Genomic DNA, 1,153,433 nt, shown 5'->3' with positions numbered 1-1,153,433 from the left:
TAACTGGAGGTTTCTACCTCTTAATCTCCTTCACCTATTTCTCTCATCGCTTCAACCCTCTACCATGGATTCTCTTATCTTAGCCTGTAGCACATCTCCTTAATTTAGCCTTTTATACCTTGCAACCATTCCAGAGAGTCCTGTTAAAAATACTCTGTACATTATCTATTGCATCTCGCAGATCATGGATACCCGATTCAGAGATATTTGATAGTAAACTTTATTTCCTTTTTTTTTTTTTTTTTTGCGGTACGCGGGCCTCTCACTGCTGTGGCCTCTCCCATTGAAGAGCACAGGCTCCGGACGCGCAGGCTCAGCGGCCATGGCTCACAGGCTCAGCCGCTCCACGGCATGTGGGATCTTCCCGGACCCGGGCACGAACCCATGTGCCCTGCATCGGCAGGAGGACTCTCAACCACTGCGCCACCAGGGAAGCCCATTTATTTCCTTTCAAAGTTAGGAACTTCGATTAGTGGATTCCATGTTAGGTATTTACTAAAACAGATTTTGACAAACTACAGCCAAATCTACCACTCCTGCCCCCCTTCTCTCAAGCACCCCTCCTAGTCTGTTTTTGTAGGACCACAAGAAAGAACGGTTTTTACATTTTTAAATGGTTGAGGGAAAAAATTAAAAGAATATTTTGTGTTACATAAAAATCATATGTAATTCAGCTTTCAGTGTTTATAAATAATGTCTTTAATTTCATGAATAAAATATGTGTGGAAATTTGTTCTCTTTCATGTCATATGAGTACCTACATAATAGTCTTGATTTTGCCTCTTGGTCAACAAAGCCTGAAATATTTATTATCTGGACTTTTTCAAAAATGTTTATTAATCCCCATCTGAGAACAATGGAAGAGGAAAACTGACTAACCCTTCTTTGGGGAAGGGACCATTTGTTATTATATATTTTTTAATAATCATGTATAATAGTACTTAGAAAAATTCTCTGAAAGTAGAAACATGGAAGGCATTGATATCCAACCCTAATAATGGCAGATGGAGGAGTAGCTTAATGATAGTGACCAACCATCACTAAATGATGACTACAGTGACTGAAGACAATTAACACTGCTATCTGATTGCCCTTCAAGGCATAGTAAGGTGAAGGGGAATTGATGAACCTCTTCCTTGTGATTAGTTTTTTTTTTTTACATCTTTACTGGAGTACAATTGCCCCACAATGGTGTGTTAGTTTCTGCTTTACAACAAAGCGGATCAGCTACACATACACACACGTTCCCATATCTCCTCCATCCTACGTCTTCCTCCCTCCCACCCTCCCCACCCCACCCCTCCAGGCTGCCACAAAGCACCAAGCCGATCCCCCTGTGCTACGCGGCTGCCTCTCACCAGCCACCTACCCCACGCCCAGTAGTGTATACATATCCATGCCCCTCCCCCTCGCCGTCACAGCCCACCCCTCCCCCTCCCCATATCCGCAAGTTCACTCTCCAGTAGGTCTGCGTCTCTATTCCCGTCCTACCCGCAGGCTCCTCATGACATTTTTTCCCCTTAACTTCCATACACATGTGCTAGCACACGGTACCCGTCTTTCTCCCTCTGACCCACTTCACCCTGCACGACAGACTCCAAGTCCATCCACCTCACCACAAACAGCCCAATTTCGTTTCCCTCCATGGCTGAGTAATACTCCACTGTATACATGTGCCTCTATCTCTGGGCTACTGTAAATAGAGCTGCAATGAACATTTTGGTACATGACTCTTTTTGAATTATGGTTTTCTCAGGGGATATGCCCAGTAGTGGGATTGCTGGGTCATATGGTAGCTCTATTTGTAGTTTTTTAAGGAACCTCCATACTGTTCTCCACAGTGGCTGTATCAATTTACATTCCCACCAACAGAGGGTTCCTTTTCTCCACACCCTCTCCAGCATTTATTGTTCCTAGATTTTTTGATGATGGTCATGCTGACTGGTGTAAGATGATATCTCATTGTAGTTTTGATTTGCATTTCTCTAATGATTAATGATGTTGAGCATTCTTCCATGTGTTTGTCGGCAGTCTGTATATCTTCTTTGGAGAAATGTCTACTTAGGTCTTCTGCCCATTTTTGATTGGGTTGTTTGTTTTTTTGTTATTGAGCTGCATGAGCTGCTTGTAAATTTTGGAGATTAATCCTTTGTCAGTTGCTTCGTTTGCAAATATTTTATCCCATTCTGAGGGTTGTCCTTTGGTCTTGTTTATGGTTTCCTTTGCTGTGCAAAAGCTTTGAAGTTTCATTAGGTCCCATTTGTTTATTTTTGTTTTTATTTCCATTTCTCTAGGAGGTGGGTCAAAAAGGATCTTGCTGTGATTTATGTCATAGAGTGTTCTGCCTATGTTTTCCTCTAAGAGTTTGATAGTTTCTGGCCTTACATTTAGATCTTTAATCCATTTTGAGCTTATTTTTGTGTATGGTGTTAGGGAGTGATCTAATCTCATGCTTTTACATGTACCTGTCCAGTTTTCCCAGCACCACTTATTGAAGAGGCAGTCCTTTCTCCACTGTATATTCCTGCCTCCTTTATCAAAGATAAGGTGACCATATGTGTGTGGGTTTATCTCTGGGCTTTCTATCCTGTTCCATTGATCTATCTTTCTGTTTTTGTGCCAGTACTATACTGTCTTGATTACTGTAGCTTTGTAGTATAGTCTGGAGTCAGGGAGCCTGATTCCTCCCGCTCTGTTTTTCGTTGTCAAGATTGCTTTGGCTATTCGGGGTCTTTTGTGTTTCCATACAAATTGTGAAAGTTTTTGTTCTAGTTCTGTGAAAAATGCCAGTGGTAGTTTGATAGGTATTGCATTGAATCTGTAGATTGCTTTGGGTAATAGAGTCATTTTCACAATATTGATTCTTCCAATCCAAGAACATGGTATATCTCTCCATCTATTTGTATCACCTTTAATTTCTTTCATCAGTGTCTCATAATTTTATGCATACATCTCTTTTGTCTCCTTAGGTAGGTTTATTCCTAGATATATTATTCTTTTTGTTGCAATGATAAATGGGAGTGTTTTCTTGATTTCACTTTCAGATTTTTCATCATTAGTGTATAGGAATGCCAGAGATTTCTGTGCATTAATTTGGTATCCTGCTACATTAGCAAATTCATTGATTAGCTCTAGTAGTTTTCTGGTAGCATCTTTAGGATTCTCTATGTATAGCATCATGTCATCTGCAAACAGTGATAGCTTTACTTCTTTTCCAATTTGGATTCCTTTTATTTCCTTTTCTTTTCTGATTGCTGTGGCTAAAACTTTGAAAACTATGTTGAATAAGAGTGGTGAGAGTGGGCAACCTTGTCTTGTTCCTGATCTTAGTGGAAATGCTTTCAGTTTTTCACCATTGAGGACAATGTTGGCTGTGGGTTTGTCATATATGGTCTATGTTACGTTGAGGAAAGTTCCCTCTATGCCTACTTTCTGCAGGGTTTTTATCATAAATGGGTGTTGAATTTTGTCGAAAGCTTTCTCTGCATCTATTAAGATGATCATATGGTTTTTCTCCTTCAATTTGTTAATATGGTGTATCACGTTGATTGATTTGAGTATATTGAAGAATCCTTGCATTCCTGGAATAAACCCCACTTGATCATGGTGTATGATCCATTTTATGCGCTTTTGGATTCTGTTTGCTAGTATTTTGTTGAGGATTTTTGCATCTATGTTCATCAGTGATATTGGCCTGTAGTTTTCTTTCTTTGTGACATCGTTGTCTGGTTTTGGTATCAGGGTGATGGTGGCCTCGTAGAAGGAATTTGGGAGTGTTCTTCCCTCTGCTATATTTTGGAAGAGTTTGAGAAGGATAGGTGTTAGCTCTTCTCTAAATGTTTGATAGAATTCGCCTGTGAAGCCATCTGGTCCTGGGCTTTTGTTTGTTGGAAGATTTTTAATCACAGTTTCAATTTCAGTACTTGTGATTGGTCTGTTCATATTTTCTGTTTCTTCCTGATTCAATCTTGGCAGGTTGTGCATTTCTAAGAATTTGTCCATTTCTTCCAGGTTGTCCATTTTATTGGCAGAGAGTTGCTTGTAGTAATCTCTCAGGACCTTTTGTATTTCTGCAGTGTCAGTTGTTACTTCTCCTTTTTCATTTATAATTCTGTTGATTTAAGTCTTCTCCCTTTTCTTCTTGATGAGTCTGGCTAATGGTTTATCAATTTTGTTTATCTTCTCAAAGAACCAGCTTTTAGTTTTATTGATCTTTGCTATCGTTTCCTTCATTTCTTTTTCATTTATTTCTGATCTGTTCTTTATGATTTCTTTCCTTCTGCTAACTTTGGGGCTTTTTTGTTCTTTCTCTAATTGCTTTAGGTGCAAGGTTAGGTTGTTTATTCGAGATGTTTCCTGTTTCTTAAGGTAGGATTTTATTGCTATAAACTTCCCTCTTAGAACTGCTTTTGCTGCATCCCATAGGTTTTGGGTTGTCGTGTCTCCATTGTCATATGTTTCTAGGTATTTTTTTATTTCCTCTTTGATTTCTTCAGTGATCACTTCGTTATTAAGTAGTGTATTGTTTAGCCTCCATGTGTTTGTATTTTTTACAGATCTTTTCCTGTAATTGATTCCTAGTCTCAGCGTTGTGGTCAGAAAAGATACTTGATACAATTTCAATTTTCTTAAATTTACCAAGGCTTGATTTGTGACCCAAGATATGATCTATCCTGGAGAATGTTCCATGAGCACTTGAGAAAAATGTGTATTCTGTTGGTTTTGAATGGAATGTCCTATAAATATCAATTAAGTCCATCTTGTTTAATGTATCATTTAAAGCTTGTGTCTCCTTATTTATTTTCATTTTGGATGATTTGTCCATTGGTGAAAGTGGGGTGTTAAAGTCCCCTAGTATGAATGTGTTACTGTTGATTTCCCCTTTTATGGCTGTTAGTATTTGCCTTATGTGTTGAGGTGTTCCTATGTTGGGTGCATAAATATTTACAATTGTTATATCTTCTTCTTGGATTGATCCCTTGATCATTATGTAGTGTCCTTCTTTGTCTCTTCTAATAGTCTTTATTTTAAAGTCTCTTTTGTCTGATATGAGAATTGTTACTCCACCTTTCTTTTGGTTTCCATTTGCATGGAATATCTTTTTCTATCCCCTCACTTTCAGTCTGTATATGTCTCTGGGTCTGAAGTGGGTCTCTTGTAGACAGCAAATATATGGGTCTTGCTTTTGTATCCATTCAGCCAATCTGTTTCTTTTGGCAGGAGCATTTAGTCCATTTACATTTAAGGTAATTTTCGATATGTATGTTCCCATTCCCATTTTCTTAATTGTTTTGGGTTCATTATTGTAGGTCTTTTCCTCCTCTTGTGTTTCTTGCCTAGAGAAGTTCCTTTAGCAGTCGTTGTAAAGCTGGTTTGGTGGTGCTGAACTCTCTCAGCTTTTGCTTGTCTGTAAAGGTTTTAATTTCTCCATCAAATCTGAATGAGATCCTTGCTGGGTCGAGTAATCTTGGTTGCAGGTTTTTCTCCTTCATCACTTTAAATATGTCCTGCCAGTCCCTTCTGGCTTGCAGAGTTTCTGCTGAAAGATCAGCTGTTAACCTTATGTGGATTCCCTTGTGTGTTATTTGTTGTTTTTCCCTTGCTGCTTTTAATATGTTTTCTTTGTATTTAATTTTTGACAGTTTGATTAATATGTGTCTTGGTGTATTTCTCCTTGGATTTATCCTGTATGGGACTCTTTGTGCTTCCTGGACTTGATTAACTCTTTCCTTTCCCATATTAGGGAAGTTTTCAACTATAATCTCTTCAAATATTTTCTCAGTCCCTTTCTTTTTCTCTTCTTCTTCTGGAACCCCTATAATTCGAATGTTGGTGTGCTTAATGTTGTCCCAGAGGTCTCTGAGACTGTCCTCAGTTCTTTTCATTCTTTTTTCTTTATTCTGCTCTGCAGTAATTATTTCCACTATTATATCTTCCAGGTCCCTTATCCATTCTTCTGCCTCAGTTATTCTGCTATTGATCCCATCTAGAGTATTTTTAATTTCATTTATTGTGTTGTTCATCATTGTTTGTTTCATCTTTAGTTCTCCTAGGTCCTTTTTAAATATTTCTTGCATTTTCTCTATTCTATTTCCAAGATTTTGGATCATCTTTACTCTCATTATTCTGACTTCTTTTTCAGGTAGACTGCCTATTTCCTCTTCATTTGTTAGGTCTGGTGGGTTTTTATCTTGCTCCTTCATCTGCTGTGTGTTTTTCTGTCTTCTCATTTTGCTTATCTTACTGTGTTTGGGGTCTCCTTTTTGCAGGCTGCAGGTTCGTAGTTCCCGTTGTTTTTGGTGTCTGTCCCCAGTGGCTAAGGTTGGTTCAGTGGGTTGTGTAGGCTTCCTGGTGGAGGGGACTAGTGCCTGTGTTCTGGTGGATGAGGCTGGATCTTGTCTTTCTGGTGGGCAGGTCCACGTCTGGTGGTATATTTTGGAGTGTCTGTGGACTTATTATGATTTTAGGCAGCCTCTTTGCTAATGGGTGTGGCTGTGTTCCTGTCTTGCTAGTTGTTTGGCATAGAATGCCAGCACTGTAGCTTGCTGGTCGTTTTGTGAAGCTGGGTGCCGGTGTTGAGATGGAGATCTCTGGGAGATTTTCACTGTTTGATATTATGTGGAGCTGGGAGGTCTCTTGTGGACCAGTGTCCTGAAGTTTGCTCTCCCTCCTCAGAGGCAGAGCACTGACTCCTGGCTGCTGCACCAAGAGCCTTTAATCCACATGGCTTAGAATAAAAGGGAGAAAAAGTAGAAAGAAAGAATTGGTAGAAGTAGAAAGAGAGAAAGAGAAAGAAAGAAAGGAGGGAGGGAGGGAGGGAGCAAGGTAGGAAGGAGGGAAGGAAGGAAAAAAAGAAAGAGATAAAGTAAAATAAAATAAAGTAATATAAAATATAATAAAGTTATTAAAATAAAAAAATAGGGCTTCCCTGGTGGCGCAGTGGTTGAGAGTCCGCCTGCCGATGCAGGGGACGCGGGTTCGTGCCCCGGTCTGGGAGGATCCCACATGCCGCGGAGCGGCTGGGCCCGTGAGCCATGGCCGCTGAGCCTGCGCGTCCGGAGCCTGTCCTCCGCAACGGGAGAGGCCACAACAGTGAGAGGCCCGCGTAACGCATAAAAAAAAAAAAAAAAAAAAAAAAAAAAAAAAATTATTAAGAGAAAAAATGTAAAAAGCAAACAAACAAAAAAACGGACAGATAGAACCCTAGGACAAATGGTGGAAGCAAAGTTATACAGACAAAATCTCACACAGAACCATACACATACACACTCACAAAAAGAGGAAAAGGGGAAAAAAATCATAAATCTTGCTCTCAAAGTCCACCTCCTCAATTTGGGATGATTCGTTGTCTAAAGGAGGGAAGGAAGGAAAGAAAGAAGATAAAGTAAAATAACGTTATTAAAATAAAAAATAATTATTAAGAAAAAATTTTTTTTAAAAAACGGGCGGATAGAACCGTAGGACAAATGGTGGAAGCAAAGCTATACAGACAAAATCTCACACAGAAGCATACAAATACACACTCACAAAAAGAGGAAAAGGGGAAAAAATCATAAATCTTGCTCTCAAAGTCCACCTCCTTAATTTGGGTTGATTCGTTTTCTATTCAGGTATTCCACAGATGCAGGGTACATCAAGTTGATTGTGGAGCTTTAATCCGCTGCTCCTGTGGCTGCTGGGAGAGATTTCCCTTTCTCTTCTTTGTTCTCACAGCTCACAGGGGCTCAGCTTTGGATTTGGCCCCGCCTCTGCGTGTAGGTGGCCGGAGGGTGTCTGTTTTTTGCTCAGACAGGACGGGGTTAAAGGAGCCGCTGATTCGGGGGCTCAGGCTCACTCAGGCTGGCGGAGGGAGGGGCACGGCGTGCGGGGCGGGCCTGCGGCGGCAGAGGCCGGCGTGACGTTGCACCAGCCTGAGGCGCGCCGTGCGTTCTCCCGGGGAAGTTGTCCCTGTATCCCGGGACCCTGGCAGTGGCGGGCTGCACAGGCTCCCCGGAAGGGGAGTGTGGATAGTGATCTGTGCTCGCACACAGGCTTCTTGGTGGCGGCAGCGGCAGCCTTAGCGTCTCATGCCTGTCTCTGGAGTCCGTGCTTTTAGCCGCGGCTCGCGCCCGTCTCTGGAGCTCCTTTAAGCAGCGCTCTTAATCCCCTCTTCTCGCGCGCCAGGAAACAAAGAGGTAAGAAAAAGTCTCTTGCCTCTTCGGCAGGTCCAGACTTTTCCCCGGACTCCCTCCTGGCTAGCCGTGGCGCACTAACCCCCTGCAGGCTGTGTTCACGCCGCCATCCCCCGTCCTCTCCCGGCGCTCCGACCTAAGCCCGAGCCTCAACTCCCAGCCCCGCCCGCCCCGGCGGGTGAGCAGACAAGCCTCTCGGGCTGGTGAGTGCCGGTCGGCCCTGATCCTCTGTGGGGAAATCTCTCCGCTTTGCCCCTGTGATTAGGTTTTGAAGAGTCAATTGAGGATTTATATGAGGTATCCAAATCTAAGATACTGACAGCTCAAAAATCAGAGGTTCAAGTGTGTTAATTAGCTCATATTTTAAAAAGCAGGTACATCTCTGAGAATACTAAGTTTCTCAGTCATTCATGCCCAATATGCATGGTTTTCACCATGATAATCAGATTGCTTTTTGTTTAGCTGTTGCAGGGAATGGCTGGTATAAGCAAAGGAAGAATAGATGGTAAAAAAAGAAAATGTGATCTTGGATCCTGAAAAACTTTGGAAGAGGGTGACACTGTGTGTGCCACTCCATTGGGTGAATTTTTACTTTTGTCAGCCTGAGAACTGTCCCCTAAGAGTAAGAAAGAGGAAAAATAGTTAACTTGAAGATGTGGGAGAAAGTGTGGGAGAAGATGTGGAGGACACCAAGGAAACTTGTTTCATTTCACAATTTTATCTAAGGACCAGATCTCCTTATGTACCTATGTTATGGGGCCTGCATATAATTAGGAAATCAGTAGGGAGATATTATTACATTAATTTTGATGTTGAAGATACTTTAATAGGCAAGTTGTATGTGGAATCATTTAAGTTTTATCATATACAGATATTTCCTAATACTTTTTCTGTGGTTGCATCATGTCCTTTCCTAAGGGATTACTTGAGACTAATAATCATTTATAAAGCAATACTGTGGCACTATCTTCAAGGAGAATCTCTTAGCAATATGAATGCAGATGGAGGCCAAGCTGGTGAATTAAGATAAACCATAAGCCCACTGACTCCTGTCCTCTCAGCCACCCATTGGGAGGAGTTCCTTGTGATCCACCACAAGGAGGAGATCTAGATGAGTTTCTCAAAGTGCTCTCCTCAGCTTAGTGAAACTTATTAATTGGAATTACTTGAGAAATTCATTGTCTTAGATTCAAGTTCCAAATTTGGGGATTCTCTGTAGTACGTTCAATACATATGTATGAAGAACCAACTATTTTGTCTTCACTGTGCTCTAGTTTAGATAAAATGGCAAGCAAAATGGGACAGAGCTTACCCTCATGGTACCATCATCTACCTGCCATCTAATGTGCGCGTGACCCTCCAGTCTCCCGTAACTCATTAATATCCAGCATTAGTATGTGTTCAGTCTTTAATGCATGCTTATTGTTATCTTCATTCCCACCTAGGATTGATCTAATAAATTAAGAAATTATGAAATTGGGTTCATCAGAGTGAAGACAGATACCTTTTATAATAACAACTAACTTTAAAGAGCACTTATTAAGGGGCAGGCCCTATGCTAAGTGCTAAGTTCGCCTGCATTATTTCATATATTCCTCTCAACAACTTTATGTGGTAGGTAGTATATTTTTCTATTTTATAAATGAAGAAACAGCAGCTTAGAGAAGTTAAGTAACTTGCCCGAGGTCACATCATAAGTGAGCTGTGTTTCAACACAACTCTTGACTCTCTCAAGTCTGAGTTCTTAAATACTGAGATATAACATCTTTCTATAAACCACCGATTATTGCCAGATAATAATTGGTTATCATACAACTGTCTATCTTATAAGAAGGTTAGAATCAGCCAATAGATACATTGACTAGGCAAAGTAATTCCACCTAGAAGGAAAGAGCAAAGCCTGGAGAGGTAGAACTGGTATGGGTGTTGGTAGAGTAGCATGTTTGCAATGAAGAGACTTTCTTGGCCAGCAGTGACTCCACATTGGAGTCATGGAAACCAAAATCAGGTAGATCAATGCCGTATGTGAAAAATCTTGAAAGCCATTTACAGGAGTTTGAATTTAATGCAGCAGACAATGTAGTGTTATGGAAGTTCTTAAACTAATGCAGTAGCTTACAGGATGCATTGGAGTTGACTAAAATTGCTCTGTAGTTTGGTTCTGAGGCATGGTGTTTGGCGGAGATAGAAAGTACATCCTAGTGGGAGGAGAGAAGGGAAAATGAGTAGGTAAACTTTAAGTATATTGAAATTAAAGTAAATTTAAGATGTCATTGGCTGGTTATCCAAGTAAATATGCTCCATAGACAGTTTGAATTAAGATATTGTTTTTTCACTGAGCAGCAATGGGATTGGCAATTGCAGTCTATATATAGGGATGTTCATTGAAGAGGAGAAGATGGAATAAGTGTCAGTGAAGAAGAGCAGGCGGCCAAGATAATAGCTTTGATAGAAACCCACAGTTTGGTCATGGGAGGAGGGAGAAAAGCCAACAAAGGAAACAAAGAAGAATCATTCATTAAGGTTGGAGAACAAAGGGGTACAATGTCCTGGAAACCAAGAGAAGGCCAAGAATGAAGGAGCAGGTACTGGACAGTGTCAAAAGTCATAAAGAGGCTGAAAAAAACATTCAGGAGGATGAAACCTGAGGAGAGATTGGAGATCAATGGTGACACTTGAGAAAGAATTCAATAAGGTAGAAAAGGTAGGAACAGATTTCAGGGAATACTTAGGCAGGTATGTGAGTGAAGGCAATTAACATGAGTCCTAGCTTGAGAACTTTGGCACTAAAAAAGAGAGAAATTGAACTATTCCAGCATAACACACCCTTGATTTCATAATAAAAGACAATAGAAAAGTGAGATTCATCTAAGAGAACTTCACTTGCTAGCTGCATTTGCTGGAGCCTCTATTGTTTTCTTGTGGCAGAAAAGACAGTGGTAGAAATTTGTCTTTTTAATAATGAATAGTGAAAAACACAATTCTCTATTTCTATGTTGCCTTTCCATCAGCATTAACTTTACATTTTCCTTAACTTGTCATCTTCTGTGCTGGCAGTAGGAGAAAAAAAAAAAACATGCTAATCTACTGAGATAAAAGTGAAATTTTCAAGACTGTCCACGTACATGATTTCTCTCCTGACTTTTCATTGGCAACAGAGTGTCTAATGTTCAAGGACAAGAGGAATCAGACCGCAGGGTGCCCGCCAGCTCTCCAGGGGACAGAAACCCACTTTTGCATGCATATAAATGAGTCCTGAAGTAGGTTGTGAGATAAGAAGTGGTATAATGTAATAGAGCGCTACACTGCAAGGGGGCCTGGACTCTCCTGATGGAGGGGGAAGGTAGACGCTGTATGGCTGGAGTAGATAATGACCTTAGAAAAGAATCTTTCCAATCTTTCAGAGGCATGATGTATTTTCCCTGAGTGCTGTGCCAAGATGGCACGTTGTTTAATTGTGTAAAATATAAAACTGAACAGGTCCTTTCCTCTCACCTTCCAAAAATGCTTACGCTTGCAAGGGGAAAGTTTGGCATCAGTCTCCATTCATTTCAAAGGATTACAAAAAGTCTGATGTGGAGATATATTGATCTTTTGAAAGGTCAGCAGCAGATTCATAGTTCAAGGTACTACTTCTGAATAGCCAAAATGCTAAGTAACCACAGGATGAAACAAGGGAAAAAAAACCACGGAAGAATGCCCCACGTAAAATCAACTACATTTTATTGTTTTTGTTCCTAAAGAACAATATAACATAGTGTATGTGTGTATACACATACACAACATTATCATTTACATTAAGGTTAGAGTTCAGACAATTAATTCAGTGATTGCAAGGAATAATTAGAAATATATTTCAGTTTTGTGGTGTAACAAAGTTAGGAAAAAAGAGAGACATACAGAGAAGGGCAAGGGAGGCGGAAAAAGAGAAGAAAGCGATAAAAATGGAGTGAAGGGGATATAAAGAAGAAACTTAAGGAAAATGAGGGTGAGAGAGAAAGGGAGAGGAAGAAAGGGGTATGTATTCATTGAGCACTTCCTGTATTCCCAGAACCGCATAAAGAGCTAAGAGAGAGGGAGGATGGCAGAGCAATGGAAAAGAAGGCCTGACAAATCATCTCTACATTCCGAGATGATTGTGCTGGTTGGTAATCTGTTGCCCTTTTTACTCATCCACTGTTCTTTGCCTGGTTAGGTGCACCAAAATAGGTGTGCCTGCTTGGCACCATCCTTTAAAATCAGGACTAGATTTCTAGCAGTTTAGATCAGTTCTTTCAGAGTTTGCAATAATACATCTTATTTTATTTTCAAAGTTCAAAGCAAATTTTTGAAATAAAGTTTTAGTTTCCTTTGGGATCTTTGAGGTTTCTTCTTAATGTGTGAAGGAATGACTGCATTTTAGAGGCCGACTTTGGAACCTCAGTGTGTCGTTGCACAAGGTGCTGCAGGAGGAAGCCGTTTGACATTCAAAACGCAAGATATTGCATTTTAACACCTCTGATGGTTTATTTTTGGAATCAGCTATTATTTTATTATGGTGAGCTCTTCCGGCTCCTTGTACATTCAAGTCACCCCACTCTTTTTGTGCTTTTGGTATGTCTCAGTGAGAAATAACTCACTGGATCCATCCCTCCATCCATTCCTTTCTCCCTCCTTTCTACCTTCAGAAATGCCCACTATAGTTCATAGCTCTTTAATTGCTTCTCTTGAACAGTGTCTCAGGATTCCAGGGGAAGCATATTGATCTCTGACCTGCCTCACCTAAGTAACCTCATATGAAACTTGGACAAAATCCATCAATGTGCTTCACATCACCTGTCAACTCTAGCCCAGTTACTGAAAACCAATGTACATTTTACCTGGTTCTTTCTAAAACGGTTTCATTCAGCCTGACCACAAACTTCTGAGATATTAAATACATTTTAATATATATTTAAGTATATTCTCCCCCTTTTAAAGTTACTGTATTACAAGTTCCACAACTATAAGGATTTTGGTTTCTACTAGACAAATTCCCCAAGGTGTGATAAATATGTGTTGCTTTTATCTCTGCACAGTACTGAATTGATATAACACTAAAGGTCTCTGAAATGACTTCCTTAAAAATTGGATGCATATGTAACAGTGCATTCAGTACATTGCATGTATTTATATATACATATAGGCTTTTATGGTTGACTTCTTCATGACCACTAAGAGCTACCACAGCAGCCTTGAACTGTGAACTCTTGGCTACTAAAGTAGCACATTGTTTTGCAAATATTCTCAATATATGAGGGCTCTTCCATATTATCTTAAAGTGAATTTTTTGTTTTTTGGCTGTACCAAGTGTCAGGCATGTGAGATGTCCAACCAGGGGATCGAACCCATGCCCCCTGCAGTGGAAGCATGGAATCCTAACCACTGGACTGCCAGGGAACTCCCATAAGGTGAATTTTTTTTTAAATATGGCCGTTTCTCAACTGTGGCCTCTCCCTCTGCCATTATTTTGCTTTCTGGGGAGTAGTTTAGACTCTTATAGCTGATGAAACCTTTGACTCGATGGTCTTCCTTTGTGACAACTCTAATGCCATTGAACTGAATTGTAGCATATGGGTTTTACAGAGGTTGTAGTTGTCACCTTCAAGGAAATGATCAAAAACAAAGGGTAAAGGACAGCAAGCATTTAGGAATTGTTAGGAGAACTTTGACATTACGAAGGGCTCATAAACATCTCTGTAGTCTTGCAGGCTACACATATTGACACATATTTATAGGTAAGGTGATCAGAAGAAACATTGTATAGGCCTGAAGTGACTTCAGGAGCAGTTTCCACTGAAAGATGAAAAGACCATATCTCCACAGGGACTAAGTTATAATGATGTACTCTAACTGCTTAGGTTAGTGCCGACTAAGTTAGCCCTTGCATTTCCAAAAAAGCATTCTCCATCCTACATAGATTATACCTTTAATGTAGAAATTGGCAAACTATGACCTGCCAGGCAAATCCAGTCTGCCACATATTTTTGTCAATAAAGGGGGTTTTTTTGTTTGTTTTTTGTTTTGATTTTTATTACTATTCAGAAAATTTAATCCAAATGGTGTTAACTGAGGCACCAATTAACTTTTGACCCAGTAGGAAAAGATGCAATAAAAAAACAGTAAAACTAGGTCAAAATCAAATACACGAAGCACTTACATGCATAAGTAGCATTCAAAAGCAAGCTAATTATAAAATGTCTCAAAATTCTACTATTACATTGTAAAGTCACAACTAATATAAATCTTTAAAATGTAACTGGATCCTTTTTCTTTTTAATTTTTGAATTTAATTTAATTTATTTTTTATACAGCAGGTTCTTATTAGTCATCAATTTTATACACATCACTGTATACATGTCAATCCTAATCTCCCAATTAATCACACTACCACCACCATCCCCCCGCTGCTTTCCCCTCTTGGTGTCCATACGTTTGTTCTCTACATCTGTGTCTCAATTTCTGCCCTGCAAACTGGTTCATCTGTACCATTTTTCTAGGTTCCACATATATGCGTTAATATACGATATTTGTTTTTCTCTTTCTGACTTACTTCACTCTGTATGACAGTCTCTAGATTCATCCACCTCTCTACAAATAACCCAATTTCGTTCCTTTTTATGGCTGAGTAATATTCCATTGTATATATGTACCACATCTTCTTTATCCATTCGTATGTCGATGGGCACTTAGGTTGCTTCCATAACCTGGCTATTGTATATAATGCTGCAATGAACTTTGGGGTGCATGTGTCTTTTTGAATTATGGTTTTCTCTGTGTATATGCCCAGGAGTGGGATTGCTGGATTATATGGTAATTCTATTTTTAGTTTTTTAAGGAAACTCCATAGTGGCTGTATTAATTTACATTCCACCAACAGTGCAAGAGGGTTCCCTTTTCTCCACCCCCTCTCCAGCATTTGTTGTTTGTAGATTGTCTGGTGATGTCCATTCTAACTGGTGTGAGGTGATACCTCATGGTAGTTTTGATTTGCATTTCTCTAATAATTAGTGATGTTGAGAAGCTTTTCATGTGCTTCTTGGCCATCTGTATGTCTTCTTTGGAGAAATGTTTATTTAGGTCTTCTGCCCATTTTTGAATTGGCTTGTTTGTTTTTTTAATATTGAGTTGCATGAGCTGTTTATATATTTTGAAGATTAACCCTTTGTCCATTGATTCATTTGCAAATACTTTCTCCCATTCTGAGGGTTGCCTTTTCGTCTTGTTTATGGTTTCCTTTGCTGTGCAAAAGCTTTTAAGTTTCTTTAGGTCCCATTTGTTTATTTTTGTTTTTATTTCCATTACTCTAGGAGGTGGATCAAAAAAGATCTTGCTGTGATTTATGTTAAAGAGTGCCCTTCCTATGTTTTCCTCTAAGACATTTATAGTGTCTGGTCTTACATTTAGGTCTCTAATCCATTTTGAGTTTATTTTTGTGTATGGTGTTAGAGAGTGTTCTAATTTCATTCTTTTACATGTAGCTGTCCAGTTTTCCCAGCACCACTTATTGAAGAGACTGTCTTTTCTCCATTGTATATCCTTGCCTCCTTTGTCATAGATTAGTTGACCATAGGTGCGTGAGTTTATCTCTGGGCATTCTATCTTCTTCCATTGATCTATGTTTCTGTTTTTGTGCCAGTACTGTACTGTCTTGATTACTATAGCTTTATAGTATAGTCTGAAGTCAGGGAGTCTGATTCCTCCAGCTCCATTTTTTTCCCTCAAGACTGCTTTGGCTATTTGGGGTCTTTTGTGTCTCCATATGAATTTTAAGATTTTTTGTTCTAGTTCTGTAGAAAATGCCATTGGTAATTTGATAGGGATTGCATTGAACCTGTAGATTGCTTTCGGTAGTATAGTCATTTTCAAAAAATTGATTCTTCCAATCCAAGAACATGGTATATCTCTCCATCTGTTGGTATCATCTGTAATTTCTTTCATCAGTGTCTTATAGTTTTCTGCATACAGGTCTCTTGTCTCCCTAGGTAGGTTTATTCCTAGGGATTTTATTCTTTTTGTTGCAATGGTAAATCGGAGTGTTTCCTTAATTTCTCTTTCAGACTTTTCATCAGTGTATAGGAATGCAAGAGATTTCTGTGCATTAATTTTGTATCCTGCAACTTTACCAAATTCATTGATTAGCTCTAGTAGTTTTCTGGTAGAGTCGTTAGGATTCTATATGTATGTATCATGTCATCTGCAAACAGTGACACTTTTACTTCTTCTTTTCCAATTTGTATCCCTTTTATTTCTTTTTCTTCTCTGATTGCCATGGCTAGGACTTCCAAAACTATGTTGAATAGTAGTGGCAAGAGTGGACATCCTTGTCTTGTTCCTAATGTTAGAGGAAATGCCTTCAGTTTTTCACCATTGAGAATGATGTTTGCTGTGGGTTTGTCATATATGGCCTTTATTATATTGAGGTAGGTTTCCTCTATGCCTACTTTCTGGAGAGTTTTTATCATAAATGGCTGTTGTATTTTGTCAAAAGCTTTTTCTGCATCTATTGAGTTGATCATATGGTTTTTATTCTTCAATTTGTTAATATGGTTTATCACATTGATTGATTTGCATATATTGAAGAATCCTTGCATCCCTGGGATAAAGCCCAGTTGATCATGGTGTATGATTCTTTTAATGTGTTGTTAGATTCTGTTTGCTAGTATTTTGTTGAGGATTTTTGCATCTATATTCATCAGTGATATTGGTCTGTAATTTTCTTTTTTTGTAGTATCTTTGTCTGGTTTTGGTATCAGGGTGATGGTGGCCTCATAGAATGAGTTTGGGAGTGTTCCTTCCTCCAAAATTTCTTGGGAGAGTTTGAGAAGGATGGGTGTTAGCTCTTCTCTAAATGTTTGACAGAATTCACCTGTGAAGCCATCTGGTCCCAGATTTTTGTTTGTTGGAAGATTTTTAATCACACTTTCATTCCTTGTGATTGGTCTGTTCATATTTTCTGTTTCTTCCTGGTTCAGTCTTGGAAGGTTATACCTTTCTAGGGATCTGTCCATTTCTTCCAGGTTGTCCATTTTATTGGCATAGAGTTGCTTATAGTAGTCTCTTAGGATGCTTTGTATTTCTGCAGAGTCTGTTGTAACTTCTTCATTTCGAATTTTATTGATTTGAGTCCTCTCCCTCTTTTTCTTGATGAGTCTGGCTAATGGCTTATCAATTTTGTTTATCTTCTCAAAGACCAGCTTGTAGTTTTATTGATCTTTGCTATTGTTTTCTTTGTTTCTATTTCATTTATTTCTGCTCTAATCTTTATGATTTCTTTCCTTTTGCTAACTTTGGGTTTTGTTTGTTCTTCTTTCTCTATTTCCTTTAGGTGTAAGTTTAGATTGTTTATTTGAGATTTTTGTTGTTTACTGAGGTAAGCTTGTATAGCTATAAACTTCCCTCTTAGAACTGCTCTTGCTGCATCTCATAGGCTTTGGATCATCATGTTTTCATTGTCATTTGTCTCTAGGTATTTTTTTATTTTCTCTTGGATTTCTTCACTGATCTCTTGGTTATTTAGTAATGTACTGTTTAGCGTCCATGTGTTTGTGTTTTTAATGTTTTTTTCCCTGTAATTCAGTTCTAATCTCATAGCATTGTGGTCAGAAAAGATGCTTGATATGATTTCAATTTTCTTAAATTTACTGAGGCTTGATTTGTGACCCAGGAAGTGATCTATCCTGGAGAATGTTCCGAGCGCACTTGAGAAGCAAGGGTAATCTGCTGTTTTTGGATGGAATGTCCTATAACTATCAACTAAATCTCTCTGGTCTATTGTGTCATTTAAAGCTTCTGTTTCCTTATTTATTTTCATTTTGGATGATCTGTCCATTGGTGTCAGTGAGGTGTTAAAGTCCCCCACTATTATTTTGTTACTGTCGATTTCCTCTGTTATAGCTGTAAGCAGCTGCCTTATGTATTGAGGTGCTCCTATGTTGGGTGCATATATATTTATAATTGTTATATCTTCTTCTTGGATTGATCCCTTGATCATTATGTAGTGTCCTTCCTTGTCTCTTGTAACATTCTTTATTTTAAAGTCTATTTTATCTGATATGAGTATTGCTACTCCAGCTTTCTTTTGATTTCTATTTGCATGGAATATCTTTTTCCATCCCCTCACTTTCAGTTTGAATGTGTTCCTAGGTCTGAAGTGGGTCTCTTGTAGACAGCATATATATGGGTCTTGTTTTTGTATCCAGTTAGCAAGCCTGTGTCTTTTGGTGGGAGCATTTAATCCATTCATGTTTAAGGTAATTATCGATATGTATGTTCCTATGACCATTTTCATAATTGTTTTGGGTTTGTTTTTGTAGGTCCTTTTGTTCTGTTGTGTTTCCCACTTAGAGAAGTTCCTTTAGCATTTGTTGTAGGGCTGGTTTGGTGGTGCTGAATTCTCTCAGCTTTTGCTTGTCTGTAAAGCTTTTGATTTCTCTGTGGAATCTGAATGAGATCCTTGCCAGGTACAGTAATCTTGGTTGGAGGTGCTTCCCTTTCATCACTTTAAGTATATCATGCCACTCCCTTCTGGCCTGTACAGTTTCTGCTGACAAATCAGCTGTTAACCTTATGGGAGTTCCCTTGTATGTTATTTTTCATTTTTCCCTTGTTACTTCCAATAGTTTTTCTTTGTCTTTAATTTTTTGCCAGTTTGATTACTATGTGTCTCAGAGTGTTTCTCCTTGGGTTTATCCTGTATGGGACTCTGCGCTTCCTGGACTTGGGTGGCTATTTCCTTTCCCATGTTAGGGAAGTTTTCGACTATAATCTCTTCAAATATTTTCTCTGGTCCTTTCTCTCTCTCTTCTCCTTCTGGGACCCCTATAATGCGAATGTTGTTGTGTTTAATGTCCCAGAGGTCTCTTAGGCTGTCTTCATTTCTTTTCATTCTTTTTTCTTTATTCTGTTCCATAGCAGTGAATTCCACCATTCTGTCTTCCAGGTCACTTATCCGTTCTTCTGCCTCAGTTATTCTGCTGTTGATTCCTTCTAGTGTAGTTTTCATTTCAGTTATTGTATTGTTCATCTCTGTTGGTTTGTTCTTTAATTCTTCTAGGTCTTTGTTAAACATTTCTTGCATCTTCTCGATGTTTCCCTCCATTCTTTTTCCGAGGTCCTGTATTATCTTCACTATCATTATTCTGAATTCTTTATCTGGAAGGTTGCCTATCTCCACTTCATTTAGTTGTTTTCCTGGGGTTTTATCTTGTTCCTTCATCTGGTATGTAGCCCTCTGCCTTTTCATCTTGTCTATCTTTCTGTGAATATGTCTTTTGTTCCACAGGCTGCAGGATTGTACTTCTTGTTTCTGCTGTCTGCCCTCTGGTGGAGGAGGCTATCTAAAAGGCCTATGCAAGTTTCCTGTTGGGAGGGACTGGTGGTAGGTAGAGCTGACTGTTGCTCTGGTGGGCAGAGCTCAGTAAAACTCTAATCTGCTTGACTCCTGATGGGTGGGGCTGGGTTCCCTCCCTGTTGGTTGTTTGGCCTGAGGCAACCCAACACTGGAGCCTACCTGGGCTCTTTGGTGGGGCTAATGTCAGACTCTGGGAGGGCTCACACCAAGGAGTACTTCCCAGAATTTCTGCTGCCAGTGTCCTTGTCCCCATGGTGAGCCACAGCCACCCCCCACCTCTGCAGGAGACCCCCCCAACACTAGTAGGTAGGTCTGGTTCAGTCTCCCCTGGGGTTACTGCTTCTTCCCCTGGGTCCCAATACGCACACTACTTTGTGTGCCCTCTGAGAGTGGAGTCTCTGTTTTCCTCCAGTTCTGTCGAAGTCCTGCAATCAAATCCCCATAGCCTTCAAAGTCTGATTCTCTAGTAATTCCTCCTCCTGTTGCCGGACCCCGAGGTTGGGAAGCCTGACATGGGGCTCAGAACCTTCACTCCAGTTGGTGGACTTCTGTGGTCTAAGTGTTCCCCAGTCTGTGAGTCACCCACGCAGCAGTTATGAGATTTGATTTTACTGTGATTGCGCCTCTCCTACCATCTCATTGTGGCTTCTCCTTTGTCTTTGGATGTGGGGTATCTTTTTTGGTGAGTTCCAGTGTCTTCCTGTCGATCATTGTCCAGCAGCTAGTTGTGATTCTGGTGTTATCACAAGAGGGAGTGCTGTAAATAAAGTTTTATTGGAACACAGAAACAACATTTCTTTATGTCTTTTCTACGGCTGCTTTCCTACCACACCAGCTGAGTTGAGTAGTTGGGCAGAGACTGTTTGGCCCACAAAGCCTGAAATATTTACTCTCTGGCCCTTTATTTTAAAAAAAAAAAAAAGCCAGTCCCTGCTCTAAAGGGTACAAAGAAGTACTAAAGAATTTTGAGTCATAGAAAATATAGAAGAATGTTTTAATTCAGGTTCTTAGTAGAAATAAATTTATTTATGCTGTGTCACTCCATACCTAAAATGTCTCAGCATTAGGAGGAATCTTAGAAAACACTAACTCCAACTCCCTACTAACAGAAGTGCAGCTAGAAAATTTTGCTTTGTTCTTTGTGAGGAGGTTACGCTGGTAAGTAAAGTGAAAAGAGTAAACAGCTAACTGAGGGAATGATTTGCCTATTTATGAGAACTGAGGAAGCAGCCAACATATAGACAAGTATAACTGTGACATAAAGAGAACCAACACTGCTCTGCTGTCATTTGCTATATTAATAATAAATCATTCTTTAGTCCTAATTTATTTCAGTAGGGCTAGTACTTGGCAATATGTTCTCAAATTTGAGCTATTCTGGACAAGTAAAAGCAGTAAAACTTAGTTTCTTTTATGTTATAATCCACAAATGTATGTTAATTAATGTTCTCCTTCCTCCAGACACTCTGCATCAGTAAGTTTACTGTTTTTTGTTTTAACAAAAAAATGAACTTCTCTTCTCCATCTTTTATATCTGGAAGTCACTCTGTAATTGCACAGGATGAAGTCACTCTATGATTCCACTATAATTCCACTCTATAATTCCTTCAATTCCAAGGAAATGAAGGTTTCACTGGTAGTAGGGTAAAAATCTCAATTGCCAATGATGACAAGTTGAGATATATGTGAAAATCCTGGAGCCATGTGTTTAATGAAATATGCCTAGCTTTGGGAAAATATTGAAATTTGGAGAAATTTGTATTGCACGGTTCCTTTTGTAGCTTTTTTCACTGTCCCTTACTGACAGTGAAATGTATAGTATATATCTGTTTGTGTACATAAGATAGATATAGATATAGATATATACCCACACACATATACACACAAACACACACACACACCTTGGTTAGCTCCTAAAATATTTTTAGCATAATACTTTAAGAGGAAAAGTTATTTTTGACAAGAATTACAAATTCACTAGTTGAGTTTATTTTTGTAGATTTTCAATTTTTATTACAAATAGAATTATAAAGTGAATTAAGCTAATGAACATCTCTTAGTAGGCTGGTAAGTCATTCACAGAAAAAGAGTTAGGAAAAAAAAAGAATGAATTCATTGATTAAAACCCTTGCAGTATAGAAAAGTCCGTCTCTTTCTGGAGTCAGTAACTAGCTACTTCTTCTGTCCATGCTTTATTATATCACCTTACTGAGTTCTGAAAAGTCAACATTTCTCAATTATCCAATATATTTTTCTTAATTTCAGGTAGTACCATGAACTTGATTAGTTCTTCAAAGGGTTAACTGAGATGGAAAACTGGAAGGTAGATATGCAGCAGAAGAAACAGAGATTGCTTTGTGTGGAGACTTATGCTAAATCTTACTCCGCTCTTTTGGACCAGTACCTCTAAGATGTGCTGCGTTTGTGTCACAAGTTCTAAAAGTGACATTTCTTTGGAAATCCAGGTAAATGTGATCTTAGTGCTATCATTATTTAAATAAAAGCTGTTTTCAAATAACCAAGCTGTCATGATGTCAAACAGGGAATCTACTGTGATAAGTCAGAAGATGGAAAAATGGTGCCAATTGTCACCGAGTAAATGAAAAATTTTCTAGGAGTTAGACCTTGGGCTGCCTTGTATGTTAATGAACTCTTTAATCCAGCAAATGTTCAAGCTTGATGATTTTTGCCAGAGATGTAGAGATGCCAATACTGAGCAACAAACTTGACCAGATGACTTAATGTCTTTCAGCTAACTCTAATATTCCATAGTTTTATGTTATTGAGTTTAAATTCTTGGGACAAATAAATATTCAGCCATATGCATTCAAGTACAGAATAATAGGAAGTAAAGACCTTATGAAACACAAATAATTTGGTTGTCAACAAAGACACAGATTCTCCAAATGTGTTGGTTTTATCTGGATTATTCAATATAAATGTGTTAGAACAACACACTATCTGATTCAGACATCATGAAAACTTTGGTTATAGTATTGACCTATATAGGTAATTGAAATGTATAATCTGTACAATATTGATTGTAGGTAAACCTAGATATCATAGTCACCATCAAATATTCATTTAATAAGTAATTGTTGCATGTTTCTTATATGCCAGCATTTTGCTAGGCTCTGGGAATCCAATGGTAAATGATAAAGATGTAGTGTTATGGATCATATAGTCTAGTAGAATATTCCATATGATAAATAAATTAACAATCAAGTGAATAAGAATAAGTGTAAACTGGGATAAATGTCAAGAAGGAGAGCAACATCGTGCTAATATTAAAAATAATTGAGTATTCAGGTGCCACTTCAGAGTATTTTGGAAAGGCCTCTCTGAGGAAGTGAGATCTACAAGATGCAATCATAGGAAAGGGGTTGGGGGAGAGGCAAGCACTACAGGCTGAAGGAACAGAATATGCTAAAAACTCGAGGTGGGAGGTGTTGAAGTGTTGAAAAAAGGCCAGCAGAGTTGCAGAGTTGGAGTCTGGTGAGCAAGGTAAGCAAGGGCAAAATGGACAAAAGATGAGATTGGAGCCATAGGCATGAGCCAGGTGATACAGAGCCTTGGAAAAAGTCTGAAATACAAGGCCATAGAAAAATTTAAAGCAGAGGATCTATATGATCTGAATTACATTTTAAGAAGGTATCTCTTGCAACTGCTGAAATGAAATGTGAGGGAACAGAAACAGTAGAAGGACAGAGATGGTTAGAAAGCTGTTGCTGCAATCCAAGTGAGCACTGGTCAAGTCTTGGACTCAGGTAAAAAAGAAGAGATAAAAAGTAGAAAGATATAATATTTAGTCTAGAGACAGACTCAATATGATGTGTATGGAGGGTGATGGAAAGAAAAGAAGATCTATTGTTTTTGATTACCTTAATAGGCTCCTAAAGTGTTAATTTTTTTGTTTTTGTTATTTATTTATTTATTTTTATGTGGCCATGTTCTTAGTTTTGCAGAATTTTTTTCCTGTTTCTACTTTATACTTTTTTCTTTGTTTTGTTTTTGGCTTTTGGTATAGCTTAATATTTTATTAGACAGAGAAGTTCCGTGTTTTATTAATTTACTTTCTTGTCTTGTAGAAGATAGTATTACAATATCTATAACTATATTACTTTTGGAGTTTATTATATTTGGATTTTCTGAAACTAATTGCATGATGTCATCAGAAAGGGATTGCACATTCTTCCTGAATAGTGAGAAGGTTTTGTTCATAGTAGTCTGCTTCCACCTGACTTGTCTACTGAGGAAATTATTTCAATATTTTATATCTCTTCTTTATCTTTCATAGTACTTCACATGTTTTACAACTGAAATGTATTCTTTCTTATTCCACATGTGAGGCTGTCCAGTGACTATCCATTTGTACTCTTGTTAATATAGGGTTGGCCAAAAAGTGACTTAGGTTTTAAGTAAAAATAAAAGACACATTTTTCATTTTCACCAAGAACTTTATAGAACAATGTATTAACCCTTTTTTTCTTAACATCTTTATTGGAGCATAATTGCTTTACAATGGTGTGTTAGTTTCTGCTTTATAACAAAGTGAATCAGCTGTACATATACATATATCCCCATATCTTCTCCCTCTTGTGTTTCCTGCCCACCCTCCCTATCCCACCCCTCTAGGTGGTCACAAAGCACAGTGCTGATCTTGTGCTATGTGGCTGCTTCCCACTAGCTATCTACTTTATATTTGGTAGTGTATATATGTCCATGCCACTCTCTCACTTTGTCCCAGCTTACCCTTCCCCCTCCCCATGTCCTCAAGTCCATTCTCTATGTCTGTGGCTTTATTCCTGTCCTGCCCCTATGTTCTTCAGAACCTTTTTTTAAATATATATATTCCATATATATGTGCTAGCGTATGGTATTTGCTTTTCTCTTTCTGACTTACTTCACTCTGTATGACAGACTCTACGTCCATCCACCTCACTACAAATAACTCAATTTTGTTTCTTTATGTAACTGAGTAATATTCCATTGTATATATGCACCACATCTTCTTTATCCATTCATCTGTCAATGGACACTTAGGTTGCTTCCACGTCCTGGCTATTGTAGACAGAGCTGCAGTGAACATTGTGGTACCTGACTTTTTTTGAATTATGGTTCTGAGGGTATATGGCCAGTAGTGGGATTGCTGGGTCATATAGTAGTTCTATTTTTAGTTTTTTAAGGAACTTCCATACTGTTCTCCATAGTGGCTGTATCAATTTATATTCCCACCAACAGTGCAAGAGGGTTCCCTTTTCTCCACAGCCTCTCCAGCATTTATTGTTTGTAGATTTTTTGATGATGACCATTCTGACTGGTGTGAGATGATATCTCATTGTAGTTTTGATTTGCATTTCTCTGATGATTACTGATGTTGAGCATCCTTTCATGTGTTTTATGGCAATCTGTATATCTTCCTTGGAGAAATGTCTATTTAGGTCTTCTGCCCATTTTTGGATTGGCTTGTTTGTTTTTTTGATATTGAGCTTCATGAGCTGCTTGTAAATATTGCAGATTAATCCATTGTCACTTGCTTTATTTGCAGATATTTTCTCCCATTCTTAGGGTTGTCTTTTCATCTTGTTTATGGTTTCCTTTGTTGTGCAAAAGCTTTTAACTTTCATTAGGTCCCATTTGTTAATTTTTGTTTTTATTTCCCTTTCTCTAGGAGGTGGGTCAAAAAGGATCTTGCTGTGATTTATGTCATAGGGTGTTCTGCCTATGTTTTCCTCTAAGAGTTTGATAGTGTCTGGCCTTACATTTGGGTCTTTAATCCATTTTGAGTTTATTTTTGTGTATGGTGTTAGGGAGTGTTCTAATTTCATTCTTTTACATGTAGCTCTCCAGTTTTCCCAGCACCACTTGGTGAAGAGGCAGTCTTTTCTCCATTGTATATTCTTGCCTCCTTTATCAAAGATAAGGTGACCATATGTGCATGGGTTTATCTCTGGGCTTTCTGTCCTGTTCCATTGATATATATTTCTGGCTTTGTGCCAGGACCATACTCTCTTGATTACTGTAGCTTTGTAGTTTAGTCTGAAGTGTGAGAGCCTGATTCCTCTAGCTGTTTTTATTCTCAAGATTGCTTTGGCTGTTTGGTGTCTTTTGTGTTTCCATACAAATTGTGAAATTTTTTGTTCTAGTTCTGTGAAAAATGCCAGTGGTAGTTTGATAGGGATTGCATTGAATCTGTAGATTGCTTTGGGTAGTAGAGTCATTTTCACAGTGTTGATCCTTCCAGTCCAAGAACATGGTATATCTCTCCATCTATTTGTATCATCTTTAATTTCTTTCATCAGTGTCTCATAATTTTCTGCATACAGGTCTTTTGTCTCCTTAGGTAGGTTTATTCCTAGGTATTTTATTCTTTTTGCTGCAGTGTTAAATCAGTGTTTCCCTAATTTCTCTTTCAGATTTTTCATCCTTAGTATATAGGAATGCAAGAGACTTCTGTGCATTAATTTTATATCCTGCAACTTACCAAATTCCTTGAGTAGCTCTAGTAGTTTTCTGGTAGAGTCGTTAGGATTCTCTGTGTATAGTATCATGTCATCTGCAAACAGTGACAGCTTTAGTTCATCTTTTCTGATTTGGATTCCTTTTATTTCTTTTTCTTCTCGGATTGCCGTGGCTAAAACGTCCAAATCTATGTTGAATAATAGTGGTGAGAGTGGGCAACTTTGTCTTGCTCCTGATCTTAGTGGTAATGGTTTCAGTATTTCACCATTGGGAACAATATGGACTGTGGGTTTGTCATATATGGCCTTTATTATGTAGAGGTAAGTTCCCTCTATGCCTACTTTCTGGAGTGTTTTTATCATAAATGGATATTGAATTTTGTCAAAAGCTCTTTCTGCATCTATTGAGATGATCATATGGTTTTTATCCTTTAATTTGTTAATATGGTTTATCACATTGATTAACTTGCATATATTGAAGAATCCTTGCATTCCTGGAATAAACCCCACTTGATCATGGTGCATGATCCTTTTAATGTTCTGTTGCATTCTGTTTGCTAGTATTTTGTTGAGGATTTTTGTTCATCAGTGATATTGGCCTGTAGCTTTCTTTCTTTGTGACATCTTTGTGTGGTTTTGGTAACAGGGTTATCATGGCCTCATAGAATTATTTTGGAGTGTTCCTCTCTCTTCTATATTTTGGAAGAGTTTGAGAACGATGGGTGTTAGCTCTTCTCTAAATGTTTGACAGAATTCACCTGTGAAGCCATCTGATCTGGGGCTTTTGTTTGTCGGAAGATTTTTAATCACAGTCTCAATTTCAGTGCTTGTGATTGGTCTATTCATATTTTCTATTTCTTCCTGGTTCAGTCTCAGAAGGGTGTGCTTTTCTAAGAATTTGTCCATTTCTTCCAGGTTGTCCATTTTATTGGCATAGAGTTGCTTGTAGTAATCTCTCATGATCCTTTGTATTTCTGCAGTGTCAGTCATTACTTCTCCTTTTTCATTTATAATTCTGCAGATTTGAGTCTTCTCCCTTTTTTTCTTGATGAGTCTGGCTAATGGTTTATCAATTTTGCTTATCTTCTCAAAGGACCGCCTTTTAGTTTGATTGATGTTTGCTATTGTTTCCTTCAATTCTTTTTCATTTATTTCTGATCTGTTGTTTATGATTTCTTTCCTTCTGCTAACTTTGGGTTTTTTTTGTTCTTTCTCTAATTGCTTTAGGTGTAAGGTTAGGTTGGTTATTTAAGATGTTTCTTGTTTCTTGAGGTAGGATTGTATTGCCATAAACTTTCCTCTTAGAACTGCTTTTGCTGCATCCCATAGGTTTTGAGTTGTCGTGTTTTCATTGTCATTTGTTTCCAGGTATTTTTTAATTTCCCCTTTGATTTCTTCAGTGATCTCTTGGTTATTAAGTAGTGTATTGTTTAGCCTCCATGTCTTTGTATTTTTTTACAGACTTTTTCCTGTAATTGACATCTAGTCTCATAGTATCAAGAGATACTTGATATGATTTCCATTTTCTTAAGTTTACCAAGTCTTGATTTGTGACTCAGGATATGATCTGTCCTGGAGAATGTTCCATAAGCACTTGAGAAGAAAATGTATTGTGTTGTTTTTGGATGGAATGTCTTATAAATATCAATTAAGTCCATCTTGTTTAATGTATCATTTGAAGCTTGTGTTTCCATATTTATTTTCATTTTGGGTGATCTGTCCATTGGTGAATGTGGGGTGTTAAACTCCCCTACTATGCTTGTGTTACTGTCAATTTCTCCTTTCATGACTGTTAGCATTTGCCTTAGGTTTGAGGTACTCCTGTATTTGGTGTACAAATATTTACAATCGTTATATCTTCTTCTTGGATTGATCCCTTGATTATTATGTAGTGTCCTTCTTTGTCTCTTGTAATAGTCTTTATGTTAAAGTCTATTTTGTCTGATATGAAAATTGCTACTCAAACTTTCTTTTGATTTCCATTTGCATGGAATATCTTTTTCCATCCCCTCATTTTCAGTCTGTATGTGTCCCTAGGTCTGAAGTGGGTCTCTTGTAGATAGCATATGTACGGGTCTTGTTTTTGTATCTATTCAGCCAGTCTGTGTCTTTTGGTTGGAGCATTTAATCCATTTACATTTAAGGTAATTATTGATATATATGTTCCTAATACCATTTTCTTAATTGTTTTGGGTTTGTTATTGTAGGTCTTTTCCTTCTCTTGTGTTTCCTGCCTAGAGAAGTTCCTTTAGCATTTGTTGTAAAGCTGATTTGGTGGTGCTGAATTCTCTTAACTTTTGCTTGTCTGTTAAGGTTTCAATTTCTCCATCAAATCTGAATAAGATCCCTGCTGGGTCGAGTAATCTTGGTTGTAGGTTTTTCTCCTTCATCACTTTAAATATGTCCTGCCGCTCCCTTCTGGCTTGCAGAAATTTCTGCTGAAAGATCAGCTGTTAACTTATGGGGATTCCCTTGTGTGTTATTTGTTGTTTTTCCCTTGCTGCTTTTAATATTTATTCTTTGTATTTAATTTTTGATTTTTTGATTAATATGTGTCGTGGTCTGTTTCTCCTTGGATTTATCCTGTGTGGGACTCTCAGCACTTCCTGGTGTTGATTGACTATTTCCTTTCACATATTATGGAAGTTTTCAACTATTATTTCTACAAATATTTTCTCAGACACTTTCTTTTTCTCTTCTTCTTCTGGGACCCCTATAATTCGAATGTTGGTGCATTTAATGTTGTCCGAGCAGTCTGTGAGACTGTCCTCAATTCTTTTCATTCTTTTTTCTTCATTCTGCTCTGTGGTAGTTATTTCTACTGTTTTATCTTCCAGGTCAGTTATCTGTTCTTCTGCCTCAGTTATTCTGCTATTGATTCCTTCTAGAGTATTTTTAGTTTCATTTATTTTGTTGTTCATCATTGTTTGTTTGCTCTTTAGTTCTTCTAGGTCCTTGTTAAACCTTTCTTATATTTTCTCCATTCTATTTCCAAGATTTTGGATCATCTTTAGTTTCATTACTCTGAGTTCTTTTTTAGGTAGACTGCCTATTTCCTCTTCATTTGTTTGGTCTGATGGGTTTTGCCTTGCTCCTTCATCTGCTGTGTGTTTTTCTGTCTTCTTATTTTGCCTAACTTACTGTATTTGGGGTCTCCTTTTTGCAAGCTGCAGGTTCATAATTCCTATTGTTTGTGGTGTCTGCCCCCAGTGGCTAAGGTTGGTTCAGTGGGTTGTGTAGGCTTCCTGGTGGAGGGGACCTGTGCCTGTGTTCTGGTTGATGAGGCTGGATCTTTTCTTTCCGGTGGGCAGGACCGCATCCAGTGGTGTGTTTTGGAGTGTCTGTGACCTTGTTATGATATTAGGCAGCCTCTCTGCTAATGGGTGGGGTTGTGTTCCTGTCTTGCTAGTTGTTTGGCATAGGTTGTCCAGCACTGTAACTTGCTGTTCGTTTAGTGGAGCTGGGTCTTAACATTGAGATGGAGATCTCTGGAAGAGCTTTCGCTGTTTTATATTATGTGGGGTCAGGAGTTCTCTGGTGCATCAATGTCCTGAACTCGGCTCTCCCACCTCAGAGGCACAGGCCTGATACTCGGCCGGAACACCAAGATCCTGTCAGCCACATGGCTCAGAAGAAAAGGGAGTAAGAAGAAAGAAAGAAAGGAAGAAGGAAAGAAAGGAAGGAAGGAAGGAAGGAATAAAGAAAGAAAGAAAGAGGAAGAAAGGAAGAAAGAAAGAAAGAAAAGGAAAGAAAAGAAAGTTATTAAAATAAAAGATAATTATTAAAAATAAAAAAATAAAAAATAGTAAGAAAAAGAAAGAAGAGAGCGACGAAACCAAAAAACAAATCCACCAATGATAATAAGTGCTAAAAACTATACTAAAAAAAAAAAAGGACAGATAGAACCCTAGGACAAACGGTAAATCTAAGCTATACAGACAAAATCACACAACGAAGCATACACATACACACTCACAAAAAGAGAAAAAGGAAAAAAAATCTATGTATAAAAAAACCAAGGAAGAGAGCAACCAAATCAATAAACAAATCTACAAATGATAATAAACTCTAAATACTAAACTAAGATAAACAGAAAACCAGAAACAAATTAGATGCAGAAGGCAAACCCCAAGTCTACAGTTGCTCCCAAAGTCTACCACCTCAATTTTGGGATGATTCGAGGGCATCTGTTCCCTGTCCAGACAGGAGGGGGTTAAAGGAGCAGCTGATTCAAGGGCTCTGGCTCACTCAGGCCAGAGGAAGGGGTATGGAATGAGGGGTGAACCTGTGGTGGCAGAGGCTGGCATGACGTTGCACCAACGTTGTGCCTGAGGGGGGCTGTGTGCTCTCCCAGGGAAGTTATCCCTGGATCACAGGACCCTGGCAGTGGCAGGCTGCCCGGACTCCCAGGAGGGGAGGTGTTGATAGTGACCTGTGCTCGCACACAAGCTTCTTGGTGGCTGCAGCAGCAGCCTTAGCATCTCATGCCCGTCTCTGTTGTTCGCGCCTATAGCCATGGCTCACACCCATCTCTGGAGCTCCTTTAGGCAGTGCTCTGAATCCCCTCTCCTCACACACCCTGAAACAATGGTCTCTTGCCTCTTAGGCAGTTCCAGACTTTTTCCCAGACTCCTTCCCAGCTAGCTGTGGCGCACTAGCCCCCTTCAGGCTGTGTTCATGCAGCCAACCCCAGTCCTCTCCCTGGGATCTGACCTCCGAAGCCTGAGCCTCAGCTCCCAGCCCCCACCCATTGCAGCAGGTGAGCAGACAAGTGTCTCAGTCTGGTGAGTGCTGGTTGGCACCAGTCCTCTGTGCGGGAATCTCTCCACTTTGCCCTCTGCACCCCTGTTGCTGTGCTCTCCTCCGTGGCTCCAAAGCTTCCCCCTCCTCCACCCTCTGTCTCCATCAGTGAAGGGACTTCCTAGTGTGTGGAAACTTTTCCTCCTTCTCTGCCCCTTCCCAGAGGGGCATGTCCTGTCCCTGTTCTTTTATCTCTGTTTTTTCTGTTTTCTTTTGCCCTACCCAGGTACGTGGGGAGTATCTTAACTTTTGGGAAATCTGAGGTCTTCTGCCAGCATTCAGTAAGTGTTCTGTAGGAGTTGTTCCTCATGTAGATGTATTTCTGATGTTTGTGGGGAGGAAGGTGATATCCACGTCTTACTCCTCTGTCATCTTGAAGGTGTCTTGAACAACGTATTTACATTTTTGCTCCACTACCTTCTGCCATTTTTCAGGCAATGTCATAATTCCATCTTCACAAAATTTTTTATCTTTTTGAGCAAAGAACTGTTCCAGGTGCCTTTTACAGTCTTCCAGGGAATTGAAATATTTTCCATTAAGAGAATTTTGTAAAGACCGAAATAAATGGAAATTCGAAGGTGCAATGTCTGGTGAATATGGCGGATGAATCAGAACTTCCCAGCCAAGCTGTAACAGTTTTCACCTCATTATCAAAGAAACATGAGGTATTGCATTATCCTGATGGAAGATTATGCATTTTCTGTTGACTAATTCCAGACACTTTTCATCTAATGCTGCTTTCATTTGGTCTAATTGGGAGCAGTACTTGTTGGAATTAATCGTTTGGTTTTCTAGAAGGAGCTCGTAACAGAGGACTCCCTTCCAATCCCACACTATACATAACAAACCACCACCTTTGGGTGAAGACCAGCCTTTGGTGTGGTTGGAGTTGGTTCATTTCACTTGCCCCACAATCTCTTCCACTCCATGTTATTGTACAGTATCCACTTGCCATTGCATGTCACAATTTGTTTTAAAAACAGAATATTTTCATTACTTTTTTTTTTTCTTTCTGTGGTATGCGGGCCTCTCACTGCTGTGGCCTCTCCCGTTGTGGAGCACAGGCTCCACACACGCAGGCGCAGTGGCCATGGCTCACGGGCCCAGCCGCTCCGCGGCATGTGGGATCTTCCCGGACCGGGGCACGAACCCGTGTCCCCTGCATTGGCAGGCAGACTCTCAACCACTGAGCCACCAGGGAAGCCCCGATTATGTTTAAGTAGAGAATCACATGCGGAAATACAGTCAAGAAGGTTTTTTTCTCTTAACTTTTGTGGAACCCAAACATCAAAGCGATTAACGTAACCAAGCTGGTACAAATGCTTTTCAACACTTGATTTGGATATTTTGAGTATGTTGCCAATCTCCCACGTGGTATAACGTTGCTTGTTCTCAATTAATGTCTCAATTGGATCGTTATCAACTTTAGCTGGTCTACCTGACCGTGGAGCATCGTCCAGCGAGAAATCTCCAGCATGAAATTTTGCACACCATTTTTGACACATTTGATCAGTCACAGCACCTTCTCCATACACTGCACAAATCTTTTTGTATTTCAGTTGCTTTTTTACCTTTCCTGAAGTAATAAAGCATAATATGCCAAAAATGTTGCTTTTTTTCTTCCATCTTCAATATTAAAATGGCTACACAAAAATTCACCAATTTTGATAAGTATTTTCTAAGTGCACACTGATATGATGGCTGTCACAATACCATCTAACAAATTGTTTTGAATGAAGTTAAAGACAACTAAGTGCTACTAGAGCCATCTTATGGAAAAAAATGAACGAAACTTTTGGCCAAACCAATACTATAAAAAGCCTTTTAGTTTTAAATGGTTGGAAATGGAAAAACAAAATGTGATGTAGCTATACAATGGAATACTATCCTACAATAAAATAAATGAAGTACCAGGGAATTCATAAAACTCAGCAACAATTCAACTCAATTCAAAAATGGGCAAAGGATTTAAAGACATTTCTCCAAAGAAGATATACAAATGGCCAGTAAGAACATGAAAGATTCTTGACCTCACTAAATGCAGTTCAGAATATCTTCTTAAACTCTGAAACTTAAATTTAGAATACTTACCATACGAATCATGGTTTAATGACAGTGATGTACTATAGCTTGATCTTACTTTAATGCATTGTATTCATTATGCTTATTGCATATTTTCTTGTCTCTTCAATTGGATTATAAGTACATATTTTCTTTTTTCTACATCCTTCATGTTATCAACAGCTTCTTTTTTCCAAGTTATATTTATAAGTGTACCACTTTGTTTCTGTGCTTTATTGTAATTTCTCTTAATTTGGAAATTCAGCCTTCTCTTCCATTTGAACATCGTTCCCATTTTCCCTTTCAAAGTTAGATGTACCTGAGAAATTATTTTCTCATAATGAGAAGTCCCATCACTTTGCTATTTCTCCTGACTTCTCTCTCCAAGGTTGTTTGGAGATGTTGTTCCCTGGAAAAGAAGAATTGTGATTATTCTGTGTAACTCCAGAAAACAGAATGAAGATTAATTGCAGGAAGTGAGAGGAAGAAAGATTGTAACTCAGTTTGTGGAGACCTTGCTAATAACTGCAACTATGTGGTGGTCTCTGGAAGTGCCCAGGTAGGAGCTGCCCATTTATCAGCTCCTGGAGAAGGAATGCCAACATTGCAGTGTCATGTCTTAGAAGAATGATTCCTTCCAGATTTTTCCTGACTCTAAGATTCCATCATTCAGAGATGATTTTTTTCAACCCCCCCTCCCCCACCCCATCTTCTTCTCTAGAGTCTATGCAAAAATTTAAATAAAAGAAAATATAAGATAAAATAAAATCAAATAAAATAACATCTCTCTGGCATAGCCACCAAATTAACATCTTCAGGATAATTGCATTTCTCCTCTCTGACCCCTCTTTGACTTTGCACTCTGCACCGGTGGACTTTGTTTCCACCTTTCCAACACGTGCATCCCTTTCTGTTATTATTAGTGCGGTCAGCTCCCAGCACTACAATCAGTCTTAGCTGCATTCTCCAAATCTCATTTTTTATTTTCTATTTTTTTTTACATTTAGCATGAACTGACATGGAGAAATAAATGGCCACATTGGCACTGAGAGACTAACAGGAAGTCTTGCCTTATTCCCATAATTCCTCAAATTTATTTTCCCATCTATCATTTTATTAGGTTGAAATACAATTTCTTACATATCTCTACTACTCAGTTGAAATACCACATTGTGTCATACTTTTCTATTGGGAAAAGAATCCTAGTTTGTCAGGTTAAAGGCTTTTCCTTGATTTAAACCATCTGAGTATACTTTCTGCATCCCGTTTTGCTATAATCAGCTTTCTCAAGAGTCAGCCCTGTTCCATACCTCTGAGAATACTATACTATGTTCAGTGTCTTAATATAAACTCTGCTGTTCTAGCCAGAATTTAAGTGTGATTAAAGCTCAAGTGTGATTAAATTCTTAATCTGATGCCTAACAGCACATAACAAAAAAGATAGTAGACCTTCTACCCAAATACTAGAAGGTGTAGGAGTAAGATTGAAGTAGGTTTAAGATTGACTCCTTTGAGAGAAGCAATATTTTTTGTTGAACTTAAATACATGTAAAGGTTTCAAAGGTGGAAATTATGTGCTCCTGCAAAGATTTAATGTGTGGTGTGAGAGAGCATATATGGCCTAGGATAATCCAAATGAGCTCAGAGAAGGTACTTGCCCACTCACTATCAGAATGACCTCATTGTTAACTAGCCACATAGGATCTTCCCTGGATGTTAAATGTTAGAATCATAAAGGCCTTCATGGCTAATGTCACATTTGATTGTTATTGCTAATACATAGTTTGTGGAATCATTCACGCTCTTTATCAGCCTAGTATTTCCAGGATGAAGGATATCATGTATGCAAAATGCCAATGCAGTAACAGGTACACTATAGGCACTTAAAACAAGCCAGGCCCTTCTCCCTCTTACCCCCGAATCCACTCACTAGCTTTCTATTTTTGCCTAAGCTCTTCAGCAATAAAAAATATACCTGGGCAATAAATAATATACATCCTGCCATTTCCATTCTTTAAAGGTGGAAATCCGGAATTGGGCCTCTTTCTTTCAATAGGCTTATCCTGCATTATCTGTTTGAAGACAGAGCCTCTGAAGGGGCTCTCAAGACAAAAGTACTACATCAGCCTTTTATATGGTCTTCGAAAATCATTAAACCAGGAAAAATCTATTTGGCCTATCATGTTTACATATGTCTCACTCATATCTTGCCAGGTTACTTCCTTTCTCAGGAGTTAAATTTGCTTTCCTCTATTCCCTTAATGTTTCCACGTTGAGTGAAAAAAAGCAACATATACATGACACCACCCCTATCATCACCACGTACACACTCAGACACACATATGCACATCTATCTGTAGATTTACAAAGATTATTTTACACTCGATTTCTTTTATACTCTTGCTAAATCAGCATGTTAATTTATTTTCAAGGCTACTTATATGATTGAATAGATGAAAGCTTGAGAAAAAGTTTTGATTGTTGTGTATGTGTTGGCAGAGGGCAGGGAGGCTATAATCAGCCTTGAAGGAAGCTAATGTCACCATACATACTAGCTCACCACAATCTCACATTTCTAGTCTCATGATGGCTGCAAATCTTGGTGAAGTCTAGTCTTTTTTTTCCCCTAGGAGGGAGAAGACTTGAAACTGCACTCCTGAGCTGAGAGGATAGATGGCTGCTAAATTATCTCGAGGAATGTAACAGCAACATTCAAAATGATCCATCATTTTGAATAAGTTGTTTTCTCCTCTCACTCTAGTCCAGTGGGGAGGACGCATAACATCTTGGAAAGGGGAAAAATACAGGAGTACTTTGGGAGAATTTTTTTAGCGAATATAGTGAAGAGTGAAGTCTGGGAATATAACGATGAGCCAAAATAACAAGTGAGAGCGGTTGCTGAGGAGGGTGTGAGGTGAAGAGGAGGTGGACGTCTAAACTCTGGCAGGTACATATGCATATCAGCGTCTCCCCTTCTTTCTCCCTTTACTTTTACCCTGAGTGGAGAAAGACTGAACATTGGAAGAAGCCTGGGAGAAGAGATGTGAGAAGGAGAGACCAAAATCCCAATCGTCTACTCTAGTCCTGGTATCTATGGGTCATTAGGAACCTTGAGCACATAAGCCAAGCAACTTTCTGAAGCTTCTTTAGGGTCTTAATTTTCTTTTTTTCAAAAGAGAAATTTTTGTGCATCTCTTTTACCTCATTTTTTCTGATTTTCTCTTTATTTTCCCAAAACTCTTGTGTACTTTTCATCTGCTATAGGTCCCTCTTGGGGTACCTCATCCAGGTCCCCTGCCATCCTCTGCCAATGCCCAAAGCTCCAAATGACCTCTTCCTTTCAGAGTTCATTACAACTAACACCCAGATTCAGAATGCAGTACATTTCATTTATGTAGGTATTCAACTGAATTAATTCACATGAAATTATAAAAAATGGAATTTAATGCTTCCTGAGTTTCTACTTTTATAATCTAAATGAAATACTAATTGATGGTCTGAATCTAGAATAGGTGTTTGGAGGGAAGGCTTTTCCCAAAGTTCTGGTCTCTTCCTACCTCTACCCCTCCCATTTAATGAACCATCTTTGGAATATGCTCACCTTTTTGAGCCTGGTAAATATTTCTGTATCCCATTGGACTTAGAAACAATTGTAGGGGTAGGCACATTTTCATATAGGCAAATCACAAATCCAAAAATGGAGAATTTCCTTTTTAATACCAAGATCTGGCTATTAATTTACTCACACATTACAGAGCACAACTTTTAAAGATGGTAGGAAGTTTATCATACATGTTTAATAAATATTCTTTATTTATACTGATAGAAATGCACAAAAGAGCATAGCAGGTTTTTAAATAATAGTTAAATAAAAATAACCAAGAGCCATTGACTTCTTGCCTCTTTATCTCGCTGTACAAATGTCTGATTTTAATTTTATTCTTTAAATGTATTTTAACTCTCAAAACTGCCATTTATGGTAAATAATACTATAGACACTCAAATATGTTATGTACGTTAATATCTTGACGACCACACCTGTTGTTTATTATTGTCAGGTGAACAGGGTTTTGTGCAATCCTCAGAATAATGCTTTTTCTGTCATCACTGCATCTATGTAAGCTTAGTGTAACATGTCATAGATTAGAAAAAACTCTTAATTCCACATTAGTTTCTTTCTTTCTTTTTTTTTTTTAAATTCACACCTGCACATCTCTGCAGCACATGTCTACAGAGCTCATTTAAAACCCAAGCAGCCTCAAGCACATCTGTTTGGTTCATGCTCTGCTCCAGCTTCAGAAGTCACTCATATGCAAAAACACATGAATATGGGAAATGCTATGTATTACTGGTAGATTTGGAAATCATTAGAAAAAAGGCCTTTATATACAGCAAGATGTTAAAATGAAGTTCTTTGAAACTCATTGTTTAAGCTGAGTTCCCAAAATGTCAGGGACAAAAGAATGGTGGCAAATTCTGAATTAATAGTTCAAAGTGAGATGATGAACCGTCTTCCTAGGATTTGCAAAGGAGACTTGAAAATACTGGTTTTATGACCCTTGACTGATCATATACCTTTAGCCTATAAAGGGGGACACAGAGGCCTAGAGAAGGAAAGTTGGGAATTTGAAAAGGCTTTCCCTAGAGAGATGCTCAAATCGAGTCATGTGTATTCACCACCTTCACCCTGCCAAAAGTGGAGGGTAGGAAGGGCGGGGCTTCATCCTCCCTTTACTAGTGTGAGGAACTTCACTGGGACCAATCAGAGAGTTTAAGTAACTTTCCTGTAGTTTGAGGAACAGTGAACTTCTGTCTGACACAGACTTGAGGATTGAGCAGGAGGCCATGTCTGAAGCTTCTTGCTTGCATAAGAAGCAAAAAGGGAAGTAGCTGTGGCAGGGACAGACTGCATGCCCAGAGTTTGATGAGCTAAAGATCTGTGAATGTTTCCCATGGATCTAGTGTGGACTCTCTAGAGGAGTTTGCTTGGAGTAGTCTTTGATGCACCTTGAGAGGGTTGTTTGGAAGAGCTAGGAGATCTCAGCCAACAGGCCTGAGGCTAATGGAGGAATAAAGTTGCCAGCTTGGGGAGATGCATTTGTACTATAGAGGGAGCTTCAGGGGGAGATCCCTGGAAATTGAGAAGAGGGGGTGTCTGAGCAATCCACAAAGCACCTGATGAGAGGAGCCAGCACTAAACTACCACAGCTAGATGAAACCTGGGGCAGGTTACAAGGGTACCAGTACAGTAACACCTTTTCTATACAACCATGCTACACACACACACACACACACACACACACACACACACACACACACACCTCTTCCTCCAAAGGATCCAGGAATCATAGCTAATGTTTATTTTTTTAAGGGGATAAGTACTTTTTAAAAATAGGCTTTATTTTAGAGCAAGTTTAGGTTCACAGCAGTATTGAGCAATTTCCCACTTACTCCCTGCCCCACACATGCAAAGCCTTCCTCATTATCAATATCCCCCACCAGAGTGGTACATTTATTATAATTGATGAAGTTACATCGACTTATCATTATCGCCTGAAGTCCATAGATTAAATTAAATTTCAATCTTGGTATTGTACATTCTAAGGGTTTGGATAAATTTATAATGATGTGCATCCACCATCATAGTATCAGTATACAGAGTAGTTTCATTGTCCTAAAAGTCCTCTGTGCTCTGCCCAGTCATCCTTCCCTTCTACCAATCCCTGGCAAGCACTGCTTTTTTTTTTTACCGTCTCCACAATTTTTCCTTTTCTAGAATGTCACATAGTTGGAATCAGACAGTATATATCCTTTAAAGATTGCCTTCTTTCACTTAATAATTGCATTTATGTCTCCTTCATGTTTTTTCATGGCTTGATATTTACTTCTTTTTAGCTTTGAATAATATTCTGTTGTCCGGATGTACCCCAGTTTATTTATCCATTCACCTACTGAAGAACATCTTGGTTGCTTTCAAGTTTTGGCAATTATGAATAAGGTTTCCATAAACATCTCTGTGCAGGTTTTTGTGTGGACATAAGTTCTCAACTACTTTGGTTAAATATCGAGGAGTGTGGTTGCTGGATCAAATGGTAAGAGTATGTTTAGTTTTATGAGAAACCACCAAACTGTCTTCCAAAGTGGCTGTGCCATTTTGTATTCCCACCAGCAATGAATGAGAGTGTCTGCTGCCCCACATCCTTGCCATCATTAGATTTCTTGTCAGTATTCTGGATTTTGGCCACTCTAATAGACGTGTAGTAGTATCTTGTTATTGTTTTAGCTTGCATTTCCCTGATGACATATGATGTGGAACATCTTTCAATATGCTTATCTGTCATCTGTATATCTTCTTTGATGAGGTGTCTGTTAAGGTCTTTGTCCATTTTTTTATATTGGATTTCTTTTTTTCTTATTGTTGGGTTTTAGGAATTCTTTGTATGTAACAGTCCTTTATCAGATATGTCCTTTGCAGACATTTTCTCCCAGTCTGTGGTTTGTCTTCTCATTTTCTTGACAGTGTCATTCATAGAGCAGATTTTTTTTTTAATTGAAGTATAGTTTTTTACAGTATTGTGTTAGGTTCAGGTGTAAAGCAAAGTGATTCAGTTATATATATTTTTTCAGATTATTTTCTATTATAGGTTTTTACAAGATATTGAATACAGTTCCCTGTGTTATACAGTAAATCCTTGTTGCTTATCTATTTTATGTATAGTAGTTCGTATCTGTTAATCCCATACTCCTAAGTTATCTCTTCCTCCCTTTCCCTTTTGGTAACCATAAGTTTATTTTCTATGTCTATGAGTCTGTATCTGTTTTGTATATAGATTCATTTGTATTCTTTTTTATATTCCACATATAAGTGATGTCATGTAATATTTGTCTTTTCTGTCTGAGTCACTTCACTTAGTATGATATTCCATGGAGCAGAAATTTTTAATTTTAAGGAAGTCCAGTTTATCAATTATTTGTTCACAGATTGTGCTATGGTGTTGTATCTAAAAAGTCTTCACCAAACCCAAGATGATCTAGATTTTCTCCTATGTTATCTTCTAGTATTTTCATAGTTTGTATTTTACACTTAGGTTTATGATCTATTGATATTTTGAGTTAATTTTTATGAAGGGTGTAACGCCTGTGTTTAGATTCCATTATTATTATCGTTGTTGTGGTTATTGTTATTTTGCATGTGAATGTCCAGCAGTTTTTCTGGCACCATTTGTTGAAAAGACTATCATTCTCTATTGTATTGCCTTTGCTCCTTTGTCAAACATCAGTAGACAGTATTTATGTGGATCTATTTCTGGACTCTCTATTCTGTTCCATTGATTTATATGTCTATTTTACAAATATCATGCTGTCTTGATTACTACAGCTTTTTAGTAAATCTTGAAATCAAGTACTGTCAGTCCTCTAACTTTGTTTTTTCCTTCAATATTGTGTTGGCTATTCTGGGTCTTTTGCCTCTCCATATAAATTTTAGATTCAGTTTGTTGATATGCACAAAATAACTAGCTGAGATCTTGATTGGGATTTCGTTGAATCTATAGACAAGTTGGGAAGAACTGACATCTTGACAGTATTGAGTGTTCCTATCCATGAACATGGAATATCTCCCCATTTATTTAGTTCTTTGATTTTGTATGTCAGAGTTTTATAGTTTTCCTCATATAGATCCTGTACATATTTTGTTAGATTTATACCTAAGCATTTCATTTTGTAGGGAGATGCTAACATAAATGGTAATTTTTTAAATTCAAAATTCCGCTTGTTCATTGCTGGTGTATGAGAAAGCAATTGACTTTTGTGTATTAACCTTGTATCCTGTGACCTTACTATAATTACTTATTAGTTCCAGGAGTTTTTAATTGATTCTTTCAGATTTTCGACATAAATGATCATGTCATCTGTGAATAAAGACAGTTTTATTTCTCCCTTCCCAATCTGTGTACCTTTCATTTCTTTTTCTTGTCTTATTGTATTATTAGGACTTCTAGTGTCATGTTGAAAATCAGTGGTGAGAGGTGATAACTTTGCCTTCTTCTTGATCTTAATGGGAAAGCATCGAGTTTCTAATCATTAAATATGATGTTAGCTGTTTGTTTTTTGTAGATATTCTTTATTAAGTTGAGGAAATTTCCCATTATTCCTAGTTTACTGAGAGTTTTTATCATGAATGGGTATTGGAGCTAATGACTTTTTAACTCATGAGATAATATGAGACATACAGTAATATAATAAATGACTGACTTTTACAAAACATATGTGCCTTAGAAAACCTGTTATTTAAATAGGTAAATCATGTAAATTGGTTAGAAAACATATGAAACAATGGTTGTATTTTCACATCCACCCCACCTCATGGGATGTTTTGAAAACAGAAAACTTTGTACAATATCTTAGATTTTAAACAGTAAATAGTGGGAATACAACAGATTCTTCTGCCTGTCAGTTCTCCTGCCAAAAATCAGAATTAGTAATGTACATTCATTTCCTTAATCCTTATAAAAAGTATCATGCAATATTTTTAATGGAATATCTATTTTTTGAGAAATTCTTCTTCTGTGTATTGGAGTGCACCAAAACCATTTACATTGGTTATACTTGGCAGAAACTAGAGGAGAGAATGATGTAAAAGTCCTTGGGAAAAGATCGGACAAAGCATGTTGTGTGCTTCTTCTTGCTCTAGTTTTCTTTAGTGTGCCTACCTCTTAGTTGGCACAAGAACTATCTCCACTCCACAAGTCAGTAAACGACTTTTGTTGCAAGAAATGCAAGTAGTTTCCACTGCCTCTGAGAGAGTAATTTTTTATTCAACTATTACTAATTTGGGTTATCTAATTCAATTATGTTTGATTGGGCCCTGCTCACTGATGAGTCAATTGAGAATCACACCATCAATATGTGCCAGACGTTATAGCAAATTTTTTTAAATTGTTACAATAGTATGATTATTAAGACTGGATAATTATTCAGATCATTTTAGGACAGTTCTATTGTTTTGATAATTTTAGTGTTTATACTTCAGTATAAAAGATCTTCCATTCATCTGCTTTTAAGTTTCTGGATGGCTTAATTGAGAAATATCCTAAAGTGTTTTTTTTACAGTAATCTCTAAAAATAAAATTCAACTATTGTTCTTTGTTACTTGTTAGCCTTGTCAGATTTTTTTCTGCCTCATACTAAAATAAAATCTGGAAGTGAAAACTATCGTTGAGACCAAGATTTTGCAGTTACTAATTAAATTTTTTTGTATTCATAAAAAGACTTGTTCTCAATAATGGAATTTATAAGTTGTTTCAATTATATTATTATGAAATAATTTCACTATAATAATACATATTTATCAATTTTGCTTAAAGATATTTGTATAAATTTTATTTTGAAAAGTTCCCACTGCTCTCAAAATTTTTTGAAAATTATTGATCTACATCAAAAGTAGAATAAACACTTTTAAAAATCATTTGTATTATAACACTCTGGGCTTGAGATTAAATTAATTATTTATATTTTAGTAAAAATAGTTAATTCTGGTATTGCATTTATAACCTATTAATTTAAACACATGGATTTAGGTTTATGTTAATAATGTCTACAAAATATGTTTGCTAAACGTTTTTATAAAGCAGACAATATTATAGAAGATAAAGTATTTTCAAGGCCTTTGCTATTGTCTGTTTACATACAAATAGAAAATGTTTATTAGATATGATTCTCACTTGTTCATTAAAACAGTTCCAGGAATCTGATTTTCAGACATAATAATAAAGGAACAAATCAAATACAGGAATAACCAGAGTGATGAAATCAGAATTTCTGTGTTGTTAGATAAATTATTGGTCAGCCAATCCAAGCACCCAATTGGTGATTGAACACCTATTATGCTAGGTACAGGACTCGTTGTGCAATACAAATACTTATAAGAAGTGGTCTTTGCTCTCAATGAGCTTAGATATGGGAAGTAAGGTATAAACATGTGAGATTTAACTAAAAATATTTAGTTAAAAATATTTAAATCAGTTGAAGAGATTGCTAAAAACAATGGCTCAAGAGAGTATATTACCAAATGCCAAAATAATTAATTAAACAATCTGTCCTTTTCAGAGGAAGCTACTCAATCCACCCCATAGATTGTTATATGGAGGAGAGTCCCATATACATTCTTTAAAACCTGCAGAACATCCATTTTGATAGTTCAACGTAGCTTTCTCTTAAGTTAGGTATTTTGGTGACATTTCTTATGTGGGACATTCCTTGAGATACACTACAATACACATTTTGGTAAGTTAAATCATAATCTATGCATTGTTAAGGATACCATTAGCTTCTCAGATGCAAGGTCTCTTTTGGTTCATGTGACAAGAAGAGCTAGGAAAATCTGACTAATATAGGAGAAACAGGAAGAAAATACTTCAGTTGAAATTTTCTAATTTTTGTGGATTACAGGTTGAATCTAAGGTTTTTTTTTCATATTTTTTTCCATTGTGGTTTATTATAGGATATTGAATATAGTTCCCTGTGCTATACAGTAAGACCTTGTTGTTTAACTATTTTATAGTTTGTATCTGCTAATCCCAAACTCCTGATTTATCCCTCCCCCATCCCATTTCCCCTTTGGTAACCATAAGTTTGTTTTCTATTTCTGTGAGTCTGTTTCTGTTTTGGAAATAAGTTCATTTGTATCATATTTTGGATTCCATATGTGAGTGATATCATATGGTATTTGCCTTTGTCTGGCTTACTTCACTTAGTATGATAATCTCTAGGTCCATCCATGTTGCTGCAAATGGCGTTATTTTATTCTTTTTTATGGCTGAGTAGTATTTCACTGTATATCTTCTTTATCCATTCATCTGTTGATGGACATTTAGGTTGCTTCCATGTCTTGGCTATTGTAAATAGTGCTGCTATGAGCATTGGGGTGCATGTATCTTTTTGAATTAGAGTTTTCTATGAATATCTGCCCAGGAGTGGGATTGCTGGATCATATGGCAACTCTTTTTTTTTTTTTTTTAAACATCTTTATTGGGGTATAATTGCTTTACAATGGTGTGTTAGTTTCTGCTTTATAACAAAGTGAATCAGCTATACATATACATATGTTCCCATATGTCTTCCCTCTTGTGTCTCCCTCCCTCCCACTCTCCCCATCCCACCCTTCCAGGCTGTCACAAAGCACCGAGCTAATATCCCTGTGCCTTGCGGCTGCTTCCCCCCAGCTATCTACCTTACTACGTTTGTTAGTGTGTATATGTCCATGACTCTCTCTCGCCCTGTCAAAACTCACCCCTCCCCCTCCCCATACCCTCAAGTCCGTTCTCCAGTAGGTCTGCGTCTTTATTCCTATCTTACCCCTAGCTTCTTCATGACATTTTTTTCCCTTAAATTCCATATATATGTGTTAGCATACGGTATTTGTCTTTTTCTTTCTGACTTACTTCACTCTGTATGACAGACTCTAGGTCTATCCATCTCATTACAAATAGCTCAATTTCATTTCTTATTAAGGCTGAGTAATATTCCATTGTGTATATGTGCCACATCTTCTTTATCCATTCATCTGATGATGGGCGCTTAGGTTGTTTCCATGTCCTGGCTATTGTAAATAGAGCTGCAATGAACATTCTGGTACATGACTCTTTTTGAATTTTGGTTTTCTCAGGGTATATGCCAAGTAGTGGGATTGCTGGGTCATATGGTAATTCTATTTGTAGTTTTTTAAGGAACCTCCATACTGTTCTCCACAGTGGCTGAACCAATTCACATTCCCACCAGCAGTGCAAGAGTGTCCCCTTTTCTCCACACCCTCTCCAGCATTTATTGTTTCTAGATTTTTTGATGATGGCCATTCTGACTGGTGTGAGATGATATCTCATTGTAGTTTTGATTTGCATTTCTCTAATGATTAATGATGTTGAGCATTCTTTCATGTGTTTGTTGGCATTCTGTATATCTTCTTTGGAGAAATGTCTATTTAGATCTTCTGCCCATTTTTGGATGGGGTTGTTTGTTTTTTTGTTATTGAGCTGCATGAGCTGCTTGTAAATTTTGGAGATTAATCCTTTGTCAGTTGCTTCATTTGCAAATGTTTTCTCCCATTCTGAGGGTTGTCTTTTGGTCTTGGTTATGGTTTCCTTTGCTGTGCAAAAGCTTTGAAGTTTCATTAGGTCCCATTTGTTTATTTTTGTTTTTATTTCCATTACTCTAGGAGGTGGGTCAGAAAGGATCTTGCTGTGATTTATGTCATAGAGTGTTCTTCCTATGTTTTCTTCTAAGAGTTTGATAGTTTCTGGCCTTACATTTAGGTCTTTAATCCATTTTGAGCTTATTTTTGTGTATGGTGTTAGGGAGTGATCTAATCTCATACTTTTACATGTACCTGTCCAGTTTTCCCAGCACCATTTATTGAAGAGGCTGTCCTTTCTCCACTGTACATTCCTGCCTCCTTTATCAAAGATAAGGTGTCCATATGTGCGTGGGTTTATCTCTGGGCTTTCTATCCTGTTCCACTGATCTATCTTTCTGTTTTTGTGCCAGTACCATACTGTCTTGATTACTGTTGCTTTGTAATATAGTCTGAAGTCAGGGAGCCTTATTCCTCCAGCTCCTTTTTTCGTTCTCAAGATTGCTTTGGCTATTCGGGGTCTTTTGTGTTTCCATACAAATTGCGAAATTTTTTGTTCTAGTTCTGTGAAAAATGCCAGTGGTAGTTTGATAGGGATTGCATTGAATCTGTAGATTGCTTTGGGTAGTAGAGTCATTTTCACAATGTTGATTCTTCCCATCCAAGAACATGGTATATCTCTCCATCTATTTGTATCATCTTTAATTTCTTTCATCAGTGTCTTATAATTTTCTGCATACAGGTCTTTCGTATCCTTAGGTAGGTTTATTCCTAGATATTTTATTCTTTTTGTTGCAATGGTAAATGGGAGTGTTTTCTTGATTTCACTTTCAGATTTTTCATCATTAGTATATAGGAATGCCAGAGATTTCTGTGCATTAATTTGGTATCCTGCTACTTTACCAAATTCATTGATTAGCTCTAGTAGTTTTCTGGTAGCATCTTTAGGATTCTCTATGTATAGTATCATGTCATCTGCAAACAGTGACAGCTTTACTTCTTCTTTTCCGATTTGGATTCCTTTTATTTCCTTTTCTTCTCTGATTGCTGTGGCTAAAACTTCCAAAACTATGTTGAATAAGAGTGGTGAGAGTGGGCAACCTTGTCTTGTTCCTGATCTTAGTGGAAATGCTTTCAGTTTTTCACCATTGAGGATGATGTTTGCTGTGGGCTTGTCATATATGGCTTTTATTATGTTTAGGAAAGTTCCCTCTATGCCTACTTTCTGGAGGGTTTTTATCATAAATGGGTGTTGAATTTTGTCGAAAGCTTTCTCTGCATCTATTGAGATGATCATATGGTTTTTCTCCTTCAATTTGTTAATATGGTGTATCACATTGATAGCTTTGCATATATTGAAGAATCCTTGCATTCCTGGAATAAACCCCACTTGATCATGGTGTATGATCCTTTTAATGTGCTGTTGGATTCTGTTTGCTAGTATTTTGTTGAGGATTTTTGCATCTATGTTCATCAGTGATATTGGCCTGTAGTTTTCTTTCTTTGTGACATCCTTGTCTGGTTTTGGTATCAAGGTGATGGTGGCTTCGTAGAAGGAATTTGGGAGTGTTCCTCCCTCTGCTATATTTTGGAAGAGTTTGAGAAGGATAGGTGTTAGCTCTTCTCTAAACGTTTGATAGAATTCACCTGTGAAGCCATCTGGTCCTGGGCTTTTGTTTGTTGGAAGGTTTTTAATCACAGTTTCAATTTCAGTGCTTGTGATTGGTCTGTTCATATTTTCTATTTCTTCCTGATTCAGTCTTGGCAGGTTGTGCATTTCTAAGAATTTGTCCATTTCTTCCAGATTGTCCATTTTATTGGCATAGAGTTGCTTGTAGTAATCTCTCATGATTTTTTTTATTTCTGCAGTGTCAGTTGTTACTTCTCCTTTTTCATTTCTAATTCTATTGATTTGAGTCTTCTCCCTTTTTTTCTTGATGAGTCTGGCTAGTGGTTTATCTATTTTGTTTATCTTCTCAAAGAACCAGCTTTTAATTTTATTGATCTTTGCTATTGTTTCCTTCATTTCTTTTTCATTTATTTCTGATCTGATTTTTATGATTTCTTTCCTTCTGCTAGCTTTGGGGTATTTTTGTTCTTCTTTCTCTAATTGCTTGAGGTGCAAGGTTAGGTTGTTTATTCGAGATGTTTCCTGCTTCTTAAGGTGGGCTTGTATTGCTATAAACTTCCCCCTTAGAACTGCTTTTGCTGCATCCCATAGGTTTTGGGTCGTTGTGTCTCCATTGTCATTTGTTTCTAGGTATTTTTTTATTTCCTCTTTGATTTCTTCAGTGATCACTTCATTATTAAGTAGTGTATTGTTTAGCCTCCATGTGTTTGTATTTTTTACAGATCTTTTCCTGTAATTGATATCTAGTCTCATGGCATTGTGGTCGGAAAAGATACTTGATACAATTTCAGTTTTCTTAAATTTACCAAGGCTTGATTTGTGACCCAAGATATGATCTATCCTGGAGAATGTTCCATGAGCACTTGAGAAAAATGTGTATTCTGTTGTTTTTGGATGGAGTGTCCTATAAATATCAATTAAGTCCATCTTGTTTAATGTATCATTTAAAGCTTGTGTTTCCTTATTTATTTTCATTTTGGATGATCTGTCCATGGGTGAAAGTGGGGTGTTAAAGTCCCCTACTATGAATGTGTTACTGTTGATCTCCCCTTTTATGGTTGTTAGTATTTGCCTTATGTATTGAGGTGCTCCTATGTTGGGTGCATAAATATTTACAATTGTTATATCTTCTTCTTGGATCGATCCCTTGATCATTATGTAGTGTCCTTCTTTGTCCCTTTTAATAGTCCTTATTTTAAAGTCTATTTTGTCTGATATGAGAATTGCTACTCCAGCTTTCTTTTGGTTTCCATTTGCATGGAATATCTTTTTCCATCCCCTTACTTTCAGTCTGTATGTGTCTCTAGTTCTGAAGTGGGTCTCTTGTAGACAGCATATATAAGGGTCTTGTTTTTGTATCCATTCAGCCAATCTGTGTCTCTTGGTGGGAGCATTTAGTCCATTTACATTTAAGGTAATTATCGATATGTATGTTCCTATTTCCATTTTATATATTGTTTTGGGTTCGCTACTATAGGTCATTTCCTTCTCTTGTGTTTCTTGTCTAGAGAAGTTCCTTTAGCATTTGTTGTAAAGCTGGTTTGGTGGTGCTGAACTCTCTCAGCTTTTGCTTGTCTGTAAAGGTTTTAATTTCTCCATCAAATGTGAATGAGATCCTTGCTGGGTAGAGTAGTCTTGGTTGCAGGCTATTCTCCTTCATCACTTTCAGTATGTCCTGCCACTCCCTTCTGGCTTGTAGGGTTTCTGCTGAGAGATCAGCTGTTAACCTTATGGGGATTCCCTTGTGTGTTATTTGTTGTTTTTCCCTTGCTGCTTTTAATATGCTTTCTTTGTATTTAATTTTTGACAGTTTGATTAATATGTGTCTTGGCGTGTTTCTCCTTGTATTTATCCTGTATGGGACCCTCTGTGCTTCCTGGACTTGATTAACTATTTCCTTTCCCATATTAGGGAAGTTTTCAACTATAATCTCTTCAAATATTTTCTCAGTCCCTTTCTTTCTTTCTTCTTCTTCTGGAACCCCTATAATTCGAATGTTGGTGCGTTTCATGTTGTCCCAGAGGTCTCTGAGACTGTCCTCAGTTCTTTTCATTCTTTTTTCTTTATTCTGCTCTGCAGTAGTTATTTCCACTACTTTATCTTCCAGGTCACTTATCCGTTCTTCTGCCTCAGTTATTCTGCTATTGATCCTATCTAGAGTTATTTTAATTTCATTTATTGCATTGTTCATCGTTGCTTGTTTCATCTTTAGTTCTTGTAGGTCCTTGTTAACTGTTTCTTGCATTTTGTCCATTCTACTTCCAAGATTTCGGATCATCCTTACTATCATTATTCTGAATTCTTTTTCAGGTAGATTGCCTATTTCCTCTTCATTTGTTAGGTCTGGTGGGTTTTTATCTTGCTCCTTCATCTGCTGTGTGTTTTTCTGTCTTCTCATTTTGCTTATCTTACTGTGTTTGGGGTCTCCTTTTTGCAGGCTGCACTTTCGTAGTTCCCGTTGTTTTTGATGTCTGTCTCCAGTGGCTAAGGTTGTTTCAGTGGGTTGTGTAGGCTTCCTGGTGGAGGGGACTAGTGCCTGTGTTGTGCTGGATGAGGCTGGGTCTTGTCTCTCTAGTGGGCAGGTTCACGTCTGGTGGTGTGTTTTGGGGTGTCTGTGGCCTTATTATGATTTTAGGCAGCCTCTCTGCTAATGGGTGGGGTTGTGTTCCTGTTTTGCTAGTTGTTTGGCATAGGTTGTCCAGCACTGTGGCTTGCTGGTCGTTGAGTGAAGCTGGGTGCTGGTGTTAAGATGGAGGTCTCTGGGATATTTCCACCGTTTAATATTATGTGGAGCTGGGAGGTCTCTTGTTGACCAGTGTCCTGAAGTTGGCTCTCCTACCTCAGAGGCAGAGCCCTGACTCCTGGCTGGAGCACCAAGAGCCTTTCATCCACACAGCTCAGAATAAAAGGGAGAAAAAGTAGGGAGAATTAGTAGAAGTATGAGTAAAGAAAGAAGGAAAGGAGGAAAGGAAGGAAGGAAGAAGCAAAGAAGGAAAGAAAGGAGGGAGGGAGGGAGGGAGGAAGGAAGGAAGGAGGGAAAGAAGGAAAAAAGACAGAAAGAAAGATGAAACAGTAAAAATAAAATAAAGTATAATATAGTTATTGAATTAAAAAATATTTAGAAAAAAAAAAAAAAGGGACGGATAGAACCTTAGGACAAATGTTGGAAGCAAAGCTATACAGAGAAAATCTTACACAGAAGCATACACATACACCTTCACAAAAAGAGGTAAAGGGGGAAAAATCATAAATCCTGCTCCCTGAGACCACCTCCTCAATTTGGGGTGATTCGTTGTCTAAAGGAGGGAAGGAAGGAAGGAAAGAAAGAAAGAACGAAGGTAAAGTATAATAAAGTTATTACAATTAAACTTAATTATTAAGAAAAAGAATTTTTAAAAAAAAGTCATGGACGGATAGAGCCCTAGGACAAATGGTGGAAGCAAGAGTATACAGACCAGATCTCACACAGAAGCATACACGTACACATTCACAAAAAGAGGAAAAGGGAAAAAAATCATAGATCTCGCTCCTAAATTCCACCTCTTCAATTTGGGATCATTCCTTGTCTATTCAGGTATTCCACAGATGCAGAGTATATCAAGTTGATTGTGGAGCTTTAATCCGCTGCTTCTGTGGCTGCTGGGAGAGATTTCCCTTTCTCTTCTCTGTTCTCACAGCTCACAGGAGCTCAGCTTTGGATTTGGCCCTGCCTCTGCGTGTAGGTCGCTGGAGGGCGTCTGTTTTTTCGCTCAGACAGGACGGGGTTAAAGGAGCCGCTGATTCGGGGCCTCCGGCTCACTCAGGCCGGGGGTTGGGGGATGGGGGAAGGAGGGGCACTGCGTGCGGGGCGGGCCTGCGGCGGCAGAGGCAGCGTGACGTTGCGGCAGAGGCCGGCGTGTCGTTGCACCAGCCTGAGGCCCGCCGTGCGCTGTCCCGGGGAAGTTGTCCCTGGATCCCGGGAACCTGGCAGTGGCGGGCTGCACAGGCTCCGCGGAAGAGGGGTGTGGAGAGTGACCTGTGCTCGCACACAGGCCCCTTGGTGGCGGCAGCAGCAGTCTTAGCGTCTCCCGCCCGTCTCTGGGGCTCGCGCTTTTAGCCGCGGCTCGCGCCCGTCTCTGGAGTTCCTTTAAGCAGCGCTCTTAAACCCCTCTCCTCGCGCACCAAGAAACAAAGAGGGAAGAAAAAGTCTCTTGCCTCTTCGGCCGGTGCAGGCTTTTCCCCGAACTCCCTCCCGGCTAGTCGTGGTGCACTAACCCCTTCAGGCTATGTTCAAGCCGCCAACCCCAGTCCTCTCCCTGAGCTCCGTCCAAAACCAAAACCCGAGCCTCAGCTCGCAGCCCCGCCCGCCCCGGTGGGTGAGCAGACAAGCCACTCGGGCTGGTGAGTGCCGGTCAGCACCGATCGTCTGTGCAGGAATCTCCCCGCTTTGCCTTCCGCACCCGTCGCTGTGCACTACTCCGCGGTCCCGAAACTCCCCCTTCTGCCTCCCGCAGTCTCCGCCCGCGGAGGGGCTTCCTAGTGTGTGGAAACTTTTCCTCCTTCACAGCTCCCTCCCACTGGTGCAGGTGCCGTCCTTATTCTTTTGTCTCTGTTTTTTCTTTTGCCCTACCCAGTTACGTGGGGAGTTTCTTGCCTTTTGGGAGGTCTGAGGTCTTCTGCCAGCCTTCAGTAGGAGTTCTGTAGGAGTTGTTCCACGTGTGGATGTATTTCTGGTGTATCCGTGGGGAGGAAGGCGATCTCCGCGTCTTACTCTTCCGCCATCTTCAAGGTCCCCCTCGGCAACTCTTTTTTTAAGGAACCTCCATACTGTTTTCTATAGTGGCTGCACCAACTTACAGTCCTACCAACAGTGTAGGAGGGTTCCCTTTTCTCCACACCTTCTCCAGCATTTTTTATTGGTAGACTGTTTAATGATGGCCCTTCTGACCAATGTGAGGTTAAACCTCATTGTAGTTTTGATTTGCATTTCTCTAATAATTAGTTATGTTGAGCATCTTCTCATTACCTGTTGGCCATCTGTATGTCTTCTTTGGAGAAATGTCTGTTTAGATCCCCTGCCCATTTTTAATTGGGTTTGTTTTTTTGTTACTGAGTTGATTGAGCAGTTTGTATAATTTGGAAATTAAGCCCTTGTCGGTCACATCATTTGCAAATATTTTCTCCCAGTACATAGGTTATCTTTTCATTTTGTTTATGGTTTCCTTTGCTGTGCAAAAGCTTATAAGTTTGATTAGGTCCCATTTGTTTATTTTTGCTTTTATTTCTGTTGCCTTGGAAGACTGAATCTAAGTTTTTTAGAAATGATAGTGATGTTAGTGGTGGAATGGGGAGGATATTTTTTCCTTTTAGTCAATGATTTTTGAGCTCTGGTTCATCCCATCTCCTTGCTCTCTTTTACTAATTAATTAAGATGAAATAGCCTCTTCTTCCCTTTTTCTCCTCCCCTTTTTCCATCAACCCCACCAAAAAGAAAGTTCTCTGATTCTTGAAGTAAGTTCCTATTGTCACTACTTTCTATTCTGTGTTAATTTCTCCTCCAAAGAATTTGAGACTAGGACTGAAGGTCTTTCTCTCTTTTTCTCTTCAGATATCAGTATCTTGTGTAATCTTCTATAGTATGATATATTCTATTTTATTGGACATGACATGACTATTTTACTTCAGTGCAGGGGAATCTGAGGGATGAAACTATAATTGAATCAAATAAGTTATAGTTATACATTATCCAATTACTAAGTCTGTCTCCTGAGCTTTGCAAGCTAAATATCTAGTCATAACCATGCCCTCCTCTCTGTTTTGTTCAATAAATAACTTTATTGTGAATCTACTTTTACTCCACATTTCCAACCATTTGGCTCTCTGTATTAAGAAATTTAAGAAATGATCCTTCAAAATACACATAGTACTATATAATCTTAGATGTGTAAAGGAGAGATTGTCTAGACATCTCTTTAAATATAAAAAGGGATGACAGCTTTACTGCTTCTTTTCCAATTTGGATTCTTTTTATTTCTTTTTCTTCTCTGATTGCTGTGGCTAAAACTTCCAAAACAATGTTGAATAATAGTAGTGAGACTGGGCAAACTTGTCTTGTTCCTGATCTTAGTATAAATGGTTTTAGTTTTTCACCATTGAGGATGATGTTGGCTGTGGGTTTGTCATATATGGCCTTTATTATGTTGAGGTAAGTTCCCTCTATGCCTACTTTCTGGAGGGTTTTTATCAAAAATCTACAAACAATAAATGCTGGAGAGGGTGTGGAGAAAAGGGAACTCTCTTGCACTGTTGTTGGAAATGTAAATTGATACAGCCACTATGGAGAACAGGATGGAGGTTCCTTAAAAAACTAAAAATAGAAGTACCATAGGACCCAGCAATCCCACTACTGGGCATATACCCTGAGAAAACCATAATTCAAAAAGAGTCATGTACCACAATGTTCATTGCAGCTCTATTTACAATAGCCAGGACATGGAATCAATCTAAGTGTCCATTGACAGATGAATGGATAAAGAAGATGTGGCACATATATACAATGGAATATTACTCAGCCATAAAACGAAACGAAATTGAGTTATTTGTAGTGAGGTGGATGGACCTAGAGTCTGTCATACAGAGTGAAGTAAGTCAGAAAGAGAAAAACAAATACCGTATGCTAATACATATATATGGAATCTAAAAAAAAAAAAAATGGTGATGGAGAACCTAGGGGCAGGATGGGAATAAAGACACAGACCTTCTAGAGAATGGACTTGAGGACACAGGGAGGGGGAAGGGTAAGCTGGGGCAAAGTGAGAGAGTGGCATAGACTTATATACACTACCAAATGTAAAATGGATAGCTAGTGGGAAGCAGTCGCATAGCACAGGGAGATCAGCTCAGTGCTTTGTGACCACCTAGAGGGGTGGGATAGGGATGGTGGGAGGGAGAGGGATGCAAGAGGGAAGAGATATGGGGATATATGTATAGCTGATTCACTTTGTTATAAAGCAGAAACTAACACACCATAGTAAAGCAGTTATACTCCAATAAAGATGTTAAAAAAAAAAAGATGAGAAAATTCAGACTCAGAGATAATAATTACAAGAAAGTGTCAGTACTGAGATTCAACAAAAAGTCACCTGACTCCAAATTTAATGCTTATATTTACTAACTCCTTTTGTCACCAGTACACTAGCATTTCTTTTCCCTATAGTATTAAATTGTACAAATTCCAATAATTAATACAGAAAGACTTCACTATTCTAGCCTGTAGTAAGATTTTCAGGCGTCTGGTACTGAATCAAACAGTCTGGTGTTTTGTTACTTTATCAGGTAATAGAAAATTAAAACCAGATGTGACTAGCCTTGCTGTAAAACCTGTTAAGAAGCAGATTTTTTTGATCTCATAGTAGGTTATTCTGAGATTAGACCTCAAAACTTATGAATTATTAATGGCTAAAAACAGCAATAAAAAGTTATTCTCAGATTTCCATACACTTGCCTCCTCTGGGTCTGGGATGGAGGCAGGAGCTTGGTGAACACAAATATATACTTGTTTGTGGAGTAGTCGTCAATAGCACACATCATGATTATTTAGGCAAAATACTCACTTTCCCATTTCTTCCTTTTCTATAGCTTCCATTTCCCACCAGCTTTTGCACCCGCCTGCCATTTCCTGAAAACCACTGTGACTAATGAGTGCCAGAGGCAGCAGATGGGAAGGTAAGCTTTTCCCGTCTGCACTCTTATATTAGCCAGTAGGATTTCTTGTTCTTTCCCGTAACATTCCACTCAGTTGATCACTAAACAGTCAGAAACAACGTGAGAGGCATTTAGTACTTTAATACAAGGATCTGCATCAGCGATTATGCAAGAGTTAGAAGAAAACATGGTTTGAATTTACTTGCACCTCAGTCAGGAAAGTATGGTTGAGCCCCACCTGTGATGCAGTGTATCCATAGCTCACCTCCTAAGTTTTGCCCCTGACTTGGCTATTGAAAATTTATTAGAGCAAATGCAATTTTACAATAGATATACCCAATTCTGACCTCAAAATCAGCTTCGTTATGCTATAGGCCATATTAAATTGCTAGCAGATCCATAAAGAAATCCATCTTTCCAAATGTGTGAAAGGGCTCTGAATTCTGGTGGTCATGCACTCTGTGAAGCAGTCAGCTCCCAATTATTCAGGGACTCATTTTCAAGTCAGAGGATCAGTAAGGTCTTTAGAATGTTCTTCTTTTCCTTCCTATAGTAGCTGTCCTTTTGGTCATTTCACTGCTCATTAGAACTTGCAGTAGGGGGCCAGAGAAAAAGAAGTAAAAAATCAATTCTGTCTATTTTGTGGTAGTGGATAACAAAATAAGCTATTGTGACAATGCAGAAGATGTGGAAGCTACTGGTTATAATGTAGGCTTACAGATTATCTGCACATCAGTTATTGAGGTTTATTTTATAGATGTGGGAAACTGGGAATTGCCTATGTAGAAAAGAATGTTCACTTCTGTAGCCAACTATATTTGCTATCATCTTTACTGTTAATTTTATTTTTTTCATAAAAGCAGTGGTAATAAAAACCTAAGCATCATATATAAGTGTGAAATAAAAACAAATTCTCTCTCTGCCTCTCCCACAGTCCCACTCCTAAGAAGTAATGCATTTTGAACAATAATATTTTTAGATCTCCTATTGATGAGCTCCATTACTCTAAATAGTATATCTCTACTGTTTTATTTAACAACTCTAAACAGTTATCTCTTACCTATCAACTCTGAAAGATAAAAATGAAGAATATAGCCCATGTATATGATCTCTCCTCTTTTCATGCTCATTTTAGATTATGTTAGCACTTCTATCACTACCTTTATAACTTCAAACAGTAGATTTAAAGCTATATATATATAGCTATATATATGTATATATACATATATATATATATATATATATATATATATACACACACACACACTCTCTCTCTCTCTCTACTGTAGATACTATTTCTTGACTCAGCCGTATTAGTGGCTGTTATATTTCTGTGTTTTGTTCATGGGGTTGATTGTAAGAATTGAAATTCAATAAATTCTATAAATATTATTCATTTAAGATGAAGCAGTGTGAACATACCTGTGGAGAAGGTAATACATATTTTACCTTCTTGAAGAAGAATGTCTCTCGTGAAAACCCTTTTTACTCTCCATTAGTTGTCCAAAATTACACACACACACACACACACACACACACACACACACTTACAAATGCCATATAAACATGAAGTTTGCTCTAGTACTTCCACAAGAAATATTTTCCAGAAATAGTGGGTTACAGATAAGAAGTATAATCATGCCTAAGAATATTGTGCCTTTGCCTCATGTTTTGCTGATATTTTGGCTGAGTATAGTATTTCATGTTTATATGGTGTTCGTATGTGTGTGTATGTGTGTACGTTTGAAGACATTTGCTGCATTCCCTTTTGGTATCCTATGATACTGATTAGACGATGGATGGCAATCTATTTATTATTCTGTTAATCTGTTTATTAACACTCTTCCCAATTTTTTCTTGAAAGCTTTTGGGATTTTTTTCCCTTTATCTTTGAAATTTGAATTTTTCATTCATCCTGCTTGGCATTCTACCAGCCCTGAATCTGAAAACTTGGGTACTACTTCAACTCTAAACAATATACTCCATTATTTAAAATCTTATTCCTCTCTTTCATTTTCTCTGCTCCTTCTTTGTAGAACAGGCGTTAGATATGTGATGGATATCCTGCAATGATTTTCTAACCTTCAAGTTTTCCATTAAATTTTCTATCCTTTTCTATATTGATTTACATTCCAGGAAATTTCTTCAACTGTATTACAGCTTTTTTCCCAATTTAAAAAAATTTGGTTAATCACAGTCTAAATTTCTAAAACCTCTTCCTTATACTCAGATTTCTTTATTTTTATTTAGCAGCATATTTTTATTTTTTGGAATCAATATTTTCTTAAATCTTTCTGAGCATATACAATACTTTCAAGCTCTGAATAATTCTTGCTTATTTTGAGGTCAGTGGTTTTTCTTTTTCTTTTTTTGTGCTACTAGTTTTCCTAAAATTCTGAATGAAATCAGTTTTAAGATGGTCATTCTTTTTTTCAATTTTTTAATAGCTCTGTAATCAGGATGCGTCTTAGAATCAATAGAATGTTATAGTTCAATTGGCCGTGCTTTTTTTTCTTTTGTGATATATAAAATAATGTGTTCTACAATTAATATCATCTTAGTTGAAAGGAAACAAATGATTTGGTCATCTGCAGTTGGTTGTTAACATTCATAAGGGTTAGGTCAACTGGCATGGTTTTCTTATGCAGTTATTTAGGCTTGTTGCCTCTAAGGGCATTTGTGTTCTAGGTAGTTGTGTGAGTTTTTTGGTTGGCACACTTCATTTAAAGCTGCACAAGTGGAAGAAGCAGACAGGTACGTGTGCCCCTCCCCACATACCCTAGTACCAAATTTACTCTGGGGTGTGGCACTCACACATAAGAGCCTGGCTTTTCCCAGGAAGATCATTCATTTTTTAATGTAGTTTTGAGCCTGAAGATAAACGCTTCTATTTTACTCAGGGACAGGAGTTGGAAATTAGGCATTTAGTTTCATCACTATTCTCTAGAGAGATTATCATCTGGATTTTTGTCTTTCTTCCCATTCTTAATCTGTATACCATCTCATTGTCCTTAGAGATTCTGAACTAGATCCCACCTGGGTGGCAGCATTTTCTTGTTAGTGTTTTGACTCTGGTTTCCTCCACTTCGACTATCAATATGATCATACTGACTTCTGCTGCTTCTTCATGTAGGTCTAGATCAATGCTTCTCACCCTGGTCTGCATGTTGCAGTCACCTGAGGAGCTTTATAAAACACAAATCTCTGGATCCCACACCCAGAGATTCTGAGTTTGAGGTGTGGCCTCGCTGAATCTAAGGTGCAACCGAGATTGAAAGCTATTGGTCTAGAGCAACTCTGAAATCTAAAAGGTCAAAGGGGAGGCTGCATAAAATATTGATTACAAGTACAACTTATGTAGCCAAATTGCCTAGGTTTAAATTCCAGCTCTACCACTTCGTATCTTTGTGATCACAGGCAAGTATATTTCTCTGTGACTCCGTATCTGTATATTGGGGGCCATAACCATAATAATGGTTCTTAACATTATTATATGGATTCAATAAATTACTATTAAACAATACTTAGGTCATAGTGTTACATTAATGTAAAATAATAAATACACCAGCTACTGAACATTTTTCCTCCTATCTCTTAAACTTTTACCTTCTCATTCTCCAACACTTTGAACCCTACCTTTTCGCTGAGTTCATCATTCCATTCACAGTTTTGCTTACTTCCAGAAGTCTGTGTACTAGACTCCATTGTCCATCACTTAGTCCTTCTCTTACCAGTGTCCTTGATTTTGTAGCCCTGTTGTCGTTCTGATGAAGCAAACTACCCATTGAGTCATCCTTCCTTCTTCCTTCTCTACTCCTCACTTGGACTATTGAATGCTACTGAGAAAAATGGTATCATTACAGATTCATGGTCTGGTACCTTACTTAGGTTCTCCACATCATCTGATTTTTTTCATGTGTTGACTTTTCTGTTCTTCACACTGTGATTCCTCCAAACTTCTCCCTCCACAAACTATTTATTGGGTCTCTTTTCCATCTCAGGAAACAACCTTTCCTCTTATCACATTGAAAAGCTAGAGGCTGTCAATTGTAGACTTCCTCACCTTCCTACAGATGGATCAATAAGTGCATGTAGCCTTATTTCCTTTCCTTCAAGTCTCAAGGAAGTGATATATAGCTCCTGCTCAAAGAGAATTCACAAATCAGTGTTCTTGGTCAGTCTCATTCCTTCTCTCCATTTCTCTCATTCTCTGTGTCTCTCTCTGTCTCTCTCTTCTGTATTTCAACTTTTTCACGTCCTTCATTTAGATTCTCCCCCTTAACATATCAACATATTTAAGCCTCTCATGAAAAAATACTTCTCTCTAAAAACCACAACTTCTGTGTCTTTCACTTCATAGACAAGCTACTCAAAGGAATATTGTACACTTACCTACTTTCTTGTCTCAGTTCCTCTCAGTCTCATCCTACTGAAATTAAATGTCTGTCCCACACACTTCAACAAAGCTCTCTGATGAACTAACTGCCAAATCTAATGAACTCTTTTGAAGCCTCATCTTGTTGCATTTCTCTATGGCAGTAGGCATAATGTATACTTCTCTCTTAAAAGGAACATCTCCTTTGGCTTCTGAAATATTGTTTCCTTCTCGCTCTCCTTTGATAATCTTTTCCAGTCTTCTCCATGGGCTTCTTGTCTTTTGTCCACTCATTTAGTATTGGTGTGTCACAAATTATGACTTAAACTTTGTAATCCTGGGTGTTTCCTCTATTACTATCCTCTGATACTGCTGTGTATAAGCAGTGGCTCAGAAATCTTTATCTGCAGCCTAGAACTCACCCCTGATCTCTACTTCTTTAGACGCGGCTGTCTAATAGAACTTTCCCATCTGGATGGCCTAAGGAACCCCTAAAATTGAGCTCATTTACTTTTCCACAATCTTGTTTTCCTTCAAGTTTTACTAATTTTAGGAATTAATGAATAGTAATTTAGTGAATGACTTCCAACACAGGAATGACTTCCAACAGAAATCTAGGTCTCACTCTTGATATCACCCTCACTTTCACTTCACACTCCAGTTTTTAAGCCCAGTTGCTTCTACTTCTATAACCTCTCTCATCTTCCCTGCCTCCTATTATTTACCTCCACTGCTGTTGTATTATTTCAGAATTTGATCTTTTATTGGCCACGTTTATTATAATTGTCTCTTAACTTGCTTCTTCCAATCTATCCTTCACAAGAGAATTTTTCCCAAAACTCAAGTAAAAGGAAATGAATGTTTACATATTTTAAAATGGAGATTAAACTTATTTTGTCTTATTCTTTACTCCATTATGAAGAGTGATTTGACCCATTTTGTGGGAGAGGGTAAGACTGTTTCATCTCCCAGGGAACAGAGAGCAAGCAATTATGATTTTGAAGACACAGTCCATCCTGCACTGAGGAAAAGAGAAGCCAACTTTCTTCATGCTAATAGTTTGAACTATTGAACTCCAGTTTTAATGGGTCACTGAGGTTTCTCTTTTGACAGAAAAGAAAATAATATAATTTTCAGGATAATAGAGATCTTTTTCTTTGTGTACTGTTTTGTTTTGTTTTTTTCTAGTGAGTAGAACAGAGGTTCTCAAGGTGTGGTCCCTAGACCAGCAGCTTAATTATCACCTGGGAACTGGTCAGAAGCACAAATTCTTGGCTCTTACCCCAGATCTACTGAACTCGAAATTCTGACCATGGGATGCTGCTAATATGTGTTTTTAAAGCTCTTCAGGCAATTCTGATGCAAGCTAAAGTCTGAGGAATACTGGCCTAGAATGATGTCTACCAAATAGTGGGTACTGAATAATCATTTGTTGAAAAAAAAGGATAAATATTGGTATAAAGGGATAAAAGGGCCTTGAGGTTGCTGGGTTGCTATGAAAGGCACTGTGGAAGCTTCCAAGAACCTTGTTGAGTCAGAATTCTCTCTAAGTAATCACTGTCTTCCCGTGAGAGGGACTCTCAGGTTTTCCACACGTAGGACATGAGCCCTTCGGTGGTATGGTCTATCAAAGAGTAGAACATCTCTTCATGTGCACCAAGAACTTTTCTTTGGTGCTGAAACTCCAAGAGCTTCCCCTGAACATCAGTCAGGGAAGGCACAGGAAGCTTTGGTTTGGGGGTGGCTGTCAGTAGTCTGAGCTGGGTTGGTAAGGGATGAATACATGCGGGTACAATTTGTGATAGTGTTAGAATATTAGTCTGATTGCAGCTTAAATTACATCACAGGCATCATAGCACACAAACACTAGTCCTAAGCATTTTTCTCACATCATTTTTACTTAATTCTAGATGGGACTCTATCAGCAACACAGTGGTTTAGTGAGACAGAAAGAAACCTTTCCTAAATTCTTGGGATAGTAGAGTAACCTGCAAGCCATGATTAAGACTGGAACGTAGCAGGCATCATAAGAGCTGAATTAGAATCACTGAAGACCTAAGCTTCTAGTGGCTAGTATTACCAGCAGGGTAGTGATTCTGATGTGATTTTTATAAGGTGCTCCAGTCTGTTGACTCTAATTCATTTCCCCAAGAGAGTCATGAAATATGATCCACAAATCCATCCTTCTTTGATTCAGCTTTCTTAAAACAAGGATGACCCCATTTCTAACGGGAGACCCCTGGACAGCATATAAATATGGTCAGGGAGAAGAGCTCTATTTGCAATTAGGAATAGTCCTCCTCCACTACTCTTAAGAAAAGTCTTCCCCTTGTTTCTGAAAAAAATAATTATTGAAAGTTGAGGTTGGGGGAAGTGCTTTTCTAGTGCTAGTGAGGGAGTTTTGTAAATGGTAACTAGGGAATACCACTATGACGCTTCAAAAATACCAGGCACATGAGCCCCCAGAATGCTGAAGGCACATGTCCCAGAAGCTCCCTCCCACCCCCCTGTGTTGAGGTTATCAGCATCTCCAAACTGATTAACCCTTCAATCTTTGTTCTTAATGCCTAAGCATTGGTGAGCAACCCTTTGGACAAGGTAAGAACAGAAAAGCTGGGCAAGTTACTCTCCTGAATGCCTGTGAGGTTAAGAAAAAGGGGTTTGCATTTACCATGTTGCGGGAGGCCTGGTTCAGAGAACACTAGCTAAGGGAAACTTAAACACAGGGAGTGTTAATTAGGTCCACCTGAGACTGATGTGTGCCCAATCTGTGTAAAGTTCTGTCAGAGAACTCTGTAAAGTTCTCAGTGAACTTTTCATTTTACACTCAGCCTCCTAAAAACTGAACTCTCTCCCCAAAGCTGATAAATATTTGTTGGTGGGTGGGGTGGCAGGCAGGGGCAAAGAAAGTGTGGCTACTTCCTGCGAAAAGTTTTACTGCACTCACCCACCCCCAGGAGCTGATGTAGAGGAAAACAACAAAAATAGCTGAACCCCTCAAACACAGCTGTCTGGACTTCCTGGGAGTCAGCTGCTGGTATACTCGGCTACAGGCTATCAGACACATGCTGAGGCGAGTGGATCTCAATATCCCACCAAGAGGGAACTCGCTCAGCCTGTTCTCTCTGGCATGGTTAAGAACACCCACAGAGGGACTGTAATAAGGAAGGTACTCCAGGCCCAGTATCTCAGGGGGAAGATGGGGAATGGGGGCAGAGCATGAGCCCTTCCTGGACAACTTCAGAAGAAGTCCAGGCTAGGCTGTCTTTCAAGCTTAAATTTCTCCCAGGACTGCTGGGGCCTCTGAGTGGAGGTGACCAGGCAGGCAGAAGAAAGTGGGCTTTCTTAGTGGGTCACAAGAGATCATTGTAATCAAATTGTTCCATGAAAAAAATTAAAATATGTATCCTGAAGGATAACCTTACCCAGGCCTGTTGAGCCAGAATTTCTTGAAATGAGAGCTGTAGGTGGTCAGTGGTTAAAGTCAATGAATTGTAGCCAGAACTTGAAAGCCAGCAGGGAGCCTCACTGTTAACTGGAACTGAGTATAAGCAGTTTAGAATAATGCTAGGCCCACACTTCCAGAAGCATGCAAACTTGAAGGCCTTCCATGTTTTTCCTGTTCACATTCTGTGTTTAGATGCCTACAGAGAATCGAAGGCACACACTATGACACCCTACTCTTTTCTAGGAGTTGTACCTCCCAGACCCCTCGAGTTAAGCTCCAAGAACTTTGATTTCAGGGACTTCCCAATACCCGAGGAGTGGAAAGAAATGGAGAAAGGAACTTTAAGCCAAGAGTAATGTTTTTTCTCACCATGATTGAAATATGGAATGTGTTCAGGGTGAGAACACAAACAGAACTGAATGACCCTGACCTTTTGAAAAAGGTCCAGAAATAGCTCATTTTATGAAGTTAAAGATTTGAGAGTGAATAAATAAAAGAGTTGCCAAATAGTGGCATAACCTTTGAACCTATGCAATCCTTTTGTTTCCCACAATGACGGTGAATAAGAAAGCAGGTCTGAGAAACTGATCCTATGACTCTCTACTTACAGAGTCTTCAGGTGTGAAGTCCAAATCCACACACAGTACGTAAGGCCTTCTAAAGTCTAAACCCTCTGCAGCCTTAGGTCTTATCACGTTTGTTGTTCCCCAAACAGTGCCCGGCCCATGGTGAGCACTCAGCACAAAGGTATGTAAGATAAAGTTCTGTCTGGATAATACTTCATCTTTGAAGAACCACCAAGACTTATGAAGCCTTTCTTACGCTCCCCTTTCCCCAGATATAGCAGTTATTATTACATATGTATGTCTATAATCACACCCATGTGGCTGTGAGCTCCCATGCAAGAAGAATATCATTCTACTCTGTGTTCCCAGAACCTGGCATAGTCTCAGGTGTTCAGGGCATACAGAAAAATATTGAATGAATGAATGAATAATAAACAAGCAGATGAAGCACAAGGATGTGCAGTGCCTTAACCATCAGCATTTTGTAGAACAACCAGGACCAGAAATTAAATATAAAAATTTTAGCCCCAGCTCTCTTCAGAACCCCACCACAAATTCTATGTTACATGAATCCTTCTTTGCTTTGTTTCGCATTGAATTTCTATAGCTATATATAAACTGAACGCCTGGTGAGTGGGTGGGTAGTGGTGTTCACTCTTATTTAGTGAAATGTGAATATATCAGAATTACAGAAAATAGAAAGAAAATGGTTTATGCAAAGGTGTCAGTTCTCATGCCTATTTTTTTTAAATCTGCGATGGTGCCGAGATGGTTCAAACTTAATATTCACATCCATTTTATCACATCAAATATGATCATTAGCAAACAGTGTTTGATGGTAGCTATTTCCTGACTGACAATGGCCATCCGGTGGAACCCACTTTCCCATATCCTGGGGCTGATACATTTCAGATAGTGTGGAAAATAGTAGGAGGAAGGAAGTAATTAAAAATGAAGTGGAAGCTGGGGGCAGGGCATAGGTACCAGTTTTATCTCACACAAGAATATCTCTATACCTATTCTCTTGAAAGTTATGGGTGGGGACAGAAATACTATTTTTAAATCTGTTTCATGTCCTTAAGTTGGCATGCGGTCCTGCCCATAGGATGAGTGTCAGGAAACCCTGAGGGTGGGCACTAGTGTTTAAAATAAGCTCAGGCTGTAGCCTAAGAAAACAGGAAGAAATTATCTCTAGACTACTGTGGATACGGAGGAAGCTGGGAAAGGGGACTGTGGTAAAATTATAAATTCAGTGTCCCAAGCAATATTCTGTAACAGGTCTGTTACTCCCCCCAACCTTAAACAGCACTTCACTCTCACCAGCAATACCTTCACCATATGGAGCAGAGGGTGGGGCTGGGGGTAGCTGAGTGGGAGGGAGGCCTGGCTGGCAGGGTTCCTAAGCATTGCAGCGGCTTCTGAAGCAGCAGCATCACCCAGAAAGACAGAGGAAAAGTGTTCAGCACTAATTTGTGAACACTGGGGATGCAAAGTAAGGAGGCTTGGGCTTCCCTGGTGGCACAGTGGTTGAGAGTCCGCCTGCCGATGCAGGGGACACGGGTTCATGCCCCGGTCCGGGAAGATCCCACATGCCACCGAGCGGCTGGGCCCGTGAGCCATGGCCGCTGAGCCTGCGCGTCCAGAGCCTGTGCTCCGCAACGGGAGAGGCCACAGCAGTGAGAGGCCCGCATACCGCAAAAAAAAAAAAAAAAAAGTGAGGAGGCTTTAAGTGCATTCTTAATTTCAGGACTAGCCTGTTGCAAAAACTGACTGGTTATTCATTAAATTCCTGTCCTGATCTTTCTGACTCAGCATTTGGCTATATTACATTACCCACCCTTCCCTTCCTCCACCTCCAATTAATGGGGTCATGTGGTGAGTTCTGGCCAGTGGAATATGGGCTGAAGTGATTGATGCCATTTGCCAGGCCTGGCTCATCGTCCCATTACAGTCTCATTCCTCATTCACAGCCTGAGTGGAGAGGAATCTGAGCCTCCAGAGGAAGGAGGTGCCCCAAAATAGATAGGGTCTGGGTGTGTAAATGATCTACTCATGAGGTGGCCGACCAGCAAGAACACTCCCTCCCGCCAGACATTTGGGTTTCATATGTCATTTGATGAAGCCACTAACGTTTGGGAGTTTATCCTTTGCAGGAGAGATACAGCTGCAGCTTCCAAGTCTTTCACAAAAATGACTCAAATGGTCTCACATACCATGTCCTCCGATGTCCTCTGTCACTCTCAAGGAGCACTTTCTTGACATCTCTCCTCCTGTTTTGGGCACGCAAGCAAACTGTTCATTCAAAATGGCAAAAACTCACTTGTGGCTAGAATAGTAATGACATTTAAATAGCCGAGGAATCAACAGAGCAATTTTTTGGAGAAAAGGTATAAAGAATTGAGGGGACATGATGAGCAAACTTTTAGTCATCACGGCATTCTTCTTTTCATTAATGTGCACGTGTAATTTCAACTAAAGTGCCAGGTCCCTATGGTTCCTGAAAGCAAGCTCTGGGGTTTAACTAGAATAATGGGGCAATTTAAACAGCTTTGGGCTCTCAATTTAAAGCTGAGTTGTTGAAGCGAGGTTATTAAACAAATAAATAGACGAATAATCTCTGTATATCTTGAGTGTAGTCGTGGGTGACTGGAAGTTGGGTGGGGACTGGGGGACACATAAAACAGGAATACTGGTGAGCAAAGAATTTCCACAAGGTCCTGTTGCATATTTGAATCTTAATCTAGATACACAGCCCTCTTATTTACCCAAGTGATGAATCAGAACGCAGTACTCCAGGCGAGGGCAAGAGTAACCTCGCATTCTGCCCATTGCTTGCTCTCAATCTCACTTTTCTATTGCCTCTACCCAAGGATAAAAAGGAAGTTCTTTCTTCAACAAAGATGATTCCCTGGTTCACTGCATTTCCTTACTTTTCTACTTCCCCTGTGGCAATCGAGCCTTGTAGTGAATATAAAGATAAAAGCTTACTTAAGAGCAGAAATACTCATGATTACAAAGTGAAGGAAACAGGTGTAGCTGCTCGAGCAGTTGCGGGAACCAGAATGCTGAGCTTCAGGAATACACCAGCTAGGTGATCCCTGCAGGATGGCTGGGACAAAAGGAAAGAGAATCTGTCTACTCATCTTTGCCTGGGGCAGCCAGTGAACTGCTAGGGATAGAAAAACAACTTGTTGGTACCTCTTCCCTGTCTGATTTTCAGGGAGACTCCTCTGAGTGTCCTGAATGACCCAACACACAGGGCACCACCTTCCCGGTCAGCAGCTGCTAAGCCATGTCTTTGACCTGCACCACTTCCCTCCCTTGATGTCTTTTTGTGAACTCGCTTTTGGATTAGAAACCTCCCATCCCCGTATGCACATCTCTTGACTATTGCTTTCTAGCAGGTTTCATGCCGGTTACTTTTCCCTCCATCTCAGAGAGACCCTAGACAATGGTGCTACCCCAAGATGGAGGAAAGATCCCTGAGTGACCGTGAAAAATATTCCCAAGAAAACTTCTCATCGTAAACTATATTATGGTTTACGAGTACTTTTACTTCCTTGTAAGAACTTCCGCCTATGGCTATTAAACTCAGCTGTGTGATATACTTGAAGTACAGGCATGTGAGCATACCTGGTATATGCTACTACCTTCCCGAAGCCCTAGGAGGCATTGTGAGTTTCTGCCAGTTCTTTTGCTTCTGCCTCCTGCCATGAAATGGCCCATCCCACTCAGAGATTTCTTCTTTAGCTTGGGTCCAAGGAATAAAAAGACACATGGAGCAGAGCCAAATGGAATCAAGCAGAGACACAAGCTCCTGCAGCTGAGCTGCAGCCACCAATTATAAGGTGCTCTGTTGTTGAAAGCCGCTAAGATTTCGGGGTCATTTGTGAATGCAGCAAAGCTGACTAATATACCACCTGATCAGGAATGCTAGGAATGGATTTTGTGAATGAGAGAGCGAATGTATTGAATTAAACCCCTATATGGTTTTCGAGTTGTTTATAAGTAATTACTGTAATATGACAATCCCTCCCCACTTCCAATAGCCTAAGACACTCATTAGCCCCTGAAACAGGAGGGCTGTGATGATGTAGAGAGGAAAGAACCTGGGTCCTCATACTGGGTAGGATTAAAAGGAACCAGCTTGAGACTTCTCCAAAAAGCTGGGGCAGTGGTGAACATCCACCAACCCGATTTACTGTAAGTCAATGCATTACAAGAAGAGTGTGGCAGTTTTAGTATATATCTTTGTAATAGCTACATAGATAAAGTTGGCTTTTCTTTTTATCTTTATCCTATTTTACTCCCAGATTCCCTAGGTACTGTTTCTTAGCAACATGAGAAGGAAAAAGGTCCTTTCAAGCTGGCACTGCAACCTGAAGATGCTCTTTTGATGACCTCTATATTCCCTGAGAAGCTCCTTAGATTCTCTATTCCTCACTCAAATCCTTTGAGTTATTCTCTCTCCATGATTCAAGCATATGTCAACCTTTCTACCTACTTTTCTCTAGCTCTTCTCTTAATTAGACCTAGGATATATTCTGTGTTGGCTTCATTTTTCGGTATCTGCTTTTGTCAATTTACTCCTCCTTTATATCTCCCTCTTCTTTATATATCCAACCGAACACTAACTAGTACCATTATACTACTGGGAGACAGTTCTCCACGAATCCCTTGTGTTTCTGCACAACTTGTGAGCAGAAGCACTGACAATTTTTTGTTCTAAACTGTCTTTTCAAGGATGTATATACCAAACCACCTTGGAAGATAGAGATAGTATCTTGTTCCAGAGGAGGGAGAAGGCTTGTTTGCTGTCCAGTATAAATAAAGATAATGTCTTCCTCCAGGGTAAAGGTTGGGTGGGTTTGCTTGCCACCCACTATAAAAGACTGGAGCTTCCCAAGCTCAGGATTTCTCAGCTGTGACAAAAACAACTGTGTCCACTCCACAGCACTTATCTATGCCTACCTGTGTCACCTTTGGGGGTCTTAGAGGACACAGGGAACTGGCACAAACATAAATCTCATGCTACTTGCTGTGCTGTGAGTAATAAAGTTCTTTGTCTCTGACCCAGAAGTCTCGTATCTTCTGCCAGCATTCATAAAACTATGGCAGGCTAATTCGCTAGCTTGCAAGTTGGGCAAAATCTTGGATCATTCACCGTTCTTGACATATAGTACCTCCTAAGTAATTATAATTTAAATTATGACATATAGTTTATCATAAATTAATATCTGTAAGTATCCGTGTGTATACGTATCATATATGACACCTCTTTCTTTAAAAAAATAAGGTTGTAAAACCACAGTATACCCACAACACACACAAACACAATTATCACTGTATCCCCAAATGTTGAGCACAGTTCCTTGCTCAAATAATAGTTTGTTCAATGATTGAATAGAAAACTAGGGAAAGAATTGTACATTATTTACTATCAAATCTCCAGTTTGTACCTCCAGTTGCTACCGTGCTTCTGGATAGAATGGAGGAAAGTCAACACTGATTTTAGGTCCAAACAGCAACCCAGTCTAGTCGATATCTCCCAGAACTGGATGCACTGGTTTTGTTAAGAATGTATGACGTCATCTCATTCCCACCTGTCCAGGGTAGAGTTAGAGCTTTGTCCTTCTCAGAGAATGTTTTTGACCCTCTGGCCTTGACCACAGTATCATGTACAGTACCATAAATATTGGTTCTTGAGTACCTCATTCAACATTTTCTTTTGAGCATCTTTTCTTCGTAAGAAGTACTAGGCCCTTGGGATTTAAACATGTAAATGGGTAAATTATAATTCAAAAAGTAGTAAATAATACTACATAGTAACAGTAATAGCGAATAATAATACAATTAAAAACTCTCCAGAAGACATAGAGAATGGACTTGAGGACACAGGGAGGGAGAAGGGTAAGCTGGGATGAAGTGAGAGAGTGGCATGGACTTACATACAAGACCAAATGTAAAATAGATAGCTAGTGGGAAGCAGCTGCATAGCACAGGGAGATCAGCTCGGTGCATTGTGAACACCTAGAAGGGTGGGATAGGGAGGGTGGGAGGGAGACACAAGGAGGAGGAGATATGGAGATATATGTTTATGTATAGCTGATTCACTTTGTTATAAAGCAGAAACTAACACACCATTGTAAAGCAATTATACTCCAAAAAAGATGTTAAAAAAAAAACACCAAAAAACTCTGCAGAAGCCCAGAGAAGGGTAACCGAGCCTAAGGATTGGGGTAGAGGGTATGTACAACACCAATATTTATATCCCAACTCAATGTGTGGGCGCCTCATCCACTTTTATTTTGCTTCTGGCTGCTTAGACCTTGATTTTACCATATGGTACAATCATCCATTCCTTTTTTTTCCCTGTCCTGACACCTTACTTTGGCTTTTCCTACCAGCCTTTTGCTCCTATAAAAAGTCCTTGATTTGGCTTTTATCCCTTACAGAATTTTATTCCAAGCATCTTATTTTCATGTTCTGCTCTGGTTTTCCTGGTGCTGACCATGCAGCAGGGCCACCTGTTTGATTCTAGTGCAGTCTGGGGCAGGGCATCTGTGTTCCTAAAAGCCCCTGGCATGTGTTCTAATGCAGGCATGTTTGAGAATCTTCTACAACTCCACCAATTTTGAATTGAAATGGTTATGCATACCTGTCAGCTCATCCTACTACCCGGTTTTTGCCTAGTTAATTTCTCTCAACTGTAACCTAGCCTCTGTTTCTTCCCACTCTGCATTTTGACTCTACAGAGAATAGAGAAGCCATGGTTAGGATTGTTTGTTTTCTGATTAAGGGTTAATAATGTCACTCCAGAGATAAGAACTAGAATCCAGGTGGGTTTTGTTTCTATCGGGGGGACTTGCACCAAGTCTCACAAGGTGTGGAAAATCACAAGTAGGACTTGGTGCTAGCCTCTCCATCCTAGCCCCAGTGGAGAAGAAAAGGGAGAGGGAGAGGAAAGGAGAAAAGATGACAGCTTTCCACCTCTCCTGGTAGAATAGCATACAAAGAAAGTGGAGGAAAAATTGGGAGTTGCCATGGCAGCCTGAAGCTCCCCTCAGAAACAAAGACCTTCCTTGTCTAGCCATGGGAGGAATAACATCTTTCTTCAGCAAGTCTCAGCAGAGGCTATGGTAGCTTCAAGGACTAGGGAATGTACTCCTGATCCAGAGAAATAGCCATAAAGAGGGGCCCTCTTTATCGATGCAGCAAGCAGCACATTCCTACAGAGTGTGACTAGGCATTCAGTGACTAGGATACCAAACAAAAGAAACCCACCAATTTCTTAAAAATATGTAACTATAAATCAACCACACTCTTACAGTTCAAACATTTTTACATGTAAAGTCAAGCAGATGAATTACAATCATGTTGCAGCAGTCTGATTAATATTTAAGTCTTTTAGTCTTCCAGCTAATTTAGGAGATAATCCAAAAACCAGAGAAAGTATCATTACACTGTGGCATTTTTGGGGGGTATCCAGGCACCCTTAAAAGCATTGGCTTAAATATACCTTCCAATTTAAGTTGCTAGTGGAGTACTGAGTGGGCTGAAAGTGTCCAGGGATCCCTATCTTTACACCACTGTAATCTAAGACCTGGGGGCTGCTGTTTAATCACTTGATCAACCGACTATTTATTTGATCAATTAATTCATAAAACATTTATTGAGTGCCTATTATGTGCTAAGGACTATGCTAAGTGGTAAAGATATAGAGATAATTATAAAAAATCACCATCTTAGTGAGCTTTCAATATATCAAGGCAGTTATAGTTTCAAAATATTGTGACACGTGTTATAATCATCAGAGAAGTATATGTCTATATAAAAAAGTAAATGTATATATAAAGGAGCTAACACTCCTCTCTACTTGGGGTAGGGAGACACCAGAGTCAGGGGAAAGAAATGGTGTCAAGGATTTTGTAAAAATGTATCAGTTGAAAAATGTTGAGGAGAGCAGAAATTATACAAGCTAAAGAAGGGTGAAGCTATGTGATACCAATAGTCCATAATATTTGTGCAGGGAGGGGACACTGGTGAGAAAGAGACAAATCAAGGAGGGCTTTGTCATCATGCTAAAGAGTTGGGACATTATTCTGTATATGATAGGGAAGTTTTAAAACCAGAGAGTGCTTTTATCAAGTTGTGTGTGTGCGTGTGTGTGTGTGTTTGGTGTGTATGTGTACAAGCCTGTGTGTGTGTGTGTCTCAGAAACCTCTCAAACTTTGGAATGGTAGTAGTCAAGGGGCTCTGGTATGATTGCAGACAGGGAGACCAGTTAAGAAGTAATAGATGATACAATCATGACCTATATCAGTGGTAGGGGGTTGGAGATGTGAGAAGATATTTCTGCGAATTGACATGGCAAGATGACTATGTGCATGTGGGGATGAGGAAAGGAAGGGGTTTTATGGCTTGAGTACTTGGGTGAAGAAGTTGTTGTTCACCAAAACAGGGAACTGGGGGGTTGGAGATGAAGAGTTAGTTTTGAATGGGGTGAGTTTGAAATGTCTGTGGAATGTGTAGAGAAAAATGTCTGATAGATAGCTCTATATACAAAGAGTGATACAGGCTGAAAATATAAATATGGGGCTTATGGCTAGAGATGGAGTAGCAGGTCAGCTCTTCTGAAAGACTGAATACAAAATTCTAGACTGGTGTTTCTCAAGCTTTAGTGTGTGTACAAGTCACGTGGAGATCTTATTAAAGTACAAAATTTGATTCAGTAGCTTTGGAGTGGGCCTGATATAATTTCTAAAAAGCTACTAGGTGATGCTTATTCTGCAGGTATGAGACCACATTTTGAGTAGCAAGGCTCTAGAAAACACTAGTGCTTAAAGACAGGCAGATGACAAGAAGTCCACAAAAAGGACTGAGTAGAAGTCAAAGATGTAGGAAGAGAATGGAGGAAAAAGGAGTGTTTTCTTAGTATCCAGTAGAAGACAGGGTTTCATGAAGAAGAAAATATTCAACAAAGTCAAAGGCTGCTGTCAAGTACACTTAAGAATAGACTGGTAAATGTCAACTAAAATGGGTAACTTAAGGTAATTTTGAATTTGGACAGGACAGTTTTTGTATCATGAAGGGGAAGGGAACAGAGGCCAGTAGTAGCAGAGAGCTATATAAATGGTAGGTGAGGAAATAAAGATAGCAAGTATGAACTAGTTTTTGTAAAAACCAAAACAAAAACTTGACTATTATGGGAAAGAGACCAATTGGGTGATATATTAAGAGTAACAAAATGTTGAAAAAGTATCATCATTTTTAAGATATAAAAGACATACTGTTGTGGTAAAACAAATAATGCCCCCCCAAAAGACATTCCTATCCTAATCCCCAGACCCATGAATATATTACCTTAGATGACAAAAGAAACTTTAAGTTATGATTAAATTAAAGTTCTTGAGATGGAGAAATTATCCTGGATTATCCAGGTGGCCCAATTAATCACAAAGGTTAAAAGAAGGCAGTAGGGTCAGAGCCAGAGGAAGAGTTGTGACAATAGAGGTGGGAGTGATGCTAATGCTGGTTTTGAAGAGGAAATAGCCAAGGAATGTGGGCAGCCTCTAAAAGCCAGAAAAGGCAAGGAATGGGTTCTCCCTTTAGAGCCTCCAGAAGGAATAGAGCACTGTCAATACCTCGATTTTAGTGCAGTAAGACTTCTGAGGTCCAGAACTGTAAGCTAATAAATTTATGTTGTTTTAAGCCAACAACTTTGTGGTAATTTGTTACAGCAGCCCTAGGAAACTAATAAAAGGACCCTTAATATACTAAAGAAAAGAACCAAAGGAGAATTGGGATGCGTTATCTCAGACAAGAGAAGGGGAAGTAGAGATACAGCAAGATATAGCTGTTACCTAACCTGGACTTGGGTCCACTGACCCGACACACACCAAAGCCAATCTGCTGACATCAGGTTGTGGAGAAAGAACGGATGGCATTTACTGCAGGGCCCCAAGCAAGATGAATGGGCAGCTCATGCTCAAAAGACCCAAACTCTTCAATTGCTTTCAGGGAAGGGCTCTTAAAGAAGGCAACATTAGGGATGTGGGCTGCAGGGTGCTTGACCACCTCATGGACGTTCTTCTGATTGGTTGGTGGTGAGGTAACGGGATGATGTTTCAGGACTGAACATCATCATCCTGCTGGTCCCAAACAGCCTCAGGTCCACATGTTTGTGGTCAGCAGTTTCCATCTGGTGGGAGTCTGATTTCTGTAAAACAACTTAGGAATGTGCATCAGACATTGCTATCTGTGTCCTTCAGGGAGGAACTAAATGTCCTGTGACTCTGCTATGTGGCTGATCTATTGTTTAAATTGTTAGCAGTTTCCTGGCACCACAGCTATTCTTTGGTATCACTTGTTCACATTTTCTTGATCATTAACTCTTGAGCCAGCCTTTTGAGACTCAGGGGAAGCCTGAAGCAAAGCCCTTCACTTCAAGAGATGGGGGATATGGGGGTGGTGGTGAGGGGGAGACTCATGTATCTGAGAGGATCGCAAAGGGTCAATAGCTAATCTGGAGGTCCAGTTTTCTACAAGACTTTACATAAGGTGTGAAGCTATGGACAGAATAACTATCTACCACCTTCTCACGTACATTAAGCCAAGAGCTTCTCCGAAAGTCTGCATCATCAGACCCTCTCTTGGCACTGTCCTGAACAGGTAACACCACTGCAGCTGTCCCGAACTCAGTCACTTCTAGAGCTTCACAGATGCAACCCAGTTTTCTTGCATGTCCACTCATCTCTTGGTGAACAGTTGTCACGACCTTCTTCTATCCAGTGAAGAAGTGAGAGAGATTCACTTACGGTAAATTCTTTATGAACGAAAATATGAGGCCAGGAAGTTTAGACTGTAACTGGAGAAGAATCTGGACTTCGATGATCACAGACCTGGGTTCAAATCTCTGTCCTTAATAACTATCAACTTCAAAGAGCAGCCTGTCTGAGCCGGTTCCCTTGTCTATAAAATAGGGGTCATGATGCCACCTTCCTGAGGATAAGATGAGTGGGTATACGTAGAATATCCAGGCACACTGGAGGAGTGCAGTGGTCTTGGCTCCCTTCCATTTTAAGTGCTTGAGTAGGGTGTGACAGCTGCTTCATTGTAATTAAACACAGAGACTGACTCCCCTAAATAATCTCCACACTAGGCTGAGCTCTTCCGGGTACATAAGAAATTGACCAGTCGGGGGGACCGTGGGATTTCTCCGACTGTTTTCTCCTTTGAGGGTTTCTAGGCTGAAACCAAAATTGAGAGAGAATCTCGGCTCTTAGCCCTTTCTGTTTCTACCTCATCTTATACCCTATGCCTGAATGCACTTTATTCCTCACCAGGTTCACCTTAATATATAGAGGGTCTCCTTGCAGCTCCCCCAGACCCTGCCAAGCCTCTACAGGCATTCCTTACTGGGGCTGCGGTATGCACCTCCTGGTTTCCATGGAGACCTTGCTCGATGTCTCTGGCGGCTCCCAAGCAGGAGGGAAACTTGAGCGTTTGTATTTAAACGAGGCAAAGTGGGGGAAGGGGACGTAAAAGAAGGAAGGAAGGAAACCTGAGTAGGGAAGATGGTGGAGGTCAGTATGTGGGTGTTCATGGACTCAAATGGGAAAAAGAAAAATCCCGTTACTGAGTCACCTCACGCTTGCAGAAGAAATCAAAGCGAAAGCAGCAGGGGGCAGAGGGGTGTTTATTTCACGCATGAGAAATATCTTCTAAAGACTCATTCCTGATTTCAGGTTGTAAGGGACAGAATTACCCGGGCAACTGGGAATCCCCCGTCCTTGTCTGGGCTCTGGGCTGATAGTGCTGCTCAGTTTCATTTCCTTGAAGCAAGGGAGACTTCACTCTGCCTGGAGTCCCTGAGTCTTAAAGGTTCACTGCTGCTCTAGGAGGGGACACACCATTATCTTTCACTCTCCGCCCTTCCCCCTACAATGTTACTAAGTAAAAAGCTCTGGGCTCTGGATTACCTGCTATTTATTGGCTGAATCCCTAGTGAAAGGTTGGGGGAGGAGGAAGAGTTGGTGGTTGGGCAGAATATATGCTAAGATTGAATTGCACGAGGGCTCAGATGATGTCATCTTGAATAAAGGTCTGACCTACTGAATGTTAAATGTGGCTGAGTGATAAATCCTCAGAGGGGATCCATGGCAGAAACCTTTACGAAAGGACCATGCCGCTTCTTTAAAATATTAAGCAGGTGGCTCTGCTGATCTCTGGCTGCAACTCCCAGAGCGCTGGTGGAATCTCAGCTTTCTGCTATAATCACTTAAACATTACTTGCTGCCCTAGATAACTGTGGGTCACGTGGAGTTTGCACCAAAAAAGGGAGTGTTTGAAAAAAGAAAAAGCCATTATAAGCCACCAGAGTGCCTGCCAGTCTTACAAAGAGAAAGCAATTCAATTTAATAAACACTTTCTGAGGTCTACTATGAGCCCAGTGGGTGCAGAGTGAGTGAGATATGCCCTTCAAGGGGCATACACTCTGACTGGGGTGACAGATACGCTTACAAATGACCAATAGTGCCAGGCAGCAGGTAATCAATACCATGGGAAGTCTAGGGAAGGTGAAATTAATTATAATAAGGAAAGAAAAGAGCAATTTATGTTAAATGCCTCTGAGGTCTAGCCTTTTACATACACAGAAGAGAGAAATACAGGGAAAACTTCTGTAGGGATAGAATAGAAAAAAGTTTTACAAATTGCCTGATATAAAATGCCACGTCTGCAAAATTGTCAAGTGACATAGTGGGCTAATTTTCCACATTTTTCTCTGCTCTGATGACTTATTATTTCTATGGCTGGAATTTATAAGGGACTTTTTGTTGGTCCTAGCTTAGCCTCTATTTCATTTTTATCATTCACTAAACCACAATATTTTGGTATCAGAGGTTCAGAAGGTTTAATGGTTTAATTTTAAAATAGACCCAGAGGCTAGAACTGTGAGAAAGAAAGCTTTATTATACGTATGGGTTCAGACTGAGTAAGAACTATATGAATGTGAAGGGCATTAAGAAACTTGTTTAGTTGAGATAGGACTGAAATAAAGGAGGAATCTGTGCCAGTTGGAGCTCCTTCTCAGAGTCATGGTATGTAGGAATGAAGAGATAAGTAATAACATCGCAAATGCTGGAGAAATTTTTGAAATTATGGTCTGAGTTTAGTGCATATTGTTCAGTCATGAGCCTTCTAGTTTTCATTCTAAAATTAGGAAAAGTTCAGAAATACATTAAAGGACAAGGAAGCCGAAAGCTGTGATTTTTCGCTGTAAGCCTTCGGATGGAAGATATCAGAAGTTAATGGGATTAAAGGAGGCCGGTTATTTCTCAGAAAGGAGAGAAAAAGAAAGCCATATGTGCTCAAACTAGTCATAGTTTCTGTGTCGTTGAGATATTGGTTGCTAAGGGTTTGTTTTCTAGGTCCTACTCTCAGTTGATTAAGGAGCATACCTGTAAGAAAAACATCTCTCCAGAGCTCTGGCATGTAGCAGAATATTAGCAATTTTTAGATAAAAAAAAAAAAAAGTAAAAGCACAGGATGGCAAGAGTCTGCTTGTTTTTACTCTTTCTATTTTTTCATTCTCAGTTACATGGTTTACCACAGAATCTTTGGACTCCTAGTTTACTTCCTTTAAGGCCACTCTGCCAAGCTTCTGTGTAATTGATAAAACCCTCTGCCTTCTTCACTTCAAATAAACACCCACAGGCACATGGACGCCTCATTCATCTTAACATAGTGAAATGCACTTATACGGACATTTTGGTGGTGGTGGAATGTGGCCTGACAGTTCCTAGAAAGGAGTTTGGTAATTTAAGGAGGGCCCACTTGATACCACTGAGAGCTGGAAGCAGAGGTAGTGGAGACAAAATAATAATCGTAAAGGAAAACATGAGTCATAAATAATAAAAAGATGAGGAGGGGAAAAGGTGGAAAAAGAAGACATTAAGGGAAAAAGCTAAGTAGAATGGGGTGTCTTAAGCATTTAATGAATAGGTTAGGATATGAATAGTGAATGAGTGAATTTTCCAATTTACTGTCATCTTGATTTAAAGATGGAAAGTTCAGCGCTAGAAAGGATCTAGTGATCATTCAGTCTACTTGTCCATTTCACAGATGAGGAAGTAAGAGTCAAGAGGAGATGAATGACTTATCTAATATCAGAATTGATTAGACATGAAGCCAACATTAGCACCCGGGTTTCCTGACGCCTGGTCCAGTGTTAGTTCTGCTATATCATTTCCCACACTTACAAAGGCTAACAACTGAATCCAAAGTTCCTTTGAAATTTAAATACTTCCCCATTTTTCCTTTAACTTCTAACAACATTTTTACATTTATTATGTTGCTTTATAGCTTACCCAACTCTTATGTGTGGAGTACTGAGGTAAGTTAAAGATAGACCATATTGGGCTTCCCTGGTAGCGCAGTGGTTGAGAGTCCGCCTGCCGATACAGGGGATGCGGGTTCGTGCCCCGGTCCGGGAAGATCCCACGTGCCGCGGAGCGGCTAGGCCCGTGAGCCATGGCCGCTGAGCCTGGGCGTCTGGAGCCTGTGCGCCGCAACGGGAGAGGCCACAACAGTGAGAGGCCCGCGTAATGCAAAACAAAAACAAAAACAAAATAAACAAAACAAAAAAAAAGATAGACCATATAGTTTCTACTCTTCCCCACCATATCACAAAACTAAGAACTCATTGTGCTTTGAGAAAATGAAACATATAAAAGTAGAAGGATAGACAGCCTGACAGTAAGGACAAGCAAGAAAGAAGTAATGATGTGGATGGCAAAACAATATTTGCAGGTTGGTACTATGGATGACAGTGGTTAAATCTGCTGATGGTTCTAGATAGTTATGATAGGGGAAGCACTACCTTAGTTGTTTCTGTAATGGTGATCCTTGGTATTTCAAGAAAGTTCTCTCTGAAGCTGAGAAATTTAGTTCCCAGAAAAAGACCTAGGACTGATGTTGGGCCAAAGGAGCACCTCCTCCCCGCCAGGAACTGCACCCTCCGAGGCGCAGCCATCCAAGGCAGGATGGTTTCAATCACTCCTGCCATCCAGTCACCGCTGACACTACTTGGCAGCCAGCCTGCCTCTAATGGAATGTGTCCCGCAGCTGGGAATTAGGTCATCAGTAATTCACTTAATAGCATTTTATGAGCTGGGCTGTGACACAAGAGAGTGATCTGACCTTACCAGTAGGAGCTTTCCTTGATGTGAGAGGAAGAAGAGAAGAAAATATACCATCCTGAATAATCAGGCACTACATGCATTTCCAGAAAGTAATGGGTGAGGATAAGAAAACTGGGTGTTTCCTCAGATTCCCTGTGTGATCGGGCCAGCTACATGATATTGGGCAAGTCACTTCTCACTCTGGACCTCTAAGGTCTCATCCAACTCTAACACTGTATACTTCTGACTCTAGGGTACTCTTTATGGAAGTGAGAAAATGTAGGATTTGTCAGCTCACCCCCATCCTTTCCTAATGGTGCTCCCTGGAAAGGAAGATGGATGATCCAACTCTTCTACCTCTCGTCTCTTGGAAGAGAAAAGCCCTGATTTGTAGTTTGCTAGCTTCCATGGTGTATTTACAACATGGCTGATCTCAAGCCATTAATGATTTAATAATTAGCCAGCAAAAGTTCTGAAAATCGAACAGCTGGCTCCCTCGAGCTGGTATGAGCCACTCCAGCACACCACTCGTTCTCCCCCAGCTAGAAAGAGCTGCACCAACGAGTAGACTCTCATGCACACACACAAAGCTGGATTGTCTACACGCCAAATATGTAGCATGTATATCCTTGTTTGGGTTTTGGATGAGAAGATATTTACAACTTCTTTTCTTTTTTTAATTCTACTCCAGCTGCTATTCAGAATTTATTTGAAGTCCTCTCAGAACTATGTCAAGAATTCTCATTAGCAAAATGTTCCTACTCAACCTGTACTCATTCAGCTCTTCACATGAATTTCCATTTCTTCTGCCACAGATTCAAGAAGACATTTGCCTTTTCTTTTCTTTCCTTCTGACCTCTGGACCCCCACATCCCTCTTGTTGAAAAACCCAATATGTACCTCATGAATTGTTTAGAAGGTTCACTGCTATACAAGGCTCATAAGTTGAAAAAAATCAATGGAGAATTTTCTCCTTTCACTTGATGCGAGAGAAGCCCTTCTGCTGGGTCCTTGAACTTTAGTGTGCAAAATCTTCCAGGTGCAAGAAAGTTGGGATGATTGAGGCTGAAATCAGCATCTGGAATGCTGTTGGATAAAAAGATGAGTCGGTTCCCCTTAACCCCTTCAGCTGAATAGTGTGTATAGAAAAATATTCAATTAGCAATTATCTACTGAGAATTTACTACATGTACTCAAGAGTGCAAAGTATTGTGAAATATAAGAGAAAGTATAAGCTATGATACCAGCTTTCAGATTTATAATCTGGTTGAGGAGATAACATGAGCAAATTAATGAAAATCAATTAAAATCATTTTATAATCAAGTGTTTGATGATATGGCAGAAATTCTAAATGCAGCAGGAGCTACTCAAAGCAAGCATTATCCAAGAAAACTTAGTGACTGGTAATGGGGCTTAAGCTGCCCTGACATGAGGATAGTGTTTACAGGTAAGGTCAAGGTGTGGGACTAGCTAGGCTGGGGGAATTGTACTTAAAAGGCTGGTGGCATAAGACAGGGAGGGGTAGAAATAGGAGGTGGTGGAAAAAGGAGAAAAAAGTGAAATCCTTGGCCTAAAACTGGGTCCTCGTGTGGGTGTGTGTCGGGAACAGAGTGGCAAGAGATAATATACAAATGGAAAATGTCCAGATCACATATGATAATACAATTCTGATCTACACCCTCTGCAGCTACCAGTACAGGAAGCCAAACTGCAATCTCTGTAGCAACCAGTCCAGAAAGTTTGGGACTTACCAATGACTGTCAACTTCCCTAATTTTTGTCCCCCCCACCTCCAGCTTCCAGTTTAGGACCAATGAGAGAGAAAGTCAAATATGCTTCCCAGAACAATCACACAGGATGCCCTGCTTCTAGTTCGTCTGCCTCTAGCCTCCCTGTGCCAACAGCCTTCAATCAGAGCATACCTCAAGTCTTTCATTTCTTTCCCTATAAAACTTTCCCACTACCCTGCCTGCCCTGAGTCTCTACCAAACTTAAGTGATGGTGGCTGAATCCCTTGCATGTAGCACACACTGAATAAAAGCCTGTTTGTTCTCATTTGGGTGGTCTTTGTTTATTTCCACAGTGGAAGAGGAGCACACCTGTAATAGTTCTGTCTCTTATTGTTACATAAGTATACACACATGTTCTCCTTCCCTCTCCTCTCCCTACCACCCTTCCTGTTTACCTCTTGATATCTATACTTAATAGGCTTTCTTACCAAAATCTTAGAATGCCTATAATAAAGACAGACGTCAAGAGAATTATTGCCTCCATTTCAGAGATGAATAGAATGGGGTGATCAGGGTTGTCTCTGCTGAGGGCATTCATTTATTTCCTTTGGATCTAAAGTGAGGGGTAAATGCCTCAGTCCTATCCTTTTGACTCTGGTTTACCTTTTTCCCAACAAAAGACCCTTTTGTTATTATTCTTTTAATAATAGCTCCATGTAAAAGGTTTAGTCTAACAATAATTAACTTTTTTTCTAGTATATTTTAATTTAAAACATCTAAAATGGTTAATCGGAGGTTTCTGATCAACACAAGATAACAAGCATTGCTGTCATGCTAGACGATATATTTCCAGTCGAATCAATGAACATAAGTGTTTTAAATAGTCAATGCAACATGGTCTTCGATAAATATATAGGTTCTACTAGGGCTTCCTGAAATTCTGAAAATAGCTAATTATCCCCCATCTGTTCATGATTTTGAGGAATTGTTGTGATTCTGGGAATCCCAAGTTGGGAGCAGCTCCTTAGATGTTATAATAATTTTGTTGTGATAACTTTACTAATTCCTGGAAGCCCAGTCTGTAGCAGCATATTCCACAACTCTAAGGCAAATTACCTTTGGGTTTTACAGATAGAATTTGATCTTTTTGGATATTTAAAGGAATTTGATACCCCTAACTAACATACATGGATGGCCTGGAAGTTGACACACAGCTAACAATGAATTTTCCTGATGTAATACCCTCTTCTCTACCATCTAAACAAGGAGCTAGAAGCAATGAGGTGGGCGGGAAGGTATAGCTCGACTATACTAAAGCTCCCCATAATTTTGCTCTCCATTTAAACCCTTGGGTCTGAATCTCAGGTTTGAGGACTTAGACACGGTTTTTCAGCTCTTCCTTGGACAGTTATGTTTTGGTACATTTCATTACATCCCCTGTTACACGCTCTTACCTTGCCCTGAGTGTTTCCTTCATTGCACCTACTCCCAACACCCTAATGACACCAGCAAGAGGTCTTTATTGTCAGTCTTAGGAAGGGGAGGTTTACTTTAGATAATGTCTGTTTTTTTTGTTTTTTTTTTCAGCTTGTATATTTTTCCAGTATTTATGATGAATCAATTGGTTTCCTGGAATTGTGCTATAGAATCATGATTAAATAAATAACCCAGGTGGTGCCACCCCTGTCTATGTGAGGAGCAGTTTGACTTCAAATCAGAATCTGTTGTTAAGAGATTTGTCCTGGGCTTCCCTGGTGGCACAGTGGTTGAGAGTCCGCCTGCCGATGCAGGGGACACGGGTTCGTGCCCCGGTCTGGGCTGTGGAGCGGCTGGGCCCGTGAGCCATGGCTGCTGAGCCTGCGCGTCTGGAGCCTGTGCTCCGCAACGGGAGAGGCCACAACAGTGAGAGGCCCGCGTACCGCAAAAAAAAAAAAAAAAAAAAAAAAAACACACAAAGAGATTTGCCCTTTTTTTTTTTTTTTAATTTATTTTTATTTTTTTTGCGGTACGTGGGCCTCTCACTGTTGTGGCCTCTCCCGTTGCGGAGCACAGGCTCCAGACGCGCAGGCTCAGCAGCCATGGCTCACGGGCCCAGCCGCTCCGCGGCATGTGGGATCTTCCCGGACCGGGGCACGATCCTGTGTCCCCTGCATCGGCAGGTGGACTCTCAACCACTGCGCCACCAGGGAAGCCCTTGCCCTTTTTATTCTTACATTTTTTTCCCTTTCTTCAAAATTGAAGTATAGTTGATAGACAATATTATTGGGTTGGCCTGAAAGTTCGTTTGGTTTTTTTTTTTTTACACATTTATTGGAGTATAATTGCTTTACAATGGTGTGTTAGTTTCTGTTTTATAGCAAAGTGAATCAGTTATACATATACATATGTTCCCATATCTCTTCCCTCTTGCGTCTCCCTCCCTCCCACCCTCCCTATCCCACCCATCCAGGTGGTCACAAAGCAGCGAGCTGATCTCCCTGTGCTATGCGGCTGCTTCCCACTAGCTATCTGTTTTACGTTTGGTACTGTATATATGTCCATGCCACTCTCTCACTTTGTCACAGCTTACCCTTCCCCCTCCCCATATCCTCAAGTCCATTCTCTAGCAGGTCTGTGTCTTTATTCCCGTCTTACCCCTAGGTTCTTCATGACCTTTTTTTTCCCCCCTTAGATTCCATATATATATGTTAGCATATGGTAGTTGTCTTTCTCTTTCTGACTTACTTCACTCTGTATGACAGATTCTAGGTCCATCCAGCTCATTACAAATAGCTCAGTTTCATTTCTTTTTATGGCTGAGTAATATTCCGTTGTATATATGTGCCACATCTTCTTTATCCATTCATCCGATGATGGGCGCTTAGGGTGTTTCCATCTCCTGGCTATTGTAAATAGAGCTGCAATGAACATTTTGGTACATGACTTTTTTTGAATTATGGTTTTCTGAAGGTATATGCCCAGTAGTGGGATTGCTGGGTCATATGGTAGTTCTATTTGTAGTTTTTTAAGGAACCTCCATACTGTTCTCCATAGTGGCTGTACCAATTCACATTCCCACCAGCAGTGCAAGAGTGTTCCCTTTTCTTCACACCCTCTCCAGCATTTATTGTTTCTAGATTTTTTGATGTTGGCCATTCTGACTTGTGTGAGATGATATCTCATTGTAGTTTTGATTTGCATTTCTCTAATGATTAATGATGTTGAGCATTCTTTCATGTGTTTGTTGGCAATCTGTATATCTTCTTCGGAGAAATGTCTATTTAGGTCTTCTGCTTATTTTTGGATTGGGTTGTTTCTTTTTTTGTTATTGAGCTGCATGAGCTGCTTGTAAATTTTGGAGATTAATCCTTTGTCAGTTGCTTCATTTACAAATATTTTCTCCCGTTCTGAGGGTTGTCTTTTGGTCTTGTTTATGGTTTCCTTTGCTGCGCAAAAGCTTTGAAGTTTCATTAGGTCCCATTTGTTTATTTTTGTTTTTATTTCCATTTCTCTAGGAGGTGGGTCAAAAAGGATCTTGCTGTGATTTATGTCATAGAGGGTTCTGCCTATGTTTTCCTCTAAGAGTTTGATAGTTTCTGGTCTTACATTTAGGTCTTTAATCCATTTTGAGCTTATTTTTGTGTATGGTGTTAGGGAGTGATCTAATTTCATACTTGAACATGTACCTGTCCAGTTTTCCCAGTACCACTTATTGAAGAGGCTGTCCTTTCTCCATTGTACATTCCTGCATCCTTTATCAAAGATAAGGTGACCATATGTGCGTGGGTTTATTTCTGGGCTTTCTATCCTGTTCCATTGATCTATCTTTCTGTTTTGGTGCCAGTACCATACTGTCTTGATTACTGTAGCTTTGTAGTATAGTCTGAAGTCAGGGAGCCTGATTCCTCCACCTCCATTTCTCATTCTCATGATTGCTTTGGCTATTCGGGGTCTTTTGTGTTTCCATACAAATTGTGAAATTTTTTGTTCTAGTTCTGTGAAAAATGCCAGTGGTAGTTTGATAGGGATTGCGTTGAATCTGTAGATTGCTTTGGGTAGTAGAGTCATTTTCACAGTTTTGATTCTTCCAATGCAAGAACATGATATATCTCTCCATCTATTTGTATGTATCATCTTTAATTTCTTTCATCAGTGTCTTATAATTTTCTGCATACAGGTCTTTTGTCTCCTTAAGTGGGTTTATTCCTAGATATTTTATTCTTTTTGTTGCTATGATAAATGGGAGTGTTTTCTTGATTTCACTTTCAGATTTTTCATCATTAGTGTATAGGAATTCCAGAGATTTCTGTGCATTAATTTTGTATCCTGCTACTTTACCAGATTCATTGATTAGCTCTAGTAGTTTTCTGGTAACATCTTTAGTATTCTCTATGTATAGTATCACGTCATCTGCAAACAGTGACAGCTTTACTTCTTCTTTTCCGATTTGGATTCCTTTTATTTCCTTTTCTTCTCTGATTGCTGCGGCTAAAACTTCCAAAACTATGTTGAATAAGAGTGATGAGAGTGGGCAACCTTGTCTTGTTCCTGATCTTAGTGGAAATGCTTTCAGTTTTTCACCATTGAGGACGATGTTGGCTGTGGGTTTGTCATATATGGCCTTTATTATGTTGAGGAAAGTTCCCTCTATGCCTACTTTCTGCAGGGTTTTTATCATAAATGGGTGTTGAATTTTTTCGAAAGCTTTCTCTGCATCTATTGTGATGACCATATGGTTTTTCTCCTTCAATTTCTTAATATGATGTATCACGTTGATTGATTTCCGTATATTGAAGAAGAATCCTTGCATTCCTATAATAAACCCCACTTGATCATGGTGTATGATCCTTTTAGTGTGCTATTGGATTCTGTTTGCTAGTATTTTGTTGAGGATTTTTGCATCTATGTTCATCAGTGATATTGGCCTGTAGTTTTCCTTCTTTGTGACATCGTTGTCTGGTTTTGGTATCAGGGTTATGGTGGACTCGTAGAATGAGTTTGGGAGTGTTCTTCCCTCTGCTATATTTTGGAAGAGTTTGAGAACGATAGGTGTTAGCTCTTCTCTAGATGTTTGATAGAATTCGCCTGTGAAGCCATCTGGTCCTGGGCTTTTGTTTGTTGGAAGATTTTTAATCACAGTTTCAATTTCAGTGCTTGTGATTGGTCTGTTCATATTTTCTATTTCTTCCTGATTCAGTCTTGGCAGGTTGTGCATTTCTAAGAATTTGTCCATTTCTTCCAGGTTGTCCATTTTATTGGCAAAGAGTTGCTTGTAGTAATCTCTCATGACCTTTTGTATTTCTGCAGTGTCAGTTGTTACTTCTCCTTTTTCATTTCTAATTCTATTGATTTGAGTCTTCTCCCTTTTTTTCTTGATGAGTCTGGCTAATGGTTTATCAATTTTGTTTATCCTCTCAAAGAACCAGCTTTTAGTTTTATTAATCTTTGCTATCGTTTCCTTCATTTCTTTTTCATTTATTTCTGATCTGATCTTTATGATTTCTTTCCTTCTGCTAACTTTGGGGGTTTTTTGTTCTTCTTTCTCTAATTGCTTTAGGTGCAAGGTAAGGTATTAGAGATTTTTCCTGTTTCTTAAGGTAGGATTGTATTGCTATAAACTTCCGTCTTAGAACTACTTTTGCTGCATCCCATAGGTTTTGGGTCGTCGGGTCTCCATTGTCATTTGTTTCTAGGTATTTTTTTATTTCCTCTTTGATTTCTTCAGTGATCACTTCATTATTAAGTAGTGTATTGTTTAGCCTCCATGTGTTTGTATTTTTTACAGATCTTTTCCTGTAATTGATATCTAGTCTCATAGCATTGTGTTCAGAAAAGATACTTGATACAATTTCAATTTTCTTAAATTTACCAAGGCTTGATTTGTGACCCAGGATATGCTCTATCCTGGAGAATGTTCCATGAGCACTTGAGAAGAATGTGTATTCTGTTGTTTTGGGATGGAATGTCTTATAAATATCAATAAGTCCATCTTGTTTAATGTATCATTTAAAGGTTGTGTTTCCTTATTTATTTTCATTTTGGATAATCTGTCCATTGGTTAAAATGGGGTGTTAAAGTCCCCTAGTATGAATGTGTTACTGTCAATTTCCCCTTTTATGGCTGTTAGTATTTGCCTTATGTATTGAGGTGCTCCTATGTTGGGTGCATAAATATTTACAATTGTTATATCTTCTTCTTGGATTGATCCCTTGATCATTATGTAGTGTCCTTCTTTGTCTCTTCTAATAGTCTTTATTTTAAAGTCTATTTTGTCTGATATGAGAGTTGCTACTCCAGCTTTCTTTTGGTTTCCATTTGCATGGAATATCTTTTTCCATCCCTTCACTTTCAGTCTGTACGTGTCCCTAGGTCTGAAGTGCGTCTCTAGTAGACAGCATATATATGGGTCTTGTTTTACTCTCCATTCAGCCAGTCTGTATTTTGGTGGGAGCATTTAATCCATTTACATTTAAGGTAATTATCAATATGTATGTTCCCATTCCCATTTTCTTAATTGTTTTGGGTTTGTTATTATAGGTCTTTTCCTTCTCTTGTGTTTCTTGCCTAGAGAAGATCCTTTAGCATTTGTTGGAAAGCTGGTTTAGTGGTGCTGAACTCTCTCAGCTTTTGCTTGTCTGTAAAGGTTTTAATTTCTCCATCAAATCTGAATGAGATCCTAGCTGGGTAGAGTAATCTTGGTTGTGGGTTTTTCTCCTTCATCACTTTAAATATGCCCTGCTAGTCCTTTCTGGCTTGCAGAGTTTCTGCTGAAAGATCAGCTGTTAGCCTTTTGTGGATTCCCTTGTGTGTTATTTGTTGTTTTACCCTTGCTGCTTTTAATATGTTTTCTTTGTATTTAATTTTTGACAGTTTGATTAATATGTGTCTTGGCGTGTTTCTGCTTGGATTTATCCTGTATGGGACTCTCTGTGCTTCCTGGACTTGATTAACTATTTCCTTTCCCATATTAGGGAAGTTTTCAACTATAATCTCTTCACATATTTTCTCAGTCCCTTTCTTTTTCTCTTCTTCTTTGGAACCCCTATAATTCAAATGTTGGTGCGTTTAATGTTGTCCCAGAAGTCTCTGAGACTGTCCTCAGTTCTTTTCATTCTTTTTTCTTTATTCTGCTCTGCAGTAGTTATTTCCACTATTTTATCTTCCAGGTTGCTTATCCGTTCTTCTGCCTCAGTTATTCTGCTATTGATCCCTTCTAGAGTATTTTTAATTTCATTTATTGTGTTGTTCTTCGCTGCTTGTTTCATCTTCAGTTCTTCTAGTTCCTTGTTAAATGTCTCTTGCATTTTCTCTATTCTATTTCCAAGATTTTGGATTATCTTTACTATCATTATTCTGAATTCTTTTTCAGGTAGACTGACTATTTCCTCTTCATTTGTTAGTTCTGGTGGGTTGTTGCCTTGCTCCTTCATCTGCTGTGTATTTCTCTGTCTTCTCATTTTGCTTATCTTACTGTGTTTGGGGTCTCCTTTTTGCAGGCTGCACGTTTGTATTTCCTGTTGTTTTTTGTGTGTTTTTTGGTTCAGTGGGTTGTGTAGGCTTCCTGGTGGAGGGAACTAGTGCCTGTGTTCTGGTGGATGAGGCTGGATCTTGTCTTTCTGGTGGGCAGGTCCACGTCTGGTGGTGTGTTTTGGGGTGTCTGTGGACTTATTATGATTTTAGGCAGCCTCTCTGCTAATGGGTGGGGTTGTGTTCCTGTCTTGCTAGTTGTTTGGCATAGGGTGTTCAGCACTGTAGCTTTCTGGTTGTTGAGTGAAGCTGGGTGCTGGTGTTGAGATGGAGATCTGTGAGATTTTCACTCTTTGATATTATGTGGAGCTGGGAAGTCTCTTGTGGACCAGTGTCCTGAAGTTGGCTCTCCCACCTCAGAGGCACAGCACTGACTCCTGGCTGCAGCACCAAGAGCCTTTCATCCACACGGCTCAGAATAAAAGGGAGAAAAAGAGAAAGAAAGAAAGAAAGAAAGAAAGAAAGAGAGAGAGAGAGAGAGAGAGAGAGAGGGAGGGAGGGAGGGAGGGAGGGAGGGAGGGAGGGAGGAAGAAGGAAGGAAGGAAGGAAGAAAGAAAGAAAGGGAGAGAGAGAGAAAGAAAGAAAGACGACAAAATAAAATAAGATAAAATAATTAAAATAAAAAATAATTATTAAGAAAAAAAATTGTTTTTACATTAAAAAAAACAAACAAAAAACGGATGGATAGAGCCCTAAGACAAATGGTGAAAGCAAAGCTATACAGACAATATCTCACACAGAAGAATACACTCACAAAAAGAGGAAAAAGGGAAAAAATCATAAATCTTGCTCTCAAAGTCCACCTCCTCAATTTGGGATGATTCGTTGTCTATTCATGTATTCCACAGATGCAGGGTACATCAAGTTGATTGTGGAGCTTTAATTCGCTGCTCCTGAGGCTGCTGGGAGAGATTTCCCTTTCTTTTCATTGTTCGCACAGCTCCTGGGGCTCAGCTTTGGATTTGGCCCCGCCTCTGCGTGTAGGTCACCGGAGGGCGTCTGTTCTTCACTCAGACAGGATGGGGTTAAAGGAGCCGCTGATTCGGGGGCTCTGGCTCACTCAGGCCGGGGGGAGGGAGGGGTGCGGATGCGGGGCGAGCCTGCTGCGGCAGAGGCCAGCGGAACGTTGCACCAGCCTGAGGCGCGCCGTGCGTTCTCCTGGGGAAGTTGTCCCTGGATCACGGAACCCTGGCAGTGGCGGGCTGCCCAGGCTCCCGGGAGGGGAGGTGTGGATAGTGACCTGTGCTCGCAACAGGCTTCTTGGTGGCGGCAGCAGCAACCTTAGCGTCTCGTGACCGTCTCTGGAGCTCCTTTAAGCAGCGCTCTTAATCCCCTCTCCTCGCGCACCTTTTGGGTGGTCTGAGGTCTCCTGCCAGCATTCAGTAGGTGTTCTGTAGGAGTTGTTCCACGTGTAGATGTATTTCTGGTGTATCTTTTTCTGCTCCAAACTCTGATGTTTTGATCTTGTTTGGCCTCACTGTGCGTCAGGCACACAGACTTGCGTTCGGTAGCATAGTGGCCATTTCTTACTATTTCTTCTTATAGTACTTCTTATATCTGCTAGTGTTGGGGGGTCTCCTGCAGAGGTGGGGGGTGGCTCTGTCTCACCATGAGGACAAGGACACTGGCAGCAGAAGTTCTGGGATGTACTCCTTCCGTTTGGTTTTAAGTATTTTTCATTTTCACAAAGAACTTTATTGAACAACGTAGTCACTAACTGAATGAACTTTTTGGCCAACCCAATATATTAGTTTCAAGTGTCCAACGTAGTAATTTGACATTTATATATGTTATGAATTGATCACCATAATAAAACTAGTAAGCATCTGTTTACCATACAAAGTTATTACAATATTATTGACTATATTCCCTATGCACATTACATCCTCATGACTTACTGATTTTACAACTGGAAGTTTGTACCTCTTTATCCTCTTTACCTATTTTGCCCAAAACCCCCTTCCAGGGGACAGTCCCTCTGGTGACCACCATTTTGTATCTATGAGTCTGTTTCTGCTTTGTTTGTTTTGTTTTTTAGATTCATATAAGTGAAATCACATGACAATGCCTCTTGTTGATGATGACTCCCTTCCGTAGCATGTACGATCCTATTAAATGTAATCATAGAGGCTGGGCCTTCCTCACCAAGGGATCCTGTCTTCCTCCTGAACTTTGCTCACTCAAAGTCTGGGGGATATATTTTGAGGCATGAATTAGTTAAGATGAGTTAGGCTGTTATAACAAACAGACCCAAACTGAATAATGGCTCCACACAGCAAAAGCTTATTTCTTATTTATCAACAGCCCAAGATCAGTATTTCTTGTCAGCACCTGACTTTCTCCATGTGGTAATTCAGGAACCGAGTCTTCTTCAGTATCATGGTTCTGCCATCCTCTAGGGCTTTGTCATTTTCGATTGGCTGAATTCAGATAGGAGAGAGAGTAACAAGAAGCACATCTACTTCTTATAATGCCTTGACCCTGAGTTGGCACATCTGCCTCCCATTCATATTCTGTTTGGGAGAACTAATGCAAGAGAGGCTAAGAAATTTAGTCTACCTATGGGCCAAAGATAAGAAGAAAATGAAAATTTGGGGAACAGTTAGCAATGTCTATCTTAGGTATTTTGTAGCCTCTACCTACTTCTTGCCACACACTAAAGATATTGGAATATGAGTAGAGTTCCAAATAAATCATTATACATATGATTTTTCTGTCCCTGTCTTCACTAACTTATTCAGCAGGTAATTGTCATTGTCTATTGGGGAGGAGAATTGCAGTTGATCAACCATCTTTAATTTTCTCTAGTTTACGGTGAACGCCCCGTGGCTGCTCTTGGCAGTTCCTTTTAGCTCACCCCCACTTGTCTTGAGATCCCTCAGCAGTGGAAAAGGATTACGCTTTCAGCTCTGCCTCTTGAGGGCCAACTCATGGCCTCTAGGTCTTTAGAGTCTCCCAAGACCAGCTACAACTTGGGGCCCTACTTTAATTAATAACAAAAGAAAAGCACAGGCAGAGTATCTGTCTTTGATTCTTCTTGGAATCATAGAATCACAGGCCTATCTCCCCCTTTCCTTTTCAACTCTGACCACAGTCATGTCTCACCTAGCAGTCTGGGCAGAAAGGGATTTGATAACAAGAGCCTCCCTAAGTTCCTAATGATTGCCAAGAGTCTAATATGCCTTTGCTAGTAGAGAGATATTTAGCATTTAGAAAGAGACACCCTGTAGTGATGGGATGCAGACAATGTGGAAAGTGGACAGTATGTCATTTTGGGGCAAAAGTCACTGTTCTTCATTACTATTAGATCAGTAGCTTAGGATATCACCCATATTTTCTACATATCAAAAGACCTTGAGAAACAGATGTAGAGAACAAACGTATGGACACCAAGGGGGGAAAGTGGGTGGGTGGAAGGGATGAATTGGGAGATTGGGATTGACATATATATACTAATATGTATAAAATAGACAACTAATAAGAACCTGCTGTATAAAAAAATAAAATAAAATGCAAAAAAATAAAGAACACCTTGCATGTAATCATTTGTTCAATGATTCATTTATTTTTACATTCAACATATTTTTGAGTACTAATATATTTCAGGCACTGGGGATACGATAGTAAACAAGATAGATACAGTACTAGTTATTTATGATATTGTTAACACAGAGCCCTGGGTCCCATAAAATAAAACGTTTCAGGGATGTGTGGATTATCAAGGGGCTTTTGAGCAGCTCCATCTCTAAGCTGGAGAGGTGGCCTCTATCCTGCCTCCTTTGCATTCCTTTGTGTTTCATTGCACAGACTTTACAGTAACCCAGAGATTCATCTTCCTGAGGAAACTGGCTTTGGTCTTAAATAAATCAACATAGTAAGCTCCCAAAATAGTATATAAGACAATTAAATGGTAGCTATTAATAATGGTAGGATTACGCCCTTTAAGAAATCATGGGGGGGAAATTGGTCCAGGTGATAATTTTAACTTGCTATTATTCCTGTAAGAGGATGCTCAGGCCTCAGTACCTCTCTTGTGTGTTAGATGATCCTGCAAATCACTTCTCTAATTCCTTACCTCAGGTAGCAGTCACCAGTTGCTTCTGGACAGAGGCATGAGGTCAGCAGACTTGAGTTGATGGCTCAAATGTTACAATGCAGCTCAGTCATGGCTGGGTTATTTAATGAATTTTACAGAAAAGAATGGTGGAGATCTGTGGTGGGGGCACTGAGAACGTAGCATAAGGAGGCCACCAGCCTCCAGCAAGCATGGCCAAGCACTGTCCTCGGCATTCTGATAATGCCTCTGTAGGACACAGAAAAGGACAAAGGTTCAGAGGCTGGGAGGTGGTAAGGTTGGGGATTGAAACTGATTGTTTTGCTACTGTTTCTACATGCTCCATCTTCCTCTCGTATGTTCTACCTGCTACTGTAGCCAAGGAGAAGGAGGCTTCCAAATTAATGACTCATGAGGATTACAACCTCAACGTGAGGATATGCTATGCAATTACCACCAGGGATCAGAATCACTGATCAATCTAAGTATTCAGTGAGGCTTCTTCTGTGTCCAGAACTGCATGAGGTGTGCTGAAAGAAGGCAAGAGAAATGTATGATGCCCTCTCTACCCTTAAAGAATTTATGTGGAGACCAGACAAACACAAAAAGCCTTTACAGAACAATTCAACTCTGAACTGTTTGGCACCGATTCGAATGGCAATTTTAAGCTTTAGCCTGGCCTTTATAGCCACCTGCAGGGAGGCCCTGCAGGGCAGTAAAGGACGACCAGTTTGTAGTCCAGCTCACCTAGATTCAAAGTTGCGCTCTGCTATTTAATGATCTATATAACCTTGATCAGTTTACATGGTCTCAAAGTTTCACGTGTAAAATAAAGAAGATGCCTAGAACTTCATCCTAGGGTTTGAATGATCAGTGAATTAAAAAACATTAACTACTGGGGAAATAGGAGATGCTCAAAACATGTAGGTGTCCACCCCACATCCACACGACTGTCCCGCAAGAATCTTAGAGAAAAAATATTTAAAACCAGGAACATCGTCTTCTCCACACTTCCTCACTTGCTAAGACTTACTTACCGATTTGACTTCCAATTTCTTCCCCATTTCTGTTTATGGCAACACACCTTTTCAAGTCATCAAGGCTTGAAAGCATCACATCATTTTTGACTCAAATGTCCTCACCTCCACATCCAATCTCTTTCAAAGTTCTACCTATTTTTTTTTTTTAACTTTCAATGTCTCTCTAATCCAGAAGTTCTTACCACAGGATCATGGCCTTTAAGAGGTCTATGAACTATCTAATATTATATGGGGAAAAGGCCATAATTTTCATAAATTCTTAAATGTATCAACTCAGATACATGGTATACCACAATCATCCCTTTACTCCTATTTCTTCTGCTACCTTGTAGTTGTAGGTTTTTAATACTTTCTGCCCCAATACAACAGTCTCTTACAGTCTTCTAATTTGTTTCATTCTTTGTACCACTGTCATAGTTATCTTAAAATATACTTCTAATCATGCCATTTCTCCACTCAACAATTTTCAGCACTTGCAAATTTCCTTCAAATAAACTAAAGAGTCTTAACTTAGCTCTCAAAACTAACTTCAGAACTTTTCTGTCCTGATTCTCTCTCCACATATTCTATGAGCCAGTACACACTCTTCTTCGAATATACTATCCCCAAAATATTAGTTGAATCTTTTGTAATGAAAAATGCAGAACAAATCATCAATGGACAGAAAATGCAGATTTTCAAGAGATTCCACCCCAGGATGCTTCTCCCACTTGCACACACCTTTGTGTTCTACACTCCTCCATGCGTAATTCATCATCATCTGAGTTAGAGAGCGGATGGTTTAGATAGGCCTGCTCTAGACCAGCTGTGGTTAAAAAAGAGTCTTTTGTTGCTATTTCAACATAAAACTGTCAAAGAATTCCTTTTTCTAAAATCCAAGATTGTTAACCCAAACTTCCCTATTTGCAGCAATTCACTGCCTTCTTTGGCAGATTTGATAGCTGATAGCTGACAATGTTTGGGTGTCCACTCTGTTCTAGAACCGTGTCCCCTTATCTGAGAACCATGTTACCCTCTCCTTCCTGATCTTGACTGATTGGACAGTAAGTGATACCTGCCTCAACCTGGGTCAATCACCTTCCTCCTCAGACATTTGGAATTGGAATAGAGTGACTCTGAGCCAGGCGTGACATGCCGCTGGAGGTCTAAGATGTAAATAGCAAGAGCTGTTAAGGGAATGCAAAAAGCTATTCTGCAGCCCGAAAGAAGGAAAAAAGCAGATGATTTGAAAAAAGACATAAAAGAGAATAAAAGTGTTCTGATGCCTTTCAGTTCCTGGTTTCAGACCTTCCAGGGGCCGGGCTCCCTCCCTTTCCTGGATTCTCTGAGAGGCACTCCTCTTCCTCCCCTTCCCATGTTTTTAAAGTTAAACTAACTTGAGTTGGTGTCTCATACTGGCAATCAAGATTCCTAACTCGTACAATAATCTGATTCCAGACTGATACTCTATATTCCTTCCTTCATTCATTCAACACACATTGATTGAGCATCTACCAGATGCCAGAGACTCTGTTAGCCTCCCTGCAGGGACGTATAAAGAGAGACAAATAGGCAATTATAATTTAAGAAGACAAATCCTCTGTCAGAACTATGTGCAAAATAGATAGATACGGCAAATAAACAGAGACTGAGGGGAGGGAACATAGATATTTTGAAAGTAAATGGTGCCTTAACTAAACCTTAAGCCAAGGCCTTATCAAGGAGGAAGGAAGGGTGCCCAGACAGAAGGAGCAACACGTGCAAAGGTGTGGAGGCAAGTGGAGTTTGATGCGTCCTGGGAACTGCAAGTCACTCTTAACATTTGGAATCTAGTGTATGTATGTTTGATTTCTCCATGCAGAGAAGGGTGGCAAAATGTTAAGACCTGGGCCAGATGTAGAGTATTTTCTATCATACCATGGATTCTCTCTTTAGGTGATGGAGGGATACTGATAATTTTAGGCAGAGATTTTTTGGCTGTGTTGGGTCTTCATTGCAGCGTGGGGGCTTTCTCTAGTTGTAGTGGGCGGGGGGCTACTCTTTGTTGCAGTGCACGGGCTTCTCATTGTGGTGGCTTCTCTTTGTTGCAGAGCACGGGCTCTAGGTGTGCGGGCTTCAGTAGTTGTGGCACACAGGCTCTAGAGCACAGGCTCAGTAGTTGTGGTACACGGGCTTAATTGCTCCGTGGCATGTGGGATCTTCCCGGACCATGGCTCGAACCCGTGTCCCCTGCATTGGCAGGTGAATTCTTAACCACTGTGCCACCGGTGAAGTCCCTAGGCAGCAGATTTAAGACCTTATTTACAATAGCTCAAGCTCATCAACTTTGGATGGCATGTTCCGATATTTTAGCAAGTGGACTCATGTAAAATAGATGTTGTTACTAAATGCCTTAGAATTCAGGTATAATTATGCTTGTGCCTCTCTCTGGAGTAATACTTTTGATAACATGGGTAAAATTCCTGTTCTCCTGTATTTTACAAATTGCTTAGTTTATGATTCTCTCTTCAGCATGTTCTATCTCTTTCTCTCTCTCTGTACATACCCATATCTTTTCAGTCATTTTTATAATTCTGTATGTTAATTTCTTTCATGATTTATCTCTTAACATAAATCATTTTCTAATTTATTTTACAGTAATTATTATGATTAAATTTTAATAATAACCACATAGCAATTAATCTCATTACAATTAAAAATGACATAAAGCTGGGAGGGATGTAAAACATTTTGGATGTCAAGCCAGGAACCAAAACGGTTCCAACAAACTAGAGTGATTATTGGACTCTAAGAAAATCCATATAACCGTGATAAAATGTAAGATCCACACTTGGGTCCTAAGAAACCAAGCCCCTACAATAATATGGGGGATAGCCCAAGCAAGAGAGCTTTTAGCTCTCCATTCACTCCATGTGAGTCAGCAGCATACCGTGGCTTCCCCCAAGGCAACTATGTCTCAGGGTCCATTCGTGGACACATGCCTCTCTTAAAGCAGGAGCCAACGGTCCCACCATTCTCGCTACTGCGTCTATGACACAAAGAATGTTGAGATTATTTAGGCTTATCACACTTTAAGAAAGATATAGAAAGGTCTTTGCCTGTTCCAAGAACTATGATATCATGAAGAGACTCCAAAAAAGTGGGAATTTATGACATTTAGTTTGGAGAAAAGAAGAGTCAGTTGTTTTAAAATATGCAGAGAATTGTCATGTGCAAGAGGAAAGGGAATCAGACGTGTTCTTTACAACCCCAAAGGGAAGAAATAGGACCAACGGGGTTAGGATGGGAGATATATGTAGACAGATTTTGGTATGGAATAAGAAAGAATTTTCTAAGCGTCAAGTCTGTCTAGTGACAGAATGAGCTGCCTCAGATAGAGTAATGATTTCTGTCTCTGGAAGTATTCAAGCTCAGGATGCATGACTATCTGTGGGGTTGCTATAGAAGGGATTTGAACTTTACCACTATTTTTGGCTTAGGTTCCTGAAGTTTCTTTAGGGAGGCTATTTTTACTGACAGGAGTAACCTCTTATACCATCTTCACTTTTAAAAATCTTTCCTATCCTTTGAGACAAAGGTAAAAATCCTCCAAATAGGGGCTTCCCTGGTGGCGCAGTGGTTGAGAGTCCGCCTGCCGATGCAGGGGACACGGGTTCATGCCCCGGTCCGGGAGGATCCCACATGCTGCGGAGCGGCTGGGCCCGTGAGCCATGGCCGCTGAGCCTGCGCGTCCAGAGCCTGTGCTCCACAACGGGAGAGGCCACAACAGTGAGAGGCCCGCATAGCGCAAAAAAAAAAGAAAAAAAATCCTCCAAATAAGCTTTGTAGGTAGTATAGAACCACTCTTTGGGTAATATAAATTCATTTTGTATATATTGCACTTTTCTTGTAATTTTTTCACATTATTTCAATGTAGTGGCTATGAATATGTTTTATCACCTCTCATAGGTGGGTATCCCTTAAAGTGCTTTGTACAATCTAGATACTTAGTAAGTGCTTGCTGAATGAATGTTGATTAAAGACACACAAAGGCAAACATCCAAAGTATTTTTATTAATTTTAATTCTTCTTTAAACTATTTTGAAATTATTTCAGATTTGAACTACAATTCAAAGAGCACCCATATTCCCCTTACCCAGATTTCTCACTGTTAACATTTCATTGTATTTGCTCCATCTCTCTCTTTCTCCCTCCTTCAGGAACTCTCTCCCTCTCTCTCTGTATGTACATATACATTTGTATCATCTACACATATATACATATACATTTATATCATCTACACATATATTTACATATATATACACATATATGTTATATTTCATTATCATTACTCATTTTTTAACCATTTGAGAGCAAGCTGAAAACAGTATTCCCCATCATCCCTAAATATTCGAACTTGTCAAAAACAGGGACATTCTCCTACATAACCATTGTACAGGCCTTTAAATCAGGATATCAGTAACGATACCACACTTCTGTCCAAAGCAGATACTGTATTCAGTTTTGCAAACTGTCCCAACAATGACTCTTTTGTCTTCTGGTCCAGGATGGCATCCAGGAACTCACTGCATTTAGTCGTCATGTCTCTTTAGTCTCTTCCAAATCTGGGTATAGGGCTTCATCCTTTCCCTGTCTTTCATGTTCTCAACAGATAGTGGAGGGTCAATAGCTGGATAGTTTAACATGGTAACCACTAGCCACGTGTAGTTATTTAAATTAGAATTCATTAAAATTAAATAAAATTAATAATTTCACGTCTCAGTCACACTAGCCACATTTCAAGTGTTAAATGGCCACACGTGGCTTATGGCTACCCCATTGACAGCACAGCTCAAAGACATTGCCATCACCGCAGTAAGTTCTGTTGGACACTTCTGGTCTTCAGAATGACTTTCAACCTGGCTATCCTTAATGTTTCCTCATGACCAGTCACAAGTCGTGCTTCTTTGCAAGAATACCACACAAATGATGCTATGCTTTTCTCAGTGCATCACATAAGGGAATATTTTCTTTAATATCTCTGTTTAATTTGACTCTTTATTCCATACTATCATGAGCAACACTGACTAAGTTCTGCTCGATATATGGTAATATGACTTTATAACAAAGCACATAATCCAGTCCTTGATATCAAGAAACTTGTCACCTCGCAAGCTGGATATAGTGTAGTTGCTAAGAGTCCAAGCTTCAGCCACAGAGAGCTCTATATTTGAGTTCCAGCACTGCCATTTTACAAAATAATCTCCCTCTTCAACCAACGTTCATGTGTTGAGCGCATACTCAAGGGCAAGCCATTGCAGGAAGTAAGTTTGTGGAAGGCAGAGACCACGACCCTCTTGGTATCCTTTACAACACCTAAGTTAGTTGGGCTTTGCAATAGCGGTAGATTGACAGAATGGAAGAACCCATAAATGCTGCGATGATTCGAAGACAACATAAAATTTTGTCACAAATAAAGTTTAGGAAAGCTGTGTTGTGTCAAACACTCTTGGTAATTTTAAATGAAAGTTGCGTATTAATGGAAAGGATTATGTTTAACTCATCCATCCTGGTTGCAGACCTACTTAGAGCTGACTAACTCTACCCAGACTCACCCATATCTCAGCATGCAGTGAGTCTGGTAAAAAGAACTAGAGGATCAAATATTTATGCCCTCCCAAAGTCCAGGAAAAAGGGAAGGGAAGGATATTATATAGTTACACAAATTAGATTTTCTCATAAGAAATAAATCATGTTATTAATCTATCATAAGTATGTACATGCTATGGGCTAAATCTCCATTTTCGGTTTGCTGTTAAACATAGCCATCTTTCTGGGACTGTGATTATGTAGAGTCCAGATAGGTTTGTGACTGAAAAGCACAAACTCCATAGTCAGACTAGCTCTGTGAACTTGTCCAAGTTACTCACCTCTCTGCACCTCAGTTTCTCCATTTGTGAAATGTGGACAGCAATAGTTCCTAGATCATAGGGTTGCTTCAAGAATTAAAAGAAAATGAACGTAAAGTCCCTTCTCAGCATGGATTCTGGTGCATGGTAAGGGTTTAATACATGCTTACTGTTGTATTTTATGTTTTATTTCTTCCTTGTTTGTTATAACCCTACCTATTTCCTTCTGCTCCAATATTTATACTTACATAAAATCATAGAACTTTAGAACTGAAAATGTTATTACAAGTCACCTTGTGACCCATTCATTTTTTTAAGAAGAATAACCTGAAATTTGGTTTATTAGTACATTTCTTGGTTGAATCTGCTACTCAAGTGCAAAGCCCAGGATAGAACCACTTTCTGCTATATCATACTGACTGTGAACCAGAACTGTGTTCTTTGGTCTGCATATTTATTAAGTACTACTATAAGCCTAGCATTAGGCTAAGCCCTGGGGATTAAAAACAAAAAATGATGATGTAGCTCCTTCTTGGGAAGCACTCACAAGGGGCTGGGGTGGGGGAAGCAGGCAGGGAACGAAGATGTAAATCCATTAAAATGCAGTAAGATAGCATGGCTAACATACAGGTGTGCAAAGGGAGCTGTGAAACAATTTGACTCCCTTAGAGAGTCTGGGTTTTGACAAATCTTTTTCATAGATGCCAGAAATTCATGAAAAACCACCTGCAATCATCTATTTCAAGTAAAATACCCATCCACACACAGGTAGTCAGTCCCCAGCTAGGATATGACTCATTTCTGCTAATATCACACCCCCTCCTATCAGAGCTGTTGGATTAGTTTACCAGTATGCATCTATGACCTCTTCACTCTCAGCCTAAATATGCTTTTTAATTTGAGAGAGGAGATAGATGAAACAATGACCTGAGCATAGATTTGTTAGAGTGAAATATAATTATGCTACTGACTTGTCCTATAACTTGGTAGAAGTCATTTCTTCATGCTGCTTTTATCTACTGATCTCTAACAAAATCTCCTACTCCCCAGGGCTATTGTGGGAAAAATTTTGCCCAAGTGATGCATGATGCGTGATGCTTTGTAATTAGGAAACATTTTCACTAAAAATACTAATTTCTTTTGTCTGTCTATTCTATTTGATACAATTATGATATCTGCAAATGTGCAAATATACCAGGAAGAAAAGTTATAAAATAGTATTTGGAGGACTTTAGAGTCTCCTTTGTTTCTGAATGAATATGTTTAAGCATTCTGCAAATGGGTTAAGAATTTCTTCATACAAGATTTGGAATGTATATTCAACATGATTGCAGCTTAACTTCTGAGGCAAGAAAAGATGGAAGTCCTCAGGATAATGGACAATACCAATTTTAAAAACTATCATCCTGAATCCTATGATGAATTGCTGAATTCACCTTATTCATTTATTCATGCTTCCATTCAAGAGCAGTACGCTGAGTTCTTATATGTCAGTTGCCAGGCCAGGCATAAAAGATACGAGGTTGAATAAACATCTGTCTATTGGTTAGTTAATGAGTGAATGAATAAATGAATCTATAAATATCTCTCTCTCCCTGCTCCACAGAGGTCCTCACACTTTAGTAGACAAGACAGAAATATACATAGCTAACTATAATACGATGTGATAAATGCTGTAACAGAATGATAGCCAAAGTGCCAGAGGACATACTAGCTCTGCCTGACAGCTATGTCAGAGAATGCTTTGTACTGGCAATATTTAACTCAAATATTAAAGAATTAGCCAACTCAGATAGTCCCAAAGCCAATTATGAAAAGTCCATCTTACACTGATTTACTTTAATATTAAAGTTTTTAAAATTTATTTACAGCATTATGGCTACATGGGTCAAGATTCAAAAGCCACAAGGGGCATGTGAGAAAAGTTCCTATCTCACACTTGTCACCCAGCTATCCAGTCATCTATTCCCTTTGCTGAAGGATCTAATGTTATCAGGGTTACTTAGAAAGAAGTTAAATATATATATATATATATATATATATATATATATATATATTTAAATAAATAATTTATATAAATATATATATATACACACTTAACTTTTGCTGTAATAAAAAATCTTGCAACAAATATTTCTATACATATTATATTTTGTAGCAATAATACCAAGAGATAGGATTATAAGGTCAAGAGGTAATTATATGGAATTTTGATAGGTATTGCCAAGTTGCATCACCTTGCGCTGCAACCAGCAAGGGTGACAATGTCTGTTTCTCCACACTAGCAGTAGCTAGTTATTCATCATTAGCAGTCTGTTGCAAAAACTCTTTTGGTTTTTTCTAATTTATTACATCCCCACTGCTTTTAAACACCTTAATTATCAGACCTTTAATTCCTGTCTCTGATCTGGATCTGTTTTTGGCTCATGCCAGAATCACTGAAACTTTATGGTAAATTTCTATATCTGGAAAAAAAGACAGTCTAAATGTATTTACAATTCACACATATTTGCCCTTCGGAACTTTAGAACCATTTGGCCAGAATATTATATTTAAAATGTTGCATCTTGTATTTTGGTATAAATTTGGGAAATTTGCCATCTTTATAAAACTGAATATTTTTATCAAGGTACATGTACATCTTTCCTTTTACTCAAGCCTTCTTTCATTCTATCAATAAAGTTCTTTTGCTTTATCATTCAGATCTTGCACATTTCTTAATTTTATTTTAGTTAAATCCACATTTAGTGTTTTTACCATTATGATTATGTGAATATGGTTCACTGTTGAGATAAATAATAAGTTATTATCACATTTTCATCCTGACATAACTCTTTTTGTTTTTCTGGAGCTATCAATTGCCTCATATATTTTTCTATATGCTAAAATGTCCTCTAAGTCTTCCCACATTCTCCTATGGCTCTGTGAAACTTCTCTCAGTATTCCACATGTTCAAACCTGTCAGGTATACCAGAAGTTCACATTTGTTTTCTCTGGTGATCTGCCTCCCAGTCCTCTGTCTTCCTATTCTAATCATTGTTGCTCTGCTACAAAATCCTGGGCCTTCCCTTCCCAGTTACCTGGAGATTGCCTTTGGCTCTGTACTGTTGCATCCCCTGTATCTTCCTCATTCTTGGTTTTGTCTCTCACTTTGGTGGAGTACACCCTTTAGTAGCTTCATGAAGAAAGTTTTGTTCTCTCTTCACACTTGATGCCTAGTTTATCTGGGTAAAGAATTCCAGGTAAATATGTTTCACTCACATTTGCAGTACTTTGGAGTAGGTCCCCATTATCTTCCAGATTCTTGTGTGCAGCTACTGAGAAGTCTGAAGCTGCTCTTTGCTACGTGACCTCTTTTACTGTCTGCAAGTTTTGAGGATCTTGTTTTTCCTCCTAATGTTAAGAATTTCCATGATAGGAATATCTTTTTTTTTTTTTCAGTTACTGTGCTGGGGATTCAGTGGGCTTAAGATTCATGTCTTTTGGTTCTGAAAGACATTCTTGCATTACTTCTTTGAGAAATTATTTCTCATCACCTCCTTTTCTCTTTTTCTGGGACTCCTACTAATTAGATTTTGGATCTCCCAGTGTGGTAAAATGAATGTGGATTCATTCACCAAATGCTAACTTAGATGAGTTACATTGTGCATTATTAAATTTGAAAATACCCCTTTTGTGAGAGGCATACCAAAACAGAGTATCTTATAGTGATAATATGGAATTTGCTAACACCAATAAGTGGTTAAAACTGAAACTGTTGATATGTATATTTTAAGGGTTTTAAATGTATGCATGGGTTATGCACAGTCATTTAATGGGCTATGGAGGCAGGCGGGGCTGCGTAAAATTTAGCTCTACTGCTTACTACCTGCCTAAATTCTCTGAACCTGTTTTCACATCAGCAAAATGGAGATGGTAATGACACTTGTGATATTTAATTGTGCTATTTAAATGTTAAAATGTACTCAAAGAACTTTTCATAATGCCTGCCACATAGTATATAGTCAATAAATAGTATATGTTTTTTCCAATGGAATGGGTTAAGGGGAAGTTGACAATGTTTAGAACACTTGGCCCACTAGAATCTGATTTCATAGAGAGCTGCCATGTGTTTCTATAAACATTCTGATGTTACTTTGTAAGACATGAACACTATACAAAGTGGGCCATTCATCTGACTTTAGAATAGCATGTCTTATATCCTTGCATCCAGAAAAGCCCTTTTTGTTGCCATACTGATGAATAGCTCGAGAAGTTCTTTATCAAACTGTGTAGTTTCTCCCCTAGTTAGATACTCATTAACCTATGAAGGAAAATAGGCAACCAAAAAAAGCAAGAAAGATGGACCCAAACAGAAAAAGGTAGTGAGATCAGAGGAGGAAAAACAGATATAGAGGGAACCAAGACCAAAGGCAGGAAATGAGGAAAGACCCGAAAGAACAATTGGGTTGGGACAGTGTTTAGTGAAATGGTTCTGTCAGTGTGATAAGTGGCCTTTCCCTGGAATAATCCCAGAAGCAGTCGCATGGGTCAATCTTATTAGAGGTAAAAATAAGAAGGCTGTTGGAGATAGAGGCACAAATCCATCAGAAGAGTTTTGACTGCCAAGGCCATTCCACGTGCAGCTAAAGCGAGAGAGATATACGTAAGCTACTGATGGCTGCTACCTCCATGGTATGTGGAACAATGTTTTTTCTGGGAAAGCATCTTGCTGATAGAAACAAATGTTAGTTTTTGCATCTGTAGTCCATCCACTTCCTTGAACCTATTGTCTGGTTATCTGGTTAGCCTAGTTTATCATGTTCTCTCTGAGATGAAGATTAAGAGAATAGAGAAACACAAAACATGGAATTACTTCTGGATCCTGATTTAAAGTGGTGTGATGTTGACACTAGCTCACCTGATCATCCGAGAGGCCGTTGTTATGGACTGAATGTTTGTGTCTGCCCTAAAATCATATATTGAAATCCTAACACCTAATGTGATAGTATTAGGAGGTGGGGACTTTGGGAGGTAATTAATTAGGTCATGAGGGTGAAGTCCTCATGAATGGGATAAGTGCCTTTAGAAGAAGAGGTATGAGGGCTTCCCTGCTGGTGCAGTGGTTAAGAATCTGCCTGCCAATGCAGGGGACACGGGTTCAAGCCCTGGTCCGAGAAGATCCCACATGCCACGGAGCAACTAAGCCCGTGCCCACAACTACTGAGCCTGCACTCTAGACCCCGTGAGCCACAACTGCTGAGCTCGCATACCACGAATACTGAAGTCTGTGTGCCTAGAGCCCATGCTCTGCAACAAGAGAATCCACCGCAATGAGGAACCCACATACCGCAACGAAGAGCAGCCCCCACTCACCACAACTAGAAGAAAGCCCACGTGCAGCAACGAAGACCCAACACAGCCAAAAAAAATAAATTAAATAAAATAAATAAAACATTTTTAAAAATTCTTCAATAAAAAGAAGAAGAAGAGGTATGAGAGAGAGATTTCTGTCTGCCATCTGAGGATACAAGGAGAAGATGGCCATCTATAAGCCAGGAAGAGGACCTCACCAAGAGCCTGACTGTGCTGGAACCCTGAACTCATACTTCCAGCCTCCAGAACTGTGAGAAGTAAATGTTTGATTAAGCCACCCAGCCTATGGTGTTCTGCTATAGTCTGAATTGACTGAGAAAGACCCTAAAGTATTTAGTTTCTACTGGGTTTAGTGGCAAAAGCAGTGAACTGGTGATGACTAGAGCCATTTCCTAGTTGTGGTTCTGCTAATTGTCCTTGGGTAAATCTCCTAACTTCTTGAATACTTCACTTCCCATATGTGTAAAATTATTTTATTCATCTAGCTGCTAGTTGGTTCTTAAGTCCTTTGGGTCAAGGACCCTTTGAGAATCTGATAAAAGTCACAGTTCATCTCCTCAGATCATGTGTGTTACAGTATTAAAGATTAGCAAGAAGTAAACACACACTTGAAGACATCCTCTAAAACTTAGATTGGATTTCTCATGTATTTACCCAAAAACACAAAATATTCGGGAAATGAGCTGCTACTCAGAGCAGCTGCAGTTGACCCCAGTGTAGGTTCTCTTGGGTCTAGCCTTCTAAAAGGGGGCTGGTGACACTATTTATGCAAAACGGGATCTTACCTGATCAAAGAAGGGGAATGCTTGCTGTCCCACTTTGCTTTTATGCTGAGGGCTTGCTTCACCATTGGTGAACTTACACCAAAATCCTGTGAGCTTCCAGTCAATGAAAATTTTACAAAGAACTTGTCCTTAATTCTTGAGTTATGTGTCATCAGCTTGACCACATCCTTACCTAAGTTAGGAGAAATCATAGTCAATGCCCTGATTTCCACCTCCAGCTTTCCCGCGTTTCAGAAAACACTCACACACACACACACAATTTGGCACATAATTTCAGAGGGTTCACAGATCCTCCACCCCTGCCCCCAGTTTATCCCATGGACTCCAGGTTAATCTCTGATCTGGATGATCTTTATGATGTTTCTGACCTCTAAAATATTATCGTTCTGAACAAGACATTTTACTCATCACCAATATTCCTTCAGACTGCAGTGGGAGGATTTGGGGGTGGAATGAGCGACTTTCATTTTGTAGCTTTCAGACCAGCAATATAACATTTTCTTTTTGATCTGTTTACTTTCCTATTTTAATGGTAAAGTTGACAGAGTTTAGAGCTATCATGGAAAGCTCAAAACAACTTCATCTCTCACTCTTGTTCACATTAGAGATTATTATGTCCCAGAATAATATTTCTAAAATCCGAGGTAAAAGATTTGGGGGAGTCATTCTGTGCTGACTCCAGCTGAGAGTGAAGTTAATGTCTGTACTGTGGTTTGTATCTCAATGTAATTTAACCTACTACTCTGTCTTGAGAGAAGTATGATATCCTACCTTTCATGTTTCATCTGAAATATCATCTCGGCAAACTCTTACTTAACCAGAAATGGTTTCATGTTATCAGTTCATTTAATACTGTTCAACTAAACATCCAGTGGAGCCCTTACTGACCTGTTTAGCCATTCATTCCGAAAATAATTTATGGGAATGGGTAACATTTACTGAGCACTTACTGTGTGCTGGGCACTACGCTAAGCACTTTGCAGATATGTTTAATCCTATTTTGATTTCATCTTTTCATGGATCTGGAAGTCATCTTCTGCTTTCCCATGGTTTTGGAGTAGCAGGTCATAGCCGTCTCTGAGGAGGCGGTGCTTTTTATTTCCCTAAAGCCTTGAGGTTACTGCTGCTGCAGCTACTCTTACGGTCAGTGAGAACGTGGAGCTAAGGATGAGGCCAGCAGCAGCTGTCTGGGTGGGAGGAGCATTTGGGCTTCTGAGTGCTACCAGGAGGTGACCACTCTAACCGCCAATAGAGGATCCTGGAAAACCTTGGAAGTGGAGAAGGATCACGGAGTGCCCACTGAGTAGCATACTTAGTAATGTCTACTTTACTACATTTCATCTTCACTTTACTATGTGAGATGGGTGTTATTACCTCTCTCTGCAGAGACCTGAGAGTCAGACAGGTCCCCTGGCTAACGCACATGGAGCTGGGATTCTAACTTTGAAGGGTAAGCAGGTTACCCTTCAAAGCTAACCCTCCTTCCACTGCCTCACAATGAAAAAGAGAGGAAAAGGGAGAGAAAGGCATAGAAGAGAGGAAATCATGCTTTCCAAAAGCAACATGGATCCCAGAAGTTGAGATTTATGGATGGAACCTGATCTGCTGCTCAAAATTGCTGACTTAGATGCTGTTGGGTTGACAGGAGGCTGGGTTAACTCCCTGATAGGAAACACTAGATGTCAAGTAGCAAACAGACAGATACACAAACAATACATATGCTCATTTGACTGACAGGAATGCTCCTATTTCAATTGTTTTAGACCGTGAGCTACACTCTCTCACAATATATCCTATCAACCATTTTGAGCAGCTAATCATATTCTCTTTTCAAAATGCATTTGAGTTTGTTTGTTTTTTTCACTTACCTTAAGGGTTTAATCACATATATCCAAGGGATGATAAAACTTAACTAAGCTAGTTTCTGAAAATTCTTTTGCTCTTTGCAAAGGAATCTTGCCAAGGAGGGAGACTCTTGTTATCATAATTTAGGGTCTTTAAATCAGAGCGATGAGAAATCATTTTAATTAAGGAAAATCCCTATGTCTTCCCTAACAGCTGGTTTGCTTGCAAGTAAGAAAGCCTAAAAATGAATCAGAGAAAAAGGATTTGCACAATTTCTAAAATAACTTGATATATTTAGAAGTGTGACTCTGTGTGTACGTGTTCTTGTGCAAATGTAGAAAACCAGGGAGCTTGTGTGAGAGTTTTAACCATGTAGTAATTTACAGGATCTTCAAATATCACATGAAATACACAGCACAGTTCTATAGTTCTACATGTAATGCTCAATTATGCCTGGCTGTCAGCTCCATATGGCTATAGCAGTGTATGAAAGTATAGATTTCCAGTTTTTAAATTCAGGAAACAGAACTGCTGTATGTGCCAACATGGTAAAGAGGTTATCTTAGGTATATGATAGTGTGAGGTTAAATAGCAGTGAGAAATAGTAATTAGGGAAGTACTATTTGTAGAAAGATGTATGCACCCTTTTTTCCTCTCTATAATCTGTGGTGTTATTTGGTGGTTTGGCCACAGAACAACAGGTGGTACCTAACGTTAAAAGCTGAAAAGCAGTTACTATGGAAACCAGAGGCAAATTTAGATCTCTGCATCCACTCTTTGCTGCGTATAGAAAAAAAATGTGGTATAATAGAAATGAAAAAACTGAAGTATGACTCACATCTATGTCTTCTGAGTCTTAAAATATCTACTAAATACCGTGAGATGTTGAGTAAGTTACAACTTCCCAGCCTCAGCTTCCTATAAAATCTGTAAGAATGGTGGAATCAGAGACCATTTCTAAGATCTTTATATTTCTGCATTTTTCCAAATTCCCTTTTCTAAGTATATGTCTAAAATAATAGCAAATTTATTTTTTAGAGTATATAAAATTCTACAAATGTATAGATAATGAAAAATAATATTTAAACTACTAAGTCCTTCTTAAATAGAATTTACAAAACATAGAAAAACAAAAGAAAAAAGTTCAAGTAACTCATAGTACCAAGACTCAGAGAAAACAGCTGCTAATATTATCTTTGTGTCTTTCCAGTCTTCTTTTTATAGAATGATTTAATGTACTTGAGATCATTTTGTATGCATGTATACTATAAGTATATGCTATGTCTTTTTTATTTAATATAAACCACTACATTAAAAATGCTTAATGGGCATTGTTTTAATGACAGCATTATATATGGCTAGATGGACAGACCTTAAGGTATTCAACATTTTTTGGTTTTTTGGACAATTAAGATGTTTCCAATTTTTTTATTATAAATAATGCTATAATGATTGAATTTGTGCATAAACTGTATCCACATTTCAGATATATGCCTATAAATAAAATAACTGGGTAAAGAGTACAATATCTAGATTACTATATATTACTTTTGAGATTTTATATACATATATATATGTGTGTGTGTATTTATATATTTAGAGAGCAAGAGACTTTTTCAAGTTACAAGTAACAGAAAATCAATTAAAACCAACTTTAAAAGAGGGTTCAAACATTGTTGCTACTAATAATAGTTAACAATTATTGAGCATTTCCTATATATCAGGCACTGTTTAAGTACTTAATATTACACATATTACTCACAGCATTCAGTAGGGAAGTAACATTGTGATTCCTGTTTTCCTACTTTCCTATCTCTTGCCTCTGCTCCCCTCCATATGGCTGCATCTCCAGGCAGGTTTACTCTCTCTCTCCAGCTGCTCCAGATAGATTCGCATCCTCTCAGACCCAAGTCCATAGGATGAATCGTGCCTCTTTTCTGGTTGCTCAGGCAAAAATTCCAGAATTGACTCTGGACCCAGACTCCTGGTTTGACCTTGGCCCCATTCTCATCCTTAATCCCGTCACCAGGGGAATGTGAGGCCCTGATTGGCCACACCTAAGCTAAACCCCGACCCAGCCCTGGAGCTGGGAAGAGAATCACCTACACTGCAGTGCATGCCTGAAAGTGGGGATGGAATCACTCCCCAAAGACAAACCAGGTACTGTTGTCAAAAGCAGAGTGAATGGAAAGCAGAGAGTTAATTCCACTACAGCAGCAAATTCTACTACAATGAGGACTCAGAAATTTGGGGTGCGTTTTGAGAAGGGAAGAGTGGCAACAAATTTTCTGGAAGAAAAATATCTTTCTGGTTCCAGCTTCTAAGGAGTAGTGATTATTCATTTTCACATTTACAGTACAGAGTACTGGTTTTAGTCTAAAAGAATTGTTCAGATGCTAGACACACCTAAGATAAATGTACTCATTTACCTTCAAAATTAAAATATATATGTAAAAAAAGAAATTTAAAGAAACCCTAGTAGATTCACTTTTTCCAACTTAATGCCATTATTTTCTTCAACCTCTGTGGTATGGTCAAGAAATTATCTAGATAAATCTCATTTTTCCCAACTATAAGACAAAATATAAGGTTTCTTTGCTGCTCTGCCAGTGCTTGGGGGTATAATAGAGACTGTAGTTACTCTTCAATTAGAATAATCATCCACAACTTGACAGCTGCAGTACCAAATTGCATTTACCAAGTGTGTCTGTTTATTACTTGCTGTTGTATTTGCTGTGTAATGGAGGTAGTGTAGGATAGGCGAGAAAAGATGTCTGAGCTGTACATCGATTGCCATGGAAACATCAGCTGGCCAATCAATGGAGAGTACTCAGAACATATGCCTCTTCTACTAGACAGTCTTGATAAACTGATGTTCTGATATTGAATTCTTTTGGCTCTCATGCCATTTGCAGTGATAGTTTTCTTTTGACATCTAAATATATGACACACACCTGTTATAAGAAAATTCAGATGTGTACATTTTTAGTCTTAAAAAATTTAAGCTCTATGTACATGTACCCACATAGGCAGTTATTTCTCCCTCCAAAATGTTCCCCAAATTTCTCATACATTCTCCTTTCCCAGTCATTTAACCCAACATTTCCTCACACCATCTGCTTGTCTCCACCCTCCCCACCTTTACATCCCAAAACACCTTAGTCTAGTTGGCATAGAGCAATTTTCACAATATCAAGAAATATGTAAACATGAGACTGTTTAAAACTCTTCAATTTTAGATGTAATAAGAAGACCAAGTGAAAAATATACTCAGAAGTACTATCAAAGAGTCAACCACCAAAAACGTGAAAAAGCCAATTTCATATTTCTCTACTGAATTCAGAAAATAAAAAATAGACCTGTTTCTCAGGAAAGCTTGAGAAAAATGAATGAAGGAAAAGTTAGAGTCTTTGGGGGCATAGTCTAATTTATAAAAATGAGTAAATTATATTTTGTAGTAATCTGCCAGTTCTGAGACTAGTCCCACTGATTAGGGAGAAGACAGACAAAAAGCAAGTAAAGAAACAAACGAATAAAAATAACCGCAGCATTATGACAATTTTCGTGAAAGAAACAAGCAAGGAGCAGAGAATAAGAATATGGGAGACCTACTATGAGATAGGATAGTCAGGGTGAGCTCTGAGGAAGTGACATTTGGCAGAAACAGAATGATGAAAAGGAGCAAGCCTTCTGAGAGTCTTCAGAGGAAGACCATTCCAGGCAAAGGGAAGAGCATGAGCTAAGGTGGGAAGATCTTGCTGACCTTTGTCACTGGATGAAAATGAACACAGGAGAGAGTGGTGTGAGATTAGTTTGGAGAGAAACACAATAGCTAGAATATGCAAGATCTTGAAGTTCTAAAAATGAATTTGGATTTTATTCTAGATAGAGTTGGAAAATACTGAATTATTTTAAGCAAAAGATTAATATAATCTGACTCATTTTTTAACCATTACTCCTGCTACTAAGAAGAAAGTGAAATTACAGGTGTAGAGGCAAGAAGAAAGCTCTCACTGAAAAGACCACAATGAAAAGTCTCCCACCTGGTAGTCATTGCCTGAAACTCCTTTAATGGGAAACACAACTTTCCCCCACAAATAGCATTAAAATCATTGCAAAAAATTAAAACACCCAAGGAAGGAGGAAAAATAACCTACTAAATTCCTGGCAACATGTTAGGTACACTCATATTTTCCATGTATTGTTTTAACGTAAAATGCAATGTGAATACACTTGACCCTTGAACAACCAGGGGTTAGGGGTGCCAGCCCTCCACACAGTCAAAAATCTGAGTATAATTTATAGTCAGCCCTCCACATCCACTCTTCCTCCATATCCATGGTTCCACATCCCTGGATTCAACCTACTGCAGATTGTGTAGTACTGTAGTATTTGTTATTTTTAAAAATCTGCAGGTGAGTGGACCTCTGCAGTTCAAACCCGTGTTGTTAAAGGGTCAACTGTATTTTATTCTAAAGTTTATGTAAAATAAAGTCAGATTCAAAAGGAAGTTGAGCACATAGGTATTTCTTGCCCTGAAGGACTGAACATATTTGTGTTTTTAATGACTGCTGTGTATAGTGACTGATATATAATTGATTGATTACTGTACAGTTGATGGAAAGTGAATTTTCTTATTGAGTCCCATTTCCACTGTTTTCTGTTTTTTAATGAAAGATTTGTTCTAGAGGTTTATCAGCATGACTAATAAAATAGTGACACAGACTCGGTCACTTGGGATCCAATTATCCTAAAGCCAGTCTAGTTATTAAAGGAAGATATTAGAAATGGTTGACTACTTGGATACTTTTTAAGCAGTTAAAACATCTGGATAACCATAGATATTCCTCCATTTAATTCGAAGTTTTAGTATTGTGCTAGATTAATAACCTCGGAGTCTTCTTGAAAAAAATATCTGGGGTTGAGATTTTCCTTAACTGTATGCTATTCACAAAGAAAAACACCACACTTCATTCATTCATCCATTCAGTTAGTCATTAAATAAATACTAACAGAGACCTAGAATGTTAGCCCTGGGTAATGAGATTTTGCAATAGTGAACAAGCAACAAAATTTAAGCTCTCATGGAACTTAGTTTCTAGTGGGGAGATAGTAAAACAAATAATAATAAATAGCAAGAGATAATGATAAGTACTAGGAAAAAAATGAAATAAAGCAGGAGAGGGCAATGGGGAAGTCACAGGTTGCAATCTGAGAGGATTCAGGAGTCAGGGAAGACCTAAGAAGGTGGCATGGGAGATAAAAACAAAAGGAGGTGAAGAAGTAAACCATGCTGATATCTAGAGGGAAGACTATTCCAGGCAGAGGAAACAATAGCACAAATGTCCTGAGGTGGAACGTGACTGGAATATTCAAGGATTAGTCCCGTGAAGCAATGGGAAGAGAGTAAGAGAAGATCAAAGAGGCACCGAAGGACTTTGTAACCATTCTAAACACTTTCTTTTATTTGGAGTAATATAAGAAGCAATTGGAGGATTATGAGTAGAGCGATATGATCTGACATATTTTCAAATGATTACTTGGCCGTTGTGCTGAGAATAAACCATAGTTGGTACAGAGCTGAAGCAGGGAGGTCAGAGTTAAGAGATTATTGCAGTAATCCAAATGAAAATCAATGGAGTAAAGACCAGAGTGGGAAGTGGTGAGAAATGGTCAGATTCTGAATATATTCCAAAGGTAGAGCCAAGAGGATTTGCTGATGGATTAGTTGTGGAGTGAAAAGGAGTCACAATGACTCCAAGGATTTGAGTATGAGCAGATAGAAGAATTGTGTTGTCATTTATTCAGGTGGAGAATTCTATGGACACTCAAGCATGGGGAAAATAACTAGAATTTTAGTTTTGGAAATGATAATTTTGAAATGCCTATTAGACATCCCAGTGGAGAGGTTGAGTAGGCAAACAGATACACAAGTCTGGGATTCTGAGGAAAGGTCCAGGCTGGAGATAGAACTTCAGGAATCATCAGTATATAGATGGTATTTAAAGCCAGCAGACTCAGTGGAATTACCAACAGGGGAGTGAGTATAGATGGAAAAATGAAGAGGTCCAAGACCTGAATCTGGAGGCTCTCAAAATTTAAGAGTTTGGTGATGTGAGATGAAACCAACAAAGGAAGTAGAGAATGTGTGGCTAGTAAGATTGGAAGGAAACTAGGAAAATATGGTGCTCTGAAAACCAATTGAGAAAAGTATTTCAAAGAGGTCAATAACATGGAAGTCACCGACAACTTTGATGAGAGTGACCTCTGTGCAAAAGTGGAGAAAAACCTACCTAGAATGAATTTGAAGAGAAGGTAGCCAGAGAGGAAGAGTGAGGCCGAGAGACATGTTTTTGTTTTTTTGTTTTTAAGATGGGAGGAATAACGTCAGTTTTATAAGCTGGTAGGAGTAATCTAATAGCAAGAGTAAATTTTATCCTCCAATAGAGAGACAGAAAAAATTGCCATAGTTAACATACCAAATGGAAGGTTAACCTTGGGAACATGAACCACAGTAACAAAAACAACAAACAAAAGCAGAGTATACACTCTGTATGGGCGCAGGTTTTAGTAGTTGGTTCAACATGGTGGTAGAATCTTGTGGAAGTTCTCGTTATTTCTATTTTTTCAGTGAACTGGGAAGCGGGTCACAAGATGAGACTGAGGTTGGGGGAGAAGGTGATAGAGACTTCAGGAAGAGAAAAGGTATGAAATAACCATCTTGGAGAGTGAGAGAGTGAACAGAGCAGGGAAATAGGGGTAGCTTAACTTAACTTGAGGACAGTGATCAAGCATTTTATGTGTCTTTCTCCAGTCATATTCAGCCGCAGGAGTGCAGATAAGGAGGCAATGGAGAGTCAGAATGAACTGGCAATGCAATTTTGTTAAGTTGCTGTTATGACAAAGGAAGAGCGGCAAATGGGTTGAGGATACAAGCAAATGTATGCATTCTAATGCTGAACTATAGAATTTAAGCTGTGTAAGGAGGGAAGTCCAGATTCGAGAGGGGTGAGAGACAGTAAAAAAGTGACATGATCTAGTGATGGCCAAGGCTTGCTATAGTCAGGTTCTAGAGGCAGTGGGCTGCAAAGATAAAAGTGATAGTGACAGGGGTCTGAGAGTGAAATGAAAGGGGGTCAATCAGGGAACCAAGATGAGGGAATTAGAAGGATTGTCTAGGTGGATATTAAGAATTATGTCAAGAATTATGACAGGAATAATGTGGAGGATAATGACAGTATTCCAAGAACTAAACTCTCCAAAAAACTTGTTTTGGAGGTTAAAGTGGGTAGAAGAGAATGAAAGCTGCCATTCTGCTTTTGTTTCTCCTGTAAGTCTAAATCTGCCTTGAAATGTTAGAAGCACACTAGCAGGCTTTATTTCTTCTCTTTAACCAGGTCCTTTCTTTTCCCTACCCTGCTTCTCCAGGGACAAGATGTCCCTCTCTCTGACCCTTAGCTTCCCCACCTCTTGGGTTTTGTGTGCTTGTTTTTTAACCTTCTTTTCTGGCACCACCTCTCCTAACTTTCCAACGCTCTGTCTCTTCTCTATACTTCTTCTGCCCATATCTCAAGAGTTACTAATGGGAGGGTGAATTTTAGGAAGATTAGACCAGAAAGAAGGTTAGGGCCAGAGTTAAGGAATATGAAAAGAAAATGGGGTTGACCTATCTAATTTGTATCATCTCCTAAAATCTATTCGACTCAACTATCCACTAAGCTCTTTCAGGCGTGGTCATGGTGTATTTACATCTTGGACATGGTGTAAAGTTGCATGCCTGAAGCTCAATATCAAAGGATTACCTGAATAGATACAAAATGCTCTATGAAGAGTGCAAATGGGAAGAGTAAATTTGATTTCACATTCTGAAAATGTACCCAGGGCTTCTAAAATAGATACCTTCCTACAGAATGGCAGCAATAATGATGATTAGTATGGCATCTACTGCAGTAACAACAAATGAAAAATCAGTTCCTTTCATGACTGAATTGAGCCTTTAGACTTTTGCCTACAGCACAACACTGCTTAATAATCAGTAAAACCTATTATTATCTACCTTTCCCATGGTTTGCATAGCACGGAGCTTGCCAATTAGCATTTTTACATGTTTAAGGTATAGACAGTGACCCTAATTGCAAAAGTTTACTTTATAAGAAGACCTTTATAAGATCACCTTTATAAGAGGTGATCCAATGACATCTTATAAATATACTTCTCTAAATGCTAGGTATGGTGGGTTATAGAACTTTGCATGTGAAATAAAATATAGAAAAAAACAAGATATATATTTTTAAATGTTATCTACCCTATAGCATGATTATAGCTGAAGTTTACTTTCCACTTCTCCTTGATCCCAAGACTTTAACTCAATTTGGTTAATTGACATTCTTCGCTATTAGCATTAAGACAAATTCGGGAATGAATAATGAGCTGATCTCTCACACAGCACTGAAAGTTTTTTTTTTTTAATCATTTTCCAGTAGCCAGATATCTTCATTCCCATTGGAAATCTTCCTGAAAAATGCCTCCTGACATTAACGTTATTGCCTCTTTGTCATACACAGAAACTTTGTGACAACACTATTAGTTTGATCTTTAAACGGCAGAGTCTCTCGTCAGACTGAATGCTGAAGCAGAATTAGGTCTGATCGATAGTTATTTAGTAGATCTGATGATCAGATATTGGTGGTGCTGTTTTAGTAGATGTGTAATACTCATGTTGGTACATACACACTTAGTGCCCCAGGACCTCTTTCCTAAGAGGCTGGAAAGCAAAGGATCTTTAAACACATTTTGGGAAAGCCATGCTGATGTTCAGTGGTAAGTTTCAATTCAAGTGTGGAAGTCCTGTTTGTTTTTTTTTAATGAGCTTGTCTATGTCCTTGCTTCTGAAAATGTGATATGTAGACTGCCTGGGTATCATCTGGGATCCAGTTAGAGACACCCCACCCACACTAAATGGAACAGGCCCCACCCCAGATCTACTGAAACAGAACGTGCATTTGAACAGGGTCTCCAGGGGATTCATATGCACATTAGAAATTGAGAAGCTTTGATCTATGTGATTTCTTTAGTAGATGTAGAATAATGGAAGAGCAATATAGGGAAATCACACAATAAACATTCATAACATTCTTTCATTTATTCAACATGTAATTTTTGAGTATCTTATATAGGCCATTCCCTGTGCTAGGAGCTAAGGACACAGCTATGAATAATTCAGACTATACCACTGTATGTATGTTTCCAGGTACATAGATACTTTGCTATGGGCCCAGCACTGTACCAGCTAATATAGGACTGCCAGAGAAGTGTAATTCATTTTGCCCAATATTTATAAGCAACTAGAACACAAGTAAGTGCTGTAGGAACTACAAGGGTTTACAAAGGTGTAGGTGCTACCCTCAAGGAGTTTACATATAGTGGCAAGAAGGTTCCCAGCTCTTATAACCCAGTTAAGCCAATAAGATGTATGTACACAAAATAGTTTGGGAATAATACAAATAATAAATTGTATTATGTGAATTACAAACGGTATTGCAATTAGAAGAGGGAAAATGTTCTTCAAGTACTATTTAGATTAGGTTTCAGGATGAAACCTGGGATGGCTATTGAAAAATGCAAGGCAGGACTTCCCTGGTGATGCAGTGGTTAAGAATCCGCCTGCCAATGCAGGGGACACGGGTTCAAGCCCTGGTCCGGGAAGATCCCACAAGCTGCGGAGCAACTAAGCCTATGTGCCACAACTACTGAGCCTGCACTCTACAGCCCACGTGCCTACAGCCCATGCTCCACAACAAGAGAAGCCACCGCAATGAAAAGCCTGAGCACCGCAACGAAGAGTAGCCCCCGCTCGCAGCAACTAGAGAAAACCTGCGAGCAGCAACGAAGATCCAGTGCAGCCAAAAATATATTAATTAATTAATTAATTGATCTTTTAAAAAAGAAAAATGCAAGGCATATTCATGGTAGTCTTTAGGAAGGAAGCATTTTCAAGAGGATAGTTTAACAAATGAAGGAAGAAAAATAAAGATTTAGAAATTTGGAAGCCATTGAGTTTCTTTATAAGAAAATATGCAGTTAGATACATTAGAAAATAAACTGGAAGAGAGACCTGTGTCCAAATTATAGTTTAAAAGAGCAACCCAATGGAATGTAAAAGGGCCAATAGCCCATTCCTTTATAGGGGCTTTGAAGATGTCTGATCCACATCTCCAGGTGTAGTAAGGGCCAGTCTATTGGAAAGAGAGAGGTTTAGAGATCAGAAGACCTGGGGTTTCGCTTCTCAATACCTTGCCCAAGTTATCATGTGATAATGAACACCACAGTCCTCACTTCCTTTTCTGGTAAGAGAACAAATGATTTCATTTCTGCCACTGTCTCAGCAAGCATATGATTATCCCCAGGCCACGTCCTTCACCCCTCCATGCCATCCCAAGAGAATTTCATACATCCAGCATGACTGCCTCTCATGGAGCTTGGAAATTGAGATGACACGTCTCTCTGGCATGGTTACTTATAAAGCCTCACAAAGTACCTACAACAACCATGAGTCCTGAATTTTCCAGGATAATTCTGCTTTCAAATATTCTGTCACAAAGTCTCCCTAAGTACGTTTTTTGCTCAGTGTAATCAAGTGGGGAATAATTGACCTTTGAAACCAGGTGGATGTGTTCAAATCATCAGATAATTTACCAATCCTCTCTGAAAACTTAATTTCCAGGTTGGAAAAATGAAGGTAATACTTACTTTATAGAATTATTGTAAAGATTATGGATAATGTATGCAAAGCCTAGCACAGTACTACACAAGGAGTAAGCCCAAATAAAAGGTAGATTATGTAGCCATATATAGTTACATAAAATATATGCTTCATATATATGTATACATGTATATTTTTCCTCTTAACCACTTTATCTATGCTATAATTTTCCATTCGGTTGTGCTCAGTGCCCACTCACTTTCAATGAGTCCTCTATTCACTTTTCCACACCCTTTTCTTTACCCCTTTTCATTCTGTACAATCAGATCTGTCATGGAAAGGTCACACATGCCATGAATGAAGGTAAAGAAGCCTATGTAGCAGTATCGTTCCTCCTCCCCCTACTCATTGCCATCTGTGCCCCCAAGAAAGAAACAAAGTCTAAGCATAACTAAAGTAGCTTGATTTTTCTTTCTCTACTTCTCTTTTTTATGGGGCATGAGAATGAAATTATGCTTATAGTAGGTGCTCTATAAATTAAATAGGTGAATGACCAAAAAAAAACACCATCTTCACTTACTAATTCATAGGGCACAGTTGGTCTCCGACTGTGTGTCGGTCGCTGTAATATGCACGAGGTGGCCAAAACAAAAAGTTATGTACCTTTGAAAGCTCACATTCCAGTGGGAGAGTCAGATAAATATAATACAATGTGATAAGATGTAAAAGGGAAATATATAATTAAGCTAATTGTAGCTGCTGTCACAAGAAAACGTGCATAATTGTTCAAATATGATAAACAGTTCTCATTCATATAAAGTCTGAAATGGGTGACTGATCAGAGGGTGAATTCGCCTTGAAGAGATGGTTCAGGGGACCTGGCTCCTTCCTTCTCCTAGGCTACACCATCTCCTAGGTCTCGTAATTACCAGCAGAAAGGAAAGGGGCACACACATCACTCTGCTCACATTCCATCGGCTATAAGGCAGTCAAATGGCCATGCTTAACTGCAAGGGAAACTGGGAAATGTTGCCATGCTCTATGCTGGGGAAGAAGAGGAATCAGATGTGCTGATCAGCTGACCAGACTCTACCACAAGAGGTAAGTCCAGAGTGCTGTTGGACCATGAGTTTCCGAAGTTGTACAAAGCTTTTGAAGTCCTTGCCAGGAGTGGGAATAGAAGTAGGGTAGGGTGGGAAGTATCATAAGGTTACTTTTATTCAAAAAAGATATATTAAATACTTACATCCCGCCAGTCATTATATTATATATTAATCAGAATCAGCTGCTGCCTTTAGGGAATTTGTAGTCTAGGATCTTGAATCAGGAACCTCAGCAGCACTGGGGAAGTTCCTGGAGACCCACGCCAAGTGAATCAGGGCTGATTCGTATGTACATGAAGGTTTGAAAAGTACTGGTCTAGGACATTTAATAGGTACTCCTCTCAGAGAACATTGTTCTGAGTCCCAGAGATTTGAAAGAACTTTAAATCCCACTAGGAGGAAAGCCTGTGTAGGAGGCTGGTGGGCATGGGAAGCACTGCTGGAGAGAAAGAAACTGATTGGAAGCCCAAGGTACATCACTATGGGTGGGCTAATGGGGCTTTCTGGACAGGGCATCAATACCCACCAGCTTCCACACAACCAACTCATCAGTGTCCTCACGAAGATCTATGTTACATGTGTCTACACTCTTCCACATGATTACTTATGTGTCCCCAAACATAATATTGTAGCTAACCCTTCACATACTTGAAAGTTTTAAGCACTGATGAATTAGAAGTGTTTTCTGTATCCTGGCGGGGGGCAGGGTGACACAACCCTTCCACTCAAAGCAGTTACTCAGAAGTCCTGCCCTGAATATTTTGTATCTGAATATAACATCAGAAACATAAATGCTGAATAAAACCTCATATTTTCTAATGTAGGCATGTGTATAGAATCTGTAACATGCTCTGACACAAATACATTTATAAATGTATTTAAAATCTGACAAATTTGGACTGGAATTCATGCCAGCTCTACTAGGTTAGGACTTATGACTTCATTTGCCTTGGAAGTGTGTTATATGTTTAACTACTTCACCACTATTCATTTTTTCTTCTAGACCCTCTCTCTTCTTCTCTCTTTTCTTCCCTTGCCTCCTCTTCCTTGCAGGAAAGCACTCTGGCTCTTTTGACATCTGGAACATATTCCTTGGTAAACAGAATGGCTGAAAAACTGAGATCTAAGCAGACAGTATAACCTGGAGTAAGAAGAGATGGCTTAGAATTTATAATCAGAAGCCTATTTCAGCTTCCTTCATAGGACCGTTGAAATTCTTTTCAGGGGTGTCTTGACTGCCTTGAAATTGAATGTCATTAAGGATTTTTTTGCCCTCTCTTGTTTCCTTGGCAACAGGTTGGTGAGGCAGCAGCTGAAATCCACTGTCTCCCTGGAGATACTGGTGTGGGCAATTTGCAAACCACTGGTAATATCTGTGATGGATACTGAACTTGACAAAATCTTTTCATTCCAGTCCTGCTATATACACATAAAGAGATCAACCTAATAGGAGAATGGTTTTACAGTATAATTTTTGGCATGACTATCAGTGAGGAAAATATTCATCCTGCTTTTTAAAATAGCTTACCTTTGCCCATAAAACTTAATACTGAGCTCTTGAAATGTAGAAGTTTCAGATAACCGTATACATCAATTCAGTGTCAGAGTAATATATTACAAGCAATTGTTGTGTGTTAATATAAAGTCTGAGAGAAAGGGGCAAGGGATCAGGGGTCAGGTTCCTCTCCTCTGGATTTATGTCAGGCATATGGTCCTACTTGGGCAGCCACATCCAACAGGCACTCTCCATCCCTTGCCTGAAACAAATTATGCCTGTGATTTGCAGAGAAAGTGTGGACAGACTGTAAATGGATATCATCTGTCGGTGTTCTCCTCTAGAAGACAAGGGAAAGGGAGCAAGTAGAGGAGAAAGGTCAGCTGGGATGGGAGCACAGCTTAAGACGGCCAGAGGGACAGACAGAGATGGCTATTGAAGTTGCAGATGGATAAGGATGTAGGGATATATGTGGACCTACAACCAAAGAGAGAATGGCCTAGATGCTGAAGGAGAATGAATGAAGGCTTTATGGAAACATGATAAACAGAGGGAGACCCAGTAAAAAGCCATACGCTTAGTGCAACATGTGAGCAGAGAAGATGGATTTAGACAAGAGAAAAATGACAATTGAATTCAATTAAAAAAAAAGTTTAGAATGGAATTGGTTTACTCTTTAAATAACTGAATCCTACCAGCTGCTGAATTTATGTTGGGAATAGATCCAGAGAAAAAGAAAACCAGAAAGAGAAGGTGTTTAACCTGAAGATTAATGCAGAGGAAAAGAATGCTGAGAATATATAGTGAGTGTGGGAACTGGGTGCTCACTGAGAGACAGGTAGTTGAGATGATGTAAAGGAGAAATAGGAAAAGGAAAAGACGAAGTCAGGTGGACAAGAATACTGGTCATGAACTGTCAAAGGAAAGAAAATACCTAATATGGGCAACTAAACTGAAGAAAAATATACACTAAACATATAACAAACATATTTAGTAAACACGTACTAACTAGGTAATAGTTACTATGAAGCATGCTAAGAAGTATTATAAAAACTATAGACTTTTCATTGCATACGTGAATATTCTAGGCTTCTGAATATTCTAGGTGATGAGTTCCTTTCGAAGTCTAGAAAACTGTGCAGGTAACTTGCTTTTTGTCCTCCCAGTGCTGGTAGTCCATTCAAAGAGTAAGGAATAAAGGTCTTGGGAAAAGGCATGTCGTATAGTAGTGTTTTTAAAGAACATGCTCACTGGCCTGACCTTTTGCTCCCTCCAGTACAGCCAAATGAATCAACACCGTAGTTTTCCTTCATGCTAAGGCAGAGCACATAGTGTAGGAAAATGAAGTATAAAAAGAAAGAGCAGTCAGAGAATTCTCTTAACTGATGTGCTTAGTGGTTAATTATTGCACTGGCTTTAGAGTCGGGTAGCCTGTGCTACGTTGGAATCACTAATCCAGCTTTTAACAGCTGGATGACGTTGAAGGAGGTAATTCATTTTTCCAGGCATCAGCATTTCTATCTCTAAAATGTTGATCATAAAAATAATATCTACCTAAAAAGCCTATCTTGGATTAAATCAGAAAATGCGTGTAGAGCTTTTCACACAGTTTTTGACACATGAAGAAAAACTTAGCTATTATTTTTTAGGACGGTCAACATACTTGACTAATCAAACTAACTGTGAAACCCAAATTCACTCTTAATTTTAACATCTGGATGGGGTAGCTATGTTGAAGTAAATATCTCATTTCCAATTCTTTATCTGATAGTACCTCTGATTCTACCTTTATATGCACAACTGGGCTTGCTAATGCCTTCAAAATCAGTCAATTTATTAATATTAAAATATTAGATAATGAGAGACAAATTATTTTTCTTCTATCTTCCTTTGGATATTTCCCTTCTAAAAACAGTATTTGAATTTACTTAATTCAGTGAATTTAAGTTATGCTAGATTTAGAGAAGCTCTATCTTTTAAATCAAATGATGATACATTATACAGATTCACTGATAATTTTCAAATCATTTTAAAATGCTGCCTCTGATATTCTTTCTCTTTCTTTCCTCTCTCTCCCTCTCTCTCTTTTTCTCTCTGTAATCTATATGGATATTTTTGAAATGAAAAAGGAATGGAATTAAATTCATCTTGGCCAAGTATCTTTTAATGTAGAGCAGAGGTCAACTACTTGATAAAATGGGGTAAAATGTTCTAGGTCATGCTGGCGCCATCAGCAGCAGTAGAACATGAAGATAAAACAGGATGTTTGAACCAGGAGAGCAAAGCGGAGCCCATGGGAAAGTGAACAGACCAAAAAGCGGTGATGATTCTACAAGAGGATAGAAATGGACACAACCAACTGTTGGGTGATGAGGGAGACTGGCCTCTTCCTAACGGAAAGGAAGGAGCATAAGGATAGCTTGAGCATCAAGTGGATCAAAACCAGAAGTCCAGGCAGACAAGCAAGGCTAAGGAACCCACAAGAGGAGCAGGCTCAGAAGTGGGTCAGGAAGCCTAGTAGACAAGGAGGAACATCAAGAATAAACCCAACAACCAGGGAACGATTTGTCTCTTGGTTCTGCTGTGGGTTCTGTTTCACCAATGAATTTCTTAGAGATTTTAGCTGGGAAAGAAATCCATCATGTGAGCAGTCTAGAACTGGTAAGTTCCAGGAGAGATGTCAGTCACCTGACTGGAAAGAAGGAAAGAAGAGGTCACAGCTCAAGACGGCGCCAACCCAAAACTTGTTTGATGAGTTAAATTCAGGTAAATCACCAAGATCAGATGGCATCCACCCAATGACTTCTAAGAAATTTGAAGCTGCAGCTTTGGAATGCATGTCTAAAATGGACAGGTTGTTTTTAGACATCATTGCTGTGAAGGGAATTTTTGTTCTTCTTTTCTCCAAGATTCTCTCTACTTCTGGGTAAAAATACCTCAAAATGTCCACTATATTTTCAAACTTGTATTTTTCTATCCAAGGGAAAGTCTCTGCGGGGAGAGGTACTTGGTAACCAGAATTGCAGGGAGGCAATATGGGCCATGTTCAGGTGGCTCTGAGGAGAGCACCCTGACTTAAGCTGCTGGGGCACCCTGGGCCACAGCTAACAGGGACTGAGGGAAGCAGGGGTAAAGAGAAATTATAGGAGTGAACCAGGCACAGTGGGTACGTGTTATAAGGCCTGGGAAACACATGACTACATAGTTAACCTTCCTCAGGGTTTACTTATTAATTCATAGACTTTATTTCCTTCCATTGACTTTACAGCTCATATGGCTGGGTAAGCATGTCCTGTGTGGAAGGGACTCCATGATGGAAGTCGAAGGGAAGTAAAGGGTAGGACGTGGTCCCGAAGGCAAACCCCTGAGCCCTCAATTAATGGGAAATCATAGAGCAAAAAAGCTGCAAAGTGTTTGGTTTGGGGGGTGCCTGGAACAGTTTAATCACCTGTGAATTTTTTTTTTTGTATTTTTACATATGTCAACTCTTTATTTAATCCTTTGAGTGGAGTTTAGTCCTTTGGGGCACTACATTAGACTTTAAATCTATTCAGCAAAATTTGTGTGTTTTGGCATTTTTATATTATGTTCAAGCTGAAAAATCAAGCCATATATATATGTGTATATATATATATATATATATATTTCTAAACCTTAATAGAAGTAGAGTTGAGGGAGTTTTCTGTCTTATAAGAGGAAAGGAATTGCTCCTTTAGGGCGAACTGGTCCCTTGTTCTACAAAACCCACCTAAATAACCCTGCAGTTACAGAAATACAAAACAAGAATCTATGCATTTTTCTTTAAAAAAAATAATAAAGTGCAATGGAAGATAAACTTCTCTGGGAGAAACCAAGGGTTCAGCTTGGTGATGTGAATTATGATGTAGTTCTGGCCAGAAAAATATTGCATCAAATGAGGTTGCTTTGGGGCCAGGCTGGGATGGGAGTAAGGAGGATATTTATCTTCTCTATAGGGATTTAGACTACATTGTGCCTATAAATTCTTGCTTATAGTGCTGGTAAATGTGTGTGTATGTGAATGTGTGTGTGTGTGTGTGTGTGTGTGTTTTCTTGGATCCTTCAGTCATTGAGCTGAGTCCTAGAAGCCTAAGAAGAACTACAGTTTGGATTTTCCCTTCCCACAGTAAAACCATTTCAAGAAGATAACTAATTATACCAAATCAGTGGAAATTCTACCTAGACTGTGTTCTTGATGACCTATATTTTGAATAATTGAAACTGACAAACAGAGTTACCAGTAACTCCACTACTAGGTATATATTGAAGAAAAATTAAAGCATATGGCCACATGAAATCTTGTATGTGAAGTTTCATAGCTGCATAATTCATAATAGCCCCAAAGTGGAAACAATCAAGGTGTTCATTAGCTAATGAATGAATAAACAAAATGTGGTATAGCCATCCAGTGGAATCTAATTTGGCAATAAAAAAGAATGAAGTTCTGATACATGCTACAACATGGATGAACCTTGAAAATATTATACTAAGTGAAATAAGCCAGCCACATAAGACCACATATTGTATGTTTTCATTTATGTGAAATGTCAAAAATGAGCAAATCTCTAGAGACAGAGTAGAGATAGTGGTTGCCAGGAAGTATGGGGGATGGGAGGGTTACTGTAATCTCACACATACTTGCAGGCTTAAGAAGCCCAATATTTATCACATGTGAGACGGTTACTCACAAAACACAAAAGTTTAAGACAGAGGCTCCCAAAATTAGCTTCCCATCATTTTCCATAAGAAGAAAACGTCTTGGATCTCTCATGATTATATCTCCCTCCAACATTCTGTATGACTGTTTACTTGTCATTCTCAAACACAAGTTTATGGGCTTCTTGAGGAAAAAAACTGTTGGATTTTTAGATTTTGAAACTTGGGAAGAAAATCCATTTAATAATCCAAATGGCTTCATGAGATGTAATGTTACATTCCTATACTTTATGCACTGATGGTGTGTCTGAGATGGAAGAAGCTTTAAGCATCACATAGTTTTATTTTTCAGATGATGAGACTGAGGCCAGAAAGTTGTAAAACTTGTCTTAGATCACAGAGACCAGTGCGAACCTGGATGAGAACCCGTTTCTCAACCTCTAGCTCAGGACTCCTCCACCATATTGCAGGGCCTTTCCATGGCTGTTGAACAAATACATCTCACCCTGGCTGAAGAATCATTTTTAAGGGCCTACTTTTTAAATCCTTTCTTTCTTTTTTTTTTTTTTTGAAATATCAGTTTATTGGAGTGAGAATGATATTTGGTCTAAAATTAATCTTTGCTGGCCCAGCTGCTTTACCCAAAACTGTACTCCTTTGGTCTTTTCCTGGAAATTAACATTTTCTCTCTCTTCCCTCCCAACGCCCGTCCCTCCCTCCCAGAAAAAAGTAAAGCAAGTGATGGAAAACTTCTACACATACTTCAGCACTGCTAAGCCCTGAAGGAAAAAAAAAAAAAATAGAAGTAGATTTATAATGGCAAGATGGTGGTGTTAGCCAGAGCTTTCTATAGCCCTGTGGTAAAGGAGAACTTACATTGTGCAAAGTTTCAATCCAAAGTGACAGGAAAGTTATTTTCCCCACTTTTCATGCTACTCCTCCAACCTACCATAGCAAATGTAGACATTTCATTTTAAAAGTCTGATTTTTACCTTCTCCATCACCATGAATACCACTTTCCAGTCCCTTCTTAAGAAGACTCTTGACAGGGACCACCTTGACATCAGGCTGGGCAAAAAAAGGACCTCTCCTGGTCCCATAGTGGCTAGAAGGGCTCTCAGGTGATTCAGAGAGGGGAACCTAGTGTACCATTCTTGACACTGACTCATTTAAGCATGTACTCCTTTGATAGCTGACATCTGCTCTAAGGATGTGTTAGATAGTGAGCCGGGACACTGAACTAAGTTCTGATTAGCTCCTATTCATACTCTAGAGGCAGGAAGTGTACCTTGTATTTCTTAGTATTCCCTGCACGCATCTCCCAGTGCCCTGTGTAGACAGTGCACAATGTAGCTGTGTTTGTGTGTTATGTGTGTGTGTTTAATTTATTGAGATATAATTCACATAGCATATGTACAATACAGTTTTGCTGAATAAATAAGTGTATTTAAAAGCTAGTGATATTCTTTCAGGCAAGAACGTTTATTGAGCCCTCCACAAATCCTTATCCATTTGCTTGCTGATATACTTAATGAGGAGTTTTATTTCTTTTCCTGAAGTTCTGATACCTATGAAAATACAAATGGGGGACTTCCCTGGCAGTCCAGTGGTTAAGAATCCATCATTCCACTGCAGGGGGCACGGGTTCGAATCCCGGTTGGGGAAGATCCCCATAAGATCCCGCATGCCTTGTGGTGTGGCCAAAAATTAAAAAAAAAGAAAAAAGAACATATAAATGTTTCCTTGACTAATAATAATAATAAAATTTAACAATAATAACAATAAAATTTAACCTTTAATGAATGCTTATCATGGACCCATGCTATGCTAAGCATTTTGTGTGCCTCTTCTCGTTTGCTCATCACAACATTGCTTTGAGCGAGGCACTATTATTATCTCCATTTTATAGCTGAGGAAACTGAGGCTCAGCGAGGTCACACAACTTGTCTAAAGTAAAAGAGCTATAAGGGGAAGAACAGGGTTTGAATGAAGGTCTGTAGACCCCAAAACCTCACTTGTTACACTGCATCAAGAACTTTCCAATTCTCTTCAAAGTGGTCATTTATACTTTAGAAAAAAATAATGAAAAAAGTATTTAAGTATTTACAAAAACAAAAATAACCAACTTTCTTCAAAGTTGTGGATACTGATGTTCAAGTTAGACCAGGAGAGCAATTAACAAGGAAATATTTGTAAATCTGAAAAAAAGAAAAGAAACTGGAGCCCAGTCAAACATTGGTGTTCTTCGTGGTTTTACTATGAACCAGTTGAGATTATGTAGACTAGAATACGATGGATTTTCTTTCACTGCCTCTCTCCAGAGTTTTAGGATACCTGACAAGACTCTGACATGGTCATCTCCAAAGCATTTCTCTGACAGAGAGCCAGCAAATAAAGTCCTTGCAGTTTCCATTAGAAATAGTTTTGATATAAGCATCATATAATATTGGAAGTTGAAAGTAACAGATGAAGTTGAAAGAAAAGGACTAATGGCCAATGTACTTTTAAGATTTTTGAAATATGTATCTATTATACATATATGTAAATATCTAACATTTTATATATAACATAGTATCTATTTCATATATGTATATTTATCTTACCTGTAATCGCCAGGAGGCCTCTCAACAGCAGCATCAATCGGATTCACCAGAGAATCCAGAGGCTTCACTTTGGAGATGAATGGACTTAGACAACCACATACGGAAAGAGAGCAACTGCTGCTCCAAACAGATGAAATGGTACCCTGAGTATTTTTCCAAAGAGAAAGAAAAGATAAGATATGGGCGAGGGGAGCTAGAAGAGAATAAACACAGAGAGAGCACAAAGTTCAATGGACTCAATCTGAGCAGGGTTGGGGGAGGGGCCGGCAAGGAGATTCACGCCACCCTTGTCCATACTTTCTCCACATTCCCAGTGGCATAAGTATCTGGAGAACTTTCAAAAAATTTCAGACTCCTGGGCTCCACCCATGGCTCGGTGAACTTGAGAAAGTCAAGTTGTTTCTTACTTGTGCATCATTGAGTCACCAGAGCACGTAGGAGCTTGGAGAAGCTGTTGAATTTTCAGAATATGAAAAAGAAGCTGCCTCATTATGTCGTGAAGGTGGTGACTCTACTTGCCGGAGACCCGCACCTGCTACGATCTTGCTGCGTAATGTGTGGAAAATGAGTGATTGTTTTTAACATCTTCATCTCTAAAACCAAAGTACAGCATGCTCCCTCCTATGTCAAAGGAAAGGAAGATAAAGCAATTCGAGCACCTTGGTAAAAATAAAAATTACGGATACAATAGGAGCTTCACATTTTATTTAGGTAAACCAAACATATAAGCCATGCTTTGCCTACTTTCACTGGTTTCCAGAACTGTGTCCCAGATAGGAGGTGATATAGACTTGGGGTATCTCTTCTCCTACAGTAGTGCTTCTTAAGGTATCCGCAGGGTCCCTGACTCAGTTTTTGCTGTATGAGGGGATTGGTTGTTAAAAAAACAGATTCTCAGGCCCCACTCTACACCTATAGAATCATAATAATCTCTGAGCTGTGAGGTCTGGGTATCTGGTTTTTAATAAGCTCCCCAGGAGATTTTTATGCACAATGAAGTTTAAGAACTATTGCTCCGAACTGTAAGTCCTCTGGAACAGGAATGGAAATACATTCATCGCTGTAGCCTTTTCAGTGTATTGAATATAATAGGTGGCCAAATTAACATCTGTTGAGTAAATGAAGACATGAATAAAGGAATTATTTCATCCTTGATCCTTCTAGTAGCATGTTTTTATAATCAGAGGCCTTGGTAGACTGTGTGTAGGGGCGGTAAGGCAAGCTTTAAGCTCTACCTCCTGATGAGGAGGGAGCTTTAAATACAAAAAATGCCCCTTTCAAAATGATCCAGGAAGACTTTTAAGAAAAGCCTCTAGGGAGCTAATTAAAGAGTCAGAGGCAAACAGGCTGCTGAATTAGGTCTCTGGTAAGCCACTGAACTCAAGGAGGAAAATCGTAGACCAGGAATAACCATGAAAAACCCTGAGGCTGGGGAGATATACACTGATAGCTAAAGGTCAGAGGACAGATCATGAGAAGTAAACTGGTAGCTAGAAGGTACAAGGCATCCATGCATCCAGCTTCTAGAAAGCGTTAGGTCTCTATCCAGAGCAGGAGAGAAGATGGGAACTTGGGACACTTCTGAGTCTACCTTTAGTGAACCTTGGGTGGTGGGTGTGGAGAGACCCATGGAGGATGTCAGTGGAGCAGAAGAGCTGCCCGAGCAGTAAAGCACAGAACTTGGGCTGTGGCTCCCTCGTTTAAAAGAACTTGCACAATCTGTGGGTCTGGTTCCTTTGAACAAACACCTGAGGTTTCTACAGGGCAAGGTGAAAACAGGCCTCCCTGAAAAGTTAATTGTTACAAATTGCTTCTTGCTATGACCATATAATTAAATTTTCTGTTCTAATGTTATTTGTTTAAGCTACATTGTAGGGTAACCCTCAGTGACTTATATTCAGAGCTGGCTATTATCACACACGTCCCCGCAGGCTTTAATATTTTTCAAATAAAGAATTCCCTTCTTTTCCAGCTTTTAGTTAGGCGGAACCTTCAGACAAACCAACTTAGTGGGAACAACATAGGAGGTTTTCCCAAGAATGAGTAGTGTAGATGCTAAAACTTCGCAGGACAAGAGCTGTGCAAATGGCAGGGGACCTGTGACAGTCTGATCTTGCATATTGCTTCATCCACGGCTTCACACAGTGTTGTAGGAGCTGAGCCAGAGTGGGTGATGTAATTACTCTGAAATAGGCGGTAGAGTCCCAGCTTCCTTCCTCTGCACAACGATGCTAATGGAGCATCCTTGACCTCAGTTCTCTAAAACCCTCAAATAGCATGAAAGAAACCCTAGAAAGAGGTAGGGCTTCCCCAGAATTCCTTTAAGATGCAAACAATCTGGCCCAGTCCTGCAGAAACCACACAGATCACAGCCAACTACTGCCAAATAAAGCAGCAAATCCCTCTAATTAGAAAGGCCAATTAAAGAATTCAAAGGGAAATGGTGAATCCCTTATTTTGAAAATGAAGGATGTCTTCTCTCTTTAAAGCATTAATCATCTGTGAGGTATTGTCCCAGGATAAGAACCCTCAGCACCGCTTATGACCAGCATTGTGGCAAAGAGTGAGTCATCCAGCAGACACAATCCGAAAGGGACAGGGCAATCCAAATCCGCTGGCTGTGTACTCTTTTCTCTTTTTTGCTGCTTACCTCGGGTTGAAAATTTTTTGGTCGTTTTTTGGACCCAATAGCTCACCAGAACCATGGTTTTCCTATGGGTGGTAGGGTAGTAGACAAGAAAAAGGAGGATGGGTTTAGCTTGCTAACTAAACCACCATAAGCAAGTGCACATATTCTCCTGCGGTGCAGATTCCTAACTCTTGTCTCTGACTTAGAACTTAAGGAGATTTTTTTCTGTTGAATCCACTTAGGTTCTTAAGTAGGGAAAAAATACTAAATTGCTTTACAAGGAATGTACAAAGAAAATGTATCCATCTGAGATACTAGAATGATGCTGACTTCTGTCTTTGATCTACTTTTTTATCAGCTAAAATTTTCTGGGTACCAAGCATTGGTCTGTGCACTTTCCCTGAATTCTCTCGTTTCATCCTCATGATGACTTTTTGAGGTAGGTACTCTGATTATCTTCCTTTGATGAATAGAGAAAACTGAAGCCTAGAGAGGTTAAGTAATTTGCCTAAGGGTGAAAACCTAGTAAGTAGCAGAAAGACAGGACTCGTACCTGGGGCAGTCAGACCCCAGCAGGATCTCCTAGTCAGTTGATACACTTCACTACCCTTGAGATTTTGCCTTTGCAAAGTTTGTTAACAGTAAAGTCATATCCTTACATAAAATATTTGTGTAATTATTATCAAAATCCATTTAGTTTTCTGATTCATTGAGATGGTATAATTGACCTATTAAAATAAGCATGTGCGAAAATGTAGAACAAGTAACATTTCTAGTGATGATATATCTTCTTTAAGCTCAATCATTGAGGAATAGAAGATCTGGCTGTGATTTCTTCTCATTTTCCATGCATCTGTAAAAATTAAAATAGATCCATTTGACCTATCCCCTGTACTTTTTTTTTTTTTTTTTTTTTGCTATACGCGGGCCTCTCACTGTTGTGGCCTCTCCCGTTGCGGAGCACAGGCTCTGGACGCGCAGGCTCAGCGGCCATGGCTTACGGGCCCAGCTGCTCCGCGGCACGTGGGATCTTCCCGGACCGGGGCACGAACCCGTGTCCCCTGCATCGGCAGGCGGACTCTCAACCCCTGTGCCACCAGGGAAGCCCTTCCCTGTACTTTTATTGCAACCAATGAAAAGAATGTACAGTTAAGTATAACAAAAGAGACAAGAAATATAAACAAAACAGTTTATAACATTATTTAATGTTTTCCCTAAATCATTTGAATGATTCTGCATGAAGTCATAATGATATGCTCTTCTTTGAGATAAATTGCTTGTTTTCTTGATTCTAAGATGCAAAGGTTTTTCACATCTTGATGTTTTTGAAATTAGTAGATGCCTTATAATCAATGTGAACACTTAATGTAGAATTCTTTGTCCTCCTTCCACCCTCCAAGAAACTGTTATTAAAACTATGGTGTATCTTAGAATCTTACAATAGAAGAAGTATATAGTACTTTACATTCTTGTTAAGATTTATAACACTAGGTCAGTCAATATAGAATGCCCACTGTCTTGCTCTGTGGACACAGTTGGCTTTGCCCAAGCTGGCACTTTAGACATAATGGAAAAAGCACTGAATATCTTTTAAAGCTTATGTTTAAAAATATAATTGTATGCCTACATTTAGGATTCTAAATACCATTCTTCCACTAAAAGAGACTACAGTTGATTCCAGGACTAGGACAGAGAAAATCCAGGATGAGCTTAGAACATCTTGCTGTGCTACAAAATAATGATCACAAAATGATGAGGACATGTCAAATGGATACAAGAGCCAACTTGAAAAGGCTCCACATAAGTTCCACTAATCGAATATGTGACAATTTGTGCTTTGAAATGGATAATTACAGTAATTTATTATAACTCATTGAATAAAATAAGAACCCATAAGTCCAAATTGATAATAACTTAATACATAAATAAATAACAAGTGAGAAGGGGAAGCTCTTCTTACAATAGAATGTTACATCATAAATTAGAAAGAATGATAGAATTTTAAAATCACCATTTTGCAGTCATCCACAGTATTCTGTTAAGTATATCTTCATGGGATGCTATAAGGATTGGTCCAAGTTTGATGAGAAACAGGTTATTTATATAGTCTCAAAGTATCTTTCCACAGATTTCTTGTTAATATCAAGGGGAAAAATGGTAACCTTCCAATGGAGAAACCTGACACAGAGTACTTCAACCATGATCAAAGTTAATATCACCAACAGTGGGACAGCGAGACATCCTGTGTCTCCTGATGGGACACACAAAGAAGCACACAGCATTTTTTACACACCACCCCTGCTGCCAATAGATAAGCGGCATGGAAACATGAGGAAATATCAGACAAACTCCAAACAGTTGGTCTGTACTCTTTTTAAAATATCAGTGTCATAAAAGACAGTGAAAGCCTGAGAAACTGTCCCATATTAAAAAAAACTAAAGAAACATGATAACTGAAGGAAATGTGTTATCTTGTATTGGATTCTGAATTGGGCATGGGGTTGGGGAGGATGGCTATAATGGACATTACTGGGACAATTGGTAAATTCGACAATGAACCTTCTGTTAGATAATAGTGCTGTACGAATATTAAATGTTCCCGATTAAATAACTATATTGTTTATGTAGGAGCATGCCCTTGTTTCTTTTCAAAGAAAAATTGAACTATTTAGGGGTAAAGAGACATGATTACAAATAATTTCAAATGGTTCAGCATAGTAACATATATCACATGCAGAAAACAAATTAGCAAAGTGTTAACAATTGGTAAATTTGGATTAAGAGAATACAGGAGTTATTTTTATTATTCTTGAAACTTCTACAAATTAAAAGTTATTTCAAAATAATTAAAATAGCTAAAAAGTAGGTTAAAAATTTTTAATCCATTTGTATTCTATTTGAATGTATTTTTTAAAGTAAATTTTGAAGCATTTGTGTCAATGGATCTTTTGATAGAGGCTGGAAATTTGTAGTAAAAAAGTAGTAAATAAATAAACTTGATGTGTAAGTTAATGGTCAGCCCCAGGTTTCAAAAGAGGTTCTTGGAAAGAAAAGTTGTTAGATGAAGGAAAATCTATTTGGAAAGACGATTTTATATAGGGCCTTGAATTCTTATTGTATGACTGTTCTTATTATCTGCTTTTGGTATAAAACAAAAAGAAATAACCACTTTGAAATTTAAAGAATTTAAAAAGTAAGCAAAATAATTAAAATGTTAGATGGTATAATTGCCAAGCAGAATGGGGTAAAGTTCCTTGTAAGGACATTTGATGATAAGCCAATATGCTCAAAAGCAGAGTGTGAATCCTGGAATGTATTTGTCACTAAGAAAAAATTCTGTAAGAATTGTTTTATAATCTTCCCAAGCTAGAACCAGAATTAAATTAAGCAAGCAATGATAACAGTTAAGAATTATACACTGGTATCTTATATCATGTATTTATATTCCTTTAACAGAAATGCACTTATATTCCTCCAAGTAGCCTATCATTTCTATTATACTATCTTCTGGTTAATTTTTTATATACTGTCATTTTTTTGTATATAATCTTCTGGTTAGTTCGCAGTTTAATTGTGATCTCATGATACAGTTTAATTTTAAAGGAAAGGCAAAGTTGGCTATAGCATGCCCTATGGTCTAGGCCGTCAATTACTCATGATCACACTCCATGGAACCTTACAAATATACCATCATTTTCTAAGAGAAAGTTACGTGATTTGTATGAAAGTTGCAAAATGGTTTGTTTTGGAATCCAAATCTACAAAACAGGGAGGAAATGCCATTGATGTCTAGTACATGTCTTGCTTTCTCTAGTACATGTCTCAGTGTCACGCTTACTTTTAACTAAGATCTTGAAAGACCAATGCTGGTATATACAGAAAGACTTTCCTTCTGGTTCTTCTTGATAGCTAATGACTATGGTGTGTACCTTGGGAATCTCTGGAAACTTTGAAGAACTTTTTTTTTTTTAACAGTACGTAAGGTTATAGAAATGTGTTTCCCTCCTACCCTCTTGGTAAAACCATTTAAAGCTGCAGTTTTCTTATCTGACTGTCTAGACTTACGAGAATATCAAAATACTTGATAGGCTAATGAGGCTGACCTTGACATAGGCATTCATTAGGCCTGAATTAGAGAACGCAAAATTACAAGATCATCAATCCACAAGTAGTTATTTAGTACTATGTGGGAAGTATCTGCTAGCTGCTCTAGGAGAAACACAGCTAAAATAGTTCCTCTGTGCTCCTGGAGCTCAACTCTACAGAAGTAGGTACGATCTAGGCAATATATTCCAAGGGTCATGGGAGTGGTAGAGGACGAGGACCAGTGAGAAGTGGGACCATCTCTCCTTGCTGCGGTGGGACCCAGCCCTATTGCTAAGGAAAAGCCAAAGACCACAGAAGCTCTGTAATACTACAATTGTGAAAACCAAACTCAGAGAAGTTGTTCGTTGATAAGAAGCACATAAAATAATTCAAGTTTCCTGCTTTTTCTGATTTGAATAGAAAATTTTGCGTAGTCTAGCTTCTTAAAGCAGTTGGGGGTGGGGTGGGGAGGGGGAGGGGACAAATGCCAGAATGGGTTCTCATCAATTACAACTATGACATTTAATCATTTAGAAACTCGATTTTCTAATTGAGCAAATGAGGATAAAACTACATGTTTTGCATCTTATACCTGGTGGGTGGATTAGGAGAATCATACAAAATGATATGAAAGTACTTGGAAAATAACTAAGTGCTATAAGAATGTAGAGAATTGTTAATTACATCTGACATTTATCTAGTACTTATTATGTGCCAGGCATTGTGCTGACACTTTATATTCATCACCTCAGTTAACCCTTCTGCAACCCTCAGAGGCAGGTACTATTATCAACGTTTGAGAGGAAGAAACTGAGGTTTACAGCGATTAATGGTGTAAGGGTAAGTGCCCCAGAGAGGTTTTAGTCTCGGGCGACCTGATTCAAGAGTCCCCACATAATTACTCTTCTTACCAACTCTCAATTATTATGGGAGCAGCCAAAATGGATGTGTGACCACTGTGTACAGCAGGGCAGGAACAAAACCTGCTCACTCTCTCAGTGGCGTCCAGGTCTATGTTTGGGGTCAGCATGGGGATAAAATCAAGCACCGTGCTGGGGAGCCGAGAGTGCGTGGAGAAGGCAAGTCTTGGGGAAAAGAGCATTTCTCCGGAGACTCACTAAATCCCTTTGCCTTATGTATGCACAGGCATGCACACTCCAGCCCTGGATATTTAACCAAGCTAATATCAAACTAATATTCAAGGCTTACAACAAAGGCGCTGATTAATCTTTTAGTTGTGCTTGGTAACAAGCTGAGAAATTATTGCTTCAACTGCTCTCTTCCTGCTCGGAAGCCCAGTGGGGCTGCTCCATGTTCTCTTCGTAGCTATGGTTGAATGGAAGCCCCCCAAGTGACTGGGAAAATGGCAGCTGATTTGGGGGACCTTGGCTTCTGTTTAAAGGTGAATCAGAATGTTTCTCCAGCTCTCCACTATGTTCTTAGCAAAAGCCTGAGGCTGAGAGCAAAAGGTGAGATGCGGTTTGCGAACAGAAGCCCAGAGAAAATGTTCTTGTGCCTGTGTGCATCGTGCGGAAGCAGGAAGGAGAGGAGGAGAGACCCAAGGCCGACTGTGGAGTGGGCTTTGTCTTTGTTGTTAGAGTGAGTGGTAGCATTTCTGGCTCTGATGGAGCCTGGTTGGCACCAAGAAAGCTTCTCGCTCACGATGCTTCTCCATCCTCACCTGTAACACCTCCTCTTGTTCCAGGCCCCAATAGGAACTAGCAATCACATGGAATTGTGTGCTGGCAGAAGAAGCAGTAGCTAGAGATGAAAGTCACTGTGTAATAAAATAAATGCTTCAATGCTGTCCAGTTTGGAAGAGAAATCTCTGCAGATCCTGGCCAGGCTAGAATGAACAGCAAAAACCATCAACTATGCTGCTCTGCCTTTCCCTTCCTGATCCCTTCTGGAGGAATAAGACAACAGAGGCGATGGAAGCCACTTGGGCTCCTCTGACGTCCCTCCTGTAAGCCGGGTATCCTTCCAAACGTACCCTGAATCTCACTACCCTTTGGTTTGTTATGTGTCAGGCTCTGTGCCAATCACTCAGCATTCATCATCTTATGTAACCCTCACAATGCTCCTAAGAGATAGGTGTTATTATCTCTGCCCCCCACCCTGCTTCTTTTCCTTACAGATGAGGAAATTAAGGCTCAGAGAGAGGCAGTAACTCGCAGGAGGTCATACAGACACATGGAAATGAAATTGGGGTTAGAACCCATTTTGTCCAACTCCAGAGCTTGGGCACTTCCCCCCACGACTTGCTGCCGAACTGCCACACCTTGAGGATGTCCCAAAGAAGGATAACAAAGGAGAATTTTGGCTCTGGTGACCTCAGGTTGTGTGCACGTGTGTGTGCCTCTGTGTATGGTAGGTATAGGTACCTGCGCTCATTTTTATTCTCTTTTCTGTCTCTTCCTCCCAGACCCCCACCTCTCTGCACCCCATATACTCCTTTTGCCCACCTTGCCAGTTTTCTTATTCTCAGTTCTCTTGTCACCTGCCTGAGAAATTAATTTACACGCACATGTTATTTAGTAATTTAACTCTCCCCTGAATATTTGCATTTTAAGTGAAAATAGAGTGAGACCCTGATAAAAATGCACCAGTCCTTCAAGCAGGAGTGGGTCCAGACATTTTCTGGGAGAAGGGAAAACGATATTTGGGGGACCATGAATCTCACCCCTGGCACAGAATGGGCAAACACAAAAGCTCACAAGCAGACTAACATCAGAGGTACCTGCATTGGAGGAGGGAAGAGAGACCGGCCTGATCCTGTTTGAGATTGTCCAAATAAGCACATTTGGGGTCTCAAAAAGGAGAATGCTCCCACATCCTAAGGAGCAAGTATCTCCGTGTGTTGCTGTGGACCAGGCCAGGCGGGGCTGGGCCAGGAGAGTGAACAAGGAGAAGCACAAGATCTCCCTGGCGATGCCACTCCATGCTGCCCGTTAGCCCAGGGAGGCAGGCTCAGCCTCTCTCTGTGCACGTGTCACTCATTCCATGGCAGCCCTGATGCACAAACTCAGAGTTTCTGTGGCAACCAAGCAGCAGAACCTGTACTACAAGTTTCATAGTGAATAGGAAACATCTTTTCTACTCGCTCACATTTAGTGTAGAAATACAGGCTCCAAAGGAGAAGGAGGAATAGCATGGAGGTTTGGGGGTAACTAGAATATCACCCTGGTAACATCCTTCATGGCATCATTTTTCCCCCAGTCCCAGCGCATCCCTAATGCAGCCCTTTTTTAGACCTATAGCCCGACGCAGAGAAGGCCACATGCGGTGCAAATTTCTTATGTATCATGCTTAGCTGGTCTCTCCTCTCTCCTTCAATGCATGTGCCTTTGATGTTGGTCTGAATGTTTGTGTTCGCCTGTTCTCTTCTGTTAAGAAGCAACCCCTCCTCCCCAAACAGAACATAACAAACTCTATTAGGACCAGAACTTTTGGTAATTTTGTCAACTGCTATATTCCCAGTACCTAGAACTGTACCTGTACATAGTAAGTGCTCAATAAATACTGAGTATACAGGTTTATCAGAAAGTATATAGCTTAGCTTTAATACCTAGAGACACCCATTGGCATTTGGCCAAATATTCCTAGTGAAGCACCTGAAATTCCCATTCCTGGAATGCGTGCCACACATTGGGACACAGTTGCAACTATGTTGCTTACTCAAGTAAATGCACAGGACAGGCAGTGACCTATCTAGAAGATCAACTTTCCCTTCCTGGAAATTTTAACCAAGATCTTAGCTATCCTACCTTCTGAATCTGTGATAAGAACCATAATGTTAAAATGTGCTTTGAAAAGACAACCTATGGGGAATTCCCTGACAGTCTAGTGGTTACGACTCGGCGTTTTCACTGCCAGGGGCCTGGGTTCAATCTCTGGTTGGGGAACTAAGATCCCGCAAGCCATGCGGTGCAGCTGAAGAAAAAAAACACAAAGAAAGAAAAGACAACGTATGGAATGGGAAACAACCCCATATATCTGATAAGGGGTTAATATCCAAAAATATATAAATAATTCACGCAAATCAACAGTTAAACAGAAACAAACACAAAACAACCAAATAACACAATTGCAAAATGAGCAAAGGACCCGAATAGACATTTCTTCAAAGAAGATATATGAAAGGCCAACAGGTGCATGAAAAGATGATCAACATCGCTAGTCAACAGGGAAATGCAAATTAAAACCACAGTGAGATATCACCACATGCCTGTTAGAATGGCCATCATCAAAAAGACAAGAGAGAACAAATGCTGTCAAGGATGTGAAGAAAAGGGAATCATTGTACTATTGGTAGGACTGTAAACTGGTACAGCCACTATGGAGAACAGAATGGAAAAATCCTAAAAAAGTAAAAATAGAACTATGATCCAGCAATTCCACCTCTGGGAATATAGTCAAAGGAAATGAAAACCCTAACTCAAAAAAATATCTGTACTGCCATGTTCATGGCAGCATTATTTACAGTAACCAAGACATGGAAACAACCTAGGTATCCATTGATGGATGAATGGAAAAAGAAGTTGTGGTGTATATAGTCATCCCTAGGTATCCACATGGGATTGGTTCCAGGACCCCTCTCAGATACCAAATTCCATAGCTGCTCAAATCCCTTATCTAAGATGGTGTAGTATTTGCATGTAACCTATGCACATCCTCCCGTATACTTAAAATCATCTCTAGATTAACACAGTGTAAATGCTATGTAAATAGCTATAAATACAATGTAAATGTTATGTAGATAGTTGCCAGCGTGTGGCAAATTCAAACTTTGCTTTCTAGAACTTTCTGAAATTTTTAAAATTATTTTTAATCTGTGATTGGTTGAATTCATGGATGAAGAACCCGAGAATACAAAGGGTCAACTGTCTGTACAATGAACATTATTCAGCCGTAAAAAATGATGAAATCCTACCATTTGCAACAGCATGGATGGACCTTAAAGGCATTATGCTAATTGAGATAAGTCAAACAGAGAAAGACAAATACAGTATGATCTCACTTATATGTGGGATTAAAAAAAAATAAAACATAGAAAGAGATCAGACTTGTGGTTACTAAAGGTGGGGGCTGGGGGGAGGGGGAATTGGAGGAAGGTGGTCAAAAAGTACAAATGTTCAAGTACTAGGGATGTAATGTACAACATAATGGCTAACACTGGTGTGTGATACGTAGGGAGGTTAAGAGAGTAAATTCCAAGAGTTCTCATCACAAGGAAAAGTTTTTTCTTTTCTCTTTTTTCCTTGCTTTTCTATTTATGTCTATATGAAAAGACGGATGTTGGCCAAAACTATTGTGGTAACTGTTTCACAGTCAATGTATATCAAACCATCAAGCTATATGACTTATACAGTGTTGTATGTCAATTATTTCTCAGTAAAACTGGGGAAAAGATGCAGTTTGCTCATTCATTTATTCAGCTGACATTTAGTGAATATGAACATGGAGCACCAGGCACTCTTCTAAATATTGGAGCCCAGTGAGAGAAACAGAGACATGGGGTGTGTACCCCCAGTGGAGTCATTTATGAAGAAGAAAGGGCTTCTGCAGTAAGGTCTCCGCTACTCATTTTTTTTTTCTGGAAGACATCTGGCTAGTTGTGTAATCAAAATGGCTGCATTTTGCCTATTAAACAAACATTCTAGAGACGGCTGAGGTGGGAGGATACTGGCCATCAACCTTCCACTCTTCGTTGCAAAAAATTGGGAGAAATATCCACAAAAAGGAAACTAAAGAGTCAATTAAAACGGAAAGAGAAAGGTGCTTCTGAGGTGTGCTGGTACTGAAGGTTCTGAAAAACAGGGGACAGCCACAGGAAGATTCAGAGACATTTGAGTATCTGAAACATAACACCCTTAATACCACAGTATGAATTAGTTTCTCAGCCAAGTGACTAGAGAGCAGATGTGAGCTCAAATGCTAGCTTTACCTTTCCTTAGCTTCTGCTCTGGACAAATTCCATAACCTCAATCAACCTCAATATCCTCACCTGTAGATGAGGATGATACTGTTACTTAGACTATAGGATTTTCTGAGGCTCAAGGCCCAGTGCCTAGTTCACAGAGTTGGCTGGACAAATGACAATTACTGCTTAATTATTGAAGAATGAGAGGGAGCAGAGATGAAAGGGAGATAAGAAGGTCTCCAAAAACAAAGCTTAGTTCTGATTTTTGCTAAAATCAGATCTTATTCTTCTTCTCAGAAACCAAACATGAATGTTACTTAACCTAGGTTGAGACTCAGACCTTATTTTTGTCTTTCCCTAGCAATGATTCTTGAACTTTAGAGTACATGAAGCAAACATGGAGACCTGTCAAAAAGAAGCCAGATTCCTGGATTCAAACTTGAGAAACTCTGACGTAGTACATCTGAGGCAAGGCCCAAGGATCTATATTTTAAAATGGCACTTCAAGTACTTTTTGATGACTGCTATAGGTGGATTCTACTTTGAAATCTGCAGAAGGTGGCAAAGCAGAGGTTGTCTAAATGAATCCAGGACACAGAAGCAGCGTGCGTCATAAATAGGTATAAGAAGAGGTAAATGTGCAGAGTGTCGTAGTAATTATATTTGGGAGACTCCTGACTCAAGATGGTATTTGGAATGAGTGATCTGATGGACAGAGGTCCTGCTATTTTTTCAACCTCTCAATAAAACAACTATCAGTGACCTAAAAGCACAAAGATATTCCCCAATGTAGAGATATTTCATAGTCAGATGGTAACCTGGATCTTCCCTTTTTAATCTCAGTGATTCAGAACCATGTAGATGACCTTAATCGTCTAAGTCTTTACAATTCTAGGCTTAAGGAAGTTATTTCTGTAATCAAATAACTATTCACAAATAATTTCACAAAATTAGCAAGGCAGGAAACAAGCAAGAGCAGACTGCCATAAGTAGCACATGTTTCCATGTGGATAATTGCTGAGGACTATCTCTTCTCAGAATGGCCATGTAACCAAAGGAATCTATGGAGGAAGAAGAAACAGAAACAATAATGGCAACAAAAAGAAGTTTAAATAGAAAGAAAATCTCACAGTCCCCAATAGAATTAGCCACAGTAGACTTCTTTAATAGTGATGGGGATATCAAATAAAAACTTACTGGTAGTGTAATGACATTTAATCCTAAATTAAAAGGTATTCTAGAAAAATGAAAGTTTGCATTTCTAGAATGCCAACATGGCTAGTTGAGTAGTGAAAAATCAAATCCATCAGAAGAGTCTTGTCTACATCCATGTTTTGCAGACCTTTTGTCCCCACCACATCCCAACATGTGTACATTTTCTGCTATACTCCATGGGCAATCCCCCAAAGTAATAAAAAGAAACTTAGAAAGGCATTGTAATAGTGTAGTAGACTGTTACACTGGTGGCCCCAGAAGACCCATACCTCTTGGTTTTCAGCCCTTGGGTAGTCCCCTCCCACATACAGTATGAGCTAGAGGATGGTTTGGTCAATGGGATATTAAGAAGCATGACTCAAGCAGAAGCTTAATAAATATTTGCACATTGGGGATTGTCTTTCGGAATGTTCACTTTTAGAAGTGAGCTGCCGTGTTATAAAGAAGCTGTCTTGACTACTGAATAATGAAAAAACAAATAGAAAGAGGCCCTGGAGAACCGTCTTGGCTGTTCCACCCCCAGCTGAGCTCCCAGTTGAATGCAGTCACTTGAGTGATCTCAGCTCCACCACATGGAGCAGAATAACGCTCAGCTGAGTCAACAACCCACAGAATTGTGAGAAATAAAAGACATTTGAAGCCACTGGGTTTGAGGGTGGCTGTTATGTAACAACAAATAGTTAATATAGAAATTGGTACCTAGAAGTAGGGTGCTGTTATAAAACCTAAAGCATATGACATTGGATGGCTTTAAAATATACCTAGGATTTTGTTTTTATTCAGGTATGGTGAGGTCAACAGATCGGGAGATGACAGCCATTGAAAAGATAGTTTGTTTCCTCACAGTTTCAAGAGGAAGAGACTTGCTACATTATGCAGGGCCACATGGGAAAACACCAGGGTCGTCAGGAAACAGGAATGAGGGAAATACATGGACAAGAGCCTTTACTGTGGTTTTCATGGGGAGGAATAGGTAAAACAGGTAATCAGGCTAAGCAGGTTTAGGATTGGTTACCTTGAATAGTATCAGCAGGCTCTGGGGTGTAGAGACTGTTTTGAGTTGTGTGATACCTGGCCCTGGCTTGATTAGGGCAATGAGTGATGTGTGAGAGCTCATTAAGGGAGTAGTTTGTGGGTATGGGCTCTTAATTAGTTATTTTGCATATAAAAGGTATACTTGCAGGGTAGTCATTTGCTAGCTATAGGAATTTGCTAGCCCTCAGAGCGGGCAGTCTCTTCTAGGTCAGCAAGGCCCCAATATGTCAAAGCATCATAAAATACAGGAAATAAAAAGTAAACATGATTAATACAGGATTTGGGACTGCATGGAAAATGGAGGCCTGCAAAGTGAGGAAACTGGTAGTGGAGGCTGGAAGAACACTAAAATTTCTATTGAAGGCTGGAGAAAAATGGACCTGTATAATAAATTAATAGATGAATGAAGGAAATTGTCACCTGTGGTACCTTAAAAGATAGAAAAATTAGATACCTCATAAAGTTGAGAGTTCAGCCAAAGAGATTTACAGGCAGAATATTGAATGTGCCAATTAGTGCTTTAAGCCACTTATGGCAAAGTATTGCAAAAAAAAAAAAAAAGAAGCTAAAGAAAGTACTATTCAGCTTTCAAGCAGAATTTAGAGGAAATATTTCCAACTCCGGACTTTTTGGATGATTATACAATATAAATATTTCTTACTTTCAGTCTCTTCGGTGGGTTAAACATTCTAAAGAGTTTTCCTCAGGGATAAAGATCAACTCCAAGATGTTGTCAGTAAAATGAGGCCTGAGGGTAGATATCCAATCAAGGTTGCAGATGTCTGATCCCTTGTTTAGACCTCTGAAAGATTTAAGGCAATGCTTCGTGGATCCTCTCACCTAGACAAAATCACTTCTGAGAATCTTGAGTGTATTTTACCACAACACACTCACTCTCAGTTCAAGCTAAGGAGAGAACTTTGTCATTAAATTTGTGGGTGTGGGCTTTTGTCTAATGGAATGGATTTAAATTTTGATATCTAGAAAGTCCCTAACATTTTTAAAGGAGTTGTACCAGCTTAGACTCAGAGGAATAGGCCCAAATGAAAAGACATCTCTGAACCGCCAAATTAATAATGATAGGAAGTCATCTAAGAGTACTCAGCTATGAGCATAGCCATTATTTATAGAAAGGAAGGCCATCTCAGAAAGTGGAGCCACGAACTCAGAAGATCACAGAGTGGAGAAGAGCAATGGATTAAGGAACTACTCCTAAGGAGTATTCAATACAACAAACATTCCCTTCCCCCTAGTGACATGTGCTCAGATGGATGACAGAACTCCTGTCGAGCAATAACTATATACCCTCTACTCCTCTATGTGCTGTCATTTGTGGAAAGAGAATGTCTATTGAGGTTATCCTTTCTTGTTTTCATCATTGAATGTTGGATGTGTGAGGCAGATAACTTGTTTTAGTCCATAGCTCTCTTAACCTGTGGAACCACACTCGAGGGATCTCATCTATACCTGAAATTGATTCATATGCAAGATGCCAGATACCAAGTCTGAATCTAATGCTGAAATGGGATGATATCGTGTGGGTCCTGGGAAGAAGGCAACTTTATTTTGAATGCAGGAGAGACATGAATCACTGAGGACCAGAAGGCAGACTGTGGTGTTCTCTTACATTGGTGGCCTCCAGTGATCCATGTCTCTGGGTAGTGACACCCCTGTGTAGCCTCTCCTATACTGTCTCTGGGATTGGCCACGTGACTTGTGTTGGCCAATGAGATTTTAGCAAAACGATGCAAGCAGAGGCTTGATGAGCACTTGTACCCTGGAGCCTGACCTCTTGGCCCACTTTCTCTTGGAAGCCATATTCCATGCTGTGAAAGAGCGCAGACTAGATTGCTGCATAATAAAAAGCTATGTGGAGAGAAGCCTTGGAGGATGAGAAGCCACTTTGGATGTTCCATCTTCTGTTAAACTATCTGTTCAATACAGCCACATGAGTGACCTCAGTTACACTGTGTGGAAGAGAAACACTGTCCTGCTGAGTCAGTCAACTCAGAGAATCATGAGAAATGATAAATCATTTTTCTTTTAAGCCAAGGAATGATCAGTTACAGCCTGCAGACCAAGATTGGCCCACCACCTGTTTGTCAATAAAGTTTTATTGAGACACAGTCACACCCATTTGTTTACATATCGTCTGTGTGGCTACTTTTGCTGTACAATGGCAGAGATCATATGGCCCCTAAAGCTGAAATGTTTACCATACAGTCTGAACAGGAAATTTTTCTGACCCCTGTTTTAAGCTACTAACTTCAGCAGTGGTTTATTATGCAGCAGGAGATTAATAAAACAGGTGTTTTATCTAATGAAACTAGAGAAAAGTGTAAATTTGCACTAAAAGTAAGTATATGTTACAACAGGAGAAGACAATGGACAAAGAGAAGTAAAGAGAGAGGAGATGACAGAATGTCCAGAGAGGGAGATAAGATGCAGGGAGGAGATTTGATTAAAAAAAAAAAAAAATGGGGGCTCCCCTGGTGGCGCAGTGGTTGAGTGTCCGCCTGCCGATGCAGGGGACACGGGTTCGTGCCCTGGTCTGGGAAGATCCCACATGCCACGGAGCGGCTGGGCCCGTGAGCCATGGCCGCTGAGCCTGCGCATCCGGAGCCTGTGCTCCACAACAGAAGAGGCCACAACAGTGAAAGGCCTGCGTACGCAAAAAAAAAAAAAAAAAAGGGAAGGATAGAGGAAAGGGAGAGAAAAGAAGAAGAGGAACAGGTTTCCTGTGGAGTGAGTATTATAGTCAAGAGTACTGTTTGAACACTGGAATTTTTTGGTTCACAGCTATGAAGTCTTTTTATTTTGTAGATGGTCGCTATTTATATTACAATGAGTGAAAGCATCAGTGCTAGATGTCAGAACAACATTCATTTTCCCTTAATCAGTGCCTCAGAACTGTGATTCTTATTAAGTGTGTAATATGCTCAGCTAAAATATTAATGACCCCAGACTACCTTCAGCAAGGAGTAGTCATGTGTCTTAGTCACTTGGGGGCCGTTATAACAAAATACCATAAACTGGGTGGCTTAGAAACAACAAAACTTAATTTCTTATGGTTCTGGAAGCTGGGAAGTCCCAAGATCAAGGCACCAGCAGAACTTGCTATGAACCAGAACTTTCTGGTTCATAGAAGGTGCCTTCCAGCTGTAACCACACATGGTGGAAGGGCAAAGGAGTTTTCTCAGGCCTCTTTCATAAGGACAAGAATTCCACTTATGGGGACACCAGCATGACGACTAATCACCTGCCAAAGGCTCCACCTCCTAATACAATCACATTGGAATTAGGTTTTCAATATATGAGTTTGGAGGAATACAATTTATACCATCACATGGCTCAGTTCTAGCCAATGAGATGTAAGCAGAAATCACTGGTAGGGACTTCATGATAAACCTTTTAGAAAGACAGACAGCTTAGGGGGCTTTTGCTTCCTTTTGCCTTTTGCTTTTGTCCTTTTGCTCATTCTCCTGCCTAGACCTTGGATGTGATTTACATAATCATAATCAGCATATCATAACCAGGAAAATCGAAGCCCTGAGATAAGGATGGTGAAGCAGGAAGACAGAATGAACCTAGGTCCCCAAGAGCATCTCTGAATGGTCACAAGGGTCTTGGGCTATCCACCTGCATACTTTTTGTTATGTGAGAAAAATGAATCCCTTCTCTATTTATACCACTATTTTTCAGGTTTCTGTTATTTACAGCAGCAATAAATCATAACCAATCAGATAGCATCCTTACCTTTTCTTAGGAATCCAGTCCTATCTTCAAAAAGCTGGCAGATTAAAGGGTGAAGAGTTGAGCTACAACATGAGAACCACTCTCCTTTTTTCCTGAGCTATAATTTAGTGTTGATCAAGCTGTCTCTACTCATCGTGTTGTAAATGATAAAGAATAAATGCATTCTTCTGCTATTTAGGCTTCTTGGGCGTGAGAAATAGAAATTAGACTTAATTACTAGCAAAATTACATTAGACTGCTTAAACTAATGTATCATAACTTTCCCTTAAATTGCATATTCCTTTTAATCCACTAAGAAGATAGATGAAAGACTTTTGTAAGTTTTAGTATGGAAAGATCTATGGTGCCATTAAAACGAAAACCTTGTGTCTGTTTTATCTTTTTTTTAACCTATGAATTGACTGATTGAATTCCACAATGACCTTCTAACTAATTTTCCCTTCTGGGGTGGGTCTTCTGAGACCAACCAATTCTCTAATTTGACACCAACTCAGTGTCCAATAATTCAATTCAGTTCTAACATTGACTAAGTGGAGTTAGCCCAGACTCTACAGGTTAAAAGCTCAGTCCCACAAGACTGCCCCCACTTCAGACACCTGTTGCAAGTCCTGGGCCAACAGTATTTCTGACCAACCAGCTCTAAGTTGGGGGTTCCCACAACTCCTTCCTCAGGTTTGATAATTTGTTAAAATGGCTCACGAAACCCAGGAAAACTATTTATGTTTACCAGTTTATTACAAAGAACAAAACTCAGAATGGCCAAATGGAAGCAATGCACTGGGCAAGGTAAGGGGAGCAGGGGCACAGAGCTTCTACGCCCTCTCTGAGCACGCCACCCTCCCAGCTACTGGGTGTGTTCACCAACCCAGAAGCTCTCTGAATCTCACTGTTCAAGAGTTTTTATAACCCACTTCTCAGCCCAGAGTTGGGGGAGGGGAGGAGGGAGCTGAGTAGCCCCACCCTCTAATCACTTGTGTCGTCTTTCTGGGGACCAGCCTCTATCCAGAGGCTACCTAAGGGCCCCATCCTAAATCACCTCCTTTGCATAAACTCAGGTGCTTTGAAAAAGGGCTTTATTTACTCCTATCACTCAGGAAATTCCAAGGGTTTCTGGAGCTCAGTGCCAGAAAACAGGAAAAGAATAAACAAATTTCCTATTATACCACAACCCTCATTCCTTTTTCTTCCTCTAGCTAACCATAACAATGGCATACACACAAAATCCATAGAGTACTTTCCCAAGCAGTTAAGGAGATGAGTATGAAGTTCATAAAATTGTCAACCCTTACACCTGTTAGAGGAAGTAATGGTAGCCGAATGTTAAAGTCTGCAGATAATCCTTGAGTGCTAGTTGATAAAAGTCTCATAGACCCCATCTGACATTTCCACCGCAAATTATCCATAAAGTCCAGGTTCCTTCCAGGCAGATGGGTGCAAAAGCCCTCAACCTGGGTCAATCTACTCAGAGAGATGGATTCCCTGAAAGATGGATTCATCTATTTATGAAGAATGAAAGTCTCCCCGACGTCAGCTTGTCAAATCTTTCAGAATCTTTGACATCTCTGAATAGCCTAGTTCAAGGCAGAAAAAAAAAGGTATTTCCATCTGACATGGAGATCAACAGCTCTTTAGATTATGGAATGATTGTCTGAGTTCATATAGACTAAGTGTTACCCAAAAAACGTTACACCTCTTGGTGGGTGTGGAGCCAAAAGACACAACCAAACCAAATGTCCGGAGAAGGAAGGACTTAATATTACTTGCAGCAAGTAAGTAGGACACCAAAGCAGTGTCTCCATGAACAGGAGAACTGGGGAAGTTTTAAGCTAAGGGTATGTGTATATTCATGAAGGTCAGAAAAGGTCAACATCATCATCCCTTATGTTCCAGTCGATCTGGTGGTTGAGCACTTCAGGCTAATCTTTACCATTGAAACAGAACTGGGAGTCTCTACAATTTATATTATCTTTGTTATTGTTACTTCTCTTGCCTGATAACAGTTTGTTTCTGCATTTCTTTGATACCTTAAGATCATTAATTCCTGAGACCTGTTCAAGGGTAAACATTGTGGCCAGGCTTAGGTCCCAAGGTGGCTTAGACCAAAACTGGCTTCTCTTATGTTAAGAAAACCATGCCTGGTTCTCTTTGTCCAGGGACCCTCTAACCTTTCTGCTTACATAGGAATAGGAGGAAATCTATAAATGGGACAAAGGTTTAAGTCAGCTATACTAACTGAAGTTCTATCTAGAAGAGGCAATGTTAGAAGTTTGAGACTTTGAGAATAAAAGGCCTCTCTGGACCTTCAAGTTTGTTAAATCTACTTGAAGAGACCTGCTCAGACCCTTCACAGTTTTCTGTATGAAGTGCCCTTCTTACAAACCCAGAGCCCACCCCACCCCTGAGTGCCTATCCTGAAACTTTGTCTCTCTGACTTCAAGTACCCCCAACAGCACCTGCCTACCCTGACCCCCTCACACCATCACCTGCCCACCATCAATCCTTATAATCAGTTCCCTGCTCCAGTTGGTTGGATCTGAACCTACCTGACCTCAAATACCATCTGTTCCTGCAGCCAAGCCTGAGGCACATGCATACTGTATCTATAATTCAGTTACTGCAGTGAGTCCCCCACCACTACCATTTAACGATGATAACTGCCAAGAAAAAAAAAATAACATGCATTCACACATATACACAAACAGCTCCGCACTCAAAGCCAATGATCAGACTGTTGTAAAGCTAATTCTTGGAAAAGGGAGGTAGTTCTGATCTTTTCCCTCTTTTCTTTAAACTTTTAATATAGTGTTTCCTCTTTAGTCAAAAGTTCTTTCAGGAAATAAAAGTTTTACAAAATTATTTTCTGTGCCTACGTGTACCAAAGCAGTTAGTCAATTCTGATAATTTCATTAAAGAAATACACACAAAACAACTAGTAGATTATCAAATATTTAACTCTGTTTAAGGCAGTGTTGTGTAGTCCCAGCCTAGAAAAGCTAAGGAGTACAATATAATGGTAAAACTTAGTAGAATCTGACCACTATAGAAAGATATGAAAATTAAAGCTGGATATATAGTAAAGTAGGATTCCAGTAGGGAAAAATATAGATCAATCCATTTTCAAGAAATGAGAACAGATGGTCTAAATATTTGGATGTGGATTATAGCTAATCTAAAAATGCATAGGTAGAGATAAATGTAAGCTAAATATCTGTCTATGTAAATGTTAAAAAAGTACACATGCAACTATTTTATTTTTGCTTGTATGTAAAATATAGTTTATACCAATATTCTGTTTAATGCTTTCAAAGAAAAAGCCAATTGGAAGGCTCATAAATATGTAGCAGAAAAAACTGAAACACAGAACAAAACAGGTTTTCTAATAAGATGTAATAAATAAGTAGGGATATAAAAAGAATGATGACTAAAAAGTACCAAGTGCTTTAAAAATCTGTCATTAAACAAGATAAATTGAAGACAGTAGATAGAAACTAATGGCAAAAAGCAAGCTGGTATTCCTAAGTAATCAGAATGAAAGAAATGCATCTGAACCACAAAGGCATAAAATCTAGGAGCCAGCATATGCTTGGCAACCTTTGCTGTGTAGCTTTACTGAACTGACCAAAACACTGCCAATTTGTTTTGTTTTGTTTTCTGCCATCATAATGGATAGTTACTGAGCAATTGATTGTATTATTGTGCAGTTGGTTGGATTTGGCCATTAAGATGGATGAAGTGATTGGACCAAGTGTTTCATGGTCTGGTGGTCTTGGTCACCTTAATGACCCAGTTGTATTGACTGTGCAGAAACCTGACCACCGTGTATTCTCTCCATCTCCAACTGATATATTCTTATAATCCATATACTGTCCTTAGAGCTGTTTCCATACTGTCTGTGTTTTTTTAAAGTCTCAGAGAAATAAGGAGCCGCTAAAGGAGATCTAAAATTAACACAAACCAGCAACGTAACTATATTAAGATAGACAAATCTGTAAACATATTTTAGATAATGAATTCGTGAACACCACCTACTACTGAGATGCTTTTTTTAAAAGCTGCAAGATAAACTTTTCCTGTAGAATTTATTAAATTAAGGTTTGTAGATCCTGACATGCCTTCTTTCATGCCCCACCCCAATATAATTTTAGCTCATACATTAAGTGTAAATTGGAGTCTAGCAACTGCAGGGTGTGGTGCCCAGATCACCTGACTGCATTCTTTAGTGCTGCAAACCTACAGGCTTGGTTCTGTGTCCCAGCCTGAGCCACCGCTGACTGAGGCTGCTGAGACATTCAATTAAATCCTGATCTCTAGACCTGAGGCCTGAACATTCAACTGTGGCTCTTCGGTTTTCTTCATGTTTTCCAAACATCCTTTGCTGTCCCTCAGCTCCAAATGCTGGAATTCCTGGCTGAGTCCTGGATGTCTGTGTAGCCTGTGGTATAGTACTACCCCTGGTATTAGACCTGGCCACCTTATCTTATTTCTGTTTAACTTCCTCCTCCTTGGTTTGCAACCAGTCATCCAGAGACAGTCATCTGCTTGCTTGCTACGACCAGAGCCCCACTCTCAACTGCTGTACATCTCTCTAGGACCTGGACCCACCTGGCACCTGTCAGCTCTCCAGGAACTGGAGCCTTGCCCAAACATAGCCTTCTGGTGGGGATTCTACAACATATGGGCACATCTCCCAGATTCATGAGTGCCACCTGCCTGGCTCCCAAGGGCTCACCCACTGCTGTGCCCTGTGCTACCAGATTGAACTTGGTGCCCAAGATTGCTTGAATCGTGCCTGAGCTTGCTCTACAATTTCCAGCTGGGCTTTGTCCTTGCCCTTTCTTGGACCAACTCTATAGTCCATCTCCTTGGCTCCTCCTCCACTGGCCCAATGCTTCTAATATTTAGCATGTTTCCCCTGCAAAACCCACTCACACCTCAACCTAGTGAAGGAAGCATCAAGCTGGGGGCCAAGAAACCAGTGTTTCTAGCATTGGCCTAAACACCGTCATTTTGACCTTCTGGGTCTTGGTTATCTGACCTCCACAACGTAGGGGGTTGGAACACACAATGCTGGAATCTCATTTTAGATCTGATCTTCTTTAACTCTATGAAAAGGCTTAAGATTTGGTTTAGAGATATGAAGAAATTATAAAATGATCATGTGTACCGTTGGTGAGAAATGTTTCTATTAGGATGACTCAAAGGTTAATATTATACCTTCTGCTTTGGTTCTGTTTAGTATTATATTTATGATCTAGAAAAGGGAATAAGCAGAATGATAGTGAAAATTGCAAATTATATTAAAATTTGAGTTATTAGCACTGGTGAAGAGAAAATAATATGAATGGGCCTAAAGAGGTTAAAAATATGAATAAAAAATATTAGATTTTTGCCTACAAAAATGCCATCAAATACATCAAGGGAGAAAAATTATTCAAAATAGATGCTGTGTGTGTGGGAAAGGCAGTATAAACATTGTCCAAACTATCCAGAGACAAGTTTGGTGTATTTTTTGAATGAAGAAAGCAATGGAGTAATGTAAGATAAAAACTAATGCAAATTAGGAAACAGAGTAGTGATCAGACAATCCCATCTAATTTCACCCACTAAGGTAGACAGGACTTGATTTCCAACCCCCATTTTCCTTACTTTTCTCCCACTATGGAATCTAAAAAGAAAAGCAAGATATTTACTTTTCTAATCTCCCTCCAAGATATTTACTTTTTCAGGTATGATAGTTCAACTGAGTTCTGACTAGTGACTCATAGGGCAAAATCTGCAGGGAGGATTCTGGGAAAGCTATTACTTTCTTACAAAAGGGACAGATATCAGCGCTGCCCCTTCCCCCTCATACCTGCCTGGCAAGTATCTGTAATACTTGGAGCTGCAGCAGCTATTTTACTACCAGAGGCCACACATGGAATTGGAGGTGGGGTGGCAGGAAGCAGTTAAAGGGGCAGAGACGAAGAAAGAGCCCGGATCTCTAACGATCCACCCATGTGATGAGTGAATGCAAACAGTCGCCTACCAGCACATTTCTTGGTATAGAATACAGCTCAACTCTTTTAAGTCATAATTAATTAAATTTGGTTAGCTACTTATAGCTCTAAAGCCTTTTTAATACACCCATTTTGTTCCTGGTTTTGTATTAGCACACATATACATCCACTCCAAAAACTTTTACCTAACAATAATGACTCTTATGTAAGTGACAAAATTGTGTCTATAGTACCATTTCTGGGACAGGAGAGTTGGATTTGGTAATATTTTATTTCTGCTTTCAAAAATTAAAATGAGAAAAATGTTTATCCCATGAATTAATGAGTGTAATATTGGTGTATTTATCTAGAGTTGAATATTGAAAGTCTGGGTTGAGAATATCGATGTAAAAGTACTGAACTCCGAAAGCCAGCATTAATTCACCAAGAGAAATTCATGCTGGTTTCCACATTACTCTCTTTGACTGAGATATAAAGTATTAAAGAAAGAAGTTACTCATTCTGGAAAATTTACTGAGTTACCTAGGATGTGCTGGGCTGTGTGCTAAGAAGTGGGGATTCAAAGATAAATAAAATTCAATTCCTTTCTTTAAGAAATGTGTTGGTTTCTTAATTTCTGTATAATGATGGAAATAGGCAGGTAAGTAAATACTGTCAACAATGTGTGATAAGTGCTTCTCAAGGGCCTGAATGAGAAAGAATAGTAACATATAAGAAAAGGTAGCGTAAGGAGAGTGGTCATGTTTCACAGAAAATAATTTATTTTAGCTGCTACTTGGAAGAATGGGAATTACTTCACTAAACCATGGGGAAAATTTCTGTGAATTGTAGTCAGCACATGTGAAGGCGTGGAGATAATTAAGGCATAGACCTCTTTGGAAAATGCAGTGTATTAGGTGTTTAGGGATGTCATTGGAGAGGTAGGTAGGTAGGTGATGGTGAGGCATTTGGACCTTTTCCTGCAGTTAACTGGGAGTTACTGTGGGAGAGTAAGCAGATGAGGTTCATGATCTGGGAAAGTTGTTTTAGAAAGATGACTCTGGCGGTGGGTAGAGGATCGATTAAAGAAGTAAGACTGCAGACAGGGGAAATAGAAGTTAGAAATCTATCATGCACACCAAAAAATCAAGCAAGAAACAAGAACCTAAATTATTAATATCTAGAGGATTTCATGACATACTGAATGTGGGAGAAGAGGAAGAGAGAGGTTTCCAGCACATTTTTGGCCTAAGCAAGTGGGTGAGTGGCTACTCCTATAAACCAGAATAGGGATTACAGGAGGAGGTGCATATTTCGGTAAGAAGATGTGGGGGGAAGATAGATGTTCATTTTGGGAGAGTGAATCATGCACATGGAGATCTGCATTTGAAGCACAATTGCAACAAGTTCTCAGCTGAAAATACAGAACTGGGAGTCGTACAGAAAGATGTGGTGGTGGTGAAAGCTGTGGGCCGTGCTGAGGATGCCCAGGCAAGTGGTGACCGGGGAAGAGAAATCTAACAAGAAGAAAGAGAAGGAATTTAGAGATGGAGAAGGGGAATTAGGCGAGTGAAGTGTCACTGAAACAAAGATAAAAAGAAATGAAAGAAAAAACTAAACAAGAGTGGTTAGTCTTGAAGCTGCAGAGAAGCCTTATAAGGTAAGAAATAAGAAGGCGTGTGTATGTGTGTGTGTGTGTGTGTGAGAGAGAGAGAGAGAGAGAGAGAGAGAGAGAGAGAGAGAGAGAGAGAGAGAACAGCTATGAGGTTCCTGGTGACCTAATTAAAGCCAATGGCTTGGTGAACACAAAAGGCTAATCGCCAAGAACTGAGAATTTGAGAGGAGGTGAAGAAGTGAAGATGGTAGGCAGAGGGACACAATGAGATGCAGAGGTAGGGTTAAAGGAGAGTATTTTATTTATGAAGAGGTGGAAGAAGCTAAAGTCTTTTAAATGATGAAGCTAAAGATTCAGTTGAGAGGAAGAAAATGATGTTAGAGGAGAAGGAATAGGAGGACTAAGTTCTCTGAGGAATTATGAGATGGTCTTCCAAACATGCAGGGGAAACTTTCCTCTCCACTTTGCCAGGTTTGGGTGCACGTAAGTCTGAAGGTGGCAAAACAGCCGATGGGTGGAGTCCCTGCCTGAATGCATCTACTTTCAAAGTGAGAGCAAAGACATGGTATTGTTCATGCTGAGAATAAAGGGGAGAGATGGAATAATAAGCCCCAATAAGTGGAAAAAAATGAAATATGCAATCTTCCAAATGGGAAAAGGGCAGAGTGGAGAAACAAAGATTCTCCAGCACTGCTTCTGTGCTATGTTTATATGCTAGTGGGGTGGAGGTAGAAGAAGAGAGATTGAAAAGACAAAAGAAAGTAAGCATAATTAAGGAATCCTGGAGAAAGTCATCTGCTTTGCATAGGAGGAGTATAGTCTTTTTCTCTGACGTGGGAAAGAAAGAAGGTGAGGGTTTCTGGTCTTTAGTCATGTGCTTCATAAGTAATCTCTTGAGAGTCTTAGAGACATGGTAGAGAAATTTGGACTGGATGCAAAGGTGATTCAGTAGACAAATACCTCATTGAAGCAATGCTGATGAATGGTTTAATGCTTTTGTGGAGGGAGAATTGTATTTGCATGGCCAAGGATTCTGTCCTTGGCCCTGTCCTGTTGGGTGTTTTTTTTAATTCAGTGCCTCAGCTAGAGATACATAAGGCTTGCTCGTCAAATGTGTAGATGACATGAAGCCAGAAAGGATAAAGATGACAGAAATGTGGGATGACAGAATTAGGATCTAAAGAATTATTGACAGGGTGAGATGATTGGTTGACTTTAACAAGATGAAAATAAACAAGAATACATATACAATAATTTATCCAGATGAAAAAATAAAACAAAAGTTAACAGCAGAACCAGACAACTTCAGGAAGGCGTGAAGGGTACTTGGTTTACCAGGGTCACACATAAACAAAGGTTTCAAATTGGAGTAAGTAAGTGATGTGCTAGATATGGCTGGATGAGCTTTTGCAAACTAACTTAAATTTTCAGGAATTTTGTAAGCCAGTAGTTAAACACAGCACTATTAAAAATTCAACTAATTTCAACCTAAAAATTAAATAAATTATATTAAAAACAAATAATAAATATTCAAAATGAATCCCTTCCTAATTTTAAAGATTTTACTATTATCTATGCTCTTGAGATTATTTATGTCTATTGTATCTATCTGGTGAAAGTACTATACCATGTTATTTTGCTGTGCAGCTCTCCCCGCCTCTGCATTCAGTGATGCCACATTTGCAGTTTGAAAGTTGGCAAATACTACAAATCACGTCTCCCCAACCCTAGCCCCTGGAGAGCCAATTGTTAAACATATACCAGCACACTAGTGAATAGGTTCACAGTTTCTCGATATGGTGGTGTGACACACGCGCATACACACACACACACAGCTCTTAGGGTCCTGTGATGTATTAATTGGTACTTAACATCTAAAATTACAGCAGTGATTTATTCCTTTCTCACCTCAAGCGTAATTACCATTTAGGGATGCTACATTTTAAGGAATATAAATAAATTGTAGTGAGTTGAGGAGGTAAGAGCATAACCAAAGTGTGCAGAAGAATCAGGGAGGATGGATGAATGGTTTTTCAACATTTGCTGGAATAATATGTGAAAGAGATATTTGTGGTGTCCCCAGGGAATACAAACAGGACTATCAGGGGGCCCTTAGAGGGAGACAAATATCAGTTTCTATAGGGAAGACCATCCCAACAGTTGTCAAAAGTTAAAAATGTAAAGCTTTGGAAGTAACATGCTTTCCTTCAAGCACAGGATGTTTTAACATTTGGAAACAGCAAATGGAGAGCTTGGGCGAGATGACATTGGTGTCATCCAACCTCATGGGATCTTTGAAGTTCAGGGGCAGGCAATGCAAATGACTGAAGGTGTGCAGGGCCTGACTTCTGTGAAGCTAATTATTTGAAGACTTATTAAGAGGGAGCATATATCCTCGTTGTCCATCAGACCATTAAAAACATCTACTCTGATGAAGGTGCAGAAGATGACAATCTGCTAATGTGAGGGAAAGAGACTCCTAATACATCAGATGTTAGGAATGAGGATGACAAAACCTTACAGAGATTTCTTCCATTAAAAAAAAAGCAAATAAAACTTTGATTAGTTAGTATCAGGGAGATAGACAAGATAACATTTTTGAGCTCCAATTTCTATAATTCCAATCTTTCAATGCTGTATAATCTAAAGAATTGGATTAAAAAATATGAAATAATATAATATTACCTTCTAGTGTTCAACATTTATACGTGGATTAGAGAGACCATGGTGTGATCTAGACCATGGTGTGATCTAGGGTATAGTGCACTTGTGGATAACCTGGGAGAATTATTACATGCTAATCTTGTCTGGGAAATTCAGAGAGATTTTAATCAACAAAGAATCTTGAGAAGCCTAAATGATGGAATTTTTTTGTTGAATTTTAGAGAAGTTTGGGATTTTGAAATGAAGGAAGAAATAAAGAACTTGGAAGTAGAAAACTAAATAATCAGCAAAAAGTTTGGGAGGATCTTGCAGGTACTAGGAGGGATTTAAAGGAAGATCAGATGAGGATTATTGGGAATACATATTCCAGAACCTTAAGGACAGAGAATGTTCAAGAAAATTCTGTGAACAGAGTACATTAGACACTGTAGGTGTGTTTTGGATGGCTTCACTGTGAATGAGTTTAATGTAAAGAAAAGTAGACTTGGATTTTAGACAAAGAATGACCAAGTTTGTTAAGCAAAAACACTCAGTTCTAGGTTTGATAGAATGATGGTGGACTGAAGAAAAGGAAAAGGGGGAAAAATAACACAAAGAGTTGAATTATGCCCTCTTTGAGAATTGAAATCAATAATGTTTAATTAAAACCTGTCAAGATTTCAAGCCAAGATGAGTAAATAAAGTAATATGAAGCTATATATCTGAAATTTCTTTTACTATCCGACTAAAAATGTATAGTATACAAAACCTCCCAACACTGCCCTGGTCTATAGAAAACAGTGCATTTTAGAAGGAGGTAGTAAAGTATCATAGTAAAAGAGGTATCATAAGACATGGGAGAACATAAAACATGATTAGATTAGGGATATTGTCTTTGGAGAAGGACACTTGCCTAATTCCCCACATGATAGCAGTTTACATTTAATGGAACCCAAATGGGGAGCTTCATGTTTGGAGACCACCAGGAAGCTGCATTTTGTCATTTCTCCAACCCTGTACATTCCAGAAGGAAATTAGAATGGGACAAAATCACAATATGAGTGGAAATGATGAGAAACATAACCACGTCTGTGTAGAAAATAATAACTGCAGATTAAAACCATTGGGGATCCTGAAAATCAATGTTTAGTTCGAACAACCTTCCTCCCTCCCTTTTTCCCTTCTTCTCTCCTTCTCTCCCACCCTCCTACTCTTCTTTAACAATTATGTCTTCAAGACTCAATGGCTCTACTATACTCAATACTGGAAACCAGAAGCAAATTTACCAAGATGCTAATTCCTCCAGGTTTCCTCACTTGCATGGGCCACGTGCTACATGTTTGTGTGTTTCTATATAATTTGAAATAGCAAGATATTTTAATAGCAATCCATTAAGACTACTACCTCTTTCCACTCAAATTCTCCCTCTGCAACACTTCCCCTCATATCAGGTTGTGTTGAATGGCTGTGGGCAATTTTGGGAACCAAGTAAGATGAGGTTGCATTGGTGTTACATTTCTATTGGGTTTAATGGGATATATTTATATATTTTATATTTATTCGTGTAGAGTTAAGTTAATGCTAACCATCCATGGCCCCAAGGAATACCGTGTGCCAACTCACCAGACATGGCAACCTGAAGGGCAGAACCAGAGGCTGAATTATAATATAAACAACACCTGGCCTATATCATGTGGCACCTCAGTCATGTGGTAAAGATGAGAAACAAGGTTGGAAATATATGAGGTCAGAAGCTAGTCTGTGGGACAATCTTCCAATCATCAGCTATGCTCATTTTTAAGTGGGAGATTAAGTTCTTACCAAAGTCTGACCAAAACTGAAGTTCTTTTCTGTCAGGAAAAAATTTGATAATGGCACATAATTCAATTATAAATGTATAGTACATATTTTTTTCTTTCCATAGCAATTATTTGAAATAGAATTTCACAGAATTCCTGTGTTTTTGTATTACTGCTAGTGCCCTACACTGAAAATAAATCTGTATGTGAAATCTCACTTTTTTTTTAAAGATTTTTTTTTGATGTGGACCATTTTTTGAATTTGTTACAGTATTGTTTCTGCTTTATGTTTTTGGTTTTTTGGCTGCGAGGCATGTGGGATCTTAGCTCCCTGACCAAGGATTGTACCTGCACCCCCTGCATTGGAAGGCGAAGTCTTAACCACTGGACCGCCAGGGAAGTCCCAAATCTCATGTTTTAATCCTCCAGCTATCAATAATAAAAACGAATCCAATCAACTGTGTTAAACTAGATTATCCTTTCCATTCTCCTTTAGAATATTATATACAAAGTCATTGTCATACAAAGAGATGAACAAAGAACATGCAGTCAAAAAAAAAAAGAATTATAGAGATGTATCAATTCTTTAAAAATATATTTATTTTTCTGACTTTTGTGATGTGGTATACATCAATCTTTGAAATATATCACTTATGATTTCTTATTTCAAATAAATGTTCCCTTTCATATTTAACTTGTATTCTTTCTCTTAAAGAAGGCTTCCCCAAATCATATAAGCTTTAAGTCCCATAAAACCCATATATGCCCCTGAAGGAAACACCAGAACAATTTTTTTAAACAAATTAAGAAATGGTGCTTGCCATGCACAAATGTACATTCCAGGGAGGAGGGAAGTGAATAGTTTGAAGGGAATAGAATAGAGGTGTGTGAAAAATTCTGTGGCTCCTTTAATGATCAAATTAGATGAAGTGCTCTAATTTCAGCCTCTTATGATGTGTCAGTGGCAGAGGTTTGTATAATTTGATGGAATTTTTCACCTCAGCTGCTTAATACACTCAGTAAGCCACTAAGTTCAATCTGTTCATGCAGGCAATCTCAAACTTAGTTGCCGTGTGGCTATTGAGTCTTAGCTTATAGGCTACATGTCTTTCATCTTCTCTTCCTCTGCTGCCGGCACATGCTTCCCTTCCTAAGATATCCTCATTCTGGGATACTGGCTACTCAGAGATTCAGATGGCCTCCAGAGTGTGCTGGAAGGAGAAACTCTGAGAGGATTGGCAGCAAGTCTGGAAAGACAGACGAAGATTTAGAGGGTCCTAAAAATGATCCAGGTCTTGGCTTCGGACTCTTGTCTGACTGCGGGAAACAGGATGAATTCTGGCGATGAGGCCATACTGAAATGCTATCAGCCTAATTAATATGGTGACATCACATCATAGATGCTCACCTTTCCTTGGAACCAGATGTAGCCTGTCTGCCTGGAAGACTTTGGCAGGCTCAGACAACTTCTGAGTCTTCTTTCTTACAATCTGATCCTGTGTTGCACTTGAACTTTTTAATGCTTCCATAAAATGAACACTTTCAAAACTGACTCATCACCTCCCTTACAATACCAGGTCCCTTTCTGGACCTTCTCACATCTGAGCTTTGTATTCTCATTCTCCAGGCTGCCCAAGTTCAATCTCCAAGCCACTTTTTGTTCTTCCATTTTTCTCTTCCCTCTTGATATTCTTCTGTGAGGTATAGATAAATGAAACAGAATATGTAAAGCATAAAATATGTGATACCTGAAACATACTAGGCACTCAACAAGTGACAGTTCACTTTCTCTTCCACCATCTCTTCCTGCTCTGAGCATTAGAACAGTTCCATGCTCCTCTCACTGAGCCCCACTGTTTCTCTCTCTCCATTCCATACTATACAACGTCACCATAGGCATGCTCTACAGTGTTCCTACTCACAAGCCTTATGTCTAATCCCCTGCAGCTAATTGACTTGTGTTCCTCAAAAAGCTGTATCCAAGTCCTAACCCCCAGGATATGAATGTGACCTGGCATGGAAAAAGGGTCTTTGAAGATGTGATTAGTTTAAGGAAGATGAGATCCTCCTGGATTTAGAGTGGGCCCTAGAGTCGATGACAGGTGTTCTTATAAGAAGAAGGGAAGACCATGTGAAGATGGAGGCAGAGATTGGAGTGACGTATCTTCAAACTGAGGAGTAGCAAGGATTGCCCACCATCACCAGAAACTAGAGATAAAGGTATGGAATGGATTCTCCCTCAGAGCCTCCAGAAGGAACTAATCCAACCAATACTTTAAACTCAGACCTAAAAAAGGTGAGAGAATAAATTTCTAGTATTTTAAGCACCTGAGTTTGTGGAAATTTTTTATGGCAGCCCTAGGACACTAATACACTCCTTTCGCCTGGTCCTTGGGTCCTTCTTAGTCTGGGTGTAGCCAATCCTTCCAAGGTTCTCTCTTACTACTCTCCTTTACAACTCCCCTTCCTCTGCATATTGACAGTCCTGTGATCATGTGATGGTTATTTGTCCATTTTGTCTTTTCTGACATAATCCTTAATCCTTTTCTGAAATTCACTGTGTCTTCTCTACTTGTTCAACTCCTAATTATGAAATGAAAGACGTACCCAAGTCCACAGTGATTTCTCTCCTATTCTGAATTCTTAAAACACGCATTTGACATTGAATTCTGTTTTCTTCAAAAGGCACTTGTTTTACTTTTCACGTGTGTGTATGTCCTTGAGATGTTTTTGCAATATAGAAAATGTTGGATAAGTGAATGAAGTCAGAAAGTACTGATAGAGAACACAGGTGTTATGGGCTGAATTGTCTCCTCAAAAGTCATATGTTGAAGCCCTAACCTCCAGTACCTCAGAACATGACTGTATTTGGAGCCAGGGCCATTAAAGAGGTAAGTAAGTTTAAATAAGTTCATATGGGTAAGCTCTAATCCAGTTGGCCTGATGTCCTTTAATAAGAGGAAATTTGGATACAGAGAGACACCAGGGGTGCAAGTGTACAGAGGGGAAGAGGCAGCGAGAGGGCAGCCGTCTGCAAGCCAAGGACAGGAGGCCTGGAACAGACCCTTCCCTTATGGCCCTCAGGGGAAACCAACACTGCTAACACTTTGATCTTGGTCTTCCAGCCTCCAGAACTGTGATCAAATAAATTTCTTTTGTTTAAGCCACCTAGTCTGTGGTATTTTGTTATGGCAGCCATACCATGCTAATACAGCAGGTGAAAGGCTAAGACTAAGAGTTAAAAAATAAATGAATAACTTCCTGCAAGGGGGAGAGAAAAGATGAACATATTCTCTACCTGATCGGATGACACTCTTTTCTCAAGTTCCAGTCATAAAATGGTAGGTTATGTGACAGAACCATTTGTAGAGCCTAGCAACTTCTGGGTTTGTTATAAAAAGCAGCATCACTTTAGTATGAAATTCAAAGAGCTCTGAGAATGGAACTGGGACTTGGCCTTCACCTCTCTTCACCTTCGTCTAGAATGATGTTATTACCTAACCTATAGTCAGGAAGTTACCTGATGTTCTCATGAATTAATCATTAATTTAAAATTCTTTGAGGGTCTAAATTTAGGCATTTTCTGGGATTAGTTATAAGGGTATACAGATTAGTGAATCCATTGAAGAGTTAGCTGGTGGGGATCAGGGCAATACTGGTTATTTAATTTATTTTTATTTTATATATATATATATTTTTGCCAAGATCATATCAGTGTGTGCTTTTCTCCTTCCTCATGCTTTTGCCATCCTATAACCTTCCGTGCTCAGAGGAAAAATAATATATTAGAATTTATTCCATATTATTCAAATTAAATTTGGAATCTTGATCTCCCTTCTGGGAAGCAGTTTTTAGAGGCTCATTGACAGAATGCGGTATGTCCAGAGGGAAGCATCCAAAATTGTGAGGACTCTAAACACTGAGGCACCTGAGGGTGGTTGAAATAGCTAATGTTTGGTCAGAAATATATATACAAAGGGCTCACTATTGGATGCAGGTATCAGCGTATTCTTCGTGGCTCTTGAGGGTAAGGGCTGGGCCTAATAGGTGGACCTTTCAGAATGCTGATTTCATTTCAATATGAAAACTTCCACTGCAGAGTCTAAACTCTTAAGGACCGAAGTAATGAGATGTAGAAGGCTGTTGAGTGTCAACATATTTTAGTAGTTAACAGGGTTTGGAGTTGTGACTTTACCTCTTATTATCTGTGTGTCCCAGTCTAAGTACTTAATTTACTTAGCTTTCGTATTCCCATCAAAGTGAAAATAATGACTGCACCTGTCTCACTGTGAATATTAGGTGAAATAGTATATGTAAACTGTTGAGGAAACTGATGTTAACAGGGGTGGTTTAAGTCACAAAGTTCCAGGCCTATGCCTGGTTTTGAGCTCTAGACTCTGATTTAATTATGCCACATTGTTTCCAAGTTTCCTCCCAACAAATAAAGGGATAAAGAAGATATAAATGGGGGCTGAGGGGAGTGCATTGAAAGGGAAAGGAGTTGGCCCCTTTCCATAGCCAGCTATGTTCCTTAAGTTAGGCCACAGAGTTGATGAAGTGACCTTATCTATGAATCTGTTTAAATACCCAAATAAGCAATTTTTTTCTCTCTTGCTTCCAGTTCTCATCCCCTCTGCTTCCTCCCTTTATCCCTCTCCAGCCCCCAGCAGGCTAGGTAGGAGGATCCTAATCCACAGCAGGAATGGCTCTGAGGAAGCAATTTCTTACCCATTCTTTGCTTTCTTCTATCGCTTAAGTACATAGACGGCTATTTTTGAAAGCTTGGCTCGGACTGGGCTCATTACAGCATTAAAAAAGTATTAAACTTAGGGCTTCCCTGGTGGCGCAGTGGTTGAGAGTCCACCTGCCGATGCAGGGGACACGGGTTTGCGCCCCAGTCCGGGAGGATCCCTCATGCCGCGGAGCCCCTGAGCCCCTGAGCCCCTGGGCCCGTGAGCCATGGCCGCTGAGCCTGTGCATCCGGAGCCTGTGCTCTGCAATGGGAGAGGCCACAACAGGGAGAGGCCCGCGTACCGAAAAAAGAAAAAAATTAAATTCACAACTTATTTTTATCATTAAATATGAAAACTAAGAAGCAAGCGGAGAGGAGTAAAAGACAGAGTAAGGCTGGATCTGAAGCAGTTCATGCTTAGGAAGACCTCGGAGGATAATTTAAAACCCATTACCCCCTGGGTATCTGTCTGAGATAGTCCATTCTGAGGTAGATGTACCTTGAATTTTGTCAAAATGTATAGAGCACCTATTAAGCTCAGTGACCTTGATAATAAGTATGATAATAAGCAGTCTGGTTGACAGGTATTAAACAGGCTCATATCTGGGACGGACTAGAAAGAATATGTGCTATTTAATTGGGGATGCTTGTCATCACTAATGAACAACAAGAAAGTGTTTGAAAAGTTCTTTGAGATATTTACTTGAAAATACCACCAAAATTTCAGATAAGTACCGTATCTGAGGTAAAGCTACTATGTACTGAGAATGATTTCATTGTGCTTTGCATACATTATATTGTTTGGTCCTCACAACATGTTGGCAAGGTTGATATTATTATCCCTATTTTACAGATTAGAAAACTAGGGCAGAGAGATTCAGTAACATTCCCAAGATCACACAGTACTATAAATCTAAAAATTATGTTATGTACACTTTTTTAAAGTCACATTTTCCTGTACCCAAATTATGAAGAACCATAGAAAGAATTGACGAAATAAGCTTCATGATATATTTTTTTCTTCTCATAACAGGTGAATTTACTTTATTCTTCTTGCCCAAACTGTAAGATATCATGTTAGGCATGCCAACTAAAGAAATGTCACTAGCCATCCAGCTCTGTGAGGATTACATCCTTAGCCACTGCGGTCGCTGAACTTTAATACACCCTGAAAGGAGTTCAGGGTGGAAAACAGGAATGAGGCACTCTGTGCTCTGGGCAAACTGGCAGGACAGACCTTCAGATAGATATTTTCAGGAGAAATTTTTAAAGAACTTGGATTCTTGCATCTTCCCATACCTAGAAAAGCACTAAAACCATTTACCAAGATATTTGCTGCTTGTGACTAGCAGTAATCTCCTACCAAGGGGGTAAGTGCTGGTTGCACTCACCCCCTTCTCCAAAATCACATAGGTGCAGACCTCCCCCTTACCTCTTTGAAGCAGCTCCTCGGAGCTATCTGGGAGGATGTCTCCAGGCTATAGTTCCCAGTAAGTCCCCAAGTAAAACTGAAACTCGGAGCTCTCACACTGTACGTTTTTATTTCAGTCAACTGGCATCATTCATATTACACAGATTTATTGTTCAAATGTGCTCAGCTTTTTCAGTAAAATTAGAAGAAACTCCAATTTTCAAACAGGTATATGTGCATTAAGAAAACAACTACCATGTGATTTTAGATATGGATGCTAATTCCTAAACATTAGTTATTATTTCTGCACCCAGGTGCTTAGAATGTTTAAAATGCAGTACATTCGTGCGGATTTTTCAAGTATTTTGGAGCCTATATGAGACATGCTTGTGCATATCTAAGTTTCATACATATGTATTTATTTTAAGTTATATGAGTACTGAGTACAGTGTACATACAGGGTATGATAGTCACATGTTATTTCATTTTTTGAGAGAGCTTAACCCTCACAATTATTAACTGTGCATAAAATCTAAATAGCAGATGTAACATACTGTATAGGTCTGACTACTCATTCAGAACAGCCGTTCTTGGCTTTTATGATATTGGGAAGAGAAAAGAGTTAGTAAAGAAACAGAAGCATTCCTCAAGCCCCTCTTCTCTAAAACATATTCCATATACGCTCCTGAACGGTCTGGAATATCCTTCTCTGCAGCTACCCCATCACCCTCTCGATGCAGTGGGAAAGTCGGTGGGTAATTGGGTCCAGATTGGAGATGTTTAAATATTCATGAGGCTGGCAGGGGACTGGAAGGGGGTGACTGTCTAGAATGGGGGTGGGGCCGGGGGAAGTGATTAGTCATTGAAAGCTAGTGAACAATTCTGAGAAAGAGATCGAGAGACGGAGGAAAAAGAGGGATAGGCAACGAGTGGGTGGAGAGAAGAGAAAAGAGGAAGAGAGGGAAGAGAAGAGAGAGAGAGCCTGTGCGGTGAGCAATAGCTGTGGACCTTACAGTTGCTGCTAACTGCCCTGGTGTGTGTGTGTGTGTGTGTGTGTGTGTGTGTGTGTGTGTGTGAGAGAGAGAGAGAGAGAGAGAGAGAGAGGGAGAGAGAGAGGGAGAGGGAGGGAGAGGGAGGGAGAGAGAGTGCGCTAGCGCGAGAGAGCGAGTGAGCAAGCGAGCAGAAAAGAGGTGGAGAGGGGGGGAATAAGAAAGAGAGGAGGAAAGGAGAGAAGGCAGGAAGAAGGCGAGGGACGATACGACCATGCTGTGCTGTATGAGAAGAACCAAACAGGTAGACCTAAAGATTTTTACTTCTTGCTGTTGTGAATTTACCAGAGTGCAATATTTCCCTGTAAAGGTAGAAAAAATATTTGAAACGCTTCTGCTCTGGCCATGGTGCTTGCGTTTCCTTAGCATATGGTAACTGATGCTTGCATCCCAGCTTTTATTCTATTCTTTCACAGTCTGCTTTTGGAATGCTGCTACTAATTAGGATGAGGTTAGAAAAAATACGCCTGTTTGGCTAGAAAAAAAAAAAGATTTTTTTGGCTATTAGTAAATGTTCAGCGTTTTAGGTCTCTGGTTTTGCGGATGTGGATATGGAAATGGGTGTGGAGGAGAAGATGTGAGCTCTACCTACAAGATGGGGAGGCAATCCTTTATATTATTTGCAAAAAGCAGGGTTGAAAGAATAATATTCAGTTATGAGTATTGCTTGTTCTATCGTACAATTTTTTCACATGTGCTGCGGAAGAAGCCTTATTTCCTACATGCATGAGCTTCACGTGGGTGCAGGTATTAATGGAAACACATGTGAAGGTTTAATTAATTTATTTATTTTTCAATGAATGAATGAAACTGTAATTTGGGAGTTTTTTTTTTTTTTTTAAGAGAATCTAGAGATAACTGGGGCTGAGGGGGAGAAACTGGCCGAGTAGAAGGGGAAAATCCCCTTCCCAAGACCAGCAGCCGATTGTGCACCAGCTGGTCCGAGGAGAGGGTGGACCACGCCCCTAGGAGATTCGAGCTCCGATGGGATGGGAAAGACGAGCCGAGTATTACCTGTTGGAAATCAGGTCTCTTCTGCCCTTCCTTTGCATCCTACCTGGAATTGTAGTGACCAAAGACGGACTAACATTCCGGATAATAAGCATGGTGACTCATTTTCATCAGGAAGAAGGACACAAACAAGATAAGCAAGAATCAGAGTCCCCTCCCCCTCTCCCCCACTGCTCAGGTTTTTCTTCCATTTCAAATTGCTCACTTATTTCTTGAAAGACGTTTTAGAAACTTGATTGGGGTGAGGGTGGGGAAGAATGACTAGTACGGTATTCCGCAGCAACCGACAGTGCCGCGGCATTCTGCAAAGGGAGCTTTCAAACATTGACCGGAACACGTTTGAGTGATATTGGCGAAGGTTAAGGAGAAAAATGGGTGTGAGATTTGGGTGAGTGTGTGCTTGTACGTGTGTGTGCGTCTCCCTGCGAGGCGAGGCGGTCTTGGTCAAAAAAGACCTTTGCACGTTGATTGCCTTCGGGGTGGGGTGCAAGAGATAGGATTTGGACATTATTCCTGTGCAGGTATTGCATAGGGGGCAATTTGTAATACACTCGCTGAATTCGAAGGGGGTGGAGGGAGAAGTGGAGAAGAAACAGGCTGCCAGCTTTGCACATTTAGCCAGCGCCCTGGAAGCGGGGCTGGGGGTGGAGGGCAGGGGGCGGGGTAGTGAGGATGAAGAAGGAAGAGGAAGGGGAAGGGAGACAGAAGCAGAATCTCAGAGCAGTGAGTGGAGATGGTGGAGAGGCAGGGCAAAAATAAATAGACAGATAGATGATAGATAGTTAGGGAGATAGATAGATGATAGATAGATAAAGTATCAGGCACCTGGGGTTTTGTGAGTGGTTTGTGTAAGGGTGTTTGGGGAAGAGCATGAGAGTCTTACATGTGGCACTTCCCTAAACTGCTATATGATTCTGGAGATTGATGCTTCCGCTGGCTCATTTTTCAAACCAGGACATTTCCTCTCCTTGCCTTCCTCCATTCTAATGCATAAATGCAGTAGATACAGGTGGCTGGGTTAAGCGCACTGTCAAGGAAATGTTCTGAGGTTGCCCACCTGGTGAGCTGCAGAAATAAAATTTAGGAAGGTGGAGCCCTAAGGAAGACAATGCTATTCATTAAAAAAGCTTTAATTTGGGGGAAGAAAAAAATATGCTGGTTTACAACTTTTTGCCACCCTATGCATACATTTGCCCCCTCTGACAAAGGAAACCAAGCATGATTTTTCGAAAGGGAATTGAGGCTAAAGAAATTCCCTTCCCCAAAAGGGGACAGCTGCCTTCACTTGGGTCCCCTTACTGACAGCCCCAAGTATTCACTAGGATATGTGCAAAGTGATGAAGCCGAAATTGTGTGTTTAGGGAGTTGTAGAAATTCACATGTAAATGTGTACAGTATCCACATACTTTACGTACAACAGTCATGTGTGTACTCTGTGTGGTTTCCATATGCCGGCATGTATTTTTGCATAATTCATATTCAAGACAGAAAATTGAAAGCTATAGAAATAATCCTATTTTCCCATACATTTTATACATGTGTACTTCTGTGTGAAATGGTCATGTCCCCTACTGACCACTGCTGTGTATCATTCACATAAGTCAGTATTTAGGATGCCATTAAGTCAGACTAAAGGAAATGGTGTATTCAGGGCGTGGGCTCACACTACACTGACTGGCGTTTCTAGAGCCTGAGTACTTAGATCTCACACAGGTTTTGTGCTTGTGGGTGAAATGATCCTATATCATTCATGGCAGAATCCGACTGTGTTTATCTTTTTTCTGCCATCTATTCATAACCCTAGCCCTTAATAGGGAATAAAACCAGGGCAAAAACCTGCAAAGGTCTAAACTCTGCCACACCCATGAAATCCAGCAGAAACGTGGGAGGGGGCTGGAGAGATTGCACTTCCTTCCTCTTCCACTTGAGCTGCATAAAGAAGCCGTCCTGGATTTCCAAGTTGTAATACATTGCGAATGGCTGAGAAGAAAGCATAAATGATCTTTATTAGCCACTAATGACCACTATAGACTATTATAGCAGAAAGAAGAGAATGAGAGTGGGGTGGAGAGGAGAAGACGGTAAAGGAGTGGTCAAAGGAGGAATAAGATAAAAGAATCCCTGACATTTTATTGGCTTCTCATTTTTCAAATGTCTTGAGGCTAACTTTAAATAGCTTAATTACCATGCATTTTACAGATGATGAAAAACTTGCAAGATCTGTGTCCACAAAGCAAGAAAACTGCGAGGTGTTTCTTTTGTTTAAAAATAAAGACTTTAATTTGTAATCGAAGTAAAAAAACACCAGCGCAAGCAAGAAGCCCTTCTAGCCCTCACGCCTTCAACCCCCATCAACATCTGCATTTTTCCACATACAACAAATAATTCTCATCTTAGCGGGATCTGTGGTTCAGAATTCCACCTGGCTGCGCTTTTCCCTTGCAGTGTTGGAAAGGTGTGGAAGGATGCTGCCTTGCTGCTTGGTGCAGATTCCTCCTAGTGATAAACTGGATTCCTCCTAAATCTCACCGAGCCACACCCAGTGTCACCCAGGGACTAAGTGAATTAATTAAATGGAAGCATCGTACTTACTCTAATTGAAACTGTTCTTTTTTTTCTTTTTTAAATGGTGATTTCTATCACACATTTCCAAATTTAAACAGAAGAAGAAATCATTTAAAGGGCTTTTTTTTTCTGCCAAATTATCTAGACTCGCAGAGAATCTTAGAGAATTAATGGTGAATCTAGAAATGCATTAATATCTGGTGACTCTATAATGCCTTCTAACCCATGCCAAGGTGCGTACACAATGACCCCTGCTCTCTCATGCTGACAGCCCGTAACTCTGCTCCCTTCCTTTCCCACCCATGCTGAGGCAATTGGGATAAGAAAATATAGGGTTAACTTTCTCTCTTGCTGAGCTGGCAAAACTACAGAAAACCATTCATGCTTTATGCTAAAGGGCAGCACTCCTGTTCACTGAGAGGAAGAGTAGCTTAGGGTCTCCTTCGCCTCCATCATAGTGAAACTGGGGCTGATGAATCTACATACTTCAGTTTTACCTGGCTCCACAAGGAAAAGGGGGGGGGGTGTCTTTGAGCCAATGGTAGGTATATATATTAACCAAATGTTTCCCTTGCTCATATTGATAAAGTAAGACAAGTCTGAAATCTTCCTCTAATATTAAAGGGGCATTTCAAAGGATGCACATACTCAGGTCATCAAAAGAGAAGATACAGCATTTACCTAATCACTTCCCTATTAGCTGTCATAGAGGCATTTAGGCAACCAATCATGTCTGTTGTCAATCAAAGAAGTGACTGTGGGCAGGAATTCTCCCTTCTGAATTTCTGAAGTGTGGTCTGGTTGCCCCTGCACCATTGTGTTAATCTTCAGAACGTTCTCTGTGGTACTGGGAAGAGCACTGTACTGAGAGGCCTCAGTTTATACCACTTACTGATTCTGTGACCCTTGACTGAATCACATAATCTAGGGCTTCAATTTCCCTATAGTATGGAGACTTAAAAAAAAAAAAAAAAAAGAAAGAAAACGAACAAACAAAAAACCCAGCATGCTTACTTTAAAGGTTTTTGTAGGGACCAAACAAAACTGATATGAAAACAAAGGTCAATACAAATGTAAGAAAATTTTCTCTCTGAGGTTTGCAACATGAGTCTTGGCTTAGAAACTGCCAGTCCTTCAGGATTGTCAAGTGCCTACTACGCTTCCTTTTCCTGTTAGAGAGTAGTTCCTTCTGCTCGTTGTTGATTCCTCCTCTTCATCACTCCCCATTCACTATACCATTTACTTTAATAAGGCTTCTGTTCCCAGAATTCCCTTGAAACATATTCTGAAAAAGACACCATATCCAGTGACTCTTTAGTTCACATCTCATTTGACATGTCTTTGGTGTTTTGTTTTGTTGCCCATTCCTCTTCCTGAAACTGTCTCCTCCTTTGGCCCCATCATAGTTCCCTCTTTCTTCTCCCTCTCAGATAGGTCCTTCTCCATTCTTCTTTGCTGGCTTCTTTCACTCTCTCCCTCCCCAAATATCAATTATCTCCTGGTTATTTATCTTGATGCCTTTCTCTTCTTATTCAACACTCTAATTCTAGGTGATCTCATCCACCTCCAGAGTTTGTAACCACCTGTGTGATTTCCAAATCTGTAGACTGGATCTCTCACCCGAATTCTGATCCATAGATATCTCTGTCTAGATATTTCAGAGACACCTATGTTCCTCATGAACAAAGTCAAACTCAGTGTCTCCCATTCTGTACCACTTAGTCTTCCTCCAAATTCCCACCCTTATTGCTGTAACTCCATCTATCCAGCTTCCAAACTCTAGGAAAATGGGAGTGATCCTAAAAGTATTCTTTTCTTTCAGTCCCCAAATCTAGTTATGAAATTCTTTAAAAAGAGTTAAAAAGATTTTGAATTCATCCTCTGCTTTTTCATCTCCACCACAAATAAGTTGATTCTGACTTTCATTACCTCCCATCTGGACAAAGACAATAGTTTCTTACATGGACTCCCTGCCTCCATCTTCCTCTCCTTCCGCTCTTGCAAATAGCATTGCTCTTATCTTTACCTAACACAAGTCTGATCAGATTATTTCCCTCCTGACAATCTTCTAATGGTTCCCTGTTAACAGTAAGCTAAATACAAACTCCTCAGCATGGATTGCATGATCTAGTCTTCCTTTTTTTTTTTTTTTTCTTTAATTTGGCCATGCTAAGAGGCATGCGGGATCTTAGTTCCCTGACCAGGGATTGAACCCGTGCCCCTGGAAGTGGAAGCATGGAGTCCTAACCACTGGACTGCCAGGGATTTCCGGCATGATCTCGTCTTGACTATCTTTCCAGTGCCATCTTCAAGCACCTCTTCTCTCAACGACACTACATCAGTATTTCAGGCCTGCCTTGATGTCTTTGCTCTATGCCTAGAAAATTTCATTTCCTTCTCAGAAGAGAAAATTGCCACTCCCCCCATGAGAGTTAGCTCTTTTAAGCCATTCTTGTCCTCCCTGATGTTAAGTTTTCTTCTACCTTCTTTGTGACCACAAGGTAGTTTGTACAATCACTATTATATCACTTGTTACACTATACAATTGTCTTTTCACATACTGGTGTCCATACTGTGAGCTGCTTAAGGGGAAGGGTGAAATCTTGATTATTTTTCTATCGCCAGTGCCTACCACAATGCTTGGCACATAAAGTAACGGATTTTAACTGTGGATATTCTGTTTGCTAAATGAATACAGAACTAGGTTTCCAGTCTTTCCATAAGTTGTGGCATGTCTAAATGGATGGACCACTACTAGATATTTTTTTAATCTATTGGCATCAAATTTTGAAGTGGAGCTAATCATCATTGATTCTTGTTATTGACCTATAGACATGAAAACCATCAGTTTTCTTTTTTTAATTGAGGTATAGTTGTTTCACAATGTTGTGTTGGTTTCTACTGCACAGCGAAGTGGAGTTCCCGGAGCTATACAGCAGGAAAACCATCAGTTTTTAATGAAAGCAGACACAAAATACAAAATGAGCCCAAATATACTGTGTTGCTCCAAACTATTATAACTGATGCTATCTGAAAACCTCCATTTGATGTCCACCAACCAGTGTACCAGCCCCACCCTCTGAGGGTAGGAGAGTCCCAGGTTAGACACACGGTTATCATCGTCTTGGATCTTCTTGTGCCCTTCCTTTTGGGCCCCAAGTGCTTAGAACTATTGCTTTGTTGCACAGCTATTCCGAATAGTCCCTGACTCAATCCCTCACTACTCTTAGTTATTTCATTGATCACACAAACTTTAAAAAATGCTTGTAGTGTTGGCCTGTGCTCAGGGGCCCACGTCCAAGGATTAATTTCAGTTTCATTTGGGTATCTTTTCTGCCCACCAAACTAGCCACATAATAATATTCCACAAAGTGAAATCTTGCATGAAGGTAAAGGGAGGTTGAATGATAAGTAGTCCTTCAAATGTCTGTTAAATGAATGAGAATCTGGTCAGGTTTATCTTTCTTAGGTTTGAATTGGCTGAAGGAATTTGGATTCTGAGGTAGGCCTCTTGTGGCCAATATGGGGCACACTGTGGCTACAGCTTTACCTGAAAATACTCGTTGCCAGACCCTAAGTGGTGGATTTTCTCTGACTAAATTGGCATGGCCTTGAGAACAGTAAGACAAAATGATCTATTGGTGAATTTGAATAGTGTTTCGCGGTCTCCACACCCTTATTTTATATCTTGCTCATGGCTCTCAGTCTCTTTCGATCTCTTTCTTTGAGTTGTCCTATTTTTTTTCTCCTCCCCTCTGGTCCAAGTGGAGTTTGTCTAATTAAGTAATGCCAGCTCATTCTAGTGTTCAGTGGGCGAGACCGTAACAGGAGACTTTTAAGAAAAAGTGTGTCCCTTCCAACTTTCCAAATAGGTGTTTTAGGCAAAACAGGTACATTAAGGTATGTCTGACACATAGTAGCCTCTCAACAAAAAATATTTATTGAGGGAATAAATGTAGGAAGGGAGGGATCATCATTATGGGCCATTAGGGGATATGTTTTGGTACAGAAGATCATGGCTATCTACCTGTTGAGAGGTAGCTCTGTGTAAATACACACTCAGCTCTGTTGGTCCTCTCAAGGTGGTGGTGGTCAAAGTTACAATTCCAGCTCCTGTCTGCTTAGAACAGAGTGATACCCTTGCAGTGAGTTCAGGTTGTAGAATGGGAGTGTGACCCTCCAGATTCCCTATCCTTAATTATTTACAGATCTTATTTTCTTAGATGTTGTTTGTTTAATGTCCTGTTTCATGTCTTTGTAGTGGAATAAACCCTACCCTGGGTTCTAGACCCGGCTCTGCCAATTGCTTGTCGTGTGACCTTGGGTAAGTAACATCATCTTTCTGAGCCTCAGTTTATTCATCTATATAAGTGGGCACATAAAAAGAATATACTCCAGATCCAAACCTGCCTTTTCTACTAGGCTGGTGTGAGGCTCACATAAAGTGGTAAAAATAAAAGTGCTTTGCAAACGATGTGTTTTTCAAGTGTAAAGTATTATTAACTGAGGAATTCCACATATTGAAACCTAAAGTACTCACAGTTCTATGCCAAGAAGTACCCTTGCTCTCTGCATAGAATATACATACATTTCCCATTCCTACCCCTCCTCTCCTATTCTCTACAGAGTAAATATTAACCTAAACGTGCTAATGGATGGGAGCATGGCATATCTTTATCATTTCCTTCGAAAACTTCAGTGACAGAACTTAAATAAGCAAATATTCAAATTGTCCTGCGACCCCAACGATCAGTTCAAAGGCATTAGAAATATGCACTATTTTTCTTTTTATCTTTTTCTGTTTTAGTCTGTTCTGCACATTTAGATTTCTCTTCCCACTTGCTAAATTGGCTGCTTCTCCCCTATCCCCATCCTCCCCCCCACCTCACCTCACTTCTAAACTGGGTTCTCAGCACTAAGATTACCAGGCATGCTGTGCTCGCATCAATCACATGAGAACCCAGTCAGGCAGAATAGTAGAGAGGGAATATGGGGCTGATTGGGAGATTGAAAATGGGGATGGAGCCTGGTTGGGGAAAGCACTGTTCAAAGATGATCATCTGAGCACAATTTTCATACAACCTCAGGGTTTCTCATTGCATCAGGAATTAACCTTGATCAGAAGTGGTATACAGTCCTGAGCCTTTTCCAACTCAACTCTAATACCATAAATAATCTAAACTTTCAGGATCTCTACAAAGGGCATTTCAGTTCTCCTGCCTCCCTGGTTAATTGGGATGTTATCTATTTAATAATACAAAATTTATCCAATTCTCATACAAGCAATAAATTCTTGCAACCCAAAGGATCTGATTTCTTAATGTATGGATAATATTTGAAAATATTTTTAAGCATAACAATGGGATCAAGTTTGTCTAAGAGATTTGCTTTTCCTAGAAGCCAGAAGTTTAACATAGAAAAATTAATATCATGGATATTTTGAAAAATACTTTTATAAAGGGGGCTTATATAGAGTTTGATAGAAAGATACATTAACTAGAAATTTGCAAATATGCAGGTGTCCAGAGGGAAGCAATTATTTTTTGGATTATATTTACAGTTGGTTAATGATCACCTTTAATCTTTCACTCTAGCCACTTCTCTCTGTCTCGCTCTGCCTCTGCCTCTGTGTGTGCGTGTGTGTCTGTCTGTCTCTGTCCACACACACACACACACACACACACATACTTGTATTATTTATGTCTCTTTTTGTTGGGTACAAGTAACAGACACCACTTTTAATGGTCTAGAAAGGAGATCTATTGAAAGGAAACTAGATATCACATGAAATTAAGAAGTTGAACAGCCAAGCTTATGGGAACCAGAGTAGATCTGGGAACTTCAACATAAGGAATTCATAGACTTTCTTTCTGGAGCCCTGCATTTAAAAGAGTCAGTTACTAATAACCTCAGCTTCTCTGGCTCTCAATTAGGAATTCTAGCTAAGAAACAGAAATGTATCTATGTATATACACATATACAGAGAGAGAGAAAAAGAGAGAGGGAATATGAGAGGAAGAATGAGACAGAATGAATCTGACTGGTCCTTCTCAGTTCAGCTAGTTACCAATAGAACCATCATCTCTAAATGGATGAAGGGCCAGATCACGTGATTTAGACAATTTCTGGAAACTCACACCTGTGAATCTAGGGAGAGAGTAAACTGGCTGAGAAAGAGTCTCCTGTACGTCCATAATAGGGAAGCTTACCGGATTAGGAGGGATTTACCTCAAATGCAGTAGATCACTATTTTCCCTTTGGCTGTTTTCATTTAGCCTGTATTATATATTCTTATTATTGGTAGGGTTATCACCACCGATGACTCGGAAAGGAAGCAGTAACCACACGGATAACTGATCTCATGAGGTTTTATACCTAAAAAAGAAAAGTTAGGGCAAATCTCCACAGCTAGAGTTGACAAGCATCGTTTTCACTTTTTTCCAGAAGCTGGACTCTGGCAGGTTCCACCTGACTAAGAGGAATATCGACTATCATATGCTCTTGCTAATTTGGCATGGTATAACTTTGATCTAACTTCTCCTTTTTGGTTTGTGGGATTCGTCTCTGCAAAAGGATTGGGCAATAACGGGTGTAAAACATCTCCCTTGAATTTATATCAGAGAAATGCTACTCCTTGATATTAGTCATCTCATTTTGAATGCCCTTAAATTAATTCCAGCAGTAATCATCATATTTATCTATTTTTAGCAAATTGGCACTTTCTAAAACATTGAGCTGTTGTCTCCATATGCACCAGTTTGCTCTGAATGTAGAATTTTGGTAATTAGCTTTACATCCATTATTTGTAATCCCGGTTCCAATAACTATTCAAAATGTTATTTTTAAATGAAAATTTAAAAGACCTTAATGTCTTCCCATTAATGACTACATAAAAGAGCTAGATGAAGTAAAGAAAAAATAAATGAAATGATCTCCAAAGGTTAAGCAAACTCAGGAATTGGCTGCTTTCCTAAATGGCTTCAGAACCTCTTAGCACAACCAGCCTAGGAACTCACCTAGACTAGGAGCTGTTAAAATGCAAATCCTCTTCCCACTCCTACTTGCTTTTTGGTTCAGAAACCAATTTACCAGTTTGGAGTATAAACTGAGAGGTCAAAGCTATTCTTAATAGCCAAACTAGATCCTCAACAGCTAGTCTAAAAGATGCATTGTACCGTTCTACTCAAACCCCAGTAGAGGCAGCAACTGTCTCATATTTATACACACACACACACAAAAAGCAAGGCAGGATTTCTTTAAAGAGAAATTATTGGTTTCTAAATACCTAACTTGCAATTAGATTTCTAGATCCATATTGTATTAAGGGCAGCCCCACTTTGGCTATACAGACTCTTGTGGGGTTCTAATGGGGGAAGGGAAATAAGCATTGAGTATATTTAGGGTGGGCATTGCCTTTCAAAGCCCCTTTCTTTAAATCTTTATTTGAGAGATGTAAAGGAATAATGAGACTCTATAAGTCACCCACCTTAAACATCCCCCATTTCATCTTCAGCTAGGCATCTGGAGAATTTTTCTTCCAAAGTTTTACTGGATTAATATTTCTAAAAATTTCTGAGATTTTCAAAAGGAAAGAGAAAATATTATCTCACTTAAAAAATATTGGCTCTTTCTTTAGGTGAATCTGATTTGGGGGTTTGATTTATTCAGTTTTGGTCATTTATTTAGTTTTTTCTGAAGAGTAAGCACCATTTGCAATCTTCCTTAACCACAGCATTCCAAGGACTTTTTTACTCCAATGAAAGAGAAGGCGATTCTGTTTTCTTTATGGCCTTGGAAAGCTACTCTGGAGAAATCGGGTTTGTATTTAGTATTCATTTGAATAAATCTTTCATGCTAATCTAAATTCAGGGCTCTTCATGTCTTTGATTGCCTTTGACTGAGAATACGGAGTGATAGCTTTAGATAACTCAGCCAGATTTGTGTTCCATACTTATGGACAGTTAACTGGAGAGCTGTATAGAAAACATCAACAAGATCTAGTTTCTTGCATACTTTCTTTCATCTTGAACTTCATACCTTACCCCTTTGGAGTGAAACCAGTATAGAAGAAGAAATGAAGAGGACTATTCTTGAAAAGGGAGGAGAAGTTATAAAATAGAATTACCGTTTGGAATTGGGCCATTGCCCTCCAGTGAAAACTGTCATGGGAACGTAAGACCACAGATGGCTCAGACTTCACTTCTGAACATCATCTGGACGATACAGTAAGCCCAAGAATAAGAGTATTTAGGAAAGAATCCAAGAAGTGTGGGCACTAGTCTACTTAAGTATACTTAAGCATACTTAGGACCCAATTCAGTTTTTATCCTCACTTAAGTGAAAAGAAACGTGATTCTTGGTGAAAAAAAAGACTATGTATCTTTCAGTAATTATGGGTTTTCCTGTAGCCTCTATAATTCTATGTTCTCATTCTAGTGTCAGTGGAAACTGATTGGCTCATGTATAAGCTGAAATTTATTTTAAGTATGTCTTATCAAAACCGCTACTTTTACTGAACTTAGGTATATTGTAAAAATCCATCCATAAAGGACCAAACTATGAGAACCACAGGAAAACCAATAGAAAAATTAACTTTCCCATAATCCGAGATTTCCAGATATTAAAAACATTATTATTTTTTCTTTTATTTTTTTGTTACCACCTCACAAACTATCATGTTAAGCTAATTATCTTCTCCCTAGATTAGACCTCTGACTCCCCTACTCTTGACAATATCTTTTTGGAGACACCAGACATTCCCAGTTATGCAGCTCATAATATGGAAATAATTACTCTATCTTCCCTCATGAAAGCTGTACTATCAGTTACCAAATTCTATTTGCAATGTCTTTTATGTCTTTTTCCTTCTTTTGCCAGCCTTTCTTAACCAGCATTCTAGAAGAGAACCAAGCCCTAACACCCTAAGGCCCTAAAGACCGTAATTGTAGGTAATGAATTAATCTCTTTCCTGTACATCTAGACCAGTACTAGTTACACACCATACTTTGCAGAATGGAGGCAGCACTCAAATCATTTTTTTAAGGGTTCTGTGGTTCACATGAGAAACCCCAGGTAAGAAAGGCTGGATAGTCACCAAAATTCCCTGCTTTCTTGGCATCATCTTTGCACACTGCCTGCTGGTTAACCTTACTTTTCAACCCCCTTTTTCTCAAAATTTCCATGGATTTTCTTTGTTTAGAGCATCAATTCTAATTTATTTATTTATAATTGTTTTTCAAGGCTTATCAGAATCTGGTACCAATCTCCTATTCTTGCCTCACCTCCTACTGGTTCTGCCATTGACTAGACTTGTGAATTTAAACAAATTTAATCTCTCTGGGCTATCATTTCCCTCTATATAAAATAAAAGTATTGAACTAAATTGTCTCTAAGGCTTTCCAACTTATAGAATAGCATGTTCTATAGCAAAGCTCCTCCTCCACTGTGGCACTTTGTCTTAGCCACACTTAGCATGAATTTAAGTATTAGTGTCCCTATACTTTTGTTTATTGTCATTTCCACTACTTGGAGAGTTCCCTTGGTACCGAGTTCAATTTCACCCACACTCTGAGGCCTGAATCATGAGTTATCTCATTTGTGAAGGCTTTCCTGATGGCCAGTGACTTCTTCCCCTCTTAGATCTTCAGTATCACATGCTACGGGTCCTGTTTATTCAGCCTTCACTAAACAGAGCCCTACTTGATTATCCATTGGTATTTGTATGTACCTGATCTTCCTGAGCTAGTTTGCAAACTCTTTGAAGGTAAGGTATCGAGTTCAGAGCCTGGCTCAAGAAACACATTTGATTGTCTCTGAGGGAGTTTACAGGACAAATAGATGGATCTGTAAACTCTCAGAAAGACAAGTGGAGCTATCTTGCATGACCTCTCTGGGACATTTGAAACCATGAAACATGCCTTCTCTTTACTTTCTTGGCTCCATAACACCTATTTCTGCTGTTTTTTCTCTTCTCTATCCTTGGCTTCACATTCTTTTTTTTCTCCCTTGGCTCTCTTTCTCTCTCCGCCCCTGAAAAGTTTTGTTATGCAGGCTTTTGTCCTTATTCTTGCAAGTTCTTAGTCAACAGAAGTTCCAAGACTAATCTAATCTGTGCCCACAACTCCTACATGACGAATGGGTCTCAAATTCTCCAGGCTCTCTAGCCAAGTCTACTTCCCGGGCTCTGGAGCTTTGTATATAACTGTCCACTAGAAATCTTGTCCTGATGACCCACAGGAGCCCAATCTCCACATGTCCTAAAAGTAAGTCTTCATCTCTTTTTCCCGAATCTCTTCCCCATTCACATCCAGTCATCTAAATGGAAATGGAACCCTGATTAATTCCCCCAGTCTTCCTTTTATTGTTAGATGCTACTACTTTTTCTAGTTTCTATAAGTAGATAACAACAAAATAGCCATTCGTTCTTCCTTTGCCATCACCCTCTACCTCAAAAATACGTCATCTCTGTCCCTTTTTCATCATCTCCACTATCATCTCTAACCCAGTTGTCTCTCATGGAGACTGACACAACAGCCTTCCCATCTAATCTCCTGTCTTTCACCCTCAACCTTTTATAATCATTCTCCCCTCAGTAGAAAGAATGGTCTTTTAAAAAGTTTCTATCAGATCATGTGTTTCCACTATTTAAAAACCTTTGATAGCTTCCTATTCCACATAGAACCAAAGCCAAACTCATTACTGCTAAGGCCTGTAAAAGTCTACATAATCCAGGACTTGTCCCTTCCTCTGAATTTTTCTTATAACCAAACACTTCTTGCTCACCAAGTCTACTGGCCTCCTTTTAGTTTTTAAAACACACCAAGCACATTCCCTCTTCAAAGCCTTTGCGTGTGTTACTCTCTCTACCCAGAATGCTCTTTCTCTTATTCTTTACTTGAGAGGTCTTCTGTGACAAATCCATCTGAGTGGTGTCCAGGTTACTTTCTAACACATCACCCCACTTCTTTTGTTTTCTTTAAGAATTGTTCTCAATCTGATTTTTAAAAAATTTACTTGCTAATTTTCTGGTCCCTGCCTATCTCTTCAAACTTCAAAATCTACCCCTCTTCACATCCCACACTCCGCTGTAATTGTACAATATCATGGAACAACCCATGTTACTTCATCCTTTCCGCCTTTCTAAATACTATTCCTTTTGCCTGGAATACCTTCCTTTCCCTTCTTTTCTACATAACACCTTTCTAATGTGTTTCCATAATGTGGCTAGAGTTGTTTTTTTCTTTGTGGAGACTCCCTGATCCTCCAAGCAGATATGTTGATCTTTCCTTTGTGCCATCATTGTGTCTAGTACATGCCTATACTACAACATTCCACACTTTATTATAAATATTAATTTACATGTCTGTCTCTTTTGCTATTCTAAAATCTCCCTTCGCGTAGGAATCATGTTTCGTTTATTGTCTTATGTATATAGCCTTAGTTCAATGCTTTGCACATAATAGGCTCCCATTAAATAGAAGTTGAGTAAATGAAGCCCACACATATGACCAAATATCAGTGTCTAATGAGTTGTATGTGATGGCAAAATTTGGTTAAGTCTAAGGCAAACATTACCCACTTCCCACCAATTAATCATGGAAACTGCCCACTCTGGCACACTTTATAATTAGGCACCTGATAGATATCTCACACAGAGCTAAGACCGCACAGACTTGGATTTCACCCAAGTGGTACCAGCTGGTTGCTTCAGCAAATGACAGTCCCCATTTTGTAGAGAGATACTTCAACATGGAAATATAGCCATACTTGACAGTATAAACTTCTTATGATTTGGGCTAAGGATGAATAGCAGTTTAAAGTTATATATTTTTAACCCATTAATATGCCTTCCAAGCTAGGTGCTAAACCTTCAACCTTTTCATAATATCTAAAACTGCTGACTTCTGAAACCCCTCCCAGAGGAATCCTGGTGAAGTTTCACACCCTTCCTCTTTGTTAATGATATGACTTGTAGTTGCATGCACACATTCTCTTACTCCTTTTACTCTCTTTAATTTCAAATTAGAAAAAAAATATGCACTATGATGCTTAATTGTTGTTTTTTCTGGTGACTGTCTATGTGCTATGGAAGCATCCACCTGTCTGATATTGTTTATGCCCAAACTGATAAACAAAATGAAAGATTTTCCTACAGGGGAAGGAAGAAACAAATGGCCAGGTAACCATTGACTTAACAACGTCTAGCATATGTCTCTTACAAAAATATTTGTTCTGGGGAGTGGAGATGAGGAGGAATGGATTCTCCCTTGGAATTCTGGAGAGGGAGAAATAATCTTCAGTGTAGTCTGTTTCCTTTTTAAGAATATATATGAGAATCAAGAAAACAGAAGAATGTTTCATGGTCATTAGGTAGCTAGGTCCCTTTGAACTAAAGCTATATAACATAGAGATTAAAAATACTTTTTTGGGTCTGGCTGGAAACTTAAACACTCTTTTAGATTTCTTTCTTCCGGAAATGATATTCTAAGTTTCAAGCTGCTAACTTGCAAAACAAACTTTGGAAACAAATCTCATTTATAGGTTGGGGTAATGCTCACTCCAAAATCAAATTTGGGAAGAACCAAAAGAATATAATTTTCCAGTTTAGGGAATGGATGAGCATAAGGAAGGCAAGCTGAAGCAGACTTCAGCTGAAAAAAATGAGTCACTTTTCTCAGTTGTACATTTTTTATTTCAGTAATTATAGGGGAGGTGGAGAAGATACATGAGTAGTTTGGGTTGCTGAGAAAGTAGATGACAGAAGCAAGTATTCAATGTTGGACAAGTTGGATTGGTGGGATATGGTAGAACTTTAAAAGACCCACTGGACATGGGTGGAACCCTTGGAGCCATTTCTAGAAGATGTAAATTTTAAGTTGCCAATGACCTTATCATACTCCAGGAATAGCCAATAAATCTGGGTTGTTCTGATTAAACAAAATTTCAGCCTAATTCTCTGGAACTAAGAAGGGAGTTTTCCTTGGATTCCAGTGGGTGGTCAACAGGTCAGGCCTAAGATGGTACAAAAAGATTAGAGAATAGACTAAATAGACTAGAGGATAACAAACTCTACTAGGCACTCTATCCATATAAGCTTTTATTTCCTCCTAACATTAAGTGGTGCTATCTTCACCACCTGAAATGCTTTCTTTCCTCCATCTGCCAAACTATGTTTTGCCTCCAAAAATTCTGTTGAAAAATCACCTCTTTTATAAAATCATTCCAGACCTTTCCTCATTCTCCATCTGGATCCATGCTGCAATCCCTATAGTAACCTCCCTAGTAAGTCTTCTCCCCCCATATAGTTTATGTGTGTGTGTATATGTTGCACATATATATGTATACACACAGAGAGAGAGAGAGAGAGAAAAGAGAGAAGAGAAAGAGCATTTATATGTTTTGTACTTACTGTCCTTTTCTGTTTCCCCTAGACACTGCTTAAGTTTCATTCCTGGGTTCACCACTGTTCCAGATTTCACAAGGCACTGTTCAAGGCTTCCTACTAACTACCTTTTTATTTAATCTCCCAGGGAAAAGTTGTCCTTCTTTTTCACTATATACCTGATGGTAATAATTATCATTGATTAGTAGAGCTAAAGGGATCTTAGAGATTATCTAGTTGTTTTTTTTTAAACTTCTTTTGAGCCACAGAACTTTTGATCCCAGATATTTCTCAGAATCCAAAGACATAAAATAGGTAACAGGTGCTATTTGGCCAGAGCAGAGTTTGGTGGCCCAGCCTTCTGTCCTGTCAGTCCCCTCCTCTCTGCTCTGAGGCCCCTCTGAGGAAGCCTAGGGAGCAGAATTTGGGAAACACTGATCTATGTCCAATCCTTCATGGTGTGGATGTTGGGAAGTTAAGGTATTCGGCTCAGAAAGGGCTGAGCTGGAATTTCTTCCTATGTCGGTGCCACTTCTTTCAGAGGGATAAAAAGAGGATGATGCTTTCAATTTCTGGATGTACATATCCCTAAGTATTATAAATTTATGAAGTCAGCATTTATGTGGTTCATAAATGGGCAGGGTTCTTTCACAAATGAAGACTAGAAGTTTTTGTGTTTTCCACCTTTTGACTCATTTATCTTATTTTCAATTAGTCTTTTTTTATCAGGACTAACTTTGTGAGAAAATATTTTCCTCAAATGTTATATGAAAGTCACTTATTCATTCAATAAACATTTATTAACCATCTACTAAGCCAGAAATTATGCAGAATACTGGAAATATAGAAATACTTTTCTTAAAAAAGGAACACTCTCTACCCTCAAGTAGCTCACAGTATAGTGTGGTAGACCTCTCTATGTCTATTTCAAAGTGTGTATTCTACAATGTGCTCCTGGATAATTTTATTAATCTCAGGTGTATTTTCCTAATTGTTCAGGGATGTTTTCCACTGTAGGAATGCACTAGTGTTTCTTCTCATGTAGATGTGACTATCCTTGGAGACCTGGAGGGTGAGTTTTGTGAATAAGAGAACATTCATAGGTATTAAGACTTAAATACTGCAAAGCCAGAGGCTTTTTAAGGATTAAATGTGTTAATATATGTAAAATACTTGGAACTATACTTGGCATATGGTGAGCACTAATGTTAGCTATTGCTTTTTATTGTTGATGTTGTTGATGATGTTGCTTTGGGGTCTATGTTAAAGGAATCATATGCCAAGTATTTTTTGGTAGGAATTCTTCAAGGACTAGTTTCTGGATTTTGTGTGTGTGTGTGTGTGTGTGTGTGTGTGTGTGTGTGTGTGTGTACATGTATAAGGTTTAAGGAACTTACAATTGGTTAATTGAGAAATAAGATACTAACGTTGCTGATTTAAATTTTGCCCACCCTGTGCTCTCAATAGTTTTTAGGACTAATAGATATCGGTTCTTGGAGTCTGGAACTCAGAGACATAATTAGCCTATCTTACAGATGTGGTCAATAAAATAAGAATAGAAGTTTAAGCTTCCTTCACACTTAGAAGGTACAGAGGCTTATCGCTTCCAGGCAACTGGAATGTGAGCATCTCAAGACCTAGACTCAGCCACTCTGAATCTTCAAGGAATGATGTAAAGATGCAATGGCAATGATAAATTATTTTCAGAGATGGTGGCATTTGGGGTCTGGTGTCTGTGGTACCCACGAACTGATGTCCTAACCAGTCAGGGGTCTCACCTTGACTCTGTTTCCTGGATCCAGCTTGCTTTCCTTGGTTCCTGCCTATTTTTTGAGCCTTGTTCTCTGGCCTTCCCATCAATAATGTGAGCTCTGATATTATCCGAATCCAGTCTAGTTTCTATGCTTGCACGCAAGAATCTGACTGGTACAATCCTGTACTCAAGAAATCAGACCAAAGCTACTAATATTTTTCACCGTGTTATGGCAGCAGCCTCAGGGCTTCTGCTCTTGCTGTTCCTCTGCCTGAAATGCTTTGTTCACACTTATTCTCGTGACTTTTTCTCCCTTACTTCCTCAGGGCTCTGCCCAAATCTCACCTGTGTAGATCTCATCAAGGAGGCTTTCTCTCATCATCCTATATAAAGCAGACCCCACCCTACACTTCCTTTCTCTCCTTCTTTATTCTCTTTCATTATACCACTACAAAAATGCTTATTTATCTCTCCTTTTACATTTTAACTGTTTAAGTATTTGGGGAGAATTTTCCTGCTGTGGTAAATGTATACTCATTAAGTTGTCAAATATGATGGTATTATTTATTTATTTGATGCAGGCGCCGTAAGGGGAAATGCTTGCTTTTGCCACTGGCACCATCTGGCTTTGACTGATTATTGTATTTTACCTGATCATCTTTGGACAGGACTATCAGCGTGATGAATGGGTGAGAGTGGGAGGATTTCAAACACTGGTTCAGAAAGGATAACAAACCTGTAGCAATAAGTCAGACACCAGGAGGCATTCTAAACACTGAATAAGATAGAACATCCATCGCATGTCCTATTTGCATTCCAGGTTACACTTCAAAGAGTCAACGTGGCAAAAACATTCCAAGATAAAACTAGCAAGATCTTCTAGAAAAGATTTAAGTTGCCAGGCAAAAAGAAAAATCCTTTGTGGTTACTGAGTGTGCCGTGATTCCACATGGCTGTAGCTGCAGCTAGAATTCTGCATCTACGTTTTCTCAGCATCAGTAACTTATAATCTGATGGAGATTTAAATAAAAATGAAAAATTTCCAGACATTCCAACATTCTAAGAGAACAGTTGATTTGTGGGAATTAAAGAATAGAATGCAGAATAGCAAATGGTGGCACAGTGGCCAGGCACTGGGTTCTGGGGTTATAACCTGATCTTGAATCAAAACCTAATCCCCTGGCATTCTCGAAGCCTGATCTTCATCAGAGGCTTCATTCCAGGACAGAAGTGAGGTGGTAACTTTGCTAATGTGGGGCATCTTCAGCATGCCTGGATCCCTCTGACATTCTCATTGAGGCAGAGAGCCTAAAAAAGCTACCATTCACTCTTTCTTCTTTCCCCAAAGAGAGACATCTTTAAGGTGCATGTATGGCTGGCCCCTATATTATCTTGGTTTATCAATAGATCACCTATCACTTTCATAGTATCTTCAAGTTAGAAGCGATTTTAGAAGTCATCTTGTCTATGAAATCATTGATTTATTCATTAGGAAACATTTATTAAGTGTCTACTATAAATTAAAGGATGAAGACTGAAAAAATGAATCACATATGCTTGTCTCCTCTATAGGGTGCATGAATTCCTCTCCATGACATCATGATGAGGTCAGAGTTCAGCCTTCACTGGAATATCTCCAACATTTTGGGTGTTGTTGCTATTCATTTATAGCACTCCTCAATAGAGAGAAAGCAGGTTAACCTCACTTAAAAGGGTAGCAGGGCCCAACCAAAACTTTGCTTACCCGCCATCATTCAAAAAGTCAGATGCAGAATGCTCGAAGTCAAAGTTGAATACGTGAAGCTCTGGACAGTTAATTTAGTGAACTCATTCACCTTTGTCTTCTTGTCTTGATCCCTGACAAACTTCACTGTGCCTCACCATTCTTCATGCTCAACCAGAGATGGGAGCTAAATACCAAATTTGGATATTTGTAACCAATGAGCTCTATTCTCTTGTTGCCACAAAAAAAATCTCCAAACATCTTTTTTTTTTTTTTTTTTTTTTTTTTTTGCCACATGGCATGCAGGATCCTTGTTCCCTGACCTGGGATCAAACCCACACACCCCCTGCAGTGGCAGTGTGGAGCCCTAGCCACTGGACCTCCAGGGAAGTCCCCTGTTGTGTCCCCAGACTTCTTAATGTATTTCAGAACACTTTCGCTTCTTAATGAAGGAAGATTCATCAGCTCAGTTTAGTTTTGTTTGCGCAGAAAAATCAAGCTTTGGAATAAATCTAGAGCGTTAAAATGAAATGCCTACAGTTGTCAAATGCTTTGAAATATCTCAAGAAAAACACTTATTGAGGCTTTTCAGCATTTGGCCTTGGCAAGAATTTAGGTATTAAGAGTTCCCACAAAATGAAAAATAAAATGGCATGCAAATATATACACATATACACAAAACCCAGACTATGGACTTTTAGGAATTTTTGAGATTTCTAGTTTGGGTCTAAGGTGATGATCAGCTGTCATTTGTCAGAACTTTGGTTTAATAACAATTTTAAGAGATTGAACAGTGGACAACTTAAGGTTTTTTAAATGTGCTACTAAAACCAAAACATATTAGATTATGCTTCTTGATAAGATTATTCTTAAACCATGATTTAAGATTCTTCTAATATTCCCTCACTGTCGGGGTCCAGAAACTCAGGGCCAAGGGTAAGTCAGCCTTAGATAAACAGATTGTATGGCCTAGGCCACCAATCTGTCCAGCATTTGTGACCTATAAAGATTCTTCCTGCAAGCGTCTCTGCTTATGCCAACTGTTTATATGCACAGTGGCGACTTCCAAAGCTGTCATTCCCAGGTTTGCTTTGCTTATACAACTAGCTGTTACTATGTTGGGACTTTCTTTCTTTCCTTCTTTCTTTCTTCTTTCTTTTTTTTCTTTCTTTCTTTCTTTCTTTCTTTCTTTCTTTCTTTCTTTCTTTCCTTCTTTCTTTCTTCTTTCTTTTTTTTCTTTCTTTCTTTCTTTCTTTCTTTCTTCTTTCTTCTTTTTCTTTCTTTCTTTCTTTCTTTCTTTCTTTCTTTTCTTTCTTTCTTTCTTTCTTTCTTCTTTCTTCTTTTTCTTTCTTTCTTTCTTCCTTTCTTTCTTCCTTCCTTCCTTCCTTCCTTCCTTTCTTTCTTTCTTTCTTTCTTTCTTTCTTTCTTTCTTTCTTTCTTTCTCTCTCCCTTTCTTCCTCCCTCCCTCCCTTCCTTCCTTCTTTCCTTCCTTCCTTCCTTCCTTCTATTTTCCTTTCTTTGCCAAGAAAGGCTCAATTAACCCATGAGTTTGGTCAAGAATAGAAGTGGAAGGGCAAGACCTGAAAATTACAGCATTTAATTTTGCACAGTGTCTTGATGATGGAGCAAGGACTCAGGGATGGTTACCATAGGTGGAGATTCAGAAAGAGTCTAATGAAAGAGCATTAGGGGGCGATCACACATATGTTTCAAATCATTCTGAAGAAATGGAAGAAAATAGAAATAATCTAAGACAAAAGAGGGGAAGCTCTGCAGCTATTCTGAATTAAGCACATACCCTCAGAACTATTTGCAGTGCCCTAAATTAGTAGATTGCCACTTCTTATAGAGAGGATATAATCAGGAAAGATCTCAACCACAAGAGACCCCTCCACTGAGAATTATTTGCAATTTGGTGCCATATTGTGTGTCAGAAACCCTTTTCTCAACCTGTTTTATATGTTACGTATCTCTTTCCAGGAAACTAAACAACCAACTCATGTGTCCTGAACCCCTACTATGGACCTAACTCTGTTACTAATATGTACTATGAGACATATTGTGATGGACAGGGGAATATAAACCCCACCATCAAGAAGGGGAAAGAAGGCTGATGTTTAAGAAATATGCACAAACTAAAGAATAATACTCTTAAAAATAGCAAAACAAGGCAGTCTGCAATTAAAGGAAATGGGCGCTGTGAGAGATCAGTGAGGGGTCGTTGGAGGAGGCAGAGGAACTTGAGGGCTTTAAGGGTGGGAAGAGTAGGAGAGTGTTCAAGATGAGGGAGAAGAGACAGTATTCCAGCTAAGTGGGCTGGCACAGCTGCTTCTTGTGGAGCCTTGAGGAGACGGTTCTGAAGAATGTGAAGACTGTTTGATGGTAAGAGTTAGGAGGCGAAATAGGAGTGGAGATGAGGCTTAGCTAAAAAAGGAAAACAAAAGTGGCCTGCTGTGGTAAGAAATTTGTGCCATGAGCAGCTTTTGACTAAGGGAGAGACATGATGAAAGAGATATTTATGGTACATAGGCATGCCGGATTGCATGGGGAGACTGGAAACAGGAAAGCAAGTTACAAGGTTATTTTTAAAGAAAATAAGAATGAGCAAAAGAAGCCTGAACTAGGGTGTTCACAACTGGAATTGAAATGTAAAACTAATTGCAGACCTTTTGAGAAAAATGGACTGTTTTCAGTTCCTATGGGGCATGAAGAAATGTCTGTGTCAATACTTGTGGTCTGTGACCCTTCTAATTTTTCTGATCAAGTGGCATGTGGTATAGGCAGTATGACAAGGCACGTCGTGGAAGTAATCCCTGTTTTAGGCAATTACTATGGGCCCTTCTGCAGACCTATTCGCTTTCATTTTCATTTCCTTAGTTCTTGGATTGCTAACTGTATATCCCACCTTTATTTTCTGCTTCTGACCCCTTCAGGTAGACCTTATCAAATATTCCTTCTGGGCCTCTGAGATTGGGGATCCTCTGGACACTGGACTCTCAATCCTACTCTCTTCTCTAGTCTTGGACACCATCTTTAGCATGGAACTCCATCACCCCATTTCAAACCCACCGAACTCTAGAAGCCAGGCCAATTTCCCCCAATTTGGTAGAGAAATGAAATATGACTGTAAGATTTCCAGCTTAGATAGTGGAGTGGAAATACTCTGGGCAGAATTCATACACTTGAAAGGAAGAGCTGGTTTGTAAGGAAGATGATGGTTTTAAGTTCCAGCGTGATCAGTATGAATGAGGCATCCAGAAATGACCAGCTGAAGATTCAGAAGTGGAGGGAGAGATAGCAGGTGCAAGTGACTCAAAGGGAGATTGAAAGCTTATTCATCTTCATGGGTTTCAGTCGAGGGAGAGTTAGAAAGAGAAGAGCAGAGGGAAGGGCCTAGTCTCCCTTCAATGGCAGAAGATACTTCATTAAAAGAAACAAAAATCAGTAGAACTAGCATAATATAATCAGAATCAGAGAAGGCAGTAAGGAAAAAGCTTCAAAATAGAATGGTGAACACTATGAAATCAGAGTGATGCAGAAGGATGAGAATGGAGAATAGGCCACTGAATGTAGGATGGCTATTAATAACCTCTGGGGGGACAATTTAGTAGAGCGGTGAGGATGAAAGTCAGATAGCAGGGGCTTTGGAGGGATAGAGATGGAAGAAATGCAGACAATTGGCAGAGACCACGCATTTTAAAATTTTGGCACTGAAGAGAGGAAGAGAAATGAGATTGTAGGAAAAGGGTGTTTTTTTCAAGCTAGGGAGAGACCTGTGTTTAAAGGAGGAATGCATAGAGAAGGGTAGACTGAAAGGCTGAAGGAGGAAATAAATGTCACATCAATGAAGGGATGGGTTCAAATTCTTAGATTTCAAGAGGGTTCCCTGTGGAAAAATGATACCCCTTTGAAATAGAAAGGAAACAGAAGTGGATGAGAGGTTTGTTGAATTGGGGAGGTATATATGCAGGAGATCCTGCCAAAATTCTGAACCCCCTCCCGTTTTTTCCTAGGCGAAGAACTTTGATCGGATGCTCAGAGTAAAAATGGGGAAGCAAACACCTTCAGGGGAGTTTACTAAGCAACACTAAGCAGCATGTTCCCAAGTGGTTTATGGATCACCTGACTGTGTATCACCTAGAGAGGCTTTTAAAAAGGAAGGTTCCTGGAGGAGAGACTTCATTTACAAGCTCCTCTGATGATTCTTTTGCGTGCAAATTTGGGAGCCAGTGCCTTGTTGGGAGGTGGAGCTATCTTGAAAACACTGTCTAATTTAGGAAGCTAGCAAGAAGCTCCAACGTCTCTCATCCTGTGGCCATTTTAATCTTCACATCCCTCACAGTGTTCCTTTCACTAGGTGTATTTCCATGGGAAAGAGAATAAAACTCACACCAGCATAAACCTGCATGAGTTCTTGGTTAGCTCCATAATAAATGGGAAAACATTAAGGTATATCTATAACCAAAAAGAAAACCTCAATATTGATCATGTGCCCACATGAAATTTAGTTGATATAAACCAGTTATTTTTTCCACTGAATTTCCATTCAGTCCATTAAGAGCTTACTTCAGGTAGGCATCTGGGTGTCCCCATCTCTCTCTGGGCTCCCTTTCTTTTCTCTTTCCCCCAGCCCACATTTTCTACTTTTATGTCCCCCCTCCACCCCTACCCCCCTAGACTTCAGATGGGACGTTAGATCTTTACAGTTCTGTGCATTGTGCCATGTTCTGTCCTAGAGGGTCAGCATTAGAAGCTTCAGATGTTTGGTCCCTAGAGCTTTAAAAGCTGCACGTGGAGAAGATTAACTGACATTTGCTTGCTAAACTTGACTACCTCTTGTAGCACAACATTGATATATTGTTATGTATCAAAAACAGTCATTGTTTCTTAATCTAGCTTCACTCCTCATAAAGAGTAAAGGGAAATAAAAAGTGTGGAAGAGAGTAAAATCCAATTCTGCCACACTGCGGTACCTTTTATTATTTGGGACTCATATGTCAGGAGGCCCACAATAGGGAAGCATAGGCATAAGTGATGGAGTTCTGTAAATTGTAGCATTACGTTTCCTGCTAAGTGAAGTTTCAGTTTCTCTCTCTCTCTCACGCACACACACACATACACACTCATACACACAAAAGAGCTGTTGTTTCTTTTTATTTTGTTTGAAAAGTTAGGCTTGGTGTTGAAAATGATCTCATTAATTTTTTGTTTGTTCGTTTGGTTGATATTTTTGTTTGTTTGGAAAAAAAAATTACTGAGTTGCCTAGGGTGAGAAGGGGTGACTATTGAATGCCACAACATTAAACTGGACCCTGTCAACAAGAGTAAGCATACCCTAAGCTCATTTCATATGTAAATTGTATATTTTTCTTTCCTTTCTCTACATTTTATTCACCAAAGCAGAAATGGGAGGTTTTAGTTTCTCTATTTCTTTCTTCTAGTATACTGATATATTCAAAAGAGTATAGTAATTTTCTCCATTTTTACCCAAGCCATGCTTTTCTTAAGCCCTTCTACTTGGTCCTCCCCACTCCCACACCTCCCCCCCCACCCCCTCCCCCGCCCACTGTTCTAAAATTGCTCCCTCTGAGGTCCCTAGTGGCCTCTACATTTCCATTTCCAAAGTCCTTTTCTTGGTGTTCACTTAACATTTTCACCCAACTGGACTCTGCTGGACACCCCTTCCTGGCATTGATTCTCTCTTCTCTTGACTCCTGTGCTGGCCCTTTTCAATTCTTACTCTCCTTGTCTAGGCTGGCTTTCACTAGATCAACTTTCCGTTTTCGTCTTCTAAATGCAGATATTTCCCAGAACAAGATCTTAATCTTTCTGACCTTTTACCTCTAATTTTCATCAGAAATCCCATCCACCTTTATAGCTTCAACTATCATCTCTCCATAAATATATCTCCCAGGTTTGTATTTCCTATACTCAAATGCTTCTTACATCTCTAGTTGGATTCCCCCTTCCAAATGTTTGTAATTGAAACTGAGTTCATCACCTTTCTCCAAAATCCATCTTCCCCTTTGAATTCTCCCCTTTCTGTTAATTCTTCCAGTCTCAGTGATGATTTTCTCATCTTAATTTCTAAAGCACATATTAGCTGTACCACCCATTTAACTCTGAATTTATGCTACTTTGTTATTTATTTAATTCTTTAATTTTATTTCTTGTTACCATACGTAAATCATAAATATTTTGAGGGCAAGAGTTGCATTTTTTACATCTCTATATTTCTGCTTGCTACCCAGTATTCAATAAATGATTTTTATTGTTAAGATGTCTCAACTAAGTTGCTAATATTTTGCATATACCTCTCTTATTGTGGTCATTTTTGAAAGAGTTGACAGATTTTGATGAAAATCAGTAGCTATGAAGATGTAATTGTGGTTCAGACCACCATCTTGAGACAAAATGGCAGCTAATAAATTTACTGATAAGAGATTTTCTCTAGCAGTGTTAACAGTCGGTTCTGTATAATCTTATACATGTTTGCACTGAATGTGTCCTGCTATTCAGAACCTCTGATAGAGCAAGCTACAAGTCAAAAAAATTTTGAGTTAAATGGAAGAATCTAGAGTTAGGTTAGGTTATGCAGATACCCAAATGAGAGGTAAGGCTGAGCTAAACATCAAAAACTGGATGTCTACGCCTCATTTGGGAGAATACTGACAGCAGGGAATATGCATTTTTCTTAACTTTTATTGACCAAAAACATAAGGAAGTTTTTTCAGTGTTAGAGGTTAGAAAAAGACTTGAGGAAGAGTTTCTGCTCTCACTTTGTGTTTTAGGCCATTAGTTTACCAAGGGTAACCTCTACTTCTTAAACTTTTGTATCTCCCAGGACTAGGTTTACAGATTCTCAGAATTAATGAGCTGGAAAGAACTAGACCATCTAGTTCAAACCTCTTGTTTAGAGATATGCGACTTGCTTCCTCTGGGCCTTATCCTTGAAGCCCTGAATTTGTACTGGCCCTGGAGTTTGGGTAATTCTATCCAAATGGAAATGTTGCTATTATATTATAAAATAACATTTTTTGCCCTGTTCATATTTAATAAATTTTCCCATGAAAAACGATTTACTTTCCACTTTGTAGACACTTTCCCATGAAAAAATAGATTGATTTCTCACTTTCCAAACACTAAACATTTGAAATTTAAAAATTAGTCCTAAAGAAGAGTTTTCAGAATATATAGAACAATAGTAGGGAGGAAATATCACTCTCCATCTCTCCCTGTCCATTCCTCCCTCTACCCCAAATCCACTGCGTATAAGAATTTATGCATTGCTTCTGCAGTGATTCTGCCATTCTTAAGACTGGAAAACTTAGTTCAATTGCCTCTCATTAGCTTGAAGTTATCTTCTCTGATGTAAAATAGTCTATATTTCATGTATTCCATGGTTTTAGTTTAGTTAAGCAGTTGGCCACCATAGGTACAAAACAGAATTGGTGCTCAGAGCAAAGTATAAAGTTTTTCAAACACTGACTATTATACTCGTTTTTAGTATGACCCTAAGCAATTCCCCTACTTGTCTACTTATCTACCTACAGAGGATGAAACAGCAAATTACAAGAGTTTATCTGAAAAGATCTTCTCTGGAGAAAGAGACTTAGGAAATATAAACTCTCCTTACTGAAGAGCCCAGCTCTTCCCAGGACGATCTGAGAAAATGACGGGCAAACCCAATACTACTTCAGCACACCTCTCTCACAGTCTTTTTTTAAAAGCCCTATTTTATTTGATCACTACGTTCCTAAGTCAAAAGAATGCTTCAGCAAAATCTACCTTCCTGGAGGCAAAAGCAATCTCAACAGTGTCGCACTTTCAGAAAGGCCGATACTGCTGAATGTTGACTGGACAAAAGATGGTTTTCTTTTTCCTCCAGCAAAAATTGCTCCCATTACTTGAGAAAGAGACACAATATGAAGTTTATTCCTGTTTACAGATGTTTAACCAGTGCCCCTTCAGAGGGTCATGTGTCTACAAACAACATCATGGTAATTATATCCGTTGATGTAAAGAACAGATGTGGAAATTGGTGGTTTCTTGGAGGAAAATAATGCCAAGTCCACTTTCCAGAAATGTACACAGTGCAATGCGGCTGAAACATTCTGTGCGGAGGTCTCTTTAGTGTCTGTAACTGCATGTGCTTGCATTCAAATATATGGGATTTCTGTGCGACACCTAGCAGAAAAGTCCAGGGGCACCTAGAAAATGATGCAGATCATTTGATGCGTTTAAAAATTCCTAGTGATACTGGACACATCTCCATAGCCCAAGAAGGTCTTTGATTCTAAAGTTTTCCGGGCAAGAAATAGTTATTGAGAAGAGAATCGAATGAGAAAAACTCTGATGCTCCACACACCCCTGAGGTCTCTGCATCCTACCTATAACAAGACTTCAGTGAGGTCAAATTGCATCAAGGTATCATACTTTGACCTGTGAACACCAAAATATTCTTAAATTCACCACTGCAGGGTCTGGCAGGGATCAGGGATCACTGGTCCTCTCCTGAAAACTAGAATTCAATGGTTCCTTATTTTATTTTATTTTATTTATTTATTTTTCTTTGCGGTACGTGGGCCTCTCACTGTTGTGGACTCTCCCGTTGTGGAGCACAGGCTCTGGACGCACAGGCTCAGCGGCCATGGCTCATGGGCCTAGCCGCTCCGTGGCATGTGGGATCTTCCCGGACTGGGGCACGAACCCACGTCCCCTGCATCGGCAGGTGGACTCTCAACCACTGCGCCACCAGGGAAGCCCGGTTCCTTATTTTAAATGCCAATGTTACCTTGGATGTAACAAGAAGGATTAGATGAAATCTAATCTATGTCATATATCGTGTGCAGAATGTTATACAGAGGTCCAGTGTGCGCCTAAAGGATGAGATTTCTCCTGAACCAAGGCTATCTGTGCCTTCACATGTACCAAAACTTTTCAGAAGACAATATGTATCCTATAAATGGGTAATCGTGATGAAACATTGGAAGTTAATTTGCATTTACATTGTTTACAATAATATGCCATGACATTATGCCTAACTTTGGAATTTTGCCTCTGGGGCAAAAAAAAGTGTAATCTTCTTTTTCCAGGCTATGCTTTTCTGCTTTTCATGATACCATATAAACTACCCAGTAGCACCAAACTGGGTGTCTATGATTGAAACGTAACAGAGGAGCAATCTAGTCTGCTAATCTGAATCTTTCAGGCCCAGAATGGACTGATAATAAAGAGACCTGCCAAGTGCCTTAGGCTAAAGTGTGCCTTTTGACACTAATGGTCTAATTCAGCTATCTACATTGTCCCAATTTCAGCCTTCTCTTTCTCTGTGGCCCTAGGGACTCAAAGGAAAACACAGGAGGTGAGGAGGCCTAGCATCAGCTCTATCACTGGTTGCATCACTCTCTCTCTAGGCCTTGGTTTCCATGGCTATGAAAGAACATGGTTTGATGATTTCTCCTAGACCTCACATGTTGGGCTAAGTGAGTCTATGCATGTTGGAATTTAAGACAGGAATTCTTGGTCATATGTGTGGGATAGCTCCAACTGTCTTGGTCATATGTGTGGGATAGCTCCAACTGTCTAAAAGCAGGAGGCAATGGGGTAGGAATAGAAAATTCTGACTGTTGCTTGATATAAACATTTTCAGTAAAATCAAGGAAACTATTCCCAAACAGGAATGTGGCTCAGCTTATCATCCTTATTGTGGTCTAAGCCCACTAGGGTACTTATTAAAATGCATTTCAGGCCCTCTGTAGTGCTACGCCAGACTTCTTCAGTCAGCGTCATGGAATCTGCTTTACACAAGAACCCTGGTGGTAAAATATACAAGCTGAAGTTGGAAATCCTTCGTCTAGGTGAATGCGCACTTTTTCTGCTCATCTGTCATTTGGTTGGGAGAAAATCATTCGTCTACCCTAAACTTCAGTTTTATAATAATGGAAACATTGTTCATCTTTCCTGTTTCCCAGAAAGTGTTAGTACCTTAGTAGGACAGCCTCTTAGAAAACAGCTTCTTAGAAGAGCAAGCAATTTCTTAGTTACGAATGGCTTGTTTTTCAAAAATAAATAAACTTGAAACTTAAGACACTCCTGCCACAGAAATAACATAAAATGGTGTTAATGTTTCCAGACCTGTCTATAAAATTCAGGTTGATCCCAAATGTAGCTGGAATTCTGTACATTTGCAGTGAAAACATAGGAGAAAACAATAATGATATCGGGTTTGGGAATGTAATAGAACCAGTTCTTTATATCTAATTTCACAAACACAAACACACTTAAAACTTCCCTTTTCTGATCTGTAGGTGTTATGCTAGCCCCATTCAACAGTAGCCAGAATGGAAATTACAACAAAACTATTGTTTATGAGGTAACTTTGTATCATGTTGGGATTCTCAAGAGGAATGAGAAGAGGGATGAATATAAAGGAAATTTCCCATGCCCATTGGGCAAAAGGAGAAGTACCATTGTGGGGAGGTGAACTCAGGGCAGGGGGTAGACTGAGAAAAAGGACATTAAAGAGGAAATGAGTGGTTTGTGTGAGCAGGTGAAGACCTGAGTGGAAGTGCAGGAGAGGTGAGTTGCTTAGGTCTAAGGAGAAGAACTTGTCGGATGTATGGTCGCCCCTCCCCCATCCCCACCCCTACCCCAGGCAGAAGAAAGGAACAGTGGGTAAGAGATTTTGTCAATTCAATAGTTACCACCAGATGGCGAAATTGATCCCAGGCCTCTTGCTACTGGTCAGTTTATTGGGGAAAAGGGAGAAGAATATGTGCATCGCTTGGTAATTCATTCATTTATTCCACAAATATTTACTGAGTGCCCACTGTGCCATGAACTATGTTAGGAACTGATGTTGACATGGCCAACCCAACAAAGTCCCTGCCCTCAATGAACTTACGACTGGGGGGGAAAGCTAAACTGGCACAAGAATGTCCCTAGAGTATTAGTTAATATTCTTCTTATGTAGTGAAGTACAGGCTTTCTCCTCTGGTGACTTGCCTCAGTGTCAGCCCAGACAAAACCAAAGATACATGAAGCCAGTACTTCTTTTTCTCCACGCACCTGCCCACACCTGGAAGACTGCCTCCCAGCTTTCCCTCCAACCCGTCCCTTGGTCTTTCATGATCCAGGCTTCAGTCTTTCCTCAAATAAAAATGTACTAGCCTTTGGCCTCCTGCCTTCAAAATGTTTATCTTGTCTAGATGTCGGGTATTAATCGGATTAACCTAGAGAGGAGGTGTTACAGAATTCCTCACCTCTGATATCATCTGCATTTTAGGTAAGCTTGTTGGGTTTTTGGTGTTTGTGTTTTGTTTGTTTGTTTGTTTTGTTTTGTTTTTTTCCTTTTCCACAGTGCTTCCAAAGCCTAGCAACATTTAACCTTTTTTGGGTATTGGAGACCTCTGACATTCTTAGAAAACCTGTGGACATTCAACAGCAAAATAATCATGTAAACAAAGTACAAGGCATATTACTTCAGATTCAGGGACACCTTGAAGCCCATTCTTAGACCATCTCAGCCTTAATATCTATCATCTATCTATGTATCATCTATCTATCTATCCATCTATCTACCATCTATCTGTCTCTCATCCATCTATCATCTATGTATCTATGTATCATCTATCTTATCATCTATGTATCTATGTATCATCTATCTATCTTATCATCTACCTATCATCTATCTATTATCTATCTATCTATCTATCTCATTCACAGAACTGACACAAATCGTGGGAGCTTGTGGCACAGCATTCTGGGAAGCAGCGGAAAGGGTTTAAGCAAACTTTCTTATTTACCCTAAGCAGCACAGGTTCTGATTCGTGTCTCCCCGGTTTCTGTCAAGCGCAGACAGCTGACGACTGACAGCTAGGTCTCTCCTCCGCAAGCCGCTCGGCCTTTGTCTCCCGGCCCCTCCCCCTGCATTTTGACTCCAGTTTCCGTCCCACAGTCCCTCTTCGCGACTCATTTTCTGCCTCCTTTAGGCGTTCCCTCCGGCCTCTCTTTAGGGTGACCTCATCCCTTTGTTTCGCCCGTCAGCCCCTCCCTACGCCCTCATCCCCGGCTGCGGCTGTGGCCCGGCCGCTGGGACCCTGGGGACCGCAAGGCGTGGCTCCTACCCGCCGCCCCGAGAGCCGCCCTGGGAGCCCCTCCTGCGACGATCCAAACCTCAGGGGAGAATTCCTGCGCCCCCGGAACACGGGGAGTTTTGTTTTATCTTAACGAACATTCACAAACTCTAGTTGAGAGATAATTGCTTCTTTCAGCGGCTCGGACAACAAAAGCATAAGCCGGCGCCCCAGGCCTGTCGGGGGGTGATTCGCGGGCTCCCTCCTTCGCCCTCGTCAGTCCGCGGGCGTCACCACCTCTAGCCGGCAGCGGCACAGCCGCAGGGCTTCCAGGAACCGAGCCCCCTGTCACCTCAAGGTTACACAGCGGGTGGGAAGGCAGAGGAGAGAAAGCTGGGTCAATCGCAAGTCGCACTCCTGTCCCTCCCAGTTTTCCCTTGCTTGGGGGCTACAAAGAGCACGTTAGCCTTGCTCTGGCTGTTGGCACCTGTTTCTCTAGGACAGGCGGTGGGGAGACGCGGAGCAGCGGGCAGGAAGATTTCTATGTATCGGCAGGAAAAGACCTTTGGAAACTAAACGGGAATACCTTGTCTTTAGCGTACAACAAAGGCAAGAAAATCAGCTAAGGTCAGCGCCAGGGACAATGATCCTTCATCACTGAAAAAAAAAAAAGATAAGCAGGCTTCCTTATTTGAGCTTTCCATTTCCCACGATGAAATACAGGCTCCACGGACAATTGCAAATGAGTTACTTTTGGGTGGCTTGGGGGGAAGGAGGGTAACTGGAGCAGATGGGAAGTGAGATGACTTGTGTAGGTGTGGCCAAATTTACCCCGCGGTGAGCTTTTTTTCTTAGTCTGGAAACATGGCACCAGCCTGTATTTTCCGTTCATTCAGTAATATTGTTTAAAAATGATGAAAGAAGACAGTATAGGTGTCTTCTTTATAGGTGTCAAACTTTATTCAACACTTCATGAAGCCAGCAGTCTCTGGTCTCAAGGGCCCAGACACCTGCAAAACGGGGCAGAAGGCAGGATGCTTTTATAGGATAAAGAATAAGGAACAAAGAAGTAAGTATAGAGCCCAGATTGGCTGACTGGTTACACTGTTTCTGGTCAAACGCATCATTTGCAAGGACACGAAAATTATCTAAATTTCTGTTTGTTGACCTAGCACCCTGGGCAGGATTGGCTCTATCTTGACCTGGGAGAACTGAGGAGATGCGGAGGAAGGAAGATCCACCCCATTTGCAAGCGATAAGGGTAGGGAGTTGATGGGAGTTAGAGCTTTCTCTCCCTGTGTTCTGACCTCTTTTTCTTGTTTAAATAGGTTGAAGCCAATTGTGGCATGGGATGAGTGATTTGCATATTTTATTTATTTATTTTTAGCAGTCTTGGTTTTTATTTTTCTCCCCAACTAGGACAGTAGGTTTTATTCAGATTTTCCATACAGACGGACAAGTTGGCTTTAAAACATGTCAAGTAAGGCATTCCTTTAGAAGGCTTTGCTCTCTCATACAAAGGCTTTGGGGAAGGTGCACAGCTTTTTGCTAACTGATAAATGATGTGCTCTTGCATTCTGAGAGGAATTAGGTGCTTAAAGGAAGATGGTGTCTGCTTTCCTAATAAGGTGGGTCATTTGCTAGTTTGCTGAGCATACAAGTAAAGGCATTTTGAACTATGCAGAATCAAGAGTCTTGATATATAGGATTCTGGCCAGCAGACAAATTCTGTGCTCACTCACTTTGGTGATTCTTTCTGGGGACTGGCACATTTGAGAAAGATCTTAGTCTCATGATATGTTCAATGTACTATATAACTAATTTTCAAAGGTAAGTGACAGTAGAGGTTAAAGTGTATGGGAGAGATGCTGTCCGTACCAGAGTAGGATTAGGTCACAGTCAACTTTGATGCTTTCTTTATTTAGGGAAATAGAAAAATGGAACATATATACATTTGCACAAAATTAGGACTTTGATACTTTGAATGTCTGAGTCTTGAATCTCCTAGTCAACTCCCTCAGTGTACAGACACAGAAACTGAGGCCCAGAGAAGCGAAAAGACTTCCATGAGGTTGCAGTTGGGATAGGACCTGTTGGATTTACAACCCTAATCTCCTGATTGCAAATTCAGGGCTTTGGCTAGTTTACCTGCTGCTTCTTATTTCTCTGAATTTCATAATACAGGCACCTCTGAAATCATACTTTCTTTCTTTTTTTTTTTTTTTTTTTCCGGTATGCGGGCCTCTCACTGTCGTGGCCTCTCCCGTTGCGGAGCACAGGCTCCGGACGCGCAGGCGCAGCGGCCATGGCTCACGGGCCCAGCCGCTCCGCGGCTTGTGGGATCCTCCCTGACCGGGGCACAAACCCGCATCCCCTGCATCGGCAGGCGGACTCTCAACCACTGCGCCACCAGGGAAGCCCCTGAAATCATACTTTCTTTTGAAGAGATATTCAAAAGGAACTGTGGATCTTCCAGGACAGGTGTGTTTAGTCTGAGCATGGCAGGCCAGTACATTTCACACTGTGATGTGCAAAAGATTTGTGAAAATGCAGATCCTGACGATCTGGGGCGGGGTGAGAGCACATTGCTGTCCAGCTCTTGGAGGTACGGATGCAGCCACTCCATAAGTGCTGAGCTGCAAAACTGTGGCCAGCATCTTTCCTCCTTGCCTTTCCTTTCTCACTGATAGAACAGCCCTGGGGATTTCAGGAGCCCTTGTTTTTCGTGTTACCAGGTCACTGTGCTCCCTCAGCTAATCTGGATGTCTTTCACTGCTTTGTCCTCACCCAGACCTGAGACTGTTAGAAACAGTCCCTAGAGACAGGCATCTTGAGCCGGAGGGTGTGATCTTTTGTCTCGTGACTTAGCACCATTTAACTTGCTTCCAACAAAACCTTTCACACATAAGCAACTTGCTCAGATCTGATGGTTAAAAAAGTCTTTTTTTTTTTTCTCTCGCACAAGTGGCCTCCCAGCTGCAGCTCATTTCTCTCCTTCTGGGAATGCAGCTGGCGTGCTGCATGTTCACAACCATGGCCCGGCCCCTGGGGCTCAGCAGGTCTCTGTGCATTTCCCCACGGGTTGCTCCTGTCCTGCACTTCTTCTTCAGCTGCGCGTGATACCGGGATTCAGGTCTGAATGCCTCTGTGCGCACTCTGAGTTGAGCAAACAGCTGAGCAACGACAGGGCAAGACCCTCCGAAGGCAGGCAAGCTTCAGTGGCACCCACTCCTCACTTCTCTGATGCTTGCCTGCCTCCGAGGTGCTCTGCCGTGGCTCTTTAAGTTGCTCTGTGAGCTTTTTTTCACTCTTTCTTGCTATCAGCTTCAGCTGTTCTCAGGAGAGAAACGATTTAATCCAAAATATAACACACATTCACCAGACTTTTATTAAGGCCTTACTGTGTGAAACAGGGGTAGGGAGTCTGTAGAGTGGTAGAGAAGGTGAGCTCTGGGGTCTGACTGCCTAAATAATTAAATCATAGCTCTACACTTATTAAATATGGAACCTCCCCGAGTATTCGTTTTATCATCTGTAAAAGTAATACCACTTATACATTATGACAATCATAATACCTACCTCATGCGTTTGTTATGAGATTTTCCACGCAAAACATTTAGCTCAGTGCCTTAGCAAAGTGATCAATAAATGTTAGCCTCTAAAATTAGGGTCCTGAACCCAATTCCAACGTGGCGGGGTGGTGGGGAGGTGTCCCACACCATCAGCCATTCTCCAGACACCAGCTCAATTCCACCACAATCTACCCAGAGATAGCAGATTCCACTAGTAAAGTGCTCAGTGTCGCAAGACACTCTCCACTTCAGACACCAGTCACAAGCCCTTGTTGCTCCCTGTGCTTCTAACTGATTGGCTACAAATTGGAGGTTCCAACGACCCCCTCCAATTCAGGATGCCAATTGCAAGTCCACGTTATTACCTGTACCTCTGATAGACTGGCTATAAATCTGAGGTTCCCATGACCCCCTCCTTGGATTTGATTAATTTGCTAGAGCGGCTCACAGGACTCAGGAAGCCCATTTACTCACTAGTTCACTGGTTTATTATAACAGGATATAACTCAAGAACAGCCAGATGGAAGAGATGCTTAGGGCAATGTATGGGGAAAGGGTGCGGAGCTTCCACACTCTCTCTGAGCGTGCCTTTCTCCCCAAATCTCCACATGTTCACCAACCTGGAAGCTCTCCAAACCCTGTTTTGGGTTTTGTATGGAGGCTTCATTACACAGGCATGATTGATGAAACCACTGGCCATTGGTTATTGATTCAACATCCAGCCCTTCTCTTCTCCCAGGAGGTCAGAGGGTGGGACTGAAAGTTCCAACACTCTAATCACATGGATAGTTTTCCCACCCAGTCACCTCATTAATATAACAAAAGACACCTTTATTGCTCTCATTAAAGGAAATTCCAAGGGCTTTAGGGGCTCTGTGTCAAAAATAGGGATGAAGATCAATATATTATTTTATTATAAATCACAATATCACAGCCTCTATTAAGATGACAATATTCCTGTCCTCAGAGAGTTTACAGAGTAATGGAAAGTTTGAAGAATAAGTACATCCATTACGACCATGCAAAAAAGCCACAACTCAAGGAGTGAAAAGCAGTTTTTAGTGAGCCGCCGGGAGGAGTTTAACATAAAGGTAAACCCTGCCCCAGAAATTGGCAAAGTACCCCTTCAGGCTAAGAATGGCTTTTACATTTTTTAATGGTTGACAGAAAATCAAGAGTAATGATATTTCATGATCCCTTACAATTATGTAAAATTTAAATTTCACTGTCCATAAATAAAGTTTTATTGGAACACAGCCATGCTCATTCATTTAGGTAGCAGCTATAGCTTATTTTTGCCACAGTGAGACTTGAGTGGTTGTGACCGAAACCTTATGGCTCAGAAAGCCAAAAATATTTACTACCTGGCCGTTTGCAGAAAAAGTTTGCTGATCTCTGGACTGCCCATTTAGGAGGATGCAAGAAAACTCTCCAGCCAACGAGGTAAGGATTGGTAAGAACTTGCTTACCTAGTTTCACAAACAGAGTGATGAAGTGTGTGCGGGGTTTCAGCAGAAATGCAAGAAGGAAAGATGTCTGTGGAGGGCCAAATTGTAAGTCAGGCCACAGACTTTTGGAGCGAGGAGTGTGTTCAGTGAGCAGCGTGTGGATCTACTTAGCTAAAGTAACGGGTGTGCTCATGAGAGAAGCAGGAAAGGCAGCCTGGGTCCATTCCATGAATTTCTCGAATGCTGAAGCAATGCATATCTTCTTAGCTTGCTAAACAGTGGGAATATTTAAAGGTTTTTTTAGGGGGAGGGGGAGACCACATTATGATGAAACCATAACTCTATTTTAGCCTAGTCTCATACAGTATGTAGCGTAGAGTGGAAGACAGACCAATTAAGAGAGCTTCTATAGGGTTAGCTTTCAGTGTCTGTTTTAAACCTTAAAATAAGGGAATAATGTTCCAAGGTGGAATTTCAGACATTTGGTAAAAGGAGAATCTTTGTCTGTGCCTTTCCTGTACACCCACTCCGCTACTGCCACCAGCTATGCCGTTATTACCTTGATTCTCCACAGTGATTTAAACCTTCTGTTGTACGTTTCTGGGCTTCACGGCCAGGCTGATGTGCACCCACTTACTAGAGGCTGCAGAGGTACCAGGCAGGTACCAGGGTTTGATATGACTTTTGCTATGACTTCAGCTTTGGGAGAAGCTAGGGAATTATTCTAACCTAGAGTCATCAAGTTGCCCCAGCCAAAGGGAGAGATAGCTACTGAATAGCCCTGGGAATCTTTAATCTTAGTCTTGGGTCTAGTCCTGAGCTGATGTAGGAGTATCATTGATTTCCGATCAGTAAATCAGAATTGTGGGAAGAGTGGTTGCATCATTCTACCTTCCTGGAACTCTGGAGTTCAGGACAGGGCTTCCCCATGTTACTACACGTCTGTAAAGCCCCCCGTTTTTTGGAGTTTCACAGTGCCGGGCACGTACTTGGTGTTCTGTGTGGCTCTTTGGGTCATATCAGAGGGTTATGGCACATCTCATAGTTGTCTCTGCATCAAGAAGAAAGGAAAGGAATTTTCATTGACTTTAAGACCTCAGAATCAGACTTAATACCTCCTTAATTTTACCCAATTACCCAGCCTAATTGTTCTGGCTCAAAGATCAGGTTATCATAAATCCTTGGAAGGTAAGTTCATCTGGATTAACCCAGAAGTTGGAGAATTTGCTTACCTAGTTTCAAAAACAGATAAGAGGGAATTTTCTCTCTTTGATGGCTTCAAAGGGTGCAGTGTTTTCCCCCTGCAGAACCACAAAGCTGGTTCTTTGTGCCCTGATGAACACCATCACTAAACTCCTGCAAGGAGCTGTTTGGCATAAATAGTATGCTTTTTTTTTTTTTTTTTTTTGTGGTACGCGGGCCTCTCACTGCTGTGGCCTCTCCCGTTGCGGAGCACAGGCTCCGGACGCGCAGGCTCAGCGGCCATGGCTCACGGGTCCAGCCGCTCCGCGGCATGTGGGATCTTCCCGGACCGGGGCACGAACCCGTGTCCCCTGCATCGGCAGGTGGACTCTCAACCACTGCGCCACCAGGGAAGCCCAGTATGATATTTTTTGAGAATATAGTCAGAGCAACAAGTATGACGTCCATGGAACAGTTCTAGATAGATTTCCCTATCTGCCTCGGTACAATTGTGAGTCAAGTAACAGGGATACTTGGTTTAAGAAAAAGGCAATGTTTACTTCAGGAACTCCGGCTGGATTTAAATCCTCAGCCTCGGGAATAAATCTTTACCACCTGCTCAGCCCCTTCCCTCTGATAAGCATAAGAGTGACTCCAGTTTATTCACCTGCTTTTCTCATTGAATTAGTCATGATTCCTGACCTGAGGCCCTCCCCCCACACTTCCCCCAGTATTGCTTTCTCTGCTCTCTTATATTTTCTTGCTCCTGCTTTCAGAATTAATAGCAAACCTGGTCTCTAGGCTGTTCTCAACGTCTCAAGTGTGAATCTTCCCTGTCAAGATCTTCACAAGGAAAATGAGTCACAGCATCGCCTGGGCGATGAGGTCATGATACCATAGTCTCTGCTTTGAAAATGTATTTGTACTTTTCTAATGTAAAGAGATTTTGACAGGGGAAGATGAAATTGGGGTGACAGCTCTGAAGCTGTCTTTTAGACACTGGTAACTAGCTCAGCCTTGGCAGGCACTGGCAGTGACAAAGTCATGCTCTGGATTCTCCCAGCCTGCACTCCACTTTTCACCCTGCCCGGGAGCCTGGAGAAAATGTCTACAGAGAGTAGACCAGCCCTGTCTTCCTAGGGTCATCTTACCTCACATGCAACCTGAGTTCAAATCCTGGCTCTGCTGCTTACTAGCTGTGTGATTTAGTTATTTAATGTCCCTGTGCCTAAGCCCCTTCACCTGTAAAATAATAGTACCCATTGCATAGCTTCACTAGAATTAAATTTAATAAATCTATTTGTGTGTGTATATATATAAAGCATATAATAAAGTGCTTAGAAGAGTAGTTGGCACATAGTACTATATAATTTTTCAATTTATTATTAGAATTATTTTCTGCAAGGATCTGAGGGTACTTTATAGTACCTTTAAAGAGGTTTTTTTTTTAGGAGATCATTTATTATTTTTATGAAATATGCATAGTCCTGAAAAATTCCTCCATAAGCTATCAGAGATAGAAAACCATAAAATATTTATCAAATAATGCACCCAATCCCTAGTCTCCAGAAAGCAGCAATTTTCACTTCACTTGTATGGTCTTCTTCTAGGCAATTATTTGTTGAGTTCTTAAATACTAGGCATTTTAAAAATACTATTTTCTTTCGTCCTCAAGAAATTCTGCACAGTACGTATTAGTATCCCAGTATGAGGGATGAAGAAGCCGAATTCTAAACAAATTAAGAAATTTATTCCAGGTCACACATCTGAGCCATGGCTGAACCAGAATTTGAACTCGTTTGAGCAAAAAGTTATGCCAAACCATGTAATCAAAGAATGTCAGTGCCCGATGACTTAGAGAGAATTTGATGCCAAAAACAAAGGGAGAGGCAAGAAAAGAAGAATGACAAGAATAACATTAGCAAATTTAGACTCAGGTATGATTTACAGATTTTTCTAGAGTTTTGTGTATTTGCCCTTCAACTATCCAACAGCTTGGGGATCGAAATCCAGCTAAAATAGAAATAAGTCTATTTTTCTTGAAACTGTACACCATTTACCTGACATCCTTACCTCTTTCCACCAAAAACATTCATTTGTTTTTTCCACGCATGGAAGAATAAAACAACATATCTTCTAGAATCAGAAAGAAAACATACCTGCTCTTTTTTTTCTTTAGATTTCTCAGGTACTGTTCTAAATGTGTAATCACTTACCTGGTGATTGATACAGACCATTAAGGCATCTGCAAACTATTGTTGACAGATAGCAATGTCTCTGCAAAAGCATCCCACCTCCTAGATATAAGCATATTGTACAAAGAAATATGCTTGCTGTGCCACTGCAATTTCAAGAAAAATCACCTAGTTCCCCTTTTCAAACATGTTCCTGCCCCCAATTCCTCCTATATAGAGATTCTGGAGCCACCTCTGTTATAAGATCAGAAATATAGACCAATTCTGTTCATTAAAAAGTAATTCAACTAGTCTCAGTACTGATATTAGGATTGCTACATATTCAGTGACACTTTTTTCTTTTTCTTTTTTCTTTTTCTGAGTGTTTAGTGTTCAATTCTTAGACTGAATTCTCTGTTAGGTTCCTTAAAATGTAGGGAGATTGGAGGCCTAGGTTTAAGACCTGTTCTAGCATTTGTGGGGCCTTCCATCAATCCGGGATTTGGTTTCTTCATTTTACAAAGGGGATAGCACACTTGCTCAGCCTACTTCATTGTAATTCCTCGAGGAACTTTTTTATGAGGTGGAAAGTACTTCATAACCTGGAATATAAAAATTCAAGTTACTGTCATTTTTTTTAAAGCGTCTCGAGTTCTCCAGCTCCCATCAGCTAGGCTTCATGATGACGTGCGCTCTGATGACATGTTATGTACCCCCCTGCATATTACGTACACTGACACTCGGAGAGGCTTCACTAACTAGCCAATGCGGGTACACTGGGTAGAACTGGACATCCCAAATCTCGATGTCCCTCTTTCCTCAGGGCCACATGCTTCTAAGCTAATTCCCCACGAAGTGTCTGGTGTCTGCATCCACAGCTTTTACCAATGATGTGTAAATAGAGGAGCTCTCAGAACCTGCAGGGTGGTTGTTTTCTTGAATGTGGAAGGCATATACCCAGATGGTGAGATAGAAATATGACATAGTAGCTATATGAGATTTATTTTTGTGGGATGAGGGATGTCAGGTAAAAGGTATATATTTTGAGAATGAACAGACTTCTGGTCTAAGTGAATTTCCATCACCAAGTTGCTGGACCAGGTAGAGGTTTAGACATGGATAAGATTAGAGAGGGTTGGTGTGTGTTAGGTGGTAGAAGAGTGGGATTTATCCTTGACAGTGTAGACAGATCTGCCCCCTTCCCAAGGATAGGAAAGAACTAGATTAAGTATGTGGCATACTTTAGATGGTTTTTTGGTTATCTCTCTGAGGATGAATAAGTTCTCGTGGACTCAGTAATGGTAATGTAGAAATTACTCTGAGATGAGGGTGATGATGACAATGATTATGATGAGAAAATTAGCTGTCCCTTTTTGAGCACGTAAAATATGTCAGGGACTGTGCTAAGTACTTTATATATATTAACTCATAAAATCCTCACAACAATCCAGTGAGATAGCCCTGTTACTCCCCCATCTTACAGATAAAGAAACTGAAGTTATCTTACCCAAGGTCAAGAGCTGGTAATTAAGTGGCAGAGCTGTGATTTGAACCTATACATATCTAACTCTACAGCCCATGTTCTTACCCACCAGGGAATATTAGCTTCCTACAATCTATTTTAAAAAGCACTAAACATGGAGTGGGCTTGAGGGCAGGCCTGGTCTTTAGAAGCTGCATCACACTGAGCTCCTTTCTGTTTCCTAATTTACCTCGATTATAAAACAGGCACAGTGATGTGTTCCTCACATTGTTATGATGAGAAATGAACTGAAATACTAACTTATATGTGGTATACTCATTATAAAAGTAAGAGGCGGGGGCTTCCCTGGTGGCGCAGTGGTTGAGAGTCCGCCTGCCGATGCAGGGAACACGGGTTTGTGCTCCGGTCCGGGAAGATCCCGCATGCCGTGGAGCGGCTGGGCCCGTGAGCCATGGCCGCTGAGCCTGCGCGTCCGGAGCCTGTGCTCCGCAACGGGAGAGCCCACAACAGTGAGAGGCCCGTGTACCGCAAAAAAAAAAAAAAAAAAAAAAGTAAGAGAGAGGGTTATGGCTGCTGGAGAACAGTTTGACGAAGGCCCAGAGCATTAGTTTCCCAGAGAGAAGCACTGATACCCAGCCAGTTGGCTGTGTACTGCCCATTTACATGCTCTCTGATCACTAACATAACACGGCACATAGTTACTTAACAACAACTCCAAATAAATATTTTTGGAGCATCAGCCATGTGCCAGCACTGTTTTAGCCACCAAGGCTTTGAGGATTGTACAAAACCGACAAGGTCCTGCTTCCAGAGAGTTTATAGTCCAGGGGAAGAGTCAGTGAAAAATGAAATACAAATGTAAGTCAGGAGAACATAAGCACAGAGAAGGAAAAACAAGATAAACAGACCAACAGTGACAATATTTGGAGAAAGGCATATAGTAGAGCGGATGAGGAATGTCTCTCTCACTCACTTGTTCGCTGAACAAAATTTATCAGGTACTGCTGACTTAGAATGTAATAAATTGCATTTCATAATGAAAAAGGTTTAATTAAGAAAAAGTAAATCAATAATCACTATCCAGTAGAGCAGGAAGAAATAGCAATTTAATTAAATATTTATCTCATCATGTTTTATATTCCTGAACATCCAACCAGAGACATTTTGTGGCATCATACCTGAAAGGAAGGCAGTTTTTGGCAGAGTTAGCTGGGCCTTCTCTTCCTGCTGGTTGGCTCTGAGCACCTTCTCCAGCAGCTTGGGGTGTGGTTTGCTCTCGGGAATGTTCAACTGGGTGGAATTCACCTGTGATGGTGGTACAATGGTCTGTCTGCTGGTTAGGTGGCTTTTCTATCTTTTCCCAGATGTACTGGCTGCCTGCTATTCTCTTGTCTTTCCCCAGTTGTTAGCAAAAGCCTCACAGTCCCTCTCATAGTCTGGTGTGTGAGTCCAGCCTCTTCAGCAGCCTGATAGGGAGTCCCTCTATCTTGTTCCCAGCTCAGTGGCCACTGTAGGCACCGAGACCTCTCCCAGAGCAAGGTTTAGTATCCCCTCACCTTGTCCACCTCTCCCTCCTTCCAGTGTGCCACTTAAGAGGTAGTGAACGACTTGTTGAGGTAGTGAACACTAGTAACCGTAGTGAACACTAGCAGAGGTAGTGAACTACAGTCAGCAACTCTCATCACAGGGTCTGCTTTTGCTGCTCAACGGTCGAGCCCCTTCCTTTCAGAGTTGACTCTGAGCAGGTATTTGCCTAGGCATCACTGACTTTGACCCTTTGTTCAGTTAGGTGACTTATATCTCTGTTTGCCGTACCTAAAGCTTTTCTGAAAGAGTTTAGTCAAATTATTCTGTCTAGCATGAGTCCTGAGAGATAGACCAGCATACGTATGTGCCTCATCTCATAAGTATGTGCATCTTCCCAGCCCCCATCTGAGAAAGAGGGGCTTCCTTCCTTGAATATCTGAGGGACTAGTCATCTCCAGCCTACAACCTTAGTAGGACATGGGGCTCATTATACAGATCAACTCTAAACAGAGGGAAGGAGAGAGTCTTCAACAATCCTCTATGAATATTTTCACCTCTTTAACTTATGAAGAAGCAGAGATATATATTTGAAAAATAATTTGATTGCTATGATTCCAGACAACCCATGGAGAAAATGAATGTCAGGTGTTATATCTTAGATTTATTTCCAAGTGCTTTTAAAATGATTATTATCAATGTCATTTTGTGCCTTCTCTCCTTGTCTGACCCCTGTACCTTTATTTCCATAATTGGCTTCTTTGTTCAACCTCACTGCATGAAGTCAGTTCCTCAGTTAGGTGTTGGGGAAACATATACCTGTCTTAGACGGATGCTCTTGAAGTCCATCACTGGGAAATGAAGGGTATTAAAAGTTGACAAAATGGAATCCCATATTAATTTGCCTATCATCATCTTTCTGAAATGGCACTAATTGAGAGGTTCAAATTTTGGATTCATTCAACAAATATTAATTGAGCATCTGCTATATGCCGGACACCATTCTAGAAACTGGAGATTCAGGTGTGAATGAAATAGACAAAGTGTTTCATTTGCTGACTTCTGTCTGTTAGAAGGTGCCAGTGGTAATATGCTCTTTGCCTCATCTCCATCTTTGTGGGACAGCTGGAGTTCTACATATAAAAAATAAAATAAAAGATAAGTCTTTTGAATGGAAACTGAGTTCTCCACCAGAAGTACTTTATACTGGGTTGAATATGCCGCTTCATATTCTTTAGGAAGTAGCTGGGCTCTACATGTTAAATAAATAATATATGAAAGTGAGCTGAAGACCCATCTTTTGATCACCAGCTATTTTCAGAAAAGTTCACATTACTATTCCAGTTTCCAATGTGGGATATTTGGTTTTCTATATAGTCAGCCAATCAATGAGCATTTCTTGCCCACTTAATTAGGACTGTGGAGCTGCAGCATCTTGCTGCACGCTTCATCTGAAGTGGAAAAGAGAATCCCCTCGCTACCACTGTGCCAGGATTTGCAAAGTCACTCTTGATGTCTCACGTTCCCCTGGAGAATTGCTCAGTTGTCATATGTCAGTGCTCCCACCTGCCCAGGAAGTAAAAGAAGACTCTTCACTGGACTGAAAATCAGAGTTAAAAAAATGGTAGCCATTGCTGGCAAATGCACACATGTTTCATTATACCTACTTGCATCCTGCCCCCCATCCCCTCACACTGTTAGTTGGATTTTCAAACCACATTGAGTGTTAAGGGACCCCTGTATCCCAGCTGTGCCTATTCATCTTTTAAATGACACCTTCTTCCCTAGAACTGCCCAGAAACCTGAAGACACTTCCGCTACAGAACTGGAGAAGGTTTGCCCATCCTCCTTTGGCTCCTCCATAAGGGGCCGTTCTCTGGACTTCTGATCTTTGACTAGATTCAAAGCAGGTACAGAAGCTCCACTGGGAGCTTCTTTAATACTTGGACATTTCTCCTGAAGTATATGCTTTCAACTGTGCTCGAAGCCAACTAAGCTGAAAAATAGAGTGAAATTTTCTTATGTGAATTTCACCTCACTAAATTATTAATAAAAACTAGAGTGAGCCATAAGTAGGTATTTGTTAGATTCATACATATCCATCCACACTTTATTCTGGTTCTGATATCCCTGGCCTTTCAATTTTGCTTCTCGGAAATATCCTTTGCTCAATCAAATTGAAAATATTTTGGTTTACTAAAGATGTTCTTAGAAAGAAGAAGTGGTGCACACTAATGATTTTTAAAAGCATTTAAAATTCAATCCTGTTTCAGAGAAAATTTGAAGTATTATCATCGTAGTGTTTAGACCTAGCAGAAGTAGATTCAGGCCACATTTTTCTGTGCTTGGAAGGTTGAAGTATTCCTATGATAATTAGAAATAGTTAAATGAATTGAAGTGTCCCAGATGAATGGATGACGTTATTTTAAGTCCTGAAAGTTAGGCATTTATAGATTTTTTTGCCTAAAGCTCTTGTGGAACATAATAAATGCAAATTTTGGACATCTTAGACTGAATCCTAATTTGTTCACTCTCTCCTCCCCCAAGAGGAAAAGGAAACTACTAACCAGAGCAACAATGTTGGGTATGAAATAGTACTTCTTACATTTGGCTTTCTTATCTGTGATTCTTAAACGTTGATGAAAAGTATTGCCCTTTCACCTAATGGACTTTAAAATTTGACCAGATCCCAGCAACTTAGTAGAATGGTACCCTTCATCTTCTTCAAACCAATATTCATCCAAGGTTTTAGCCTTGGTTGAACAGTTAACATTTCCCATACTTGGTTTCCTTTAAGACTTCATAAATTACAGAGTTCCTGAACAAATTAATCAGTAAAAATTCTAAACTATAGCAATGAAGATTCCTGAAAAAAAAGTATGGCAACTAAAAATGATCCTCTTCCTACACGTAAGGAACTGCATTGGCATGTCCACATTAGTTAATTCATGGATAGCAACAATTCCATGTAAAAATGAAAGAATTTTATCAGAGCTCAGCACAAAGCTTGTTTGTGGCAACGCTGAGTTTAAAAAATAAATCTATTTTTATGAGACTATGAACTAACTCTTTTTAGCCATTAAGTACCAGGATCCCCTTTTTTCTGGACTTCCTCCATCTCTAACTGACATATTTAGACTATTGGCCTTGCTTTATAGACAGGTGTAATGTCGGGTGTCTCCTTGAATTCCTGGGAAATTATTGATTGTTAAATACTATGAGCTTATTTTTTTTTAAGTGTATTTAAAAAAGAGTCCTGTGTAGATAGATACAGTCTCTGTCTGCTCACTAGTGTGTCTGTGGTGCCAGCATAGGCACTCAGTATTGCTAAATGAATAGATGAATCAGGATGTTGACGATGCTTTATGCACAATTGGCTACAAGAAAGACTAAGTTGTTCTAGGTCATGGATGCAATAAAGTTGGACCTGGGGTTGGGTGGGAGGGGAGAAGACCTGAGTTCAAATACAAACGGGGCCACTGACTGATTCACTCATGCTATCAAGTGAAACAAGCGACAACTTTTCAGGGCACAGTTTTTCCCTTTTAGAAGCTAAAAGGGTTGTGCTGAATGTAGTGAGTAATCTCCAGTTTCTCTGGGCTCACATGCTCTTTGTTTTAGGCAAGCTCTTCTATTTCCAGCTGGGAAAAGGTCTATGTAGCCTGACATCTTGGGGTTCCCCCACAGCCAGTCTTAGGAAATGTTCTCTTTATTATTGTCACCTCTCTCAGCAAAATACACTCCCAATGCAATTACCTCTAGCACTGTGAAAGGAATTTTACCAGAAAATAACCTGTAGTTTAAGCCGTATTTATGGAATTAATTACAGGTATAAAAGAAAGACACACACAAACACATCCAGAATTGTCTGGCCTAAGACCCAGTTTTAACTTAAAATATTCTTATTTCTAGATGCCTCTGTTCAATCACCTCATCTTAGGCTGGTTTCCTCCCTCCCTTCCCTTCCTTCCCACTCCCCTTCTCCCCTTCCTTCCCCTCTCTTCCCTTCTCTTCCCCTTCCCTCTTGTCTCTGTCTCTTTCCCTCTATCTGTACAATTTGTATTAGTTGTCTATTTTCAACCAATTTCTAAAATCCAATTCCACTAAATCTCTAATAATATTAAGTGGCCCAGCAATTCCTCCTGGAGAAGCTGCAGGCCTGTGGGGGTACTTTGATCACCTACTTGGGTATCCAGCTCTTGCAGGATTGTCTCACTTCTCTCCTAACTATGGTTTTTCACATTCTCTCCCTTCCTGCCCACACCTTTCTGTCTTGTGTCCCTTATACTCTTGGATTTTTCAGGTGAGACTGATCCCACAATCTTGGCACCCAAGTCTAGTCTGAGCCTTTCTAAATAGTCATTTCAACATAGAGGCTGTGCACAGAAGCTTAAGTCCTGATCATGTGGAAAGTTACAGTGGCAGATGATCTGAGAAATTGAGAGAGAGAGAGAGAGAGAGAGCGAGCGAGCGAGCGAGAGAGAGAGAGAGAGATTGGAGTTGGAGGTGTAAAGAACTTAGAGGGACTCTTCCTTTATCCTTGTAAAGTATCTTCTTTATGTCATTCAGACTCTTGGCTTCCTTCTTTTTATGTTTTCTAGCATTTTAAGTTTCATCTCCTTTTCTCTGTGTTCTTAAAGAGAAAAGGGTGATGTAGCTTTCTTGAGTCACCAGAGGGTTTTTTCTGTCCACTTGTCTACTCTGAAAGAATTGGTTTGTTTACCTTCACAAGGAGCAGTATTTGTATTAAAGAACCACTGGGCATCAAGGCCCAAGTGCAGATGTCCTATCATGTAAGATGGTGCCTCATTCAGAAAATGCAAGATAGAGTAAAATAAATTAACAACATCTTGGCTGCATGCTCCATTCATAACTATTAATTTCAGAGGGTTATGCTTCCATCTCTGAGCAGAGAGCTCCTGGCAGGGACAGCTGCTCCCGTGCCCCAGATCGTGTTGTGTGCACCCCAGTAGGAGTCATCAAGAGCAGTAGGAGTCATCAAGAGCAGTAGGAGAGCGGGAAGGTGGTAGTGTATCAGAGCACTGAGCAGTGTGGCAGCATGGCACTGGAAAGAGGCAGCAGAATGGGCCCTTCCAAAGTGCTTTCATGCACTCCTTCATTTTTTGTATGGATACATGCACCATTAACTGAGGAAGAAGAGAAACTTGTCTTGAGTTTTACTGGAAATTTATTAATCCTGCTTTTACTCTCACATGCAACTTATTTTCAAAAATACCTTTGTATACGCACTAGCATGTTGATGGACCTAAGCAATACAGACCCATATGCTTGTCCAAAGAATGTCAGACAGGTCTACATCATGATGAACAGGATCTGGGTCCCTCGGGCAGAGCTTGTATGACAGGTGGAAAGCATGCCTTGTGTTGGCCTGCTGTGACTTGCATCCTAAACTGGAGCAAAAGCCAAGGTCAGGCCAAGGTCGAGACTGGGGCCAAGCAGAGGACTTGGTACATGAGAAGCATTCTTTAATTATTGGTCTTTTGCTGCATTGTTCACTGCTGTATTTCCATATTGCTAAGACAGTGTTCTCAGAAGTTAACCAGACTTATTGTTGCAATATATACAAATGTTGAATTGCTGTGTTGTATACCTGAAACTAATATAATGGCTATATGGGGGTTATAAGTGACCACACTGGGGCACCATAGTGGGCAACGGAGCTATATAGAATTCTGAGTACTTGCCTAGGCATTTCTTTTCATGACTATACCTTCTATTCCTATCCTGTGATTTAATTTCCATGTGGAAAAAAGTTATTTGCAGCCTATGTTACGTTGTAACATGATCAAATGGTAAAAATTTTGTATTCTAGTCTCTTGCCTTCAGTGCTAGGATGGCTCTGTTGATGATAATATAAAACTAATTTTAAGTTTAAATTGCTTTGGGAATAAGAAATTGTGATTTAGTGAATATATACCACTCTTTCAAAAGCAGAAGCAGTGTTTTCCACTCTTTTTTTAAAACTCAGGAATAATGACCATTTTCTGAATTCAAATTTTGAAGGCCTGGTATGTTCATTACTGATGTTGGACCACACACAGAGGAAAGCAGACATCATTTTGTGACCAGCATTCTGACTTGTCACATCCTGAACAAACCCCTCAAAGCCCTGGAACTCATCTGCATTTTGCACAAGACCCTGATGGAATTTGCTGTTTAAACCTGAACCATATTCTTTGCCCCGAACCTACTGGTTTCCTGATGAGACCTGAAATCTTGGGGAAACAAATAGGCTTTTCCACAATATTTTTTTAAATCATAAGTTTTTCACAGGGACCCTCTCAGAAACCCTGAAAAACCAATATCTTTCAGAGGTCACTGATGAAAACCTAGGCTGGGTGGACTTGAGTTGTCAAAGTACATCCACAAAAAGGCTGATTTAAGTTTAGCAAAGGAGAGACATTCAGTTGGGGGAAGAAAGACATATAAAATAATGCCAGTGATTCTGGAAGGCCAGAAGGACCTAATTTTCCCAGAAACTAATGTGTTCTCTCCTAAATTCTTCATCAGAAAGAGAGGGGGCTTGGTTTGAATTTCCAGGGTATTGCTGATTTCTTAACTCCAAGTATGGAGCCTGGCACAGAATAAGCCATTCAGTATGCACTTATTGAATGCTGTGATTTGAAGGAAAAGAACATTGCTCCATCTCTCCTTTTTTCCCCCCCTTTTCTCCATAAAGGTTGAAAAAAATGATGAGGACCAAAAGATTGAACAAGATGGCATCAAACCAGAAGATAAAGCTCATAAGGCCGCGACCAAAATTCAGGCTAGCTTCCGTGGACACATAACGAGGAAAAAGCTCAAAGGAGAGAAGAAGGGTGATGCCCCAACCGCTGAGGCGGAGGCGAATGAGAAGGATGAAGCCCCCGTCGCTGAGGGTGCGGAGAAGAAGGAGGGAGAAGGTTCCACTCCCGCTGAAGCGGCCCCAGCCGCCGGCCCCAAGCCGGAAGAGACCGGCAAAGCGGGCGAAACTCCTTCCGAGGAGAAGAAGGGGGAGGGCGCCCCCGAGGCTGCCACAGAGCAGGCAGCGCCCCAGGCTCCTGCCCCCTCGGAGGAGAAGGCCGGCTCTGCTGAGACAGAAAGTGCCACTAAAGCTTCCACTGACAACTCGCCGTCCTCCAAGGCCGAAGACGCGCCAGCCAAGGAGGAGCCTAAACAAGCCGACGTGCCTGCTGCTGTCACTGCTGCTGCTGCCGCCACCACCCCTGCCGCAGAGGATGCTGCTGCCAAGGCAACAGCCCAGCCTCCATCGGAGACTGCGGAGAGCAGCCAAGCGGAGGAGAAGATAGGTGAGCGACCTCCAGGGTCAGACGCCATGGGGGGCCAGGCCACCCGTACCTGGGGGCTTATTTGGAAGGCCAGGCCCCCTGTGCCTTCAAGGGAGAGGGGACATTTCTAGAAGGTGTATTCAGGAAATCAAGGGAAGCTGCGCTGAATTCCCCACAGTGGCAGGGCTGAGAGCTAACTCTGGCCACTACGTTCCCAAATATCTCCAAGCCTGAGAAAGAACTTGGGCAGGTTTGTGTAGCAGCTGGTACTAGACAGGTCTGACAATTACCTTGTTAACTGGATTGGCATAAAGAGTAAAACTAGGTAATCCTGGTTGAAAAAAATATTCTGTGTGCTGGATAGACATAGTTTAATAAGTAATTACTGAGGCTACATATATTTTATGGATGGGAATTAGCTAATGTGATTATTTAGCTCTGGGAAGTGCCTGGTGTAAATGCAGCCAACTCCCTATTGATTCAGATGATGTAGTTTGTGAATTACCAGCAGCTAAAACATACTCTCAGACCACCTATTCCTAGCCCACAATATGCTTCTGGGCGTTCTCCCCCATCAATTGGTGAGCAGTGTGCATATGTGTATGTACGCTCAGAGAATGTTAATTGTAACCTTAATCGGGGTCAGACTAATTAGGAAAATAAGTCTGTTGATGTTGCCAAAAACAAAAGAAAAACCCCAAATATAGAACACGTTGTGAAGTCAAACATAAATTATCATTTTATTATCAAAGACACTACCTTCTACCATACACATACATAATTGAGGGTTGACTGTGATTTTAAAAAGTTCCTAGATTCTCTTTGGTTTAGAGCTCTAACCTGGAGTGTTTTCACTATTATTGCCCAAAGAGCCTGTGCAGAATTGGAATAAAGCATTCACAGTACAAGATAAATTTAAGGGAACTTCACCCCTCAGCACTAGATCTGTCCCTCCACTCCAACCCATCCATAGTGGTGAAGGAGGCCAACGGTCTCCAAGGTCTTTCTCTAGCCTAGTGTGACCCATGAATACCTTTCAGCCCCAAACATTAAAGATAAAGTTGCTTCTGTGCCAGTTGAAAAGGTTGGGTTTACTCCTTTAGAATTTAGTGATTTAACCCACTATGTGTCCAAGGACCCAAATTTGGACTGGACCACACTGTGCCCTCGGGAAAACACCTACTCCATGAGGAGGCTCTGGGAAATGCCTTGCTATCTGACCATTAGATTGAGAAAGTAATTATTGAATATTTACCATGATATCCATCTCTCCACATTAGATACTGCAGGATAATGGAAGATTATTCTAGATATTTTCTGGTCTACTTCTTTCATTTTACCCCCCAAATTCTGTGAGTAAACAGCCAGATTATATTAACTATTATTGTTATTAGCATTATCTAACTTCAGATTAAGCACACACCTCTTTCTACCAGTGGCTCATCTTAACTCTCTATTCTAACTATATACCTGCCCCAGGGGCCAGACCTTGAGGTTAAGAAGATGGGAATATTTCCCTGGAAAAGGTAAGGCATGTGATAAAAATGGTTTTGGTTTTAATTTACTCAGCAAAACAAACCTTGTTAACCACTCTTCTTTAGGTTTAAGTTCCAGCCTTAGATACAATGGCTAGAAATCACTTTGCATATGACCGACTGACTACCTATTGGTAATTTTCATAAATCTTAGAAATTAATCATGATTTTAAATATAGAAAATATTTGACATTACTCAGATCATATTTTTAAACTGGGATTTCTGAAATTGTAAGTAGAGACAGAAAGACGTAATGTGATTTCAGGTATATGCTCGTGATTTGGATTAATAGAAAGGAAGACTGCTTGAATCAATGGAAAGTCTAAAGATAATATATTTTAAAGGAAATTCAGTTTTATTGTTTTTCAAGTTATGATAATTCCAATGAATCAATGAAATATTTTATGTAGTACATGCTCAATAAATGTCAAGTGATGAATGAATGAAAATTGGACAGATTCAATTTATAGATAATAATTTGTTTACTCATTCATATATTCTTTGTGCAGCCTTGCTTACTCCATTCACTTATTTAATTAAAAATGTGTCTGGTCAGTAAAAGCAATAGGGATCATGCTCTGTCCTAAATCTTACAATTTCTGACTAAAAAATGCCTCAGTTAGTCTGAGCGTAATAGATACATTGAAAGATAATTGAAAAGTATAAATGAAGTTCAACTTGAAGGTAATCACAAAGGGCAATTTATTTTACATTGTTTCTGAGCTTTGGGTAGGTATTGCCCTCTTGGTTAGATCTTGAAATGCTGCCTATAGCTTCTTTCTGGACTGATGTGTATCTATTAGCCTTGCCTGCTGTAGGTGACAAGCACAAATTACCCAAATATGATGAGTCTTATGGAATCACAGAAGCTACAGGTGACAAGGAGATCTATCACAGCATATCAAGCCCAAATTCCCATGGGCCCTGTACCACATTTTCGTCTATCTCGTATTGGATTTCATTCTAATCCTGGTTAAAAGAACAATATTCCCAGTTGAGCACTACTGTTTGGGAATGGATGGCTACCCTGGGTAGCTTTAGGATTCTGTGACTGCCTGGAGGGGTGTAGAGAGACAGTCTGATACGGTGGAGTAGGGTTGGGGGGGCAGAACAAGCCAAAAGAGAGATTCAAGACAAAAATTGCCGTCAGTAAGAGGGTCAGAATTTTGGACCACTCTGATCACTACTTTAATACAAACGGGAATTCTTTCTAAATTATAAATGTTTTCTTTATTTTGCTTCCTTTACTATTAGTGGGTTTATTACAGGTGGATGCCACTTGCATTAGGACATTTGGAATTTTTTTTTCATTTTTTTTTTTTTTTACTCTTCCAACTATATCTTCCTGTCTCTGCTTTGCCACTCTGTTTGTACATCTCTGCATATGTCTATGGCCAAAAAACTTCCGTGCATTTCTGATGATGATTCCTTTATAGGAGGAGAAGTGTTTGTGGTATCTTTAGGGTACTGCCTACTTTCAGCCATGAGGAGAGGACTTTCAAGCCTCTTTGAATGATAATGTCTTTGGTGTCTCCTGCTGGATAGTATCACAGTGCTCATTGGACTCACGGTACAAGAATTCTCTGCTATGTCTCTTCTTCTCCATGATAACCCGCTGACTTTCCCTAGTAGAGGACTCCAAAACTTCTGCTCTGGCTATATTCAGTGATGTCGTATTACCAAGGGAACACATCCAGGAGGCTAGAAATCAGAGATGTTGACTGGGTAGCTCTCACAGGGTACTTGACTAGCACTAGTAGAAAGTGTAACTGGGTTATCCTAGATTTTCTGTATGTTGATTTTGGCTGCATTTTATTTTCGTGGTCTCTTTACCCTTTTCTAACTGAGGCCATCAATAATGATCCAGGAAGGAGAGGAGTTCTATTCATCATTCCTCTGAATAGAAACTCAGTGTCTTCCTACCTCTCTTCCTTCTTTTTCTTCCTCCTTCTTCTTCCCTCCCTGCCTCTCTTCCTCTCTCCCTTTGTTCTTTCCTTTTTCCCTTTCATTTATATTTACTTTCTACCATGCTAGGCATTAGCGTCACAAAGATGCATTAGTTATGGTCGCTGATCTTAAGGAGTTCTGATTTGGTAGTAGGCGTGGGATGAAATTCAGGGAGCGGTTTTGAAAACTATCACAGTAATAATCTCAACTCAGTTAAATTCTACAAAAAGATATGGAGTATCTTTATATGCCAATATACTGTGGGACAAAATATGGATGAAACAGTGCTTCGTGCAGTTTGCTACATGCTAAAAAGGTTTTATGTCATGTGTGCCTCTATAGCCAAATTATTAGCAAAAGAATAATGCAAATTTTATAGTTTCTGAAAGATAATTATGTGTAAAAAAATGAAATACCCAACCCACATTTTTGGAGTTGGAGAAATTCTTTACTTTCCCCAGAACAAAATGTTCCAAAGGCCCAAGATAACCATCCATAATATTCTTAGCTTTCCAGAGGATAGACCCACTCCCACCACACTCTGTGTTACATGTGAGATTAACCAAGAATATTTACACTTATTTGACACAGTGCCTCAGAAGCAGTTTTGATTTGATATGTGGTTTCAACCACTTCCCAAATTTATACACAATTCATAAAGAGTGAAAATTTGGGATGTGAAAGTCCATAAATGCTATCTATAAAACAGGAGCACCCTGTCAGCTACTCACTAGCACGCTGCCTAAATACTGTTGATTATTAAGCTTTTATAGAGCACTTTTATATTGCTCTAGTAATCATTTTTATTGGCTTTTCTTGAAAACACTCCAGTGGCATTCGATAATATTTTTCTTTCTGCTTTTACATTCTGAGAACAGGGGCAAAGTAAATGGATATTCTGCCCACAGACACAGTGACAAAGTAGGGGTCAAACTGATAGACCCCCTAAATCCTCACCTTAATCTTGGCCTTGCAGTTCTTTACCTCTCTTTTAAGGTGCTGTGTTTTATCTCAATTCCTGCGTTTTCTCTTTATCTTAGCAGTTGTGACAATTTCTGATTATTGTCAGGAAATACTAGCCAGGTCCCTGGACATTCTGTGCCCTCCATGCCCAGTAAGATATACCAAGGAAAGAATGCTGGAGACCAGGGGTATAGCCTCAATAATTTTACTAATGAGATGTGTGATATGAGGCAAGTCATCGCTTCTCTCTGGGCTTCAGTTGTCTCTTCATTAAGAGAAGGGGTTAAGGTAGTTGGTTTTTAAGGTTTAAAATATATAGTTTCTACTGAGCCTGCGCTTTAGAGCTCACGTGCCACAACTACTGAAGCCTGCGCGCCTAGAGCCCGTGCTTCTCAACAAGAGAAGACACCGCACCGCAACGAATAGTAACCCCCGCTTGCCGCAACCAGAGAAAGCCCGTGCGCAGCAACAAAGACCCAATGCAGCCAAAAATAAAAAAATTTAAGAAATAAACTTCAAAAAAAAAAAAAGATCAGCCAAGTAAATAAATAATAAAATATATAGTTTCTATAATAGGTAGCACTTAATGAGCATTTATGAAGTGTCAGACCCTGTGCTAAGTGCTCTGTGGGGATTATCCTATTTAATCATCAGAACCGTTCTGTGGTGTAAGTGCTTCAATTTCCCCTTCCACTTTTCCAGATGTGGAAACTGAGGTTAAGAGACATTGAGGCATCTCATCAGCATCAACAGCTGGCAAGTAGCTAAACCACGAGCTGAACCCCGGCAGCTTGATTGCTGAGGTCATACATTGAACCCTGACACCCAGGGAGAAGTGAAGACGAGAGGAATGTCTAAGAACCCAGGCATCGTGTCCTAGTCTAAGACCATCCCCCTCATTTGTATAATTGGATACTCCAGACTCTTGTCTGGGAATCATTAATGATTGCATTTATAGGCGGGTATCCAGGAACTAACCACACTCCTTGGTCATAACTTTCTCACAGCTCCGTCACCCCAGAGTTATTGGGGATATTAAACTGGTTTTGAGTCTTGAGTTCTTAGTTTGAAAATCCTTCAAGTACTGTTTGATTAGGCCCCAGAGAGCTGTAAGATCAGTTACAATTGATTGTTCTTAACAGGAGTACTGCTGACTCCATTAAATATGCCAGAGCTGAAATTTAGAAATTGAAATGTTCGGAATTCAATCAGATGAAAGCAATTTAATGTATTCTAGACAATTTCTATCCTAAATTTATCAGAATTAGTATCTTTCAAAATTCTTGTTTATATTGTTGCTCCCTTTTGGCAAGCACATTTCCAAAGGACCCCCGATACCTTTATATTTATAGCTAGAATAGTATAAAGAACTTAATAGGTAGAACAGATAGGAGAGCAATCACTGTCTCTTCAAACAAAAAATGTAAGCAGACAGAAGATAGGAAGAGATGTAATTTAGAGTCAAGAAACTCATATTACGAGGCTTTTTATCCATTCTTTTATAGCTCATATTTAATAACTACTATCACCTTATTTAAAAAGCCAATAAACAGAAAAGCATGTAGCTCCCCCAATTTTAAAGTGGTGAAACTATATTTGGAAGTGAAACTCAAACAATATTTCTTAAAGTGTAGAATATTTTTCAGACACTAATGCATGTTTATCAAATATTTTCTCCTCTTTTTTCTCTGCGTACACACACGCACACATGCATATCTACCCAATTCTAAAAGGATTACAAGGAGGAAGAACCAAGAGTAGCAAGAGTTACATAGTCAGTCCATTTGGCTGAACATGGGGAGAGAGCAGAACACCCGATCTAATGGACTAGAAAGCACTGAGTGGTCGTTACTCTTATTTTGTCCTCACAGTCATAGCTTAATTAAGTAAAGAATGAAAAGCTTTCTATAACCAGGCATAAAAGGAAGGGAAGAAGGAAACCAATAATGCTGCTTAGAGCTGCAAGACTGGAGCCCTTGAAGATCTCCCAAGACTATACGGTTTACAGTATGCACAGAGGAGGGAAAGGTTTGGAAGGATGTGTAAGTTTTGCCAGCCGTCTTAGTCATGTTTTAATTTTGTGCCCTAAGAAAATGACTGAATCAGGTGCTGAACCGCAGACCAATTCATATCATCAAGAACATTTGAGTCACTGCTTTCTTCAAAAAGTCTTTAGCCAGTTGTTAATCTCACAACACTAAAGCTTGGCTCTCTAAGCAAATAATTTATTTTGAGGCTTATTTAAAAGAATTGCCCATAAATTGTTTTCACAAGGATGATGAATAACATCATGTTTTTTAATAGATCCAGTATCTTGTAGGAAGTATATAGAGCAAGTGCTCTGTATTTCCAGCATAATAGACTAAAGACTGCCTATAGTCAAGAGACCTGGATTCTTGTTCAGATTCTGCTGATGATTTCAGGCCAGCTCTTTTGCCCTCTAGAGGAGCCTGGTTTCAACATCTTCAAAGTAAATGGGTTCAACTAGGTTTTCTCTGCTTTCTAGCTTCAGAAGGCAAGTGTGCAGTGGTAGACTAAAGAGGCATCTGGAAGAGTGGGCATATGGCCTCTTACTCAACCATTCTCACTTCCCTGTAGTGCCTTATTTTCTAAACTATTAGATAGTGGGTTTAGGGGACAGGGCAGATAGTAGAAGAAGTCTGGATGGACGGGCGAAGATTTCAGGAAGAGACAGCACTAAGACAGTTTATGGTTACACTGGAAAGCCCAGGAGACTGCAAGGAAATCTCAGTGGAATTTTCTAACCCACCTTACACTTGAGATTGAAAATAAAGGGTTGACAATGATGTTTTCGGATATGGTTAGACTTGCTTTTAACCTCCCTGAGATGGAAAACTACAGCTCGAGTGGCTATAATTTACTGTCAATAGTTTCACTTTCATCTTAGACTTAATTTATTATTAGTTTATTTTTTAATACCCATCTTATTTCATTAAAGTAATTTAAACAGTTTCAAGGGTATATAAAGGCTTGGATTCTTGTGTAGAGCAATGGATGCATTTGACAGACAATTGTTGTTGATAAGCTTTTCAAAGATTTTGTCAGTAGACCTTCATTAAAACATAAGAATGATAGGAATAGGCCTAATACAACTTTCCTCCAATTCTTTTATTTACTGTACAGTCACATAATTGGATCTTCGACCATCAGTGAAACTGACTAACAGGCCCAAGTGTTTGGAATTGGGTTATTGTACATCCCAAGAAAAGATGCACAAGTTAGATATGCTTACTCAGCAATTCTCATATGTATTGTCACTTTTTGAATCACAAATTAGGAGACTGTGGAAGATAAAATATTTTAGTTCGATCATCTCACACCATTCTATTTGGAATGGAAACTGCAGTATCTTCAGGGGAAAAGAAAGTACCCTAGGAGGGCTATTTGCCTTTCCTTATGAATCATGTTCAATATTAATGTTCTTTCCTGGAGGCATATATATGGTCAAGTAAGTCCTGAGGCTAATTTTTTGTTTTTATTTTTTTTTAGTATGAGTTGGTAGAATCTTTCGGAATTCGGAATAGAAACCAGAAACGATTCACCTAAATGATCCCTTCTGTGTGTCTCTCAGAGTGGAGATGAACATTTTTATAGATCCACAAGAATATTCTCTTTGCCTTGGGGTATGAAAAAGTGAAGAATATAATTTAGATATGTTTTAGGACCGTATCCATGACTATGGCATAATTGTCTGCCAACTCACAAGCACATACATACACATACAAACACACACACACACACACACACACATACACAGATTCAATATGTAGGGAAAGGCCTGCCCAGGGGTTCAGACCATTAGAGAAAATCTAGAAGAACAATGAACTACACATTTTTTCACTCTTCAGGCCAACAAGAAGTGGAAAATGGCTCCAGGCACATCTCTCTGTCTCTTAGAGGGGGTGTGGGGAGAGTAAAGCTCTTTTCTCTGCTGGTTGTGTTATTGAGACGTGTTTGTGAATCTACAATGAGATGGGGAGAGCTAGGCATTAGGATTAAGGCTACCTATGATGAAATTTATAGTGTATGAAAAGTATATGATTAGGCTAATTAGGGAGAGAGAGTCCAGGAAGACTTCTTGGTGTAGAGTTACTGCAGCTGAATCTTGAAGGACAAGATGTATGTAATAAAGAGGGATATCTTTTATTTAAAAAAACTTGAGCAACCGCCTTTCATTCAAATTAACACAAAAATACAGATAACTTAATTCATGTCATAATTCAGCAGTAGCTTTCGAAGATTAACCGTCAGTGGAAAAAGTAGCTCCATCATATGTTTTGTTTATTGTTGAAACTCTTGCACCTATAACAATGGGAAATAGAAGGCAACCAGTAAGTATTTGCTGAATGAGTTAAGAATGAATGAACAGGGACTTCTCTGGTGGTCCAGTGGTTAAGACTTCGCCTTCCAGTGCAGGGGGTGAGGGTTCAATCCCTGGTCAGGGAGCCAAGATCCCACATGCCTCGCCGCCAAAAAACAGAAGCAATATTGTAACAAATTCAATAAAGACTTTAAAAATGGTCCACATCAAAAAAATCATTAAAAAAAAAGAATGAATGCACAATGTTATCACAGTAGAGAAAGTACTAAAATTGACCTAAAAGACTGAATTCTAACCTTAACCTAATTCTAACTTTAAGCACTCAGATTACTTCGAGTGCGAGTTTACCCTTTCATAAAACAAAAATGTTGGGCAGAGGGTTTCCAAATCACTACCGTTTCTAAGATAGCTCAACAATGCCCATTATGACACATTCCAACTTATTTGCAGATTCTAAGTGACAAGGGGACGCAGACACTTGCTCAAACAGAAAGCTGTGCCGCTGTCCCCCTTTCTTGTATTTTGGAAGCTGAATACACAAGCTTCCCAGAAAGTTCTGTTGTTACTCAGGGGCATGCATCATCCTCGAGGTAGCCAGAATCCACACCACTTAGGGCTTCAGAGACCAATGTGAGCATTTTGCATTATGTTCAGGAACATATTGAAAACTAGAGGAAACCAAAGCTGCTCCCTTCTGAAAGCAGGTGATTAATTTCATTCCAGCCCCATGAGTGACCTGTGTGGCTCTTGCCAGTGTGTGACAGGTACACCCAGGGAAGGAATGATCTGCCAGGTTCCTTGGCACCTTTTCCTCATCTGACACGTTTAAGTAATCTTTGCAGGGTGTTAAGAGTCTCCTGAACCTGCTGTGCCCCTGCTATAGGGTGAATTGTTAATATGTTCCCAAACTAACAGCGCTGGGACAGAGACCAGAAAACAGTCTTTCCCACTCCCGTTGCTGATTCTCCTTTTCCACAGTAGTGTAAACATAATTTGCATACAGCTTGTGAGCTGTTCAGACTGCAGACCACAGGGGACATTGGACTGGGAGGCTGAATAGATTCCCCCCGCCACATGTAAACTGTACCTTGCAGCAACTCTCATGTATTTGATAAAAAGACAGAAAGGACTCCTCTTTGTGAAACTACTCTAGTTCAATTTAAAGGGCTAAGAAAGGCCAGGTTTAGCAATGTGATTATAGCATTCTCCCCAGTGCTATAATCAGATCCTGTGAGAAAGAAAAGCAGTTACGAAAGATGTTTGTCTCCCTCCTTCCTTCTCCTTCAATACAGGTGGCTTAACTCTAGTAGGTGGAGAAGAGAACCTGGCTTCTATTGGAAGATACAAGCCGGTTTCCTTTTCCTAGCCTGTTTTTATAAAAGGAAAAACAGAGGGTAAAAAAATGAAGCAAAACCTTGTCACTTTCTGATTGGCTATTTATGTATGCTTTTTACCCCAGCAGAAAAGTAGACATTTAAGATGTACCATTGTATTTGTAGTACATGGAGAGTGGTCTGGATACAAGGCTGGTGTAGTTGTCAAAGTATGTAACGCCTGGGAGGAGGAACCCTTCTCTGTTTTCCTAACATCCTGATAGAGCAGGTTTTTGTAAGAGTGCCGTACAATAAGTGAAGAAATTGTTTTGCATGTTCAAGATTAATCTGGAATTCTGGTTACATGTTTATCACATTAGGAGTCTCCACCAAAAGGTTAGTTTGAAATATGAGTTAGAATGAGCATTTATCACACTTTCAGATACTACTGAATAATATTTCTCTTTCCCACTCCTCTCCCTATATTTCTCTTAGTCACTGTCTGGCCATCTGCCCTGAGGTACACGATGATTGTGACTATGCATGGGTATATGTTGCAATGTAAAAAAAAAAAACAAAAACCCCAAAACATAAAAATCATTCATGATTGATGGCTTTATTAGATATCTGCAGTAATGTGTTGGTAAACTGGCTCTCAAAACAAAACAACAAACAAACAAAAAACCCCAAACTCAAAAAGCCCTGATCTGTAGTGTTTGTTGCAAATACACCCATTGTGGCTGATTTCAGGCTACCGGTGTGTTGCCACTGGACACACAGTTGGGAAGCGAGGCTGACAACTTGCTCTCAGTAGCCAGTGGGAGCCAACTCCATCGTATCCCAAATCAATATATTTTAATGATTTAATAAGCTTTACTTTTGGTAACTAAAATACCGGAACAATAATTATCAGTTCCCAAACAATGTATTAGTATGGAAACACACAAATATCAATTTATAACATTCACTTACTTATATGCATATGTATGTGAGGCCTTGAGAACTAGTTTTAACATTTGCAGTGAATTCTGTTGTGCATTGTACCCTTATTCTAAAGGTTAAGAAAAAGGGTAAAGTTTAGAATTACAGTAATTACTACTGAAGGGATGGATGGATATATGCCCTCAAAAATGATCTGAGCTACATCTTTTTAATGAATTGAAAGGCCTTTTATCTTTTCAGAGATGAATTCAGCATTTGGATTGAATTGTGACCATGGCTGACTTTTCTAATTTCTAGTGCACAGCAAGGGTTGCTTCTTTCCTTTCCTCCTAGTAATTTTTAGTGCAGATGATGCTTTTTTTTTTTTTTTTTTGCGGCACGCGGGCCTCTCACTGCTGTGGCCCCTCCCGTTGCGGAGCACAGGCTCCGGACGCGCAGGCTCAGCAGCCGTGGCTCACGGGCCCAGCCGCTCTGCGGCATGTGGGATCTTTCTGTACCGGGGCACGAACCCGCATCCCCTGCATCGGCAGGCGGACTCCCAACCACTGCGCCACCAGGGAAGACCACAGATGATGCTTTGAATTCTAGGCAGAGCATTGTGAAACAGTGAATTCACAGACGGTATGATCAGATTAGGGAGTAATTTTTGAAGAGTGAAGCTTTCAACATTTTTGGCCTGGGCATCATTTGTTCAAATAAGTTTCAAATATATATACTAATCCCCCAAACAGAGCTAATCTGGTTGAGAATGGGAGGGGGAAATGGCGATGGCTGGAGAGGCCCAGAGTTCCTTTCACTCTGCTTCTCTCCCTCCCGTCTAAATGGACCTTCTCTGGGCTCTGAAGTATAGTTTGAAAAATATAAATTTAAGGAATTTCTCTGGTACTGACTTTCTACACATGTCCAGCAAAATGGTCAAGTCAGATCTGAACCTGTCAGTCTCACTGTAGTGGTCTTCAAAATGAGTATGAATGGCTGCAGTCACACTGATTAAGTAGTAGGTTCTGTATATTATTTAGAAGGTGAAGAGAACTACCCCTGCACCCCATATTGTAGTGCAACTGTTTAGTCATAGATAGGATTGGTCTGAGTAACCTCCAGGCACAGTGTTAGGTACATTAAACTATGTTCTATTTTCTTTTGGTTCCAAATAGTATTAAAGCTATGCAAATTTATTTTATAAACAAGAAGTCCAAGTTTTATTTTCTGAAACCTTGTTTTAAAATCCTAACTCAGTGAATTTTGAATCGTTTTCCTTGGAGCCCTGAAGTTCCAGAGAGTAGGACCTCAGAAGTGGTTTCTGGGAATTAAGTTGTTTCACAGAGGCCAGGTTGGTCGGCATCGGCGTCCTCTACCATCCCACAATCCCCTATTCCTCCACTGACTATTTCTGGATCTTAGTAAAACTTTGGCATTTTAACTAATAATAATTGAAAATTACTGTTGTCAACTTAAGGCCATTTCAAAAGTCTTTGAGTTTTGGCATGATTAAAAGTCAACTGAATGTAATTCGGAACCCATATTTTAATTCGGGCATCACTCTATACTCAGCTTCAATTGTTTGTTTTACAAACAGGTGATCTTCCCAGATACAGGACTTGTTCAAATTCTAATTGTTCAAATTCAAATAGGAATTGTTCGGATTGTTCAGATTCTATAAGAATTTGTTTCTTATTCAAATTGTTAAAAAATGGAAGTTGGATGACTCACCCAGGGTTACTTACCAAGGCTAAATAAGATTACTACATCCATAGCTTCTGAGTCTTAAACAAAAGGAAACAGACTAATGATGCAACAATATTTTTTAGTTCTACTCCAATTTGCAACATAATTGTATAAACAAAACATTCTCTCTGATGAGATACCACTTAAGGAATTCCGTCTATGTAATTGTGAAATATCCACAAAAATAAGATTTCTAGAAAGCTAAAGCCCAAAATCTGTCTCAAGAATTCTAAAAAATCTGTCACCTTTCTTTCTTCTGCTCCTCAATCCCAGTGAATAATGGATGTCTGTGTCTAAAAGGATGCCGAGAGTGAAATACCCATGTGCAACAGTCGGTTCTCATTTAACTCTGAAGATTAACATCCTAAATGTCACTTGAATGATTAACATCATGTTGTGAAACAGCCCAGCTGGGTGAAAAGGAGTAGATCCAATAATGACAAGATAATCTTAGGCTTAGGGTTAGAGGGGTTTTGACTTGTAATTTCTAACAGGCAACTTGAAGACCGCTCATACAAAGCTACAAATACCTTACACCTATCCATACAAATACCCTACACAATACCTTCCACTGTTCACCTTTGGAATGAAATCTAACTTATAACCATGACCTACAAGGCGCCATATGATCTGACTTCTGCTTCTCTCTCTGATCATATGTGCTACTCTGCCCTTCCTCACTCTTCTCCAGCCATCCCACATTTCTTAGTGTCTCTTGCACACACTCAGCTTGTTCCTACTTAGGACCATCGCGTTTGCTTTCTCCCTCAATCTTCCCATAGCTACTTCTTAGCCCCGAGGTCTCCATTTGGATACTACTTGCTCAGAGAAGACTTCCCTGACTGTTTTGACAAGAACAGCACCACACCTGCCAGCCCCATCAGTTCTACCCAATTTGTGTTCTCATTATCACTCTCAGTGTCTAAAATGACTGTGTTTATCTACCTAAAATGACTTCTCTGTCTCTCACTAGACTTTCCGTTCCCTGAAGGCAGGGATGTGGCATCCTTTAGCACAGCATCCCCAGTGCTCAGAATGGACCCCAGCATGTAGACAGCCCTCAATGGACATCATTGATTGACTAATAATATGAATTTCACCTATGGAGAGATTTTTCTTCGTAAGCAACTTGAGAAAGAAAAAACATCATTTGATTTTTGAAATGTGAAGACCCGCAAAAAAAGCTAAGAATTTTTTAGGCAAGGGTCCAACTTTACTGCTTACAGCCAAACTCTCATAGACTTTATAAATCAGGATCCTCTTTTCCATGACTTGTCATCCAGGCAGCAGACACTCTACATCTGGAGGAGGGTGTTTGGCTCAGAAGGGAAATGGGTCTGAGTGTGAAAAGAAGTTGGGACCCCTAGGAAGAACCAGGTGAGGTGTTGGTGGGAACTCTGCCCTGAAGAAAGACGAAAGAGGAAGTAGAAGGGTGCAAGAATGGGGTAGAAAATGGCAGAGGAAAAAGGGAGAAGAAAAGTCCAGCAGTGGAAATATCAGAGGGGACAGAAAGAAGAGAAGATGAAAGGAGAGAGGGGAGAAAGCAGGACTGGAGGGGCAGTGATGGACGGAGCAGAGGAGAGGCATGAGAGCTGTGGGTGCCCTCTAACTCTGCTGCCAGCACACCCTCTGGAATGGGCGGGACACATTTACCTTCCCCTCTGGTAAGAGGATATGGTTTGGAAGGTGTCTTTCCTGTCTAGCGCTCTCTATTCTCCACTGCACAAATAGCAGGCCCTAAAGGGCTCTCTGGCAAATGGATTTTCTGTCTCGGAGCAGATCTTAGTGGCAGATGGGGCTCGGCTCCCCAAGGACAGACCCGTCCCCCCCTCCCCACCCCCAAGGCTCACTATTGTTCCAGCCCTTCTGCAGCATCAGTCCGCAGCCAACGCAGCTTCAGCAGCCAGGGCAGCCTCAGCAAAGCGAGAGACGCTGCCTCTGCCTGCTTCCAGGCAGGAAAAGAAGAGAGGAGGTGAGCTTTACTGCCCCACAAGTTTAGATGGAGCTCTGTTTTCATCCTAATACGTTATGGACTCCAAGGCACGTATCAGAAACATTCTTTACTTAGAATGCCTCACAGGGAAACAGTTTTGGAACTGTATTATCCTGGGTTCTCACTGTGTGGCTCTCATGATTTGTTTAATCCCCAACCTCTTTATTTATAAGATGGAGATAATAACACCACCCTCAAACAGACGCTGTGAGGATTTAATAATTTAACATATTTAAAGAACCTGGTACACGGTAGGTCTTCAAAGAACATTACTTTGCTTTACCTTTTTTTCTGATAATCTGAAATAAGGAGTTCTCATACTCCCCTCTCCCCATATGGAAATCCTCTGGACAGATCTTCAAACTGAAGAGGGTGAAAGCAAGGATCTTCTATCATCCTTTCATATGTAAATTTATTAGTAGAAGAGATTCTTTTATTCAGTAAATAAATAACCACCTTTTTTTATTTTTTGGTGACCCAAAGTAAAATATCTCAAAGAGTATCAGGTACTACAAAAGAAAAATGCATTACTTACTGGATGCTGCAACAGTAGACAGAGAATTGCAACAGCGGTGGCTTTAGCCAGCTCTCTTCCTGGAAGACTGCAGTGCAAGGGAAAGCTCACAGGTGCTAGAATTGGACCTACCTATGTTTGAATCAAAGGCCTGGTCTCTAATCAACTTTATGCCACTAGCTCAACATCAGATTTGTCATCTTTGAAATAATATAATATCTTCGTTGCTGAACTTGGTAGTTGCTAGTACTAAATAGATCACGTGTAAGGTGCCTACTATGGTATTTTATTGAACACATAGTAAGTGTCTGGTAGAAAGTCACCATTGCTTCTGGTTTCCTTCAATTGAAGCTACCGGGAAGCTTTTTTTTTTCCCTTGGTACTACTTCTAGTTTTATAAAGGAAATTGATGAGCAAATAGGACGTGTTTTATGGCCAAAAGGAGAGACACAATGATTTGCAGCCTCTCCTGGGAGTCAGAGACTATTCTATTTGGCCTACCTTATAGCTCAGCAAGATTACCAAGTCCTTACATTATCAGTAATGATTGAGCTTGGAAGCCAGCCAAGGCCACCAGGTAGTGATGTTAGGATTAATTTAGGCTCCATGTAATTGGTCCCTGGGAAACTGCGGTCTAGGGATTCAACAGAAAATGTTGGGGTCCCTTAAGGGAAATAACCAATAAACTCTTTCTAGGTAGATACCAACTATAAACTGTCACATCTTGGATTTCAATCTTACAAACTTACACCTAAAAGGAAACTTAAAAATCTCCTAGACATGGGAACTGGGTGGACTTCAGAAGGGTCCTTTAATCCCCTGAAATTATTTGCAAGATGTTATACTGGGTGTGAATATGGGTGATATTCTGGTGTCCTTGTCTTTTATCAGATATTCAACTGGGACCATGACACATAAAGATTAAGATCCACTGGACTCGGGCACCCTCCAGGAGATGTTGTATTGTGGTGTGTTTTAATGAAAGATGAAACATGCTCTGGGATCCAGCTTGCACGGTCTGTCCATGGTCACACACTGAGTTTGGGTCAGAATAGAGGAGATAAACCCAGAAGTCGCAGAGACTCTATTTATTGATTAATATGCATAATTTCCATACTGCACTAGGCACTATGGGGGATATCCATGCTTAAAAGTGAATATCTGTTATCATGGAAGTTACAGTCTGCTTAAGAAAGAAAAGTAAGTGTAAAAGAAAAACAAATCCAGGACCAGTCAAGAGCAATGTAAGGAAGTGCCAGTTTGCAGGCTGCAGTCTGTAATTGCAAAGAAGGAATTCTGAGGTTGGGATGATGGGTAGGGTCCTAAGGAAAGAAATGAACATTTCTATGATGGATTGGTGACGATGCTGGCCCAGTAGCTCGTGTCAGTGTGGGAGGATGGGATATGCCGAACCTACTTATTAGAAGCCTTAAAGTGGTCAGAGGACTTCACCCTCAGTGTAGTAGTTAATAGAGGGTGGTGGAAGTTTTTACTTTATTATATAATTTTTGCTCCAAGAATGACTCCGATGTTTCTACAAGTTCTACACATAGCACAATCTACACATACTAATAATTTTAGCTTATTCGTTAAAGGAGCTCCAATGAACAGTTTTAGACTGAGCTTTCAATCGTTTTGGAAGGACTGAAAAATAAAAAATAATTTCAGGACAGCTTAAAAATAGAATCCAGTCACAATAGGCGGTTCCAACCCTATTGCATGGCTCTGTCACTTGCCCGAAGCCCTTTCTTCCTGGAGAGTGATTCCGGACTTTGCCTTCCACCCAGGCTTCCAGGCCGGGAACGGAATTACGCTGGTGCCCTCTGCTGGGAGGACATGGGAAGTTCAGCAGGAAACAATGGTGTCCCGGTCTTTGCACCGTAGGGGCTGAGTCGGTGATTCTGGGCCCACGGCAGCCTCCAGGCTGGATTCATTTAGTGCTATTTACAGACTTCCCAGTCAGGTATGCTCTTGCATCATGCCCAAATTCATTAACCGGGAGTAATCAGATTTTTACTGTAAGGAAATTGTCAGCTAGTTTTTTAAAATAGTCCAAGAAAACTGTCCCCTTTTACCCCGGCAGTTTGAGAGCTGGACCCTCCTTTTACTGAACACAATACCATGACTTATGGTGGGTGGTGGCCATCTTGCTACCAAACAATACCTCTTGAGAGGCCAGGGAGAGACTCTGAGGCCATTTTTTTTTTATCCTGTTCAATTATTGTTTTCTTTTAATGGCGGGGAAAGCACATTGAAATTCATCGCTGACTTCCTGGCTCAGATCATCAGAATTAATGGCATGGTGTTAAATTAGATTTAGGGTGCCTACTCTGGTGTTCCTGTAGTACCCTGCTCAGCTGATTTTTTGCTAGAGGGGAAGAAAAATCAGTTGTAATTATAATTAGGAAAGGGGTCGGGGAGTGCTGAGAAGGAACCCAAAAGAGCGAAGAGTTGTGAATTCTCATGTGTGGAAATTGGAGGCAAACTTCTAAAATAAAATGATGGGCATGGGGGAGGAGAGGATAGATTGAAACGACCATTTCCAATACTCCACTTTTATTTTATTTTATTTTTTTAGGATCAATAGCCTGGACACGGAGGTCTGCCTCTGGTTTCCATAACAACCTGGCTTATTGAGAGACTGCAGGCTCCGCAAATCCCCAATTATCAGCCTTGCAGGGCTTATTAATGGAGCTGAGGATCCCAGTGAGGCAGGCAGCTTATTGCTGCCACGTGCCTGGCGGGCTGGCGGGAGGGTGGAGGAGATGGGAAGGGGAGATGTATGATGAGACAGCAGCTATTTGTCCCCCTGTCACTTAGGGGGCTGCAGCCATACAGCAGGCTGTGTGAGTGGCTCTTGAAGCCTTGAGTGGCAACGGCCGCTGTTGCAGAAATCGAAGTGGAGATTGTTTTCTCCAGCCCCACCCCAAAAGCCATCCCTCTGGAATAAATCCATATGAACATATCACATGCCCCGTATGCTTATTGAGCTCCTATAATTAATTGAGGCTCCCTCACAAAGACAGTGGTGACTCTATATTACTAATATTAACTCAAGCCTTAATTAACATGTGAAGCCAACCTAATGCATATTAGATAGCTTTGAATTACTCAGCCTTTGGTTTGGTGTTCGCTTATTAAGTCTTCACTATAGAGTAACTGCAATAGCAACAGTAATACTGAGGATGCTAACAATATAAATAACACTTACTTGTCTTGTGCCAGGCTCTCTGCTAAATGCTCTACATGGAGTTTCTTGCTTAAGCCTCATAATGACCCTATGATGAGCGGTATCATTGTCCCTTTTACAGAAGTCAGAGAACTTAAACGACTTAGGTCACATGGCTAGTGAGTGTGAATACATCAGGGTCTCATTTCTGCTCCCTGCATGTAATTATTTTTATTCTCCCCTTTTATTTAATTTGGTGTCCTCAAGACAGAAAAGGAGCAGCACATTTACAGTAAATTCTGTGTTCTCCAGTGTGATTGGGGAATGGGACATTCTGGCTAATCAAATGTTTTGATTAATATTTGCCATCATGTGTTTATTGGATTTCCAATTGGGAAAGGTTTGGGATGTAATAAAATGTATACAACATTAGAAGTATAGTAAGCGTAGTCATAAAATGCTTCAGGACCATTATACGAATGTCAATTTTTATTGTGATGCAGAAGTGTTAGTTGATAAAGATGTCTGTTTGACAGCATGACAGATGAACTGTTTTTGTGACATAGAGATATCAATGCCTTAGCACTTTGAACTTTATATATTTCAAAGTACTTTATGTGAACCACCACTGAAGCTCCATGTGATCAGAAAAAAATCTTTTGGGGTCTTTCAGAGTTAAAGAATATTAGTGCTTGGAAAACCTCAAACTCATTAAACACTGTGGATCCCTAGACTAAGTTTTTATTAAACCAGAACCTTACGCTGTGTGGAAAATGAAATATGACACTCCCTTGAGGTGGTTCAATCCAAATCTGCCATAGAGCACTGTGAGAGTGGATCAAGGTTGGCAGAATTTTCATTATAGTTGCTCAAACAATTTTTTTTATGCTTTTAGTCTCCAGAACCAGAAATAGAACTTGTTCACAAGGACCATATCTTATTAAGGATTAAGAGAAGTGATGATAAGGGCTGTTCAAGTTAATACTTACTGAACACATCGACTAAGCATCTTATATGTATCATACTTTACAGCAATCCTATGAGGTAGGTACTATCCCCATTCAGTAGATTAAGAAATCAAGGTACAGAGGGGTTATATAACATGCTCAGAGTATCACATTTGGGAAGTGGTGGGTTCTCAATTCAAACTCAGGCTGTCAAGCTCCTGACTCTGTATTAATCAGAGCTGTCTACATTCAGTGGCTCAAATTTGCTTCTTCCCAACCTTGAATCCATGACAATCACACCTACCCTCTTGTCCTCCAATGAAACTTTTGCCAGAGGCACAGATGACTTCCTCATTGCTAAAATCCAGTGGTCCATCCCATGGCTCGTCTTCTTTGGCCTACCAATAGCATTTCATAGTTGATCGCTTTCTACTCTTTGAAGTACTTTAGTTACTCTTCTTCCAGCATATTACCTATTCCTGAGTTTTTCTGCTAACACATTGGCTATTCCTTTTCAGTTTCTCTTGTCCTTGCTTCTTCATCTCCTGGTTTCTAGTTGTTGGAGTCTCTCACAGCTCAGCCTTGGACCTCCTCTTCTCCATCTACATTTACTCTTTTGGTGATTGCTCCCGGTTCATGGCTTCAAGTATTGCCTACAACCTGATAAATCCCAATGATCCCTCAGTAGCCCAGACCTCTCTCCCCACTCCAGACCACCGCTTACTCAACTTGTGTATCGAATAGACACCACAAGCTAAACATTTTGAAAACCAAACTCCTATCTTTTCTCCCTGAACCTGCTCCTTCTTGAGTCTCCCCACCTCAGGAAATGGCAAGCTCACCTTTTCCTGAACCTCAGGCCACATATCTTGGAATTATCCCCAACTCTTTTGTCTTTTCCAATATTAAATCTGTCAGCAAATCTTGTTGGCTCCACGTTCAAAATATATCTAGAATCTGAGCACAATTTCACTTTCTCTTGCATCCATCTCATTTCAATTAAAGCCAAGGTCTTAACATGGCCTCAGAGCCCTCCATGATTAGCGTCCCGTGGAGGTCACCACTTGAAGTCCACTTTCTCCATGCCCCTCTCTTGCTCCCTTCCAGCAACATAATGCCTGTGCTACAGCCCCGGCAAACCACATGTGCTCACATCCAGGGCGTTTGAACTACCGGTCCCTCTGTCTAGAACCACCCCACCCCCCCGCCTTTTAGATCCTCATAGATTCCACTCTCTAACCTTCTTCAGCTTCTGTTCACATGTCACCGTCTCAACGAGACTTTCCCTCTGACGGAGATTGTCACACCATCCTCATTCCGTCACTATTGTCCTTCCCCACACTATGTTTTTCATAGCTCTTATCACCACCTGACATGCTATATATTTTACCTGTTAATCTATGGAATAATATAAGCTCCACGAACAGGGTATTGTCTGCTTTATTATTATTTTGTACACTGCTATACCCCAGCAACTAGAATAGGAACAGAATGCTCAGTAGAAGTGTGAAGATGAAGGTGCCTCCTTAGTCAAACAGAGTAGCTGAGTCAGTGCTGATGGTCAATGCATACGTGGCAAAGGTGACCCAAAGTCCCTCTCACACTCAGTTGGTTTACTCCTTATCACCACTGAAGGAACTTCTCCTCTGCCTCCTGGACAGACATTCCTCCATCTTCCTCTTCCCTTGCAAGTTCCTTGGAGACTCCTATAATTCTTACATGTAATACCATCCCTCCTAGGGATTGGAAGATGTTGGCAGCTGGGCAGTGACTATAACCCGGCTGTCAGTGGCACCAGAGGACCAGATCTGTGTCCTAGACACTGCGTTATAGTCACTCCCTACATGGAACACAATCATAGGGAAGAAAGTGGTTTCATCTCCCCATGCAAAGTATCCATCTCTAAAAGAGGACCATTTTAGCAATTCCAGACCACTGGGAGTTCTGCCCTGACTGAAAATAGATGACATAAACACATTTTTGCTTAAGAGGGAGCTGCCTTTCTCTCAGGTTAAGTCATCAAATCAAAGTCATGAAAGCTTTAATGTCTAATAAGGAGTCTCTGGTGGATTAAAATGTTCTACTTATTACAAATGATAGTTAACTCAGTATTTACTTATTAGTAGCCCTTTCTGAGTATGTTGAATTTGCCTACATGTTGCTTATAGCTAAATACGGTTGGAACATTTTTTCATACAGGAACATTTCTTCAGAGAAATGCTGCATACAAATGTACAGACCGTGTATATATATATATACACACACACACACATCTCTTGGTTTTGATCAGTCAGAGTCCAACGGTTAATTCTCACACCGTCTATTAGCTTTGCACAATTTAGGAAACAGTTTTGTGACCCAGATAGCACCAATAAAGTTAGCAGGTCTTCTGTTAGACTCTAACTGTGCTGGGTAAGATTGCCTGAGTAAAGGCAAAACACTGTGAGACAGACAATAAATGTAGTCTGTATAGCTGTAGACAAACTTTGGTGAGAAAGGGCTGCTCTGCATCACGAAAGGGTCTGGGGGGGCGTTGTATGTGGTGGTACTTGGTCAAGGAAGTGGAGTGGAGAGATTGGGTGGGGGGTGGGGAGGGGTACAAAATTAGGTGTTGAGAGGGGTGGAGGGGAGGGGTGACAGTGCTACCTGAAAATCTCCATCCAAAAAGGATGTGTAGTGGGAAGGGACCAGGGTTACAGCAAGCAACTGTAACACTTCAAAATCTATGGATTGGAAACCTCTGATGATAGGCATCTGTCTATGAAGAAGAGAACAAAATACATTTATATGACAGATGATTTGGCCCTAAACTGGTATCTCTTCATTTCTTACTCATTCCCTCAACAATCCCACCACCAACCTCCTTTATTTAAACAACATCCTAACCCTTTCCTAGGACGAAGGAAAATGGGAGCAGCAGGAAGGGTGGACACTTCATGTACAGAGCTGTGAGTATTCTTTAAGTGCTTGTAAAAGTGACAACCGTTCTTGGGGACCGGAATTTCCCACTCCCAAGGCTGCCTCAGGCAATTGTTGATCATGTCTGTTTACTGTCAAAAGCTTTGGTTTACTGAGGAAGTTGATGGGAATGTAATCATTGCAGCTCAGCTCTTCATCTTTAGCAACCTGTGTCCTGACACCTGCTGGGGATGGCACATTTGTATCTTGTCACCACTTGTGGAATGTGCATGAGAAAAATGGTAAGCGGGGTAATGCCCCCATTTCACAGAGAGTTGTGTTTCCTCTTGCTCTCTCCCCTATTACTCACACTCTCTCGCCATTATCCCAACCTTCCTTCCTCTCCCCGCTGCCACCAAGCTCCCAACAGGATCTCCTGAGAGTCGTTACTCCTCAGCCCATCAGTCAAAGTTGTGGGTTTCCATGGTTACCAAGCAGCTGGTGTCTAGACACTCTGAGAGATGCCTTGCAATTGATCTGTGGATCTAGCTTCTATCACACACACCCTTCCCCTCCCACCTCCTCTTTCCTCCCATTTCCTCTTTATTTACAGCAGGCAGTAATGCCAACACAGGATGGAATTTCCTTTTGACAGGCCATTAAAGGAAGGAGGGGAAGAGAGAGAGGGTGAAAAACTCGAGCTTGCTGTCTCGTCATATCAGGGAAGTGAGAAAACAACTGAAATGACAGACCCGATGTGGCTCGCTCTTTCTTCCTCAGGAAAGATTTTATTTAATTAAAATATGTTAAATTAGGGAACAGTGCCACTAGTCCATTGGGAGCCATCAGCATCTTTAAGAGCCAGTAAAACCTTTCAGGATAGGGCTTCGGCTGGTGACACTGGACTGAGGTAGAATCTTTTCACTGTCTCTGGGCAATCAATGTAATTTCTCTTTCTATGCTCAGGGGGATCACACATTCGTTAAGTATGACAAGAGGGAGAACTCTGGAGGGAGATACAGGCAATTACAAGGAAAGACCTGAACACTGACACCTCAAATCTGGAAAAGTTATGTTTAATCTCTCCCGTTTCTCCCAAGAAAGAGAAAAGCAGCTCCTAACAGCCAGGATCTGGCCTGGCAGCTACAGGTGGGCTTTAGTCTTCTCCTATTAACATACAGAGTTTCAGAGGACACAACATCGGACTTTGTGTGATGGTTCCAGACAAAGCAAGACCCCTGTAATCATGTCTGAACACGGACTAAGTATGGACATTGTCTAAACCATAAAATGGCCAAATATTTCCCTAGCCTGGCTGTATGAATGATAATGCTTACCTCATTCTTCCTTCCTTCTAGATAATATTTATTAAGATGACCAATCATAGGGACTTCCCTGGTAGTGCAGTGGTTAAGAATCCACCTACCAATGCAGGGGACACGGGCTCGATCCCTGGTCTGGGAAGATCCCACATGCCATGGAGCAACTAAGCCTGTGGGCCACAACTACTGAGCCTGCGTGCCACAACTACTGAAGCCCACATGCCTAGAGCCTGTGCTCCGCAACAAGAGAAGCTACCGCAGTGAGAAGGCCGTGCACCGCAATGAAGAGTGGCCCCCACTCTCCACAACTAGAGAAAGCCTGAACACAACAACGAAGACCCAACACAACCAAAAATAAATAAATTTAAAAATAATTTTTAAAAAGTGATGCCAAAAAAAAAATGCCCAATCATAAAATGACACCTATTTTGTGATAGCATCCAATAAAGAGCAAAGCTCTGCTTCCTTGAATCTACCTCCAAATCCTGTAGCACAAGCCCAGATAAGTCCTTTCTAACCCCCCTCTTACTGCCATGCCTCATGGTTCCATGTTGTGTGCTCTCGCTAGCTGTGACGTGTCAATAGACCAAGCTGTGTTCAACTATGGGTATGTTTCTAGTAGTCTTTTGCGAGACTCTGCCACATAAAATTTCTTTCTACATTATAATTTATACTCAAGTTAGCTTCAGTAAAAAAGTCATTTTCTCCCACATTTTCGGAATATTTTATTTATTACTAACTAACCAAATTTATTACTAACTCTCCCTGAGTTCACCAATTCTCCTTCTAAGATCTCATAAAAATCTAACCTAGAAAACAAAATTAAATGCTATTTTATTTTTCCCATCCCTAGTATTTTCTTGTGTTTGGTCTCAACATTGGACAAGAAGGCCCAGGTCCCTGGATGAGTTTAAAAGCCTTTGGGAATTCTATGAACTTAGCAGTGATGGCAAAGACATGAGAGTCAGACAGCAGACATAAAACATGTCCAAGCAAATTATAGTGAGACTTCGACCAAAAAATTTTATTTAGTACACTTCATTTAAATCGCAAGGAAAGTCATGTCCCCTCTTTTAGACTCAGTGATGTACAATAGTTTGTTGGGACAGCAGCTATATCCTCTCTTTTCGCATTATCATCTGTAGGCTTTAAATAACTATTATAGTTACCCCTATCAGCGACAGCGGAGGAGCATGCAAGAGGGCCACCTTGGAGGCAGAAAGATGTGCTAAGAGGCGGCTCTATTGGCTCAGACGTTAGTGTTGCCACCATCCCCTGAAGTGCTAGCCTGGCGTACTGTCCTGTGTCCCTTTAGGCCACACCAATGAGGTCACTTGCCATCTGTTTTCCAAGTTGAGTTCTATGTCTGGTTCTGGAATCAATGTCATTCTCATTCCTAGACTAGGAAGAATTAAAGAGCCCTACACACAATTGGCTCAGCCTCAAGTCAACTTGTGCCCAAACACCAATAATTGGTCTCTCACTTGGGAACAGTTCTACTAACTAAACTTCATCTTGGTTTTGCTCTACCTAGGTCCCTGTCTCATTCATTTCATTTGTACTCTGATTTCTCTTGAGACTAAGACCCTGCCTTATTCTCATCCTGTCTCCTAGAGATGGGAATCTTGTTCTTGGTCCCATGATTAGGGGACCCTATTGCTGGCTGAGAGACTTGCCCGCATGTCCATGGTCTATCTATACTGGCCTCTTTCTAGCTGCTGTGTTCTATCAGCTTCCAACGCCTGTTGACTATCCTTGCTGTTGACCTTCTATTTGACTATTGCCTTTAACCATATATACTTCAGATACTGTGTTATTATTACCCACCTGTCCTTCCTTCCTCTGACTACTACTGGCTCCGTGCCCAAGCTGTAGTAGTATTGCTAGTCTCTTTTCCCTGTGAGTTTGGCACATTTTTCATCTAGTATATCAGTACAGTACTTATATTTAATTGTTTTTTCCATTTCATGGCCTCAATTGGAAATATGTGTTGCTGAGAAAGGAGAATCAATAGCCACAGATAGATGCACATAGAGAGGGAGGATTTTAAATTTGGATCTCTGAAAGAATGATAAGGCCAATCTCATTATATTTGTAGCGATAGTGGTTGTGTGATGTCCAGTATAGACTGAGATATAGAATTGGAGCCAGGAGTAGAATCAAGGATGTAGAGAAGTATTCGGCAGTAGAAATTGGAATTTGATGTATATGAGGCCAGGAGTCATTAAAGCTTGTGTTAAAGAAAGTAATATGCTTACAGTGATGTATAGGGATTAACGATATGACAATGATAATATAAATGTGGTGGTTACCTGGTTATGGGGTCTGGGTCAAAGTCATTAGAGAGAATGAGTTATTGATGCAGAGCCTGCAAAGAGAATGTAGAATTGAATCTTGGATTGTGTCCTGTTAGGGGATAAGGAACAAACACTAGACCCAGAATGGCAAAGAAAAGTGAGGAAACAGCAAACACAGATCCAGAACATGGTCTTCATTAAAGTTAAGAAAAAAGGAATATTTTAAGAAGATGTCAAAAACAAAAATACACCAACAATTAAGGAGTTGGTTTTGTTCAAACTATTGCAATAGGGACCCCAGCTCCGAAGATCACAGTGTCTTGGCAGGGTGGCTTTTCCTTAGACTTTTATAGGAGGAGTAGACAAATTACAGGTGGGGTGATTTACAAATGAGGTTATTTTGCAATCAGGGGAAGTCTAGTCAGTTAGCTGAACAAGGTTTATTTATCACTGGTCTACCTTGTTTCAAAGAGACAAACAATTCTATCCTCATTCATGAAACAAAGAATAGAAAGTTCAAGGCAAAGGAGGAAAGATCTGTGTTTGGCCTTGTTACAGGTAAACAAAGAAGTCACCCATGAGTCTTCTGGAGTCATGAGAGAGAGTGGACAGCAGATCATATGGAGAAGAGTATTTTACAGTAAGCCATTTCCTAGAGCATAAAAGGATGGGGAGACTTCAGAAAACAAAAGGTTGGGAGAATTACTTAACTGCCCCTATTTTCTGGAGCATAGAGCTCAAGTAAAAGTCAACACTGTCAAAAGGAGCAGTCAGAAAAAGATCAAGAGCAATGGTAAATGAGAAAAGGCCTTATGATGTGGATATAATTTTGAGGGAGGGGGTGAATTTGAGGAGAGCACTGTTAGAAAAATGATAGAGTTGAAGTCAGCTCCTAGAGAACTAAGAGAGGTGAGATGAAGAAAAGGTGTAATTTGAATTTATTTTTTCATGAAGTTTGTTGATTGAAGAGGAAAAGAACAGGTTGGTAAATTTCTTGAAGAAAGAGGCTGTTATCTTTGCATTTTTGGACTGTCTTGTACAAAAGAAAACATATTGAGGACATATTTTGTTCTGTGTTATTCTAGAGGAAAGAACTCCATAAAAACTTAGGAGAGGTAGGTGTTAGGTGACTATCAGGAAGAATTTACAGTTAGAGCTGGAGTGGCCTGTTGAAGCAGAGTCTGCCTGTCTGCTAGGAGGATTCTGGGAGATTCCTGTATTAGGTGAGTTGTTGCTGGGGGGTCTCCAGAGCCCCTTTCTATTCTAAGGTCTCTGTATGCAGTCTGATTACTTTCAAATAAATAGGGTTTTAAAAGAAAGAAGAGAGTAGGAGGTAGATTCTAGACATAAGGTATGTTTTAGAAAATAGTTTTATTGGAGAAAAAACACTGGATGGAGAAGATAGAAAGCCTTCAGCAGGATGATTTTTCCAATGGCAGTGCTATAGGATGGGCAGGACACATATGGTTCTATGGTTCTATCTAAGGTAAGCTATAGACTCACCATGAATCTTTATTCTTTAACTGCTAATTGTCCCAATGTCTCTAAATAGCCAAGACTATTACATTCTTTGCCACTAAATATAAGAGCTCTGAGATCTTCACTAAAAAGAGAGAAATCAGTACAAATATGAATATCACTTTTTCGATATAGTTCTGGTTGTGTTCCAGTGAGTACTATTGATTCTTAAAGCAATTTTTCATTCAAAGGCAGTGCCATAATTTGACAGGCCCTAGGAAGCCAAAATACACAATGAGTGCAAAATGAATTGTCCCAGCAAGAGATGGGGATTGCATCTATTTACCTGCACACAAGCATATAACAACAAACAACTTTTATAGGGCTTTCTTTTTACAATAATATTTTTTAATTAATTTCAAAATTGAGTTAACCTTCTCAGTGGGCTTTTGAACACTCTGCTTTCATTGGGAGGTGGAGGGGGTGATAGATGGGGGAATGATATGCACTTTTATTTGCTCTTATCAGGACATGGTACTGATCTCTTAGAGATTTCTAGGTGTGACAGCGTTTGTAGTAATTTCAGCTACTTCTGGACTTTCATTACCCAGCAACTCTTTAGTCATTGTGTTTATGAAACCTGCCATAATCAGTGATTACTATTCAGCCTAAGCCACCAATTTTAGAGGTCCCCATTTTTTCCCCTCTCTATATAGAATATTCACATCACCTCTCACCAGCTGTGCATAATGTGTTGAAGTTTGATGCAACAGTCATCCTCAGCCCTGGTTCTGCAAGCCTTCGGAGTATCTAAAATCACTTCTGGTAGCTCTTAAAGTAAAATTATATTGAGTTTACCTTTTATTCCACAAAGGAGAGAAGGAATGGAGGGAGTGAGGGGGAAGGAGGGAGGGAGGAACAGACTTACACAGTGCATTTAGGATTACGGGAGAGAGATGCCCCTAAAAATCAAGCAGTGGAATTCATCATCCCCAAAGGTTGTGAGAGACATTATGGTGTTATGGGAGGATCACTGAATTCTCATTAGCTGTGAGACTTTGGGCAAGTCACAGAAATGCTCTACCTTCAGTTTTTCTCAGAGGGAGCGAGGGGCTGAGATCAGATAATCTCTAAGATCTCCTTCAGCTTTCATTATTCTGTAATTTTACAATTAGGAGCTCACTCTGTAACAATATATACAGATTTTGAATTTTTGTCCTGAATTATGTGGTTTATCCATTTGCAATGATAAAATTAGCAAGACAACTGCCAAGTCTTTAGTTTTCTTTGTGCTGTGTAGATACAGCCATAAGGGAAAATTAAACAACACAGATAAATAATTGTTTAGCTAATCTCAGTTACTACCCAGACACATCATGGTGAGACATGGCAAGGCATGAGCTGAATATGGGTCATAAGTATAGTGCTTCTCTTTTAAAATGTAAATGTTATCCAATCAATAGATATTCATACGTAGGAAAATTTTTTAGGCCGCTGTAGTCACTACTGGAGAGGCCCTTATAGAGTTAGAATTGTTTCTAGTTTGGGTTTCTATATTTTAACTGTGGAGTCAGATAATCAAATCATGTAATCAAATATCAGATCATGAGATTTGGCAAATCTAGATCTGCTTTTGATTTTAAAGACAAATGTTGAAAATATTTGTAATATTTTTTGTAATACGGCCTATTAACTCAATATACGTTAAACCATTACAAATCATTGATTGAATTTTTAAAACCAGTATAAACTAGAAAATAGTTCACTAACTTTCTCGAGGTCGGACAAACACAAATTACTGCACTTTTGTAACTGATAACTAGATAAGATCTAGGATGACTCGTTGAAAACAGTGAGCGTAATAGAAATATCTAAGGAAACACAATTGTTTGAAATGGCTGGTATAATACCTAAGCAGCTTGTTTCGATAGATGTGAAAAACTTCAAGAAAGAATAGCTAAGAGAGTAGATTCAATGAAAAATGACCAACAAACACAATTAGCCTGTCCAACATTTCCTCATCTCCTAAGTATGGACCTACACAATTAACATCAAATACATGAAGTTTGATTTTTAGAAAATTATTAACTTTCTCTGAAATGCAGGAAGAGGAATTATGAATAAACTTTAGTGGAGAAAAAAAATGCTAACTTCAATACGTTTGATCAAGATTCCAAAAGAAGTATGGCGTTTCTTTGCCTGTAATTCTTGTAAGAAAGTGGCCACTTCCTACTCCATCTTTAATCTCTTTACTCTTCAAGGTTTGCTGGAATTCCATGCCTGAGAAGTCCCAGAAACGAGACAGTACGGTGCATAGACAGAAGGAATAACCCACTCAGAACAGTCTTCCACACAGCCCTAGGGATTTCTCCCCCCCAAACATGCCTTGTCCACAGAGGACTGCAAGCCTTTCCGGAAATGGAAAGTTCTTTCTCATAATAAAGCTGAAAATTTTCACTGTAAATGATCAATTTTCCTTAAGGTTAAGGGACAAAAAGTCCTAGCTTTCTTTCAAGTCTTGGGTTCAATAATTATAATGAATCAGGGCATTTTTCTTAAAATTGGATGTACTGTCTTAAGCCTGGATAATTGCCATCCGCCCTGTACCTTGCCTTCTGGAACAAGATTTACGACACATCTGAGGGCAAGGGGTTCCTCGATTCTTGCTGAGTCAGTATAGTAAATGTACTTTTGCTACAAACTGGAGGGAATCCAATGGAACGAAGCCCACGGATAAGGTGGTTTCCTTTGAAATCAACTGACTGCTATTTAAGTGTGAAATAGAGAAGGTTGTCCTCTTCTGAAGTAGAGGCAATAGCAGAGAAGGTCTTGCCTTTTGAGACATTGCTATTTAGCAGCCTTGATTCTTGCATCATGGAATCATGCCTCTCAAGTTTGGCCAACAGTCAGCTTTGCCCTGGTGATCATTTTTGGACTTTAGATTTTGACTTCAAAGCCTTTTTTTCAAAGAATTTTTTTTTTTTTTTTTACTCTACAAGCAGAAACTTTATAAGGAACAAACTTCTCTCTCCCTCTCTCGGGATACTTGAAGAAAGTTTCTCTTTGGCTGTAGTCTAAGAGTGGATACGCATGAATTAGTGGAGAGAGAGAGAAGATAATTCTCATTTATTAGGCACATAGGTGAGCAAGGGAGTGACACCGTGTTAAGTTGTCTTTTTTTTTCCTCTCATTTACTGCTCATCACAAATCTATGAGGTAGATATTAGTACTTCCACTTTACTGACAAAGGACTAGGAGAGCACGGATGATATATATGGAACACCAGTATGTGAAAGCCCTTAGCACTGGGCTTGGCATATAGTAAACATTAAACCAATGTTAGTTTCCTCCCACTCACTTAATAGTAATCGCCAATATTTACTGAGCAGTTTACTGAAACATGCCATTCATTATTAAGTACTTTAAATAATTAACACATTTGAGTGTTTTAGTAACCCCATGAGGTGGGTACCAATATTAATACCAATTACAGATAAGGAAAGTGAGGCAATAAGAGGTTAAATAACTCACTCCAAATCATGGTGTCAGAGATAGAATTTAAATGCAAATAGCTGGCTCCAGAACCAGCTGTCCTAACCACTACCCTGTGCTATCTAAAAATAGTGATGCTTATAGTAGATATCTATTTTTTACATTTGGGTTTTTTTATATCTGAATAATTTGTTATAAAATTAGAAGACATAAAATTAAAATTAGTATAAAAAAAGGAAGATGATGGAATAATTCTTTCCATGCCCGATACCTATAAATCAGAATAATATCGTTTCCTTTTCATAATACAATATTTTGAAATTCAGGCACACCTCTGCTATTTGGTCATGACAACAATACAGGTCCACAGTTTTTAGGCTTGAGGTAATTAAGGTTTTATCTACGTGACACAAAGCATATTTGGAATTATATATATTTGCCAGCACTTTCCTAAGCATTTGGGATGCATCAGTGAAGAAAATTAAAAATCTCTGCCTCTGTGGAGTTCAAATTATGGCGGATGTATCAGACTTTTCGTTTGAGAAATTAGTTCACAGTCAAGAAGACTAGAAAAGATACCACAAACTAGGATATAATGCAAGGGATATAATTTCTATACAAATAAAGAGTAGGAAGTGATTAATTCCATGTAGGATAGGTTTGGAGGTATGGAAACAACAATTGAGCTGGGTCATGAGGGCTAAGCTGCAAACCCAAATGATTCAAACCTTGAAGACTTGCTATGTACATTGATTAAGGAAATTGACTGGCCTGCCTCCCATCTCCAGTCCTTGATTTTTGGTTAAAGGAATAACTTTGGTCCCATTCCCCAGAATCAGAGCCCGAGAAGGGACTCTTGTGCAAATACTTTATTGGTGGAAATCCATAAGGGAATGAAGAAAGAAGAGATGTATGTATGATCCAGGGGAAGAAGACAGCAAAATGGGTTCAGGAAAAGCACGGTCTCAGCCTAATCCCACAATTTGTGCCGAAGCACAAGTTGCATCACAGACAGAGACTGTGTCTGGAGTCACAGGGGGCAGAATGGGTATGACCTCTCAGGCACCTCAGGTTGAGGTGATTCAGTTTACATCCCCCGCCCAAGGAGCAGGTGTGGGTCATTGGCAGCCAACCCCTCCAGCAGCTGGGAGCTGGGGACATGAGCCTGGTAAAAGGGATCTGAGGATTTCACCAACAACATCTGTAAAAGGAGCCTAGGACAACTGGAAGGTATAGGTAGGGATATAGAGACGTTGAGAATATTTGAACAGCAAGTGAGGGGAGAGAGAATATTGAGAATTGGATTTTTTGGTATCTCTTTTTGCTTTAGTAGGCCATTTATAAAATCTGCCATAGTCATTATTTATTTTTTATTTCATTCACTAAAAGAAATCTTGAGATGTGAGTAATTTAAATTTAGCAAAATGGAAAAGTTCGCACTGTTAGTTAGGACTCCTGATTTGGAGTTAGTTCTTGAAGACAAATACAGTGTGACTATCTTTTATTCTGATTAAAGGGAGCTGCTTCCATTTTGAAGTCAGAGTCCAGAAATGTATCTTCCTGGTATAATTTAAGAGTCTTATGTCAGACACTCCTTCCCCTTTTATTTTTCCAGTGATAGTGTTTTAAAATTTTTAAATGACTTTAGGCAATACCTGCTCTTACAAGGCCTCCGTTGACCCCGCCACTGGATTTTACCTATGGCTAGATTTTCACATTCACATTAGCTGCCTGGCCCCGTAGACAGTTGAGTTTGTAAAGGCTTAGAGCGATGCAGCTAAGATTTTCTCCTAGCTAGATCCTCCTCACCTGGGATACTATGAGGTGAAAGGGGAGATGCAGAGTTGAACTCTGGTCAGATGGGATTTTTTTGTACTGACTCCCCATTCTTCCACTCCTCCCGCATCCTAACCGTAAGGAATGTCTCGGAAGATCTACAGATTCAACTTCCAGCTCAGCACAATGTAGCTGAGGGGAGGGATGAAGGAGTGAGTGTACTTGACTTTTATGCTAGAGTGGAAATACCCTCCAAATTTTTATTTTTATTTTCAGCCTTTAGAAGTTGGCTTATTCACTGGAATAATGATAAGAGATCATGTTAACTCCATTCAGCTTTACATGTTTATCCTATCTTGTTCCAAAAATGACTTACGGCAACTATGCAAGCCACATAAATTGCAATTTTTGATCTTTCTGCGTGTTTCTAACGGAGGAATAAGGTAGGACACTCGTTTTTGATGGTTTGATAGACATTTTGTAGAGAGAATGTTTAAGATGTTTTCAAGGCCAACTTGTACCGTCTTTGACTTTTGTTTTAATTTTTTAAAGTCTCTGGGTCATCTGTGTTTCAGAATAAAACACTAAATTTTGTTCCAAAGGTTAGAAATCCTAGATTCGTTCTCAATTTCTGAAACAGAGTAGATCTATTTAACTAATAAATCACTTGTATTCTTATGTAGAGACTTTATAGGAACATTCTAGGGGAGAAGTCCTCTTAGTTGTTTATCTGAGAAAGATGATTTTTTTTTTTTTTTCCTGTGGGAAATTGCTTTCTTTCCTCCTGGGATGAAACTGTTAAACTTAATGGATGTTTTTTCCGAATCCCACAGGCTGGATTAAAATCTCAACATACTATATGGGGCACTTTAAATTTTATAAAGTGCTTTTAAATACCTTCCTTCAATAAGGTGAGGCAGTCATTATTATCCATACTTCTTATAGATTAGAAAATGGAGGCAAAGGAAAAGTAACTTCTCTGAGGTCAGATGACTAATTGGTAGCAAGGCTAGATAGAAATCAGCTTGGTCCTAGGCTGAAACTTTTGAGAGAAGAAGACTTGTATATGTATGTTTCAGATATCACTGGGACTTCACCTCTGAATTTTCTCCTTGGTTAGGTTTTTGTCTGCTACTCTTTGAAATCCTCAAGTGAGTAGTGTGGTAAACAATAGGATTAGTTGCTTTCAAAGTCTCAGAAAGCATTGAGTGGGAGCATAGGTGATACTTGCACCACTCTGCTGACACAAAATGCTGTATACTGGCTCAGTGTTTTGAGAGGGACTTGAAATGGAAAACATGATAAAAATGAAAAACAAAAAATAGCAAAATGTGACCACCCAAAGCCATGATCCAGGCTCCAGACTGATATCTGGTACACAGCTCAAGAGGAAGACCATGTAAGTAACAAAGGGATGTATGTGAGGTAGCTACAGAATGTTTTTTTTATTACTCTTCTTTGAGCCTTTGAGGTAATGATGCTTAATATTCAAGAAAAGTGAAAATCAAAAGGGAAAGGAAGCAAACAGCCCAGCCCAGTGGTGATTGGTAGAGTAATTGTGGGCATGGCCCCAGGATGATAGCAGCTTCTATTTAATCAATGTTGACAAGGCTGGGGAGAGCTGGGCAGGTCCCAAGAGGTAATGTTTTACTGGGAAATCCACTCAACCTAATTTCAGTAATGGAGGGCTGTGGAGGGGCCTGGACCGGTGCCAGTAAACAGGGCCATTAGAGCTCAGTGTAGGCGATGGCAGCTGGGAACACCGCCATCTCTCCAGCAGCACTGCAGCCGGGCTGCCTGGCTGAGCACACAAGCAGCCGCTGCTGCATATGCTCCTGGTATTTGCTCACCAACAGAATGTGCAGACGTGCTATTCTCACCCTTTCGAGGAAATGAATGGAATGCATAAAGACAAGAGCTGCTTCCAGAATCTATTTCAGCAAGAATCAGAGAGCCAGTTAGAGGCACATATTTCAAGGACCACTGTGAAATCATCCACCGGGGTCCCCTACCACCACCCGGTTCCAAATGGGTATAGAAATGACTTTTATTTTTATTGCTGACTTAATGTGGTCTTGATCTTTCTTAGGACTGGTAGTTGTGGGTCAAGAATAAGAAAACTACTAGAGTTTTCCATATTTCAAAATTTATGAGATTCATTAGAGATGCTCAACTTTGCAAATCCAAGAGAAGTGGCCTAGGAGAAAATATGCCCCTTTGGGCTGAGCTCTTCTTGTCTAGATATTACTTTTTCCTTTATCACCCCTTCTCCCACAAACAATAATTACTAGCATATGAATTCCAAGGAGGCAGAGCTTTTTGCTTGATGTTTTCATTGTTGTGTCACCACTGCACTGCATTGCATTGGAAATGCATGGCACATTCCCTGGTGGCGCAGTGGTTGAGAGTCTGCCTGCCAATGCAGGGGACACAGGTTCGAGCCCTGGTCTGGGAAGATCCCACGTGCCGCGGAGCAACTAGGCCCGTGAGCCGCAACTACTGAGCCTGCGCGTCTGGAGCTTGTGCTCGGCAACAAGACAGCCCGCGACAGTGAGAGGCCCGCGCACTGCGGTGAAGAGTGGCCCCCGCTCGCCGCAACTAGAGAAAGCCCTCGCACAGAAACGAAGACTCAACATAGCCAAAAATAAATAAATAAAATTTAAAAAAAAAAACTATTAGAAATGCATGGCACAGTGTGTAGCATGTAGTAAAGGCCCAGGACCTTTTACTGAATAAATAAATGAATTAGTGAACACATTTCTTTCTTCCCTTTTGAAGCAACCTTCAACTCTAGAACATGAAGAATACATGGCTTTACTGTCCTGATGTTAACTTTCTCTTTTCAAAGTAACATAGAAATGATAAAATTCATGGCAGCTGCTAGTGAACATAGTTATTTCTAAGAGGTCTTTGGGCCCAGAAGAAGTAATATTTTTGTCCAGGCTAACATGCCACGGCTGGAGAAGGGTATAGCTCTTTATCAGATTCTAACATTATCTCTTCAAATTGACTGTAATTTTTGAGAATTTATTTAATACAAATAATATTTATTAAAATTGCTCAATTTTATTTTATTAAGAGACAAATTTTTCCCCCTTTTAGACCAAACTGCTAAAACACATCATCAGTTTTTGTTTTATTTATTTATTTGGGGGCATAGTCTAGATCATAATAAAATTGGATTTCAGGGTTGATTTCCGGGGTGAAGACTGATTTGCGGGAAGAAACCCATCCTAGGTAGAATAATAATGATTCCTAGTGAGGATGCTCGCTAGTCACATGATATATACACATAGATAGGAGATATATACAGTCGACCCTTGAACAACACAGGTTTGAACTGCACGGGTCCACTTATATGTGGATTCATTTTCATAGTGAATGCTACGGTACTACATGATCCGTGTTGGTTGAATCTATGGACGTGGGATGTTGGATACAGAGGAACTGCAGATATGGATGAACCATGTATACGGAGGGCCCACCATAAATTATACATGGATTATTTTCAACTACACAGAGGGTCGGCGCCCCCAACCCAGTTGTTGTTCAAGGGTCAACTGTGATTCACTTTGTGATCTTTCTTTTCCTGTAATACCTTAACCAAAATAACAGTATTAATGTTAGGTTTTCATGTTTAATATGAGTAAAAGTACTATTCAGAGCTAAACTGAAATAAGGAGAACACTTTCTGTTCTTTAACTTGCTGGATTTCAGCTGTCACATCAGGCTTTCCTCATTCGCCAGCTCCGGGCCCATTTACTTCCCTCACTTGCTTTATGTCACTTGGTACTGAAAATCCCTTTCAGTCTTTAGCTTCCACAGCCTCTTCTTAAGCAACAACTGTCTCAGAGAGAGGTTGAGCCTCTAGATGGGGAATGTGATTATTTACGCTAATTGGATCATGATCACTGGAGTGACCAGATGGCCTCAGCCATTCATCCATCTTTGAACTCACCATGATGATCAAAGGTTTTGCATAAAACACTAAAAAGAATACATATTAACTCATCTCTAGCATTTACAAATTATGTAATTAGTGCCGGAAAGGGCCAAGACCAGATTTCATATTATTCAAGACTAATCAGAATTCTTCCCTCCATTCTGAACTGCTTTTACAAAGACCAATTTTTAGACTTCATAGTCTCCAGGCCTACATACCTGTGGACCCCCTGCTATAGCTCCTACTGTGAGCCCATCCACCCTTCTTGGGCAAAGGGATGAGCTGGGAGAGCAACGTAAAACAGATGCTACCTAGATGGCTCTGCCCTAGGTTGAAATTCACTGTTGCCATTCACAGAGAGTGTGTTCCTTTACCTTGCTGTGCATCAGCTTCCCCGCCTATAAAACTGGGATGATAAAGGTAGCTGTGAGAATTAATCAGATGACACAAGTGCACTTAGAACTGTTCTAAACATATAGGAAAGACTCAAATATGGTAGCTATAGCTAAACACTTTATACAAGGGGTCAGGAAAGTTACAATTTATGGTTCTTTCCGTAAAGACCTTCTTGACCTTCTCTGGTCAAATTTGACTACCTGATATAATGGGGAAACCTGGACAAGTAGAAGACCTAGATTTTAGTCCTGGCTTGACATGAGCAAACCATATGATTTAGAGGAAAATCTCTTTATCTGAACTTCAGTTTCCTCTTCTATGAAATGAGGATGTCCATTCATTCTTTCATTCAGCAAGTATTTATTGAAGGCCTTCCCTGCACGGGGTTCTGTGCTGGACATGGGGGATTCAAAGTTGTACAAAAGTAGATACTGTCATTACCCTTGAAGACTTATGGTTTAGTCACTGGGTGATCTTAGAGGTCCCTCTCACTGCCAATATTCTATAATTATAGATTTCATTGCCTATTAAATGTTTATTACAAAAGGCTTAAACAAGAGCGAGGGTATTTCCTGGTTTTCTCACTTTTCTTCTCACTACCTAGAAGAATGTCTGGCACATTGCAGGTGTTCGATACCAATTTATAGAACAACTAAATGAATAAATAATTATATTTCAAACACTTGAAAGCATTTGAGAGAAAGAAGCATTTGAGAGAAAGAATATGTAGATATTGAAGCTCTTAATAAGGAACAGACAGCAATGACTTCCTGTCACAATAAACAGATGCATGTCAAGTTTCACTGTTTCTCCTGGGCCTAGGCAAAGAATGACAAGAGAAAGTGGGGGAATTTGGAAGGATTTAACCTGATTCCACTCCAGAAGTGGACAGAAACTGTGGCTATTTAAAATTATCTGGATCTTTTTTCCTTCTTTTTCTCCTTTTGAACTGTGTTCCCTCATTTCACAAATATACCTCTGTTCTCACCTTAACTAGCCTGATTTCACCTTTTCTCTTGAGTTTCCTAATCTCCTTCAAATCATACATAATAGCTCCCAAGTTTTTATTTTAGTAAGAGAGGTTTGAAGTCTTCTCTTGCTCCTGTAGCTAATCCTTCTATGTTCTTCTAGACAGTTTAAATCAATATTCTGTTTCTTTTGCAGTTTGAAGAGGACACTAAATATGTGGTTTCTTGGAACCGGTAAAGATGATAAACCACTGTGGGCATACCTGTAGTCTCCAAAATTTAGGCATAGCTAGGGAACTAAATAAATTATCTGAAAGAATTGAAAATTACTATAAAAAGATCTAACAAATATGGAAGCTTTCTTCTGACAGAAAATTAAATGATCCATTAGCGCACCAAAGTTCTATAATACACGAGGAACACTGCTGGTACATAGAGTATTATGAAGATCAGAACTGAGTTAGTTTCACCCAAAAATTTTTGTTAGAAAATGTGATCAGTGTGCTGGTTCTTCAAGAGTTAATAATAATCACCTTGGAGGGATCTAGCCTTAAAAAATTCTTTATGAGTTGTAGTAGATAGCCTCACTAGGATAACTACATTTTGAAAGTAACTTACAGTCTGTTGCAAATCCCACAAAATAAATCAGACTTAAAAACTTTGGTCAAAAACAAGTCATTGTAAGATAAAATGACCTATCATAGTTACTATTTACCAGACCAGCCTCATTTGATTCTTAAAAAAACACATCTGTTTTCAAAACGATAAGCATTTTCTGCTACTGAAGAGACTTAAAAGAATATTAATAGATAGGTGTCCAAAGAAGGAATCCCAAAAATTATATTTAGCGGCAGTGGTCTTGTTTAGATATAAATGTTCAGCTTTATCTGAATATAAATATATAGCTGACTGATTTCAAAGAAACATACATTTTTATGAGCTCTTCTAATGGTCTCCTAAAAGTTCCCCATTTCTCTAGTCTCAACATCTCTCAAGTCTTAGAAATACTTGTGTGAAATATTGACCCTTGGCTGGCATCCGGGAACTTGAATTTTGAGAGGGTTCTCACCACTTCCTAACTAAGAGTGTTCACTGCGCCTAAACTCTTTGCGCCAACAATGTGGTTTATGCTGGACATCTGTTTTCCTCCTGGGAGTCTGGATTTGGTACATGCTAGGTAGAGGGTGCCTACTCAACCAGTCTCTAATAAAAACCCTGGACTTGTAAGCTCAGGTGAGCTTCCCTAGTCTCTGACGTCTCACACATGTCACATTTCATTGCTGGAGGAATTAAGCACATCTTGTATGAGTCCATGAGGAGAGGACTCATGGAATCTTGTGCCTGGTTTCCTCCAAATATCACTCCATACAACTTTTCCCTTTGCTTTTATTGGTTTTATATCCTTTCACTGTAGTAAATGGTAGCCATGAGTAGGATTATATGCTGAGTCTTCTGAGTCCTCCTAGCAAATCACTGAATCTGGGGGGAGTCTTGGGGACCCTGATACAGGAGTTTTGTTTAATAACAGATGTGATGTCAAGGCAAATTCTCTTTCCATTAGCTGGCATACTAGTAAGCTGTCTGTAGTATGAAATCAGTTGACTGAGTTCTAGCAGGAAACCAGGCAGAAGAGTAATTAGAAAATCACCTCTTTCCTAAGGACAAAAATGATCCTTTAAAAAGAAACAAAGTCTTTCTTATTAAGCAAAACACACTTGCCCTACGGATAAGTGTACTCATTTGGAATGTTTTTGACTGCCAGAAACTAAAAACTACTACAGTGGCTTAAAGAATTTAGTTATTTGTCTCACATTAATAAGAAAAAGTCTGAGGAAAAGTGTCCAGGAGTAGTATGGTCAGTCACAAGTAGATTTTTTTCTCTCTTTCTGCTTCACCATTCTTAGTGTATAGTTTTTATCTTCATGGTCACAAGATGACTGCTATACTACCAGGTAGTTTGATGTCACAGTCATCAAGAATAGGAGAAAATAAAGAGCAAACACCTTCTCTGGAGCCTTCCCAGGGAAGTCTGTCTCTATCGATTTGGCCATCACTGTGTGATATGGACATCCCTAGCTCCAAGGGGAGCTGAAAATGCAAGCATTTCACTTTCCAGCCTTTATAATACTAGAAATAAGGGGTGAGAGAGTTGGAATGGATGTTGAATGATCCACATAAAGTATCTGTCATGATAAGTCTGACATTAATGCAAAAGAAATACAAGATCATTGTGAACCCCCCATGTGTGGACACCTTAACTGTAAGGCCGAGAGATTAAAGACCATAGTAGTTTCTCTTTAGTGAACTCCTCGCGTACGATATCACAGCTTTGTTCCTGAGCTCTTCCCTATGTGTCACTGAACAATTTCCTGGGGGTAAACTCTTCTGAACCTGGAAATTACATTACTGAGATAGCAATAATCTCTTTTTATCTTAAATCTTTTATGAAGTGGTATGAAAAGAAGAAATGCATTCACTATCATCTGAACAGATGAGACAAAATACTAACTCTGCTTCTCCTGCCCTAACCCCATCTGTTTTCTTCCTCAGAAGCTGTAGACGAAACCAAACCTAAGGAAAGTGCCCGGCAGGATGAGGGTAAAGGAGAAGAACGCGAGGCGGACCAAGAACATGCCTGAACTTTAAGAAATGGCTTTCCACATCCCCACTCTCCCCTCTCCTGAACCCTGTCGCTCCTTACCCTCTTCTCAACTCCTCTCTGAAGTTTCCCTTCCTGTCCTACTCACGTCTGTGAGTCTGTCCTCTCCCACCCACTAGCCCTCTTTCTCTCTGTGTGGCAAACATTTAAAAAAAAAAAAAAAAAGCAGGAAAGATCCCAAGTCAAACAGTGTGGCTTAAACATTTTTTGTTTCTTGGTGTTGTTATGGCAAGTTTTTGGTAATGATGATCCAATCATTTTGGGAAATTCTTGCACTGTATCCAAGTTTTTTGATCTGGTGCGTGTGGCCCTGTGGGAGTCCACTTTCCTCTCTATCTCTCTCTGTTCCAAGTGTGTGTGCAATGTTCCGTTCATCTGAGGAGTCCAAAATATCGAGTGAATTCAAAACCATTTTTCTTTTCCTCCTTTTCAATGTGATGGAATGAACAAAAAGGAAAAAAATCAAAACCCAGTTTGTTTTGAAAATAAAGAAATAAAGCAAATGTGCCAATTAGCGTTAACTTGCGGCTCTAAGGCTCCTTTTTCAATCTGAATATTAATAAACCATGAGAGTAATCAAACTCCCAATGGCTCTGTGTTTCTGTTCCATCTTCTCATGAGTTGGTTTGACACACTGGGATTCTTACATTTTATCTTTATTCTGGCCTCCCAGTCTGACGCCAACCACCCTGACAAAGAAAAGATGGATGAAACCATAAGGCTTCAGTCAGAACCAATGGCGTAGGTCCTTGATGGGGCTCTTGGGTGCTATTTTATTTTGTAGGGCTGCTGTAACAAAGTGCCACAGACTGGGTGGTTTAAACAACAACAGACATTTATTTGCTAACGGTTCTGGAAGCTTGAAGTCCAAAATCAAGGTGCTGGCAGGGTTGACTCCTTCTCAGAATTGTGAGGGAAGCATCTGTCCCAGACCTCTCTCCTCAGCTTGTAAATGGCCATCTTCTTCCTACATCTCTTCACATCGTCTCTGGGTATCTCAATAGCCAGATTTCCCCTTTCTGCCATGTTGGATTAGGGCCCACCCTAATGACCTCACCTTAACTTTATTACCTCTGTCAAATCCCTGTCTCCAAATAAGGTCTCATCTGAACGTATTTGGGGTTAGGATTTCAACATGTGAATTGGGGGAGGAGGGGCGCAATTCAACCCATATCAGGCACTAAGACTTGCTTCTACTAAAATCACTTCAGCATATTTTCATGACTCAGGAGAAGTATCCAATGGAAAGTTATTCTAGGTTTTGCTAAGTTAAATAATGTAAGACATGCATAACTCTTAGAAACCGCCAGGCTTTTGTTTAGATAATTTATTTTTAACCCAAGTATTGACATGGTCCATTTAATTTTTTCAGTTTATTAACTTCTCTTAGACTTATCCCCACACAAGGCAGCTGACAGACTCTTGATTAGTCATAATCATTGTTCCTGCCAATGGTGATAGTATACAAAGAAAAGGTCTATATTTAGCACATCTATCCTTTTCAAATTTCCTTCCAGTTTCTGTTTTCTAATACCCTCTACTAAAAGGTAAACAGTTCCCATGAGAAACAAAACAATGTCCCTAAATCTTTAAGCATCTGATGGTGTTCTTTCTCCCTCTAAATTTCCTAAGTCAATCCTGGTTCAAATTCTTAACATGTCATACTCTGTCCTGACCCTGATTCTCATAGACAAGCATTGCCAATGGACTCCCTTAAGCTTTCTGCATTCATCTGCACATAGAATTTCCCAACAAGGAAGAGAAAATTGTGTCAAAGCCTTCAAAATAATGAAGATCATGGAAATAAGTTATCTTAGGAGATACAACCTACACCTCGGGAACTCTCCTCAGCTTTGTGTGGAGCTGGTGCCCAGTTAATGCTTTGAAGAAAGCTGATGTCATATGAAGGATGAGTCCTTACTGGATCAAGGGGTTTTTCCTCATCACTGACACTAAGTGGAAGAAGAAATCACAAGGAAAAAGGTCTATAAGGAAAAGCAAAAAAGGTCAAAAGGAAAGCATCAATAACATATTAAAACAATTAAAGAGTTTTGAGTTTATTCTGAGTTGGTATGATTTCCACAGAAGACTTTGCAAGTATCTGGGACTCAATCTTGTTCGGATTATGGTCTCATCAGATGTGAGAAAAGGTGTTGAAAAATGTTATCCATGGGTTGGAGCCATATTGGCAGGATATTGCTTTAAGAGTTGTTTTACCCCAAAGTTTTTTAGTAGGATAAATGCTTTCATTTCTTTCCCAAATCTACACTTCAAAGCAACATTCCTGTGACCTGACACAATTCAACTCCTTCAAAGTATAATTCTAAACTTCTTCCACTGAATCCATATTCATAGAAAATAATAGCATATGACCTTTTAAGTCTATATTAACATACACTGTTCAGTGGTCTTACTAGTTGTGTCAGAGTTGGAATTTCGTTTTTACTTATGAATGTCTATTTTTATTTGATTTTTAAAACTTGTCTCCTTAATAGAATTATAAAAATGGAGGAAGACACATCAGAGAAGCTTGTAATGATCCTAAAAGACATGCCAAGGAAAATTGCAGCCCTCACACTGGTACAAGACAATGTGACTCAAATATATACACAACACACACAAAGTCAGGTGATACTGGGAAATATTCAAGATACAAAAACAAATAGATTCTAAATTCTGTTTAGAATTTGATGACTCTAAAACAACTACATCTGGATTACTGTAAAAAATAAAAACTAAGTTGAGGACAAGTTAAAAATCTCTCAACAGTGACAAGTGATTCTTTCAGGTGGTAATAAGATCATATTCTGGGCACCAGGCCCAATGTTCAGTTTATAGCAAAACCATGGCCATTCGTGCATGAAGTAAACTCTTTGGACCAAGCTATGTTATTTAGGTCTAAAATGTTCTGGCATGACGTAATACATTTGATCTCTTTGAAGATGAAGAGGTTTCTAAAATAGAACCTTTTATTCCCATTGCCCCACACACACTTTGCTCATCCTTCAATCTTTTCCACCATCATCCACCCAGTGGCTTAGTTCAGAAATCTAGAAAGCAGCCTGATTCCTCTTTTTCTCATATAACATTTAATTCATGAGCAAACCTGCTGATGTTGATTCCAAAAGAGAATGAGGATAAAACTTGTGCCTGCTGTTCTGACCAAACCTACACTTTCCGTAGTTACTTTGAGGTGATCTAAGGTTTTCTGTTTTTTGTTTTTTTTAGTAGTAGTCTCTTCCCATATTCAGCTCATAAGAGAGACCGAGGGGGGATTACCAAACTCTCTATCTCAACTCCCCTAGAGAAAGGCACACTGGAGCTCTCAAAAATGCATTATTTCCAACATCAGCCAGTCCCAGGAAAGCTGGTTTTGCAGTTGGCATGGAATCCTGAGCAACAGGAAAATCAGATTAATGAATGATTTTCATAGAGCATTATTAAGATCACCACAAACTCCATTCACTTTTTTTTTTACCTTCCATACATTGTCTGTTGTCATGGAAACAGCTTCTGCTAAGCTGCCTATGAAAATAATTTAATGATTGGTGACCCTTCTAGCTAAATGTTAGCTAATGAACATTAAAACTGTGGGCTTTTGGGGCTTCCCTGGTGGCACAGTGGTTGAGAGTCCGCCTGCCAATGCAGGGGACGCGGGTTCGCTCCCCGGTCCAGGAGGATCCCACTATACCGCGGAGCGGCTGGGCCCGTGAGCCATGGCTGCTGAGCCTGCGCGTCCGGAGCCTGTGCTCCGCAACAAGAGAGGCCACAACAGTGAGAGGCCCGCGTACCGCAAAAAACTGTGGGCTTTCTTTATTTCAAAAAAACTCACTTTTTTTCCCTAGGGGATTAAAACTCATGCCTGCCTATCATGTAGGAAAAGGCTGCATCCATACTCACCACCTCTTTCAGTTACATATTTACTTGTATATAACTGCAATTTTGTGCTTCCTTCCTAGAAAGAAATTCACAGTCATAAGGAATGAGGGCAAGATTATAGCTGTGAGAATGATGAGTCATTAAATGTTCTTGGAGAATTTTATTAAAGTGGCAAGGACATTTTAAATGTACATTTTCTAGCAGATTGGTTACCTGGTTTGTTTTTTTACAGGTATGCATCTTTGTTGGTAAATACAGCATATTTAGTGTCACAGATGGTACCTTACTAAGTACATCTTTGATGAAGCGAGATGCCTCCATACAAAGAAAAATGTTGCCAATTAACATCGCCTTGTATATAATCAGGCTATGAAAGCACATGGGAGTGTCATTAGAACCTTAAAATAATTTTATTGTTTAATTACCCAAATAATACTCTTTCATTGTAGAAAGGTAGAAAATATAAATTAAAAAAAGAAGTTAAAAATAATCTACAGTTTACCACCCAGAACTGAGCATCTAACCATTTAGAGATACATCTGTCTGTGTGCTTCTCTGCCTTCCTCCTTTCCCATATATTACCCACTTATCTATTAAGCTATATTCTTATGTGTATATAGATACATATTTAAAGCTAAAATAGGCTCATGCTGTACATATTATTTTGTAAACTGCTTTCCACACTGCAGACATTTTCATTCAGACTGCTAAATAAGAGAGGACCTTGTGGTTTCCACGTCTGCTTTCCAGTGCCTTAGTGAAGCCTGAGGTAAAAGGAAAAGTGTGCAACTCTGTATACACTTATTAAAATATCATTCTGTATTTTGAACCAAATGGGAAGTTTAATAAAAGCTCTACAATAAAAAACATAACTGTATAGAAAGCTCCACATTGCCCGATCAGTTGGTACACCATCGTCAGCCCTCACAAACCCGCCTGCTGGTGGACATGGGCCGTGTTGCCTGGCCAGGGAGCTGAGGGTTGATGGCGAAGGAATGGTGCCATTGTGCAATGATATAGGGTCATGAAACAAACAAAGAACAAACAAAATTTTTTATTTGAAATTTTAATATTCTGTTTATCATAGATATTTTTACATTAATTTTGATTTTTAAAATATTGCATTAAATATTATTTATCTTGATCACTCATTTTTTGATATACCTCACTACCCTCACCCTAACCCTGGCCCTGCTGCTCCCAAAGGAAATGCTAGAATTGTGTTCTCTAGATAAACATTTTCTAATGATGGTTGGGTAGCTGTGATTATGTGAGGTCTTGGTGATACCCAGGGACTATAAGGCTTGAGAGTGGGTTGGCCCATCAGGACCTGAGAATTAAATGTCTAATATTCCCAAAAGTTTCCTTGCTTTCGACAGATATAGACACCATGGAGTGGTTCCAAGTTGGTCAGGGCTGGGACGAACTGAAGAATTCATGACCTGGGCTTCCCTCGTGGCACAGTGGTTGAGAATCCGCCTGCCAAAGCAGGGGACACGGGTTCGATTCCTGGTCCGGGAAGATCCCACATGCCACGGAGCAACTAAGCCTGTGCACCACAACTACTGAGCCTGCGCTCCAGAGCCCGTGAGCCACAACTACTGAAACCCCTGCGCCTAGAACCCATGCTCCACAACAAGAAGCCACCGCAATGAGAAGCCTGTGCACCGCAATGAAGAGTAGCCCCCGCTCCCCTCAACTAGAGAAAGCCCGCACGCAGCAACAAAGACCCAACACAGCGAAAAAGAAAATAAATAAATGTAAAGAATTCATGACCTACCTTAACATTCTGAAAATAAATTAAAAATAACAAGAATAATCTAGGGCTGCCAAACCAAACCACCAGTTTGCGATGCCTGGTGGGCTTTCACCACCCGTCCCAGCTGTGTTTATGCTGGGGAGAGCACGGTTATAAAGCAAGACTCAGTCAGTTCAAAACTCATGTTCATGAAGGGCTCATTGATTGTACACCATTGGTACAAATTTATTTTTAAACTCTAGATAAGAAGATGATGGATATTTCATTTTATGCAGTGAAGTAAAAAGAAGGTATCTCCCTCCCTTGGAATTTTTTTTAAGCCTGGAGAGAAGAATTATACTTTTAAAAAATTCCCCACCATATTAGGGAAAAAATGATGCAGAGTAGAAAGAAAAGGAAGAGTTTTGTGTCTGTCTTTTTTCTTTTTTCTACCCTCATGGTCCTTCCCCCTTCTTCCTTTAGTAAGTAGAATAGGGTAGCACCTAGAAGCCCAGGAGTGTTAATTAAGCAAGGGAGGATAGGCAGTGGCAGGGTGAGGAAAGCAGCACCTGGGTCTCAGCTCTTACAGCAGCAAGAGACAGGGAAGGCTCTAAGTATTGCTTCCACCCAGGAGGGAAGGCAGCCTCTGCCTTAGCAATGGGGTCACCAACAGTGCTCTGCAGTGCTGCTGTCACCGAATTTCTAAGTTCCTGCCAGCCTGGACCTAGGAATCCTGCCTTCCCATCCCTGATGTAGCCCACCCTGTCTGCATAAACGATTCCTGCCAGACTGCAAACTGCTTAGGTGTAGAATTTTTGTCCTACTTAGTCTTATACTTTGGTTACCCAAGTGTCTGAAAATAGCAGGCAGATACGAAATAAATGCTTCAAGAATGCACGAATGGACGAATGAATAAATGAATACAAGGGCTTTGATTCTTGCCTGTCATTCTCTCTTTTCTCCTTCCTTCAGTTTTGCAAACTTCCCATGGGAGTTCCAAGTTGCAACTCAGGTCCCTTGTCCGAGAAGAGAGAGAAGCATTTGCCTGAGAACGTAGCACTCTCATGTATCTACCCAATGATGAACTTGGGGTAACAATGGCTACATGACTCTCTCAAGTCTTGATTCAGTCACTCAATGGTGGCTGAGAGATTCCATCCACTGCAGCCTCCTCATTGTCCCTGCTTGCTCCACTCCTGACATTGCATCTTGGTCCTCCATTGCCACTTTTGCCCCTTCTATTCCTTCTGCTTGAATGCTCTTCCCTAGAAATCCACGTGTTTCTTTCAAGTCGTTTCTGAAACATCACCTTCTCATCAGAGCCTCCCAAGAGCAACTTGCTCAATATTTTCTATCACCCTTTCCTCTGAAAGTATTTCAAGTAGAGATGTCTTATCTCCATTAAAATACTGTATCCTTTACTCAATTGCTTTATTCACCTATCTTCCATCACTAGATCGCTAGACTATAAGCTTCATGAAATTAAGAACTTTCTCTCTTTTGTTTCTGTTTCCAGCTCTTAAGACACTGCCTGGCATTTAGTAGGATCTCAGTAAATGGAAATGAATGACTCTCTCTCAAAACTGTAATCACAAATTTTACTTTAAGTGTTTTATTTAAATTTGGCACATGCTTTTTGACCTTATCACTTTTAAAATAATAGAGTTATCCATAGGGCAGTGTCTCATAACATTACTTAGCAGTGGACATCTGTTGTTCTTGCCCACCTGACATTCTTTCCATTCCTCTGGCAATAGACTACCTCTTTCTTATGTTGAATCTATGCTGTTTAGTTTTAATGGAGCTGACTCAGAATCTTTTCCTCTCCTCCTCAACATAGGATAGATATAAGAACCAAGCCTGGCCAATCAGACCCTACATCTCCTGGACACAGTGATTGGATTAAGCCAGTCCTCCCATGGAATTTTTCTGCCAGAGATAGCAGGAAAAAAACTTTTTTCCTGGTAGCATTTCTAGACAAGTGAATGCATTTCACAGATGATGACTGTTTTCTCACCACATGGAAAGAGCCTACCCCCAAAATGGAGAGAGACACAGTCCTGGTAACACTGTTTGGTCGCCTAGTTCTAACAATGCCTGAAGCAAGCACTATTCTTGGACTTTTCAGTTATGTGTGTTAATTCCCGTTTTTGCTTGAGCTAGTTTGAATGGTGCTTCTGCCATGTACAATGTAAAAGATTCCTGATACATCAGTCCCTCCTTCTTGCCCCAGCTCCAGTAACCTCCCACCCAGTTGGTCCTGGTTCCTTGGCCCCTGGACATTTTCACAATATCTGTGGCATAAGCATGGTGATTTGCTGTCCAAAGTATATAGTATATCCTCATTCTTCCTTCACATGTTGATTTGATATTTTCAAGATATAACTAACAAACTGAAAATGCTGAGAGACGATACCATTATGGCTACTGAGGAGAAAAACATGATAGCCAAGGTTGGAAGTGAGTTTCAGGGATGCCAATGACACTTTCCCCACCCCCAAACTCGGAGTGAAAGTCATAAAGCATGTTGTATATTTAGAAGAGTGGGATATTGGATGTGATCTAATTTTGAAATCATAGGTGTCACCTTTAAATATCAAACTTTATTCTACAACAGAACAGCATATTGTATGAAAGTAATCATACATCTTAATGAACATGGATCCTTTCCTATTAGCAAATTATGTTGAACAAATATTTTTAAATATTTACTCTGGGTATGTTACTGTTATGCTGCAATAGAGCAGGTGTTTAATAACATAAAAATTCGTATAATTTTTTTGCCAGATGAGAAAGATACTATATATATATATTTATTTATTTATATTTGTATTTATACATGATACACACACATATATGTAAATATGAGTATATATGCATGTATACATATTTAATATGTGTATAGTGTGTGTGTATATATATGTGTATATAATAATTTGATAAGGTGTAGAAAGTGAGGTAAGAAATAAAAAATTGAAAACAAAAATAAAAACTAAAACACTGGAGCCTCACCTTAACAGCTGTAATAAAACCAGTTGTCACTAGTATCTATCCTGGATTTTTTCTAAAGGAATCAGGATATAGGAAGAACTCATTTAACCAGGGTATCACTTAAAATAGGGATGATTATCCAGCACCCCAGGCCTGCTCTGGAAAGGGGCTTTGTCATATTCCCGAACAGGCAAAGTCATGATGTTTTGCCTCCCCTCTTTGCTGGCCGTTTCTCCAAATAGTCTTTGCGATGCATAAATTGGTGCTATTGTGTCATGTTGTATATTATTAAGTTCAAATCCTTACCTGCTACTTTAAAGCCATTACCAGGGCAACTCAGATGGACTCACTTCTCCTAGTTATACATGCTCAGTCTCTGTTTTCTGACTACTCCACAGGAGCCTAGAATCTGCTACAGTTTCAGGACATCAATTGATTCCACAGAAATGTATTAAACCCTTGCACTGCCCTAAACACAGGAGATAACACAAGCAATAAGACGTGCTCCATACAGTTAAAGGATGCTGACATGAAACAAGGGCAGGGCAGGGTTGTGAGGGCTGCTGTAGGGGAATAAACAGTTCTGTGAGAACCAGGTAGACGTGTACCTAAACTGTGCAGAGAATAATAAAGGCTTCCTGGAGGACAGGAAGAAGTCAGAAATGTTTAGTCTTGAGTGATGAAGAAGACTGTTGGGTGAAGAAGTTGGAGAGAGATATTCCAGACAGAGAGACCACCCTTAGACTTAAAGACACAAAACAACTTGATAGAATTGGACATGGCAAGAGGTCTGTATGTCTGGAGATTAGATTATAAGGGGATATGTGATTTTGTATACAGATGAGGTTGGAAAAAAGTGCTGGAATTATTTGTAAATTGTTTAGAAAACTAAGGAGTTTTAACTTTATTGTAAAAATAGTTGGTATATAGGGACTCAGCTACTAGAATCCATCTGGGATAGGAGTCAAAGGGTTTGTAAACTTAGATGGAAAATAAAATACATCTTTATTTTTACTGATTATTATGTAAAATAATAATTATTATAGTGTTTCCTTCTGTCTTTGTCTTCTTGGGCTGCTAAAATAAAATACATAGACTGAATGGCTTAAACAACAGACATTTATTTCTCACAGATTTGGAGGTTGGGAAATCCAAGATCAAGGTGATAGCAGATTTGATTCTTGATGTGGACCTTCTTCCTGGCTTACAGATTGCCACCTTCTTGCTGTATCGTCACATGACAGAGAAAGAGCTCTGGTGTCTTTCTCATCCTACAACGGCACGAATCCCATCATGGGGGCTCCACCCTCATGACCTCATCCAAATCTATTTACCTCCCCAAAGCCTCACATTTGGTACTGCAATGTTGAGAGTTAGGGCTTTAGTCTACGAATTTTGGGGCGGGGGGGGGGGAAGAAACAATGAGTCATAACACCTTCAATTATGAATGTAGCTAACAAAATATAGTGGTACTGAAACAGAGCAGGACCCTATGGTCCTCACCCCCCACCCCCATGTCCTCAATCTGCCTTTTGTCTGTGGAAAAAATTTAGCCAAAGAATAAGTTTAATTGGACAAGTGAGAAAATGCAGAAACAAAGGAAAACAGTCAAAGGAGGCCAAATAATAGTAGTTTAGTCATTAAGCATAGTCAAGGACCTTTAGTTCCTCCTTAAGGGCTATAGATAATATTCTGAGCCATATCCCGTGAGCTGTCTTATAGATACTGAAACCCCCCACCAAGTGGAAGAAGTTAACTACATGATGACCAGGCTGTAGCCATGACATAAGTTGCCACAATTCCAAGAATTGGCCTCAAAGAAATGGAAACAAACCTGCCCCGGAACTGAAGATTAACTGTACCTAAACCAATCAAGATGATGCAGGTCAGACCACTGATGACCAATTTCAAGATGACTGTCAGAGCTGACTGCATTATTTCGGCATGTAGCCCCCTCCCTCTGTCTATAAAAGCTCTTGACCACTGACTGACGGGAGGGGAGTCGGCCTTTGGGCAGGCATCCACCCTCCCCGCCCCCATTTGCCAGCATCCAAAATAAAGCAAACTTTCCTTTCCACCAACCTGGCCTCTTTAGTGGCTTTTGAGCCGTGAGAAGCCGGACCCCACTTTTGGTTACAGTACTAGCAATACCTGTGACCCTGTTATCAAAAGAAATTAGGTATTTTTATTTCATATTACAGTTGTTACAGATACCTTAAAATGTTTATGCTAATCTCATCTTCAAAATTTTGGTGATGAGATCTACTGCTACATCGTGTTATTAACAAAGAAGCACATTGATAACTGTATCACAAATTTTTGAAAAAAATTCAGTAACTTATTTCACAATAATTTGTGCTGCAATTGTATGCATACTATTTGATTATTTTCAGGCAATAGTCTGAGAAGGAGAATAATGAGTGCTGATTCTTGGTCAGCTGCCAAAGGATCTATGGAACAAAAAAGGTTAAGAACTTTATATTAGAGATATTTTAGAGACTAGATTTGCGGTTTAAAAAGAAAACTAAGGGTAACCTGGGACAAAGTGAGAGAGTGGCATGGACGTATATACACTACCAAACGTAAAATAGATAGCTAGTGGGAAGCAGCCGCATAGCACAGGGAGATCAGCTAGGTGGTTTGTGACCGCCTGGAGGGGTGGGATATGGAGGGTGGGAGGGAGGGAGACGCAAGAGGGAAGAGATATGGGAATATATGTATATGTATAACTGATTCACTTTGTTATAAAGCAGAAACTAACACACCATTTAAAGCAATTATACTCCAATAAAGATTTAAAAAAAAAAAAAAGAAAACTGAAAATACTGCAGAGTACAAAGATGTCGCGAAGGTGAAGCATCTTGCGAGGAGGCTAAAGTTATTCTTTAGGTGAGATATGATGGGGAATGAACAGAAACACTGGAAATGAGAGTGAGAGGAAGGAAGCTGTGGGAAGAAGTGAGGAGGCAAAGATGAGGCAGTGGAAACAGCATGCGCAAAGCCCTGAAGTGGGCAAGAGCTGGCTGTGTTCTAGGAAACAAAAGCAGAGCAGTCTGGCTAGAGGTGATGATTAGCGGGGAGAGTGGGATAGTGTGAGACTGCCAGGGTAGAATAGGCCAGGTCACTGGGTCATGGTAGCCTTGATAAGGAGATTGCACCTTACCCTAAGTAGAACAGGAAGCTGCTTAAGAACTCAAGGGAGTCAGTGTGATTTGATTTATCTTAAAAAAAAAGTAAACTCTGATTGTAGTGTAAAGTGAGGATTGCAGGCAAAAAAGAATGGAAGTGGGAGGCTGAAAGATGATGGTGGCTAGGACTGGGGAAATGATGGTAGAGAAGGAGGGGAGAGGTTAAATATGATGTGATGGTTAATTTTATGTGTTCTTTGGCTGGGCCATGGTGTCCAGCTAATTGATCAAACATTATTCTAGGTTTTCCGTGAGGGTGTTTTTGGATGAGATTAATATTTAAATTGGAGGGTTTCGAATAAAGCAGATCACCCTTCAATATGTGGTTGGACCTCATCCAATCAGTTGAAGACCTGAATAAAATAAAAAGATTAACCCTTCCCCAAGTAAAATAGAGTTCTCCAGTAGACAGACTGAACTCAAACTGGAACATTAGCCCTTCTGTTTCTCCAGTCTGCCAGTTCATCCTGCAGATTTTGGACTTGTCAGCCTCCATAATTATGTGAGCCAATCCTTATAATAAAACCTCTTTTCCTCTATGTACGTAACCTGTTGGTTCAGTTTCTCTGGAGAACACTAACTAATACATATGGTATGGTTAAGTGTTGCTGATAGACTGTATCTGAAGTGCGAGAGAAAGGGAGGTATACAGGATGTTTCTCAAACTTTTGTCATGAATAACTAGGTATACAATGGTGCTATTCACTGGGGAAGCAAAGAGTGGGGGAGAAACAGGTTTGAAAGATTAAATGAGTTCAGCTTGGATATGTTAATTTTGAGATGCGTATGATACATTTAATTGGAGATGATTTAATTGGAGTAGGAAGATGAATTTATGGAACTCTAACATAGAAGAAAGAGCTGAGCTGGAGCTATAAAAGTTGAATACTGTAGATAGTATTTCAATCAAACTGAAGAGAGAAGACTAAGCCCTGGGAAGCTCATAGAGAGGAACTAATAAAACAAACCAAGAGGCAACACCAAGAAAGTCAGGAGAAAGGCCATGAAAGTGTAAAATTCTTGAAAAAGAGGAGTGTTTCAAGAAGGAAGGAAATATGGGTTCACTGTACTAAATATAAAATTTATTTTATTGGTGTATAATATACATATAATTAGATGCATGTATTTTAACTATACCATTCAATAGGCTTTGATAAATGTATACACCTGTGTAACTCTCATTACAGTCAAGATACAGGATATTTTCATTACCCCTCCAAAGCTTTCTTTTTTGCCCTTTCCCAGTCCATTTCCAACCCTACCCCAACTCCCAGCAAACAGTGATCCTCTTTCTATCACTATATATGTGAACTGTCCCTTCCAGATTCTCACATAAAAAGAATCATATGGTATGTACGCTTTTGTGTCTGGCTTCTTTCAAGCAGCATCTTTTTGAGATTTATCAGGCTTGTTTAACGTACCAGTAGTTCATGTCTTTGCATTGCTGAATATTATTCTATTGTATAAATACAATATGATCTATTTATGCACTCACCTGTTGTTGTATACTTGGATGGTTTCTAGTTTGAGGCTATTATGAATTAAATTGCTGTTAACATTTACATACAAGTCTTTGTGCTAACACATGTTTTTATTTCTCTTGGGTAAATAATTAAGAGTGAAATTGCTGGATCATACAGTAAGTGAATATTTAATTTTTTAGGAAGCTGACAAACTGTTTTCCCAAGTGGTTATACCATTTCTTATTCTAATCAGCAATGCGGTATAGTTCCACTTATTCCAAATCGCCCCTCACCAATGTACCTGATAATGTCAGTCATTATAATTTTAGTACTTTAGTGGGTGTGTAGAGGTATGTCACTGTGCTTGTAATTTGTCTTCCACTGATTAGTGATCAAAATCCTAGCAAGCTTTATTGGGAAAAATTGACAAGCTGATTTTTAAATTTATTTGGAAAGGCAAAAGGCCTAAAATAGGCAACATAAATTGAGGAAAGAATTAGCTTGTACAATTTAATATAAATATAAAATTTACTATAAATCTACAGGAATCAAGACAATATGTATTGCCATATGTCAAAGGAAAAGAATACCAAGTTAGGGAGTAGGCCCACAGTTAATATGTTCAATTGATTTTTTTTTAAGATTTTTTTTTGATGTGGACCATTTTTTTTAAGTCTTATTGAATTTGTTACAATATTGTTTCTCTCTTTTTTTTTTTTTTTTTGCGGTAAGCGGGCCTCCCACTGTTGTGGCCTCTCCCGTTGCGGAGCACAGGCTCCGGACGCGCAGGCTCAGCGGCCATGGCTCACTGGCCCAGCCGCTCCGCGGCATGTGGGATCTTCCCGGACCGGGGCACGAACCCGGGTCCCCTGCATTGGAAGGCGGACTCTCAACCACTGCGCCACCAGGGAAGCCCCATTTCTCTTTTACGTTTTGGGTTTTTTGGCCACAAGGCATGTGGGATCTTAGCTCCCCGACCAGGGATCAAACCCACTTCCCCTGCATTGGAAGGTGAAGTCTTAACCACTGCACCACCAGAGAAGGCCTTGTTCAATTGATTTTTGATAAAGAGTCAAGATAATTCAATGGGGAAAAGGATAGTTATTTCCATAAAAGGCACTAGAACAATGAATAACTGTATGGAATAAAATAAACCTCAACCCTTATATCAAATCATATATGAAATTGAACTCATACTCAAATTGAACTCAAACATTGTCTATTACACTTAGAGTCTGTTACTCTAGGTGTAATAGACTTAAATGTAAAAGCTAAAATTATAAAACATCTATAAAATATAAGAGAAAATCTTTGTAATCTTGGGATAGGCAATGATTTCTTATATAAGACAAAAAAATCATGATTTATAAGAAAAAAATTTGATAAAATGAATCTCATTAAGGTTTGAAACACCTGATCTTTCAAAGACAGTAGAAAGGAAATGAATAGACAAACTACACACTGAGACAAATATTGAAAGAAAATTCTTACAACTCAATAGTAAAAGTACATATAAGATATATAAAATGTATATAATATGTAAATGATCCAATGAAACACTTACCAAAAGATTTTAACAGAGCTTTCATACAAATAGCCATTAAAATAATTCTAAATAACAGCTTCTTTTCTAACTGACTAACTAACTAAATAAATAAAGGAACAGTATCACATTAGGTATATACATTTCTTGAAGATGAATGTCATTTTAGAAATATTAACATGTGAAAAATCCACATTTTAGGAATCAGAAAACATAATTTGTACCCATCTTCAAATTGTCTACCTTCCAGGTTGTGACTGTCCTACACTCAGGGACCTCCTGCCTCTCAGTTCCTCCCTAAATCTTTTTCAAATATATTAGAGAGGACCTTTTCACTCCATTTCCTATGTAGATTCAGAACTGACACTTTCTCCTGTTACTCAAGACTCCCCAAAATCTCAATTTCAAACATCTTCAGCCCAGTTTAGAAGCCATCTTCCAGGTTTATTATAACTACTTTATATTCAATTAACATGAAATTGCTTAGAAAACTTTAGTAAATATAATGTCATTTGCAAAATGGCACCTCCCTCCTTGGCTTTGGCATCCTGCCGGCTAAATCTTCCTTAACACGGGTAAGCCCTTACCTTGAGAGCAATCTCAAGTTATATAAAGTAAGAGCAAGCTGAATCATGCATCACTGACAAAATTTCCAGATCATTTCTAACTGCTTTGTCTCTGTATTAGACTTCGTCATAAGTAAAAGAATGAATAGCTGGATTTTCTGCTGATGGTAAAATTCACAAAGCTGACGACTAGAAAAAAGAAAAGAACATGTTCTGATTGGTATGACCAGGTTGAATAGTTAAGAGAGTGAGCAGAGCATAAATCCAGAGTCCTCAAAATCTATATTAATACTCTATGCTGATTCTTTTTTCATCTCTCTCATATTAAGTTGGCTTATTTAGCAAACGAAAGGGGAAATTTTTTTAGAAAGACAGAAATCTTCTCTTACTTTTCTGTAAGGAGCTAAAAGAAGGAAATATCTGCAGGGAAATGCTGAAGCATAATTATTATAAGTAGGGTTCCCTTTACCATTATTCCAGCTTCACATTACATCTTCAGAAACAATCGTTCTTCTTTCTTTGCCAGCACCAAGCAGAGCTAAAGTGGCAGGTGCTGAAGTGGGGTGAGAGAAACAGTTTTACCCTACTCCCACAATATCGACTCCCGCTCTGCTGACAGGTCTACTTCTGTGACTTAAGCAGACTGGAGGGTCCATGATTACGCTGGGCAACATTCCTCTCCTCCAGGAAACTGCCCTCTTTGGGATTTGGTCATGTAGTGGACTCCTGAGAAATAACACAGGGAAGAATTTATCAGAAGTTGGTGATAGATTGCCGACGGGATGTAAAGGGTGAAAAAGAGAGAGAAATTGAGGGTGGCTGTTTGGTTGTGAGTCTGAGAATTTAGAAGGATGCTGGTGGCAAGGAAGACATATGGAACTGTGTGATCGCAGGGACATTTGACATTAGATAAAACAACTTGGCTGCTTGCCTCTTTAAGCCGCATTTATGACTACTTAGACTGAATTGATTTTTGCATGGCAAATATTGACTCATCTTTCAAAAGCCCCAGCTAAAATGTCACCTCCATGGAGAAACCTTTCAGACACTCTCCAGACATTTAGTTGCCTCTCCAGGGCCCACAGAGTACACAGTGCATGCACTGGTCATGCTGCTATATTTCCCATGCTGTAATTTGCTGCTCATATACTTTCTCTCTTTGACCAGTGAGTCAGCATGGCATGGTGAAAAGAGCACTGCTTTGGAATAGACAGACCTAGTTCCAATCCTGCTCTGTCACTATAACATAGAGAACTCAGAGATAACTAGGTTACGTGTAACATGGGGACACTAGTGATTCTGTGGGATGGTGGTGAAGATCAAATCAAAAAGGTATCCCAGAGCTTGGCACAAAGGTGGCACTTAATTAATGCTCTTCTTGTCTCTTTCTTTATCTTGTCAAGATCATGTGCTCCTTGAAGGCAGGAATTGGATTCTTGGGATCCCTGGTTCCAGGCACAGTGTAGGCACCCAATAAATATTTTCTGAATGAATAAATTGGTCCACTGTGTCCCTTAGCTCTGTGAAGTCACCTCTTCTCACCATCACTGTGTTGTCTTTATGTTTCCATCTTCTTCACTACACTGGGAGATACTCAAAAGCAGTGGACCATTAATACCTGTACCACCAGAATACTCCCGCTATTCGCCAACTCTTCATGGCTCTCTGTCTTCTGGCCACATGCTAGGGTTGTACTTCTTGTTCTCCTTGTGGCTGTGTCTGGGTCATGTGACTAGCTCTAGACACTGAGTTATAAGTAGTAGTGGCTTCCTGACATAAGCAAATATGTGTCCGTGTGAAACTCTCAAATTCTTTCTTTCCATCTCTGCAACTGGTGGTACTCAAGATGGCCAATGGCTTGTGTCCCTGAGAGACTACAGAGCAGAGCTCCCACCTCCCAGCCACAATCTAGGAGGGACAAGTTAAATAGTTAAGAATATACCTTAGTTGATTTGGGGGATGTTCACTAAGATTTGGGGGATGTTCATTATTGCAGCTTAATCTCACCTGTCCTGACTGATAGAGGCAGTAATGGATAAAATGTCTAGCATTCTAGTCAATAAAAGGCAATTAGCAGGAGGCATATTCAATAAGCCCAATTTACAGTACTTTACTCTTTAAGAAGAATTTTAGAGGTGTTCTCTCATTAACCTTACATAATCCCATGAAATGGCTAAGGGAGGGATATCATCCCCATCTTATAGATGGGGCAACTAAAACTGGCAATCAATATCCATGAGAACTTCAGCAAGTTATGCAAAAATTTTCAGAGTTGGGAGTAGAATCCATGGTTTTTGCCTTCCAGATAGTTGACCTTTGACAAAACCACCCAGGAAATATTAGAAATATATAATTCACATTGATAGAACTCCTACTCTTGAGAAGCTTACAAATTCAATGGGAGTGAAAAGACTTGAAATAGTTGTAAAGCAGCAATGAAAGCTTTGACTTTGTTTAAGTTCTAAATTATAGGTATAAGGGAATGAGCTACAGAAGATCAAAACCAGGTAAGATTAATTTGCAATAGGAGAGTAAAGCAGGAGTCTTCATAAAAAGACGAAATTTGAGATCAGGTATATAGCATTTTGTCTGAAAGAATTTGCTCTGATGAAACTACAAATTATGTCTTGTATCAGACAATTGGCTAATTCTTACTCATATTTCAGGACTCAGTTCAGATGCCGCCACTGCTGAGAGGTCTTTCCTGACTGTCCCCATCTGCTTTAAGGTTCCTCTTACCATGGCACTTAACTTCTCTGCTAGCACTCCACTGTATTAAAATTAAAATCACCCATTTAATTGTCTATCCATTGAGTTGCTGATTAGATGTTAAATTCAGTTATCTATTAGACTCTAGGTTACTAAGGGCAGGGACCAAGTGTGTTTTGCACACCCAGCATATAATGCTGAGGCTGATGATTCAGTAGTCATGCAATAATGTCTGTGATGTGGACTGAAAATTTGTGTCTCCCCAAAATTCGTATCTTAAATCCTAGTCCCCAATGTGATGGTATTAGGAAGTGGGACCTTTGAGAGGTGCTTAGGCCATGAGGGTGGAGCCCTCAAGAATGGGATTAGTGCCCTTATAAAAAAGGCCCCACAGAGCTCTCTAGTTCCTTCCACAATGTGAGGACACAAGGAGAAGTCAGCAGTCTGCAACACGGAAGAGGGTCTTCTCCAGAAACCGACCATGCTGGCACCTTGATCTTGGACTTTTAGCCTCCAGAACTGTGAGAGATAAATTGTCATTTTTCATAAGCCATCCAGTCTATGGTATCTTGTTATAGCAGCCTGAACTGACTAGGATAGTTTGCAAGTAGAAACTGCAGTACTTTTCAGTGGCCCAGAGAAAATTCTTTAATCTGAAGAATACTTTACAGATTAACTGATTCCAAAACATCTTGGTCAGTGCCTAGGCCATCTCTACCCTTGAGGAGTTTACACAGAGCTCGTCAGTGGGAAAAGAGTTCCCATTTCTCCTACTCCAGTAATGCCAGAGTTCAAAAGAGACACCCATTTGGGCTCTGAATTGATAATGACAAACATGGATGGTCTGACAACTCAGAATTGATTTTTATATTGTATGGAGGGGGCTAAAGAAAGGGAAAGAGGCATATTTTCCCACCAGACCAGAAAGCAGAAGGTATCCCCTATTATACGCCTACTGAATTAACTGGTCCTGACATTAATAAAGGCTTTCTAGCTTGTTGCATGCATGTGTGGGCTTAAAAGCCCTGTTTCCCCAGGGCCATTAGAAAGAGGACTGGGTCAGCTACGACATATGCGTCTGTCAGGCCGACCATTGACTGCTTGTCGGAGATGCCAGGCCTGGCTGCAGACTTGACCGATGGGGCTGAGGCAGTGCACAGCTGTGGTTTGGAAAGAAGTTGGGTAAAGAAGAGAGTTTCTACGAATATAGGAAAAAATGTGGAAGAGGAATACATAATAAAAAGAAGGAACATTTAATAAGTGATTAATCTGTGCTCTGAGATGCATGTGATTTGCCATGTTTAAGTCTCATCACACTATTCTAAAGCGAGTGTTGGGACTTCCCTGACAGTCCAGTGGTTGGGACTTTGCCTTCCAGTACAGGGGGTGCAGGTTTGACTCCTGATCGGGAAGCTGGGATCCCACGTGCCTTGCGGCCAAGAAATCAAAACATAAAACAGAAGCAATATTGTCACAAATTCAATAAAGACTTTAAAAAATGGTCCACATCAAAAAAAATCTTTTAAAAATAAATAAATAAATAAAATCAGTGCTGTGTCACTCTGTCCCTGATCCTGAATTTCTTCATCTTAATGTGGAAATAAAATGCCTTTCAAGATGATGCCAGTCAATGTGAGAAATTAGGAAGAGAAAGATTTATCTTTAACCACTTGATATTTGGCTTCTGTGTGCCTTTTCATGCTGAGAGGCACAAGGATGTTGGATGTCTGAAAAGAATTGGCCAAGAGAAACTAGAGAGGGGAAGGCCAGAGAAGAAATGGAGATTTTGTCACTGTGAGAAGCATTTTATTTAGTCTCTGCCTGTTTTGCTCTGAAATCACCTTAGTACCTCTGAGCATTTCATTATTCAGCTCCTTCTCCATTTACAGAAAAGTGTACACGGTTTAATGGAGTCCCTTGGCTTTTCCCTTTGAAATATTCATGGGCCTTTAGCAGTTTCTTTCATGCTCACCTTCTCCTCCATTAGGGAAGAGACCTTGGAGGAGACAGCTGAGAGGAAGCAGCACCGTAGGAGGTGTGTGCATGTGTGGCAGGGGCTTACTCCCCGGTCCAGGAGCAGAAAGAAAATGCTCATCCCCCCAAGGATCTTGCCAGCCTCCTACTTGCTTTGACTAGTAGAATGTGGCAGAAGAGATGGTGCATCTTGTAGACTTTTGCCCTCTCTATTGTCCTGCTGCTTTTACCATGAATAAGCCTGGGCTACCCTGCAGGAGGGATGTCAAAGAAACATGGAGAAGAACCAAGGCTGTCCTAAACCAGGCAACAAAGAGCCAACAGCCAACCCCCAACCGGCGAGGGAATCCATCCATCTTCAGCAGAGCCTTTACCCAGATGACTGGAGATGCATGATTGAAGCCAACTGAGACCGAAAGAAGCACCCATAGACTTCAGAGCAATAGTAAATGGTTGCTGTTTTAAGCTATTAGGTTTTGGGATGATTTATTATGAAACAGGAACTTAGGGATATCCTAAGCCTTACCCTGATTGTCTGGATCAGAAGACATAGGGATGGAGCACAGGCTTCTGCAACTTTATAATATCCCAATTCCACACCTGGGATGTTAGCTTAAAAAATGCACTTTTCTAGGGTCTATCTCAGGCCTAAATCAGAAATCAGAAGTAAAGGGACATGGGATTTGCACGTTTAACAAGCTCCTCAAATGACTCAATGACTGGTAAGAACCAATGGTCTAAGACAGCCCTTTTCAAACTTGAAAATACACACCACACTTTGAGTGAACTTATCTCTATCTAGCTAGAGACATAGAACTATAATCTCAGACTTAAAAACAAAGTCTCCTTCAGTTGAATTAGAAAGGAAAAATGTTACAGCTAAAACTATGCAATAGTTTACAAACACACATATTTACACATAAAAATTCATGAATCAGATTTTGGCAAGAATGAGTGGCAAGGTTCAAAGCCTCTGACTGTAAAGCTTGGCCACACACTGGAATCGCCTGGGGAGGCTTGAAAACTGAGCTTGAGTCTCAGCCCCAGAAATTCTAATTTAATTGCTATATTGTATGGACTGGGTGCTGGGGTTTTTTAAATGTCCCCAGGTGACTCTAGTGTACAGCCACGTTTGAGAACCACAATTCTAAATTCTGCTGTGCAGCACCATTTCCAGTTAAATAAGAAAAAACTTTTAATAAATCAAATAAAACAGGTGTGTGTCATGTGGTCATTGACATTCCCTATGATGGTCCAAATTACCTACTCTTCAGGAAGATTTGTAGCTCAGTTGACATCATTTATCGGCAGCCTGGAAGGAATCATGGGATGCAGAAATCTGGCCAGATCCTTCTTAAATTGCTAACACAGTAAATTCTCCCATAAGTTTGGATGATTTGACCATTGGGCATTCTACACATATTCTACACATATTTTTTAGAAATATGCACTTATTTTAGGAGTATTTTTCACAGTGCATTGTCTATAACTGTGACTGGAGCACATATTTGTTGAGGAGTCTTAGTTTGAACAAAGAGCAATCCTGCCATAGCCTTAAGTGGTTTTAGTCCTGGTTGACAATGGCCAACTCTACAAACATCACCATGAGTAGATGCCTTGATTAATTAAAGTGTCAACACTATCACTGATTAATTAAAGTGTGCAGTGTGGTGTGCAGTCCCATACCACCACCTTCCCTTATTACTTGAAATCTAGATTAATATAATTCCTTAACATAAGCAAGGATAGGAGGAGAAAGAACACAGCACACAGGTTGATGCTTAAAATTTTTGCCAACTCGTCTGATAACTAAGCATTTTTAAAGCTGTGATTTTAATTAATCAAGTACAGTCTGAAACAGCTCTTCTACTGGACTGGTTCTTTCCTGCTGCGTCTTGATTGTGAAATAGGAATTTAAAGATATTCAGATTTAAAGATATCAAAAATATCTTATCTGTGATGATTATGACAATATAACCAACAACAAATACAAGACAATTCTTGAACACTTACTATATTGCAGGGACTGTACTAAGGCCTTATAAGCATTGACTTACCTATTCAATTCTTACAGTTGCCTTGTAATGTAGGAGCTATTATTATTATTATCTGCATTTTACACGTGAAGAAACTAAAGCACAGAAAAGTTAAATAATCTCCATAAAGGTCCCTCAACAAATAAGTAACTAAATGCAGTGGAGTCAGGATTGGATCTTTGGCTGATAGACTCAGCCTCTAGAGTATATTGCTATATGTAGCATGCAATGTACTCTAATGCTACTTACCAGAATCAGCGTACATGTAGAGTTGGGTAGAAACTTAGAGATATTTCCAAATCCTCTCTTTTATTTTATGGCTGAGAAAACAAAATCTCAGAAAGTTAAAGTGATTTGTTCCAGGTCATTGTGCAAGTTTCTGGCAGCAATAAAATTAGGATCCATGATTCCTCAGAAAATGTACTTATAGTTCCACATTTTCAAAATTTCTTAAATTTTGAATTATTATCCATAAAATCCAAGTTCAGTAAATGTTTTCATATTCTAACACATATGCAAAGTGATTAGCTCACGCAGTGGATACTCAAAAATATTAGTACTTCCCTTGGCATTTTTCACTAAGATGCTTTCTCTTTTTATTAATTATTCAGAAGAATTAAAAAAATATACTTGACCTCTATCCAGTATACCCTCTCAAAACTCTCTCTTCTTGGCTTCTTTTGATTGTTTTCCACCTCTAAAAAGTTCACTTTCAGTCTTCTTCAAGGCTTCTTTTCCTTCACCTATTCCTTAATGCTAATGTTTCTAGATTTTGTCCTCCGTTCTTATCTCTTCCCAGTCTATACATCCTCCCTGGACAATTTCCTCCTGTCTATCGCTTCATCTACTTCCTGTGTGCCAATGAGTTAAAAAACAAACAAACTGTATCTTGAGGTAAGACACCTCTCCTGAGCTACAGTCGTACAGCTTAAACTGCCTACTATTTACCTAGATGTCATCCTCTCTGAGGTTTAGAGACAATATGATTCAATGTAGAACATTTGAGGGGATGGTGGTGTTGGCAGATGTTTGTGTGGGACAGCTGAAGTTTCAACCGAGTTGTCTGAAATGGATCACCTGTCCCCCTGACATTTAACAGCAAAGCAGACTAATTCAAGACTACAGAGATGTCCAGGGGGTTAGCCTGCCCTGTTTACAGGTAGGATCCAGAACTCATCATTTCAAAGATTTATTTTAAAGCCTCTATTTTAGGATATAAAAGTCTTTTCTTCTTCTTTTATTTTTTCCTAAGCAAACTATATATTTATATGGATGAGCAAGTGTACGTGTATTTATACATATATCAGTACATATACATGCATACCTATATACACACATATACATTTGTATACATAATAAACGTTCATACGTGCATACATATACATATACACATTTTCCCCTTCTCGTAGAATGGTTGAAAGGTAGCAGAGTGGGGTGGGAGTGGAGGCCACGACATTCACATATTTATTTGTAGCATGAAAATATTCATCCGACTGCGTACGCACTTTGCAAGGGTGAAATGTTTATCAAAGTGTTCACAGATTGTGCCAGGCTGCTATGAAATTATCCTAATGTGCCCAGAATCATCCCAGCTACCAGGTATTCATACGCCCCCCACAGATCTTTCTACAGGGGCATGTCGCTGAGTGAGGTGTCTTGTTTCTGTCCACCTGCCTTTCCAGATGCAGAGCCATCTGGAAGCCTCATGGTTGGAGCAGTTGTCTGGAGACAGCGAAGAGCAGGCAGAAGGCTGCACTTTCCTGGTGGAGAGCAGAGTAAACTCCCACTGCTGCCACAGTGCTTTAGTCCACAGGGGTGGAAATGTTCCCTTCCAGGTGACGTTCAGCACATAGATTTAGTTTTATATTTTGTGAGGGTATTAATTCTGAGTCCGATTTTCATTTTTACTCTGTGGCGGTACAAATTCCTAAATTCAATTTCCTATAGACACAAAATATATTTCCTTGGTTTTACCATACTCTGGATATGGAAAAACATAAAAAGGAGAGAGTCAGGTTTTTATTTCTACTTCCCACCTCAATTTATCAATGACCCTTCCCACCCTAAAATAGAATTGTCTTAATATTAGTATTATTTCAAATTCCCCCTGCACGTGGATCATTGCCTATAAAATTGAGGGCTTAATGAGTGCTATTATTTAATAAAATTCAGAAAACTACATGTATAAATTCTATAATTAAAGATCTCCATGAATTAGCATTTGTTATCTGTATATAATTAAAATTTATCTCTTCCTCAAGTTTTCAATTTTTACATATAACATTTTACGTTAATTTTAAAAAAGCTTGAAATCAGTGTAGTGTAGTAGAAAGGGTATGAGACACAAAAAGCTTGGAATTTTAAACTTCTTTTGCATTTAATAACTGTGTGACCTTAGCCAAGTTACTATTTTTTAGCTTTAGTTTTCATATCTGTAAATTGGTAATAACAATGCCTACACCTTGGGATTAAATTAACACCTTCTAGAGGTTAGTTCAGAGCCTCTCACCGCCTCTAGGACATGTGAGGGAGGGTGACATGAATCTTCATCCTGTTCAGTATGGCTGGACTACAAGGGAGAGAGATGGCTTTTGTGCCAGTGAAGCAGGAGCTCTGCAAGTAGCAGTAATAGTCATTGGACTTAGCCTTGGTTCTTCAGGTCCTAGCAGTGCTCAGAATCTCTCCTCTGCTAGTCTCTGAAGCTCTCCCACGCACTGACCCCTCTGGCCCTGCAATTCCCCCCTCCTTGCTGATCCCAATAGATTACTAGTTTTCACCAACGGTTTTGGTGAAGATGCTCCTCTTTACTTTTTCCAGGTGTCCCCCACAGCAAGAGGGAAAGATGATGCAGGTAAAACCAATTTGTAAGAAACACGCCAAAGCAGTGTGGTTGTTTTGTTGCAAAGGGATTTTGTTAATGTGGATGTACTGAAAACAAGCACTCTGGATTGTTGCCAGAAAAAAGAAGCAGCAGGCTGAGCCCCAGTTGTAAATTAATAACTGAAAAGCCGTCCTGCAGAGAAAGAGGCATCCAGACTCTGCTCTGAGCTTCAACCTCTCTCAGGTTTCTTCCTTGTAGGATAGAGCTGGAGGGCGATTTTCATGGTAGCAAGACAAAAGAAGTATAAACAGCTCAGCCATGGCTCAGCTCACCTTCCTCCTTGACCACAGGGCACAAAAATGATGGATTCTTCAAAGACTTAGAAGGACCAGAGATGGAAAATCTGCAAAGAAAATTCTTCTCTAAAAAAAAACAAAAAAAACAAAACGTTACAAGGCCTGATCTACAAAACTGACGGTCTCTGATTTTAAATGTCTCCATAGCACAAGGCTTTTTATTCTGGATGATGTGGGGCTCTAAAGAAGGTGATAGATGACTCACCCACCCTGACAAATTGGAGCTGATGACTCGGTGTCCTAAATAAAACCAGAAAAGATAAAAAGATGAGAAAGGTAAAGCCACATTCATTCACTGCAGGAGCTTAGGAAGAGGATGGAGGCACCAACATCTCAGTGAATTCTTTTTCTCATGGTAGCCACTTGTGTTCTCATTGAGCCCCAAGACCAAGGAGCAGACAGATCAGAAAAGCGATTTCTCATCCCACTCTATTCAGCATTAATGGCATAAAATCCCATTAGTGCACTCTAGGGGTTCATTTCAAAACAGACAACGGCCTCTGAATCAGTCTGCCATGCATAATCATCTGGCAATAGGGAAATTACACAATCAAAAATTTAGCGAAGCACCATGAAAGGCAGCTATGTGAGGTCATACGCATTCTTTCTTTTGTGCGGATGAGAGGAATCACTTTAAGGCCAGCAAGATAGATTTTTGCTTCCGAGCTGAAGTCTCATGATCAAGCCAGGAAAGAGATCCTATATTCTTTTAGAAGAGAAAGTAAGAGGAAGGAGTTTTATAATTATTTTATAAACAGATAAAAATAATGTTACCCCCCTTAGATGCTCCTTTGTTCCCAACCAGCCCTTTTAAAGGAAACCCTCCCAAGTTCCTTTCTATTACAATCAAGTCCAGGAGGATCGTCCTTTGTCCCTGTCTTCCACCTGTACTCTCTTCTCAGCTTGCTAGGCCTGCTTTTCCAGGATTTTGTCAGACTTTATGGCATGAATTTCCTTCAGATGCATGGTGTCTGTTAGCAAAATATCATCATCGTGCATTTCAGTCTTTATTTTCAGATACATTTATTGTTACATTTATACAGCTCCTCTCTGTTCTTAACATGAATTCATATAGTACATCATCTCTATTCCTGCAACTGGGGTGTAACAAGTTCTATCAGGATTCTCTCAAATCCTTCTTTCTCTTTCTATTCTCACAGCCATCACCCAGCTTAAAATCTTATTATGCCAAGCGAAGCTTATTGCCATCTTCATCCTGGTCTTTGTATATTCAGTTATTTTTTTCTTCCATTTCCCCTGCTGCTACAGTAATCTTGTAATAGCAATTATTGGTTTAACTCTCTTTTGCTTAAATGGCTTAAATGATTGGCTTAAATAAATGAATTAAATTATTTATCACATAAAAAAAGCCCTTCAGCCTAGCATTTACAGCCCTCGATGTAAAAGGCCCAAGTTACCTTTTCCTAACCCTCCTTTGATCCATCATTTCCCACCTGCCTCTATATTTCCTTATGCAAAAGCTCTTTGAGCTCACTATGCCAGATATTCCTGAATAGCCCTAGGCTCCAGCCATCTGACCACAGACGACTGGACAAGGGGTAGACAACTGACCCAACTAGACCTATCAGATTCTCTGTCCAAAGAATTTGGATTTACGACACAACAACTCAGTTGGTTTTGTAATATTACTGGGCTTAGATGGTAACATGGATGCAAGAGTGTGTGACTGTCACTTTGCCACAGCTACTTGGGGCCCATGGATGCTATGAACTGGATAAAAGGAGCACTCTGCAGAGAGAAGCACGTAAAGGGAGACAAAATCCAGAAAACAGCAAAAATAAGAGGCCCAGAAAGAGAGAGAGAGAGATTAAAAAGTAGATGCCAAAAAAAAAAAGTAGATGCCTTGGTTCTTGAAGGCATACCTGCTCTTAGCTCTACACAAATATGAGACTTGGCCAGCCTTCCTGCTCTTGGGGTCCATGAGGTACTCTAGTACTAAATACCCTTTAATTTAAGCTAGCTTGAGAGAATTTCTATTTCTTGTAACAAAACAGCCCCTGACTAATAAATATTCCCTAGGGACAGCCAGATTAGCCTTCTTGCCAGGCCTGAAATACATCTTGCCATTTCTCACACCATCTGTCAGAAAGGCCCTCAACTTTGATTTTCTTACATTCCTAACCATTTGTTCCAATGCCATTCCTTTTATCTACACTTCCATAATTGCCCTCATCTCAAAGACAGAATAACTTTCAGCAATTCTTCCATCTGAGAGTGCCAAGAGAATTTCAGGAAACGACTTCTGATCTATCGGATCTTTACATAAATAGTTCAGGGGAGGAAAACTAGGGCAGTCCTCTGTTTTGTTTCAGAAGAAGGAAAAAACCCTCTCTCACTTCTACTTAGGGGCAAACCAATTCAACAAATTGAAAGACTTCTGGGCCATTGAACTAAGTCTTCCATCTTCAGTTCCCATTTGGCTAGTGCCTTCACCTTACCCCCTGCCTCTCTACCAAGACTCAATTTTTCTCTTATTTTAATGATGTAATCCCATGACCCCGGTTTAGCAGTGGGTGATACAACCTCCCTGGGTGGACTGGAAGGGTCACCCTGTTCCCTCTCCTCCTGTGTCCTGTGGGCCAAGCCTCTTCTGACTGCCAGCTGACATTGAATTTTCCACCCACAGTCACCTCAAGGTCTCTTTCATTAGCATTAGTGTTCCATGTGCTCCTGCGTATTGAGTATATAGTGCTTTGGATATTTTCCCCAGATGATTCAAGCTGAAACTCATTTTCCCCCTATTTTCACGGATCCTGTTTTGTACTATTTGTACTGTTTTGTACTGCAGAACAATTTTTTTTTCTCTTATCTTGTGTATTAGAGGAGCCTGCTGAATTATGGGCTTCAAGTGTTTTGCAGTTATAATGTGCACCAGTGTTGAGGCAGGTTGTTGTAGTAATTTCTCCAACATCAGAGGTCTCTGTGGAAGAAGTCTCATTTGATAGCAAGTATTGTTCGGATTCTAAGAGTCACTATATTTGGAACTTACTTTTAAAAATCACTTATACATTGGTGAATTCAAGTTTTATTTTTATCAGTCTCTTCAAGATGTCTTTAATTCTGTCGAAATCATATTAAAGATTTCTGATATGATTCTACCACTTGTTCTATTTGGGGGCTATTCCCAGCCATTATAGACCCTGACCCTTGCCAATCAGTGTCGAGTTGATACATCATTCCTAAACACTTCTCCTTGACTTCCTGGACTAGGGAACCTGAATTTCTAGTCACATGGCACCTCCTAGACCATGCTTCCTTCTAATCATCCTGTTCCTGAAACTTCCCATGCTCTCTTATTACCAAATTCTTTCCTGAAAAATAGTCATGCAATACATATATTAGTCAAATCTAAGCAGACCTTTCTTTTTTTTTTTTTTTTTTTTTTTTTTTTTTTTTTTTTTTTTGCGGTACACGAGCCTCTCACCACTGTGGCCTCTCCTGCCGCGGAGCACAGGCCCCGGATGCGCAGGCCCAGCGGCCATGGCCCACGGTCCCAGCCGCTCTGTGGCACGCGGGATCCCCCCGGACCGGAGCACAAACCCGCGTCCCCTGCACCGGCAGGCAGACTCCCAACCACTGCGCCACCAAGGAAGCCCAGACCTTTCTTCTTAATCCCCTGGAAGCCAGATTTCTATTACATGGCCTTGCTCCCTTCACCATAGCTGGACATTCAATCCAAACTCAGCCATTCATCCTTGTTTCTTTTGGAAATTTGAACAGGAGTAGGAACATCATGTTTATATGCCTACAGGAACAAATAAGTGGAGAGCAAACATTTGATGAATTAGGAGAGAGAAAAGGGAACTTGCTGGATCAATGTTTTTGAACAGACAAGAATGAATAGAATCTAATCCACGAATGCAGAAATTAGCTTTGGATAAGAGTATGGGAATCACCTATTGTAACAGGAGGGAAGAGGTGTACGTAGGTACGGATGCTGGTAGATGATAGTGTAGTTGGATATTTTCCACTGACTGTTTCAGCTTCTTCAGGGAGGTGGGAAATAAGTCATCAGGTGAGACAAGGAGATGTTGGAGGCAAGAAAAGAAAAAATCTGAATAGTTGTAGAGGAGCTTGGGAGCAAGAAGTGAATCACACAGTTTGATTGCTTGCTATTGGTGAGAGCTCGCTTCAGATTCAAGATCATAAATGTAAAGTTAGTGTGGCTGTGTATTTTTCTCTAGTTATGTTCAATGGCACAGGTGCAGTTTGGAGCAAACACAGTTAGATTCCAGCATGAAATTTAACTAAGCATGTACAAGGAAACAAAAGAAGTGGAGAGTTAAGAGAGTGATTTTAATGGCTAAAGAACTTAGGTGGGTAAGGAGAAGAGTGAGGGTAACAAGGGGGCAGGAAGCAATAACAGAGTGGTAGGATCCAAAATCTGGAGATTCACCAAAGCAAAGCATTGTTCAGATTCGGATACTAGAGGAAATTCAGCCAGAAATTTAGAAAATGAAGGTCAGAGAATGGGAGGCAAGAATATAAGGTTCTTGAGGATCTGCAGTTATTGGTAATGAAAAATAATGGGAGAATAAGTGATTGAAGTTGGGGAAGAACAAGATATCTTGGAGGAAGAGAGTTAAAAAAAACTGAGAGGTGAGGTTATTGGAAGGATCATCTCAGTGCATAGAGAAATCATGAAGAGGGACTTCCTTGGTGGCACAGTGGTTAAGAATCCACCTGCCAATGCAGGGGACACGGGTTTAAGCCCTGGTCTGGGAAGATCCCACGTGCCGTGGAGCAACTAAGCCCGTGCGCCACAACTACTGAGCCTGCGCTCTAGAGCCTGTGAGCCACAACTACTGAGCCCATGTACCACAACTACTGAAGCCTGTGTGCCTAGAACCCGTGCTCTGCAACAAGAGAAGCCACCTCAATGAGAAGCCTGCGCACCACAACGAAGAGTAGCCCTCGCTCACCACAACTAGAGAAAGCCTGCACGCAGCAATGAAGACCCAACACAGCCAAAAATAAAATAAATTTTAATAAAAGAAAAAAAGTTTTTAAATTGCTTATTAAGAAATCATGAAGAATAAAGGCAATCATATTATTAGAGAGAGTTACAATGAGCCAAAAGTACAAACACTCATGAAAGGAGGGGAAAATGGCTTAGGTGTTGGTAGATGTAAAGGGTAATGGAGGCTATAACCTAATGTCATGGGATTCAAAGTTGGGGGAGTTTCAGAGAGAAGGAAAGGAGAATGGTCTAAAAGTGGCAACGGGGAATAGCTGTTCAAAATGATTAGACAACCAAAGCTTATTGAGCTTATTGATTGCTAGGCATAATCTTAAAGACACTAATATGTTTTAACTCATTTAATCCTCATAACCATTCAATGAAGCAAACACTATGACTACCCCTGTTTTAAGATGAGAAAATCAAGAGCCAGAAGTATAACTTGCCCATGGTCATACAGGGAGACAGCTTCTAGGAGATGTGCTTTTCTTCTTAAAAAAATTTTTAAAACCTTTTCATTTAAAAATAATTTTAGACCTACAGAAAAGATGCTGAAATAGTACAAAGAGTTTCCATATTCCCTTCTCTTGGCTTGCTCTAATGTTAACATCTTGCATAACCATAGCGCTCTTATGAAAAACTGGGACATGAATGTCGGTAGAATATTATTAACTAAACTACAGACTTTATTAGGATTTAAGCAATGTTTACCCTAATGTCCTTTTTCTGGTCCAGTATTGGATGCAGGATCACATATTGCCTTTAGTTTTTGTGTCTCCTTAGTGTCCTCCGATCTGTGACAGATTCTCATTCTTTCCTTTTCTTTCATGAACTTGACACTTTTGAAGAGTCCTGCTTGGTTATTTTGTAAAATGTCTCTCAATTTTGGCCTGTCTATTGTTTTCTCACAAGTAAATGGAGGTTATGCCTTTTGGACATGAATATCACAGAAGTGATGGTGTATCCTTCTCCGTACATCATTTCAGGGGGTACACAAAGTCCATATATCTTATGACTAGTGATGTTACTCTGGAGCACTTGGCTAAGGTGATGTCTGTTAGACTTCCCTACCATAAAATTACTGTTTTTTTCCTTTGTAATTGATAAGTATCTTGGGAGATGTACTTTGAGACTATGAAAATATCTTGTTTCCTCTCAAGAAAGGATCTGCTCTTAACTACCATTCTATATTCCCCTAATCAGAATAATTTTAGTGGGGAATCAGGAGCATGTTCATAGAAAAGAGGACATTTGATCTAAATCAGATGCTAGATTTTAATAGGCAGAAATAAGAGGGAAGAGTGTTCCTGGCTGAAGGAACAGAATCAGCAAAGTCTCAGAAGTCTGAATGTGCATGTTGCATTCTGTGAGACTGGTGTGTAGACTGTATGTGTGGAGAAAGTGAGAAATGAGGTTTAAAAGGCATAGGCGCATAGATCGTCCATACCTTGAACTTTCTGCAGAAGAAGTTGGACCTTTTCCCACGTGCCTAGTATTCTTCAGTTTCCAACCAATTGCGATTTGGTGGGGGAGGGGAGAAGTCATACGTTTTAGAGCTTGTATTTTCATCTGTAAAAGGACATTAGATAGTCTCTAAGGCATCTCTCACTCATGAAATTTTATGATTCTATGAATTGGTAACATATTGATTCTTTCCACGCCATTGTATACATAGCTTTGTGGTTTTCAAAAATCTACCCCCTGAGGCCACTTTCTCTTTTCCTCTCATGAAATCATACTCATAATTTGAGCTGCTTCGGCTGAAAAGGACGCAGGAACTTATTAGCCAGATTCTCCCTCCCCATTCTTTACCATTGTCTCCAATCAAAAAGAGGAAAAGAAAGGAAAGAGTTTATCAGGGAGAATGATGGCCTCAAATTTGGACGTAGCTTCATTGACAGGATAACAGGATTTTTTTTTCTTTAATCAGATACAAAATATAGGATTAGCTGTGAGGATTCCCTCCCTTTACTGTTCAGTCCTCCATGGGTAGGTAGCAATAAAATTAGAGGCCAGGAACAGTTCCTTCTCCTGGTACCATGAATTTAAATAATTCTAAGATGGTGATAGACAGAAAAGAGGAGAACTATTTACAGAGGATAATTGGAAAAGCAGGGAGGGATGTCAATAAATTGACAGGAAATAAAAAGCATTGGTTCTGCTGTGAATTTAGAGAGCCTTCAGAAAGGTCAACTTGATCCTTCCTTTAAGCACTAGGAAAGAAAAAGAAAGGGGTACTCAGATTAGCCGTTAACAGGGCTTCCTGTATCCACTCAATTCTATTAGCGAATGCAGCTTTGTAGCCAGGCTATATTGATAAAAATAATTCTACATTGCCTCCTTTTTATTACTGAATGCTGTTATGCTTTATGAGAGTCCCAGACTGATGTTAAAATTCCAGATCAATGAGAGACAAACTGTGATGGATTGTCACTAGGTTCTCGATGTTCTTCGTGAGTTTATTCTGTAATGACTCTCTGGGTACTGGGTGGTACCTTTGATGACTCTCTGCTATAGACATAGACAACAGTTTTGAAACCTAACCAATTTATTGGACTTGTTACATTAGATCACTTGTCTTACATTAAAAATTAGTCAATAGTTTGTGTGAGTTTAACCATTAGAATTTTTTCAAGTGTATTATCATAAATAACATCACAGTTTTTGCTTTCTGGGTTATCAGTATCAGGGATATTTTATTTTACATCTGCATTACTCCAGGAAAGATTTAAGATGGCTTCAAGGATACATGCCATACATCAAGATAAGATAAATTAGAAGCAAATGAGAAAGAGAAAAGTTAAACACTGTGTCAGGACATAAATTAGAATCAGAAATGAAACTAATGCAAGAACAGATTCCTATTCTAAGCTTTCTAGCATCCATTTATATAAATTCTAACACTATAAGGGTTTAGGAAACAAGTTTTTCTTAGCGAGGAGTAGGTTTATTTCTTAGACTATAAAAACATTTCTCCTGAGGGTTTTTACAAAAAGGATGCCACATTATCAGGAACAAATTCCTCAACAATATTCTTATGTTTGAGGCACTGCATACTGTAGGGCTGCTTCTTAAAAAGTCCCTCAAGAAAAAAAAAGACTCGTGATATCATAACAGATACAATGTTGAAAAAGCTACTCTAGAGGGCTTAGAAAGGGGTTGGTAATACAAAATCCATCAAGTTAGCAGCTCTGTTGGCTTCATTTAATCCAGAGGCAGAGTTGTACAGTGTCTGGAGAAATGGATATACTGCAAACCATCAGGCTTTACCTGCTCTCTCAGCTAAGCTTGTGGTGGCTATTGGACAGCAGTCATGCTATAGTCAGGGACACTGTTCATTGGAGGGAACAGAGACCCATATCGCTGGTACAAGAAAATGATGTAGGGATACAGAGAAGACTCCCACAATTTAAATATGAGAAATAAAGAACAGCTGGGCTTTGTGGAAAATGTATCTGGGAACTGCAAAGAAACAAAAGCAGCTGATTTACCTAGCTCTTTCTCTGGGCTTACCTTGTCATCTCCACCAATTTGTATTTCCATTTTGTATCCGGTATTTTCTTCTCTCTGGAGAGGCTTTTCCACCATGGCCCAAAGCAGCTACTCCAGCCCTCAGAGTTAATCACTCAGCATCCACGGATGATAAACATCATTCACTTGAATTGCCCAAACCCAAAATCCCAGGAAAGGAACCTGACCCAGCTCTTCTCTTTGACCTGTCACAGGCAGCTGTCCAGTGTTCAAAGGTTAGAAATGACCTTTGAGTCAAGTGTTTCTTGGTCCAAAGAGTGTGTCTAGAGGTGTGGGGACACTTGGTACAGATCTTAGGTGTGACACTTCAGCATAAGAGTTATAAGTGGGGAGAAGTTCCAAAGGTGACCAGACCATCACTCAGATGTGGCGTGCCACCTAGCTAGCCATGCTTCTTAAGAAAATAGCCTATTGCTTGGTCATGTGGGATGGGATGTCTTCTAGACAGGGCAGGTTGGTCCAAACCTATTCAGAAGAATCTCTTGGGGGAAAAAAAAGAGATTTATCTCCTGGATCTTTTCCATCTTCTTTCCCCTTAGTCAAAATTAGCCCCAGAGAGTAGTTGTTACCCCACACTTACAATTTATGTTACCCAGGTGCTGCCATGCCCTGCAGCTTCATTTAAGTCCAAAAGCAGCGGGAGTAGACACAGTCCTGACACACATTTTTATCATCATTCAGTCCTTAGCCCATTTTTCCAAACTAGGTGCCCTTTTCATTGTCTGGTTATGTAAAGAGAAAGTGCCTTCTGTCCAAAGGGAATTGGTGTACAGTTTTTGCCCATCTTACCTTTTTTGTACCTTCTGTACTAGCTGCAGTGTGGGTAATAGAGGTAGGGGTGGCGAGAGAGGTCACAGATCCACTGTTCCTTTCTCATCCCTTCTTGGTCATACCAAAGCCCAGGGTAACTTACTTGTTTAATTGCACATTTTCTAACATTTAGGATTAACTTTTCTATCTGTTAAAATATTTTAAAATAAATAGGTCTATTCAGTTAATCAGTGGTCTCTAAAGTAGCACAGTACAAGCTGATTCAACAGAGTGCAAAAAGAAAATATTACAATTTCTATTTGTATATTTTTCTTTCACTTTTTAAAAAGATTTATTATTTTAAATTATGTACAACACATTAGTACAGAAATGCAGCTACATATAAATATACATGTTTGAGGGTACATGCTCAAGGTATTTTCTAGATTGGGTACATGATCTAAAGTTTGGAGCCCACTGGTGTTGAAATCCCAATGAACGGGCATTACAGTATGTTTTTTATATCTAGGGAAAGATGAATAGCTCCCATTTTGGGCCTGTGGCCAATTCTGCCTCTAATGTCTTCATAAAGATCTGGTCCCATAGCACATTAAACTATTCAGCATATTATGCTTTCAAACCACTCACCCTTTATTTAAATATTTATTTCATATGAAACACTGGGAGACAGATTGCATTATGGTCATTTATTTACGTGTTTAATTTTGAATCAGAAAGTTTGAAACAACAAGTTCATAATCAAGGTGAGGTCCAGCCTTTGAATATCAGCTTATATCAGCTTACAGTGTTCCTTGGTATCCTTTGAGCAGGGAACCAGAAAGACAGGCGTCTGTTTTTCGTGACCACTCCATTAGATAATATGTACCGCATGCCTTGGAATTGTAGAATATAGGCCCTTCCTGTGTATTAAAATTCTTAATATATGCAGATGGTCAACGATTGCTGAACTGGGTGAGGTTGAGAGCCCAGAGGACTCAAGGATCACTATTTCAGTGGTGTGTAAGGGACTGGAGATAGAGGGCTATGGGTATGGGAAGAATGGAAGGGCCCTGATATTTAGGTGAATACTTTCCATTTTATTCTTACAAAGATCCTATAAAATTGGCGTTAATATCATTAGACAAGTCACTCCTTTCCTAAGAGCCTCAGGACTCTCATCCATATAAGGTTACCTTGCAAGTAAGTAGTAAAGATTTGAACCCATGCCTCTGACTCCAAAGCCCATGCATTTTCCGCCATGGCACCTTTCCTCTCAGTAATTTAGATCTGCTCAGAAACCTCATGTTGACACCCAGGTTAGTGCTCATAAATATAGATATTATGAACTTAATACTTAGTAAGATTCATCTTTTTTTTTTTTTTTTTTTTTTTTTTAAACATCTTTATTGGGGTATAATTGCTTTACAATGGTGTGTTAGTTTCTGCTTAGATTCATCTTTTTTATTAGCATTTTGGCTGCGGTACAGAGAGTGGATTAGAAAAGGAAAAATGGAAGCAGGAAACCAGTTAGAAAGCTCTAGCAGTAGATCAGGCTTGTGTTTTGCAGGTGGCAACAGAGTTGAAAATATTTAAGATGTGTTTTGGTGATAGAATTGACAAAGTGAGTTGACGGGATGAAGGAAAGAGAGAAATCAGGATTGACACCTAGATTTTTTTTTTTTTTTTTTTTTTTACTTTTTTAACTTTTATTTTATATTGGAATATAATTGATTAACCATGTTGTGTTAGTTTCAGGTGTACAGCAAAGTGATTCAGTTATAAATATACATGTATCTATTGTTTTCCAATTCTTTTCCCATTTGGGTTATTAGAGAATATTGAGTTGAATTCCCTGTGCTATACAGTAGGTTCTCGTTGGTTATCTATTTTAAACATAACAGTGTGTACATGTCAATCCCAAACTCCCAATCTATCCCCCCACGACACACCATTCTTTCCCTGGTAACCATAAGTTCATTTTCTACATCTGTGAGTCTGTTTCTGTTTTATAAATAAGTTGATTTGTATCATTTTTTATTAGATTCTGCATATAAACAATATCATATAGTATTTGTCTTTGTCTGACTTAAGTCTCTTAGTATGATAATCTCCAGATCCATCCATGTTGCTGCAAATGGCATTATTTCATTGATTTTAATGTCTGAGTAATATTCCATTGTATATATGTGCCACAACTTCTTTTTTTTTTTTTTCTTTTTTTTTTTTTAAACATCTTTATTGGGGTATAATTGCTTTACAATGGTGTGTTAGTTTCTGCTTTATAACAAAGTGAATCAGCTATACATATACATATGTTCCCATATGTCTTCCCTCTTGCGTCTCCCTCCCTCCCACTCTCCCCATCCCACCCTTCCAGGCTGTCACAAAGCACCGAGCTAATATCCCTGTGCCTTGCGGCTGCTTCCCCCCAGCTATCTACCTTACTACGTTTGTTAGTGTGTATATGTCCATGATTCTCTCTCGCCCTGTCAAAACTCACCCCTCCCCCTCCCCATACCCTCAAGTCCGTTCTCCAGTAGGTCTGCGTCTTTATTCCTATCTTACCCCTAGGTTCTTCATGACATTTTTTTCCCTTAAATTCCATATATATGTGTTAGCATACGGTATTTGTCTTTTTCTTTCTGACTTACTTCACTCTGTATGACAGACTCTAGGTCTATCCATCTCATTACAAATAGCTCAATTTCATTTCTTTTTAAGGCTGAGTAATATTCCATTGTGTATATGTGCCACATCTTCTTTATCCATTCATCCGATGATGGGCGCTTAGGTTGTTTCCATGTCCTGGCTATTGTAAATAGAGCTGCAATGAACATTTTGGTACATGACTCTTTTTGAATTTTGGTTTTCTCAGGGTATATGCCAAGTAGTGGGATTGCTGGGTCATATGGTAATTCTATTTGTAGTTTTTTAAGGAACCTCCATACTGTTCTCCACAGTGGCTGAACCAATTCACATTCCCACCAGCAGTGCAAGAGTGTCCCCTTTTCTCCACACCCTCTCCAGCATTTATTGTTTCTAGATTTTTTGATGATGGCCATTCTGACTGGTGTGAGATGATATCTCATTGTAGTTTTGATTTGCATTTCTCTAATGATTAATGATGTTGAGCATTCTTTCATGTGTTTGTTGGCATTCTGTATATCTTCTTTGGAGAAATGTCTATTTAGGTCTTCTGCCTATTTTTGGATGGGGTTGTTTGTTTTTTTGTTATTGAGCTGCATGAGCTGCTTGTAAATTTTGGAGATTAATCCTTTGTCAGTTGCTTCATTTGCAAATGTTTTCTCCCATTCTGAGGGTTGTCTTTTGGTCTTGGTTATGGTTTCCTTTGCTGTGCAAAAGCTTTGAAGTTTCATTAGGTCCCATTTGTTTATTTTTGTTTTTATTTCCATTACTCTAGGAGGTGGGTCAGAAAGGATCTTGCTGTGATTTATGTCATAGAGTGTTCTTCCTATGTTTTCTTCTAAGAGTTTGATAGTTTCTGGCCTTATATTTAGGTCTTTAATCCATTTTGAGCTTATTTTTGTGTATGACACCTAGATTTTTGCCTTAAGAACTGGGGTGGATCGAGGGTCAGTGGAGACATCTGGGAGAGGGGCAGACTGTGAAAGTTTAGAGTGAAGGACAAAATTAAAGTACAATTTTCAACATGTTAAGCATCATTCAGCATCACTTTGGTGGCTGGCCTTTTCTGAATTTGCCACTTATGCCAGACAGACGGCAAGAGGCAATTTTTCTTACATCTTATTTTTTGGGATGGCTCTGAAGCTGATATTATATTTGTCTTGTAGGACCTTAGTGAACCATCCTTGTTTTGATTTCCGTTGAAAGGCCTGGACTATGTGACTCCATCCAAGTTGGCCTGTCATCTTCTCTGGAGTCCACGCTCTGAAATCACCTAGAGCACTTTCCTCCTTCCTGATCTCTCTCCCACTGAATCTCCATAGCCCCCAAACTAGGAAAGCAATCTGATAAGTATCTGGAAAATATATTGTTGGAGCCCATAGATCTGTGATTTATTTTTGAATATTCAAAATGCACTGCTTTCTCCCAAGCAAAAAGTACAGTGAACTTTATGCTACAATCATAAAGACTCCTATATATGTCTGGTGGCCTTGTGCTATGTCTGCTTGGCTAAGACGGAACCACATTTCCAAGAATTCCCTCATTTCCAGGTTATGGCTGGCCACAAGAGAAAAGTGTATGATATTTTGAAGGCAGAAGAGAAGCACAGCCATCCTTCTGCTTTGAAGGTGGATGCAGGCCCAGGTGTGGTTACAGCGCACACAGGTTGGTGCCGGTCTGCTGGCTCAGCTTCTTTGAATCCTGGGCTAAGTGTGTATACAGCTCTGTGAGGAAGAGCGTCGGTTTATCCTGAAAGTCACTCTGATGGGGACCACAGAAAACAGGCAAGGGTCCCAGTTTGTCCCTGCTCAACCCATTTCACATACATCTATCCTTCCTGACCTGTTGAGTCCCAAGAGCAGATGCAGAGACAGTGCACTGCTTACCTCCTTCCCATAATTACATATATGGGGATAATATTCATACTAATCACCTGTATAATAAATTCCTGATTCTGTGTCATTGATGGTGGTTCTGCTTCTCCAATAGAACCGTAACTTATAAATACATAATGCAGTGCTGCATAGCTAGGATTTCTATACAGTATAAAAGATTACTAATTTTTTTACACTACCATTTTGATTTATGTATCAGATCACAATGTTTTTACCTCTACGTTTAAGCCTAAAATTTTCTATGGATTGAAATAATTATAAAAAGAGTACTTAAATTCCTTTTTAGTATTTCTCAGGTTATTACTACGTCAAAACATTAAGAAACAAAAATGTTTATTTTCATAATTAGCGTACATTAATTTTGTTGTACATTTTATTTGGTTTCAACATCAAATTTTACTTATGCCTCCATAAAGCAGAGATGGTTTGCCCTGCATAAATGCTTTCTTAGTTCTTAAAAAATACTAGAGGCCACATTTATGGTAGTCTGACACTTTAAATAATGTCCCATGGCCCATTTCATTCAATAAATTTCCATTCAACAGCATTTGTTGAATACTTACAATATGTCCAGATCTATGAATTTCTATGAGGGATTCAAAAGAAATATAAGACATAGTTCCTGGTCTCATGAAATTTATAATCTAATAGTTTTCTTTTTATGTTTAATATGCAGTTTTAATTTTTCAACACTTTTAAGTTTCCAGAAAACTTTGAGTTTACTACAAAGTTATTTTTTCCTCTGAGTCATTAGAGAATGTTACCAGCACAATGCTTCATAATCCCTGAGTCCGTTATTGTATATTTTTTAAAAAAAAAAGTATTCTGCAGAATCACTCTATAATTCATCAAATCAGGAATTAACATTGTTACTTTACTCCTATCCTATTTTCAGATCCCACTCAAGTTTCACCAATTATCCTAACATTGGTTTTTATAGAAAAAGATTTAGTTCAGAACATGTGTTGCATTTAGTGATGCTGTCTCTTCAAGTTTCCTTCAATCTAGAATAGTTCCTCAGTCTTTCCTGGTTTGTGACCTTGATAATTTTGAAGACTGAAGGCCAAGTATTTTGTAGAATGCCCCTCAATTTGGGCTTATCTCTGTTTCCTCATGATTATGCTTATCACAGAAGTGATGCTGTGCTCCTTCTCTGCATCCTGTCAGGAGCCCATGATTTTTTTTTTTTCTGTGGTACGCGGGCCTCTCACCGCTGTGGCCTCTCCCATTGCGGAGCACAGGCTCCGGACGCGCAGGCTCAGCGGCCATGGCTCACGGGCCCAGCCGCTCCGCGGCATGCGGGATCTTCCCGGACCCGGGCACGAACCCGTGTCCCCTGCATTGTCAGTCGGACTCTCAACCACTGCGCCACCAGGGAACCTCAGGAGCCCATGATTTTGATTTGCCCCGTTACTGATGATGTCCACTTTGATCCCTTAATGAAAGTAGTGTCTTCCAGACTTCTCCACTGCATAGTTCCTCTTTTCCCTTTATGATTAGTGAGTATTCATGGTGTGTGTGGGTGTCACAGAGGTGGGATAGGGGTTACTCTGAAACTATGTAAATATATCCCTCCTCATTAAAATGTCAATTTATTCATTGATTTATTTATATCAGTGTGGACCCACCTATTTTACTCAGTGATTTGTAATCTGTTGCTATCATACTTAATTTTAATGTTCACATTTGCCCATATTTTGCCAGTGATAGTGCTTTCAAGCTGGCTTCTGACCTTTTCCTATATCTCTCCCGTTCTTTGAGCTTTTCTTTAAAAAAAAACTTTTTGACACAGTAAAATGCTCCAGGTTTATTTTATACTTTCTCTGCCCCAACTCTGGAATCAGCTATCTCTCCAAGGACCCTGGTTCTTTTACTGGAGAATGGTATTTAGAAAGCAAGTTCCGGGAACTAAGTGAGCTCATTACTTTGTGTTGTTGCTGCTCTTAGAGGACAGTGTTAGGATCATTGGCTGTGTGTACACACATACATGTGCGTACATTTACACCTACATTTATCTACTCCCATCTATCTATCTATTTATCTATCATCTCTATTTGTATCTGCCTATATCGAAAACTGAGTTCACACCAGTACCTCTGATTCCATCCTGTCACAGTAGAGTTCATTCTGTTTTCAATATCCCCCCCTTCCTTCCCTGACAATGAGAAACTTAGTTCCCATTACCCTCAATATGTTTATTTATTTGATCAATTCCCCTCTGTGTTACTACTTTCCCATTGCTGCCACCACACTGTGACACTAAGCTTCAGGGCCTCTGACATGCACAGACAACTATGAATGCTGCGAGTTGCTGGGGGTTCTAGCACCTTTTGATGGGAAGGGAAAGCCAGGTCATAATTAGGACAATTTTGCATGTAAACATTTTTGGTAAATTGCCTGAAGAAATCTCAGAAGAAAACAACCTGAATGTCGGAAGCTTCTATTATTTGTTGGGATTTTCTTCTCATTCTAAATAAACATTGACTTTCAGCAGCAACTTTTTAAATAAAAATTGTATATTTTTGTCCTGAGATAGGGTCCTCTAAACGGAATAAGATTAGCCACCCCAAATTCTAAACTTTTACTGTCAGAGGCTACTTCTTTAATAAAAATTTTATATTCTTTTTCTTCGATAAGGTTCTCTAAATTGAATAAAGTTTAGGCACCCCAAATTCTGGATTTTCCTGTCTATATTATGTATTTCAGGTGCCTTTTCTGATTTAGAGCATGGCCCATAGTTAATCTTTGAGGCAAGCATTGCGATTGTCAAATAAAGACATTGAACCTCTGACAACTTAGGTCATTTGCTCAAAATCACACAGCTTGGAATTTGAAGCCAGCTTTTCTGACGTCAAGTCCGCTGCTCTTTCTAATATATCATATTCCCTCGTGGATTATAAGCTTGATATAATGATGGGTTGGAGTTGAAGAGCTACTTGTTTAGGGAGCAGACAGTTTTTTATGCTTGTTGAAATGTGAGTAGGGAAAATATCTTTGTTTTTTCTCCACTAGGCAGGAAGTGCCTGCAAAGTGTATAGATTAGTGTAGACCCTAGGGAGGAGTTGACAGACTACAGCCCACAAGCCAAATCTAGTCTGTTGTTGTTGTTTTTTTTTTTTCCCTGACTGTTTTTGTACAGCCTGAGAGCTAAGCTAAGAATGGCTTTTACATTTTTTAATTGTTGAAAAAAAAATTTTAAGAGTAATATTTTGTGGCAAGTAGAAATGACAAGAAATTCACATTTCAGTGTTCATAAATAAAGTTTAATTAGGACACAGATATCCTCATTCATTTATGCATTGTTTCATGCAATAATACAGAGTTGAGTAGCTGCAACAGAGACTATATGGCCACAGAGTCTATAATAGATCTACTATCTGGCCCGTTCTGGAAAATGTTTGCTGATTCCTGAACTAGAGTCACATACTCATCTGCATTTAAGGCTGGGCACCACCATTTACTAGTTGTATGGCTGTGAGCATTTTATCTAGGTCTCCACGTAGATAGAAAGTGGGGATAGCAATGGTGTCCACTTCAGTGGGTTATTATAAGAATCAAATTTAGCATAAGAAGCCCTCTGTAAATGTTAGTGTTACAAATATATGGATGCTGGAAATAAATTACATTTCTTTATTTGTCTAAGACAAATTAAATGATGGTTCAGCTCTCACATATCAAAATTGGCAGGTAAACTTACCTCCATCATTTTTTGGGGGGTTCATTTCCACCTCCCTTGGGATCATACAAGAATCCCAGGGGATCAGGGGCCTCCCTAAAGAGGTTTCTTGTAGGTGATCCCTGTTCGTCTCCTTGATCCAGCTCACATGGTGGGCACTGTGTGGAAGCAGAGTGCTGATCTATTTGTGATACCCTTTATCAGGCTGTACTTCCCAGGCTCCTGAATCCAACTCAGTCCTCAGATCAGCCATTCCCTTTCTCTTCATGAGAAAGAAGTCTCCTCATCGAGGCTCCTTCTTTTCTGGTAGCTCAGTTCTCAACTTCTATGAGCCCTGAGTACACCAGAAGTCTCAAGTTCAGATGCCTCACAAGGCCATGCAGGTGAAAAGCTGAGTGTAAGACAATAGGGCGAGGCAGGTACTGTGGCAAACTTGACCCTGCTCCTCGGTTCCCACCGATGGTTGCCTTTTAGGACCAGTGTCTCCAGATGTTCTACTTGTTCAAGGGAAGCTATAAATCTGGGTGGTTTCATGAAAATTTCCATTACAAAAATACGTTCTGGAGGAAACTCTGGAGGCTGAATCTCGCCTAAAGGTAGCCAAATAACCCTAGCTTCTCTAAAAGTAAATAAGTAAGGCTTCTAGCTCCTCTGGAGGTAGGAAGACCCCAGACCTAACTACCTTCTTGGCAGGGAAAAAATACCTCTCATACTCTCAACCTGAAACCACGGAAATAAGATTGAATTAATTACTTAATCAACGTTTTGTTGGCATATTACTATTAGTTATTATTTTACTGCCGTTCACGTAAAAGCAGTACATGCCTGGCACATAGTTAGCTCTCAATAAATGTTTATTATTACTATTTCATTAATGGTATTACCCCTCTCCACCCTATTTTGGAATATTTTAGAAGGAGTGGAATCCCAGCAGGGCACCAGGAGTGCGTGTGTGTTTGTGTGTGTGTGTGTGTGTGTGTGTGTGTGCCAGGGGGCTGACCTATGACGCTTTCACAGAGCTCCAATTCCAGCTACGAGGAGCCTGTAGGTTGACAGGTGGCGTTACCGCCACCTGTCGTCCAGTTCTCCAAACTGTCACTGCTCACAGCCGCACTCGCAGGGCAGGGCTGCTCGCCTGGCTGGCCCCTGTGGGCTGCAAATCAATCTTCTCCTGCAACACACACACACACACACACACACACACACACACACATTGTAGGCTGGTCCATCACTGCCTGGCCCCAGGTGACCAAGCACACAACGCCGCCTTTTAGATTCCTCCTGACCTGGCGACAGGGGTGAAACGTCCAGCTACCAGGGGAGGGGGACTAGAGGCAGCGCGAATGGGTGCGGGGGCCACAGGGGCCCAGACTGAGGGCAGCAAACAATTACGTCGGGGACACGCACGACTGCAGGGTCGCCCAGTGGGCTCGCCCAGCTCTGCCTCTTTTCCTTCCCTTATCAGAGGCAGCGTGACTCACGCCTTTGTTTCTGGAAATGATATAGCTGTACTAGCCCGAGGCGGAATTCACCCCGCCCGCACTCATCAGGAATCGCTTGCTTATTCGCAGCGCCCAGCTGTGCTCGCCCGAGAGGCGACCTTCCGAGCCCGCCTCCCCAAGCACTCTGGGGTGTGCTCGGCGGGGGTGCTCGGCCGTGGGAGCGCACCTCTGCCCCCTCGTGGCGGGTGCGAGCATCGCAAGCAGCGCCTACCGGACCGCCCACCTGCAGCCCCCACCCACCCCCCACCCCGTCATCTCTGGGTGATTCTCAAAGGGAGCATTTTTACAGCTCCATTCAGCTGCTGGGCATAGGAGATGTGGTTCTCAGGTTAATTACTAATGAATGAGAAGGGTGTGTGTGTGTGTGTGTGTGTGAGAAGGAGGGAGAGAGAGAGTGATAGAAACTATAAGAGCATGTTTGTGACAGGATAATGGAGAGGAGAGAAAGGAATAGAAAGAATGAAGGAAATTAAGAAGCGAGAGAGGCAAAGTGACAGTGATGTGGGAATAGAATGACAGCAAAGGATGCAGAAAGAACGCGGGGAGCAACAGTTTGATGGGAAATGGGAGGGGACTTATGCATGAAAAAGAGGGGAGGATTTGACATCTGTGAGAGGTAAAGTTTCATTCTGGTGAAGTGAACCTTGTGAACATTTCAATATACTTCTCTCCTATTTTACATCCCATTTTGTTTGGCAGCTGCTAGAAATGAGTTTCCATTTTTCTGTCTTGTTTTAGTATTCTCATGTCTCCCACATCACTAGATCATTAGAGGCAGAAACAATTATGTCATACATTCCTGTCTGACAGAACCCCAGGTGCATGCGGGCTTATTAACGCCCGCCTTGCCCAGCGCCATCAGCCACATCTGCTTTTGTTATCTGATCCAGGTTTCATGCTCACTCTCTCTCCACTGACCTCTATGGGCTAGCTTGTCCTTTGGGAAATAGACCAGTAGCTGCTCAGAATCCAAATGTACATGACAAACACTCTTGAAAAGGCTTCTGCCACCTACTCATCAACAAACAAAGCAAAGCCCAACAGCAACATATACTTTCAAAAATGAGTTCTTTTGAATCATATCTGTAACTCCTGACCTAATCCCTCTCATGTTCTCTAGAAGTACAAAAGAAGAAGGGAGATTTTGCGAGGTCTATGCTAGCTATAGCTTGTACAAGCGGTGGGAAGGTTGAAAGGGATTTTCCCTATCCCAGTCTCAGTTACTATTTTGCCAACATTACCCAATCTTGTTCCAGATTTGGGGGATGGGGGTCACATTTAGAAAGGCTGGATAGGATGATTAAAAACTGTTTTGGCAGGAGATAAATCAATGCATATGGGCGTGGGCAGAGATGCCCAAACTCACTCACCACAACAAATGGTCTCATGAAAATGTCTTGGTCAATACAGCTTATTTTGCCGTGTGAGGAGTGGTTGTCTATCTGTATGATTGAATGGTGGGGTAGGGGGGAGGATGGCCATCTCATGGTCACTCAGAGGGAGCTCTCAGCAGGGTGGTCATCTTGGTGTTTGACCCTTACTCTGGAACATGCTGGGGACATTCTAGGAATGCACTTTGGAGATAAAATATTTCTCATTGAGGTTAATGGATTGTGATGCAGATAAGAAATAGGAAGAGAAAAATGTTTTGGGCCCTCAAAGTGCAAACAGTTTTCGTAATATGGTTATTATCTAATAGGGAGACATATTACTCTTGTCTCAACTTTTGAGGGTCAAAATATGCTCCCCAGAGCCAAGGCAAGATAACACTGTAGAGAAGCATGTTTTTCAGAACCATAGGTTTTTCAAAGCCATAGGTTTTTCAGAAACAGTCAATGATATATCTTCACATCATTAAATAATTGTTTAATTATCTTCCTAATATTTGAACATTTACATTTCACTTCCTCGGTTTCCTTTTCACTCCTTTTTGACAGCTCTTTCTGCTTGAATCTGCTTAGTGCATTTTCTTACCATCCTCCATCAGAGATTCAGCCAAGGAACTCATACTTTAACTGGGTTTCATTGAAGCTGTGACAAGCTGAGTCTACAGTAGTGGTCAATGCGTGCTTCTCAGTTCTGTGCTCAGTGCTGTGCCATAATGAGAGCTAGTCTCACAGAATTCAGATGAATCTGTGGATCTGTGCTGTGGAGCTGGGGTGGGTCCCTCTCTAACTGTATTTTCTATTGAGAGTGGAAATGTAGTGTGTGTGTGTGTGTGTTTGTGTGTGTGTGTGCGTGTGTAGAGTCTCACAGTATGTATATTACCCTCCCCCCCCACATACATACTAATGTTTCTTACACTTATCCCCAAATTTACCACTTTATAAGCCTCAGTGGTTTGCCTTCAGATTTGGAGTGAGAGTAGAAATACCTGTCCCTATAGTAATTGTCACCCTAGGGTTGAAAAGTAAAAACATTTATCAAAATCTCACACGGACAAATAAGCTTGCTCTCTGCATTGGATTGTTGAGACTACCAAAACAAAATGCCACATACTGGTGACTTAATCAACAGAAATTAATTTTCTGGGCTTCCCTGGTGGCGCAGTGGTTGAGAGTCCGCCTGCTGATGCAGGGGACGCGGGTTCATGCCGCGAAGCGGCGGGCCCGTGAGCCATGGCCGCTGAGCCTGAGCGTCCGGAGCCTGTGCTCCTCAACGGGAGAGGCCACAGCAGTGAGAGGCCCGCGTACCGCAAAAAAAAAAAAAAAAAAGAAATTAATTTTCTCATAGTTCTGGAGGCTAGAAGTCCAAGATCAAAGTGCCAGCTGGGTTGAGGCTCTCCTTGACTTGCAAATGGCCATGTATTTGCTGTGTCCTTATATGGTCTTTTTCCTGTGTGTTTGCATCCCTGGCGTCTCTTCTTTTTATAAGGACACCATTCATATTGGATTAGGGCCCCACCCTTATGACCTCATTTAACTTTGATTACCTCTTTAAAGGCATTATCTCCAAACAGAGTCATATTCTAAGGTTCTGGAGGGCCAGGGTGGGGGGGGGCTGGGGTGGTTTAGAGCTTCAACTATGAATTTTGAGGGGCTACTATTCAGCCCATAATCCCCTCCAAACAGATTCACATGGGCTAGGGAAGCTGGGCACTGAATGTCCTCTTCCAGTTTCCACAGGGAGAGAGGTCTGTAGTGGAAACCACACTAATATTAGACCAGAAGGCCTAGAGATCAGGACCTGGGGTGCCACTATTCAGCCAGCTGTGTAACCTTGGCCAGGCAGTTAATTTTCTGAGGCTTAGTTTCCTTATCTATGAAACATGGACTAACTCTTACTGTCCCACCATTAATTTTCATTGCATTTATTATTGCTATTTGGGCCCTGGGATAATTACATAAAGAAGTTCTGTGAAATGATATATGCTGCTTCAATATATAGTACTTTTACAGTGAATCTTCCAACTGATACCTTTCCTTTGTGCTCGGAGATAGAGTTTGTGGTTATGAGTGGTGCCTGTGGAGGTGTACAGATCTGAGTTTGGATTCCAGTCTATTCACTTCCTTTGGGCCATCATTTAATTTTGAAAGATTCAGTTTCTTTCTATATACCATGAGACTAATAGTATAAACAATCTCACAGAATTCGTATGATGATCCGAGAAAATAATACATACAAAATGTGTGGGCTTAAAAATTGTTTATTTATCACCACTGTCAACAATGTGTTTCTGTAAAGTCTTTCCCTTGCGCTTTCCCACACCACCTTAACCTCCAAATGGAGTGCAGCCTTACTCTTGATTTGGGGTTCCTGAATAATCTTTATGACACCCTTTTGTGCCAATGACGGCAATTTATTCTTCACTAGGTTTTCTCTCCTCTTCCTCCTTTCCCCTAACCAGCTTTCGGGGGGATGGAGCTCTGCGCCTTTGTAAAGATGGAAAAAAGCATTCATGAATTTTCCTTTCAGACTCATCTCCTCTTCGTTAGAGCAATCCCATGTCATATCACACACGGGCGTCATAGCCATTTCTTCCAATAGGCAGTGTTGATTTGCTGCCACAACTTCATCTCACATAACAGTCTTCTGAAAAGCTACCCCTTCTATTTATAAACTGTGCTCACAGGCCCATCTTTTAGGGATCCCAGTTCGACTTGGACTCAGCTCTAGCCATTCATAGTCTGTTTGACCAAATGGCAGGACTCTGAAAGAGTCATTAAAATGCCATATTTGCATCATGAAAGGAGTGACTTATAAATCATTGTCAAATATCTTCTTTCCAACCAGAAACTGACAGAAACTCTACCCGATATGAGCTTGCCCTCAGGGAGCAAGTGAACAATTAAGCATGGTGCCTGGCCCACTATAGCCTCTTCATGAAAACCAAATAGCACGGTATTTGGCATTTGTGTTTTCACACCTCTCCAGAGTTTTTTTCTACCACTCGCATTGAACAACTTGTTGATTACTGAGCAGTAACCTTGCGTTGGTAGCTGCCACCCCCTTCTGCATGAGTCTCCCTTTTCAGGTTGAATTCTGTACCGTGTCAACAAATGGTAGCTTTCTCTCTCCACCTCATCTGGCCATGGATGTCTTCATTAGCTCTCCTTTCTTCTCATCAGTACATCACACAAGCCAATCTCCATTTAGTTCCTTTGTTATTTATGTGATGATGTTTTAGGGCGTATTTATTTCAAAAAGGATAATGTATTTAGCAAATGTTATATATGCAGGAAGTTTTAAGTGGGACTAAATGCAGCAATTAATGTTAATGAGTCTGCTGTTAACATGTAATATTCTTGGTGTTATAATCATGCATCACCGGATGTGGAGCCTCAGTTTGTTCAACAGATGCTGATCTTAATGGCTACATTCTCTTCCCATGGATAAGTTAGCTTTAGTTAAATGTACCATTAGAAATAACCATTTAAAATGTTAATGAAAACAGAGATTGTATCCACCAGGAATTTTTGTTTTAACCTCTGCTTTATTACTTCTTATTTTCCAAAGGACTTTGGGAAGTTGAGAAGCTTATTGCCTGTTTAAGGAAAAAAAGAAAAGGAAAGCTCAGTTCATTGTAGTTCAGAGGCAGTGTATATAGGCAAGGGAAACAAAAAGGGATTCACAGGAAGGTCAGTATCACAGCAGCCAGGGGACTGCAGGCCTACATTGTTAACGCTAACCATACTTGGAAACTAACTCTCCTGTGTTTGCTTTTTTCTGTTTCTTTTCAATGTTCATTTAGGATGTGAGGCAGAACTGGGTAATTGGGGTTCATGGTAGTTCAACTAGTTGATACCCAAATATCTTGTCTTCCTGAAAGTACCATTATTCCATCACAAATTAGGATCAAAGAGGGAAAAATACCAGGATGTTGCTACTTAGGAATGAGAATCTGATCCTTCCCGAATGTCAAGAAGCCTGGTTTGGGCTTTCTCACAGGAAGATGGAATTTGTATAACAAAGGATTAATGGATTCCCAGGGAGAGCTCTGTACCTTTCTCCATTGTATCACTAGTCATGCCCTGAGACAGATTCTCCAGGTCTCGGAACATGGCTGCATGGTGACTGGGGGTAGGGTAGAGGGATGTCTGTGTCTTGGGAGAGCCCATGTGTATTTAATGGGAATGACTTAGGCCTCCTCTTGACTCACTGTCTTTTTAACTGGGCGACATAGCTCTCCAAGCCTGGCTAAATCAGTGCAGAGCAGTGTAACTGGTAGAGGCTGGGGAAGGGCTGCGTGGGGAGGGATTGGCCAGACCTGGGGAGCATAAAGTGTACAATCCAGCTCCCTTGCTTGTAGGAAGTGACTCCATCCAGAAGGAATTTTCAGCCTTCCCCTGACGAGTCCTCTTGGTTCTGGGAGCTTTTGTTTTCTTTTTTCTTTCAGAATTTACTCAAATAATAATGTATCTGGGTGAACTGATGCTACTTGAAGGCCACGCAATCTCAGAATTGCTGGCTCAGATCTTGAGAGTTTGCATATTAAGGCAAAAACTCAGTAGTGCAAGTTAGGCTAATCATCTAGGAGCCAGAAAATAAGAGAAGGATAGAGAGGCATGTTCAGAGTCCAAGGATTTGAAGTCAAAGTGTGTTAACAGAATAGAGGTCTATGGGTGGAGCCTGTGGTTGCTGCCGCGCTTCTTCCATTGACCATTGCCTGGGAGCTTCTGCTGACTCTTAAGCTGGAGCTGCTTGGGGCTACAACTGTACCATTTCTCTTAACCGGATCAGCATCCTTCCCCATTCCTGGGTTTCTGATCAGGATCTACCTCTGGTGTTTGCTCCCATTAGTAGGAACATCTTCTCCAGGCACACAGAACCTAAGGTAGAGGTTCTTTGGGGAATAGGAGCCTTTGCTACTAGATCAGCGGATGTCTAGTTTGATCTGGGAGGCTAGACAGGGGCAGGGTGAGCAGGTGGAAATGACACAAAGTAAAGATAACATGGCCAGTCAAAATTTCACACTATCTTAATGAGGGAAAACTTAATGTCTTGTTTTAAAATACATGCCAAGTCAGCCAGCACCTTCTCATTGAGAATGGTTGGGTCTGTGAGAGATGGTTCAGTTAGGTGATGCATCCCCACCATGCATGTTCTCCCATACAACTCCCAGGGTCCGCTATAGATCCTCAATAGTTTGAGATTCTTTGGTCAGGAGATAGCTTTGACTGATGGAAATCTACCCCAACTGGCCAGTCTCCAGTCTAGCGAGTATAAGAGAACAACTTAGGTAGGAAAGTGGAAAGAGGACCTTTTTGTCTTCACAGCAAAGACCATTAAGACTTCAGTCTTGGGATTATGGGCAGCCAAGTTTTCCATATTTGTGTAACAGTTTTGTGTATATGTAAGGGAGGGATCTGCCTTTTGTTCCAAAGATTTAAATTCCGACATCTTCCACAGCTGTGGTGAGGTTATAGTGATTGGTAGAAAAGAATTCCACATGGAGTAACTTTGTTGGTTGCATTAAACACAACTCAATTCTATTTTGAAAAATGTTTGCTAAGCCATTAGCTTTTCATCATGCTAGATGTGAAAGAATCACAAGGGTGGAAAAGACATGGTCCTTTCCTTAAGAGATCACAGACTCACCTTCTTCCTAATCTCACCTACTGTTTTGGACATACTTCTAAATAGATGGGTATAAAGGGAGTAGAAAATTGGGGTATACAAGAAGGAATTTCTTCTGAGCCACCAGTGATAGCAAAGCCTCAAGCTGGTGTTAATTTTTTAACCCTGAAGCTTCTGAGGCTTAAAGGAAATAAAATCTCAAGCCAGCTGGGGACAATGCTAATTGAGACTCAGGTGGGTTTTCTCAAGATTTGTAATGGGAGGGACATAATAAAGACGTTGGCTAGCCTTTGTCCGCAGTTCCTGGGAGGTAACCTCTAAATCCTTGGAATTTTCTAAGTAATAGGAGTTTCTTTGTTATTTCATGTCGGGCCCCCTTGGACCACACTTGATAGTTTAGCTAATGAGGGGACTCACGGTGGGCCCCTAGAGAGTTTATGTTAACAAGATGACTAAAGACGGACCGCCATGTGTTTAGAGCACTGGGGCTCTGAGTCACGTGGTGGTGATATCAGCCTGACATCTTGTCGGGGAGGAGGCCTGGAAGTTTGAGTTCAGCGGTGTAGCCAGTGATTCAATCAATCATGCCTAAGCAATGAAACTCCAGTAAGACCTCTGGGCACCACAGCTTGGGTGGATAACTGTGCACTGTCACCCATCAGTGTGTTTGAAGGGTAATGTGTTCTGACTCCACAGGTAAAGGACAATGGAAATTTCATGCTGGGACTCGCTCAGACCTCCCCCTACTCGTCTCTCCCTCTGGCTGATTCTGATTTGTATCCTTTTGTATAATAAAACTGTGATCATAAGTATTACACTTTCCTGAGTTCTGTGAGTCATTCTAGAAACTATTAAATCTGAGAGGTGAGTGGGAACCCCTGAATTTGTAGCCAGCTGATCAGAAATTGGGGGGCCTGAATTTGTGGCTGGCGTCTGATGTGAGGGCTGTCTTACTTGAGAACTATGTCTTTAACCTTGAGTTTGGCAAACTCATTGAAGAAGGCACTTTCAAGAGTTTTATATAAAATTCAAATGTGGGGAGATTGGGCCCTTAAACTATCTCTTTGAACCGGAGGGGAAAGGAGGTTTTGCTTCTGTGTGAGACCCTTTGCTGATTATTGAAGACGATCATGAGTGTTCATTCCCTCACCCTCTCCCCCAGCCACCCACACCCTGATTTGGGATCAGTTCTCTTATTTTTTCTGACCCAGTTTGGCAGCTCAAACTTCAGACCCTCCCAATCACTTCTGATGCACAATTAGTCAACCTCACCTCTTCGAATTGCTTATTTCTCATTTCCTCCTGCTATGTCCTGTCTGTCCTGGGCAATGCTATGAGGATTCTATAGAGATTCTGAAAACGTATTGTGAAGGTAACAGCTCTCAGCAAGAATAGAGAACAAACTGCTTATTTAATAAGTTTAAAAAAAAAAAAGTGGCTTTAGAAGGTAATTTATTTCCTCCTACTGCTATCAGGTTGGAACTTATTAAAACTCAACCCCTATTATAGAGATATACTCCCTAATGATTTTTGGTATCATGTCCTAAGGTCTCACTCAAGTCTAACAATCAAAAATTCTTAATGCTTTATCTATAGCTTTTTAATGGTAATTTCTGCTTATTTCTTATGAGTCCTTGAGGGAGAAAAAGAAAAAACTTTCAGAGACTCTCTTTTCTTAGATGAAGACAATTACTGTAAATACCACATTACCTTCTGTGATAGAAGAGACATTGATAGAGGACCTGCAAGTGATTCTTCCGTGTGTGGTCTACCCCTTCTTCACATAGTTTTCATTATCATTGGCTTCATTTCCTATCTTATTCATGAAAAACTTCCAAGAAGCAGTGCAGTCAACCACGAGATCACTGACTCAGGTCAATGAAGACACATCTCCTTTTCACGTTTATTTCATTTTGTTTTAAGATCACAGAAGAGCAGAGCATTCATAAGTGTAAAGTAACAGAACAGAGAAACAGAATTTAAATACATTTTAAAAGAAAAGGAAAAAAGCTTTTTTTAATTTTAATTTTTTTTTTTAACACACACTACGCTTTTTATTTTCCTTCACAGAGCTAGTATCCAGGGGAAAAAAAATCCACCCAATAAACAAATATAAAAAAAGCCTTGAACAACAAAAAACCCAAACAGAAAAATGGCCATGAGTTTTTGTCATCAAGGAAAGTTTCGTTTATGTCTAGAGGGATGAAAAAAGGAATATACTCATATATATATATTTATATGTATATAAGTGTTAATAAGGAGTATTCTAACCAAGAGCAGAATTTATACACCCTTCAGTAGAGCAGTGAGAAGGAAGGTGGAAGGGGAAGGAAGCTGGAGTTTTTCTCCCATGTTTCTCTCCTTCTGTAATTTCCTCACTTTACCCTTCTCCCACTCCCAGTAAACACTTAGGGAGCAGAACTTGTTTGTAATTCACCAGGATGAACCTTTAACATTCTCTGGTGAAGAGCAAAGACTCAGGGAAGTGAGTTTTTTTTTTTAAAAAAAGGCTCCAGATAGCTTAGAATTACTGCCGCATGCCAGGAAGCTAGTGGTTCCAAGGGTTTTCTTCATTTGCAAGAAGCAGATTTTTACTCTGTACCTGGCTTTACAGAGAGGGCTTGTTCAGAGAAGAACATAGCTGTGGGAGTTGCCCAGGAACATCACTCAAAAAGAGGCACCTCTGAAATCACCCTGGAAATGGGGAGTTGTCTCGTGGGCAGGTCATTTTCTCACTTAAAGGGAGTTTCATGCATACTCTAAGCACATTGTAAATCCTTATCTATATAAAGTGATACTAATGCTGGGAAGTTATGAATAATCCCTGCTTTTCAGTGCACAGGAGACTCGGATTCTTTCTGTTCTCTTAAGCAATGAATGAAAAGCTACCATTGGACAGATGCTAAGTTAAGCATCTAGCATAGCGTGGGGCTATACTCTGTTGGGTCAAGACAAGTGCAGCTGTGCTCAATCCATCCAGAACATGGCACACGGTAATTCCTCATTAATCGTCTGAGAAACCATCCTCTCTACTTATGCTCTGCTCCGAGTACTTAACTTTCACATTTGATTTTGGCCTTCACAACTCTTACTATATTCAGCTCTATAACCTGCTAAAACGTGTTTGTTTTTGTCCTATTTTCAACTTGTCTTTTTAAAATGGCCCTGATTTGTACTTTTTGAAAATGAGGTTTGTTTTCTCTCCATCCATTTACTTGACTACAGAGCCTATAAGTTGAGTTTAGGGAAACTTATGCCATGAGAAGTTCCTTCCAAAACGAAATGTATTATCTTGTCCGTTTCTCATAGAATAGCCTTTGAATCTGCCTGGGATCACATGCTTATGGCCACCAGCACAAGCAAAGAGTTTTCAAGGACAACCATTTACTATCATGAGGCACTTGGCCCAGGATGAGAAACAACTGTTTCCCTTCACATGCACAACTTCCTCACTTATTACATGCCTAATACCTAATCTGGCTATTTTCTCCCTATGAAAGATGATTAGAATATAGTTCAACAGTTAGATTTTATAATATTTTAACAAAGGAAACAACTCCAGCTCCCTCGAGGTCAGCAGCATCATTTGAATGTGTCCCTTCTCTACATTGTTAAGAAGTTTTGATTGGAAGAGAATTATACAACCAGTCCAGGGACCCTGCATTCTAGAAAGTTTTGGCTTTGGAGATGGAGATGTTGGCATGATGGTTCTGAGAAGTGAAGATCAAACTAGATCAAAGTGATCAAACCAGAGATGACAAATAGCTGCTTAGAATGATGAGGTGGGCACAGCTCTATGGGAGGATTAAATTCTTATTCAGAATCAGAGAATTTAGAGAAGACAGAAGTTTTAGAGATGTCATTCAAATTTCTCACTTTCCGGATGAGAAAACCAAGACTCAGAAAGTTTAACTAATTTACCTAAGGTCACATGGCTTGCTTATAGTACAGACCCAGGGCTAGGACCCAATTTTCCTGACTCCCAATCCACCTTCCACCTACCTCACTTTATAAAGTTGTCATTTATATTGGGTAGAGGAGTGTACTTTAAGCGTAATATTAATTTGACCTAAATTCCTTTCGATAACAGTCTTTGCAGAAAATTCATGTGGTCCCTGTAGTGATCTCTTTGATGACTATTTATGTACCAGCTGTGCAGATTGCAGAAGACATGTATATGTCATTCTGTTAAACACAACAGACACTTCAAAAAGACTTCAAGAGAACGTGCCTGAGAGAGATACTCCCGATTAAAATGATTCTGTCCTCATTTGCAACAGTCAGGATAGATATATAGAAAATAGATCTACCAGAGTAAGCAAGAGTAGCTCTTTCCTAGGGTGATTTAGCATTTTTTAACACCCCACAATTTCTTAGGATTGAGATGACAAAGAAGCTCTCCCAATGACTTTGTTGGATGGAAAATAAAAACTGAATAATATTTTGCTCATCAAGGTATAGGTAACTTACTTTCCTTGGAGCTGTTGAAATGAGACTTCCTAGGTGGTAAGTAAGAGGTAAAGAAGACACTTGAGAGTTGATGTAAGACACATGAGCGCTTAGAAGTCCGTCCTTCCTGTCTCTCCATTTCCCTTGCTCTGGGGTCAGGTGAGAAAACTGTGGCAACAGTTGGGAGAAACCCCACTTAGGTCCTGAAGGAACAAAGAGGTGGCTTCCTGTGACCTGATCAGGATGTGAACCTTTAACAGTTCTGTGGGTCTGCTTCCTTTAGCTGAGACAACCTCATGTTTGGGCAATTAGTCATCCTTCTTCCCATTCTGACCTGTGACATGCTTTGGTTTTTATTTATTTTTATTTAATTTTTTTTTTCCTTTCAGCTTCATAGGTTTAGCTGAACTTGCGCCCTGCATGAAAAATGAAGTTTACATAGTTTATATTATGTACATAAACTACTGATTTACACATGATTGGTGCCTAATTTATTAATCAGCACACAGTATGTAAATGCGTGAAGGGAAATCAAGATTTTAAAATAAGTTTTCCGTGATATCCATAAACATTTACGCTGGTGTAAATGCTAAACCTACCCCTAACGTTAACACCAGCTTGCTTGCCAACAGGAAAGTCATGTGCGTTGCTGGGTGAAGAAAAATTCTTTCTTGAATATCAGTTGGCCACATTTAACAACATAGCGGCAAATGAGAATAGTTTACTTCTCTTCTACTGTATGCACATAAATGTAAACTCCATTTTGCCTTTAGTGAGACGTTTACAGATATTATGCCAACCGCTCTGGAAAATTTACACCACTGGAGCAAATGCAGTCTTTGGAGAAGAAATATTTTAAACACTTAAGTAAAGGAGCCTTCCTAAATTGGATTTGCATTTCTTAACTCAGGGTTTTTATCTAACAATTTTTGTGGTGTGTTTAATATTTGTCTTCAAAATATTAATAGTTTTTGTAGGTTAGGTATAGCATTGCACTTATATTTCTATAAAAAAAATGAGAGTTATTAGGAACCAAGACTAAATACAGGCTGAAAGGTTTTAAAGTTGAAGAGAAAAATAAGGCCATGGTTATTCCCATGGAACATGGTCCATAAGCAAATTCCTTTTAAACAAATCATTACAAAGTAGAAAAACGGGGCTCCATGTCTTTCTAAATGAAGCATAGCTCTTTTTTAAAAACCAAATTCAGTACTTTTCTTCCTTTTAACTTTAAATCATTATTCTAGATTTGTTTTATAATACATACAATATTGTAAATATAGCATCTGTAAAGATAAGATTTAAAAAAAATACATACACATATATATTATTTTTCCACAAATAATTCAAGACCTGCAAAAAACAAAATGGGAAATTCTGGGACACAAGCCAACAGAAGCAGTCAAACCACAACTAACCTGGGGATGGAATCTATGATTCTGGAACGGTTAAGAAGCTAATAACGTAGTAGGTAATAACTCAGAAACAGTTTCATGCTGAGGAGTTTAGTTTTTGTGTGCAAAGGAGGTAAGTCCATTTTTGGAGGAGAAACAGATTTTTGTTTCTGTCCTCCAAGAACATGAAAATCACGAGTACTTTTACAAGGTCTCTATGAATAGCCCCAATTGTCTGAAGATGTAGTAAAAAAATGCTCAGGGCAAGGGTGACGTCTGTCTGATTTGGAAGAGAAGGCAAAGGTCAATGGGACAATTCCTCCCGGTGGAAAATGAAAGGACTTTTCCCTAAGCCTTAGTTCTTTTACAGCAGAGGGATTTTATGTCTCAAAACTAGTAAGACTGTTCCTCCAACAAGGCAAAACGTTCTGGTGAACAATTGCACAGAGGATATAATTCTGCAATTGTAAAACCTAGGACAGTTTTCATTCTTCAGGAACTGCCCTTGGTCAAGGTCATTTCTGCTTTAGTTAAGTGCAAATCAGGTCTAAGGATTTTATTCTATGAATGGTAGAGTTTTACTTTGCATACAAAGGACATTAAATATATTAGCCATTCAGTTTAATTGATGTATTTCACTCCTTTCAGTATACTGCTTCCAACCAGTTGGTTCTTTTCATTGTAGGGTTTCAAGCTTTGATTACCAACGGACAAAATTCTTGAAGAGATTTATCGCACTGTGATGAACTAAATTCCAAGAAGTCCCATGTTTAAACTTACTCTCTTGGTGTCAGTTCTCTGGCTTCTACCTTTTTCCTGACCTTTCTCCAAACTATGTTTTCTTCCATTTTTCACATTGTTTAAAAACATCCTCAAACCTCTGAGGTTTCTGGGGTCAATGATTGCTCTGAAACAGGAGACAGGACAAAATACCCAGATCTTACCAGAGATATAAGCAAACACCACAATATTCAATACATGTTTAATTATGTTTAATATACGGACCATCATAATATAATTCAGGGAACAAATGGTGCTGACATGGCAAAGACATGCCGTTCAATGGATAATCTCCTTCCATAAAGCCAAGACCTGGTCCTTAGGATAAGGTAGAGACAATAAGAAATCTAGGTGTATGGTTAAATTCTGTGACGTGCCATGGGGATCTGTTCCTGAAATTGATACTAATCAGAATTAACTCCTATGACTTTTCTCTTCTTATATATCTTTAAATTAGCATGCACTCCACTACAGCTTCCACTTAAGGATGAGGCTGACTCTTCAATATATGGGAAATATTGATCATCAAGGATGATAAGCTTTTATTCCTGCACTAAGAAGACTAAACTGTTAGAGAAATCCCTGATTGTCCATAAATTGATGCTGCATAGGAATATGGCTCGCCTTCTCCATACTTTAGTAGCTACCATCTTGGATAAGAATGTCAGCCCTATGTCAGGATCTGCCACAAATACTTTTACCCACCACCAAGCCCAATGTGTCCTTCTATTTCATGTCTAAACTGCAAAATCATAAAAGAAGTCTGGTGCTAAGCTTTTAAAACAAACAACAGAATTCCCTAGCAGAGATTAAGATTGCTACTCAACAAGTAGATCATTACCTTCAAAGATGAGATTCATTGCAAAGAGCCTTCAATTAATAAAATCTATTAAGATAAATTTCATATTTATTTAATTTTTCTTTCTTCCTTCCTGCCCTCTTTCCTTCCATCCTCCTTCTTTTTTCCTTTTTCTTTCTCCCTCCCTGTCTTTCTGTTTCTTCCTCCCTTCCTTCCTTCCCTTTCTGATTTACAGCTACAAACTTTCCTGTTTTACATCACATAACAGCTATTTCCCAGGTTCTAAGACTTGGTGAGGTACCACATTTGGCTCTGCTGAAATACATTCAATTACAACCTCAGTAACAATCCTCTCTCCTTTCACTAACTGAGCCATTTCCAGTGCCTCCTATCTCAGTGAAAGCAATGGTTGGTTTCCTGACAAAGATATCTACACACAGAGAGCCAGATCTCTCTGTAAGGCTTTTCCTAAGAAAATCCTTCTGGTGTGGTGGTGATGCCAAGCTTTGTGGTATGTATGTAAGTTTTGCCTAAATGATTACAAGTTTCTCAGCTCTTCTGGTTAAGAACTCACATTTCAGTGTTAATGGCGAGATGGCTCTTGTAGATGTAAACTTAAACACTATATCCCCCACTGTATCTTTTTCAGGAGACTAGAAGCCAAGACTGAGCAGGAAAGATGGAATATAATGCCGTTCCCGGTGGAGTGGCCAGCCCTAAGATAATGATGCAATACCGTGAACAGTGGTGCTGCAAGCACCATCAGTGGGTGAGAAGGGAGATGATGTGGGCCACCAAATAAAGTATTAGCCTAAAATACCAGGACAGAGAGCTGCGAAGGAGCACAAGGAGGGGGTTCCTTTTTGTTATGGCTAGTGCTTTGTATTGGGGCTGTGATAGTATTTCTACCATATGAGTAGGGACCTGGGCACCTGGACTTCTCCTGCCTTGCTTATGCTTACTGTATTTTATCTGAAATAGGGAAAATCTCTGCTCAGGGAAATCCATGGGGCAAATGTAGTGTTATTTGAAGATTGGAGAGGGGGCAAACCAGGGCTGCTTAGGATCGCCAGGTGGCTCTTCATCCTTTCATTTGGACTTAACACTTGGAGACCTTCCTGCTTCTGGGAATTTGCTCCACACATGCTACTCATTCCTGTGGCACAGCAGGACCAAGAGTCTGCAAAAAGCCAGGAAATACACGAATCCCTCAGACGCGGGAAACAAGAGTGAAGTCGGTCAACCTTCTCTCTTAGGTCACCTCATACGCATCACTGATTCTTTCTGCTGTTTGCTCACCCCATCAATAGTAGGCACTTTCACTGACAGTGATAATCTGAGTGACTCTGGACTGGGTTCTGACGACTGCACTGGGAGGAAGATGAGGCTCTGCCCGGAGGCGGGGCCCAGCTTGGGCTGATACACACAGGTCCTGTGACAGCCGTGGATGGGGCAGCAGCTCTGCGCCTGGCCTCCTTCCCACCACGGCCCCAGCCCCTTGTCACAGCCGCATCTCAAGATTACGATGAGCGACAGTATCTACAGCACAATGAGTCTATGTACACATGGACCATTCCCTCGGCATGCTTTAGAGAGAGGCGCACACGCTCACACACACGTACACCCACGTTGAGAGCGAGAGACAGCACGCGCGCGCAGTGGAGAGAATTGGAATGGCACTTCCTAGCATCTGCGGCGTGACCAGTGCTGGAGGGGCGGGTGGGGGAGAGTGAAGGGAAGCGGCGGTGGGAGGATAAAGGGGGCATATCCCGGACAGATGTGGGGGAGATAGAACACACTGGAGGGAAAGGAGATGGTCTTAAAAGTTGGAGAGAGAGTGGAGGCAGGAAAGCCAGGTAAGGCTCAGGGCAGGACTCCATTGATAGTCTGAATGGCTATGAGTCAGCTCAAATAAAAATCAGAATAAAATGATGATGGAAGTATAAACACCAAAGGCAAGACCTGCAAGACAGTATTTTTTCTTTCCCCACAAATGAAAAAAGATGAAGGAAGGATAAAGTGTGTGTGTGCGTATGTGTGTGTGTGTGTGTGTGGTGGTGGAGGGTTAATATCCATCTGGTACTTCTTCAGTTGTCTTATTATTACAACATTGGATCTCTTTACCATGATGGAGTCTTTACGCAGTATACATTTGCTTAGAAATACACATTGGTAGAACTTTTCCCACCCTGAATTATACGTCAGTTTTTATTGATGGACTTTAAAATTGTTTTAAATGTTGTATTTTCTTCTTTGTTTTCTTATTTTCCCTTTCATTTATAAACACACAAAGTTGTGAAATAAACGGTCTCCCCCCATCTCGCTCTCTCTCTCTCTCTCGCTCTGTATCCTGTGTGACGCATTTTTGTGTGTTTTTTTTTAATTATTATTTTTAAACTTTTATTCTGTTAACATTTGCTGAGAAGGCAGAGCAGAGACGCTGCCAGCAGCCACAGTGGTACGGCCAGACTGATGGATCCGTTTATTCCTCTCACCGACCCAGGTCCTGCAGTGCAAAAGAGAGAGAGAAAAGAGAATGGTTACATCTGGCCCACTCTATGTCACAGCTCACAGCTGACTGTGTCAGAGGTAAGACTGGGCCATGTACCAGCATCTCAAAGTCAGGGCACTTATATGCAGCCCAAGAAGGGCTCACAATCTTTTCTAAATCCTCCTTGAGCTATAAGTATTTTAAGGGTTATCTTGTGTGATGGAGGAGTGGCCTCCTCTTTGCCCAACTTCATCCTGCACGCCCTGCTCTACACAGCACTGCGATACCAGCACTCATTAAGATTCCAAGCATCGGTGAGTGTCCTTCAGCAGCCAGACACGGGCTCCTCCAGCTGCTTCATCACAGCATCTCCATCAATAAACATGGAGCCAATCTGTGACTCTCTCCTTTCTCGGGGCGGAGGGGGGAAGCAGTAATTATTTATTTGTTAATGGGGAGGGGAATTGTTTCAAAGTAACATTTATGGCTGGGTGGCACCTTAGCTGCAAGGCAGAAAGTAAGTCAACTCATCGTGGAATCTTAAGCAGCAGCGGGGGGTCATCTGGTTCAAAGTCTTCATCTGACACTTTAAAAATAAAAACTAAAGACAGTAACAACAAAAACAAAAAAAGCCTAGCAAGGCAGGGCCAAACCAGAAGCAGAACTGAAGCTTGAACTTGCCTAGAATTCATCCTGGAGGGACTGTCTGTGGGTTTCCCAGTGCCACCTGAGTTTTCCCAATGTGGACACCATTTGGAGGATGTGGGTGTAGGAATGGAGAGGAAAGTGGGGAAGGGATTTGTGTGCTGACACAAAGAGAATTGAGGCAGTAAATGTAGGTCCAAAGAGCTTGTCTCCTATGCTTTGCCTGTTGCATTTTCTCCTTTTATATAGTTCTGTTCATTTAGATTCATTACAAGAGAAAAATAGTAGTATTTTTCACACCAAAGACTTTTGAATTTAAGACTGTATGCTTACCAGAGGTAAACCCACGCACATATGGTCACCTTATCTTTGATAAAGGAGGCAAGAATATACAATGGAGAAAAGACATCCTCTTCAATAAGTGGTGCTGGGAAAACTGAACAGCTACAGGTAAAAGAATGAAATTAGAACACTCTCTAACACCATACACAAAAATAAACTCAAAATGGATTAAAGACCTAAATGTAAGGCCAGAACAGACACTATAAAACTCTTAGAGGAAAACACAGGCAGAACACTCTATGACATAAATCACAGCAAGATCCTTTTTGACCCACCTCCTAGAGAAATGGAAATAAAAACAAAAATAAACAAATGGGACCTAATGAAACTTAAAAGCTTTTGCATAGCAAAGGAAACCATAATCAAGACAAAAAGATAACACTCAGAATGGGAGAAAATATCTGCAAACAAAGCAACTGACAAAGGATTAATCTCCAAATTATACAAGCAGCTTATGCCGCTCAATATCAGAAAAACAAACAACCCAATCCAAAAATGGGCAGAAGACCTAAATAGACATTTCTCCAAAGAAGATATACAGACTGCCAACAAACACATGAAAGAATGCTCAACATCACTAATCATTAGAGAAATGCAAATCAAAACTACAATGAGATATCATCTCACACCAGTCAGAATGGCCATCATCAAAAAACCTACAAACAATAAATGCTGGAGAGGGTGTGGAGAAAAGGGAACCCTCTTGCACTGTTGGTGGGAATGTAAACTGATACAGCCACTCTGGAGAACAGTATGGAGGTTCCTTAAAAAACTAAAAATAGAACTACCATACGACCCAGCAATCCCACTACTAGGCATATACCCTGAGAAAACCATAATTCAAAAAGATACATGTACTACAATGTTCACTGCAGCTCTATTTACAATAGCCAAGACATGGAAGCAACCTAAGTGTCCATTGACAGAGGAACGGATAAAGGAGATGTGGCACATATATACAATGGAATATTACTCAGCCATAAAAAGAAATGAAATTGAGTTATTTGTAGTGAGGTGGATGGACCTAGAGACTGTCATACAGAGTGAAGTAAGTCAGAAAGAGAAAAACAAATACCGTATGCTAACACATATATATGGAATCTAAAAAAAAAAAAAGGTTCTGAAGAACCTAGGGCAGGACAGGAATAAAGGCACAGATGTAGAGAATGGACTTGAGGACATGGGGAGGGGTAAGGGTAAGCTGGGACAAAGTGAGGGAGTGGCATGGACATATATACACTACCAAACGTAAAATGGATGGCTAGTGGGAAGCAGCTGCATAGCACGGGGAGATCAACTCGGTGCTTTGTGTCCACCTAGAGGGGTGGGTTAGGGAGGGTGGGAGGGAGATGCAAGAGGGAGGAGATATGGGGATATATATATATATATAGCTGATTCACTTTGTTATACAGCAGAAACTAACACACCATTGTAAAGCAATTATACTCCAATAAAGATGTTAAAAAAGTTAAAATAAATTTAAGAAAAAGACTATGCTTAGACAATGACATTCAAAAGAGAAATTGGTGTCACTGTAATTATGTGTCACTTGGAAGTTTTGAGGGCACATACGGAGATCAATACGTCTGAATGAGTGTGTGTGTGTGTGTGTGTGTGTGTGTGTGTGTGTGTGTGTGTGTTTAAACCTATGATGGTTTGCAAATGCAATGGAAGCATTCTCTGGTATGTAAACGTTTCCAAAATTGTCTACAAACATACCAGATCAGATGTAAAATAACACGGAAAATGTTGAACTCAAAAATGTTTTCTTATCTATGTTTTATGTGAATAATAATAGGAACAACAACAACCAAATACAACCAAGGAACAATTATGTAGCAGTTCTTACAAGTACTGTTATAAATGCTTTACAGATACAAGCACACAAGCATGTTATGAGGCAGGTACTCTAGTGAACCCTGTTTTACAGTGAGATGACGAGGCACAGAGAGGTTAAATCCATCGCACGAGTTTACACAGCTAGTAAGCAGAGGAGCTGGGGATCCCCTGGCTGGCTCCAGAGACTTTGCCTGTCACCACTGCACAGTGAGGTTACACAGGGAAGGGGTGCTGGTGAGTCCCTTGTCAAACATTCGGCAAATAAAATCTGGGTTTGTTTAAAATAGTAGCCCAGAACAATGAAAACAACAGGAAGGCATCCATTATCTTTGAAAAAATGATTTTCATTAGAAGATTTTTTTACTAGAATGTCTTCTTGAGAATATTAAAAATATCCCCTAATATAAAAATATGCATATATACAAAGTTTGAACAGCATAGTTCCAGGATAAAATGAGTGTTATTATGTGTTGAGCTATGGAAACACAGAATAAACAATGTAAATATTCAATCGATTTAATTTTTCTGAATGGCTGTAGGATCATATTAATAAAAGGCACTGTAGCTACCTTCAGGTTCACACTTTTCGTGAGGAATTAAGGTTCAGGAAGATTTTACATCCTGCACAAAGCTGATTAGTAATTGTTGACCAGGCCCCAGTGTTCTGAGTCTTAACTCAGTGTTCTTCCTAATTCATCTCCTCCCCACCCCATTCTTTCTGGCCTTTGGGGACCTTTCAGCTCCTTTAACGGTATCTCCCCAGGGCTTCTGGCGTGAGGGCAATGTGTTTCCCTATCATTTTAATTCCTCTTTAGACTTTAGATGTCATGAGCTCTGTGGCACATTTGTTTGGATTAGTGTGTCAGTGATGCTTCCAAAACAAAGTCTACACACAAGTTGAGGCCATACGGGGTTAAGCAAGAATGATTTTTGTTTTGCCCTAGGGATAGTACGAAAACAGAAAGTTTTCAGAAAGACTCAATTCTGCCTATTTTCTTAATCTCATTTTTAGTGCTGGGACAGGCTAGATTATCTTTCAGACATCTGGGAGTTGAGTGGTACCTGGGGGAGTCTGAAAAGTCTAGTGTTACCATTTTATTTGAAGGGTAGTAAATATTTGAAAAAACAAAAATGCCATCATTGAAAAATATGATATATGCGTATATGAACCTAGATAAATATTTCATATATAACGCTCTTGCTAATGTATGTACACACATATATATGCAGATACCAAGAGAAGTATATTTGTTATATGCATACTCATATATACACATATGATATACACACGTTATAGGTCTTTTAATACACATAGTTGAGAATTCACTGTTACTTTCACATGCTATTCTATGTTATACATAGGGAATCCCAGTACAACTGTGCTAATAATCTTTAATTTTATCTCTAATAAAATTATTATTACATATTTGAAATGTATTTTGTGGATCTGTTAAAGATATTTTCATCTCTATCAATTACTGTTTATTAAGCGCTCTCATATAGCTATTTGATGTGCTTATATGACTTCCTCTTTTCGTAACTGGTTTTGAGAAAAAATAAATAGGCTTGAAAAAGTACAAGGGTAAACGGGTGATAGTTGTGGAATCAACACAAATGTGTGTGCAATTACAGACATGTACATGACTGCATAGGAGACTGTTTCAGTTAATGGCTATTTCAGGGAAGGGTAATCAGCGAAATCATTAATTATGTTTTAGTTCATAGTTATGAAATTTCTGCTTATTTGTGGAAATGCAAATAATAAATCTTATTTCCCACGCCAGATGGCCACACTCAGCAAGTGCTTTTATATACTGACAGATATAATGAAAGCAAGAGTCTGCAAACATAAATTAGCCTTAAGAATAGATGCGCAAATAGAACCACAATTCAAAAATTGCTACATGTTTTTCATGTAACAGACAAAAATCATATCTTGGTATTTAGCCACATCCTATATGTGTATATGTGTTTATCTAGTAAACATTCAATAAGCGGCAGCATTATCATTATTGTTATTAACTCTAAAAGTCTGGATAACAGAAAGGCATGAAATACCTGAATCAAAGGCATTGGTTTGTGAACTGGATCAAGGCTTTTAATGTTTGACCTGAAGGTGTGAAATCTAGCTGCCGCAGGATTGGGAATCTTGAGTCAACACACCAGGTCAAGGTTCTCAGCCCCAGGACAGGGTGATAGGTGAGACTCTGCATCAGGGTCGAAGCCGGACCACACTTTGCCATGACAATGCTTATCAAAGGGAATTTGTGATTAAGGGCAAAATTGATAAAACATCCTGAAACTTCGAGATCTGAGAATTTGGGGGGCAAGTCTTTACCCTACAAATCTGATGCAGGATGCTAAACCAACAGAGTTGTCTTTCAGTAAAATCTCAAGGAAAGGACAAGGTGATTTTTCAGCACCTGCTTTAGAGAGCGTGTGCTTGGAGACACTTTGTGATTCAATGTGGCCAACATTTCTGTTGCTTCTCCTGAATACTTTGAGCTTTTTTCCAGGATTTGGGACCAGATTTATTCAAAATAATCATCAATCACACCCTCAGTGATCACTGGGCATTCCTTCCAGCCACTAAGGTATCCAGGTCATTTATAATTTTATTCCTGTACATAGTTCAGCCATACAAGAAAAGAAGAAGGGCCAGATGAGTTTAAGTTTGAATTCTTCTTAGAATTACTAAGGATTGACTGACTAAAAAGAAAACAAAAATATAAACGATATACAAAACAATTGTTAAGCAAAGGAGAAAAATAATCTCCTAAATGTCTCAGTATCTAGATGCCCAGACTGAGGCCCCCACCCAGTGTCCTGGGAGCCATGTTTAAAGGGAAAAAGACTGACTTTGGCGCCACCTGCTGTCCACTCTCCGCCAGTACAGCTTTCTCTGCGTGAATGAATCCACTGGAGATGACAGCCTATAATTTCCAGGCTGGAGCAGATTGGAAGAGGGGATATATTAATATTTTCTTTGACCCGTGTGTCTTAGAACTAAATTTGGGTTCCTTCTCCATAATTCTTTATGCATTAGCTCCTCTTTCTATAAAGTGAGTCTTGGGTAAGGCTGAAGTATTCTCACAGTGAAGCGGGATTATCATATTTTTTCCATCAAAACAGCATCAAATATTTTGACTTCAAAAATTTTGAAATTTTAGGCCATTACTTAGAATTTCTTTGAATGACACGAGGAATTTTTCTCGTTGGTCTTTGAAAAAAAAAATCGTATGCCCTATTTTCCCCTCCACACCAAAACTCTGTGGTATCACTAAGTTCTACTAACACCAGCTACTTAAGATTCAAATGTAATTGATAATCATGGCATTGGAGAGGGAAGAAGGGCTGAAGAGAATGGTAGTTTATACTTCTTGCCCCAAATAATCTTGGTCCTATGTACATATTTTTGGTCACCTCTTCCCTGCTGCGTTCTGTGAGGACTTGCTAGCACTGGTCATAAACAAGGTGCTGGACCTTTCCTGGGTGTAACCAACAAAGTGTCCACAATCTGAGCTTCTTCACTGGTAGGCTCTAAGTACCACAAGAACAGGTTCTCACTATTGAGAATGATCTTGGTAGTCTCATCCCCTTTGAAACTCAGAGAAGAAGACATCTTCATAGGAGACAATTACCTATCCAGGTGGGTGGCCATGAAGATTTATGGAGGGTGGTGTCTGCCAAACCTATTTTTCCATGACTCTGGTCTGGGGACAGACACTGTTAGGGATTTCTGTTGGTTTTGTGAAGATGACACCTCAGAATTGGCAAATTGTTTGAATCTTAGGGTCCATATCCTGAAGCTTTGAACAGATTGCACTGTCTTTGTAGGGGAAAGTATACAACTTATATGCCACATGGCTGATGAAGTTATGTGGGGCAGCTGGAGGGTACAAAATCCTGGGATATCCCAGCAGCCTGGGTATAGTGTAGCAGGGTGAGGGTATATGAAGACCTGGGAGAACGCTCAGGCAGGAGGGGATATTAAAGGCTCAAGTGCTTCATTTTAGGAGACCCTGTTCTATCTCCTTTAGCAATATTATCTACTTGAACAGCCAACAAGGGATGGTAAAGTAGACTCTCTGGCTCTTCTGAGAGCCCTGTCATTGGGCATTTCCCAAAGTGCAGCTCTGCAAGAATTAACCATGGGCACTTAAGGAAGGTGGGAGGGGGAATAACTTGCTCAGTTCCAGAGATTTAAAAATGAATAGCTGTCAAAAGCAATATTGGGGTCATGGGTTGGATCAGGGGCTGTTTTTTTGCAAGTGAGAAAGTTCGCAATTTGGGAAAAACAGTAGCAGATGTGTTATGGAAATTATTATCGCAGATTATTGAAATGAACTAAAGTGTATAAGGCCCCGATGTATTGCTGTAGAATCTTAATTTTAACATACAGAAGGTAATCAGAAATAAGAACCATACCTTTTTGCTTGAAGTGTACGGTGGTGCCAATTTCTAAAAAGGAAACATTTAGCAAAACAAAAACAGGTAAAAAGTTCTGTATCAATTGAGAATAAGCACAAAGGTAGTCTGGTACTCTCCACTGAAAGGAGCATGAGAGGAAGGGTGGGAAGAACACTCTCAGAGGAACATATATGGGTAGAGATGGAAAGAAAGGCACACGGAAAGAGACTGTTTTGTTGGAACAAATGTGCAGTTGGAGGTGGCAAAAACAATTTGCAACTACAAATACTTGATGTAACATGTGATGTATGCAGACAAGTACAAGAACTCTGCATGTAAAAGGACACTTGACTGCAATTTAGGGGAATGGTAGGATGTGTCTGGCTCCCGACTGCATTCTACCACATTGATCCTGGTTTGCTTTCCTCAAGCCAACTGCCTTTCTTCCTTTTCTTCTAATACACTCAATCCATTCCAACTTTCAAACCTTTGCACTTGCTGTTTCATCTGCTTGGAGTGTTCCTCCCCAGGCCTCCGCCTGGCCTACTCAGTCACTTCATTCAGGTTTCTGCTGAAATGTCAACAACTCAGGAAGGATTTCTCTCATCACCTTCTCAAAAATGGTATCCTCTGTTACTTCCTATTATTTTACCCTGATTTACTAATATTAAGAGCACCGATCACTACTTGGCATCATGTCATACACTTACTTATTTGCTTGTTCAGAGTTTATCTCCTCTGTTAGAACATATGTACCATGAAGGCAGCGACAGTGCATGTCTTGTCAACCATTGTATCCCTGGGGCCTCGATAAGAGCCTGGCATGCAGCAGGTACTCAATAAATATTTGTCGAGTGTATAAATCAATCTCAGGGTTGGAAGAGCTGCTATAGGTCAAATACTTGCCTTCCCTTTTAAGTATCCTTATCAATTAAACCACAGTACTTAGATCTTTAGGAGTAAATATGGAACATTTCCATAGGATACTTTGAATCTCAGGACCAGCTGAATGACTGCTCAGATATAGGAGCCCAAACCATGGCTGTTGGATAGGGATTTTCTTCTCTTTGAAGATCAGCATGTAGCCCTGCATCCCTGAATGGCGTGCTTTCACTAAGTGACTTGGACTCTCAAGCCAAAGAGACGATTTTGATTTGGACATCCAGTCTCCTCACTGTCCTGCTTGAAACTTGTTTATGCTTTCTTATGGCTTCCGGGATAAAGGCTAACATCCCTAGCATGACGTCCATGGCTCTGCCCTTTCACCCCTCCAGCCTCACTAATGTTTATCATCTCTGCATTCCAGCCCACAAGCCGTCTTGATGCTCCATGGTACCATGTTTTCTCTGCTGTGGGGCCTATGGCTTAATGACATCTCTGCTAGGAATCCCACTCGTCATTCAGTTACAAATTCCACAGAGATGTCTTCCTTTGACTCCTTGGTAAAATTATGTCCCTTTGTTATAAGCTCTGTTCTCCTTCATAACACTCATCTCAGTTTTAATTTCAAATGCATTTGTCTGAGGTTTTGATTAATGCTTATCTTCACTAGTGAACTTTGAGTTCCACGGAAGCAGAGGCTGAGTCTGTTACTGTTCCCTGTTTAGCACAGCAAATGCATGACGGCACTCTGAGTGCAAAACGGGCCAAAACAGAACGGGCAGAATCACTGAAGTGTGAGAAAAATAAAGGTATGCCAGGCATCCTCCTAACAGAGGATCTGAGACTCTGTTAAGACAACAGAGAATCTGAGTAGCTGAACTCTTTATTCTCTGATTTAGCACAAAGGGGTCAGATCTTCAGAATCAGGTCTGCAAAGTTTCTGAGGTTCAGAGCAATCTACTAAGCCTCTCCCTCCCCGATTTTCCATTTGCCCGTCCAAAGGAGACCACAACGAGAAGCTCTCAAACAGCACGGTGTTTTCTAGCATTCTTATGATGCCAACAAGAAGGGCACAATTATCCTAGTGTCTGAAGTCTTGAAAATGTTTGGCTACAATTCAGCGTTAGCAAAACTAGTATCAGCTGGACTGTGTGTGCATCTAAGGACAGTTTCTCTAAACTGGTCAGGTGTGGAGTGGGGGCTGGTGGGGAGCCCCGTGTGAATGTTCTTTTATACCATGAGTGCCGGTGCACTTCCGAAGACACTCAAGGCCATCAGCACCTGCCCTTCTATCCCTGAAGAGTTAGCCCATTACTTGTAGCAGGATGGAAGTCCATTCAGAAGCTTGGAGCAAGATTCCTGCTCCTCTCCTAGCAGAAGCCAGCAACTGATGTCTCTCTCACCTTAGAAGTGAAGCAAGATTCTCTCAAGATATAAAACGCCAGTCTCCACCTGTTGACCACACTGATCATCGGACCACTAACGTTTCAACTGTATATTAAACACGCTGACACCTGTTTTCTTTCATAACACCTGATCTCACCACTTTTCTTTGAAATCAGCATATCACCTTAAAACGTGTGGAAAAGGCACTGTAGAGAATTGCTTATCGTGATATGAGGAAACTGAGGCCCAGAGAGGCTGATCAGTTCTCCAAGGTCGCACAAACAGCAAGAGGCAGAGCTGAGACTGAAGTTCAGGGCTCCCGGTTCTCCAGCCAGAACTCTGAACATTATTCACTATACCCCTCTAGAATTTTTATGACAGCAAAGCTGAGTAAGCATAGCCTATATAACTCCAGGGTTATCTACCACTGGGACATTTAAATGACTCAATATCAACTGGGGAAAGTTTGGTTCTGCTCTGTGCAAAGTACAACTTCTTTCTTTGGTCAAGCCTTTTGGTTTATCATTTTTCAGAATTTAGAAGGACCTCTCAAGGTCACAAAGTGATGCTCTTCACCCAAAGGGGCTTAGATCCGTGATGGAATCATCTTCATGTAAAGAACACTTGTTTTTCCCTGCTCCATTCCGGGCCTCATGGAATAATTCCAAGCAATTGTTCAGGAACCTGGGCAAGCAGGGAAACCAATAGTTCTGCTTAAGCTATAAATTATCACTTCACTTCTCTTTGCCTCAGTTTCATCAACTGTAAAATAAGTTTAATCAAATGCTTCTTATACATTTATTCTATCGGTTAAATTAATTATCATACTATGCTTAGAATGCTGCCAGACACATAGTAAATGCTCAATAAATAAGAGTTGTTGTTGTCAGGTTTATGGTAAAAATCCCTTCTAGGAAAGATTGTCAGTTAAAGTTTGGCAGAAAAAGAGAACAACAGATCTTAAAAGTAAGCCATAGCAATACAGTCTCAAAAAAAATTTCTTTTTAAAAATCTGCAACACTATGGATGAACAAAACAAGATACTGCTAGCACACTGAAGTGATAGGGACGCAGGCTGATTAGGTAGCAGTTTGGTCAGGAGAAAACTAGCAATGGGTTAACCAGTCACTGGCACAGGCTTGGGCAAAAGTTTATATGTCCTAAATGGATTTCTTAGGAAACAGACACTCCCCTACTAATCAATTAAAAAGAGTTCAACAAAATAATTTAAAAACATTGCTCAAATACTACACTCTATGAAGAAAATGTCACAAAAATTCAGATAAAAATATATACTTGTTTAAAATATCTTTTAAAAAAAACTAGCTTACCGGTTAAATTTTAGGAAGTCTTACCTATTGCAATAAATGAACTAGTTTGTGAAATACTAATGATCTTAACACTTGGAATTCCATTTGCACTTAGAAAAAGGGAACAGAGTGCTTATTTTGTACAATTATTTCCTACTCATCCTCTTCTGTTGGAATAGAACATTCTCTTTTGAGGAGCAAAATCCCGGACTTTTTTGAGCGGGGCTCTTTGAAAACTTGGTTGTATGCTGCCATCTTGTGGTAATACTAAGACATGTTCCTTTGCGCCGTCTAAAGTAAATCACCTTTGTCCACGAGGTGGCAGTAGTGAGAAAGAAATTTTTTTTTTTTTTTTTTCCAGAGCAGGCATGAAATGTTATTTGCAAAAAGGAGTCTCCTATTATAGGCAAGAAAAAAAATTGTTTTGGTCCCTAACAACTGAAAATTATTCTTTATTTTCCAACGTGAAGGCAATCTCAGGTTCTTGAGTAAAATTGCCTTGCCAGGGATACCAATTCTGTAGGGATTCCCTGGACATACCTATTAGAATATACCTGAAACCTACCATTTTTATGCCTCTCGAAGACTTCTCAACACACGTCGATCTTGCTTTAGCAGATACACTTAAAAAGTAAGCATGGCAGTGCCAGTCTAAATAGTAAAATAAAAAGATAAATCTACTGCAGCAATACAATGGACAAAATTTTGGGGGGGTTCTAGTACAGAGGCAGTTCTAGACTTCTGCGGAAGCATTATTGTCATATGCTTAGACCTCAGCTCCTGATGAAGGCATACAAGGAGGCGATGGGAAAAAAAAAATTAATACTAGAAAAAGCAAGTGCCTTGACAAATTTATTTATGCTAATCTGTCTTTGACTTTTGACTTTCAGATTCTTTACAACCAGCCGTGTTATACAAACGTGCAGCATCAGAAAGAGCTGACTGGGCTTTTCTCATTGGCATAGACAATGTCTTCCTTGTTCACTACTGTAGCCTCAGCTCACTATTTCTCTAGCACAGAGTATGTGTTCAGTAGATTTGCTGAATAAGTGTCTGAGTACATAAATGAATAAATGAATGAGTGACTGAGTGAATGAATCAATCAATCAATACCTTAAGAGCTGCCCTCCCTAAGATTCTAGGTAGGGGGAAATTTTATTCTCTGAAACCACTATGCCTTAACACAAAGGCAAAATTATTGTTGGGAATTCACAGTCATTTAAAGAACCATATGGGGCTGGGAGGTCCTTTCATTAGTCCCCAAATCCCTGGCAGGTAGAAAATTTTCTGGAGGGCTAAGCTTTATTTAAGAACTCATGAAATTTAAACCTTAGAAAATAAAAACCCAAGATGTTCTTTTGTTCAAAGGCCAGAAGATTTAGTCTTTCCTCTCATCTGCCATTATGTGGTATAATTAGGTCTCTCTCTCTCTCTCTCTCTCTCTCTGTAATTAGAGTGAGTGTTGTGAAGGTGAGGGATGCTTCACTGGAAGCTGGAGTTTACAGTTTGGTAACTCCCTTAGTACCTGAGGAAATTTCCATATCTATATTTATGAGCTGTTTTGGCATTTTGCCTTCTTTGAATTTTATCTGGGAGAGGAGGTGAGGGTACAACGAATCCATGAGAAGAAGAATAGATTTTCAGTACTTTGACTCTTAACAACTTATCTCTAATCCTATGCTTATAAGCATTCATTCTAATTCACAGGTAGGATATGTAGAATTTAGCGGTTTATACTGTTCGTGCAGTTGTTCTAATTCCAGGGTATTTACTTGAATGTAAACGGCTCACTCTTCAATACACCACAGCCATTGGAGCAAGGAGAAATTCTCTGTTGCATATGGCACAACTCTTTCTATGAAGCCAATCTTCTGATATGTCCCAGGTTTTGAAAATGACATGTTAGAGGACTTAAAATAACTAATCGCACTTTTTTTCTGGGCCAGAATGAATAAGAGTGTATGTTCAGGGGAGACGGAGGGTCCAAATTCAACACAGATTTTATCCTTCAGTTGCCTGGGAAAAGTAAGAGAGGGACAGAGTTAAAATCATTAAGAAATTTAATGAAATTAATGTATAAGAATATTCGACGTGATGCTTCTTCTTCCCTCACTGATGCTGAGGACCTGAAGCATGACATTTGTTAAGTGTCCTCCATGAGAATTTATGATTTTTTGTGCTCTTTTTTTTTTTGTCAAGGTTTTGAAAAGTAAAACCTTTTTTTATTATAGTAGCTTAAAAGGGGGACATCTTTATTAATTCAATTTTCAAAGCCACACTCTGAAAGTTGTCAATTTCTTTCTCAATGGTTTCTCTGCTCTACCTGGAGGCTTTAGGGGTTAGCACTTCTACTTACAAGTATTATTATTATTTTCCTTTTTACATAGGAAAAAGATATGCCTATGATTTCTATTTGGATTGTTAGAGTTTTAATTTTTCTCTTTTACTATATTCACGTTTTATAAACCCTAATGCCTAGTATTTCTAGAGTAATGTTCTCTGAGAATCACAGTAATCATTCCGCGTCTAGTTCAGGGGAAAAGCCAAAATACAGAAATGGTCCTAAGAGTCAACATTTAAGATTATTCCTGTTTTCTTAGTTATTTCATAGGTTGATCATTATCCTGACTACTAGGGGAATACATCAAACTGGCTGGGAAAACTAAAAAGTCTTAACATGTCATCAATATTTGAGAAAGGAAGTTGGCCTCCCCCTTAGCTAGATTTGGGTCAGAAAGGAATCCTACACTTGACTTTCAAATGCTCCTAGGGGTTTTTCCTCTTAGAGTTGACTGCGACCAGGGATGAACTTCAGATGTTTAATGCTGTTTTGGAGTGAGTCAGAGATATGAATGATTTACCAAGTTTTTTGCCACCTTAGACATATGGTGAGAGCTCTGTGGTGAATGAATGAGTAAATCCAAATCAAAACTAATGCTGACATAATTTCTCATTATATGGTAAAATAATTGAGACTCATTCCTTATTCTCATCAATTAGTGAACCAACCCTCTACTAACTAAACATTCGATACTAAAGAGAATTGGAGAAAATATTTTTACAATAAAAGGTCATTTCATTCAAAAAAGACAAATTTGTATTAATACCCCAATTTAGAGAGAGAGCGTAGGAGGACCCACATCTGAAAGGAGGACTCTTACTGGAAATCCTGGAGGTGACACAAGGGAAATCTCTTGTAAAACGAGTCAGGTTTGACTTAGGACCTGGAAGAGTTGAGAGAGCGCTTGTGCCTGCGGAGAGAGCACTGGCTTGGGGGCAGGAACACTGCTCCTGGACCTGCCTCTTCTGTGACCCTGAGCAAGCCCCAGGAACAGGCCCAGCCTCAGAGAGGGCAGAAAAAGGAGAACGGGTTAGGTGTTTTAACCTGAACATTTCATAGTACACTGACAGCTCCAACATTCAGACGAAACATTTGTTTATATCATTATTAATGGTGCTATCTCTGGGGAGAGAGATTATATATAATCTTTATTTTCTTCTTTATAGTTTCATATATTTTCATATTCTTCCATAATGAGAATACATAACATTTATTATCAGAACGGAAAACTATTTATAAAAACAAATCAATGCATTTTTTTTCAAAAAACCTCTAAATCTGGGGAAAAGAAAGTAATCAATTTCTGATTCTTTATCTTTGGGTTGACATCATTACAAAGAGAATGAATGTTTTTCTCCACTTTTCAGTTGGCTGGTATACAGTAAAACTAAAGAGAAGCTAAGATAGGTGAGGTCTGACTTCGATAAGGAACACCGTCTTTACAGCATGAAGTGACAACGCAATGAGAAATGTAATACATGGGTCTATGAGGTCCTTCTGACTGCACGCTTGAAGTAATTGCCCTGTAGAGTGAGTAGAGATGCACGAATTAACTTTAACTGCTACGGGCTCTGCTCAGTTGTGATATGGATGGTTCCAGAGAGTACAGACTCACTAAGCACTCCTGACATAAAGAGAGGGTTTCATTAAGTCTCTTACAGCAAAGTCAGCCTTCGCAAATCCTGCAGATTTCTTATTTAGCCTGAGAGGTTTAATTTTTAATAATCAGTGAATTAAAATGTTAGAGAATGCCCAATGGGCTAAGTTTAATAAAGGAGTTTCCCTGGGCCACTCCACCTGAAAATATGCATAAGATAGAAAAACTCCAGAAGCAAATTTGTTTGAATCAGCTATCAGTAAGGTATTAGGGCCAGACATGAACCTTCTGTCTTAAAGAAGAAACACGTGCTTCTGCCCTTGTGCCTGGAACACGCCCATTGCACCTGTGGGTAAAATCTTGGCCTTTGCCCCTCGATGGAATTAAAGAACAGTCATCTCATTTCATAAAGAGCTATCTCCCAGCCCCGAATCTACTTATTGTTGGGGCAAAGTAGATTATATTTTCCGTGTTTAAAAATATACATTTTATGTATATTTGAAGCCTTTTGTGCCTTCATGTATTTAACTTGCTAAAAAAGGATTTAAAAAGTACAGGTTTGGGTCGGTCTCTAGAGATTTTCCTCCTGTCTGGTTTTCTTTCTCTCTACTTCTATGCTCTAAATTGTGAATTGCAGATGCGTTTTAGAATACATTTTAAATTTAAATTCTAAGGGATTCAAGATGGTCTTTAATCCATGTAAGATGTGTTTTCATTTTGCAAGTTTCAAAATCAAAAACATTCAAATACCATGAAACAAGGTAACTAGCCTATGGCATTTGAATGCAGAGATAACAAGTGAATTTGTGAGATTTCCTGGGATGTTAAGGCTCTTGGAAATAAGGGATTCTTTATTGGAAATAAGGGAAGATAAGGGATTAAAAAAAAGGTGGTATGCTCAGAGTTACCCTAGGGACTGCATCTGCGGCACTGACCGCCGCAGGGCAGAACTTGGTGAAGGCGGTTCTCGGTTCTGCCCTGGGCCCTTCGCAGTGACTGTATTACTTGGAGCGCCAGGACGCCTCAGTGATTTATCTGTCATTCCTGCTGCGTCACCGACTCCAAACATAGCATCATCGCCAGGTTCTAGAGCAGCTGCTGGAAAACGCAAATGGCTCCATACGACCTGACCGTTCCTACAACTAAAATAAAAACCTACTATCAAACCTCCTTGTTGAGAGGCTGAAAGTTTTCTCTAGATGTTCTGCTAGATAATAGGCTCTCAGCATCCTCCAGGAAACTCACCTCTATAACACCACCTACCATACAGTATACGCTATCCGTGCATATCTGTGCAATCAGGCGGACAGGTGCTGTTTCTTGTCTTAAATGTGTAACGGGTAGAAATGCCCATCTCCTCTCTTTTAACTCCACTGGTTTATCACTTTTCTTTTAAACAGGCCAGACGCAAACAAGGAAAAGTAGGAAACTATTAGGGAAAAATGTATTTTTTTTTCAGATTTTAAAAATTCATTAGACCATATTGTTCAGCTCTCTCTGGACTCTAGATCTCTGCATTCCTGGGATGTTCTGCTCTTCTCTCCCTTCTCTCCTTTCTGCCTTAATTTTGAACTTCACTTTCACCTGGAAGCCCCTCTGACCAGTCCAGGTTAGCTAAGGTGCCCCTGTTCTGTGCTCCCCATATACCACACAGGTTTCCTCAACATAGCAAAGTTTCCTGTGATTGCTTAATTCATCATCTACTGCCCCGTCTGGTCTGTAAGCTCTATTAGCACTGAGGCCATGTCTGGCTTGCTCTCCACAGTGTTTCCCAAGATCCAGCTGAGAGCTTGGCACATAAAAAGTACTAGGATAGTACTTTTTTTTTTTTTTTTTGAGGGAATGAACAGTGTAATCAAAATATCGTGTATTGTTAAATAAACTTCATTTGGGCCAGAAACTAGTGTGCACTGCCCATTGAGAATGAAGTTAATTTCTTGTGTTCCTCATGGTTAGAAATCAGAGGAAAAGAAAACATGGACTCTAAAAGGAACTTGACAAAGCAAAAGCAAGTGGAGAGTACATCTAAATGCAGAACAAGTGACACTATTCATTTAATGACAGAACGGGAGGGCTGATCCTTAGGGAAGACCAACCTCCAATGAGTGAGAGCATGCCATCTTTTTCAGCACTGCCACACGAAGTAAGCAGCTTTCAACAATGAACTTACCTGTATTCAGGAACTCCAGGGAAGAAAATAGAACAAATCTCCCAAGTTACTCTCTAACTTGCGATTCAACAAAGAGAAGTGCAAGCTACTGCTTTTCCTTCTTTCTTTCCTTTTTTGCTTAGTTGCTTCTGCCCTCCAAACATTCACATGGACAATTGAGAAAGCACTTTAGAATGGCCAAGAAACTTTCCGACATAGAACATGGCTGGGGATGCTTGGTGCCGTGTGGGCTAAAGGGGATGGGATGATGCACAGAATGGATGCTCAGCCAAGGCACAGTTATCTCTTACTGCTTTTTTTTTATCTTTTGAAAGCACAGGACGCTACTGTTGCCCCAAACAACATCCTCTTAGGCAATTAAAAGTCATACCGGGACTGCAAGGTTTGGGAGGTGAGTGGTTGAGGCAGAATCTCCCTTGTGAGTATGGGACAGATAAAGGAGAATGGACTGATAGCTGTGATTTATAGCAAAGACACTCTGTTAACGGTAATGTCTAGGTATTGAAACGTACACATGTGTTACAGAGATGTCGGAAGTGTTTTCCTTTACAATCAGCATTGTGATTAGTAAAATAGTGCAGTAAACTATGGCAGTGCTTGACTCCCCAGGGTCCAATTAGGAAGCATGATAAATGACTTGTAAGGTCTCTCCCCCCTACTGATTTGCGGTGGCTATAGCTGACAATTCACAGTGGAGTCCTAGTGAGTGGTCTGCCTACTCCCATCATATATCTGTGTACAAATGAACACCTTAAGTTGGAATTCCAAACTCATTATGTCATGCTGTGTTCTGACTTGGCAGGTGTGTTTCTTCACCACAGTATACAAGGGGAGATGTAAGGTGGGACCCCTTAAGCTGATTTTTTTCCCTTATGGAAGTGCTTGTTTAATACCTACAAATGACTTGTGATGATGAAAGAACATTGTGGGGACGGAGTGACGGTGTAAGAGAAGTTGCTACTAAGGTTAATTTGTATCTTGCCTCTTCAGAAGTAGATGTTTCCTCCAGATAGATGGGATAATGGCTTTGTGGTGCTTGCATGGCTGGTAACCAGTATTTAGAGGTGAATGTTAACAACATCAAAACTTTTTCTATGGTTTTATTTGAAGGATGTCAAAGAGAGGGTGCATGCATAATGCAAGGTGAATATGGTGGAAAATGTAGAGAAAAAGAAGAGCAAGAAATACAGATAACAGGAATAAGAAATTCAGGTGAAAAGGAAAGAGGGAGCCATGGGGCAGACGAAAATTAAAGATTATACGTTTGCAGGGCTATACTATGAAATTTGTCAGGGGCTGAGACTGCACTGATGATTGAATTCTTGGAAGAATATGTATTCTTTCTTTTTTAACTCTTAAGTAGTGCCACTTCCTTTAAGGACTCTTGATCTGTATTATGTCTCTGAACCTAGAGCGAAGCTTCCAGTGAAAGGACCTCCTTCCTGGCTACACCCAGCAACGCTCGTTACAGCACACTGCTACCTCCTGCTAAATGTCACACTCTGGCAAACACCGAGGCGAGCTCTCTAAAGACCAAAGGGACCTGCATCAGCAGTTTCTGCCCATTCAGGATCCTGGTCTTCTCACCCTTTGGGGCAGCATGCTAACATTTTCTGCTGCAAATCTCACTGAGCTCTTCTTAGGCGGCTTTCTTCCTTTTAATTAAAAAGACAAGACTGTCAATTACTCAAACTTAATCCCAAAATGTAATTGTTACTTTGAAAGATATTTTTTTTCTCATAAAGCTCATAGAAGAGAAATGTTTCCATCAAATTAAAATTTAGTGGGAGCTTGGATTAAAAAAAAAAAATTCATCTTCAAGTCCCTGCTGGCTCTAGAAATCTAAATAGCACAGCAAGGCATAAATACAGGGAGATCACCAGGAAAGGCTGACTGATGTAGGCAGATCCAGACTAGGAAAATAGGAAAAGGCATCAGAAAAGAGTCCCAGGGCTAAAAATTCTCCTTCCTTTAAATTGATGCTGTAGGATTTTTAGCCATTTAGCTTGAAGCTAAATGTAAATTCTGAGAGAGGTAACACTTCCAAGCTTCTGTTGGACATTTAAATAAGAGCGTGAATAAATTTCAGAATTATTCTTGCTAGAAAATTTTAACAGGGAGAGAACAAGAACTGTTTAGGAAACAGGGCAGAAGGAAGAATGAAAAGGTGAAAGAGCGAAACACGGAAGTGGATTCAACAGACAGAAGTGCTTGTTACAACTGGGTCTAAATCAGTGGTTTGGGCCACGTATTACAGTTGGGTCTAAATCGCTGAACTGGCTGGTGCAGTATTGATTCTAGGTGAGCATTGGCACAACTATATCCCACTTGGGATAGACCGGGAGGAAGTCAGACTCCTGTTCCCATTAAAGGAGTCAGAGGGTGGTTGTCAGGTATTCATGTCAACTCTTAATCATCTTCATTGTATTAATCAGGGCCCATGATTCTGCTGTAAATTTGTGTTGACGTGGCTACCTAAGTTCTATTAAAAAAAAACAAGACCCTTGTTTCCATCACCTAGTGGGAAAGGAGAAATGTACTTAAACACTGAAGGCTTTCCTAGGACATGCTTTACACCTTTGAGCAGAAATAAAGGGCAGGTTCTTTAGATTGATCATTATGGATTAGTCTGACAGGTGGCAATGTGCATACGGGCATCGACAGCAAGTGCATGAGTGTATGAGTGTGTGTCACACAGTAGGGAACTGTGTACCTGGCAGCTCCTCTTAAGTGTAGTATTATGATGGTGGTGAAAAAATAATGAAAAGTCTTCTTTCTCTGACCTTGGGATACTTCTCTATTTAAACTCAGACATCCCTAGAATCCGAAACATGTCAAACTATAATGAAGCCAAACCGAACTTTTATCTAACTAATATCCAGGCAACGTGACACATGGTACAAGTACATCTTTAACTATAAGTACATCTTAAAAATTATAAGACATATGTGTATCTGAATATGATCATTTTGCATTCAACATGCTTTCTTTCTAGGAAATTGAAGCTCTATTTTATATATTATTTAAAACACCATTTGAGCTTGTAGGCATGAAAAATATAATTTCTTTCCCATTTCACAGTTGGAAAAACTGAATTAAAGAGAACAATGCTAGTAATTATCCATAATTAATAGAGGTGTGTATGTAAATCAGCCTGAATAAGTGTGTGAAATTAGATGTGCCGATGCCAGACAGCTCCGCTCATGTTTTTTAAAGATGGAAACTTTCAAATCTCTGCGTGAGTTGGGCATACAACTCTGTGTGTTGAGTGGGTCTGGAAATGGACTTTGTAAAAGTGTACGGATTGTAAGGCAACTGTATTATACATTATAAGAATTATAATACATAAAATAAATTAGACGAGTGTTTAAAATTCATTAGACGGGTATATCTAATACATATCTAATGACCATGAATGCATACATAATGGTTATTTATAATGTACTATAGATTTATATATGTGCCTGGGTGCAGCAAGGAGTAGATTGGAATTTGGGTGTACTCTGATGATTAAAAGTGTAGGAGAAGGTGCATGTTAGTTTCCTAGGGGTGTAGGGACTAATTGGATTAATACATGCAAAAGCCCTTAGAACTCTATTACATGAGAAGCCCACTATCTATGTTAGCTATTATTATTATTAATACTACCATTTTTATTAGACAAGGTAAAACTGCCGTTATAATAAGGAGCTGAAAAGAAGCATTCTCTCATTGATCCCTGGGATAATATCCTACAGAAAATAAATGAAGCTGTAGTCCAGCCACCTTCACAGCATGGGATCTTTGTAGGATTTTTCTCCCTGCTTTCCTTCCTTGCCAGTGGAGTCTGATTTGAGAACCCATTCCTGGGAGTGCCAGCTGAGGACAGGTACATCTCCTCCTCTTTCTAGAGATAGAATCTGGCTGTTCAAATGCCAGGCACACCCACAGCAACACCAGTCTCCCTGTGGGAGGAAGCAGGCCAGGAGGAGTGCAGATTTCTGCAAGCCTGGTTTGTTTGTGGACATTAATTTTTTTTTTCTACTTTAATTGTGGGGCGTGTTTTGTTTTCAGAGTGAGCTTTAGACAGCTGTATTAATCATGCAAACCCAGCCATGCACAATGTGTTTTATCAATGGAAAAACAGGAACGGAATGGCAAGCAGCTGTGAACAAACCCAGTGCAGTGCCTGAACCTGGAAGATAATCTCAAACATTCCCCAAACCTACTAGCCACACGGGGTTAGTGAATGGAAAGGCTGTTCACTTGGAATAAATAATCAGATAGAGGCAAACAGGGTAGACAGATTCCAGGGTTATTAATTTTGTTTTTTTTTTAAGTGGCTGCAATTGTGGCCAGAGAGCCTTGAGCTCGAGGGAATTCTTCACTTGAGGGTGATAAACACACAACGGTGGTTTGTTCTTGTCCTTTTCTCTTCTTTCCCTTTATTTCTACTTCGGGAGGCTGGTTTCATCACCTCATTCTGCACCTACGGTCCTTCTAAATGTGAGAGCATCTCTGGTGCACGTCCGTCATGAGGGGCTGTGCGTAGGGAGGAGACGGGAGCAATGTTACCCGATTCTCAGTATTCAGAGCCCTCAGGAAATGATTTGAGACTAACAAAGTGAGAAAAGTTCCCTCAGACATTTAGAGCTGGCTCTTTCCTCATTTTACAATTCAGTGGATTTTCTGCAGCGATGTAGTCAGGGGTAGTTATGCCAAATATATGCAATTCAGGACTCATTTCAGAATAAATAAACCTAAATTAAAATTAATGGAAAAAAACACCTATCAGAAACAGATAAAAAATGGCACACTATTTTATTATTTATTTATTTATCTTTTAAATTAAGGAGCAGGGAAGCTTGTTTTGTTTTGTTTTGGGCATAAGAGGAAAGGAAGTTTGAAAATTTCCGATTGGCCGCAGACAATATAAATTGTCCTTTGGTGTAATTCCAGTATTCTTAGTATCACTGCAGAAAATCAAGCAATGTGATGAAGGAAACCCAAGGGAAACACATTTGATTTACTGAGCCTTGTTTTTTTTTTTCATCACAGCTTGAAGAGGTTTAGGACTGCATTCCTGCTGCAACTCTGTTGTTTGTCCCCAGTCACCTTGATGGGCCATGTAGAGAGGGGGTAGGAGGGGAGACCCTCCAAAGAGAGATATTAACAATGAAGTAGCTGAAATTAAACATGTGTTCCTGTTATGGGAAAGTAGGAGGGAAAGTTCTCTTTTTTTATGATGGGAGGAGAGAAAAGGAGCTTGGGGACTTTCTCCTACTTTCAAAACACCTTATGAAAATTAATTGGCTCAAAATCCTTCAAGCCATTTGCATCAACCATCTGCTTATAGACATCTTCACACTTTAGGAGGGAAAGGTAGGATTGCACATAGATGATGACAATATATAATACTTAATTAAATGAAGGTGTCTCATGTTATAGTTATGACCACAGTGAGGCAGTCAGCTTTTCTTAGATATTTCGGTACTATAAAAAGGGTTAAGGATCCCATATGTTAGCATTTTTTTTCCATGGGCTGCCATCTTGATTGGAAAGAAGAGAAGAAAACAGATTTGATTCTAGAAAGTAAAAGTCCTTGTAAGGAACAGGAAACTTAAGAGGGCACTTCCTATAACTACCTCTCTCACCAGCTACCCCAAGTCTCCATGAACAGCTTTTCAATTTCTACGAGCAGAAGCCCTAAGTATTAGTTAGTAAGATAAACTATATTCTCTAAAACTACTGGATCTATGGAAGTTATCTACAACAGTCCATCTACAATGTAAAATCAAACTAGGGTCATTCTCCAATCAACAGTTCTGTTTGTGGGAAAATAACAAGTTCAACAAAATCCCACATGCTCCATCCTGGTCCAAATTGTTTTTCAATATCAAACAGCTGTCCTTTGTGAACAGTGTCTGGCTTCATTTTGTTCAATGTTATATATATCATAAGGAGTGATCAGATAAAATATTTGACTTTGTGGCTGTAGAACTGCTCTCACAAAGGATACCTCGAGCAGTAGTGACACTGTACAAAGCCCGTCTTGGATGGAGCATGACCTCTTTGAAAACGTTACGCGTTGGGACAAACGCATATGTGCATGTTTGTCACATCAAGATATTTGTAAGATGGCAACATGATAAAATGGTGTCAATCTCTGCAGCAACAGTAGAAGATAAATGTTTTAAAATGACTGTGGCATGTCAGGAATTCAAAATGGGATGCTTTCCACGAACACTGAGTTTCTTGTCAAGTCTAAAAAACAGGCACATTTTAACAGTCTTATTTTTAGTGACTGGGATAAGAAACAATGTTTTAGGGAAGAATTTTATTCAACACGGTTCTTCTAAAAATAGTTTGGCCCCTACTTCAAATTTAAGAATAATTCTTTTATTAAGCTGTCTAGTTGATCCTTGAAACGGTGCAATTCTCATTTCTAATGTAATTAAAGGAAGTTTGCATATATGTGAATACATACATATGCAAAACCATCACATTATTGACACTCTCCGTATCTACCCCCAATTCTGGCCTAATTTTTAGTTTGGACAAGTGTTAATGAAACATGATCCGTCTTCAAACTTATAAAACAGCAGCTTCCTACCTTTAATTCTGAGCACATTTCCTTTAGAGTGTATACGACAATCTTGTTTAATTGGATTTATTTTTTCCACACTAGGCTCCACATGGCCTACTTTCCATTTTTTCTCAAGTCTTTGAGTGTTATTTGCAAATCACTTTTCTGGAATTTAATTTCAATGGTAGGTTGGTTTCATTTCAGGTTTTTTTATTGTTTTAATTTTATTTGCCAGTTTGCCTTTAAATGCCCTTAAGCTAGAAGGTCAGGGCTGCACTGCACTTGCAGCTAACGGTGATGCAGAAGGCAAAATTTAATTTGTGTAGAAATTTCTGTGAGAAGGAATATGGAAGGATTACCTTGTTTTCTTATTTGTGTTTTCTGAAATAGTTATGTTTAAAAGGAAACGCCCCCAAATCGGCCAAGATTTTAAGAAAAGGTAACGTCCTTGTAATCTGGCTGAGTTCAACCTTTGGTAATAGATAAATTCATTTTTACAAGTAATACAAATGACTTCAGATTTGGATTGTATAAGGTGGTCAGTTACAGGATTCATATTTTTGTGAGCTACAGAATTTAACCGGCTGTGTTCCAAATATGTGAGTTCATAGTTACCTGTAGTATGTATTAATAGAACAAAAAATTGCTATCTGAGTTTAGCACTGTCTCCTCAGTTAGTGACCAACTTGAAGTTAGGTCAGGTACAGACAGACCAGTTACCTGCCTTTCAACTAGCGTGAGGGCAATTGATTGACCTTTTTTTGAAGGTTTAAAGAAAAAAATGATTCCTTTTGTATGCGAATTGTGTCAAGGTGCTTCCCCCTTTTTGTGTTTTGCACATTATAGGTGATGGAGAATGACCCAGCAACAGAACTACAACGATAAAAATCATACTGACCTTGAATGGGGTGGGGGATTGTGGGTAAAACACGCTCTAAAGGGGAAAAAATAGTAAGCATCATGGAGAATTTATATAGATAGATATACCTTACTCACGTTTAGCTTCACAATTTAAAAACAGATGAATTTTCATGCCTACGGGATCATATCTCCTGTAAAGCATTTGTCTGTCCTTCCTGCCAACACTAAATTATCAGAGAGCTATTAGTAAACTTTAACATCCAAAGTCTTTAAAAAAATTAGCTAGAATAGGGGATAACACCTTATTGTGGTAACCCTGCAAACAGGACCCTGCCCTCCTCTGGAAAATCCACCAAGATTACAGATTTGGGGGGCTGTTGGTATTGAGGGCATTTAAATTAGTAGCGATCAAATTCAGGTCAAGCATCTTGGCCCTGGTTTTGGGCTCTTTAACTTCTGAAAGATGAACCTGTGGTAACTAAAGACTCCTTTCCTCCCTTTAAGCCCTACGGTTCATATCAGCTTTAGCCAAGCATCTAGAAAATTTATTTTGGTAAATACTAATTCAATTTTTCCCTCAGATTTTTCCTTCCACATTACTGATATCAGTGCAAGAGTAATGCAAAGACACTAAGCTTCTTGGCATGATAAAATCTGATTTTTAGTCTTTTCCTTCATCCCACCCCCCTGTGATAATACAATCTCATCTTAAGTTTGATCACCAGATTTGCTTGATGACACATCCTGTTCAGCAGTAAGACGTGCTTTTCTTTTAAATGCTAGAGTCTCAGCTTATGAGTCGCTCGCAGTCCCATCCCCAAGCTACTGACCATAGATTGAATATGCTGAAAGAGTTCAGGCTTTAAGGTGTCCTCTACTTGTCTCATCAAAACCCAGGTTTAACTCTAAATCCTCCTCCGGGGCTCTTTCAGAAAGATAGAATGTTGCATTAGGGATAGGATGCGTTACTTGCTACCCCCAAACCCTATAATGTAACGTAATCCTAATACTTTTCTGCATTCCTCCTAGCAGCTTGGTTAGATAAAGACCAGTGATAAATGAAAATCAACAAAAATCAAAACCATAAAAAGAAAAGCATATGTGCACATTCAAATCTGATCTGCCTGCCACCTCGTGTCATAAGCTTAGAAGGGTAGATTTTGCCTGGAATTTGGGCACTCAATACATCTGGACACTAAGAAAACCCAGTCTCCTTGAAGAGTGAGCTTTCCTTTCTTGGATGAAAGGTGTGGCTTAAATGCCAAAGTTTTCTAAGTGCATTAAGATGGAACAAGTCAATAATGGCACAGTGAAGAACTGTGTCTTAGTTACACAAGTGTCAAGGAGAAAAATGTTTTAAACCTCCAACTGGTTATTTGGTATTAAGTTTCCAGCTTTGAAAATAAATAGCTAAACTGCTTTCAGCATTTATAGAGCAGCTGGAGACCACTGTCCCATATTATACTATATCTATCTTATTTTATTCTTATTACAATTATTATTCAGAATGTTTAAATGACTCAGCTTTATATTTTCTCATCACACTGTTCACAGCTGGGTAAATGCACTCTGCCCTCATTTCGACAAGACCATTTATATTGCTAAACATCTCATCCACCCCCCTCTCATTGCCTCTTCAATGATTTCCCACCCTGTTATCATCATCTTAGCCCCATCACACCCCATTAGTTATTCTCGTTCTCTTAATTTCATCCTACTGGCTTATCATTTCTTAGATGCTTCCCCATCCTAGCTTTTTATCCTTATTCTTCCATCATCATTTCGCTGTATTTTGTAGTTTATGCCAGGGTTTATGGGCTCCTGTAAGAGTGTAAAGTGAAGTAAATACCACTTAAAGTGAAAAAGAAATCTCCGACTTTTAACATTTAAACGTAGGGGAGAGCAGGAACCTTGGTGCTATGTGCTCTGTCTTTTTCCTGCTAGTATTTGAGGAGGTCAACACAGCTTATCAATTGATTGGGAGGTTTTAAAAACGGAATGCAAGGTTTACCTCAATACGATCTGCTGTGGCTCTTGGTAAGTCTTAAGTCTGAGGTTTGGTTTCTTATCTGCTAAATGGGGTGGAGGGTGTTATTGACTGGTTCTGCTCGGACACCATAAAAAACAGTTAAACTGGAGTTAACACTTTGAAAGAAACCCCTCTGAATTAAAAGCACCTAAATGACAAAAGCTGGGGTTGAGAGGAGGGTGTACAGAGAGAGGTAATTTATTAACTTAGATATGATTTTCTTTTATTTTCCAGTGGGTATTGGATATGGTCAATGGTCTCTCTGGAAGTAGGTGTATTCAATGCCTACTCTTAAATCTAAAACTAGTTCTGGTGCCCATCTATTTCCTACTGTATCCACAGAGAGCCCTCATAAGGAGGGCTTTCAAACTACATATAGATAGTGTTCAAATAGCTGCTCGAACTGCTTTATTACACGGCATCCAGTAGTAGCTGGTTAAGAGGCTTTGCCAAGTCTTAACTAGCACCATCACGTGGTGTATGTTTTTTTTTTTGCGGTATGTGGGCCTCTCACTGTGTGGCTTCTCCCGTTGCGGAGCACAGGCTCCAGATACGCAGGCTGAACGGCCATGGCTCACGGGCCCAGCCGCTCCACGGCATGTGGGATCTTCCCGGACCGGGGCACGAACCCGTGTCCCCTGCATCGGCAGGCGGACTCTCAACCACTGCGCCACCAGGGAAGCCCACGGATGCCTTCTTTTGACATGCCTAGGGTCAAAAGCTGAGCAGTAGGCTGGACTCTCTGCTCAAAATCTCAGTGTGCCAAAGATGAACCAATGGTCTCACTAATCTAGTGGACTCAGCCTGGTGAGGGTTAATGGAAATGGATGGGGGAGGTGGTGGAAGTAGTGCCCCTCGGTGGGAAGGAATATAACAATATTTAGTCAGTGAAAAATTTCATTAAGTGAAAAAAGGAGAAAGAAGTTAGATGTCTTTTCACCTCCAAACTACCAAAGATACATCTCCTAACATTTTCCCTACATATACAAATCTAGATAACGTGTTGGTTTACAGCCTGGACTCTGGAAGGAGATTACCTGAATTTAAATCCCAGCAGCCTTACTTAGTTGCACTAGTTACTTAACCTCTTTGCATAATGGAGAAATACGAGTGTCTAATAAGGCTGTCCTGATGATTAAATGAGATCACGTATGTTAAGTGTTTGGCACATGTGCAGAGTACCTTGTACATACTCACTTGATAAGAAGTGATGACGTTAAAATCATCTCCCTTATTCTTCCTCCTTACCTGTTGCTTTAAAAATAACTCAGTGCAAGCAATAAAACAAGATAAGGTTTCCTTTGCGGATGCCGTGCAGTCACCAGTGTGGATACACGGACTCTGTTACGTTACACTGCAGTCACCAGTGTGGATACACGGACTCTGTTACGTTACACATGCTGACAATGCAGAAGTCCAAGTCTTCACCCATGTGATACATATTCCCACATCTTACAAAAACTAAGGAGTGGAATCCTTGACTGTATACATTGTACCATGGATTAATGTGTACAGAGAAATGATATAATGTAACACTTTGCCAAGGATGAAAAAAAGATATAAAAGGCATTACTTGGATATATAGGCTAAGGGAATGGATCCTTAAACAGAATACTAGAATGTGTGGAGGACAAGACAAATGAGAAAGGAATGCTTCCATTGGCTTAGGAAAAATGACTATGAATACAAGGTATTCTTGCACTCTCATTCAATTATTTTGACACCTATTTTTTTTTTTTTTTTTTTTTTTTTGCGGTACGCGGGCCTCTCACTGTTGTGGCCTCTCCCGTTGCTGAGCACAGGCTCTGGACGCGCAGGCTCAGGGGCCACGGCTCATGGGCCCAGCCGCTCCACGGCATGTGGGATATTCCCGGACCGGGGCACGAACCCGTGTCCCCTGCATCGGCAGGCGGACTCCCAACCACTGCGCCACGAGGGAAGCCCCCATTTTGACCCCTTTGAAGATAATATTTGAATAGAGAGTGAAGAAGCATATGTATGTATGTGATGGAGGACAAGATGTATCAGTGACCGCAAACTGACACTGTACAAAGTCAGCACGTCACTGCAGTGGACATGGAAAATGTGCTGATGCACCCGTGAAGATGGATAATCATGAACTCTTCAGGGGCTCCGGCTCTGGGTTTCTACCTGCTGCTGCCTCTGGCTGGCAGCAGCTCACCAGCTGGCTCGTCTGCTTTGGACCGGCTGGGTCAGCAGAGCATCCCGCTGCCCACACAATGCTCTCTGTCACGGGTGCTGGCCACGGCCGCCCCTCCCAAGCATCTCTCCCCTCCTGACCCTGTTCTGTGGAAAAGTACCGCCACCAGCAGTGTCTTCCTTCTTCCCAATAAACCCATCTACTTTGAATCTAAGTGATGGGCAATCTGCTCACACACGTACTTTCTTTTTCTTCATGTTTTTCTCTTCCTCTCCCTTGTGTGTGCTCTCCTGCCAACCTTTTACCTGTGTAAATTGGTTACCATAGAGCCTTGTTCTTAAAGATCCAGCTATGAAGGCTGTAACTACACATCTCCCAAACCCAAATCATGGTGGCAAGGCAGTTGTGGTGGAATTGCCATTCCTGTTACACAAGGAGCAGAGCTTCCTCCTTAAAATGTCGAAGAAACAGGATGACAGTAGATTCACTAATGTTTGACAATTTTAATAGCTTCTTTTCCCCTCAAAGCCCAGTGACCTTTTGTGTTCTATTCTTCTGTGGGTATTACGCCTCCTAACTTTCCCATCAGGTGGGAAATCAATTCTAAGCCGAACGCTGAGGCACGTGCTTCCTCTCCTCTGCCTGCTGTGCTGTGCAGAGCTGGTGCCAGTGCGGGCTGCCTCGAAGAGGGCCCAGCGAAGTAGCACATCGTTAATCATGGCCCTGTACTCTTCTCAGAGGTATAATAAGGGTAACTTCTATGAAATCATCAAGGGCAATATGACCATGATATACTTGCCCAATTTCTTGATTCTTAGTTTACAAACAGAAGTTCTATAAGATTCTTGACATTTCTTAGTCTTACTGGGTTGCGTACTTTAAGAGGACTTTTGTGATTAGGACCAAGGTATTTCAGGGCTTGAGATTACCTTTCATCACCACCAGCAGACCAGCAGTATCTCTATTATTTTTGACCTAGTCCATGCTCTTCCTCTCTTCCTCAAATGTTTCCTTTCCCCCTCTTCCTCCTTTTCTCTCTCTCTCTATTTCTTCCTTTCACACCTGTGAAAAATAGGCTATCATAGAGCCTATTCCATCCTTCTATCCTTCTTCCCCATCCTCTCTCTCAGTCTACAGGTATCATTGTATTTATTATTTGAAAAATGTCATTAGCACAGTCCTTTTTCTGGGTGGGATAACAAGAAAAGAAAATTTGCATACTTTAATGCAAATTTATAGTTGCTCACTTTCTCTAACTAATCCAATTATCCCATTTTCTCTTTTCCAATCCCTACAAAACCTCTTGTTAAGTGTATGTTGTTCTACTTAATCAGCTCACCTTAGATTTGTGGGAATCTCAAATTCATAGTCGAGGCTATTTTCCCCGCTGTGTATGGAATCCCTAACGTCAGGAACGAAACAGGTAAGTACATTTCTAAATAAATATCTTCTCAAGTGTTTTGAGATATCGACGTATCTAGCTTAAGTAAAGAACACTGATGTTTGGTCTTTGGAGACAAGTAAACAGGGATATGAATTTTAAACTTCATATTGATGCAGCATTTGTAGCATAGCTGTGTCCCATCACACTTACAGACTGAAGTCAACGGGAGTTATGAATGAGAAACTGAAGGCCAAATTTAGAATAGTTTGTGGTGTTTTTTTTAAATAAGTGGATTGGATCTTGAGCAGTTGTAAAATGGCTTTAATGCTATGTTTTGAGGGAACTATCATTTAAATTGATTTTTCTCCTAAAAACTTTTCTCTTGAAGGCTCATCTAAACTGAATAAAGCAAGATGGAGACATTTATCCTGGTCATAGTATTTCTAAATTTTCCAATTCAGCCTGTGCAGAAAAAAAAAAAAAAAAAAAAAAAACAAATAAATTCCTAGTGGCTTATTATTTCAAAATAATAAATTTGTTGGACTTTCTCTTTTAGTCCAAATGAACTGTCTAGCCCAGCACGTGCTAACACTTTTGTTTGTTTTACTTATTCTGATAAACACTTTCCTATTCTACGTGCCATCATTTCCCCTGATCTCACCCATCGTACTTCTGTTTCTCAGGAGGCATTTGACTCTGTGCTCATAGCTGCCGGACCAACAAGGCAGGGGGTCAGGTATCTGACTACGACATGCCGCTCAAGGGAAAGGCTCTAAGGTGGGCTTTCTTATTAATACCAATAACTTAAAATCACTTGTCCTTCCTTAGTCTGCCTTGAGGACCTTCTTTGGTCTTCAGCAGAAGCAGCTTTGGTCCTCTCTCTCACCATCCCATCTCTCTTCCAAAAATAGACAAGTAATGTTTCCTGCTGTCATATGGAAACATTTCTGCAATGATTTTCTTCCCTTAGATTTTATATTATGTTTTAATCATTCATTCCACTCTTCCTCTTGTGTTGTTAAAAATACACTTTCTTTTTACAGCCTCTCCCTTCTCCCAGCACCTTATCCATCCTCACTGAATATTTCTCCCTCAATCACTCCCATCACTGCCATTTTTTAAGTGCCATTCACTTTCCACGATCTTACACCGTCTCTGCTCCTTAAAGAGACCATCACCAAAGAGATTTTTGTTCTCTGAATATTCTTACAGTTTAACCAACCAGGAAAAAAAAAAACAAAACAAAACAACTAAACTAAAAAAACAAACAAAAAAACAAGGCAGTTATCCAAAGTACACCAGGGAATAGAGAGGAGAGGTATTCACTTGTAAAACTCATTTTACACAGAGGGATTGTGAACCTGTGTTTTTGTTTCAGTGGCTATACACTGATTTTTGTTTAAGTTTACCTTTAAAAGATATGGGAATGATTTTCGAGTTTTCCACAGGAGAACTCCATCAACTTGGTCTCCCAGGCAGCTCCCTGCTTTGGCATACTTACTGAAAAGTACGAGGCTGGCGTTGGTGACCCCCAGATTGTTGGCAGCCACGCAGGTGTAGTTGCCATAGTGCTCCTCAGTGACGTTGGTCACCGTCAGGGAGGACTGGCCCTCCGTGCTCTTAATCTCAAGGCCATTGGCACTGTTTATCCTAAGGGTTCAAAGACAGAAGAGCAAAGAGAAACACTGATGAAGACTTGGCATAGTAATTTCTTTTTCATTATACTGGCGAAAAAGGAGAGAAAGGGAGTAGGTAGAGCTTGTTACTGCTCAATTCTTCATTTTAATCATGCAATCCCATAGTATCAGAATCAAAGTCCATTGATGCAGAAGACTCGGGAATGGATGAGTTTCATCAGGCTTTGGTTTCTGCTCTAGGAGAGAAAGACACACAGGTGGACACTACCCCCGAACCACCTGCCTCACCCTATGCACGTAACCTGAGTGCTTTGGGGTTCGGTTTAAGAGCTACAGCTCCGGGGCTTCCCTGTTGGCGCAGTGGTTGAGAGTCTGCCTGCCGATGCGGGGGACACGGGTTTGTGCCCCGGTCCGGGAGGATCCCACGTGCCGTGGAGCGGCTGGGTCAGTGAGCCATGGCCGCTGAGCCTGCGCGTCCGGAGCCTGTGCTCCGCAACGGGAGAGACCACAACAGTGAAAGGCCCGCGTACCGCAGAAAAAAAAAAAAAAAAAGAGCTACAGCCCCAAAGCACTTGGTAAAAAACCTTGGAAAATAAAGAGTCTAATCGGATAGGCCTACCTAATTACAGCCGGACTTGGCTTTGTCATTAGGGCTTCTGGTTTCCCTTGTTGAGCAGGGGAGACCTGGCGGAGCAGTGGAGGTGCAGCAGGTTTGGCACATACCTGGTGTCATCCCGGTACCACTCAAAGTCAGGTGCAGGCACTGCCGAGGCCTCACATTTGAGAGAAGCTTTCCGCCCGGTGGTGGCTTCGTTGCTCTTGGATTCCGTGATAGTGGGAGGATCTGTAGGAAGGACAGAGACACAACTTACATGAACTTTGGACGGTGCTCCAGAGTTTCCACACAAGAAGGAATTAGGAAGGACAATTTGATTGCAGAGAGGCAGGACAGGAATGGTCTTAAAGCTCCATTTACAAGAATTATGTGATCCGCTGAATGGCACGGATCACTAGAAAACTAAATAGAAATAAGAGATTCATGAAACTGTAGACTTGGTTTACTTAAACGGGACACTTAACGGGGCTTTATGGAAATGAAACCTAGGATATCTTTTTCCCTCTTCCAATAGACCATTCGTTATTCCAATCATAGGTTATAATGCTTGCATAGTTTTATTGCTTTTCATAAATTGAGTGGTAATGCTAAAGGACTTGGGATTTTAAGTGTATAATTGGAGCACTTTTCTTTTTCACCATCATCGTTATTATTATTGCTACCTTTGGAGATGGCAGTAAGAAAGCTGATGAAAATAATAGAGAACTGAAGTCCTCTCAGCCAGGCTTAGCCTGATATTGTAGCAGCAATCCAGGAAAAAAACTAATGTCAGATGATTGCTATACTTGTTTCCCTCCTCTGTGCTCCCTTACTGCTATGACCCAGGTCAATTTTGCTTTTATGTGTGAGGGTGCAGTTTGAAGTCTATCGTGGTGCATAAACACCTTCCTGGGGTACCAGTCTTCTGCTCTCTCTGGTAGTTGTACACGATTTTTTTTCTGCTTAGGACTGAGTCTATAAAACTGTAATGGGCTTGAAATGAGCTCAGAAACACATTCTAATTTGCCGTGATTCTTTCAAACAATCCCATGGAAAGTGGAACAAGTGTTTCCAGGTCCACAGGGCTGAGCGACGATGGTAAACTTGAGCTTTGGGCTTGATGATGCTGTGTCTGTGCAGGTTATGGACCCTCAAGGAGAAAAAGACTTCTGTCCAAAGGTTATTTGCCAGAAAACAGCAACTTGGCTGTGTGTACATGGACAGAATAGACCCAAACCATCTGTTTATATTTTATAAAGGAAAAAGCTTATTTAGGTAAATTAGTGAAGTGAACTCTAATATACGAAATTCATTGACATCTCTGCTCTTCAGCACCTGGTTCAGCTCACTTATTTTCGGGTTTTTGTCTTCATATTCAAAAGTTATTTTCCAAGTTTTCTACCTGTAGAAGACCTGGATCCTCCTAGTTAAAAAGGATGTACAAAAGCATCATCAGGTTAGTCTGCAATTTTCTCCCCCATTTAATTTTCACATCAGTTTGGACATCTTTAAATCACTGTCCCAGAGAAGGGGAGTTAGAGTACATTTGGATAACACCACCAGCCCGTGTGTAAACGTGAGCCGGAGTGGGTGGCTGCTTTGCTTTAGACTTAGCTGCTCATTTTTGTTTAGACGGAAAAAGGCAAGAAGATGAGTGGAAAGAACCCTCGACTGGAAACTAGGAGCGCTGGAATTTAGTTTCTGTTTGGTTGTGTGGACTTCCCATCACACACTTTATCTTTCTGAGCCTTGGTTTTATTATTTATAAAATGAAGGAACCACACATTAACGATCTATATAGCATCCCTTCCAACTTAAAAAATACCAAATCTAGGGGACTTCCCTGGCAGTCCAGTGGGTAAGACTCTGTGCTTCCACTGCAGGGGGCACGGGTTCATTCCCTGGTCGGGGAAGTAAGATCCCGCATGCCTCACGGCGTGGCCACCCCCTGCAAAAAACCCCCACACCAAACCAGTTCTAGTCAAAATGGCCCATTCTTCACAAATGGGCAGTTGGTAGCATTAGGACCCAAGTGTATTTTTATACCCATAACTCCTTTAGCCCTTAACCCTTAAATTGCTAAATTCAAAATTGTAACTCATTTATCTAATACATGGGTTGGGAGTCAGGATTAGAAGTCAGAAACAGCACACCATAGGTCTGATTTTGACTATTAACCAGAATTGTGGCCTGGACAAGTGTCTGTACCAGTTTGAGCTTTTTCTTTCTCATCCTTTAAAAGAAGAAGTTAGCTTAAAATGATCACCAAGTTTCCATTTTAAATCCTTTCATTCTATGATTGGTTATATAGATCATTAGAGCACATTAGTTCAATGGTTAATGCAATGATTAGTGGTAGTGGTGTGGATGGGGGAGCTATTTGTATAGAGATGGGGTATGGAGTAGAGGTTGAGAACTTGGATTTAAAGTTTGATAGACCTGAGCTCAAATCCAGTCTATGTCCTTCACTATCATTCATAATTAGAGAGCTCAGTACTTTGTCTAGAGTCACAGTGTCTCAATTTCCTCATCTATAAAATGCTGGAACCAGAGTCAGGGAGGTCCATTTGGAGACTGCTGAAGGAACCCAGAGATAGCCTGCACTAGGTCTTTGATAAAGGGGCTGGAAGGGAATGAACAGATTTGAGATTGAGAGATATGAGCCTCAGAATCGACAAGATTAGGTGTGAACAGTGAGGGAAAGAAGGAGGAGTGTCAAGGATCACACCCATGTTTCCAGCGTGGGCATCTAAGTGATGCCATCCACTGAATAAATGTTAGTTTCCCGTCTTCACCTCTTCACTGTATTAGGCTAGGCTCTTAAACTGCCACTCTACAATCTGTAGCATGTTGGCCAGAGTGATGATCTTGCTTGTGATTCAATTGGTTTGTTCAATTTGTAAAATGAGTTTTAAACAGTGTTTGTGAGTTTCTGGAGCCGCACGCTTAAGACTGACAAATCCTTAATAATAACTACCACTTTGCTAAACCAGGTCCAATCTGGGCCAGACTCCACATTTTCCACCACCTCTACCTCTGGGGCTCATAGTTGGGGCACCTCAACGTAATAATCCATGGTGGAGGTCTTCTAGTCCTTCCGCCATGGGACCAGGAACACAAGTCCCAGCTGTACAGTTTTATGGGTGAGTTCTTCCTCACTCTAGATGCTTCCTTCTATGTGGTGGGAGGTTATTTATTAAACCTCCTTGCTCTGGAACCCAGGGGGTGATTTTTCTAACTGAAAAATTAGGGAAGAGCAAACTCGGTTTGTTTGCTTCAACTCTCCCTTTTCTTCCTGGGACCAAACTTCTGTCGGGGAGCAGAGGTTCTCCTCTGCTTCTCCACACTGATGTCTTACGTGGGCTCTTTCCTTCCTGCTCTCATGTGGGCAGGCCTGCCCCCGTCCAGGGCTGCATGATTGGGAAGGTAGGTTGGCCACACTAAGCTGCTACCTCTAATCATCTTGATCTCTAACAATGGGGGCAACTGGGCCTCGTATATGTCTCCTTTACTTATTTCTCATTTTGTTCAGAACCTGAATAACTAAGTAGTACTATTTATTAGTGTCTCAGAGATGACAGCATGGGAAGGATGACAGTGAGCTAGGGTTGAACACGTTCAAATGCATTGATCTTGGGGCAGGATGACACTGGTCAATTACAAAGACCAAACACTTGCTCCTCTCCTTGAAAATCTGGGGAGTTTCTCATCCCAAGGTATAGTCACAGATAATGATAAATGTATGAAGAGTTCATTATTTCCAGTATTTCTCAAATGACACAGTGGTGCAGGTCTGTCCCACAGCTTATTGGAATGAACATTTCAAAATTCATTTGTAATGAATTCTGCATAGGTGAGGCTAAGAAAAGTTATTATAAATCGTATTGTGGCATGCCTAGTAGAGTTAAAATAATAGATGTCCTTGCTCAAAATATGGTTATAATTAAAATGTGGCTTAATAAAAATGCTATACAGAGGTCCATTGTTATTCTTTACATGACTTTGCAATAGCTTACAATTGTCAGAGGACTCTTCCAGTTCTTATTACTTTAAAATTCTGGGTTCTGAAAATAGTAAGGGCTTTCTTCTTATATCACCAAAAATAAGACTCTTTCAGTTAGAATGAATAGGATAACAATGACAGTGGCCTAGCAAACAGAATATCCTTCATTTACTCTTCCTAATGTTTGGAATAATAGTATAAAGGAAAAAATTCTTAATAAAAGATTCAATATAGAGACATTTACCATGTGTCAGCACTCTACTAGGCTTTATTTATTCTTTTCATCCAAACGGTAACCCTAGGAAACAAGGATTATTAACCCCATATTATGAATGAGAAGACCGGTTTGCAGAGGGTTAGTAAATGTGCAAATTTACATAGCCAGCACTTGACGGAGTCTATATTGGAACCCATGTTCTGAAGCCCATGCTCTGAATCTCCCTGTGTTTCCATTTGAGTGAGTTCCTTTAGAGAGAAATTAATTCCTAATAAGGGAAAACAACATTTAGGGGAGTATGCTGGTAGTTTAAAAGGCAAATATTACGTATTTCTATTGAAAGGTACCCAAGATGGCACAACATGCACTGGCATAGTGGATATGAACCCATATTAGAAATCAGGAGATGTGGGCTCAATTTTTGCCTGTGCCACTTAACGTTGTCACCTCTTGAAGGTGACATGTTAACTTCTTGGAGTCCCTCACCTTTGAATGTAGGTGATAAGGCCTTGCCTACCTGTCTCACAGGTTTGATATAAAGATCAAATGAAATCTCATATATCAGAGCACATTTAACACCTGAAGTGATTACATTTATTATTTTTATTACTATTACTCACATGTTATCTTGGAAGGAAAGAGGGCTTTGGGATTAGACCTGGGCAGAGTTTCAACTCTCCCACTCACAGGTTCTTTGATTTTTGTGGCAGAGAATACTTACATTCTCTGAGCTTTCTTTTGTCCTCTGCACAGAGATGATTTGATTATCTCCTGGGTTAATGTGTGATGGTGGACCGACGGGGTGGAGGCAGAGAACACAGGCAATAAGAAAGGCATTGTATCCAGAGAATTTAAAAACAATAATAAACCTAACTAAAAGTTGTCTTTTAAAAAAAAATCACCATGTACCAGCAATACTAAACCAAACATACCGAACGATGTTAGTGATAAAGTAAATACTCCTCCTACGGAGGCAGGCTGGGCCCCATATGCCTCTTTCCTTGGTTGGCCACTGTTGGTGCGATGATTACGGTGAATCATACAAAATTTCTAATAGAGTCTTGGTACTCTGGAGATACTCAGAAAATGATGGTTCTTGTACACATTGCAAAGTTATAGTAGCAAATCGCAGCACTCTGGATTCTTATTGAATAGTTCCTCTGATGATCCCATAATAGATTCATAAACATTAGCATGTGTCTTTATTGATATCATCAATAAAGATGTAAGAGTAAACTAAAGGTTGGCATGGAGAATGGAGAGGTGTAGTCATGAATAGTTAGAGAACGTAGCCAGTTTGGTTCCATATTGAGCCATTATTTTCCTCAAGGTTATTTTGGAATCAAAGTACTGAAAAGTCCAGTTAAAATGCAGTAATATTATCTGGAGACGACAGATGTCTCCAGTCCCAACTGTGGAATCTATGGTAGGTAACTTCTGCTTCCTCTAAATAAATGGCTCTCAAACGTAAGGGCAAGCTTTAGAAATGCCAGAGTCCCATGTCCCTCAGCATATATGTTGGGTTGGTTAGCTCTGGACACCAGGGTGGAGGCAGAGCTGAGTTGAAAGGGAGATGAGAAGAGGAGAACAAGTAATAAAGCGTGACAATGTGAACCTAGTTGGACAGAGAGCTGTGGGAAAGCTGAAGGCAGGAATATTAGCTGATCAGTGGGGTTTGGGGGCAGGCTTGAGAGCTGGGGGCAGCTTTTGAGGAGAATTTCTCCAGGAATAGGAAAAGTGTCCAGTATAAGAAGAGTCCAAATAAAATTAAGTCCTCACTAACTGAACACTTACTATGCACTAGACATTATCCTTGGGATACTGGGCACTAGAATGAGACAAAGCCAGAAGTAGCTACTTTTAATGCACTGTGAGAACTGAAATTGAGGGATTACACCTAGAACCTGTAAATGAAAGGACACTTGTTCCTAGGGCTGGAATCTGGAAGAAATTAGCAACATCCTGTAAGATACAAGAAAACAGAAGTCCTGCCTATTGTACAAAATTTTACTAAGCTTATTTAGTTGAAGAGATTTCGGGTCAATAATTTAGCTTCTGTAAGCTCCAGGGCATCCTACCACTTAGAAAATAGATTTTTCATGTCAAATGGCTATGCACAGTACTGTAGACCAACTGTGGAGAAGGATTACCCAAGAGAAATAAAAAGGAGAGACTGTAGAATCCAGCTTGTAAGCTAAACAGGAAGAACTGTTCTATCTCTCTTGTTTACTGCTCTAGCTTCTCAGTGCCCTGGGACAAATATCTGTCAGCAAATGAGTAAATGAGTCAATGAGATGCTAGCAGGAGAAAATAACCAGCACTGGGATTTTTTTTTTTTTTTTTTTTTTTTTTAGTGGTATTGTGGATCTGTTCATTATGATAATCTATTCAGCCATTAATTATCTTAGCCATCCTGATCCCCTGACCTAATTCCAAACCTTGTGTCTTGAAAAGGAAGAGGAATCAGCTTAAATAATGGGGCACTTTCATAGTAGGCAGGCTTATATGAAGTGACAAACTGGAAATTTCTCAGTTTGCATGAGCTTTGCTGGCCAGACCTGGTTCTATAATTTAATCTTGGAGACTACATCTACTTGATACAATTACATTTAAGTAGGGTGAATTGTTTGAATAGGACAACAGGTGCAATGGCTAGTTCTTTTAATATAATAGAAACAAAGCTTATGAAGTGTTGATAAAAAGGTGATTCCAAAGGGCATTGATTTAGAACATGCTTCCTGATTTGTGGCATACATCAATTTGCAAAGTTTGGAGAAATGTTACAAGAGCAGAGTTTATCTGTTAGTCTTTCACCTATTCATTCAGTAAACATTTACTGAGCAATTTTTACAAGGTCAGGTATGTGCTAGATGCTGCTGGTTAGAACAGACTGTCTGACTAAGCTCATTAGAGTTTTCTATGTAATTTGTTATGACGTCATTTTAGAATCTTGAGTCTCTGTCCATATTCTTCTGTGGTTCACTCATCGTGAGGAAAAGCTCACATTTTTATAAAAGGCTTTTCTTGAAAATTATCAGTATTTTCTTCTGTTCTAAGTTACACTTTGGGGACAGTCAAGAAGGAGCAATGTCAGAATAATTGTGCTAATAATAATAGGACCCAGGCGGCTGGCTTTGATCTTGGGAACCATCTGCAATGCGGACCGCTTTGATGTTTCACACAATGGAAGCATAAATATTTTCTATGTACTCCATGATCGGACTTTCAGAAATCTAATGAAGATGAAGGCCGATTAAGAGAAAATAAAATCTTAACTCCGAAAGTCAGAGAAGAGGTGGTAGATGATGGCACAGCTGTGTGTACATTAAAAAAAGCTAACTAACCTAATTATAAACTTATATAAACACCGAGAGAAATTGCCTTTCATGTGAAAAAAAGGTCCTAAAGCATTTTATAACACTGGGATCATTAACGTGTCTTTGAAACACACCCAGAACTGGAAAAGAATAGTAATACTGGCATTTCAAAACTCTATTACTTAAAAAATCGCACTTCAGGATAAAAGCACATCGGATCTCATCAAATGCATCCCCTTGTTCTTGGAAATGAGTGCCATAAATGCTACAGCAGAATCCTATCTGTTAGATTCTTCTAGGTCGGGTGTGAAGGGGATTTCGCCTTCTGTTTCAGAAGGCTGCCAGGCTGGAGCAAGACCACAGGAAATAGTGCCAGCATTGACCGGGTCACTTAAGTCAAGTTTCCTCAGCTCTTTGCGCCTCAGTTTCCAAATTTTTAAAGTCAGACTAAAGATGATCTCATGAGTTTACTGTGAGGATTAAATGACAAATGTAAATCCCTTAATCAGTGCTGCACATAGTAGGTACGAAGAATTGAAAACTTCTCTTTCTCTTTCTCCTGAGAGCATGGGCTTTAGAATCAAACAGGCTGGAGTCTGCATCCCTTTTCTTACTCTTGCTTTCTGTGTCATTTTGGAAAGCCAATTATACCTCCTAGGGCTCTAGTGTTTCAAACTTTAAAATGGAGTCAATTATATCTACCTTGTTAGGGACTTTATACAGTATCACTGGCACACAGTTTAACTACATGGAAGGCTTAAAATAATGGAAAGTAACTTACAACCATCCAAAGCATATTTTGAAACATGGGTTAAGATGTATGTGCATGTGTGTCTGTGCGCCTTTGTGCATGTGTGTATGTATGTTATATGTGCACATGTGAGTATATGTGTGGAGTGTGTATTTGTGTGTGTATTTGTGTTAAACACACAGGAAGGAAGAACTGTCAGGACATCCTTTTATCCCTGTCACTAGCCACAATTATGTGATGTGGAACCTGAATTTGAATCATGTGGACAGTCACTCCTCACTGAACAAGGTAAATGAATTCTCTTTATTCCTTTGCTGGGTGACACATCATATGGATCCGCCCCTGCCCCCCATCCTTTTGAACTACATCTAAGGATCCTTTCATCTGAGAAGTTCAAAGTTTGCCCACTTACCGATGTATCTTAGTGAAATCTTCCTTTCTAATGCCCATATTTTGGGACAAATAGATAACCAATATTAACTTATCAGGTATCCCTCGTAGCCACCGGAGACACATGGTATCTGACCACAGTGGCTTAAATTTGTTCCCAAGGCCAATTAGTTCAATAGCGGAGGATAAAATATGGTCTCGAATTATTCTCTTCTGACAAACAATACATTAAGGTGGAAATTCCAGTTAAAGCAGTCACGAGTTGTTGTTTTTTTCCAAAGTGGTATGACCTTGGTCTCCACAAAGACTAGAAGAGTGATGATTGCCTAAAGTGCTAGTGTGGTCTGATCATGTTTTCTTAATTCTGTAGTCTAAGTAAAAGACAGAGCGTATTGTTAAATGCATTATAGGTTATATTTAGAGTTGGTACAGTTGATTTATCAAATTCAAGGGCCAAGTCCTGCCCTTGGATATGTCCAGTGTACAAATGTGCATCCCTGACTAGAGGAGCATCTGCTTGAAATGCAATGTTCTTTTGATATAGGCTCTTTAGAGCTCGCTGGAGGTGGAGGTGGGCCCTGGGCACATGGCACCTGCTGGCTCCTGCCATACTCACAGTTCACAGTGACCTTGACTTGTTTGACATCCGCCGAGGAGACCTCATTGGCAGCTTTGCACTCATATTTGCCTGACTGCTCTCTGGTGATGCCGAGGATCTCCAGATATTCTTCTTCTCCTTCAAATTCTCTTCCTGTAAAACAAAGGTTTGCACGATTTTTTTTTTTAAGTTTAAAATATGCAGGAGATCACCTCTTTTTTTCTTTTGAGAAGCAATAGATCCACATGGCTTTTCAATAATTTGACAATGTTCTTTGTCTGAGGTCAGGTTCTATAGAAGCAGACTCCAAGACAAAAAGTCATTTGAAGATGATTAAGGAAGGAAATGTTCTCAGGAAAAACTGGTAGGGGAGTGGGAAAATGGGATCTGGCAGAGAAAGGAGCCAAGCTGGGGTGCAACACCAGGTCTCATCCCACAGATGGCAACCCAGCTCAATCCCTCAGGGAGCTCTGGGCACAGCACAGGTCCCACTTCAAAGCTGTGCTGACCAAGAATCAAGAAGCTGGAGTGTTTATACATCACGCTCATCTGTCACTGGCTAAAGGTTTAGAGCAAAGTGGGAGTCACGGCGAGGGGCATGCAAGTTGTAAAGGGGTCAGAAGGGCAGCCATTGAAGTGCTGAATCATCGATTAGACCATGCTTCAAAGCACTCTTTCAACTAAAGTTGCTATTAGGACACATGGCTTCCCTTTGAGAAACTGTCACTCTTCTCCCCCAGATTATGTGGAGTTCTCTTCACGAAGGTCATGTTCGAAACCCTGTCTTATAGTTATGGTTTCCTTGTTCAGTGTCAAACTACATCACCAATGAAACTTTCAGGCCTTGGACCAGATCCAAGAGATTGTGCTGCTGATGGCACATTTTGTCACGTGGGAGGGCTAGGGAGCTAAATATGATTGGCTTAACCAGTTGGGATTAGGGGTCTGGAGGCCCTTTTTAGAAAGTTGCACAAAAATGTCTCCATTTTCATAAAGAAATGTCAAGATAGACAGGCTTGTTTAATTCCCCTGATTAAAAGACTTTATTTCTGGAGAGAGACAGAGAGAGAGGAAATGGAGGCATGGAGGTGGAGAGTGGGGGGGGGGAGAAAAAGGGGAAAGAGAAAGTGAAGAGGAAAGGGGACAGAGCAGGGAAGAGCTTGGCCAGAAAGGCCTATAGACATCAGCTAAATTCAACTTCCCTCACCCTCAAGTTACAAACCCCACTGCTGTGGGGTTAGGCCAGAGCAGCTGGAAGGGTGCTAAATAACACAGTCCTGCCACCATGAAGAAAACTTGCTCCTGGTCATCCTACACTAAATGGTACCAATTAATAGCTCTGTTCACATGCCACAAGCTGTTTTCCTTTTCTGGAAATTGCCTGATGGCCAAATCAACATAACAGCCAGCCAGCACAGAGACAAATTCACTGCCTAAATATGTCAACTCAGTCTGTTAACTAGGCTCCCAATAGAACCTAAGGCCTCTTTTTTTTTGTGTGTGTGGTATGTGGGCCTCTCTCTGTTGTGGTCTCTCCCATTGCAGAGCACAGGCTCCGGACACGCAGGCTCAGTGGCCATGGCTCACAGGCCCAGCCGCTCCGCGGCACGTGGGATCCTCCCGGACCGGGGCACGAACCCATGTCTCCTGCATCAGCAGGCAGACTCTCAACCACTGCGCCACCAGGGAAGCCCGAACCTAGGGCCTCTTTGATAACATTCTGTAACGCAACTGTCAGGAATACTCCAAGCTTCAAGTCTTCTGTTAATTGTCACTAACACTAGTTTGAGGAAACTCTGAAATCCCAACAACAAAAAGGCAATAGTTATAATTATTTGGTTTGGAGTCCTGCACGTTATCTAGCACATGCTTCTACTGAAAACTTTTTAGAATTAGTCTGTAAGGGTAGAGCTGCATATTACTTATAATAGGCCATCTTATTTCCTGCCTGTGTTTTCACCTTTTTTCTTCTCCACACTCATGCAAGTAGTCAGACCCAACTTCTCATGCTACAGAAGTAGAATGTGGTAGGAAAGAAAACAGAAATCTTAGAAAGGGTAATAGTCCACTTTACTGGGTTAGCTGGGAAGACTTTGGACTTGGAGGAGAAAAAAAGACCTTTCCAGCATACTTGCAGCTATGAACTGAGAGTCATGCCAACGAAGTGATGCTAAGAATCTTCTAGTTAAATATAAATACCCTGAAGACAAATGGCAACATTGACAACTGCAGGCCAAAATAGGATAAAGCTCATTAAAAATCTGGAGTGCAAAGGTGGGATTTACAGTAAGACAGCATTATTGATTTTGAGAATAATGGTGGATTATGATGAAAAATGAGTAAAAGATGAATTCAGAATGGTTTAGGATTTCTGCCCTGCCCTGCTCCTGCATCCGTCAACCTTATTGCTAGGTAGGTACAGCGTTGTTAGTAGAAGAAAGGGAGAAGGAGTATAATCTTCTTAGAGATGGCTAGTAACACTGAATTCTTTTCACTTCCCATGAAATACCTAGAAAGGCTGGGTAATGGATCCCTACCTTGCATTTTGAATTTCTGAAAGGTATAAACCAGTTCCAGGCATGGGAATGATGATTTTTTAGCAACAACCAAGGCCCTACCCATTTGGGAAGCTGGCACCTGTGAGAGTAGACATTAAGATGAACTAGAGAAAATAAAGTAATATTTATTGGGTTTGGGACCTCGGATTCTTACATGAATACCAATGTAGGTATTCATCGTCTCATTTTTTCCCGATAAGCAGATAATAAAACAAATCTTCGTGGGATGAATTTTCAATCTCACGTCTCTAGGAAGAATTTCCCCCAATACTACATGGGGATGAAGGGGGAGTTTTCCATTAAATGCCCTACCCATAAGGCAGAAAGGTCATTTTTGTTTCTCCCATGCTAGCTCTCCTGCACGCTGATGGCCACCTTTATCTCCAGCATACAATGTGCACAGTTGGTTCACTAAAGCAGGGGAGTTTCAAGATGCAAACCAAATATAGGTAAAAGAAACTAGCCGGTCTTCCCTCATCCAACAATCTTGACAAAAATTTAAAATATTAAACAATACCTCTGGGCCCTTGTCATTCTTCCTTTATCTCTTGGACCCTTCATTTGAAACTCTTATCCTGGCACAAGAAGTGCCAGGAAGCTAGTCTATTTTTCTTGCACCCACAGGAGACTTCACTCACAACACATTATCTCTCCTGGTTCACTTGAGCATTCCTCATTAATCCACAGTGATCTGAGAGGAAAGGGATACTTTTGTGCTGCTAGAAAGTCAAAGAACCAGACTATAAATTCCTCGGGGACTGTGTCTTGCAATATCCCCGTGCACAGCACAGGGCTTGGAACAGATTCATTACTCAACAACTGTTTGCTGAGTTAGCTGAACTGAATTAAGAAACACAAGCAAAAACTAGAGTCAGATTCAACACATCATCTAGCTTAAGAGAACCAAGTATTGAAAGGTACTTTCTGTACCTTCTGTTCTTTCTGTAATCGAAGCTGGCGTATAAATCCTCTCCCTTTTAATGATCCTAACAAAACACCCTTTTACTGGGGAAGGACGGGTGTGCTGAGTCCTCTGCTGTGGAAATGCTGGGCGGGGCATCTCTGGCCATGCCCTGAGAATGTATCTGCTATGCAGATTTATTATTTCAGGAAAAGGTGTACAGACACCAGCAGAGCCCCAGATGGAAATGGGCACAACGCCATTCCTTTCATCTAATCAACTGCAGTTTCTTGTTTCAAGGCATGGAATACACCACGTTAATCTTGAGTCGCAGAATTTTTTTTTTTTTTTTTTTTGCGGTACGCGGGCCTCTCACTGTTGTGGCCTCTCCCGTTGCAGAGCACAGGCTCAGGACGCGCAGGCTCAGCGGCCATGGCTCACGGGCCCAGCCGCTCCGCGGCATGTGGGATCTTCCCGGACCGGTGCACGAACCCGTGTCCCCTGCATCGGCAGGTGGACGCCCAACCACTGCACCACCAGGGAAGCCCCTGAGTCGCAGAATTTTAAAATGCATTCAGGTCCTCTTGCTCCTCTCCCTTGGCTCCCATGTATCTGTCCACATCAGGGCACCTGTTCTCCATTCTTTCAGTTCCCTCTGACTAGCTGTTCTCAACCCAGGGATCCTGTCACCATCTCCCTATACTCTCTCAAGAGAAGACTTTTAGGCCAGAATCTGACATTCAACCTGTTGGTAAATTCTCTGGTGGCATAAAGCCGTATGGCTAACGTGGGCCCTTCTCTTGTTCCTATCTATTATTTTCTGCCCTTATTTAAATGTTTACCTGAAATGCAAATTTCAATATTTTGGTATCTTAAACATCTCAACCTGTTTCCACAAGCTTGCTCACGTCGCCGAGTGTTATATTTGTTCTGGGATCTAGTGTTTAGTTTAAATCTCCCTTTGCTTACTGTGCTTTTGTGTCTCCTGGCAATATTCAGCTACCAGGCTAAATAATTTCTCATCCTCCTAAGTGTATGCACGTTTCAAACTCTTCACATAATTAACATATCGCCTCTTAGCCACTGTTTACTCAAGTTCTACATATTAGTTCTTTTAATATTTCTTCATAAGTCAGAAAGAAGGGCCTCGAGCTAGTGGCAAGAGGAAAGTGTTCTCTTCTGTGTTCCCTGATGTAGAGGCAAATCAGCCAGGAATAACGCCAATTAAAGTATGCCAGGTGCCACCTCCTGAGTGCAGTGCCTTCAGAGGACCGTGCTTTGGTGAAACCTGTAGAGTTCACATCCAAGATGTCGATTTATTTAGATTTCCAAGGAGGCATCTGGAAGCAAGCAGCCATTTGAAATTAAATGCCTTTCCTTCGTGTCTCTCTCTCTCTTTGTCCCATTCTTTCCTTCTTCCTCCTCTCTCTCTCTCCCACTGCCGCCTCCTTCCCCCAACCACACGCATACATACAAACAGCTATTTATTTACATATAACCATTCACTCTAACTTTTAGGAAACAACATGTCAATTCACTAACACCCAAATATTTGCTCACTAAACACAGCAGGCTTATTCTTGAAAATTCTCCAGGGTATGACATCCAACACCCTATTTGGAATTAAAAAAAAAAAAAAAAGACTGCTATCCTAATAATCATTATGATATCTGTCTTTCTTTTCCTTTATCTGAGATCCAGGAAATGAAATTTAGAAAACTTGTTAAATTTGAGTGTTTTATGACTTTAAAGTAGAATCCCAAGGATTCTTATATATTAGGAAATAGATGAAGCATTTTTTCTCCACTATTCTGAGAAGAGTCTTATAATGTCTTTGTAGATCATCCTTTTACAGAAGGGAGCATGGGTTTTAAACAGGGTTGACATTCCCTTTACTCACCTAAATTTGAATATTTTATAAGTGACTGTAAACACACTGGCTATAAATACAAACACATATACAGATGAATGAAAAGCAAAGAAGTGGCACTTGTCTTGTAGGCTATATATGTATGTATGTGTGTGTTTGTGAGTCTGTGGTCGGAAAGACGGGTGAAGAGGGTGAGAAAAAGCCAGCTATGAACTTCTACCTCGAAAAATAAAAAGAAAAAAGGATCGCAAATCAATGATGCCATTTGAAGTTTCCTATGCTAATTTCAAATACTGTAACAAGTTTCTGTTCTTACAGTACATTTCATGTTTTCGTTCTTTTTTTTTTTTTTTTAGCCTAAGGACATACTCACCTGTTCCAGTTTTTGCTTTCCCTACTTTTTTTGCACATCACGTTCTGTACAGACATGCTAAAAAAAGGAAGAGAGAAAGAAACACAAGAAATCTAGAAAAAATACTTGTGATGAGGTACTTTTTATATTTCCAGCCATGTCTCTCTCTAGATCCTTTGAAGTTTTTGTTTCTTGGTGTCATATCCCACCTGAGAGACCCTTTAGTGTTTGACAACTTTTCTGTCCAAGAGTGGAAACCGCTTCTCATCCCCACCTCTCATCACCCATCAAGGGAGGGGTGAAGAGTAGTAAATGATCCATGATTGAAAGAAGGAAGGGGTAAGCAGTGGACACAGTTGTAAGAGCAGAAATCACAGGAGAATAAGGAGACACAGGGGAGAGCAATGTATTGAAAAGAATGAGGGGGAAAAGACTGAGAGAAGTGATACAATGAGGATGATTATAATAGAGAATTCTCTAGAGACAGAGGCATTTGACTATTAAGATATTTGAGCCTACATGGAAAGGAGGGGATTGGTTACTCTGCTGTAGAAATGTTCCCTATTTGAATAGTAAGACAACAGGGTGTGGATTATGCAAATTGGCCCCATGCCTTCTGTAGCCCCAAAGGGTGTATTTAGTACCCAGAAATCAGAGGCAAGCACAATGCCAGGAAGGATTCACAACTGGCTTTGGCTCTATGAATGAATATGGGCCAAATGAAGAACGTCCTGGCATCCAGAAAGATCCAATTCATTACGGTTTGTGTTTTTGCTTTCACATGCAAAAAGTCAGCTAGGTGGGGTTTCCCTGGTGGTGTAGTGGTTGAGAGTCCGCCTGCTGATGCAGGGGACACGGGTTCGTGCCCCAGTCCGGGAAGATCCCACATGCCGCAGAGCGGCTGGGCCCGTGAGCCATGGCCGCTGAACCTGGGCGTCCGCGGAGGCTGTGCTCCGCAACGGGAGAGGCCACCACAGTGAGACGCCCGCGTACCGCAAGAAAAAAAAAAAAAAAGTCAGCTAGCTGACAGTTTGAGCTCGGCATCCAACCGGAAGATGCCATCCACACATCCTTTTCAGTCCTGGGCCATGGCATTTTGTTATTGTACTCATACTTAACCATTATCCCCTACTTGGTGTCAGTTTTCAGAAACCGTTCTGCCCTTGTAGATGCGAGGTTTGGAATCAAGAGCCCCTATGTTTAGTCTCTGAAGGGGAACGCTATCGATGGCAGCTAACCTTCCATTGTAGGGACCACATCTGGTTTTGCTCATCATTGTACCCCTAGTGCTCAGCTGGATGCTGGAGTGCTCGAGAAATTTTGCAGAGGAAGGGTGGAAGGAGTTACCACTTAATAAACACAAACTAGGTACTTTGCTAAATGACTCAGACATTATCTTATTTAATTCACAATACCATTAAGATGAGGAATCCAGGTTTAGAGAGGACCTTTTAGGAACTTGCCTGAGTTTATAATGATATTAAGGAAGAGCAGAGGTTTAAACCAGGTCTGTTGACTTTTGCAGCCCATTTTCCCAACTAAGCATGACTATTTTTATTAGTAGAGATCCTAGTTAGCTGAATTCTTAGCTCTCAGAAGCTGCTCTATTTCTGTCTTCTGAATATACATGTGAGGCTGAGAATGGGACACTTGGGGAATTTCCAAAACAGTGTAGCTCAGTTATACACAAAGAAAGTAAAAAAGGCAGCCTTCAGCTTTTATAAGATTTGTCTACTTAATTTCCTCATCAAGAGAAATAAATAGAGCAATACCTGAGAAAAAAGCTGGTATTTAAAAGTTTAGACTCACTCACTTTTTTATAGAGGTCCCTCCAAAAGCAATATAAAATGATGGTTGCACATGAATGCCAACAAACAGCAAAGGAGCTACAGGAACAGTGTAGCATGCACTTATATTAGGAAAGACTTACTGGGAGGAGTGAAATTTCAGGAAGTTGAAAAACACAAGTGGAGAGAATCAGAGCCGGCAAATTGTACAAGGGTGTGGCAATTTGGTTATCCTGCCTGAAATAGACTTCTCCACATTCAGGAGAAATGAGCAGCGTGATATGACAGCAGGACATAGGCTAGTGTGTGAGGGGTGGTGTGAAGATTCTGGATTTGCTATGTTCAGTATCTCTGCATCCCAGTGAAGACACAGTGGAGCCTTCTGGCTCCCATAAGGTATTGAGTAAAATGACATTTAAAAAAATAATTTGGGACTTCCCTGGGGGCGCAGTGGTTACGAATCCGACTGCTAATGTGGGGGACCTGGGTTCGATCCCTGGTCCAGGAAGATCCCACATGCCGCGGAGCAACTAAGCCCATGTGCCACAACTACTGAGCCTGTGCTGTAGAGCCCACGTGCTGCAACTACTGAGCCTGTGTGCTGCAACTACTGAAGCCCACATGCCTAGAGCCTGTGGTCTGCAACAAGAGAAGCCACTGCAATGAGAAGCCCACACACCATAACGAAGGGTAGACCCTCCTCACCGAAACTAGAGAAAGCCTGTGCACAGCGACGAAGACCCATTGCAGCCAAAAAATAAATTAAATAAATAAATAAATAAATAAAATTAAAAAAAACATTGTTTTAAGCTTTCTTCCATCTTTCCTTACTTCCTTTCTTGAGAAAACAGGGTGTGTAAGCATGGAATTCCATGGAAATTTTATTTGTTTAAAGTCCTTTGTATATCAACACCATTTACTCTTGGTGCCAGTTTCTTGGCACTGAGTCTCAACATGTATTGTAATAAGCTGCCCTGTGAACTGCTGTGAAAGCGGAGATGGCTCTACAAGGTTGTCAAATAGTCATCATCAACCCTGACTAATTGGCAGTGGCTACCTGGAGCATGACATTGAGAAGGATGCTGAGGCAGAGTCTAGGCTCAGTGGGAAAGAGTGGCAACGTCTATGAGGGCAGGAGAAGGGAATGTGTGCACATCCTTGGACCCTCACCTGCCCTGGGGTCTCTTGTAGTCCACCTGAGTTTTTTTGGGTATAAAGAAATGTGTCCTAAATACAGCATGTAGGTTGAAAGCTAGTGACTTCCTGGGTTTGAATGCAGTTTGTACCATTCGGAAAATCAGGATAGAGTGCTTATTTTGGAGTGAAGATAATGAGTTTCATTCTTGACATGGTTGGTATCAGGTTGAAATATCCCGGGGAGTGCATTTCATAGGCACTCAAAAACATGGAGCTGCCAAAAGACTAGGGCTAAATGTAGATTAAACATGGAATATATACATTGGTAGTAATTCAAGCCACCATAGTAGGGACTACAGAACATTTGTATGGTGTAGCATCATGTCATAAAGCAAGGAATCACTGTCTTCTTCTTTTTTTTTTTTTTTTGCGGTACGCGGGCCTCTCACTGTTGTGTCCTCCCCCGTTGCGGAGCACAGGCTCCAGACACGCAGGCTCAGCGGCCATGGCTCACGGGCACAGCCACTCCACGGCATGTGGGATCTTCCCAGACCGGGGCACGAACCCGTGTCGCCTGCATCGGCAGGCGGACTCTCAACCACTGCGCCACCAGGGAAGCCCTCACTGTTTCCTTTTTTATTATCCTGGGATGAGGGGAAAAAGAGGCAAAGAGGTAAAACTGGACAAACACCCCCCCCCCAAATACCTAGTAGACTCCTTTGGAATAAAATAGATATAAAAATTCCTGCAGGTGTTGATTGTTCTCTAGACTATTTCCCAAGAAGGGGGTGAGGCAGAGATTAGAGTTGCTGGTCAGAGGCAGCAACAAACAAGATCTTCCACCATTGTCATCAGAACTGTAGGGGTCTTCCACGACCTATCATTAGCGATTCTGCCTTGGCTGAGGATTAAATATCAAGAGAGATGAGAGCAGCAGTTGCTGTTTTCAAGAGTCACATAAATCAATTGGCATTTTGTAAGTGAATGTGTTAAACTCAGCAGGGCAACTGCACTGTGCAAGTATTGCTGGGCATAATTTTGTGGCTGCCGAGAAGGCTTTGAAAGGTAATTAAAAGAAAGCAGGTGATGACCCCATCTGGCCCTCTGTCCTTTCATCCCAGGCCTGATGTTGCAGTGACCTTAGTGGGGCTCACCCCCAAATCTCAGCCTCACTCCTTCAGCTAGCCTCACTGCTGAAAGAACCTTTCGATCCAGTTTAGAGACCTGTTCTTTCTTAGAGTCAGTAAACAAGTAACGGAGAGAAAAATAGGGGGTAGGGATCGGGGTAGGCCAGAAAAGAAAATGCTTTAACAGACTCACAGACACAGAGAACAGATCTGCTGTTGCCAAGGGGGAGGGAGGGGAGGGGAGCGATAGACTGGGAGTTTGGCATTAGCAGATGCAAACTGTTGTATGTAGAATGGATAAACAACAAGGTCCTACTGTAGAGCACAGGAAACTATATTCAATATCCTGTGATAACCCATAGTGGAAAAGAATGTAAAAAAGATAGTATATATATATGTATATAACTGAATCACTTTGCTGAAGAGCAGAAACTAACATAACATTGTAAATCAACTATATTTCAATTAAGAAAATAATTAAAAAATAAAAACCCAGTGAATAAGATGAAAATGGAAAAAAAAAAGATAATATAGTTTAAGCAGGTACGGAGCCTGGCAATTTGTTTCTTGCTTTTTGACCAAAGTGTATGAATTAGGAATTACCCCATCAACGTTCAGTTTGGGGACCAGCACCCGTCAATCCTGGCTGGGGTTTTTCAGCCTCTCTGTGAAGCAGATGTATTGCAGTGGGAGTGAGGGTCCTGGCTACAGCGTAGCGGGTACACTGGAGAGGTGGACTGGGAGAGACCGGGAGGCAGCTTGCGCCTGCTCTGGAAAGCATTCGCCCTCCCAGGCTGGGCCCAGGCGCTCCTGGAAGGCTACGTTACCAGGCCAGTTGGGCCAACGCTTAATAAGAAAACAGCAGCGATTTGTCTCCACTGCTATTTACGTTTCAAGCGCATGACAGGCTGTCAGTGCAAGTGAGAGTCGCTAAATTTACTGCATTTCAGATTACTGCCACAGCCTCTGACTTGACAAGTCACTTCATTTAAAAAGCACTGCGTAAGGATGTTTCCTCCACTTCTTTTTAAATAAAAACAAGGGGAGAGAAAAAGTCCACCACAGTGGTTTAAATGATTGAAATGAAGAAAGCCCACAAGACTGCCTTAGTCTGATGGGTGGGCGCTACTTTCACACACTGAACTCTAATTAAAGTGGCAAGTGAGGGAAAGGGATGACCCCGAAATTCTTGGTTTGACTGATTTGTGGACTGGGTGATATTTTTATGTGGTGGGGAGGTGGGTCATAAAATGAGTTTTCATATGTTGAATTTGAATGCTTAAAGGACATGCAAGTGGAGATTTCTTCTAAACAACTGGATATAGATGAAGAATAAACCTACTTATTTTTTAACACTTCATTTCTTTACCTGTTCATTTATTTCCTGAGATTTTTATAAACAGAAGAAGATAACTATAGACAAAAAGTAGGAATTAACATCAAGGGAGTAAAGGGGATAGAGACGGGGCAACTCAATGCTGAATAAGAATAACAATTCAAAATATTCATTTTTGGTATAATAAGACCTAAATACTTAAAAATACATATGCAAGTGGATTATGTTCTGAAGAGTAGAGCATGGCCATGTGCCAGCCAGTAATTTAAACAGGAAGTACAAGAAGCAGAGGAAGTAGATGAAAGATATTATTCCTAACCCTTATGGAACTCACATTCTCATCAGGGATAGGTACAATTAAACAGCTCTGGAAAGAGTTGACTTTATTCCACATGAGTGGAAAATGGATTAAAGGCTTCAGGAATTATGTTCATATATACTTGGACTAGTTCTAGTAATACTATTAATCGTATTTTCTCAATGATTTTATTTTATTTTTCAATGATTTTAAATGCTACTCCTAATTACAACTTGGTTTGTTTCTTGATTCTGTTCTGTTTTTGGATTCCTTTTGACTATTCCTAGGCCAATCTCTTACTATGCTAATTACCATAGCTTTTAATACATTTTAATGAAAGATGAATAGTCATTTATCAGAATTTTCCTGATTGGTTTCACCTATCTTTTTCAACATGAACTTTAGACTCATCTTTTAAATCAAACAAAAACTAAGTATTGGGTCTTTTATTGGGTTTATATTAGATTTATAGGTTAAATCTATATCTTTACAATCTTGATTCTTTCTATGCAAGAATAAGATACCACATTTAAGTCTTCTTTATCCATCAATTTCTTTCTAAGTCTTAGGAATTTTGCATTAGGCTTATTCTCATATATTTTATATTTTCTTATTTCTAGCGAATAGGGTTCTTTTGTCATTATCTAACTGGTATTAGTCACATTTAGAAAAAAAATAGTTTTGTATGTCAATAGTGTAATTAACTACTTATTGAATTATCTTTTCTCTTATTGTTGCTAGAATCGTGTTGGAAACAACAGACTATTCCAATTTTGAAAAAAAAGTATTATCCACCAAAACAAATTCAGGTAAGTCAAGTGATTCAAAATTAAAAGGTAAACTATAATAGTATTAAAAGAAAAGGCTAGAGTTTGATAATATTGAAGAAGGGAACACCTTTCTAAGCAAGTCATAAAACACAGAAGCCATGAAGAAAAAAAGATTTATTAGTTTGATTACCTATAAAAAGTAAAAAATTTTCCACAGTACAAAACCTTCATCAACAAAGTTAATACATAAATAATAAGATGAAAAATGTATTTAAAATATATATCACATAAAAGGGCCAAACTCCTTAAAAAGTTGAAATTTCAAAGTCAGTAGGCTGAACTGACTATTTTGGGAGACAGTTTGACAATATCTACTAAAGCTGAGGATGTGCATATGATCCAGCAATTCCACTACTATGTGCAGAGATATTCATAGCAGCACTGGAAGTACCCACACTGTGTAGAGGGTAAATAGATTGTGGCATATTCATATAGCAGAATACCAGACAGCAAGGAAAATTCGACAGTTCTATGTGGCAACATGGGCAATCTCCCAAACATAATATGGTGTGAAATAAATAAAACAATCAATACAGTATAAATCCTCTCCTATGAAAGTTACAGACAAGCAAAACTAACCTATTTTTTTTCCATGAATGCTGTATAATTGTAAAATTACAAACCAAAGCAAGGAAAAGATTATCACAAAATATTTCACATTATTATATCTAGTATTTATTATGTGCTTACTATGCGTCATGCTTTTCATATAAACGTATTCACTTAAGAAAATTTCATTCATGTAATATAATGCTATCTAGTCATATAAAAGATATATTTGTTATAAAATACTATGTATAGTACATCTTCTTTGTGTTAAGTTATATACATACATAAATGCATATATTCATATATATGCTTTTTCTATTGAAGTATAGTTGCTTTACAATATTGTGTTAGTTTATACTGTAAGCAAAGTGAATCAGCTATACGTACACATATATCCCCTCCTTTTTGGATTTCTTTCTCATTTAGGTCACCACAGAACATTGAGTAGAGTTCCCTGGGCTATACAGTAGGTTCTCATTAGTTATCTATTTTATACATAGTATCAATAGTGTATGTATGTCATTCCCAATCTCCCAATTCATCCCACCCCTCCCGTTCTCCCTTGGTATCCATACATTTGTTCTCTAAGTCTGTGTCTCTATTTCTGCTTTGTAAATAAGATTGTCTATACCAAATTTTTCAGATTCCACATATATGCATTAATATATGATATTTGTTTTTTTTCTTTCTGACTTACTTCACTCTGCATGACAGTCTCTAGGTCCATCCATGTCTCTACAAATGAGCCAATTTCATTCCTTTTTATGGCTGAGTAATATTCCATTGTATATCTGTACCACATCTTCTTTATCCATTCCTCTGTTGATGGACACTGAGGTTGCTTTCATGTCCTGGCTATTGTAAATAGTGCTGCCATGAACATTGAGGTGCATGTGTCTTTTTGAATTATGGTTTTCTCTGGGTATGTGCCCAGTAGTGGGATTGCTGGGTCATACGGTAATTCTATTTTTAGTTTTTTAAGGAACCTCCATACTGTCCTCCATAGTGGCTGTATCAATTTACATTCCCACGAAGAATGTATGAGGGTTCCCTTTTCTCCACACCCTCTCCAGCATTTATTGTTTGTAATTTTTTTGATAATGGCCATTCTGACCGGTGTGAGGTGATACCTCATTGTAGTTTTGATTTGCATTTCTCTAATAATTAGTGATGTTGAGCATCTTTTCATGTGTTTCTTGGCCATCTGTATGTCATCTTTGGAGAAATGTCTATTTAGGTCTTCCACCCATTTTTTGATTGGGTTGTTTGTTTTTTTGATATTGAGCTGCATGAGCTGTTTGTATATTTTTACCATTGTAACAAAAAGAATAAAATACCTAGGAATAAACCTACCTAAGGAGGCAAAAATACCTGTATGCAGAAAACTATAGGATACTGATGAAAGAAATCAAAGATGACCCAGATGGAGAGATATACAATGTTCTTGGATTAGAAGAATCAATGTTGTGAAAATGACTATACTACCCAAAGCAATCTACAGATTCAGTGTAATCTCTATCAAATTACCAATGGCATTTTTCACAGAAATAGAACAAAAAATTTTACTATTTGTATGGAAACACAAAAGACCTCGAATAGAAAAAGCAATATTGAGAAACAAAAATGGAGCTGGAGGAATCAGGTTCCCTGACTTCAGACTATACTACAAAGCTATAATAATCAAGACCATACGGTACTGGCACAAAAACAAACATATAGATCAATGGAACAGGATAGAAAGCCCAAAGATAAACCCATGAACCTATGGTCACCTAATCTATGATAAAGGAGGCCAGAATGTACAATGGAGCAAAGATACCCTCTTCAACAAGTGGTGCTGGGAAAACTGGACAGCTACATGTAAAAGAATGAAATTAGAACACTTCCTAACACCATATACAAAAATAAACTCAAAATGGATTTTGAGACCTAGATGTAAGGCCAGACACTATGAAACTCTTAGAGGAAAACATGGGAAGAACACTCTTTGACATAAATCACAGCAAGATCTTTTTTGACCCACCTCTTAGAGTAATGAGAATAAAAACAAAAATAAACAAATGGCACCTAATTAAACTTAAAAGCTTTTGCACAGCAAAGGAAATCATAAACAAGACAAAAAGGCCACCCTCAGAATGAGAAAGAATATTTGCAAATGAAGCAACTGACAAAGGATTAATCTCCATATATATGCTTTTTAACACATTTGCTTACATATACACAATGTCTACCCAATATTAGTAACAGTCTGACTTCTGGATTATGGAATTAGGAGAGCCAGAAGTGTGTGGTCGGAATTTCTCTTCATTTTATGCCCTGCTATACTGCTTGAATTTTTGACATAGATCATATGTTACTTTTATATTAAAAGTTTCTTAAAAATGGAATTAGATTTAATAATTTCAGTACAGGGGAAAGACATACCCACCCTTGTGGCTGTATCCTCAGGGCAGGTTTCTCATAATGAAAAAGAAAAATCTCTGAGATTTTTCTATTTCTGGCATAAAATAAGACACCAATACCAAATGCCAGGAGGAATGGTAGAAAGGAAGTTGATACCACATAAAATCAGAGCAATTCTCTAATTAGCTTGGCAATAAGGAGTTTTAATGACTGTACGTGGGTACTGTCTGTTTCACTCTACCTCCTGCACTGTGTCTATTAAAGAATTGTGACCTGCAGGCCCACTCCGCCCCGAAGCGGTGAGACTTGAGCCTGGCTAATTGTTAGAAGTTCTCTGCCCACTATTGAGAGGGGTCTGGGCTTCCATGCTGACCCTGAAGGTGGAAGGCACCTGTATGCACAGTCAGATACCTTTTCTTTTCCTGTTCTCCACCCTATGTACCAGTTTGCTTGACTGCTCTTTGGTCCTTGTTGCTGGCACTCAGATTGCACTCCAGTCCCCAGCTGGAGCTAAAGTAGGGCTAGACTATGAACTTGACCCATAATCTAGTTGTCAATAACTCCATTCTTCTGAGGCTGGAGGCTTCTAAATCCTCTCTTTCTATCACTGATTAATAGCCTACTAGCCTTGATGCAGCACCACTACCCAGAAATCTCTGTGCCCTGCTATCATCATAGCCATCGGATCTGCATATTCTGAGAACAATCCCAACCTGATTTTCCATAATGATATGAACTATGAGTCTTCCAGAAGAGGTGAGGAAGTCTCAGGTATCAGGTAGAAAGAACCCATCCCTTGTTCTAGTGTGTTTCTTCTTTTATATTCCTTTAGCCCAAGCAAAACTCAGCTTATCTTTTTTTCTCCCTGGGAACTTCTAAATTCACTACTGGCTTAGGCCTCCCAGGGCCTAACAGGTAAGAACCACAAAATTACTTCCTTAAAAGTATACAATTTATAGGATCTATATAGAGACCTTTTATGGATGGAGAGAGCAAGTACTAATACCTGTCATATAAAAAATATTAGGCTCAGTAATTTTTTCCACAGTATATAGCACAGAACTTTGTATCTCAACCAAGCACATAAATGTACTCAATCATTTATTTATATCAGACAATTTCCCAGCCCTGTGCTGAAGCCATTTTGTCTCACTCTAGGAAGCTGATCAGTCTGCTTAAAAGGTTTTCCTCCCTCACTTCCCATTCTTATCTTACAAGGATCTCACTGCAACCACACAAGATAACTGTATATACAGAAATTCAGTTGCTAAGGGATTTCAATCTCGAAACTGTCAAATGCTTGTTGAAGACACTTGATAATTGCAAGACATATTGTTAGGAACTGAATGTGTCCTCCCAAAATTCATAGGTTGATATCCTACCCTCAGTGTGATGGTATTAGGATGTGGGGCCATTAGAAGATGCTTAGATCATGAGGGTGGTGTTCTCATGAATGGGAGTAGTGCTCTTATAAAAGAGACCCCAGAGAGCTCTCTCACCCCTTCTGCTCTGTGGGGACACAGGAAGGAGACTGCTATCTATGAACCAAGAAATGGGTTATCAACAGATACTGAATCTGCTGTCATCTTGATCTTGGACTTCTCAGCTGCCAGAACTATAAGAAATAAATATTTGTTGTTTAAACCACCCAGTCTTTGACACTTTGTTATAGCAGCCTGAACTGACTGAGATAGCCGCTCTACTCAGTGTGCTACTATCCATTTATTTAAGAGGCTCTGGAGTCTATCCAAGGATCACATATTTAGAAAGCAGGCAACTTGGACCATAATTATTACCTAGAAATGGCTTCACTGAAGGGAGACCATAGACTTTTTTTATAAAGACTATTAAAAAGTACCCCTTCGAACACATTTTCTGTGTATTTCACAAACTTCAGTCAAATATGCTGTCAAATACATTACTCAATACCCTTTACAAATGGCCTCATGCATCAGATATTTGCAGAAGATCATGTCTGCTCGACAAATTTTTAAACTCTTGCTGCTATTTTTGAAATTAAAAAAATAGCTATGTGAATCAATGTTTTATCCCTTTTGTTTTCACTTTAGAAAAATTGTGCAAATATTGTGCCCAGGTGTAGTGATCAGCTTATCTCAGGTTCCTGCCAGCATCTATTCTAGTGTGTCTCAAAGTGTGATCCATAGACCACCTATGTAAGAACAATCCTGGGCGCTTATTATACAGGCAGATCACTGGGCCCTTACACAGACTTAATGAGTCAGAACCACTTGGGATGAGGCCCAGGAATCCATGTGTTCATAAAGCTCCCGAGGTGATGCTTGGGCACACCTACATTTGGTACCCACGCAGCTGATCTTAGTAGTCTGACATTCAGAGGCACATCCCTTTCTTCTCTCAAGGGACTTCAATTAACTGCAGCTGACAGGTTTAACCTTCGCTTGGGATTTGGGATCAATCCAGTTTTTACGTCAGGGGAGATCGAAGGGGAAAAGCTGAATTATCAAGAGAAGAATCAATATTTTGCATTGAACTTGACACTCAAGTCCCATCACTGAGCTAACAATTCCTCTTATTGTTAGTACCACTTTGTGACACTCGGGCTCCTTACATACATTAGTTCATCTGTCTACATAGGCATATTTTTAAATTTTTATTTACAAATGAAGCTACTTAAGTTTAGCAAAGCTAAGAAATTTGCCCAACATCACACAGAGAGTAAATGGCAGAGCCAAGACGTCTGTGTGACCCTAGTGTTTTTAACCATTAGATCATATTTTAAAAGTCTCAGCTCTATTCCTAGGACTAATTTCCATCTTGCGTAGAAGTACTAGATACTAGGTTCCTGATAAAAGCCAATGCTGACTACTTGCTGGCCTGCCTGGAACTCTAAAAGCCTAGGTCCCAGCCCAATTGTCTGCTGTCCTTTACTTTTCTCTCTCTCTCCTGCAGTTCATTGTGTTTTGCCTGGCATGATCGCTAGATTTTCATATTGTAAACATCACAAAGAATAGGTCATTTACATGCAAAGTTGGACAAGAAAATGCAAACTGCCTTTCCTACCTCCATTATGCATGAATTTTATTATAAAAGCACTTTTGATCAGTGGATAAGCTATCCATGAACTTGAAGAATGACAGATGGATGGCTGCTGGCCTTATCAAGGATTAGAAGATCTTCTAAGAGTAAATTAATTTGTAAACAGATGAGAGACTTAATTTCTTTGGATCATGCTACATAGGATTCTGAGTTATCCTACCCTGTAATCTCGTAGTCTCGCTGTAGAGTTACATTGAAATTACATGTGGCCAGCGTGACGTGTAAGCAGATAAGGTGATGCAAAGCAGGGGCTGCCTGTGTGGTGAGATTTGACAGGCTGCCAGGCAGGATAAATTGTCTCAAAGATATCAAACATTAAACCTTAATTATTTTCCCATTAAGACTCCTTTTACAATGTAAATATCAATGCACGTGGTTATACCTTTTATCAGCTAATGTCTTAATTCTCAGTGAACATCTAAGGGACTTGTCAGCCAGCAGGCAATCAGGATAGGTAGCTGTGGGAAGAGGTTCTGAAGAACTGGAAGGATTGGACTGGAAGAAAAGGGCACTGCTAGGGAAAGAGGAGTCGCAGTTCAATGCCACACTGAATACGCTCTGGCTTAGTGCGTCTAAATGTTGGCGGTAACACTGAGACAGAAAATCATTCTCACCAATATCTAAGTCTTGGTGTGAAATTAGCTGCACATAGGGATTAAAAGGTCATGGCTTATGATATCTATAAATAAGTCAATCTTGGAATAGGTATAAAACACGCTAACAGTCTTTGGGTTCACTTGAGGTCATGTTAGGTGGTCTTTTAAACTTGCTGATCCATATCTTGATGAGAGCAATAATGTCCAAGTTTTCAGAAGATAATTGGGTAAATTCTAAGCAGGAGGTCTTGGGATGTCTTCAAAAAATCACTAGGCTCTCACATCTCTTCAGCCTCCCCTTCCTTGCATATTATTCTAAAATACTGTTGGTTTCCAGAACGCTAAACCCGATTATATCGATATCTCAACATAACATGTACTGATGAAACTTTAGGTTCCTGGTCTAGAAGACCTTGCTATTTCAAGGTGAAGAAAGTTAAGCACCTCAAATCACCACCTTTGGACAGATGGTTTCACCTGAAGGCAAACTTAGTAGTGGCTCTCAGGCAACACTGTCCAACCTGCTGTGTTCAGGGGCAGAGGAGACCACAGGGAAGATGTGAAGGCAGGAAAGTATGGGGAGGAAGTCATGTAGCAAACAAGAAGGCAATAGAGTGTGGCACATGGAGATCATAGGCAGAAATCCATCAAATCAGACCATGTGGAAGAAAAAGAGCAGGAAGAAAATATCAGAATTACAACAGCCTAGAGTAGACTCACAGATACCTACAAAAATCAGTCTGTTGGCAGTCAGGGCAGATAGGTTCGTTTTGGTTGGTTGAACCTAAGCCTATTCACAAAAAGACTTCCTTCGGATGTGACATAAAATCACCATGCTGAGAAGCGGTTACCTATATTTTTATACTTCTGAGAGTAAGTGAAGAGATGAGCATATGACTGCAAACGTGGCTGGGTATCGGAAAGATTAAGGGTCACAAAAGTTTGGAGTGGTCATTCCTGACAACATAGCAATAAACTTTAGTCTTCTTTAAAAGACTGGAGGCTAAAACCATTTATTTTATTTTAGTTTAGTTTTTTTAACCAATATCCCTGGTCTTGATATAGTTCCAGGTGGTCTAAGGGCAGGTTATCAAATCACTCTCTGCACATCAGGGATAATGAAAAAGTTTTGTCCCTATGTTCAACACTTATCTAATGAAATGTCTACCTAGAGGACTGTAAAATGCTGTCACAGATGAGAGCTATCAGCCACTGGCATGGGAAAAGGGGGTGCTGGCTACATATGAACTGCATGTTGTAATTATACCTTGGTTAGAGCATGGCAAGATTAGATTCTTGCTAATCAAAAGAACACAATTCCAAAACTGTCAGATGTCTGACGTCCCCCTTCCACAATCCAATCACCGGTCACTGAGCAATCTATCCCTCTTTCCATAAAGGAGTCAGAGTTGGCATATCTTAAAGCGCCTTAAGAATGAAAGGTATTTGGAAGAAAAGGAGAGAGAGAGAGAGAGAGAGAGAGAGAGAGAGTGTGTGTGTGTGTGTGTGTGTGTGTGTAAAACATATATATTCAGGGACAAATGGAGAAAGGTAAATGACAGAATTTGGGTTAGCAGGAACGTGGAATTATTTCCTAACCTGGAAAAAATATATTTTCCATTAAGAAGTTGAAAATATAAAACTTGAGGCAAACATATTCAAAATGAAGTTTAGCTGAAGGAAAGTTTAAAAGTAATTTCAATAAATTTAATTGTATAGATTTAATTTCCTTTCTGGATAAGACACAAGTAACTTTGCCAAATTACAATCCAGGACATAAGTTCTCAAAAGTTTTCAGGTAGCAGAGCACTGGATAATCATAGTACTCTTTTTCTAATAATATAATCCAAATATAAGAAGCTAAATATTTGATTATGTGATTTTGTATTTATCCTACACCTACATTGGATTGTTAGATCTTAATTCAGAAAAAAATGGTGTAGACATCAAAAAATTTGAGAATTTTTTATGGGACAACCTTCAATCAATAAAATTATATTTTATTCAGTAATATTTTCCTTCTATGAATCAGTAAAAGAATGCCAATATTCTATTTTAGCAGCAGAACCACTAAGTTCAGTTTCTGGAATATCAGTGTTCTTTAGCACATAGTTTCAAAACCATTGAAGAGCTTCCAAAGGACTAATAAGTGAAAAGCCAAATACAATCAGGCAATTGACATCCTTAGGTTCTTCATAAAGCTGAACTCTATCTCATGCTACAGAGAGAGGGAGAGACAACAAATACAGGAAGGGTGCCTCCCCTTTGTAATGAGTACCAGCTCCTCAGAATAAAAAATATAGTAAAGAATTTAACTTGATAGGTATTACACCAACGGCAATGTGCTGGCAAGATACAACAAAGCATAAGAAGACAATACTAAAATGTAAAGAGGACGTAACTATTTAGGAAACCATTATACTAATAACAATTAATTAATAATAACAAATTTGCTTTAACTGTAGATATTCACTACTTTGGGATGTTCTAGTTTCCTTTTTTTTGAATCTGATGAATAGTGCCCAGAGACAGTAGATACTCATTAAAAGTTAATTTCTTTTTCTCCTCTTTCTTTCTGTCACAACAATCTTTAAGAGGTTTTACCTCTTATTCAACACCCATTTATGATAAAAGCCCTCCAGAAAGTAGGCATAGAGGGAACTTTCCTCAACATAATAAAGGCCATATATGAAAAACCCACAGCAAACACTGTCCTCAATGGTGAAAAACTAAACCATTTCCACTAAGATCAGGAACAAGACAAGGTTGCCTACTCTCACCACTCTTATTCAACATAGTTTTGGAAGTTTTAGCCACAGCCATCAGAGAAGAAAAAGGAATCCAAATCGGAAAAGAAGAAGTAAAGCTGTCACTGTTTGCAGATGACATGATACTATACATAGAGAATCCTAAAGATGCTACCAGAAAACGACTAGAGCTAATCAATGAATCTGGCAAAGTAGCAGTATACAAAATTAATGCACAGGAATCTCTTGCATTCCTATACACTAATGATGAAAAATCTGAAAGTGAAATTAAGAAAACACTCCCATTTACCACTGCAACAAAAAGAATAAAATATCTAGGAATAAACCTACCTAAGGAGACAAAAGACCTGTATGCAGAAAATTATAAGACACTGATGAAAGAAATTAAAGATGATACAAATAAATGGAGAGATACACCATGTTCTTGGATTGGAAGAATCAACATTGTGAAAATGACTATACTACTCAAAGCAATCTACAGATTCAATGCAATCCCTATCAAACTACCACTGGCATTTTTTACAGAACTAGAACAAAAAATTTCACAATTTGTATGGAAACACAAAAGACCCTGAATAGCCAAAGCAATCTTGAGAAAGAAAACTGGAGCTGGAAGAATCAGGCTCCCTGACTTCAGACTATACTAAAAAGCTACAGTAATCAGTACACCGTGGTACTGGCACAAAAACAGAAATATAGATCAATGGAACAGTATAGAAAGCCCAGAGATAAATCCACGCACATATGGTCACCTTATCTTTGATAAAAGAGGCAAGAATATACAGTGGAGAAAAGCCTCTTCAATAAGTGGTGCTGGGAAAACTGGACAGGTACATGTAAAAGAATGAAATTAGAACACTCCCTAACACCATACACAAAAATAAACTCAAAATGGATTAAAGACCTAAATGCAAGGCCAGAAACTATCAAACTCTTAGAGGAAAACATAGGCAGAGCACTCTATGACATAAATCACAGCAAGATCCTTTTTGACCCACCTCCTAGAGAAATGGAAATAAAAACAAAAATAAACAAATGGGACCTAATGAAACTTAAAAGCTTTTGCACAGCAAAGGAAACCATAAACAAGATGAAAAGACAACCCTCAGAATGAGAGAAAATATTTGCAAATGAAGCAACTGACAAAGGATTAATCTCCAAAATTAACAAGCAGTGCATGCAGCTCAATATCAAAAAAACCAACAACCCAATCCAAAAATGGGTAGAAGACCTAAATTACATTTCCCCAAAGAAGATACACAGATTGCCAACAAACACATGAAAGAATGCTCAACATCATTAATCATTAGAGAAATGCAAATCAAAACTACAATGAGATATCATCTCACACCGGTCAGAATGGCCACCATCAAAAACTTTACAAACAATAAATGCTGGAGAGGGTGTGGAGAAAAGGGAACCGTCTTGCACTGTTGGTGGGAATGTAAACTGATACAGCCACTATGGAGAACAGTATGGAGGTTCCTTAAAAAACTAAAAATAGAACTACCATATGACCCAGCAATCCCACTGCTGGGCATATACCCTGAGAAAACCATAATTCAAAAAGAGTCATGTACCAAAATGTTCATTGCAGCTCTATTTACAATAGCCAGGACATGGAAGCAACCTAAGTGTCCATCAACAGAAGAATGGATAAAGAAGATGTGTCACATATAGACAATGGAATACTACTCAGCCCTAAAAAGAAACAAAATTGAGTTATTTGTAGTGAGGTGGATGGACCTAGAGTCTGTCATACAGAGTGAAGTAAGTCAGAAAGAGAAAAACAAATACTGTATGCTAACACATATATATGGAATCTAAAAAGAAAAAAAAAATGGTTCTGAAGAACCTAGGGGCAGGACAGGAATAAAGACGCAGATGTAGCGAATGGACTTGAGGACACAGGGAGAGGGAAGGGTAAGCTGGGACGAAGTGAAAGAGTGGCATGGACATATATACACTACCAAACGTAAAATAGATAGCTAGTGGGAAGTAGCCACATAGCACAGGGAGATCAGCTCAGTGCTTTGTGACCACCTAGAGGGGTGGGATAGGGAGAGTGGGAGGGAGGGAGACACAAGAGGGAAGAGATATGGGGACATATATATATATATGTATAACTGATTCACTTTGTTATAAAGCAGAAACTAACTCACCATTGTAAAGCAATTATACTCCAATAAAGATGTTAAAAAAATTTTTAAATTTAAAATAAAAGAGTTTTTACCTCTTAGACTCTACATAACCTGCCCTATATCTGATGAACCACTTATGAAATGTAAGAATGGAGATTTAACACAGATGTCTTTCCTAAACAAAACTCTTTCATTGATGGCATATATCTAGACATCTATATCTATATATATCCTATTATTTTATTGATAACCAAAAATGCTTTTGAAAAACATATTTCCTGAGATTGTGGTTATTTTTTTTCAAGTTTGTCTTAAATTGGAACCAATAGAGGCACAGAGAGGGGGTTAGCAATCTACGGCCCATGGGCCAAATTTGACCTGGTGCCTGTTTTTCTCTAGCCCATAACTAAGAGTGGTTTTTGCACTTTAAAATATTTTTTAAAAACTGTAACAGGGCTTCCCTGGTGGCGCAGTGGTTGAGAGTCCGCCTGCCGATGCAGGGGACACGGGTTCGTGCCCCGGTCCGGGAGGATCCCACGTGCCGCAGAGCGTCTGGGCCCGTGAGCCATGGCCGCTGAGCCTGTGCGTCCGGAGCCTGTGCTCCACAACAGGAGAGGCCACAACGGTGAGAGGCCCGCGTACCGCAAAAAAAAAAAAAAAAAAAAAAAAAAAAAAACTGTAACAAAAACAATATTTTGTGGCCCATGAAAATCATATGAAATTCAAATTCTAGTGTTCATAAATAGTTTTATTGGAATTCAGCCATGCCCGTGTATTTACTTGTTGTCTATGACTGCTATCAGCCACAACAGCAGGGTTTAGTTGCAACAAGATCATATGGCCTGCAAAGCTTAAAATATTTACTACCTGGTCCTTTATGGAAAATATTTGGCAACCTCTAGTATAAAGGAACAAATTCTAACATATAAGTCTGGAGAACTGCATTTTTCTTTGGGCTGTTATGTTTCCCATTAAAAAAAAATTGGGGAATGTAGTAGATGACAGAAAAATTATATTTCAGAAATGTTCTATGATCTAGGAGTACAACAATTATTTTCAAATCATTGCAGTATCAGTATTGATGAGTACACTTTCCTTTTTAGGTCATCTTAAATATCCTTCTAAACCAGAGGTTTCCAAACTAGAAAAAAATCATCTGGGGAATGCCTTAAAAAGGAAGACTATTAGGCCCAAGTCAAGAAGTTCCAGTCCAGTAGGTCTGCAGTGAGCCCCAGGAATCTGCATTTTAACACTGTGAGGATTATACAGATGTACACCCTCACTGCAAAAGCTTCACAAAGGCACCCAGGTTCACAGGTTCCTTTGCCCCGGACTCAGCAAACCAGCCACAATGTGAAAAAAGCTTTCAAAGCTCTGGCTGCAGGTCTGAACAGAAATATTTTATCTTGCATCCTAAGACTTTCTAGGGAAGAGAGTTCTGCACTTGCCCGGAGTTGCTCCCAGGAGAAATGCAGTAAAAGTTAGAATCAGACTAACAGCATTATACTTGTTTCTTTCCAAAAAACCTGAAAAGGTCCCAGGCATTTCTTTTGCCCGCTGCTGAGACAGTGATCGCAAGCCCATAAGGTACACAGAATTTGGGTTTTCACAACAGAGAAAAGCCATTATATGAAATCACACACAAACGCCCAAAAACAAGATGGGAGAGAAACGGTCAAGAATCGGTCACAGAGCTTTCAAATTATGAAACTAGAAATTAGGTTTCCAAGAGTTGAAAAGTTTTCCCCACTGAGAATAGTATTATCCCAAATTCACAATAAACCTCTTTCTCATTTTATGTTGCTTGGGAGTTCTTAAAATTGATGGACCATGTCGGAAATGGCATGACATGTTCATAGGGACCGGCAGCCTGGAATGGCCAAATGGTTTAGACCCTGAAACATAGAGATATTCATCCCCACCCCCCTTTTAAATTGTCCTCTTTGCCCTGAGTCAAGGCTCAAGACTAAGATGAAGCCTATTCAGCAGGGACAGAGAAAGAATGGCCACAGGGAATCAGAAGACAATCAACCTTAGAAAGGTGGAGCCCTGGGAAATCATCCTTACGTATAGAAGATTCCAAAGTCCCTAGAAGGTCTCAGGAAAGGCAGCGACTTAAAGGAAAAAAAAATGTTAGTAGTGCAGTGCTGAAATAAAGAAGGTATAAAGACAGGATACCCCTGTTTAAACTATTCCAGTGTACAAAGAGCAACTCTACCCAAAGAAAACCAACATGAAAGTAATGTGTGTGTGTGTGTGTGTGTGTGTGTGTGTGTGTGAGAGAGAGAGAGAGAGAGAGAGAGAGAGAGAGAGAGAGAGAGAGGGGGAGAGAGAACGTGTCTTCAGCTTCCTACTCCTTTATATTTTTCTCTCTCTGTCCCACCTGAAGATGCCCTATTGCCTGACTTTCCTGGGATACTGTTGATGCTTTGCAAGATTCTAGGAAGAAATAAACATTTATGTGAATAAGCAAAGCAGGAACAGCATTTGCTTTATACAAGCTAGAAAAAGTATGGCGGACATTGTCAATCCTTTTGCCTCAGGACATGAAGCAATGCCTGCTGGACCAGAAACATCCCTATACTATGCAGCCGAGGGCCCTGTGAGAAGAGAGAGTTATAAGCAGCTCAGAACAAGTGTGCAGCTTGGCTGATACAGCTAAGAGGATGCTGGTCCTAAAAGTATTAAGATGTTCATGTCTAGTTGTTGTTTATATCTCAGCATCTCCCTTTTTAGGTCCTTTTTTATTTCTTCTTAGATTTCTATTGATTTACATACTCAATTATTTCTGAAGTCCTGAAAATAAGTGAAGAAAAATTCAATATAAATACAAAGATAAAAGGACTCACAAGAATGAGTGAGGAAGTGATCACATGCATACTTTTGGAGTAGGCTCATGCAGGCGTGTGTGTGTGTGTGTGTAAATGTGGAAGTAGAGGAATAGGAGGATCCCTTCTGTTCAATACATTTTGTTTTCTCCATTCTCCCAAATCAAAGACATCTAAATCATTTATTCTTCAGTGCTTGGAACAGCTTGAGAAGTCTTCTGGGCAGGTGGGATTTCTCCATCTGCCACCTTTAGACATCACCTGGTCTCTATGTTAGCTCTCGAAGAGTTGGCAAAGGCAAGAGAGAAGGAATCAGGGATTAAGAAGGGGGACCACAGAAGAGGGTGAGGGAGAAAAGAGGAAGTAGAAACCTGGAAAAGAGGAGAGGTATGAGAGCCAGGAGAAAGACAACAATAGAAGGTGGGAAAGTAAACAGAATTGAGATTCTTGAGGACTGAAAAATGAAGAGTTTAAATGGTGTGCAAAATGCAAATTAAAAAAGGAAGAGGAAAGGTCACAAGTATTTATTGAGCGAAAACTATGTGCTAAGGACTCTCACATGAATTATATTATTTAACCTTCTTGAAAACTCTGTAATACAAGTACTATTATCTCTACAGATGAGGAAACTGAAGCTCAGAGTTAGTTATTAAGTATCTGGCCTAAGATCACACTGATAGTGGGGAAGGAGAAGAGAACTAATATTGGTTCACCAAACAAATATTTATTGAGAGCTTACTGTGAACCAGGTATGTGCTAAGCAATTCCACACATACTAACTTGTTAATTCAGGAAGTATAATATCCATATATAGTATATATAGATATATGATCTATACATATCATATATAACATATATATAATAAACATGTACATATACTTAGAGATATGGTAAGGCACAGAGAGATACCAGAATTAGTTTTTCAAGATTATAAAGAAAATAAGTTACAGAATCAGTATTTGAATTCAGCTCTGTCTAGCACTGAAGTTCATGCTTTTTTAACTAGAGCAGCAATTCTGTTTCAGAAATAGGGAAAAGAGACTAGACCAAAAAAAAGATCTATAGCTTGAGAGAGAAGAAATCCAGAAAATAAAGAAAAAAGAGAGATATGTATTCTAAGATATGAGATATTTGGTGAGTAGATCAAATATAGTTAGATTAGATTTTAAAACTTTTTGATATAGCAAGAGATTCAGAAAATTTACTTTAACATTTACATTGATTCTTCTGGTCATTCTACCTTATTTTACCGGTTTTGTTTCATTCTGCTTTACAAAATAAGTAAGTATAACAGAATCTTGGAACTGAATTTAGGGATCCTGAGTTTATAGCTTTGCCGTTAACTTTGAGCAAGTGATTAAAAGTCTCCAAAGTTCACTTTCCTCATCTGTAAAATAGAGGTTATAATACCTTTCTTGATGACCTTATAAGATGGCCATGAAGTTCAAAAAAGGTAATATATGCAAATTACCAAGTACTATATCTTTATAAGTAAATGAACACAGTTAAATTTCATAATATTCTTGTCTTAGGCTATTGGAAAGCCTCCAGCTTGCTCCTTTTTCCCCTCTGTAGTTTATCCCAGGATTCCACTTTCCACATAGGAATCAGTCAGTAAAGGTATATGCCCAAAGGAGCTGACCACTACCCATTTGCATGTGCCAGAGCGTGCATGTACTTAGAAATATTTTACACTCTGAGCTTCTGCCATCTTATAGGTTTATTCTTTCCTCTTGGAGACGTTTCAGAATTTTTATTGTATATTTAAATCTAATCAAGCTTTGAATACTGCCTCTGACTATTGTAAAACGTCCGTTTGTTTTGTTTGACATATGGAGTCAGAGCTTTTAGTTTTCATTGCACAGATTAATGCAAACAAAACGTGCTGTCCCTCTTCCTCCAGAAAGACATTCCTCTCCTCTCTGTCTGGGCTTTTTCTAAATCAGCCTTCAAGAACCAGTCCACGTGACAGCTCCGTAATGAAGTCCTTCTCAGCATCCTCCCTTCTGTCTCCTCCTCCTAATGCTTGATTGAAACTACCTCTATTCTCAGCCTAAATTCTTTTTGGTCTCCCTATACTCTCCAGTAATTTTGTTCATGCAGTTATGGTGGCCTACATCAGGTTGTACTGACTTCACTTGTACACACTTCTGTCTCCCTCACCAGACTATGAATTTCCTAAAGTTAGGTCTCTACGCCTATTTATCTTTATATCTCTGACCCCAACTTGTTCATTGACTTGTACATTTATTTATACCTTCAACTAAATATATTATTGGATACCTGCCACATGCTAGACACTGTGCTAAGTGCTAAGGACACAGAGGTGAATAAAACCAGCCCATTTTCATGATCATGAAGGTTGTCTCTCAAATGTGTTTGTGTGTGTGTGTGCGTGAGATTATTGGATTAAATCTAAGTTACAACCCTGCTCAGTGCTGAGAAGGCAAAATCACCTAAGAAAAAGACACTTAAATTGATATCTCAAGAATAAATGTTTTATTAACAAGTAAGGAGTTCACAGACATAGTAGGTGATTAAAAAAAAATGAAGGGCCTCCTCAAATGAAAAAGATAATATTAATAGAAATAACTTATTTACTTAAGGCTTTCTATACACACATATATTATTTCAAGTAATTCTCATAACAACCATACAAGAGAATATTATTGCTTTTATTTCTTTTTATAACAACTTCAAAATGGATAGATTAGAAATTAGACAGTGAGTCAAATGTAACACAAACTGTCTACTTGCAGTCCAAATTATAAATTATTCTGGAGATCCTCCCCCAAATATTTTTCTCAGAAGAGATTTTATCCTTTTCCTTTCTATCAGAGAAAACCAGCCAAGTAATCTTAATCTATCATTTGAACTTATTTGTTCCAATTGTATTTTTAATCTTCAGTTCCCAAATAAGATTTCTTCATACCCTCACCAATCTGTACTGAAATATTTGAGTGAGAGATTAGAGTACGGCTTTTATAAGTGGTTGCAGTGTTTCATTTTATCAAATATGATGGGTTGTAGCCATATCTCTATAAATAGACACCTATTACTAGAGGGTCCAGAATAATTTAATATTATCCCAAATATCACTGTGTACTATGCCTGACACATAGTAGATACTCAATAAATGGTGACTTAATGATGATTCTGATTTTTCTGTGACAAGCCATTGCTGTTGTGACAATATTTATTTGAGGGTTCACTGCTAGGGCTAAATACTGTGGTCAGAGGACAAAGTGAAGCTCACTAGATTATGGAAACTGTCCTTGTTCTGACCTCATTAGCATCAGTCCCAGGGTTTTTGAACCCAATGCCAAAAATTGGCCTTATGACTGCATTAAGGAAAATTAGTTCCTCTCTACGGGATCACTACCAGGGAAGAGTGCAAATGTGCACATATTTTGAAGGAACTTTACAAAATGTGACCCCAGATGAGCTTTATACAACAGTGTTTTTCTTCTGAAGTTTAGGAACGATATTCCTAATGCTGTAAGAAGCATGATAACAGGCTGTTGGTATATTTGTATAGAGGTTAAATCCTCCCCTAAAGTCCACAAACAGGTGATTGATTTTTTTTCTTTCATTTGAATTCTTAGAGCGCCGAGGAATTCTTTTTTGTTCCAAACTATAATGAGGGCTCTGTTTGGGAGATTTGTCTCTGTAGCTAAGTTTTTATGCTAATCAGTCATATGGTTATCTCCACTTTCACACCCCTACTGATCCAGATCTTTTGCATGGATTATCTGCCTTAGCTCTGTAGAGGATTTCAAACTTATTCAGTAATGTCTTGAGTTCCTCATTCACTTCTGCTCGAAGAAATGGTTCTGATAAAGAAAGCTAATTGTTTTCTGAGCAACAAATGATACGCAGAGTTTCATAGTGCTCATTAAACTCACCTGGAAGAAGGTTTAATTTCCACCAGGCATTTTACACATACTGACCAATTATGCATTCAGACTCACCAATCGGTACTGCTAAGAAATGGGCATGCTTTGGCAGCGTTTAACTACAAGGGGGCCCAAGAAGCCAGATGCTTTCTGCCACATAGTATGAAGTTACTATCGATTCTTCTCTCATTCCTTTGCTCCATTGATTTGATTTCTGTTGCAATCCTGCCACAGGTCCATTCTCTGGACCAAGACTCCTGCATCACAAATGTGTGTAGTGACTTCACCCACATTCCTTCCATCCTGATCTCACTCTCAAGATCTCACCCAGGACTTCCCAGTTACCCTGGACTGCTCATTTCAACCACCCCGGCAGTTTTACTTGTCCTTCTTCCGTTCTCTTTTTCTCTTCCTTTATTTTTTTTCACTCCGTTGTGATCATAAACATGTGAGGAACAACAGGCTGGGATTTCATCAAGTCCCTGAGTTATGAACTGAGAAGACACGGATCATTCCCCATTATCAGGAGAGCAGTCTTAATTAGCTTTTTCTTCTTATAGTTCTTCCTCATTCTGTCCACACTCTCTCCCCTCCCTAACTCACCCCTTCCTTTTTGGAAGCTTTCCAGCAATAAAGCAGAAGGAGGCAGTCTGAGAAAGGTTAGGCAAACACAACAATATTACCGGAATAAGTAACATATTGCTCATTAAACATTTAAAATCAACAGTTGCTCGCTCGATCTGCCAATATTTTGAGAAATGCCAGTTTCACTGCTAGGTGCCACTTGGCTTGAGCTGCTTAATTCATGATTTGTGAACTGACATTGGGGATAACAAAACCATATTCCAGTTAGGATTTTGCTGTCAAGAGGAAAGTTGAAATACCACAACACAAAGCTCCCTTACTGTTTCCCTCTCCTTCCTGCCGCCCTCCTTCCCCCGCTTCCTCCCACCCTCCTGCCTCTGCCTTCATTCCAGAAACAAATGGATGTGTTAAAACAGTGAAATGTGTTTGTGGAAGATAAATAGTTTATCTTAAATATACTGTTGTAGTGTCAAACCGAGTCTTGAATACATGTACATATTTTACTCACAGACATTTCAAAATGAGTAGCTTTTTTTTTTCTTTTTCAAACATTTATACATGAATGCGATGTATGAAAAATGAGAAAGGGACGACAATGTAGCTCAGATCTTATCAGTATTATGTGCCGATCTCATCAAGAACACGAGCCCAGAGCATAGTATTTTCTTCCATAAAAGGCATCCCTTCCTGACTGGCAGCAGAGAGGAGTCTCTAGATTTTTAACACATCTCTCTCCTTCCACCCATTTTGAAGTTTTGTTGTATTTTTGTTCTGCTGCCACCAGTGTGTCACTTCGTGGCTAAGGCTTCCGATCCTATGGTCATGCCCTGTATATACTTCAGCAAGGAAATCCTTTGGTCAGTTGGAGCACCAGTAACTGTGTCCCACGCACTCTTTGAGGGAGAGGAGTTGTAAAAATAAATAAAACGTCATAGGCTATTGGAGAGACAGCTAAGCAAACGGATGACGATGACATGCTGTACTCATGCTGGAACTGAGGTGTTTGGATCTTCTACTACAGTTCAGGCTTTTCAACTCAATGGAATAGGATGTGTGCGATCAGGCCAATGAGCTCCACCCGGCTGGGCCATACCCACAGGTGCCGTTTTCCATAGCAAGTATGAGGCGCATGGCTGCCAAGGCTGATGTACTAAAATGACGGTTCTTGACATCAATAGAGTCATGGGGAGACAACCATGATTAGAAGAGAGCATCTCACAGGGAAGTGGGGCTCTTCATGAGTGTCCTTTCAGAACACTGGTGTGTCTCAGCTTGAGACAATCTAAGACGGGCAGGGAGCTAGGAAAAGATGATGGAGGACACTTTGCACAAGCCTAATACCTTCATCAGTCATGGGATACAACTGTGTATCAAAAAATAAAATAAAACGCAATGAGGAAGCATTTTTGTTCTGGTTATAAAGAGTGACAAACAAGAGAGAGGCAAAAGAATTCACCTTCCTCATTAACCAATAAAAGATTTACTTGATACTTCGAGAACAAGTTATTCTATAATAGAATTGTAATAATAATAACGATGGTGGCACACGTCACCAACTCCAGAAGTAAGTGAGAATTACTTGGGGATGGATCTCCAAGCGTGGCAGCTGAAAAGGATTTGGTGGATCCAAATAGCTTTGGTGAATTACAGGGTCAAATTGAGTAGTAGAGACTGATGCTTCTGAAGCCTTGGTATTTGCACTATCTAAAAGTTGAAGACATTACTCCAAATCTGTGGTACCCATTTCTCAAAGTTTTGATGAAAGCTACATGACATTGTATTTATGATAGGCCCTAAATAACAACTCTCATGCATTTGGGGTTGTAAGTTCAGTCAAGTCTTCATCATTATTACTATTCCTTGGGCTTACAGAGGGCAAATTTTATGATCCAAGAAGTACAAGTCCAGCCAAGCAGGTTAAGTGGGTTCAGATTTATTGTGAGGATACACCATTCTACCCTCTTCTGCTGCCCATGATGCAGGTCCACAAGTGCGTGCATTTAACAAAATTAATGGAAATTGTCAATTTCAAATTACCCAAGCCATTGGATGCTTAGAGAAGATAAATGAGTAAATGAAGCCCAAAGATAAAACTCAAACTTTATACGGCTAAAAAATTTCAAATTCCACCTCCATCACTGAAGCATTTATTAGTTATTATCAGGTGGAAAATCTGACCAATGTGGGTTTTATAAACCTCTTTAGAGCTTGTACACACTAGTTTATATTGCTAATAATAAATAAAAGCTGACATTATAAAGTAGGAAGAGGAGATGCAGTCATTCATTCACTCACTCATTCAGCAAACACAACATTAGTACTTGTAATATGCTCCACTAAGCATGGGGCTATACAGATGGAGCGCAGGGCTCCTGTCCTTCTGGGGCTCACGTCTGTGACAATTTTCAGACTAGACAGCAAGCCTTGAGCAACTGATTCGGCTGACTGGCTAAGCCAATGTGTAGATGAGAAATAATGGCAACTCACTGAGAAAGAGGCCAACTTTTCAAAAAGAAAGCCCAGGTAAAACTAAGAGCCATTGCATATGAGTACCGGACACCACAAATACAATCTTTTTTTTTTTTTTTTCTGATCCTTCATTAAAGAGGTATTTATAGCAGTCCCTGTATCACAGATCAAATGCTTAATTTGAATTTAAGATGCTAGCATTAAACACAATCTTGGTACATGTGAATTTAAATTTATTTAATTCTATATTTTAAAAAAGTCCTCATTAGTTATAAACATTTAGACCCATTAAAGGAACACATAAATAAAAATAAATCTAAAAGCTCTTACAGATCTGAACACACTGATGACCACAGATATCAAGGGACAAACTCTAATGCTTAAGCCAACACAAACTGGATGGCTGCCTGGACATCAGTGATTTCTCTGGTGACCATTTCTGTGTCACCAGCCTCTGGACAGGCTGACTGATTCCAGGGCGGGAAATGACTTAGGCTAGACTAATAAACTCTCTCCTGGAAATGTGAAACTTGAATGGAGAGTCTCAGAATGAGATGTTTCATTGATGGCATCATGCTACAGAGAAAGCCCCCAAACACCTTCTGCTTGAGAGTCACTTTATTTTTGCTTTACCAAGGACATATTTTCTTTTTTGGTCAACCTTCAATAAATTTGATTTTGCAAAAATAGCTGTATCTCTTGGTCTTGTTTTGTCATCTGTAAAATGGAGATCAAACTGTACCAAAGTCACCTTCAAGACTTCTTTCATTTCCAACAGCATCTGCCCATGAGGCCATGTTCCAACATGAAGTCTGCTCCATTGGTCATGGTACAGCATGACTGTGTGTGTGTGTGTGTGTGTGTGTGTGTGTGTGTGTGTGTGTGTGCATGTGGCAGTGGGATAAACCTGAAACCAGCCAGCCCTAACAGAATACAATCTGCAAAAGTACACTATGGCCCTTTTACCACAGACGTATTTTCACCTTTTCCTTCAAGTCTAGATTTATTCCTGAAAATTTCTAATAAATTCTGCTTTGTCCTGTTAGGTCAGTTAGTTTCTGTTGCTGACCACTGAAGAACATTAACAGAGATAAATACTCAACAACCAACTTTTCCTCATAAGATACTCAGAGTCTCTACAAAATAAAGGACTACACTGACAATTCTGTTTACTTACCAAAACTTCTAAATCATTAGGATAATCTAAGGTCAGGACTATGAGTAAAATTTATGTAATCATTTAGTAGTAAACAGAGAATATTTTTTTGTGTTAGAAAATCACATTAAAAGATTATGGTCAGGGGACTTCCCTGGTGGTGCAGTGGTTACGACTCTGTACTCTCAATGCAGGGGGCCTGGGTTTGATCCCTGGTCAGGGAACTGGATCCCACATGCATGCTGCAACCAAGAGTTTGCATGCCACAACTAAGGAGCCCATGTACCACAACTAAGGAGTCGGCAAGCTGCAACTAAGAAGCCTGCAAGCCACAACTAAGGAGCCCACCTGCTACAACTAAGACCTGGGGTAACCAAATAAATATTTAGAAAAAAATGATCATGGTCAGATTGAAGCCTAAACTTTTTTTTTTTTTTTTTTTTTTTTTTTGTGGTACGCGGGCTTCTCACTGTTGTGGCCTCTCCCGCTGTGGAGCACAGGCTCCAGACGCACAGACTCAGCGGCCATGGCTCATGGGCCCAGCCGCTCCGCGGCATGTGGGATCTTCCCGGACCGGGGCATGAACCCACGTCCCCTGCATCGGCAGGCGGACTCTCAACCACTGCGCCACCAGGGAAGCCCGAAGCCTAAACTTTTGAAATCTGCTGTGTTAAAATAATGTACATAGTGCTTTATGTGCCATTTCCAGTGAGACTGCATCACCCTTACACCTAAAGTTATTAATGCCATACTTGAACAAGTAACATTTTAGTAATAGTCTTACCATTTTCATTCACAGATGTTGTTGCTAAAGGTGGCTGTATACCTGTGTTCTGGTAAAGGATTAACACATAACCATCACTCTTTGTCAGCCTGGGCATCCTTGAAAACTTCCCCAGGGTCAGTAAGTTAAGTTGTCACCCCTCTGCCTTCTATCATCTGAGGCCCTGCATTAGGGCTATGTAGAAAGAGCCATCCATACACCCAAGTGATCTGGGTATCACTTGCCTCCCCTGCATTTCCAATTATTCTTTTTACCCAGAATTATAGAGCCTTTCTGCATTGTTTGGGACCTTGCTTTAATGTGCTCTGCTAGTATGTCTTCTGCTCACCTTTATGATCTCACCCATCCAGCTGCTTGTGAATCTTGTTGCCTTTACCCTGCCAATGAGAGCTATCTTAAGAGCAAACGTTCTTCTTTTACTGCTTCTTGACTTGTGTGCTTGGACTTGGTAGTTGTATATATTCACTTGCTACTTAAACGTGAGTTCTAAAACAACACTGATTAAGCCAGATGGGACATGTGTAGTATGCTGAATGAAATTAATGGCCATAAAGAAAAATTGGAAAAATATCCAATTCCTGTAAAATGTGAAGTTAGAGTCAGATTGGGCCATGCTCATCTCTTCACTCACCTAATAAATATTTATTGATTACTGCAGTCTGTGCTTTAGGTAGCTAGTCCAGATTCCCTTTCCAAAGGGTGTAACTATCTCCCAGCTGCTGTGAGAACTATGGTTACGAGCTTATATCTGTGGCCTTCTCTGGAGAATTTCTGGTGGATGGGAACTAAGATGTCCAGAAATTTTGGGGTTGCCACGTATCTACTCCCAAGTGATTAATGACGTACTGATTCAGGATTAAGCCTAGCCCTTCTGTCTCAAAGTGGGAAAACACTGCAATACTATTCACAATCCAGAGCCTCACCACAGACCAGGACAAGGTGAGAGCTTTCTTCAGGTGCTATTCTTTTTGGATTTTCCCCTTCCTTATCTCACTTTCCTCCTTCTTATAGGTTTTTCCTGAGGAACACTCCTCAACACATCACATAACCCTAAATCCCTGTCTTAGGCTCTGTGCTTAAGGAATCTGACCTAAGGCAATCACCTACTTTGTGCCAGGTACTATGGCTAAACATTTGAATAAGACATTGTCCCTTACCCCCAAGTACTTAAGGTTTATTTCTTCTATGAATTTCTCCAAACACATTCTGGTCCAATAATTGCTGATCCAATAAGTGATTTTCTTTTTTAATTTTTTTCTCTTTTTGGCCAGCCATGCTGTGTGGCATGCAGTATCTTAGTTCCCAAACAGGGATCGAACCTGTGCCCCCTGCAGTGGAAGCATGGAGTCCTAACTACTGGACTGCCAGGGAAGTCCAAATAAATGATTTTCTTGGTTCACAATTTCCCGTTTTTCTGAATCAATACCTTCTTGATACAACTTACTTTAATCAAGACCCATGTTCCTAAAACATCATGTCATAGAATTTCTCTAAATAGAGGCATATTTGAAGTGGCATAGGGGGGTATGCAATTAAAAGCATTATTGTTAATCCCTTCACAAATTGAATAATCATGAAATTTCTCTACTTTGAAATTTGAATTCCATTATATCACATTAATATAAAGAAGGTACTGCTTTACTGGGTAATGTATTAATACCAAAGGAATTTACTGATGGTTTCTCCCCCCCTCCCCCACTCCACTCCCCATTCTTACATTTGGACTCCCATTCCAAATGTTTTTTATGGTTGTAATATATTGGCCCCAATGCTTCCATCCTGCTGAGATTACCTTATGCTGATCAAATCCAGCTCTTTTCCCTTATTTCTTTATGCTGGGCATGTGAGTGGAATGGCTATAAGCAAGAATTTGTGCATGATATAAGAAGAATAAGATAGAGACTGAATGAGGAAGAGAACCAAAGTCAACTCTTATTTCACTAAATTCCAAAGGATTATTCACAATTTTTCGGTTCCTAAAACCCTCTTTCATAAATTGCCCCTGGAAACAAGAAGACCACTGGCTAGGACTTAGGAATATCTTGATTAAACACAGGACTTTTTTATGCTGTAGTCTATTAGACTGAATTTGGGTAAAAGAATAGAGAAGTGATTCAAAAAGATGAGAAGTATGAAGGTCAGGAGGCAAGAGGATAATTAGAAAGGTAAATGAAAGAAAAGTGGTTGGGAGAAGAGAGTCGTGATGTGATTGTACATTGAAAGAACTAGGGCTGGGAAATACTCATCACAAGACTGTGTGTGTACCCCATGGGCAGGGGATGGGCATATGATTGGGCCTGTAGTGTAGATAGCATTGGTAGTGTATGGGGATAGTGTATGCATAGAAATCATGTCCGAAGTGTAGCTGATTAGGTCCCCGAGCAAGCACTGAGTCCACATCTGGGGCTCTGTAGAAATTTTGGATCTGAATCAAGTGTGGGGTAGTAATCCTGGCTATTCTCTATTTACTGACTATTAAGCCACTGTTCACATAAAGAAATGGTAGGATATTGTAACTTAGAAGTGAAAAAAATAGTACTACAAAAGAAGAATGAGTCAGGGTTGGCACAAATGGTTAAAGCTAAAACGAAGTATTTTTGAAACCCATGAGGGGATATAAGGATGGAGAAAATAACTGAGTGAATGAAGTCAAATATAAATGAGGGACATGACATTAATGATAAGTCCAAATGGCTGAGAGACTCAATTAATTTCTTAAATCTTGTTTTAATAAGAAAACAATTACTGTGTATGATTAGGATATAATTAAGTTTCTGCAAAAGCAGCTCCTAAAAGCAGACAATGGAATAATTGGAAGATTTGAACATTAACAAATCAGTGACTCTGGGTATATATGATGCCTACAGTTGACTTGATGAGTGTCACAGTGATTGAATTTGATTTTTGCAAATGTATGAAGAACAGAGAGAGCTCTATGTATGTCCAAAAGATGTAGTAATAATGGATGAATGGAAATCATCTTCATAATGGGTACAGAGAATGATTTCAGAGGCTGACTTAAGCAGTTTTTAAAAGGAACAGATGTTCATAGAGAACAATCTTAAACATCAAGATGACAGGTAAGCAATATTATCTTGAGAAGAAGAAATGGTGGACGTCATTTCTGATAGCTTTATGGTGGATGGAATCATAAGCAAGTAAAAAAAGTCAACGCAGGACAACTTATTGGTTCAATTTCAATAAATATGAAATAGATAGCAAAGATTTTAATTCAATTCAAATTCAGTCTGAATTTAATGCTATTAGTTTGTCAATTAGTAAAGATTTATCATGGATAACCAGAGAACTAGCTTTGATGATCTCTTTCGAGAGGGTATTATAAGCTTCATCATTGTATACAAGAATGACTTTGGAGAAATGAAAGATGACATAGATTTAAAAATATTGCAAATATCAGAGAACAGAAGATAAATAAAACACACTTACAAATATAGACAGAAAACAGCTAAAATAAGATTGAGTTTGGAAAAAAATAAATGTTCCAGCAGAAGGGAAAACAATCTAAAAGACACATTTATTCAATAAGAAGATATGAACCTGGAAATCAGCAACACTGAAAAAGAAAACAAGTATGAATGATTATAAGAAACACAAGTGTATTCTGAGTACAGCAAATATAGACAAAGAGCTGTTCTTTTAGATGCTGAGCATAAGGAAGCACACTTCAAAGGTCAGAGAGGTGCTTGTAGATACAACACAGGAAAATTGAATAAAAAAAGAAATGTTATGTAACACGTAGTATGTGAAAAATACTAAGAAAGGCTCAAAAATAAGTATATGAAACATGCAAAATTGAACTGAATATCTTTATGATCCAAATATACAAAAATGAGGAAATTTACAGAAGAGCAAAAACTGAGATGCAGAAGCTGTAAGAATGTTGCAAACTCAATTCAACAAGTACTCAAATTTAACGTCTGCAATGTGCAGTGCAATGTGATTCGTGTTCTGAAATAAATAAATATATAAATAATAAGTAAGTAGATAAAGCAGAATTTGTATTCATCTGTTCCTGTTCTCCAGTGTTTTACTCTTCTTTGGGAGACAGATTTATATACAACAGAATCTGTTTAGAAGTTGTAAATGTGGTATAGTAGAAAGAACAGTAGAGTGGGCAGAGATCCAAGATCCATTATGAGATTAAGTGGTTGGGTGAGATAATTACAATTCTCTTCTCTATGTTACAATTCCCTTCTCTATGTTACAATTCCATGGTTTTCAGTTCTAAGGAAAAGACTAGAAGACTAGAGGGGATGTGAGGCTATACCGACCAAGGAAATAAAACGTGGATTGAAGAAGATAGGTTTAACACCAGCTATAGGAATGAGTGGCTGGTCAAAATCGAGGCTGTACTCATAAAGGAGTTATGTGGTAAATGGCACAGGTCAAGTCTGGAAGGTATAACAACATTTTGCGGGGGGGCAACTATCTGCCATGTAACGCAAGATACTCCTTTATCTCATTTAGGTTCTTTTGATCAAACAGGATATTGGAAGCAACTTAGAAAAGGAAGGCCCAAGTTAGAACCAAGAATCATTCAGGCTGATGCTGCCAGGATCTGAAGCAGTACCATGGAGAGCCCCCACTATGCCTGAGGGCCTGAAGACAAGGTTGCCCTGTCATCCCGTAAAGCTCGCCCTCAACTACAAAGTAAACACTGAGTTCCTAAAGTACCCAGTAAAGAGTAACTTTGGAGTTTTAATTTGAAACAAGGCTTTGTCTGCCCAAATATGGCTTTTAATGGAGGACTGGTTTTTCTAAGTCTTTGGCAGAAATTTATTCTTTATGTCTTTTAGTTTCTGGTGGAAATTTATTTTTTGAGAGCACAGATCCTTTCTAAGTCTTCTCCTTTGACTCAATCTCTCTTGGTAAAGGAACTATTTAAAAGAGAACAAAGGAGTTACTGTTGAACATGAATATCAGGGTGAATATACAATATCTGCCCATTCCTTCCTTATTTTTATTGAATATTTTATAACATTACTAGGTCCATATATTAAAATATTAAAATGAAAACTATAAGACAGCTTATTAATTTCTTCCTTATAACACAAAAGGAAAGGTAAAGGAGAATCTTATTTTAACAAACAGCAGGCAAAATGTTGGTAATTCAGATATTTGCTGTTTATGATATGTTTTGTGATGTCTTGCAGGCATCAACTTAAAAGGTTAGTATGGATAAATGAATGAAGAAAAGTTAAGGTGAAATATTACAAAAGCATATTCAATAGAATCATAGAATGTTAATTATGGAAGCGACCTTAAAGATTTAATTTAAGTCCTTATTTTACATTTGAGATAACTGAGACCAGAAGGTGAAGTTAGTAGTTGACAGTAGCTCCAATTAAAATTTAAATCTTCAGACACCTATTGCTTTGCAGTTTTTCTCTTAAACTACATGCTAATCATCACTACTACTCCAAATGTGATCTGTGGATTTTTTTACTCGTTCACCAGGTAAGTATCCTTATCCAAACATTTACTCTCTATTTCTACATTTATCTCACAAATATATACATATTTATATAAGTACAATGCATATTCATAGACAGTGAACATTTTACCAGCTGACACTGGTTCATGGACCACACTTTGAGTAGCAGTAATGTAAATGACAACATGCACCATTTGAAACTAGAACAGCCAAAGATGGGTTTAGAGTGGAAAGATGAAGTAACTGTCCAAGTAAATGAAGGTCCAAAATTCAACTCTAAATTCTCCATTTTTTCCTTCTCACTTGAAATATTAGCTGGATTTTCCCCAAACAAAACTGTTAATGCTGCTTTCAGTTCTGACTTTCAGCGTCTCTAACTAATCTATTCCTAATCCCTTTCTGAGTGGTTGTCGGAAACAAAGTGGGCAGATGGCACTGGCTGAATAGGCTAAAGCTTCATCTCCACAAACCCACTTCATTTATGACCCAGAATAAAATGGAGCAGTTGTCTCAAAGGACGGGATGTCATTTGCAGTTTAACAATGCGTTATCCTTTCTTATGTATTTTGGAAATTGGAAACCACCTTTAGATAGCAAGTCAACTTTTTTGCTTGAATTGCTGAATGTTTCATTGTCTATGTAAACAGAGTTCAGCAATAATGCTCCCTCAGATAAATATGCTCAACCTTAATCATTTTTTAAAAACCATTCTCCCATGACTAAGGCCTAATACAAATACTAAGCCAGCATCAGCAATAATTAACATACAAGGAATTTTATATGTTCTTGATATTAGAACAACAGGTTTTCTTTGAACCACTTTGACCTTAAAACATGGAGCAAAGTAATAGCTTACATAGACAGGAATGGCTTTCATAAGAACCCAAATAATTTTTTTTATCAAACTTTCAGCAAATTAGTTTTTAAGTAGCTGTTAATGCTTTCGAATATTGAATACATACTCTATGGTAGAGCTGACTATGATTAGCATGGTGACTATATGAGAGCTACCTTCCTCCTTTCCATTATGTATATTATTAGTATAATTTTATTATGTCCATACATTTATGCAAGTATCAGAAAGTCTAAGAACAGCTTGTTGATTTTTATCTTAGAATATAAATCAAAGTAAAGATAGATTTTATTTTAATAAATAGCAAAAAGCAGAGTTCTGCATATATTAAAACCACTTCACTGCTCTTGATAAAATGAATGAGATGCTTTAATAAAGATCACCATCTAATAATTTCATTTAACTCAGATGTTGCCCTTCTGCTTTTTCATTAAGTGGAACAATTATATTAAATAAATTCATGTAGGAAGATAAATATTTCAAATATTTTTAACCCATTTCTCCAAACTACAACCAGTTTTGGGGGGTAGGGATAGGATGTGTTACGTTTTTCAGAGCCAGGGACAGAAGCTGGGGCCAATGAAATTTAACGAATCATCAGTTCAGTAAGCATTTGGTATCTGTACATATCCACAATATTTTAAGTGACAAAGGAGACAGTGGCTAGAAAACAGGAATTTAGAGTAGGTGACCACAGAGAGACTGGCAAATTACGTACTCTGCTTTGCGAATCGCAGGTGAACTAAAACCTGCTTCACCTGGCAGTAACCTTAATCATGCACGGAAACCACAGAGTGACGTGCTGAGCGCTATTTATCATGCAGCAAGTACCATAAGACACCCTTTTTCCATTGAATCTAAAATCTTGACCTATTTCATGGGCAGTAAGGGAAGCCACATATCACATGTCTCAAGGGTCTTCGCTCTACATGGAGGAAACACCTAAGGCCTTAAGGCCCCACAGATCAGAATGTTTTTCTGGCATCTTTTTTGCTTACAGCTTCAGCCATCTGATGCCGAGAGGGCTGTGGTGAGGTAAAAGATACTGATTGCTCTTCATTATTGTTACAAATTTTATCCGAGGCAAAGGGCCATGAATCCTCATGATATGTAGGGTGACTGTACCAAACCCAGAGAAAATCACAATAACACATTGGAAATTAGAATGTGATTATTAGGCAGTCCACTGAATCAAAGAAATTCTACACTGTATTTAGATTAAAGAGTGGACATATGAAAAACATACAGCCAATCCTATTAAGAATTTAATGGTAAGTACCAAATACTTATAAAAAGTATACAGGTGTACTTCAGAGATATGATGGGTTCAATTCCAAACTACTGCAATAAAGCAAATATAAAAGTTATTTTACACTATACTGTAGTCTATTAAGTATGTAACAGCATTGTGTCTAAAAAAGCAGTGTACGTACTTTGATTAAACATTTTATTGCTAAAAATCGCTAACTATCATCTGAGACTTCAGTGAGTTGTAATCTTTTTGCAATAGTAACATCAAAAATCACGGACTACAGATTATCATAACAAATATACTGGGCTTCCCTGGTGGCGCGGTTGTTAAGAATCCACTTGCCGATGCAGGGGACGTGGGTTCGAGCCCTGGTCTAGGAAGATCCCACATGATGTGGAGCAACTAAGCCCGTGCGCCACAACTACTGAGCCTGCACTCCAAAGCCTGCGAGCCACAACTACTGAGCCCATGAGCCACAACTACTGAAGCCCACATGTCTAGAGCCCGTGCTCTGTAACAAGAGAAGCCACCACAATGAGAAGCCCATGCACAGCAAGGAAGAGTAGCCCCTGCTCGCTGCAACTAGAGGAAGCCCGTGTGCAGCAACGAAGACCCAACGCAGCCAAAAATAAATTAAATAAATAAATAAATAAATTTATTTATTTAAAAAACCCCAAATATATAATAATGAAAAAGTTTTAAATATTGTGAGAATTAACAAAATGCTACACAGAGACGTGAAGCGAGCAAATGTTGCTGGAAAAATGGCGCCGATACGCTTGCTCAAAGTAGGGTTGCCACAAACTTTCAGTCTGTAAAAAAAAATGCAATAAAGCGAAGCACAATAAAATGAGGTATGCCTGTATTAAGCCTGTAAAGAGTTCTTGCTCTGCTTAATCCATGCTGTGTACCACTCTAAGCACTTTTATACATGTAGTCTTCACGTATTTCAACTCACTCTCCTGGGCTCCTTCCACTTGCCCTGAGAATAACGTCTTGTTCCTGAAGCCTGGGCTCCAGCCTGAACACATGTAAAGCTGACTTGAACCCAAACTGCAGCCAGAAGCTAAGCCCACCTGACTTGCAGCCTGATGCATATTCACACAGTTGAGCCTCACCTAGATCAGCTGAGACATGGTTATTTTGAAAGTCTATGAATAGGAGAGTGAACGCCTATTTTTGAAAGGTCAGAGTTAGAAGGTGGTTTGTTACACAGTATTATTGTGCCAAGAACTGACACAAGTATTAAGCCTGAATCGACTGAAGCAATCACGGGTTAAATGGGAGACATTCTCTTAGGAAAGTACAGTGACATTCATCTTGTCATTTGATTGGATTTAGATTAGGCACTGATGAATAGGAAAGAAAAAATTTATCCTTTCGTATTCTCACTCAAAATACATGTATGTGCGGGGATGAGTATACGTCTATTTATACACACAATCCTGTTGATTTAGAAAGCAGCATAAAAATCCTTATTCCATTTTTTTCTCATAAACTATGAAATACCACAACAAGACTTAAAAGAAGTAGAAGCTCTTAAGTGCCAATTAATTATCTTGTCATGGACTTAGCTGTGATATGCGCTACTTCTCTTAATACATTTGTGTTTATCTTCCTATCACCACCTCGGGCCTTTTCTGTTACTTCTAGTCCCATCTGTTCCAAAACCTAGCTTTTATTTAGAAGATAGTTGTTAATCATCTCTTTAACATCTCTCTGCTACTCTACACAACATCTGACCTTATGCCAGTGTCTCAGTGTCTTCTGGTATAAATCCCTTCTGTTCTTCAGAGTTCCACATCTCCCCATTTTCTCTCTCAAATCCATATCTTCCTAATACACTTAAAGAGAAGCAGGGAATATACTCAAACTGATCCTCATCCACTCCAATCCCTGATCCACTGTTCCGCTGAAACCCTGCTCTCCTTGAGAACAAGACTTACATGCTTACTGCCTGGTCTCTTGAAGCTCACCATCTTTCCTGTTGGTATTTTGAAAAGTTCAAGTAAAGAATGCACAGGTTGAACAGATTTCTATTTCCTTCACAGTCCCTTCTCTACCACCCTTATCTCAGACTGTTGGGAAGTATGATGTTTAGAAAAGAGGAGAGTCAACTCTCTGTGGCACAATGGGATTGTTGAGGTTATTTGGAATGGAAGTTTTGTCCTAACTCTCTGGCTGGAATGAGTGAATGTGGGAGAACAAGAGACAGCCACTCCACACCAGCCTTCTGAGCACTAAGGGTGTCAGTCCCTCTCAGGGCTAGACTCTGCCTTCCAGCACACAGAGTGAATAAACAGGTCCTCCTTTCCACTCTGCCTACAGTAAGTTGGAATTGAAAGGTTGCTTTTGAGGATGGGCAACATTCCCTGTGTTGAAAACTGTACTGAAGTTAGCTGTCATTCTACTTAATGGAAATCTTGCTCTTTTGAAATTAAGTGTAAACTATGAGGTTGAATAGCGGTGTAATCTAAATATCCTTAATGCCAGATGTTGTGTTGGTGAATTTTCAGAGTCCTGTGCACTGCTATGTGTGCTTGCGTGTGTGTGTGTGTGTGTGTGTGTGTGTGTGTGTGTGTGTGTCATGGTTATTAAGAAATGAAACTTGGATTCCAGTGCTCAGACTGGGGTTATATTTAGATGAGGTCTAGGAACTTCAGAGGGAGTCAAACTACAAAGTCTGGGTGTAGATCCAAGTCCCAGAAAACCTGATATTTCTCATATGAGCACATCATTGAATTAAGTCTCAGAAGGCGTGATTTTCAGCTCTGGTTTGGCCCCCAATTAGATGTAACTCATAAATGGATAAAGTGGCATTAGAGTATCTATGAAAAGGCCTTAGAGAGTGAAAACTAGCAATGGGCTTAGGGATTAGTATTCTATAACTCTATATGATAATCCTATAAGAATAACTTATTATATCTGAACTCTATAAACAATATAACACCAGTAATTCTGTGTAGGCATCTCTACCAGGCTATTGCCTAAGACACACTCCTAAAAATTGAACACCATGAGAGAAACTCTGTCCATGTTTCCATTGCTACTAAAACAATGTGAAAAACATACAAATCATATTAAAAGCATCTTATATTGCATTTAAATATAGTTACAGTAGAAGAGATAAGTTTAGGTACTCCCTTGGAACTGGCAAGAACATCCTTTTTTGCATTTTTCCCATTTGTTATTGTTTGTAGACTTAGTGCATACCTAACACTTGTTTTATGTAAACAAATTTTAAAAAACTCAATAAACAGTATACTCCTTCACACTCTGTAGCAGTACACTTCAATTTAAATGAGATTTGGATTCAACACAGAGATTTTGATCTCTCTTCAAGTTGGTTATAATAAGATTCTACCTGAATTTCTAAGTCTTAAAAGCATCCATAGCTCTATAGACAGGACCGATACAGAAAACGTTAATGCACTCTCTCTCTGGGTCATTCTGCAAATAATTCCCTGAACTTGGAGACAGGGTATGGAGCATCCACCCATAATGCTCCATAATTCTTTTTTTTTTTTCTTTTTTTTTTTTTTTTTTTGTGGTACACGGGCCTCTCACTGTTGTGGCCTCTCCCATTGCGGAACACAGTCTCCGGACGCCCAGGCTCAGCGGCCATGGCTCACAGGCCCAGCCGCTCCGTGGCATGTGGGATCCTCCCGGACCGGGGCACGAACCCGTGTCCCCTGCATTGGCAGGCGGACTCCCAACCACTGCGCCACCAGGGAAGCCCACTCCATAATTATTAATGACTTTCCAGATTAACGGTCATATAACTCTACTTGATAATCTACCAAGAACGATTTACTTTCCTACTATATCTAAACTCTCTGTGAAACAACATGACACTAGTAACTCAGGTTAGGCATCTCTTCTAGGGTGCATTAGTAGTTTGGCATGAGAATATGCTTCACTTTTCCAATAAAGGTTAAGATGTTGTCCCAGGTAGAGGAGGTTGAATCCAAATTATGAGGGAGCCCTCTTGCTTCCTCTCTACTGTTTTTTCTGTTTGTTTGTTTTTATTTTTTTGGCCACACTGCGCTGCATGACTTATGGGATCTTAGTTCCCGAACCAGGGATTGAACCCGGGCCCTCGGCAGTGAAAGCAAGAGTCCTAACCAGTGGACCCCCAGGGAATTCCCTCTACTGTTTCCTTTCTATATTTCCAGAGCACGTATCCTGCTCTTGCCTGTGTAAAGCCTTTCACCAGTCTATCTTTTCTTGTTCCCATATAACAAACAAACAAAAATGAAATTTCAGTAAAAGGTATAGCGATTAAGTCTTTATGTCCTCATGTGTAAATAAGTGATGAGGCTTATTGAATTACATCTCCCCAGAGATGCTTCCATATGCAAAGAGTTTCACACACCAAAGGGATAAGTATCTAGTGGTGAAAGCCTGAGCAGCCTTAGTCCTCTAATGAAGTCCTTCTCAACTAGCGTGCTGGATCACACAAATGTGATAGGAACTGGTTCCAGGTATGCAGAGATATGGAGCCCCTTAGCCCTCAGAGAACCCACCCAATTCCTCCCTCATCACGAGCAGCCCAGTCTAGTAAGCTGTAAATATATCATCATTTTCCATGCATTTCTTGATGTGAAGAGTTTGTGGGAAGCTCAGTTAGGACAAAGGTAGACCTTTGGGAAGGGGAAGGGGTGTTTCCATCATGACACAAGTTATACCACCGTGTGCCCTCTGTATACTTTTCTCATCTAACCCTGCCTTACTCCTAAAGACACTCCCAGTTGTGTGTGGAGGGAAGGCCAGGAACGAGAGGTGGATTTACTGGTAAGCTAACTGTCATGGAATGGTGGCAGGAATGGACCCAATCTTCCTTCTTTCATTTATCCACACTCCTTGCTATGTTGCTATGAATTTTTTTAGGCCCCTCCCACTTCTGACTCTGGGCTCAGCCAGGTGACTTGCTTTGACCACTGAGATTTAGCAAACATGATGCACATTGGGGCTTGTTCTGCTCATGCCTTTTGCTACTGCCATGAGAAGAAACATGCCCGGGTTGGCACGATGAAAGGTGAGGGACATGAGAAGAGCTGAGTGATCCCAAGTCATGCCAGTCAAAGCCTTCTTAGATCAGTTGATCCCCTCAACATACAAGTGATCTCAGCCAATATCAGCAGAACCACTTTGCCAATTACCCCACACACATGAGCAAATAGGCTTATTGTTGAATGTTGCTGAGTTGTGGCTCTTTTTTATATAGCAGTATTCAAGCAACAGATAATGGATAGGCTAATGAAGCTTAAGTTTCAGGGTCTCTTACTTGCCAAGGTCCCTTTCTAAGCCTGTCGGAGAGGTTTTAGCTGTGTGTTCAATTTGGCCAGATATTTTGTAAAATTTGCAAAAATATGATATTTTAATCACAGCAGGTTACAACTGTTTCCTCCTTTCACCCCTCTTCTCCATCACACTTCTCCTAGCTGTGGGTGGTATTGCAGTGGCTTCAGTCATCTTGGGAATCTTGCTAAAGAGAAATTGAGTTGGTGCTGCCTATAGGTAGGTTGAATGGGACATGTTTATGAGGTTCACAGCTGATTCCTTGAATAGGTAAGCTATTATTAGCACCCTAGTGTAAGAATGTATCTTCTTCCCATTGTACTGTCTTACACAGTATTGTAGGGACAAAGGTTGTAGCATAATATGAACATAACTTATATCACCCAATACCAGAATTACATGAGTAGTGAAGGACAAAGTTTAAAGTGTTCAAAGCCAAAAGATAGTGAATGGAAAATTCTTCCAAACATTAGACCTGTAAACTTTAAGCAGAGTAGATCAGCCTCTTATGAAAACTGTTTGGCAGAATCTACTAAAGCAGAATATTTGCCTACCCTAGAACCCAGTCCAAAAAACATAACCAACATAACCATAAAATTCCACTCCTAAAACATAGTCAACAGAAATGGGTTCGCATCTTTGTTAAATGAAATATAGGAGAATGTTCTCAGCAGAACTATTTACAATAGCCCCAAACTAGAAGCTGTCCAATGTCCATCAATAAATAAATAAATAAAAATTTAAAAATCGTGGTATGTCCACACATTGGAAACCTCTATGGCATAAGAATACTGTCTAAACTACGTGTATGTTACAAACACATTAAGGGAATGAAACCAAACACAAAAAAGAGTATTATAGGGATTCCATTTATGTAATATACAAAAGCAGACAAATAGTGGCTACTCCTGTGGGGGTAGTAGTGGCTGGAGGAAGCCAAGAGGAGTGCTGATAGTGTTAGAGCAGGCAGATAGCTAGATGTGAGCAGAGAAAGCGGGGCATGGGCCAAATGGCAAGAAACCATGCATCTTGTGAACAGTGGGGGACTTTGCACGGACAAAGAAAAGCAGGAACCTCCAGACTGACAGGAAACCATGCATTTGGGGCAACAAGGGTCCTGGTGGCAGGCAAAGAAAGGTGGGAAAAGGCAGGAATCCCTGGCATCTGGTTGTAACCTTTTGCTCATTATGCCCTCACTACAATAAAATTAGCCTTGCAGATAAGAAGTACCCATCCTGCACCGACGCCATGACACTTCTGATCAAGGCTAAATGAGGATGAAAATCCCTCCTCCCCTTGGGAAGGTGGAGATGGGATAAGAATCAGGAGATACGACCTCAAACCCCTCCCTCCTCAATGAATATTCCGCCTATTCATTTTCACACCGCACATAACCAGCTTGCCAAAGAAACTCAGGACAGCTGCTCAACTGAGACTGTCCGCTCTCCCCCTGAGAGCGTACTATTGCTTAATAAATCTTTCATTTTTGTTCTCTTGACCTCTATGTCTCACCTCTGAATTCTTTCTGTGATGAGACAAGAACATATGCTCCGGTTACAATAGTGCTCTATTTCTCGATCTATTTCATGGAAGTATATTTGTGAAAGCTCATTGAGTCATACAAATATGAAAGGGGCACTTTTCACGTTTCTACCTTAATGAAATATTTGAAATATTGTAAACAGGAGATTCAGCTATCACCAAGATGGAAAACTTTTCCTTTTAGGAATATACTGATGATGCAGTGCATATAATCATGTTTATTATATATATAAATCATATATTTTATTTTTTATGTAAACTGGAGGCATTTATCAGCATTCTTCTTTTTAGGAAAGTAATCCATCACATTACTAGAAATATTGGGTGTGGTGGTATGGGAAGCTTGTCTATAAAATCCCACCATATCACTGAATCAAGAAATACTTAAATTTCTTGTCAACTTTATGCAAAACATTAAAACCAACAAAGATAACATAAATCTCTTAGTTTGCCACTAGAATGAAAACATTGGTAACACTCTGGTTAAAGATTGTTGTCAACTCAAAGAATATTTAAGAGTAGTCACTGTATAAGAAAACTTGAAATGCCTTTATATCTTATAGCTCAAAGATGAGAGGATCCCAATAGAGGTTTCCTTTTTCCCAAATTGAAAACATTCTGAAACATTTGCATGATATTGCCAATAACAGTTGTGAAACGCAAAGGAATTTTTTAAATTATCAATAGTATTATACAAACTTTGATCATTGGTAGCAAAGGAGAAATTAAATTGTCTTTATACATAGTCTATAGAAAATATTACAAACATATAGTCTTATAAAGAAGCCATCAAAATAAATACAACCAGAAAAAGGAGGGATAAAAGTATTAGATGTATATCAGCAGTTAATAAAATGATGATATTCTCTTGATTTTGTTATGTTTATAGTATGTACCAGTTTTTTTAGTGTATAATTTATTGCAACACCTACTTTTACTTTAAATAAAAGTTGACTTTTATAACCAAACTGTATTCTTTCTTTTCAAGAGGACTCCCAAGTTATGGAACTTTTAAGCCCTACAGAACCCAGAGGCTCATGCTGGGAATCACCAAGCATATTCCACAGCTATGTGCTCTAATTGCAGGGTTGTCTCCTGCCAGGCAGGATGTCATTGCTTCAAACCCCCTTCCTCCTTCTAACTCCTCCTATGCTGCAGGTCAGTCAGGTATTTTCTCCTTTCCTACTTTCCCTTTCCCTTTCTGTTCTTTCTTATTCTTAATTTAGACCCATTAGGTACTGTAATCTGAATTAAAGTATGCATGGATACCTCTTTATTGCACCAGCCGTAGCCCAAGAATTTAGACATCTATCTTCTAGTGCAATCGGACAAAGGTCTATGATGCAGCTACTTCACGTAGGGCAATCATATCCAGATCTCTGATTCATCCAGCTGATCCTAACCATTTTCCTCACTACCTACAATCCCTTGCCTCTGGCCGCTGTCTATACCCTAATACTCCCTTCTGCACTTCCACTTTGTCCCTAAGAGCACCTAAGAGCAAAGGTGAGAAGCTGGGAAAGAAAGTATGTGCTAACCATACATGAGCCTATCCAGGACCCTTTGGATGAAAGAATATCCTCACATTGAAACGTTATATGAGTAAGGAGAGAGGATGAGCTTATTCTGAGCTTTCTACGTTTATGCTGGAATTTAGGGAGACAGAGAACACAATAAAGTAAAAAGTAAGGGGCTTCTTTGGCAGACCACCTTATTTAAAATTACCATCTTCTGAGTTAGGATCACCAGCTCAGCATTCGGATTTAATTCACTGTTCATGAAAAATGAAAACCATTGATACATATTTTTTTCCCAAAAGGAGTTTAGAAAAAAGTCTCAAGTTACTGAAAGAAGGATTAATTTGCCTCTAATGGAACTAACATGCAGGAAAAATTTAAAATCAATCTCGTGCTTAAAAGCACAACAACACTGATGGTGCCTCCATATTTTCTCCCTCTTCCCACTGCTAGCTTGTTACGAGCGAACACATATTACCCACAAATCTTTCCTCTATTTAAATTAAAAAAAGAAACACCATGTTTTTAATCAATCTATTTGCACTTGTCTGTCAAAACTCACAAAGGCACTTTGATTTCCTTTCATTATTCTCAAGAGAACCAAATGCAGATGAATAGAAAGAATGAAAAGGAAGGCAAATTAAGGGTTAATACACCTTGCTAAATTCAGAAAAATGTAAAAAAAAAAAAAAAAAAAGGAGAACCGTGTTTATTCATGGCCTTTAAAAATCTGTGCTATGCTTCTTCCCAATGACAATTCCCAGGATCATCAGGCATAAATACAGGCTTTAACTATCAGATTGTTCTTCTGTGGTCCTTTTTTCTATTTCACAAGCAACAGCTCTTGACATCAAAGCAGCCCAATCTCTTGAATGTGAATTACAGGGTCTGGGTATTAGAGGCTGGGTAGGACCACCCCTAAGAACTTTGGGGATGTATCATTTTGATGTTGTTGGTCAAAGATTTCTACTGACAGTCAAGAGACCAAATGCTCTTCAAAGGACCGGACAGATGGAGTCGGATGACTCCTAGCAAGTTCCAAGTACTGGGAGCAAGGTGTCTTGGCAGGAACAGCAGAACCTCCATTGGTTACACAAACTGGCTGAACATTAGAACTTCCTGAGTGCAGTTTCCAGATTTAGAAAATAAAAATACAGGATGCTCAGCTAAATTTGAATTTCAGATAAGTAACACATCACGTTTTATATAAAACCCCTTTTCTGGGAGTGTATCAAGAGGCAATACGTTTCTTTGAATGGATCTATGGAATGTGGGAGGAGCAGGTGGATGGAAGTAACATGAGAAGGGATGCGTGTGTTTAATACATGATAAGGACAAACTTGTAATTCCCTTTCAGTATATTTATTCCTGGCAGAATAAAAATCTATCTGTAAGACCATATTTATCCAAGACTCTTTGGAAATGATTACTTCTGGAGAGCCAAGTTTTTTGTTTGTTTGTTTCTTAATAGCTGGGTAGTTCCATCTTTAAGCAGTAAGATATTTTACATTTTAACTTCTTTGGATGGAAATCTTTCTTAATGTGTTGCATATATATTCCTACCATTTTAAACAGAAAACACTGCTATTCATTCAACTTCTTTCCTTGAAGAGCCAGGGTTATAATCATGAGCATCTATTATAATAGATTTTGATATCTTTAAAATTCACTGATGGATCTGTTGGACTATTTGCCCTTACACTAAATATTATCTCTATGATGTTCTGAGTTTTCAATTTTCACATCTGCTTTTGCTTTTCTGTCTTCTCCTGGTCAGGCTATTAACTGCTTTCTTTCTTCCTCTTTTCTAATTTTTCCAAAATTCTTTCTCCCTTCAATTTGTTTCTCCTTATCTCCTAAGGTTTAAAAATAAGACAGCAAGGCACTAAATTCAGCTCTTAGGACTATGTGAAATTTTAAAGAGCCCCATATTAAGGTCCTAATGGATTCTCCTATGAAGAAAGTGCATTAACAACTAAAAAAAAAAAAAAAAAAATGACCATAAGCTGTCCAAATAGTTGCCACATAGATATTCTACTCAAATTGACTGCTAGCTAGTACCAGCTAGGTATGGTTATAAGGCAGGCACTTATCTAACCCAGGTTGAAATGTAAGATGTAATATTCTGCCTCTGGATATATACACAGTGGTGCCTGAAGTAAAAATTATCTTGGTAGAAAGGAAGGTAGAAAAACACGGGACCAGTATCTGTAGGGCAGGTGATTCTGGGTCCAAGGGACAGTAGACACTGGGGCCGTCAGAAACAGTGTATAGAGAGATCATCTGGTCTGCCATTCACCAGCTTATACGATGTATTACCATTCATTTCATCACCTTGTGTCTTGGTTTTCTCATTTGTAAGACGATATTGATAATTAATACCACTTTTGGGAAATGAGGAATATTTCTGCTGCTGTCATTTTTCTAAACTGTTCATAAAGGATTCAGTGTCATCTATTTTTCCATGCGATCCACACCTCATTAGTCTCAATGCAAGGATCTTCTAAAGGAACAGCACCTCAGTCCTTGATGGTTATGATTTACAAGTGCAGAGTTTCTATATTCTGAAGGTGGTTTCCTCAGTTCAACCTGGTACTTCTGTGTTCATGCATGGGGGGGCCTCTCGCATTCCCTGGAAACAGATCCTGAGCAAGGCCTGCCATCTGGGTTTGGACCTCCATGTCTGCTTCTATTCCCACTCCTTGCCTCTGCCACTGGTTGGGTAAATGCAGACCTAGAGTTTTAGATATATGTGTATGTGGGTGGGTGCGGGTAGGATAGGAAGGGAATGAGTAAGAAGTCTTACTTATGACTCCAAGTCTGAGCATCCCACTGATGCCTCTTACCTGAGAAACCCTGAACTGCATAGGGCTGGACTATGGTGTGTGTCGGGGGCAGAGGGGGTGGTGGAGGGGTATTCCTCAGATGCTTGTCCAGCCATTTATAAAGCCAATAATTTTTCCCTCATTTGGTCGGTGTTATTGTTGCATATAATTTTCTCTACTGCAAACTTGGAGGGAGGAGGGCAGAGCAGCATGAATGTAATTCAACCCCATCTAGAAATGTTACCACTCCCAGGGATTATGGTGATTACATGATATAAAAGCCTGACACACAGTAGGCCCTGTGTAAGAGGGGAGGGACTGAGTAGAGAAAGATAAAATGGTAAAAGTGGCAAATCATAGTGTTCTACCTAATAGGGAGGCTGTGAGGAATAACTAATGAATGATTGTAAAGCCTTTTGAAAGATAAAGGCTATAGAAATGCAAAATAATAATATCAGGGAAGTAGACATGTCAGTTGAATATAAAAGACACAGCTTTTATTCCCATACAAATATCTTGGTCACCATCAGCAGCAGTGGAGAAGAAAACAGAAGAAGAGTATGTGACAGTTTAATAGTGTTTTGTTAGAAACAGAACACGTTTTAAGAGTGTCTGGACTTTCTTTAAAGTGAAAAGATGAGACCTGACTCACTGCCTGCTGGAATAGATTCAGAAGTTCCTCTGGCAAAAATCTCTGGCTTTTCCACCTCTGATTTCTTACATTAATTAAATTAGGAGGGCAAATTTGGTTTATGAGAGGAACAAAGCCAGGAAACCATGCTGGTAGGCAAAGTACCACTTCACGTGGGAGCAGTGTGTGAGTGTCCAGCTCTGAGCAGCTTGGCCTTCCACCCTAGATTCAAATGTCACTCCAGATCCAAATCTCTGTCCCATCATATTCCTCCTGAGGACGTCCTAGGGATTTAGATAAATTCAAGAAAAACCACTGGCTTACGGACTTACGTTCAGGAACCTGGGGTGAGGGGGAGCTCTTCGCTCTATGAGTGTTCTGAGGCTGCATTACCTCAATTTTGAATGATGATAACTGTTATGCAAAAAATAGTTTTTCTGGCAAAATAACTTTGGGACACCCTGGATTAAAAAAACAATAACAGCTTATTTTAAATGTATAAGTTCCTAAAACATTTAATATGTTAACATGTATTGTGAATTTCCAGAAGGTAAAGGCAGTGTATTCCTCAAATTTGTTTGACCATGGAAGTGTTTTTCAGAGTGTTTAACAGGATAAGGCACAAGGCACACTTTGGAGAATATTGTTCTAGGACCACCTACAGACTTTTCTTTTTGGCTTAGGCTTCCTAAGGATTTTCTAGGGAGAGCTGAGTTCCCAGAAGAGCCAAGGAAATGGAGCTAAGGATTCCATTTCAGTCTGAACAAAACTATTTAGGTTGCATCTCAGACCACTTTAGTGCCAATATATGATTCTCTAAATTTGTCCTAGGGTCTGCAGGTTGCTGTATACATTCAGGTACCCAAAAGGGAGAGCTTAATAAGATACAAATAGATTGAGACCCACCTAGTAACCAGCTAATGGTCCATCCTCCCCCACTGTGCCTGAATCAGGCAGACCTCACTCAGAAGAAAGTTCAAGACGTGGGGAACATGATGTTTTCTTATTTGAAAACTGTGAGAAATTTGCAATGATGACCACCCCACTAAACAGACATAAAGGGAGCTCAAGCAGGGCAAGAGAGGAACTAGTGTGTGTAAAGTTCTCTTTGGCCACTCAGAGTGCACTTTGAGTGTGGGCCACAGAGGCCAAGGGGCTGTCAGGTAATGGTCATTTGAAGGCATGCATTGACATGGACAGCCATGGGCATCTCAGATGGCACCACAATATAAATGTAGACAAATTAGTTCAGTATCTAGAACCCAAAGGACAGAATTGTGCTGAAATCATGGAAAAGGAAAAAAGAAGCCTCATTTAATATGTTAAACACAAAACACATATCTAAGGCAGCCAGTCTGAAGCCGAAGCAGATATGTTCAGAGTACAAAGAATAACATTTTTAGCTAGCCTCGGCTTCCTTTCAGTCTTTCTCAACAGTAAGAGCTTTCTGAGAAATGCATTTATATAGGTACAAAGCATGTCTCTGTGACAGCAGGAGTCTTTATTTGCATCAGATTTACTTTAACACCTGTTTGTTTCAGAGGGTACAGCCTGCCTAGGAAACACTCCAGAAAAGGGATTACATAAAGGAAGGATGCCTTACTCTGGAAAGAAGAGGCCGAGCAGTGCATTCACAGTCCTATAAATCACTGAGTCTACTTTCCTTGGTGACTAAGAGAAAGGTGCTTTTAAAACATTATTACTAGGAGAGCTGTGATTACCCTTGTGTGCATAACTGTCTGATGCCTATTTTTAAACCATGTCCTTGGAACACAATGAGTATTCAATAAAAGATGAAGAGTGAACTATTTCAATAACTCAGTCTGGCACATCCACTAAATCTTATTTGTCAAATTGCCATGAAATCTAAATGTGATGTTGTTTTATTCTGTTGATTAGAATGATCTGGTATCTATCTCTATACATAGTCCAAACATCCACTTTGCACAGTCAGCAACAATCTAGATTCTTAAACAGCCCAAGAAGGGGACGTGGCATCTGGCTCCATTTTAAATTGTGCTTACTATCGACAACAGGATTCTCTAAAAATGGCGCTGGAGTCTATATTTATTCACATCTAATTTATTTCAGAGGGACAGACCCAGTTTCCAAACTGAAATATGGTCTTCCTGATGACCAATAGGAATGTCCTGCTTTCTTAAAATGTGAAAGGCAGAAAGACAATGAAGGACTGCTATATATATATATCATAATCCTTTACTTCCTCACAATGGCGCTCTAAGCATGATAAACAATTTGGATGTGGAATTATACTTAAATATTTACCCTGAGGATATCTGTTTCATGACTACTCTTCCCTAAGCTTGACAGATTAGAGAATTTCAGTGTGGGTTGTGATCTTAGAGATGCTACTTTCTAAACCCAAATTCTACAGATGAGAAAACTGAAGCGGGACAAGAGTAAGACCTTCATCTAAACTCAAATTGCTATTTGATATCAGAGACGGCATTTCCTACAAACTCTGACCCTAAATCCCAAAGATTTGAGGATCATCTACATTTACTAATTTTCTGCATAGAGATGAGTTGGAAGGGTAAAAGAGCAGATGTACAACCAGGAGAGAAGTTGTCTGCCCCAGTGATTTGACTCCTGTTTTTTATCTTCAGTATCAAGGGAAAAACTGACAGTAAAATAACAATGGTGAGCTAGAAAAAAATAATATTCTCTTGTTAGGTGCTTCCTCGGCCCATGGCACTAATACAGTGGATTCTGCATCAAGGTGTAAACAGCTGATTTTGGCTTATGGCTATAGATCCTGGAGTCAAAAATGTCTAGTGTAGTATACACTATTTTCTTATTTATTTGAAAGATTTCTTCTTTACTGAAATTTTTACTTTTTCCTCTCCTAATTTTGACAAGGCAAAAAAAATTTTTCTGTATCTCCCACCCACACATATTCTCCCCACCCCCCTGTGTTCAATTTTGCTCTTGTCATGAGTAGCAAGCTCCTCTTTAAAGGCTTAGTGAGAAAACTGAAGCAGCCGGAGCACATTTATGGCTTCTCTGGACAAACCTTTGGAGTCTCTGCTACAAGAAACATTCTGGGTCTAAAGCATCTGGGTTTAAACTGTCAGCGATGGCAGCTAAGAGTAACTTACATAATCACTGGCTTTTGCCAATTTAGCAGCAAAATATTAGATAGGAAGGCGTATGTATAATACATTTTTATAGGTTTTGAGGTGTGTCCTTGGCTGCCTTCTCTTCTCCTTCTACTTACTTTATTTGGGCTGCAATTACTCCCCTGATGCGGATGCCTTCCAAAATAGTGTTTCAAGGCCAGATCTCTCTGCTGAGCTACAGATACATATTTTCAACTATTTTCTACATATTAACCTGGATGTCACACCAGCATTTCAAAAGCAACGTGTCAGAACTTGACTTTTCATCCTATTGTCACAAACCAGCTTATCCCCCTGTATTTCCTCTCTCAATGTATGGCATCTAAATTCCCTCAATAACCCAAGTCAGAATATTGTTAAATCATCCTAAGTTTTCAATTTCCATAATATCAACATCCAATTAATTATTAAGTAAAATCTAAATATAGCTCCGATACATCTTCTTCATTTCTCCATCACCATGGCCTTAGTTGAACACGTTATCTTATCTCATTAAGGCAACTAATTTCTACTAAAAGTAGTTTTACAGGATATACAGAATATCATACCTAACAAGTGGAGAACACAAATTCTCCTAAATACATATGGATCATTTGCAAAAACTGGACACACTCAGGAATAAAAAAGCAAGTCTCAATAAACAGGACTGTTATTTACGGATCACAATCTCTGGTCAAAATGCAATTAGAATTATAAATCGGTGACAAAATTTAACTAGGGAAAAAAACCCTGTCCATTTAGAAATTCTAAATAACTCAAGGGCAACAGTATAAATCATAATAAAATAAGAATGAATGATAATAAAAATACACAAACCAACTCCTTTGGGTTTCAGTTAAAACAGTTCTTAGGGGGTGACCTATGACATTAAGGGTTTATGTTATAAAGAAAAACATGTTGAAGATTAATGAGCTCAGCATATACATTTAGAAGTTACCAAAAGAACAACATAATAAACTCATAGAAAGTAGAAGAAAATGATAACATACATAAGACCCTAAATTATTATAAAATGGAGCAACAGGACATAAACATAGAAAAGGTCAACAAAACTGTAAGTTGGTTCTTAAAATAAAAATTATCAAGTCTCTGTCAAGAGTGGTCAAAAAGAAAAAGAAAATGAGAAAAGAAACAAATAAATATTAGGAATAAAAAAGTAGATAGAACTACAGATGTTAAGTCAAAAATTGAATGTCACTACAGATGAAAAAGATGAACTATTACACATATTTTCAGAACTATTTATTGGGAAATTAGAAAAATTTATGTCAAATGCTTTAAAAAATTTTACATGGATTTTTAAAATTCCAAACAATATAACTTATCAAAACTGATTTAGAAAAACAATCCAAATTTATCTTACCACTCTTGCATTTTTAAACATATGAAATACTTTACAAGTAATTTTATTAGGCTAGAAAAACGTTGAAATTATTTCCAAATCTGTGTCCTAGTCTCCCCTCTCACTTCTCCCAGATCTAACCTTCATTCTCAGCATGATTTTTCTAAAATGGAAATCTGATCATGCCAATCCTTTGGGGACACTCTTTCAATGGTTTCTCATTACCACCAGGCTAAACCATCAAAGCCCTTCCTCTGGTAACCTGTCTCCTCATTCATCTCATCTCTCGCCTGCCTCTCTAACCTCATCATTCCCCATGCATTTTTGTTGCACTTTTCCAAAGATGCCGTATTTTTGCACTTCTCTGCTTCTTCACTCAAACACTCTCTGACTTCACATTCTTGTCTTTCAAAACTAGATTCAGCTGGTCCCTGCTTTGGACCCCCCCCCCCCCGCCCCAGAGCAGTTTTGTATGTCTTCTTCACAGCACCTACCTAACCATATTGAACCCTGCTTTCGATAATAGTTTGTCTTTTTCACGATAATGTGAATTTATTAAGGGAATTTGTGGGTCTTCAGGGCTCAGCACATGACTGGCATATTTCAGCATATCATGGATGAAATGCTTTTCTGTATAGCTTGTTTTGCAATTTAATCATCAAGTAGAACCTTATTTCTGTGGGAAAGTATATTCCAGGGTACAAAGAACAATCGAAAATGCACTTTTGGAATACAACCCATTTGTATCTGTAGGTTGGGATCATCTCTATTAGTTATGAAAAGTTTCCCAAAAGTTTGGGATATGGGGAGACAATAAAAGCAGCATCTTTCGCTCCTAAGTACTTCAAAAGACAGGAAGCTCACAGGTGCTCTAATAGGAGATACTGATGACATTGGGAAGCATTCTTTAGTGCACAGACACATGGCATCCTGAAAAAAATCAATGTTTTACCTTCCTCCCTGCTGGGTTTCACCTCGCAATACAGAGCTATCATTACAAGCCTCCAAAATACACCTGTTCGGTTTTTCATCTGTGAATATTACACTGATTTCAATTAAATTCCAAAATAGGTACTCCAGAGTCCTCCCTAGAATTTTTAATATTTGGCCTTTAATATAAATTGATCCTTTGCTAGTGAGTCAGTAACACAAAACCTGGAAGAGGCTTTGAGAGTTATTAAAGTCACAGGCTGTGCAGCTGTGTAGGGCTTACTCGGGAACATGTACTATAGAAAATACAGCCCTACACAGAGAAGTCAGATGTTTACAGTACATCAAAGGCCTGGCATGAGAACCCGGCAGAAGATGCCAAGATGCTCATTTCCCTCAGCTGCATTGGCACTTGTAGTTCTCAGCAAAAGAGAAAGTTTCATCCTGGCTGCCCCTCAGGATCATCTCTCATTCTAGGGTGTCAGAAAGTCAAGAGCCTACAGAATATTTATGAGGGCTTCTGGGAATGAGAAAATACTGGGTACTCCTGTTTTGCAAAATGCTGGGGAGGTGAGGTCAGCCAGAATTCCAGGTCATGAGGCTATGGCGGAACTGGAAACAGCAAACACGACTTTTGGCATTCAGTCTGTTCATCCGACCACTGGACCCTGGAAACAGGTGCTGAAACCTTATGGAAAGCAATGAGAGCTCCCATCCAGACTATAGGCTTTTGCCAATGTCAAAAGGAAAAAAGAGCTGATGAGGTTACCAGCCCAGGGAATGTCACTCTGTGGCTCTCCTTCAGCATTATGCCAGAAATGCATTCAGTGATGGAGCTCTGCCATTTATAACATGTGTCACTTTGCCTTTGGGAGAGAAGAGGTAACTAAGCGAAGTTACTTTTATTTATTCTATTTCATCTATCTGAGACCAGCATTTATTAAGCATGGTACTGAGATTACGCTTGATTTCCCCTCAGTCTTCTTTTATTGTTTTTTCATGTAAGTCTTGGGGAAAATAATATTGCACTGGAGAGCAAATTACTTAAATGAATCAGATGTTGTCTGGGTGTAGGTACTGCCACAAGATCAACTTTATTATTAGATGTTATCATAGTTATTGCAACACGTAGCTATCTGCAGAGTAAACTTCAAAGAGCAAGCAGTTCACAGCTCTGTAATCCAAAGAGGGAAGCAGCATGGAAGAGCAGAAAGAGCGTTAACTTTGGAATCCCATTTCTCTCTCCTTTTAGCTGCATATCCAGGAGCAAGTCACTTCAACCATCAAAGCCTTAGTTTATTCATCTGTAAAGTAAAGCTAATAGCTTTGTTTGCTGAAGGCTTTAAATAAATGACTATGTATAAAGAGTTCGGCACAGTTTTTGGCACACAGCAGGTGCTCCTTGCATGGTAAGTCGTCTTCCTTATTTTAGACATGCTTTTCCAAGAAAGCTCAGAGATAAGATGTGGTCCAATAATCAGGTATTACATATTAAACTGAATTAGAGTCCGCTAATTATACCTTTGCTAGTTTGATTTCAAAGAATGAGCAAAATACCTTTTTGGGGCTGATTTGAATTCTTAGTAAGGTTCCACCTACAGAAACCCAGGTAAAGAGGTAAACAATAAGCTTAATAATTTGATGTTAGTACCAAATCAGAATAATTGTAATATGTAAAACAAACTCCCTTTCCTTCAAAAACTGCACCAGTGGGTTGGTTTCCCATCTCAGTCCTGTACTGTTAATGCCAACACACCCAATGGAATTTGCTACAGTCACCCTCAAGTCTTGTTGCTTGCTTCCAGCTTGCTCCCACTTGGATCTATTTCCTCTTTAGTTTATGACCTTGGCTCCAATTTTCATTCCTCTTTCTCTATCTTATCCATCTGACTTTCTGCTCTCCCTCAGGCTCACTGTAGGCTACTTCCCCAATCAGATCTGCCTGACTCCACATGAAAGAAAATTCACAGGGAAGAGTAAAATAACAAAAGGTAGTTCCCAAATAATTGGGTACCTGTTTGTGAGTATTACAGAAACTTAACAGTAAAAAGGTTTTTCAGTGAAATGATTTAGCTTGTAATCAAAGCAAAATCACAGATTTATATCCGAAGCATTTTGCCGAGGAAAAGGAAAGGTGTAGGTCCAGCTGCTGCTGGATAAGACAGGACATTTGGGGGGCCACTCAAAGCCTTCGTATTCTGAAGATCACCACGACACTTGCTGGGCAGTTTCCACTCAGATAACATAGTTTGCCTCATGTCACTGCTGACTTCAACTGTCTGTAGATGGATTTTTAATGTTAAAAGAGTGCTAGTGACCTATACTTATTTCATGGAGAGATTTGAAGCCAGTCTATGAAATCTTGGTGTTAACCAAAAAGGGAAGGTAAGAAAGCTTTCCTTATATTTTCTTAAGAGAAAGAACCATCACTCAAAACCTACCCCCACACATCGAATCTAATGATTTTAGGTTACTCCATACCTTAGAAAATTATGCTGTACCAAGCTTAGTCAATTACAGACTTATCCTTTATCTTACTATCATCTTGCTAACATGAAATCTCTAGTATAATCTGCCCATCTGTAAGGATCAGAATAAAACATTGCAGATGGGCAGATTTGCAAAACTTGAACCCAGGGACCGACCTTGGTATTTATCAAAGCGAAGGATGAGATGAACTCCTGTTTAGATCTTCCATAAGCCTAACTTTGAAGTTGCTCATAGCTTGACCTTTTTTCTATAATTTTTCAGATATTTAGCCTCTGATATTTATATAGAATTTATTTCTACTATGACCAGAATACAAAAGAGAAATATAAAAATCAAAGGACAAGAGACAGCATTACTATGGTGATTGCTGTTAATTTATGTCTTTTAGTGCAAAAAACACATTATTTTTGAGTCATCTTAGACAAGGAATTTGCAGGAAATAAATCTACATCAGAGACTTTACAGCTTCCTTTCTGAAGTCCTCTCCACTTACAGCGTGCCTGTCTTCACGTCCAACATACCTAGAAGATCAACCTTGACCCAGGCACTGAATCCCTCAGGCCCACAGTCAAGAGTGACATAAGATGTTCTAATTCATTCTTTAGGATTCCAAACCAAGTCATCCTTGCTGTTTGTTTTGTCCCCCATGACCTTGTACTTAAATATAAATAGTATAATTTTAACCTTTTCCCGAAAGTCTCAACTTAAACCCTAATTCTGGTAAAAACTGGATTCTTGTGTTGTTCTATATACACTTTCCCTATCCTAATGGCTGTCTAGATTCAGTATCTGTCTAGGACTGGGGAGTGACCTTATTTTAGACCATCTACTCACTTCATCCTTCCTTACCCTTGATCTCTCTTTTGCCATCCCAATAACACAGATTTCTGATGCCAACTGCATTCTGGAATTCCAAGCATCTTGGTTCTAGATTTCTGATTCTCTGCTCGCTTGCCAGATCTCATATTTCTGCTAGTTCCCCATCTTGGCTTCTCTGAGTCTGCAGTTATGAAAGTGGTCCTTTTGGCTTGTCTCTGTCATGACATATGAGTGTAAAACCAGCTGAAAGACCTCCAGATGAATGATTCAAGTGTTAAGTGGCCAGGTGTTTATTTCTGTTCCCTTGGTATAGTCACTCACCTAGCTTACAAAAGTTCTTGTTTTTATTTCAGGAGCAATATAAGATTTCCACCCCCTGCACCTCCTATAAATACACCTTGTCTTGGAAACTCCTATTTCTAGGTGTTGACTCAATCTGTCAGTTTCTATTTCCTACCTTTTTAAATTTAGAAATGCATCACTTCTTAGGATGGGCTGTATCTGCTCAGTAGGTTGAAGGCCTCAGTGTATTTGATTTTGGGGAGATGGTGCCACAAGGGTAAAACTTAAAATGTTCTAATAGCTAAAGAGATATCATCTGCATTCCATCAGTTCTGGGACAAAAGTAGGATGACATTAGTCAAGATAAATACACTTTTAATGAAAAATTTGCTACATTAGAGAGGAGATAATTTTGCTTTCATTTAGCTTGTTCTACATAAATTTCTAGTACTTGTGTTTTACTCTTCTAAAAAGCCAACACAAATATATTTATCCTCCTGTTTGCACTACTATGTTTAGGTTAGTTATTTTTTGCTTGTAAAGACACATCTAAATCCTTGATTCTTTGTGCTCATATTAGTGTTTGCCTTAATAATAACAATACTTTTCGCATTACAGATCCATGTTGTCTCATTTGATCTTATTATAACCCTGGGAAGAAAGTAAGAAAACATTTTTATTATTCTCAGTTTACAGAAGCTCAGAGAAATTAAGTAAAATATTTCGAGTCCCAGGGCTAGTAAAAAGTGAAATCCAGGTATTTCTCTAAATCCTCCTCCTCTCCACCCAGCACTTCTCAAGGCTTTTCACTCAAGTACACTGGGAAACAGAGTCATGAAGATTCTTGTTCCTAAGGGTCTACAACATAGTTTCAAAAGTCTACTGCAAATGTAAAACGTCTTTTACGTTTCATCTTTTATAAAAATTCAGGCAAAATTTGCATTCTCTCTGTAATACATCAACATGTGTTTTAATGTAAGCAATGCCTCCTCTAACTGTACCACCCTCCCATTTGATTTTTTAATTAAACTTTTAAATTTTGAGTTAATTGTAAAGTCACATGTAGTTGTAAGAAATAATGCAGAAATCCCTTCTGCCTAGTTTCCCCCAGTGGTAAAAATATGGCACAATACCACAATCAGGATGTTGACATTGATACAGTTAAAGATATTAAACATTCCACCACCACAAGGATCCCTCATGTTCCTCTTTTATGGCCATAATACTGCCTACCTTTCCCCACCTCTTCCTTAGCCCTGGAAAACACTAGTATGTTCTTCATTTCTATAATTTTGTCCTTTTAAGAGTGTTATATAAATGCAATTGTAGAGTATATAACCTTTGGTGTTGGCTTTTTTCAGTCAGTATAATTTACTGGAGAATCATCTGTGTTGCTGTGTGTATCAATAGTTTATTCCTTTTTACTGCTGAGTTGTGTTCCATGGAATGGATATATCACAGTTTAACTATTTGCCCATTGAAGGACATCTGGGTTGTTTCTGGTTTGGGGTTATTTTAAATAAATTTGCTATAAACATTTGTGTACAGGATTTTATGTGAATATAACTGTTCATTTCTCTGGGATAAATGCCTAGGAGTATGCTCACTGGGGCATATGGTAGTTGTGTGTTTAATTTTTTAAGAAAATGCCAAAATTTTTCCAGAGTGGCTATACCATTTTACACTCCCAATAGCAATGTATGAGTAATTCAGTTTCTCCACATCCTCACCATCATTTGGTATTTCAATGTTTTTTATTTTAGCCATTTAGATAGGTATATAGTGATACCTCATTGTGGCTTTAATTTGCATTTCCCTAATTGTTAATGATGTTGAACATCTTTTCATGCTTATTTGCCATCTATACATCCTCTTCAGTGAAATGTCTGCTCATTTCTTTTGTTCATTTTTCTGAGTTGGTTTTTTTTGTTTGTTTATTTTTTACTGTTGAGTACTGAGGGTCCCTTATATATTCTAGATATCAGTCCTTTGTCAAATAAGTAGCTTCTCCCACTCTCTAATTTTCTTCATCCTTTTAAGAGGTTTTATTTTTTCAGGGCATAAGTTTTTAATTTTGATGAAGTCAAATTTATCTTTTTTTCTTTTTATGGATTATGCATTTGGTGTCAAGTCTAAGAAAACTTTGTCTAGCCCCTAGGTTGTGAAGATTTGTTTTCTCTAAAACTTTACAGTTTCATATTTTATATTTAAGCCCCTTTCTTGGTCCTTTAGTTAGAGAGAGCAGGCTTTTGTTGAGGCCTTTTTGGTCTACGTCCATTGGCATTTCCAGGTTGCCAGTTTCTGCAACTCCAATCTGGGATTTATAAAAAAAAAACAAAAACAAAACCACAGGGAACTTACGACCATGTTGTTTCCTGCATCCCAAGGTCCTGACCTAGTTGGCCTCTTCTCTCCAATTTTTAGAGTCTTCTATGTTTGTTTTATATGTAATATGTAGGACTTTGTAATTCTATTTTGTTGGAGGAATAGGGATAAATAAGTCTACTCCATCTTTCCAGAAGTGGATGTACCTCAATTTGACTTTAAAGTAGAACTTGATGGTTTAGAAAATATGTCATGTTTATTCGGGCAGGCAAGCTGTATTATTTTAATATGTTCTTCAAAGTCCACAGCACAAAAATATATGGAGGACAGATGCTTCAATAAATTGCAGGATTTTCATGTTGATGATTAAAAAATGAGAGAGAAAAACTAATCTTCATCAGTTGAGTAATTACCCATTTAATGACCTCTAGGGCAGAGAATATAATTGATACCATTTTTTTCTCTCTGACTTTATAGTCCTCTAGACTGATAGCAACTCGTTTTCCCGTGTTTTTTCTCCATCCCACTCAGTTGGTTGTACTGACATCTCCAGCTCATTGGCAGCATGACAAAACCACGTCCTTACTGACTTACAGGTTTCTGTCAGTCTACAAATATTTACTGAATGTCCCCAGGGGCAGAGACCTGTGCTAGGTGCTTAGCAGGCTAGCAGCAGCCAGTGTCCTTTGCCCTTCAGCCTCCCTAGAGCAAGGACTGTCAGACAGCTGAAGGGTGCACAGGTGTTTTAGGTTAAAAAACTACCCTAGAAATGCCTTTCTTCAGCAAAGCTCTTTTGAAGCTGAGTCTGAGTATTATCTTCAGAAAAGGAAAAAAAATTATGTAAACTCCCTATTCCACCGATGAGGGATCTCCCTTTGACATGGAAATTGAAGAGGAAAGTGAGTGATGCATAACTAATGTGGGCTCTTCCACAAAACATCAGTTTTTCCATAAGGAGTGCCTTCTTCACATATGTCTCCTAGCATGGTCCCTGGCACATAGTATATAGGCTAAAATCCACCTACGTCACATTGAGCCACAATCATGTGTAAAGCCATAGAGACCCTGAGAAGGGAATGCCCAGGGAATTGAACTCCATAAATCCAAAAGCATTTCAAAAGAAGAAAGGAAAAAAGAAAGGGGGGGGCAGAGAGATAAAAAGAAAGAAAGAAAGAAAGAAAGAAAGAAAGAAAGAAAGAAAGAAAGAAAGAAAGAAAGAAAGAAAGGAAGGAAGGAAGGAAGGAAGGAAGGAAGGAAGGAAGGAAAAAAGAAAGGAAGAAAGGAAGGAAGAAAGGAAGAAAAGAGAGACAAACCATTAAACCAATAAGTTTCACAGAATCACTGTGCAACTAAGGCAGCTCTGCAAATATAAGAGTTCGAATGATTAGTGATTTAAAAAATATAGGCCCCAGAGACATAGAACATTCAGAGAACTGACAAAAACTCTTGTCAAGGAAAAAATTATTCATGACACTTATTAGAGACAATAAGGCTGACTTTATTCTGATTGTCGAGATAAGTGTAGGGACCATTACAATGGTGTTTCGCAGTAGGGGAGACAGATTGGGCTCTACGCTGAATACAATAAGGAAAAGTGGGAATTTATAGACAAGGAGCAGGGTTGGGGTCAGTGGATGGAAAATTAGTAAGAGGCAATGGGGAATTCTGGTTAGAACAACTTTTAGAATTCTTGCTAAAGGCAGGCCAGGGTGATCAGACATTACCTGGGGGACAGTGGAGGATGAGGAACTTGATCTGTCAAGGATGATCAAATATTGAGGATGGGGGATTCTGGCTAACTGATTGACTTAGCCAGGATTCTTGCTAAGATTGGACAATACAGAGATGAACATGGAAGCCCAAAAGTCAGAGCCTTGAAAAAATGTGAGCTCAGAAGAGCTTGACCAAAGTTTGATCAGCAAGAGACTCTGTCACTCTCTCCTTGCTCATACCTCAATCAGGTTCCTCTGAGCCATCTTCTAGATAAGACCTCAACCTTGGCCTCTGTATTTGCTGGGACTGCATAACCCAGTTTTAGCAAGAATCTAGCTAAGTCACTTTAGCCAGAATCCCTCTATCCTGATCACCCTCAATATCTGATCAGATTCTTTATCCCCCACTATGCCACCCTTGATATCTGATCATCCTGGCCTGCCTTTAGCAAGAATCCAGGTAGGTCAATTTAAAGGTTAAGAAATTCCTCTTAAACGGTGATGTCACCTCTTTGTAATTTTGATCTGCTAGCCTCTACCCACCCCACCCCCCCAATCCCCTGCACCAACTTAGTCCTTGGCCATAAATCCCCACTTGTTCTTGTTGTACTGGGAGTTAAGCTTGATCTCTGTGCCTTACTGGGGTAGTCTTCATAACTTTCACAACAGTTCTGAACAAAGTCTTCCTTACCATTTTAACAATATCAGAATAGTTTTTCTTTACCAGACTCTAAATCTAGAGGAGAACTTTGTAGGCAGCTTCTCTTCTGCTTCTCTCTCTTATTTCTTTTTATTACCCCTAAACTTGGACAAACTGAAGAGATAAGCATTTCTCTTATAGCTACCCCTAGATCTGTGCTTTTTAGCTGCATACCACATAAAATCTGACGTATAATGTTTGGGAGAATGGGGCACAGGCACAGAGACTCAAAACTTCTTCATTTTTCCTAGGCTCTTAGGATTCTTCTGCACTGCTGGCAAGTTGAAACTAGGAAGTTTATTTTTATTCTTGAAAGGACTATATCCTGGGTTTGACTCGAAATGGGGTGAGACAAAAATCACCTTGAAAGGGTCAAAGTAGGGGAGCGGTGCAGAAAGTGGGGCCTGTTTATTTCTTTTATTTACCAGGAAGCCAGAGAGCACCAAGAGTCTGGCGCCTTGGTGTGATATAGAAACTGTCTGGGTCCTGGAATCAAGATGGCAGAGTAGAAGGACGTCCTCTCACTCTCTCTTGCGAGAACACCAGAATCACAACTAGCTGCTGGACAATCACCAAGAGGAAGACACTGGAACTCACCAAAAAAGACACCCCACATCCAAAGACAAAGGAGAAGCCACAATGAGATGGTAGGAGGGGTGCAAACACAGTAAAATCAAATCCTATAACTGCTGGGTGGGTGACTCACAGACTGGAGAACACTTATACCACAGAAGTCCACCCACTGGAGTGAGGTTCTGACCCTACGTCAGGCTTCCCAACCAGGGGGTCTGGCAACGGGAGGAGAAATTCCTAGAGAATCAGACTTTGAAGGCTAGTGGGATTTGACTGCAGGACGTCAACAGGATTGGGGGAAACAGAAACTCCACTCTTGGAGGGCACACACAAAGTAGTGTGCGCATTGGGACCCAGGGGAAGGAGCAGTGACCCCAGGGAAGACTGAACCAGACCTACCAGCTAGCGTTGGAGGGTCTCCTGAAGAGGCAGGTGGTGGCTGTGGCTCACCATGGGGACAAGGACACTGGCAGCAGAAGTTCTGGGAAGTAATCCTTGGAGTAAGCCCTCCCTGGGTCCTCCATTAGCCCCACCAAAGAGCCCAGGTAGGCTGCAGTGTTGGGTCGCCTCAGGCCAAACAACCAACAGGGAGGGAACCCAGCCCAACCCATCAGCAGTCAAGTGGATTAAAGTTTTAGTGAGTTCTACCAACCAGAGCAACAGTCAGCTCTACCCACCACCAGTCCCTCCCATCAGGAAATTTGCACAAGCCTCTTAGATAGCCTCATACACCAGAGGGCAGACAGCAGAAGCAAGAAGAACTACAATCCTGCAGGCTGTGGAACAAAAACCACATTCACAGAAAGATAGACAAGATGAAAAGGCAGAGGGCTATGTACCAGATGAAGGAACCAGATAAAACCCCAGAAAAACAACTAAATGAAGTGAAGATAGGCAACTGTCCAGAAAAATAATTCAGAATAATGATAGTGAAGACGATCCAGGACCTAGGAAAAAGAATGGAGGCAAAGATCAAGAACATGCAAGAAATGTTCAACAAAGACCTAGAAAAATTAAAGAACAAACAGAGATGAACAATACAATAACTGATATGAAAACTACACTAGAAGGAATAAATAGCAGAATAACTGAGGCAGAAGAATGGATAAGTGACCTGGAAGACAGAATGGTGGAATTCACTGCTGAGGAACAGAATAAAGCAAAAAGAATGAAAAGAAATGAAGACAGCCTAAGAGACTTCTGGGACAACATTAAACGCAACAACATTCGCACTATAGGGGTCCCAGAAGGAGAAAAGAGAGAGAAAGGACCTGAGAAAATATTTGAAGAGATTATAGTTGAAAATTTCCCTAAATTGGGAAAGGAAATAGCCACCCAAGTCCAGGAAGCGCAGAGAGTCCCATACAGGATAAACATAAAGAGAATCACGCCAAGACACATAGTAATCAAACTGGCAAAAATTAAAGACAAAGAAAAATTATTGAAAGCAGTAAGGGAAAAATGACAAATAACATACAAGGGAACTCCCATAAGGTTAACAGCTGATTTCTCAGCAGAAACTCTACAAGCCAGAAGGGAGTGGCATGATATACTTAAAGTGATGAAAGGGAAGAACCTACAACCAAGATTACTCTACCCGGCTGGGATCTCATTCAGATTCGATGGAGAAATCAAAAGCTTTACAGACAAGCAAAAGTTAAGAGAATACAGCACCAACAAACCAGCTCTACAACAAATGCTAAAGGAACTTCTCTAAGTGGGAAACACAAGAGAAGAAAAGGACATACAAAAACAAACCCAAAACAATATAGAAAATGGTCATAGGAACAGGCATATCGATAATTACCTTACACATAAATGGATTAAATGCTCCAACCAAAAGACACAGGCTTGCTGAATGGATACAAAAAAAAGATCCATATATATGCTGTCTACAAGAGACCCACTTCAGACCTAGGGACACATACAGATTGAAAGTGAGGGGATGGAAAAAGATATTCCATGTAAATGGAAATCAAAAGAAAGCTGCAGTAGCAATACTTATATCAGATAAAATAGACCTTAAAATAAAGAAAGTTACAAGAGACAAGGAAGGACACTACATAATGATCAAGCAATCAATCCAAGAAGAAGATATAAAAATTGTAAATATATATGAACCCAACATAGGAGCACCTCAATACATAAGGCAACTGCTAACAGCTCTAAAAGAGAAAATTGACAGTAACACAATAATAGTGGGGGACTTTAACACCTCACTTACACCAATGGACAGATCACCCAAAATGAAAATAAATAAGGAAACAGAAGCTTTAAATGACACAATAGACCAGATAGATTTAATTGATATTTATAGGACATTCCATCCAAAAACAGCAGATTACACTTTCTTCTCAAGTGCGCATGCAACATTCTACAGGATAGATCATCCTGGGTCACAAATCAAGCTACAGTAAATTTAAGAGAATTGAAATCATATCAAGCATCTTTTCTGACCACAATGCTTTGAGATTAAAAATGAATTACAGGGAAAAAAACGTAAAATACACAAACAGATGGAGGCTAAACAATGCGTTACTAAATAACCAAGAGATCACTGAAGAAATCAAAGAGGCAATCAAAAAATACCTAGAGACAAATGACAATGAAAACGCGATAATCCAAAACCTACGGGATGAAGCAAAAGCAGTTCTAAGAGGGAAGTTTATAGCTATACAAGCCTACCTCTAGAAACAAGAAAAATCTCAGATAAACAATCTAACCTTACACCCAAGGGAACTACAGAAAGAAAAACAAACGAAACCCAAAGTTAGGAGAAGGAAAGAAATCATAAAGATCAGAGCAGAAATAAATGAAATAGAAACAAAGAAAACAATAGCAAAGATCAATAAAACTAAAAGCTGGTTCTTTGAGAAGATAAACAAAATTGATAAACCATTAGCCAGACTCATCAAGAAAAAGAGGGAGAGGACTCAAATCAATAAAATTAGAAATGAAAAAGGAGAACTTAAAACAGACACCACAGAAATATAAAGCATCCTAAGAGACTACTACCAGCAACTCTATGCCAATAAAATGCACAACTTGGAAGAAATGGAAAAATTCTTAGAAAGGTATAACCTTCCAAGACTGAACCAGGAAGAAATGGAAAATACGAATAGACCAATCACAAGTAATGAAATTGAAACTGTGATTAAAAATCTTCCAAAAATCACAAGTCCAGGACCAGATGGCGTCACAGGTGAATTCTATCAAACATTTAGAGAAGGGCTAACACCCATCCTTCTCAAACTCTTCCAAAAAATTGCAGAGGAAGGAACACTCCCAAACTCATTCTATGAGGGCACCATCACCGTGATACCAAAACCAGCCAAAGATACTACAAAAAAAGCAAATTATAGATGAATATCACTGATGAATATAGATGCAAAAATCCTCAACAAAATACTAGCAAACAGAATCCAACAACACATTTAAAGGGTCATATACCATGATCAAGTGGGATTTATCCCAGGGATGCAAGGATCCTTCAATATACGTAAATCAATCAATGTGAGACACCGTATTAACAAATTGAAGAATAAAAACCATATGATCATCTCAATAGATGCAGAAAAAGCTTTTGACCAAATTCAATACCCATTTATGATAAAAACTCTGCAGAAAGTAAGCATAGAGGGAATTTTCCTCAACATAATAAAGCCATATATGACAAATCCACAGCCAACAACATCCTCAATGGTGAAAAACTGAAAGCATTTCCACTAAGATCAGGAACAAGACAAGGTTGCCTACTCTCACCACTCTTATTCAACATAGTTTTGGAAGTTTTAGCCACAGCCATCAGAGAAGAAAAAGGAATCCAAATCGGAAAAGAAGAAGTAAAGCTGTCACTGTTTGCAGATGACATGATACTATACATAGAGAATCCTAAAGATGCCACCAGAAAACTACTAGAGCTAATCAATGAATCTGGTAAAGTTGCAGGATACAAAATTAATGCACAGGAATCCCTTGCATTCCTATACACTAATGATGAAAAATCTGAAAGAGAAATTAAGGGAACACTCCCATTTACCACTGCAACAAAAAGAATAAAATACCTAGGAATAAACCTCCCTAGGGAGACAAAAGACCTGTATGCAGAAAAGTATACGACACTGATGAAAGAAATTAAAGATGATACCAACAGATGGAGAGATGCACCACGTTCTTGGATTGGAAGAATCAATATTGTGAAAACGACTATACTACCCAAAGCAAATGCAATCCCTATCAAATTACCAATGGCATTTTTTACAGAACTAGAACAAAATATCTTAAAATTTGTATGGAGACACAAAAGACCCCAAATAGCCAAAGCAGTTTTGAGGGAAAAAAACGGAGCTGGAGGAATCAGACTCCCTGACTTCAGACTATAGTACAAAGCTACAGTCATCAAGACAATACGGTACTGGCACAAAAACAGAAACATAGATCAATGGAACAAGATAGAAAGCCCAGAGGTAAACCCACACACCTACGGTCAACTAATCTATGACAAAGGAGGCAAGGATATACAATGGAGAAAAGACAGTCTCTTCAATAAGTGGTGCTGGGAAAACTGGACAGCTACATGTAAAAGAATGAAATTAGAACACTCCCTAACACCATACACAAAAATAAACTCAAAATCGATTAGGTACCTAAATGTAAGACTGGACACTATAAAACTCTTAGAGGAAAACATAGGAAGAACACTCTTTGACATAAATCATAGCAAGATCTTTTTTGATCCACCTCCTAGAGTGATGGAAATAAAAACAAAAATAAACAAATGGGACCTAATGAAACTTCAAAGCTTTTGCACAGCAAAGGAAACCACAAACAAGACGAAAAGACAACCCTCAGAATGGGAGAAAATATTTGCTAATGAATCAACAGACAAAGGGTTAATCTCCAAAATATATAAACAGCTCATGCAGCTCAATATTAAAAAAACAAACAACCCAGCCTAAAAATGGGCAGAAGACCTAAATAGACATTTCTCCATAGAAGACATACAGATGGCCAAGAAGCACATGAAAAGCTGCTCAACATCATTAATTATTAGAGAAATACAAATCAAAACTACAATAAGCTGTCACCTCACAGCAGTTAGAATGGGCATCATCAGAAAATCTACAAACAACAAATGTTGGAGAGGGTGTGGAGAAAAGGGAACCCTCTTGCACTGTTGGTGGGAATGTAAATTGATACAGCCACTATGGAGAACAGAATGGAAATTCCTTAAAAAAATAAAAATAGAATTACCATATGATTCAGCAATCCCACTACTGGGCATATACCCAAAGAAAACCATAATTCAAAAAGACACATGCACCCCAATGTTCATTACAGCACTATTTACAATAGCCAAGTCATGGAAGCAACCGAAATGCCCAACGACAGACGAATGTTTGAAGAAGAAGTGGTACATATATACAATAGAATATTACTCAGCCATAAAAAGGAACGAAATTGGGTCATTTGTAGAGACGTGGATGGATCTAGAGACTGTCATACAGAGTGAAGTAAGTCAGAAAGAGAAAAACAAATATCGTATATTAACGCATATATGTGGAACCTAGAAAAATGGTACAGATGAACCGGTTTGCAGGGCAGAAATTGAAACACAGATGTAGAGAACAAACGTATGGACACCAAGGGGGGAAGCAGCAGAGGGGTGGGGGTGGTGGTGTGATGAATTGGGCGATTGGGATTGACATGTATACACTGATGTGTATAAAATTGATGACTAATAAGGACCTGCTGTATAAAAAAATAAATAAAATTAAATTAAAATATTTTTTTAAAAAAAAGAAAGAAACTGTCTGAAAAGGGATGTCTTCTCACCCTTTCCTTGCTGTTATGTAAGTGAAGCTGGAATTGGGACACCCAGGATTCGTTGCACCTTTCCATTCTCTGGTTTTCTTCAGCTGTGACCAAACACCTGAATGAAAGTTTGACGTCCCTAAGTTGGCTGAGCCAACTCTTATGCTACTAATTATGGCTAACTCAGCTCCCTTATACTGGGCAATGCCTTGTTGACGACTCAAGTGCTAAATTTAGAAGTGGAGAAATGAGACGGTGTTTCTCCAGTGTCTGCTTGTCTACTTCTAAGTGGTTTGGCTGACTACAGAATTTTGCTCCTGGAAAAGACCTTTAAGATCAACTAGGTCAACTCCTCCCTTATTTTATGGATGAGGAAAAAGAAGTTTAAAGAGGTGAAACAATATGACTTAGATCATCCAGCTGATTAATGGCTGGGGTAGATCTTGAATCTAAGTTTTCTCACTCCCAGCTTTTTCTTCTCCATCACTATATGAAAAACTTCTAAGGTCACCTTGCTGAAGCCTTTAAATGTTAGTCTTGGGAAGTGATCTGGTGATGAGATAACCTTGTGCTAGATACAACCCCTAGAATATTATGCTAACTCTGTCTCAGAAGGGAGGGTGGTTAAAATACAAGTCACCAGAAATACCTTGGGAAGACCATCGTGCTTCCAGTCATTCTCATTTGACAGGGAATGAACGAGATGTGTTTTTTTTTGGCTTTTTGGTTTGTTTTCACTTTATAGATGAATTAAGCACATCTGAAATGTAGACTATTAAAGCTTAAGGTCCAACACCAATCATCCAACAGAGAAGTAGATACAAGCAAATGCAAGAGGCCACAGAGGATGCTTGGCCCTGCTCACAGGGATGCCTCCCACCTGCTTCTTCTCTTCAAAGCCCACTACTTCATCAGCTGGGGCTTGAACTGTAGGAATTCAGAATGGAAAAGACATGAGGAGCTTCAAGTGGCTCAACAGCCAAGAGACAAAGTAAACAGATGTTCACTATATGGAAGCTGAAACATCTGAAATATACAATAAGCATGCAGAAATTTAACTTTCTATAACATGTCTGTCATATATCACCGCTTCCTCTCAAGTATAAATTCCTATCATCTAACAGATCTTAATTGTTCTGTATAGCTCAGATCAAGAGCATAAAGGCCATTCAATCATTATAAGACTGGTGTATAAGATGTATCAAACTAAGGAAAATCTCTAGAGTGTTGAGTGGTAATCTTTTTTACCTTACACTAATTTCATTTTTGTTTAACATATGTTCTTTTTTTTCCCCCACCTTTATTGAGATATAATTGACATAGAATATCTTGTAATACAGTGTGATGATTTGATACACATATACTGTGAAATGATTACCACAATAAGGTTAGTTAACATCCTTCACCTAACATAGTCACCAGTTTGTTGTCATTATGGTGTGAACATTTAAGATTTACTCTTTTAGTGACTTTCATTCTCTTACATTAATTTCATTCATTCATCCATTCATTCCTTTAAAATCCAATTTTCCAGGCATTTTAGGTAATAGTAGGAACTTAAAAATATTTCTAGGATGAGGAAAAGAATGAATGTAATTTCATTTATTTCTCATGACAACAATCTTATGAAGGACATGCTATTCTCATACTGCAGATGGGAAAACTAAAGCTCTGAGATTGTAAGTCACTTGCCCAAGGACAGAAGCTATATCCAGGTCTGTCTGTCATCAAAGCATTATACATCTTGCATTGCATGTGTATCTTTATATTTCTGGAGACTTGGGGAGGATAAGGATAGAAAGTAGAAAGATAGAAAAAAGTGGTAATATTTGCCTTATAAACGGTAGCTTTACTTTTCTATGAATGAGATCCCCAACATGTATATTATTAAAAAGTCTAAGTAAGAGACTCATAGTTCTGCCAAATACTGAATAGAGGAACAAGGGGCTCTTCTAATGATTTCCTGAAGCTTGCCTGGGGCTTGCAGCTGGGAAGAAGGAAATGATTGCATCCCAGGGCACACAGTAACATAGTGTGGATGGTTTCAGATATTTCTCAGGTTGGAAAACTTAAGAGAAAAATAAAACATTAAGGTGAGGGTTGAACTAGGACATTAAAAAATGTTCAGTAGCCCTGGGCAATCCCTGGACACTTGCTTCCGTACTTCTAACTTGCAACCAAACCTTTGGTTCCACCACTTTAGCTGATTGTTTATTACTTGCCTTTGCTCATATATTGTTGCTGCCTTCTGAAATAAAACACTTCACTCCAGGGATCTTAGCAACAGGACCAGTCTCTCAGTGATTTCTTCTTCATCATTTTTCCAGAGGTAGCTTGCATGCTGTGCTATCACCACCCTCTCTTCCTTCCTGATACTTCTAAAACAGATCACCCTTTGTTTTTTCCCATCCTTGAAAACTGCATAACCCATGTTTCTTTGTTTTGCACAATCCCTAAAGGTCACTATATTTTTTTCATATATTTTTTTCCATTCCTTCTCCTTCTACTAAGCACTCCTTTAATCTAGTGAATACATTTTTCATGTTCATCATAACTACTAGATATCTGAAAGCTTGTTTTGAATAAGAATAGTATCCCCAGTAGGAAAAAGGGTTAGTTTGGTGTTTATTGGATATTCAAAATGGAATGAAATTTTCTTCACTTTTCCCATTTTTACAATTTGCCTGAACATTTATAAAACTATTTATTTTATTAAGTATAGTATATTAACCTTGCAAATATGCTAATGACTAAAAATCTGCTGCCTTGGCAACTTCCCTCAGTATAAAAATTATCTCTGTTTATCAGCGGGGTTTTAATTACATATTATTATTTCCTAAGAGCATCTCCTGTTCCAAACTGATGAAATCTTCAAAATGCAAGGACTGTTCAGTGAAAGCTGCAAAAGAAGCAAAGCAGAACCCGCAGCTAACACTGTGGCTGTGGGCAGTGGTCAAGTTCAACTACACATTTCTATCTGCTGACCTCACCACCTCTCTGATCATTCAGGTCAGTGGTCATTGACTCTTAGCAGGGGACAGAGAAGCAGTTTTATTCTTTGAGTGCCATTAAGACCCCAGGTCTGTTGGTGGATTCTTATGTAGGAACATTACCAGCACAGGTCTAGGATAAGATCATTGCTTGTTATTCCAAGCAATGCAAAGGTTGGGGATTATTCTTCCTGGCCATGGTAAAAAAAAATTGCCAAGTGAAATCAAATGCTCAAAGATTTCTCTCAAAGCTGAGAAATGAATGATGTTATCTGGTATGACATGTGTTCCTTTAGTTAAACAAATCTCGATTCAATCATTCAAGGGACACTTTCTGAGATCATGATAACCTCTTAGGATAGCCTGCTGAATTTTGAGGTGTGGGGGAGGGCTTTTTATTTTGTGTCTGGCCAAGACTCCTACCTACATCAGTCACCGACTGGCATGGCTGTGATGAAAGGCACAGGAGCTGCCCCACAGTCGCAGCAATTATTCTGGCCCTGACTGTGGCTTTGGCTGGATGATGATGAACTGCCAGTAGGTGCTTTGCTCAGAGTAAATTCCCACATGGCTTTACTTTTAGATTTGGGACAAGATTCCAAAAGACAGCATTCCGTCCCTATTTCCATGGTGCTTATAGCTCAAGGAGATAGGGATGGGTACTCTTAACTGCCTCAAATGTAGTTTGGAATGAGTTAAATTTAACCAGATTAGATAATAGATACCAATTATTTAGTGCTTTCTACACGTCAACCATAGTGTTAAACACCTTACATGCATTATCTAATTTAATCTCACAATCTTAACACAATCTACACCATCTCCCAGGATAGGTGAGAAGAGGTGAATTATCTGCCCCAGAAGAGCTGATGCTTCCCTACTTCCTGTAGGACACACCACACAGCACTTGAAAAATTCTGCTATTTTTTTTTCCCAACTGTCCTGCTTGATGCTGGGTTGTCAATAGGACATTCTATATTTAGCTTTCTGAATCTAGAAATTAAATGCCAACATGATCCATTCTGAATCGTGTTTCTATATACCTGGGTTAGTTTAGCCTTGAGGGAAAATGTTGCAGGTGACCTTTCTTTGTTGTGCTTACCAGACTCAAAAATACATATAGTTAAAGTAGCTTGACCAGACCAGCTCAGAAAGAAGAATATAACTGCCTCATAACAGGCCAGAGTTCTGCTGGCCAACACTTTGTTTTTTACTACAATTATAGAGGGCTGTTGTGGGTTAAGTATGCACATGAGGGGTGTGTGTGTGTGTGTGTGTGTGTGTGTGTGTGTGTGTGTGTGTGTGTGTGTGTCTGAATTCTAGAGGGCTGTTGTGGGTTTTTGTGTGTGTGTGTGTGTTTATGTATGGCTATATGTGGTATATATCTGTGAATGAGTGTGAATGGGATGTCTGAGATGTGAATAGTTAGCATCTCCTTTGTTTATTTCTTTCTTTCTTGCACCTGAAAATGCTACAAAGCAGATTTTGTTATTTTTTTCCATTCATTCAATTTCCACAGAAACCCCAGGTTGCAAGAGGTAGGTTCTGATATAGATCGAAGTTGGTGGATTCTCTGGAGTGGTCAGATCTGGGATTAAAAAACTGAATGTATTCCTGAAAAATAAAAATGTCTCTTTCATATATATTATGCATAATGTTCTCTCTCTTGATACACACACACATACACACACGTATATCAGTTAAGTCTACTTCAACCTGAAGAGCCAATGATTCTGGAAAAATGCAAACTCCTTAGGGAGGTATATGAGAGGTTTCCTAACATACTTTTAAAAAGTCATTTAAAAGAAAGAGAAAAGAATAGCATAGTAGTCTAAAGTACCCTGGAGACTAACTGGGTTTAGATCCCAACTTCATCACTTGCTAGCTATGAGACCCTGTAAAAATTTCGCCTAAGCCTCAGAATTCTCATCTGCAAAATTAAAGATAGTAACAGTTATTTGCAGGGTCATCATAAGTCTTTTTAGAGTAGCGTTAACTATAAGCACACTGTTGTACAGCAGCTCTCTAGAACATTTTCATCTTGCATGATGGAAACTACTGATATATTCATTGAATAGCAACACTTCCATTTCTCCCTTCCCCCAGCCACTGGCAACCACTATTCTACAGTTGGCCCTAGAAAAACATGGGTTTGAACAGCATGGTTCCACTTTACAGGGACTTTTTTCAATAGTAAATACTACAGTACTACATGATTCATGATTGGTTAAACCTGTGGATACAGAACTGGGGATACAGAAGGACCATGTATATAGAGAGTGGACTGTAAGTTACAAGTAGATTTTTGACTACATAGAGTGTCAGCGCACGTAACCCCTGTGGTGTTCAAGGGTCAACTGGATTTTCTGCTTCTATGGATCTGACTACTTTAGATGCCTCATGTAAGTGGAGCAATGCAGTACTTGTCCTTCTGTAATTGGCTTATTTCACGTAGCAAAATGGCCGCAAGGTTCAACAATGTTGCAGCATGTGTCAGGATTTCCTTCTTTTTCATGGCTGAATAATGTCCCATTGTACATATATGTCACATTTTCTTTATCCATTCAACCATCGATGGACATTAGATTGTTTCCACCTCTTGTCTATTATGAATATTACTGTAATGAACATGGGAGTGCAAATATCTCTTAGAGACCTTGATTTCAATTCTTTTGGATACCTACCCAGAAGTGAGATTACTGGATCATATGGTAGTTCTAGTTTTAATTGTTTGAGGAACCTCCACACTGTTTTCCAAATTGGCTACACCAATTTACATTTCCACCAACAGCGCACAGGGTACCCATTTCTCCACATCCTCTCTAACATTTGTTATTTTCAGCTTTGTTTTGTTTTGTTTAGAGTAGCCATCCTAATAGGCATGTAAGCATGAGGTGATACCTCATTGTGATTTTGACAGTTAATAATGTCGAGCATCTTTTTATATACATCTTGGCCATTAGTTTTTCTTGGAGATATGTCCATGTTAATTAATTTATTTATTTGCTATTTAGTAGATCTTAAATTTGTTAAGACTGTTTTGTGATCTAACATGTGATCTATCCTCAGGTATGTTCCTTGTGTGCATGAGAAGAATGTGTATTCTACTGCTGTTGGGCAGAATGTTCTATTGATATATATCTGTTAGGTCATTTGTTCTACCTTTTTTTCAGCTCTTCTGTTTCCCTCTTGATCTTTTGTCTGGATGTTTTATCCACTGCTGAAAGTGAGATATTGAAATCCCCTACTATTATTGTGTTGCTGTCTATTTCTCCATTCAGTTCTATCAATGTTTGCTTCATATATTTGAGTGCTCTGATGCTGGGTGCTTATGTATTTATAATTATTATATCTTCCCAGTGAATTGACTCTTTTATCATTATATAATGTTCTTTGTCTCTTTTGACCGTTTTTTTTTAATACATTTATTTTATTTATTTATTTATTTTTGGCTGTGTTGGGTCTTCATTTCTGTGTGAGGGCTTTCTCTAGTTGTGGCGAGCGGGGGCCACTCTTCATCGCAGTGCGCGGGCCTCTCACTGTCGTGGCCTCTCTTGTTGCGGAGCACAGGCTCCAGACACACAGGCTCAGTAGTTGTGGCTCACGGGCCCAGTTGCTCTGCGGCATGTGGGATCTTCCCAGACCAGGGCTCGAACCCGTGTCCCCTGCATTGGCAGGCAGATTCTCAACCACTGCGCCACCAGGGAAGCCCCTCTTTTGACCATTTTTGACTTAAAGTTTATTTTATCTGATATAAATATAGCCATCCCTGCTCTCTTTTGGTTACCATCTGCATGAAATATATTTGTCCATCCTTTCACTTTCAGTCATGTCCTTAAATCTAAAGTGGATCCCTCATAGACAGCATGTTGTTGAATCTTGCCTTTTTATACACTCAGCCACTCTGTCTTTTGATTGAAGTTTAATCCATTTACATTTAAAGTAATTGTTGACAGGGAAGAGCTTACTATTGCCATTTTGTTCATTGTTTTCTATCTGTCTTGTAGCACTTTTTTCCCTCTTTTACTCTTTTGCTCTCTGTGCTTCATTGATTTTTTTTTTTTTATGCTTTGACTCCTTTCCTAATTTTTTTTTTTTGTGTGTGTGTATCTTCTATACATGTTTTCTTTATGGTCACCATGGGGATTTCATAAAATATCTTATAATAATCTATTTTAGCTGATAAAAAATTAACTACAATTGAATATAAATTCTCTACAATTTTGCTTCTCTCCGTCCACACACTTAATTACTTAATGTTATTGATGTCAGAAAGTACATCTCTATATATTACGTACCCATTATTTTTATAGTTATTATATTATAGTTGTTTTTTACACTTTTGCTTGTTTTCTTTTTATACCAGAAGTAAAAATGATTTACGCACCCCCATTACAGCATTACAGTATCCTGTATTTAACTATATATTTATCTTTACCAGCAAAATTTATACTTTCACATGTTTATGTGTTGCTGTTTAGTGCTCTCTCATTTCCACTTGAAGTACTCCTTTTAGCTTTTCTTTTAAGTTTAATGGTGATGAATTCCCTCAGGTTTTGTTTTCCTGGGAAAGTCTTTATTTTGCCTTCATTTTTGAAGGGTAGTTTTGCTAGATACAGAATTACTGGTGGGCAGTTTTTTTCTTTCAGTACTTTGAATATAGTATCCCATTCCCTTTTGGTCTGCAGGGCTTATGTGAGAAATTCACCAAGAGTCTTATGAGTGCTTCCTTGTATATGACAAGTTGCTTTTCTCTTGCTGCTATCAAAATTCTCTTTTTGTCTCTAACTTTTGACCATTTCATTGTAGTTTGTGTTGGTGTAGATTCTTTTGAGTTCTTCCCAGGTAGACTCTGTTAGGTTTGAATTTGGATATTTATTTCCTTCCCCAGATTTGGGAAGTTTTCAGCCATTATTTTTAAAATAAGCTTTCTGCTCCTTTTTCTCTTCTCCTTCTGGGATTCCCATAATGCAAATATTGGTCTGCTTTATGGTACCCTGTAAGTCCATTAGACTTTCTTTTTTTTTTTTTTTTTTTTTCTGTGGTACGCGGGCCTCTCACTGTTGTGGCCCCTCCCATTGCAGAGCACAGGCTCCGGACGCGCAGGCTCAGCGGCCATGGCTCACAGGCCCAGCCGCTCCGTGGCATGTGGGATCCTCCCGGACCGGGGCACGAACCCGTGTCCCCTGCATCAGCAGGCGGACTCTCAACCACTGCGCCACCAGGGAAGCCCCTAGACTTTCTTTATTCTTCTTTTTTGTTGTTGTTCCTCCAACTGGTTAATTTCAAATGACCTATCTTTGAGTTAGCTGATTCTTCTGCTTGATCAAGTCTGCTGTTGAACCCCCTAGCAAATTTTTCAATTCAATTACTTTTCAGCTCCAAAATTTCTGTTTGTATCTTTTTATATTTTCTATCTCTTTGTTAATATTCTTATTTTGTTCATACATTGTTTTCTTCAGGTTGTAGAAAATTTTTATGATGGTTATTTTTAATTCTTTGACAGGAAGTTAATATATATTTACTTCTTTAGGATCAATTTCTGGAGATTTATTTTGTTCCTTTTACTGGGATATGTTTCCTAGCTTCTTTGTGTGTCTCTAACTTTGCCTTGTGATCTGAAATTTTAAAAAACATCTACCCTTTCCAGTCTTTATGGAATGGCTTTGTACAAGGGAAGATCCTCACCAATCAGCCCAGCTAGAGATTCTGGGGACCTCTGAAACCTTTTTTGGGAGGTTTCAACGTTTCTGAGTTTGTGTATTCAATTTCACAATTAGAGAGACATGCTGTTTTTCACTCCCCCATGCCCACCCCCAGGAGTTTATAGTCAGCAGCCACCAGGCATCCAAAGTCAGCTGGTTCCCATCAACACCCAGAGTCAGGAGAGATATTAGTCCTGCAAACATCCCTCCAAAAAGCTGGAATGCTGGACATATGCTCCACTCCTCTGCTTCCCTCACAAAGGAGAAGTCTTGAGTTGGTGCTTTCTCCCAATCATGATGAGATGTGCCAGCCACAGCAAGACACCCCTCCCACCCTTTATTCTCAGTGGCCCTCAGGCATCCAAACTTTGTCTCTTCTATCAGCACTTTAGGTGGAGCGAAACAGAAACTAGTCCCTCAGGCAGCCCTCTAACAAGATGGAACATTGGACACATACTACATTCTTTTCATTCCCCCGAGGGAGAAGTAGCAAGGTGGTGCATTCTCTCCTAGAGCAGAGCTGGGTCAGCTTGGGGGAAGGGCTGATGCAGATAAAATTACTCTTCTTATCTGTTTCAATGCCACTGCTTTTGGCTTTGTGCTCACTTGGGGTACTGAAACTTCTTAATTGGAGTCTGGAATTCTCAGAAAGGTATTTTGGTTCATATATTATCATTAAATCAGTGTTTCTGTGGGGCAAAACAAGGGTTGGGACTTCTTATTCTGTCATCTTGCCAATATCACTCCTCTGTAAGTCTTAACTGAGATAATCTATGTGAAGTGCTAACTATATTTCTGATATGTAGTATGTGCCCAATATATTCCATTGGCTATTACTATTATCATAATCATCTTCTACTTTACAGAACATTTATACTATTTACTGAACACATCATGCTTCTATGTCTTATATTGTATCTTCTGCCTGGAATGGCCTTTTCTTCCTTTTCCGCTCAGTGAACTTCTACTTAGCTTTCTAGAAGAAGTCTGAATGTCATGTTCCTCGTGAGTCACAAAAAACAAACAAAAAAACAAAAAAACACCTTCTAAAATATTCAGAGTATTTTTTTTTTCATTTTTACTTTAAAACCCATACTACATAGTATCATAATAGGTTTCAGCATTATCTGTCTTGGAACTTCTTCAGGAGAGGGGCACTATCTAAACTGATCTGTGTTTCTATTCCTGACACCTGTCTTCTCTGTTTTCTGTCCCATATCTAGCAAGGTGACTGGTATGAGGTATTTATTAAACATTTACCAACTGAATTGCATAGGGTAGCCATGCTGCTTTCCTGGAATCTCCAGGAAACCTGATTCAGTTTCACATTAGCAAGAGATAATAAAGTTTTGTTCTTTCTTAATTTGAATTTTTTGGCCTTGACTAAAATTCTCAGCCAAAATGAAATGTCAATGGACTTGTTCTATATGGCTCTAGAACAGTGAATGTATAAGTATGGCAAAGACGATGTTAAAATTGAAAGGAAGCTTACAGATTGCCCAAGCAGCGCTGCCTCTCATTTGCTAGAGGGAGAAAGCAACTTATCTAAAGTCACTTAGCCTTTTAGAAAGAGTGAAGACATTTCCTCATTTTGGGTTTGGGTGGAAGGCAATTTTGAAAGATTATTTCATTGAACATTACCTAGGCTGATTAAGTAGGACAAATTTTCTGTTGCTATTGTTCTCTAGAATTCTTCATTAAGTCTCTTAGGAAGGTATAATGGGGAATACAATACTTGAAAAAAAAACTGCATTAGAAGTTATGCATGAAGAAATGTTGGATCAAATTGATGTTAACTAGAAACCCATTTTAATTTAGTCCTTGCAACTAAAATCCTTCTAAAACATAAAATTCTACTTCTTCTCTGTTAGTTCTGTACTGCACTTAGAGCCAGGCTAGGGAATCCCCTTATGTGGGTCTTACATTTCAGCGGACTCTATTCTGGCCCTTCTCTGGCTGTTATCCTTCTCATGAGACAAGGAATCCATGGGACTAATGGGGCATGCCTTCCTGCATCCAGTATCTACCCCACAACCTTCTAAGCCATGCTCTAGGTATACAGAACTCCCAAGTCCCCTGCCCAAATAGCTCCTAGTCTGCTCCCAGGCTCTGCCTGGGCTTCCTTCCCAGTCCATTCTTTGGAGGGTAGGCCATGTCTCAGGTGTGTGTATTCCTAAACCCAGGCAGTAGACAAGAGACAACTGTTTATGGGGAGTATGTATGGATCTTGGACACATGGGCCGGGGTATCCACACATATGTTCAGAAGGCTGCTTGTGCTATGAGACAAAGCGAAGTGTGGAAAGAGGAGAGGGATGGGCTATGAGGCAGGATCCAGGATTCAGTTCCCAACACCACCATATTCTGGCACAGAACTCTGACGTATTCAAGAATTTTAATTCACACTTGGCTTCAAGGCCTTTAAAAAATAATTTTATAAGTTAGAGGATAGACTTTTTTTTTAAGCTTGATTTGTAGCTTTAAAATATATATCTTTTATGAGCCTCCATTTGCATTTTTGCTCCAGGAACCAGCATTAGGGAAGGGCTTGCCTGCCTTGGTAAGTATTAAGTGTCATGAAAAAGACTAGATGTGTTTTGATAATTGCAACCTCTACCACAATTTAGATTAGAGACATTGCAAACATTTTTGGAGTAGCTAATGTGAACTGACCCTGAAACATACCTTGAAAGTTCTTCCTAATTAAACTCTCAGTTACTCGCTCATTTATTTCAAATTTTGCTTTTTATTCTAAAAGTGGAATGCCACTGATTGAGTGTTCCAGTTAATTGGGTCAATCAACATTTTTCTGGATAATATTATTTATGGATTGATAGAAGATGTTGACATCAATAGTGCAGGAAAACAGGAGGAGGAGAGGCTGAATCAATGGGAGGGGTTTCATAAGGCAAACCAGATGCATTTAACCAGGCTTTGGGGAAAACAGTAGGTCCAAAGGGCAGAATTATGAAAGAGAACTGAACAATATAAATGGTAAATGCATAGATTAATGAAGAAAATAACGGAAGTATCACAGTACATCCTAAAGTGCATTAAAAAGAAAAATTTGCAAGGGGGTGTGTTGAACACTGTGTGAAATGTATGAATATATGTGGAAAACAGGTGCCTGGAGATGAACAGATGCTGCCTCCATGGCCATGGGCAATGTTGTGTTAATTCTGGGCACTGCACTTAAAAAGGAATGTGAGCACTTGGAGCACGTTTAAATGAGAGTGACTGGGATGATAAAGATATCCTCTTTTATACAGAGGGATCAAAAAAAAGGTGTTGTCTTCAAATACCTGAAGGACCGCCCCATGCAAGTGCTACTGAACTTTTCTGTGGTTCCAGAGGACATAAGGGCAAAGGACAGGAAGTCACAGGGAAATGGGTTTTGAATGAACATATATATAAACAAGTTCCTAGCATTGGGAGCTCACCTACACAGTTCCATAAGGACAGAGAAAATAAAATATTTGCTGTGTTCATGGCTGGATCACTAGTATAATGGTTGTTAAACGTGGATGAACATCCGGCGGAGCCTTATGAAAAAATAGGCATATTTAACTCCCATCACCAGAGATTTTGATCTAGGTGGTTTTACCAGGCTCCTTTGAAGTCCTGAATTGTTCCAGAGGGGTGCTGATGTACATTACGAGTCAAGAACCACTGTCCCACTGTGAAATACAAGGCCTGGTACATGCTAAAATCTTATTAATTTATTGACTCTGAATCTTTGCACTTGCTGTTCTCTTTGCCTAGAATATTATTCTCTAGACTTCTGAAAGTTTTGCTGCCTCACTTCACTCAGATCTAAGATAGGTCCATCTGCCATTCTCCCATCACTTCTCTTTGCCTTGTTTTCTTTCTCTTTTTTTGTACTTACTCCTTATCTGAAATTCTATTTGCTTATCTATCTATTGGTCTCTTTGCCACCCACTAGAATATAGGGTCCATGAGAAGAGTGACTTTGTCTTACTCTCTACTGCATATTCATGGCTTAGAATAAAGCCTGGAAAATCACAAATGCTCAACAAATATTTGTTAAATTAATGAGTAGAAACGGTATGAATGAGAGCTTGTTGATTGGCTGATGGTTTGATTGACAGATTGAATGAGAACTCACCCCTCCCCCACAGAGAAGTTATTCAAGCAGAGGTTGGCTGACCACATTTTCTGAGGATGATTTGGGGCAAATCATGCATCACATGTAAGGTTGATCTCAAAAGTTTCTTTCCAGCCCCAAAAATTACCTAGGGGATGGTGAAGAAGAAAAGGAGGAGAGAACTGGTATAAAAGACAGCAGAATTAAGAAGGAACTAGAGAGCACTGTAGTGAAACAGCTTGCTGAGAAGCTGGCTATGGCAGTTGACTTGTTGAAACAGTCACCACACTCTGAAATAACAGATGTGCTTTGAGGGATCTGTGTGAGAATTTGTAATCTGCTGCTTTCTATGCCTTTCTCCTCTTACCTGCTTCCCCTACACAGCAGCTTGCTGTCTGTCCATCCACTCCCAGAAAGCCCTTTTTCCTCTTTCCCAAAGACAGGACTACTCTCACCCCACCACACCATGGTCATATATTATCCCACTCTTGAAGAAAAGCATCTGCATGCCTCCTTCCCTTAATTCTTTGTCTTCCTCTCTTTCCTCTCCTGCTACTTGCCCTTGCTCACTCTTCTTGGGCCACACTGGTCTTCCTGCTCTTCTTTAAACATACCAGGCCTGTCCCCTCTTCTGGGCTTTGCACTGGCTGCATTCTTTGCCTAGAAGGTCTTCCTCCAGAGGCCACTTGACTCCTTCCCTCCTCTGCTTCAAGTCTCTGCTCAAATCTCACCTTCTCAGTGAGTCTGATTTGACAACCCTATTTAAAATAACAATCTTGTCCTCTCCACATACTCCTGAGACCATTATCCAGCTCCATATTTTTCACTGTTCCATGTACTCCTTGCTTGATAATATGTTTTTAAATTTTATTTATTGTGTCTAATTGACGATCTGCCTTTCCACAACAACTCCTCATACTAGAACGTTCATAAGGAGAGCAAAGCATCTTTGTTTTGTTTGAAGTTGTATTCTCCATGAGCAGAGGAGTGCCTAGCATATAGTACATGCTTAATAAATGTGTTGAATGGCAAAATGAGTGAATGATATATTAAAATTAAATAAAATCCAGCAGAGTTCCCTTGACAATTCTCACCGAGTGAAAGAACTTGGGAACCCCTGATCATTTTGACTTCAGATTCTACCTTGTGTTCAAATTTGTTCTTCTTCTTTAATGATTAATTTATTCAAAAAGCACTTAACACCACTGTGTGTGGAAGACCTCACTGTGTTCTTGAAGGAGGCAAAATCAAGAGAAGACAGTCCCGAGTAGCTCTCAATGCAGCTATGAAGGAACACATTGATATGAATATCCTGTGACTAAAGACTGTGGGTTATGAAGAAGGTTAACACCACATTTCCTTTGCTAATATGTAAATGTGAGACATATAATAGCCTTATTACATTTATTACATATGTTTAATGGAAATCAGGGATTTGGGGGAAAGATGGGAGCTGCCTTTAAAATGTTAAGTGTGTATTGTGAATCTCTGGGTTTGTTTTACAGGATTTGTTGAATACTATAAAGTGATAGGACCTCTGGAAGCAAAGGAATTGTGGCACCAGAGCAATTGTGGGAGGTGGGGAGAGGTTTGTTTGTTCTTCTTTCTCTAGTTCCTTTAGGTGTAAGGTTAGATTGTTTATTTGAGATTTTTCTTGTTTCTTGAGGTAGGCTTGTATTGCTAAAAACTTCCCTCTTAGAACTGCTTTTGCTGCATCCCATAGATTTTGGATCGTCGTGTTTTCGTTGTCATTTGTCTCTAGGTATTTTTTGATTTCCACTTTGATTTCTTCAGTGATCTCTTGGTTATTTAGTAACATATTGTTTAGCCTCCATGTGTTTGTGTTTTTAATGTATTTTTCCTTGTGATTCATTTCTAATCTCATAGCGTTGTAGTCATAAAAGATGCTTGATATGATTTCAATTTTCTTAAATTTACTGAGGCTTGATTTGTGACCCAAGGTGTGATCTATCATGGAGAATGTTCCATGCACGCTTGAGAAGAAAGTGTAATCTGCTGTTTTTGGATGGAATGTCCTATAAATATCAATTAAATCTATCTGGTCTATTGTGTCATTTAAAGCTTCTGTTTCCTTATTTATTTTCATTTTAGATTATTTGTCCATTGGTGTAAGTGAGGTGTTAATGTCCCCCACTATTGTTATGTTACTGTCGATTTCCTCTTTTAGAGCTGTTAGCAGCTGCCTTACATATTGAGGTTCTCCTATGTTGGGCGTATATATGTTTATAATTGTTATACCTTCTTCTTGGACTGATCCCTTGATCTTTATGTAGTGTCCTTCCTTGTCTCTTGTAACATTCTTTATTTTAAAGTCTATTTTATCTGATATGAGTATTGCTACTCCAGCTTTCTTTGATTTCCATTTGCATGGAATATCTTTTTCCATCCCCTCATTTTCAGTCTGTATGTGTCCCTAGGTCTGAAGTGAGTATCTTGTAGACAGCATATATATGGGTCTTGTTTTTGTATCCATTCAGCAAGCCTGTGTCTTTTGGTTGGAGCATTTAATCCATTCACTTTTAAGGTAATTATCGATATGTATGTTCCTATGACCATTTTCTTAATTGTTTTGGGTTTGTTTTTGTATGTCCTTTTCTTCTCTTGTGTTTCCCACTTAGAGAAGTTCCTTTAGCATTTGTGGTAGAGCTGGTTTGGTGGTGCTGAATTCTCTTAGCTTTTGCTTGTCTGTAAAGCTTTTGATTTCTCCATCGAATCTGAATGAGGTCCATGCCAGGTAGAATAATCTTGGTTGTAGGTTCTTCCCTTTCATCACTTTAAATATATCATGCCACTCCCTTCTGGCTTGTAGAGTTTCTGCTGAGAAATCAGCTGTTAACCTTATGGGAGTTCCCTTGTATGTTGTCATTTTTCCCTTACTGCTTTCAGTAATTTTTCTTTGTCTTTAATTTTTGCCAGTTTGATTACTATTTGTCTCGGCATGTTTCTCCTTGAGTTTATCCTGCCTTGGACTCTCTATGCTTCCTGGACTTGGGTGGCTATTTCCTTTCCCATGTTAGGGAAGTTTTCAACTATAATCTCTTCAAATATTTTCTCAGGTCCTTTCTCTCTCTCTCCTCCTTGTGAGACCCCTATAATGTGAATGTTGTTGCATTTAATGTTGACCCAGAGGTCTCTTAGGCTGTCTTCATTTCTTTTCATTCTTTTTGCTTTATTCTGTTCCACAGCAGTGAATTCCATCATTCTGTCTTCCAGGTTACTTATCTGTTCTTCTGCCTCAGGTATTCTGCTACTGATTCCTTCTAATATATTTTTCATTTCAGTTATTGTATTGTTCATCTCTGTTTGTTTGTTCTTTAAATCTTCTAGGTGTTTGTTCTTTAATTCTTCTAGGTCTTTGTTAAACATTTCTTGAATTTTCTCAATCTTTGCCTCCATTCTTTTTCTGAGGTCCGGGATCATCTTCACTATCATTATTCTGAATTATTTTGCTGGAAGGTTGCCTATCTCCACTTCATTTAGTTGTTTTTCTGGGGTTTTATCTTGTTCCTTCATCTGGTACATAGCCCTTTTCCATTTCATCTTGTCTATCTTTCTGTGAATGTAGTTTTTGTTCCACAGGCTGCAGGACTGTAGTTCTTCTTGCGTCTGCTGGCTGCCCTCTGGTGGATGAGGCTCTCTAAGAGGCTTGTGAAAGTTTCCTGATGGGAAGGACTGGTGATGGGTAGAGCTGGGTGTTGCTCTGGTGGGCAGAGCTCAGTAAAAGTTTAATCTGCTTGTCTGCTGATGGGTGAGGCTGGGTTCCCTCCCTGTTGGTTGTTTGGCCTGAGGCGACCCAACACTGGAGCCTACCCAGGCTCTTTGGTGGGGCTAATGGCGGACTCTGGGAGGGCTCACGCCAAGGAGTACTTCCCCAAACTTCTGTTGCCAATGCCCTTGTCCTCATGGTGAGCCACAGAGGTGGGGAGATGTTTGAAGGGTGTGCTGGGGAGGAGGGGCATACAGGAGAAGGGTAAGAGAAAGAAGAATGAGTCCAGAATATCCAGAAAACCTGACCCAAGGATGTATAAATTACACTCTGTAACTGTGGATCTCAGGTCATAGGCCAGTGAAAGGAAATGGAGAATGCTGAAGGAATGTAAAGCTATGTTCTCTTGAGATGTTAAGGGCAGAGAGAGGAATACCGAAGCAAGGATTTACAATGTGAGAGGACTATTGCCATGAATGTTGGGATGTTAATGTGCCTCTGTGCCCTATTTGATTTATGATTTATTAGGCAGGGTTGTGGTATCCATGTTTGTATACTGTAGGAAGTTGAAAATGGCTACCACTTAGCTGTAATAATATTCTACAGGAATCTTGGATGATTAACGTGGACTATGAATATAACTAGATGAAGGGATGTCCCTAAGCCCTACCAGGAAAGCATCTTAATATTCTAGTGCCCCAAATGGAGAGATAAGTGTAGTCAATTAACTCAGGAGTGGAGAGTAGAAAGCATGGCAGCCTAGTAAAACAAAACAAACCAAAACCTCAACCCTGACATCAGGAGGAGAAACATAGAACATTTAGAAAAAGGAGGGTCTGTAATCACTGGTGAGAGCTATAAATCTAGACAAGCTAATGAGGTTACGTGGGACTGCACTTGTGACATTATCTCAAACCTCAGGCCTCAATCCTCAAACAGGTGGGTATTTGAACTGACAATATTCTGCACAGAAGTGGAGTGAGTGAGAATGTAAAGACATCCCCTCCCTTAGTTTCATAGTGGTGGCTCCGAAGAGAAAACATCTAGGTCTACTGAGAAGGTAGGTGAAAATACACACATGGTATAGTTTATAAAATACCTTGGCAGATGGTCAAAGAATTTGGTGTTCTGCAGAAGCTCTGCCATTGACTGATTATATAATCTTAGATAAGTAAATTTCACCTGTGGAATAGGTGGCTTATAAATTCCTTTCCTATGCAAAAATGCTATGAAATTCTGAATTTGTTATATAAAGAAAAATAATGTCATAAAGGCTGAAAAGAGCACAGTCACCCCCCACCCAAACCCCTAGTTATACAGGGCTAGGTCTGTGACTCGGCAGTAAACTTCAAGAGAAATTGAAAGGACTAAGTGGTCCCTCCACCCCATTCCTACACCCTCTAGTTCCTTGAAATTCTACCCTTGGTGTCTGTCTTTTGTGATTAAGTATAGTTTAATTCCAGTGGTCACCTTAAAGACACCAGCATTCCTGGAAGGGACAATGCCTGCCACCTAATAGGTACACACAATAAATGCCTATATACCAGAGCTATATATTTGCCAGATCCTTCATTGAGTGACACGTAAGATAGGTCTTGTGAGGTATGAGGACCTATGGGTACAGAGTTTAGAATGGAGGAAAGAATTAGTTATGTAGTTAACTACATAACCAGTGCCTTGGGATGGGACTCCAACACCAGCTCCATCCATTTTACAGTTGGGACTGATGCATGTTGAATTAAGAAAAAAACTCATCCAGTCAAAATTACAGGTTTATTTTTGAGAGTCAGAATGCAGCCTTTTTACCTTGTGGCTCTATGGCTAAAAGAAAGAATAAATGCCTAATAAGCATCTATTATGGGTCAGGCAGAGTGTTAGGTATTCTGCTGTCACTTTTATTATCTGAGCACTGTCTCTAGGAGGGATGCTGGGAGAGTCAATAGCAACAGTATGGCTATTATGTGTCTAATTTGCTAGCAGAGAGAGGAGAAAATTTCTTAGGACACTCTCCTAGACAGTACGTTCCTAGGGAGATCAGATTGGGAAGCCCAGTCTACAAAAAGTAAAAGGAGAAATATATATGAGGGAGGAAAACCCACTCCAGCTGAGTGGGACTAGCATTTTTATCTTTATTTCTTAACTTTGTATCACTGAGCAGCACACAGACCAATGAAGCTTTGTGAATCTTTTGGTCTGAAGGACTTTAGATATCTCAAAATATTTCATTGGTGGCCTAGGTCTCAACTTTTGCATTTTCCACTTTGCATTTTTCACTTCCTCTGTCTTTGGAAGTTTCTCCTCCTAAACGCCTTGATACCACGGGGCTTTTCCTGGCTTGTTTTTGGGATGTCACCTGGTCCTCCAGGTCTAGATACATGGGATGAGAACGTGAGCCTGAAAATCTTAAGGGCATATTCTGTTGCTTTTTTTTTTTTTTTTTTGCCTTACATTTTATGAAGACAAGAAGACAAAAAAATTATATCTTAAATCGAAGCAAGTCCCAGGTTCTTTAATGAACACTTCTGTTCTTGCAGAAAATGCAATAAGGTCAATGTTGACTGCAGATGATGGGCAACCCAGTTGGGTGTTTATTCTAAATATATCACTGCCAGTATCACCCTTGGCAGCACCCCACTTCCTCCTTCTATTGGGATTTCCCACAAGATGGGGAGAGAGCTCATTACTAACCAGGATGGGAGAATTGATGTTAACACCCACTGCAACAGTTCAGTCAACTCCTTCATTACTCTTCCTTCTGCCCAAACTCCCAGCAGCCTCTGGTGAAAACCTTGGCCATGGCGTGCTGCAAATCTCAGGGCCCCTCACTAACACTTCACTTTCATGGAGGTCATGACTAAGCCGAGCAAGACTTTCTTTGCCTGCCCCCAGCTGAGTGACCTGCTTTCACAGCAGCACGATTTCTCTAATGAGTTGTTTCACAAAGAGAAGAATGAAATCAAGTGTCAGGGGGTTGGATCAAAGTAATCCTTATGCTCTGAGGCACAGGGTCAGACTGCAGGTACGAATGTGCTCTTGGACTAGACAGGATCCTGTTGAGAGCACCTCCCCACCACCCTCATGTTTCTCCTTTCTCCTTGTCATGACCGACCTTTAAAATTGTAGAAAGCATTGCCCATGCAAATACTTGAATTGATTTCAAGAAAGATTCATAGAATATCTAACATATAGCTATTCTTTTGAGCATGTAGCTCATCTGACACACATTCCTGTGCTCATTCCCATGAGGTAGAAACTATCATTACTCCAAGTTTATTCAAGGAGGAACTGAGGCTCAGAAATGTTGAGTACCTTGCCCCAAAACAGAGTGCTAGTAAGTGGCAGAGTAGAGATTTTAACCCAGTTTCATTCATCTCCAAAGTTTATGAGCTCAAACCCTAAGAAACAGCAAGTAATATATACCTAGCACTGAGCTGTGCAATGTGGGGGATGCAAAGCTGAAAGAGACCAGGTTGTAGCTTTGAAAATCTTACAATGTAGTGGTTGAGACAGACATGAAACTTAAATTATCAAAAGACAATGTAAGGAAGAATGTGAAAATTGTGAGCCTGAGTCTTCTGATCACAGTGCCACCCTCTTAACTTCTACATAATTCTAATTGACTGACAGGGAAAAACTTTATAGAGTACTTGTAATTTTAGCTGTGCCTGAATTGATACTTTTTTTAATAAGAAAAGTTTTTTTTTATGGGGGAAAGAGTGTGCAGGTCATTTCAAGCAGTGAGAAAAATGTGTACAAAGGCTCAGATGTGGGATAAGCCTTCAAGGTGGATTCCAGAATCACTGAATAGTCAATTATGGATAGAAAGGTGAGACAGTTCGTTGCTAAAGCTAAAGCCTAAAGAAGCATTACCCAGATCCTATTTTGCACATAGAGTACAACTTACATATTATGAAGATCATAGGGTGCTCAATTTGGAGGAAAAATCAAAACACATGGGACAGTTCTGTAGATCATCTCTAGATATTCTATGTTTATTAATTCTTAGTCTTTTCTAACACTGTAGTCATTGAAAAAAATCATGACTTCATTTACTAGGGGAATATTCATCCAATTGAAAATGTTTTCTGATTACTAACAATGTGCAAGGCACTGGTTAAATAAGAGAGTAATGGCCAAGGAACACATATTAAATCGAAGAAATGCAATTCAATTCAAATGAAGAGGGAAAGCACTGGCACAATAACTCTCCATGCTGAAGAGTGGGCACATAGTGGACACAGGAGCTGACATGGCTGTTAGAGGAAGGAGGAAAAAGTGAACTAGTCCTTGAGCATTCGTTCAGCTGATAGTGATTTGAAGGAAGAAAGAGAAAATAAGCCAGGAGAATCAGAGTGAGTGAAGTGAGAGCTAGCAGGCAAGGAGGGCTAGAGCACAGAACTCACAAAAGGGAGTGATCCAAGTCTAGATAAGTATGGGAAGACTCCATCATGGCTATGCATGCCAAGCTGAGTTTGGCCTCTACTAAGATAGCAATGGGAAACCACTGAAGGTTGTTCATCATGTAGTGACAGTAGCAGAGCATCAGAGCATTAGAAAATTTGACTCTGCAGTGATAATTTGGAATGGGTTGGAATCGGAGAGACTGGAAGTGGGAAAGACCAGGTGAAACTACAGCTCTGGCTTGAGACTGGAAGTGGGAAAGACCAGGTGAAACTCTACAGCTCTGGCTTGAGTAAGTGGTCATGATAGTGACAATGAAAAGGATAGGATGGGTTGAAAGCTGTCACAGAGAGAAGATCAACAGGCTTTGTGGATGACTAAATTTAGGGAACAAAGGAAAAAGAAGAATCAAGGTAATACTAGATGAGTAGAGAAAGACTTATTAATATCAAAAGAAACTTAGTTGTCATACCAAAGGTCCATTGGCCATGTTGAAATTGAGGTACCCGTTAGACATCTAAAACAATCAGCAGGCAGGGAAATTCAAGTCTAGAGCTCAGAACAACCTGCTTTTAAGCTCTGGACTCTAAAGACATAAGAGCAGCTCTGGATGAACATGTAGAGAGAGAACAGTAGCAGAAAAATAAGGAGTATCTTTATATTCAGATGACAAAGAGATGAACAGCCATCTAAGGAGTTAGTAGAACCTTTGGCAATGTGTTACAGGACAAGGAGAGGAGAGTCAACAGTGTCAGAAGATGCAGTGCTGTTAATGAGGCTGTGCCATTTGGTGCTCATAAATTTCTGGGGAGGAAATAGTAGAGTGTTTGGGACAGAAGTCAGTGAGTAGAATTAATATGGGCCAAGGAAGCAGGGGCAATAAATGTAATCCATTCTTTTCACAATGTGGGCACTGAGAGGAAAGGAGAAAGATGGAGTAGTAGCTTGAGGAACTAGCAGAGTGTTCAAGGGAAGTTTTTACAATGGAAAACATAATTCTACCAATGTCTTTTGGATATGGCCTTGGAACTCAAAAGCTTATACTTATTCACCCTAAAATAGTTCCCCAAAATGGTTTCCTTAAATGTATAGTTTACATGGTGTTTTGTTGATTTTTTTAAAAAAATTTATTTAATTAATTAATTTTTTATACATCAGATTCTTATTAGTTATCTATTTTATACATATTAGTGTATCTAAATAATTCACATTGTGTTTTAAAAGTATTTTTGAACTGGATAAAAGTTCTACGTAAAATAAAAGTATACTATATTTTATTTGAACCTTTGGACCATGAGAAATTGGACAGTGTATTATGTGAAACAGCAGTACTTAATGAACTAATGGTTTGCGCAGATAGAGTATGTGTTCTGACATTAAGTCACATAATTTATTTTCTTTTCTGCACAGATTACTTAAGTCTGGCTCTGCTTCCACATATAGAGGAACTGTGTAGGTAATGGTCCTGGGTGTGTCACTGACCAGCTCTGCAGCCTGGGACAAATTAATTGCCTTATATGGGCCTCAACACCACTTTCTAAAAATAAAGATTCTAGACTCAACTTCTTGAAAAAATTACAGCTTGAAAATGTTATGTTTTCGCTTCCTTGTTCTAGCTGTATCTTGGGGAGCGTATTGAAAACCTTATGTACATGTGATGGGTAGGATTAGAAAATTGGTCAGGCTTTAAGAGAAAAAGTTTCAAAAACTTAACACTGAATTATTTATTTGGAAGTAAGGGTGAGACATGGATGAGACCAAAATATACAAAATTCACCAATGGGGCAAAAAAAAAGAGAAGACAGTTTCTGGAATATTAAATATAATTTTGAAAAAGAAAATAAAAGGGTAATTCGATAAATAAATCTAGAAGCATAATTCTCTATGTGGTCCTACTGTACTTCCAGACAACGGTTTTCTGTTGGCTTAATGAATAAGAATCCATGTAGTAGTCTTCCAACCTGTAATAATTTTGTCAGACTCTTTGGTTGTATCCTATTTGGGAAATGGGAAAGGAGAGAAAGGGAGAGAGGGAAGAAGGAAACAGAGGAAATGAAGCTCATTTAATACAGGCAGTTTTGTCACCGTGCTCAGCTTCAGATGGAAGAAAATCTTGATTCTGAGGAATATGAATGAACTGGAGGCGTGAGAGGCCCTCAGAGATGACTCCTCTGCTTTCTGAGAAAGTGATGTGCGATAAAGAGCCTCTTGAGAAAGTCAAGTGGAAAGAATCACAGACAATGGTGAATTGCAATCTTGCCTTCATGGTTCTCAGGAGGCAGTGGACAGTGCACGTGTGCTGTACTTCACATACTGCTGGTCCCAGCAGAATGGAAGTCCATTAGCTATAGGTGGTGCTATGGTCTGAATGTTGGACCCCCTGCCCCCCATTTAGATGCTGAAATCCTAACCCCCAAGGTGATGGAATTTGGAGGTGGGGTCTCTGGGAGGTGATTAGGTGATGAATCTGCCTTCATTAACGTAATTAGTGCCCTTATAAAAGCGGCGCTAGAGAACTCCATTACCCTTTCTGCCATGCGAGGTTGCAGTGAAAAGACAGCTATCTAGGAAGCAGGTTTTCATCAGATACCGAATCTGCCAGAGCCTTGATTTTGGACTTGCCAGCCTCCAGAACTGTGAGATATAAATTTCTGCTGTTTATAAGCCACTCAGATTATAGTATTTTGCTATAGTGGCCCAAATGGACTAAGACAGGTGGCTCTGCTATTTTCTACCAAGTTATCTCTTCATCTCCTTCTCCCCTGCCCTGGCACAGGATGTCAAAAGGCCTCTCTCATTGGGAGTGGGTTGGGTAGTTGCCACTCCATTCCTTTCTGATTTTGAGACATATCTCCCCACCTGCTGTATTTTATATGAGAAAAGACTCCCATCTCAGAGTGGCAGGACAGAGGATATCTTTGGGGTAGTAGGAAAGGAAGAGACAAGGATTTTTCACATCATGACAATTTCAAGAAATAGCAAAATGTTTTAGTATCTGTAAAAGCTAGCAAGGTGTCATGACACTTCTTGGCTGTAAATAGCACTCTTTCAAAACCTGAAATGTAATTCGAGGTGTCCTGCCAGTCTCCTCTCTTTGCTTCTCACCACACATGCTGTAATACCTGTCCCAGGCAATCCCATCAGTTGTGACTTTATGATCTGACCGAACCTTCACTATTTTGGTATTAAATTGGATTTGAACTTGGGTCTCAATTCAATTCAGTTCAATTAACATTTATTGAACACCCACCAGGCAAGGTCTTCAACCTTCTCTATAAGTCACATCCAAACCCCTCTAAACAAGCAAATTGAACTGGAAGTCTAAAAGAACCACACTTTTCTGAAACACTTGCAGCATCTTTCAGTGTTTTGCTACTTAAAATATCTCAGGTTTGCTTTAAAGAGCAGTATTACTTGGTAGCTGAGAACTCTAAGAGACTAGATTTCATGTGGATCTTTACTCAAGTCAGGAGAGTAGGTTCTGCCAAAGATTCTGTAGGTTAGATTTAAATGGTAAGTCAAGACTAACATGGCCACAGATTTGAATTGCTGCCACAGGCACTTCAGAAATCAAAACAAAATGAATCCTTCAGTTTGAGTGCTTCACGCCTCTACTAATTGGGTGCTTTTTATGAAACCATTTTGAAAACACAAAAAGAGTGAGGTGTCCTGGAAGAAGAATCCTGGATTGCCCATATACTGGTTGTGGGATTCGGGACAAATTACTTGATCTTACCTGGGCTCCTTATTCAGTAACATCTGTGATCTGTCACACAATATCTAGCACATTAGATGATCAATTCTTCCTCTTATATTAGTTATACATTGGTCATTAAATGATGCCCTTTATATATGTAAAGAGAAAATCATTAAGTGTAACACCTGGTTTGTTCTCTCTATTCAAATGCATTTCAAATGTTTAGTTTGCTTGAGATAATGACAACATTTTTACCACAGCAATATTATTGCCAAAATAATAATATCTTCTTGCTTGAGGTCAGTGGTCAGAAAACCAACAGAAGATATGTTAGACTCCTTTTGATTTTAGTCTTGACAGAAAATTGGAGTGATGATAGGTCATTTTTGCTCTGACTTTGCAGGGAGTTGACAAAGACCTATCACTAGTCTCCAGAGTTAAGGAGGAGAAGTGAGACTCCTAGGTGATAAGGGAAAGCAGCAATCTGGAAAACTAGCCTTTGAGAGACTGGGGGTAGTGGTGGGGGACTTCTAAGCCAGGGAAAAAGTCACGTCCAAAGTTAATGTATTCAACTCATTCATTTAAAATTATTATACTAAGATCCTACAATATTCTGGGCACAGGTCTAGATCCAGGTAACACATATAATAGATCATATAGTAGAGTTGCCACATTAAAATTAGCTATATCAGGGAAATTCTCATCCCAGGAAGGAAGTTTAGGGAACTGTGCAAACCAGATCTGAGTAACTTCAGCATTTGACAAAGCTGTAATTAATAGTTGTTGTCATTTAGTTAATTACAGAAGCTATATTCAGAAATTTTAATTAATTTTACCATTTCTCCACATTGTATCTCTTTCATATTCTCATGCATTATACTAAAGATGTCACTAAAATAATATTCATCATTAAGATGTTTTAGATCACAAAGCGTAAGGTAATCTGAAAACGTGTGCCCTATTTGTTTACTTTTTATCTTTTTTATATAAAATTTTTCTTTGAGGAGAAAGAAAAATTTCTACCTACCAAACTATTAACAGCAGCACCTGGAATCGACTTCTGGAATTTTAGGCACAACAAATAGAGAATATAGTTCAGTGCAACAGAATTTTAAGTGAATTGTAACTTAAAAATATTTAAAATATGGTGGCATAAAAAATGTAATGTCTTGCATTATATACAAATTTTAAGTACAGTGGCTGATCTCTTAATCAGCTTCCACCTTACCACATCTGCCTTACTTAACACTCTATTCCTCTGTTAAAAGGGATGCCCACAGCATGCTGAATGGTATTGGCTAATACTGTATGGCTACCTATTTCTTCCACAGTTAAGTTATATGCTTACAATGACATGGTTGTGTTTATTATCAAACCTATTTCTCACAGTTGTATTAGTAATTGCAATTAAGAAGTTTAACTTAGGGCTTCCCTGGTGGCGCAGTGGTTGAGAGTCCGCCTGCCGATGCAGGGCACACAGGTTCGTGCCCCGGTCCGGGAAAATCCCACATGCCGCAGAGCGGCTGGGCCCGTGAGCCATGGCTGCTGAGCCTGCGTGTCCGGAGCCTGTGCTCCGCAGCAGGAGGGGCCACAACAATGACAGGCCCGCGTACCTCAAACATAAATAAATAAATAAAAAGAAATTTAACTTAATATTGTGTAGACTGCTAAAATACATGTGTGAAAGAAAAGGTTTTTATTTAAACTATATTCAAGATATTGGAAATATTCATTAAAGGAAAGTTGCTTAAAAAGTATTATTATATCGGACATGGGCAAGACAGCTGTAAAAGAAGAAAAGCAACTGTAAAACTACTGCATTCAGGTTTCACCGCACTTAAAATAATATAAAACAGGAACCTGAGGAAATTTTATTATGCATGTGGTTTATGAGAGAAAAATGACATTGAACTCTAATGAGTAGACCTACATTCACAAAATACTATGATCCTAAATCAAGAGATAAGGGTATACATTTATTTGTATACATTGAAATATTTATGGGATGTATTTTTTGATGATTTCCATGTTTGAACTAACGTTTCCAATGACGTTAACCATTTAGATTTCCTATTATATCAGGTTCCTTCAGTAATGAGTATTTCCCCAAATATTTAACAAAAAGTCAAGAATTATTATATCAGATGACATGTTGAATAAGCTATAAACAGTATTTATGCTCTTATAACATGAAAGAGCCACTTCAGCTAAGCAAAATGTCAATCCTTGCCATATTTGGTAGAATTAGTCCCGAAAAAAGGTGAGTTTTCAATTATAAAAGGTTTTAAAAAACATATAAAATGCAGGTACAAAAAAGACCCATAACAGACAACAATTTAATTGTCCAGATATATGTTATTAAAGGTAGACATGTCAATATAGAAGGATTAATAGTGATTTTCAATATGTGAACAATTGCAGTCATATAAGGCTACCAAAACAAACATTTGTACAAACATCCCTTCAAACTGAAATGCATTTTTTTGTTTCTGTGAATATATTCCTTCTGAGACATTGAGTTCCTCCAGTTCAGTACATGCCTTTTTTTTTTTTTTTTTAAATTTCTAATACCAGGACAGCAGGTACTCAGTAAATATTAATTTATTATAAGAACATATAACTTGATAGTTTTTATTGTTTCATTGACTTTCAGATTTTGGGTCTATGACTTTTGGTATATACAGGAACAAAATAACAAAGGGAATGTTCTTTGACCTTAAAAGATGGTATGGAGGTCATGAGATGACTTGACACATCACAAGATTAGTTTGTTGTATGTGAATACATATATCCCACTCACAAATAATAAAACAAATTTAGCACTGAGATATAAGTTTTGATGAAGCCCCAGTCTTAGCTTCCCCATCTTAAAAAGACGTAAAATAAAAAGTGAGGAGGATATGTATATAACCTAAAATAGTACAAAACAAGCAGGCATTGACCTCATCTCAGGATTTAGCATAATGTTCCTTTCACCATATCAGATTGCTTCCTGAAGGATGTTTTATTTCTTTTACAAAATTATCTTCTTATTTTTCCATTACATTTTCCCTTGTAGTTGTGTAGCAACTTGTTATTAAATGCTACTAAAATGAACATACTGCAAAAGAGAACCAATAATCTGGCTAGTTGATGAAAGAAGAAATAGTAGATTACACGCTATACAAAGACAGAAATGGAAGGATAGCTTAAGGAAAGAAAACAAAGAGGTAAATAGCTTTGCAAACAATTTTAATGTCACTTTTGATCTCCATCATAAGCGCTGTCCAGCTTCAGTGTATGTCTTTATTACTTTCTCCTTTATATGAAAACTTGGCTCCCTTGAAAAACTCTAGCATTTCTCATCACCAAGGTCATAATCTGTTGGTATCCAGAGGAGCAAAAGGTTAAAAACTCAGACCAGGCTAGAGCATGATGATTGAGTCAGTTTCTCCTCTATAAGCTGATAATTACCTCACTGTTATAGAAGTAATTATGTGGTGGAGAATATATATGTACTTTAAGAGGGCGCAACATTCAGAGAAGCGTTCCACTGTCTTGGACACAACATTTGAACTATAATGTCTCTAGTTTTACTCACATCTTTTGTTTTTGCTTCATCTTATCATCATAAATACAATGATTCCATACCTTGCTTTAATATGTACTAGAAACTCTCAATGTGCTTGTTAAAATGCATTTTCCAGCCCACCCCGCCCTCTGCCAAGATTCCGATTCAGTAGGTCTGTAGTGAAGCCTAGGATTGAGTATTTTTAATGCTCTCCAGTAAATTTTCATGCAAATAACCACATTTTGGAAATTTTGGATAAAGACCTATCTTGAACTTTTCAGTTTATGTTAAAGATGAAAAGAGAATCCCACTAGCATCCACGGCTTTAACAGCCTCCTTGTATATAGTTGTCAACATTAGCGTTTTCACAGATTGATTTACAGCCCAGGGGAAGGAGATGAGCATAGACTCAAATGAGCATAATACGGTGCAGTACAGAAGTACTGAGTGAATTGCAGGGATGAATAACATAAGTTAAGAAGAGCTCAGATGAAGAAAAAATAATTTTCAGTTGTAAGGTTCAAGAGATGAATTCATTTGAAATGAGATTTGAAAGGCGAGCATTTATGTCGGGGAGAAAAGCATTTCGGTAATGGAGCAGGTTATTTAAAAAACACCTGGAAGACGAAGGTTTCACCTGTGGTGCAGCAGGTGAGGCAGTGAGGCAGGACCACAGGATGCATGTCAGAGAGTGTAGAGAATTTGGGGAGGTCCGCTGGGCTGAGAATTAGGTTATTGGTCTATTCTCATTCTTCCTTGGTTGGGCTCTGACTTCTCATCAGAAGTTCTTCATCTGGATTGGCTCCTCCTCTAGACCAGTCACACATACTCTTCTAGGGAATTTGGGAGCTGGCAGTCCCTCCCCTTTCTCTGGAAAGTCAAAATAAGCCCCCTAACTGAGGAGATGACCCTCAATGAAAGAACAAGTTGCATGCTGGTTTCTTACTGTCCTGCTCCTATTGTTAAACTATTATCCCCTAAAATCAGTTAGACTCTAAGCACCTGACAGGCTGTCTGCTCTTAACTCCCTGAGATCTTACTTCCTGAAGCCTCCACTGAGGGGATTTTCCTTAAGTAATAGGCAGCTGCAAGTCCTGATTAAGCTGTCCTCAGTTAAATGGGCACTTGCGTGGAAGATGCTTCTTCATCTTCTCAGGTGTCATCTGAAACCTGAACTAGACTGAACATACGGAGATTTAGAGCTTTCTGCTCTTCATCTGTCCTCACTGCTGCCTCTGGAGAGCCTTTGGCAGGACCTGGGTTTGTGAGTAGCTCTTAGAGGATCCTACTTTTTCAACAATGTCTGAACTAGTCCTTTAACAAGTCTTTGGGGAAATTCCCAACTGTCTTCTGACTGCTTCTGTCTCATCCCGAGAAAGAATGCATCTCCTTCCAACAGACTTATTTAGGAGTAAGTTCCTAGAAGCTCTCCTTCTGGTGGCTTAAAATCTACAGATTACTTAAGAAGAAAATGATATATAACCAAATGCACAGACTTCTAGTGCTGTATGAAAAACAATCATTAATATCATTTTTCCACAGTACTTAATGAGGATGACAGCTGGTGGTAATGATGTATTTCTGACTGTATACTCTTGCCAGGGGCCCTCTGGGGAAGGGAACTGCTGCTGGCTGAGGCGTTTAGAGTTTGTGCTAAACTCTTTTCAGTAGGAATGTCCTTGTTGGTGCTGCTGAGGAGATGAAGGACTGAAGGTGAGGTATTAGCTCTCATTGAAAGTAAGAACATATCGACCATAGGCTATTAAAGACAATCTCTTTGTATACATGCATTGTTATCAATAAAATGACAGTTTTGCCTGTTTGAAATTCAGCCTCATGTTTCACACTGAACCCTTGCGTGACTGTCAATTCAAACTTTAAAGAGGACTTGATCAACTAAGTTTCAGCTCATGCAACTCTACCCTCTTATAGTTTAATTGTTCCCAATGGAAGCAAAAAATGGTGGGTTCAAGGGCTTTGAGACCCCAGTGCTCCTCATTCTGCCAATACTGAAGTAATCTGAGCTACCACTTATGGAGTGTTTATGGGACAAATACTTTATAAATTTTCCTCGTTAATAATTGGAATAGCTCTTTATGTTACTATCATTATCCAAATCCTGCAAATAAAGAAACTGAAACCCAGAGTTAAGGTATTGTTCAAGGACACAATATATAAGCAGCAGAGTCAGAATTTGAACCCAAGATTATCTGACTCCATAGCCAGACCTTTTTAACCTCTGTAGTACAGTGTGTCTCTGTAGTCTACTGGCCCCATCCATGTTACCTCTCACTGTGCATTTGCTCAGATTATTTGTGTCACCTGAAGAGTTAGGTCCCCTATTTCCCTTCCTTCCCCATATCCGCCTATCAAAAGAACATATATTTATTCAATGCTGATCTTAAGTATCATCTTCTCTATAATGGCTATCCTAATTTTCTTTTCCTCTTTTCTACATTCCTCTAACCAGACATGGGCTCCATTATTTAGTATTTTCTGCAGCTTCCTTCTAACTGGCTGTTTAACTGAAAACTCTCAAATTCTGCTTCACATACAGCCCTGAAAGACTTAATCAAATATTTTTCATATGATGGATGTTCAATAAGTATCTATAAAATGTAATTTGCTGAAAGCATTTCTAGGATTAATCTGGATCAGGGCTCACACTAAGTATCTGTCCTACTAGGTATGGAGGCCTGGAATTATGGGTCTCTGTCTCCCGTGGGGAGGACTGAGGGCTGTCATATAACTTTCTAGGCTCTATCAGGCTTCAGGTATTGTGAAGATGTAGGGGATGAGCATCAGGAGAAAGTACTTAACGAAGGTTACACAACTTTGAAGCTTCAGAGTCACTGAACTGTGACTTATATCACCTTCATGCTAGTGCAGTATTGTTTTTGCTACATTATGCTGACATAAACAATGACCAGTGATATTTTAAATATTTTGTCATCAATATTTCTGGTCCTAGAGTCCAACAACTTTTCTCTCAAAATGTGATTGAAAACTTTAGAGGAAATCAGACCTCAGCTTCAAGGAATAAAGTTACTTAATAGCTTTTTAAAAAACAGTTTCAATTAATAGAATCCTTACTGTTATATAAACTCTTTGTTCAAGTAGATACCTCTCAATTATTCACAGAAGGATCATCAGGAACAAATTTTGCTTTGGAGTTCTTACTGACATTATCACCTACTCAATTCAGCTAAATCCTTTGTTAAGGCAACTTTAGTGTACTCTTCTTCTGAAGTTTTAAAATACAGTGAGAGTTTGAAGAAAAGACTGTTTTAAAGTCAAACTCTTAAAAAGAACATTCTCTGAAAACTCTACATATTTAATACATTTTGATTGAACAAAGCCTCATAGTCAATATGAAAATTAATGCCATGAGACTTCCAGTGTCTATGTATGACAAAGTAATTGGTATTACATTAGCTCTCTGCTTGAGAAAAATTATAAAATTGGGGTTTAAAAACACTCAATAATACTCTTCGAATTCATCAGAAAGCAATCAAGACAGCTGGAAATGAGGGGGTGGGGGGGAGGGAGTTAGATCCCAGAAGGGAGAGCAGCCATTGAGGTAAGTCCCATATTTGTGGATATGTTTTTTTTTTTTCCCTTTAGAATATTTGTTGATTCAAAGTATGGGGCAAAGAGGCCAAGAGAAAGCAGAGGTCCCTGAATTGGAGAGATATATACACATGCATACATAAATAGTGCTACCAAAGCATCTAGGACATGAAGAGCCAAAATAGTGGGATCTGCAAGAAGTTTTCCCTAAGGCATATGTCAGCTTCCAAGATGTATATGCATAGGGCAAGGTGCCAAGAAACCTGGAAGAAAAGAGCTTCTAAGAGGCCAGAAAATCTAAGCAGATATTTTGTCATTCTCATCATACTGAGCCATGATAATTAAAGGTAAACTTGCTAAGGGGTACTGTTAAATAGAACAGACTTTCAGCTGAGATCTTTGAAAGACTATGTCCGAAGTGTAATAACAACCATGAGATAGACTAGCTTTGATTGGGTCAAGTTGATCTTCCCATGCTCTGACTGCTGGAGGATGAGAAAACAAATCCTACTGGAAGAAGACAGCATTGATCCAGGTCTCTAAATAATATTGCTTAAAACAATTTCTGGTATCCAGTAAAACATTACCAGACATGCTCAGAAATAGGATTCAATGACGAAACACTAAGTAAAAAATATATAAAAGCATTCCACAGAAAAACATACCCATATGTGGCCTGAGTATTGATGCTATCACATGTAGACTTTAACACCTTATAATTAATACGTCTAAGAAAATAGAAGACAACTTGGACAACTTTAACAAAGAAATGTAATCTCTAAAAAACAGTAAACTAGAAATCTCAGAATTTGAGCTAATAATCAAAAGATAGATATAATAGTGAGTAGGGACATGAGAAGACAGGCTGATCCAGATTTAAGCATAGAGAAACTTTTTTAATGAAAGGAAATACAGCAATGGATATACAAAATACATGAAACATGATAGAAAGTTTACAGTAAGTGAATTAGAGTTCTAGAACCAGAGGAGAGAGAGAAAATAGAGCAGAAGCACTATTTAAAGAGATACCAAGAAATTCCCGACAAACAAAAGATATCAAACTATCAATTCAAGAAACTCTATAGACATTAAGAAGGGTATATTTAAGAAAACCACACCTAATCATATCATGCTATAACTACTGAAAATCAAAGGAAAATAGAAATTTTAAAACACTTAGTGGGGAGACATTACCATCACAGGAGCAACAAAAAGACTGACAGACATATTCTCAGCAGAAATATGGAAGCAGAAGACAATAGTATGGCATCTTTAATATGCTGAAGAAAAATATCTTTCAATTTAGAATTCTATACCAGTGGAATAATCTATTAAAAAATGAAGGCAGGGCTTCCCTGGTGGCACAGTGGTTGAGAATCTGCCTGCTAATGCAGGTGACACGGGTTCGAGCCCTGGTCTGGGAGGATCCCACGTGCCATGGAGCAACTAGGCCCGTGAGCCACAACTACTGAGCCTACGCGTCTGGAGCCTGTGCTCCGCAACAAGAGAGGCTGCGATAGTGAGAGGCCTGCACACCACGATGAAGAGTGGCCCCCGCTTTCCACAACTAGAGAAAGCCCTCGCACAGAAACAAAGACCCAACACAGCAAAAATAAATTAATAAAAACTCCTACCCCCAACATCTTCAAAAAAAAAAAATGAAGGCAAATGAATTTTTTTTCAAACTAAACTGAGAAAATTTATCAGCAGGAGAATGACACTAAACCTTAATAAAATACAAACAGGTGTTTTTCAGTAAGAAGTCAAATGATTACATATAGAATCACAGTAGTGCAAAAGAAATAAAGAACATCCTAAAGGATGAATTCAACCTAACTGAATATCTACAGTTTAAAACAGTAATAACACCTTGCAGTGTTGAAGATATATGTTACATTAAAATATGCTATAGAATAAAGTGGGAGGTGGGTAAATGGAATTGAAGGGTTGTTTTGTCTGGGAATTGGTAAAGGTATTAATTTAAAGTAAACTCTAATAAGTCAAAGATGCATATTGCCATCTTTATGGTAACCATTAAAAGAATATTTTTAAAAGCGTATAGTGAACAAACTAACAAATGTGCAATAATTTAAAAAAACACATGACTAATCCAATGAAGGTACGAAAAAAGAATAAAAAAATAGAGGGGACAGGGTGGACTTTCCTGGTGGTGCAGTGGTTGAGAATCCACCTGCCAATGCAGGGGACATGGGTTCGATCCCTGGTCTGGGAAGATCTCACATGCCGTGGAGCAAATAAGCCCATGTTCCACAACTACTGAGCCTGCACTACAGAGCCTGTGAGCCACAACTATTGAGCCCATGCGCCACAACTACTGAAGCCTGTGTGCCTAGAGACCATGCTCCACAACAAGAGAAGCCACCGCAATGAAAAGCTCAAGCACCACAATGAAGGGTAGCTCCCGCGCGCCACCACTAGAGAAAGCCTGCGCACAGCAACGAAGACCCAACGCAGCCAAAAAAAAAAACAAAAATAAAAGATGGACAAAGAGGAAACAATAATATGATAGCATAAAATATCAATAATTATATTAAATATAAATGCATGGAATATTGCAATTAAAAGATATAAGTTGTCGGACTGGATACCAAATTTCATGCTGCTGCAAAGAGATACGTCTTAAATATAAACCCACAAAAAGATTGAAAATTAAAAAAACAATGAAAAAGCCATGCCACACCAACACTAAATAAAAGAAAATTCATGTAGCTATACCATAATTAAAAAAGAAAAATTAAGGCAAGGTTTACTATAGAGATAAAACAGACATTTCATAATAATAAAATAATAAACAATATATACATTCCTAAATTTTGATACATCTAATTGCATAATCCCAAAACATGTAAAGCAAAAATCATCAGAACCAAAGGGAGAAATAGAAAAACCCACAAAGTAGAATACTTTAACATATTTTTTTCAGTAGCTGATAAAATGAGGAAGACAAAAAGCCTTCCTCATTTTATCAGGATATGGAAGATTTGAAAAACTTAATTGAATAGTGACCTAATTGATCTACATAAAACACTCCACACAACCACAGTATAAAACATGTATTTTTTTCAAGTGCAACTAGGACACTTACCAAAATTTATCATAATCTGGGCCATAAAGTAAGATTCGATAACTTTCAAAGGATTGAAATCTTTCAGAGACTATGTTTTCTGACCACAGTGAAATTAACCTAAGAATCAATAATGGAAAAGTAACTAGAAAAGCCCCAAATATGTCAAATTAAGCCACACCTTTCTAAATAAGCCATAAGTCCAAAAAATATTACAGTGGAAATTAGAAATTTTTTAAACAGTGTAACAGTAAAAACAAGGTATAAGGATGCAACTAAATTAGTATTTGAAGTAAATTTATATCTTTAAATATATTAGAAAATTTTAAAAGTCTAGAAATAATGATATAAAAATCTGTGTTAAGAAGCTGTAAAATGAAAGGCAAATAAAACTGAAATAAAGAATAATAAAAGGGAGACATTAACAAAGCAGAAGGCAGATACACTATAAAGAAAATAAACAAAGCCAAATATTAGTTTTTAGGAAAGACTAATAAAATTGATAAACCCCATGTGAGATTGTTTGCAAAAAGAAGCCTACCAAAACTTCTGAATGTTAGGAATGAAGATGTGTACAATACTGCAGAATTTATAGAGAATAAAAATATAAAAATTAAGTGTAATCAACTTAGTGCTAATGAATTGAAAAACTTGGATGAAACTGTATCTCTTGAAAAATGATTTATCAAAATTGGCGCAAGAGGTATCAGAAAATCTAAACGGCCCAATATCTATTGAAGAAATTTAAGGCATAATTAAAATCTTCCCACAGAGTAAACTATAGGCCCTTCATTGAAGATTCTTGCAAACATTTAAGCCAGGAAAAATGAAAACAAAAACAGAAAAAAACCCAAAAAACTTCTTCCAGAGAATAAACAGAAGGAGAAGTATCTCCAAAACCAATTTTTTGAAGTCATTATAACTTTGATAACAAAGCCCGACAAAAAATGCAAGAAAATAAAATACTAAGCCAAATTTTTATAAATGTAGATGCAAAAATAAAATATCAGCACATTAGAATCATATATAATATCTTATAAAAATATGGTAATATTTCAAACCAGGTTAGATATTTTTTCTCAGAAACACAAAGTTGGTTTAACATTTGAAAAAAATCAATGTAATTCACCATATTAACAGAATAAAGAAAAACTGTATCATTTTCTCTATATATGCAGAAAAAGGATTTGTTAAATTTTAATACTCACTCGTTACAAAAACTCTGCAATTAGGAACAGAAAGGAATATTCTCAATCTGAATAGGGGGGTTAACCAAACATCTACAATAAACATTACATTCGATGACAAAATATTGAAAGTTTTCCCTTAGAAATAAGAAATGAGACAAGGATTTCTTCTGTCCTTTCTAATCATTTTATACTGAAGCTCCCAGGTAATGCCATAAAGCAAGAAAAATAAAGTTATGAGAATTATAAAGGAAGAACTAAAACTGTCATTATTTGCAGATGACATGATGGTGTAAATGGCATATATACATAATACTGAGTGGAAGATACCAAGCATGAAAGAGTACGTATTATGGTATCCCATTTTACTTAAAAAGACAGAAAGAAAACCTCTTTCTAGTGAAAGAAGTAGTCATGACAGTGGTTACTTTGGAGAGGGTAAGTGCTGAGAAAAGGCAAGAGAGAGGTGTCAGGGTTTCTGCTCATGTCTTATTTCTTGATGTGGGATGTGGTAACACTAGTATGTTCACTTTGTGGAAAGTCATCAAAATGCATAAGATTTTTAATCTATACTGTAGGCACATTATAATTTAATTAAAAGTTTATAAAAATAATTTTAAAACAAATTGTCTAATAATTCATGCATATAACAGGCTTAGATTCAAATCAAGTTGGCAATTAAATGTGATACAAATTTGTGAACGAACCGGTGGGAGAGTGGAATAAACTGAATGGTGAACTTGTAATGAGCCAGCCTCAACAGGTAACATACTACCAGCTGTGTTTCTGTGCATTCTTGTCATGTAACAGCTTACTAAGGTGTCTCCAAGCTGGGAGCTGACTGATGGGAGGGCCACTGTCAGGGATCTGTCCAAAGACTATGCATTTAGGAAAGTGTTCAGGAGAGAGCTCAGAGAGAAAGTATACATCTATGTATAGGTAGGGCCTTTGATTAAGCTCTGCAGAAAGGTGGTGTTCATCTTACTCTAGCATTTGAGTGCAAAATAGAAAAAATCTTGGGTCCAGATAGTCAAGTCCAAAAGCATTTCAGTCTCCTCTGGATCAGGTCTTAAGAATAAAGATGGCCTAGTTGAAATGATATGAATTTTCAAATATATATCCTCATAAGTAATGAAACATATCACAAAGATAAGATTTTACTGAGTGGAGATTTCATTCATCTGGTTTCCAGTTCATTTTTTGCCTCTCTTCTTTTCTGCTTATTCAAAAAGTTTGGTGTTTTCTCAGCTCAATAAGCTTTTTTAGGGTCTGATCTCTTGTGGAACGAATTTATGAGGATAAGGTGACAGTAAGATATGTAAAAGAAAAGAGCAACAGACAAAATAAATTTGAGAAATAAAGAAAACTACCATAATAGTAAAAGCCATTACTGAATGCTTATTGTATACTGTCTCTGTGTAAAATGCTTTATTATTTAATTTAATCTTGACAAAAACACTATGCAAAAGACATTGTTAACCCCATGTTATAAATGAGGAAAATGAGGTTTAGAGAACTGAAGTAATTTACCCAAAGTTATAAAGATGGATGGTAATTGGTAGAGAGGGGATTTGACCTTCTTTCAGTGTGACTCAGAGCCTCTTCTCAAGCACTATATCTCACCTATGCTCCAGTAGAGACAGCCATAGGGGATGTTCCTTTTGTTTGGTTCTCATATCCCTTCATTCAATTCCTGCTCATTTTTTTCCTCATACATGCCTGCTCTGTTTTATCTTTGAAAAAGGAGTGTAATCAACTTTGATTATCAGGTTGATTTCCCGTGGCAAATTTTTATCCAGAGCCATTTTCTGCACATCCCAGTCACATATGTATGTGTGTAGTGGCATCAGACCAAAGTTAATTAGCAAAACTGATCAGTGAGACAAATTTAATGGGATGAAACAATAGTGTAGTCTATTTTTATATACACATGTATCCATGATAAGCCAAATAAACTCCCTTTGCAGCAGTACTTTGGGGTTTTCTGCAACTCTCTCTCCAGTCAGGCTTTCTCTTTCCTGAACTTTTCCTTCATCAGGATAACTCAGCTCAGTGTTCTGGCTACCAAAACTCTGGCACCAATAGAGCCGCCATAAACATGACCTAAAAAGGACTTAAAAATTATAAGGGTAAGGTTGTAAGGCATCCTAACAAAATAGGAAGACCATGAAATATGCAAAATTCCTTACCATGGTCTACAAGTCCTTGCAGAATCTGGCCTCGGCCCACCTCCCCAAAGTCTTCTTATGGTAGGGTGACTTTCTCTCACTGGGCTTATCCACATTGTCCAGTTTTCTATTTCCTTAGCCCTTGCCTGCTTTGGAGCCTCCTTCGGTTCTTCTGGTCCCCCTGCCTGGGATGCCCTTTGCCCAGTTCTTCCCATGATTGTTCTATTCTTATCTTTTAGGTCTCAGGTCAAATGTCTCCTTCTGTGACAGGTGGTCCCTGAGCTCTTTTGCTAAAGTAATCATTCCTGAGCCTTTGACCTCCTCTTACATCATCCTAGTGATTTTATTCCTTCTGTATCACATATAATAATCTAAAAATATCTTGTTCATTTGCTTTTAAATTGTTTATTTTCTGCCTTACCCACCCCCCCAACCCCTTTTCCTTATTCCCAGCTGGCATGTTATATCCATAAGGTACTTGATGAATATTTGTTGAAGGTTTGTTTGTTCCTTCCGTCCTTCATTCATTCATTGAATTTTCTCAGCCTCCCTGTTTGGAGGGTCTACAACTTTTCCCCATGCAACTCTGGCATCGGGGCTGCCCTAGGCATCCAGCCTGGGATCACAGCTTTACTTGTAGACAAGCCACAATGGGCCTTTGCTGAAGGACAGGGCCTTGCCTCTACTCCCCCACCCTTGGACATTCATGTACTTAGTTCTGTGAGATCTAGTGATAGGATGAATCGACCTGTATGCTCCTCCAGATATACAGGTATAGGGACATTGCCATGGGGAACAGGAAAAACCAAGTTCTAAGCGTGCAGGGAGTTTTTTTCAGGAAGGGGCCAGATAAGTTGAAATGGATATGACAAATGCAGAGAGAAAGAGGACTGGGGAAAATGCAAGGGTCTGATACATTCCTTTTAGACACATCAGCTGTAGCACTGAGACAGAACCCTAATGTGCACTACGGTCAAGCTCTGTCAATGTTGGGACCAAATACAGACTAGCATAAAAGGGCAATGTGTTTTAAACAAATCACGTGATTTTAGGATGGCTGGCAAGGAAAAGGTATTCTTTTACCAGAGCCCAGCATTTATTAGATGCTACCTTTAAGATAGTCTCTAATCAAAGAGGAAGACACTGACTCAGTCTTTTAAAGTAGCTCCATAAGTGTTTCCTCCTCAATGCACCATATCCTGTTACCAGATTGAGTTCTGCTGGTTCCTGACCTTGTGGATCCACCTGGTCCTTGCCTATTTGTGCCAGGCTTTCTGTACTTGACGTTGATATTACCCTTCTACCTGTTTGCTCCCTAATGTTTCTGATATTTTGTCTATAACTTGGTGGTAAATCTTGACCTGAGGCTCAATCTTTGCATCTTGAATAGGATTTCTCTGTTTTCTTGAAGCTTCTCTGGAATTATAATTGTTCTACCCCTGTTCCTGGTTTAATCCTAATAAATTCTTTACTAAAATAGCTCAGTAGACCGTGTTCACATCCCATGAAAAGAGAAGTGATATCAGAATGCATTCATTCCTTCAATCCATTCATTTACAAACATTTACTAGGCATCTACTGTATGCGAGACACTATACTACCAGTAAAGAAAATCAGCATGGTACTTACCCTCGAGGAACTTACATTGGGGAATGGGAGACAGATAGTTTTAAAAGTCATTTTAATATTGCCAATGGGAAAAGAAGGGGTGCTAACGCAACACACAGTTGTGTGTGTGTGTTATCAGATAAAACTTTCTGGATGAAATGCTATCTAAGGTGAGGTCTGAGGCATACGCTGGAATGAGCCAGGTACTTTGTAATGACAACTGCAAAAGAAAGTTGCTGCTCTTATGGCACCCACGTCCTGCCTGCTTCGCTGGTCAGGGAGCTCGTGCAAAACTGGAGTTGCTTTCAACACAAATCGCCACACGAGTCCTGTTGATCCTGAAAAGGTGAGTGGTCTCTTTCATTTAACTATTTGGACAGGTCAAAGGAGTGAACTTCTATGCATAAATCTCCAAGGCTCTCATTAGAATGGCATAAGATTTTTTTTTTTCTTAAGAATTTTATTACAAAGTTCAAGCTACTGCCAAGGAAGAAAACTGAAACGGAGTCATGAATCAGGGTCAACAGGGGTATAACCCAGTTCAAATGTAGACTACCATGATACACCTTGCCCAGAACCTCATTTGGAGACTTAATACCTTCTATGATACGTTTTAGAAAGAGCTTGTCACCTCTTCCATGATTATTATCTCCAAATAGCTATATTGGAAAACTTACAATCTGACTGAAGAGGAAGGTTCAGCAGAGCAGTAGGGTATGAGATCAGAGGTTTGGGGCTTGAACCTGCATATAGAGTTCTGCAAGAAAGATCTTAACTAGTAGGAGTGCTATCGAAGAATGAGTGACTCTGCATCATTCTGGAAAACCAACCCTAAAAGAGAGAAGCTTCTATTGTAGTCTGGCTAGTCACTTCCAAATGACCTGAATGCAGAGAAGAAATGCTCTGGCTTGCCAGACTGGCACAATTAAGTATCTACCCCCATTAAATTCATTATTTCTGCACCATTGGCTTTAATTGACTTGACATCCAGCTGGTTGCCCACCTACCTCTATTCCTAGATAGGAACTACTTTTTGGTAGAAGATACTCATGTTCTAAAGCTATCCCTTATGAGAGATTCACTGAAGATTTGGATGTAGGTCCATGTCAGCTTGCTTCCATGATAGGAGAAATCCAAATGGCAAGAAGGGAAAGAAAATGTTGGGGACTTACAATTCAAAACCTTTGCAGTTCTCTAATTACTTTCCAATAAAATATATCAGTCTAGATTTAACTCTAGCACATAAGAATTTTCAAATGTTCCTTGGATTTAAGATGCTCATACCTTCAGCACCAATCTCCCCTTATGGACTTCTTAAAGAAGGAGTCAGTCCAGTATTCTTCAGATGCCATAAGCCTTCTGGAACTTGCAAGCCTACTCTAATTCAGAGCCTTTTGAGAGACCCACCCAGTCTAAATGTACCCCCAACAAACATTTGTGGTCAAAATTAATACCCCAAACATGTACAACTGTCCAATTTTGTTTTGAGTGCCTTGATGTTATCTCCATTCCTTTTTGTGAATATTTTATAGAAATTTAACTCAAATTATCTGAATAATTTATGTAGGGTGAAGATACTCGTGACAGGTATTAGAAGCCTGGCATTTTTACTTGAAGAAGTCTAGTACCTATAAAGGTCAAAACTCATATCAGAATACCAAAAAGGTCAAAACTCATATCAGATTACCAAAAAGCTCTACTAATGATAGATGAAGGAGTCTATTCTATACCACATTCATTCCCAAGGGGTACAACCAACCATGCACATGGCTTACGCTGGAAATAGAGCCTGTTTAGGAAGCTGTTAACTTGAGCACTTTGTGGCCATTGACCCACCTAACATTCAGTGATACCTTGTCAATTCTATCCTGGCCCCAAACTGCATTCTAAGTGCCCAGAGACCCCATCACCAGTATATTCACTTTTTAATTTTAATCTCTTCTTTGGGAAGACCTAAACCCCAATACACCTATGCCTACGGGATACAACCACACGACCCTCAAAGGGGTACTGGGGACAATAGCTAATTCACCAGTTTTCTTGCCATTACATATTACACTGTGACTTCTATGTCAGGACAAAGGATCTGAGGAAGTTTTTTTTTTTCATGTCAGCATCAAATGCCTGTGTGGTGTAATTTCAGTGAACATAATGACTCAGCTGCTTCCATCTCAAAGCCCTTGTACCAACCTTGCAGTTTTAGTGTACACAGCAAGACCATACCTTTTTCTGGAAAACATGGTGACCCTCTTATAGAGCAGAGACCTCAAAAACATGCTCTCCTAAACCATATGATTTCCAACTGTAACAATCATCACTCATTATGGAAGGCCCTTGTCTACTACCTCTATGTCACCCACATCTTTTGTCCAATATTTTCAGGTGTGTGCTGCTCAGGTTCCCCAAGAGCAGAGTGAGAGAGGGAGGGAGCTCCTCTGGTCCCCGAAAGGGAGAGGATAAGAAAGATTCTGCAATTACCAGGAATGTAGTAATAACCGTTTCTGAGCCTGTTACTTGTTTTTTGAGATGAAAAGAATTACTTTTTTGTCTATTTATTCATATGTATTATATATATATATACACACACACTTTATGAAGAATTTGAGGTGCTGCATAAATGCATTGTTACAGGAGCTGTACAATGCCTTCCTTAATGTTTTCTTCATAGAACTTTAATTTTAAGAGGGTAAATGACTATCTGTAAGTATTAAGATATTATAACAAATCTTACAACTACATGCTTTATTTTCCAAATAGATGACAAATGACTAAAAGGTAGGTTCATTTTTTTAAAGGATGTTCAGTGGGCTCAGAACAGCATTTTTATTTTTTTAGAGTTACTCTAACTTGGTTTTTAATCTCATTTTAAATTTTTTATTTTATATTGGAGTATAGTTGATTAACAATGTTGTGTTAGTTTCAGGTGTACAGCAAAGTGATTCAGTTATACAATTGCAGCAGCAGAACAGTTTTTAAATGGGGGGCATTTAAAAGCTTCAAAGATCTTTGTGAAATTCTACGCCGACATTCTTAGTATTTCTCCTCAATTTGCCCAGACACTGTAAGTCATGTGTGGTAAGTGAGGAGGAAATGGAGGGCAAATATGAAGTTGATACAACCTCCCTGAAGGTCAGCCAGCAAGCTGGGGGGAAGGACAGAATTAGAACTCACACCCCTCCATTTTCCAGGCCGATGCTTAGCCCAGTGAACCCCACTGCCTCTGACTCAGTGTATGAATATAGACTGTGAAACACAGATTGCCTGAACATATGGCAGAGACGATGAGAAGATAATATTCCATAGCGGGATTCGTTTCTGCAGACGGGTGGCTGTAAAGGCTGTTTTTCTGCAAAGGATTCAGCAAGTGAAGCGTTAAGCGCTTTTGTTATTTCTGTCTCCAAATGAAACAACTTTTCCCCTTCAATGGGATCAATTTCTGGGCCATCCTACTGTCAAGGGAAGCTGGTAGAAGTGAAGCCAGGAGATGTGCAGGCTTTCCCATGGGCTACAGGGAATAAACAATAAATCCCACACTGAGCAGTCAGCCTTAGACCTGGAGGGGGGCCTAATAATTGTTCCCTCTCCTTTCTCAGCAAACCACATCCTGTATTTAGGACACAGGTTCTAGAAATATCTCTTGATCTAGATGTTTCTAATTCTCCTTAGCAATAATCTACAATATTCTATGCTGTTAATACGGCCTAGCTATTTCTTTATTTCTATAACTAGAGGCCACAAATAATCTAGTTTAAGGGCTTCATGAAATACACTGGGCAAGTTATTATGGATTTTAGCCCCAGATTCTTTCTTGAGCAGGATACAAAAATATAAAGTTTATAGGGAGGAGAAGGAAATCAGAGCAGATAAGACAGAGTTCAAGGCTTCCAAGGCAGAGAGTCCAAAAGTATAAGGACTTAAGGCATGATTTAGGGCTGTGGTTTCCAGATCTGTGCATACTCCAAGAAAAGGAAATGGGAAGGCTGCACGGACAGGGTTCTGTACCCCTCTTCTTGACTTATACATTATATATCTGGGCTATCTAATAGAGCTCAACGTCAGAGTTTGGTTGGAAAAAAAGATGATTTTGTAACACAATGACGGTTTTCAAAGCCATATTTAGGAAGTGGTTGGTTCTATACAATAAAGTGTAGTAGTTAAGTGGCGATCGGTTTAGGCAGAATACAGCTCTGCGTCTAACTAACGCTTTGAACTTGGACCAGATGCTTAGCCTCCCTGGGCTTTCATTTCCTCGTCTATAATAACGGGGTAATAATTTTGTCTACCTAAATGAGATGATAATACATAGAAATACTTGACATTGAGACTGGCACACAGTAAACACTCACTAAAAGGTAGCTGCTGTTATACTATTACTATTACTTTTGCTATTATTACAGATCTATTCCAAAAAATTGGATTCATTGCCTTATTGTAGTTTGGAATTTAGGTAGAATGCCATGGGACCCCATGATCTGACCACAGATGATAGGTCTCCCACTCACAGAGAGAGAGAGAGAGAGAGAGAGAGACAGTGAGACAGAGCATGAAACATTCTGGTGGCAACAGAAACAGAGAGAGATTCTATGGAAAACAGTGTTTTTTTTTTAGGGTCTAGGCCATGTTGATGGCTGAACATACCCCGTGCCAAACTGAAGACTTGTATCCCTTACTGTTACGGGCTGAATTGTGTCATGCCTGCCCCCAGCACACCCACCCTCACCCCAGCAAATTCATATGCTGAAATTCTAACATGTAATACCTCAGAATGTGACTATATTTGGAAATGGGGTCTTTAAAGAAATATTTAAATTAAAATGATATCATTAGGGTGGACCCTAATCCAATATGGTTGGTGACCTTATAAAAAGAGGACATTTGGACACAGAACACACAGAGGGAAGATGAGGTGATGACACAGGGAGAAGACAGCCATCTATGAGCTAAGGAGAGAGGCCCGGAATAGATCCTTCCCTCACAGCCCTCAAGGAATCAGCCCTGCCAACACCTTGATTCAGACTTTTAACCTCCAGAACTGTGAGAAAACAAATTTCTGTTGTTTAAACCACCTAGCCTGTGGCACTTTGTTATGGCAGCCTAGCAAACCCCGGAGATTTCATATTTTAGTTTAATTCCCAAAGGTGGCTTTTCTTTACCCATCTAAGTGCATGCAAAACAGTCTGAGGCCTGTTATTCCCCTACAATTCCAGTTCTACTCCTCCTTTTTTCTAAGCAGAATGCCACTGGCACATGGTTAACTTTTAGGCACCCTCCAAATTAGCATTGCGTTCTTTCAGCCAACAAATTTCAGTCAGCTTTTCATCCGGTATTGCCACCCTATCCCATCCTTTCAGAGTCTTCATAATGGCACTGCTGGCACGTGGTTGGCATTGCTTTGCAGCTACACCCTGGTGCCTAGCATACCCACCACCTAGAAGAGGGGCTTAAAGAGTTAACAGTCAAGGTTTTAATCAGACAATATAATGCCTGCCAAGATAATACCTCTGGAATCAACTGTTAATAAAAGGCAAACAATAAAAAAAAAAAATCATTGTTTTCTTTTCCCATAGGAAAAAAAAATTCTTTTTAATCCAGCTGCACCCAAAATGAAATAGCTATCAAAGAAAGCTCCCCCATTAGCTGTCAGTTCACAGCAACTTCAATCAGCTAATGCGTTTGAGCCTGCGGTAACATCTCCCCAGCAGCCTCCCACATGCTAAGCTTGACTGCTCTGTTTGAGCCACATTAAACCTGTCTGCTATCAATCCCTAGGTTTCCTTTGCAGCGGCAACTTAACTAGGTGAGGGAGCTGGCGTCACCAAGAGGCAAATGCTATTTTAGAGGGACCGAGAGATGCTGAGAGAAGAGAGGTGGTGGAGAAAAGCTAGATATAGGCCATTAAGCGACAGGGTTTTTCTCCTACGATCGTCTTGTATTGTCATTACTATGCAGATGTGTTGTTTTAGAAATTTCTAACATCAGAACATGCAGTGGAAGATGAGTTAGGAAGCACCAAATCACGGCAGGCTAGCCACACCTTCATACAATTTTATCTTATGCAGACACCGAAGGACACTCTGCCAGTTTCTCTCCATGCATTTCTTAGAGATGGAGATCCATATTTTTCCAGGATGGGCTATAGCTGCTTTCAGAATTCACAGCGAGAAACCCTAAGAAAAGCATGTTTTCTTTTCACCCTCTCAGACAAGTCTGGCTTGAAGCATATTCACAATGTGTATCACCACTGGGGAGCAGATCTAACTCCCGCCCCAGAGCTGCCAATGAAGGGAGCCTCACCTCCAGCAATAGGACCAAAATGAGAAGCAATTTAGTAATTAAACAGAGAAACAGTCTCCCATCAATTCTCTGCACTAGCAACCAGAATAGCATGTGGGCAGTTTAGACTTCTCCCTCACTCCCTTCCTGGAGGCCAGTTTCACAGATTGCTTGAAGACCACAGCAGGGCTGGATCTGGAGAGGCTTCTGGGAATAGAAGCTGAACTTCTATTTGAAATGCCTCCCTCCTGCTCTTCTGAAATAACACTGACAACAATAATAGGCATTTATACCAATAGGGCCCTTCAGAACCATTATTAAATCCTTCCAAATATACTCTCTTACTTCTATCCAGCAAAGATAATATGCTTTGTGGCAGATGCCCAGAAGATGGCTGCTTAGCTTTGGCTACTGGAACTACCTGCTGTCTAAAATAACTCCTTTATTTTTGTCCAGGCTCTGACAAATGCTCAGCAAAGGCATTGACCTGCAAATTTTTTTTTGACCCAGTAATGTGTGCTGTGTTGTTTTAAAACCACAGAAACTCAGCAATGAGACCATAATGATCCACTCGCTCGATCACACATTTGAATGCGTGACATCTGAATTAGCATTGCAATCAAGTAGCCATCCAGTCTGGCCTTGAAATCCTGGGATGGAGAATATAAAAGTAACAATCGCCTCCATTCTGGCTCTCATTGAACATCATTTCCTACTTAAAATGCTTAAACTTTCTTTTTATTAATTCCATTTAACCCCTTTCCCCAGAAGCCACGAGTATAACAGCAGTTTGTACAGAACATGACCAGTGTTGGAAGAGTAACATTTTTAAAAAAATTGTTTTTGAATTTATTTATTTTATTTATTTATTTTTGGCTATGTTGGGTCTTCATTGCTGCACACGGGCTTACTCTACTTACAGGAGGGGGGGGCTACCTTTCGTTGCAGCGTGGGGGCTTCTCATTGCGGTGGCTTCTCTTGTTGCAGAGCAAAGGCTCTAGGTGCACGGGCTTCAGTAGCTGTGGCACGCGGGCTCTAGAGCGCAGGCTCAGCAGTTGTGGCGCACGGGCTTAATTGCTCTGTGGCATGTGGGATCTTCCCAGACCAGGGCTCGAATCCATTTTCCCTGCATTGGCAGGCAGATCCTTAACCACTGCGCCACCAGGGAAGCCCGGAAAAGTAACATTTTCTTCATGTCTTTTGTTATACAATTTGGGATAATTCTCTAAGGGCACAAACTGGCATAGTGAAGATAGTTAAGACTTTGAGTAAGGAGATACAGGTGTGAGTCCCAGCTTGCTCAATTACTACCTTGTAAATTGGGAGGCCTATCAATCTCCTATATATTTATAAGACGGGGATAAAGTGGTATGTCCTCAAGAGGGTTGCTGAGAGAGTTCAATGGGATAGTGTGTGTGAAAAGAATTTGTAAATGGTAAATTTCTACATATTCATAAATTGTTTATTCCTTTTTTATTTTTTTAACTTTTAGGTTATTTCTCGGAAATCTGTACCAAAGTGGGTAAAAAAAGGGAAAAGGGCAAGAGTGTGGTGATTTAATTAGATCCACAGGACATTGACTTCAGGTGAGTAGTTGGAGGCCCCAGCCCTTTGGATTTCAGCTCGTTGATATGTGGTAACTTAATATGCAAATGGAAGGCCTCAGAGGGCACCCAGTCTCCACATGTGCCAATTAATCAAAGGAAACAGTATCATCCTCTAATTCCACTAATTAGAGGATCATCCATAAGCTACTAGGTTTCTGAGCTACTGGGGTTTAATAAATTGGCGATGAATTATGAGTAATACATTAGCCAGGGACTAAATTGCCACTAAGCAATATGATGAGAGGGGGGCTCAGGTTATCTGTACATTTAAAGGTTTTTCTTCTTAGTTTCCTTTTTATTATCTTCCATCCTGAAATGTTCTGAACACTTTCGTTGTGTGAGGCCAAAGATCCCCATGGTTCATAGTAACAAGGGGTCCAGAAATAATATATAAGTGCAACTATTAAGTAATGTGATTTAATTTTAACAATTTAAACATCCAAATGGTCTCTTGCTTTAAAATAGTCACTTTGTGAATTTATACACTTGCTCTAATGATACCACCAATGCTAAAAATTAGGGAATTCTTTGAGAACTGCCCTCACATACTCATTTATTCATTCGAATCTCCTCAAGAGTGGCAAATTGTCAGCCGAAGGTAAATTTAAATTTGAAGGCAGCTAAAAGATGTTTGGATCTACTCTGGTTACTAAGGTAGGTGATCAGGCAGAATAATCCTCTCTGACATTACTTGAAGGACCCATCTCATCACCTATATGCCCATGTGAGGGGATTGATAGTGCTAGGACAAAACTTTGGCTATTAGATTTGCACTCCATTATAAGATTGGATTTGACTGAAGGTATATTGGATATAGTTAGTTTAAATCTGTTTAGGAGGCTTTTGGCTTTTAACCTCACTCAGAGTACAGGTGCAACAGATGGAGCCCTTTGCTCCTGCTGTCTCTATACCTAGGATGTTTTGCTCCAGTTCAAACCCTACCCATTTTTTAGTGTAAACCTTACATGCCATCTCGATTTAAAAGGTTTTGCTGATAGTCTCTAATTGGCAGATCTGCTCTGTTCTTTGAGCTTTCATTATACCTACTTGAACCTCTTTCATGGTACCTATTACTTTCTGTGTTTTATTGTGTTTGGTTTAATATAGCTCATCACTTCTTATCGATAGTAAACTTTTGAGGAGCAGGGTTTGTGTGTGATTCTTCGTTAAATCTCACACAACCAGCTTCAGCTTTGAATATTATATTTACTCAATTAATATTAGCAGTTGAATAATGAGTTATGGAGCAGTCTGGAGATTTTATTTATATCTATATTTGTCTATTTCTCTCTATATAATCTATCTATCTATATATATCACAACAACCATATATACAGAAGGATATCCAAGTAAGTACCTAACTTACTTATATAAAATGTCACTCTTATTGATGAAATGTTAAAAAGCATTTACTTTAGGGGGCTTCCCTGGTGGCGCAGTGGTTGAGAGCCTGCCTGCCAGTGCAGGGGACAAGTGTTTGAGCCCTGGTCTGGGAGGATCCCACATGCCGCGGAGCAACTGGGCCCGTGAGCCACAATTACTGAGCCTGCGCATCTGGAGCCTGTGCTCCACAACAAGAGAAGGCCAAGACAGTGAAAGGCCCGCGCACCGCTATGAAGAGTGGCCCCCGTTTGCCACAACTAGAGAAAGCCCTCGCACAGAAACGAAGACCCAACACAGCTATAAATAAAATTAAAAAAAAAAAAAAGCATTTAATTTAAAATTAGAATAATGCAAGAATGCCTTATATCACCACTTCTATTCAGCATTATGGGGAGGTCCCAGCTGGTACTGCAGGACAAGAAGAAAAAGTATAAGGACTAGAAGGAAACAAAACTGTCCATTATGCACAGATGATAAAATTGTCTATATAGAAACCCAATAAAATCTGTACATTTTGGGAATTAAGAGAGTTTAGAAAACTGGATGGCTACAGAATGAAGAAACAAAAATCAACTGCATTTCTATATACCAACAAAATTCAGCTTGATAAGGATACTTATAAAAAGATAACTTAACAATAGCAGCAAAACTGTAATATGGTTAGGGATAAATCCAACACCTATGTGCTGGACCTTTTTGCATAAAATCATAAAGCTTTGTTGAAAGCCATTAAAGAAGAATCCACAAATGAAAACCATACCATATTCATGAATAAGAATACCTAGCATTATAAAGATGTCAGTTCTTCTCAAATTGACAAATAGATTTAATGTAAGACTAAGTGTGAACTGTATTTTTTATTGTTGTTGAACTTGACAAACTTGTTCTAAAATTTATGTGCAAGGACAAAGAGCCTAGAGTAACTAAGAAATACCTGAAGCCAAAAGATGTGGAGAGGGTCCTGATTTATTAGATAGCAAGTCTACTTATAAATATAAGGCAAATATGTATACAGATATTTAAATATAGAGAGAAAGTATAGATAAAGGAAGAGAGAACTAGTTCTCAGAAACAGACTTCTGTTTATAAGAAAACTTGTATAGGACTTCCCTAGTGCTGCAGTGGTTAAGAATCTGCCTGCCAATGCAGGGGACACGGGTTCGATCCCTGGCCTGGGAAGATACCACATGCCGCGGAGCAACTAAGCCCGTGCACCACAACTGCTGAGCTTGCACTCCAGAGCCCGCGGGCCACAACTACTGAGCCCACGAGCCACAACTACTGAAGCCTGCATGCCTAGAGCTCGTGCTCAGCAACAAGAGAAGCCACTGCAGTGAGAAGCCCACGCACCACAACGAAGAGTAGCCCCTACTCGCCGCAACTGGAGAAAGTCCGCACGCAGCAACGAAGACCCAACACAGACAAAAATAAATTAAAAAAAGAAACAAAGGAAAAAGAAAACTTGTATAAGGTTGAGCTGGTATTTTAAATTAGTAGGAAAATGTTAGACTATTATAAGTGTGCTGAGACTATTTTAGTTATCCATGGGGAAATAAATGAAATTGTAGTCCTTTTTAAAATATATAAAAAATATCAATTCTGGGACTGGCAGTCCAGTGGTTAAGACTCCATGCTTCCACTGCAGGGGGCATAGATTTGATCCCTGGTCAGGGAACTAAGATCCCGCATGCTGTGCAGTGTGGTCAAAAAAAAAAAAAAAAAATAATAATATATATATATAAATTCTAATCCATTCAAATGTATATATGCAAATATAAAGCTTCAAAACTTTTAAAAGAAATTGTAGGGATATTTTATAATCATGAAGTGAGAAAGAATTTCTCAAACAAGGTATAAAAAGTTTAAATCATAATGGAAAAGACTGATGAATTCAACTATATTAAACTAAAGAACTTCTTTTCATCAAACAACATTTTGAAAAAATAAAAAGCTATGACACCAACAAGGTTTTTTTTGCAATTTTTATGACTGATGAAGGGTTATTATTCAGAATAAATGCAAAACTCGTAAATCAATAAGATAAACCGCATAGAAAAATGGGAGATATACAAACATGCAGCTCATAGACAAGAAAATCCAAATGACTAATAAACATACGAAAAGATGAAATTTTAGTATTAATTACATACAAATTTTTAAATGGTGTTATATTAATACCTATCATTTTGCCAAAAATTTAAAATTCTGATAGTTTTAATTGTGACAAATATGCAGAGAAATAAAATTTCTCTTAATCTTCAGATGGGGGTATATATTGGTACAATCAGTGTGGTAGAGTCTTCTAGTTATCCCCCAATATTTGTCTTTCTCTTCTTTCTCAGTAATAAGAACTTTATTTTTAACTGAATTCCTGGCCAATTCAAATAAAGACTTCATTTCCAACTTTCCTTTGTAGCCAGATACGACCATGTAAGTTCTGGCCAAGGCGATACAAGTAAAAGTGCTGTGTGCATCTCTGGGGAAAGGGCTATGGACTTCTTGTTTCTTTCTCCTTCTTGCCAGCCAAAATGTGGATATTCTGGCTGGAGCTTCAGAAACCATTTGGACCTTGAGATGACCTTGTGGATGAAAACTGTACATGTGAGGTGACCTATATAGTAGTAGGAGCCTGGGTCTTTGACACTGTGCCTTACTGTCTCTGGACTGACCACTCTCCAGACTTCTTGAACCTGAGATAGAAATACAGAGCTTTAAACTACAGTGATGCTGGATTTTTAATTACAGCAGCCTAACCTAATCATAACCAATACAACCTCATTAAGAAAAGGTTTGGCATTATCTCATGAAGTTGAAAACGTGTATATCCTACAGCCCAGCAGTTTACTCTTCTAAGTATGTGCCTTGAAGAACGACATCCTTATGTGCACCAGGAAGCATTTACAAAAATGTTCATAATAACATGGTTCTAAGACTAAATATTGGAAATAATCCGAAAGCCCATAGAGGAAAGAACAGATAATTCATTGTAGTGTTTTCATTCAATAAACTACTAACACACAGCTAGGAGTAAATTCAGTCTCTAAGGAAGCCATCAGCATGATACAATTTATAAAATTCAACAATAAGGAAACTTAAACAATATATTCTTTAGGATTACATACATCAATACAGTTTGTAGATAAAAGCAATGGAATAATAAATTCAAATTTAGGATACCTCTAGTGTTGGGGGGAGAGGGGCTGCAATCAGAGAGGGGCACAGAGGTAGCTTCAAAATATTGATAAGCTTTTCTTTTTTCTTTAATGTTAGGAGCTAAGTACAAGGATATTAATTTTATTATTCTTATTTTTAACTAAATGTATGTTTTAGACATTCTTTGAAGGTATAAAAATTTTTACAATAATAGTGGGAAAAAGAGTAGGGAGGACAAACTAGTGCTTGGATTTTGAGGTGCGTGTGTGAAATCTGTCTCTGGGGACATGAAGAAATTTAAGCCTGACCATAACTCTTAGGCTTAAGCAAAGTTGCTAGGAGAGTACTTCTTTCTCTGCTTTTAAATATGCAAATGATTATCCAGGACGTGCAGTCCAAACGGATGAAGGCGACCACCCCTCTGGCAAGGAGACTGAAAGCTCATGTCTCATCGTCACTACCACAACTGTCTCCACCATTGCTACCATCTTGATATCATTACTTTGTATTGTCTTTTATGTTCCTGGCATTTTACTAGGTGCTTTATATCATTATCTCAATAATCCTCAATAATCCAGTGAGCTAGATATTATTAACCTTTCATAAGATCTACTCGAGGTTAAGCTCAGAGCAATGAATGATCAAGCCTTGTCCTAGCTAGTAAATGGCAGTGCCTGGGTTCAAATGCAAACCTTTCTGTTTCCAAAATGTGTCCTCTCAATCATCATACTTCTTCTCTTATTTCAAATATGGTTATTTTTTACTGTCACTCCTTCAGTTACAATAATGAGTACCATGGCTCCTCTGAAGCAATATTCATAGAGATGTTTTAAAGGATTAACAAAAAACGAAGAATATAGTGAATAGATGACTGATTAATGACAATACTTCTGAAAGGTAGAAAGGTGAGACATTGAGAGAAAAGAAGCGGGACATTGGGACATTCTGAAAAACTGAGGGTGAAAGAATAGAAATGGAGTAAGACAAATTAAAACCAGAGAAATAGGCAGAAAAAAAAAAGGATCAGAAGAATGAACAGAAAATAATAAGACCATCCTAAAAAATTTACTTTTTTCTTCTCCCCAGAAGCCTCTCTCCTCACCTTGGAATAGGTGTTTCATTTTTTGAAATGAGCTGGATAAATAAGAAGAAAAGGTTGAAAAGTAATTTCAAGTCCATAGAGCAAACCCTAGGAGAGATTGTTTTTCCCTCACAAGCCTTTTATCCAGAAAGCTTTAAGGTCTTATGGTTTTGGCAATAATTATAGCAGTAACAATAATAATACTGCCTAGATGTTGTTTTCCCCTTGGCAGCATGTGTGTACCAATCAGTTTGTAATAATATCTTGAAGTTCACTTACTAATTTGCATGAATCCGTTTCTTAGTCTACAGAAGTAAGGGCTCTTTCATGCCCTTGGACCTCAGTGTATTTGGGACTGTCTACGTGGACATCTGTGCTAATTTTGGTACTGCTGGTTAGCAGGTGGATTGTGTGAGAGAACCCTTCCTACTCTAAATTCTGTGATTTTTGTGTTGTCTTGAAATCTATTAGCTGTATGTATTATGTGGTTTTAATAGCAATCACTGTACGTTATAATTCATTTAATCCTTTTTATTTTAATGATGTTATTAGGAGTTGAGGATGTGAGCGAGGAAGGAGGCAGAGAGAGCAATGGGAACAGTTCATTCAACCTCTTTAAGGCATACCAGGGCCAGAAAATCCAAGGGTATATGCAGATACTTCTGAGGCATAAGAATCAATCCTATGGAGGAGAGGCAGCATATATGTGCTGGAGAGGAAGCTGTGGAGCAGTGGATCTGGAGTCAGGAAAAGGGTGAAAAACAGTTTTCTTACTCTTCATTTTAAAAGCTCAAAATTATGACTATACAATGTTGATGGGAAATATTATGATAAAATATACCCGTTTTTCCCCAAATGTCACAATAAACAGAGAAGTCAAAATTCAGTTGACTTTCTAAACTAGGACAATGATGTGTTCAGACTATAATGGCAGGAAAAAAACTATTGTTAGAATTTCGTGATAGAGCTCTTTAAAATGGCTTTATCTTATCTTCAAAAGCCTTAAAGGGGAATACTTTCTCATTTGCTTTCATATTACTAAAAGGACTCTTGCTTTTGTATGAAAACTAGTTCTCATTTTTAATGCACTAATTGACTTAATACTACTGAAGCTTTAAACCCATTCTGGGTATCATCTTATTTTCCTAATTATTATTAATTCATTGCTACTGAGCATCAGTAATATGCTAGATATTATCTTCTTAGCTCTTCCTAAAAGTTAATAAAAATATAAAGGTTCTCTACCCTTTTGGTGATTCCAACACTTAATTATCTTAGTCGTTAACTCTTGTCAAAGTCATTATCACTCTCTGGATTTCCTTTACATACTAGATATGAAGTAAACCAGTTAGAACATCTATTAGATGGTAGGCTGCTTAAGGAAAAAATTCATTTTTTTTCACATAGAAACGCTTAATAAATGCTTATTGGATGAAAAAATGGATGGATCAATTATTTGTATAGGTTTAGCAGAAGTTCAGCTTTTTGAAAATGGATTCCATGTTTACGTTTTCCCCTATGATTTCATTCTGAATTGTATTGAACTATCATTTGAGAACGTATATTTTCTAGGTGTTTTGTGGCTATATAAATCTTACGAATTCTATATATCCATCAGATAAAGATGAAGAAAATAATTTTCAAGAATACAGATTTCATTAGGTCTAGGACACTAATAGGAAAGATCCTAAGGGAGAAAATCTATTAATGCTGGCTATAATTATAGACTGAGCTTCTCATTCCATGAACAAATTACATCAGTTCATAAAGAAGGGTTTGGAGTTACTAGAAATAATGTTGACAACATACAGCATTTCTGAAGAAATATAGGGTAAAAGGAAAACCAAAAGTTGTTGAAACTAGATCAAACTATGAAGGAGAACTGCAAAATAAATCACCTGACTCTAAATTGGAAAAATAAAGATATAAATGCCAAATTAATAGAACTCTGCACTAAAACAGGTAAATTTTACTCTATGTAAATTATACTTTGATAAACCAGACTAAGAAAAAGGACTTTTTAAAGTACAATGTCATTATTAAAATTTTTCCCCCATTACTATGGCTTCAGTAAAGTCATGGAGCTCATTACCAGGAGGGGGTGATTGTAAACTTAAAAATATTTCTATCAAGATTAAGAGTACTGACTTTGAGGTCAGACAAATATGGAAAGCTGAGTTATGTTATGTTACTCTGGGCTAATTTAAAAAACACATATGAACACCAACTTATACACTGGTGAAACTTAGAAAAGAGTAGATATGTGATAGAGTTATTATGAGAATTTAGCATGATAATGTATATGACACACAACATACAGCCTCAAACATTTTGCAATCAACAAAGCCTTCACAGAGAAGAGTGACTAGAAAGGACATTACTGGCAAAGAGAATAGAATGAACAAAGGGATTGAGACAAACAAGAAAATCACATGTTGTAGTTTGAATGCAGTATTGGATTTCTGAAAGGGAGAAATGGAAGACACAAGTAGAAATGTGGGATATCACCAGATGGTGGATGGTGTTAAATGTTATTTTAAGGAGTTTGGATTTTATTCAATGGGTAATGAAAAGTGATTAAACATTTTGGTGTATTAGAGCAACGTGATTTAAATTGGACTTTATGAAGATTAATTTGGCAGCAATCTATAAGGACAGATAAGAGGTGAGAATGGCCAGATGTGGGAAGTCCATCTAGGAGATTAATACCACACATAAGTGATAATGAGTCTTGAATTGAATGGTAGTGGTGGTGATAGTAATAATGCAAAAGGTATAGATTTGGGGGATTTTTTTTGGTAGACTTGATAGGATTTGGCCTTGGAAATGGAGGATAGTAAGGGGCAAGATAGAGAAACAAGTCAAAGCTGTTTTTGAGGTTTACAACCTGGGCATCTTAAAGTGTTCCTGAGCCATTAAAGAGATTTTATTAGAAGATTATGGGTTCTGCTCAGGACATTTTGTGCTTGAGATACAAACATGAGAGATATCCAGGTGGGCATCTTGGTCCATCTATTGTAAATACAGATCTGGAACTAATGAGAGAGACTGTGATACAGTTTTGATATTTTTCTGATTTATGAAGAGGACTGAGGACAGAGCCTTGGGGGGTTCTTGGCATTTAGAAGACAAAAGGAGGAAGCCAATGAGACAGAAAAAAATGTTTTCTGAGAAACCAACTTCAATAATCTATAAAGGTAGGAGCTTGATTAATCAAAGTTCAAGAGTGTGAGACAGAGAGGAGATGACGGTGTGGAGAATGAGGATCAAGATGACTGATTCAAGAATAAACACTATTTTCTTGGCTTCTGTACTTTTATGCCCACACAGTTATCCTCCTGTTTTCTGACCAACGTGATTTCTAACCATTAAACCATTGACTTTTTCTCAGTCATCATTGTAGATGACCTCTCAGTAACATCCTGTTATTGACCTCTTGAAAGTCCGTAACTAATACCTTCTATGTAAAGCACAAATCTCTATTTCTAATCCTTGTCTTTTTCCTAAATCTTAGCCATTCATTTCTAGCCATCTACACAGTCATTTTCACATGTGTGTCTACCTGATATTCAAACTCAGCATGGCCCAATAGTCCCCTCTTTCCAAAGCAACTTCTATTTTGGCTTCATTTCACCATTCTCTCAGTTGTGATGGCAACTTGACTGGGCAACTTGACTGGGCCACAAGGTGCCACACTTTTGGGCAAACATAATTCTGGGTGTGTCTATAAGGGTGTTGCTGGATGAGATTAACACTTGAGTTGGTAGACTGAGTAAAGCAGAGGTCCTCCTCTTTTTTTTTAAATTTAATATTACTTTATTTTATTTATATTTGGCTGTGTCGGGTCTTCGTTGCTGCACATGGGCTTTCTCTAGTTGTGGTGAGCGGGGGCTACTCTTCATTGTGGTGCTCAGGCTGCTCATTGCGGTGGCTTCTTTTGTTGCAGAGCACGGTCTCTAGGCACATGGGCTACAGTAGTTGTGGCTTGCGGGCTCTAGAGCACAGAGTAGTTGTGGCGCACAGGCTTAGTTGCTCCGCGGCATGTGGGATCTTCCTGGACCAGGGCTTGAACGCATGTCCCCTGCAATGGGCAGGTGGATTCTTTTTTTTTTGCGGTACGTGGGCCTCTCACTGTTGTGGCCTCTCCCGTTGCGGAGCACAGGCTCCAGATGCGCAGGCTCAGCGGCCATGGCTCACGGGCCCAGCCGCTCCACGGCATGTGGGATCTTCCCGGATGGGGGCACGAACCTGTGTCCCCTACATTGGCAGGCAGACTCTCAACCACTGTGCCACCAGGGAAGCCCAAGCAGGTGGATTCTTAACCACTGCACCACCAGGGACGCCCAGAGGTCCTCCTTAATGTGATGGGCCTCATCTAATTAACTGAAGATGTAAATAAAACAAAAAGGTGGGGCAAGAGGGAACTTAGCCTGCCTAAGCAGGGACATCAGTCTTCTTTCCTTGGACTGAAATTAACACCATTGGCTCTCCTGGTTGTCAGGCCTTCAGAATCAGACTAGAACTACATCATTGGTTTTCCTGGGTCTCCAGCTTGCTGACTGCAGATCTTGAGACTTTTCTCAAGCCTCTATAATCATGTGAGTCAATTCTTTATATAAATCTAATTCCTTGGTTCTGTTTTTCTGGAACCCTAACTAATATACTAAGTTACTATAGTTTGAAACCTTTCAAGGAGCTTTGATTTTCTCTTCTCTTTCATGTTAATCATTAGTAAGTTTTTCAGCTTTGGCCACCACACTTAACACTCTTCTTCATTTCCTTTGATACCACTCCAGGGGGCAATTGAAGTCTTCTTCAAATTGCATTCCTGTTTCTTCTCATTTCAGTCTGTTCCATTTGTAGCTGCCAGATTAGTCTATCCAAAGACAATTTGGATCATGTCAAACAATTTCAGTGGCTTTTCACTCTCTACTTAAATAAATGCAAATTTATTAGCCTTTCAATAAATATTCTCCATAAAATAGTTCCAGTTTGTCAGAGGGAATTAAAACTCCCTTATTTGGATTCAAAACAATTAAGAACACAAGAAAACGATTAGGAGAGATAGCAAGGAGAAAGGGGTAGAGGAAGTAACTGGTTCAGCAGCTATGAAACCAAGTCAACTGATTTTACTGGAGGTATACTATATATGAAACCGTGTAACTCAGATTGGGACTTGAACCCATGGTCTTTTAATTGAGATCACACACCTGGTTTCAAGACTTAATGAAGTTCAGGTTCTTGATGTCTCATCGTTGCAGAAATAATTCAGTGAGAGACAAACTGATAGAAGTGGATTTACTTAGAGAGACACACACTCCACAGGTGGAGTGGGGGCCATCTCAGAAGGCGAGAGCGGCCCCAGGATATGGGTTGTGTTTTTATAGGGATGGGTAATTTCATAGGCTAATGAGTGGGAGGAGTATTCCAGCTATTTTGGGGAAGGAGTGGGGATTTCCAGGAATTGGGCCACCACCCACTTTTTTGACATTTATGGTCGGCCTTGGAACTGTCATGGTGCCTGTGGGTATGTCATTCATATTGATGATATGTTACAATGAGCGTATAATGAGTCTCAAGGTCTAGTGGAAGTCAACTTGTCTGCCATCTTGGACCTATTTGGTTCTAATCAGTTTATGTTGTGTCCTCCAGGCATGTCATTCTTTTAAAGGTTGTGCCCTGCTCCCTTCCCTCCTGTTTCATATATATGACAAAAAACTCAATCTACTCAAAAGTGCTGAGCAGAAACAACAATCAAGAAAGGTCACCACCATTGAAGGGGCTTCTATTTGTTTGAAGAAAAAGACTTCAGAAGATACTAGAAAAAGATGATCTCTCATGGATGGATAATACAGTAGGACTTTATCCTATTTGATCAGAATTCATAGTGAATATTTCATTCAGTACTAGGTATTACCCTATAAGATGGATAGAGAAAAAAATGGAAGTGGGAAGCAGCCGCATGGCACAGGGATATTAGCTCGGTGCTTTGTGACAGCCTGGAGGGGTGGGATAGGGAGAGTGGGAGGGAGGGAGACGCAAGAGGGAAGACATATGGGAACATATGTATATGTATAACTGATTCACTTTGTTATAAAGCAGAAACTAACACACCATTGTAAAGCAATTATACCCCAATAAAGATGTTAAAAAACAAAATGGAGAACATTCTTAGGAGTGTAAGCAGTGTAACTTTATGTCATTACAATCCACATCACATATCATGTTATATGGGGTATTGCTGAAGAAACTGATGATGTTTTATATACAAATGAGAAGATTTAGAGGGACCTGAGACGTCTTCTAAATATATAAAGAATAATCAAGAAGAAAGGTAATTTAACTTGTATATTATGGCCCAGACAAGCACATTAGGACCAACGGGTGAAAAGAAGATAGATTTATGCTCAATGTAGAAAGAAGTTTCTTATAGTCAGTGCTGTCAAAAGGTGCACTAGGTTACTTCAGGAAAGAGTGAGTTTTCTGTCATCAAATATTTTAAATTTATTTGGAGAAGAATATTACAGGGTTGATTCAAACATTAATAAAAGTATTGAGCCACATGACCTCTAAGGTGTCCTCCAAACCATGGTATCTAGGATTCTACCCTTCTAATGCAGATTTAGCCCAATCCCTTTAACTTTACCATAGGTTCCTGCCAGACATGGCTACTCAGAATCTCTTATATTTATACCTTCCCAACTCAATTCCTCTGCTCAGGTTCTGATCTTTTCCTGGAATGATCCTTGGCTGACATACTCCAGCAGCTTGAATTGTACCTAGATTATTCTTCCTTATCAAATGTCTCCCAACTTAAGCATCTTCTCCTTATTATCCCAACTACTGGGTATGATGTATTTAAATGAAAGAGCAGGAAAGAACATAACAGAATATTGAAAAATCTTTGTCTTATTTCCTTTCCTCCTTCTTCCCTTCCTTCCTCTCTCCTCCCTCCCTTCCCTTCTCCCTCCTCCCCCCTTCCCTCCCCTTCTCTCTCTCTCTCTCTTCCTATCTTTCTTTCAAGTTTAAATATTGTTGTAAATAGTTGACTGGGGCAAGTTCCCGTGGTTCCAGTTGTGAAGGAAGGAAAGAAGGACAAACTAAAATAGAAAGAAAACACCATTTTCATAGCCTTGAGGAGCTGAATGAACTAAATTCACTTTTGGTTATTAATAAATTGGTAAATATTATGACAGATGCAATAACTATCATTTTTGAGTAGTCATGAAAGGTGAAATCCCCAAGGACACAGCTCTGGGATTTGGAAGGGATTTGAAAGGGCACAGCCTTCTGCCTTAAGGCAAGGAAGTTATAGTCAATGCCTTCTTATGGGCGAGGCAAAAGCTATACCCCTATAAAAATGAAAGGTAAAGGACAAATTTGGTATTATGTGGATCTTTTAAACACTGGTTCCCAGTAAGAATATGATGGATTGAAATAGTACTTAAACATTCACAAGATGTTTTTATGTACAACTTGTCATCTGATTATCACAAAAATGAGGTAAGCAGACATCCTAATCCTCATTTGCAGATAAGAAAACTCAAAGTCAATGAGGCTAAGTGATCAGGATCTTTAACATTTTATTCCAATAACCTTCCCCCCCACACATAAAAAATGATTCATCATGACTTCCCTGGTGGTGCAGTGGTTGAGAGTCCACCTGCTGATGCAGGGGACACGGGTTCATGCCCCGGTCCGGGAAGATCCCACATGCCGTGGAGCGGCTGGGCCTGTGAGCCATGGCCGCTGAGCCTGTGCGTCTGGAGCCTGTGCTCTGTAACGGGAGAGGCCACAACAGTGAGAGGCCCACGTACCGCAAAAAAAAAAAAAAAAAAAAAAAAGATTCATCAGTGATTTGTTATGAATTTTTGAAAAATTCTGGCACCAAGTGTGAAATTTTCTTCTTTTCATGGTAGCGGCAAATTACAAGGAGAAAATAAGCTCAGAAATGTGGTATTATTAATAGTATTCCTACTAAGTAAACCAACTCTATCCTTTGAAGATCTCATCCAAGGTAGCAGACAAAAAAATCTCATTGCATTTCACAGATGGGAAAATGAAAAGGAGTCAGTAAGTAAAAAAGATGAGTGGTTACAAAGAAAAAGGAGAAAGGAAAAGAAATAGGGCCTAGTAGTGGATTGCTGATGGAGGCTTGGATTCTAAGGAGGAAGGAACTGTTGACAGACTGAGTACTACCATAAGACAAGTAGAAGTAATATGATGCCAAGATTTGATTTTGCAATTAGGAAGAAACTGGTGATTGCCACATTTAATTGAAAGCAAAAGATGTGACTAAGGAGATGAAATCCACTGTTTTGAGAGATCTGGCCCAAAAGAAGGTATTTGTTTATTGGTAGAAAAGGCAACGTTGTAAAACAGAAAAAAATAAACCAATAAAACTGTCTTATGAATTTAAGGCAGACAGTTAAGAATGAATAGATACTGAAAAGGCAAAAGAAGATCAATACAAGTGGGTTAAAGAAGTAGAATATTTAGAAGATAGGAAAAAGAGCACAAAAATAGAGCAGGAGGAAAGAAGAGACTAAGGTAGCTGGTCTTATTGGAGCTTTTCCATCAATCTTAGAACACTGTTTAGCTTGTACTAGTATTTGTTTTACTAAGGATAGTTTGAAAAGGAGAAAAGGGAAGATGGAAATGCTGATGCCCAAAGAATCAAGCTTATGTGGCAGAAGGAAATGAGAAGGCAAGAATACTGTGGGATTTACAAGCTTGAAAATAATGGGAAATTCTTGGCATATCCATTATGGAATGTATATGAGATATTTCGAAAGAGTTAGATACAAGTATTTCCTAGAAGCAGCAAGGATTCAGTTGATATAAGAAAGCATGGCTTTGATGATTCTGTGATTTTCTTCAGCAGTCCCTTTGGGCCCAGGAATATAAACAGAAATTAGATAGTGGCTATTACCCTGATCAGAGGTTTAGAACATAGTTTCTTGATATAACCTTGTAATGAGCTTCCAAGGGAGACCAACAAATCTCCATTCTCTAAAATCTCCAAGACTAAAATAAACAATGAAGTTCCTTTGAGTACTGTGACCCCATGAATAATAATTTTGATCACCATACATCAGATTTCTCTCCTCTAAATAGATAAAAAAGGACAGAGATTATTCCTTCTAATCATGGTGTATTTTCCATTAGTCCAAATATTAATCTCTGCATGCAGTAGGTGTTTAATAAATGTTTTGCTAAATAATTCTAAGGCTTTGGAGCAATTGAAACACCTTTAATGAAGCTTATAATTTTTCTGCTTAAAGATGCCCTTTCATCATTAGTATATTTGTTCACTATTTTCCTATTCTACTAAGCTAAATTCACATACTCTTTGGCTCTAAAACCAATGTATATTTCAATTTCAGTAAGATATGGTACCTGTAATTCACTGCATCTTATTTTAAGCTTGTCATATTAAATACATAAAAAACCTTGTTAGGGACTTCCATCGTGGCTCAGTGGTTAAGAATCTGCTTGCCAATGCAGGGGACACGGGTTCGACCCCTGGTCCAGGAAGATCCCCCATGCCGCGGAGCGACTAAACCCGTGTGCCACAACTACTGCGTGCTGCAACTACTGAAGCCCCCACGCCTAGAGCCCATGCTCCGCAATGAGAGAAGCCACCGCAATGAGGAGCCTGCGCACTGCAATGAAGAGTAGCCCCCGCTTGCCGCAACCAGAGAAAGCCTGCACGCAGCAGCGAAGACCCAACACAGCCATAAATAAATACATAAATTAAAAAAAAAAAAAAAAAGGAATCTTGTTAGGCTCCAAGATCTTATCCTAGAATTGGGAAAGGTTTTGATATTTAAAAAAAATATTCTCTCAAAATTTCAGACTTTGCCAATTCATTTCCCTCTAAGAAATGATCACTTCAAACAAAAACAAAAGAAAGAAAGAAAGAAAGAAATGATCACTTCATTTAAACTGTAAATTCATTATTATTTAGTTTCATAATAATATCAAAAAAAGTAGATTGTAATTTTTTTTCTCCTACTGAATTTAGCAGTTGAAATCTTCTCTTATAATTTGGAAAATTTCCACATTTCTCAGAACTTCTAAATAGATAATGTTTTGCAACTCTTCAATTTTTTTCCTCAATTTTTTTCTATATAAAAGAAAAATAAGCCCTATAGTGTGGTCCCTCAGTTTGGAGTTTGTCTTTCTATTAGTGTAGGGAAAAAAATAGTCTTAATTTTTACTTTGAGGCTACAGATAGTAGGAAACATTTCCATGTTAATTTTCACACATATTCCCTTCAATCCTGGTTTTATAAAAACATAATGGAAAATACTGGAATACATCAAGTTGGCTGACACATTTTGGAACTCTTAGATGCCTTGAATAATGATTGAGACCTTTGGGTTATTATGTGTACCAAGTCTTTTGAGGTTCATCCGCTTCTATTTTCCATCTAAAGGAGACCTTGGTCTTGTGACTTCTGAAGGGACAAGCCCCAATGTCCCAGATGCATTCCCCTTTCATCCTCTAATCTGAGTCATCTCACTCACCTTCTAAGGCCAGGTATCTCTTGCTGTTTTCTGTTGCATGAAGTGGCCTTTAGGCTTCAGAAAATTTAAAGGTCATTTTCCTTTCTTTGAAACCTCACTGCCATTTTGTTACTTACAGTGTCAGTTTCAGTAAAAGAAAACAGAGAGGTGAATTGTTATTTCACTGGTGATAACCAGAGCTTTGGGGAGTACCTCTGAGAGTTGGTTTCAACCCTGGGTCACAATGCCAGTGTCCCAGACTGAGTTCCCTTCCCTTTTAAACACCATAAACTATAACCCAACAATGGCATGGTATTCCTGGTGTGAAATGAAAGTTGTTCCATAAGAACTTGCTTCATCATAGAAAACATTTATAAGGAAGAAAAGAAGTGAGCTCACTGAATAAACAATGAAAATTAGGATAGGGCTAAATCATTTTGCCTTCCAAAGCTGAGTTCTTAAAAAGATTTTGGGAAATTAACATCCACTACAGCTTTATTGTAAGATTCTTTCCAAGATAAATCATTAGATATTTACCTAAAGTGGAGCCTTTTGTGGTAAAGAGAAAGCAATGGGTATTACCTTATAAATTCCCTTTTGTTTGTTTTGAACTTCTTTTCTACTGTTGATAGTAAGATCTTATAAAATATTATATCTTTTCTAAAGCTGCAAAGTACATTTTCCAAGCCTGTTAACTCTGTAGCTTTATAAAATCCATTATTTTATCATCATTACATACCTGAATGTTGCCTTTCATTCATTTTCTGACATCAACTGGTTACTAATCACATGAAATGAATACTGATTAAATGGTCTATTTGCCATGAAATCTGATTGGCTAATTGCTCAGAAGCACAAAGGTCACTTGCTGAATTGTTTTGTACTTTAGTCCATATTGTCCCATGTTCTCTCTCAGCCCTTATTTCTGAGAACATTATTTAGCAACAACAAAAACAACAAAAAACAAATCCACACATCAGAATTCTAACCAAGAGCCTTCCTCCCAGCCTCCAAGGCAGAACTTCAGCTAGGGAAATTACATTATTCTTTTTCTGGCACTTTTGCAGTGCCATAGTCAATCACACAAACCTTCAAATAGGTATCTAAAGAAGCCCAACCTTTGTGTGACTAGGTGTCTAATGGTAAAGATGTCACTAATGATGGAAAAGTGTAAATTGGAGGTTCAAAGTGTACTCATTTCAATCACGTTTACAATCTCATTGAAAAAAACATCAATGCCTTCACATTTTATTCCTCTTTGAAGGAGAGAGAAGCTAGAGAATAACACTTCATCATCATTACCAATGTATTCTGCAGATAGACAAGGGATAGCTTTGAGACATTTCGAGGCTTTCATCAACTGTTATTGGCGAACGAGAGGCAGTAACACCTTTTTGCAACTGGTGGGTGCGCATAAAGGATGAACTGTGCGTAAAGAAGAAAACATTTATAGACGGAAAGGCAGGGATGGGAGGCAACTGCAGGAAATGCAGATGGTATGACTCCTGTTCAGGAGACACATTTGCCAAGTTCTTTAACTTCACATTTTAGGAACTGAGCTTCCAAATCATCTGGATGCCTATTGCTAGCTTGCACTGATTTTGAACATTGTCTCATAAGAGAGAGATTCCTTACTTAAATATCTAATTATTTATTTTAAATGAAAGGAGGGAAAATCCTCCAAATGGCCCATGATTCTTCTGGTACAGAAGTTAATGAAACAACTGAAAAGTGAGACCCCCAGAGGTTCTCGGCATACCAAATTCCCATTTTCGATACTCTGGTTTCTCAGTTTTTCAACGTTTTCCTGTGTTCAGTTTCCCCCTTTATTGTTTGCCTCTTTCTTTGTCCTTCTTTCCTTCTCTGAGCCTCCATCCCCCATTCCTCCAGCCTCTCCAATTACCAGCAGTGCTGATTGTATTCCTCCCCTTTCTCTTTTTATCTTCCTCATTGTCTCAGCCAGGGCTTTTCAGGTACCTGAGATTTTTATTTTTAACTGCTTCCTCCTTTTCTGTTTATCTGCCTGTCACTGTCTTTGCTTGCTTCAGCCTCCTCCTGTGGGTGAATTTTTATCTCTTTTCTCTGTCTTAACCAATCATTGCCCATGGAGGCATTTTTCTTTCTTCTTCTTCCTTATTTTAATCCAGTCTAAGGCAAAGTATGAACAGTCTGTCAGAGAGGTCATTTGAGATTCTATTTAAAAATGAAGTTATGGAAAAACCAAACTTTTCTTGCTGCCTCCACCAAAACCAAGCAACAACAAAAAACAAAATCTCAGCTCAAAACCTCGCTTGCTGAAACACAAAAAGGAAAACAGATGGATCATTTCAGTCATTATCGGAGGATCCCATCATCTAAGGTGACATTTAGCAGTATAAATTAATTAGTGGCTGAATTGCAAATCACGTTTTGCTTTTAGGTTTTGTGCTCTTCAGTGTTAAGATTTCTGATGATCATGTACTGAATCAACATATATTTCCAGAGAGGGCTGCCTGAGAGTAGGCTTTTCCAGGATAAGCAGTTAACATTTAGTCAGAGAAAGGGCAATGCAGAGGGAAGGGCAGAGCACCTGAGAGGGTGGTAGGGTAGAAACACAGGTAAGGGTAGAACCACAGAGTGTTCTCTGTGTCAGCACAAAGGCAGAGATATTAACATGAAGGCAATGGGAAACTACTGATGGTGGTTAAACAGAAATGGCACATGGCTAATTTATATCTGAAAACAATCATTTTATAGCCGTGCAGAGAATGAACTAGAGAAATGTCAGAGAGGAGGCAGGAAAGCCAGTTAGGATGCTCTTGCAGTATCCTACATAAGACATGATAAAAACAAAAAAAGTAGAGAAATAAGAACAATTCAAGAGATATATGTCACAAGCTTAGTGACAAGTTGGGTATAAGGAGTGAGAAAATGGGAAGAGTCTGGTATGACACTCAAGCTTCTGTCTTGAGTGAGTTGAGGTATCACTCACAAAGAAAGAAAATTCAAGAATAAAAATGGATATGGATGGAAAATATGATGAATTTAATTTTTTACATATTGGATTTAAGTTTATTTTGGGAATAATCAATGGGGATATTTATCAAAGAGTTAGATATATGAGCCTACAACTCAGGGTAGGGGTCTAAACTGGAGTTCAATTCTTGGAAGGCACAGAACATAAATGGAGCTGTAAATAAATTGAATTATCCAGTGAGAACAGATACAATTAGAAGAATAAGCCTTTTTCATCCATTTTACAAATGTTAAAACATATTGAGGTTCTACTGTAGGTACAAAGAAATTAGGGAACTTAGATCTGTGGTGAGGAGAGAAAGAAGAAGAAATGATCCTTGTCGATTCATTCACATTTATTTATGTATTCAATAAATATTTATTATACTATTAATACTAGGAATCCAACTGCTTCTTGATCACAAATAGTTGGAGATGAGATTTTAAAAGATTTTGAATAACAAAAGGCCAATAGCCTCTTAGATGATTAAAGAGACTCAGGGAAAAAATTCATATTAAGGGTGGGCCCTCAAGGTAGCTACCATTAAGTTGGTGGGAAGAGGATGTAGAGCTTAGAAAGCAAAAGGAACAAAACATGTTTGAGCACTAGGTCCCCAGAAGAACATTGAGCATCGTTATTAACACAAGTTGAGGACTCAAAGAAAATAGATCAGAAACCTACAAAGATATTTAGGGAACTATATCACCAAAGAAATCATGAGCTCAGACTGAAAAAGCCAGAATTTCTGGGGAAAAAAAGTAATTTTTGAATATCTATGTAATTGAGAAATTGGCTGAAGAATTTCATTGTTAGATACTTTTTAAAAACCTTGGGCTACCATAAGCAGAAGCTGAGCTTCAAAAGTTGTGTAGTCTTCAAAGAGAACATATTTCCAAATTCCTGCTTCAGATGTCATCAAGAAAGTGGTAGGTGAGTGATAGCCTCTCCTACCCCCCCACAGAGGTTAGATCTAGGAGCCACTGAGAAAAAAGTGGGCAAGAACCCAAAGTCAGAGAGGCTCAACAACCACCAGGTTGGGGGCATGGGGCTTTTATAATATAACAGCCAGTGGAATTTTGGAATTGTCTTGGACCCATGGCCAATATTTATCTCCCATTCATCCCTCTTCCCAGTGAAACAGTGTATTGCAACTATACCATCTCCGCTCCATCACTGTATATTAGGGGTATACAGGATGGGAGAAGGGAGGAGAGAGACAACTTATCTTTTTATGTCCTCATTTGTTGAACTGGGAGGAACAATATCTGGACCTCATGGGTAAGGCTGTGGAATCTGAGGTGCACACAGTGAGACTGGGTTGTCTCCCTTAGGGAGGGGGTCATGGTATTCTGTGTGAAAAAAGAAGTCTGTGACTATCTGGAGGCCAGAAGGGCCGACTGTGGCAGAGAAAATGCTTTGTGTTTACTGTATCTCATTTCATTTACTTCTATCTCATTTCATCTCATTTCATTTACTTCTTTCTCGGCACAAATGATACTGCATTTTTAGCCTTCTCTGCAGTCAGGTAGGGTGAAAAGAGGGAGTTGTGGCCAATAAACTATGAGTGGAAATGAAGTGTGCTTCTTCTGGGCTAAGGCAGTTATGAGCTTGTGGCCTACCCTGTCCACTCCCTCTTTCCCCATCACAGTGACCTTGGAGGCCATATTTATAGGATGGCAGAGCTACAAGGTGCAGAAGAATGATACATGTAGGACGTAATATGAGGGCAGAATACATTTTTATTGTGTTAAGCCATTGAGATTTCAGGAACTAGAGTGGAAGTTAGGATTAATTATCCTGATTGATTTAGATAGCTTTCTCCTCTCTTCTCCACCCCACATAAGAACAGTAAAAACATCTACTAAATAAATAATATAATTAGAATTGACATCCTCAAAGTTTAGGAAACATTCATCAAATAGAATATAGTTTTACAATGTTTCATTTATAGACAGGTTTCTTGGATGATTTGTGAATTCCTGTTCATGCTATCATTGATTAAGCATCGGGACCTATTTTATCTATATATCAAATTCTGCATCATACCTAAAAATGATACTTCTGATATGGGATCTTTAATACAGATATATTTTGCAACAATAAAAAAATGCTTGAATACAGAGCTTCTTTCTATTTAAACAATTGCATGGAATGGCTCCCTTATCCTTGTATACATAAAAATCTTCAAATCCTTCAAATTTTTCCAGCAAGTCAGAACTTCTACTTTCCTTCTAAGCTCTTCTGTACATAAGGGCAATAAGAAATTGTATGTCTGTGATGTTTCTAAAGCTATATATGCGTTTCCTCTCTAATCACACTCTACCTGGATGACTTTCCATTCTGATAATGTCTACATCCCCTCTACAACTATGAGAAGCTCCGTCTCATCCAAAAGCTTTCTAACTACAAGAAAACCAGATAAATGTAAACCACTACAATGGGTAACTTCTTTATGCCTTGATTTTAGTGATAACAAAATCACATACAAATTTTCACTTCAAATGCTCCCAAATGGATAACTTATTGTCATTCTGAGCTACTATATTTCCCTTAATGACACAGTTAATTCTCTTCTTAGAGCGTTTCATTTGGTTCCATGTACACGTGGAAACAACAAGCATACTTAAAAGAGTAGTAGCAAGCAACAAACAATGAGTGTTCTCCCAAGCTTGCTTCTGGAACAAGTCAAACATTGGCTATCAAAGCAGAGAACAGAATGGCCCCAAGGTAAAGCTTCCTGATAATGATTAATTGTGGGTGGATTTAGCATGAATCCTTTAGAAAGAACATAATGTTGAAAATTAGAGAACTATAAATACACATTGGCTTTCGAATTTCCTTCATTTTTATTAGGAAAACAATACTTCAGTTATCAACATGGCTAATATTTTGCAAGCTCTGAGTTGACAAGGGTTCTTGTAGTTAGTTGAGTTACAAAAAAAGTCATCCACATGTCCTTGCTTGTTTTCATCAACACCATCTATTTTGTTATCTCTCCTATGTTGTTATGACTGTCTAAAAATGTATTTGAAAACAATTAAAACTCTTTCACCCTGCAGAATGTTTTGATTCCCTTTCTCTTGAGGTTTCTGCTTCTTTCCAATGAAACTATAGCATTTCTCTAAATGAGAGGTGCACAGTGATATCAAACAGACAATTCATTTCTTAAAGGGCATTCAATTTTCACACTAAATGATTTGTTCTGAGGATGAGGGTACAGTTCAAGTTACGTGGCAAACAGAACTAAAGAAAGTGAAAGAAATTCACAGGGAGAGAAAAGAAGCCGGAAAAAAAGGGAAAAGTGAATAGCTTATGTTCTGTGTATAATATAAATAAACAGAAAATAAATGCTGGCTACATCCTTGGTGATTTTCTGTTTCAAGGAAACAACCACCACAATTATAGTTTTCATCATACTTCATGCAACATACCTAGAAGGGACTTCTTTCCAAGAAGATACTGGTAATTTGACAATTATCACTAGTTAATAAATAGTACTTTTAATTTATACTAATGACAAAGCTTGATACTTCAGATGAAGCTTGATACTGGACACTAGTATTAACATCCAAAAGGACACGTAAATCTTCTTGTTGGAGTTATTTTTCTATGCTCTTTGTCAACCTGTTAGTAATTGAAAAGTATTCTATCAAGAAACTAGATCCATAGGGTCGGTCTCCTCTATAGTGCTAAAGAAAAAAATCTTTGACTGTGTGCTGGAATTCCTGGGTGCAGCCTGGTATATCCTTATTGTCAGTGACCCAGGCATATTGTACAAGGGTTTGTAGTAGGTCTATTTCCTGGAGGGGACCATTGTTGTTTTGGCAATGTATCGAGACACCAGAGTTATTTTCTTCAATTCCTAGATGTAAAATAGACTGGATAGGACAGGTTGTTTTGTAGTCCCGATTTTTAACAGTTAATATTAATAATGATAAGTGGATCAACTTAGGCTGCAGACTTGACTTAGAGCAAATTAGAGTGACTCAGAAACAATCCAGGATCCTGTTAGAGGCATCTGATTCCTAGCAAAATGATCAAAAAGAATATTCCATGCATCATTCGGGGCTGTAATGTAAGTGGAGAAAAGTCCTTGCATAGGATGAACATTTAGGATCAGCCTTAAGATCTAGAGAGGTTTCTGAACTGAGTGTGTTGAGATGACACATAAAGAGATTTGTGTGAAGATCAAGAGAATCCAGTTCCTAAGCAGCTTCCACACAGCTGACGATGGTTTTAAAAACATTTCTTTATTGATTCCTCCTTGAAATGTAATCCAGTCAGTGAGATAGAAATCTCTTTACACTTGAGTCTTATTTGTCATAATTATGCATCTTTCGGGTTTCATAATGACCAATTTAATCACTTTGCCGTTTAGAGGACTATAACAGCCAATCATGATAATAGGTTTGGTATTTGGTAGGAACCATTTAACACCCAAGAGCCCTTATTCTTAGCCTCTTGATGCTACTTCAACTTGACAGGCAGCTTCTGATTAGCACATGTTGCAAAACCTTTGGTAAAATTCTCATTTCATTTAAATAAACTCTGTGACCTAATAGTAGGCATGTTGTCTTGCAAAAAAGGTCACCATGTAAGAGAAGTTTTCTCCAAAATGCTTATTCTCTTCCTAGTCATCCATTATAACAATCTGAACACACCAATCAGCTTCTACTTCCTCAGGAATTCCAAGTGTAGCTTGGTTCTAATTGGCTGCCGGTAATGTACCAGGACTTTCGAAACAAGCCCTGCCATTGTCATTGAGTGATATTGTGAAAGTCACAAGCTATGTCCACCTAAAACTTACCACTTTCCTATCATCAAAAGCACTTGCCAATAGCTTGTTACACAACATGATGAAAAACAGCACAAGATCGTAGGCCATTTGTTCTCCACCTTCAGTGGACATAAGGATAACCCAGAGAGTATGCTTTAAATGTAGAGTCTCGGGGCTTATCCTCAGAGGCTCTTATTAATTCTGTCCAGGACGGCCCCGGAAAACTCCATTTAACAAGCACCCCAGTGATTTTCATATAAGTAGCACAGGATTACATCTTGACAATTATTGTATAAGGCCAATTACTGGTAGATTGGCTACTATAGGTAAAGATATCTCAGTATTTTATCTAAATGCATTGATAGAATGGTTTTCCTTTAAAATTTTTTTTCTGCCTATGCCTCCACTTCCTCTAAAGAATCCTTTTTCTAAATTATTTTGTAAATGAATGTGTGAGTGCATTTATTTCCATGGGAAAAAAAGAAAGTAAGACAATACAGAGCTTTTGTATTTACATTTAAAAGTGAAGAGAGATTAGACTTTGGGAAGCTTTGCCAAGGTCATAACTCACAGTATAGCATCTGAGTATGTAGGTTCAAATACCATCTATGGCATTTACTAGATTTTAGTTATTTAACCCTCTAATCCTCAGTATCCTCATCTATAAAATAGGGACAGTGATATATATTTTATAGAACTCCATAAAAATTAAATGCAATTATGCTTATGTATATATACATATAAGATATATATATCTTAGCAAAGTACTTGACCCAGGGTAATCTTATATCTTCACTGTACTCATTAAGGGACCAGAAAGAAATGTTAACATCTTTGAATATCTTTATCTGGGGAAAGGAAAATGTGGCTTCAAGCCACTCTCTCTAACCTAGTCTCCTATAAGTAAAAGTAGTAATGAACCAGAGAAGAAAAAAGTGTCATTTAAAGACCGACAGGCTGCAACTCTGGAGGGAATACCTCGGGATTGCACTGCAGGTGGCTAAATGTGCTGAGGCTGGCCCATGCCCAGCAGTACTCCTGCAAGCTCAGATGGCAGGAATACAGCAGTGCCCTGCTCTAGGGTAAAGCGGATCATTTGGAACTGTCTTCTTTGGTCCACATGTTTGCTCTTGCATATGCTACTGGATTTTTTTTTTTTTTTTTTTTTTTTTTTTTTTTTTGCTCAAAAATAGCCCAGTGTCTTGTTCTGAAAGGGGACAGGTGGAAGTGGATAACAGGGCTGCAGGAACTGAGTTATTTTCTTTGCGGTCAGTATAGTTTGAGAAGAAAATGTACAGCGCACACAATTCTGTTATAACATACTTTATGAAGTATGTTAGCTGAAGAACACTTTGGGTTGTTTTCCCCAGATTAGATGTCCTCGTCCCCCAGCTCCAGCTCTGTGCCAGCAGCAGCCTGGTGTGACGCAGATGGGGACTCGATCAAAATGGCTGCCTAAGCCCTCATTTGCCATGACAGCTGTAGTTAATGAGGGCCAGAAGGTGAGTGAGGGCGATGTACTGATGATTCACAGAATTGCGACTCTCCCCAGGGTCAAAACTCTTTTTCTGCTGCTGTGGCTGCTGGTCTTCTTGCTGTAGAGTTTTGAAGATAGATGTTTGGGCTCCTACAGGTGAGTAAGATGATCAAAGACACCCTCCTTCCTCTAGTTTCAGCATTAAAGCCAGGATGACACCATTGAGTGGATTTGGTCATTCGAAACCTTAGCGTCTTCTCATATAATGCAAATAAATGCCAAAAGATTTCTTTTGCAAAATGTTTTCCTTATAGAAAACTTTTCAAAAATACATTTATTTTGTGTATTGATGGCTCTTCTTCCTTTGTGGAGGTTTATGATGTGATGTTGACATAGTTCATAAAGATGATGAAAGGGTAACAATGGAATAACTTGAAGTAAAAGTAAATTTACGGCAAGTCAAAGCTATCTTGAGGTGGATAATTAAGAGGTTGCCTTGACGTGACTACTCATAAATTTGTCTGCTGCCCTAATTAAAGCTCTGTGTCGGATTAACACTGACCTCCCTCAGGGCTCTCTGCCTTTTCAGTCACAGGACTTTGAGAACTTGGTGGAGACCCTCTTTTCTGCTTCTCTTCCTGTCTACCTGGCTCATACTGGTTGTATGGATGGGGGAAATCTCTCCAGCACTTGGTTTCAGGTTTCTAAAGCTTGATATAACATGCAGCTATCTGGCCTCAAAGCTATGCATGGCTCAGTGTTCTATCCTGTAAGCAGGGGATAATTTTACATTTCCCCTGCACACCGTATAGGGATATTCTTATTATTTCTAAGCCAATGTTTTAGAACACAGAGATTCTTGAGACAAAATGATAAATAAATGCTTATAAAAAGAAACAAACAACAATCCCCCTAAAATTTTCCAGTGGCAGTTTGAATATATGACATAAACCTGGGCTCAGCTCCAGTGTAAAATCCAACATGTCCTTTGGACAGCCTTGAAAATGTTAGGAAAAATTCCACCTTTGTTTTTCATTCCAACTGCTGTGTTACCTATGGCCATGAATTCCTCTGATCTGTGGTGTATCTAGGAGATGTAAGGAATTTAGTATTCCATAAAAGAATCAATTTCTCAAAAATTCTGACTATATTACATAGATTCAGATAATCTTATTAACATTTAATGATTATGTAAACTAAATTCACCTATTCCTCTTTTGAAATTTGCTAATAACTTGTTGCTTGAAAGTTTTCTAAGTCACGACACTTCATGCTAATTTGATTTTTTATTTTCATAACGGTTTCCCCTGTGTTCTTAAAGGAACAGATTATTTTTCATTATAAAGATTAATGTGCTTTTTTTTTTTACCTTTTGCCCTGAAAATTGTGACACTTTTGCAATGGTGGTTAGTTTTTTTTTAATTTAATGTAAAAAATGAGGTATCTTTTAAAATGTAAAATGATCTCCCATCCCTTTCCCTTTTCTTATTGGTATTCCCGACAAATGTATGAATCAAAACCAGAGTGTTGACTTCTCTCAGCAGAGGCATGTTATATTTGAAAAGAATGGGGCTGATAGGCCACAGGAATGCAGACTCTTAGAAAAAATGCAGATTGTTTTCCAGGTTTGAGTTCTGTTTTGAGAGTCTAAAAATTACAAGTTCAAGTCCCATAGTTTCCATACGGCAGAAGTTAGGACAAAAGAACTTTTCTTGTTTTGCTGCCCCCTCCCTGTGAAAAGAACCTGGCCTTTGGAAATGACCAGCGGCAGCCCAGCATTGCAGCAGTGACAATACCAACCAGGGGAGTGACTTCCTGGATGTCACAGTGACTTCACCTCCCCAGATCACCTGTTCCCCTGGTGGCATATTCAGAAAAAAAAAATAGCAGTCAGTTTCAGGGCAAGTGGGAGGGGCGAGGATGGAATTTCATAAGTCTGGAGGCTTGTAAGGAGTGACTCTAAAGAGGAGAAAAGGATAGACTCACTACAGGCAAGAAGGGAATTATGATTGAAACAACCACTCCCCCCCAAGATCAACTTTATTTGGTTACCCAACTTGGGAAGTGGGTCATATCAGTTATAAAATTATTTAATTATAAAAGTATCAGGATCCTATGCCTCTTTCACAAGGCTTACTTTCTCTTAATATAGATGTAGTCCTTATCTGTAAGTGATGTGTTGTGCTGTTTATAATCATTAGAGGGGCCACATTTAACTGCTGGAAGGCAGTTCCATTAGGCACAGAGTTAGGGATCTCTACATACTGGTAGTGGAATGTCTTGGGGATTTGTATGGTTAAGAGAAAATAAGTCAACATAGAGTCACAAAGACTGAATCCTCTCTTTGAGAGGCTTGTTTTATATGCTAGACTTTAAAGTGAGATTTGGCCAGAGTGACCCCACTCTTCCTTTAGCTTCACCTTGTGATCCTGAAGGGAACAACAGTCAAGTTTAGCTATTAAATCTTTGCATTCTACACTGACTGGGATTTGGTTAATAACAGGTATTTGCATGCAGATACTGGGGTGACAATGTACTAGAGAATGTCTTTTCCCCCACCCCTCCCTGAAACAGATGTAGCAAGTGTGATACAGGTATAAGTGAGAGTGTAGTTATCTGGGCATGGCATAATGCCCATTTTTCCAGAGACGGGTGCAAATAAAAGTTTACGTAAAGCATTCCCAGAAGCCTCCCTGTACTTGTGTACCTACAATCACTGGTCTTGCTGATTTAAGCTCATCAGCTTTTTCCACATAGAATTCATGAGAGGAATCTTCCATAATTTTAATAAAGAAAGGAGTCTGTCCTGCTCTAGGGCCATCTATTTTCTGTGTGATGCCACCATTATTCCTGTCAATAGCCAGATAGTTAAGAATACACATGATCAATAGCTTGCCTCTTCCAGAGCTTTGTTACATCTTCACCCCAAACTGCTTGTGAATGTTTGAGATTAGTGCAGATCCCAGAGAAGGGGGCCCTTGTCCCTTTTGATTAATTTCGCATCCTTCCTCCCCTCAGTATTCAGGACCTGGGTGACTGCTAGACACACGGTACAGGCTACTCAGGGAATATTTGTTGATGATGATGGTGATAATTATTCCATACCACAGACCATTATTACTTTCTCTGATTAAGAATCGCCAAACTCCTTAATTATTGGTTTTATGTTTTTGTTGTTAGTGAATTTAAGGAACTACATATATTCCAGAGGGTGTTATTCCAGAGGGTGTTCAGAAGGTGGTTAGATAGTTTTAGGAACAGATTCAGACTCCCCCCGCCCCATCACCTATTTTTGGGGGGTGAGAGATTTGTCTCCCCTATTTATTTATTGATTCAACCATTTATTTCTATCAGTATGGAATCATGGACATTTATTTTATATTTTGAGTTACAATCCAATATACTTTATTTTGTTGTTCAAATTGTTCTAACTTCCCCTATCACCTATTTAATGATCAGTGTTGTACTAGGTTTATAGAGGGGGAAAACGTAATAAAATAGGAAGGTATATGTTTTAGTTCCCTTGAGTTTACATGTTAATAATAGGGCAGTAGAGTTATTCAATGCAAAACTGAGAAAAGTAATACACATTACTACTGATCACCAATGACTTATCCCCAAGATCAAATTTTCCTTTAAATTAATGAGCATTAATTAGCAGCTGTTGGGGAAACCAGTATATTTTAATCGGTATATTTTATTTTTCCAAGAAGCATCAATGATTTGTCTCTGGGGACATACGAATAATTATCAGAGAAAGCTTAGCTCGAGACATAATATATTAACAATCAGAACTGTGGATTGAATAAATACCTGAATTCCGTTATGATTGCCGAACAACTGGTTAAAAGAGTACTGTAGAATATATTAGAATTTAAGCAAAACATTTGAAATATGTGGACTGGATAATGGTAAAGTGAATTCATAACTGATTGAAAACTTTTCCCAGAAAATTAATTAAAGGACTGATGTCAATTTGAGGAACTTAGAAAAGAACATGATAATCAAACTTACTGATTATAATCAGTTAAACAGATTAAAATAGCTAAACCACAGAATAACAGTAATAATAATGATCACACTTTGAAATTTACTACATGTTAGGAATAGTTAGATGGTAGAATAATATCCAAAGAGTAAATGTTCTGGAGTAACATATGCAGATAAACCCCCATCACTTTTTATTTCAAGCAAAGTCTTCGGGGGCCTGCTGTTTCGTTTAGACTTTTGTAACAAGAATTTTGAGATCATTGCCTTATTATAATATTTCAACAATAAAACAAATCTACTAAGGTTGCATGTAACAGGGATAAATGCAAAGTCTTTCCCTGACATTAAAAAACAATGATGTAAATTCAAGATGGGAAATAGAAGGCTCATTAGACTTGTGTGTGAAATCATTCAGGCGTTTTTTGTTTGACTGTGATCTCACAGCCACTGGTATGGCTTTGGGCAAAAAAAAAAAATCCACCAAAGTCCTCATGAAACTCATGATAATTCATATAGGTTTAATTCATATAGTTTTTCCTTATCCTTTGTTCATTTCTCACTTTATTACAATTTTTTCAGGAAAGGTCATTTCCTCATCACCCCTTAGGCTCCTTTCAGTTTTCAAGAAAAGTAAACCAGGTCTATTCAACCTCAAGTTAAGGATGGGTTGGATTACTGGTCAGAGTTATTCTCCAGACCTTCCTCCCCATCTCCCACACACAGAGAGAAAACCAAAGGCAGGACTCCTGGCCTTTTTCCAGAAAGACAAAAGAGAAGTATGTCTGTTGGCAAGATCCCTGTGCAGGTTGGGGAGTGAGTGTCTCGCTGTGAGTCCTAGGAGTTAGTTATTTGTTATCTAGCCTAGCCATACACACTCCAGTATGTATAGAAATCACAAGGAAACCTTGTTAAAATGTAGATTCCTGGACCCCATACTGGTGAGATTGTTTTGGTAACTCTGAAGTGAGGCTTAGAATTCTACATTAAAAAAAATACATAACCAAGTAGATTCAGTTTTGTGTTCATTCATTTGCTAATTAATTCAACATATATTTTTGAGCAGTAAATATTCCCTGGGCACCCTTCTAGGTTATAGCAGTATCACCGAGGATAAGGCAGTGAACAAGATGGACAAAGTACACATCATCGTGGGACTTAATTCTACTGTGGGGCTACAGATTTTAAAATCTCATAAGTAAGCAAATGATGAACTTTCAGACAGTGACAGTGATAAAATAACATAAAATAGCACAATGGCAAAACAGTAGCAGAGAGTGTGTGATATTTGAGCTAAGGTGATTAGAACAGCTTTCCTTACAATGCTGTATTTGAACTGAGGCCTTAAGATAAAAAGAAGCATGTGTGCATGTATGTGCACATATATGAGTCTGAGGCACAGGATGTACAGCAAGTGCAAAGGCCCCAAGGTAGGAAGAAGCTTGGTGACCTTGAGTAATAGAAAGTAGGTCAGTGTGGCTAGAACAGGGTTTCTCAACAGTAGAACTATTGATATTTGAGCTAAATAATTCTTTGTTGTGTGGGGCTTTCCTGTGTACTATAGGATTTCAGCAGCATCGCTGGCCTCTACACACTAGATGCTGGTTATACCCACTCAGTTGTGACAACCAAAAGTGTCTCCAGACATTGTCAAGTGTCTCCTGGGAGGTAAAACCAGCCCTAGTTGAAAACCATTTTATGGTAGAGCTAGTGGGAGAAGGGGAATGGTACGAGATGGGGGTGATAAAGTAGAGAAAGGCTAAATCACATAGGGCTATAGTGATTGCTGGATCTAATTCCAAGAGATTATGGAAGTCGTTGGAGGGTTTTAATTGGGACTGGGGGAGTTATATAGATAATTTATGTTTTTAAAAGGGCACTCTGATGCTAGGTGGGGAATAGAGGAGGTGGAAAGTGGAAGCTAGGACTACTGAAGCAGTATAGCAGAGAAATGGTGGGATCAAAATAGGTTTAGCAGTAAAGATTGTAAAAAGACATTGGATTCAGAAAGTGTATTGGAAGGAGCCCTAACAGGACTTTGGATGGCCGGTAGACCACACCTGGAGAAACAACAGTCTTGACCTTTGCCGCTCAAAATGGGATTCCCAGACCAGCAGCACGGTCTGTACCTGGGAACTTAAATGTACCATCCCTGGCGCTACGTACCCCAGACATGTTGACTCAGAATCTTCATTTTAGTAAGGTCCCCCAGGCAATTGCTATGTATGTCAGAGTCTGAGAAACCAGCTCTAGGCTAGCTTCTCATTTTATTTATAAGAAAAGAGATGCTCTGACAGGGAGAGTGGTCTGTTCAAGTTCACAGAGAGAGCCAGGGGGCAGTCAGAACTAAAACCCACTTTTCCCATTTCCTAGTTCCGGGTTCTCCCTAGCAGTCCTCCATAGGGTAATGTGTATCTCCTGTTAGAGCCCTTCCTTAGCCAGAAATTGCAAGTTTGTCCCTCAATTCTCATAGGGCAAGAAAAAGTCACCCTTCAAAAAATAAAAGATTGAAATTCCTCCAGGGAGGAAGAATTAAAGACCCATGGTAACAATTTAGAGCAAAAAAGCGTTTAAAAACCAGTTACCAAGCTGTGTTGCTGCCGCTCACAGGGCTGGCGTCTCTTCCCTGCTCTGAGTGTTAACATTGCAAATACAAAACAAATCCCTTGAAAAATGATGCCGGGATTGGAGTGTGGGCAGTGATGATGAAACTTTGAGATCAGCCCCTGCTCAGAGAGCTGCTTGGCGACGTATTCGGTGACAGGAATCTTCCGGATCACAGGCAGCAGGATTTGCAACTTGAACCATGTTCCTTTTCCCTCCATGTAAAGAGAGATCTTGGAAAACTGAGCATCAGTCTGTGTTCCCCTTGTCTTTATCATCCTCTTCTCTTGCTAGCCCAGACTTGCTGCTTTCTCATCCCCCAGGGAAATGGACCATTTGTCTAATTCTCTTCTCCTCAAAACCTAAAGTACAAAGTAGCTACTGTCCTTTTTGGCAGCTCCTGCAGAGCTAATATGCTGTGCTTATCCCAGTATGTGGGCCCCATGATATCATAAATTAGAGAGCCTGCTTTGCAGGATGAGCTTGAGGTGAAAGAAGGATAAGAAAAGTAATTCAAGTCCTCAAGGCTGCCTTTCATTTGACAATATACCGATCTCTATCTCTAAGCCTTGGGAGCGCTAGGGCAGCCCTGACTCCTTCGAAGCCGAAGCCTGAGAGTGATTAGGTAAACTACTTCTGGGGAGAGGGTTTTCCGATTTCCTGGAGTTAGCGGGTTTATAAAGAGCAGATAAACCAACCGCTGTATGAACACGGAGGTCGGTGGGCAGGGAGATGACTACAGGCTCATATGGGAAGGAGGACAAAGCTGAGTGCCTTTTTAGGGCTGGATGTGAAAGCACTCCTCTCTGTAGGGGTCTGGCCCCCAAAGCACACAGCTTCTGTCATTGCACAACTGTCATCTGCCATTAGGAGGTTCCTGACAGGGACATGTGGTGTTCTCCAGTGCATCTCCCCAGCATGCGAAGCCAGGCAGTGATGCAGGGGTGTGTGTGTGTGTGTGTGTGTGTGTGTGTGTGTGTGTGTGTGTGCTGGGAAGAGACAACAAAGAAAAAAGAAGACAGATTAAATAACAGTTCTGAACACTCAGATATTTACACAGTACAGACAGTAGGATTTGAGCCACATTTTCCATTCTGTTATTAGGGACTGTGGGTAAGTCATTTTATGCCTCTGGTTTTCATTTTCCTTCTCCACCCACTGAAAATAGCAGAAACCTATGATTTGTAGACTTTTTTGTAAGTGCCAGGCCCCATACTAGAGCACATTGTAAGAGCCACCTCTCTCAAACTTCACAATAACCCAATTATACAGGAACTATTCCTTTTTTTTTTTTTTTTTGGCAGATGAAGACACTGAGGCTTGAGAAGGTTAAGTAAATTTCCTCCACAAACCTCAGACAGGAGGCGATGGAGCCAGGATTCCACCCAGGCTGTGCGACTCTGGAGTCCTCAGGCATCAGCACGATGCCTCCTCAGTGATGATGCCCAGCTCATCCCGTGTCTAGGGGTCAGCTGAGACACGAGTGGGAAAACCCACTGTACTCCAAAAGCTGCACCAATGTTGGCCACAGTTATTTAAAGAATTCAGCATTAACTTATTTACTCATTGAGTACTTGCTGAGAATCTGGTTCTATTCTACAAAGTGCAGTTAGTTATCCCATATGGAGAAGGGGAGTGAGAAAAGAAGCTCTTGGCTCTTCCCTCAAGTCACTTACATTTTATCAAGTGTTGGGAAGGAAAATAGTGTTATCCGTATACCAGGTTTATGACACCAGAAATCAAGGACCTTCCATATGCTCACCAAGTGGAACTAAAACAAAACAACTGTTTACCTTATCCCTGTTCTAGTGGAGGTCACTGCCAGTAAGTTCTAGTACCAAAGAGCATTTTAAAGGTAGCTCTTAATAGTAACCAGGAGACCTCCTTCTATCTCTCATCCTATCTCTCTCCAGGAAATTTCAAGGCAAATACCTGAAATAAGTATTTTAATTTTGAAAGAGTTAGGCTGTATTCCCAAAGCTGTAGTTTAAGAGACATAGTCTAGGCACTACATCATAATAAATGATGGTTTATCTAGTGTTCATCACATGGAAATGTTACTACTAGCAGGTGTTTCTGTCCTTCAATGGTACAATGATAATGGACGTTCACAATTACCCCAAGGCAGTTCAAGCTCCTAAAGTGCTTTGCAGATCATAAAAAGAAGAAAGAAAAGAAAAAAGGGAAGAAAAAAGCAAGTTTCCATTGGCATATTTTTGCATTATATTTTATCATAATAAAATTCTTTGAATATTAGTAACCAGTAACAAAACGTGATGATATCATGGATCAAAGCAAATCCATTCCCTGTTATGCCAAAACAAGTAATTCTGTATAGACATAAGCTTAGTATCTTTTTCTTTCCCCAAAGCTCAAGCCAATTTCATATAACTGCATGCCTGGCTATGAACTACTCTAAGAGTTCACTCCATGCATTAGTGTCCTATTACTGCTATAACAGATTGCAACAAATTTAGTGCCTTAAAGCAATAAGCCAGTTCTCGAGGTAAGAAATCCCAAATGGGTCTCACTGGGCTTAAAATCAAAATGTCAGCAGAGCTACCTTTCTTCAGGAGCTTTTAGGGCAGAATCTGTGTCCTTGCCTTTTCTAGCTTCTAGAAGCTGCCTGCATTCCTTGGCTTGTGGCCCCTTCCTCTATCTTCATGCCAGCAGTGTAGCATCTCCAAATCTCTCTCTGACTACAACCCCTGCGTTTGTCATCACATCTTTCTCACTCTGATCCTCCTGCTTCTCTCTGATTACCTCTGATTGGGTCCACACAGATAATTGGGAATAATCTCTGCATCTCAAGATTGTAACTTAGTCACATCGGCAAGGTTCCTTTTGCCAAGTAAGATAACGTATTCACAGGTTCTGGAGATTAGAATATAATTATGGGGGGGCACTATTCTGTCTACCACACTCCCCTTAACAATAACTCATTCACAATGTTTTCTTTCTCTATCATTTCTCTTTGGCTTTGAGTATTTCGAAGCAGTAGCCTCTTCTTGTACACAACGGGTAGGGTGATCCCGAAATGAAAATTACCAAAGTTCATTAATATTGAAGGAAGCAAGTTCATATAGAATCTCTACTAATATTTGACCAACTAGGTCAAAGCCAGCAAGAAAGGGGCAAAGTGGACAATTGTTCGCTGAATCATGCATGGCCTACTAGCCCTTATACTCCCCAAATGGGAGTTACTTAGACTTCTATTTCTTAAACTTTTCACTTAAAGATTAGAACAACTTGAAGTTGGACTATAAAAGGAAGAAAGAAAATGATGGAGAATATTTTCCTGGTGCCAGACAGTGGAGAACACAAGAGGAGACTAGGAAGGAGAACTGAGGAGGCAGAAAGCCATGGATGCCATCTGACAGGCCTTTTGAATGTGCAGCTTTGGCTGCCTGCCCACTGCACCATGCACCCTACATCCCTCTGTGCATTGCTAGAGTAAAAGGAAAGCACATCCTTGGAAAATATATCCCCATGTACCCAGAGAATAAGGGAAAGTCATAATTAAGGTTATGGGAGAGACAGTAGCCAAGGGGATAGTGGAGGTTACAGCTGTTGTGGACAAAATGTTCAGACGGAAAGGAAGTTTACACAGGTTGAGCCAGATGGGGTTTCTGTTTCTCAGCTGGTAGACAAATGTCCTCTCTGCTAACCTTCTGCCCTAAACTCACACTGGCCACTTGCCTCTGAATTATGTTGCATATATATTTTTTTTTTACCTCAAATTTGGGTGTTTCATGATTCTTGCTATTTGCAAAACCATTAGGGTTTAAATAGAACACCTGAAAGATCCATTATAAGCAATGTTTGAAGGAAAAAGATCCATCATTTCAAGGCCAGGTAAAACATAGAAAAAGTCCTCTATGGCTAAAGCACTGGGGCAAAGGAAAGATGAAGATGTGTCACTGTTAGCTGGGTTGTTTTTCTTGGTTCTTTTCTTTTTCTTTATTTATTTTTATTATTATTATTATTTATTTATTTATTTTTCTGCAGTACACGGGCCTCTCACTGCTGTGGCCTCTCGCGTTGCGGAGCACAGGCTCCGGAAGCGCAGGCTCAGCGGCCATGGCTCACGGGCCCAGCCGCTCCGCGGCATGTGGGATCCTCCCGGACCGGGGCACGAACCCGTGTCCCCTGCATCGGCAGGCGGACTCTCAACCACTGCGCCACCAGGGAAGCCCTATTTTTATTATTTTTTAACATCTTTATTGGAGTATAATTGCTTTACAATGGTGTGTTAGTTTCTGCTTTATAACGAAGTGAATCATCTATACATATACATATATCCCCATATCCCCTCCCCCTTGTGTCTCCCTCCCACCCCTCTAGGTGGTCACAAAGCACCGTTTCTTGGTTCTTCATACAGGCACGGTCACTTGTGAACTGGTGACCATGTGTGACCAAAGGCACCAATGTGTGCCTTTGTACACAAATCACACCTTTTTCAATTAGAAATTTTAATGGTACAACAATAATAGCAACTTTCTTTATTAAGAGCTTAACAGGCCAGGTACTATGGGAAGTGCCTCATGAACATTATCTCTCTCATTCCCACGATAACGAGAAAGTCAGATTATCCCATTTTGTAGGTCATCACATGGCTTAAGGAAGTCATTTTGCCATGATCACAGTCAGCAAATCATGTCTAAGACTCAAACCCAGGTTAGCCTCCTTTCCAATTTTCTCCTCTTAGCAACAATGCACATTTCCTTTATGTTTTTCTATAAAGGCCTTTGTCTTCATAGGTAAACTCAGAGAATTATGTAGTATGTTAACTCTCTTCAGATTACTTGATAATAAAGGCAAAGTCTAATTACATTTAATTTGAATATGGCAATACTTGGAGATTCCCATACTTTTTTGTGTGTGTGTGTGGTACGTGGGCCTCTCACCACTGCGGCCTCTCCCACCGCAGAGCACAGGCTCCAGACGCGCAGGCCCAGCAGCCACGGCCCACGGGCCCAGCCGCTCCGTGGCACGCGGGATCCTCCTGGACCGGGGCACGAACCCGCGCCCTCTGCACCGGCAGGCGGACCCCCAAACACTGCACCACCAGGGAAGCCCCCGGAGATTCCTGTACTTTGCCTTTCAAAAGTCATTTAGGTTTGTAACTCTTGAATTTCATCATTCTTTTTATTTTTTCTCTGCAAAGCAGATTGTAGTGGGTTGAATGGTGGCTGCCAAAAGATATGTCCAAGTCCTAACTCCCAGAACTAGTGAGTGTGACCTTATTTGGGAAAAGGATCTTTGTAGAGATATTTAAGGATCTCAGGATGAGATCATCCTGGATTTAGGGTGGAATCTAAATCCAATGACTGGTGCTCTATAAGAGAAAAGAAAGGGAGACTTGAGACACCCAGATACAGAGACACAGAAGAAAAGGCCATGTGAGGACACAGACAGAGATTGGAACTATGCTGCCACAAGCCAAGGAAGGCCAGAAGCAACCAGAAGCTGGAAGAGGCCAGGAAGGGTCCTCCCCTAGTGCCTTCAGAGGGAGTGTGGCCCTGCTGACACCTCGATTTTGGACTTCTGAACAGTGAGAGAATAAAGCCACCATGTGTGTGGTAACAGAGTTATACCTGTGTATACTTAATACACAGGTATATTTTGATGATGCAGATATCAAGATAGTTTGGCAAACATAATGAAGGGAAATTGTGTGATTTGTGACTACAACTGAGTCTTAGGAATGCAGCTTTGTGCCTTAGTTTCTTACTGATGTAAACTGAGAAATCACAAGGTACGGGAATACTTATTTCTAAAAACCTAAAAGGTCCAATAATATCAAATTCATACAAATAACATAAGCAAGTCATGTGTATATATATGTATATATATATATATGTATGTAATATGAATAATATAAATATACATAAAATCTTTGTATCACCTGTTTATGTTTGATTGGTTTCTTATGAAAGGCCAACTGGGAGAAAAATTCATTTAGAGAATCTATTAATATCTGGTAGATTTTTCTCTGTCCCTGATCAAAGCCAGGAATGCCCCTTGGCAATGGTCTCAGGTCCGATTCTTAATTCATATGTTATTGCCTGTTGAGCTCTGGGCTTGAGCTGGGAATTGGTTCTGAAAATTCATGGAATCATTCATGAGTGACTGGCCAGTATCTCCTATAAAAATTAGCAATTACAAATGCTGAATACCTTGGACGTGACTGGCATGGGGTAGACATTCCATCATTAACAGGAGTCGTTGAAACTAGTGAGGTTATTATTAGTGTTGGTGATAGTAGTAGTAATAAAAGTAGTGATAATGGTACATGTGGTGAGAAAAGACCTAAATTATTATTTTTGTTTGTCCAAATCTCATGGAACTCTCTCATTTAAGATAGAAGTACCAAAGAAAGAGAACCAGCTCTGTATCTTGGTGTCTCAGTGGATACTGAGAATCTGTTCCAACCCAGAAAGGTACCACCTTAGGCAGCTGAGAGTTTAATAAATGGATTATCTGGATCTGATAAAAGAACTCCAAGCCTGTAACCACAAGAAGACACTATTTAGGATCAGGTCAGAAGCAAGACGGGGTGCTGACAAGCTGCCACGGTAGCAGCCCTTTATAAGTCCTCCAGTCACCAGTTACCCACCCTTACACAGCATGATAGAATAAGGTTGTGAGTTACTGCTGCTGCCGGACACTTCCCTGGTAGAGCCACACTGTGGACAAGAAACAGACCTGAGTGAAGATTCACATGCTTTCCTAAAGGCTTAGCAACATTGCACGCTAGCCTCAGCAGAGCCCCTGATCCACTCTGACACCCAGCAGCTGAGTCGGCCTGCTGCGGAGACCTTACAGTGCTTAAAGGTTCCTGGGGAGTTATCTCCTCTAGTGACCGTCAGGAACAGAACTGCCAAGGGCAGAAGTTACGGCTACTTACACGTGTGTAAAACAAATTTTCCTTCCAGCCTGGCCTGGGTGTGTTACAGGAATAACCTAATGGGACATGTTTTGAGTCTCCTACTGGTTCTTTGGCATTATGGAGAAGACATAATGGTGTTTCCTCTATTGACAGGACATTTGGTCGCAGGGAAGAGAGTAAGCAACAGAGTTCTATTGCCATTCCCATTTGGTCTCTGGATTATGGCTGCATATCCTGAGTTTAAGAGAGGGTTTATCTCCAGGATATATCCAGTCCTAAAGAACGTGAGGATAGAGCCATTGCAAGTCTGTGACCCAGGAGCTCAGAGAAAGACAGATGAGCCAGGAGTCCAGGTGGTCAGCATCATGAGATCAGACACTATATGCTATGGACTGAATTGTGTTCCCCCGCAAATTCATATGCCGAAGCCCTAACCCCTGATGTGACAAAATTTGGATATGGGGCCCTTGGGAGGTAATTAGGTTTGGATAAGGTCATGAGGGTGGAGCCCTCATGGTGGGATTAGTGCCCTTATAGGAAGATACACCAGAGAATTTGCTTGCTCCTTCTCTCTCCATTGTGCACACACCAGAAAGGGGTCTGGTGGGCACACAGCAAGATGCCAGCTGTCTACAAGCCAAGAAGAGAGTTCTAACCAGAACTTGACCATGCTGCTCCCTGGTCATGGACTTCTTGCTTCCAGAACTGTGAGAAAATAAATATCTGTTATTTAAGGTCCCCAGTCTATGGTATTTTTTTTAACGGCAGCCCAAGCTGAATAATATACTACAGTGACAGTTAAAAAAAATAAGTGGGCTTACTTAATTATTTTAAATAAGTGGGCTTATAGAAGTCATTGCAGGGGCAGCAAGTATAGTTACCACAATTAATTACTATCTGTGAAAATAAAAGATGTCTACCTCTTCTCTCTTCAAGGAACAAGGGAATCTACCTATCTTCTCCCAGACAGATCCTAAAGTAAGCTGTCTAAATTCCAGAGTTACCCAAAGAATTGCCCATGTCTGTGTCCACACCAAATGACACTAAGCTATGAGCAGCCGAGTCCTCAATACCATGTGTTATATTTGGACTGCCTTTTGTTCTAGGGTGAAATTTTGGAATTTATAGTTTGTTGCAATTTAAAGCAATTTTCTCATGGCTTTATTTATTTATTGGAATAGTGAGAATTTTTAAAAATACAAAATATCTATTGGATTGCCTCATGAAGAACTAACTTTCTGTACTATTTTCCCATCTGCCTTTCAAATCCCTCATTCCCTGATCTGGATCTGTCTTTCCAGGGCCAAAACAGCATAAAGCCTCAGTGATCAGGCCAAAAAATTTTTTCAAAAAAGACTGATGTCGGGCTTCCCTGGTGGCGCAGTGGTTGAGAGTCCACCTGCCGATGCAGGGGACACAGGTTCGTGCCCCGGTCCGGGAAGATCCCACATGCCGCGGTGCGGCTGGGCCCGTGAGCCATGGCCGCTGAACCTGTGCATCCGGGGCCTGTGCTCCGCAACGGGAGAGGCCACAGCAGTGAGAGGCCTGCGTACTGCAAAAAAAAAAAAAAAAAAAAAAGACTGATGTCATTCAAAGACTGACATTTCAGTTTTTATTACTAGAATACCTTGAAGAATTAGATCTGATTTGCATTGATATTTGCCAACTGAATTATTGAAGTCCTTTTTTTCCTTTTCTCTTCCCCTCATCAGATTTTAACACTTTAGTCAACAGCAGACAACGTCACAATTTAACAATCATGTGACTTAACAGAGCCTCCTGGGCTTTTGAATTGTTGACCAACTTGAGAAAAATACCTGATTTGATGCATAAAATGAGGGTGATGACACATAAAGGAAATGGCAAGGGTTTTTTTGTTTTGGGGTGTTTTTTTTTTTTTTTGGTAAAAGAGTATGCTTCTCACATATGTTTCTTTTTTTCTTTTTTTTTTTCGGTACGCGGGCCTCTCGCTGTCGTGGCCTCTCCCGTTGCGGAGCACAGGCTCTGGACGCGCAGGCTCAGCGGCCATGGCTCACGGGCCCAGCCACTCCGCGGCATGCGGGATCCTCCCGGACCGCGGCACGAACCCGCATCACCCGCATCGGCAGGCGGACTCCCAACCACTGCGCCACCAGGGAAGCCCTCACATATGTTTCTTAAGTGACATGGGATAACTTCATTGACATGTCTTTTCTGGGCAGTGTGACCCCATTTGAGTAACCTATTGAGGTTTTTGTGTTTTATTGGAATTATCTGTAGCCTCAATGTGCTGGGAGACTTGAAAATGAACACGTATACCTAGAGAAGGATGAGGATTTCAGAAGTATGTGCATATTTGAAGTGATATGTTAGCCTCAAATATCATTAGACTATAGATGGAAAAAGACAAAGTGGGAATTTCTGTACAGTTGTTACTTCTAAACCTCTTCATCTAAAATGACAGAAATACGAGCCATAGAAATGTGATAGTGCATTTATATATCAAATAGTTTTAAACACATCACACACACGCACGCACACCAGGTCATCACAATGTTTCCTACTGATTTAATAGAATCTCAAATATTCCTATACTCGTGCCTGGTAAAAATAGCATACAATCTTATCTCAAAAAGATGTCTTTTCTTTATATCCTTTATAGGGCAGGGGTTGTATAAGTTTATGGAACAACAGAATCATCTGGCCAACTTGTTAAATTACAAACCCTTGGGCCCCACTCCTAGAGTTTCTTATTCATGTAGGTCTGGATTGGGGTTCGATAATGATAATTTACATTTCTAACAAGTTCTTAGGTGATGTTAATGCTGCTGGTTTGGGGACCACACTCTGAGAAGCACTTCTCTGGTTTTAGTACTTATTTTGGTCAAATGGAGTGCTTCATAGCCTTGCAGTCAGTTCTTTCTACTATCTAACCAAAATGACTACTGTAATTTAAGTCTATATTTTGTTTTGCAGAATCTAAGATAATAGTAACAGCAAGCAGCCCTTGAATAATGCTTTATCATTAATAAATCACTTTCATGTACACTATCTCACTTGAGACAACACAGGAATCCTGGTAGGTGAGCAGGTATTATTTTATTCATATTTTCCAAGTGAAAAGTAGAGAGCTTAAAGGACTTACCCCAAACTCCTAAAAAGTAAATGGTGAAGAGCAGAGAAGAGCAGAGTCTGGAACCCAGGCTCTAAATTCTGCATTCATCTACCAAGTCACTCTTTCTCTTAATCCCTTACAGTTGTTAGAGAGCTTTACACTATTCAAGCTACTTTCATGTTCATTATCTCATCTGATCCTTCAAAGCAACAGCATGAGGCAGGCAGGGCACCATATTATTGTCTGCATTTTGTAGATAAAGCCATTACAAAACATGATAAGAAAAGTGGCTACTGTCATTCAGACAGTATTTCTTCATGCACTAAGCTAAAATTTTCCTGCACTAAGCAGCATCTGATGTAGGTAAAGCATCAGACGGTTCTCCTTTCCAAGTCATATTCAATGGCCCAGTAACTCCACCCCCATCGCTACACCAGTTTTTTGTTTGTTTTCTTGGTAGGAATACATTTGGAGGGAATGCACGTGGGGATAAAGTTTAGGATTACTAGTTAGTAAGGAAAGTGGGAAACATTCTTACATTTCTAGACCTCAAATATTGAAGAAAACAGCTTTCTCTGCATACAAAGAATTTCACCTCTAGTCTAGGGCTTTTCAAAGTTTAATGTGCATACAAACCACCCAGGGATCTTGATAAAATGCAGATTTTGATTCAGTGGGTCTGGAGTGAGTCCCAATATTCTGCATTTCTATAAAGCTACAAGGTGATGCCAATTCTGTTGATCATGGTCCAACCTTGATAGGCAAGAGTCAGTCCTATTTCTCAAAGCCATAATTACTTTTACTATTCTCTAAACCATCTCTGAATCTCTCGAGTGAAACAGAGAAATTAAAATATAAAACACTGTAACAATATGTGGTGAATAGTGTGTACATTGTGGGACTTCCCTAGGTGTTCCTCTGTGCTAGGCTATTTATAACATCCCAGTATCTTCCAATCTATTTTGATCTCAAGATCCAGGATGATGCCAAAAATGTGGTCCATGGACCAGCAGAGCCAACATTACCTGGGTGTTTGTTAGAAAGGCAGAATTTCAGGCCCCATCCCATACCCGCTGAATCAGAATTCATATTTTAACAAGATTCTCCAGATGATTTTCCAGTACAATAAAGTCAGAGAATCACTCCTTCAGATTTTTTTGCCCTCCTGTGTTTACAGAGTCATCATTATGCTCGTGTTGCTGGTCCTCTGACTCACTGGGAGGATCTAATGCTACAGAATCCCCTAATTCAGCAAGAGATGATTTAAGTGTGGGGTGAGGCAGGGAATCTGTATTTTTAAAAACTTTTGCCTCGAGGTAATCCTAATGATTGGCCAGATGTAGAAATCGAATAGTGAAGATGAAAATTATGCCACAGGTGGCTACAGCCAGAAGGGATGGTTTATAGGGAATCGTAGGAGATGTTATAAAACTTACAGCTCGGCAATGGAGGTTCCTTTTACAGATTGACTCAACCTGTGAACTGTTCTCTACTACCAAAACCAGGGTGGACCTGAACTTCTGCCACTCAACCCCTAACCCTCATTGTAGCACTAATTCATCGGTGTGACAGTGCTGAGAGCTTTGTTACCACATATTAAAAGAAACATTTCCCAGATACAGAAATCTGCACTAGGCATTTTACAAAATGTATCTTATAGAAAGACAATGTCCTATATATTTGAGATATATAAGATACAGTAAAGGAAAACTATAGTTACGAAGATTCTGTTCTTAAAGTCTAAACTTTAAACAGATTCTAACAGAGTTTGACATTTAGCTAGAATAAGTAATTCATTTATTCATTCAATAAATTTTTACTGAGCGCTTCCTCTGTGCTAGGTGCTATAATGGGACAAAGAACGTGTAGGTGCCTGCTCTGCTTTCATGAGGAAAATAGTAAAAACATAAACTTTTAAGACAACTACCGAGTGTGACAACTGCTGAGAAGAAGAATAATTTCTGATAATAAATTAGTGATAAAGAGAATGTCAAAGGATTTGATACAAAAATATGAAGATTTCAGAGAATTCTCTGTAGCCCAGTGGATAATGATGAAAGTCCCACAGAAGAAATCAGCACATCAGGGCAACAAAGAAGAAACAGAGCTGAGCAGGACCTGGAGAGCTTTCCTGAAATTTCTGAAACCTTCTCAGTAAGAGATTAATGAAACTATTCGTTGGATAGCCTTAGTTATATAATTCTTATTGTGTCATTTGCAGTTTGCTTTCTATTCATTCGTGCTTTAATTACTTGTCAATGTGTATTTAGTTTCCACTTCATGATGTAAGTTATTTCTCAACAATACTATTTTTATAGAGCCCTTAATTGAACAACTCATGGTTGATTGATTGATTCAGCACTTATATGCCAAGCAACATGCTAAGAATATACACATAAGTAGGACATATAAGTTTCTGTACCTTTATGGATCTTATAATCTAGAGATTGCACATAATTAAAATGCAATTTTACTACTTCTATTATATGGCTTCCTGTAGGGAGTGTTGTCTTGAAGGCCTCAAAAGAAAAAGTTATACTGGCAAAATGATGATATTGGTGAGATATGAAATCATGCTTCAAGAAGAAAACCAGGATGTGTGAAGGCCCCAAAGCAAGTGGACAAGGCATATTCTTGAAATATGAGTAGTATAATCTACCTACTGCCTAAGGTTGAATGATTAGGGGTTTAGGGATAGGAAAATAGGTTGAATGAAGGGTTCTGCCATGCTTAGTTTGAACTTTATCCCAAAGACAATAGGAAATTGAGAAATCAAGCAGGAAAATTAACTCAACCATTTTAAAATTTAGAAACAGTATTTTTGTAGTAGGGGTAAATACCTAGTAGCAAGAGGTCCAACTGGAAAACTGGAGAAATTGTTGGTCATTTTTTGGTGTCACGGTACACAAATTTTATTTTAAAAATATCACTGTCATTTACAACCTATAGGGCTCTCTACAGCTACAGTTAATAAAGTATTAGCTGTTACATAGCCAGACTCTGGGAAAACTGTCCTCTAGGAGAAGAAGCATGGACACACAAGTAAGTCACACCAGAAAATTTCTCCCTAACAAGATGTTTTTCTCATGCGCTTTTGAAAGATGAACACCTCAAGTGAGTATATTGCAATGTGATACAATATAAGATGTGACATTTTAAGACTAGCCTTGGTGAGAGCATTTAAAAAGTCTCCCTGGTTGCTGTGTTAGAATGAGTAAAGATGGCATGGAAGTTGTTTTCAATAAAATTATCAGCCACCCCCAAACTTTCACTATGGAAATCTGACATATGGATAAAAAATAATTAAAACAGATATTGAAAATAAGAATATCAATAATAGCTAACACTGTGCCAAGGACTTCACCTACGTGTTCTCTTTTAATTCTCATGATAACCTTTGGCAAAGATTTATCTTTAGACCTATTTTAAAATTAGAAAACACAGACTATTTGGAATAACGGAAAAAATATTTGAAGCCATGAGACGCTGAGAGATGCGGACACTATTTCTGTTCTCCTAGGCCACGTGCAAAGTTTGTGATTAAGTTATGGCCACCACTCCCCCCAATTCCACGCAAGCTTCCAAAATGTCCTGAAAGCGCTCAAATCCAAGCTAGCTCCCCAAGGACAAATCTAGGATGGTCCATTTCTCTTCAGGAAGAGTTTTCTGGGGATCTGATGACACATCTGGGAGGAGCAAGAGTGAGGTGCTGGTGGTACAAGGGCCTATGTACAACACTCATCAAAATGGCCAGCACATCTGGTTGTGGAAATCCTCCCGTGGCTTAAAGATTGTCAGTGTCAGTTATTGTTAGTCTCTTAAGGATTTTTAAGGTTTGGAGGCCAGCAATCATGCAGTTAAATTCTGTAGTCTTCATTTTCTAAATTACCCATTTGATTTAATGACAAGTTATTACTGAAAAAGAGTTTGTATTTACTTGATTAGGTTATTATGGAATTCTATGCATGGGAAAAGAATATGTTCCTGACCTAAATTTGAGATATTCACACACAAAAATAACTGTCTATATACCTGCTACGCTGGTATACACTACATTGTATTTAAAACCAACATACAAGGAAGGTTCTGAAAAGAAAATAGAGCAAGATTTTTCTTTATTTTTCTGTTCTTTGAAAAGGGAAACCAAGAATATTAAAAAGTAAAAGAGGAGCTTCCCTGGTGGCGCAGTGGTTAAGAACCCGCCTGCTGATGCAGGGGACACGGGTTCGAGCCCTGGACCAGGAAGATCCCACATGCCGCGGAGCAACTAAACCCGCGAGCCACCACTACTGAGCCTGCGCTCTAGAGCCTGCGAGCCACAACTACTGAAGCCCGCGTACCTAGAGCCGGTGCTCCGCAACAAGAGAAGCCACCGCAATGAGAAGGTCACGCACTGCAACGAAGAGTAGCCCCTGCTTGCCGCAACTAGAGAAAGCCCGTGCTCAGCAACAAAGACCCAATGCAGCCAAAAATAAATAGATAATTTTTTTAAAATCTATAAAAAAAATTTTTTTAAAAATCTATTAAAATAATCTAAAAAAAAAAGTAACCAAATACTAACATCATGGTGTCACATAAAGATGCTGGCCTGGATTCTTCAATGCATTATTATGTATACTCTTTCTCTGCCTAGGATATTTTCCCTCCCCTGTTTTCTTGGCCTGGTTCTATTCATCCTTGAAGTCTCAGCATAAGCTCCCCTCAGGGGAGCTTTGCTTGCCTTGCAGATTTTGCTATATGGCCTTGTTTTATGTTCTTATTGAAAGCTACAATTTTCCTTTATACTGTATAAATCTAATTAAGTAGTTATTCATGCAAGTATTAGTTTAATACTCTGCTTTCTTGTTGAACTATAAGTTCCATCTGTGCAGGGACCATGTCTGAGTAGTATTCCATTGTATATTTATGCCACATTTTCTTTATCCATTCATCTCTTGATGGCCACTTAGGTTGATTCCATATCTTGGTAATTATAAATAATGTTGCTATGAATACTGCGGTGCATGTATCTTTTCAAGTTAGCGTGTGTGTGTTTTTTTTAATAGAAAATATTTCTTATGTGAGCTTTCCATATGGGTTGTTGATGTCCAATCTGGCTTCTGGCTTGGACAAGAGAATTGTACAGTGTCTGCTACGTTGTTCTCAGGCTAAGGGGCTAAGTTCTCAGTGTGCCTGTTGAGCGTTTCAGATATAGAAAGTTACTGAGGATGTAAAAACCTTTGTAGAAATGAAATGCACAGAAACTCTAACCATGAACAATCCTGACACCACATGAGGCACACTTAAGAAAGGGACTTTCTTTGGAATGTGAGAAGAAACAAAGTTAAATGAAGATGGGAGCAGCATTGCTCACAGAAGTGAGATCAAACACTCCATAGAAAATACATGTTACGGTGCAATTGCCCTCTGGGAGTTACAGGATTATGAAAGTCTAACTTAATTAAGGGAGAAAATAGGTCACATTTAACAACCACATACATGACACATCATTTTGATTATATAGAAAAACTGAAGAGGAGAGAAAAATTAAGAAATCAGAAATACAAGAGAGTCAACCATGGAATGCAGCAATCTCTTCTCCTCCATCTATGTCAGGTATATGTTTTGATTTTGTATATATAAAAATTTCACCATTCTTCTAACTTCCCTCTTTGAAAACACTCACAGTATACTTGAAAAAGAAATTTCAGATGTGAAAAGAAAGAGAAACAAAATGACCCAATGAAAATTTTTTTAAAAAACTGAATTAAGAGGTAATAAATATTCTTCTCATAAAAATATACCTTGCACTTACTTTCCTTTCTCCCCCTTGTGTTATCAAATGACAGGTAATCAGGTACTTGTGAAACCTGCATGAAATCTTCCCGGTTTCAGGGCTCAAAGTCCCTGTGAGGTCGAGCTAATTACAGGTACATTTCTTCTGCAAGGCAGTCACACTCTGTTGAAGGCACAATTAATAATTGAACAAAGCTAGCTGGGGTTTTTTGCTCATATGGCTAAGGGTTGTAGTAGCTTTGCTGTCACACAGGGAGCAGAGCCTCTTCATTGGGTGTCTCCATGAAAGGCTTAGCATTATAGGCCGAAAAGGATCACCCCCGTTTCCAAATTTTGAAAAGAATAAAAAACACACATAAAACAAAAAATCCTGGTTTCCTGTATAGCAGTAAAGGCAGATTCTCTCTCCTGTCCTCAGGAATATGATTATGATCAGGTGGTTATTTAGGTCAGATGTGAAAGAGATGAAAGAGTAGGCTTGGGAATTAATACCTGTTGTAGACAGAATTGGAGTCTGCCCTTGAGTCTGTGAATGCAGCAGGGAACTAGTTTTGTATGCGCCAGAATAGAATTTGACCCATAGAGAGGGCCTAGATAGAGGATTATAGAAGAATAAAGTTCTTTCCCTTGAGATGTCTTTAGGAATTTAATGGGGGATATCCCCAAAGCCCCATGGAGTCATAGATGAGTGCAGAAAATCCTTGACCTATGCCCCAAGCCATAATCTTGAGCAGGGGTCTGTAAACTATTCTGTAAAGAGCCAGGTAGAAAATATTTTAGGCTTTAGGGGCTAAGCCATATCTGTTGCAACTAGACTTTGCTGTTTTATTAAAAAAAAAAAAAAAAGCATCCATAGACAACGTGTAACTGAATAAGCATGGTTTTGTTTTATTAAAAGTTTATTTATGGGCACTGAAATTTGAATATCATATATTTTTTTGCATGTTAAATAATAGAATTCTTTTGATTTTTTCTAACCATTTAAAAATTGCTCTAAGCTTGTAGGTGGTAAAAATGTGAGGCAGGTTGGATTTGACCCAGGGACTAGTTTTCTGATCCCTAGGCTGACTATTGGGAATCCCTGTGTGTACACCAATTTTTCTAGTTGATTTTGAAGTCCCTAGTGTTCTCTGACTGTATGTAAATGCTGCCTTTATTGTGAAAGATCTAGCTTGTCCTTTGGTCTTTTGATAACTTGAAGCATCATGGATAACCAGGTTATTCAGGGTTCAAACCATATGTTTACTATCGTGAAAAAGTCTACTAGAGTTAGCCATGAAGATCTAAACTCCTAGAACAAGCCTGGGAAGGCCTTGAAACTCCGGTTTGATCTCATTACTTTACTAAACTGAGGGGATAAAAAAGAATATATCTTTAGGTTCAGATCACCAATAGCATTTTTCCCTGAAAAAAAAACACCCAAAACTGTTTACTAGTCAATAGTACACCAAAAGAATAAAGTATTTTTATTAATGCAGTTCATTTCTTGATTATAACTTGAATATAATCTATCTTCCTTCCTTCTTCCATTCTTTTATCTCCACTTATTCCATAAAAAATTGAGATTATAAGTAATATATGTATATAAAGATTTAAATTAATTACAAAAGGTGAGACAATATGAAAATAATGGTAAGAAAACAAGATGAAAGCAAGAGTGTGTCTGTATATGGATTTGATATCATAAAATTCCACACAGTTTATTTAAAATCCACTTCGTTAATGTGTAATTTATATATGATTTCCTCTGTTCTTTCACAGACCAGTCATAAATTTGGCTCTAAATTTGGTAACAGTCAATACGATGAAGGACTCATGATTATTTGTAAAAACTCACTGGGTTCATTTTAAAAAACAAACCATTGTTTAGAGAAAGGACAGTAGAAACATTGAAAACAAAGAGGAGCTTTCTCAAAGTGTCCTTTCAGAGGAAACTATGTAGTACAATTAACCATCTCTCAAAAACAACATTGCAGAAAATGCAATGATTTTAGAGGATATCTTTTATAACAGTGGTCCCCAACCTTTCTGGCAGCAGGGACCAGTTTCGTGGAAGACAATTTTTCCACAGCCTGGGCGAGGGGGGAGGGAAAGTGGGGACAATGGTTCAGATGGTAATGTGAGCAATGGGGAGCGGCAAATGAAACTTCGCTCACTCGCCCACCACTCACCTCCCGCTGTGTGGGCTGGCTCCTAACAGACCGCGGACCAGTTGCAGTCTGCGGCCCAGTGGTTCGGGACCCCTGTTTTGTAACATCCTTAAATATGTGCCCCAAACTTTTATACCAAATAGTCATTTAGTAAAAGCACTTCTACATGGGAAAGGTCTAGGTGTTGTGGTATTGAGGGTTAATATAATTCCATTCAAGGAGAATGTGCTCTGGAGGTTTAATTTAATCCAGGGGAAATGTATATGATATCCAGATAATATATTATCTGATATTCACACTTCAGATAAGCCTGCATATGTATTTTTTTCCATGTGAGGTTTAAGATGGGAATGAGAGGATATGAGTTTGAGGTTGATCCCCCAAATAAGTGCTTCATTTGTTGCTTTTATATATCATCAATAAATGACAAGCTGCATACATTAACAATAGAATGGGTTTTGAGTGACATTGTCTTAAGAAAATAGAAGCCTCTAATAAGAATAGCTGCCTCAATAAAAGACCATTCCATAGGTTAGTGCAAACTTCACCTGATAAATTAATTTGAGGGCTAATATGAAAGGGAGGCCCATATTCTCACACCACAAAATACAAAATATTTAAAGATGCTACAACCAAACACTACCCTGGCCTGGCCTTTTAGAAGTATCTCGGGATAGCTCCCATTGCCTATCTAGCTTTGCACAACAAGTTTTCATGGTGTTCATTTCAGAATTAATATGTTATAAACTAGATGTCTAGATTTTATACGAGAAAACTTTAAAAGAATATCAGATATAAATCAGTTAAATGTTGGGGGTTAGCTACCAAAATAAATGACATTTTATAAGAATAATTGATCCATAGTTCCTCTTTCTGGAAAAACTAAATAGCAGGCCCCATTCTACAAATACTGTGTCATTCACAAAGGCATGGTTTTGTATATAAGAAAATTTCATCTGTCGAGTAGGGGAGGATGCATGCAGTTAATACTAAATAATTTGGTAAAGTATTTAAATGAAGCTCAAAAGGCAGCAGAACCTCAGAACCCGGTTATAGTGGGAGGAGGAGGGGAGAATGCAGAAGACATTCCTGAGAAATGATTTTCTGACTTTTACTGAATTAGCATCCATAGCTGGGGATCCATAATGAGCTCATGAAGTTTAGTCCATGCCTGGTGCCCCTCCACAGAGCCAGATGCTAAGGATAGGATATTAGAAGTCACAAACAATTTTGTATTATCCCTAAAAGATTTCATCACAAGGTGCTACATATAAGGAAACTATATTTAAAAGCAAAACAAAACAAAAAGACATACAAAGAGCTATGGAAATTTAATCCATACAAAATATTGCTCCAAGACATTCAGGCACCAACCTGGCATATATTTCAGACACAATACTAAGTCATTTAATGCATTTGATGCTTCTATATTTGTTGCCTTGAGGAAGTGTTCTATTGAAAAATATCATATATAAATCATCAAATATATATATATATTTTTTCCCCCCATGGTTGTAGACTTTATAGAGATGGATACATTAGCCAAGACCAGAGATGACCCTAAACAAGTCCTATGTCACTACTGTAATAGTGTTTTAATAACAATATACATGCTTGCCTTTTGGATCCAATGGAATCACAGAAACATGAGGATATTCTAAATAGTGTATGACATCTGGGGGACTGGAAGGTTGCTTACCAGTTGGTGTAAGGTGTCTCCAGGTGATAACAGGTTCAGGACGGCCATTGGCCATGCAGACCAGGGTCACGTTGCTGCCCTCATTCACAGTGACATCCGAGGAAATGTTGGAGATCTTTGGTGGAACTGTAAAGACAAAAGCAAATGGAATATGTAAGCATGTCAGTAAAAGCAGGTTTCCAGTACTGGTTCATGCAACAGGAAGTGGCAAATTCAAGCGAAGTGCTTTTCTGACTTAAACCATTTGAATTTTTGTATTAAGAACTCTGGGTGCTTTTGGACATCCTTACAGACTTAGTGAGCAGATGAAAAGCATGGTTCTTACTATAAGGTGAGAATCTCTCCACTATGGTCAAGTGCTGTAGGAAGTATGCAGAGTAACATAATGAAAATGTCTTAGCTCTTTTCTGATTACAATGGACCTTATTTGGTTATTAGAGAACATGCACACTTATACACATTAAGAATAAATTTTCTTATCACTAAATGTTACCGACATTTATGTTCTTATGTGTATAAAATGATTATAGCCCACTATTTACTCCAAATGTCAGGAAAAGAAAAGGAGTGCTATTTAATGTCGGATTGCAGAGTTGTGTCATAAAGATGCAGTAATACCTTGTTGCTTATAATCTAGCCACAAAAGGAAACACTTGGTTAATCACTACAAGAGAAAACCTCTAAATATCATCTTGGTGTGTGACAGGCCTGATGATGTACCTTAGAGCTTAAAAATGGAATTAATGAGGCCTATGTCACAGACAGGTAGACTTTATAAAAATACTACTATTACTCCTAATACTATTACCACCACTACTACTAACACTTTAATAATAGCTAACTTTAAGCATTTACTATACATAAGACCTTATGTAGATTACTTTATAAGGACTGTATTATCTCAATAACTCCTTATAATAAGGAAATAATACCCTATGAGGATTTTATTTATGGGTGGAAAACTAAGTTATAGTTACAGGCTAGGTGAGAAACAGAAAACAGATTTGAATCTAAAAAGACTCCAGGGCCCAAGCTCTTAAGCCCTACTTGAATGAATCTTCCATCTTCACAATCCAGGCTACCAGATGGCCAAAAATGACAGAAATTACTTCTCCGTGATATGAGAAATGAGTCCCCAAGGGCTAGCTGCACTGCCGTCTGACTTCCTTCATTAGTGTTCTGGGTGGCAACATTAGATCTCACACTGGTGGGCTTAAGTGGAAAGTGAATTACTTACAAATTTCATCACAGAGGTTATGCACTGATTACAAATTGCAGAGTTTATGCTTTGACTGTGATTTTCCTTTTTTTTTTAACTCTTAGCTGCTTATGCTGTCTCTGAAAAACTATGTGTCAGGGGAGGGAGGAAGACAAGAGAGCATGAAGTATTTCAATAATAAAAAGAACTCTTATTTTTTCTCACTCTTCCTGCCCATTATAGACTCTGTGCAATGACAAATTAAACAGGAACATTTTCTGCTTGTAGAGGCAGCTGCCTGACAAATGTATTATCCCTGCAGATCCCCGTTGGCAGTTATTGATGGTACCTGGGCAGCTGACCAGGTCAGAGTGCCACAAGGAGGAAGTGGGAGGAGGATCCTCTTGACCTTGTCATTCTTCTCACAGTGACATCTGATATGGCCTCCGGGTAGGAACTAGTGATTCCAAATCAAACCCAATGGCAGAAATAGAATGTAGTTGATTCCTGTCACTTAGCAACTTCTATTTGTAGAGTTTCTGTTTCCCCTTTGGGTTCAGAGTAGTTTTCTCATATTCATACACTGACTTACAATATACCCTCCCGGACTTTTACAGTGAGGACCTGAAAGGTTATATCCATTTAATAGGGAAGAATATGAGGCACAGAGTGGATCACGTGGATTATCAAGGGTGATCACATCACGAAATATGGCTAGGCTTAGAACCCAGAGCTCCTGAATGTACAATTGTTCTACCGTTTAATATTAACAGTTTTTAATTCCCAGTCGAGTAAGCCATGGCTCTGAACATGTCCAAAAACACCTACAATACAACCTATGATCGTGTTTGAGAACAAGACTTGGACATCCTAGGTACCTCCCTCAACAATCTAAGACCTGTAACAGGAAGCTATATAGTAATTGTAAAAGCTCACGTCACTCAATTCGAAGTTTATTCTGAACTCCAAGACAGGACATAGAGTAGAGAAAAGAAACACAGATGTGTTCTGATTTAAAAAAAAAAAAAAGTGGAGGGGGAAAGATTCCATATCCCTAGTATACAAACATGTAAATTTACAAAATAGAAAAAAAATCTCCAATGGCCAAGATCTGAGAGAGTTATTATCTATGATAAAAGTTACTCATATTGCCTCTCCTTTATAGGCGGAATATATATGTACTAAGGACTTTGATCTTACATGGCACACAAGTAAGGTCACTTGCTCAATATTACACAGACAGGTAGTAATAAAATTGGGAATAAAATCTAGAATAATTAGCTACAGGGCTATGCTTTGGCCACCAAACTATATTCTTTCTCCTAATTAAGGACAGTATATTCAGGTCCTGAATCTCAGACACTGGAGATACACAAAGTGTTTGTGTTGAACAGTTAGAAATGCAATCATGTTGACACTGTATCCCACCTTCCTCTGGGTCACTAACCAGTAGTTTCACTCCATCATTTATCTTCCTACTTTATTGTACTTTGTTATCAGCTTCTTGCCATAAGCATTTATATATGATGTAGCCTTTTTGCTCTAGAAAGAAATCCCTCCCCAAATCCCACCTTACATTCTTATTTACTTTTAACTTCTCTATCTCCAAATTTTTGAAGGAATTGTTCTATACCATGTCTTCATTTCCCATTCACACTCCAACCTTCAGTGCAATCTGCATTCTCTCATTAACCTCCAAAGAAACTGCTCTCAAGAGGCTCACCAACTTGTTTGAACCATACTGTTTTCAGGTCCAACGAAAATTTTTGTTATTATTCCTATTTTTCACTGAAGTAGTTGACTTTGTTGACCGGAACCTCATTCTTCCTTTCCTTAGTTTCTAGGTCACAAACTCAACTGCTTTTCCTCTTACCCTTCTGGCCAACCTTCCAAGTTTAACTTTTGGTCTTATCTTGTCCCCTTCCTTAAACATCTGAAGGTTTGATCACTGTCTTCTTTTTAAATATTATTCACTGTGATCACTCACTACTCATCTACTCTTGAGCTTCAGAAGCTAATGTCATGCTATTGATGACTCCCAAATCAGTAACTTCAGCCCATATTTTTCTCATGACCTTTATATCGGCACTTTCAATGAACCAACTATTCTACGTCTCCACTGAATGTCTCACAGAAATCCAGGATCCAACATACTCAGGGGTCATCATCTTCCTTCCCACAGAGAACCTGTAATCTTGTGATCACTTTCTCAGTAATGGTGTTCCCATGAAAACAGTTGCCCAAACCAAAAAAGAAGTTTATCTCCCTCGACAGCTCTCTCTCCTTTACTGCCCCCATATAAAATGGATCCCCAAATTCTACGGTTTATGACTTTTAAATATCTCTTAGATTCATTTATCACTCTCAATTCCTCTCTCAATTCCTATTCCTACTAGCCTTGTTCCAACCATCAACATCTCTTTTTATTTTTTTTTGCCTGAATTACCGCAAAAGCATTACAACTAGTTTCTTTGCCTCTAGTCTTCTTCTCTCCAAGCTCACTGTCATTCATTCACCATACTGCAATCAGAATTTTCCCCCTAAATTGCAAATATGAATATGGTATCCTCTGATTAATCTCATTGCCCTCAAAATAAAAACTTCTTAATATGGCTTAATAGGTCATTCATGGTTAGCCCCTGCTTCTCTCTCCTGCCTTATTTCCTATTCCCTTTGTGTTGCATCATCCAGTCAGGTCAAACAACTTTTGATTCCTGTAATATACTATCTTTGTTTACTCCCAGGCATTTAAAATTCTATCTTTTTCTACATGGAATGTCTTCTTTCAACTCTTCATGTGACTCTTCCATTTCCTCCTTCAGGTCTCAACTTGTCAGCTGTTTTCTCACTTTTTGCAGGAAGACTGTCCTGTCATCCCCCACCTACCCCCAACCCCACTCCTGATAACATACTGGGTGCCCCTCCTGTGTTCTAACACTGTACCCTGTATTTCTCCACACAGCACTGGACCATAATTGCTGGATTATTTACCTATGCCTGTCACTAAACTGAAAGAGGCAGACAGGAAGGTCTTTGTTTTCTTGACCACTGAATCTTACAGAACACAGTACTTGGAATATGGTAGTGCTCAGTGTGTTTGAAAAAAGAAATGAATGAAATTTTTCTCTCCAACTCTTTTCTGAGCTCAAAGAAGTCATCTCATTAAATTTTTGTCACAAAGGAGCAAGCTTTTATTCTGAACCAGTAAAACACTTTTATCAATATTTCTTTAGTTACCCATCTAGTCATCTATTTCACTATCAACTTTGACTCAATTAAAAAAAAAATTGAGGACGAGGGGAAGATGGCGGAAGAGTAAGACACCTTCCTCCCCACAGATACAACAGAAATACATCTACACGTGGAACAACTCCTACAGAACAACTACTGAACGCTGGCAGAAGACCTCAGACCTCCCAAAAGGCAAGCCACTCCCCACGTACCTGGGTAGGGCAAAAGAAAAAAGAATAAACTGAGACAAAAGGATAGGGACGGGACCGGTACCAGTGGGAGGGAACCGGGAAGGAGGAAAGGTTTCCACACACTAGGAAGCCCCTTCGCGGGCGGAGACTGTGGGTGGTGCAGGGGGAAAGCTTCGGAGCCGCGGAGGACAGCACAGCAACAGGGTTGCGGAGGACAAAGCGGGGAGATTCCCGCACAGAGGATCAGGGCCGACCGGCACTCACTAGCCTGAGAGGCTTGTCTGCTCACTCACCAGGGAGTGAGGCTGAGGAGCTGAGGCTCGGGCTTTGGTCGGAGCGCAGGGAGAGGACTAGGGTTGGTGGCATGAACACAGCCTGCAGGGGGTTAGTGCGCCACGGCTAGCCGGGAGGGAGCCCAGGGAAAAGTCTGGACCTGCCGAAGAGGCAAGAGACTTTTTCTTCCCTCTTTGTTTCCTGGTGCGCGAGGAGAGGGGATTAAGAGTGCTGCTTAAAGGAGCTCCAGAGACAGGCGCGAGCCGCGGCTAAAAGCACGGACCCCAGAGACCAGCATGAGATGCTAAGGCTGCTGCTGCCGCCACCAAGAAGCCTGTGTGCGAGCACAGGTCACTATCCACACCCCCCTTCCGGGGAGCCTGGGCAGCCCGCCACTGCCAGGGTCCCGGGATCCAGGGACAACTCCCCCGGGAGAACGCACAGCGCGCCTCAGCCTGGTGCAACGTCACGCCGGCCTCTGCCGCCGCAGGCTCGCCCCGCACTCAGTACCCCTCCCTCCCCCTGGCCTGAGTGAGCCAGAGCCCCCGAATCAGCGGCTCCTTTAACCCCGTCTTGTGTGAGTGAAGAACAGACGCCCTCCGGCGACCTACACGCAGAGGTGAGGCCAAATCCAAAGCTGAGCCTTGGGAGCTGTGAGAACAAAGAAGAGAAAGGGAAATCTCTCCCAGCAGCCTCAGAAGCAGCGGATTAAAGCTTCACAATCAACTTGATGTACCCTGCATCTGTGGAATACCTGAATAGACAACGAATCAGCCCAAATTGAGGAGGTGGACTTTGAGAGCAAGATTTATGATTTTTTCCCCTTTTCCTCTTTTTGTGAGTGTGTATATGTATGCTTCTGTGTGAGATTTTGTCTGTATAGCTTTGCTTCCACCATTTGTCCTAGAGTTCTATCCGTCCGGTTTTTTGTTTTCTTTTAAAAAAATTTCTTTTTGTTCTTAATAATTATTTTTTATTTTAATAACTTTATTTTATTTTACTTTATTTTATTTTACTTTATCTTCTTTTCTCTTTCCTTCCTTCTCTCCTTCCTTCCTTCCTCCCTCCCTCCCTTCTTTCCTTCCTTCTTTCTTTCTTTCTTTCTCTCTTTCTCTTTCTTTCTTCCTTCGTTCCTTCCTTCGTTCCTTCCTTCCTTTCTCCCTTTTATTCTGAGCCGTGTGGATGAAAGGCTTTTGGTGCTGCAGCCAGGAGTCAGTGCTGTGCCTCTGAGGTGGGAGAGCCAACTTCAGGACACTGGTCAACAAGACACCTCCCAGCTCCACATAATATCAAATGGCGAAAATCTCCCAGAGATCTCCATCTCAACACCAGCACCCAGCTTCACTCAACGACCAGCAAGCTACAGTGCTGAACACCCTATGCCAAACAACGAGCAAGACAGGAACACAACCCCACCCATTAGCAGAGAGGCTGCCTAAAATCATAATAAGTCCACAGGCACCACAAAACACACCACCAGACGGGGACCTGCCCACCAGAAAGACAAGATCCAGCCTCATCCACCAGAACACAGGCACTAGTCCCCTCCACCAGGAAGCCTACACAACCCACTGAACCAACCTTAGCCACTGGGGAGACACACCAAAAACAACGGGAACTACAGACCTGCAGCCTGCAAAAAGGAGACCCCAAACACAGTAAGATAAGCAAAATGAGAAGACAGAAAAACACACAGCAGATGAAGGAGAAAGATAAAAACCCACCAGACCTAACAAATGAAGAGGAAATAGGCAGTCTACCTTTAAAAGAATTCAGAATAATGATAGTAAAGATGATCCAAAATCTTGGAAACAGAATAGACAAAATGCAATAAACATTTAACAAGGACCTAGAAGAACTAAAGATGAAACAAACAACGATGAACAACAAAATAAATGAAATGAAAAAGACCCTAGACAGGATCAATAGCAGAATAACTGAGGCAGAAGAACGGATAAGTGACCTGGAAGATAAAATAGTGGAAATAACTACTGCAGAGCAGAATAAAGAAAAAAGAGTGCAAAGAACTGAGGACAGTCTCAGAGACCTCTGGGACAACATTAAGTTCACCAACATTCGAATTATAGGGGTTCCAGAAGAAGAAGAGAAAAAGAAAGGGACTGAGAAAATATTTGAGGAGATTATAGTTGAAAACTTCCCTAATATGGGAAAGGAAATAGTTAATCAATTCCAGGAAGCACAGAGAGTCCCATACAGGATAAATCCAAAGAAATACGCCAAGACACATATTAATCAAACTGTCAAAAATTAAATACAAAGAAAACATATTAAAAGCAGCAAGGGAACAACAACAAATAACACACAAGGGAATCGCCATAAGGTTAACAGCTGATCTTTCAGCAGAAACTCTGCAAGCCAGAAAGGACTGGCAGGACATATTTAAAGTGATGAAGGAGAAAAACCTACAACCAAGATTACTCTACCCAACAAGGATCTCATTCAGATTTGATGGAGAAATTGAAACCTTTACAGACAAGCAAAAGCTGAGAGAGTTCAGCAACACCAAACCAGCTTTACAACGAATGCTAAAGGAACTTCTCTAGGCAAGAAACACAAGAGAAGGAAAAGACCTACAATTATGAACCCAAAACAGTTAAGAAAATGGGAATAGGAACATACCTATCGACAATTACCTTAAATGTAAATGGACTAAATGCTCCTACCAAAAGACACAGATTGGCTGAATGGATACAAAATCAAGACCCATATATATGCTGTCTACAAGAGACCCACTTCAGACCTAGAGACACATACAGACTGAAAGTAAGGGGATGGAAAATGATATGCCATGCTAATGGAAACCAAAAGAAGGCTGGAGTAGCAATTCCCATATAAGACAAAATAGACTTTAAAATAAAGACTTAGAAGAGACAAAGAAGGACACTACATAATGATCAAGGGATCGATCCAAGAAGAAGATATAACAATTGTAAATACTTATGCACCCAACATAGGAGCACCTCAATACATAAGGCAAATACTAAGAGCCATAACAGGGGAAATCGACAGTAAATCATTCATAGTAGGGGACTTAGTAGGTTCAAACTTATCCCTTCTTCCCTTTTGTACGCAACTAACATCTCTTGTGTATGACCGAAAGTGGAAACGCAGGCAAGGTCAGGGACATAGTGGAGTGTTTAATCTGCCCCAATCCATGCCTTCTTCTTCTGGCAAGACACCCTACTTTTCCTTTGGAGAACTACCTCTCATCCCACTGCCATTGGTTTGTTGGGATTGTCAATCAGGTAACCTGTTTTCCTTAGCCAAAGAAAATTACCTAAGTTGGGCATTTCAGACTCTCCCTCCTTAGAACTTGGGTTTTTTTGGTTTTGCTTTCTTTGCGGTACGCGGGCCTCTCACTGTTGTGGCCTCTCCCGTTGCGGAGCACAGGCTCTGGACGTGCAGGCTCAGCGGCCATGGCTCACGGGCCCAGCCGCTCCGCGGCATGTGGGATCTTCCTGGACCGGGGCACGAACCCATGTCCCCCGCATCGGCAGGCGGATTCTCAACCACCGCGCCACCAGGGAAGCCCAGAACTTGGTTTTTATAAGAAATAGTTTAAAAGAGGTAGAAGTTGATTGACTGTGTTAATGGCTCCAGTTTTCCACTCTTCCCTGTTCCACATCCTTTACCATGCCTATGCCCTCCTATAGTGTGTGGTACACATTTTTACATTCCTGGACCATGTCACCTGTTTTGGCCAAGGATATCAGTATAGGTAATATGAGCAGAGCCTTGACAAGTGCTGAAACAATTGGACTCACTTGGTCTTCTGCCTCTGCCATCACCATGAAAAGCACATGCTGAACCGAGCCTTTTGGTCCCAGGAGAAGGAAGATGGGAAATGGCAAATAGGATTGCCAGATAAAATACAAGGTACTCATTCAAATACAAGTTTCAGATAAACAACAAGTATTTATTTTTAGTATAAGTATGTTCCAAATATTACATGGGACATATTTATACTAAAAATTATTTATTATCTAAAATTCAAATTTAACTGGGCACCCTATGTTTTTAATTGATGAATCTGACAACCTCAGGAACACAGTCACCTGTAGTGAAGCCCAGCCTAGAAGTGTGCTGACTTGTACATTTGTGAGAAATAAAGAGTAACTATTATTGTTTTATGCCCATGAATTTTGGACTGGTTTGTTTATCAGCAATAGTTAGCTAATATATATTATGAAAGGGCAACAACCTGAAAAGACTATTATTTTTCACTAGTGTCTGCAACTTGTATCCCTAGAGATATATGATTCTGAGCTTTCCATGGCAAGATTTTTCTGCTTTTCCTTTGATTCTGTGAGCTAGTCCATATTCTTCCAATGTATCACCCCCTTCTTACATAAAATTAGCCGGTCAATTTCTGTTGCTTAAACCGAAGAATCCTAATTATTGCAAATTGAAAAACAGTCATAATAAGGTGAAAATTTGAAGAGGGGCCTTTTCATAGAGGGAAAATTGTTGTCATCTCTGCCTAGGTACTTGTTGGATTCCCACAAAACCAACTTAGTTGCGTGGCTACCATTGGTTCTGATCTATCAGTACACATTGCTTTAAAAAGAATCGCTGGTTTGCAAGGCCATCTAATTCTAGCTGTGAATGTTTTAATGCCTTTATCCTTGGTCCCTAACTGACCAGCCTACAGAAAGAAAATAATCAGTTCCAGAGTAGGGGAGAAAAGTGGTCAGTTGGCTTATTTCCCTAACCTCAAATAATTAGTGGTTATTGTATTCAATTCAAAGTGTCATTCCTAATGGTACAAATCAGCAACAAATCGGTCTCAGCTATTGTTCATTTAAAGTTGGGGCAAGGTGTATGTACTACTCTGTGTATGGTGGTGAGGGGGTGTTCAAAACACAACACTGTCAACTTCCTAATTTCTAACCTTTCTTTCGTAAGGCTAGACAAACTTAAGCCCTATCTTGTGCATATGGAACAGTATGTCATGTATACCTAAGAGCTGGGTTCAGAAATCTACAGGATGTTTTCTGAACAGCACTTGGCTTCAACAGGCACGATCTAACAATTCAACAATAAGAATAAAAATACACAATATAACCCATAAATGCCATCTTGTGAAACCTAAAACGTCCATCCAGCCTGGCATTTGCCTCTGAAAATGCCACTGAAGCATGTTTTGCTGCATGGTGTGGTAGTTTCTAGGATGATGACAGGATAGGAACATGTAGCACAGTGAGCTAGACTGAGAGCCAGGGGACTTTGGCCCTGCCCTGCCACTGCCTCACAAGGCAATCACATGTTCTCTGATATCGGCTTCTGAATCCTCATCATCAGGCACATTGCAGGTACTTAACACATTTTGAATGTCTAGATGAAAAAATTAATGACACTATTATTTAAATCTGTTGGAGTCTTCATTTCCTCATCTGGTAACTGGAAGTAATGTGCAAAATTGATATTAGGCAATGTTATAGGATTGCTATTAGGGTCAAATATGATAATGCACATGAACTTGTTCTATAAACTGAACGAGGTTCTATAGGGTAGCCATTATTTATTACATGCTAACACTAGCTTAAAAAAAACAATGTTGGCTTAACTCCTAAGATAACATGATGGGACTTCCCTGGTGGTCCAGTGGGTGAGACTCCGTGCCCCTAATGCAGGGGGCCTGGGTTCAATCCCCGGTTGGGGAACTAGATCCCATGTGCATGCCATGGGATGCCATGGGCTGAGAAGCCCGCATGCTGCAACTAAGAAGCCCATGTGCTGCAACTAAAGATCCCATGTACCACAACGAAGATCCCGCGTGCCGCATCTAAGCCCCGGCACAGCCAAAATAAATAAATAAATAAAATTTTTTAAAAATTAAAAAAAAAAAGATAACATGATAAAAGAATTCATACATTTCTATGGCTAATGGTATTATAATTTTGCAGGCACCATTATTGCCAAAAGGTGTAGGTAATTATTACAATTCATAATTAATCATTAATACTGGTATTAACAATAACTCACCCCAAAGACATGCACTCAGTTCTTATCTGCTAATGGGCAGAGCTATGTCAATATGTCAACCCTTCAGTTAATTTCTAGGCACTTTATACCTACAACAAAAAGTGACATAAAGATATGAGAGTGTACAAGCATAAGTAAAATAAGTTTTCCCCGAATTTTTAGAAGCTTAACTGTTGGGCTCCCAAGAAAAAGCACTCCAAGTGGGGGGAGGGTCAATTAGAAGGTTGGGATTAACATATAAACACTACTATATATAAAATAGATAACCAACAAGGACCTACAGTATAGCATAGGGAACTCTACTCAATTATTTTGTAGTAACCTATAAGGGAAAATAATCTGAAAAAGGATATATATATATATATGTATATGTAATATATATACATATACAGATATATATATCTGAATCACTGTGCTGTACACCTGAAACTAACACAACATTGTAAATCAACTATACTTCAATAAAAAATAAATGCATAAATAAAAAAAAAAGAAAAAGCACTCCAAATAAAATTTTGTCACCCTTATATAATTTGCAATGTCTTGTACACAACAGTTGTTGCCAGGTGTTTCGTGTCTGTAATTTGAGTCTCTGAAGCCTTAGATCTTGCAGTAGAATAAAATAGATAGCCATGATAATTTCTTTTCCACTAGTACTAGCTCCCACTCCTATTAGGATCCATTTATAAAGCAAGAAACATCAGCCTCCAAAGTATGTCTGAAAAGGAGCACTCTACAGGAAAATGATTCCTTTTAGATACAAATTTCATGCGTGAGTTGGAAAATATGGAAACTATAGATTCTTTGAGTGTCAGATGAAGTTGAAGTTAGGAGAAACTCATGAGCATCAATTACTCAAATATCTCTGCCAGAAATGATTACAAATGTTGCACTTCTGCATGCAGCAAATGATGAACAAAGTAACTTAAAGAAAGAGGAGTAATATGCCAACAATTTAGAGAAAAAGATAAAATGTATGTACAAAACAAAGCAATGCCAAGTGCCATATGACTGGTAATGTGGAAATTGCAGTGAGGAAGCTCATGAAAGTGACATATTAAAACAATGGGCAGGGGCTTCCCTGGGGGTGCAGTGGTTGAGAGTCCGCCTGCCGATGCAAGGGACGCGGGTTCGTGCCCCAGTCCGGGAGGATCCTGCGTGCCGCGGAGTGGCTAGGCCCGTGGGCCATGGCCGCTGGGCCTGCGCGCCGGGAGCCTGTGCTCCGCGGTGGGAGGGGCCACGGCGGTGAGAGGCCCACGTACAGCAAAAAAAAAAAGAAAAAAGAAAAAGCCGTCCTCTTTTAATCCTTTTTTAATCAGACAGGAGCAGATTCTGAACTGTACATGCAACTAAAAGTGCCTGAAGCTTCACTCACCAGAGTCCTCTGAGATGTAGCTGGCATTTGACTGTGTTGGCCAAAGCTGGGTAAGACACACTATTCTGGGCCTTTGAACCCTATGTTATATAACATTCTCAAGCGGCCCTATGAGTTCCTGACACTGTTCTAGGTAGTCAGATTTATACCAAAACAGTCCCTACAGACTCATCCAGACGGTAGGCACTATCAAAAGGGAGGATTAATATGGGTCAGCCTGCTCTAAATAACTCAAACACAGTAGCCATGGGACAAGGGAATGTTACAAGCTCACTTACACACCACTCGGTGGTGGATGTGTACTTAGGGTGACACATGTGTGGCATACATGTCTGCATCTGATTGAGTTCCCTAGTCTACCTAAAAAGAAAGTATATTAAACTGGAATTTTTCTATATTTATTAAATGTTCAGAATTGCCCTGGAGTCTAAGGGTACAGGCTGGTTTTAAAAGGGGACAAATCATTCAGACACCAGCATTTGCATTCATGCCCAGCTAAGGGTGTCCACTATTGTTGATTCAGCAATAGGTATACTCTGTGGGGCATCTAACGACTGTTCCCATGTACGGGTCATTGCCTTGCTAAACAAGAGCGAATGGAACTATCCCGACTCTGTTCACTGAGGCTGCACTTAACAGCAAGTCAGCAGCTTCTCCAAAATCTCCTATTCCCAGACCCTTATTCCAGCTGTTTGGTTATTTGTTTTTACTAATCTGGGAAAACACCCAGAAGCTGACTTAACCTATAGATAGAAGGAATGAATCTGCCATCTCCCCTTTACCTAGGCCAAATCGCTTTCTTGCTTCTGGTACTTACAGATTCATCTTTAGATGCTGTCCAACCGGAGAAGATGGTTTTGTTATTTGGCAGCAATGGGGGTATTAAGCAGAGGGAAGCTCAAAAATATCAGGCTGGACTTCCCTGGTGGCGCAGTGGTTAAGAATCTGCCTGCCAATGCAGGGGACAAAGGTTCGAGCCCTGATCAAGGAAGATCCCACATGCTGCGAAGCAATTAAGCCCGTGCGCCACAACTATTGAGCCTGCGCTCTAGAGCCCACGAGCCACAACTACTGAAGCCTGTGCGCCTAGAGCCCGTGCTCCGCAAGAAGAAAAGCCACTGCAATGAGAAGCCCACACACCTCAACGAAGAGGAGCCCCTGCTCGCTGCAACTAGAGAAATCCCATGAGCAGCAACAAAGAACCAACACAGCCAAAAATAAATAAATAAATAGATAAATAAATAAATTTATAAAAAGAAAAATATCAGGCTACCTAGGGTAAGTGGCAAATAGCAACTGGATCGTTTCCAAGGTCTGAGAAGTGGCACCTTGAGATTTTGTAAGAGAAAAGCAGAGTGTGTCTTTACCCTCCCTTGCACTCAAATAGACGTATTTTCCATGTTAAAGGGAGATGTTCGGTATAATTCTTAGAACAGGTGAAAATTCAGGCAGTATTCCTGGCTGGTTTTTCCTACTAAAAACCCACTTCTTACTCCATGAAAAGCCTGTAAGATTTAGCCCTAAACCATGACATATCCTTAAAAGCTACAAAATACTTTATGGGCCATCAATTTTTTTGTGTGTTCCATTATTTCTCTTAAAAAATTAAATGTGAGAAAAACACTGCCTGTATCTCATGGATGAATTCTTTAGCTATTAAGGGGATATCATAAGCAAGTCCTTATACCAAAAGCAGAGAGGATTTTAAATCAGAGAGAAAGGAGCTGTAAGTGATCAGGGAATAGAAATATAAAGGGTTCAGAGACCAACCTGCCATCTATTCTGCTTAAGAATAATACAAACCAACAACATTTATCAAGAGCCAATGCCACATAAATGCACTGTGCAGTGCGTGGGCAGAAGTGAGGAGGGGTAAAAGAATGACAATTATGACCTAGATCAGCCATTTTTTATTGTTTCAACAGAAGTGCCAGTATGAGCTTATCACACAACTACTCAGAATATTTCAAAATAACTTACTGTTCATTGCATTTTGGGAGTCAGAAATACACAGAGGTAACTATAGTGCTTGTAAGAATTTCTTGCACTTAATGATTTCATGCCCATATTACTAGCTTAAATTCTATGTGTTTAGTTGCTTAAGGCATACAGTGTTCTTTGCATGTAGGGAAGGAGGTAGATTCTAATAGAAACCAACTAGGGTGAACTAAAGCATGCCTAGGTTACAATGAAAATAATAACAGTTGTTTCCTGCCACCGCTCAAGGGCCCAGAAGCTAGACTATTTAGACAAAGAATAGGTTTGACAGGAGGTTTTTAGAATTTCTTTCTTTGCATTGTCCCTGTTCAAAGCTTACCATAAATCATTACAAACAGAATATGGAACATTCACATTATTTACTTCTAAACAGAGTTACTATTTTGAATTAATACATTCATGCCCATTATAATTTTTCAAAAATTATATACAATGGTGGAAAACACAGTAATTGTTGCGAGTGTTAAAACGTAGCTAGGAGAAATAGAATGCTTTCTGCAATTATAAGTAGTTTTGAAAATTCCAGAGAGGTAAGTAGGTGTGCAGCATTTGTGGTGTGGAAAAAACATAAAAAATGAAACCTCAAGTTGATGAATACGAGTTAGATTTCCATCTTATCTTTGTTTGCCCTCTGTTGGAAGGGCAAATGCACATCAAATAATGAAAGAAGATACAAGCAAGAAGAAAAGTAAAGAGAAATAATAAAAATAATAAAGATAATTAATAATAATAATAATAATATCTTAGGTAGTATTATATTATGCAATTTGTAAAACAGTGGTATATACCTCACCTTATTTGATCCAAAACTGATCCCTGTGTGCTAGTTTGACCATCTTTACTACCACCACTTCCCACCTATGTATTGGTTGGATAATTATTGAGCTTGAAGCTCAACAAGGTTCATTCTCTTGGCCAAGGTCACAAAGCTAGAAAGGGAAAGTACTGAATTTATCACCGGCTCTTCCGATTGTGTTAAGAAGATCCAGAAGACCTTGACATTCACAGACTAGATTATCTACTGCTAAAATGGGAGATGCTGCCATGTCGATTGAATTCAACAGTTGCTACGATAACCAGGCACAAGTAGAGCCAGGATAACTTGGATACGTACGTAGATGTCCTGAGTACAGTGACAGAAATGCCACTGACTGTATAGAGACTCTGGAAGTTTGGTTTACTTTAGTTTGCTTTCTCTGCATTCTTCAACTCAATTAATGTGCTATAGTTAAGGATTTGGCTTTCTGATTTTTAAGGTATTTTTTAATAATGCTGATAATACATCTGTAATTGGAAAAACTTGAACAATTTTACAGTGGAAACTAGAGACATCTTCACATGCCTTATATACTGTCTGTATCACATTTCCTCTCCCTCAGTTTGGCTGGTGCAAATGGGATTTCTCTTTTCTCTCTCTCCTCTTCTTAAAACTCAAGAGGCGGGCATGGCGGTGGCGGTGAGAAGGAAACGTTCTGTCCCTGCTTCTACAAATGAATCCTGAATGAGGTGAGTCTCATTAATCTTGAGCTAAATGTGAAGTTAGACATGAAGGCACCTCAGGTCCCCCCTGTTTGTTCAGAGCCCTAAGCATGTTATGGAGAAAATGTCAAAGGTTTCTCTTCTCTTGCTTCTGTACCCTACCATGATGTTTTATTCAAACCTCCATGTCCTAAGGACACAAACACTACCTATCAAAATCTCCCCCACCTGGCTCCCAGTCTCACACATAAACATGCACAACGCCCGTGTTTAGGAGAGCTGATCAATTCCTGCAAAAAGCAGTCTATTGGTAACATGCTGTGAGGCCAGAGCACTCTGGCAAATGCTTTCTGAGGCAGTGTGACCCTCCACGACTGTGTTTGTCTCCATCTCACAATGCTTGTGCTTATACAACATGAAGTGTCCACTGACCCTGTCTTCTAACAAGAGATGGTTTTAACTGTGAGTGGAACTCTGGTTTTATATTGAGAAAAACTGACTGCTGGGAAAATCAGGCAGTGTCAGGGGACAAGTTGATGCAGACGTGACTGAGGACAGGTGAGAATTAGCAGTGCTTCCCTGAGGGGAGCAGGAAGGATCTCTCCTGCTTGGCTCTGCATCAGCTCTGTATTTGGTATTGTCCTGGTGGCCAGCAGGGGTAACAGCTTGTCCGCAGGGCCTAGGCCTGAACCCTATGGAAATGCATTAGAGTTTCTATAGAGACTATGGAAAGTATGAGTATCAGAGGGCAAGAGTGAGCAGGCCCATGGTCTCTGTCCATCCTATGTCTGTCACAAGCAAACGAGGCAGGCTGTAGAGCAGGAATTGGGAAAAGGTGGTCATGCAACCGGATTCACATTGGCCCAGCCCCGTCCTCTTGTCTACTTGCCTTCGACTGTCTTAAGGCAGCTGATATGGTAGCTGCTTTGTTCTCCACAAGCCACAGAACTCACAAGGCAGAGACGTGCTGTAGCAGAGTGAGAAGAATTCTTGTGTTGTTTGTGAATTCCAAACAGCTCCAGATGGACTGAGAACCAGGCTTCTTGGCCACCAGAATTATTCTTGAGTTTCAGCCCACATCTTTCCCTGTTCAATCCACAGGGAAAGGGCAAGTGCTCCCTCTGTCTGTTATTCTACCCATCTTTCCTCTGGCCTCAGCCAAGTCACTTAACCTCATCTGGAAAGTGACTTGGTCCTGAGAGTCTTTGGCCATTGACGATCTTTGATTTCCATGAGTCAGACTCACTCATACCTGTCACACCAGCATGAGAGCACAGTGCCTAGCCTGATAGGGCTTCTCATTAACTGTATGTTAAGGGAGTGAAACAAATAGCTTACTGCATCTTCAGTGCCATGTGTAAAATTACATGGAAACAGTTAATATTCAAGGCCACTTGTGATTACTTTGCTCTCTTACACTTTTGCCAGTGCTTCCTTCCACTAATTAATTATACAGCCATCATATTTCTCTATCATATTTCTCTTGATGGTAAAATAGCCCAAGAGGCTCAAGTCCAGACTGCACATTTTCAGCTATTTGTCCTTCCTCTAATGATTAGAGGCTATATGAGAGAACATAATATTGCCTCTTGCCATGTCCTATAAATTGAATGTATGCCCAGAGTAGCTAAGGTTTAAGTTTAAAAGAAAATCTCCTCCATCATACTTAACATACATATGTATATATATACAAAGACATATATCAGAATGTCAGACACCTCCCTCAGCCACTTTTCACGAAGCTCCACAACACATTATGCTTTGCCTTATGCTGGCTCCTCTGATGGCTTTGGGAGTCAGATCAGGTTTCAGCTATCAGCCAGCTGGTGCCATTCATTTAAAGGGAAACAACTCTGTAAGTGAGCAAGATTCTAATCACTAAATCGAATTACAAAGTAGAGTAAATTATTATAAATGTTTTTAGAAGTGTCTTAAAACACTGTAAAGAAGAAAAATTATCAACCAAACAGAAATCTGCTGTGCTGGTGGTTGATAGCATCGTTAGGGATTAGGACATTCACGTGTGTAAATGTTCTACGCTCTGGCTATTTCTGGCTCTCGAATCTAGCATTCACACATTAAAAACTATGTAACCGGGTTTCCCTTGGTGGCGCAGTGGTTGAGAGTCCGCCTGCCGATGCAGGGGACGCGGGTTCGCGTCCCGGTCCGGGAAGATCCCACATGCCGCGGAGCGGCTGGGCCCGTGAGCCACGGCCGCTGAGCCTGCGTGTCCGGAGCCTGTGCTCCGCAACGGGAGAGGCCACAGCAGTGAGAGGCCCGCGTACCGCAAAAAAAAACCAACAAAAAAACAAAAACAAGAACAACTTTGTAACCTTCCTCTCTCATTCAACCAGATGCTAAACCGTTCGACTCAAAGTACACCTTAGTTTATAGGTCCTAATGGGAGGAACAGGAACATTTCCCTTACACTGCACTGAAGGGAACTTCACATCGCTCCAGTAAAATGACAACAGTTAGTCAAGGGAAGGAAAAGGCAGTGGGAAAATGAAAGAGACACTTAACATGGATGCGTGTATCTCCCAGCGCAGACCCATTTATTACCCTTCTATTTAACGTCCTTCACTAACGTATTTCAAATGCCACACATTCTCCACGTCACAATGCAAAACCAAAGACAAACACGTTAACATTTAATCTCTGGCTTCTAAGCTAGCCATCTGCGCAGGCATTTCTTACATCAGGTGTGTTTGTACACTGTCAGGGCATCATGAACTTCATCCTTTAGTCCATCTGCTTCCTCGAGGGATGAATGTGTGTGCTCATCACGTTCAGACCTCTTCAGGACGCTGTTCCCAATTCATTCCACTGTGTCCTTGGGAGTTGTGAAGGGAGGCTGTTACGCTTCTCCGCATGTTCCAGCCTCCTGTGGTTGGACCATACAACTGGAGTCTGGCCAATGAAATGTTGAGGAAAGTGAGGTAAGCCACATCTGGGCCCTAGCCCTTTAAAAAAGCCAGTGTGTCACTCCAGCCCTTTCCTGTCAATGGCAGCTTTGGGGATGTAGCTGCTATGTAGCAGGGGACTTCCAGACCTGGACTGTACTTCATGAGCAAGAAAGAAGCCTCAAGAGTTCAACATTATCTGCTGTGGCAGCTAACATTAATTACTCTGATCAAACTCAGTGCTCTCTGATGACCTAGATGGGTGGGATGGGGGGGGTGGGAGGGAAGTCCAAGAGAGAGGGGATATACGCATACATATAGCTGATTCGCCTCCTTGTACAACAGAAACTGACACACCATTGTAAAGCAATTATACTCCAATAATAATAATTTAAAAAAACCCATCATTTAGAAGAGCAAAGTATACATCTACTATTTAGAAGTGGACTGGCCTAAAGCTGGAAACTGGATATGATGTTCTCTCGAGGTCCCTCCTATTTCATGCTGATGACTGTTGAGTGAAAAGCCTCTTCTTCCTTCAGTGAAGACTTTGATTGGTCATTGCTAATGACTACACAATTGATCTTCCAGTCTACTCATCCACTTCGTTTTTATTTTATGACCAAATGCTGCCTCCTGCCTGACACTGGCTATTGCCTGTAAGAGGTGTAGGGACCTCTCCTCTGCTCTGTAGTATGGAGGCCACAGTGATGAGCCAGAAATGGTAGCCTTTCCCTAATTCTGTGCCTTACTTTTTCTTGCCACCTATCAGGAGTTTTCTACCTGCACACCTAACCTCTGATTATAAGCCTCCGGTGTCAAGAACCTGGAGGTGGCTGCTTCCAGACGCTTCATCTATAAGTCAGAGATCCTAGAAATTTGGTATTCTCAAGTTTGAATTTTATAATTCATATATGATGCATAGTGTGAAAAAAAGTATTTTATAAAAATCTAAGCAAAGATAGTATAAAGGAATAGTTATTTAAATTAGCAAAATGGTATTTCCCATTAAAGGAGTCTCACAACTATAGAGATAATGAAAGAGTACCAGATATTTCTAGAAATTTCCTGAGGAAATATTACTAAAAATAATATAATAAAATAATACTAAAAATGCTTATTTTGTACTCCAGGTATTATAACCAAGTTTCTCTCTATTTGCCTATGCTTGCTAGTAAATAGCACAGCTGTCTGGAAATACATGAGTCCTGGGTTATATTTTTGGCTTTCCCTCTGTCTTGGTATCTTTGGAACCTGCAGGGTTGTGTTCTTTTTTTGTTTATTTTTTCCTTCCCCGCACTAGAGGAGGAGGACAATGCCTCAGGAATAACTTAAGGAAACTGTGTTACATAATCAGTGCAAGGGCTCAGGGACCTCTGTATTAGTTTCCCTTACTTAAATACAAAATCGTACTTTATCAGAACAAATAAGGTTTCTAACATAGGAGGAGTATGTCCTCAGCTTTCCTGTAGTGAAATTGTTCTATATTTGGCATTCTGCAGGCCTCATTATTACATAATCATTTCTTCATAAGAAAAACATAAAGGAATTTCACTGAATATATTTCTAGTACAGGAGTTATTTTTAAGGCCAACCAGGGAGAATTTCAGGATAATAGTGAGGGGGACATGCTGAAAATGTGCGGTTCTGAATAGAAAATAAGATTTGACCCACATAAGTAAACACAGTTATCTAAGAGCGGCTCCATTCACTAAATATAAGGCTTCAAGGAGACCTAGATTTTGGGCCCCATACTTCCTCTCACTCCCAGTAGCGCTCAGTGGGGCTCCTTCAGGCCACAAAAACTTCTCCATACCTCGAAGTATTCATCTCCAAAAATAACATATGCTAATTTTCTAGGTTCCAGGATGGATACAGGGATTAACTAAATAATTTAGGGAAAGTATATTGGATACATATGCTTAAATACTTTAATTTATTTTCAGAAATCAGAAAAGGAGGATAAAATCGAGTCAGGATTATATAGTTAATATGACTGATGTTCATGTGAGGCTATAGAATACGTCCCATGACTTTGTAGTTATACTTGGCCTAGCACATGTTATAACACTAATTAGGGACTTAGGAATTAACCTTTATAGCTTGTATAGATCAACAATATCCTGTATAAAAAGATTCTACCCAACCTCAGTGGTATAAGCTTATTCTATGGAAAAGACAGTTTTAGGAGTCAATCGGGAAGAGCGCTCCTTGAGTTAGGCCACATAGACCTATTAGGAGTCAATCGGGAAGAGCGCTCCTTGAGTTAGGCCACATAGACCTATGGCTCATGCTTCAGTGTATCCATGAATCTAAGAGGTCAAGAGTCTAACGTCAAAAGTGTGAGTGTGATAAATGCTCTGGACAAAAGAATAACTCAGAAATGGCTGAAGACATATAAGGATAGGGACCTTCTCTTTTCACATGTATTTATAACACATAATTTAGTGGCTAGACACTGGGCTCTGAAGCCGGGCAGGTTCCAATCCTGGTTACTAGCCATTAAATCTTGGGGAAACTGTTTAGTCTTTCTTTGACTCAGTTTTCTCATCTGCAGAATGAGAAACTTAACCTATCTCAGAGGATTTTCGAGTATTCAATGAGATAATTAACGCATGTGAAATACTTAACTTGATGCCTGGAATATAGCAAGTGCTTGTAATAAATGCTGTTGACCTTGGAACATGTTAGGACCACACGATTGGGATGTTGGGGACAGTGGTTTAAAATAATTTTTTGGAACACATGAGGAAATGAATGAATTAGTGAAGGACAGAAAACTTCTGTCTAGAAACACACTTTTAGGAGGTAATAGTGGCCAGTAATTTCTATTTACTTTGATCTGTGATGTCTCTGAAGAATTGACTAAAGCATCTACATAGTATTTATTTTTTCAACAGTGTGATACACTGAATGCTTTCTTTCTATTTCTAATGTCTTGGCTCTCATATGAGTCAAAGCCCAGCTTCCCTTCCTAGCTGTGTACTACAGTTGCATAGCACTGCTGCTTTTAATTGAAGGTAATTCATTTGGTAGGTCTAAGGTAAGATAAAGAAGTGCAAATCAGAAAGGCAAGGGAGGGCACCAGAATAGAAATATTGCCCAAACGCTTGTTCATTTTCCATATCATAAGACTAATGACTAATATTGTCTCTTACACTGGTTAAGAGTTACGGTTGATTGGGATACCACAAATGAATAAATTCTCTTTTGTGCAATTAAAATACCTACCTTAAGGCAGCATTAGAATATTTTGCATATCATTTACTTCAGGTTTTCATGAGAGAGGAAAAAAAAAAAAAAAACCTTCATTTGACGCAGTTCCAAGGTCTTTCCTGCCAGGGTTTGAAATAGCCTATATTTAAATGTATAGAGGTTTCTTCAGAGAACCACCGGCAGAGAATTAGAAGTCTGTAACTGGAAGCATCTTTTGGGGTTGAGAAATGTAAGCTATTGTGAAAGTTCAACAATACATGATGAAATAATTAAATCTTTTGGAAACGACTGAACTGGAGGCTTTCAAATAAGCAAATCTACATTTGCCATTCAGAATTCTTTTCGTGGAAAGCTGGTGTGTCTCCCTCCTGTTTAGGTAATTAAAAAGTCACCTGATGATCATTCATTATCAAACATTTTTGCAGATGGAAAGAAATGTATGGGGGCTGAGATCTTGCTTGCAAAATTTCATCCTTCAGAGGAAGTCTTTCTCCAGAAGCTATTATTCCCTATTGGAGTGGGATTAAAAGCGTTACTTCACGCCTAAGTAACGTGTGTGTTCACAGCACAGAGTGTCTCTCCCTTGGTGGCTGGGTTCCAGTGCCTGCATTTTATGTAGATGCCATGTGCCATCCTGAAAAGCTGGACAGTTTCCAGTGGCATTAGGGTTTGGAGGAAGAGCTGTTGCTCCTAGAACTTTACTTCTCTTATGAACATTATTGTCTCAATTTATTTTAATGCAACGAGTGGGAAAGAAGGTGGGAATAAAATGCTACACAGAAGCCTCTATCTAAAAGTCCTGCTGGTTTGGGCATCACAAAAAGTGGCACAGGAAAACCTTTGAGAGTTTTGAGCTTGCTGTGTGAGAGAGATAAAAGTAGAAACAGCAAATTGGCTGCAATACGAATGGCAGGTGCATTTGTTCACTGGAGGCAAGTTGGCAATTTAGTTTTCAATGACCAGCCTGTCTCTCTAAGATTCACCTTTCAAAGTCCTCCCTTTTGCCCTCACATCGCTGAAGCTCTGCTTCATCTTGAATCCCTATGCTCCAGGTGACGGTGACTCCTTACCGTTTCTTTTGGGGAAAAAAAATGTCCTGGTCCTCTTCTGTTTATTGCGTATTGGAATTAAAGAGAAAGAAATGGAAAACTTGCTGAAGCTAGCACAGTGGAGCAACATAGCCAGAGAGAAAGCAAATGTGTACTGTGTATGGATGGTTTTGTCTTATCTTATAAATGCCAACTGAGGGGAGGCGAACTCTCCCACAAAACACTGGGACTCTGACCTCCCTCCAACATTTCTACAGATAGCAGAGAATTCAAAGCCTTTGTTCCTACTGTCAGGATGGAGCTTCAGAGATGCAGGTCAGATGAGAAGAATTCAGAACTGAGAGGCTGATGACAGCAATCTGTCTTCACTGAAAGGAGATGGAGAGAGGTGACAGCTGTCCAACTCCCTGCCTAAGAGAAGCAAGGAGAAATGACTGCTTTCTGGGTACAGCTCATCTGGACAAAAATTCATGCATTTCCCCTTTACATAAAAACACACAGGGCTTCCCTGGTGGCGCAGCGGTTGAGAGTCCGCCTGCCGATGCAGGGGACGCGGGTTCGTGCCCTGGTCCGGGAGGATCCCACATGCTGCGGAGCGGCTGGGCCCGTGAGCCACGGCCGCTGGGCCTGCGCGTCTGGAGCCTGTGCTCCGCAGCGGGAGAGGCCACAACGGTGAGAGGCCCGCGTACCGCAAAAAAAAAAAAAAACACACATAACCTTGAAATGTACATGACATACATGCCAACCATTACTTATTTTTGTACCTAGCGTTATTATGTTGGTTGGTCCTTCACCTCTGTTTCCATCATTATTAACTACCTTGGCAATTCCTCTTTTGAATATCTTTGGTAGAGATGGAAAAGATCACGGTAGGCTCTTCCATAAGGACTTCGTTTTAAGGATTCTAAAGTATATGGAGTGAACAAGGTCATATGATTTTAAGGCCTATTCTAGTCAACAAAATGGCAAATTGATCCTGAGAAACAATCAAAAGAAGAGTGTACAACAAATAAGTGATTCCTGAGTTGCACAGCTGTCTGGTAATGAACATCCATTTATCCAATATGCTCGTCCCAGGCTTAGCTGAAAATTGATGAAACAGCGCTGTCTCAAAATTGTTTCTCTCCTTCATGAAATCAAAGGCCTCTGAGTTTAGGCAGGTGAGTAGAATTCCTATTCAAAATTCAGTTTGTTTGCAAACGAATGACTAAACTGAGTGTCCCCCAGGATGGGGCCTCTTCTGCCTGTTCCTGTAGTGGAAGAAGAGGGGGCAAAACTCAGATGCTTCACTCTTCCAGTGGGATTGATCATGCCATAGAAATGTGCACCATAAAGAGTGAAACAGTAGACATGGAAGTAGAAGCTAGTGCTCGATACCAACAAAAAAGCTCTCAGTATTCTCAATGGATACAGTTCCTGAGATATTACTGCATTTTAATTCAGTAAGAAGGAAGCAAAGTCATGCATATGTTTTGAGTGCCATAAAAGTCAACTAAAGTATACAAAAGTAAACCTTGACTTCCAAATGGAATACGTCATTTGACATAGCAAACTGTTTTAAAACTTCTTGAATGTGGGAACATTTTCTCTATGAGTATACTTGGAGCATTAACTTATGCTTGAGGTAAACTATATTATTTGTTTAGATAATATTAGATTAGATGTTTAGGTAACTATATTATTTGTTTAGAGGCCATAGACCTCTAAACACTGCTACAGCAGAATATATGTATATATATAATATATATACACACACACATATATATACAGATGTACACGATTTAGTTAGATTTGTTGAAGTTCATTGTACATTAAGTTAATGGACAATGTTAGGTGGTGAACAGGACCTTCACTACCAGCGAAATGTGACTACCATTCTGAGGCATGTGACTCTATCAAGTTCAGGACAACCTATTCTTATGTTCCCACCGTGAGAAGACGTGAAGGGGTATGATAACAATACCTAACGTTTACTGAGCACTTACTAAGTGTTTTGCACTTATGAATTCATTGAATCCTCTTTATCACACTAGGAGACAGGTACCATTAATATTTCCACTTTAAAAATAAGGAAACTGTTACATAGAGTTGTGTAAATAGCTATGCTCCTGCTAGAAGCTCCAGGGGAGGATAATGATCTAATGTCTTTTTTCTCAGTCTATCCCTGATCTGTTTGGAAATTTTACACCTTTCTACACAACTTTCTAGTGGAGGGCCTCTCAACCGCTCACGACTGACATTATGGGATGGATAACTTTTTTGTGGGAGTTGTCTTACTTATTTACAAAATGTTAAGCAACACCCTGGCCACCATCTACTAGATGCTAGCAGCTCCTCTCCCCCTTCTCCCGCCCCCCAGCCAGTTGTAACGATCAAAACTGTCTTCAGACATTACCAATCATCCCCAGGGAATAAAACTACCCCTGGTTGAGAATCACTGCTCTAGAGGGTTGTGTTGGATAAGCTAAGGAAGGGCAGTGATCTACCAGGCTACAGGTAAAGGTAGATGGCACGGCCTATCTTTCTCAAAGACAATGGTAGCTCCCACAGTAGAAGGATTGATTCTAAAATCAAATTACTCTCGTTGTCTCAGGTCCAAGAGTAAAGTTAACTATGGAGTCCGGTTCTTAAACAGCTCTAAAAAGCATATTAATTTCATTCTTTAGGACGCTGCCCACTTAATAAAAAGGAATAAAGGATGGTTTCACCTATTACCATTGCTTTTAAAAAACACGCATCTCTGGAAACTGCATCCTTTTTAAATAACAAATTAATCAACTATTTAAAAACCTTCTAATGTACGTTCTTGCTCGACAAGCATCCCGCTTACCTCTCCCAGGTTGAACGTGAGCCATGAGGATTCCGGCAGGCTAATACATAATTATTAAAGTCAGTTTAATGCCAGTAGACATGAAAAGGTTACTTGTGATTCTCTACTCTGCTTGAGGGAGAAGTGATGGCACCATTTACCAAACTCACAGCAGATGTCACCTCAGCACAAGGCAACAAAACGGCAGTTCCCAGGCACTGAAGCAGCATCACAGTGTGAAATACTATCCAACAAAACTTACCAGGAACATCACCCTGTTATCTCGCTGCTATGCGAAGCAGACCTGCCAATAACACCTGGCCTGTGTGCAAATAGCTCTTTACGATTTCGTGGAAAATGGAAAGAATCCATTCTTAATGTCCTTCCACTTAGGCTTTCAAAGGTTCCCGTACTTTACTTCCCTGGCCCCTCTTTATCAACTTAAGACAGAGGTAACGCTATTCCCCTTTTAGTTCTGGTATTTTCAAGTAAGAATGCCTTTGATACACGGACAGACAGAATGTACTCAGGGGAGATGCTCAGGGTTGATTACCTGGCAGTGTGTTGTGTACTGAGAGAAATGCTGCTCTGCTTTCAGGATGGAAAGCAATGGGAATAATAATATGTAAATTGATGTATCGATTTCTGAGAGCTCAGCATTATTTCCCCTTGCCCAAAGATTTCACCTCGCCTTATTAACTATTCTAACAACCCTGACTTTTTTTTTGTTTGTTTGTGTAATTCTTGTTTCCTCCCATTTAGCACATAGAAAAAAGCATTAGTAACACTCTTGGTTTTAAATGAACCCTATTAATATTCACCTCTGCAAGGAACTCTGGGATAATTTTGATAAATGTGGCCATGAAGCTGATCTGACAGAGCTGAGTGTGATATTTGTGTGTTCATGGGGAACTGCTTCATGCACAAAACGAGGACAGACAGAGACGGCGAGTCTGGTAAGTCTCTATTTCTGAGCCACAGCTAGCAACCTAAAGGAGAAATGTAATTGTACTTAAAAAAAAATACAAAACAAAACAAGCAATCCTTACGAAGATAAAACAAACCCTACTACTTTCTGATTAGTTCTGATTAGGTTATTCACCTATCAGAATCCTCAGCTCTCACAGCCCTGCTTGGCCATATCCAGAAAGATGGAGGGGAGAGTAATGAGAACAAAACCTGGGTATATAGAAGAAGAAGTGAACATGCGAGCTCAGGCTGCGTTTCTATTTCCCCCAGCAGTGGAAGTTGCCCCTGGGAGACTAGATGCCTTGCAGGTGGGATTACATTTCCAGAATGGAAGGGAAAAAAAAGTCAGGCTGTCATTTCTGAAAAAGCTTTTCAGTAGATGTCAGAAGTTCTTAGATATAGGATTATTCTATATACATGGGTTGCCTGAAGAGAGCCTCTCAGATGTTGTTAGCTTTAAAGTGGAATACATAAATAAGTGGTATGGTATTAAGCAACATAAAACTCCAAATATGGGCTCATACAATGAAAGAGAGAAAATTTAACTTCTTTCTACAACTGCCTCCAAATGTTGCCTTTTCTTCTCTCAAATATTCTTTTATTAACTTTTATTAGGAGATTTGATTCTATTTGGGGAACCGGTATCCATTTTCTCAACACAAAAGTACATAGACAATCACAATGAGCATCTCTGAAGAGGACATTGGCAGGAAACGAGTAGAGAGTGAAGGTAATAGTGGTGAGGGTTTGGTGATCATATTTTGGCAAGAGATGGCAAACCTGGGAGAACATGATAACAGGGTAAAAAAATGTGTAAAACCACAGACAGCTCAGAATGCTTGTTCTTGGGGAGGGGGTAAAAAAGTACAAAAGGTGGGAATTCTTCACAATTTGGATATTCCTTAAGTGTTTCTGAGAAGCAGATTGGAAAGGATGATGATTACACAGCTATCATTTATTGAGTATGTACTATAATAGCAAGCCTTGTTCTAGGAATGTCTTATTTAATTACCAGATTCTTCTTGAGATGTAGATATTATCACTAAACCCACTTTACACATAATTAAACTCAGGCTCAGAGAGATTAACCAGGCTGCAAAGTAAATGGCGTCACTCTCATAAGACAAAAACCCAGGCTCAAGTTGAAGGTTCCCAAAGTCCCATAGCCTACAAAGCCCAGTCCTGCCTAACTTCAGAGTAGAAGCCCTTTTTCTCCACTTACTCTTGCTCTTGACACTTTGATCCTTATATTAGGACGTGGGAAATAGAAATCCCTTTTGATAGGCTATAATATAAGTGAGTTGCTACCCAAGCTATTTTTCATCCATACAATTCCCAGTCTTTCTCTAAACACTCATATAAGCAATTCGTTAACAATTCTTAGAATTGAAAAGACACAACAAAGCTGTATTTTTTTTTTTTTTAAACTGACACGGCTCTCATCATGGGCTGCATTGCCTTTGGGGTGTGATGCAGCCCTCCTATTCTTAAGTTGGTTGCTGGGAGCCTGCACCTGGTAGGGGCGTCTCCATCTGGTGGTCCAATTAGAACCCATGAAGCACTGAGTTAGACTGCCTGGAAGTGGAAACTATGGAGGAGGGAAGCTCAGTTTGGGCCACATGACTTCACCTTTGGAAAAGAGAGACAGGAGAAAAAAGAAAAAATAGAGCCCACACAGCCTACAGAGCAATTGTTCCTGCACAGAAACTCTGGTCTAATTGATTTGGACGCCACAGCTAATTTTCCCTCAGACATCTGTTAGCACACATGAGTGGATGTCGTTAGGTAGGAAGGCACAGAGTAGGTGGGGAGCAAAGCTCAGAGGGCCTGGTTTGGGGAGACTGGAGCAGATGGAGGAATGACGACAGACAGAGTCTGCCAGCACCCCAGCCGCATCACATACTTCTGCTGCGGCAACCCTGAAAGGAAATAGTAACGGCTGGAAAGCCATGGCAGTTGTGCATAATAGTCTGATCCTTTTCTGTGCTTGCCCAAATAATAAGTGTTTTCTGAACTTCCAAGGGTAAAAGAAAGGTGCTCCAGACATCAACAGAGCCAAAGCAAACATGAAATAAAGATAAGCCCCGTCGATGCTCCTTTTCTTCTTGCACCGAGTCCCATTCATTCTTGTATTTCAGACACAGCATTGCAGTGATGATTCCGGGGCTCACTCATACATGAGTTAGGCAAGTGATAAAATGCTGGTCAGGTCAGAGCTGTCCAAATCATCCCCCATTGCAAAGGGCTGAGAAATAAGTCCTGTTTTATTTATTCTTTCTTACGCAGCTGTTCTCAGATACTTAAATGATGCCAGAATGCAGTTTCTGTCCTTTGGGACATGTTTTGCAGTTGAGCAACTCAGAAAAATCATCTGATGCCCTCAAGGAAATCCTCCCCGAGCTGGTCTACACTGATGACTACTCTCCCAATGAATACATTTAAAAGATTACGATACTCTTGCAGAAGCAGTACAGCATTATGCATTGCAAATAGGCTGGAGCAAGAAAAGGCTGCAGCTCAGTCCAAAACAAAAAAATCCTACATATAGGCAAATACTTCTATCAGTGATATAGACCTAATCTTTCCCTCACAGCTCCTGGCCTCCATTATATATATATATATGCCTCTAATCATTTCATTCCGCTCTGAAGAGCTTTACTTACCCTAGTCTGCAAGGTAGAGTCAAATAACCTTCGCGGCATGTTCAAAGCTCATTATATGCTGGTGTCAACTAATTATTCCAGTTTCATCTCCCCAGATTCCTATGCTCTTCTTACTCCATTCAAAATGGCCTACTTGTTATTTCCTGAACATCCCAGCCAATTCTATATCTATGTGTCTCTTTCTTTTGACTACCTGGACAACTCTGGTTTTTTTTCAAGGTCCTGTCCCGTATCATCTTCTCAGTGAACACTTCCTCATATTCCAAGGAAAGGGTCATTCCCTCTCTGTGAGTCAACTGGAATTTGTTCATATTTCCAAAGATTTTGTTACACATTATAATGTTTTGTTTGCATTCCTATTCTTTCTTCTCCTCAACCTCCCTCCTTGGCAACCACATGAACATCTAGCCCGTGATGTCAGGGCTACATTGTTAGTCATCTTTGAATTTCCAAAATCTGGCACAGTGCTTGGCATATAATAGGCCCTTAATAAATATCTGCTGAAAGGATGGATTTATGAACAAACTTTGCCACTGAATATACTGTTTTGGTAGCAGGTGATGGAGTAACTCATTATTGGAGAAGAGTATCAATGATAGGACTTCTGAATGACAAGGTATCTCTCACTTGGTAGAGTTAACAAATTTATCCATCTTGAAAAATTTTGTTATGTGTATGCATTCTTTACATAAGATGGCAAAGAAAGAATCACCAAACATAATGTCCTGGATGGTCACCCAGTCTACCAAGGGAGGAGTATTTTGTGCAGTGCAGTTTTAAGGACTAAATTATGGTGGATTATATCTGAGACCTTGAAAAATTATTTTAAAAAGTGGGGGTGACAGCAGATAATGCAGAAGGTACCCACAAAAGAATATCTCTGAACAGTGTGACTTAGCTGTGGACCATCCACCAGAAGAAATATAAAATAAACAGAGTAACGTGACTTACATTGTGACTAGATCAAATAAATATAAATGTAACAATAGTCTTTCCTGTAAGCAGCTTTGACTTCCATACTACCTTAATGATAGGAGAGGGGAGAACCAAAGTGAAGTACTTATTTAGTACTTATTGTATATCAGGCACTATGTCAAGTCTTTTTATGTTATTTTAGACAAAGTATTGTCATCCCCATTTAAAGGGTTAGAAACTGAGGTTTAATGAAATGATACAACTCATCCAAGTCACAGATCTCAAGCTATTGTACCCAAATCAAACAAGTTCTCTGGTTTCAAGGCCATGACTCTTTTCACTATGCAATAACTTTCTACTTATTTTCTGAATTATGATATGAGACAAAATAAAATATGATGCAGAGAAGACACAGGAATTAAAACTAAAGATGGCTGAGAAGCTATTGAAATAGAAGAGGTGAAAGGCAGTGCAAGAATGGCTGAAGTGAGGGTCACTGCTGTAACTCTTGTGGGAGCTGATGATGTGCAAGTTCAGCTGCGCTCAGAACCTCCCCTTGGTTCACTCTCAGACGACGATTAAGAGACAAATACAGTGCTTGCGTTATAGAGGATTGCAATGGCCTAGCGGAGCTCGAAGCCGGGGTGTCCACCTGTCCTAGCTTTAATGGGATTGATCAGGCTTTGCTATCTCTGCTTTCTGCCAAATAGAATCAGAAGGCATCCATGTTAGTAATTTGGGAACAGTTTTTGGCTACATAATTGGCTGTTAGAATTTATGCACAGTAAAGCTTGATTCAGGGCCAGACTGTAGCAAAACCAGGGAGTAGATAGTTCATCTTCTCTACGTTCCTAAGTGTTCCATTCTTCCCAGAGATCATTAGTCAGGAAAGAAAGAATTTGAAACATTCCAGTACTTTGTAGCAAGGTGTTGGTGGCATCTGCTACCTCTTTCCTTCACCCTCTCCCAACAAAAAGCTGTTTGCTGTGCAAAAGCTTTTAAGTTTCATTAGGTCCCATTTGTTTATTTTTGTTTTTATTTCCATTTCTCTAGAAGGTGGGTCAAAAAGGAGCTTGCTGTGATTTATGTCATAGAGTGTTCTGCCTATGTTTTCCTCTAAGAGTTTTATAGTGTCTGGCCTTACATTTAGGTCTTTAATCCATTTTGAGTTTATTTTTGTGTACGGTGTTAGGAAATGCTCTAATTTCATGCTTTTACATGTAGCTGTCCAGTTTTCCCAGCACCACTTATTGAAGAGGCTGTCTTTCCTCCACTGTATACTCTTGCCTCCCTAGAGTCTGTCATACAGAACGAAGTAAGTCAGAAAGAGAAAAACAAATACTGTATGCTAACATATATATATGGAATCTAAAAAGAAAAGTGGTTCTGAAGAACGGAGGGGCAGGACAGGAATAAAGACGCAGACTTAGAGAATGGACTTGAGGACACGGGGAGGGGGAAGGGTAAGCTGGGATGAAGTGAGAGAGTGGCATCGACGTATATACACCACCAAATGTAAAACAGATAGCTAGTGGGAAGCAGCTGCATAGCACAGGGAGATCAGCTCAGTGCTTTGTGTCCACCTAGAGGGGTGGGATAGGGAGGGTGGGAGGGAGACGCAAGAGGGAGGAGATATGGGGACATATCTATATGTATAGCTGATTCACTTTGTTATACGGCAGAAACTAACACAACATTGTAAAGCAATTATACTCCAATAAAGATGTTAAAAAAAAAGTGTTTGCCTTTTAAACTCTCTTAAATTCTGTGTCTGTAGAGTCGTTGCAATAGAGGTTATAATAGGGTGGTTACTTCTATAAGCATCTTTGCTGATTATTCATAAAGCTGCTATTTTTTTCTTTTGTTGACTGGATATGAGGGTCTCTAGCTGCCTCAGCTACTTCTGACCTCTTATTTTCTTGGCTCAATTAACTTTTTTTTTTTTTTCTGAGGAAGGAGAACTCTGGATGTATAAAAATGAATTTTTAATATCAATGATCAGCCTTCAGAAATTAGAGAAAAATATCAATGTTTTCACTTTCTTTTTCTATTGCATGCATATTTTAACCAACATCAGTTGCTGAACCAGAGCAAAGAGCGAGATAGGGTTAGGTACTATACATGTTTTTTATTTGAGGAAAGCCAGAGGTCCTGATTACTTACCCTACTTAACAGGGAATCTGTCTCTTTAAACAAAAGATAAAGTGTTCCATGCAGCTCAGGGATTATTCTTTGTGCACTGCCTCCCAAGCTAGATTCCCTCTGCTCTGTGCCCTGGAAAGCTGACCACATGAATTACGTCAGTGGCATCCTTGCCTCCGGCTTCCAGTTGGTATTGACCGGTGAGGAACACTGCTGAGAGACTTGAAGGACAGAGGAGAGTGAGGTCTAGGTGTTTATTGCCCTGGCTCCTGCAGAAGAGTCTCCATGGGCTGCCTGCAGTCTCCCACTGCAGTCCCAGCTCTTGTCAGAGGCTCTCAGGACACAGCTCTCTTTTTCTGGCTTCTATTAACTGCTACCTCCCATTACCTTCTGCAGAGACCTAGAGGTGATTACAGCTTCCTGAAGTTCCTAGCCCCAGGGCTTTGCGCTATCCCCTGTGATTTCCATACCCCCTGCCTCTTAACCAAATATTAAAAAATATTCTCTATTAAACGCCTTTGAAATTATCCAATTTGTGTGTGCCATCTGTTTCCTGCAGGGACCCTGACTGATAAAGCCCTATAATTCATATTTACCTTTATTTTGAAGCCTGAATATGGTCCTTGGGGAAATTAGAAAAAAAAAAAAAAATCCATCCACTAAGTCATAGGGTTGAAAATGGGCAGTTTAGCCTAGAAAAACACCAGGAAACCAGATGAATTTCCCATGCCAGATATTGGCCATTATAATGTGGCTCACATTTACCCACTAAAGTATGCTTCCCAGCCAAGGTTTTAACAGCAAAATAAAAGGTTTGGAGTCAGCTTTGCTCTCCCCAGGCCAAGGGCATATTTCCCAGTTACTTCTAAATGACTTCTTTTTTGAAAGATCCAACATATGAGTCGCTATGAAATGCTGTCTTTTTTCCAACAGCCATAACAATTTATTTGTATCAGCAGTGTGATCAACGACATCTTGTGAAAGATAAATTGTGCCTTGGAAGGCCACAGCACAGGGCACACTGGAGTCCAGAATTCCAACAAGACTCTAGTAACAAGTCCAGAAATTCCAGGAAGGTGTCAAATAAGTTTTAAAAAGTGCACAAAATATTTTAAATGGTGATTTAATGAAATCTTCTTCCACGACCACCTCCAGCGGAAACCTGGTTGGCAGTAGCAGTAAGGGACATATCTGAGAGCCTCATTCCCCTCCAGAGGTATGGAATCTGCAATTGAAAGAAACCAGAGCTTTGGCACCTGGCACAGCTCAGAGCTTTGAATCATCAAGGCCGGCCCAGGAGCAGCAAGGTGAATGACGGTGACCTCCCTTGTCATGTTTTAGCCTCCTATACATTTGGAACAAAAAATGGGGGTTTAAAATAGCTTTCTTGCAGGTTCCATGTGACTCGTCACTGGACTCAGACAGCACAAAAGGGCTGATTAGTGAGGCAAAAAAAGAGGATCTTCTCCTGAGATGACTTCCAAAAGCTGCTTCTTGCAGCACAATTCTCCCTTTGAAAATGCAGAACTTGCTGGGAAAGGCAACAGCATTCTCCCCTCTAAATGACAGAATTTTGCTTGGAAAAAAAGATTTTTTTTAAATGAAGATCACCCTCCAGATCCAACAGTCTTTACTTGAGGAGGAAATGAAAATTCAAAGGACATTCTTTCCCCAAAGCCATTACCCTAGCCTATTTCCCACTGGCCTTCAGCAAAAATTTCAGCCTCTTCTTCCCACAGAGTTGTGAACAGTGGCTTCCTGGCCAGCTCTGGCTGCCAGTAGAGTCACAGGGAGGCCACTTCTACTTTGGGTGCCCACACAGGATGTGACAAAGGCACCATGCATGTCAGGGCTGCCAGCTGAGAGGCCCGTGTAGTTGCTGATCGCTGAAATGGTGCGGGAGCTGGGGAAGGGAATGATTCCATTTTCCTCTCCTGATGAAGTAAAATCAATCCCTGGGGGAATACAAGGGGAACAGCTGCCATCCTACCACCAGTTGCTTCAGAACGGCTTGCACCCGTTTATTCTTTAAATGTTGAGCAAAGCACAGGGAAACAAGGAGAAGTGCTAAGATGTGAAGTGAGGTAAAGAAAACAGAGGAAGGTGAGATTTAAAAGAAGAAAAGGTAGTGGTAGGGAGAGAAGCCGTGAGCTGAAGAATTGCCACTCCAGGCTGGTCAGTGATCCAAGTACTTCAGGATGGCAGATAGAGGGCCAACAGTGGATGCTTCACAAGGATACCCTGATTGTGAACCAAGTCCTCTGTGCATACAGCTGGAAATAAAGAGAAAGGGGAGGAAGAAGAAGGACAATGAAAGATAAAGGAGAAGAGGAGGAAGAGAAGGAAAGAGAGACAGAGATAGAGATGAAGATGGAGATAGAGATGGCAGGGGGAGAAGGGAGGGAAAAGACAGTACATACATCATAATTAAAAACTTAGAGGAAAACAGAAGAAAAATTGCATGTGGCTTTTGTTTTATTGCCATCGAACATGTTGGGTTGGAGCTTTTACAAATAAGTACTCATTTATTTATTTATTTTTGCGGTACGCGGGTCTCTCACTGTCGTGGCCTCTCCCGTTGCGGAGCACAGGCTCCAGACACGCAGGCCCAGCGGCCATGGCTCACGGGCCCAGCCGCTCCGCGGCATGTGGGATCTTCCCGGACCGGAGCACGAACCCGCGTCCCCTGCATCGGCAGGCGGACTCTCAACCACTGCACCACTGGGGAAGCCCAGTACTCATTTTTGATTAAGGAAACATTCATATAGAATGTATACTCTCTGTACAAATTTATTATGAGGATTGCTTCGTCCCAAGATCTTGTACAAAAAACTCTTGAATAGCTTTATGCCTCCAAGTCCCTGGTGGGTGGACGCTGTGCCAGTGAGGCCAAGAAGTTCAGTGTTAAAAAGGATACTGGGGCAGCAAAACAAGACATTCTGCAAGAGTTCTAGTGTTTAAACTCCCATTAAGAGGAAGTTATTCACTTGCTAGCTACCAGTTCCCAGGCATTTAGGCTCCATTACCCAGGACACCGTTTTCAGAGAGGGTTCACACTCATTCATTCTGGTAGCAAACAAGTCATTTGATATCGTTCCAGGGGCTCATGGGCTCCCAGACTTATCGCACATCCCATTGCTAAGCTGGATGGGATTTGATTGTACATGCTCCTTGGCCTCTCTAACCTGGTGGAGAGAATCAACCGGTTCTGAAGCAAAACTTGTTCCTACTAAAGGCAGCAGAGTAGAACGCAGAGTGAAAAGCCTGGAAATGAGATTGGAGTAAGGATGCTATCCTGGCTTTGACTCAGTGGCGAGGAAAGGAAGACGGTCACCCTGAAGCCCTGTGGCACTGTCCGTCATCTGCTGTTTATCGTCATCAAAAGTAAAAATTCTTAATGTACAACTTCAAGCATCTATCTTTTTATTATATTTGAGAACTATACATCCCAGTCCCAGATCTGCAGCCCTGACTGCAAAGGTCAGGTGTTCTATTCAATTAGATCATGGTTATTGAGCTTCTACCTCAGGCACTTTGGAGAGAGGCAATTTATTCATGATTTTTTCCTACCCTCAGTGGTCTTACAATCCAGAGAAGGAAACAGGCGCACAGACAGCAATAGGACAATGAAATGAGTGACACCATGGAAAAAAACAACAAAATAAGAGTTTTGAGGAAGGACATACCACTTATGGATGCTGGAAAAGTCTCTTTGAGGAGATAGCCATTAAGATGAACAGAAACACTGAAGAACGTCGAAGGGGTGAAGGGGAACCCTTTGTGTAAAGGTTCCAGGGGGGCAAAGTTCATGAGTTTTCCAGACAAGTCGCTTGATAAGACTCATACATGGGGAATGTAAGTAAATGTAGTAAGAGACATGGTTGGAATGTCAGGTTATAGGAAATGCATGTGAAAGATGAATGTCAGGCTAAAGCGTGGTACTTTATTAATAGGTATTAGTAATGTAGAATCATTCAAGTGTTTTTGCACAGAAGAGTAACAGACACTAGTGTGTTTTTAAAGGCAGCTTGAATAACAAGATGGATTGGAGGGTTTTAGATTAGAGAAAATTGCTAAATCTGCTTTTCTTTCAATCCAACAAACACTTAATGCTTAACTTTTGAACATTGCGTTGATTTCCTATTGCTGCTATAACAAATTACCAGACTTGGTGGCTTAAAGTAGCACAAATCCATCTTTTTACAGTTTTAGAGGTCAGAAGTCCAAAATGGGTCTTACTGGTCTGAAATCAAGGTTTTGGCAAGGCTGTGGTCCTTCTGGAGGCTCTAGGGGAGAATCCACTCCTTGCCTTTTCCAGCTCCTAGAGGCTGCTCACATTCCTGGGATTCCCCCCCCTGCGCCCCCCGCCCCTCCATTTTCAACATCGGCAGTGTAGCATCGTCAAATCTCTCTCCTCTCTGACTCTTTTTTTTCTCGTCATCACATCTCCTTCCCCGACTCATCTATGGACCCTGGTGATTACACTGGGCTGACTTGGACAATCCAGGATAATCTCATCACAAAGTCCTTAACTTAATGACATCTGAAAAGTCCTTTTTGCCACATAAGATAACATATCACAGGTTCCCAGGATAAGGATGTGAACATTTTCAGAGTGGAGGCATTATTCTGCCTACCACAGACACACTTAGCTCAGAGTATAAAGTATAAAGAGAGAGGGTAAAGTGTGATGCTCCAAGCATAAACTCCTGAAAACCTGACCTAGATTTCAGCCAGTGCAACTGACCTTATTCATAGTTTTTCATCGGCAGATCAAAAGAGCCTGGGAGGAAGGGGTTTCAATTAGAATTTTGCTGTCCCACCTATATATTCAAACCACTTTGCATTAACACTTCTGATCAACACTGAATAAAGATTTAACAAGGATACAAAATACTACATTCACATGATGTCATGGTAAAAGTAGAAAAATAATTTTTGCAAAACAATAGATTAAATATTTAGAAAACCAAGATCATTCCTCTGTCCTTACCTGAAAAATTAGCAACAAAGGGTCTGACGTTCATAGTCACATTTACCATCATGCGGTAATGTTCCATTCCAAGATCACAGAACAATAGTGACCTCTGTTTGGGATACTCGTTTCTAGGGCTTGAAGCTTCGAAAGGTTTAGTTATTTTTTCTTATTCTGTATTATATTTTCCATGCTCCAGGAGCATGAAAATATATTCTGAAATATAAGTATAGATATTATAAAAATGTAATACAAAGATGTGTGGCCTGGGATTCAGGGAAATACCATGATGGTCCCTGATGTGCTGTATGATTAGGACCAGACTAATGAACATTACCGTGCCTCAATTTTCCTGTGTGTTACTCAAGCATTAAAAAATATTGGCTCTAGGTATGCTATGGAGATGTTGTGGGATGAAAAGAGATAGTGTATGTGAAAGTCCTTTGAGTAAAGTTCAAAATTAATGGACGTTACTGTCCATTCATTGGCCATATGCAGTTTGTCATGCATGGTGCTATACTGGGGATACAGTGATAATAACATGTGGCCTAAAGCCAAGAGTGGACGAGCATAACCTGAAAACAAGTATAGTGAATTGTGATCAATGCCGTAAGAGAACACATAGAAATTGTGTTCACTTACCTTATTTATTAACAGCTCAATGGTTAGAGATGAACGTGATAATTTGAGGAATCTATTTAGAATGATGTGGGCAGGTGTTCTCCAGAAGTCAAAAGGGTTTCTTGGGACTTCCCTGGTGGCGCAGTGGTTGGGAATCTGCCTGCCAATGCAGGGGACACGAGTTTGAGCCCTGGTCTCGGAGGATCCACATACCGTGGAACAACTGGGCCCGTGTGCCACAACTGCTGAGCCTGCGCTCTAGAGCCCACGAGCCACAACTGCTGAAGCCCGGGCGCCTGGAGCCCTGCTCTGCAACGGGAAAAGTCACCGCAATGGGAGGCCTTCGCACTGCAACAAAGAGGAGCCGTCACTCACCCTGCAACTAGAGAAAGGCCGTGTGCAGCGACGAAGACCCAACACAGCAAAAAATAAATGAATGAATGAATAAATAAATAAATAACTTTATTAAAAAAAGAAAAAAAGAAGAAGTCAAAGGGGTTCCAGCCTTTGGAAGATAGCATTATACCTCGTATACAAAAAAACCCGTAAATGACTGCATTTGACAGTGTCTTCAGCTAACAGGTAAACTAATGGAAAGGAATAGGGCTCTTTGCGACTCACTGCGGACCACGTTTCTCAGTCCTGGCTCACTCTCTGACCTATTTCAGGATCAGTCGTATTTGTCATTCTTAGAAGGAATAAAGAGTGATTGGATAAAAGTGACAGTAAATTCCATATGCTTCCTTTTAAAATCACTTATATAGCAAATCTGCTTAGTCTACACATCAAGAGAGGATTTTTTGAGCTAAGGTTGCAAATTCCATGTAGGTTCTGAAATTCTGCCTGTTCTTACTTCATCACTATTTTCAAAGAGTTTTCATTAGCAGTACATCTAACATTATAACTAAGCAAAAGATGGAAAAGGAATCCTGTTTTATGTTTGTTTGGTTTTTTTCCCACAGCTTTTTTGATTTGATAGGACTACTGAAGCAGTAACTACATTAATTAAGCCCGGGGGCTTGCCTTTTATAAAATAATATTTCTTATTCCATGATTACAAAGAAAGATATCGGCTCTCCATCCTCACTCTGATACTGATTTTATTTATTTATTTTTACCTCTGGGATGTATACCTGCCACAGAAAAAGAATATAAACTAGGGGATAGAATTGTCATGTAATAACAACATAATGTTTTGCATATTAACACAAAGATGATGTACTTGACTGAATGAGAGTCATTAGGCTGTGTCCTTCTCATATTGGGGATGGATAAAATTGGATCATCCTCATTTCTACCCATTCTCTTCCATGATCAAATATATATGTTGAATTCGTTTGGGATAAAGTGAAATCTGGTACAGAGCTAACCAGTTCATGTAGGAATATGAACCATAAATAAAAATATGATTGCAACAGATAAAATGACATAACTGACCCAGATCATAACTGTACGTATTATGAACAGAAAGCAGAGAGCACAACATATTACACAAACATTCTTCAAAGAAGACTAGTTCTGATTAACTCTCTGAATGTAAAAATTATTTTTAATAACAAAGTCATCTTCAAGTTCAGAAAGGCAACTCTATAAAATATGATTTCAGGGCCCTCTGCCTCCACTGTTCATATTTTCTATGCTCTGTCAATGCCTCCTTCATCTGCTAGAGATCTCAAGTGCTTACCACAGACCTTACTTTTCTGTTATTGGAGGAAAGGTAACCAAGAGACAAATCCTCACCAAGGCATTAGGGATCTAGATACAACGTCCCCTGAGTAGTTTGTATCCATCGATTTGCAGATTCACTGAACAAATCTCAGTATCTACTACACACCTAGCAGTAGCCAAATATGACATTTATAAAGTGAACGACAGAGAAACAGCCTGATGTGCGATATACAGGGATGCAGAGTAAAACCGAGCTATAAGAATTCTGGTGTAGCCTTTATGAAGTTAGTACACATCACTCATGCCAAAGACTGACCTTGACCATAGCACCTACTAAGACCTCTTCTGAACAGATTTCCCACTAAAGTAAGGATCCACTGACAGTCTAGTTTATTTGTGAATGCTGCAGACCCACTGGTTCCTAGGAACCCTCACTCTGGACATTGCTTTGCTTATCGGCTTTTACTACTTTTATTACTTTTACTAATAAAGCAAAGATGAAACAGTTAAGAAACTTAAATACTTGAACCAGGTACTAGATTATAGGTAAGTGCACGTCAGTGTGTAAAAGGTTATTTTGCTATTTTTAGTTATACATGCATATGTGATTTATCTTCATGTAGAGTTATCTTTTCTTTTTTACCTGCCTATCATCTTTTTTTTTGTTTTTTTAAACATCTTTATTGGAGTATAATTGCTTTACAATGGTGCGTTAGTTTCTGCTGTATAACAAAGCGAATCAGCTAGACATATTCTTTAAAGAATTATACCTACATGCTGGGGCTATTGTACAACTGATACAGTGCTGGTCATCTGACTCAAGCTAGCCAATCAGAATACTGTTCCCCTTAGAAAGAGTGCTTGCTTAATGAGTAGGCATGTGACTGTAACAGGACCAATCAGAGTCTTTATTTTCATGGGCTGACAAGGCTGAAGAAAGAGAAAGAGAGAAGGAGGGGAGAGGAGAAAGAGAGGGAGAGAGAGAGAGAGAGAGAGAGAAATTTACAGATTCTCCTTTAGGGTCACTTTTCCATTATACGTAAAATCCCAGAGAAGAAGGTTAACATAGAAGAAATCATAGCCAAGAGGTACAGAAAGAAATGGAGCACTTATGACATCGTTTGAACTTCTGGATCCAACCATCCCTGAACTTAAACCACCCCTATGTTTCCCAGTTACATGAGCCATACCTTCTCCTTTCTACTTAACTTATTTTGATATGATCTGTTGCGATTGATTTATTCACTCTAAAAAATAAAAGACCATGGCTATGGTTTGAACATACACACACATATACACATGCATATACACATATGAGATGAATGAAATAAAATAGAATTGATTTGGCAAAAATGAATCTGTTTTGAGGAAAAGGGCATATTTTGTGTATGTAATATACCTGCACCTTCCCGTGTCATGTGTTTACACAGGCATTTGAGAATGAACGGCCTTTATTCCAGTGAAACTGTAATGGGGTGGCATGGTCACAGTGGGAACAGCATTCTACTGGCAGTTAGAACGGACAAAGTCTTCTGAGTTGCCTACAGTGAATATGCTTTACTTTTAAAATCAGAAAAGGAATGAAGGCAGCTCCATTTTGGAAGTCAATCAAGGAGGGTCTGGGTTCTAGTTTCAATTCTGCCACAACTGGCCCTTTGATTATAGTTTCCTCCTTTGTAAAATGGGGCGGGGGGGGGTGGAGCAGTGGCTTTCATGCTAGACTTAATGATCCTTAGGTGGTTTGTGGAGCATCTTGAGGGGTTGAATGTGAGATGGAGCAACAAAGTAGGGCTCCCATACCCTTCCGCCCTGCTTTCTAGAACAGCTGTAAACATATCTCTTTTATCTACTAAGTTTCAGCTTCAACTGAAGGGTTACTGTGATTTAAAATTTGGGGAGGATGGGACTTCCCTGGTGCACAGGGAAGAGTCCTCCTGCCAATGCAGGCGACACGAGTTTGATCCCTGGTCAGGGAAGATCCCACATGCTGCAGAGCAACTAAACCCGCGTGCCACAACTACTGAAGCCCGCGCGCCTAGAGCCCGTGCTCCGCGACAAGAGAAGCCACCGCAATGAGAAGTCCGTGCACCACAATGAAGAGAAGCCCCCGCTCGCCTCAACTAGAGAAAGCCCGTGCGCAGCAACAAAGCCAGCGCAGCCAAAAATAAATAAATAATAATAATAAATAAAATAAAATTTGGGGAGGGAAAGTTTAAAACTACTGGGCTTGATGATCCCTAAGTCCCTTTTGCTTTTAACACTCTTTGAAGTTAATTTCCAAATTAAACTTTCTACCAAAAACGTAGTACCCTACGCATGGAAAATAACCATTTTCTGTAATTGCGTTTACTTAATCCAAGCCTGTTGATTATGTAAGGATACTCAGAATTTTTACCTGTGTGAAGTATGGTATGTAGAAATCAAAAAAGAAATCTTAGTGTGAGAGCTAAAATTATTGTTTTAGATATATACTCAGATTCAGAACCCTGAAGGACTAGAGAAAGCATGAACCCAATTTATATCACTGTGACATAAAAGAGGTCTGATAAAAATGACTGCAGACCAATGACTTATGTTTTTCTAAGACACATACAAGTCTTCAGCCTCTTAGCCACAAAGAAATGAACTAAACACAGATGAATAGCTTTCATAAACTGGTAAAAGGGATTTGTTTGTTTGTTCCACTTTTCTGAGCTATCTCCCTTCTTCCTCCAGCATTTCCTATATCAAGTATCACAGTTCACCTGGGGAAAGGCACAACATAGCTCCACCAGGGGAGTCAACGGGCTGAGTCTTTTTCTTTTAACCAGGCAGAGCAAGTGTTTTCTAACGTAGGAATTTTCATTCAGATCTCAGCTGTGATAACCTAAAGTTCTTGTACATGCAAGTAACCAAACAGACATAAATGAGGTCTTTTAATTAGGTGTCTGGATTTCCACTGGCTCACTTGGCTGCATCTCAACTTCAGATGAGGAAAAATCACCTGAATCCTCTCTGATGAAAGGCCCCTTGCCCTGGCAGTGGGTGCTCATGTGAATCACCAGGAGGGGTAATAGGGAGCCTCACTGATCCAACTGAGCCTGCAGCCCACCTGCTGGAGGAATGGCTGCCTTGCCACACCTCTTGGGTTCTCCCTGAGTTCTCCTGCCCCCAACCCTGTTCCTGGCTGAGCACAGCCATTCTGTGATTTCTGTTACATAGCAATGCCTCCAGGCAGAGTATGCTGCTGATAGTTACTTGCTATGGGGGACTGGGAAAATGCAAAGTCTTTCTTTGGGTTTTTCTCTGCCTGTCTTCTCTCTTCCCTTTTTCCCTTCTCTCCCCTCCGCTTTCATCACCTCCGCTCCCTTCCCTTCTCCCCTTCTCCCTTGCCTAAATCTTCTCAGCAATACACTTCTTTACTAGCAGAGTTGTGAAAATAGCAAAATAAAAGCTGCTTGGGAACTTTTCTCTTATCCTTCCTCTCAAATCAAAGTACAAAGTTGGGAAAACTCACAAATACATCAAATCTTTAAAAGAGGCAATGCAAATACTCAGTGATGTTATAATAGCTAAGAAAACTTGAGCACTAATGAAAGGTAGTTTCAAAATCTGAGAGATGGGATCACTAAAACGTAGGGATTTAATAAAAAAAAGCTCATTCATCCAATTCACTAAATTTTAATGCTTTTATATCCAAGGCACTAGGGTATGAGAGATACCCAAATAAAAAAAACAAAATCCCACCATGAAAAATAAAAAATAATAAATTTATAACACTTAGAAGTTTACTTTCTAGTAGACAGGAATATATAGGAGACATGAGACTATTCAGTCTCAAGTTGCAAGGGAAATGTAACCATTGAGAATAGAGTCAGGGTCTAGGAGAGAGCCTGGACACTTATACTTACTGTAGTAGTAATGCTTAGTATATTCTCACAAGAACTTTTTAATATTTATACTTCTATTTTGCACATGAGTAAAAAGACACTCTCCTATATTAAGAACATAGTTAGCAATTAGCAGTTAGGATTTGAGGCCAGTTTTCTTTGCTCCAAAGCCCAAGCTCCTTCTAGCATATCACATAGGAAAGAGAACTCTGCATAACTCAATTAATGGAATATAATTGAAAATGAAACTTACGTAACTATGACAAACCCCTTTTTCTCAGGGGTTTGAGGGAGCAAGCTGCCATGGTCAGGCCTTCATCTTCCTCCACGTGTGCACGTGGTGCTTGTGTGATACAGCCTAGTCTTTGTGGTGACAGGTGGAGTTAGGTGGTGGTGGTGGGTACATCCGGAGTCCCTCAACTCCTTCACGTCTCTGCTCAAATGTCACCTGAGCCAGAGCACTTTTCCTCACACTCTAGAAATTTGCAAACACTGCCCCGACACTGCTAACACTCCTTATTCCCTTTCCTCCTTTTGCTCTGTAACACTCTCTCCATCAGACGTACTGTGTATTTCCCTTGTTTATCTTTTTTATTGAATAGCTCCTTTTCTGGAATCTAAGTTCCATGAGGAGAGAGTTGTGTTTTTTTCTTAAACATCTACATACACTGCTCTATTTAGAAGGCATATAGAACATATTATATGAATATTTACTGAATATATTAATCTTCGCTAATTTGGGGGCAGTATGTATAGTAGGAAAAGCTCAAGGATATTATTCATATTTTCATAACCTATTTTATTTGTTCTCTTAACAAACAATATGACTATATGAAATAAGATACTGACCCAAAACTGAAGACAGTTGTTTCTTCTGAGGAGAAAACTGGGAGTGGAAACTGTGGTCAAGGGAGCTTCCAATTTATCTGTGTTGTTTGAAATCTTATCATATATATTCATGAGCTACTTATAAAATTAAAAAGAATATAAGTAAAAATAGGCAATGAGATGGAATCAGCTTCATTATTTTACTGTTACTACTGTTTTCCTTGATGAAATTTGCTTAGAAACTTCCAACATGCTTTGCATATGATTGGCACTCAATGAATTAACAAATAAAAGATTTTTCAGTCAATCATAACAAAAGAGTAGTGTGAGAACCACAAACTACATTAGGATTAAAAAATATAAAAACAAGAAATATTGAGATAAAGAATTTGTTGGGATAAAACAAACTATTAATATTTTTATGTAGTCCTTCCCTAAAATCCAAATGACATAAATACAATTTCATTTATTCTCCAAAGCCCAAGATACAGGAAAAACAGTGTGTTACTACTTTTCCTTTTCAGAGGGCAATGAAATAATAATAGCAGTGATAGTGATAATATTAATGGCTAATTCTTATTAAGTGCATATGCTATATGAGGCATTGTACAAATCACACATACATATATATGGATATGCATGTGTATGTGCATGTCTCTCTATCTATCATTTATCTATTTAACTTGATGGCTAAAACAGTTCTAGAATTCTTGGATCTGAGATTTGTGTATTTCAATAGTTTTATAAAATTCTTGAACCATTATCACTTCAAATATTTCTTCTGTCTTATTCTCTCTTTTCCTTCTGGAATTTTACCATTTCATGGTTTCACACGGATTAGAATGCTTTGTTCTAGGTTTTTTCAACTCCTTATTTTCTATATGTGTTTATTTGGATAATTCCTATATCGGTCTTAATGTTTTCTTATTCTTTTCTCTCTAGTGTCCCATCTGCTGATAAGATAATCAAATTAATTCTTTACATTGATGTATTTTTCATTTCTAATATTTCTCTTTGGGTCTTTTTTTTATAGATTTCATCTCTCTAAGTTCTTCACTTCTTCATGCATGTTGCTGATCTTTCCCTTTAAATCCTTTAACATAGGTATCTTAGTACTGAAGTCTTTTTTGGTATTTCTAATATTTGGGTCATCTCTGGGTTTGTTTCTATTGACTATATTATCTCTTAATGATGAATTCTATTTTCTTGCTTATACTGCCCCATGATAGTTTATAACTTGTCAAAAATTGTGCATAACAGAGTAGAGACTGAGGTAAATAATGTATTTGCACTTAAACAAAAGCCAATCACTTCTACTTCTGGGCTGTTAACGTTGAACATTGGGTAAATCTAGCCTATAGCTGCTCTGAATTTGGACTTCGTTATTTTAGTTACCTACAGTACATCACTGAGGATAAATCCTCCCAGTGACAGATTGACGTGCCTTGGTCTTAATGTAAGATCTGGAGTGCAAGAGGTCTTTTCTCAGTTCATCAGTTCTGCCTATGCTCAGGCAGGACTTGTATTCTTTCTCACGGGTATTAGGGGTATGGATCTCAACTCTCCTGCCCTTCCCATAATTGCAGATGGCCACTGATTTATACTCAGTGTGAAGCACAAAGTGCAGAAGGGTTTTGTTTGTTTCTTTGTTTGGCTTCTTCCTCAGACATAGAATGGCCCTGAATTTTGCTGCTGCTTCTCCCTCAAGGGTAGACTACAGACTAGCATACCTTAATTAGCGTGCTTCACGTTATTGAATTTTTTACAAATTAAAGGTTTGGGGTAACACTACATTGAGCAAATCTATTGGCACCATTTTTCCAACATCGTTTGCTCACTTCCTGTCTCTGTGTCACATTTTGCTAATTCTTGCAATATTTCAAACTTTCTCACTATTATTATATTTGTTATGATGATCTGTGATCAGTGATCTTTGATGTGACTATTTCAAAAAGATGATGACTTGCTGAAGGCTCAGATAATGGTTAGCAATTTTTAACAATAGAGTATTTATTATTTAAGGTATGTGCATTTTGTTTTAGACATAATGTTATTGCACAATTAATAGACTACAGTATAAACATAACTTTTCTATGCACTGGGAAACCAAAAAATTCATGTGACTTGCTTTACTGTTATATCAACTTTATTGTGGTGCTCTGGAATTGAACCTGCAATATCTCCAAGGTATGCATGTACAGCTGTCTGGTGTGTGGTATAAAGCCTGAAATGGCTCTTCCCAAACAACTCGAGGACCTTAGACTGCTTTAACTAACATCTCATTCCTTTATCTTCCTTGGTATCATTGTGTTGTATTAAATAGTTCTCTCTTACTTTTAATTCCCAAATTAGTCACTGTTTTTAATTCAAGGCCTATTTATTATTACCAAAGTGCTTGCTAATAGCTTTGTTCACTATTTCTTTTTTTTTTTTTTTTTTTTTTTTTGCGGTACCGGGGCCTCTCACTGTTGCGGCCTCCCCCGTTGCGGAGCGCAGGCTCCGGACGCGCAGGCTCAGCGGCCATGGCTCATGGGCCCAGCCGCTCCGTGGCATGTGGAATCTTCCCGGCCCGGGGCATGAACCCGTGTCCCCTGCATCGGCAGGCAGACTCTCAACCACTGCGCCACCAGGGAAGACCTGTTCACTATTTCTTATATTTTATTCCTTCCTTCTAGGTTTAACTTTTATTTTATTGAAAAACATTTCCCACCCGGGAGATGTATCAGTGAAGTGTGTGAATGTTATATCCTTGCAGTCTTTACTGGTTTGAAAAAAACTTTTTATTTTGCTGTCAATTTTGAATAATGCCTTTACCTGAGTTGATTTCTAGGTAGCTGACAATTATTTTCTCTCAACGCTTTAAAACAGTTATTCCATTATTTCCTGAAATCTACTGCTGCTGAAGGTCTTTAATCAACCTGACCATTTTTCCTTTGTAGGCAATCTGTTTTTTGTTTGTTTGTTTGTTTTTGTTTGTTTTTGTAGTATGTGGCCCTCTCACTGTTGCGGCCTCTCCCATCGCGGAGCACAGGCTCCGGACGTGCAGGCTCAGCGGCCATGGCTCACGGGCCCAGCCGCTCCGCAGCGTGTGGGATCTTCCCGGACCGGGGCACGAACCCGTGTCCCCTGCATCGGCAGGCGGACTCTCAACCACTGCGCCACCAGGGAAGCCCAGGCAATCTGTTTTTACTATGTGGTTTGAGACTTTTATCCTTTGTCTTCCATGTGTTTCAGTTGCATCATAATGTGTCTGAATTTGTAAATGTTTTTATTCTTGGTATTTCTGATTGAATGAGATTTTTTAATGCCTGGTTTATGTTTTAGGTTCTGGAAACTTTTTTCAGACCCAGTTCAACTAATATGTCTCCTTAATTTCTTCTATCTTCTCTCCTGAAACTCCTATTAGATGTATACTGCAATTCATTCAATGTTCCATGTCCTATAATATTTTATTTTTCAGATGTTCCATATGTTACCAACCTGGGATTCAACCTTGGTGATTTACTTTGAGATATCTTCCAGTTGCTTAACGCTCCTTCTGCTGTGTCTAACCTAGAACTTAACTCTTTCATGGAAAGTATTTTGTTTTTGTTTTTGTTTTAATGTACCTATCCTTTTCTCATGATATCCTGTTCTTGTCTAATGGATAACTTGTTTGAAATTCTAAGCATAATAATTTAAAGCCCTTTTTAGATTGTCCTACAATCACCACTTCCTCAAATATAATCCACCTATATATTGGACTTCCACAATATATTTAATCACATCAAATTATTTCATGAGCTTTACACATTTTAAATCTTTGAATTCATCTTGAATGGAAATTATCACCTGAAATAAGCCCTACGTTGAAGATATTCCCTATGAGGTAGTCTCATGATTGTTCTTGCTAGAGATCTATGATAATCATTGGTCTTGAATTTATTTTTTTACATACACTTGAATGAACAATGTCAAAATGTGGTAATCCTGAGCCCAATATCTATTCATTTTTAAAATATTTCTGAATTTGAAAGTAAAAAAGACTTGTGCAGGTATTGGTATATTCCTAGTCTCAGATCCAGGTCTTATTAGGGCTACTAGTTCTATTCTGGGTTCTTGGACAGGAAGATGGAATTACTCCAGACCCAGTTCTCATAGTGACAAGTCTTTTCTGACTCCTAGCTTAAAGTGTGGAGAACAGTTCCAGCAACTCCACTCTGCAGAGGGTCTTACATCTTACTTAGTTCCAGCTCTCACATTGACATTAAGGTCTCCATCTTAAATATATGTGTTTAGCTTGTGCCATCTGTGAAGAATTGTCAAGGAACAACATTCCTATCATTTTTCTACTTATCCCATGGAGGAAGACAGTGCATTTAACATTGTGTGGTTTTATAGTCTTATTAACAGCCACTAATTTTACTTCTCTTATCTAATTGAAGAGAAATGGTAGAATATCATAAATAATATCATCTGATTTTTAAAAATCAGAGATCATAAAATGGGATTTATTCTATCATAGGACATGGATATAATTTGTGTGTATGTGTATAAGCTTACACAGACATATTTAGTATGGTTACATTATGCCAACAGAACTACTTTCATTTCTAAATTAAATATAACATAGTTATCTATCAGCATGTCAGAAAATTTATTTTAGAAAATATATTCTTACTTCAATAATGTAATTATTGTTCAAATTACTTCTAGAAATTGAAGTGACTCCTAAGATCTTGGTACTTTGGTACTAAGGCAACACACATTTGTTCACCAAAACTAAATACCAATATTAATAATGAAAGTATGTGATTGAGGTTGGTGATACTGTGTTCAGTAAAGAAATAAACCAAAACAAACACTCATAAAGCAGTAAAAATTCTTTTCTTATTGTTCATAAATTTATCAGTAAAAACATTCTCCAAAAGAGTGAAAAGGTTACAACATTTGAAGATGAGTATACTAAAAAGAGTAGACTATTGTGAAGGATAAACATTATCTGAATTAATAAATGACTAATATTGTTTATAAATTAATTCTCTTATTATCACTTTGCATGTGTGTGTGTGTGTGTGTGTGTGTGTGTGTGTGTGTACAAATAATCACCTTGAAATCAGAGCAAATTTGTCTAATTTAATCCAAATACTAAACCTGGATATCTGTTTATGGTGTCCTGATCTTTGGTTTGACAAATCTAATTAAGCATTTACAACTGAGATTGCTGCACAGTTTCTAGTAATCCCTCTGAGTTACACACAGTTCTCTTTTAAAAAATCATTTATGCTGAAGAGGCAAAACACACAAGACCCAGCCTAAGTTTTTGTTTTGTTTTTTGTTTAATGAGAAAAAGAGATTATTCTCATCTGTTGTCAAAGGCAACTCAATTCATATCATACTCATCAATCCTATAGGAAAAATAAACAGAATAGTTGTGTATCCAGCTCTATGAAAACCCAACAATGCATTGAAAACAGAAATGCAAAAATCAAAGATAAATTAAGAAATGAAGCATTTTAATGTCAATTTATGAAAAATCAAATAAAGATTATTTAATATAGACCTTCCAGTAGGCATCTATTGCAAAAAAAAGTAAGAATAACCTTTTTTCTTCAGAAGGCATGGCATTCTATCAAAACTATCAAGTTTCTTCTAACCCCCCTTACCTCCAAGTATGTGATTCCCCCCAGGCCCCACCATGCTTTGAAGCATCCTTTAATCCACTGTTATGTGCTTTGTTTCTTGCTGTTTATTTTTGTCAAATTCTAGGTAAACACAATAAATGAGTGCTGATGTACAGAAGTACATCAATGGCTTATAGACATATTTTCTTCCTTTTTAGGGTTTGTCCTCAGAAAAAGAGGGTTCTAATGAATCAGCAATTTGGTAAAGCAAACTTCATTAATAATTCTCAGAGGGATAACCTCCTCCTCTTCAGTGTCATAAGAATTTGGCATTTCCTATACAAAGTAAATATAAAAACTTTCAGAAACTTGATAATGAATTTGTACATTTTTTCTCCTATGGCGATCTAGGTTGATGAGGATTTAAGATATTTTTCTTAATATGAAAAAGCGGTAAAGATTAGCCCAGATGTGGCTAACATGTTTTTAAAGTAGATAAAAAAATTTTAAAAACAATGATAATACCTAATGTTAATTGAGCATCTAGTATATGTCAGGTAATGTGATAAAGACTTAAGATTACATTTTTTTTAATGTCTACATATGAACACACACACACACACACACACACACACAACTATAAGAGTGTTACTCTTACATTCTCTTTTACAGAAAAGGAAACTCAATCACAAAAGATACCATAATTTGCACCAAATCACATAGCTAATAAATGAGTCAGACCAGAAAATCATTCATATACTTTGACCTCAGAACCTATGCTCTTAAGCCATTATGCACTGAATCTTTATGGCTAAGTTTGGGATTTCGTCAGGTACTTATTCTAAATGTCCAGTTCAAGGTTATACAAAATACTAATGATAATAACAATGGTGCAATATTTAAAAATTTTACCATGCATAAGCTGGTTTTTCAGATGGACATTTTTCTGGTACATAAGAACAGAATTCAGCAGCAGCATTAAAAGATGACATTTCAAAAAGAAAAAAAGAAAGAAAGAAAGAAAAGAAATGTCTCCTGTAGGCAGGTGGACAGCGTTCTGTTTGGAGTTTGTGACTAAGCCAGCAAAGGATTCCGTGAAGAGTTGTTCACTAGGACTATATGACCAGCATGCTGAGAGTGGGTCCAAACTATGCCCATGCCAAGCCAAATAAGAAGAGAAATTATGATGATTAAAAAATAACTTGAGGGCTTCCCTGGTGGCGCAGTGGTTGAGAGTCCGCCTGCCGATGCAGGGGACACGGGTTCATGCCCCGGTCCGGGAAGATCCCACATGCCGCAGAGCGGCTGGGCCCGTGAGCCATGGCCACTGAGCCTGTGCGTCCAGAGCCTGTGCTCCACAATGGGAGAGGCCACGGCAGTGAGAGGCCCGCGTACCTCAAAAAAAAAAAAAAAAAAAAAAATTGCAGCCATGTGGATCACCCTTACTTTCAGAACTGTTTGCATGAACTAGTTTTCTTATCATAATCAAATCACTTATGTACTCCATTCCTCAAATAGAGACTGTATTACTTAACACCACACGTTATATAGGTATGCAGAGAAAAAGCACAGCAAGTATATTATCTAAGTAACATTTCCAGATGGCCATTTCTCTGCCAACTCAAATTAAATATTCCCAAGAGAACTATTCACTGTTTTTTCTTTATATCCCTTCTCTCTGTCCAGGGAAGCAGCATGCTAGGAAAACAAGCAAACAAACAAATAAACAAAAATGACTTCTAGAATCAGACAGACCTGAGTTTGAATCATGACACTATCACATATTAGTCATGTGAACTGAGTGAGTTATTTAATCTTTCCTGTCCCCATTATTTCACTTGTAATAGGGCTGATAATAATCACGCTAGAGGGTTTGTGTGAAGTTTATAGATAGTGAATGTGTCCGGTACCTACAGTAGGTTCTTCAAAATGGGAGCCCATTGCATTATCACAACACTCGATGCCACTCTAGTGACATGCTTAGAAGAAACTTAGGTTCACTTTTCAACTCTTTATTGTTTTTCTGATAAAATTTGAATATTTCTGCTAGACATGTAGTTTTCATCTGTTAAAAACATTGCCCCATCTTTTTCATCCATTAGAACTGTAGTTTGGACACCTTCTTTCTGATACGATATTTTCCAGAAACTGTCATCTAAAACATCCTATTTCAGATTTTCTTTTCCATCACTGCAGATCCCACCCATCATTTTTACCAAATTAACACCTTTTGACCTTAAGAAACTTTCAGTCTCACAGTGAGTAAAGACTAAGATTCTCATCAACTACCTTTAAAATTCTTTATATGACATCCTCACCCTAGTACATCTCCTAATTACCTACCACTTTCTCTGTTCCTAAGATCATTTCCACATATTCATGGTCTGTTTTATCTAACTCGGTTTCTTTAAAGACTTTGTATTTCTTTCCCTCCACAGTCTCCCCTTCCATTTTATATCTGATCTTCCAAACAACTGTGGAAATTCCACCTATTCCAGAAACCCTATGATATTACTATTTAAAAAGAGAAGTCTTAGCAGAGTTCATATCTGCCTTAGTAGAGCAATTCTCATCTTCTTAAGTCCTCCCCAACTTAGGGAAAACATCAGTAACTCCCTTTAATGTACAAATCCCACAATTCTCTTTTTAGGCTTTGACTGGACTAAATATATTCCTTTAATATCTTCCTTTCTATCTGTGTATGATGCCTTAATATCTGAGCTTGTACCCTCCTAGAGAACATATAATGTGTCTGCCTCAACTGGTAGCCTATGCAGAGAGACACTTCAAAAATATTACTGAAGTTGATGAAGAGGGAGATGAACAAAACTGTGGTACTACTGGCGAAGCTGCAAAATACAAAACTCTAAAATTCTAATTTTACCCAAACCAATTCTACCATCCTATGCCCAGAGGCACTCAAGCAACAAGGCTGCACAGCTTACACACAGTGCTGTGAAATGCAGACCTCATACAGCAGCCGAGGTACATAAACATGCAAATCATAGATGTATACAGACACAGCCTTCCAACAGAGAACACCAGCTGTCACAGGCAGCAAAATCACTTCGAGGACTTGGCATTGGTGAATTGGCAAATACCCCCTGGTTGTTGCAGCCCCATCAATCATGGGCTATTTGGCCAGGCTGCATTCTTGAACAGATTTTCTCCCCCTTTATAACTCAGTTGAACTCAAATAACTTTTTTTAAGGTGATGAAATAAGCTGCTATAAAGTTTGATCTGAGTCAAACATAGGGAGTTTATTGTTCTTTGGACACATCCTTTCCTGTATCTTGCCGTTTAAAAAAAATCTATACTCCCTCTGTTCATCCCCCACCAAAGAAAACAAAATTAAAACATCAAGCTAATGTTTCATTTCTCTTTATTAAAAAATTATTAGGAAAGATTCTTCTGGGATTTGGATAATGAAAATGTGCAAAGTTTAGCAGTTTGTTCACTTTTTTTAAAGAGACTATTGAAGACTATCGTCCCAGAAAACTCTAGACCCTGAAATGATTATCAGAGTGATTATGAAATGAAAGTGGAATGGGGAGGAGGATGAAAATATATAGTACAGGGCTTCCCTGGTGGCGCAGTGGTTGAGAGTCCGCCTGCCGAGGCAGGGGACACGGGTTCGTGCCCCAGTTAGGGATGATCCCGCATGCCGCGGAGCGGCTGGGCCCGTGAGCCATGGCCGCAGGGCCTGCGCGTCCAGAGTCTGTGCTCCGCAACGGGAGAGGCCACAACAGTGAGAGGCCCGCGTACCGAAAAAAAAAAAAAATATATATATATATATATGTATATAGTACATATTTACAAACCTATGGTACCCCCAAAGTCTATGGAAACTCCAGTTTAATGGGAAAATGAATAAGAAATTTACTTCTCAACAGACAACAAAGAATGGTTTACAACCATAGAGGCATTCCGAGAGAAGTAAATACATCATCGATTCTAAATAGCAATATTATCCAGCTGAGAGCAGATCAATGAAAGTTGCATACGTTTTCAGATCCTTCAGGATATTAAAGAACAATCCCATTTCCCCCTTCATAAACCACTCCATCCAGAAGCATAATTTAAAATGTGCCATAAATCATTATCTGTTCAGCAACCAATCAGCATTCAGTAAAGTTATACCTACCCCTCTTCTTCTGCCTTGGAACTATCTGAAATGTTCTCATTTTTGTTAACTTGTAGGCCTGGTACAGTTCCTCTGACTAGATACTTGATAGAAAATCATGTTTTATTTCAGATTTAACATTTTTTCATCATAGCAAATACTAGAAGAGAAACTGATATTTTTCTTAGGAAAACTTAAAGTACTCAATAATTATTAGTTGGGTGATGTTTATTACACCCCTTGTAAAGAAGTTTTATTGCTTCAAAGAGATTTATTGCTGTTTCAAAGACAGAGGGAATAGGGTACAGATAATTACAAAGATTTGCTCCTTCCATACAAAGGTAAGGTGATGAAGAATCACAGTGAATAAAGACTAGGATTTTCATCAACTCAACATTCTTTACATGATTTCATCATCCAGTGTGAACGGGGACGTTATTCCCCTGTGAACCTGGATGTTTCTGTTAGAAAGTAAGACCATTAATCCATCATCCAGTACTTTCTGAACCTTCTGTTTTCTGAAGTTCTATGTGGTTTCAAAGAGAAACAAAGCACAGTCTGTGAATGGTGGAAGATAAGATGTATATTCAAATAGCCATGTTATAAAGTGAAATGCGATATGTGTTTGAAGAGAAATAAAGTACCTCTAGTGTTAGAGAAGAGAGAGCTTGCCTGTGGATGGTAAGCTCAAATGAGCCATGATCTGTAGAAACCACTCCACATAGAGGGCACACGGTGATTTTTAACACCTCTTTGGGAACATGTTATTCTCTAGCTTAAAATCTTCAATTGATTTCTATCACACTTGGAATATCCACACATTTCCCTGCCCCAAACAAAGGAAAACAAAAGCCCTAGCGTACCTGCAAGGCTCCATGTAACTTTGCTGTCTCCTTGTTTCCCATCCCTCTTTACTCACCATGGTCCAGCTCATTGGCCATATGCCCTAATTCTGCCTGGAATACCCCTTCTCACATTCCATGCCTGCCTAACTCTACTTTCACAACTTTGGGGAAGAGTTTGATTGTCCAGGGATCGAATACGCACATAGGGAGAAATTGGTTTGGAATAATACGTTGGGAAAAATCATTCCGGGCTAGACTATTCTGTGTGCAGCTGTGAGAAGCTGAAAGATTTTGAGATGAGGAATGTTAATATCAGGGCTATATTTCACAGATATCTAGAAGTGATAGGACAATTTAGAATACAGAAAAGTGGGAGCAAGAGGTACAACTTTTCTTGAAAAAAAATTATAGGAAAGAGGTAATGATGGGCTAAATTAGAGAAGGTAAGAAAACATGATTCACAAAATGTGTGACTGATTGAATGGAAGAGATAGACGGGGATGGAGAAGTTAGAAATAGCCCTGTTTTCAGGGAGATCAAGTAAGCCATCATCAGAAATGAGGAAATCAGAAGGAAGAGGAGAAGATGCTTTGGGGGAAAGATTAATTTTGACTTGAACACAATAAATACGAAGAGAGAAAGAAACATTTACAAAGTATTTCTACAGTAGGATTTCCCTCCCCCACAAAAAGGGCAAGGCTGTTAATGGAATCAAACTATACAGTTGTCACATCAAAGATGAGGTCATTGATGGACAAAATGCGGAAATGAAGAAGAAGCAAGCATAGCTCTCGTGAAACATACAGAAATATGAAGATCATACACCTAGAGGATTTCAAGATGACATAGTCTGAGAGACAGAAGGAACACTAGAATAGGGCATTATTTCAGGAAATAAGGAGGAAAGAAATTGCAAGAAAAAAGAGAATCCTTAGTAGTGTGCCTAACTAGAAGTCAAAGAGAATGACAGAAGAAGACTGGCTCTTTAAAAAGCAGGGGCAGTGGGAGGTCATAAATACAAAATGAGAAGACTAGGAAAAGCTGTTTTAAGCAATTGAGTTGAAAATCAGCAAGTAATGTATGGAGGGATTTCCAAAAAACATGAAGAATCAGCTGAGGTTAGCGTGACTTTGTAGCATACTCAATTAAATGTTATAACATCCCATTTCCTATACACCTTTAGATGAGAGGGAGAAAAGAAATATGGAAGTTACTCATCAGTAGGGGCTGGAGAGGTTAAGACAAGATAAGATCAAATAGACTGGAATTTAGGGTGCCAGTAAGGAGGCCACCGAAATGCCAGACTGTGGACTCCAGCCTGGGGAAACAGGAAAATGAAACAAGTACACCATTAAAGTGGCATCCAGGAAATCCAGAGAGAAGGGTTTTTGTTTTGTTTTGTTTTGTTTTTGTTATGTTTTGTTTTGAAATCAGGATGGGACTTAGAAATTTTATGCAGGAAAATGTTTATGCTACAACTTTCTTGATCTGAGGAAATTGACAAAGTCCTTCTCACACAAAATCTGTCTTTTTTCCTCCTCCCCAACACTTTGTAATTGGTGTGTGTGTGTGTGTGTGTGTAGCATTATCTTTGTATCTCTTTTAGACAGAATATATCTTTGCAAGGTGTAAGAAATTAAGGCCTTATCATTTTAGAATAATGATTTTACGACTGCTTCCACCATAGAAAAAAGAAAAGATTGAAGAACACTTAGGTGAGAGAATAATGGAGGGTTGAAGGAGAAAAAATAAATAAAAAGGAAAATAAAATGGCACCAGAAGTTGCCGAAGAGAAATTTTGCTCTCTAAAAAATTTTATGAAAGCCTGTCCTTCCAATAATCATGAATTTATTATTTTAATTTATTATATAACGATTTTCCAGATATAATGCATGCACTCACACAATAAAATTTGAAAACTAAATAATATAATTTTACCTATAAAAACAACATTCGAGGGCTTCCCTGGTGGCGCAGTGGTCGAGAGTCCGCCTGCCGATGCAGGGGACACGGGTTCGTGCCCCGGTCCGGGAAGATCCCACATGCCGCGGAGCGGCTGGGCCCATGAGCCATGGCCGCTGAGCCTACGCGTCCGGAGCCTGTGCTCCGCAACGGGAGAGGCCACAACAGTGAGAGGCCCATGTACAGCAAAAAAAAAACAACATTCGAAAAATTAATGTAAAAACTATTTTGGTATATTTCATTCTATCTTCTTTTCCAATGGATGTATGAATGCATATGCAGTTGTATATTTATTATAGTTTATAAAACTGAGGTTATAGATTATACTGTTTTGTAACCTGCCACTTCAATTAACCATACATTGCAAATATGTTTATTGTATAATAAAATGTTTTATAAATCATGTCTTATAAAGTATGATAGTTAATAGCTGCTTAGATGCATAAATCAGAATTTTTAGTTGGAAAAAACAGAAAACACCTCTGGCTGTCTTGTGCCTGTCATTGCAACTCGGAAGTGTGCGAAACCAGAATCATGCCCAAAAAGTTTTATGGGGCCGGGGGCATGACTGCTGGTGAATGTAAACATGAGGTGACACAGCTCTCACCACCACCAACATGGCCCTAGATCCAGGCCTTAGTGAAACATTAGTGATATGGCCATTCCTAGATAAACTCACTGTGGATGCCACCAATTGCCTAAACAGATTCTCTTTGGTCCTGCGTTTCTTGTATCAATAATGTCTATTAATAATTCTGAGCCTGGGGCAGGTGCAGTGGAGTTTCAAGGCCTGGATCTCATTACCAAGCCCCTGTTTTGAGGGTATTTGAATTTCATTTCAGTTTTTACTCTGGGTGGTAATGTCTGCATTCCAACAGTACTGAAAGGAGGGAAATTCCTAATCACAGGGAAGAGGTTTGAATGTTGGGCAGTCATTCTCATGTCCATTATGATAGTGTTTCTTCTTATGAAATGACCCCAATTTTACTTCCTCATTCCTTAATCTGAGTATTTCAGGTGTTTTCCAGAATTTATTTTAAAATATTGGGTTGGCCAAAAAGTTCGTTCGGGTTTTCCATAACATGGCAATCCCAAACGAACTTTTTGGCCAACCAAATAGTTCTGTGATGACCACTTTGTACAAAAATCCGTGTTTGTGTTTCAGAGGATTTTCTTTCTACACATTCACGGATATGGAATTACTAGGTCAAATGATACAAATATAGTTAAAAATTTTGATAGACATCACTACATTATCCTAGCAAAGTTTCTACTAATTTACAATCTCAACAGGTAAATATAAAAGTGTCAGTTTTCCTACTGACTTGCTAATTCTGGTTAGCCACATTCTATTAACACTTTCCCAATATTATTGGTTTAAAAATAATAATTTATTACTGTCTTACTTTACATTTCCTTGATTATTAGTGAGGTTTTCCAGATGTTTGCTATTTTCAAGGATCCTTTTGTAAATTGCCTATTTATGTCCTTCAACAAATTTTAGTCATATTTTCCATATTGATTTTTTTTCCTCTTTATTGATCTGTTGAAATCTATTCATATACCAATGACATTAAGGTTTTATCTGTTACATATTTTGTTTTTAAATTGCTTTACCCCTCCTCTTAATTTTAGATATTTATATATGTATTTATTTATTTTTTCTTTATGCTTTTTTTTACTTGTTTTTATGTTGAGAAAGCTTTCCTCACTCTGTTCAGATACATATTTATTGATGGCTCTTTTAGGCTTTTCCTTTATTTGACAGACATCCCTACATTCCCCTATGCAAAGTTTCCACTAATTTACACTCTCAACAGGGAGTTATAAAAGTGTCAGTTTTCCTTTTCCTTTATTTTCTGTTTTTAAATCTTTAAGGGATCTGGTATTAATTTACATGAGTGGTTGTTCAGTAAAAATATAATTTTATTTTTTCTTTAATTATTCAAAACCATCTGTTGAATAATCACACTTTCTCCATGATTTAAAAAAAACCTGGATCTAATGTATGGTATATGTGGTAGTGTTTTATGCATTTCATTTATATCCACAGACTTGGTCATTCTTAAATCAAAAATACACAGCTTTTGATAAGTTTAGCTTTACAAAATCTGTTAGTACCTAGAAGTAGGTTAGAAGTCTTCCTGCCCCCAATAAAACAATTTTAAAAAGTGTATTGGCTATTTATGCTCACTTATTCTTTATAATTAATTTGATAAACTTAGCATAATTTCAATCAAAAATCCCTCAAAGTAATTTTTAGATATATAAAAACAATTATATTTATCTGGGGGAAAATTGTTGTCTTCATATTATTTGTGTTGCCATTCAAGAATGAAGTATTTTCTTTCCATTAAAGCAACAACAAAAACAAAACAGACCAAAAAACAAAAACAAAAGAAACAAAAAAAGCCCTTTCCTGCCAAGTAAAGTGATATCAATCTCTGCTTTTAGGTTCTCCATATTGTTTATTTAATTTATTCTTAAATGCTTTATACCATTAAAGCTTTCTAAATGGGCATTTTATAATATATTTTGTAAGTGCTTATTATAAGCAAATATAAAAACTATTGATTTTACATGTTTCTTCAGATAACTGTACAACTTATCAAACTGCTATTAGTGCTAATATTTTTGGTCATTAATTTATGAGTGTTTTCTTAAGTTAGTAATCACTTTAGCTGGAAAAATAGTTAAGTTTCTTTTCTCCTTTCCCACAACTAAATTTTTTATATTCTTTCTGCAGATTAGCTTTATTTTATTTTTTTAAATTAAGTTTTATTGGAATATGGTTGCTTTACAATGTTGTGTTAGTTACAACTAAATCTTTTTATGTTCTTGTCCCATTGCATTAAGCAGAACCTCCAGAATAATGTTAAATAATAATAATGATTGTTGGTATTCCTGCCTTATTCCTGAATTAATTGCTGTTGAGGCTACCCATCTTTTTCCCATGTTAAAAAAGACATTCTCGGGGCTTCCCTGGTGGCGCAGTGGTTGAGAGTCCACCTGCCGATGCAGGGGACACGGTTTCGTGCCCCGGTCCGGGAAGATCCCACATGCCGCGGAGCGGCTGGGCCCATGAGCCAAGGCCGCTGAGCCTGCGCGTCCGGAGCCTGTGCTCCGCAACGGGAGAGGCCACAACAGTGAGAGGCCCGCGTACCGCAAAAAGAAATAAAAAAAGACATCCTCTATAATTAGTTCACGAAATTTGTGAGTATTTAATAAAATCGAGAATAGAGACTGGTTGAATTATATCATATGCATTTTTGTTGGTTATTGGGATTATCTCATGATTTTTCTCCTTTGTTTGATGTAATATATTTTATTCATATATTTCTTTATAAGGAATTATGCTTAGAAAAAATCCTGCTTGATTAGATAATATTTAATATAATTTTGAATTTTATTCACTAATATTTAATCCTGATACTCACCTTAACTATTACTGTGTCTGTTTTTAGTTTTATTTTAAATTTATTTCAAATTTGCAGAAAAATTACAGGATCAATACAAAGTCCCATATACTCTTCACCCAGAGGCTCTGTTCAAGTTTTCTCAATTGTCCCAATAAAGTCTTTCCTAGCAAAATGATCCAGTTTAAGATAACATATTATATCCAGTATCATATTATGATAAACTAGGGCATTTCTTCTGTCTCTTCTGAATTTCATGACCTCGACATTTATGAAGATTACAGGCCAGTCTTTCTATAGAACGTCCTTCCATTTGGGTGTGCCCAATGTTTTCTTATGCTTAGACTCAGGTTTTGATAGAAATATCACAGAAGTGATGCTGTATTCTGCTCATTGTATCCTATCGTTTGGCACATGATGCCAATTTGTCCCATTACTTGTAATGTTAACTTTGATGTCAGCTAGATTTCTCTACATTTTAGCCTCTTTAATTCTTTTTTTCCCTTTGCAATTTGTAATGAATACTTTGTGGGGAGCTACTTAGAGATTATGTAAAAATCTCAGTCCTCATTTCACTTTTACCTACTAGTTTTAGAATCCATTGATGTTTCTTGCCTGAATGAATTATTTCTGCAATTATTGCCAAATAATTTTCAATTCCATCATTCCTTCTACATTTATTAGTTGAAATTCTATTATAAGGAAGAGTTTTATATTCTCTTTATTTAATAACTATCGTTTAATTTCTATTACTATCAATATTATAATGTATTGCTATCATTTATTTCAATACCCAAATTGTCCCCGAATTGGTCAGTGGAAGTCCATTTCAAGTTGGTTTCTGTGTACTCTGGACATACCTTATTTTTCTTTGAGGACTACCTTACTTTCTGGCACAAAGGATGCTCCAAACTCACATTGTTCCTTCCTCACCCCAGCCCTGGAATCATCTATCTCTTCTAGTAGCACTTGTTCCTTTTCGTAGAGAGTGATATTTTAAAACCAACATCTGGAGGATAGGTATGCTCATTGCTACTAGTGTGTAAGTGCTCTCAATGTGTGAAGCTAGGAAATATACATACACATTTAATCTATATTTCTTTCTTTCTAGGTATCCATCTTCTATTAAAATTCAATGAATAAACACTTATAACTCCAGTTTCAATCCAACACCACAGGGCTCATTTTAGCTTTCCCTTTTCCATATTTATACTTCTTTTCTCCAATAATAAGAAACCAGTTATCATTATCCTCAATATATTTACTAACTTGCTCAACTCTCCTAAATGTAGCCAAGGTCCTAGCCCTCCACGACTGCCTCCCCACTCAGATGCCCTTCTTTTGTGGTCCCTGGGCACTGTAGTGGTTGTATCCCCTTAGAAACCCTCCTTGGATAGATCCTGGTGCAGGTTGGGGCTGCTTTCCCACTGTACTCCAGCTTGCATAATAGTTTTTTCACCAAAAAGAAGGAAGGGGGACTTATTGTCTTTTGCATATTTTATCTGTCACTGAGGCAGACCTAGGATTTGACAAATTTTAAAGAAAAATCATCTCATTGTCCAAAAATATGTTACCTCTTTATAGCAAACTGAAAATGATGAAAGTACCAGTATATTGAAAAAATATATATATATGCCATCTTTCTTGACTTTTAGATATATGAATTCAAAAAATTGCCTTTAAGATTTTTAAGAGTACATGGGGTTTTTTGTTTTGCTTTTTGTTTTGGGGGGGTTCCTTTTGGTAATGTATAGCAAACATAAATGCTATAGATGATGATAATTTATGGTAGCTTACAGTACTATTTGAAAATATTTGAAAGAGTAGCTTTCCTTATCTTAATAGGTAAAATGTCTGTGTAAAAACTAGCACATCTGTGAGTAGCCACATAGATATCATGTAAATATAAGTAAAAATAACTGTGGCATAGACTGGATGTAGCTCAACTATCTAGCAGATGCAGATCCAATACAGAATAAATGCCTACTCCCAAATTCTTCCTAATCACCATCAAAATTCTGACCAGAAAGTATTAAAATCCTTATTGGTGTAATGATTCAAGAATATACTGAATCTTTGAATGCAGCTGAACATTCATTGGTCTGTGTCTTCCATTCACGGAGTCTGTGTTTTTACACTGAGCCAGCTCTGGGTACTAAAATAACTTTGTCTGTCTTCTCTTATTTTTCTCATCTTCAAGAAAGACAAAATGTAGGTTAGAGCAGAAAGTATATGGATGTTAATAGTGGATTTATTTTAATAACTAAAAGGTGGACTGCAGATACATACATATACAGAGCTTGGAGACTGCAATTAATTATGAGTGGGTGGGCTTGATTTAGACAAGACTTGAAGTCCTTCCTACAGGAGGACTATCAAATTATCAAATTAAAACTACATGAGGTAATATTCTCAAATATTTTAGCCGCAAAGTTTCACTTCTTCCCATTACATCGGCTGTCTGACTGCTGATGTGGATAGTGATGTCCTTAAAGTCTGAACCTGACCTATTAACAGCCAATCAAGAGGCTACTGTCTGAAAAATTAAGCTGAAGAGCAGGAAAATTAGTAGACTTCAGCACGTAAAATCCAAATGAAAATTCCAGGTAATCAGTAAGATTCTCAATAATCAACAGAATTAACCCTCAGATAAAATCTAACTAAAGAAGGTTTTGAATTCTTTATTTCATTAGAACGTTTAAAACACGTATAGAGCTCCAGGCTAAGTTGAATGCAGTGGCAAACATTTGGTATGAAATTTTGTAGGCAATGTCAAGTTATTGAAAAAATAATCAATGCAACATGATGCTAATTAAGGAAGGAAAAGAAGAAGGATGGAAGGGAAGGGAGAACAAAGGAAATTATGAAAGAAGGAAAGAAGAAAGAGATTAAAAGGACAGCTGCTTGGAGTTCTGGGTAGTAGATTTTGGTCAGAATTAGGATTATAAAATGCACCCAAGAATTTAAATCTTAGAAACAGTAAGTTCTAGACTAGTAATCATGAAAAAATTAAATGTTTCATAACATTTGAATTTTCAATTATTAAATTAAGAAGGAATCTACAGACAACTGTAAGCCAATATGAATATTACAGGATTAAAGAGATACAGGAAATGTGGTGTTTTAGGTGTCGGAATTTGAAAAGAAAGACCTAATGTGTCGTGTCTGGTCTTACGAGTCGACTTTCATATTTTTTCCCATAGTTATATTGGTTTAATTAAGGTAATTATGCAATACAGTTCCCTACAAGCAACGGAGAGATTCTCACAATCCATGTGTGTGATTTGAGTCATAGTGATGAGAAAAATTTCTGGGAGTCTATTTAATATTATAGTGAAATTTAACTATTAACTAAGAAATGCATTTCAAAAACTCCAAAACGCTTTGAAAAAATTATCTCCAATTTTAGTATATGCAGGTTAGGCCGTTTTGAAAACAATTGTTAACCAAATTAGAATAGCATTAAAAGAGAGCAAAAGACTCAACATGGAAATTACCACTCTAGTATGGGTACCAGACTCAAGAACAATATAATAAATAAATTGAAAATATGATAAATGTTGTAAGGTATGGTAAATGAGATATTTAAAAATAAGACTCACATTAAAAAAAATATCATCATGACAGGATGCCCACTGTATTCACATACACATGGAGATTCTTTTTCCCCCAACAGGTGAATTCTACCATTTATTTATTTTTTTAACATCTTTAGTGGAGTATAATTGCTCTACAATGATGTGTTAGTTTCTGCTTTATAACAAAGTGAATCAGCTATAAATATACATATATCTCCATATCTCCTACCTCTTGCGTCTCCCTCCCACCCTCTCTATCCCACTCCTCTAGGTGGTCACAAAGCACCGAGCTGATCTCCCTGTGCTATGTGGTTGCTTCCCACTAGCTGTCTGTTTTACGTTTGGTAGTGTATATATGTCCATGCCACTCTCTCACTTTGTCACAGCTTACCCTTCCCCCTCACCATGTCCTCAAATCCATTCTCTACATCTGCGTCTTTATTCCTGTCCTGTCCCTAGGTTGTTCAGAACCTTTTTTTTTTTTTTTTAGATTCCATATATATGTGTTAGCATATGGTATTTGTTTTTCTCTTTCTGACTTACTTCACTCTGTATGACAGACTCTAGGTCCATCCACCTCACTACAAATAACTCAATTTCGTTTCTTTTTATGGCTGAGTAATATTCCATTGCATATATATATGTGCCACATCTTCTTTATCCATTCATCTGTCGATGGGCACTTAGGTTGCTTCCATGTCCTGGCTATTGTAAATAGAGCTGCAATGAACATTTTGGTACATGACTCTTTTTGAATTATGGTTTTCTCAGGGTATATACCCAGTAGTGGGATTGCTGGGTCGTATGGTAATTCTATTTTTAGTGTTTTAAGGGACCTCCACACATGGAGATTCTTATTGTTACAGGTAAAAAGAATATTGAAGCCACTTCCCCCAGGGCTCAGGAAGCTGAGATTAATCTCTGTTTTCAATGAGTACACAGGTTTATTTTATTTTACTTTTAATTCTTCTATTACAAGGCCCTAGTACCTGCTTTGCAGAGTTTTAGATATAATTTGATGCCATGTCATATGGGAAAATGAGCAGGCAGGCAGCATCAAATCCGTCATTGATTGCTTAGATTTCTAGAACAGTAGTTCTTGGTTTTTCCACGTGTATCTGAATCGCTTGCAGAGCATAATGTATTCACAAATTCTGTCTGCATTCCTAAGGCTTCTGATTCAATTGTTCTGAAAGTGGTTCTCAGGAATCGGCATTTTGAAAAGTATAATACACCAAACTGTTGACTTTTTTTGCAGTTTATGTAAGGATCAGATGAAAAGAAATATTGCCTTAACACAAGTGCCTCCATCTGTGGCATGATCAGAAAAAGAAGGCCATCATTGGAGGGTAACCTATGGAGAAGAAATGGACATTATTAATGGGAAAGATGCCAGAGGAATCTGTTTATTTTATTGAAGTTAAGGGTAATGTTTTCTCAGTCTTTGAGTTTAGAATCTGTAAAGGAGGTGGTGTAGGAACCAAAATATCTGACTTTAGAAATGGGTCTCATCACTTATTAAGTATCTCAAATGAATGTGTATATTTGAATAGACTTGGCTTCCACAGATGCAACAGTTACTATCACTAATCACAAGTGATCCCAAAGGTCATTATTGATTTGTGTATTTGCTGATGCAGAACTTTCACCTGTGTTCCTCGTGAGGCAGATGTTTGGAGATGTCATTCAGCTAAAGATTGAGTTTAGCGGACCATGCAGCATATTTATTTCAACACAGGTTATTTTGTGTGTAATGATCCTCTTGAACTGATAAAAAGAAAAAAAAACTTACTTTCTCTCTGAAAAATAGTCACCAAAATAAGAGAGAAAATATTGGAGATGTTGAAAAGTCACTAATGTGGTGGGAATATGTAAAAAGGAAAGTAAGCTTCCAGGGGAAATGGGATGCAGGAGAAACGTGGGGGACAAACACCTAAACATTTATAAATTTGAGATTTTGGAAGTCTAGAGAAGTTTCATGTCTCAACCTTTTTTTTCAGCTTTGATACCTGAAAATTAAGTTTGGGGACAGGCGATTTTCTTTCCACGGGACTAGGCTAGGTAAGAAGCCGTAGAGGGCCTAAGATGTTATCGTGAAAGTTAAGGTATTTATCAATCTACCTTTCCTGTCTCATGCCCAAGAAGATTAGTTTTAGGAATATTGGCGGGTGTAACACTTAACACTACCTGAAATTGAATGAAATTATGCAGGATTATTCCCCCAGATATTCTTAAGGTACATACTTCTTTTAAAGTAGTGGTTCTCTAAGTATGGTCCCTGCCGCAGCAGCATCAGTATCGGCTGGGAATGTGTTAGAAGTGCAAATTATCAGGCCCTACCCCCAGAGCTACTTAGTCAGAAATTCTGGGATGGGGGAGAGCCACCAAATCTAAAATGGAATTTTACAAAAACCCTCTATGTGTTGCTGATGCATGCTGCATGTTGTCCTCGGACATCCTTAATAAATGTAGCTAAAAACTTAAAGGTGATGCTGGTCTAAGAAGAAGCCCTTTAAAATCCTAAAGAAGTAAAGCGAAAGACTGGATGCTAAGCAAGAGGACAACTGAAGAAAATGGCCTGGACAGGGACCTGAATAACAGCTAAAAGAGCCTTCTGCAAGGGTAACAGGCAATGGGTGGAAGGAGTTGTTAGACTCTGGGTAGCACCTCGGGCAAAAGCGAGCCTCATGAGAGAGACACTCAAGCAGCAGCAGCAGCAGCGTGGTTGTTCACAGTGGTTATCATCATCATCAACATCAACACCACCACCATCACCATCACCATCACCATCATCACCATCATCATCTTATTGGGTGAGAACTCATGATCTCCAGACACTAGGCTAGGGGCTTACATAATCATGTAATTTAATCCTTACAATTCATTAAGGAGGGTTTAAAATTTTAATTTTATCTCTATTTTACATAGGACAAAACGGAACCTTAGAGAAATCAAGTGGTTTACCCCCAAATTTATTTAAGTAGCAAGAAGGAAAACCGAGATTTGAAGCCTGCTTTCTTAACTGCAGGAATATCTCACAGCATCTTTGAGCTAAAGGTGGCCTCACCAATGGGCAAAGAAAAAGAATACAGTATTTATTTAATGACTAGTTAAGTGGGAGTTGCAGAAACCATGTATGGTGAGCCAGGAAGAACTTGAAAAATTCAAAAGACCCTTATATTCTGAAGGAAGGTGCTGTGGAATTGGAGGAAAGAAGAATGGCAGCATCTTTGATGTGGTGAAAACACGTAGAGTTGAGGCACAGAGTAGGAAGCAGTGTGAACAAGCAGCATGAAGGGGTGGACCAACTGACATAATCACGAAGTTGGCTGTCCTAAGGGGAAGCGAATCAGCCATCTGGCATGAAATATCAAATGCCAGAATCCATATAATTGTCCAAAAAATCCTCCTTCCTAACTCAGGCTTAAGGAGGAGACAACCTATCACCCTTTTTTTCTTTTAAAGCAATATGGTTAAAAAGAAAACACTATAATATCTTGAATCAAACAGATATGGGTTTGAAACTCTTTCCTAAGCCAACAGGCAGCCTTGGACACTCCTTATGATTTCTGAATTTCAAGCTTTTTCACATTTACAGTAAAGTTATTAACACCCACTGAATAATAATATTATTAGAATCAAACGAAATAATGAATGAACAGTACCTGGTATTTTATAGGTCCTTCTCCATCCCTTAATATTTAGTTAAATTTAATAACTTAATATTAAGTTACATTTAAGTTAATTTCACTTGTGCTGACATGGTATGAAGGTATAAGCAGTATGATCTAACCTAGTTCTAGCTCTAACTCTCAAGACGGCTGTGTTTGTAGCTATAAAAGTGCTACATGCATAAGAAAACAGGAGGAAGGGCTTTGGGCATTTGGCGCTAAGAGCTCAGACAAATATAAATCTGGTAGTTCTTAAAAAGTCATAGCAAAAAAATTTCCATTCCAGTAGAAAGTGCTTCAAATTTGATTCCTGGTCTGCTTGGCTCCAAACTGCTCCCTGAACTCTCTGTGTGATCTGTAGCCACTAACGTAAATCTAATTAACTTCTGTTTCCTCATCTAGAAACCAAGGAATGTAATACTCAGATTGCCCAGTGTTATTCAATATAGGACAATACACATTCTCTAGTAGCTTTCCAATAATATTAAAGCCTGTGAAGGTAAGGGGCCTTAATTAAACTAGTTATCTCCCTTCCCTCTGCCATTAAATGAGATAGAACTTCTTTTGTTTTGAGGTGTGTGTGAATGTGTGTGTGTGTGTGTGTGTGCTTGTGTTTTGAGGGAGCTGATAAATTAATCCATTTACATATGTACACATCAGTAGTTATGTTTACACACTTAAATGGGCTGCCTGATATCCAAACCCTGGTGTCTCTTATTAAGAAACTCAAGTGCTCTCCACTAAACTACAAGGAAAGCATTCTATGCTTTGACTGTGATAGGAACTTTGCAAGTCAGTAGACATGCCTTTTTTTGTGTGTGTGTGGTACGTGGGCCTCTCACTGTTGTGGCCTCTTCCGTTGCGGAGCACAAGCTCCGGACGCACAGGCTCAGCGGACGGGCCCAGCCGCTCTGCGGCATGTGGGATCTTCCCGGACCGGGGCACGAACCCGTGTCCCCTGCATCGGCAGGTGGACTGCCAACCACTGCGCCACCAGGGAAGCCCTAGACATGCCTTTTACAAGCAATAAAATGAAGCTGTCAGCCATTGCAAATGTACCAAGATAGCGCTCACATGACTAAACCGCCACTGCACCAGACAGTCTCTGATGTATTTTGCTCCAGTTTCCATTAGCAGAGAGGCTGCCTAAAATCATAATAAGGCCACAGACACCCTAAAATACACCACCAGACGTGGACCTGCCCACCATAAAGACAAGATCCAGCCTCATCCACCAGAACACAGGCACTAGTCCGCTCCACCAGGAAGCCTACACAACCCACTGAACCAACCTTAGCCCCTGGGGACAGACACCGAAAACAACGGGAACTACAAACCTGCAGCCTGCGAAAAGGAGACCCCAAACACAGTAAGTTAAGCAAAATGAGAAGACAGAGAGACACACAGCAGATGAAGGAGCAAGGCAAAGACCCACCAGACCTAGCAAATGAAGAGGAAATCGGCAGTCGACCTGAAAAAGAATTCTGAGTAATGATAGTAAGGATGATCCAAAATCTTGGAAATAGAATGGAGAAAATACAAGAAACGTTTAACAAGGACCGAGAAGAACTAAAGAGCAAACAAACAGTTTCAATCTATTAATCAGAGGAGTTGGGAGAGCAATAATTTAAATGCTGCAATAATCAATTCCGTAACACATTAATAGAAGCTACAGCCAAACTTTGCCATACTACTGACTGCATTGGAATCTTGACAGGAGCCCTAGGGCCATGCCTAATTTGCATTAAATTTACATAAAATTATAAATCAAGAATACATTAACACAGCCCTAATATTTGTTAGTGCTGAGATCCTTCCTGATAGATGCATTGAAACTGCTGGTAGTTTGACTCCACTTGCAATAAAATTGTACAGCTGATCAGCTTTGTTCTCATTCTGCTATTATGGGGAAAGGGACCCAAGAGAGCTATAGTTTGGGGGCTTGCATATGCCATTTAGGATTTTCATCCTGTAAAACCATGACTCAGATGTGCCCTTGGAAACCCCAATCTGGAAGCAGATTATCCCTGATGACTTTGCAGATCCCCATCACTGCACTTGCTCACAAATAACTTGCCATTAAATGGAGGTATAAACTACAAAGAAAGCTAGTCAGCTGAAAGGATGTCAAGGCCTCTGGAAATTTTTATTTTTCCAAATAACATTTACCATCATTAAAACAGATAATTAGTGATATTCTTTAGACTGAGGACAGATAAAAATCAAATCTTCAGCAAAAGCATCCAGTACCTAACAGTATAATAAGGTGCACTTCACATGGTTCTGAGCAGTCTGTGTGTTCTTGTGTCCCTGTGGACAAAGCTGTGGCCTTTGCTGTGTGTTTTCACACTCAGGGCGAAAAGAAAATATTCTCACCAAGGATATTGGCTCACGGTGGCAAGACTTCTCTTTCTATATCCTCCTTAGTTCTCTCATTTGAAGTCTATCCTTTTGGAGAGAAAATACATACTGAAGTGCCGTAACGCATTTGGAAGTATTCTTTTATTTCAGAAAGGATTATTCGAGTATTTGTATGTTATGATTATTTTCTGCCTCACCTCTCCTTTACCACATTTTTCTTATTTTGTCTTACCTTGCACGATCAAGTAAACTTGGGAGGTCTTGGGCTCATGCTGTGTCTGCACTGAGCAAGTGTAGGAACCCTCATCGTAGACATCCACCTTCTGGATTCGGAGGCTGTATTCCAGAGAATGGCGTTTCTCCAGCTCAACCCGGGGGTCCAGAGACCACTTGTCGTGCCCAGCAAAAATGATGCCAGAACGGTTCAACCAGGCCACCTTCGAGTTCTTATCTTCTACAACACACCTGGTAAAGTAGAATAACAACATTAGAGCCTTAGCCATACACGGATCTGCATTCACTCTCCATGCAATTTGATTCAACAGGGCCAATCAAGAGAAATAACTATGTGCAGGATGAATCCTGGCTATGCCATTTCTTAGAGTCCTAAATACTGTCGCTATTTCTCCTTTAAGATCTAATTACCATCCAATGGATGGATGCTATTATATTATACCCAGTGTGGCAATAATCAGTACGAGTAATGCAGGAAAATAGAGTTAAATGGATATTGACTTCCCACTGGGTTATCTTCTTCTTGTCTAGGAGAAGGTCATTCTCACAGAACTCCATTTGTTTAAATAACTTTGAGAATTAGACAATTGATCATGTGGCATATGTACTCAGTTTGGAACTGCATTTATTCTTTCATTAGTATTTCCTAAAGGCTTATGTGATGGTAGATTCAAGTTATGCCCCACTATTGTAGGAATTAGACTGAATTTCAGAACTTGCTTCTGATCCTTCCAAGTTTGGAATGCCCACTCCCAGGAGTGAGAAGCGTGTGAGCAGGTCCAAGGGGAAGTAGATAGGAATTGTATCAAGAAAATCAAAGCTAGTATCATCTTGCCTAAGTCTGGTTCCATCTGCTGAGGGCAGTAGGTTGCCTGCTGGCAAGACAGCTTGCTACCAGCATTTCTAGCGCAATAGAATGAATTCAATCTTTTATGGTGGATGGAAAAACTAATTTTGTAGTTCTTATTCCAAGAAACATGAAGGAAAAAAATATTTATTTGAATAACTACTTATTTTAGAAACCTAAAAGGGTTTAATGGAGAAAACCATACTCCTTCAATTCTAGCAAGAATCTGGAAATGGAAAAATCAAGCAAAAAACTTCTCTTTGTATCCCTTTGGCAAGACTTATGTATGCCTCACGGGGAGATTATCTCAGACCCTGTTCACAGCTGCACAGCCAGCTGCTCAGTACTCTGGGGCATGAGGGATGGACAGAAGGAGCCAGGAGCATGACAACAGAACAATCAAAACTCCATGTTCCCCTGTATTTTCCAAACCAAGTCCAATCCAAGTTTCCTCTCAGGTCTAAACAGTCATGCATGCACAGGAAGTTGATGCATGATCCACGGGGCTGACCACTGTAAAGACATAGAGGCCAACTCATCTCTCTTAGAAGAAGGAGAAATGACGAATCTTTTAAAAATACCTCACCCATGGTACAAAAGGCCTTCTTATTCCATTATTTTTGGGCGAATTGCATATTTTAGTAAACATGAGAATTTTATTTAATTACTTGGGTGCCATGATATAAAGGTCTTTCTTTTCTTCTCCACCTATTTCTTTTCAAAAACATAGGTGGATTAAGGTATCGTTTAGTATCTCCAATATGTGTTTTTCTACCATGCAGATATTATTGAGATTAATTATGTTTGATAATTTAAAACTCCTCTAAATAGGAGGGCAAAGCTAACTTTACGGATGCTTGCGGCTTCTCTCCAGACTCAATTTTACTTTTCCTCTTCTATTCTTTGGTGGCATCATGTCTCTGTCCTTGGTGGTATCTGCGGCACTTCTCAACTTAGACCCAGTTATGAGTCAATTCATAGATTATTTGCTGTCTTCTTCTAGATCATAAATAAAGTTGTTGATGTAGCTCTCCTACGTTTTTCTTTTCTACTGAGAAAATGGAAATTTCTCTCCGTAAAAGCATTTTAAGTCTTCTATCACGTTTATCCTTGCATTTTTTTTACCATCTACACAGCACAACACAGCAGTAACTAGGTATGCTAGTGCACAGAGGTGAACCTTGAATGCTGGTTAGCCTGGAATAAGGCTCTAACATGTTCATCCTGAAAAAAATGTAATATATTTTACATAAATATAGCCTATATATCAAATAAAGAGAGATTTTGTCTTATTCATTATGGTACCTCTAAACACTAATCTGCTGTAAAATAGACCCTGGTAAATGCCTGTCACATAAACTAACAGTGTCATATATGCAGAAATAGGACATATGGTTACCTATATTCCACCTCCCGTCCCAACTCCTTACGGCATCCACTAATGAACTGGGCAAATTTCCTTATCAGTATAAGGTAGAGTTTCTAAGTTGAATCTTTAGGGTCTTTTGGACACTTTAGCAATTTTTGTCTCTGGAAAAGTTGTAATTATCACATAGATCATTATTCGGAGCTATTCTCTGAGAGAGTTCAGGACTATCTTATGTAAAGAAGCAATTGACTATTTCAGCAAAATTGTCAGACCCATAAAAATGCATGTACCAAAACAATACGTAATGTGGAAATTTTGCTGTGATAATCTACATGACATCTTATTTTACATTGTGTTTCATTCATATTTATTTTTTGTAATTTCTCTTTTACTTCCAAATAAGTGAAAGGTACCCTAGAATATATACATACACACATACAGTCACACTTTTTGCTAACTCAACACAATTAGCCAACTCCAAGCACCAGAGCACAATGTAGTATTTTTCAAAAGGAAACCATTCCTCCAGATATTTAAAGGCTCTTTTTTAAAGTAGTTAATAGTTCAGAGTATAAACTATATAAACTAGAAAATAATCTTTCTACAACATGGCTAGAACATTCATACTGAGCAAAAAGTCTCAAAATTTCAGAATTACTTTAACGTTAAAAATGTTTAAATCTTGATTTAAGGTGGCAACTATTTTAAACCATAAGAAGTGCACATAAGAAAAAAGATGGTCAAAGTATAGTCTCAATTACACAAAAGTGTAGCACTTTTGTTTGTTAAATGAAAACAACCAGTCATATAGGGTAGTCACAGCTGCCTAGGTATTCAAAAATGAGGAAATGATGACTAAAGGCAGACCCAGGTTCCAGCATGCACTGACTGGCCCATAAGCATCAGGAGCTTGCATCTAGAGGGTAAGCGGCTTAAACGCGCATTAGGCATGCCTGTGGAGTCGATGAGAATTCTCATGCCCCACCATCGTAACACGGTAATGAATTATCCCTCACCCACAACGCTGCTTCAGTACCAGACATTCTAGTTCAAAACTAAATACCTAGTGACTTTATCTTCAAGGTCAGCTTTGGCCAAAGCAGGGAAAGGATAAAGAGATACATTTTTAAAATCTGTATTGTTATGTGTTGTTTGGATTTAACAGAATCCCGAGCTTTCCTTCAGGAGCACAGGGTAGGCAAATCATTCCAGGATTTAGAAAGGACTACACGGTAAAGAGAGTCGGTGTTGGTGCCAAGAGGAGAGGGCAGAGAATGACCGTCCACTCTAGGTGGGATTTCTGGCAGGCAGCTGAGGACATGGGGATATAATATAAAGTGTCACCTCTCCAGGAAATCTCCTCTGATTAGTGTCCCATCCTTTTACTTGGCTCCTTCTTATGAGCCCCTTGTACTCCACACTGAATCAGTTATCTGTACTTATCTTTCCTCATAAGTTTATTAGTGAGAGTGACCCTCAAAAATTCACCTATGGAACCTTAATGGGGCCAACAGCATAACCCACCGTGTTCACAGTAGGCACTCGCTGAAATGTGGAATAAATCAACTGAATTTAACAAACTACTATTAGATCAATTATCAAATATTTGTTAATTATCTAATAGGTGCAGGATAGGTGATAACCGTTTTAACTTTTCTTAAGTAATGATTAAAATTATAAGACACATAAGGAAGATTTAAAGACAATTATTGAGTGTGACATTAACATGAAATCAAAGGAGAGAAAAAATTCTTCCCAGTGAAGAAAGATTATTCCTGGGAATTAAATAATCTATATCACACATGAAAAACAGTGAAAAGACGTGTAAAGCACTAGATAAACATTTAGTGAGTTGCCCACTTTAATCATGAACCCACAAATATCAGGTGGGTTACTTACCTTAACCATGAAGCTATGATTTTTCTTTAAAAATCAGCTTTAAAAACATAACAGGAAAGTCAAGCAAACAGACTTCTAACTTCCCTGTTCAGTATATCTGAATCCATAAAACGGTCACAAAAAATCAATGCACCCATAAACATCCCAAGCATCGGATCTCAGTGAGTACTTTACACCAAGTATATTATGCACACTTATACAAATATGTACATTGACAATTCCACTCATACTGCATTAAGTCTGGGGATTATGCTTCCAGAATGGTTAATATAATTGAAGGCTTAAAAGAAATGCTAAATTTGGTGTGTACCAATAGATAGCTTAATCGCATACTTACTGACAGTGTATCCTTGATGTAAGTGATACACAGCTAACAGATATTAATCCTGTTCAACTGCTACTAGATACATCTCATTTTTTTTTTTTTTTTTTTTTTTTTTTTGCGATACGTGGGCCTCTCACTGTTGCGGCCTCTCCCGTCGCGGAGCACAGGCTCCGGACGCGCAGGCTCAGCGGCCATGGCTCACGGGCCCAGCTGCTCCGCGGCATGTGGGATCTTCCCAGACCAGGGCACGAACCTGTGTCCCCTGCATCAGCAGGCGGACTCTCAACCACTGCGCCACCAGGGAAGCCCCACATCTCATTTTTAACAAGCATTACTGGCTGCTAAAAATGGAACAAGTTAGTATTAGAATTTATCCAAACTTTCCTCTGCTTCTTAAGAGTATAATCTGGTATTTATTCACGAATAACAAATAAATACATTTTGCTTAGTTTCTCACCAGCTATCTATCTTCATACTTTTTAATTATAAGGACTGGGGAAAGTGTAACTGGATGCGTGAGAGATTTGTTTCTTCAATTAAGAAAGAACAGTTAGATGACTGGTGTCTCAACTGGGGGCAATCTGTACTTCCAGATGCTATTTGGCAATATCTGAAGACATTTTTTGAATGTCACAACTGGAAATGGGAGGTTGCTACTGGCATCTGGTGGGTAGAGGCCAAGGATGCTGCTAAACATCCTACAATGCAAAGGACAGCCCAACAACAAAGACATATCCCATTCAAAATGTTGGCAGGTTTGAAGTTGAAAACCCCGAGTGAGACCTTGGTCTCTTGGTTTAAATATCTGGAAGCACATGTCAAACATCTACAGTGCAATACTGTTTTTTCATAAGCATATGTTTCTTAATTTATAAGCACTCAATTGCCACCAGCAAAGTCCTTGAATTATAAGTTCATGACACAGACACTGCAATGAAGTCTACTGGTACCCTGTTTGTAAGTTAGTAGTTAATGAATCATGTCCCTTTGTTGTGTTTTAGAATCTGAATTATATAACACTATACTCTTGTACATTGTTAATAGTACAGGAGAAAGCTATAACTTAGTTCCTTCCTAAATTAATGCTGGAGAAATCATTTAACCTTAGTGTTTTGGGTTTTTTCCCCATGTATAAAAATGGGTGAGTAATACTTAGGACAGGTAAGGGACAAACAACTCAGTTGGGGCAAATTTGACTTTTTAAGGAAATAATTAGCCTTTATTCATAGAAAAGCTATTTTTTTAAATTAACTTTTACTATTTCTTTCACATTTGTGATTCTCTCTCTTTTGTAAGATGTGGATTGATTCAAGATATGGATGGGAAGGAAGTCTTCAGGAGTGCGTTGACCCGTTATTTTGAGGCTTTTTGCTTTATAACTTTAACCCTACAAATAAAACCCTTAGTGAATCAAAAAAACTAACATAGACTCATTTCCCTCTAGAAGGAAAGACACTTGGTCTGGAAATTAATGCGGTGCATTCCCGGCATTAAAGCATGGCATCAGGAAACGTTCTAAGCAGAGGATGCAGTAAATAATCAGAAATATCCCAAATTCTCCTGAGTCAAAAGTCGTTAGTCTGACTTAATCATATTATTTTAAGTATAATTAAGTCTAGCAACACATATGCAAACACATTAAAAAACACCAAATTAGTTAAAAGCCAAATTTAAAGAATTTTGAATCATCAAACATTTTGGATCGTCTCTCCTTTATTACCATGTTCTAAGATTAAACTCAGAAAGAAATAAGAGAATTGTGGGGCTTCACTGCTGACCCTCAGGCACTCCTGCTTCCCTTTCCTGCAAGCAGAAGTTTCAGTTTTCTAGCTGCCTTGATCCCATCTCTACTTCTTTTCAGACTTGACTTCTGGCTTTGACCATTGCCTGTTCTCTTGGCCTCGTTCTCTTAGCCCTGTGCATGTCTGCTCTCTTAAACTTCTTTAGGTAGAAACTGATCCTAGGTTCATGATGGTTTATTTTCCTAGATTCATCCTGAATTTTAGTCCAATTAACACCATTTAACAATGAAAGCATCTATATGATAGGATAATCTCCCCCACCATCGGTCCTTTGTATACATTCATGTACAAGCCCCTGATGCACACGTATATATGTACACACAGTAGTGATGGATGTTCAAAAAGGCGAGAACACAGAGGTAGTAAGGCACAGGAATCCGATTCATGGGAATCTATTGCTGGTCACTATGATTCCGTAATCTGCATAGTATTGATGGCATGTTAGGGTAAAAGACATACACTGTTTAGTTCCTGAAGGTAACTGACTTTGGTTCTGACCTTCAGTCTATTTCCTGTTGGAAAACAGGTAAGTCATTTAGTCTTTCTGTATCTTAGTTTTTTCATAAATAAAATGAGGCTAATGATACTTTCCCCATCCTCTTAGAACAAATCTTAGCATAGTTCTATGAATAAAATGACGTGATGTACATTGAAACATTTCATAAGATGTAAAACAATATCTATGCTTATACCCTCCCATGGTAGAATATGGTAGATAAAAAGGAAATAGTCATATACAGGGATGGCTATAAGGAAAATAGTGATTTATTCAAATTATTCAAAAACTTTATCTCTGTATAGAATGACATCCACTAAATATGTATCAGATCAACCATGTATTTCTTTAAATTCTCAATTTGCATTAGTTATTTGCATGTGCTATACGGACAAAGCACCCTTTCTGAGACCGGGTTACTACCTGTTAGAATAATTCATCATCTATACGAGCAAAAAAACCAAAAACCAAAAAATCCACAGTGGCAAACAGTAAAGCCAGGACAGTCTGTGTCATTCGTGGAATAAAAAGTACTCCCTAGGGCTTCCCTGATGGCACAGTGGTTGAGAGTCCGCCTGCCGATGCAGGGGACACGGGTTCGTGCCCCGGTCCAGGAAGATCCCACATGCCGCGGAGCGGCTGGGCCCGTGAGCCATGGGCACTGAGCCTGCGCGTCCGGAGCCTGTGCTCCGCAACGGGAGAGGCCACAACAGCGAGAGGCCCGCGTACCGCAAAAAAAAAAAAAAAAAAAAGTACTCCCCAGACAGGCTTTTTGTCTCTTATTATCACTAGGGAGTACCTTGTCCAGCTATATATGCATTCTCATATATGCATATGTATGATGTATGTATTACTGTATTTTCAGGTTCATATTCTTGAAGGAGCATAAACACATATTCCATGCAGATGGTGCAGGTGAGGAGAGGGGCAAGTAGAGGAGAAGCAGAACTACCAAATTAAGAGTTAAGTACATCTCAAAGGTCAATTCTAGGACAATCTGTGCTTCTCTGGTTGCCACATCAACTGTATCATCTCTACATTTACAAAGAAAAGAGAAAGACAAAAATTCTAAAAGGAAAATTTGAAACTGGGACCAGGAGAAAACTGATTTCTAGCCCAGTCACAGCTGGAGTTCCGATCAGTCCCAGGAGTATTTATAAGAGGTTGGAAACGGCTCTTCTAGGTTCTTTTGAAGAGTCTTGGTCCCTTTAGAAAATAACTCAACACCCTAATCACACCATAACTCAAGATTCCTCATTTTCTTGTCAGTGGTGGGGTGGAAAAGCCATGAATTCTGCAGTTTAATAGCTTTAGGCAAGTTGCTTAGCGAGAAATGTAGCATGGTGGGTGGTTACAAGTTTAGGCTGAGAAGCCAGTTTCCTGCTCTGCATTCTAGCTCCATCACATACTTGCTCTGTGATCTTGGGACACTTGCTTAACCTCTCTGGGCCTGGGTTTTCTCATCTGCAAAATGAAAACTTCATTTTCATTCAACTACCCAGTTGTAATGTTTAAATGGGTTAATTTTAAACATATAGAGCAGTGCCTGGCCCTAAGTGGGTCCACAATTACTGAAGAGCTTCAGTGTTTTTCTTCAGCAAAACAGGAATAATTACTACTTATCATATGATTGTGATTATTAAACAGGCTAAAGTATTAAGAGTACCCAGTGAGCTTTGGAAGAGCCTAATAAATTTTTGTGCCCATTACTTTTCATAATTTGAATCTTGGACATTTGTTCTGTAAAAATCCCACTTGGGGGTAAATTCAGCAATCTCCAGATATTGTTGTCTAATTCAATTTCTTGTTTAATAACAGGTATGTCAAGGGAAACCACCTTTTAGGGGCCTAGGTTCTCTTGTGTCTGGTCCCTCTGGGCAATAGGTGGTCCTCTAAAGCCCATAAGCAATTGAAAGCAGGATAGTGATGCAGCATTCACAGTGCAGCCATGTAAACTGAAGCTCTAATGTCATCTCCGGAACATTCTTAGAGCATTTGTGGCATACATGTGCCTAGGGAGCTCAGGTCTTAAATGCCTCGCCACTCGTGATCAGACAGAACCCACACTCTCTCTTCAGGGTAGCCTGGACAGAGGACAACAGCGGGTCCCTGCTATACTTTGTGATCTGCTAAGGTCTGTTGGGCAAAATCTGGGTTCCTCCTAGATTAGATGAAGCATACTCTATGCTAGGTGGACCCCCAGTTGCAAGAACAAGGCTCATTCCTCCTTCTCAGTGCCTGAATGGTAGTTATACTCTCACTGAAGTAGCAAGAATCTACACCCCTTTGCTCTCCTTTGAACTGGGGATTCTCCTCTTTCCTCCCCACTTGGTTGAGTGAGGATGAGAAGTAATTTGAACGCTTGCTTTTGTTTCGATTCTTGCTACGAGTCTCTGTTCTCTGTGAAAAATCTTTCTCATTTAGGAGAAAAACCTGCCTTTAAGTTGTACCTTTGAAAGAATAAAATTAGTCTTGGGATCCCGGCTCCAATTTCTAGTTAAAAATTTCATTTACTATGCAATTAAAAACAACTCCACAGCTATTTAAAGAAAATGTTGTTGCCTTCTGAGTCATTACAAAGTAAATATAAAAAATATGCTAAGTTCTCGAAGGAAAAAAATGTGCTTTGTACCACAAAGGGTTTACTCTTTGTCTCATTCCATCAGTAAGGAGAAATAAAAGTGCTTACAATAAATTATAATGCACTTAGGATGAACATTCTGGTGTATGAGGCATGGATGGCTATAAAGTCAGGAGACTATTTTGCAGAAGTCTCATTTGAAAAGCCAGCCCCTTACTTTATAGCCTTACTATATACAGAATTACGTAAACATTATCATTGGAGCAGAATCAAGTTATAATACGACTCACCATTACATGCATTTAGACATAATTTGGATCAAATTTATGCCTTCTAAGATATGACAATTGATAGATATGGCATGTATGATAACTAACAGAGTTAACATAAAGTAAGTATGTAAGTAAATAAACAAGACAATGAGACTGTGTATCAGAACTACCATTAGAAAAGGGCTCTGCTGTCTACATTGCTTTTATGGTAGAGGTAGACATAAAAGAAATAAAGGCAGATAAATATAAGGAACAAAACAGGTCTTAATTTTTTTTTTTTTTTCGGTACGCGGGCCTCTCACTGTTGTGGCCTCTCCCGTTGCGGAACACAGGCTCCGGACGCGCAGGCTCAGCGGCCATGGCTCACGGGCCCAGCCACCCCGCGGCATGCGGGATCCTCCCGGACCGGGACACGAACCCGCATCCCCCGCATCGGCAGGCGTACTCCCAACCACTGCGCCACCAGGGAAGCCCCTTAATTTTTTTAAATGTACTTTGTGGATTCAAATGTGAAATAGGAGACTTTAGCAGCTGCAAGTTGAAGGAGCACATATTATCAAACAGATCCATCTCAGGTGAAGGAAATGTAGTAGTCCGCTCCCCTGGCTGACAAGAAGCTGATGGATCATTGACGAATGCTTATAAATCACAAGGACAGTTCTCACATGGAGAATTATAATCATAGGGATTTTTCTGACTTCCATGTTTGCTTTTTCCATCACCCACTTTCCACCCCACCTCACCTCTATGTTTCCTGTCTCCAAACTTATTTTTTTCTCCAGCACATTCTTCCAAAGGACAGAGGAGGACTTCACCCTTGTGTGACAAACTGTTTTTGTGGTTTTTCTTCTTTCCCTAGCCCTCATTTTTTCCCCTCATATAAACCTATCCTTGAAGGCCTGCTTCTCCTTGAACAACAATCAGAACATGAATGGGACTTGGAATCAGGTGATGAGAAAGAGTTTCAGAAGTTAGCAAGAGAACCAGCATGAAGGCAAGAGCTGATGAGTTGGAGGTGAAAGCTAACCTGGGAGAAGTCTTGGAAGGAGCTCAGCCTACTCAAACTGGAGAATGGTATCTGCAACTACAATCCCCAGCCTAATAAAGCACTGACCCTGGGAGGGAAGTAAAGGTGAGCAGAAGTAACCAGTGTCTGGACTTGGGGGAGAGAAAAAGCCAAAGGCCATCACCTCCTGTGCTACTAAATTCACTGTGTAACTTAACTGAAATTTCACAGCCAGCCTGAGTTAAAGAGATGCTACAAGGTGAAGGTCACGTTCTGAGTTCTAGAAAGACCCCTGTGATTCAAAATCACCATCTTTTTAGCCTCAGAGCATTTGTATTCCATTTTCCCACCGTCTCTGTCCCTGGGGCACTCTAGCTTTGAGACTGTATTATAGAAGAAGCATTTTCTCTCACAGTGACTCTCAAAAAATGGCTGTTAAATGAAAAGACAGGCAGAGAAAGGGAAAGAGCTAAATCTAATAAAGCATTGTTTTGAAATAGTTCCTTTATTTCTTCTGGATTACTTATCACCCTTTATGGTCAAAACCTTTCGACACGGCACCAGGAACTCTGTTGAAATCTCTGTATGTGCTCAGGAACCTGAACTGAATAGCAGCAAGGATTATGTTGACTAATTAATAGTTAACATAATGTTGATATCAATTATGTTGATATTAATCATAATGTTGATATCAATAGTCGATATTACATTGATGAATAGCCACTCTCCTTCACGGACACATCACCTTCATGTGGCTCTATCAAGACCACTTTCAGAATGACATTGTTAATCCAGTAATTGCCACATGCAATGGATTTACTTTAAGGATTTCTTCTCATTTTGCTTAACCTACTGTGTTTGGGGGTCTCCTTTTTGCAGGCTGCAGGTTTGTAGTTTCTGTTGTTTTTGGTGTCTGTCCCAGTGGCTAAGACTGGTTCAGTGGGTTGTGTAGGCTTCCTGGTGGAGGGGACTAGTGCCTGTGTTCTGGTGCATGAGGCTGGATCTTGTCTTTCTGGTGGGCAGGTCCACGTCTGGTGGTGTGTTTTGGGGTGTCTGTGGCCTTATTATGATTTTAGTCAGCCTCTGTGTTAATGGATGGAGTGTGTTCCTGTCTTGCTAGTTGTTTGGCATAGGGTGTCCAGCACTGTAGCATGCTGGTCACTGAGTGGAGCTGGGTCTTGGCGTTGAGACGGAGATCTCTGGGAGATTTTTGTCATTTGATATTACGTGGAGCTGGGAGGTCTCTTGTGGACCAGTGTCCTGAACTTGGCTCTCCCACCTCACTGGCACAGCCCTGATGCCTGGCTGGAGCTGCAAGAGCATGTCCTCCACACGGCTCCAAATAAAATGGAGAAAAGAAAGAAAGAAAGAAAGAAGAAGATAAAATAATATAAAGTAAAATAAAGTTATTAAAATAAAAAATAATTATTAAGAAAAAAAAATTTTTAAGTAGTAAAGGAAAAATACAAAAACGGAGAGACAGAACCCTAGGACAAATTGTAAAAGCAAAGCTATAGAGACAAAATCACACACAGAAGCATAAACATACACACTCACAAAAAGAGAAAAAGGAAAATAAAAATATATATCGTTGCTCCCAAAGTCCACCTCCTCAATTTGGGATGATTCGTTGTCTATTCAGGTATTCCACAGATGCAGGGTATGTCAGGTTGATTGTGGTGATTTAATCCACTGCTCCTGAGGCTGCTGGGCAAATTTCCCTTTCTCTTTGTTCGCACAGCCCCCGGGTTTCAGCTTTGGATTTGGCCCCGCCTTTGCATGTAGGTCACCTGAGGGTATCTGTTCTTCGCTCAGACAGGACGGGGTTAAAAGAGCAGCTGATTCGGGGGCTCTGGTTCACTCAGGCCGGGGGAAGGGAGGGGCACAGAGTGCTGGGCGAGCCTGCGGTGGCAGAGGCCGGCGGGACGTTGCACCAGCCTGAGGCCCGCCGTGCGTTCTCCTGGGGAAGTTGTCCCTGGATCACGGGACCCTGGCAGTGGCAGGCTGCACAGCCTCCCCGGAGGGAAAGTGTGGAGAGCGACCTGTGCTTGCACACAGGGTTCTTGGTGGCTGCAGCAGCAGCCTTAGCGTCCCATGCCTGTCTCTGGGGTCCGCGCTGATAGCCGCAGCTCGCGCTCATCTCTGGAGCTCATTTAGAAAAATTCTCTTGCCTCTTCGGCAGCTCTTCCTCCAGATTGAAATTTTAAATGGCATACTCAGCTGCTCCACATAGATTAACTGAAGGCACCTCAAATACAGCATATTTTCAGTTGAAACTCATTATCTCCTATCATACTTTTGTCCTCCTTCCAAATTCCCAATCTTAGTTAACAGAATCATAATCCATTTATGATTATGTAGTTAGTAGCCACAGACTATCCTTGTTTCTTTCTTTCTCCTTTAGGTCATTTTTGTAATCAAATATTATTTTTACATTTTTTCCCCTGAGATCAGCCTCTACTCTCCATCCTCACTGCCACTACTCTTGCCTGGGACCTTTTCATCTGTTGTCAATATCACTTCCTACTGGCATTCTAGCCTCCAGTATTGTATCTCTTACCTAGGACTATACCATTCATCCTTCATACAGAACAGAACATACATAAAGTTGATCATGTTTAAATGCACTTTTACTTGTAAAAGTTCACATAGATTAGTGTAAGTCAACTCAACCTACCTTTGTAGCCTGGTCTCTCAACATTACACTCCCTCCCTGCCACAAATCTTATTCTTTATTCAGACTCTAATCTCATTCCTCCTAGCTCTTTTCTCCCTTTCATCTAAAGTATGCTTTGCAACATTTTTCATTTGGCAAGCTCATACTTAATGCACAGAATCCATCTCAGATGCGCCCTCCCTTGTGAAGCATTCTCCAATTTCCCTAGTTGCTTGCCTGCTTGTGCTAGATTTCAATTCTTTGTTTTTCTGCTTCTTATCACAATTTTAAGAGTGAAACAAGATCATGTCTTCTCAATCTTTGAATTCTATTGCCGTACAAGTGCCTGACACATAAAATCTCTCAATAGTCATTCAACGGATGAATGAATATTACCAAGAATCTTTCTCCTCTCATCTCACATTCCTAGAGATGTTTTCTCCCTAATACAACCTTGAACATGGAAGAATCTTACCATTCCCCATGGTTCTGAAAGAGGAAAAAGGAGGCAGGATGAGGCCCTTTTGTCTTTTCTAAATCAGCCATCTGATTTCCCTTCATTTGTCGCTACCGCTTTCTCTGCCTCTCTTTGCCTGGAAGGGATGATAATATCTTTTCAATGATATGTCTATGATAATCTATAATAGATATATAAATACAAAATTCTTAAAAATAAATAAAACACATAGTAGAAACTTTGTAACTCAAATAATTTCTGAAAATATGCTGCATAGTGAAAACATAAGATGTTTTGAAATATAACAGTGGCTTGACTCTTGTCCAGTGAGTATGAACCTTGATATTACCTTGTTGGTGTTTCCTGTCCCAACGTTCATATTTAAGCATGCAAATGAACATTTTTAATCCATACTCAGACGTTGCACTGAGAACTACCTTCCTTCAGCGACATAACCTAATCTCTGTGAGTTTACAGAGGGTCTGTGACTGAGTAATAACCAATTTTCTCACTGTTTATCTCAAGTGAAATAGGTTAATTTGATCTCACAGAACTTTAAAATTTTTTCGACTATACTTTACGGTGAAATTAGCAATTTTTTTTGTTTTCTTCAAGATAATATGACAAAGAAGACAACCAGAAAGGGTGATAAAGAGGTATATAGAATGAAATTTTCTTCACTGATCCTTTATTGCCTAGGAGACCACTGAATTTACATTCTAGAGTCTTCCAGTCAATAGGGGGCAATGTAGCTATTCATCTAAAACTATGTTCATTCTTTAATATTGGTAAATTTTGTCCCACATTTCTTTTCTCTGATTCTTACAAGATATAATATTTTCATTCTGGATGTCAATATCCAAATTAGCAATCAGGATCAATCAAAGCTTCCCAACGATACAGAATGAGAGAAAGATAAGCTTTAACAAAAAATTTTAAATGATTTAGAACTGAGCTTATCTCAGTCAAATGGATAATAACATATTACTGCTTCTTATATCTTGCTCTTTCTTATCCTCTAAGGAGAAATTTCCTAAAGTTCCTCTTCTCTTACCCTCAATCACAGTATTTTCCAAAAGAACTCTACTAAAGAAAGTAACTACTATAGCTCATGAAGATATGGTCTTGTATTCAAACTTCAGGAATAGTGGTGTGGATGGCTTTCTTCAGAAGTGGAATAGTTAGTCTCTTTACTGTCTTAAGCACTGTATTTATCCTGTCTTGAGACTAGAATGTAGTAATCTTATAGGCATGGTATAAATAATTTATTTTTGTTCATATTTTCTGTGTTACTTCCTCTCATTCCATCTTTTTGTCTGTCATACTCTTTGCATTGAGAACATGAATCAATCTAAGAAAACAGCTTATTTATATGTGCTTCCTTTTTGCTCTAATGTAATGTGAGTCCCTTAATCTTTACGAGCATTCTTCTGTCTGGATACGACCTAGTGCCATGTCACACGATGCTTCACCTTAAAATTATACCTCTGCTAGACGATAAAATTAAGGAAGTGAGAGTCTCTAATTTCTCTGTTCTGAGTATATCAGTGCAGAAATGATTTGAGTGCGTGAAAAGCCTGCAGGCATTTAATAAAAAGTTATCTAACAATAAAGGTCATTTCAGATACATGATTTCCTATGGATCACTCTACCTCTGTATAACACCTGAATCACAGATACTGTGATTGAGGGTAACAACACAGGAACTTTAGAAAATCTGCCATTAGAGGCCAGAATCTGAGCACACGAGGGCAAAGAATGTATCGTTCATTAAGTAAATGCTTCCTCTAAGTGAGTCTAAGCTGATTTCTTTCTCAGTCACTGAGTTCTACAAAGGGCTTCTGTGGTCCCCACAGAACTCAGCGTGAGCACTGGCCAGTAAATCCAATCTCATCATTTCAAACCCTTTGGCAGTTTTCACTTACAGATTTCTCCTTATCATGAGCTCTTAGCTGCAACAAAGTGGCAAGAGAAAAATAAAGCAAGATCAAAAGATACATATTCAATGCAAAATAGCTCAGCCTGTTAGCCTGAAGCAACAAATAAGTGAAGAACATTCTCCACTGTGTAGTAAAGTGTGTTTCTGGGAGGCTAATGTTACATGCAAATCTGCCGGAGGCAACATTAAAAAAAAGCGAAAAACAAAATAAAAGCACTCAACAAGTCAACAAGAGCAAACCAGGCCTGCATTTTGTTTTTCCCCACGGCTCATCAAGTCTTCATCCATCATGTAGGAAAGCTCATATTATTTTACAAGGAAGCTTAGAAGAGATTAACACTCTTACATAAGCTATTAACCCCTTCTATTATATTATTTTGGCCTAAATCCTTCATTTTTAAATAGCATAGAAGGTCTGATACCGGGGTTGCACAGGACAAAGATAATGTAGAAAATAAGTTGGTTACAGTCCTTTGCTGACCACCCACAAGTGAACTACTAAATATCCTCTAAAAATGGGAAAACACAATTAACTCTGTTGTGTTACTCTACAGTATCAAGCCTCTTCATCCTACCTCTCCAGCAGGTAGGGTGTGAGAGCAGGCCAAAAACCTCCCCAAAAGACCTTATAGCTAGCTATACCATTCCTTCTCAGTGTCAGATGAAAAGCTATTAAGAAAATACTATAGGCCAGACACATTCTTGTCTTAACAAACACACTTTTACTTGCCGTCCTCATAAAACATTACTTACAGTCGTAATGGGAGCTTAGCTATAGAAGAGCTGTTATGTGGTGTCCCAGGTGCTTTCAGAGCAGATTTCATGTTAGAAAGAGGGCGGGAAAAGTCTTGAACATGAGCAGGCACAGATCTAGAAGAGCCATTTCTTTTCTAGAAGACTTTTGAACGTTTGACTGGGGGTGGGATAGTTAGCAAGTTGAAAGCATTTACAGGGCCCTTTGCTAAGGAAGAGAAATTTTTCAATTTAACTGGGGAAAACATTTTTTTGGCCTCAGCTGGTGACACCCAGTACAGGGTAAAGGAAAAGTATTGCCAGCCTATCCTCTGAGACTCTGTCCCAGCCACAGTAGAAGCATGATGTGAGAGGACTAACCGCCACAATGACCTCCCAGCTTCTCATGCAGTCTAACTGCCAGACACATCCCTTTCAACAGAAACAGTTCTGGAGATGACTGTAGGACAGTTGGCGGTGGACTGTTGTATAGCCAAGCAGGCATCGTCACTGAGAAATGGTAGCACAGGTAGTAACTGTCTTCCTTTGATCAATCTGAAGTTTTATTACCTCTGATTGGTGCCTAACAGAAGGCAATTCCTAGTACTTGTGGGTTCATGAATTTGTACCGAGATAGGAGTTAATGCTTCATTTTCATCGATGCCATTAGAGCATTCAAAGTTTATTTAGAATCACTTAATAAAATGTTGATTTCAAAATGTCCCTACTTGGAAGCTTGTAGCTGTAATACCCTAGGTGGAAGTAGATTCTCACAAAGTGATACAGCTTTTGATCTTAGTATCAATAGTTCGTTTGTTTTTTCACTTCCTTCTCCCCCCACTTTAACATCATTTTTTTTTTGCCAAAGGTTATGCAAATTTTATTTAGCGTGTTATTTGCAAGACTGTTTCCTTTCTGTTTCATTAATTCTGCTAATTTTCAATTAATTTGGGTAATGACATTCACTCCGTTTTTTACTACTCTTCTGATAACAGTTTTCTAATGGAAGAGATATAATGGCTGGCTGTGTTTTCAGTGAAGTTGAGGTGGTCTCTGTAATGAATGTTGGTGCAGAATCAAGGGGACTCTAGCAATAAGCTGGCAGCTTATAAAAGCTACTCTACTTTTGCAACTTGCACTGAATTTTCAGAGGCAAAGATAGGGAGAGGAGTAGAGGGTTTAGATAGCGTAAGACAGCTTCTCCTCCAGTCTGTGAAAGATAATTACTCAGTGGGACTTATCTGGACAGAAGCCATGTGCTCACGGTGAGGCCTGCTTCTTGCAGGAATAAGACGTCCCTACCCGGATAACAAAACAGAAAGTTGCATTCTAGCATGGACTGCTGAATAGTTGGGACAGAGAAATTGGAGGTCTATGAATGCTTTTAACAATGGAGTTCAAGATCAGGATAGTGATATCCTGTAGAAATGTAGACCCTGGAACCATAACTGATCAAAACCAATCACTCTTTTAGTGACAGAGCGTATGCAAATATGGGCAACTTAACAAAGGACTCAAATGTATGATGGAGGGCGGAATAGGAGAGAAGAACAAAATTCTGCCTGACTACATTGTCTAAAATAGCTAGCACATCCTTTCCTTAGAACTCAGAGCAGGGGCATGGGATGGGCAGTGAGCAGCCAGATGACTGTAATAGGAAAAGTAATAAAAGATCTAGGTGTAAGGAACGGCACCAAGAAACAGAGGAGAGCTTTAAACAAGCTTTATTTGGGAACGCTCCCGGGCGAGGTTCACTGGTCCGAGAGAAAGGGGCCAGGGAAGTCGCGCCCGGGCGAGGGTTTGGGCAGATCTTGGCAATATCTGGTGCCGGTTGCATCAGTCTCAGGACCGTTAGTCCCGCCCCTTGAAAGTTGGGAAGGCTGGGCCCGGTGGAAAGTCCCCAGGTCAGTTCCTGGAACTGGGTGGTCCGGAAAGTTTCGGTCTGATGCAACCTGTGAGTCTGATTGCGTTCCCCTGCCTCGGGCCAATTGGCCTTACACTAGGAATTAGAGTGGCTCACAGTCTGAGAAACAATCACTATTTTACAATTAAATGTTATAATCCCCACTCAATTTTGTAGTATTTTAATAGATGAATCTTTCGATCCATACGTCATAATATCTTAAAGTTTTTAGAGACATTGGAATCAGCCTAGGAAGTTTGCAATTAGAAAGGCTGGATCCGGGCCGTCCAAAAGGCAGGTTTGGGAACTCCTGGGAATTATTAATAATTAGAGAAGGAAGGCAGGAGACAGTCTGATTTGAGAAGGGAACCATCAGAGGAGTTACCTATGCTGTCTCTCCAGGGAATCCAACCCCCTGGGCTAACCTACCCCATGATATTTACATCATCTACATCTGTATTTCTCTTCTACTCCACACAGGCCATTTCAATAACAGAAATATACAATCTATTGTATTTACGGATAACTGATTCAAGTGAAATGTTCCTTATGCTTTTTAATCAATCATTACCTAAATACTGTCATGCCTTTAGCTTTTGATATTTTAAATCAGAGTTTCAGTGTTATATATACATCCTGGTAATTCTGTGACTCTGAGAAAAGATTCTGAAATAGTTTCCTAACAACTAATGAGTTCAAGTTTCTGGAATTTCAGTGTTCAGATGTGTGTGTGTGTGTGTGTGTGTGTGTGTGTGTGTGTGTGTGTGTGTATTCAGGCAGATGAAAAAATTAGAATTATATCTACGACAAATAATAAGAAAAACATGAGATAGAGAGTGTGTGTGTGAGGCAGAGAGAAAGATGCACACACAAACTCAGTGTGATACAGTGTAAGAAACAGTGGAGAGAGAGAGGTGCTGCAAAGCAACTGTTAGAGAGTCAGATAAAAGTGCTGATGTGAAAAGTCAAAGGAAATTCTAGTTTAGGTATTCAGAATGAACAGAAGTAGAAGATATATAAAAGTAGAAGATATATAAAAGAAATACAAATATTTGTATTCAGAAATGCTAAGTCATGCTCTCTCTTTTCATCTCAAGTCCTACCCTACCCACCCCCCTCTTCCCTGTAAAACAGCAAACTTCAAAGATCAATAAATGATGTTGGGTAGAAAAGTCTAGAAATTTAGAAGTATCGATAATTTCACTGTATGTTTTATGATTACAAACAACACTTGTTTGGCATCAGAAGTCCAGAAAAAAACAGTAAAGTACGGATAAAATAAAAACACTCAGAATATTAACAATGCTTTATTCTGGTGATTTATATTTAAAGTCAAACTCAGAGTCACACTTCTGTTTAATTGGAATCACACTGAGCTTACATTTTATACATTTATACACTTATATAAATGTATATATTCTTGAACTCTGCTTTTAAAAATTATTATATTAGACAAGTAGTGCATGTTAATCACTGAATAATAATTTCCCCCTTAGCTACCTACCAAGTAGCTCTTGAAGGTGTTCCCATAAAGTAGAAACTCTCTACAACACATTGGCTATAATAATTTATGCAAGTTATTTCAACTCCCCAAGTCTCAGTATCCCCATTAGATTGTTTTGGGGGCTTAATAGAGCATTACATGTAAAGACCTTAGAGTAGAAATAGAAAACAATCAATAACTGTTACATATTATTGTTATGTTGTCATCGTTGTTATTATCATTTTTATTGCTGTTATTATATTTACTAATCACAAAAATGGAATGAAGAAGGACAGGATATACGACTTTTTTTTTCCTGAATCAAGTGAGTCAATAATTGCAAGATACAGGGAGCAATGAGGAGAGTCCCAGGAACATCCACTCTGAAGAAAACACTGATTGAAGCATAACTTACTGAGCTGACCTTTTAAATAAGAAGAAAGACAACAGTAGAAGACCACATTGAAAATGCTGAACTTTGTCTAAGCCCTGTGCTCCCAGAAAGCAAGAATGATTAGGAAATCCCCACCCCCGACCTTTGTGTTCCAGGCAGTGGCTAACCACAAGGGACCCGTGGGTCCTCACATCTTAGGAGGTAAGGTTCATCTCCATCCTTCCTCATGACTTCCGTAAGGCTCTGATGAGTCCCTGCTCCCATAAAACCCTGACTCCCTTCCCTTTTCTGATTGCAGTAACCTGGATACTATTTTCTGTTAATTGTCGAGTTTCTTTTTTCTTTCACATGTGTCACAAAGTTCTCCATGCTGGGTTACCTTTTGGAAGAATGAGCTGGGAGCAGTGCCCAGAGCAATCTTGAACAGTCCATGGGATGGCAGAAAGAAGGTAGAAAGGGAAGGTTTTATTCCTATTTGGATGTGAGTCTATTCATTATACTATCCCTCATTTCACAAAATATATGCATTCCAGAAATGCATTTTTTCTAGTGCCTTAGGGACTGCTATAGAAAACCAGAGATCCCTGGGAATCATAAAATCCTGAGATGTAATAAAATCAGACACTTAAGAAAGCAGCAGTTTCACTTTTTACACTCACATATTTAAGGGAAATAACTCTGATTTTATAAAACACTAACAGTAATCTCAACATTTATAATCTTATGATACCCACCAAATAAGTCACACAATGAAAATACTGAAAGTAAACCCCTCAGGTAGATTTCAGACGCCAGTGGTCTGTCTTCACTTCGGATTTTTCCTCCAGGTGGGTCATACAATTGGGAATTTGGCATTCTTTGTATATTCAGCTTAGTTATTATGTCAGTGGGGTGCAAGAGTCCCTACATTTTATTATGTTTTCCTTTTATTTTATGCCACTGGGTTAACAGTTGAGAATCACGACTTTCAGTGTCTAGAATAACTTGCAAATGTAGATACTTTTCAATAGTATTTTATGAAGTGGAAGGAATTGTTTTGCTTATTATCCATCTCTTTATAATTGTTTGCAGGTTTTGAAGATTTCTGGAAACACTTGAAATGGAATCTTTAATCTAGCTCAGACTTCATAAACTAATACAACGAAAACAATATGGCTTGCATTTGGGAGACTTATTTTTCCTTAAAATAAGCCAATACATTTATGTTAGTTTTAATAGAGCCTGAACAGGAAGCAAAACCAGAAGTACCCAATAAATTGCTTTTAAGCCAATATTGTTGAACACTTACTCTGTACCAGGCACTGCTCAAATATATTTATATGTGTTACTAGATTTAATTCCTACAATCTTTGTAAGGCAGGTACTCTTGATTATCCCCATTGTACAGAAAAGGAAAATGGTCACAGATGGGTCAACTACGTTGCTCAAGGAATCTTAGTTAATAAATGGTGCTGGGAATGGTATCTAGTCCATTCCAAACTGGTTGCTTTCTACATTTGTTGCAGGGCTATAATCCTGCTACCTCTCTTTGCCTCTGTCCTGGGTTCAGGCTCTATTTTCTCTAGTCCACATTTTTCTCTTTTTGTGTTTAGGTATTTTTTGTGGAAAACATCCTCTTGTAACTTTTTGATTAAGATACGTAACATGTAAATTACTTTATGGATTTTATGTCTGTGCACCAAATGTGAATGTTAAAAAATACTCAACTTTGTTGAGTAGAGAGCTCTAGATCAGAAACCACTTTCCTCCAGAATTCTGAAGATATTTCCAATTGAATTCTAAATCCCAATTTTGCTATTGAGAAGTCCCAAATCACTTTGATATCTTATCCTTTGAATGTGATTTGCTTTTCCTACTTGGGTATTTATTGGTTCTTCTCTGTCCCAATGTTCTGAAAGTTCAAGGTGAAATTCCTTGGGGTGGGTCTACTTTCTTCCATCGTGCTTTCAATCCTTTCAATCTGAAAACTCACATCCTTCAGCTCAGAGAATTTTTATTGAACTATTTCATTGATGATTTCCTCCCTTCCTTTTTTTCTACTTTCTTTTTCTGTATTACTACTATTTGGATAGTAGGTCTCCTGGACTGGGCCTGTAATGTAATCATGTTTTTTTTCCTTTTATTTCCCATCTTGTCATCTTTTGCCTACACTTCCTGTGTGATTCTTCTCAGCTATGAATGTCAACACATCTATTGAGTTTTTCATTTCTACCAACATGTTTTAAATTTCCAAGACCTCTTGTGTATGGGTGCAATACCTACCCTTAGTTAAGAATATTAATAATATTTAAAAGTTTTCTCCTGTTCAAATCCTCTCTCTTGGGCTTCCCTGGTGGCGCAGCGGTTGAGAGTCCGCCTGCCGATGCAGGGGACACGGGTTCGTGCCCCGGTCCGGGAAGATCCCACATGCTGCGGAGCGGCTGGGCCCGTAAGCCATGGCCGCTGAGCCTGCGTGTCCGGAGTCTGTGCTCCGCAACGCCAGAGGCCACAACAGTGAGAGGCCCACTTACCGGAAAAAAAAAAAAAAAAAATTCCTCTCTCTTTTCCTCAAGTTGCCTTATCTGCTTGTTTCTTTTGGTTTCTCTCTTTGGTGTCAGAGGCATTCCTTAGTTATCTGGTAACCTTCACATGCTATTTATATTTAAAATGAAGAATACAATGTAGTGAGTTCTTGGAAGACTCTCTCTCTTTCTCTCTCTCTCTCTCTGTCTCTCTCTCTCTCACTCTCTCTCTCTCAGCCCTGTCGGAAGTCTGATTACCATGAGGCTGCAATGCTGCAGAGTCCATGTATACGTACTGTGGCCAAGAATTCTAGCTGAGCCCGCCCTTCCAGTCTAGCTGTCAAGGTGCCAGATGAATGAGTGGAGCTCGCCTGGGCCCTCCAGACCAGCTCAGCTGTGGGCTGAATGGCATGGAGCAACCTTAGTCAACACCTCATGAAACGGAAGAATCACTTAGTCAAGCCCTGGCCAAATTCCTGGATCTTGAGATGTGATAAAGTGATTGTTGTTTTAAGACACTAAAATTTGGATAATTTTTATACAGCAAGGGATAATCAAAACATTAGATACATATGGACTAACAAGGCAAGGTGGTATCTAAAATACTGGTGAGCTAAAATGAATGTAATTTGAATAATGACTTAAAAAATGGTGATTGGAGATTCTGCGTGTGTGGATGGGACTCTCTGACTGAAGATTTATGGCAGGGTGATCTGGCTGTGCTGTTCCTCCAAGACACAGTCTATTTTCCCCTGATACTTATTTACTTATTTAGCTATTATTTTTAAAATAAGCTTTATATTTTTAGAGCAGTTTTATATTTACAGAAAAATTACAAAGTCAGCATAGACTTGCCGTGAACTCCACACCAGTATCCCCCTGTTATTAACATATTACATTAGTATGGTACATTTGTCACAATTAACGGGATAATATTGACATATTATTAACCAAAGTCTATACATTATTCACAGTTTCTTATGTTTTGCCTAATATCCTTTTTCTCTTCCAGATCGCATGCAGGATACCACATTAGCTGTCATGTCTCTTTAGGTTCCCCTTGGCTGTGACATTTTCCCAGACTTTCCTTGTTTTCAATGTCTTTGATAGTTTTGAGGAATATTGGGTATTTTGTAGAATATCCCTCTATTGGAATTCGTCGGATGTTTTTCTCCTGATTAGACTGGAGTTATGGGTTTTGGAGAGGAAACCATGGGTGTAAAGTGCCATTTTTATAACCCTGTACTAAGAAGGGTACATATGTTAACTATGTTAACACTGACTTGTCACTGCTAACACTGACCTTGATCACCTGGCTGAGGCTTATGTCAGTATGGACTCATAGATATTTATTTTGTGATACTTCCCCTTTTCTTAGATCTTTCCTTGAGAGTTAGTTATAGTACCCAAGAAAGAGTTGCACAGTATTCCAATTAGAGGATAAAATCTGGCTGTAAATACACTGGAGTCTCAGTGGAAAATTAGGGCCAAGTTGGGGTCTTGCTATTTAATATGCAAATATTATGCACCTGACCCTCAGCTGTATCTGGTATCCCCTAGTACAAAGACCCTGTTTTAATTCCTCCAGAGAATGAAACCAAATTATTTTGCTTAGTTTAGTCAAAGAGAGTCAGCCAGGGGCATGGAGAGAGGAAGGGATCTAGGGATTTAACACGCTTTTCAACATCATTCAAACAAGTTTTCTTATTTTAGTTGCTTCTCCACCTCAACCTTGATCTTTCCCCTACTTTCAGTGGTATATGGTGCTGCCAATTCCTGAACAGTTTGTGGGAAGAATTGGTTTGGTTCTCAGCTTTCCTCGTTACTGGCTTAGGCTTCAGCGTTTTCATGTCTGCTAAATCAGTTTCACTCATCCATCTGCTTTACAGCTTCCAAAATTGCTTTTGCTGTGCTCTCCTATCTTGTTCTCCCCACCTCCCCTTGTATGTTTGTCTTTAGAGACAAAAAAATCCCTTTACAGCAGGTTTAGTAGAGTTTGGGGGACAGTGGAATTGGAGGTGTATTCAATCCACCATCAGGATTAGAGACTTAGCTCCGTGAAACAGAGGCTCTGTCTCACTTATCCTTGTATCCCCATCACCATCGCTCCCACCCACGTGCTTGATAAAGAGCAGGAGGTAAATACTAATTGAGTCTCATTAATGAAAATAGGAAGCAGAGTCAGGACTCAAATACAAATCTAAATCCAAGTTAGTTTTTATTTTTTACATTGTACTAAACTTCCACCCCATTAAAAAGTTTGTATTTTCAACATTTAAAATGGAATTTTTCATCCATAAGATCATACAGATCAGTGCTTTTCAAATTTTTATGTGCATACAAATATCCTGGGGATTTCTTAAAGTGTAGATTCTGATTTAGTGAGTCTGGATGGGCTGTCTCTCTGCTGGTCCAAGAACCACAAACTTGTATAGCAAGAATGTTTGGTAATGGATTTATAGCACTGTATATTCTGGCATTATAAAATGTCATTTTACACTTTATTTCTTTGTAAATGTACTATTTTGCATAACAATTTTGTCAGAATCAGGACTTGGATAGAAACATGTTGAGTTGTCCTGGGGAAACGAAGGACCAGGAGCTCAAGTCAACCTACTCCAGTAGAAACTAGATTCCAACAAATATCCATAAGATTGTCAACTGTGGAGAAATGGCTGGGACCAGGAATTATTACAGACTACATACATGTATGTATTCGTATATATTTTTATACCATACCTTATACCTTCCTTATACCAAACTGATTAAAATGGCTTAACAATGCACGCTAGTAATATCGATTAAGAGAGACAAGGAAATCAATGCAAAGGGGAACTGATGGTAAGAAAGATAAAATAAAACAAATGTCGAGGTTAGTCCACAAAAATATATGCAATGGTTTCTGCAAACTAATGACAGGGGTATCATAAATATGTCTCTGCGCAGTCAGCACAACAATGGGTAGATACACAGTCATTTACACGAGTCACTATGGCTAAGAAGACAATTTCTTTAGTCTACTTTCACAAAGAGGAGGCCATATAATGTTCCATAAAATATTTTTAAGGACACATTGAGAGTAATAATCTTATATGGCAAGCCGGATAATATACATTTGTTCAGACATGAATTTAGGTGCTGATGATGGAGAGATAAAAATAAATAATCTTTCTTAAGAAGCTCACAGTTTTATGGAGAGACTTAGAAATTTCAAATAAATGTGTACACTAGAAGTCCAAGGTTTGCTGGTAGTCCAAATGAGGAAGAAATTAACTCAGCCAGGGGAATGATGGGAGTTTGGACTGCTTTATGGAGTAAGAAAGAAAGAAAATCATGCCTGAAAAAATGTATATCACGTGTTGCCAAAATCTCTGAAAATACAAGATCTTAATCTAAGTGGGCTCTGCATCGTGGTCAGTAGAAGTAAAAGCAAACAAACAAAGAAAAGAAATGAAAGAAAATATGTGTAATTAGGGAGTTCTGGCAACGAATGTGTGGAAACCTGTCTCTGGGAGACTGAAGTTCAAGGAACCCAGTAACGTTTTGCAGTACAAGTCAGGGACAGAAGCTTCTGGGGCCCCAATGTAAGGGCAGTCCCAAAAGCAAGGTTCACAGGAGGCTGGCTGCAGCTTCTGCAGTAGTCCAACAAGCTAGATGAGTGGTTCTTGACCAGTTTTGGTTCCCAGATACCTTTGAAAATATGACTTAGGCTATTTAACCTCTACTTAGAAAAACTCCAAGTGTACACACATGCAAAGTTTTAATTTGGGCTCAGGGCTTGTAAGAACATTGCAGACCTTTTAAAGATTCCCTTAGACCCTAAGTAAAAAACAAACTCAATTTGATGGATGGATCAGGCTATCATTATAACCTGAGATTGGGAGCAATTTAGATATTCTTGGGAACTCCCTTTATTTTAATTCTGTGCTCATCAAGTGACCTTCTGATTCCAGAATATCAACAAGTTAAGGTGGATGACAGACTCCATGAAGCCCATTATGGGAACCTCAGGTTAAGAACACTCAGGCTAAGGGCAATGTGATGGCCGAGAACTGCAAAGGTCATAATATCTTCGATTTTTTTTATCCCAGTCACGTTTCATTTGTATGCACTTTTCTCATTTCCTGAACTCCCTGGCATTTCTGCAGACCCAATAATAGTTGCTTACTGTAAGACCTAGAGCTAAAAACTGAAATCTTGTGCTCTTGCTTTGCATTCAGACCTCAGTGAATAAAATATAAAAGATAAGCACTTTCTCAGTGTGCAAATACTGGGCCCAGCAATGAGTCTGAAACTCTTTGGACCTTCCCAGGAAACACAACCACAAACTTCACAGGTCATGAAAATCTGTTCATTCAGTCAGTTTAATCGACCCAATTTTGATCTTATGTAAACTTACTTGCAGGTTTTTAAAAATGAATCACAAATTTTCCCCACAATTAGGCTAACAGCTGACACAGTAGATCTCATTCTCTACCCAGGTCCCTAGAACCTAAAAATGGTAGCTCGCAGTGAGTGAGATGCCGGGTGGTGCCAAGTATCTCTCTGCACAACATACGAGTATTATCTCAATGAAACTGTCCTCCTGTGATGCTATGAGAAGGTGCTATTATGATGCTCATCTTAGAGGACAAAACTCACAGGTGAAGCAGCTTACCTAAGTTCATACACCTAATAAATGGCAGAGCCAGGTCAAAACTCAGGCAGGCTGATACCGGAGCCTGCACTGTTCATTAGTTCACTATACCCTCTCTCAGAGGCCCTCACTGTGCAAAAATAAAAATCAATGTATTGGGGACTTCCCTGGTGGTGCAATGGTTAAGAATCTGCCTGCCAATGCAGGGGACATGGGTTCGACCCCTGGTCCGGGAAGATCTCACATGCCACGGAGCAACTAAGTCCGTGTGCCATAACTACTTAGCCTGCACTCTAGATCCCGCAAGCCACAACTACTGAAGCCTGCGCAGCTAGAGCCCACGCTCCGCCACAACAGAAGCCACCACAATAAGCAACGAAGAGTAGCCCCCGCTCGCCGCAACTAGAGAAAACCCACGCACAGCAACGAAGACCCAGCGCAGCCAAAAATAAATAAATAAATAAATTTATTTTTTAAAAAAGTAAACTCTCAAATTAAAAAAAAAAAAAATCAATGTATTGAAACAGTGGATACAAGATAAATGTGGGAATAATGGGGGAAGCTGGTTAAATAATATTACTTGAACTCAATGGAATTCTATGCTGTCAATAAAATCTAGACTATAGAAATATATTTAGTGGGCTGATAAAATAGTCACAATGTATTGCTGAATAAATAAAGCAAATACACAGTATAGTAAAAGCCACTTATACCTTCACACACACAGAAACACAGGAACTCACACACATGAATAAAGGATGTATATCAAAATGTTAATCATGATAATTACCAAGTGGTGGGAAACTAGGTAGTTATTTATTTTCTCAAGAACGTTCTTCTCCTGATCTTTGCACAGCTGGCTCCTTTTTTGTTTTCAGAGCTTAGTTGGAATGTCACCTTCTCAGAGACGTCTTCCCTGACTCATTGTTATGAAGTAGACAGCTATAGGTGCTCTCTTTCTATTTCTATTTGAGAACTATATCATACTATCACGCTTCAATATTTATTATCTCTCATTGGTAATTTTTATACATGTTTTTACTTTTCTATTATTTCCACTATAATTAATCTCCATGTCCCTCTTATTCACTTCTGTAAATCTCAACCTCAAATTTAACCAAAAGAAGTTCACAGATTCTCACCTTCCACCCATCCCCACATTCAGTCATAGCATCACATGTAACTGGGTAGCACGGAGCTATGGTAGCCACGGACAACACGGAGGTGATGCTCCCTGCTCTTAGAAGATCCCATCTAGTGAGTTCAAAAGACTTTTAAACAAGTTGACTCTTGAACAACGTGGTTCACTTATTTATGGATTTTTTTTCAATAAATACATGCTAAGTACTACATGGCCCACGGTTGGTTGAATCCACCAGTGCGGAACCTCACATGTGGAGGGCAGACTTTAACATTATAGGCGGGTTTTTGACAGCATGGAGTTTTTGACAGTGCCCCTAACCCCTACAGTGTTCAAGGGTCAACTGCAACTCTGTAACGATAAAAGATACATAAAAGGTAATATAAAGTATAGGGACTTACAGGAAAAACTAACTTTTCCTGAGTTACTTTTCAAATGGAAAAGCCAAAATAACTCAATTGTTTTTGAAAATTATCACAAAATTACAAAAGCAATTCCCATGGTAAAAGCAATAATAGGAAAAGAGCAGTAAATGATTAGTGTTTGATCAGGTCTCCTTTGCCCATTTATAAATAGATACAGGCAAAGGTGGAGTGAGCTACCTTCTCACTGGGATACTACTGATTGTGTCTTAATAGGAGCTTTGGGAAAGTAGACACTTTCTTTAGTCACAGAGCACAGCTGAAGCACTTTTTTCCTCAGGGATATAGGTTTTTTTCTCCACATATATTCGAAACTCAACTTGTACTTCTGACAACGCCTATGGAAAGAAATAGCAAGGAAAGTCTAGGTTTTCAGCTTTGATGGCATGCCAACAGTAGGCAAAGCTATTCCACATGGGGAACGTTATGATGTGGAGAAAAGCTGGAAGATTAATAATAATTACTAATTTACCATTGAACTTGAAGAACTAAAGCCATCCTGCTTTCATTGCTACACTCTCTCCTTTATCTCTTTCAATAACACCCTTGGGGATCAAAAGTGTTCTCTTGGATTATGTTTTTATTTTAAATGAATAAGTGTATCCAAGATACTAGGTCTGATACGCTAAACCTTAAAGGTAAAAAAATATATATATATCACTCTGCATCAAGACTTTGTTAGTATAGTAGATACTAGTAAGGTTTACCCAATCCACCTTTGGAATATGTCCTAGGTGCCTTGGCTTTGACACTGTTCAAGAGTTCCAGAAATTTTGAGATGACTTAAATTATATTCCAGATAATATATATATCATTGGGAGAAAAGGTCTATTCACTAAGAGACTACAGAAGTACAACTCTGGAACAGGGGGTCCTATACCTTCCTTACCACCAAGATATGATTTGGAGAAAAACACCAATGCACTCAGGAACTCTAAGAATACACGTTCAGGGCAAAGTCTTCCTTACCACTTTACATGGTCAGACCAGGAGGCATAAAAGCAACAAACATGGACTTCTTTTCATGTATCTAGTGGAAGACAAACCTCTCGTCTAGAAAGAACAATGAAATCACTCAGCATAGACCGCTGATGTGCAAAAATGAGAAGTAACTGAGCAACTTAAATGGAGAAAGGCCCACAAAGATTGTAAGCCTTTATCCACTGAAACTTTGTGGAGTTTCAGTGGAGACCTACCACTCTCATATCTCAGAGAACCAAAGACATCATTGGTTCTCACTCATGAAAATGACCTGTGGGCTCTGAGGCCTTCTGAGATGCTCCAGAGTCATACGAAAGTATTACACTCTTATCTTAAACTAATCCAATCTTCAGGGTGCAGTCTTTGTCTCAAACCTTGAACAGTTTATTTTAATTAAATCATTTGGGAAAACCAAATCTAAATATATATCCTTCACATGTAAGCATTTTAAACTAATTAAAATGTAAATAACTTTGAAAGCATTTTAGAGACTGATTTGCCACCGACCATATTTATAAAAGCAGATTACAGTTGTGAACAATTTTCTGGCCAAGAGAGATCTGAAAACACAAAATGAAAATGTGAAAATATGAGGAAAAAAAAAAAAGAGAGTCAATGTTCTCCATTTAACTTCAAGACTACAGAATGAGTGGAGTTAGTTAAAGAAATGAAGTTGTTTATAACCGTTACAGATTGCTGTAGACATGAAGATGATCACAAATATACTCAAAGCAAGAAATACAATTGGGGTCACAAATCCTTGGAAGTTTTACAGAAATATTCACTTTGCACATGCAAACAAAGGGTTATTGTTTTCATTTGAAAACTCCACTCCTAGACTTGCTCAGCAAAGAACGACGGACTTTTGCTAATTTTGAGGGGACAAATCAGCAGTGTCCAGAAAGAGGCGGAGACTTTGGGTTTTGAAGGGAGAGAGTTAGAGAAATTCCTCCCTGTAGCACGTCAGGGTCATTTATTTCCCAGGGACCTCTGGCTTAGTCTCCTGTGCTCTCATTGTGTACGGTGTCCCAGCTCCTGTTGTCTCTTTTCCACTTGAAAGCAGAGAATGGTTTCTGTTATAGGGAGTAAGACAGTGACAAACTCATTTCCATATATAAAGCCAGCTCTGTAATATCATCGTATGATATAGTCCTTATGGGAACAAAATGAGACTTCATCTGTTCTGTGCCTATTTTTTCCCAACAATAATCAAGAGATGGCCATCTTTTGGGATATTCTGTTTGCTTCCCCTTTCTCTACCTCTCTCTCTTTTATAGTTGTTAATTATTCATTGGAGTTTTCATCCCCTCCTACTTTTTCCCTTTTCTTCAGTGTGTTCCTTTATCTTTCCTTGGGGTCCATGTTCATTTTTTGCAATTTGTCTTTCCTTGTTAAGAGTTATCATCCAGTGGCATCACTCCTTCATTCAAACTCCTTCACTGTCTTGACTCTCCTCTCTGCTTTTTTAACACCTTCACCAACCCTTTTCTTTAACTTCTTTCAACTTGACTTTCCTAAGCTCAACAGGAATTGCTTTCCCACAGATGGACTGCAGTTTTTTGCTGCTCTATCTCAGTTGGAAAAACAATAAAATGCAGGGTCAGTTTGCACCCTAGTTCCTAGGAGTTTTGCTCTGAATTCACCTTCAGCCCAGTACTCATAACGGGCATTATGAACTAGAGCAGTCCAATAAATAATAGAGAAAAACAAACAAAATCTTGGCAGAGTGTATTTGATGGTATTTCTTCTGGCAACAATGAAAACTGGGAATGATTTATAATTAGCGACCAAAAGTAAAAAGACAGTAAGGGTTAGGGAATTAGGATCAATGGTTGTGCCTGGGCTCATAGTAAATAATATTCCTTCACACACTAAAGAATGAGAGCTGTGGGGAAAACGTGGATGATAGAATCTGGACTTTACCTTCATGCTGCAGCATTTTGTATCCATTTGTAAACAGGATTCTTCTGCAGACCCCAAGAATAAAGAGAGAGGGTTTTTTTGTTTGTTTGTTTGGGGGAGGAAGATTGGGAAATTGAAATAAACATGTCTTTGGACTTTGAATATACTGATCCAAAGCTTCTAAACTTTTGCCTACATGAGAAGAAAAATTGTGACAAAAACAGGGAAGCTCAAACATGCAGCTAACACATCTGGATGTCAGAATGTATTTTCTGTTTGGCAATGTGTAAACTCAACTTGAATCTCAGATGGATTAGTATGAGTCATGACCCACCCTTGCTGCCTCAATGTAACTGGTGAGATTTTGCAGGTATATGGAGGCAAAAAGCCAGCGCACAAGTCCTTTCTCAAGAGCATTGCCAATGGACATGCACAAAGGATACTAATCCCTCTGCCAAATTTATTTTGGAAGTAAAGCAGGGCTGGCTCAAGATCTCATGAATGATAGGAAATAGCAGCATGAATCGTATCCTTCATTTACATTTGTTAAGCATCTAAGTCCAGACGCAGAGCACTACGTTGTGTGCTTGCCGATATGAACAAGATTTTTTTTTAAATAAATTTATTTTATTTATTTATTTTTGGCTGTGTTGGGTCTTCGTTGCTGTGCGCGGGCTTTCTCCAGTTGCGGTGAGCGGGGGCTTCTCTTGTAGCGGAGCACGGGCTCTAGGTACATGGGCTTCAGTAGTTGTGGCATGTGGTCTCAGTAGTTGTGGCTCGCTGGCTCTAGAGCACAGGCTCAGTAGTTGTGGCGCACGGGCCTAGTTACTCCACGGCACGTGGGATCTTCCCGGACCAGGGCTCCAACCCATGTCCCCTGCATTGGCAGGCGGATTCTTAACCACTGTGCCACCAGGAAAGCCCTGTGAATAGGATTTTGATCTATCCCTTAAGGGGTTAAGAATCCAGCTGGGGAGATGAGGAAAGTCTGGCAATAAATCTTACTACTTGCACATGATGTGTCTGGATGCTAACTCTTGCTCTGGGAAATTTAAGGCATTCTGTGAAACAGAAATCTAGCTAGAATGAAAAGTGCTGGTTTAATTATTTCTGTAAATTTTTCAGATGTCTACATTCATTTTTGTGATTTATTTACAGGGAATAACTCAAATGGTATAGTAGGCAACTCCAGGACTTGCTAAGAATTGTCTACTAATAGAATGCAAAATGCATAGGTTTTTTTATTATTTAATTTCCTTTATGAAAGTCTACTTAATTTGGATACTAAACAAGGTTGGTTTACACATTGAACTATATAGTGGCTGATCTGATTGTTTGAACAATTTTCTGTGGATACTGATATCTTTCCTGTGTCTTTTGCGTCTGTAGAATTCACCTTAGTCAAATAGTAAGAGTCCACTAATGTTCTTCTTTTTTTTTAATTGTAGTAAAGGCATTTTTTAGTGAGATGAAAGGATGCCCAACAGATGGGGAAAAAAAAAAAAGCAGAAAACACTGTTCAAGCGAATACTATTGAAGTACATTTGCAAGTCTTAAATCATTTTCAGGAGACGATCTGGTATGATTGTCTGCGATTGCCAAATTTCAACATTCACTTATTCATTCAATAAACTTTTATGGAATGTTTTCTATGTTTCAGGAAATGTAAGTTTGCAGGGTGGAGGGGGGATTGCAAGGGTAAAGATATAGTTGTTGAGCTCACAAGATCATAGTATAGTGGAAGAAAAGTCATATTGATTGAACAACTATGATTAATCAGACTTCTGTTTATAGACATCTCTTCATCTATTTCTTCCAAGAAAACAATGAAGATGCTCAGAGAACTTGGCCAATTTCACACAGCTGGGAAGAAGTAGTAGTGAAATTCAAACACCTGAGTTTCCGACTCCATAAACTTCCCACCATGTTCATGGGTAAGAGGTTAACTGTATTTGTTTATGTTACTTACCCTCAAAACAAAGTCTCTTAATTACATTGTGGTCTGCATCAGGTGATATAATGGACAAAGTCAGAAAACACCTGTGCTGCCACCTATTAGGAATGCACATTGGAACACCACTTCATTATTCCAAAGAACAGCATCATCTAAGTGACCATAGTCCCTGTATGTGAGGTCCACACCCTCATTATAATTGCATGAGGTATTTCTCTCACTGTGTGGCACAAAAACTTAGAGGAGAGATCCAGACAATGTATTTCTTCAACCAAGATTAAGAAGTAGAATAAGAACACAATGCAGAAAAAGAGGGAAGATTTTAATTCTCACCTTCATGTTACCTCTGCAAAAATAAAGAACATTAAAACAACATGTCACTAATATTTTTGCTCAATGCCATTCATATGTCACCTGAGTTAACTAAACACCTTTCAGCAATGTGACAACATTCCTGGGTGTTTGTCAAAAACAAATGTTCAGGCTACTGAAAAATATAAAAATCACAAATAGATTGAATTTGGTGGGTTCATAGATGTGCATGGAAAGGTAAGATTGTGGAAGATTATGTGACCATATTTATATTACATCCATGATATCCCTTGAAACACTTAACAAAATGTGAATTCATAGAACCTTGACATTTGGCAATGGGAAATGTTGATAAAAATTTATTTGGCAATTTGGAGGACTATCAGATAATAGACTAGGTACCCAATATAATTAGAAATACTGCACTTTCTTCTGCATACACAACAGCTTGTGGCAAAGCTCTGGGTAAACCATGAACATAAGAGTGGAACTGCACTGCATTTCACAGAACAGCCTCACGCCAAAAAAGACAAATAGGAGAAGTCCTGATTATATATTTGCTCAGAAAATACTCTCTGCTAATATACTGCCAATTTCCTACCTTGGGTAAATAGCATCCCCCTCCTCCAAGGTAAGTAGGTCTCTGCTATATTAGATTTTATTTACCAAAAAGGAACTCTGGTCACAGAACACACATCAGTTATGTGAAGGGTGTGGCACAGCTTGTCTCAAAACATTGTCAGTGTGACCTTTGGCAAGGACCCAGTGGAAAATCAGTTTCCCTAAAGGAAACCAAGACCCCTTTCCCTATAATCCTGCTAGCATGATATGGTGTTAATGAAGCAATCCCTGCTTCCAGTGGCCATAGCACAAATTGCTTCATTTGGCTTGGTCACTGGAAGGACAAATGCCAGGTGGGGATATGCACACATGAGCATATGCAAGGTTTCCATGGAAATGCTACTTGTTCTGCCTGAATGGCCTTGGGGATGCATCCAGCCCTGCAGAGGTATGCCGTCTCTTTCTGGAGGTCAGCCCAGTGAAAAGTAAAACCTTAAGAAACACACCTGGACTCTGGATTCTATGGGTTCATCTGGAGAGTGATTAGAGGGACTGGGTTATCAGTCACTTTCAATATTCACTGTATTTTGAATACCAACTCTAAAAGCAGCAGCCCGATATTCTTTTACTGCAGAGTCCAAACATAAAGATGACAAGCTTTCCCAAGCATATCATGGAACACTTCCAGTAGTTTCAAACACAATATTTTAAGGAGACAAATGTTCTAGGCAACTGTGCCAAAAACTATGCTTTCTAGCCCATCACGTGGCTGCTCTATCTAGCTGACATTCTCTTTCCCTTAACTTCATATATCTGCCACTGCTTTGTCCCCGCCTTGTTACCCATCTCCCTTATTTACAAAACTACTGGTCAATGGTCCAGGGAATCACTTAGAAAGTAAACTGGCTGATTAAGAGTCCTACAAGCTGGTAGGGTGATTTAGTACACAAATGCCAACGTTTTCAGCATCTGGATAGAAACCTTGGGGTTGACTACATCTCAACTATATAGGTACAAATGTAGGTTGCAAAAGTTCTTATAGGAGCTGGTTTGTCCTTTCAAACATAGATCAGTCACCTAATGCCTGATTGGAAAAAATAATAATTATTCAATACTAAACATGGACTACAAATGTTTCCATTTATAAGATAAAGCTTCACAAATGCGACAAGAGTACTTGTATTTTTTCTATATATCATTGAGTATGTTAGAAATACAATTGGAATAGGGATATCTTCTTACGATAATGATGAAACTCAAAAATAATTTATTCTTATTCTTTTTATTCTCACTGTCCCTCTTTTTAAGTATTTGGTGAAGGGTATGGTGCAGCTTGTCTTTTAAAGTATATACCTTTTTAAAGTAAAATACATAAGTCCTCTTTTTTATATAAAGTATAGTCACAGGTTCTTCCACATAAATAATAAAAAAAAATTACCTACTTAAAAGTACAGACCATGTCTGTGTAGATACTTTCCTTACCCCTTCTTTCCTCATCTCTTATCATACTTCTCTTTCAAGTCCGTCCACTTCTTATACACAGTTTTGCTCTAATGAACATGTACTGTTCTTTAGCCACTCAAGCTTCATTCACTTTACTTAAGGATCCATTTAAAGACACACACTTTCAATCTCTCTGTCTGTGTATGTTGGCTGAGACCCACTTGCTGACAGCAGGGAGGTTTTCCAAGGCTAAGCCAAGCAGTGTATCTGTTATTGGTTCAGAGACAGGGATGTGACCCAATCAGAGACAGTAAAATGGAATGAGGAAGTTTGAGAATTGGATTGATTTACAAGAAAGAGAGGCCAGCTCCTCCCAGGGCATTTAAAGCCCAAAGAATATAAGGTCTAGAGCTGCTACAGCTATGACCATGAGAAGGGAGCTTATCTGGAAATAAAGTCCACAGGGAAGCAAATAAGGCAAGACATGGACAAAGTAGTTAACTGACACTTGCAGCTAGCTCTTCCACTGTGTTCCTCACTTATGTGAACCAATACATAAACTCCCTCAGTGCTCGAGCCAGTTGAAGCCAGGTTTTCTGTGACTCATAAACTTAGTGATAAACCCACACGATAAACAATGCCAAACGGGTCAACGGAAACTGAGTCCTATACCAGTAGCACCCACATTTTCAAGTCCAAGGACCCCTTTGAACAACTGCCGCTCTAATCCTTTGTAGCTCGATATCAAGGTACCAGTACAGCTACTCAGTGAAGAAAATAGTCCAAAGGCCTCAGAACTAATATACTTTGAGGCCTTGAAAGACAAGAATCTTTAACCTGGTAGCACATAGCATTCCTCACAGGACACTCAGCAGCTGTGATAAGCCTCGACCAGAACACTTGGCAATGAGGATCAGTATGAAGAGAATGTAAAAGGTCAGGGTTCCTTCACCTCACTGCTCCACACCTGATGTATTATTTCTAATGAGACACAGTTTTTCATATTTCCTTTGTGAAACAGGAACTATAAGGACTTGAACTAAGATGAAACATATTATTTTCCAATACATAATGTATCTTTCATGAACATCTCATGACTAGAAAGGCCCCAATTTTTTTTTTTTTTTTTTCCGGTATGCGGGCCTCTCACTGTCGTGGCCTCTCCCGTTGCGGAGCACAGGCTCCGGACGCGCAGGCTCAGCGGCCATGGCTTACGGGCCCAGGCGCTCCGCGGCATGTGGGATCCTCCCTGACCGGGGCACGAACCCGTGTCCCCTGCATCGGCAGGCGTACTCTCAACCACTGCGCCACCAGGGAAGCGCCCCCCCCCAATTTTTTAAGAGGAAAAAAATTGTCAGGTAGTTTTCTCTCTCATTTTGTTTGCCTACAAACATCCCCTTTTCTTCGTCTCTCCTGTGTTCCCTTAGTTCTCTCCCTTACATCTTTTTCAATAGCTTAGCCCTTTTCTTTCTCCTTAACTAGAATGACAACAACAAAAAAATTTCAATCGATTAGTAATTAATGACTCAGTATGATTCAGTGAATCAGTTCATAGTTTATTTTAGCCTTAGGACATATATCTCCCCAACTACACTTTCTTGACTTATCCTGTAAGAGAACTTCCAACCCACCCTTCAACCTATTTCCTATTCCTTCACGGCATCTTCCACCACCGCTATAAATACAGGACAGGGAAGGGTTTGGCAAAATAGAATGCGAATGTGATCATAAATGGTTCCTCAGATCATTAAACCAAAGTTTCCTGACATAACCAAACCTCTTTTCTGGGTTTGAATGAGGACCAGACATTTTTATACCAGGAAGCCTCAGAATGGAGATTTCAAAGATTAGCATTCGCCTTTTTGTCCAATCACCTCCAGGAAGTGCAGAAGAATACTTAATGAATTCAAATTCTGGCTCAATTGTATAACCCATGAGCATCTGAGTAGTTGGCTTAAAACTCAGTGAGTCTCAGTTTCCACGTTTAAATTGAGGATGGTAATACCTACCTAATTGACTAATTCAACATATTTTTTTAGCACCTGGCTAAACATTATTCTCAGGGGTTCATGATACACTTTGATTAAGATAGTCAAAATCCTATTTTACTGGAGTTTATATTTTACTTAATAGTATTGTTGAATGAACTAAATGATACAATTTAAACAAAGCCAGAGCACAGTGCCTAGCACAACACGTGGTATCCAAGGTGAGATTTCATTCCCAACTAGGGTGTTCTTAACTCTTTTTTCTGCTATAAATTCTTCCCGTCTCTTAAAGGTTTTTGAAAAACCTCAGCAGGAGGGCTAGGCTTTGGGATGAGCCAAAATATCATTTGAATAAGCCAGAACATTCCCTTGAATAAAATACTGGGGCTGATTTGGGAGATGAGTTGGTTCAAATTGATTAAGAGAAGGGCAAAAATATTGCTTTAAAAGAAGACAAACATTTTCTAGAATGTTACTTTTAAAGCCATCCTTGATTTCTTTCTAAAAAATCTTCTTTGTGGAATTCATCAGCAATCCTACTCCCCAAATGTATTGCATATTATTTCCCTTCCCTGCCTTTCTGCTGCTACTCTCCTAGTATACATCTCTGTAGTCCTAGTATAAGCTACCACCATCTCTGTCTTCCCAGCGGTCAGAATTACCCTTAAAAAGGGAAATCAGACCATCCTCACCAGCTCTAAAAATCTTCTGATACCTTTTCAGTGTGCTTTGCATAAAATCCAAGCTCTCTTCATGATCTACAAAGCCCTTACATCATCTTGCCTCTAACTAACTCTCAGACTTCATATTCTCTCAATCCACCCTTGCTTACCATGCCCGAGACACCCCTGCCTTCCTTATCAGGCAAGTTTCTGCCTCAGAGCCTTTGCATTCGCAGTTCTCATTGCTTAAATGTGGTCACCCTCCTCTCCTATATTTGCATTATTTGCTTTTTCCTAGTTCAAACTGTATCATTTCAGAGGGGCCCGTGCTGACCAATACCCTCTTCCCATCCTCCAATCACCCTCTTTTCACATCTCTTTCAAGTACACTTTCCAAGAGTACGAGTCCGTCTTCCCCATCTAGACTATAGGGTCCGTGAGCAGAGATTTTACTGTCTTGTTCTCTGTATCTCCACTGTCTAGCTGCAGGAGGCACTCCATAAATATTTGTTAAGTAAAAGTATAAAATCTATGAAATTAATAATTCTCTGGGCATGCACATAGATATTTATTTCTAAAATTTTGCCAGGCTTTCAATAATCATATAAAATGTTATTGATGATATGTTTATGGTGTGTAAGGCGCTACAAGCATATAGAAAGCGTTCAACATACATTACTGATATGAATTTTCCATTTGGTCTTTACAGCAGCTTTGAGGTGGTGGCATTATTATGTTCATAACCGTTTACAGCCTAGGGGACTAAAAGTCCGAGAAAGTAAGTTTACTACTCAAGAATTCACACGTCATAAGTGGCAGAGTTAGGATTAAATCTAACTCTGTCTGACACTAAAACTGGTGTTCTTAATCTTACAAACATCACCATCAACTGTATCTTCTCACACCCAACCAGAAGTGATAACCTGTCAAAACTAAAGTAAATGGAGAGCATTCATGAGTGTTTACCATACACAGGGAATTATCTATGTTAATTCTCACAACAACCCTAAGATATAGGTCCCTTGTTTTTCAGTTGAGAAAGATTCAGCTCAAATAAGTCAGATGGAATTTGAATCCAGTCTCGTCTGATTCCTGAGACTCAGCTGTTAACTACGATGGGGCACCATTTCCCTGACCCAGGGAAAGACAGTATTACTTGCCAAGTCACAGATGACAGGAACGACTAGTCTAGGCCTGTGCTACAAAGCTGGGCCTTATAGCACAGGCTGGCTGCGGCCCTACTGCATGGCCAGCACATTCACCTTGGTCAAATGACAGATGCATTGTGTCTTTAACTATGGAAACCAGGAATCACTCTGCTGGCCGACTACCAACTCTCTGTCAAGTCAGGGAAAGACAACCAGAAGCCTAAGCTTCCATTATGACATTAGTGTTGCCTCCTTCATTTATTTTGTAAGCAATAAACTCGTCCATTGTTTCAATTAGGAAGTTTCAAATGAGACTGAAGATATCGCATCCCATAATTTATCATCCTTCCCTGTTCCACAGGCTCAGGCAGAGCCGATTTCAGGGTGGAATTTGTACTCTCCTGATTGATGAGGCTAATAAAGCACCTTTAATGTGATATAAATAACCTTAAAAATGTCCTCCAGAGTCAATATTGGTGCTTGATGGCCTCACAGAGGCAGGGTCCTTGTCTTAAGTAGCACTAAAGCTTGATGAGTTATGCTTTTGAAAAAGTTTGTCATTGAATTTGGATATTGATTTCTGGGGCTACAAGGTGGCAACACCCGCATTAGTGACACAGATGGAGAAAACTATTTTAAAAATACCCATTTCTTTCACACACGTCATACATCAATATTTTTCACACCCTGCTGTAATCACGCAGCTTTGCCAAGGGATTGGAACATGCGTAGAACAAATCACACAGGTATTCATTCAACCGGACCAATGACTATTGCTCTATCCATGCTTTGGCTATGAAAGAGCACAGTAGACACTTCCTAGAAGGTAAGAATGTGCTTTCAAACCCATTTCTCCGTCACACATGCACTCACATACATACCCACAGAGGTCAAATCAGGTATAACAACAGAACAAAATGGTCTAACTCTGACTTCAAAGCCCTCCGGTTAAATTCTGATTGTTGAATTCGAGGGTAAAGGCTATTTATTAATTTCTTTGCATATTGGGAACATCATAAGCCAAAGGTTATGGCCCTTTAGAAACACAGTTTTTCCACATCTTTGTTTCTTTTAAACTTCTGTCCTTAGAGTTTCACAAGTTGCTTTAAAACTCTTTGCTTTTCTCTTTTCCTGCCAATTTCCTCATGCTTGGCAGTATCATCACTTCCTGTCCACTTGTCCACTTTTTACTGTTTTCTCAGTCTTTATTGTGTGTGTATGTGTCTTGCCTCTTGTGCACATGTGTGTGCCTCTAGACTTGCAGAAACGGGATCAGAAGATGATACAGTAGTAAGGCAAGGGTGTTTGATGTCAGGTAAGAGAGTTGTAATGTCAAAGCCACTCAGTCAGTACATCACCAGATGATGGATTTCTTTAGCTCATTATGCCAGTTTCCTAGGGTTGTTGTAACAAATTACCACGAACTAGGTGTCTTAAAACAACAGAAATGTATTTTTCTCACAGTTCTGGAAGCCAAAAGTCCAAAATTAAGGCGTTAGCAAGTCTCCGAAGGGTCTAGGGGAGGAGAATCCTTTCTTGCCTCTTCCATCTTCTGGTTGCTGCTGGCAATTCTGGTATTCTTTGGTTTTACAGACAAACTCCAGTCTCTGCTTTCTTCTTCACATGGCCTTCTTCCCTTTGTCTCTCTCGGTCTTCTTGGCTTTTTCTGTTTTTTTATAGAGGTACTCATAATTGGATTTAGGGCCCACCCTAATCTAAAATAATCTCATTTTGAGGTCCTTACCTTAAATATATCAGCAAAGGCCTTTTTTCCAAATAAGATGGCATTTTGAAGGCCCAGGTCTTTTGTAGGGGTCACCATTCAACTCACTATACCCATTTATAGACTTTCAATTTAATTAACTAAAATATACTGAGATTGTCCCTTTAAACAAGTAATACATATTTTATCTGGCAATGATACATACTCTAAGACTAACCACAAGTATAAAAATTTGGCAAATGATATGGAAATCAGACACTATCCACACTAGTTACTTTTCTCTTTATCCTTCCAATAAGGTTGCATATAACATTTACATCTTTTGCGAAATGGTCAAACACAGTCTTCCATGATGAAAAAAATATATATATATAGCAAGGTTTAAATTGATTTTCATAGATATTCCAGCTAATCAATTTATTTTGGAATTACTGATTGATCTTCAGAAGAGTTCGAAACAAGACAGAAAAATCTTAAGTACTTATAAAATTCTACATTCTCGTGAGGAGACCACTGTGCTTTATGTTAAAGAAAATCAGGTTCATAGTAACCTAGATAACGATGCCCTTATCAAAGGATAATGAATACTCACAAAAGGGTAGGGGGTATATTTGTGTCTATAGGCAATGAATATAAACAGATCCTCCCTGTGCTTTTCAATTAAACATCCCATAGGAATCAACATCAAACTAATAAATACATTCATAGGGCAAGAGCTTAAGAAAACATGAGAAACCTGGGGGGCTTGTTAAAGTGCAGATTTTAGTACAGTCGGTCAGTGGTAGGTCCTGAGATTCTGTATTCTAACAAGCTCTCAGGTAATGACTAAGGACCACACTTTAAATATAACCACGGTTATAGAGAATCAAGTTATAACAACAGGGCTGGCAAATAATTGTAATGTCACAAAGGCTAAAGATTATAGGGCTTTTAGCCATTCAGCAGACATTCATTGGGCTTCTATTCTGTACCAGTAATTGTGGTAAATACAAAGATAAATGGAATATAATTCATAATTTCAAGAGTTTCTCTCTCAGCTAATTGTGTTTTTTTTGTTTTTTTTTCAGGCATAAAATCTGACATCTACCTTCTGTTTCAAACACTATTAGGGAAATAAGAGAAATAAAATATTTCATAAATAGGCAAAACATTAATCTACATTTAGCAATTTTTCTAAAAATTGATGTAATTTGTCTCTATCCCAAAAGGTACAACCTCTCAGCAGTGAGGGCAGCATCCTTCCTAAGGACTGCTCTCAGAGATGTGCCATGGCAATAACAACTCTTGGTAGGATTTGGGGACCAACAATCAGAATGGTACTGTGAGTTCTAGGCTGGAAGCAGATGCAATGATGAGTAGGGATAATTCCCAATGAGATGATAAAATATTCACAGAACAAATCATTTACTTTCCAGAAAAATCGATATGTTCTTGTTTTTGAATTAACGTAATTCTACACACTGCTAAAGAGATGTGCTAGAGAGTAATGGCCCTGGATGCTGAAGTCTAAATTTATGTGATTGTCTCTTTTTTCATGTTGGTTTGAGTTAAGATGGGGGAGTTCATGGGCAGGCAGGAGCCAAGGCAATTTGTTTATGATTGGCGTTGAGCCAGTTCTGAATGAGAATCCACCAGAGACTATTCTGAACATGATAGTGGTCCAGATGTTTGCACTGTCAACTAAACATATATAGTGAGCATTATACATATATGCATTGATATACGTCTTAAATACATCATCAGGAGGGTCTTTAGAGTGCTGGGAAACTTGTCCTATGAGGAATCTGCTCATGCTTGCCCTGCCATGGAAGGGAGCACTGACTTCCTGAACGTCTTCAGGCCTGAAGACTCAAAGCAAGTTGCAGTATCATGACTTTTGACCCAGTAAATTCTCACAAAAGGGCAACTATTATGCTGGCAGCTTCACAAACACAGCTTGTTCTCAGTGACCAACGATGAAAGGATGACCGTTCACATTTCAACTTATTTTGATCCGAAACATTCAACACCACAGATGATTCAGTTTTTACATTAGACATGACTTTTCACCCATTAGTGAATTGAGGGTTCTGATGCCAACCTGCCCTCATGGCATCAATGACGATTGGCAAATGGCCATTTTAACCGCCATCACCAAATCTCATGGCAGAAAGTAAAGACGAAGTTCTGTCTTCAAAAAGGTTAACTGTATCTCCTCATCCCCAAAGCAGACATAGTGGATTCAATGTTTGGTTTTGCCACCTACAATGATCAGACAAACTGGCTAACTGTCAAATATATACTGCAGGATTTTATTCACAGCTATACTGCTTATTATCAACCTATGGGGCTTTATTTTCCTCCTTAAAGGCCTATCCTGACCAGTTTAAAACAGCACATGTGGGGCCTATTTTTAGATCTATAATGCTTCTCATGATTCCTGCATTTGCGGGAACGGGAAAGATGCAGCCAGAGAGAACACACTGCTCTCTGTTCTCTCCTCGGCCAGGCGTTCTATGATTCACTTCAGTATAGAAAGGGAAGCATTGTGCCTGCACACAGAGTTTTCTATTGGGTTACAGTATCTTGCCTTTGGTTCTTCCAGACCATATGCCCTACTTTTCACAAATCAGCAAAGGGGCACAATAGAAAAGAGATAGTTTTATCTGTCCAAAATGTAACCAAGATTCCTTCAAGTTTCTACAAGTTACAGATACATGTGTTGGAAGACACAGGAAGGGAGACACAAAGGATCCCTGAACACTGGGTTGGACTCTCAGAAGGAGAAATGGTGTTAGGTCTTAGAGTCTTACAGTCTTATGTTGGCATGCTGGAAAGGGTTTGTGTAATTCTCACTCTGAACTATACTTGGCAAAATAAGATGCACTGTTTAGCTTCTAAGAAGTTAATTCCTTTCTCCTGATTCCTTTCTCCTATAGTCGTGGGCACTGAAAAAACTTGAGGAAAAGCCAAGTGCAATAACTCTAATGTACCACCAGGTGACAGTGTTTCTAAAATTAATCTGATTCTAGAGCACCCAGGCCTGTTTTTGAAGAAGGGACCACATTTTAACAGTCAGGTGAATGAACAATCACATGGTTGTTTTTAAACAGTAAGTCAAACTAGTTACTGTACTTCTTTTCCTAATTCCAATTATTTAAACATGATGAGATCACCGACTCAAGTGACGGCAGTGGGAGGTTAATCTTGGGCCGAAGAGGCCGGAATGACTGGATCATCTTAGAAAAGTGGTTAAGCAGTTTGAAAAGCTGATTTTCAGCAATCCCTCTGAAGCTTAGGATCCACTAAATTGAACTAGGGAAGGCAGAAAATGGAATTCGTATTTGCTATATAATGGCAACAACACACACCAACGTGAGACCTTAAAGCAATAGGTAATCAATCCATAGCCAAAAATATTCATGTAATTTTATCCAAAAGACACATCTGCTCAAGGGTTTATATTGAGCAATACAAATAAAATGAGTATTTGGTATTCATTGGCTGAAATGGTCATGATTTTATGGAACTGAAACTATAGAGGTGAAATGTTTAATCCAAATAAAGTAGGGAATTCAGGTTACTGGAAAGGGGTATAGGAGACAAAGAAGAGGGAGGAGGAAAAATGATCAGTGGTTTTTTCCATAGGTTTGGTGTTTGACAACTAAAAAGGATTTACCTTGGCCTGAATGCAAGAGTCATACAAATAAACCCTATGGAGCTATTTCAAGCAATCAGTTATCCCTACATCTAGGAGCAAACCAGTGCCCAACTGTTAGAGCTGATGGCTTAAGGTCCGCTCATTTCTACTGAAGTGCCTCCAATACACTGACTGCCAAGGTGATTGAGATCCTATTTATAGCTTATTTGAAGGAATATATACTTTATACTAAAACTTATTTACAGTAAGTGGCAAAGCTGTGATGTGATTATGAACAGAGTTCTCCCCATTACATACCATTCAACTGCTGTCTTCTACATCTATTTCTGGGCAGATTGAAGAGAGATGAATACAAGGGGATGGGAGAGGGGTGAGAAGAAGCGGAGGGAGGGATGCTTCAGAAAGGTGTGTATTAGTACAGAAGGGCGAAAATATAATTATAGCTGGAAAAAGACGTAGCACGCTTGAGAGCCTTCTACTTCACCTCCCCCTCCTTCTCCCCTCCATTTCCATTACACTCTCCTTTCTCATTATTACTTCTACACCCTCCTTTTCTCATTACTACTTCCCCAAATCCCAAGTTAAATTACAGAACAAGGCAGGAAAAGAAATGACTCCTTAATACTGCTGAGTGACTACAGCAATACACATGTCCCATGGGAGTCCTCATGTGGTCAGCCTAACCTACGTGCCATAAAAAAGGGGCACTAGTGACCTAAGGAACCACCTTATGTCAAGTTCCCCACAAAACGGTCTTTGGAACTGAGATTTGCTTGCAAAAGCTCTGGAGCTGGAATGGCCTTTCAAAGTTGTATATCCTTTAGGCAAAGGAAACTTAATACTCCTTATCAACCAGTCATTAAATGTGATCTGTCCTCAGGGAGAGGGCATGATGTTGGCAAGTGGCTGCCTTTAGTTGAAAGGAATTCCCAGAGAGGGAATCAATTAAGAGCCATAAGCCACCAGCATTCACAGCAACTTGGAATGAACTCCTTGTCTAGAATGGGGATCTGGGCAGTACACGTACAATATCCATTTCTAAAGCCTGTACTCACTCCATTAGGCAAATCATTCTCACTACTCTAGTAGCCGGCGAATCGGTTGGTTAGGAGTGAATGAATTCTCTGGGAGTAAAACACTCATAGCATGCGTACTAAAGACTGTAGGAACTTAGTGCCTTCATTCCAGACGTTTGAAAATTGTTCGTCTCAGACCATGCCAGAGATTTATTTTACATTTGCCAATGGCAAATCACAAGTTAGCACGGGATAAGTGAAAACTATTTTGCAGGCATATTCCATTTATGCAAACCTGGAAAGTAGATACAGTTTTTAAGTTCATAAAATTAAACTTAAAAGGATATCTTGTCCAGTCTCTCATGCGATGCTTCTGTCTCCTCTGCCATATCCTAAGTGACCATCCAGCCTGTTTGTGTGCACCTCAAAGACAAGAAGGTATAATCTCCAGCAATAAGCCATCCCATGTTCTAACGGATCTAACTGCTAGAATTTTAGTTCAACAGAAAGACAGATTATCTGTTCATCTATAATTTTCAAACACTGGTCTTAGTTCTCTCTTTAGGGAGCACAATACACATATTTTATTCTTTTGCATGTTATCGCTTCAGACATTTGAAGACAGATCATGACCCCTCTAACATGACTTAAAGTCCCCTCATCACTTCAGTCATTCTCCTTCAGTTATTTGAAAGATAGATTTCATATCTTCCTCAAGTCTCCTCCAGATAAATAGCTTCACTTCTTAAAAACTAAATCTCAAAAAACCCACAAAAAACTAAATCTCGTATGCCAACTGCCTTTAAAAAAATAGCCTCAAATGCCACATGTGCAATTGTGAATGAATTCTTCTCATTGAGATAGTAAACGGAAAGATAGTCTCTGCTTTTTCTTCTGTATTCCAGTACTATTCACCACACGTCTCTATTCCAAAACATGTAAACCTTATAATGTGGTACCTGGTTTATATACCTTTATCTACCACTAAACTGGTGACCTTAAGAGCAGGAGTTGTGCCTGGCATATAATGGGTCCCTAATATATGGTTGCTTTGAATTTACAAATTTTAAAAAGCTTTAATATTACCAGATCATGAAGCATTCTCTTCTTCAGTGGGCTTGGAACTGAACTATTTGCGTGGGTAAAACAGGTGAGAGACATAGCTTAGCAGCTGCTGTTATTTGCAGAAACAAAAGGGGCCTAAGAGATCTTAGTTGACAAAGAGACCAATGTGGGTCAATCATACATGTTGCTCCCTTTTTAGACAATATGCCTCCTTGAGTGCAGAGAAAACGTCTTATTTTTCCTTCTATCACCAATACTAAAACATCGATTGGAACAGTAATTATGTGTCGTATGAATGAATGGCAATCCTAACAAAAGAGGAGATGCTGACACGGTAGTGTATATTTCACAGTGAAATACAGTCTGACAAGTGTAATGAAAGGGAGATTCTCAGATACCTAAAGAGTTGTCAGATAGAAGATGGATTAGGACTTTTCTGTGTGGTTCAAGTGGACAGGATTATATCTACTTGGTAAAAGTTCAAGGCAAATCAATTTGGGAATAAAAGAAGACATTTATGAAACTCTTAACTATATAAAAATGGAATGGCCTGTGTGGTGTTGAAGAGATTGAAACACAACTTATTAGAAGTATCGTTGGAGGAAGTCATACGAATCATTAAACAAAGTTTAAGCAAGATGACTTTTCAGGGTTCTGCCAAACTGGGAATTCCAGTGCTTCACGGTCACGAGGTAATGTTGGATCATTATCCCCCTAATTCTAATGTAATCTGTTTCCTTTTTTTTTTTTTTACATAACTTTGTCAGACTATTGATTTGAATTGAAATTGCAGTCAATTTGACAGCCAAGGTTTTTTGCACACACCAAAATGGTAAACTTAACATACATTCTAACTGTCTTATTTTCTGAGATTTGTATCATTATTCTAAATTCCTGAACACTTTTAAAATGCCAGGGCTGCTATTCAGTATCTTCTATATGTTCATCCACATTTCTGCTACACACCCAGTCTCTGTGCATTATATCCTCATATAATTCATTGACAGAAACACTGATACTTACAATAAGCCTTAAGAAATTCCCTCTAGGTGAACTGAGCTCTATTAAAATTCTATTATTTTTCCTCTATTCTTTCACCAATGGTATCACGGTGTATATTCTCCAATGTTTTGCTAACATTCATCTATGCTACATATACGCGATTCTCCTAATCGACAGTTTTTTGTAAGATGGTCAGAGGAGCACATGAGTTCAGTTAGACATAATCTGATTTTTGGTGATCCTATCCCAGCTCATAGTGATCATCACTTTCTTTTCTCACCATTAAGTTAGTAATTTGTCTGTAGTAACTTTCAAAAATTGGTAACAGGCCCTATACTATATGGTTTGGGATATCTATCTTACTCTTTTTCAAAAAATTGGGGCCCAGTTTTTCTATCTCTACTCTTCTAGTCCATTGTCTTTGATTTTTCAGAAATCCTCAAACAGTTTTGTTTTGTTTTTAAATTTTATCAGCAGACACTGGACCAGATTTCATCTGGCCAAGGAAAACTGAACTCGCTTAAGGGAGTTAGATGCTCTCCTTATTTCTGCATGTTTCGAGCTTCATCTTTCCCAGTTTGAAAATCTTTCTCTGTTACCCAAACAGAAAATTCAAAATGGGAAAAAAAGTGGTTCTATTCTTCTCCTTTTGTCTGAGCCTACCTCTTCTTTATTCTTTCACTTAATTTGAATAAAACAAATATATAATTCTTTGTCCTTACAAATTTTTCCCACAGTTCACCTAATCCTAAGACTTCCAAACACTATTCTTAGAGGTTTGTGACAGTTTTTAATATTTTCTCCACCACCATGTACTAACACTTGATACTTTTTTCTGCAAAAACATATGCTTCTTCTATTCATAACAAATGGTGTTCAATGTGTACCCTCAGAGCTAGTTAAAAAAACAATGACAACCACAACAGAAAACAAAGAACAAGGAATTGTGTTTGATTCACTGACAGTTCATTTATACAAATCAACCATTTATCCAATTTCCTTTTAAATGAAATGGGGAGTCACTGTGCAGACCTGAAGTAATGCTTAGATAATGTCATACAGGTGAGGGCTGCTCCCCTTCTCTGGATTATGACTATTAAGAAGAGCTCAAGTTAGTAAAGAGAGGAGAAATGCACGAAATTTACCTTCATTTTCCCCACATTTTGACACAAAAACCTTATACGTTGCTACAACATAAAGGACTTTGGTTCTATTACATTTATAGTCACATCCAGTTCCAAATAAAATAAGTGTTTGGTGCACAAACTAGTGTTTAAGAAGGAGATACTGAGCATCTAATAAGTTCGAGGCAGTTTCTAGCCACGTGGAAAATGTACATCCTAAGTCCTAGTGAGTTAATGACACCAGAACATAATGGTAAGCCATCCAGCATCTTTGTTCCATGTAATCTCAGAGACTAAACTTACTTGCCTTTTAAAATGCATCTGTCACAGTAATTTAACATGAGACTGGTAAATAGAAAGGGGGCTATTCCAAACTCAGAATAAATGAGTAACTGATATTGGACAATAGTCTCCAGTATGTTTCAAAAGAAACATAAAAACAGATTTTGGACAAGAGCTCCTCCTCTCCGCTATCTGCAATCACAGTAGTCAATAGAGACTATTGACTACTGCAGGTGATGAAAAGACTAGTTATAATAGGAGGCCCACTGCTATGCTGAGAAACAGCTACAGGGCAAATGACTGCACAAGATCATCTATTCAGCTGCTAATGAGCTGTTAGTGTTCTGTCCAACCTTCCACTTGTCACCAGTTACGTTTACAGTTAGTAGTTTGAGTACATATTTACTTCTCTGGAGAGTGGGTTTAGGTGCAGAATTGTGGTGAATGGATCACAACATGGCCCTCATGCCCTCAAAGTGCAGACTCCAGGAGGCCCTGCAGTATAGTTAGCTCTGTGCTGGAAGAAAGGGAAAGGAAAGAGGAGGAGAAAACAGTTTGGTGAAAAGGGCTGGAAAGCAGGGTGGGATAGGAGTGGAGTTTGTGTACTGCCTTTGCTGTATACCTTCCTAACAGGAAATTACAACAAATCTGAAAGGCTTGGCCTGTGACTAAAGCAGCATTTGTTCCCGACCATTAAACCTGGCTTGCTCACCAGAAGGATTTTACAGTCCCTTTGACCATGTTGAAAATTTGAGGATGGAGATAATCCCTTTCACTCCTGTTTTTGTTGGTCTGCAAAACTGTTTGAGAGCTTGAACGTTGGGCATTTGTCAGCGAGGTCTAATGCACATTTTGCTCTCTTTCAATGGGTATTCAGCAGACTTCATATCTATAAAAATTCGACTTAGTCCTTGCCTATTTTCTCATCTATGGGGGCTGGGCAGCTCAGCGTTATCTGAGAGGTGCCAGCTGTTGCTATTACAGACAGCATTCAATGGTTCATTTATCTGAATATGTACTGTTACTCGGCAAGATCTCAGGGAAGAAGACTTTGTTGTGATGGTGATGCACTTCTTTTTTGATGGGGCTCTTGAATAAATATCATCTTTTAAAAAGGGGGGTTCTCTGAGTGACTGGAAGCATTTCTAATACACATACTGACTTCAGCAGCTAAGAGATATATGCAAACACCTTGTGCATCCACGCTACCAAAAAATATATATTGTTGAAACAGCAAATATCTTTCTAATTATAGCATTGAATGTTACTTAGGACACACATGAAAAAGCAATGACTACATTCATTAATCTGGTTGCAGTTAACATGTTCAATTATTAGGTGACTTACAAAATGTTGAACTGAACGTACAAAGCTGATTCAAAGGTATACAAACTTCACTGAAGCCATTCGGTGGGCTTTAATTAGTAAATTACACTCTTCTGATCCCATGAGTGTGTTAGAATTTCACACACTTGCTTTTCACAGCAGGGCCCTGAGATTAGTCATCACTTTCAATTAAACTAACACAAGAAATCAAGGCCTAGAGCTTAAGTCAACAAATTCTTTTTCAAAATTCCCATTGTATAAATAGATCTCTCATTCATAAAATAGCTAATTATTCTCCCCTATAGTAGACTCTAGCTATTGTTTGATGATTGAGTATAATGTCTGTACCTGTTGACATAAATATCCTTTGACACTGGGTTTAAAGAACCTTTTAAGAACCTCAAGAATAGGAGGTATTTTTCAGCAGTACCATTATGACTTTTTTTAACTGTAAATGAATGCCTTAGGTGAAATAATTCAAATACCAACTACATGGTAGTAGAAAGAAAAGTAAAAATGGCGTCTATTATCAATAAAAAAGTTTGGCCAAAGAAAAGCTAGAGATAAGAGAAGGGTCGAAGGGGTTGAAGGCCAAGAAAAGGAATTTGATGGTAAGTGATGCAGTTATAGAAGTCAGAATGATTAAAGATGTGATGAAAAGAGGCTTTCTCGAGGGCTGGAAAATGCCCTAAGAGAGGGAACAAGCAGTTTTAATTTGACACAAAAATGTTAGAAGCAAGATTTAAAATAAAAAGAAAAAATGTGAGGGTGTAATAGGATAATAAAAATTACTAATTTGGAGAGAAGAGAAACTTGCTGAATAGGTAAAAATCTAAATTGCAAAATATAATAAAGAAATGCAATTTCACTACTTTAGCATATGTAAAGTAAACTGTCTTTGGTTCATAAAGCATTTCCAGGTAGTGCCCTACTGGATCTGCCTTAAGGACTGGAAGGGTCATCCCACAGAATCTCAGATGAGAGAGTGAACATAGCCACAGCCTATTTTGCATCCTTAACTAGTGTTTATAGAGTTTCTGCTTGTCACAGCACATTTTCAACGCTTATTTCAAAATCCTTCCTTACTCTGAGCATACAGAGCTGAAAGTCAAAGTCATTGGCATCAAGAATCTTACAACTAAATGAAGAACACAGAAAAGTAACAGTGGAATTCATGAACACTGCATTAGACGATGGGGGCTATATGTATAAGGTGCTACTGGGTTTCAAAGGAGGATGTTTCTTTATCTGAGCCTGAGCTGAGGTGAAAAGGACATAGTAAGAAGGGGTTTCCTAGGGGTCCTAACATGTCAGCTGAGTTTTTTAAATGTTTAGGAGTTAACCCAACATAAGTAATGAAATAGGTATTCCAAGCAAAGGTAATACATTCAAAGGCCTAAAGAATGAAGGGAGATTGATGTTATTAGGGAGCTTCTAGACACATGGAAAAGGTTGAATAGGTGCATTATATTCCTTTTTAAGTGAGAGACCTAGAAGTGACACAGGACTATAGCCATAATGAGACCAGCAATTAGTTGAACAAAGGAATAAGAATTTCCTTATATTTCCGTTCACTGTTTTCTTCTTTTCTTTTTAGTTTATCTGACCTCTCTGGACTTGACCTCAGGCCTACCTACCTGCCACCTCTAGTCTAAGATAATTCTTGGACTTTGTTCTTCCTCACCAAGCTTGTTTAGTTCCAGGCCCAGATCAAGTCTGACATCCACTTTTGTTGCAAAAGTTATCTTAATTTGATTATGTTTAAATTTTTTTCAGTGCCAGGACATTCTTTGGGCTTATTCTCATTCCCTAGACTTGTAATACACACTAGAATTAAGAGAGAACACTTATTGAAGGCTTTACTATGTGGCAGGCACCCTTCTAAGCACTTTTCATAAACTCATTTATTCCTAATAATCACTCTATAATTTATCTGCATCAATTACCCATATTCTAAGATTTAAACTGTAACTTTGACACCAAGGAACATGCCGAAAGTCATATAGCTAGTAAATGGAGGAGCTGGTGTGTACATCCAGGCAATCTGCCTTCAGGGTCTGCCCTTTTCACCATGACGCTGTATTGCCTCAACTGCTTTGCTACATTGTTCCTGAGTTGTACTAAATTGAGCTTGTATACCTCAGGCTATTGACTGCATCTCTACTTAGGTGCTTTATTGTAGCAATGAACTGATCAACAAATACTGAATGAGCAACACCTACTTGCCAGGCTCACTGTTTTAGGCATCTAAATACACAGGGGGAGAAATCATGTGATCGACATTCTTATGTAAATTAAATTCTAATGGTGGTAATTGAAATTACAGAAGATCTTGTGAGCTACAACCTGTAGGAGGATCCAGAAATCATGAAGTCCAATTTACTTATTTAGCAAAACTGGAAAATATGACCCCAAATAAAATTCATTAGAAATACACACACAACTTATTTAAAGTTATAAACATATAATTAGGAAAGTGTGAACTAAAATCCAATCTCTGTATTCCCATCTACTGGTTTTGTCACTTACATACTATGAAGCACATAAACGATACCTGTATTAAAGAAGAGCCTCTGAGCATGGTCTCAGATCAATCAATCAGTCAACGAATCAATGCTTAAAAAAGATTAAAAGTAAATTTGCGAAAATATTACCAGTGTTTACTTTTCCATGATACTATGGATAATTTTTTTTAAACTGCCCTTTACACTTTAAAAGACCTACACTGAAGATACACAAATAGAAAAATGTTTAAACTGAAAAAAAAAAAATCCTTTTCTTAAAAAAAAAAATTCTGATTGTTTAGAACCACTTTAGGCACTACTGCAAAAGTTCTTGAAATCTGAGTTCTTGTTCTGCTCAAGTTCCTCCAAAGCGGAAGCCCCTCTGTCACCTTTGGCCACTCTAAACCATCTGAGATCTCAAGGGATTTCTCATACTGTTCCTACAATGACTTTGCTAATGACTCAACCCAACTATGGGAAGATGAGAGTGATTCCATATTTTAGGAGCTCAGGTCTGCAGGGTTTCTTCTGAATAATGGCGCTAAAGTATGCCACATGCTATGAAGGGCTTGCTTTTTCCTTAGAGAAGATGACATCAAACTGCTATCTCTTTAGTAGATTGACTATGCAAAAGAACTCAACAAGGATGAAAATAGCTTTGGTGCTGGAGAGGCCACATACATTTCCTGATAATGATTCTAGTGATTGAGGAGAAAGAATAAGATCAACCTGGAATCCTCAAATTGTCCCATTTTACTAAATGGACTGCAGTCCATTTTCCCAACTTCAATATAGCAGGGTGTATAAAATTATTTTTTTTAATTTTTGTATAGAATGATGATGGTACATAAAACCAATAGTGGATTTAATTCAGAACAATAGGACTTTTATCAGATGGTAACCATAATGTGATTACAAATTCATAGGACACCATGGGTGGGCTGTCATATTGTTTAGAGGAGTATTGGCACTGGGTCAATTAAATTGTCCTTCTCTCAGATTTGCTTAGGGCTGAGAACCAGTTCGAGAGTCAAAGAAGCACTCCACCTCTTAATTCAATCTTGTGAGGTTTCTTTAAAAGTAGTTTTAATGCTGCCTTTAACTAAAATCTAGTCTAAATTATAACAATTACAGTAGTTAGCAACTGCTCATTCATTACCTTGACTAACAAGATCTGGTAGATTTGCTCTGCAAATGAGAGAAAGGAAAACCAAGATAGATTTTATATAACATTGTCAAATCTTTGCTTTTAGAATATCAAAAACAACGAATATACTAGAGCTCTAGCAATCTAAGCATTCTAAATCTGTGTTCACTTGTTCCAGAAAAATTGAAAAATCTCCCCAAATAGCTCATATCATGGAATAACCTATAATGATAACCTATAACATAAGCAGCTTAATGGTTTTCCTGAGACTATGTACCTCATTGTGTGGTGTGAGGATTAGCAGAGTTATTGCAAGTAAACCACTTACTTGCTGTTTTATTATATATTTTCAGGCAATAAAGCAATATGCAGGAGAGATGTGATCCAGATGACGCTGGTGATGATGATAGGCACTGTCCTGATAATTGCTGATCACAAATATACATTGGTCTACCTCGAGGAACTGCAAGGCCAAAGATTCAATTATATGTGTTAAGCCATTTGGTACATTACATACCTTGACTAATTTAGAAAGGCATTAAAAAATTTTTTTTTCTTACTTTTCCCAAGGTTTTAACATGAAAAAATTTAAACATACAGAAAAGTTGGTCTGTGTAGTGAACACCCATATATCCACCACTCAGATTCTACAATTAACATTTTCTTATATTTGCTTAGAATGCCACTTTTAATAGCAAATCTTGGAACACAAAAAGTATTCTCACAAACTTTAATTAGCTTAACTGATGCATTCACTTACAAAATCAGTTGCTCGAGGTTTAACATGCTCTGGTAAAATCCATTCTCCACAATTAGTTAAAATCTTTTCAAAACTCAAAGGGAGTCTTCTTGCCTACTGATGAAACATTTCACAGCTTCCCACTGGTGGTAGGTTAATGACGGTTTTACTGTGTTCCACAACACTCTGCTCGGTCTGGAACCTAAGCTCTTCTTGAGTCTCACCTAACTGGACCTAACTCCCTTTCATCTATTCTGGGCTCCTTTCAGTTCTTCAAACATGCCTTGTCCCCCCCTCCTTCAAGGCCTTGACACACCTTCTTCCCCCATTCCTACTTCTTTTGCTTACTTAGCTTATCAACGTCCTAAAAAAAAAAAAAAAAAAAAAGTCCTAAAAAGAGGTTTCCAAAGTAGAAGTGTGCACCTTATCAGGAATGAAAGCCAGTTCTTTGGGGACTAGAGAGAAAAAAAACGTTTTTATTTCTATTTGCTTTTACCTAACTTAAAGGTAAGTTTTGCTTTGAAAATACTGAAATATCCATAGGCAAGAACACATACAGGTAATATACACATAATAAATGCCTATTTGGAGTATAAAAAGTGTTTTCAGGTCACTGCCTCTGATCTCAGCTCAACTGTTACCTCATCATGAATGCCTCCCTTTATTAATCAGCCTGACACAAAATTCCCCCTGTGAACTCAGAACATTGTGGTAGTTATAATTTTACATTTATCTCAGACTATTTGATTATGTCTTTTCTCATTCACTGGATTCTTGCATGAAGGCAGGCACTGAGGTTTAGTTTTGTTAACCCTTTTTTAAAAAACTAATACCTAACATGTTGCCTAATTAATAACAAGTTTTTGATAAATATTTGATGAATATAGAGGGGTGTGTGTGTGTGTGTGCGTGCGCACATATGTGTGTATGAAACATATAAATGTAACCATATTAGAAACTTATATCTGTATACATATATATATATTTGAAACATGTATGTGTGCATACATATATAAATTATCCAAAATCAAAGCTCTTCAAAGGGAGAGCTGAGGTTTTTTCCTTCTCTGTTTGTAACCAATAAACGCTTTCTCCATTCCTCCAGTTCCTTTTTCCATTGATTTCAGTGAACTATCTTTGTATCATATGTTTATTTGCTATAGACTTGTCAGGACAAAGCTCAAATATCAGCTGGGTCCATGATGCTCCCAGTAATTGCAAAACTGTTTGCTGTAAAACAGATTAAGAGGCTCTACTCAGCAAGCACTGAGCCAAGTTCTTCCCTGGCCACTTCAGGAACATGTGGCAGGGCTCTGTAATGTGATGGATGACATATGAAGTGCAGAGGGTTGCCCATATGCTGCTGCAATTTTCCTGTACAGGGTGTGCTCTTTAGACTTAATAATGGAGATTTAGGACACTGGTGAAAATTCCAGTTCTCTTTAGGTCTCATTCAGAGTTTCCAGACAGGGGGTAGCAAACCTATAATTCCTCCCTGCAGGAAAGAAAATGAAAGAAGGGAAAAGAGACCCCTAGTACTGACTTGTAACAGAACTGATCAGATAGGCTTGTACTACCTGTCACAGAAAGGAACAGATATAGCTGCTGAAATCCTGAAAGTTGAGTAAAAGAATTCAGGAGGTCACATAAAACTCTTCTAATTTAGGTTGGAGTTCGAGGAAGCAATATAAAGCCAGTGGTGAGATTAAAAAAATACATGTTTGATGTTTGGGAGGGGTAACAAGATAAAAGGATGCACACAAAAGGATGATGGGGTTTGGTGGGCAGGAAGTATGATGTGGTGAGAATATGGTTACTAAATATTTTAAGTTAGATCAGCCTTTACTTACAGAAAAAGAAAGTTCAGAATGCTACATTTTAAAAGGATACAAGCAAACAAGAAATCTTTTGGAAGAAAGAGACCAGTATGATGAGATGATACAATATCATACCTGAAATAGAATGGTTCCAAAAAGCAAGTCATAATCAGGATGTAACCAGGAGAAGGGAACGCTCGAGAGGAATGTGATTGGTAGCATCAAGTGGAAAAGGGTGTTTTGTGAAAGGAGTATTAGGTGGAGAATTAGGCATATCCTACATAACCTTAAAAAGCAGCATTGTTTTTTTTGATATTGAGCTGCATGAGCTGCCTGTATATTTTGGAGATTAATCCTTTGTCAGTTGCTTCATTTGCAAATATTTTCTCCCATTCTGAGGGGTTTTTTTTTTTTGTCTTGTTTATGGTTTCCTTTGCTCTGCAAAAGCTTTTAAGTTTCATTAGGTCCCATTGGTTTATTTTAGATTTTATTTCCATTACTCTAGGAGGTGGGTCAAAAGGATCTTGCTGTGATTTATGTCATAGAGTGTTCTGCCTATGTTTTCCTCTAAGAGTTTGATAGTTTCTGGCCTTACATTTAGGTCTTTAACCTATTTTGAGTTTATTTTTGTGTATGGTGTTAGAAAATGTTCTAATTTCATTCTTTTACATGCAGCTGTCCAGTTCTCCCAGCAACACTTATTGAAGAGGCTCTCTTTTCTCCATTGTATATTCTCACCCCCTTTGTCAAAAATAAGGTGACCATATGTGCATGGGTTTATCTCTGGGCTTTCTATCCTGTTCCATTGATCTATATTTCTGTTTTTGTGCCAGTACCATACTGCCTTGATTACTGTAGCTTTGTAGTATAGTCTGAAGTCAGGGAGCAACCCAATCTAAAAATAGGCAGAAGACCTAAATAGACATTTCTCCAAAGTAGACATAGAGATTGCCAACAAACACATGAAAAGATGCTCAACACCACTAATCATTAGAGAAATGCAAATCAAAACCACAATGAGGTATCACCTCACACCAGTCAGAATGCCCATCATCAAAAAATCTACAAACAATAAATGCTGGAGAGGGTGTGGAGTGGAGAGAAGGGAATCATCCTGCACTGTTGGTGGGAATGTAAATTGATACAGCCACTATGGAGAACAGTACGGAGGTTCCTTAAAAAACTAAAAATAAAACTACCATATGACCCAGCAATCCCACTACTGGGCATATACCCTGAAAAAACTATAATTCAAAAAGATACATGTAGCACAATGTTCATTGCAGCACTATTTACAATAGCCAGGACATGGAAGCAACCTAAATGTCCATCGACAGATGAATGCATAAAGAAGATGTGGCACATATATACAATGGAATATTACTCAGCCATAAAAAGGAACGAAATTGAGTTTTTTGTAATGAGGTAGATAGACCTAGAGTCTGTCACGCAGAGTGAAGTAAGTCAGAAAGAGAAAAACAAATACCGTATGCTAACGCACAAATATGGAATCTAAAAAACGGTACTGATGAACCTAGTGGCAGGGCAGGAATAAAGACGCAGACGTAGAGAACGGACTTGAGGACACAGTGGGGAAGGGTAAGCTGAGACGAAGTGAGAGAGTGGTATTGACATATATACACTACCAAATGTAAAATGGAAGGCTAGTGGGAAGCTGCTGCATAGCACAGGGAGTTCAGCTTGATGCTTTGTGACCACCTAGGGGGTGGGATGGGGAGCGTGGGAGGGAGGCTCAAGAGGGAGGGGATATGGGGATATATGTATACATATAGCTGACTCACTTCGTTGCACAGCAGAAAGTAACACAACATTGTAAAGCAATTATACTCCAATAAAGATATATATATATATATATATATATATATATATATATATATATATATATATATATAAAGCAGCTTTGGAACCTGTGGATAGATGCTTTAAAGACAGGGTTCAAGTCCATTTAAGAAAGGGTATTCTTAGAACTCTGTGATGATCGGGTAGGCAGTCTCAGGAAGGAGAGTGAATGTGGACCACTGGAGGTGATCAATCATAGCCCAGATAATGGGTCTCCAAACCTGCCAGATTATGACTCATCTGGGGAACCTCCCAACCATGCCCAGACCCAATACAAGTGATCCTTATGGCTAGGCAAAGTGTAGGACCCCAAGCTACATAAGCATTCTGTGATGGTACAGACATAATTCAAGCAGGATGGAGTAGATGATTTCTAAGAGTCCCTTCATCCATCAGACCCGGATTCTACTTGTCTTTATACATTCTAGTGATAGTAATAATCAAAGAACTGACAAAAGGAGAAGGGCATCAGAGCATATTTGAAGAATTTTATGATTTATGATGTTTTCAGTGAGAATTTTTAGTTTCCCCAGGTGTTCTTATGCTTTGTACTTTATTCTCTAATGCAGTCATTGGCAAAAAGAACAGATAATGATTCTTTCTAGTCACTTCAACAAAACCATTTAGAAATTACTCTCCTGATGGGAATCACTTTATGACCCCAAAAAACATGGGGGGGGGAATATATAATAGTGAAAAAAAGAAGAGAGAAGAAAACAACAAAATAGAAACAAGCAAGAGAGAACTAATTAAAATAAAATATATTTGGTAACATTTTGGTGACTGATAAGTGAACGTATAATAGATGTGCGGACATACTCTATGAAGCATTTTCAAACTTCTTTGCAGATAGAAAACATTTGAGAAGCTTGCTAGCATGCAGATTTGAAGGCTGCAACCCAGAAATTCTGATTTAGTGGGTCTTGAATGGGTCAAAAATCTGTGTTTTTAATAAACCGAAGGAATAATCGCACAGACCACATTCAGAGGAAGAGTATTTTACAGTGCTCTTTGATAGAACTTTCTGCAATGATGGAAATGCTCTATACATGTGCTTTGAATGAGGTAGTTCCCAGCCACATGTGGCCGCTGAGTACTTGAAAAGTAGCTAGTGCAGGTGAAGAACTGTTGGATTTTATTTAATTATTTTAACTTTAAATAGCCGTATGTGGCTAGTGGCTGTCCTATTGGAGAATTCAGCTTTAGAATACATGTGCTTTGTTTTGGGACAAGGAACATGCAGTTTTCTTTTTTGTATCGTCCCTACCACAGTGAGGTAGCAAGAGACACTATATCGCAATAAGAATAGCATGAAATCACATTTTTTGTGGGATATTTTCATTCAATTCATGAGTGAATACAGCAGTATGATTTTATATTCTCAGAGTAAACATTTTTATTTCTATCCCAGTCTGTAAATAGTAATGCCATATTCATAAGGTGAGCTAAATGAAATATCTGTGGTTAACTCTATTGATTTGTATTTAAAATAACTGAACACTGGAAAGGAGGTATGTTATAGGACCATGTGGCAATCCCACCAGTTAGCTTTATGACTTCTCTGCTGGTAGCTGACAGGTCAAGCACATAAGCCTTGACTAGATTTTAGGAATGGCTGTATCATAGGCTTAAGACACTCTCCAAATCCACAGACCTCTCCTTCCTAAGCAAACACTAGGAATACTGACTGTCGAGAAAGTCACAACAGAAGAAACTGAGATTCCAAGCTATCTTACCGATGGGTTTAGTGCCAATAAATATACTAACTCAAAGAGCATCAGGGTATGGTATTCACACACGAAAAAGAGATGACACGGCAGATTCTCCTTCAAAAATTAGTTGGATTCCTATGTCAGGTTTAGCAGGAATATGATGATGTGAAGCCTTATCTTTACTGAATCTGTGCTGAGAAACATTTAGCTAGAAAAGCTATAAAATACACACACACAAACACACACAGACTAAATAGATGGGGTTTGGCAGGCGAGGGTGGGGAGTAGCGGATTGGGATGTTGGAATGAAAGTGCATAATCATGTCAAAATAACTCACCCCCAACAGGAAAGAAAATAAAAGGGAAGTAGGGCAGAAAAGAAAGAACACTAATGGATCCGCCTCCTTTGCCCCCAGAGACAAAGGTCCTTTCTGCACATTCACATCAGCATTTTGGCATATGAAAATGAATTCTAGTGCTGGTCTATAACAAATTATTGCTCTCCTAACCAAAATCTTAGATAACCTCATGTGGCTGGCAGTAAGGCGTCTTGGAGAAATGCTCTTAGAGATTCTGTGATTGACAGTACACATGTCTTGTGTATGGGTTGGTATCGGCAATATTCCATGACCTGCACAGCTTGGTGAAGTTGCCTGGTTCCTGAGAGAACCTCTGCCAGAAAACTGGCTCTGGACAGAAAACAGATAAAGGGATGGATTCTGAAGCCAATGCCTCAAAATCTTTCCCCAATGATGCCAGGATGTCATGAGGGCTCACTTTGTAATAAGGATTGGGAAACTTTTGCCTATTATAATATATATATATTTTTTTGCAGTACGCGGGCCTCTCACTGTTGTGGCCTCTCCCGTTGCAGAGCACAGGCTCGGGACGTGCAGGCTCAGCGGCCATGGCTCACGGGCACAGCCGCTCCACAGCATGTGGGATCTTCCCAGACCGGGGCACGAACCTGTGTCCCCTGCATCGGCAGACGGACTCTCAACCACTGAGCCACCAGGGAAGCCCCTATTATAATGTTTTAAAAAGGTATTTTCTACATGGCTCATCTCAGTATTCCTTTGTGGCAACCCTTTGTGGGTTCAACTTCTTTGATCATCACAATTTTATAGATGCAAGAGAGGAACCTCCTATCGCAAAGGGTCATATAATAAATCAGTGTGTTGGGTTTGGGATTAAAATCCTGGTTTTCTGATGCTTAATCTCAGGCACATTTTACAATTCCACACTATCCCCTATCTTAATACCATGTTTCTAAAAAATATAGTAAAAGAAGTTTACAGATTTCATTCACAAGACATAAAAAGATTGGTACCCACTGGTTGTGGGTGTTTCTTTTGCACTCACAACTTCGTCTTTCTGTCTGTACAGGTGTGCATGTATGTATGTGTGGATATATACTTTGCATTCCAAGGCTGTAATTGTGCTGGATGTCCTGGTCTTGGTAAATCTCTGTGACCTACAGCTCTGGCAGCAATTCTAGGCTTTGTTCTCCCTCTTATAGCATTCCCTGCACAGGCTCTGTGATGGTGCTTGCCTTGGAGGTAAGCCTACCTGTCCAGACCCTCACCCCACGCCCCTCTCCACTCTGGCCTTCTTGCTCTCTGGCCCACCAAGGAACAACAGATGATTGGAAGTTCCCGGGTCTGTGGATAAAAGGAAAGGAGCTTGGAGGAGACACAAAACAACAAAATGAAAAGAAAAAATAAAAGCACGAAGAAGGCCACACATGTATATTTTACAGTTTCCAAATGCTTTCACATTCAGACATAAGATTCACACATGCATCCCGGGGAGTCTCTGAGTTATCTAGACAGATTCATCGCTAAGGTTAAAGCTTGCTAGAAAAGGTTTCTAAGTATTACTGACTTTTGTTTTGCATTTCGAGATTATTCCCACTAAATTTCTCAGCTTGAGTTGGGTCCTCTGAATCATGAATATGCTGAATATTTGTACAAATGTTGGATAATAGTGATTTTTAACTCAACTACACACCGTGCTTCTTAAATCCCTGTCCTGTTTACTTAGGTCACAAGCATCTGGTTTCCATAGTCACATCATTTAACACCCAACAATGCCCTATTACGATGGACAGAGCAACAGACGGTCTACTTAAATCCTTTGAAATTCTAGGGCTGCTTCTTCCCTTTCATTCCTGACTCTATCACCTAAGAACTGTGCCAAATAGTGAGGAAAATGAGTGAGAATCAGGAACAGGTTTTGAAGTGAAGATGTGGGTGAGGAGAAGATGTTTTATTGCAATTAATCTTGTTTCATTTGAAAGCAACATGGGGTAGCTTATCCACCTAATATACACGGAGTACCTTTATATTTCAGATCCTCTTCTCATCATTTCAGATATAAGTGTGCACGTGATGTATTCTCTGCCCTAAGGGAGCCTCTAGCCTAGTGAGAACAATACCAGCAGACAGTGTAACGGCCCTGTACATGGCGTTAGGGGCACGTGAAGGAACTGTCCCCACCTAGTAGTACTGAGATATTGGCGAAGGCCTCCTGTAGGAAAACAGCTAATTCTGACTATTACAAGTAGGTGGCCTTTATCAATTATTGCCTCTGAGTCTGTCACTTCATTTGTAACTTTAAAAAAGATCCCATGCAGCTCTATTAGGCCAGGGATAGTAGATGTAAACATTCACTGAATCTACCCTCTACATATTGATCACAGTGCTTTGCCCAGGCATGCAGCTAGTATGTGTGAGCAGAGAATGGAAGGAGGTTGAATTTCTGTACACTGAGCATATAAAGCAAGTCTACCTACCTCTGCCCTTTGGATGGGGGCAGGAGCTGGTTTCAGAAGCCTGGCCCTGGCTTATCTGCAGTAAACACTGACCTCTCTACAGCCAGAGCCCAGCTCTACATTGCAGTTGTGCCCCATCACTGCAGCTTTCTCCTCTCGTGTTAAATCAACAGTTTATGACATGTACAAGGGAAAGCTGTAAATTTAATTTTGTCCCCTGCAGTGTGATTCCTATCTTGTTTGCTGGCAATATAACGAATATGTTTGCTCTCTAGACCCCCCGCCCAGTGGAGCAATTGGAGGAGAAAGAAAGAGAAAATAGGAAAGCACAATTAGGTATATGGATTAAGACTGAATTAATCAGAGGCTCAGCTAAAGATAGGCATATGCCTTTTGTGTGTGTGTTGTGTGTGTGTGTGTATCTTCTTTTCAAAAATCCACGAAACAGGAGATGATAATTAAGGAAAATGTGGGCTCTGTCTGTGCCTTGGAAATTTAAGGGTGGTTCAGATAGGTTATTTTTAATTACGATGGAAATTAGAGCAGAACAGGATGGCTCTACAGACTCCACAGGCCTCATCTGCTGTCACACCCACCCCTGCCTGCTCCACTTCTATGCTACAAAAATGCCAGGTTCCTTGTCACCAGGGACCCTGCACTGCTGATCCCTTGAATGTCCTTCCCTGCTCCAAGCATGACTAGCTTTCTCCAACTGAGTTCTCAGCTGCCTTCCCACCCCAGTCCAGGCTCTCCTGATCCCTTTAGCCCTGTAGCATAATTTTCAGAGCGTTTATCATCTAAAAACATCTTGTAATAGATAGTATCTATCTATTTGCCTATCTATCTATAGAATATACATGCATTCCCTTTTTTTTTTTTTAATTTGTTTCTCCCACTAGAAATGTGTTTGGTGGGGGCAGGGAACTTGTCTATTTTATTCCCTACACAGTCCCAGTAATCAGCATAATACCGATCATATGTCATTATTCAATGACATGCTAAATCAATGAATAAGTGATATATTGAGGTAAAAGTTACTCAGGAATAAAACCCCGTATTTGCAGCACCTTCTGCTATTGTAACAACGCTCCAGTTGACATCAGCACAGATGCCCTTTATATAGCACTTACCGCATACCAGGCACCATTCTATGCTCTTTGCATACCACCATATTTAATCCCTACAAGAAACTTAGAGGCAGGCACTATTATTATCCATATGTTTTAGATGAAGAAACTGAGGCACAGAGATCTTTGGTGATTTTCCCATATTCACAAAGTTACCAAGTGGCAGCACTCGTATTTGGACTCAGGCAGTTTGACTCCAGAATCCATGCTCTTAGGGATTATACTAAACTGTCTCTCAATTTATATCATTATCGTAAGCAACTACAGGCACTCAGCACAAACAAGACAACAGTAACAACAAAAGGCCAAATATGTGCTTGTGGGCCTGTATGTATGTATTTTTAATAATTGCATCCGACCACAGGCTCCTAAAACACATAGACATTGCTACCAGAAAAAAATCTCGCATAAATATTCACAGTCTTGTGACTTGAAGTCACATCACTGAACCCACTCAGGTTAGAACTTAAGCAGTTTATGCAGTTGTATTGCCTATGAGTGAAGACATATTTCTTTACAGCATCATTTGGGCTGAGAGGTTGTTAACACAAATCTACTCTTCTGAAAGTGTGGACAGAAAGGTGTGTGTGTGTGTGTGTGTGTGTGTGTGTGTGTGTATTTCAAATTACGGAATTTGAAATGAGAAAAGAAAGGCCTCAGAATCTTATGAAGTATTATAGCTTTTGTACCTGGCCCATATGTCTCTCCATTTATTTATCCATCCATCCATCCATCCATCCATCCATCCATCCATCCATCCATCCAATGGCTGCTATGAGCCCATGACATAAGCAGGGGATGGAAGCAGTGACCAAGGCCAATACTGCCCCGCCCCCCATGGAGATACATTGTGGCATGCATTGTTCTCAACACTCCCCACCTCTCATCTATATAGAGCTATTATGTAGAGCCAATCTGTAAACACGGCAGAGAAAAATCTATGTGCGAGTGTGAAGACCAAAGGCAGAGCAAGAAGAGAGGCACAGCCATCAGAAGAAGCGGCACTGGGTAATGAGGGAAGGACTGGTGTGATGAAAGCAGAGAGTCAGAAGCCAGGAGATGAAAGTAAAGGGACCTGGGGAAGGGGTAGAACCGAAGAAGGAATGACAGCTTTGTACCAACAGACTCAGCAGGTTGATCCCACGTATGTAGGACCAGTAGAACTACTCAAGTTAAAGTATTTTTTTAAAGTGTTTTAAGATATATTAGTGGAAATATGAAGCTGTTCAAATTGTTCCTTTTTTGGGACTTCCCTGGTGGTCCAGGGGTAAAGAATCCACCTTCCAATGCAGGGGACTCGGGTTCAATCCCTGGTAGGGGAACTAAGATCCCACATGCCTCGGGGCAACTAAGCTGGCACGACTCAACGAGAGAGCCCGTGTGCCGCAAACTACAGAGCCCACACGCCCTGGAGCCCGGGCACCACAACTAAAGAGAGAAAACCCACACGCCACAACTAGAGAGAAGCCTGCACGGTGCAATGAGAAGCTGGCGCACCGCAACTGAGACCCGACACAGCCAAAAATATAATAAAGAAAATAAATATTAAAAACAAAACAAAATTGTTCCTTTTTCTAAAGAATACAAAGGACTCCACCAGCCCGTCACCACTGTGTTTGTTTTGAGAAGATAGCCTGAGAGCTCTTACTTCTCTATTGATCCATGGGACTGTTAGGGTATAGGAGACGACATCCCTGGGGAGGAGCTCTCTGTGCCATGCGGGTGGCAGAACTATGGCTGCACTTCCCAAGAATCAAAGGACATTAATTTACATTTGAAACAAGAGGAAAAAAACCACCATCACTTTATTGTCAGTTTTGTTCCAGTCAACCCACCCCTCACCATGACCGCCAAGTGGACCTTTGATAGAAATTCATCCCAGAAATAGGATGTAAAACTTTAATGAGATTATTTTGATGTTTACAACCTCTAAGAATGCCCCCCCAAAGTCACGTGGTGGGAGGCATTTTCTTCTGCTTTTCCCGTGTATAACTCTGCTCCCTGAGCATTTAACTTAGCGAGTCCAGACAAGAGGAATTGAAATAGTCCTGGCTACACAATATGTGCTCGCCCCTGTGGTGTGAGTTGTCAGAGCACAGGACCGCCTTGATGACCTGAACATCTCTCCCACTGATGCCTAAAAGTCCACTGTTAGTTATTAATGCTTAGGGGAAATCAAGGAGCCATTATGGATTAGATAAGATATTTGTAGGTTCCGTTTCTTAAATTAATTACCAGAAAACACAGTACAATTCATTATATATTTCTAAACATGAAATCTAGTTCTGCTCTCTTACTGGCATCTTTTTCTAAAATGGAGATTGCCTCAAAAGGGACATCTGTAGAAGCCTTTAAAACTGATTTGTTGATCAAATAGTTTTACTCCTTATACCCATGAGATGGAAAAAGGCATACGAGAAAAAACAAGAAGGCAAGAAACACCACAACTTGATTTGCTACTTTCCCCCTAAACTGCCTCTGGTGAACCTAGTAGTGGAACAGTTGTTCTTGAAGACGCTTTGCTATTTTGCAGTTTACATCCAGACCAGAAAACAAAATGAGAGAGACAGGCGTAGGCAAGTGGTGATCACAGGGCCTGAGGTGTCCACCAGAGGTTAAGCTTCCAGAGCCTGTTTCCCTTCCAGTTCATCCTTTATCCCTCTCTGCCTCCCACAATGAAAGTGTAGCGGTGAACAGCACAGTCCTTTTGCCTGTTTCCAGGAAGTCTGGAGCCCAGCAATGCCGACACAGCACTGTCCACTCTCTGCAGAGAAAGCCATCAGCGTTTAGAAGGAAGGCCATCCAGAAATTAAACTTGTTTTTTATCACCTTGTTTTACATTTTAAAAGTAATTTCCCCCAAAGATAATTTGATTTCTTTAAACTCATTCCATTCTTTGTAGGATCAGAAGAACCACTGATGATTTCTGCTGAATAGGTTTTAAAAATCTAATTTATTCCCCCCCCACTCCTGCTGTTGATTACTCGCAGTTGGTCTTGTGCAACTAGACTCATCTATTTTTAATGCCTGCCACTCAGTACATTTTTAAAATAAATGGGTGTGAGTTTGAGTAAAGCCTGTGCCTCTTGTTACAGGCTGTAAACACCGACGGTGGGCACTGGTAATTTTCTTAGCCAAAGCCCACTCATTAATAATTGATGGCCTTAAACCTCATCTATGAGAAATCATACAGCCAGGTCTCTCGTTAGTCCTTAATCTATTTCTTGTGTTTCTTGTGTTTGTCTGTGTGCTTTATTATAATGTTTAGATTTTTAAGACACCAAAAGTTTTTCAAGTTCCCCTTCAACAAGGCAATGCAATAAAAGAAGTATATATTTAAGACTAGCCATATGATAAGCATAACTAAGTAAAATCCAATTTGAACATGTTTTTCAACCTCCATTAAAAGCATTAAAAAGTAAGAAAAGTGTCAAAATTTTAGCTACCAGTTGCCTTAACTTGCTGTATAAGCCAATCAGAGGAGACCAGTATTTATGATTCTACCTAATTGCCTAATGGCATAAGATGAATAGTGCAATGCACTTGCTATTGTGGCTGCTTTTTGACTAACTTAAGAGGCTTTGTAAACATAGATAGAGATATATAGATAATTATATCTCTATCTATAGAGATACATAGATATAGATACCTATCTAGATAGAGATAGATAGATAGGTATATAGATAGATAGACAGATGATAGGCAAATAGTTCACTTTCCTATTATAAAATGTAAAACTTGCTCTGTGTTACAAGCATTGGATAAAAAGGTTGGTATTATGGAATAATTTTATGATTGGGAAAGACAGTTGTGCAGAATGTTTAAAAACATGAGTTCTGGAGTCCAGTACACTGACCTCTGTCTCTTACTTGCTATATGACTGTGGCAAATTAGTTAATCTCTCTAACCCTTATGCTGGAGAGGGTTATAATAAAACCTATTTAAATTTGTAAGAATTACATAAGATAATATATGTAATGCATTAGCTAGTGACAAGAAGTGGGATTAGCATTCAATGTATTAATAACTGCTTGGATGCTTTTGACTATAAAAAAGAGAAAATCCTGACATAGGATTTAGACAATGAGGATTTTTATTATGTCACATAACAAGAACAGCAAGGTGAGGCAGGCTCCAGGGTGGCATGTTAGATTGTTGGCTTTGCTTCTCTGCTCTTCCCGAGTATTCCCTCCTCTCCATGTTGGTTCAATTCTCAGGCACAAGAAACTCTCCAACAAATTCCCAACAAACATTTTCTAACACGTCATTGGCCAGAATAGGGTCATGTGCAGAATAAAACATTGGTTAAGAGCATGAAAACTGAAATAAGATGGCTTGAGTTTGAATCCCAACATGGCAACTCATACCTGTCTGTCTTTGGGCAATTGCTTTATTTCTCTGTACCTCAGAATCCCTATCTATAAAATGAGGATGTCAATACTACCTTCCTCAATGGATTGCTGTGATGCTTATCTGGGTTAATACAAAGCAAACACTTAGAAAAGTACGTGGCACGTAATGAATGTTTAATTAGTATTAGATATTTTAAATTCTAAACCAATCACTGAGAAGAGGAATGAAATTACTATTATTGGTTTATATTAATTTATTAGCTGAAGAAAGGGTCACTTCATTGAATCATGTGGAGGAATAGAAACCTTAACTTTAATTGAATTATATTAGGTAGGCAACCAAGTGTGATTACCACACTCAAAGCACTAATACTCTCACTACTTCTCTTAGTTTTTAGCAACGTCACCACATTGTTTTCCTGCCCAAAAGAAAATCCATTGGCTGAACTATAGTTGAGTCCTACCTCATGATTTGATTTTTATCTATTATTTTGAACATAGAACATATTTTTGTCAGCAGGTATATTTAAAAAATATATTTGTGCAACTACTTGACACCCATGATATCACTGAGCTAGGACTTCATTCTAGCCTTGAGTCATTTTACGTCTACTGAGCCCAAAGGATCCAGAACCCTTGAACCCACCTTTCCTCTAGGGAACGACTCCATGGGTCCTAGTAAGGTAAGGTGATATCAAAAGGGAACTATTAGATGTAGGAGTATAATGAGCAGGTGGAGAAGCTACTAGATGAAAGGGGAAGAGATTATTTATCAGTATCTCTTTGGAATTCAACACAGAGCTCAGTACCATTGTAGCTCCTCAAAAAAATGGCTGATGAATAAAAAAGAGAATGAATGGGCATGCATGGATCCTTGATGAGGTAAGCACCGTATACATTCAAAAACGTTTTATTTACATAATACAATTAATTTAGTTGGTATACAGTTCTATTAATTTTGACAAATGCATACAGTCATGTAACTACCAGCAAAATAAAGACACAAAATAGTTTTATCATACTTTCCCTCTAAATTTATTCAATAAGTATCAATCAATCTACATGCTGTCAGGTACTGGGCAGGTATCTAGTTACAAATTGGTAAATAAAGAAAATATGACCTCTCACAATGTAGCACCGTAGCTGACTGTCTGTATGTTCACAATCCTACATAACTTGATGGTAAAAAGGTTTAAAATTTCACCATTCCAAGTAGGTGAGAAGTAAAAGTCGATGTTTATTAGCAATTCCATTGTTTTAAGGTTTTTCTCTCAAGTTTTATTGAAAGCTCTTAAGTTCTTTCATGCTAATTATCAATGTCTCTGACTTCTGCTAAAGGTAAAAATATCCATAGGAACCACGTACAAATATCTGGAATTTGTTAATGGGGCTTTCCAAACAACTGACACTTTTTTCTGTAAGCTTTTGTAATAAAGAAGAGAAAATGTTGTGGGGAATAGAGGCAACTTCAAACCTAAGTTTTAGGAGTATCTGAAAACTCCCAAGGAAGATGGATGGTATTAAAGAGACGATATCGGATAGAAATGGAAGCACCTAGTTACTCCCAGTTATTCTCTCAAGAAGGTCTGCTTCCAGAATCATTAATGTTATTGAGGTTGTGTGTCATTATTCATGCTCTGCTCAGTAACCTAAAAGTGAGGATCAGTTTACTTTTATTGGCATTGTTGAGTGAAGTGCTTCTCTCCCACCCCACATCACAACAGGAAACAGAACAAAGTCTCCACACCTACAGCGACTACTGGGATATAGGGAGAAATGACTGAAAGGAGATAAAAGACAGACACCTTCTCAAACAAGGTACAAAGAGTGAAGTAAACTGACAATAGTGCAATCCACTAAATTCTCAAAAATCTTATTATCTACTTCTTTCAACATGCATGAATTTTATGTTAGTTAAAAGAACCAGGACAGCTGTACTAAACCCTAGTTAAGCAGAGGAAGGCCCTATTTGGGAAAATCCCACTGCATTTATTTTAATTGCCTCTCCCAACTTTGGAATAACAGAGCATGATATATATACTGTGGCCTTTTCAGTGTGTCAATTAAATGGCTAAACACTGATCAACTTGTGGATAACAAAGATCCATTAGAAGAACATTAATAGTGACTCTAGAATTTATAGTCCTGTGCCAAATGTCCGCTAATAACTCAGGAGTTAAAAGATGTATAAACTATTTGCCATTACCTTCTGTTACCATTTTCTTTAGAGCAGGACTAGGGCTGTTTAATCTTTTTTTAAAAGTCTTTAGTGGCATATAGTTGCCTTAAAATGTTGTGTTAATTTCTACTGTACAGCAAAGTGAATCAGCTATACGTATACATATATCCCCTCTTTTCTGGATTTCCTTCCCATTTAGGTCACAAAGATTGAGTAGAGTTCCCTGTGCTATACAGTAGGTTCTCATTAGTTATCTATTTTATACATAGTATCAATAGAGTATATAGGTCAATCCCAATCTCCCAATTCATCCACCTCCCTTTTCCCCTTCTCTACGTCTGTGTCTCTATTTCTGCTTTGTAAATAAGATCGTCTACACCAATTATTTTCAGATTCCACATATATGCGTTAATATACGATACCTGTTTTTCTCTTTTTGACTTACTTCACTCTGCATGACAGTCTCTAGGTCCATCCACGTCTCTATAAATGACCCAAATTCGTTCCTTTTTATGGCTGAGTAATATTCCATTGTATATATGTACCACATCTTCTTTACCCATTCCTCTGTTGATGGACATTTAGGTTGCTTCCATGTCCTGGCTATTGTAAATAGTGCTGCAATGAACATTGGGGTGCATGTGTATTTTTGAATTATGGTTTTCTCTGGGTATATGCCCAGTAGTGGGACTGCTGGGTCACATGGTAGTTCTAGTTTTAGTTCTTTAAGGAACCTCCATACTGTTCTCCATAGTGGCTGTATCAATTTACATTCCCACCAATAGCGCAAGAGGCTTCTCTTTTCTCCACACCCATTCCAGCATTTGTTTTTTGTAGATTTTTTGATGATGGTCATTCTGACTGGTGTGAGATGATATCTCATTGTAGTTTTGATTTGCATTTCTCTAATAATTAGTGATGTTGAGCATTTTTTCATGTGTTTGTTGGCCATCTGTATGTCCACTTTGGAGAAATGTCTATTTAGGTCTTCTGCCCATTTTCTGATTGGGTTGTTTGTTTTTTTGCTATTGAGCTGCATGAGTTATTTGTATATTTTGGAGATTAATCTTTTGTCAGTTGCTTCATTTGCAAATATTTTCTCCCATTCTGAGGGCTGTCTTTTCGTCTTCCTTATGGTTTCCTTTGCTGTGCAGAAGCTTTTTAATCTTAAAGATGGAAATCTCTCTGTCTCTCGCTCTCTCTGATATATGTAATAAGTTTTTGATCTATCATCAAATATTTTGAAAACCTAGAAATTGGATTATTGGATTATAAAAGAATTTTAAAGGCAAGTGTTTTACCTAAAGGCAAAGATAGAGTTTATGTAACAGTTGATGTCATGGCTGGCACAATAGATGAAAGAGAGAAAGAGAGAGAAACAGTTTCTTTTTTGTAACCATTGGAAAAGCAACCTCTGGCTTCTCATGCGTTCTTCCTCTTCCATCTATCCTAGTTCGAAGATGCATTTCACACAGTTACATTGTTATTGGAAGATCTATTTCCTACCCCTTTTGAAAAAGTATCTAGCGCTTTGATTAAACAGTTTTTGGTCCTCACATTCCCATACTTTTAAACTCTGACAGTTTAATTTCCAGACTCAAAACTTTTCCAAATCAGAAAATGCCAGATTTGTGCATTGTCACAGGTAAAAATCAAAACAGTCTCATTTATTTCCAAAGGTTGTTTAGTTGCCTTTGGACATATTTAATACTATGACTCAAAAGATTGTTTCTCACAGCTTATGGCTGCAGTATGAGCTACCATTGCAATTAGTTCTTATAAACTTCCCAAGACAACAATAACAACCAACACTGTTATGACTATTGGTAATGACACTTTGCATTTATATGGCACCTTTTATCTGAGCTGATCCCTAAATATTCTACAAGCCATATTCCCAGGTATCACTTCACCCATCTTCAGTACGCAGCCACCTTAGGGTAAAAACTAATAGCTGTTTAACATAGCACTGGCCCACAAAATAACACATTAAGATGATTATTCTCTCTTCAAATCTAAGGGGATTTTATAATAATTGCAGTCATAATAGCTATGTCTTTCATAATGCTCATTCTTCTGCCCTACTCATAGACCAGAGGCATTATTCAGTAAAGAAAACACGATAACTTCATTATAAAACACCAAAAGAATACGCTATGAAATTACTGGTCATCAAATCCAGTCATATCTCATATTTGTCACTTCTCCTTCACTTCCACACCTGGGATAATGAGCAACTTATTACACTATAGGGGGATTTTTGTGTCTGACTTATGAAAGAGGTGACTTATGGCTTTCTTAGCTTTCTGGTCCTCCTTTACATATAGCTAAGTCTATTTCAAATACAATATTCATTTAATCCGAATCATGCAGAGTGGCTCCCTGCTGTATATCTCATCATATACAAGCTCTATCAATTTCCTTTCAAAATTGCCCAGCCACCTCTGTCCTTTCTCTTATTGTCTTTGAATTTGACTATGTGTGTTATCCTTTGCTTTAACCTATTCCCCATCACGTGGCCTTATTTTTTTGTATCTTGCCTTTCTGCTAATGCCACCCATCCTCTGTCCACAAATGGCTTCTCCACCAATATAAGGAAAAGTCTAGACTCCAAGAATTCTTCCTTAAAAAATAAATTCACCACTGGAACCATCCTTTAGCCTATGTGATGATACTTCCCACAGTATATCAAAATTGTCTCACGATATCTGAGATTATCATTCTCTAGTTAATTTTTAGGTTTCCCCAATTAGACTATGCTCTGCGAGGCCAAGGACATACCCTCTTATTTCTTTGACTCTACCAAAGCATCTAGATCAGTGCTGGGAAGCCAAGGAGGACTCAAAAAACACTGATTAAATGACTGTATGAGAGGTATATGCCCAAGGGAACAGATCTATGGCAGCACTCACGCATGCCCAAACAGAACCTCATACACACATGTCGTAGAATCATGCCCTTTTTCTGGGGTAGGAGGTGGGAAACTGGGTCAAAGTTGGTGCCGCAGAAGAGCAAGCAGACATCTTTGCAGGCTGGCTCATGATGAAGGCATTTCTGTGATGAGAAGCAGAGCCAAGTTTCCTAGCACTTACAGTACAATAAAAAGAACACTGTGCTAATGGTTATAGCAAAGCCAGTGAAGTTTCAAATTGAAAGATGTAAAAGCCTAACGCCCAAAGGAAAACTTATTTTTCTGTTTATAAAATTGCACCCCTCTGCAATAACATAGAATCATAAAAAATTAAGAAGCAGAAGGAGCTTAGAGGTCACCCGGTTTAACCCTTACTTGATGCATGAATTTCTGATATAATATCCCTGCTAAAAATTGTTCTCCACCTTGACAGACCTTGGCATAAGGCTAAAAAAAAAAAAAAAACCTGCAATATTTCAATCACTTTCCTCACCAGTAGAGTCAGAAATGCAGAAATACAATAGCTGGTATTTTCAGACATATTATTGAGTACCCTATATGTGTAAATAATTGCACTAGAAACAGTAGGAAATGGAACAATTCACAGATGGATGAGAAATAATCTTTGCCCTCAAAAGAGGTAAGAAGGTATAAGTTTACAGAAAAAAAAAATGCACAAGAGAAAAATGAAAGAAATGTTAAGTATGGGGCTGGTATAGAAGTAATCACTCTAAGTTTATTTATTTTTTAATTTTTTTTAACATCTTTATTGAAGTATAATTGCTTTATAATGGTGCGTTAGCTTCTGCTTTATAACAAATTTTATCAGCTATACATATGTTTAAAATTGGAACACGATGAATCACTGACAAAGACTGTCAGATATCTAAGAACAATTAGTTCCATTTCATGATCATGCCCAGTCTCGACACATCCACTGCATGATCTTACCTGTCAAATTAATGAAGGATGCCCCAAACAACCAAACAACCAAACAGCAAGCAAAGTCTCTTCCTTAGTGACAGATGATGGATATCAAAATGTAACACCCACTAGATAATAAGGTACATGAGGTTGGTAACTGTCTAAGTCCATTCAGGTTCAGGCTGTTACAACAAAATACCGAAGACTGGATGGCTTATAAACCACAGAAATTTATTTTCCACAGTTCTGGAGGCTGGAAGTCCATGATCAGGGTGCCAGCATGGTGGGCTGAAGGCCCTCCTCCAGGTCACAGACTTCTCCTTGCATCCTCACATTAAGGAGGTGACAAGGAATTTGTCTGGGGTCTCTTTCATAAGGATACTAATTCCATTCCCATTAATTGCCTCCCAAAGGCCCCAACTACTAATGCCATCACCTTTGTGAATTAGGATTTCAACCCAAGAATTTCGGGGAGACACAAATATTCAGACTATAGTGGGAAGCGTATGTAGTTTTTGTTTGTAGGCTTGAACTAGTTAGAACTAGCAACATGTCTAATATCTGGTACATAGAAGGACTCAGTAAATACTCATACAATCTTGAACCATACGATGAGGGGGAAGTGAGTGTGAAAGAAAGTAATAATATTCTGCCTCCATAAGTGACTTTCAGATGAGATGGGCATTAAAAAAGTGAGAAATGGGTATCAAAAATCTTCTAATATCTGAAGGATTGTTTAAGTTTAGTATCAGGTTTCCATACCTTTGTATTCATCCCCTAATATAGTTGACGTCATTTTTTTTTTAAACTTTGGAAATTCTGTTGTTTTGTGAATGCTGTTTTCCAAAATAAAATCATACTTGGAACCCAAGTTATACAAAATAACAAAAGCAATGGGGGCAAAAGTTGCAGCTTTTCTTATTAGGAAACATCTTTAGAAGTATTTTCCAAATGCTAGGAGTCATCGGGATAAGATTCAAGAAGTACATTGCAGTTCTAAGATACAATGTTTGTGTACTTACTTGTGTTGTAGCTTTGTATGTAACACTGATTTTAGGAAAGAACAGTAATTCCCAAGGCTGACATATCTGAATTGTAGTATGTCTCAGAGATTTAGGATAAGGAATGTCACATTTTATAAGTGACAAGAGGAACTTGTTCAAAATCAAAGGGGAGATACCTCACTCTGATCAAAGTTAATAGGAATCCATATACTATAAAGAACATAAATACATAAGAAGTCTCCTGTAAGGCAGGCATGATATAGCCCTCTTGAGATTCAGTAATTGTAAAATAGGCCTGGAAGCTTTTACAATGTGGCCAAAGGGAGTTTGTGTATATTTTACGATGTGAAACGATGTGAAATACCACATTATGAACAAGATCAGGAGAAAGTGTAAATAAAAGAGGAATATTTAAAAAAATAAAAACAGTTCCTTCAGAATTATCCAGGGATGAGAAGTATAATACATCTCACTGAAGGATTTTGTAAAAATTCATCTCTCAGGGAGAAAAAAAGGGGATGGTGGTAACAATTTTACCAGTTTTTCTTACGGCCTAGATGAGCTCACCTTCAAAATACCTAAAAGCAGTCACCCATTCATTCAGCAGGTAGCTACTGAGCAACTATTATGTGAAAATTGTGTCCTAGTTTTCACAGGAATGTGGAAGTCAATAAATGCCCCTGACTTGTGGGCATTCACAATCTAGATGGAGAAGATGACGCTTCCATAACACAGCTGCTAGGATATACGGCAAATCATACTAAGTTTTATCAGAGATATTGGAGTTAAATCAAGGGAGAGTTTTGAAAGTAGGAGAGAGGAGTTTAGATTTTACATGAAAAACCACTGAAAGCAGGGTAGGTACACAGTGATCTCTGTCTTTAAGGGCACTCATTCTGAGAGTCCTGTGCGTATCTGTGTGTTTATGTGAACTTGTACATACTTGCACATGCATGCAAAAAGGCAGAGGCTAAAGTAGGCAGATTAGTTAGGAGGTGGTTATAAACGTGGGCATTATTATCTAAACCAGGGAAATGGTAGAGTGAGTGGGAAGTACAGGATGGATTAGGGGTACATATGGGGTGCTAGGAAGGGTTAGGATGAATGCAGGTAACAAATATTCTGCTTCCCTACAGAAGGCTCCCAGTGAAAAAGGAACACATTCTTGTCACTAGGGTGCCCAAGATAAACCAAAACTATTTCTCTTCTGACTGTCTATTTTAGCCTCCAAAATAGATAATAACAAAAAAATTCAACAAACAAGGTATTGGGCATCTTTCGATAAAACTGCAAGTTTTTTCTTGATAAAAACCTCCTACCTGAAGCTTCTTTAAGTGCAGTCTGGTCTTCCTGACTTTGCTTTCCACTCTACTCCTCCTGAAGTAGTCTGAACCCTTGGGGTTCTATGAAATTGCTTTAACCACTTTATAGTTCATGAAAAGATGCTGCATCCCCGTAAGGGTCTCGGATACTCAACTTTTAAACTTTAAAAAAAAAAAAGTGCCTCTTGACAGCAGTGGCCTCCTCCCATTTCCTGAAGAATGACCCCTATGCTTGCATCATAGTTTAAATTTCTCCAAGAGTACAGTCAAACAGGTTGAAAACAAAAACTTATAGACCAAGGTTTTTTCCTGTCTGCTCCTGCTGCTTGAGGCTGCAACTTCAATTCCCACAAGCCACAAAAACCTTTGCAGGGCATCTCCTGGAAACAGTTGCATCTGAAAGTACTTCCTCACAGAATTCTTCAGCTCAGCAAACAATTACACTGGTAAGAGCAATGGGGTGCATACCTTCTGTACTCGAGCACCTCCCAGGGGAAAACCCTATCTACACTTGATACCTGAGCATTGAAAGATAAATTTCAGTAGGTGGAGGTGGTTAGAAAGGGGAACAATTGCTTAGATGAACGTAAGTCCCCAAGGATATTAGTGTCAGAAAAATGTGATAAAATTGTACCTAACCAATTGCTACTAGCAAAAAACGCTTTTGACCTCCCAGTCTCTTTGTTGAATTTGTTTTAATAACATGCTTCCACCTGACCAAAGAAATAGTGTCTGTTCTGAGTGCACATAATATATTTATAATAGCATAATTACAAACAGCTGGGGCTCAGATCTCTAGGTGTGCATTCATTTTCAATCAATCATTTTGTTCATATGACAAGTATTTTTAAGATTACAGCCATATACTTAGTCCCCGGGACACGAGAGGAGGGATACTTACAATAAACGTGTGTCAGGTACCATGCTTTTGTTGGGGACATATCCTGGGGTTAGATGGACATAGTCCCTGCCATCAAGGAACTTAGAGCTCACATGGAACAGGAGACAGACATTAAACAAATAACTGTTTAATTGAACACAAGATTACAACTGTGATGAGGGAAAGACAGGTAACAAACAAGATGCTATGAGAGTGCATTACCAGGACTTGGAGACATGAAGATCTGGATATTTAGATTTCTTGTCCCAGATGTTTGTATTATATTTTCTCTTAAAAGCTATAGCATTAGAGATGGTACTAAATGAGTTCAACATCTGTCATGGCTAAGGAAAGAGCTGTTCTGGGAGGGTGAAGAACATGGATGGTGAAACTTCGGAATACTTTTGGCTGTTATAGCAAAGAAACGGTCGCAAAACCCCTTAGGATGCAAAAAATTAATCATCCTCAGGGCTGAGGAAATGAAGGAGAAGAAGCAAATACAAAATATGACAAGATTTGATGACCAATAGTTTTATGGGCTAATTCCTTTGGTACTTATAAAAGTTATCATGGTTTTGTTACTGAATTATGCTCTGGTCTGTAAGTAGGCAAAGCAACCAGCACAATAAAACGCATAATTATTATGATTGTTATTATTATAAGTCCTTTTAAAGATCTGAAGAGAGAATAATGTGACAATGTGGTGTTTTCTGGTATGTTAAACAGCTGCTAATTACTCATTACCCCAGTGGTGGCTGCATCCTGAAGATGGGTAAAGTGATTCTATCAATATGATTTGTAGAATATTAAGAGATTTTTTTCAAATAAAAGACAGCAAATGGGCGCTGCTGAAAATCAGAAGAGTCCTAGATACATTTCATAGTGTTTTGTACTCCAAATAATTATTTAAACCCTCTGTCTGACATTTATGTAGAAGTTTCCTAGTTAGTCTACTTCATTCCTTTATAACTTATCTGTAAAAATAATAACACTGCCCAATAATTCAAGCACCCTTATTTGAATCATTATTTTTAACCTTCTTTGATAGCTCCCTCCAGTAGAGTGAAAGGTGCTACTCAACACATAGTTCACCAGTTGTCAACCTCAAATATAAAGGTTGATGCAAGGGACCCTGATGATGATTTTTGAACTGGCACAATTGTTGTTAAAATAGTTGATTTGATATCTACTGATGCAAAGTAAAGACATTACCATACTCCTAAATACTTGACATTTGTTTTGCCTGCTTACTTTCACAGAGCACTTTCAGACAAATTATTTTTACTACTCAACACAATATCCTGAGGCAGAGAGCCACTGTTGTTCATACACCAGACTCCCAAACTCAGCTACTATGAACCAAGACTGATTTCCTATCTATGCATCTGCTTTCCTAAGGAGAAGGCAAGAACATACAATGGGGAAAAGACAGCCTCTTCAATAAATGATGTTGGGAAAACTGGACAGTTACACGCAAAAGAATCAAACTGGACTACTTTCTCACACCATATACAAAAATAAATTCAGGGGCTTCCCTGGTGGCGCAGTGGTTGAGAGTCCGCCTGCCTATGCAGGGGACGCGGGTTCGTGACCCGGTCCGGGAGGATCCCACATGCCGCGGAGCGGCTGGGCCCGTGAGCCATGGCCGCTGAGCCTGCGCGTCAGGAGCCTGCGCGTCCGGAGCCTGCGCGTCTCCGCAACGGCAGAGGCCGCAACACTGAGAGGCCCAAGTACCGCAAAAAAAAAAAATAAATAAATAAATAATAAAAAAATTAATTCAAGATGTATTAAAGACTTAAATGTAAGACCTGAAACTATAAAACTCCTAGAAGAAAACATAAGCAGTACACACTTTGACATTGGACTTAGCAATGTTCTTTTGGATATGTCTCCTCAAGCTAGGGAAACAAAAGCAAAAATAAACAAATGGGACAGCATAAAACTAAAAAGCTTTTGCACAGCAAAGGAAACTATCGCCAAAATGAAGAGGCCTCCTAATGAATGGGAGAAGACATTTGGAAACAATATGTCTGATAAGGGGTTAATATCCAAAATATACAAACAGGTCATACAGCTCAATATCAAAAAACCAAACAACCCAATTAAAAAATGGGCAGAGGACCTGAATAGACAGTTTTTTCAAAAAGACATACAGATGGCCAACAGGCACATGAAGCTGAAAGTCACTCATCATCAGGGAAATGCCAACCAATACTACAATGAGATATCACCTCACACTTGTCAGAATGGCTATTATCAAAAAGACAACAAATAACATATGTTAGCGAGGATGTGGAGGAAAGGCAACCCTCACGCACTGTTGGTGGGAAAGTAAATTGGTGCAGCCACTACTGAAAACAGTACGGAAGTTCCTCAGAAAATTAAAAATAGAACTCCCATATGATCTAGCAATCCCACTTCTGGATATTTTTCCAAAAAAAAAAAAAAAATGCCAATTGTGACAACACAGAGGAACCTAGAGGGTATTATGCTAAGTGAAACAAATCAGACAGAGAAAGACTAATACTGTATGATTTCACTTGTATGTGGAATATAAAAAAACAAAACAAATGGACAAACATAAAATAGAAATGGAGTCATAGATGCAGAGAACAAACAGGTGGTTGCCAGGGGGGAGGAGGATGGGGCAATGAGTGAAATAGGAAAAGGAAATTAAGATGTACAAACTTCCAGTTACAAAATAAATGAGTCATGGTGATGAAATGTAAAACATGAGGAATATAGTCAATAATAATGCATTATGTATGTATGCAGTACAGTCACAGATGGTAACTAGACTTATCATGGTGAACATTTTGTAACGTATAGAAATAACCAATCACTACGTTGTGCACCAGGAACTAACATAGTGTTGTAGGTCAATTATACTTCAAAAAATAAACAAACAAAGCCATAGAAAAATAGAACAGATTTTTGGTACCAGTGGCAGGGAGTGGGGTGAGGGGAAATTGGATGAAGGTGGTCAAAATGCACACACTTACAGTTATAAGATACGTAAATACTAGGAAAGCAATGTACATTATTGGTATAATTAACACTGCTGTATGTTACATATGAAAGCTGTTAAAATAAATCCTGAGTTGTCATCACAAGGAAAAATATTTTTAAATTTTTTCTTTTATTTTGTATCTATATGAGATGATGGATGTTCACTATAATTACGGTGCTAATCATTTCATGATGTATATAAGTCAAATCATTATGCTGTACATCTTAAGCTTATACTGTACTGCATGTTAATTGTATCTCAATAAAACTGGAAGAAAAAAAAACCCTTAGATTTGCAGATTCTACCACAGACTTTCCAAACGAAAATCTCCTTGTGTAGGACCTATGAATCTGTATTTGTGTAAAGTTCCCTGGGTGTCTGTGTTTCAGTCTATCCAATGATTGCATTTAGGAACCATTGTTGTGGAATAGTCATGGAAAAAAGTTGAATGTAAGTTACAAATTTTATTAAAAACGAGTAGAACATGTTGTGTTTCAGCTTCAATGAGAATTGCCACGCTGCTTGGTACAGGCAGGCGCCGAATGTGTTTTGTTTGAAATTTCTTTTTAATTAAAGCAGCTGGAAATCATTTTCCCATGGAAATAACCTTGTAGATACTAGTCAACTCCAAGAATGTTCAATGAAACCTCTGTAGCCAATGATGCAGCCAAATATCAGTGCCATGAGTTACTACTTCAGTTATTCCTTGGGTTCTTCTCATAAAATATATTTTCTACAAGTAAATAGATACCACCTTCTAGAAATTAATTGCCTTATTTATTTGTTCATTAAAATATTCCATTTAAAAATTTTATATATACATATATATGTATGTGTGTATATATATGTATCTTCATACATGTTAGGCATGGTGCAGGGCAGCAGAGATACGACAGTGAATAAGATGAAAATAGTCTCTGCCCTCACGGCCCCTGCAGTCTAATGGAAGAGTCTGCTGATTAAAATAAGCAATTAGAATAAGGTATCAAGTGCTATGAAAAAATGCTACGGAAATGCCTGGGGGTGGCACCTGATTCTTTCAGCATAGGTGTTCCTGTGTGTGTGAAGAGGGAGTAGGGAAAAAAATTAGAGAAGACAAGAAAACTATCTGAAACAAATCTTGCCTAATATCATTTTTAAACATAATGAAGATAAAAGGCACTAGTCACCTGGGGTTTTGTTGTTGTTATTTGTTAATACAGATGCCTGAGTCCCCGCACTAAACATAGTGAATGGGAGTTTTTGGAGGGGGGAATTGAGCTTGGCAATGTATATTTTTAAATATTCTAATTATAAAATATAAAATACTTTCTTGAGTTTCTTATATACCAGGCACTGTGCTATATGCTGGTAATACAAAGAGGAAAGGCTCAGTCCTTATTACCACAATGACTATTGTTGATTTACTGAGAGAGATCTATAAACAGACAAAGAACACAGGATGGGTTAGGGTCCATAGTCACACTTAATCATAAGGTTAATTGTTGGTCTCTGAATGTTTACAAGTACATAAAATACAGCACTTCTTTTCATCGGTATCTCCCTCGAGTTTCCAAATTTGACTCCAGAACCGGACTTTAGACTGAGGTAAATGTGTGCTATTAACTTTGATTATTTTAAAGTTGGGGACTATCCACATGTGACTTGTAGGGTAAGATGATTGAGTCAATGGGGGTAAAACTAAACTCCTAAGTGGATGCCCCCTTTAAGGAGACCCCTGAATTTAAGACGGAAGAAACACAACACAGTTGTATCCCACACCCCCAGCATGGCCACGCCCACTTTTGACTGTACCAGGGAAAGTCAATTCACTTCCCCATGATCACATGCTTATTATGCAGAAGGCACAACATGTGGTGCTACAAGATATGTACAGGTAAGACACTGACCTTGGAAAGATTTTAATTTGGCGTAATAGAGGAGAGTATTAAATGGGAAATAAACACACACACAGTTGTCAGGGCAGTGTAATGGGTTAGTGAGGGCATATACTGGCTCTGGACTCATAAAACTGAGTCTTCGCAACTTCCTGGTTGGGTGATTTTGAACAAGTTACTCTACGTTATAGAACATAAGTTTCCTTATCTTGCAAATGGTGATAATGACAGTGCTGACTTTATAAGACAGAGTTCCTGATACATTGTTAGCATTCATTTAGTAAATGATAGTTGCTGACTTTAGCATTAATATTGGGACAATCTTCAGATTTTAGTAAATGGACAACATTTCTGACCAGAAGATCTGGAAAGGATTATAACAGACAAAGATAGGATGGAAAACTATCCCTGATAATGATAGTAGTAAGAAGAAAAATAATGAGATATCAAGATCTAGGACACATTTGGGAGAGAACAAGTAGGACACTGGGGTGGGGAAGGAAATGGACATAGAATCAGAAAGAAAGTATAGGATAGGATACTGAGTTGATAGAGTCCTAATAGAAGAGGACCTTAAATACCATGTTAATAGGAAAGGGAGCCGTTCTGTAAGCCATAAGGCTTTGAGCAGGAGGCAAAACATTATCAGACATGCTTGTAGGATGCCAACTCTGAAAGAAGTATGAAGACTGAACTTGAGAGAATATACACTGGAATCTGAGAGACCCATTAGAAGATTGTGAAAGATTAGAAGGCTCTGAAATCAACATCATGATCAACACCACCATAATTACAACTGAATTTATTGAGCACTGAGTGTATCAACTAATTTAAACTTGAACACAATCCTATAATATAGTTTACTGTATTTCTAGTTTACAGATGAGAAAATTGAAGCACAATGAGGTCCAGTAACTTGCCCATGATCACAGATGTAGTTAGTGGAAAGACAAGGAGTCAACTCTAGAGCTTGCACTCTTGATCACCACATTACACTGAATCTTAGAGAAAGAGAAGAGAAGTAGAGGGTGATTTCAAGATGATAGAATCAATATGACCAGGTAACTGAACTGGGTATGGAGACTAGGAGAAAGGGGATGTCAAAAATAACCCAGATGTTTTGAGCTGGGGTAATTAGGATTTGGAGGTACCTTTAAAATATGAGATGTGGGGTGACAGAGTTTCTTTTTTGATGCGGAGGTTCGAAGAACATATCACAGGTACCTGCAGGGGCATCCTTGTAGATGTAAATGTACAGCATGTGGAAACATTTTGAAATATAGATCTGTGTGTTAGAAGAGAGGGGCGAGGGACTTCCCTGGTGGCACAGTGGTTAAAAATCCGCCTGCCAGTGCAGGGGACATGGGTTCGAGCTCTGGTCCGGGAAGATCCCACATGCCGCGGAGCAACTAAGTCTGTGCGCCACAACTACTGAGTCTGTGCTCTAGAGCCTGTGAGCCACAACTACTGAGCCCATGTGCCACAACTACTGAAGCCCACGCGCTTAGAGCCCATGCTCCACAACAAGAGAAGCCACCACCACGAGAAGCCCAAGCCCGCACACCGCAACTAGAGAAAGCCCACACACAGCAACGAAGACGCAACACAGCCATAAATAAATAAATTTTAAAAGTTAAAAAAAAAAAAAAGAGAGGGAGAAGTGAAGGTGGGAGTGTGTTCGTGGGAGAGAGAAAGAGAGAGACAGAAGAAATATAGACTACAAAGAAACCAATCCAAACATAATCTTGTAGAGCTGAGCTGAATCAATAGACTTTTGGTTCCCAAAACCCGTTTTCTGTTAGCCTTCCACTTTACCTGAAACACCACTAGCACCTTTTAACCATGTAACCTTATGATCTATCTATTCATCTACCTATGTCCTATCAAATGTATATTGCAGTATCACATTTATTAAGTTATGGAAAAAGTTCAAATCATTTTTTCTTGTTTTAGTTGGCTTTCTTATCACTAAAAAGCTAGGGAGATGTCCAAAATTATTATCCATTTTAGTAATTTATAGCATAATTTAAAGACTGGAGATTGAAGAAGGGGCTGTCATAGGACAGGAAGAAGTACGTAAAATATTCTCACTTGTTAATGAGTCCTTATCACCTTCACAAAGTGTATATTTGAAGCTTCCTAGTGTTGATCATCTGACCTCTTGATATTTTTCCCCTGCTCCTTTAGGAATTCAAGCCCTGCAACAACAAAAGTGAAATCCTATGCCAGTAGAAAATATTTTGCAACTGACAGAGGTGCCAAAGAGTAGAATCTGAGAGGGTATGGTTTACTACCTTACAGTAAAGTTTGAACATTCACATTTTTCCACTTCCCACTAAAATCCATTTGGAACTAGCATTCTTGAATACATAGACATCCTTTAATTAGGCTATTCATATATTTAGCATCTACCACTTCTAGACTGAAAAGTTCTACAAATTTAAAATCTACCAGACAAAGTGGAGCATATTTTCATTTGTCCTAAAAATTACCTCCTTCAAATTTCTAGGGGCGTCTCATAATGCTGGTGTATCATGCGCTATTAACAAATGGTGTCCTCGCTAGGCACTTTCACGGTTTGATCTCAAGTAAATTCTCTTCTGAGTTCCATTCCTTCCAGGCTGGGCTCCCATCCCTTTAGACCTTTAAATTACTTAATCTCCACTTTCTGTGGCTCTGTTTTGCCATGTGCAGTTCGCTGAACAACAGCAGTGTTACGTTGTGTTTAGTTTTGAATTCCCATCTGATGACACCCTCTGATGCTGGATAATTTTACTAACATCAAATTCCGATGTTGTCAGTAGAAAACAACGCGGGCCTCTCACTGCTGTGGCCTCTCCCGTTGTGGGGCACAGGCTCCGGACGCGCAGGCTCAGCGGCCATGGCTCACTGGCCCAGCCGCTGCCGCGGCATGTGGGATCTTCCCGGACCGGGACACGAACCCATGTCCCCTGCATCGGCAGGCGGACTCCCAACCACTGCGCCACCAGGGAAGCCCCCCTGTTATACTCTTGTTAGCCCCTTATACTTGCCTGTATTGGGTCTCACGTGTCCCTTCACTGACCAATCACAGCTTCTCTTGAAAGCTTCTTTCAGTTTATTCCCATTGAGGTGTCATTTCACAGCCCTGGAAAGACTGGCACCATTTGAGAGAATTTACTAATTATTTCCTCTTTGGGATTTTTCACAAGAAGTATTTTTTGTGTATTATCTTTATGTTTGATTGTCTGTTTTTAAGTAAGATCCTGGTCCATATCAAAAGAACAAAATATTTTCCCAGTATGAATTTTTAAAGGTATTTTGAAAAAAATTAATTTAAAATTTGGTAAATTTAGAGGAATCTTAGTAGTTTTGCTATAAATTATTTCCATTTATAGAAGCTGTGCTGCCTTTCTCTCAACAAAGGATGATTTGTAAGTTTTACTGAGTCTTTTGATTACATGGCACTTATAAGACCAGTATGGAAGTAAGATAGCCAGTGATTCTGTCATCATTTTATCTAGTTATTCTGAATGGAACACTGGTACTGCTCAGAGATTTATTGAACTGTTTTATAAATAAAGGAAACCAATATTTCAATTTGTTTTTCTGATTTTCCTTTTTTCTCCTAAGCCCACTATTCATACACTGACCTTCAAACAATGCTTCAAATTCCCTAAAAGATTCTGTCCCTTGTAATACAGGTTTAGTTGAGCTTCAGGTAGGCTCCTAACAAGGGTTAGGCTACCTGCTTGACAAACACTTTTACTATTATATTTTGAGTACCTCTCATGGGATCCTCCTATGTTTATTTCTTGTGTGTTTGTTGCTTGTTCTGGTTGGTTGACCATCCAATTCCTCTAATTGTTTATTTCTCTCCCAAAGATGCCTTTGTTTCTCCTTCCAACAACAGATATTTTAACTTAGCTGGTTATTCAGTTTTGTTTTACTTTCACCAGCTCTTGGTCTGTTTGATCCTCTAAAGAATTTATCATGAATTTCCAATGAGGTATTTTAAATGTTTTCAGGTTTCTTGTGGCTAATTTAACTTTGCAGATCTTCCCCATAATTTTTTTTTTTTTTAAATGCACATTTTGACACGGTTTCTGCTCCTGGAGTTTAACAGCTGGGTTATAGATTTCTTCATTTTTCCTCTTCCTCTAGAAGAGTGTTTGTGGTTTTATGTTTTGCTTTGTTTTTATACATTACACGTATTATCTCCAGCATTAGTTCTTATTCAAATCTAAGTATCATTTCCAGACATTTCTTTTTCATTTGAATTCTAAACACCTGTTGCAGAAGTAGTCTTTTATCCTATCTGGAAATCTTATCATTTCCTATTTTTTTCCCCAATGTGTGCATTTAGACACTCCATATCTGGTCAACTCTTATCCCTTAGTATTACTACTTATCCTTCTTTTATAGATTCTCTGTGTCCCTCCATATGTTAAAGTCAGGCTCATTATTCTGGCAAGAAAATCTAGAGCATGTCCTTATGGCCACATCTTGTTATTTAAGTGAATATTTCTAAGCACAGGAATTCTCTCGTATTACTGTTTCCTTTGTAAAATAGGGTTTTTACTCTGTTTCTGTTTATACTCTCCTTCATACACAATGTTCCAGACCTCTCTACATACCTTCTTAATAGATTTCAAAGGCTATAAGCACCAGACTCTATTGGTTATCTTTCCTCCTCAACAGCACCTGGTTTTAAAAACAGCTATCTCAACCAATGTTTAACAGATGTTGAGTATAGTGCAGTGCTTTAAAACATTCTAATTATCTTTTGTCGTTGTTTAGCAGTAAGTGAATGTTCAGGCTTTTTTATTCACTGTGGTGGTATAAGTACTTTCGCGGAGACAAGTTGGGGTGAAGGATGGGATTGGAGAAAAGGAAGCAGAAAAATCTCTCTAGCTTCTCCTTTAAAGAAAAGTAATGATTTTTTTCCCAGAAGGAAATCAAAGGCTGCATGAAATGTCTGCCCCTTTAAAAAATGTAAGCTGATATTTTTAATGCCAGGCACTTTTTATCCTTATAGCTTAAAGGCAAAGAATGAATGAAATGTAGAAAATGAAGAACATGTGACAGCATCAAAGAAGCAATGCAAAGTTGGAGAGTGTGTGTCTGGCTATGTCAGGCCAGGGTGGGTCTTTCTAGGCAGACCATTAATGCAATCTGGCTGCCAGATGAAGTCTTTATGAAAGGGCAGAAAAGATCTATAAAGACTTTTTGATGTTTTAAAGGAACCTCTCCTTTATATCCCCCCTCCCTTTTTCCCCTCCTCATCTTGTCCCCACCAATGCCATCCCACTTGCGAGGCAAACCACAACCATCTGTAGAGTGTTTTATGTTTTAAAGCATTTGGATCTTGGCTTGATCTCTATCATGAGGGACACTGGAGCATTTTTCATTTCTGTTGGGAGAAAATGGGGAAATGCTAGGTAGAACGGGTACATGCTGCTAGGAGGTACTGAGATGCGGTGGTTAATGAGTGGAATTAATCAAATCCTATTTACCTAATCAAGATAAGGATTATTTCTTGAATAAATTTAGTCACATCACGTTGGCACCATTAGGACATCATGACAAATCCCCTCATCTCATAAAGAGGAAATCGAACTTCCAGGGCTCACAATTAGTCCAATGAAATTACAGGACTGCAATCCATTTCTCCACATTCTTGCTTCTTATACCATATAATCTCTCTCTTTACTCTCAGAAGACCTCAAGTACCATCTCTGTTCCTGCCTTTTCTTCCATGGTATTTGACTTCACCCTTCTGTCTGGAAAAACTATTGGGCCAGCAGGCTTTGCATCAGCTGGATGTGCATCTGAGCGTATTCAAGCCTGTGGCTTTGAACAGAGCTGGGTTAGCATAGCAGGAAGGTTCTATTATCCCTGAGAGTATTCCTGGGCGGCGGCGGCGGGGGGGGGGGGGGGGGGGCACGGAGAAGGGCACCTTTGGGTGAGGAGAAGTTTGTGAATAACAATGACCATGTTCCCTGGGATAATAAAAGATACAACAGAGTGAGCAGGTGTCCTATGCCCTTACGCTGATCTCTCTGATATTCACAGTTCTTCTAAATGTCTTAACCCTCCTATCTTCTATAGCTACATCAGCTCCTTGGCCCATTTCACACTTTCTCCATATTGCACTTGTATGTAGGTAGTACCGTGATAGTTTAGCTCGACATCATAGTGAAGTACAGTGAAAAGTGGACTGGCTTAGGGGAAACCCAAGACCTCCTGAATTCAAGCCCTAAATGCCAATATCCATCTTTGTAGCTCTGAGCACACTACAGATGGAACCCCTGGCCCAGAAATGTGAAGTAAAATGAAGAGAATAGATTTCAGGGCTTTTAAAGTGCTTTTCAGTACTAACTTTCTCTAAAAACCAGGGGGTAGAAAAGCAGCCTTTCCTTCCTTCTTTGCCTGGTCCCTAGCCCCACTCTTCTTTCTCAATTACTATGGTGTTTCCATTGCCTCAAAATGTCAGCAGTGCATTTTTTCAAAGTATCGAGGACTCAGCAGAACATGAAAGCTTTGTATTCTTTCCATTTCTTTCCCTCTTGAGAGGAAATCTCTTCCTCCATAGTTATTACACTGTAAGTTACTAAGGAAACTTTCCTTGGACTCTTCAGCATCCTTCTTTGCCCAGTACACAGCTCCTTCTCAGTACCTCCTAACACACACCAAAGGTATATCACACCTGGATTTTTTCTTACATAGTTACAGAAGTCATACTCTTACCTTTGTACACCTCTTTCAATGCAAATAATCCCATCACAAAAAAACAATAGTCTCTTTATAAGTGTGTTGGAGGTCCTTGCTAATGTCAAACATCGTATGCACATGTCTGTAAATGCCCTCCCTGTTCTGGACACTTATTAGAGGAGTTCTCTGCCTCATTTAGTGATCCACCTATGTATAAGAAAAAGCAGATGAGGAATATCCATAGCCTCAAGCTCAGGCCTTTTTCTGGCAGACTCCCCAGTAATAGTTAACTTTGAGACTATCATAGGAGGCTCAATTGAATAGAGGTCTAATATGACATCTTATATTTAGGGATGCCTGGCATCTGCATGTTTCCTGGAGCTCCCATGGGAGCCATTAATCTGTTCATCCTCAGGGCTGCTGCTGCTTTGCTCTGAGACCTCAGGGATTTCAGCTGTTTCTCATTAGCAGCTGCCAAAATTCACTCCATCCAGTAACTTTCTGGTCTCCCTCCAGTCTGTCTGTGGAGCAAAACACAGTCTCTTTATTGGCTCTCAAGTTCTTGCTGGCCCTGACTGATGCACACAGACCCCTTGTACTCTAACTTACAAATTTATTGCTAATCATCCCTGAGAGACAGAAAATAAGAAAAACAGAAAATATGGTGAGTTCTTTCTCTCAGTCTGCACGTATTTATCGAGCTTCTACTCTATTCCAGGCATGGGGAATTCAAAAGTAAGTGAGAATAGTGCCTTCCTCCAAGAGGCTCCCAGTCTAATGGACAAAACTCACATATACTCAACAGAAACTGAGAGAAAGATGAAAGCAGAATGGGGAATGCATAGTAGAATGGACAGTTCCTGTTATATTTAAAGTTAAAAATATTCCCAAATTGTACAAAGTTTTCGCAGTCTCCATCTCATGACTATTGATTATTCATATAATTTACTTATTAATTCAACAATTATTTCTGAATATCTACTACATGTCAGCTTCATTCTAGGTACTGGAGATACAATAATGAAGAAAACCAACTAATTTCCTAGTTTATATTGTAGTGGAGGAAACCAATAATAAATAAATCAACATACAGTTTCAAATCATGATAAGTGCTATGAGGAAAAAGTGGATAAAAACTAATGTTGGTGAAGACCTCTCTGAGAAGGTGACATTGCAGTGGAGGTCTGAATGGCATAAGGTAGAGAGAACTAGGCGACAGTATAAGGGAAGAATTATCTTGGTATCAGGAGGGACAATAATAAAATTTCTGAGGTGAGAATGATGTTGACAGTTTGAGGATCATGAAGAAATCCTGAATGGATAGAGGTGAGTCAATTGGCCATGACGGGAGTACGAAACCATGGAAACTGGCAAACACTAGAAATTAGGGTTTCCCTGGTCATATTCAGGAAAAATTCTGTCTGGGCATTGCCACAGACCCAGAGAAAAAACCTACTTCTCAGACCTCTGGAACCATCTCTGTTCCAGAGAAAATCTCCAACAGAGACAGAGAGTCACAGAGCCTCAGCCCTGTAACCTTAATGCCAGGAAACTTCTAAAGCAATTTGGATCCAGGGTAAAAGTTCAGAGGCATTTTGATACAGGTTTTTAAATGGCCTATATTATTTTGGAAGAAGCCATGGCACACATATCCCTTTTTATCATTGCAGAACCTCAGTTTGCCTTCTCTACTTATTGTCCTACGAGGTTACCTCAGATATACCAGATGTAAATGCTAAGTACAAGAGACACTGACCCATACAAGAGAGGGGACACAAAGAAGCTGAAGAAAGGATGAAATATTATTTCGTAGTTTAAAAATACTGAGAAGGGTTTCTATAGAGAATGAGTATCAAGTAATGTGAGATTAAAAACCAATCACCAGGGTGAGACTCGGGTGCAATAGTAGAAGCATACACACACACACACAAACACACATACACACACAGTGCATTAAGAAAGTCCTACTTTATAAATCTTCATAAATCAGCTAGATGATCTCCCTACCCCCAACCCAAATTCCTAGACTGTGCAATTGTTACACAAGAGATTAAAACAATTATATGTGATACTCAATTAAACATGTATACTTCCAGTGAGTGACAGATTTACCTTCTTTTTCCCCCTTTTTTATTAGAGGCAGCCCAGAGATAAAACCTTCAAGTTATAAGTACTTATACCCTGCTGAGAAAAGTGAAAGAGTGCTACACTCAGAAGGACTTATCAAGCCCTGAAATTGTGAAGTCAACACTTAAGACTTTTTTTTATTATTATTTTCCCCAACACTAGCAGCTTCCCAGCTTGTTCCCAGAGGGAGATAAACAAACAGTATGTACCTGCATTTTAATGGGAATAAACAGGACTGGCTCATTCACTTTTTTTTACTACACTGGCTTCAGATTTCGAAACCAGAGGGTTACAGTGAAAAGTGCATGTGTCACGGACAGTGGAAAGCTACAAGGTAGGTAATATTTTCTGTTATTATGGATGGGGTTTTGGCATAAATGGGATCACAACATTTTGTAAACAGAACTTAACAGCTTAGAATACTCTTTCAGATGGCACTAGGAAATGGGGAAGGCACTAGGAAATGGGGAAGCCACTAGATGCCTTCTGAGGCTCCTGTTAAATGAGATCCTTTCTCCTATACTTTCAGTGGAACACAAGAATCAAGAACCACTGGCTTTCCTGGAGCAGTGTTCATCCTAGCTTCAATATGGGATATCTGGCAACACTGCTTAAGGTTGGAGCAGGAATAGCTGAGTTTGTTAGGAAGCCTCAAATTTATTTTTCTAAGATGCATGGATTTATCTGGGCTCCATGGACACCTAAAACATACATTCTCAAACTTTAGACTGCATAAGAATCAGCTGTAGGACTTCTTAAAATGCAAATTCCTACATTCCATGCAAAGTGACTGTTCCGATGGATTTGGGATGAGAATCAGGAATCTGTGTTTTCTTTATTTATTTATGTTCCAAAATTCTAATTAAATCTTTTTAAAAATGTATTCATTTTTAATACGTTGGTTCTTATTAGTTATCTATTTTATACATATCGTGGAATATATACATATCTAAACCAATCTTCCCAATTCATCGCCCACCATCACCCCCCCACCCCCTGCTTTCCCATCTTGGTGTCCATACATTTGTTCTCTACATCTGTGTCTCTGTTTCTACCTTGCAAACTGGTTCATCTGTATGCATTAATATTCCACATATATGCATTAATATACGATATTTGTTTTTCTCTTTCTGACTTACTTCACTCTGTATGACAGTCTCTAGGTCCATCCACATCTCTACAAATGACCCTATTTCGTTCCTTTTTATGGCTGAGTAATATTCCATTGTAAATATGTACTACATCTTCTTTATCCATTGGTCCGTCGAAGGGCATTTAGGTTGCTTCCATGACCTGGCTATTGTAAACAGTGCTGCCATGAACATTGGGGTGCATGTGTCTTTTTGAATTATGGTTTTCTCTGAGTATATGTCCAGTAGTGGGACTGCTGGGTCACATGGTAGTTCTAGTTTTAGTTTAATAAGGAACCTCCATACTGTTCTCCATAGTGGCTGTATCAATTTACATTCCCACCAACCATGCAAGCGTGTCCCCTTTCCTCCATACCCTCTCCACCGTTTGTTGTTTGTGGATTTTCTGATGATGCCCATTCTAACCGGTGTGAGGTGATACCTCATTGTAGTTTTGATTTGCATTTCTCTAATAATTAGTGATGTTGAGCATTTTTTCATGTGTTTGTTGGCCATCTGTATGTCCACTTTGGAGAAATGCCTATTTAGTTCTTCCGCCCATTTTTTGATTGGATTGTTTGCTTTTTGATATTGAGCTGTTTACATATTTTGGAGATTAATCCTTTGTCCACTGATTCATTTGCAAATAATTTTTCCCATTTTGAGGGCCGTCTTTTCGTCTTCTTTATAGTTTCCTTTGCTGTGAAAAAGCTTTTAAGTTTCATTAGGTCCCACTTGTTTATCTTTGGTTTTATTTCCATTACTCTAGCAGGTTGGTCAAAAAGGATCTTGTGGGCTTCCCTGGAGGTGCAGTGGTTGAGAGTCCTCCTGCCAATGCAGGGGGTGTGGTTTCGTGCCCCGGTCCAGGAGGATCCCACATGCCACGGAGCGGCTGGGCCCGTGAGCCATGGCCGCTGAGCCTGCGGCATCTGGAGCCTGTGCTCTACAACGGGAGAGGTCACAGCAGTGAGAGGCCCGCGTACGGCAAAAAAAAAAAAAAAAAAAAAAAAAAAGGATCTTGCTGTGATTTATGTCCAACAGTGTTCTTCCTATGTTTTCCTCCAAGAGTTTTATAGTGTCTGGTCTTACATTCAGGTCTTTAATACATTTTGAGTTTATTTTTGTGTATGGTGTTAGGAAGTATTCTAATTTCATTCTTTTACATGTAGCTTTCCAGTTTTCCCAGCACCACTTATTGAAGAGACTGTCTTTTCTCCACTGTATATTCTTGCCTCCTTTGTCATAGACTAGTTGACCATAGGTGTGTGGGTTTATCTCTGGGTTTTCTATCCTGTTCTATTGATCTATATTTCTGTTTTTGTGCCAGTACCATAGTATCTTGATTACTGTAGCTTTGTAGTATAGCCTGAAGTCAGGGAGTCTGATTCCTCCAACTCTGTTTTTTCCACTCAAGAGTGCTTTGGCTATTCAGGGTCTTTTGGGTCTCCATACAAATTTTAAGATTTTTTGTTCTAGTTCTGTAAAAAATGCCAGTGGTAATTTGATAGGGATTGCATTGGATCTGTAGATTGCTTTGGGTAGTATAGTCATTTTCACAATATTGATTCTTCCAATCCAAAAACATGGTATATCTCTCCATCTGTTTGTATCATTTTTAATTTCTTTCATCAGTGTCTTATAGTTTTCTGCATACAGAAAACTATAAACTTTTGTCTCCCTAGGTAGGCTTATTCTTAGGTATTTTATTCTTTTTGTTGCAATGGTAAATGGGAGTGTTTCCTTAATTTCTCTTTCAGATTTTTCATCGTCAGTGTATAGGAATGCAAAGATTTCTGTGCATTAATTTTGTATCCTGCAACTTTACCAAATTCATTGATTAGCTCTAGCAGTTTTCTGGTGGCATCTTTAGGATTCTCTAAGTGTAGCATCATGTCATCTGCAAACAGTGGCAAATTTACTTCTTCTCCAATTTGTATTCCTTTTATTTCTTTTTCTTCTCTGATTGCTGTGGCTAGGACTTCCAAAACTATGTTGAATAACAGTGGCGAGAGAGGACATCCTTGTCTTGTTCCTGACCTTAGAGGAAATGCTTTCAGTTTTTCACCATGGAGAATGATGTTTGCTGTGGGTTTCTCATATACAGCCTTCATTATGCTGAGGTAGGTTCCCTCTGTGCCCACTTTCTGGAGAGCTTTTATCATAAATTGGTGTTCAATTTTGTCAAAAGCTTTTTCTGCATGTATTGGGATGATCATATGGTTTTATTCTTCAATTTGTTAATATGGTGTATCACATTGATTGATTTGAGTATATTGAAGAATCTTTGCATCACTGAGATAAATCCCACTTGATCATGGTGTATGATCCTTTTAATGTGTTGTTGGATTCTGTTTGCTAGTATCTTGTTGAGGATTTTTGCATCTATATTCATCAGTGATATTGGTCTGTATTTTCTTTTTTGGTAGTATCTTTGTCTGGTTTTGGTATCAGGGTGATGGTGGCCTTGTAGAATGAGTGTAGGAGTGTTCCTTCCTCTGCAGTTTTTTGGAAGAGTTTGAAAAGGACGGGTGTCTCTAAATGTTTGATAGAATTCACCTGTGAAGGCATCTGGTCCTGAACTTTTGCTTGTTGGAAGATTTTTAATCACAGTTTCAATTTCACTGCTTGTGATCGGTCTGTTCATATTTTCTATTTCTTCCTGGCAGTCTTGGAAGGTTATACCTTTCTGAGAATTTGTCCACTTCTTCCAGGTTGTCCATTTTACTGGCATAGAGTTTCTTGTAGTAGTTTCTTAGGATGCTTTGTATTTCTGCGGTGTCCGTTATGACTTCTCCTTTTTCATTTCTAGTTTTATTGATTTGAGTCCTCTCCCTCTTAGTCTTGATAAGTCTGGCTAAAGGTTTATTAATTTTGTTTGTCTCCTCAAAGAACCAGCTTTTAGTTTTATTGATCTTTGCTATTGTTTCTTTGTTTCTATCTCATTTATTTCTGATCTGATCTTTATGATTTCTTTCTTTCTACTCACTTTGTGTTTTGTTTGTTCTTCTTTCTCTAGTTCCTTTAGGTGTAAGGATATATTGTTTGAGATTTTTCTTGTTTCGTGAGGTAGGATTGTATTGCTATAAACTTCCCTCTTAGAACTGTTTTTGTTGCATCCCAGAGGTTTTGGATCATCGTGTATTCGTTGCCATTTCTCTCTAGGTATTTGTTGCTTTCCTCTAATTTCTTCAGTGATCTCTTGGTTATTTAGTAACGTACTGTTTAGCCTCCATGTGTTTGTGTTTTTTACGTTTTTTTTCTCAGTAATTGATTTCTAATCTCATGGCATTGTGGTTGGAAAAGATGCTTGATATGGTTTCAGTTTTCTTAAATTTACCTAGGCTTAATGTGTGACCCAAGATGTGATCTATCCCAGATAATGTTCCATGTGCACTTGAGAAGAAAGTGTAATCTGCTCTTTTCAGATGGAATGTCCTATAAATATCAATTAAATCTATCTGGTCTATTGTGTCATTTAAAACTTGTGTTTCCATATCAGTTTTCTGTCTGGATGATTGGTCCTTTGGTGTAACTAAGGTGTTAAACTCCCCCACTATTATTGTGATACTGTGGATTTCCTCTTTTATAGCTGTTAGCATTTGCCTGATGTACTGAGGTGCTCCTATGTTGGGTGTATAAATATTTATAATTGTTATATATTCTACTTGGATTGATCTCTTGATCATTATGTAGTTTCCTTCCTTATCTCGTGTAACATTCTTTATTTTAAAACCTATTTTATCTGATAGGAGTATTGCTACTCCAGCTTTCTTTTGATTTCCATTTGCATGGAATACCTTTTTCCATCCCCTCACTTTCAGTCTGTATGTGTCCCTAGGTCTGAATTGGGTCTCTTGTAGACAGCATATATATGGCTCCTGTTTTTGTATCCATTCAGTGAGCCTGTGTCTTTTGATTGGTGCATTTAATCCATTCACATTTAAGGTAAGTCTCGATATGTATGTTCCTATTACCATTTTCTTAATTGTTTTTGGTTTGTTTTTGTATGTCCTTTTCCTCTCTTGTGTTTCCCACTTAGAGAAGTTCTGTTAGCATTTGTTGTAGAGCTGGTTTGGTGGTGCTGAATTCTCTTAGCTTTTCTTGTCTGTAAAGCTTTTTATATCTCCATAGAATCTGAATGAGATCCTTGCCAGCAGAGTAATCTTGGTTGTAGGTTCTTACTTTTCATCACTTTAAATATATCTTGCCACTCCCTTTTGGCTTGGAGAGTTTCTGCTGAGAAATCAGCTGTTAACATTATGGGAGTTCCCTTGTATGTTATTTGCCATTTTTCCCTTGTTGCTTTTAATAATCTTTCTTTGTCTTTAATTTTTGTCAGTTTAACTACTACATGCCTTGGCATGTTTCTCCTTGGGTTTATCCTGCCTGGGACTCTCTACACTTCCTGTACTTGCGTGGCTATTTCCTTTCCCATGTTATGGAAGTTTTCAACTATAACCTCTTCAAATATTTTCTCAGGTCATTTCTCTCTCTCTTCTCCTTCTGGGACCCCTATAATGCGTATGTTGGTGTGTTTAATGTTGTCCCGGAGGTCTCTTAGGCTGTCTTCCTTTCTTTTCATTCCTTTTTCTTTATTCTGTTCTGTGGCAGTGAATTCTACCGTTCTGTCTGCCAGGTCACTTACCCGTTCTTCTGCCTCAGTTATTCTGCTATTGATTCCTTCTAGTGTATTTTTCATTTCAGTTATTGTATTGTTCATCTCTGTTTGTTTTTTCTTTAATTCTTCTAGGTGTTTGTTCTTTAATTCTTCTAGGTCTTTGTTAAACATTTCTTTCATCTTCTCGATGTTTGCCTCCATTCTTTTTCCGAGGTCCTGGATCATCTTCACTATTATTATTCTGAATTCTTTTTCTGGAAGGTTGCCTATCTCCACTTCATTTAGTTATTTTTCTGGGGTTTTATCTTGTTCCTTCATCTGGTACATAGTCCTCTGCCTTTTCATTTTGTCTGTTTTTCTGTGAATGTGGTTTTCATTCCACAGGCTGCAGGACTGTAGTTCTTCTTGTTTCTGCTGTCTGCCCTCTGGTGGATGAGGCTATCTAAGAGGCTTGTGCAAGCTTCCTGATGGGAGGGACTGGTGGTGGGTAGAGCTGGGTGTTGCCCTAGCAGTCAGAGCTCTGTAAAACTTGAATCTGTTTGTCTGCTGATGCGTGGGGCTTAGTTCCCTCCCTGTTGGTTTTTTGGCCTGATGCAACCCAGCACCAGAGCCCACGGGCTCCTTGGTGGGGCTAATGGCGGACTCTGGGAGGGCTTATGCCACGGTCTACTTCCCAGAACTTCTGCTGCCCATGTCCTTGTCCCCACAGTGAGCCACAGCTGTCGCCGACCTCTGCAAGAGACCATCCAACTCTAGCAGGTAGGCCTGGTTCAGTCTCCTATGGGGTCACTGCTCCTTTCCCCTGGGTCCTGATGTGCATGCTACTTTGTGTGTGCCCTCCAATAGTGGAGTCTCTGTTTCTCCCAGTCCTGTCGAAGTCCTGCAATCAAATCCCTCTAGCCTTGAAAGTCTGATTCTCTGGGAATTCCTCCTCCCTTTGCCAGACCCCCAGGTTGGGAAGCCTGACGTGGGGCTCAGAACCTTCAATCCAGTGGGTGGACTTCTGTGATTTAAGTGTTCTCCAGCTGGTGAATCACCCACCCAGTGGTTATGGAATTTGATTTTATTGTGACTGCACCCCACCTACCATCTCATTGTGGCTTCTCCTTTGTCTTTGGATGTGGGGTATCTTTTCTGGTGAGTTCCAGTGTCTTCCTGTCGATGATTGTTCAGCAGTTAGTTATTATTCCAGTGCTGTTGTAAGAGGGAGTGAGCGTCTGTCCTTCTACTCTGCCATCTTGAACCAATCTCCACGAATCTGCGTTTTAATAAGCCAGCACCCTAGTAGATTCTGATGACATGTTCCAATGGGCACACACTGAGAAACAGTCTATAAACAGGTTTCAGGAAGTCTGTGAATGCCTGAAGTGAATGAAATAGTTACTGAATAGAATTGTTACGACCTCACATTTTTTGGAATTCCTAAATGTGTCTGCACCAGGGATTCCGCTCAACTTTTGGATCCTAACAAGCCTCACCAAGTCCCAGGGGTGAACTGGCAGCTTAGCTTGAGAAATGAAACTCATTCCTCTGTGGTCTGGTTTCTTGGTTTAGCTGCTCTGCTCTGAATTTGTCTTTCTTTGCTGTCTCACTGTCCCAAAATTCCTGCATGGTATTTCTGCAGTTAGCCAATGACGTATTTCAGGGCTTATCAGGGGCATCTATGGCCACGTGTTCTAAAATGTGGAAGTTTTTAGAAAGAATGGTAGATGTTAAAAATGTCCAAAGAACAGCTCTGGATGCTAGTCAACCATATCCTGATTGTTTGGTTCTAGAATCAGATTTAACTCCTCCATCACTTACTTATACATTGTGTACTTGATGTGTGATATCCAGGTACTTAATGGCCACAGGCCTTAGCATTTTAATCTGTAAAGCAGAGTCAAAAATATCTGTTTAAATTTCCAAATTACCATGAGGAAAAATGAGATAACAGACATAAACTTAAAAAACAACTTTTTTTAATATTCTATTACAGCAAGGTTTTTTTTTTTGTAACAAAAACATTAGCATGGCTTCTGTGACTTGATGAGTATTAGATCCATGAGAACACATGACATTATACTAAATATTAATATAATAACTCATGAGCCAAACAAAGGCTTTAATAGAGCCTTTCTGATTGTTCCTATCTGTGAGAGGTGGCTTGAGAACCACCTTTTTGCTGTGATGGGAACATAGGAGTAACTGCGAGTTGGAAGGAAATGCAACAAGAACAGGTATAGGAGGAAATATCAGACATCTGTTTTTAAAATTTATTTTATTGAAATATAGTTGATTTACAATGTTGTGTTAATTTCTACTGTACAGCAAAGTGATTCAGTTATGTCTGTGTGTGTGTGTATATATACACACACACATACATATATATAGATACACACACACACACATATATATATTCTTTTTCATATTCTTTTCCATTATGGTTTATCACACAATATTGAATATAGTTCCCTGTGCTATACAGTAGGACCTCATTGTTTATCCATTCTAAGTATAATAGTTTGCATCTGCTAACCCCAAACTCCCAACCCATCCCTCCCCCAGCCCACTCCCCCTTAGCAACCACAAGTCTCTTCTCTATGATCAGACATCTATTCTAAACCCTAGCATTCAATCTGCTTCATTTTAATCATCTGCCTCTCTGCCCAACCATCCTCATCACCTTTTTGAATTCCAGTGCTCCCTAAATTTTTCCAGCTTCTTCAGTGACCTTTCCTTCATTTCCTCCTCTCCACCTGAGTCTTTTTCTTTTCCAGTTTCACTCTCGTTCCCTTTATTTCTCAATATGCTAGGGGAATGAAGTTAGAAGGAGTTGGAAAATATCAATGCATGGGAAAATATTGTCAATAAGTGACCCCTGGAAAGACGGGAAATTAATGAAGAGAAGTAAGTACATGAGTCAGCAAATGTGGGTAAATAGAGTTTCTGCCCACCCCGCATGTCTGCTACAACTTTGGTAATGGTTAGTGCTATGTCATTCTCCTCTGGCTTACAAGGAGTTTTCTTATGAAGCAATTAAGATACTGGAATAGATGATCACTAAGAACCTTTTCAGCTCTGAAAGGCTGGCTGATGAACAAAGCTGTCCAAGCTAGAGACTAATTGCTAGTCTAATTTCTTTTACCTGGTAAATGTAATAGGCTTATACTAGTACCAGAGGTGTTTCCACTACCAGTTAATTAGATAACTGTTGTCGTGATATACCAAGCAATGCGCTGTGACAGAAGAACCCTATGGTAGATAATTACTTTCTTGTGCAACTAGAAATGAGGACGAAGGTGATGTTAAAATTTTTTATTTTTATGCTTTAGTGTTTTTAAAGCACTTTCATACACATGAACTCACTAAGTCCTCATTAAAATCATGAGCTACAGGCACTATTTTCACATTTTACAAAATAAGAGTTCTGAGCTTGCAATCATTTGATTTGTTCTAGGTTGACTGGGAACTATAAGGCAATCTCCTATCTCCCATAAAAGGTGAAGTGATCCTTGATTGTCTCAGTGTTTCCTCTGTTGTTCGGGTAACTGGAGGCTTTGAACTCAATCTCTTCCTCAAAGTTTCCATCTATGGTGTTATTTGTCACAAGAGGCATAAAGCTTGGAATCATTAATTGCCTCGGAAAAGCAGGGTATCATTTGTCTTGTAATGTGATGATTTTTAAGATTTAAATGAAATTCTTCTTATCTGAAAGACTTGATGAACCTTGTAAAAAGATTTTATATTTACAAAAAGAATGCTTATTACAAGGTAGATTCTGTGCTAGATAACGGTGTTCCCTTTTGCAACAACATACTTCATTTGGGGATTGGAACTAGCTCGAATTCATATTAAAAACAAGCTGGAGAAGACTTGAAAGCCTGGCCACCAGAATGTAGGAAAATATACCGAAATCTTTCCACTCTTCAGTCCACACCATCCAGCCATTATGGTGAAAGGAAGAATACAAAACCATGAAAGCAAAACATTAAAACCATGGCTAAAACAACAAGATAATAACTGTAATACTCTAGGCATGAATTACATGTCATACTATCACCAGCTACATAATCTTCTCTTTGCTGACCCCAGTTCATCCCACACCCACTCTTTTAGTGGTGCACAGCATTTCCTTTAATAGCTAAGCCACACTGAGTTTTCAGACAGAAAGCTGAAAACCTTTTATAGCTGCATTCAGGTTGCAACTGGAGCTGGCCCTTCCTATAGCTTACCACTTAAAGCAAGCCCCCTCCTACTAGAAAGATGTCAGCATAAAGAAACACATCACACTAGGAAGAAGTGGTGGAAGTGAGAGAGATAAGGGATGAGAAGTGATGACAGCTTAGCCCTTAGGAAATGGATACAACATCTCACTGCCTAAATCAGGGTATATCAAGCTGAAGATGGCCAAATGCACATGGTCACCATGTGAAACCAAGAGAGAAATGCAGAAAGCAGTCTAGGAACAATGCTGACAGTTGAAGAGACATGCAGAGGAAAGCTATTTTCTTTTTCAACTTCTGTGGTTCTCAAGCACCACACTCTTAAGGAATCAAACTGCTGTGCTGATGTGGGGCATTCTTAAGTGGCCTCTCCCAGCCATCCCTCCACCTTGCCTTATGCTCAACGAATCATTGTTTAAGGTTCAGATTTGGTGCAATATAAAAAGGGGCTTATAAAGAGTATTAGAGACAATCAATGTTCTTGGCATTAAAGTAGATTTGGGGGAATATACACTTCTCTGCTGGTCTTTGGCTCTGTTACTCTGTTAAATTAATTAAACAAGGAAGCCATTAGACTGAGATGGCTCTAATGCCAAGGCGTTCGAGTTTGGTTTGGTAACAAATCAAAATCTAAGCCTGTAAATCTCAAGGTTAGAAGACTGAAACCTAAGGACAACCAATCACAAGCAGCACCAGGCTTCAAGGTAGAGCCAATCAATAATCTCCTTACTTTACTTCCGCCTTTTCTCTATATAAGTTTTTCTCCAGCTCCATTAGACGGAGTGCTTCTGACCACGTCTGGTTTAGCGCTGCCCAATTCAAATCAATTTTTGCTCAAATAAATTCTTAAAATTTTAAAATGCCTCAGTTATATGTTAAGTACTCTACAAGCCATTCCTCACTCTTCCTCTTCTCTTCTGAGTGACTGTGGAATGACTGGTACAGGCCGTGTTGCCCAGGCTCCCCTATCAGCTGAGTTCATCCATTCAGTGAGAAGCACTGGCAGAAAATGAGAGGATAGGGGCATGGGAGAGGTCAGGTTGTCTCTCACCCTTTGTCTCTGTCTTGGTCCCCATCTTTGGCTGTAACTACCTCTCCTCCAGAGATCAATCCCTTGGCCCTGGTAACCCTAATCCTTCCCACTGTCTCTGTAGTTGATGCTAATCTCTGGGTTACCTCAACGTCCTCTGATTGGCTTCTCACAATTCTGTCACCTGTGTAACAAATTTTTTGGATTTAATTTCCTTTATTCAAATGATTTGAGGGATTTATGTTTCCCTGGTTGTGCCTTCACTGATTCAACCGTCTTTTTTTCAGACTTTCTCGTATTAAAATCTATGTTAATATTTCTAATGAAATCATTTGGTCATGTTAGTATTAATTAATTTAACACAAATATAGTTAAATTAAATAGCCAATATATACAATCTAACTATAACTCTAAACACTTTTGCTACTAGTAGGTACTCGAGGAGAAAAGTCCCACCCATAGTTACGGTGGTGTTAGGTTCCATCTTATCATAGCAACTAGAATAACTTCTGGCTCTAGTAAGTCCTCTGTAAATATTTGATTATGACCTTGTCTTATCCATCTCCTTATCCACAGAATCTAATTTAGTGTCCAACTATCCATAAGTATTTGTTGACATGAATTGAATTGACAATAATTCTACTAAACCCATTAATTTCATGCAAATTTACCAGTGGGCAGATGGAAATATTTGAGTACTGTCTCAAGTAGATCATAATTAGCAAGAGCATTGGTTTTATTTCTCCCCAATATACTACCTAAGCCATCCTGTTCATTTTCAGGGATTTTTATTTCCGATATTGTTTCCAGGATAAAATTTCAATTTTCTATGAAAATTATATTGGGTCACAAAGAGAATTTAGGAACAAAAAAATAGAAGGAATCTTTCCTTTTTTAGAATCTGACTTATGTAGTCAAAATACAAAGCCAGTGCCTGCCTCGGGTAAAATTTTAAAGGGGTTGAAGTGTATCTTTCTTCCTCTCCCTTCTTTCATTCCTTCTTCCTAGCAGTCTTCTCCTTTAGTCACCTTCTCTCCAGGTGCTCCCTCATTCAAGATCTCACCTTCTCGGGCTCCCACACCCATTCTGGCTATATCCTTGCTAACTTTGATTACCTCCCAAAAGCCTTCCATTGCCTAGGTTTTTCATTGTCATTGTCTGTCATTCTGTTACTCTCTTAACCTGGGGGCCAGCTGTTGGCACCTCCTAAGAGGTCCTTGAAATTAAAGGGAGACTAGAGGCTATTCAAAATTTCTCTCTTCCAAATAACAAGTGCTTTTAAGCAGCAGTTTCTGACAGATCTCTCTCTCTCCCTCTCTCTTTCTCTCTCCCTCTCCCTCTCTCTCATACACACACACACACACACACACACACACACACACACACACACACAATCTGGGTTCCATCACCCACCCCTGATGCTACCCTTGTCTCTGTTTGCCTTTGCCATCCTGGAAAGATCAGGATGGCTTTGGGAGAGATACAAATGGACCGCATGAATGCAGACTCTAGGCATGGAATTTATAAGTTTGTCCTTGTCACTCCTCCTTCCAAATGTTTCACCTCCAATGTTCACATAGAGCCAGCTGCTTCAAGTTGCAGACAACAACATTTTTTAAAATTACAGTGCCAGGCAATCATGGTTTACAAACTAGTATGAAGTATACATACTCACCTTACTCAGCTAGATCGGATAAGCTACAACTCTACAGACTCAGCGTATTAAGTTAAAGATTGCTTAAAGCGCTGTGCCAACTCTTCAAAGCCTTCTCTATTTCACTTTCTAGACAGGGCAGCAGATTTTCTAACCAAATCATTTGGATTGTTCTCTTCTCAGTACAATCTTAAGTCCTCTATTCCAATATTAAACCAACTATTTCAGATTATTCTTAATAGTAAGAACCTCTGGTTCTTCAGAGCACTCAGAAACTGAGAGCCAGGGGAACCATACACTCATGCCAGATGGGCATATGGGCATCTCCTGAGCACTAGTACAAGACCCAGGCCTTTTTCTCAAGTAGATGCAGTCTAGTGGGCAGACACATGCTTGGCCAGCTTTATTATAAAATGATGGATGCTATTGTTTTAATATATACAGATGGATAAAGATAGAAGTATATTTCTATTTTTATATCTATTTACCCACCTATCTAACTGCCTAGAAAGTAATTAGTTCTTCCTAAAGAATTACAGGAAGATGGCATTTAAAATAGGGCATGAAGAATAAATTAAATTTCACCAGTCAGAAAAAGCAGTCAGGTTATTACACAAGAAGGAACACTGTGAGAAATGCCTTGGAGATACAGACAAAAATGACTTATGCAGGTAAGCAGAAGCCATCTGGTATGGAAGCACAGGAATGAAAGAATGAGAAAAGATGATGTTGAAAAGGTAAGAGTGGGGAGTAAAACGTTAAAAAACAAAACACATGGACTTTCCTTTGTAAGCATTTCCATGAGACTAAATTCAGGGAGATCAGATGGGAAGACATCACTGTTCATAATGAGATATGATGACAATTGTGGCTGTAGGGCTAAAAAGGAAAAAATAGATTTGATGTTCTTTTGGGAGGGAGAAGCTCCAAAAGCTGGTGACCAATGTGTTGTGTAGTTTAAAGCAGAAGAATGAGAACCTCAAAATGCCTCCACAGTTGCAAGTGTTCATGCCTGAATGAAAGAGTATTATTAACTTAGATTGGGCACTCTAGCCAAAAGGCAGATATATGGGCAGGGGTAATGTTTAGATGTGCTGTTTAGAGAAGGAAATTTAGAGAAGTTTCCACCAAGAACCTAGAAATCTGGGTGGGAGTTTCTATTAGAAAATCAAAGCTCATTAGAAATTACTGTTGAGATGTATGCTAGTGAGTCATCAGTGTTTTTCCAGGGTTAAAGCTGTAGGAAGTCTGGCGCTGAGTGGGAAGAAGGCTGAGCAGGAAAGCTTCAGCAGCATCTACATTTTTTCTTTTTTTAATTTATTTATTTTAGTTATTTATTTTTGACTGCGTTGGGTCTTCGTTGCTGCGTGCGGGCTTTCTCTAGTTGCAGAGAGCGGGGGCTGCTCTTCATTGCAGTGGGTGGGCTTCTCACTGCGGTGGCTTCTCTTGTCGCAGAGCACGGACTCTAGGCACGTGGGCTTCAGTAGTTGTGGCTCGCGGGCTCTAGAGTGCAGGCTAAGTAGTTGTGGCCCGCGGGCTTAGCTGCTCGGTGGCATGTGGGATCTTCCCAGACCAGGGCTCAAACCCATGTCCCCTGCATCGGCAGGCGGATTCCCAACCACTGCACCGCCAGGGAAGCCCAGCATCTACTTTTATGAGATACATGGTTAACTTGTTCTTACATATTTTAAACTCAACCCAGTTGTCACTTCTTTCAAGATGCCTTTCCTGATGCTCAGTCCCACTGGTTATCTGTGCTTTCCCTCTGCCTCCAATCATACCCCATTTGCACTATCATCACCCTTAACTTGCTATATTATGCTGATTCATTTGCCTTATTTTATCTCCATTGACATACAGTTTCCTTAAAGCTGGGACTGTGTCTTCACAATTTTGTAGTGCCAGAACATATCACAATTCTTAGCATAGAGTAGAAATCTAATGCAAGCCTATTAGAATAAGTGAATGAAAGGATGAGTGAAAGAATGAATACAATGAAAAACAGTGAGAAAGAGAAGTATCAGAAAGATGAGTTGAAGGCAAGTCAAAGTTTCAAGAAGGCCAATAGTGTGAAATGGCTGTAGAGCCAATAGTAGAGTGAGATCAGGAGAGGATGTGGTTAACCTAGGCAAGAAATATTTAACTGGATGCTTGGTTTTGTTTAAAGAAAATTATTTAAGGGAGCAGAGATCAGAATTCCATTCTTTGAAGAATGTATGGAAGGGAGGAAGTGGTTCCCGCAACCACTGACTATACTCAGAAAAATTTAGAAAATTAAGGGAAAGTGAGAGTACGGATGTTGATATTGGGTGACAGGGATTATATTTTTGGAACGAGGAATTTTGGAAAACATCATAAAGATGTCCATGTGAGGGAAACTGAAAAAGTGTGTATAAGGAACGAGGAGTGAGGGATATGGTAACAGAATCATCAAGAATGAGGAGAAAGACACCTTATATGTTTACTGTTGTTCATAGTCTCTCTCTCTCTCTCTCTCACACACACACACACACACAGCTAAAGGCATAGCAGGTATTTTCTAACTACTTGTTGATCAACTAATGAGAGGTTTAACACTTATTAAATGCCAGGCATTTATTATGAGAGTGAGGACAGTTTTCTACTGATACTCTGACGTTTTGGGAAGCCTCAACCACACTACTGGGAGAAGGGAAATATTCACAGTTATATACAGGAACTTCAGTAAAGGATATTCTAAAAAACTAGTTCCGGCAAGCTGTAAGAGGGGGTTTTTCAGCCACATGCTCAGGCTGAGCACAGCATCATCTGGGTATTGTTCCTCTAAGTACAGAAATGTGGAATGTCTTATCCCCAGTTAAGAGTCTGATGCATCATATCTGGTTCCCAAATGACAGTGGAGTTTTCAGAGGAAAATAATTGTGACTCTCATTTACTGTCCAATGTGGTTTATTGAAGACAGAGTCCAGCCTTCCGGCCTTGCTTCTCTGTAGCTGCAAGACAATCAGCTCATGACCCCAAACAGGTGACAGAACCCCATTGGCTTCAAGTGTTATTTGTCATGAAATCACCCAGTCCCCTTTAAAGTCTGCCAGAAGACTTGATTCCGTGGCCTTCTGCAGCGGTGAATTCAACAGGTTATATCTTGTGAGAAATGTCCATCTGTTCTAAATTTACCACCCGCTAATGCCGTGGGGTGACCCTTTGTTCCCCTGTGAAGCAACCAAGGAAAAGCAAGGAAGTCAGCAGCACAGCTCAGGTAAGACTGGTGCTGCAGTTTTCCCTTTTCTTGTTCCTCTTCTATTTGTAGGTAAATAAGCATCCACGCTGCTGTCTATATAATTCGGTCCAGGCTCCCACCACCTTGTCAAACTCTTCAAGGGAAACATTATTGCCTTAATTGCTTAAACCCAATTTGCATAATATGGCGTTCTGACAGTCACAAAAACAGGGATGCAAAAAGGAGATTAACAAGTGAGGTGCACGCTCAGCCAAGCCTGTACAGTTTAGAAACGAGAGCAGAGACGAATTCATCGCATGGGCGGGTTCACTGTTTCATCTGCTCTCTGGCCCTCCCTCCTGCACCTCCTTCTCTCCATCCCACCTTCAGGTTTGTTTGTTTTTCATTTGCATGCATTGGCTCCTAGCTTGTGCCTAGACTGTTAATTGCCATTCCCAGCAGAGCCTCCTTCGAGCCCTGGTAAAGCTCAGGCAGCACCAGCCAGCACAGATTAAAAACAGCCTGGCCTCTTTATACCAAGCTCATCCAGACGTTCAAAATGTTAACGCTCCTTGGGAAGGCAGGGACTGTGTCTTCCTCATTTTCTGTGCGTTAGTGTCTGTTCAGAAAACTAAATTAATTTCTCTTTGGAAGAGTCATAGACAATCAACTCCTCTCTGTGATTCCCATCAGGACCCTCCGCTGTGTGCCCCTATCCCCCAAGGCAGAAGTCTGTCTGTGCCATTCTCTTCTTGGAGTACTTCAGTGGCTTCCTGTTGTCTACAGGTTAACAGACCCTTTAAAATGGCTTCTAATCTAGATCCAGTCACCCCACGTGACTTCTGTAAAAGGAAAATGTTCCATTGACTAAAGTACTTGCCCAGGAGATACAGAAACTGAACGCTGCTTTACTGCAACTCGTCTAACCAGCTGGAACTGTTAAAGCACCGTGAACTGTGAGACTACTTTCCTCCAATCCCCAGAGCCTTACCAGGCCAAACTGAAGACTCATTCCTGACCAATGAAAAGTGGAACTTATTTTAACCAAATGTGCTGAGAGACCAAGGCACTCATTCTATCCTATCCAGGGTCCTAACTTTTCATCCTCAATTAGCATAAACACCATGAATTCCCACCTTCCATTACTTATAAACATGTAACATTTCCCTTCAGGGAACTACTCAGTGAATTTCTTCACAGGTGTTGCCTAGCAAGTCAATACACTCACCTCCTTCCCGGAAGCCACTTGTTAATTCTGTGTTTGCCCTAGCCTCCATCTCTTTATTACGTATCTCTCCAGTCAAGACTACCCTGGTCCCACCCATCCACATCCTTTCCTTGGTGCATTCCTACCCATACTGAACACTAGTCCCAGTAACTCCCACTCCAGATAGCCTTTCCCACCCCAAAATAAATTCCCCTAGCTGCTGCTACTTTTTCCTCCGGCCCTGGAAGTCCCCATCTCTTTGCAAGTTAAGCATCCAAGCCCCAATCATTGTGTGCAAGCAGGACTAAAGTTACCTGAGGAGATATATAGAAATGTGTTCTTTATACTAAAGTATACAAACACAATTGATTTTTGTATATTGATTTCGTATCCAACCACTTTTCTACTTTTTAGTTCTCATAATGTATAAATCCTCTTGTTTTATGTAGACAATCATATTTTCTTCAAATAATGAAAGCTTTATTCCTTGATTTCCAATCTTCATGCCTTTTATTCTCTTTCTTGTCTTACCGTACTAGGAAACTTTCAGTGTGAGGTTGTAATATTAGGAATCTCTGTCTCATTACTGACTTCAAGGCAATACTTAACTACACCATTAAGTATTTTGCTATATTTTTAGTCGATTTCCTTTATGAGGTTCAAAAGTTCCTTTTAATCCTAATTTACAAAATGTATTATGGGGCTTCCCTGGTGGCGCAGGGGTTGAGAATCCGCCTGCCGATGCAGGGGACACGGGCTCGTGCCCCGGTCTGGGAAGATCCCACATGCCGCGGAGCGGCTGGGCCCGTGAGCCATGGCCGCCGAGCCTGTGCTCCGCAACGGGAGAGACCACAACAGTGAGAGGCCCGCGTACCACAAAAAAAAAAAAAAAAGTATTATGAAATTTTTTTCTCAATTATTTTTATATAAATACCTCTTCAAATTCTACTTTATTTTTAGAAGCATGTGTATTTGTATTTTCCCCATGCATATAGTTTTCCAATTTTTTTCCATACAGGTCGGATTAAGGCAGTAAGGTTCAAACTGAGCTGTCTTCTGCATACCCTGTGGCTTCGGTGTGTGTATATGTTTAAATGTGTTTGTGGGGCGGGGACTTTAATTGTGGAGAGCTAAGGAGAGTTCAGGTGGAGCCCAAAGAAAAGCAAACGGGATCAATGAGCTGTCATTTAGTCCGTAGAGTCTCAAACTGAATAAACAGATTTGGGGATTTTATTTTTTGACTACTCACTTAACAGGAAACTGTTTAGAAATAAATAATATGAATTTGGCTTTAGTGTCACATGTTTTACGTATGATGATGATGGTGATGGTGATGATGATGGTCATCATCACCATTTGGAAACATAAATACAAAGAACAGACCAGTAGTAGAGAAAACTTCTAATAGTGAATGACTGAATGTAACGTCCGAGACAGATTATCAAAAAGCAATAACCAAGATTATATTAAGCTAGATTGACTTTACACTCAGCCTACCACAAAACATGGGAAAGCCAAGGGCTCTTAGGGTATTTCAAATATATACTCAGAATCTGAAAAGAGGATAGATAATGTGGGCTGATCCATGATTCACAGCTTCAATTTGGTAGTGGGCAGCAATGTGCTGATTTTTTGTGTATATGCCTGAGTTCTTATTAGATGTCCTAGATTTGGGCCCTGGACTTAAAAGAACGAGTCAATCTGGCAAAACAGTGACAAGTAATTTGGGGTCTGAATTTATCTTGAGGGAAGAGGTCCGTATCACTTTTTGTTTAATGAGGATTCTGCCACCTACCAGCCCTTATTTTCAGACATAAAATGTGAGGGATAAGGGGAGAGAGATCATAGCAGGAGACCTTGGTGTTATGGGTTAAAATTTGTGTCAGTATTCTGAATTTGCTTCCTCACATGTAACAGAAGAGAGAAGTCAGGTTACAATTGGATTCTGACTGTGATAAAGACTATGAAAAGAATGCCAAGGAAGGAGGCTTTTACCCAATCCAGTAACGCAGAATTTTATTGCTTGACACAGTTTGTTGAGCAGCCATGAGGCAATTCACAGTTTAGTACTTCTGGGGAATAATGAACCGTGTGTGCTGTGATATCAAATAAATGGAAGCTGGAATTGAAAGAATGCTTATGATCAGCCAATCGGAAAGATGCACAAAGTTCAGTTTTAGGTGCAAAATGATTCAGGAGTGATGAGAAAGTTACCAGTTACCCTCTGAGCAAATTTTAAAGATTCTAAAGGTAAAAGTTCTCTTTCCATTTATGGCAATACCAAAATATTTCCTGATAAAAATCAGAACAGAAGGAAAAGCCAATTTTAAACAGCACAGAGAAGGAAGTAATTGAGAAATGAATCCATCCAGGCTGACAGTTTTCTAAGCATATTAACGATGCAATTTCACTTTTACCATTTATCCTATTAAGGCAGAGATTTAATTTAGAGAATTTTGTTTAGAGACAAAATAAAACTTCAAAGAAACTACAGAAGTAAAATTAACTTCAAAGACACCCTTCTGGGTTGATTAGATACTACAAGTATTTACTTAAGCATTTAATAACCATCTAATGTTTAAAGCTTATAAAAATCATGGAAACGGGCGTTGGAGTTGCAAGTGTAAGTAAGTGCTAGTCCCTTGTAGCATTCTTCCCTCTTCATCGTTTGGGCGAGTGTAACCCTGGGTAGATACACTGGGGAGCAGTAGGTTGCAGGGAACCTATTTTGTCCCTTTAAGCAGCAACTTCTGCTACTTTCCTGCACTAACAGTGAACCTGTGTGAAAATGTAAAGATTTTAAGTCTCATCAGTAAGCTAGAAGTAATATGAGAATTTTCAGTGTATCACTTTGTAATTTGTGTATTTTTAAACTATATTCACAGATTCTGAAGGTTCACTGTCTATTACCAATTCTCTTCTTAGAAGAACTGTGGGACCTTAATTCTAAAGCACAGAAACTTCACACTGAAAAACAAATGTTGACATTATTGATAGATCAAGGGCTCTAAATTTTAAACATATGAACTTATTACTAAACTCTTAATGGAATCAATGGCAAGTTATTATTCAAAATAAAGTTGTTTGCTTTCTGAAAAGCAAAATGTACTGTTATAAAAAGGAAAAAAAAATTAAAGCAACAAACTCCCAAGTAAATAATTCTGAGGGTAGCCCTGGTCAACTGTGGGATGTTCTCCAACATCCATTCTCCTTTTCACCTGTGACTGAGTTTAAGCAGCTCTCTCTGGTCATTCAAGGAAGCCTCTGTTCCCTAGTCTTCCTTACAGTCAGTGCAACCATGAGACCTGGTTAATGCAATGTGAGTGAAGGTGATATATACCACATACAAGTTTGCACTTTAAATTACTGAACGTGCACTGCGTTGGCACCTTGCCAAGAGCCTGCTGTTGCAAGAAGGTGAGAAGCGGAAACATTTCCTGGAGAGATGGAAGCAACTTATTAAACATGCAAAGCCACCCTCATCCAGACTGCCTACTTCTGAGCTGTTACCTGGGAGAGATGACCTTCTATTGCATTGCTGCCACTATTTTTTGTTTGTTTCTTGTTCTTTTTTCCTGGTATATTTGTTACAGACTCTTAGCCTGAACCCTAACTAATTCAGTTACCAACCAACCAGAGAGGGAGTTTAATTAGAGGACCCTTTGAGCTGACTTTGAGGGGGATGATGGGTGTGAATTGTCCAGGAGTGGGTATGCCTGTGCAGTGGTACGGTGATCAGGGTAAACCATGGTTGGTGAAGATAACTGAGTGGATTAAAGCTAAAAGGGTTCACTAAGGAAGTGATAAATAGCAACAGAGATGTCTTTTAGTTGCTGAATGGATAAATTAACTGGGGTACATCTAGACAATGGAATATCACTTGGCACTAAAGGGAAATGAGCTATCAAGTCATGAAAGTACATGGAAGCACCTTAAATGAATATTACTAAGTGAAAGAAGCCAATCGGAAAAGGCTACATACTGTATGAATCCAACTATATAATATTCTAGAAAAGGCGAAACTATGGAGGCAGGAAAAAGATCAATAGTTGCCAGGGCTGGCAGAGGAGAATGGACAGGAAGAGAGCAGAGGAAACTGAAGGCAGTGAAAAGAGCCTGTATACTATAATGATGAATATATGTCATTATACATTTGTCTAAACTCATAAAAAGTACACCAAGAGTGAACCTTAAGGTAAACAATGGACTTTGGGTGATTATGTGTCAATGTAAGTTCATCGACTGTAACAAATGTACCACTCTTGTGGGGGATGTTGATAATGGGGGAAGCCATGCATGTGTGCGGACGGGGGTACATGGGAAACCTCTGTACCTCTCAATTTTGCTGTCAACCAAAAACTGCTCTAAAAAATATCTTAAATATCTCCAATGTTCATTTAAATTCAGTGATGTTTATATGTAAATTACACCTCAATAAAGCTGTTTATAAAAACAAACAAGAACTAGTCCAGAAGATGGCGGAGGATTAAGACATGGAGATCACCTTCCTCCCCACAAAAACATCAAACATACATCTACTCGTGGAACAACACCTACAGAACACCTCCTGAACGCTGGCAGAAGACCTCAGACCTCCCAAAAGGCAAGAAAATCCCCACATACCCGGGAAGGGCAACAGAAAAAAGAAAACACAGAGACAAAGGCATAGGGACGGGACCTGTCCCTTTGGGAGGGAGCTGTGAAGGAGGAACAGTTTCCACACACTAGGAAGCCCCTTCACTGGCGGAGACAGGGAGCGGGCGGGGTGGAAGCTTCGGAACCATGGAGGAGAGCGCAGCAACAGGGGTGCAGAGAGCAAAGCGGAGAGGTTCCTGCACAGAGGATCAGTGCCGACTGACACTCACCAGTCCGAGAGGCTTGTCTGCTCACCTGCCAGGGCGGGTGGGGGCTGGGAGCTGAGGCTTGGGCTTTGGAGTTCAGATCCCAGGGAGAGGACTGGGGTTGTCTGCGTGAACACAGCCTGAAGGGGGCCAGTGCGCCACAGCTAGCTGGGAGGGAGTCCGGGAAAAAGTCTGGAACTGCCTAAGAGGCAAGAGACCCCTGTTTTGGGGTGCATATGGAGAGGGGATTCCTTCCCTGTCTGCCCACAGAAGGCAGAGCACCACCTAAACGAGCTCCAGAGATGGGTGTGAGCCGCAACTATCATTTCGGACACCAGAGAAGGGCATGAAACGCTAATGCAGCTGCTGCAGCCACCAAGAAGCCTGTGAGCAAGCACAGGTCACAATCCACACCCCTGCCCCGGGGAGCCTGTGCCGCCCGCCACTGCTAGGGTCCTGTGATCCAGGGACAACTTCCCCGGGAGAACCACATGGCGTGCCTCAGGCTGGTGCAACATCACGCTGCCCCTGCCACAGCAGGCTCGCCCTGCATTCCTATTATGACTACCAAATCCCTCCCTCCCCCAGCATGAGTGAGCAAGAGCCCCCTAACCAGCCACTGCTTTACTCCATCCTGTCTGGGCGGGAACAGAAGCCTGAGGGCAAGCTACACGCAGAGGCGGGGCCAAATCCAAAGCTGAGCCCCGGGAGCTGTGCGAACACAGAAGAGAAAGCGAAATCTCTCCCGGCAGCCTCAGGAGCAGCGAATTAAATCCCCACAATCAACTTGAGGTACCATGCATCTATGGTATACCTGAATAAACAACGAATCAATACAAAATTGAGGCGGTGGACTTTGGGAGCAGCTGTAGACTTGGGGTTTACTGTCTGTGACTGACTTGTTTCTGATTTTTATGTTTATCTTAGTACAGTTTTTAGTGCTTGTTATCATTCATGGATTTGTTTATTGGTTTGGTTTTCTTCTTTTTTATTACTTTTTAAATTTTTAAACTATTTTTTTTTTTTTTTTTGCAGTATGCGGGCCTCTCACTGTTGTGGCCTCTCCCGTCACGGAGCACAGGCTCCAGACGCGCAGGCTCAGCGGCCACGGCTCATGGGCCCAGCCGCTCCACGGCATGTGGGATCTTCCCGGACCAGATAATGAACCCGTGTCCCCTGCATTGGCAGGCGGACTCTCAACCACTGCACCACCAGGGAAACACTAATTTTTTAACTTTTAACTACTTTATTTATTTATTTTTTTCTTTCTTTTTTTCTCGCTTTACGTCTAAGCCACAAGGCTGACAGGGTCGTGATGCTCCAGCCTGGTGTCAGGCCTGAGCCTCTGAGGTGGGAGAGCTCAGGACATTGGATCACCAGAGACCTCCCAGCCCCATGTAATATCAATCGGCGAGAGCTCTCCCAGAGATCTCCATCTCAATGCTAAGACCCAGCTGCACCCAATGGCCAGCAAGCTTCAGTGCTGGATGCCCAAGGCCAAACAATTAGCAAGAGAGGAACACAACCCCACCCATTAGCAGAGAGGCTGCCCAAAATCACACTAAGTTTACAGACACCCCAAAACACACCACCGGACGCAGCCCTGCCCACCAGAAAGACAAGATCCAGCCCCACCTACCAGAACACAGGAACCAGTCCCCTCCACCAGGAAGCCAACACAAGCCACTGAACCAACCTTACCCACTGGGGGCAGACACCAAAAACAACAGGAACCATGAACCTGAAGCCTGCAAAAAGGAGACCCCAAACACAGTAAGTTAAGCAAAATGGGAAGACAGAGAAATATGCAGCAGAAGAAGGAGTAAGGTTAAAAACTCAGCAGACCAAACAAATGAAGAGAAAATAGGCAGTCTACCTGAAAAAGAATTCAGAGTAATGAGAGTAAAGATGATCCAAAATCTTGGAAATAGGAGAAAACACAAGAAACATTTCACAAGAACCTAGAAGAACTAAAGAGCAAACAACGCTGAAAAACACACTAAATGAAATTAAAAATTCTCTAGAAGGAATCAATAGCAGAATAACTGAGGAAAAGAACGGATAAGTGACCTGGAAGATAAAAGAGTAGAAATCACTATCACAGAGCAGAATAAAGAAAAAAGAAGGAAAAGATTTGAGGACAGTCTCAGAGACCTCTGGGACAACATTAAACACACCAACATTCAAATTATAGAGGTCCCAGAAGAAGAAGAGAAACAGAAAGTATCTGAGAAAATATTTGAAGAGATTATAGTTGAAAATTTCCCTATCATGGGAAAGGAAATAGTCAATCAAGTCCAGGAAGTGCAGAGAGTCCATACAGGATAAATCCAGGAGAAACACACCAAGACACGTAATAATCAAACTATCAAAAATTAAATATGGGGCTTCCCTGGTGACGCAGTGGTTGAGCATCCGCCTGCCGATGCAGGGGACATGGGTTTGTGCCCCGGTCTGGGAAGACCCCACATGCCACGGAGCAGCTAGGCCCGTGAGCCATGGCCGCTGAGCCTGCGCGTCCGGAGCCTGTGCTCCACAACAGGAGAGGCCACAACACTGAGAGGCCTGCGTACCGCAAAAAAAAAAAAAAAAAAATTAAATAGGAAGAAAAAATACTAAAAGAAGCAAGGGAAAAACAACAAATAACATACAAGGGAATCCCCATAAGGTTAACAGCTGATCGTTCAGCAGAAAGTCTGCAAGCCAGAAGGGAGTGGCAGGATATATTTTAAGTGATGAAAGGGAAAAACCTACAACCAAGATTACTCTACCCAGCAACGATCTCATTCAGATTTGACAGAGAAATTAAAACCTTTACAGACAAGCAAAAGTTAAGAGAATTCAGCACCATCAAACCAGATTTACAACAAATGCTAAAGGAATGTCTCTAGGCAGGAAACACAAGAGAAGGAAAAGACCTACAATAACAAACCCAAAACAATTAAGAAAATGGTAATAGGAACAAACATATCGATAATTACCTTAAATGTAAATGGATTAAATGCTCTCACCAAAAGACACAGACTGGCTGAATGGATACAAAAACAAGACACATATATATGCTGTCTACAAGAGATCCACTTCAGACCTAGGGACACATATAGACTGAAAGTCAGGGGATGGAAAAAGATATTCCATGCAAATGCAAATCAAAAGAAAGCTGGAGTAGCATTTCTCATATCAGGCAAAATAGACTTTAAGATAAAGACTATTACAAGAGACAAAGAATGACACTACATAAAGATGAAGGGATCAATCCAAGAAGAAGATATAACAATTGTAAATATTAATGCACCCAAAATAGGAGTGCCTCAATACATAAGGAAAATGCTAACAGCCATAAAAGGGGAAATTGACAGTAGCACAATAATAGTAGGGGACTTTAACACCCCACTTTCACCAATGGATAGATCATCCAAAATGAAAATGAATATGGAAACACAAGCTTTAAATGATACATTAAACAAGAAGGACTTAATTGATATTTATAGGACATTCCATCCAAACACAACAGAATACACTTTCTTCTTAATTACTCGTGGAACATTCTCCAGGATAGATCCTATCTTGGGTCACAAATCAAGCCTTGGTAAATTTAAGAAAATTGAAATCGTTTTCCAACCACAATGCTATGAGACCAGATATCAATTACAGGAAAAAAAACTGTAAAAAATAAAAACACATGGAGGCTAAACGTTATGCTACTAAATAACCAAGAGATCACTGAAGAAATCAAAGAGGAAATCAAAAAATACCTAGAAACAAATGACAATGAAAACACAATGACCCAAGACCTATGGGATGCAGCAAAAGCTGTTCTAAGAGGGAAGTTTATAGCAATACAATCCTACCTCAAGAAACAAGAAACATCTCAAATAAACAACCTAACCTTACACCTAAAGCAATTAGAGAAAGAAGAACCAAAAAAAAAACCCCAAAGTTAGCAGAAGGAAAGAAATCATAAAGATCAGGTCAGAAATAAATGAAAAAGAAATGAAGGAAACAATAGCAACGATTAATAAAACTAAAAGCTGGTTCTTTGAGAAGATAAACAAAATTGAAAAACCATTAACCGGACTCAGCAAGCAAAAAATGAACAGAATTAGAAATAAAAAAGGAGAAGTAACAACTGACACTGCAGAAATACAAAGAATCATGAGGGATTACTACAAGCAACTATATGCCAATAAAATGGACAACCTAGAAGAAATGGACAAACCCTTAGAAAAGCACAACCTTCTGAGACTGAACCAGGAAGAAATAGAAAATATAAACAGACCAATCACAAGCACTGAAATTGAAACTGTGATTAAAAATCTTCAACAAACCAAAGCCCAGGACCAGATGGCTTCCCTGGCGAATTCTATCAAACATTTAGAGAAGAGCTAACACCTATCCTTCTCAAACTCTTCCAAAGTATAGCAGAGGGAGGAACACTCCTAAACTCATTCTACGAGGCCACCATCATCCTGATACCAAAACCAGTTAAAGATGTCACAAGAAAAGAAAACTACAGGCCAATATCACTGTTGAACACAGATGCAAAAATCCTCAACAAAATACTAGCAAACGGAATCCAACAGCACATTAAAAGTATCATACGCCATGATCAAGTGGGGTATATCCCAGGAATACAAGGATTCTTCAATACATACAACTCAATTAATGTGATATACCATATTAACAAACTGAAGGATAAAAACCATATGATCATCTCAATAGATACAGAAAGAGCATGCAACAAAAGTCAACACCGATCTATGATACAAACTCTCTGGAAAACAGGCATAGAGGGAACTTACCTCAACATAATAAAGGCCATATATGACAAACCCACACCCAACACGATTCTCAGTGGTGAAAAACTGAAAGCATTTCCTCTAAGATCAGGAACAAGATAAAGATGCCCACTCTCAGCACTATTATTCAACATAATTATGGAAGTTTTAGCCACAGCAGTCAGAGAAGAAACAGAAGTAAAAGGAATCCAAATCGGAAAAGAAGAAGTAAAGCTGTCACTGTTTGCAGATGAAATGATACTATACATAAAGAATCCTAAAGTTGCTACCAGAAAACCACTAGAGCTAATCAATGAATTTGGTAAAGTAGCAGGATACAATTTTTTTTTTTTTAGGTGTGGCTAATTTTATTTTACTTACTCTTTTTTTAACATCCTTATTGGAGTATAATTGCTTTACAATGGTGTGTTAGTTTGTGCTGTAAAAAAGTGAATCAGCTATATGTATACATATAACCCTGTATCCCCTCCCTCTTTCATATCCCTCCACCTTCCCTATCCCACCCCTCTGGGGGGACACAGTGCACCAAGCTAATCTCCCTGTGCTATGCAGCTGCTTCCCACTAGCTATCTATTTTACATTTGGTAGTGTATATATGTCAATGGTACTCTCTCACTTCATCCCAGCTTACCCTTCCCCCTCCCTGTGTCCTCATGTCCATTCTCTATGTCTGCATCTTTATTCCTGTCCTGCCCCTAGGTTCTTCAGAACCACTTTTTTTTTTTTTTAGATTCCATATATATGTGTTAGCGTATGGTATTTGTTTTTCTCTTTCTGACTTACTTCACTCTGTATGACAGTCTCTAGGCCCATCTACCTCACTGCAAATAACTCAATTTCGTTTCTTTTATGGATGAGTAATATTCCATTGTATAAATGTGCCACATCTTCTTTATCCATTCATCTGTCGATGGACACTTAGGTTGCTTCCATGTCCTGGCTATTGTAAATAGTGCTGCAATGAACATTGTGGTACATGACTCTTTTTGAACTATGGTTTTCTCAGGGTATATGCTCAGTACTGGAATCATATGGGTCATATGGTACTGGGTCATATGGTAGTTCTGTTTTTAGTTTTTTAAAGAACCTCCATACTATTCTCCATAATGGCTGTATCAATTTATATTCCCACCAACAATGCAAGAGGGAACCCTTTTCTCCACACCCTCTCCAGCATTTATTGTTTGTAGACTTTTTGATGATGGCCATTCTGACTGGTGTGACGTGATACCTCATTGTATTTTTGATTTGCATTTCTCTAACGATTAGTGATGTTGAGCATCCTTTCACGTGTTTGTTGGAAATCTGTATATCTTCTTTGGAGAAATGTCTATTTAGATCTTCTGCCCATCTTTGGATTGAGTTTTCTGTTTTTTAGATATGGAGCTGCATGAAGTGCTTGTATATTTTGGAGATTAATCCTTTGTCAGTTGCTTCATTTGCAAATATTTTCTCCCATTCTGAGGGTTGTCTTTTCCTCTTGTTTATAGTTTCCTTTGCTGTGCAAAAGCTTTTAAGTTTCATTGGGTCCCATTTGTTTATTTTTGTTTTTATTTCCATCTCTCTAGGATGTGGGTCAAAAAGGGTCTTGCTGTGATTTATGTCATAGAGTGTTCTGCCTATATTTTCCTCTAAAAGTTTTATAGTATCTGGCCTTACATTTAGGTCTTTAATCCATTCTGAGTTTATTTTTGTGTATGGTGTTAGGGAGTGTTCTAATTTCATTCTTTCACATGTAGCTGTCCAGTTTTCCCAGCAACACTTATTGAAGAGGCTCTCTTTTCTCCATTGTATATTCTTGCCTCCTTTATCAAAGATAAGGTGACCATATGTGCATGGGTCTAGGCTGTGCTGTACAGTGGCGAGCCACAACTACTGAGCCTGCTTGCTACAACTACTGAAGCCCCTGTGCCTAGAGCCTGTGCTCCACAACAAGAAAGACCACCGCAATGAGGAGTCCACACACTGCAATGAAGATTAGCCCCTGCTTGCCTCAACTAGAGAAAGGCCACATGCAGCAATGAATGCCCAACACACCCAAAAATTTAAAAAAAAAAAAAAAAAGTCATGTATCACAATGTTCATTGCAACACTGTTTACAATAGCCAGGACATGGAAGTGTGCATCAACAGGTGAATGGATAAAGAAGATGTGGCACATATATACAATGGAATATTATTTAGCCATAAAAAGAAATGAAACTGAGTTATCTGTAGTGAGGTAGATGGACCTAGAGTCTGTCATACAGAGTGAAGTAAGTCAGAAGGAGAAAAACAAATACCGTATGCTAACACATATATATGGAAACTTAAAAAAAAAAAAAAAGGTTCTGATGAACCTAGGCTCAGGACATGAATAAAGATGCGGATGTAGAGAATGGACTTGAGTACAGGGGGAGGGGGAAGGGTAAGCTGGGACGAAGTGAGAGAGTAGCTTTGACATATATACACTACCAAACGTAAAATAGATAGCTAGTGGGAAGCAGCTGCATTGCATGCGGAGATCAGCTTGGTGAGATGCAAGAGCGAGGGGATATGGGGATATATGTATACATATAGCTTATTGACTTTGTTACATAGCAGAAACTAACACAACACTGTAAAGCAATTATACTCCAATAAAGATGTTAAAAAATTTTTTTAATTTAAAAAAACAAACAAAAAATGTAAAATAAGGAAAATGGTGAATAAGAAGGTTCAAATATTGAAGAATCACAGTCATTTAGCATTGCAGATGATCCAAGAGGTCATGTGGTCTACTTCCCTTCTCTATAACTGAATATGTCCTACAAAATGTGGAATACATATCCATGCACCAGCTTCTTGTACAGGAAAGTCACTACCTCACGAAGATGCTCATCCCTTTTAATTCAGATCAAACATTAGAAAATTCTTCCTTAGATGAATCTGAACTCTAGCTAACCTACTAGTCTCCAGTCAGTGGTTCAAGTTTTATTATTGCAAGTGACAAAAAAAAAAAGTTTAATCCTCCTAATATGCAACATTCCTTTAAATCTTAGTTTGTCATGTCTTCCTTTAGCTTCTCTATTTTCAAATATACTCCCTCAGGGTTTTAAATTTGTCTCTTACCTCCCATGACATCCAGGTCCATTGCCATCTGGAACACTCTGTAATGGATCTTCTTCAGTGTTGATGTTCTTTAAATGTGCCCAGAATTGAATGTGCTACTCTAGGTATGCTCTGATGAGGACACAGAAGAAAAGTGACATTCACTTCCCTTGTTTTGGGCACTGTACATCTTGTAATAGAGCATAGGATCAAATTATGTTTTTTTCTGGTAGCCCTGCTTTATTATCTAAAACCAATTACTCTTTCATCTTGTCTGAGATGGCAGGAGCATGGGAGAATCTAGAAGCAGGGAAACAGAAAAAAAAAAAGATTTTTGTAATAATCTAATGCATCAGATGAAAAGGAAGAAAGAGATACAAGAAATTATTTAGAAAAAATAGTAGGCAAAGTAATGAATTAGATGTGAATAGTAAAAGAAGGGGGAAGAAAAGCAAACACACTGAAATAACTAGGAGTTAAAAACGAGATTTAGGAAGGAGGAGGTTGGGAAGGAGGTATTAGAAAGAGGTGAAGAAGATTCTTTCAGTTTTGTTGAAATGTTCACAGCTAGTTTCTGTTTTTCATGATGGAGAAAGGAGAAAAATAAGCTACTTTGGAAATAGATCATGTTCAGATGTAAAATGGGACAGAGGGAGGAACGCTGTTTCTTATGTACTGTTTAGATCCATGATGGGAGAAGAACAGATGGTTTGATGGTTAAGTTAAGCACTTAAAGTGAGGCTGTTCTTATCCTAAACTTATTCCAAACACCCAAGTTTTTTGAATCTGCAATATGACATTGGAAATATCACAATCAGGAAGCTTTCAAATGAGATTTCTGGCACTTCCTGAGGCAGTTGTATTCTCCAAAGACTGTTTTAATTAAGACTCAGGAGATTAATCTCACTGCTGGTGGCTGTTGTGGTATGAGCCCACACCTTCACCAAACAGATCAATTCACGCAGGTAACTAAGCCAAAACCCTTTAATATCAAGTCCCAAGGATTTATGGCTGTTTTCATCACCAAGCCTGTAAAGCTCAAGGAATCATGCTTGAAAAAGCAAGGGCTAACCCTTCACGAGGTAAAGAAACTAAAGAAAGCATTTATGTTACAGAAGACTGGCTAGCAGCGTATAATAAAATACATCTGGCCTCAATTCCAGCTCTTCTACCAATGGATGACTTTGGGCAAGTTATTTAATCTTCTGAGCTCTCGTTTTATGATTTGTTCATAAATGCATGCATTCTTGCACTCATTACTTCCAAAGTAATTAAGTGCCTACTATGTTCTGCACAGATATTAAGACATAGTGCTGCTCCAAGGAGTTTCTAACTAGTGGGAAGAAGCACATTGGATTATAGTTTTCTCTCTACTTCTTTTAAAGTGATGTCATGTGCAAAGCACTACATTAAACATTTTACATAGTATTTGCTTATTTATTTTGCACAAAAGTTTGATGAAGATATTAGTATCTCCAATTACAAATGAGAAAACTGAGGATTAAAAAGTTTAAGTAATCCACCCAGTTAATGATTTAAAGCAAGTATTTCTAATCCTGGTGCTTTTGTTCCCAACCTCTGTACCACGCTACTTATATGTGCCTAAGTGCTGGGGTGGGGGACGAGAGGGGACCATGGGAACCCCTGATGGGGCTCCCACCACAGGCCATAACTGAAGGTGTAGTAAGATATTTATTTCACAGGGTTTGGGAGAGGCTTTTACTTCCATAGTGGTTCAGGTGAAAGGATAGCACAATTTTAAAATGGACACAAAGTATGTCTCGTCTTAAATCCCTTCAGCACGTGAAGATGCTACTGAACAATCTGACAACGCAAGAAAGAATAGGGGATGTGGAACATGTGGTCCAGGTGCTCAGGAGTGGAAGGCAACTGTGGGGAATTGGGGAGGAGAGGAGGGAGCCGGGTGGGAATACGTCCTTCCACACAGTCACCTTCCCAGAGCAGTAGGGCCCATGAGATGGTGGAAAAGGCAGACTTATGGACTGGATTTCAGTGAAAAATGATGCAGACTAATGATGCAATCCATCCCAGGAGGAAATAACGTGGATCAGACGACAACATATTACCTATGGAGTGCAATGGAACAGGCGTTATCCCATGAACTTTGGTGAAGGTATAAAAAGAGTGGGTTTCTCCTAGTTATTTGTGACCAGAATATACTCACAATTTTACTGTTCAATTTAAAGTGCTCCTTGCCACCCCTGCATCTCCCTTATCCCACCACATCCCCCCATCTGTCAACACTTTTGACATAGATTTGCCGAATTTGCTTCCCAGTTTTACAGCACTGAGGTCTTCTCTGTATCCAGCAGTACTGAATGGAGTTCACTGATAACCTCTCACAACCAGGCACTTCTCTTTTAAATGGGCTGCCTCTCTCCCCCTTCTGCTTTCATTTTTTAGTACCGTGTAATCAGTCTTCAGCTTTTTAAGTCGATTCTGAGTAGGCTCAAATTTTTTATTAGTAACAGTTTATGCTTCTGCCTTGAGCCCTAGTAGCAAAAAACGACATACATTTTAATAAAGCATCTTGCCATTTTGTCCTGTTATTTGCATATATGAATGTGTGCATATGTGTAATCACATATATGTATATACAATACGTATTACGTGTAATACACACACACACACACACACACACACCCGCGCGCACATACACAAGATAGATGTAAAAGGAACAAAGAACCAGAGGAGGAGGGACAATGACAAGAGATGAAAGGAGTTGAGGTTGGAACAGAAGCTAAATGTGGGAAAATGTATAACAGAGAATATTGTGATCTAGGGACATGTTGTTCTGCCAAGCATTAGGGAAGGTGGACAGTGTGAGACACCAATTTCTTGTTCTTATCAGGTGTCAGGATTTGCTGTGTTACGGAGCAGCCATTATGGATTCTCAGACGTCATAACTTTAGGAGTTTCGGGATTTCTGTTTATCAAACTGGAACCGAGGAAGGAGATAAGGGATTTGGGGGCCACGTAGTTGCTGCCATAATCAAGCACCATGGACAGGAAACAGTTCTGACATGGGCAGGATAAGTGGCCATTCTGCAGTCAAAGAGTATTAAATGGGATTCAGGAAGCATGGTTCCAGTCCTGACCCTGAGACTGAGAAACAGGGAAACAACACAACTGATCCAAACATTTTTTTTCAAATAGTGAAATTACCTGTTGACATATATATACTCCTTCGTTTCATCTGAAAATTTTCCTATACAAAAATGCAATTATCCCACTTTATAAACAAGAAAATGGAGACTCAGCAAGTTAAATTAACTGGCCCAGGGCTTCCCTGGTGGCGCAGTGGTTGAGAGTCCGCCTGCCGATGCAGGTGACACGGGTTCATGCCCCGGTCCGGGAGGATCCCACATGCCACGGAGCGGCTGGGCCCGTGAGCCGTGGTCGCTGAGCCTGCGCGTCCGGAGCCTGTGCTCCGCAATGGGAGAGGCCACAGCAGTGAGAGGCCCGCGTATCGCAAAAAAAAAAAAACAAAAAAAAACTGGCCCAAGTTAACAAATCTGATAAACTAATGGAGGCAGGCTTTGCACTAAGAACCTCAGGATTTCAGATTACAGCCCTCTCCACTCTCCCACCTCACCGCCTACCTAACTAGGGAGGTCACACAGCCATTCCAGCTGTCTTGAACCTCCAGGGGTTTGCATGTAAAATTAGATAGCTTATCTAGATCAGCCGTTTCCAAATGTGTGTATGTATATGTACAAATGTGTGTATGTCTGTATATGTGTGTTTGTGCGTGTGAGACAGGCAGAGCCTCCACGATCACAAAATCTTACACAGACTTTGCCGGATGTAACAGACACTGGCAGAGCTGTGCTGAATAAAGACTCTGGTGTCTCACCCCCTCCGTCCCCACTGTGACCATGAAGAGATGCCAGAAAACATACAACTTTGCAGAGAAGAGTTTGAAAACCTCTGTGTAACATTCTGTGAACAAGAGTGTGTGTGTGTGTGTGTGTGTGTAGGTGGGAGGTGGTAAATACACTAACATGGCCTCTTTCTATTGCTCATCTTCAAAAGACTGGTCACAGTTTCACAGTACGGGAATTCATTCGAAAGATAATTATTAAGCATCTATAAGAGTGGAATCTGAGAAGCCGGTCTCACTTCTGTCACTTGGAATTGGCAGCTGCTTCTCTTTCTAGAAGAAAGACCCATAAAAGATGCGGTTGTACAAATCCACTGACCTGGGTTCTAGTCCCAGCTTCAACACTAAGCCGTGTGATTTTGGGAACCTCTCCACTCTCCGGACATGGTTTCTCATTTATAAAATGAGTGTGATCTCTACAACCCCTTCCAGCTTTGACATTCTATGATGTTATGCCTATTTTATGACTTCAAAAAAATTAGATTTTTTTTTTAATTTCCACAGTGCTACATCCTATGGGCTGACAGTCACCTGCCATGGATGAAATTACTTTTTCATAACTACTTATTTGGTGCTCGTTTAAAATTTTTAAAGTATCCCCTTCAGGGCACAAACACATTTCTATATCCAGCTATTTAAATGTGAGGTAGGGAAAGGCTTAAACTCATAATTTTGCATTCTAATTCTGTAGTTTGGACTTTTAGTCTGGGTGTGAAGTCTGTGCAGGAAGAGCTATGTTTGAGAGTTGTGTGCCATGAGCAGTGTACACTGGGGCCTGGGGAAAGGAAGAGGAAGAAAGGCAATGTGCCCCACTGACAGAAGCCAGGTATGGGCTCTGGGAAGGAATTTAACATCTTCCTTACCTCAGCTGCTCTTCCTTCTCACCTTTCACCTTCTCACCCATTTTCTGAATAGACGTCTGTGATTTTTTCCAGAAAAATCCTCTATTCAAAGTACATAAATTGCACAAAGGGTAAAATATTCTTTAGTATAATGGACACAATGCATGCATGCATGCAAACTAAAGGAACTATTAACCTAGATTCATTTTTAAATGTTTAATAGGGTAACAAATACTGGACAGGCTGAGAGTAAAAGGTACTCATACAATGTGGTGACATTGTAAAATCTACAACCCTTTGGATAAGAAACTGAAATTCCAAAATCAGAATGACATTCCTCGTAATACTAGCCAAGAAAGTACAAAAATAGTATTCATCTCTTCACCAAATATTTATTAAGCAGTTGAGTCATAATACCAAAAACTATTTAAGTTGGCCCCAAAAATAATTGAAATTTATCTACAGTAATCAAAAATTAAAACCAATATAAATGTCCAAATATAGGAGATGGATCTAGTGTGGCATATCAGTTCACTCAAATATTATAAAGCTACTTAATGTTAAAATATATAAGCTGCTTCACATTAAAATATATACAGAACATGAAAACTACTGAAAATGTTTAGGCTATCATGTTAAACAGAAAAGCAAATCATAAAATGGTTTGTACACTAGTATCTCAAACCATGTAAAATATGTATTCATATGGCCAGCGATCTGCAAGAAATATGAAGAAGTGAAACCTAAGTTTTTATTAAAGTGATGATATTGTGTGTGATCCTTCTGAAGATGGTATTAAATGATGATATTATAGTACCTTCGTCTAGCAACAAAAGGGGGCTGTGTCATTCCCTAATGATACATTGTGTGAATGTGATAGTATTTAGCTACAGGAGAGACTTCTTAAGGTTCATGGTGATTCCAGTTCTACAATGTGGCTGCCCGAGTCCTGACCATTTGCGTGCACCAACTACATAGAAGATTATATAACCCTTCGGAAACTGCTGATACTTTCACAGCTCTAATTCTTTCTCTAGGGTAATATTGGAAAGTGGCTCCTTTGCAGATTTCATTTTCAAACCTTCCCCCCCACCCCCCCACTCAGTCTCTTTCTAATGAACTTTCTTTAAAACAAAAAATCCTTCCTGAAGTTTCATGCTGTAGTACCACCTGTGGGTATGAGTCCCCATGTAAGGATGTCAAATTTAATTAGATTGCGCTCTCTGTTATTTAATGACTTAACTAGGCTCACAAGTCCAAGATCATAACCTCCCTACTAGGCTTCCAAGTTAGCGATTTCAAGGAACAACTATTCATGTTATCAAACCACAATTATTTCAAACCACGCCCAGAAAATAATAAAAGTGGTAATGCTCACTTAATTAGATCCTTCACCTGAAGATACTCAAGCATTTTACAAGATTTCTTCACTCAGTCATATGCATAACACATACGAGAAACAGGTGAGCAATATTAAAATGTACTTTTAAGGGCTTCTTAAAAAAAAAGACTCATCCTCGATTACTTCCTTTTCTTTTTATAAGAACTTTTCAACTCACTGGCAGATTCCGATGCAATCTGACAAAAGGATATGGAATCCAGAACTAGATAACACAATAAACATCTTTTTAAGGCAAAGAGATATAGGGGACATATTTTTCCAGGTCCAAAAATGTTCTTTTATTCTGAAAATCTTTGAAGCCTATTCACTTTCTAGCTCTTCATTAATCATTCTGGTCTGTAAAGTAGACCAGAAACCAATAAACATGAAACCAGTGAAACAACATATAACAAAAATGCCAGGACCTGAGAAAAAGCCTTATCAACTCTACAGGAGTCAAAAGGCACACAGGAAAAGGCAGCCTTATATTCTGCCTAAGGGCCACACTCCTTCAGCCCATTTGGCTTGAAGCAACACGTGTGAGACCACGTTGCTCTGTGAGAGTGCTGCCAGCCCTAGAATGATCTTCCGAGTGACTCCTTATCTAGTTTGTTCACCACTGCTACCTAGCACCTAGGCCAGTATATCTTGCCTATAGTAAGTGCTTAGTACCAATCCATACTTGTTAAATAAATTAACCTATACTACTTTTGATTTATTGATCAGAATCAAATTTTCTCAGCTTGTAATTGAAATACTTTGCCCAGTGAATGGACTTTGATAGTAATTTGAACACACCAACTGTAAAGAGTACTTTACAAAACATTTTGGGGAAATTTGAATATGGACTATATAGTAGGTACAATAGTGGCCCCCAAAGGATATGTCTAAGTCCTGATTCCCAATATCAGTGAAGATGACTTTTTATGGAAGTAGGTTCTTTGCAGATATAATTAAGAATCTCAAGATGAGATCATCCTCAATTTAAGGTGGACCCTAAATACAATGACTGCTGTCCTTAGAAGAAGACACAAACCAAAAAAAAAAAAGAAAGAAAGAAACCACACGGAGACACAGTTGAAAAAGTCCTTTGCAGACACAGACAGAGATTGGAGCTACGCTGCCACAAGCCAAGGGATGCCTGGAGCAACCAGAAGCTGGAAGAAGCAATGAAGGATTTTCCCCTGGAGCCTTCAGAGGAAGGGTATCCCTGCCACACCTTGCTTTTGGCCTTCTGGTCTCCAGAAGTGTGAGAGAATAAATTTGTACTGCTTTAAGTCCCCTAGTTTGTGGTAATTTGTTGTGGCAGTCCTAGGAAACTAACATAGACCTTATAGTAGATGGTATTAAAGAATAAAGGAATTATTGTTATTTGTGTTAGGTGTAATAATGGTATCGAGGCTATGTAGGAAAATATATAAAGTTTTGAAATTACAAATGTCACTATTTAGGGGTGATATATCATATCTTCAACTGACTTTAAATACATCATCCAAATATAGATGATCTGACAAAACGTCAATAGTTTTTGAATGTAGGAATTAAATATTTGGATATTATTCTACTATTTCCTGTGTACTTGAAAAAATTAAATAAAATGCTGAAAATAAACATTGCCCTAAGCTGTCTTGTATTATGATATATGGTTCTTTAAAATAACAATCAGTTCTCCAAATAGACAATTTTTACCAATTATCTTCCAGTGTCCAAAAGAAAAGCACTAACCTCCATAATTTTTTCTTCAGCACTGCGTGACTGGCTTATTTAATCTTTCCACACTATGTTCTATGCATCTATCTGTCCAGCTTTCAAAATCAAATTGAAACGAAATTGAGCTATTTGTAATGAGGTGGATAGACCTAGAGTCTGTCATACAGAGTGAAGTAAGTCAGAAAGAGAAAGACAAATACCGTATGCTAACACATATATATGGAATTTAAGAAAAAAAAATATCATGAAGAACCTAGGAATAAAGACACAGACCTACTGGAGAACAGACTTGAGGATATGGGGAAGGGGAAGGGTGAGCTGTGACAAAGCGAGAGAGAGGCATGGACATATATGCACTACCAAACGTACGGCAGATAGCTAGTGGGAAGCAGCCGCATAGCTCAAGGATATCAGCTCAGTGCTTTGTGACCGCCTGGAGGGGTGGGATAGGGAGGGTGGGATAGGGAGGGTGGGAGGGAGGGAGATGCAAGAGGGAAGAGATGTGGGAACATATGTATATGTATAACTGATTCACTTTGTTATAAAGCAGAAACTAACACACCATTGTAAAGCAATTATACCCCAATAAAGATGTTAAAAAAAATCAAATTGAACACTCTTCATGGTACATCTTCAAATTCTTTTTCTCAGGTTACAACTATTTTTTTTTTTCTGTAATTGGGGTATAGTTGTTTTACAATGTTTTGTTAGTTTCTACTGTAAAGCAAAGAGAAGTAGAGTTCCCTGTGCTGTACAGCAGGTTCTCATTAGTTATCTATTTTATACATATTAGTGTATACATGTTAGTCTCCATCTCCCAATTCATCCCACCCCCACTTACCCCGCTTGGTGTCCATATGTTTGTTCTTTACATCTGTGTCTCTATTTCTGCCTTGCAAACCGGTTCATCTGTACCATCTTCTAGATTCCACAAATATGTGTTAATATACGATATTTCTTTTTCTCTTTCTGACTTACTTCACTCTGTATGACAGTCTCTAGGTCCATCTATGTCTCTACAAATGACCCAATTTTTTCCTTTTTATGACTGAGTAATATCCCACTGTATATATGTACCACATCTTCTTTATCCATTCATCTGTCGATGGACATTTAGGTTGCTTCCATGACCTGGCTATTGTAAACAGTGCTGCAATGAAAATCGGGGTGCATGTGTCTTTTTGAATTATGGTTTTCTCAGGGTATATGCCCAGTAGTGGTATTGCTGGGTCATATGGTAATTCTATTTTTAGTGTTTTAAGGAACCTCCATACTGTTCTCCATAGTGGCTGTACCAATTCACATTCCCACCAACAGCACAAGAGGGTACCCTTTTCTCCACACCCTCTCCAGCATTTATTGTTTGAAGATTTTCTGGTGATGCCCATTCTAACCAGTGTGAGGTGATACCTCATTGTAGTTTTGATTTGAATTTCTCTAATAATTAGTGATGTTGAGCAGCTTATCATGTGCCTCTTGGTCATCCGTATGCCTTCTTTGGAGAAATGCCTATTTAGGTCTTCTACCCGTTTTTTGATTGGGTTGTTTGCTTTTTGATATTGAGCTTCATGAGCTGTTTATATATTTTGGAGATTAATCCTTTGTCCATTGATTCGTTTGCAAATATTTTCTCCCATTCTGAGGGTTGTCTTTTCATCTTGTTTATGGTTTCCTTTGCTGTGCAAAAGCTTTTAAGTTTCATTAGGTCCCATTTGTTTATTTTTGTTTTTATTTCCATTACTCTAGGAGGTGGGTCAAAAATGATCTTGCTGTGATTTACGTCAAATAGTGCTCTTCCTATGTTTTCCTCTAAGAGTTTTATAGTGTCTGGTCTTACATTTAGGTCTTTAATTCATTTTAAATTTATTTTTGTGTATGGTGTTAGGGAGTGTTCTGATTTCATTCTTTTACATGTACCTGTCCAGTTTTCCCAGCACCACGTATTGAAGAGAGTGTCTTTTCTCCATTGTATACCCTTGCCTCCTTTGTCATAGATTAGCTGACCATATGTGCATGGGTTTATCTCTGGGCTTTCTATCCTGTTCCATTGCAAAATTAATGCACAGAAATCTCTTGCATTCCTATACACTAACAATAAAAGATCATAAAAAGAAATTAAGGAAAAAATCCCATTCACCACTGCAGCAAAAAGAATAAAATACCTAGGAATAAACCTACCTAAGGAGGTAAAAGACCTGTACTCAGAAAACTATAAGACACTGATGAAAGAAATCAAAGCTGACACAAACATATGGAGAGATATACCATGTTCTTGGATTGGAAGAATCAATATTGTGAAAATGACTATACTAACCAAAGCGATCTACAGATTCAATGCAATCCCTATCAAATTACCAATGGCATTTTTCACAGAACTAGAACAAAAAATCTTAAAATTTGTATGGAGACACAAAAGACCCCTGATAGCCAAAGCATTCTTGAGAAAAAAAACGGGAACTGGAGGAATCAGACTCCCTGACTTCAGACTATACTACAAAGCTACAGTAATCAAGACAGTATAGTACTGGCACAAAAACAGAAATATAGATCAGGTTACAACTATTGATTTAACCAGTGAACAGTCAATAGGTTTCTCCCAAATTCTATCCCTAATTCTTCCCCCAAACTTCTTAAAGCATCTATACAGAACAGCAACCCAAATCTCCACATGCCTCCCTCCATTCTCCTGTCCATGAGGTGGCAGGCTGATAATCATGCTTAGCAGTCAAATCTCCTCTGCAGAAGATAGCCTGTCTCTTCAGCTTCTGAAAACAGCTGATTGTCTACCCCAGAGACACAAGATCAAAATCTGACAAACTGCCATTTATTTTACTTCTACTAGGTGATCCCAGCAAATGAAATTTTCTTTCTAGTATTCCTTGGATCTCTTTCATGCTGTTGCTGATCTTTGCTAGAGGGATAGAGCAGTCCATTTGCTCTATTTTATCACCAGAAGCTGTTCTAATTGTCTCTCAGTGACAGCATACTCTGGCCTACAGAATCTGTCTTTTGATCACTGGAATATCACTCAAGGCCCCAGCTGCACCACAGGCATGCCCTTGTCTAGAGTCAGTGACATCTAGTATTGGCTATTCTTCATCCTGTTACGGCCCACCTCCTTGCAGAAATATATATTAGATGGTTTAATCCCTTGAAGGATATCATTCTCTCTTTATTTGGGTAGTGTAGGCATGTCACAGATGGTCTTCATAAAGTGTCTGGCTGGCATTATTACAATGGGAAGACTATCTCTTCCAACCTCTCTTGCAGTGGATTCTGAGGAACCAGCCTCCACGGATTTCCATTCCCACAGCACACCACACACACCACCACTAAATCGTCTTTTGCAGCCCTTCCTTCCTTCTCCCTCCACTGTGTTTCCAATTCATGTCATGGATTTGTTTTCCCAGAAATATGCAACCAGTGTTTTATCCTGACTACTGGTACCCTATCACCAAGGTATTAAAAGTGTTCTCCTCAAGAGTGAACCATGGGGCTTCCCTGGTGGTGCAGTGGTTGGGGGTCCGCCTGCCAATGCGGGGGATGCGGGTTCGTGCCCCGGTCTGGGAAGATCCCACATGCTGCGGAGAGGCTGGGCCCGTGAGCCATGGCCGCTGGGCCTGCGCATCTGGAGCCTGTGCTCCGCAGCGGGAGAGGCCACAGCAGTGAGAGGCCCGCGTACCACAAAAAAAAAAAAAAAAAAAAAAAAAAAGAGTGAACCATGGGTTTGCCACTCTGCTCCAAGTACTTCTAAAATCAACTCCCTTCATAGTGAGGCATCTGAATCTTCACAGAGTCACTGTTTAGGATTCATGAAATGACTACATTATGAACGCTTTCCAGAATAACCTGTACATATGCTTGTAAATGACACCTCTGCAGCTTCTGTTGCACTGCTCTTCACATAGGTAGAACCTTTTCATCTTTCTGGTCTCAATTTAACCACTCCTTGGAGTGGTCTTACCTGATCACCCAATCGAAATACCCATCCCCCAGGCATATTTTCATTGTAACACTAATCAGAATATGAATTTATATAGTATTTTGGGGTTAATATTTACTTCCTTCACTTGGCTCCAAGCTCCATGTCCATTTTCTTCATCACCATAAACCTAGCGCAGTACCAGACACATATCAGATGATTAAATGAGTACGTATAACATACATGCAAAGTCCATCTTTACCCTGTTTAACTGATGTCTGACATACAGTTTTAGACCCAAGCTTTTCTCTTAGAATAGGATTTTCCCTCTTCTTCTCTATTTCTCTTTTTCCTCTCCTATCTCTCCTATTATTTCTCTTACTATCATCTCACCCACCCTCCTTCCTCTTTTCTTCTCTCTTCTCTGCCACCCTATTTATGAATTTTACGGATGACAGCTCACATATGGAAGATATATCACCACTTACTATCAGGTAATGAACAACAAAAATGAGAGTTGATTCACATTTTAAAGGGTTATAACTTTCAATCACATAATTTTGCCTAGCATCCCAACAGCTGTGATTTTAAAAGTCTTATCAAAATTCAGTCATGCTGGTATTGGTTCAAAACAGACTGAAGATAAAGCACTCTACATTCTACTAATTCATATTCATCATATACAAAGATGTATCTATCTAAACACATTGATATATGTTTGTGCATAGGGAGCACAAGCTGGGGATTTTGGAGAAACTAGTGTAAGCCAGACCTAAAATGCAAAACATCAGATGTGCAAGATAAGTAAAGCCTGCCTTCAAAAGGGGGAAAATATCATTCCTGTTGGTTTCTCTAAATTTCGTTTGTTTGTTTTTTTAATCCTCCTTATTTTATGTGAGCCATAGTTTTCCCTCACTCATCAAAACTCTTCTTGAAGAGGTTGCAAAGTGTCAGAGAAGACATCCCTTCCTAAAGCCTCCTGTGATGATAAATCAATGTTGCCAAGGTTAAACAATGTATTAATCATTCTTAAAGATACGCAAGTGTGAAAGAGACACACCCAAATGTATAACTTCACCATAAGCATCGGTGGAATAGTTACAACTCATTTTCTGGAATTAGACAGACCTACGTTTGAGTTCAGGTTTCACCCCTAGTAATCAAGTCACTTTAGACAAAGCATTGGACTTTTTGAGACTCACTTTTCTTATATGTAAAATAAGGGTATAATAATATCTACTTAATATGGTGATTAAATGGGCCTGCAAGTTGATTAGTGTAATACAGTAGTACGTATATGGAGTAAATACTCAGTTAAATGATAGCTATTACTATTACTGTGATTCTCATCAGTACTGCTATGTGGTTGCAGTAGTGATGGCGATCATTTGGTTTTTGTCAAATGTGAAAAGAATGTGGCAAAATAAGGGAAGCCCATTCTCAGTGCTGTCATATGGAAAATACGTCAAGTAAAGCAAATGTGGGTACTTACAGGAAAACCAGCCTGGACTCTCAAAAGGAGATTAACATTAATCCCCTCTTTACTCATGAAGAAAGCTGGGGGCATTAGGGCGAGCAGATAGCCTATTCAATATCTCTTCTAGTGTTTCCTACAGGCTCTTTCAAATAATAACTTGAGGAACCATTTGGGTGACATCAGCTCTATCACATTGCTCTAGGAATCAGTGAACACATCTGGATTAAAAAAGCTGTAAAAACGTTTGACAAATTCAAATCCAAATAAATGTCATGTTTCATAAAAATCTGAATAAATTCAGCAATTAATTTTCTCTAAATTTGTTTTCATTATTTGTTTGTAAGCTAGCTTTCTCATGGAAATTTCACAAACAAAAGATACCAAAATTTCTTTTGAAAGTGTTTTCTTGGGGAGATTACAGTTTTATTCTACCAGATTAAGATATTCATAGAAAAATGAACAGAAACATTTGCCTTTCGTATCCTCAAATAACAACACAAGATTCAATTACCTATTTAAAGAGAATAAAAGGAAATCTAGAAGTTATAAAATATTCTCAGAGTAGTTATGAATAAATTCAGATCAATGTTAATACCACAGAGCTAAAATAAGCTGGAAATTCCTGCTTATTTTAAATTCTTATAGGCTAGACATAAAATTACTATATGGATATCACTGTGATGCACTCCTGAATACCAATAACTACAGGCAATTGACAATATACAAAGCATGCATTCCAAAATTTCATTTATAATTCAGTTGTTTGGAACTGGCGACAAGCTTCTCCCGTACAAATAGTTATAATTTGTGGTTAAGTTCATACATAAGGCCACACATGCTACTTTTACATGAAATCATTATAAAACATATCTACAGAAAGAAACCAATTAATAAATACTTTCAATATTAAAATATACACTAAAATAGTGAAATAAAAATAAAAATTTAAACTGGAATAAAGTTTATTATTTTCTATTTATTCAAAATTTTATGCACTGGAGAAAAGAATGGCAAAACTCAAGAGGGAAGAGAGGTGTGGTGTCTTTAGTAGAATTTCCAAAGAAGGCTTAAAGGTATCTTGAAGAGGTTATTAGGCCAGATTCTCTTTTTCCCTAAAAAATTTCAGATCTTACAGATGCTACAGGTAGGCTTTCAGAACCATATTTACATATCATCAGTTACTGACTAAAAAATGTAACGGAGAGAGAAAAAGAGAGGGTAAGTGAATTATAAGATGTGGGTGAGGTGGGGGGAGGCAGATTTTAACTAAGCATGCAGAAATGTCTGCAAACAAAGGAGATTGCCTAGAGGAAGTCTGAGCTATATGCAGAGAATGACAGAGGTCCAGGGGTGTGTATAATCCTTTGGTAGCAGATTAAGAAAGTGCTGGGGCAGAAATCAGGGCCAATTTGTTCTGGGAGCTATCTACAAAATGACAGGGGGGCTGTTTCTTCATGACATTTTGGTTGCCAGAGAATGTACACAAGTTGGAAGAAGGTAAACACCAAGCAGGCTCTGCTGTGATGCACTTATTAAGCCTTTCATGCTTGTGGGTAAAACACTTTTGCTTGTCTTTACCAGGCTGACATGCAAACCTTATGATCTTAGAAATGCTCAACGCTCGCCGGTCCTCTCTAGTCATGTACTGGCTATTGGGTTTTAGCTTGTTAGCACATTATGATACTGCTTCTTAACTAGTGGAGCAAACACTAAATGGGTGGTAGAAAGAAGGACATTTGATATTATATTCATATATACTATAGTGCTATGCTCTTGCAGCTGTTTTCATGTATTTCAAAATTTGTTTGATTTCTGACTTCCCATCTGACAGTAGACCCAGCGAGAAGTCCAGAGAGACTCTATGAATAACCTTTTCCCTATAATGCAATAGTGCTGTCCCTAGTCTGTGAGCTATGTCATCTTCAGTTAAACAGTGGCTCAATCAGTGTGAAGACAGCCTTCGTATTGTTACCGTAGAAAGGTTTCTCCTTTGTGACTAAGCCTTTTCCAGCTGTTGAGATGTTCACCAATCGCTGCCTCAGCTTCTTAGAACCCACTCGGCTTGTCAGCGCCGATGCATTTACTGTACTAGTAATTAATGCCGTTAGCTTTGTAATTAAAAAAAAAAAACTTTTTGCCTTTATATTCAGGGTGATAATGCTGCAAGTAAAAATTAATTAAAATGAGATGAATTGCCTTCAGTTAAACGAAACAGAAAAAGAAAGGGAGGGGTGGGGGGGGGGGAGGAGGGACCTGACTAAGGGTTTGCGGCATTATTAATGAAGCAAACTGAGGAGGCTGGGCTTCAAACTTTCCCGATTCTTTTTCCTTTGTGTTACAGTCTGGGTTAATGGAGCCCAAAACTATCAAGTTGGTGAGGGAATACCAAGAAGTTCCATTTTTCCTCCATTTGGCTATGGGTCACTATGAAGACCACAAACATGAACGTCCATGTTTGTCAAGCCCCTCTCTAATTTCCCCTTATTGGTCTGTTTGAAGTAATGGGCTGTGAAATTGGCTTCTATATTATTATTAATTAGATCTGATGCCTGATTTTTTTTAACACTCGATGAAGCAAAAAAGTCTGGTTCTTTTTATAGGACAAAGTCCTGACAAATTCAGTCATTGATTATAACAGAGCTTGAGTAGGAAAATCTGACTTCTTCCCATCCTGAAAGCAAAGGCCCCGTGATCACCTTCCACTCTCCTGATTTTTCTGAATTCAGCCTCCCAAGTTTGTCTGAGGGGCACAGCTCATTTAAATTAGCGTAACACACCAGCGTTCTTAATTTCACAAAGGAACAACAATTAATCAATAATCGTGTGCTAAATGAAATCCTGGTGTGTACCTTAGGGTTATTTCAGTAGTTCAAGGGATAGAGAAACAGTGAAAAAACCACCCTTGTGTTCGAAGAACTGATACACTCACTAAAAAAAAACACAGCCAAGCTGCATGAACCACTGACAAGTAGGCAACTGAAGCCTAAAGGCTCTGATGCTCTGAGTGAAAGGGGTTTATATAAAAGAAGGGGCACTGTGGTCTGGAAGTCAGTGATGACTTCATGGAGAGAATCAGCCAAAGAAAATGAGCAGGAAAAAAGCACACAGTTAAGGAGGAAAGAATTTTCATCAAGGCTAAGAACATATAATTTATATATATATATATATATATATATTTATTTATTTATTTATTTATTTATTTATTTATCTCAAGTCATTGGTCAGGAAGGGAAAAACTACTGTCGGCAAGTAAATAATTGTGGAATTTCTCTAATGCTCTCGGAGGCTTCTTTTACACTCTAACAATTACTGGCAGACTCCTTTGGTTCTGTGTGGTATTCCATAGATTGTCACACATTGGACATTCTACCTTTTTTTTTTTTTTTTTTTTTTTTTTTTTGCGGTACGCAGGCCTCTCACTGTTGTGGCCTCTCCCGTTGCGGAGCACAGGCTCCAGACGCGCAGGCTCAGCGGCCATGGCTCACAGGCCCAGCCGCTCCGCAGCATGTGGGATGTTCCCGGATCAGGGCACGAACCCGTGTCCCCTGCATCGGTAGGTGGAGTCTCAACCACTGCGCCACCAGGGAAGCCCCATTCTACCTTTTGAAGCCTTGAATCTCTGATATGCCTTCGTTACATTTTCAGCCAGAAACATATTCCCACAGCTTATGGATGGGAATCATTACATGGTTCATCTCTCAAAGTTAGGGCCCGAGTCTTTGCGCATGAATTGAGCATATTTAGAAAAATAACACTTTGAACCAACAGCTCTCCATGTGGGTTTTGAAATTTGTACAGGAGATGCTGGGGAGCCTTCAGATAATCTCTTGGAAGTACTAAATACAGTTCTTCAAATTCCACAGTCATCCCACATTTGGGGCCACTTCACTAGCATCTCCAGGTAACAACTTTCCAAGAAAATGGTAGTAAGTGTGACCATATGACGTACTTTTTCAATGTCTGCTCTCAGATGTTACCAGTTGTAAAATTAGATTCCTCAGGTTTAAGAACAAAGTTGATATTCTCTTCGTAAAGCCATCTGTATTTGTGCAAAGGGAATTTCTAAAAGTCCCTTCAACCAAAGATGTTTAGAGAAAAATGTTCACTTGGTCCATTCAATATCTAGATGGAACCATCTGTTGAGCCCTAGAGAAGCTGCCCAGATGTGTTATAAAGGCCTTGGCTTGGTTGCAGAGCATCTGCAATTTCCAAATAGGGGAAATCAATCCAAGCTCCAGCTAGTTCAGCCTGAGAACGAGAAAGTTTAAGAAGCTTATTATTATTATTTTTTTTAGCAGCAGGGTAGATATGCTGCCTGAGGCAAGGAAGGTCCTGAGTCTCAGATGAGCACAGGTCTTAAACACCAAGAAAGTAGAGCTATTAGGTGAAATGAAACTAGCTGGGCTTTGATGGATGTCAGATGGGCTTCTGAGCAGCTGCTGAACTACTCAAACTAGGGAGGGGCCTATACCAATCAGAAGCATCCTTTCGCTACATTAGTCAGAAATTAGAAAGCAAGGAAAATGTATTTAAACGCCGCCCCCCCACTTCCTGCCCGCCTTTATGATGTGTGACAATGTACTATCAAGTTGTGTGTCACTGACAAAACTAAAGTACACAGTTGATTCTCCAAATCTTTGGTTTTTATATGTAATAGTAAAAGTAATGTTATATATCAGTACAGAAAATGGAAATGACATTTGAACATCTATTATGTGTCACTCACTTTTAAAAGGTACATTATATATGTTATTTCATGAAGTTATCAAAATAATTACTGCAAAAATCATCTTCTCTGAAGACGTCAGAGTAAATCTAAGATATGGCCTTACTATGTATAGGAAATAATATACCTCCACAATTCCGGGGACTATATTCTATTCTTACACTTGGATTAAAGGACTGAAGGATAAATCTTGTCTGTATTATTTTAATCCAGATACTATATGGGATTTAGACTAAAATGAGTCTTACTTTCTAGCTTTAAGATCTCACTTCCAAACATTACTCTTTCCCACATACGTCAACACAAATTTTAGAATTATTTGATCTGGTTCTGTGAAAAATGCCATTGGTATTTTGATAGGGACTGATTGCAGTGAATTGATAGGCTGCCTTGGGTGGTATGGCCATTTTAACATTATTGATTCTTCCAATTCATAAGCATGGCATATTTCTTCACTTGTTTGTGTCACCTTTAATTTCTCTCATCAGTGTCTAGCAGTTTTTCAAGCATGGGTCTTTTACGTCATTAGTTAGATTTATTTCTAGCTATTTTATCTTTTGATGGCATTATAAATGGAATTGTTTTCTTAATTTCTCTTTCTGATAGTTGTTCTGATAGTTAACAACAGATTTCTGTATATCACTTTTGTATCTTGCAACTTTACTGAATTCATTGATGAGTTCTAGTAGTTTTTTGGTGGCTTCTTTAGGATTTTCTGTGTATAGTATCATGTAATCTGCAAACAGTGACAACTTTACTTCTTACTTTTCAATCTGGATGCCTTTCATTTCTTTTTCTTGTCTTGTTGCTAGGCAAGGACTTCCAATACTATGTTGAATAAAATTTGTGAGAGTGGGCATCCTTGTCTTGTTCCTGATCTTAGAGGAACTGCTTTCAGCTTTTCACCATTGAGTACAATGTTATCTGTGGGCTTGTCATATATGCTTTCTTATTATGGTGAGGTATATTCCCTCTATACCTACTTTGTTGAGAGATTTTTGTCATAAATAGATGTTGAATTTTGTCAAAAAACTTTTCCTGTATCTATTGAGATGATCATATGATTTTTATTCTTCAATTTGTTAAGTGGCATATCACATTGTTTGCTTGGAGATAGTAAACCATCCCTGCCTCCAGGGAATAAATCCCACTTGATCATGGTTTATGATACTTTTAATGTATTATTGAATTCCATTTGCTAATATTATGTTGAGGATTTCTGCATCTATGTTCATCAAGTATATTGGCCTGTAATGTTCTTTTTTTGTAGCATCTTTGTCTGTTTTAGGTATCAGGGCTGGCTGGCCTTGTAGAATGAGTTTGGAAACATTTCTTTCTTTTCAATTTTGAGGAATAGTTTGAGAAGGATAGGTATGTTTGGTAGAATTCACCTGTGAAACCATCTGGTCCTACACTCTTGTTTGCTGGGAGTTTTTGATTACTAGTCTAATTTTCATAACAATTCATGCTAATTCAAATTCTTTACTAGATTTTCTATCTCTTCCTAATTCAGTCTTGGAAAACTGTATGTTTCTAGGAATTTATCCATTTCTTCTAGGTTGTTCAATTTGTTTGCATATACCTGTTCATAGTAGTCTCTTATGATTGTTTGTATAATATTTCTATGGTATCAGTTGTAACTTCTGTTTCATTTCTAATTGCATCTATCTGGGCCCTCTCTTTTTTCCTTGATGATCTGGCTAAAGGTTTATCAATTTTGTTTATCTTTTCAAAGAAATAGCTCTGAGTGTCATTTACCTTTCTACTTTTTTTAGTCTTTATTTCATTTATTTCTGCTCTAATTCTTATTACTTCCTTCCTTCTATTAACTTTGGCCTTTGGTTGTTCTTCTTTTTCCAATTCCTTTAGGTGTAAAGTTAGATTGTTTATTTAACATTTTCTAATTTCTTGAAGTTGGCCTATATCACTATGAATTTCCCTCTCAGAACTGCTTTTGCTGTGTTCCACAGATTTGGGAAAGTTGTGTTTACATTTTCACTTGTCTCAAGGCATTTTTTAATTTCCTCTTTGATATCTTCATTGACCCATTTGTTGTTTAGCAGAATGTTGTTTAGTCTCCACGTGTTTGTGTTTTTTCTAGTTTTCTTCTTGTAATTGATTTCTAGTCTCATAATGTGATTGGAAAAGATATCTGGCATGATTTCAATCTTCTTAAACTTATTGAAACTTGCTTTGTGACCTAACATGTAATCTATCCTGGAGAATGTTACATGTGCATTTGAATGTGTATTCTGAATTTTTGAATGGAATGTTCTGTGTATATCTATTAAGTCCATCTAATCTAATATGTTGATTAATGCCAATATTCCTTATTTATTTTTCTGTCTAGATGATCTATCCATTGATCTAAGTGGGATAGTAAAATCCTGTACTATTACTGTCTTACTGTCAACTTCTCCCTTATGTCTGTTGACATTTGCTTTATATATTTAGATGCTCCTATGTTGAGTGTATAAATATTTACAATTGTTACATTCTCAGATTGACCCCTTTATCATTATATAATGCCTTTCTTTGTCCTTTTTATAGTCTTTGTATTAAGGTCTATTTTGTCTAATATGAGTATTGCTACCTCAACTTTCTTCTTCAGTCCCATTCGCATGAAATATCTTTTTCCATCCCTTCAGCTATCTTATGTCTTTTGATTGGAACATTTAGTCCACTTACATTTAAAGTGATTATTGATTGGTATATACTTATTGCCATTTTGTTAATTGCTTTCTGGTTGGTTTTGTAGTTCTCTGTTTTTTCTTCTTCTCTTGGTCTCTTCCCTTGTTTTCTGACGATCTTCTTTAATATTATGTTTAGATAACTTTCTCTCTCTCTCTCTCTCTCTCTCTTTTTTTGTATATAGTGTAGGTTTTTGGTAATGTTCATATATATTGACATTATATGATACTTGCCTAAATATGAATGCATTCTAAAGGCAATGCATTTTCACTACTCCCCCTCCATGTTTTTGACATAATATTTTGCATCATTTTATATTATGTATCCCTTAATTTCTTATTGTAGAATAGCTGATTGTACAACTTTTGTCTTTAAACTTTCATGCTAGCTTTTTAAATGGCTGATCCACTGCCTTTCCTATATATCTGCCCTTACCAGTAAGATTTTTTTCTTTCATATATTTTCTTAGTTCTGATAGTGGCCTTTTCTTTACTGCTTAAGAAGACTCTTTAACATTTCTTGTACGGTCAGTTTAGTGGTGATGAACTCCTTTAGTTTTGCTTTATCTCCCCTCCAAATTCTGAATGATAACCTTGCTGAGTAGAATATTCCTGGTTGTAAGATTTTCCCTTTTAGCATTTTAAGTATATCTTGCCACTCCCTTCTGGTCTGCAAAGTTCCTGCTGAAAAGTCAGCTGATATCTTATAGGGATGCCCTTGTATGTGACTAGTTGTTTTTTCTTGCTGCCTTTAAAATTAAGATTAATTAATTAATTTAAAAAGATTAAGTAATCTTTTGCCATTTTAATTATGATGTATCTTGGTGTGGATCTCTTTGGGTTCATCTTATTTTGGACTCTGTACTTTCTGGACCTGTTTCCTTCCCTGGGTTAGGGACGTTTTTAGCCATTATTTTTTCAAATAAGTTTTCTGCCCCTTTCTCTCTCTATTCTCTTCTGGGACCCTTATAATATGGATGTTAATATGCTTGATGTTGTCCCAGAAGTTTCTTAAACTATCCTCATTTTTTTCCATTCTTTTTCTTTTTGATATTCTGATTGGGTGATTTCCATTATTCCTTTCTCCATGTTGGTTATGTGTTCTGTATGATCTAACCTGCTAATGATACCCTATAGTATTTTTTTCATTTTAGTTATATTCTTCAGTGCTTATTAGTTCTTTCTTATATTTTTTAACTCTTTGTTGAGGTTCTCACTGTGTTCCTCCATTCTTTTCCTGAGTTTGGTGAGCAACTTTTTTTTTTTTTTCCCCCTGTATGCGGGCCTCTCACTGCTGTGGCCTCTCCCACTGCAGAGCACAGGCTCCAGATGCGCAGGCTCAGTGGCCATGGCTCACGAGCCCAGCTGCTCTGCAGCATGTGGGATCCTCCCAGACTGGGGCACGAACCCGTGTCCCCTGCATTGGCAGGTGGACTCCCAACCACTGCGCCACCAGGGATGCCCTGGTGAGCAACTTTATACCATTATTTTGAAGTCTTTATCAGGTAAATTACTTATCTCCACATCATTAGGGATTTGTTTCTTGGATTTTATCTTTTTCTTTCATTTGGAAAATATTCTTTGTCTCCTCATTTTTTTGACTTTCTGCATTTGTTTCTATGAATTAAGTGAAGCAGTTTTCCTCCTGGTCTTGAAGGTGTGGCCACAGAAGCATCCCCTCTGTAGACTGTGTGTGCTGGCAGCTTTGGCAGGCTGGCTGGACCTGGAGCAGCACAGAACAGGGGGTGTCCCAGGGCATGCTGCCTTGGAGCAGCCATAGCAGAATTATTGGAACTGAAGTGAGTACAGGCTACAGAGTCCCAGAGTGAGCAATGCCAGGGCTGCCATAGCAGGATAGCCAGAGCTGAAGTGAATGTAGGCTAGAGGGGTCCCAGGGAATGCTGTGTCAGGGATGCCCTGGTGGGATAACTAGAGCTGGCCTGGGTGTGCATGCGGGAGCCTGGGGGACACTGCACCAGAGCTACCTTGGTGGGATGGCTGGAGCTGGTGTGGGCCAGGGGCTTGGGGTGCACTGGGGTAGCCTTAGCAGGCCAGCCAAAATGCCTGGATCATCTTCCCATCTGTGTTATCAAGGTTGACACAGAATGCAAAATAGGTCACTCTCTGGTATCTCTGACCCAGGTGAGAGTTCCAGCAGTTCCCCATAGACACTCTAGGATTAGTAAATGGATTTTCCTCATGTATAGTTTAGGTGCCCTTTAAACCAGTGTGTGTAGAAGCTATTCAATCAGTCCTTAGTTCTCCTTCAAGAAGAATCACTCTAAATGTATGTTCAGGTTCAGTGTGCCTATGCAAGGAGGTGTGTTCGGGGTCTTTCCATGCTGCCACCTCAGACTGTTTTCAAATTTTTTGTAGGTTCTTTATTTGTAAAGCAAAAGAGCTATACTAGATGATTTAAAAGATCATGTCCTACTCCAAAACACTATGTCTCTACAATTTAAACAAAATATATTTTTTCAGACACAATTTCCCCATTTAAAATAAGCCATTTCAAAAGCTGAAACATAAAATTGAAGACATTAAGATTTGTTTCTGATGCTGATGTCAAAACCCATCAGAATTAGAATCTGTATAGTTATAATTTAGTTAGAATACAAGGTCTAGTCGTAACTTAACATGCTACTAAAATCCACTCTCCACTCTTTACATTCTTCTTCAAAAAGAATCAAGAAAAGGCGAGCCTAACATCAGTATTAGTAACAACATATAGATCCTATAAGTAGTGTGTTCCTTTTACCTTAATAAGTGCAACTCTTTGTTCAATATGCTAAAAAGCAAGTGCAGCATTCAAATCATTAGCAATTTGGCTAATTTTGTCCTTTGTTTTCTCTCTTCTTTTGCTTAGCCTCTATGGTAGCAAAGCAAAGCAGGTAAAAAGGAGAGCAAAAAGTTTTGCCATTACATATAAGGTAATGGAGTATGTGATGGAAACCTAGCATAGTTCTAGGCACATGAGCTTCATACATGTCTCCTAAGCCAATTAATACAGAGGTACTGTAATTACAGGATATCTACTTCCCTCCTCTTCATTTATTTTCACCTTTATTTACTATACATTCACACTAGCATTGAGTCCTCACAAAAACCTTAGAGACACTGCTAGCCCTATTTTATATATGAAAAAAAACTGAGATTTAAAGAGAATTCTGAGTGGCCAGAGGTCATACAACTCACTGACTGGGACTCAAGCCCAGGCCATTTAACTCTGAAGCCCATGTTTTATATCTGCACAATTCAGCAACACACTAAACCAAGTTCTCCTGTGTATCTCAGGAAGATGTGTGATGGAGAGATAGAGTATCAGTGGGCTGACATACAAAGGCCAGTCCAAATAAATTCCTTCAGCAGGGTTGCTCAGCCTTGGCACTACTGCCATTATTGGAAGAATAATACTTTAATGTGAGGGACAGCCCTGTGCATTGTGGGATGTTTAACAGGTTCTCTGGCTTCTACTCACTATATCTTATTAGCATCCATACCTTCCCCCACCAAGATGGGACAACCAAAACTGTCTCTAGACATTGCCAATTGTTTCTCTGGAGGGTAAAATCACTGCAAGTTGAGAAGCTGTCTTCTAGAGGAATGATGTCTTTACTATGACCACCTGAGTCATCAATCCCCACAGTATTTATCACAGGCCTTCTGGGGCTTGGACCTTCCTGGTTCTCTCCTACCAAGGGATTGACTCCCTCAAAGGTTCACTAAACAATATGATCATTTTGGCCTTCTCTAAGCTAATCGAGATTTTTTTGGTCACTGCATCTTTGTTTTGATCCTGCCTGACATTTCTGAGAAATGTTTAAGATTCTAGAATAGAAGCATAAATTAGTCACAATTTTTTTCTGATCTTTTTTTTTTACTATCCCTGCATAATTGTGATCTGATTAAATACCTGCCCTGACTGCAGGTAAGAGGGACTTACCCATGTTTGGGACCATGGCTAAGCAGACAGTACTTTCTGAGTACTTATCCCATGGCACATAACTCATGTGCAAGATATCCAGGAAGGCAAGGCACAAAGGATAGGAAGGAGATAACTATGTCTAACACTTTTATACAAAACCTATTTAATGGATGGTACTAGAGCCCCTTCCCCATGTTGTCATGTCAGTTTTCTAATCTCTCTTCCCTGTGCCCAATATAATCAGTCCATAAGATTTCAGTCCACCTGCCCCTCCTTTAAAATTAGCTAAGAAAACACAAAGCTGATATCAAGGCATCCCATATGTACTGGTATTTGCTGACTTGAGTAGAAAATGTGCCTAATAAAAAAATGAAATGATGACATGGCTATCTAGACATGTGTGGGTTTTTTTTTTTGGAAGTAGCAATGCTAAACCACTCTACCTGTAGTCTTAAAAACAGACTGAGTTTTGTGCTTTTATTTTTCCTCTCACCCCATTCATCATCAGCATGACATTCTATAACCACAACCCAACTGACAAGGTTTTGATGACTCACAAGGCGAGACTGAATTTAGCTTAGTTCTCCCTATGTGGCAAGGTACAGTTATGCTATTAGAAACTATGGGTAGTAGACTTGTGCTTGTGTCATGTCACCTGTGATAGTCCAAGTCTATAATAAAGGGAATCTATTCCAGTTACTCTTCTGTGAGTGTTGCTGACCTCACCACAGGACTGTGAAATATATATAGTCCTCTATGGGGAGAGTAAAGTGGATGACTTGGGGTTCCAGTCATGGTATTCTGCTGAATAAATGTTCAAGTGGGAACACACGTGCACACACACCGCCATATGTCTCTGTCCTGATAAAGTTCACTCACTGAACTAGAGAAAAATGAAGTGACCTCCTGGCTCACTAGGCTTTAGAATTATAACTCGAGTTCCAAAAAGTCTAGAATACACAATCCAGAATGTATGTTTTTTAAAAAGGGGAAGAAAAGACTGGTGAAACCAAGACCTATTGAAAGCCAGGAATCCTATTCTTAAATTCCTGATTAAATTTAAGACAAGGTATTATATTAGGGAATGTGTTGTTTGATTCATTGAATAACTTAACATGTAACATAAATAAGAAATGATTTAACATTTTAACTGATTGAAGCAGGAAAGATAAATCTGCAGAATAATTAAAAGGGACCAAAGTGTGTGTGTGTGTGTGTATGTGTGTGTGTATGCCTTCCAATTAGTAGTGGAATACAAGGTATATAATAGTTCTAGAAGATAGAGACGCATTTTAGATTTAGAATAATTTTCAAAATGTAATTCTTACTTTACCCATATGTAGAATACACTTAACAGTTTCCTAACTAATGGTCATCTAACCTCTGCTTGAACTCTTCCAGAGATAGAGGGCTCACTATTTAATATGTCTGATATTAATCTGACATCTTTCCATCTGACCCCCCCCTTCACATATCTCATTCTCACTAGCCCTAGTTCTGACTATGCAGAGTTAGTTCTACTAATTCAGAATTAATATACCCCTTCTTCCCATGCCAGTCCTTTATGAATTTGGAGACAGCCATGCCTGTCTTTCTTCTCTAAGTTAGGTTTATTCGTTTAGGTTACATTCCTTGCATAAACAAGTTTATGATTTACAAACTTTGACATGTGACGTTCCCTCAACTGGACATACTCTAGCTGCTATTGTTCTCTTCAACTTTTTTCTCACTTTTGTGATCCTAGTGTATATACAGTTAGTTACATATAAAAAAGCCACTAAGCATCATAAGTATTTCTTCATGTTTTTTAAAAAAGATTTTGTTTTTAGAGCAGTTTTAGGTTTACAACAAAATTGAGAAGGAGATACAGAGATTTCCCACATACTCTCTGCCCTTACCCATGAATAGCCTCCCCCATTATCAACATCAGTCACCAGAATGGTACTTTTTTTAACCTACATTGACATATCATAATCACCCAAAGTCCATAGTTTATCTTAGGGTTCTCTCTTGGGTTGAACATTCTATGGGTTTTGACAAATATATAATGACAAATATCATTATAATATCATACAGAATATTTTCACTGCCCTAAAAATCCTCCAGTCTCCGCCTATTCATCCTACCACTCCAATCTGGCAACAACTGATTTTTCTGTTGTCTCCATAGTTTTGCCTTTTTCAGAATGTCATATAGTATGTTGCCTTTTCAGATTGGCTTCTTTCACTTAGTAATTGCATTTAAGACTCCTCTATGTCTTTTCATGGCTTGATAGCTCATTTGTTTTTAGCACCGAATAATATTCTATTGTCTGGATGTACCACAGTTTATTTATCCATACAACTACCAAAAGACATCTTGGTTGCTTCCAGGTTTCGGAATAGAGCTGGTATAAATATCCATGTGCAGGTTTTTGTGCGAATATGAATTTTTAACTCTTTTGGGTAAATACCAGGGTGCACGACTGCTGGATCATATGGTAAGAGTATGTTTAGTTTTATAAGAAACCACCAAACTGTCATCCAAAAGAGCTGTACTGTTTTGCACTCCTACAAGAAATGGATGAGAATCACTGTGGCTCCACATCCTCAACAGCATTTGGTGTTGTTAGTATTCAGGATTTTGGTCATTCCAATAGGTGTGTAGTGGTATCTCACAATTGGTTTCACTGATGACATATGATATGGAGCATCTTTTCATATGCTTATTTGCCATCTGTATATCTTCTTTGGTGAAATATCTGTTAAGGTCTTTGGCACATTTTTCAATTGGGCTGTTTGTTTTCTTATTATTGAGTTTTAAGAGTTCTTTGTATACTTCGTTTGTTTTGCAGTACGCGGGCCTCTCACTGTTGTGGCCTCTCCCGTTGCGGAGCACAGGCTCCGGACGCGCGCAGGCTCAGCGGCCATGGCTCACGGGCCCAGCCGCTCCGCGGCATGTGGGATCTTCCCGGACCGGGGCACGAACCCGCGTCCCCTGCATCAGCAGGCGGACCCTCAACCACTGCGCCACCAGGGAAGCCCTGTATACTTTGGATAGCATTCCTTTATCAGATGTGTCTTTTACAAACATTTTTTCCCAATCTGTGGCTTGTCTTCTAATTCTCTTGATATTATCTTTTGCAGAGCAGATGATTTAAATTTTAATGGAGACTAGCTTATCAAATTTTTCTCCATGGACTGTATCTTTAGTATTGTATCTAATAAGCCATCATATACTCAAGGTCAACTAGGTTTTCTCCTTATATTATCTTCCAGAAGTTTTATGGTTTTGTATTTTACATTTATGTCTATGATCCATTTTGAGTTCATTTTTGTGAAGGGTCTTTGTGTAGGTTCGTATTTTGTATGTGGATGTTCTGGTTGTTCCAGTACCATTTGTTAAAGAGACCATCTTGGCTGGGTTGTATTGCCTTTCCTACTTAATCAAAGATCAGTTGACTTTGTTTATGTGGGTCTATTTCTGAGCTCTCTATTCCATTCCACTGGTCTATTTATACATTCTTTCGCCAATACCAGGCTGCCTTGATTATTGTAGCTTTATAGTAAGTCTTTAAGTTTCTCAATGTCAGCCCTCTAAATCTGTTCTTCTCCTTCAATACTGTATTGGCTACTCTGGGTCTCTTGCCTCTGCATATAAACTTTAGAATTAGTTTGTCGACATCCATAAAATAACTTGCTGGGATTATTTTTTCTTATTTTTACAAAATCTTTAAAATGTAGGAAGTATTCTCAAATTACATAATTAATAGTTGTTATAAAGAAGTGTGTTCTGAGAACAAGTCAAGAAGCTCTACAAAAACAAATATCCTGTAATCTTCTCTTTGTGAAGGAGATATTCATGAATGAGTGATTGATTGAACAAGAATATACCTCTCATGAATGATATATATAAGACAAGTGGGGTCCAGGTCTCTTGAAGCTTCTATAAGACCCATAAGTTTCCATAAGGTCTTCCACAAGACCTTAATGAGAAAACCACATCACTGGACCTGGATCTGCTGCTTTGGGGATATCAAAACAAAACCTTGCCACTTAGCTCCAGGTAGGGTGGGGCGGGGGTGGTGGGGAAGAATCCATAGTAGCAAGATCCATAGAAAGATTTGTAGGGAATTCCCTGATGGCCCAGTGGCTAGGACTCTGTGCTTTCACTGCCAAGGGCCTGAGTTCAAACCCTGGTCAGGGAACTAAGATCCCACATGCTGTGTAGTACAGCCAAAAATATAAATAAATAATTTAAAAGAAAAGATTTGTAGTAAGTAAGAATGCTATATTATTCATTTACATTGAGAAATATATCTGTCAAGTAAACCAAAACATTTATACTACACCTGGCTGACACAATCTCTCCCCTAGAGAAAACACTATAGAAGAAGGAAAATTGAAATTCACTTCAAGTGTAATTGAAGTTCACTTGATGAGCATGGGATCAGGGTAAAGCCAAAATGAAAAGCGATCAATACAGCTCGCAGCACCAATTACAGAAGTTGCATTCTTATGTCCATGGACTCTTTGGGTTTTAAGGCAGCTGTGAAACCCAAGATACTGTAAGGAAAAAAGTGTATTTATATGCAAATGTTTATTTTTCAGGAGTGAAAAGGCAATAGTTTCATCAGATCCTCAAGAGAGTCCATAAAACAAACAATGTTAAGCGTTAAATAATACGTCTTGCCAAGTGAACAGGAAATCTTATGTCATCTGTACAGAAATCTATTTTCCTAACACAACTTAAAGACACACACGTTTCTCTTACACTCACTTTTTTCCAGGTTTTAGCAAGCCACCCTTTTTGTTAATATGCTCTTTATGTACACAATTTCTTTCTTTCTTTTTTGCTTTGCGGTACGCCTCTCACTGTTGTGGCCTCTCCCATTGCGGAGCACAGGCTCCTGACGCGCAGGCTCAGCGACCATGGCTCATGGGCCCAGCTGCTCCGCGGCATGTGGGATTCTCCCAGACCGGGGCACGAATCCGTGTCCCCTGCATTGGCAGGTGGACTCTCAACCACTGCGCCACCAGGGAAGCCCCACAATTTCTTAATGTATACTCTTCCTTATATTAAAAACTGCCCATAAAAATATATAAAATTGTGACACACATCACAGCATTTAGGGTATACTTGTTTCTCAAATTCCCTAGTCACATATTTAAGGACTGTTTCTGAGGGGTGGCTACATCTGCAATCAATAAATGTCATCCCCTGAACATCTTCATGTTCTAAGGGCATCACAGATGAGCTCCCAAATATGTGTTCCAGCAACCTTCAGAGAAGCAACATTTGCAAGGGCATATCTATTGATGTTGGGGATATAATCCTATGCAAAGAAAAGCAGATTTGTATTCATCACTTTTTACCTTTACATATCACTTTCGGTAACTTGAGAGCCTGGAAATTTGACACAACTATACAACTACCATAAGAATAGGACTTTCTCTTTAGACTCAACTTAACCGCATGGGTGGGTCTTCCCTTCTTCTCTCATATATTCAGACTGCACATTCCCTCCCATGTGTTGTTTTGCTCAATGGCTTCTATCTCTATGGAATACAGCAACCGAAGACTACCAAAGAAAGAAGAGTAGGATGAAACAAACTGCCAGGGAAAAACATCCAAAAACTCATCACAGAGAGAAGGGAAAAATTGAGGTCTCCACAGATGAGTGCTTTTAATTAGGAAGAGGGCTGAACGGCAAAGAGCTTATGCTAATAAGCAGCCTCTTTTAATCAGCTTATTAAAAAGAAACATTTTTAACATCCAAAATAGTTTCAAAAATGGTAATTATTAGAAAAGCATTAGCAGGTTGATGGTGGGGGAAGGAAAGATCTGGTCATGAACTGAAGTTAAAAAGCTTTTTGCATACTCGGGGCAGGCCCAGAGGTCCTAAAGAAGTGGGACAGCACCAGTGTAGTCGTGTTCTGTGTCAGCTTCATCTTTTTTCTTTCATAAAAGACTAACTCTTTTCTTTTCCAGGTCCCCTGGTTTCCCATTTTGCCTCCTTTCTTTTTCATTTTTTTTTCTCTTGCTGCCCTTTTATCATTTCTAACATGTTTTCCCCAATACGTTTCCTGCTTTTTTTTGTTATTCCAAGGCTTTGGTTCCACTTTCTTTGCTCTTATAAATATGCTTTCCTTGTGCACAGATCTTTACAGTCCAAACTTGAATTTTAACATGAAAAAAAATCTATTAATATTTGGCTTGTAAGAAATATTTCCAGCACTTTCACTGTGTTCTGTATCTAGTTAGAAAAAAACCTCCAAATAGTTATTGAATTATATTCCAATATGGATTAAAATATCAGGATATATCTTACCCTGAAGCAAGCTCCCAATTTTATTGTTAGTTAAGGTATAAGCAGAAAGCATAATCCTCTGAGTCTTTAAAAGAAAAGGAAATTAATGTAGGGTCTTGATAAACAGATGATGGGAGAGGATCAGAAGCCAACCAGGGGACACTGAGTGATTAGCAACATTGTTATAAAGACAGAGGAGATGGTACTGGTTGACCCCAGGGGCAACACCAGACCTATGCAGGCCTGTCCTAGGGATGTGGAGTCACAGAAGAGAGTCAGCTGCTGCCCAAGATACCAACTTCAGTAAAGAGAAGAGAGAGGGAAATACTCTAGCTGTTCCCTTTCTTTTGCCCTCCAATTTCTCACCATGCCTTCCACTGACTGAGCCCAGCAAGAGGCCAGCTTAACAGGAGGGAGGAGCCTTGGAACCAAAGCCTTTGGAAGTCAGACTCCAGCTACAAAGAGGGGAGCAGGACAATGTGAGAAATGGACCTGAGAAGTAATGGCCTTGGGGCCAGCGCACTCGGCTCTTTAGCACAGAAGGAAATGGAATCTTCTCTTTTTTCATTTTTCATCTCCCGTATGTTAGCAAATTGTCAGTGCCCGGGTTGAAACAGAATTCAAATATCTCTGAGACCCCAGATCTGAAATGTTTGGAAATTTCTTAAGTTCTCAAGGTCTTAAGTACTTAATGCATGTTTTAGCTTTGAACTAGCTACTTTGAAACAGTGAGGGTTCAAGAACTACCCTGTTTGTAGACAGAAATCTCCCCTCTTCATCCACATGGGATGAGAAAAACAACTTTTGAGAAAACAACTTTTGTTTTTCTGAGCTTCTGCCTAGGCATTTTATAGTATAATAGCTGTGCTCACACCTAGAATCTGGGCATTTGGGTGAGGACCGGAGTCTAGGGGGCCCGCTGTCCCTTTACTTTTTCCTGGGCACCTTTTAAAGTAACCATTAAGAGTTAAGCCCACAAAAAGTTAGTGACCTCCATGCCAGCCACCTTATAAGCAACAGGTGCTTGCTACCCGCTCTCTATCTCCTGCTCACTCGTGACCTGGAATGAAGGACTGCCCTTTCCCCAGCTCATGGCACCCCCTGCTTCTGGGATCTGTAAGTAATACATCTTGTGACTACTTCCTTTCTGTGGATGCAAGGTATTGAAGATACATCTTCAGTCAAAACAATCCTGTGGTTCACTTCCCCAAAGTGGGAGCTTGGATGCTGAGGGAGCTCCCTGCTGCCCCTGTGTGGCTGTGTCATCTTGACCTCCTCAGTCAGCAGGTCATAATCTGCATGTTCCTAATTCAATACACCAGCTCCAGCTTCTCAGCACAACTGGCAAGGAGGATGGGATTGTGGGCATAGTTTGTATCCCCTTACAATGCCTTAGAGCTGTGAATGGCTTACTAACTTTCTCTTCCAGACTGCTCAGTCTCTCTGGGAAGGAAGCCCTGCTTGCTGGCTCTGTGGTGTACTGCTGCTGCCAGATGTTGCTGGGAATCCCCACCCTAAATTGCTGTTGCCATTAAAGGTCAGACTCCCTGTAGAGACCAACCAGCAGGCCTCACTCTGAGATGGATATGTTTCCCTTTAGTCTCTAAATGAAACCCAGCTGGGTATCAGGTCTGGAGGTGATGGCTATAATCATATGCAAAACTCCCCACATTCAGCCCAGATGAGCTAACCTGGATGGTAGGGCTCTGACCCTATCCCCCAGGCAGGGACCAGGGCATGGGCTATCAGGTCCTGGGAGGCAGGGACCAGGGCGTGGGCTCTTGGGTCCTGGGAGCCAAGAAGAGTTCCCCTAGATTAGTGTCGATAAGGGAGGTGGTTGCTGGCCCCAACGTGTCCCCAGGGCGTTGAGCTTGGGGAGCCAGCCCTAACGCCTGACAGGGGCAACTCCATCGTGGCGCCTCAGGTGGGCAAACACTGCTGAGGCAGGTGCCTCCTATGTTGCTGCATTCCTTGCTGCTATTGCAAAATTCCCTCTGACCCCCTGGGATATGGGGAGTCTCACCCCTGGCGTGGTACAGCAAAACAAATACTCACTAAAGATGGGGCCACTGAGCTCAGAGTACCAGATCCTCTCAAGTTCCCAGAGGAGGTCAAAAAATCACTAGACACTTGTAAGACCCCTGCTCAAATGGCTTGGGACTTATTGCACACGGTGGCACATCAACATGCCAAATCGCAGGTGCTACGTTCTTGGGGCTTGGGAGCGTTTTCCCAAATACATCACATAACATTGTATTGGTGGAGGTGGACCCTGGCCCCTCAGACGTTGGTTTGGACACCCTAGGATGGGAGGCAGCAGCATATGAGCCTATGAGTTGGGGAAGAGGCAACCCTGTCCCAGGTGTTCCCTGTTACTATCCATCCTACCAAAATGTTGTATGAGGACAAGCATGAATGAGAAATGGAGACATAAAACTATACCATGCTAGAAATGCAAGGTTTTGTAGAAGAATTCATCCAAAGGGAGGAGGAGAAGGGTGCTGATTGGCTCTTACAGGTCTTTGGAACTGGCTCCGAGTTATTGCTTCCAGCAGCTGAGATGCACTAGCTGGCTGGATCGGCCAAAGATCCCCAAATTAATGCTTTGTTTACAAACAAACCCCAAGGTATTGAGGGACCAACTTATTAGAGACACCCTAGAGGAAACCCCAGACTTGTCACTGCAGTGAGGATGCTCCCGAATACATTGAGCCACCAGGGCTGGAGACAAAATAAAAAAGGGGACGGACTCAGAGGAAGAGCCAGTCCCACCAAGGTCTGGAATGCACCCAGATAAAGAGGAAGCTTCCCTCTCCTGACCTGGATATTCTGGCTTGGCATGGGGCCCACCATCCATCACAGTGATTACAACTAAGGCGCACTCCTAGCGAACAGCCCTGGATGAGGTGAAATCGGGGTAGTTCAGTGGGTATATCATTTTGCCGAGCATTACGCTCCCACAGAACCCCGGACGATCTCCAGTCCGGAGCAGGCACCCTTGGGACCAGAATCTAAGGAGTTCTTCTTAAATGGCGCCTCCACACCTCATAAGATGCTGTTGCAAGTCACAGAAGTGTCAGATACAGTACAAGACGCGTTAGACCGCATCAATGCTGCAGCTAAACACGAAAAAGAGCGTTTTCCTGGAGCTCAGATCTTGTTTGCTGGTAAAGGTGAAAACAGCCCTGCTGCCCCTCAGCCAGGAAACCAAAGGAGGGGCCCTAAAGGATATGAGGGCTTCCAGGCCCCTTACTGGTCCTCGCGGAGGGGTGGTGCCTCAACCCAGCTCCTTCCCTCATGGAGTGACTAAGAGGCCTCTGTGTATTGGCAGCTCTGAATATGCTGGGTCCCTGATGACTTCAACTCAGGATGGCCTGAGCTGAGTTAGAAGTCTTTGCTTAGGTACCGCAGGCTCTTTAGGAAACTTCCAGCCCCAGTGAGGGCAGATGCCGTCACCTCCCAGAATGCCCCAGCCCTGGCAGCAGGACCCAGGATCCCGTACTGTGATTCTAGAGAGTGGCAGCCACCAAGGCCCTTGCCCTAGGGACCAGGGTGTTCCCCTCCTCTAGGAGGCACTTCTCCATATACTGCTCTAAATATCCCTCTGGACACACAAAAGAGACAACATTTTACTACTTTCATGGACACTGGAGCCCCAGTTATACTGCTTCCTGGGAACCTCTCCAAACATAAGCAAGGGGCACCCTCTAAGTCACAAGCCATAGCAGGTAGAAGCGTAGAAGGCTTCCATTGGATGTCACTCTTGGAACAATCTTTATTAAGAACCTTTTAGTGGCAGTGGCCCCTCTGCTCTATCCTTTCCTGTTCTAGGTGTGGATGCCTTGATGCGCTGCCATGCCACCTGAAGCAAAACCCCGATTCCTGGCCTTCCTGGTGGGAGCAGCACATTGGGAGCTCATAAGACTGCCACTCCCAGATTAAGACAGCAAATGTGCCCCAGTGTCATTTGTGACAGGGGCCTGAAGGACTGTGGCCCATAATTCAAGATTTATTATAGGAAAGAGTCATTAAGCACACCATTTCTCCTTTCAATTCTCCCGTTTGGCTGGTATTAAAGCCCACTGCTAATGAGTGGTGACTTACAGTTGACTGCCGAAATGTAAATGGTCAGGTGCCCCCATTAAGGCTCCCATTCCCAACACGGTATGGTTAATTGAGAACGTCAAAGGGCTCCAGGGGCTACTTTGCCATGATCCATCTAATATGCCCTATTCAGTATTGATCACCAAGGGGTCCCAGCTGTAATTCGCCTTCATGTTCAAAGGCACTCAATATACCTTTACCTGGCTGCCTATCTTAACAGCCTGGCTATTGCCCACGATCTTTGCCAGCAAGACCTAGATGCCCTTACAGTGTCCCCCTTGCACCATATGGCACTATATTGATGACATTCTAATCAGGGGCCCTTGGAGGACACAGTGTGTGAGGCTCTAACACAGATGGTGATGCACCTGAAACATACAGGTTGGGCTACTGCCTCATCTAAAATCCAAGGGCCAGCCACCACTGTTAAATTCCTCAGCATTAAGTGGTCCTCTAAAGGCTGAGAAGTTCCACTTGCAGTTAAATATCAATTGTTAACTTCAGCCTCCCACTACGGCAAGCCCAAGTCTTAGGTCTCTTCACATTTTGGAAGCAACACATACTGCCCTTACCCATCATTCTTAGACCCATTTATGCAGTCACATGTAAATCCTCCACATTTACTGGGGGGAGGCTCAACAGCAAGCCTTACGGCTGGCACAGCAGTCAATTCATAAGCCCTCTCCCTGGTTCCCCCGGCTCCCCCTTCTGGGTTGAGACACTGGCCACCATGGACTATGGGTCCTGGAGCCTAAGAACTAAACGCAGCTCCTCCTGGCTGCCTGTGGGGTTCTGGACCAGATGGCTGCCCTTCACAGCCACCTGTTACACTCCCTTAGAATGACAGATTCTGGCTGCTCATTGATCTCTGTTAGAAACAGAGGCACTCACAGGAACGGAGCCTCTTCTGAGTACCCACATTCCCGTGAGGCCGCGGATAAGGGACGTCTCCCAAGAGCAACTCAGCACAGCTAAAAACGCCTCTTTGCTAAAATGGAGATGGCACCTTCAAGAACAGGCTGAACCTAACGTGGCAGGTCTTTCCAACTCTCAGGAGGATGTAGCTTCCCTGCTCCTCAGCCCCCTGCTCATGGGCCTTGAGGAACTGGTGATGGCACCCCATTGCCTAAGCCTCTGGCGACCTGGGATAGCCCCTGGGAAGAGCTGATGGAACGAGACAGGAAGTCTGTGTACTTCTCAGACGGCAGCACCACCACCATCAGCGGTGAAGCCTGTTGAAGAGCAGCAGTGGACCATGCTGCCAGCAGTACCACACTCATCGGAGACAGCAAGCTGGGGTTGACTCAGCTTGCTGAGCTGGTGACAGTACAAATGGCTGGGCAGAGTGCTGCTGACCGTGACGAGCCTCTTGTCCATATTTTTACGGACTCAAGGGTAGTTGCAAACAAGCTAGTGCTTTGGCCAGGCCAGTGGCAGCAGGACAATTTTCACATTCAAGGCCATCCCACTTGGGGTCCCCCAGTTTGGAGGTACACCACCCAGGTACCAGTCACCATTGAGGTAATTCATGTCGCATTACATACAAAACTGTCTTTAACCGCAACATGGACGCTCTTGACCAAATCAAGGTCACCAGCCTTTCGGGGCTCTCAACCACTGACTCTTCGCCAACAGCTCTGCAGGCTCCACCCACTGCCAAGAAACCACAGCCTCCCCCATCAGTCAGTCCTCACTCGGCTCCACCAATCTGGCCTTCCTTACTCACCACTTCCATTCCTTAATCCCTGGCAGAATGGTCCCATATCTCTTAGGGTTATGGGGAGATGCTGCCATCTGGGCCTGGGGCAGGGGTGTTTGGCTTATGGAAGCCGTTTTAAAACACATTGTTTGAAGTGCAAATTATGCTCCCAAACCAAACTCTGGAAACTGTCCCACCAGGCTTTGGTTCCACAAGGAAACCACCCTTTTAGCCCTTTGATTTCACAGGGCTACTTCCTCTGTCAGCAGGCACTATGGACTTCACTATTATTACATGTGGATACTTTTATCAGCTTACTGCTTGCTACACCCACCAGGTAATCTCTTTCTTTTCCAAGTGTATCCTTCCCCCATTTGGCCTTCCTTACATCACTGACTCAGACGAAACATCTCATTTTACCCACATAACACACCACTGGTCTCTCCAACAGAGCATCCAATGGAACTTTCATCTCCCATCAGCCGCAGGCCTCTGGTATTACTGATCGCCATTATGGTCTTAAAAAGTCCTTGCTCCTTAAGTTACAGGGTGGTAAATGTACTCCTAAATGGACTTCTTTGTTGCCAGAGGCACTTACCACTTTAAACTCCAGGCCATATGGCCACCACTCTCCTCTTACCAACTAAGCTCGCCTGGCCACGCTGCCTATGATTGTTATAACGGGGGTATCTGGTGCCTTCATCTTACAGGACAATATTATTTACATTTTTCCCAATATATATTTTCCCCTTACAGATTTAAAATGTCAATCATCTCACCTTCCAATATTCACTGGCAACCCCCTGGTCCATTAGAAGAGCACAGACCCATCATTGCTGCTGCTGGACCACACTTACCAGCTTGATTCCAGTGTATAGTGGCTTTAGTGGATGGCTCATTTCTCCTCACCATACCTCCCCACAGGTAGTGGAAATGATTGTGCCTGGACCCACTGAGAAACAGTATGGGTCTCTAAAAGAGGGTAAGAGGCACTCAGGTTGGTTGTCATCAGCAACATTAGAAGGAGACAGTGTGGCGATACAATGACAACACTTTGCCCAACCCCACTTTGGAGGAGGCCACCAATGAGCTAGTGACCCACGAGGGCCCCATAATAAGTCTTCAGTGGGCAAGCAAAAAACTATAAAATACAAATGCTCGCTGCTGCTGGCCTTACCCTGTGATTTTTATACCATCTGGGTCATGGAGCTTCTTCTCCACCCTAGAAAGGCAACACCAGAAAGCTGCTGGAATAATTGCATCCCAGGATGGGGGTCAAAGTGGTGTTGAAAGTCAGATCTAGAGGGGCTGCACACAAAACGTCACCAGTGTGGATACTAGCCAGCTGATTCAAGCCCTCTATCTTAAGTGGGACCAACAGTACAAAGGTTTAAAGGCCACCAGCCCTGCCCAAATGGTCAAAGACATCCTGACCTCTGGCCATTACATTGCCCTCATTTCAACCCTAATTGGCTTATGCAGTTCAGACCCGCCTCTGGTACTACAGGACCAAACGTTAAATTATTGGGAGCATATAATTGGATTTTCTTTAAACCAAGGCTACACGTGTGCCTCCAACCTTTACTATTTATGGATGGAAACCTCCTCTGCTTCAGAGGGGAACAGTGCCCAATCATTTGAGAGGTGAGCCCCAGAGGAACCTCCAAAACTTACTAAAAATCTTTGAAACCAGTAAATGCCCCTGACAGTGCAAGGAAACCTGAATCAGGACATGTGGAATCTATGTGACCCCGTTAGACCCCTTGGCCCCTCAGTTCCCCTCCTGGGTGGCTCCCTCTACCTGTGCAAACCCTGGAGCTGAACATGCCCCAGGCCAAGACGTCACGTGATACTGCCTCATCCTGAAGGCTGCCTCCACAACTTTCCACGGTAGCAGCCACGACACCAAGGAGGACACAGCAGTGATGACGGCGAGCACTCCCCAGGACTTGCTTGTTTGTCTAAATTCCCTGCTGATGACCCCCTTGAGTAGCCTTCTGCAGAATTACTGTGTTTACCTCAGAGCCCCCTTGCTTACTCCAATGCTTGCTGCTCGAGTGTGAGGGGATACCTGGACTGCCAAGCCACTCTCTGCTGTGCCTCTGAGCTGTGGAAGGCCAAACTATGTGCCAAGTACACAACCTTACAGGGGTCTCCTTAAACACTTCACTTAGCTGCTTGCGGTCACACCCATTAGACCGGCCCACACTATGTGTCCTACTGGGAGTTAGTGAATTTAATTACTGTCGGAAGGACCCCTCCTCAGCTGCAGACGCTGCCACCACCACGGCATCCCCCCCAAACCCTCCAGGATCACAGCTGCAGCATCACCTCCCTCCACCACCCTGAGGGGACGCTTCCCACCATCACAACTCACGGCTCCACAATCCTCTTACTTAAGCTCTCCAACAGCCTGAGTCTTTTTATACAACAGGCAGAAATCAGAGCTAATGCTGGGGGCACCTGTAAATGGTGGCAGTTTACTGGGCTCAATAAAGAGTCAGTGGGCTACCCAGCTGCTTTACTGACCCTGCCCCCGTGTGCCCAACAGAAGGCACCCCATGTGTCCCTCGCCTGGCCACTCTCTATGGTGCTCAACTGCTCCTATGCAGGATATACCCTGCAATACAGGATGTGGCACCCAGCAGGAGCTCCCACGTTCTTGGACCATGCAGCCCAGCCATCGAGGGGGTACCCCAACTTAGTTCAGTTTCTCTGATCAAGCAGCTGGTGTCCACTGTGGGTCCAGTGCCCAAGGATCGTCACGTGTACGTGTTTCTCCACACGTGCACTTCTGGATCTCCCATGCATGTGCCTCCTTTCCGGCCCCTGGGGAGTGCTGTCTGTTCATACCAATGTACTTCAATCTCCCAGGGACTACCCTTATAAATCCCTGATCAGGAACCCCACTGGGCTGTTATGCGAAAGCACAGCCTAATGAAACAACAACACGATTCTTTAGCACAGATAGTTCGGGATAACCGTTCAGCTCCAGATGACTTACTGGGCCAGGAAGGAGGTGTATGGGTTGTAAAGGGCACCACCTGCTGCATGTATATCAATAATTCTGCACAAATTCAGACAGATTTACAAAAGATGACTCAACAGGTACAAGTATTCCATAATCTCACCCAAGTTTTTCATCAAATATCTACCTTAACCCTTCTCCAAGGGCTTTTACTTACTTTCTTGGCCGGACTCCAACAAATGGTGAGATGGTTATGGACAGGATTTCAAACTGCTCTTTGCCTACTGACAATGTTGATTGCCATTTTTGCTTAGCTTAAATGTTTTGCGTTCTGGGTGACCAAAACCCTGCCGGTGGCTTTTAATATTTCCCTTGTCCGGACAGTCTATGATTTTCCCTAAAGATGAATGCCTAGGCATCACGGGGTCAATTGTGATGAGAAAAACAACTTCTGAGAAAAACAACTTTCAGGAAAAAAACTTCTGTTTTTCTGAGTTGCTGCCTAGGTATGTTACAGTATGATTACCCTGTTCACAGATTATCCTGTCTGGATATTTAGATAAGGACTTGAGTTTAGGATGCCCACCATAAGTTCCTGCTTTACCCTTCCTGGGGCTCCTTTTAAAATAACCACTTAGAGTTAAAGCCTGCAAAAAGTTAGTGACGTCTGCCCCAGTCACCTTCTAAGCAATAGGTGCTTGCTACCCTTCTCTCTAGTTCCTGCTCTCTTGTGACCTGAGATGGAGGACTGCCCTTCCATTACTCATTATAAACCCTCACTTCTAGGATCTGTAAGTTGTAAATCTTGTGACTCTACTTCCTTCCTGTGGGTGTACAGTATTGAAACTGTGTCTTCAATCAAAACCACCCTGTGGGTTTTCACTGCCCCAAAGTGGGAGTTCGGATGCTGAGGGAGCTCCCTGCTGTCCCTGTTCAGGTGGCTTGTGCCTCCTCATGTAGCAGGTTATAATCTGCATATTCTTTTTTTTTTTTTTTGCGGTACGCGGGCCTCTCACTGTTGTGGCCTCTCCCGTTGCGGAGCACAGGCTCCGGACGCGCAGACTCAGCGACCATGGCTCACGGGCCCAGCCGCTCCGCGGCATGTGGGATCTTCCCGGACCGGGGCACGAACCCATGTCCCCTGAACCGGCAGGCGGACTCTCAACCACTGCACCACCAGGGAAGCCTATGACAAGCGTTTTTGATTCAAATGCCAAACTTAGTCTATTATAAATTATCTGAAGAATCACAATTATGAAATGTATATTTCTATATTATTAATATGGTGAGCGGCAGAAAAAGCAGAATCAGGTAGTCTAATTTCAGTAGAACAGTCTATGTTGCTTGGTAATTTTTTTAGTTTGTCCCCAGTGAGTTCTCTTGTGCATGAACTCCTTATGGTTGAGTTCCTAAACTTTTACCACTCTGCTTTAAAGTCTGTATCCCAAATATTAATACATTAAAAATAAATTCCTCTAGGTGAGACCTTCCTCAATTTCCCTTCCCACTGCTTTAACAATTATAGCTTTATTCATCTTTACTTATTCCCTATCATAAGGGAAGTACTCTGTCCATTCTCCCTGTAGTCCTATGCTACCCTGGGCCATAGGTCCTATCCTCTCAACTCCCCTGGCAATTGTTTATATCAGTTAGGTTCTTTCTTTGAAATTGTCTCCTTTATCTCTTCTTTAACCACAGTCATCACTTAAATTTTCCTGTACAATTTGGTTACACCCAAATCTATGCCCACTGATATAATCACTGTATCATGTAGCCAGATAGATTTCCAACTGTCTACCAGACAAATCCATGTTCTCACTCTTGACATGTCCTCCATGAAGTCATTACCTCTTCCAAAAATTCTCTGCTTCCCTTATGCTCATCTATTTAAATTCCAAAAGAGAAGTCCATCCCTGTGCCTGGAATATTCTTCCTCCCAATCTTTGTGTGTCTGGATCTTTCCTGTAATTCTCCTCTTTGCTTCAGTGAGACTTTCCTAATCACACCAACTGAAAACAGCTGCCCTGTTGCTCTAACACAGCATCGCATGTTCATGGTCTGCTGAGCGCCTCCATCACTGGATAATGTCATTCATTTGTTTGTTCATGTATTGTCTATCCCCTCTGCCTTAGAAAATAAGCTCCCAGGAAAGAAGGATTCAGTCTTATTAATTGCTGACACATTATAGGTGTTCAATAAATATTTATTAAATGAATTAATAAACAATGACATCTTGATTCCATTAGATATACAATCAGGAACCAAATTTTGTTGATTCTACCTCAGAAACATTTTCCCCCTGCCTCTTTTAATTCAGATTCTTAGCATTTTCCCCCCAGACTACTTCAAATGGTCTGAGATTCCAGGGTCTCTTCACATAAAGCATCCTCTAAATTACCCTCAAAATCATAACTATTACAAAACAAGTGATCTGATCATGATACTTAGTTTTGCACATAAAAATCTCTACTGTCTTCTTATTGCTTAAAAGGTAAAATCCAATTTTTTTAGACAGGAATACAAAGCCTTCAAAATCTGGCCCACATTTTCCTCTTAGACCTGAATTCCTACCGTTTTCATCTATACCCTATATTCAGGCCATATAAAATTTCTAAATTTTCTCCAAACACGTCAGACCTTTTCATGACCCTTAGTTCTAGTATATGCTGTTCCCTCTATATAAAGCACTCTTCCTTCTTCACTGGAGAAATTGTAACAATTTCTCTAAAAGCTAACCCCAATGTAGCCTCTTTTGTGACATTTTCCCCACATCTTCTTAGTAAAATTGGTTCTGTCCTTTGTGTTTTATTTTAGCACATACTACGTCACAGTTCACATATATGTAGGCGGTATGCCTCCTGCTGGACTGACAATTCCTGCAGAGCAGGGAACATACTCTAACTATCACTGTATCCCTATAGCCTAGCACCTGTCTGCAACAGAGTTTGTTGAATACATGAATTTGTTAATTCAAACACATGAAAAACTAGAGCTACTTTCTTGAGAGTTTTTTTTCTCAAAGGAAATAAAAATTGAGGCACAGAAGTATTGACTCTAAAGGAAGAGAAAAGGAAGAAAGGGAAGAAAAAGTGGAATGTACTTCAGAAATAAAACACATCCTGAGTCCTGAGGCCGTTTTCATTGTGTTCTCTCTCTTTACCCTCCATCATTCTTTTAAACAAACAAACAAACAAACAAGCAAATACATAAATAAATATCAAAGCATTCACAGAGACCAAAAGGTATATAGGTGGCCTGCCTTATCGTTTCATTAGTTTGCATAGAAATATCAAATCAAATAAAATTAGAGTTAGAAAAAATCTTCAGCAATCACCCAGTCCAAAATCTTCACTTTCCCAATGAGAAAAACTCTAAGTCAAATAGGTTTGAGTTGTTTAAAGTCACCCAGTTAATAAGTAGTATAACCTTAATTTGAATTTTCTGAAACAAAGATTAATGATCCCTTCATCACCTCATTTTTTCTTTCAGACATTTGTTAGTTCCCAGAATTTAAAACACAGTCTTATTCTTTCTGCCATTATTATTATTTCTACTGGTTCCAAACATACTCTACACGCTTAAATGCCACTTTCTGATATATCACTACCCAAGAACATTTATGGGAATAAATAGGAAGACAGATACAAAAAAACCCCAGTCATATACAAAATTTTGCTTAACGAAGAATGTCAGAAGTTCAGCCATGTTATATGCACACAACAGGAGCCTACGGCACTTAAATGCATGTAATTTAAAATCTCAATACCTTTTCCACAAAAGTACCTTATTTTCATTGTTATGTTTTGATGTGGATGACTATAGCAGACAAATGCCAGTATTCACAGCCCTAGTCCTAGTTTGTCCAAGAAAATTACGCCAAGTGTGCAGTGCCATCTGCTCCTGTAGCGATGCCATCCTTCTATTTTTCAGCACAGTGATAAACAACCCAACTGCGAGTCATTCTCTGAGCTCCATAAGCACCTCAGGGCAAGAGAGGGGAGGGGATGTGGGCCCCCTATATCACATCCAAAGTGATGCATATGAAACAGAAACAGACTCGCAGGTATAGGGAACAAACTACCGGTTACCTGTGGGGAGAGGTGTAGGGGGCGGGACAAGACACCGGAATGAGATTAAGAGGTACAAACTATCACGTATAAAATGAATAAGACACAAGGATATATTGTACAGGGAATAAAGACAATATTTTATAATAACTTTAAATGGAGTATAATCTATGAAAATACTGAATCACCATCTTGTACAGCTGAAACTAACATAATATTGTAAATCAACTATACTTTTTTTAAAAAGTGATGCACATGGCAGGGCAGGGGAAGGAAGAGGCAGTGAGTGAACACTAAAAATGATGAATGGGAGGGCTGTCCTAGAAATACTAAAAGAGCCACAGGACAGAAAGATTCTCTCCTACTTTGCAAGTGTCCTGGAAGTGGTGATGATAGGGCAGAAGAGTGGTAGACTACAGATGGGGGTGATGTTCATTTCAGAACACTGTAAAATCAACAATCCTCATATCAACTTTTACATTTTCAATTGTTTTGTGACTCTGGCCATCTCAATAATAAAGAAATGGTCAGAAAATAATATATAATTAGAAAATAAACTGGTAAATTTATATGGAATGGTGTAGTGTTAACAGTTCATACAGGGCTCACATACCCTTTTTGGTAGACATAGAAGTGAGGTCATAGAACTCTGATCTCAACAAAATGATGTGAAGGATGAGAGAACTGCAAGTCTGGGAGCGACCATTATCTAACATTGAAATTGTTTCTGCAATGTCGCTACCTCTATACTGAGCTGCTTTCTGTTTGTCCACAATCAGTGATAGGAAACTCATTACCTTATTCTATCACACCAGGACCTTTCTATTTATATTCCAGACTTTCCAGGTCTTTTTCAGTACGTATCTGTCACATAGTCTCTTCGTTTGTGAATATGTAAAGCAAATTGTTATATGGTATCAATGTCATCCTCTAAGACACTAATAAGTAAACTGAAGAATATTTAAGAAAGTTAACATGTCAAGAGATGCTTTGCTGATTTAAGAATGAAAATCCTATAAATATGACATAGAAAAACAAAATTATAGAGGCATTTGGAGATTCTTTGGAGAAATTGTGGGAATAAAGTGTACAATGACATTTTGGAAAGGAAGAAGTTTTGGGACTAGGGTGAGCTTATGGTTGTACTCAAGGGAAAAAGTGTTTCTATGGATAGAAACCAGGAGGATATATGGAACCAAATTTTGGCCTAGAAAGAAGAGCCTTTAGTAACTAATGCACATACCTACTCTTTGACTACTTAAAGTACAGTTGAATTATGTAGTTAAACTTAAGGTGACATACAAACTAACCAATGGGAATTTTTATCAGGCCAATTTGACCCATCTGAGAGAGTTTAGTGTGATTTACTTATTCTTCCCTCAAATTATAATGAAACGGCCGTGTGCACCCAGAGACCTAAGGAACATGAGGGGTTGGAGTCCACGCAGTGTACTAGAGAAATCACAGGAGAATGACAAAAAGAATGTTGACCTCAAGGACATATTCTTTAAAAGCGACACTATTAATCACCTGAATATTGACAGTTACCAAACTCTGTGCCAGGTAATGTGTTAGGTTCTGAAGATACAAAGATAAAGCAGACAGATACCTTACCTCTAGAAAGAAGCTCACAGATTAGAAGGAGAGTTTGAGGTACACATAACTAATTCAGTTGGGAGAAGCAAAGAGTACCTGCCTTCCAGGGGAAGTTAGAAACGGCTTCAGAAAGGAAACAGGACTTGAGCTTTCAGGCCTTTGAAGGATGAGTGGGGTTTCAGTAGTTATAAATGGAGAGAAGGGCCCTTAAGCAGCTGTGATACATGGATAAGGACTATGGTTTGGTCTATATCTTCCATTCTGCAAACATTAGCTTGAGTTGGCAAAAGTCAGGCAAAGGAGACAGAGTTGTCTTTCACATCATGGCCAACCTGCTCAAGTTTCAGGCCAGTACCTTTGGACCCTTTCGATCTCGAGCTCTCCTCTACCCTGCCCTGCTCACACGCCATCAGGATTGCTTGAGTAAGAAGCCAGGCCAAAGTTGCCTGTGTATGTATGAAAGGCTGGAATTTGTTCTTCAGGATGATACAATCCCCATTAGAAGAGTCTTTAAAGGACTAAAGTTCAATAAGACTTTGGACACTGAGAGAATCAGGGGATCTGTTGACCTAAGGTATGTCCAAAGTAATATACCTTGACTTCAAGATTAATGAGTCATCAAGTCCCTTTATCTGATATTATTTTTGCTTTGGTGTGTGGATGACACAGAAAGTTTTCTGTCTAATTCTGGGAGACAGTAGTGCTCAGACGCTTCTGGAAATTAGTAGAAGATCCTTTAATGCCTAGTCTTCCGGGCACTGCACACCCACGAGACTCCCAGAAAATACTGCTCTAACAAGCCCCTTTAGATCATACTTGGCCAAAGTTATGGACATGTACACTACTCTGTGGCATACATTTAGTAGTAGTATTACAGTTTTACAGATGATAATATCATACTTTCAGCAACTCCTGCCATTAAAATGATCATTTATAATTTACGAAGCATGTCTAAGTGCATTATCTCATTTAAGTCTCCCATGAGCCCTAAGATGAGAATTATTATGAACCCCATTTTACAAACAAGTAGGCCGAGATCCAGGGGAATAACTGACTTGCCCTGGATCACTTAGCTATTTGGTAGCAGTGCCCCAAAAAAATAAAAACCAACCAAACAAACAAATGAATAAAAACCCAAGAGATCTTCTTCTTCCAATCCCTGTGGCTTTTATTGTCCCAGAATGACCTGTGCCACATAGAATCAAATTCAATAAAATGAATGATAGGGTGCTTGGCGATGACACCCATGCTGTATTTCCTCCTCAATCTTAAGCAGAGATATCATGGTACTGTTATTTTGCTATGAATACTTGTTCCAAATGAGGGAACATCTACTTTGCTGCCTGAGACACGATGTCAAATCCAGAGTACCAGGAGTTTCAGGAACATTCTATCAACTCTAAAAGAATGCAGTCTGCTATTGACTACACATTTGGTTATGCTTCCCTTATTAAAGAGTTGGCTCCTTCACTCCGACTTCCATTCATTTTCAATTCAGCCTTCTCAAGAAAATATCCAAGAAAAAACCAGATCTGTATAGAGGTTAAACATGCATTATCACCAGCACTGGCACAGCCATTTCCTACCTTCTCTTTTGGATGCTCAAAGTTGTGATGAAGAAAAGAAAAAAAGGAAAGCAAAGAAAGCAAGAAAAGAAAAGAAGGAAAATAAAACATTGCTGTCAATGTCCCTCTTCTATATTAGAGCTGGGACAAAATATTTTAACAGATTATGGATGGCCAGCTCATTCTTCAGGTAGGATTCCTTCAAGGGACAGGAGGTTAGCTGTCCACGTGCTTACCTCCATCTTGTTCAAACCCCTCCTTGCGAAGACACTTTACCCCCTTTCAGACACATGTGGCCTCGAGCAACAGGTTCCACTTTTATAAAACATGTCCCTGCCTTTTACATGGATCAGCTGAAACAACAAACTATTGGAACAAATTATTGTTAATTTAAGGTAGAAACATCTGACTTGTGCATCAATTTGACTTATGATTTCTCTGATGAAATCCTCATTCAAATTTTATAATCTCTAGAATCTAAAATTACCAATTCAGTTTAGTTTAGTTTTAATTTTTGAGGAGGGCATGGTTAGTACAAAAGGCAGACATGAGCAGGAGGCCACAAACACATGAATATCATGAGAGCCTTTCTAACAACTGTGGATCATGGGGGGGCCGAAGCCACCCAACAGGTGTTTTATCCATAAGGTCAATCGCACAGAATTCAGGTGAATTCATTAGCAAAGGAGAGGTCGCAGATACAGATACAGGCAGGTGAGATGAGATAGTTCAAGTCTGGTGGGTCATTCCTTTCATCTCAAGACTGTAGAAGGCAGCTCCTTTAAAGAAACTGAACTAGGCAGGGCAAAATGTTCAAGCAAGAATAGATAGCTGGGGCTTCCCGGGTGGCGCAGTGGTTGAGACTCCGCCTGCCGATGCGGGGGACGCGGGTTCGTGCCCCGGTCTGGGAAGATCCCACATGCCGCGGAGCGGCTGGGCCCGTGAGCCATGGCCACTGAGCCTGTGCGTCCGGAGCCTGTGCTCCGCAACGGGAGAGGCCACAACAGTGAGAGAGGTTCGCGTACCGCAAAAAAAAAGAAAAAAGGAAAAAAAAAAAAAAAGAATAGATAGCTGGCCCATTCCTCAGGAGTAATTCCTGTGAGGGGCAGGAACGTAGGCTGAATGACATTTAAGAACAACAATTCCAGGGCTAAGATTCTATGAAAGATTTCAATTTGCAAAGACCTTAATTTCATCTTATGGGAGCCTTGCTTTTTTTACCAAAATTCAGAGCTTATCACTTAAATCATGTTGTACCTTTAAATTTAAATGGATGGTAAACAGCATTATTTGTTAAGCCTTAAATCCACAAAGCTGAGAAACTCATTCTGCTTCTCATACATTTGACCAATAGTGACAAATCACCAGCTGTAGGCAGCGGCCAATGTTTATTAAATGTCTCACTCAACCCCAAACCTCATGAATTGTTTAACATACAAGAGAGACAAAAAGCCAGTATTTTTCCTTGTGTCAGCTCTTGTTAGGAGCATCCCTGCTCTGCTTCTCTCCCTGCTGGCTAGCAACAACATTAACATTCATTGTTCTTAAACACATGGGGGCTTTGGGAGCCTCTGTATACGCAGCCAATCCTGTGTCAAGTGTCTACAAATGCACACCCAGTCTATCAGCACAAAGGGGCAAATGTGAGGGCCACACTGACAGTATACACTTTTCGGAGGGGAGGGCAGTGGGCAGAAAGTTCCACCACGGCCGGGGACAATTCAGATGTGCCAGAGAAAGAACCCCGTAATCTCACACCAAGAAGAAACCCTCCTGAAATCAATACAGACAAAATGAGACTTTTTAAGTCACCCATTTAAAGTTAGCTACAAGGGACCTGCATTAGGTAGCTGGTGACCTGCAAGACAGAGACTCTTATCCAGCCTCAGGAATAGCTAAAGAATTGCACCATTGTTGCTTTTTCCCCCATGCTGCTTCCTTCCATAGTTTGTGGGAAAAAATAGGAAGGCACACAGTCGGGTGGTAGGTGGTTCATCTGGAAAGTCTCTAGAGGCACTTGTAATCATGAGTCTCTGTGATTCTAAACATCTAAATATTTTTAATAAGTAACTTGGATTTTTCTCTGAGAATAAAATATTTTAGCATTATAGATGTGCAAAATTCAAGGAAAACTTTACTGCAATAAGTATCTACTTAACAGGCATTCAATGCTACTATTTCTATAAGTAGGTTTCAGCTGGCCTCACAAATGTCGCCATAAAGTTAACCTTAAAGGATTTTTTTTTACTTCTCTGTAACAGCCTCCAGGAAGTCCAATTCTGTGATGCTCATCATTAAGAATTAGGGGACAACTCAGGTGGATTGGAAACATAAATCCTGACCAACAAAGACAGAGGTCTCTTTGGTCTACAATACTCGACCATATTAAAAAGGGACCCTAAACATTGAATAAGTCTATCTCTTTCTAGAGTTCTTTGATCAATATGATCTTGAGCTAGACCAGCAGTCCCAGAGCTGTTCCGGATTTGGAGCACACGGCCTCGCTCTTCCCCTCCCCTTTTTTCCTAAAGGGAACACTAGGGATCTTCTTGTTATATCACTATTGCAAAGGGGTCTAAGAAATGGATACATTTTTTTTTTTTTTTTTTCCGGTACACGGGCCTCTCACTGACGTGGCCTCTCCCGTTGCGGAGCACAGGCTCCGGACGTGCAGGCCTAGCAGCCATGGCTCATGGGCCCAGCCGCTCCGTGGCATGTGGGATCTTCCCGGACCGGGGCACGAACCCGTGTCCCCTGCATCGGCAGGCAGACTCTCAACCACTGCGCCACCAGGGAAGCCCTGGATACATTTTTCAAATTGAATAAATAGAGAAATAAAACAATTTACCATCTGCACATACCAACCAACCATATAATATAACTTGCAGTAATCAGAGGTCATCCATGGGAATACAGAAAACGGGAGGTGGTATTTTCCATTCGTGACATCCAATCCCCAAACAAAGATTTTCTGTGGTGATTGTAAACAGAAGCTAAACTCCCTGGAGAAACACATTTTTCCAGAACACTGCATATATGTGGCTCATACGGCATGTTTTTATGACTACTATTTGTCTCTTATCTTTCATATATCTTTGCAGATGAAAATTCACAAAAATCCAAAATAAGGGAAAAAGAGAGTCCTAGATAATGGTAACTGTAATAAACCTTAATAGTTCTCTCTTGCTTGTTCACATAGCTGAAGCTAATCTTCAGGAGGACCTATGCAGGTGACTTTTGCAAATATAGAAAATTTTCATTTTTGGTTCCACATTGGACATCAGCAGCCGTTGTGCTTCAGTGAACTCAGAAGTTTTAGAGTAGCAAGATAAAAAAAAGAAGAAAAAAAAAACTGGCAAAGCTAGAAATTTAAGAGCGGAGGACAATGCCAGGAAAACAGAGTAAAATGTTATGATTCAAGCTGCCATATGGGTCAGGATGATAGTTCTTTCTCAAATAGGCCTGACAAGATCATTCTCAAATCATCATAACATTTTACAAAACGCACACTTATTTTCAGACTCTCAAGTTCTTCCCAATTTAAACACCATGTACATCTTCCCATTACTTCCTTTCCCTACAATTCCATGATGATCCTCCATCCTCTAAAGTCCAGTGGCACTGACTGTGCACATCCTTCATGGGGGACATTTCATATAACCTGTAGTTTCTCTCTTAATACACCCTGATTATACATGGAATATTCCCTAAGGACCGAGACCATGATATATTATCTCTCGGTATCTCCAATTCCTGTACCATCCAACACAGAGAAAGAGGTAAAAAAATCACCTGTTGATGCTAAAAGTTTCTGTATGCATTTTATAACCAGCAGTCTGTCCATTACTTAGAGCTGGATTCAATACTTCTTATATTCATTCATGCAACAAATAGATTTATATAGAATTTCACTCACCACTGCCTACTTATCAGAAAAGGACAATGACATATTGTGGCCAGAACGAGAATGAGAATGGAATAGACCATTAAAAACAAAGAAAGAGATTAAGAGAAGGCAGCCCAACGTGCCATGGTAAAAACAACTGTTACCTCCATCTCTGCCTCTCGTGGGTACACAAAACCAGTTCCCCTATTAACACCTTCAGCAATGCCATAGCATAATCCTGCTGGGATTCAAATTTTAAGCAAGTGCCATAACTTCATCAGTGCTAGAAGAAAGCCAGCCTGTGGCTTTACACAAATCTCTGACTATAATCTGTTTAGTGATTTGACTTGTTAGTTTCAATCTTTTTGGAAGAAGCTCTAACAGTCGGCACCATTTCCCAAGAAATTTCCCAGAATCCCCAAATTGCTCCATAATGTATTTTTCTACAAACCTTTCTCGATAAAAACTCATAATTTTGCCAAGAGTATTCACTTTTGCACTGGGCGTTGTCCAGTCTCTCAGACACACCCCCCTTTCTGTTTCCCTGGGGAGAATTTCTGATAGGAAATTTACCCTCATGCTTTTTCAGATTGGAGGAGGCTTTTCATCAATTGCTGAATTGGACATCAGGAAAGCACCTTTCTCCTTGGCTCTTTGGTCTTAATGTGTCTTTCTTTATATCAATACAATACTTCTATGTGAAACTGCATTTTCTCTCTGTTTCCATCTAATTTTAAAGAACAGCTTTATTCTAGATTTTTATAGGCATGACCTTCCTCCTCTTCTCGATCCACCCACAGTCACTGGTGGTGATGTTTGTTTCGATAACATGCTTATGTACTAACATGACAATTATGGAACTGGAATGAAAAAAAGAGAACAACTGAGTGCACTAGATTTTCAAAGAAAATCTAAAAGTGTGATTATACTTTAGCACATAAGTTAAGAAAAGGAAGACTGGCCAGAGAGGTGCAAAAGAATACAAGAGAGAGAAAAGGTAGGATGCTTTAAACGTGAATTTATTGACGAGATTGCTACAGGGTAAAAGTCTTTAGTTGGAGCAGACACAGTGTGGGAGCACACTTGCTAGAACAGTTTGGTTACGTGCCGAAAGTCTTTATCAACAGCCACTTTGAAATATGTATGTTTATAGACAAAGAGAACCATAAAAATTGCATATGGTCTTCTGACCACTTGTGCACTTAACCTCAAATAGAGAAGAGAAGTGGAAGCAAATTTAATCTTTATTTCCCCATTTTTTAATACTTCGGTGGCACAATATTACACCTACCGTTACAATTTGCTACTCTTAGATCCCTGAAGGCCATGTTCTGAGATTCCTAAGACTAGAAGCTGAAGGATGTTATTAGGGGAAGGGTTGAGCTTCCATGACAATTGAAGAGAAGTCCCTCTAGGAATCCAAATCAGCTTGGGCTTTAGTGGGAAAAAACATGCTTTCAGGAAAAAAGAAGTGATTTGCATTACCAACATAGCCTAGGGGTGAAACCATACTTAAACAGGAGATGCTGTTTGAGAGGTTTGTGTATTTATTTAATTTATTTTTTGGATGACATATTGAATCATAATGGAAACAGTCAGACACCAATGGGTTGTTTATATTGTGACCATTTTCCTTCTTTCCTGGTTTTCCTTTTTCTTGCTGGTGCTTCCCTGTTTATCCAATCTAATGCAATAAAATGCATAATTAATTTCTAAACGCCTCTGTTGAGCAGTGCAATTTGTCAAGTCGAGTTCTTAATAGAATTAAGCTTTTTATCAGCGATTAGCAAAAGAAGGTTAAAAAAAAATTAATTACGGAACTGTATGCCTCCCTGGTTCAAAGCCAGGTTTCAGATTAAATGTTCAATAAAGGTTTCTTGACACATTATAAAACATTTAGCAAAAGCTGCTTTCCTCTAGTTCATTTAGAACCTGTCTCTGTACAAAACCAACCAGCAAGGAATGAGCATTTGCGTAGACCTTTGTCCACACCAGAGTGGGGAGACAGAAAATCACCTACGCAACCTACTGAATAGGATAAGATATTTGCAAATCCCATATCCTATAAGGGGTTGATATCTAAAATACACAAAGAACTCATACAACTCAACGACAACAAAACAACCTGCCCAATTAAAAAAATGGGCAGAGGATCTGAACAGACATTTTTCCAAAAAAGACAAACAGATGGCCAACAGGCACATGAAATCAAAGATGTTCGGCATCACGGATTACTAGGGAAATGCAAGTTGAAACCACAATGAGATATCACCTCATGCCTGTTAGAACGGCTATCTCAAAAAAGACAGGTTTTGGAGAGGATGTGGAGAAAAGAGAATCCTCATATACTGTTGGCTGGAATGAAATTGGTATAGCCACTATGGAAACAAAATGGAGATTTCTCAAGAAATTAATAAAAGAACTACCATACGATCCAACAATTATACCTCTGGGTACTTATCCAAAGAATTTGAAAATAAAGATTTGAAAAGTCACGTGCACCCCTATGTTCACTGCAATATTATTTAAAATAGCCAAGATCCGAGAACCTAATGAGGGGTGGAAAAAACTGGGTGAAGGAGCCAATTGTATGGTGATGGATGGCAACTAGACCTTTAGTGGTAACTATTTTGTAGTGTATACAGATGATGAATTATTATGTTGTACACCTAAAACTTATATAATGTTATACACCAATTTTACCTCAATAAAAAAATCCCTTTTACGAAATACTAAGGAAAACACTGGTTTCCCTTGTAACTGCTCAAGAGAATGGACAAGCTATTCCTTTACAGGTGTAAAGATCACAAATCTTTAATTTTTGATAGTGTGATTTGCAGCTTGAGTAAAGTTGAAGACTTGGTTGGAGCGTGTAATAGAACAGTGCATTGCTGACATGACCAATATAATATGCCTTCACTTGTAATTATAGACCTCATACCCACAAAGGTTATTATGTAAATGCTTAAAAGTGAAGAGTTGAAAGACAATACAAAATATCTCACCATCTCTAAATCTCTAGTATAGTTTATCCACTTTTCCTATGCTTGGTACTCTCTTGTCTCTGCTGTGTCCTTGTCACCTCATTTTCCTATAAAGCCAAATAATTCAGTCCATTTCATCCTCTCACTTTCTCCAGTCCAAAAGAGAAGGAAGGAGAGAAAGGATAAATCTGATGGGTTAAACCCTGACATCCACTGAGTCACGTTTTATGAGTGGCACAAGTTACTGTTCCCCAGTAGCAGGAAACAAGCCCCATTTTACCTTGATTCAACTACTTGTACTCAGGGGCAGCAAGCATTTCTTACCTGCTCTTCCACATCTGGGGCTACCATGCTTGGGCTGTCAGCTTCCAAATCACACCCTGGGGGCACTTTGGGGCACGGCCAGGGCATGGTTTCCATAGGAAAGTTTGTGCTCTTCAAAGAAGGCACACTCATTGTATAGATCCCCAAGTTTGAAGTTTAGGATGGGGATGGGAGGTTAGAGGCTGCCCTCCAGCCTCGGAGTTAAGTCACATTCTCTACTCCCTTTTATAGCAGAGAGGCAAGCACTGGAGTTACAGGAAGTTTTACAGACTAATTAAATGGGCACATATTTATAAATGGGGTATGTGCAATCTGTGCATATATATACCATCCCTCAGAAAGCTGGGAGGACAAGCAGTGAGTGGCAGGCACCAAACACACAATATGTAAGGCATTCTTCTATCATGGGCTCTCTTACTTCAGGCTGCTACAAGAAAAATACCAGACTGGCTTAGACAAAAAACGTCTTTTTCTCACAATTCTGGAGACTGGGAAGTCCAAGATCAAGGCACCAGCAGATTTAGAGTCTGGTGAGAGCCCACTTCCTGGTTCATAGATGGTCATCTTCTCCCTGTGTCCTTACATGACAGAAAGGTTGAGAGAGCTCTCTGAGGTCTCTTTCTTATAAGGGCACTAATCTCACTCATGAAGCTTCCATCCCTATGAACTAATCACCTCCCAAAAGCCCTATCTCCTAATACCATCATTTTGGGGCTTAGGATGACAACTTATAAATTAGGAAGGGAGTAGTAATACAATTCAGTCCATAAAAAATGTCTACTCTTTTCTTCTGTTTTCTTTGTCCTCTTCCTTTCCTTTTATTCTCTTCTGTATTTTCTGCCTTCCAACATTCTTTAGATAATTTCTTGAGTACACAGCAGGATTCAATTTGTAAGAAGCATCCTGAGTAGCACAGTATGACTATTTTATATAACAAATTTGGATTCTATGAAACAATGGTGTTATTTTACTTTCCTATATAAATGATAGATTTGTTCTAGATAATTGCTGCTAATTATAAAATAAACAACAGTAATAACAAAACAACACAGAATCAGCTTAGGTATCTGGTTGAGAATTGTAATGAGCAATGTGATTTTTCTCGTTGGTTGAATTTGAGCTCCATGAACTGTGGGGACATTTTTAGTCTTGCTTATTATCACTGTAACCCCATTACCCAGAGTTTCTGATTCACGGTAGATTCTTCATAAATATTAGTTAAATCAATGAATAGTTAAGTGAATGTTATTCTTTGTGTCTTTTTCTTATTTCAACTCTTCTATGGAAATTTTTAAAAAAGTATTTCTTTGCTTACTTCCTTAGTAAACATGGAGACATACTTTGACTTTCCCTAGTGACTCAGAATTTTGCAGTGCCTAATTAAGTATGAGTAATATTAATTAGCACAACTAATAACCTGACAATTATCAGGTAAAATGGGAGGAATTAAAATGGATCCTCATTGACCTTAACTTGTCAGCCTGCTTGCTTTTTGACTGATTATTTGATTCCAGCTTGTTTTCTTATACTTTATCTTATTCTCATAAAAGAATGAAGAATGTGCAATTCTATGACCTCTTGAACTAGATTTAACACAGTTGCCTTTCTACAAAATTACTGAGTAAATTTAAGGATGAATCTATCTTCTCCCAAATTGTTTTCCAACCCTCATTATAATCTTCCTTACCATTTGTATCTCTCTTTTGAATTTTCAGTAGCTTTAAAGTATTTTTTATTAGCTAAGCATCAACAGTAACTTAGTTAAATATGACAGCTTGTCTCTACTTTTTTTTTAAATTGAGTAGAAGTCTTCATTTAAAAAAATTAGTATATTTGAGAATCTTAATCTTTAAAGTACTAAAAATTGTCAGGCACTATTTTTTTCCAAGCTTTTCGTTTTTATTAAAATGTAGTAGAATTCTAGAAGAAAACAACACTGTAAAAAACCTTATACTATAATTAGGTGATGGAAATCTCTTTTATAGAAATGTATCATATTCTAAGTAATACGCAGGTTCATAGTTTGAATTAAGAAAGAAACAGTCGCAATAGGAAAATGATAAGAAAATATTATAACATTCTAGCTCTGCTTCTGAAAAGTGAGCACAAGTGCCTAACAGTAAAATTGTTATAATTTTCAGCTGAGCATATGCTAGCACAGTGGTCCCTTTTCATTATTATACAGCGATTGCATGTATAACAGTGCAAAGGGACCCCTCAATAGAAAAAAGAGAAAAAGAGAATGACATTTATGCATAAATTTGTACTTTATTAGCAAATGGTTTATGTGTAACACCCTTGAAAACTATTGTAATGATTTTTTCATCAATAATTTTTTTTTAACTCACACATAAATGTAGTTGTCTTGCCTTTATTTTACCTAATCTGTAGATGTTTAAATTTGGCATGACCTTACATGAGGATTGCCTTTTTTTTTTTTTTTTTTTTGCGGTACGCACGCCTCTCACTGTTGTGGTCTCTCCCATTGCGGAGCACAGGCTCCGGACGCGCAGGCTCAGAGGCCATGGCCCACAGGCCCAGCTGTTCCGCGTCATGTGGGATCTTCCCAGACCGGGGCACGAACCCGTGTTCCCTGCATCGTCAGGCGGACTCTCAACCACTGCACCACCAGGGAAGCCCAGGATTGTCTTTTTTTTTTTAACAAAAACGTTATCAGTTCCTTAGTGCTCTAACACTGTTCGGCGCATTTAGTAATCAGGATAACAGAAATTTGAAATTCTGAAAAATTGTGCAGTTGGTAAGCATTCAGCTGGTAAATTTTCACAACACACATTTAGCTATCCAATAACTTGTCAATCTTAAAATGCCAGTGCTATCTTACCAGCAATGGACATGCCTTGATCAACTGTATTTACTCAAAAATATTTATTTTAGCTTATTCATGACACATTGGTCCACAAAGAGCAGTTAAAAACACTCAAATAAAATATGGTTTGTATGTTCTAATATTGTTTTGTGAGTAAAAGACAATATGCAATAGTTTTAATTTTCCCAAATGGTAAAGAATTTAGATTGGCTCATTTTCACTCCTGACAGTCTACACTATAAAAGAAAATTGGAAAATGCTGTCCAAGCTTTTTCTTATGTTCATTGTTCCTTAAAATTACACATGTATTTTCCTATTTTAAGGCTTATAACACCTTGATGGATTACTTTTCTATCTTTCACAACTAGAAGCCAATATGAAAGTGATGTGCATGGAACTAGTCTTCAATTGAGAAGGCACTGCATCAATATGTGTAGTTGTGGTGGTGGTGGGATGGGCAGTGATGTGCAATGATGTGGTCGTGTCACTTGCAGTAATCGCTTATCTTCCAGTGGTTGAGTGTATAGGAAATTCTTTGGTAACAAATACCCTCAGATATTAAAGAGTGTTTGATTCACCTATTCTCCACTCCTTCCCAGCTTATGCAACTACTAGCCTTTTCCTCTACAATATCAATGCTATGTGCTCTATCCTTTTTCTCATTTTGCTTCATCTCACAATAAAACCTTTTTTATCTGTAGTTTTTCTCCTCAGTTTTCTACCTGCAACTTCCCAGGTACAGACTGGTGCTTGAGAGGTTATATTTTCAAGCGTTAAGTGTTTGCTTCACAAACAGGTTCACATCTCTGGTTTGCATTCAGGAAGATGCTCTCAGGTGATTGATGGAATCACCAAGGAAAAGGATCCTAAACTTTCCTTCCTTCTAATCCTTTCAGTAAAGATCCTTCTTTATATGTAAAGCACTTTTAACTTTCCCAAGGGCTTACACAAATACCCCTTATTTCATTTGATATTTACTGAGACCCCCCTAGTGGTAGGTAGGACTCTAACCTCTAGGCGTCTCCCTCCTATCCAGTAATGCACAGATTTAAAACAATAATAATTAAGAACATGACCTCAACATATACAGATTTGTTTTCAAATAATATACAAAAGTGCTTTACTAATATATTATAAACCACACTAATACATTATAATAGGAAATATATAAAAATAGAAATAAAAATGAGATAAAAAATATAGAATTTCTAATCATTTCTTCAGGACCTCAGTGCATACTCTTGGGACCACTGAGACCACTTCATGATCTGCCAGGCCATTAGCAAGTGCATTTGGACACTTAGAGGGAGCAGTGATCACCTGGGGGAGTCTCCTGGGAGGGGGTGGGGTGTAACACTTGCAACGCTACAGTGGCATAACCCTTAGGTTCCTAACTCTGTTCCCACTTTCTCTGGCCTGCGCCAGATGAACATTTGTGAGGCCTAGCGTAGTGGAAGCCAACTATGTGCATCTGTGCCTTGTGGAGGGAGAACCTGGGCCCAAGGCCTAAAGTCCAAGGCAGCATTTCCTGCATGAGAACGCTTCGCCTTTAGTGACGTGCTTCTCCTTGAGTGTTTGCTGATGGGGGTAGAGGTGCAGGTAGGGATAGAGCATCACCTGGGGGAGGATGCAGCTGATTATCATTCTGGGCATGCGAAATAGTTTGTGCACAATTAACTTTTCTGAAGCATATTCCAGAGATTTCAAATTATGTTTTGTGTGGTGTTATTCTATCCTATTACCCTTAGCCACACACACCTTGGTATCACAGTATTGTAAATTATTCCTTTGCCTCTTTAGTGTTTACAACTTTCTGATATAACACTTGTAGACAGTGATCATGCATATTCCATCCTAGTTATCACAGCGCAACTAGGGCTATTTTATTCTTCTCATCTTTCTTCATGTGTCCTAAAGTTCTTTAATCATTTTTTTTTTTTTGCTGTACGCGGGCCTCTCACTGCCGTGGCCTCTCCCGTTGCGGAACACAGGCTCCGGACGCGCAGGCTCAGCGACCATGGCTCACGGGCCCAGCCGCTCCGCGGCACGTGGGATCCTCCCGGACCGGGGCACGAACCCGCGTCCCCTGCATCAGCAGGCAGACTCTCAACCACTGCGCCACCAGGGAAGCCCTCTTTAATCATTTTTGTTGTTGGTTTTTTCTTTTGTTTCCAGTTATCAGTATCTTTCTGATCCTGGGGCGCTCAGACTTAGAAGGACGATGCCAGATAGAGTCTCACCTTACTGTATAAATAGGAGCCATGGGCTATAGCTTTCCTGTTCTGTGATAGTGTTTGCCTGTTTATAAAGCCAGTGCTCTTACACATTTTTATTATCTTAACACCAGGTTGAATTATCAGCATGTCACCTTGCCATTTAGAAAGCTGTCATCTGATTCCCTCTTCTTCATGTCATCCTTCTACTTTGGCTGTCTTTCTCATAGCTTTGAATTCCATTTTCTTTCCAATTTTGCTTTGCTCAGTTTAGTGATCTGTGGTTTGCCCCATTTTCTGTTTAAAAAACAATTGCCTACCTAGGAAATTAGCATAGTGTCCTGCATCCAATCTTTCTAAAGATTAGGTTCTTCAGAAAATTCTTAGTCTACTGTGAGGTTTGCAGAATGTACTGATCTTGGAAATCTCCTTTCCAAAATGTGCTAACTTTGGTCTCTTTGCCACAAGAATGCGCTGCTATTCTCCATTTGGGTATGTATATTTACATTCACATATTTTTCTAAATTAAAGGAAGAGAGGGTTGAGCAAATATTTTAATACTTTATATGGTCTATGTATACAACAGAAAAATAATCTGAGAATGTAATAAATACTAAATCGCTTCTCTAATGATCCTAATGAATCCTCTTATTACCATTTTATTATTTTTCTGACCCAAATTGAGTTAGAAATATGTACACCTTATTTGCTAATTTAGGTGTTTTTCACCCAAGTGTAAGGACTTGGGCTAAAAAAAAGACATTCCAGTATCTCCCACCTGCTATGCAAACAGAACCAATAAGTACCACCTGTAGTTATGCCTTTCACTTGGTGACGATTTTAACCATCAGGAAGTAGCAAGCATAAACTATAGATCCTACATTGTGGCATGGGAAGATTTCAATCTTCTTCAGCCTCTAGATTTTAGGGGATAAGTGATAAAAATGCTGATAAATTTCCTTCCTGACTCCCTAGTGAGGTCTTGAGTTCTCCCATAAATGCATCTTTTTGTGTTAATGTTTTGGCCACTTTTGACTCATCAAAATGTTCAAGGTCCTGTCTGAGATACTGTTTTGGGGCTAAAGGCATATGACTTTCTATTCACTCTGATATTCTCTGTGGGCACCAGAGAGATGGTAGACACTTTTTGGTGCATGCAAAATAGAGCTACTAAAACTTGTTTAGACTATTGTATTAGAAAAGCTACCATGGCACAGAAAAGAACACAATAAATTTCTGATCATATATCACTTAGTACATCTTGCTAGGAGAGCAGGGAAAGAATTTAAAAGGATATCATGTGTTTAAGAGGGTAATGAGAAGGGAAAGGACATTTACTGGGGAAGCATAAAATCATCAAACTCAAAGAAAGCCACATGATTTCCAATTTTCTGTGCTTGGAATCCTCTTCTAGGTCCCTCATTAGGCAGGTGCAGGGACTGTGGGGTTCAGATACACTCAAGAAAACTGATACGGCAAGTGCCCAGTGAGTAGAAAGCCCAGTGATCGTGTTTTGAGGCTCCTAAAGCAATGGTTTGGTTAGGGACATATTCTAGGGGTTGGGCTCCGTCACTCCAAACATCCTCACTGGGGAAACCTGTCTGCTCACTAATGGCCAAAGAGAACACTCAGTAGAAGAGGGAGAAAAAAAAAAAAAATGTTAGTATAAGGCAGCTTGTTTAATTTATGAATGACAAAGATAACAAAGAATGTGATCAGGACAGAGCTAGGAAGGTGATCATAATGAGCTATGTACGCTCTCAGTTGCAGGAACTGATTATTCTACTACATAAAAGGATGGATATTTTTGTAGCCATATTTTTGATAAGAAACTACATATTGAGTTTAAATAGTATCAATATTTTTAGCTTCACTTCAATGAAACGAAGCATACTTCTATGTAGCATATATCAAAATTACAACAGTTTTTATATTCCTTCTCAGTAGATCAATGGTTTTATGTTTTTAAGTACAGTTCTAGAAATGTTAGCTTGTGTTCATAAGACTCTATACAATTAATGACTTGATCCACTAACATCACTAATATTTATCTACATGGAAAAATACATTACTCTGTTGCATCTCTGACTTCTAAGGAATTATGGCAGCACGGTTTTGAGGCCAGGATTCTTACTGAAAGTGGAAGGGAGTCATCTGTGGCTCCTTTAATCAGATAGGAATGGAGCACACTCAGCTGCTTGGGAGAATGAGAAGCAAGTGTGAAGTGCAGATCAGTTCCAAGAGGCTCCCTCTGAAAACGATGGTGTGTTGCTACCAGGCATGATGGCAACGGAACACGTCTGCGTATCAGCCTGTACTTGGCTATTACCACCTGTCTGTCTTTAAAGGGAAGTGCCACCTTTTAACAGTTAGTCATCTGCTAGTTCTGTAGACATTAATTAGATATACTAGCTCAGCAAATTAAAGTAGAAGATGCTCAGTATATTCTCCTGCCTCCCTGGTCTCTTCCTCTATATCCACTAGAACCCTAAAAATTCACTCTTCTGGGATGAAGAGATAAGAAAGTTCTTCCTCTGTTTTTCCTTCAGATTGCATTCTTTATCTGTATCTCAATCTGGACTTCATTTTGGGTCACGATGGAGAGTTATCTGGAATCGTCCGCCTGCCAAAGCTTAGGCAATTCTGAAATGGCCTTGTGATATTTCCCAAAGGGGAAAAGGGGGTGGCTTTCGAGACACTAACTCATAGCCCTAGTGCAGCCCCGTTGAAGGCTGGCACAGTTCAGCCTCTGACGTCAGACTCTGGGACGCTCACAGGAGCTAAGGGAGATTGTTCAGTGTTTTTGCTTTGCCGTGAATAACAAGGGATAAAGAAGAGTTAGAGAAAATGGAGGTGAGGATGGGTAAACATTAAACTTATCAGCCCTATTCTATTTATTTTTAATCCACTCATTTCCCAAGTCTCTATTTTATTTTTATTTTTTTTATGGGTGGGGGAACTACTTTTTTTTTGAATTTTATTTTATCCAAGTCTATTTTATAGTCATCTATTTCTCTGACAATCTCTAGTGATTTGACAACTGTTTTCTAACGTTCACGACTACATGTGCATTATTATATCTCTATATATTGCTTTTCAGTTGAAGGAGGTTCATTAGAGATTAGTCTCTCATTTTAAACAGATTTATCATGTTGCACATACTTTACTGAAAACCATCTTTAGCATGGAAAAGTATCTGCTCAGGAGCACCAGAGGTGTCCATTTTTCTCCTTCCTGAGGAAGGGTCCCCTACAGAAAAGCTGAAGTCTGTGTTGGACATTTTTTTTAATTGGGAATTTAGCACTTGTCTGTGGTAGTTATGACTTTCAAGAGATCACAGGACTGCATTACTATTAAGATTCAATGTGGAATTGCATTTGGTACTTTATATCATAACAGGTTTACATCTGTCTTTTTGATGATATGGTAACTTCAAATCCACATAAAGAGGGCTCAGAGCCCTGCCATCTGCTTCCCCCACAGAAGAAACACAACAGCTTACACTTTGCCAGAATATGGCTTTAGTTTATATGCCCTGCTGCTCTGGCCATGGTAATTTAAATAACTGTTCCAGGATGATGGAGTCCTTATGAGTGGAAATTTCTGCCCCCCAATGCCTTGCCTCACACCAATGTCATAACAACCGTCTGGAGAAGTGGCACAGCATCTTTCTTGCAGTCAATAGCGTAACTATCTTGGTTACTCTTTGGCGCTTACATATAGGCCTCCTCATATGTTTCTGTGCTGAACAAACAAGACCCACTAAGGTTCCTTTGTCAGCTTGTGATTTTTTTGGCAGTTGTTTTCTCCTTGCCCTCTTCCCCTGACCTCGGCTGGCGCTGTAACATACATTGTGCTCTCATATCAAAATCAAAGACAATATATGTTCTTATCTTTGGTTTAAACTTCTAAAAGTTTTTCCCTTCAAATAGCTGTCAGCACGAATGGGAAAAGGGAGGCTTCTGTCTGTTGAATTTTTTTAACATAGGGGAAGAATTTTATTTTCTCCACTTGAGAGTTTGCTAGCTGTTTTCTCCAGGGTCACAACTACCTAGAACATTATACTGAGCATTTAGCACCCCCTTCTACTGCTAGCCAACCACTTGCCTCCCTTTTTTCCCCCCAGAGGGGAAAATGCAGAGAAACACTACTTAATTATCACACCACATAACTAATTAAAAGCAGAATTTTTTTGTGTATGGTATGCTAATGAGCTATTAGAGATCCAGCATATTTTAGTGACAAGACATGGGTTCCTATTCTGCCCTTCACCTGGCTGTGGATTTCCAGTTGACAGTTAATGATGGTGAGATGGGAATTTATTATGACGCTTGCAAGCCAAGAACTTTGAGAGAGGGCAGAAAGGTCAGGCAACAGAATCACTCAGAGGAAGCAACACCCGAGCTGAAACCAAGAGACAGAAAAAATCTGAGTGTTTCATTTATAGGAAACCATGGAATGTGTAGAGCACATGGCAAAGGGTGTTCAATAAATGGGAAACGTTCCATATTATTTTCGGTGGCCCAGCGATGGAAAATGAACACATTAGAAGTGAGCTACTGATTAGTTACTTGTATGTGTGCCATGTGTCCAGATCTGAGTATATTAGTTTCGAAGTCCTCCAAAGACAGCCTAAAAAGATTGGTATTTCATACAGAGGTGAGGTCAGAGGCATGCAGAGAAGTGTACAGACAGGAAAGAAAGGGGATAATACATGGAGAGAGAGAAAGTGGAAAGAATAAATATTTATAATTACTTTTGTCTGATTTGTGAGAAAAACATTACAAATGGAAGAAGCAGGGATGTTAGCAAGAAGATAGCCGCACTAAGGCTAGCAATAATAATAATCAACACTGGGCATTCCTTTCCTGGAGGCAGGGGCCTGCTAAGCGCTTTAAAAGCATTATTTCACAGGTATCCCTTCCTAGAGAGGACTACGATAAGATCAGTGTAAGGTTCTGAAGCAGAGTGTCTCTGACCACAGTCTCTAAATAGAGATTCAAAACTAAGAACTTCTGCAGTACCTCAAGGAGAATGGACTCCCACCGTGTACACTCAGCTGGAACGCAAGACAGGTGCTGCATCTTTTAAGTGTCCATATCCTCTGTGTCCAGAATATAACGGTACTCATTTAAGTGGACATAAACAATAGAATGTTAACAGCGCAAGTTAACTTTGAGGAGGTCCATCGCTTTTTGTTAACGAATAGTAATAAAGGTCAGAGAAGAAGAAATGGCTTTCATGCGTTGATGATGGCACCACCAAGTATTTTGGATCTATTACTTAACCTCTATTAAGAAAAATGCATTTTGAAGCAATAGAATTAACATAGCAAGGAATTGTATTTTGCTGCCCCCGCAGTGTTTGCACAATGTTCCCGATGTGCTTCTGTTGCTGTTTCCCTTAAGCCAGGAAGAACTACTCCCTTTCTCCTTAAGTCTTATTATCAACCGAAAGAAGAAAAGAGGCAGTCAGAATTTATAGGGAAGTCCCTTACTCGCAAAAGGGAGAAGACACTATGTCAGGCCCATCTCTGTCCACCTGGGAACCCCAGAGTTAAGTTGGCAGAGACATTGTCACTAGAGCAGCAACTCCCATAGTGAAGTGCTCATTAGGGGTAAGGAACCTCTGTTTTCCTGCTATCGTGTACACTTCAATAATAAAAATGAAATCTCTGTGTTCTCTTCAGTATTTATTATTCTCTTCCCCTCCATAAGAGAATATCTATATTATTGGCAATTAGTTCATCTAGAATAAAGACGCAGACATACAGAATGGACTTGAGGACACAGGGTGGGGGAAGGGTAAGCTGGGTTGAAGTGAGAGAGAGGCATGGGCATATATGCACTACCAAATGTAAAACAGATAGGTAGTGGGAAGCAGCCGCATAGCACAGGGAGATCAACTTGGTGCTTTGTGACCACCTAGAGGGGTGGGATAGGGAGGGTGGGAGGGAGACGCAAGAGGGAGGGGATATGGGGATATATGTATACATATAGCTGATTCACTTTGTTATACAGCAGAAACTAACACAACATTGTAAAGCAATTATACTCCAATAAAGATGTTAAAAACAATAAAAATTAAAAAAATAAAACCTCCATTTTACAGCCTCATTTGCAATTGGAGTGGCCCCGTGAGATGTAAATAAAAGTCAATGGATAGAGCCTCCAGGACATTCTCTGAAGGAGAGATGGAAATGTAATGGCTGGACCTCCAAAAATATCCTTAAACCTTGAGGATGGAAGACATACATTAAAGATGGCAAAGCCAAATGATAGGCCCAGGGCAGTTCTTATATAATTTCAGCCCTGGATATCTCTTCTAGACTATTTTACATTAAAGAAAACTAAAAGCCCCCATTTGTGTAAGCTGCTTTATTTGGACTTTTTGTAATATGGAGCTAAATCTAACACTAACTAATTCATCCTTTTTCTAGTCTCCTCTTACTATTCCTAGACTAATAAGAATGGCCATTTACAATTTTTCTTTGTGGTAGATAAGATGCTACCACCACCTCTTGTTACTCTAGCTTAGAAAAGGGACTCCTTTTGGTAAGCAAAATAGTCATGTCGCCTACAAATGCGTCTCTTGCCTGGATAATCAAAACTCCTTTTTCTTGCTATAATTAAAGACTAGGCATAAATCCATATCCTATCCTTTCTGTAAGGCATGACTTAATTTACTTTCTTCTTTCATTCTTAACTATATCCGAGGATCTCGTGGGGGTAGATGGAGGCTTGGAAAGAAAAGACAACCAGCTTATTTATATGCTGTTATTGCCAGATGGGAGCCTGGAGGTTCATGGCACCTCATTAACATCCTTAGGGCCCTGCAATTCGTGGGGCTACCAGAAAGAAGCACGGCTTTTTGAAGTGTAAAATCCCTCTGTTTTTGGTTGGACTTCAATATTTTGTGTTTCAAGATTTCTAAAAATTTTTCTTTTCTCTTTTCACTGTTTTTTTTTTTCAATCTGTTCATTTTTGTTTTGTTTCTTTTTAACTTTACTCTTATAATTTTAGAAACTAAAGAAAGAAAGAAACTAAAGAAATATTATTCTTCTTTTGAAGGTTGAAGGACAGAGTTGATAAGAGGGTAGGGATTTCTGTGGAGTAAAGAAAAGGAATTAACTTTGGGGGGATTGAACAGTAAATGAAATGCCATCCAACCAGATGGAACAATCTATGGAACAACAGATCTTTCAGTGGGCTGGATAGCCATGCTATCCCTGTTAGTGTATCCACATGAGTCGCGATTTCCTTGTCTAGGTAGAAACTAGACAAGCCCTCCCACTGGATGGTCCCAACAGCTCAGGAAGCTGCTGTGTTGAGAAGGGCTCTACCCATTCATTTTTCATCATTATCTCTGTCCATCTCTCCCATATACTAAGCACAAGGCTCTTTCATGAATCTCTCAATTAAGCCTAAAAGGTAAAATGATGGAGGGACAAGTACAAAATTTTAATAATGAGTGGCTATAAATTTCAACTTTGCCATATATGAGTTGTGTAATAATAAGCAAGATATGAAACCTCTGAAAACCCATGTCCTCATTTATACAATGTGAATTGCAACTTCTCTTATTAAATGTTAAATGAGATACACAACACACATATTATATACTTTGCCCATTTACAAATCACATTTGGACCTTTGGCATCCTATATACAACACTCAATAAGTTGTTCAAAAATATTTATTGACACACAATGCCCAACAAATATTTGCTTAAATTTGAGTAATACATAATGAACTAATGAATAAATGTCCTAATGGCGCTGCATTGAGTCCTGGCTGAAATTTATATGTGTAATGCCACTCTGTATTTAAGCTAACATTGACCTTACTCCATTGCGCAGCAACCCTAACAATAAGGTGACCATATAATCTAAACTAGGACACTTCTGAGAATGAAGGGAGACACTATTGATAATTACTTCAAAACAACTGATGTAAACTGAGACTGTCCTGGGCAAATAGGGACATATATATGATCACCTCCTTAAAAAGCACATGGCTCTTTGCTTGATCCCTTGATCAAGATCACAAATGAATCTATAGTTGTGAAAGTATGCACATTTTCGATTCTCACAATGTTTGAGCCAAGAGAAGTCCCCAAACACTGTACAAGTATGCCTTACTCTGCACAATGGATTGCTTCCTGAACAACTCTGTTTATTAGGTTTTTAATAAATGAAAGTACATATACATTTCCCATGAGCACTCTATAAAGAGTCTCAGGACTGAACCATTTTTAAAGTGATAAAATTCGAAAACCTGAATAATCAACCCTCCCATCAGGAACTCTGATATCCAATTTATTTGCTTATAAATTAAAGTTTGTTTTGTTTAGTTTTATATTGATTTTTGCAAAGTATGACACACTTTTAGGCGAGAGTCTTGTATGAAACACGTCCTAATAATACGTGATCTGTCAATTAGTCACCTAAAACACTTTTAGTCATACAAGACCGTTACTGTGATGAAAGCTGTCCCCTTAATGGGGTGATAGACAGAAACAGTAGAGGACTGTCACTGAGCAATGTGAAAGGGCAATTTCCCTCTGAAATAGCACCACATGTCCCTGGATGGCCACAGAATTAACATCCTTCTGTCCCATGAAATTCAAGCAGGGTTGACTGCAATTGAGGTTGTAGAATTAGATGGACCACAAAGCTTCTTTATTGCATTTGAGATCTAGATTGTGATTATCTTAGCAGTTGAGTTTGTCCGAACAATTTCAGTAATACCAGAGGTGGGTCTGGTGCCATCAGCAGCGGCCTTGGCCCTTCAGTGTCCAACAAGGACTAATTACGAAGTGAAACATTGGTTAAGTTGCTCTCACTTAGGTCCAAGATAATGTATTCCTGGAAGCACCCGGGCATTGTAATCACTAGACTCTGGATAACTCTGACTTGCTAAGGGAGTTTTAATGTTTAACATATGTTGGATGGTTACAGAAAACCTTTCAGCTGTGATTTTTATGAGGGCTCCCAGTTTATCCTGTTTGAGCTGCAAACACAGAATACCACTTTACAAAAGACATTAAGTAACACCTTAACGTGTTAAACCCAGCCTTTTCATACCCATCCAAACACCCACTTGAATAGTTCTATATAATAAGCAGTAACAATACCAGAACTTAGAGTCAAGAAAATTTCAAGTGCAATCCAGGTTGCGTTAGTCACTAGCTCTGAGATCTAGACGAAGCCTGTTTACTTATCTGAACTAATTACTTCAAGTGTAAAATTAGAGGATTTGGGCCATATGTACTAAAGATTCCTTTCATAGCTAACAATTTAGGAGTAATTCCTTGAAACCTCAAATAGATAGAAACCTAGGATGTTACAGGATGTTGTAATGCTGTTCCATGGCCAAGAAAGGAATACACTCAAGACTTAAGCCAATAAAAAAACAAATTCAGCCTTTCTGATATGATACAGCTTATTTTCAGCAGGTAAAGATATCATGCTACTACTACCATAATATGTTTTTCAGTTTAAAAATTAATCTCTAATACATAACTCTATTCCTTATTTTACAGAAGAGGAAATAGACTCAAAGGAATTAAATATCTTCTCCAAGTTTGCTAGAATTTGAAATAGTCCAGATTTGCTTATTCCCTGTTAGTTTGCTTCATATTTTAGATTTCTTCAGGTGGAAAATAACAACAAAACTGGATTATGTTAATAAACAGTTGGCGTTAGGTGCTCTAGGATTTTTGAAGGAGAACATTCTACTTTGCCAACAGTAGGAAACAGAAACATTTTTTTTAAACCTCCCATCTTATACCATAGAAGTACTTTTTGGACAGAGAATAAAATGCAATTTGCTAGAAAAATAAAAAATATAAATTGATTTAAAAAATGCAATTTGCTGAGGAATAACGAGCCAACTTATAGTTAGCCTAAAAAAGAAGCTGGACCTTTATTACTGTTTTGTGGGAGGAGAAATCCAGTCGTGATACTGAAACTCATTCTTGGGCTCCTTTCTGCTACAGAGAAGGACAGCTAGAAACTAAGGAGAGAAATAAGAAAGTACAATGGAGTATTTTCCTACATATTCTATCCGAAATGAGTATGGGGGGGCAGGAAATGGACTGAGATTCAATGGTGAAAGGAAAAAAAATAAAAAGCAGTGATGAAATGGAGATTGCGTTTTAGAAAAGCAAGTAGAGTGAAAAAGGAGATGGATATAAAGATGAAAGGAGCTCCTAAAGCCCTTTATCTGTCTTTGTCTTTGCATTGACCACTTACTCATACATATGTCTTGTGATTCTATAAATCACAAACAAATAAACATGCATATAACAAAAACAAAGAGAGAAGCCATATATGTGTTAATAACCCTCTGTCTAGTGATACATTCGTGCATGGAAAGAGGCTTATCATGAGTCCCATTATATCATGGAAACAGAAGCCTAATACTAATTAAGTATTCAGAGAAAGGCAAAAATAACACTAGAAAAACAAACTAAAACCTACAACACCAAGACTTTGAATTGACATTCTTTCACTGGGCAAGGTAAGTCCCATTGTTTGATACAAAAACCATCTGGATTCGTCTTCTTGCATTTGTTGAATGATTATTCCCAAGCTAACTGTTTGATAATGGCCACAGGTAGTTCAGCATACCTCCTCAAATCTATCGTATGATGGCCTACTGGCTAATGAGGAGATGTATTTGCTTGATGAAGAATTAGCCTAATTTTTGTTGGCTTTCTATTTTGAAGCAAATCTTTTGAACTCTATTGATGCTTTATGTTTCTCTTGGTCATGTTTTCTTGTTTCTTCTTTGTTTTGACTCAAAGACAATAGGAATAACTGTTCATCTCTGGTAGAGCCATTATTTTCTGCATGATTTTGTCCTCTACAGATGCAAGGCACATACATATAATGTCATCCTCTATATGTAGGAATCTGTTCTAAATAGGTGGTAGAAAAGTTGATTAATATGAAAAAAAAAGTCCGGAAAATCTGGTTTGCTATTTAAATGGCTTAGCTATAATAAACTTTCTTTGTTGTTTGATTTTCTACTCTTTCATGGAAGCAGCACTTATGAGTATAAATAATGTCTCAAAAGCAGGTAAATTATTTCTAGGACTTTATGACATGCTAATGTGTTCCCTTGGATTTCCTGAGTCCTTCTGATGTTATTAAGTGCTGCCATTCATTGTTTGAACACTACTTAGAATTGCACGCTGTTCCCCAAAAGGTCATCGAAGCACTTAATTTTAGAAAGAGATAAGCAGGACAGAAGACGTTATCTGTATATCAAATGTGAGTTCACGTGTGACCTGCTACCCCAGCCGAACTGCTGTCCCTATCAATCCTACCTCCACCTCACCCTACCCTTGACTAACACTAAACTGATGTGCTGTAGAACCTCTGACCAGTCACAGATGGAAACCTATCCTCATGGTAAGGTAAAAAGGAAACTGAGAGAAGTAGAATATTCATATAAAATGTATTTGGGAGAGAGAGAACCAGAACTCTTGTCTACAAAATAAAAATTATTAACTCCAAAACTTCTTCTGGGTTTGTAGTTTTAGTTCCAGATAGAAATTAATTACTGCTCTCTAGAGAAATTTATTTCAGAATGTGGAATTATGACTTTTTTATATTGAATTACATATATGTATAATGTGTTCTCTTTCTGTCTCTGTGTGTCTCTGTCTCTCTGATTCTGTGTGTGTGTGTCTGTCTGGCTGGCTGTCTGTCTCTCCAGAAGAGCCTGGATGACCACTTATGTCGGATCTGTAAAAGGTGTTTTACCATGGACTAGAGGAATAGCCCCAGGTAACTATGATTCTTCCTAAATTTAAGATCCTCCTCTGGCTCTTCTCTGTTATTTTCTATCTACTTCCTTTCTATTTTCTCACTAAACTTCACCTCTTCACTGTGAATCATCTCAGAAGAGTTATCCTGCCTGGTCTGACTCACATTTAGTATATTATTTTCAAAATTTACATTTTCCCTTCTGTCTGCCTTTGAACTTTGCTCTGAGTTTCCATACTTAGTCCATGTATTAGAATTTGAAAGACCTATAGGTTATATTGGAATATGATTAAAAATAAGTTGTTATTGTACTGTGTAGTTTGTACTTCTGCTTCGTTTTTTCATTATTATCTTGCTGCTCCTTTAACTAGGATTTAGGTAATGGAAGAATAAACAATTGTCAGGAGCTTTTAAGAACTGGGAATATAAAGGGAAGAATGTTAATAAAACTGATGCTTTTCTATGTATTAAATGCTCTCTGACCGAAATCTATACTATTGTTTACTTTTTAAGCATTTTTTATGCCTTTTTTATGCTTAAAAATATTGGTCTACGTGAAATAAACTTCCTCGATCCATGTACTAGAATTTCAGTAATTAATTCAAAACATACATACTGAGCACTTATGAGGTGCTGAACAAATAGTTTTTTCTCATATCACGAGCACTTAAAACCATAGCCTGTATGAGGTTAAAACTGATGAAACAGTGAAACAAAAGGTATTTGTCACTAGAGTTGGCAAAGAAGTTCTTGTTTGCGTGTTAACTTTTTGCTTGTTTTTACCATTTTCTAATTAAAAGATTTTTACAGGAAAGGATGACATTTATTTGCATGCTGTAGTCCTTTTTCTTAGCATTAACAAATTAAATGTGCAAAATTCAGTTAACTAACCAGGTACCGGCATTATATCGCTATCTATACTTACATCTATACCTATATCAATATATGAGTGTATTTCTATGATAAATAGGAATAGCATCAAGTAGTAGCATCCAAGAAACTGTTGCTCACAGTATACGCTTTTCTTTTTGACTGTTTAAAATATTTGTTGGCTGTTTTCTAAACATGTTTACAAAGTAATTTTGGTTTCCTGTCTTCTTCATAAAATAACATCTGAAAAACGTCTATGTTTAACGACCTCGGTCATTTTTGTGGAAAAATCCAATGTGTGTATGTAGGTGGGGGAGGGAAGAGGGCTTTACAAGTTAAAGAAATGTATTTATCTAACTAACTATTAAACATGATAATAGAAAACAAATCACAACAGGATGTTATTGCAATTTCTTTTCTTTTCTTTCTTTTTTCTTTTTTTTTTTTTTTTTTTGCGGTGCGCAGGCCTCTCACTGTTGTGGCCTCTCCCGTTGCGGAGCAGAGGCTCCGGACACGCAGGCTCAGCAGCCATGGCTCACGGGTCCAGCCGCTCCGCGGCATGTGGGATCTTCCTGGACCGGGGCACGAACCCGTGTCCCCTGCATCGGCAGGCGGATTCTCAACCACTGCGCCACCAGGGAAGCCCCTGCTCTTTTTTTTTTAATAAATTTATTTACTTTATTTATTTATTTTTGGCTGCATTGGGTCTTCATTGCTGCCTGCGGGCTTTCTCTAGTTGTGGTGAGCGGGGGCTACTCTTTGTTGTGGTGTGTATTCTTCTCATTGCAGTGGCTTCTCTTGTTATGAAGCACAGGCCCTGGAGCGCAGGGGCTTCAGTAGTTGTGGCGCACAGGCTTAGTTGCTCCATGACATGTGGGGTCTTCCTGGACCAGGGCTCGAACCCATGTCCCCTGCATTGGCAGGTGGATTCCTAACCATCGCGCGCCACCAGGGAAGTCCCTGAAATCTGCTTCTTAAGAGGATGAAAACATCACTAGCAATAATGAGGTGTAAACCCTCCCCCCTCCCCTTCTCTATATGTACATCTCTTACTCTTACCTCCATTCTTCCAATCTGAGACCTATGTATCGATTAATTTTATTCCCATAACAGACAAACAGGAGGAAGCCAGGATAAGTTGTAGGATCATTCTTCACTTAACTGAACAAAACCAAATTGGGCAAAGGCACAAAGGTGAAATTATGTGAATTTTAAGTTCTTGAACTATTTATAAGCACATGCTGAAGGAGATAAAAAAATAAATAAATAAAACGTGAAGACTATAGATTTTTAAGGGCAGCCAGACTTAGAAGGAGCAGTGTTTCAACATTAGAGCTAACTGATTTGATGGATTCAAAAAGCTATTCCTTGGAAGCATAAGGAAAGTGTATCTCCAGGGAAATATTTCTTTATACAGTCAGACCTTTATATCTGCGAGTTCCACATCTGCAAATTCAACCAACCACAAATCAAAAATATTTGGAAAAAAATTCCAGAAAGTTCCAAATAGCAAAAGTTGAATTTGCCACATGCTGGCAACTATTTATATGGCCTTTACGTTGTTTTAGGTATTGTAAGTGATCTAGAGATGATTTAAAGTATACTGGAGGAATTGCATAGGTTATATGCAAACACTACCCTATTTTATATAAAGGACGTTTGCATCTCGGACTTTGGTATTGCAGGGAGATCCTGGAACCAAACTCCTGTGGATACTGAGGAACGACTGTAGAGTATTTAAAATTTAGTATAACTGCTCTATAGTTTAGGACTTTTTTTAATCTTGTGAAGAGGTGGTGCAAAGAGAACATTATCTATACCTAGGAAATACTTGGATTAGAAAGTAAATGCATCCACCTGCTTTCTTTATGTTAGGGTTGGATGTACCTCTTAAAGCCCTCAAAAAGATACAGTTGAAATTTTACAAAATGTTACTTTATTCATGATTACTCAACGTAAGAATTTAAGGATTGGGCTTCCCTGGTGGCGCAGTGGTTGAGAGTCTGCCTGCCGATGCAGGGGACGCGGGTTCGTGCCCCGGTCCAGGAAGATCCCACATGCTGCGGAGTGGCTGGGCCCGTGAGCCATGGCCGCTGAGCCTGCGCGTCCAGAGCCTGTGCTCTGCAACGGGAGAGGCCACAACAGTGAGAGGCCCCCGTACCGCAAAAAAAAAAAAAGAATTTAAGGATTACTTTTAAGGGTTAGTTTAGGCTGGAAATAAAGGTACCTCAAAAAGGAGTTAAGAAGTTTCATGGGTAACAGATACATTAGATATTATTAACAGAAGAGGGTCTTTGCAGTAGATACTCAGCTTAAAATACTGAAGTCTCTAAAGAAATCCCATGAGGAACAGCATTTGAGTCCAAACACATGGAGCTGGCCTGGTGGAGCAATGCTTATTGAGAACATCCTAGACAACCTGTTGAGAGAGGCAGCCACGTAGAGTGTCCATTATTGAATGGGCTGACCACCGATGGTCACCAAGGAGGAACTCTGGAATGAACAAGACTGTGATGAACAGGACTCTGGAATGAATGGGATGCCAATGAACAGGACCCTGATGCACTCATGTTCCTCACATTGGTTCATGGTTGTGGTCATGGCAGATGCTGTCTACCCACAGGTTAGTACACATGGAGGAGATGACATAGAGTTAGATGGCTTGCAGCTTTGGATACTTGGTCTGTGCATCAAAGAACATTTGAATGATCATCAAGCAACATGAGATAGAACATGATCCCTAATAAGAGAGGTCAAGCAATATTAGATCTATAAACATAAATAAACCATCATATTCTAGAGGGAAGTTTTGTATGATTAACTTGTGGCTAATATTATCAGTCAACACTTGTTGATTCAGATAGTATACTGAACTTTCTAAGGAGGTAGCATCATTCTAGATTCAAGAATTTCCAGGGCTATTTTGTCCCAATACTTGTTCAACATTTGCTTGAAACACAGTAATTCATTTGTTCTTCTTGTGCCAGTTTTTATACAGCTGCAAAAGACTGTAACCACAATCTGCCTACCCATGCATACATATGTCAGAGCTGTAACCGTCACCTGGTATATGGGTTGCAAATGTCCCAAGATAGATGTACCATTTGTTTAGAGAGACATGATGGACTCAGCCTATTCTTACTTTCATCACACAAAAGAAAGTCATTTTTATTGCTTAATATAAGAAGTTGTCCTATCTTTTAGATACCTAAATAATATTGGTACTGTGATGTACGAGGTTTCACTGCAATGTTTAATAATCACTGTAACCTCATTTAATGTTATTTATCTGTATGAGATATTGTGCTGACAAAACTTCACATTTAAGAGAGGGGCTGAAAGCAATAAGCCTATAATAAAAGTGAAGTGCATTAAAGATGAAAAGCACTATTACCACAGGTAAAATCCTTTGAGGGCACTGAACGTTTCTCTTATTTATAATTTAGTCCCAGCAGGACAACCCTTCCATGTGCTGATTACCAGAGCAATTCTAGCTTTGGGGAGCAAAAAATGTCACACGCACACCCGGAAGCTGAAATAAGATTTTCCCCTCGTGTGATTTAAGAGCTATTGTCACTCTGTGGAACTCTGCAAATTATTCCATTTGAAAATAATTCAGCTCCTAGATTATATATTGTCTAAGTTTCCTCTTCCTGTTCTTTACTACCGAGGACATTTATTTATTTATTTATTTATTTTACATCTTTATTGGAGTATAATTGTTTTACAATGGCATGTTAGTTGCTGCTGTATAACAAAGTGAATCAGCTATACATATACATATAACCCCATGTCCCCTCCCTCTTGCATCTCCCTCCCTCCCACCCTCCCTATCCCACCCCTCTGGGTGGTCACAAAGCACCGAGCTGATCTCCCTGTGCTATGTGGCTGCTTCCCACTTGCTATCTATTTCACATTTGGTAGTGCATATATGTCCATGCCACTCTCTCACTTTGTCCCAGCTTACCCTTCCCCCTCCCTCTGTCCTCAGGTCCATTCTCTACATCTGCATCTTTATTCCTGTCCTGCACCTAGGTTCTTCAGAACAATTTTTTTTTTTTTAGATTCCATATATATGTGTTAGCATACGGTATTTGTTTTTTTCTTTCTGACTTACTTCACTCTGTATGACAGTCTCTCGGTCCATCCACCTCACTACAAATAACTCAATTTCGTTTCTTTTTATGGCTGAGTAATATTCCATTGTATATATGCGCCACATCTTCTTTATCCATTCATCTGTCGATGGACACTTAGGTTGCTTCCATGTCCTGGCTATTGTAAATGGAGTTGCAATGAACATTGTGGTACTGTACTGAGGACATTTAAATGAAACTGTTAGCTGATTTTTTTTTTTTTTTACTGCTTATTCTCCACCTGAAGTTATTATCCTCAATTCACGATATCATACTTATCTGCAAAGCAACCAAACAGGAACATGAATTCAGTGGGGGTTTATACACAAGAGGAATAGAGGGATTTATAAGGCAGAAAGAGCAAGGAAGAGAGGGTTTCCTGGGGAGACATGGGCACACGTATGAGTCTTTTCACCTCTAAGTTGCTGATTTAACTTTACCTGAGTTTGAGGTTACTGAGAATTGCTTCTATGTGATGTAATAGTGGCCATGGATGAAGTAAGAAACCCATCTTCTGTTGATTAAGTATCTAGCAAAATTAGCTCCTAGGATGACAATGTTGTCCATGTTTGATGTGACTCAAGTTACAACTCAACACCCAACACCTAGCCCAGCAAATGGCTGTTTCTTAATAGATTTTTGTTGAATAGATACTTGATAAACACGTATTTACTGAATTAGAATGGATATCTGCCAAACTGAATGCTTTGTTAATCCTTTTGTATTAATTCATCTGCCTCAAACAAGACGAGTAGCTTTTCTGGCCTAGGGTCACCCCCTGGGAACAGCTGAGGAAACCTCTATTCGGCCAGTGCCATAGGAGGGTGTATGTGATGCTTCATTCTATACAAAACTGTCAGCAAGTCTTTGTACCTGTTTTTGGCTTTTACTGTAGGAGGGTTTCCATTAAGATTCATTTTGCTAGTCCTTGCCACTTGAATAAAATTCAGACATGAGTCACAGGAATGTGCTCACCTTTTTTTTGGTCCTGTATTTTAAAATTATGTTAGACTTTATGTGTCCTCAGGAAAAGAGAGGTCTAGAGGAAGTCCTGAGAGAGTGCGAGAGCCTTCTGCCTTGCCCTCAAACATACACATGTCACCCCTTAGTAAATCACTGGTCACAAGAAGTCTGCCTTCCAAAGAAAGTAGAATCACACAAGAGCACCACCTAAAGCAGAACAGTCTTCTCACAAAAGACCTGAATTCAAGATGGGTTTTTCCAAAATGATGGCATCCCTGATACTAGCTTTCTTGGCTGCCCAGAAAGCATACTTCCCTCTCCAGATAAATACCTTTTCTTCAGTTTAACTATGGTCTCTGACTAAAATCAGGTGTAGAAGAGCAGGAAGCTTATTAGTAATTGTGTCTATGTCACATGAAAGATCCTCTGTGCTGATTTTTGCCTGTGCTAGTCTCAAATCTTGGAAAATTATATAAACATTTCCTATTTTTAAAAGAATTATGTGCTTGCCTAAAGAAAATACATTCTTGGTTATTATATTTTATTGCTTGTAATTACTGAAGAAATAAAATTATGCTCAATAATACTGCTACTTTTATATTGCTGACTGCTGACTATATATTATCTGTATTGAATTTTGGAAATCTGTTATATAGTACATGAAGATTTCATCTAAAATGGTAAGCATTTCTGGAGACACATTTTCCCCAAATTCCACAAGTTAATGATTATTGAACTCTGTTGTAAATGAGTTTTGCATATACTATGATAGATTAGCTGCCTTTACCCTTTTTCCAATATCATCTGTTCTGGTAAATGTCAGGAATACATTCCAAACACTTACTATTATTTATAACCAGTCTTAGTTAGGAAAACAATAAACTGAAAATCTGACTTTGGGCCAAAGATGGAGTCTGTAATACAGGCATTTACAGGGACATCTTTATATTTAAAGAATTAAAAACACTGGTGGATTCAATTACTGAACGATCCTTGTAAACTCTGTTTCGGTGCAACTTAATACATGGCAGAATCTGACAAGAAACATTTATATCATAGAAGACAAAACAATAAAAAAGTGATAATGGTATTAAATCAATACACATAACAACTTTTTAACCTTCACATATTTCACCTAAATCATATCAGTTTTCCACCAGGAAAACTGAGTGAGGAAAGCACAACCGATATTTTTACTTTGGAGATGAAGACGTAGAGGCTTTGAGAAGTGAAGCATCTCAGGGTCACATGACCAGTGAGTGGACCTGAAGGGACCTGGACTCAGCTTCCTGAGCCCCAGTCTTCTGCTTTATTCCCTGTACTAAATTGGAAAGAGGGGCATTTTCAGGGACTTGTTGACTGGAACTTTCCATTCATATGTGCCAAATTGTTCTACTTTCCTAAAGTAGCTTGGCTGTGGGTCAGGATTCAATAGACTGAAGAAAGAGATCCAGTATTGGCATCCATTTCCATGGTGCTGGCCAGGAATTTTTTAAAGTGCTGTGCTACTGGATGATGCTTAGGGGCTGGGACTTTTAAACAAACTTGTATAGACTTAGAAATAAACATCTTTTGAGAATGTGATTCACTTACAGAGGGCAACTGACAGCATTTGCTAGGTGACTGTCTCTCATCCTGTAGCTCCTCTTTTTCTTGCCAAAAGTTTCATCTCTATCCTTTGTGATTCTCTAGCCAGGGGAAGTGATCACTCAACACAAATTTAAAGAATAGAATAAGAATGACATGCTGCCTCTTGTGAAAAGCCTGGGGAGGTGTATTTTTTTTTTTCCCCTGACAAAATACCTACATAATAGGTAAAAGAAATCATTCCATCCTCAAGAAACTGAGAGACATCAAACACACAAATGAAAATGAAAGGGAAAGGAAAGAAGGGGAAAGGGAAATGGAGGAAACAAAAATGCAGGTGGCGGAATAAATACAAAAGAAAAACCAGCAGTCACATCTTTGAAACAATAGAGTCCTGAGACTTATGAGATTCCTGAAACAAGGAAAGAAGTGCAGGAAGTTAGACTGAAGAGGGTTTGTGGAAGAGAATTTTAAAGAGGTTTGAAGAAGGAAAAAAAGAAGGGTATTAAAGATGCTTGGAAGTGGAGTAGAGCAGAGGCAGGAGAGGACAACTTGTATCTCCTTGGAAACTCTTACAATCTATTTTTTAAGCTTCACATGAGTTGACATCTTGCTGTTTTCAAAAAGAAGTGCATATTAGGAAAGGTGGTAAGACAGTCCATTTCCTTTAGTGTTCATGACAATTATCCATTTTGTAATTAGTTGAGAAAGAATGACAGCTATCGTAACTCATAAATGTAAAGAGAAGAGCCCTACTTCATCTCTACAGTGGCCAGATTCACACACGGCAGTTAGTGTGCACTAAACACCATCTGAAACACAGGCACAATCATCGTATCTTACAGGACTCTTTTTTTTTTCCTTACAGGACGCTTGTGAGGACTAAATTTGAATATGAAACTATTTTTAAAAATATAAGATGCTACACAAATAATAAAATGCTATTACTACTATTATTTTTAGCACAAATGCAACTCCAAGGACCTGTCTCTTCATGTTGGATAGATGCTCTGTTATGTCTAAAGACATCAGCTACATCTTTTGAGAGGAAGATGATTTCATTTAGAATACGACCACAATCTGGAACATATCTAACTTTGAATTTTCTATGGCTGTTGGGTACTTGCCCATATTGTCTACATCATATTTTGGTACTAATCAATAAATGTTAGTTATACTTAACATCTGAGATGTGTGGATCTGAAATGAAAACATCCTTTTTCAAATTAACAGTCTCATTAATTAACCTTCTGACGCTGCCAATAAGAAGGTTCACTGTTGTTATGGAAAGCGATGCTATTTAAGTGATTATGCTGTCGCTTTGTTTATTTTCTATAAGAAAATCCAGGTGCTCTTTAAAAACGTCTTCACTCTCTACTAAAAGTGAGAATAAGTTTGATAAATTTTCACGCTCAGAACACAGACCAGGCTCATGCTGAGCAGGGATTAAATGAAATAGTGACGATTTGGTTTGACATAACTAGGGAGAGAGGATGAGATGTAGAGAAGGGGTTAGAGGTGAGGATTAGAGTCAGTTGCCTCTAGTTTCTCCCACCCTCAATTTTACAACAACGAAAACACCAAGTAATATCCAAAATGTCTCTCGAAGAGTCAGCCTCTGGAAACAACCTATAGTTTGGAGATTTGTCAAAAACAACAAAATTCCACAATTCTGTTGTTTCAGCCAATGGTAGAGGCAAGCTCCTCTTAAAATTTACTTAAGTGGCATTAGTCTGTCATTGTAACATTCTTTTCTCCCCCTAATATGTTCTTTCCTTATTCCTTATGAAATAAGAAGTTATGATATTACTTCTTTAACGGTTTCAGTACGTCAGGAATGACGGTTACGTCTTCCATATATCATACAGAGCTGTGCTATGAGTCCTGTTCCTATGCTCCTTAATCTGTACATAGGTATGCTTCTAGGCTCTGAAACTTACACATTCTGGCATGTGGGCATGTGGATTTTAACCATGTGCTAAGCAATCAGTATAGAACAACAACAACAAAAATGCTCTGGAATGTAACTAAGCCAAGGATGTTGTGATTTATTTTTTGCCAGCGAGAAGATTTCTCATTAAGTCAGGAATTGCAATTACATTTCTATGAAGGAAATATGAGAAGCAAACATATATGGCCCACTTTACAGTTGACATTGAGATCTAAACTGAAGCCCATGTCTTTTCCAGACAAAACAAACCTCAGGCAAACTCATGGAAGAGTTTGGCTTAGACTCCTTACCAGTTTCCACGTCCATGCCTCTTACTCTCTCTTCCACTTCCTCTCTTCCAACAAGCCACTCATTGCCCTCATCCTGCTTTTGGCTACCCACGGCCCCGTCAATGTTCTATAACAATTTGCCCTTCCGTGACAACTGGCCGCTGCTGGATGCATCTCTCTGCTCTCCTCCCGTAAGTGGAGTGTGGTAGTAATAATGGTATTAGTAACAACAGCAGTAGCAGTAGTAGTCATAACAATTTACACCTGATGAATACTTTAAGCTTGTATTGTCCTTAAACGATCACTGTCTTATTTAATCGATATGACAAGCCTGTAAGGGGGATATTTCTGACCACATTTTGCAAATGAGTAAATTAAAATTCAGAAAAGTTATATCTTGCGCTACTAGCAATAAAATCCTACAGGTGTTGAGTGAGGAAATGGAAATGGTTCAAGTTCAGGTTTTCTGACTCTAACTCAAAACAAATGCTCTCTTGTGCTGGACTTTCAAACACCCTATAAGTTATTATTAGAGGTAGACATAGAGGAAGACAGTTATTAAAAAGCATAAAGGTCTTCATGCCACAGAGATAAACTGCCTATAAATAAAACCATGCACACTTAAGTTACCCATTCAGGTAGGTTGGGTGAACTACAGTAAGTATCTTCCATGTACACACTTTTGTAAAATTTAAGGCTGTATTAGAACCTATGCAAGGATCCTCAATAAATGAAGCAATAATAAGGACAACTTCCCAGGTGATATTAATGAAGACACAGCCTGCCACATGTTATACAAGGTGTTGAGGATATTACAGGGTAAGGTTTGGTAGAGAGAGATTTCAAATACCAAAGGGATTTCATTTTGGGCTAGAAGACTTTTAAACCTCTAACCAACATTTTAAAATAAATAAATAAAAGGTTTGAAAGCTTAAAGATGTGAAAAGAGAAACTCCTAGGAATAAGCTGTGCTATGAGCCCTGTTCCCAATTGATTGATGGCTCTGCAAACACTTCAAGAGAGGCTTCAACAGGACTCTCTGAGAGCTTTCAGCCAGTTAAGGGTTACAATGGATTTGCATCTGACTTCCATCTGAACGTTCAAAAGGGCGTGAGATAGACTAAAAGTGGAGCCAAGACAAAGTGATTACATTATTTGGTCTTCACTCCCTAGTATTTCCAAGAATCTTGAGGGTATTTCCTGTACACTAGACATATTCCCCACATGGCAGAGAGCCAGGATGAGGTCCCATTAGGTCCTTTTCAATAGGGTAACCTGTAGAGGAAAGCAGAATTAAGCAAACATCAACTGAAGTTATGCAACTTGATTACTAAGGCTTTAAAAGGAAAAGAGGATGTATTCAGTGTGGTCAAGAGAGCTGCAGGTGAGTGCTTCCACGAGATGGATGAGGTCTCCTAAGAATCCTTGAAGGTATCCATTATAGAGTTAGCTTAAACTTTTTTCAGGATTAGAGAATGCAAAACTGCCTTATGATAGTACCAATAAGGTAAGACGCTTTTTGTTCTCCTCATCCTTTCTCCCTTCCCAAAGCCCCAATCCCAGACAAATAAAAAAGTAAAAGGGAAAAAAAAATACTTACTGAGTGGGAAGGAAAGAGAAAAGAAGCTGCTACCCCCTCTCCCTGATTAAAGCAGACCTTATCTTTAGATGGGGGAGACATCTATAAAATCGTTGACTACCTAATACTGCTTGACAGTTTACTTTTTAATCAAATCTATGCTTTGTACTTAAAGTTACCTTAGGGCTTTGTATTATCTGAGTGACAAGCGAAGTTTTGGTTAGGGATAGGGGAAAAATATCCCAGTGAATGAATTTTGAAGAGATACTGAAACTCAAAACTAAAGATGATTTATAATGAAACACATGAGCCTTGCTTTTTCAAAGTCCAGATAAAGCATGTGATGGTATGAGGAGTCTACCTCATAGAAAATGACACTCCCTCCTCCGTCTTCTCTAGTTTTTATTTTTCTTCTCATTATAATGGTCCCAACTTACTCAAAACGTTTTATTTATATATAGGCTTGTGATTTTACATGTGGTCAGAAAAGAAGATTAGAAAAATGGGATAAGTGTATGAAAAACATTGTTATTATTTGTGTCTTCCAAAAATAAAGATGAAAAAGGTGATTGGAAGTCTGACTTTAGAGCTCCATCACTGTGAAGGTCATTTTGTTTCATGCCTTAAATTACTTCTCTATTGTCATGTTTCCTCTTGTAGAATAATTCACTACTTAGGTCCTTTAATTCAGAGTTCTATACCCACTCCCAAAATGGTCATTTTTGTATATATTGATATTACAAAGCTGTCAGTATGGCTTTTAAGATTCTTCTAGTTTTTTAAATAATTTTTTTCCTAGGAGAGAACATATACATTCTTTAGGACTCAAAAGGACCTAGAAGGTATGCAATTTGCTAACAATGCATTTGTATGTTTATGGTTCAACAATTTTAAACTGAATTTTATCTTCTCCAAGGCTACTGGTTAATATATCACAGAAACCATTTCTGAGAAATTCAGCCTATCTTCTTTCTTACCACCAAGTGAGATCTTTATAGTGCTCCACATTCAGCACCTCATTTGGATGTGTCTGGAGTCTTGGAAGCTTGACTACCCTACGTTCTCCTACAAATGGACCTTGAGAGCTTGTTTGGAGGTTCTAGCAGGGAAGCGCATATAGCATTCCATTCCTAACTCCAGCACACGGCATTGTGCCTTTGGTACTGAAGCAAGGGTAACTACTGAGTGTATTCCCTCATGGCTGTCACCCTGCTGTATATAAGACAGCCCATCAGCAGCATCACTTCCTTCTCATGAGCTCCTAAACCAAAGAACCCCGATGACCGTTTCCAAACTTCAGATTCCCCATAGAATGATCAATTTCATCTGAAATTCAAATACTTGATTTCTGAAATGACCGAGTCCATCCATAATTCCAAATTATCTGCTCATCAATGCCATGTGAAGAAATATGAAGTATGATGTGACTATAAAAATATAAGAAACCGGGACAAGTATATATCTCAAGAATTCCACTCTTTGTGGTAAAGTATCTTTGCTTAGTAAATGAATGAATGATCTAGCGACTTTCAAAGATAGAAACCAGAAGGAACAAAGAGAGTAAAGGTCTTGATCCCAAAGTTGAGACCAAAACCTTTGATCCCTGAGGAGGACGGATTTGAAACTTGAGCTTTAGTGTTGGCTCAGCTTCAAACTGGCTAAGTGGTTTGGGGAACTCTCTTCAATTTCCCAACACTTAGTTGTACCAAGTTACCTTTTAAAATGTGAACTACCTCATGTCACTCTTCTGTAATGACAACTCCTTATTGATCGATGGTTTTACAGGAGGAGATCATCACTTGCCGCCAGCCCCTGCTTTACTCTTCCTCCTTAGATATATTGCCAACTGTCAATTCTCAGGCAGCCCAATCTTTTTGGTGCCATTGCCATTTCTTTTCCCTGGAATGCTTCGCCTCCAGACTTTTGCATGGCTCATTCCCTCTTCTTCTAGGACTGTGCTCTAGTGTAACTGCTCCTTAGAAATGTATATTTAAAAAAAAAAAAAAAAGTATACTTTCTAAAATATCCATCATTCCTCAAGCCCTACCTTGCTTCAGTTTTCTTCTTAGAATTTATTAAAAACCAGGTGATTTTTTGGTATTATGAGGTATTTATTGTCTTATCTCAGTAAAATGTAACAGTCATGAAAGTAGTGACTGCTTCCACACCATGGCATTACCTGCATCTAGAATGAGCCAGGGGTGTAGTAGGTGCTTACTGGATATCAATGGCGGGTAAAGATAAATGTCCTCTTTCTTTCTGCCATTCTTCTCTCCACACTAACATCAGCTATAAAACCCTTAAAAGACAAACTGCTTGTGCATTTGTGTGAGTCTATCAATGGGAATCTGGGAGAGAGGGAGGTTATGTGCTACTCCAGAGTAGTTCCCTTGGAGAAAAAAGCTGAAAGGGATAGAGCTCTTTTAAAGAGGAAAGGAAAGCAGTCTTCATCTCTAGGGCCTTCAGAAAAGGAAGGCAAAGACTGTGAGGCAGCCAGCCTAGGTCTGAGACATGCCTCAGAGGGTTTAACTGTAGAAAGTGTCCTGTGGTTCACAGCAGTCCTAGCCCATGCTTTGAAATTCCAAGAAGAGAAGAAGGCATTTGAGGCAATGTCCTCTTCATGTCCTCGGAAACAAGGGAGCTCTACAATGCATATGGAATCTACTCTTCAGCCCTGGCAGACATCCTGCCTTGGGAATGACTTTCTTACTTCAGCCAAAGACCTTGAAATGGAGACCTCATGTGTAAATATGTGCAAATGTTGAACTAAATTTATCCCATAAAATTTTTAGGAAACAACCTTCCATGGATACAAGCTGTTGAATACATTATCTGCTAGGGTTAAAAGGGTTTCCTTCTGCAGAAATAAATAAATGAAAAGAAAGCACTGAAGGGTTCACTACTCCAGATTTGTCTTTAATAACATTCCATTAAAAATGATGGAAAGGCACAGCTCTCACAGTAATTCAGGCTCAGAGTGATGCTGTTCTCTTTCAGGCTCATGTCCTCAGATGAAGCTTCTGTGATTTTAATCACTGCTTTTCCTCTAACTACCCGCCTTCAGCTTTTTTTTTTTTTTTTCATTTTTTGGTCTATCTTTCCATCTATCTGACCATGGCTCATTTACCTTGATTAGCAGAGGAACTGGTATCACATTTTTCAATAAGGACCAGTAGTTTTTAAACTATTTAGACCAAAAGTTACATATATCATCTCCACCATGCAAAAAACAGGGATCTGTGATTTTAAAAATGTGTTTAGCACCAAACTAGTTTTTATCAGTACAAGAACCTAATGTTGAATATTAATGCCAGAGACTCTTCCCAGTTTTGCATTTCCTACTTTGATACCGTGTCTATCATCCCTAAAGCTAAAAAACAAAAGGTAACTAGGGCCTAAAAGATAAAAAGATATAAAAAAAATATATAGATATATAAAAAGATACTGTACCACCATCTATGAGTACCTTATTCTTTACATCTATGCCCATCTCGATATAAGATGGAATATTCCACTCTAGTCTCTCACTACTTGCCTCATAATAGCCACTTATAGTATAACCAGAATCGGCTTAAATTTGTAATGTTTTCTTAAGTGTTTATGTATAATTTGTTCTTAAAAAGTTAACTATTTGGGTGTTGGTGACATAAGCGTGTGTGCGTGTGTGTGTGTTATGTGCAGAGAACCAAAATTGATCTTTGCAGATAAGACACTGGTGTGGTACGGTTTGCATTCTGGAGGTGAGGTCAGAACTGCTGAGTACTCCTCCGTGATTTTCTCACCTACAGAGCCCTCACCACATGATCCTGTAATAGGATAAGATGCACTCCTAAGCACGAAGCCTTAATTTACAAGCCACACAAATCCCTCTGTCAAAGGATGTTGAGGGCTTAATCATCAGGCTCTCATTCAGTGCATGTGTGCTTGTGTGTGCTTTTTTTTTTTTTTTTGTCTATTCCTTTCTGTGCGTGTTACATCTAGCTCTATCACTTACTACAGCTTGATGAATTTAAGTTTCCCAAGCCAAGAAGGTGAAGCTTTAAATATTAAGGACTTTGAAAGCAAAACCCATTTTCAGTAAAACAAAAAATCCTGAAAAATAAATATAGGAAAGGGGAGAAATTTTAAAACATTGCTTCCTTATCAGATGAAAAGGATGGAAACAGAAAGCAATGCCATCTATCTAACTTTACCGTTCTCATCACCAGCATGTCCCAAAGTCCCACCTCCAGTCTGATCATTTCACGTTCCAAATCATTAACGCCACGATACAGATTTTTCTACTTGCTCTTATAGAGCTCTTAATTTGCCTTCAACCACAAGCATTAATGGGCAGCTTCCCTGACTAAGAACTCTACACAAGCCTCAGACTTTATGTAATTCCAAAGCAGCTGGCTTAGACTCAGGAAGTGTGATGTTTCCTCCTCATTTCTAACAACTTTGACCTTGGAAGAGAACAGAGAGTGCTGCTTCCCCCCAAAGAGAGGCAGGAGAAAATTATGTAGGGTACTCTGACCATGTAAAAAAGGACAGGTTATGTGTCTTGTCTTTACTTTAGGGGAAGGAGGTGGAGCTTATGATCCTGGTGTTCTTGGTGTTGTTATCTATATGAGGTGGAGGGAATGGGGAAAAGAGCAAGACGAAAATGCCCAACGAAGGACACAATGCCCTCTTGGGAGTGGATGAAAACTACTGTAGAGCGTGAACCCTACTGACCTGCCCTGTCTCACCTTCTGCTTCTTCTGTTTTCCTCTCTGCATGGACTCCCCAAAGAAAAGACAGATGAAAGGAGGCATGTTTAAATGTAAGCAATACAATACCATTGTTGGAGAAATGGCAGAACTGTCATTTAGCCTGTGCCCTCCTCCCCACAATGACCATTACGAGCAGTGAATTAAAATATGTGTTCACTGGTGCACATGACATTACTCTCACATTGTTGATTCCCCACTGGGGACCTGTAGGGTAAGTGTTCTTGAAATTTCTCTTTAAACTTTAAAAAGCCAGTTGAAAACTGCTCTCCATTTTGTTGTTCTCTCTCTCACAAAGTCTGAAGGTTTTTTGTGATGAGACCCTACAAATACTGAGAGAGTTTCAATTTGCCAACTTCCCCATAACGTGTACCAGCTGAATTTTTTTAAACCCACTCCCATCTCTTGGGTCCTCAGCACAGCACTATTCATTTTCTTGGTGCAAGGCAGTGAGACATTTATTTTGCTCTCAAATCACCTGGTAGAATATTTTTCATAAGGTGACCTCAACAAGAACTGCTCTTGTATTAACCAACCTAGTAGTTAAGACATGTCAAGACCAAGAAAAGACAAACAAATAAGCAGTAGTCCGATTCATCTGAGAATAAATGAAGTGGAGTTAAGTTCAATTTTCTATAAATGTTTAAGCCATTTCACACATAGTAAAAATAAATCTGTGCTTTTCCAGTCTTGTATCCCATGCGTTTATTAGGTTGGCTTGAAACGATTTGTTCTAAAATACAGTGCATGCTTAGAGATGGAAACTAAACTCATAGAACCCTGAGTTTTTTTGTTTATCTGTGTTGTAAAATTCCATGAAAGAAACGATCAGCAGCATCTACAGCAAATAAGAGAAGGCCTAACACACACACACAAAACACACCAATTTATGAGAGACAGGAACAAATCAAGACTGGTATTCCCCTGAGATACAAGTAAACAGTTCTCAGAAAATAAGGATAGGGGTTTGCATTGTTGATATTTGAAAATCACTGCACATGGTACCATTTTTTTAAGATATTCACAATGAACCATAAGACATAAAAGGCTCTGAAAAGTCCTATTTTCCCAAAACCTGTTTATATTTGGTTAAACTGTTAAACAGCAATTCCTACCTATATTTAACTTATAGTAGCCTTTTTCCAGGAAAATGGAATACCCACAAACATTTATAGGATGGCCTAGTTTGTTACAACTCACTTAGGGAAATGGTCAGTTAGGTCAATAGCCAAACGATGCAACAAAGGCTGCAGAAGACCCATTGACTTTGTGATCAATTTCTCCTACCTCTCTACTCTGTTCCTCTTATATATGCCATTTCCCAACTCAGGTCCAGGCAAAGCATTTATCTGACTGTTTGAATTGAAAGTCGCTCAACGGTAATTTTCTATAAGTCACATACACTATCTGGCGGTCGCTTGGTAGCACATCCTAATGGAAATCTTAGCCCACTGTCTCCTACACAAACTTCACTTATCAAATTTTTAATTGTCAACTTGGCGACATAAAAATTAGCTCAGTATACTTACCCGTTTGCTGCAAAGAACGGACACTCACTCAGGCTACCTTAAGAAAAGAGGATTTATTGTAAAGATGTGTAGCCTGAAGCTAAACCTGAACTAAAAACGTATCACAGTACAAGGAAGCTGTATGAACTCGTTAATTGCCCCATTTCTCTCTCTCTCTTTGGATTTCTTCTGACTTCTCTTTTTATTATCTACTGGTTCATCCTCTCATATTTCCTAAGATAAATACCAGAGGCAGCTACTCTGATTGATTAGCAAGTCATTAGTTACCCTATTGTGCAGAGTACTTTATATCAATGGATCTCACACATTCTAAAAATGGCACCTTTGGGTTGGGTGTACAACTCCCTCTTTTAGTCAAAAAGGCCTCTGTTCAAGCAGCCTAAAGTGGCTTTCATAAGAAGGAATTGGGTTAGAGGTATTTTAGTTCATAAGAGACATTATATGTAGCAATTTCCTTAAATGTCATGTCTGTGTACACTGCTCCCTTGCTACACTGATTTGAGGGAAACAGTAATTTCCTGTGCTGTACCACATTCAAAAATAAGTAGATGTTAAAAATTGGAATCTGTATATTGAAGAATTTCCTCCCATCTTCCCCAAGATACATGTAAAATAACCTAGACATAAAAATACTTTCCTACTTGGTCTTTATGCCTGTAAGTTCTCCCTGATATAATCAATCCTATTTTCTGCTATTGCATTAATCTAATTAATAATGGTTAGGCAAGCCATTGTTCTCTTCAAAAATCTCCAGTATCTCTCCTTGCACTCAGAATCCCACCCAAACTCTGAAATTTCTGAAATTTCACTGAAGACTCTGTATATATCCTAACCCTGAACTACGTCTCTAAATTTATGTGTTCCTTTAGTCTAAAAGGAAACTGTTAGTCTTTGCACTGGTTGCTAAGGACACCAGCCAAATTCTCATGTTTAAATCTTTTCTCAGGTCATTCTCCCTGCTGGCCATGTTCCTCTCTGCCTCTTTACCCTAATTTAGCCTGCCTACTATTCTGCACATACATGGCCTAAATTATAAGCTTGTGCCTTACTAATTGGGGGTGACATATATGGGTAGGTGAATTGGAAACAGAATTAAAAAGGAAACAATGACCAGCTTAGATTTTCTGGAGGCAGAACTAGGTCTTTGAGGACTCTGCCATATGGCTTGGCCATATGGACAGACTATATAGAATCTGACCAAAAGCACTGGCCTAGTAGTCGTGAGATTTGAGCTCTAATCCCAGACATGGTACTAACAAGCTATTTAACCTTGGGCAAGACACTTAACCTCCTTGGGTTCCATTATCTTCATCAGCAAAAGAAGTGCTTTGGCCTAGATGATACCTGGAGTGTTTTCAATTCCTCATATTCTATGATGCCTTGATAGATGTTTTCATTCTAATATGAGTTGCCTTCATTGGTTTGCCACAACTAACATTAGGTTAGGAAATGACCTAGGTTAGAATTCGGGGATAGGGATTCATCCAAAGCCTCATTTCAGATATACAATCAAGCTTTAGTGGTTTCTTTCTTTCCTCCTTTAAAGCCCAGGTATTTCTCATTCCCTACTCCAACTTTCTGTACTCACATGGCTTCAGACAGACTTGGGTACTTGAAACTTTGGCAGAGTTCCCTAGTTGTGAAATAGACACAACCACTTGCAGGCCAGACTTCAGGAATTGCATTAATCTACAGTTTTCTTGGGGAAAATAGTCCTTGACTCACACATGAAAGTACCTGGCAGAGCTCCCATTGTTATGAGCAATCTGCCAGGCAACAGTTCTTTGGAGGTTTTTCTTTATTTCTCTTCTTGCTCTCTTCCACACCCCTACGAATTTCCCCAGCTCTAAGGTCACCACTCAGCAGTCTTTTTCAAAGTACATTGTGTAATAGCAAGTCTAGTTTAAAAAAAACATTCCTGGAAAGACCCACAGTGTGTCACTTTTTGAAATATGCCCTTTCTGAGAGCACCATCCATGCAGAATGATGCCCCTCACAAAAAAGATGCACAGGAGAAGGTATTTTCTCTTCTGACCTACAGAGCAGTGAGTTAATTTAAAATTTACCTTTGATAATCTCCCTTACTTCTTTTATTTATTCCATTTCTGCAGTTTAGATGGAATGTACATTTTATAATTAAATGCAAGTAGGAAATAGTATCACACTGACAAAGCCCCTAATCTCCCCAAGATATTAATAGGCAGTACATCAAGTCAATCCATCGCTAATCCTGGGGTCTCACTATACAAAAGCAGCATATAAGAATGAAAAGAAGATGAGGTCAACCGCATCTCCTCAAAAGGTGACAACAGAAGACTGTGTATATGTGATGGAAATAAATTGTGAATATGGAAAAATACATCATATACCTTATGTGTGGTCTACCTCAAAGGGTAAGTGAGAAAAAAATTCTACTAGGAAAGAGGAAATCAGGTTTCTAATCTCTGCCCATCCATTATTTAACTGCAAGATCTTGGGCAAATGCACCCAGTGCATTCCCAGGGTTTCCTGAGAAATCAATAAGACAAGGCCAACATTTGAGTTTATAATTTATAGTGTGATTTACAAATGCGAGATATTGTTCATAGATCTTTTACACAACCTCAGGGTATCTTGATCTAGCCTCCTGACTTCTGATCCATAGTATAAAATTTACAGCAAAACATGACTTCACAAATGATCTGGTTCCCCACCTTCGTTTTCCAGAGAAGATAACTGAAGCTCACAAGGTTAAATGGTTTGCTCACATAGTTTCTCTGTTGTCCTGAAAGTGTTCGTTTACAATATAGCAAACCTAAGGGCAACTGAGGGTAAAGCTCAGAATAATGTAAATGTTCAATAACCCAAAGGCTATCACATTAACCTTTTCAAGTCTGTATCCTATGGGAGGGTTACCTCTTGAACCTTCTGTGTCAACCATAACAAAAGAGAGTAAAAAATGATTTCTTTCTCCATTTATTCTCTTTCTTTGTCATGAAAGAATACCAACCCAGAGGGCTTTGTTTGTGACACCCTGACTCCCTTATACTCACCATCATTTTCTTCAAAGTGTGTTCATCTTGTATCTTTTTTTTGCTTTTTTCCTGTGAGGTTGGAAAGGGACTCTGAAAGTCCCTTGTTACTGGCACTGCCACCAAGGTGATTTCTCTTTCAAAGGACTCAATATTCAGTACCACCTCCAGACTGTAACCACATCAGGAAACCTAATGAAGGATGTGGCTAATACCCATATATGGATACACCTTTGTTTCAGTCCAGTAAAGGCTATCAATAGCCTTTACTAGAACATTTTGCAAACTACGAGAGTTATACAAAAACTAGATAATAATGCTTCACTTCCTATTTTCATTAAAAGACATTTTATAAGATGGGGCGCAAGCTAGAGGGACAGGCAGAAATTCAAATGTTCTTAATTTACAACATAGGGGTTAAGAAATATTGTCTATACTTCAGGGAACAAAAAATGGAGTTTTCAAACTGGCTATAAACAGTTCATACAGAAGTGACCAGGTAGAGAACTGAGAATAGGTTTACAATCCATACTGAGCTGGGGAAATTAGGAGATAATCTGAATGAGCGAAACTGTTATCTATTATAACATGACGTCAATACCTAAAACCTAAAATTGACAAATCTATCAACATCATTATAAACATTATAGTGAGCTATATGGAGCTAATCAACATAATAATTAAAACAAACTTTAGAAGAGGGAAGTAGGATTTGGGGGTGGATAAGGCAGGAGATTATTCTATAATGTTTTTAGCTATGTGCATGTATTATTTGGAAAACATAAACACACACACTAGAAAATACACTTTTTTCTCTGCAGGTGATTTACAACGTAAAACCTATGCACAATGAACTCAGAAGATGTTGGTTACTTCATTAATTGTTTAGTTGTCTAGCTTAGGGGTTGAAGGATTAAATAATTGAATACATGACAGAATGATCATCATCATTGAACCTACACTTCCTGTACACATACCTACTAACAGCAGGTTGTAAGAATCCAGACCATGGCAGGTAGCTGAGGTACAACCACTTGACGTTGAACAACGGTTACAATCAGTCCATACAATGGATTTCTCATATAAAGATTACCAATTATTAATGGTTGAGTTTCATAAAAGAGGCTGGAAGGACAAGGTTTGGGGAACAATATTTCTATGCAATTTTGAGTACTGATTTTATTATAATTATTTCAAATGTTGATTACTGCATCTTACTACAGTCTCTTAAAGCATTTAAATATTCTAGGATTCAGAAATAAGGAGCAAAACAAATAATCACTTCTATTTTGGAAAAGTAATTTTATACACGATGAACAAAAGCATGTAGAAATCAATCTGAAGTAAAAAGAAAACTTTAACAGACTCTTTATAACAAAGAATAAGGATTTTTTTTTTTTTTTGGTTACCATAGTGGCAGTGATTTTTATTTTTTTTATTATTATTATTTTTAACTGCTACATATTCTCATTTACTCATTTTTTACTGTTTAATTTTTGTACGATTTTTAAAAGGTTACACTCCATTTACAGTTATTACAAAATATTGGCTGTATTCCCCATGTTGTACAATACATCCTTGTAACCTGTCTTACACCCAATAGTTTGTGTGGCAGTGATTTTTAAATACTATTCACACAGATTCAGCATTATAGTAATCAGTGTTTCCTATTGTGGTTCAAGGTATTAAAAGTAACATACAATGTTACAAGCTTAGACTGCCATTTAAATTTAAATATTAAGAAATGTTATGAATCAAAGGTTAATTTATAGGTTATCTGTATAATACTTGATGTGGGATATTACAGGGCCAACCATTTCACCATTAACATCAAATAACTTAAGTAACCTGCACTTAACTTTCAAGCCTGCAGTGATTAGACATGGGGTGGGGGGGGGGGGAGTAGTGAGGGAGGGTGACAGAGGGTATAAAAATTCTACTTGTTGCCAATAGAACTCACAGCATTAATACTCACTACAGGCCAGATCAGAGGAGTGCAGCAGTTGCACAGTTCTTCCTGCAATCTTTTCCCAAAACTCAATTAAAACTTATTGACAAGGGGGGGCTTCCCTGGTGGCGCAGTGGTTGAGAGTCCGCCTGCCGATGCAGGGGACACGGGTTCGTGCCCCGGTCCGGGAGGATCCCACGGACCCCACATGCCACGGAGTGGCTAGGCCCGTGAGCCATGGCTGCTGAGCCTGCGCGTCCGGAGCCTGTGCTCTGCAATGGGAGAGGCCACAACAGTGAGAGGCCTGCGTAACGCAAAAAAAAAAAAAAAAAAAAAAAATCTCATTGACAAGGGGGATATCAGAAACTAATAGGAAACACATTTTATCTCCTCGCCTCAGGGGGTATACAAATCCCCCTGTGTGGAACACAAAAGATTGATAGAATACTAGCGGGAAGAGGGTGATAAAAGAGCACATGAAAATCACACCTTATAGTTGAAGGAAAAAGAAAAAGTGGCCAGAATTGATATCACACAATTGTCCTACTCTTAGGGAGTCATACAACTGGCCAACACTAAAGGAATTTTTAATTCTGAATAAAAGTAATGCTGAGAGGAACCTTCTTTCCCTGGTTTCTACTGTCCACCTGGAAGAACTGCCAGTATAGGAATACCTCAGCCTCTGACTCTCTAAGATAGAGTTATTTGAATATCAGGTGACATCCATGGATCCATATTTCTCGACTAGATGGAGCTAATCTCCATTTAAAAGCAAGCTACGGAAATTTATTTATTCTTTCTCCATCTTGAAAAGCATAAAGCTATAATTCTAGGTAAGTGTGACTATTCTGTATTCTGTATTCTATTCTGTAGAGTTAAACTTTCTATTACATGGTCTGTTCCAAGGTCTAGACACCAGGGACAGAGGAAGTTGGAGGGGACAGAAAGTGTTAGCACATCCTTTTAGTCACAGTTTCCAGAGCTTTATTCTCTCATTGGCTTTATCAGTAATAAAGAAATCACCATCTCATCATATCAGAGGATGTACTTGTCTTCTGTGTTAATTGGATCAGAACTCAGAAAGGCAACAAAAAGGATATTATATATTGACATCCCCGTTAAGCTCCCCAAATGAAGATCCTATGAGTATTTTGCTATGAAAATAAATGCATTAATGAGACATTGTCTGAGGAAACATATATACTCCTAAAGTTTCAGGCCTCAGATTAAAAAAGAGACTAGAGTGGGTTTTGTGCCTTTAGAAGAGCACACTAGGAAACCCACATATTTGCTTACATAAATTTGGATGGGACATTAAGACCTAGCTTAGAATCAAGCACCACTGAGCTTCCAAGGTGCATGTCTGTGGATGCTATATGTGCTGAGCCATTCTGGCCACATAATGCAATGAGTATGAGTATGTATGAGTATGGTCATTGCAGACAAGGCACATGTAAACAACAGAATCAATTGCTAAAGAGCATGAAATGGACACTGTACTGCAGCTGCTATCTACTCCCTTAGTTAATCACCTACTGAACTTTGAATACAAAGAACACTTTCTTCTTAGGTATTGAACAAGACAAAACTGCTACACTTTATGGGTTATTTAAACACTATAGGTTTCACTTTACTGTAAAAATATCCCACAAACAACTCACACTCCAAGGGGTTTGATGAGAATAGCCCAGAACTACCTTGTTTGAATGTAGCAGTTTTTGCTTTGTCCAAATGAGGTAGTTCTATGTCCAGAGAGTTCTTCAGGTGTTAGGCTTATACCAGAATAAGGATTGTTTTTAAAGAAATCCATAAATATCTACCAAGAATCCATTCCCACAGGTAATACATTAGACCAAGCATTATGGGGGATTCAAAAAAACTGAAGCCATAGCCCTTATGCCATGGGGGCCCCTGAAATCTGTATCTGAAAGAACCTGGAAAAATAGTCCAAGTTCCTCATTTTAAAGACAAGAAACTCAAATGACAAGAATCCAGAGAACTTAAATGACAAGCCCCAGATCCCACAGCCAGCAGGGGTAGATCTGAACTGAAAGCCCCATGTCCTAAATACCCTCATACAATTCATATCTGTTGCTTCTGTTTGTAGATGTGAAAAGTGTAGCAAGAAAGACATCAGGACTGGGGCTTCCCTGGTGGCGCAGTGGTTGAGAGTCCACCTGCCGATGCAGGGGACGCGGGTTCGTGCCCCTGTCCGGGAAGATCCCACATGCCGCGGAGCGGCTAGGCCCGTGAGTCATGGCCACTGAGCCTGCGCGTCCGGAGCCTGTGCTCCGCAACAGGAGAGGCCACAGCAGTGAGAGGCCCGCGTACCAAAAAAAAAAAGACGTCAGGACTCTGAGCACCATGTTTTACACTCTTTCCAGATTTTCTGCAAAACCTACAAACAAAACAAAATGTTGTTACTGGATCTCTTGTGGATCTCAGTGAAGAGATTGAATTCTGTATCTAAACTGAAAAAGGGTGAAAGAGAGATGAGAAGACACACAGAAAACACAGGCAAAGAAAACTATAAGAGTAAGTCCACGGGAGTTTTCAATACTCTTCTAATAGGAATCACTAAAATCTTGGGGAGACCACTGAACTTCCTCAGGATTCAATATCATTGGCATGGTTAAAGAAATTTGCCCTGTGTAACAAAGAGTAGCTCTAGCTCAGGGGTACCCAACCCCCAGGCCACGGACTGGTACCGGTGCACGGCCTGTTAGGAACGGGGTCGCACAGCAGGAGGTGAGCACCGGGGGAGCGAGAGAAGCTTCATCTGACACTCCCCATGGCTCACATTACCTCCTGAACAATCCCCCCGCCCCCTTCCCATCAGCAGAAAAATTGTCTTCCACGAAATCAGTCCCTGGTGCCAAAAATGTTGGGGACCGCTGCTGTAGCTGACATCAGAGGTATGAAATATTCCATCTGCTAAAGAAAACACTGCTTGATAATTAAAAAAAATAAAGTCTACTTGATACATAAAGCCTCTATCTTATTCCTTGGGGTCCAAAACCATGAGTTTTTCTTGTACAGGTAATGATGCCATCTATGATTTTGTCTACTGATGTACTTAAATTCTAAATGTTAAGTTTGGGTCTGCTCATATAGCATGCTACATTTCAATCCCTTTAGCTTATTCTTTTTAGCCTTGTCCTGGGAAACGTCTTTCTAGATAGACTGAGAGTAAAAACCATGAGATTAATTGTAGGACACACTAAGCAAACTGATAAAGTCAACTAACTTATCTGAACAGTGGTTTCTTCGTCTATAATATGAGAGTTAGAAATTATCTTTTTGGAAAAAGCATTTATCCTTTGAGCTCATGGGGTTGGGGCGAAAGCACAGTCTTTCAGTTTGGCTCATGTTGTCTAATTTTATCTACATTATTCTTCTTCGGTGATACCCCTACTACCACATTTCTTTTCTTCCAAAATCCACCAACCTTGTACTCAGAATAGATTTCCGGCTTATTGGCTCTCTCTCCTTTATCTTCTTTATGTGTGGCATCTCTGGCAGCCAAATAATCTTCCAAAGGTATTCTGTGACACAATTCCTCAATGTACATTCTATTTCTCTTTATCACCCATTGAGGTATCTATCTATATATCCATCTAGCTATCCATTGTGCTTTTGTTGCAGACGCAGCTACCTAAAATATAATGCAACAATTGACTGACTTACTATCTCTTGGAAGCTAAAGAAACCTTCTGTCTGATTCTTCTCTTCTGGCTCCAACAGAAATCCCTGCGGAGCCATGGACAGAAGGGAGAGACCCTCCTTCTGTTCCCCTCTGTAATTTTCTGCCCAAAATCATGCCCAGTTTTAGCAACTAAACCGTGGACTTAAAAGCAGCAGCTTTATATCTGCTGCCTCCAGCATGTCTGAATATGTTTGAGAGATGTGTGTTCAGAAGTGAAAAAAAAATTGGAGTTAGGAGGCTTTTCTCAGATTTCTGAAGTTTTCTAGAAAGACAGGGGGTTGGAGGAGAGTACAGAGGCACAAAGAAATCTAGGCAGTATTGTTCAATAGAAAATGTATTTAAGTGTTCGCTTCTCGATCTGAAAAGATGCAGTCATTAATCTGCAGCTTTGGTGGGGAGGGACCTAGCTCCATAAAATTATTCCCTTATCTATCAATTAAAGTATATTATACATTTAAAAAAATTTTTTAAATAAAGTTTAAAATTTATTTATATTTTATTTTTGGCCACGTTGGGTCTTTGTTGCGGCACGCGGGCTTTCTCTAGTTGCAGCGAGCGGGGGGCTACTCTTCGTTGCGGTGCGCAGGCTTCTCATTGCGGTGGCTTCTCTTGTTGCGGAGCATGGGCTCTAGGTGCACAGGCTTCAGTAGCTGTGGATCATGGGCTCAGTAGTTGTGGCTCACAGGCTCTGGAGCACAGGCTCAGTAGTTGTGGCACACGGGCTTAGTTGCTCCATGGCATGTGGGATCTCCCTAGAGCAGGACTCCAACCCACGTCCCCTGCATTGGCAGGTGGATTCTTAACCACTGCGCCACCAGGGAATTCCATCATATATGTTTTGAGAACTAATTGCGAAGGGCAGTTTCACTTTATTTCCTGTTCTTCCTCATGCTGCAGATAGAAATGATTTTCAAGTCAGGCTTAATTAAGCACTTGGAATTTTTAAATCTGCAAGAGTCTGTTTAGTGATACTGGTTTATTTAGAGTTTCCTCTCCTGTGCTCCATTCTTGGTGCAGGAAGCAGAAAGAGATACAACTTACCTTCGTAGAGGTTTTCAAAATTGAGCAACATCTACCCTTATATATAGTGTATATCTGCCAATCATGTAGGGACTTCGGAAGAAAAGTGTGTGGGGAGTAGAGAGAGAATGGAACCAAAACTTTTTTTTTTTTTTTTTGGTTTTAACCAGCAAGAGTGACAGGATAATGCAGCCTTTTCCAAATGACTGAGAGCTAAGTAGGAGACTATAGCTTGCCTCGTGTTTTGACCATCTAAGTATTCTGATCTTCAGTATCCCTAGGAAATGACCACCCATAAGCCCTTAACTGGTGGATTGGGAGAAGTAGGAACACAATGACTAAATTCTTCCAAAACAGGAGTTGTAGATGGGAAAGGATTACTATTGATATGATAAAAGGTCACTGATGTATAATCTTTGACAGGTAGAGCCTACAGAAGACAAAATGTCACGTAACGGGAACAGTATTGATGGAGAGCAAATTCTTAGTAAATATCATGAAAACACTATATTATGGGAAGACTGCAGAACCACAGAGGACTTGGGCCATTCTTTCAATATCCATTTGATTGAGAAAGTACATAGTGATGAGAAGTTGCTATAAATTCAGAACCATTTTAAATGGATTTGAATTTTACTGACCGTAACATGTAGTAGTTACACTGGGAAATATATGCAATACGTATATGAGTTGAGGCTGCTCTTTATTCTACTTACAGATGTTTCTTAGTGTGTATATGTTTTTGAGACTCTGCAAAGTTTCTCTGGCTCTCCAGGTATCCAGAACCACTAGACCACCAGAGCAGCTCAGAACTGGGCCAAGCCTTAGGGGTAGAGATTGAGAGATCTTAACTGTAGCTAGCTGTACATGAGGCAGGCTGTGTTATGAAGCAGCCTACAGCTCAGGAGAGAAACAGATGGTCTGTGGAAAAGTCCAGTCCTGGTCTGGGAAGGTCTAGAGAGACTGAGCCATTAGAATATCTCAGAAAAGCGAAAGCCGGTGAGGAAACCAACAGCTTGCTGCAACAGTAGCCACAAGTCAAGTAAACACAGAGCCTGACAGCTCAGGAAAATGACCCACTTCTTGCCTACTCAGACAAAAAGGCTTCACTTAGGCCTAGGGATAGTGTCTCTAACAAGGCCATCCATTAACGGTGTCACCGCGTCACCGGAGTCCCTCACAGCAATTCTTCATTCTCTCCCTTCTCACCTCCCACCCTGAAGTCAGACATTAATGCAGCAGAGACTGAGGAAAGTGAAGCCGTTGGGCTCAGTAAATATTACTGAGCTCCACAAGGAAACACAACCCCATTATTTAGGGTCCTGTGTCTAAGGCACACGTCGACCACATCCATTTAGCAGAGAAGGGAAGGGAGAAAGCGGGCTGCTGTGCAGCAGCCCTCAGTCATCTATCCCCTTGATCAGGCAAAGCCATGAGAGAGCAAAAGAGTGAGCTCGGCCACAGATCCCAAGCGTTTGAACCCAGAGTGCATATGACATGAGAAACCACATAATCACATGGGCGGGGCTCTGGGCAAGCGTTCAGGGGTCTTGTAGTCTATTCTCTGTTCTCCCATTGACTCGATTGGTATCTTGCATAGAGTCACGTTTGTAGCAATGATCTCTCATGTCTATAATGGAGATAATACTCTTTATCTCATGATATAGGGCTGCATGCGATATTCATAAAATAAGAGACCAATCTAACATTTGGAAACCGGATACTCAATTTGGGGAAATGATTTAACTCTTTCAGATCATCTGTGTCTGTCTTTATAAAAACAAACTAACAAAAATAAATAATCTTTTAATACCTGGTTACTAACCTAATGTCTCAGAATATTATTTCACTTAAAAATAAGAAAAGTTAATATATTGAGTATACTTTAAATATCTCTTTAATATTTGGAAGTGAAAGGGAAAAAAAAGAAAATTTGATATCACCCATAACTAGGATCATTTCAGATTAGATATGCCTATTGAAATGAAAATCCAGAACTAGAAGTATGCAATTAAAATGTCACACCCATATACTTGAGACTTCAAAGTATTTCACTGGGCTTCCCTGGTGGCGCAGTGGTTGGGAGTCCGCCTGCCGATGCAGGGGACGCGGGTTCGTGCCCCGGCCTGGGAGGATCCCACACGCCATGGAGCAGCTGGGCCCGTGAGCCATGGCCGCTGGGCCTGTGCGTCCGGAGCCTGTGCTCCGCAATGGGAGAGGCCACAGCAGTGAGAGGCCCGCGTACCGCAAGAAAAAAAAAAAAAAAAGTATTTCACCAAGACTGAAGGATAAGACCATAAAATTACAGGTAGGTCATAGCTGAAAAATGACCCTCTGACAACCAAACATTGTTAATGACAACTGACACTGAACCCAAGAGAAAGATTAACTCAACCTCAACAAACAAACAAAAGGAAATAAAATAAAACCAATGACAGAGACTTCAACAAACAGAAGCAGACAAGGGAAGATGACAGAAGATTGTGTCCATAATATTTTTTAATATTCTTTTATCTTAGAGAGAGGTAAATTGTCTGCTGATTTCCAAGACTATATCTTTCCCCAAAATGTTCTCTTGAGAAAGATGTCCACCCTGAAGGGTTTGAAAGGTATTTTCAATAATGGCCTGAGATTTATGCATTTCATTGGATGAGTCACTGGAGACATGACTGGGGCTCATTTCTCATATATATATTCATAGTAAAAAGTATTCCTGCCAAACTGAAATGAAGCCTTTATAAAGTAAATGAAAAAAACTGGAATAAAATTATAAACTTATAATTTTAGAAATTATAAAGACAGATAGCAAGTAAAATATTTCCTTGACCCAAAGCCATCATGATAGAACTTGCAATTTTATACTAATTGGTATTTCTCTCCTCCCCAGCGAAAAGCTTTCCTAAAGAAAAATGGTTGATTGCAGCTATGTGGACACGGTGAGAATCTACCCACATATCCATCACCCAGAGCAGCTGTTCTGGACAAGGATAGGTAGATTCTCCAGTTCAGGTCTCTTCTTTGTAACTGACAATGCCCAAGGCCTACAAATATTAATTCTACCCTCATTTACTGTAGAGACCATGGCAATCTGTCAAGAAGGAAGAATGTGTTCTAAAATGAAGGCACCAATAATTGTGACCCAATAATGGAATAGAAAAGGCCCACTTGTTATGGTAATTACCAGCGGCATTGTAAATAATGTGTTCAGTTTGTTTATCATGGCACATTTTCAGAAAATGTTCCTTTCCAAATAAACATGCCTAGCCCTAGGACAAATTGTATATAAGTAACTTTTTTCCCCTATAATTCACTATCCCTCTGTAAGTCTGCTCATTTTACCTGCTCCTTCCTCCATTACCTAGTTCTCAGCCTTCATCTTTCTAAGCCCTTAAAATAATTTTTCCCAACAGTTATTTATAACAGCAATCACCTCTATAAACTCCTCCTCACACGATCCAATTTATGTAAAGACCATCTACATTCTGCTAACTTTCTACAATAGGAAGGACAGCACATCAATGCTTAATGTAGTGTCTGACACATAAGAGATACTCCATAACTCTTTGTGGACTGCCGCATAAATACCTCTCACTAAAAACATGAACAGTATTTGATTTATAAGTCTGAATGGCTATCACATTTTACCACGTGTTTGATCCGATAAAACCTAATAGCCATTCAAACTTAACAGGTCTTTTTAATTTTTTTGCTTTAAGTGATTCTTCTATAATGCCTTTTATACATGAAACACAGTAGGAAGTAAATAACTAGCTGTGGGATAAAAAGAATATTTAGATGAATGGCTAGTTAGATGGACAGCCGATATCACTGTAGGGAGAAAATGGACATCCCAGCAGCAGCTATCTCCCAGTGTTTCCATTAGGATATACAAGGTGGGAAGCAGTAGTCTACAAGTTACCCTACATGTATTTTTCAGTCTATCAAATAAATATACAATTTTTCTAAATCAGAGAATCCAGAATTTTCGAATATTTTGACATCTGGCCCTCCATGGTCCTAAGTTCTAAAGTTACACATATCCTGAGTTTGTTTTTATCTTCATTTATTCATGAACTCTGGAATTAATGTGTGCCCATGAACACTGAAAAATGAAACAACTAGAGAGCCCTTCTCAGTCTCATGCAAATACCTGGCTTTATTTTTAATGAGGGTAAATAGCAGCTGAAGTGTCAAGTTGTCTCTGACTTGAATCAAGCAGACTACAGAAGCCATGCCTCTTGTAGAAGACATTTGGGAGAAATAAAGATTTTGAGAAAAGTGCCATATGTCATCAAAGTTTAGAAAATATATGAAAAGATTTGCATCGTTTTGCTTATTTCAAATAAAAAACATTGAAGAAGTAGACCCTAAAATGATTGGCTAACCTGGCATCAAATAATTGAATGCATGTCTAGAAACAGACATAAGTTGGTATGTAGGTATAGTGTAAGTAATATCCAATGGATTTTTCTTTCTTTCTTTTTGATTTGTAATTCAATGTCTATTATGTCTGAGACAGAAACAAATAAAACTAGAAAAATATGTCATTTTGACTCTCCTTGAATTTGAGGAGCACTGAATTATTCCACACAGGTAAAAACTACGCCAACAGATATCAAGCAACATCTCAGTGATTCAGGGCATCTTCATGATCTGAACATGGCCCAGAGTAAGTGCTTGTGAAGTGTACAGAGAGGTTAATCAAAAATGTTACAGTCACTAACCCTGCAAGCAAATAGCAAATAATCTGTACGTGCAGACTGGCACGAACATACCCAGAGCACAACAGATTTAACAACTGGATGCACAGAGCAATCTTTTACATGGTGTGTGATATTTGGGTTGTTATATCTTGTATCATTGTGAAAAGCAAGTGTGAACTGACGGAAGTGTTGAAACAGCCAAAGGAATTTAAGGGATGGTATCACTTGAAGGTGGGTAAAAGGATATTAAATGACAGGGCTGGGGATATACCTGTGAAGGAATGAGATTAGGGGACAAATCAGGTATGAAACTTCCAATAATAATCATGAACAGGTCATAAATAATTTTCACTTTACTAAATGCGGCATGGTTAATAATACGTATGTTCTCTCGTTGGCTCTGCTAACTCTGCTTGGTCTGCCTGTCTGGTAGGATGTTCTACGCAGTTCCACAAAGATATTGAACTACTGCTATGTGCCACATCCTGAGGACTTGAGGACCAAAAAGAGATAATCTTTGCCTCAAAGAGTCAAGAGTTAATTGGGAGGATGCAGACACGTAAATGGTTCCATCCAATATACTTAAATCACAGAAAAACAGGTAAGATATAGGAGTATACAGAAAAGGGGTAAGTAATGATGTGGAGCCTGGGGTTAGAAAGGAAGCTCATAATCAGGGAAGCTTCTCTTAATAGGTGAAAGCCAACTGAACAACCAGACATGAAGAAGTTACAGACAAAAGAAACTACAGGGACAACATTGTGAAACAACCTGGAGTCCAAGAGGAAACAAGTGAGCCACACTTGTGGAGAGATGAGTGTGGGAGTGAGGGTGGGGAGCTTTGGGAGAGGAAACTGAGCAGGGAGGCATGTATGATATGCCTGTAATCATCCAAGATGAAGACAAAACAACGGATTTTAAGCAGGTGAATGAGAAAGTCAAATGTAGATCTCAGAAAGAGTTCTCTAGCAGCAGTTAGGGGAAATGAATTTTGGTGTAAGTGTGAGGTATGGAGGACATTAGGGATCCTATTATAATGATCATGCTGATTGCTGATAAGGACCTAAACTTGGGTGCGGTTTCCCTGGTGGCTCAGTGGTTGAGAGTCCGCCTGCAATGCAGGGGACACGGGTTCGTGCCCCGGTCCGGGAAGATCCCACATGACGCGGAGCGGCTGAGCCCGTGAGCCATGGCCGCTGAGCCTGCACGTCTGGAGCCTGTGCTCCGCAAAGGGAGAGGCCACAACAGTGAGAGGCCCGCGTACCGCAAAACACAAAACAAAACAAAAAAAAGACATTCATCTTATAAACTTAGGCGCCATGGTGTTAATGGTACCTGAAGAGGGATACCCATATGATGCTAAAGTAGAAGGAACAGAAATCTATACTACCATGACAATGGAAAGCAAAGACTATGTCACTTTTCTGCTTCTGAATGATTTCCTTATGGATAAGGAGAAGAAAGGCACAAGCTGACTTACAGTATCCAGGATGAAGATCAGGGAGAGAAGTTAAATTGACTTAAGGTGTTATTAAGACTTGAAGATAGTACTAGGTATGTAGAGCTAATTTGCAATCCTTCAGAATATACTAACTGGGTAGCAGAGGCCTGGAAAAATCTAGTTCTTCAGAAGGAGCCAACTTGGGTCATAAAATACACTGGGGAAAATTCCCAGAAAATAATCCCAAATAGAGTGCATTTAGTGTGTGCTCTTGCCTTCTAGGACTGCTCTCCCTCTTGGTGATAGTATTTATTTATTCTTGAGTTAATATTTTGAGTTTTTATTCTGTGCTCAGCACACGTCGAAGCTTCCATATTAGATTATTAGCTCCTCTGGAGTAAAATTTATTTTTTTTTCAACAAATATTTACTGACAGTCTATCATGTGCCGGGATTTGTGCCAGACCCTGAAGAAATAATGGTTTGTGAATGCAGCTACACTCCTTAACCTCAAAGGGAAGGTTGATGGGAGAGACGAAGTGAAGGGACTCTCCTTAGACAGAAGAGGGCACACCACACCCTCCCTCCTGGCTCCACTGTAACAGGAAATGGGAGGTTGAAGGGATAAGTGAAGGTGTGGTCAGATTAGAATATATAAAGTCAGGAATCTTCAAGGCGTGATCATTTGCTGAGAGAGTTAAGGAGGGCAGGGTTGGAATCTGTTATTCATGTGTATATTCTTGGCAACACTAGCATAACCCTTAGCACAGAACTAGCGCTCCTGAAATGGTGATTGTGTCGAAGGTTTTTTAATAGGGAATGAAAGAATGAAGAATTAAATGAATGATTCCGTTGCACTTGTACTTAAAGGGCCTGACTGGTTAAAAGTTAATCAGGGCTTCAGAAGTGTCTTTCAAAGCAGATATTACTAGGTCTGTAACCTAGGAGTCATTCCTGGGCTTAGTGAAAGAAATGTCCAGAAGACTTTACTGTCCAGACTTCATAGCTGCCAGGAAAAGAGATGAGTTGGAGAAGGGAACTATAAAACAAAACTTATAATACACACGATAACAGGATCATGGTTTTCTGTATGTCTCTTGCTCTGTTTTCTGAAAGCAGGCACGTTTTGAGTGAAAACAGGTTTTATATCCCAGCAATAAAGAGGTAGAACTATAAAAATATATGTCATATCAGCAGGCATGTTTCTAAATAGAATGTTTTATCAGGTTTCCCAAGAGGCATCTCAGGCCCTTTAAATTATAGGGTGTATTAGCTTCCCTGCAGGGCAGCCTTTGAACTACAACTCATTGTCCATCTAAAGCAGGGATGGGAAATGAACCTTTTGGAAATAAACAGTGTGTTCTTCGCTCAGCATTTCTAGGTTTCTCTCTTAAAATGGATGCCATTACCAAATAAGAAAAGAGATGTATAATCAGTATGGGTCAAGTGAAGCTTAGTAATTTTAATTGCATTCATTTAGGGGGAAAAAAAATTCTCACATTTTCACCGAAACCTTCACATTTCTCTCTGCCAAGTTTGACTTAGGGCAAAGCAATCAAAACCTGCCAGCACTCATTTAAATGGACAGAGCGATGTAATAAGTAATTCAGAAGAGCAGATAATTCAAAGATCACCTCGATTTGGGTTTATAATAACACTTTCAGCTGATTTACTTTCTTAATTATATTTTTCTTAGGTTACTATTAAAACTAATTTGCAATCTTTCAGAATATACTAACTGGGTAGCAGAGGCCTGGAAAAATCCAGCCCTTCAGAAGAAGCCAACTTGGGTGGTACAATACACTGGGGATAATTTCCAGAGAATAACCCAAAATAGACTGTGTTTAGGGTGTGCTCTAGCCTTCTAGGACTGCTCTCCTTCTTGGTGACAGTACTAAGGAAATCTCACGGGGCTTTCTCCTTTAGGTTGGGCCTGTGAAGAAAATCCTGATTCACAGAAATAGTCATGCACTGTTATTCAAAATAGCAAAAAGTTGCGGACAACTTAATATCCAACAGTAAAGGACTAGGTAAACAAATTATAATTATCAACAAGATGGGTTCTTGTACAATTAAAATAGCATTTATGGAGAATTTTAATGACTTGAGAAACAGCTTATGATATACCATAAAAGGGAAGAAACATAAAATTGACTGCAAAGTATCATCACCACTATGTGGTTAAGAGCACAACTGCTGGAATCTGGCTGTGAACATCTGATTCCTGATTGCAGCAGTTATTAAATATTTGACCTAGAGTAGATTACTTCACCGTTCTGAGCCTCAGTTTCTTTATTTGGGAAATGCAGATAATAACAGTACCTATCTCATAGTGTTTTTACGAGGATGAGGAGCGCCTTAATGTATTTATAAAATGCCTGAAACATAGTAAGCACAATTAAGAATACTATTTTTATTTGTTTTAAAACAACATAACTCTGCTCATGCTGTTTGTTCTACTTAGAAATGCTTCCCTTTTAAAAATTTAACCTATTTGCTCTCCCTTTCCATCTAAGGTCCAGCCCACATGTCACTACACAGAGTGTGGAGCTTCTTCGCATAACCACCCCCCTTTGGTCAGAATTAATCACCTCTTCCTTTTCAATGCCAGAGCATTTTGTAATAAACTCTACCCTCGCATCTATGCTATAGGGTGGTAATCAATGTGTATCTCTTTCCCCATCAGAATATGGGCCCCACAAGATTTGGGGCATGTCTCATTCCTCCCTGTATCCCCAGAGGCTAGCCAAGTCCGCCTGCCGATGCAGGGGACGCGGGTTTGTGCCATGGTCTGGGAGGATCTCACGTGCCGCGGAGCGGCTGGGCCCGTGAGCCATGGCCGCTGAGCCTGAGCGTCTGGAGCCTGTGCTCCGCAACGGGAGAGACCACAACAGTGAGAGGCCTGTGTACCGGAAAAAAAAAAAAAAGTGAATTTAGGAGTCAAAAGCCTGGTTCTACTGCTGACACTCAAATCATATGATCTTAAACAAGTAACTTAACCTCTCTGAATGTAAAATAGGGATGATAATACATATCTTGCCCTTCAAAGGGTTATTTTAAGTATCAATTAGAGAATGCACGTGAGAACATTTTGGAAAGGTGGCATACAAATATATCACTGCTAGTTCTTTTGCTGGTAAAGCTTTGCTCATTCAGAAGTCCAGAGTTAATATCAGACATTTTACATATTTACAGTAGCCTATAATTCTTTGACAAGATTAAGGACAACCTTTCAGTATTTCTCTTTGCCTCATTTTACAGAGAAGTTGTTGGAAAGATGGACAGATTTAAAACTGTCAGAGTTCTATGGAACACACTTAAAATGAGGAATGTGATTCACATTAATATTTAAATATACATTCTTCTTTGTCCTATTTATAAAGCATCAATTAGCAATTACATTAAAGTGCCCACATAATTCCTACTTGGTTGAGAGCATCCTTCTCCCATTAGATACACAAACTGAGGTACAGCTGGGTCTAAGTGTGTTACTGCAGATTACCAAGTATGATCTGGCACAGGAATTGAGAATTCCTTTCTAACCCAGAGCTGCCGAACAGAACTTTCTGTGATAAAAGAAATGCTTGATAATCTGCACTATTCAGTATGGTAGCCACTAGCCATATGTGGCTTTTTAGCCCTTGAAATGCGGTTTGTATGACTGAGGTGCTTAATTTTTAATTTAGTTTAATTTTAATTAATTTAAATTTAAATAGCTATATTTGGCTAGTGGTACTTACTAAATTAAACAGCACAGTTTTAACCAGTCGCTGTATTTAGCATGAGGATTTGCTCATTAGCCAAATGAACACTTAGAAAGAAGGATGGTATATTATTTTATAATGTGAAAGAAAACCCCCTCACAGACTGTCAGCATGGCCAGAGTCTTTTCCTTGTTGGAAGAACATTATGATCAGAGGTTAGTTTAGGGGGCATAGAATCAGAATAAGAAGGCTGATTAGATGATTCAAACATTTAAGGGCATCCAGTTACAATAACCTGGCCAACAGAACAAAGTGGTCTTATTGCTGGAATACGTGGTCCATCGGCCAAGATGTTCCTTGGATATTGCTTTGGCGGGTGACTCCCCTTTTCCTGGCCAACCACCTTTCTTTTTTTTTTTTGCAGTACGCGGGTCACCCACTGCTGTGGCCTCTCCCGTTGCGGAGCACAGGCTCCGGACACGCAGGCTCAGCGGCCATGGCTCACGGGCTCAGCCGCTCTGCGGCATGTGGGATCTTCCCGGACCGGGGCACGAACCCGTGTCCCCTGCATCGGCAGGCGGACTCTCAACCACTGCGCCACCAGGGAAGCCCCAACTCCCTTTCTGATTGAGAAGCCCCTCCTTCTCTTTTTCTCCAAACTCACACATCATTGTGTACTGGCAGAGAGAAAAGTTTGTCCCATTTCTTTGGCTTTGCTTCCCCATAACTCTCAGTCCAACACACAGATCTCCCCTTTCATCAGCCAGAGAAATACTGGGAAGGTACGGAAGGGAAAGAATGTTTACTTTAACCCTTCTGATAAGGAAAGAACTCAACCTGTCTGGGAACAGCCATTCCTTCTTTTCCTTCAGACATACCATCAAGAGCATCTTAAGGTCAGACTGTGAATCATATAAAATATCTTTATCTTTTCAGGGCAGTTTTTTGCCTATATTATAATCAAGGACAAGAGAGGTCACAGAATTCTGGCAATACAAGTCCTTGCAGCCGCGTGTGGGAGTGAAACTTGTAGCTATTGAAACTGCTCTCACAAAACTAAGCCAGGTTCTGGGAGGGGCTCATTCTCAGCCAAGATGAGGTCCTTGGCTTCCCAATTTGGTGTATAAGAGACTCTGATATTCATTAAAATGACAAGCTGACAGAGTGAGGCATAGGCAACCTTTACCCACTCATCAGCTGTCCAGTCCTGAAAGCTCTAGACTATTTTGATCCTCTAGGCTTTCTGTATATATAGCTTTTCAGACACAAGCCTCAAATCTACCCAGCAAGATTCCTAGTTATTCCAGAGCTGACCTTTGAAGTTGTGATTCTGTGTTTATCAAATTATAAACAAGTTTCCCAATTAGAAAGAAAAATGTCTCAAGGTAATTGAGTACTGATAAATGACAGCCCAAGATCTTAATTTCATGGATTTTCATAACTTTGAGTTTACTTAGTTTACTTACCAATGCCCTCTTTACACAGATGGGAAATTTGGGCCCAGAGAGGTGAAATGACTTGGCGAAGAACATACAAATAGTGTCTAAGCAAAAATGTTGATGGTTACAACTTAAAATAATGATGATGGTGATGATGATAAATTGTTTTTGTTTTTACTTTCATAGATATGGTAACTAGATTACTAGAATAAGTAAACTGAATGGTTCAGAGATCAAATTATGGTACTGAAGTACCTCAGTGTAAGTGCACTTGAAAACGTAAGATCTATTCAAGCCAGCAAGGGTTACAGCTAGTCATTTCTAGGATTAGCAGGTGCTAGTCTAAAGCTACTGGGAACTATTTATCATAAATCATGATGTGATTTCGAAGACTTAAATAACCTTGGAAATTCTAAAGTCAACTAAACAACCTCAAACGGGTCTCCACAATCTCCACATCCTCTGGTTGGATCTATTTTACCACTTCTTACAATAAGGGGTAACATACTGTCTTGGCTATCAGCAGTTCTCAAAGTTGCCTGGGCTCTGGAATCAAAGGAAAGTTTTACATTTGGTCTTTTAAAATTATAGATTCCTTGGTCCCAACCCAGCGTTCCTTGACTGCAGTCTGGAATCTATATTTTTAATAAATTCCCCAAGTAGTACTGATGCATCATTTGAGAATCACTGTTCAGAACATTCAATACCATTTACACTGACTTAGAGCTATTTCTATACCTGTCTTTTCACCCACTAAATTTGAAAGTAGTGGACAAGGATTCATTTTATTCCCCACATTTATTTATTTATTTATGGTCTGGCCCCAACAGTATTCCTTGTGTAGTGATCTATACAATGGTTTAAAACCAAATGCATCTCACTTTGAATTCCAGCCCTTCCACTATTAATTACATGACCCTGAGCAAATTATAAAACTTCTGTGAGGCCCAGTTGCTTGTATAATTATATACACATCAAAGTAAAATATAAATAAGTAAATCATAGCAATATGAGTTTTTGATAAATGGTAACTAGTGGTTGTAGTGAAGGATAGTGGTATTAGCAATAACAGCAGTAGTACTGACCGTATTGGTAGTACATAATCAAAAGGTATCAACAAATACCTTTTAAGTTAACTAAGGAAGAAACTAAAACAATCTATATATCAGTAATCTAGAAGAAATAAGACCCTCTGCAATAACTAAGACCTACATGAGGAGTAAACAGTGCCGAGTCATTTAACTTTCATCTCAGATAGAGTGGTCAGCCACGTAGAAAAGGGGAAGCAATAGACGTAGCCTATCAATCAGTAACGCTTTTGATTCACTTCCAATTGGCGTTCTCATCAAGAAGGTGGTAAAAGGTGATCTAGATCCGTGCACCTAAAACCCTTTTGCTACATCACTCCAAGTCCCCCTGTACATTCCCATTTCTCTCTCCGCATCCCTCTCCAAGAAAAGCAAAGCTTCTGAAAACAAATTGCCATTGTGCCAGATCGTTAAAGATGTATTTATATGGGGATTGGGTACAGATGGCAGTAAAGGGAGCAGGTCAGGCAAAAAGTCCTCCTTAGAAATATTGGCTCAGCAACCTTGATGGTCTCTGGACTTCTCTGTGTCCTCTCTAGAGGATATGATAGAACACCTGAGTATTAATACCCTAAGATCCAGTCTAGGAACCTGGACAGAGTCAGTCCCCATGTAGCACCAAACATGACAGCTGGTGGCACTTACCCCTCCTGGACCACGCTCACCTCCTTCCCGCTTTTCTACTCTGAGATCTTATTGACTCTCTCCCCTGCTTCCTTGCATTTTTTCATAATACTTTCCATTTCCCCTTCTCCATGTTTTTCTCCCACTTTCTATGCCTTTTACCCTTAACCTATCCACAGTTCTCACAAGCACTTCTCAGGTACACCAGAGCACACAGGGCCTTGCAGCTGTCTATACTCCTCACAAGAAGCAGTGTGGGTCTCCAGACTCACACACACACACACACACACACACACACACACACACACACAACACACACACACACAGAACGCAGGATTCCTCTTAGGAACCTGACGTCACGGCAAGGATGAAGTAAGTCATAATAATACCACAATAGGAGAATAATAAGGTTATTATATAAATGATCTTTAAAAAAAAAAAAACACCCAACATGTATCTTTGCAAGCATGTGTACGTGCCTGTCTTTTGATCTGTACGTGCCTGTCTTTTAATCTGTACACACAAAACTAAGTCACAGAATATGTACATTTCATTCATTCCACTGCTCCCCAACACAATTTTACCTAAAATGTGATTTCCCAGCTGATTTTGCAGTGATAGTCAATTATTAAGGACTTAGTAACAGAAACAAAGAAAGAAAAGCATATTCTAGTGAGGACCCCATAGCTGAAAACAACTTTGTGGGTATTTTTTTTCTAACAGTCTCAGGTGTACTCCTTAACTTCCTGATTTGCTTAAGCCGTGGAGGCCTGGCCATGCGGACAACGTATTACTCCATGACTTTCTAACTTGTCCTTCATCATTGCAGCTTTTAACACTTTGCAGTGCTCTGCTGGAGTCACATGAAACAAAGTGTGCCCTTCTGCTGATGAAACTTTGCTGTCTGTGGCGATATTTTAGCCTGCTGCCTGGATAATTACACGTGTAGCTCACATTAGAGATAGAGAGCGACTCGAGGCAGATGCGTCCAGCCTGGCCACACAGGGCCCTGCACTGATGTGATGGCCCCCTGCCATCATCGGTCACTACTGAAGTGGCAGCTGCATAACCTCGCCCAGTTCTGCTCTCTCAATAATCATCTGGTGCTGCCCGTGTTTTCTCTCCTTCAAGTGAGGGCGAGCACCTTTTGCCCACGGGGGCTGGGCACAGATTGAGACAGGATGTCATGTGCCTTAGAAAAGTCAAGGTTGGTTCAGAGGACTCTCAGGGCAAAGAAGGGTGAGAAAGAAAGGAAAACTAGCATTTATAAATACTCAGAAAGGAACAGGCCTTGAGCTAAGCACTTTTACACATTTCATATAACATAATTCTCAAAATAACCCAGTAAAGAAATGAGGCTCAGAGAAGTTAAGATAATTGCCCAAGGTCACCTAGCTAGTTTGAAGCAGACCTGGGACTAGAGATCAGGTTTCCTAGTTCCCTATCCAATGTTCTTTCTACCAAAACGTGCATAATAGCATTTGTTCCATTTATTCACACATTCAATCAACAGAGATTCATTTTTGTATGGTATGATATTTAAGAGCCAGGTTCTAGAATTAGACTGAGTTCAAATCCTAGCTCTAACATCTAATTATACAACCTGGATAATTTTCTTACCCTCTATATACGTCAGTTCCTTATGTGTAAAACGGGATTAATAATAGTATCCACCTCATAGAATTGTCATGAAGGCCAATAAATTATCCATGTAAAACCCTTAGCACAATGCCTGACACATGGCAAAGATTTCACGAAACTCCTGATAGAGCTCATAGGCTCATGGGGAAGACAGGTACCTAAACAGATAAATTACACTACAATATGTCAAATACTGAAATAAAGTTTAAAAGAAAATGCTGTGGAATCTCAGAGTAGAATTCCTGCCTAGCACCTCCCATCCTGTAAAGTGTGAAACGAGCCTACCCTAATAAAAGGAAAACAAAACTCACAATGGCGTCTATGGAAATTGGCTGTGCCATAAAATAGTTATAGGTCTAACTGGTAAGGACAGATAAGGTAGTTCCAGGGGCCATTTTGTACTCAGAACTCTCCTACTTGTTTCTGGAAGCCCTCTGGGGTTGCTGTAGCAAAAGCTTAGGTTGACCATTAGTGCCACTGTTTTTAGAGCTGTCAACATTTATATAAAGCTGAACTCATCTTATTCAAACATGCCATATATAAGACCTAAGAATGAATCATTTCCCCTTAAAAAGAATCTCACAATTCCCAGAAAATGGAAAGCAATATAAATTTCTAGTTTTTTTTGTTTAATCTACTAAATGATGATATTCAAGCCATATAAATCAGATAAAAATATCATTGACCCTTAAATAGAATGACCCTCAAGTATTTTGCTCCAATTTTCCAATTTTCTCTCCAGTATTGAGCCACACCAGCTAAACTGAATGATTTGCAATTTCCCTAAACAGTTCTTCAAGCTTCCTGGCCTCCAGACTTTGCTCATTCCAGCCCCTCCATCTGGATTGATCTTAACCATATCCTAATCTCTAGCTCTCAAAGTCTATTTACCAAGCCCCCAAGAGTCACCCACATGCCTACTCCTTCCTGAAGCCGCTTTAAAAAATCAAATGTTTCTTCAGATGTAATAGGGGCCCAGTCTCATCTTCAATGTCTTTTTCCAAAGCCCCCTGGTACTGTACTAGTTCTAGAGAGCTTCTTAAACTGAGACCCACAGCACGTGGCATACATTTTTAAAATGCAGGGGCAGGGACAGAGTCAAATGGAAAAAAAAAAAATCTGTTAAATACCTCAGTCAATCAATTTAGTATCCATTATACGACAAGTACCATAGAGAGTTCTGCTGTTGGCTACAGAAGAAATAAAATATAGTGTTTCTGCCTTCAAAGAAGTTATGCTTAAAGAAATGAGACATATACCAAGAGAACAGTTAATTTCAAATGTAAATATAAGATAATAATAGCCTCTAACATTTTGCTGAGTGTTTACTATGTTTCAAGAACTGGTCTAAGTGATGAAGCGATATCTTTATCTATCTATCTATCTGTCTGTCTTGTTATCATTTATCTACCTGCCTATCTATCTCCTCATTTTATCCTCTCCATAACTCTAGGAGGTTGGCACTGTTATTATTTCCATTTTATTTAGGAGAAAATAGAAACATGGAGCCAGCACTCAATTGATAAATGATAAAACACTGACTCCAAAATTCATGTCCTTGATGTACTGTCTTTGGTCTATGACAAATAGTTAAATTTTGGAATTCTGAATATAGGTCCAGAAACGAATGGCATTTTGAGGAGAAAAAAGTCAGTCTATTCAAATAATTAAATGCTGTAAGACTAGTGATCCATTTGACAGACAGAATTAAAGCTTTGAATGATTTCTAAAAGAAACGTTGACTCCCAACCGGTATTCTATCAGCCTGGCACTCTTTCCATGAGAGGCAGGAGGAATAGAGAAAGGGGAGAGCAAAAGGAGTGAAGGGCCGAGTTTAAGGCTCAACATTTTATGTCCTAAGCTAGTTGTAGGCAAGTTCCTTTGCTGAGACAAAACAGCGTCGTATAGAATTGGTGCTGGGGGAGGATTAGAGAATAATGCAACCAGTAATTTGCAAGCTGAATCCATGGATTATGGTCCATTTTTCTTTAAACAGCGATATTCATTTAATGCCACCGGAATAAATGTGTTTTACAGAAAAGTCATATGCAAATTAGACTAAATTTACTATGTTTCTTTTCCTCTATAAAAAACTGAACAGATTAAAGATTGAGATTTCCCTACAATTGGGGCATACACATTCCCAGTTGCAAGTAGTATAATAGTTTGTCAGCCGTGTTGGATTGATTAGTTTCACTATGTCAGGCATCACCCCAGATTCCCCACTCAGTAGAGCCCAGTATGGAGATGGATATGTGATTTTCTTTCTATTCTATATCTTAAATCAGAACCATCACTATTCATATTACACATGGAAATCCAACCATACCAGCTGGCAAAGAACTGGGAAGGACTTGCACGCACCTAGCCAATTCACGAAACACAAACGTTATAGAACAAAGTTTGTTTTTAATCAAATTTTTCCCATTTAAATAAATATTAAAAAGAAGAATATTAGCTGGAGAGCGTGTACATGAGAAAGAAAAGGGATGTGTGTTAAATTCGTCACCTCCCTGTGGATCGGCACCCCTCTAAAGGTCAACTCACTAGCCTCAGGTTTAATTCCCTTTCTTGCTGTTACTGTTCAGAGGTAAATGCTCGTTTTTATTAAAAATCAAAAGCACAGGAGCTTGTAATCCTCTAGACTCAGGTTTTTTTTTTTTTAATAAAAATGGAAAGTTTAGCTCAAAGCAATAGCAGCTAAAATTAGAGTGAAATCAGCAGCTGCTCCCCAGGGAAAATGAAAAACCAAACAAAGGTTTGGTATTTTTGACTACAATTTATGTTGTATTTTTTTTTTCTCCTTTAAATTTGGAAGACTTTCCAAACATTTGCATGTGTCAACAAAACAATATTTTATGTTTGTAACTCCCAGCCTGTATACCTCCCAAATAATGTCAGACACAAGTCTTTCAGGTAAAATGTGCAAGAAAACTGCCATTGTGTTTTCAATGTCATAGCGCTTGGAAACAATGGCAGCATTTAATAACATTAGCAAGGCATTAATCTGTACCTCCAGCTAAACTTTCCTGCATTTCTCTCTTCGTACAGTTATGTCAATACACATGACAGTTGGCACAAACCAGAAGTACTAGATCCTCTGAGGATGCTGTGGCATCCAGCTGGTTGTGTTGCTCAGAAATCATGGTCAGGATGGGTCATGAATCAAATACTGAGACAAAGCTTAAATGTCATTTATCCTCACTCTCACCTGCGTCTCTCTACCCTGTTCTCTGCTTCATTTTTTCCACTGTTCTCTTGACACTGGATGTTAACTAAACGTACTGTGGTAATCATTTCACAGTAAATACATATATCAAATCATTATGTTGTACACCTAAAACTAATACAATGTTATATGTCAATTATATCTCAATAAAAAATGATTTTTCTCTCCCTCTCACCATTTACCATTCCAAACCAACCCTTATTATAGTGACAGCACTAGCACACACCTGGCATATCATAAGTAAGCAGTGAATAGAATCCCACACCTAGGTAAACCTACTCTCAACATTTTTTCCCTTCATCTGTCTTCAGAGTTTTCTCTTTCTGCCTTCAGGATCATGGTGAGGGCATCTAGGATGTGCATTTTTCTTCCAACCTTCTTTCATGCAAGAGCTTCCTGGCCCAAACCTGCCCCTTGCCTCTCTCAGTGACTTCTTTGTGAGGACGTCTTGCCACAGGAGGCATTTAAAAAGGAAATCTCTCTACTTATAGGAGCAGGTTTAATCACTGTGACTACAGAAAGAATAGCCATGGTCATCATTAGCGGTTCAACTTCATTAGGTGCTTTTGACGGACCAAGTTCCATGGGAGGGGCTTTTCAGGCTCTTTCTCACTGAATCCTTACAACAACTCTATGAGGCAGGTGCTATTATTGACGTTTTACTGCTGAGGAAATGAGCTGAAAGATTAATTAGCTAAGGTCACACAGCTAGTAAGTGATAAATGGAACCTGGGTTCAAATGTAAGTAACTTTGACCTTCACTCTTTCATATCAGTGTTAATGTCGCAGAGCTCCCCTCCTCACACACACACACACACACACACACACACACACACACACACACACACACGAGTCATTCTTAGGGCCTGGAGAGAAAAGAGTAAATGGCTTCTAAACTTCTCCTTCTCCTCCAAAACCAACCGATTGGGTCCAGTCTGGAGCTGGTGGTGAGAGAGGGTTTGGACTCTGAATTTGGTCTGTTATTTTCAACAGGTTTCCCTGATCTGAAGCCTAGGTCAATTTTAATAGTTGTTTTCTAAAATTCATTCAGTCTATATAGGATTAGTGATGTTCAATTAACACGTGAAATAATGACACTAGAAAATAATTTGAGAAAGACACATGATGAATGCAAAACCATTTCAAGGGAAGACAATATTTATAGGACAATAAAAGACACCTGTACTTACATTATTCACTGAAGCAAAGCTATGTTGTAAGGGTCATCAACCCATATGTTTTATAGCATAAACTGATCAACCAAAACGGTCAGGAGAATATTTCCCTTGGGCAGTACAGTTTGGGATAATTAGACACATTTGAGGGATTTTACACCTTTCTCAGTCGCATCCTAGACTAGCCATTTTGAAAACTGATAAACTATTGGCCACTTCTGGTATAGTAATTTTATGATCCAATATAAAAATAAATTTTATCGTATTATTCAAGTGGCCATAACCATTCTATTGAGTTGTTATATGGAAACATGCCTGCCTCCTTTATATGAATTCAACCAGGGATCCCCAGACATTTTTCTTTAGGCTCTGTAAGTAGACTTATGCTTTCTTAAAAAAATAAAATATTAGTAGTAGATGGATTCTTGGTAAACAAGTCACATGCAAACACCACCCCTGTCTTAACATTATTTTATTTTATATTTGAAGGCAAACTGTTTACTCAGAAGATTTAAGCCTTAGATATTTGGGCATGGAAAATTTTTGAAACTGACTGTCATTTCTTTTGACAGATGTTAACTTTAAAAGACTTATTTTAGGTCAACAAACCTTCTTAATCTCCAAACTCAGGGGAATTTGCCAACTACTTATTGGATGATATTCTTCCTATCCAAAGCTTTCAATCTTTCAATCTTTATTTCTGCCAGTCTTCTTTTTCCCCTCCTTTTCTCTCTCTATCCCTCCCACCCTCCTTCGTCTGCCCTTCTCTTGCCCCATTCTCTGCAGACTGAATCAGGCCAGCTAAGGGTACAGCACTCGTATTTTTCAAACCACGAATAGAACCAACTTCCCTGGCTGTGTGTGAACAATAAGTACTCATCTAGATTTGAACAGTTAGATGAATTGGGTATTCATCTAACACTGACACTGTGCCAAGGAAAACAGGCTGCTTGGTCATCATATGGGTTTTAATCTGTATACTTTGGTCACAGGGTCGGTTTACCACAAGGAACAGGGTCTTATTGTAAAGATATGCTGTCTAGTGAACCAGGAAAGACTGAAAACTCTAAAACTCAGTAAGAGTAGAAATTAGAACAGAACAAGCTTGCAGGAAGAGCAGGAACTGGTTAATATGTGTCTACCACAAATGTGACTTAGCTCCTCTCCACAAATCTCCATCTCTGAATACCCACTTCTCTTCCAAGTGCTAACTGGACTGTGAGTTCTCTCTCCTTACTTTGGAGCACTTTTTTCTCAACTTCACAGCTTCTGGTTAATCACAGGTTCTGTTTTCTCACAACTTGAGCTACTTATGACAATAAACTTATGGATTCTCTGCATGATTAAGCTTCAATTTCCTTTGCTAACTAAGCCACTTTGTAGTAACACTCCCAACACAAATTCCTGAGCAAATCTCTTTACCCCAGTTTATTATTTCACATGGGCTATACCTTAGGCTAGTTAATAGATTCGTATCCCAGTTGGCAGACACTCACTTCAGTCAGTGAACTGTGGTATGGTCGAAATGAGAATAGTTTGGACAGGTGGGAAAAACCTGATAACCTAGTTTCTCAGCAGAGGCTGTAGGTGAAGGGTGGAACAATTTCCTTCAGATGGGGTTGTGTTCATTGTAGGCAGCATGGTGGAAATGTTTAACTGAAATATTATAAACCAACTATGGAGAGAAAGCAAGATTTTTCTGCCACCCTTTTCCTCAGATCACCTGATCTGCATATTTCTGTACCTATGTAGATTTTCTTTCTTCTTGATAACTTTCCTTATTTCTACCATCTACAGTAAAGGACAGAGCTGTTTATCTCAGATTCTTAGGCCCCTGGAAAAGTAAAATCTTTTTCTAGCTAAGGTCTATTCCACCATCTCTTTAGGTTGAGACTAACTCTTCCAACAGGTATGTAGACTCATTTGCAGACTCTTATCATGGCCCTCAGAAATTCTTAGAACATACTGTCCTGCTTTCTGAATACAGAGACCACTCAACTGCTTCCTTTAAAACATTCTCTTAGCTTTGACTTCACCACTTATTGCTTATGAAGATGTAAAAACTGAAGATCCAAAACAATCTTCAACCCTTCTTCCCAGGGTCAAACTGCAATTATTCAAAGAATCATTACACGGCCTTTGGGCTGAGACATTGTTCTTTTCACCCAGGACACTAACACAGTTCAACCAGTAATGATTTATCTGCACTGAGGTCACCTGATTCTTGTAAAGGCCAGGAGAACTCCTGCAATGGACATTAGAGGAGGTGTTTCGGTATTGTTTATTTAATTTTTTGTATGCTTGTCTAGTGGGGAATTGCTATTGGAAAGTAGACATAATTGATGATAGTTCTTCCTGAAGTTTTTTTTTTTTTTTTTATGAATAAACGAGACAGTTTTCTTTCTAGAGTAGTGTAAGAGTATTCCTCCTAGAGGCAATAACAAATTTGAAGGTGTCATGACATCTACTGTGGTCCTGAAATTCTTCAATTTTCTGTCTATCACTGGATATAAGTCACAACGATATAATACTATTTCTCACCTCCTTACCCATCTCAAATCATCAAACATAAATTCATTTATTCACTCACTCAGCTAGTACTTGTTGAGTGGCTATTCCTGTGTCAGGAATTGTGGATACAGAAAGATACAGTTCCCGTTCCTGCCCTCACAGAACTTAATAGCACATTCTGCCTATTTTTCTTCTTGTTTTTAAATATCAATAGCTACCCTATAGTTATTTTGCCTAAGGGATCACTAATCTCCAAATCCACCTTGAAAGGTAGTAGGAGCTCTATTCAATAGGTGAAAAAAGTGGGCTTTAGCTAACAAACCAATTAGCTTAAGCCCATAGGACTGGAAAGTTGCAGAATCAGGATTCAAACCAGTCCGTCTGGCTTTAAAGCCACCCTTATTTCAGTTCATTGCACAGCCTTCAAGATTAGTGAGCATCTATCATTTGCATATGTGCTAAGAATTAGGGTTCTAAAGAGGCGTGACTAACTGGCTACTATCTTATCTTTCACAGTCTATTGAAAAAAATAACCTATATAAAAGTATGTTCTCCCTTTTATTGTTATTTACCTAAGCGTCATTTGCGGGATCGAGACAAAAGTGTTGCTTTAAGTCAAATCTCATCTTTGAACCACTGCTATGAATCACTGCTCAGGGTTACTACTCTCAGGATTAATACTCTTATATCTGACGTAGGCAAGTGAATGGGGTTACTTGTGGAATGAGTTATAAAGCATTTTGGCATCTTTGAAAAAGACTACTAGTCTATAAGCTCATTAAACTCAATTTCATTTTTTAACGAACACATATATATTTAGCAACTACCATTATTAAACAAAATTCCATTCCTTATGTTAGCTATTCTTCATTAAGCGACCACCATTCACATAGCACTGTATTAAACTTAAAGATAATTCTTTGAACTCTGTTGGGACTGAAACCAGTCTTTCAAGGGCTACAAAAGTCCAGACATGTTTTTTGTTGTGCTTAAGAAACACTGCAACTCCAGAAGATAGAAAGACACATGACCTTCAAGGACACATAAGGAAGAGTTGGCAATTTCCATTTTTAAGAGATAGAGAGATAGAGGTATAGGTAGAGATAGAGAGTGAGAGAGTGAGAGAATGAGAGAGAGGGAGGGAGAGAGGGAGAGAGAGAGAGGGAGGGAGAGAGGGGGAGAGAGAGAGAGAGAGAGAGAGAGAGAGAGAGAGAGAGTTCTTCCCCTCTTAAAAAATTTAAGAACTTTGCCATGTTAGCGAATCTCTGATCTGTATATTCTGAGATAAGCTAGGTATTCTGCACCTTCTGCTATACATATGTATGTTGCTGATATAGTCTGGCTTCTTCTCATCATGGGTTTCAAATGACACCTCAGAGAGGCCTTTCCAGACCACCCCACATAAGCAGTCTATCCTCCTTACCTTATCTAAGCAATAAATCTCCACAAAGCCGTCTTATTCTCTACATAGGAATTTTGCCATCTGAAATAATCTTGTTTAGCATTTGTTTCTGTTTTTAATCTATCTTTCTCTACAGGTCTATAAGCTCCATGAGTGCGAGGATGGGGTCTGTGTGGTGACAATTGTGTCCTTAGCACTCAGAACATTCCCTGATCATTTACTAGGCATTCAATTGTTATCTGCAGAATGAGTGAACGAATGAATGAATGAAAGAATGAACAAATGAAGGCAATGATAAGTTGGCACCACAGCTCACATTCGAGGGCTTTCCCTATTTTTTGTAATTGTTATAAATGAGTCAAAGCATAGGTTTTAACTGATGTATTCAATTTATCTACTAAACTTGTGACAAGGGGCTTCTCACCACACCCTCAGCTCCAAGCTGAAAGCAGCCTTTCCTGCTAATTCTGTCTCTGTGATATCCAGCTATACTATAAAAGGTCTTTCTAAACCTTGAGTTTTGCCTTTGGAATTAAGCAGACAAGAGATAGTCCACAAATTATCAATCTTAGTTTTTAATTGAGATCATACCCCAGAAATTTGACAGTTTTAGATTACATTGACAGATCGATATAGATATCCATATAATATGTAGCTAATAAGCCTTTTCATGAATAAAACTAGTGTCATAGTCTAATCATTCTGAATAGTTACCTGAACCAGAACAAGACCTGTTTTCTCCTAGATGTTCTTTTGTTGGTTTCCTTGAGTTCATCTTTTTGCTACACATCACGCTAGATGCCCATAGCCCCTGCATGAATAGCATTTTCCCTTGCATTGAGAGAAATTGTTTTTCTCTTTTGCAGCTTGTCTTCTCCAAGCTGCCCACACCAACCAGGGTGCCTCAGTATTACCTACAGCATTTAAGATTTTACAAGCAATTATATTCTCTCTAACCGCCTCTTCTTTTTCAAAGGCTGTACAAATTGATATTTTATTTTTGACCCCTCCAGGCTTAGATTGGGCCCTTCAGCCTCTCATACCCCTTCTATTGCCCTTTTTCATAGCTTTTCCTGCTAGTAAGGTATTGATAAACACCTATGTCTTGCTGACATAGTCTAAGACAGTAACTTTAAAAAACAAATGTTTCTTGACCATTTCTAGAAGATCTGACCACAGATGACTATGTTAGCACATAAGCCAGCTAGTTTAAATATTTCTTTAATGAGGAGTCATTACTTGTCTCTTCCAGCTGCCCTCTGCTCTAATCCAATCTCACCTTAGTCAGACACACTTATGCCCTTAGTGGTGTTCCCAAGCTTCTAAAGTGAATGACAAGAAAGAAGGGAAAACCACATATTTCCCTTAAAAGCTAACATCTTTGATTTCAATGAAGGCATAAAGGTCCCTCAAATTTTGAAATAAATCAAAGATTTTATTTCCAACGGGAGGTAGATTTCCAAAGCTGAAAAAAAAACCTAATGTCCAATAGGAACAAACTGAATATCTAAGCATCATATTTCTACTTTCTTAACCTCACCTCTCAAATACTGTCCTTTCCCTCTGTGATTTCTGCTCTCTGAATTTATAACAGTTACATTCTCTTCACATGCATACCAGATGCAGGGTTTCAGGGTTAAAGCAATACTATTTGCTTCTGAGCTGAAGGTACCAAAGAAGTGAATATAGAGCTATTTTGAGCCCTCAATGAAGTATTATTTGGGGACCACCACAGCAGATCACTTCTATTTTGATAATAAAAAAAAATTCTGCTTTCTCTCTACCAGCCAAAGAGAGGTTTAGACCCCAAACTCTCAAAGGAAACAGACTGAAGAGAGCATAAGCATATCAAAAGACATTCATGATTTTTTTCATGGATCCCTTATCCTTGTTTTCAGTGGATGATCACAGGCTGAATAATTGAGGAGAGGGAAACTTTACCCACATTTGAACATTCAGACATATCTCTGTAGAATCTTTACTTCCAATTTAACTATACAAGGACTGGCTGATCTCAATTCAATCAATCAAATCATCTTTGTAGACATTTCAATTCAATCAATAAGATGAATTCTAACCTTAGACTGGTCATGACTCAGTGGAGTGGTTTTATTCTAAAGTCATGGTCTTTTGTAATCTTGAACAGTGAAAAAGTAAAGAAAAGCGACTTTCATCAGAATTTGATTCCTATTCTTAATCAGAATTAATCTAAAATTAATTTAACTTTTTTCCTGCCTCTGTTCTGCATCCCTTGGTGACTGCTTAGAGAGGAAAAAGAATCATATTGCTTTAACATTTAACTGAATCTCAATTCCTCTGAATAGGTGAACCAAGCCATCCCCTAGTGGACCTCTGCTTTGAGTGTACCCCAACTCCCAGTGTCCTCGGATCCTCTGTTGCAAAATGATGTTAGAATACAATGCAGCAACAGGGACCAACCAGGCCAGGGCACCATGAGCTCATGAGCTAGGAGAGCAACTTAGAGAAGAGGAAGAATCATTGAACTTCATATTCAAAAACCTAGGTTTAGTCTATATTTTGCTTCTTCCTCAGCCATGTAACTTTCAACAACTTATATCATTTGTCTCAACTATTTCATCTGCAGAATGAGGCAACTGATCATGATCTCACAGGGCTGATGTGAGGAAAATGTACGTGAAAAATTGACAACCATGATGCAGTGAAAAAATATTAGTTGTTAACATTAGCCTTCAAGATTTCCACAGCGTCCTTGTCAACTTCCCTTTACCCTCATATACCCAAGGCTTTCCATGCCCAGGTTTTCAATGGTAAGGGTGCGGGGGGTGGGTAGGGTAGGTTTCACTGAAATCAAGCAGTAGAAAGCAAGAGTTCAAGGCCTAAAGTGAACTTGAAGCTACTCTAAGGAGTCCATTCTTGGTGATGAAGGAAAAGAGAAAGGTAGAGACTGGCTGAGAAAAACTTCTGGTCCCTCAGCTACCAGTTATGTTTTCCTTGGATCTGTTCACTTCTGCTACACCAGTGCTTTTCATGCTTTATTGTGCAAAGGAATCACCTGGGGATCTTGTTAAAATCCAGATTTTTATGTAGTAGGTCTGGCCAGAGCATTTCCAACAAGCTCCAGCCAAGGCCAACACTGAGGATGATAGATAACATTTGGAGTAACAAGGTCCTACACGACCCTCCGTGATCTGTTGCCTGCTTCTCCCACCACATGTCCTATCCATGTTCCTGCACTGTACCTTCTAGTTAAGACCAAACTGCTGTTTCCAGGAACATTCTAACGGTTTCTACTCTATGCTTTAGCTCATCCTAATTTCTACATTTAGAATATTCTTTTTATATCACTTTTAGACTCTGCCAAAAGATTATCCTCTCCAGGATTTTATCCTGTAAACCCTGTTCTCTATTCTTCAGTGCCTTCACATCGAGGTTTAAGTTTCTATGGCTATTTCTTCCCACAAGACCCTGAAGTTATTAAGAACAAGAGCTCCATCTGAGTTGCTATACCCCCGGCTTCTAGCACTCTTTGTGGTATACTAAAGAACTTCGTAAATACTTGCTCAGCTAAGTAGTGTATAAAGAGCACAATGAATTTTAGACCCATACCTGACTGATTAGGTAGAACATCAGTCCCTAATAACAGCCTACTATGCTACTTACTATGAAATAATACCCAGTTGGCAGTAAGTGTGATCATGACAGAAGTCAAAAAACAACAAAAAAAAACAAAAAACCCAGAAAGTCCATCTTAAAAAAATTTAACTGGCAGAGGGGATTAGGTTAGTGTCTGTGTGATATGCCTTGAGGACATCAGTGAGTCTCACACCTATCTTACTTGTGTGGAGACATTACAAAGGTCAGGACACTTGAGGTACGGTGGTGCAACCAACTCCATCAGTCAGTCAGTTCTGTTCCTTATTTCTGAGGCACTGATTCCCTCACCTCCCTTCCTCTTGTATTTGTTTTCCTTTCCAGTGCTTTCTCTATGGTCCTCTTGATGCTCATTAGCTGAGAATCGAAGGGTCTAGGCCTGCTCCTCTGCTCTCATCTTCCTTTCTCCAAGCTGGATACAAGGAAAAGTGGTAATCCATCATATAAAAGAAGCAGTCTCCCACAGTCACTTGGGCACTGAAGAGACGCCAGGTCAAAAATATTTCCCTTCATCACATTCCCTCTCTTTCCATCATGAATTTCAGCTACTCTTCTCTGGGCCTAAGAAATCTTTCCTGCAAGCCTGAGACTGATAATGGAAAATTAGATTTAGAATTCTTCATTAACACAAAGTAAGAGACGTAAGATTGAGAAGAAGAGGTGTAGAGGTGTATTTGTGCTCCTGCTGTGACCTCTAAATAGCATATTCTATTCCCAACACATAAAAGAAACTCAAATAAGTGATTAACAGTTTAGGTAACATATTTTGGCATTATGTGCTTAATATGTTTCTATAATCATCAATTATTAGGATTGTCATGTAAAATGAGAGCCATTTGTTAACATTTAATATACTGCTCTGGTTGAGAACCACCTAGCAGGAGAAGAGCTCACATTCTTATGTCACCACCATCTTTCTTGTACCTGGCAGTGTACACATAATTGGCCCTCAGTCTGTATTTGCTGAATAAAAAAAAGAATGTCTAAATAGTTAAAAAAAAAAAACATTTAATATACTGAACATGCAGGGAATCAGAAGTAATAAATGAAGGTGGTTAGCAGCTAATAAGAAGAGCTGAAGAGGGATAGGGGCATCATCATCAGTACCTTGTCAACAAAGGAGACCCATCTGTACACCAAAATACCAAAGCAAAATGGGAAAGGGATGATGCTGTTATACATGGCCGATGAAAATAAGCTAATTATCTTTCTTCAAAGATGGCCCCTTTTTATCTAAGATATTTTCTTTTAAATTCTAATGCATATTTTTCTGTAAGCATATAAATTCAGCACATAAAATTAAGAGTATATTATTCTTAAGATTGAAATAAATCTCCATGACTCTACAATATAGGACAACAGCTTGATGTATGTAGAAATAAAAGCAAGTGAGTTTGAATTTCCAGATCTTTATAATGCAGAATTTCATTGTCATCAAGATGGTTTCATAACTATGAATTATGTAAAACGTCACCCAATTCAGAGTAACATGGGGCAAGGAACTTTTGGCTTACTAAAATGTATGAATCTTAGGGTAGTTTTTAATCAGAATAGACTATCTGCATGTAGGCAGAATTTAATATATGTTATAAACGTATTTGTTTAATTAATAATTGGAAACATGTATCTAACTTTAATTAGCTCTATGCTAAGTACTTAATGTTACATTTTCTAATTTAGTTTTCACAACAGCCCAATGAACTTGATCCACCGTTCATCCCTATTTTAGGGTTAAAGAAACTAAAGCACGGTCACCCAAGGCATATCAGCTATAAGTGAAGAAATCCACATATAATGTCTTTTAACTATCAGTTAAATTTTTTTCTATGAAAATTGTTAAACCAAAATAACTTCAGTCATTTCTGGCTTTATGAAATTCTTTGAAATTAAAGTATATTTCCCTATTAAGAATAAGAGTAAAAACTGTTAGCAGGAAAAACATTTTTAATAAATATGACTTTGGATTTTGGCTTCTTCATCTTAAATGTTAAGTGTTTTAGCCAAATCTAAAATTCTGTGGTGCTATATATGCAAATTCTTAACTATCAAAAAAAGTCACAAATGTAGTGCTGTCCAAATTTTCAAAATTCGATAGTAAATCAGCCAACACCAGGTATTCATACATTTTCCAAATATTATGGAGGAGGACTTTATGACATAATGGTAAAGACTGGACTAGAACAAACATACCATTTAACTTCACTTCAAATGTTAGATGACATTACATCTAAATCCTTTTCCAATCACTTCCATTTTACTTTCAGTGACTTATTTTGGCGGGGGGGCAATTAGTGTCATGCATAATAAATAAGCAATAAGAATCTGGTTAACTTATTTATAATGATACTTTTATACACATATAAATACAAAGCCTACTTGCATTGGATTAAATGTAACGTGAAATGTCAGTAACCTAACAGAGTCCTTGATATATATCAGGTGCTGAATAATTACTACTTTCCATTTCTTTTTTCTATATCACTCTTCCAAGAAATTTAGTCAACAGGGCAATTTTCATATGATCTTTGTACAGTGTTAATTTATTAAAGCACATCATACAGTTAATTCAATATCTGTTGGGTCTCTACATTGATTAGAATGTCATACAGCCTCTACTGGCTCTTCCAGGGCTGAAGAAATTTAGTAGTCATTTGGAAAAGCAATTTTACTGGGTTCCAATACAGAAAATGATATCTAACTTTTATTCAGAAACCAAAGAGTCATCTTTACAGTATTTGGCACTATAGGTAACCCTGTCCTTTAGAATGTTTGCTGACCTAATGACTAATTAATATCAAAGAAGACTCTACTTCATAAAGGTCAACCACTTAACATCATTGAACTTCAAAAGACCCTCCTAGTGCCCGTGGGTCCCCTTGAGGGATAAGGACAGAGAAAGAGAGTGTGCTTGTTAATAAAGACCTTTAGCAACACCCTTGCTGGCTCCCCCAACACTGTCAATGGCAGGATCCAAGTTAATGTTTCTTCAACTTGAGTGTGTTTCAGAGTCATTGAGCAACTTGTTACTAATTCTGATTCCAGGGTCCCACCCCCAGATTTTCTGATTCAGTAGATCTAAGGTGGGTTATAGACATCTTCATTTTTTTTAAAACTCCTCAGGGATTCTGATGCAGACTGTTCAAGAAATACATTTTTGAAGGTACAGATAGCTGGACCCAGTCTTTGGCCATGTATAAAGCACCGAAGAAGAGAGAAAGGAAGAAAAAAAAACGTGACCTGTTTGCTTTTTGCCCTCCACAACCTTACCCCACTCCTGTGAAGAACATGACATGGTTTTCATTGGTTTTTGCTTGTTTTACCTTCTTCTTCTAAAGACTCTCCCCTTTATGAAGGATTTGGAGAACATGATTCTAACTGATCGCATCTCTTTAGCCTCCGTCAGGTACAGTTGTGAAGCACTGGCTGAGATTTGGGAGGACTGTGGTCCAGTTAGCAAGCTGAGTTTGACTTCCTGCCCAGTGGATGAAAGCAGTGGGTTTCTCTTCATACCCTCTCTAATTGAATTGCAGGTCAATCTCCTTAGTAACCTGTTCCCTTCTCAAGATAACTACCAGGTACCTTCCAGCCTCAAAGTTACAGAAAGCTCCTCTTGCAAGCACTCTTTCCTCAAATCTCTTCATCCTCCCCAGTGGGTCCCTTATAGTCTCTTCTCTCCCACTCCATGAATGGATACTAGATATGTGAAACTCCTGACAATCTGAAGACTGGAAACCAGGCAGGTAAAATAGACACATCCTTTCTCTTCTATTTTTAATCTAAGCAGTGCTCAAATTCCCACTGAGGGGACTGTTTGCTGATGCAGCTGTGAGATATGATGTCTAAGGGGAGAAAGAGTTAATAGATTTTATCAGCCGTTCCTCCTGAGGTGTGGACTGCCACCCACCCTCTAGTTCTAAACCTCAGAAAAAAATGCTGAAGGATGCTGACAAGGCTCTTTGAAGATGTTTTCACTGGAGTGGAGCTGCTGCAGTGGCACCCCAAATTGGCACTTCTGTGCACACGTTGTTATAAACATGCAAATCGAATCACTGGGTGCTACTAGCTCAACCATTCACAGCAGAGTGATTATCAACTGACAGCTTTAAGCTGGTACACCCCTTGCTGTGATGGCTTCAGCAGAGATTTTGCTTAAAGTCCTGTCATCCATCCCTGCTGAGACGGGGAAGGGAGTTCCCAGGATTCCTCTTGCAAATCTAGAGATGGTATTCTGTAAAGCTTCAGGGACCTCTCCAAGGCTGACAGAGGAGATGAGAATGACAGACAAGCAGCCATAATAGCAGAGGCCAAGGAGTTTACTAGTTTGGGACAGCCTTACCAAGAGTGGGTCTGGCTGAAGGCTTTTGAGAACATCTTCACCTATAGAGGCAGTGTAAGTAAAACTTGGTGCTTAGTTAGATCAGCTTTCTAAGAATCACCAGAAGCTTGGTAAAACTACAGATTCCCTCCTAGAGATTTTGTTTCAGAATCTTTGGAGTAGAGTCCACAACTTGATACGTTTATCAACCAATGTTGATGAATTGCAGCCATTGTTAAGAACTACAGTATATAAACCAAAGCCATAAGAAAGAGATTTCTTCAAGAATCCACTTCAAAACTTGAATTATAAAGGTTTTAAACATGTCTGAAAACGGATACTTTCCCATAGGGAAGTGGGGTCTACATCCCCTCCCCTTGAACCTGGGCTAACTTAGGAAACAGTTGACCAATAGAGCACAGAGGAAGTGACACTAAATGATTTCCAAGTGTAGGTCATAAAAGATGATACAGCTTCTGCCTGATTCTCTTAAGGCACTTACTTTCAGAGCCTTGATCCACCAGGTGAGAAGTCTCAGGCTGCCACACTCCATAGGAAGTCATCACTCTAGGCGTTTCGGCTGACTGTCCCAGCTGAAGAGCCAGCCAACAGCCAGCATCAATGGCTACATATCTAAGTACAGATGCCTCCAGATACTGAGTCACTCCAAGCCACTGAGTCACTGCCAGCTTTGGGTCTTCCCAGGTGAAGTCCCAGATATCATGAAGCACAAAAAGCTGTCCTCATTAGGCCTTACCCAAATTCCTGACTCACAGAGTCTTGAGTAGAACATGCATCACGGACAGAAATCATGCAAGGCATTGTGGGTGAAGCAAGGATTACAGAATCTGATAGTCCTGGCTTTGTCATTCAATTATCCTTGTCATTCATGTAAAACCTGTGTGGCTTTGGGTAATTCGCTCATGCTCTCAGAAGGTCAGATTTACAATATGTAAATTGGAGAGAAAAGTATATCTCAGGATTGTGGTAAAGATTAAGAAAGGTAATGTGTAAGAACGTGACTTACACAGTGCCTGTAACACAGTGAGAATTTAATATTTATTGCTATGATCTTTGTTACAGTTATAACTAAATATCAACGACCCCTAGATATCTCTAGCCATTACCCCTAATGACTGAGGGAAATCAACAGAGTGCATCCAAGTCATGGCACATAAATCTTATGACAGAAAAGAGGATTCCAGGGCTTCCCTGGTGGCGCAGTGGTTGAGAGTCCGCCTGCCGATGCAGGGGGCACGGGTTCGTGCCCTGGTCCGGTAAGATCCCACATGCCGCGGAGCAGCTGGGCCCGTGAGCCATGGCCCCTGAGCCTGCGCGGCCGGAGCCTGTGCTCCACAACGGGAGAGGCCACAACAGTGAGAGGACCGCATACCGCAAAAAAAAAAAAAAAAAAGTAAAAAAAAGAAAAGAGGATTCCAGAATCTGTCCTTCCCTACATACTCCTTGTACAGATAAGACACTGTGTTGAAATTTTTTTTTCCAGGCTAGTGAACCCAACATTTTCCAACATGAGGACTTTTTTTTTTTTAATGTTAAAAACAACCACTGGACACTCATGATAGTAGTATTTATGTTAGAAAAAATGCATATCTTGTTACTAACCATAACTCCTACATACATATTTAAAATAGTATATATCTGTCACACAATCTACAGATGATACTCTGTAAAAACTGATCGAAGGCTCTATCAGAATAATTGTCTTCACTGCTCAGTAAACCTCAGAACCTAGAAATCCTTATGACAAGTCAATGTTCCTTTCCAGTTCCCCATGTCTAGACTCTGCAAAAGTGATACTATATAAGTACACCCAATAAGGAACATGCTTTGAAGTTGTCTTTGGCTCTTTCAACTTAATAGAAGGGAAATATTTCTGATAAGCTCTGTACATATCATCAGTCCTCCTATAAGAGGAGAAGCTGATGTGATTATTTGTGTGGCATATGGAGGAAAGAGAAGCTAAGTGACCCTTTTAGGGATCCAAATGGCCTCCAAGTAACAAAGATAATGACATTTAAACACTTTCGATAGTGATTTTTATTTGAACAACTCCACATCATCATAGGTAAAATGCAGTCTCCATGAAAAAAATGCATTAGCAAACTCTCAAGAATCTCCATTAAGAAATAATCACAATTAATTCACATAATTCAAAATGGAAAGGAGTAGAAAGAATATTCTTGTTATGTATGAAAATAGTGCCAAATAGTATTTTTTTGTTGTTGGGGTATTCTTAGCTCAGGTCCTAATAAATCTCTTTAAAAATGACCTGGAAGAAGAGTTATTTTCATTATGTTAATGATCTGGGTAAGGAAAGAGTAGAAATAGCTCATTAATGGAATTTGCAGGTGATAAGTTAAGATGTATGGCAGGCACCCCTGAAGTTCCTAAGATGTTATATAAATGGACCCAGAGAGGGTAGGGACATGACTCAAAAATAACAAAATGAGATTCAGCTTAGAAAAATGAAAACCAATACATCTTGAGCAACATAATTCAATGGACAGGAGAAACCTGGAGAGAAGTAACACTGATGGAGACCTGGATCTAACAATAGATGACAAATTAGATATCAGTTTGCAATGTGATATGGCTGCCAAAGGGGCTGATGCTATTTTGAACTGAATATCGTGATCCATTATGTTGGGGCAGAAGAAAATACAGAGAAATGACTCCCACCTTCCTTGATTCTGCTTAGGCTAAACTACAGCATCAGGCCTCTGGACACTTGAAATGTGCTGAGAAATTGGACTGAGTACAGAGGAGAGCACAAGATGATTAAAGAAATGGAATGATGTATTTACGGGAAAAGAGTAAAGGAACTAAGTACGTATCGTCTGGATAGTAATAACAAACAGAGTTAGGGTAGCACTAAGTCAACATTTGAAAGGTATAATTTTCCTCAGGTAAGAGGTCTATATAAATGTAAAATAATAGCAATGGTATTAAGACACCATGAAAAAGTGTCTAAGGTGGGTGGCATAGTCTTAGCATACAGTTAGTGGTTGAGATCACTTCCTGGTAACAGCTGTACTGACAACAATCGTTTCAGTTGCCGTGTTACTGTTGGAGACCGCTGGACAGATCCTCTTCTCAGTCTCACGGTAGAGAAACTTAGCAGTTGGGGGTTGTTACCGGGAACAATTAAATTTTGCGTAATGTGGCTTCAGTGTCTTTCTTTAACACTGATCTCCATTACCTCGCTCCTCAGTCAAAATTTAATTTCCTCCTCCTTGATTCCAGAACCCACATCAAATCTTGCTTTTAATTACCCATCTCTAGGAACTTTCTCCTTCTAAGTGAAACAACAGAGGAAAGGAAATGGAGGATCTGAACCAATTTATACCAAGATGCTAATCAGTCAGATAACAGTTTAAGGTATTTCTCAAATATATGCATAAGGGACAATATCTTCTTCCTCATAAGGAGGTTTCTGCCCGGTGGATGCGGACTATTTTTTGATGTGGACCACCTCTGTGTCCTTCAAATCACATTCTCTAAGCTTTCAAGGGCAAATGCTCCTATCTGGAAGTGCCCCCTGCTGGAAGCTGCTGGAATAGCTGCAGCATAGTCTTAGAGATTGAATGGGCTCAATTTAATAGATGTTGGGGGTTCTGTATTAAAACCCTAAACATCGAGATTATGTGACATACTTTATGATATGTGAAGCTGCGTGGAGGAAATTTTCATGCAGCTACAACGAGCCAGGACATGCTCTAGTGGAAGCATGGATTCAAGAGAAATATAACTTAGCTCTCTTCCAGCTCTAACATTCTATGACTCTATAACTCAGTGACTGTACGATCATTTTCATGATTCAAGAGTCAATACTGGGCTTCCCTGGTGGCGCAGTGGTTGAGAGTCCGCCTGCTGATGCAGGGGACACGGGTTCGTGCCCCGGTCCGGGAAGATCACACATGCCGCGGAGCGGCTGGGCCCGTGAGCCATGGACGCTGAGCCTGCGCGTCCGAAGAGTCAATACTGATGGATTCCTTCCAAAGTGAAAATGTGAGAAAGAAAGTGAAAGAGAGATGAAAAGTTGTTCCATTATGTGTTAAGTATTTACCATACCAGGGAGATACAATTTGGGAACAGACTGAATGATGAAGGATGTAGGATTAGCAAAGAAAAGGGGGGATATCTGAAGGGAAAAAAGAGAAAAAAAGAACTGCAGTGACCATCCATCACTGATCCCTGGAGTGGAAGGGAAGAAAATGTGAAATTTCTGTATGTACTTGTGATGTATTTGGAAAGAGAATATCTTGCTCAGGGGAAACTTTAAAGAGTCAGACATCTGCTGTAGAGCAAACACAGTGAAACATGGGTCACTAAAGAACCCCTAAGTTACAGAGAGAACAGGTTTGTGACCCTGAAAGTAGGCAATGCAGGGGGAGCAAAAACCTACCCTAGATTTGCCACTGACTGGCCTGAAGGGATTGATGGGAAATGTGAAAGCAATAAAATAATCACCAGGGTCCACTTGTTACTTGTATTCTAATAGTAAAGAAAATAGTTTCTTAGGTCTCAGGTAATTTCCTAATACAAGTGCTTTAATGGAAACAAGAGAGTTACCTGAGGCAGTCAGTTTAGCCAAACACGGTTAGTAGAATGCTTCATGCCATATATAAAGTGACCTGCATTGCTGGCCACAGGCAGTCTTTATGATAGATTCAGGTCACTCGGGGTTTACTGATAGCGTGGCTCTCTGTGTTGATTATTAGTGGCCAAGCACAGGAATTATTTTTGCCATGTCTCATAAATTTCTTCAGCTTCCAAGAGGCACAGCCTGGATCAACACAACAGAAGCTCATGACAGAATGCAGGTCACTCTGAACTGCGTAGATAGGCAGGATGAGCCAGCCTGCAGAGTCTGTTTCGGTCTCAACCGCATCTAGGTAGGGATTCTTCAGCCACCTGATATCTTCAAATGAACCTAGGTAGTTTTCAATTATAGCATCACTGTATAGATATTGTGAGAGTGTAAGTCTATTATTTATGAGTAAAAGGGAAATTACATAATATGTGAAAATCTCCTTGCCGTAATTTTAAGGTAACAGTTGTGCAAAAAGCAGTATTTCAAGACATAACAGAGATTTGGACTATAGGCGGATAAGCTCATCATGTAGCTTATCACCAAAAAATATCAAACAACACATTAGCAGGAACATGTGATCAAATCTGAGTAGTGGTACCACTCAATGCAAGGTAGTTTTGCCATATGGATTGGCTACAAGTATTAGGTCATAAGTGCACTGTACCTTTTTTAGTCCAACTCAGCTGTGATTCCATAGATACAGACAAGAGATACACATAAAGATCTGAGTGGAAAAAAGACTGTAAAATTGTAAAAGGAAAAACAAATAATAACCCAGAATTCCCCTAGTCATTCATGGCTGTGGGACAAGGTAAGTCCAAACACAAAGTAGACTGATACCAATCAGTCATTTGGCTACGAAGCCGAAGTGGAGTTGAGGGGAGACATTATATTTCAATTCAATGCAAACTTGAAAAGATATTTGAGAAGCCCTTCAACAGAGATTTTATTTAACCATACCATATTTACTAAAGAAATCTGTACCTCCAGGCTCTTCCATTCCAGCTCCTATAATCATCATACCTGAAAAGCATTTAATGCCAACATCTAGTACCCCCCTGCAAATGACCCCAACTCTAATTTTCATGCAAGTTCTATAATAATCGAATAATGACTATTTATCTAGACACAAAATGTGTCAGGGGCCTCATAAGTATATTTAATCCATACAACAACCCTAAAAGGTAAATGTTATTACTCTGATGTTAAAGAAGAGAAAACTAGGAAGATACATATTTATAAAGTCAGTTTAGTACTCAAGGTTCAAAGCCAGGTCGGGCTAACTCTAAAGTTTCCAGCAGAGAAACAATGAAAAAGAGATAAATAGGTTTCCTTAAGTTCGTTTAGACCCTACTCGCCGATTCCTCTATATTTAAGGAACTGCAGGTGTTCCTTAAAACTTGCTTTAATTTCTTTTAGGCTATAAGCAAATAGAGTGTGGTTCCTATGTCTGTGTGCACACACATGCATGTACCTATTTTATTTGTCCAGCAGATATCTACTGAACACATAATTCTGTGCTAGGCACTGTGCCAAGTACTATGGAGAAAACAATTGACAGGGTCTCTGCTTTCAAATATCACCATCTATCTGCCTGCCCTGCTTGATGAGGTAAAGTTATTTAAAACCCAATAGCAGCTTAGTGCATTAAAATATGGAGGAAGTTGATTCCCAGTGATTTATAAAGAGAAATATGTAGATATGTATGGGATCAACCATATGTGAAAGATTGACCGTCTCATACTATTGTTGTCATCATCATCATCATTACTATAATTATAAACTAATTTTATTATTGTAAAATTGGAGAAATTAGAATTCTGCAGGGCTGTAAACCCTCAGAGCAAGAGTCGCCTAGAGAAATGAGAGCAACTAGACATCCGTCCCAAGGTTCAGGACTAAGTGTATGTCAATCTTCTCTTTTCTGTAAATGAGCAGAGAATTAACTACCTTATTTGAATGACAATCATTGAATCGGGATGTCGCCAGTGACTTCCAAAAAAAGGCAAACTGGAATGGATACTTAGTTATATTCAGTAATAAAATTGTGCTCTAAATTTCATTGATTTCCATAATTTCAGTTTTTAGATTTTTATTTTTCCCCCAATTTCCAAATAATGTTACTTTTTAGAACTTCTTTTTTTTTTTTTTCTTTGATGGATCTGAGGGAGAAAATAATGTTTTGTTAATACCTAGATATTTCCCCAGGAAGACCAGCAAGTGTTCCCTAAAATTCAGCATGGCAGTATCAGTTGCTGGTCCAGCTACTAATTAAGGCTAGATGAGCTGGTGTAACTAGTTGACGAAAAAACAAAAAGCAAAACAAAACAGAGAAGCAGAAAACAGAATTAGGAATATTAGTAACTACTGACTGCTTCCCACTGGAGCAATGGCATTTACTATGAATGCCATACTTGGTGAATAAATAAATATGGTATGCCATACACATAATCTAAAGGAAGAATGCATTTTGAAATGAGATGAAGGAAGAGACCAAGAAGTATTCTACAAATTAAAAAGTCTGAGTGTAAATTATTAAAATTAATACACATCCTAAAAGAGACTCTGGAACCTCAGGCAAAACTTATGAAAAAGGAAATTACCTTTTAATTGCAAATAACCATATTACCACAGATAAGTATTTCACGGGGATGGGTGCTACTTTGCATTGTTAGATTTTCCTATTAATGCAATTTTTAAATTCTACATGCACCATGTATGCCCAAAGACTTTCCCCCCGCTGTACAACCAGAACAAATGATTTATTGTCTAAGCGTTAGTTGTGTCTTATCAGTTAGAGTTCTAATACCTCTCTATAGTTTGCCTGAGTATCTGTGGCCCTTTGGAGCTAATTTCTACTTTTATTTTCATTGTTATTAATCATCATGATCAATCACAGAACCTTAGAGATGAAACAACCCATATGGATGATTGTCTGACACCTTCATCTTACAGAGGAGGATACTGAAAACCAGGGAGGCTATATGTAGTGCCACAGGTCACATAAGTATTTCAGGCAGGCTTGGGAATTTATTCATTCAACAAATATTCATTAAGTACCTGCCATGTGTTGGTTTTGGTTCTACACCCATCCTAGAACAGTGGTCTCCTGACATATCCTCAAAGTGTCTCCTCTCTCCCAATACCTTTAAATCTGTATGTTCATTTACTCACCAAAGAAAGAATAATTTATACAACAAATCCCTCTACCCCTAAAATCAGCTCCTGGACTCGGTAAATAAACTAATAAAGACAATTTATTTGTGTACCACTTTGAAAAACATCCAAGTGATGCTTTTTTTTTTTTTTTAATATTTATTTATTTATTTTTGGCTGTGTTGGGTCTTCGTTGCTGCGCGTGGCGAGCGGGGACTACTCTTCGTTGCAGTGTGCGGGCTTCTCATTGCAGTGGCTTCTCTTGCTGCGGAGCACGGGCTCTAGGCACACATGCTTCAGTAGTTGTGGCACATGGGCTCAGTAGTTGTGACTTGCTGGCTCTAGAGTGCAGGCTTAGTAGCTGTGGCACACGGGCTTAGTTGCTCCGCAGCATGTGGGATCTTGCTGGACCTGGGCTCGAACCCACGTCCCCTGCATTGGCAGGCTGATTCTTAACCACTGTGCCACCAGGGAAGACCCTAAGTGATGCTTTTAATTTATGTTGAAACCATAACACAGGAAATCAACTTTCCACAAAGGCAGAGAAAACCCAAAGTATTGCTAGAAGAATGCAGGGCAAGTACATTTTATAATCTTGCTTAGAGCTATGCACTGAGTACTAAAGTGCTAATCATTTTATACTTACAAGACAGAACAAAGTGATAATAATAACAATCCTCCCTTCTACTCATTTGAGTTTTTGGGTTTTTTTTTTTGCGATACGCGGGCCTCTCACTGTTGTGGCCTCTCCCGTTGCGGAGCACGGGCTCCAGACGTGCAGGCTCAGCGGCCATGGCTCACGGACCCAGCCGCTCCGCGGCATGTGGGATCCTCCCGGCCCGGGGCACGAACCCATGTCCCCTACATTGGCAGGCGGACTCTCAACCACTGCGCCACCAGGGAAGCCCCCTCATTTGAGTTTTGATGATGAGGGTCAATCTTTTGCTGTTGTATACAGAACTTGCCTCTTCTTCCTTACCTTTCTTACCCTCACCCTTAACCTGAAGAAACATTTTCACATTTGTAAGTCAAATAATTGCTTCAGAAAACAAATATTGGCTCTCTTTAGACTTATAGGCAAATTCATTAAGGTGTAGTTTAACATGGTCAGGCAGTAACAATGTATGTGCAGAGAGCTGACACTAACTGCAGCTGAAGGATTTAATCACTTATATCAGGATAGCCTTCTCACCTTCCTTTTACTACCTAGCTCAGTCTTTCTCCCTTTCTCCCTCCCGGTCTCTCTCTTTCTGCCTCTCCGTCTTTAAAATATTCAAATATATTTGTTTTCATGGATTGCATGAGTTTCCATTTTTAAAATAACCCATAAAATGGACTTTAAAAACAGGAATTGCAGGCAATGAGAGAGTACCAAAAGGACAAGTATACAATCAAAACTAAGAGGATAGGAGCATTGCTCCATGGTCCATCCATTTCTTAGAACCCAAGAAATTCACAGTAAATTTCAGGTGATCTTTTTATCCTATTCATAACCTTAGCAGTTAGAAATAGAAATACTGTATTTTGAAGATAAAGGAATTTGACAGTGTGAAAAAAATGGAGCAAAATCAAATGAGAGACAGAAAGAGGGACAGAGAATGACAGATATAAAGAGGTAAACGAGTTGGAAAACATTACTGTCCGTCACTTATTCCATCTTTTTTTACAAGTAGACTCTGAAGTATGTATATGGGAGAAGTAGAAAATGAAAGTCTAGGATATTTAGCGTGATCATACACCTTAAGCCTTCTTGGTACACCTGTTGCCACAGCATAATTATTGGTAGCGCTCCTTACACTCTCAAATGTTTCACAGTTCAAACAATAAATTATATGGTCAACCTAAGGACAGAAATTACTCTCGATAGTCTGGCAGTTGTACAAGTGCATGAAATTTATCTCATTTCTCACTTATAGCCTATTGTTTGAATGAATTTGATCCCAGTCAGAATAAACTCAGCCACAGTTACGTTCTTGGAAACCTCTCTATGGTGGACTAGATGAAACCCTAGCCCAGCACCAATGCACCAACAGCCCAGTGTACTTGGCATTATGACTTCACTGTCATGTGTTCAACTTCCTTTCTCTTTAACAAGGCACCTGACATTCAAGGTGTGGTTCATCCTACATAAAGGAAAGGGCGGTAGTAATTAGAAACAGCATTGTTAGGAATAGGCCTTCTCTAATCCCTGTGTCCTTAGTAATAAATTAAAGGTACCGTGACTGTGAAAACAATAGCAATTACCCTTCACGCCCATTGCACTGAAGGCATTAGTTACAGGCATTCTCTACTGGTGAAGCAATATAACCATCAGTATTCTATCCCAATCACAGGATTAATCCTCATTAGAAACTATTTTCGAAAACAGCTTTTCTTTTAACCCATTGCTTCTGTAAAAATTTAAAAATCAATAAAATGACATACAAAACCATCAAAAATTTTCTGGTTGAAGATGGGGGAAAGAGACACTCTTATTCACTGCTGGTGACAGTATGAACTCTAAAACCTGTGTGGAGATTAATTGGCAGTAACTAATACATTTAAACATGTATTGCTTTTGAAGAGCTGATCCCACTTTTGTAATTAGCATAATGGTTAAGAGAGCAGGCTCTGGATGCAGACTGCTGGCGTCCCAATCATGACTCAGCCTCACAGCAGAACTATGAGCAAGTTATTTAAACTCCCTGGACTTCACTGCTCTCCGCTGTATCCCACTGTATGTGATAAAAACTAAACCTACAGTATAAAACTGTAGGGAATGAATGTAACATGCTCAGAAAAGTTCTAACCTAAAAGCAATAAATCACAGCTATTAATTTTATTATGATTTAGAAATTAAAGAACCAACATAAAAGTATAATATTGAAAGTATATTATATTGTTTCCCACTGGAAAAAAATGGAGACAATTGGATGTCCATCAAGATAAGAATGGTTAAATATATAACCCATAACGTGAAATATGATATACTGAAACATTTTAATTGAGTTAGATATGTATCTATTGTCTTTGCTTGGGTTGTTCAGTACGAAAAGCAAACTGTAGACTTATTTGCTCAGTATCATCTCACTTTTTAAAGAAACAAAATAACCATTCCCAAAGAAACACTCTATATGTATTTATATTCATTCTACAAATAATTTTTGAGCACTGAGTGTCAGACACTATTATAGCACTGAATTACAGCAGTAATAAAAACTGACACAAAATTTCACCCTCAAGAAGCTCATATTCTAGTGGGCAGGGGCCCACAAAAAAACAAATAAAATATATAGTATGTCTGACGGTGATAAATGCTATAGGAAAAAAAAAAAATCAAGCAGTGTAGTTGCACATAGGGAGAACCTAGGAGGCAGTGGTGGTTGGGGAAATCCTAATTTTAAATAGGGTGGTTAGGACATGTCTCAGGGGAAAAAGAGACATTTGAGCAGAATCCTAAAAAGATGTGAAAAGGTAAAGTATATTTCTATGTTTTCTGATTATGTGCATTATGTTTGTATATTTCGTATGAACATGAAGAAACATATAAAGGAGAATATACCAAGGTATTAAATTTAATAACTTCTGGAAAGATACAGATGGGGAGGGACCAAGGTTGAGGAAGGTCATTAATATCTTCTTTTCATATTTTTTATAGGTACAACTGTTACTTTTGACATTAAAATAATTAATTAAGCAAATTAGAGCAAATAAGTAAAGTAAATGGAGGGATGAAAAACACCAAAAATCAGATTAATAAGTTTCCAGTCACAGCACATAGTAGGTGCTCAATAAACATAGGTGGACCTGTGTATAAATGTGTCCTTGTATCACACAAGAACTCTCCAGAGTTATGCAGACAAGGCAACTAAGGCCAACAGAGGTTGAATGTTGGTTAAGGACAGACAAGTTTTCATTGCTGACACTATGTACTCGACACCAATATATCTCCAGGGACTTTACCTACAGAATATCCTCAGTATGTTTTGTAAAGAAGTTTCCCCTTGTAGCTCTGAAGACGGCCTTACAGTCTGTTGAAAAGGTTCCCAAATAGGAAGGAGGGTTGTGGGAGTTTGGGCTTGGGGGAGGAGAATATAAGAAAGAGCTGCATTGCAGCTGCATTGCTGATAGTGAAAGTAGCACACCTGCTGTCTCCTACACACAATACAATTGATTTGTCTGAATTTTGCCTTTGTTTCTCCTCTACACCCTACCTTCCAGTGGAGGTGCAGTGAAAGAGGAAAATGGTCAATAGCTAAACATGTGAAGAGAGAAGAAACAGAATGAGGACACATCGGCAGCATCAGTCCCCAAGTAATGGAAAGGTGGCTTCAGCACCTGACAGGGGGACTGCAGAGAGGGTTGGCCTTTGCTACATCAGGAAAGGATCCTGAAGAATTTCCCAGAGTCAGCAGCGTATTTACAAACGTACCCATCCATCCTTGCTCTCACATTACGTGTAATTATGTCCCTTATCAAATGAACCGAGTCAGAGCTCCTCAGCCTGGACTAAACACACTCTTTCTATTTATTAGAAGGATACTCCACTGAAAACTAAGAATAAATGGCAGTGGTGAACTAAATAAGTAAATAAAAGCACAGCCCCACAAGCTGTTGTCTGTTTATCTGGATTGCTGCTGAAAGTGTGAAAGACGTTGTTGCTACCCAGTACCATTCCCTTCAAACTGGCTGCTCTAGCTCACGCAGGATTTGGGTAAACACATTTGGAGCTCTCGAAATGTTCAAGGACAGTATTAACCAGAAGACAAACAGAGACATTATCTCATTTCTTCTCAGGGAAAAATACCAACTATCTCCTTATTTAAATATATCAATATCAGCAACGTGTGAATATGGTCTTCTTTAACAGAATGAAAATACAGGTAACTACTTCAGAGATAATTTTAGCTAATCCTTCAGACATTGCGACATGATTTTTCATCAGCTCTTGAAATTCGGTTAAAAGGTTAATCAGGCTTCGCCATACGCACAGATAGAGAACACAGACACGTACTCTAGGTATTTAAGCAGAAAGTTCCATTTGCATCATTAAGGTTAATTGTCAACAGAGGGGATCCTTTAAAAAACACTTAACATTAATGTGGGGTTGGTTATCAAGGTCTTTGGAAGAGAACAGGGTTCTGATAGGTATACAAGGAAAGAGTTGGGAATGGGAAAGGAGAAGATGACACCGTTTCAGAGCATGAGACTTGCCAGTCAAGGCCAAGTGGAAAGGGGACATTTTCATGGGGAGCCAGGGGCCTCACGTGAAGAGTAGTGCAAAGGAAAACTGAGGAGAAGCAAGAGAGAAGGTAGAGGTGAAGACGGGAGTGGAAAAAGGTGAACCAGGCTTGCTTACTTTACAGCGTAGGCTAGAGATGCTCTAATGGCGGGTCATTAAATAAATCTCCTTTGAAGCTTTAAGCTCTAATATGGAAATATTCTGTTAGATAAAAATACAGTCGTAGTTCCTTTACCTCGCCTCTCCAGAGAATGTGGTATGCCTCAAAGTAAAACATTCAAATAACTGAAACATTCAAAATACATTCAAATAATTATTTCTTTAATCACTAAAACATGCTTTCATTTTTTCTTGTTAACTAGTTATAAAAATGTCAATTAATTTTCTTTAATCCACATATATTCCATTCCAACAAGCAGTAATTGTTTTACTGCCTTATACGATGCAGTGAAAGAACTTTCTTGAGGTCTCAGTGTATGTACATAGGTTATTTGTCCCAGTGTAGAATGGCTCAGACCCTGTCCTAAGTTTGTTTAGTTTCTTCCTTTTGTCATTAGTTGCCTGTACACAGAAGTGCTTGCACCTTTTTATAGGATTTGGAATAATTTCATATCCAACCAGGTTAAAATCACAAGTATAGTCCACCTTCTTCTAAAACTCATTCAGCTGGGCTCTATTTCGTCAAAGTCTTCCCTACTTGTTCTTGTGTTCAAAATACCTTCTGGAGGATAGTGATTAGTTCTACTCTGACCTCTGGTTAATCTGCGTATGATACTTAAGTAAAAATGTAAGGATAAGGAGACAGAGATGTAGCCGCAGGCAAACCAAGCGGAAATGAGAGTTAATAATGCCACATGCCTGGGAATGTGGCTAAGTTATAAAACGGGTTGGGTAACCTAACTGGGAAAATTCAGACAAAGATAAATTATATTCCTCTACTCTCGCGGTATTATTCAAAATGATCAATTAACTCAGGCTAGTTCTGCCCATAAGAGTTAGAGTTTGAACCATATTAATTATGGTACTTGATGATATTTAATTCAGCACTTTATTATAAACTGTCTTGGTATTGTTATTTAATTGTTTCCCGTTCACAAGTTTTATGCCCTTACCAGAACTACATACACCTTGAAGGCAAGGATCAAGTCTTCCCACCATGTGCGTTTTTTCACAGCTACTTAGATAATCCAGTGCATGTAGAGGACATGCCACAACTCTGCACTGAATTTAATTGTTATATATGAATCTTTAAAGATTAAGCTGAAATTAGGATAATATAAACCTATTTCTGCTACTATCCAGCCCAGTGACAATACAAAAATGGGAGAAAAGAAGACGAAATGTGTTTAAGTGTGGGTATCAGATATTATGTAATAAAAGTCATAAAATTCATTTTCCATGCCATATATTAATATAATGGAATGCCTAAGTTATATAAATTCCATTGGAAGTTTACAGATATGCGCACATTCACGTAAAGCAGTGGATTATACATTATGAGACCCACGTTAGGAAATAATAATTTGAGTCTATTAACCAAATGATTCAATTAAGAGAACGTTCACATGAAAATTACTGTAGAAGATCTTCTAAGATACTTCAACTGCATATCCATTCAATGGTTTATTTTTTTTGCTGAACTTGACAGCTAGAGTATCACTGATAGAGTTTGGCTGAAAAGAATATAATCAGGATCTGCTAGGACCCTTCCCACCCTTTTCTTTTAACCTTTGAAGTTGGAGCCACTTAACACCAACATTTACATTTAACACTGGTCAGGGAACATTTCAAGGCATCTAAGCTAACAGAATAGTTGGTCTTGCTTTACCTTCATACCCAAATTCTGAAATTACCTGATAATCCTATCCCTTCCAGTCATACATCCCTGATCCTTTTTTAAATTAATTAATTTATTTATTTTAATTTTTATTGGGGTATAGTTGATTTACAATGTTGTGTTAGTTTCAAGTGTATAGCAAAGTGAATCAGTCATACATATATATATATATATATATATATATATATATATATCCACTCTTTTTTTAGACTCTTTTCCCATGCAGACGATTACAGAGTCCCTGATCCTTTTTAAGACCACCCTTGGGGCTTCCCTGGTGGCGCAGTGGTTGAGAGTCTGCCTGCCGATGCAGGGGACGTGGGTTCGTGCCCCGGTCCAGGAAGATCCCACATGCCGCTGAGCGGCTGGGCCCGTGAGCCATGGCCGCTGAGCCTGCGCGTCCGGAGCCTGTGCTCCACAACGGGAGAGGCCACAACAGTGAGAGGCCTGCGTACCACAAAAAAAAAAAAAAAAAAAAAAAAAAAAAGACCACCCTTGGATCAAAATTCAAAGCAGGCATTCCTAGGATCAAATACTTGGATGTAAACTGCAGACATTGCTGACGCTGCCTGCCTCTCTGCCTGTATCCTATTTGTAACCACCTTTTTAGAAACACTTGACCACCAGGCCTAGGCATTCCAGGCCTGACTATCTCCACTACTGTCTGCTAATTACCAAATATCATGCTGAGTTAGCCTTCGCTGAGTTGATAGAATCATAGCTCCCGTGGCTTTTCCTTGGCAATGAAGGAGCTTAAGTATTTCCTTGTACCTAGAATCACAGAATGATAAAAAAAATTTTTAGAGCTCAGAGGGACTGAAGAGATCCTACAAGTTTAAACCTGAATTGGGCATTTCATGTAAATGCAGAATTTTACAGCAGGTCGCCTTAGGGTCTGCCAGAGGAAAGCCCAAACATATACCTAGTACCCATGCATTCTCTAAAGAAATAGAACCAGGTAGACACTGGGGGCACCATCAGTGACTCTGTAATTCTGTAAGGGAAGATAGGGAAAGCCATAGACTCTAAGTCTGCAGAAAAAGTGCCGTGTGTGTGTGTGCGTGTGCGTGTGTGTGTGTGTGTGTGTGTGTGTGTATGTGTGTGTGTGATATTTCCTTCAGGAAGAGAGGATTCAGAAGACTGCGTAAATGTACATAACACATATCTAAATAGCATGACTAATTCCCCAGCATTCCACTATGGATGTTGTTTGTTTCTTACATAATAATACACAACTGGCTTTTATATTAATTCAAACAAGTAGCTGACTCTATTAGCTACTGATTCTATAAAATGCAATCCATGGCATAAAGATAACCTGGGTTCAGCACATATTTGTTTTCCATATGTATATGTGCATATATATTCTGAATTTTAAGATTTGAGTAATATCTCTAATAAGGAAAACAAGCAAATTCATATAGTCTGCTTTGCACTTTCTTTTAAGATAATTATTTTTTTTAAAAAATAAGCTTTTCCTGCTGATTAGGAATTACTGTATGAAAATATCTTCTTAAATTTTTTTTTCCATAGAAACCCAGTTTCTTATAATTATAAACCTAATCAAGAGCTAGGCCCTTAATTTAACCTTACAGCAAGATCATCAAATTGCCAAGCATGATCACTAGGTCTGACTGCCCCGATATTACTTTTTAGAGTTAATGTTGAAAACTATAATTTTATAATAAGATAAAAGCAGATTTCACTCATTTAATTAATCTCTATGTAATTAAACAGAAAAATGGGTTATATTTCCTTAAAAACTAATTATTTTCAACATTTTCCCTGAAAAGTAAAGTACCAGAATTTTCTTTGACAAATATGCATCTTTTGTGAAATCAATGGAGACTTTATGGAATCAAAGTCTTTTCAAGTTCAAAAAAGATAACCAGTATCCTGCTGAAATCACCCCAAATACTGACGATGGATGACACCTATAGGTTTAACGAGTCAAGTAGATAATCCAAAACCATGCACAGTGGTAACTGAATCATTCACAAAAGCCTGGTCTAGGAGATTTAAAAACATAATTCACCCTGTACATTACAAGACAATAAAGTGAAATGTCCATATACAGAGTATAATCCTGAAAGCGATGGTCAAGTATGCAAACTGAATAGTATTTTTAAAGAACAATTTTATGTATATGCTGCATGGATTTTTAGATGAGGTTTACAACCACTGGGCCCAATTATCTTGTTCCAAAGCTAATATAAGATAAATAATAAATAAACCCTGAAAATAGACTCTAAAAAATGTTATATCAGTATATGTTCTTCATTGAAAACAACAGAAAATTTCCACTAAGGCTAACATAAGGGGAAAAAGTGGAACTGATTGGCTTCACAAGGTAAGACAGAGAATCAAAAAAAACACAACAAAAAATAGTTGAACACCCAGGTCTTAAGAAAGTAGAACAGGGAAGGTTCAGAGAGCGTGGAGGCAGGAACCCATGGAGAGTCTCCTTAGTTTCGTCTCCAGGATGCATGAGTTCCAATCACTTCCCACCCTGCTCCATGTGCCAGCACTTCCAGCATGCTCCACATTCAAAATGCTGAGAAGACTGGCTCAGTCCAACCCCCCTCATCAACATGGAGAAGGCTTCACAGTAGACAGCCTAAACAACAACAGGTGGAATGCAGGAGTGACAGTTCCCCAAAGAAAAAGCTAGTTGCTTTTACAGGAATAAAGAAAAATGGATCCTGGCAGGCCAAATCCCTTCATTCAATGTGGGCCTGCATTCAGTGTAGGTATTTGCTGGACTTCAGTAGGGAGCTAATGTGTAAGGACGTATGAATATAGGAGAGTAGTTGGATGACAACAGCATAGATGCCTTAGGAACAAGGCACTAACCTCAACTGCAAGGACACACAAGAAGGAATGGCACAGAAGCCTAAGATCCTCCCTACATTGAAGGAAAGTAAGCTTCGTTATGCCAAGTTACATCTGGCAGGAAAATTAAAAAAAAAAAAACGAAGCCCATTAATTATGCTCAGTGCTAGAATACAATATTAATTCACTAGTTGGAATGCTTTTTTTAAACTTTGATATGAGTGATATATTAGATGAAAGACATTTTGTCTTTACATAGACCTGCTTCTACACAAAAATGTTGACTGAATAAAAGTCCCTACTATAAAATAAAAATGTGAGATGTTCACATATTATATTTCAATGATAGGTGCTACTGGTTTCAGTGCAATTTTTAAAAGAGTAATATGTATAAATAAAAAGCTAAGAATTATTAATAAAACAAATATGAATTTGAAAAAATGTATTTGGTAATTATTCTTCCCCACCAAAGAGCACTTTTGGAGTTATGTAGGATGTAAAGAAATAAACAGTCCAGTTATAAACTCTGGACTATATTTAAATATCTGCCCATCTTCTTTGATATCTTTACCATGTGCAAAATTTATTTTGCAATACTGAAGAAAATCTAGTTTCCATGAAAGCAATTTTGGTTTATTTGAGCCTTTCAATGGTGGTTATTATAAAATATCATATTTTAAATTATATTTTAAGCTTATTGAGAACAGACACTATCGGTTCAGTTCTCCTCTAAGCTAAGGTATATTTACACTATGTATATAATATATTTTAATTAATTAATTAATCCATCAATCAACAGGTAATGATTGTTTCCCCTTGAATTAGCAGGTCCTGAAAGAACAGAATTTTTTAGTATAATATAAACACATAGGATCAAGATGCTGAAGCTTTTTAAATGGCAAAAATAATAAAGACATAGATTTCTCCTCTCTTCAACACAACACTATGGAATCATTCTGTATCAGACCAGTCATGTCGCCTTGGTAACATAGAATAAGTGTCAGAGGTCGACCTAGGTCCAAGTACCTTCATTGTGTAAACACTGCATAGCCTATACTCTTAACAGCTTTTGGGTGGGACTTGAACACGTAGGCTTTAGGAAAGTAAGACACCAGGGAACAGAACTTGAAGGCAGGGAGTCTTCTTAGATTTAGTCCTTAGGATGACGAGTTCCAAGACAATATCCTAGAGAGCAAACTGAAGTTTACTTAAGTAAGATTTTTGTTGTTGTTTTTCTAGTGAAGTGGGCCAAGAGAGACTGGATTTCCTTGAGGTCAAAATCTTACCTCTACCAAAAGCATCTCTTTCTATGTCTATCAAAAGCATCTCTTTCTATGACTCATCAATTTTTCATGAAGGTGAAGACTAGGATTGATAAGCAATGAGAATCGGTGCATTTTTCCAGCAATAGTTTTTGGCACTGACTACTCAGACTATTTATCACTGTGTCTTTAAATGGCCATTCATATTTGTCTGCACATAGAATTGCCGTTCAGGACTTTCCACACATATTCTTACATAAGTAGATAAAAAATTTTAAGGAAACATGGAGGAAAGCTTCAAAGGATCAAAGAAGTCCAGGCACATGATCTCCAAGGAGGTTTAGAGGAAGTGCCTGAGAGGCAAAGCATCTGTTCATTTATTAATTTAGAAAATATTTACTGAGTAGCTACTTGGTGTTAAGGGCTGGAAATTCAGAAATGGTAGATCAGTCCCGTGCTTTAAGGTTTACCCTCTCTGCTTTGCCTTAATCATGGTGGCTGGGATTAGGGAATAATTCTAGGTACCAAACACCTATTTATTTTGCCATATCATAATATTTTCTTGAATCTTTCTTGTCAATCACACACCACCTTTTCTTCTTGAGTCACTTTTTAGCTGTCTGCACTGCCTAGCCCATCACAAAATATGAATGGTAGGGGAGGGGATGAACTGATTTGATTTGCCAGACTTTGGAAGTAAGGCAGCTGGTACATCTTGTACCTGAAACAATTACTCCTATGCCTTATCTAAATACTTCCAATTGGCACATTACACATTAACAACCTGTTCAATAGCAATTGATTAGACTAATGGTAAGATAATTGGATCCTTTCGCTAGAAGAATCAAAGGTATGGACGTAGCCCAATAAGATCCTATATTTCTTGAATATGTGTATCTAAAGACTTAAACTAGGGAAATCACAAACACCGTCATCTTCAATACAGTGCCACTGATCTATTCCTAAGCTGGGCATGGAGTATGTGTGTGCTGAATGCATCATAAAGCACAAAAAGTGAAATCAGACAGCCATCCATTACGAAGACATTAAGACTTAAATATATGTTATGTTTATGTGTCCCTTCTATCTCCTCACTTTCTATCAAATGTACATCTTTCTGACCTAAGTTTCTTCATCTCTGAACAGGGTATTTCTTTCCCTTTTTAACATTTATTCATTTTCTTACCTTTCCTTTTATGTCACATGAAACTCACTGCTTACGAGCAAGAGTAAATTAGTCACTGTTTCTCTTATCTTTGTTTCCCCACACATTCCTTCCAGGCCTAATGCCTGTGACTATATGCCATCTCAGAATGTGCTGGTCTGTGAGCACAAATAAACATTCTATTGACCTAAGGACATGAGTGGCAGGTGAGTGAGTGGGAGCTAAATTGCTTCCGGTAAATGCAGGTGGGTGGAAAATGTTAGCTGCCTGATATGTTCTTTTAAATGCTGTAATAATATTTCTCATTTAATTAACAGTGTGAGAAGAGCACTGGTAAAGGCTCAGAGGGATGCCTACAGTGTTCTTCCACAGCCATGCACAGAGGAGGTGGAGAACCTCTCCTGACAGGTTAAAACCACGCTAATACACAGAAAACAGGGCTGAAGGCTACCTGACACTCGTAACCTAGGTAGCTGTGAGATTAACCAAAAAAATTCGAGAACCGGCATAAGGTAATCTGTGCTAATGGAAGTACACAGGTAGTGTTTAAGGACAAATTCAAGAACAAAGCTTAAGATCTAATGTGTAAAATTTAGCCTGAAGTTTTAAAGAAGGGACTGCCAAGAGTGGGCAGGAATCATGTGGACTCTTCTGTAAGCCCCCTTAAATACTTTTGTTAATACTTATATAGCTTACCTGTATCTCAGAAGACATATTTTTAAATACAGAAAAAGATCGAGGAGGAAGTTACAATGAATCTTCGTAACTGACAGTGATTATCTAGAGTCTAGACAAAGTAAGAGACCAACTAGAGGCAAACTAATTTAGATTTGTTCGATAAAACATGCTCAGAGTTAGGCGAATAGTATTTAGCCTGGCTCTGAAGGTACTTTATTAGCTTCCTCTAAAAGATGACTAGTTTGGAGAAGCTGGCTCTAGTCAAATAAGCTTCAAATAAGTACTCAAATCCAAAGGAAAAACAATGCCTACAATCATGTTGGACACTTTTAATAGAATTTCCTATCTGTGAGTATGAAATGGTGAAGGAACCATTAGTGACTGAACGCTTCATCAAGACAGGCTATAATAGAGGTCAGTACTTCTATTAATTGTGGGCTTATTTTTCAGAGAAGTAACAAAAGCTTCAGCCATCATAGACAGAAGTCAGAAGATAAGAAATGTAATCATTCCTAAAGAAAAATGTGTATTTTCAAGACCTAGGTAACATGAATATAAAATTGTATGTATGTGTATGTATACATATATGCGTGTGTGCATATTACATGTTTACACATGTATATATGTGTACATATATGTGATTTAACTGAAAAAATCATCTAAGGTTGGCTATAAATTTTCCTTATATAAAATTTCAAAAACAGGCAGCATTTTAAAAGATGAACATAAATTCATGGCCAACTAGAATTTTACCTCATCAGAAAAGAGTGCTTATTTTTAATAAACCTAGGTAGCTGTGAGATTAACCAAAAAAATTCTAGAACTGACATAAGGTAATCTGTGCTAATGAAAGTACACAGGTAGTGTTTAAGGACAAATTCAAGAACAAAGCTTAAGATCTAATGTGTAAAATTTAGCCTGAAGTTTTAAAGAAGAAATTATTTTATTAAGTATATAACGCTGAAAGATTCACAGCTTTTCCATGAACATAAAGAAGAAAGCTAGAAAAAAGATGATATATCCTATGATATGAAGGTTTTCACACAGAGGTTGTGAGGAATACAATAATACAGACAGAGCCTCTGCCTACAAAGACCTTACAACCTACAGGCTGAGGCAGACAGATGCAGCAAATAGTTTTAATAAATGTCTGGATGTGATACATAGGGATTGGTCAGGAGGAAAATATTATTTACAATGCTGGCTGTAATTTGAGCCAAAGGATAGAAGCATTCATTCCAAGGAGAGATTACTCTTACCTTCTGGAAAACCTCTTTCTGGAATTCTTTGGTTGTATTCCCTCTCCCTACCCTGGTAGGTCTATCAGAAAGAAAGGAGATCAAGAAGTAATGAAGAATAGGAATGTGGGCTTGCCCTCTAGCATCTCTAGAACGAAGAACTGTTTTATGAAGTGGTACAGGGATCTAGAGGAGATGAAGAGAAAAAGGGTTACATGAGGACTCTGGGATCTTAGGGGATATCGATTGTTATGGGTTGAACAGTGTCACCCAAAATCCACAGGTTGAAGTCCCAACCCATTGTATCTCAGAATGTAATTGTTTTTGGAAGTAAGGCCTTTAAAGAAGTGGTTATTTTCAAACGAGGCTTTTAGAGTGGGTCCATAACCAGTATGACTAGTGTCCTCATTTATGAACACGAAAAGACACCAAGGGACATGTGCACACAAGGATGACAATGTGAAGAGGCAACAAGAAGGCAGCCGTGTGCAAGCCAAGGAGAGAGGCCTCCGAAGAACTCAACCTTATCAGCACCTTGATCTCAGACTTCCAGTCTCCAGAACTGTAAGGAAATAAATTTCAATAGTTTAAACCACCTAGTCCATGGTATTTTGTTATGGTAGCTCTAGCAATCTAATACATAGAATTAGAGAAGTCAGGATAAAAAAATAATATTAAAATGAAAAAGAAAATCTAATTCTAAATGTTTTTATTTTGTGTGCTGTATTCTATGTCCTTTTATTATCATCAAGCCCTTAAAAATCTCTATTTATAAAACAATTTTGTGCTTGTAGTAACTTGGGGGACCAGAAGAGAAGAGGTGTTTGAGGAAACACAGGGCAGAGACAGACATCAGTGAAAATGAGGGAGTCTATAAACACACAATTAAGAATGCAACAAGAGCAGGAGGATTCTAGGAAGATGGTGCAGTAGGAAGCATCTCTCCTCCCCACCTAGACAACAATTGCCCTGGCAGAATCTAGCTGATATAACTCTTTTGGAACTCTGGAGTCTATTAAAGACTTGTAACTTCCAGGAGAAGGCTAGGATGGTAAATTGTGGTTAATTTTGGTCAATTTCAGTTCTTAACACAGGAGCAGCTACCCACTGCCCACCCCTCAGCCCCATGGCAAGCAGTTGTGTATGTGTTGCTGGAGCAGCCTGCACCAGCTTGTGGAAACCAGAATGAGCAAAAAGGACCCTGTGTTCCAATGATTACAGATCTGTGTTCTGATTGCTTCACAACACAGATGCAAAGATAAAGAGGAAGAGGCCACTGGTCTTTCACCTCCTACCATTATTGCAAACTCCTTCCCTTCAGGCTAAAGTAAATTTCATAAGCATTAAAGGGTTGGCAACACTTATCCCCTCATTTTTCTTTTTTCCTCTTTTGAGAGCCAGGCATTGAAGATTAAGATATTTAAAAGCAGCCACATATATGAGGGGAATTAGAGAATCACTGCACCTGCCCAGAGGAAGACACAGGCTCAGAAAATTCTGGAAAGAAACTTAAGTTTACCCCTCAGACTCATCTGTATCACAGAGGCAGTCTATAATAATCATAAAAACTCTCCAATCAAAAGACAGATTAGCAGAATGGGTCAAAAAAATTAACAAACTGTATGCTATCTACAAGACATGCACTTTAAATCAAAAGACATGAATAGGTTGAAAGTGAAAGGATGGAAAGTGATAGTCCATGCAAACAGTAACTGAAAGAGAACAGGGGTGGCTATACTACTACCAAACAAAATAGACTTTAAATCAAAAAAGGTTACAAGACAAAAAGAAGGGTATTATATATCAATAAAAGTTTCAATGTAGCAAAAAGATATAATAATTATAAATATTTGCACACATAATAAGAGATCATCAAAATATATGAAGCAAAAATTGAAAGAAATGAAACAGAAAAACAGTTCTACAATAATATTTGGAGAATTCAATATCCCATACTCAAGAATGTATAGAAAACCCAGACAGAAGATAAGTAATGAAAAGGAGAACATAAACGATACAACAAAACAAGTAGGTGTAACAGACATATACAGAACACTTTACCCACCAACAGAATACACATTCTTTTCATGTGCACATGGGACATTCTCCAGGAAGGACTGTACATTAGCTCACAAATTAAATATCTGTAGATAGATATCATACAAAGTATCCTCTCTGACCACAACAGGGTAAAGTTAGAAATCAATTGAAAAAAAAAGGAGACCTGGAAAATTCACAAAGTTGTGGAAATTAAAGAACACACTCTTAAACAGTCAAAGAAGAAACTACAATGGATCAAAGAAAAAAATAGAAGGGGCTTTAGGAAATACTTAGGGATGAATGAAAATGAAATCACAACATACCAAAACTTATAGGACACAGTGAAAGCAGCACTGAAGGGGAAATTCAGAGTTAAAAAAGACTACATTAAAAAAACAGAGGGGCTTCCCTGGTGGCGCAGTGGTTGAGAGTCTGCCTGCCGATGCAGGGGACACGGGTTCGTGCCCCGGTCCGGAAAGATCCCACATGCCGCAGAGCGGCCGGGCCTGTGAGCCATGGCCGCTGAGCCTGCGCGTCCGGAGCCTGTGCTCCGCAGCGGGAGAGACCACAACAGTGAGAGGCCCGCGTATAGAAAAAAAAAAAAAAAACAGAAAAAAATCTCAAATTAACAACCTAACTTAACCATTTACAGAACTAGAAAAATATGAACGAAACTCAAAGATATCAGAAGGGGATAATAAAGATGAGAACAGAGATAAGGAAATAAAAACTAGAAAAATAACAGAAAAACTTACAAAAAAAACACAAAAGTTAGTTATTCAAGAAGCAAATCAAAATTAACAAACCTATAGCTAGAAAAACTAAGAAAAAAAGACTCAAATTAATTAAAATCAGAAATGAAAGTGGGGGATTTCCCTGGTGGCACAGTGGTTAAGAATCTGCCTGCCAGTGCAGGGGACACAGGTTCGATCCCTGGTCTGGGAGGATCCCACATACCGCAGAGCAACTAAGCCTGTGTGTCACAACTACTGAGCCTGCACTCTAGAGCCTACATGCCACAACTACTGAGCCTGCACTCTAGAGCCTACATGCCACAACTACTGAGCCCACATGCCACAACTACTGAGCCCATGTGTCGCAACTACTGAAGACCACGTGCCTAGAGCCCATGCTCCACAACAAGAAGCCACCACAATGAGAAGCTCACACACTGCAATGAGGAGCAGCCCCTGCTTGCTGAAACTACAGAAAGCTCACGTGCACCAAGGAAGACCCAACACAGCCAAAAAAAATAAACAAATAAATAAATTGAAATAAATAAGTAAAAGAAATGAAAGTGGGACATTACTACCAATTCTACAGAAATATTTTTAAAAAGATTATGAAGGAGTACTATGAGCAATTGTATACCAACAAATTGGATAACCTAGATGAAACAGACAAATTTCTAGAAACACAAAACCTACCAAGACCAAATGACGAAGAGATACAAAATGTGAACAGATATAACTACTAAAGAGATTGAATCAGCAATCAAAAATCTCCTGGCAAAGAAAAATCCTGGACCTGGTGGCTTCACCAGTGAATTCTACCAGACATTTCAGAAAGAATTAACACCAATCCTTTTCAAACCTTTCCCAAAAAGTGAAGAGAAAGGAACGCTCTCCAACTCATTCTATGAGGGCAGCATTACCGATACCAAAATCAGAAAAAAGACACTACAAGAAAACTAGAGAATAACTCTTATGAACATTGATGCAAAAATCCTCAATAAAACACTATCAATAAAAAAAATCATCTCAATAGATGCAGAAAAAAGCTTTTGATAAAACTCAACATCCATTTAATAAAAACTCTTCAGAAAGTGGGCATAGAGGGACCATACCTCAACATAATAAAGGCCATATATGACAAACCCACAGCTAACATCATACTCAATGGTGAAAAGCTGAAAGCATTTCCTCTAAGATCAGGAGCAAGACAAGGATGTCCACTCTCTTCACTTCTATTCAATATAGTTTTGGAAGTCCTAACCAAAGCAATCAGAGAAGACAAAGAAATAAAAGGAATCCAAATTGGGAAAGGAGAAGTAAAACAGGCGCTGTTTGCATATGACATGATGCTATACATAGAAAATCCTAAAGACGCTACCAGAAAACTACTAGAGCTCATCATTGAATTTGGTAAAGCTGCTGGATTCAAAATTAATATACAGAAATCTGTTGCATTTCTATACACTAATAATGAACTATCAGAAAGAGAAGTTAAGAAAACAATCCCATTTACTGTCTCATCAAAAGGAATAAAATACTTAGGAATAAACCTACTTCACGAGGCAAAAAACCTGTACTCCAATATCTATAAGACACTGATGAAAGAAACTGAAGACAACACAAACAGATGGAAAGATATACCGGGTTCTTGGATTGGAAGAATCAATATTGTTAAACTGACCATCCTACCTAAGGCAATCTACAGATTCAATGCAATCCCTATCAAACTACCAATGGCATTTTTCACAGAACTAGAACAAAAAAGTCTTAAAATTTCTATGGAAACACAAAAAGCCCCAAATAGTCAAAGCAATCTTGAGAAAGAAAAACGGAGCTAGAGGAATCAGGCTCCCTGACTTCAGACTATACTACAAAACTACAGTAATCAAAACAGTATGGTACTGGCACAAAAACAGACATATAGGTCAATGTAACAGGATAGAAAGCCCAGAAATAAACCCACGCACATATGGTCAATTAATCTATGACAAAGGAAGCAAGAATATACAATGGAGAGAAGACAATCTCTTCAATAAGTGGTGCTGGGAAAACTGGACAGCAGCTACATGTAATAGAATGAAATTAGCACATTATCTAACACCATATACAAAAATAAACTGAAAATGGATTAAATACCTAAATGTAAGACTAGATACTATAAAACTCCTAGAGGAAAACATAGGCAGAAGACTCTGACACAAACTGCAGCAATATCTTTTTGGATCCACCTCCTAGAGTAATGAAAATAAAAACAAAAATAAACTAATAGGACCTAATGAAACTTAAAACCTTTTCCACAGCAAAGGAAACCATAAACAAAATGAAAAGACAACCCACAGAATGGGAGAAAATATTTGCAAATGATGTGACTGACAAAGTATTAATTTCCATAATACACCAACAGCTCATACAGCCCAATATCAAAAAAAACCAAACAACTCAATCAAAAAATGGTCAGGAGATCTAAAAAGACATTTCTCCAAAGAAGACATACAGATGGCCAACAGGCACATGAAAAAAAAATGCTCAACATTGCTAATTACTAGAGAAACGGACATCAAAACTACAATGAGGTATCACCTCATACCATGCAGAATGGCCATCTTTAAAATGTCTACAAATAACAAACGCTGGAGAGGTTGTGGAGAGAAGGGAACCTTCCTACACTGTTGGTGAGAATGTACATTGGTGCAGCCACTATGCGTAACAGTATGGAGGTTACTTAAAAAACTAAAAATAGAGTTACCATATGATCCAGCAATCCTACTCCTGGGCATATAACCAGAGAAAACTATAATTCGAAAAGATACATGTACCCCAATGTTCATAGCAGCACTATTTACAATAACTAAGACATGAAAGCCACCTGAGTGTCCATCAACAGACTAATGGATAAAGAAGATGTGGTATATATACACAATGCAATATTACTCTATCATTAAAAAGAATGAAATAATGTCATTTGCAGCAACATGGATGGATCTAGAGATTATCATACTAAGTGAAGTAAGCCAGACCAGAAAAGACAAATAGCATATGACATCACATATGTAGAATCTTTAAAAAATGATACAAATGAACTTACATACAAAACAGAAATAGACCCATAGACATAGAAAACTTATGGGTACCAAAGGGGGAAGGGGGGTACACGTACGTTGGTGTACATGTACAAGTAATGCCACTTGACACTCAGTACCTACCTTCTAAGAGTTTTAATAAGCTTGTCAAGTATTATTACAACATTAAATGCATTTTTACTAGAGATGAATTGAGGTATGAGCATGTTAAGTGTCTGACTCTATGTCACCAAACAAGTCAACCATAGAGATGAAAACCAAACTCTGGTCATCTGCACCTTAGCTACTAGATTTCTGATTGTATTTTGATCTATTATCCCTAAATTATACAGAAATTCAACAAAAAACAAACAAACCAAACTACAACAATAGAGGATGATCAGAAAATCATCGTTGGCAATCACTTCTTGCTTTTCAAAGCCACTATACAGTTAACATTTCATTTACTGATGAATTTTTGGTGTTACCCAAACTACAATCAGCCTACAAATTTCTCTACAGGCAACTGATTTAGACTTGAGAATTGGAAGGTCACAAGTTGAGCTTTTCCAGGACCCTAGAGTCTGAACTTCTAATGATGGAAGTTCTGCGAACAAGGAAGTGGTGATGTCTATACAATCATCCCTCAGTAATCATGTGGAATTGGTTCAAGGACCCCCGTTGGATACCAAAATCCTTGGATGCTCAAGTCCCTTATATAAAATGGTGTTGTGCATATTCCTTACCTGAATAAATAGTCGTTCAGACAAGATGCAAGATGCATCCCCTGACAGCTGTATCGCCTCTTTAATCCTCCTCCTGCCTTGGGCCAGGCAACATAAAAGGACAATTCCCTTTGGTAAATTAGTCATCTAATTCACAGAATTGATATCATGAGAAATGAATTAGTACATTTATGTAAAACTTGCTTTGAAATGTATGCTATGCTTTCCAGATTCAGGCTACTCTGTCTTCTTTGTCCATTGTCACTATTATGATCATCATTATATTATTACTAAGAAAAGAAAGAGACTATTTCAACCACTGTTGGGGAAAAGAACTCTGAACTGTGTTCCAAGCTGAATTGTTTGGGGTTGCTGTTTGTTGCTGGGACAGTATTTGAAATAAATAAATAAAATCGAAAAAATAAAACTTTCTTAACTAAAAAAAAATTTTAGAAACATTTTTAAAGAAAATGTATGCACTAAATTTAGAAAATTCATAAAATACCTAAAAAATAAAAATAGTAAATATAAAAACCCTTAGTTCCACCATTTAATGCTAAACACTACTAACATTTACTATTCTTTCTACAAGGGTATTTTTTCTGTGCACAAGTTTGGCTTTTGTCTTATACTGTGACTATCAGAGTATACATAAAATGTTGCATCTTTCCTTTTTTCTCTTCTTTTTTTATCAAAAGCATCTTTTGTTATTTATAATAACACCAGTGCTTAAGGGTAGATTTCATGTGTAATATCTATAAGGCATTTTCTTAACTTTTATAGCTGAGGATCATAACATTATCCTGAAATTAAGCATTGAGAAGAAACTGAATATAATCAACAATTTACATTGAGAGCATTCTAAATTATTACTTTAGTAACTGAATCCTCTAGTGTTCTCAGGGTTAAAATCACAACACACTTCCCCCTCCCCGTGTCCTCAAGTTCATTCTCTAGTAGGAGGGGGAAAGGTAAGCTGGGACAAAGTGAGAGAGTGGCATGGACATATATATACTACCAAATGTAAAATAGATAGCTAGTGGGAAGCAGCCGCATAGCACAGGAAGATCAGCTCTGTGCTTTGTGACCACCTAGAGGGGTGGGATAGGGAGGGTGGGAGGGAGACACAAGAGGGAGGAGATATGGGGATATATGTATATGTATAGCTGATTCACTTTGTTATACAGCAGAAACTAACACACCATTGTAAAGCAATTATACTCCAATAAAGATGTTCAAATAAATAATAAAATAAAATAAAATCAAGGGGCTATGAAAAAAAAATCACAACACACTTTTCTATACACTAGTCTCACTTTCTATAAAAACGCTTCAAAATGTAGACATTTGGGCTTCCCTGGTGGCGCAGTGGTTGGGAGTCTGCCTGCCAATGCAGGGGACACGGGTTCGAGCCCTAGTCTGGGAAGATCCCACATGCCACGGAGCAACTGGGCCCGTGCACCACAACTACTGAGCCTGCAGTCTAGAGAGCCTGCGAGCCACAACTGCTGAAGTCCGTGCACCTAGAGCCCATGCTCTGCAACAAGAGAGGCCACCGCAGTGAGAAGCCCGAGCGCCGCAGTGAGGAGTGGCCTCTGCTCGCCACAACTAGAGAAAGCCTGTGTGCAACAACAGAGACCCAGTGCAGCCAAAAATAAATAAAACAGATTTATAAAAAAACCCAAAACATATACACGTATAAATTTAACAAACTGTATGTGTATACACATGCATTATATATACATTAAAAAAATGGAGACATTTATGTGAACTTGTATTATTTGTGACTACTTTCTTTGTAGGATAATAACTGTTGTACATATTTTTATTAGGTATAAATTTACTTTTTATAATATTTGTCTGACTATAACTATACACTAAGTTCATTAATATTCAGGGAGTTTTGCTGCTAATATACCAGGATTTACACTTCAGAACCAACAAACTTTTGGAACACAATCTGTAAGTTGGAGAAGTGCTGCCATTAAATGCTGTGTGTCTTATCAATTCCCTATAAGGAATACTCTGAATTCTGATAAATACAATCATAATAAGGTAAAACACCCACTGGGTGGATTAATTTTAAATACTGATGATGAACTACTCTTGAATCTCATTACCTATTTCTCTAATACAAAAGTCTTGTGTCTCTCATTTTGGATAAAATGTGTGATGAAAAAGAATTCTTTCTTATTACAATGACAAAATATTTTCTCTTCACAGACCACACCAGAGCTTGACCTGATGTTTCAAAAACAAAAGACAAAACAAACAGTAACAATAACACTTCTTACATTAGGGACTGGAGTGGGATTGCAGTTTTATCCTTGAAACTACACAAGCACTTCATGAAAACCAGAGTTTAACTTTTGTTGTTAATGGTTCTTTGGATTTATGCAAATAAACAACATTTCTCTACTATCAGTCAATCTGTCTTTAAGCATTTGTTCTTAACACAGTTCTCACGTTTAACTAACAAAAGCGGTATTTTGATTTATACATTCAGCTATCTCCAGATTAGGTATTTTTACTGATGTCAAAATAAAACTTAAAGGAAATTAAAGAAGGAGAACACACTGCAAAGATGCCCCTGTGGGGTCAATTAGCACCTATTAATATTTATATAATCCATCACTTAATGCCAAATCAATCTTTCTAAAACATCTTTTGTCCATCAGTTCCATGTTCAATAACCTCTCCACAGATATTAAATAAAACCTAACTCTTTAGCTCTGTATTTAAGACAGCCATCAATATAATTTGTCTTCTCTATTAGTATAAGAAAACAATTTCAAACCTTTTACCTTGTATTCTTCCTTTCTTCACCCTACCAGTTCAAATACTATTTCCCCTACCACACACAGATTCACTATTGAATGTATTGGCCACTATGCTACATTTTCTTTAACGTCATAGCCCATTCACCTCTTTTCTTTTCATGATTTTCATGACTGCTAATAATACTTAAATTCTGTAGAACCCTTTCTTCTTCATAAAAAATACGTGTACCTATAACACACAGACACATACAATACTTATATATTAAAAAAAAAATCATTGGTCTTCTTTAACCAGTAAGGTAACAGAGAATGCAGTTAGCTTGAAAATAGCTAGCTAATTGGGACCAGAATTAGAGCCAGCAACTCAGTTCAGCACATCTGTCTGAGTTTACCATGACCCAGGTATCAACACCGCCCCCTCTACTACCCCAGACCGCAAAAAGCAGAGCCATGACCTGGCCTCTATGCCAAGGGGCGGGGGGTGGAGTTAAACTTTGGAGTGCCTTTCTGAGAATTTTTGTTTCTGTCTAGGGCCTAAAACCAGGCAGAGCTATTCCTCCCCTTCACAGTGCCCTCCTCTGTGTGGAGTCAACCAAATGTCCTAAAGGGCACCAAGGCTCATGACTACAGTGTCAACCTGGGGTCCCATAACCAGGCCCACTTCCAGGTGAGTGGTCTGGTTAGTGAACTGCTCCTGCTGGCTGATGTGATATCTCCTTCAAGGGGTATATGAGATTAAACTACCCGAATGGTGCTGACTCACTAATCTGGGGGGACTTTTCACAGTCACATAGATAGAGGCCTCTATGAAAACATTTTCTCGTTACTCACTCACCCTAGGGGTGCCCTTCCTTCTGTGGGTAAGAAGAAGAATGAGAAGAGGTTGCAACAGTGCAGGGAATAATTTAATACTGTACATTTGTAGTGGATTTTAGAATTCATAAAATATGATCCTCATAAGAACTTAAGTAATTAATTCGATAAATATTTATCCAGGGTCTTCTGTTGTGGCACTGAATTAGTTGCTGAGGATTTGTAGACTTACAAGGTAGATGGTATCCATGATGTCTTGAGACTTGCAGTCTAGTTGTGCAGACAAAAATTAAACTAATTATAGAAATAATCATCATGTAAACATCGCAATAAGGTTGACTTGAGAACTCCCCCAACCCCTCAGCTAGAGGACCACCTCACCTAGTCTGTATGGTAGATATGGCCATAAGATAATTAAATTATTTAAATTTACAGCTGATTGAATTGAATTTGACAAAGTTAAATTAACCTTGGTCAAGGTCACATAGTGTGTAGATGACAGAATTAACACGTATAATAGGATTTACGTTCGGCCTGTTCTTTTTACTATCAGTAATTTCTTAGACCAAAAAATAGTGAATCCTACCCGATTTAAAGGAGTTCATTCTTACTGAAAAAAGCATTTGTGTGTTTGCAGGAATTTCAAATGTTGTTATTACATAAGGTAGTTTTTAAAGACATAAAAGTCACCATCAATGAACAGCCCAATTGTATTATTGACTATAAATTTAATAGCTATGGTAACTATAAGTAAAGATGATCACTTTTAATTGATCTAACCAAGGGTATGTCCTTATATGTTCTCAGTATCATGCAGGGAAAGAAAACAGTCTGCTGAACAATTTGTATTCAAACAGAAAGTGACTAGGTGGCCAGAGCAACCTCGCTGAGAAGGTGAGAAAGAAAAGGACCCAGACTCAGAGATCCAGGGATGGGCATTTCAGTAAGTGAGTACAGCTAGCCTGAGTCATGGAAAATAAAGTATATGTTACTGGAAATTAAGAAAAGGCCAGATCATGTGTGGCATTTGTAGGCCGAGGCAGGAATTTGGATTTTATTTTAAAAGCTATGGCAAGACTGTGATGAGCTCTAAGCAGAGAAGTGACACGATGTGACTTAAATTTTTAAAAGATTGTTCAGATCAAGTGGGCACGTGGAATAGAAATAAAAGTTGGTCCAACTGGAAACGATACTTAAGAATCCTCTAAAGGAAGTCAGAAGGTATAGGAGGAAAAAAAAAAAAAAACTGACCACAGTTAGATGCTATAATAATCAGCACAATCAAAAAGATTTGTGATAAACAGAAGAACCAGGGTGAGAAGAAATATTCTGACAAGGAAGGAAAAGAGTCATACATGGATAACCTGATGCAATGTCATAATCTGGATTCATGTGCAGGCAAATGCAGAATTAAGAGAGAGAAACCTAATCATTGTCATAAACCCAGATGCATTCTGTGTTCAGAATTTCTGATTCAGCATTCTGTAGTCACTGGCTTCCCCATCTGTAAAACTCTATATACCTGGAGCCTTTTTAGGGAACCACCATACACTTTGGGTGGTAGCAACATTTCGCTGAGAAGAAGGGCTTTAGATACAGGCCATATGACTATGAGCAAATGATTCAGCATCACTTATCCATGATCTTCTCTTTGGTAAAATGGGGTCATCAATAGCATCTACCTCCTAGGTTGCTCCTAGGGGTGCTATAGGTAGAAAACAGATAATCCATATACAGTGCTAAGTACAGGACTTGAACCACACAAAATTACAATTAGCTATTATTAATATTATTACTTATATGTCAGATTAAAGTTATAAAATCTATGGTTATTAAAATCAATTAATGTTTCTTATATTTTGGTTGGCATATAATTGATGTATACCTCATTAACTGGTATTATCTAAGATTAATGATATATTCATGTAATCATGCCCTATATTTCCTTTATCTCCGTGCTTTTGCCTATCTTTATTTTCTTTGTTGACTTGATGAATAAAGAAAAGTATCACAATCTCTACCCATTTTTGCCTGCCTCCCTCATTGGTACCCTCCTGAGGCAACCAGTTTAAACAGCCTGGTTATATGTCTGTTCTCATATCCCTCCATGCCCATATTAACCTGTACACCTATTATGGGGGTAGTGTTTAGAAAGTGGGGTCTGCACTATATAAATGACTCTGACTTACCAGTGCATCGTGGACATTCTGCCACATTAATAGATTCAGATCTAACTCACTCTTATCAAAGACTGAAAAATATTTCATAACGTGAACATACCATATCATCTTCAAGCATTCTTCTATTGATGGATATTTGGATGGATTATAGCTTTGTTTTTTTATTTGTTTTTCTCTCTTACAACTATTATTATAGTAAACAAACACAGCATGGAATTACAGTGTTACAACTGATAGGCTCAATGCATCAAAATCAGAATGCTAAATCAAATGCTGCTTTCTACTCTATATTTTTCATTGTACAGGGATGTAGTATAGGTACATTGAACTGAATTCTGACAAAATGGACTTAGGTTTTCAGTCTTCACTAGCACTCTGATAGAAATACATGTTTGCTTTATTTTAAAGGAGATATTTACTCCCTTTTTGTTTGTGTCTCCCTTTTGGTTTCATCAGATCTAAACAAGTGAAGGATATTAATAAGTTGCTGAGTTCTTTCCTATAAAGCGTTTCCTTTGGTCTCTCTCTCCACTAAGGATTCTCTATTGCAGATGTCCAAGTTCTATGGGTCATTGGGAATACCCGATGAAACAGGTATTAACTACTTGACATATCTAGCACTGTGTGTTTGTGCATGTATACGTAGTACACATATGCATGTGTGCATCATATGTGTATAAAAAAACATGTATATTGTTTAACTCTTGACTAAACTTTTCTCACTGAAGATTGTATAGGAGAACAAAGTGAATACAAATTGTTCATTGCTAAAAATGAAGGAAATATTAGTACTATAATGGGCATACTCTTCATTATGTCTTACAATAAAATATTTTTCCCAGGGGAAGCTGTCATTAAAGTTATATGGGAAAGAAAAGGAAAAACAAGATTCACTCTGCAAATTTTCAATTTTAGCATTACTTTTCAAAAACACATCAGCTGTATAAACTGGAGATTGCTTGGACAACAATCTATACCTGGAGCCCAAGGAGTTTTTGACAGAATTTGAAGATCTGCTATTCAAGATTTCATGGTGCTTACTGGAGAATTTATTCTCTCTAAGAAATGGGTCTTCTTTTCAGTGGTTGTTAAGTTGACTACCACAGAGGTCACCTCTTAGATGTCAATTTAATGCATCTTGATGTGTTACCATCCCTGTTGTGAACACCTGCATGTGAACATCAGTGTTCTTGTTGGCCTAAGTGCCTCAGGACTACACAATATGGGCATGACTCTAAGGCAGGAGCTGGCAAACTATGACCCAAGGGTCAAATCTGGCCCACGGCCTGTTTTTTGAAAGTCTTCAAGAAAAATTTTTTTTTCATTTGTAAAATGTTGCAATTAAAGAAAAAAAGAACCTGTGACATGTGGCCTACAGAATCTAAAATACTTACACTCTATCCCTTATAGAAAATGTTTGCTGACCTTTGCTTTAAGGTAATGTTTAAATATTTTTTTCATTTTTAAAAAAATCTCCAAACTTGTTATTTGTTACAGCTTTTGCCTCTTTGGGGAGTAAAAAGTGCACTCTTTCTCAATTTGACTCAAAGGTGAAAAAAGGACATAGTGCTTTACTATGCTGAGTTGCATTTGCTGAAACACACACACACACACACACACACACACACACACACACACACGGACAGTCTTGAAGGAAAGACTGCTTAAAAAGGGAAACGCGTAATGCAAATTCACTTTGACTATAAATGTTATTAATCTCCTTTTGCCTGCTTCCCATCAACAAAGAAGGGATAATTATTATCTTCCCCAACTATCTCACAGGAATGTTAGAGATGAAAAGAGATCTGAGCTCTTCACTAGATGCTATACTGATCCAAAGCATTGCTATGATAATATATTACTTAAGAGATTATTAATGAAAAATTATCCCACAAAAATAACTATCCTAGGAGAAAGTCCGGAGACGGCAGTGTCACCTTGCTACGTACTTTGGAGTATGTTTTCATATCTGAAGGCTCTAACTATTTTCTCCTTCCTCCTTTAAGTCTCTATCGAGGTAAACTCCATTTCCTTTGCCATTGATTACTAGTAGGTACCTTGCTTACTCAGATGTCTCATGGTTCAAAAATGAGTCATCATGGTGATAAACTTGATAAAAATGATGCCATGGACACACAGAGCAGACATGCAAGGGAAATCCAGAATTCTATTATTTTAAAGCTAAAAGGACATTATCATCGCTTACCTAGTTCCCTTATTATGGCTTATCTGGTTCCTTTATTCCTATAAACAGACACTGAGAGATGAAATGGCTTCATTTAGAACCAGGATTAGGTCTTAGGGTATTTTTAGGGTATCTTTTGCAATAAAAAAGAAAAAGGAAATAGGAAGAAAAGATTAAACATGGAGCTTGGAAAACAAGAAAATGAAAGAAAATGGAATATGTAAGTACATATTTTAAAGTGTGTAGAAAATGACATATAGGATCTCTATGTGAGGAGAAATAGGAAGAAAGACTCAAAGTGGGTGGCAAACTGGCAACGTATGTTCTTATTCACCAATGCCAGGATTATCTCAGTGAACTTGGGCCAAACTGCCATGACAATAATTAGCTCCAGTACTTTGACAGATCATTATGAAAACATTAGCAGGGCATTAGTGAGAACTACCCATTTTTCACACATTGATTACATGCCACAGCTGGCTCGTTAGTGTACTGGTGCCTAAGAGCTGCGCTCTAACTAGCACTTTGCTCCTTCATCTGAGATCTAAACCCGCTAACCTCAAAATAAGCCATGCAAAGGGCCTTCGTTAAATACAAATCCATTTCACTTGTCTAGGAAGAAACTCATTAATCAAACCAGAGAATTATTAGGCACATCTCTGCTCAGCAATGCACGGTAATCCACCAACTTCCCCTTTAAGATGACCCATCACACGTTTTAAGATGACCCATCATGCATTTTAAGGACAAAACCCAGCAGCACCATCCTCCATATTTTCTCTGCTTACTTCCTAGGCTGCTGCCGCTATCTCAGGTCTCAATTCAGGAAGAGGTTGCCTCTCACTTTATTGTCTTCAGTCCGAGGTATATTCCTATATCTCATCCATCTCAGTCATCGGCTGCCTTGGCCTATGGAACCACTAAATCCGTTGTCCTCTGCAGTCTGTACATTAGAATCACCCGGAAAGATTTCAAGGAAATGCTGACGTATGGTCCACATCCCATCCCAAATGACTCAGAATTTCTGGAAGTGGGACCTGGGCATCTGTGTTTGCTTATTCGTGTTAAGCTCACAAGATGAGTTGACGCACAGTGGGGGTTGGGAGTGACTGCATTTTCAAATATATATTTAGATTCATTAACCTGGAGTACTGGGTGATGTGGGATATACAGAGGGATAGAGGTAACAAATCAGTTGGCTTATTCCCAATATTGGTGAGAGATGGTGCATTGTTCTCAGTATATGTGAACAGTCTAAAATACCTAAGCAGAGAATAAGTAACGTTGAGGGGGCATTTTGTGATTTTTTTTTTTACCCTTTTCTTGCATAACACCACCTGTCCACCCACACAGAAAACACATTTAATTTTGAGTCATATATTTTAGAAGGTGCAATTCTCTCACACGGTTTTATAAGTGATTACCTTTTGCTAATTTGAAGAAGTCCAGCATGCATACCCAGGGCAAAGCTCCCTCCCCCTCCCTCCCTTTCCTTGCCTTCACTTTCAAAAGCGTATGTCAAAATAACACTGACTAGAATATGTGAAATGAATTACTGAGATGCTTGGAGCTAAGCAGAGTCTCCGAGGCTGGTCGGGTTATAGGACAAGCAGGGGTGTGTGTAAGTCACTGAGCTGTACTCAGTCATGGGGTCGGAATCTGGATCCTTTTATTTCCACAGGAAACTCAAGAAGGAGGAATAATACAAGACAAAACCAAAGAGAAAGATGGTGAGGAGGAAGTACCCTGTTTATATGTCTCTCTCTCTCTCTCTTGCTCCCTCTACCTCTCTCTCTCTCTCTCTCTCCCTCTCTCTCCATCTGTCTGAAAAGCAAGATTGAAATTAGGCAGAATTGAAATGAACTGTACAACTTTGGCCAAGATATTTCCCATCTTCTGGATTCAGTTTCCGTATCTGCCACATGAGAAAACTGATTAAAATTCTTTTGATTCTCAGCAAGCAGTAAAGTGTTACAATTCTATGAGAAAATTTCTTAGAGCCCCAAATAGTAGGGGACACGTAAGCTGCCTTCAGCAATGTAAGGCAGACCTTTGCCATTAAAGGATTTATTTTTATAGTCCTCACTACTTGAGAGAACTCTTAAAGGTGCAAGGAATATAATAAAATGTGAGCTGGCCGAGGCCAAGTTGAATCTCAAGTCCAAAGAGGCTGTGCTGTAGGCAAGCTTTAAGCCGACCCAGCCTGTGCAACTGTTCTGCACTCATCTTTGCAAACCTAAGGATTCACAAGGATCTCAGGCTATGTGTCTCATGATTATTAAGAGACTCTTGTAAGTCTCCCTGCATTTTAGAAACGCCTTTACTTAATATGGCTGCCTATTTTAAGAGATCATCCCTCTCCAATTATCATGCGGGGACACTGAATGGAGCAAGTAATTTAAAAGATAATGAATGCCTTGGGAACTGTTTGGGTGTGTATTGGCTTACTAGGGCTGCTATAACAAACAGACTATTTAACTTTTTTAAAGAAAATCTTCTTAAACTACAGAAATTTTCTTTCTCACAGTTCTGGAGGCTAAAAGTCTGAGATCAAGGTACCGGCAGGGTCGGTTCCTCTGAGGGCTGTGAGGGAAGGATCTGTTCCAGGTCTCTCTCCTTGGCTTGTGGATGGCCATCTTCTCCCTATGTCTTCATAACATCCTCCCTCTGTATCCAAATTTCCTCTGCTTATAAGGATAACATTCATATGGATCAGGACCTATCCTAATGACCATTATTTTAACTTGATTACTTCTATAACCTATCTCTAAATAAGGTCACATTTTGAAGCACTGTTCTGTTTTTTATTACTGGGGGGGGGACACAATTTAGCCCATAACAACAAATGTTTTATATAAACAAAGAAAGTCTTAGCAGTCAGTGATTTTAGTCAGTATGTGTACATTGATCTTATTGAAATGTGAATTAAAGAAATCAAGCAAGGAATATTTATTACTATTGATATTAATACTATTACAAATAGATACAAATTACTGAGTACTTACCATAGGATTACCTTACATGTATTATTTTATTTAATCCTCAAAAGAATTTTGTGAAATTCTTAATATTATTTTCCTCATTTTACAGATAAGTAAACTAACTCGGAGAGAGGCCCAGAGTCACATGGTTAGTAAAGCAGTAGAGGCGGGTTTATAATCCAGGTCTGTTTGAACACCCTAAAGCCCCTAGCACACCATAAGTGTCAATAACACAGTAGTTAGTGTGGCACAGTGGTTAAGATAGTAAAAGGAGTATCTCCAATAAGTCTTATACTTAGCTATAGAGTTAATTTCCCTGAAGTTCTGTACTAAAAAAAAAAGGCATCTTCATGATTTTCCATCTCTTTTTTTTTTTTTTGCAGTACGCGGGCTTCTCACTGTTGTGGCCTCTCCCGTTGCGGAGCACAGGCTCCAGACGCGCAGCCTCAGTGTCCATGGCTCATGGGCCCAGCCGCTCTGCGGCATGTGGGATCTTCCCGGACCGGGGCACGAACCCGTGTCCCCGGCATCGGCAGGCAGACTCCCAACCACTGCACCACCAGCGAAGCCCCTCTTACTTCCTAAGTTCAACTGTCTTGGGCAGACACTCAAGGTAACCCACCATCTGGCTATAATTTACATTGCCACTCTTAATGCCCACTAACCCTCCACAGTATTCCAGTACAGTCCTATGCCATGTATTCTTTTTCATTTAATCTAAAATGCCATCTTCCATCCTGGAGCCTCCAGCTAATGTGATCAGAGAAGTCTTAATGGGAGAAGTAACATTTACTCTGGATCCTGAAGGCTGACTAGAATTTTGACAGGTGGAAGCTAAACCTTTGGAGGAAGGAAGTAAACATCTGAGAAGAATAGTATGAAAAAGAGGATGTCATAGCAGAACAAATTTTGCAGAAGCATCAAGAAAACAAGTTAGGCCACTTGACTAAGAAATTAGAAAGTCATTAGGAAGATACATACACTGACTCTATTTTTCAGAATTTCAAGTAATCTTTTAGTCAATTCACTGAAGGTAGAGGTAACGGGACAGATGTTGAGTATTTCTTCATTTAGCATTTGATTCTCAATTACTCTACCCATTTTATGTCTCTGGACAATTTACGCCAGCAGCCGTCTCCATTGCCCAAAAGGCACATTACTTTGCAATTGGCTGGATCTAACTAAAGGACTTTTTGACTTTTGCAAATCTTTTTTAAAATGAAAATAAGGGCTCTTTTACTAGATGCCAACAGAGGGCTCTGGAGAAGAGAAGGCAGAAAGAATATATATACATATTACATATATGACATCTTTTTACCTCTCTTACAAAGTGGTGGAACAGCAATCTGGGAAAGGTTTTAATTTTCAGCATCACTGTCTTCTCTCTCTCTTCCTGATATCCAATAAACAAAGTAAAGAGACGAATGCATACACAATTTTTTTCTGAAGATGATGCCAAAATGATTTGGCAAAAGACAACTGCAGGTCTTTCACCAGCGCTAATGTCCATCGGGACCACAGTTCTGAAAGTTTGGAGCAAAAGCACATTTGAAGGTAAATCAAGGCTGACAGCAGTCATCTTTAAAAAAAGAATAATAATAAGCCTAAAAGAAAACACATTGAGATGAAGAAATAGGAGGCCACACCAGAGAAAGAAGAGGTGCTCTTGTAAATTTCCAGTAGAAGGTTGCCAGGCAATAGTCAGAGGAACCAGTCAAGGGACCCAAGTTCTAATTGCAGATGTTACATTCCAGTCTTGCAGAGATGGGGAAGAGATTTTCAACAGTCAAACAGGATGCTGAGACTTTTCTCCTGACCTCGGGCCAAGACAATCTGCTTTTTAACTGGAAACAACTGTAATCCATTCTGTGAACAGATGGCATAGAAGAGAAAATTCAAACACAGGCTCTCTAGTATCTTTTCCAAAAGCTAGCCAACTTCCAGCTGTGGTATGACAGGCAAGGGAAGATAAAGGTCCTAGTGGGTGGGGAAGAGTTGTGTAAAGAGCAGAAAAGATACTTTCTAACAGTGAAGGATGACACGCCGAGAGGCCTGCTTTCGTTACAGTGATGCTGGACAAATTCACATTGTAATCATTTTTATATCAATTATACTTCGTAACTCTTCTAGATCATCCATGATTTCTGTCTTTAAAACAGGCCTGTGTATTCTCCAATTTCTACATTCTTTGCCCTTCTGAATATAACAAAACACTGTTCGTTATTATTTATTTTTCATTTTTTCTTCACATTAAACTATTGAAATCCAGAAACTGCATTGCTAAGGTTTGGTCATATGATTTACAAATGCATGACAGGGTCACAGGAAAAGACTGAGCAAGAGGAGACCCTTCCCTTGACACAATCAGGGGACGAACACACAAGCAAGAGTGAATGTCCATGTCCATGAAATGTGCAGTGGTGGAATAGTGTCAACTTTGCACGTGATCTTAATATATATTCTGTGTTGATGTTCTCTACTGACTTTTCAACCTAGAAAGTGTTGATCGTCAACACAAGTACTACGAACTCTATGAAAATTTTGATTAAAGTACTAAAAAAGGAATTTTAGGCACAATATAAACTCTAATTACTAAGAGAAGAGTGTGGAGGTTTTGACCCAAGCAGCAAGCATTCCCACAGTTGATTATTACTGCTGTATCCTGCCTAAACAAAAGGTGAAACTTTTAACTGAAACGTTATTAAAAATAAACAGACCAGTGGAGATCTTCAAGATGGTGGAGGAGAAAGACGTGGAGATCACCTTCCTCCCCACAAATACAACGAAAGTATATCTACATGTGGAAGAACCCCTACAGAACACCTACTGAACATGGGCAGAAGGCTTCAGACTTCCCAAAAGGCAAGAAAATCCCCACATACTTGGGTAGGGCAAAAGAAAACAGAAAAAACAGAGTCAAAAGAATAGGGACGGGACCTGCATCTCTGGGAGGAGCTGTGAAGGAGGAAAAGTTTCCACACACTAGGAAGGTCCTTCACTGGTGGAGACGGGGGGTGGTGGGAAGGAAGCTTCGGTGCCACGGAGGAGAGCGCAGCAACAGGAGTGCAGAGGGCAAAGCTGAGAGGTTCCCGCACAGAGGATTGGTGCTGACCAGCACTCACCAGCCCGAGAGGCTTGTCTGCTCACTCACCAGGGCGGGTGGGAGCTGGGAGCTGAGGCTCGGGCTTCGAAGGTCAGACCCCAGGGAGAGGACTGGGGTTGGCTGCATGAACACAGCCTGAAGGGGGCTAGTGCGCCACAACTAGCCAGGAGGGAGTCAGGGGAAAAAGTCTGGACCTGCCAAAGAGGCAAGAGACCATTGTTTCGGGGTGCACAAGGAGAGGGAATTCCTTCCCCATGTACCCACAGAAGGCAGAGCACCACCTAAGCAAGCTCCAGAGACGGGCAGGAGTCACGGCTATCAGCTCAGATCCCAAAGATGGGCATAAAACACTAATGCTGCTGCTGCCGCCACCAAGAATCCTGTGTGCAAGCGCAGATCACTATCTTCACCCGCGCCCCTGGGAGCCTGCGCAGCCCACCACTGCCAGGATCCCGTGATCCAGGGACAACTTTCCTGAGAGAACACATGGCACACCTCAGGCTGTTACAATGTCATGTTGGCCTTTGCTGCTGCAGACTTGCTGCACATCCCAATTAAGACTTCCATACCCCTCCCTCTCCCTGGCCTGAGTGAGCAAGAGAGCCCTGATCAGCTGCAGCTTTAAAACCCTCCTGTCTGGGAGGGGAACAGATGCCTGAGGGCGGCCTACATGCAGAGGCGGGTCCAAAACCAAAGCTGAACCCCAGGAGCTGGGTGAACAAAGAAGAGAAGGGGAAATTTCTCTGTGCAGCCTCAGGAGAAGTGGAATAAATCCCCACAATCAACTTGATGAACCCTGCATCTGTGGAATACCTGGATAGGCAACGAATGTTCCCAAAATTAAGGCAGGGGACTTTGGGAGGAACTGTAGACTCGGGGTTTGCTTTCTGCGACTGACACGTTTCCGATTTTTATGTTTATCTTAGTACAGTTTTTAGTGCTTGTTATCATTGGTGGATTTGTTTACAGGTTTAGTTGCTCCCTTCTTTTTTTCATTTTTTAAATTTTCTATATTTTTTTTACTTTATTATTTATTTAATTTTATTATTATTTTCCTTTTTTTCTTCCTTTTCTTCTGAGCCATGTGGCTGGCAGGATCTTGGTTGTGTGGCCGGGTATCAGGCCTGAGCCTGCAATGTGGGAGAGCCAAGTCCAGGAAACTGAAGGACCAGAGAAATCCTGGCCCCACATAATATGAATCAGCGAGAGCTCTCCCACAGATCTCCATCTCAACACTAAGACCCAGATCCACCCAACAGCCAGCAAGATCCAGTGCTAGACTCCCCATGCCAAACAACTAGCAACACGGGAACAAATCCCACCTATTAGCAGAGAGGCTGCCTAAAGTTATATTAACTTCACAGACACCACGAAACACACCACCAGATGTGGCCCTGACCACCAGAAAGACAAGATCCAGCCCTACCTACCAGAATATAGGCACAAGTCCCATCCATCAGGAAGGCTACACAAGCGACTGAAACAACCTCACCCACTAGGGACAGACACCAAAAACAACGGGAACTACGAACCTGCAGCCTGTGAAAAGGAGACCCCAAACACAGTAAGTGAAGCAAAATGAGAAGACAGAGAAACACACAGCAGATGAAGGAGCAAGGTAAAAACCCACCAGATGAAACAAATGAAGAGGAAATAGGCAGTCTACATGAAAAAGAACTCAGAATAATGATAGTAAAGATGATCCAAAATCTTGGGAATAGAATGGAAGAAATACAAGAAATGCTTAACAAGTACCTAGAAGAAATAAAGAGCAAACAAACAATCATGAACAACACAATAAATGAAATTAAAAATTCTCTAGAAGGGATCAATAGCAGAAAAATGGAGGCAGAAGAACGGATATCTGACATGGAAGATAAAATAGTGGAAATAACTACTGCAGAACAGAATAAAGAAAAAAGAATGAAAAGAATTGAGGACAGCCTCAGAGACCTCTGGGACTACATTAAATACACCAACATTCAAATTACAGGGGTCTCAGAAGAAGAGATAAAGAAAGGGTCTGAGAAGATATTTGAAGAGATTATAGTCAAAAACTTCCCTAATATAGGAAACGAAATAGTCAAGTCCAGGAAGCACAGAGATTCCCATACAGTATAAAAACAAGAAGAAACACGCCAAGACACGTTAATCAAACTATCAAAAATTAAATACAAAGAAAAAATATTAAAAGCAGCAAGGGAAAAGCAACAAATAACATACAAGGAATCCCCATAAGGCTAAAAGCTTACCTTTCAGCAGAAACTCTGCAAGCCAGAAGGGAGTGGCAGGGTAAATTTAAAGTGATGAAAGGGAACAACCTACAACCGAGATTACTTTACCCAGCAAGGATCTCATTCAGACTTGACAGAGAAATTAAAATCTTTACAGACAAGCAAAAGGTAAGAAAATTCAGAACGACTAAACCAGCTTTAAAACAAACGCTAAAGGAACTTCTCTAGGCAGGAAACACAAAAGAAGGAAAAGACCTACAATAACAAAGCCAAAACAACTAAGAAAACGGTAATAGGAACATACATATAGATAATTACCTTAAACGTAAATGGATAAACCAAAAGACATAGACTGGCTGAATGGATAAAAAAACAAGACCTGCATATATGCTGTCTACAAGAGACCCACTTCAGACCTAGGCACACATACAGACTGAAACTGAGGGGATGGAAAAGAGATATTCCAGGCAAATGGAAATCAAAAGAAAGCTGGAGTAGCAATTCCCATATGAGACAAAACAGACTTTAAAATAAAGACAAGAGACAAAGAAGGACACTACATAATGATCAAGGGATCAATCCAAGAAGAAGATATAACAATTGTAAATATTTACACCCACAACATAGGAGAACCTCAATACATAAGGGAAATGCTAACAGCCATAAAAGTGGAAATCGACAGTAACACATTCAAAGTAGGGGACTTTAACACCCAACTTTCACCAATGGACAGATCATCCAAAATGAAAATAAATAAGGAAACACAAGCTTTAAATGACATATTAAACAAGATGGACTTAATTGACATTTATAGGACATTCCATCCCAAAACAACAGAATACACTTTCTTCTCAAGTGCTCATGGAACATTCTCCAGGATAGATCCTATTCTGGGTCACAAATCAAGCCTTGGTAAATTTAAGAAAATTGGAGTTGCATCAAGTATCTTTTCTGACCAAAACGCTATGAGACTAGATATCAATTACAGGAAAACAATTGTAAAAAATAAAAACACATGGAGGCTAAACAACACACTCCTAAATAACAAAGGGATCACTGAAGAAATCAAAGATGAAACCAAAAAATACCTAGAAACAAATGACAAAGAAAAGATGATGACCTGAACCCAATGGGATGCAGCAAAAGCAGTTCTAAGAGGGAAGTTTATAGCAATACAATCCTACTTCAAGAAACAAGAAATATCAAGTAAACAACGTAACATTACACCTAAAGCAATTAGAGAAAAAAGAACCAAAAAAGCCCCCAAAGTTAGCAGAAGGAAAGAAATCATAAAGATCAGATCAGAAATAAATGAAAAAGAAATGAAGCAAACAATAGCAAAGACCAATAAAACTAAAATCTGGTTCTTTGAGAAGATAAACAAAATTGATAAACCATTAGCCAGATTCATCAACAATAAAAGGGAGAAAACTCAAATCAACAGAAATACAAATGAAAAAGGAGAAGTAACAACTGACACTGCAGAAAAACAAGGATCATGAGAGATTACTACAAGCCACTATATGCTGATAAAATGGACAACCTGGAAGAAATGGACAAATTCTTAGAAAAGCACAACCTTCCAAGACTGAACCAGGAAGAAATAGAAAATATGAAAAGACCAGTCTCAAGCACTGAAATTGAAACTGTGATGAAAAATCTTCCAACAAACAAAAGCCCAACACCAGATGGCTTCACAGGCGAATTATATCAAACATTTAGAGAAGAGCTAACACCTATCCTTCTCGAGCTCTTCCAAATTATAGCACAGGAGGAACACTCCCAAACTCATTCTATGAGGCCACATTCACCCTGACACCAAACCAGACAAAGATGTCACAAAAAAAGAAAACTACAGGCCTATATCACTGATGCACATAGATGCAAAATTCTCAACATAATACTAGCGAACAGAATCCAACAGTGAACTAAAAAGATCATACACCATGATAAAGTGGGGTTTATCCTAGGAATGCAAGGATTCTTCAATATACACTAATCAATCAATGTGATATACCATATTAACAAACTGAAGGATAAACACTATATGATCATCTCAACAGATTCAGAAAAATCTTCTGACCAAATTCAACACCCATTTATGATAAAAACTATCCAAAAAGTAGGCATAGAGGGAAGCTACCTCAACATAATAAAGGCCGTATATGACAAACCCACGGCCAACATTGTTCTCAATGGTGAAAAACTGAAAACATTTCCTCGAAGATCAGGAACAAGACAAGGTTATCCACCCTCACCACTATTATTCAACATAGTTTTGGAAGTTTTAGCCACAGCAATCAGAGAAGGAAAAGAAATAAAAGGATTCCAAATCAGAAAAGAAGAAGTAAAATTATCACTGTTTGCTGATGACATGATACTATACATAGAGAATCCTAAAGATGTTACCAGAAAACTACTAGAGCTAATCAATGAATCTGGTAAAGTAGCAGGATACAAAATTAATGCACAGAAATCTCTTCCATTCCTATACACTAATGATGAAAAGTCTGAAAGAGAAGTTAAGGAAACACTCTCATTTACCATTGCAACAAAAAGAATAAAATACCTAGGAATAAACCTACCTAGGGAGACAAAAGACCTGTATGCAGGAAACCATAAGACACTGATGAAAGAAATTAAAGATGATACAAACACATGGAGAGATGTACCATGTTCTTGTATTGGAAGAATCAACATTGTGAAAATGACTATACTACCCAAAGCAATCTAGAGATTCAGTGCAATCCCTATCAAACTACCAATGGCATTTCTCACAGAACTAGAACAAAATATTTCACAGTTTGTATGGAAACGCAAAGACCCTGAATAGCCAAAGCAATCCTGAGAAAGAAAATCGGAGCTGCAGGAATCAGGCTCCCTGACTTCGGACTATACTACAAAGCTACAGTAACCAAGACAGTATGGTACTGGCACAAAAACAGAAATATAGATCAATGTAACAGGATAGAAAGCCCAGAGATAAACCCACACATATATGGTCCCCTTGCCTTTGACAAAGGGGGCAAGAATATACGATGGAGAAAAGACAGCCTCTTCAATAAGTGGTCCTCGAAAACTGTACAGCTACATGTAAATGAATGAAATTAGAACATTCCCTAACACCATACACAAAAATAAACTCAAAATGGATTAAAGACCTAAATGTAAGGCCAGACACTATAAAACTCTCAGAGGAAAACATAGGCAGAACACTCTATGACATAAATCCAGGCAAGATCCTTTTTGATCCACCTCCTAGAGAAATGGAAATAAAAAACAAAAATAAACAAATGGGACCTAATGAAACTTCAAAGCTTTTGCCTAGCAAAGGAGACCATAAACAAGCCCAAAAGACAACCCTCAGAATGGGAGAAAATATATGCAAATGAAGCAACTGACAAAGGATTAATCTCCAAAATATACAAGCAGCTCATGCAGTCAATATCGAAAAAACAGACAACCGAATCCAAAAATGGGCAGAAGACCTAAATAGACATTTCTCCAAAGAAGATATACAGACTGCCAACAAACACATGAAAGGATGCCAAATATCACTGATCATTAGAGAAATGCAAATCAAAACGACAATGAGGTATCACCTCACACTGGTCAGAATGGCCATCGTCAAAAAATCTACAAACAATAAATGCTGGAGAGGGTGTGGAGAAAAGGGGAGCTTCTTGCACTGTTGGTGGGAATGTAAATTGATACAGCCACTATAGAGAACAGTATGGAGGTTCTTTAAAAAACTAAAACTATAACTACCATGTGACCCAGCAATCCCACTACTGGGCATATACCATGAAAAAACCATAATTCAAAAACACACATGCACCCCGATGTTCACTGCAGCACTATTTACAATAGCCGGGACATGGAAGCAACCTAAGTGTCCATCGACAGATGAATGGATAAAGAAGATGTGGCACATATAGACAATGGAATATTACTCAGCCGTAAAATGAAATGAAATTGAGTTATTTGTAGTGAGGTGGATGGACCTAGAGTCTGTCATACAGTGTGATGTAAGTCATAAAAAGAAAAACAAATACCATATGCTAACACACATATATGGAATCTTAAAAAAAATGGTTTTGGTGAACCCACGGGCAGGACAGGAATAAAGACGCAGACATAGAGAATGCACTTGAGGACCCGGGGAGGGGGAAGGGGCAGCTGTGATGAAGTAAGAGAGTAGCATTGACATAGATACACTACCAAATGTAAGATACATAGCTAGTGGGAAGCAGTTGCATAGCACAGGGAGTTCAGCTCGGTGCTTTGTGACCACCTACAGGGGTGGGATAGGGAGGGTGGGAGGGAGGCTCAAGAGGGAGGGGATACCGGGATATAGGTATACATACAGCTGAATCACTTTGTTATACAGCAAACTAACACAATATTGTAAAGCAATTATACTCCAATAAAAATGTTTTTTTAATTAATTAAAAAAAATAAACAGACCAAATATCCACTGGTGTGGATTTAATATAGATTTTTACACTATGTGGGAACTTAGACTTGATTACTTCAAAATGATCCTCCAAGTCAAAATTTCCATGTGTCTCCTTCATTCATTTTTTTTTTTTTTTTTTTTTTTTTTTTGTGGTACGCGGGCCTCTCACTGTTGTGGCCTCTCCCGTTGCGGAGCACAGGCTCCGGACACGCAGGCTCAGCAGCCATGGCTCACGGGCCCAGCCGCTCCGCAACATGTGGGATCTTCCCGGACCGGGGCATGAACCCCTGTCCCCTGCATCAGCAGGCGGACTCCCAACCACTGCGCCACCAGGGAAGCCCCATTCATTTTTTAAATATACATTTAGTTGCATTCAGCAACATTCACTGATACTATCCCATACCAAACATAGATCAAGGGTTCCTAGTTTTCACAGATAAATAAAAATGTAGATGATATAACCTAAGTAAAGAGTCATACGAATTAAAAGTTACAATCCAGTGGGGTACATCTTGTGATAGAGACTAAAGGTGATACAGTTTTATGACAAAATAATTGTCTATTCCTCCAGGATCAATTAGAGAAGACTTCACATAGATAAAACTTGAGTAGGATCTTCAAGGATGGGGCAAGAGTTTCAACCAAAGAGAAGAGGTGAGTTAAGAGCATTCCAGAGGGGGAAGGCCATGTACAAAGACAAGGAAACATGAAACAACATGGTGCATTTGAGATAATGAAGCAGTTCTATAAATTTGGAAAGGAATAGGGGAGGGAAATGGACAAAAGAAAGAAAAAAGCAAGGACCATGCTATGAAGTAAGGACAATATCCATATTTTGCAGGCAACAGGGAGCCCGTGAAGTGCTATCCTCTCCGCAGTAGATCTTGCCAGTGCTCTGCCCATAACCCTTCGTATCCCCCACCATGTTCACGAACATTGTCTCCAAATGAGGTGCGCTTAGAACAGCCAGCACCTGAGGCTCCTTGTCAGTGGGCTGTCCTCAGGCTGCTAGAGGTTTTTGTTTCTGTTTTTGTTCTGCCCAAATATATAGAGCTCTTGAAATGGCCCGGAACTTCTGTCCCTCCCCCAATAAAGCCATTAACCAATGCTTCTAGGTGCTGGAATATAAACACTCAGGCCCTCTTGCTACAGTCAGGACAACTTGAAGGTATGCCTTACCCACTGTGGGATTTTGCATTATACTGTATTCTCACTTGCTATTCTTCCCCTCCAATTCCCACTCTCCTATTCCTCTACTGGTTTTTCTTGTGAATGTTTTCTTGATAAGTCACTTTGACACAATTTCTCATTTCAGGGTCTATTTTGGGGGAGCCCAGCCTAAGATATCCTTTTAATTTATAGCTGTGAGCTATTAAAGTGAATCTGTAGAGAAACTGTCTCATTGATAAACTATAAAGCCATGGTGAAATGGGAAATCTGTTTCTAATTAGCTTAAGGTATATTGCCAGGTTGGTGGCATTAAGAATAGATGAGATTACACACTTATATTTTTGCCTGGAACAGCAAGGAAGCGAGGCTTTAGTTGTTACATTTGCACTGGAGCGCTGTTTCATGAATGTGTCCTGGGTTGAAACTGATGCTATTACGGCTGGAGGACTGGTGAATCTTGTCCTCTGACTCTAGGTGCTCAGGGCTCTAAGTTACCCCTTATGCAAATTTTTTTGTTTCCTTTCCATATTCCTCTCGTTATTGGGGAAAGTTCATTTTAATCCCAGATATATCAGATTAGAGGACAATCAAATAAGCGGGAAGCTTCTTACAGCAGCAGTCATCCAGGGTCTGTTTATCAGCCGCATGTCCCTAGTCCCGAACCACTCCTTCTCTTATGGCTATTTCACTGTAAGCCAGAAAAGGCTCAAACTCCTCAAGCATGAGAGGCAACTAAATGATAATTAATTTTTGATATGTGTACACATTATCCATAATTATAACAATAACATTGAGAATAATAATCATAGAGTCCATTAATGCACTAAATCCTATGTTCCCTCTGCTACTACTGGTCTGGGACCCAAGACCAATTCTGTCAATACACCTAGAGCTTTACTAATGTTCTCCCCTGAAAAATGACACCTTGCCCCCTGCCCTCCCCATATACACAAATTCTTCCGTATAACGGATGCCAACCTGCTGTAATTTTAACTCATTAAAGCATGACTCAGCCCAGCCCCCTCATTATGCTCACTTGCTAATTACCAGGAATGGACAATTTTAGAAAGCCGAAAAACCACACACTGAGATCTTTGATGCTTGATATTGAGTGACTTTTTATTCTGGTCGTGATACCTTCTTCCTCGCAACTCCTCACCCCATTCCATTTTCCTCAGTTTTTTGAACTAATTATGTGTTTTTCCTCCCAAATCCATAGCAAGAAGACATAATCCTTCAGCAAGATTTAATATGCAAAATCTTTCCCCCTCATTCCTCATCCTTTCCTTCATCATTAGCTCTTCTAAGCCCATTGGCTGCCAACATATAGTTGCATTTTAATCAACTGACAATGACTTAGCAAAGAGATCTCAAATCCACTTATTTCCAAACATTACTGAGTGCTAGGTACCAGCTTCCTACCAAGCGGGCCATCTCTGTCCTTTGTTCTCATTTCTACAGTTCCTTTCCTCTTTATAATCACTATTTCCCTCATTTTCTATTCCTTCTGTCATTCTGGGTTTTTTTTTTTTTCTTTTTACCCTCACTTCTACCCTGCTTCACATGTAGTGACTTGTACATTCATTTCCTTTACTGAAAATAAAATAAGAACTTCAAAGTGGCATGAATGATCTCTCCTGTTTTAATAATTAAAGATGAATCCACCACAAAACTCGCTCTGCTGTTCCCAGTGTTCACATTAGATCAGAAATTGCATTTTTTAGCCCCAAAAGAAATACATCAGAGTAGCTCCCACCCTGAAATACATGGCACGAAGCCCAGCTTTCCCCTGGAACCAGCATGTTACCAATGGGTCTATTTCAAAGTAAGTGTAGTCAGAATATGGGAAGGAGGATTTGATAGTGTCTGATAATTCACAATTTAACAGCTAAGGAAAGGAGGCTTATTATTAAACGCAGATAAAAATGAAATGAAGTCCAGCCGTCTGGGTGCAGATAGAAATTACACAAAGCCCATAAGCCACTCTGGAGATCTCAACTACTAGACAGAACAGAGCTTCAGGAGCTGCCAGCAAGCACAAATCCCTTCTTTGAAGGGGACTGCATCCCGTATTATCTCCAGAGAAAGACTAAGATTATAGTCTGCTTGGAAAACTAAGGTATGACTAGAAACAGGACAAGTACAGCCACTTCGTGGAAGGCAAATATGTTTTGAGTTTTAAACTATTTTAACCTCCTTAGTTCCTACTGTTACCTTCCTCTTCTTCAGGATGGTTTTTACTGGCTAATGGAAAATTGCCTATTTTTTTACAGGATGGAAAGACAGCCTTCCTAGAGCAAAAAGATATATTTTGCCCCAGGCTATCCAAAGGCATAACATTAATATGAATGCTTCCTAATGGCCACAAGTATAAACTTGAGAACATCATAATCATTTCATATAAGCTGTTCTTATATACCTTTGTTAGGTCTATTTATATTTTAAAACAATGGAAGTATTTTAAAGCTATGGAATTAGACACCTTTTTTTTTTTTTTATCAATTAGGCTTCAGGGCTCTGATGGACAGTATTTTGGAGGAAGTACTAAAGCTGGATTTGCAAAATTGAATAAATTCAATGTGGCTGCCTGATCCATTTACTGAAAACAGTGCATTGCATATGTTATTCACTAACTCAAAAAATCTCTATGGATACTTTTTCCATGTCAAGTTCAAGTCACTTCTTCAGCAGTTCTATATCTTGTGACCTAATTTGGGATTTACATACATCCGTCCTAGACACATGAGAAGATCTCACCTTCTCATCTCACACATGAGAAGATCTCGCCATACATCCATCCTAGACACATGAGAAGATCTCACACATGAGAAGATTTTTATGAGAAGAGTTTTGTGTTGTTCCTACTTCCTACCTTCTGGGCCCGGGATACCTCTCCCCTTCGTAACCACTAAAATTCAACAAATGCTTCAAAGTTACTTCAAATCCTGTCTTCCCTGTGGATCCTTCCCTGAATGTACATCTCCCTTCTCTGAGGAATTATATATATTGTACCTACTTTCACCAGCACTCATTTTGGTAATCACATACTTTGTAAATACACTACATACATACTTTGTAAATACACTACATCTACTGATTGCATTGCTTGTTAATTACTTTTATGTATCTATCATGTCAAACTATTAGATTATACATTTCTAGAAAGCAAAGATAGTATTTTAGAGCTACTTCCTATTTTCTATAGTATCTATCATTACATCCATCCTGGACATCTCCCACTGGACTCTAGACTTCTTTATACATCCATCTACTCAACATCTCCCCTTGGAAGTCTAATAGGTAATCAAACTTACTATATCCAAAACAAAACTCTCCCATCTTTTCCCTCTAAAATCTGCCCCTCACATTGTTTTCTTTACCTCAGTTTTTAGAAGCTCCATTCTCTCAGTTGTTCATGCCAAAACACCTTGGATCATCTTTCTGTCATACTCCATGCCTCATCCATCATGAAATCGTATCACTTCTATCATCAGAACAAATTCTAAAAATGATCACTTCTTCTACTTCCACTGCTATTGCTTTTGCCAAGCCATTAACATCTCTCTCCTATTATAATATTATTACAATATGCGAATTGGTCTTCTTGCTTCCATCCTGCACGCTGCAATCCATTCTCAACATAGGAGCCAGGAGGTCCTTTGGAAACATAAGTCAGATCATGTCATTCATCTTCCTAAGTCCCTCCAGTGGCCTCACATTTCAGAGTTTGCATCAAAGTCTTAACAGGGTAACTGTAAAAGTCTTAACAGTGACCTAAAAATCCCTATAGACCTGGCATTCCATTATCTCTTTGGTCTCATCTCTTTCTCTTTCCACCACTCCCTCCACTTCAGCACACTAGCCTCCTTGCTATTCCTGCAATAGTCCAGGCAAGCTTATGCCTCAGGGCCTTTTCATTTGCTGTTCCTTCAGCCTGGAGTGCTTTTCTCTATTTAAATTGCACCCACATACACCTTTGGCAGTACACCTTTGGATACTTCTTTCCGCTTAATTTTTGTTCCCCACAGTACTTATGGTTATCTAACATACTAAAATGTTTACTTATTTATTTCTATTATTGTCTTTCTCCCTCCACTAGCACATAAACTTCTTGTGAGCAGGTATTTCTGTGTGTCTTGCTCACTGTTCTAATGCCCAGTGCTAGAATATTTCCAGGCAAGAAGTAGATGCTCAATAATTATTTTGATAAAAACATGAAAGAATGAATAAACAGGCAGGAAATATAGTCTTGCTAAATGTGTAAGTCCTTATTAAATTAGTACAGTATAAAATAAATGGGAATTGCTCTGAAAAAAATATCAGAGAACAGTACTACTCAAAGAAAGTGCATTTCTCCTCTGGCATGGATAGTCGTAATGTGCCCCACCAAGACTAAGAGTGGTAGGCTCCAGGCCAAACTCAGACACTGATTACCGACACAACCTCAGGAAAGTCCTGGAATTCTTCTTGCCTTGGGTGCACTTCCGTAAACTAGTTATGATGCCTGCCTTTGACCTGAGGGTTTTATATGTTGTTTTGTAAATTTTTCTCATGCTGTCTTCTCTGGGAATATTTGAGTGCTAAAACAGAGTTGAATATCTCTTCTACATAGCAATCTATAACCTGGTAGTGGGCATATGATACAGGATTAGTAAATAAAATAATCGTTATTATCCCAAAGTTTATAATCTGATGTAAAAAAAAGTAGTAAAGAACTGTGAACCATACATTTAAAACACACAATAAAGACAAATTAGCTTTTGTAATACTACGTTATAATCCTGAGCTTGATGGTTATATCCTCAGTACAATAACAATGACTCATTCATAGTATTTGCTCAATAGATGTTCACTGAACAAAAAGACAGTAAAAAAAAAAAACAAAAACAAACATATATAACTTACTGTTGAGAGTGAGTGCTCATTCAGGAGGAGATAAATGAGGAGAGGGAAGATGCTATGAGATGACCAAGTGTGATCAGGGACATGGTGTCTCTTACTGAGTTGCCTCGTAAGGCTCCAGAAAGGATAGAGGGATTTAAGAATTTTTGTTTATTTTAATGAAAAAAAAAAAAAAAAGATGGTCCTTGGACCATGTAATCCTTATACTACATAGGAGAATCACCGAAAGAATGAATGTGTTTGGAGAAACTTTAGAAACATGTATTTAAGAAGGGTGAAGAAGAAAATTTAGTAACTGCTAGAATCAGAGAAGAGGTCTTTAATTTAGAAGGTAACCATTTTGAATATTATCTCAGTATAAAAGGACTATTCATGTATTATATATCAGCCTCTGCACTAGATGCTAGAGATGAATGAAACATCACTGTCCTCAAGGGACTGGAAATCTTTAGAGGGAGAAGCATAATGAAATTAAATGAATCCAAAAGACAGTGTTGAGTATATAAGGATTACCTAACTGAGACCACTGCTGGGTCAAGGAAGGCTTCCCCGAGGGAGTAAAAGCTGGAACAGAGACTGAAGGAAGAGCTGGAGTTAGACAGAGTAAGGGCTGGAAAAAGAACTTTGAAAGAGAAAATGGCACATTGGAGGACATGGACGAAGGTCAGTGTAGTTGAATTTCAAATGGATTGGAAAGCAAGAGGAAGGCAGAGGGGAAAGAAGAAGGTAGGCAGAAGATTATTTTAAATGAGACTGGGAAAGTGGATAAGTAGGGGCAAGATTACAAAGAATGTTTGCCTAAAATTCTATTTTTATTCTAAGAATAATAGGGAACAATTGAAGTATTATAAGAAAAGCAATGATATAATTAAAGTAGAATCTGCATTTAGAAAGCTCTGCCTACAAGTATGTGGAATAGATTAGCAAGACAATACTGAGCACTGAAGCCAGATGAAGCCTCTTTCAATGATACAAGCAAGAAATAACGTAGGTCTGGGTATGGGTAGGGATGATAGGGGAGGAAAACAAGGGGGACAGATTTGAGAGATGTTAAAGAAGTGAAATTGGTGAAACACTGTAGAAAACATAAGACAGAGGAAAGGTAATGAGGCAAAGTGGTTAGGATCAGATGGAGATGCTCAGCACTTAGAAATGGGCAATCCAGCAAAACTTCAGATGAGGCCTGGTGATAGAACAGAGGCTTTGCCAGTATGGAGGGAATAACCCCAGCTAGCCATGAGAAATACGGTGCCTGGGTCTTCCTTTCTGACTCTGGGGGTTGAAGTCACATGCTCTGTGGAGTCATGGAGAGAAAGAATTCCTTTTGATCCAAGAGTTTGTACCTCACTGAGCAAAATCTACTGACCAGTCTATGTGAATTACCAACTCTGACATCTCATTGCCATTCACGTCCAAACTTTGTCTTGGACTCATTTAGGTAGAAGGAATTAGCAAGATATGGCAAGAGACTGTGCATTAAGAGTGCTAGGTGTATGTGTTCCTTGTTGGCCAGAAGTGAGGAAAGGAAATAGAAGAGTAAAGAAAAGATGCAAAATTAAAGTATTAAAGCTGAATTCTGGCTCAGATCATTTTTCTATGTTTCATTCCTTCAGAACTACTCAGGAAAATCTGTGGACTGAAGATTAAGGGTGGACTAACACGTTCCACAAATTTCAAAGAAAGGTCTTCAATTTCTTTGCTTTCCCCATATATTCCAGAAGAAACTAGCTGGCTAATTTATTTTGTTCTTACTTTGCATTGCTGGCATACAATCTTCTGATGAGAAGATTGTCTTCTCCTCCAACAGCCTTAGCTCACCACTGGAGATGTCTCAACATTTGACACTGTCATCCTAAAAGCTGGGAGCTCTTCCACACCTAGCTTGCCAACATCAGTACCACTTTAGCCACTTTTGACCTTGATCCTGTTAGACACCACTTTTTTTCTGGTGCATTTTTTTTCACATTCCACTTTTGACTCCTTCTTTAGTAATTTATTTGCTTTTCTTTAGATCTCTGCAATGGTTGATCCTATTGCTATAGTCACCTGTGTATCATGGGATGGGCCTACAAGCAAATAATGTCCCAACTCTTCACCCTCACCTTTAGAAAGGAATTATATAAGTATAGGTCCTCCAAGAGAAACTCACCAATAACAGTGCTAGCCTTGTATTTTCCTTGGCTACCCCTGGCCTCCAGGACATCTGGGACATGAGCAAGGTAAGGGCTTAAAATAAATTATTGGTCACTTAATACTCCTCTGTACTTTATCACATGCTGAATATCTCAAGAGCTTCCATACAAAATCTAGGAAACACTGGTTAGGTAAAAGCTTGTTGCACTATATTCTACATTTTTACATCACCCTACACCCTCCCTTGCTGACTTGATCATCCCTTCTAATCCTTCAAAAATCATGTCAAATCTTCTCTTGCAGGTCCTGACTCTTCTTTTGTGCAGAATTAGGTTTTTCTTCCTCTGAATAGCTCAGAGTGAAGCAGCTCATACTAGTAATTAATTCACTATTCATGGACAAGAGGCCAAGTAAAGGTCACGTATGCTCTGCCATATAATATCATATACGTATACATATATATATATATATATATATATAAAGTTGTACAAGTCTGTTCACTCTGTAGATTGTGATCTTGAGATCAGAGGCTTAGTCATTATTTTTGTGTCCTCACTGCCTAGAACTATACCTGACATGCAGCAGGTAGTTCATATTTTTATGAAAAGGATTAAACTACTTGCCACTCCATGAAGAATCTTATTTCATGCTTCCGTTGCCCAATAGAGAAAACTAAAATAGAAAATTCAACCACTCTCATTTTTCAATAATACACTTCACTCTGTCATTGTGGAAAACATTTGATGGCTCATAACCTACATATACTATAAAAGCAGCTGATACGATGCTATTTTAAAGTGATAATCATATATTTTATTTGTGATTACACATGTTAGGGCTAAAAAACACATTTAGGCTCATATGTCTAAATAGCAGACAGACATTAGCACATCCACTCATTAAGGTACTGTTTGTATTTCTATCACGATGAATGATCATTTTCCATTTAAGAAAGATCTTGACTCTTCCTGAAAACTGTCATCATGTAGAACTGCTGACTGAGGACAGGCCTGGCTAGGAAAAACAAAATGTGTGCACATTACTTACACCACTCTAATTTAAGAGCAGCTTATCTTAATACCTCAATGACTAGAAGGAAATTATTTTTTAAGTACTAGCAAAAATATCCCTAAGATCTTTGTTTAAACAAAAAAGTCATTTTAGTTGCTTACAGAAGTATAAACATAAAAATGATCCTAAATTAATTTTTAAATAGATTATTTAATAAATTATTATTTTTAAATAATTAGATTATTGTTTATTTACTTATTATTATTTAAATAATTAGATTATTATTTATTGATTTATTAAATCAAATTAAGGATATATATACATATGTGTGTATATATATGTACATATATATATAACCGAGTTGATTTATTTACAGTATGTACTATGATTACCTTCAGTTTTAAAAAATAAATCCATTATGTGAAATACTAGATGCTATAAAACCCCATCTAATGCTTATTGTGCCTCTATTCAGCATTCCTGTATATACCTTGCACTCTGTCCTGACTTAGTGGACATATGCGTGTTTCACTTGTGCATTAAATACATCTTTACGCTTTTCATCTGCTTCTTGCCTTCAGGGACTGCTTCTTTCTTATCCACCTGTATTTCAAGTGGAAGCTGCCAAACACATTACTCCCAGTCTCTGGCCTCAGCTGTTAGCATAGGATCCAGATATGGCTAATCACTGTATCTTATTCCTCTGATCACAGTGATTACTCCAGAGAGGGCATGAAACCTAAACCAAGTCCATCAGTCTCCTCCAAGGTAGGGTGCTTAAGTAAGTTATTGCCTAAACTGGACTTAATGAGAGTGAAAGGGAGTGTTATTAATAGTTATGCTGGGACAAGAGGCTTGCAGACAGTTTCCTAGACCACAGAGACTAATGGTACCCTTCTTCCCAGAGATTTTCAGGATGGTGCTGGCATGGAAAGTTTTCTCTCCTTTATGGTCATAGCTCTATAAATATGGGCGTAAGCCCAGCACTGCCAGCAACCCTGTGGTCCTCTGATATGTAGAAAAAGTCAATGAGCAGCCTGGAAGAAAAAAGCAAAAAATGAGAAAAGGTGAAGATAGGAGGTAGAGAGAAAGAAAATAAGAGATGGTGGCCATAAGTTAGAAAATTAGATCTCTCTGCATCCTGAAGCCATTTACATTCATATCCCTAGAGACAATTATTTTTTCTTAAGCTAGCAGGAGTTTGGTTTGGTTACCTGCAAAACTCTAAATAAAAGGGGCATTGTAGGCCGTCTAGCTCAAGTCCCTTATTTTACAGACAAGGATACTAAGGCCCACACAGGTTAATTAATTATCCAAGGGTCTCCAAATATTTACAAGTAGGCATATAACTCAGGTGTTTGTCTTTTCTTCTATTTTTCTTTACATATGTAACATTTCTTCTAGATCCCTCTAGAATTATGATTTTATTATTTCATATTGTGCATATAGTCAGCATTTCAAGAGAAGTCTGTGGCTCCTTTTATCTTTCTTTTTTAAAATTAACTTTTATTGGAGTATAGTTTATTTACAATGTCATGTTAGTTTCTGCTGTACAGCAAAGTGAATCAGTTATACACATACATATATCCACTCTTTTTTTAGATTCTTTTCCCATATAGGTCATTACAGAGGGTGGCTCCTTTAAAGAAAACTTCTTAATACACTTCTTATATCCCTAATCCAATGAAAATTTAATAAATACTTCTAGAATTAATAAAAAATAAATGCATGAAATTCGCACTTCACAGTCTGCCTCTGAGTTCCTAATGACAAAAATGGACAAAAAAATAATTTCTATACAGGTGCACCAATGGGTAAATTTTCATTATAAAGTTTAAATGCTTCCAAAAACACATATTTCCACAAGCATTAACTATGTGCATATGTGAATGATTATGAAATTATAACAAGAACAACCAGTCTCCTTGAGATAATGGTGCTCATTTGGGAGATGAAAGACATTTCATCTAGGGGATAGTAACTTACAGTTTAGAGAGTAAAACATGTAACAGAATGAAATCTCCATGAGGATAGATACCATTTCCATCTCAATAACTGCTGTCAGGAAAGGTAGAAAAAGCACTGGAGAACTATACTTGCATGAATGGTAACAATAGGAGCAGCCAGGTGAGTTAACATGGAGAGTGAAAATGAAAAAAAAAAAAAAAAAGGTGGTCTAAACTTAAACAGAGTCAGGGCAGCCACTCAAAGCCAGGGGGCAGTTCAACTGGGGGTGGGGGATTGGTAAAGAGTTGCAAACAACGAACAATGGATTTTCACTTCCATAAAAATCACTACAAATGCATTTAGACACCTAGATACGCACCCTAGAGTTTGCTTTTACAATTCATGTTTATTGAACACTTATGTATCAAGCATTGATGCTAAATTAATCTGAAAACTATTATTTTCAAAGGTTATTAAAAAAAAATCCGTTGGTCCAACTATAATCAATCTATAGCTTGGAAAGCATGCATTAATCAAGTCCACATTAATAAATTCTAGCTAAAGCTCTGATTGAAATGATTCTATGTGCTCTCAAAAAAATTGTCTAGGATACATATGGGTTTATTATTTTACATATTTTCTCAAGATTGATGTCATGGATGTCTCTCATGCGTGACTAATTAAACACATGAAAACTTTCAAAGTTTAAGTTTGGCTTAGAATCATTTACATGTTAAAAAGAAGAGATTTAATAGAAAAGTGTTTTTCTCCCAAAGTTTTAATTCATAGTGAAAGGAAGAAAGAAATAGACGGTAAAAGTTAACCACGTGAAATGTTATTGTGGATTTTTAATAGCAAGAATGGGTATGGATATTCTATCCATGATTATATTGATTCCAAGTTTTAGATTCAGTGCCCCCAAAATCAAATTTAAGTATCTAGTTCTTATAATCTAACAGTGAAAGCTGGAATTCCCTCTATTTCTTTATGTCTCAGACAAAATATTAACTTCCTCTTATCCTGTTGCATTTTCTAATAAAGTAAAAATAAGCAAATTATTACTAGACCTAATCGGCTTGAACAGTCAATGTAAACTTCTTGACAGCACCACCAGGTTCCTTGCATTGTGCCTTACATGAAGTGTTTTTTTCTTTCTTTTTTTTATATTTCTATTGGAGTATAATTGCTTCATAATGTTGTATTAGTTTCTACTGCATAACAAAGTGAATCAGCTGTAAGTATACATATATCCCCATAGCCCCTCTCTCTTGCATCTCCCTCCCACCCTCCCTATCCCACCCATCTAGGTGGTAACAAAGCACCAAGCTGATCTCCCTGCGCTATGTGGCTGCTTCCCACTAGCTATCTATTTTACATTTGGTAGTGTACATATGTCCATGCCACTCTCTCACTTCGTCCCAGCTTTCCCTCCCCCCCCACCGTGTCCTCAAGTCCGTTCTCTACATCTGCGTCTTTATTCCTGCCCTGTCACTAGGTTCATCAGTACCGTTTTTTAGATTCCATATATGTGTGTTAGCATACAGTATTTGTTTTTCTCTTTCTGACTTACTTCACTTTGTATGACAGTCTCTAGGTCCATCCACCTCATTACAAATAACTCAGTTTTGTTCCTTTCTATGGCTGAGTAATATTCCATTGTATACATGTACCACATCTTCTTTATCCATGCATCTATCGATGGACATTTGGGTTGCTTCCCTGTCCTGGCTATTGGAAACAGTGTTGCAATGAACATTGGGGTACATGTATCTTTTAGAATTATGGTTTTCTCAGGGTATATGCCCAGTAGTGGGATTGCTGGGTCATATGGTAGTTCTATTTTTAGTTTTTAGTTTTTAAGGAACCTCCATAGTGGCTGTATCAATTTACATTCTCACCAACAGTGCAGGAAGGTTCCCTTTTCTCCACACCCTCTCCAGCATTTATTGTTTGTAGATTTTTTGATGATGGCCATTCTGACCGGTGTGAGGGGACACCTCATTGTGGTTTTGATTTGCATTTCTCTAATGATTAGTGATGTTGAGCATCTTTTCATGAGTTTGTTGGCAATCTTTTCATGAGTTTCTTTGGAGAGATGTCTATTTAGGTCTTCCGCCCATTTTTGGATTGGGTTGTTTGCTATACACATGAAATTAATGGAAGGAGGGATAATGGGTTGATGAATGCAAATAAGTTGTACAAAAGGAAAATATTCTATCATTATTATTACAATAATGATGGTGATGATGATGAGGAGGAGGAGGACCACTCTGTATCCCTATAGATCACAAAAGAAGTACTCTAATTTTGTTGAATAAAATATACCTTTTTTCTCCTTATCAGCTAACCTCAGACAGATCACATGATTCCAAGGACGGGGGCAAAATTTTATTTGTTGGATTAAATATCAAAAGCCATGCTCGGGCTTCCCTGGCGGCGCAGTGGTTGGGGGTCTGCCTGCCGATGCAGGGGACACGGGTTCGTGCCCAGGTCCGGGAAGATCCCACATGCGGCGGAGCCGCTGGGCCCGTGAGCCATGGCCACTGAGCCTGCGCGTCCGGAGCCTGTGCTCCGCAAGCCATGCTCAGAATGTACAGGAGAAAGATAGATCATACGTTTTAGTAGTAATTTTCTCCTTGTCTTGTAAGTAGTATTTAAACATATGGCAATTCTATTTCTCTCCCTCTTACTGTCTCATTCTCTAGTATCTGAGGTTGATATAATAATGCAACTCAGGACTTTAACTATGTTAACATTGTACAAAACAGGGATTTGTTGAGAAGAGATGAATCAGAGGGAGATGGTAATAAAAACAGCCCCAAACCATTGAATTCAGAGGCCAAGAGTTCTTATTCAAATTGGACTATCTACAAAATACATATTTAAAAAACACCGCATTTACTTCCTAGAGGTAGGCAGCTCAAAAGACTTAAAGAGCAAGCAGAGATGAGTAGTGCTGACCATGATATTTCCGTGAGTAGGAGACCAGAGTAATTTACCACTCTTAACAACAGGGCTGTCTGGGTTGCACTTTGGGGGCGTCATATCCTATTATACTACGCTATCAAAATTGCAGGAATGGCGGATGCTATGTCATTACCTTTTAGACAGACAAGCTACTAAATTATTTGTATGGGGAAGATGAGCCATTTACTTATCTTCCTGATATGGGCAGAAGGTAGGTGGGGACTGTCTGGGAGACAGACGGTGGCGGGGACTCCTCTGTCTGGGTTTCAAAATTGCCACTCTTTGAGATGTTCTATCTGACTGACACACTGATAGTAACAAACATTTCAGCAATCTGAAATGTTTCCAATATGATACGTCGTTAGAGGTGGCATTGCTTCTTGACTTTAAATGAACAAGTAAAGAGCATGCAAAACTCCATTCAAATGAACACTTTTTGTGATCAATAAGAATGTTAAGTATAAAATAAGAGGAGAACTTTTTTAATGAGTCTCAAGTATTTAGATCTATAAGGCTCATTAGAGGTGGTATAGAATAATCCTTGTTTTCCCCTGGGGTGAAGATACTAAATCTACAGATATGGAACCTGCACAAGACCATGAAGTTCATTAATAACTGAGACAGAGTACAATTCACCCTTTCTATCTGTTGGAAAGGATGTACGTGTGAACCATGGTGGGGAGGACAGAAAGAACTATACGATGTTGGACAAACTAGAAACAAGTGAAATTTGAGTTTCTTATTAGTATCTGGGCCTGAAACATTATCTGGACTCCCAGGCATCAGATACTTTATAAGGTTTCTGGATTTTCCCTACATTCACTTGGCTGCAAATTCAAATGATATAATTTTTTCATGGCAGTTAAATTTCTATCTTTGTATATTCTTTTTTAGTTCTGCTTAAAATCTGGAAGTGTATATCTGCAAAAGAATGAAAGGTCAACAAACAACATGGTATCTAAAATCCTTTCCTATTTGGAACAATCATTTATTTGAGGCTGGAGGGACTCTAGGAATGTACTTCATGAACCAGTAGAGGCCACAAATACCAATGCTGAATAAATTAACATACAGAGAGATGTGTGCAAACATCCTACTCTTTCTCTACCTTGGAAATCCCATTATAGATGTAAGTTAAAGCTTACAATATAAAGTAGATCCTGGAATCAGTAAGTGGCATTGAAAAGTTATTAGCTTTAAATTCTTGGAGCCATGGCTCTCTTTCAGGAGGAATGATATCCACATCATCATGAATCCTTTTTTGGCTTTCCTTCTTGATCAAGCCTCACTGAACCCCCTCTATTATTCTCTCACATACATTGGCTTCCTGCCTTTCTTGTTTATTATCAATATTTAACTTCCCATTTCTCTGCATCTTCTTCTCATTCTTTGATTAGGAGTTTGGTAGAAAATGCTTACTATTGCGAGGGAGAGGAAAAATGGGAAATTTAGAAAAGCACTCATATTCTTCTCTAAAGGCCTACCTCCTCCCGTTCTTCCACTCTGCACCCCCATGATAAAAAGCAAAAACTAAAATAAATGTTTGGTCATTTTTTGATAGACATTAGGTGGGAAAAAAATGAGGAGAGAAACAGGGAGATTGCAAGTAAAGATCAGCAAATAGAGGAAGAGAATATACAAGTGTAAAGAAGAGAAAGAGAAAGGCTAGAAAGAGGTAAATAAAAGGGAGGGGAGCAAAGTTAGGAGAAATCATGGAAAGTAAAGGATATAAAGAAAGAAAAAGACAAGTGATGGCTCTTTTTACTAATTCTTAAGCCACCTGTCTTTGATTCTCAAAGCATCTGCTGTGAGAATATGAAGACAATTTAACTTTCTGCCTTCACTAACTGAATTTTTTATATTTAAATTTCAAGTTCTTCAAGAAGACTGATTAAAAAAAATAGCCAAGCATATCTGTCAGTGAAGGGAACACACAGTACATTCCCATCAGTTCATCATCCATTCATGTATCCCTCTCTCTATTCATTTTCCATCTACTTGTCTATACCAGTGTATTACTTATGTATGTGTCTTTCCAACCATGCATCCATCAAACACCTATGTGAAGTAGATACAGAGGTGAGGCTATTTTGGACAAAGCAGAAATAGCTTTGCTATTAGACTCAGAAATGTGAAGGTCATTAAAATTGAAGTCGAATTCAAAAGACCTTAGTCAATAGCAACTGGTGACCCTTAGTTGAGTCTCAAGACTGATTATTGTAAATCTTAAATCATATTGACTCACAATGGTAGCAAGCCTTTGAATAACCCCTGTGCCACTTAGTTTTGTTTAGTTTTGCTTTTATTTGTTCCCAGTAAGGAGAAATCAAGCTATATTCCCTATCTTCAGGCTTTTTCAACAAATACTTATGTTATGAAGAAGGTGTAAGTATAGCCTGAGGATTTGCACAAAAGCAAATGGTAACGTATGGAGGCAAGCCTGGGCTTCTTCCATCCTAGGATATTGTTGTTTATTGTTCACGTATCACTCTTCATGACTGTGGTGCATGATTGGCATGCCTGATTTGCCCTGTCACGTAAAATGATGAATTTGCATGCTAGGATTTGTAAATTGAACATGACAGGAGCAATTCAGAGGCCAGTACCTACTTAAGCACAGTTTCCCAGGTGGCCACAGAAGGTATTTGTTCTTAACTCCAGGTCCAGCTATCATTCAGCAGGGGGACCCATTCTAGTGACATTCTGCCAAGCATAAGCTTCTAGGAACATAATTAGACTCTAAATAAGTTTTATTATATTTATATAGTATTAAAATATACTATTACATGAACCATGGTGGATAAGAAGTTAACATCAGAGCCTGATGTGAATTTATTGGGGAATAGCCATTGAGGTAACCATCACATAAACTTCTTGTCATAGTATTTCTTATAAACTAATTAAGGACAAAACATGGACTCTTTAAGAAATATGTTCCTGGAAGAAATCTTACAAGAGAAACACCAAATACTATTAATGTTTTCCTTCTTTACATAGATCTGTGCCATTTAAATTTTATATAATGAGTATATATTGTTTATAACTGGAATTGTGATTTCTATAAAGAGTTACAACAGAAAGTAGTAAAAGTTAGTGTACGTAAGTAAATGGATGGATAAGACCATGTGTTTGTCCTGTAAGTGCGGAAAAAAATGTCTGTTTCTTCCTTAGGAGAAATTCACTAAACTAGAGAATTTATTTGAAATGGGCAAATCTATAGTGTGTAACCTCAGAAAATGAAATCTGAAGGAGGAATGATATTTAGCATCCTTCCATATTGGGCATTTTATATTGATAAGAAGCAGTGGGTGTTAAATTGAGTTTTCCTGCCTAGAAATTTAATCACACCTGGATGACTGGTATAAACTTTATATTTATGTTCAACACATTGAGAAACATCCAGTCCTGACTATGGGCATAGTAAAAATAGGCATGTAATCCTGTAGCCACCATGCGTGATAGATAGTATTTCCTACATTTTATTAGCTCAGAGAGGTTAGAAAGATTGCACAACATCTCACAGCTAGTTAAGTAGCTAAGTCTGTCTGACTCCAAAGTCAATGCTCCTTCTATCAAACCAGAAACATAATAACTGCAAAAAAGCATCACAACTGGCAGCGTGAAAATGAGTTAGCTTTACTGATACTCAGCTACACAGCTATGAAAGCACAAATCCTTCTTTGTTTTAGCTGTAAATAGAGTCTTTGTCACAGAAAACTCCTCATTAAGTATGTGGTCCAGTGCCTACCCAGACAGACTATAGTCAGGAGACATATGTTCTATTCCCAGGACTGCTGCTGAGTCATTATGCAGAAATGGAAAAAGCATTTTTGCCCTTCTTTTACACCAGTTTCCCCATCTGTGCACCAGAGATCATAGTTGACTCCTAGTTCCCTTGGAGGACTTTTGGTAGCTCTAATAAGTTATCACACCCAAAGTCCTCCAAGTTTCTTAGATGAGAGATACTTTTAAGTACAAAGGTTTAGGTTATCAATGACATTGTTATGAGACACGGTAAATGGTTAACCACCAGCTGTTTGTTTAGCATTTTCCCACTTGACTCCTCAAGCACAATGTAAGACAGGTGTGGACAACACATAATTTTTTTCAGGCCAAATTTGGTGGAAAGGCACTTTACAGTGACCTTGGTCATGTACCTCTTTACTAATGAGGAACATTTCAGGGAGATGAAACATCTCTTTATGTAGTCCTTTTTTTTTGATTAGTGCTAGGAAGTTGCTTTGCATGATGGGGTCTGTAGTTTTCACTCATCCTACTTCCCTTTTAAGGATGAAAGGTAAAGTCACCTGCTCCAATTTAACATATGGGAAACTGTCCTGTAACATGGAGCAGTAAAGGTAACAGGTGAAATCAACTCCCTCCATTCTAGCCTTTAGAAGTAGCACTAATTAAGGCTGGAAGGGTGGGCAATAAATCCATTGTTATGCTGATACCATTGGCTAGCTCTGAGGCACTTTTCCTGCCATCATTTAATTACTACATATTAATATATAAATACAGGGAGACAACCAAAGATGAGGTAGGTAGAGAAGGAACTGTGCTTATTTAGTTAATTATTAATTACTAGGAATTTTCAACAGTGGGACATTAACCACTTGCCCTTTTAAATGGTAATAAATAGCAGACATATGTCTAATTAAGGAGCTGTAAATGCTCTGGAGGAGCCGAATGGAAGAAGAAAGACACTTATATACAAACTTACTGAATAATAAAGAGAATTATTGTTGCGTTTAAAGCCACCTCTCACGTAGTATCTGCTCAGATTCCTAACTCTCTCTGCCTGCTCTGCCAGGACTTTCTCACTGAGGCTGGTGCTAAGATAAAGAGGACTCAGGGATTCTTTAAATGGTACCTTTCAAGAACAGTCTCTTAGTGAACCTCACTTTCCAATCCTTCCTAAGTTTTCAATAGTAGGATACGATTTTCATCACATTAAGACTATTTCTTCTGCATCTGTTGCTAAATCTCTATACAGCACCGAAATCATAAATCTAAGTAACAGGATTCTTAGCACTCCTCATAGACTTCTGTACGGAATGGCAAGGACAGATTTTTTTATTAGACCCTTGATTGTTAGCCCCCATCAATGGAGGTTTAGTTAAATACTGAAGTGCCCAGAGGAGATCATAAAAGGGAGTTTCACACAAAGACTTCCAGTGTCATGTTAGTCCATGGACTCTGGCAAAGCTGAAGGGCACTGCAAAGCAGAAGGATTAGTGTTAGAGGAAACTCTTTGAACCTTCCTCCATCACCTGCTGGAACTCACCTCTAAAAGTAACGGCTGGTTTGTAAAATCGTTGTAGGATTACCGAATTAGTCCGTTTTTCTGATCTTGGCACACATTTCCTTTGCTTTCTTCTATTTCTAGCTTTTGTTTTGAAACATCCTCCCTAAATGCTTTTATACCAAACATTTTCATAGCAAAATTCAGGTCACAGCAAAATGACATGTGAATGCTTTTATACCAAACATTTTCATAGCAAAATTCAGGTCACAGCAAAATGACATGTGATCAGACAAGTGCACAGTGGGGGCCATTTGGTCCATCCAGGGAATTCTGAGACAGCTCCCTAGCCACATCAGCTCTCCTCTCTTCATGCCCCACTCCCCAAGCTTGGTAATCCTGCTAGAAGAGATGGGGTTTTCTCAAGACTTCCTTTCTCTGGTCTACCTTGTATTTCCAAAGCATGAGCAGCAAATGCTATGTAATGACTTTCTCAATTTATCACAGGGCCTTCCTTCATGCAGTGATCCCCCCTTCCCTAGAGCAGCTGTATCCCTTCAGGCCATAGGTGGCTGTCTGTAAGGTTATATTACTGAGACTCTTGTTACCACTAATCTGCTCCCCTAGAGCTATCCCTGCGGATGGACACAGCTAGAAGTCCTAATTGTTCATATGTGATTATACTACCCAACAGAGAGAATGGAGATGAAAACATGAAATGAACAGGGGGGCAAGGTGATGATAGATTATGTTAAGTTTAAAAGATCCACTGTCTAGGAAAAGTCACAGAGGATTTTCTCAGCTCTGCCTGCCTGGAACTCCCTTAGGACATACAGTACTAATATTGCCGGCACCCACACCAAGAGCATTGCAAATACTTGCTTTACTGATCACTGTTTCTACATCTCTGGCAACTTACTTGAACTCTCTTCCTCATTTATAGGAAAAGTTTAGAGAAACCAAGGACCTGTCTCAAATGGGTTTTTAATGTGAACGTAACCTACTACCAAGCAAGAAACAAACAAGCACTGACAGCAAGTTCCTGGTTTAGTAGCATCTTTAGAAATCACTAATTACATTACAATTTGGCTTGGATCAAAAGAAGCAGTCACACCATTAAGAACCTAAGGGTTGGGCTCTGGGAAGGCTCACACCAAGGAGTACTTCCCAGAACTTCTGCTGCCAGTGTCCTTGTCCCTGCAGTGAGCCACAGCCGCCCCCGACCTCTGCAACCAACACTAGCAGCCGCGTGGTTGACAGGGTCTTGGTGCTCCAGCCAGGTATCAGGCCTGAGCCTCTGAGGTGGCAGAGTCAAGTTCAGGGCATTGGATCACCAGAGATCTCCCAGTCCCACGTAATATCAATCGGTGAGAGCTCTCCCAGAGATCTCTGTCTCAACGCTAAGACCCAGGTCAACTCAAGGGCCAGCAAGCCCCAGCGTTAGACACCCGGTGCCGAACAACTAGCAAGATAGGAACACAACCCCACCCATTAGCAGAAAGGCTGCCTAAAATCATAAGAAGTTCACAGACACCCCAAAACACACCACCGGACACAACGCTGCCCACCAGAAAGGCAAGAACCAGCCTCATCCACAGAACAGGCACCAGTCCCCTCTACCAGGAAGCCTACACAATCCACTGAACCAACCTTACCCACTGGGGACAGACACAAAAAACAACGGGAACTACAAACCTGCAGCCTGCAAAAAGGAGACCCCAAACACAGTAAGATAAGCAAAATGAGAAGACAGAGAAACACACAGCAGATGAAGGAACAAGGTTAAAAACTCATCAGACCAAACAAATGAAGAGGAAATAGGCAGTCTACCTGGAAAAGAATTCAGAGTAGTGATAGTACAGATGATCCAAAATCTTGGAAATAGAATGGAGAAACTACAAGAAATGTTTAACGAGGACCTAAAAGAACTAAAGAGCAAGCAAACAATGATGAACAACACTATAAATGAAATTAAAAATTCTCTAGAAGGAATCAACAGCAGAATAACTGAGGCTGAAGAATGGATAAGTGACCTGGAAGATAAAATAGTGGAAATAACCACTGGAGAGCTGAATAAAGGAAAATGAACGAAAAGAATTGAGGACAGTCTAAGAGACCTCTGGGACAACATTGAACACACCAACATTCGAATTATAGGGGTCCCAGAAGAAAAAGAGAAAAAGAGTGGGATTGAGAAAATATTCGAAGAGATTATAGTTGAAAACTTCCCTAATATGGGGAATAAAATAATCAATCAAGTCCAGGAAGTGCTGAAAGTCCCATACAGGATTAATCCAAGGAGAAACACTCCAAGACACATATTAAACAAACTATCAAAAATTAAACACAAGGAAAAAATATTAAAAGCAGCAAGGGAAAAGCAACAAAACATACAAGGGAATCCCCATAAGGCTAACAGCTGATCTTTCAGCAGAAACTCTGCAAGGCAGAAGGGAGTGGCAGGACATGTTTAAAGTGATGAAAGGGAAAAACCTACAACCAAGATTACTCTACCCAGCAAGGATTTCATTCAGATTTGACAGAGAAATTAAAACCTTTACAGACAAGCAAAAGTTACCCACCTAAATGTCCATCGACAGATGAATGGATAAAGAAGATGTGGCACATATATACAATGGAATAATGTTCAGCCATAAAAAGAAATGAAATTGAGTTATTTATAGTGATGTGGCTGGACCTAGAGTCTGTCATACAGTGAAGTAAGTCAGAAAGAGAAAAACAAATACTGTATGCTAACACATATATATTGGATCTAAAAAAAAAAATGATTCTGAAGAACTGAGGGCCAGGACAGGAATAAAAACTCAGATGTAGAGAATGGACTTATGGGCATGGGAAGGGAGAAGAGTAAGCTGGGATGAAGTGAGATAGTAGCATTGACCTATATGAACTACCAGATGTAAAACAGATAGCTAGGAGGAAGCAGCCGCATAGCACAGGGAGATCAGCTCGGTGCTTTGTGACCACCTAGCCGGGTGGGATAGGTAGGGTGGGAGGGAGACGCAAGAGGGAGGGGATATGGGGATATATTTATACATGTAGCTGATTCACTTTGTTATACGGCAGCAACTAACATAACAATGTAAAGCAATTTTACTCCAATAAAGATGTTAAAAAAAAAAAAAAGATCCTAAGGGGTATCAAATCCCCAAATGTAAAAACAAAACAAACAAAAAAAAAAACACACAGGGAATTTTATTGTTTAACATTATTATTTTTTGCCCAGTTGTATTGAGATATAATTGACGTATAACTATCTTCATTATTTAACACAGTTATGAGTTGGTAACTTTCTAAATATTACAGAAAATGAGATAAACCTAAATATCAGGGGGAAATGAGAGTCTTTTTTTATTCCTAACATGAAGGGACAAACCTGGATATAAATTTGAAGTGTAGACACTTAATAAAGTGTTGGTGAGGAAGTAGAAATTCACTCTTTGAAGTTAATACTAAAACCTTTTCAATGTACCAGGTAGGAAAAATTAAAGTAGCTGAATATCAGGGAGTGTGTGCCATCAGCGTTGACTAGAGTTGATTCTCAAAATGTGGTTCCCTGGACAGCCCTTCAGCTTCACCTGGGAACTTGTTAGAAAGGCAAATTATTGGGCTCCACCCAGAGTTACTTAATCAGAAACGCTGGTGGTGTGGCCCAGCAATCTGTGTTTTAATACATCCTCCAGGTGATTGTGATGCAAGCTAATATAAAATCACTATGGTGGTTTCAGTGACCTCAGGACTATCCCATTATAACTCCTAATTATTAATTAACTACCAGTGACCTCAAATTCATAAGACTTTGGGGAGGAAAGAAGTATAATTTTGATGTGTGTGTGTGTGTGTGTGTGTGTGTGTGTGTGTGTGTGTGTATATATATATATATAAAATAACATGTATTATAAAATATATAGAGATACATAACATCACATTTCTATATTTCACTTACAGTAAGTTAGGTTCTTCCAAAGAATAAACAATATACTTGGAAAATCTGAAAACTATTTTAATGCTTAATAAAATTTCATTAAAACACAAATAAACACTTCCTCGTTTGTTAAGCACCTACTTTATACTAGGCACTGTCCTAGTCTTTACAGGTAATCTATATAATCCTTAAAATATTTATACAAGATATTCAAGTGCTCTCCCCATGTGATCATGTGCCCTCTTACTTGCCTGTCATGAAGGATGTAGAAGTTAATCTGATTGTTCATAGATTAGACATTCACTGAACCAAATAATTCTGTCACCACGAGCAAGGTCACTATACTTTAAATTGGGTCAGCACCGACATCCTGCACTTCCTCCTCTCCTGCTTTGTGTTTCCACGTTGCAAGCAGGAAGAGACTACTCTGTGCCAAAGAGTGTTGGGACACGTATCCACAGAAAAAGTCTCAGACATCAATTGTTGTTCTGGATATCCCAGGTAAGTAAACACAGAGAAAATTTCAAGAGAAAAAAATGTCCAATGAAAGAGGCAAAGGCCTCCCTAGCAAATCGGGAACTCTGGTCAGGCTCTGGAAAGGACAGAAAAGCTTTTTGGAAACAGTCACTTACTAATCTCACAGAAAAGAAAAAAATATATACATGAAACTGGTTTTGAAATGAGTCCTTTTTAGTTCTTTATATTGCATTCATATCTCTAATATTTAATCGAGGAGGTGAAACAGGAAGGAGGTAGGGAAGGGGACTGGGGTAAAAAATGTCCAATAAAAGGAATATACATTATTCTTTTTAAAGAGAACTTTATTTTAAACTGACTGTTGTACATTGTCAGATCATCACACCAATTTTCATTTTGGGGAATTTATATTTTTGGAGGCTGAATTTTATGGCTCATCTGGAGACTGTTATTACTGTTTGAAATGACACAGTGAAAGCAGAAGTATTCACTACAGAAAAAGTGTCAGTGGAATCTTTATCTTTCCCTAAAGTATCTCCCACTCCCTTAGTAGTAGGTTTCTCAAAATGTTCTACTCAGCAGTACAGCGGATTTCAATAATGCATCCATCCTCTGTGGTTTACTACACAATTCCTTCAGCATTTCATAATGCTGCCTGGCCTGTGCCTTCCAACTTAGTTGATTGATTCATTTATTCATTCATTCACTCATTCATCAGACATGTATTAAAAATATAGGCCTGACCCCAAAGACCTTACATCTCAACTCTTTAGAACAAACAGAGCAATCATCCAACCCTGAGTCCTTCTCATCTCAGCGGGAACTATATGTCAGCTAAAACTCACCTAGTTCACACAAGAAAGCCTGACTAGACTCTTTAGTGTGCCTTGAGGTGCTAGAAGGAATCAGAGTCTGGGAGGAATCGGACTAGAATTGTTGGGTCCTACTTCTACTGACTTGTGGAACTTCAGTGATGTCTGAGTTCTGCTCTGTGCTGGATGCAAGCACCCTGCTCGACTGCTTGCACACGCAGTGCCATTTAATGACCCCAATGGCCCTCAGCAATAGTGAGCAAGTGTTCCCAACTGCCCATTTCTTGCCCTTTGCTTTGTCTTTTCCTGACTCATCTTTACTCAAGCTTCTCTCCTTCCCACAGGCCCCTGTGCTCTGCTTACCTCCAAGCCTGAGCAGCATTAAAAAAGCAGACCTCGCCCCTTCATCAGTTTTTCCTGGGAATTGGCTGACCACAGAGGGATGCATTCCTGCCAGACCTCAGTGGTCATTTCCCCTTGCTTGTCCAGCTTCCCCTCAAAGATTCTGCTTATCTCTGTTTGCCCCACCTTCACCCTATAAAAGAAAACCTTTTTCTGTTTGATTTTGAGACACCTGCAGATTTCCGAGATCAGTGTTTTCCCTATTGTGACAGTCTTGCCTTTTAACTAGTCCCTCCCTATCTAAGTCCAGATTGACTTTTATTTGGCAGTAGTTATTATTATGACCATTTTACAGATGAAGAAAGTGAAGCTCTCAGAGGTGGCTGAGGTCATATGATGGTCGAGGTCATAAATAGTAGAGTAAGGAATTACAGAGAGATGTGTCCAAAAAATGGTTGTTGGATAAGGTAATGACAAATATTTCCTGCTGCTTCACAGTATTGTTAAGGGAGGAGGGCTATAGATATATTGGCCCAATCTGACAAAGGTCAGAGGACAAAGTTAAATTTGCTACAATATATATAGGTAGGTGAACGGGCTTGGCACCAAGAAATAGGTTCCTTGGTGCTTTTCAATATGTATAACAAAATGATCAGGTAGGGGGTTGTTCTCTCTGGAATGTTGGCAGGAAGAGTTACCCAGATTGTCTTAGTTTTCCTCCTCTGTCTTGGAGAAAGAGCTGACGTGCCCTCAAATTACGTGTATAGATGATTACTGCAGACTGGCATGATGCAGGCATTTGAAACTTCCCACAGGTAAAGTGTAAACTCAAAGCATCATAATAAATAATAATAGTGCTTTACACTTCAAGCTGCATTGTAACGCTGCTGATGTCAAATTAACATAGGCCCTTGCCGAGAATGCAAATGAAAGACTCTGAAATATGTCAACAGGGCTTTGGGCAAAGGATGATGTGAAAAGCAGCCAGAGAAGGAAGACAGGTGGTCTGGTGGGGGATGTGGGTGAAACGAGCAGGGCTGGAGCAAATGTATTCTGTATATTTTGTAAATTTTAAAATAAGATGTTTATTCCAATTCAAACACTTTCCTTAAAGCGATGACATTCACAAAGGCTTCACTGTATATTCTTGCAATTCTAAGCATAGAAATCATACATAAATTCAAAGAAGCAGAGTTATAATTCACATGGGCTTTATTTCCATAGATTATAACTTTACTTTATTCTGTAAAACCAAAGTAGTGTGGGGAATAGTTCTCAGCCATTTGCCTTCAGTCAGCATTATTGAAATAAATGATTCGACAAGCACTCGTTGAGCACTTCGACATGCCAGAAACTGGGTGGAGGCTGGGGCCACAAAGCTGGGCAGGACAAGGTCTCAAGGAGCTCACATTTCTGGTTAGTCTATTTGTCTACCCTACACCTAGAACTCTCTACAAGCCTCAGTATATATTTCTGAGCTCATCTCCTTCTCAAGATCCATCCTGAACCAGCCTTCTCTACTTTTCCAGACTTACGTCCCTCTACTCTTCCAGGACTCAACCCACCTAACTGCTTGCTTTCCACACTGTGCACAGTCCCTCCCTGGTGGGTGCCTATACGTCTTTTGTCCCAGGACTGGAGAAAGAGTGAGGCATTTTTACTTACAGTTGTGGTGACCTGTAACTGCTAAATAGAGGGTTTTAAGGGAACACCAGGATTAGAGCTGGAGGAAACAAAACGCTAGATCACTAGCTTGAGATACTACATTTGGAAAGAGTTATAGAAGCAAAACGGCAGTAAGAAGACAGTGGAGTTAAGTGATTAAGCAAGTAGCAAGGCAGCTGGTGGTGACTCTGCGGCAGTTTTCAAGGTGGAGTACATGCTGACTTTGACCTGGCTATTTAATGGGGCTGGAATTTAGCTGACACGCTACCTCAAATACACCATGCTCCTTCTTCACATGCTAACTTCTCTTTGGAATGCTCCTTTCCTTGCCCTTAAGGTGAACACCTAGCCATGCTTCAAGGTCCAGGACAAACCTGCTCTCTTACATGAAGCTCCCTCAGTTTCCTCTTGTTCTCATGGCACACAGTACTTTGTTTTGTACTTCTCACATTGCTGTTCTGTGATCTATCTACTTCCTGGGTCCCCTGTTAAGTTGAAGCCACGTGCATGATGAGGACCCTTCTTGGTCTCCTTGGCATTTAGAGAGTATCTTAATAATAAAGGATACATTTTGTTGAACATCAAAGAAGGAGATTAGAAGGAATGAAGAAGAAGCAGGCAGGTAGGAAATAGGAGTAGAGAAGGAAAAGGCAAAGGAAGGAAGGGAGAGAAGGCAAGAAGAAAAGGGAAAGAAGGAAGGAATGAAGGAATCTGTTTTTCCCTCCCTCACTTACATTTGGGAGCAGTCTTGTAATTATATGCTTTTCTATTTTCCCTTTTTAAAATCCTATTTGTTCTATCTCCCATATTTCTTTCTAACATAAAAATGTGCATCCCTCAATTCTTGACATTCAAGAGGGAAAGGTCCCCTTCTTTTTTCCTTTTTGGCTCAACTAAAAACTCAAAACAGAGACATCGTTATTCCTTTATTCTGAGTGCCATAAACTAAGCCCAGAACGTGGCCTTCCACTACAGTGGATTTCCAATCAGAGGTAGACAAGCTGGGGTTTAATTTCTTCCTCCTCAGAAGGAAGAGATTCTACTGCATTTTTAACAGAGTTGTTCCTCTGAGCCAGCTGCAGCCACGTGGAAACCCATTTGGGATGGGGCCACGGGGCTGTGCTGTCTACGCTGGAGGATAGCTACTCCAGAGAGCGAGCAGAGATTAATCAATCCAAGACAACATCTGTCAGGATATTGAGTCTGGCTCTTGTTATCAGCTGCCTGCACTTCAGGGGCTGTGTAATATTCAATTTGATTATCTCTCACCTGCAAAGAGTAGGCTTCTCTCTTTGCTTAAAAATCACTGGGACTAGCTGAAGAGGAATCGATCCGTTGGAGGAAATGCTGACTAGAAAACCAAATGAGAAATAGGACAAGGGGATGAGAAAAGAAGGGAAAGAGAGTTTGGCTTACATACTGGCCATTTTTTTATATCAACTGGCTTGGTTTTCCTGTTGCTTTAAGGGAATGAGTCTCTTCGTTTCAACTGTCAGTCCTGATTATGAAAAGTAAATGATGACAAGAGGGTAACATGACTCTTCTGTATTTCTTTCAGGTTCCATTAGTAAAATAGTTTTGCCCTATGTCTCTGAGTACCAGGACCCTAGAGGTCTTGTGGATTTCCTGCTGGAGGGATCACAGCAAGGACCCATGTCACTTCTGTACATTGGAGAAAAAAAATATGACATCCTACAGAGACAGGAGTGACAAATTTGAGACTAATCACAGTCGTTCTAGTAACCTAAACTCCCTTGAGATATCACTGATGCAATCTTGAAAAGCTGTACCATCTCTAGAGCATTTGTTTCATAAATATGTGTTTATTCTATCTCTCTCCCTCTCACTGGCACCTAGATTTTCACTTGGTCATTTTCCTGTACAACCACAGTGAAGTCAAGGCATTTTTTATGCCATTTATGTTTATTTTAAAGTACTATTCTTTCTTCCACTGCACTGTAAAACTTCCCAATCCAACCTTCACCGCTGATCTCACTCATATGAGTTAGTCATTTATCTTAGTCTGCTAGCAGAAAAGCTCCATAGATATTTTAATGTCATCTCAAACTCAGCAGGTCTGAAAACCTAATTTATCATCTTTTCCTCACCAAAAAGGCTCCCTTTTCTTAATTTCCTATTATTTGCAAGCTTGAAATTTCAATATATTTTACTCCTCATTAATCTTTACCATGTGAAGTCACCCAGCCACAAATGCTTTTAATCATTTCTTCAAGATACTTCTCAAGTCTTATTATTTACTTTGGTACCACACTCACTACTCTAGTTTATCCCTTTATCATCAAACACGTACTACTACAATATACTTCTAGATGATACCCCTGTTGCCAGCCTTTCCCTGCCTTCAAACTATCTCACAAGCCACAACTACGATAGCTAGTTATCAAATCACTTCCCCTTGCCTGAAAAAATTAAATTCAGAATCCTAAGCCTAGTGCTCATAGTGACTCACAACTGATACATTCTACATTTCCAGATTTATCTACCCTGCTTCTCTTTGCGATCTTCCTACTTGCCCAACAAGATTCACCATTTCCTAAAATCACCTTGTACCCCATTGCTCATGTTCACTCATACTATGCTTCATCCATACCAATCCACTTTCAATTCCCTGAATTCTCCACACATCTTTAAGTGTCTCTGCCTTTGCATATGCTCTTTCCTCATCCTGAAACATCTGTCCTTAGTCTTTCTAACCATTATAGGCTAACATTTACTTGAATATTAAATATTCTATATTGATGTCATCTTTCCAGCAGTGTTTCTCCTTGTCTCCCATTCTGTGTAGATGACTCAAGGATTCTCCAAAAGTACTCTATGTTTTCTTTCTCTCTAGTATTTTACCTGGTCGTAATTGAATAAATAAATGAAAGTATACTGTCTGGAATTGCCTACTTTCTTATTCTTCCCACATCTGTACAAAGTTAATCTTACTATCCTTGGAGGATCTTTATTTGCCACGCATCTTTGAAGACTTTCTTGACCATGCCAGATACAAGAGATTCCCTCCCTTTTTAAATCCCCTAACTACTTATTCAACAAATCATTTACTGCTTTTATTTGGAAGTTATAGTAATTAGATTATTTCCTGTATTTCTGGAAGGTTTAGTGAATAGATTAATGAGGTTTTTTAAGTTATATTAGTTTTATAATTACTTAAATTTCTTTGTTAGAAAATCACACTGCTGGTGAGAATGTAGAAGAGTAGAGTATAGCTACATTAAAAAAACAGTGGGATAATTTCTTAAAAGGTAAGTATACATTTTCCATACAATCCAGGAATTCCAATCCTAGGTATCTAAGGAAGACAAATGAAAATATATGTTAGCACACAGAATGGGTTCATAAATGTGCATAGCAACATTGTTCATAATAGCCACAAGGGGTCCATCAGCTGGTGAATGATTAAATATAATATGGTATGTCCATATAATGGAACACCATTCTGTCATAAAAAAGAGCAGACTACTGAAGCATGCTACAATGTGAATGATCCTCAAAAACATTATGCTAAATGAAAGAAGGCAGATGTAAAAGACCACATATTGTATATTTCCATTTATGTGAAATGTACAGGATAGCATCTAGACACAAAAAGTAGATTGGTGATTGTCCAGAGTCCAGAGTGGGAAAGGGGATTGACTAAAATGGGAATGAGAGATCATTTGGGGGTGGTGGAAATTTTCTAAAACTACATTGTGGTGATAGTTGCAAAACTCTGTACATTTGCTAATAATCACTAAATTTCATGGTATATGTTATACCTCATTAAAACTGCTAAAAATAAATAGTGCTGATAAGCTTGTACAAGCAGTTTTTATGTCTCAGTTTCAATATTACTCTTTCAGAAGGGCCTTATCTGGAAACACTATCCAAAGTACCCCCTTCATAGTTTCTGTTGTTATATCCTGTTGATTTTCAATTATAGCAAGACCACAAACTATAACTCTTATTTATGTACTGGAATATTTGTTTATTGTGTTTTCTTCTATTGAAATGTAAGCCCCATGAGGGCAGGTACTTTATTTCTCTCGTTTACCGTTTTATTCTCACAACTTAGGACAGTATCTGGCACAAAGACATGTTTAACAGCCATTTGTCAAATATATGAATAAATAAATGAATGGACAAATAGATAAATGGCTAAGTAAATGGATGGCCAACATTTTCTTAGCAAGTTAGTTTTATGTATTTTTAGAAGACACAGAAAATAATCTCCCATTTTCAGAGGAAAAACAAAAAAAGCAACAGAAGGCAAGTGGTATTTCCTCATGATCAGGAAAGCAGAATCACTTCCCCAGATCTGGCATCTGAGACTTTTATTCCCAAAGAGGACAAGTTGCCAGAACTGAGCACAGCCAACTTCCACCTCTTTTTCTTTAACCATCCCATGAACAAAGTGATTTTCTCTAGAGTCTAGATCCAATTAAGAGCAAGGGCAGCAGAGAGGAGAACACTGAGTGAAGCAATGTTAAAGATGTTTATGCACATTCCTCTGGGGGATACAGGAAGCTTTATTGGCATTCCGCCCCCTCCTTCTCTTTTTCACCCTCGTCCCCCACCTCTTAAAACTCCTTTGCAGAAGGCATCAGGACAAAGAAGCACCCAGCCTTCAGCTCAGGAACAGAAAATAAATACACTGGGAATACTCCATGGTCCCTGGCTGAATACAAAGCAGTGATTCAGGAAAGGAGCTGTAGCCTCAATGAAAACAGAGAGCCTGCACTGAACACAGCACCAGGAACAGAGAGAGAAAGAAGATACTAGCGTTGGGCAGGGGGGAGAGAGAGAACATCTAATGTCTTCACCACCTTTCCTTCCTGTGATGTCTCCCACAATAACAAGTTTAAATGCAATCGTAAGTTAAAGAAAGGGAATAGGAAATGAACTGATGATAATTCTGCACAAAGGAATGGAGAATATACTGAGACAAAAAAGCATCAGTTTTCTCTAAAGTGTAAGATGAGAATGAACTAGAGTCTAAAACAGGTGGCAGAAATGGTTGATTTCAAAAGGGAAAATAGAGAAAAATGAGTAATATCATTTATTGGTTAGATGAGAATGAATCAGGAAGCTGTGTTCCACTCATGTTCTTTGGCCAGTGACTTCAATTATCCTGCTTAAAGAGTCTGAGCTTTATTTCTAATGTATATGGTGGGGATAATGTGCATGTCCTCTTTTCCTTCTTCACTAGGGTCTGGCGAGTACTAATTAGGGAGAGGACGTGACATGTTTTTAGAACTTTAGAGTGCTAGGTAAACAGAATGCTTTTTTGAAGTGGCTGTAAATTGTTGATGCTGAATAAACATTAAATCACACTCAACTTTTGAGGCCGATAAAGAGAGAGCAGTTTATAGTTCATTGGGGAAAGATTTAAATTTCATTCCAGCATTTCTAAGCTAATGACAAAACACTACTAATTTTCCACAGCCCTACTTCTCCAAGGGGCAATTATCTGTGGGGGGGAAAAAATCAGCGAAAGCTCTTACTCATGAAAGCTGAGTGTTTTATAACCGAGTGAGGGTCATAAAAAGATGCAGAGGACAGCAGTGTGTGTGTAAAATGTGAAACTCCGATGAGTACAAGGCAGAAATTATAAGGACTATCTCTAGGTTTTACACAGAGATTCAGTCTTACACAGGACAACAGAGGAGATATTGTGGATTAAATATCATGTTATGTACCCAATAAAATCTACAGAACCTAGTAAGTCCAATACCCTAATAAGAGGTCTTAGAAAACCAGGCTTTCCATTCTTCTGATTGATGCAGCTCTGTATGCGGCAAATAAGGCTGGGTGCCAGGTTAATACTCTACATATTAAGAAAACTTTGGGGAATATGCCATTTTATTATAATTTCATTTATCCTGTATGCAGACTTCCATTTTACTTACCTTTCAACTAGATTAAATACTGTAAATCACAGCTTTATTGATAGGAAAGCAGGTATTTGCATTACTCTTGAAAATGCCATGCCTAAGAGGCCAACTTCACTAATGAAAAGAAAGAGACTGGAGTCTGCCCAGCTAAACAAATTGCCTACTGTGAGGGGGCTTGGCACTGAGAGCTGGTGTGTTTAAATCAAAAAGCTTTTGCCAGGTCATCAACTCTAGAAATGTAATTATCACCCATAATCATCATGAAAGTAACTTCAAAACAATTGCTCACCTTTGGTGTTTTCACTGGCCCTACAGGTTTCACCACCTCTTGGTTACTTATGACAGGGAAAAATGTCCAACCTATGTCCTATTGTCACTCCATACCTTCGGCCATATAGGATCCATAGAATGGAGCATAGCGACAAACACACTCCACTCTGTACCTACCATTAAAATTATTATTGAGCACTTGCTACTTGTTCAGCTCTGTTCCAGGCAATATATGGGGCATAGAAAACAAGGCTTTATGGAAAGTATCCTCTAATAGGAAAACGGTTGATGATCCTCAGTAACTCAGATCTTTTCTGAACACTAGGTTCTCAGATTCACTTGCCAATGGGCAAACGTACCTGAGTACAGTAGGCCTATCCCTACCTAGTGTAGAATGGTCTGCAAACTTTCTAAATAAGAGGATGCTTTTATCATCAAACAAATTTTCTTGCCTCTCTGTAACTGAGGAATTGTCCAGTAAAACAAAATTTTAAACTATCATATATTCAGAAAATCTTTAACGCACTTTTCATTATAATAGGGTCTACAACAGATCTGAAAAACAGCCGTTTATTCGCACGTGAGATATAGGATGTCTCTACATAATGCTTAAGGTATATATGGAAGTCTGGACACTTTGCAATGATTATGTAGTTTCCTAAGAGACTAGGGCTTGGGAACTGATTGCCTAAACCTTTGCTCTTGGCACTAAAGCTGAATGAAACTGAGACTTTATCCAAAAGGAATTAACTCTGACATATTTAGGACTTTGTTAGATAATTCTTAGGATCCCTTGTCATTATCTTTTAACAAGCTACATTTTTATTTTAGCATCCACAGGTTTTCCATTGGGAAACTGTGACATTCTTGGAAATACTTTCACCTTTAGACACAGATAACCCACTTTGAAATGGGGCTATCTGTGTTCTACTGAAATCCTGATACCTGATCCTTCCCTCATCTGCTTGCCCCTAACCTGTCCCTGACTTTTCCTTTCTCCCTTTAAATCTCCACTTTTGTTTGCTTGGACTTTCTGAGCTCTTTCAAAACTATTACCCAAAATGCCACACTATGTATTTAAAAGTCATCTGGTTCCACAGACAAAGCCGTGCATCAATGCTTCTTTCACCATAAATACTGCTAAGGCAATGACAAAGTAATTGGCTAAGTACCTGTCAGCTCAACAGGAAAGAGACTGGTTTCATACCCTGGTAATTGCTGTTTATGCATTTTAACAGTTGAACTTTTAGGTAGTCATTTTACAAAAACAGGATAAAATAAGGAAACATGCCTATGAAAAATAAGAAAGCAAAAATGCTGAAGTTGATGAAAGAGACTAGGTTCAGCGGGAGGTGGAAGCATGTTTTACCTATAGATGCCATTTGTTGGCTGACCTCATATTTAGTGACAGCAGACATCTGAATTATAAGAACAGAAAATAAGACATTCAAGTTCTGCTGCTTCATCACTTACGGAGAAGGCACTTGATATGAAAAGTAAGGGAGTGACCATTCCTCAATTTCAGAATAACAGATTTACCCACCAGCAAATAAAGTCCATGGTCACTGCTACCCCACTTCCATTCTAGTGGAGTTCATCACTAATGAGACTGCAGAGCCAGCAGAGGGAAGGTTTTTACATCAACTAGTGGGGAGATGACTGAGTCCTTCCAGGGCTCAGACAGATTGGAGAGGTTCAACGCCTAGTGTATCTAAGGCCTCGGTATAGGAAGAGAGCCAACAGGAAGCACAGATTTGGAGGTAGAATCATGTTTCACTCTTTGGGGCAGCAAATGACATAATAATTTCAGCCATGTTGACCAAGAGCTTGAGACAGGGTGAAGATCTGAAGGTTAACATAAAAAATTTTGTTTTCAACATTTTTCTTTCCTTTATTTATTTATGTTTTACAGTAGGTCCTTATCTATTTTAAATATAGCAGTGTGTACATGTCAATTCCAAACTCCCAATCTATCACTCTCCCCCGAACCTTTCTCCCCTAGTAAACATAAGTTCATTCTCTTAGTCTGTGGGTCTGTTTCTGTTTTGTAAATAAGTTTATTTGTTTTCATAATTTTTAAATTCAGATGGCAGCAAGATGGCCACAGGGTGGACGTTAACATGCATGCCAAAGTAATAGAGGTAGTCAAAAGATGTAAACAATGAGGTCACCATTTGACCTGATTAAACTCTATGAAGTTTCATGAATATAAAAGTATCTTTCTGAGATCAGATTTTATTTCGATATTCTTCAACATAGGAAGATACAACACCTAAGTAGATCTTCTGTTTTTATGAAATGCAGCCCCTCTCTCTTGACATGTTTGCAAATCCTCCAGTGGGAAGAAAGTAGTAAAGGTATGAATTTTAAAACCCATAGAAAAATGATTAGAGAATCCAGTTCTGAATGGAATTCTTCATAAGCAATCAAAGTTATAAAGGGATGCCAGCAAAAATAAAATATAAACATACATAAAATAAACTAGAGTAGAAATTCAGAATATCACAGAATAGTAGTAGCAGAGATATTGAGAAATCAACTTCAACCATCTACTATATAAAGGGTTTTTTTGGTAATAATATTTCTCAGGGGCTTCCCTGGTGGTGCAGTGGTTGGGAACCAGCCTGCCAATGAAGGGGACACAGGTTCGAGCCCTGGTCCGGGAGGATTCCACATGCCGTGGAGCAACTAAGCCCAGGCGCCACAACTACTGAGCCTGCACTCTAGAGCCTGCGAGCCACAACTACTGCGCCCACGTGGCACAACTACTGAAGCCCGCTTGCCTACAGCCCGTGCTCTGCAACGGGGTAAGCCGCCACAATGGGTGGCCCATGCACTGCAGCGAGGAGTGGCCCCCGCTCGCCACAACTAGAGAGAGCCCGCACGCAGCAATGGAGACTCAACAAAGCCAAAGATAAATTAAATAAATAAATAAATTTATTTATTAAAAAAAAATAATAACAATAATATTTCTCAGTAGTGGTCACCTGTCCTCTGCTTAAATACAAAATGACTGAAATCTTACTTCTTCACAAGGAAATCTATTCCACTTGGCAGAATAGCAAATGACATTTATAAAATAAGCACACGTATACCCATAGATACGTATATACAGTTGACCCTTGAAAAACATGTGTTTGAACTGCACGGGTCCATTTATACTTGTATTTTTTCAATAGTAAGTAGTACAGTATTACATAATCTTTGGTTGGTTGAATCTGCAGATGCAGATATAGAGGAACCTAGGATACAGAGGAACCAACTACACAGAAGTGGATTTTTGACTTTGCTGAGGTTCAGGGCCCCTAACCCACACATTGTTCAAGGGTCAACTATATAGAGTTGTCTGTAGGTATCCACAGAGGATTGGTTCCAGGACCCTCTGTGGGTACTGAAATCAATAGATGCTCTAGTCCCTTATATAAAAATGGTATAGTATTTGCATATCACCTACACACATGTTCCCATATACTTTAAATCATCTCTAGATTACTTAGAATAACTAATACTATGTAAGTGCTTTGTAAATAGTTGTAAATACAATGTAAATGCTATGCAAATCATTGCCAATGCTTTGGCAAATTCAAGTTTTGCTTTTTAGAACTTTCTGAAATTTTTAAAAAGTATTTTCTATCCACAGTTGATTGAATCCATGGATGCAGAACCCACAGATATGGAGAGCCAACAGGAATTGTAGATCATTCTTATTTTATTCTTATAATAACCTTCTGGGATAAGAAGGTAAATATTATTATTATCCTTTCATTTTATAAATAAAGGTCTTGAGGCCCAGTAAGGATAAATGATTTGCCCATATTTACAAAGCTGGTAATTGATAGAGGTGATACTTGGAGTTAGGTCTCCTGGCTCAGAAGCTTGTTATTTCCATTATGTCATAAAAAAAAAAAAAAAAAAAGTTCATATTTTAAAAATCATTCAAACTGATTTGCTTATTTAAATGATGTTCTGTTTAAAATATAAACTACCTTAAATTCTTTGCTTTTCTTTAATCTCTCTTTTCTTTCTTTCTTCCTTTCTTTATCTCTTTTTTTTTTTAATGAGACATGGTATAAACACACACACACACACACACACACACACACACACACACACACACAAATAATGTTCCTCTTCATAGAAAGCTACGATTTGCCTCCCTATAGCTTGCACCAATTTTCACCTTATAATCCTGTCAACAAAGAAAATCCTTTTATCTATGTGTCATACACATAGTAGAAAGTTTGCTTCCTATGTTTTTATCCAATACTGAAGATGGCCAAAGACAACCACCATCAATCAGTACTTTTGTCATGATTCTTCAATCAACTAAAACAAAAATCTAGCTCATTATGGACCCCATAATCTGTTCATAAGTCTATCAGGAGAAACCTGTCAAAACACAGACACTCAGAGTGAATGGCATTTCCCTGATGTACCAATATGGAATTTTATTTGTTTTAAAGAAATTGATTGACCATGTCACAGTTTGTTCCCAGGGGACCCAGGTTGGCTCCTAGTGATCACTGCTTCCTTTTCAAAATATTCTAGCATTTAGACTTTTGCTGTCATTATTGCTGAGTTAATATTATTTTCCCCTTTTACTTATAACTAAGACAATATTGTATGTCACCAATACTGTGAAACAGTTTTTGTTTTCTACAGGTTTTCAGATGTTAGTAATAGTATTTCTACAATCATGCTATCAAGTTATTTTAGTGACCTAGGTTTCATACATATGAGTCTTATAGCCAAACTTGTTTCTATTACTCTAATCATTTCTTCATATGCCTTGGGTCTTTAACATTGAAAAGGATATAAAAACAGAATTATGATAATTTTCCTTGATAAAAAATTGAAATTTAATTTAAATCCTTATTCTTCTTTCAGTGGCCAATTTCTCATCTTCACTAGGAATGCTAGTTAACAGATCACTAGATCTTTTGGTGACTGAGAATGAAAGAAAATAGAAATTTAGTCTGGAACTGAGATCACAAAGAATTGATTTTAATTTTTTAAGTTATTTCTCATTTAGCTAAGACAGTATTAATTTCTATTCTTTAATACAAGTAGAAAAAAATGTTATAAGATTTTACTTTTTAGGGGCTATATGATAACAAAGATATAATAGAAACAAGAAATATTATGCCTCGCTTCTCTTACAAGATAATTTTAGCTGTTGCATAATGATTAATTAAAAATAAAACATATTAACCAAACCAATTAAGAAAGCCATCATGTGATACTTATATATTATATCTGTCCACATCCTTGAAAACCTGGAAAATTTGGTTTTCTGAAATAAACTTGCCCAATTATTAGGGCATCAAATTAATTAGGTTCCTATTAAAGTGTGCTAGGACCCAAGTTCACAATAATATTCACATTTATATTTTGTGTATGTAAATTTTATGTACATATAAAAGGCACATGTATGCTTTTACTTTCTATATACAATTATAAATATATGCTGAAAAAATTAAAAATAAAATAAAAATCTATACAATATAGATTAAGTACATTTGTGACACAAATTGCTTACACATAACAGATTCTGTATAAATACATACTGTTATTTTTAGAAGACCTGTATTTTGAATTGTTTTATTTTTATACAAGAATTAAGGCATCCATGCAAAAATATTTTTGTTTCCTAAAACTATGATATTTATAAAATAATGTAGGAGTTTATTATTTTTTTTAATTTGAGCATATCATCATCTCATTTATAACATCATGCATTTCATCTGATTTACTCACCCATATTCAAAAACATAATGTCACTTTACCAGACCAACATCTTTGTTTAATAGGCAAGTAGGAATTATAACAATTTTGGAGTTGAAGCTATGGAGGCTAATTCCCAACTTTCTATAGACAGTAGGTTTTGTGGAACTAAAGTCTAAATCTCTTGATGTTCAATCTAGAAATCTCTCTAATCTAGTAATATCCTATTGACTTTAGGCAGTTCCTTGTCATGGTGATGATATTAGATATTAGTACATCAGATTACAGCCACAAAAGATACACAGAAGAATAGAGGTCAACAAGAAAGTCAAAGAAAAATCCATTCATCTGCTAAGTTAATGATTCAGCAACAGAAAATGCTGATCGTAAGATATGCTCATGCAATTGCACCATGAACATACACAAGATGACAGCAACCTTTGGTTACCTCAAGATGAAGATCAGCCACAAATTGGCAGCTGTATGTGGCTTAAACCCCATAAAATAAACAGCCCTGATGTAGATATGCTAGAACGAGGTGTGCCTGAAGAAACACAAAGATTAGAAATAAGGAAACCAATTATTTTTCCCATTTAGTATTTTCACGTGTATTTTGGCTATTCATGACTTAGTACGGAACTGCATCACTTTCGTTGTTATCTTTTGTTCCTAGAAAGGTAGCGTGGCAAACAGTAGCATGTCTAAAGCACAACTTGAGAAAGGATGTTACTAACTTAGATAACTTCAAGATATAGACATTCAATATAGAAATGCATCATCAAAAATTATAAAGGAATAAATATTAATGCATTATTGTATGAGAAACTGGGTTGCATTTTCCCTCTGACCTAATACAAATAATGCCCTTGTGCATTACGGCAAGATGCACAAGAGGGAATTTGGGATTATTACAAAGCCCATTGTACATTCAAGTTGGAATTTCTCCAGGACTGAGTAATGAACCCTACACTGCAAAACTCAGGTAAGCATCATTGTTCAGTATGAATAATTACTTTGAGTCAAATGAATGTGAGTGATCTGCCCCTTGCCTCATTTCACAACAAAGTAGAACAGATCAGGTGAATATACCTGTTGCACAACAATCCTGTTCCCAAATCCCCAACTTAGCCCCTGAAAGTCCACAGCCACCGCTAGAGGGAGAAAGTCTCAGCAGTTCCCGGAAAGTATATCCCTTCTATTACAGCTCCCTGCGAGGCTGAGCTCACTCTTCAGACAGTGGACATGCCTCACTTCAGGAGCACTGAGTGACTCTTAGCTCTGTCAGAGCTGCTAATCTGTCAGAGGGAGGAGCATAATTTGTCTGGGCCCCTGTGACTGAAGCTTTGGGATTCTCCTAAAAAAAAAAACCCTATTTGACCTTCTCTAGAAAGCCATCCTCAAATAAAGTAGCTGCAACAGGGAATGTTCAAAGTACCTCCAGCCAAACCCCCTAATCCACCCTACTAATGATCAGAAGAGAATCAATCTCTTATTTTACTATGTCTTTTTCAACCACACATCCACAATCACTCCAGGGGTGGTTGATTTCACCACTAACATAACTTCCTTCATCCACGTCTCCTAATTTATTTCCTCTTTTATAAATAAATTTCTGCTCTGCTTGATTTATAGTATGACTACCCCTCTCTGTTCAATTCAGTGAGCAAATATTTATCTGAGCACCTGTAGGTACTAAGCTAAATTCTGGAATGGAAAGGTAAAGTAGATGAAACACCTGCCTTTGAAGGGCTGATAGTACATCTGAAGCAAGATACAAGTAAATATAATTTTTAAGTGTAGTAAATGCTACATTGAGGTATGCATATACTGCAGTTACCTCATTTCTGGGTATATTGTTGAAGGAAACAGAATTAGTATCTCAAAGAGACACCTGCACTTCCGTATTCTTTGCAGCATTATTCAAAACAGCCGAGATATGGAAACAACCTAAGCATTCACTAATGTATGAATGGATAAAGAAAGTATGAAACCTATACCTATATCTATATACACACAATGGAATATTATTCAGCTATAAAAAAAGAAGAAAATCCTGCCATCTGTGACAATGTGAATAAACCTGGAGGACATTATGCTAAGTGAAATAAGCTAGGCAGAGAAAAATAAGTTCTGCATTATCTCACTTATAGGCAGACTCTAAAAAAGTCAAAGTCAGAGAGGCAGAAAGTAGAATGGTGACTGTCAGGGGCTGGAGGGGTGGCAGAAATGGGAAGATATTAGTCAAAGGGTACAAACTTTCAATCATAAGATGAGTAATTTCTGGGGATCTAAAGTACAGCATGGTGACTATGGTTAATAATGTCGTATTGTATATTTGAAGTTTGCTAGCAGAGTCGATTTTGGGTGTTCTCACCACACACACACGCAAAGATAACTATATGAGGTGACAGATATGTCAATTAGCTTGATTTTAGTAATCATTTCACAATTGGTACATATATCAAATCATCCTTCTGTACACCTTAAGTATATGAAATTTTATTTGTCAACTGTATCTCAGTTAAGCTGAAGGGGAGGTATGCAGAGAAGCTATCAGCAATAATAAATAAGGTACTTAGCCCACTTTGGGAAAATTACGGAAGATTACTTGAATTAGATAGCACCAGAACTAACCTGAGCCTTGATAGAGCGGCAAAGAGGCAACCTGGCAAAGAAGTATGGTGGGAGGGGTGGAGAGGTGGAAGAGGTTCCAGGCAGAGACAGCATCATGAAGAAAGGTAAGAACCAGCATTGTGTGTGCACACACACCAGCATACTCATGAGCGCCAACTGTAAGTGGTTCTGAACTAGTGGACACAGTGAGGTAGCAGGTCATGGAGAGTTATCCAAGCTAAGGAGCTCTGACTTCATGTTGTAGATGATGAGAAGCCTTTGAAGGATCTGGTGACATTTCTAGATTGATACTGGAAAACAACATGTCTGGGATAGTCAGGTGAGCTCGGGTCCATGGTTCTGCGAACTACCTGGAGTCTGGAAGGTCTAAGTAGAGTCAATTCCTACTTCATTTCATATGTTTGTCTTCATCTTTACCTCACAAAGCTGGACCAGGTTTTATGATCCTGAACTTATACAGCAAGAGTTTAAAAAGACGGGGCTCAGCACTCTGAGTTGCATCTCCATGTCACCCCTTGTTACAATAGCTTTGACACATGGCTTCAGTTCTAGGGACTACATCCCTCTCTTTTACTCCTTGACCAAGTTACCTATCTTGGTAATATGTCTGAGGAATATCCCTTATTACTGAGTTCTCTGCCCTGTTCAAGCCAGCCCTTAAGACAAGGACTCTGTTTCTTCTCTGAGCCTCAGTCTTGAGACTGAGTCTCTACTAGGAGCTGACAGAACTCCCTGTAACACTGCCTGCCTCCATGGAGAGCTCACGAAAAGCTGTTGACCTGTTATTTTCCCCTTACTGTGCTCTGCCCTTTTTCTTTGTGTACCATGTTGTACCTTCCTTGGCTCTGCCCTTTTTCTTTGTGTACCATGTTGTACCTTCCTTGGCTCTGCCGCTCGCCTGCTAAGAAAGCTTCATGAGACCTTGTCCTGCATGTCACACCAGAAACTCCCCAGGCACCTGCAGCAGTGCCTCTGCCATCCCAAGAGACAGGTCTAGATCTATTTCCAGTTCCTCCCAATTTAACACAATCAGTCCCAATTTTAGCTAAAAGTAACTTTTGTACAAATTAGAAAATAAAAGTTCTACCTTCCTGAAAGAATTTGATACAATCTACAGTGTCTGCAATGGGTAGAACACCCTTTGAGCCTGTGCAAAGGAGAGCCTGCCAAATGAGACCACAACCTCACTGAAGCTAGTCGGGTCTCCAAGAGGGACAAATCATAGGAGACTAGTATAATTTTTAGGGGGGTACAAAATGGCATATCATGACCTCCTAGAGAAATGGAAATAAAAACAAAAATAAACAAATGGAACCTATTGAAACTTAAAAGCTTCTGCACAGCAAAGGAAACCATAAACAAGGCGAAAAGACAACCCTCAGAATGGGAGAAAATATTTGCAAATGAAGCAACTGACAAAGGATTAATCTCCAAAATTTACAAGCAACTCATGCAGCTCAGTATCAAAAAAAACCAAAAAAAACCAATCCAAAAATGGGCAGAAGACCTAAATAGACATTTCTCCAAAGAAGATATACAGATTGCCAACAAACACATGAAAGAACGCTCAACATCATTAATCATTAGAGAAATGCAAATCAAAACCACAGTGTGATATCATGTCACACTGGTCAGAATGGCCATCATCAAAATCTCTACCAACAGTAAATGCTGGAGAGGATGTGGAGAAAAAGGAACCCTCTTGCACTGTTGGTGGGAATGTAAATTGATACAGCCACTATGGAGAACAGTATGGAGGCTCCTTAAAACACTAAAAATAGAACTACCATATGACTCAGCAATCCCACTACTGGACATATATCCTGAGAAAGCCATAATTCAAAAAGAGTCATGTACCACAATGTTCATTGCAGCTCTATTTACAATAGCCAGGACATGGAAGCAACCTAAGTGTCCATCGACAGACGAATGGATAAAGAAGATGTGGCACATATATACAATGGAATATTACTCAGCCATAAAAAGAAACGAAATTGAGCTATTTGTAATGAGGTAGATAGACCTAGAGTCTGTCATACAGAGTGAAGTAAGTCAGAAAGAGAAATACAAATACCATATGCTAACACATACATATGGAATCTAAAAAAAAAAAGAAAGAAAAAATGGTTCTAAAGAACCTAGTGGCAAGACAGGAATAAAGACGAAGATGTAGAGAATGGACCTGAGGACACAGGGAGGGGGAGGGGGAACGGTAAGCTGGGACGAAGTGAGAGACTGGCCTGGATTTATGTATACTACCAAATGTAAAATAGCTAGCTAGTGGGAAGCATCCACATAACACGGGGAGATCAGCTCAGTGCTTTGTGACCACCTAAAGGGGTGGGATAGGGAGGGTGGGAGGGAGACACAAGAGGGAAGAGATATGGGGATATATGTATATGTATAGCTGATTCACTTTGTTATAAAGCAGAAACTAACATACCATTGTAAAGCAATTATACTCCAATAAAGATGTTAAAAAAAAAAAAGTTTCAGGAAGACAGTCCTATTGCATTGAATGTCATTGATGCAGTGCCTGACATTGAGTAGATGATCAGTAGATATTTATTGACCACTGGCTAACTCATATTTCATTTTCTTTCCTTTCTTTGCTTTAAAAATAATATTTATTCATCATAGAGAATTTGGAAACATAAAAGCATGAGGAAGAAATTAAAAAATAGCTTACAATTTCAAAACAAAAAAAGGCATATCATGTTATAACATGAAAACCAAGAAGATAATTTTCAGCTCTTTATTTGGAATAAAGATCTCTGACATGAGAAATAGGAGACATGAATCTAGTTCTCAAATGGTCACTTGAATCTTTAGACAACCAACTAAATTCTTCTCCTCTCAGTTACATCTCTTTAAAGTGAGATGAGACTGCCTAATCTCCAAGGACTTTCCTATTCTAAATTTCTACAAATCTACCCTATAGTAATTAACAAATTCTGAAGCAAAGTGTTTTCTTCAGCGAAGGTTAATCACTCATTAACTTGAGATTATGTTTTGATTACAGGTGACTATAAAAATGTGCTCACTCATCCTGCACTCCTGATAACAAACTCAACTATAAGATACATATGACTTTAAAGGACTTGAAAAGAAATGGCCATCTTAGACCAAATGGCCAAACTTAACCATAGAAATAAAAATAAAAAGCTTATTTTATTGTTTTCTAATTTTATAAAAGTTATTTCCTACTGTGAATATAATGATAATAATCTTATTAAGAGCTTACATTTTATAGTTTACAGAACACTTGGATACATAGTATCTCATTTGATCATAAAATTAGCTTGCATGCATAGTAGGCCAAGTAACTATCACTTTTACTTATTTAATAGATCAGACTATTTCAGGATGTTTAGATCTTGGTCTTCTGACTACAGTCGGCCCTCTGTATCCATGGATTCTGCATCCACGGATTCAAACCAACAGCAGATTGAAAATATTTGGAAGAAAAATTCCAGAAAGTTCCAAAAAGCAAAGCTTGAATTTGCCAGAGCACTGGCAACTATTTACATAGCATTTACATTTTATTTACAACTTTTTACATAGCATTTACATTATATTAGGTATTATAAGTAATCTAGAGATGATTTAAAGTATACTAGAGCATGTGCATATGCTATATGCAAATACTATGCCATTTTATACAAGGGACTTGAGCATCTGCAGATTTTGGTATTGAGGGGGGTCTTGGAACCAATCTCCCACAGATACCATGGGACGACTCTACTTGTTGAACATTCTGAACTTATAGCCTTGATAAAAATCCTTTATCTCTGACATAAACACTTGACTATTAGTTTCATGTAGACATCATCATGTAGATTTGAAATGAATTCTACAAACATCTAGCTAATATTTTGAAAATCATATTTGTGGCAGATATGACAACATAAGTACACAGAAGTAAGCCTGTTTGAATAAGATCAAAGATATTTTCCTTGACTAAATATAGTCTCTTTTCTCCCTTTAAAAAGAAAATCTAGAACTGTTTTGTATCTTTTGTGTCTTGCCTAACATAAATGAAAGAGCGAACACAAACAACAGGATTTAAAAAGTCAAGCTTTAATGCTATTTCAAGAGATAGTATGTAAATTGGAACCACATTAAAATAATATGGATTATTTTAACATCCACTCCATTTTCCATGACATTGTAGGGATGAGATTGTGTGGTAAGGAAATGGATCTATGAGGATCTCTTTCCTCTCTCTCAATTGAATTTGCACGTCTTTGCTGTTGAAATATTTCCCAAACCACACACATGACTATAACTTTTTACTACACGTCTAGTAAGTGCTGCCCTGAACATGGTTTGTAAAAGAGATTTTTCAACCGGTAAAGGAGCATTTCTCAACTCAGTGTACATATCAGAATCATTTTTTAAATACCTATGTCCAAGCCCCACCCCAAACTAATTCAATCAGAATTTCTGAGAGTAGGGAATATGTGGCTTTTAAAAGACCTCCAGTAGAGTGTAGCATGCAGCCACGGTTGTGGACTCTCTACAGCAGCATTTCTCCAACTTTAATGTGCTTATGAATCACTTGGGATCTTGTTAAAATGCAGATTCTGATTTTGTAGGTCTGGAATAGGCCCTGAGATTTTGGAATTCAGCAAGTGACTATATGATACTGAAGATGCTCATCTACAGAACACACTTGTAGGCAGCAAGAGTTGGCGGTTCTCAAACTGTGGCTCGGTCCTGCAGCATCAGCATCGTCTGAGAACTCGTTACAAATGTAGACTTCAGCACCTACCAGAGAACTGAATCAGAAACACCGAAGGTGGGGGCCAGGTGATCTTCATTTTCACGAACACTCAAGGCAATTTGGATACACCTTCAAGTTTGAGAAACTCTGGTCTAAAAATAAAAGAGCCCCCTAAAGTCTAAACAACTAGCTACATGTAGTTGAAAAACCACTCACACTTTATGCTTTATATAGCAGTTTATAATTCACCAAAGTGAACTACTTTAACCTCTTGTGGGCTCTCTAAACAATCCCATAGAGTAACTAAAATAGGTAATTTCATCATGTTTTAAATGAAACTGAAGTTCAAAATATTTAAGAGACATTCTCAAAGTCATGTAGCATGCAAGGATAGATCCAAAATTAGAGCCTAGCTCTTCCGAGTTGTACAAAGTAACAGGCAGGATATTCACAGGAGAACAGGGCCAATGGCCATAAGCTGTGGCCTGAAAGGGCAGGCTCTCTTGGGCTCAGGTGATGACAGTGAGGGGGACCAGCACACATTCAGGCAACCTCCTACCAGGTGAGTCACAGACATTTGTACTTGGAGCTCCCAAAGACTACAGCAAAATGCACTAATCCTTCTTCTGCCTGAGTTTGCTGTTATGTGGAACCAGCCTCAAGAAACACAAATGTTTAACCCTCACCAACTGATTTAGTGGATGAGTCAGTCATTTTTGGTTGTTCACACTCCACGATTCTAAAACTAATTCATTCGAAGTCAAATTACCTAGAAGAACCACCTTAACATGTGTTGTACGTATGTGTTTCATACTTAGAGACACACAAATTACCACAGTTTGTATTTGTCACATGAGATTTGTCTGCTGTGTCCCTCAGGACATAAATGAACAGCAAGTGACATAAGTGCATAAACATCCTTTTAAAAACGTATATAATCTGCCATATTCTTAGATAAGATATAGTACACTTTACTCCATTATTTACCACACATATTTGATAAAGGACTTAATGGGCAATGAACAGTCCTTAAAGTATCAGTAATAACCTAAATAAATTTTGATTACCTTTAGTGAGTTAACTACAGAAAAAGAAAACTTCATAACTGTCTCAAACTCTCCCTATAGACCCATGCCCACAAAGTTTGTTTTCAAATAATGAATGATTATAAGTGGTAGAAAAATCACATACTGTGTCAGGAGTTTGTTTGATTGTTGACAGTTTCTTTGTGAATGTAGGCCTGCCAGATGCTTTAAAGAAGAGAAGCCATTTTTCTCTTAAAAGTTGCACAAAATTTTTACATTTTGCTGTCAAATAATCACATCTTTTTAATGTTTTTGCTTTTTCTCCTACTGTAGAAACAAACAAGGAAATAAAAGACCAAAGATTTTGAAAAACTAAAAATTTAACTATTTTAAACTTAGGTACTTAGTTTCTTATACCTAACACTTATTAGGTACATTTACATTTAAATGGTAAAAATGTTATCACCACAAAAGGTATTATAATATCCTGAAAACATCAAATAGGGTCAGAATTGTGAGATAAATGCAATTTCAATGCCCCCAATTTTAAATATTTAAAGTCACAGCACTAGTGTGGACCCTCTGATTTTACCACATATGCAGTTATGCAATATGTCCAGATATGCAGGTATATATAATTTTTAGAGTTACCTTATGAGCAGATATATTGGGATTATTTTATAATGATCTTTCCAGACATATGCTGCTAATATTGAAAATATAGTTAGTGGGACTATTAAAAATGAAATTTTAAAGGTCAGATTGGAAGACTATTTTCACTTTTCCCTTAATTTATCAAAAAGAGTTACATGGTTTCAAGCTGCCAAGATTAACCAGGAAGTGAATCCCTATGGGAGCCTGGGTACAAGGACAGAGGGTTGGAAGGACCAGTGCTAGAAACTTATCCAGTAATTGATGAACTACTACACTTGTGCGGGGGTGGCAGTGAGGCAGGTGGGCTCCGTTCAGAAAAGCAACTGAGACTTCCGCACAAGTAAAGTCCTGTGGGTAACTGTGTCTCATACTTTACTGTGCAAACAAATGGAAATGAAGATTCTGGTTCAGTAGGATTTAGGAAGGCACTCCAGGAGCTGCTGCGGCTGCCACTGGTCTGTGAATCACACTTTGATCCTTTGCCTTTGAGATGGAAGATGGTACTGTGGTTTCCTTTAACTCTTAAAGGATCTCATAAAGGCGCTCATAAAGATCTAGAATCCCTTCTGGGAAACAACAGGGTTAGGTTGGTATACATGAGATTATCTTTCTTTCCACCTAGTTTTATCACCTTCATTCTAGAGTCTTTCTTTTCTTTCTTCCAAAAGATAGAAATTACAGAGCAAGACCCCAAGACTAGTATATACTGTCCTATCAAGATGCACATTTACATCAAAGATCATAATTATACAAAAGTAAGCATCAATTCCCCCCAAAAAACACTTGTTTCATGGAAGTAAGGCAGTAAAGGTAAATGTTTTGGGGACAGTCGGCCAAACTCCTGTCACTGGACCACCAGAATTACAAACCTCCCTTCTTTCCTGTTGCCATTTCAGATCATTCAGGGCCACAGACTCACTGAGACAGGATTTTTTTTCCCCTTGCCATTTCACTTTCTCAGTGCCAAACATCTACTGTGGCTTCCAACGAATCAAGTTCTCCTTCCTCTCCTCGCCTGGAAGCTCATGCTCCCAGTAAAATGTCAAAAATAAAGTGGAAGCAAGGCTTTCCCAGGCTAGACTTGTAAACAGAAAGCAAGAGTGCCAATCTTCACCAGCAAACTGACCCACAAAGCTTACTGGATTCAGTTAAAGAGATTGAGGAGAAGGTCAGCTACGAAAAACAAAGGGAACTCTCTCCATAGTTACTTCTGATAGAGCTCCACCAACCCAGAAATAAAGCCTTGTCCAAGGCAAAGGAAACAAAAAAGAGGGCACATTAGGTGAGGTCTGGGAAAGCAATGGGCTCTCACAGGTGACTTCTCTGCATGCTCTGTTTGTCTATCTTCTCTTTCCCAGGGAATGACTGCTTCTATATTTATTCTCTGTGCTCACTACCCACCCCATTTCCATACTGCAATGTCTACTAAAGTGTAATGCTTAAAAACTCCATTTCTTTTGAGCCATAGACACACAGAAGCACGTATATATCATATATAGATATTTATGTAGTAAGACTGCCTCTCATAGACATAGAGTTGTATGCATACAATGTACGAAAATATAAGAATACCTTCTTTCCTCTAAATTAACATTTACATGCTTATCTAACTCTTTGATAACTACAGCTTAAGATATAGGTGATGCTGACTTATAAAGACCTTACAAAGTTCATGGACATTAACATAAAAACTTATACACCCAGAGTGTTCACTTTTCCCATATTCATTCTTATAATCAGTGAAAACAAATCTTGCTAAGAATAGCATAAATTTATATAGAGTGCTTCACGTGTAAAGGGTTAATGATGTTAGGGAATATGAATGCTAGCAGTTGACATGGCATGCTTATGTGTTTGCGAAAATATTTTCTGCATCATGTCCAAATCCCTTTGCAAACAGATAAATTACTCCATAAATCTTATTACTCCATGTGGATAAATCACACATGCAGGTTTCACAGGGCTGGAGAGAGCTAGAAGGGAAAATATGCTTTGGATGGTAGGATCTTTGGGATTCATAATCACGCAATGCTCAGGAAATGAAGACAGGAGCACTTACACATTAGGATTTTCTTAGTTTTTATACTCCGCAGCGGCATACACACACCACAACACACAACCCACACATCCCTCTCTAACAAGGCAAGAGATCCCAAAGCAGGACACTGTGACAGCCAACCAAATTTATTTCTGAGAAAAGGAAAGAAAACTTTGCTGCTGTAGGCTGCTCTGCTATAGAACTGCTCCCCGATGCCCCAGGGTTTATGTAGTATCAGCTCCTTGCACACAGATTAGATGCTTCTTTTCTATCAGATACTGCTTTTTATTGCCACAACAAACAATATTAGCCAGATAGACAGACTGACACTAGGTCATTTCATTTGGATGAAATGAGATTTTAAAAGATCTCCAAGGAGAACATCTTCTTTCATTATTCATTTATTTATTTATTTATTTATTTATTTATTTATTTATTTTTAGTATCTGATAGAAATTCAAGGAAAGCTATAAAAAAGGACAAGGAGTATATGCAGTGGATGGCGAGGGGAAAGAGAGAAAAGAAACACAGGAAAACAGGCTAGCAGCTCTTTAGAAACAGAATTATGGCTAGGTTACATCTGAGTTTCTCCAGCTCACTGTCCCTTACAGGGGTCAAACTCCAAGGACTTGGGACTCTTCCTTTCCAAATTTCAATCCCAAATTATATTTCGGAGTTTGACAGAGCTGCATAGAGATAAGACGCTGAGGTCAATAATCAATTTGAAATATCCATTTAACGCCACGTTAATTCTTTCCTAACCTCTGTGCTAACACTCCTATTCTTAAATATTAGCAATTTGGCAAGTTCCTTTTTTTTTTTTCCTTCTGTTCATTCTTGTGTTGATTTCTATCCACATTCCAGAAAAGGCTCAGTAATCAACCAAAGTTCTAAGATTGATTTATTGCCCTCCATGTCAATGAGAAGATGCTTACGGAAAGTCTCCTATCCAAACTATTGCTGGGGCAGAGCGAGAGCCTTTCTGTACGTATCCACACGTACAAACACACATACACCACGGAGAATGCAATACTGTATACCGCTCTGAGCGCCATAATTCAACAAACTCTTCTTTCTCAGTTAAGGAACCCCAACAAAACTCTTAAGTACAAAACATCTGCAATCACAAAAGCAAAAATACTGCCCGAATGTCACTAACACCATGGATGAAATTAGCCTTTCTCAGCAAGAGAAGCAAGATCCTAGGAACGAAACATTTAACCAACCCTGCTGATCCTTGACAGTGACCAGAATCCCCTTGAAATTTGCTGGCAGATACCTCGACCAGTCTGTAAAAGGCGCGCGCGCGCACACACACACACACACACACACACACGCACACACACAGCACAAGCCTGCAGCATCAGGAGCTGGAGTTCATGGAGAACACACACACTCTTAAGCGCCACAGAAAAGTTGCCCGAAAGCCCTACCTGAGGATGGCCGTGTCCCCCTGCCTCACGGTGATGTTGTCGGTGCCTCGGTTAAAATCCACGCTGCGAACGGGCAGTCCTGTGGGAAGAAGGCAGAGCAATCTCAGTAGGACCAGCGGCAACTGTTTCCGATCAGGCTGAACTCTGGCGACCATGGTGGCCACGCCGAGGTGCGGGGTCGCGGGCTACTCTGGAGGACGTGCGTGGGCCTGCTGCTCGCCGAGAGGGCTTTACAAACGGAGGGCTTTCATCCACGGCAAAGGCGTAAAGGGCTTTGCCAATTTGTGGTCCTTTCCACTTTGCCTCTCTCGTTCCCTCGCTCAGTCTCTTTTGCCTCTAAGACTCAACAAAGCCCTCAAAAACCCGAGAAGAGGTGGGGAAAAGTCAAAGAAACAAAATTTGAAAGGAGAGAGTACAAAATATAAAACCCTCTAGAAAAGATGAAGAGAAGACGGCCAAAAAGAAGGTGTTCTCTGGTCTCTCTGTGGCTGGATGCTCCTTTGCCAGCGTCTGAGCTGAGCCTCTTGCCTCCGTAACCCACTTTCCCGGTGGGCGAGGGAGCCGGCACCCAGCCTGCCAGCGAGTGTAAAGAAACCCACACAGCAGCGGCAGCAGCCCAGAGTCTCCCTCCCCTCCTCCCCTTCCTGTTTCTCCCTCCAGTCCCTCCCTCCCGCCCTCCCTCCGCTTGGCACCTCCCCCGCCCGCCGCGGATTCCAACAGCCCCTCGGAGTCATCCCCTCTGCCCTCCCCTCAGCGTGGCCCCTCGCTTTCCACAACTGCCCCCTTCAGCAGCCGCCAGCCTCAGTGAAAGCCTGATGCGCCTTTAGGTTGTCAGGACAACAGCTCCATCTGAGGCCTGGCTGATTTCCTTAAGAAGAGGGAATGGAGCTTGGAGGTACCGTGCAAGAGAAAGGGGAAAAGGAGAGGGACTCGAGCTCTAAAACAACAGGAGAAAGAGTCCAGGGAAGGAGAGGCAAAGAGTGAGAAAGAAGGAAAAGGGAGAAAAGAAGAGAACACCAAGAGAAGGCAAACCTTGACAGGTGGAGGGAGTGAAACAGAGAAGGACAGGAAAGCCTGAGGGAGTGAAACAGAGAAGTACAGGAAAGCCTGAGGGGTGGAGGGGGACCAGTGCTGAAAGATGGGATGAGGAATGCAAAACAGAAGAAACTTGACAGTGGAGTCTAAGATTAAAAGCCAAAGTCGATTTCAAAACTAAATATTCCTCCAACTGTCTTTTCATACCCACATCTTGTTCACTCTTTCCTCTCTCTTTCACGGGATTAATAAGGTTTATTTTCTCTCCTTCCTTTATCCCCTCCCCCTCTTGGAGCCCCCTTATGAAAGATGGATTGGACACAATGCTGGTATTGAGTGGTCTGAAGTGTGAATGCTTGGTTTGTCTTTTCCAAGTGCCAGCTTCAGCAGCTGATCCCTGATCCCTAAATCAACTTCACTCTCCAGGAAACCCTTACTGGGTTTCCCACACATGAGGAATGGTATTAAGGATTATTGTTTCAATGGCACGTTGCTGTTGCTTCCCAAATTTTTACTGACACTTGCTTCTCAAAATGTCTATATGCAAGGAAGGAGATTCGTATATCAGAAAGCTTGTCACTTACAGGGTGACAGTAAGGCTGCATACAGCACTCCAGTGAATGCAAGACAGGTTACCATCATTTGTCATTCCTTCTACTCCATGAGTCAATCCAAGTGATAAGGGCCATCAGGGGCCTACGGTGTTAGTCACTCATGTGAGAGCCCCCAACTATTAGACATCTCCCTCAGAACCCATGCTGAGCATAAAAGGTGGAAATGGACCAACCCAAAACTTTTTGTTTCCTTTAATTTTATTTACTGGAATAGTTAAGGCATTCACATGGTGCAAAAATCAAGTGATACAGAATGCTGTAGAGTGAATTGTAGTTATCTGTCCTATCCCTGTCTTTTTAATTTTTTTTGCAGTACGCGGGCCTCTCACTGCTGTGGCCTCTCCCGTTGCGGAGCACAGGCTCCGGACGCGCAGGCTCAGTGGCCATGGCTCACGGGCCCAGCCGCTCTGCGGCATGTGGGATCCTCCCGGACCGCGGCACGAACCCGCGTCCCCTGCATCGGCAGGCGGACTCTCAACCACTGCGCCACCAGGGAAGCCCCATCCCTGTCTTCAGGCAACCCATTTCTCCTATTTGGCGGCAGCAAATATTTCCAGGTTCTTATACATCTTTCCCTAAATATTCCATGTCCATACAAGTAAATGCACAAATACACATACACACACTCACATATTATGCTCACCCCTCTTATTTACACAAATGATTAGCCAAGGACATTTGAAAAAAAGGCATATGTTTAGGAATCGTTATCAAACTCCACCGGAGTACAAGCCTAAGGAGGCTCTTACTGTGCTGACACCTACCTTGCCCACACCAGAATATTCAAAGAGTTTATCTGCTACATTTTATCAACTTAAAAGGTAGATTCACTCTTACAGATTATGTGAGGAAAGGAAGGAAGACCTTTTGTTTTTTTAAGAAAAGAACTTGAAGGATTGGAATCCAAACTGTCACAAATTCAAGATTGGTGGAGTTCGATTAATTTTGTTTTTACTACGCATTAAATTTATATAAATCAAGTTGTTTTATATTGAAGCTAATAAAGAGTCCCAGATAATAAACCAATAATGTTTTACCACTAATTTGTAACTGAGCTGTTTAAAACTCGGGACCCATTTTGCCAAGGGAAAAAAAAAAATGGTTAAGTGCTGGTTGAACAACAAAACACATAATTCTGTGGTTCCCAGTATCAATGGGAAAATGAGCTTCGAGTGCCAAATGGAGATGGGAGGATTACATAACTCTATGGCGAGAGTGCAAGGAAAAGAGCACCCATCCCCACCCACTGCTGCCAACAAGCTTCACAATCCCTGGCAGGATTCTTCTGAGCTTTTAGAGATGAAGGGTTGGCTTAGACAAAGGTTTAAATATAACATTTTTTGGGTGGGTGGTGTTTGTCCCATGTTAGGAGGAAGAAAGAAAAAAAGGACTGGGGCTACTAGAACATCTGTTTCCTTTGATGATGGCAGGTGAATGACATGACCCTGCAAGGAGAACTAGATACTGAGGGGAAGGATCAGATGTATCAAGGGTGTGAAAATTCTCTTGCATCAGTGGACTATACTTTGAATGAAGAAAGAAGGAGGTTTTTTCAGGGCAAGGAGAAAGTATGGTGGGGTGGTAGCATATTGTTTGCGGTAGATGCCTAGACATGGTCGTTGACTACTGCCTATACCTGTAATCTCAAGTTACCTGTAGGACTTGTCTGGTCCTCGGACAAAGCATAAAGTCTAACATACTGGTGTACAAAATAATTCACACCAAAGTAATAGGAATGTGAAATCTGTAGCAAATCAATCAGATCTGGAGTTTGTCTCCATAATCACTCTGAGAAAAGGATGTATAAAGTTAATCAGGATTATAATCAGAACTGTAATAGACCAATGCCTAACTTACTCAAGAGGATAAAATCATAAGTATATATTTATATAGAAAAAGATCACATAATGCAATTAAAGTTTTTTTTTATTATTAATTTCATTAGATAAAGACCATTTCTTGGCAACTTTCATTGAACTAAACTGACTTACTGTGTGCGCTGGAAGTAAAACACAAAAAAGAAGACAACATTTTTAGGGACTTCCATGGTGGTCCAGGGGGTAAGACTCTGCACTCCCAATGCAGGGGGCCCGGGTTCGATCCCTGGTTAGGGAACTAGATCCCACCTGCATGCCGCAACTAAGAGTTCGCGTGCCACCAGCTAAAAGATTCCCACATGCCACAACTAAGACCCAGTTCAACCTAAATAAATAAATATTTTTTAAAAGACAACATTTTTTAAATGCTCTAATTTAGATCATTGGATAATTCAGATTGAATTTCTGAACAATTTCAAAATCATGAAGTTTATTGTGTAAGTTATTTAATATTTATCATTTATGTCCAGATGGCACTTCAGTACCACTTTCTAACCCAACCCTTGGCTTAGCGGGAGCATTCTATAATTGATGAATATAAGAACAGAAGAACGATTGAATGTCCAAGCCTACTCAAGTGGTTAATCTCATCATTTACACAATAATAAATCTATTTGTGGGTATACTATAAACTTTTGTTTCAACTTTATGTCCTCTCAGAGTCTTTTCCCTTTTCACTCCCTCATGGACCCCTTCTGGTTTTCTCTCCTCTGTGATCTCTCGCTGAGATCTAATACATTCTAACAAATCCAATAGTCTATATATATCGATCTCATCCTAACAGTCACTCCCCCAAATCTACTCCAATATTAATTCCTCTGCTTGCTTTCCTAAGAAATGTCGAGTAGGAAACAAATAGGTGTTACTGAAATTTATTCAAGCTATTTTATATACGCTCTTCCAGAAGGGCTGGCGAAAATGAACATTCTTTCAGGTTATTTGTGAGGCAAGTATGGCTGTTAGCCATATGAAACAGCCATCATCACCCAAGTAAGATGATCTTAGCTACCACTTTAAAATAACATAGTGCCTTTCTAAAAAAGGCTTTAGAAGATTCTGGCACTCTCCAGGGACAAATGCTGCAGCAAAAACAAAAACTGGCTAACGTCTGAGCACCCTAAGAAGCATGAAAGGTTTATTCTTCTGTTTAGCTTTGTAAGGTAATAGGCTCACAGGAAATCCAGATGCAGCCTGGAATGTACAACGAATTTAGCTACACTGGTTGCATTTTATGCGAAACATGTCTATAATATTATTAATATACCACTCTACATTTCTACGGTTGCAAGGTCTTAATCATAATAACGCCATGCCTGTACTTTACTCACATAAGTGAAATTAGCATTTCCATATGAACTAGAAATGCATAATTGTCAATACTTCTCCTTAGGATTTCTGCTATGACATTCTCAGTGATTTCATCATAATTTAGCAATATTCAAGTATGTCGGTTTATGCTCATAACAATGGCACTATCTTGTGTGAATTTCCTTTGGAACTCAGCTCCTTTGAATACAATAGCTTCATTCAGACGTGTCTCACTGCCTAACAAAATCAATCAGCTTCAAGTCAGTTAAATATTGTTCAAATCTTTAACTATAGAAACCTCAGCGATGTAAAGCATTTAATCCATACTCTGTACAATTAAAAATCACTCTTACATGGTTTGCTTTTAGTTCATGCCTTTGTAGTTCATTGTTATCATATTGGTCTTCTGCTTCTTTTGGTACTCATTCTGTTTTGGTATGTATCAATGCTTGGGTTTGCCCAAGTTTTAACAAGGTCTTTGAGATTCTTGAGCATCTGCCTGGGTCCTCCCCTAGCAACAAACTTACTCTCATAGATATGCCATTATCTCATAGACACGTACTTGCTGGCCCTTGGACCTTCCTCTTTTTTACACTGCCCACTCTGCCACCATGTACAAGGAGGTGGCAGTTGCCAAGTAATGCTGCATCTGCTCTTTTTGATCTAGCCTCACATATGGGAAGAGCACAGCAACATCTGGAAAGATGGCGGTAGCAGCACCTTCAGTATAGCAAGATGTTAGCGCAAACAGGTAATCAGGCAATTATATCCTCTATTTGTGGTTGCTCTACTGACTTGGATTCCTACAATCAGAAAATAGGCCAAGGAAAAATGAGGAGTGGAGGCAGATGTGCAATTCCATATACTGATATGCCCACTAAGTTTATGATTCATTCATTCACTCAATACGCTTTTAATGATACGGTAGTGAATAAAGACAGACCAAGACTCTGTTTTCACAGAACTTACAATCTCGATGCAGAGATAGATGCTAAAAAAGTAGATACGTATTAACGTTATTTTGGAGAGTAAATGCCATGAAGAAAAATACGTGTGATAGAGAGAAAATGGCCTGGAGGTGTGGTGAGGGGAACATATGGTCTGAAATGTAAAGAGTCAGTCATGCAAAATCAGCAAAAAGACCTTTCCAGATAAAAGAAATGGCATGTGCGAAGGCCCTGAGGCAGGAATGGGTGTGTCATACACCAGGAATCAAAACGAGAACAATAAAATTGGCGCATGTGGTCTGTGTGTATGTGTGGGGATAGCTGAAAAAGCAGGTGAGATTAGACACTGGGGAGGGATCATAATGAAGAGATCCCAGGGTAAGAAATTTAGGTTTTTATTCTAGTGACTTGATTGGTCAGTAAAAGATTTTAAGCAAGGGATTGACATGATCTGATTTACACTTTAGAAAGATTGCTCTGAATACCATATGGAAGAAGGACTGTAGAAGGACAATAGTGGAAGCAAGGAGACAAAGAGAAGGAAATCTTAGTCATCCAGTGGCAACGGGCTTTGCCTGGTAGGGGGAGCAACAGGAATGGAGAGAAGATTGAGTTACCTCATATTTCTCATGATGAGAAGACCCTCCCCAAAGAGGCCATGTTCTGTCACAAGTGATCGATGTTTTTCACATGCCAGCATTCTCTCTTATTGTACTAGTTCAGTACAGTTCCTTGCAGGAAACTGCCACTCATCCATCCAAGAATACCTGACAGAATGCCAAGTCGACTGTCATTTTACCAGCTAGTGAGAAAAAATAAACAAATAAAAACTGTGTCCCAGCTGGTGCTTTTCTTCAGGTATAAACTTTGCTTACCCTTAAATGGTTATTACATGTTAATTAAGAGTCAGTATAAGAAAGTGTTTTGTTACAGATTAAGAAGTGCCTAACAAGATGGGCAGACACTGTTTAATCGCTAAACTTTACTAAATATTCTCTTACATATCTAATATCTCTGTTTATTTTGCAGGCAATAGCTATCCAGCTAAATCTAAATGGAATGCCTAGTTAAATATCTTGAGGCTATAAATCATGTAAATAACACTAATATGTTTTCTCAAGAATTTACTGACAATATTGAGCTGCAGGGCAAATCTAGTGTTAGGTCATTACATTATTCAAAGGGTCCCAGAAGTTTGCCTGCTTAAAGGTATCTTTCTTTACTGTCTGTAAATCACATTCTCAGTCCTCTCTGCTTTTATTAGTGAATGTAGGAGCACTGCCTCTGCAAGAGGAAGAGGATTCACAAGATGTGTCTCATCAGTCATGTTATCATGTACAAAACAATTCATTAAAATAATATTTTTGAGGCCTACCATATGACAGGCATTGTGCTAAGCTATGGGGAAATAATAATGTACAGAATTGACACCCTACCCCATTGCAATCTAATGAAGGGTATGAAAGCTCCCTGTAGAGCAGGGCCAAACAACATCGTTGTACAGTTATGAGGCAGGCCTTTCAAACTTGCTCTCCACTGTAAAACAGGACCAAAATTAATCACCACATATGCCCAATCCTCTCTGGTGCTGAGAAATACTGCATAATAATAATAACATTCAGAGTTCTTATCTTCAGGAACCCAGGAACTCACAACCAAGATAGAGAAGGAAAGTGAGTACACATTGAACAGAGAATAATATGGACCAGGGAGTAATTGATAGCTAAGCTATCAGGGAGCAGAATCAAAACACAATGGTGGTTCAGAAACGGTGATCAAGAAGGAGACTTCTTGGAGAAAAATGGAATTTTAAGTAACCCTTGGCAGATATGTAAGAGGAGGATGGAGGAAGGCAACATCTTATGCCTGGCCATGAGAATCAGCATGAAACAAAGTACAGAGCTGGAGGAAGACGCATCTGACTAGCGTGGAAGAGGAGAGAGAGAAGGTTGCAGAGAGACGCTGCATCAGGAAGAATCCTGAATGCCTGAATGAAGACTCACACATCATCTCATCATCTCATACTTAGAAGGCTACTTTAGATTGTGGAGGAGTGAGATGAGACGCTGACAGCTTAGCGAGATTATTTTGGCAATGGGAAATTAGAGGTCAGAAGGAAGATGAAGTAGAGAAACTAGTTAGGAGACTAATAAAGTTGTTGGTGACATGATGAGAAAGGGACGAACGTTACTGATTATATACACTATTGCTTTCTAATAATGGTGAGGAATGAATTCCTTCCCTCAGAGACTTTACATTAGCGGGAAAGGTAAGTTGTAGGAAACTATGTGGGGCTAGAAATGGAAAAGAGTTAGAATGAAAAATAACTGGTTTTTGTAAGTTGGGGTCAGTGAGGGTCTTGACAGGCATGATAATGAGTGTGGCTTTATTCTATATGCAAAAGAGAGCCATTAAGATCTTTGAGTAAGCGAGTGACATAATCAGACCAGTGTTTTAAGAAGATGACTAGCCAGCAATGGAGTCGAAGATGGACGGGGACAAGTCAAAGTCAGGAAGACCAGCTATAAAGTTTCTGAAACAGAACAGGCAAGAGATGATAAAAGCACGCCACAGGGCAATGACAGTAGAAAGAGAAGAAAGGTGAAGACTCTTAGAGGAATTTCACAGGAGACTGATGGGATTTGTCAACTAATTGGATATGGAAGTTGAAAAAGGACAGGAAAAAGATGCCTCTACTTTTTTTGTTGTTGTTGTTCAAAGTCCAAGCTGATAAAATGGGAAAGTTGAGTTAAAAAGCCAGTTTGGGAGGAAATTTAGAAATTCTACTTTTAGAATTCTGGATTGGTTCCTAAACTGGTACTCAAATAGCCTGTACCTCCAGATGGACATGCTCAGGAAGCTGTCACAGGAATGACATTCTTCACAAAGAGGGCTATCTCTGAGCTGTGTAATAAACTAAGCCCCCAAATCAAGATTCCCACCCCCCCCCCATATTTTTCCTTGTGTTTTCTTTCTTTTTCTCACTTGTTTTTGTAACTTAAATATGTAAATATAGCACTAAGTGACATATTTTCTAATAATATGAATCTCATTTTGATTTTTAAAAACATGTACACATAGCAGTTAACTGATTCTGTTTTAAGAAGAAACACAATCTGAACTTGTCTCCCTCTGCTGGTTGCACATTGAGGTATCATGGGTCTTTTTAAGCCAGAGTAATAGTAGAAAGAAAAATATCTGATAATAATTTGCAACGCACAGGTATGGGACTTTGACGTCCACAATGCGTAGTGACACACATAATTTTATACTTTATTTTTACTGCGCCGTGAGATATATAGTACAAGTATTATTACTCCACTTGTCAGAAAAAATTTTGAGATTTCAAGCCATTAAGCTCTCATATGAAATTAGAGATATTAAAGGAAAATCAGGAAGCATATGTAATTAGAATAATTGTATAATGTTATAGCTGCAACAGACCCAGAAGATCTTCTTGCACAGTCCCCCCATTTTGCAGCTGAAATATGGAAACTTAGAATTTACACGGTTATTCAGGATCACTGAGATTACTACTCAAGACAGCACAACTCTCAAAAAGTGCTCTTTCTACTGTACCACGCTGCCTAATAATGTCAGGATGTTAATCCTTTACATCATAGCTGAAACATGTACACAAGTAGACTAGATTAGAAATGCCTATTTCTCTAAGGCTAGATATTGCACCCAAGCAATCCACATCTATGTTAAACTTATAAGCAAGTAAGAAACGAAAATAAAAGCAATGTACATCAGTTGGACAAACAGAAAATAAGGCAAAGACCAATCCTCGATTAGCTGTTTGAATAGATTTGTGCTCTGTCCAGTCTGGGGCTCTAGAACCATAGGAAAGGCTTGAGATGATTTTTTAGGAATGCCAGAGTATTACAGATCGTGTCAGCAGAAGAGCTGGGGAGCTTTCTTCCTCTTTATATGCCTTCCATAGACAGTGTACTACAGCTCTCTGGCTATTCACCTGACATCCTACTTGCCAAACTTGTCTGCATTCTTAATGGATATTCCCATTCTCTCTTGGCAGAAAAGAAAAAAGCTAATTAAAATAATTTATATTTGTGTGGAAGTGACTGATAAATTCCAACCTCTGAAGGGATATTATACAATGAGAGTTTCCCGAACTCTACTAGGTGAAATAGGTAGAGAAGATATTTTTGAATTGGAGAGTAGTTTCATAACTCTTGTTTCTTACTGGCAAGAGATAAAGACCTTTGGGCCAACAAGTGTGAAAGTACCTTAAGAGATCTAAAATTAAAATAAAAAAAAATCTACATGATCTTAACCCATTAAATCATAATATCTATCCACACAGAAGAAAACTTCGTTTAGACCATCAATTCAACACACTGTGCCTATTAAAAAAAGTTTTTAGACAGGTAATAGATATTGGTGAGGAACAGAGAAATAACAATATAGCAAAATTTTATATAATACACATATACAGATATAAGCAAATATAAACAATTCCAAAATGTAGACAATTTCCAACACACTTGGTAAATATTCCCAATACCCCTATCCAACAATTTATCAGATACAATTTTCACACTTTTGTTTTCAGTAGCAAAATCAAAATGAGAGTCTTTTTTTTCTTTAGTGGTGTTCTCTTTTTCTACTGCAATAAAGCATGACAGAGTATTGATCGTAGGATGGAATCAGGTTGGTAAGTGGCTAGAGAAACCTTTTGTGCTATTTGGAAGCACTGAGAATGGCTGATACCAGTAATATTCACTGTTTTGGGAAAAATAGATTATAGGTAGAGCTTTGATCGAGGAAATAGCTAGCCTGGATATAAGGGCCAGGCTGTTTTGGTGGGCAGGAGGGTAGAGAAAAGGATAAGCAGGTGTGAATATTTGGACTGTGACAGCCCTAAGTGAAGAAGAGGGAATGTGAGCCAACATAGGCATCAGAGAAGAATATGTGTAAGGAAGTAAAGGGAAACTTGCAATGTGATAAATTATCTCTTAAAATAGGACATTTTGACAAAGCGAGAGAGAGGCATGGCCATATATACACTACCAAACGTAAAATAGATAGCTAGTGGGAAGCAGCCGCATAGCACAGGGAGACCAGCTCGGTGCTTTGTGACCACCTAGAGGGTGGGATAGGGAGGGTGGGAGGGAGGGAGACGCAAGAGGGAAGAGATATGGGAACATATGTGTATGTATAACTGATTCACTTTGTTATAAAGCAGAAACTAACACACCATTGTAAAGCAATTATACTCCAATAAAGATGTAAAAAAAAAAAAAAGAGAGACAGACCATAACAAAAGGACATTTTTATCCATCAGCTGATATGGTAAGTCTAATGCTGTTGCTTGTTTTAATGTATATATTAACAGCAACTGAATAAAATTATTTTCCTTGGGACAAAAATGATCACTTAGCTATTAAGGAGCAATACTATATGACAATTCACAACTTCTTTGCATCACTACCAATTTGGATTACATTATTTTTGGTTTGTAATGTTATTAGCAATAATTTTTTATTATTTAATTAAATAATTTATTGATCACCTACTATGTAAGTTGGTATTCTGAAAGATCTATGGGAACCATTCAGCACGGTCTCTATGATAAGATCCTTCTGTAATAAGAAATTTTCAAACTTGTTGGGGAAAGATCGACAAATGGATTGGTGAGTGATTCAAAAATTGTATATAATTAAGTCTGCAATTTTGAGAAAAGTGCCCTAAATGCAAAGAAATTCAAACATAACGAGATAACTTCAACCTTCTATATGTCAGTAAGGATACTATGCACTGAGGTCACAAAGAAGCCCAGGGAAAGATTCTTGCCCTCAAAGAGTGAACAGCTGGGAAAGAGATATGAATAGTTAAGCAATGACAATAAGTATGAACTACGCAAGTACCTCCATCGTACTGTGTCCACACAAAGGACACCACCTGATCCAGGCTGGAGGGAAGCTTTTCTGAAAGAGATGGTAACTGAGATGTGTCCTAAAAGAGAAGGTAGGACTTGGGGATGGGGTCCTTAGGGATATTTGGGATGTTAACAGTTGGAAATGAGTATAGGGTAAAACTCAGGAGGGCCAACAAAGGGATTAATGTCAAGTTAGGAGCCAACATCATGGAGCAAGGCATGGGGGCAGGGAAGAAAGTGTTCCCCACCCACAGAGGATCCATGCTGGGGAGTAGTAGGAAACTCAGAAAAGGAGGGGGGTGGTCGGAGATGGATTATAAAGGTCTTAAAAGACAAGAAGGGAGAAATCTAAACTTAATGCATTAGTAAACAAAAAGCATTTTATTTTGAGGGGGCAAGTTCTTGAAAGTGGCATTAGATGTAGCAGTTGTATAAAATGGAGGGCTCGGATAGGATATTATCTCAGTAACTCAGGCTTTAAAGGTAATGACCTTTCAGTGGGGTGGAGAAGAAGGATAAATGTAAGAGATATAAAGAAAGGGTCAAAAGGAATTTTTGAGTAACTGGATATATGCAATGGATAAGAAGATATTCAAAATGAGACCTGTGAATCCCCCTGAGTTTCTGGAGGATGGGATCATCATTGATAGAGATGAGGGAGTTGAAAAAGCAGAGTGGAGTGTACTGGGGATGGGGAGGTGGCGGGGGGGTGGGGGGGAGGACTAATCCCTCCTAACCATCAGGCCTGCCATTTGGTTAGCTACTGCTACCGGAGGGCGTGTGCTCCTTAATGGATTTGTCTGCATCTACTCAATTGGTATGAATTTCCCAGATGTGCATAATTAAGAAAGGAAAAATGTCAAAAGGAAACCATATGATCCTTTTGGTATTAATGCTTATATTTATAATTACTCATAAAAATACCATTAAGAATTCTCTAATGTCCACTCTAAAAATGTGATACATGCTTTGGAACATATCTAAAATATACATAACACCTGGGCTAAAGTGGACCTTACTCACTAAAGTTTGATTGTCCTTAAATTTCTGTTTAATATAACCCTATTTTTTTTTTTACTAGTTCTCACTAGATCGCATCCTCGAATTCTTAGAAAGTGCAAAATATTCCAGCATATTCTGTGCTCACTGAATTTGACTGTTCATCATAATCTTTTGCCCTTGATCTTCTTACACGTTTCTTTATTCTAACGTATTTCTAACGGGTGGCCAGGACATTTTTTAAAAAATCTGTACTTTCAAAATGCATTTTGAATATCAAACAAAGTTATAGAATAGTTTTTCTCTAATGATAAATAAATAATGAGCTTTATGTTGGGAATGCTAGATTTGTTTAAATATTAAAGAAGAAATTTGCAAAAGATAGCTATAAATATGGAGCAGGGCTTCAATAAAGGATCCAGTAGTGAAACACAGATTGGGGTGTGATCATGATAAAGGTGACAGTTGAAATGCATGTGCATGTGTGTGTGAGAAAAAAAATGAAGAGCAGAGTTGCACCTTGGGTAAGGTTTGCCGTGTTGGAGCAAGAAAACAAGAAGCAAGGAAAGTTCTTCCTGGAAAACAGCAGGTCCGAGTGACTCTCCTTTCATCTGTAGAGCACAAAGTGTTTTCATATTCATTTGTCTTCACTTGACACCCTATTGCACGCCAGAGAGCTCTTTAGAAGAAAGATATTATAAATGGCAGGTATTAAGATAATAAACATAAAAATAATAATAGATATTCAAGATCTTTAAATAGAAGGAGAGTGCTGCCTGTATTCATCACTAAGTGGTTTGGATCAGTATCAAAGGATAATGAGAACTTAGTGTAGAGAAAGCTTAGGACATCTCTCTGTACTCAATGAGGTGACAAACACCCTGAAGGAGAGGGGTGGTATCCTCTCCAAATGTTCCCTTCTGTCGTATCCAGAGCTCCATTAGGCCTGCCACTAATTCAACACATGATTAGAGAGATTCATCAACAGATGAATAGAGAGATGATTGCTGCATGTATAATGGGACTTCCATGTTCCCAAGAGAAATTCTAACATCACAGGCCCTAACTTCATCATTAGCAAATGATGGACCTTTATGAAGGGAATGGTTTAAATACATGTTTGATGTTTTTTTCTAGTAAACAACTGAAACGAAATCTATTCCCTAAAATGCCATTTTATAATAGTTACTCCAATGTGCAAATACGGTTTGAGATTCTGATGTTATCCAAACATTTCACAAACGGAAAAAATTACCTCTGGTAACCAGCACTAAATTATCATCTTCCCCAAGAAACACTTTAAATCCAATCTGAAAAGCTATGGAACATTACACACACACCCACACACACAGAGGCACACATGCAAAAATATGCCCACCGCAAATATACCCAAAACTGGACAGTGGGTGACTTATTAAACACTTACTTTTTTGTCCAGTAACTCGTTATTAATTCATCTAAAACCTAACTACGTAACTGGCAGAATTTAAATTTCAGGTTTGCTTCTTAGTTGTACTCGAGATGGGGCAAATGAGGTACCAGAGAACTGAAGACTGAAACCTTGAGCTCCAAGTCTTAGAGAGATGTTTACAGAAGGAAGGATAATATGTCTGGTGCTATCTTTGGTATTATATGTAGTTTCTGAGCTCAAGTTTTCATATTTGACAAATGCAATCCTACAGATATTCAGATATGAGCATGAGATTTGGTACATCCTCACTGTACTTTCAGCCATTCAATTCTCACTGTCACCTGGAACTTGGGGCTCTGTATGGCACTGATTCTTCATCATCTCTTGCCTAGGCAGAGCCAGACAGAATGTTATAATGTACTATACGTCAACATCCCAACTTTTAGCAATGCCTTTCCTTGCCTGAATTTTAAGAAGAAAGAAGTGTCCTTATTTTTAAAGAAAAAATTCAAGTTTATAATCTAAGATTTCTGCGTTACCAAATAGTAAACCAATACAAAGCAAATAAATATTTAACTTGCGATTATTTTTCCTTGTGATGAGAATCTAAAATGTTTTCCTTTATATGAAACAAAAAACAGGCTAGCTTAGATCACCTCAAATAAACTATTCTTATATCCCCTAAATCGTGAATTTAGATCAAACAGGTTTAGCTGTACCTTCCAAATTTTTTCATTGGATGGGGCCATAGCCAGCATGAAATCTAGCCCTTTCATTTCACAAATGGAGTAACTAAGACCCAGATATTTTAAAAGTCTTGCTCAAGGTCACACCATAGATCCTAGGAGAGCCAGAATGAGAATGCATTTTTTCTTATTCTCAGTTCCGAACTCTAATTGAAATAGGCTGAGAGTATAAAGGAGAACATATGAGTGTGTACATAAGTGTGTATTTGTATGCGTGCGTCCGTTTGTTTAGTCTACTTCCTTGGGTAGAATATCCCTACCCCCTGCCCCCAACTTTTCTTTATGCAGCCAATCCTTTCTCCTTAATCAAGACTCAGTTCAAACACCATCTCTCCCTGCCTTTCTGCTCCATCTCAGGCAGTACCCATTGCTTTATCTTCCTGGAAAGCAGGTAAGTCATTTGGGTGGCACAATTGTCAAACACATCACAGTTCTTTGCAAATATTTTTGTCTACTTCACTGGAGTAGATTATGAACTATTATCACTATATTATGAATTCCTTAAGGATAGGAATCATAGCCTCTTTGCCTTGGAATGCATGGTGCCTAGAGCAGTGCTTGATGATGGTGTGTGCTCCATAGGGGGTTGCAGAAATGGCTTGATGTAATTTAGACCAATGGAGCAAAAACCTTAGTCTTCAGAGTAATTACTCTAACTAAGAATTGTACTGTTACAGTTGGTGTCATACTGCACTTCACTTTACTCAAGTATAAGGACCTAACTTGAATAAGAACTTTGGGATGTTGAGGGTGGATCACGTACTATTTTTTCAGAAGCCAACACTGGTCTATGCCCACAAATCTGATAACCTAGATGAAATGGACCACATCCTCGAAAGACAGAGACAACACTGGCATGTACATTTCCCACCAAGTCTTATTCTGAGGAAACAGTACCTGCAACTTCTCATAACCTATTGAAACCTTCTGTGTGAAGATATTTCTCAGCCATTTATAGCTATTCTGTTAAAAGTCATCAGAGATAACCTGAAGTTTCAGGCCTCATCTTAAGTGGGTGATGTTTAAGTTAATGATCTGTTCACTAGCCTGCAGAGTTGCTACTGGGGGATATCTGAACTATCATATCTATTTCTGTAAGGCCATAAATAGATTATTTAGAGAAGGCTACAATTTTGGAATAGGTGAATGAGACCTTCAAGGACAAGACAAAGAAGAGCCAGCTATCTAGCTCAGCTGTGTCTCCAGTGACTTATTGTGGAAGTTCATTTATCCTAAACTCTATATCTAGACCTCCCCAGGCTGAAATATGACAGATTTTGATTAGGGGAGATTAGGGGATCACTCACACAGTTTGCCCTGTTTTAACATGTACCATCATCAGCTGTCTTTGTCTTTTGTCTGTTTCTACCTTCTCTCCCACCTTCCCTACACTTCTGGTTCATAATCAGTTTAGTTCCTAAAATGTCCCTTCTTTGCACCCCTTTATCTGTTTTAGGACTATCTCATTTTTTCCCTTTAGCCTCACCTTTTACCTCATGTCCCACACTGGACCATAAAAAAAAGAGTTGAAAGTTTAAAAATTATCTAATATGTGTACTAAAAACATTTTCTGTTTTTTTGTTCTTAATTTCCCAGTTAGCTTTCAGTTCCCAAGCACTCTTGCTAAAGGAGTGTTCGAATATGAAAACAGTAAACTAATCCTAAATATTTGCTTTTGACAAAAGGAACAGAAAAGGAGCCAGATACAATACTAAGTGCTGGGGGAAAATTTGAAACAAAGTCCTTGTCCTCAAGAACATCATACCGTAGTCAGTAAAGCAGACATACACACAAATTGCTTTTTGCTTATGTGTGATCTTAGATTGAATTTCAAATTTTTGTTCCATAAGTCATTGGCTCATGGAAATTCAAGGATCCCCACTCTGCATTTTGAAATTTTAAGTGAGACAAAGAATGGAATACTGAATAGGAATACTAACTTTGGAACATAAGGTAATCCTTCTAGACCTTTATTAAAATTGGCATAGACTTTGAAGACTTGAGACACTAGTGAGAAGGAGGAGATTTAGAGAGGTTCTCAAACAGAGCCCCCAAAATGATTAAAGCAGTTAGAAAAATTAGCAGATGTCCATCAGTTTGGAGCCAAGCAGATATTGCTGTTGGATCAAATCAAAATCTGCCCAAAGGCCTTAGGAAAATAATTCTGTAAAGTTAATGTATTTTAAGCCACAAATGTCACCACAACTTCATTTTATTGACACTGCCTTAATCAGCCCAGGTAGCTCAATCCTCTTCTAAGCCCCCTTCTGGAAGGTCGGGCTTGCCTCATTCCCAACACCATCTCAACAGAGGAAGGATGTGATCATTGGTTTTTACTGCCATTTCTTCACACTCTAGACTCAGTGTCCCAGCCACGAGTTCTCTCCTTTCATTAGATCCACTCTCCTCTCCCTACTTTATACTCTCAGCAGTATCCTTGGCAGCCAGCCAGTCCTAAAAGCCAGTATATCACAGGCAGAATCCAATTAATCTGCAAGTAACTAGATTCTCTGAGCCTTCTGCAAGTCTGAGATTTCTCACAGTACTGTGTGTTGTACATATATATTCTCTATATATACATACACACTAATAGTATTATGATAGCATAAATAGTATATAATATAGTGTGTGTGTATATATATATACACACATATATTTTATTTACATATATATATATATATATATATATACACATGTAACTGGATGCCAGGTACTTTGCCAGATCCTAGAGATACAAGGAAGAATTAGATATACCTCTACTCTCATAGTTTAGTAGAACAGGAAATATTACTCAAACTAATAAATTAGCACACTAGAAATTCGAGATGCTGGAATAGACACCTTCGGGAGGAAGAATGAAGACACAAAGGTGGGACTGTTCTCAAGGTGTCTGAACAGGGCAAATAATTTCAACTGCTTAGACAAGAAGGAGCTGAAAAACATTAGAATGCCAGTTCCTCATACTCATCATTTGCTCCTTCAGATATTAGCCATAAAATAAGCTAACTCTCCAAGATCATCAAGCACCCAAAGTGAGATTTCAGCCAAATGGCTAATTTACAAGCCTTAGTGAGGGCATCTGATCTGAAAACCAACAAAAGTGGGTGCTACAGAAATTTTTCAAGATAAAAAAAAAATGTTTTAACATTAAGTTTCACGGGCTTGTTACTGTATCAACAATATAGAGATGAGGGCTGTCAGAAGACTATCATATAAATGTGTTTTCCCACCCAAAGAGGCATTTTTCCATTTCTTCTCTCAACTCTGTAGCCCATCTGGCAGTGCATTTACAGACCTCTGGGATAATTCAAATTTGGAAATTGAATTTCAGCCTTAAATAAAAAGTGAAACATTTAGGATTTTCCCAAAACTTTAAAACCCCCCCAAAATAGCAATCCTATTCTGAAACTCAAAAAAGAGTTGTGTGATTTTTTTTGCGAAAGCACTGTTGATTAGCATTTTGCAAAGATTTTGTAGAGAATGATGACTTCATTGGAAAGGCAGGGGACTCCTTCCCTACCTAGCCTCCAAACCCACCTTTATCTATTGTTGCAAAAGCTTGAATGAACCTTTTCAGATGCCTGTCAAGATGCCTCTTGTTACGAGTGCGTCACTGGATTCAGCATTTCCCTATATAATCTTCACTGAATCATTGGGGAAAGGGAGATAGAATGGAACAAAGCAGTCTAAGTAAAATAGAACTGGCAGAGATTAAATCCCTAAAAACCTTTTGCTGAGATATGTTGGGATGTTTTGCCCCTCTGGGTTGTAAACTTGATCAGACTACATTGGCAATCATGGAATATGGAAAGTTTAGTCTTCTGATCCAAGTTATTTTCATGCAGTATTGTCACAGTTCCTCTTCCTACTCTTAAGTAACTGTTTCTTAGAATAGTATTGATTTGGGGGACATTACTTCCCCGTTAACTCGCCTTTCTTTAATGGTGAATATTGTTTCGAAATGTTTGTTTTCAAACCAGTCAGTCAACAATAAGCGTAGTTGACAATCAGCTACCTTTTCTGTCAGAGTAAATCTTTAACATCCAATTTAATTCTCTTCTCAAGGGAATCCAAACTTCTCTAGGAGTGTTTGAATCTCAAACGCAAAAATGATACTATTAGAAAGACCATGAGATATCATCCACTTTCCTGGTTTTCACACTAGGATTCTCAAATTCTTGGATTTTTAAACAGGTGACCCAAGGCCACAGTGTAGAGTGGGAGTAAAGCGAATGTCAAGAAAGGTTTCAACAAAAGAAACAAGACTCAAAGCTACTTTTATACACTGAGGTTCCACTTTCAATTTCATCTGATAAAAGATCTTTTGTTAATGGATGAGAAGTTCCAGCCTGAGATTCAGTAGCTTGTTGCAGATCACTCAGCTAGTGAGAGAGCCAGGATTAGAACTAGGTCTCCAGAGGAGCCCTCATCTACTAAGTATCACTTCTGTCACTCTAAACCCAATTCTTCTAATTCCTCTTTCCATCCTGTTGGCATCTACTTATTCTCTTTTAAAAATTATCCCATTCTCCTGTCTTCTTTCAAGACTTTACAGTTGTGTCTAGAACAGTCTTAGTTTCTCTATGTATTTTAGTCAATATTGTTTTCTCAATTCTGAGAGTAGTTGCCCACTGCCAAAAGACAAAAGGGGCCATTAATATCACTAGTAATATTATCTTCCACACTGATAGTAATTTATATATTTATTTTTTTAATAGATCTTTATTGGAGTATAATTGCTTCACAATACTGTGTTAGTTTCTGTTGTACACCACAAGGAATCAGCCATATGCATATATATGTCCCCATACCCCTTCCTCTTGAGCCTCCCTCTCATCCTCCCTATCCCACCCCTCTAGGTCATCGCAAAGCACTGAGCTAGTCTCCCTGTGCTATGCTGCTGCTTCCCACTAGCTACTTTACATTCGGTAGTGTATGTATGTCGATGCTACTCTCACTTCGCCCCAGCTTCCCCCTCCCACCCCATGTCAAGTCCATTTTCTATGTCTACATGTTTATTCCTGCTCTGCAACTAGGTTCATCAGTACAATTTTTTTTTTCAGATTCCGTATATATGCATTAGCATACGGTATTTGTTTTTCTCTTTCTGACTTACTTCGCTCTGTATGACAGACTCTAGGTCCATCCACCTCACTACAAATAACTCAGTTTCATTTCCTTTTATGGCTGAGTAATATTCCATTGTATATATGTGCCACATCTTATTTATCCATTCATCTGTCGATGGACATTTAGGTTGGTTCCATGTCCTGTAACTGTAAATAGTGCTGCAATGAACATTGTGGTACATGTCTCTTTTTGAATTATGGTTTTCTCAGCGTATATGTCCAGTAGTGGGATTGCTGGGTCATATGGTAGTTCTATTTTTAGTTTTTTAAGGAATCTCCATACTGTTTTCCATAGTGGTTGTATCAATTTACATTCCCACCAACAGTGCAGGAGGGTTCCCTTTTCACCATACCCTTTCCAGCATTTATTTTTGTAGATATTTTGATGATGGCCATTCTGACTGGTGTGAGGTGATACCTCATTGTAGTTTTGATTTGCATTTCTCTAATAATTAGTGATGTTGAGCATCTTTTCACATGCCTCTTGGCCATCTGCATGTCTTCCTTGGTGAAATGTCTATTTAGGTCTTCTGCTCAATTTTTAACTAGATTGGTTGTTTTTTTGATATTGAGCTCTATGAGCTGTTTGTATAGTTTGGAGATTAACCCTTTGTTGTTTCATTTGCAAATATTTCCTCCCATTCTAAGGGTTGTCTTTTTGTCTTGTTTATGGTTTCTTTTGCTATGCAAAAGCTTTTAAGTCCCATTTGTTTTTTGTTTTTTTGTTTTTTTTTCCATTACTCTAGGAGGTGTGTCAAAAAAGATCTTGCTGTGATTCATGTCAAAGAGTGTTTTTCCTATGTTTTCCTCTAAGAGTTTTATAATGTCCGGTTTTGCATTTAGGTCTTTAATCCATTTGGAGTTTATTTTTGTGTATGGTGTTAGGGAGTGTTCTAGTTTCATTCTTTTATATGTAGCTGTCCAGTTTTCCCAGCACCACTTATTGAAGAGTCTGTCTTTTCACCATTGTATGTTCTTGCCTCCTTTGTCGTAAATTAGGTGCCCATATGTACATGGGTTTATCTCTGGGCATTCTATCCTGTACCATTGATCGATATTCCTGTTTATGGGCCAGTACCATACTGTCTTGACTACTGTAGATTTGTGGTATAGTTTGAAGTCAGGGAGCCTGATTCCTCCAACTCCGTTTTTCTTTCTCAAGATTGCTTTGGATATTTGGGGTCTACTTTCAACTTTCATAGATTTACAAATTAACTATGTTGGTGTAAGCTCAAATATCCTTACGAAGTACACAAAGAGGGTACAAAAACTCAGACCCAGAAATGAGAAGCAACATGTCTAATGGTTCACAGCTATGCAGAAGCACAAGCAGGGCTGGAGCCCTGTTTCCCAGGCTCCAGTCTTTCCACTTGACCACTCCAAATGAAGAGAAGGATTTGGAGGGGCAGGGGCTGGGAGGTTAAATTCTCTCCTGCATGGGAGATTTGTCTGCTTTCCCTTGACATTTCAAATGACTTGGTTCCTTATTAAATCAGTCATGCATAAACATACAAATTACTCCCTCACCTTACCAACCTCACCACCAACCCACATGAAGCAAGACCAAAGGGCCATAAGTTCCTTCATAAACTTTTCTCCACAATCCACATGGTTGATCGCCCTTTCATCTAGGCATTTTTGCAGACTTTAAATTTTGACAATGTTTTCAACATAATTGATATTTTTTGGACCTCTCATCAGTCCTACATTTTATTTTCCATTGGGTTTTTACTCACATAGTCACTCTGCTCATCCAAGAATATTTCATTTTGGGGACAACCCTATGTAATATGCTACCAAAGCCTTTGACATTACTTTTGCCCCTTTGTAAAGATTCTAATTCCTATCTTAGTATTCAAACTGGCAAGCATAGGAGACTTGAAGAATGACTGTAGAAGCCAAATGAAGTAGATACTCTACATAGAAAGTAACCGAAAGCAAAAGCAAAAATAAACAAATGGGACTATATCAGATCAAAAACACTTCTGTACAGCAAAGGAAATCATCAACAAAATGAAAAGACAACCTACTGAATCATAGAAAATATTTGCAAATCATATATCTAATAAAGGGTTACATCCAAAATACATAAAGAATGCATAAAACTCAACAGCAAAAACAAATAATTTCATTTAAAATGGACAGAAGATCTGAATAGAAGATCTGATTTTTCCAAAGAAGGCATACAGATGGCCAACAGGTACATGAAAAGATGCTCTACACCTATAATCATCAGGAAAATGCAAATGAAAACTACAATAAGCTATCACCTCACACCTGTAGGATGGCTGTTATCAAGAAGACTAGAAATAACACGTGTTGGTGAAAATGTGGAGAAAAAGGAACCCTTGTGCACTGGAAATGTAAATTGGTGCATTCACTATGGAAAACAGTATGGAGGTTCCTCAACAAAAATTAAAAATAGAATTATCATGTGACCCAGCAATTCCACTTCTGGGTATGTATCGAAGAAAATGAAATCACAAATTAAAAAAGACATATGCACCCACATGTTCACGGCAGCATTATTTACAATAGCCAAGATATGGAAACAAGCCAAGTGTCCATTAGTGGATTAATGGATAAATAAATTGTGGTACTTACATACAATAGAATATTACTCAGCCATAAAAAAAAATAATTAAATCTTGCCATTTGCAACAACACAGATGAAACTCGAGGGCATTATGCTAAGTGAAATAAGTCAGTCAGACAGAGAAATACAAATACTGTATAATCTCTCTTATATGTGGAATCTTATCTCCAAGCTCATAGATACAGAGAACAGATTGGTGGTTGCCAGAGATGGGGGAGGTTGGGGGGGGTGGGAGAAATGGGTGAACTGCTTTTGGTTTTTCTTAGTTTAAATAAAGCAAAAATTTTAAGTACTACAATATTAAAGATGAATGAACCACAAATGGTATAAATTGTCTTTTTCAAAATAAAGGTTTCTGATGCTATACGCCTTTAAAAAAAGTAACAATGGCAGGAGAAGGAAAATTCCCCAGCACTGGCATATGCATAACTCCAAGGTAACATGTGCATATATCCAATTAGATATATAAAAGATATAGATATATTAAATTTCATGCAGCCTTTGAACCCTTACCCCCTCTATAATGTAATGGATGCAGAGGCCAGAAAATAGCCCAAGGTAGAGGGAGTAATATATCCCCACCACTGCCATAATTTTCATTTTCATCAAAATCTAAAGATTTACAAAGAGCTGCCTCCATTTCCTTTATCCTCCAGCCGAGTGGAGGCACTTAAATGGTAGTGATACTAATAAATCCTGATCTAAAGCTCATGTTCTTTGCCCTACAACAGGCAGTTGGGAGGTTAAAGGTATCAATTCGAACACCTGCTGAAGGGTGAGGAACTTCTTTATGGTATCAGTAATTCAACTTTCTATTGAAAACTAGCATCTTGTAGAAGTCATAGTAAAAGGCATTTCTGGGTCAGTCATGGTGAAATGATTAAATTCATATTTCTCTGTTGCTTGATTAGGTCACTGTTCACTAATGACCTGTCACCATCAGCTTCTTTGAACTGTCATCTCATACCTGACACCAACGTGGTAAGCTTCCCTATACCCAGTTTGGAAAACCAGTTAAAAACAGAAGGTGGTTTTCTTTCTCTACTATAAAGAGTTCTGAGTCATGGATGGTTGCCTTCTCACTGTGCTTTTAAAAGAAGAAAGAAAATGCCTTCAGTTTGCTGGGAGCAAAAATATGTTCTTTTTCATCTGAAACCATTCCTTGCATCTCACTAAATATTACTGAGCATCCCACAAGAGCTTATCATCTTACCTATTTGCAACAGCAAACTGAATGTATTAGGAAACCCTCTTCAGACTGTTGGAGCCTAGCAGCTCAGGAAGCTCTGGGGAATAAAATATCTGACAGCAGGTGGCCTGGGTAGACCAGCTGTATGGCTGTACATAGGAACTGCCACTTAACAAGTTAGGGCAGCTTGTTCCTGTAGCTCATGGGGAGTTGGACACAATTCTGTGCCCTTTAGACACTCTGAGCTGCCACGGGAAAAGCAGGCATTCCATCATGTCCTGTGCCTCCTTGTTCGTGTGATTTTCGTTTGTACTTGGACAGAACAGTTTCATGTGCAGGAGTAAAAACATCAGTCCCAGGAGATACTGGACCATTGACCCAGAGTCCATATGTCAGTAGTCTCCTTCCCTTTTGGGACTGGTCAGTTGCCATGGTAACTGGCAGCTAAGGCTTATTAGTGCTTGTTAGTGTTTAAAAGATGATTTATAAGCATGTAAATAATTGGCAGCTCATTAACAGGTGGGACTCCTGAACTCAGCTGCCTTTGGCAATTATCTACAGGATTTGAGAGTTGTGTTCCTGTTCTCTACAGCTGCCTACTTATCTGGCTCAGAGAGTATCAACCCTGAAAGGCAAAGAGGAAACAATCCATCAGTAGGGCAGGCGGACCAGACTGTGCAACCAATGGTGGTTGCTCACCTAGCAGATTGCCCAGGGACAGATGGGAGGAGTACTGGTTGCCCACTTTCAATTTTTCCTTCAGAAACTGTACATACTGTATCCTAAAAAAAAAACAAAAAAACCCCTTTGTTTCTAGGCAAATTCATTAGGAGTGGAACCAGGCTTACATATAAGTTGCTGTTTATATTGGAAGAGCCCCTTAGCTAAAAATACCTCCCTGAACTAGCGCTCACAGAACCTGACAGTGCGTCAGAATATATGTATTGCATAACTTTCAGCTGTGTGTGGTGGGGGGCGGCTAGAGAGGGAGAGAGAGAGAGGAGAGACAGATGGAGGGGGAGAGGGAGAGAGACAGAGAGAGAGAAAGAGAGAAAGAGAGAGAGAGAGAGAGAGAGAGAGGGAGGGAGGGAGGGAGGGAGAGAGATTGAGAGTTGTGTGTTGTTTGGGGGTCTTAGGGGAGAATGAGGCTGGGAGATAAATGGCATCGTTCAATACTCACAATAGTAATAAATGCAATAACCTTGCAGCTGATCATATTTTTAATAATTGGAGAGACCCAGGACAGCCTGAAAAGACCTAAGGAAACGGAGCCCTGAGTGTCAGGAATTGCAAGAGTTTGTCAAGCAGAGCCACAGTTTTTCCAAACTGCAATTTTGAGAGGCAATTACCTGACTTAGATAATTCTAAGGTTTGAGGATTTTGTTTTTGTTTTTAATTTTTAAGGACCTCTTTCAATATATAAAATGTTTCTACAGTTTTGGAGTCCTGAGTAATTAAGAAAATATACTCATTGAAGAATATAATGTATTCATCTCTCTAAGAAATAATATATTGATTATTATTGTTATTTTGGCTTAATATATAAGAGAAGAACAGAGAGGGAAAATGGGAAGATAATTTGAAGATACCACAATGGTAATAAGAAATAGAAAGAGAGGGGCTTCCCTGGTGGCACAGTGGTTGAGAGTCCGCCTGCCAATGCAGGGGATGCGGGTTCGTGCCCCAGTCCGGGAGGATCCCACATGCCGCAGAGCGGCTGGGCCCGTGAGCCATGGCCGCTGAGCCTGCGTGTCCGGAGCCTGTGCTCTGCAATGCGAGAGGCCACAACCATGAGAGGCCCGCATACAGGAAAAAAAAAAAAAGAAATAGAAAGAGAGACTTTGAAAGAGGAAAATAATTTAGAAAGAAACTAAGAAGAGGGAAAAATTGGAAGCTAAAAAAATATTCCATCTGCAGCTTATTTCTTTCATTTATAGGGAGTCTCAGGATCCTACACCTAGGCATAGCCAGGCAGTGCTGCTCGAGGGACGGCACAAGGGAAGGTAAGAGTATCAGCTGTGCATTGCTCTGTAGGGCATTCCATCAACTCCAGGAGGTACACAGACCGTCAAAGCCAGAGGGGTGATTAACCCTTCAATTATTTTAATTTCTGTAGTAGTATATTTTCTACCTCACTCAACTAAGTACCTAATTTCACTGATGAAGCACCTAACTCACCAGCAACTAGAAAGTGTTATTCAGGTTGATTAAACACTACTCTATTTATGGAAATACCTTCTGTTTTAATAATTGGTAGTGGTACCCTCTACCAAGTCAGGGATAATTATCTTGATCCTCTCTCCATCTTGCTGAGATTTTTTAACACACCCTAATGCTTTCTGGACAAAAGCTCTATTCCAAATAAAAATAACAAACACTTATATAATTTTTACTACGTTTCGGATATCATCCTAAGTAGTTTGCATATAACTCTTAATCCTCTCAAAGTTTTATAAATTAGGCATCCTTATTACTCTCCTTTTACATTTGAGAAAACAGAGATGTTAAAAAAAAAAAACTTGATCAAGAATTCAGCAAGGGGTAAACTATAAAGAGAGCTGGAATTTGAACACTTAACACATGAGAGACTGCCCTGCTGCTTCCCCCTGTTCCACAACAAATGTATTGTGTGATGGATCCACCTCCAGTTATGAAGTAGGAAGTCATGAGAAAGCATAGCTCTCACCATAACAAACAAAACAAAACAACTAAGGTACAAAATCTGTTTTCCTGAACTCTGCAAAAAAGTGACATTTCAAAGAATCTCTAAACAAACTCAACTCCAGTGATGAACACTTCATAGGAGAGAAAACATATCAATACAAAGCTGCTCTCCTCCCTGGGTGACTAGCAGGAAAAGAAAAACTTCTCCATAGACAGGAAATCAGCAGAATCTTTAACAAAGGTTTAAGACCTGTGTGTGGGATGCTGGGACAGATTTGAATTCTGAGCCTCCAGTGGCAGAGTAAATCTGAATTCACTTACCAACTCTATTGCTTGGTAAGTGTTCAGGGGCAGTTACTCAAAGGCTTGAAAGTAGGAGAGGAGAAATTAGAGGGATAAATTTCAACTCAGGATTTCATCTTCTAGGAGTTGGAGACAGACAAGAGTACTGAGAGAGAGTGCTCTGAGGCATTCTGGGAGGACAGATCTCCCTAAACATAGGAGGACTGAAGGAGAACAAAGAAAACTCCCCAGAAACACAAAGAGCTGGAAGCCAGGCTGTGAGAGCTGAGAGATCTTCATGTTTTAGAAAGCTAGTAGTTGGACAGAGAAGCATAGAGATCTATGGATCTCACCAGTGCTCAGATCCTAAGCCTACCAGAGGTGAATTCTAATTCCACTTTCAAAACATGTAAAGCCTGTGGTCAAACTAAAGTTGCAACAAAGTTCAAACATATCTTGACTAGAAATCTGATTTATTTAGCTCTTCACTCTTGATTTTTTTCTAGAAATAAATATTTACATCTATTTCTACTGTGTTTACACAACATGCCTTTAATGCCATAAAATTTATGACACACAAAGAAGCAAGAAAATGTAAATCATGATCATGAGAGAACATACAAAGAGGGAAGACCCAGAGATGGCCCAGATAGTGGAATTATCAGTCAGAGACTTCAAATAAAGATAAAATAAAATGAAAATGAAAAATCTAAAGGATCTAGTAGAGAAAGGTAACATGAGTGAAGAGATGGGGGATTTTAACAGAGATATATGAATACTATATTGAAGAAAAATGTATTGAAATTTTCAGAAAAAAATCAATATCATAAATGAACAGTTCATTAGATGAATTTAACAGCAGACTGGAGTCAGAAAAGTATCCTTGAAGACAGATCAGTAGCACACCTCCTTAGGTAAGGACCTGGTACCTCTTTTGTGAAGCACTCACCAGGGCTGGAAGAAAAGCCCAAGGAAGGAGTCAAGATTGAGAACAATGATCATACTAATTTGAAGATGGCAGGGATGGATGGTTCTTTGGTGCACTTTAAGATTAAGAGGTATACAGCACTTAGCAAACTGATGAAGCCTATTGTGAATGACAGGGTTTGTCAACGAGGCAGAATAGATTCCAAACTATTAGGTAACCAATCAATGAAACAAACACACCTGCACAGTTGGAAATGAAAGATGAAGATGCAATTGATGTGTTCCAGCAGCAGATAGGAGATGTCTACTCAAAAGGGAATCTGCTACTTTACTGTAGAACTTTGTTCCTCTGGAACACAAAGACATGTTCTCAATTAGAAAACCCAATTTGGTCCTACCATATCCTGACTACTGCAGTATAGTTTTCTCTATTCTTTCATTTTCCTCCTCCCCATTCCTTTACTGTACATAAAGTCACTGCTGTATGTACTCAACTATATTGCATTTTTTTAAAAAAACCTAAATGGCCAATGGTATGCTTTGATCAACACCAAATGGAGATGGGACAGGGGAAAATTCTAGTTCTGTGAAAATACCCCCCTTTCTCCATTAGTGGCATGTTCATTCAGCTCTTATCTTTATATTCCAATAAGTTATTTCACACTCACTGTTTAACAAAAGAAGAATAACAAAAATCCTTGCATATTTTGTTCAGTTGGAGAATTTTAATCTTTTTCATTGTAAAACCAAGGACAATATTATACCTTTTTTGCATGTAGAGCAATCTGCCTTTAAACAGGAATAAATTATCCTGAAAGAAATGAATCATAGTTTTCCCTTCACGTCAAGCATCTTGTTTTCCCTGACCAGGGATTGAACCTGGGCCCTTGGCAGTGAGAGCAAGGACTCCTAACCACTGGACCACCAGGAAATTCCCAAGCATCTTGTTCTTTAAATAAACTTCTTGTTTAAAATGAGGGAAAAAATGTCAAGAGTAGGTATCAAAACTGAGGCAAAAATAGTGAAAACATAGAGAAGTGTTTGAGATCTGTGGGACAATATCAAACCTAACATGAGTGTAGAAAGAGAACATAGGGAATAGGATAGAAAAAAATATTTAAAGAAACATGGCAGAGAATGATTCAAAATGACTGAAAGACATTAGCATACCTATCCAAGATCCTCAGTGGACCCCAGGCAGAGTGCTATAAAGCAAAACACACATAAGCTCTTCATAGTCAAATTACTGAAAACAAAATATAAAGAAAATAATTTAAAAGCAGTCAGTAACAATAGATACATTACCTGGAATGGAACAACAATATGCATCATGGCTGATTTCCAACTAAAAATAACTGGACAATATATTACTGGACAAAGCAATAATATAAAGTGCTTTAAAAAGTCAACCTAAAAGTATTATATATAAATCTATCTCTCCCTTAGAAAAAGAAAAAGAGAGAAAATAAAGTCATTTCAAAGAACGAAAGCTTAGAGAACTTGCTTCCAGCAACCCTGTACTACAGGACATGCTAAAAGTAGTTGTTCAGGCTGAAGAACAATGATACCAACGGAACTCCAGATCTGCTGGAATAAATAAAAAGTATGACAGAGAGTAAATATCTGGAAAAATATAAAACAATTCTCAATCTATATCTACATTTATACCTATCTCTGTGTATCTTTAAAAGACTGCAGAGCAAAAAAAAAAAAAAAAAAAAAAGACTGCAGAGCACTTAAAAGAAAAATAATAACAATATATAGAATGTATTGAGGGGTTCTTAGCATATGTAGAACTAAAATGCAAGAAACAAAGTGCTTAAAGGGCAGGAAGAAGGCAAAAAAACGACACTGTGGCATGGCATATTATTTGAAGGTAGGCTCTAATAAATCTAACATTCATATTGTAATCTCTAAATATATACTGTTCAATAGGGTAGTCAGTAGCTACATGTCCATATTTAAATTTAGGTAGAAAATAATCAAAATTAGATAAAATTAAAAACTCAGTTCCTAAATTGCACTAGCCACATTTCAAATGCTAAAGAGCTACATATGGCTAGTATCTACCATGCTAGGTTGAACAGATAAAGACTATTTCCATCATTGAAGAAAGATACTTTAGATAGCACTGCTCTAGATAAACCACTAAAATACAACAAAAACACATATATCTAAATATTAAAAATATTAAAAATGTGATTTACCTCAAAGAAAACAGAAAAGAAAAACAAACAAATAAATAATACATGAGATAAATAAAAACCAAATGAAGTCAGGAGATTTAAACTATATCACTAATTATATTAAATGGTAATGAACTAAAAATTCTATGTAAAAGCCAGCAATAAGATCATATAAAAAAGAATTAATTTTATAGATTTTGTGTAAACACAGAGAAGTTGAAAGTAAATGTGTAAAAATTTATACCACTTAAACACTAAGATTGAGAAATCTTATTTTTTAAGATTAAAATTTGTTGTTGAATATACCATCTAAACACTAAGATTAAGAAAATGGTGTCGCTATCTTAATACCATACTAAGTTGACTTCAAGGGAAAGAATATTACTAGAGAAATAGAAGAACATTTCATAATTATTAAGGAGTTGATTCATCAGGAAATTGTAACAATTCTAAATATGTATGCAACCAATAACAGTATTTCAAAATACATGAAACAAAACCTGACAGATTAAATGGAGAAGTAGACAAATTCACATTTGTAGTCAGAGATTTTATATAACCATTATCCAATAACTGTATGTACATAATTCTACCCCAACAACTATAGAGTCTTTACATGTGCACATGAATCATTCACCAAAATAGACTATATACTAGGCCATAGAAAAGGTCTCAAAATATTAAAGAATTAAAATCATAATTTTATATTATTCTATCTGGAATATAGTAATTCTACAGAGCATATTCTGGAAAATATACAATGGTATCAAATTAGGAATTAATTTTAAAAAGCATTATAGAAAACCCTAAAATATTTGGGATTTAACAACCAATTTCTAAATAGCCCATAGATCAAAGAAGAAATCACAAGGGAAATTATAAAATATTACAAAATGAATTACATCAAAAACACAGTATATCAATATCTGTGTGATTCAGCTAAAGCTGCACTAGAGGGACATTTATAGTAGAAAATATGAATGATTTAAATGGTCAAAACTTCTACTTTAGAAGCTAGACAAAATAAAACAAGTTAAGCTCAAAGTAAATAGAAGAAATAATGAAGGCAAAAGAAGAAATCAAATTTAAAACAAACAACAGATAATCAAAATGTCAAAAGTGGAAGCATTAAAAAGATTACTAAACTTGACAAATTTCTAGCAAGATTTATCAAGAAAAAAGAGACAAAATTAAAATTACATTATAAACAAAAAGGGGACTTGACTAGAGATTCTACAGAAAATAAAAGGACAAACAACTTATGCCATTAAACTCTATAAGTTAGATGAAATGGACAAAATTCTTGAGTAATAGGCTTATCTAAACTGACACAGTAAGAAAAAGGCAATCTAGCCCTGTAAATACAAAATAGAATTCATAATCAAAAATTTTCCTACAAGGTTCTTCTGGCTCAGACAGCTTCATTGAAATCTTATCAAGTATTTAAGTAAGGAATAATGCCAATTCTACATAAATTCTCTCATGAAATGAAGAAAGAAGATACACTATTCAATCAATATAAGTTGATATCAAAACATGGCAAAGATATTATAAGAAAAAATTATAGACCAATATCTATTATGATCACAGATGCAAAATTCTTAATAAACAATATAAACAAATTGAGTACACACACACACACACACAGTGATAGAGTGATGCAACAGATGGATTTTATCTCAGGTATGCAAATGTCATTCAAACTATTTTTCAAAAATCAATTAACATAATTCACTATACTAACAGAGTAAAGCAGAAAAAAACGTAATCATCTAAATTGATGTAGAAAACTACATTTGAGAAAATTGAATTGCAGTCTGAATAAAAATTCAGCAAATTAAGACCAGAAGGAAACTTCCTCAACTTGATAAAAGACATCTAAAATAATCCTACAGCAAATACGATCCCTAAATGCAAAATTTTATATGCTTTCCCCATACTCTGCCAAAGAAGAATGTCTTCTCTCATTATTTCTATTTAATATTTTCCTGGAATTTCCCTCCTATGTAATAAAACAGGAAAAATAAATAAAAGCTTGAAGATCTAAAAAAAAGAATTAAAACTGTGTAATGTGCAGATAAATAATTATCTATGTAGAAAACATCATAGAATCTTCAATAAGGGATGAGAACTAATATGTAAGTTTAGTGAAATTGCAGGATTCAAAGTCAATTAACAAAAGTCAAAAGTGTTTCTTGGCATGGACATATATACACTACCAAATGTAAAATAGATAGCTAGTGGGAAGCAGCTGCATAGCACAGGGAGATCAGCTCATGCTTTGTGACCACCTAGAGGGGTGGGATAGGGAGGGTGGGAGGGAGGGAGACGCATGAGGGAAGAGATATGGGGACATATGTATATGTATAACTGATTCACTTTGTTATAAAGCAAAAACTAACACACCATTGTAAAGCAATTATACTCCAATAAAGATGTTTAAAAAAAAGTGTTTCTATATACAGCAATGAAAAAATAATTTATAATATCATCAAAAATATTAAATATATAGGGGGAAAATCTATTGAAAAATATGCAAGATCGCCACAGTGAAACTACAAAACATTGGTGAGAAATTTAAAAGACCCACATAAATGGGGAGCCATACCTATGCTCATTGACAGAACCTGGTATCTTAAGGATGTTTTTTCTCCCTTAACTGCTGTATAAATTTAATATAATATTTATCAAGTTTCCAACAGGCCATTTTGAAGATAACGGCAAGCTGATTCTAAAATCTGGGTAAATAAGAACGATCTAGTGTAGTCAAAACAATCTTTTAAAGAAAGTGAGAGAACTTAGCACTATCTACTTCAAAATTACTATAAAGCTATAGTAAACAATACAGTGCAATCATGAACTTAAAGATATAATATATAGATCAACGGAAAAGAATAGAGCCCAGAAATAGACCCACACATATAAAGTCAACTGATGTTCAGATAAGGCACTGAACACATTCGATGGGGGAAAGGAAAGTCTTTTTAACAAATGGTGCTGGAACGAAATTAACCCTTATACTCCATAACAAAATATTAATTTAAGACAAATCTTAGACATAAATTCATAAAGCACAGAAGAAAAATAAGAATAGTATCTTGGGGAGCTTCCAGGAAGATGGCAGAAGAGTAGGACGCAGAGATCACCTTCTCCCCCACAGGTACATCAGAAATACATCTATACGTGGAACAACTCCTACAGAACACCTACTGAACGCTGGCAGAAGACCTCAGACCTCCCAAAAGGTAAGAAACCCCCCACGTACCTGGGTAGGGCAAAAGAAAAATGAATAAAAAGAGACAAAAGGATAGGGACGGGACCTGCATCAGTGGGAGGGAGCTGTGAAGGAGGAAAGGTTTACAAACACTAGAAGCCCCTTCGCGGGCGGAGACTGCGGTTGACGGAGGGGGAAAGCTTCGGAGCCGCGGAGAACAGCACAACAACAGGGGTGCAGAGGACAAAGCGGGGAGACATTCCCGCATAGAGGATTGGGGCCGACCAGCACTCACTGGCTCGAGAGGCTTGTCTGCTCACCCACCGGGGTGGGCGGGGCTGGGAGTTGAGCCTCGGGCTGGGGTTGGCGGCGTGAACACAGCCTGCAGGGGGTTACTGCACCACGGCTAGCCGGGAGGGAGTCCGGGGAAAGTCTGGACCTGCTGAAGAGGCAAGAGGCTTTTTCTTCCCTCTTTGTTTCCTGGTGCGCGAGGAGAAGGGATTAAGAGCGCTGCTTAATGGAGCTGCAGAGACGGGCGCGAGCCGCGGCTAAAAGCACGGACCCCAGAGATGCTAAGGCTGCCGCCGACAAGAAACCTGTGGGTGAACACAGGTCCACACCCTGCTTCCGGGAAGCCTGTGCAGCCCTCCACTGACAGGGTCCTGGGAACCAGTGGCAACTAACCCGGGAGAACGCACGGCGCCTCAGGCTGGTGTAACGACCCGCCGGCCGCAGGTCAGCCCTGCACTCCGTGCCCCTCCCTCCCCATCCCCGCCCCGGGCCTGAGTGAGCCACGGACCCCGAATCAGCGGCTCCTTTAACCCCGTCCCGTCTGAGCGAACAACAGACGCCCTCCAGCGACCTATATGCAGAGGCGGGGCCAAATCCAAAGCTGAGCCCCTGGGAGCTGTGAGAACAAAGAAGAGAACGGGAAATTTCTCCCAGCACCCTCAGAAGCAGCGGATTAAAGCTCCACAATCAACTTGATATACCCTGCATCGGTGGAATACATGAATAGACAATGAATCATCTCAAATTGAGGAGGTGGATTTTGAGAGCAAGATTTATGATTTTTTCCCCTTTTCCTCTTTTTGTGAGTGTGTATCTATATGCTTCTGTGTGAGACTTTGTCTGTATAGCTTTGCTTCCACCATTTGTCCTAGGGTTCTATCCATCCAATTTTTTGTTGTTGTTATTGTTGTTTTTTAATTTTTTCTCTTAATAATTATTTTAATCACTATATTATATTTTATCTTATTTTATTTTACTTTATCTTTCTTTGTTCCTTCCTTCCCTCTCTCCTCCCTCCTTCCTTCCTTCCTTCCTTTCTTTCTTTCTTTCTTTCTTCTAATGCTTTCTTTCTACTTTTTCTTGCTTTTATTCTGAGCCGTGTGGATGAAAGGCTCTTGGTGCTGCACCCAGGAGTCAGTGCTGTGCCTCCGAGGTGGGAGAGCCAACTTCAGGACACTGGTGCACAAGAGACCTCCCAGCTCCACATAATATCAAATGGTGAAAATCTCCCAGAGATCTCCATCTCAACACCAACACCCAGCTTCACTCAACGACCAGCAAGCTACACTGCTGGATATCCTATGCCAAACAACCAGCAAGACAGGAATACAAACCCACTCATTAGCAGAGAGGCTGCCTAAAATTATAATAAGTTCACAGGCACCCCAATACACACCACCAGACGTGGACCTGCCCACCAGAAAGACAAGATCCAGCCTCATCCACCAGAACACAGGCACTAGTCCCCTCCACCAGGAAGCCTACACAAACCACTCAAACAACTTGAGCCACTGGGGTCAGACACCAAAAACAACTGGAACTACGAACCTGCAGCCTGCAAAAAGGAGACACCAGACACAGTAAGATAAGCAAAATTAGAAGACAGAAAAACACACAGCAGATGAAGGAGCAAGATAAAAACCCACCAGACCTAACAAATGAAGAGGAGATAGGCAGTCTACCTGAAAAAGAATTCAAAATAATGAGAGTAAAGATGATCCAAAATCTTGGAAATAGAAGAGACAAAATGCAAGAAACATTTAACAAGGACCTAGAAGAACAAAAGAGGAAACAAACAATGATAAACAACACAATAAATGAAGTTAAAAATACTCTAGAGGGGAACAATAGCAAAATAACTGAGGCAGAAGAACGGATAAGTGACCTGGAAAAAAAATAGTGGAAATAGCTACTGCAGAGCAGAATAAAGATAAAAGAATGAGAAGAACTGAGGACAGGCTCAGAGACCTCTGGGACAACATTTAATGCACCAACATTCGAATTTTAGGGGTTCCAGAAGAAGAAGAGAAAAAGAAAGGGACTGAGAAAATATTTGAAGAGATTATAGTTGAAAACTTCCCTAATATGGGAAAGGAAATAATTAGTCAAGTCCAGGAAGCACAGAGAGTCCCATACAGGATAAACCCAAGGAGAAATACGCCAAGACACATATTAATCAAACTGTCAAAAATTAAATACAAAGAAAGCATATTAAAAGCAGCAAGGGAAAAATAACACACAAGGGAATCCCCATAAGGTTAACAGCAGATCTTTCAGCAGAAACTCTGCAACCAGAAGGGAGTGGCAGGACATATTTAAAGTGATGAAGGAGAAGAACCTGCAACCAAGATTACTCTACCCACAAAGGATCTCATTCAGATTTGATGGAGAAATTAAAACATTTACAGACAAGCAAAAGGTGAGAGTTCAGCACCACCAAACCAGCTTTACAACAACTGCTAAAAGAACTTCTCTAGGCAAGAAACACAAGAGAAGGAAAAGACCTACAGTAACAAACCCAAAACAATTAAGAAAATGGGAATAGGAACATACATATCGATAATTACCTTAAATGTAAATGGACTAAATGCTCCCACCAAAAGACACAGATTGGCTGAATGGATACAAAAACAAGACCCATATATTTGCTGTCTACAAGAGACCCACTTCAGACCTACAGACACATACAGACTGAAAGTAAAGGGATGGAAAAAGATATTTCATGTAAATGGACACCAAAAGAAAGCTGGAGTAGCAATTCTCATATCAGACAAAATAGACTTTAAAATAAAGGATATTAGAAGAGACAAAGAAGGACACTACATAATGATCAAGGGATCGATCCAAGAAGAAGATATAACAATTGTAAATATTTATGCACCCAACATAGGAGCCCCTCAATACATAACGCAAACACTAACAGCCATTAAAAGGGAAACTGACAGTAACACATTCATAGTAGGGGACTTTAACACCCCACTTTCACCAATGGACAGATCATCCAAAATGAAAATAGATAAGGAAACACAAGCTTTAAATGATACATTAAACAAGATGGATTTAATTGATATTTATAGGACATTCCATGCAAAAACAACAGAATGCACATTTTTCTCAAGTGCTCATGGAACATTTTCCAGGATAGATCATATCTTGGGTCACAAATCAAGCCTTGGTAAATTTAAGAAAATTGAAATCGTATCAAGTATCTTTTCCGACCACAACGCTATGAGACTACATATCAATTACAAGAAAATATCTGTAAAAAATACACACACATGGAGGCTAAACAATACACTACTTACTAACGAAGTGATCACTGAAGAAATCAAAGAGGAAATCAAAAAATACCTAGAAACAAATGACAGTGGAGACACGATGACCCATAATCTATGGGATGCAACAAAAGCAGTTCTAAGAGGGAAGTTTATAACAATAGAAGCCTACATTAATAAACAGGATACATCTCGAAAAAACAACCTATCCTTGCACCTACAGCAATTAGAGAAAGAAGAACAAAAAACCCCAATGTTAGCAGAAGGAAAGAAATCATAAAAATCAGATCAGAAATAAATGAAAAGGAAATGAAGGAAATGATAGCAAAGATCAATAAAACTAAAAGCAAGTTCTTTGAGAAGATCAACAAAATTGGTAAACCATTAACCAGACATATCAAGAAACAAAGAGAGAAGACTCAAATCAATAGAATTAGAAAAAGGAGAAGTAACAACTGACATTGCAGAAATACAAAAGATCATGAGAGATTACTACAAGCAACTCTATGCCAATAAAATGGACAACCTGGAGGAAATGAACAAATTCATAGAAATGCACAAACTGCCAAGACTGATTCAGGAAGGAATAGAAAATATGAACAGACCAGTCACAAGCACTGAAATTGAAACTGTGATTAAAAATCTTCCAACAAACAAAAGCCCAGGACCAGATGGCTTCACAGGCGAATTCTATCAAACATTTAGAGAAGAGCTAACACCTAAGCTTCTCAGACACTTCCAAAGTATAGCAGAGGGAGGAACACTCCCAAACTCATTATACGAGGCCACCATCATCTTGATACCAAAACCAGACAGGGTGTCACAAAGAAAGAAAACTATAGGCCAATATCACTAATGAACATAGATGCAAAAATCCTCAACAAAATACTAGCAAACAGAATCCAACAGCACATTAAAAGGATCATACACCATGATCAAGTGGGGTTTATTCCAGGAATGCAAGGATTCTTCAGTATACGTAAATCAATCAATGTGATACACCACATTAACAAATTGAAGGAGAAAAAACATATGATTATCTCAAAAGATGCAGAGAAAGCTTTCAACAAAATTCAACACCCATTTATGATAAAAAACCCTGCAGAAAGTAGGCATAGAGGGAACTTTCCGCAACATAATAAAGGCCATATATGACAAACCCATAGCCAACGTCGTCCTCAATGGTGAAAAACTGAATGCATTTCCACTAAGATCAGGAACAAGACAAGGTTGCCCACTCTCACCACTCTTATTCAACATAGTTTTGGAAGTTTTAGCCACAGCAGTCAGAGAGGAAAGGAAATAAAAGGAATCCAAATCGGAAAATAAGAAGTAAAGCTGTCACTGTTTGCAGATGACATGATACTATACATAGAGAATCCTAAAGATGCTACCAGAAAACTACTAGAGCTAATCAATGTATTTGGTAAAGTAGCAGGATACAAAATTAATGCACAGAAATCTCTGGCATTCCTATACACTAATGATGAAAACTCTGAAAGTGAAATCAAGAAAACACTCCCATTTACCATTGCAACAAAAAGAATAAAATATCTAGGAATAAACCTACCTAAGGAGACAAAAGACCTGTATGCAGAAAATTATAAGACACTGATGAAAGAAATTAAAGATGATACAAATAGATGGAGAGATATACCATGTTCTTGGATTGGAAGGATCAACATTGTGAAAATTACTATACTACCCAAAGCAAACTACAGATTCAATGCAATCCCTATCAAACTACCACTGGCATTTTTCACAGAACTAGAACAAAAAATTTCACAATTTGTATGGAAACACAAAAGACCCCAAATAGCCAAAGCAATCTTGATAACGAAAAACGGAGCTGGAGGAATGAGGCTCCCTGACTTAAGACTATACTACAAAGCTACAGTAATCAAGACAGTATGGTACTGGCACAAAAACAGAAAGATAGATCAATGGAACAGGATAGAAAACCCAGAGATAAACCCACGCACATATGGTCACCTTACGTTTAATAAAGGAGGCAGGAATATACAGTGGAGAAAGAACAGTCTCTTCAATAAGTGGTGCTGGGAAACTGGACAGGTACATGTAAAAGTATGAGATTATATCACTCCCTAACACCATACACAAAAATAAGCTCCAAATGGATTAAAGACCTAAATGTAAGGCCAGACACTATAAAACTCTTAGAGGGAAACACAGGCAGAACACTCTATGACATAAATCACAGCAAGATCCTTTTTGACCCACCTCCTAGAGTAATGGAAATAAAAACAAAAATAAACAAGTGGGGCCTAATGAAACTTCAAAGCTTCTGCACAGCAAAGGAAACCATAAACAAGACCAAAAGGCAACCCTCAGAATGGGAGAAAATATTTGCAAATGAAGCAACTGACAAAGGAATAATCTCCAAAATTTACAAGCAGCTCATGCAGCTCAATAACAAAAAAACAAACAACCCCATCCAAAAATGGGCAGAAGACCTAAATAGACATTTCTCCAAAGAAGATATACAGACTGCCAACAAACACATGAAAGAATGCTCAATATCACTAATCATTAGAGAAATGCAAATCAAAACTACAATGAGATATCATCTCACATCAGCCAGAATGACCATCATCAAAAAATCTAGAAAAAATAAATGCTGGAGAGGGTGTGGAGAAAAGGGAACCCTCTTGCACTGTTGGTGGGAATGTAAATTGATACAGCCACTATGGAGAACAGTATGGAGGTTCCTTAAAAACCTACAAATAGAACTACCATATGACCCAGCAATCCCACTACTGGGCATATACCCTGAGAAAACCATAATTCAAAAAGAGTCATGTACCAAAATGTTCATTGCAGCTCTATTTACAATAGCCCGGCGATGGCAACAATGTAAGTGTCCATCATCGGATGAATGGATAAAGAAGATGTGGCACATATATACAATGGAATATTACTCAGCCATAAAATGAAACGAAATTTAGCTATTTGTAATGAGGTGGATGGACCTAGAGTCTGTCATACAGAGTGAAGTAAGTCAGAAAGAGAAAGACAAAATACCGTATACTAACACACATATATGGAATTTAAGGAAAAATAATGTCATGAAGAATCTAGGGGTAAGACAGGAATAAAGACACAGACTTAGTATAGAATGGAGTTGAGGATATGGGGAGGGGGAAGGGTAAGCTGTGACAAAGCGAAAGAGAGGCATGGACATATATATGCTACCAAACGTAAGGTAGATAACTAGTGGGAAGCAGCCGCATAGCACAGGGAGATCAGCTCGGTGCTTTGTGACTGCCTGGAGGGGTGGGATAGGGAGGGTGGGAGGGAGGGAGACGCAAGAGGGAAGAGATATAGGAACATATGTATATGTATAACTGATTCACTTTGTTATAAAGCAGAAACTAACACACCATTGTGAAGCAATTATACTGCAATAAAGATGTAAAAAATAAATAAAAAATAAAAAGAAAAGAGAAGAAAATAAAAATTAAAAAAAAAAAAAAACAGTATCTTTGTAACCTGGGAGTAGGCAAAGATGTTTTCAACTGGCCACAAAATCAATAACTCTAAAAGAAAAAATTGATAAACTGAACTTCATCAAAATTAAAATTTACATCTCATTAAAAGAAACATTGTTAAGAAAATTAATAAGCAAAAAACAGATTTGGAGAAAGTTTCCGTAATGCATATATTTGACAAAGAACACAAATCTAGAATATATAGAAAACTCCTATAAAGCAATAATAAAAAGGCAAATAATCCAGTTTAAAATTGGTTATGACCTAAACAGATACTTCACAAAAAAGAAATACAAATGACTAATAAGTATATGAAAGTGTGTTCAAAATTATCCACCCCCCAAAAAAAAGATCCCCAAAATTGTAAAAGAGTATTCATAGCGACTTTCATTTTCATAATTACACAGACATCCATCCACAGGAGAATGAATAAACAAAATGTTATTGTCATGAAATAAAATGCTACTACATAATATAAAAGGAGAAACAACTGATATATACAACATCATAAATAAATTTCAAAAATATTATGTGTAATAAAAGAAACAAGCCACAAAATTATATTGACTCAATTATTTGATTTATATAATTTCCAAAATAATATAAAACTAATCTATGGCAATAGAAATTAGAAAGTGGTCGGGCTTCCCTGGTGGTGCAGTGGTTGAGAGTCCGCCTGCTGATGCAGGGCACACAGGTTCGTGCCCCGGTCCGGGAAGATCCCACATGCCGCTGAGCAGCTGGGCCCGTGAGCCATGGCCGCTGAGCCTGTGCATCCGGAGCCTGTGCTCCACAAAGGGAGAGGCCACAACAGTGAGAGGCCCGCGTACAGCAAAAGAAAAAAAAGAAAAAAGAAAGTGGCCACTTCCGTGGGTGGGTAGAATAAAAGGGAGGTTGACCATAAAATGGCATGAAGAATTTTCTAGAGTAGTGTAAATGACATCACTACGGAAAGGAATAAGTGAGCCACAGACTAGGAAGAAGTTTTCATAATATGCATTACTGACAAAGGACTCATATATAGAATAGCTGTATTCTGTACATGGTTATATATGTATACAAAAGTGCTAAAATTCATCCGACTGAATGCTTAAGATCTGTGCATATTACTGTATGTAAATTACATCTCAAAATAGATATATTGCCCACCTATCAAGTGCCAAATTCTGTGCAACTCACTGGAGATACAGTAATTAACAAGACTCTACTCTCATATAATTATAATATCCAATAACTGGCCTTTTCTTAGGCTATTCAAGGACTTAGAACTCAACTAAATCCTTCTCTTTATTGTCAACATAACCAACTACTTTTTTTCTTGATACATAATATAGTGAAAATGTGTTACATAAAGAAATCGGGAGTCCTGAGTTTTACTAACATTCCTGTCAGTGACTAGCTTTACAACTCTGGGTAGCCTTTTTATTGTTAATATCCTTATCTGCAAAACAAGGGTTATTAGTCCAATATACTTTTAAGCCCTATGTCTACTACTTTTATTTTTATTACTTTTATTTTTTTTTATATTACATATACTAATGATGATATCTATTTATCATGAAGCTACAAATTTGAAGGGGAAACTGTTCATTGTGGGAGAAGACAGCCCCGATTTCTTGACCACTCCATGATAACTGCCATTACTTGCTATTCTGTGGTACTCACACTGAGCCATTTCTTTTGAGTTAAGCCAAGAATCTGGAGATACCGGGATTTTGGAGAAACTGAGTTCTGACTAGCCTTGACTTTATTCAAACTCTAATTGCCTTTTTAAAAATGGGTTTTTCAATTATGTTAATTTTGAGAAAGGGTGACCAAACCAGAACTCAAATTTTCAAATAAAAGACCCCAGCAGTAGAAAAACCTTTTCAGCTTGCCAGGTGTTGAAAGTTGTTTTGTTTTCTTAAGTGAATTAGGTAAGACTCAGAGATGGGAAGGAATCTAAGATCCGTATGCCCATAAAACATTCTCTCTTGTAAACATTTAGAGAACATGCAAGAATAAACTGCTCTTTTACAAGGTCTGGAGAGAAACATAATACATAACTTGCTTTTATTGTGAATTTTTGAATTTTGCTTTTCTCTAAAATTGCTAACACTTTTTGGTTAGAGAAAATAAACCTCAATATTGCCATAACTTTACAAAAAGACCCCTTTTCACAACCTGTGCTGCTCACTTTCTCTTAGAATCTGTAACCTCTTCTTTTGTATCCACCCAATGTCTTTCCTTTCTTCCTGTGCAGTCTTCAGCTTACTTCTATCAATCCATTTTTCTGTCAGCCTGTACTCACAACCCCCTAACCTTCTGCATCATTCTCAACACCTCTTTCCAATATCAATGTCATTCGTTAACTTATTGCACAAAAACTGACTGACTGTATTTCTGCAAAGACACTAAAGAAAGAATTACAAGTGTGATTGTTTTTCTTTATTATGTCCTCTTGCAGCTTTTTAATTTAGTCTGTGTGTGCTTAGACTTACTTTTCAGTGGCCCTTGATTCAAGGTGTCAAAGTACACCTAGCTTCTCTCTAAACTGCCAACTACCACTATAGTCTTCTGACTGACATGTTTCTTGCTTAAGAAATAGTTTCTCAGCATTCTAAAAATATATCTTTCCAGGATCTCCCTAAGTAGCTAAAAGAAAAATCTGGTGAAAAAGGAAGGACAAGTATGGTTACTATTCTATTCCTTTTGTGGCTCTCTGCTTCTAAACTTTTGCCTTTCATTCTCCCACACATATATTCACTTAATGATTACTGATTCATTGATTTACTTACAAATATGCATTTAGTGCTTACTATGAGCCAGGGACTGTGCTGGATAAGTAATACTTAATCCATGTCATGGAGGAGCTCAGAATCAAAATTACTATCTCACATTGTCTTGGTACAACAAACATAACTGCCTTTGCCAATCAAAAAAGTGGATTTTTCCCACTCAGTTCAAATACGTGTTTATAAAATAGATAAAGAATGTTTAAAGGTAAAAAAAGACATTTTTAGTGGTGATATATTCTACTAAATAGTATTTGATGTCTGTGTGTGTATGTATGTATATATACATATATTAACCTTATATTTTTCTTAGTATCATATTCCTCAGAGGTCTTTTCAAACTGCCTTTGCTAAAACAGCCTTTAAAATACAGAGAGGTTAGAAAATCATTTTTAGACAATATATTGCATGAAAATTGTAAAGCACAGATTTAAAATATCTTTACCACATCCTCCAGAAAAACAAAATACAAATGATGACAACACACATGCACGCACACACACACACACACACACACACACACACACACACATTCATTCAATTTAGAAGAGAGTGGCAATATTTTTGGTTTATTTACTTCATATAAGAAATGATTATTGTTATAAATAGTAAGAGCTATTTCTATTCCTCAACAGTTATTTATTATGTTTGAAGTTCCTTTAGGGTAACAATTCATTCGATCAACACTACTCAAAGAGCTAGTTACTAGTATTATCTATACTTTATAGATAAGAAATCTAAGGAAAATACAGATTAAAAAACGATTAAATACCGAGTATAAAATACCACACGAGATAATAAAATCTGATAGAAAAGACACAAAACCTGCCCAAAAGCATCTTTAATAATAGAAAACAATCATTTTAAAATAATGAATTGTAGTGAAAAGTTATGGTATGCTGTTTAGAGGACACTACATTTTTTCCTGACTGAAACATGCCATTGGGAAAATTTTATCTCCTTGTCTTCAACTTCCTTTTGGCATTTTACCAATTCTGAATTTCTCTTTGTTTTCTTCCTTCACTGTTGCAATTGAAAAGTTTTAAATGACTGCTGAAGAGCCTATCTGTATTCTGTATATCAGAAGGGTTCAAATGTAACATTATAAACTTTAAAAAGCCCCTTTCCTCTTGGGAGAAATACAGCATGCTGTACTCATTTGGAAGCAAAAAAAGGGACCCATTTTTTACTTTTCTGTAATTATAAACAGTTCTCTAATCTTTTCATTATTAACTGAATGTATAAAAAGTTTTAATATTACAGCTATTTTTCCATATAGCCCCACACTATCTCATTTTGCCTTCCTCTTAGATTTCTGTCCTGTGTTGTCTGTGGAGATTCCCTCTGCCATTTGTCATTTTTCCATGGTGTCCTTATCTACGTATGCTATGCACTCCTTTCTCCTAATCCTCTTCTTATACACATTATTTTTTCAATACTATGAGCCTAAATTTTTTTGACATAAAGGCTTAAAAGCCACTGCCTATTTCTGTCTGTTGCCAACTTTTCATGTCCCTGTCATAGTGACATCTTAAATCTCTGACAGCAAATGTCAGAATCCCCCAAACTGTACTGTAGACCAGCTTCAGCTAAATTTCATAAAGTATTGGGTAATTCTAACTAAAACAACTGGTACTTCTGGGAATAAATTACATTGATGGAGTCTAAATCCAAGATACTGGCTATATCAAAATATAAGCCTGATTTTGCATATCATGTTCAAAACAAGTTAGTCCTTAGTATTCTGACTGAAAATTTCAGTGGCTGTCTCCAGGTGAATAGGGGACAGGCTTGAGTAAGCTCTCCTAAAAGTTTAAGTATTTTTCCATAGTTTTATAGCAAATAGTAGAGCTGTGATATAAAATAGAAAAGGTTAGGATTTAAAAAATAGATAAAAGGCTACTTAGACTTCTCTACCAATTACCTACAAACTTTTGACTTTTAATTTTTTTTTAAACATCTTCATTGGGATATAATTGCTTTACAATGTTGTGTTAGTTTCTGCTGTAAAACAATGTGATCAGCTATGTGTATACATATATCCCCATATCACCTCCCTCTTGCATCTCCCTGCCACCCTCCTTATCCCACTCCTCTAGGTGATCATAAAGCACAGGGCTGATCTCCCTGTGCTATGCAGCTGCTTCACACTAGCTATCTATTTTACAATTGGTAGTATATATATGTCAATGTTACTCTCTCACTGTGTCCCAGCTTATCCTTCCCCCTCCCAGTGTCCTCACGACCATTCTGTAAGTCTGTGTCTTTATTCCTGTCCTGCCACTAGGTTCATCAGAACTTTTTTTTTTAGATTCCATGTATATGTGTTAGCATATGGTATTTGCTAATTTTCTGACTTACTTCACTCTTTCTGACTTACTTCACTCTGTATGACAGGCTCTAGGTCCATCCACCTCATTGCAAATAACTCAATTTAGTTTCTTTTTATGGCTGAGTAATATTCCATTGTATATATGTGCCACATCTTATTTATCCATTCATCCAATGATGGACACTTACGTTGTTTCCATCTCCTGGCTATTGTAAATAGAGCTGCAATGAACATTGTGGTACATGACTCTTTTTGAATTATGGTTTTCTCAGGGTATATGCCCAGTAGTGGGAGTGCTGGGTCATACGGTAGTTCTAGTTTTAGATTTTTAAGGAAACTCCATACTGTTCTCCATAGTGGCTGTATCAATTTACATTCCCACCAACAGTGCAAGAGGGTTCTCTTTTCTCCACACTCTCTCCATCCAGGATATACAGTCTGTAGATATTTTGATGATGCCATTCTGATCAGTGTGAAGTGATACCTCATTGTAGTTCTGATTTGCATTTCTCTAATGATTAGTGATGTTGAGCATCTTTTCATGTGTTTGTTGCCAATCTGGATATCTTCTTTGGAGAAATGTCTATTTAGGTCTTCTGCCCATTTTTGGATTGGGTTGTTTGTTTTTTTGATATTGAGCTGCATGTGCTGCTTGTATATTTTTGAGATTAATCCTTTGTCAGTTGCTTAGTTTGTAAATGTTTTCTTCCATTCTGAGGTTTGTCTTTTTGTCTTGTTTATGGTCTCCCTTGCAGTGCAAAAGCTAAGTTTCATTAGGTCCCATTTGTTTATTTTTGTTTTTATTTCCATTTCTCTAGGAGGTGGGTCAAAACGGAACTTGTTGTGATTTATGTCATAGAGTGTCCTGCCTATGTTTTCCTCTAAGAGTTTTATAGTGACTGGCTTTCCATTTAGGTCTTTAATCCATTTTGAGTTTATTTTTGTGTACAGTGTTAGGAATTGTTCTAATTTCAATCTTTTACATGTTGCTGTCCAGTTTTCCCAGCACCACTTATTGAAGAGGCTGTCTTCTCTCCACTGTATACTTTTGCCTCCCTTATCAAAGATAAGGTGACCATGTGTGCATGGGTTTATCTCTGGGCTTTCCATCTTGTTCCATTGATCTATATTTCTGTTTTTGTGCCAGTACCATACTTTCTTGATTACTGTAGCTTTGTAGTATAGTCTGAAAACCAGGAGCCTAATTCCTCCAGCTTCGTTTTTCTTTCTCAAGATTGCTTTGGCTATTCGGGGTCTTTTGTGTTTCCATAAAAACTGAAATTTTTTGTTCTAATTCTATGAAAAATGAAATTGGTAGTTTTACGGGGATTGCACTGAATCTGTAGATTGCTTTGGGTAATATAGTTATTTTCACAATATTGATTCTTCCAATCCAAGAACACAGTATATCTCTCCACCTGTTTGTATCATCTTTAATTTATTTCATCAATGTCTTATAGTTCTCTGCATACAGGTCTTTTGTCTCCTTAGGTAGGTTTATTCCTAGATATTTTTTTCTTTTTGTTGCAATGGTAAATGAGAGTGTTTCCTTCATTTCTCTTTCATATTTTTCATCATTACTGTATAGGAATGCAAGAGATTTCTGTGCATTAATATTGTATCCTGCTACTCTACCAAATACATTGATTAGCTTTAGTAGTTTTCTGGTAGCATCTTTAGGATTCTCTATGTATAGTATCATGTCATCTGCAAACAGTGACAGTTTTGCTTCTTCTTTTCTGATTTGGATTTCTTTTATTTCTTTTTGTTCTACAAAAACTTCCAAAACTATGTTAAATAATAGTGGTGAGAGTGGACAACCTTGTCTTGTTCCTGATCTTAGAGGAAATGGTTTCAATTTTTCATCACCGAGAACAATGTTGTTCTGCAGGTTTGTCATATATGGCCTTTATTATATTGAGGTAGGTTCCCTCTATGCCAACTTTCTGGAGGGTTTTTATCAGAAATGGGTGTTAAATTTTTTCAAAGGTTTTTCTGCATCTCTTGAGATGATCAGTTTTTTATCCTTCAACTTGTTAATATGGTGTATCACATTGATTGATTTGCGTATATTGAAGAATCCTTGCATTCCTGGAATAAACCCCACTTGATCATGGTGTATGATCCTTTTACTGTGCTGTTGGATTCTTTTTGCTAGTATTTTGTTGAGGATTTTTGCATCTATGTTCATCAGAGATATTGGCCTGTAGTTTTCTTTTTTTGTGACATCTTTGTCTGGTTTTGGTACCGGGGTGATGGTGGCCTGGTAGAATGAGTTTAGGAGTGTTCCTCCATCTGCTCTATTTTGGAATAGTTTGAGAACGATAGGTGTTAGCTCTTCCCTAAATGTTTGATAGAATTAGCCTGTGAAACCATCTGATCCTGGGCTTTTGTTTGTTGGAAGATTTTTAATCACAGTTTCAATTTCAGTGCTTGTGATGGGTCTGTTTGTATTTTCTATTTCTTCCTGGTTCAGTCTCGGAAGCTTGTGCATTTCTAAGAATTTATCCATTTCTTCCAGGTTGTCCATTTTGTCCATTGGCATAGAGTTGCTTGTAGTAATCTCTCATGATCCTTTGTATTTCTGCAGTGCCTGTTAATACTTCTCCTTTTTCATTTGTAATTCTGTTGATTTGGGTCTTTTCCCCCTTTTTTTTTGTGATGAGTCTGGCTAATGGTTTATCAATTTTTTTCATCTTCTCAAAGAACCAGCTTTTAGTTTTATTGATTTGTGCTCTCCTTTCCTTCATTTCTTTTTCATTTATTCCTGATCTGATCTTTATGATTGCTTTTCTTCTGCTCACTTTGGTTTCTTTTGTTCTTTCTCTAACTGCTTTACGTGTAAGGTTAGGTGTTTATTTGATCATTTTCTTGTTTCTTGAGGTAGGCTTGTATTGCTATAAACTTCCCTCTTAGAACTGTTTTTGCTGCATCCCATAGGTCATGTCTCATGTTTTCATTGTCATTTGTTTCTAGGTATTTTTTGATTTCCTCTTTGATTTCTTCAGTGATCTCTTGCTTATTTAGTAGCATATTGTTTAGCGTACATGTGTTTGTATTTTTTACAGTTTTATTCCTGTAAGTGATATCTAGTCTCATAGCATTGTGGTTGGAAAAGATACCTGATACAATTTCAATTTTCTTAAATTTACCAAGGTTTGATTTGTGACCCCAGATATGGTCTATACTGGAGGAGGATCCATGAGCACTTGAGAAGAAAGTTTATTCTGTTGTTTTTGGATGGAACGTTCTATAAATATCAATTAAGTCCATCTTGTTTAATGTGTCATTTAAAGCTTGTTTTTCCTTTTTTATTTTCATTTTGGATGATCTGTCCATTGGTGAAAGTGGGGTGTTAAAGTCCCCTACTATGATTGTGTTACTGTCAATTTCCCCTTTTATGACTGTTAGCATTTGCCTTATATATTGAGGTGCTCCTATGTTGGGTGTATAAATACTTACAATTGTTATATCTTGTTCTTGGGTTGATCCCTTGATTAGGTAGTATCCTTCTTTGTATCTTTTAATAGTCTTTATTTTAAAGTCTGTTTTGTCTGATATGAGAATTGCTACTCCAGCTCTCTTTTGATTTCCATTTGCATGGAATATCTTTTTCCATCCCCTCACTTTCAGTCTGTATGTGTCTGTAGGTCTGAAGTGGGTCTCTTGTAGACAGCAAATATATGGGTCTTGTTTTTGTATCGATTCCACCAGTCTGTATCTTTTGGTTGGAGCATTTAATCCATTTACATTTAAGGTAATTATCCATATGCATGTTCCTATTACCATTTTCTTAATTGTTTTGGGTTTATTTATTTATTTTGCATACATGGGCCTCTCACTGTTGTGGCCTCTCCCGTTGTGGAGCACAGGCTCCGGACGCACAGGCTCAGCGGCCATGGCTCACGGGCCCAGCCGCTCCGCGGCATGTGGGATCTTCCCGGACCAAGGTCCGAACCCGTGTCCCCTGCATCGACAGGCGGACTCTCAACCACTGCGCCACCAGGGAAGCCCTGTTTTGGGTTTATTTTTGTAGGTCTTTTCCTTCCTTGTGTTTCCTGCCTAGAGAAGCTCCTTTAGCATTTGTTGTAAAGCTGGTTTGGTGGTGCTGAATTCTCTTAACTTTTGCTTGTCTGTAAAGATTTTAATTTCTCCATCAAATCTGAATGAGATCCTTGTTAGGTAGAGTAATCTTGGTTGTAGGTTTTTCCCTTTCATCACTTTAAATATATCCTGCCACTTCCTTCTGGCTTGCAGAGTTTCTGCTGAAAGATCAGCTGTTAAGCTTATGGGGATTCCCTTGTGTGTTATTTGTTGTTTTTCCCTTGCTGCTTTTAATATTTTTTCTTTGTATTTAATTTTTGATAGTTTGATTAATATGTATCTTGGTCTGTTTCTCTTTGGGTTTATCCTGTATGGTACTCTCTGTGATTCCCAGACTTGACTGATGATTTCCTCTACCATGTTAGGGAAGTTCCCTACTATCATCTCTTCAAATATTTTCTCAGACCCTTTCTTTTTCTCTTCTTCTTCTGGGATCTCTATAAGTCAAATGTTGCTGTGTTTATTGCTGTCCCAGAAGTTTCTGAGACTGTCCTCAATTCTCTTCATTGTTTTTTCTTTCATTCTGCTCCCTGGCAGTTATTTCCACCATTTTATCTTCCAGTTCACTTATCCGTTCTTCTGCCTTGGTTATTCTGTTATTTATTCCTTCTAGAGTATTTTTAATTTCAGTAATTGTGTTGTTCATCACTGTTTGTTTGCTCTTTAGTTCTTCTACATCCTTGTTAAATGTTTCTTGTATTTTTTCCATTCTCTTTCTGAGATTTTGGATCATCTTTACTATAATTACTCTGAATTTTTTTTTAGATAGTTTGCCTATTTCATCTTCATTTATTTGGTTTTATAGGTTTTTACCTTGCTCCTTTATCTGTAACTTTTTTTTTTTTTTTTTTTTTTTGATGCGTGGTGATGTATTCCTGTCTTACTGGTTGTTTCGCCTGAGACGTCCAGCACTGGAGTTTGCAATCAGTTGGATAGAGCTGGGTCTTGGTTCTGGGATGAGGGCCTCCAGGAAGCCTCACTCCAATTAATATTCCTTTGGGTCTGAGGTTCTCTTAGTCCAGCGGTTTGGACTCGGAGCTCCCACCAGAGGAGCTCAGGCCCGACATCCATCCTGGGAACCAAGATCCTGCAGGGATAATGTGGAATCATTGGGAGCCCTGAGCTTGTCTTCCTGCAACTAGAGGTCCCATCTGGGGGTGATGGGACGGCCTCAGCTCCAACTCAGGCATTAGATCGTCAGGCATTAGATTCTCATAAGGAGCATGCAACCTAGATCCTTCGCATGTGCAGTTTCTTGACTTTTAATTTCTAATCTTGGTATACTTACCTTGTAGGCAATGCTCTCATCTCTTCTGTTTTTTATCCCTGTGGCATTTAAAAATATTCTCTTTCTTTTTAATTACTAGTAAATGTTGAATAAATTTCCTTTAGGAATAGGGATCGCAGCAGAGCTGTACAACTTAGTTACAAAATCTCAAAGTGCTCTTCTAAAATGTTTTCTGAACCTTGGTTCAAAAATAGATTTTTCTCTCCCTAGCCTTTAAAAATGGTTTGAAATGTAAAAGGACAAAGCAATTCTTAAAAACAGTCACAGTGACATCTGCCAAAAGCTAAAAATATCTCATTGGTTTAACAGGCCACATTTGTGGCCACTATGAAGTCCTAATGTTATTGTGGATGCCCTATGATGGGCTACATGGGTAAAGTAATGTGTTTGTAGAATTACATGGTAACACAAAGAGACACTGAAAAGCTATATTTTGCACTTCTGTTCCAGAGGCAGGAAGGAAACATTTAATCCATCTGATTTGATCCAGAAAACTGTCTTAATGACATTTGGAGGGACTTAATGACATTTTCCTTGGTTCCAGCTCTACTATTCAGCCATACTTCATCTTACATGATCAGGCTTTGCCTTTGCAGACAGTTATAGTGCCTAATCTGTGAAGTTCATGATTAAAACGCAAAAAAGTTGAATTTTGTAAAGTACTCCTTTTCAAATAATTGTCACTAGAAATTCTCTCTCTGCTCCCTGCTAGGCCCTGATCTATGAAGCAGTTGCTTAGATGGGGGCTATCAGACTTGACTGACTCTAGGATCTGTTCTAACTGCTTTCATCTCCCAGATTCCTACTATGATTCAGAAGTTACAAGATGTTGCATAAAGTAACAAAGGTATAAGAATGTAGGACTCAGTGGTTGCAAAGTAAGAGGAGGCCATAAATAGAGCACTGGATAAATAACAGAGCAGTGTTATGGGTCTCGTCAAAATTCATATGTTGAAGTCTTAACGCCCAGTACCTCAGATGTGACCATATTTATGAATATGGTTATTTCAGATGTAGGTAAGATGAGGTCATTAGCAGGGAAGGGTCCTAATCCAATATGATAGGTGTCCTTATAAAAAGGGAGGATTTGAAATAGACATGTACACAGGGAGAACATCATGTGAACATGAAGGCAGTGACTGAGGTGATGCTTCCAAAAGCCAAGGAATGACAAAGATTTCCAGAAAACCATCAGAAGCTAGGGGCAATGCACAGAATCTCCCTCACAGCCATAGCAATCAACCCTGCTGACACCATGACCTCACACCTCTACCCTCCACAACTGTAAAACGATATATATCTGTTGTTTAAGCCACTCAGTCTGTGGTACTTTGTTATAGCACCCTTAGCAAACTAACATAGGTGACCAACTTGGGAAGATGGCTTGTAGACAACTGGTGCAGGTATAGATGTCAGAGGAAAAGGACAGCCTAGTATAAAAGCCAAACAAAATAGCAGGTGCCATGGCAAAGATCCAGCCATGCTGACTGACTTTTCTGCCCTGTGGCAGGTTAAAGACTGGATCCCAATTACCCAGAAATCAAGGAGGAAAGGCTCAGATATTGGCAAATTGACGTTATGTGGAGAGACAGCAAGAGAAGAAGGCAAAAGCAGCTGGTTCCTGTGACAGAGTGGAAGCCAATGAGGAAGCAAAGCAAGACTGTGACTCTAGGGTCTCAAATCCATCACTTCATTATTCAGGCAGTGGGGGTCATTGGAAAAAGTCAGTAAAGAGTTAAATACTGACCGAAGCATTATTTAAGAAGGTTTCTCTGGCAACTGAGTGTAAAACGTAAATTTTGAAGAGATGAGGTGCAGAAATGATTCAATCTTGAGCTTATTACTTAACTCTAGTCTCCTTATCCGAAAAATGGAACCAACTATATAATCATTGGATTTTTGCAAGAATTAAATGAGATAATCCATACACAATGCCTGATACAGTAAGCCCTTCAATAAATGTCAGAGGCTGAGTCAGATATGTGCACAGCTTTAACTCACATATTTCTTCAAACTAAATGTGGACATTAACATTTCTCCTTGTTCCTGCCTGATTGCTACCTCCTTGAAAACAGTACCTGTAACTCATGCTCGATTTTATCTCAGGCAACACTCACCCAATTATCATGTATAACGAGTGCCTGCTGAGTTCCCTTCACCAGTCCCCAACCTCTGCTGTCCTCTCAACCTAAATCTGAGTTCCAAGCTAAATCCATCACAGTAGAGTCAAAACATGCTTGTAAATTTGGGCCCCATTTGCTCTAATGAGATCTCGCCTTTCCTCCATTTCTGGGGTAATATAAAGCACTGAATGTCAATTCAGAGTAGAGAGAACACCTCTTTAATATCTCTCCACATGCTGACCTATTTCAATACTGTGTACTTCTCAAGGATGAGCAGCTATGCAAAGTCTAGAAGGAAAACACCTGAGAGGCCACCTCCTCCTGGGAATGTTTCAGCTTTTAAAGATTCTAGGTCATCCCTCTCCCTGATATTTGGAGTTCATTCCCACTGGGAGAGCAATCTGTTCATATAGCTTAAAAAAAATATATTATTTATCCATAATCTAACAGAAAACACTTAAAAAAAAACAAAGCCTCATACGGAGTTTTTCCTGTAAATTTCATCAAGTAAAAAGAGTAAGGTGCATTAATTTAAGGTAATCTGATTAATTTTGAGTTAAATAACTGAGCCACCTCCTGAGAAAGGCTGCATTTAACTGTTTACAAATGGCCAAATAGAGAAACTAATGTGGTTGGTGACGTTCGTCAGGGATGGATAAGTTTGTTTAGGGACTAAAAGGTGCACTGTGGTGATAGGGAGACTGACCAGGAAGCATCCCTAGCCTCTGGTGGCCTAGTAAATTCCTGTTACAAATAATGATGCTCCCTGAAATAACTGGATGTGAATTTCATCATTACCTGCCTTCAAGTGTCAGGGAACGTTCTCTTGGTAAGCATATCAGGAAAAAATACAGGAAAATATGAATTGAGACTTTTTAAGATCAGAGACATGTTCCATTTGCAGAAATGAGAGAGATGTGTTGTCATGTGAGATAAGGGATTAACCATGGGTAGGATTTCTGGAGACAAACTCTTTCCCTAAATTAGCTTGTTTTGCAGGCATTTCAAGTTATAATCCCAAGCAGTCTTTATGGCTCTCAATCTAGAGTTTCCTAGAATGAGGGAATATTTTCTCTAGGCTGTGGCCTCAATAAAGCCACTACCCAAGAGACATCTGTACAGTTTTTAAAGTTTGGAAGAACGCAGCTTCAGTATACGGCCTCAAGACTACCCATCAAGCCCTCTTCCTCTACTTAGTTTTCTTTCCCAATTTCTTTCTAATTGGAGTGTTACAGATGTGTGGCATGGCTTCATATGCAGGTGTCTTTGTATCCAGGTGTGTAAGTGTTGGGTTTGTATGCTTGGTGTGTACGTATGTATATGCACCTGTGTTTATGAACAGTATCATTGGCTCTGTCCAGACAGAATTTCCTAGGAGGGTACTGCTCTTTTCTAAACCATGATATGACAAGAGATGATTCCTGATAGCTGTCTGCATGTGCCATTTAAAACTTTTTTTAATAACTACCTTCTCACCCCTTGTTGCTCCATCACAGAGGTATACAAAATGGGATTAATTTAGAAATTAAGACTAGTCATGACACCACTTGCTTCATTTTAAAAACAACTTCCAACAGTTAGCATTCTGGCCATTTGGTTTTCTGGAGGGCCGAGAGTTCTTTTAAAATAAGGGAGACTTGACTTCATTGCAGTTCGCAAAACATGTATCAATCAGCATGTACAAATGCACACAAAAGGCAAAAGCTAGTTTGCAACTCTACAGCAATTGCTGTGATGATCCATGTATTCCCACTGCTGTGCAGAGTGCTGCAAAAATAGTGGGGGTACAATCACTGTTCATCTGAATACAAAGCTTCACAGAAAGATTGGCAGAATTTTCCACTAGAACGCAAAGGCTAACTTCCTGAAAGATCAAATTGCTCAAGCAAGATGAGATATGGCAGCCAGATCAAACTGGGAAACTTGTTGCTTCCCAAGATCCTATGTTTCTTACCTCCACAAAGGGATCTTGAGAAAGAAACTGCTTCAAGGTGGATGAACGTTAAAACACACCCACCTGTAGTAGGGTTCTCAAGAGGTGAGAGGGTCTGGTAAAGCACATTTATGTATATAAGTGTTAACAAGGGACCTTGGATATGAAATACCCTGCAAAAAAAGAGTGGCGAAATAAATTTTAAAGTAGGAGAAAATGACAACAGAACCTCAATCACTGCTTCCTCAGGAGGAATGTGCATTCCAACTGCATCTACTACACACAGCTGAGGACGACACTGCAGCCAGGCTCCACTACCGATGCACCATGAAGAACTTGGCAATCCAGCAGCCCGCAGAGGACTGGATGATCCTGGCGTTCTCCCAGCTGGGCTTTATTGAGAAGACGTTCAAGTGGTTGAACCTGGGCCTGAATATGGAATTCACCTTCATCCAACCAGGACAAGCCCATCAAATGGCTCCTGGGCCATATCCTAGAAGGGCGCGAAGCACTGGGACCCACAGAAGACAAACCTGCGTCTCCGCTTCAAGCCCTCCTCTTCCAGGACCGGGGCGCTCACATCTCTCTGGCTGGCGGGCAATATCCAAAAACGGAATGATAAGGACTTTAGCAGGTGCGGCGTTAAAGGAAAGTGAACTCGCCCGCAGAGGTGACCACAAGCCTGTTGATGTACAGCACTTGCCCCTAGAAATGACCCACCTGCGTGGGGCTGCTTCTAGGCCCTCGGGCACGCGGCCAGGGCGTCCGTCTGCTTCTGCTTCTGCCCGCAGCTGTGTCTTCAGCACGTCAGTGGAGGTGCTGCCCCTTGCTAACCGCCAGTCCTCACAGGAGTCGCTGCAGGAGGGCCGTTCCCATACCTTCTGAGCCCTGATGGCACCCCCAAGTGGCCCCTCCAGCAGGGTGCAGTGGCAGGGAGCGAAGTGGCCCCATGGAAGCATGGTGCCCCTCAGCCAGCAAGACTCGCTGGTGCGGGTCATTTTGATCCAAACCTTCCTGTAAAAGGCCCATTAAGCCAAGGGTTTTAGAGGGTGTGCTTCGCTGGCACTGGAGCCCAGACCTGGGAGGTCGTGGCTACTGCCCCCAAGGGCCAGGCGCAGCTGCCCCAAACCGAGGGGGTCCTGCCTGACACCCAGCTCTGCAGCCTGGGGTTCCCGCTAGGCCCCAGGCCCAGGAGTGGGTGCAGCATCGCCCGCCGGGCTGTGAGGAGGCAGGCGGCGCCTGTGACCACGCCCACACGCACGCCGTGCCAGAGGCCGCCACGCCGCTGGGAAGAGGAACCATCGGGGCCACCACCGAACAGAACCTGGGCATTTCAGAAGAGCTTTAACCTGGGTGCGAGCTTTCTCCTCCGATGCTGGAATGTGTGTCCGACTTTATATGATTTCGTTTTGATTCCTGGATACTTTCTTCATGTAAGTCCACTTACACTTTTATAAAAGCATGACATAATAAGTAGCTAGTGAAGAAAAAGAAATTGTTTCTAGTGGTAAAGCAGAGTATGCAAAATTTATCTAGGGTTTAAGTCTTGCTGACGTCCCTGGGTCCCAGGATGATGTTTTTCCTGGTCTATAGGCTCCTTAAAGGAGAACAAAAGCGAATTTAAAAATCAGAAGCCACGGAGAGGGGGAAGATGGCGGAAGAGTCAGAGGCGGAGATCACCTTCCTCCCCACAGATACATCAGAAATACATCTACACGTGGAACAACTCCTACAGAACACCCACTGAACGCTGGCAGAAGACCTCAGACCGCCCAAAAGGTAAGAAACTCCCCACGAACCTGGGTAGGGCAAAAGAAAAAAGAAAAAACAGAGACAAAAGGATAGGGACGGGACCTGCACCAGTGGGAGGGAGCTGTGAAGGAGGAAAGGTGTCCATACACTATGAAGCCCCTTCGCGGGCGGAGACCGCAAGTAGCGGAGGGGTAAGCTTAGGAGCCGCGGAGGAGAGCACAGCAACAGGGGTGCGGAGGGCAAAGTGGAGAGATTCCCGCACAGAGGATCGGTGCCGACCGGCACTCGGCACTCACTAGCCTGAGAGGCTTGTCTGCTCACCCGCCAGGGCAGGCGGGACTGGAGTGCAGGGAGAGGACTGGCGGCGTGAACACAGCCTGGAGGGGTTAGTGCACCACGGCTAGACAGGAGGGAGTCGAGGAAAAAGTCTGGACCTGCCAAAGAGGCAAGAGACTTTCTCTTCCCTCTTTGTTTCCTGGTGCGCGAGGAGAGGGTATTAAGAGCGCTGCTTAAAGGAGCTCCAGAGACGGGCACGAGCTGCGGCTAACAGCGCAGACCCCAGAGACGAGCATGACATGCTAAGGCTGCTGCTGCCACCACCAAGAAGCGTGTGTGCGAGCACAGGTTACTGTCCACACCCCACTTCCGGGGAGCCTGTACAGCCCGCCACTGCCAGGGTCCCGGGATCCAGGGACAACTCCCCCAGAAGAAGGCACAGCGCGCCTCAGGCTGCTGCAACGTCATGCTGGCCTCTGCCGCCTCAGGCTCGCCCCACACTCCGTGCCACTCCCTCCCCGCGGCCTGAGTGAGCCAGAGCCCCCGAAGCAGCTGCTCCTTTAACCCCTTCCTGTCTGAGCGAAGAACAGATGCCCTCAGGTGACCTACGCGCAAAGGCGGGGCCACATCCAAAGCTGAAACCTGGGAGCTGTGCGAACAAAGAAGAGAAAGGGAAATCTCTCCCACCAGCCTCAGGAGCAGGGATTAAATCTCCACAATGAACTTGCTGTACCCTGAATCTGTGGAATACATGAATAGACAGCGAATCATCCCAAATTGAGGAGGTGGGCTTTGAGAGCAAGATTTATTATTTTCTCCCCATTTCCTATTTCTGTGAGTGTGTATGTGTATGCTTTTGTGTGAGATTTTGTCTGAATAGCTTTGCTTTCACCATTTGTCCTAGGGTTCTATCCGTCTGTTTTTTGTTTGTTTTTAAATTGTTTTCATAATAATTATTTTTTATTTTAATAACTTTATTTTAACTTACTTTATTTTATTTTGCTTTATCTTTCTTTCTTCCTTCCTTCCCTCCTTTCTTCCTTCCTCCCTCCCTTCCTCCCTCTCTCCCTCCCTCCTTTCTTTTTCTTTCTTTCTTTCTACTTCTACTAATTCTTTCTTTCTACTTTTTCTCCCTCTTATTCTGAACTGTGTGGATGAAAGGCTCTTAGTGCTGCAGCCAGTGCCTCTGAGGTGGGAGAGCCAAATTCAGGACACTGGTCCACAAGAGACCTCCCAGCTCCACGTAATATCAAATGGCGAAAATCTTCCAGAGATCTCCATCTCAACACCAATACCCAGCTTCACTCAATGACCAGCAAGCTACAGTGCTGGAAACCCTATGCCAAACAACTAGCCAGACAGGAACACAACCCCACCATTAGCAGAGAGGCTGCCTAAAATCATAATAAGGCCACAGACACCCCAAAACACACCACCAGATGTGGACCTGCCCATCAGAAAGACAAGATCCAGCCTCATTCACCAGAACACAGGCACTAGTCCCCTCCACCAGGAAGCCTACACAACCCACTGAACCAACTTTAGCCACTGGGGACAGACACCAAAAACAACTGGAATTACAAACCTGCAGCCTGCAAAAAGGAGACCCCAGACACAGTAAGATAAGCAAAATTAGAAGACAGAAAAACACACAGCAGATTAAGGAGCAAGATAAACACCCACCAGACCTAACAAATGAAGAGGAGATAGGCAGTCTACCTGAAAAAGAATTCAGAATAATGAGAGTAAAGAGGATCCAAAATCGTGGAAATAGAACAGACAAAATGCAAGAAACATTTAACAAGGACCTAGAAGAACTAAAGATAAAACAAGCAATGATTAACAACACAACAAATGAAATTAAAAATACTCTAGATGGGATCAACAGCAGAATAATTGAGGCAGAAGAACGGATAAGTGACCTGGAAGAAAAAATAGTGGAAACAACTACTGCAGAGCAGAATAAAGAAAAAAGAATGAAAAGAACTGAGGACAGTCTCAGAGACCTCTGGGACAACATTAAACGCACCAACGTTCGAATCATAGGGGTTCCAGAAGAAGAAGAGAAAAAGAAAGGGACTGAGAAAATATTTGAAGAGATTATAGTTGAAAACTTCCCTAATATAGGAAAGGAAAGAGTTAATCAAGTCCAGGAAGCACAGAGAGTCCCATACAGGATAAATCCAAGGAGAAATACGCCAAGACACATATTAATCAAACTGTCAAAAATTAAATACAAAGAAAGCATATTAAAAGCAGCAAGGGAAAAACAACAAATAACACACAAGGGAATCTCCATAAGGTTAACAGCTGATCCTTCAGCAGAAACTCTGGAAGACAGAAGGTACTGGCAGGACATATTTCAAGTGATGGAGAAAAACTGCAACCAAGATTACTCTACCAGCAAGGGTCTCATTCAGATTTGATGGAGAAATTAAAACCTTTACAGACAAGCAAAAGGTGAGAGAGTTCAGCAACACCAAACCAGCTTTACAACAACTGCTAAAGGATCTTCTCTAGGCAAGAAACACAAGAGAAGGAAAAGACCTACAATAACGAACCCAAAACAATTTAGAAAATGGGAATAGGAATATACATATCGATAATTACCTTAAATGTAAATGGACTAAATGCTCCCACCAAAAGACACAGATTGGCTGAATGGATACAAAAACAAGACCCATAAATATGCTGTCTACAAGAGACCCACTTCAGACCTAGAGACACATACAGACTGAAAGTAAGGGGATGGAAAAAGATATTCCATGCAAATGGAAACCAAAAGAAAGCTGGAGTAGCAATTCTCATATCAGACAAAATAGACTTTAAAATAAAGGATATTAGAAGAGACAAAGAAGGACACTACATAATGATCAAGGGACCGATCCAAGAAGAAGATATAACAATTGTAAATATTTATGCACCCAACATAGGAGCCCCTCAATACATAACGCAAACACTAACAGCCATTAAAAGGGAAACTGACAGTAACACATTCATAGTAGGGGACTTTAACACCCCACTTTCACCAATGGACAGATCATCCAAAATGAAAATAAATAAGGAAACACAAGCTTTAAATGATACATTAAACAAGATGGACTTAATTGATATTTATAGGACACTCCATCCAAAAACAACAGAACACACATTTTTCTCAAGTGCTCATGGAACATTTTCCAGGATAGATCATATCTTGGGTCACAAATCAAGCCTTAGTAAATTTAAGAAAATTGAAATTGTATCAAGTATCTTTTCCGACCACAACGCTATGAGACTAGATATCAATTACAGGGAAAGATCTGTAAAAAATACAAACACATGGAGGCTAAACAATACACTACTTACTAATGAAGTGATCACTGAAGAAATCAAAGAGGAAATCAAAAAATACCTAGAAACAGGGTTTCCCTGGTGGCGCAGTGGTTGAGAGTCTGCCTGCCGATGCAGGGGTCGCGGGTTCGTGCCCCGGTCCAGGAGGATCCCACGTACCATGTAGCGGCTCGGCCCGTGGGCCATGGCCGCTGAGCCTGTGCGTCCAGAGCCTGTGTTCCGGGAGAGGCCACAGCAGTGAGAGGCCCACGTACAGCAAAAAAAAAAAAAAAAAAAAAAATACCTAGAAACAAATGACAATGGACCATGACGACCCATAATCTATGGGACACAACAAAAGCAGTTCTAAGAGGGAAGTTTATAGCAATATAACCCCACCTTAAGAAACAGGAAATATCTTGAATAAACAACCTAACCTTGCACCTAAAGCAATTAGAGAAAGAAGAACAAAAAAACCCCCAAAGTTAGCAGAAGGAAAGAAATCATATAAGTCAGATCAGAAATAAATGAAAAAGAAATGAAGGAAACGATAGCAAAGATCAATAAAACTAAAAGCTGGTTCTTTGAGAAGATAAACAAAATAGATAAACCATTAGCCAGACTCATCAAGAAAAAAAGGGAGAAGACTCAAATCAATAGAATTAGAAATGAAAATGGAGAAGTAACAACTGACACTGCAGAAATACAAAGGTCATGAGAGATCACTATAAGCAACTCTATGCCAATAAAATGGACAACCTGGAAGAAATGGACAAATTCTTAGAAAAGCACAATCTGCCAAGACTGAATCAGGAAGAAATAGAAAATATGAACAGACCAATCACAAGCACTGAAATGAAACTGTGATTAAAAATCTTCCAACAAACAAAAGCCCAGGACCAGATGGCTTCACAGGCGAATTCTATCAAACATTTAGAGAAGAGCTAACACCTATCCTTCTCAAGCTCTTCCAAAATACAGCAGAGGGAGGAACACTCCCAAATTCATACGAGGCCACCATCATCTTGATACCAAAACCAGACAAGGATGTCAAAAAGAAAGAAAACTACAGGCCAATATCACTGATGAACATAGATGCAAAAATCCTCACCAAAATACTATCAAACAGAATCCAACAGCACATTAAAAGGATCATACACCATGATCAAGTGGGGTTTATTCCAGGAATGCAAGGATTCTTCAATATACACAAATCAATCTATGTGATAAACCATATTAACAAATTGAAGGAGAAAAAACATATGATATTCTCAATAGATGAAGAGAAAGCATTTGACAAAATTCAACACCGATTTTTGATAAAAACCCTGCGGAAAGTAGGCATAGAAGGAACTTTCCTCAATATAATAAAGGCCATATATGACAAGCCCACAGCCAACATCATCCTCAATGGTGAAAAACTGAAAACATTTCCACTAAGATCAGGAACAAGACAAGGTTGCCCACTCTCACTGCTCTTATTCAACATAGTTTTGGAAGTTTTAGCCACAGGAATCAGAAAAGAAAAGGAAATAAAAGGAATCCAAATTGGAAAATAAGAAGTAAAGCTGTCACTGTTTGCAGATGACATGATACTATACATAGAGAATCCTAAAGATGCTACCAGAAAACTACTAGAGCTAATCAATGAATTTGGTAAAGTTGCAGGATACAAAATTAATGCACAGAAATCTCTGGCATTCCTATACACTAATGATGAAAACTCTGAAAGTGAAATCAAGAAAACACTCCCATTTACCATTGCAACAAAAAGAATAAAATATCTAGGAATAAACCTACCTAAGGAGACAAAAGACCTGTATGCAAAAAATTATAAGACACTGATGAAAGAAATTAAAGATGATACAAATAGATGGAGAGATATACCATGTTCTTGGATTGGAAGATTCAACATTGTGAAAATGACTCTACTACGCAAAGCAATGTACCGATTCAATGCAATCCCTATCAAACTACCACTGGCATTTTTCACAGAACTAGAACAAAAAATTTCACAATTTGTATGGAAACACAAAAGACCCCAAATAGCCAAAGCAATCTTGATAACGAAAAACGGAGCTGGAGGAATCAGGCTCCCTGACTTGAGACTATACTACAAAGCTACAGTAATCAAGACAGTATGGTACTGGCACAAAAACAGAAAGATAGATCAATGGAACGGGATAGACAGCCCAGAGATAAACCCACGCACATATGGGCACCTTGTCTTTAATAAAGGAGGCAGGAATGTATAATGGAGAAAGGACAGCCTCTTCAATAATTGGTGCTGGGAAAACTGGACAGGTACATGTAAAAGTATGAGATTAGATCACTCCCTAACACCATACACAAAAATAAGCTCAAAATGGATTAAAGACCTAAATGTAAGGCCCGAAACTATCAAACTCTTAGAGGAAAACATAGGCAGAATACTCTATGACATTAATCACAGCAAGGTTCTTTTTGACCCACTTCCTAGAGAAATGGAAATAAAAACAAAAATAAACAAATGGGAACTAATGAAACTTCAAAGCTTTTGCACAGAAAAGGAAACCATAAACACGACCAAAGGACAACCCTCAGAATGGGAGAATATATTTGCAAATGAAGCAACTGACAAAGGATTAATTTCCAAAATTTACAAGCAGCTCATGCAGCTCAATAACAAAACAACAAACAACCCCATCCAAAAATGGGCAGAAGACCTAAATAGACATTTCTCCAAAGAAGATATACAGATTGCCAACAAACACATGAAAGAATGCTCAACATCATTAATCATTAGAGAAATGCAAATCAAAACTACAATGAGATATCATCTCACACCAGTCAGAATGGCCATCATCAAAAAATCTAGAAACAATAAATGCTGCAGAGGGTGTGGAGAAAAGGGAACACTCTTGCACTGCTGGTGGGAATGTGAATTGGTACAGCCACTATGGAGAACAGTATGGAGGTTCCTTAAAAAACTACAAATAGAACTAGCATATGACCCAGCAATCCCACTACTGGGCATATACCCTGAGAAAACCATAATTCAAAAAGAGTCATGTACCACAATGTTCATTGCAGCTCTATTTACAATAGCCTGGAGATGGAAACAACCTAAGTGCCCATCATTGGATGAATTGATAAAGAAGATATGGCACATATATAGAATGGAATATTACTCAGCCATAAAAAGAAACGAAATTGAGCTATTTGTAATGAGGTGGATAGACCTAGAGTCTGTCATACAGAGTGAAGTAAGTCAGAAAGAGAAAGACAAATACCGTATGCTAACACATATATATGGAATTTAAGAAAAAGAAATGTCATGAAGAACCTAGGGTTAAGACAGGAATAAAGACACAAACTTACTAGAGAATGGAGTTGAGGATATGGGGAGGGGGAAGGGTGAGCTGTAACAAAGTGTGAGAGAGGCATGGACACATATACACTACCAAACATAAGGTAGATAGCTAGTGGGAAGCAGTCGCATAGCACAGGGAGCTCAGCTTGGTGCTTTGCCTGGAGGGGTGGGAGGGAGGGAGACGCAAGAGGGAAGAGATATGGGAACATATGTATATGTATAACTGATTCACTTTGTTATAAAGCAGAAACTAACACACCATTGTAAAGCAATTATACTCCAATAAAGATGTAAAAAAAATATTCTTCACTTATACTGATAATTTTTCTTAATTCTGTTAGCATTTCTATTACCACCTTTTTGAATTTATTGTTTGGTAGAATAATTATCTCTGTTTCGCTATTTATTTTTTCAGGGGTTTTCTCTTGCCTTTTTATTGGGAATAGTTCCTGTGCCTTTTTGTTTTACTTAGCTTTCTCCGTCTCTATGAATTTAGGAGAAAAGTTATCCTTTGTGGTCTTTGAAGTGGTGTTTTTACGTGGGAGCATCCCTATGTAGAGTGTATACGCCCAGTGTGTTAGGTGTGTGTGTGTGGCGGGGGGTTGATGTGAATGCCAGCCATGTCTTCCTTCAGGTGTGCTGGCTGGTATCAACTTGATAAGGGGTGTGGTTAGTGTTGTAGGACCTAAAGCCTGCACAGGGTATAAGGAAGGACGTCCTCTCTGCTCTGTGGCTGTTGCCACCCTGTGAAGCATGGGGTCTGCTCCCCAGTTGCTTGAGCCTGCCAGAGGGTCAGGCTCAAGCTGACTCTGTTCCCTTTAAGTGTTTTCCTTCTCTCTGCACTGGGGCCTTTACCCCAAAGGAGGGAACTGCTTAAGTAAATGGGGATCGGGCACTTATAGGGGTCTGATATGCTGCCTGTGTAGGTGTCCACGGTCCACTCAGAAGCAGCCCAAGGTCACTTCCCTTCCCCTGTTGAGGTCATCGCAGATCTAGTGCAAGGCTGTGATGTGGAGTGGGTGGGGCCAGATTGTTCACTAGGTTGGGGCTGGGGGCCAGAGTGTTATAATTGTAGGAATTGAATCGGCTGCTCTGCTGTCCGAGACCTGGGCTGCTTCTGGGGTGCTGATATAGCTAGCACCAACACAATCTACTACCGCCCCTCCTGGACCACACCCCACGCCCACTGGCTGTCTCTTTGTAACTAGATGAGTCTATTCCCATGGCCCTGTTGGCCCAGATCCTGTGCCTGGCTGTGATGTGGAATGAGTGGGGCTAGGTGTTTGCCCCACTTAGGTTCACGAGCTTGGCGAGGGGGCAGCCACCAGTGCAGAGCTCTCTGCGCCCTGTTTTTTGGCAAGCCAGCATCTATGCACTCTTTGCAAGTGGAGTCGAGGTCTCTCCAGCCCTTCTGTCTGTCCCAGTGGTTCTTTTAGAAGCAAAGGGGGCTTGTCTCCTTCACATAGGACTCCAGAACTGGGATGCACAGTCTGGCTCAGCCCACTTGGTCCCCAGCATCAGTCTTCCCGTGTGGACCTTTTCTTCATTTCAGATCCCTCCTACTGGCAGATGTCCTGACCCTTTGCCTTTTCTCCATTGCACCTGGTTACATGTAAATCTTTCTTGCTGCTTTGTTTGTATAGGTGTTCTTTTGCCAGTTTCCAGTTTTCCATGAGAATTTTTCTTCATGTAGATGTATTTTTGATGTGTTTGTCAGGGGAGGTAAGCTCCACATTCCTGTTCTATCACATTCCGGTTCTGTCCTCCTCTTCTGCCATCTTGATCCAATCCCCCCAGAATTCTTTATTCTATCTCTGCTCTTCCCTTTGCTATCTGTGTGATTCTGAGAAAGTCCTAACCTCAATTTATTTAGTCAGAAAGTTGTACATGTGTGTTTGTGTGAATGTCTCTCTCAAAAAAATTGGAGAGAGGGTCGGGAAGATAAGAAAACTTTTAATTGGTGCATTCAGCCAAGCAGTTCAGCAACAGAACATTAATTTTTATTTTAATAATGTGATTTTAATTGAGTACTTTGCTGGTGCTGCACTAAACTGGGTCTGTTATTTAAAATTACATTAAGAAAGATCATCCCCCTTCTACAACTAATGCCACCCCACCCACACTCCCAAATAACATGTTATCCTTTTGGGTACAGGCAGAATTTAAATTACTGTTCCTTGAGGGATTTTTTAGCAAAAACGGGGTAAGTATTAATAGACCAGAAAGTTACTGTTTTAGAGTAAACAAAACAGTACTGTTTACAGTAAACAAAACAGTACTGTTGTTTACTCTTTAGAGTAAACAAAAACACAGTTGAAATATACCTTTTTTTAAACACTGTGGCAGTGATCTCTCACTGTCCACTGAATTCTATTATGTTTTCTCTTCCAATAATATGATTGTAACTAGGAACCTCCCCTTGTAGCTAGGTGTATTTGTATGACTATGTCTTGCCAATAGATATGAGCAAATGTTAGGAACACATATTATAAAATGTGGTGTGTCTCCTCTGTGATTGCTTTTTTTATTTCTCTGCCTGGATATTTATTATGACATGGCTCTATGGGATGGTGAAACAACAAGATAGAAGGAACCTGGTCCCTTAATGAATACTTGGAGTGGAATTTTTCTGCTCACCTGAATACCTATCCAGGAATGGCTATTGTGTTACTGTTGCAATTTAGGTGTGTGCTATTACAGTCTAATATGCCCTACCTATTACACATCCATCTTTAGTTGGGTTATATTTCTTAATAAGTGTAAAAAGCAGGAAATATCCATTGGTGGGTTTTCTGTTTTATTGTGACATTTTCAAGAAGAGCCAGGTTTGAATAGGGAGCTTGTATTAGCAGCCTAACATTCTGTTAGTGATTGTAAGTCCAAGACTTTGAAAATTAGTATCTTTTCATGCTCATAACCACTTTTTGAAAATACTATGTATTTTGACCAAAAAAAATAAGGTGAAAGAAGAATGTAATGCAGGTTTGTAAATAGCAAATTAATCAAAAAGTGAATGAATGAGTAGGATGAATAGATGGATAGACAGATAAAAAGAAGTCCCGGGTGTAGGTGAGGATGCAAGAGGACCAGCTGTTTTTTCAACTTAAAAGTACAAATGATGCAATGATGCAATAATGGTGCATCTTCCCATGGGGTAAGGAGAAGAGTAAGAAATTTAGAATCACACAGATGGAAAATGGAATTTGTTGGATAAGCACAGCATGTCATGCACTGTCCTACATATTTTCACATACAGTTTGTGCTTTCATATGCATGGTTTCATAAAAACCCTGCAAGGGAAAAATTATGCTGTTCAATTTTCATGGTGAGAGACTACTGAGGCTCAGTTTTACCATCCCTGAATTATACTGCAGGTATGTGGATGAACCGGAATTAGAGTTAAGTATTTCTAATTTTAGGTCCTGTGTTATCCAAATTTTACTCTTTATGGGGACTTGGTAGGTAATTAACATTAACATAATAATGTACACATAATAATGTACATTTACATGTATTGTTAAAATTCAAAGTGATTATTGTCATCAATACATTGAGTGAATCTTACTGTAACTTAGAAACATCAGGTGTCCTGTGTTTCATAAGAGAATATTTTGGCTTAGGCAATACTATATGGATTTCAAGAGAAGTAGTGGGAGTAGAAAATAGGAAGGAAAGTAAGTCTGCACTCCAGACACCCTGGCCTTGCTAACTTGCCAGAACTCAGTAGCTATACTGCCTCCAAGTCCTGTTCTCTTCCATCCTCAATTTCTGTTCTTAGCTTTTTATATCCTTCAACCTCATCTTTTTATTAAAATGCTTCTCTGTTTTTTGTGATTACTTTGTGGCCATGTTCAAAAGTGAGGTAAAATCCAACTATTCTAACAAATTAAACCACATTAGTTGGGTGATATTGTATTACTATTCAATGATTTTTTTAGATGCTGTGTCTTAAGCCTAAGAGTTATTATAAAGAAGATTTTTGAGGTACTAATGAGGGCTTTGGGAAACATGTTTTGGGACTAAGATGCTGGCTGTATATAATATTTATTTTGTATTGAGCACCTAACCGTACCAGGCCCTATGCCGTTTTACAAACATTATCTCATTTAATGTAAATAATAAACATGTGAAGTGGTACTATTGAGGAAGGAACTGGAGAGGTCAAGTAGCTTGCTGAAGATCAAATATTTTGTAGAGAACAGTGGTGAATTTTCAATCCAGTCTATCCAGCTTCTAAAACTGAGCTCTTAATTACCACGCTTTATTGTATATTCTGTGGGTAAACTATCCAAGGGTTATTTTCTAGGTGGGATTAAAAATAGGTCTTTCAAATACTTTGAGCATAGAGAAACATTAGTTTAGGTGGGAAAGAGAGTGGGGGACTTGGCCACTGAATCTTAAATCCAATGAATGAACCCTAAATAGCAATAAAGTGGTGATGCTAAAGTATCCCCATACTGAGAACTTCTGTGAAATTCAATAGGATGTCCAAAGGGACAACAATAAAAAAATGGGTTGGGCTTCCCTGGTGGTGCAGTGGTTGAGAAGTCTGCCTGCCGATGCAGGGGACACGGGTTCGTGCCCCGGTCTGGGAAGATCGTACATTCCACGGAGCGGCTGGGCCCGTGAGCCATGGCCACTGGGCCTGCGCGTCCGGAGCCTGTGCTCCGCAACGGGAGAGGCCACAACAGTGAGAGGTCCGCGTACCGCAAAAAAAAAAAAAAAAAAAAAGGGTTGATTCGTTAATGAAACTTAAAGGCATACCAAATATTCAAGATGTAGGTGCCAAAATGTAGGAGCAATACTGTGTTCTGAGGGAATACCACCTTGCAATTACTTATAATTAAAGAGAGACACTGCCTCTGCCTTCTAAAGGAACAAAGATGCCCACTGGACTTGGGATGCCAAGATCAAAGAACTGTACTTTTTAAGCACCTACACGTGTGGACTGCTTGCAGCATGGAGTACTTGGGTCAACTTTTGAAAGTAAAAATAAACCAAACACTCCGTACCTCTTTTCCATTATTTTAAATTGAAGTATGATTGATGTACAATATTATATTTTAAGTGTACAACAAAATGATTCTCAATTTTTAAAGTTTATATTCTAATTATAGTTATAAAACATTGGATATTTTCCCTGTGCTGTATAATATATCCTTGTGTCTTACTTATTTTATACATAGTAGTTTGTATTGATACCTCTTATTCCTCTACTCCTATCTTGCCCTTTCCCCCTTCCCTCTACCCACTGGTAACCACTAATTTTTCCTCCTTATCTGTGAGTCTGTTTCTTTTTTGTTATATTCCCTAGTTTTATTTTTTGATTCCACATATAAGTGATATAATACAGTATTTGTCTTTCTCTGTCTGACTTACTTTACTTAGATTAACACCCTCCAAGTTATCCATGCTGTTGCAAATGGTGAAATTTCTTCTTTTTTTGGCTGAGTAGTATTCTGTTGTGTTGATATACCACATCTTTATCCATTCATCTGTCGATGGACACTTAGGTTGCTTATATATCTTGGCAATGGTGTATAATGCTGCTGTGAACTTTGGGGTGCACGTATCTTTTCTAATCAGTGTTTTCTTTTTTCTTTTTTTTTTTGGACAAATACCCAGGAGTGGAATACCTGGGTCATATGGTAGTTCTATTTTTGGTTTTTTCCAGAAGCTTGCTTACTGTTTTCCACAGTGGCCACACCAGTTTACATTTCTGCCAACAGTGAATGAGGGTTCCCTTTTCTGCACATCCTATCCAATATTTGTTATGTGTGGTCTTCTTGATGATAGCCATTCTGACAGGGGTGAGGTGATATCTCATTGTGGCATTAATTAGCATTTCTCTGATGATTAAGGATGTTAAGCATCTTTCTATGCGCCTGTTGCCCATCGTTATGTCTTCTTTGGAAAAATTTCTATTCATTTCTTCTGCCTATTTTTTAATCAGGTTGCTTTTTGCTGTTGAGTTGTATGTACTGTTCGTATATTTGGGATATTAACCCCTTATCAGCCACATCATTTGCAAACATTTTATCCCATTCAGTAGGTTGTCTTTTTGTTTTGTTAAAAGCTTTTGCACAGCAAAGGAAACCATTAAGTTTAATTAGGTCCCATTTGTTTAGTTTTCTTTTCTTTCTCTCGTTTTTTTTTTTTTTTTTTCTTTTGCCTTAGGAGACAGATCCAAAAAAAAATTGCTACAATTGATGTGAAAGAGTGTGGTCCACCTATGTTTTCTTCTAGATATTTTTATGGTTTCCAGTCTTACATTTAGGTCTTTAAGCCATTTTGAGTTATTTTTGTGCATGGTGTTAGACCATGTCATAGTTTCTTTTACATGTAGCTGTCCAGTTTTCCCAGCACTATTTATTGAAGAGACTGTCTTTTCTTCATAGTTTATTCTAACCTCTTTGTTGTAGATTACTCAATCATAAAGGCATAGGTTTATTTCTAGGCTGTCTATTCCATTAATCTATATGCCTGTTTCTGTGCCAGTACTATGCTGTTTTGATTACTGTAGCTTTGTAGTATAGTCTGAAGTCAGGGAGCATGATTCCTCCAGCTCTGTTGTTCTTTTGCAAGACTGCTTTTGCTACTTAGGGCCTTTTCTGTTTCCATATGAATTTTAAAATTATTTGTTCTAGTTCTGTGAAGAAGGCGCTTGGCATTTTGATAGGGATTGCATTGAATTAGTAGATTACCTTGAGTAATATGGTCATTTTAACAAAATTAATTCTTCCAATCCATGAACACAGTTTATCTTTAGAACAGTTGTGTCATCTTCAATTTTTTTCACCAATGTCTTATCATTGTTTAGAGTACAGGTCTTTTACCTTGCTAGGTAGGTTTATTCCTAGGTATTATTTTCTTTTTGATGCGATGATAAATGGGATTGTTTCCAAATTTTTGCTTTCTGATAGTTCGTTGTTAGTGTATAGAAATGCAACAGATCTCTGTATGTTAATTTTGTATCCAGCAACCTTACCGAATTCATTAATGAGTTCCAGCAGTTTTTTGGTGGTGCCATTAGGATTTTCTATGTATAGTATCATGTCATCTGCAAACAGTGACAGTTTTACTTCTTCCTTTCCAATTTGGATGCTCTTATTTCTTCTTGTCTAATTGCTGGGGCTAGGACTTCCAATACTATGTTGAATAAAAGTGGTAAGAGTGGGCATCCTTGTTTTGTTCCTGATCATAGAGGAAATGCTTTCAGCTTTTCACCATTTAGTGTGATGTTAGCTGTAGGTTTGTCATATATGGCCTTTATTATGTTGAAGCGTGTTCCCTCTGTGCCCACTTTCTGGAGAGTTTATCATAAATGGGTGTTAAATATTGTTAAAAAGCTTTTTATGCATCTTTTGAGATGATGTGTTTTTTTAAATTCTTTGTTATTGTGGTGTATCACATTGACCAATTTGCAGATACTGAAAAATACTTGTATCCCTGGGATAAATCCCACTTGATTATGGTGTGTGATCCTTTAGATGTATTGTTGGATTTGTTTTGCTGATATTTTGTTAAGGATTTTTTCATATTTGTTCATCAGTGATTTTTGCCTGTATTTGTCTTGTGATATCCTTTTTTGGTTTTGGTGTCAGGGTGATGCTGGCCTTGTAGAATGCGTTTGGAAGCATTCTTTCCTCTTCAATTTCCTGCAAGAGTTTGAGAAGGATATGTTAATTCTCCTCTAAATGTTTGGTAGAATTCATCTGTGACACTGTCATCTCCTGGACTTTTGTTTGTTGGCAGTTATTAAATGATTGATTCAATTTCAATACTGGTAATTGGTCTGTTCATATTTTCTATTTCTTCCTGGTTCAGCCTTGGGAGATTGTACCTTTCTAAGAATTTGTCCATTTCTTCTGGGTTGTGCATTTTATTGGCAAATAGTTGTTTGTAGTTGTCTCTTAAGAGCCTTGGTATTTCTGTGGGGTCAGTTGTAACTTCTTTTTCATTTCTAATTTTATTGATTTGGGCCTTCTCCCTTATTTTCTTGATGAGTCTGGCTAAAGTTTTGTCAATTCTTTAAAATCTTTTCAAAGAACCAGCTGTTAGTTTCATTGACCTTTTCTAATGTTTTTTTAGCCTCTAGTTCATTTATTTCTCTTCTGATCTTTACAATATCTTTCCTTCTACTGATTTTGGATTTTGTTTGTTCTTCTTTCTCTAGTTCCTTTAGGTATAAGGTTAGGTTGTTTATTTGAGATTTTTCTTATTTCCTGAGGTAAGCTTGTATCACTACAAACTTCCCTCTTAGACTGCTTTTGCTGCATCTGATAGGTTTTGGATCATTGTGTTTTCATTTCTCATTAGACTGTAGGTATATTTTTAATTTTCTCTTTGATTTCTTCAGTGATCCATTGGTTGTTTGGTAGCATATTGTTTAGTCTCCACTCGTTTATGGTTTTTGCCATTTTTTTCTTGCAGTTGATTTCTAGTCTCATAGCATTGTGGTTAGAAATGATGCATGACATAATTTCAGTTTTCTTAAATTTACCAAGGCTTGTTTTGTGGCATACCATGTGAACTATCCTGGTGAGTGTTCCATGTGAACTTGAAAAGAATGTGTATTCTGCTTTTGAATGGAATGTCCTGTAAATATCTACTAAGTTCATCTGGTCTAATGTGTTATTTAAGGCCAGTGTTTTGTTTGCTTGTTTGTTTTAATTTTATTGAAATATAGTTGATTACAATGTTGTATTAATTTCTGCTGTATAGCAGAGTGATTTAGTTTTACATATATATATATATATATATATATATATATATATGACTTATTGTATTCTTTTCCATTATGGTTTAGCACAGGATGTTGAATATACTTCCCTGAGCTATATAGTAGAAACTTTTTGTTTATCTATCCTATATTTAATAGTTTGCATCTGCTAATCCCCAAATCCCAATCCTTCCCTCCCCCACCCTCCCTCAGTTGGCAACCACAAACCTGTTCTCTATATCTGAGAGTCTATTTGTTTTTTTAGATAAGTTCATTTGTGTCAAATTTAGATTCCATATCTAAGTGATATCATAAGGTATTTTTCTTTCTCTTTCTGGCTTACTTCACTGGATTTCCCTCAGCCCTCTAGGACTCCTGAAAGTAAGCTCTGCTGGCCTTCAAAGCCACATGCTCTCAGGGCTTGTCTTCTTGGTGCAGAACCTGCAGGCTAGGGAGCCTGACATCAGGCTCAGACCTCACTCCCTTGAGAGAGCCTCCAGAGTTGCAGTTATTCCCCTGTTTGTAAATTGCCCACCTGGGAGTATGGAATTTGCCTATTATGCAACTCCACCCCTTCTGTCTCGTAGTGCTTCCTTCTTTAGATCTTTAGTTGTATCTTTACTCATGGGTTCCCAACTTTTTTATCAATGGTTTTTCTGCAAATGGTTGTGATTTTGGTGTGCCTCTGAGAGGTGGGCTCCAGGTCTTTCTACTCTGCTATCTTGCACAGTAATCCAGGAATAAATATTTTTGATAGTGTGCTGTGTGTCTTTAAAAAGACTTCATGTTTGCCTGTGGAAGCAGGCATTGGAAGGGTTGCAGCTCCATGTTCTTTTGGAGTCCACCCTGTATATTTTTGTTTGACTTGCATAAAAAGTACTGGTGTATTATGGGCTCTCAGAATATGTGCAGAATGGAAATATAGTATTTAGATTAAAATAGAAAATAAAAGCAGTTTTGGAAAGGATGGGACAAGGTAGAAATGACAAATCAAAAATAAAACTTTTCATATTTTTAAGCCTGCTTAGGTGGATAATAAAGAAAAGCAAAAGTATTTAAAAACTATCAGGAATAGCAGTATCTTTTTATTATTGGTTCAATTTCATATTATGACACTTCTCCTTCCCCTGCAAAGATGGCTAATATTTACTTTAAAATATAAGCACATTAAAGTTAAGATAGTTATTCCATGATTCTCCATTTTATGACCTTTGTCTTCTTTCCATGAAAAATTTTGACTCCCATTAGGACCTCGAGTCTAAATGTAAAATAATCTTAATACTGTACCTGTATGTACAGTTATGGTTATGGGATGCTGGACAGTCATCCCACTAGAGATAATTAAGAGCAGTTCAGCACAGAGAATCAGGGAAGTATTAGAAGCTTGTAACCTGAGCCAAAAAAGACCTAATGATTAAATGGAAAATATCAATCATCTCTGCCTTGCAAATTAACAGGTATATAGGTGCTATTCAGATAGTACAATAAAACATGATAGAAATATAATAAACCAATAATTGTAAATATACAGTGATTCCTCCCACTAAACTTTAAGCACCCTGAGGGCAGGAACACCATGTTAGTTGAGTGTGTGGCCTTAATATCTTGTTCTTAGGAGTCAAATTCTTGCATTGGATAGGAACTTGGTAATGGGAGTCGGGTGGGTGGGAATATAGGATGATGATGTGAGGCCAACTTACTCCCAAGAAAGGAAGTTGATCCATCAAAGAAATAAGGCTCTTACAGATGATGCAGAAGTAAATACCCCTGGCTACACCATAGAGTAGGACTAGTCCCATCAGCAGGTTAGGTAATCAAATAGGAAAAAGATCAATGAGTAACGGCTTCCAAATGTAGAGAACCAAAGGAGAGCAGATAGTTTGATGTTAGGAAAATAACAAACAGCTGGCAAAAAGCATGAACTTCCACCTAACCTGGAATGAAAGAGATAACCCTGGAGGCTCTGCCTGTAGACAAAAATGTAATCTAGGTTATGTGACAGCCTGAAGACAAAAATCCTTATGGTTAAACCAAATGAACCTTGGCGTAGCTGTTTGAGTGTCTCAGTCAGCTGGGTATTCCTCTACATTAAACTCTTGTATATTTGAGATGAGGAAAAACAACAATTTCCTAAGATAAGTCAAGTCTATTTTTAGCTAAAAATTCTTTGTTCTCATTGACCTTATATATTGTTTTTATTTAAACTTAGTTTTCTCTTCAAGTAAAACCTAGTCACATTTTAATTTTAGGAAAACTTTACTTTTCCACACACTATTTAGCATATGTTGGAGTATATTAATGGGCCTTTAAATGTCAGATGTGGTATCCATGGGAAGGAAGAGACATTTAATCCAGGCAGAGAGTCCCCAAAGCATCAAGGAAGGGAGGTATTTGAACATTTCTAACACTTACTAAAAACAACTAGAAAGCAACCAAAAGAAGGGTAAAGAGTCAGTGGGAAGGAAGACATTGCTGAGAGCAAGGCCCCAGGAAGAAGAAGCAATCCCTGCTTTTCTGTGATTAATGTCTGGGCATTGTAGACTGACACTTTACATTATGCAGTAAAATGTACTGCAGATGAATTGATTGTGTTTAAGATGATGAGGCAAAGAGGGATAAGGATCCAAGGAGGATAGATTCATTAAGACTGTGAAGTTCATGATTAGTAGAAAAACTTCAGCTAAAATTGTGCCATCTTTATTGAAGAACTAATATATGGCAAAAAACAAGGCTGATTCATGGACTGAATGAAGTCTAACACTTCTGTAACAGACACAGATCTGTACATTTTCAGTCATCACTTGTTTAAATTGATTATCAAATCACCACTATCAAAACATGCAATAGATAATGGGTATTAACTAAATACAGTTGGTTATAGAAAACAAGTACTTTTACATTTTCCTTAACAGTATTAGGGACTGAATGTTTGTGTCCCCCACCCCCAAATTCATATGTTGAAATCCTAACCTCCAATGTAATGTTATTAGGAAGTGGGGCTTTATGAGGTCATTAGGTCATGAGGGTCATGAGCCGTCATGAAGGGGATTAGTGCCCTTACAAAGGGGGGCCCACAAAGCTCACCATCTTTCTGCCATATTAGGATACAATGAGAAGTCAGCAGTCTGCACGCCAGAAGAGAGCTCTCACCAGAACCTAACCATGTTGGCAACCTGATCTAGTATTTCCAGCCTCCAGATGTGTGAGAAATAAATTTCTGTTGTTTATAAACCACCCAGCCTGAGGTATCTTGTTATAGAAGTCTGTACTAAGATACTGACTTAATAGAAAAAAATTTAGTAGTATAGACAAATCTATTAGAGTCCTAAATTATATGTATATATACATGTATATGTGTGTACGTATATAATATATATGTGTATATACTATATGTAATATGCATATATGTATATATATGACAGTATTAAATTCAACAAACATATTAAAATGCATTTTAAAATTTAGAGAAACGAATATGTCTTTTTGGCAAAATATTTTTTGACCACATGAAAAATTCCCTACCTACCATCTTTGGATTAATTCTTTCTTATCTCATGGGCTCTCTTGCCACATTTTCTTTACCTCTCCTCACATTGCCAGCATGTTTAAATGAATATAACATGGATAAAATGTGGGTTCTTAGAGTCACTTGCTTGAACCAACTCCTTTTTAGACTATTTTTCTCTTCTCTTACAGTCTCTCCACTGTGTTGGCCTGATCTTATTAGCTCTGTATCACATATCTTTCCCCTTACTCTCCTACCAAACACTGCCAAATTAATCTATGAAATTAAATCCCTTGCTTAAAAATCTTCCATTAGCTTTCTTTGACTCTGGAAGAGCAAATACCTAAACCTGCCGTTCAAGGTCCTCCCTAATCTAAACCTACCTTGCACATTTCTCAGTTTTAATTCTTACCTCACCTGTACCCTTTCCCTCCATACAAAGTGATTCATTAATACACTTTCACCGTTGCCACTTGGTTCCATTAATGCACATTCCTGTTCCTCAAGTTCATGTCCTCACTTATGCCATTCCTTTTGCCTGGAATGCTAATTTCTATTTCATACATCTATATCTGTTAGATTTGTATACTTTAAAAGATGGTTCAAAAAAAAAAAAAAACAAAAACAAACAAAAAAAAACATGGTTCAGTGCCATCTCCACCAGGACTGCTTCTCATCCCTACAGCTAGATGTGATTTCTTTCTTTCAGGGTTCTTTTTTTTGAAATTTATCAATTATAACATCAATAATATTATATTGAATAATGTTTATCACATGTCGCCTTGTACCACAATTCTTAGTGCATTTGTTTTATTTCTTCAGCTGTTTTACAACCTACTTGAGAGTAGCCATTTTCATTTCTCATATTTGACCTTGGCAAATTACACATGAGATACTTAATAGAGATTTATTGAATGAATGAATGAATGAGTAGATCTTTATAATCTACAATTGTGTCTAAGACATGGTGTCTAACAGCTGGTAGTTAAGAATTTAATTGAAAGTTGGAAGTGAATTGAGTGGGAGACCCTCCAGAAAACAAAAATCTGTGATCATTTCTCTATTGTAAAATTAAGAACTATAGGAACAGATGCCTTAAAACTGTTGCATATAAACATGCTATCAATTTCTCATTTTGTTCTAGTGATCTAAATTTGGTCTTTGCTTAGTTTTATTCCTAAGTATTTTATTTTTTGGACATAAATTTAAACATGATTTAAAAAAAATTCTTTCATTATTAGTGTAAAAAAACACAGCAAAGTTCTACATATTAATATTGTGTCCTGCTACCTTGTTGAATTCATTTATTCTTATAGTTTTTGTGTGGAGTCTTCAGTGTTCTGTGTATAGGGTATCATGTCATCTCCAAGTAGCTTTATCTCTTCCCTCCCAGTTTGGATACCTTTTTTTTTTCTTGTCTGATTTCTGTGGCTTGGACTTCCAATACTGTGTTGAATAGAAATGGTGAGAGTAGGCATCCTTGTGTTGTTCCTGAATTTAGTGGGAAGGCTTTCACATTTTCATGGTTGAGTATCATGTTGGCTGTGCATTTACCATAAATGGCCTTTATTATATTGCAATGTGTTCCCTCTGTACCCACTTTGATGGGAGTATTTTTTTTATGAATAGAGGTTGAATTTCATCAAATGCTTTTTCTGTGTCTATTAAAATAATCATGTGGATTTTGTCTTTTGTTAATATGGTGTATGACATTGATTTGCATATGTTGAACCATCCTGGTAACCATGGGATGACTCCAACTCAATCATGGTGTATGATCCTTTTTATGTAGTGTTGGATTTGGTTTGGTAATATTTTGTTGAGCATTTTTACATCTTCATTCATCAAAGATACTGGCCTGTAATTTTCTTTATTTGTGGAGTCTTTGTTCGGTTTTGGTATCAGGGTAATGGTGGCCTCATAGAATGAATTTGGGACTGTTTATTCCTTTATACATTTTTGGAATAGTTTGAGAAGGATAGGTATAAGTTCTTCTTTATATGTTTAGTAGCATTCCCCAGTGAAGCTGTCCAGTCCTAGACTTCTGTGTGCAAGGAGTTTTTGTTTATTTGTTTGTTTTAAATTACAGATTCTATTTCATTTCTAGAGATCAGTCGGTTGAGAATGTCTTTTTTCTTCTTGATTCTGCCTTGGCATGCTGTATATTTCTAGAAATTTGTCCATTTCTTCCTTGTCCAATTTGTTGACATATAACTGTTCATAGTATTCTTCTATAATTTTTTGTATCTCTGTGTTGTTGGTTGTTGTTTCTCCTTTTTCATTTCTTATTTTGTTTATTTGGATCTACTCTTTCTTTCTTGGTGAGCCTGGCTAGAAGTTTGTCAGTTTTGTTTATGTTTTCAAAAATCCAGCTCTTGGTTTCACTAATCTTTTCTATTTTTTTAATGTCTATTTATTTTCTCTCTGATCTTAATTATTTCCTTTTTTCTGCTGACTTTGGGCTTTGTTTATTCTTCTTTTTCTAATTCTTTCAGGTGGTACGTTATGTTGTTGGAGATTTTTCTTGTTCCTTGAGGAACACCTGTATCATTATGAACTCCCCTTTTAGAAGTGCTTTTCCTGCATCCCATAGATTTTATAAAGTATTTTCATTTTCATTTCTCTTGAGATATTTTCTGATTCATTATTTGATTTCATCATTGACCTATTTGTTTTTTTCAGTGGCATGTTGTTTATTCTGCATGTGTTCAGTTTTTTCCCATTTTTCTTTTCATTTTTTAACATCTTTATTGGAGTATAACTGCTTTACAATGGTGCATTAGTTTCTGCTGTATAACAAAGTGAATCAGCTATACATATAAATATATCCCCATATCTCCTCCATCTTGCGTCTCCCTCCCACCCTCCCTATCCCACCCCTCTAAGTGGTCACAAAGCACTGAGCTGATCTCCCTGAGCTATGCGGCTGCTTCCCACTAGCTATCTATTTTACATTTGGTCGTATATATAAGTCCATGCCACTCTCTCACTTTGTCCCAGCTTACCCTTCCCCCCATCCCTGTGTCCTCAAGTCCATTCTCTATGTCTGTGTCTTTATTCCTGTCCTGCCCCTAGGTTCTTCAGAACCATTTTTTTTAAGATTCCATATATATGTGTTAGCATACAGTGTTTATTTTTCTCTTTCTGACTTACTTCATTCTGTATGACAGTCTCTAGATCCATCCACCTCACTACAAAGAACTCAATTTCATTTCTTTTTATGGCTGGGTAATATTCCATTGTATATATGCACCACATCTTCTTTATCCATGCATCTGTTGATGGAAACTTAGGTTGCGTCCATGTCCTGGCTATTGTAAATAGAGCTGTAATGAACATTGTGGTACGTGACTTTTTTTTTTTTTTTTTTGCGGTACGTGAGTGTCTCACTGTTGTGGCCCCTCCCACTGTGGGGCATAGGCTCTGGACACACAGGCTCAGCAGCCATGTCTCACGGGCCCAGCCGCTCCATGGCATGTGGGATCTTCCCGGACAGAGGCACAAACCCATGTCCCCTGCATTGGCAGGCGGACTCTCAACTATTGCACCACCAGGGAAGCCCCATGACTCTTTTTGAATTATGGTTTTCTCAGGGTATATGCCCAGTAGTGGGATTAGAAACCCATTTTTCTTTTTGTAGTTGATTTCTAGTTTCATACTGTTGTGTTCAAAAAAGATGTTTGAAGTCATTTCTATCCTCTTAATTTTGTTGAAGTTTGTTTTGTAATTGTATGTGGTCTTTCTTAGAGAACATTCCATGCATGCTTGAAGAGAATATGTATTCTGGTTTTAGGGAAGGTAGCGTCCTGTGGATATCAATTAAGTCCAACTGGTCTATTGTGTCATTTAAGACTTTTGTTGCCTTATTGATTTTCTATCTGGATGATCTGCCCATTGATGTCAGCGGGCTGTTAAAGTCTCTTACTATTATTGTATTATTGTTAGCTTCTCCATTTATGTCTCTTAGTATTTGCTTTATATATTTTGGTGTTCCTGTATTGGGTGCATATATATTAATGAATATAATATCCTTTTCTTGTATTGATCCCTTTATCATTATATAATGCCCTTCATTTTTTTTTCTTTATGACATGTTTTAAAGTCTATTTTATGTGATATGAGTATTGCTACCCCCATTTTCCTGTTGTTGCTATTTGCATGAAATATCCTTTTTCTTCTCCTCATTTTCAGTGTGTGTGTCTTTCATCCTGAAGTGAGTCTATTATAGGCAGCATATTGCAGGTTCTTGTTTTTTAATCCTGTATATCTTTTGATTGAAGCATTTAGTCCATTGGCATTTAAAGTAATTATTGATGGGTATGTACTTAGTGCCATTTTAATCCTTGTTTTTCAGGGGTTTTTTATTTCTTTGTTCATATCTTCTTTTGTTTTTCTTGTTGTGGTTTTATAATTTTCTTTTGTAGTCTGCTTGAGTTCCTTTCTTTTTGGTTTTTGTGAATCTATTGTATATTTTTGATTTGTGGTTACCATGGAGTTCAAGTATGTTGACCCATAACTATATCTACTTGCTTTAAACTGGTAGTTATTCAAATTCAATCACATTCTAAAAAGAATGTACATTTTTATGCTCATCTCCCTCATGTTTTGTGGTTTTGATGTCCTATTTTACATCTTAATGCCATCCTTTTACTTTTTATAGTAGTTATAAGTGCTTTGACAATTTCAATTGTTTTTTAATCTATGTATTGGCTTTTTTAAGTGATCTTCAACCCTTACTATACGTGAACCGTTCCTGTTGTGATTTTTCCTTTCCTTTATATTATTCTTTTCTATTTAGAGAAAGCCTTTTAATATTTATTTTAGAGTAGGTTCAGTATTGCTTAATTCTTTTAGTTTTTGCTTGTTTGAGAAGTTCTTTATCTCTCCTATTCAAAGTGATAATCTTGCTGGGTAGAGTATCCTAGGTTACAGATTTTTCCCTTTTAACTCTTTGCATATATCATAGACCGCCCTTCTGGCAGGAAAATTTACTGCACAGAAATCAGCTGATAGCCAACGGCAGTTCCGTTGTACATGACTTTTTCTCTTGCAGCCTTTAGAATCCTCTCTTTTTATTTAAATTTTGCCATTTTAATTATGATATGTCTTGGTGTGGGTCTGTTTGGGTTCATCTTGTTTGGGACCCTCTGTGCTTCCTGTATTTTGGATATCTGTTTCCTTCTTTAGTTTTGGAAAGGTCTCAGCCATAATTTCATCAAATACATTTTCAATCCCCTTCTTTCTCTTTTTTTTTCCTGGAACCCATATTATACATAGGTTGGCACATTTTATATTATCCCCATAGATCGCATATTTTGCTTTTATTGGATTGGCCAAAATTTTCGTTTGGTTAGAGAATACATTGTTCAATAAAATTCTTGGTGAAAATGAAAAATGTCTTTTATTTTTAGTTAAAAACAGACAAACTTTTTGGCTAACCCACTTTTTTTGGTCTTTCTATCTGTTGTTCTGATTGGGTGATTTACATTATTCTATCTTCCAGATCACTTATTCATTTTTATGTTTTGTTATTCAGCTCATTACTTTTAGGTTGCTTTTTTTTTTTTTTTTTTTTTTTTTTTTTTGTGGTACGTGGGCCTCTCACTGTTGTGGCCTCTCCCATTGAGGAGCACAGGCTCCGGACGCGCAGGCTCAGCAGCCATGGCTCACGGGCCCAGCCGCTCCATGGCATGTGGGATCCTCCTGGACCGGGGCATGAACCCATGTCCCCTGCATCGGCAGGCGGACTCTCAACCACTGTGCCACCAGGGAAGCCCTAGGTTGCTTTTTAATCTCAGCAATTGAATTATCTATTTTTGTATGATTTTCTTTATGTTTTCTAGTTCCTTGTTACATTGATCTGCATTTTTGTAGATGGTTTTTCTTAATTCTATTAACATTTTTGTTACCCTCTATTTGAGAGCTGGTGTGATCTGTTTCATTATTTGTTTTTTCTGGGGATTTATCTTGTTCTTTTAATTTAGAGTGGTTCCTCTGTCTTTTAAGTGTTCTTAATTTTCTCTGTCTCTATGAATTTAAGAGAAACAAAGGGGTGTTTTTATGTGAGATTATCCCTGTGTAGACTGTGTATGTCCACTGTCTTTGGTGAGAAGGCTAATTTTGATACGGACACCAGCGACGTCTTTCCTCAGGATGTCCTGGCCATTATCACCGATAGGGGGTGTGATTGATTTGGGGAGGATTTAAAGCCTTTTCAAGATGTGAGGCAGAGGCAGATCTTTGCTCTGCTCCACAGTGTCACCTTTCTGTCAGGTGTGGGGTCTACTCCTCAGTTGGAGTAGAAGCCCTTAGAGTCAGGCTCAATCAGGCTCCATTGCCCTTTAGAACATGCCTTGCCCCAAAGGAGGTGATTGCTCACAGAAGATCTATGCTTTGCCTGTGCAGGCGTCCATAGCTCCACTCAGAAGCAGCCCAAGATCACATCCCTTCCCCTGCTGTGTTTGTCCCAGATCTAGTACAGTGCTTTGGTTTGGAGTAGACGGGGACTAGGTGTTGGGGTGTTTTAACTGCAGGAATTGAGGTGTCTGTGCTGCCACCAGAGTTCTGGATGTCTTTGAGGCAGATTTCTCCCAGGACCTGTATGCCTCAGATCCAGCACTAAGCTGTGGCGTGGAGTGGGCTGGGCCAGGGTGCTCTTGCTGCAAGACAAACCTCTGTATGCTTCTGAGAGTGGTGACAATGGCTGCCACCACTCTACCTGGATCACACTTAAGCCCTCCCGGTTTGTCTCTGTGTAGCTAGACCCTGTCTTTTCCCAGGGCTGGTTGGCCCAGATCCTGTGCTATGCTGTGGTGTGGAGTGAGCAGGTCTAGGGTGTTCACCTCATTTGGCTTGAGGAGTGTGGGCAGGTGGCAGCTTCCAATGCAAGGCTCTCTTTGCCTGATTATTGGCAAGGCAGCATGAGTGTACTCCTTGAGAGTGAAGTCTGGGCTTCTCTAGCCCTTCTGTCTGTCCCAGCAGCCAAGGGGGTTATTCTCCTCCACTCTGGACGCTAGGACTGGAGATCCCAGATTGTGACTCCATCTGCTTGCTCCCCAGGGCGAGAGTCTGCCCATGTGGACCTTCTTTTCAGATCCCTCCCAGGGACACAGGTCCTGACCCAGTGCCTTTTTTCTCTCCTACTCGGTTACATGGAGATCATCCTTGAAGCCTTCATTGTATAGGAGTTCTTCTGCCAGTTTTCAGTTAGATTTCTGTGAGAGTTGTAGATGTATTTTTTTTTTTTTTTTTTTTTTTTTTTGTAGATGTATTTTTGATGTTTTTGTCAGGGGAGGGGGTTGAGCTCCACAGCCTCCTACTGCAACATCTGGATCAGGACTTGTTTAATGTAGGTGACTGTTCCCTACTTACCTAGTTACATCATTCCTTAATTTATCATTGGTGTCCGATTATCCAGTGACATGTCCACTTGGAAGTGGTTTGATATTAACAATGATTAATATTATTAGTGTGGCTAGGTGTCTTTCCAATACAGAAAGTTTGTTTAAAATAGTTAATAAAAGTCAAAGCTCCAGAGACCTATTAAGAGAAATTTTTTTCCTGAAGTTCAAGAGAACTGGAGGACTATTTGCTCAGAGAGCTGCCTGGATTGCTATGTTTTATCTCTTATACTCAAATGGAATTAAGTATGCAAAGGATAAACATCACTGTACTGTGGAAGAGCCAGTGTGCCATGGAAAATAAAGAGGCTGTGAATTGCAAAAAGGAGTAAAATAGAGGATCACATGGTAATAACAGTGAAGTCTTGAATTATGTCCTATTTAAAGTGTCCTGATAAGGATTAAAAATAGGGATAGTTTTCAGGATAATTGAAGAAACCAATGTATTAAAAATTAATCAAGGAAAAAAGTTTTTCATTTTATGGGCGGTTCATCACATACCCCACCCCACCCCCCATCCAATAACTTATTTAAAAGCCATGGAAGAGTAAGAAAGGTGATGCAAAAAACAATGATAAGCAAATGAAGTATTCTCATGGAAATAAAATTCACATTAAAACTTTTTTTAATGTACAAGCTGACTGCATAACATTGGATTCAAGAGAGAATACTTCTTTACATACATCATGGTGTTTGAAAGTTTGATTAGCACTTCAGATTCCTGTTTATGAAATATCAAAAGTAATATTTTTTGACAAAGATATCTAACCAGAAAATGTTGGGAGATTTATAAAAGCTATCTTGCCATTGAATCGTAGTTTAAGGCTGTGGTACAGAAACTTTGTTTTAAGATAGTAAATTAAAAATTGTTTTTATACTGGAGTATAGTTGATTAACAATGTTGTGTTAGTTTCAGGTGGACAGCAAAGTGATTCAGTTATACATATACATGTTATCTATTCTGCTTAAAATTCTTTTCCCATTTACATTATTACAGAATACCGAGCAGCGTTCCCTGTGCTATACAGTAGGTCCATGTTGGTTATGTATTTTAAATATAGTAGTGTGTATATATCAATCCTACACTCCCAATTTATCCCTCTACCCCACCTTTCTCCTTTGGTAACCATAATTTTGTTTTCTAAGCCTGTGAGTCTTTGTTTTGTAAATAAGTTCATTTGTATCTCTTTTTTTTTAGATTCCACGTATAAGTGATGTCATATGATATTTGTCTTTGTCTGACTTACTTCACTTATTATGATAATCTTCAGGTCCATCCATGTTGCTGAAAATGGCATTATTTCATTCTTTTCAATGGGAGAGTAATATACCACATTTTCTTTATCATTCATCTGTCAATGGACATTTAGGTTGCTTACGTGTCTTGGCTATTGTAAACAGTGCTGCAACGAACATGGCAGTGCATGTATCCTTTCAGACCACGTTTTTCTCTGGATATATGCCTAAGAGTGGGATTGCTGAATCATATAGTAGCTCTATTTTTAGTTTTTAAGGAACCTCCATACTGTTCTCCATAGTGGCTGTACCAATTTACATTCCCACCAACAGTGTAGGAGAGTTCCCTTTTCTCCCCATCCTCTCCAGCCTTTATTTACTGTTGGTAGACTCTTTGATGATAGCCATTCTGACTAGTGTGAGGTGATATCTTATTGTAGTTTTGATTTGCATTTCTCAATAATTAGAAATGTTGTGCCTCTTGGCCATGTGTATTTCTTGTTTGGAGAAATGTCTGTTTAGGTCTTCTGTCCTGTTTTTTCTGTCTGTTTTTTGATTGGGTGTTTGTTTTTTTCATACTGAGCTGAATGAGTTGTTTCTAGATTTTTGGAGATTAATCCCTTGTTGGTCACATCGTTTGCAAATATTTTCTCCCATTCTGTGGGTTGTCTTTTCATTTTGTTTATGGTTTCCTTTGCTGTGCAAAAGCTTTAGAGTTTAATTAGGTCCCAATTGTTTATTTTTATTTCCATTACTCTGGGAGAAAGATTGAAAAAGATATTGCTGCAATTTATGTCAGAGGGTTCTGCCTATGTTTTCCTCTAAGAGATATATAGTATCAGGTCTTACATTTAGGGCTTTAATCCATTTTGAGTTTATTTTTGTGTATGGTGTTAGGGAGTGTTCTAATTTCATTCTTTAACATGTAGCTGTCCAGTTTTCTCAGCACCATTTATTGAAGAGACTGTCTTTTCTCCATTGTATAGTCTTTCCCCCTTTGTCATAGATTAATTGACCATAGGTGTGTGGGTTTAATGTCTGTGCTTTTTATCCTGTTCTGTTGATCTCTGTGTCTGTTTTTGTGCCAGCACCATACTGTTTTGATGACTGTAGCTTTGTAGTATAGTCTGAAGCCAGGGAGTCTGATTCCTCCAGCTTTGTCTTTCTTTCACAAGATTGCTTTGGCTATTCAGGGTCTTTTGTGTCTCCATACAAATTAAAAATTGTTTTTCTTCTAGTTCTGTGAAAAATGCCATTGGTAATTTGATAGGGATTGCACTGAATTGTAGATTGCCTTGGGTAGTATAGTCATTTTAACAATATTGATTCTTCCAGTTGAGGAACATTGTATATCTTATCATCTGTGTCATATTCAATTTCTTTCATCAGCAACTTATACTTTTTGAAGGACAGGAGTTTTGCCTTCTTAGGTAGGTTTATTCCTAGGTATTTAATTCTTTTTGATGTAATGGTAAATAGGATTGTTTCTTTTTCTGATATTTCGTTGTTAGTGTAGAGAAATGCAACAGGTTTCTGTGTATTTACTTTGTATCCTGCAACTTTACCGAATTCATTGATGACCTCTGGTAGTTTTCTGGTGGCATCTTTAGGATTTGCTATGTATAGTATCATATCATCTGTAAATAGTGACAGTTTTACTTCTTCTTTTCCAATTAGGATTACCTTTATTTCTTTTTCTTCTCTGACTGCCATAGCTAGGACTTCTAAAACTATGTTGAATAATAGTGGCATGAGTGGATATCCTTGCATTGTTCCTTTTTATTGTTCAATTTGTTGATGTGGTGTATCATACTGATTGATTTGCAGATATTGAAAAATTCTTGCATCTCTGGGATAAATCCCACTTGATCGTGGTGTATGATCCATTTAATGTATTGTTGGATTCAGTTGGCTATTATTTTTTTGAGGATTTTTGTGTGTATGTTCATCAGTGATAGTGACCTGTAATTTTGTTTTTTGTGGTATTGTTGTCTGGTTTTGGTAGCAGGTTGATGGTGACCTCATAGAATGGGTTTGGGAGTATTCCTTCTACAATTTTTTGGAATGGTTTCAGAAGGATATGAAATGGTTTCAGAAGGACATTCTCTAAATGTTTGATAGAATTTGCCTCTGGAGCCATCTGGTTCTGGACTTTTGTTGGGAGTTTTTAAATCACAGTTTCAATTTCACTGCTTGTGATTGGTCTCTTCATATTTTCTATTTTTCCCTGGCTCAGTTTTAGGAGATTGTACCTTTCTAAAAAGTTGTTTATCTCTTCTAGGTTGTCAATTTTAGTGGCATATATAGTTGCTTGTAGTAGTCTCTTATGATCCTTTGTATATCTGTGGTGTTCATTGTAACTTCTTTTTCATTTCTAATTTTATTGATCTGAGCCCTCTCCCTTTTTTTCTTAATGAGTCTGGCTAAAGATTTATCAATTTTGTTTACCTTTTCAAAAAAACATCTGTTAGTTTCATTTATCTTTTCTATTGTTTCCTTCATCTCTATTTCATTTATTCCTGCTCTGATCTTTATGATTTCTTTCCCTCTGCTAACTTTGGGTTTTTTGTTTGTTGTTTTTTCTCTCTCTCTAGTTGCTTTAGGTATAAAGTTAGGTTGTTCATTTGTGATTTTTCTTGTTTCCTGAGGTAAGAATGTATTGCTATGAACTTCCCCTCTTAGAACTGCCTTTTTCATGTCCCATAGGTTTTGGATTATTGTGCTTTCATTTTCATTTGTCTCTAGGTATGTTTGATTTCTTCAGTGATCCATTGGTTGTTTAATAGCATATTGTTTAGCCTTCATGTGTTTGTGTTTTCTACAGTTTTTCTTCTTGTAGTTGTTTTCTAATCTCATAGCATTGTGATCAGAAAAGATGCTTGATATGATTTCAGTTTTTTTTAATTTACCAAGGCTCACTTAGTGGCCCAGCATGTGATCTCTATCCTGGAGAACATTCCACGTGCACTTGAGAAGAATGTGTATTGTGCTGCTTTCAGATGGAATGCTCTATAAATGTCAGTTAAGTGCACCTGGTCTAATGTGTCATTTAAGGCCTGTGTTTCCTTATTGATTCTGTCTGGAGGATCTGTGCATTGATGAAAGTGGGGTGTTACAGTCCCCCACTATTATTGTTTTACTGTCAATTTCTCCTTTTATGGCTGTTTTATTTGCCTTATATATTGAGGTGCTCCTGTGTTGTGTGCATATGTATTTAACAATTGTTCTGTCTTTTTCTTGGATTGATCCTTGATCATTCTGTAGTGTTCTTCTTTGCCTCTTGTAACAGCCTTTCTTTTATTTTAAAGTCTGTTTTGTTTGATATGAGTATTGCTACTCCAAATCTCTTTTCCCATCTGCAAGGAATACCTTTTTCCATCTGCTCACTTTCAGTCTGTATGTGTCCCTAGATCAGCAGTGGGTCTCTTATAGAAAGCATATACAGGGGTCTTGATTTTGTATGCATTCAACCAGTCTATGTCTTTTCGTTGGGACATTTAATCTGTTTACATTTAAAATAATTATTGATAAGTATGTTCTTATTGCCATTTTGTTTATTATTTGGGATTTGTTTTTGTAGGTCTTTTTTCTTCCCTTCCTCTTGTTCTTTTCTCTTGTGATTTGATGACTGTCTTTAGTATTGTGTTTGGATTCCTTTTTCTTTTTTTGTGTGTGGATCTATTGTAGATTTTTGGTTTGCAATTACCATGAGGTTTGATATAGCTCTCTATATACATAAGATTGTTTTAAGTTGCTGGTCTTTTCATTTCAAATGCATTTCTAATATTCTGTATTTGTATTCTCCTCTTCGCATAATTGCTGGTTTTGATATCATATTTGTTTGTGATTTCCTACTTTCATTGTATGTTTGCCTTTGCTGCTGAGTTTTTTCCATTTATAATTTTCTTGTTTCTAGTTGTGGGCTTTTCTTTTCCCCCTAGAGAAGTTCCTTTAGCATTTTTTTGCAAAGCTGGTCTGGTGGTGCTGAATTCTCTTAACTTTTGCTTGTCTGTAAAGCTTTCGATTTCTCTGTCAAATCTGAATGACAGCCTTGCTGGGTAGAGTATTCTTGGTTGTAGGTTCTTCCCTTTCATCACTTTAAATGTGTCACTCCCTTCTGGCCTGCATAGTTTCTGCTAAGAAATCAGCTGATAACCTTATCGGAGTTTCCTTGTATGATATCTGTTGCTTTTCTGCTGTTGCTTTTAATATTCTTTCTTTGTCTCTAATTTTTGTCAATTTGATAACTGCATGTTCTGGCATGTTCCTCCTTGGATTTATCTTGCTTGGCACTCTCTGCACTTCCTGGAGTTGGGTTACTGTTTCCTTTCCCACGTTAGGGAAGTTTTCTGCTATTAACTCTTCAAATATTTTCTCAGGTCCTGTCTCTTCTCCTTCTGGGACTCTATAATGCAGATGCTGATGCATTTAATGTTGTCCCAGAGGTCTCTTAGACTGTCTTCTTTTCATTCTTTTTGCTTTATTCTGTTCCACGGTAGTGATTTCCACCATTATTTTCCAGCTCACTTATCTGTTCTTCTGCCTCACTTATTCTTCTATTGATTCCTTTTAGTGTATTTTTTTATTTCAATTATTGTATTGGTTATCTCTGTTCTTTAATTCTTAGAGGTCTTTGTTAAACATTTCTTTTATCTTCTTTATCTGTGCCTCCATTCTTTTTCTGAGATCTTGGATCATCTTTACTGTCATTGCTCTGAATTGTTTTTCAGATAGATTGCCTATCTTCACTTCACTTAGTTGTACTTCTGGGGTTTTATCTTGTTCCTTCATCTGGGCCGTATTCCTCTGCCATCTCATTTTGTCTAAGTTTCTGTGATTGCGGTTTCCATTCTGCAGGCTGAAGGGTTGTAGTTCTTCTGCTGTCTGCCCCCTGGTGTATGAGGCTGTCTAAGAGACTTCCGCAGGCTTCCTGGTGAGGTGCAGGGGACTGGTGCATGCCCACTGGTGGGTGGAGCTGGGTTCTGTCCCTCTGGTGGGCAGGGCCGTGTCAGGGTGTGTGTTTAGCTGGCAGCTGTGTGCTCAGGAAGACTTTAAGCAGCTGATGAGTGGGGCTGTCTTCCCGTCCCCTTGGTTGTTTGGCCTGAGACATCCCAATACTGGAGTCTAAAGGCTGTTGGGTGGGATCAGGCTGTTGGGTGAGAAAATGGCAGCCTCCAGGAGGGCTCACGCCAATGAATACTCCCTGGAACTGCCACTATCAGTTTTTTTGTCCCTGCAGTGAGCCACAGCCCCCTTCTGCCTCTGCAGGAGACCCTCTAATACCAGCACATAGGTCTGGCCTAGGCTCTTATGAGGTCACTGCTTTTTTCCCTGAGTCTTGGTATGCATGAGACCTTGTGTGTGACCTCTAAGACTGGAGTTTTCATTTCCTCTAGTCCTGTGGAATTCCTGCTATCCATCCCTGCTATCCTTCAAAGCAAGATTCTCTGGGGCCTTCTCCCCCAGGCTGGGGAGCCTGACATGGGGCTTGGAACATTTACTCCTGTGGGGAGAACTTCTGTGATATAACTATTTTTCAGTCTAAGGGTCACCCACCCAGTAGGTATGGGATTTGATTTTATCATGATTGCACCTCTACTACTGTCTCACTGTGGCTTCTTTGAGGATGTAGGATTATTTTTTTTTGGCAGGTTCCACCGTTTTTCTGTCAATGGTTGTTCAGCAGTTAGTTATGATTTTGGTGTTTTTGTAAGGAAAGGTGAGCTCACATACTACTACTTTGTCATCTTTAAGATAGCAAATATTTTTGACTTTGCCAGCCATAAGGTCTCTGTCCCAACTCTTCAGCTCTGCTGTGGCAGCATACAGTCAGCCATGGACAATATGTAAATGAATGAATATAGCTGTATTTCAATAAAACTATTTACAAAAACAGGTGGTGGGCTGGCCTTGGCCTGTGGGCTGTATTTTGCCTGCCGCTGTCTAAAGCAAATGTTAGTGGGTAAGATTTTAACAACAGTATCACACATTATTTAATTTTCTGCATAAAAAAAGAACCAAGAAAGTGAATCCTTTATTTTTAGCACCGTGAATAAATAACTAATTTAGTTCAGACACATTCATTTTACATAAAGAATATGTCATGGTATTTGGTTTCACAGCTTATCTGCAATATAGCACTTAAAGTGATCCATGATCACAAAACTGTTAGCTATCTTTGAAAACCTTAGCAAGGAAAGCAATAATGAACACTACCTCCTAAAGACATTTGAACATTTTGCTGAGTTTCTTCAGTCTTAAGGAATTAATGATAAATTTACAAGATCAAAATTGTAAACTAAAATGTATGTATTTGTAGCATAATAGGCTTTACTATCCATCAGATATTGTTCACGGACAGACTGTGAGATTCCAAATAATGGCAGATTGTTTTGTTAACTAGTTTGTAAAAAATCAGGAAATTTTAAAATTTTAAAACTGGTAGAAGGAAAGGCTCCTATATTCAGTGGTTTTACAGAATGAACATATCATTGTACTCCAGCATTGGAAGTGTCCTTAAAGTAAAGGAAACTAAAGGCAACCTTGTCTAGAGGTCTTTGTACAACTACCTTCTTTGAGGTTTTTCTTTTATACAGGGGGGATGGGAGCATTAAGGCAGTATGTGTGCTTAATGCATTATGAAAGAACTTGTTCCACTGGTCCATGAGGAATCACAGGCAGACTTAGGCATGGCCCCTTGGAGGTTGCTATGATAATCCAACTTGGGAACTTGGGAGGAAGCTTCTCATTTTATAAAAAACAGTCATTCTTAAGTCATGATCCTAAGATCACCTAAATGTCAGGTACTCCTGCACTGCAGAAGGCATTTCAACCTTGGCTACAAGGTGACAAAAGCAGATAAAAAACTGGGGACACATTTCTTTATCTACAATCTAGAAACTTTCTGTTTGGTACAAGTTAATGTAAACAGTATTTATTCAGTACTAAGGAGAAACCATCACATCTTCTTGTGGTTAGTCTAAGGTCTCACACTAATGGTAGTCATGAAATTATAGATATTACTGCATCAACCTCAGCTTAAGTGACTTTTTTTTTTTTTTTACTACTTTTCAAAGGACTTTCAACTTGTTTTCAAAATACTCTACTGTGATAGGCAATGCATCCTGTAACTGTTGATAAATAAGTTCAAATTATTAATCACACTAAACTTGCTTTTTTCATCCTGTTTTTCTTCACAAGAGTTAAAAATATTAAATATGGAAAAATAAGAAAACCTTCACCTTTTAAACTGTACTTTTCCTTAATTTTTCCTTCCTTTTAATATTTCTGCATTTTATAGTCATTTATATTTGATTTATGTTTCTCTTAATAGAGGAAGAACTTTTGGATTTTAGCTAGAGTGGAGGGAAAGGATTGTGATTGATTGAAGATCAGGAAGAGTGAGTATAAGATGTAAGCTCCGCTATTAACAGGTAGTGTCACCTCAACTGTCTCGGCCCTGGGTTTTTTATCTGTAAAATGAAGCCTCTTAATGACTTATATGGAGCCTTACACTTCAGAGTGATATGAAATACTTCTGATATCGGAATCCCTGAGGTCTCACAAGGAGTAAAGATGCTGAAGAAAAGTTGATCTCTCTGTATATCCCCCCACCATCTCTCTCTCTGTTTCTCTCTCTCTGTTTCTCTCTCTCAGACACACAATGTCCTATAGTAGAATCTGCAGGAATTCAGTTACCCTGCCTCTATGGAGCTTGTACCAAAGATAATGCCAAAATTTTGGGGTTCCCAAACTTATATGCATATTACATACTACTCAAGATTGATAGATGATAGCTGGGGTCTATAAATAGATGATGGATGGATAGACAGACATTGATAAATGGAGAAGGAGGGTGTTGGGAAGGGAGGAAACAGAAAACAGGGAAGGTCTGGAGACTGGTGAAACTTTTTGGGTACTAGACCTCTTCTACCCATGACATTGCATAAAGAGCAACCTCTCCATGATGACTTTTCTGTGGTTCTAAGAGACTGCTGCTTTAAATTTGGTAGTTCAGGACTTAATGAAAGACTGGGTAGATGAAGCCAGAAAGCTAATCTATTACTAAGACTGTATGTCTGGAATACTTTCTGGCTTTGCTATTGATACACAGAGAAGAAGAAATAGGCTATTCTGTTATGTCAACTAATGTCAATGTTTAATTGTAGGATAAACACACAAACCCCTTGGTACATTTTGCAAATTCTGAGATGTTGGCCTTGACAGTTGATTAGAATGATGCACCAAGAAAGCTGAATGAAAACTAAAATTGTAATGAGGTGCAGGAAACACAGTAAATCTTTATTATTTGTTCTCTGTAAATTCTTAGGGGGAACAGGGATGCAATAAATAATGGGGCAAAAAAAACCTTTTTAGAGACTCTGGCAAAAAGAATTTTCCTTAAAAGAAAAGGAAAAAAAACAAACAAACCCACAGAGTTAGAATAGCTCTTACTTTTTAACTAGTAAAACCATAAATAGTAGGGGTAAGAAACAGTGGGAATCTGCCTTAGTGAGTGTTTCTTTTGCAACGAAATTTCACAACTTTGAAGTAGATTCAAAGTATCTGAAGCTCTTGAAGACAATCCTTGTTTGCCATTTCCATTTGTCTCAAGTAAGGAAGTACTTTTTCTATAATATCTTTCTTTGGCTATGCTACACTTTTATGATCATAATCTAATAGAGCAACATTGTTATCTCATCAGTGATGCACTGTGAGATATTCTACTGCATTCTGAGTATACTTCCAAAGTTTTAATCTGTAGTATTTGCATAGTTTGGGTCCTAAATTGTAACTTCATTTTCCTTTTATGCTGTAACAAACAGCTAATTGTGTCTAGATTAGAAGACCAGGGTAGGGGGCAGTTAATTTTCCACAGAGATCCCAATCCTCCCCACCTAGTATAATGAAAAGGTAGTTGTTTGATTTTCATAATATCAAACAAAAATCTATTTGTTTAATTTGGTTCATTCTCTTGTACTTTGCTTTTTTCTTCCTTATTTTTATTCTTTATACCATGCATCTCTCTAATGGTTGCACCATTATCTGGAAGAAAGCTTCTGCCACATCCAACGTAAATGAGGTTAAACTGCCCCAAGGAAAGAAAATAATAAAATCACATACTAGATAAGACCTTGGAAGATTTTAATTTAGAATGGCCACTGCCTTTCAATCCAAATTACATGTAAAACATTTCTAGACTAGAAATATGATTTTGAAAGCCTTGTAGAAAAATGGAGGCCTACGACCTCTTCAAGTGTTTAACATTTTTAGAAAATGATAATGTATTTCAGAATGGTTACCAGCCTCAGTGTCAAGACAGTCTTCTTTATGTTCAACTCAGTTCTGACAGGGTGTTTTCATGTTCTTTCTTAGTAAGTCCCGGGTATATTTAGAATTAATACTTGGGCCAAATGTGATTTTTCAGAGTGTCTCCTATCCTGTAGGAGCAGATGAGAAAAGTCAGAGAAGACTTGGTTCTCCTTTTCAGATACATAAAGGAAGGCATTCACTACCTTAAGAAGAAGAAAAGGTGGTGGAGCCTGGGATTTCTTGACTCTGTCAGTCGTCAAGACTCTTTATCTCCTCAATGGGAGTCTGAACAATCAAGGGTTATGTTCCTGAAACTTAACCTTGTTGGATAGGCTGTGTGAAGGGTTACTATCTGACTTTGGATCCTGAGCTCTCCACAGCTTCAGTATCTCAAGAAGAACTGATATTTTAGTTAATAATAATTATTAGGACTCCAATGAATGGAAACAAATTGGAAAGACCCTTTATAGATAGAACTTCCAAAAAAAACTAGTTACAGACTAACTGGCTTGTTGAAAGGTGGTAGTTAACTTCAATACCTTCCTTTGGTAAAAAATTATATCACTGGATTGATTATATTTTGAGAACCAAGATACAGAGTTTATATTTTGTTTCTCTAGTGTTAACTGTTTTTGTAATAGTTCTACTAGTTTTGTGTTAATTAAATTTCATCATTCTATAGGTGCTAATAATTACCCTATGATCTCATGTTGACCTCTCTTCTGTCTACCTCATGTTGCCTTCTCTTCTGTCTACTCTTCTTCTTTTTTTTTTTTTTTTTTTTTTTTTTGTGGTACACGGGCCTCTCACTACTGTGGCCTCTCCCGTTGTGGAGCACAGGCTCCGGACACGGACCCAGCCGCTCCGCGGCACATGGGATCCTCCCGGACCGGGGCATGAACCCATGTCCCCTGCATCGGCAGGCAGACTCTCAACCACTGCGCCACCAGGGAAGCCCTCTTCTGTCTACTCTTAATCCTCAAATAATGTCATCAGTCTTTAGGCTTTAAATTCTACCTAATGAATCCCAAATGTATATGCCCACACAGCACCTCTTCCTTTATCTACCTCTTCTAGCTACCTAACTGCCATCTCTCCATGAAATAGCTCTTTCAAAAGCAATGTGTCCCAGACAGAATTCTTCATTTCAATCCCTGCCACCATTCAACCTGATCTTTCCCTGGTTTTTCCAATCTCAGTAAAAACCTATTATTCTAGCTGCTTATGTTAAAAACCATGGAAAAATTCTTGAGTAATCTCTTTTTTTACACTCTATGTTCAACAAATGCACAGAATGTTATCCTTTTCCTCAAAATATATCCCCAAACTGGCCACTTCTTACAACCACCATAGCTATGCACCGTGTCCTAGACATTATCTTATTTGTCTGTATTATTGTGAATTCCCTAGCCCAGAGTCTATTTTCTACTCAAAAACCAGAGTAATCCTTTAAAAATATGTCAGGTCTCATTACTATATTTAAAAATACCCACAGGTTTCCTATTTCAAACAAAGTCCCACATTAGTCACCTCCTACTTACCTCTCTGACCTCATTTCCTATTAATTTTCTTCTACTTACTCTCTTCCAAGACAAATTGGCCTCTTTGCTAGTCATTGTCTTCTGCCTCAAGGCAGTTTTACCCACTGTTTTCTCTCTTGGAAAACTCCTCCCAGGTATCTTGAGGGGCTTGTTTCTTTACTTTAGAGCTCAACTCATACAATTAACTTATCAAAACTCCTTCCTGAACATCCTGTTTTAGACATGCTGCCCCTTCACTAAATCCCTTATCCCACTTTATTTTTATTTAAAACACTTTATACTACATTCCATTTTATTTAAAATCTGTAAGGCAGAAATTTTTAAATTTGTTTACTACTGTATCTAGAGCACCTATAACAACACTTGAATGAGTGAAATGTATTTGTGAGATCTTCTCAGGCACATTGCCCCTAGAACAGAAATGGCTATTTTCTGGGCTATAGTTTCAACAAAGTATCCTGCAAAATTATTACCTACTTTTCTCAGCACGAAGCAATTCAAGAAACAAATAAATCCCATAGCCTAAACTTATAATTCTGAACTTTATAAACTTGTAACTTTGGAACTTTGGAGAAGGGGTATTAAAAGATGGCCAGGATTCTCTACTGCACGCACTGGTGAAATAATTGGTTTGTTCATTCATTCACTCATTTGATGAATGTTTCTGAAATCCCATTCATACAAAATGACTTGCTGTGGAATAAAGTTGATTCAGAGATTGATCAAGATGGCAGAATAGGAGGACATGGAACTCACCTTCCCCAATGAGTACATCAAAAATACATCTATAGACAATGAGGGCACCTCCGAGGCACTGGTGGGGGATCACGGACACCTAAGAGGATGGGAGGAACCCCCAGCAACTGGGTAGGGCATGGGGGGAGTGAAGGGGGAGGAGAAGTGGAAGCAAAAGGATTCCACACCCGAAGGGGGAAATTGGGGAACCATTGAGAGGGCAGAGGATCAAAAGGGAGCATGGCCAGGTTTCCCCTGCCCAACTGGGCTGCCAGGAACCTGCTGAGATCCTGGGCCTGATCCTCTGCTAACGAAAGGCCCTCCAGCTGCATGGGTCCTGAGGGAGTGGGAGGGAGGGAAGGGGGAGCAAAAGTAAAGGCTGGACCTCTGGGACTGGCACTGCTGAGGGGTGGCTGGGGGAGGGGAGGGGTTCCTATTCCCAGCAGGACTCACCAACAGTTAGGGGTCCAGTGGCAACAGGGGAGACCCTGGGGGAGATGGTGTGGGAGGGGGGCACAAAGGAATGGAAGGGAATGTGGCCAGTGCTTTCCCTGTCCACGTAGGCACCGGGAAGCCTGTTGGGCTCCCAGGCATAATACTCTGCCCTTGGAGCCTCCCTCCTGCCACACAGAGCTCTAGCCCTGCCCCTACGCCTCCACCCAGGGTCCTACCTCTACACTCAGAGACCCCCTTCCAACGAGCTGGTCCTAAGCCCCACCCACATACCCTCGCTCAGGGCCCTACATCCACACTCCGGAACTCCAGACTCCAGAGGCCCTCCTTTCGACATGCTGCCTCTCCCCTTCCACACAGGTGCTAAGCAGAGGCCCCACCTCACGCTTGAATGTTGCCCTGCCTAGGCTGCACCCCCACCCTAAACCCCGCCACTGCCTAAGTTCCACACATGCCTAAACTCTGTCCACATAGCCATGGCTTTTTTTTTTTTTTTCTTTTACAGTGGGGTTCTGTTTTTACCTTGTTGACTCATTGTTGTTGATTCTTTTATATTTTTATTTTTCCTAATAAATCTTTTATTTTTCTAATTTTATTTTATTTTTTATACTTTATTATTCTCTCCTTTAGGCTTGTTCCCCTCCCCCCCTTTTTTCTTTTTTCTGTTGTGGTTTTATTTTACCTTGTTACAGTTGTTTTAATTATAGTTCTATTTTTCCTAATATATTTTTTTATCTTTCCAATTTTATTTTAGTTTTAAACCTTTGATACGGCACTGCTCCTTTTTTTCCTTCTTTCTTTTTTTTTAAACCACGATATGAACCTTATGGGATCTTGATTCCCAGGCCGGAGGTCAGACCTGAGCTCCTGTGGTGATGGTGGCTCTGAGTCCAAACCACTGGACTAACAGAGAACCTCAGACCCCAGGGAATATTAATCGGAGTGAGATCTCCTGGAAGTCCTCATCTCAGCATCAAGACCCAGCTCTATCCAACTGCCTGAAAACTCCAGGGCTGGACGTCTCAGGCCAAACAACCAGTAAGACAAGAATACAGCACCACCCATCAAAAAAAAAAGAAAAAGAAAGGACAAAAAAATTATGTTACAGATGAAGAAGCAAGGTAAAAACTTACAAGACCAAATAAATGAAGACAAAATAGGCAACTTACCTTTAAAAGAATTCAGAGTAATGATAGTAAAGATAATCCAAAATCTTGGAAACCGAATGGAGAAAATAGAGAAACATTTAACAAGGATCTAAAAGAAATAAAGAGCAAATAAACAGTGATAAACAACACAGTTACTGGAATTAAAAATACTCTAGAAGGAATCAGGAGCAGAATAACAAGGCAGAAGAAGGGATAAGTGAGCTGGAAGATAAAATGGTGGAAATAACTGCCAGGGAGCAAAATATAGAAAGAAGAATGGAAAGAACTGAGGACAGTTTCAGAGACCTCTAGGACAACATTAATTGCACCAACATTCGAATAATAGGGGTCCCAGAAGACGAAGAGAAAACAAAGGGTCTGAGAAAATATTTGAAGAGATTATAGTCATAAAACTCCCCTAAAATGGGAAAGGAAATAGTCAAACAAGTCTAGGAAACACAGAGTCCCATTCAGGATAAAACCAAAGAGAAACACACTGAGACATATATTAATCAAACTATCAAAAATTAAAAACAGAAAATATATTAAAAGCAGCAAGAGAAAAGCAACAATTAATATACAAGGGAATCCCCATAAGCTTAACAGCTGATCTTTCAGTAGAAACTCTGCAAGCCAGAAGGGAGTGGCAGGACATATTTAAAGTGATGAAAGCGAAAAACCTACAAACAACATTACTCTACCCAGCAAGGATCTCATTCAGATTCCACGGAGAGATTAAAACCTTTACAAACAAGCAAAATCTAAGAGAATTCAGCACCACCAAACCAGCTGTACAACAAATGCTAAAGGGACTTCTCTAGGCAAGAAACACAAGAGAAGGAAAAGACCTACAATAACAAACCCAAAATAATTAAGAAAATGGTAATAGGAACATACATATTAATAATTACCTTAAATGTAATTAAACGCTCCAACTAAAAGACATAGACTGGCTGAATGGATACAAAAACAAGACCCATATATATCCTGTCTACAAGAGACCCATTTCAGACCTAGGGACACATACAGACTGAAAGTGAGGGGATGGAAAAAGATATTCCATGCAAATGGACATCAAAAGAGAGCTGGAGTAGCAATTCTCATATCAGACAAAATAGACTTTAAAATAAAGACTACTACAAGAAACAAAGAAGGACACTATATAATGATCAAGGGACCAATCCAAGAAGAAGATAAAAGACTTGTAAATATTTATGCACCCATTGATAGGGCACCTCAATACATAAGGCAAATGCTAACAGCCATAAAAGGGGAAATTGACTGACAATAGCAAAATAATAGTAGGAGATTTTAACACCCCACTTTCGCCAATGGACAGATCATCCAAAATGCAAATAAATAAGGAAACACAAGCTTTAAATGACACATTAAACAAGATGGAGTTAATTGATATTTAAAGGACATTCCATCCAAAAACTACAGAATACACTTTCTTCTCAAGTGCTCATGGAACATTCTCCAGGATAGACCATATCTTGGGTCACAAATCAAGCATTGGAAAATTTAAGAAAATTGAAATCAATCATATCAAGTATCTTTTCTGACCACAATGCTATGAGTCTAGACATCAATAACAGGAAAAAAAAAAACAAAACTGTAAAGAATACAAACACATGGAGTCTAAACAATATGCTAGTAAATAACCAAGAGGTCACTGAAGAAATCAAAGAGGAAATCAAAAAATACCTAGAAACAAATGACAATGAAAACATGATGACCCAAAACCTATGGGATGCAGCAAAAGCAGCACTAAGAGGGAAGTTTATAGCAATGCAATCCTACCTCAAGAAACAAGAAACATCTCAGATAACCTAACCTTACACCTAAAGCAATCAGAGAAAGAGAACAACAACAAAAAGTTAGCAGAAGGAAAGATATCATAAAGATCATATCAAAAAGAAATGAAAAAGAAATGAAGGAAACAATAGCAAAGATCAATAAAATTAAAAGCTGGTTCTTTGAGAAGATAAAAAAAATTGATAAACCATTAGCCAGATGCATCAAGAAAAAAAGGGAGAAGACTCAAATTAACAGAATTACAAATGGAAAAAGGACAAGTATCAACTGACACAGCAGAAACACAAAGGATCATGAGAGATTACTACAAGCAACTACATGCCAATAAAATGGACAACCTGGAAGAAATGCAGAAGTTCTTAGAAAAGCACAACCTTCTGAGACTGAACCAGGAAGAAACAGAAAGTATAAACAGGCCAAGCACTGAAATTGAAACTGTGATTAAAAATCTTCCAACAAACAAAAGCCCAGGACCAGATGACTTCACAGGCAAATTCTATCAAACATTTAGAGAAGAGCTATCACCTATCCTTCTCAAACTCTTCTAAAATATAGCAGAGGGAGGAACACTCCCAAACTCATTCTACAAGTCCACCATCACCCTGATACCAAAACCAAAGATGTCACAAAAAAAAAGAAAACTACAGGCCAATATCTCTGATGAATAGAGATGCAAAAATCCTCAACAAAATACTAGCAAATAGAATCCAACAGCACATTAAAAGGCTCATACAGCATGATTAAGTGGAGTTTATCCCAGGAATGCAAGGATTCTTCAATATATGCAAATCAATCAATGTGATAAACCATATTAATAAATTGAAGGAGAAAAAACATATGATCATCTCAATAGATGCAGAAAAAGCTTTCGACAAAATTCACTACCCATTTAGATAAAAATTCTCCAGAAATTAGGAATAGAGGGAACCTACCTCAACATAATAAAGGCTATATATGACTAACCCACAGCCAACATTGTTCTCAATGGTGAAAAACTGAAACCATTTCCTCTAAGATCAGGAACAAGACAAGGTTGCCCACTCTCACCACTCTTGTTCAACATAGTTTTGGAAGTTTAGCCACAGTGATTAGAGAAGAAAAAGAAATAAGAGGAATCCAAATCAGAAAAGGAGAAGTAAAGCTGTCACTGTTTGCAGATGACATGATACTATACATAGAGAATCCTAAACCTGCTACCAGAAAACTGCTAGAGATAATCAATGAATTAGGTAGAGTAGCAGGATACAAAATTAATGCACATAAATCTTTTGCATTCCTATACACTAATGATGAAAAATCTGAAAGAAAAATTAAGGAAACACTCCCATTTACCTTTGCAATACAAAGAATAAATTACCTAGGAATAAACCTACTTAAGGAGACAAAAGACCTGTATGCAGAAAACTATAAGACAGTGATGAAAGAAATTAAAGATGATACAAACAGATGGATAAGTAAACCATGTTCTTGGATTGGAAGAATCAACATTGTGCAAATGAATCTACTACCCAAAGCAAGCTACACATTCAATGCAATCCCTATCAAACTCCCAATGGCATTTTTCACAGAACTAGAACAAAAAATTGCACAATTTGTATGGAAACACAAAAGATCCCAAAGAGTCAAAACAACCTTGAGAAAGAATAATGGAGCTGGAGGAATCAGGCTCCTGGTCTTCAGACTATACTATAAAGCTACAGTAATCAAGACAGTATGGTACTGGCCCAAAAACAGAAATATAGATCAATGGAACAGGATAGAAGCCCAGAGATAAACCCATGCACATATGGTCAGCTTATCTTTGATAAAGGAGGCAAGGGTATACAATGGAGAAAAGACAGCCTCTTCAATAAGTGGTGCTGGGAAAACTGGACTGCTACATGTAAAATACTGAAATTAGAACACTTCCTTACACCATTCACAAAAATAAACTCAAATGGATTAAAGACCTAACTGTAAGGCCAGACAATATCAAACTCTTAGAGGAAAATATAGGCAGAACACTCTGACATAAATCACAGCAAGGTCCTTTTTGACCCACCTCCTAGAGAAATGGAAACAAAACCAAAAATAAACAAATGAGACCTAATGAAACTTAAACCTTTTGCACAGCAAAGGAATCATAAACAGGACAAAAAGACAACCCTCAGAATGGGAGAAAATTTTACAACTGAAGCAACTGACAAACGGTTAATCTCCAATATATGCAAGCAGCTCATGCAGCTCAGTATGAAAAAAACAAACAACCCAATACAAAAATGGGCAGAAGACTTAATCAGACATTTCTCCAAAGAAGATATACAGGGCTTCCCTGGTGGCGCAGTGGTTGAGAGTCGGCCTGCCGATTCGGGGGACGCGGGTTCGTGCCCCGGTCCGGGGGGAATCCCACATGCCGCGGAGCGGCTGGGCCCATGAGCCATGGCCGCTGAGCCTGCGCGTCCGGAGCCTGTGCTCCGCAACGGGAGAGGCCACAGCAGTGAGAGGCCCGCGTACCACAAAAAAAAAAAAAAAAAAAAAAAATAAGATATACAGATTGCCAACGAACACATGAAAAGATGCTCAACATCACTAATCTTTAGAGAAATGCAAATCAAACTACAATATCACTTCACACTGATCAGAATGGCCATCATCAAAAAATCTATAAACTATATATGCTGGGGAGGGTGTGGAGAAAAGGGAACCTTCTTGCAATGTTGTTGGGAATGTACATTGATACAGCCAGGAGAACAGTATAGAGGTTCCTTAAAAAACTAAAAATAGAACTACCATATGACCCAGCAATCCCACTACTGGGCATATACCCTGAGAAAACCATAATCCAAAAGGAGTCATGTACTGCAGTGTTCACTGCCGCACTCTTTACAGTATCCAGGACATGGAAGCAACCTAAGTGTCCATCAACAGGTGAATGGATAAAGAAGATGTGGCACATATATACAATGGAATATTACTCTGCCATAGAAAGAAACGAAATTGAGTTATTTGTAGTGCAGTGGATGGACCTAGAGACTGTCATACAGAGTGAAGTAAATCAGAAAGAGAACAAATATTGTATGCTAACAAATATATATGGAATCTAAAGAAGATGGTTTTGATGAACCTAGGGGCAGGACAGGAATAAAGACGCAGACGTACAGAATGGACTTGAGGACACGGGGAGGGGGAAGGGTAAGCTGGGGAGAAGTGAGGAGTAACATTGACAAATGTACACTACCAAATGTAAAATTGATAGCTAGTGGGAAGCAGCCACATGGCACATGGAGATCAGCTTGCTGCTTTGCAACCACCTAGAGGGGTGGGATAGGGGGAGTGGGAGGGCAACCGAAGAGGGAGGGTATATGGGGATATACGTATGAATATAGCTGATTCACTTTGTTGTACAGCAGAAACAAACACAACATTGTAAAGCAATTATACTCCAATAAAGATGTTAAAAAAATACATCTATATGTGGAACAATTCTCACTGAAAACTAACTGGAAACTGGCAGAAAAACTCCTATATAATCAAGGCTTTAAGAAAGATCCACATGTAATTGGTTATGAGTGCACAAAAAAGAATCAGGTCAGGAAGGAGAATACACGGGTGGGGACTGAGCCGTGAGAGCCACAGATTGGGCGCCCTAGTCTTGGAATCCTATACAGGGGATATGAGCCCCCTTGGCTGGTTGAAGGACTGCTGGGAGTAACAGGAGTGTCGTTGGAAGCCTGGACTCCCTCATGAGGAATATGCATGCAGTGGTGCTCAAGGCAAGGCAGAGAGGGCAGATTGAAGATTGCTCCACTGCCTGCCAGGTTCCCTGCAAGTGCCTTGGTGCATGCCCTGTCCATGCTGAGTGAAAACTCCAGCCCCATGTACTCCATGGCACGACATAGCACTGGATTTAGAGCTGCCATGAGCAGGGAGAAAAACCTTACCTTGGGATGCAGAGGCTACCCTTTCCTGAGGCAGAGCCTGGGTGGGGTGGTGGCAGCCACCGTTGGCACTTACTTAAGCAGCACATCAGAAGCATACCAGATTGTCAGTGGCTGTGACACCACAGCTCAGCCCTGATAACATATCAGCAGTCCACGAAGCACCCCTGACCCTGCAGTGTGACTGCACAACAGGGTGGGAATAATGGAGCCTGAGGGCAGTGATTGGCTGTGAGGAACAAAGGGGACTTGGACCTGAGGCTGCATCTCAGTGGAGCGAGGAAAACAGTTGCTGGCACCTGCACAGGCAGTGCACTGGAGACAGCTCAGACCCCTGTCTGAAGGCAACATGAATGAGTGCCTGAACCAGCCCCCTGCCTTGCTTCTCTACTCGTCCACTCTGAGGCAAGGGTCCTGGTGCTGGGAGAGGAGAAAGCACACATTTAAAGGAAACAGAGCCAACTCTGGCCCAACTCTCAGAGCTTCTGCTCCAGCAAACCGAGATCAGACCTTGCCCCTGATAGGGTGGTGACAGCCACTGAGAAGAGGGTAAGTCCTGCCTTACACCCAGCTCTAGCCCCACTTTCTTCCAAAGTGATAGTTGCCAGCATACTCAGGGGAAAGAGTTGACTTGTGTCCATGTCAAATCTAGCTCTCCTATCATAGGTTGTGCACATGCAGTCTACATAGGGGTTCTCCCACATAAAAACACCCCTTCAAGACCGCAATCAGCAACTGTTTTGCCTAAAAGTATAGAGGCAGTGAAAGTTAAGCAAATGAGAAGGCAGAGGAACTGGGCATAATTGAAAGAGCAAGAGAAAAACCATGAAAAAATAAAGAGAAATAAACAACTTACCAGATAAAGAATCCAAAGGATTGGTAATAAGAATGTTAATAAGGGAGAAGGAGAGATGAACACAGTGAGAATTTTAACAAGGAACTAAGAAAGACTCAATCAGAAATGAAGAATTCGATAGCTGAAATATAAAACACACTAGAAGGAATGAATAGCAGCCTAGGTGATGTAGAAGAACTCGTAAGTGATCTGAATGATAGAATAATGGAAATCACCTAACCAACAAGAAGAAAAGTAGACTTTTAAAAATGAGAATAGTTTAAGAGATCTCCGAGATAACAGTAAACATACCAATGTTTGCATTATAAGGTGGTCCCAGAAGGAAAAGAAAAAGTGAAGAGGATCAAAAATGTACTGGAGGAAATTATGGCTGAAAAATTCTGTAACCTGAAAAAGGAAACAGATATATCCCACTACGGAAGCAAAGAGGGTCCCAATAGACCCACACCAAGACACATCATAATTAAAATGACAAAATGTAAAGAAAATTCTAAAGGCAGCAAGAGAAAAACAAAGTCATATATAATGTAATCCCTATAAGGATGTCAGCTTAGAAACTGAAGCTGAAAGTCTTTTCCCTGCATTCAGAAACAAGACAAGGATGCTTACTGTTGCCAGTTCTACTTAATATAGTATTTGGGAGTCCTAGCCACAGCAGTCAGACAAGAGAAATAATTAAGAGTCATTCAGACTGGAAAGGAAGACGTAAAACTTCTTTATTTGCATATGACATGGTGCTATCTACAGAAAACCCTGAAGTCTCCACCAAAAAACAAACAAAAAAAATACTATTAGAATAAATGAATTCAGTAAAGTTGCAGGATACAAGATTAATATACAGAAGTCTGTTGCTATTCTATGAAGTAATGAACCATCAAAAAGAGAAAATTTTTTAAAATTTCATTTAATATTACATCTAAAAGAATAAAATACCTAGGAATAAACTTAACCAAGCAAGTGAAAGACCTATACTCTGAAAACTATAAAACAGTGGTCCCCAACCTTTTTGGCACCAGGGACTGGTTTCATGGAAGACAGTTTTTCCACAGCGGGGAGGAAGGGAATTGTTCAAGCGGTAATGGAAGCAATGGGGAGGGGCAGATGAAGCTTCGCTCGCTTGCCCACCACTCACCTCCTGCTGTGTGGCCCAGGGGTTGGGGACCCCTGCTATAAAACACTGAGAAAGGAAATTGAAGATGATATAAAGAAATGGAAAGCTGTCCTGTGCTCTTGGATTAGAAGAATTAATATTGTTTAAGTGGCTATATGACCCAAAGCAATCTACAGATTGTAATTCCTATCAAAATACCCATGACACTTTTCACAGAACAAGAACAAATAATCCTAAAATTTATATGGAACCACAAAAGACCCCAAATCTCTAGAACAATCTTGAGAAAAAAGAACAGAGCTGGGGCTATGACCCTCCCTGACTTCAGGCTATACTAAATGCTACAGCATGGCACTGGCACAAAAATAGACACATAGTTCAGTGGAACAGAATAGAGAGCACCAAAATGAACCCATACATCTATGGTCAATTAATCTACAACAAAGGAGTCAAGAATATGTAACAGAGAAGACGGTCTCTTCAATAAGTGGTGCTGGGAAAACTGCACAACTACATGTAAAACAATGAGATTAGAACATTTCCTTACACCGTATACAAAAATAAACACAAAATGGATTAAAGACCTAAATGTGATACCTGAAACCATAAAACTCCTAGAAGAGAACACAGGCATAACACTCTTTAACGTAAATTGTAGCAATATTTTTTTGGATCAGTCTTCTAAATCAAAAGAAATAAAAGCAAAAAAAAATTAAAAATTAAAAAAAAAAGAAGACCTAGTTAAACATAAACGCTTTTGCACAGCAAAGGAAACATCAACAAAATGAAAAACACCTGTGAAATGGGAGAAAATCTTTGCAAACAATGCAACCAACAAGGAGTTAATACCCAAAATACATAAACAGCTCATACAAATCAATATCAAAAAAAAATGCAATCCAAAAATATTCAGAAGACCCGAATAGAAATTTTTCCAAAGAAGACATACAGATAGCTAACAGGCACATGAAAAGATGTTCAATATTGCTAATCATTAGAAAATGTAAATCAAAACAACGAGAGATTATCTCATACCTGTCAGAATGGCTATCCTCAAAAAAGTCTATAAATAACAAATGTTGGTGAGGATATGGAGTGAAGGGAACCTTCCTACACTGTTGGTGGGAATGTAAAGTGGTGCAGCCACTATGGAAAACAGTATGGAGGTTTCTTTAAAAACTAAAAATAGAACTACCATATGATACAGCAGTTCACTCCTGGGTATATATCTGGAAAAAAATGAAAACAATAATTTGAAAAGATACACCCACCCCAGTGTTCAAAGCAGCAATGTTTACAATAGCCAATATATGGAAGCAACCCAGGTGTCCATCAACAGATAAATGGGTAAAGAAGATGTGGTATATATATACAATGGAATATTACTCAGAGAAAGACAAATACTCTTATGATATCACTAATATATGGAACCTAAAAAATAAGCAAATATATACATCAAAACAGAAACAGACTCACAGATAAACAGAAAGCAACCTAGTGGTTACCAGTGGGAAGAGGGACAGGGAGAGGGGCAAGATAGGGGGCATGGGATTAAGAGATACAAACTAATAAGTATAAAGTAAATAAAGATATATGTATAGCACAAGGAATTATAGCCATTATTTTATAATAACTTTTAATGGTGTATAATCTATAAAAATACTGAATCATTATGCTGTACGTCTGAAACTAATATTGTAAATCAACTACATTTCAATAAATAATCTGTAATAGGAAAAAAATAGAGTTGATTTAGAATTTGTCTTCAGATAGCTTATTCATCTAAAGCAAAGGTTGTGATTTACAATAATCTGCTTTCATTTCACAATAGCTACTTATTTTCTAGACATTACTAATGCAGATCAGTGTTCCAGAAATAATGAAGATTCAACACATTTCATTAGAAAATAATATCAACAATAAAATTATTAAGGAGATTGGAATTCAGAAGTGCCTGAAAATCCACACCTTAATATGCTCTTTGTCTACACTTCTAGAATGATGACGTTCCTTGAAATTGCTTATTATTTTCATTTACCATTTACTAATTAAAATCTGAGAATTGTCAAATACATAATATAAAATTACTGTTGGTTACCTTTTTATAACTGATGTAATGTAATTTTGTTTTAATTGGGAAGCTTAACAAGATCACCTCACCTTTAAGAACTTCCAAATCCAGCAATGATGAACCATGTCTGCAATTTGTTATTGTACTACAGGACATAAACACCAAAATTATGTTACTTAGTAATGATTTAATTGTGAAGATGTAGGAATTTATATTTCAAAATTAGATGGAAAAACATAATTAAGATTGCAGAAGTGGGCCAAGTAAATTTGAATTGTCAAAATGAAGATGTATAGATTTCTTTAGAAATAGAAATAATATCTCATAAATATTGAAGTGAACCATTTAGACAGATGAGACCACTGAAACATACTAAATAGTGATTAAAACAAGATAAACATTTATTAAATGTGACTGATTTATTAGGCTATGTTGGACTAAACAAATGTAATTTGATATCTTATATCTCATTCTGATACAGGCTTCATTAAATCTGAAGTTTTGGATTTGAATGGATATGTTCCCTTCAGTTCTTAATCTCTTTGAAATATCGGTGTGATTCTTGGGAAGGCTGAAAGTCAGAGGATGAAGTCTCTTGATTATCAATGAGGCTGCTCTGCCAGTACTGGCCAGAGAAGACAACCTGTCAAGAGGAATATCAACCTCTATAAGGGCAGAGATCTTTGTCATTACCAAGTACCTAGAATACTGCATGGCACATAGCAAAGACTCAAATAATATTTGTCTGCATCTGGATTACCCCTTAATTTATTCTTATATAAAATGAAGTGATTGAATCATATAAAATTTTCCCTAAATGGGATCTAAGATTCAACAGTTAGATATTAAAAGGCGTTATTCAGAAATAGATTCTAGGTCTCAAATATGTTTGGGATACAGGGAGTTAAACAAAATTAGTAGGATTTCTTTACTGAAGGGCTTTTATTTGTAACTATGCATTGCAAATATCCAAGAGAAGAAAAGGATGTGTAACATTCTCAAATGTTTCTTTTCCTATAAAGCATCTGTAAAAATAATAATACATAAATTATCATATTTTCCCCCATTCGTTGGCTTATAAAAATGGTCTCTGCTCATTGTTCAATATTGCTCCATTTCAAAAATACTAACCATGTTCTTTCTTACTTCTTCTACAGCTACCTGGATTACACAGCAAAAGAAAGCTACTTTTTGTTGTTGTTCTGTTCTTACCAACAGGGTCAAATTAAAGCTGAGATTTGAAACAATTTTTGAAGTATTGCAAAATGTCATGAAAATCAATGGGCTTAAAGCAATCTTGAGAATGAAAAACAGAGCTGGAGGAATCAGGCTCTCAGACTTAAGACTATACTACAAAGCTACAGTAATCAAGACAGTATGGTACTGGCACAAAAACGGAAATATAGATCAATGGAACAGGATAGAAAGCCCAGAGGTAAACCCACACACATATGATCACCTTATCTTTGATAAAGGAGGCAAGAATATACAATGGAGGAAAGACAGCCTCTTCAATAAGTGGTGCTGGGAAAACTGGACAGCTACATGTAGAAGTATGAGATTAGAACACTCCCTAACACCATACACAAAAATAAACTCCAAATGGATTAAAGACCTAAATGTAAGGCCAGACAGTATCAAACTCCTAGAGGAAAACATAGGCAGAACACTCTAGGAAATAAATCACAGCAAGATCCTTTTTGACCCACCTCCTAGAAAAATGGAAATAAAAACAAAAATAAACAAATGGGACCTAATGAAACTTCAAAGCTTTTGCACAGCAAAGGAAACCATAAATAAGACCAAAAGACAACCCTCAGAATGGGAGAAAATATTTGCAAATGAAGCAACTGACAAAGGATTAATCTCCAAAATTTACAAGCAGCTCATTCAGCTCAATAACAAAAAAACAAACAACCCAATCCAATAATGGGCAGAAGACCTAAACAGACATTTCTCCAAAGAAGATAATACAGAATGCCAACAAACACATGAAAGAATACTCAACATCACTGTTCATTAGAGAAATGCAAATCAAAACTACCATGAGATATCATCTCACACCAGTCAGAATGGCCATCATCGAAACATCTACAAACAATAAATGCTGGAGAGGGTGTGGAGAAAAGGGAACCCTCTTGCACTGTTGGTGGGAATGTAAATTGATACAGCCACTACGAAGAACAGTATGGAGGTTCCTTAAAAAACTAAAAATAGAACTACCATATGACCCAGCAATCCCACTACTGGGCATATACCCTGAGAAAACCATAATTCAAAAAGAGTCATGTACCACAATGTTCACTGCAGCTCTATTTACAATAGCCAGGACATGGAAGCAACCTAAGTGTCCATCAACAGATGAATGGATAAAGAAGATGTGGCACATATATACAATGGAATATTAGCCATAAAATGAAACGAAATTGAGTTATCTGTAGTGAGGTGGTTGGACCTAGAGCCTGTCATACAGAGTGAAGTAAGTCAGAAAGAGAAAAACAAATAGTGTACGCTAACACATATATATGGAATCTAAGAAAAAAAAAAAGGTCATTAAGAATCTAGGGGCAAGACGGAAATAAAGACACAGACCTACTAGAGAATGGCCTTGAGGATATGGGGAGGGCGAATGGTAAGCTGTGACAAAGTGAGAGAGTGGCATGGACATATATACACTACCAAACATAAAATAGATAGCTAGTGGGAAGCAGCCGCACAGCACAGGGAGATCAGCTTTGTGACCTCCTACAGGGGTGGGATAGGGAGGGTGGGAGGGAGGGAGATGCAAGAGGGAAGAGATATGGGAACATATGTATATGTATAACTGAGTCACTTTGTTATAAAGCAGAAACTAACACACCATTGTGAAGCAGTTATTCTCCAATAAAGATGCTAAAAAAAAAAAAAAAAGCAATGGGCTTAATGTCCCATGTTAGGTAAGCATGGTCTGGATGGCTAGCCCTACTCCTTAGTTTTCTTACCCTTTTAGAAGTGTGCTCACAACTCAGAAACAATCTAGTGTTAAGGAAAATAAAGGACCTGTCTTAATGTAGGATCTATTTTTAAGTTGCTAATGACATCTGGGAAATCCATTCATAAGATGCTAAACAAGCATGTATGGGTCTCATCTCTTAGTTGATATAAAAGGTTTTCTTGAATAACTGACTTTGATGCCTAGATCCAAGCCATTTGTGTTCCAATATTTGTCTTTTTGGGGTTCCTAGGAAATCTCTTCTTTGGTAATGTAAGAAATTCTGGAAGTGCTAAAACCAACATCTTTCTCTCCTCAGATCCAGCTTCTGAAGAGTTCTAGATTCCCCTTTCTCTTCTTTCATTTTGCAGTGAGCTACCTGTGAGCTACAGTCACCTGACTCCCTGAACACTGAGTCTTTACTGAGCTTGTTGTTTCTGTAATCAGTCTGTCTGAGTAAAAATTAAAGTTCTACCATTTACTCTCTGAGAAACGAGTTTCTCTGCCTCGATTCCTTCTTTTGGAGAGGACAATAACATTTTTTTAACCTCAAAATTATTGTGAGGATTAAGCAAGGAATGGTACAAAGGGGGCTTAGTAGTGAGTTTAACACTAAATGAGTTTTCAGTGAACGTTTATTATTAATAAAATCCTCTAGAATAGTCCTCCTACTCTCCAACACTGTGTTGACCTCTATCCCCAGGGAACTATACTCTTTTAACCTACTTCTTTCTAAGATTCTGAATGATATTGCCTTAACTAAATGAGATAGAAGCAACTTTTGTTTCTCCATTAACATTCAGATATAGTGTTTACCATATGTAAACAAGCTGACAACTTTGGTACCTACCAAAGCGAACACATTATCAGATGTGTGAAAAGAAGGATTTGGGGGGAAGGGAGAGCAGAGAAGATGGTAGGTGTTGAGAAATACTGAATTTTTCACACTGATGGTTTGCACCGATTAGTCACCATTTAATTATTCACCAATATATTTCATTTTGAGTCTACAAACTCACGTTTTTGCTATGTTTATATGACATGCCTAATCTGCAGCAGCATAGTTGATTCTTTTTTTCCCCTTTTTTACCCTGCCATATTAGCAAGTGATAGCCAAACAGTTAATCACAGCTAGACTATGGTGCTCTGAACAAGCTGTGAAAGAAGGTAAAATAACTAGACCAAATATGGCACAATCTGCTTATTTTCAGTTGTCTAAGCATTGCCTGAATCTCTCACTTCATTCAATTCTTTGTTAACTCTTACTTTCCTGGAATTTAGTTTTCCTGTTTTTATTGAATAATTAGGGTATGGTAAGAGAAGCAGGGATATAACAAGATAAGCATAGTTACTTGCCAGAATTCTATGGCAGATCCTTAGGAGACATGAAAACTAGTTGTATCCAAGGGCAGCAAATACACAGTGGACTGGCACTGTCCCTCAGACTCCTGACCAAAACCTTCTAGGCACACTAATGAAGTGTCTGTCTGGCTTAAGTATTCAGTGTGTTGCCATGTCATTCTTTCCTTTATTATTTCTTTTCTTTTCTCAGGAGAAAACAAAGGAAAGGCTGCTAATCTCCACAGGGATCATGCATGACAAATGTTATTCGAAAAGGTAAATTTACAATGAAAATGTGTGTGACACCAAATGTGTGGAGAGACTTGGAAAGTGAACAGCATGTCAGACAAAACTGTAACAAAGTAGCTAATGAGCAGTAACTTTCTAATGAGTAAAACCAAAGTGAAAAAAGTAGATGATGATTCGGCTGAAAATGTAATGGTAATCAAGTTAGCAAAGAGAATAATCCTAATCCTAATTTGTAGAGAATCCTAAATAAAAAGTAGGAAGCTTTGCTATTAGCAGCTGGAATAAATAATGTTCTTTTTCCTTCCTCAAATTCTTCTCATAGTGAGAAGCTATCGGGAACACAGGAGTCAGAGACATTGTCTGATCAGTGTCATCAGAGTTCTTTGTTCGTAACATTTTTATTGGAGTATAATTGCTTTACAATGGTGTGTTAGTTTCTGCTTTATAACAAAGTGAATCAGCTATACATATACATATATCCCCATATTTCCTGCCCACTTTAGGAGTATCCATGAAAAAGCTTTTTTTACAATAATGTTCTTTCTGCCATAATGGTTTATTTTAACCTTGTCATATTTGGAATCTCATTTTGATTTACATGTATGTTTACCTTATTTTGGCTTTCCCAGAAACACCCTCTGAGACAAGGATTAGAGTAAAACTGGCAAAGAAGTGGTGAGGTAATATAGAAAATGGAAAGAGATGAAAAATCTACCATAGCGAGCTACTGAAACTTTATCTCACAGAGAAACTCTGGGAAATGATAAAAACACATGGCTTAAGCCCAAAGAGAGCTGTGTGGTTGACAGGGTCTTCGTGCTCTGGCTGGGTGTAGGCCAGTGCCTCTGAGGTAGCAGAGCCGAGTTCAGGGCATAGGGCCACCAGAGAACTCCCGGCTCCATGTAATATCAAATGGCAAAAGCTCTCCCAGAGATCTCCATCTCAACACTAAGACCCAGCTCCACTCAACGACCAGCAAGCTACAGTGCTGGACACCCTATGTCAAACAACTAGCAAGACAGGAACACTACCTCACACATTAGCAGAGAGGTTGGCTAATCAAAATAAGTTCACAGTCACCCCAAAACACACCACTGGATGTGGTCCTGCCCACCAGAAAGACAAGATCCAGCCTCATCCACCAGAACACAGGCACCAGTCCCGTTCACCAGGAAGCCTACACAACCCACTGAACCAACCTGGGCCACTGGAGGCAGACAACAAAAACAATGGGAACTACGGACCTCCAGCCTTCAAAAAGCAGACCACAAACACAGTAAGTTAAGCAAAATGAGAAGACAGAGAAATACATAGCAGATGAAGGAGCAAGGTAAAAACACACCAGACCAAATAAATGAAGAGGAACTAGGCAGTCTACCTGAAAAAGAATTCAGAGTAATGATAGTAAAGATGACCTAAAATCTTGGAAATAGAATGGAGAAAATACAAGAAACTTTTAAAAAGGATCTAGAAGAACTAAAGTACAAACAAAAAACGTTAAACAACATAATATATGAAATTAAAAATTCTCTAGAAGAAATCAATAGCAGAATAACTGAGGCAGAAGAATGGATAAGTGACCTGGAAGACAAAATAGTGGATATAACTACCACAGAGCAGAATAAAGAAAAAAGAATGAAAAGAATTAAGGACAGTCTCAGAGACCTCTGGAACAACATTAAATGAACCAACATTCGAATTATAGGGGTGCCAGAAGAAGAAGAGAAAGAGAAAGGGACTGAGAAAATATTTGAAGAGATTATAGTTGAAAACTTCCCTAATATGGGAAAGGAAATAGTTAATCAAGTCCAGGAAGTCCAGAAAGTCCCATATACAATAAATCCAAGGAGAAACATGCCAAGACACATATTAATCAAACTATCAAAAATTAAATACAAAGAAAAAATATTAAAAGCAGCAAGGGAAAAGCAACAAATAACATACAAGGGAATCCCCATAAGCTTAACAGCTGATCTTTCAGCAGAAACTCTGCAAGCCAGAAGGGAGTGGCAGGACATATTTAAGTGATGAAAGGGAAAAACCAACAACAAAGATTACTCTACCCAGCAAGGATTTCATTCAGATTCAACAGAGAAATTAAAATCTTTACAGTCAAGCAAAAGCTAAGAGAATTCAGCACCACGAAACCAGCTTTACAACAAATGCTAAAGGAACTTCTCTAGGCAGGAAACACAAGAGAAGGAAAAGACCTACAAAAGCAAACCCAAAACAATTAATAAAATGATAATAGGAACATACATATAAATAATTATCTTAAATGTAAGTGGATTAAATGCTCCAACCAAAAGACATAGACTGGCTGAATGGATACAAAAACAAGACCCATATATATCCTGTCTAAAAGAGACCCACTTAGGACCGAGGGACACATACAGACTGAAAATGAGGGGATGGAAAAAGATATTCCATGTAAATGGAAATCAAAAGAAAGCTGGAGTAGCAATTCTCATATCAGACAAAATTGACTTTAAAATAAAGACTACTATAAGAGACAAAGAAGAACAAAACATAATGATCAAGGGATCAATCCAAGAAAAAGATATAACAATTGTAACTATGCACCCAACGTAGGAGCACTTCAATACATAAAGAAAATGCTAGCAGCCATAGAAGGGGTAATTGACAGTAACACAACCATAGTAGGGGACTCTAACAGCCTGCTTTCACCAATGGACAGATAATCCAAAATGAAAATAAATAAGGAAACACAAGCTGTAAATGACACATTAAACAAGATGGACTGAATTGATATTTATGAGACTAGCTATCAATTACAGGAAAAAAATCTGTAAAAAATACAAACACATGGAGGCTAAACAATACAGTACTGAATAACCAAGAGATGACTAAACAAATGACAATGAAAACATGATGACCCAAAACCTATGGGATGCAGCAAAAGCAGTTCTAAGAGGGAATTTTATAGCAATACAATTGTACCTCAAGAAACAAGAAACATCTCAAATAAACAACCGAACCTTACACCTAAAGCAATTAGAGAAAGAAGAATAAAAAAACTCCAAAGTTAGCAGAAGGAAAGAAATCATAAAGATCAGATCAAAAATAAATGAAAAAGAAATGAAGGAAACAACAGCAAAGATCAATAAAACTAAAAGCTGGTTCTTTGAGAAGATAAACAAAATTGATAAACCATTAGCCAGACTCATCAAGAAAAAAAGAGAGAAGACTCAAATCAATAGAATTAGAAATGAAAAAGGAGAAGTACAAACTGACACTGCAGAAATACAAAGGATCATGAGAGATTACTACAAGCAACTCTATGCCAATAAAATGGACAACATGGAAGAAATGCAGAAGTTCATAGAAAAGCACAACCTTCTGAGACTGAACCAGGAAGAAATAGAAAATATAATCAGACCGAGCACTGAAATTGACACTGTGATTAAAAATCTTCCAACAGGGCTTCCCTAGTGGCGCAGTGGTTGAGAGTCCGCCTGCCGATGCAGGGGACACGGGTTCGTGCCGTGGTCCGGGAAGATCCCACATGCCGCAGAGTGGCTGGGTCTGTGAGCCATGGCCGCTGAGCCTGCATGTCCGGAGCCTGTGCTCTGCAACGGGAGAGGCCACAACAGTGAGAGGCCCGCGTAACGCAAAAAAAAAAAAAAAAAAAAAAAAAATCTTCCAGAAAACAAAAGCCCAGGACCAGATGGCTTCACAGGCGAATTCTATCAAATATTTAGAAAAGAGCTATCACCTATCCTTCTCAAACTCTTCCAAAACATAGCAGAGGGAGGAACACTCCCAAACTCATTCTATGAGGCCACCATCACCCTGATACCAAAACCAAAGATGTCACAAAAAAAGAAAACTACAGGCCAGTATCTCTGATGAATATAGATGCAAAAATCCTCAACAAAATACTAGCAAACAGATTCTGACAGCAATTAAAAGGTCATACACCATGATCAAGTGGGGTTTATTCAAGTAATGCAAGGATTCTTCAATATATGCAAATCAATCAATGTGATACACCACATCAACAAACTGAAGGATAAAAACCATATGATCATCTCAATCGATGCAGGAAAAGCTTTCAACAAAATTCAACACCCATTTATGATACAAACCCTCCAGAAAGTAGGCATAGAGGGAACTTACCTCAACATAACAAAGGCCATATATGACAAACCCACAGCCAATATCGTTCTGAATGGTGAAAAACTGAAACCATTTCCTCTAAGAACAGGAACAAGGCAAGGTTGTCAACTCTCACAACTATTATTCAACATAGTTTTGGAAGTTTTAGCCACAGTAATCAGAGAAGAGAAAGAAATAAAAGGAATCCAAATCAGAAAAGAAGAAGTAAAACTGTCACTGTTTGCAGATGACATGATACTACACATGGAGAATCCTAAACCTGTTACCAGAAAACTAGTAGAGCTGATCAAGGAATTTGGCAAAGTAGCAGGATACAAAATTAATGCGCAGAAATCTCTTGCACTCCTATATACTAATGATGAAAAATCTGAAAGAAAATTTAAGGAAACACTCCCAATTACCTTTGCAATACAAAGAATAAAATACCTAGGAATAAACCTACTTAAGGAGACAAAAGACCTGTATGCAGAAAACTATAAGACAGTGATGAAAGAAATTAAAGATGATACAAACAGATGGATAAATATACCATGTTCCTGGATTGGAAGAATCAACATTGTGAAAATGACTATACTACCCAAAGCAAGCTACAGATTCAATGCAATCCTTATTAAACTACCAATGGCATTTTTCAGAGAAATAGAACAAAAATTTTTCACAATTTGTATGGAAACACTAAAGAACCTGAATAGACAAAGCAATCTTGAGAAAGAAAAACAGAGCTGGAGGAATGAGGCTCCCTGACTTAAGACTATACTACAAAGCTACAGTAATCAAGACAGTATGGTACTGGCACAAAAACAGAAATATAGATCAATGGAACAGGATGGAAAGCCCAGAGATAAACCCAATCACATATGGTTCCCTTATTTTTGATTAAAGGAGGCAAGAATATACAATGGAGAAAAGACAGCCTCTTCAATAAGTGGTGATGTGGAAACTGGACAGCTACTTGTAAAAGAATGGAATTAGAGCATTCCCTAACACCATACATAAAAATAAACTCCAAATGGATTAAAAACCAAAATATAAGGCCAGACAGTATCAAACTCTTAAATGAAAACATAGGCAGAACACTCTATGACATAAATTACAGCAAGATCCTCTTTGACCCCCCTCCTAGAGAAATGGATATAAAAACAAAAATAAACAAATGGGACCTAATGAAAGTTAAAAGCTTTTGCACAGCAAAGGGAAACATAAACAAGACAAAAAGACAACCCTCAGAATGGGAGAAAATATTTGCAAATGACAAAGGATTAATCTCCAAAATTTACAATAGCTCATGCAGGTCAATATCAAAAGAACAAACAACCGAATCCAAAAATGGGAAGAAGACCTAAACAGACATTTCTCCGAAGAAGATATACAGATGGCGAACAAACAAATGAAAGGATGTTCAACATCAGTAATCACTAGAGAAATGCAAGTCAAAACTATAATGAGGTATCATTTCATACCAATCAGAATGGCCGTCATCAAAAAATCTACAAACTATATATGCTGGAGAGGATGTGGAGAAAGGGGAACCCTCTTGCACTGTTGGTGGGAATGTAAATTGATACAGCCACTATGGAGAACAGTATGGAGGTTCCTCAAAAAACTAAAAATAGAACTAGCATACAACCCAGTATTCCTACTGCTGGGCATATATCCTGAGAAAACTATAATTCAAAAGGAGTCATGTACCACAATGTTCACTGCAGCTCTACAGTAGCCAGGACGTGGAAGCAACCTAAGTTTCCATTGACAGATGAATTGATAAAGAAGATGTGGCACATATATACAATGGAATATTACTCAGCCATAAAAAGAAACGAAATTGAATTATTTGTACTGAGGTGAATGGACCTAGAGTCTGTCATACAGAGTGAAGTAAATCGAAAGAGAAAGGCAAATACCGTATGCTTACACATATATATGGAATCTAAAAAAAAAAAATGGTTCTGAAGAACGTAGGGGCAGGACAGGAATAAAGCCACAGACGTAGTGAATAGAGTTGAGGATATGGGGAGGGGGAAATGTAAGCTGGGATGAAGTGAGAGTGTGGCATGGACATACATATACTACCCAATGTAAAATAGATAGCTAGTGGGAAGTAGCCACATAGCACAGGTGCTTTGTGACCATCTAGAGGGGTGGGTTAGGGAGGATGGGAGGGAGGGAGATGCAAGAGAGAAGAGATATGGGGATATATGTATATATATAGTTGATTCACTTTGTTATAAAGCAGAAACTAACACACCATTGTAAAGCAATTATACTCCAATAAAGATGTTAAATATAAAAAAATAAATACATAAATAAAATTCATATGGAATAAGCACACACACACAGATACCTTACAATAGTCACTCCCAAATGTTGGGGGAGTAGGGATATTTGTATACCAACTACTGCTAGTCTTTACTTGAGGCTTCTCTGGGGTGTTAAGTTCTCAGCATTTCTTTCTGCCTTCTGAAGTCTGGGGGAAAGAGTCCTAGGCACAGTGTCAGGTATGGTCACCTGAATGCTGGCTGGAACATACTGTAAGGGTTAGGCAATATAGGTAGAGCACTGATAGCATCTATTACAGTGTTACTGGTTTGATTTTTTGTTTTGGTATTGACATTTTTAGAGTAAAGAATAAAAAAGAAGCCCATATCTAACAACTGTACAAGACATTTCCTGTATTTTTGTGCAGTTGTCTTACAACTTATTCCACTTATTCTTTGTACCCATTTTCTCCTTGCCCTATTTTTTATACATTTATCTTATACTTGTGCCCATTAATATGTTTCCCTATATCATTTTTTGGAAAGGGTCAGTGATTAATTCAACAATTAAATATCTGTTATGTGTTAGGCACCACTATTGGCACTGAAGATAAAGTGGTTGCCAAAATATGTGTGGTATCTACCTTTACTGAGGTTACAGTCTATTTAGATTCTCCCCAAAGAACTAGAGGATGTGACATAATTCAATTAAACAAAATCTATAAAAGATTTGTATAGTCTTCCCAGTAGCTTTTAAGGAGGAGATACTAAAACTTGCATTACTTTTATTTCCTTCCTGGTAGTTTTAACCAGTTAGTATATAAAGTTATGTAGAGATTTTAAATATGAAGAATAGATCAGATATCCACAATCCATCCAGACTCATTATAGGAAGTACTGGCTAATTGTGTCTTTAGTTGTAGCCTTTGATACTTTTTTTTTTTTTGATACTCTTTTTTAATTAATTCAAAAAATAAAAGAACCTACTTTGTGCCAGGCATTAAGTTACACTCTGGGGATACAAAGATTAACAGTACATGATTTCTACCTTCATGGAGCTTACAGACTGTCTGGGAGAATGACAAACAAAGAGACAAGAATCACAAGAGTAGTGCCAGAGGTAGGGTGTGCAATAAAATAGCACATGACCTACATTGTTATTTATATAGCATCAGATACTATTTCTGTCAGCCCACATTTTGGGAGGCAATATTTTAAAAGCAGAAATATTTACTACCTTAACTATAGTTGAATTGAACTACCTGTGACTGTGTTCAAAATGATATGGTCCTGTCAGAGTAGTAATTGATAACCCCCTTTAAACATCTGTCTGTCTGGTACAGATATAACAATTTGTCCCCACCCTTGGTGCACAAAAATGAATTCAGAGCTACCATAGTCCTTACAGCAGCCCTACCACAAATCATTCTCCCTAACAAGTCTCTTTACATGGCACTTAGATATGGAAAGCCTGGGTAAAGCTATCTGTTACACATTCAACCAAAACTATAATCTTCGTTTAGAGAGTCTTAGCTAGGGTCCAAGACTGGTAATGCCAGTAACTCAACCATAGCGCAGCATTTTAATTAGAAAGAACTCTGCTCCACCAGTCTCACTTCTGGGTATCTAGAAAAGGAACATGCCCTCCCCCCAAAAGCAGGCTTTCCTCTGTTTTGAGAAGTTCAAAATATGGGAACAATTTTTAGGCCTACTTTCAGGATTTGGTTAATTATTGGATATACACATTAGGCAGAACACTTAACCTAAATTTGTCACATCTGTTTAAGTTCTGAGATCCCTGGATAAAATTTAACAAAGAACTCTTCACATCTGTATAGATCTGAAGTGGAACTGGTTGCCTCCCTTTAAGATCTCAAGATAAGTATATAAATACTGGTTTTCAAAAAAGACACAGGAGTTGGAAGAGTAAGGAGAAACTAAGCCCAGAGTGAATTCAGCATCATGGCACCGTGAATAGCTCCCTTTTTCTCTCCCCCTTTGATTTACAACTAATTGGACATCCATAGCCAGAAGAAGGAAAAAAAAACAAAAAACAAAAATCACCTCTGCACAGCATATCAGTACGATCAGGAGATCCATCCACCTGTGTACCTGAAAGGGGATAGATTACACCATGGAGGAGGCAGCAGAGTGAGGTAAGTGGCAGTGGAGCTGGCACCAGGAGAGATGGTGAGAGCAGAGGTGGCAGCTGGTCCAGCAATGAGCCAGCACAACCTTTCTAGCAGAAGAGATGGAGGGTGAAGGTGGTGAGTGGGGGTCAGTCACATGCACTGCAGCTGGAGGGACCAGTTGCTCTCTCCAAAGAGAGACTGCAGAGACGGAGGGAGGGAGGCAAAGGAAAATAGTCAGACAAAGATAAGTGAAGGAAAGCGTCTCCTGCTATCTGCCCTGGGAGTTAAGAGGAACACCCATGGACCTCTGGAACCCCCAACCTAAGGATCCCCCTACCGGGCCATGGGAATGCCCAAAGCCCCAAGTGCCAAGTACACACTTTCCCCCTACTCTACTACCACCCCACCTTTTTTTTAATGCACATGCTACCAAACTTAATGGTGAGTCAGCTATAGTTAAGAGAAACCAAAAACTCGTGCTATAGCACCACTTTCTGGAAAACAAAAGGAAGGCTAACTACCAACCTGTTGAACTGTTAGAATCAAAGTAAACAAATAAATAAGAAAAGTGTGTGCTACTTCACATGTGGCAGCAGAGGCTGCCAGCTAAACACTATAAAAAATCACAGTAATATGGTATCACAAAAAGAAAATGAAAATTTTCTAGCAACTGACCCCAAAGATGGAACATTGTAATCTAACTGGTAAAAAAATTTAAATTTATTCTCAGGAGTAAAATTAACAAACAGGAGGAGTATTTTACCAAAGAGGTTGAAATTCTAAAAAAGAACCAAATAAATTCTGGAGCTGAAGAACTCAATAAGATGAAGAATGCATTAGACATAGAGCAGATCATATAGAAGAGAGATTTAGTGAGCTTGAGAATAGAAATATAGAAATGATTCAGGTGGAGGAGGAGAGAGAATTAAAAAGTGAAGAAAACCTACAAGAATTATCTGACTCTATTAGAAAAGCCAACTTAGGAATGAGTATCCCAGAAGAAGAAGAAGATATATGGGAGCAGAGGGTGTATTTAAATAAATAATAGCTGAGAACTTCCCAAACCTGGGGAAGGAACTAGATATATATCCATGAAGCTAAAAGAACATCTTATCTCAACACAAAAAGACCTTAACCAAGACACACTATATTAAAACTTTCTAAAGTCAACAATAAAATAATTTTAAAGGCAGCTAGGGGAAAAAAAATAGCAACTTACAAAGGTACCCCCATAAGGCTATGAACAGATTTCTCAGCAGAAACCCTACAGGCCAGAAAAGAGTGCAATGACATATTTAAAATATTGATTAAAAACTGCCAGCTAATACTCTTGAGATATGAAGAAGTAAAGGTTTTCCCAAAGAAAAGCTGAGGGAGTTCACCACACCATTACACCTGCCTTATAAGAAATGTTGAATTCTTCAAGCTTAATCAGAGTTTTCTGTGCTTTCGTCTTTTTGTTTAAGATGATAAATTGTCAGAATTAGAATACTGCAACTTTTTTTTTTTGGAATAGTATATTAAACTCTTAACTATAGCATAAAGGTTAAAGGAAAAGAGCATTAAAAATAACTATCTACTCCAACTTAGTAACAAAATTATAGCATAAAAAAGATAATTTGTGACATTAAAAATATAAAAGGGGAACAGTAAAAGGATGGAACCTTTATAGGCAAATGAATATACATCGCTATCAGCAGAAAAAGGATAATTTTATCTATGAGATGTTTTATGTAAACTGGAAAAAATTCTAGAGCAGAGATATGAAACTTAAAGGAGACTGAGCAAATCACCATGGAAAACCACCAACTTACAAAGGTAGACAGAAACAGAGGAAAAAGAAACTATGCAGAACAAAATAACCAGAAGATGAACGATTAAATGTCAGTAGTAAATCCTTACACATTAATAATCACACTAAACATAAACGGATTGAACTGACCAATCAAAAGGCACAGAGTTGCTGGATAGATAAAAAATAATAATAAAACGAAAACAGAAAACAAGACTCAAATATGTCCTGCCTACAGAAGACTAATTTCAGCTCTAATGGCACACATAAACCCATAGTGAAAGGATGCAAGATGATATTCCAAGCAAATGGAAATGAAGAGAAGGCAGGTATAGCCAAACTTCTGTCAGACAAAATAGACTTTAAGCAAAAAAATAAGTAATGAGAAACAAGGAAGGCCATTATATAATGAAAAAGGGATCAGTACATCAAGAATATATAAGAATCATACATATTTATGCTCCCAACACCCAAGCACTGAAATATATTAAGATTTTAATAACAAATATTAAGGGCAAAAAACACCAAATAATTTTAGGGGACTTCAGTATTTCACTTTAGCAATGGATAGATCATCCAGACAGAAAATCAACAAACACTGGAATTGAACCACAGTTTAAAACAAACTTTAAAAAGACAACCTACGAACTGGGAGCAAATGGTGTGATTGACAAAGGCTTAATTTCCGAAACAAACAGCTCATACAATTCAATAACAAAGAAACAAACAACCCAGTTGAAAAATGAGCAGAAGACCTAAGGAGACATTCCTCCAAAGAAGACATATAGATGGCCAATAGGCACATGAAAAGATGTTCATCATTGCTAATTATTAGAGAAATGCAAATCAAAACTACGGTGAGGTACCACCTCACACCAGTCAGAATGGCCATCATTAAAAAGTCTACAAATAATAAATGTTGGAGGGGGCTAGGAGAAAAGGGAACCCTCCTACACTGTTGATGGGAATGTAAATTGGTACAGCGATTATGGAAAACAGTATGGAGGTTCCTTAAAAAACTAAAAATAGAGTTGCCATATGATTCAGCAATTCCACTCCTGGGCATATACCCAGATAAATCTATACTTCGAAAAGATATGTGCACCCCTGTGTTCATAGCAACACTATTTACAATAGCCAAGACATGAAAACAACCTAAATGTCCACTTCCATATGAATGGATAAAGAAGATGTGTGTGTGTGTGTGTGTGTGTGTGTGTGTGTATATATATATATATATACACACACACATATATATACATATAAATATATATACACACACATGCATACATACGCAATGGGATACTACTCAGCCATAAAAAAGAATGAAATAATGCCATTTGCAGCAATATGGATGGATCTAGAGATCATCATACTAAGTGAAGTAAGTCAGAAAGAGAAAGAAAAATATCATATGATATCACTTATATGTGGAATCTAAAATACAACACAAATGAACATATCTACGAAACAAAGCCTCACAGACATGAAGAACAGACTTGTGGTTTCCAAGGGGGAGAGGGGATAGGGGAAGGAAGGATTGGGAGTTTGCGATTAGCAGATGCAAACTAGTATATACAGGATGGATGATAACCAAGGTCCTACTGTGTAGCACAGGGAACTACATTTAATATCCTATGATAAACCATAATGGAAAGGAATATGAAGAAGAACAAATGTATATATATATATATATATATATATAATATATGTAAGTCACTTTGCTGTACAGCAAAAATAACACAACATTGTAAACCAACAATGCTTCAATAAAATTAAAAGAACAACTTAATAGAAAAATACAGAACATTCCATGCAACAGTAGGAGAATACACATTCTTCTCAAGTGCACAAGGAACATAATCCAGGAAAGATCTTATCATAGATCACCAAACAAATCTTAGAAATTTAAGAAGATTGAAATCAAACCAGCTATCTTTACTGACCACAATGGTATAAAACTAGAAATCAACAACAAGAGGAAATTGAGAAGGTGTACAGGTATATGAAAACTAAACACACTCCTAAACAACCATGGGAGGGGGGTGGTGGGATGAATTGGGAGATTGGGATTGACATATATACACTGTTTGTTATAATATAAAATGGATAACTAATAAGAACCTACTGTATAGCACAGGGAACTCTACTTAGTGCTCTGTGGTGACCTAAATGGGAAGGGAAACTAAAAAAGAGGGGATATATATATATATATATATATATGTATATATATAAAACTGATTCACTTTGCTGTACAGCAGAAGGTAACATGACATTTTAAAGCAACTATATACACCAAAAAAAATTTTTTTAAGGGAAATAAAAACCACGAAACAAATGAAAATGAAAACAACATGTCAAATATGGTGGGATGCAGCAAAAGCAGTTCTAAGGCTAAAGCTTACAGCAATAAATACATATATTAAGAAATTAGAAAGATCTCAAACAAGCTAACTTTATACCTCAAGGAGCTAGAGAAAGAACAAATTAAGTTCAAAGTTAGCAGAAGGAAGGAAACAATAAGGATCAGAGCAGAGATAAATGAAATGGAGACTAGAAAAACAATAGAAAGACTCAACAAAACTAAGATCTGTTTCTTCAGAATGATATAATTGACACATATTTAACTAAACTAAGCAAAGAAAAAGACTGATATAAAATTAGAAATGAAAGTGGAGGTGTTACAAGTGATACTACAAATGCATGGAATCATGAGACTATTATGAACAATTATTTGCCAGTACATTAATTACATAACCTAGAAGAAATGGTACATTTCTAGAAACACAACCTACCAAGACTGAATCGGGAAGGAATAGAAAATCTGAACAGACCAATTACAAGTAAAGAGATTGAATCAGTAATCAAAATACTCAACAGAGAAAACTCCAGAGCAGACAGCTTCACTGGAGAATTATAGCAAACATTTAAAGAAGAATTAACACCAGTCCTCCTTAAATTATTCCAAAATATTGAGGAGGAGGAACACAAACTCATTCTATAAGGCCAGCATTACTTTGATACTAAACCCAGGATACCACAAGAAAACTAAAAACTAATATCCCTGATAAACATAGATGCATTAATTCTCAACAAAATTTCAGGAAACCAAATTCATAACACAATAGAAAGATTATACACCATGACCAAATAGGATTTTTCCCTGGGATAGAAGGATAGCTCAACGTATGCAAATTAATAAATGTAATACATCACATCAACAAAATGAAAAATAAAAATCACATGATCATCTTAATAGATGTTGAAAAAGCATTTGGCAAAATACAACATACTTTCATTAAAAACAAAACAAAACAAAAAAACACTTAGCAGAAGGAACATACCTCAACATACTGAAGGCCATATACAACAAACTCACAACTAACATTATATTCAATTCAGAGAAACTGAAAGTGTTTTTCCTAAGATCAAGAACAAGGCATAGATGCCCACTCTCACCACTCCTATTCAGTATAGTACTTTAAGTCCTAGCTAGACCAATTAGGCAAGACAAAACTTAAAATGCCAAAAAACTCTGTGTAAAGAAAATTGTTGGGGTTAATCAACGAATTCAGTAAAGTGGCAGAATATAAAGTCAACATACAGAAATCAGTTGTATTTCTCTACACTAATGATGAAGCCTCTGAAAAAAAAATAAAGAAAATCATCCCATTCACAATAGTATCAAAAATCATGCTTCCAGATTTCAAACTATGCTACAAAGCCATAGTAATAAAAACAGTATGGTACTGACACAAAAGTAGACACATTGAACAATGGAACAGAATAGAGAACCTACGATTAAATCCCGGTATATATGGTCAACTAATATTTGACAAGGGAATCAAGGATACTCAATGGGGAAAGGATAGTCTTTCAATGAAGAGTGCTGGTGAAAATTGGAGAAACACATGCAGACCAATGATTTTGGAACCCTATCTCACACTAGTTACAAAAACTAACTCAAAATGGATCAAAGACTTAAACGTAAAGCCTGATATAAGAAAACTGGGGGAAGAAGCTCATCAATATTGGTCTTGGCAATAATTTTGGAGGCATGATGCCAAAAGCACAAGCAACAAAATTAAAAAAAAAAAAAATCAACAAATGGGACTACAAACCCAAAATCTTCTGCAGAGCAAAATAAACAACAAAATGAAGATAATCTACCGAAAAGGAGAACAATTTTGCAAACCATATATCAGATAAGGGGTTCATATCCATATAAAGAATTCAGTCAGCTCAGTAACAACAAAGAAAGCCAATCTGATTAAAAAAATGATCAGAACTAATTGACATTTCTCCAAAGAGAATATAAAAGTTTCCAGCAGACACATGAAAAGTTGCTCAACATCACTAATCATCAGGAAATGTGGATCAAAACCACAGTGAGGTATCACTTCACCTGTCAGAATGACTGTCATCAAGAAGACGAGATAGCAGGTGCTGGCGAAGATGTGGTGAAAAGTAAACTCTAATATATTGTTATAGGAATGTAAATTGGTCCAATCACTATGGAAAAAAAATATAGAGGTTTCTCAAGAATTTTGAAATAAATCTACCACATAGTTAAGCAATTCCATCTCTGGGTATATACCCAAAAGAAAGGATTTTGACAAGATATACACATTCCCATATTTGATGCAGCATTATTCATAATGGTCAAGTTATGGAAACAACCAAAATGCCCGTCAACAGTTGAATGGACAAAAAATAAAGATGTGGTACATATGCACAATGGAATATTATTCAACCATGAGAAAAGAAGATATTCTCCCATTTGCAGCAGTATGGATGGACCTTGGGCATGTTATGTTAAAGACAATAAGTCAGACAGAGAAAGACAAGTACTATATGATATCACTTCTATGTGGACTCTAAAAAACTTAAACCTGTAGACAGTGGAGAACAAAATAGTGGTTACCAGTTGTTACTGAGGGTTACTCGGTTTAAGGGTACAAACTTGAACCAAATCGTAAATAAGCCATAGAGATCTAGTGCACAGTATAATAACTATCAACAGTAATGATATACTGTGGTTATGTAATGTGATAAATATCACTACATGGGCAATTATACTAAACTATATAAATGTATCAGAGTAACATGTTGTACACTAAACTTGCACAATGTAACACATCGAACTTATTCATTTAAAAAAATCAAATCAAAAAAGAAACTAAGCTCTAGATCTACCTATCAATTTGTGACTTTACCCAAGTCAAAAAAAAAAAACTGTGAAGACTGACTAAATGGTTCCTAAGATTTCTTCCAACTCTGATATTTTATTTCTTGCTGATTTTCAATACAGAGATACAAAACTCAAAATTAAGTATGTTCATGTAGAAGAGAGCAGACAGTTTTCTTCAAGAATAGCAGAGAGCCCACACTAGACCTGACTTAGAAAAGTGAAGGCTGATTGGGAAGAGACCCAAGCAGTGCAGCTGTCTGAAGGAGCCAATTAGGAATTTCAGTTTAACTCCAGAAAACAGCCTTTCGTAGGCCTAATAATTTAAAAGGTAGAATAAGAAAATGATGTGCCAGACTCTGTGAGGTATATATTTTATACATAGTATCTCGTTTAATCTTCAAAATAATGAATTTGTTATCTCCATTTTACAAGTAATAAAATCAAGCCTCAGAAAAATTAGGTACTTTACCCAATATCACAAACTCATGAATTTTGAAACCAAGATTTAACAGTGGTATTCACAATCCCACTCATTACAACTAAAAACTTTTGACAAAACAAAACAAAAATGCCCAACTATCTGAGGAGTTGAAAACTACAGAAGCAAGCAGAATGTGAAGGAGCAACAAACCTTGGAGAGGTAACCTACATGGAGATAATTTCCATTTTTTTTTTCCCCTCATAGCTCTGCCTCAGGAAGCAGCCTCATTTGGAGACTACTATGGGCAACTAATACTTTGCTAAAGACCCAGCTATCTTTCTAGCCAGAGAAACCACAGAATGGAGAGTAAGGAGGAAATCCTGGAAGGATTAGAACAACAAAAGGGGACCCTCAACTTCTGTACAAGAACCCATATAAATCTTACTCTAGACCATGAACCACACGTATTAACTGACATGAAATAACATAGGCTGGGAGAATTGAATTAAGACATGTACAACATCCCACCAAGTGAAACCAAATTTATAGTCTTAGTCTAACCAGATTGCTGAAAAACTAAAAACTTGAACATTCTCCAAAGGATTATAACAAGACTGCAAGCCTACACAACATCACATTCAAAATTACTCAACATATAAATAACCAGAAAATTTTTGACCCATTCTCAAACGGCACGGCAATCAAACGAGATAAGAATGACCCACTCTCAAAAGAAATGATCTAATATGAAGAACAGAAAGAAAACTAGTTTTTTGTTTTTTTTTTAAATGAACAGACAGTTAAGTTGGTGGACACCAAAATGATCAAAAATGTAATTGGAGTCCCAGTGCAAGAGTACAAGGAGATTGGAGTAAAAATGTATATTTTGATTAATAATGGTCTAGGCCTTCCCAACTTGTGTATGCCATAACTTTGTAGATTCAGTTAGCTCCTTAACCCCATGTGGGTTAAATCAAAGAAAATTATGTCTAGGAAACTCATGATCAAACTGATGAAAATCAAAGCTAAATACTATCTTAAAAGTAACTAGAGAAAATCGACATGTTTTATTCAGGGGAGCAATATTTCCAAAAAACACAGATTAAATAGATATATTTTTTTAGAAAGAATGGGGGCCAGAAGACAGTGGAACATCTTTAATATACTAAAATACTTTTTAAACCTGGCAACTCAAACAATCAATACTTTAAACTTTGTACAATGAATGCATCTTTTAACAATAAAGGTAAAATAAACACATTTTATGTAAAGAAACACTAAGATAATTTGATTCAGACAGAACCTACTCTACAGTAAATTCTAAAGAAAGTTTTTTTCAAACTAAAAGAAAATGGTATGAGAGAAACTTGCAACTTCAGGAACAAATGAAGAGTGTCATACTAAGTGAAGTAAGTCAGACAGAGAAAGACATAGCATATGATATCACTTATATGTGGAATCTAAAAATTGATACAAATGAATGATCTTATTTACCAAACAGAAATAAACTCACAGACATGGAAAACAAGCTTATGGTTACCAAAGGGGAAATGGGGTAGGAAAGGGATAAATTGGGCGTTTGGGATTAACAGATATACACTGCTACATATAAAATAGATATCAACAAGGATTTACTGTATAGCACAGGAAGCTATATTTAATATATTGTAATAACCTAAAATGGAAAAAAGAATAGATATATATGTATAACTGAATCACTTTGCTGTCCATCTGAAGCTAACAACCTTGTAAGTCAACTCTACGTCAACTTAAAAAAAAAAAAGAAATGGTAAATATATGAATAGATATAAAATATAATTCTTTGTGTTCTTTAAAATCCAAATTACTGCTTAAACCAAAAATTATAACATTGTCTGGTGGTGTTTTCAATGTACATAGGTATCATACATACCACCTCAGTAAGATAAAAGACAGCAGAAGGGAAGGACAGGACATTTATCCTTTCCGGTTGCAAAATTTCTACATTTTACATGAACTAGTGCAATATTAACTTTAAGTAGACAGATATTATATATATGAAAAACTGTGTGCCCTGCCAGTGTTGTAGCAATGGTATATACAGTTGATCTTTGAATGATGCGGGGGTTAATCTGCATATGATTTATGGCCAGCCCTATGTACCTGCGGTTACTTTGCATCCACAGATTCAACCAACCATAAACCGTGTAGTACTATAGTATTTACTGTTGAACATTTTCCACATATAAGTGGACCTGTACAATCAAACCCTGCATTGTTCAAGGGTCAACTGTGTGTGTGTGTGTGCATGTATACACACACACAACCTTTCTTTGCATGGTTTAAATATTTTTATAATTGCGTGATAATTTAATTATTGGATTTTGGCTTCGTGTGTGTATGTGTGTGTGTGTGTGTGTGTGTATATATATATATTTATTTATTTATTTACTTACTTACTTAAAAGGATGAAACACATGCAAAAATATTCTCTAACCACATTTGGAATTAAATTAGAAATCAGTAATAAGATATCTAGGTAATCCCAACTGTCTTCAAATTAAGAATACCATGGGTTAAAGAAGAAATTGCAAGATGAAATATTTTGAACTAAAAGGTATTAAAAACACAGCACACAATAATTTGTGAAAGGCAGCTAAAGCAGTACTTAGAGGGACATTTATAAGCTTCAATACATATTTTAGTGGAAAAAAAGAATGATCTAAAATAAATTACTTATATATCCACATGAAGAAGTCAGAAGAGTAAATTAGTTCAAGGTAAGTAGAAGTAAGAAAATAATAATGGTAGTAATAATAATAGCAGAAATCAGTAAAAGAAAAAATTAATACAGAAAGTTTCCAAAAGCCAAAAGTTGTCTCTTTGAAAAGATCATCAAAATCAGCATAGCCCCAGTTGGAATAAACAAGAAAAAAGAGAGAAAACACAAATTACCAATATCAACACTAAAAAAATAAGTTATCACCAAAAATCCTATACACAAAATGGTACTAACAACATAGCAATAACAACAGGCAACAAATTAAATAACTTCGATGAAATGCACAAATGTATTAAAAGCACAATTTATCAAAATAACACAAGAAGAAATAGAAAATGTGACTAGCCTTATAGCTATTATAGGAATTTACTTTGTTATCAAAAACCTTTCCTAAAAGAAAACTCCAGACCCAAGTATTTTCACTAGTTAATTCTATCAAACACTCTAGGAAGAAAAATTTTCTCTTATACATATTTTTCCAGAAAATGGAGATGGAATAGACACTTGTTTTATGAGACCAGTATAAACCTAATACTTAAAATCTGACAAAGACATAATGAATAAAACCTACAGGCCAATATCACTCATAAATATAGATATAAAAATTCTTAACAGAACATTAGCAAATTAAATCATATATATATAAAACATATATGTTAACATATCATGAATAAGTGAGGTTTATTACAGAAGTGTAAAGTTGTGGAAACATGAAAAATCAATCAAAGCAATCTACCATATTAACAGTATGAAGCAGAAAGACTGGATAAAATAAAGTAACACTATTATTTGCAGTTGGTATGATTGTTTTCATAGAAAATTCCAAGAAATTTACAAAATAATTTCTATAACAAGTAATGAATTTAGCAGTATCAGAGGGGTTCAAAGTTAATTGTATTCTTATAAATTAGGGACAACGGGAAAGTAGTTAGCTTTTAAAATTCCATTTACAATAGCACCCAAAAATAGCATACACTTAGAAAGGTGTTCAGCCTTTCTCTACACAGAAAACTACAAGAGATTCATTAGATAAATTAAAGATCCAAATAATAGAGAAATCTACCATGTTCATTGATTGAGTCATGTTTTTAAGACAGCAGTTTTTCCCCAAATTTACCTTTAGAGTTGACACCATCTCTATAAAAATTCCAGAGATTTTAATTTTTTTTTTTTTTTGGTAGAAATTGATGTCAACTCTAAAATCCAATGGAAATATGATGGACCTAGGAAAGCCAGAACAATTTTCTAAAAGAACTATATTGAAGGATGTGCCATACCTCATTTCAAAACTAATTTTAAGGCTAGTGGTAACAACATGGTTTGATATTCGTGAAAAGATGGACATATATATTAATGGCATAGAATAGAGAGTTCAGAAATGAACCCACACATACATAATAAAATGATTTCCCACAAAGATGCCAAAGCAGATCGACAGAGAGATACGTCCTTTCAACAAATGGTGATGGGACAGCTGGGTAAATATGAAAAAACATTAACTCTTACTTCACACCATCTACAAAAATTAACTAGAAATAGGTCATAACCCTAAATGTAAAATATAAAACCAGATTAAAAAAAAATAAAAGTGATAGGCTTTGTGACCTTGTAGTAGTTGAAAGTATCTTACATAGAACACAAAAAGCATAAAACATGAACTAAATATAAGCGGCAGGAGAATGATCTTCATTAGGAAGGGAATCGGAAATAAAATCCAAATCATAATTTTATATATAACAAAATGAATAAGTAAAACCTTAAGACTTTTCATGCTGCCAAGATGAGGTCGCTGAGGGATGTGAGCCCCAAACCAGTGAAGGTTTGGATTGGATGAAAGTGAGCTTACTCACAAAATTCCATTCCCTTTGAGGTTTGAAACAGGTTGTCTTTGAACTAGTTAAAGGAAGTGTGCTACCTTACAAAGGTAATAGTAAACATTCTAACTTATATCCCTACGAGATACAGGATAGAGAAAAATTTAGATAAATCGTGAATGACAGATTCATAAAGTGTTTTTAAGAGGGGGTTACAGGTATTTAGAATACAGCTCTCACACTTTGAAGCAAACATTAATTAAAAACAAGATTATATTCTTCTACCTAAGTGCTTCCCTCGTACCTTTTTTTAAACTACCACTCAAAATAAGCACTGAGATAACAGTATTTTTATCCACTGTGGCATCTGTTATATTGCATTCCTTGCTTTTTCATTCACACATCAACCCATTTTAAATACTTGCTATACGTAAGCCACCATGCTAATGACAAAGATGACAACATGAAACGGACAAATATCTGTTCCCTACAACTGCATGTATTAGTGGAAGAGAGAAAGGGAAAAATAAGTTGCAAAATGATAAACATTAACCCAGAAATATGGTAGAGAAATATAAAACATTATATTGTACTTTGTTTTTTTAATGAGTTTGGAAGTAGTGTAGATGTTCACTAAGCATGCTGTATTATCACATTAGGGTTGAGGAGTCTGAAACATGGAAAGAAGCCTCTAGGAGTGCCTGTATGCAGTAGCAAGAGGGATGGATGACTGGTGGGCCAAGACTTTGCCAATATTATTATTCAATATAAGAACAGGAGCTAAATAACGCAGAGTTACTTTGTAAAGTCCTAGTGGAGAAGCTATTTTAAGTCTGTAATAGAATTCTGGTGTAAATTACTAGACTATATTTTAACTACAGGGTAAATGGCATGCATATTCATGACCAATAAGTAAAAAGCAAATGAATGATATAGCGCAACATTTGCATACCATAAGTCCAGGCTGTGACAATAGCTCCCTATTTAAAACACAAAAGTTAAACTGAGGGAACTATGAAAAGCCCAATACTTACAGCATCTTTTCTTCTGGGTTTTCTATTCTCTTTTGGTTATTATTGTGTTTTCTGCAATCTCAGTTTGTTTAAACTTCCCTCCAAGCAGATACTGGCTTCTAATAAGGCTCCACGTCTCAAAAAAGAGACGTGCTTAATAAAGTTGAAAATACAAAAAATAAAAATAAAAACCTAACTTTTTTTCAAAATGTTTTGAAGACTTACTCCTTTGACACCAGAATTCAAAAGACCAAATCCACAACTTTGAAAAGGAAGGAGAAGATTGAGGAAATTAGAGAAGGCCTAAATTTTGTTCTGGCCACTTTATAACTTTAAATAAGATGGCTTTTTAAAAAAGGTTTACCATATAGTGTTAAATATTAATAAAACCATGGGGGCTTAAATATACATGTGTACAGGGTTTCTATTCAACAAGCACACTAATACAGTCCTAGTGGCTACTAAAATATCAAGATACTTCCATAGAGGTGGGTAAATAACCACTGCTCTGGGGTTCTCAAATGCCATACCCCTCAAGGACCACTAGTGCAGGAGCCTCAGGTATACACTTCCAGGGAAACACTGTTGCTTGTTAATCCTTCCTGCCGTCCAGCCAGCCAGTTGCTGATGGAAGCAACAGAACTTCTAGAGGTAACTAGTATCCTATTTGATGCTCATCTGCCCATCTCTGAAAGACTTGGACTCTGGAAAAGCCAAGAAAGAAGGGGAGAACAGATGAAAAGGAATAATGTGAGCTTCTACAGGCACTGACCTGTGTTTCAAACACTGATGCAATGGACAACACTCCAACAATAGAAAGGAAACTGAAAGGGGTAGATGGGACTGGTGAGAGTCTGTTTCACCACGAACCAGTGGAAGCCTCATGCGGGAGTATCCTTTTCACCATCCCTGTTGGATATAGTATTTGTTTTATGGATCAGGAAACTGCGAGAAAGAGAATTATTCAGAGCTTATGTAGCAGAGCAAGAATTTTAGTCCAAGAAACCTAGCAACAGATCTTAGTTCTTATTGTGCCACTGTACCACTTCATGCCTGGACTGAAAGAGTAGGTTCCGTCTAGTCGAATATAGCTTTCCATTAAATGATGCTTGTGTTTCAGTCCATAATAAATGTGTTTACTGTATTTTAAAACTATCAAACATTATGTTAAAGGCTAGATTATTTTTATTGTAATTTCTGTTAGGTGAGCAGAAGCTGAAAGTGAATTAAGTGCCATTGACAATATAATGGACGTTAAGCAAAACTCTCCAACTACTGGAAGCCCAGTCACCCAGTGACTATGACTTTGATGGAAATATCACTGGGAGAGTCTGACGGGGTTTGCTATGTCAAGTCATGATGCAGATCGGAACATCTTTCCTTGTCGGCAATAGTATCAAACAAAAGATCACAGCTGAGAGAGCAAAGGAACCCAGTTATCTGTTGAACCCGGTTACCAGGGTGAGTCAAGCACTATGGCTCGTATTACTTGGTAAACAGATTTGTAATATATACAATTGAATATGTTTAGAAAATAAAATGGAATCTAAAAATTTTGGATTTATAAGTTGATTTATATATTAATTTTTATTGTCACAGTAATTGTTAAATAGTATTATTAAAACCAGTGCATATATACAAAGAAAAAAGGTTAGAAACTATATACCATAATGTTAAAACTGGTTATATCTGGGTGTTGAAATTAGATACATGCTTTGCATATACATCAATGAACATGTATTACTAGTGTAAGCAGGAAAAAACATGTTATATTTTTAAAATGCTGTTTCTATCCAGCCTATCTATTCTTTTATTCCCCAATAATTGAAACTCATTTATGCTTTAAAGTTAAGTTAAGCTTATTCTTAAATATTTCACAGGCCAGGCAATAAGTTTTCTTGCGTTTTCTGTGGACAGGTTCTTTAACCCACTGTATTCACCACCCTCCTTAACCCAATATTGACCTCAGAGGTCTTGGTCGCACCTGGAATTCTAACACAAACATGGAACAATTGAGGTGACTTTTTCAGAACACTTTTAATTGTCCTGCTTCCTCCCTTTTTCTACCAATCCTTACTTTTCCTGAATCACCTACCCATACATACACACCAATCAAGTAAACAAGGAAAGAAAGAAAAGGGCCTATTTTAAGGTTACTTCTCACCTTGGTGAGTAGAATATTCCACAGTGTGATAAGCTGTGAAAGGATAAAATTGCAGTTCTTGGGAAGAGGCTCTTCTCAAAAGATTGCCACTTAAGGTGTCACCTTGGATTCAGTTTTATCTCACTGGTAGCATGTTCTCATTCTCTCCAATTAGAATCATAACATATTCAAATGGCCTGAATTGTCATCCAGGTTTTCCCTAGAAAATCATGAACTGACCTGAGGAGAGAGCGGTGGAGAGGCAAGGTTATACCTTATCTCTCCATCCCAACATAAAAGGAAGGGGTCCTCCCTTGCACTTGTCTAAAGGTCCCTGTTTATTACCAATGGAGGAAATCTTGAGTCTCAATTTGCCTAGGACACAAGAATGCAGGTAATTAAAAGTTAACACTTACATAGTACTCATTACATGCCAGGCACTGCTTTAAGTACTTCATAGTTATTCACTCATTTAATCCTCACACAAACCTATGATACGGTTACAGCCACTACACCCACCTGAGTAACTTGCTCAAGGCCATATTCTAGTAAATGGCGTAACTGGGATTCAACTGCCAGCAGTCTAGTCACAGTCTTTAACCATTATGCTATAGTGAAATGGGTCCAGGTCACACAGAAGAACTTAGATCAAGTCTGAACCCATTTCGTTTCTGTGTTGGAACCAGAAGTCCCTAGTTGAGAGATTTATAAAGCATGCATTAACTCTCATGTAACTGCAGGTTTCAGTGAACCAAAACCTCACTCTCAACTCAATATTGAGAAATTCCTTGGGAATTCAGCACCCAAACTTCCCCCTACCTTTTAAGCACCTATAAAAGGGGTGGAGGTATTAATAAAAATTTCTTCAGGGTTATATAAGAATTCATTAAAATCTTGGGGAAAATACATATGTATATATATATATATATATATATATATATATATATATATATATGGTGGCTGACATACAATAGGTGTCTGTAAATGGTTATTTATCATACACAAAAACAAATGAGTATGGATGATGGCACAAAGCTAAGCATTTAGGAACCACAGAATGTGAAATATGGTTTCTGCCCTTTAGAAATTCATAGTCTCACGAATCTGAAGAAAGTCAGAAAACAAACCTTTTGAAAGCTAGAGAAATAACTGTCAAATAGGATTAGAACTATATGGCAGCTCTCTTGAGATCAGGCTTCTAACCACACCTCTATATTATCTATCTCTCTTTTGTATTGCTTGTAGCCAATGATTACATTGTCCTATTGATTCATTGTAGGTTACCATAGCATCAAATGCGACTTTCAGCCTTCTTCCATTGGTGGGTGTCCCAACTCATTCCTGTGAGAGCCTCTACCTCTTATGTTAGTTCAGAGCCATTTTCACATGGATTTCTTATCCACAACAAGCTGAATATATTTTAATTATGCTTAATTTAAATTTATATACAGCCTCATAAAATTATATACATACAAAGATGATTACTATTAGCAATTATAAGTATTGTACTCTGAAAATTTATATTTGAGAGTTCATTTACATTACATATATCAGTGTTAATACAGTATATCATATATATACTTTATTTTCTAAATATTTTCTGTTCCTCAATTATTTTTTGATATACTTTTCTTAGATATCTAATTTGTTTTTCTTCCTTTCAAGTACCTTGCACATGTATGAAACAATAAGATATTGAGTGAAAGAAAAAAACTTTAAATGACTGATGATGAATAATTTCTGATTACTAGCACACTCAAGTTTGGGGGCAGGGTTGGGGGGGAATGGCTATATCATTTGGGTCTTTAACACCTAAGGAATTTGCTAGAGAATTAGGTGCTCATCTCATTACTTCCAATGAAAATCTACTTTCTTCCTCCAGGGCTTTTCAATGGATTTTGTAGAATAGAGGTTTCCTAGTTACCCCCATTTGTGAAAGATGCTGTACCGATAGATTTCCATGATGAATTCTCCCACTTCTGAGTTTTGAGTGATTTCTAACATCTGATATGAAAACGAAGAAAACAAGCGAGGAAGAATTTTGAAAAAAGATTATGGAAATAGCTGGGAGTCTTCCTGCTGAGCCATCCCAGAACTAGAGTTTTGAATAATGCATGTTCCATAAATCTAAGTGTCCCACTATGCCACATTTTAGAACAGGGAGAGAAAATAATAGCTACTGTCCACACTTATCACCAATAATAAATTGCAAGGCTCCTGTGTGTGGTGGCGATTAATGCAAAATGCAACTCCAAACACATAACTAAATAAATAGATAGTTTGACTTTTGTGGGGGTTATCTCTCTTCCTCCTCCTTTCTCTCTCTCCTCTCTAAATAGAAAATACATTTTGAAAAAGTCTCTAGAACACCTACCCTATTCTCTTTGAGACAGACAAATGGGCTCTTTTTTCCCAGGCAAGGGCAGGTGAGAGAGAGAGAGAGAGAGAGAGAGAGAGAGAGAGATTCTATAAGAAAGAAAGAGAGAGAAACAGAGACAGAGAGACACAGAGACTGAGAATTCAGTGGCAGGGAGTTACAGTACTGCAGAATTCACATACGCTAATGGGATGAAAAGAGAGAGCGTGCAGAGTAGCTGGGAATAGTAGCAGTAGTAGTAGTAGTAGTAGTTTGGGAATCAAACATAGCCATGCAACAAGCAAATTTTTAGAGGGTGAATTTGCAAAGGAAAGCTGGCTCTGATTGCTTTCAGTTAGATTTTGAAATCTTTTACATAAAAAACAACTCCCCCAAATCCTTCAGAAATTAAAAATGTATCAACATTTGCATGAAAATTAGATATTGATCATGCATCTAGACAAGAAAACCCTTTCAGAAGGTGAGAAATTAAACTCCAGTGTAAATCATTGTTATCAGTTTTTATAGGACTCCCTGAATACTGCTATACCCCAGATGGAGCCATCAATTATTGAGACCCTTCAGTTGGAAGGCATTTTACACATAGTTCATATATTAGTTTATTTAATCTTCTCACCAACCTTGTGATAGTTTAGTACTATTATCTTTATTGTTCAAAGGAAGAAACAGGCTCAGAGAGACTAGGTAAATTTCCCAAAGGTACCCATCTGTTAGGTAGCAGAGTTGGGATTTGAATTCCTCTTCTGGTAAACACAAAGATCTATCCTCTTTTCACTCTGCCATGTGTGGGGTTGCCAGACAAAATAAGGCCATCCAGTTAAATTTGAATTTCAGATGAATAACAGATAATTTTTTAGCATAAGTGTGTCCTAAGTATTGCATGGGATATACTTATACCAAAAGTGTACCATTATTTATCCAAAATTCAAATTTGGATATTTTGTATTTTTATTTGCTAAACCTGGCAACCCTTGCCATATGTCTTCTCTGGATCCATCTGTCTATTTTTGAGAGGGAGCAAAGCAATGAAAGGGAAAGCCATTCTTCATGGAAGAGAGGAGGGAGTATTGAGGCACCTATCCCATTAAGTGTTAGCATGTTCCTGTGTGAAAAGACTTCAATCTAAAATGGAAACAGAGGATATGAAATGGAGACTCTCACACATGCACACCCTCAGAAGAATGGAACTTAAGAGCCCAGATACTGATTTCCATTAAATGCCTGATTTATAGAAGACCAAGACTTACCTCTTGACCAGTGAACATCTACCAAGAATCTCTTCCTATCCTCAAGCCAGGGAACTTACTGCTTGGACTCTGGCTGGACTTCCCCCTCTATGCACTCCTTGACCATAAATACAGCCTACCCCCAACCTTCAAGGACTAGCCCGTAGCTTGCTACAGCATGCATTTGCCCAATTGCTATTCCTCTGCTATTACCGAATAAAAGCAATTCCTGATCATTTGAGCTTGCCTCAGTTTACCTTCTTTAGTTTGACAGCACCAAGGTACCCGGTGCTGTTCGGAAGATTATCAGAGTTTTCAGGATAATGTTTGGCATCAAGGGCAGCAAAAGTGTGGCAGTTACACCACGAATTGGGAAGACAACTGAACTGACAAGCGTAACCCTGGATTTCAGACCTGCCACTCACTGGAGGGAACTGGGTGGTCTGTAAGCTCTAACATTGTCTTATGTTCTCTACTATACAAATAATCAGTCAAGGAAGAAATCTGTACCCAAAGATTTCTTTGTTTCTACTTTATTCCACCCCTTCAGTTTGCAATTAATGTCCCAGCTCCCCGTTCACAGGAAAGAAAAATGGTGGAACTGTGGAAAAACTCCTAGACCGGTTTCCTAGTAAACATCCTTGGGCATTTGAATGCAACATTTGGCTACACAGCTGAGACTTCAGTATTGGCCTTGCCCATGCTTCCTGCCCCAGGCACCGCTGCCTCTCCTGGCCTGTTACAGCCCCTAAGGTGTGGACCATTCTACCCGGTTTTCTTCTCTCCACATTCTACCAGTCATAACCTGTTTGTCCTCTGCCTCACTGGCCTAGCACTCAGCCTTTTTGTTCTCTGCTAGGGAACTGATAAATGTAATGTGAGCTCATCTGTTAATGACCATCAAAGGGCTTATCCCTTCCAGATAACATCTGCTGCCTTAAATGCTGTTAACATCAAGGCATAAGTAGGCTGGTAGTGGAAATATTTTACATCAAGATGTTTTCTTATCACTTCTATATTACATTAAATCAATGATGCCCCACCCCCCACCCCCACTTCATGCAATTGATCAACCAGAGTATCTATTTCCCTCACTCCATCATACTTTTCAATTTATTTAAGCATGGTATATTAGGAAAACCAATATTTTCCCCGATTCTTTTTTTTTTTTTTTTTTTTTGCGGTACGCGGGCCTCTCACTGTTGTGGCTTCTCCCGTTGTGGAGCAAAGGCTCCGGACGCGCAGGCTCAGCGGCCATGGCTCACGGGCCCAGCCGCTCCGCGGCATGTGGGATCTTCCCGGGCCGGGTCACGAACCCGTGTCCCCTGCATCGGCAGGCGGACTCTCAACCACTGCGCCACCAGGGAAGCCCTCCCCTGATTCTTAACTGAGGTGTAGTTGATTGAATGGAAGTAACTAAATCTGTTGTACAGAAGCCTTGTTTAGTAAAATGAGAAATCATTAACAAAAATGACTCTACCAGGCAAGTAAATTGCTGGCTCATTTTCCTCACCACCCTCTACCCTCATTCACACATTTTTTTTTAAAGAATTATTTCAGGGTTATCTCTCTCTCTAGGATACCTTCTATTATCCCCCCAAAAGTACCCTCATTTATATCCTCATTGTATCCCACATGTCTTCCCATCCTAGCACTGTGGTTAAACTTAGGAACTCAGGAGCTAAACTGCCAGGTACAAATCCTGACTCTACCATTTAATAGTTGTATGACCTCGGACAAGTTAATTTCATCTCTCTATGCCTGAATTTCTTCTGTGAGATGGGGTGTTTCCTTCCTCGTAAGACTGTTCTCAGCACTGAATGAATATATACATATGGGGGGGAGATATACAGCACATAGACATAGAATGAGACATAGACATAGATATACAGCACATAGACATAGGTCTGGCACACAGCAAGCCTGGCATATGTACATACTGTTATTTATTTTATATGTGCGTTTATACATCTGCCTTCCAAAAATGTATGAAGCTTTGGAGGGCAGGAAATTTGTACAGTTCATATATAGCATTCAGTGCCCTGCCCATCGTCAGCACTCAATAAATGCTTATGTAACAGATATATCTACGTATATGGTTCCAATGAACAATATGAAAATAGGCTTGGGCTCTTTTTCTGAGGTTAGAATGCCAAGCAACTGGCAACAGGACTCAAAAATAACATTTTTTTTTTTTTTTCTGTAAAAGTCTCAAGGGCTATTGAGACCTCCAAACTCCAAGAATGAAAAATAGTTGTTTAGCTGATTGATTTCCTTGTTTATCTATGCTTTTGTAGTGTCTGGCCTGAAATGGCTGATTTTGATTGTGAGTCACTTTGCTTCCACATAGAAAATCCTTCTCTAATCAAAAATTGTTTCTCTTCATGTTAGCATTTATTTTGTTAAATTCTCACCTATTCAAACAAAAATATTTTGAACTACTCATAACTTATTCATGTGTGCATATATGTGTATATATTACATATATGTTACATGCATGCATGTGTGTATATATATGATATAAATACATATATCTGTAAAACAATCCTTCTCTGACTCATGTTTTCTCTCCAATATTTACTATAAGAAACTTCATTCTAAAGACTCAAGCCCCTATATTCCCCAGTACTAAGTCCGAAGGATGCCCGCCTTTGGTAAAATTAAAAACTAGGTCACATCTGTTTTCCCTGCTCCTTTGTAGCCAGGCTTTGTACCAGTGGGCATCCACGGCCTTCACACTTTCTTTCTCTTTCCCCAATCCCTTTGCCTGCCAGCTGCCTCAGCCACCACTGCAGTAGTCCAAGATCATTATCCTTTTGGCTCTACTCTTTGGGAGCTTTCTTTTTATCAGAGATCTAATCCACTATTGTGAGCTAATATGCTTATGGCTGACACTAACTTAGTCTTCCCAGATAAGGGACACATTAAAGTTTACATAACATCCAATCACATTTCCATCACAAAATAACAATAGAATTTCACCCCGAGGTGGGAGGAAAAGGAGGAGTAAGAAGGGAGATGAAAGGCTTCTTAAATTCCCTTGCATTTCAGCAAATCAGCTTAAATTCAAGGAATAAGTTTGTGTTCTGCACTTGAGAAGCAAAGATGGCTCCCTGCTCTCTGGGAGTTGGACACCTAGTGGGAATCTATGGCCATGACCTGGTCTACTCAGGAAGCCATTTAGCTCCAACCCAGGGTGAATGACACCACATGAACGTCTGAAGCCCCAGAATTCACACTCATATCTAAGCATCCAACTATGCTGATGACTCCTGATTAGGGGAGAGTGGCAGAGGGCAAGGAGAGGAGTGTTGGACAAGTTGTCTACAATATGAAATCATGGGATATTTCTTTTATGAATATCAAGTGTGATCTATATTAGTATTTCCTAGGGTTAACTCAATTCTCCAAGGTCAGAAAATTGAATAAAACACTCTAAGTACTTATATAAGGTCCCCAGGAAGGTACCCTATGAATTTATGATAAATACTGAATCCGTTTGCCTAATCTGGTAGTGTCATTCATGTCCCATCGAAGTCTTGTCTGACTTCAGGACACACTTCCTTATAGGACAAAATGATGCACAGTGCCCTACTGGTCATCACCACAGAGAAAGATTTTGTTGTGTTTTTAAAAATTCAGCTGAACGTTATATTGTCTTTTCTTTTACAGTGAATAGGAGTTAAGAATTAATTCACTCTTTGTGATTTTTATGGGGTGGGGGGCTTTGGTGAGATAAAATGAATAATAAATTTCTCTCATTATAAAGGACTAGTAACAGTTTACTTCTGAAAAAAATAAATCAGCACTGAATGAGCAAATGTATAAATTTCCAAAACCTAGCAATGAGAAAAGGATTAAAAGAGAAAAGATTCAATATAAAGGGGAAACAAAATAACTCTCAACCTGTTATATTTCTCAGTGAACTGACTATGGATAATTATGCTGGGTCCTGAACACATTTTATACTCCTGATTTAACCTCAGTCTGGGCAAAATTCAACAGTTTTACTTATCATGATTACAGAAACCTGATATTTCCTAGAGCCTAGCTCAGGAAACACAGGTGAAAAAAGTCCAACATTCCTTTTAATACTGAAATTCTTTGAGCCATTTCCAGGTAAGTGAGCAAACAACCCAAGAGTTATCAATGAGATTTTCTTCTCTTCAGCAAGAGCCCATTCTTCTTTTCTGGTTCATGTACCGTAATCAAAGACACCACTCAGTAGTACATGGTGTGTGGAGAAGGAAACAGAAGATGGAAGGAACATGAATGTGAGCACTTTTAAAAAAAATTTTGCCCAAGAGAAATATAAAGTCATTTGTCAGACCAGCGATTTTACACTGTCATATTCTATGACTGCCAAGAAACACACACACACACACACACACACACTATTCCATAGTGGATTATGTAGAAGTATAAGGAGGGGTGTGATTGAACAACTGTGGTTAATCATAGGCATTTGCCAACATGGCATTTTCATTCATATTAGTACATCAACATTACATTAAGTATATCAACAATGAAGGAGACCGTAGAAACTGAGAGGCAAGATTGAGAGAGATAGACTGAAAGAGACAGAGAAAGATAAAGAGATTTGAAAATTTATACTACAGACCGCACTTCTGAGCAGGGCAGTGTTCAGTACCAACTGTCCTATGTATACATATTTACCCCTAATTTTCATTTAGAAGATACAGATCTATATGGATGCTATCAGTGCCACTAATAATATAACATTAGTATATAACTCAAATATTTTAGTTGCACTATTAAAAGTATTAATAGCTTCTTAACAACAGAAAGTATAGATGGCATTTTTAATATTTACTGGGAAAGTCACCTCTAGTGTGCTGATATTTTCACTCTAATTTGGGTGGGCTAAAGGAGGAGGATAGTCATGTCACTTGCAGGCTACTATAGTCATCAGAAAACTTCATTAGCCTTTATGTTAACAGCCCATTTTATTAAACAAAAGTGGGAAATCAACAAAGTGAATTAGAATCTAGAGCTCTTTAATATTACCCTTCACTAATTCCTTTAATTAAAAAAAAAGGGGAATGTGGAAAATTTGTCTTTTTAGAGAAAGTCTCTTGTGGTGGGAGGGAATGATTTGCAACTGATGACAGATGCTGTTTACATTTATAATTTCCATATTTTTCATGTTTGGAAATGGAATCAAAGGGAAGAAGGATCAAGCAACAGTTGCAGCCCCAGATACCATTTATGGCATCTTTCCTGGACATGTTAAATACACGTTCAGAACAATTATCCTGCTCACTGGTGGAATGAGGTCATCGAGGGGCAGAAACCAGAATGGTGGGGACAACAGTGCAATGCTTTGCTCAACAGTCCTGGAACTGGCCCTCTCTGGGGCTTCATCCCTTTAAGTAAATACCATGTTTAATATGACTCTCTTTGTTGATCATTAGATGATTCCATGAAATAAAGGCTGTAAATTCTAGATATAAAGCTGGCTAGTGGAATTTAATATGGAGGAATACACAATTTTTTTTTTGGAATGAAATAATTTGAACTCAGGAACTAATTCTGTGTGTTTTAAAAACATTAGTGAGGTTTTTACTTAGAGTGCTATAATCTTCAGAGTCCTGAGCAGCCAACACCTCTAAACATCTGGTCACCCTCCAAGAAACTAGGTTGTCTGACACTCAAATGCTGTCCTCTGACAATAAAAGACTATATCGTGCTGACCCTATGAAAAAGGGGAGATCTGATGGTTTCTCTCCAAAACAACCTGAGGTAAATACATGCACACCTGGACCATGCTACTGCTATTCTACCTACCTGGGACCTTACAGACTTCTTTTCTTTCCTCTGACTTGTGGTCAAGGGGTTTAACTCTGAGGACTCTTGGCTTCCTTAACATTAGCATGCACTGCCCTAGACTGGACAGAAACTATAACCCTTAAGTCAACTAAGGCAAGGGTTTCTCCATGTCCTTTCCAATGGGACTAGGATGTCAGGAGGCAGCACTGAAACATGCTGTGTTTTTTTATTCCTCCATTACCTGGGAAGAAATATCTCAGTGTAAATAGCCATTTATATAAACAGAAAATAACTTGTTTTAAGTTCCATTTTTTAAGTTTTGTTTTGTTTTGTTTGTTTGTTTCCTCACTGCTGTGGCCTCTCCTGTTGTGGAGCACAGGCTCCCCACGCGCAGGCCCAGCGGCCATGGCTCACGGGCCCAGCCGCTCCGTGGCATGTGGGATCCTCCCGTTACAGGGAGTTACAGGTTTGGAGACCAAAGGAGGGTCTTGGACCTTCAGGCTATATAATAGAATAGAATGGAAAATGGGGCTAAAATAATCATGGATGGGGGGCACAAAGTGATCATACCAAGTAATTTACTACCACTATACCTTGAAATCGTTCAGAAATGGAACAAATGAAAGAAATAATAGAAAGCATAGAAAGTGATTATAGGAGTATGATAATGAGGAGTTTAAATACAGTGTAACAATGTATTAAGTGATACTGTCATATTTAATGAGAAAAATAACACGGGTATGAACCAATGTCAATTTTTGCTACCTTAAAGGTACAAATAGCCAAAATGCGTGTTCCCACTGCTGATACATTGTTTTGAATGTTTAACATCTAAACAATGAATATCGTTTATTGGGATGAAAATCCAGTTTTAACGGAAATCAGAGTATCTCATTATCAAATCTTTTATGATAATCCTTTCTCATCTATACATTCCCTCCATCGCACCATGGAATTTTGCTAGGTGATCTGGGCATTCAAGGGAAATGGAAATGTTGAAGAGTTTTTAGTTTAGGTGGTATACAGGGAAAATACTTACATAATAATCCAAGAGAGAAAATAATTAACTGACAGAATAAATCATAAAGCATGAGTTATGGAATTACTCTGAGAAGTTCTGGTAGAGCAGGTTTCATGGAAGAGGAAGAAGGGCTTATGTTTAATGTTTATAAGCAAAGGGGAAGAGGTAGGCAATCCAGACCCTGAACACACCATGAGCAAAATCTAGAAGGCAGTGGGTAAGGATGGAATGTCCAGAAGACAGTCCATGGAACACTCTATTCAAAAAGAAGAACTCATGTAGAAAATTAATAAAATGGAAGATTTGGGAAAACAGGCTGTGGTCAGATAAATTTGGGCCTTAAATGTCAGGTTAAAGCCTTCTACCAAAAGAACACATCTCCTGAAAAGCTTTCAGTGAGGTGAATTATCATCAAACTATGATCTTAAAGTGCCATTTAACTGTGGGGAGCAGGATAGATTGAATACCATGTAAAAAAGAGAAAGAGACAGGGGTCTGGGGGCCATTGTAATAATTCAGGACTCTGGTAGTGAGGGCTTACTCTATGGAGATAGAAATGAAAAGGAAAGAGGAGGGAAAGAAGTGGCAGCAGTTGGCAGGTAGGTAAGATAGAGTGGGTAGAAAAAAGGAGCCAAAATAACTCAAATTTCAATAATGGTTAATAAAAACAGTATTGTGGTTATTTCAAAATTGTAGAAAAAAAATTGATCACAAGTCATCAAAGACATCACATCACTGCAAAACTGTTTCATGAACTAATGGCATGAAAAAAATTAGTTTATAAAAGCATCCCTCTGCTATTTATGTCTGAGATGTATAAGCACAAAAACCCAAAGGAGAAAAGATAAGGTGTAAACATTTCCAGATGAAATTTTGATGCAAAAAAAAAAGATTTTTTTCCCTTTAAATCCTGAATACCTAAAACATGTGTACATTTCTCTAAGACACAGGGTAAATAATGACTTCAGTATTTTGAAATCCTCAAACAAGTCACATAATATTTCTCTATAGATCTATTTAGAATAATGTCAGTGTCCCCCAGCAATTCTTTGGCAAATCTTTTGGCAATTCTTCAGAACATACTGTGATATTCCTGGAAGGTTGGAATTTTTCCAGAATAGCCAGAGAGGATCTGAGACCATTCTTCCTTTACACATTGATAGTGAGGTTTAGTAATGTAAAGAAGCCTTGTGTTCAAATCCACTCCGGCTCTGAAGCTAATCAAACTGTTGTGGTTAAGAAGGAGGAATAGTACCACATTTTTGAAGAAAAAAAGAAAAAGCTTAGTCTTTGAAGACATTCACCACCTTTTCTATGTCATTACATAGATGCTTTCTGTGTATTCACCCACACTCATTTTTTGCCAAGCCAAGAGACGGGCAGTAGGTAGATTTCAAGGAAAGAGAAGGAGCACAACTTAAAGAGATGTTTTGGAAAGCCTCAAAGTGGGAAATACAATTTTAGCCAGTGTCATGCTGCAGTTTAAGGACTAAACAGGTACAATCTCAGCTTCACTGGGATATCTGACAGGGGGTGGGAGGATGCACTTTTCTCTTTAGCAGTACTGTGGGAGACTATTTCATTTTCCCTTTCCATAAAGAACAGAACTGATTGAAATTGATACATTAAACATTCCTGCAGCAGAATCAATGAATTGCTACCACTGGTATAGTAAGTGTGATCACTTGAATACCTTGAATTAAGTGTCATAATCCAGTGTTACTTAACATTATGAGTATAATTATAAAATAGCTAAGTTTTTTTTTCCTCTCTTTTTTTTTGGTTCTGACATCAGACTGATAAAGTAAAATTTGCACATCTCAATGAGTAAAATTATCTGATTTTCTAATTGTTATACTTTGAATATTTATGAATTTAGGGAATATGTGCACTACCTTCTATCTTTCTCATTTTAAAAATACTTTTATAACTGTAGAAACAAACACTGAATAGTGTATCCAACCGAGCATCTGCTCTAACTGCATGCGTGTCAAATTAACCTTCTAAATTAACTTCTATTGCTTCTTTGTCTACCTTTCTTTCCCATTCTTTTAGATACCCATAAACTAATTTGAAAAAATTCACACTCTGTTACCAAATACGCAATTGTAAACTTTTGTTGTTGTTGTTAGAGGGTAATCAGCTCTAAATCTAAAGTTGCGTCCCATGTGACTGCTTTTGCTTCAGGACCAAGGAGAGAGATACAAAACTGCCATTCCCCGTAGTGGACAGTGAGACTATCACAAGGGCTGCCAGGTTGCTGAGAATTTGGCATGGTGCCAAAATGAAGGAAGAAGTGCTCGAAATTTTTACTCATCCCTAAAAACTCTGATACCTCAAAAGACTATATGAAAACAACCCCAACATGCATGAGGCTATTATAAGAACTCTGATATCTATTTTACTCCATCAAGGATATAGAAACGAAGAAGAACTAAAATCCTGGAGCCTGAGGAACAAAAACCACATTCACAGAAAGACAGACAAGATGAAAAGACAGAGGGCTATGTAACAGATGAAGGAACAAGAAAAAACTCCAGAAAAACAACTAAATGAAATGGAGATAGGCAATCTTCCAGAAAAAGAATTCACAATAATGATAGTGAGGATGATTCAGGACCTCAGAAAAACAATGTAGGCAAAGATCGAGAAGATGTAAGAAATGTGTGACAAAGATCTAGAAGAATTAAAGAACAAACAAACAGAGATGAACAATACAATAACTGAAATGAAAAATACACTAGAAGGAATCAATAGCAGAATAACTGAGGCAGAACGGATAAGTGGCCTGAAAGACAGAATGGTGGAATTCACTGCTGCAGAACAGAATAAAGAAAAAAAAATGAAAAGAAATGAAGGCAGCCTAACAGACCACTGGGACAACATTAAACGTAACAACTTTCACATTACAGGGGTCCCAGAAGGAGAAGAGAGAGAGAAAGGACACGAGAAAATATTTGAAGAGATTATAGTCGAAAACTTCCCTAACATGGGAAAGGAAATAGCCACCCAAGTCCAGGAAGCGCAGAGAGTCCCATACAGGATAAACCCAAGGAGAAACATGCCGAGACACATAATAATCAAATTGGCAAAACTTAAAGGCAAAGATAAATTATTGAAAGCAGCAAGGGAAAAATGAGAAAAAACATACAAGGCAACTCCAATAAGGTTAACAGCTGATTTCTCACCAGAAACTCTACAAGCCGAAGGGAGTGGCATGATATACTTAAAGTGATGAAAGGGAAGAACCTACAACCAAGATTTCTCTACCCGGCAAGGATCTCATTCAGATTCGATGGAGAAATCAAAAGTTTTACAGACAAGCAAAAGCTAAGAGAATTCAGCACTACCAAATGAGCTCTACAACAAATGCTAAAGGAACTTCTCTAAGTGGGAAACACAAGAGAAGAAAAGGACATACAAAAACAAACCCAAAACAATTACGAAAATGGTAATAGGAACATACATATTGATAGTTACCTTAAATGTGAATGGATTAAATGCTCCAACCAAAAGAAACAAGCTTGCTGAATGGATACAAAAACAAAACCCATATATATGCTGTCTACAAGAGACCCACTTTAGACCTAGGGACACATACAGACTGAAAGTGAGGGGATGGAAACAGATATTCCATGCAAATGGAAATCAAAAGAAAGCTGGAATAGCAATGCTCATATCAGATAAAATAAGACTTTAAGATAAAGAAGGTTACAAGAGACAAGGAAGAACACTATGTAATAATCAAGGGATCAATCCAAGAAGAAGATATAACAATTATAAATATATATGCACACAACATAGGAGCACCTCAATACATAAGGCAACCGCTAACAGCTCTAAAAGAGGAAATTGACAGTAACACAATAATAGTGGGGGACTTTAACACCTCACTTACACCAATGGACAGATCATCCAAACCGAAAATCAATAAGGAAACACAAGCTTTAAATGACACAATAGACCACAGAGATTTAATTGATATTTATAGGACATTCCACCCAAAAACAGCAGATTACACTTTCTTCTCAAGTGCACACGGAACATTCTCCAGGATAGATCACATCTGGGGTCACAAATCAAGCCTCAGTAAATTTAAGAAAATTGAAATCATATCAAGCATCTTTTCTGACCACAATGCTATGAGATTAGAAATCAATTACAGGGAAAAAAACACAAACACATGGAGGCTAAATAATATGTTACTGAATAATCAAGAGATCACTAAACAAATCAAAGAGGAAACCAAAAAATACCTAGAGACAAATGACAATGAAAACACGAAGATCCAAAACCTATGGGATGAAGCAAAAGCAGTTCTAAGAGGGAAGTGTATAGCTATACAAGCCTACCTCAAGAAACAAGAAAAATCTCAAATAAACAATCTAACCTTACACCTAAAGGAACTAGAGAAAGAAAAACAAACAAAACCCAAAGTTAGCAGAAGGAAAGAAATCATAAAGATCAGAGCAAAAATAAATGAAATAGAAACAAAGAAAACAATGGCAAAGATCAATAAAACTAAAAGTTGGTTCTTTGAGAAGATAAACAAAATTGATAAACCATTAGCCAGACTCATCAAGAAAAAGAGGGAGAGGACTCAAATCAATAAAAGTAGAAATGAAAAAGGAGAAGTTACAACAGACACCGCAGAAACACAAAGCATCCTAAGAGACTATTACAAGCAACTCTATGCCAATAAAATGGACAACCTGGAAGAAATGGACAACTTCTTAGAAAGTTATAACCTTCCAAGACTGAACCAGGAAGAAATAGAAAATATGAACAGACAAATCACAAGTAATGAAATTGAAACTGTGAATTAAAAATCTTCCAACAAACAAAAGTCCAGGACCAGACGGCTTCACAGGTGAATTCTATCAAACATTTAGGGAAGAACTAACACCCATCCCTCTGAAACTCTTCCAAAAAGTTGCAGAGGAAGGAATGCTCCCAAACTCACTGTATGAGGCCACCATCACACTGATACCAAAACCAGACAAAGATACTACAAAAGAAGAAAATTACAGACCAATATCAGTGATTAATATAGATGCAAAAATCCTCAACAAAATACTAGCAAACAGAATCCAACAACACATTAAAAGAATCATATACCATGATCAAGTGTGATTTATCCCAGAGATGCAAGGATTCTTCAATATATGCATGTCAATCAATGTGACGCACCATATTAACAAACTGAAGAATAAAAACCAAATGATCATCTCAATAGATGCAGAAAAAGCTTTTGACAAAATTCAACAGCCATTTATGATAAAAACTCTCCAGAAAGTGGGCATAGAGGGAAGCTACTTCAGCATAATAAAGGCCATATACGAGAAACGCAAAGCAAACATCATTCTCAACGGTGAAAAACTGAAAGCATTTCCTCTAAGATCAGGAACAAGACAAGGATGCCTACTCTCAGCACTATTATTCAATAGCTTTGGAAGTCCTAGCCACGGCAATCAGAGAAGAAAAAGAAATAAAATGAATACAAATTAGAAAAGAAGAAGTAAAACTGTCACTGTTTACAGATGACATGATACTATACACAGAAAATCCTAAAATGCCAACAGAAAACTACTAGAGCTAATCAATGAATTTGGTAAAGTTGCAGGATACAAAATTAATGCACAGAAATCCTTGCGTTCTTATACACTAATGATGAAAAATCTGAAAGAGAAATTAAGGAAACACTCCCACTTACCACTGCAACAAAAAGAATAAAATACCTAGGAATAAATGTACCTAGGGAGACAAAAGACCTGTATGCAGAAAACTATAAGACTCTGATGAAAGAAATTAAAGACGATACCAACAGATGGATAGATGTACCATGTATTTGGATTAGAAGAATGAATATTGTGAAAATGACTATACTACCCAAAGCAGTTTACAGATTCAGTGCAATCCCTATCAAATTACCAATGGCATTTTTTACAGAACTAGAACAAAAAAATCTTAAAATTTGTATGGAGACACAAAAGACCATGAATAGCCAAAGCAGTCTTGAGGGAAAAGAACAGAGCTGGAGGAATCAGACTCCCTGACTTCAGACTATACTACAAAGCTATAGTAATCAAGACAATGTGGTACTGGCACTAAATCAGAAATATAGATCAATGGAACAGGATTGAAAGCCCAGAGATAAACCTACGCACCTATGGTCAACTAATCTATGACAAAGGAGGCAAGGATATACAATGGAGAAAGGACAGTCTCTTCAATAAGTGGTGCTGGGAAAACTGGAGAGCTACATGTAAAAGAATGAAATTAGAACACTCCCTAACACCATACACAAAAATAAACTCAAAATGGGTTAGAGACCTAAATGTAAGACCAGGCACTATAAAACTCTTGGAGGAAAACATAGGAAGAACACTCTTTGACATAAATCACAGCAAGATATTTTTAGATCTACCTCCTAGAGTAATGGAAATAAAAACAGAAATAAACAAATGGGACCTAAGAAACTTAAAAACTTTTGCACAGCCAAGGAAACCATAAATAGGACGAAAAGACAACCCTCATAATGGGAGAAAATATTTGCAAGTGAATCATCAGACAAAGGATTAACCTCCGAAATATACAAACAGTTCATGCAGCTCAATGTTAAAAAAACAAACAAGCCAATCCAAAAATGGACAGAAGACCTAAATAGACATTTCTCCATAGAAGACATACAGATGGCCAAGAAGCACATGAAAAGCTGCTCAACATCATTAATTATTAGAGAAATGCAAATCAAAAGTACAATGAGGTATCACCTCACACCAGTTAGATGGGCATCATCAGAAAATCTATAAACAACAAATGCTGGAGAGGGTGTGGAGAAAAGGGAACTCTCCTGCACTGTTGGTGGGAATGTGAATTGATACAGCCACTATGGAGGACAGTATGGATGTTCCTTAAAGAACTAAAAATAGAATTACCATACGACCCAGTAATCCCACTACTGGGCATATACCCAGAGAAAACCATATTTCAAAAAGACACATGTACCCCAATGTTCTTTGCAGCACTGTTTACAATAGCCAGGTCATGGAAGCAACCTAAATGCCCATCGACAGATGAATGGATAAAGAAGTTGTGGTACATATATGCAATGGAATATTACTCAGCCATAAAAAGGAACAAATTTGGGTCATTTCTAGAGACGTGGATGCATCTAGAGACTGTCATACAGAGTGAAGTAAGTCAGAAAGAGAAAAACAAATATCGTATATTAAGGCATATATGTGGAACCTAGAAAATGGTATAGATGAACTGGTTTGCCGGGCAGAAATTGAGACACAGATGCAGAGAACAAACGTATGCACACCAAGGTGGGAAAGCGGTGGGGGCCGGGGGTGTGTGATGAATTGGGAGACTGGGATTGATATGTATATACTGATGTGTATAAAATGAATGCCTAATAATAAATAAATGTTTAAAAAAAAGAAAATAAGAATATAGAAACACATTAAATATGTATTTAGGGGTAGCTATTAAGATTAATATTCACTTCTTGCTTGATGTGAGAGGGCAGTTCTTGTTGAATCCAGTGGTCCACCAAGTCCCACACTGAAGGAACCTCTCCATCCACAACTCCATCTATTATGAAGGCAGTCTATCTTTATGGTCTTTAGTTTAGCAGATTAAATCCAGTTTGAAGATATCCAGGACCTATAACTAACTGGGGCTTTTGAGATCCCCCTAGATACTGGAAAAAGTTGGAACTTTAGCAGAGATCATTTAGCAGTTCTTGTGGGAGAATTTAATTTTTACTCCCAAGAAAGGGAAATTATCTCTGGTGAGCTTTAAAGTGAGGTAGCATCAATCTTAAGAAAACTAGAATAGGAAACATAGGAGCTAGTTCTATTTCAGAATACTGACTTAGATATAGTGAAGGTTATATAGAAAAGGACGTGTGAGAAATTGTGTTTATTTTTTAAATCATTAAACTACCTTAGATTCTTTCAATATGAGCACTGTATTAGGCAGAAATAGAAAATATTACTATATTATAATATTTTAAAGTGGTTTATCATTTTTATGCCACTGGGAAATCTTAGTTAGTTGGAAATCTGAGTTGATTCTGTTCCTAAGTGGGGATGGGAGGAGTAAATACAAATGAAGTATTAATCTACGAAAGCATTTGTTTTTACATTGTTTTCTCTTTTCTTAGTCTTCTGCCAACTGAAAGGGCCTCTCTGTCAGTGCCAGGAGGAGCCTGGTAATGATTGATTGATTTAGCTTTCAAACCAAGGCAGTGTGTATATAAGCAGGAGAATAGTGAGAGGGGCACAGGCCGTGTTTTTAATGGGGAAGCTATGTTTGGGGCACCTCTGTAATAAAGAAAGGGTGGGGTGGCAATGGAGAAAGATAAATGACTATACAAATGAGCGTGTCCACAAACAAGTACACTATTAAGGGAGGTTTCAAGTTTCCAAATATCTCCTAATCCTTATATACGTGGGCACAAATTTCCTTTACCTTTTAGATATTCCCTCTTAGCCAAATACTGGAAAATTTACAATGTATCAGTATACACTCTGACACTGTCCATTGAGTCTTCTGCTGCCTTGGCTGTCCTAGGAGTTTGGGGAAGTTACTAAATTTATGATATTCTGATTTTTCTGAAAATGGAAGTAAAACCTATCACACAGGGGTGCTATGAAGAAACACACAAGCAATAATCTGATGTAAAAAAAAAAACTCTGCAGTCATGCTAAAGTAGGGACTGTGAGATTTTGTTCTCACATTGTGTGGAGGTAGATCTTCATAACATAATACTATTTCAGCCCGTCAGCTCTCCACAATGCTTCGGGTTTAGAATTCTTCAACCTTCTTGATCGAGTGGACATTTAAAATGACTGAAGACAGATTTTGCTCTGTTTTTGTTAGTTCAGTCCCCTGAACTTTTGATAAGATTGCTTATGAAACCATGTCAAAATACTGAATTTTCTTCCCCTAAAAATAACCTTATTATTAAGAGTTGAAATGCAAATTCTGTATCTACTGATATTCTGAAACTCTTGGACTTTTCAAAAGTACCATTCTTATCTATTTTCTAGGGTCCAGGATGGGGAAAGGGAAGAATGAAAATAAATCATAAGTCTAATGTTTTCTAAAGCTATGGTCATAATTCAGGAGTTTTATCAACTTAAAGAGGGGCAGTCAAATCTTGACAGAGTGTTCAAACTTTTAGTCATATATGCAACTAGGTTGTGTTGTGTGTGTTTGTGTTCACCTAGAAGACAGTTCCCCATGCATATCCACTGGTAATAGAAAGAGTGGTATTGCTTGAATTTAACTTTTTTTTTTTTTTTTTTTTTTTTTTTTGTGGTATGCAGGCCTGTCACCCCTGTGGCCTCTCCCATCGCGGAGCACAGGCTCCGGACGCACAGGCCCAGTGGCCATGGCTCACAGGCCCAGCTGCTCCGCGGCATGTGGGATCCTCCCGGACCGGGGCACGAACCCGTGTCCCCTGCATCGGCACGCGGACTCCCAACCACTGCGCCACCAGGGAAGCCTGAATTTAACCTTTTAACGTATTGGTGAGCTATGGATCTAGAACCCTAACAAGTACTTAATCATTGGAAACTTAAAACAGAAAACATCTACTTCTTATATTTAATTTCCTGAAAAAATAAAAACAGTTCATCATTATTTTTTTGCACCATTAAGTCACTGTATCTGACTTAGTCTTTTCTGTACTAAAGATACTACTGTCTTAAAAGTACAAATTATGTGCAATAATAAATTGGTATAGTGAGAAAATGAAATGCATATGAATATCAAATGTATAAGTGCATGAATTCTAGTAGCACCTCTATATGACTATATTTAAACAAAATTCTGTGGATTTAGTCCTCAAGAATTTTGCTAATTTAAACTGCTAAGATAATGGTCGTATCACTACATTGCTTCCAGTAATGAACCTGGATCTTATCTACTCTAATGATGATAATAGTTAACATTTATTCAGCAGTTACTTATACCAGACATTTAAGCTCTGGTTACTTAAGCCTCAAAGCAGCACTCAGAGGTAGGTTTCAGTTTCCAGATAAGGAAAGTGAGGCTAAGAAAGGATACGTAAATTTCCTAAAGCCACATGACAAGTTGCTGAACCACAATTAGAAACCAAGTCCACCTGATCCTAAAGTTCATCCTATACCATCCTCTTCTGCAGACACTCTTCCAATTCTGCTCTCTGACTTCTGCTTTTCAGTCTAGTTTTCTGCGAGTAAACATAGCTGAAGGTTTTTCTGCTTTGTGTCATTCCAACTCTTTGTATAGACAATAGAATTACTAAAGAGCTCTACGTGTCTCTTCCAGGAGATAGGCTTCATTTACTGTTCTTTGCTTTATATTTTCATTTTCTTTCCTACTTTATTGTTAGAGTTTTTCTTATCAATTTTGGATTTATCATCTTGGTACTCTATATTTGATTCCCCATTCAACAACTCTACAACATTTTAAAAAATGCCTTTAAAATTTGATAAAATCTAAACAAACAAAAACAAAACAAAAACTCTGGACACTTAAAGTATATTAGAAACTAGGCTGGGAAGCTGGGCTAAGGGACTTATTAAGGTGCAGTCTATAAAGTAACTAAGCCAAAAGGAGAGAGGCATGTAAACAAATAAATTAGAACACAGTTAATAAACACAATGGTAGGAACATGAGTAAATTGTGGGCGATGCTTTGAGAACTGATTCATTTTATACAAGTGGAGGTAGAGATGGAGGAACAAAAATTAGAAAATGACACCTGAGTTGAGTTTTGAAATATGAATAAGAGTTTGCCTGGTGGGGAAGTGAAAGCTTGAAATGGTTATGGGAGGGGGAAAGGATTCTGGACCAAGGGTAGACATATCATGAGTGATCTAACTACCCAAGGCATAAGTTTGAATTTCCCAAGGATAACTCTAAAAATGCACCTCTCTCCAAAGCCATCATCTTCAAAATGCCAACGCCCATTGATACACATCCTTCAAGTCAGGAGCTCAGAATACTGTTGTGGCAATTTAAATACAAGTTACACCTACACCCTGTAGGTGTATGTTCTCTGAAGATCTTATTTGACCTTATTATTCATTTTTTGTTATTTTATAGACTAGCATTCCTAGATCTCCTGATATTAACAGGATCAATCATTAATACCATTCTACAGAAAAAAGGGGCATGAGACACTGTTAGTGTTATTATTTCTTTAAAATTTAAGAAATTATCACTTCTTTATTATTAAGAACAAGTCCAAAGCAGAGTGTGATTATCTTAGCCATCAAAGATGAAAGTTGAAAACTACCCAACTGGACTACAGTGCTTGAGGGCAAGATATACTGGCAAATACCTTTTAGCAATTCTTGCATACCAGGCTTTTTTCTAATAAGTAGGTTACAGCACTAACTCAATTTAATCTTCACAACATCCCTGTGAGGTGGGCATTACTGCAATTTCCATATTACAAATGTGTGAACTGAGGTACAGAGAAGTTTAGTAACTCAGCCAAGTCACACAGCTCATAGGCATAGAGTCAGATTAAGACTCAGGTAGTTTGGCTCCAAAGTCCATGTTCCTAACCACTGACTGTATTAGGCTGTTTACTGAATAGAACAGAAGAATCTTGTTTCTTTTAAGGTCATTCATCAAATTATTCTTCAGCTCAACTTTTTCAGTGTTGTACACTATAAGGACACAAGGATAGAAGTCAAAGTCTATGCCCTAAAGGAGCTTACAACTTTTCTTTAAAGATAATATTAATATTCAAAGCAATCAGAAAGTACAGCAAGATGAATTACAGAAGCAGTAAGCAAAAAAGCAAAATAATAATAGAAAAATAATAATTAAATTAAAAATTGACTTCATTATTTCATTTTGTGATGACAATTTTGGTTACCTACTGTGTACAGAGCTTTACAAAAGTGTTAACAATCTACAGTTTCAGGGGGTTTATAATCTAGCTAGGGAGGTTTTTTTTACACCTACGTGAAAAGAAACAGTGACACGAGGAATACACCATTAGGAAAGTGAGAGAAGAATTAGTTAAAAAACAGTCATCTAACCTATATGGAAAAAGAATCTGAAAAAGAATAGGTATATGTATATGTATAACTGAACCACTTTGCTGTAAACCTGAGACTAACACAACATTGTAAATCAACTATACTCCAATATAAATTTTAAAAAAAGAAACACTCATCCAGTGTCTATTATGTATACAATTCTATACCAGGCATAGCAAAATGCAAAAACACTTTGTAAACAAGATCAGCGATAAGCATTAGTTTATAATTTAACAGGAAAAAAGAAAACACGCATATAGAATTCCTCAAGAAGGACTGCTAGGTAACAGAGTAACAGATGAAAGCTGGCGGCTATGTTGATCCATAAAGTAAAATGATGCAAAGTAGAAGAACACATATTAAGATATATGACAATCTTCAGACACTTCCAGGAAGGTGAGAGGTTTGAGCCACTCCTAAGGAAATGAAGCCCATACACTGGCAGGGTGCTGACAGGGCAATCTGTACAAGGTTTCCAAAACACCATGAAGGAAATGAGTCAATAGTTTGAGGGGTATGAGGCAACAGGACTTGGCCGGAATAGAGGCAGGCCAAAAGGAAGGGTAACAAGTGATGCCATTGGGGAAGAATGGTGTGGGCAGTTGACAGAGGGTCTTCAATTCTGGGCTTAGAGTGAAAATGTTACTCATTAGGCATTCAGGAGCCATGTTGGTGGGTTAGGGTAGAGAGGGAAAGAAAAGATTGTCTGGAAGATGTGTGAAGGATAAACTGTATGTAGGAGAGACGCAGGCCAACAACTCAAAGTAAATGGCTAAGGTAGAGGCTGTAAGATTAGAGATGAAGCTGAATTTGAGAGAGACGGAGAGAGAATTGAAGCAAGGGACTGATTAGATTCCCAAATTTGCTAATTGAAATAACTTATTTAAAAAAATATTAAAGGACCAAGAGAAAAGACAACTATTAGGAAAGGAAGTAGAGGAGGGCTAGGAGGAGAAAGAGGATGAAGAAGGTGGGGTAGAAAAGGAAAAGGATTGTGACTGCGTGAGTGAGTGTGTGTGTGTGTGTGTGTGTGTGTGTTGTGACTTACCTAAAACAATCACCATACTCATAAGTAGTGTCAGTAAATCAATTCTACAACATTTTCTTATCTTTCAATAACTACAGTAGTAGGAGCTTAATCTTTATTGTACATCCAAGAGTATTCAGTAGTGGTAGGCAAACCTCTCTTTCTCTATCACAGGATGTATGTTGTACATGTAGAACCAGCGGGTACTAATCAATAATTGGGCTTTATGGAACAAGATGACATTTTTATTGCACATATTTGCTTCCATAATACTAAGAACATGCAGATTTTTTCCACAAGTATTGCAGAGATTTTTTGGAAATATGTGTTATCTGCATTTAGCACTTCTCACGAATATTTCTAATACTCGTTCACACCGCACACAGGTGTTAACTACGGCTTAACAAATGCACGTGTGCTTAGGAACACACTGTTTGTAAACCGCAACCCTTGTAGAATGTTTTTCGAAGCCCTGCAGCACTGAACGTGAGGCAGGGCCCACTCTGCTCTATCCATCCCTTGACAATACATTCAAGGAAAATAGAAAACGATGGCCTCCCAAATCTGTGCATTAGTGAACACAAACTCAGCCACACAGTGACATCTTTCTCCTTAAAAATAATGATGCAGGCTGTCTCCATTACTTAAGGAAGCCAGAGCTCACATTGAAAGGTGTCAAAAAACACTGTATTATCCCACTTTGCCTGGAGCTGCCTTGACAGCACCTTTCGTGCCATAAAAGTGGATTACAGGCAGGGTAGTAATCAGCCAGGAACTTAGTAAAAACGAGGTTCTTTTCAGAGCAAGGTGTGAACCTGTGAACATCCTAAAAAGAGTTGACCACCACACTGACTGAGGAACAATTAGCTCTCTGCTACCTTAAACTAACCAGGAACAGCATGGCCTCTTGCTACAGGTTGATGAAGGGCAGCAGGGAGTCAATTGGTCCTTCGATGAAAACAATGATGAGTGCTCTGCAGAGTCTACTAAGTAACAAGTATGCTGAGCTCTAAGGATTTTGGGGGAGAGCTGCCATAGGAATGTGCAGAGAAAAACCACTATGGGGAAAACTGAGAGACAGATGGGAAATGAAAGGGAGAGGGGCAGGAGAGGAACTAGATGATACTCAGACAGGCAACAGAAGCAAAAAGCAAGAGTCAAAGACAGACAGGAGAGACAGCAAACTGAGTTCAAAGAGTTCAACAGATTTCACCCAGTCCAGTTCAGCAGGACTTCTCTGAGATGGCCAGCAACTGTGCACCGTTACAACAAAGGATGATCCCCAGGTGAGCACCAAAGAGGTCCCCTAAGGACCCCACAATAGCAGATGTTCTATAATTTCTCTAGATTTTGCACCTACCACCCTAATTAACTCAGGTGACTCTCACCAGCTAACACTGAGATTGAGACACAAACTTGAGACACAGACTCAAGACAGACCCTAGATTGAGAGCCGACGTTGCCATGTACGTCATACAAAGTGCTGTGAAGGGAAGAAAACCCAGGCAGGAAAAGAGCCACAGTTGGAACTCTTCCTCAACTCTTCCCTTGAGTTAGATTTGTCTGTCTATAGGAGACCAGCAGATTTCCTCTTGGCTCTCCATCTGGGAGGATGACCGCTGGTACCATGTTGGTCTCCAGGGCATTACGTTCTTCTTTATATTTGTGTACCTTTATGGTACAAATAATGCTGATAGCTATTTATTGAAAACTTACTGCATGCAACTCACTGTGCTAGATGTCAAAACTGATTTTTAATCTTCAGAGTGATCCTATAAGGTAGGTACTGTTATTAGCTTCATTATTCAGAGGTTGGTGCTGAGAGCTCAGAGGAGTTAAGTACATTTTCCAAGCCCAGGTAAACAAAAGGCTGCAGCCTACATGGACAATGGACTTGAGGACAAGGGGAGGCGGAAGGGTAAATAAGCTGGGATGAAGCGAGACAGTGGCATGGGCATACATACACTACTAAATGTAAAAGAGATAGCTAGTGGGAAGCAGCTGCATGGCACAGGGAGATCAGCTGAGTGCTCTGTGACCACCTAGAGGGGTGGGATACGGAGGGTGGGAGGGAGACGCAAGAGGGAGGGGATATGGGGACATATGTATATGTATAGCTGATTCACTGTGTTATACAGCAGAAACTAACACACCATTGTAAAGCAATCATACTCCAATAAAGAGGTTAAAAAAAAAAAAAAAAAAGAGGCCGCAGCCTACGTTCAGGTATGTGGATCCCAAAGTTAAACTTGTTTCACTCATCTGCTATGACCCCTTACTTTTCAGTAATAAAGAGGTGGAATTTTGCTAAGCAACATACCCCTAAGGCAATTGTAAAAATCGATTAAAATTTTGGATTTGCCAAGAAGACAGCTCATAAAACGGTGTGGGCTGGGACCATCAATGTGCATGGATGACCAGATCGCAAGACTCTTCCTCAATCAATCTCAACTGGTTCTACTTTTCTTCACTATATTCTTCAGTATATTCACCGCTTAGGCACACAGGCTATTCTCACCCTCCAGGGAGATTCTGCTTCTTAATCCATAATTTTTAGCTAGTATCTATGACCTGATGGAGAATCCTTCTGAGCTTCTACACCAGAGGTCCTAGACATTGACATCTTCTTGTTTCTAAATTCTACTCCTTCCTAGGATTTTCCATTAATTTTATCTTTCCTGTCTAAGAAATACCCTGACTTACCAGCTCAGTTATATAACAAACATGACTGGCATTCCTAGAGAACAGTATATTCTTTAAAAAATTGGTTTATATACAGCTTCTTCTTTTTTTTTTTTTTTTTTTTTTTTTCGGTACGCAGGCCTCTCACTGTTGTGGCCTCTCCCGTTGCAGGGCACAGACTCCGGACGCGCAGGCTCAGCGGCCATGGCCCACGGGCCCAGTCGCTCCGCGGCATGTGGGATCTTCCCGGACTGGGGCACGAACCCGTGTCCCCTGCATCGGCAGGCGGACTCTCTACCGCTGCACCACCAGGGAAGCCCCTATATACAGCTTCTAGCTCTTAAGGACTGTACCTTTGGCATACACCAAGAGCCTGACTGCTTCTCATCAACTTCAGGATGCTACCCGTTAGTCAAAGCCGCCATCGTCTCTTGTATGGACGATTCCAACAGCTTCCGACCATGTTGTGCTGCTTTCACTACTTTTCCTCTGCTGTTTATTCTCCACAGAGTGGAGAACAGCTGGAATGATTCTTTGACAGCCTAAATCAAGACTGTGTCCCTCCTCTGCTCAAAATCTTCCCTGGCTTTCCTTCTCAAAGTAAAATCTAAACTTCTTCTGATGGCCTAGAAGGCCCTCCGGGGTCTGCTCCTTGCCTGTCCCCTCCAGCCACGCCAGCCTTCCTGCTATTCCTCAAGCATGAGCATTCAAAGCATGTCCCCCCTCAGGCACTTTGCATCTGCTAGTCCCTCTGTTTAAATGTTCTTCCTCCAATTCATACATCTCTCACCCTCGATTCCCTTGGGTCTCTGCTTAAATATCACTTTATCAGTAAAGCCTTTCCTGAAAACCAACTCCACACACTATTTCTTTGATTTAAGATGACCTTTCCTTTTTTTTAACTTTAACATCTCTGAGAATTAGACATACCTTACAATTGATGGCATCTTCCTATTATAACTGGAAGCTCTTCTGTTCTTCTTATTGGTGGATAAATATAGGTACATATTTGCAATTACTCATGTCTTTGGTTTGATGAAATACAGTAATATGGCCCTACTTACTCACCTCCACATCATCGCTTTTTATGCCCCACTTTATTTTCTCTCTATATCACCCTGTGGTATACTACATATTAGTCTAATTCCTCATTTTTTTTTTTTTCTTCTTCAACTAGAATGTAAGCCCCGTGAGAGGAGGAACTTTGTCACTTTGGGTCACAATTGTACTCCCACATCCAGAACTCCGCTAAGCATGTATTAGACACTCCATAAAATACTTGTTGAATGAAAGTTTCTTCCTGATATTTCATTCAAGTATGAGCCTGTCACCCTATGCACAACCACACGTCCCTCATATTATGGAATAGTTAATAGAGAGACACTAGATTCTCATAGATGGTAAAGGGGGGTATAGTATAGTCTCTCCTGAAACCATATGCATAAAAAACTGGAAGCAAACCACTCACCATCCAGCGAAAAATCATAGACATATTTCAAAATGATAAAACCTTAAGATACCTCTACAGCCCAAAGGGGGAAAAAGTAAATATCCATCAAACATCCTAATAACACTCTTAGTTGATGAACTTGGCCTAGACAAGGGGCTCGGTCAGATCATGGAAACAGTTTTCTCCAGAACTGTTTCTAAGGTCATTCATTCAGAAATTTGAAGAACGACTCCATTTTAATGACTGATTTCCGTTTGCAACGTGTTCCTAAAGAGTTCCGGACTTTACTGAGAACACCAGCCACGCTGGAGCGCGGTCCCTCCCGTGTATGTACATCTACCAGGAGGGAGGAAGAGTTGCTTAAACCCTGAAGCTGCCCAAGTGCATTCATTAGCGCAGGATCTAGTCTATGCACTGATTTCCAAAAGGTGTGACATATTTTATGCAGTGTATATTTTATGGGTTTTTAAGGGGTTTTTGTCATAAGCCCCTGTAACTAAATGATTTACCAGTGTAGCCACTGAACCACAAGATCATTCCCTTTGTTTTTGTAACTCAGTGAAAACTTTAAAATTCTATGACTGGGGTCCCCAGGGAACAGCTCCCAATTTGTTCAAACAAAGGAATTTACAGCAAATTCCATGAACTTGTCTCTGAACAGTCACCAGAATTTGATGTTTCTTATGTTCTTCGATGGACAGGAGCATTTCAGTGCTTTGTGGACAACAGACTTGCCTGTGGAAATCCAGTTGCTTTGAGTGGCAGATGTCCCTGTGAATGTATCTTCCTCACTAAGCTTGTATTTTCTGTCTTCTAACTTAATAGCCAGACCAATTTTAAGGAAAATTGGGTTGAGAGAAATATTTTGAGACTGAAGATTTCTGTGTCAAATACTGCACCCTGGGGCCAATTTATACAGCAGGGAGAGAATGGGCATGGAACATGATAACTGACAGGGCCTCAGGAGCAAGTGTGCTTTCGGGTGTCACCATCAACTTCATTTACTTTGTCTTGGCCTCAGAGACTCTTAAATAGAAACTACCCCCACTCCAAATAATGTACTTGTGGTGATTCCAGAAGACACCATTCTCCTTTGAAAATAAAAACAAAAAACATTCTCCTCTCTTTCAACTCTGGGTCCTAGCTTTCTGGCATTTGCACTTGAAAGTTTTCCAACACCTTTGAAGTGAGAGACAAGATTTTTCTGGCTGCTAAGAGTACACAGTTCGGTAGATCTCAATGTTCCTTGGACGATTGAGTTTTTTCCCGTCCTTTCAGTCACAGGCAAAGCTCCTGTGTTACAACTCAGTACCATGTCAGGGAGATACTGCTCTAGTGACTCCTTCCCTCCTGTTCACTGGCTGTTCAAAATCTGGTCCGACACAGAGGAAGGCTTCTTTCGTCTCTTATCCCTCATATGGTGCACAAGAGGTTCATTGGAAAGATCTACTTTTTAAAATAAGCATCTCTGCACGTTTATTAAATTTCTTTCAGGGAAAACAAAAAAATTATTAGAAATCAAGTTGCAAGTGAATCAACTAGCCATCCAAAAAAATGCAGCGAAGTGGAACAGCTGTGTGTGTTTGCATTCTTGGTTGATTCCAGGAAAGGTGTTATGTAAACCAAGACAAGAAAATGTTATTTGACCCTCGCCCAAGAAAAGAGCCCTTTTAATGAATAGACGATTCCCTACGTTTCACAACTCCTCTACTCCTTCATGCAAGATGCACACAAATTTTTTCAAGTTGGTGTTATGCTCATTCTTGACAGTTAACACTCTTTTGAGCAAACTGGCCCTGACAACCCTCATAGGAAACATCTACTAGCGTATAAAACAAGAAGATATTACAGAGTGGGATTGATAATTAACTCTAGAGCACTGGTTATCAAACTACAGTGGGCTTAAGATCCAACTAAGATTTTGTTAGAGTAACTGAATCAGAATCGCTAAGCGGGGCCTGGGAGTCTGAATTCTGGTCATACATGCTGGATGATTCGATTACAAGTGATCTGTTGGCCAGACCCTTAGAAGTCCTGCTCACAGAGGTGACTTCTCCATGGGAAGTTTATGAAAGAAACTATTAACTTAAAGGTGGCTTCCCCCTTAGGTTTACCATATTATCTAATAGAAAGCCATTTTTATGGAGGTATTGGGGGGCACTATCTATTAAAATATGAATACATTAAATTGAAAATGAGTACATTTAATGTATCAAGTGCTATTAATATACTGAGCATAGACAACTCATTGCTAGACTTCAACCAGGAGAAGAATTCTGAAAGACTAGAACAGGGAAGAGTTAATGAGTCACTGTAATAGGTCTCAAGCACACTAGGGAACGGCAGGAGATCAACCAAGAGTAGGAGGAATGAGATTCCTATATATGACTAAAAATAATATATTAGCCACTCCTATGCATTACCTTCCAGTTGACAAAATGCTTTCATGGACACTTTTAATTTTATGCATTTATAACAACCCTCGTAAAGAAATTAGTAGTATCAGAAGTATATGGGCAAAATGTGTCTAAAGTCAAATTTTCTGGGTTTAATTCTGTTTCACTACTTTCTACCTTTGTGAGTTCAGACAGAAAATTAACCTCTCTGTGTCTCAGCACCCTCATCCATGTAGTAGGAACGATAATGCCTACCTCGTGAGGCTGCAACAAAGCTCAATGAGATGAACACAGATTTAGTTGTCACAGTGTCTGACGCAGAGCAAGAAACCAAACACAAACTTTTCTTAGTTTTCATTTGAAAGGGAAACTAAGACTCAGAAAATGAAGTGGGTCAAGACAGCTTTTGCCAAATAGCCCCTCAAGTCCTTTTTGCTATGCGCACAGGGAATATATGTGTATATATATTATAATTAAAAGAAGAAACCACAGTGGCAATGTTATCTGTTGGTGCCAAATCAGAATGTATAGACTCTATAGCAGTTTGTGACAAAAAATGCCACAGACCTACAGACACCCTCTGGCTCCGTAACAGCAGGCCCCCCAGCTGACTCATGCCGAGTATGACACTTCCTAATGCACTGGACAGTGCTATCTACTACCTTTCCCGTGCGGAATAAACTATAATAGAAATAAATCACCTCCAGCCACTCCTGCAAAAGGAAAATGCACCAAAGTTGTGATTTCCTTAAAGCTTTTGATCTAAGTGTTAAACAGCAACGGTTATAAAGCATAACATGAGATTTTCCTTCCCTCACTCTAAGTATTGAACTCCACATTACCCAGTTGGCACTGGGAGCGTGTGCTCTACATTATGTATGGAGGAGAAATATTGACAGTGAATGCACTTAACTAAGCCCACCCCATGCTCTGAGGTTCAAACCAGAGAGTATCTGTGATCAATGCCCTCATGGAGCTGTTAAAAAGCCAATGTGTACAAGACTCTGGTCTCCAGATGAGCGCCAAAATATGCTTATTAAGTAAAAAAAAACAAAAAAAACAAAAAACAAAAAACCCACTGTACTAATGTGTATCAAGTGGCTAGGTGCAAAGGGAACCAGATCTGGAAAGGATTTTAGCCTCTGGTCTGCAGCATCTCTTTCCTTTCTGTCCTGTGGCTTTTTAGTTAAAAGCTTTGACAGAGAAGCATTGCGAGTCATCTTTTTTTCAACTAAGTAGATAGTTTTGTTTTTCCTTCGGCTTTATTATATATTCACAATTTAGGGTTCTCATTAATCTCATTCTATTTGTACCTAAGTCATTACACCCAGGACTGCTAATGGTTAAATGGTTGGGGCAGAGAAGCAATGGTATAAGACTCAGCTTTAGGTCTCTAAGCAAAACTCTGCCAAGGACTTGCTCCCCTCAAACTAGAGTCCTCAGAATAAACACGGGAAATCTCCTGCCTTAAACCAGGGACCATTGCAAAATTTCAGTACTGCACAAATATTGTGACCATTAATCTCATGCTAGTTGAATTTTTTTTTTCCTATAATAGTAACTTCAACTTTCAGTATTTCTAGCAAAAGTAATTCCAACCTCTGGCTACAGACATCGACCTGCTCATTCCTGCTGAGTGTTTCCCTGGTAAATGTTACCACTCTCCTGGGCTCTGAGTTCCTATCACCGTGAAAAGCGTTCTCCCACCAGTTGTCTTAGAGCACGGTGTTGATAAGGTCAAAGATGGCTGCCGGCCTGATCTGGAATACTAGTGATGACATCACTTTAAGAGCCAGGCAGGACAGCAGACTCCCATTCCCAGACTCCAATTAGCAGTCCCAGACTCCAGCTCCCACTGACAGTACAGCCAGGCCACAGCTAGATCAGCTTCTGGTTTGGCTTGCTGTAGGATGACATTTTGGCTATATTCTGAAAACCTCTGAAAGGACAAGCTAGTTTGTGGAATTCATTTAATTTCAAGTTTGTGTATTTGACAGTATCCTCAAATTTCAACTGAGACAATCCCAACTTAGAGGAGCTTAAGAAAAAAAAAAATTCTTGGCAATGAAAGTCCAAATATAGATCTAGAATTAACTACACCAGGGTCCAGCTCCTCCAAAGATTGACAATCAACCTTTCTCTTTCTCCATCTCTGTCTCTCTCTCCTTTTGTCCCTCTTTCCCTGCCTCCTTCCATCCCTCTGCTTTGTTTTTCTCGCCACTAGTTTTATTCTCAGGCACATTTCGTTTCCCCACAGAGGGAAAGTCTGTTAGGCCCAGTTCTCGGAAGCATTTTCACAAATGGCCCCGTGAGGACTCTGGGTCAGCAGGCTGGGTCCCCTCACCACTCCTGAACCAATCGCTGTGGTCAGGGTGGGGATGCAGTGTTCTCATTGGCCAGTTGTGAGTCAGATACCTTCTCCCGGGCCTATAGGTGCAAGCAAAGTTATAAGAGAATGGACTAATGTTCTTTAAAGAAAGGGATGGTTGACAAGCAGAAAAATTACATTCCATTTTATCAGACATGGTGAATCAGATGATAACTGTCCAGAACTCTGCCTGGTTTTGTATCTCAGCTAGGAACTATGCTTTGTATCTCTTTTCTCTTAAGGAGGCTAGTGTACAACCTCCATTTTCTTCTGTTGTGCATTGAAGCGGTCTGCTTGTTTTCAGGTTATGGTGCATGGAAACTACTAAAGATGGTTTTTAGAATCCCCGGATGAAATGTCTCAAGGGTTTCTAATATTGTTCATTACCGTACTAAGCTAAAAGGCTTTCCAGCTGCACAGGGAAGGTGCTCCTGTGTTGTCCTCCAAGCTTCTTGTGGCTTGTGGTCCAGCGGCGTAAGGACTGGCATACTGATGGGTCTATTGTGGCAGTGTTCCACTTGACCAATTATGGGGACAAGGCATCTGGGCATCGACAGTGCTGAACGAAAACCCATCAAGTAGGCTTGGCGAGTTTCTTGGGGGACAACTAAGCTTGTAGGAGAGGTGTAGTTTTTTAGATCTTCTAAAGGTCTTTGAACTTTTCAAAGTGAATTAGCAGAGTGTGGATTAGTCTTTCCAATATTCCTACAACTGAAATTTAGAAAAACAGAATCACATAGTAAACTGTAGTCAAAATTATTCTGTTATTCCATGGGTTTCTGATGGATGATGTCCTACAGAAAATTATAAGGATGCTAACCGGGATTTCCCACAATATCCAATATAGACATAATTTTAATAAAATTAACCCACTAGACCAAGCCGGGCAGATGTTGCTTTGGTGTTGGTGATTAAAACGAAAAGATAAAGGTGTTCTAACATTACATGTCTTCAGCTTTTGATATTTTTTCCTATTTATGAATCAAATTGCTAAGAGATCGTTCACTTTTCATAGGGTCGAACACCCAAATATTTTGAGACAAGTAGGACCATGCACGTCCATGCTCCTTATTAAGAACTCTCAAAGTGTAATATCATGGGCTAACTTCTTTGTAATGCCGAAGCTCAAGCTGCATGCAGTGTTACTCCTGCCATTCTACACCTGTGCATAAGACTGGTGAAGAAGGGAACTAGAGAAATATACCCTAGACCTATGGGTAACACAGTTGATTTTTCCTGTTCCAACATCTCTCTACACATTCTTTCCCCCTAGCTGTCCTCTGCTTTGAATACTAGTTCTTCCTCAAAATCATCTTTAAAGCATGTCACTAGAGCAGAATCTATCTCATGCAAGCACTGCGTACTGACCACATGGATATTATTGCATTTACCTCTATGGATACAGATAGAAACCGTCAAAACTCACAGATAAATGCAGTGAAATATGAAGGGCATGACTCTATTACCTTCAAAAATTTGTATGCACACAAGTTAGCATGAATCTTTCTCTTCAGACCTTTAAGAAACACAATAGTGGGGGCTTCCCTGGTGGCGTAGTGGTTGAGAATCTGCCTGCTAATGCAGGGGACATGGGTTCGAGCCCTGGTCTGGGAGGATCCCACATGCCGCGGAGCGACTAGGCCCGTGAGCCACAACTACTGAGCCTGCGTGTCTGGAGCCTGTGCTCCACAACAAGAGAGGCCGCGATGGTGAGAGGCCCACGCACCGCAATGAAGAGTGGCCCCCGCTTGCCACAACTAGAGAAAGCCCTCACACAGAAACGAAGACCCAACACAGCCAAAAATAAATAAATAAATTAATAAACTCCTACCCCCAACATCTAAAAAAAAAAAAAAAGAAACACAATAGTGGTTCTTGCCATATTTATGGACACAAATAAGATCAGCTGCCTGCATGGGAGTCACAGTTGCTAATTTGCCATGTTTTCACCATTTACTTTATAATTCATCCAGATACAATTACTAATTAGCTACTGTTGGTAAACTTAGATTTGTGTACAAGTCAATGCTTTGCTGATCTGGTTCCTTCTATTTTCTGACATATCAGGAAAAAGAACATGGTTTGGATGGTTTCTGTTCCAAGAAGCTGAATGTTCCTCAATTAGAGTAACTAATTAGAAAAGCCAGTTTAACACCAAGTGCAGCCATCCTGTTTGAGAACTGGCAAATTTGGGTAAATGGAAATGTTTTGCACATGCTAGATGTTGATGACTGACGTTTCATTGTAAAGAAAGCATCGGTGACAGATTGGGAAAAATAATTCACTTTTAAAGTATTTCATTGACGTTTCACTTTGTGGCAGTTTATTAGTCTATTACTCAACTGTCTAATTTTCTTTTTCCCTTCCTTCCTTGATTAAAAAAGCCCAAATTAGGTTCAGGGCAGCATTGCACTTAGGTGAAAATTCTTTTCAGTCCCCTTTGCGTTAAGAGACAGCCATAGTATCTTTTTTCTTGTCCCTGAGGTAGAAGTGGATATGTGCTAGAGATTCCTGGGAAAGATTTTGTTTTACTGATGAAAACGAATATTTGTGGCTGGCATAACCCCGCTCTTCTTTCTGCCTTGAGTAGAACCCAATATTTGAAGTTGAGGCATCATCCTACAGTCATAAAGGAAAACCCAAGAATACTGCAGATATGTTAGCCCTGGCAACAACAGCTATTGAACTAAGAGCTACAGCCTCCTACCTCTAGCCTTCTTGATTTATGAGAAAAAGAAACGCTTATTTTAAAAATCACCACAAATTGGGTTTTTTGTTACTTACAACTGAACCCATGAAACTGACACGTGAACTTAACTTTCTCTTATAGGGTTCAAGAGCCCCACTCAAGTCTAATCACCAAGTAAAAAGGTTCAACATTAGCCAAGAATTCCATTCAACTTAAACCCATGACAATTATGTGAACATGTGAATTTTAGTTTTCTGGGAGTTTTCTGATATGCATTGTATACTTGCAGATTGTTTCCTTAATATTTACAAGCTGTAATTAACCTCTTTTTCTAAATAAAGGAAACTAAGGGTCAGAGAGGACAGGTAATGTTTTAAAGGACACAGAGCTAATAAACGGCTATGTCATGACTAAAGCTCAAGTGTTCTGATTCCAGGCCTGGTGCTTCTCTGTAATACACTGCACCTGGGTCAAAGAGGAAAGGACAACCAGAATTCAGTCCCGACTTCAATACCAGCAATGGAAAATTGTGTCTATTCCAAACCTGGAGGTAATGCAAATTGCATGTAAGATAGACTGAAATAAGAGGGCTGGAATGTAGGTAGGGGTGCAAGTGTGTGGGTACAGGTGGTGGGCTCAGAGCTCTGGTGTATCACTGTCTGACTCCTGCTGGGTTTATTCTCTTACTTTCCAGCAGTGTGACTTCTTCCATGTGTGAACCCCCTGCTCACTGGGGCGGTACAGGAAACTTTTTTTTTTTTTTTCCTGCGGAGCACAGGCTCCGGACGCGCAGGCTCAGCGGCCATGGCTCATGGGCCCAGCCGCTCCGCGGCACGTGGGATCCTCCCGGACCGGGGCACGAACCCGCGTCCCCTGCATCGGCAGGCAGACTCTCAACCACTGCACCACCAGGGAAGCCCCAGAAAACTATTGATTGTCCATCTCATTTATAACTTTCGGGCCATTATTTGTTATTTGGAAGTTACCCATCTTCTTGAACTCTGGGAAGCATTGAGAGAGCCACTTTACACGCATGTATAAATAAATCAAACTGAGATACCGCCAAGTTATGTTAGAATTTTCTAGCATTCATGACCAAAATCATCAACAGACATTTGAGAGCATTTATTGTGAACAGTCAGGTGCTGTAAGCTTGGTACTCCTGTCATGCCCAGAGGTTTTAAAATCATGATTCTTGATTTACAACTCCTGAGTTTTATGCCAGAGAAAAGTGAGGGTCTAAGGACATTCAGTGTGTTGTGTCAGTCCAGTGGATCTTCCAAAGACAAATCACTAGAGGCCACGTTATTAAGGCCATCTCTCTCTCTCATTTTTCTTTCTTCCTTTTTTTTAGTGTGCTCTTCTCATTCCTAGGCCAGCTTTGTGGCCCTCAGCTGCATACAATTTGGAGAATACCCTCCCACTTTAAACTGGTACTATCATACCAGAAATGATAGTACCATTAGCTATTTCAATCACAAACGTTTCTCTGGAGGACAGTATCTGATAACTCTGTGCACCTTCCATAATCTTCCCCATGGTGTCTTGCACAGTTTAGGCCCTAAGTTACAGGAAGAAGCCTAAATAAGAGGAAGGGGATATAGAAAGATCAACTTCAGACTTCAGCTACCGGTATTTTACAGTGTTGCCTTAGGTTAACTCGGATTGGGGAAGAAAAAAAAAAAAAAAACACACAAGGCAGCTCACTGAGCCATTCCAGTCCTGTATTTTGCCTGAGGCACAGCGAGATCCGGTTCTTCCCTTTGTAAGTCAGTGACCTTTGTGTGTCTGGCATTGACCTGAAGGCATAACAAGGCTGTCAGGGATGGTGTCTTTCTTGTAAAATCATATCCCTCGAATAAAATAGAGAGAACGCCTGAAGGTAGCAGGGTGATGAGAATGAAGACACAACGTTCTCATCACCCTACTAGCTGCAACACACAGGAAAAGATCTCTGCTGCAGACATTTCCTTATCAATCTATTTAATACCACTTCTGGTCCACTTGGCCCTATTCCTACACTAAGAGAGAAAGCAGTTGTGCTGGAGGAGGAGTGTTCCAGAGCATTAGCCAAATCTCAGTTTGAATGCTTCACAACTTACAGTGTTTATTACAAGTACTCCATTCACTACATAGAAGCACATTAACTATAGATCTCTGCTGGTGATGTCACCCCAAATCTCTGTGCCATTTGAAGAGGGCATGAGATCCTTCTTCCATTCCTATGTGAAGCATTTATGTAGCTCTGTATCTGTTAAAGAGGGGCCATGTTGTTTCCTAGAACGGGCTGCACGTCAGAGAAATGTCTAAAATAGGGTATATACCAGATCAACTTCATCACTTAATGAACAGTGTGTGAATCTAGCTTGAAACACAATTTGGCTGTGAATATTTAACATGATTTCTCCAACACAATGAAAGGCATGGCATTAATGACATTGTAATTAATACACAAAATGGATTCCATTTATTCCATTTATTACCCATGTTATGAAACATTATCTTATAGATTATTCTTTAAAAAATGTTAACCCGGACTTCCCTGGTGGCGCAGTGGTTGAGAGTCCGCCTGCCAATGCAGGGGACACGGGTTCGACCCCCGGTCCGGGAAGATCCCACATGCGCGGCGGAGCGGCTGAGCCCATGCGCCACAACTACTGAGCCCAAGTGCCACAACTACTGAAGCCCACGCGCCTGGAGCCTGTGCTCCGCAACAAGAGAGGCCACCGCGATGAGAGGTCCGCGCACCACAGCGAAGAGTGGCCCCTGCTTGCCGCAGCTAGTGAAAGCCCGTGCACAGCAGCGAAGACCCAAGGCAGCCAAAAATAAATAAATAAAGCACTATCAGCTGATGCGTGAAACAGTAATTGTTAAAAAAAAAAAAATGTTAACCCTAGATTGAATCCCCTTACCACTTAGTTGGCCTTTAGGTCATTATTCCTGCCTTTCCTTGTCTCCTTCCTCCTAAAAAATACCGACGCTTTAGCTCTGACTACTTAAAGCTGAATGAACTTGAGCAAGACTCATTGTAAGCATCCAATGGCATCGTGCATGTGAAGATGTCTTGTCAAATATGAGCATTATGCAAGCGTGAGTGGTTATTACTATTACCGCTAACTTCTGTAATTGCATGGAGTGGTCCTTCTGTAGCAGGCATTGTCCTGAGTGTTTGCATATATTATCTCACTTAATACAATTCTCACAACAATGCTGTCAGGTGAGTACTATTATTACTCTAGTTATACAGAAGAGGAAAATAAAACCTAGGGAGGTTAAGTAACTTGGCTAGCATGATACAACTACTCAATGTTGACAAGGTAATGAAACCAAGTCTCCCTAAAACTGAGTTCCCTTGCCGAGTTTACGATTAACCTCTCTAACCAAAACTTTTTTCCTTTTCTTGTGCACCTCCAACCCCCGTGCCCCTCAGGATTGAGGAATATCAAAGAAAAGGGGGGATGGAAACCAAGCAGGACCATGTTGGGTCCTCCCGGGTATAAAAGCCATTCTGGGTCCCCATTGCTTGTTTGTAGGAAAAGGCTTTAGTCTCTTAGGCCTTCCCTGAGATTCAAGCAGCTGCTAATTAGGGAAGTGAGAGAATGCAGAAACAAAGGAAAGACACTCAAGGAACAATAGTTCAGATAATACAGAGTCCTAGTTCCCCCTCAAGGGGTATACACAACAATCTGACACAAGTCTTTGAGTTGCTCTGTAAGGAACTGTGACCCCCCACCCGGGTGAAGGATGGTGACTACATGTTAGGCACAGAGACCCCAGACTGGCTGGAACTGGAAGGCTGATGACTGAGATTCCTGGAGCACCACCCTGCTACCTCACCACCAACCAATCAGAAGAAAGTTATGACCCCTGCAATCCTCACACCAAATGTAGCCTTTAACAACCTTACACCCTGGCCAGCCAGTAAGATGACCTTCCTCAGTTCTAAACTCCAACGTTTAGGTTTGCTTGGCTCCAGTGTGCATTGGGCACACAAACTTGGGTTCAACAACAGTAAAACCTGATGCCAAACTAACATAATACAGTTAAAAAATAAATAGAGTTAAAATTTTTAATTAGGATTTGCGATCATCACTATCACTGTTCCCCTCCAAAAGCATGGTGAATGGAATTTTCTTAAACTCTTTTTTTACTCTGAGGAATTTTCAGGAAAATTCATTCTGTGCTGGTTAAGAAATGGGGAGTAGATCTGTTTCCTGGTCTCTAAGTAAAGCTGGAGTCTACCAGCTACTAGCAGACACTTCTTGAGGGAAGGGTATGGTAGGCTGTTGGACCCTGGCTTATCGCAAGGCCATCTGGAGCTGGAAATGGTGATACAACATTTTCAACCACAGCCCATCCCTCCCCCAAAGGGTCCCACAATTCCTCATTCAGTTGCTCTATATGTTTCAGCTGAAAGGCTTGAGTGAAAGTTCAGATTGCCCTAAGGCTAAAGGACACAACTGTTCTCCAAGATGGGTAACTCAGCTTGCCTCATCCCCTCCATACAATTACTTCCCTCTTCCAATGTATCTTGTCACAGATGCAAAACAAGCATGAAATCGCCAGTGGTGGAAGTCCTCGTCTCAGCCTCCCATTCCTGCCAGATTGGCCGCTGCCAGATTTTCTGACCTGTATAGCTTATACCTCTCTCTCACCGCTGCCTTTGTACCCTGGTCTTTCTTCTGCTCTTCACACACACCAACCTCGTTAGGATTTTTGTGTCTATACTCTCCATGGCAGCCCCCTTATGATCCAGGACTCAGTTCAGATGGTGTTTTATCTGAGAGGCCTTCCTTGAATCCCTGATCTAACTACTCCACTGCACCCCCTCAGCCCCTCACTTTCTCACACTTCCCCTTGTTTTTTTCTTTAAAGCATTTATTACTACCTGGAGCTCCCCTGTTCATTCTCTGTTCACCACTGTATTATTTGTCTTTTCCTTTGGGAGTTAAGCTTCTTGAGAGCAGTGTTTCATTGACTACTGTATCCCCTACATCTAGTCTCTAGCTAAAACAGTGCTTTGTAATTTTAGTGCTCAATAAATACTTGTCAAGTGAAGTAACAAACTGGGTGACACAAGTAGTTCAACTTCTAGCACTGAAAGATCCATAACTTCCCTGAATTACTGTAGTATGAGGTTGGCCGTATGCAGTATTACTTTACGCAGAAGAGAGTTAAGTGGGGAATTGTACCAACCTCTCTCAGTTATTTTTGCCTACGTTCAGAGCCCAGGCTTCAGCAGTCACTCGTAGCAGTGTGCTGCATTAAGAGAAGATTTGCCTTGGAGCACCGACAACGTCTCACAATCACTCCTTTCATAAACCTCAATGTAAAAATCGGGGGCCACAAAATAAGAAGTGGATTCACAGCATAACATACAGGGGAAATATGTTTAAGGACTACACTGTTAAAGCCCTGTCAAAATAACTATTCTTAACAACTTTGGAAATAAAAGTCTTGAAGTTCCTCCAAGATTACAGCATTCTTGTTATATCTAGTAACTGTTAGTTGAGGAAGAAACACTAGACCTTACGGTCCAATTCAAAGATTCAGCCTTTCATCTGAAGGAGGAAAGGCAGATGCAGAGGGAAATACAGGAAGATACAGGGGGTCAGACAACACTCCCAGTGTTTGAGAAGTAAAAGTGTGTGGCAGCTGAATCCTGCGGAAGAAAAGGTGAAAGAAGAAAGTGATGTCAAAGAGGGCAGAGAGAAAGTCAACACTATTAATAAGTTATGAACAAAATGAAGAATCAAAACTTTTTGAGTTAATAATGCTTGAGACCTCTAGGGAGATATACAGAAAAAAAGGAAGTTTGTTAATACTAAGTGTACTAATTGATATTGGTGATGACTCCCTTTCTACGCTGTGTTCCCACTGTTTCTTCAATCTCTAGAATAATAAGGAAGAGTGTAATCTTCATGTAAAAAGGATGCTGCTAGAAGGAAATGGATTCAGTGTGGGAGTATCTCAAGTTCTTCTGAGCTCTATGATTATACAGCATTTGGAAACATCTAATCTTTGAAAAATCCAAAACAAAAATGATATATTCCATAATCTCATCATCTTTCTCAGAGAGAAATCAGATTAAGATCATGAGTAGGGGAGTTAAAACATAAACACACACACACACACACAGAGCCTGGAAGTCATGTGTACGTATGAAAACTCTAATAGATGCTAGAGGATATTCTATCAGTGGTGACCTGAGATGCATTAATAATAATAATACTTTTAATTCTTTCCTTTTAATTATTATTTTATAACTTCAAAGGGATTTTTCAAAGCAAAACTTTGCTGTCAAAGAGGTGAAGTAGGGCTTCCCTGGTGGCGCAGTGGTTGGGAGTCCGCCTGCCGATGCAGGGGACACGGGTTCGTGCCCGGGTCCGGGAGGATCCCGTGTGCCGCGGAGCGGCTGGGCCCGTGGGCCATGGCCGCTGGGCCTGCGCGTCCGGAGCCTGTGCTCCGCAGCGGGAGAGGCCACAACGGTGAGAGGCATGCGTACCGCCAAAAAAAAGGGAAAAAAAAAACAGAGGTGAAGTGTTTCTTTTCTGAAGAGAAGGCTTTCCTGGGCCTATGAACAGTGTACATAATATATCCAGGCATCGGTTCTTTCTGTTGAAGAACGCCCTTCCTCTACCTCTCACAGTCTTTGGAGAGTAAATTAAATGATGTCCTTAAAGTTCTTTTAGCTGCTGGTGGCTTCAGAAATGTGAGGCAATGTGTAATTTGGCTGGTCACGATTATTAATCCTCAACATCTATAGAAGAAGTAAAGTGAGTTCCTATTACATGGGGGCCCCTTGGAGGCAGAAAGAGCCATCTGGTTGCTTACCTTGAGTGAAAAATTGGATCTGCAGCTGAAAGAGAAAAGGGTCTCTGGAGGAAGGAACGACCTGGGAACCTGCCCAAGCCTGTGAGGCATTTGTACACATACCCACGTGTGCCTCCTTTGGATTATAACAATGCAAGGGAAGCAGATGTAGAAGCGCACACACTACCCCTGGGAACACTATACTACAAGGAAAGAAGGAATCAAGAGACAGGATCCAGAAAGGCAGCTGATCTAATGTGAAAAAAAAAAAAAAAAGAGTTTAAAGGGACTTATTTAAAAAGGAATCTTTAAGGTAATGAAAAACAAAAGACTCCCCACCTACCTTGTCATAACCAAGAATTTAGGGGCTCATTCCTTGGAAATTTAGCCCTTCTATCGTTTATACATTTTTTTCTAAAATAATTTCAACCTTACAAAATTTGCAAAGTAAGTATAGAGAACTTCTGTATACCCTTTCCCAGTTTTACCAATTTGTACTACTTTTCCACCTTTTTCTCTCTCTCATTAAAATAAAATAATTTAATGTTGATATATATATATTATATATGCATATTAAATGTATATATGTATATCTCAAATTCACAAAATTTAATAATGCAATGCTTACCTATCTATAGCCTATATATTCCAATGTTATTAAAACAGCCAGTTATGGCTTTTATAGCATTTTTCCCCTCCAATATAAGATCCAGCAGTTCACAGTTATTTATCGTATTTAGTTGGCACATCTGCTATTTCCTCTTATTTCCATTCAAGTAATATATGCCTGGTTGGAATACTATATAAGTGATGTATCCTTAGGGTGTCACATCTGAAGGCACCTTGTCCATCTGCCACTCATTGGTGATGTTAATTCTGGTCACCAAGTCGAAGTGTTGTCCATTTTTTCCACTGTATAGTAACTATTTTTCCCCTTGCAACTGATAAGTGATCTGTGGGGAAACAGTTGGGGATTATGCAAATATTCTGTTTTTCATCAAACTTTTCCTCTAGATTTAGTATCCGTTGATAATTCTTGTCTAAAAGAATCTGTTTGCTGATGGTTGCAAATAATGTTTTCCCCAATTCATTATTCTCTCCACAGTGATCAGTTGGCATCAATTAGGAAGAGCCTTCCTTGCTTCCCCATTTATTTAGTTGTTCGCTTACCTATTATTTATAATTATACATTCATGGATTCCTATTTTATTCACTGTTATCATACATTATGCTTCTTAATTTCGGTTGCTGAAATTATTCCAGATGCATACAATGGGAGCCCCTTCAAGCTAGCTCTTATTTTCTTTTAAAATGTTTTTCTTTTTTTAAGCACTTCTTACAACTGGAACAAGTAAGATGTTCCAGACTCATCTTATACCTTCCCTGCTCCAGCCCTGGACTCAGCCATGTATTCAGTTTGCCCCAGTCCTTTTAGTGGGGAATGACATTCAGAAACCAACATCTAGGCTTTAAGTGTGCTCCTTACTCCTGAAGTGTCATTGCTTCTTGTGCTTTCAATGGAAATATATGTTCCTACTGATATCTCCAATTCCAATCTAACCCCAAAAGGTTCTTCTTGCCTTCCCTCATTCCATATTCCCTTTTATCACCAACATCACATTTACTGATTTGTTCAGCCCTGTAATGCACACAAATTACTTTCAGAATTGTTTCACCCATACCACTACCAAAACCAAACCAAAGGGTAAACAAGACTTTAAGATTTGATGGCAGTTTTTCCCTCTAGATGGAGGGAAGTCAACGTACTGTTCAAAAGATAGGTGTAGGGACTTTCCAGGTGGCACAGTGGTTAAGAATTCGCCTGCCAATGCAGGGGATACGGGTTTGAGCCCTGGTCCAGGAAGATCCCATGTATCACGGAGCAATTAAGCCCGTGCACCACAACTACTAAGCCTGTACTCTAGAGCCAACGAGCCACAACTACTGAGCCCGCATGCTGCAACTACTGAAGCCTGTGCACCTAGAGCCAGTGCTCCGCAACAAGAGAAGCCACAGCAATAAGAAGCCCACGCACCGCAACAAAGAGTAGCCTCCGCTTGCCGCAACTAGAGAAAGCCTGCGTGAAGCAACAAAGATCCAACGCAGCCAGCATAAATAAATAAAATTTAACAAAACAAAACAAAATATACACGTAGGTACTTAAAACTGTGAATTGTATTGAATGTAAGTTATATCTTGGTAAGTATATAATTATATTAAAATATTTGGATTAGTTACTGTTTATTTTTCCTTTAAGTGTGCTTTTCATTTAAAAATGGTTGGGATTATTTGTTTCTGGTTGGAGCCAGTTGCTGCCTTTCTTCTTCCTTTTCTTACTGACTTTTTTAGTTTTGAATATTTAGAACATTAACAAACTTCCAAAAGCCCAAACTGTACAAAAAATTATACTCAGAGAGGTGTCACCTCCTCCCCTCCTCTTCTAACTTTGCTGCCCTGCCAGTGCCTTGTAGATATAAGTTATTTGGGTTATGTCTACTGTATTTCTCTTGTAAAAGTAAGCAGATACATGCATATTTTATTTCCCCTCATTCCTTAAACAAAATTAACATGTGATATATATGCTTTTGTAGTAACCTTCTTGTAAATAAGACACAAGTCAAAAAAAAAAAAAGATAAAATATATCCTACTATTATTTAATTATTTTTACAAATACCCATTACCTACATTAGATGCGTAGAAACACAAGATGAAGAAGAGTTCTTATTGACCTCTTCTTTAATTCTGGAGTCTTTGATCCAGTTGTTCAATTCTAGTATATTTGTAGATTATTTTCTTAATAATTAGATAAGCAAACTATATGTTACTTTTTAGCGTTATCTTCAACTACAGTTGCTCAAAATCTTCCTAGTTTCATTGGCACAATGGTCTTCTCTAATTTCCTCCACCTTCACCCCCGCCTTATTTTTTTAACCTCCAACAACAAAAAAATGCAAGCTTGGGTTGGTCCTCTTGAGTTCTTAAGCGCTATACAGGACTTTCTCTCTACTCTTTACCCCTTCCTCTTTAATAACACATTTGTCCTGATTTATTAGGCTCCTTCCCTCACTTGGAGGAGGTCATGGTATGCAAACTAAGCCGCCAGGTCTAAAATCAATAATCACCACTCTCTTACCCTACACATTTTGGATTTTTCAAGATATTTTACTATAACAGCTGCTATAAAGTATATTTCGTATTCTAGTAAACATTTTGGGTAGTGAGGGAAAAAAATCCTGGACAAGAAGCCAGGATGTATTCCCCTGATATCCAGTTCTTTCCTCTAACTTCCCAAACGAAATCTGGACTGTGAATGTATGCGTAGTATTTGTGCTTAGCTAAAGAGAGATTTAGCCATTGTCATAGCTCCTGGGAGGCAAGTTCTAAACCCATCAAATTTCCCAAGTGATAGATGTGTCTTTGTTATTGATAGTGGGCCCCTCAACCACACCTGATTGTTTATGCTAACAAGGTGACTCAAAGGGGGTCCCTAGATAGTTTATGCTAAGGAGATGACTCAGGATGAGGGCTAGCCACTCCAGAATGACCAAATATGGGATTGAAGGGTTGGTGCTCAGGGGGTATAGGTGGGAGGCTGGAGACTGAGTTCAACTACATAAGCAATAATTCAATTAATCATGCCTATGTAATGAAACTCCAGTAAAAACCCTGGACACCAGAGCTTGGGTGAGCTTCCCTGGTTGCAATGCTCCATGTATTGCTATGCATTGATGCTGGGAGGGTAACATGGCCCTGAGGACAATGGAAACTTCACATTTTGAAAATCTCCTAGATTCCTCCCTACACATTTCTTCCTTTGGGTGGTTCTAAATTATATTTGTTTATACTAATAAAACTGCAATCATAAGTATAACACTTTGCAGAGTTCTGTGAGTAATCCTAGCTAGTTATCAGACTTGAGGTTGGTCATGGGAATCCTTGAACTTATAGCCAGCAGCTCTGATGTGAGAGGGGCCCTTGAACTATGGCTGGTTGTCTTCAGTGATGGCAGTATCATCACTGAGGGAAAAGACTGTGCATTTTCCCTATTTGAAATGCATAGAAAAGGAATTAAATTATGACTTTAAACTCCTTTACACTCCTAAGATTCCAATTCTGTGCTACTTTCCATTTAGATTCCCATTTTCCCAATTTCTTGGTTCATTTGAAACCTGAGGAAAACAACCTATTAAAAAATATATACACATAAAACTGCAAATAAACAAAATAAACAGAATGTACATAAAGCACAATCTTGCTAGTGGAGATAGAGACAAAGAGTTATAGAAAAGAGGCTTTGCTTCCAAATTTTGTTGACAGCTTATGAATGATCTAAAATGGTAAAACACATGCCTTTCAAGCATGCAATTCTCTGTGTCTGCCCGTTAATGATATCACCACTGCTCCTCCAAAATTATGAGCCTTTAATTATTCCTATTGTAAAAGCAAGGGTCCACTTTCTGTCCAGTTATGACCTGCCTATGGTAAACATTGCCCAGGAACATACTCTGTTCTGCATAATTACCACATAGTAAAAAGTTAGCAGATAAAAACAGAAAGATCTGCTTTTCTCCAGCAATTCAAAACCTGAAAATTAGATGTCACCGTTCACTCAGACCCAGCTCTGTTTGCTGCAGTGCAGTAATTACTAAATGGAAAAAAAAAAATTAATCCAATGCATTTTTTATTCGCTGCCTCATGCATTTTGAAAATAGTCCATTACCCAGGCAAAGAAATAAAGTACAAAGTGGGAATATGTACTATATAGTGGACAGTAGCTATACTAGCAAAGCTTCCTTGCTAATTCCAACACTTGCCCCAAAGCAAGCCTTGCTAAGATGCCTCCAGGTGGGGTCCATCAGGTGGGGCATGTGTCAGGGCTTCTAGGATGGCAACCACCTCCAGGTAAAGAGGCTGAGTAAAGGAAGCAGCAGGCTGTGGGAGAAACATTACTGAATATTGTAGGAAAGACGCCATAAAACAATTTTTCCTTAACGAGGCTATAACTACAGCAAGGTTCATGCAAATTAATGCTAGTTTCTAACCTTTCTCAGGTTAATGTCAGTTCTAGGAATGAGGAAGAAAATGACCAGCCAGCATACAACAGGTACTTTTCTGAAGCTCATTCATTCAATTTTCCTTTCACTTATTCTACACTATATATTGAATATTTACTAAGTTCTAGGTATGGTTTTAAGTACTGTGGATGTATAGTGTTTCACTAGATAGGTTAATATCTGTAGACTGTGTAACTAGCTTATGGGTTATTGAATGCATAAGCACCCACAAGTGAACAGGACTAGGGAAAAAGGAAACGAACAGTTGACTCTCAAAATTTACACTGGCATGCTAAGGGTAGAGAACTTTGGCCTCATGTACAATCTCAGAGAATGGACAAGGAAATCATCATTTCAGTGCCTTAGAGGGTCTCTATCACACTGGTTTACTTTCATGAGACGTCCTAATAATGCACAGGCACAGTAAAAATGCTTGAGGAATATTTCTCTACCTTCATATTTATTTAAAAAGCCAAGTATCTTTAAGGTCTCCTAGAAGAAACAATACAGGTGGAAAATACAAATACCAGCCTTGCTGAACAGTTCTGAAAGCAAGAGACAAGAAGGCAGTGATGTATTCTATCTTATCCATTGTTTTATGCCCATTGCCAAATAAAATGGCTGCAATGCATTAGAAGCTCAATGATCTCTTGTGGAATGAATGAATAAATGAATGAATGGTAAAGGAGATTTAGAGGAAGGACATGACAGACAACAGGGAGAAAAATAATCTGTGTTACATAAAATAAAGCCATTCTATGTCTTTTCCCACAGCAGCTGAAGCAGCAGCTACCTGCCATGAGCCACATTTTATTAAGGAGGATTTATAGGCACTAATAAATTAGAGACATCTTATCACAGACCTTAGGAGAAAGATGGGAACATAGTCACCTACAGACATGTCTTTATGTAGATTGACAAGGCTGATTGAGGGGTTTATTATTTTCCCAGAGCACTTCTCCAAGGGTGATGCTGTGCCTCCCAAGACTCATCAAACCCACCATTTGCCACCCACCTTGTTGATTCAAGTGAGAACAAATGGTTGAGCCAGAGGAACCCTGGAATGTGTCTTCAGCGACTTTGACCTTGGACAAGATATCTCCTATGTCCAGGCTTTGTTTCAAAAGGAGAGCATTGATGCTACTTGTACTTAGGTCCCTTCAAGAACCTCAATTCTATGACTCTAAAATCTGAGTAGATATTATGGGTGCTAGTGGAATTTTCATCTAAATTTAAAGATTATTGTTTTGGAAGAGATTTTTGAATGTAGATATTCAAAGTGAAGATTACTCTGTGGTCTTTTAAATGAAAACATGACAAACGATAACTTTTAATGCCAAAAATATGGATTTCTAGAAAGTATACAGTACATATCACAGAGTGGGGAAGAATGCTAGATAGAAGACATGAAATGTTAAGAGAATGAAAATGAATGCTCATACAACATCAGTTATAATAGAGAACTACAGAGTTGATTGAGAAAGGAGAAAACAAACATGTGTGCACATGTGTGTGGGGGGACTTTTCACTGTGATTTTCCAAGAATAAAAAGTGACAGACTTATGACTTAAGATACTATAAATCAGTACACAAAGTGTGGAAAATTAAAAGTGATCCTGGATTTTTAATAGAAAGATTTAAATACGATCTCAGTTTTCAGGAAATAAGACCTGTGGTGAATACACAGAAACACAAGCGAAATTTTCTGATCTCGCAACATGGTAGAAAGTATTTTGGTGAAAACCATTAAGATGATTCATTGAAGCAATATTACGCACATATACCTATTATGGTCTCTATTACATCACATTGTAGTGACTGTTCAAAGATGTTTCTTCCACTAGATTGCAAGCTTCATGAGGGTTGAAACATTTTTCTCAGGACTTACTATAATTGCTAGAACAGAGTAACTCAATTTGTGTGGAATTCATGCTAAGCCAGTGTTAACTACATATCAACTATTTGAATAAAGACACAAAAATAGACAAAATACTGTATGATTCCACTTATCTGAGGTATTTAAAGTAGTCAAACTCATAGGACGGAAAACAGAATGGTGGTTGCCAGAGGCTGGAGGTTGGGGGGAAATGGGGAATTGTTATTCAGTGGGTATAGATCTCCAGAAAAAGTTCTGGAGATCTATTGCACAACAATGTGAATATATTTAACACTATTGAACTGTACACTTAAAATGGTTAAAATTATAAATTCTATGTTATGTGGGGTTTTCTTTTTTACCATAGTTAAAATTAAAAAAAAACATTTTTTTTGAACACAGAACAAAATCTATACTAAAGCTACTTGACCAAAGATATCTAAATATGTTAAAGATACAGATAGACAGCTGGTCTTAGAAGCCAGGGAAGAAATTATTTACTCAGAAAGTCCATATACTTTTTACTGACTACTAGGGGAGCAAATGTTTAAAGGATGAGTAATATTCGGCCTGCTAGACTCTCAAATTCATCCTGGAAGCACAGCTCCAGTGCCTCGTTGCTCAAGGACTCCTGCCATCTGACCCCATCTAAGGAGGCATGGGGTGAATAATGCCTTCGTGAATAATGCTCTTCTTCTCATCCTCCACTACACCGGCCTCTACAGCCATGAAGGACAGTGTGCCCGTTTATAATTCCCTTGTGACAACCAGACTCCCATGTGTGAAACAAGCTGAAACTCAATTAAAGAGGATGTGGTGCCTGCAATCTTTCATTAAGTCCTTTGGCAGCAAACACACAGCTATAGACATTCCTTCTTTTCTTCTCCCCGAGAAGCATCTCCTGGGTTTTAATTCTGAATAAGGAGAGATGTAGGGAATTCTTCAGAATTCGGTCCTGAAAAATAACTTCTTAGATGGATATTTAGAGAATGTCAGTAGGCAACCTCACACTCTTGCAGGAAGATGAGGAAGAATGGATCTGATTGCATCTCCTATCAATACCATCATAGAGAAGGAGGGGCACGAGAGAGATGGTAAGTTTGACAGTAATAGTTTTCAGCAGCTCTGACAAGCCAAGAAACTTCATCCGTTCATCACACTTTCCCCTCTCTGCTGATTTTAAATGCAAGCCCCTTACTTCAAGCCTGACTGACTTCTCTCTTGATTCAGAGTAATTGGGATCCTCAGAGGCTTCCCAGAAGGAAACATTTGCTGGTTGTATCATCTCTGAGTATTAACACTAGATAGTGGTTTGGCTTATGTTCAGTATCTTTGGATATCACATTGGGGACTGAGAGTGTTGGGCTGCTGAAACCCCAAAAGCCCACAATAGGGGAAAAAGTCACAATAGCGGCTTTTCCTCTCTTACCTAGATCATCACCCATTTCAATTACAATGTGTAATAGAAACCACGATACAGTCTGAAATCTTAAGAGATCAAAACAATCCTGAAATATTTCCAACCTCTCTGAATCATGCTACATGAAAGCATTAAGTACATATTGCAATCACATTGATTAGTACTTGTCATCATTACAGATGGGCCTGACGACGTCTAGGATTTTAATGAGCCCGTATGGATTTTGCGTTCTACGTTTGGTCTGAGAGACAGCAGTAGCTCCTTTCAGTGGAGGCTGCTTCCAAGCCTGAAGCTTTTAAGGTCAGCTTGTTTCCCTTTGGATGGAATGATTATCTTATTAAATGGACAAAACACAAGAATCAGATCTTTAGGGGAAAGTAGAAGGAAGAATGATTTTCTAGGGAATCTGATTTATTAGAGAGTTAGCATGGATACTTCAGAGCTTTTTCATCAACAACTTTCAATATCCAGCTGCTTCAGTTCTTCCTTCACTTTGCCTGTATAAAATACTGGAAGAAGTATTACTTATAATATCCTCCAGTCTCTACGGCACATTTTCTTTGAACTTAGCGGAGAGTTTTTCTTTTTTCTTCACTTATCTGATCAAATATTTTAACAGTAATATTCATATGGATATCATTGTGCATCCTTGATGGAAGAAAATTTTGTAGATGTTAAAAATCATCACTTCTGTGTTTGTCCGGGAATTCTAAGTCGAGATTCTGAGCACTGCCAGCTTGGTGAGACTGCACTCTCTCACTACTCTTTCCCTTTTATTTGTAAGTAGTTTAGTAGAATTGACTAATACATCCTCGTCCCTACGGCATTACTGTAAGCCTGACTCTTGGAAATGCTTGAGTTGAGGAGGGAATACTTGATAAGCTAAACTCTTTGGTCATAGGTCACGTGAGCACACAGACCCAGAGTCGTATATCTTTTCTCAAAAAATGAGTCCACGGATGAGATGGTGTTACATTTCCATTTTTTCAGGAGGTTGGGTGAATATAACTTTGGCTGTGAGTTTGTAATCCCCAACCATTTGCATAGAACTTTGTATTAGGGGTGCAACTGTCACAGCAACCAATTCATCAAGAGGCTCTTCTTTTTCTCCAGGGGAACAGAAAGGATATGAAACTTCTGGGTGAATGTAGGAACAGCTGAGACTTGAAAACAGAAAACCTGTATCAGTCAGAGTTGTCCTGTTTTTGGAGAAATCTTGCATACCTTTGTATTCTAGTTCCTTCTGACTTTCCCAATCACCATACGTTCTGATTTTTGTCTCTCCTGTCAAGTTGATTTGTTTCTCTTTTTGAAATGTATGCTCTGACTAAAATGAACTCTTCTTACCTCATCCTTACACCTCCCATTTTCCCAGCACCATTTTAATTAGGTAGAGATGTAGAGAAATATCACATCTCTTACAGAAACTATGGAAAGAGCAGATGCAAAACAAAAGCCCTCAAGGCACAAGTGTTGTTATCAACAAGCTTCACAGGCTGTACGAAGAAAATGACTTAGAGAAACAGTCATAATAGTTTACTTCCTATTTTACCTTTGATTCAAAATAGGAGTTAAACGGTTTCATTTGATAGCAAAATAATATTTTCCCTCCTAACTGATGATTTGACTTTTGAAATAGAGTTTTTCATAAAAGCTCAGCAGGAGAATTTGGGCTGAGAGGTAGTGAAAAGATAAGGGTAGCAATAATGTTGATTTTATCGTCTTTAACCGTGAACGGAGTGTGTGTGTGTGTGTGTGTGTGTATGTGTGCACGTGTGCACGTGCTCATAGTGTGTGGGGTGTGTCTGTATCTGAGACGTAATGAGGGAAAAGGATAGAACTGACAGCTGTAGAAACATCTCTCAGTAAGTGTTGATTTCCTACCATCAATATGTTTGTGATCTGATTCTAAACGGATTTCAGAACTCTGAGGTAGGCATGTTTCTCCTTGCATCACTCTCATATCTCTATAGGAATTTTCTTCTTCCCTTCATTGCTCACAGACCTCCTCCATTTCAGCTTCTAATTCAGACCCAATCTTTCCTGGCCATGCTAAACACCTTACAGAGTTCTGAACCTCTGCACGAACGTTTGCTTTTCCACTATGTCACGCGTGCTTTCTAAGGCAGGTTTGTCCAATAAAATAAGCTAGATTATAAAGTACAAGATATTGCAAGGAAGTAAGATAGATCTAGATGAAACTGCTTAAACAGACAGTGTAGTTTCCACCACCTGCCTAGATCGTCACCAGAATTTCAGACGAAAAGACTCTGGGAATATGAACTAAACAACAGCAACCCTGACGGAGAATTGTATTAAATACAGTGAATGTTCAAATAAGCCAAGAATGTGTCGTGGCTTGCTTGGAAGTGCAATATTACTAATTTGCATATTTCGCAAGTTATTACTGAGATTTGATGATTTGTCCAAGTAGAGTGCTTAAAAATATAAAAGTTTAATGGGTTCAGAGTCCATTGCACTTTCTGACATTGCCTGTTGAATATCCTAGTACATTTTAATGCTTTTTCACACTTGACATGGCACTGCTGTACAGTAAGTTCCCATAAATATGTTCAGTGATGATTGCTGTTTAAACTGATCAGCCATTGATTCGTTCATATCAATGCAATGACAACTCTGTTTCTCAAATTAAACAAGTCAACAAGATTATGACAGTCTTAACTCATACCATTTAATCTGAAGTAGAAGAATAAGAATAGATGAGGACAGCATTGTTCATCGTAAATTCATTTTTAATAACTGTTGAGTGTTATGCGGTGTACATACTTCAGTTTCTTACGAGGATGAAAACAGGAATTCATGTGAAAAGTACTCAGTTTACAAAATGTCCCTAGGAATCCAGAAATAAATTGTAAGACAGATGCGAAGGGCTTATCACACAGATTTACTTCATCTTAGAAGATTTACCTTGGCTAAGCAGATCAGATGACTTTATGCTGTTTTACATGCACATAATACTTAAAATAAAAAATAAAGGTGAGTATTCTGCCTGAAAGCATCCCCTAACTGCTTCTCTTCACTTTGAATTCTTCTGGAAGTGCTCTTCTACCTCAGACTTCTACATAGCCTAGGGATGATATCCAAACTATATAATCTAGCATGTGGTGCCCCACATTTGATTTTCAAACCTTGTCATCGACTTCTCTCCAACACGACCTCTCTTTCAGAGGATTTTGTCTACTCACCCTCTTCCAAACAAAAATTTCCCAGAACCTCCTGAACAATCCTCTCTAGTCACTGCTTCCTTTGCCTTCATCTCTCTATGAAATAAATGTTTTGGGATTTTTCCCAATGGCTGTGTCTTTTCTTTCTGCCTGTCCTTCCTCCACATTAGAGTGTAAATTATTCAGAAATGATGTCCTTCCATCCTACACTGCCACAAATAGTCACATACATTTTATGCCGCGTAACTCTAGGGAACCCTATCCAAGGGGCCACCATGTACACAGTGAGCCCTTGAGACCCGCCTGCCTCCACAGACTTTGTCACTCATAATCAACAAGCAGCCGAGCAAACCATGGACACACATCCGACACTAGGTAATAACAAACTCAGGCATCATTTTAAAAAGCAGAAAATGAGAAGAAAAAAATGAATGAAGAAAATATTGACTCTACCCATGCATCTGTCCAGGTCAGAGAATTTTCTTATCTTCATGATCAATTGCTTTGTTTCTTTACTTTTTTTTAGGTGTACATTGGGAAAACCAATTTACAGAGCACTTTGGCAAAGCTGAAGATTCTCAAACCCTACACACAGGAAGTCCACTCCCAGGTATACATCCTAGGGAAACATTGGTCCAGGTGCATAAGACCTATATAACATTATCACCAATTCCTTTGTTTCAAATGGGGCAGATGGCGAGCCTGGTTGATGGACTGAAACACAGAGGGTTTGGTGGTTAGATCCTCCTCTTGATCCAGGGGAGGTATCTTGCAACTGGAAATTTGATCTCAGTTATCTTTCCAGGCTGCATCTTTGCATTGACAACAACCTCATGCCAACCTCTTTTGTTTGTTATTATTGTTCCTATGAAACAAAAAAATTTGATCTCTCTATTCTAATACTCCTGATAAAAACTCAGGCACTTGTTTCTGAAACCTTTTCCTATTTTGCCCTCTCTGACATTCTATGACACTGTTCCCCACCCCCACTCCCCAGTCCCATGGTCACTATTTCCTCTGCTCTTTTTTTTTCTTCTTTTTTTAATCCTTTTCTGACTTCTTTCCTCCTCTTGTACCTCCAATGGTCATCCTTTAAGGTTCACATCTCTACCCTGCTTTTCTCTCTATACTCTGTCTCAGACACCGTACACAATTATCACATTTCCTTCTCTCTCTTTGTAGTAGACAATAATGTCGATTTATTCATAAATTCCTGACCTTTTCTCAAGCTCTGTGTCCATATTTCCAATGCCCTACTGAACATGATCAATGGGATATGCTGCCATCCAATAAAACTTAATGTGTCTAAACAAACCTTACTCCAGTGAGTCCTTCCTCCTCTGAATCTGATAATGTATTATCAGTCTTCTTCTCCCCAAGGATTGAAACCTTGATGCTATCTTTTTAACTTCCTTCTATTTATCGTCCCTAAACCCCCAGTCCATCAGTATTCAAGGGATGTTAATAATTCATTCTAAATTACTTCCACATCTGGCGCTTTCATTACATTCATATCATTACCACAGTGCATGTCCTTATTACTTTACATCTGGACTCAGGTTAAGATACAGGAATTATTTAGTGAGCACCTGCTAGGTACCAGAGACTGCTAGCTACTTTCACAAACACTGAATGTTCTTTTCTAGGTTTTCTCTTTTAAACTATTTTCAACCCAACTTTTAGGTTAATATTCCTAAAACATTAATTTAGTCATCTCTCTTTTCCCCTGGCAAAATCCCTCTAGTGGCAACTATATTTCTTCACTTCTTTTCATTACTCCACTGAAGATACATCTTCGCTCATTGCTTTATATACTGTGATATACTGGAAAAAATGTCCATAGACTTTTCCCATCCTCAAGTGAATATCACTTTGTGATGTGAACCTGTAGTTCCTCCATTCAAAATGCGGCATCTATTTTCCACTTTGTGTTGTGACTAGTTTTGGCCAATGGAACAAGAGGAAGCATGACTCAAGCAGAGACTTGAAAAGTGGACACGCACTAGGACTTGTTGCACTCGGAACTGAAACGGAGAAGGACCTTGTGGGGCTCCTGGGCACAAAAGCCTTTCTGTGTCCCTCATTTCTTGATTACAGGAAATAGGCTTCATTCAGCTTCCATGACCTTCCCTGAGTTCCAACAAACAGGTTCAAACGGTTGCTAATTAGGGCAGGGAGGGAATGTGGAGACAAGGGAGGGACAGTCAAAAGAAAAAACAGTGCAGCCTTGGGGCAGGGTCCTGGTCCCCCCTCAAGGGATATACATAACAATATCTGTGAGCTGTTTTGCAGATATGGAAGCCCCCTCCAGGTGGGAGAAGTTAATGGTATGCTGCCCACAAGCACGTAGACCCCAGACCAGTTGAAACCAGAAGGTTGATGATGCTGACTCCTGCTTACCTCACCACCAACCAATCAGAAGAATGTCCATGAGCTGATCACCCCCTCTTTGAACAATTACTTTAAAACTCCTCACTACCCCCTCCAGGTCGAGACACACAGTTTTGAGGGCATTAGCCCACTGTGGCCCCCTTTGCCTGGCAAAGCAATAAAGTTATTCTTTTCTACTTCACCCAAAACTCTGTCTCTGAGATTTAATTTGGTGTCAGGTTCAGCTTCAGAGCCTTGAGAACACCATGTTAATGAGACTAAGCCAGCATGATGGAGGAACACTCTAGATTACAGTAGAAAACCACCGGACATGGGAAAGAGGCCTTCCTTAATACCAGCCATCAGCCAACCCACCAGCTGCCCACATATGCACAAGAGACCCTGCAGAAATCAGCAAAACCCACCTGGACTAGAACAACTATTCAGCCATCCACAAGATCATGAACTAAATAAATTAGTTGTTTTAAACCACTAAGCTTTGGTGGGGACTGTTATGCAGCCAAAGCTAATTAATATCTTGGTTCTGTTGCCTTCCTTTTGATGTCTTTCTTAAATACTCTGATTCCATGATACTTTTTTTTTTTTTTTTTGCGGTACGCGGGCCTCTCACTGTCGCGGCCTCCCCCGCTGCAGAGCACAGGCTCCAGACACGCAGGCTCAGTGGCCATGGCTCACGGGCACAGCCGCTCCGTGGCATGTAGAATCCTCCCGGACCAGGGCACGAACCCGCGTCCCCTGCATCAGCAGGCAGACTCTCAACCACTGCGCCACCAGGGAAGCCCCCATGACACTCTTTTTTTCTGTCTTATGGCATTCCAACTGTACCAATAGGTTGAGGAGATTCTCTTATTTTTCTCACACAATCCTACCAGTGTCTTTTTCATGGGAACAACTGATATATACCACGTATCAGGCACTTGACCATATCCTGTCTTATTGTTAACATCCTATGAGCCTAAGTCTATTTTCTCCAAGTAGGTAATGTATCTGATCTATCTCCTCAGAATTTTGGTATCATTTTAGAATTTATCAGCATTCTATGGCCAAAGTAGGCATTCAGTAAATAATTAATGAAAGATCCCTTCACAATTAAAAAAAAGATATTGAACCATTTTAGTGCAAAAGGGGTTGATAGTTTACATGACTGAAAGACCATATTCAACAAGGTTGTACATCTGAGCACGGTTTTCTTCTCTGCCCTCCTCCTGCACTCATCTCAGAAATCCAACTTAAGAATTCCCTGCCCAGAGAAATACACAAGAGCAAAACACAGGGAAGGGTAAGACCCCAGCTTGCCCTTCATATATTTTTCTAATCCTTCATCGTAAGTAGTAAGGTGAAAATGGTTTATCTCATTTATCTTTCAGCTTTATGTCAAATGTACATTGTGATATACATAGGATACACAATGAAACTGTTACTTTTCTTTTGCAGGACCATTAAGTTAGAAATTTCTGGCTTTTATTTTCTGGAGTGCCTACAGTATTTTTACTTCAGTGCTACATTAAAGTAATTTTTACATTTAATATGGAATAAAGGCAAAGCTGTCTCACAAGGCCCTAGCCACAGGTACGTGGGCGAAAACTTGTCTACAGATTATAGCTTGGAAACGGATTCAAAGGAAAGCTAAGAAAGGGAAAACAACTCAATTTGGAATGTGAATCAGCCTTGGAATTGGCATGCTTCAGTGAGAATGGTGTGTTTTCTTTTCTGCTTCAGAGATGGTTCCCCAATACAAATCCTGCTTCCAAGATAAAAAGGGTGTAGCATTCCAATCTGGAGAGGTTTTGAGGCTCCTTGAGCAGATAATTTTTTTCAAAAAACCCATAGCATATGCATTTTCCATCAACCTGCTATTAAAAACAAATGCTTACATATAGTTATCATTTCCAGTTATTTTATCTCCTGTGTACCTATCAACTTTCATACCTTAAAGTCCCGGTCTGTGAAAGTCCAGAAATGGGGAACTTTAACTATAGCATCTGAAATAAAATATAATAGTCATAGTTTTGATTTGTATTTTTCTAATAATCAGTGATGCTGAACATCTTTTCATGTGCCTCTTGGCCATCCGTATGTCTTCTTTGGAGAAATGTCTATTTAGGTCTTCTGCCCATTTTTTGATTGGGTTGTTTGTTTTTTTGATATTGAGCTGCATGAGCTGTTTGCATATTTTGGAGATTAATCCTTTGTCAGTTGCTTCGTTTGCAAATACACTACCATGTGTAAAACAGCTGGTGGGAACCTGCTGTATAGCTCAGGGAACTTGGTGCTCTGTGATGATCTAGATGGGGGGAGGCAGGGAAGGGAGGTCCAAGAGGAAGGGGATATATGTATACATATAGCTGATTCACTTCGTTGTACAGCAGAAACTAACAGAACATTGTAAAGCAACTATACCCCAATAAATATATATATATATATATATATATATATATAGTAGTGATAATCTTTTTGCAATTATTTTTGACGGCTGTATGTTTGTTTTTCTCTTTCATGTCTAAAGGGCTTTATCTGTAACATTCTTCAAGGAAAAGAGTATGATAATACAGCCTTCTTTGTTCTTGGATTTCTAATTAATTCTAGGCTATATATAATAGTTCCACAGAATTTTCTTTTTGCTTCAAAAGCTACACTCTTCAGTGACAAGCAGTTGAAAGTAAATTCCTAGTTAAGTAGGCATGAAGTTAGCAAGGAAGGACGAAGCAGCAGAGAAGTTGAGGTTGAAACAAATGAAAGGACTTAGATTCTTTCCATGTTCTAAATCTTCGAGGCTGAAGATACTGTTTTATTCAATCCTATATTCCGTTATTTCCTCGATAAAAAATAATGACTGTGCCAAAACTAGAAGCAACAAGATGTTTCTTCATAAGTGAATAAAGAAACTGTGGTATAGGCATATGAGGAAATATTATTCTGCAATAAAAAGAAATGAGTGATCGAGAGACAAAAAGACATGGATGAATTTTAAATGCATATCGCTAAGTAAAAGAAGTTTGTCTGAAAGGTTACATATTGTATGATTCCAATTATATGACATTCTGGAAAACTCAAAACTATGGAGACACTAAAAAGATCAGTGGTTTCCAGGGATTCTAAGTCTGGGTGGGGAGAGGTAAATAGGTGAAGCATGGGTTTTTTAGGGTGGTGAAAGTATTCTGTATGATACTGTAATAGTGCATATATGACACCATGAATTTGTGAAAACTCATAGAACTTTAAAGCACAAAAGATGAACCTTAATACATGCAAATTAAAAAATGTATTTATGAGGGTCGAGGATCCCAGAAGGAATAAAGAATGTGAAAAAAACAAAAAACAAATTAACTGTATCACAAATGTATGAAGCCACCTTATAGAAGAGGGTGGGGGAAAAGGTGATGACCTAAGTAACTTTGGAAGTCGATAAAGTTGCTTCCCATGGGGGTACAGGTTAACAATTCTCAAACAACTTTATATGTATAGTGGAACTGAAATTGGAAATTTAATACAAGGTAAATGGGAACTTTTTACCATCTTAAAGATTTTTCCATTAAAATCTAAAAATAAGTTTATTAAAAATATTGTGCATAGACTTTGTTATGTGCTATTCTAGACTAAAAAGCAGAAACTAGGAGTTTACAATCTAGTGAAAGGATATGGTAGAGCAGTGAAGTTTACTGAACATCTCATATATTTTTATAGATGTTCTATGATTTAATCCACTACGTTATTATCGCCATTTTACAGACGATGAAAATGAGTCTTAAGTAAATTATAGAATTTTCCAAGACTGAGACTGCAAATCTACATGCCTCAAAGCTCATGCCTCTTGCACTACTGAGGGTTCCTTTCACCTGAGTAGATAGGATATGTGCTCAGATCATGGACTTCAAAACAGCTGTTATCAGGTGTCATGAGCGAAACCAAAAAGACAATGCTGGTTCAAGGAGGGCGAGATCTACTGGGCTTCATGGCAGAAGGGGCTTTTGAGTTGGATATTCAGAGGAAAGCTAAGATTTTGATAGGTGAGCAGAGGGGAAAGTAATTCATGAGAAGGAAACAGATGGAGCTGAAGCCCCATGAGATAAGGTCTGGGAATTAAAGTTGGTCCAGTTTGGACAGAAGGTAGTGCTTATCTATGCCAATACTGGGGAAAAAAATAATGAAAGAAGGTTTCTTTCCCTTCATTGTCTTTCTTTCCCAAAATCCAGACTGAGCCTCAGCAAAACTTCATAACGTGGAGATCCCTTAATCCCTCAGTGAACATAGCCAAGACCTAATACAAGTGTTAAGTATATATACACACACACACAAAGCTTTTACACACGCTGAGTTTCTACCCATTAGGAGAAAGTGGCCATTTATTAGACCTCATTATTGTCAGGCTTACACTAGGTCTTTTCAAATTCATCTAGCAGGTACCTACTCTGAACCAGACACTATTCGAGGCAATCAGGACCCAGCAACAGAGCCTCTTCTCTTTCTCATGGTAGTATGATTGTTCGTTTATATGTCTGCCTTTCCTGCTAGATTCCTAGCATGCGAATTCCTTGGCTTTAAAATACCACCTCCTTCTATTTTTTAGACTTCAACAATCAGGCTTAAAATAATTATTTTATAGAGAAGTAAAGCTTTTTTTTTTTTTTTTTGCCTTAAAACAAAATCTTTTAGTCTTGGACTAATTATCGTTACAGACAAATTATTCCTGGGGGCTAAGTTTTCTTGGCCTAAGAACGTAGAAAAAGTTGGGTTTCAAGGAGATTTTGGAAGAGGAAAGAGAGTATGTGTTAACCTTGCATTTCATCCTCTTGAAAACTGCTATCTGTAAAATTTTTCATTTATTGAGAAAAAAAAAGTATGTCCCATCAACCATGTGTCAGGCAGTGTGCTTTGTGTTGTTGCCTCATTGATAGAAAGGTACTTGGTCTGCCCTCAGTGAGAGTGTAGTCCAGTGCAGAAACAGACATGTATAACATTCACAATAAATATATGAATATCATTAAACTTTAATTGACTATCTACTATGTGCCGAGCACTAGCCTAGGCAGTGGAAATATCTGCTAAACAAAATCAACTCAATATTTCCGTATGGAGGGTACAGCCTAGAGGGGAGGATAGATATGGAACAAGTAATTATGTCTCACCAAATATAATTATAGACTCTACACCAGGGTTTCACAACTTCAACACAATTAACATTCTAAGATGAATAATTCTTTGTATATTATAGGATGTTTAGCAGCATCTCTGGTCTCCACTCCCACTAGACGCAAGTAGTACTTCTCGCTCCCAATCCCCTGCAGCTGTGCAATCAAATATGGTTCCAAAATTGCCAAACGGCCCTGGGAAGAATATTGCCCTAAGTTGGGAACCATAGCGCTATAATACAAAGTGTTGAGACATCATGGAATTAAGGGATTTAACCTAGCCAGCTTTCCTGAGAGAGGGATATTTAGGTTGAGAGCTGAACGTGAGAGATCTCATTAGGCGAAGGGGTAGTGAGAGGGCCTAATAGGGATAGATACCATTGTAACTGTCAGCTAGAGCCTTCATACCCCTTGAGCTCTAAATAAAGTGAGCCTGGAACCTTCCCCCAGCATCTCCTTCCTCTGCATCTGAGCTTCTCTTTCTGTACATGTTGTCTCTAATTTACACTGAATTGTCTCTGTTGTGAATATTAGTTCTTCCTTGATTGTCCCTGAACCCCTACCCACCCGCCCCACACATACATGTATACAAGACAGCATGTAGCAAACTTCCTGAAGATGTAAGGAGGAGGCAAAGGACAGGTTCAAGAAATGCAAACAACTTCATACTGAACTTTTAGCAGATCTGTTCTCAAATGCCCTTCAGCCTCCACTACAAAAGTACAAGTCTACTGGTTCATCACCCATAAAGTCCCTAATCACATGATGGCTCTTTTTTCCTCAGGATCCAAGTTCAAATAAAAATCAATTTCTCAGCAGAGAAGCTTATAGGCTCTTTGTTGCTTGGGTTCCTATTGACATCTAGACACTCAGTGTTGCTCCTTCTACTGAGTGAAGCTTACTCATTTTTTTCCCCCAAATAATGGTCATGTGAAAAGACAAACACTGGTGCCAGCTCTTAAGATAAAAACTTCATCTTGTTTTGCTGTGGTAGAGTCATATGAAGGCTACAAAGAAGGGACACTTGAAGGAAAGTGTGCCCAAGTTGGTTAGTTATACAAAGAGAAAGACTTTACAGAATCTTGCAGAAGAAACAGTAGTTTGTTAGGATGAGGACAATGGAGAGCCAAACAGGCATTTTTAAGGACCTGAATGGAGAATAACTGGCAGTGTGACTTGACTATACCATGGGAGAAAGCAATAGGAAATGAGACTGGAAGAGGATGAAGTGAGGACTGGGGAGAGAGAAGGATAGCGAGAGAATGTGACCAATGCCACACTCAGTGTATTAGAATTTATAACACAGGTAACGTTGGAGTCATTGTAGATTTTTATCTAGTAGAATAAATTGAACAGGTTCTAGAATCACTGACAGAGTTTGCCACCTGGTGTCCATTAGGAGGATACTGTAAGGAGTATTCCAAGTGGGAGATGATGAAGCTGAATCTAAGGGGAGGCTGTGGTGTTTCATAGTTAGAAATAATAAAAATAAAAAGAGCTAAGGAGCTAACATCTAATAAGTGCCCTGCGCCAAGAGCTGACCTCTTAATACTTATTTATTTATTTATTCATTCATTCATTCTTGGCTGCATTTTGTCTTTGTTCTGCGGGCTTTCTCCTGTTGCAGTGACCAGGGTCTACTCTTCACTGCTGTGCGTGGGCTTCTTATTGCGGTGGCTCCTCTTGTTGCAGAGCAGGGCTCTAGAGCGCAGGTTTCAGTAGTTGTGGCACACAAGCTTAGTTGCTCCGCGGCATGTGGGATCTTCCCAGACAAGGGATTGAACCCGCGTCCCCTTCATTGGCAGGCACATTCTTAACCACCGCGCCACCAGGGAAGTCCCGTTGACACTTAGTAACTAATCTACCCAACGACCCTATGAGGTCATTACCAATGATGTCTTCATTTTACAGAGATGGTTTCTAATTTGCCTGGTCATACAGCTAGGAAGAGGTAGAACAATGATTCTAACCGAGGCCTGATTCTGACTCAGGTCACTCTTGTGCTGCATTTACTACTATTCAATGGAGCCAGATTTTCTTAGTGAGTAAAAAGAAAGGGGTAGCAATTTGGGGGAATTTTCATGAATGTGATCTCAAAAATTCTTAGGCACGAGTTATAAAAAGATATAAATGAAAGGTCATTTTTGGTGTATACTTTTAATATACAGGTTGCTAGGGCTTGGTACATAATGACTTAGATATAATAGTATGAGGGAGGAAAGCATCTGGAAAGACTCCACAGTTTTTGTTTGACTTGAACATCATCCAGCCATTAAAAGATGTGGGCAGCAAGGATGGGGTGAGTTGTTAAAAGTCTAGTTTTAAACACAGTGGTCTTAAAGTACTTCTCAAGTAGGCAGTTGGACATAGGAATCTAGATTTCCTTACCTAAAAGCTAAATCACAAATGACTTCCAAAAAAAAAAAAAAAAACTGTAATGACTATTGGTCACATCTGTGAGCATCTCCATGTGGAGACCAAATACACATATGCATATCTCCAGATACTGCCATTCAAAGTTATTTGCACAGTCTTCCTCGTTTTAGTAAATAGCAACTCTATCTTTCCATCTTTCTACTAGTTTTTCAAGCCAGAAAACTTAGAGCCTTCCTTCATGTCTCTTCTTCTCTCACAAACCACATCCAATCTATTAACAAATCTTGGTTTACCTTCAGAACGGGTCCAAAATTAGACCTGCTGCCACTGTTGTTC

The 1,153,433-nt window shown here is 39.1% G+C and overlaps 2 protein-coding genes across 3 annotated transcripts; one reads left to right on the top strand and one right to left on the bottom strand.

Annotated features, from left to right (window-relative positions):
• The first annotated feature begins 164,554 nt into the window (after window positions 1-164,554).
• GAP43 (growth associated protein 43) lies at window positions 164,555-256,869 on the top strand. Its single transcript, XM_065876598.1, has 3 exons — window positions 164,555-164,746; window positions 215,096-215,705; window positions 256,176-256,869. Exons 1-3 carry the CDS (start codon window positions 164,717-164,719, stop codon window positions 256,262-256,264), a joined length of 729 nt encoding a protein of 242 aa, XP_065732670.1. The 5' UTR covers window positions 164,555-164,716; the 3' UTR covers window positions 256,265-256,869.
• A 60,488-nt stretch (window positions 256,870-317,357) lies between these two features.
• On the bottom strand, window positions 317,358-955,023 carry LSAMP (limbic system associated membrane protein). 2 transcript variants are annotated; one of them, XM_065876992.1, is made up of 9 exons: window positions 954,377-954,983; window positions 603,262-603,494; window positions 533,092-533,217; window positions 358,908-359,042; window positions 349,742-349,862; window positions 348,883-349,031; window positions 341,845-341,880; window positions 324,714-324,746; window positions 317,358-317,474 (listed from the first exon to the last, which is right to left on the bottom strand). In XM_065876992.1, exons 1-9 carry the CDS (start codon window positions 954,529-954,531, stop codon window positions 317,377-317,379), a joined length of 1,086 nt encoding a protein of 361 aa, XP_065733064.1. In that variant the 5' UTR covers window positions 954,532-954,983; the 3' UTR covers window positions 317,358-317,376. The 2 variants fall into 2 exon arrangements, with proteins under 2 accessions (XP_065733064.1, XP_065733065.1); XM_065876993.1 differs by lacking the exons at window positions 324,714-324,746; window positions 341,845-341,880 and having other exon boundaries at window positions 954,377-955,023.
• Between the last annotated feature and the right edge of the window lie 198,410 nt (window positions 955,024-1,153,433).

This window comes from Phocoena phocoena, chromosome 4 (assembly GCF_963924675.1).
Source record: "Phocoena phocoena chromosome 4, mPhoPho1.1, whole genome shotgun sequence".
Lineage (NCBI taxonomy): Eukaryota > Metazoa > Chordata > Mammalia > Artiodactyla > Phocoenidae > Phocoena > Phocoena phocoena.
The sequence above is the reverse complement of the archived record's forward strand: the minus strand, read 5'-3'. Positions and strand labels throughout refer to the sequence as shown.

What these genes read in the sequence shown, in the direction of transcription:
- GAP43 (XM_065876598.1), top strand. Translation starts at nt 164,717, where the DNA reads ATGCTGTGCTGTATGAGAAGAACCAAACAG. An exon ending in GTATGAGAAGAACCAAACAG is followed by an intron (nt 164,747 to 215,095) that starts GTAGACCTAAAG and finishes TTCTCCATAAAG; the next exon opens with GTTGAAAAAAATGATGAGGA. An exon ending in CCAAGCGGAGGAGAAGATAG is followed by an intron (nt 215,706 to 256,175) that starts GTGAGCGACCTC and finishes TTTCTTCCTCAG; the next exon opens with AAGCTGTAGACGAAACCAAA.
- LSAMP (XM_065876992.1), bottom strand. Translation starts at nt 954,531, where the DNA reads ATGGTCGCCAGAGTTCAGCCTGATCGGAAACAGTTGCCGCTGGTCCTA. An exon ending in AGTTTACTTGATCGTGCAAG is followed by an intron (nt 533,218 to 603,261) that starts GTAAGACAAAAT and finishes TTGTCTTTACAG; the next exon opens with TTCCACCAAAGATCTCCAAC. An exon ending in AGTCAAGGTCACTGTGAACT is followed by an intron (nt 349,863 to 358,907) that starts GTGAGTATGGCA and finishes TCCTTCCTACAG; the next exon opens with ATCCTCCCACTATCACGGAA.